Source organism: Pleurodeles waltl, chromosome 9 (assembly GCF_031143425.1).
Source record: "Pleurodeles waltl isolate 20211129_DDA chromosome 9, aPleWal1.hap1.20221129, whole genome shotgun sequence".
NCBI lineage: Eukaryota > Metazoa > Chordata > Amphibia > Caudata > Salamandridae > Pleurodeles > Pleurodeles waltl.
The window spans coordinates 226,947,960-228,087,155 of NC_090448.1; the positions used below are offsets into that span (position 1 = coordinate 226,947,960).

The window sequence follows — 1,139,196 nt, forward strand, 5'->3', positions numbered from 1 at the left end:
TCAAAGAGTCCCCTTTTACAGAAACATACACTTTTGCTGAAATGAGTCGACCTCTAAATTCTATACTTCCCCAGAAGTAACCCAGCAACTTGATTGGTTCACCACCATATCCCTTGGGTAACACATCCGGTTTCAATAAGTCAACAATCCCCTTCAGACACTGATCATAGAACGTTTTTGGTATTAATGTGATCTTTGCCCCAGAATCAAATAGAATTCTGAGAGGCTTACCATTAACTAAGATTGACTCCACAGGACCATCAAAAGACCCAACACTTGTTTGTAAGATCTGAACAACATTCACAGCTTCAGCATCATTAACATCAGTATCATTAGCATTACCATCACACCACACTTCTCTTATTTTTTTAGTGTTATTCTTCCCCCTGCAGCATTTTGCAAGATGTCCAACTCTACCACAGTTTCTACAAAATATTTTCCAGGCAGGACAATCTTTGTTATTGGCCATGTGACCGATGCCCCCACACCTAAAACACTTCCCAGCAAAAGTTTTCTTTGTTTTTACAGTCTCCCCAATGCCTCTATTGTCAAAATTGTTGCACAGTACAGCTTTCACGGAGGTTCCTTCTTCCCTTGTTATGTCAGGAACGATGGAGTCTTTTCGAAGTACTTCAACGCCCTTCCTGGAATGTTCACAGGTTCTGGCTAATACTAGTACCTCATCTAGAGTTGGATTATCTTTTTGCCACATGCTTTCCTTTGCCTTGTCCAAGGAGCAGCCAAGCATGAATTGATCCCTTAAACGTTCCTCATAAGAATTTCCAAATGCACACTTGGAAGCAAGTCTTCTAAGCTCCGTTATATATTGTTCTGTTGTCTCTCCTTGGCGTTGTAGTCTTTTTCCGAACTGGTACCTTTCAAGAACTGTACTTACTTTCGGTAAGTAATGCAGATCCAATTTTTTTATACAAATTTCAAATTCATTGAGGCCATTAGAGTCTGAGTCTGAGAGATCAGGAAGATTTTCAAAAACTTCTTGGCCCTCTGTGCCTAAACAGTGCATTAAAAGTGATGTTTTCCTTTCTGTGCTCAATGAAGTACCACACACCCTAGGATAATTGTTAAAAACTTTCTTCCACTTTTGCCATTGAATAGGTGGGTCACCGGGAACAGTTAAGAAAAAAGGTGCAGCTGGTACGTTCTGTATCACAAGCAACAAAAGAGAATACTGTTGCAAGTTGAGTAGATGTAGATTGATCCCCTCTCTCTCAAACAAATTCGGTTAAATGCTTAACATGACACAAGGCACAATCTTCACAATACAAGGATCACTGTAGGTAACATTTCACGATAAATTTGAGCTTCAGTAGGAGATGCGTTGGTTACACGAGTGTACACAAGCTTTTCGCGAAGCAGGCACGCAGTAGGAGACGCGTTTCTTGACGTGTCAGTAGAACACGAGCTTTTCGCGAAGGACACACGCAGTTGGAACGCGTCTCTTGACGTGTCACTAGAGACAGTTGCTAAGCGAAGCTCGAGAAAGTGCCGAAGTCAAAAGTAAACACAGCAGAATAGTTACTGTTGCTAAGCAAAGATCATGTAAGATCGGGAGCCAAAATAAACACGTTAGTACCTTAATAAAATACTTCGGCCTTTACGGAGAAGCCTCCTAGTCGTGTTGTTAGGGATCAGTCACCATCTGTTTTCTTCTTTGTAGTGTACAGACCAGCATACCGCTTCGCACACCCTCCTCACGTTTTTTTTTGCTCGTCGCCAATGTAAGATTGTCAGCAGGGTATTTACAGGCGCCGGAAGAACACCAATAACCGAAGTGCTGATAAGATGGTTTATTGAGATAGTAGATACGCATTAATCCCTACACCAACCACCGTCCTCTTCGCTTCCCGTCAACTGTCGCTCTCACCCTCTCCATTCCAAAAGCCGCGCACCGCATTCCATAATGAATTCAACATTCTCTCATCTCTTGCGCACAGAAGACCCGTACTTACACATTACTAGGATACCACAAGGTCCTCTAACACTTGTTAAAGAGGGTTGGGAACAACCTTTAAAAGCTCCAAAGCAAGACATAGTGGACTATGTACTTGGCCTAAGATCAAGAATGGCTGAGTACATGAAAAAGACCAGTAAAAACCTTCAGGCCAGCCAAGAGCTCCAAAAGCAATGGCATGACCAGAAGGCTGTTTTGGTTCAGTACCAACCAGGGCAGAAAGTGTGGGTCTTGGAGCCTGTGGCCCCAAGAGCACTCCAAGATAAATGGAGTGGACCCCACACAATTGTTGAGAAAAAGGGTGAAGTCACCTACTTAGTTGACTTAGGCACTGCCAGGAGTCCCCTTAGGGTGCTCCATGTCAATCGCCTGAAACCCTACTATGACAGGGCTGATCTCACCCTGCTCATGGCAACCGATGAAGGACAGGAAGAAGAAAGTGACCCTCTCCCTGATCTCTTCTCTTCCACAGAACAAGATGCTCTGGTGGAAGGTGTAGTACTGGCAGATTGTCTCACTGCTGAGCAGAAAGACCACTGCATAAATCTCCTAGGTCAGTTTTCTGAACTCTTCTCTACTGTGCCAGGCACCACTTCTTGGTGTGAGCACACTATAGATACTGGAGACAGCTTGCATGTCAAAAGTAAGATCTATAGGCAGCCTGACCATGTCAGAGACTGCATAAAACAAGAAGTGCAGAAAAAGCTTGAACTAGGAGTGGTTGAGCACTCTGAAAGTCCATGGGCCTCTCCTGTGGTACTTGTACCAAAACCTCATTCCAAGGATGGAAAGTAGGAAATGCGGTTTTGTGTAGACTATAGAGGTCTCAACCAGGTAACCAAAACTGATGCTCACCCTATACCCAGGGCAGATGAGCTCATAGATACACTGGCATCTGCCAAGTATCTAAGCACTTTTGATTTGACTGCAGGGTATTGGCAGATCAAATTATCAGAAGATGCTAAAGCAAAAACCGCATTTTCAACCATTGGAGGCCATTACCAATTCACAGTAATGCCTTTTGGATTGAAAAATGCACCTGCCACTTTTCAGAGGTTGGTGAACACAGTCCTGCAAGGGCTGGAAGCTTTTAGTGCAGCATATCTAGATGATATAGCTGTCTTTAGCTCCAGCTGGGATGATCACCTGGTCCACCTATGGAAACTTTTGGAGGCCCTGCAAAAGGCAGGCCTCACTATCAAGGCTTCAAAGTGCCAGATAGGGCAGGGGAAAGTGGTTTATCTGGGACACCTGGTAGGTGGAGAACAGATTGCACCACTTCAGGGGAAAATCCAAACTATTATAGATTGGGTTCCCCCTACAACTCAGACCCAGGTGAGAGCCTTATTAGGCCTCACTGGGTATTACAGGAGGTTCATAAAGAACTATGGCTCCATTGCAGCCCCTCTTAATTCATCACCTCCAAGAAAATGCCTAAAAAGCTATTGTGGACAGCTAGCTGTCAGAAAGCTTTTGAGGAGCTGAAGCAGGCCATGTGCTCTGCACGTGTCCTGAAAAGCCCCTGTTACTCCAAAAAATTCATTGTCCAAACTGATGCATCTGAATTAGGGGTAGGGGCAGTCATTTCACAACTTAATTCTGAGGGCCAGGATCAACCTGTTGCTTTTATCAGCAGGAGGTTGACCCCTAGAGAAAAGCGTTGGTCTGCCATAGAGAGGGAGGCCTTTGCTGTGGTCTGGGCACTGAAGAAGTTGAGGCCATACCTGTTTGGCACTCACTTCATTGTTCAGACAGACCACAAACCTCTACTTTGGCTAAAACAAATGAAAGTTGAAAATCCTAAATTGTTGAGGTGGTCTATATCCCTACAGGGAATGGACTATACAGTGGAACATAGACCTGTGAGTACCCACTCCAATACAGATGGACTCTCCAGATATTTCCACTTAGACAATGAAGATTCATCAGGTCATGGCTAGTCTTATTGTCCTTCGTTTGGGGGGGGGGTTGTGTAGGAAAGTACCATCTTGCCTGGCATGTTACCCCCATATTTCACTGTATATATGTTGTTTTAGTTGTATGTGTCACTGGGACCCTGCCAGCCAGGGCCCCAGTGCTCATAAGTGTGCCCTGTATGTGTTACCTGTGTTATGACTAACTGTCTCACTGAGGCTCTGCTAATCAGAACCTCAGTGGTTATGCTGTCTCATTTCTTTCAAATTGTCACTAACAGGCTAGTGACCAATTTTACCAATTTACATTGACATACTGGAACACCCTTATAATTCCCTAGTATATGGTACTGAGGTACCCAGGGTATTGGGGTTCCAGGAGATCCCTATGGGCTGAAGCATTTCTTTTGCCACCCACAGGGAGCTCTGACAATTCTTACACAGGCCTGCCACTGCAGCCTGAGTGAAATAACGTCCATGTTATTTCACAGCCATTTTACACTGCACTTAAGTAACTTATAAGTCACCTATATGTCTAACCTTTACCTGGTAAAGGTTGGGTGCTAAGTTACTTAATGTGTGGGCACCCTGGCACTAGCCAAGGTGCCCCCACATTGTTCAGGGCCAATTCCCCGGACTTTGTGAGTGCGGGGACACCATTACACGCGTGCACTACATATAGGTCACTACCTATGTGTAGCTTCAAAATGGTAACTCCGAATATGGCCATGTAACATGTCTAAGATCATGGAATTGCCCCCTCTATGCCATCCTGGCATTGTTGGCACAATCCCATGATCCCACGGGTCTCTAGCACAGACCCGGGTACTGCCAAACTGCCTTTTCAGGGGTTTCACTGCAGCTGCTGCTGCTGCCAACCCCTCAGACAGGTTTCTGCCCTCCTGGGGTCCAGCCAGGCTTGGCCCAGGAAGGAAGAACAAAGGACTTCCTCAGAGAGAGGGTGTTACACCCTCTCCCTTTGGAAAATGGTGTTAAGGCAGGGGAGGAGTAGCCTCCCCCAGCCTCTGGAAATGCTTTCATTGGCACACATGGTGCCCATTTCTGCATAAGCCAGTCTACACCGGTTCAGGGACCCCTCAGCCCTGCTCTGGCGCGAAACTGGACAAAGGAAAGGGGAGTGACCACTCCCCTGACCTGCACCTCCCCTGGGAGGTGCCCAGAGCTCCTCCAGTGTGCTCCAGACCTCTGCCATCTTGGAAACAGAGGTGCTGCTGGCACACTGGACTGCTCTGAGTGGCCAGGGCCAGCAGGTGACGTCGGAGACTCCTTCTGATAGGCTCCTTCAGGTGTTGCTAGCCTATCCTCTCTCCTAAGTAGCCAAACCCTCTTTTCTGGCTATTTAGGGTCTCTGCTTTGGGGAATTCCTTAGATAACGAATGCAAGAGCTCATCAGAGTTCCTCTGCATCTCTCTCTTCACCTTCTGCCAAGGAATTGACTGCTGACCGCGCTGGAAGCCTGCAAAACTGCAACAAAGTAGCGAAGACGACTACTGCAACTCTGTAACGCTGATCCTGCCACCTTCTCGACTGTTTTCCTGGTGGTGCATGCTGTGGGGGTAGTCTGCCTCCTCTCTGCACTAGAAGCTCCGAAGAAATCTCCCGTGGGTCGACGGAATCTTCCCCCTGCAACCGCAGGCACCAAAGAACTGCATCACCGGTCCCCTGGGTCTCCTCTCAGCACGACGAGCGAGGTCCCTTGAATCCAGCAACTCTGTCCAAGTGACTCCCACAGTCCAGTGACTCTTCAGTCCAAGTTTGGTGGAGGTAAGTCCTTGCCTCCCCACGCCAGACTTCATTGCTGGGACCGCGTCTTTTGCAGCTACTCCGGCTCCTCTGCACTTTCCGAGGGAACCCTTTGTGCACAGCCAAGCCTGGGTCCACGGCACTCTAACCTGCATTGCACGACCTCCTGAGTTGTCCTCCAGCGGCGTGGACTCCTTTGTGCAACTTCGGGTGAGCACCGTTTCACTCCACTTTGTAGTGCCTGTTCCGGCACTTCTGCGGGTGCTGCCTGCTTCTGAGAGGGCTCCTTGTCTTGCTGGACGCCCCCTCTGTCCCCTGACGCAATTGGCGACATCCTGGTCCCTTCTAGGCCACAGCAGCATCCAAAAACCCTAACTGCATGACTTGCAGCTAGCAAGGCTTGTTTGCGGTCTTTCTTCAGGAAAACACTTCTGCACGACTCTCCACGGCGTGGGACATCCATCCTCCAAAGGGGAAGTTTCTAGCCCTTGTCGTTCCTGCAGAATCCTCAGCTTCTACTGTCCAGTAGCAGCTTCTTTGCACCCACAGCTGGCATTTCCTGGGCATCTGCCCACTCTCGACTTGGTCGTGACTTTTGGACTTGGTCCCCTTGTTCCACAGGTACCCTCGTCTGGAAATCCATTGTTGTTGCATTGCTGGTTTTGGTCTTTCCTGCAGAATTCCCCTATCACGACTTCTGTGCCCTTTGGGGAACTTTAGTGCACTTTGCACTCACTTTTCAGGGTCTTGGGGTGGGCTATTTTTCTAACCCTCACTGTTTTCTTACAGTCCCAGCGACCCTCTACAAGGTCACATAGGTTTGGGGTCCATTCGTGGTTCGCATTCCACTTTTGGAGTATATGGTTTGTGTTGCCCCTATCCCTATGTGTCCCCATTGCATCCTATTGTAACTATACATTGTTTGCAATGTTTTCTAATACTATACTGCATATTTTTGGTATTGTGTACATATATCTTGTGTATAATTGCTATCCTCATACTGAGGGTACTCACTGAGATACTTTGGCATATTGTCATAAAAAAAAAGTACCTTTATTTTTAGTATATATGTGTATTGTGTTTTCTTATGATATTGTGCATATGACACTAGTGGTACTGTAGGAGCTTCACTCGTCTCCTAGTTCAGCCTAAGCTGCTCTGCTAAGCTACCATTATCTATCAGCCTTAGCTGCTAGACACCCTATACACTAATAAGGGATACCTGGGCCTGGTGCAAGGTGTAAGTACCCCTTGGTACTCACTACAAGCCAGTCCAGCCTCCTACACGATGGAAAAGGCAGAATTGCAATAAGTCACACTGAGAGTCTTAGATGCATAGAGTTTGTATATATGTATAGAGTGGGCCGACATAAGAGGTGAGCACTGTTTGAATTTTTGTGTCTGGAATTCAGGGGTAACCCATTAGGATGCCGAGTGTGTAATAACCAGAGCTTCAAATGAGATTCTCTGATTAACAGGCAGTTGGTGCAAACATTTGATGATAGTGATAATATAGTTTGTCTTTGAGAGGCTGATCAGCAACTGAGCAGTTGCGTTCTGGATCAAATAAAGACTTGCAAAGATCTTTACTGGTGACTCCAAATAGATTATGGCCCTCATTATGAACATGGCGGTAAACACCGCACCGCCGGCGGTAACTATCGCCAACAGGCTGGCGGTCTGGACTGCCAAATAATAAAGCACATGAGAAACAGTCAGCGTGAAATCCACACACCGCCAGCATAGGAGTGGCGACAGCGATGGAAGAGGCCGCCCCAGGCCGACGGAAAGGCCCCACCTGCCCAACAAATAATGAAGCACAAGACTGCCGTCAGTTCTGGGCCGGGCGTGGCGGAAACAAATCAAATAAAAGGAAACACTCACCGTAAGCACACACAACACGCCAAGGCAGACATGGAGAGAGAATTGGAAATCATGCCAGTGCTGCTCCTTGCCATATACCTCCACGACCGTGACCACCGACAAAGACAATGACGGTAAGTACCGCAACCATCTAAACAAGGGAAGAAAGGGCACAGTTACATACCCACCCACAACACCCACCCTGCAATTCACCCCAACCCCTCACACCATCACAAGCCATCCACACCAGAACAAGAGGTACTTACTCGACACAAGGCCAATAAAAGCTGCCCAAAGTACACACATGTGCACACCACACCCCCACAATGAAACAATGAACCACGTCTCCAGAGTGTGCCAACAGCAACACTGGGCAAACAAATTTTAATAAATAGGAAAAAATGCAATGTCCAAATAAGGCCATTGGCCAGTCCAACTGTAACAGGCTGAAGTGCCCAAATGGCCCAAAGTTGACTCCATCATAAAGGGACATCAATGGGGCAGCCAGGCACCTCAGGGAACAGGGGCAGGGGATGGCGGGGGTGGGGACTTACGTCTGGGAGGGGGGCTTGGGCTTACGTTTGGGAGGTGGAGGGGGCTTGGGTTTGCTCTTGGAAGATGGGGGAGCGGGCTTGGACCGGGGAGTGTCTGCTGGACGAAGATTTGTGGCTGGACCTTGAGTATTTCATCCACCATTGTTCTTAGCTCCCTATCTGTGAAGCGTGGGTGCTTTGGGTGTGCCATGGTGTGTATTGTGGGTGGTGTGTTGTGTGGATATTGGTGAGGGTGCTGTTGTGTGGTTGGGTGTGTGACTTGTGTGATGTTGCGTTCAGGGTCTGTGTGTTGTGTTGTCAGTCTCAGTTGTCCTATTGTCAGTGCAAAAGATTGTGGGGTGTGTATGTGGGTGTTTTAAAGTGTTGTGGATGTGTGTCAGGTGTGTGGGTTTCAAACTTGCCAATGTGTGCATTTCTTGCTGTTGAGTCCCATTGCTGGCCATGGCGGTCCGTACCGCTAATGGTAATTCGACATCCACTATCCGCAGCGGTGATTTGTGCATCATTATTTGTAGGGCGGGGGATTTGCCTGCTTGGAGGTGGCGGCGTGGGTTGTGTAGCCTTTCCGCCATCAACGGCCCTGGCGGTAGCTGGAGGTGTCAGAGTTTTGGGAGGTTTCTGTTTTTGGTAACATTATATGGCGGGTTTCTGTTCACCGCCAATGCCGGTATTCTGTTCACCGTAGCCACGGCGGGCGACTATGTTTCCTGCCATGTTCATAATGACCACCTATATTCCCGTAGTCAAGTCTTGGCAGAATATGACAATTGACTGTGGGAACAAGATATTGAAGTATTACAAGGGGGTGAACATTTTTTAAAAGTTTCATCTGATGACATCATGATTCCTGCTGTGGATCACCCTGTGAGAGTGATCCCCCAACAGGGATCTACCCACTGGACACCAGGGATTTATTTGCAGGTTTGAAAAAGGGTCAAGTGGTCTGGCTAGGCATTGGGCCAGGCCCCCTGTCCATTACAGGCAAACAGACTTTATTCCCTCTATGGGTCAAATTAAGGGTACACCCAGTTTGACCCCCCAGGAGGGGCAGAAAGCCAGGGAATATTGGCAAAAAGGGAAGGGGCTGCCATGCAGGCATCAGGCGGTTCCATCTTACCCAGACCAGCCCCAACAGTAGGGTAACCAGATTTTGCAAACAAAAAACAGGATAGTCACAAACATAGAAGTAGGACTATAAGTTTGCATTGATTGAGGGGCACAGAAAGACATAATTGACAGTGCTGACCAACATAGGGAAGACAGGCAATATGGAACTTTTATTCTCAATATTAGCTGTGTTAACTGAATTGCTTCCAGATAAGGACTAATTGTTAATTTTGCACCAAAATACACGAAAACGTGCCTCTCTCTGTACTGATTCTGCCTCTCTGTAAACCAGGCAGTGCTGAAACTTGCTGAGAAACTTTGCAGAAAAAAGGACCGTCCCAGCAAATCCAGGTCACGCTAACTGTAATGACTACACTGAACTGCCACAGAAGGATTACACCAGCACATCCCACAAACCTACGAGACAGACTACATGTTAGGCAAACAAAAAAAGCATTTTAGAGTTTGAGACATTTCGTTAAACTTCACCTAGCCAAGGGAATTCATTACAGAGGCATCAAAGTGAATCATGAGTAGCTCATTCAGTCTGTTTGCATTCTGGGACATGTAGTTCTGCATCCATAAAAGGAAAAGTGAGCTGAACGTGCTATAAGCAAATGATCAAACCAAGTCATGAAGAGAGTATACATGTGCCTACGAGGTAGAACTTGCAGAAATGCACATGGATCCTTAAAAATATATTTGACTGTGCTACGGTATGGGCCGGAAAATAAAAAATACAGGTCATCTTTTTGAAACGTGACTTAACATTAAAGATGTGCTAACTTTTCACAATTTAAATGACAATAGTGCAGAGTTTTCATTAAATACCCCCAAGCCTCTCCCACATGTAATAAAGTTAAAGGGAAAGCTCACAGAGCTTGGCCATTACTTGAGTATCTTCCCATTTCTACTTAGCTCCATTTTACATCCTGCTGTGCCGCTTCATTGAGAAACTACAGCACAGCAGGGGAGTCTTTCAAAAATACAAAACTATAATCTTTTTGTCCCCATGGTGATTTAACTCTATTTGAAACATAATGTGCACGGTTTGCTTTCCGTTCTCCAAAACTGGAACATTTTTTAGTTTTTTGTGAAACTGTTGGGACGTCGAGACAGTCCACGAAAAACTGGGATTGTCTGGGGAAATCTGGGATGACTGGTCACCCTACCCAGTGGTCTTTCTGCCCCCGTGGGGGCAAATTGTGGGGTTACCACCAATCTGGACCACAGAGAGTCAAAAAGCCTGCTGGACATCATGGATAGTACTTAACAAAACACAAGAATTAGTGTGAATGGCCTGCCAAGACATTTGGCTACACCCGCACCCTACAATAGGATTAACACTGTTTATACCCTTCAGGAGTAGGTTGGATGGGCTTGCCAACAATCTACCCTCGATGGGGCAGTGGTCAAAATAAAGAAGGGGTAAGGGTAGCCCATCCAGGAATCAAGCCATTCCCCCACCCCAGAATTGACTCGCCAGTCTATCATCTTGGGGGGTAGATTTGGGTGTTTATACCCAATCTGATACCCTTGGGGCAGAAAGGCAACTAGATATTTGGGATGCTATTTGTTAAAATACAGAAAGGGTGGTGAATGGCCTGCATCATATCATAACCCCACCCCTAAAGCCTGTTGGAAGTCTCAAGGATATCAAAGACTTCAGTTTCCTCTTCCACCAGCACTGGGAACTGTGTGTTTTGTGCTGTTGAAGGAGAAAAACCACTGCAACGCTGTCAACGACACTGCTGGTCTGCACCGTGACCTGCTGCCGCCGCACGGAACCACACTGCCCCACTTTGCACTGCGACCCTCGTCTCACCAATGCCGTCATCGGATGACTTCACCGAGCCACTGCTTGCACAGCGACCTGTGGGCTCCACACTCCGGCATCGCCTGCTCACACCACAGCCTGGGCATCCCGGCGACACTTCTCCTGCTGACACCAGGGCTACTGCCTGCACCGTGGCCTGTGGACACCGCTCATGAGGTACACAACGCACTGCAGCCCTGGTCCACCAACGCCAGCATCATCGACTCCAGGGTCGTCACTAGGCATCCTGCCTGCAACGTGGCCTGTGGACACTGCTTGTGAGGTACATGAAGCACTGTCCCGCCCCGCACCGCTGGCTTGGGCCTACCGACAACAGCGCTTCAGCAACGCCGCCGCCGCTGCCTGCACCGTGATCTGCTGCCCTAGGTGTCATTCTGCTTCACACTGCAGCCCTGGTCTCACCGATGCCACTGGATGACATCACGGAGCCGCTGCCTCCACGGTGACTTGTGGGGACCACATGTCACATTGTCCTGCTTCGCACCGCTGCCCGACGCCATCCACGCCACCGCTGCTGGCTTCATCAGCCCAGAGTTCAATCTGCAACACGTGTGACTTCAAGGGCCCGACGATCCCCGCACCGACTCCAGAACTGACACCGCAACACTGCTCTCCGGAGCTCATCGCGAGGATCATGGTGCCCTGCAATTCCAAAGGAACTGTTTGCGGGTCACCCCGACACCGTAGCTGGCCCGCGACCCTGCAGCAGGCCTGAACTGTTGTTTTTGTTGATCACGACACCATCATAGCCGCAGGTGGAGCTATCGACTTCAAGGAAGTGTTTATTGGAGTAAATCTTGCAAAATTCATATCTTTAACACTGTATGTTGGATTTTTTCGGTTTGGTCTTGTTTTACACAGATAAATATTGGCTATTTTTCTCAAACTCAAATGGTGTCCTTTTGCATTGTTTTCACTGATTACTGTGTGTTATGTGCAAATGCTTTACACATTGCTTCTGAGATAAGCCTGACTGCTCATGCCAAGCTACCAAGGGAGCGAGCAGGGGTTTTCTGAGGGGGTATCTCCCTTATCCTGACTAGAGTCAGGGTCCCTACTTGGACAGGGTGCAAACTGACTGCCAACTAAAGACCCCATTTCTAACACTGATCAATGCCCCAACAATCTTTCTACTCTCTTATGCTTAGAGCATCTAGCAAGCTAGAAGAAATTTGGATTCTTTTGGGTGTAGTTTTGACTTATGGGCTGACAGAGAATGCTCACATAAATAGTGTACCATTTTGATGGGGAGAAGTGTGGGGATATAGAACAGTAGAAGATTTGTTATTATCAATTTAAATTCTCTCCATTTCTGACCTCTAAATTGAAGCCACCGTGGAAGAGGAAACACATTTTGTGAAATGCCCCCTGAATCACAGGGTAGTATGGATAACCTCACATTCAGGGATGTACAAATAACCACTATTCTTAAACTCAGTATATTTTGTATATTTAAAAAAAGCATGGATTCTGATCAGACTCATTTTTTATTCTTCAGATTTTACCATATAAGTTGCTGCCTGGTTGGTACACAATGAAAAACCATTATCAACTGCTGCTCAGTTGTAAACACTGGGGGCCGTATTTATACTTTTTGGCGCACAACTGCGCCAACGCAGTTGTGCGTCAAAAAATGTAACGCCGGCTAATGCCATTCCAAAGCGCCATGCGGGCTCCTTATTTATGGAATGACGTTAGCCGGCGGAGCTGCCTGGTGTGCGTAAAAAAAAATGACTTACACCAGGCAGCGCCGGCGTAGGGGAAAATGGAGCTTGGGCGTCAAAAAATGGGGCAAGTCGGTCTGAGGCAAAAAATCTGCCCCAACCCGAGTTGCGCCATTTTTTTTTACTCCCACCCTCTATTGACATGACTCCTGTCTTAGCAAAGACAGGAGTCATGCCCCCTTGCCCAATGACCATGCCCAGGGGACTTATATCCCCTGGGCATGGTCATTGGGCATAGTGGCATGTAGGGGGGCACAAATCAGGCCCCCCTATGCCACAAAAAAAAAAATACTTACCTGAACTTACCTTAACTTCCCTGGGATGGGTCCCTCCATCCTTGGGTGTCCTCCTGGGGTGGGCAAGGGTGGCAGGGGGTGTCCCTGGGGACATGGGAGGGCACCTCTGGGCTCCTTCCGAGCCCACAGGTCCCTTAACGCCTGCCCTGACCAGGCGCTAAAAAATGACGCTAAAGCGGCTGGACGTCATTTTTTTGGACCCGCCCACTCCCGGGCGTCATTTTTGCCCGGGAGTATAAATACGGCGCACATGCCTCGGAGTCATTTTTTAGACGGGAACGCCTACCTTGCATATCATTAACGCAAGGAAGGTGTCCACGCTAAAAAATGACACAAACTCCAAGATCTTTGGCGCTAGACGGGTCTAAAGCCAAAGTATAAATATGGAGTTAGTTTTGCGTCGGATTTGCGTAAAAAAAAACGACGCAATTCCGGTGCAACCAGAGTATAAATATGCCCCTGGGTATCCCATGTTTTTAACAACTAACAGCTACGAAGGCGTGAATCACAAATGCAGCTTAGTCTTTTGAGTAAGTTTACACATTTGAGTAAGTTTACTACTTTTTACAAACTCCAGTCCCAACTCACAAAGGTAAACTTATACTGTTCTGTAAGTTTACTCTTTTTCGGTATTCACAAACTCCGATTTATAGTAACTTTATGACTGTAGAGACTCCACTGCCGAGGCAGAGATGGAAAATTTTACAGTTACGAATACATCAGACTAATCTTACTTGTGGGGGCTACTACGCTTGAAATATTGATGACCCTGAACTGTTGATAAGATTAAAATTCAGGTTGTTTAATATCCCTCCCCACTTATTTTAGGAGAAAATTTTAATGTGGTTCTGGATAGTAAATTAGCCAGGAGATCCATTGAGGATCCATAATTATCTCAGATTCCTCCTAAAAGAATTGAGTTTTTATTCTGGCAAGTGAAGGTTGACACTCAAAAGAACTTTACTTTCTATAGTAAGAAATACGGACATTACTCCTTCCTTGAATGTTTTTCATTAGAGACAAAGGAGGTGGAGAGGATTATTTTTATTGAGGACCGATCAATACATTTATCTGATCACTCCCTGGTATAGTTAGAATTTGCCTAATATAAAGAGTGCTCCTAGGTGGACCCTGGGTAGAAATATCTTATTGGAGGGGGAGATAGTACAAGATTTAAAAAGGCAGACAGATTATTTTTTTACAACTAAATCGGGGATCAGTTTTTATTAATACTTTCTGGGGGTGGGGAGGGTTTCCGGGGGAAGATTTTATTAAGCAAGAAGAGAGAGGAACAGGAGGGTTTAGAAATTAAGATCAGATACGTTGAAGAGAAGTTAAATTCCCAGAGGCTGAATGAAAAGGATAAGAGACCAACTAAGTAAATATTTCATAACCTTTCAACAGTTCTTTAAACTCCACTTGCAGAGTTAGTAAAAGATGGCAATGCAGCCAACTGGAGCACTGCGAATATATTGAGAAATATGACCAACTTTTAGCATGGAATGCAAGGGCAGATCAGGTGGGAAACAACATCTATGAGATTTGTGAAGAAGTGACGGAAAAGTCGAACATTGAGGAGGCTTTCTATCATTTCTATCAAAAGTTCAATATGGAAGATATGTTTCAGGGATAAGAAGAAAGTAATACGTGGTTTGGGAAAGTGCAGCTTACATTGTTGGAGCCAGATGATACAGTAAGGTTGAATGCACAAAATGAGGAGGAGGAAATTAGAAATACAAAAAAAGAAAAAAATAGAGGTAAGGCATCTGGTATAGATGGCATTTCAAATGAGTTATATCAGAAATTAGAAGAAAGTATTATACCAGTATGAATGGAATTATTTAATGCCATGTTGTTGGAGGAGGTACACATCATGACCTCTTGAGGTGATGCAGATATAATGATATTAAAACCTAATAATTCAACTTTAGACAGAGAATCATATATGTCGATCTCTCTCCTAAATTGTTGTATAATTTTTTTAATATCTTAGCAAAGAGACTATGCAGGGTCGCAAGCAACTTGATACACCAAGATCCCAGGGGCTTCCTTATGGTAAGGCGTATGCATGAGCTGACACACTCCCTTATGAGTACTATAGACTTAGCTATAAACTATGAGGAAGATTTATGTATTCTGACTTTTGATGCAACAAAGGCATGTGAAAGAGTAAATTGGAACTATTGAATGGAAGTCTAGTATAGTTTTGTCATTAGAGGAGAAAATGATAAGACGGTATAACGGATATATACTTCTCCTTTGACAAGAGTCCTGATGAATGGAAACTTGACTTTATTTTTGAAGATTACCGGGGCGACTAGACCAGGATGTTTAACTTCTATATTGAGCCTTTATCTTGGCAACTAAGACATGGAAAAAGAATAATGCCTTTTTTAGGCAAGGGAATGGAGAAGAATATAGTATTATATGCAGATGATTTGATGATCTATACTCCAAATGTAGAGACATTTCTCCCTTATGTAGATAGAATAATGCAAGACTTTGGCAGCTTTCATGTTGTTGGGTAAATAAAGAATAAACAGAGACAGTGACCTCAAACCTATCATGGGATGAGAGGCCAATGAGAACAGAAATTAAGTATTTAGGGATGAGGGTAGTGCATAATCTAGATACTTTTTCAGAAATTAATTTTAGTAAATTAGTTAAAGAAGTGGCTATGCATTTAAAATGGTGGCAACAGTTGACCCGACCGTATATGGGAAAGTTCATCTAGTTAAAATGATTGTTTTACTGAAGTTCACCTTTCTATAAATTAACATACTTCTAAATGTTGAAAAGAAAAATGATAGGTAAACTGCAGGGAAAAATTACTAGTTTTGAATGAGCATCAAAAGGGATTCCAATTTATTGGAAGAAGCTCCAGAAAAATAGGGAAGGTAGACATTTAACCCTAACAGACTTTAAATTCTTCTGATGGGCATTCCAGTTTAAAAGCTAAATAATGTTGCTAATAAGACCAGATGAAACAATAATTGGGGCCATGATACAGGCAATGACAAGAGACTTCCCATACAATAGTGCCTTCCTATATAAGTTTGGAACAACAAACTATTTCGTGAAAAGTGCACCTTCTGACTGGCAGCCAAGCTGTGCTACAATGTTAAGTTGGTATTGGACATTCCGTACAATTCCAAGTTAACACCAATTTGGCACTAAGTACCCCAGAATGTATGGACGATAGATTATCCCATCCTCTAAGACATGCGGATACATATAAGTGGGGTGGGCTGATGGAAGGTAATGAGTTAATGTCTTGGGACTCATTGGTATGGATAACGAATGGTACATTCTCAAAATTTAAATATTACCTACTAGTGCAGTGGTTTGAAAGAAATGGAGATATTAAAAGGGAAACTACTGAAATAGAATTAGAGGTTTAGGAGATCTTACCCAAGAAGCTGGAAGTGGCATGGTTTTACTGAAAACTGATCAAGACTGCAGAGGAGGCACCAAATCCATTAAGCAGAATATGGACAGAATGCTTGCCTACGCAGGACCAAGAAGGTCTGTGGCAAGTATATTTTGGCATTCTTCATGATACTGTGAAACCTGCTTCTTTAAGTAAAATCTACCTTTTCACTCTCCTAAGGGTCTACTGTAATTCGGTCAGATTATTGAAGATCAAGAGCCAGAGAGACAGCAGGTGTCCCAGGTGTCGGGACAAAGATGTGGACATTATACATTTTTTTTAAATGTCCAGTGGTACAACATTACTGGCAAAGGTTGGTAAATCTTCTTTGGAAATCTTGAGGAGGAAGGAGGTCAGCCTTACCTTGAATTTATTTGGAGTGCCTAGTAAGGAGGAATAGGGAAGAATAAAGTTAGCACAAATGGAAGCGAATTGCTGTTTTATATGATGTTGTTGGCTAGACAAGAAATGTTTAGAAATTGGGTCAAAGTAGAGCCACCTCTACATGTAGACTGGCTGCAACATCTTAAATGCATAGCCACACTAGATAAACTGTGTTCTTGTGAAAAGAAGGCACAAATGTGGACGCCCTTAGACAAATGGTTGAATGTCTTGCTGCAAGAATCAGAACAAGAAAAAAAACTTGAGTCTGATTATTGCACTAATCGTTTTGTATGTCTATGCATACATATGAGCCCAGGCATGTTTCAAAGTGAGACCCAATAAAGTTTGCCTAGATATATGTGACATAGTATTGTAGTACTTGTGAAAGTAAAAATTCATGTGATTCTCATTGGATATTGTCATTTGATGTCATAACCATGGTGTTATGAGGACTCTTTTTTTTAAAACCATAAAACATAGCAAAAAATGCATGAGTTAATCATGAAGCATTACTACCAATTCACCACATTTTGTATCCTGCTGCACCATCTCATGCGTAGGTGAACTAACTCAGCAAGTGGAGATGTACTGTCTTCCCACAGCCAAGTTTCAGTGAGAAATAGGAGTTCTAATTCAGAGTCAGTGCAGGCCTTGCATTGCAATGCTTAGTGTTGATCCTGAAGACAGAGGACACTCTCTAGTGGGATAGACTAGTAAACATTATTTTTCCTAAGTATGAAGATGGCTTTGGCCCTAGCAACAATGAGAACCACCCCCGACATGGTCCCTGAGATCCAGGAAAAAGACAGAGCACGATGCCAAGACACCCGCCAAGAAATGAGACCACCCTGATTGTCATCCCACTGTCCCACTTTGTCACCCTGTCCATACTGAAACTGCCCCAGCTCCACTTTCTATGCCCATATGGGCAATGCACCTGTGAGACTAGTAGACTGGACTCTGCCATGGACACTCCTCCTCCATCACCCCTCACCATTTAACTTCCCCTTCCAATATTTTGCATTTAAATAAACACACCTAAAGCACAAAAAGATCTGGAGTCTGTCTGTGATTTCGAAATAGTGTATTTGCAATTACAGTGACAAAATGTTCTTGAAATAGTAATGTCAACATACCTATGTCACACAGCTCTAGTCCATGAGGAATCTAAGCAGATGACACACGTTGGGACCCACATCTGTGAAACCGTAATGGAAAGTGACAACTCAATGACCATACACTGGGTGAAAACGACAGACAGGATAGAGGTAGTAGTGTAAAAGTACATGTAGTAGGCAGGAATGTATTCTCACCTGTGTTTCACTGGAAATATTGCTGGATCACTGAGTCCCTGTTCTGCATGTCTTCTTCCTCTGCTTCATCCTCATCACTGTCCACAGGCTCCAAAGCTGCCACAACACCTCCATCTGGACCATCCTCCTGCAGAAAAGGCACCTGTCGTCCTAAAGCCAAGTTGTGAAGCATACAGCAGGCCACAATGATCTGGAACACCTTCTTTGGTGAGTAGAATAGGGATCCACCTGTCATATGCAGGCACCTGAACCTGGCCTTCAGGAGGCCGAAGGTCCGCTCGATCAACCTCCTAGTCATCCCATGGGCCTCATTGTAGCGTTCCTCTGCCCTGGTCCTGGGATTCCTCACTGGGGTCAGTAGCCATGACAGGTTGGGGTACCCAGAGTCACCTGCAAATGGCGAGGGACAACTGTTAGACACACACTAACCTGTAGGGATAAACCCAGACAACCATTCCCACTGTCTTGCTTCCAGGGGCTCACCTAATAGCCACACACGAAGCCTCTGGAATTGACCCATCACATAAGGCATGCTGCTATTCCGCAGGATGTAGGCGTCATGCACTGAGCCAGGGAACATGGCATTCACATGGGAGATGTACTGGTCTGCCAAACATACCATTTGTACATTCATGGAATGATAACTCTTCCGGTTTCTGTACACCTGTTCACTCCTGTGGGGGGGACCAAAGCCACTTGGGTCCCATCAATGGCACCTATGATGTTGGGGATATGTCCAAGGGCATTGAAGTCACCTTTCACTGTAGGCAAATCGTCCACCTGAGGGAAAACGATTTAGCTCCACATGTGTTTCAGCAGGGTAGACAACACTCTGGACAATACGTTGGAAAACATAGGCTGGGACATCCCTGATGCCATGGCCACAGTTGTTTGAAAAGACCCACTTGCAAGGAAATGGAGCACTGATAGCACCTGCACTTGAGGGGGGATTCCTGTGGGATGGCGGATTGCTGACATCAGGTCTGACTCCAACTGGGTACACAGTTCCTGGATTGTGGCACGGTCAAACCTGTAGGTGATTATCAAATGTCTTTCCTCCATTGTCAACAGGTCCACCAGCGGTCTGTACACCAGAGGATTCCGCCATCTCCTCACATGTCCCGGCGGACGGTGCCTATGAAGGACAACAGCGACCACAGAGTCAAACAACTCAGAGGTACGTACCCACAGTTTACCCAGAACACCAATCATACACAAAATGTGGCCTGTATGTGTGTTGAGACTAGGCCTAGGTATGTGTGACGCAGTTAGAAATTAGGCCATGTGGGCCCCTGGAATAGCAGCTGTCTGACCTCTAAAGTGGGACAATGGGATGTGAGGTAACTGCGCTGGCGTTGTACACCGTCGCGGTAGGCGGTCGGAGACCGGTGTGCAATGCTGCATTGGTTAACATTGGACCCTATGGGTCCCAGGAGCCAATGACGATGTACGCCGACGGTGATGGTACGCACCGCCACGGACGTGACCGCCGCGGACATGACCGCCATTTTGTATCTGTTTAATCACTCGATACCTGATATTCGACAGGAGAGGACCTACACTGCAAGTGCTGCTGTGACCTCGGTCTGGAAGAGACAATGGCTCGTGCATCTGGGGAAAGGGCCCCTGCCTTCACATCGGAGGAGTTGGAGAAGCTCATTGATGGGGTCCTCCCCCAGTACACGCTACTCTACGGTCCTCCAGACAAACAGGTAAGTACAAAGGGAGCATGTTATATGGGCTATGCCTTTGTGGAGAGGGCTGGATGTAAGAAGGAAGGGGGCAGAGTTCTGCGTGCATGAAAGACGGTGGGTGCATGTGCCACATGGCAAGGGTAGGGATGGGGGCCACTCACTTTGACGGTGCAGTTGGTAATGACTTCTCTTCTTCCTCTGTACATTTCATGTAGGTCAGCGCCCACCAGAAGAAAGATATTTGGCATGCCATCGCCAAGGACGTCCGGACCCTGGGGGTCTACCACAGACGGAGCACCCACTGCCGGAAAAGATGGGAGGACATTCGCCGCTGGAGCAAGAAGACGGCGGAGGCTCAGCTGGGGATGGCCTCCCAACGTGGGAGGGGTGCCCATCAAACCATGACCCCCCTGATGTTCAGGATCCTGGTAGTGGCCTACCCGGAGTTGGATGGGCGCTTGAGGGCATCACAGCAGACATAAGGGAGTGAGTACACTTTCATTCAGCTGACTTTGCGCGCAGTGGAGTTGTCTGGGTGGGGGAGGAGGGCTGTGGGTTTCCCTAGGCCAGGGCGAGTTCCGTAGGCTAGGCCCCTCCGTAAGGCATGGCCCTGTGGCCCCCCACCCCACCTCAATAGAGTGGCAAGTACAGCTATTCATGCCCCTGTGTCATCTATGTGTGCAGATGTCGTCCATAGCCTTGTAGGCCATTTCCCAGGAATTGCACCGTAGAGCCCAAGAGCGCGGCGTAGTGCAGGGGGCTTCTGTGTCTGTCTTGTCCGCCAACGGTAGCGGTAATCCATGCACTCAACATGTCTTTATTCTGTTTCCCCCCCCCCCTTTTTGTGGTCTCCCTGTTTTTGTGTGCATTAGCATCATCAGGCGGAGGAGCAGTGGCACCGGAGCACGAGGGAGCTGCATCCCACATGACCATGGAGGGCCACACTACGGACTCAGAATTCACCAGTGGGACGGAGGACGAGGGGAGCTCCACGGCGGGGACAGGAGCTAACACCAGCGACACAGACTTGTCCTCTGATGGAAGCTCCCTTGTGGTGGCAGCAACATCTGTGCCCCCCACATCTACAGGTACAGCCACCATCCCCCCTACCAGCACCGCCCTCCCAGCAGCCCCTAAGCCTTCACCCCATGCCCGCTCACCCAGGAGGGTGGGCATCACCTTCGCCCCAGGCACCTCAGGCCCTGCCCCAGTCACCCCTGCTGCCCTCAGTGAGGAGGCCATTGACCTCCTCAGGTCACTCACTGTTGGGCAGTCTACCATTTTGAATGCCATCCAGGGTGTAGAAAGGCAGTTGCAACAAACTAATGCATTCCTGGAGGGCATTCATTCTGGTTAGGCGGCCCTTCACCGAGCCTTTCAAACTCTGGCATCAGCACTCATGGCAGCCATTGTCCCTGTGTCTAGCCTCCCCCCTCCAACTTCCTCCACCCAGACCCAATCCCCTGTACCTCTGCCTATCCCGAGCACACCATCAGACCAGCCTGCACACACCTCATCCCACAAGGGAAGCTCAGGCAAACATAAACACCACACATCCCACAGGCACTCATGCAAGCATCACACACATGCAGACACACCAACATCCACTGCCTCCACTGTACCCCCCTCCTCCTCGTCTCCCTCCTCCCTCCCAGTCTCGTCTACACACACACCTGCATGCACTACCTCTACAGCCACTATGTCCCTCACCAGCACAGCCACCACCACACCCCGCTCACGTGCACTCACCATCCCCACTACCATTCACACGTCCCCTGTGTCCTCTCCCAGTGTGTCTGTGACGCCCCCTCCCAAGATACACAAACGCAGGCACACATCCACCCAACAGCCATCCACCTCACGACAGCCTCCAGAGCATGCACCTGCACCCAAAGTCACCAAACGTACACCTCCTACTACCACCACCTCTTCCTCCACTCCCAAACCCCCTCCAGCTACCCGTCCCAGTGTGTCCAAAAAACTTTTCCTGTTCAGCCTTGACCTTTTTCCCACACCTCTCCCCCTTCCATCTCATAGGTCCCGAAGTAGCACCTCAGCCACAACATCTCCGGGACCAGTGGTGCCTGTAGCCACAGGTATGTGGAGTGCACCAGCCACCAGGACAGCCAGTGTGGCACGGAGCCACAGCACAGCCAGTCCCCCCCTGTGAAGCATCAGAAGTTGGCCAGTGCCCGGCGGGAGAGGGGGAAGACTCCAGCCACCCAAGCCGCTCCCAGGGGTCCCGGTGGGAGTGTGGACTCAGCTGTGACACCTCCCAAGGTGGGGAAGGACCACAAGAAACCCGGCAAGTCTGGGAAGAGCAGCACAGCGGAGAAGACCGCCATCATTCCCGCTGCCCAGGAGGGCCCCGCCAGCCCCATCTCCGCTGCCCAGGAGGACCCCACCAGCCCCATCCCCGCTGCCCAGGAGGCCACCGCCAGCCCCAGCCCAGCTGCCCAGGAGGCCACCGCCAGCCCCAGCCCTGGGGCCCCGCCAGCCCCATCCCCGCTGCCCAGGAGGCCACTGCCAGCCCCAGCCCAGCTGCCCAGGAGGGCCCCGCCAACCCCATCCCGCTGCCCTGGAAGCCACTGCCAGCCCAGCTGCCCAGGAGGGCCCCACCAGCCCCAGCCCAGCTGCCTAGGAGGGCCCCGCCAGCCCCATCCCCGCTGCCCAGGAGGGCCCCACCAGCCCCATCCCCGCTGCCCAGGAGGCCACCCCCAGCCCAGCTGCCCAGGAGGCCACCGCCAGCCCCAGCCCAGCTGCCCAGGAGGGCCCCGCCAGCCACAGCCCAGCTGGGCCATGAAGGACCGCCAGCCCCAGCCCAGCTGGGCCATGAAGGACCGCCAGCACAAGACCCCCTGGGCCATGAAGGACCGCCAACTCAGGCACCGCTGGGCCATGAAGGACCGCCAACTCAAGCACCGCTGAACAGGGCACCGCCAAAGCAAGCACCGCTGAACAGGGCACCGCCAAATCAAGCACCGCTGAACAGAGCAAGCACCGCTGAACAGGGCACCACCTAATCAAGCACCGCTGAACAGGGCACTGCCAACTCAAGCACCGCTGAACAGGGCACCGCCAAAGCAAGCACCGCTGAACAGGGCACCGCCAAATCAAGCACCGCTGAACAGGGCAAGCACCGCTGAACAGGGCACCGCCAAATCAAGCACCGCTGAACAGGGCACCGTCAACTCAAGCACCACTGAACAGGGCACCGCCAACTCAAGCACCGCTGAACAGGGCACCCCCAAAGCAAGCACCGCTGAACAGGGCAAGCACCGCTGAACAAGGCACCACCAAATCAAGCACCGCTGAACAGGGCACCGCCAACTCAAGCACCGCTGAACAGGGCACCGCCAACTCAAGCACCGCTGAACAGGGCACCGCCAAATCAAGCACCGCTGAACAGGACACCGCCAAATCAAGCACCGCTAGCCCATGATGCAACTGGGACCGTCACAGGGTGAGTGATGCACTCTGGGCACCAGTCCCCCTCCAGAACCAGTGGAGACATGCATCCACTACCTCTGTCCTTCACAGGATGAAGCACTCTGGGCACCAGTCCCCCTCAAGAACCAGTGGAGACATGCATCCATTACCTCTGTCCTTCACAGGATGATGACTTGAGGGACTGTGGCTTTGCACTCCCCAGGATGCAGTAGTGGGCAAACTACCCACTGGAAGAGACTTGAGAGACTGTGGCTTTGCACTCCCCAGGATAATGCAGTGGGCAAACCACCCACTGGAGAGACCTGAGAGACTGTGGCTTTGCACCCCTCAGGATAATGCAGTGGGCAACCCACCCACTGTAGAGACTTGAGAGACTGTGGCTTTGCACTCCCCAGGATAATGCAGTGGGCAAACCCCCCACTGTAGAGACTTGAGAGACTGTGGCTTTGCACTCCCCAGGATACATCAATGAGCATGGAGCCCCCTTGTGGATCTGGCGTTGTGCACTCATCCGGCTGAGGTGTCCCTCCTTCCCTTCCCCCTGAGGTGCCTGTTGTATTTCTATCTGATGCCCCTGCAGTGTTCTCTCTGTTTTGATCTGGTATCGAGTGTGGGCCTCGCCCATGCATTTTGGGCCCAGTGGTCCACGGACTATGAATGGTGCAATACCTGGATGTTAGAAATGGGGTCTTTGGTTGACAGTCAGGTTACCCCCTGTTCAAGCAAGGACCCTCACTCTAGTCAGGGTAAAAGAGAATCACCCTCAGCTAACCCCTGCTTACCCCCTTGGTAGCTTGGCAGAGCAGTAGGCTTAACTTCAGAGTGCTAGGTGTAAAGTATTTGTACCAACACACACAGTAACTCAATAAAAACACTACAAAATGACAACACCAGTTTAGAAAAATAGGAAATATTTATCTAAACAAAACAAGACCAAAACGACAAAAATCCGACAAGTCAAGTTATGAATTTTTAAAGATTAAACTCAAAAATAGCGTTTAGAAACAAAAATGCTTCGATGAGATGTTAACACGGCGACGTGACGGAGTCGTTCCCAACAAGCCAACACCAGCGGTGCCGGACACGGAGTCGTGTAGACCCCCAAGTACAGTACCTTTGGTGAAGAGTAAAAACAAGCCAATGCGCAAAGTCGGGGATCGCAGTGTCTGTGCGAAACGTTGAGTCCATGCACTTCGAGCGGCGTCGGTCACGACGTGGTGCGGCGACTTCCACGGAGTCGCGGACTTCAGCGGGGCTGCGGCGGCGTCGGGCCTGCGAAGAGCGTCGCTTTCCAGTGAAGGTTACGGCGTCAGGTGCAGGCGGCGTCACCGGATTCAGCAGCGGCGTCAGTCCGGAGTCGTCCGAAGTCGATTTCCTTGGATTTCTACCAGCTTTCCTTTCAAGGGCCCAGGGACTGGATAGGGCACCACTTGTCAGAGCAGGAGTCTCTCCAGAGACTCCAGGTGCTGGCAGAGAGAAGTCTTTGCTGTCCCTGAGACTTCAAACAACAGGAGGCAAGCTCTAACTCAAGCCCTTGGAGATTTCTTCACAAGACGGAAGGCAAACAAAGTCCAGTCTTTGCCCTCTTACTCTGGCAGAAGCAGTACTGCAGGAAAGCTCCACAAAGCACAGTCACAAGCAGGGCAGCACCTCTTCCTCAGCTATCAGCTCTTCTCCAGGCAGAGGTTCCTCTTGGTTCCAGAAGTGTTTCTAAAGTCTGGAGATTTGGGTGCCCTTCTTATACCCATTTTAGTCTTTGAAGTCACCTTTCTTCAGAGGGGACGCACACCTACTTGTGAAATCCTGCCTTGCCCAGGCAAGGCCTCAGACACACACCAAGGGGTTGGAGTCTGCATTGTCAGAGGCAGGCACAGCCCTTTCAGATGAGAGTGACCACTCCACCCCTCCCTCCTAGCAGAGATGTCTAATCAGGAAATGCAGGTTACACCCCAGCTCCCTTTGTGTCACTGTCTAGTGTGAGGTGAAAAACAACCCAGCTGTCAAACTGACCCAGACAGGGAATCCACAAACAAGGCAGAGTCACAGAATGGTTTAAGCAAGGAAATGCTCACTTTCTAAAAGTGGCATTTACAAACGCACAATCTTAAAATCAACTTTACTAAAAGATGTATTTTTAAATTGTGAGTTCAGGGACCCCAAACTTCACATGTCCATCTACTCTCTAGGGGAATCTACACTTTAGTCATATTTAAAGGTAGCCCCCATATTATCCTATGAGAGAGACAGGCCTTGCGACAGTGAAAAACGAAATTGGTGGTTTTTCACTGTCAGGACATATAAACCACATTACTATATGTCCTTCCTTTTCCATACACTGCACCCTGCCCTTGGGGCTACCTAGGGCCTACCTTAGGGGTGCCTTACATGTAAGAAAAGGGAAGGTTTAGGCTTGGCAAGTGGGTACACTTGCCAAGTCGAATTTACAGTGTAAAAATACACTTACAGACACTGCAGTGGCAGGTCTGAGACATGATTACAGGGTTACTTGTGTGGGTGGCACAACCAGTGCTGCAGGCCCACTAGTAGCATTTGATTTACAGGCCCTGGGCACCTCTAGTGCACTTTACTAGGGACCTAACAGTAAAACAAATATGCCAATCATGGAGAACCAGTTACATACACGTTTCAAACAGGAGCACTTGCACTTTAGCACTGGTTAGCAGTGGTAAAGTGCCCAGAGTAATAAAAACAGCAAAATCAGAGTCCAGCACACATCAATAACCTGGGAAACAGAGCCAAAAAGTTAAGGGATACCACGCCAAGGATGAAAAGTCTAACACTGGACTACTATTCTTGGTGTATATTTTGTTAATAGTGTATATATGTATATTTTTGCATACTGCATTTTAATAGATTACAATGGTTCCACTAATTTCCTTTTGTCTTTGCATTCTTCTGGGGGGATTCAGGGGTGTAACTATAATGTATAGATATGTATTAGTGTGTGTGTTGTAGTGGGTGAGGGTGGGGGTGGGGGTGTTGCGTGTGTGTGTCCCTGTTTTTTGCCTCCACCCTCCCCTGTGTCATAGATGAGTACTCACTGTGGTCTTCGCCGCCGGCGTTCGTGCTCCTGGTACAGGAGCAGCAAGACTATTGCAGGTAGGATTTGGAGTTCCGGGTCCATGCTGTCCTCCTTCCTCGTGCAGTGTGTAGAGGTGAGCGTTTTCCCTTCGAAATTCCTGTTTCCGCAGTGTTTTTATCCGTGGCGAATCCGCCCCGGAAAAGGTGGCGGATTGGCCTGTCATAATAGTGTGGGCGGTACATTGTCCTCCGCCTGTCTGTTGGCGGTGACCGCCGCGCTGTTTGTTTGTACCGACGTGGCGGTCGGCGTGTTAAAGCGGCTGTCTTTGTTGGCGGTTTCCGCCACGGTCGTAATTTCCAATTTTTTACCGCTGGCCTGTTGGCGGTCTTACTGCCGCTTTAATACCGTCTGCCAGGGTTGTAATGACCACCAAAATGTGCTATAATGTGCCCACCCACCACATTTTGTAGGTGCACTCAAAATTATGCAGGTGCTTTTCTTTTTTTTTTTGAGGCACTGGTGGGGGCAAGAAACAATGAGGGCACGGGTGGGAGGAAACAACAAATGACATGGAAGGGGAAGGATGCAATACAGAGGGAGAACAGATGGACAAAAAATGCACTCTTGTGGAGTGGCTAGAGAAAAATACAAAAGTAGTGCTCAAAAGTGAACTGTGGAAGGACACAATATTGAGTCCATGCTATAGAGGAGGGACAAACACAAGAAGAGCAAGTAAAGGCCACTCATGCTGACAAATGAAAAGCAAGCCAATGAAAGCGATATTAAAGCCAATCAGCGGTAAACAGTGAACAGGCTCTAAGGCATGGTAAGTTGACTATAGGTCGTTTAGCCAACAGACAGTTTGCATTGTCTAGTAGATGAGATCTTAAAATGGACAAGAGTTTGGGAAGTGAACCTCTCTGTCAGGGACAGGTAAAAAGAGATATCATGTCACTTTAATCTTAACTCTGCCACCACTGGCAGTCCTCTAGAGCTATGTTAGCTGTCAGTAGCCCTGCTCTGAATCAGAAACCATGACACAGGAAAGCCTTCAGTCCAAATGCATCATTTTCGAGTTTACGAAAGCAGAGAATCAAAAACCCACAAAACTTTAAAGGACAAACACAAGGCATGGGGAACGCTCTCAAGAGCCATCAAGGGACAGATCTCCACACCAACAACTTGGTCAGATGTTTCACAAAAACAAGAAAGATGCAGCCCTAATCCTGTTGTATTGGTAAGTGCACTACGTACACATTCATACTCGTAGAACCCACCCCAACAACCCTCTCAGCCTCCCAGGTAAGGTTCCACAAACATAGGGCCCAATTCACAAACTGCATTTTATAGTATGGAAAGTAGTACTACAGCAGCAGCAGCACTAAGGCCCATATTTATACTTTTTGACGCAAATCAGCGCTTGGGCAGATTTGCGTCAAAAAGTTCACCGCCGGCTAACGCCATTCCAACGCACCAGCCGAGAGCCTTATTTGTGGCATGACGTTAGCCAGCGCTGCGGCCTGGTTAGCATCAAAATAAATTACGGTAACCGGGCAGCGGAGGCGAAGGGAAGAATGGGGGTTGTGCGCCAAAGAATGGTGCAAGTCAGGTTAGAGTCCAAAATATTGACTCGAACCTGACTTGCGCCATTTTCTCACGCACAACCCCCATGGAAATGATTCCTGTCTTATCAAAGACAGGAGTCATGCCCCCTTGACCAGTGGCAGGTCAGGCACCCCATGCCACTTAAACAAAAAAACATTATACTTACCTGCACTCACCATGGATGGGTCCCCCCATCCATGGGTGTCCTCCAGGGGTGGGGAGAGTGGCAGGGGGTGTCTCTGGGTGCAGGGAAGGGCACCTGTGGACTACTTCCATGGTCTCCCACCATGGAAATGAGCCCAAAGGTCCCTTAACGCCTGCCCTGACCCAGGCGTTAGAAAACGGCGCAAATCCAGCTGGGTGCCATGATTTAAGGCCCGCATCCTCCTGTGCGTCATTTTGACGCCGGAGGATAAATAAGGCGCACATGCCTTAGAGCAGAGGTCTTAAAACTGGGGGGCGGGCCCCCTTAGGGGGGCCTCAAGTGATCCCAGGGGGGGCACCAAGCTCTGGCCAAAAGAAACATTTTACAGATAATAGGTGTAAGGAAATGCCTCCTTGGCATGGTTACCCCCTGACTTTTTGCCTTTGCTGATGCTATGTTTTGATTTGAAAGTGTGCTGAGGCCTGCTAACCAGGCCCCAGCACCAGTGTTCTTTCCCTAACCTGTACTTTTGTTTACACAATTGGCACACCCTGGCATCCAGGTAAGTCCCTTGTAACTGGTACCCCTGGTACTTAGGGCCCTGATGCCAGGGAAGGTCTCTAAGGGCTGCAGCATATCTTATGCCACCCTGGGGACCCCTCACTCAGCACAGACACACTGCTTGCCAGCTTGTGTGTGCTGGTGAGGACAAAACGAGTAAGTCGACATGGCACTCCCCTCAGGGTGCCATGCCAACCTCACACTGCCTATGCAGTATAGATAAGTCACCCCTCTAGCAGGCCTTACAGCCCTAAGGCAGGGTGTACTATACCATAGGTGGGGGCACCAGTGCATGAGCACTGTGCCCCTACAGTGTCTAAGCCAAACCTTAGACATTGTAAGTGCAGGGTAGCCATAAGAGTATATGGTCTGGGAGTCTGTCAAACACGAACTCCACAGCACCATAATGGCTACACTGAAAACTGAGAAGTTTGGTATCAAACTTCTCCGCACAATAAATGCACACTGATGCCAGTGTACATTTTATTGTAAACTACACCCCAGAGGACACCTTAGAGGTGCCCCCTGAAACCTTAACCAACTACCTGTGTAGGCTGACTGGTTTTAGCAGCCTGCCACCCTCGAGACATGTTGCTGGCCACATGGGGAGAGTGCCTTTGTCACTCTGTGGCTAGTAACAAAGCCTGTACTGGGTGGATATGCTTATCACCTCCCCCTTGCAGGACTGTTATACCTGGCGGTGAGCCTCAAAGGCTCACCCCCTTTGTTACAGCACCACAGGGCATTCCAGCTAGTGGAGTTGCCCGTCCCCTCCGGCCACGGCCCCACTTTTGGCGGCAAGGCCGGAGGAAATAATGAGAAAAACAAGGAGGAGTCACTGGCCAGTCAGGACAGCCCCTAAGGCAACCTGAGCTGAAGTGACTCTGACTTTTAGGAATCCTCCATCTTGCAGATGGAGGATCCCCCCCAATAGGGATAGGAATGTGACCCCCTCCCCTTGGGAGGAGGCACAAAGAGGGTGTAGCCACCCTCAGGGCTAGTAGCCATTGGCTACTGCCCTTCCTGACCTAAACACACCCCTAAATTCTGTATTTAGGGGCTCCTCTGAACCTAGGAACTCAGATTCCTGCAACCTAAGAAGAAGAGGACTGCCGAGCTGAAAAACCCTGCAGAGAAGACGGAGACACCAACTGCTTTGGCCCAGCTCTACCGGCCTGTCTCCCCCCGTTCTGAAGAAACTGCTCCAGCGACGCTTTCCCCAGGACCAGCGACCTCTGAATCCTCAGAGGACTGCCCTGCTCTAAAAGGACCAAGAAACTCCCGAGAACAGCGGCCCTGTTCACCCAAGACTGCAACTTTGTTTCCAAAGAAGCAACTTAAAGACAACTGCGTTTCCCACCAGAAGCGTGAGACTTGCAACTCTGCACCCGACGCCCCCGGCTCGTCTTGTGGAGAACAAACACTTCAGGGAGGACTCCCCGGCAACTACGAGACCATGAGTAGCCAGAGTTGCCCCCCCTGAACCCCCACAGCGACGCCTGCAGAGGGAATCCCGAGGCTCCCCCTGACCGCGACTGCCTGACTCCCAGATCCCGACGCCTGGAAAAGACTCTGCACCCGCAGCCCCCAGGACCTGAAAGATCGGAACTCCAGTGCAGGAGTGACCCCCAGGAGGCCCTCTCCCTTGCCCAGGTGGTGGATACCACGAGGAGCCCCCCCCCCTTGCCTGCCTGCCTCGCTGAAGAGACCCCTTGGTCTCTCATTGATTCCAATTGAAAACCCGACGTGTGTTTGCACACTGCACCCGGCCGCCCCCGTGCTGCTGAGGGTGTACTTTCTGTGCTAACTTGTGTCCCCCCCGGTGCCCTACAAAACCCCCCTTGTCTGCCCTCCGAAGACGCGGGTACTTACCTGCTGGCAGACTGGAACCGGGGCACCCCCTTCTCCATTGAAGCCTATGTGTTTTGGGCACCACTTTGAACTCTGCACCTGACCGGCCCTGAGCTGCTGGTGTGGTAACTTTGGGGTTGCTCTGAACCCCCAACGGTGGGCTACCTTGGACCCAAACTTGAACCCCGTAGGTGGTTTACTTACCTGCAAGAACTAACAATTACTTACCTCCCCTAGGAACTGTGAAAATTGCACTGTGTCTAGTTTTAAAATAGCTATATGTGTTTTATTTGAAAAGTATATATGCTATTGTGATTATCCAAAGTTCCTAAAGTACTTACCTGCAATACCTTTCATGCAAAGTATTACATGTAGAATTTGAACCTGTGGTTCTTAAAATAAACTAAGAAAATATATTTTTCTATACAAAAACCTATTGGCCTGGAATTGTCTCTGAGTGTGTGTTCCTCATTTATTGCCTGTGTGTATGTACAACAAATGCTTAACACTACTCCTTTGATAAGCCTACTGCTCGACCACACTACCACAAAATAGAGCATTAGTATTATCTCTTTTTGCCACTATCTTACCTCTAAGGGGAACCCTTGGACTCTGTGCATACTATTCCTTACTTTGAAATAGTGCATACAGAGCCAACTTCCTACAATAGGGCTTTGTTTTAAGCAGAAGCATGTTATTGTATTGTTAAAAAGGTAACAGTACTTAACTTCAATGTTTAAATAGGTCTAGACATATTTAAACATTGCAATCTTTATAAAATAATTGTGAAGAATTCTGAGGGGGGGGGCCAAGGATTTGTATTTATCAACTGGGGGGGGGGGGCGCGTCATTAAAAAGTTTGGAGACCTCTGCTTTAGAGTCATTTTTTGCACGGGAACGCCTACCTTGCATGTCATTAGCGCAAGGTAGGTTTTCACGTACACAAAATGACTCAAACTCCATAACATGGGTGCTGGATGGGTCTAGCACCAAAGTATAAATTATGGAGTTAAGTTTGCGCCGAATTTGCGTTAAAAAAAAATTACGCAAATCTGGCTCAAACAGAATATAAATATGGGCATAAGTACTCACATATCTACGTATCTACTAATGTAAATCTCCACCTATCCTATCATTTCTATAAGGAGATACGCTCATATGTAAGTTTACTACTTAATAGTAAATACGGGAATGACCGGGACAGGCTGAAAAAGGGGAAAACTTCAGACTAAATGGGAGGTGTTTGGAGAGGGTTTAAAAGGGTTTAGGTGATGGACTGACACCCACACAAAAAGACAGTAAGCCCATTGCTATCAACAAACTGCACTTCTAAAGTAACTACATCCAGTAAGAACACAAAATAATAGTAAATGTACTCCAGCTCAGAGCTGGAGTAAGGCCAGACCCACATATGGACAAACACTGGTGCAGCAACACACGCTCATAGAAAATAATTGAGGCAGAAACTTAAAATAGAAGCCCATAGGTCATAAAGTTAAAATAAATTAACTTATTTTGACTTTTGAAACTATACATATTTTTTTTATTGTTAAGAAAATGATATATGGATACAAAGAATATAAATTTGTGGTAAATTATTTTGATAACATTTTTAATCTAAAAATACATGTAATTAATTTTGTTTTAAAAATTACATTATTTTTAATTAATGCTATACATACCTTTTTGTAGTTTTAACACACAGTAATTCAATATTACTATTTTACGTTACATTAGATGTTTTATACACGTTTAAGTAAATTTTAAATATTTTTTTTTTACGTTAAATATTTCACATCCTTCCGAGTGCTCCTTTTCTGTGAACAGACCTGTAAATCTTGTTCTATCTTTTCACATTTGCTATGCATTCAAAGACCGATGTCAAATGTAAGGCCCTGTCTTCCGAGGGTGCTTGTTTACTTTAGTGATAACCTTGCTGGAAACTGGGGATAGGAAAGCATTTTCTTCTAGCACAACAAAATGTATATGAACTGTGAAAGTATTTCAGAATATATCAGAATTATGAACACAAATGAGGCAAATGTTTTGTTATTTCTGAAGTGTGTTGGAAATAAATGCTTTAATATGATCAAAACAAATCATTACACTAGGTGGTGCAATTTCCACACATTTCCGTCTGTGCACTGTATAGTTTTATAAGTAAAACTGTACGTCTGTGCAAATATAATGGTACTTTCAATTGAAAATGTATTGTCTGTAATGAAAGTGTGCTACATCACCATGAATACTCTACTCTGTTCTACTCTACTCTGTACCATTCCACACCACTGTGTTCTACTGTGCACCACTCCACTTTACACCACTCCATGCCACTCCACTCCACTCTGCATCACTCTAATCTATGCCACTTCACACTATGCCTCTCTACTCTACCATGTACCGCTCTACTCTATGCCAATGCACTCTTCACCACTCTACTTTACTCTACTGCACTCTTCCCCACTACATTCTACAGGGCCCCAGTCTAGGCCACACCAATCTACTCCACTCTATGCCACTGTGCTCTACGCAGCTCTGCAACTCTGAACTCTATGCCACTGCACTCTACTCCATTTCACTTTACTCTGTAACACTCAACTATATGCCCCTGGACTCTGTGCCAATCCACTGTATGCCACTCTAATCTACCCTGCACCACTGTACTCTATGCTAGTGCACTCTACACCACTTTACTCTAGGCCATTACATTATGCAACTCTATGCCTCTGCACTCTAAACCACTTTACTCTAGGCCATTACACTCCATGCCACTTCATGAACTGCACCTTACCCTGCACCACTGCACTCTATGCCACTCTACTCCACTCTACGCAACTTAACTATATGCCACTCCACTCCATGCCACTGCTCTCTATGCCACTATACTCTTAACCACTACACTTCACCCTGGTATTACTGGACTGTGACACTCTACTCTGCATCAATGCTCTCTCTGCCACTGAACTCTCTGCCACTCCACTCTGCACCACTCTACTCTGTGCTATTCCACTATGTTTCACTCTAATCTCTGCTACTCTCCTCTGTGCAACTTCAATCTGCACTACTCTACACTGTGCCATTCTACTCCACTCTAAGCCACTGCACTCCGCAACTCTATTCTTTACCACTGCACTCTACTCTGCATCATTGTACTTTGACACCCTACTCTGCAACACTGCACTCTCTGCCACTGAACTGTCTGCCACTCCACTGTCCGCTCCACTCTGGGCTACTCCACTCCCCATCACTGAACTCCATATCACTCCACTCTGTGGTACTCCACTCTATGCCCCTCCCCTCTGCCCTGCTCCACTCTATGCCACTCTACTCTGCTACACTCTACTCCACTCCAACCTCTGTGCCACTCCACTCTGCACCACACCACTTCACTCTGCACCGCACCACTATGCTCTGCAACACTCTTTCCTAATACACTCTACACCAGGCCACTCTACTATATGCCTCGCAACTCTACATGACTCCACACTATGCCACTACATAACATGCCACTTCACTCTACAGCACTCTACTCCACTCTTCGCCATTCCACTCTATAACACTCCGCGGCACTCTCCTCTACGCCACTAACTTTTAGTTATGCTGAAAAGCAGCCACGTTGGTGTACAACATGGCTAAAACACATCAGCAAAGCCATTAGCTCTTGAATAGGCGAGGCCTATTGGCTTTGCCAATGCATGTTCTCTGTGGTTACTTTACATTTGTAAATTTGGCTCCACCTCCTATCCCAGGGAGTGGAGACAAGTATGTCCAAAGTTTGTAGCAAACTTACACTCTAAAATGTTGAGTAGCCAAAAGTATTAAAATTACTACAAAGTACAAAAGTAAATTTACACGTCTAGATCTAATTAGGTGTAAACTTACCAGGGACGGGTCCTCCACTATGGCGCCAGCAGCAGCAGCATCTCCATACCTTTAAAAATGAAATGCTAATAAACAGTGTTTATTATTGTTTTTTTTTTTAAAGGGGAGGGGCCATGGGGGGCTGACAGCCATGGAAGGGAGTGCATAGAGCACTCCCCTCAGTGTGCATGGATGTTTGGCCGGCTGGTTCGGGCTGGCCAAACACACATGCGCACTGTGCTCTCTCCAGCCCGGCACTGTGTTGCTGGGTTGGAGAGAGCAGGCCCAGGCTCCCAGTCTGCCTTGGAGCGTCCAGCCAGGGTTCTCCAGCCAATCATAACCAGGCCCGGTTCTAGCAGGGGGACCAGGTGGGCCAGGTCCACTCAAAGTAGCCCCCTGACCCTCCCAAGTTCCATATGGAAGTACGGAAATATATTTTGTTTCTTTTCTTAATGATTCATGTGGGCCTGCAGCCTCACTTTGTGAACCTAATTGGTAAACTTCCTGGCAAACACCAATGCGGTAGGCTTCCTGAAGTGCCTGGGACTGGTGTTAAGTCCGTGGTGTGGTGGCTGTTTATATGCACACATGAAGAGCAAGGATACCTGTAACATTTCTATTGTATTAAAAGAGCTGCAAGTTCCAATTACAAAGTACTTAAGAGATGACATATGGCCAGAGTCACTGGTATTTTGTGAGTCTGCAGATGTGGTGATTTCTGCATAATTATGGATTGGTCACCTTTGCCCCATAGTGCCAATAATTTGCATATTTTAGCAAAAAAAATTTATAGTTCAAACGGATCAAAAGTACCTAAAAGCCATACCACATGTTGACATGCATGTTGCAGACTGCTGTATTTAGATGCTAAACTGAAATTAGTGGGGGGAAATCTTTTCCACACAATTAATGTGTGAAAATAAGAAAATGGTAAAAACTGCTTTAAAATATGCCCCATCAGGCCACATAATTTGTATTTTTTTATTACATAATTTAGTACACCATGCCGCATTATTTGGTCCTCCCTTGCCAGGCAATTACAGTTGGCCCTGAATATGGCAGAAACAATCAAAAGGATTTTACCATCCTAAGAAAAGTAATTGGAAATAAGCATACAACCAATTCATATCTTAGTAGTGGTTTTACTTTCTTCCTGCTGTGTCCCTGTTGCTAACTTGTTGCACTATATAAAAAATATCACTGCCAATGCCACATTTTTACTTTTCTAAATTGAAAAGACTTTTCCAAGTTTCAGTAACATAACTCAGATACAGAATGGGCAGGGGCAGAGCAAGTTCCTGTTATACAAAGAACAACATTGCCAACCATTATGAGCCAGAGCTGACAACATGCCCTACCACTGCCCCCCCTACTCCAAATCTCCAATGGTGATAGCTGAGTATAACATAGGTTGAAGGACCGTAAGGCAGAGACAGAACCCTTTAGGGCGCACGGAACTGTGCATTTATTCTCTCCCAACAAATGCTTTCTTTATATCACATGGTTGGAAATGGATTTTAAGGGTACTGTAAACCCTCGGTCGTAAACCAATAAGGTAATATAGTGGGCTAATGCACTTGCTGCTAAGATGTTCCTACAGTCTGTGGAGTTCAAATCTTGCTATTCAGCCTTTTCATTTTTTTTTTACTAAAGAATGGGACAGTACAAGCTGTAAAAAATTGTATGCCCTACCATCAATATAAAAATTCTGAGCTTCTAGCGGTCCCCGATTTCTGATAAACAACACACTTATTTGAGCTGCAAATAATTGTGTTTTCGCACATTTTGAAAAGCTGAGCACATAATCCAGCTAAACCACTAAAGCATTAACTATCAATTAACTCACAGCTATGGATGTGATGGTGGCCTTTTGTCAAAAGCCCTGAAAAACCTTCGTCCGCAGCTTCCACCACTGTGGCCCTAAAGCAGAGGTCTCCAAACTTTTTAATGCCGTGCCCCCTCAGTTGAAAAATAAAAATCATTGGGCCCCCCACTTAGAATTTTTCACAATTGTTTTATAAAAATCACAATGTTTAAATATGTCTAAACCTATTTAAACATTGCAGTTAAGTACTGTTACCTTTTTAAAAATGCAATAAGCACAATAAAAATAAAAATGCACAAGCTTCTGCTGAAAACAAAGGCATGTTATCTGCATAATGCTTTTTTTTGCCAGTGTCTGGCGCCCCCCCTGGGATCACTTGAGGCCCCTCTAGGGGGGCCCGCTCCCCAGTTTGAAGACCTCTGCCCTAAAGGGTAGTGAACTTAATCAAAAATTCTTTACAAGAGGTCATGGTGATGGTAATGGTGCAGAGATTAATTAGAGGGGAGTGTGAGATAGAAAAGATGAGGCTAAGGGAAAAAAGGAAGGATAACAAAAATAAATGGTAAGAAAAGCGGTGGATGAAAGAAGAGTAAAGTAGTGAGTAGAAGGGGAGAGGAAAAAATGACACATGGACGGATCGTGGAGGAGGAGAGTGATGTGTGTCACAAGGTAGAGAATATGATGCTGATAAAGGATCAGGATGATGAAAAACAAAGGTAATCAGGGAGGAGCGATATGAGCAAATGCTAAATTGTGTCGGGCAGAGAAGGAGTGATGAGCGGGGAGTGGTAGAACAGAAGGGGGAGTAATGGGTGGGGAGGGTGATGGAGACAGAGAGTGTGATGGGATAGAAGAGACTAGAGGGAAGAAGTGGAGGAGAAATGTCAGTCACAATTTAGAAAATACTGTTCAGGCTAGAAGCACTCACGTGAGCTGCACATTTCCACATTGTTCCCTTTAAAATACTCTCTACTCAAAGGACTGACAGCTCAATGTTGGTTGAAAAACTAACCATCACATTTCAATTCCATTCTTCATCCTCAGGATCAGTGCTCTTGACACAGTGGACAGCTAAAGGAGCAAACAGGTTTGCATGTGATGTTTAGCCAGTTGCCACCTGTGATTGATCTTTCAATTATTATTACATTTATTTGCAGTAAATGGAGAAAAGTAGGATCTTCAAAATGTTGCACAGCCCTATACAATCTCTATAAAATATGCAGGTCCCACAGGTCATTGTCGATTTTCTGCAAACACACACTGTATAATCCAGGTCTTGGTGCTGCTGGTGTCTGAAATACAGAGAGCTGCCAGTGAAGAACAAGTACCTGGCAGCAGGATTACACAGTCTATTTATGCACATCGACAAAATCACAACCACTTGTGCAGAAGCAGTTCAGGCTTCCCTTAAATACGCAAAACGGAGGCAGCAGCAGTGAAGGTAAGGCTGACAGAAGAGGGTGAGGTGGAGAGACTCGAGGTTGAGGTGGAGAGAGGATGTGATGTTTCACAGAGGGGGGTTGAAGCAGAGAGAGGGGAAGGAGATAGGAATGTGCGAGGGAGACAGGAGGGTCAGGCAAAGAGACATTGAGGCTTGAGAAGTGAAGAAAAGAAGCAGGTGAGTGAGGGAGAGAAAGAAAGAAATACATAATAGAGAAAGAAAGGTGAGCGACAGAAAAGAATGAAGTGAAGACAGAAGAATAAAGTGGAAGTGCAGCGAGAGGTTATCAAGGTAAAAAGCGAGAGAAGATTGAGGCAGAAAAAGAGGAGGGTGACAGGGGAAAGGGATTAGGGTGAGGTGGAGAGAGAGAGAAAGAAGAAGCACTAAGGAACAAAGATAAAGCGCAGTGCTTCAAGTCCTATTTAGTGGGAGAACATTGGTCCATTATTGTATGGTGACGCAGGAACGGTTATTTCTTTTACTAACAGTAGATTGTACAGTGATACGCGAGAAGGAACAGTGTAATCTAGGCAAAAAAATGTCTACTGTAAATTAATTTCTTGAGTAGCCACTAGGTGGCACTGTTGCAAACAAGTTGGCAGTTGGAAAACCCCTAGACACAAAATTAATTAGTTTGTTCAAGAGAAATGTAAAAGTATTTTGTCCCTTAAATGTATATGTAAGCATCCCTTACGATTTTGTCTAAGCCTGTGGTTTTCTTTTGGTTTTAAAGCTACTTGAAACACAATCCCTCAAGTTTCACAAGCTGGAAACGCAAGAGATTTTAATCGTCCCAGAAGGAAGAATAAAAAACATTGTTGAGCAAAGGCAAGTCCACTGGAATTATTCGATCGTGCAGCCACAACATTTTCCACCTAATTATGGATCTGCCGCATTTTGCCCCAACGTCCTTCATCTCAGCCGGCATATTTCCCCTTTTTTAATAATTGGTTCTAGCTCAAACGGATCAAATGTTAATAAAAACGTAACGCCATTGGTTGCCGCACAGTGGTAGGCCCTTCGCGAAGGTTGACTGGTCATGTTTCCTTTGCCTATTGCTATGATTGGGTGTTAAACTGGTACTAATGAGTTGAAACCTATGCCCGTACAGCTTTTAGAAGTGTGGAACTGACACAGAAATAAAGTAACCTTGTTACAAACTGTTCCTCATTATGCAACATAATTTGCCTTTTCTTGCTGCATAATTTAGTCATTCCTGGTGCATAATTTGGTCCTCCACTGCTGCATAATTCCAGCGGCCCTGACTAAAGAGGACCATCTTTACTAATTGTCTAATTGGAAGACAAGTTATGCTACATATAAGAGGACATAATGGCTTCCCAGAAAAGCTCCTCACAAAAAATACATCTGAATATTCACTTGAAGCTCCAGCAATGTGGTCTTCCGGAGACTGATATCACTACCTCCCTTGGCACCGGCATACAACCCTCCACAGCAATACTCCTTGTTGCTTTTGTTGTCACTCTCGATTGCAATCTTTAGATTGCTTAATTTGCACAGGCCTTCCATTCCTTTCTTCTATGAGCTCCTACCTGGAGCATGGACCAAGTATATTTGTGCTTCCTTGTCTCTGTTCTTCCTCATTCTTTTGCCACAGACTACTTTTTTTATTTCATAAGCTTTCCCATTTTGAACAAAGGCATAATGCTTCTTAATTATTTTGCTTTTACACCAACAACTGTACTACTCTACACCACTCTACCCTACTCCACTCTGTGCCACTCCACTTCACTGCACATCATTCTACACCACTCTACTCTATGCCACTCTACTCTACTCTATGCTATTCTATGCCACTCTACTCTGTACCACTCCACTATACACTATGCCACAACACTCTACTTTACACCACTCAATGCCAATCCATTCTAATCTACACCACTGTACAGCACTCCACTGTACGCCACTCTACTCCACACAGCTCCATTCCATGTCACTTTACTCTGTGCCACTCTACTCCATGCCACTCCATACCACTCCACTCTATTCCACTCTACTCTATGCCACTCTATTCCACTCCACTTCACTCTACGCCACTTGACTGTATGCACCTGTACTCTACACTACTCCATTCCTCTCTGTGTCACTTTATGCGTTTCTACTTCATGGCACCTCACACTATTCCACTTTACTCTATGCCACTCCACTCTATGTCACTCCACTTTATACCCCTCTGCTCTACGCCACGCCAGTCTATGCCACTCTACTTTAATCTTGGCAATCTACTGTATGCCACTTTACTGTACGCCTCTCTACTATATGCCTCTCCATTGTACACCACTATACTCTACAATACTCCACTCCACCCCTTTACTCTTCACCACTCGACTCTACTGTATTCTACTGTACTCTATGCCACTCCTCTCTACTCCACGCCACTTGATTACACTCCACCCCACACTATGCCACACTACTGTACACCACTCTGTCATTCTACTCAATGCCACTCTAGTCTACGCCGCTCCAGTCTACATCACTCCATCCTATATCAATCTAATGTATGCCATTCTACTCTATGCCACTTTACTCTAGAAAACACTATGCACTCCAAACCACTCCACTCTACGCCACTCTACGCCACTCTATGCCACTCCATTCTGTTCCACCCTACTCCATGCCACTCTACTCTATACCACTCTACTCTATGCCACTCCACTCCCTACAATGCCTCTCTACATCACTCCAGTCTACACCACTCTACCCTATGCCATTCTACTCTACCTTACGCCACTCCATCTATGCCACTCCACTCTACATTGCTTCAGTCTACTCTATGCCACTTTACTCTATGCCACTCCATACTGCTCCATGCCACCCTATGCCACTCCACCCAACTCCATACTACTCTATTGTATGCCACACTACTCTGTACCACTCCACTCCAAACAATGCCACTCTATACAACTTCACACCACCCCATGCTATGCCACTCTACCCTATGCCACTGTTCTCTATGCCATTCTATGCCACTTTACTCTACACCACACCACTATACAGCACTCCAACCTACTCTATGCCACTCTACTCCATGGCACTCCACTCTGTGACACCCCACTCTGTACCAATCTAATCTACACCACTCTACACCATTCCACTCCATTCCAGTCTATGCCATACTATGCTATGCCACTCAACTCCCTACAATGCCAAACTATGGCACTCTACGCCAATTCACTCTACTTTATGATACTTTATGATACTCTACTCAATACCACTTTACGCCATTCTACTGTGTGCCACTCTATGGCACTCCACTCCACATCACTCTGCTCTATACTTTCTATTCTATGCCACTCTGCTCTGCACCACTCTAAGGGCCAGATGTAGCAAAGGGTTTTTCCCATTCTGTGTCAGTGGGAAAATGTGTTTCTACATATGGCCCTATGCCACTCTGTGCTATTCTATTTTACGTTACTCTACTCTATATACACCACTCCACGTCATGCCACTCCACTCCACTCCACACCACTCCACTTCACCCTTTACCACTCTATGGCACTGTACTCTACACCAGTCTACTCTACATCATTCTATGCCACTATTCAGCACTCCATTCCAAATTACTCTACTCGACAGCTTCTATTCTACGACACTCTACTTTACGCCCATCACTCTACTCCATGCCACTCTACTCTGAGCCACTCTACTCTATGCAAATCTAATATGACACTCTACTCTATGCCACTGATGCCACGCTGTGGCACTTAATTTTATGCCACACCTCGCCATGCACCCCACTCCACACAGTGCTACTTTATGGTACTCTACGGCACTCCACTCTCCACTACTCTACTCTATGCCATTCTTCTCTATGCCACTCTACTCTGTCACTAAACTCTTCACCACTCTATGCCAATCACCTCTACATCACTTTCCCGTCTGCCACTCCAAGGTACACCACTCAATTTCACTCTCCATCACTCCACACCATTCTACTCTACACCACTCTCTGCCCCTCTAACGTAAGGCACTCCACTGTATGCCACTGTATTCCACACCACTCCATTCCACTCTAGGCCTCTCTACTCTATGCCAATCAGCTCTATGCCACTCCACGCTATGCCACTCCACTCTATGCTATTCTAGTGGTTACCACACTACCCTACACCACTCTATTCTACTTAACATCATTCTACTCTGTCACTACCTGTATGCCACTCTACTGTACACAACTCCACTGTACTTTCATCACTCTATGCCACTCCAATCTACACCACTCCACTCTGCGGTATACCACTCTACTCTATGGCAGGCCACTTTATACCACTCTACTGTAGGCCACTCTGCATGTATATCCACTTCACTCTATTTTACACTACTCTGCGGTATGCCACTTTACTGCATTCCACTCTACTACATGCATTCAGCTTCACGTCACCCTACTCCACTCCATTGAACTCTGTGCCATTCTACTCCACACCATGATACTCTAGGCCACTCCACTCTACACCACTTCACTCTATATCAATCTAATCTATGCCACTTTATGCCTCTCTGCTCCATGCAACTCCACTCCATGTGGCTCCAATCTATGCCACTCCACTCCACACCACTCTACTTTACTCCACTCCACGCCATACAATTCTACTCTATGCCACTCCACCCTAATCAACGCCACTTGACTGTATGCCACCCCACTCCATTCCATACAGTGTCACTCCACTCCCCTCCCCACCGTTCCACTCCACTACACTCCACTGTACACCACTTTATGGCACTGTACTCTACACCAGTCTACTCTACATCTTTCTATGCCACTCTACGGCACTCCACTCAACATCACTCTTCTCTACACCTTCTACTCTATGACACCCCACTTTACGCCACTCTATGCCACTGAACTGTATGGCAGTCTTCTTTACATCACTCTACTCTACGCCATGCTATGCCACTCTACTCTATACAAATCTAATATGGCACTCTACTCTATGCCACTGATGCCACGCTATGGCACTTCATTTTACACTACCTCACACCACTCCACACAGTGCTACTTTATGATGCTCTACGCCACTCCACTCTGGGCTACTTTACTGTACGCCATTCTTCTCTATGCCACTCTACTTTAAGCCATTCTACTCTACACCTCTCCACTCTACAGCACTCTATGCCACTCCACTATACAGCACTCTCTAGCATGTGATTCTAATTTACGCTACTCCTTGCCACTCTACATCACTCTATGACATTCTACTCTACACCACTATTGCCACTCCACTCTAAGGCACCGAACTGTATGCCACTGTATTCTACACCACTCCATTCCACTCTACGCCACTCTACTCTGTGGCAATCAGCTCTATGCCACTCCAATCTATGCCATTCTACTCATTGCCACACCACTGTACGCCACTCTTCTCTACATCACTCTACTCTATGCCACTCCACTCTATGTCACTACCTGTATGCCACTCCACTGTACACCACTTCACTGTACTCCACATCACTCAACGCTACTTCACTCTACACCACGTCACTCTATTCTACACCACTCTACCATATGCCACTTTAGTCTATACCACTCTACTGTATGCCACTCTACTCTATGGCACTCCACTCTATACAGCTCTACTCTAGGCCACTCTGCTCTTCGCCATTTCAATCTATATCCATTTCACTCTATTCTATGCTACTCTCCTCTATGCCTCTCCACTCCCCTCTACTCTACGCACTGTACTTCATGCCACCCTACTCTACTCTATCCCACTCTGTGCCACTCTTCGCCATGACACTACTCCACTCTACTCCAGGCCACTCTGTGCCACTCCACTCTACACCACTCCACTCTATACCAATCTAATCTACGCCACTTTATGCCATTCCACTCCATGTGGCTCCAATCTATGCCACTCTACTCTACTCTATGCCACTCCACGTCATACTACTCCACTTTACTCCACTCTATGCCACTCTACCCTAATCAACACCACTTTACTCTATGCCACTCCACTCTATGCCACTCCATGCTTCTCTATTCTATGACACTCACTCCACTCTGTGCCGCTCTACTCTACTCCACTCTACACCAGTCCACTCTACACCACTATACTGTACACTATGCCACTATACTCAATATCTTTCAACACCACTCAATTTCACTCTTGTCCACTCCACTCTATGCCATGCTACGCCACTCAACTTTATGCCACTCCAGTGTACGCCACTCTACTCAATGACTCTCCATTCAAATCTAAATCACCCTAGGCTACTCTAGGCCACTCTACTCCACTCTACTCTTTGCCACTCTAGTCTATGCAATGCTGCTCTATGTTACTCTACTCTACGCCACTCCAGTATATGCTACTCTAGTCTACACCACTCTACCCTACTTTATGCAGCTCTACTCTATGCCACTCTAGTATATGGCACTTTATTGTATAGCACTCTAATGTACGCCACTGAACTCTATGCCACTCCACTCTACTCTGTGCCAGTCTGCCCTATGCCAGTTCAGTCTACGGCACTCCTCGTTATGTCACTGTGCTGTATGCCAGTACATTCTATGCTATTCTACGCCAATCCAGTCTAGTTCTACTCTACTCCACTCCCTGCTTTCCTCAATGGCACGCCATTAACTTTTAGCCATGCTGAACAGCTCTCACATAGGCAAGACCAATTGGCTTTGCCAATGCTAGTTTATTTAGTACAACTTTTATTCTGAACTGTACAGGTGTCTATGGAGGAGTCTTACATGATGCCAATATTTTGGTAGTCTGGAGCTAGGCACACATGTGCCTACTTCATCCCATGGGGTCTAATCAAGGTTTTGACCGTAGCCACGTCAATATCATACAGCTTCTTTACACAGCCTGTTTGTTACAATGTCTGCTGGTATAATAATGTTTTAACTAAACTGCTGTACTTAGCAAAGAAAATATTGGAAGAGAAGAACCCGGGAATGAGAATAAAACACGTTCAATCATTAAGAATAAAGGAGATTGGCATTTCAGTAATTTTCTGAACTTAGATATGCTTAATGTGGACTAGAAGTTCATTCCACAGTGTTAGTGCTAAAAGGACAACCGATCAAGAGAGGAGTGAAGCACATGGAGGTCTTGAAACACATAAAAACAGAAGAGTAGATCAAATAGTTTGAGGGGAAGGTTGTAACGAAAACTAGAGAGTACAAATAAGGCAGAGCCTCAGTAAATAAACACATTTAAAAACAAGAAAGTAAAATCTAAATTAAAGAAGCACAGGTAGCCAGTGAAGTCAAGCTAGATAAGATGAGATATCAGCGCTATGTAGAAGGCAATATAAAACAGATTAACCCAAGAGTTATGAATAATCTGGAGATAAGCAGCTCAGCAAAGAATGACACTAATTTAGATGAGACAGAATAAGAGTGAGCAAGTGTGGTTTAGGGAGCAGAGCGCGCAGAGCGCACATCCTGAGTAGAGTGAGTTCCAAAATAAATCTTATGGTGCTTTCTTCTATTTTGAGAACGGTATTGTATGCAGTGCATGTATGCTGAAATTAGGTTAAAACAGTACTACCCCTGATATAGCATACTTTTGGGGTAATTGGATGGATCAAGCAGGGTTTCCAGCCAAAATATTGTAGCAAATATAATGTGGTACACTGATATCATTAAGCAATATTGTGAAAAATATATCATGATGATAAAAATATTGTGGAACATAATCGCATAGGTAAGAATACCTTTTTTACTTTCCTAAAATATTGAGGTATTTATTTTTATGTTACAGATTTTTAATTATTTTTTTTAAAGTATATTTTTGGGGTTTAGTAATATATTTAAAGAGTATATTTCATTTATTTTTTTACTTAATGGTGGAGTGTTGGGTTTGTATGGGAATAATGTTGAAACATTTAAAAAAATATATTTTATAATATTTTGTTAATGATTACATGTTATTTTTTTACCTAGATTATCATTCATTTTAATTTATTAATTTTACATTAATTATGTGTATGTTTACAATTAATTTTTAATAATTATTATTTTAGTGTTATCTTTGGGGCTTATTAAGAACGCTTTTTCAGTATTCATAAAACTGCATTTTCATAGTAAGTTTAAGAGCGTGGAGAGACCGCAGTCGGGACGACGAACACTGCACGTAAAACGATAGGCCCGTTGCCGTTACTAAACTCATTTAATTAATATCTACTCATTTGTTACTGAAAATCTCCTTCTTCATACGTTGATGTGTTTTTGAACTAAAGCATGATTCTCAACGTGTCACATTTGTTTCTATCCTTTTCAATGTGTAGAGATGCATACGGTGTGCGTTGCAAGCCAGCTTCTCTTTTAGGAGATGGAGGACCGTATAAAGGGGGAAGGAATTTAACTTAAAGAAACCGACCCCTTCCAAAACGCTTTTCCACATCCCTGAAATGCACTGGGGATACAAGGGAGCCTTCAATGAATTTGCATCTATACTTAAGAATAAATATGGAAAAAAAATGCGACCTGTTGAAAAATTATGGCCCATATTTATACTTTTTGACGCAAAACTGCGCCAACGCAGTTTTGCGTCAAAAAAATTAGCGCCGGCTAACGCCATTCTGAAGCACCATGCGGGCGCCGTATTTATTGAATGACGTTAGCCGGCGTTAGCCACCGGCGCCGTCTGGTGTGCGTTAAAAAAAACGACGTACACCAGGCAGCGCCGGCGTAGGGGGATATGGGGCTTGGGCGTCAAGAAATGGGGCAAGTCAGGTTGAGGCAATTTTTTCGCCTCAACCCGATTTGCACCATTTTTTTTCACTCCCAACCCCCATAGAAATGACTCCTGTCTTAGCAAAGACAGGAGTCATGCCCCCTTGCCCAATGGCCATGCCCAGGGGACTTCTGTCCCCTGGGCATGGCCATTGGGCATAGTGGCATGTAGGGGGGCACAAATCAGGCCCCTCTATGCCACAAAAAAATAAAATAAAAAACACTTACCTGAACTTACCTAAATGTCCCTGGGATGGGTCCCTCCAGCCTTGGGTGTCCTCCTGGGGTGGTCAAGAGTGACAGGGGGTGTCCCTGGGGGCATGGGAGGGCACCTCTGGGCTCCTTCAGAGCCCACAGGTCCCTTAACGCCTGCCTTTTGCAGGCGCTAAAAAACGGCGCAAAAGCGGCCGTACGTCATTTTTTTTGACCCGCCCACTCCCGGGCGTGATTTTTGCCCGGGAGTATAAATCCGACGCACATGCCTCGGAGTCGATTTTTTAGACGGGAACGCCTACCTTGCATATAATTAACGCAAAGTAGGTGTCCACGCTAAAAAATGACGCTAACATCATGGACTTTGGCGCTAGACGCGTCTAACGCCAAAGTATAAATATGGAGTTAGTTTTGCGTCGAAATTGCGTAAAAAAAAACGACGCAATTCCGGCGCAAACGGAGTATAAATATGCCCCTATGTTTTTTAAACTGAGAAACACATTGTAAAAGAGTTTAAAACTCTCATGGTACACATTGCGCTGTGTAACACGAGCGAGACTCAAACCGAGATGAGGTGAATGCTTGTGCAGTTTGAACCAGTGTTTCAGAGACCAGAGGAAGTCTTGAAGGCCCTTGAAGACACGTTAAGCATGCAGGAATAATGGATTTTAATGTAAGAAACAGTCAGCAGTTTAGAAATGCAAATGAAAGGAGTGCCATCACAGAGGGCTTTAAATGTTAAGTTATACAGAAGCAAGTGGAAATTATTTCGTGGCCTGTCCATCTTTAATTTGCAGAACCCCAATGGTCTCCCAAACAAAATACAAAAAGCATCGGGAAAATATTTTTTCTTACATAAACCCCTCCCTATGTTCTATAGATATTTTCCCATAGATACCTATTTTGCCTTTCTCCCAAATTAAGAAACACCCCTCCTTCTTCAGCATTCTGGTGCTGAGTGAACCCCCTTTCACATTTCTCTGATAACATCCTCCTCTCCCCTTCCAGCTGTCTTGGAATTTTCTTATGGGGATGACATCGAGCTTTTCTTGGTCACCAGGGGCAAGCAGGCACGAAGAAATGAGTATCAACGTGTACTCACGCCAGGCAAATATTGAGCCTGACCTTGGTTTTCAGTCAATCACACTTTCTTTCCTGTATATGGTGGGGATATTTACAATGAATTGGGGTAGGGCAGGCCCGCAGTTCTTTTTGCTGCACTTCCCTACACCAATGTGAAAGGGCAGGAATGCGATGTATTACGAGATACAGTGCATTCCTGTCCTTTTGGCCCGCACCGGCGCACAATTTGGTGCCTAGTTAGCAGGATTGTTTTTGTGCAGGAAGGGACACCTTCTTGCACAAAAACAATACATGGAGCCTTTTTCTCCTTTCTATGTGTGCTGCAGGACGCAGCACACATAGAAAGAATGATAATAGGAGAAATAAAGAGATTTCTCCTTGTTACTCCTCCCCTGGGGAGAGGTACAGTTCTGATGCATTCCCAGGTTTACAGATCCTTGTAAATCTGGGAATTTGTCAAAACCCAAGGGTGTTGTGTGGGAACACCCACCACAAAGCCCATGAAATGTGCCCCTGATGCAGTGTAAGGCAACGCATCCACTTGCACTGTACTGCCTCACACCATATCTGCGAGGCCATGAAAAGCCACGCAAAGTGGCTTTGAAAGGCCTCGTAGATATGAGGCTGCACTCTGCCCCGCCGGATTGTCATAAAAAGTGTTGCAGCAGAGGCTCAAGGGGCTCGTAAATAAGCCCCAGGGCGTTTTGGGATATTGCAGCACTGCAGCTGCATAGTCACTGTTGCTTCTGTGGTCTCCCATCCCCAGGCACAATATGCTGGGCAGCACATACATTTAGAGCACTGATGTGGACCACTATGTTCAAGCGAGGCACCCAGACTGCACTAGTGCATGGAACCATAAACCATCTGCAGAGGCCCTCGTGTACCGGCTGCGTTGCCAAGACAATACTGCGTTGAGGTCCAGTGGTATCTACAGCCCTGTGAGATGCCACTGGTGAATGTTATTGCCATTTCAAGAACATTAAAAATGCATAAAGCAAACATAAATACAGCAGTGCACTGGCAACTTCAAGCTCGCCCACCCTCCTTACATTATACAACTTAAAATATGACATAAATTTCTCCCAAATGTTCCATTTTTATTAAGCACCCCTAGCTCTAGATCAGTAGAATAGGTGGCCATAGATAGGGTTTTTTGTGACTACACTTGTGTTGGGTTCACTTCTTGCCCCTCTCATTCTGATTTCTTATTTAAGAATGTCACAGGGTTAACGGAACACATCAGTGGATAGTCAAGGGATTGCCTTGACCTCTCTCTGAGATTTCAATGTTCTGTGTTCACAGGCATCAAGGAAGTGCTGGAGGCTTAACCTTCCTCAAAGTTCCTGCTCCATGAGTGTTAGCTCAATCGGTTTGCTAAAAGTGCAGTGGTGTGTCTCCATCCTCCTCTCTATCATGATTTCCACCTTTCTCACTTCACCACGGCTATTTTTCTTCTTCAGTGTTCCATTGTTGCAAATACGTACAAAATCCAATTGTACAGGATATGTGGGAGCCTATTGGCATCATCTAGTAGAAATCCTAATGGCAGGACCAGCATGGAAATTGACTAAAGATGCTGTGTGTGGGCTGTATGATGAGATATCAAGTTAAAATCTATAAAGCTGTAGAGGTCATGTTTTTTTGGGCACTTGTTCAATTTTTGCCTACTTTGGTATTTTTGGATTCATGGCATTATGATAAAAGCTAATTTATGCCATGCCTACTCCTGATTTGTCTAAGAGAATTGTGAATGAGATTGTTACATTTTTTAAAAAACATAAGTGTATACCTTTCCACAATGCTAATCATTATTTTGCAGTTTCAGACAATAGAATTGCAGATTATCGTCCGAAAACATGGAACTCCAGTCAGAATGGTTTCCATAGGTCTTATTGAAAATGGAAATGCAGACGATGAAGTAATTTTCTGCATCACACTTTCTTCCACTCAGAAGTCCACCAATTTTGGTTCGACTTTTTGGATTATGTCAACTGTATCCAAAATGTGTCACCGAACTAGATCAACAGGCCTGGTAAATTTATGATTTTATTCTTTAAAGATGATGTAGGTACAAAGATTCTCTAGGTTTTCCTTATTCACCCTCCTGATTGCTAAGACAAAACTTACAATGTGTTTACGCATCGCACTGACATTGAACGCTGGATATTAAAGATGGGTGTGGTTGTATCACACAAGGGATACATTTGTGTTTAAAAGAAGTCTGTGTTTAGACATGGCTAGCTTTAAATTATATTTTGGGATTTATAAGTATAATTATGTGAGGTGTATATTAGTTAAGTAGGATTGTTAGCGCATGAATGCTACATTTTCTCTTACAATTGCATATTTACCGCCTATGCTCCTGTTTTTGAGTGTTACTATTTAGGTCATCCCCGTCGGTGTCCGTGTTCTACTTGTGCAGTTTGTGCTGCGCTCAGAACCTTTTGAAGATGAGTTGTCTGGATGAGATTAATCACACTTTGGAGCTTACATTGTGACATAATGACTGACCTTGATGTGGAAGCGGGTGTACCTCAAAATATCTGGCATTAGGGCTTAATGACTGGCCTTGATGTAGAGGAGGGTGTATCCCATAATAGCTATCATTGTGACATAATGTCTGGACTTGACGTAGAAGACAGTGTACCTGATGGTACAAATATATTTGTGTTATTATGCATCTTTTAATGTGAATAAAGACAAAATGTAGAGGAAACAAATCAAAGTCCCTACGTGCAGAGCAGTAGGCCTACCTTGGAGTAGGCCACACACGCCTGTTACAAGTGTGGTATACACGTTGGAAGGGTTTTTCCATAAACAAAAATATAGGCCCGGTAAACAGAACTCAGACTTCAGTGAAATGGTAAAATAATGGTAAAGTATTTGGAGATTCATGACAAAAGAGATTGACTACTCATTTTATGATGGCTCCATCCACAGACAGAGTTTCAGAACATTTCATTGGTGACCAAATAGTTCATGGTTCCACAAATCTCATATGAGAAAGGAACAAATAGATCCTAGCAGACTATGGGGGTTATTACAACTTTGGAGGAGGTGTTAATCCGTCCCAAAAGTGACGGTAAAGTGACGGATATACCACCAGACATATTACGAGTTCCATAGGATATAATGGACTCGTAATACGGCTGGTGGTATATCCGTCACTTTACTGTCACTTTTGGGACGGATTACCACCTCCTCCAGAGTTGTAATAACCCCCTATATGTCCTACATGTGCTTTCCATCATGACAGAAGAGAATCTTCCATGGGGCAAAGTGGATAGGAGAGTAGAGATACTCCAGAAAAAACGTACACTGGTGTGAACCTTTTCATCGTAGCCAATATATACATATGGCATACCATGGGCAGTCACTATGAAGTATTTTTCTTACCTGCTGCAACCATTGCAAAGTTGGCCATACTGTTGATCTCATAGCAGGACGACAACAGGTTAGAATAGCTACTGAACATATGAGCTTTTATCAGGGGCCATGGTTCATGCCTCTGGGGCTGACTTGCTGACAATGTAAAGATAAACCTCACCCTTAAGGCTCCCCTCCTGAACAGAAAGCTACTGGTGCCTCAACTTCACCAGGTTGTTAAATGTTGGTTAGTCCCATCCTTTAATGCCGGAGTGGGGTCGGTTTCCATTCTAAATGCATGGCACAGATAGGTCTCAAGTTACTGAGTCTAAGAAAATGGCCACATGTTATTGGTCCAAGATCTACACTGGTCTCCTACAGTGCTGGTTCATTCATCAGTCTTCACCATGTAAGCAGAATTATTAGTTCCAACATTAACCTGTCAGTGGCAAAAGCAAACCTTCCCATTTTATATCACCCCCTTGGCGCTGTGTGGGCACAACTGGAGCTGGGGTTCTCACTCTCTTAGCAATGGGGTTTGGAAAATGTGTGTGTATATATTTCATGTATGTTGGGGTTATTAAGTTACAGATTTGCATTTTTAAACCTTATTGTCCTCCACTTTGTTGAACCTGGACTTCTTTTACAGGTTCAATCACTTAGGTCTTCAATCACCAAATAAGAAAAGACATTAGGGCTAAAACATGAGGGGCATGTCAGTGTCAGTGAAACAAACAAATGACCACCCAATTCCCTTAGATTTAATGTCCTTTTGTTTTCTTAAATATTAACCAGGAACTAAAATTGAACAGACCATTAAACTCTGCTGAGCTCAACCTACACTTACCAGTTCCAATCTAAGTGAACTATATCAATGAATCAGTGATAAATTAATAGTTTTATGGAGCCATCAATGTTTTCCTCTACACCATTCGATATATCCCACAGGGACAACTCTCTTACCTCACTGCTGCACACTCTTGTGAATCGTGGTGGTTCACATACAATACTAGATATCTAAGAGTCCTCCTCTTATCTGCAGATTATATAAATGAGGAAGAGGCATGTTTCACTAGAATGCACAAAGTACTTATTTTAGGATAGCTCATAAGAGATCTAGGGCAACTGAATATGCACAGGAATCTACAGCTAGATAAAGAATCACCAGAAAGATTTTTACCAAAGTGAATGTTCCCTTCATGCCCATACCTCACAGTTCTCTCTCCTCCCAAACAAGATAGTTCTCTGTTTAATAAAAGCTAGCTGTAAGCAAACATGATGTCTGCTGCATTTGTTACTGTTGTGCCACTCTCTGAACTCTCTGCATGCCTTGGGCCATATAATGAACGTCAGGAACTGACTCTAGGGTGCTGTTTGACACCTAATCCACTCCCATAACATCACATCTTTGACATCACCTCCAGCGTTACCATGTCGCCCCAACTATGACTCTGCCTGTTGTCTTTTAGCGCCACTCTGGAGGACATTGTTGGGAAATGTTTTCTGGGCCAGTCTGAAGCCTAGAAAGAGTATTGCTAAGGTCAGGAATTGTCAGAATATTATGTATCCCAGAAATATTGTCACAGAAGGTAAGTAACTTTTTCTTCTCTGCCACTCATGATTTGTATTCTCAGGGCTTCTACATGGCCTGTTCCTGTGGATCCCCCTCTAGCCTCCATAGGGAGAAACTGTTTTACTGGTTGTGTAATGCCCTTCCTACGGATTGCTACTCTGCTGGTTTTGGGTGTATCCTCAAAGAATTTACCATGCAGATTATATAATGCCCAACTCTCTAGGTTGCTTCTCTGCCACTCCTGAGTGGACATATATGGAGGCAGGTTTAATATTGGGTGACTTTTCTGCCTTTCCTTGTTAAACTTGTTAGGCATACACTATAAGTGGTTACAGAACAGATGTTCTGAGACTCGTGAGTGGGGCTCTCAGGGCAAATACTATAGATTTAGAATACCACTTCCTACTGTTTGTGCCCGGTTGCTGCTGAGTGGTCCCCCCAGGCAAGAACCACGGCAGGCTTTAGAATGATTGTTCATGTGGGTTATTCCTTTGCCATTCCTGCGAGCATAGATGAGTTAATTGAAGATTGCACCTTCCACAATAGATCCCATCCCTTTTGGGTGCTTTCCTTATTCTCACTGTTTGTTTTATAACTCAAAACAAATAAAAACAGTTGGTAAAAAAAATAATACTAAGATCATACTGAGCAGCGGTCAGCAGCAAATTGTAACTTATACCGATTATATTCCCATATGACACATCTGCTACGAGGGTTGTCCATCAGCAGTTCTGTTCAGGCAAAAAAACAGACATGAGTGAATGAATAAGCATGGAATAACTGAAGAGATCCGTCCTTCACTGCTAGACAATTCGGAGAACTTTAATATAGTCCACCACTGCAGGTCCCAAACATCTATAAACTCCGCCCACTTCTTTATATCTCACAATGACATTCAGATTTGGGATAATAAGAACAATGCCTATCCCAACAGATCTCACCACTTCTCTCTCCCTCCAACCATGCCAGTTCAGGATCACAACTATGCACAAAATCTCAGATTGGACAACCCAGTTAAGTAATCAGCTAAGCAGACTATAGTCATAAGAAATACCATAAAAGGACCTAAAGAACTGTTCATTGCTATCAGCATTTGGAATACTATAACACAGTGTGTCTGCGTGGCACACTTAACCATTCACCACACTGCTATGCATTGCATCTCTTAACACGATGACCATACCTCAGTGATCATCACACGACATGGAAACACTTCCCACATAGGATCAAAACAAAGACAACATCCTTACAACCATTGTGTAGCGTGGCACCCATGTTAGCAAGCACTTCTGCGCTGCACACAGGGGTAGTAATCACTATATAACTTCTGCAATACAACACAAGCTAAACAAGGGCTAGTAGTATGAAGGTTACTACCCAGGTTTCCTGAGAGATACTGTGGCTTTGACTGCCATACCTTATGCTTACACCTAAGCTTCACTCTCTTATGGCACCCATCTCTTCTCGTTTTACCTGTGGCTCCTACTCCCAGCTGCTTCATCTCTGCACCTAGCCAGCAACATTCTATTGATGGCCTCACAAGGTCTCAGCACTGGCTCCAGAATGGCGATTCTCATACTGTAATGAACAGAGAATCAAGATTTCATTAAAGACAAGCAGGCTAACATTATGCATTAATCTTTTAATTGCCACTCCTGCAGCATCTTTAAAGAACATTTCAAAACAAGAAATCCAAACTAGAACCAGAACTCTGTAGTACATAAATAGTCCTCTCCCAAAACTCTAGTCCTCTTTTAAATGCAGTCAAACATGGAAAACTTGAAAAACTTGAATCTTCCGATCTTCTTTCAAAGAAATCTCCAATGTTAGATTTCTCTTCACCCCATTGCACTATATCTCTAAAATCAAAAGAACAACAAATTTAAAAACCTATACAGAACAACAATATACAAATAATTTATTAAAATAATTTTTTTTTTACATAAAACAAAACAACTATACATCACAATGCAAAATATTCTTCTATATGTTAAACCCCTATTTTCCCCTCGCACTCTCTCTCTTTGTAATTTTTTTTTTTTTATGGGAATCGGAGGGAATGTTAGCCTCCATGTCTTTAATGAAATCTTGATTCTCTGTTCATTATACTATGAGAATCGTCATTTCATTACAGGACCGGATGCTACTATTATGCATGTTGAAAGCCCTTCAACACCAAATTAGCCATGTGTTGTATTTGTCTAAAGTAATGTTTCACAAAAGTGCCTTCATTCAACCAATCAACAGCTTTTAAAATCTCTTCTAGTCTACCATTTGATAAATAATCTTTAGAAGCCATAGTACCCCTTACGGAATGTGCTTTGAAAATCCTAATATCAATACCTGCTTGCGACATAGACCATTTAACCCATCTTGCTATAGTAGCTGTAGACACTGCTTTATAAGGCTTCACATAAGAAATCAATAATTGACTTTCTCCATCTTTTCTATATTCCCTTAATCTGTTCTCATACTCATTTAGACAATCTATCACACGCAATTTCCTACATTCCTCAAATTTTGGATAAAATATGGAACCAGACATTGTCTTAGTTCTCTTCGTTACATCAAAATAAACACCATCTGGTGCCATGATTTTATTACTTACCTCTGAAGCTTTAACATCCAAAACTCTTCGACAAGAAATTAAACAAAGTAAAGTAGCTAATTTGATTGAAAGCCTTTACAACTCTAAGTAACTATTACCAGGCCAAAACTGAAAAAGATTCAAAATCAAATTCACATCCCACAAAGAATCATACCTAACTCTTGGAGGTCTTCTCATTCTCATGCTCTTCATCACCCTACAAACAAAAACATTAGTCCCTACATTCTTTCCATCCACTATTGCATGCCCTGCAGAAATTGCAGATATGTAACAACTCAAAGTTCTATAACTTAATCCTATCACAAACTGTTCTACTAAAATAATTACCAACCCCACTATAGGCACCTCTGCAGAATCCAAATTTCTCTCCATGCACCAACCAAACCATATTCTCCAAATTCCCCTATATCTTCTTATTGTTCCTGGAGCCCATGATTCTTGTAACAATTCTGCAGCCATGTTCGAAAGACCCTCAAAACATTCCAATCTCCTGATATCCTCCAAAGAAGAAGGTTCAATACTCTGTCCACAACTAAAGGATGCTCTACTCCCTCACAATCTAACACAAAGCCTTTTCTGCTGGAATCAAAAAAGGAATTTCGCATGCCAACTCCATGACTGACGGAACCCATACTTGAGACACCCAAAATGGTGTCACCAACACAATCCGACACTTCTCTGTTCTCAATTTCATCAAGACTCTCTGTATCATTGCAAAGGGTGGAAAAGAATACGCTTTCATTCCCCACCATTTGACTTGAAAAGCATCTACTGCCCAGGCTCCTGGATCTGGAATCCAACTGACATACTTCTCCAACTGATATGTCAACCTGCTTGCAAAGAGATCCACTTCCAACGGACCCCAAACCTCGTTTATCCTCTTGAAAGACATAGGATTCAGTTTCCAATCGCTGAAATCCTTCAAATTCCTTGAATTCCAATTGGCTATCCAGTTTAATTCACCTGGAAAATACTCCACCCTTACTACAATTTTGTGCTCCAAGCAAAAATACCAAAACTCCTTCAATAAATCTGACAGGCCTCGGGATCTGCTCCCTCCTAACCGATTGAAACACGCTGCAGCCGACACATTGTCCATTTTCATCAACACATTCTTTCCTTCCAATATTTGTCTGAAACTCTTCAAAGCATACAGACCTGCTGTTAGTTCCAAATAGTTGATATGCTTTTTCTTCTCCTCTTGTGACCAAACACCTACTGTCCACTTGTCTCCCAAACACGCTCCCCAGTCTGATAAACTGGCATCTGTTTCCAACAAATAATTTGGTGCACAACCAAAAAATTGCTCAACCATTTCAAGCATCCATGTTCTGCAACCACCAATCCAATTCTTCTTGGGCTTCCTGATCTAAGGCCACCTTGTCTCCATACCACAAACCTTTCCTCAATGCCATCCTCTTTATGCTTTGCAAAGCCCGATAATGCAAATGCCCTGGAAAGATTGCCTGAATTGACGAAGATAACAAACCTATCACCCTTGCTAAATCCCTTAATGAAATCAAATCTTTCTTTAACACAAACAAAATTTCCTTCCGAATCATCTTCAATTTCCTTTCCGGTAATTGAAGTTGCATCTCTACTGTATCTACTTCGAACCCCAACAATTCCATTTTCTGTGCTGGAACCAGAACTGACTTCTCCAAATTTATAATGAATCCCAGACTTTGCAATAAATCTTTCACCATCCTCAACTCTCTCTTCAACTGCTCTATGTCCTGACACATAGCTAAAATGTTGTCTAAATAAACAATTAACCTTACTCCTCTTTCTCACAAATAAGCCATTGCCACTTGCATCCCCTTTGTGAAACACCATGGGGCCGAAGACAACCCAAACGGAAGACATAGGAACTGATAAATACTTCTCTTCCATTGGAACTGCAGAAACCTCTGACTGTCCTCTCCCATTGGAATAGTGAAATAAGTGTCTTTTAAATCCAGATTTAATAGCCAATCGTTCTTCAATAACAAATCTCTCATTTGAAATGTCTGTAACTCACAAATGTGTTCAATTCCCTTAAATTTATAATTGGTCTCCAACCTTTGTCCTTTTTCAGTACTAAACAAATTTATCTTACGTAACCTCTCATCCCTTCTCCATTTGTTTTATTGCACCCTTCTGTAACAAAACTCTTACCTCTGCATATATTATAGCCACTTGATCTTCTGATAAAGCAATTTCTCACTGTTCTTTTCCCTGCAAAGAGCATTCCAAAAAGTCTATTTCAAAACCCTGAACCGTCCTTAAGACCCAAGGATCCTTCGTAAATGTTTTGTTTCTTTAGCCTTTTTCCACTAGACTCTCTCACCTCATCATCCTCAGTCAAAGAAAAATACTCTTCACAAGATTCCATTTCATTCCTCTTTTTCTCTTTTAGAATTCCATCCAAAGTATCTTTTACCTGCACCCTAATTTCCTGCTGAATCAACTTCCTGATAATTTCCTCATTAACCTGTGCACTAGTAACCTCCTTACAAACAACACTGTTCAGGATCCATAATGACAAACCTTTACAAAACAAAATGTTTGTTCTAATAAAAACAAAACAAACTTCCAAACCCAACTTTTTTCCACAAATAATATACTGTTCTGTCCTCACTCCTCGATGTTGTTGAATAAGATTCATAACGGTACTTCAATCCCATTACAAATACGATAATGTACAGAATGTATTTTAGCTTAATTTAAAATGGCCGCAAAGATCTTGCGTGATCTCAACAGCCAAATAAAATTTCCTTATTCATCGCGTACCTCTAAACAAACAGTACGCAGGTTATCCACGTTCCGCCCTCCTGCTACTAACACGGGAGCGAACGGATACGTGAAAAAACCTTGTCTCACGCAAAACAAACTGTGCACACTATCCCTGTACCACGCTCCTGTCACGGACACATGAATGCAAGGACAGGCGCTAATCTTGTCTTGCGCTCCAGATTTAAAAATGCATAACGCGATCCATGCGGCGCGAGAAGGAGTCTCTTCACATGCTTACCTCACACGACACTCCAACAATATTTCCTTGCTTTTTTTTAAAAAACAAAACCTAAATATTCCCTATTAAATCATATTATAAAAATATATGTTAACTATCCTACAAAAAAATAATAAAGTATTTATAACTCATAAACAAACAGCTGTAAACATATAATTAAAAACACATACCTACAGTCCTTAGAAATTTAAAGTGCAATCCATTTGCTTTATACTAAAAGGAACCATTTAAACAATACTTATCTGGGGAGGAGCAGCATTTAAAAGAGGACTAGAGTTCTGGGAGAGGACTATTTATGTACTACAGAGTTCTGGTTCTAGTTTGGATTTCTTGTTTTGGAATGTTCTTTAACGATGCTGCAGGAGTGGCAATTAAACGATTAATGCATAATGGTAGCCTCCAGTCTTGTAATGAAATCTCCTGCACAACAGCACTCACACAGATACCCGTCATACAGACAAACATACAAAGGAAATAGAGGGAATCCAAGGGGTCTATAACGTATTTCCCAAAGAGGCAAATACTATATGAAGGCCATACAAACTGAAAAACAGTGATACAGCCTGGTAAACATTAATTACTCTGCTATTCCAGGTACTCCTCTATGAGACCTAAATTGGTTACCCTTGTTTGGGTTGAACTCTCAGTACCAAAATCTCTGTCTTCGCAGAGTTTAATTGATAGCAACTTGGTCTCATACATTTGTCAATAACATTGAGGCATGTTTATAGTCTACAGTATTCTTGTTTGATGTATCCCAGGAGAATGATATTCTTAGCATAGGAACAGAACGGGGACCACAGAGAGGAAAGGGATTGGCCATTGATAGCAGGTATTAGTGTCAGACATCAAAGACACCATTGTACTGGTTGGGATCAGTAAGAACAAATGCATTTCTTTGATTTTATATTGTTGAAGGCACTTCAGCTGGATTGAGAGTGCCCACACCACCTAAGGAAACCAGGGTATTATATATCAGGTCATTTAAAGGTTTCCATACAGCACTGCAATCGTGATATAGGATTGCATAGGATTTTATTCAAGAATCATATCAGGAGACTGGAGGTTTTGAGACAGTATGATAACGCACTAATTCTTGATGATTTAAAGGATAAACTTCGCCATGTTAAAGGTCTTTGAGGCCAGCATTTAAAAAAAGGCTTCTGAAAACGAAGCTTTGGTGGTGTTGGTCAGTGACTAGTGAAGCGGTTTTGATGGCCATGAATCTAAAGAGAAGGTGTTTTCCCTGCCTTTTTATGGCATTCCAAATCTGCCCAGGATCTAACGCCAGGAGAGGGATGCATGAATGAGAGGTCTCGATGGCAAGAGAGTTTGCAAATTGAGAAAACAGAGCTTGGCATTTCACCCAGTATTACTGCATAGATTTTCACTGGCACACTATTGCTATACTGGCAAAAATAATGTCTTTATTTTTATTGAGTTGCCCCAAATATTCATAATTAATAACAATTTATTGAAGTATGAACAAGGTAGCTTTGTTTTTTTAGTTATTTGCTGCACATACACTTTACCGAGGGCAGCCAGGAAGCAGCATTGTTTGTTGTGGCGGTGTCGGGAAGCAGCGAGGATTTGCGAGCATGGAGCCTTGGATAAGAAACTTGTTGAACATTCCCTTGACACTCATGTCACCTCCGCTTCCTGTTTAAATTACTGGGCACAGAGGTCCTAGACTAGTTAGACCATATCCGTGTATTATTCTGCCCTGGTAAACCAGTGACGGTCACTATTAGCCCATTTGGACTCCAGAGATATAATAGTCACCTGATACCATAATGAAACTAACAATGTTGCCGAAATCGTATTGGGCTCTGGGACAACATGGGAGAGCAATTAATTTTTTTAAGTTGTACCCTAATTTCTGCGCATATTTTTTGTTTTCGGTGTCTCACAGTTTTAACCAAAGACTATATCTAGAGTCATCGAAGAGCAGCTTTCTAATCCCCATGCACAAACAAGCCATTAGAACGCCAACAGCTCTAACTTTTTGTTTTAGAGGAAGCGTTTGGGTGACCTTCTGTGTTGGACACAGCCCTTTCCACAATAAAACAATATCTTGGGCTACACAAGCAGTGTGGAAGCATAAAGTAGGGTCCCTTTGTTCAACAGACTGCAGCATTAAGCTGTGCCCTGAAGGAAGAATGTTATAGAAAAGAGTCAGAAAATGAAGTTCGTGTTGTAAACAATGAACTTAAAAGGCACACATCAAAATATTGCAAGATAGAACCTTTCATACAGGACCAATATTTTCGTTGTATCTTTACTAATGCCCACGTGGGCTCACAGCTTTTCTCTTTTGACCAAAAGAAACATAAACCAAACATGTTATTGTGACAGAAAAGAAAACAAATTAACATGTGAGGGCGATTATTGAATAGCACTTTGTCATTAGACAGATTAAGGCATCCAAACCAGCACGTCATAAAAAACCCGTAAATAAGTAACTAAGGGCCAAATTTATCATGCGTTTTTGCAGTCGCAGACAGCTTGATCGACATGTATGAATTCCAAATTGTGATTGGATAACTTGTTACCGAATCGCAAATTGGAATTGCCACAACATACCGCTTAGGAAGGGACGTGTCAAGGGAGTCCCTTCCTCTGAATTGCAGCGGTTGCAGGAATGTTTTGTGACAAATGCGGTTGCAAAACATTTGCATTTTACCACCTACTTCAAGAAGGTGGTAATGCGAAAATATTTTTTAAGAGCAGGCAGTGGTCCTTGGGACCACTGCCTGCTCTTAAAAAATGAAAAGAAAACTTCATTTTTTTTTCTAAACACATCCCATATTCCTTTAAAGAAAACCGGCTGCATTAAAAAAAAAATTGCATTATTTGAAAGCAATCACAGACATGGTGGTCTGCTGAGTGTCTGCATGTGATTTTAGCATTTCCTAATGGATTGCAAATTGCGACCAACCTCATGAATATTAATGCAGTAGGTCGCTTGGCAACCAATTAAGAAATGCAAAATGAAACTCAGTGAGTTTCATACATTAGAATAGCGATTACCTAATTGTGCTTCACAGGGAATTGCAATTTGGTAATCGTAATTTAATAAAATGATACATCTGGCCCATAATGTTGCAGCGTCTGCAAAAAAATACATCAAAGAACAAATACTTGGTCTCATTTACAAGCTACATGTCATGTTGCATTTGCAGTTCATCAAAAGGATTTCTTTACGCCCACCACCAGAATTAAATGGGATCTTGAATGCCACAAGATACCTATCAATGACATTCCATAGATTTGATGGACAGCCCATCCAAGTATCAATAAACTTTTTAAAAAACTCATGAAAGCCAATAGCTGACTAGGGCTGACCAGTAACCACCACCCACCCCACCCCCTACTTCTTATTGTTTTTTGAAGAATGACATGCAGTATTAAAGATGTTTTAAGTCTAAATACAGCCAGATCTAAAACACTGATTGTGACAAAATCTATTGCTAAAAAGCCCCGTTAGAAAGCAAGGAAAAGTTACTTGCAAGGCATATATTAAATCATTTGGAATGCCAAGAAGACGAAAATTATTGTACTTTTTTGATTTGATGACATGCAGTATTCGAAAAGCTGTAAGGCTGTCTGTGCCCAGAACTAAGAATCTGATTGCGGCAATGCTAAAAACTATTGTTTAAAGATCTGGTGAGGATAGACCACATAGTATTGTTTTAATTTTCGGTCTATTAAACTCTTGGTGGGGTTCTGAACGAAATAAACCAATACATTTACAATCGAGCTTCTTAGAAACATCTGTCGATCAGAACCATGGAATCAAGCAAAAGAAAACTAAAAATATGGGCAGGATGTCCATTTAAAAAAGTGTAAAGTGCTCCAGAAGCTTCAGGGGTAATGAAGACCTTCAACTAAGAAGCTGATCTGTTTTACAAACAAGTGGGAAATAGTTTAAGGGGAAAGGAACGGCTGGATCTTCAGAGAATCCTTTGTTGTGGACCATACTCTAATAGAAATTGGGGACGAGTTATTGCCATTGTAGTTTTGAATAGTATGATCTCTGACTCGTGTGATTCACTTTGTATCCCTGAAATGGGTTAATGTCTGAACAACTTGAAATGCATTGGCAATAAATTCTTAAACCACTTTTAAGTACAAAGCAAAATTATCTGCATATAACTCATAGGTGTAAGATCACAAACTGGTGACAGAAGACTATAGCTACGGGGTTGATAAGTAAAGTGAACAAAATTAGTGACATATGACAGGCCTGGCAGGTCCCCCTAGTTTAACAAGATCTTGCTGATTTGTGACTATTGCTAATGATATTTGTTTCAGATCTTTGATAAGGGGAGGCCAATAACCTAGTAAAAGGGCTGAAAATAGATTGCTTTAAGGCCAATGAGAAAATCCAAGCTCACAAGATCAAAGGTCTTATAATAATGACTAGAATTAAGTTCATAGAGAACATCCGATTCTTGGCTAAAAATGTGCTGTTTGAAGTCAAGTACCAACCAGGAATTGATCTGGTCTGGTATGATGAAGGCATTTCTTAAAGAAAAGCGGAAAACTATTAGGTAATATCTTAGCACAGACCTGGTAGTCATGATAAATCAGATGCTCAGGAATAAAAAGCAGAAACCTATTAGTTAATATAATCTCAAGAACCTGATAGCCAGTGTAATAGGGTGATGTGAGTCCGACTGATTCAGAAGCCTATTCGTTTTAATACAGCTTACTAGGTTACCTGTCCAAACATATGGTTGACCATGACCCACTTTATATGATTAAATTAGTATAGTGAAATTGGGATAAGGGCAGCAAATAATGTCTTACCATATTTGGCAGGAAAACTGTCTTCCCTATGTTCTTTAGAATTAGGCAGTGAGACAACCGCATCTAGGACTTTGGATATAGAGAAAATAAATCTGATTCTGGATCTCCAGAGATTGATACATTAGGATTCCCCCATTTCTTCCTGCAGTGTGAAGGAGGTAGCCCGATACATATATTTAATCATTATAGAAGATTTAATTTTTTTAATCTTTAAAGGTGCACACAGTTAAGGGGGCTGTGGAGCTACATCTGCTTGATGGCAGCAACATAAGTTGCCCTACCTGGATCAAATTCATCAATGGTGCCACTAAAGCTCTAGGAAAAACAATGGGAATGTGTTATTGTGAGCAGGAGTTTTGGGAGTTTTGGTGCTGACTAATATTGCTTCTTAGATATATGGTCCTTAGTAAAGATTGTTTTATATAAAATTTACTTATAATCAGTGTTATGTAGTTTGTCTTCATTTGGCAGTAGTTCATCAATTTATTCACTAACAAAGATAGATTTCAAGTATTTTATCTGTGATTTTAGATATTGTTCCAGAATACCCCTTACCTAGAAAAGTCACAGACAGCTATAAACCTCAGGGCCTCCCATGCATTGATTACATCCTGAAGAAGGTGCAACGTTACGGAGTCCTGGCACAAGACGCCATTGCAATACAACAACATAAGACCAGGAACCCAGTCTTGATTCTGCATCCTTTCCTATTAGAAGACAGACCTCAATGTTTTCAGCATCTCTTCTTGTTATTCTGCTGTTATTCAATATAAATTCTTCAAAAAGAACACCAAATCTGTAATTATTCATAACTATATAAATACTCCATCCAGATATCGGAGTTAGATGATCATGGCTATTTTATTTGAAAATTCCATTCACTTTATGTTGAATATTACGATGTATTAAAAAATCATAGGCTCATTGCATTTCACGCAAAGTGCTTAACGAAGAGCTGTACAATGTATTTTTTGTGATATGTAGCCTGCCGTATGTGATTGCCAAATACGCCAGCATTGTTCAATATATGAGAGGGGACACCTAAAGAGACCGGGCCTGTTCATTGTGCTACGAAAACCTGCTGTGGGTATGGATTACTAATGATATTGCGATCATTGGATGTTACAGACCCAGGCATCAAACAGCAGAGTTATCCATCAGTTGGGACAATGATCTGATGATAGTTCCCGATTAGGAATGCCAAAAACAATGACAACCCTGGAGCTTCAGAGACAGGGGACAAATTGACAAAAGCAAAAACACCAATACTCCAAAAGTGGGACCTGAAACTTCTGCATAAGTTGGAACTCCTGTGTGAAGTAGTTGTTTTCTGAGCAACATCCAGCTTGCATGAAGAACTGCTGTTGCTGATGTGTCAGTATCCAGTCCCACCCTGACGTTTTCAGTGAAGGTGTCTTCTAAAGTTGGAGGTCTACTGCAAGTGTTTATGGACAATGCCACTCTTTGTGCCATTAGCAGACTTAATTAACCACTTCACAGAGGGCCTGATTTATATCTTGGTGGTATGTCTTCTCTGCCATAACTGATTTAAAGGTCAGTTCTCAGTGCACGTCACCGCCTGGAAAACCTGGGCGGTAAGGGGCAGTAAAAGTTACTAAACGTTCCCTTTGCCATGGGAGAGGACTCCCATGGCAGGGGGAATATTTTCTTTTATATTTTCAAAAAGAAAATCCTGCTTCGAGGTTTTCTTTTTGAGAATAAAAAAAGAAAATTTGATGCGGGCTCCATCATGTTGACAGTCCTGCACCAAAGTGTAAACAGCATGGACAGGAACCACTGTGACGACAGTTTCAGTCAATGCTACAGAAATGACCGCCAGCTTGGGGGTCATTTCTAAATTTGGCAGGTGGCAATTGACTCCATCTCCATGACGGTGAAACTGTCCGCCCACCATTATATAAATTAGGCCATAAGAGAACTAAAGACTTGGGCTGCGAGAATTCTCTATCCAAATCGCTTTCTTGGATAGCTGCAGAGTGAACAGTGAACTTTGGAAAATCTACAACTTAGCACCACAACCACGAACATTGATTTGCGACATCTGCATAACGTTTCAGCAGTAAAATCGAAAACAGTGATTTGTGTCTTCAGCATTACATTTGAAGAGTAGCATAAGATACCATGCAGACTGCTTATGGTTTGGTTTATATGAATGAGTGCTGCTCCTGACTGTGTCTGACTAGCTACTGTTCTTTCTCATACTGTGAACCAAGTTCCCATAAGGCTAAAGAAAGAACTGTGAATTGCACCTTTAGCGTAAGAATTTAGGAACAGCAAAAAGATAGCATGGAATGACCACTTCTGTAACATTTATAAGTCAGTTCAAACTGTGAACTTCACTCGGTTTACGGTTGTCTGTTCTTGTCCAACGCAGAAACTGTACAAATCTAAATATGCGGACAGGCAAAGACAAAAAGGACCAATTTATCCCCTGACCCTTTCCTGTTACACTTCTCCCATTGATTCTACAATGCAAACTACTGCTGTTCTGGCTTGTTCCCAGTGAGGTATTGAGAAATAAGCATCCCAGTTTCCAGTGGAAAATATACTGCTCCAAATGAAGGTATATAGATAGGTAAAACCAACTTCTTTGGAATTGATATTTATAGGACACTGTAGAAAAATGCCACTGTTGGCATGGTTACCCCCTAACTTTTTACGTTTTGTTGATGCTAGTTATGATTGAAAGTGTGCTGGGACCCTGCTAACCAGGCCCCAGCACCAGTGTGCTTTCCCTAAACTGTACCTTTGTCTCCAGAATTGGCACAACCCTGGCACACAGATAAGTCCCTTGTAAATGGTATCCCTGGTACCAAGGGCCCTGTATCCAGGGAAGGTCTCTAAGGGCTGCAGCATGTATTATGCAACTCTGGGGACCCCTCACTCAGCACATGCACACTGCCTCACAGCTTGTGTGTGCTGGTGGGGAGAAAAAGACTAAGTCGACATGGCACTCACATCAGAGTGCCATGCCCACTGACTCTAGCAGGCCATACAGCCCTAAGGCAAGGTGCACTTTGCCACAGGTGAGGGCATAGCTGCATGAGCACTATGCCCCTACAGTGTATAAGTCAATTATTAGACATTGTAAGTGCAGGGTAGCCATAAAGAGTATATGGTCTGGGGGTTTGTCAAATACTAACTCCACAGTTCCATAATGGCTACACTGAATACTGGGAAGTTTGGTATCAAACTTCTCAGCACAATAAATCCACACTGATGCCAGTGTGGGATTTATTGAAAAATACACACAGAGGGCATCTTAGAGATGCCCCCTGTATACCAGTTCAACTACTAGTGCTAGGCTGACCAGTTTCTGCCAGCCTGCCACATCCAGACGGGTTTCTGGCCACATGGGGTGAGTGCCTTTGTGCACTCTGCGGCCAGGAACAAAGCCTGCACTGGGTGGAGGTCCTTCACACCTCCCCCTGCGGCAACTGTAACACCTGGCGGTGATCCTCAAAGGCTCAAGCCTTGTGTTACAGCCCCCAGGGCACTCCAGCTAGTGGAGATGCCCACCCCCGAACACAGCCCCCACTTTTGGCAGCAAGTCCGGAGGAGATAATGAGAAAAAAACAAGGAGGAGTCACCCACCAGTGAGGACAGCCCCTAAGGTGTCCTGAGCTGAGGTGACCCCTGCCTTAGGAAATCCTCCATCTTGCTTTGGAGGATTCGCCACAATAGGATTAGGGATGTTCCCCCCTCCCCACAGGGAGGTGGAACAAAGGGGGTGTAGCCACCCTCAGGGCCAGTAGCTATTGGCTCCTGCCCCCCAGACCTAAACACACCCCTAAATTGAGTATTTAGGGGTGACCCTGAACCCAGGAAACCAGATTCCTGATGACCTGCAACAAGAAGAAGGACTGCTGATCTCAAAGCCCCGCAGAGATGACGGAGACAACAACTGACTTGGCACCAGCCCTAATGGCCTGTCTCCAGACTCCAAGAACCTGCAACAGCGACACATCCAGAGGGACCAGCGACCTCTGCCGACTCAGGGGACTGCCCTGAACCCAAAGGACCAGGAAACTCCTGAGGACAGCAGCTCTGTTCAACCAACAAAGAAACAACCAACTTTAAAGGGACTCCAGCCTCACTCCGGAAGTGTGAGTCCCCAACACTCTGCACCCGACGCCTCTGGCTCGTGTCCAGAAGAACCAACACTGCAGAGAGGACCCCAAGGCGACTCCCAACGCAGTGGACACCCTGAGACGACCTCCCTGAACCCCCACAAGGACGCCTGCAGAGAGAATCCAGAGGCTCCCCCTGATCGCAACTGCCCAGAAACAAAGAACCCGACGCCTGGAAGAAGCACTGCAGCCACAGCCCCCAGGCCCGAGAGAAACCAACTACCGGTGCAGGAGTGACCAGCAGGCGGCCCTCATTCTTGCCCAGTCGGTGGCTGGCCTGAGAAGCCCCCCTGTGCCCTGCCTGCATTGCCAGAGTGACCCCCGGGTCTCTCCATTGATTTCAATCTAAAACCCGACACCTACTTCACACACTGCACCCGGCCGCCCCTGTGCCGCTGAGGGTATATTTTGTGTGCCTGTTGGTGACCCCCTCCAAGTGCTCTACAAAAAAACCCTGGCCTGATCTCCGAGGAAGCAGGTACTTACCTGCTAGCAGACTGGAACCGGAGCACCCCTAGGCTCCATAGGCACCTATGTTATTTGGGCCCTACTTTGACCTCTGCACCTGACCGTCCCTGTGTTGCTGGTGCTAGGTGTTTGGGGTTGACTTGAACCCCCAACGGTGGGCTGCCTAGGCCCCGGAGACTGAACTTATATGTGCTTTACGTACCTGATAAACTAACTTGTACTTACCTCCCCCAGCAACTGTTGATTTTTGCAGTGTCTACTTTTAAAATAGCTTATTGTCATTTCTGACCAAACTGTGTACATTACTGATTTAATTCAAAGTTCCATACTTACCTATGCCAAGTACCTTACAATGTATGTATTTACTTGAATTCTGAATCTTGTGGTTCTAAAATAAATTAAGAAAATAATATTTTTTTATATAAAAACCTAGTGGCCTAGAGTTAAGTCTTTGAGTGTGTGTTCCCATTTATTGCCTGTGTGTGTACAACAAATGCTTAACACTACCCTTTGATAAGCCTACTACCACAAAATAGAGCATTGGTATTATCTAATGTTGCCACTACCAACCTCTAAGGGAAACCCTTGGACTCTATCTCTCACTTTGAGATAGTATATACAGCGCTAACTTCCTACAGACACACACTGTCAAACACATCACACGTACGCACAAACAGGATATGGAAATAGAATGGATCAGAGAAGCTAGGATTGGAGATAATCGCCCCCTAAAAAAGGGCTTGAAAGGTGGACTGGACTAGAGGAGTGATGGCGTGGATCTAAGTTCAGGTAAGTCCACAGCCTTGACACCTACATTGAAAATCTGAAATCTCGGCTCCATTTCTGAAACTCCAGGAGGACTTCAATATGTGACCTCGCAAGGAGGCCAAGTGCATTACGCTGTGCACAGGCAGGGTGCACAGCCCCGTACAACCACAGCAATCTGGGAGAATATGCTAAAATATCCCTTCAGTAGTACTCGCATGTCTAGCTAAAAATCCAAGGAGGGGCAAGAACAGTCTGAAATTATTTCAGTCATTTACTGCAAACAACATGACTTTACTTTTATATTCACTATGTTTAGACGTCTTAATAGTTCTCTAGTCAGTTACAGACTTATGCATCTCAGACACAAAGCTAAATTAATTGTTCCTGGCTTGCAGCTAACACTCTTAGCCATACGAGTGGAGTTTCCAGCTTCAAGCTCTGATCAATGCGGCAACGTTTTCATGGAGGTGTTGCACATCAGGTGAGACAGATGGGTGCCCCCTTGGGTGCCCAATATTCCACTGATACTAAGGATAACCCCTCGAAGCCCCTACCGATTAAACACACTTGCCTTGCCCTCAAAAAGACCTCCACCGAAGAGAGCAGAACAAAAGCTGGACTGCAGCATTCGCCCTAGCCACCACTAAGAGGACCTCTGTGACAATAGCAAACCTTGTCGATTATAGTGGATGAGAAGAATTACGTTTCTTTCAACTCCAAGGGTATTAGATCATCTAACATTTTGATACGTGTTTTTTCTGTTCCTTGTCGTTGGAAAATTTCAGAGTGGTGCACATTCAACAGTTCACATTGTTCCGGAAATTCCTAGGGCCATATTTATACATTTTGACGCAAAACTGCGCTAACGCAGTTTTGCGTCAAAAAAAATAGCGCCGGCTAACGCCATTCTGAAGCACCATGCGGGCGCCGTATTTATTCAATGACGTTAGCCGGCGTTAGCCGCCGGCGCTGCCTGGTGTGCGTGGAAAAAAATGACGTACACCAGGCAGCGCCGGCGTAGGGGAATATGGAGCTTGGGCGCCAAAAAATGGGGCAAGTCAGGCTGAGGCAAAATTATCGCCTCAACCCGATTTGCGCCATTTATTTCGACTCCCAACCCCCATTAAAATGATCATGGTCATTGGGCATAGTGGCATGTAGGGGGGCACAAATCAGGCCCCCCTATGCCACAAAAAATTTTTTAAAAAATACTTACCTGAACTTGCCTTAATGTCCCTGGGATGGGTCCCTCCATCCTTGGATGTCCTCCTGGGGTGGGCAAGGGTGTCAGGGGGGGTCCCTGGTGGCATGGGAGGGCACACAGATCCCTTAACGCCTGCCTTGTCCAGGCGCTAAAAAACAGCGCAAAAGCGGCTGGACGTAATTTTTTTTGACCCGCCCACTCCCGGGCGTGAATTTTGCCCGGGAGTGTAAATACGGCGCACATGCCTCGGAGTCACTTTTTTAGACGGGAACGCCTACCTTGCATATCATTAACGCAAAGTAGGTGTCCACGCTAAAAAATGACGCAAACTCCATGGACTTTGGCGCTAGATGCGTCTAACGCCAAAGTATAAATATGGAGCTAGTTTTGCGTCGGAATTGCGTAAAAAAAAACAACGCAATTCCGGCGCAAACAGAGTATAAATATGCCCCCTAGAGTCTGCCTACGAGAATGTGTGTTAGGACCTTGGATGGCCATTGCAACCTTGCAAGAAGCTGGACATTTTTAGGCGAACTAGAATCAACTCACGATCTTTTAGATAATGGGGTAATGACAGACCTTCTGGACACCTGCGTTATTGAACTAACAGACAGATGTATCAAGTTCATCACTCTTGGAGCAATAATGTCAGAAAAGTCTTTATCTACTAAGGCAGAGAGGGCAGTCCAGTTTTCAGAAAGCTGGCTTAGGACATCCACATAAGATACCTCAACCTCCTTTAAGCAGAAGTGAGTCCTTAGGTTGTTTCATTTTCGTATTCCTATCTGGCTTTCTCACTCTACGCAGGCCCCATAAATTACACTATAACCAGTTTGTAAGATATACATTGCTGTGACAAATTTCATAATTTATAATTCAGTATGTAACAACACATTACTAGACCACAATTAACATTTTCCTGCAGGTAAAGCACCATTACTAAAGCACAAGTTGCCAAGGGCATGCCTGAAAGTTACTACCCTCTTCACACTGACTGATTGAGACTGGGAAACATGGTAGTGAGTCTGCACTCAGACATACCCAATTCTTGTTCATGCACAATGCCGTGAGTGCTAGTTAACACTTGCTTTTCTCTTTTTTAAAGAGAATGATGACTAATGTGAGTAGCTCTACTGTCCTAGCCCAACAGCTCCTGCTCGTTTCACTTTTATCACACTACTGATGTTTTTAGTAGTCGCTGCGCCGCCCACAGAATTAAGGAAGGTGCCCAATGGATTACCAGGTCTCTCTACTTTGTTATATTTACAGATGATGCAAACATACTCTCCACTCCGACAAGCGCCAATGCACACATCCTACTTAGGCTTGCACCACATAAGTTCTTTTGCTTTAGGTGTTCTAGCTTTTTGTAACTGTCTTGAAAAGTAATTGGTTGTCTGAGTTTCAAGGGGCCATTTTACAGATTGTTAGTTTCCTTGTGTTCATTTCCATGGCATATGCACTGACGATGCAAAGTGTGCATATCATCACCAAATGGGATGAAGGGTAAAGGAAGTTCCCTTTGATTCATGAGAGCATGTGTAAGCATTCGACTATTTATTGCCTCAAGCAATACGGCGTACTACCTAGCTTATGTGGTCCCCAAGCATTACAGCATGTCACACATAGTAGTCTAGTTGGGGTGCTCCTGGTGTTTAGGCACATTCACTTCCTTCTGGTTGTGAGAAGGGAGTGACTGTGAGAACAATCAGAATGGGCATGAGGGTCATTAAGAGTCTAAAAGTGAGTGGAGTGTGACCATGAGTCGGAGAGAGAAACGAGTGAGCAGCGTGTGAGGAGAATGTGAGTGAGGAATGTTGGTGATAGGAATAGGAATGTGAGGAATGAGTATCAACGGTATGAATGAAAGTGCGAGACAGATGTAGATGTGTGTGAGGAGAGTAAATGCATGTTTATCCCTGCACGTTGCCTCACACATAAGCACCAGTATAGGTAAAGTGTTTGCCCCATCATGACGTTTCAAGGGCTTTGCTGGTGACATTTTTATTACCTTTGACAATAATAGGGCCCTATTCCTAATATCATAGGGTAATGTGGGTATTATTGGTGACTTTCTGACCAGCCCTTCCAAAATAGTGGTCCATTCTTGCCAGAATAATACCATAAAAATAGCACATCCAGGGCACACCGTGATAATTTTTAGGAATGTTACGGCTATCCCTGGAATTAAAGTATCCCACCCGAAAACATAACATGGACATTTGTATCAACAGTCTGGGTGTCCCTGGTGTAACAGTGCTACCTATCTGACACACCTTGGCCATGCCACCTTCTCCTGTTAAACACCTTTGCCACATAATTAGACACCTGGCACTGCACTAACACAGTCAAAACTGCACCATATTACCAACAATAATCACTGCCCACCATCGCACATCCAAAACCCACCACCGCACTACCACCCCAACGATTAACCACTTCCACATCATCTCCTCACACCACACTACACCCAGTACTGACTGCCCATGCCTTAGCAACAGTCACTCTCATCCCTATAAAACCATACATAAAATGCACAACTTTTCACTATAAAAATGCCAGACCTATCAGACTAGCAAATGTTTATTCAAATATTTCCTCATTAGTTGGTAGTTATTTGGGTGTGTTTCAGTTCTGTACTTTTTATAGCCTCCATTTCATAAAGGAAAACATACTTGTACTGCTAGCTCTCTCTTGAAAGATGTTTATGTGTGTTCAGAGCGTGGGAGTCGGTTTCTGCTCCTAGGTGTGAGTCACTCGTATGCTTGTGACACATTTCAGTAGCCGGTTTCAGCAAATTCCATTGCGGACAGCCCGATGTGCTTCAAACTGGGCTTCAACACTTGATGAATGTAGCCTGCAGCTGCCCTCCACCTTATGTTGACTCCTCTTTAGGAAGCCACGACGTCAGAAACACGTGCCGTGCCCTGAAACTTCAGCAGGCAACGTGGAACTGCACAAGACACCCCCTCCCGTTGCCCCTCTGCTACTGAAACCAAAGCCATCGCACGCGTTGTGCTGAAGGGTTCAACAAACCGCACACACACAATGACTCCTGGACAGATTTAGTTGCACACTTTTAGTTTATTGACCTGGACATTAGAGGTCTCAGAAGTCAGAAGTAGTAAAAGGATATGCAAAAAGGTATTTTACAAGAAACTGCCATACATACCAAAGGGAATAAATTATTGTACTTTGATTTTCTCTTTAAACCTCAACAGTACAAATGCCTAAGGACCAGCTTAACAAACGCATGTTTACATAACATGCTTTATACAGGTAAAAAAAATGTCCCAAACGTGTTCCTTAGAAATGTTTCTAGCTGCAGTATGAACAAGGAAGTTCTCAATTACTTGAATATAAAAGAAAGAAACGAGCACCTTTGTGGGAATTGTGAAGTACGGCACAGTTAAGAAAATGGAATGATTTCAGACATGTCATTTCGTTGTGTACAGGACATGATCCGCGGTTTCCCCTGAGAGTTGCGTCATATGAGGGGCTCGTCTAACAATGAGCGCCATAGCCAAACTGAAAGTCAGGGCCTTTGGAAAAGCTCCGTGATGGTGCGCCTGTCATCTATCTCGGCGAACATGGGGGGCCGACTTCTTGGCAGGTAACAGGAAGTACGACATCAATGTAGGAGATTGAACGTCAACAAGACCCCTACCTGTAGTCCAAGAGCAAAGTCCCTGTATGGACCAATATTTCTCCTTTCTAAAACCAGGGATGCATCATGAATGACTACAAGTGAAACTTGCAGAGACCAAAAAGGATGTCTGGGATGTGGAGACAGGATAGATTCCCTAGTTAGGAGGCTATGTGGGGTTTAGTTTCCAGCAGGCGTGCTATTTACCATTTAGCCAATCCCATAATCTTTTCCATGGTGATTAGGGGCAGCGAGTGGGCCCTTCGTAGGGACTTTTGCCCCCTTCTTTCAGCTGGCTTTGACCCTCCTGTGCTTTTTGAAAATGTGATCAACACAACGTTAAAATGTTATGTCGCCGGGTGACTCAGTCTTGCAGTTGCAATGCAGGAATGACACCCATACCCTTAAAATGCCCATCTTTATAAGGCACGATCACGACCTTTTTGCTATATTTCTGTCTACTTTAAAATACTGCCCCGTGAAATTAAAAATGAACCAACACGCCTCGAGCATTCCACACCAAAAATGTCCACCTTTAATGGCACAAGACACTGTAAATAAAAATCTGACCAGCAGATCTCTGCGCATTCATTATGAGCGTATTTATCATCATCATCACCGCTTTAGGTTTGTACCATGGAAAGTTCAGAAGGAGAGTTTGCTTAGAACCAATTCGGACTTAAAAACGACGATCTCTATGACCACATTTACAGATATTTACAAATTTACATTGTACTTTTCTCTTGGAAGATATTGTGGATACCTGAATAGTCAGCCACTACACAAATCACACGTCGTGTGAGCTTATTCACGCTGTTGTGCATTAAAACACTCATCCAGGGTACATACCATTCATAACCAAGGCAGTCTACTCGGGCGCTTGCACACACTCCTGGGCAAGCCTCGACCCATTCACTTCCTGTTACTCACGGGCTCGGCTATTCCTTTGTCTTCTTACCACTACATTTACCCTTGTTCACTCACAGACCTCTGCATCCTGTTCACTGTCATTCATTCCTTACGCTCCGTTTAGTCACTTCCATTCGCCAGCCAGAGTCATCCCGCATAAGCTATCCTGCACTCAGTCCTGCCTCACCCCACGTACACGCGGAGGCATTCACTGACAAGGGTGCCTCCTTCAATCCTCTAGCATGTGTTTGTTCAGAGGCATGCCTCACCTCATACATTTGCCTCCATTCCCACATATCACTCAAGGTCATACACTGACTTACAGACCTACTTGGCACAACACGCCATGATGCAATCACTCTCGGGACTGCCTTGTCATCAGTCACTCAAAGGCCGTCCTCAACTCATATGTTCAACAACAGGCAGGTATTGTGCTACGTATGCTCTCTGTCACAACACCACGGACTCAGAAAAGGACCAATCGTTGTTTTGCTTTTGTCTCGATTGTGCTAAGAAGATAACGCGTTCCCCTAAACAGAGCCCTTTTTCACATTTTTAACACCTTTCAGCTTCCTAAAAAGTGCTTCCTAGGTATAAATACTCCAAGTGCTGTCTTTTGTGGGTGTCCACAATTTCACTCCATTTTCTTCTGGTTTCAGCCATCTTGTCAAGGACTGAGCTGCTGCTGTTTGATTTCAATCCTGCGTCCACGCTCACTTCAGTCTCGTCGAAGAAGATCATTGGAATTTTCTCCATGATAATTCTGTTGGATGAACCAACTTTGCAAGGCACGTAGTGAGGAGGAGGAGGCAGGTCCTTAAACAAGGGTGGGCACTGCTTTACACCAGTGTGCCAGGCTTGGGGTCCTCGTGCCAGTACAAGCTTGGATCATCATCGAGCAAGGCTTCACCCCGTTGGCTGCTTGTCATGTAGTCTAGTTGGCTTGGTTCCATGTATTTTCTGGGAAAGAATGAAACGAGTCATGTTAGAGATTATTTTTGCACTGACCAACTAGTGTGCTCCACATCATGCGTGCCTCCGACTCAACTTCACTCTTTTCTGTCTCCATCAAGCAAACATTATAACCCTAGAGTTGACTGCTTTGGTCACTAGAAGCGACCCACCAAACTAACTCATTTAAATTTGTAGATAAAGTGGGCATCACCTTAGTTTAACTATTGACTTTAAACATCATCAATGGAAGACATCAAATACGCATAGCAGTGATGGGGACATAGCATGAGCACCACTGTGCAAAACATGAAAAAAATATGATATTCTGGGGCATGTTTATACTCTGTTTGCGCCGAATGTGCGTCAACATTTTTGACGCTTATTCGGCGCAAACACTGCCCCCTATTTATACTTTGACGTCCGACCCCGCAGGCGTCAAAGTTCCACCATGGGCGTCATTTTTTAGAAGGGTGAACCAGCCTTGCGTTAATTATATGCAAGGTAGGCGTTCCCTTCCAAAAAATGACTTTAAGGCCTGTGCCCCATATTTATACTGTGACGTCATTTTGACGCACAGGAGGGGGCAGGCCTTAAAAAACGGCGCCGAGCCTGATGAGCGCCGTTTTTTAACGCCTGGGTCAGGGCAGGCGTTAAGGGACCTGTGGGCTCAGAAGGACCCCAGAGGTGCCCTCCCATGCCCCCAGGGACACCCCCTGCCACCCTTGCCCACCCCAGGAGGACACCAAAGGATGGAGGGACCCATCTGAGGGAAGTTAAGGTAAGTTCAGGTAAGTATATTTTTTCGCTTTTTTTTTTGTGGCATAGGGGGGCCTGATTTGTGCCCCCCTACATGCCACTATGCCCAATGACCATGCCCAGGGGACATAAGTCCCCTGGGCATGGCCATTGGGCAAGGGGGCATGACTCCTGTCTTTGCTAAGACAGGAGTCATTTCAATGGGGGTTGGGCGTCAAAAAAAATGGCGCAAATCGGGTTGAGGCCAAAATTTTGCCTCAGACCTGACTTGCCCCATTTTTTGATGCCCAAGCTCCATTTTCCCCTACGCCGCCGCTGCCTGGTGAGTCATTTTTTTGACGCACACCAGTCAGCTGCGCCGGCTAACGTCATTCAATAAATAAGGCGCCCGCATGGCGCTTTGGAATGGCGTTAGCCGGCGTTAAAATTTTTGACGCACAACTGCGTTGGCGCAGTTGTGCGTCAAAAAGTATAAATATGTCCCTCTGTGTCTTAAGAAGACAGATCTATGATAATCAAAAGTGATAAATTGAAACATCTCTATATTATCTTCTTTTTATCAGTCCAATAATATGTTTTGCCACCCTACAGAGAATTTGCTTTCATCCTTGAACTAGAACTTATATATACAGGGCCCAGTGAAAAAACAGGCTCTGAATCCATCCACACCATGTAGTGGGTTGAGGGCATGGTCTGGCTGTAGGCCGGGGCCTGTAGCTAACCCACCACTAAACACAGCTAAAGGCTGCATGCAGTGGTGATCAGCCACCCATGGCTGGTTGGATGCAGGGCCTGGGCACAGGCCAGGCTCTGCAGCCAAGCCCACTGTGCACAGCCAAAGGATTGGGAAGAAAAGCCTTGAAATTCACAGAAACAAATCACAGTTGAAAACTGAGTAAGTGGCATGGTCGAAAGTGTAAAACCACTTCGTGCAGTATTTCTAGCACTGAAGTGTTGGTGCTTCTGTTTTTGCCCAAAGAAATACATTTCACTTTGATACAGAGGTTGGCATATCATTTTGCCACTTGCACCTTTACCTGCCATGTCTACTACTTGTTGTGGTTGACATATAGTGAAACCTTTGCAGTTTATCGCAGAATTCTCACTAGTTTTACTCTCACTCCTTAATTGATATAATTGCCTGCCTCTTGGTATCAGATCAGTGCTTGAGTGCCAGCACTTCTCTTTTTCCCCCCATTCAGTACTAGATCTTCTCCGTGCCCGTGCCCAGGGAGAGTACCAGTACTGCCTGCAGCATGTTGGGATTTCCAAAAGAAATGGTGGTCATGTGAGCCCATACCCAACATTTTCACTCTGTGGATCATGCTCGCATGATTACCATTTCACACTAGCAGTGACGGGCATGTTGGCGTCACCTCACCACTCAGTTCACTGTGTGGAGGTAAGGAAAGGAAGCCCTTTGAAAATGTAGTTTGCGATGACTTTCCTTTCCTTCTTTACCATAAAGCAGCGAAGATTGTCAATGAAGGGCCTGTCAGGAGCAGAAGCTACTAAGCAAGTTTTCCTCCAGAGCCAGCCAGAGACCCGGGCCCGGATTCCTCCATCTATCGCCATCTGGGACCTAGGACGCAAGGAACAAATTCCTGAAGCTGGGCCCCCCATCCTTGCAACATCAATGAGGTCCCAACTCTGCAGCTCCTGTGCCCTCTAACCATGCAGCGCCTGCTGCAGAGATCTTCAGGGGATAAAAAAAAAAGGTAAGCTGGACTCGTCGCTTTCATCGAGGCCAATGGTGGTGCCCTGTGAGCACACTTTGCTGTAATATTGTCGGGTTGATATTTATTTTTGTTTGTTTCCCACAATTGTGTCCGTGAGCTGTTAATCCCCAGGAACCATTAAATACAAAGAGGGTAACCCATTAGTAACCCGAAGGACCTGGGTAAATCAACTACAATGGTCCAAACGGAAATTGTTCCGAAAAAATAGATTTGCCAGCATATGAATTGCAACACATACATGCAGCATAAACCAACATTTAAAAAGCAGTTGGTAGGAAGTTGGCTCTGTATATACTATTTCAAAGTAAGAAATAGTGTGCAGAGAGTCCAAGGGTTCCCCTTAGAGGTAAGATAGTGGCAAAAAGAGATAATTCTAATGCTCTATTTTGTGGTAGTGTGGTCGAGCAGTACGCTTATCAGAGGGTAGTGTGAAGCATTTGTTGTACACACACAGGCAATAAATGAGGACCACACACTCAAAGACTTACTCCAGGCCAATAGGTTTTTATATAGAAAAATATATTTTCTTAGTTTATTTTAAGAACCACAGGTTCAAGATTTACAAGTAATACTGCAAATGAAAGGTATTTCACTCGGGTATTCTAGGAACGTTGAATAATCACAATAGCATGTACAGTTTTGACAAAAATGGCAATAAGCTATTTTAAAAGTGAACACTGTGCAAAAATCAACAGTTCCTGGGGGAGGTAAGTAATTGTTAAGTTTACAGGTAAGTAAAACACTTACAGGGTTCAAAGTTGGGTCCAAAGTAGCCCACCGTTGGGGGTTCAAGGCAACCCCAACGTTACCACACCAGCAGCTCAGGGCCGGTCAGGTGCACAGGTCAAAGTGGTGCCCAAAACACATAGGCTTCACTGGAAACAGGGGTGCCCCGGTTCCAGTCTGCCAGCAGGTAAGTACCCGCGTCCTCGGACGGCATACCAGGGGGGTTTTGTGGGGCACCGGGGGGGAGGACACACACAAGCAGGCACAGAAAGTACACTCTCAGCGGCACAGGGGCGGCCGGGTGCAGAGTGCAAACAGGCATAGGGTTTCAGATCGGAATCAATGGGAAGACCCGGGGGTCTCTTTAACGATACAGGCAGGCACAGGGGGGCTCCTCGGGGTAGCCACCACCTGGGCTAGGCAGAGGGTCCTGGGGGTCGCTCCTGCACTGGAGTTCGCGGTTCCTTCAGGTCCTGGGGGCTGCGGGTGCAGTGCTGGTTCCAGGCGTCGGGTTCCTTGTTACAGGCAGTCGCGGTCAGGGGGAGCCTCTGGATTTCCTCTGCAGGCGTCGCAGTGGGGGCTCAGGGGGGTCAACTCTGGCTACTCACGGGCTCGCAGTCGCCAGGGAGTCCTCCCTGAGGTGTTTGTTTTCTGCAGGCCGAGCCGGGGGCGTCGGGTGCAGAGTGGAAAGTCTCACGTTTCCGGCAGGAAACGTGGGGTCTTTAAAGTTGCTTCTTTGTTGCAAAAAGTTGCAGTTTCTTGAACAGGGCCGCTGTTCTTGGGAGCTTCTTGGTCCTTTAGATGCAGGGCAGTTCTCTGAGGCTTCAGGGATCGCTGGTCCCTGTTTGATGCGTTGCTGTTGCAGTTTTTCATCGAAGTAGGGAGACAGGCCGGTGGGGCTGGGGCCAAATAAGTTGTTGTCTCCGTCTTCACTGCAGGGCTTCAAGTCAGCAGTCCTTCTTCTTCTTTAGGTTGCAGGAATCTATCTTCCTTGGTTTTGGGAGCCGCTAAATACTGAATTTAGGGGTGTGTTTAGGTCTGGGAGGGTAGTAGCCAATGGCTACTGTCCCTGAGGGTGGCTACACCATCTTTGTGCCTCATCCCTGTGGGGAGGGGGGTACATCCCTAATCCTATTGGGGGAGTCCTCCTTCTACAAGATGGAGGATTTCTAAAAAGTAAGAGTCACCTCAGCTCAGGACACCTTAGGAACTGTCCTGACTGGGGAGGGACTCCTCCTTGTTTTCCTCATTATCTCCTCCAGCCTTGCCGCCAAAAGTGGGGGCAGTGGCCGGAGGGGCGGGCATCTCCACTAGCTGGGATGCCCTGTGGCGCTGTAACAAAGGGGGTGAGCCTTTGAGGCTCACCGACAGGTGTTACAGTTCCTGCAGTGGGAGGTGAGAAGCACCTCCACCCAGTACAGGCTTTGTTCCTGGCCACAGAGTGACAAAGGCACTCTCCCCATGTGGCCAGCAACATGTCTGGTGTGTGGCAGGCTGGCAAAAACTAGTCAGCCCACACTGGAAGTCGGGTATGTTTTCAGGGGGCATCTCTAAGATGCCCTCTGGGTGTATTTTACAACATAGTGCACACTGGCATCAGTGTGCATTTATTGTGCTGAGAAGTTTGATACCAAACTTCCCAGTTTTCAGTGTAGCCATTATGGTGCTGTGGAGTTCGTGTCTGACAGACTCCCAGACCATATACTCTTATGGCTACCCTGCACTTACAATGTCTAAGGTTTTGCTTAGACACTGTAGGGGCATGGTGCTCATGCACATATGCCCTCACCTGTGGTATAGTGCACCCTGCCTTAGGGCTGTAAGGCCTGCTAGAGGGGTGACTTACCTATGCCACAGGCAGTGTGAGGTTGGCATGGCACTTTGAGGGGTGTGCCATGTCGACTTAGTCATTTCCTCCCTACCAGCACACACAAGCTGGCAAGCAGTGTGTATGTGCTGAGTGAGGGGTCCCTAGGGTGGCATAAGACATGCTGCAGCCCTTAGAGACCTTCCCTGGCATCAGGGCCCTTGGTACCAGGGGTACCAGTTACAAGGGACTTACCTGGGTGCCAGGATTGTGCCAATTGTGGAGACAAAGGTACAGTTTAGGGAAAGAACACTGGTGCTGGGGCCTGGTTAGCTGGGTCCCAGCACACTTTCAAATCATAACTTAGCATCAGCAAAGGCAAAAAGTCAGGGGGTAACCATGCCAAGGAGGCATTTCCTTTCACAGTTCTTTTGTAATTCTGAAGTGTCATGGAATAATTTAATAGGATCAAAACAAAGCATGAAACTTTACTGGGTGATACACAAACATAAATACTGTCTGGCACAAAGGACTTAGCTTCTATTAGTGCAGCAGGTGTAAATGCCTGGGAGGCCCACAGAACTCAGATTATTGCTGTATTTCACAGATCAAAACTCAAGATTATTGCTGTATTTAACAGATCAACCGGGGCATGGGTCCGTTTATTAACTTGCATTCAGAACCATGACACACTGACTATGCCACTAGCTGGAACCCAATTTCACACATTATATCTTGGTGCACTGTATAGCTTTATCAGTAAAACTGCATGTGTGTGCAAGTGTAGTGGTCATGTCAGTGGAAAATGTGCTGTCTCTATATGACAGTGTGCTACCACACTGTGCAAGACCAGCTATACACCACCCGGTTACCATTTTCATGCTACACTTGTTTTTTGTTAGCTACTTGGATTTTTCACCTTCCCTATGACTTCAGAGATGCAACCTTCACTGCAGCACCTTCACCCTGAAAATTATTCCAGGAACGCGTTTCTCAAGCCACAGACTGCAAAATTGCATCTGCTATCACTCACACCAAGAAAATCTTGACTCCCGGTAAATGTTTCCCAGTAGCTTTGTCCCTTGGCTCCATCCTTAACCCCGCCTCTTCACCACGCCCCCTTGCTCATAGCTCAATTTGGTGAGAACCTGCACTTTTCTTTTCTCATTTAAAGCACTGATTAAGATATGATAACTATAATATGCACATTCAGGGTTGCAGAAGGGCATATTTTAGAAAAGTGGCGCTGCAACCAGTGCAGCACCACTTTCCTTGCGCCACTTAGTGCCCCCTACCGCCACCATGTGTTCAACGTATTTAAAAATACGGCGCACCATGGTGCAGAGTAGGGGGCAACAGCATCAGAATTTATGACGCTATTGATGTACTGTTCAGGGTTAGCGCCAACATTTTGGTGCTAACCCTGAACAGTACATAGGGGCCCATTACAAATAATGGTGTGGCCCCTTGTAATGCCTGCTCTGAACAATGATGAAAAGAAATCTCTTAGATTCCTTTGTGCCATTTATTTGGGCCCCCTTAATGGGGCACACCCCCCTTGCATACATTATGCCTGGCACAGGCATTATGTGGCGCAAGGGGTTACAAACTGGCTCAATGCATGCATTGTGCCACTTTGTAAATATGGAGCGCCGTTTCTGACCATCAAACGCCACATCAGCATACAAAAAAAATGATGCTAATATGTCACTGGATGACACTAGGCCCTCAAATCTGGGCCAAAGTTTGGCCTACAATTAAAATCACTAGAGAAGCAGATAGCGGGGAGGGAAAAAACTGCAGTTGTCCGTTGCATGAATGAGAAAATGTGCAGCACCAAATTCACACAGAGTTGTGAGTAGATGAAGTCATTGGGTATGCAAGTGCTAAAAAGCTGATTTAGTGTCATGCTAAATATTGCACTACGGCGCAGAGGTGCGGCTGCTGGTATCTTGCTTGGTGTGTGTACTCAAGATACACCCTCTAAAACAAATTCTTACTCGGTGTCTACTGGTGAAATGTAGGCTGCATACAATGTGTACTTCTGCTTACACTTTGTGTTAAGTGCCAGTATATAATGCGGTATTCCGCTTCCACCTGCCATGTATTTGGTGTGAGGATTTTGCGCAATGCCAGTTCATGCTATTCAAGTCAACTGGCTTAGCATCAAATCCGGTGGCTTCTTGCATTGACATCTCTCCCATTACACCCCTTAAAGTACATTAACCTGGAGTCAGCCCTGCGTATCACAAACGGTTTTTGGTACTGTAGCGCCTAAACTTTCTGTCCAGAGTCGTTTTTGTGTGACAAAGTTGATCCATGCTGCTGTCTACGCCACAGTCCGTTCCGCACCATAGTTTAAAGTCAGGCCAGGGCACCATAAACCTATAGTAAATTTGAGCGTTTCTCCTAGCTCTGCTCTTTCCCTCCCCTGGACTACAATCAATTCATTTGTATATTAATGTAAGTACATGAAAGTAATGTTAAAGTGTTTAACTCACATTTTCGAAGCAAAATGCTGATCAAAGTAGGGATGCATACACAATAGCAATTACATATGCACAGGAGTCGACGCCACTTCTAAAAGTCTGACTCTCTTTTCTTAGTGCAATAAACGCTGACCCTGAATACGAATTACCTAGTACCTTACTGCGACGCTCTTACTCTTAGTGTGTGCTTGACAAAAATGAAAGGTATGCCGGCACCGGCTTCACACCACACAGCTGAGGGCTGACCGCCATTAGGAGGCAGACATGAAGTTTGAGGGGCCCCCACGACAGGCAGGGCCCAGTGTCGAAGCTTCTCGAAATATCCCCGTTCTGCTGACCCCAGCGCCTGCCTGCACAGAGGCCCTTTGTTCTGCTGCACAACAGGTGCCGTTAGACAGAGGGGGCGGGGCTGAGAGAGGAAGGGCGAAGGTCCTGTGATGAACAAACGAGTCAAGCTCTCCACTGGCCTGTACTCTGACCGGAGAACCAAAGGGGCATATTTACAAGCCCCTTGCACCTCCATGCGCCACACTAGCGTCATGTGTTTTGTGGGAGGCCGCTAATGAGGTGTTAAGAAGGCAATTTCCCCACGCCATATTTACAAAGTGGCGCAATGCCTGCTTTGCGCCACTTTGTAAACCCTTGCGCCACACTATGCCTGCACCAGGCATAATGTATGCAAGTGGGGCGTTTGCAGGCAGGGAGGCTCCAAAAACAGGAGCAGTGAAATTTACTAGATTTCACTGGGACATTTTTGGCATCATTTTTAACGACTGCTCAGGGCAGGCGTTAAAACGATTCACCCATAATCTCCTCCCTGTGCTTTGCTGGACTGGCGTCAACATTTTTGACACTAGTGCAGCAAAGCTGCCACAATAGTGGCAAAAATGTTGACGCTATTGTGGTATTGTGCGCCGTATTGTAAATACGGAGCACCCATGATGTTGTTGCGGGGGTGGGTGCAAGAAAAGTGGCGAATCAATGCTGATACACTACTTTCTTGTAAATATGCCCCAAAGTGCCATGTAGTATTGGGCATATTACCCACAATGCACTGCTCGCCTTTATCAAGCAGGTTGGCCCTAGGCCAGAGTGCGGTCACCCCGTCCATCGGAAATATTGCCACATAGACATTCATGTGTGCAAGTTAGGGACATCCAAAGATAGGTCCAGTTCCGTTCCCTGGTGACAACTCTTCCTGCAAGATCACTTTAAATCTGAGACAACACTCAAATCCAGTTCTATTAACTGTGGGCGGGTTTGTTGTGCTTAGCGGTGGCTCGCACACTACGGCTACTGGGAGGTGCAGCAATTGACTGGCTCAAGCTCTGCTACTTACAGGCAAAATGTGGAGCTAGCCCAGCCAGTTCAGAGTAACGTCATCTTTGTACCAGAAGCTGCACATATACCATCTTACTTGACATGCTAGATCCACAAAAACTGTCTTTCTAAGAACACACAGAAAGCCTGGTAGGTTTAGCACACCTATTACAGGCATTCCTCTACTCTGAAATTAACCAGCAAAATGCAAGCTCTGAATTCAGTCATTTCCACAAACCGCCTGTAAACAGCTCTCCATTTATTATCACCTTGACTGACCACTCTGCAGCTTACCCTGTTACGCACACTGCAGGGCAGTGTACGCCACGCTCCTTGTGACACTGTTAACCACATGGCTGATCACACTGTAACACAAGGTCACACAGCTACCCACACTGTTAGATGCACTGCAGGTCACAATGCTGGACTCACCCTTGTCCACACTGCAAATATCACTGCTGGTGACAATATTAGCCACACTGTGGTCACACTGTTTGCAACACTGCGGGCCACATTGCTGGTCACACAATTAGTAAGACTGCTAGTCACTCAGCCTCAGTTGCCCCTCCCCTTCAAGTGCCCTCCCCTCCTGTTATCCATCATTCTGCTCCCTGCTGCTGCCACAGATAACAGCACTGTTGATCACATTGTTAACCCCACTGTTGTCTTAAAGATGTACACACTGTTAACCACACTGCTGCTGGATTTGTTAACAAAGCTGTTGGTCAAACTGTTTCCACATCGCTCGTCACACTGATACACTGTTGGTCACTCCTTTAACTTTAACGTTGATCACACTGTTAACCACACTGTTGGTAATACTGTTAACCACGCCGTTAGTAATGCTGTTAACCACACTGTTGGTAATACTGTTAACCACACTGTTGGCAATTCTGTTAACAAAGCTGTTGGTCACAATATTTAGTTACGGTGTTAAACACACATTTGGCAACACTCTGAACCACACTGCAGGCCACGCTACTGGTTCACTCAGCTGGTCACAATGTTGACGAGCCTGTTGATCACTCTGCTAACCGCGCTGCTGCGTTTGGCCGTAATCACACCATAGCAAAGAGCACACGCCTTCATTTGAACACTGGTTACAAAGCTTAATGTCAAATCCTCTCTGACTGAAGACAGCTGAAGTGGCTGAATGAGAAAACAATCCTTCAACAAACCCACCGGACACGAGTGGACATAAGCAATAGCTGATTGCTCCCAGCTAGGCCTCATGCAACATCATCATCAATATACTACCTTTGGAAAATCCAGACAAATTATTCATTCGAAAACACACTCAAAAGAGGAAGAATCATCTAGTGCCACTAATCATCTCAATCCAAGGACAAAGTCCACTTTTTTAATTAACTGGCCTCATGCTTATCGCTTCCCATTTACTTTTCTGAAGACTTCTTCACGGAGTGTGTTAAACATGCACCAAGAAGTTAGAATCATGGGCTTCGGTTGCTGGGGATGTCTACCAGACACAGTGAAAGTGAGAGATCCTTATGCATGGGATGTGTATGGGTCTGTGGGGGAAATTGAGCCCCCTACCGCCACTTAGTACTGCCTCTCTAAAGGTGGGTTCAATGGGGCAGAATCAGTCAACCTATGTTGAATTTCTGATGAACATCCATTTAAAATGGAACTGCCAGGATTGGCTAAAGCCCACTGGACCATAGTTTCTATCAACGTAAAATGTCTACATTTATTTTATGCTATACTGGCTTTCAAATAACACTATAAACATGTTCTTTAGAACTTTAAATAGGGCAGAACAGGTGACTCAGTTCAAGCCTCACAGTTCTCCCTCCCAAGTCTCTCCCACATATTCAGGTTTTCACAGATACTGGAGATCGCCACTGGGCTTGTGGGTGGCTCTATTTTTGCCACTGCAGGTGGCGTCGGCTGTCGGAAAGCAGACCGCCTCCAAGCTGGAATGTAAACCGGGCAGACCAGCAGGTAGGGGACAAGCACACTCACCTGCCCCGCGCTGGTAAGGAACTGTAGACACTGGAGTAGCAGCTGCTGTACGTGGGGTGAGCATACGACTCATACTCGGAGTGTCCGCGCGCGCTGCCCTGGCCCTTCCAGTTCCCAGAAGCATTCGAGGAAGACACTAAAAGGAAACAAAAAATACTCATGTCAATCACATAACGTATACATTTCACATTGTATTATGTATTACAGTATTACTAACGTGTAGAAGAGTATCCATGGCAAAGAATTTATTTTAAGACGCTTGTACATTATTTCGGAGCCTGACACCGTTTTCCAACAGAAAGAAGAATTTTTAATATTTCAATGTATTCCTGTATTTTTGCTCTGCAGGTTACTCACACAAGAACGGATTCAGAAAGTTTTTTTACACAAGTAAGTGCATCTTACTCTGGAAATTCAGGGATACGTTAGGAGTAGGTCACACATGCTCATAAAGAATTGCAAATTCTTAATGAGCATGTGTGAATTCAGGCCTACAATTATTTAGGCTCCTAAGACATGCTTTATGTAAATAAAAGTGCTAGGTGCAAATTGGAGTTTAGGGTGACTTAAGACTGTCAACTTTTTACTGTACGTCTTCTGATTTCTCCTGGGTAGTTTATGACAGCGGTACCATCTTTTGGACATCACATAAAGACTCAGTGTTGCTGTCTAGGTTGCATTTGCTAAAGAAGAGGCGTGGTTGTTGCCAGCCGAAGGGCTTATCTGTGCGATCCCTAGGCCGACAAGATGGCAGAACATAACCTGTAACCTGTTGGTCAGGTAAATGTTTGTTAAGGAATCTACTGGAGCACTGTTCGAAGTGGTATTTTAATGCAAAATGATAGGGCCCCCAGCAGAATGTGGTGAGGGGCCTCTGAGACTCCCAAATGTCACAATTATTCATAGGCCTTACGATGAATAGGGGCACCTCAAGGGGCGGCGGCCCACTTGCATCCACTGGCTTGTGACTGATGTAGTATGTTCTGTTTTTATTATTTACGTAACTTTGTGACTATGTGTTGCGGTAAACACGTCTTTACACATGATACTGCTTCTTTCTTGGAGAAGTAAACTTGAGAGGACCGGAACCTGTGACTGATATGAAGCTGACAAATGCTACATAATTAAAGTTCACTAACTGGGCAAGGCAAGAGCATGAGGGCCACGAGAAGCTCTCTGACCTCACCACCTTTCCCTGGAACTGCTGTGAACTTCTATGAACAGGAATATGTGGGGTTTGAACAACATAAACAGTTATTAATAACCAATAGTTTTATCCTTAAGACTGGTTTGTGGTGCAAAGGAAAACAGCAAGAGCAGAATGTGCACATGAACTCAGAAACATTTGCAGGTGAATTCCCCGAAATTTACAGACTGCTGGCGTGTGTGGTGGTTTTGCTCCCTCTTGGAAGGGACAACCTTGAATCGGTTTGTGTTGATGACAAACCTACCGGCATTGGCAGGTTTTATAGTGTCTTAGTTTCAACCAAATGCAATGTGGAAGTAACCAGTTTGTGGCAAACATGATCTCTATTTACAAAGCTGCTGAGGGCTCTCCTGAAATCTATCTGCACTTCAGCAGCATAAAGTAAACAAGCATTTCCAGTGCAATCGGTCTCGTATTTGCTCAGGTTAGAGCTATTGGCGTTGTAAGTGCTTAACTGGACTTTTCTTGCCACATAAATTGAAAATGAAACGTGAAACATTAGTTGACAAAAGCGAGACGATTCAAAGCGCCATGGCCGCCATGAGCATGAGAGCGAAGGAGAGACAAAAGGAAAAAGAAGTTTGCTCACAGTTAAACATATCGGCAATCATGCAATTATCTATGTAACAGGGTCATTCACCAAGGAGGGACAAACATAAAGCATTTACCAATGATTTATACATTTATGCATTTACAAAGGATTTTTGAAGGGCAAGCCTACGAATGAGCGATAGTGATGGGCGTGAGGTGGGCGTGGTTAAAAGCCCACAGTACTAACAACAGGTCAAAGCGCTTGCGTGCTCAACCTAAAAAACGCCCCCATATAATGTGATGAGGGGCCTTAAGTCTCCCATTTGTCACACATGTTCATTGACTTTGGGCTGAATCGGGACCACCTGAATGGTAGGGGCACCCCTGCGCTGCAGGTGCCTGTGTTACACCCCTGGTGCTCTTGTGGTTAGGGTGAGAGTGCATGATTGTGAAAAACAGTCCAGGCAAACAGTCCACAAACCTCCGAGTACTGCAGAAATTAGCTTCTCTTGCAAGTAAGATCTCAGTAATATTAGGCATTGGGGACAATCATAGCACAAAACACTCACAGTAAAGGTAGGTGCCTCCACGTGACATAAAAGACCACTTGACAGAAAAATTAGAAAACAGAGGCCCAATACTCAGTGTTGCTTCACAGTCAAACAGTGTGTGCATGCAGTGCGGAGCAGACAGGCATTATTGTTAATTGTGCTCTTGAAACTCCACACATAGTACCTTTTTCATTTTATCAGTACAGAGAACATCACGTTCTGGCAAAGCCAAAAGGTCTGGCTTTAATGTGCTACTGCAAGCAAACAGGGATGCACAAAATTCGGTTTGGATGCGTTGCATATACAAATATGCATGGTAAAGCCAGATTTATTGACCATGCCGATTTGGAGGAAAAGGGACCAAAACGTATTGCTTTCTGTATACAATGAATATAGGAGATAAAGAACAGAATGTGATGATTGAGAGCATCTTTCATATGCAAAGTAGTCCCTTCACGCATTCCAATGGAAACACTTCCTAGAGAGCAGAATTATACAAACAGGCAACAGCATAAGGTGAGAGAGTAAACAGCTGTGGGTGGAGCCAAAGTCCACTCTATGTATATTTTAAACAACTGGAACCAACAGGGCGACACAGTCGTGCTGCAAAGTCAGACCTAAAAAAATCCCACTTGGTAATGATGTATTTCAGAATCGCCCTCTCACTATTGTGAACAGGTACACTGGAGTTCCCATTCTTGAGCACATCTGTTTAGAAGAACTGGCACTTGAATGTTCTATGTTATCACACCACCAAGCACTGTAAAAACCATAGTGCATCTAAAGAGTAGGAGCGTGTGTGGCCCAGCCCTCTTAGAATCACCAAAAACCTTCAAAAATGGTACAATACATTGAGGTCTGAACCCAGCTTTCAATGGGCGTAAGCTCAGGTCACAAAAACACATGGTTTGCCTCACGATGCATACACAGAGCAGGGGGCGAGGAGCAACATCTAAGAGCCTACGGCACCTGCCAGCACAATGCATATTCTGCTTGATTAATGCAATAATAAGACGTCAGACAGCAGGTCCAGAGCTGAAGAAACCTTCCAGGAAGGAAAAAGTAACCTTGCCCTAGCAGAAGATCTGATAAAATGTGGTAAGGGAATTACTTCCAGACTCCGTGTTCATATGACCACTGAGAGGCACTTTTGTTGTTAGAGAGGTATTGCTTATCAACACTGTAAACCATGTATGTACAGTGGTGGCGAAACATCACATCAAAATCACAGTGCAGGCTCCAGGAATGTGTTAAATCAATAATACAGAAATGTCTAATGCACTTATGTGACATAACAACTATACTTTAATTGTTTTTAAATTGAAATTGTCCGATCTAGCATTAGCTCATTATATAAAGGATTCTGAGAATTGCCAAATTTGGTTGATTAGTAATAATAATCCACAGCTTAGTTATGTTGTATAGTTTTTATGGCATTACTGTTTTCATCACACAGCTACACATTTGGAAAATAGTATTTATTCAACTTTTTTTTTTAAAAACAACACTATGGAACCCTGGGTGAAACCCGTTGAATGTAATGTCTGTTTCTCATGGAGGAACTTCAGTACAGAAAAAAATATCATTTCTAGTCTCGATCCCGTACGGCCATTATCTATCAATCAGGAATGTATTGAAAGAGTATTGCCTTATAGAAGAGGCATGTATAAGATTGCCCCAATATGGAGTAATATTAGAATTACTAGATATTCGAATTTTTTTAATCTCCATTAAGGTCTGGAGGTTGGGGAAGTAGATGTTCAAAAGTGGGAATACCCTGAAAGATTTAGGGACACCCACAAACGTATTAACAGCCCTATAACTCATGAAAGCATACGGAAAATGGTCCCCCCCCCCCCCAGGAAAAATGTGTCACTGTAGAGAAAAATGAATGAATACAAGTGCAATTGCACTTGTGCATAGGCATTTTTGTACACACAATTTTACTATTTGTACAGTTGGGATTACAGAACTTCCGTTGCAGAGATGTAATTAGGAATCCACAGAAAGTCTATATGTCTGTACCCAGGTGAATGGGAAAACCAATTGGTGCAGCTTTAGGAATATTTCTGTGGCTTGGCCTTTAAAACGTCTCAACGGTGCTAGTGACCATACCAGCAGTGTGAAAAGCACTATTACAATTCCATAAAATGCTAGAGAGGTGTGAAAAAGTGCTGTAAGAGGAATGACTTTAAAAGTGACCACCTCCTCCAGAGAGCGCTGGAAAAAAGACAGGTTCCATTGAGTCTAAACAAGCAATAAGGACTTGGTGGATTTTTACATTTTATTGAGCTGCTTACTCATGACTTTCTATACTTTCATAGTTAGGGCAACTCAGGGTTGTGTCTACCTTGGCTAACCAGAATACTGCAATGTGTCTATATGTTTTAAGACACTGGTGACACCTTGAGCCAGAGCTGAGCAAGATTGTAACCACATTCCTTATAGTTCCTAGTAGGTTCTTTCCATTTCAACTGATCACACACTTTCATCCACTTAATAACTTCAATATTCGAATAGGACTAGAGAACAACCCGGCATCCCTCAGATGACATTGAAAACAAAGCCTTGAAGTTACCTGAACAAATAGAAGGGGCTCTGATGCTTGGAGAACACGGCACTTGCATGGGAGAGAAACACAGGCTCCTCTGTGATCCTCGATCAGAGTCACAGTCTGCCGGCAGACCGCCACACAAGTCTCTCTGAGAAGAGGCACGGTTGTACCACCCCCGCAGATGCTCTGCCACCAAGGCCTTGTTAATGTTTTTTGTTATTTGCTCGGTTGTCTTGGCTGGCTTCTTCCTGGGAAGCCTCAAGGTGGCATAGGGGTTCTGAGGCACTCGTTCAAACTGTTCATCCTGATACCTGTAATCCCGATAGTGGTCGTAGCCATAGTGGGCGGATGCCCGGTATGACGAGGGATTGACGCTGTATTGACCCTCCGTGTTATTTTCATACAGGTATCCTCCATTCTGGTACGGCTCGCTGTCCGTGTAGGGCAAATATCCTGAAATTAAATAACTAGGGGGCGGCTGGTGAGAAGTCAATTGGTATGCATTGTTCCGGCCATCCTTGTGTGCCAGATTTGGCATGCTTCCGGAATTGGCAGCGGGAAGGTTCTGCTTTTTGTACCGCCTCCTGTTGGTTGAGCGGTTATCCAGGGTTTGGGTTGTATAATAGGGACTTGGGGTTGCAGCCGTGGTGTAGCACTCTGTGCTTGACTGGCTGGTGTACGACGAGCCATCGTCCAGTATTTCGGTGCTGTTGCTTCTTTGGGAACTTGACAGAGGGAACATCAACTTATCACTGGCCACGTCTGACAGTAGCTGTGTTTGGGACTCCAAGCTGCCACTGCGAGGTCTGCAGTTCTCAGGGGAAACGTCCGGCCTGGAAGAGGACAAAAAACACACCCTGAATAGGTTGCACGGTGGCATTTCACAAAGTTGAACAATTCCATAGCTCAAAAACGCAATGAAAAATGCATTTTGTCAACACTCCTCATATTAATAGCTAAAAAACATAAGAAGCCACAATGCATTCCTTGTTTTTTGATATATGTGTGTGATGCGAGTATCAACACGACCCTCCCCTAAATTGTGGTTGATGCCAGCTGCCTCAGTAGGGAAAGCCGTAATCTGGAGATACATTGCTCTTACTGAAACCTGTTGCATACCTGTTACTTTTCACCATGCTTACCAACTTTGTACGTGTTAATCGGTGGCACCAATTATAAATGACATTGGATCTGGAACTGGAGATGTTTATTTGCGACTAAAGTGAGTTTAAAAAATACACTGCCCCTTGCTTTGTCCCAAGTAATTTAGAATTGCACAATTGCTCAGGAAATTCACAGGATATTTCAAAACTGGCTAAATTTGGAATCTATCAGTAGCGACACATATGCTGTGTACATTTCTACTGATTTTGAACCGATGGAATTTAAATAAATCAGCAAGACACAGAGATACACAAGTGAGTGTGAGGTGCTTCCTACTTCTGATGCTCTGCACGCCCCATAACCAGCAGAGTGTGCACAGAGTTTGACAGGGGCGGAAGATCGGCAGGGGATAAGCAGTCAGTTAAGGTGAGACGCTGGTAACCAAAGCTCGCTCTGCATCTATATGACTGCCAAGACCCTCTCTAATGCCATCAACTTGCACCATTCATTCAAGAACATATCTACAATATCTTCATCTCATACAAGGCACCTCATGTTGAGGAGAGTGTTTTCCAGCAGTTACTTCTCATGGAAACACACAAACACATGCAGTCACGCTTATACATGCAAACACACACGCGCAGCCAACCAGCATGTGTATATTCTTGCACGCACTGTGTTGCTGTGGTACATATCTATAAATGTACATGTCCTTGCACTTCATTATCACCTCTGGACATCCTGCATCACTGTTTGCAGATGCTTCAGAGAGGCTTCTTGCCTCTTATCTGTATGGCATGAAGCAACCAGCTAGATCCTGTGGCTGCCAGTGAAGGATGGGTTAAGGTTCACAGTCCGTCCTCAATGAACTCTTAAGTTCTCTCTCCCAAGCATTTCTTATCAGCTGCACTGTTTGCTAAAGCCTCGGCATTCAATCCTGCTTCATGCCTCATATTCTGACAGCTCTCCATGACAGGCAGATTGCGTTCACACTCCTGCCACACCGAGATCATAACGCAGCAATTTCGCTTTCAGAAGCAGAATTAAAAGGTACACAGTTCTCTAATCGACTACGAATGACATAACTTGATAGTCCGTTTCCATCAACTAACGTACACTGAACTGTTTTTTTCCATAACGAGGCACTAGAACAATGTTGTAAACCATATGTTTACTTTAAAGAGACCACTCTGGCTTGCACAATCTATAATAATGAATAGTCTTATTGTGGAGCAAGTGTAATGCTCTTCTAGTGATCTATAGGGACATACAGGGTCCTCAGGCGGGACCCTCTGCTCACATTATAGGCAGTTCGACCCCATCTTCCACTGGCAGAAAAGCAACATCTGATGAAGAAGCCAGGGGTTAGAGTCAGTGAACAAAGGAGCTCTTACTGTAAGTGGTTGGTGCTGTAGGCATTGCGCGTGAGGACCGGTGTGGCAGGCATGCTTCTCCTGCCCTGAGGCTGCCTGTCTGACGTTTTGTAGGGGCTACTGTGGGTCGATGAGGGCTCTCCGCGGCTGTAAACAAGGAGAAAAATAAACATCATCATTACTATGCATGGCAGGAAGTGTGGCAGAAAGGCATTTAAACCAGGTCTTAATGCACCTGCTAATGTCAGGGCCTGGGCTATGGCCTTAGAGTCTCTGACTCCAAAACATCTTGCCTAGACCTGCAGCTGTAGATAGCTCTATCGTCAGCAGTCTCACCACCAGAATCCTGACCCCATGAAAATGTTCAGATGCACAGACTCCCCTTCGCATTATGCACAATAATCATGCATACACAATTGCTGCTAAGTAAAAATATCAGATGGCAGGGAGCTGAAAATATTTTCGCGGAGGAAGGCAGCATTTGGCCATGGCTATTCTGCCTTGATTCAATGCTGTGTGTGTTAGATAACAGAGAGAGGGAGGGCCCAAGTCAGAACCTGCTTACAAATCTTTCAGTGTCTGAATACATGATTAGACTTGCACTATTGGTGAGCTCCAGGCTCTTATCAGACATCTGCCCTTCCCAAAAACATCAACCAGATGCTGCTCACAGCTACTCCTGTGTTGTGCAGTGCGCGCTGCCTTTACCTGCTTAGATTTGGCTCTAGCAAAACCAGACACAAACCAAAGTACCTGACTGGTATGACACTGGAGGAAGGCCTGGTGAGAGGGGAGGAGGATACTTAATATTCATAAAAACACAGAGAATTCACTATCAATGCAAGGGCGGGGAGCAGAGATGACAGAGAGAATAAGTAAAAGGTGCATTAGAGGGGAAGAGAGCAGAGGGAGCGTATTAAGGGATGAACAAGAGACAGAGCGGGAACTACAGCAAAGTATATCTACTAGAAAATACATTTATTTTCATTAAGAGGGCGGAAGGGTGGGTGGAGGGATGGATGCATGACCAAATGCACAGGAGACCTTAGAGAATGGGAGAGTGAAAAATTGTAAGATGAGGAAGAGAACAATCATGGAATGGAGTGACAAATGCAGAGACGTCAGTGAAGAGAGAGCGCTCACCCTGTCTCTATGAACTGATCACTGAACGATGACCGTCTCAGATCCTCCCGATCAACCCCAAGGGACTTTGGGCGCCACATTCTCGGAGAGTTCGATTTCTGCCCTTGTATGATGAGGGAATTATCTGCTGATGAACAAAGATATGACAAGTTAGGAAAAAAGGGCTAGAGACTTAAAGTGTAGCGTGCAAACCATAGTAAGAGTTATAAGGATATGCTTGAGTAACTCACCATCATCAAATGTAGATGCATCAGACAACGAGCTGCTCTCAGAAGGGATGATGTCATCTACGAACACAATTAAGAAACATTTAATACAGTAAAAAATCAAATAGTCCCTAATTATAGATGTATCTTAGTTTCAAACATGACTGATATATACATGCCACGTTAAAAAAAGAATAGCAACCTCATTATAATACATATTGGATGATCCGATTGTCCTCATGCAAAACATAAATTAATTCAAAAATTTTTAATTATAGCTAAAAAAGACATCATCTCCCTGTTAATTAGCAAAGAAAACAACAATAATTATACCAGAGAGTGACACAGTTGACAAACGGCTTCTCTAACTCTACTTCTACAATATTTGGGGAGGTATGTAAAGGACATAGAGTAGGGAGACATACAAGGTGGGCTCATATGCAGCGGAGAGGCACAAAGATATCCAGCAGCGGCAGGACTTCCGCATGTGCACATCCCCAAAACATAATTAATCTGTAAATACCCATGCGAGCCATGGAAACCAAAGAAAAAAGGAGTATTAATGATGCTTGCGAAGCACACATGCACTGTTTCACAAGCAGCCTGATACTTCACATCACTGGAATGAAGATGGTGGGATACCTGCCTCCACTGCCAGCAAAATTTCTTCATTTCGCTCCCTCGCTCTCTGAGGACTAGACATGCATAAGTTCAACATAGTCCCCGGCAACTGTTACTCTGGGCCAGCTGCACAAATCTAATGAGTTTTATCTGAATTGTGGAACTGAAATATTTATGAATGTGGACAAAGCCGAACATCCACGTAATTCACATTATAGGATACATATATTTACCAACAGAATTAACCAGTTGAAATGGGGACTGATGCTTGAACCAGATAGGCATTGTTTACAGAAATAAAACTATAAGTCTCAAATTCTGGCAGCACTGTATAAAGTGTGCACTGGTCACATAGGAAAACATATCTGCAATCCATGATATTCTGAAATGAACTGCATTGCTTTATCTTCATCACAACCTTTCCTCTTTATTTTAACTAACAGATGCCCCGTAGTGATAAGACCAGCTCACTTTGTGAGAATGTGATTGTGGCTGGCCCCATATAAGATCTACTGTAGCAGAAAGAATGGTCTGAGGTCACAGGCAATGTGACTTTCAGCAGCACAATTTGGAGAACTGGCATATTCTTGATATGCCAGTGCCAATGCAAATTTCAGATGCGGCAAAAAACCCTGTTGCAATTCAGACACAATTTTGCTTCGATCTAGGACAACAAGGATATCTCACGAGCAGAATTTGTTTTCTGGGATGTCGCACCAAGAGAACGTCGCACCAAGAGAACCACACTATCAGCATTCATAATAATAGCTAATTTAAATGAGTCACAGGGACGTACTGAGATTAGGTGTGGATGACACAGTGTTAATCAAGGGCAGGGATTATAATATCAGGGACTTGTGACCTGACTTGTAAAGCAATGCCCTGCCCTATGAACCAGGCCAGGTCCCTTCTTGTAGATTAACTGACTAGATGTAACAGGGTACAGGGCAAGGGAAAGCCCTTTTCAGAGTCACTCTCACAGATGAAATTGCTGCTTTTTGCTGCTGGGTAGGTCGGAGGTGCCACCTGCTCACCTGGCAATATGAGAGATGAGTGCTTCGTAGGTTTCTTGCCACACTTGACCCTATATTCGTTGATTTCAGCCTCCATCTCCTGCAGCCTTTTCATGGCATCGGCGTAGTCCTGCTTCCGTTTTCGCTTCATGTTTTTGTGCAGGTCAGGCTCATTGGCCAGCCTCTTGGCAGCTTCCACTATCTTCTGCTGCAAAAAGAACTTACTTTCGAGGCCCTGCAATGTGGGATCCTGCAAAGAGCAAAAGAGCGATGCTGGTCAGGTGCAAGCACAGATTCTGATTTGAGAATGACATTACTTTTTGCTAAACCTAGTGCAGAACTAATAAAAATAACTTGCTTCTGTTATTCACGGTTACCACCATGATACGGTGAAGAAATGTAACAATTATTGCAATCTAGACATATGTTTTCAACACAAAGCTGACTGCACTGAGAGTGGAGCAGATTCATGTAATCAACGTGAGGAAGCTGCACATACAGTGACAGGAGTTGCATGTTTGGATAGTGAGGGAGTTGCATCAATACAATGTCATGGATCTATATGTAGAGTATGTGGTGACAACTAGTTAATTCGCTGCATGGAATAACAGAGGAGCAGCTGAATCTGCTGAGAGCAAGGGAGCTGCACGTACTGCCTTGTAAGGGAGATGAATGTGTAAACTGTGGGACAGCTGCATGCTCAGTGAGGGAGCTGCATGCATTGGCAGAAAAGGAGCCACATGAAGAAAGCGGAGAAAGAGAATGAGTGACAATGCCTGACAGTAGGGAAACGAACCCCCCCACCCCCAAGATGGGGGGGTGCGGTCACTTAGGAAATGGGGCTGCCCTGGCCCACACCCCCTTCGCACTAGTTGTGCGTGGGGCTGGCCACTACTTTTGCCCCCATGCCTCGCGAGATGTGGGGGCGGAAGTCAAAAAGAATTGTAACGTCGTGGCTACGTCGTGGCTGCGTCGGCTGCCGATCTAGTTCCAGCTGCCGCACGCCAGTGGGGGGCTACATAAGCGCCCCCCAGGAAGGCTCGGCCTTCTTGTTTCATTGCGGCTGGAGGATCGGAGGGTGCGTCGTTGTACCACCCACCCTCTCCTTAATTTAAGTTGTGAAGAAGGTATTAGCAGAAAGTGAGGTATTAAAGTAACCAGAAGCAACAGAGAGGTCCCCAAGGCTGGGGCCCCGGGATAACACCAGAGATAGGATCCTGAAGTCCTGAGCCAACCTGCGGATGTACACACCAGATTAAGGGGTAGGGAGCCCAGATCGCTGGGGGGGCCATGTGGCTCCCGCTCCTGGCTGCCCCGTTACACCCCTTGGCAGATTGGTGTTTGGAGTAGGAGCGGAACCATGAGCGTGTGGGCAAGGAATGAGATGAAGTACGGTTCACTTGTGTGGTCCAATGGTGGTTCAGGACAGGAAGGGATCCTGTCACAAGAAAATGATTTATGGTTACAGATGATATCTTATGAATGTGATTTACGTTTTGTAAATATGACTGGAGCTTATTTTGAAGTGATTTATGGTTTAGATATGTGTGATAAAATACCATGACAAAAATGTGTAAACAAAACTTCTTCCAACAAATAAAGTTTGTCGATCTGCGTATAGCCGGTGTCGGGGGGAGGGCCTGCTGGTGGTGCCCGGGTTCTAAGGGAGGTGGACAGATTAACAATGAACGGGCCATCAGCCCATGCACTGGAAGAGCTGTCATTATCATCAAGAGCGCAGCATCTTCCGAGAGGAAGTGCATGCACAGACGGGGGAGCTGCATGCAGCGATAGTGAAGGAGCTACTTACACTGGCTGTGATAGGATGTACCTGCTAGCAGAGAGGGATCTGTAGCTATAAGCAGCAAAGGATCTGTATGTACATACAATGAGAGGGTTGCACGTACTCATAGTGTACAAGCAGTATGTATGAAGAGGGAGATGACTGTGCCGATAATTACTGAGGTGCAGGCTTATGTACAAACAGTGAAGAAGCACTGTGTACAGAGAGCAAGGAAGATACATGTGCTGACAGCGAAAAAGCTCCATAAACCACCAATAATGGCGACCTATACACTCAATTTCAAAGTTGGCAGCTCTGGTTGTTAGGCCACATCTCCTCTACTACTTAATGCTGGTGGGCGACTGACAGTCTAAAAATGAGGGACTTGTGTGCATAGTCAATAAGTGCAGGCTTACAACTGGGAAAGTGACGCTAGCTTACCCAATTGCATTTACAAATATTTTTGTATGTTCCATTAAGACTAACATACAAATAAGAATATTAAAGAGAACTTTATTTGCCGTGCTATGCTCTAAAACTTTGAAAACAGCTAAATACCTCCTCATTTTGAAGCATGTTGTCATCTAGTTTAAATGTTGTGCCCATGCGCCGCCTGATCTGGGGAGGTTTCTCGTCTTCAGCCAGTGGGTATTCCACCGGAAGTTTGCCCGTCAGCTCCTGTGGAAAAGCATTCACTGAGTTACTGCCTACAATGGGAGCATGGAGGGACACTGAGCCTGAAACATGGGAACACAATTCTCACCGCTTCACGCAAACATAGCTTCTTTAGCTCCTCCACCTTCTGCAGTAAGGCCTCCTGCAGTGCCTTCTCCTTCTTCTTCAGCTCCAGAATTTTCTCTTTCCTTTGTTCTTCGCTGGTTTCGGAATCTTGAGAACCTGCACACAGATTGTTGTTGTCAGTCCAAGAGTTTTACACAAATACTTTAAGCCCAGGTTACAAAGAAGCATTATGCACTTGACTTAAGGACAGAAAAATGAGATTTTTGTAAATGTGCTTGAATTACAAAATGAAAGCTTTGGTTGCGTGTTTTTATACAAATGCGTAAGAGCATTAGTGAAAATATGGCTTGACTCAACAAGGCAGGTGGACATGGGAACAAAGATTCTAATCATTCCATTTCTCAAAACTGGAGTAACCAGGAAATGGCGGAGGAGAAGGACAGGCAACATCTCGCACGAAGAAGCAAAGTCTGCATTTAACTTTATGGATTCACCAAAAAGGAGCAAATTATTTACGCTAATAACTCATGTATGCCAAACTGGCTTAGGGAATATAAGAACTTTTCTGTTGATAATGCTTTGATATGTTCAGGATGTCTTTAATATGGTGCTGATGTTTTAAAAGGTATTTTTCAACTTGAAAGTCATGAAAATGTAGACAGAGGATTGCTGTAGCTTGTGTCCTATGCTTCCCTTACGGTGTCCTACAATTACTAGATTCATGTATCAGCTCATGCCTCAAACTGTGTACTCTTATTAAGTATGTACAGCACTCACAGGTGTAGGAAATAACAGGTTATACATAAAAATGGAAACACAATGTTTCGACCAACAACATCCTGGGGCATGTGCCACATGTGACACTAGCAAGTTGCTATAGTATCAAAGACTTTAGCCCTTTTCACCTGTTTCACTTTGCACCAGTCACAGGAACACCTTGCACACAGAACAACTTATGTGTGTGTGTGTGTGTGCCTGGCACTTTTGTGAGTGGGGCACTGTTTATAATGCATCCCAGGAAAGCAAGTCAGTTATTCAAGGAATGAATTTGTAGGGAAGGCTCTTGTTGAAAACATAATGTTCTGTAAGAGAATACCTAAATATGACACTGAAAATGCAGTTTTAATTCCTGCATGTGAAGTGGTGTTGCTCAGCAGAGCATGCAGTATCTACTGGAAACAAGGCCAGAAAAGAGTGGATCAATGATAAACGCAAGTGCGAGTCTGCTTTGGAATCTAAATTGGTTTTCTACAAAGATCGAAGACTAAAAAGGCTGATGTAGTGGGGTGAAGGCTCATATTTTACATTGCCTCAGTCAAGATAAATGCCCGGGCCCATTGCTGTCTGCCTCTGGTGGCTACAATGATTCCAACTATTAATGCTGCATCAATAGATCAGAAAAATGGGTGTGAGATTTATGGAAGTCGCCTCAGACCAGGCAGGAGGGCAGTGTGCAAATATGGCTTCTTCATGGTTTGTTGTGAAACCAGAGTACTGTACCGTTATACCGTGCAAATATTGCTAAGGCAGCACATGATTTATGTAAAATAGATTACATTTTTTAAATAGTCTTTTTTTAATGCAGATATCAAACGTTTTGTTTTGGTAATGAAGTATGAAGCAAAAAGTAACTACAACAAAATGGTCATTCTTCACTATAGTTATATGTTTGCAACACTTGCTTATGCAGCCTTTGCCATAAGGGTCTCTATTGCACAACACAATTAGGATTATTTTGTCGACATCGGAAGGATAAAGGAGAGCGGCAGCACAGCTGAACCTCGAAGGTATATGTTGCATATTATACAATGTCGTGAGCCTGGGAACTATGCCGCTGCTATTTTACGGCTTACCAAAGGCCTATGCAATATAACATCCCAGCCCCCCCCCCCCCCCCCAACCATCAACAAAAATAGAGCAATCGAGTTAAATAAACATACAGATAAAAAAGTGTTGTGTTGTAAATGAATCGTGGCAGAAATTCTGCCGATTCCTATAAACACAGTGAACGGGACTAGCCAAAAATGAAAATACTGCCACTTTTTCCCAGACGTTGTGCATTTTAAAGATATTTTGTGTGAAGGTGTTTTTTCTCTCTCAGTTAATAATTTGTCCGTAGACTGTAACTTTATATAAAAGGGTGTTTTCTTACAAAGCGCGCAGTCTCCGTTGCTTTTGCCACTTTCGGTTACAATACAATTTGCTCCTTTTTCACATCACAGACTGTGAGAGAGAAGTGGAGTCCGGCAAAGAAAGCGATAAATATCGCATTTTTTCTAAAAAATAATGCCTAAGTAAGGAGTAGTGTGTGTTTGCACACTGGAGGAAACGTGAAACACGGAGATGCTATGCTACAATATGGCTTGTGTAAGCGGGATGTGCCTTATCCAGCCTGAGCGCCCCACCCACCCCCATATCAGGTCACTGGGTTCTGCAGCTTGTAACCGGTTCAGCGCAACCCCTTGAGCTATCAGGTATAAAAGACGGGGCTGTAAAAGGAACATTCTGGGATGGAACTAGGACCTCGTGAGGTGGGGTTGTATAGCAGCCGTACTAGGGGGGCCTATCTCAGGGCCACAGAGCACCGTGCACGCACACTGCCGCGCCAGCCTCCTGGCCTCGCTGGCTCCTGCAGCGACAGTGAGGACGGAGACCCACTGGAGGCTGCACGTGAGCCTGGGGGGGATCTCTGGAGCCTGTGGTGCGAAAGCACTGAACACATGTATCTCATTCAATACACATTCCGTCAACAGCTCTGCCGGAGGGCTTGGGACACCCCGGTGAGAGCAGTACAGCCCTCTTCTTATTAGGGGTTGTTCAGCCCTAACCCGGGGCACATGGAAAGGCGGGGGGGGGGTGCGATGACAATGCATACTTTATGTTAAATTAAAGGTTACAGTCGCTCTAAATCACACCCATTTTTAAAGCGCTGAGAGACAATTCTGGTTGTAGTGTGCGCTGCGTTAAAGGCTAATTCCTCTACAACCATTATTAATGAGGCGGTGCAATGCCTCAGGAAGGTTGTGGTAAAGCAGAGCGTAGCTGTGATTAGTGTTAAACAGAGAGTTATTTAAACCCTAAAATTTATAAATAATGGCTTGCGGATATGCCAGTGGGCGTTAATCAAGCACACCTCTGCCGACTTCGCCGGAAAAGGAACATTATAATAGCCGTGAACGACTGTTTAGAGGCCCTTCCGTTTTTGTCCTCTGCTGAGAAGGTGAAACTGGGTGGACCACTGAACTGAAAGGACGGTACCAGGGCTGCATACACAAAGGTTCTCTAGATTCATCTGCACTGGAGGATATACGTGCACTTTTTTCATATCGGAGTTTCCAAACTTCGCATATTTACATATTTGTTGGCTTTTGCTTCCTTTCGTACTTTGTTTCCACGTGATCTCTAATGACAACACCCCCCTCCCCCCCCTCCCCGGCGAGGTTTGTCTTCTTCAACTCTGAATAGCTCTGTAACTCTGTATCTTAGGACAAATGGGCGCTTTACACATTTTCCAAAATAACATAACTCCGCAGGCCCGGCCCAATCGTCTCGTCTGCTCAATGAAAGATACCTGAAGAGATTAAGCTGCCGTTGCTGGCCATAATGAGGGGGTTCTTCAGCTCCAGGGTCACCAGCTTGGACCCCCTCGGGGTGCCTGTCTCACTCAGCTCCATCGCAATATCGTCCAGACTTCTAGCCGAGGGAATCTTCGCCTGCAGGGAAAAAGCACAGCCCCGTTAGTCTCTGTCTGCCGGGCCCAGAGGTCACACAGCGTGACATCTCGCGCTGCGGCTTCAAAGGCATTCAGCGCCCTCGCATCTTTAAATTCGGCTCTAATTGTGTGCGTGCCTGAGCCAGGTCAGGGACCATCAGTGAACCATGGGGCCCCAGGGCGCTTGATTCTGTCTAAACGTGGGCGACACATGGGCTCGGCAGTGGTGTGTTCACGCTTCTGTTTCATACAAGGCAACACTTGGTGGGCAGAACTGGGGCGCAAAGGGGCTTTAATGTAGTCAGTGACATGACTTACCTTCAGATGCCGTCTCCGAATGGAGAAAGCAGAACCCAAGGTGAGAAATATACAAAGAAAATAGCTACTCCGGAAGGGGTCTCTTCTTTAACTGAGATAGATGGTTGGCTTGTGCAAAATTTGTTTGGTTTTCACTGTCTGGTCTTTTGCACTGGCGGGCTATCCAGCAAAAGATGCCAAAATACAGAATTACAGACTGTTGAGAAGGGCTATAACGGCTGTTAAAGGCCCAGATGAGAGATATAGGTCCGACCCGCGGGTATTCATAGCCCTTCTGCCTGTGGCTCGGTCCCATACCTCCAGTAGAGGGCCTTTAATGACTAGTACAACCCTCGGAGGCGGGGTACAATACTAGACAGTTTGTCAGAAAAGTGAGACAATCGTGTTCTTTTTATATCAAAGGAGGGTCCCTTTAGCTACACTGCCTCTCCTCGAGGAATGCCAAGTACACTTGAATATGAAGAGTATTCACATGTGAGTGCATGTAGAATAGATGCTACACTGTCAATATTGACCCCCCACCCATACCCACACAGCCCTGCGCGTCACTTCCTTTGTTTGTGCAACAGGTATACATAGAAATAGTGAGCAGTGCTCTGCCACATCACTTCCTTTATGTGAGCAAGAGGTATACCTAGAACTAGTGAACAGTGCTCTACTGCATCACTTCCTTTATCTGTGCAAGATGTATACCTAGAACTAGTGAACAGTGCTCTGCCGCATTACTTTATCTGTGCAAGAGGTATACCTAGAACTAGTGAGCAGTGCTCTGCCGCATTACTTTATCTGTGCAAGAGGTATACCTAGAACTAGTGAACAGTGCTCTGCCGCATTACTTTATCTGTGCAAGAGGTATACCTAAAACTAGTAAACAGTGCACTGCCGCATTACTTTATCTGTGCAAGAGGTATACCTAGAACTAGTGAACAGTGCTCTACCGCATTACTTCCTTTATCTGTGCAAGAGGTATAACTAGAACTAGTGAACAGTGCTCTGCCGCATTACTTTATCTGTGCAAGAGGTATACCTAGAACTAGTGAACAGTGCTCTGCAGCATTACTTCCTTTATCTGTGAGACAGGTATGCCTAGAACTAGTGAACAGTGCTCTGGGGCATCACTTCCATTATCTGTGCAAGAGACATACCTAGAAATAGTGAACAGTGCTCTGCGCATCTCTCCATTTATCTGTACAAGAGGTATACCTAGAACTAGTGAGCAGTGCTCTGCCGCATCCTTTCCTTTATCTGTGCAAGAGGTATATCTAGAACTAGTGAGCAGTGCTCTGCCGCATCCTTTCCTTTATCTGTGCAAGAGGTATATCTAGAACTTGTAAACAGCGCTTTGCCACATCACTTCCCTTATCTGTTCAAGAGGTATGCTTAGAACTAGCGAGCAGTGCTCTGCCGCGTTACTTCCTTTATCTGGGCAAGAGGTATACCTAGAACTGGTGAACAGTGCTCTGCCGCATCACTCCCTTTTCTGTGCAAGAGGTATAGCTATAACTAATAAACAGTGCTCTGTGGCATTACGTCCGTTATCTGTGCAAAAGGTATACTTAGAACAATTAAACAGTGCTCTGCCGCTTAATTTCCTTTATCTGTGCAAGAGGTATACCTAGAACTAGTGAACACTGCTGTGCCGCATCATTTCCTTTATCTGTGCAAGAGGTATATCTAGAACTAGTAAACACTGCTGTGACGCATCATTTCCTTTATCTGTGCAAGAGGTGTACTTAGAACTAGTGAACACTGCTGTGCCGCATCATTTCCTTTATCTGTGCAAGAGGTGTACTTCGAACTAGTGAACAGCGCTTTGCCACGCACTAGGGCTCAGATTCCCCGTGGCCCAGGCAGACGTCTCGGGCAGCTCACCTTGCTCTGCTTCCTGTCCAGGTAGAACTGGTGTTGGCTGATGGCCATCACCCAGATGGTTTTGATCAGGGAGTTGCTGGCATACCAGGTCTGCACCACCAGCCCGCTCTGCCCGAAGGTTCTCCTGGACGCCGAGATCCTGGAGGGGAAGCAGAGGTCAGGGTCAGGAGAGGCTCACTCACAACTCACTCAAGCCGCACAAGCTTCCTCGTGTGCAAATGTGTTTGGAGGCAGGCGCCACACTCAGAGGATCAGCGGTGTTGTGTACAAAAACTGAGGCCTGCAGAGTACCTCCTGGCACAAACCACACACTAACACCAAAGGCATCGACTTTGGACAGTGTCCTGCCCAGCGGGCGTCTGGACTGCACGCAGCACCTAGATGGAGGGAGGCGCGTACACTGCATAATCAGTATCTCTGGAAATAACTTCAATCTCACAAAACATTAATACTCCTTTAAATGAGAGTTATTCTAGATCTTCACATCCACATCGGCGCGCTTGCAGCACACTGAATAGTTCGGTCCCTGCATTACAAGGGCAGCCTGCCACACACAACAGGCACACTTGACACTTTGTTATCGCTGTGCAGTCTTGTGAAAGTTAAGATGCCAGCTTTGCATTGAATCCACTACAATCCTGGGGGCATCACGCTCTAATGTTTCACCAGGTCCCGATGATTTCAAGTTTCTCAGGTCTGATGCCTTCTTTGTTACTAACATGAGATTTAGAAACCAACAGGGAAGTAAACATGTTCAACTGCATAGATTAATAATAAAACCCTGCTTTTACAGAACAATCAATGTTTCAGTTTTTGCCATTTCCAGGGCAGTGTAAATACAAGATGTTAGTATTAACCAAGGTAATGGTACTCAATGTACCTATGTCTGAAGGATAACAGGCTGTTTTGATTTTGTTTAGACCTAAAGATCATACGAACTTTAGTGGTGAGTGCTTAAATCGCTGAGCCATCTGGCAAGAAATTTCCATTACATTTACCATTAAAGTACCGATGAGACTGATTGCTTAGATCAGAAAACAAATATACAAAAACAACGTGTAAATGTAGAAAACAACAAAAAACAGAATGCGAACTGCAGCCACTTGAACTATGCAATTCTGCAGCTACAGTATTTTGTACATATTTATGGATTTACCACACTTGTCACATAATCCACCATCGCTGATTAATGTGTGTTAAAATGACAAAATACCGACACAATACCACAACAAAAATCATCCACATTAGATCATACAGTTTACCTTTTCTTGCTGCAAATTTAGTCCTCCATTGCCGCATTACTCCAGTGGCCTTTGCCATAAAATGGGAGACGAAGACAGGCTTGAAACTAATCTACATCCTGTCTTTAAATAAATTATTTGGAAGAAGGAACCATTTCGAAATTGTGCCTTTTCATATACCAGAAAAGCTGTCTTTATTTTTAGATTCCAAATGTAATTATCACCACGAGTGATGAGCACAATTTAATGGAAAAGCTTGCTTCTTAAAAATCGCATGGTCCACTTTGTGAGGGAGCACTATGGATTGCTGATAAAAGGAACATCTGGCAACACCACACTAGCTCACACCACGTTGACTTGTTTCCTACCAAAGAATATTGCACCCCTGACTGTTCTGGTCCATCTATCACTGACTATTTAGTTCAGATTATGATAGGTTTCAACCACTACCTATGGAGAGCGCACCCCTAGCAATGCTAGGACCCTTGTGGATCCTTGCTCCTCTTCTGCTCTTGCGACCCTGTGGCCCGAGGTAGGGGAGGCTGTGTGCAGCACACATGGGACTTCTTGGCCCTCATCTTGCGAGTCGCAGGATGGGGACAGGAAGACTCAGACTTGATTGAGCCGTCACTTCTGTTCCCCATGTTGGGAGGGCACGGCTATCTAGGGAAGGCCTCAACCAGTGCTCCCCCTTTTCGAAGGGCCCTTGCGACATCCGGAGCGGAGCGACACATTGTCGCCGCCAAGTGACTGCGCGATATCCCACCCACCCAGACACTTACTATTGAGAAGGAGGTGCGGGGTTCTGTAAGTTCACAAGACGCTGCTGGGATATGGCATGCAACATTAAATGAATTCAAGGAAGATGTACTCTCCATCAGTTACCTGTTAGGATAGCACTGAGGTGATGGGCAGCCATCCTTATTCTGCAAAGACATTTACACTTGCAGGTGGCAGCTGCGTATTAAACTTTCTGAACAATATCAAGATGGCAACTGGGGAGGCCAGTGAAGAGTGTGAGAGCATCAGCAAGCTTTAGTTTACAAAGGTTCTGAATATGGCTGCATGGAGGTATCATTGGAGAGTTAGTGGACACCACTTTGTGTCACTGTTCTGATCTAGTTAGACTTCATAAAGGTTATTGCCCTGTATATTGCCAGATTATTTTGGTGTGAGGACAAGGGTGACGATTAGTTGATGAAGGAGAAGGGGGTGTGCTTTGTGGGCTTCTTTGTGTACTCCCTTGAAGTTTGTGCTCTCTTGCTCAATACATATTGACTGGAAATGAGTTTCTTAGAGATAAGAAATAAATCCTTGTTGGTACAGAAACGTCAATGTTAGTTTCCTAACTTTGGTACAGAAGTTAGACACATCGGTGTCTGCGATGACCCAGAAGGGAGAACATGGAAGGATTGGTGACTGTGTCGAGCTTTGTGGCAATCCACAGCTGATAAGCATGTGCCAGGGGAAATTGGGCTATTTTTAATTTGCTGGACTCAGTTAAAGGAAATAAAGTCCCAGGTATATTCTGGAGCAATTGTGGCAGTTCCTAATCTGTCAATTAGGTAAGAGAAACTGACCTTCATCTGTGCACCCCTTTATACTGGAACAACATCCCAATATCTATCACAGGACTGTTAGCGCTTTCTAAAGGCAGGTACTATCAGGCACTGCGTACAGGCATTTTTCTAACTTGAAAAAAGAAAGCACCTGCACTTCTGAACACTTTTATAATAGTTTTAATGGAAAAACACTGGTGCTTCTCCACAGCAAACAACACAGAGAGTACCCTTTAAATTCTATTTCAAGCACTTACTGTCTCAGTCCTGCCCCAATGTAGCAAACAGCTGAAGACACACCTCTTTAAATGACACTATATCACAGTGCAGTTAACAGGCCACCTCTGCTGCCTTTCGGCTAAGTTTGTGCTTTAAAATACCACAATTATGTGCTAAATGCAACAGAGAGGTAGGAAAGGGCTAGTATAAATAGCACCATTGCATCACCTTGGGTCAGGTTCTCATGCTTGCCCACTAAGACTAAACGTTTGGTTCTATGACGCGGCAGAATGCAAAGTGTCTGGGATCCATAATGTGTCTGTCTTCAAGGCAGTTCGCTGAGGCTGTCTCTGTGCTGGAGGTTTGGGTGATGAAATCAATCAAAAGTGTGGTACGCAAAAAAGCTTAAGGCTTGGGAACCATTGGAAGGTTTTGAAAGCACAGTGGGTCTGTAGAGGGTTTATGTAATTACGTTGGCTATGGCCTTCCTACTGTGAAAGAAACCTTAAAGTAGTTGATCAATAAAGAATACATATTATTGTTATAAAAAGAAAGTATAATTTATGCTGAATCGCTGAATATAAGTGGCAGATCTTGCAGTGCTCAGAATAGATTCTATATGAAATAAAGAAACAGCTTCGTATGTGAGTTTTAAACAAAAGGCAGTGGCTCAGGTGGTGCAAATGAGCATCAATGGATGCGACAGGGAACACGTCCAGCTGCAGCCAAATATGTCTCACCTGTGTTGATCGTGGACTTCTACAGCAAATTTCTTTTCTCTGAAGTACAAATTCTCCAGCTGCTTCCACTGAAATAGCTGTGAGGTGATAGAGAAAGTATTTCTGTTACAATCGTGCTACATACTGAATTTCTACATCACACTACTCTCACATTCAAGCATTTGATGTTGTCTCTGTCAAGCAGACACTGTGGGCTCACCAACCCGAGACGCACAATGACAAAGAGTTTGCATTCTGTTCTTTAAGGGTTTTCTAGTGACACCTTGGCACCCCGTACAATGACTTTTTTTTAAAAGTTTTTTTTTCTTCTCAAGGCTAAATGAGAAGCAGCATTTAGGACTTCGTCCAGTATTGAAAGCTGGGGTGTGGAAGGGTGGGTGAATAGGGAGGTAGTCCATGACAACCCATCAGTTACTTACTACTCTTTCAAGAGATTATGTACTTTGTCTGATAGAGATCGTTTGTGGGGGCCGCGGTGAGATTTGAGAGGTGGGAAGAGGATGAAGGATTTATTTGCACCTTTGGAAAGTTCTCTTGAAGCAGGCAGAACGCAGTAGAGGGGCTGGAGTTCCCATAATGAATCGGAGGGGAAATGGCCAATTACATAGCTTAAAGGGGTGATAACAGTATTCTTGGCCTTATGACTGGAGGATGAGGCCAAAACCAAGAAAATGATCAGACCCAAGACGTGACACATGGGGTGTCAGGGAGTGTTGTGACTGAAAGTGCAGAGAGTGGGGCAGGGCCTAGAGATGGTGGTGAGGCCTTGACTGGAGAACAGATAATTGAGCATGCGTTTGCTGAAATTTCCACCTAAAGACGTATCAGTTTCACATGTCAAATCACAAGCTCTATACTTGCAACTGCTTCTCTAAAAAAAATAAAAAATAAAAAAAATGGCTAGTTCTTGGAGCCTAAGTTCCAACATGGGAGCAACCTAGGATCACGTTAACCTGCAATGTGCTGAAGAGGATTGGCTAGAGTCAATGAGGTGCTGACCATGGATACCTGCACTTCACACAAGGCCGATATTAGGATACGTGTAAGCCAACTTAATTGAACCTCCATTGAAGTGACGCTCAGTGCTTAATTTCAGCCGGTGTGAGCATAGGCTGGGCACCAGCACTTGTTTTTGGGACTTCTGTCTTATTTTTCAGCATAAGATTTTGATCCAAAACAAGAATGACAAAGGCAGGAAAGAGATTCAAACGGGAAGGTGCGGGGCTCGGGAAAGAGTGACAAAAGGGAGAAAGCAGGGTTGAAAGGGACGTGTTGAGAAACACGCAGATGCAGGAAATGTAGGTGGTGTCAGAAAGAGGTCTGGGTGTAATCAATACTCGGTAGCCTCTGTATTCGACGACCCTGGCTTTTGACCCCGTGGACAGCAGCGTCCTAAGAGGAACTCTGCACCCCCGCCCTCTCGCTCCACGTCTATTTCCTCTTATCAGTCAACCATTCAGAAGAAGTAAAAAACAATGTACATCTATATTTGCTCCAAGGCTATCGTAGGGGTAAAATCATGCCTGGAAACAACCCCCACGAGGCTGAGCAATGGACAACTGTGCACTGCATCAGAATGAAATAAACCACAATGTGTGGACACAGTGCTCCACGGAGATCCATAAAGGAGCCAGGCCATGTCAGCCTGCTCCATCCTTCCAGCTGCTATCCGATAAGACTCATCTCTAAACGGTAAAATCACAACAAAATACAAGGTCAACAGACCACCTTGACACCAGGCGACGAGAATCATAAAAGGCGCCCAGATTCTGAAAGCGCTTCGTGACCACAGAAATTATGGAAATGCGCTACACAAATGCGCCGAAAGTAACATAACACACTAGATTAAAACATACTTTTGGTTGCCAAACTGATCCTAGGCAGACACATAGTGAGCCATGCAAAGCGCAAAAGAGACCTTACTAACTTCCATCTGCATGCACCGTCTCCTACACCAGAGCATTGCTGCCCCCCGGCGAGCAGTTAGGTAAGTGCACTCTCGGGGCGCCCCAGTTACTTCTGTACCGATGTTACTCTGTACAGTCGAGAGACCTGAGAAACAGGGGCCCTACGTCCCACTGCTCACTGCAAATCATAAACATCACTCCTCTGACAGATTCTTCAATGGTGCGGGTAACACAGTGCTGCACGGTATGATAGTGAACGCCATCCTGCGCTTTAAGACTCGACTGACGCGGTGAGAGAGGTGCCTTGTGAATAAACAGTGAGGTGCGTGCATGGGGCTAGAGAAGCGATTGTCTCCCCACACTGCTCCGCTTAACTCAAAGGGGCCGAGGCTCTGTAACCCCGTCTTGCAAATTCAACTATGTGATTTGCAGCGGATGTTGCTGTGGAAAATGCGATGATAGCGCGTATCGGAGAGCTACATACTACACACTATATCACTGAAACTTTGCACTGGTACAAAAAAAAAGTGCCAATCCACTAGCGTGTGACATACAGGACGGAGCAAATTCACACGAATAGAGAACAAGAAGGAAACCAGTGTCACGCTATTTTTGATGGTGGCACAGTAAGAAGTAGACAAAAATCACATCTTTACCACAGGAGCAAAAACTGTTTGCCCCATCCCATGGTGCACAGGCAGCAAAATGGCGAAAACGGATTTGGCATGTTTTGTGCAGGACAGATTTGTGTGTAGGGACACCTCTAAGTACGCAGGCCTGCTTAATTCCCGGTGGCCCCCTGGTCAAGTCACACTGCCTGGAAGTGCCTATGGTCCTGGGAGCAATCTAACCCTGAATGCAAATATGTTCTAATGCACACATCGCCGAGAGGTATTTCACGGAGTGTGTTACGCAAAAGGGGAAATAAAACATTTATTCGGGTGTGCACCATCACACAACTGCTGTGTTAATCACAGTTTACAGCACGCGGCTGTGCTAAATGATTCGGAGCACCCAAGCAAGTCGGCATAGTCGGTGCATGCAGGGCTAATAACACCCCTCGAAAACACGCCTAGAACATAAACTTCACGGCGCGATGTCAGTAAGTGGCTCCAAATAAAAATACAGCACAAAGGGAATGGTCTGCTGTGAGTGCTCTGCACTTTTGCAGCAGCGCTTTCACACGTTGACACTCACTCCACGCCTGCCTGTCACAGCCGCAATTGTGCCATCTCCCTCTAGCCTCCCACGGTGATGCCATCTCCCTCTTACCTCTTTACACGGGTCCGGCGGGCGTCCGCCTCCATTCCTTAAAAACCCGTAAAAATAAGTTGCGAGAGGTGAAGTCAAATAAAAGCAGCGCGCGCCCCGGGTATCTCCGGCGCTTCGAGCCTCCCCTCAGACTGGTTTAGCAGCAGACACCTGGGTGCAGCGCGGCCTCGCAGCGCTGCCCGCCCCCTGCTGACACGGGCTGACATCACGGGCTGCACCCCTGCCTGGCCCCGCCCTCGCCCCCTCCTCGGAGATAAGGCTGCCCTCTCCCGGGATGTGTCACGGATCAGGGGTGAGTTCGCGAGAGCGCTGGGCTCGCCTGCAGCCACTTGCACGTCACTGAAGTGAGCTCCCGGCTGCAGGCAGAGCGGTCTCTGCTCCACCCCGCTGAGACATCTCCACAAATGAGGGCGAACCGGTTACACGGGAAGTGTAACCTTACACCAACCGTGCCCTCACCTTCAGCACACTGCCTCGGCGCAGCGAGGCCTCCGTGCAGCGCCTATCAATAATTTACAAGTAACAGAGGAGCTGGCCCACAATGTGGACACTTCAGAGATCCCCGTGGGCTGGCAGTCAGGCAGGTCCACTACCAGGCGCTGGCGTGGGACCACGTACAGACGAAATGGTGGCAGCGGGCAGCTGGGATGGCATACAACAGACTATTTTGATAGGATGGTAGAGGGCCTGCTTTGGAGGGGACAGGGCACCAGCCATAGTTTGAAAAGGAGGGTAGCAAGCTGCAGGCCACAGGCATGTCTTAAAATGGGGGTGCAGGGAGAGAAAAGGCAAGGTTGCTGGTACACCAGCTGAGGTCTCAACAGGGTGGCAGAGGTCACCACGCATATATGGTTTGAATCAGACGGGCAGGGCACCAGGGTATGGTCTGAATACTATAGCAGGGAGCAGCTTGCATACTTGTTTTGAATAGAAGGGGGGCTGGCACCAGGCATGGCTGAAATCGGAGGGTAGAGGGCAGAAGGTCACAGATTTGTTTTTAAACGAAGGGCGGGGGACAGGACACCAAATCATGGTTTAACTGGGGGTACTGGGCACCAGCAAAGGCGTGAACTGGGTGTTAAAGAGCACTCGACATGTTTTCAACTTGAGGGGAAATGCCCCAGGTATAATTTACAGTGAACGCCTAGAAGGCACAGGGTACTTCAGGTTTCCAATTTGAGCAGGGTGGAGTAGAAAGGACACGCACTGAGCTGGAAGGGCATTAAGTATGGTCTAACCTGGGCAGTGGAGTGAGCTGGCCACTATCTGTAATTCGATATGGAGGCGGGGGAGTAACGGAATATGTTTTGAACTGGATGAAGCATGACATGACAGCATTGATATGTTCACCCGCAAGGCATGGCCAACAGGGCACCAAGTATGTCCGGAATAATAAGAGGTCAGGACACGTGTCATGACAGGAACCTTCCCTGGCACTCTTTGTGCGGAGGGGCACACCATAGTTCTATATTTTGGATAATACGGTGCCTCGCTGTCGTTGTATCTCACAGAGGCAGAGCCTATGGGCTGTCTGAGCATAGCCTGAGGTGTGTTTTGAGTTGCTGCTTGGGGGACCTTTGCTTCGCCATGTATGTTTCGACTTGCAGAGGCAGGACTCCATGTACGTGTGGAACTAAAGGGAGGGTTCCAACCAAGTGCCTTTGCAACTGGAGGCAGGAAGGCAGTTCGACAACATATATTTTTTGATTGAATACTGAGAGGCACGTCATACGTTTTGTACTGAATCGGGGGAACTTCAGCCTAATCCAGATGACCTCGCCTCATTTTGAAAAAAATAAAAAAAACTTACTGGTTGTGGCTTTTCAAAATTTCAAGTAGGAATTTGTTATGTATATTTGTAAAGCGCACTATCACCTGAAAGGGTATCTTGGCACTGAGCAGGTGTGGCTGTAGCCTCGCGGAACTCAAGGAGTGAGGGCGAGGCTCTGATGTGTAGTAGGAGTTGTTTTAGGAGTGATGTGGGAGAAGGCCCTATTGCTATATCTGGCTCTGCGTTTATGAGTGATGTGTGCAAGTAGGAGTCCTGTTGAGTGGCTGTGTTTGGCTGATTTGTGAAAGGAGATGTGTCCACTGATGTAGGCTGGGCCAGTGTTGTGTAATGCTTTGAAGTTGTGAGTGAGGAATTTGAACTGTGCACCCTTTGTGTAGGGAGTCAGTGGAGCTCCTTGAGGTGTGGTGCAATGTGGGTACTGCGTGGAAGGTTGAGAGTGAGTCTGGGTACCAAATTCTGAATGGTTTGCTGTCTGGGGAGCTCTTAGCATATAGGGTGTTCCCATAGTCCAGCTTGCTAGTGATGAGGGTGTAGGTGACGGTTTTGCTGGTTTGGGAGCCATTTGAAGGTTCTCCTCTGCCTCGTCAGCACGTGGAAGCAGGAAGCACTGTGTTGACTTAGGCGGTCATGTCGAGACAACTGACAATGACAATCCTGAGGTTTTTGGCATAGGTGATGGGGATGGGTCCAAGTTCAGCCAGTCATCAGGAGGAATCCGACAGTGATGTGTTCTTCCTGAAGATCACAACTTCTGTCTTGTGGGTGCTGCGTTTGCGAAATTGGTCTTCATTCAATCAATGACTTTGGTCATGCAGGCAATTAACTTGTCCCAGGTGTAGGAAGTCTTGTCAGACAGGAATAGTATGCATTGAGTACCGTCAGCATAGGAAAGAATGTTGATGTTGTAGGTGAGGATGACGCAGGCCAGAGGGATCATGTTTGCACTGAAGAGGGTCAGGCTGAGTAACTTCCTTGCAGTACTCCACAGATGAGATTGTGGAAATCCCAGGATTAGGCAGCCAGGCTTACTATCTGAGTCCTGACAGTCAGGATGCAGAAAATCCATCAGAGCACGAGTCCTTTGATTCCAGTCTTGTGTAGGCAGCAGATGAGGATAGGATGGAAGACCTTGCTGCATGTGTCAATTGCTGTTGGAGACAGCCTTTGGAGTCTGGGTGAGTGAGGTCTTCCAGGTGGAAATTAGGTCCCTGAGGAAGATGAAAGCGCTGGAGTTGAGGATGAGAGGGGCAAGAAGCCTGCAATGGTGTTGGCCAAGTTGGTGCTTAGTAATGGTGGTTTGTGAGGGTACTAAGCGGAGTGTAGTGGGGAAGTGCACAGTGGTGTAGAAGGTGGCGCGGGAAGTGGGAAACAGGTAAGAAGCACGTAGGGGCAGGTGGCTCTAGGGAAAAAACGGGAGAAGGGTCCAAGAAGGAGGTGGGAGGATGGGGAAGGTTCCAACACCAGAAATGGATCCAAAACTGGTGAAAAATACAGCAGAAAAACAACAGTCACAGAGAGAAAAACAGGGAGATTGAAAGTGGCAGAACAAGAAAACAACTCACATGAGCGGAAAATTAGTAAAAGAAGTGATACAGAAATGACATAAATGGCCAAAAATTAGTGAAAAAGGAGATACAGAAACAGCACAAATGAGCAAACAATAAAAGAAAGGAGATACAGAAACTCTACAAGGAAGCAGAACGAGTGAGTGAAGATAGAGAGAGCAGTAGAAATGAGCATAAAGTGAGAGAATACAAAGTGGCAAAAATGAGCAGAAAATGTTGAAAGAAGAGACAGAGAAAGCAGCATACATGAGCAGAAGTGAGAGAATGGCAGCGTTAAACCAGCAGAGGCGGGCAGAATCAGTGGCAAAACAAGAATCAAAGTCAAAGGCTGAACAAACATGAATGAAGAAAGTAGCAAGGGAGACGGTAGCAAGGGGAAGAGAGAGATAGAGAGCGAAAAAAAGGGATTGGGGAGTGCTTTCAGGAGGCGTCCACTCTTCCACACACTGCTGTCTGCCTGTGGTGGAGGTGGTCCATGATTAGGAGCTGATCGCGCAACCAATATTTCCACTGCAGTGGTGTGGCAAGGGTGCCATAGGGCCCAATGTGGGCAAAGGTACTGGCCCACACCCCCTGGTTTGGTATTAAAGGCACATCTATAACTGTGGTGCAGTGTATTCCTCGCTCCCCCGGGTCCCTGTACCACTGCACCTGCTGTATTATTGACAGCTAAGCCCCCTACATGTCTCATAACTAGAAAGGGGATCAGTGACAGCGTGTTCCACCTCTTCAATAAAGAACAATGTTTTTATTATGAATACACTGTACAGAAACACTGAAGCTAATTTGTGCACTTGATTTCTAAGGCCTGGCGTGCTCTCACTTTTCACCTGGTGCCTTGCATAATCTGATGTCAAAAGGAAGTAGAACAGAGTGATCCACAGAATGGAACAGCTGAAGGTGAGGGGGTGCAGAAATACAACCCAGAGCACACACAACAGCTGCCGAAAAACATACCCACACAGCAGCAGCCTTGGAAATATGAAGACAGGGCGGGGAGCTTGTTGCAGTCACCAAAATCGAGGTATTCATCACCTAGCTTCAAGTAGATCAAATTCGGCACCAAGAGAGAAGCATGGGGCAGACCTTTATAAACAAGCATTGGCCAAGCTAATATGTTTTGGGCTGAAAAAGCCCAGCTCTTTGCTGATGCTTTTTGCCACTGGCATGAGAACGCACACAGCAAGATTCTTGGTGTCTGAAATTTGTGTTATCTGTGTTTGCATAATTAAGACAATTAGGCATAGTTATGTAAAATGCAAATCTGTCATTTCAAGCTATATTTTAGTGCCAAAAACAACCATACATCACTTTTAAACACAAGGATGCATTTAAACAATAGCATCACGAACCACAGCTGTTGTTCCTGTGCATTTGTGGTAATTTATTTGCAGAAAATGACTGCTAATTGAACCATTCGCTGTAAATGTTTATGGTGAACAGTGCAAAATAGCATAAATTCATGTCAGAAGCACACTGCAAAATTTCCAAAATTACAGGAATTATACAGTGAAGGATACAACACCAAGTGCTACTGGATGGAACAAACACAAGAATGGAGGGGAACGACCACAAACAGATCCATCCATCCATCGGGAGGGCCCCAAATATGGTGGCATGCCAGGAACTGGCGAGACGGTGGGGGAAGGGGGAGCGTCACGCCCGACCCCCTCCATTAGGTCTTCAGAGATTGGCAGCAAGGGTGATGCACCCCGGAAGCACTTAAGTGCTTCCAGGCTGCACGGTTTAATGACGCCGGGATCTCTCCCCCTTTAAAAGTGGGTAGTAGTGATCAAGCAGTTCTATTGCTCCTGCTCGCCAGCCACGTGGATGATAGCGCGCTCCGTTGGTGTGGAAACTTCCCTTTTCTCTCCTTTTGTTTTGCAGATCTGATCTACGAGGAAGCACTGGGCAGAACGCTTCACTCGCAAATTCTGCATATCTGGCCCGAATTTTACAAGCAGGTCAGCGCACGTCTCACTGGGAGCCGTTCGGTTTAGAGTAATGCTCACCCGACCCGAGTCAATCTTGGTGGCGACTCCAGTGGGGGACCTGGGGCTGCAGGTGAGAGTCCTGCACAGGTCACATGGGTGAAAGAGGGGTTCCGCTGACACTCATAACTTGGGCACTCAGAGTATTTCTATACTTGGCTAATCCTGGCCATACTGGTTGGATCCTTCCTTCCAGCACAGGGCTGCTTGGTGGTGTTTTTTTTCTTTTTCATCTGGATATTGTTACCCTTGCCTGAGGTGTGGTTGTTTTCAACTGTTCCCTAGGTTAGCTTGTGTGGATTTTGTTAGGGCTCGTGGGAGTAGGGATTGACTTGGTTCGATCTGGTGTTCTTGTGTTTTTTATCCTGGTTTTCTTATGCCATGGCAGCTAGTGGACACAGAGGTGCAAAATGCTTCGCACGTAGGCATTGCTTGAATCATTGATGCTTCGGATGGACGCTATGGACCAGGCCATAGTGTCACTAAGGTCTCAGGCTTCTGTCTCAGATACGGTGCTCAATGATTGGGTAGAGAGACCGAGGTGGGCGGGGGGTGCCTCCTCGGGAGCCATTTCCCCCATCCAGAAAAAAGTTGGGGGCCAAAGGAAAGGCAGGGGGCCAAACCTGAGCAGACGGAGCGGGCCAGGCCATCCCAGTACAGGAGGCGAGTGGTTCAGGGGTTATCTCAGATAGTTTGACTGTGCTTTTGCCCCCCCAAAGTTCAGAGGCTGGTGCCCGTGGTGTGGGCTCCTCCCTCCGGTTGTATGGCGCATGCTGTGGTTGGAGCCAGCCAGGTCCATATTCAGAAAGCAACCGAGAGTGTTGTGTTGCCAGTTGCGAGTGGCCACCTGTTGTGACCATATGTGTGGCCAATAATGGGGGCGGGAGGAGGCGGGCAACAGGATGTGGTAGGACACCTGGAATCCATACTACTGTGGTTGTCTGAGGGGAGAATGCTGTTCCCATCCTTGGTTGGAGGTCACCTGGCGGGGAAAGGGGAGAAGGATGTTATGAAGAGGGCTTGGCTCTTGGTTTCCCATCTTAACACCTCAAAAGGTAGCCAAGAATCTCAAGGGTGTGCGTTTGGGAAAGTGAGTAACAAGAGGCTGAAAGAGGCCAATTCATCCATGTTACCCTGCACAGCCGGGAGTCAGACTGCATCAGTGCCAGTGGTGGCTGCTCAACAACTGGCCAAGGCATCAGCGGAGGCAAGCACTTCTGTGACATTCTCTTCTTTTCAGACAACAGCAAATTCAGGTACGGGCCACCCCCCCCCTTCCCCCCCCCCCCCTCTTGGATCTTGGTGATATTTGTTCTGCACAAAAACGCCTAGGGCTGCATGTGCCAATGGAGTTTAAGAAAAAGATTTGGAAAGGTGCTTACATTGACATTTTTAATATATTGGTTGACAACTCAGATAAGGATGAGGTTAAACATTATAAAGAGTGTGCTCACTCAAGGAAGTGTGGGCACTGGCCTCAGAAGAGGAAGGTGGACGAGTCATTGACCAACTGGGTGAGGGCCTTCTCAATTTACCAAGCCATTATTGCGGAGCGCTTCACTGATCAGGGAGCTCAGCTAACCTGTTATCAGAATAGGATTGTGGGTGCTCACGATGAGTATGGTGGTACTGCTTGGAAGGACTATGACAAGGAGTTTAGAAGGATCAAGGCTAATAAGCCTAACTTGGGTTGGGAACAGATTGATATAATCAGGTGGCTGCGGTACAAGAACCGGCCACAAGGGAGTGGGAGACAGCCCTTTTGGTCAAGCTTGGGGACTGCCTCAAGTTCATCCGGGAGGAGTAATGCAAGGAGAGGGGCCTGCTGGGATTTCAACAGGAGAACATGCGCCCGTCCTTTGGGAACCTGTCATTTTAAACACTGCTGTTCTTTCTGCAGTCAGGCATCCCACCCTGAATTTACCTGCTTCAAGAAATCGCGAGATAAGGGTAGCAAGAAACAAGAGCAATGGTTCAGCAGGAACTGTGATTTGTGACTCGGTTTTCAGCAAGGCCCACTCCCCTCTTCAGTTATTGGCTATGGTCCCTTGGCTTAACTTATACTTCAACCAGGAAGCCGTGTGCGTTTTGTATGAGGGTTTTAGGTATGGTTTCAGGATACCAGTGCAAGGCTATGCAGGCTCCCCCCATTGTAAGAGCCTGAGGTTTATCCGCATGGTGGCTACAGTGAAGATTCTCAAGGAACTAAAATTGGGGAGAGTAGCAGGTCCATTTGATGGAGTTCCATTGTGGGACTTTGTTTGTTCTCCCTTAGCAGTGGTTCCTAAGAAGGAGCGGGAGAGTACAGATTGATCCATAACCTGTCGGCTCTGAAAGGCCAGTCAGTAAATGATGCTATTCATGGGGCCCTCTGTCCAGACAAGTATGCTTCTTTGGATCAGGCAATTCAGATGCTGCGGGAGCTGGGGCCCGGGGCTCTGATGGCAAAATCAGACATTGAATCTGCCTTTAGGTTGCTACCAGTCCACCAGGATGATTCCCATCTATTGAGCTTCCAGTTTGAGGGTAAGTACTACTCTGACAGGTGCATGCCAATGGGAGGTGCAGTGTCTTATTTCCATTTTGAAAAATGTAGCATCTTCTTGGAGTGGGGTTTCAGATGCAAGGCACAGCATCAGTTGGTTCTGCATTACCTGGATGATTTCAACATTCTTGGTCCCTCTGGGTCGGATCAGTGTGCGGGTGCATTGAAAGTTTTTAGAGTCTGATGGGGGAGCTCCGGGTTCCGCTGGCACATGGCAAAAAAGTAGGTCCCCACACCATGATGGAATTTTTAGGAATTTAATTTGATTCTGTTGCAGGGGTGTACAGGCTTCCGAGAGACAAAGTACTTTCCTTCTCTCAAGCACTCCAAGCATGCGTGAGGGCGAAAAAAGTCACTCTCCCATCAGTTGCAGTGCCTAGTTGGGCAGCTCAATTTTGGGCTACGTATCATTACCATGGGGTGCCCTTTCTCTCAGTCCATTGCGCAAGCCATATCAGGGTTGAAGGTCAAACACCACCACTTTAGGCTCTCCAGCGAGGTTAAGCAGGACATGAACATTTGGGAATCGTTCCTGCATGACTTCAATGGGCAGTCATGTGGCCTAGTCAACCCAGGTCCAGTGAGGAGCTTGGTCTCTTTAAGGACGCAGCAGGCAGTGAGGGTTTTGGTGCCATATTTGGTTCGGCCTGGTGTGCACAGAGGTGGCCCACAGAACGGGTGGAATCAATACTAGTGACTAACATTGGTTTCCTAGAGCTATTCCCAATTCTGGTGTCATTGTCAATCTGGCCCGATAGATTCTGCAACCAGTCGGTTATTTTCTGGTCGGACAATATGTCAGTGGTTTAGTGCATAAATCAACAGGCTGCTAGGTGTAAAATGATTCTAAGATTCTTGAAAATGATTGTGTTACTGTGTCTCAAGTTAAATGTGATTTTTAGAGCAAAACATGTGCCCAGGGTCTTGAATAATGCTGCTGACGCCCTGTCCCGTTTTAAGATGCAGGTTTTCAGGTCCTACCATCCACAAGTGGAGGAATGCCCAATGCCTTTCCCGAAACATCTGTGGCGGACTGGTGCCCAAGACTATCAGGCCTTGTGGCAGCCAGTTTATCACCAAAGACGAAGAAGCCTTATGAGGGGGCAGACGCTTCATTGTTTTTGGCTTTTCTGGAAGTCCTGGGGAAGAGTGGGAGGTCGGTTACATGTGCTAGGTGCCACACAGCTACCATTTCCTTTTTTTGCCCAGTTATAGGGGGTGCATGACGGAACTAAATCTTTCCTAGTAAGGAGGACCATTAGGGGTTGGCAACGGCTACAACTGGTCAAGAGTGATACTAGGCGCCCCACAGACACAAGGAAGTTAGGCTCGCTTTTGGGGGTCCTGGATTGGATCTGTACATCCCCATGGAAGACTGCCCTATTAAAAACAGCTTTTATTGGTGCAGGTTGACTAACTGTGATCCTTTCTTTAGTCTTTGGAGTTGTTTTTCAGATTTTGTATTTTTAAATTATTAATGTAATATTTTTGAATTATGATTTATCAGCCTTGAAGAAGTCCAATGTGTGGACGAAACACGTGTCGGCTGATGTTACATGTGGATTCGACAAAATATCATCCGGTCCTTTGACTCATAGTTTATTTCTGTGTTAGATTATGGACTTTTATTGTATCTATTTACATTATGTCTTTTATGTTGATTGGTTGTCTACTGTAGGGGTTTAGTGTTGTATGTTATTTATTATTGTCACCAATTTTTGAAATAAATATTTTCATTATATATTATTATGAGAACCTACATTGCTTGAGGTCAATAATATATGAATGTATATGGATTGTGGACAGTCTATCACAATTTACTAATTATATAGTCATATTTGACTTTTTGATTATCAATACTTTTGAAGAAAGAAAGAAAGAAAAAAATTGTTGTGCTCCGCTAGTACATTTTGTTTGGTTCTATTGTTACGTTTTTAAAAAAAAAAACGGAAAGCACATCAGGGCAACGATGGGCATTAGTTTATGAGCACTACCTAACAGCATTTATACTTGGGTAAATTAGGAAATGTGCATTGATACTGTTGCTTAGTGTTGCCAAATTTGTTTTTCTCTCAAAACAGCTTTTATGTTAGCCTTTTATGAGGCCTTCCGACTGGGCAAATTGGTGGTCAGCAACAAGAAGGACGTAACAGGGGGTTGTTGCAGTTAAGGGACATTCATTGGCTGGCAGGGACAGGGTCCTTGGTGATCAATATCCCTCATTCTAAAATGGACCAGGATGGGAAGGGTGACCACGTATTGCACATCCTCGAGTTGTACATCTGTTGTAAGGTTGCTTTTATAGGTCCGGACTGGTGCTTTTGCTGACCTTAATGTATTAGTCCTTTGGGTAATCTGTGGAGTTTATGTACTTGTGCCACCTTCCACTAGGTTTTAGCACTGGGGATGGAGGGCATTATCCATCCTGGATTGTGGGTGTGACATGTGGAATTTTTTCCAGGTATGGAGTACTGGAAAGTGGTATCTTGAAATAAACTTTGACGTTTTCTTTCTATATTGTAGCATCTTTTGTTATGTTTTTCCAGTATTGTTACAGGTGTTTTTGGTACCTGTGGATTTCTTGCTCTTCTTTTTTCGGCATGACTTGATATCTGCCAGGATAACTTGTGTGCCATTGGTTCTCCCCCTTAGGTGGTCTGTTTGGATGTGCCCCTTCACTTAGAGGTCTTACTTCCCTGATCTACATGCACAGTATAAGTTATCCTGCTACAGTACCCGTATGCCATAAGGAATAAGGAGGGACAAGGAGCTAATTAGTAGGTCCTGCACACATGCTCCTTAAATATAACTTAGATCACAAGTGTGCTGTTCCTCATGAAAGGAGAACAGAGATGGGGTAAGCTGTAGGTCGGGAAAGGGGCTAATCAACTGGATCGGGGATCCGACTGAGCAGAAGTAATAGCCCCCACACACCCAGAAGGAAGGCATGTTTCATCGTAGGGCAGCTTCTCTTTGGGCCACCACTGCAATGCCCCTCAAGGGGGCTCTTTGCCAGAGATCTTAGACAGTGAAGTTAGGTCTTCCCCCCTTCTATGCAACTTGATTTTCATTCTCCCAATGTTTAACAAGCATTCACAGAGTAAATAGATCTGTTCTTTAGGACCTTCTGGCTTTGAAAATGGTGTCTAGTGATGCTGTACAGCATTCCCGGTGCTTCACAGCATGATTAAAGAGGAAAAAGAAAGTCTATGACACAACTGACTGCATCATTTTGTAGGCATTTAGATCATGAATGTGCATACCTCGAAAATTATGTGGGGACTTTTTTCTTTATCAATCCTAGTTGAATTAGTTGGAGCAGTGAATGAAAAAAAGTAGTGCATCAGTGTTTTTTTAAACAAACAGGTGGGGAGAAGAAACACAGAGGGCATGGGTGGAGAGAAGCAACACAGAGGGTGGATAGAAACAATATGGAGGGCGTAGGTGAGAAGCATCACAGAGCGAAGGGAGGTGGAAGCAACATGGAGGGCTGGGGGAGACATGGGCGATAGAGAGAAATGTAGAGCACATGGGAAAGATAAGTACACAGGTGTGAGCAAAGTGGAGCTTTGGGAAGTAGCACATGGAAGAAAAAGCAATGTGGGGAGGGAGGAAGCATATGAGGGCCAGAACACCCAGAGGGGGGCAGGTGAGAAGCAAGCGAGTGAGAAAAAGCAACACTGAGTGTGGAGGGGGGGTAGAAGTACATGAGGGACAGCAGGATAACAAATGCACTCTCAAGGAGTGCTTAGTGAAAAAAGAAAAAAAATGTAGTGCCTGACAATTAAGCAGTGGAGCAACATAAGTAATATGCCATTTATAGAGGTACAATCCTGCAAGCTTGATGCAGTAGGTAACATGTTATTAGCACTATATTACACACAAAACCTGTGCTAAACACTAATAAATGACATTGCCCTTCCCTCATTCAAGCATATCAAAATCAGAACCAATAACAGATGGTCAGCAAAGCTATCTCAAACATCTTCAAGTGGCAGGGTAGCACAAATGCGGCATTACAATATTACAATGGGAAGATAATATAGAATAGATGATATGGAGTTTGGGGTCTCTGAACTCGCAATGTAAAAATAAATCTTTTGGTGAAGTTGGTTTTTGAACTGTGAGATTGAAAATACCACTTTTAGAAAGTGGGCATTTTCTTGCTTAACCATTCTGTGCCTCTGCCTGTCTGCCGAATACACGTCTGGGTTAGGATGACAGTTGGGCTGTTTGTAAATTCACTCTAGACAGCCACACAAAGGAGGCTGATGTGTGCCCTGCATTTCCTGATGGGTCTTTGTGAGCTAGAATGGTGGGAGGAGCATATATACTTGTACCTGGATAGAGCTATGACTGACTTCGAAGCAGTCTCTGACCCCCTTGAGTGTGTCTGGGGCCAGGGCAGGAAAAGGCAGGGTCTTGTGCACTATAAATACTCCTCTTCGAAGTTTGCCTACCTCAAAGACAAAAATGGGTATATGTGCTGGACCTCTGACACCACAGTTAGAACACTTCTGGACTGAGGACATTCTGCCAGGAAGAAGAGAGCTGGATGCTGTAGGAGGGATTGCCTCCTACAGCTTTGCTGTGCTGGCCTGCTACTTCCTGCTTCTGTCCTGGGAGTGAAAAGAGTGGATTTGGCTTTCTACATCCTGCTTTCCAAGGTTCTCCAGGGGCTTGGACTGAGCTTGGCTCCTGTTAAGAAGTCTCAGGGACATCAAAGACTTCATCTAGCAGTGCCTGGACTCTTCTGCTGAGAGTACTAACTTGTCAAGTGGTGCCAAATCCAGTCCCTGGGCCCTTGGAAGTGAAAGCTGGTGATCTGAAGGAGAAAATCCACGCATCTGTGTGCCGCAAGAATAGACACAGCACCTACCTCATAGCTGAAGAATCAAGGCAGCGCCTGCCCTGCGGCTGAAGAATCAATACAGCACCTGTCTCGTGGCTGCAGAATCAACATTGCACCTGTGTCACCGCGGCCCCATCAACACAGCGCATCTGGATTTTCCATGCATCGACCCTAGGTGCCATTTTCTCATTGATCATGTACAGCAGTAGAGAATCGAGGCCTGTGCCCAAAAATCAACGCATCGCCTTTCCCGTGAGGAAAGAATGCACACATCACCTCTTCTTTCAGTAAGGAACTGGTGCATCGTCTCACCTGCACAGTAAGGAACCGACACATCGCCTTGCTTTTCTGGCTCCTCCCCTCCCCTGTGGCCTGCATCATCTTTGTTTTTGACGCATCAAAGGTACTTTGTACTAAGCAGATACATCTATTGATTCTTATGGATTAAGACTTGCTTGAAAGTGATATCTTGACTTGCGTATGTTGGATTTTTGTTTTTTTGGTCTTGATTTTACTCAGAAATATATTGGCTATTTATCTAAACTGGTGTAGAGTTCCTTTGTAGTGTTTTCACTGCGTTACTGTGTGTGTGTGTACAAATAGTTTACACATTGCCTCTGTGATAAGCTTAACTTCTTGAGCTAAGCCACCAATGTGGTGAGCAGGGGTTATCTTAGCTGTGTGACTCCCTTGCCCTGACTAGAGTGAGGTTCCCTACTTAGACAGGGTGCAAGACACTGCCAACTAGAGACCCTATTTTTAACAGTATGCCACTTTGGTAATTGGTCAGAGCGCCCCTCCATCCCCAGTGGTCCTGGGTCTTAAACTCCATCCCCCCATTGGGGGGGGGGGAGGTTTAAGACCCAGGACCACTGTGGCCTGGGCCTTTGCTCCATTCTTGCGATGCACTGGCCATGCGGGACTTCCACCCCAAGGAAGTTGGAAGTTGTACTGCTAGCGCTTCACTTCCGCCTGCTGTGATGGCTGGGGGTATTTAGGTGTCCCTTCCCCTGGCCTTTGCCTTTTGCGCAGACCTTCGCAGCGACAGCATGCGGACCAGCACCACCAAGGATTCTTTGCAGCCAGAAGCCCTAGGAGTGTTCCTGCACGGCGTCCTCATCCAGCCTTGCTGTGGATATGGGGCACCTTTGTCACCCCACTTGACTTCTGCACGGGCGTCGAAATCAGCTGCATGCCGGCGGCCCAAGATCAGCTCTCTCTGCACGGCCTTTGTGTTTTTCGGCACCCGTGTCTCTGGATTGCCCCGCACTGCCGCGAGGGGTGGTGGTGGGGTGGGGGGCAACTAGGCCCGTAGGCCGGCTCGTAATACTCTTGCTAATTAGAGGGATATTTTCCCGGCTAGCACATCAGTGTGGTTAATAGCCTGTAGCGGAGCTTGGTGCGCGGACTCCTTAGTTTAACAGGCAGCACACCGGTCTCATAATCTGAAGGTCCTGGGTTCGATTCTCAGGGAAGGTATTTGTTGTGGGCTCTAATTGGGCATTGGTAATTGTTTTTGGCTCTTCGAGTTTCTTAACATTATCACCTGGGAGGGCTAGGGATAAACATTAGAAGGTTTTCCGCTTCCTGATTTGGCTCCCACATCAGCACAGTGAACAGCTCGGCTCTTAAGCCTGAAGTGGGCTCTAATTTGCAAATCTCCTAAGCATTATCCTCTCCTTTTAGTATTGATAATTTTATTTAAATACATTATTAACCCCACTGCCCTGCCTCACTTTTGCGGCCTGGTGCGGCTGCCTCGGGCTTGCTACTTACCGCTTGGTGACGACGTGAGGATCCAGCCGGGGGCCAGGAACGAAGACCAGGTGATCTTGCTGTAAGTGTGGGGATCGGGTGTTGATTGTTTTGCACTGTCCTTTATTATATTTGGTCATTGTTGGGTCCCTAATTCTTTGCTGTCCTGTTTCAGAGGTGCTGTTTTTCCTGTGCAGTTACTGCTGTTTATTGAGTATACTCCTCTCATGGCTTTGGAGGGTGGTCGAGTAGGCAAGATGATGGGCAAGGGCCTGGAATTGACGCAGCTGTTGAAACTGGTTTTGCCAAAGCTAGGGCATGTGGGGGGCTCTGAAGCTTCTGGGTCTGAGTAAGAGAGGCAGAAAGACTGTGCAATAGGGGAGTGCCCTAGGCAGTTCCATGCCACCCCTTTTTCAGCCTTCCCACTTGTCAGGCGCAGGGTAAAGAAGCAGTCAGGTGCCCCCTCTGTGGCTAAGTCAGCACCCGCAACCCCATCAGTAACAATTGAAGCTTCTTCACCTGCTACCCCTACTGCCTCCGCTGTGCTGCAATTTGTTCCACCTGCTCCTGATGCTCCTTTGCTCACTACACTGACAGCTCTCTCTGCCCGCCTGATGCAGCAGCAGTAAGGTGGGGGGGGGGGGGGGGGTGAGATAACTCGCCAGGGTGGTCACATGATGCAGCCCATTTCCAGGACCCCCAGGTGGTGCATAGCCTCAGTACACAATTGCTGTCTGCGGCAGACCCACAGAGGGCTTGTGCTGTCCTGGCTGACATCAGGCAGGCACTTATGGTCCTGTCCTCAGTACCAGCAGGGGGTAGCAGTGGTCAACCACAAGACAGGAAATTACCTTCCACAATAGTTCCCCCGTCACAAGCCACCACCCGCTGCCCGTAGACCCCCTGGCCAATGAGCAACTGCTGAATATCCCCCAGGGGCAGCCGAGGCTGATCTTAAAAAGCAAGTGTAACCATTAGTGCATCTCGTGTTAGCAGGACAGCAGGTGTCTGCAGCCATGGTTCGGGCAGTGCACTGCACTGCCAACTGGGGGGAATGAGCCTCTTAAAGTCGATTACGAGTCGGGTAAGGCTGGTGACCAAGGTGGGGAGAAAGTACTTCCGCTTCTGGTTCAGTCTGCATGGGTCAAGATATGCTGCTATCTTGACCAGACAAGTTGTATTTGCATATGTCTACGGATGTGAAAGATCAAATTTAGAAGGGGAAATATGTGAATATATTTTTGTTGATCAGGGCTAAGAGAAGATAATGTGAACAGAAAGATATGGATGGAAAGGATGGTTCAGCGAAGGGCAAGAAACCCAAGGTTGAACTAACATAACTAATTGGCTTTACAAGTTTAATGTGTACATGTCTGTGATATTGGAGAAGCCCAAGCTAGCTACCTCTATGATATTTTACTCTAATACAATATTAAAAGCTCACCATGTGTATGGGGATACCGCCTGGTTCGATTATGACTAGATCTTTAAGTGGGCAAAGGTTGAAGGTCCTGGTATAGGCTGGGATCAGACTGAGGTTAATGTATGGCTGGAAAGCCATAAAAACAAGACCCCATTGGAGCTGCTTTTTTGCAGCAACATACAGGGGACAGGAAGGGCTCTTATTGGGTCATTGGTAGAAAGGTGTGCACGAGCCCAGCATAATCCTGTTAATGTAAACACATTTGCTCCTTCTGTGGCCACCTGTAACACCCAGAGTTTAATTGCAACAAAAAGTCAATGGGTAAAGGGAAAGAGGGAGTTAGGCCCTCCAACTTCGTTTTTTCCACCCCAGTTCAAATCACCAAACTGAGCCCTTGGTTGAACTCATACCCCAGCAAGGACACAGTGAAGTTGTTGTATCTAGGTTTCTCCTCTGGATTCAGGATTTCAGCCCTTAGAGTGCCCCCGAAGCAATTTATTGTCCACCTGTATGCATCAAGTGGTGGTTTCCAGAAAGATTGAGAATAAGAGGTCTTTGGGTAGGGTAGCCGGCCCCTTCCTCACTCCACCCCTGGAGAAATGTGTGTTCCCCATTGGGAGTGGTCCCCAAAAAGGAACCTGGGCAATTTAGGCAGATCCATAATCTCTCAGCTCCTAGGGGTTCCTCAGTGAATGAGGTGATTGACCCACACCTATGCTCAGTGCGGTATGTGTCAGCAGATCAGATGCCTGCGGGGCTACGTGAACTCGGCAGGAGGGCCCTGCTAGCAAAGACCGACATAGAATCTGCCTTTCAATTACTACCAGTGCACCCTGAGGATTGCCACCTTTGGGGTTCCAATTTGTGGGCTCCTATAATTATAATAAATGCATGCTGATGGGGTTTAGTGTGTCCTGCACTTACTTTGAGCAGTTTTGCTCCCTGTTGCAATGGATATTCACTGTGAGCACAGGCTATAAAGGGGTGATTCAATACCTGGATGATTTCCTAGTATTAGGCCCTCCAGATTTGGAGGTGCAGGGTGGTGTTCTTGGGTGTTGGCCTCTTTGATTTCCCTGTTTGAGGCACTGGGGGTTCCCATAGTGCCAGAGAAGACGGTGGGCCAATCGACTAGCCTTACATTTCTTGGCACTGAAATTTATACAGTGGCTGGCGAGTGCCGCCTCCCATTTGATAAGGTGCTGGCTTTCAGGCAGTTGATTGACACAATGTTAGCGCAGAAAAAAGTCACTTTGCATTAGCTCCAGGTTCTGGTGGGTCAGTTGAATTTTGCCCATAGGATTAACCCCATGACTCGCCCTTTCTCTCGGTCCATTGCTAGAGCAATGGCAAGCCTTAAAGAAAAACATCACCATACACGGTTCTCTTGGGAAGTTAATGAGGACTTGTGGATTTGGTCTACCTTTCTACAGCAATTTAATGGTGCTGTTATATTGCCTTCCTGCCCTGTCTCTAATTGTGCTATGGGTCTTTTTACTGGTGCAGCGGACAGTACAGGTTTTGGAGCTATATTGGGCTCTAAATGGTGCAGAGGGAACTGACCATTGGCTTTGCACGAGAGCTGCATATTGCCTTCTTGGAGCTGTTCCCCATTGTGGTAGCGGTTAATGTTATGGGCGCAGGTTCTCAGGGATAGAAGCATAATTTTTTGGTCTGAAAATATGGCAGTAGTAGAAGCCAGCAACAGACAAGGGGCTTCATATAAGTTTGTTTTGAGACTGCTCAAACATTTGGTCCTGTTATGACTGAAGTTTAATGTTCTGTTTTGAGCTAAGCATATTCCCGGTGTCCATAATAACGCTGCTGATGACTTATCTCGATCCATGATGCAGGAGTTTCGGGAATACCATCAATAGGCGGCGGAGGCGATGACAGAGTTCCCAACATATCTGTGGAGGACTGGAGTCTAGCCCTACCGGATTTGGTGGTGGCCTCACTAGCAAAGCGCATGTGGGTGTCTTATGAGAAGTCCTTTGCACAGTATAGATCTTTTCTGCACACATGCAGGATTTCAGACATGTTCTCTGCAGAAGTTATATGCCTGTTTTTGGGTAGCCTTAGACAGCTGGGCCAACCTGTATTGTGTGCACGGGCACATCTCTCTGCCATACAATGTTTTGCCAAATTGCAAGGCGCTGAAAAAAAGGATTAATTCCTTCATTATGAAGAGAGCATTAACTGGCTGGGCCAGTCTTGAGGACAACACACATATTCTGGGTCTCCTCCTGTCTAATTTACAAAGGGTTTGCACTTCCTCATATGAGCCAGCTTTATCTGCAAGCTGATGGGGTCTTCCAAAACTGATTTGCGATGGGTTTACAGTGGGGAGATGTTTGGTTAGGTGCAGACTGGTTTCTGATTTGGATGAGAAAGTCCAAAGACGATCAGGAGAGAAAAAGGACAGCGATCAAACGCATAGCTGCCCCAGGCTCCCCTCTATGTCCCATAGCTCACTTAGGGTCTTACATGGAAGTTTGGCCAGACACAGGATTAGCTGCCTTGTTCCTCCATTCGAATGGCAACTGATTATTGTGTTATCAGTTTACAGCAGTCCTGACCACTGCTCTTCAGGCTGCCATGGTTTACCCAACTTGTTAATCTTCACACTCCTTTAGGACAGGGTTGGCCACGGTGGCTGTGGGCGAGGGCATGTTCTCTGAGGCGGTGCAAAAAAGAGGCCGGTGGTCATCGAGGCCCTACAAACACTACATGTGCCCTGACTAACAATAATTGTGCTTTATGGTTGCGTACTCACACTTGTGTCTTTTCTGTTTTAGTAGGATGCCGTCACGGGTTGTGTGGGTTGTTGGTTACTCCTTAATCTTGCTGGGTGGCCTACAGGTTCCAACTGCTCCGTAAACTCAAGCTGGCACCTCTACGCGATGTGTCCTTCTGGTGGTGTGGGATTGGAGGCCTCTGCATCACACAGTTGCAATGGCTGCTCGAGGTATCAAGGAGTTAAGAGAGACTCTAGTTCCTGGACCTCATTGTTGCTCACCTTGGCAGTAACTACATGGTAGAGATGGGACGCAAGGCTCTCAGGGAGGCGATCCTGAAAGAATTTCCTCAGTTGGCAAAGGACTTCCCAGACAGCGGCCATCACATGGTCCCACATGGTCCCACACCGCAATTGGGGCAAAGACATTAGGTCTCGGACAATTGTTGTATCTGCGACGACTGAACTCTGAACTGGCTAGGCTGTGTCCTGGGTGCCTCTGGAACATTGCACACAAACTGTTAAAGAGAAACAAGATGTTTCATAAGGACGATGTTCACTTTTCGGATGACGGTACAGATCTTTTCATTACAGACATTTGGTCATTTGCTCAGAGTATGTTTTGGGGTGGGAAGAGCCCCTTGGCCCTGGTCGCCCTTGTAGCAGGATCTTAAATGCTAAATTCACCCCTAAGCATCAGAGGGGCCCTCCAAAGCAGGTTCCCCTGGACAGCACCAAGGCTAGGGACCAGCAGTCCTGAACCAACCAGTGGATGTACCCATCAGCTTGGGGGTTAGGGCGCCAAGATCACTGAAGCGGCAACGGGACTCCAGCTCCTAGCCACCTCATTGCAGCCCCTCTAGCAGCTTGGTGTTTGGGGGATGGGCCCCTGGCACGCAGACAAGGGACAGTGAATGGGGACTGCACCTCCACCATCCTCCCACCACCACCACCATACAGGTGGTTTCACCTGTGTGGTCCAACAATGGTGTTTAGGAAGCAGGAGATTCCTGGTGTTCTGGGGGCAGTATTAACCCACATATTGCTTTGTTTGATCTCTTTACGTTCTTTATGCTATTTTAATGGTGTTGACTCAGTAAAAGATGTCTTGCACACAACAATGTTTTTACTTCAAATGTTTAATTTTGTTGCCAGCGTTTGAAGTGCTTTGTCCATTTTGTAATACACTGTTCCACTCAAAATTCCAGTGCCCAGTACCTTTTGTCGGTGACTCGTTTGGGTTGTGTTGGGGCTAGGGCCAAACTGGTGGTATCCGGGTCCTAATACAACAATTTTTTTTCTCATTTAGCACTTCATACTACCATTCTGCCATTAATAACCTCAACACAACTATTTCTACTAGGAAAAAGATGCACAGATCACTAACCTATTTATCCCTAACCTTGGGTTCCCGAGTGGCGTCCTACTCGCTGCAAAGAGCTTCAATGCCTTGTCAGGGACAGCAAGCGCTTTATAAGAGCTTCAATGCCTTGTCAGGGGTGGCAAGCGCTACATAAATACAATTTACCAGTGCAATTACAATTTTAAGGATGCAGTGTCGGCTACTAAAGCACGGCTGTCCCGCTCTCCCTCCCAGGTTAGCACTGAGGGAGAGACCCCCTTCCAAATGCCAGAGCCCACGAGGGCCTCTGAACCCAGGGAAGTCGCAGAGGAGGAATGCAGTCAGTAGAAGGGAAGAGACTGCGGCCACACGCAGCCGGGGCTGCCGTAAAGCGCATTCTTGGGGAGCTCTGCGGACACCGACCCAGCCACCAGCTAACACCCATCAACCCAAACACCGGAGCAATGTGAAACTTCATCAGACTACAATTATTCGTAGTTTATCTGTGGTCTAACCTGCAATTTTAATCAATCACTGATTAGGTCGTCGCCAAACCCTCCATAAAACTAAATAATATGCGGCCCTGCTGGATTCCACACCCCTGGGTGTGAGTGTCAGTCTTCACCTCACAGCACTGGCGCCGTGAGAGGGGTCCAAGTGTCGGGGTGTCTGCTCAATCAACATCGTGAAATGCAGGAAGAGTCCGAGGTTTTGGTCGAGGGGACATTACACACTTGGGGGTGTGAAAGGAGTCTACAGATCCAGGAAAAGTTCTGCTCCGTAAATGCAGTTAGCCACATCTACAGAGACATGGATAACGAGGGCCGCCTAATTAATGTTTTCCTTAAATGGCATTCGTTTACTTACAAAGGCGTCCTATGTTACTGCTGGCAAACGGTTGTCATAACAGCCCCAGGAAGCCAGGTAGACGCAGGCAGCCAGCCCCGCAGAGGGGGGCCTCCTACAACAGTATGTGTATCAGAGGTGAACAAGCGCGGGCAAAGGACGCTGCAAGAGGGTAAGAACTGGGAGAGAAAGATTAACAGAGACAGCTGCAAGGAAGGAAGCAGTGCTTAATTTGTGCTTGTTGTTTCCGGTGCTGAGCACCAGCACTTATTTTTGAGGGACAGGGCTTATTCTTCTGCCTCAAGCATTTGCTGCGAGCAAAAGACACATATGGGAAAGACGGAGGAAGGGAAAAACGAAAAAGCGTCACAAAGGGAGAAAGTAGAAAGCTGTTAGAGTGAACTGAAGGGGCAGGGAGTGGCTTTATATGAAGAGGCCCGAGGTGCTTCGGGATTACGCCGCCACAGTATTTAGTGTTCACACATTTAATTGCAGCAGCCGCATGTTTATGAGGAGGGCTTTGGGCACAGGCACCTTTTTATTTACAAATTAAGCACTGGAAGGAAGGCAGAAAGAGAGGGTACATAGAAGGAGTGGGGAGATAAAAAGAGAGAGAAAGGGATAGAGAAAATGAAAATAGCAGTGAAAGGGATTTAGAAAAAAATTAAAGAGAGAGGAACCGAGCGATGGGAAGACCTAGATGTGGCGATAGAGACGGTGAAAGCTAGACAATAGGAAGGACACGTGCAAAAGAGTGACCATGAAGAGAAAAAGTAAACACAAGGGAAGTGCAGGGATGGCAGGTTGGGCTGGAGGGAAAAAAAGCGAGTGTAGAGAGGAAAAGAGACAGATAACGAGAAGTGAAGAGAATGGGCAGAGGGTCGGGAGCAGGGGTGGGCAGGAAGTGAGTGGAGTGTGCGCGTGTGCTGCCCGTGAGAGAGACATGAACTGAAGGAGGGAGGGACACATAAACAGTGAAGGAGGTGCAGCGAGTGGCAGAGAGAGTGGGAGAAAAGCAGAGATTAAGAGAAGCACACTAAGAGATAGTGAGACCGAAAAGAGCCCGTCACAGTACACATATCATCGGAGAAAGTGAGGCGATCGAGGGAAACCTTTGTACAAAGACAGCCAGACTGAAGAGCGATACGAGTGGAAAAATACAGATACTAGGGAGAGGGCAGGGCAGTTCAAGAATCAACTGATTAGAAACAGATAGCAATTCACCCGGGTTAACAATTTCCACGCACAATAAGCTCGCCACCTACTCTGATTTTTATAGGGACGTCTCGTCATTGTGTCAATATTTTGTGTAGAGTGTTCTCATGTTATTTCATCTCATTCCCTCTCATGAAATTGCATTTTACACAGCCTGCCCCAATGTCCGCACCGTGCGAGCGCCGCCTCTTACGGGGGGTTTGAAACGCGGGACCTTGAATTCAGGAGTCTTTGCTCTAACTCCCTCCCCCACCCCGGGTGCGGGGCCTGCCGACGGCGCCCCTCCTGCGCGTGCGCCCGGCAGCCCGCACCCTTATCACGAAGCGCGGAAATGAGGGGATCCGAGGGTGGCCGGCACGCTTCCCTGGCACAGCGGAAGCGGCGCATCCCGGGCCCGGAAGAGCGCCTGGCTGCAGCCGATAGTGAGTCACTCACCCTCAGAGCAGTGATACCGGCGGTGAGCAATGGGCACGGATGAGCCGCCTTCCAGCACACGTGTGACGTCAGCAGATCACTCACCCACCAATACCCGTGTCAGACCAGCACCACTACTATCTGTGTTGCATAATCCGGGCCAGAGGCCCATTCACGGAAACTCTGGGCCTCTCTCGGCCTTGTACGGGAGATAAGGAGCTAAAACACTGCACCCACTCTTTTTATTATCACAGTGACGCGACTGCAACAAGTACGAGGTGTAAGTATTTTCAACGCGGGCTCACTGTTTTGTTTATCATCAATGCAAAACTCATCTGGTCCCTCTAATCTGTTTTTTCCCGGTTCTTGCAGTATGCGGTGTTAATAGGCTTCAAATGTAACACTGGGGGCTACTACGACTGGTGGCCTGAGGCTTTACCTCACTGTTCGACCCCAAACTGGGCACAGAGTACACCACATTAGCCCTTTAGTCCCAGGGTAGCGAAGTCAAGCAGCCCAAAGCTTACTCAGAGAAGCAGTGTGGGGTAAAGCCTCAATGAAACATCTAAGCACAATTAGTAAATCACTGTTCAGTCAATGTTTTACTACTGAAGAAGAAAACACACTATATTCCTGACACACAGCTAAAACCTACATACAAAATGAGAAGAGCAAAATGACACAATGAACACAGTTATTACGAGGGGATAATTCTCTCTTGGAGTAATTCCAAGGTCCTCCACATGTATTAAGTCAGAAATCAGTTCATATTACAATTAGTCCGTCCCATGGATGACTGGCACTATCTCTTCCTCCTATTCCATGCTGTACTTCTGTCACTGCTATTGTGGGTAAGGTGGTGTTGTTTTTATGCGACCCGTGTATGGCTGCCTCCAGATTAGAGTTATTGTGCTACCCCAACCCTTGGCTGAGCAGAGTACCCCGAGGAAATGAAGCACCACCATACTGCCTCACTCGGCCCCAAGGGAGGAAGCACTGCTCCTTTTGGTAGGTGCCCTCAGACTCTGGAGAGCAGCTGCACAGACTCAGCCCCAGCTCCGCTGGCTCTCACAACGGACTCCAAGGTCTCAGTTTAGGTGCAGGGTCGAGTCTTCAGTTCTGAAGAGGTGGAGCAGCGGAGACACAGTTCTACAGGCGCAGACGTTGCGCTTGGCCTCGCTCAGTGCTGAGAAGGATTTTTTTTTTGCTGGGACTTCCTCTAGGGCCAGACTCAAGCCAAGTACCCAAACAAATGCAGAGTCCATCCCGGATCGGAGCAGTGAGCTTGGTCAAGGATCTGGGATGCACAAATGCATATTGTAATTGGGCATTTCTTCTAGCTCTAAGCCGTTACAGGCACTTCAGTTTCTTTTCATGGATCCATTGAACGCAACTGGAATTTTCTTTAGTGCCAAGCTGTCTCAAGCGCTTTTCCTTCCTTTGATGAACCTGCCGAATGAGGTTGAAGCCGTCACAGGCATTTCTGCTTGATGAGGACTGAGTGGCTTTGCTGCGCATGGACAGGGGCACAAAGTTTTACCACGTGGTCTGGCGGTGCAAATCAGAGTTGCTTACCTGGGCTACTGTGGGCCAACCCTGTGCCTTGCCTCCCTACTTTCTCAATCTCTCCTCTTCTAGGCAGCATTCCATTTGGATACCTTCATTACTCTATCCAGCTGTAAGTAGGCTTCTTTCTTTAAGGTGATTGCAACGAACCTCTTCTTGGTGGGATGCAGAACTTTCCAGGTTCCTCTTCCCAAACCTGGCAAGGGGAGTTGGCAGCCAGCGACCCCAAACCATGTCTTTCTTGAGCTCCACTGCTATACAAATTGGCAGACAGAGTTTGGGTGTTTTCCCACCTCAAGTACTGCGACTGATTTAAGACCGTTCCTGATATGCTTATTCCTTCTGGGCTGGTTAGGCCACAGTCTTTGTTCTGTGGTTTCAGCAGAAAGGTAGAGCAGGACAGGACACTCCCTGTCATGGGAAGCTGAAAAAGGCACAAAAGAGAGAAAGGCATCCATAGAAAGCTACCTCTCACCACAGTGGAGGTAAGACTTGGAAGAATGGAACCAAACTGGGGCAGGGGTTTTGCTATACGTCAGTGGGAGGCTAGGGGCAGCTACATGACAAAGGACTTCAGGAGTGCTTTGGAAGTAGCCTCTCTCCAACCTCCATTTAATTTACCACGTATGGAAAGGAAACCAAAATAGATTCCTGGGCTGCTACAGTCAGGAGTAACACATGCATCTACACATATCTTACTGTATATACAGCCCATAATCATGGATGCGTCACTCATGTCCCTCATAGATGGATGCAAAGACCCCGTTGTAGGGTACTGATAGACCAATTTGAATAGGAAAAGCCAGTAGGCAAGTTAACGTACCCTGGCAGGTATCGGGTAAAAAAGCCAGTCTTGCTACTGTATTCTCTTGGTCCCACCAATATCAGTCGTCCACAATTCTGTGAGCTGAGAGTAGTCATGGTCTGTAAATGATTGTGCACTTGGTGTGCCTTTTCAGACCACAAGACTCAGTTCTGGACAGCATTGTGTGTTACACTGGACACTTAGCTTACATGCATGACTGGCATGTGCACTGAGGGTGAAATTCAGTTTCAACACCAGGAGAGGTCTGGACAGGATGCACACTCCCCAGAGTCATACAAGGGACCTCTTCCATCCCAACACCCCGTATTTGTCATCTAGACCCCGAGAAAACCCAAGAACATACTTCAAATCAACACATTCCAAGGTTTACTACTTTTATGAATCAAAGGGGTGTTGGCACACAGACGAACTAGTGTCAACCAGCCAAACTGAGAACTTTACAATTACATGATGGTCACACGTTTTGTTATACAGTTGATATTTTTTAACCAAAACATTATCTAAAATATTACATAAGTGATGTTCAATTGCAACTGAGCTTACAAAAAGTTGTTTGGTCTTCACTTCACTTTGGTGTGGGAGCTTAAGTTTGCCATGTCAGTGCCCAAAGGAAAAGAGAGTTAAAGGATGGGCACCCCACAAGTGAAAGGAGCAGATGAAGTTTCTGATGCTCCTAGTCGATCTCTGAAATGACGAGAACTATTTAATTGTAGTGTAGGGATCTCTGGCTATTGACTTTCGTCTCTTAAGTAAAGTAATAAAAGAAGAGGGCATATGGGTACTGCAGAAAATAAGTTAAGCGAGTGACAAGTTTAAGGGCGAAAGATGGCCAAAGTCTAGAAGGTGTTACTGAGGCAAAGGTAGTTTTGGCTGGCCAGGATTAGGTAGGAAGTAGTGAGAGTAAATCATGGCATAACCAGAGAAATGAAGAGAAGACTGGTGGGAAGAATGAAGCTGTGATAAGGAAGAGACTAACAAGGCCAAGGAAGGGCACAGCCAGTGTAAAGACAGGCGCAGGTATAGAACATAGGGGGAAGTCGCCACATCCGACTGGGAAACCATGTTAGAGCAAGTGATAAAGGGGGGTTTCCCAGGAATGACCATGGCAATCAGGACAAGGGAACTACATGGAAGGGAAAGCAAATGGTAACTTGGTTCAAGGAAGTGGTAGCCACAGGAAGATAGTGATTGAATGAATAGGTTGATTAATAAATATATCAACAAATGAAATACTTATTTAAAGAACTGTACGGTAATGCTGTTCATAATGAATGCCTTCAGGGCTATTTGGCTTGGCGGAGTTGGGTGGAAGCAGAGTTTAGTAATTATTATAATTTTTTTCCTTGAAGGTGATGTAACTGGTTTTAGTAAAGGGGTTTAGCTATCAGAACTCACGTGATAGCAGTGAATAGGTAGGGATAGGCAAAGTGCAAGGCTGACCCAATTGGTCATTCGGAAAATGGAGTGAACTTACATCAACAATAACAATTAACTGTGAAAGGATCCAGGATGATGGTGAGCTGGGCAGGGCAGAGCAGGCTTTAGTGTGCAAAGTGGCAGTAGCTTAGGTAAAGTCGGAGTAGTAAGGGTAAAGTGGCAGCAGAAAAGCTTAAACTGTGGGTCACCTGCATAAGGCAAAAGCGCAGGCACCATAAACAACAGGACCAGGACCTCTGGTGCTTTATTTGCAAAGAAAACGATAGAGATAAGAACAAAACTTAGTGGAAATGTGACGGCTACCCTCTCACACTTCAGCAAAGTACATATTCTTAAATTGTGCTGCTATGTTCGCATTTTCTTGTTTAGCCCCAAACATTTTCCTATATTATCACAGTCGTCCTATTTGTTTTTTTAATTCACAGTATTTGCTTACAAGCCAAACTTTAGCTGGGAAAACGCAGTACTTTGTTTTATACTGACTGTAAAGGAACACAGTACCACCACAGTCACTTTGTTCAGTGACCCAGACAACATTCTGGCAGGTCTCAGACACAATCAACCAGCTTAAAAGCCTGGAAATGTTCAAATGAGGAGTCAACTATAGAAACTCCGTCTGAATAACCGTAACAATAGTGGACCTCGTCCAATGTATGTTCTGTGGCAGGGGAAGTCACTGCTTCCAGGCACTCAGCCTGATTCCCATGTTCTGGAGAACGTTCAAAGGTCATTCAAGTTGCTCAAGGAAGCAGTGTAAACTGGAGAACTAAGCGAAGTATGATAAAGTAGGCTGGGTATAAAGTTATGAGAACTGAACAACCTTAAACAAGGTTTCAAAAATATACACTCTCCTTAAACTCTGATGACACGTTAGGCTATAATGAAATTGTGTCCAACTGTAAAACGGGGAAATTTAATTAGCAATTTCAAAGCCATGTGAGGGATGTTGGGCCTGTATAGTAATTAGTTGTTCTTCCCACATCATCTTTAATTAATTAATCATTTTCATTCGGGGTTATCAGCACATATACGCAAATAAAAGACAACTGCACATACTCCAATTAATAACTAATACAAATTCAACATGAAATTAATCATAATAATATGTGTGAAAACATTAGCTAATTAGCTGTTCAACCTAAAAATACAGCAATATTGCACTATGGAATATTAAAATAGACCACAGACAATAAAAAAAGAGTCACTTTTCGACAGCAATAATTTTCTTTAAGTTAACAAGCCAATGATGCATACTTTTGACCAAGGTTTAATGTTTTGACCAGCCTGGATTTCCATATAGAGGGTGTCTCAGTCAAAATTACAATATTCGGATTATTCATCATTAGTTTACACACGTGCCTTTGAACATTCACAAGTAATCAGCAAAGAATTAGGAAGAGGACCGACATCTCTACCTTATCCAAACAACTGCATATCTCTAACCCTTTAACAGCTGAAATTCAATATGTACTGTATTTTATGTATATTTTATACAACACACATAAAATCAAATTGTTTATGATGTACAATTACATATAGTTTTAAACAATACACAACTATATATAATTGTGTCTGCCTGGCTCCACACCAATACAATCAATATATTTTTCAGTCCCTTGAAACTACTTTGGTACAAGGTGAGTCGCAACCATGAGCTATGTTTAGAGCATAAAGCGGCTCCAGGCAAAGGTTGAAGATGGCCGGAGCTGGTGTGGATCCCTAGGAAACTCTGCAGGTGACAGGAATCTTTTGTTACCTGGAGGTGCCCATGGGGACATAGTTAGGCCTCCTCTCTACTTGGCCATGCAGAAGGATCCCTAGAAGCCTGGTCATAATATCCCAGTTCTGTGATTCTTCCTGAACCTTGACAAAACACTATACAAAAGTAAAAAAATAATGAATATCCTTTATCTGATCGTATCTTCCTTCGCGTTGCACTATACCATCCCTCAAGTTGATTTCTGTGCTTGTACATTATTCAGTTAGTATATAAAGTGTGTCTGTGGCAGCAGATTCTATATAAACACACTATTGTTAATGGTATTATTACTATTGCTATTACACCTACTATTACTGCTACTACTACTACTAATAACAATACCAATACCATCCTGTTCCTAGTCACAAATATCATATAATGAGTGACACTAGGTGTCTTCAAAGCAAAGGGATCTAACACACTGTTTGAGAGATGGAGAGATATTCACCTCTAAGCACCGCACATGTTTTTATTTTTCCAATTCCCATTCAGTGTGTGAAGATGAAGTATGTCTTCCGTTCATTATGCTGCAATGGGTTTCATTGCAGGAAGTCTCTTCGATTAATTATGGTACTTTAGCTCAAGTATATTTTCCATCCGAAAGTACAACGTTGAATACACACCTCAATAAAAGAACATGAACACCAGAAGCACTAAACATCGCTACCGTGCCACAGACTCCAACAGGGCATACACCTATTCTATGATGAACATACCATTCGCACAAATGACTGACACTTGGATGAACACCACAAAGAAAGGACATCACCGACCTAAAACGAGCACTGCAAAGGATGAAATGCACTTAGCATACTATGAGTATCAACAGAGTACCCACCATTAATAAAATCAACACACACTAGAAACAGCATATACATTACTAAAACGAGCAGAACCACCACGGGGCATACACATTTCGTCTATATAATGTGATCACCACAAAAAAGACAAACATGATTTAAGAACTATACATTTCTAATGAATTGGTTTACACTCAGAACAACTACATGGGAGACTTAGGAGAGAGCAAGCATGAGCAAAGATGTTAGTAAGTTCTTTGGCTAGATTTGAGCAACAATCTCGTAACATAAAGGGTTTAGACCCTTTTAAAGTATCTTTAGTGAAAAAATATATTAAATATTTAGGGGTTCCAAACAAAGGGAAAGATGGAGTCCATATGGCTCACTTTAGCATCAGACTATGAAACTGTCAGTGGCGGATAAACTGGTACCCTACCTGACCAGAGGCAAAGGAACAGGTTGAGCCCTTAATTGAAGTGTAATTAACAATTGTGTGAAGCAAGGACAGAAGGTTTAACTATAGCCACACAGTGGATTGCATTCTAATGCTGCCGGTGGGTGATCACTAAGACAAATTAGGGTCAATGAACTGAGTCTCATTAAAATGGGCAAGAGTAACATATGCTATTTTAAAACTTAAAGTCAAAGCTATAAAGCCATTTTGGAATCACAAATGCTATGATTCACAAAATCGCAGGGTATGTGATCGCTAAACGGCATGTGGAATGTATTTAATCCATTTTGCAAATTGTGAAAGCATTTGTAACTCGCAAAAATGTGTTTACCAACACACATTGAATTAGGCTGGAGTGAAGGGAAGTCCCCTACAAATTACTTGGTATGGTATGTATCAACGTTTTGCGACTGAAAAAAAATGATGAGGTACTGCCACCTCAACGGTGGTGGTAACTGATTTACAAAGATGGAGTTGTCCCCTGGGGGCACCCTTCTTTTTGTAAGTGGTATTGGCTTGTTAGGCAGCTCACTATTTGTGACCTCATGTGAATGCCTAGGCAGATATATGGGAACCCATTTTTTAAAAGCAGCACCAGTTCCTTTAAGGAATACATGCTGCTTTAAAGAAATGTTTACCATTTGGGAATTCAGAAGAGATAGGGATCTGTTGTTCTATGCAGGCCACCATCCCTGTGTCTGAAGCTAATCAAAGGGTCTCCAATGCTGGGTAATGTTGAGATGGTTTATTTGCCAATAATGGAATGTGGGTACCAAGAGTCTCAAAAACATCATCACCCAAGGGGAATAGGAAATCAAACATTCCGCACCAGATGCTGTATCTTTGTATACAGCTGGTGCTGTGTTAGGCCTTTCATTTTCCTGGTTGCCTCACAGATAGTGTTGCACATCAAAAGGCTTCAGTCTCCTGCTTTAGGACTTCTCTCACATATTTGCCCACCCTCTGCTTATACAAGCTTACATCGTATTGTGACAGTATGTTTTTCAATCACAACTAGCTTCTCTTTTGGAATATTTGCCTTAATCGTCTTTAAGGATCATGTTCTCTGTTCAACTGCATCAAGTAATGACCCCGATACACTTTTTGAAGAATGGTAGAAGTAGACATTTGCTTCTGATTATGTGGATGCTCACATCTGGTGTTTCTCTTGCTGTCTTTTTTACGTGTTTTTATTTTCCTGGATTTAGAAGTTGCATGTGGGTAAATTATTTCTTTTCTACACATTTGTTTTATTGAGTGTAACTACTCAAGGGTGTATTACTCAGTCAACACGATATATAAATATGTTAATTTTTTGTACTTGTATGGCGTGAACCTAGCCACAGGCCAACAGAGCACTTCAAATCAATTGTGAACTATACATACCAGAGACAAGCTTGGAAAGGGCGAGGAAGGGAAAGAGAGGAACTGGGGTTGGACATTTACCAATCTTTTGAACACATGTATCTTTACTTTTTGGAAAAATAACAAATTAGGGATGATTCAAGAAAATGAGTCAAAGGTCCTGGTGCTTGGTAAGAGAAAGACCAGTTCACTCTCTTAGATTTTTTCATGCCTGGAGTTTGCTGATTTGGTGCTTTTACTTCCAGTGTTTTTAGGGTCGATCCTGTGTTGCATGCGCTTGCGCATGTGTTTCGCTTGCAAGACGCTTTAGTAGTTAGAAAAGGGCTCGGAGCCCCGTCCATGTCACGTCAGTGTCTTTCATTGGTTCGTGGGCTTGCCTGTTAAAATCTGCTTGCTTTCATTAGTGGAAGGCATGCATACGTCATGCCTTTTCCGGTGGTTAGCCCTCCTCGAGCGCAGCGACCAAGTGCTGAAAACATGCGAGGCTCGCTGTTTTCCATCCGGTTTGTGGACTACTTGTTATCTTTTTTCGCAGCGCGATCTCGCTTGGCAGAAGTCGAGCACTTTCCATGACATCAACCCTGTTACATAGTTAATTGCACTTTTGCCGGTTACGTAGATAAATGCACTTTTGCCGATAGGTTTCACTACGAGTGAACTGTAGCAGCGTGATCGCGCTCTTTTTTTCCATTTAATGTGGCAAGAAAAGTCCGGTTGGGAGTTTACAACTGCTAATAGCTCTTACTCAGAGAAATGCGAGACCCACTGCATTGCAAATGCTTGTTTCTCTTCCAGGTGGGTGTTGTTTATCCATCAAGCAGCTGGGTTATGTAAATGTACACACCATTCTGAAGTGAAGTCTAACTGCTAACTAAGGGAAGTTAGTGGAGGTCTCTCAGAGTCAGTATGACATAACCTGATTTCTTAGTGACTGTAACAAGAGGAGAAGCCACATGATGTTTGGTTCTGCAAGATTGCTATACCTGGCATGTCTGGAGTGGTTTCTCCTAACTTTTTGCCCTCTGACCTCCTGATTTTCCTGACTCCATTTTTGCTGACTTTAGGATTCTGTGAACTTTACCGTTGGTGACCAGTGCTCTGTACTCTAAACATAGTGATACTGGCTTATCCACAATTGGCAAATTTAATTTACTTGCAGGTCTCTACTAAAGTGCACTATATGTGCCCAGTGCCTGTAAATTAAATGCTACTAGCGGGTCTGGAGCACTGATTGTGCCACCCACTACAGCAGCCCTTTAAACATGTCTCTGGCCTGCCACTGCAGAGACTGTCTGTGCAGTTTTAAACTGCCATTTCGACCTGGCAGGTGCATCCACGTTCCAGGCCTAAGACTTCCTTTTTATTACATACATCACAACAAATATCACAAAGTGAATTTATGGATCTGGTCAAAGCAAGGAGGCCTTCCAGCTCCCCTTCTGTCCCTTGACCCCCACACATCTTCAAGAATATTCTTTTATCTACTTCTGCTGACACAAGAGTAATAAGAATCATTAATAATTTTTTAACTACGGGAATCTTTCCTGCAGGTCTTAAAAAAACATACATATGCCTGTTATCAAAGAAAACAAACCTGAACCCACAGAACCCCAACAAATACAGACCAATAACAAATGGTCCTTTTCCTGGGTAAACTGATAGAAAGAGCGGCTTTTGCCCAAATGTCACAATTCATTCAGAATACCAAACTGAATTCTCCATCTGGAATGATCTTAAAACACAACAGACCACAATGGAATTGCTACAGTACTTCTCCTGGATTTCTCAGCTGACTTCAACACAGTTGACCATGACACTCTAATACGAAGACTCTGCAAAGCCGGCATAGAGGGGACTGCTCTTGACTGGATCACATCCTACCTTCAAAACTGAACTAATATCATCCATTCTCCCCCTTTCTCCTCCAGAGCCTACTTCACAAAAGCAGGGGTCCCTCAAGGATCAATCATCTCCCCCATGTTTTACAACATCTAGATGATGTCATTACCAACAATGATCAATGAATTTCAATTCACATACTACAACTATGCAGATGACACACAAATACTCCTTAAACTGGAATGCCCCAAAGACATTGCAAACTCACAAATCTTCAGTTGCCTCAGAGCCGTTGATCAGTGGATAACATGAAGCCATCTCCAACTGAATGCTTCCAAAACGGAAATATTCACATGTTGCAATTGGAAAAAATATAACCCACTCTGCTCCTGGCCTGATGCTCTGGGGTCACTTCCTAACCTATCTAAGGAAGTAATGAAACTTTGGAATTACCATGGACTTCAAGTAAACAATGAATGCTCACATGGACAAATTAGCAAGAGCAAGCTTCATCACCATGAAAACTCAGCGATGCATCTTCCCCCACCTCAGATCTCCACACAAGGTGCAGGCTACTATCTCTCTTGTGCTATCTAAACTGTATTACGCCAATGGCTTCTACCATGGATCATCTCTATCTACTATAAAAAAAAAACTACAACGCATTCAGAACTTGGCTCTCCTTCTAAGTCTGAAACACGTTAGGTGGAGAAAGCAACAGAAAAAATGAAATGCTATGAAAGTATTGGATTTGTTCCTGCCTTAAATAAATAAATGGCCTGAACGAGAGTGTGTTTCTGTTTTTTGGGCAAAGTATGATGTTATGCAAAACGGTAGCCCTGCTGTGGAGACTGCACCACCAGTAAGAGTGCAGATGGGTCCGTGGGCTTTGAACCTGACACAGCCACAACGGAGAGCTCAGGCTGGGCTAAAGACTTTTATTGAAACAATTCCTGCACAATATTTGTAAGCCCAATGGAGGGTGAGGAGAACTGTTGTAAATTAACCCACTGATGGGTAAAAATCGTTTTTGAGGCACTACAAAATCTAGCATGCACTAGTATTGGAAGCCCACTTGGGAGCACACTAGAGGCCAGGAGCAAATATAATTAGTAATGTGCAACAGCATTGTTGGTTTGCCTCACACCTGTGAACAAGGACTCTAGAAGTCTGAAACGTGCTAGGTGGAGAAAGCAACAGAAAAATGAAGTGCTATGAAAGTATTGGATTTGTTCCTGCCTTAAATGAATAAATGGCCTGAACGTGAGTGCGTTTCTGTTTTTTGGGCAAAGTATGGAGTAACACACATATATATATATATATATATATATATATATATATATATATATATATATATATATATATATATATTTCTACACTTGACATGTTCCTAGGTCATTGCATGGTTTATATATACATTGCTTGATTAGATGCTTTTGAGTCTCTGTTTTTATTTTATCTGTCACAATCGGTAAATACTATCTTAACTATCTACAAGCATTTCACTATTGAAATACTGAGTAAAGATGTACACAAATAAATTAACTTCAAATACTGTAATTCTTGAAAGCCTGGGTTTATAGGATACAACTTTAAATCTCAATATATTGTATTTCTTACACACCTATTCCCATGATTATGTAATCATGTATCTACATATTTAGTACTCACATCCTACTGTACAAGAGAAAGAAATACTCTCTCGAAAGCTTTACTCTTTCTGACCATCACCCTATACTTCTATCAATCTATCGTCCATCTCCACTCTCTGACTCATCCTAAACCCATTCTACTACTATGATCTCCAAAATACCCCTTCCCATACTTTCCCTCCTCTACCCCTCCTCACTCACCCCAAACCCCATTTAACTACTATGATCTCACTAATCTCTTTCTACAGACTCTTCCATCGTCCACCTCTCCTTTACTTATCCCAAACCTCATCTTACTACTATGATCTCCCAATTAACAGTTCTGGATTCTTCTCTAACCCTCCATTATTCTATTCAAATCAACTAATTGACTCACATGTCCTCTGCTCAAATTAACTCATACCTCCATTTATTAATACTAATACTGTACTCATATTTCCCTATACTAATCCACCACTAATCCTTTTGGATTCCAGAGTAGTGTGCTACTTGCCGAAAAGCACTTTGACGCCTTGTAAGGGGTAGTAAGCGCTATGGAAATATAATTACAATATAAGCCAAACCCCTAAGGTAGGCGCTTGTTGGCTCCAACGGCAGGGTGCAGTTTATTTAAAAAGTTGGACAAGCACTTATTAACATGTCCAGCGACCGCTTTGCAATGGTGTATCAGCTTCCCTAGGCGGGCGCCATAGTTACTTTGTTGCAGTTCATGCATAACATTGCATTCCAAGCGTAAGCAATGCTGTATTTACTTCAGTTTTGAAATTGTCTATTCATTTTGGCGTCAATCCAGTTACAATTGTATCACAGATGGTGGCCCAGACTATTTGCCTACACAGTTTTTCAGTGTATTTAGTGAGTCAAGTTTCATATTAGCTTCAGAGCTGACTCGTTTGAGCCCTCAGCTATATTGCGTTTTTCCAAAATATCGTGCAATATGCCCCTTTCACAGTCAGTCATTTTAAGTATGGTACAATCTTGTAATGCTTTATCCACATTTTTCAATTGGGACATGGTTTTTCTGGTAATCATGGGGCTCGTTCCTACATTACTCTCGGAAGCTACGTAGACCATTTACATTGGCTATGCGGCCTTCAGTTTCATGTGTCCTTTTTTGATTATACAGGGATCAATGAATTTTATAGGCTTAGCCACACATCAAGAACTGGGCCTTAAAGATCGCGTGTGGTGACCTATGTTCATGTGAGTGATCATTTACAGCCTCCCCTGGTCACCTTTTCAAGCTGACTTGTTATTTGACTAGTATTTGGTGTGTTTGTTTTACAGATTGCAATCATAGATGTAGTTGTTGATTCTTCAGTGAACAGCGTGTAAGTTGCAATGTGAAAGGTGTGTTTTTTAATTATCAATCTAAAAAAAATTGTTTAGCCCGCCTTTTGATAATTGGTTCTTTATAAGTTTTTTGTATGTGTTGTATCTTTTTTCTTTTCAGTGTCTACAGGTTTTGAGTCCTGAGGAGAACCCTTCAATTTATGAAGTGGTCAAAACGCGTCGACTTCATTCATCAGAGAGTGGCTTGTATAACAAAGACTGTACAAGCCCACGGGGAGCATTGGACTGACAAAAAGTGTCCTATTCGATATTTAATATAATACTTTCGTCTGTCTCCTCTGGCGTCTCCCATATGTAAGGTGCCGCAAAATGAGCCTAATGATGGGCCCTGTTGGGAATTGAATGTCAGAACCTTGACACATCTGTGTATTTTTTAGCATTGTTGGGGTTTGGACTGAGTTGGTTTTTCATTGTTGTGGGTTGGTAACATTTTTTTGTTGTGAAATGCCTGATTTTTGTCTTTCCCTTTGTGGTTCTTCCTGTGTCTAGCTATGAGCTTCACTGAATTTTCTTTGCAATTTGTTGTATATTCAATGCAGATCACTTTGATTTAATCATGTGATTTGAGATTAAAATAGGATCAAGGAATTTGGTCAGCACTGGCTTTTTTTTGTTGTATTAAATTTTGTGGCTCACCCTTGCTGTTCCTTATACGAGCCTAACCCCACTTGTTTTTTTCTACTTTTAGAAAGTTGGCATTTTCTTACGTTAACCATTCTGTTCCTCTGACTGTCTCTGAATACACGTCTGGAGTGGATGACAGATGGGCTTTGTGTATTCCCTCTAGACAGTCACACTCAAAGAGAGCTTGGGCGTGACAGTTGCATCCTGATGGCCCACCAACAGGCTGATAGGTCTTCATGAGCTAGATGGAAGGGAGGAGCTGACAGACTTGAATAGGGCTGTGCCTCTCCCCACACAAAGAACTGCATAACCCCCGGTAGAGTGTCTGGATCCAGGGAAGGAAGGATAGAGACCTTGTGCACTTCAAAGGCCTCTCTGTGAAGTCTCCCCCATTTCAGAGGCTCAACTGAGTATAAGTACTGGACCCCAAACCCTACCAAACCCCATCAGAACTCTATGGGAAACAAGGCAATTATGCTAAAAAAAAAAGGACTGCTCTACTGCCAGGAGGGACTGCCACTCTGCTAACTGCATTGTTGTGTTGGCCTACTGCTTACTGTGTGCTGTGCTGTCGGAGTGACTGCCACTTTGCTACTTGCTTTGCACTGTTGGCCTGCTGCTTCTTGCCTGAAGTGAGAAGGACTGGGTCTATATCACAATCTTTGAACCCAAGAGTCTCTAAGGGCTTGTTGGCTTGCTCCCTGTTCTCGAAGTCTCAGTGCCATCAAGCACTTCAATAACTCCTACACGGCGACTAGACTCTGCTATCTGTGAGTCCAGCATCTGAGCCTGCCCCGATCGGAGTATTATCTCCCACAGGAGGCGATTCATGCAAGCGGAGCTCAGCGCTCCCCACTCGTCACATCAAAGGTCCCATGCATTATCTCTGAATGCGGCAGAGTCCTGGTTTCTGATAGTGCCTGCCCCGATCATCAGCTACGCTCAATGCTCTGTGTTAAATCCTTCAATAGACCGCACTTGACAGCAGCACATTACCCTAGAACACTGCTTTCCTGTGCCAAGATGTTGTCAGAGCAACATTGTGCCCTGCCTACAATCCCGAGGTGAGACCGCAGCAGAGCCACTCGAAACCGGATCAGCATGACATCGGGAGCCCGTCTCCTAGGCTGTCAGTGGCATCAGCACATCTATACTCGCCGCCTTGCACCAGATACTGTGAGCGTGTTATCGGACCAGTGCAGTCCCTGTGGTCGCCCTGCGCTCTCACAGGTGGCTGACACGATCTCAGTACATCAGTCACGAGGAACCCATGAAGGTTCTCCTGTTCTAGTGACTATTCTGCATTTCCCTATAGATAACTTTTATGCTTACGCAATCTGACAATCCACTGTTTGGATCACTGCCCCGTGTAGAGCACATTATTACACGCATTTTGACCTATATATTACAAAGTTCATATCTTGAGACCTACTTATAGGATTTTTGATCTTGTTTTATTCAGATAAACATTCTTTGTTTTTCTAAACTGGTGTGGCGCCTTTTTCTTTTGTCCTTCACTTTCTTACTGTAATTAAGTGTTGCACAAACACTTTACACATTGCCTCTTACATTAAGCATGACTGTGTCAAGCTACCAGAGTTTGAGCACAGGCTAATTTAGGGTGTGCATCTGACTTACCCTGACTAGAATTGTGGTCCCTACTTAGAGAGGGTCCCTACCTCTGTAACTAGAGACCCAATTCTAACAGAGGTGCAACAGCTGACTTGGACAGCAAGATAATACAGCACTGTCGCCATCTGGACTCAAAAGAGCTGGTAAGAAAGTATTATTTTAGCTACCTCACTCAGTATAAGGAGTTAAAAGGAACTGCGAAGAGTCATAGATAGCTTATGGTTAAGTGATAAAGCTATGTTCATTTGATCCAAGGCAGGTGAGATGTCAAGGTCTGTCAGTGACTCTAGCCATTCTTGAACATGGGGTTTTATTTAAAGGAGTATGAGGGTGTTCAGTTTATACATATTTATTGGAAGAAATGTACCCTTAATGTGTCTGTGTAAAGTGACATTTTGAGGCACTGCTGTGTATCAAGTGGATACTCATGCATACAAATGTCTGTATGGTGAAGCAATGAGCCTAGTGATTCCATGTAGGGATTAAAGAGGGCGGCTGAAAGGAAGGGACCTTGAGTAAAAAAAGCAATTAAGCACTGAGGACGGAGACTTGAAAGAGTCACATTTTATAAGTCAGTTTGATTCTAGAGGAGAGGAAGGAGGTGAACCATTATGCTTTTGACGGATTTCCTCATTCTAGAATAAAGAATGTTGAATAGGGTCTCATAGTGGATGCTGCTGAAAGGTCCGACATCACTCAGAGGTAGACATCTCCCTAGTCAACTGTGTCAAGGATTGGTTTCTTTAGCGGGTGGCTGGTACAGCCAGATTCGAGGCCAGAAGGAAATGTGGATTGTTGGAGAGGAAATGATGATTCTGAGAAGTGAAAACATTAAGAGCGACTGGAAACCTAAGGGAGCAGATTGGTTGTCTGGAGAAGGTATGATGACTAGGTACCATTCCATTCTTTTATTGCTAACACTACAGTAATAAATCTGTTTTTTAAAAGGTAGGTGGAACCTCATGACTCTTGAAAATGTTATACCAATTCTGTCTCAGTCTCACCCCTAGTATTAGCCATGTCCTGAAAAACCAATGTGGGTGTACAAGACGTCTGGGAATGGTACAATGTCTTGCTCCGATTACTAGAGAGTATAAAACAAAAGAAACTCCAGTGATGGCACAGTGGGTGTCTCTCAGTTGATTTTGGAAAATAGGAACGCCAGCAGTGTCCTGGAAATACACTGTCTAATATTGGTGTCTGCAGACATTACAGCTGCATGAGCGATACAAAAACACACCCAAAGTGCGCTGGATTTTTAGATTGAGTGCTTTTTCTGGATGTATGTTGCTCTAAAAACGGCTGCAGAGTTCCATTTATTTGGCTCAGGAAAGTTTAAATTGACCTAGTCTCATTTACACAGCATGAGGTCTACTTCTGAAATGATCAAAGTAAATTGTGCTTATTAGGTAATTTTCATATGAGCATGGTGATTTATCCAAGTCTAACACCCAGAGTAAAGCCCTACCTGCAATCTCAACAAGCACTGGCAAAGCCAATAGGTCTGGTGTTGGCAAGCTTGCAATTTTTGCAAACGTGCATAAGCATAAGAAGGAATTAAGGCCCATATTTATGGATTTTGACACAACCATAGCGCCTCCTAGCGCCATTCCAGAGCGCCAGCCAGACGCCATATTAATGGAATGGCGCATGGTGGCGCAAGGGACAGGCTATGGAGTTAACTATGCGCTGTTTTAGCATCAACATTTTTGATGCTAAAACGGCATAAGCCAAGTAAAAATATGTACCTAAATGTTTAAAAGTAATAAAAATGAACAATGCCACTGTCTAAGAATGCATGCATATGGTTGCTAAAACATTAAGAAAAACATAACATCTCAACATTAATGGAAAAAAAAACGGTGAAATCAAACGAAAGTACCAATGAAAGCAGATGATGGTCCACCATGAGTACATGTGGACGCGCAAAATGTTGGCTGAAAGCAGTTGACCCAAAGCACCATGCTGTGGTGACTGGAAGCAAAATGTGAATGCTACCTTAACGGCCCAATAGATGAGGATGGCAGGCTGAAAGCGTGTGTGGGTGTATTTTTTTTTAATGAAACACATGAAGCAGATAAAGCTGTTTCGAGACTAGATCTGAAAACCAAAGCAGGTACCCTGAATTTCTACAAATAGACTGTGCCTACCTACCTGCTTGCCCTACGGTTTAAGGCACCATAGCTCTGCTTCTCAATTATAAGGTGCGATGGATTTCGAGCAATGCCTCTACTCTCTCCCCAGTTTACGAGAATCCTTGAAAGTGAGTGAACTATAGATTTCTCAAAAGACCACTCCTTTCACTTTTCAGTCTTTTTTTAGGCATCAATACTTCAGTCATGGCTGTGCTTAGACATATTGTAACCCCCTTATAAGAGTAAGACTTACTTTCACCTGCGCCCTTTCCTCTGAGCCACCCAATAGATAATGGAATGCAAAACAGTCTCCCAGCTGGTTTTACACGTTCCACTGATGGAGGATCGAGCTGTATTTGTAGCATTTCCGGTGGACAGGATAGGTCTTAATTCAAAAGTGGGAGGGATTAACATCCCCTGGAATGGAACCTGCGACTTGCAGCACAATATGGAGACATTTTTATTCTGCACTGACTTTTTTTGTTCTAGAGGAGGAAGTGCGAAATATCATACTTCACTCATGTGCTTCCTATGAAACCAAGTGAGTCGCCATTAACTTTCACTGCACCTAATGTATGTGTATTTTGCGACTTGGTTTGCCAAACATTGAACAACGCGAGCAGAACTGGACATAAGGCAAATATTTTTAAGAGATGTACCAGTATATTTACTCCTCAGTGAAAGTTCTAATTCTGTGTTTCCAAGACCAAACAGGTACAGAAACGACAACGAACAGCAGTACACGTCACAGTGGCTAAACATCACAACACACTATGGCGGCCTGCGTGTACCGCTGCTGCTTACTGGAATCTCGAGTAACAACTCGCATCAAAAGCAAATTACAGTCCATTAGAAAGACCGCATTATACACCAGGATCCTGCTTTGGAAGAGAAATCTAAGTGGCCGCTTTTCTGTGAGAAAAACACACAAAGGCTCAGAGACCTCTGCTTAATTAGATCGGATTGCTGAGAAGTCAGCAGGGCACCAGTTGTATGCAGGGCAGCCCAGGCCAAAAGAGAAGGAAATTGAGCAGGTAATCTTTTTGTACTATCCCACTTGCTTTCAAATGCAAATATTTCGGCACTGAATATGTTGTGTAGATAATTAATTTATAATTTCAGGTGTAGAAAAACATACGGGTTTGCGTTGACAGACCCAGCACCTTGACAAACTGCTTTACAGTCGCAAACAATCAGAACCAAAATTGTTTGTAGGTTACATTATTCATGAATGAGTCCTACATCTTCCTTTTCTCTTCCTTGTATGCATCTATTTTCACTGATTCTGCTTTACGAGTCACGAAAAGCCCCGCTCCAGATGCCAGGCTCTTGCTCAGCTGAAGGCCCCCGTGGACCATCGAGCCCAAACAACCCGAGCTTTCATGTGGCTTCTGCCTGCCACCCACGCCCTAACCTCACACCAAGAAAACACATCAAACTATGAAGCAAAGAAAGAGCGAGAAAGCCATACCCATCTGATGGCTGAATTACACAATCTGAAACAAGAAAGTCTAGGCTCGATATGGTTTCCCCACTTAAGCACATCGTGTGATCCTGGGCAAATGTGTTATTCCACCGGGCCTACTTTTTTTTATTCATTATCACAGAAGACGACACATTCAAATGCCTACGAACAAGATGTGCGCTGTACAAAAACGTCTTTACGGTTTAAACTGATAGATTCTAATTTTAGTTTGCTCCTTGCATAATACGAATCTAGACCGCACGATAACCGATTTGCCTCTTAATCTGAGGGCATTGCCACCAGGGCGGGATCAGTGGGACAAATTGATGTTTAAAAGCTACCACTGTTATTAAATGCCTTTCTCTGCAAATAGCTAATCGTACGCACAAAGATAAAACTCTTTTACGTTTTAATTAATTTTGAGGAGTTTTTATCATATTTTTACATAACGCTTGTTGCACGATTTAAATGCTAAATATGTTGACGGCTTGGCGCGTTTTAGGGCTCTCAGTGCTAGGCCTGGCCAGATCACTTTTAAAACATGCAATACAAAAAAACCCACTATTGGATGTAAAAGTAAACTTGTTCTGAAAATACGACTATGTGCACGACGTTTAGCTAATACCTAGCTACGGATGGGAGCTTCCGGTGGGAGGTGCACAAGCAGTGGAGAGAGACAAGCGGGGAGAGAGGGGGTATAGACGATGGGTGGGGCACCGAGGGCGTGACTGCGGGTGGGAGATGAGGTGAGAGGGCGTGGTGGGGCAGGAGCTCTTCAGGGGTGGCCTGGCATCCGCGGTTACAGTGACCACCCACCTAGCTCCATACGACGCAGGATCATTATATATTCTGCACCGTGGACAGCTTCAACAGGAAGTCAGCAGAATATGCGCCTGGTTTCCGTTCGTGTGCCCTGCTCATTGAGCGCATTTGTTTGCATTTGAAATAGAAACTAACCTGGTTCATGCAGGGAATTCTCGGGGGGCAGCTGGCCTCAATGGGCATGGGGACACGAGCCCAGGAGGCGAGGAAAATGCGGCCACCCAAGAGTCATTAGGACTCTAACTGGACCAGCTGTCCAACTCCAGGAATATACAGGGCAGGGAGAGGAAATGTTGATTTACTGAAGCACAAGCCTGGTTCTACCCTGCGTAAGTTCTGAGCCTCACTCTCAGTTTATGTTAACAAGCACTGGCAAAGCCAGTAGGTCGGCCTATGTAACAGCTATCGGCTTTGCCAGTTTTTTTTAGCCATGTTGTACACCAGCGTGGCTGCTGTTCAGTATAGCTAAAGGTTAGTAGCATACAGAAGAGTGGAATGGAGTGTCGTAGAGTGGAATGATGACGAGTGGAGGAGAGTGTTATAGAGTGGAGTGGCAGACAGTGTTGTGTACTGGAGTGGAGCACACTATATACAAAGTGGGTGGAGTCACTGGATTTACAGGTATTTGTGCAAAGTGTGCAGGCTGAGCGCTTAATCAGAAGGAGGTTTCGGGACTGACAATAGGAGTTTTGGAGTTCTTGAAGGGCACTTTGACTTGAGGAGGTTTTAACTTGTTTTATATTAGTTAGAGGCATGCCTGATCGCTTGAAAATAGGGTGGTTAGATTCTGGAAAACAAATACTGGGATATTTCCAAAAAATAGGACTACTATTTTATGTTAATTGATCGGTACAGAATGACAGTGTCACCGAGGAAATAACTGAAGTGCAACTTTTAAACCCAGTATTATACCTGTTGATTAAATTGTTTTATGATAAGAGGTGCTAACTGGTCTTGCCTTGGAACACTCAGAAATGTTCCTCTCTCTGTTTTCAGTCAACCCTCTCTGAAAATCGGGACATAAGCTAAAATTGCTATAATCTGTCCCTGCAAATCCGGGACACTTGGTTATCCCACCTGGAGCAAGCTTCAAAAGTGGGGAAGATACCCTTGACAAGTGCTCACTCGATTGGGTCAGTTTAATAGACAGAGTGAAGCCATGTCAGTCCTTCCTAGAGGATGATTTCCCAGTTTTGTCAATTTCTTGGCTACCCATGCAAACTGATTCTCAATTTGTTAAACTTCCTCTATTACCTTTCTACTTCGTACACAACCCCTACTGAATTTAACTGGCTCTCTAAAGTTCCTAAAATTATTAGGTACATCTACATAACAGAAAACTGACAAATAAACAAATAACCAATTAAAGTCTTCTCTTCTAATGGTATTTTGCAAGGGTCTATGTTTTTTGAGTGGATTAATTGTATATTGTTCAAATGTAAGCTATCTTTGGTGCAAACCAATTAAGTTCTTTAGCTATGTGAACCGTTGTTTTTAATACACAATGAAGAAAATGGACACTGCAATCACTGACCGCCATTACTGAGTCCTAGTCCCAAGGGTGGTGACAAGACTCACAGTGGAGTCCCACCCTCCTCCCCTTCAGAGATGTCATGGTTTCTTTTTCTGACTAGCCATTCCTCCCCATAAAACACTCCCTTCCTGTCCAAGACAGTTTCCCTACAGTGAAGACCTGGTATGTTTCCCGGCGATCTGTCTCATCCATGAAGAACATATGTCCTACAATTAGGATTAACTGATCTACTGTCTTCCTGCAACCCTTACGAAAACTACATGGATAATCTGTTTTGTGAGAAATTAACTTGGGTAATAGCCCTAAAACCAGTTTGGAGTTGAAGGTCCTTGTGCTATCAATGTCATTCTTCCTCCTCATTTTATCAATTTGGCCAATCAGATATGCTTTTCTGTGCAGGAGATGCATGTCCCTGTTGCTGACCTGCCTTTTCCCATTAGCTACTCTCATTCTCATTTCTTCATAGATCGACCAGTGCAAGCCACCTGACAGGTGATTTATATGTTTATGGTTGTTGCTCACCAATATGGTTCTAAACTCTGTTGGGCAGCAGGGAACTCCTTATTAACATAGGTGACAAGTGCTCCCATGAGAAAGTCACAACATGACTAGTGGTTGGTGGCAACTGATCTGTAGATTTTGGGTATAAGCCATTTATCTGCTCCCCATTTGGGAAATCGCTTACTATACCTCCCTGTGGGGTTTAGTGGCTTTGTTCGCCTAGCTACACTGAGTGGAAGGTGTGTGTATGAGGGGAGGTGCATGGAAGCTGGAGGTATGGGGTCAAGCAGAATATATGGTGACCCAACGGTGTAGGGTGCTTCACATGTTTAGGCACAGCCAGAAGTCTGTTGTCTCTACTTTCTTGCATGTCCCCTGGTGTTGCTATCTTTCCTGGGGACACCCAGCAGCCACTGCAGGACAAACACATGTGTTTTACCTAGATTCACATTAATTTCAATGGAGAAGGTAAGTTTCTTGTAGTCCATTTTCAATGGATCAAGCTAGTTCCAGGATGCTGGACTGAGATACACTTGAACAAAGGAGAAATGTGGCCAAAGGCATGGTTGCTACAACAGACCTCTAGAAAAGAGACGGGTAGCCTGACCATCTCCCGGCATCCTATGATGTGATCTGTCCAAGAATCAAGAGCCCAAGGACACCCCTGATTGGTAGGGAGGTTGTATGGCCTGAATACATACCACAGTGGACATTATGGGATGCCTGCCTTTTCCAAGGAAACCAGAGTGATGGCGCACGTTTGGCAGCTCTTTGCCCCTGAACTGTACAACACCTATAGGAAAGATGCACTTTGTAATGACTAATTCCTTTCAGACATTTGGGAACAACTTTGAGGTTGAGTGGTGAGTTGGCTTGAGCCCAACTGACACTTTGTCTGTCTCCCTTGAAAGAATATGAAATAGACTCCAGCACTGATCAAAATGACTAATGCTGGTGTGACTGAAAGAAGAAGGTGTAGGACTGCCTGGGGCACTGCATCTGTTTTAATTCAAGCCTTAAAAAGTCCAGGACCACCTGCTGCAAATGCTGCTGTGTGGACCTAGGAATTGCATAGTGTCCTAAGATCAGAGACCACTGCCACTGTCCTGCCAAATTTGATGACTTGAGGACAGAGCTCTCGCTTGCACTTCTTCATGCCTAAAAACATGACTAACCCAGTGACTGTATATGCAGGTTAGAGTGAAGCATTCACAGGGCAGAACACTGTAGGATTTGGCATGCTGCTACCTCTCCTTCTGCGCACACTTCATGTGAATGGCCTCTCACCCCCACCCTCATCCCACATAGTGTGTGCAGGAGCGAGGCGCAACCCGGGAGCTCCAATGGGACCCTGGCAATGGTACAGTCAGTTTCAGCAGCAGAGTATTTCTAGTGTGTGCAAACCATGGCTAAGCATCGGTACTCTGTGTTTTGAGGGAAGGCCAGAGTTCCTGGTACAGCAACAAGAACCAATGTTTGTGCCAATGAAACTTCAGTTCGTTACGCAAGAGAAGGAAATGAAGCTCATTGACAGGGAGACCACTCCAGCTCTCCAAGAAGGTACTTCAGTACCAAAACCAGGCTGGAGGAGACACACTTTCAAGGAGGTGGCTGCTCCCACTCGCTTGATGACTCAGGAAAAGCATTCTGGAATGGCTTTGTAATACCTATTGCATTACAAAGCTGCTTAGTGAAAGAATACAAAACCTGCTCCAAATATGCCAACAAGTTAAAAAAATGCTTATCCTACAGCTAAAACCACAAAAGCATGCGTGGTCCGGTGTAATGTCCTATTTGTGCATCTAGTGCTTAGTGCAATTACCGAGCACGCTTTGAAAACAAGAAAAACTCGTCCTACTGTTTATGTTCAGCATGTCAAATGTCATTCGTTTTTTAGAGTGCACAATGCAATCATTATTTTGTGTTTTCGTTTGTGGTGGGCGTGGAAGCCATAAGTGAGGATGACTTTGTTTCTTCTAGACAATCCAGTGGGGCAATAACAGTGCGAATTCGGCAAGGAGCCCATTCTAGCGGCTTTTAAGGTGCTCCCTCCCCTTTCCCTTCGTGGAAAGGCATTTTACTCCTGCCAGAGTACATTTCTCTGAGGTTTCGGGGGGCGGAGAATATACCTTTAAGACGTCTGTGAACACCCACAAGTTCAAGCTTCTACCTATCAATATTCAAGCCCTCCGACCCGTCAGCAACTCCCCTTTCCCACACCTAACACTAAATTCACTGCCGTGTAAAATCCACCATTGTAAGTACACTCTAGGAAATATAATTCTGCAAATGATGAATAAGTAAAGCAATATGTTGAATTAACGATTGTATATAGCTTTTTCTGCATTCCTAATCCTATTTTAGAGGAGCAAAAACTTTGTGAATTGGACAGAGTTCTTTCTGAACTTGGAAAATTGTGACATTTCAGGAGCTAAAGGTCTACAAGTGTATTGCAAAAATAACCCTATTTTTTTCTTGAGTGGCACAACAATACACTGAGTAAGTGAAGTAGGTAATGTGCAGGTGAGTAAACTGGAGCTGGCTTATGCCCCCCAGCTGTGTAGTGACAAAACGTCCTAGAGGCAGCTGAGTATGAAACCAGAGGATGTCGCTGCTTGATACACTGATCTCAAGTCAAGTCCCAGCTGATGGGAAACAAACAGAGCTTCGCCGGGTTGTTCTTCACACATTTCTCCGCCTTAGCACAGCAAGGGGCAGCTGATCAACACGGCAAACTTTGCCCTCATTACCGGGGACCTGTGATGGCACCGAGGGCTTCTTCAATGGGTATTTGCATACAAGGGCACAGTACGAGGCAAGTTTGACTTTCCCAGGGATGGGGCTCGCTCCTGTTGAGTAGGGAGGGGCACAAACGATCTGTTGCATTTATGAACAGCTTGACACCTGCAAACCCAGAATTAGTGATGTCTACACAATGGTTTTGGTGAATTTGTGAGAACATGTAACCTGAGTGTGGCAACAATCTACAGGCGATTCTCGTGAAAGAACCGGTGCGTGTCAGAGTGCCACGTGGTATTTTTTTGTGCATCGATTTCTTTTAATGCAGTTTTACTACCAACTACTGGGGCCCCTGCTCTTGAGTGCACTAAAAAATGCACATATAGTATTAGAGAGTACTGTTGGCCATAATGTGTGTGCTACACTGAGCGAATTACTCACTTCAGGCACAAAGATTCTGGAACGTGGAAAAAAAAGTGAGGACAAGCCAATCATGCCCAGGTCCATCAACACAACTATGACGGGAACCTGTCAAAGTTGGGAGCAGTGAAAGCAATCCAAATGGGTGTCTTGCTACTCTTACCAGCTCATGAATCAGCAGTAGGAATGGGAGTCATCCTACACTATCCCTCCTCTAAACATACATGGGTTCTTTGAGGGGAAAATGGGTCAATTTCACATAGGGCGAGCCTGTGGATGTCACCTGAAAGCAATGTCCTAGCGATCTGAACCTGGAGGCTCTTGAGTCTTACAGGTACGACTGCGGCACAAAAAACCCCACATTTTGAAACACCAGCAAACACGGCAGGTTGCAACCTCCACCGAACCTAGTAGTGAACATCAGATTTGATGAGTCATTTTAGAAACAGCTTGAGCCCTGACCCCCCTGCACATTAATGCAGAGTACGAGGAGGGATTAATTTCTCACGTCTACGCTTCTACAGATTCCGTAATTCTCCCTATTGGGGTCCCAACAGCTTATTTATCTCTCCCTTGTTTGCTGTTTGAGAAGCAAGTTGGACCTGAATGAATGTCTCACGGTTTGGCAGAGCATGTGAGCAGCCTAGCCTAGGATACTCACGGAAAATGTATTAGCCTTTTGTGGTGGTGGCACCTGCTACCAAAGTAGCCCTAGTCTTCTCTGTAGTAATGCGCATTAACAATATTTCAATACTCTCTAGATATGCTTGTCGCTAAAAGTCACTGAGCAAATACACGGCATTCACAATCTCTGGACTGAAACACACAGACCACAAAATCCTTTGAACTTGGAGAATCTATCCACCATGTTAGCATACACTTAAGAAAATATCAGCCTCTTGAGATGGTGGAAGGTATTTCTTAATAATTATTTTATTATTAGATCCAGGTATCGCTTTTCTTAATGACTGTCATACATTTCCCTAAGAGCTGAGAGTTTGGAGTAAGTCTACTCTATGCTTAATGTTTAGGACATGTGTGTATGTGTGCACATGCGTGCATCTGTGTCTGTGCGTGGGGTAAAAGGGCATTAGTCACAGAGGCAAAGCCCCCTCATCACCACCAATGCCTTCTCAGTTTGTCCAGAGCTGGGAGTCCTAGTGGCATTAAGTGCCCACTTGTCATCTCTCTTTCTGGTTATGTGGTGGGTGGAGCTAGGCACAATGACAAGGGAAAACTCTGAAAGTTTAATGACCAATGGAATGGTGATTTCAGTGACCTACTTGCTACCTGTGCGTTTTCCTCTGGCTCACAGAAGCCTGGTTTCATTAGGACAGTGGTCCACAGAGAGCTTGTTTCTCCCCTGGATGAACTTGAGACGCACTAACTGACAGCATAGAAAAATGGTGTCGCAGTACCAGTTATCATCGATGTTTTCTTTTCCATTAGCTGAAAGTCAACCACACGAGTACAAGTTTTAAGTGGCAAGCTGCTCTCTAGTCCCTAGATTGCTCATCATCATTAGAGTGATCTAGCAACCTTCTCCTAAAAGCACTCCCTTTTCAGGCATTCAGACATGCTCCATATCATCATGCATGAACTGGACATATGGTATGTTGCTGTGCCCTTCATGCTGAGGAATCCATGGCACCTTTAATCTTAGATTCAACAAAGCAGTCTCAGGGATATCTGCAGCATTAAAGACAACTCCTCGACCTGTCTCTAAACCCACCACACCTAGGACCACTCTACCCAGCCCAGACTCTGCACGGCTAAAATCCAATATGCATTTTCCAATGTGCACTGACTCTTGGGGATTCAAAAAATAGAAAATACAGAGGTGTGAAAAATGGAAGAAGTACACATTGCAGGTCAATCTGCGCACCCAAAAATGAAGCGTTAAGGGGAAAAGGTAGTACTGGGGGATGTGTGAGAGGACCTGAGCACAGTGGACTTAATAATGTTTACCATCACATAGAGCCACAAGCAAACATGCATAAGCCAGAACAAACCCTCGCAGTATGAAGGCGTAATGTTCACTTTCTCTCACATGTTCCAGGAAATAGCGCTTCTTGGTAATGCACAGTAAATAACTAGGAGAAATAAAAGCTCTTCCAGTTCTTTCGAGCGACATTATTAAAGTGTATTAAAGTGTGTAAATGCTGCACGGAGGGACTGTTCCTACTACCCAATCATTAGTTATTTTTAACAAAATTAAGGTCTGCGGTGGAAAAAAGTGTATTAAAAGTTTCTCTAGTCAAATGATCTAACTACTGGAAACCCGCAAAATATTATTTACATTATTTACCATGCATTTTTATAATTGCACCAAAATATTTATAGAGCCTTGCACAATTATTCAAAACTGCATGTTCCCTAAATTGTACTCCAGACAGCATTTTGGCAGATCACTCATCAAACTCACACTTATGTTCCTCAGTAAACTAAGGGCTCTTTGAGAATGAGGCTTCTAGCGAACCATACATGGTAATTTTTCACTCTATTACACTCCACACCTTTAATAAACTCCTTGCAAGTACACATTATAACTGTAGTCACTTATTGTGCCATCCTTCCTTAAGCAGGTTCACAGCTGATACAGCCCACACATAGCACGCTGACACTTTGGGGCCTGCTATACCACATGTAGCGATGTAACTGGATGCTGAAGAAAAAATGTGGTCCTTTTGCAGCACGATTTGAAAAATCATACATAGTGTGTACACCCCGATACACAAAAGGCACCTTCACAAGTTTATCTCTCCCACCACTCACACTGGTGCTCTACTGCTGAGACATGCCCCCTTGTGATGGGAAGCGTGTGGCTAACTGATATAGGAGGATGTTTATGATTCCAAAAACAGATGTTCTTCTGAAAGCACAACTCCATGCCCAAATCTATCTCTATTAGGATCAGGTACAGACATTCATTATGCAAGTAAAATTCACTAGCTTTTTCTGGTTTATTTACTCTTTTGAAGGGCAGAAATGAAAGGGACATATTAAAGATGATTGGCCATTGGGGTTTATACTGTGAAATGTTAGGAACAAAGATCTACTGATGTCAACAAAGACATGACCCACTTCCCTTGTGGTGCATGCGAGCCAACGCATAGATAGCAAGAACACCAGGAAACAGCAGCTCTTGAGTTTGGCATCTGGCAAGTCCAGAATGCACACTTCCAGTCCAAACGGCCCACTATGCCCTCAATGAACCGGTCTCTCATACCTAGAAAAGCTCATGTGCATATAAAATAATTCTAGTATGTACATTTCTTGTGTTATAAAGCACGGAATATACCATAAACAGAGGAAGGCCTGGACTGCTTGCAAAGTTATGTCCAAGAAAAAAACTCTGGGTACTAAGCAACTGCCAGCTCTCAGAATATAATCTCTATCACTAATCTCCAGCAGTTTTTCAGCGGCATTATCACAAAGTGATTACAATTGACAGCTCCAACAATCACGGATATTTGCTTCTACATCAATAATAGTCAACATTACGAATACACCTTAAACATTTGCACACAAATTGAAAGCAAGAAAACTGCAATATACACATTTTGATGATACATGTATGCTCTATATTAAGCGAACATTTCATAGTTTTTAAATAAAAAAAAAAATCTTTAAAAACTGCAAATGCTGGGAAATGGGAGAATTATGAGGTCGGGGAAAGGTCATTCTAGCTCATAAACTGCTCTCAAGTGAGACTTAGTGGGTGCGATGCCATTGAGGCAATGACATCAACTATCTGTCCCAACACAGAAGTTATTAATCAATTTTCAAACTGAAGCACAGCACAGAGAGAGACTGACACGTTTCACACTAATTGGGTTTTAAAATCGTCATACAGTCATGCATGAATTCAGCTTTTGAAATGTAATTGCAATCTAAATCAATCTGTTGAACTCTAGGTCATCCACCAGCATGATGGCGGGAGAGTTGCGCCACGAGATACCATGACATATGACAACGGAGCAGGCTCCAACTTCTGACTAGGGAGGGAATTTCTGGGACGTAGGAAACTGACAGCATGGCAATGTAAGACACATTTCTGGTGTGGGGAAGTGAGTGGAACATGTGACAGGAAGGGGGAACGGCACACGTTACACCAGGTGAAGAGGACCAGATCTGTACAGATATGTGGGATAAGAAAGAAAGCGGTGAAGAAAGAGAGGGAGTTGGTCAATTGAACACATGACAGATGGGAAAAGTGATAGGGCACGCTAACGGATTGACTGCTGAGACACAACACTGGGCCAGCGTTACAGACAGTGTGGGTCATGACAGTTCAGAAGGAAAGTGCAGGATACACAATCTGTTGTGGTGTGGAACAGAGAAGAATTCATGACCATTTGGAAGAAGGGAGGCTCGACCAGAGGAGAGAAGATTTGCATGATGATAAGGATGGCATCTATATAGCACTTCTATGAGAGAGCAGTACACATGATCAATGAACATTTGGAAGTAAATAGACACACGGTATAACTATACAGGGAAAGAGAGGAAGATGAAAAGAAAGGGGATGAGAGAAGAAGAGAGAGAGAGAACTTAATGCATGTCTTGGGAAGAACGACAGAGGGAGGTGTACCACATGGAACTAGTGGGACCGGGATCATGATTAGCAATATGGTTGCCAGAGTTTCATGACAACACTATGATCAGATTCCCAGTATGGAAGTCCAATGCAGAGGATGCCCCACCTCCTCAGGAACCATCGAAAAATCAATAAGTGAATAGCACAGGAGTGTTATAAAAATCAAAGGTGAAAATGCAATTGTCCTTTTCAACTTATGGACTTTCAGTACAAAAAGTAATTGACTTATGACAATATATTTCATAACCTGGAAACCACCGTAAAAAGAAATAAACCAATAGATTTGGTGATGAGGACCCATCTAGAGCAAAAGTACTTGTAGACAGAGTTAAACGCCATATACTCAAGGCATGGCACATGGTTTTAAGTTTTAAAATTTCAGATCAATGACAATATGAGTAAAGGTTACACTTTAGTTTCCCTTAGCATTTATGGGTCTGGAGAAATGATTTTAGCAACTCATTCTTTGAACTTTTTTTTCTGACCTACTACATTTTGAAACTAGAACACTTACCTTTCGAGGCTTCACCTTATCCTGTAAATCATACTGTCCGATTCCTTTATAACTTATGCCAAGCCACCAGGGGATTCCTTGTTTGTCCTACCAAAGTGACACAATAAGGGAAAGCATGAAGCTGGGACTTGATAAAGAACAATGCATTTTATCCTTCAATAAGTACCAGCAAGTCTGAAATAATATGGCTCATTTACATATCTCTGTTATATGACATAATCAGTGAACAACGTCCTAAAAAATACAACCTCTTTCTTGACGTCCCAAAATTATAATCCACAATGCGCACTGCCAGCGCTTACTTAATCTTTTGTGGGCTCCACATTTTGTGTTGTGTGAAACAGAACCAAAAGGATGTTTTCAAGGATGTTAATACTGCGCATAAAAACCATGTGAGAAGCTTCCGGATCAGGGAACAGCAAATCACCTCTATAAACCACGCGCACTTCTTTCTTTTGTGCTTTTTTCACATTCTACACTTTTGGAACAGTGTTTAGCTATGCGCCGAGGGAGTATCATGAATATTCAGTTTTACTCCGCGCACTGTTTCTTTAAAAAAAAGGTCACTGCTTCTAAATCGGGTGAAAAATGGAAGCCCACCAGTTTATTGACCTGGCTTGTCAAGAAATCAAGAGCACAGAACAACCTACGTGATTTGAAAAGAACATCAGTTACCATTTGAAGTAAACTTATCCAAGATGTGCTATTTTGTGTACGCTTGGTAGTTCTAAATGTATGCCTCGCACTGATCGTGTTTGTTCTTTCAGACGTTCTAGCTCTTCCTGACTCATCAGGTACACAAAATATTTGAAGTTCCAAAATAAATATATACGAGCTGTTTATTCACATAACATTTAGGTTTTCGCACAGTGCTTTTATCATGGTCAAGATGAAAGCTGAAATGCTTAATAAAAATGCAGGTGAGGCAGGGTGCTCTGCATAAACATTTCTCTACAACTTGTTTAGCTTGGCCTGCTAAGTATTTTTTGTGCATTTGAGATGTGCCAATAGTTTTGAAATTGAATCAGTAGCATGAAACCTGCAGAATAATCTCTGCTACTCTTTGCAGTGGAAAGAGGGAGGCTGTGATCTGATCTGATAGATTAAAGCCTAATTTTGAGGCTCATCATTACGCCTCTTAGCGTAATTATGCGCAGTTCACAGTAAAAAATATACCATGAATGGTGAAATTTGCTCCCATTCACAGTACATTTTTTACAATGCATTAACGCAAATTGCACCTTTCCCAAAAGAACCACAGCTCGCAAGTGGCTGTTGTTTAAGGTGCTTTGTTTAAAAGCATTAACGCTCTAAAAACTGGTGCAAGGATATATTTCACGCTAAAAGATAGCACAAAATGATGGATTTGTATTTCACATAAATGCACAAAAGCAAATTACGCAAATTTTGCACACCCCTAATTCAAAGTAAGTAAACACAACTATGCCTATGATACCGACTGGATTCCAGGCTTTCTATCCATCCAGATTTTGAATGCACTGATAACTCAATCTCTGCGTCAGCTTGCCTCACTGTTAGGAAGCTCCACTTTTGGGAATAATGCCAATCACTTTAATCACTCTTTTTTAGTTTGAGCTATTGTAAACAAAACTCTGCACATTTTACCCACAAAATGGGGTGTTTCTCAGCTGTTTCTTTTCTTGGTCAATCTCAAACTGTACATATATCCTTCTAGAGCAGTAGAACATCCTGTAAAGTAGGCAAAAACCTTTGCTCCAATAAAAAAATAAGCATCTCCTTTTGAAACTGTTTTTGGGACTGCAACTTTACCACATCATGGCTCGAGCATATTCCGTGAAGCTTTGATGTGTGCTAGGTTTTGGAGCATTTGCTAATGTAACTCACAAACTAGTTTTAGTGAAGGTTGATTGGGCTTATGTCAGCATTCATTGGCATGACACAAAACCATTTGCTCAGTGTCGAGGTCCTACTCAAGCCAACATCTGAGTCAGAGAAAGGGTGGGATTTGCACTGAGGCTCAGAAGGAAGTATTCCACCACAAAAGGCTAACTGAATCGGGACACGTCTGTACAAGGCCCTCTCTTCTATGCTAATTTTGCTATAGGGGGCTGAGAGTTTCTTCTCAGAGGAGTTTACATTGCACTCCAGTCTATGATCCACAGGGAAGTAATTTCACAACTTTGAGCCTTTTCTCAATGCTAAGTAATCTCTTTTTTTGGGAGGTAACTGTAGCCAAAGTGGATTTCCTAATATGAAGGCCCCTTTGGCACAGGAATCTGAAACTAGATGGGAAGAACAATGACACTGAGTGTTTGTGATTGTGGCAGACCACAGGGATTTATGTTTGAAACGCAGATTTTGCAGCTAATTAGCCCATGCCGATGCCGCAAAGTCCTTTAGCACCAATCGCTGTGTATCAGGTTATTTTAAATACTGCTAACAAGGTAGTGCCTTAATTATGAGACCAACTATGTGGCTAAAGCAGTAAAAGATAACATCTATGCAATGTGACAAAGTGCTTCTGTGTGGTAAAATACAAACAACACATACTATTGCTTGTATTGGAAAGCAGTAAGTTGCATCTAATGGTGTCACACGTCAATATGTTGGCACTGCAATAGCCGTATCTGTTGCAAGGCACTAATCAGCCACGGGCATTACAATGGTATGGGACAGCAGGCCATTTCCATATGTTTTTTGACAGTATGGCTAGGGTTAACATTGAACAAAGAGATGTATTTTGATATCATTCAACAATGTTTTTGGGTACATTAAAACACACCTCTTCAATTACTTTTTCACATCACGCATGAAAAGGATCTATTCTTTAGTCACAAACTGAAAAACCACAAGTGAACTTATGCTGTTTACATGATTAGCAACTGGTTTCATGAAAAAAAAAATGCAAGTTCTTCTACAAGTAGGCAAATATACCAGAAGTTAAGTAACCAACATAATAATCATGTGCTGTATGACAATGTTTTTCAAATAGGATCACGTACCAGAACTTGTTAAAAAAACTGACTGACCTTTACTCCGTAATAATGAACACCATAAGTAGGAAGGGCTTCCACTATTGTCATGTACCTGAAACCGGAAACAGACAGATTTTGAGAATATTCATATAGTCTTTATTCATTTTGTGACGAATGATACAGGTCACTGTCCTAACTCAATCAAGTTAATTACACATATTTTAAGTGCCCAGTTTTGTTTAAAGTTGATGCCTCACCAGATACATTGCTTCCCTCTTCTGACATTATGAAAAAGGATTTGAGATCAGACCTAGACCACATTCAACTCCACAATGCCCCACTGTTCCTGTAATGTCACTCGAAATGTGGTTCTCCATATTAGAAGCCATTTCTTTCTTTGTCTTCTATATCTTATATCTCTTGCTTTTGATTTATTTCCATTTTTACATTCTTCTTTCAACTTCTTTCTTTCTTTCTTTCTTTCTTTCTTATTTTTCTTAGATCTTACCTTTCTTCACATAAGTGCAAATAGTATCTAGCTAACCAACATAAATCGCAAGGCAGGCACAAACGTACACACTAATATTCATTTTAAAAGCATGTTAAAATGCTATGGTTAGCTACTGATATCAGTAACTTCTCATCATTGTTAACAAAAAAAACGAAAAATTACGATGAAACACCCTTCTGAAGGGATAATATTGTTTTGGTTGAAAACCTACATCCAACTTAAATTCTGCAATTATGGGGAACTATACAATTTTAACACCACAAATGCACTGCTAATGATCTTAGATGACATCACTTGTAACATCACATAAAATGTGACTAATAACGTCATTATCACCAAACGTTTTACACAGATTTAACATTTTGCAGCCCAAAACGCATTTGTACCGGGGTAACTGGTAATATTGACCATTACCGTTGACTATTACTAGTTGTCCCTGCAGTTGCTTTAAGTAGAGAAGCTAGGCCGCAATACTACTATACAGATGTCCCACAGTTGTTTTCAGCAGAAAATGAAGGTCACAGTTAAGCTTACCATTATTAAATGTTCTCACAGAAGTTAACAAATAACTGGAGGGCTTTACATGAAGTAAAGGCCACCACAGTATCACACAGCTTCAAAACTGCCTCCTTTACCAAAACGGTGTTATCATGTGCATGAGATGATGCGTTGTGATCTCTTTTTACAGCAGAACTATATCTTCAAAAACTGCCACCACTTTTCCTCTAAATGCCACTTTCTAACTAGGTCATGCAATCCTACCAATCCTCTTTTAAATACTCAAAGCTAATACCTAAGCGGCCCCATGCGCACACACACACACACACACCCACAAGCACATATACACACACACATACATTCATGTTCATATGTATAGCAACTTATATCAATGTTCTAGCAGCAGTGGTACAGCAGGTGTAGACCAATGCATGGATACATTTATAAAGAGACATCAGCCATTTTATTCCTCATGTGATTCATCACACTCCATGTAATGCCACTAGTAATAACACAAAAGATGTAATGTGTAAAACTATGTATGAGGTCATGCACGGTGCGTTCTGATATTTATGGTTTTGTAGTTCAACATACATGATGACATTGTTTCTTTTTAGGTTTTTGGGTCGCAACCATAATATCTTTGAACTGAAGTTTCTTTCTGGGAATATTTATGTTTTGTGAACTAGTGAGGATGTATTGATCTTATTATCTAAACAAGACACTTTTTGACAACGTAGTTACAGTGAAAATACTTTCAGGTTAAGTGACATTATGGCTATGAGCCAACAACTAAAACTCAATATGTCAAGGAGAATACTGCCCAGGCAAAGCCTTCAAGAGGCCTCCACATGACCCACTGCCTAAATTAACGGTTCTTTATAAAAACAGATGACAACAGGTGATGAAAGAAGGCCAACATGACGAAAGAAGGTTAACGCTGAGAGGCGATGGGGTGCGTGTTGGTAATCTGATACAGCTAACATTGGCAACCATGTGGGAGTACATATTGGGAGAGTTTGGAACGTTGTAAAGGACTTTTTCACTAAACTGTGAAATGTCCTGGATGAAGTAACCAGGGCTAACCAAACTAGCTATTTTACACTTTTGCAGAGAAACAACACACATTTTGAAAAACACATATGCTACATAGGCACGCAGTTTGTGGGAGAGAAGCTCTTATTATCAATAGCAACTCATCAACAGCAGCTCCCTTTTGTCTGAAAGTTCAACCTGATGGCATATTTAGCCTTAAGGCAATGAAGAGTACGCAAAGCACAATCTGAGAAACGTCTTGGAAAAAGGCATGGTGAATTTAAAGTGTTGAAACATCATGCAAAGGACCAAATCAACAAATGAAGGAGAAGTATGGTACATCATATTTTTTTCTGTTAAAAAGAGTACAGAGACCAAAGATAAAAGGCCCATATTTATACTTTTTTTAGCACTGGATTTGCGTCGTTCTTTGACGCAAATGCGGTGCAAACTTACAAAATGCAACTGTATTTTGTAAGTTTGCGCCAATTTTGCGTCACAAAAATGACGCAAATGCAGCGCTAAAAAAAGTATAAATATGGGCCACAATTGTATTTTGTAAGTTTGCGCCGATTTTGTGTCAAAAAACGACGCAAATGCAGCTCTAAAAAAAAGTATAAATATGGGCCAAAGTATCTGGAGCATGGGTGATATGAAGCACCCACAATGGTACTATTGCAGATAAGGAGTACATGACACATGATTCCACAGGTACGCATGACTTGTGCCTCATAACCAACAGAACACATGAGAACATGAAAATTAAACGTGCTAGCTACTTCAGAGCTTTGTCACTTTTACATGTACCCATGGCTTAGCGTCTGACACGCCTCATTGTTTTTATTTCTTGTAACCCTGACTTAAATACATGTATTTATTCATGTGTTTAATCACACCGCATTATCTTAACAAAACTAACAAGCGCAAACTCACCATTCATCTACCTGACTTTTGAGAAATTAAAAAGATAATTAAAACTCTTGAATAATATCTGTACCTAGCAGCCTACACTTATGAAACATATCACTGGGCTAGTTAAATTTATTGCTGCAGCAAAATGCACACTCAGGGTCTGATTTAGAGCTTGGTAGATGGGGTCACTCCATCACAAACATGACGGATTTCCCGTCTGTCGTATTTACAGTTCCATTATATCCTATGGAAATCGAAATATGGGAGACGGGATATCCATCACATTTGTGACGTAATAAATGTCCACCAAACCCTAAATCAGGCCCTTAGAATGGACTTCATAGCCTTAAACACTTCATGGGAGACAAAACTTCAAAACATTAATATTCTTATGAAGTGCTAAAGCTTCTCTACTCCTGTAATCCTTGAAACAGCCGAATCCTAATGGGATTGTGAAGTGGACAGTCCCCACACAGAAGCTCAAGTATCCAGTCCATGTGAATTAGTGGGGGCTTCTTTGTTCCACAATAATTGTATTCAATCTCCGGGGGTGCAACTAGACCCCCACCTTGGGGAGGGCCCTAAGATTTTGAGTTGTAGGGGCAGAGCGTCTTCGGAGCCCATGTCAAAATTACACATTGAGGACAGCAATTTAACATGGTTAAATGTTGCATTTTAATGCACATTGGGGCAGCAGACCTGATGGGATGTAGTATTCTGTATTCTAGGACAATTAATGGAAAAATAAATATTCTAAAACACACTGGGCATTTTGACTGAGCCTCAGCATAAATACGTATATGCTTAACAATTGCTTTTTCACACTGTGTTTACAAGCATATAATACTTTTGAAATATTTGCAGGATAGGATGTCAGTACACGAGACAAACAATCTTGCTGTCATGGGCAGGATGCCTATGATCAGGCACCATCACACACTGGATGAAGAAGCTGCAATGCTTGTTAATGCACAATAAACTTGAGTTCCAGCTCCTCAGATATTCTTAGTTTTTAAACTCCCATGGTCGAAAATGCAACACCCATTTGAAAAGATGTTGGCAGTACAGCAACACGAAACACCAAAATCAATTGGTAATTAGCCATGGTGCTGCCACAGCAAAGACCAGCTACCCAAACCTGCAACATAACAATGAATAATAGAAGGAGAAGAATATAAAATAATAACACTTTTTGTGAAAATATCTACCAACAGTATTTTCTTCTTCAAGGACTCTCGAGAAGATGGTCAGTCTCCACGCTCTCATCGGCTCTCACTGCCTGCCCTGGTACACAGTGCACTAAGCTCTAAATCTGCCACCACACACACACACATCTGCACTCTCATGCTCCTCATCATTACTCCTTCTTCCTCCTACTTCAATATCCCAAGATATTAATCAGCTTGACAGACCCTAGTCACCCTTCATTGACGTCCTGTACACTAGCGGGTGAAGTTTAAGGCACTATTTATAAAACATAGGGCACTTCAAGCAAAAGGCCACCTTTACTACAAGCGCTAAACTCACCTTATGCTCCAGGTAGGACCATAAGGCTTGACTGGAGGGAGTCCCCCTTATCCGGAGAACGAGAAGTAGATGGCGCTCCTTTATTTACTGTGGACCTTCGCCCTATGCTGTGCAGCTTATTGATAACAAGCTTTTATTTAGGAAGTACCTGAAAACTTGGCTGTTTGGCAATTAGCCTATTCTATTGTTGCCTCCGATGTTGGTTTGTGTTGCAGATGTTAGCGCTGGGATGCCTTAGGGTAGCCATGCACTTTAAAAATCTGCATAGACTCGAATAGAATAGCCTGTCAGTTGTTCACCGCTCGGACTCCAGGCGTTACAGAGCCAGTGGTGGCTCGTCAGCAGTCATTTAAAAACTGCATGGCATACGATGGGGCTTCCAGGCCAGTGGGGTCTCCAAGTGGATTGGATATTTGTACAGCAGTGAAATTCCTGCGACTGTGCCTTTTTTTGTGTTTTTTCTGTTGCTTAGAAGAACAGAGCACCACTGTTGGTAGCTGAACATTTCTGAGAGTTTTTCTTTTTTGTTACAAAGGTAACACACATATTAGTAGAGTGCAAGTTGACCCCCTAGTCTTTTTGTGTTATTGAATGGTAGTAGTTCCTCAGCTCAATGGTACTCATTTTATGGACCTCAGAAGGATGAACGTCTAAGTGACCCTATGAGGAATCGAACGTATGACTATGGGAGGCAATCACAGATGCTTGGAGTGGGCACACTAAATCCTCGAGACACCAATTTAACACATAACTGTAACTATATCACATGCTCAGTCAGATTCAGTGTTCGGACACTGAAGTGACACTGAAACAGTAGTGTTTTGCTTCTACTGCTGTTCATCCCTGCAAAATTATTAATTAAAAACAAATCAAGCAGGAGCAGGTCCAGGTGGGTACAAGGTGGCTACATTCTGTTGGTGCTGCGGACTGGCACCCTGTTTTGCTGGTGGTACATGTCCTCAGAGCAGTGTGTGACCGCCAAGGGGCACTCTGCAATCTCACAGACTCCTAGCAGGCCCTGCAAACCATTCTGACATGATATACTTTGTAAACCTTGCTGGCCTCTGACACTCTCCAAGGCCTACTCTGCGGTGACGCCTGACACGCTGCAAACCTAACATACTCAGCAACACCACATTCCTTGACAAACTCTGCAAACTAGCAAAGACACAACCATTATGCAAATCTCACCAACCTAAAACACAATGTAACTCTCATTGTGCACACAATATGTTGCAAGCTTGCAAAACAAACAAGGTACAATGCAACAAAAGCATTAACCATTATTTTTAATGGCAGAAATAAGGTCCTACTTGAAAGCCCTAGTATACTAATGAGGGCAGAAAGAAAACATTGTAGCTAAAATAGATTTCGGTATTTTAAATAGTCAGCGTGTTTTATTTAGCTCAGGCTGTGAGGTGCGTGAGCCTGAATCTGTGATCTGCACAAGGAGGAGGAGTCCGTCTTTGGGTGCTCTGGGCTTGCTTGAGCGTGGGCCTAAGAACTGCAGATAGGTAAACGGCAAGCTTCAGGTGCCCACCTTGGGCTGTTTGTATGTGTGTTCTGCGGCGACAGCAGTGTTTAGATGGAGCTTTCTTTCCCTGCATCTGCAGGTTCAGTAGAAGCCAACATAGTAACTTCAGATCAAGACAGGACTGTGAGCCCAGCACCTGACAACAGACAGGGGGGGGAAGGGTGTGGGGGTGCTGAAGCCCAATCATCGTTGTGCACCGGTCATCTCCTCAGAGGACCAGAATTCATTCTCTCTTGAACTGCGGCCTGGCGCCTAGGATACAAATATTGTTTAAATTCATGCAGCTCTAGATAGAGAACTAAATCAAGCTTCTCACATTGTAGGTTTTTTTAAAAGTTTGCTTTAGCCTAAATTCACCAGTGAAAATGGGGCTCTGACAATAGATGAGAATTTGGAATATTTACCAGCGTCCAAGTCTAAAATACACGTCACATAAATTGCAAAATTTTTGCAAGTAGCATAAACCTGTTGGTGAATAGATTTTGCCTCTTGTCTATTGCGTACAGAATAGAAGGTTTCAATTCTCGTTGGTTTAGGAAAAAAACATAAGACTGTGTGGAAGTGATGATACACAGCATCAACACAAGAGAAATATTGATGTTTCCTAAGGGTTAATGTAGTTAAGTATGCGTATATGCCACTTAAATATTACAGAATAATAATTTGGACAATTCAATACCAGGGCAGATGACTCTCAATGGGATCCACGATGACATAAAACAACTTAAAAGCCTACATATGATATGATAAAGCGCATCAAATTAAAAAATTTGCTTAACCAGCCGCACCCTTTGAACTTATCAACTGGTCGAGGAGCCTTGGTGGACAGAGATGATTTCGGGAACCACCAACACAGGCCAGCGAGGATCACACCTCTTAAAATAGACACATACATGATACCACGATCATGGCACAATGATGAAGTCAGAGGTCATGCAGATACAACCACAATATGTTGATTCGCCTGCACTGAAAGTAGTAAAAACAGTGATGGGCCACAGAGTTACCACAAAAATCCTTTCATAACCGACATTGTGGCTGATTAGTAGGTGGATAACTAGACTGATGTGTCAGAATGACTCCGAATTTAATTTTCTGGGCTGGTGTACACAGGATATATGTGCGGCCATGTCTGTGCCCGGTCATGAAACATTGCTTAATATCCTCTTAGTGAATAAGTTATTTGCATAACAACATAAACAGCTGGCAGCTCAAAGGCCCTCCCTAACTTGTTTACTAATGATATTCGGCATGTCAGAACTGTGAAAAATTCTTGCCAGTCCTTTACTTTGCATTTATGGCGTACTTAACAAATATCATTAAAGTCCTCAAACATTGATAAACACATTTGTTAAAAAATAAACATGTTTTGTGTCAATACACATTCAAACAATGAGTTAAGTTGCTGGTACAGCCAAAGCAAAACTTAGGTTAAAAGTGTTCAGTGGAACATAAATTATTAACTGATCATAACTTCAGGAAATATAACATACATGTTGGCCTTAATAGGCTTTCCTACAACTCAGGTTTTGTCAAGGAGCATGTACAAAAATGTAGCAGAAGTACAACAAATACTCATGCTCTGCCTGTAAGTAATAGGAGGGAAATAGTTATGGGCCAACTCATAAAGGCAGGACTGTGTGATAAAATGAGTGTGCTTAGAAGAGGAAGAAAGAGTCCACAAAACCGAGGTTAGTTTAGGCTCTTCAAAACAAGGTTCAAGGTAGCAAGCAGTTCATGCAGTAACATTGGCACTGCAGGAGGAAGTGTGCAAAAAGCTCCCCGAGTGCAGAATAAGAGCTAAGGCAGAAGCTGGACCTGAGGAGCCCCACCAGATAACGTGGTCAAAGATTCTGCACAAGCGTGTCTGAGTGGTGGGAAGGAAGTGTGATCAGAACCGAGTATCAGGTCGATGAGGATGCAGAAGAAGTAGCCAAAGATGTGGTTAAATCATGAGCCAGAAGCTGAGTACTACCTAAAGAAATGAAAGAGTCTCTGGCGTGGCTGAGTGCAACTGCTCGTAGATAGCAGCTTCCCTTAGAAATGTAATGCAGCAACACAATGGTCCTGTTGGCTTTTCTACAGATTAGGTAAGACATAGAGGCAAAACTGCAGTGGGGACTTCAGGTGATTTTCATGTACAACATTGTATGGCGCGATCTCTGTTCTTGGTGTGCGTTTACCAGTGTTACTTTCACCAAAGCAACGCACAGCAGTCCTGAATCAGGAAGTAGTGCAAATGGCTCCTATCTTAAAATGCTTCTACATCTGCAAGTCATATCACAGGCATCCAGACAGTGGCAAGCATCTAAATCTTCTTGACTGCTTTTTTTGCGTAAATTATGTCTCTGCATGGCATGTTTCAAGAAAGAAAGCCACACTATTTACATAACATCTTTCATGAAAACAATATGCAGAAAAGGTACACAAAACGAGTGGGTAGTGGTATATCAGTGGGGTTGCCGCATTACAGACTTTATTGAGTAGACTGGATGCCACAAACGCCCCCAGGACATTTTGCAGCTACCCTCATATCAGTGCTGCACAAACTTGTACAAGGCACGCTTATGCTATTCAGCACACCTGCAGTCATAGCACTAATGTGCAGACGTAGTGTGACTGGTTGTGTCACTTAATAGGGCTACCTAAGAAGAAAGCAAGGACAGCTCTTTCACAGTTTACCCAAATACTGTCACTGGTTTGGGGGACTTTAAAGGGTCAGCCATCTTTTTAAACTTACAACACAGTACATAAACACAAAAAGTAAATTCTGTAGCTGTGACGGTGGGTGCTACTCCAGGGATACTGTAAAACCGCATAAGGTATTACAGTCACCTCAGTATAATTTGCAAGTAAGACCTGAAAGTCTACTGGCTACATGCAAGATGTGTGTATTTTGAAGAATATAGAGGCAGGCAGTTCCATGTGTCAATTTGATGCACAGAAAATCTAACATCGTATTAGTACAGCGATCGACCCATCCTCCACACGTACTGCCTCCCACATGAGTGTATAAATCAACAAACAAGTTTCAGCATGTTTCACCCGCCACTACTCTGGTTTCAAAGGTGAAGAATTAGCTTTGCGACTCCATACAGTTGGTGCATATGTACACAGTTAGGGCCAGATGTAGCAAACCGTTTGCGAGTCGCAAACGTGGGTTTGCCATGCAGAAATGCATATTGCGAGTCGTTACCGACTCGCAATATGCATTTCCGACTCGCAAATAGGAAGGGGTGTTCCCTTCCTATTTGCGAGTCGCTGTGGGATGCAATACCATTTGTGACCGCGTACGCGGTCGCAAATGGCATCGCAGTTACCATCCACTTCAAGTGGATGGTAACCCACTCGCAAATTGGAAGGGGTCCCCATGGGACCCCTTCCAGTTTGTGACTGGACCCAAAAATATTTTTTCAGGGCAGGGAGTGGTCCAAGGGACCACTCCCTGCCCTGAAAAAATACCGAAACTAAAGGTTTCGGATTTTTTTTAAGTGCAGCTCGTTTTCCAGTAAGGAAAACGGGCTACACTTAAAAAAAAAAAAACTGCTTTATTTAAAAGCAGGTCACGAACATGGAGGTCTGCTGACGTCAGCAGGCCTCCATGTTAGCGAGTGCCTATACTAGCAATGGGGCCGCAATTTGCGACCCACCTCATGAATATTGATGAGGTGGGTCATTGCGACCCCATTGCGAGTCGCAGTCGGTGTCTGAGACACCGTACTGCATAGCAAATTGCGACTTGCAATTCGCGAGTCGGATGGACTCGCAAATTGCAAGTCGCAATTTTGCATTTTGCTACATCTGGCCCTTAATTCTGACATTGCGCATCGATATCCTAAATCTTGCACTGTGGTGCAAGTGCACAGTCTCATTGGCAGAGGTGCTGTGCAATATGTGGACTGAAACCTAGGAAAGTCAAAATTTTTCCACAATCTTAGTATGTTAAATTCTGGAGAATTTAAAAGAAAAAGTTGCTTTTAGTTATTTATTGATTGTTTTAAATATATTTTTATTTTATTTTGTAACCAGCTGAAAGAGAGACCAGTACAGTCACATGCCGAATGCGCCAAAATCATTGAATACAATTTCCCCGATGCAGAGCTTGATGTAGTAGGAACAGTGCACCTTTCTGTAAATCAACACATATCAGTGTTGGATACTGGTATAAAGACATATAGGGCCTCATTCTGAGCCCGGCGGGCGGCGGGTGCCGCCCGCCGTGCGGGAACCGCCGAAAGACCGCACCGCGGTCAAAAGACCGCGGCGGGCATTCCAGCTTTCCCGCTGGGCCGGCGGGCGCCCTCCAAAAGAGCGCCCGCCGGCCCAGCGGGAAAGCCCCTGCAACAATGAAGCCGGCTCCGAATGGAGCCGGCGGAGTTGCAGGGGTGCGACGGGTGCAGTGGCACCCGTCGCGATTTTCACTGTCTGCTAAGCAGACAGTGAAAATCTTTGTGGGGCCCTGTTAGGGGGCCCCTGCACTGCCCATGCCAGTGGCATGGGCAGTGCAGGGGCCCCCAGGGGCCCCATGACACCCGTTCCCGCCATCCTATTCCTGGCGGTAAAAACCACCAGGAACAGGATGGCGGGAAGGGGGTCGGAATCCCATGAGGATTCCCTGGGCCAGGGGAAAACCGGCAGGAAACTGCCGGTTCCCCTTTTCTGACCGCGGCTTTACCGCCGCGGTCAGAATGGCCCGGGAAGCTCCGCCAGCCTGTTGGCGGTGTTCCGTGGTCCCCGGCCCTGGCGGTTTGAAACCGCCAGGGTCGGAATGACCCCCATAGTCTGTGGTTCTGAAAAGAATTAATGTGTATTGGCAACATGGTCGCATCTTGAGTATCCATTGCGATCACAAGTCCGTAATATGTCCTCCACCAACCTCAGATTTTCTAAAACTCACGTGGACATCCTTTACTACAGTAGACCACCTTTTCCGCGGCCATGTATAGGCACATACCATTCCGCCATTCATGTACATTGGGCTCCTCCTGTACTCCCCAGTACCTAGCTACATGCAACTCTTTTCGCCACCACCAATCCAAATACATAAAAGAGAAGCTTAAACCAAGGGAGGTCTACATCATTTGGGATTCCTAACAAGACAAACTTTGGCTCTTGTGGAATCAGTACCTTTAATATTGCTGTGAGTTCCTGAGTAATCATTTTCCAGTAAACCTGGATATTAGGGCATTCACAGAGTGTGTGCATAAAGGAACTGTTCACCGCCGTGCATTGCAAACACACCGCCCGTATGGTGTAGTCTTTGTTCTTCGTAGTATGCCCTGTGGAGGATCCTAAATTTAATCTGGTGCAGGCAGGATTTAATGGCTACTTTCCAAGGGTGCATCAGTGCTGCTTCCCAGTCCAGATCATCGGGCTCCCCAGTTCCGGTCCCCATCTATCTTTTTATTTACCCAGTGTGTCAGGCATGTTCTTTTATATGTGCAAGATGGCGCCTCTCTCTAAATTCTCCATCAGTATCCTTCCTTCTAGTGGGGCTTATTCAGGACTTTCAATTTCTTTCAATCCCTTAGCTTGTCATGGGTGGCGCAGCTGCACATATTTCAAGAACTGGTTCAGATGTAAGTTGTATTCTCGCTATGCTGACGAGAAGGGCATGATGTCTCCATTTTAAAGAATGTGTCCCACTGTGGAGAGGCCTATTGTATTACACAATTCGAAGCCATTTCCCTTAACCATTTTCCTTTCCAAAGGGGCGTCTCTCTAGTGACATTGTGTGCCCAGCCTAGTGTCCTACTGGCATTATGCCATGGCCTAATCGTGACTTGCGTGGCGGGGGGATACTACTTAAGCCCGGCAATCCATACAGATAATGTAGGTGGGATTTCCGTCCCAACAGGTGTCTCTCAAGACGAAATGTCGGGTGGCCCTGGAGGGCATGAATCCAGTCACTGATGTTTATCAGGTGTGCTACTCAATAATAGACCTCCACGTCAGCGGAGCCCCTGTTGTAAGGGTTGACCCGTAGTGTGCTGACCGCTATCTGTGGGTGGCTATCGGCCCACAACAGGGTCCTCAACTCAGCATTAATTTTAGCAAATGCCACCAGAGTGATTGGGTAGTATGTATTCTGGACCACATACAGCAGTTTGGGGAGGGTGATCATTTTAAAAAGAGCCACACGTCCCATCAGCATAAGCGGGAGCCCTCCCCATCTTACAACATCAACTTGAAAGTTCAAAAGTACTCTGCCTCCTCGCTGTCTCAGATACCTAGGGATACCTAGGCATTTACAGCCCTCCGTGACGACCCTAAGACTCTGTGGCGTTGGCGGGGAACCTCATAGGGAACATAGTACTGACAAATCAGTTATATATAGGAGTATATCGTCAGAATAAAGCGATATTTTTTCCTCCTGTCTGTCTTTTCCAGAAATCTAGAATCAATGCATTTCAGGGTGCTGTCTTGCCACACACACACCAATGATTTAATGTGAGGGCAAACAAAAGGGGTGACAGGGGGCACCCCTGCCTATCTGAAATTCAGCAGAAGTCTGTCCATTGACTCTGATGACTGCTACAAGGTTGTGCTATAGAAGCACAATCCATTTTCTAAACTGGGGACCGAACCCAAATTTGCACAGCTTCTGGTCTAGGAAGGGCCAGTGAATGCAGTCAAAAGCCTTTTCTGCATCTAGCAACGGGAAAATGTGTGGTATGTCCCTCGTCTGTGCTGTTGTAAGACTATTATGTTCTCGTCGAAGGTTAATTCGTGTTGATCTACCCGGCATAAAACCGGATTGATCGTTGTGAATCAGCATGGAGGTAACCTGCAGGAGATGTGTGGCCAAAATCGTGGCAAGCAGTTTTATTTCAAAATTTAACAGGGAGATCAAATGGTATGATGCACATCTATCCCTCTTTGGGTATTGTGATGATTATGACTTTCCAGAGGTCTGGGGCCGTGGCCTCTGTCTTGTGTCCTCCCCAATATGTGCTTCAACTGTAAGTTGGGGTGCTATCAACATTCCGTGCCAATCTAATGAGCGGCGACAAGGAATGGCCTTATAGCTCTTCAATGGGTGCCCTCCCCTACAGTTGATCTCCCTTGTTGACAAGTTAGCACCTTGGAGACTGTGCCACTTCCCTTCACCCTTGTCTTGTCTGTTGATGCATGGTGTCTGTAGGGGGTGGCAACACTGCTATCAGGAGGGAGTGGTCCGAAGGCCCCCTGTTGGGGTGGGGGGAGTGAGGAGAAGGGTGTCCCTTTTCACGACCCCAGTGGGTTTTCACTGAGCTTTGGGGAACTCCTCTGTACACTATTGTAGATTTATTAGTGAGCTTACAAGTTGCTGGGGCAACTGGGTTGGGGCTTTCATCCCCAGTTCACTGTCCTCTTTTGCAGTCTGGGTGAGCCCCCAAACTGCAGAAGATGTGGCAGGCGGCCCTCCGCCCCTTGGCACAGCCTTCCCTTGTGCTTCGTGCCTCCAGGGTTCCCCTCTCTCACCTCAGCACTCTTTCCTCTCTGTGTGCTGTGACCGCGAGGTGGGCCCAACGCTGCATTCCTCCACTCAAGGTCCCCCGGGGCCTGTCACGCCGAGTCCACTCCCCCATCAGGTCCAGGGGAGTCGGGAGAAGGACCCACATCGAAGCGGGCCAGGGTCCCTGGGGTAACTCCCTGTGTAGCTACAACAGCAGTGTCAGCTGAGGATCAAATGGGTCAACTCTTACCTCTGCCCGGGCATCTCCTGCGGGGCGGATCTAATTCTGTGTCACTGTTTCGGAAGGAGGCACTCTGCTGCCTGCAGGGCCATGGTGTGGAGTTACGGTCTCTGGTGTGGTTTTTCCGTGCCCGGTCGCGCCAGTTATGCATGCCCACAGGCCACCCTTATCTGGCTCTTCACCTCATCTAGGCCTCGGGTTACAGCCACCATTCTGCCTGCTTTGGCAAACCCCGGGCTAGGTTTCGTGCTTCCACAATGTTTTCTTTGTTGGTGCGGCAATTTGGAGGGTTCAAAATAAGGATGGATAGCAGGATATTGGTCTGATTCCGAACGGGCCACTGGAGCTACCCACAGACACATCTAGTCAGCCATTTGGCTGGCCACACCCCCCCTGAAAAAGTTGCTTTTAATTTGCAACTTTCAGGAAGCAGGTTGCAACTTATAATGAACCTCGCTGCAAATTAGAAGACAGGATTGCACTACAGTTGACTGCCTTTAACAAGCCAGAAGCATATGCATTTTACACTTCAGATTTTTCTTCTATTCGGGTTTTTGCTAGACAATCTTTTTCTGTCTCTCATAACCATGTGCTAGGCTGCAACAAATCAGTTATTCGATGAAAACATAGCTTGCCATTTGTTTAAATATTAGTTTAGCTAACATATAAAATGAATAATAAAAGCAATTTGAGCGAAAGTTTAGGAACGGGAATGCAAACCAGAATGTTCCTTTTGAAGGCTGTAATTCAAGGTACACGGCTGCTTAGGAAGTATTCTGTGGCAGCCAGCACGACCTGTCGCATTGTGGTTCTTTCTCCACAACCCCACTCCACCTTCGCAAATTTATATTTAGCTGATCGACAAATTGAGCGATGATTAAGGCATATCTTAAGCGTATGGTAAACCAGCTCCTCTGTGCCACAATACAGTCGTCATTTGGCCAATAATGCCTAATTTGTTCCATTAATAAGACCTGAAATTATGTTGTTGGTCCTTATTGAACATGAGCCAGTAACTATCATTACTGACAAATAAACAGCGCAATAAGGAAGCAATAGGGGACGTGATGAGATGTTGCAGCCAGCCCTAAAATGGTAAGGGTAGTTTAATTTTTCTGGCAGGAATCAGTGTATTTTCATTTTCTAAGCTGATAAACGGATACTGTGGTTCTCATTTTCACAATCGGGTCAGCAGGATGTTGCCAAGTGACTATGAATAAGCAAATCCAGCCCGAAGCATTGTGACGAGCCTTCATTTTTTCCTACAACATGCCTACATGGTCCAAATCCAAAGTTGGTAGAGGAACAAGGCAGGCAAGGCTCTTAACTCCTAGACTTAACACAAATCATTGCAAGACTGCTGTTTGGCCAAAACTATGGAGGCTGGCGAAGCCTCCTTTCACCACATTGTCTCTTTTTTTAACAAGAATTATCATTCACCACTAATAATGAAAGTGAAAGCTGTGGGAGGAAATTCTGAAAGGTCAACAGCATGCCTACTTAAACTAGAAAGAACAAGGGTCCCTGGAATCTAAAACAAGAAATGGACTCAAATGGAGGAGTGAGGACAGGAGGTAACACAGGGCAGGCCAATCTCAAGCATTTTGTCTCTGACCCTTGCATGTGCAGTGTGGCACTCTGGCTGGGGTCTGAGCCTTGACCCTACAACGGCCCACCAGATTGGTGCTCGATTGTCTTTGGGAGCCTTTAAGAGGTTGAGAGAGAATACTAGGTATTCTTCAAAATATTGGCTTCCTTCAGCTAAGCAGAACATGGTGGAATCTGCAATTCTTTAAGATGGTGTAGTTTCTGCTCAGGTTGGCATCATTGACTGCTCTTCCACTTCCTTCCTCCTGCACTGGGTGAATGTTTTCAGCAGTAGGCAGTATAGGCAGTATTCCTGCCTCTAAATAAATAGAATGATATTAAAATAAAATGGTGCATGGCTGCTGCTCATGTCACCAATTCCTATGTTTGCGCTTTCGGCATCAATTTACTTGTTGCAGAGCATCTCTACCTGACACATAATACCATATGGATTACTGGGCTTTCTCTGATTACCCTCTTTTTGGTGTAAAAATACACAGCACCCACTGCCCCTGTGGTTGACTGATGCAGTGAAGCTGTCTATATGGGGTAGCCCTAACTAGAATTATAATTTGTGTGTCTACTTCTTACATACCCTTCCCCATCACACCTTCAGATGCTTCGCCCATGACAGTGGTCATCATGCACACATTGTAAACACTTCATACATAGGATAAAAACAAAAACAAATGCCTTGAAACTAGACACCTAGCACTGTGTAGCTTGCTATCCCTGTGGGTACATGATTTAGCCTCACACATAAGGGCAGTAAGCATTATACAAATGCTAAAATAAACACTATACTGATCTTAAAAAATACTCACTGCACAATAGCTTTTCCTCTGGTTACCCCTTTCAGTTTTCTGTAGTATTCTATCACCCGGTCCTCACTGAAAAACACAAACAAGAAAAGAAATCTAGCATGAGTAATAAAATAACACACATAATACTGATTTGAAAGATAGGAAAACCTAATTCACTGCACATGTTTTCTTCTCATAATACAAAGTTGTGTATTTTGCTGCTTGACTCTTGCAACATTATATTAGAGGAGTGAGAAAAGCACTCAAAACCCACAAGGGTCAACGGTGCTCATGCGGGTGATAAACATAAAGCACTTTAAAGAGTGTAACCCAAAGAAATCTAATCGTCAGCATATTCACAAGAAGAGAGGTTGTCTCCAAAAGAACAAGTTCCTATAATAATGCTTAATTTGTAAAAGTAAAATGGTAAAATCTACAAAAGAAAGAAGTGCAAGTTGAGTGTCTATGCTCTGCATGTATGTCATATATGTCGCAAATGCAGAACATTTATATTTTCTGTATGTGTACAGTACAGCTGTGTAGCATGTGAATAATGAGCATCTGGCAGATTCAGCACTCCGCCAAACCACTTAAATAAATACACTTATCATACAAATTGTGGAAAAAGAGTGGGCATGCCTAGGAGAATGGTCAAGTAGTGGCCAAAGGTAGGCAATACAAATAAAAACAAAATCCATTCTTCGCAAAATGGAGCTTCTAGTATTCCCTAGTGTCCAACTTGGGATAAGTAAATCATTTTTTAAGGACTTGGGTGAACCACGTACATTTACATACATTTTTCATGCCATGCATGATGTGCCCATGAAACTGAAAGAGTGTATGCCAGTAACCAAAAATGTGTACATTATTCAAGGCGTTGGTGTATCCTGCTCATTGAGTAAGTTACTCAAATATAACCTTTTATGAGCAGCCTCCATAGTATCTAGAATTGGTAAGCTAACTCTGCAGACACATGGCCCCATTTACAGCAGATTGTTGGGATGCGATACTCTAGGAGAGTTACTGCTTTTGAAGGAGTAACTCAGTTTACAGTGACCATCTCCATGTCCTTAAGGACACTACTTCCAGTCCTGGACATTTGTGTAATAGCCTAATGCATTCTGGGTGTTGTAATCTTGTTTTACTTCCACTGAACCAATCAGACTAAAACACCTGAAACCAGTGATTTGTAGGAGACAGTGTCAGTCAGGACCTGGAGTAAGGTGGTCATCCTTATCCATACTCTTCTTTTACGGGCACACACTGAGAATGAAGGTTATTGAAGAGATGGGCAAGAGAAAGAGGCTCCTTGAGGAGAAATGAGAAGGAAGCATGACTGGGAAAGGGCTCAAAGCTCTATGGGCCTGATTTAGAACTCGGCGGACAGGTTACTCCGTCACAACAGTGATGGATATCCTGTCCGCGGAAATCTAAATCCCATACCATAGAATTGGATTTATATTTCAGCGGATGGGATATCCATCACTGTTATGACGGAGTAACCAGTCTGCTGAACTCTAAATCAGGCCCTATGTTTCTTACTTGACAGATTACTTTCTGGAACACTGGGAAGCAATGTAAGATATGCCGAGCCAGAGTATCCTTCTCTGCAAAGGGTGTACAGCCAAGATGGGGGATTTAAACTTGATATTTTGGTCTTCTTACTGTTTTTTAAAGTTCACAAAAAACAATGAAGCACCATTCAGAGGATGATGTGAAATAATTACTCAGAGTTCACCTAAAGATCCTGCTAACACAATGGGTTAACTTTCTCTCAGACCCACTCTGAGCAGTTAACGTGAAAAAATGGCATGGAACACCGGTGGGCAATTTGTTCTGGAAAGAAACAATAGTAAAATGATCTAATTTAAAAAAAGGAATTACAATGGAGCTGTTTTTCACTGGATAATCTGGGCAGAGGTATTTAACAAGTTTACTCATCACACACACAAACACACACAAACTCACACACAAACACACACTCCCAGACACATGCCCACGAGCTCTCACATCTTTGACCCATCAAATCTGATGTACTGACATTTGGATGTAAGCGTGCATTATCTCAAATGGTTGTAGATTTATGAAACTTGTGTCCAGTCTTTTTTTTAAACGTGGTAGGTTATTTCTGCTTTCCCGTTGTAGGCGGACATCCATAATTATTATTATTATTTTACATTTGTTTTCATATCAGCTTCAATGTGTTCCTCTGGTGTTCTTGCAAGTGTTGTTTAGGAAGTGGAGAAGTCTAATGTTTACAGTGACATGTAAGGTGGGCATTGGATGGAAAATCACTACATAACCAATGAATACAGTGGGTCTCAGTTCTTCTAAAATCATCTAGTGCACGAGTCTTATCTCATTAGCAGACAGCGACTTACCCCTTCTCTGTGCATACCTTGATATCTGCTGGGCGAATACAGTAATTTAAAATGGAAACATGAAGCCAATGCACTGTACACCAAGAGTTGTAAATAAGGGCCAAGTTAGACTGCAAACACCTTGGGTTTGCTCTATGAGAGGCTGATTCACTCGGTAAACATAGGTATGAGTAACTCTACATGTGTAAGATTATGCTTACACTTTTGAGTAACTTTACTACTTTTGCCTATTCAGCATTTGAGTGTAAAGTTACTCAAAAGTATACACTTACGTGTCTCCACCCTTGAAATACCCCTTCAATAAGTAGCAGTATCAGAGGCCAGCATCACAAATGGCCTACCACAGATAATGAAATACCTCCCACAGAAAAAACAGAGGCACGGATTTAAAATATATTCCCATAGGAAATATTATTAAATTAAAATATTTTATTTCGATTTCTTAATAAAAAGTATAACTTAAGTTGTGTGTGTGTGTGTATATATATATATATATATATATATATATATATATATATATATATGGAAAATGTCACTTACCCAGTGTACATCTGTTCGTGGCATAAATCCCGCCATCTATTGTTGGGCTTGGAGTGTTACAAGTTGTTTTTCTTCGAAGAAGTCTTTTTGAATTACGAGATCGAGGGACTCCTTCCCTTTCTGCTCCATTGCGCATGGGCGTCGACTCCATCTTAGATTGTTTTCCCCGCAGAGGGTGAGGTAGGAGTTGTGTATATAGTAATAGTGCCCATGCAATGGAGTAAATATGTATGTACATAATATGGTTAAAAGTGATATATTTACAAATTTACAAATGTTCAAGACCTTTTCTCAACTTAAAACGGCTACAGGCTCCCGGGGAGGTGGGAGGGCGCATGTGAATCTGCAGCGTCTCATGCCACGAACAGATGTACACTGGGTAAGTGACATTTTCCGTTCAATGGCATGTGTAGCTGCAGATACACATGCTTTGCATAGACTAGTAAGCAGTTATCTCCCCAAAAGCGGTGGTTCAGCCTGTAGGGGTTGAAGTTGTTTGAAATAAAGTCCGTAATACTGCTTGTCCTACTGTGGCTTGCTGTGTTGTTAACACATACACGCAGTAATGCTTGGTAAATGTATGAGGCGTAGACCATGTGGCTGCCTTACAGATTTCCGTCATTGGTATGTTTCCTAGAAAGGCCATGGTAGCACCTTTCTTTCTAGTGGAGTGTGCCTTTGGTGTAATAGGCAGTTCTCTTTTTGCTTTTATATAACAGGTTTGAATACATTTAACTATCCATCTGGCAATGCCTTATTTGGATATTGGATTCCCTGTATGAGGTTTTTGGAAAGCAACAAACAATTGTTTTGTTTTGCGAATTTGTTTTGTTCTATCAATGTAGTACATTAGTGCCCTTTTGATGTATGTAATGCTCTCTCAGCTACAGAATCTGGTTCTGGAAAGAACACTGGGAGTTCCACTGTTTGATTTAAGTGGAACGGTGATATGACCTTAGGTAAGAATTTTTGATTTGCTCGTAGAACTACTTAATGCTTGTGTATTTGAATAAAGGGTTCTTGTATGGTAAAGGCTTGTATTTAACTTACTCTTCTGAGAGATGTGATAGCTATTAGAAATGCTACTTTCCATGTTAAGTATTGTATCTCACATGAGTGCATGGGTTCAAAAGGTGGACCCATGAGTCGTGTTAATACAATGCTGAGGTTCCACGAAGGAACTGGTGGTGTTCTTGGTGGGATAATTCTTTTCAGACCCTCCATAAATGCTTTTATGACTGGGATTCTGAATAATGAAGTTGAGTGCGTAATTTGCAGATAAGCTGAAACTGCAGTGAGATGTATTTTTATGGATGAAAAAGCTAACTTTGACTTTTGTAAGTGAAGTAGGTAGCTTACGATATTTTTAGCAGATGCGTGTAATGGTTGAATTTGATTATTATGGCAGTAATAAACAAATCTTTTCCACTTATTTGCGTAGCAATGTCTTGTGGTTGGTTTTCTAGCTTGTTTTATGACGTCCATACATTCTTGTGTAAGGGCTAGGTGTCCGAATTCTAAGATTTCAGGAGCCAAATTGCTAGATTCAGCTATGCTGGATTTGGGTGTCTGATCTGTTGTTTGTGTTGAGTTAACATATCTGGTCTGTTTGGCAGTTTGATATGAGGCACTACTGAGAGGTCTAGTAGTGTTGTGTACCAAGGTTGTCGTGCCCAAGTTGGTGCTATTAGTATGAGTTTGAGTTTGTTTTGACTCAATTTGTTTACTAGATATGGAAGGAGTGGGAGAGGGGGAAAAGCGTATGCAAATATCCCTGACCAACTCATCCATAACACATTGCCTTGAGAGTGAGTCTGTGGGTACCTGGATGCGAAGTTTTGGCATTTTGCGTTTTCTTTTGTTGCAAATAAGTCTATTTGCGGTGTTACACATCTTTGGAAGTAAGTCTTTAGTATTTGGGGATGAATTTCCCATTCGTGGATCTGTTGATGATCCCGAGAGAGATTGTCGGCTAACTGGTTTTGAATTCCTGGTATGAACTGCGCTATTAGGCAAATGTGGTTGTGAATCGCCCAATGCCATATCTTTTGTGCTAAGAGACACAACTGCGTCGAGTGTGTCCCTCCCTGTTTGTTCATATAATACATTATTGTCATGTTGTCTGTTTTGACAAGAATGTGTTTGTGGGTTATTATAGGTTGAAATGCTTTCAACGTTAGAAATACTGCTAGTAGTTCTAAGTGATTTATATGAAGCTGTCTTTGCTGAGTGTCCCATTGTCCTTGGATGCTGTGTTGGTTGAGGTGTGCTCCCCACCCTATCATGGAAGCATCTGTTGTGATTACGTATGGAGGCATTGGGTCTTGAAAAGGCCGCCCTCTGTTTAAGTTTATAGTGTTCCACCATTGAAGCGAGGTGTATGTTTGGCGGTCTATCAACACTAGATCTTGAAGTTGACACTGTGCTTGTGACCATTGTGATGCTAGGCACTGCTGTAAGGGCCGCATGTGTAATCTTGCGTTTGGGACAATGGCTATGCATGAGGACATCATGCCTAGTAACTTCATCACTAATTTTACCTGGCACTTTTGTTTTGGGTGCATGGCTTGTATTACGTTTTGGAATGCCTGTACCCTTTGTGGACTTGGAGTGGCAATCCCTTTTGTTGTGTTGATTGTTGCTCCTAAGTACTGTTGTATCTGACACGGCTGTAGGTGTGATTTGTTGTAGTTGAGTGAGAAACCTAGCTTGTGAAGGGTTTCTATGACATACTTTGTGTGTTGTGAACACCATTCTTGCGTATTGGTTTTGATTAACCAATCGTCTAGGTACGGGAACACATGTATTTGTTGCCTTCTGATATGGGCTGCCACTACGGCCAGGCATTTTGTAAAAACTCTTGGCGCTGTTGTTATTCCGAATGGCAACACTTTGAACTGGTAATGTACCCCTTGGATTACAAACCTTAAGTACTTTCTGTGAGAAGGATGTATAGGTATATGGAAATACGCATCCTTGAGGTCTAGTGTTGTCATGTAGTCTTGTTGTTTGAGCAATGGGATCACGTCTTGCAGTGTCACCATGTGAAAGTGATCTGATTTGATGTAGATGTTTAATGTTTTGAGATCTAATATGGGTCTTAGAGTTTTGACTTTTTTGGGTATGAGAAAGTACAGGGAGTAAACTCCTTTTCCTTTCTGATGAATTGGTACTAGCTCTATTGCATCTTTTTGTAACAATGCTTGGACCTCTAGTTGTAATAGATCCATGTGTTGTTTGGATATGGTGTGTGTTTTCGGTGGGACATTTGGAGGGAATTGTAGAAATTCTATGCAATAACCATGTTGGATAATGGCTAGGACCCACATGTCTGTTGTTATTTCCTCCCAGTTTTTGTAAAAATAGTTTAGTCTCCCCCCCACTGGTGTTATGTGTTGGGGATTTGCGACGTTGAAGTCACTGTTTATTTTGTGGTGTTTTGGGACTCTGGAACTTCCCTCTATTTTTTGGGGAATTGTCCCCCTCTGTATTGCTCCCGAAAACTTCCCCTCTGATATTGACTCTGGTAAGTGGGTCTTGTTTGTGAGGTTGAGGGTTCTGTGCTTTGTCCCCGAAACCCCCCTCTAAACTGTGATTTACAAAATGTGTCTCTGCTCTGTGGGGAGTAGAGTGCGCCCATGGCTTTGGCCGTATCTGTGTCCTTTTTAAGTTTTTCGATAGCAGTGTCCACCTCCGGCCCAAACAACTGTTGTCTGTTAAAAGGCATATTCAGCACCGCCTGTTGAATTTCCGGCTTGAATCCTGAGGTGCGTAGCCATGCGTGTCTCCGTAAAGTGACTGCTGTATTTACAGTCCTAGCAGCTGTGTCTGCTGCATCAATTGCTGACCGTATCTGATTGTTAGAGATACTCTGGCCTTCTTCCACCACTTGTTGTGCTCTCTTTTGGAACTCTTTGGTTAGGTGTTCTATGAAATGTTGCATTTCGTCCCAATGAGCCCTATCATATCTAGCCAGCAAGGCCTGTGAGTTGGCAATGCGCCATTGGTTGGCTGCCTGTGCCGCACCCTTTTCCCCGCTGCGTCGAACTTGCGACTTTCCTTGTCTGGTGCATCTCCCGAGGTGTGTGAGTTCGCCCTTTTGCGAGCTGCCCCTACAACCACTGAGTCTGGTGTTAATTGCTGCGTGATGTACACAGGGTCTGTTGGTGGCGGTTTGTACTTTTTCTCCACCCTTGGAGTAATGGCCCTGCCTTTCACAGGCTCCTGAAACACTTGTTTTGAGTGTTTCAGCATTCCCTGTAACATAGGAAGACAAACAGAAAGTCATCCTCTATTGGTTCTGCATGCAGGGTGACATTGTGAAACGCAGCTGCTCTTGACACCACCTGTGTGTAGGCAGTACTGTCCTCAGGTGATGACGGTCTCGCTGGATAACAGTCGGGACTGTTATCTGATACAGGCGCATCATAAAGATCCTATGCGTCAGGATCATCCTAACTCATTCCTGTATGAGTTGGTGTGGTATCAGTCTTGAAGATGAAAGTAGTCCATGCAGATGAAGTTGAAATCACATTTATTTCAGTTATAATTCATAAATAATAAAACAGGAACTCCAGTCTTCAACCAAACCTCCAGCACCATCAACTGTCCAGCACGGAATGCTGTCCAGCTGAGGAAGATACCAAATGCCACGGGTGAAGCTGGGAGATACCAAATAGATCATAAATAATACAAATACTCCTAAAACATAGAATACAATCCCACATTGAAATACTATAACAAAACACTATCTACAATATTATTCTAGAAATAAACCCAATACTACACCACCCTCCTCCCCACACAAATTATACCACAACAATTCTATTCAAGTTCCAAATCCGTCCATCATCAAGTTTGACAGCCCCTTTATATGTTTTAACAATTTCATATATAGGACTGAACCTAGATGTGCTAGACTTGCTGGTTCCGGGTAATTTAACCCTAACTCTGTCACCAACACATACAATATTTTTTTTCACCGATTTACGAACATCATAGATTTCCTTTCTTCTCAGTTGGTGATGTTCATCCTTATTCTTAGCGTTCCTTTTAATAACCTCACTATCTATAACATATGAAAGATGTTTCTTAAGCCATGGAGGATCAATTTTAGTATGTGGCACACGTTTTCTAAACAATAAGAAAGGAGTCTGACCCGTGCTGGAATGTGGAGTGACTCTGTACTCTTCAACTTTCGTTTCTACCCAACTCTCCCAATTAACTCCATTTACTTTAGCCAACTGTATCGTTTCTTTCAATGTTCTATTGAAACGTTCCACCATACCGTTGGTTTCTGGATGACACAGTGCACATTTTTTATGAACAATACCCCTAGAAGAAAGAAAATCTCTCATAAATTTTGAGGTAAATTGAACACCATTGTCAGACAGAATAGCAGCAGGATTACCCTCTCTGCTGAAAACTTTAGAAAGAAAGTCCACAACTACCTTTGAAGAAATCTCAGAAGTTATGCAAACTTCCGGCCAGCGAGAAAGCATATCCATTAATACAATAATATACTTAGAACTAGACCTAGATGATACAGGTCCCATAATGTCAATGGCAACTTCTTCCCAAACTTCATTTGGTATTTCTTTAAGTATTAACGGTTGAGTCCTCACCTTATGAGTCTTGTCCGCTAAACAGCATTCATAGCAATCTCGCACTCTCCTTTCTAGAGCAATATCCATTCCTGGCCACCAATACAATGCCCTCATTCTTTCCTTAGTTTTACTTATACCGGGATGCCCAGAATGTGATAGAGCAAGGAGCTGATCACATAGAGATAACGGAGGGACAAGCCTGTTACCTCTTAGTAACAATCCCTCATGTAACCACAATTCATTCCACACTCTCTTGTAAAGAGAAAGTGAAATATCACGGCAATCTTTCAATTCCCCTGACAACAACAATTGCATCACTTTAGAAAGATCCTCATCTTTAGTTAACCCCTCACGCCATTCACTTTCCGAAACACACCCATCCGTTAAGGCACACACTTGTACTTCGTCCTCCGTCCACCATGACAAACTATCACACTCATCGAACACATCATCCGCTACTAACCTAGACAAGCAATCAGCTGTCCTGTTATCACAACCCGGAACATATTTTACTGTAAATTGATAGTCCTGGAGCCCAACTATCCATTTACAGATGCGTGAAGATACATTGTCTAAACCTTTTTTCCTAAAAATCTCTTGCAAAGGTTTATGATCGGATCGTACCTCAAAGGGAATTCCCCAAAGAAATTGCCTAAACTTCTTAACAGCCCAATAAATCGCCAGAGCCTCCTTCTCAATTGTAGAATAATTAAATTCTGCACCATGAAGACTACGAGATGCAAAGGCAACGGTAGTCTCAACACCATTCCTTAATTGTTTTAGTACACACCCTAAACCTTTATCAGATGCATCAGTAATAAGATAACAAGGAATGCCTGGTTGAAAACTACTTAGGGATTGGGCAGAATTCAGGGCTTCCTTAAGGTCCTGAAATTCCATCTCACACTCTTTTGACCAAACAAACTCACTACCCTTCCTGAGCAGGGATCTAATTGAGTTTGATCTTTTAGCAAAGTTTGGAATATACCTGGCATAGAATTCTGCCATTCCCAAAAAAACTTGAATATCTTTTTTACAGCTTGGAGTGGATAAACTCATAATAGTATGTACTAAGTCATTTTTTGGCTTAACACCCTCACCAGATATAACATGTCCTAATTATGTTATTTGAGACTTGACAAATTTACACTTTTCCTTTTTCAGCGTGATCCCTTTGGCTCTGAACAATGAAAGTACACTTCTCAGTTTCTTAACATGCTCTTCTTGAGTGTTAGTGAATACAAGAACATCATCTTGGAAAAAACACACTCCCTTCAAACCCCCTAAATTTTTTTGTATTAGTCTTTGAAAAACAGCCGCTGCTGAACATAAACTAAAAGGCATACGATTGAATTTAAAAACTCCAAATGGAGTAATAAAAGAGGTAAGAAGTTTAGAGTCTTCAGTCAGTTGTACTTGATGGTACGCAGAAGATCAAGGGTGGAAAAAACCTTTGCATCTCCCAATGTACTTATCATTTCATTGATGTTCGGTAGAGGAAACCTGTCCTCCACCACTTCCTTGTTCAAGTTACGTAGATCAATGCACAGTCTAATGTCTCCAGAAGGTTTGGTTGCAACTACTATAGGAGCTATCCATTGTGCTGCCTCCACTTCCTGAATAATCCCACTGTCCTTAAGTCTTTCAAGTTCTTGCTTCACTTTTCCTCTTAAACTCATCGGAACATTCCGCACTTTGGAAGCTATGGGTAGAGCATTTTTTTTCAAGACAATCTGATGCTTGTAGTCTTTTATACACCCTACAATGGAACTAAAAACCTCTGGATATTCGTTCCACAATTGACGTTCAAGATCAGACACTTCTTGGACCATAACTTGCGGTACAGCATTAGGATTCAAAATGATTCCCAATTCCTTCTGATGGGGCGAACTCAAAATGGTATCCCCGACTACAGGAACATATATTTTCCCAATTATTTCACTGCCTTTGAAACCAATCTTCGCTTTAAAATATCCTTTTAATTCAATAGGTTTGCCACCATACGAGAAAGGCAAAACATCAGGTGTCAAAAGATCAACTCTGCCTTCAAAATGTGTAATATAATCTTGTACAGACACCAGAGATAACTTTGCACCAGAGTCCATCATCATAGTTACAGGAATATCATTAATCATCACAAGATCTTTTGGGTACTCACAATGAATTGTGGAGATGCAATTAACATCATTTACTACTTGTAGAATGAAAGGTTGATTATCGTTGTCATCAGTAACTTCATTAATTTTTGCATTGTTCTTGTTAACAGACTTGCAACATTTAGCAAAATGACCTTTTTTGTTGCATCTATTGCAGACAACTTGGACAGCTGGACAGTCTTTAAAATTCGCTAAATGTGAAGGTGAACCACATCTAAAACAAAATGTCTTATTTTTGTTCCTTATATTGACGGAGCTTTTAGGTTTGGAATCTATTTTGTTTAAAGAAGGAGCAACTTTTGAATTCTTTAACGTTTCAATACAGGATTGAGAATGCTAAATTTGTTTAGCAACTTCCAATACTTCATCAAGAGACGGATCACTCTTCGACCATAGAGCTTCCCTGATTTTATCAGATTTGCATTCTAACATAAATTGGTCACGTATACGTTCCTCTATATTAGCACCAAAATTGCAAAGAGAAGCTAATTTGCGTTTTTTTGTTATATAATCCTCAATTGATTCTTCATCCGTCTGCTTGCTTTTCCCAAAATAAAACCTTTGTAGAAGAATAGAGACTTTGGGTAAGAAATGCGTGTCAAGACGAAGAAGAGTCTCATCAAAGTCATTCAAGGGAGCATCACCAACTGCTCCATCCAAATTTGATACCGCAGGTAATGTCTCCAATATTTCCTGTCCTTCTGCACCTAAGCAGTGTTGGAGAAGTGACGTTTTCCTCTCGATTGATAAGTTCGTACCGCAGACTTTTAAATAAGTTAAGAAAACTTTTTTCCATTTTGGCCAAGGACTTGTTGGTTCACCCGGAGAAGATAAGAAGAAAGGAGGAGGAGAGATGTTTTGCATAATGAAAGGACAAAAGAAATGATAAAGATATCATATACAGAGGATAGATAGTAAGAGATAAGTAGAACAACTAAAAAAATAAGTGAAAAGAGACAAACCAGGAAGCTGCAGTGGGAAGAAAAGAAAAAAAAATAATAATAAGATAAAGTGCCAAAGATTCACAAAGAAGCCGAAAATAGTAATAAATAATAGAAAAATATTCTATTATTCAAATTTACAAGCAGTACAATCTTGTACTGAAATCCTGTTTACAATATCTTAATAAAGTCAAAGTACAATAAACGCAAATATCGCAAAGTCCAATAAAACAGAAGACCCGGTCTAAGTATGTATAAGAATACTGTAATGTATATGGCGCTAAAATTACTCAAAAAGCTGAATATTCAACTTAGAGGTGTGAATATGCAAGTATTTAGAGAACACACATATGAGCGAAATGGTAATGCGTGCGCGAGTACACGCGTGCCATAAATGTAAACATTCAAGCAACCGGAGATTGCGGCTCGTGAAAATTTAGCGTTCTACGTTGCTACATGTCGCCAAGCAACCGGAAAAACAATGCGCGAGAAGTTAAGTATTTACTCTGACAGCACGAACATGTGCGCAGAGTTAAATAAACATAACGCGTCCTTTGTTGCTAAGCGACCAAATACGCGGCCCAGCGACAAAAGGAAGCGCGTTACAAAAACGTTTTGAATAAGAGCAAAAGAGAAACCGGAGATAAACAATGACCGAGGACCGGAGGGCGAAGGAATAACCAGGAGTTATGTAGCCTATAATAAACAAATGATGCACAAAACAGAAAATATATTAAATAAAAGTTATGTAGCCTATAATAAACAAATGATGCACAAAACAGAAAATATATTGAGATATTAAGAAGGATGTTAAGATACAAGAAGGCACAGATGAAAGAAGTACAGAGAGGAAGTATTGTAAAAAAAAAATTTGTAGTAGGTAAGAATCCAACAATACCAGGATCAAAACAGACTAGAGTTCCTGTTGTAGGATGGAGTTCGCCAGCTCGTCGCCAAAATGTGGTATCAGTCTTGAAGATGAAAGTAGGTCCATGCAGATGAAGTTGAAATCACATTTATTTCAGTTATAATTCATAAATAATAAAACAGGAACTCCAGTCTTCACCCAAACCTCCAGCACCATCAACTGTCCAGCACGGAATGCTGTCCAGCTGAGGAAGATACCAAATGCCACGGGTGAAGCTGGGAGATACCAAATAGATCATAAATAATACAAATACTCCTAAAACATAAAATACAATCCCACATTGAAATACTATAACAAAACACTATCTACAATATTATTCTAGAAATAAACCCAATACTACAGTTGGAGACTGCATCATTGGTGGAGTGGCTACCGGTGATGGTTGTGGTGAGCGTTGTGGTGATGGTGGCGGAGTTATTTGTTTTCCCACCTTTGCTTGTGGTTGCTTGTCTTTCTCTTGGAAGGCAAGTTTCCTTTTAATTCGTATTGGAGGGAGAGTACTGATCTTTCCTGTAGCCTTCTGAATGTGGAGCCACCTTTGAGTGTAATCTGGCTCCCCTGCCTCTAGCTCCTGTCCGAATCTGTGTCCTTGCATCTGTGAGGACAGGCCCTGTTCCTCGGAGTAGGAACTTGGTGTCGGCTCCGAGGCCGGATGTTTCGGTATCGAAACCTTTTCGACCGTCTTTTTTGGCTCCTAAGACACTTTTTTGCCTTTCGGTGTTCTGATGTCTCGGTGCTGACTCATTTCGGTGCCGCCCTCTCGGTGTCGAGATTGCTCTGACCCAGTGTCTCGAGGTCGTGTCTGTTCTGTGCCGGTATCTCGACCGGAGTCAGATGACTTCGACACATGCGTGCCCTTTTTCGGTGCCGATGGTCGGTCACCTAATTTTCGGGTTAAGCCATGGCCTGTTGGCGGTGGCGTCCCCTGGGCTTTTGTGAATTTTCCGTGAGTTTTGTGCAGTGACGTCTTACTCACGGTTTTCGGCGTCTGTTCGGGATCGACCTCATCCGAGTCCGAATCCGCGATGGAGAAGGTTTCTTCTTCTTCCAAGTGTTGTTGTTGTCCTGCCGGCGCCGACGCCATTTGTAGTCTTCTTGCTGTTCGGTCTCTTAGCGTTTTCCTCGACCGAAACGCTCGACAGGCCTCACAGGTATCCTCTTTGTGTTCGGGAGACAAACACAAATTACAGACCAGATGCTGATCTGTGTAAGGATACTTGTTGTGACATTCGCGGCAGAAGCGGAATGGGGTCCGTTCCATTAGCCTTGAAGACGCACGAGGTCGGGCCGACCAGGCCCCGCCGGGGAATCGAAAACCCTGAAGGGCCACCTGAGCTCTTCAAAATTCGGTGTCGATCTGTTGTAACTAACCCGATACCGAACGCAAACAATACTGTCGAATTTTCCGAGATTTAACTAACTTTCCGAACCGAAACACGGAGCGAGGAGGAACACGTCTGAACCCGATGGCGGAAAGAAAACAATCTAAGATGGAGTCGACGCCCATGCGCAATGGAGCTGAAAGGGGAGGAGTCCCTCGATCTCGTGACTCGAAAAGACTTCTTCGAAGAAAAACAACTTGTAACACTCTGAGCCCAACACTAGATGGCGGGATGTGCACAGCATGTGTATCTGCAGCTACACATGCCATCGAACATATATATATATATATATATAAAACCTATTTTAAAATTTAAGACTAAATGTTACTTTAATTTAAAAACAAATCCAAATAATTGAATGCAGAGCTTCTTGTAACTTTTAATAGATAATAAGTAAATACAAATATTTTACTTTAGTGGACTTCTAAATAAACCATAACAGAGTAATTTTCTATGTTTAAATTTGTTTAATAATTACCTTTAAAATGGGCTAATAGTTTAAAATTACTTACTAGTAACTTTTGACATGTAGGTGGAGGTCTTTGTTTGGTAAAGTATAGGTAGAAGTGTATAGATTTATTAAACTTTAGAACAAAAAGCAAACATTTTAATGCAAAATGCATAATGTTAAATAATTGTATATATTTATTTTATTTATTAAACAGGATGAGTGGCAGTCCCCTCTACAGTATCCAGTTCTTCTTCCTGGTATAAGGTCCTCAGTCCAGAAATGTTCTAACTCTGTAGTGCCAGAGGTCTAGTACTAATACCCATTTCTCTTTTTGAAGTAGCAAACTTCAAAGAGAAGTCTTTGTACTGCACAAGACCCTGCCTTTCCCTGCCCTGGCCCCAGACAGACTCCAGGGGGTTGAAGACTACACTGTGTGAATACAGGCACAGCCCTACGTGTCAACTCCTCCCACCACTCTACCTCAGCAGGACCAATCAACCTGGTGATGGACCATAGGGATATGCAGGGCGCACTCAGCTCCCTTTGAATGAATTCACAAACACACCAACTGCCATCCTGACCCAGATGTGTATTCCACAGACAGGCAGAGGCACAGAACGGTTATGCAAGAAAATGCCCACTTTCTAAAAGTGGTATTTTCAAACTTATAATTAAAAAAACAACTTCACCAAAAGATGTATTTTTAAATTGTGAGTTCAGAGACCCTATGCTCCATATCACTTTCTGCTCCCAATGGGAAATTACACTTAAAAGGTATTTCAAGGCAATCCCCATGTTACCCTATGGGAGAGATAGCTCTTGCAATAGTGAAAAACGAAATTAGCAGTATTTCAATATCAGGACATGTATAAACCACCAGTACACGTCCTACCTTTTAAATACTCTGCACCCTGCCCATGGTCTACCTAAGGGATGATTTACAGGTAATAAAAGAGAAGGGTTTGGCCTGGCAAGTTGGTGCACTTGCCAGGTCGACATGGCAGTTTAAAAAGACAGAATCTGCAATACCAGGCCTGTGACATGTTTGCACGGCTACACGTGGGTGGCAAATTCAGTGCTGCAGACCCACTAGTAGCATTTGATTTACAGGCCCCGGGCACACCTGCTACACTATACTCGGGAATAACTAGTAAATCAAATATGCCAATCATGGATAAACCAATCACCAATACAATTTAGACCAAGAGCATATGCACTTTAGTACTAGTTGGCAGTGGTAAAGTGCCCAGAGTCCTAAAGCCAACAAAAACAGGTTGGAAAAAATAGGAGGGAGAAAGCAAAACGTTTGGGGATAACCCTGCAAAGGTCCAACAGTTATGTACTAAACATTATCAAAATTGATGCATAAGATTAATTAAAAGTTAGGTAATTATGTTTTAAAAAAAAAAAAGTTACATTCCTTCTTTTTATATTTAAAAACAGGTTAAATTAAAATAAAATGTTTTACATATTATGTTTAACATTATATTAAATTCATTTATATGTTTAACTAGTTTAAATAATTTATTGTAACATTATTTCCTAGAGTGTTATTTTAAGACCCTACCTCAGTTATGCTCTATGGGAGGGTTTTGCAGTATCAGTGGTTTGCCAAGTGTGGTGCTGGACTTACTCTAGCTCTTAGTTGGAGTACATTTGTGACTGTTCTTTGTTTTTTTAGCTGTAGTATCTTTAGAAGTGCAATCTGTGAATAAGACAAGACTTACTCATTTGTGGATGGGTGCACGTTCATTTTGCAGTAAGTATTCCACATTTTCCAGCCACTCTTGTCTGTCGCTCCAACATTTACTACTAAAATATATATTTACGTGTAGGGAGACTCCACAGTCAAAGCTGAGATCTTCACACAGAAAGAGATAGGCGAGGCTGAAATTAAACCTCTCCAGGTAGGTTTATGAGTAGCATTTGGTAGTACATTAGTAGTGATATTGTAGTATTACTAAGCATGCTACAAAATCAAGTTGCTGAATAGGCCTTCCACTCTCCATATTTGGAATTTGTTATGTGTGGTGTCCTTAATGCCTCTACCACTTTGAACATCTGGGAAGCTGGTTCATTTACACGTTTATGACATGCTTTACCAGATGCTGTGCTTACTAAAGATACAGTGAGCCACCCGAGCTGAATAACAAAAACATCTCTTATTCAAGCATTTGTGGGCAATGAAGTGTGTGCTACAGAAGCAGTCATCATAACTATTAACGAATCAGATATGTGTGCTACAGAAGTTGTCATCATAACTATTAATCAGACTGCTAACAATTAGGCCCTCATTACAAGAACATCAGTTTTCAGGCCAGACTGCCGTGCGTAAACCCGCCACCAGACCCCCAGTGGTCGCGGTACAGTGACTGCTGCATTAGGATTCACGAAGAGGAGTCTGCTGGAAAAACAGCCGGAAATTTGACACCGCCAGGCCGAATGAGGGCATGATAGAGGCAGTCCCACCACCAGCATTGCTATGACATCACAACACTGACCGCCATAATACGTGCTACTGTTGTGCATGGAGATGAAACCGTGGCGGTTTGCACCACCGTGCACCATCCAATGGGATTGCGTTGCGGCAATGGGGGGGTCCATGACGATCTTCGCCAACGGTGATGGCCAGGTACGCGTCGGCCTTCACCACTGACATCTCCCCCCGCCTAGACGACCCCCACGACGTAGGCTGCAGTGTGGCCTTGTCATGTAGGTGGGTCGACTGTAATGGGTGGATTGGTGTGTGCCTGCCGTGCATGTATGTGGGGTGTCTGTATGTGTGTGTGTACGGTTGTGTGGAGGTATAGGAGTGTGTGTAGGGCGACAGGAATGTGAATTCCTGTCGCTGGGTGTGTTACCGCCAGGGTTTTCATGGTGAGGCAACTGCCACGAAAACCCTGGCAGTATGAACGCTTGTAATACGCCCGGCGGTGTTGGGTGTGCCGCTGGGCCAGAGAAGGACCCCTCCCAAACGCGGCGGGCCGCCCGCACTCGTGGGCCTGGCGGCACTGTGGCTGTCTGGCGGCTGCCACACCGCCGTGCTCATAATATGGCAGTCTGCACCGGCAGGGATGCGGTAGTGCGACCGCCACTTCCACTGTGGCGGTCTGCGGACCGCCATGGTCATAATGACCACCTTAGTCTTTGCTGTGAACAATGTCCCATGTAAAAATACATTTCTATCACCCGGCATGGTAGTGCCTTAAATGGGCAGGCACTCTTCAGTACTGAGGACCAGTGCTTCTTTCATTTACAAGGGAAAGTCCCTGTCTTCTCTGCCCTGTTTCAATTAATATTAATAGGAGAGTACCAACACTTTTCAGGCGCTAACAGGTACTCTGGACACTGAGTACCCGCAGTTCTATATTTCCATGTAAAGTGCTGGACATGAGAGAGTAACCTGGGGACTGTCCTCTAAGCGTTTGGTGGTCTCATCTAGGGGGTGTGTGATCCCTAGGTTCATTGAAACTGCTGGGATGCAAGTCCCCAGAGTTCTTCATAGGAGTCTTCAGAAGGAGATCTGCTGGTGTAGTGTCATTTGCTCGTATGCTAGGAAAGAGTGTAATCCTGTCATCTTACGTACCAGGCAAACATTGCTCTGCAGTGGCTACTTAGAGGTTTGAGTCCAAGTTTCATCTTTCACATTTGACACAGAGTGCCTCACTGCAGGTTTCTCAGTTAGCCTCCTTTAGGTGAAATATGAGTCTTCAACACAGTTCCTCATTAAATTAGGGTTTTGAAATTTGGGGTTTTCAATGAACCAGTTACATTTTGACAGACTCTGTCCAGAGAACATTGCTTTGAATGTCAGAACAATCTGCGCCAATCAGTGTGCAAACATTGATTTTCTCATTAATTCACTATTCCAAAGATAAAAGCACATAATCGTGCAGTAACGTGGCCCCTGATAATGACTGTAAACCATGATACTGACACTGCACTGTCTAATCGGTTTCCTTGAGGACTTCGTAATGAGGACAACTGCATGAATTTGTGCAAATCAGGCTAGCTTCATGTGAATCCTTTCCCATAATAAAAACACTGTAAGTTCCTGGGAGCATCTAATCCTTCACATTAGCAAGCAGGAATAAATAATACTTATGTTTCTGCTCACGCCTGAAGTTAAGGGCATATCTTTCAGAAGCCTACTGCTGAACCACACGCATCACCTCTTAATCCTAGCCACGCCATAATGCAATGCTAAATTAATCATCTAGAAGTAATGTTGGGGAAAAGCCAGCTTTATGTTCAATAGACACACTACACAGCTTAAATCCATAACTGGAGTTGATCAGGTGAAACTGTGCATAAGGATTTGCGTTGAGAATCAATACCATGTTTGCTAGAAAGAAATCAATAAATCTTAGCTGTTCGTTGTTATTCGTGTTTTATTGCATTTGTAGAAAACCTACCAGTAGGCAAGGGAGGGGTGCTCCTGCAGTGTCCGGGTTGGAAGGGCAGGGAGGGATTTCAAATCATTCCTTGCCTTTTCATCGCTGAAAAACAGAAGAGTAAAGGTAAACATGATGTGGGCAACCTTCACACAATTCTTTCAAGGTAAAACAGGCTGGGTGTAGCAGGCAAAAACCTTGCTCGCTAGTAGTGTGCTACCAAACTACCTTGGAAACTGCTGCGAGGCGCCGCGCTCGTGTGTCAATCTTTACAAACAGAGCCTACTCACCACTAGCCTCACACTATTGTGGGCTGGAACAAGAGGTGGCCATGGAGCTACGCAAACAAAAAAGTGACAGTGTTTAGTGTAATGGTTATAATACTATGTAAACCGAATCCACTTCCACCCTGGGGGTTTGACACATTGAGGTCAATGAGGAGAATGTGGCATGAGTGCAAGCAGTGTGCACAGAGACAGACGACAGCAGCTCAAAGTCCTGGGATCACATATCTTGAGATTAAAAGGATTGCTTAGACTATGCCACTTTCTAGTAATTAGGTACAAAATTTGCTACGGAATATGAAGAGAGAGCGAGTCCTGGCAGGCCATGAACCTGACTTCAGTGTTCGAGGTCATGGTGGGAGCTGGAACGTGTCACTTACGCTGGTACATAGGATATTATTTCTAGCGATTTAGCAAGCCCTACAGCCTCAATGAAGCCAGCAACAGTAACACTAGCTCTGGTTATCATACAAAATATGTCGGACTCTTTGTTCAAGAGCATTGCATTTCAGTCCCAATCACGTGGCTGCTCGTGTTTCAATCTGTTTCTTAAATTCCAAAAGTTTTGCATGTGGTTTCTACTACACACCTCCAGGTACCAACCAGGTAACCACAATCCATAATTTACCACATTGTTAAATGCATTCACTATATCACATTTATCAACCTAACGTCATCAAAATACACAAACCACACACCCTACACACGTTACATTAGAGAATGTATGCGACAACAGACAATTCCAAAACCTTTGCTTGATTATCATCTCTAGAGGTCTGTCGCTCCCCAGCCTTAGCTCTTTCTTTACAGGCATATCTGGTTCCACATGTATGAGCCATCACCAAATAGCTCTTCTCATTAGATGCCCCACCCGCATAAGTACAAAAGCTCTCCACTCTGTGCCCTCTTGTTACTGGTCTGATGGTGCCTTCCTGTCATTTCTGATACGAGGGGCAAGTGTGCCCATCATAGTGTGCACTCTGTCTTCATTTTCAGCGAGTCTGTAATGCAATTGGTGCAGCCTGGCAGCACTGATCCTATTTTCTTCAAGATAAAAGTTGGCAGATTTTGAACGTCTAAAGGAACGATGCTGTCTTAAGGAGGACTCTATCGTGGGCGGCAGAAGACACCTTCACCGGCTCTGCCATTTTATATGATGAAGGAAATTAAATAGCAGTGTCGAAATGCAACAAACCAGAGATGTTTCCCTGCACCGCAGAGTGAGTGTACCTCGGAGTTCTCTTTTGTAGGCAGAGTTGTGATTTACGGTCGAATTTTTAAATAGGCAGCTGGAAATGGATTTAGTGTCAAGATGATACTGAGAATAATGGAATAGGGTGTTCTGCACTACTTTTAGGGGCGCCAGTATGAGCCTGGGCAATTCTGCCAGTGGCAATTCAAAGACTTTATTAGTGTGTACGACCTCCAGCATGAGACAATGCTTGCTTTCAACCTCATGGGATTTAAGGACCTCCTCAAGGTACTGGAATGAGGGCCCAAGGAATCTGTCTCCACTCCTCTGTTCTCTTACTATGGTTATACTGTTAGGACTGACTGATATCAGTGGCACTATATAAAATTGTAAAGTGAATAAATATATCTAAACCTCTTGCCACTGCCTTCCCTTCTGTAGTGGCAACAGTCACAATCTGAACAGCACGCGTCCTCCGCCACCTCATTCTATGACATTAGTATGTTTGTTTAAAAACATGTGACCACTGGTAGGTAGTCAAGACATACTTGCATCGGGTGGTATTTTCACACGGGCATTCATATTAATCTCTATTGTTTAACAATGAAATGTGGAGCAAAAAGTGCTTCCTTGGAGCAGATAAAATCCATTATAAGTACTACTTTAGCAGCCTTCGTGTTTTCTTCAATGTTGGGGATTTTTACATATTTTGTAGATTATAGCTGAATACGTATTTTCGGCTAAATTGTACAAAGTATGTGCAGATAAATATGTGCAGAAAAAATAGTCAAGAATATACACACACACACACACATATATGCACTTTTAGTATAAATAAGAACATCAATTACATGAATGCAAACCATGACTGGACAAGATTTTGACTCTTGTAGGGATGGGGTCATGATCAGTATCTACAAGGTCAAGCTGATCCTTCAGAAAATGGAAATGCAAAGAGCCCATTGTGGATGTTCTTTAAGTCCCAGCACGATGGCTAATCTGGACCCCAGCTGCAGATCCGAGACCCAGCAAGGGCTCGGTGGGCCTGCTGCCGAAGTAATAGGCCCCTGGAGGCCACACACTTTGAAGATGTGCCCTGGCTCTTTGCACCACATGCTATGGGAGGCAGCAGCTTTCAAAGCAAAATACTAGCTCGCCCCAGCTAAACTGCACCAATTTAATGGTCTTTAAAGTTATCTCCCAGGAATTCCCCATTAAACTGATCTATTTTTGGTGACACAAAAAGACGTCAGTGGTGAACTGACCGCTCTTTCTAAAAGGGCACAGAATATCGTTTTAAGTTTCTGCCATTCGCTATTCTAGCCCAGTCAACCAATCAAACAGTGAACCCTAGCAAACTGCTGCGCCGCACATCGTGTGTGTGTCTAAGAGAGAAGGAGAGTATATAATGGTTAACTGTGTGATATGGTACAATATTGCCAACAATGGGTTCTGATGATATCATAAACCACAAAGTCCGGAGGCCGAGTGGTTTGTAAATGTCACCATAATCTGAAGAATGCAATGTAGCATCCAATTACACATGGTATCCGTTATTTATATTTTTTTATATTACATGTTTATTTTGGGGCAGTTGGTTTAAAAATGCTGTTTTCTTCTATGTTTAACTAACAATGAACACTGACTATAAATAGAATGTATAGGATTTATTTACCTTTCTTGAATAAATTGTTAATAAAAGAATCAGTAATGGTCTAGGTTTGTGGATTTAGGTAAGTCTATGGCTACAGTGTTTACTTCATAATTATGGAGTTAATGTATTGCCACATAATTTGAAACATTTGCAGATTTCACTTAAAATTTTGTTTCTATATCAAAGATACAAATATGCTAACAGAGATGTGCACGTCATTGCATGTTTTGCTGCATCATTTGCATTATATGTATATATATATATATACATATACACACACACACTAAAAAAACAAGGTTAAATGACCGTTTTAGTTCGGTAAAAATGCCAGTTAAAGCATCATTTTTTAACAAAACCACTGAAATTCAACAGTTATAGTTATCTCAACTAACAATAACTCATGTCCTAAACTAACTATAACTCACGCCCCCGCCATTCACAGTGTTGTCATCAATGATGTAATTTCAGTTGGTGCAGTCATGTTATCAATAATTTCATAAAACATGTCATGAGTGATGTAAGGTGAGGTAATTAGCAGTGCCTGGCTAGGCACAAGCTATAGTTACTTTAGGGCACAAGTTATAGTTACTTTTTTATTTTATTTTTATTGTCATTTAATGCAACAATCAACAGGGTATGTGGCATACAGTGAAAGTACCAGATTCATTACAGTCAACATATAACGTCTAGTTATAGTTACTTTAAATAACTATAAATGGTGAATTTCTGTTGTTTTGTTGGTTTAAAACATTATGGGACTGATTATCAGTTCAGCAGACGCCAGGCCCATTAACAGTTCCCCACTAGGTCAGCAGGCGGAAACCTGAGTTTCCGCCCACTGGCCTAGCGAGAAACAGCCTACAGCACTGTCTCTGGCTCGTAATCGAGCCGGTTGTAGTGCTGTAGAGCTCAGGGTGCACCAGCACCCTCGCAATGTTCACTGTCTGCAAGCAAAGCAGACAGTAAACATTGCGAGGGTGCTGGCATGGGGGCCCCCTGCACCCGTTCTCCACCAGCCTTTTCATGGCTGGCGGAGAAAAAGGTTGTAATCCCCAGGGTTGCGGTTCTTGCAGCACTGCCTCGGCGGATTAGGACCGCCTGACCACCGGGATCCCTGTTCCTGGTGGAGCTGGCGGTCCACTCACGGCCCGACCGCCAAGGATGAAATATGGCGCTCGGACCACCGCACTGGCAGCGGTCTGACCACCATCCGCGAACCTGGTGGTCTGGTGACCGCCAGGTTAGTAATGAGGCCATATGTTTTAACTGACATTTTCATCAAAACATAATGGGGGTTATTCTAACTTTGGAGGAGTGTTAATCCGTCCCAAAAGTGACGGTAAAGTGACGGATATACCACCAGCCGTATTACGAGTTCCATAGGATATAATGGACTCGTAATACGGCTGGGGGTAAATCCGTCACTTTTCTGTCACTTTTGGGACGGATTAACACCTCCTCCAAAGTTAGAATAACCCCCAATGTTCTTTTAATCTTAGGGTTTTCAGTGAATTTCTGAGTTTTTTAAAATGTAAGATATTATTACAATTCTTAACTAGAACGTCACTTTAACCTTTATTTATTTCAGTGAATTTCTATTCTTTTTAATGTAAAGGAAACTTTCCATTGCCGTGTGACTTGGTGGAGGGTCAAAACCACCAACTTCTAAAATCCTAAAGTATTGGCTTTATCAAGGGGTCTGCACAAGAGCATATATAAAGCACCCCTACTGGCTTTGTCAAAAAGTGAGAAATAACTATAAACAAATGTATATTTTATAATTACACACATTGCAATGTTTACTAATAGTGATTGTCATGAATGAATTTCAACAAAGCATTAAAAAAAATATTAACATGTCTTTGAGTCTTCTTTTAACATTTTCAGGCCACTAAGCGCAGCCATAAACATATCAGCCATATAATTAAATACAAGGAGTCCCTGCACATCCTCTGAAGAGAATGCTCTTAAGTATTTTGAAAATAATCGTAAGCTTTTCTCAGGTTGTGGATTCAATGAGGAACACATACTGTGATTTTGTTTAAAGCTGTTTGGGGGGCTGCTGGGCTTCTTGCACCCCCCACAACTTTTAAATAAAAGCTTGTTGATTCCCCTGCCCCTTCGAGGGGCACTACAAGGTTCACATGTTTTAAAAAAAAGCCCTTGCAGGGCCTTATGAGACATTCTCTAGCTTGAGCAGTGAATGTGAAATGAGAGGCTACTCCACCCAATTCGAATTCACAGCTTTATATATATTTTCTTGTTTGAGGAGGGGTATGTGGCCCCAGTCCCCAAAACATTTCATGGCCCCTGGGACCCATCACTTTTTTTTAATGGGGACGGGGTGTGTGGCTTCCCTCTGTGAGCCATCTGAAGGCCATGGGCACCTCAGCACCCCAGGACCAAAACATTTAGTGAGTGGGTGTAGGAAGCTGGCTCTGTATATACCATACCAAAATGAGATATAGTGTGCACAGAGTCCAGGGGTTCCCCAAAAGGCTTGACAGAGGCAATAATAGATAATACTGATGCCCTATTTGTGGTAGTGTGGTCGAGCTGTAAGGCTTATCAGAGGGTAGTGTTAAGCATTTGTTGTACACACACAAGCAATAAGTGAAAACACACACTCAATGACTTAACTCCAGGCCAATAGGTTTTTGTATAGAAAAATATTATTTTGTTAATTTATTTTTAGAACCACAGGATTCAGTTAGCAAGTAAGTACATTAAATGAAAGGTACTTTGCATAGTAATAGTTAGGACTTTGAATCAATGGCAAAAAGCTTTTTTTAAAGTGGACTTAGTGCAATTTTCAACAGTTCCTGGGGGAAGTAAGTACAGTACAGTACAGTTTCTGAGGTAAGTACCACATTTACGGGTTCAGTCCCCGGGGCATAGGTAGCCCACCATTGTGGGTTTAAGGCAACCCCAAGCATCCAGCAACACAGGGCCGTTCAGGTGCAGAGGTCAAACAGGAGCTAAAATAACGTGGGCGCCTATGGAGACAGGGGGTACTCTGGTTCCGGTCTGCTTGCAGGTAAGTACCCGCGTTGTTAGAGGGCAGACCAGGGGGGTTTGGAGGAGTACTGGATGGGCCCCAAGTAGGCACAAAAACCACACCCTCAGCGGCATGTGGCGGCCGGGTGCAGTGTGCCAACCGGGCGTCGGGATCTCAATAGAACTCTATAGAGGGACCCAGGGTCACTTAGGTGCTGCAGACAGGGCACAGGGGGTATTCTCGGGCAAGCCACCAACTGGGCAAGGGAGATGGCCGTCTGCTGGTCGTTGCTGCACCAGTGGTCAGTTTCTCACGGGCCTGGGGGCTGCGGGTGCAGTGCTTCCCCAGGCATCGGATATCTTCGTCCCGGACTGACGCGGTCAGGGGGGTCCTCGGGATTCCCTCTGCAGGCGTCATCGTGGGGGTGCAGAGAGGTCAGCCCAGGGTGGACACGTCATCAGAGTTGCATGGGGGTCCTCTCTGGATAGTTGGTTTCTCTGGACATGGGCCGGGGGCGTCGGGTGCAGAATAGTGGGGACTCATGCTTAAGGAGTGAGGTGGGAGTCCCTTTAAATATGGATGTCTTTTCTTCTGGTTGGGCAGAGCCGCTGCCCACGGGAGTTCTTGGTCCTTGGGGTTGCAGGCAGTCCCCTGGAGGCTTTTCAGGGGTCGCTGGTCCTGTAGAGCGCATTGCTTTTCGGTTGCAGTGTCTTTGAAGCAGGAGACAGGCCGGTAGGGCTGGGGCGAAGTAAGATGTCGTCTCCTTCTCTTCTCTGGGGGGTTTTCAGCAAAGCAGTCCTTCTTCTCGTGAGTTCATCAGGAATCTGAAGAGCTGGGTTCAGGGTTGCCCCTAAATACTAAATTTTGGGGTGTGTTCGGGTCAGAGGGCTGTAGCCAATGGCTCCTGTCCCTTAGGGTGGCTACACCCTCCGTGTGCCCACTCCCTCTGGGGAGGGTAGCACATGTCTATTGGTCCTAATCATCCAAAGCAAGATGGAGGATTTCTCAAGGAGGGGGTCACTTCAGCTCTAGTCACCTTATGGGTGGACCTGGCTGAGGGGGTGACTCCTCCTTGTTTTTCTCATTATCCCTCCAGACTTGCCGCCAAAAGTAGGGGATTGTCCGGGGGGAGAAGTGGTCATCTCCACTAGCTGGAGTGCCCTGGGACATTGTAACACCAGGCTTGAGCCTCTGAGGCAGGGGGGAGGTGTGAAGCATCTCCACCCAGGACAGGCTTTGTTTCTGACCACAGAGTGCACAAAAGCACTCACCCCATGTGGTCTGGAAGTGGCAGGCTGGCACAGACCGGTCAGCCTTGCACTAGTAGTTGGGCTAACATACAGGGGGCATCTCTAAGATGCCCTCTGTGTGCATTTTTCAATAAATCCCACACTGGCATCAGTGTAGCCATTATGGTTCTGTGGAGTTCGTAATGACAAACTACCACACCATATAGTCAGTAAGGCTACCCTGCACTTACAATGTCTAAGAATTGACTTAGACACTGTAGGTTCATATTGCTCATGCAGCTATGCCCTCACCTGTGGTATAGTGCACCCTGCCTTAGGGCTGTAAGGCCTGCTAGAGGGGTAACTTACCTATGCCACTGGCAGTGGTTTGTGGGCATGGCACTCTGAGGGGAGTGCCATGTTGACTTTGTATTTTCTACCCACCAGCACACACAAGCTGCAAAGCAGTGTGCATGCACTTAGTGGGGGGTCCCTGAGGGTGGCATAATACATGCCGCAGCCCTTAGGGACCTTCCCTGACTACAGGGCTCTTGGTACCAGGGGTACATTTTACAAGGGACTTAGCTGTCTGCCAGGGCTGTGCCAATTGTGGAAACAAAGGTACACAAAGGCAGCGGTCTGACCACCATCCGCGAACCTGGTGGTCTGGTGACCGCCAGGTTAGTAATGAGGCCATATGTTTTAACTGACATTTTCATCAAAACATAATGGGGGTTATTCTAACATTGGAGGAGTGTTAATCCGTCCCAAAAGTGACGGTAAAGTGACGGATATACCACCAGCCGTATTACGAGTTCCATAGGATATAATGGACTCGTAATACGGCTGGGGGTAAATCCGTCACTTTTCTGTCACTTTTGGGACGGATTAACACCTCCTCCAAAGTTAGAATAACCCCCAATGTTCTTTTAATCTTAGGGTTTTCAGTGAATTTCTGAGTTTTTTAAAATGTAAGATATTATTACAATTCTTAACTAGAACGTCACTTTAACCTTTATTTATTTCAGTGAATTTCTATTCTTTTTAATGTAAAGGAAACTTTCCATTGCCGTGTGACTTGGTGGAGGGTCAAAACCACCAACTTCTAAAATCCTAAAGTATTGGCTTTATCAAGGGGTCTGCACAAGAGCATATATAAAGCACCCCTACTGGCTTTGTCAAAAAGTGAGAAATAACTATAAACAAATGTATATTTTATAATTACACACATTGCAATGTTTACTAATAGTGATTGTCATGAATGAATTTCAACAAAGCATTAAAAAAAATATTAACATGTCTTTGAGTCTTCTTTTAACATTTTCAGGCCACTAAGCGCAGCCATAAACATATCAGCCATATAATTAAATACAAGGAGTCCCTGCACATCCTCTGAAGAGAATGCTCTTAAGTATTTTGAAAATAATCGTAAGCTTTTCTCAGGTTGTGGATTCAATGATCCGGAACACATACTGTGATTTTGTTTAAAGCTGTTTGGGGGGCTGCTGGGCTTCTTGCACCCCCCACAACTTTTAAATAAAAGCTTGTTGATTCCCCTGCCCCTTCGAGGGGCACTACAAGGTTCACATGTTTTTAAAAAAAGCCCTTGCAGGGCCTTATGAGACATTCTCTAGCTTGAGCAGTGAATGTGAAATGAGAGGCTACTCCACCCAATTCGAATTCACAGCTTTATATATATTTTCTTGTTTGAGGAGGGGTATGTGGCCCCAGTCCCCAAAACATTTCATGGCCCCTGGGACCCATCACTTTTTTTTAATGGGGACGGGGTGTGTGGCTTCCCTCTGTGAGCCATCTGAAGGCCATGGGCACCTCAGCACCCCAGGACCAAAACATTTAGTGAGTGGGTGTAGGAAGCTGGCTCTGTATATACCATACCAAAATGAGATATAGTGTGCACAGAGTCCAGGGGTTCCCCAAAAGGCTTGACAGAGGCAATAATAGATAATACTGATGCCCTATTTGTGGTAGTGTGGTCGAGCTGTAAGGCTTATCAGAGGGTAGTGTTAAGCATTTGTTGTACACACACAAGCAATAAGTGAAAACACACACTCAATGACTTAACTCCAGGCCAATAGGTTTTTGTATAGAAAAATATTATTTTGTTAATTTATTTTTAGAACCACAGGATTCAGTTAGCAAGTAAGTACATTAAATGAAAGGTACTTTGCATAGTAATAGTTAGGACTTTGAATCAATGGCAAAAAGCTTTTTTTAAAGTGGACTTAGTGCAATTTTCAACAGTTCCTGGGGGAAGTAAGTACAGTACAGTACAGTTTCTGAGGTAAGTACCACATTTACGGGTTCAGTCCCCGGGGCATAGGTAGCCCACCATTGTGGGTTTAAGGCAACCCCAAGCATCCAGCAACACAGGGCCGTTCAGGTGCAGAGGTCAAACAGGAGCTAAAATAACGTGGGCGCCTATGGAGACAGGGGGTACTCTGGTTCCGGTCTGCTTGCAGGTAAGTACCCGCGTTGTTAGAGGGCAGACCAGGGGGGTTTGGAGGAGTACTGGATGGGCCCCAAGTAGGCACAAAAACCACACCCTCAGCGGCATGTGGCGGCCGGGTGCAGTGTGCCAACCGGGCGTCGGGATCTCAATAGAACTCTATAGAGGGACCCAGGGTCACTTAGGTGCTGCAGGCAGGGCACAGGGGGTATTCTCGGGCAAGCCACCAACTGGGCAAGGGAGATGGCCGTCTGCTGGTCGTTGCTGCACCAGTGGTCAGTTTCTCACGGGCCTGGGGGCTGCGGGTGCAGTGCTTCCCCAGGCATCGGATATCTTCGTCCCGGACTGACGCGGTCAGGGGGGTCCTCGGGATTCCCTCTGCAGGCGTCATCGTGGGGGTGCAGAGAGGTCAGCCCAGGGTGGACACGTCATCAGAGTTGCATGGGGGTCCTCTCTGGATAGTTGGTTTCTCTGGACATGGGCCGGGGGCGTCGGGTGCAGAATAGTGGGGACTCATGCTTAAGGAGTGAGGTGGGAGTCCCTTTAAATATGGATGTCTTTTCTTCTGGTTGGGCAGAGCCGCTGCCCACGGGAGTTCTTGGTCCTTGGGGTTGCAGGCAGTCCCCTGGAGGCTTTTCAGGGGTCGCTGGTCCTGTAGAGCGCATTGCTTTTCGGTTGCAGTGTCTTTGAAGCAGGAGACAGGCCGGTAGGGCTGGGGCGAAGTAAGATGTCGTCTCCTTCTCTTCTCTGGGGGGTTTTCAGCAAAGCAGTCCTTCTTCTCGTGAGTTCATCAGGAATCTGAAGAGCTGGGTTCAGGGTTGCCCCTAAATACTAAATTTTGGGGTGTGTTCGGGTCAGAGGGCTGTAGCCAATGGCTCCTGTCCCTTAGGGTGGCTACACCCTCCGTGTGCCCACTCCCTCTGGGGAGGGTAGCACATGTCTATTGGTCCTAATCATCCAAAGCAAGATGGAGGATTTCTCAAGGAGGGGGTCACTTCAGCTCTAGTCACCTTATGGGTGGACCTGGCTGAGGGGGTGACTCCTCCTTGTTTTTCTCATTATCCCTCCAGACTTGCCGCCAAAAGTAGGGGATTGTCCGGGGGGAGAAGTGGTCATCTCCACTAGCTGGAGTGCCCTGGGACATTGTAACACCAGGCTTGAGCCTCTGAGGCAGGGGGGAGGTGTGAAGCATCTCCACCCAGGACAGGCTTTGTTTCTGACCACAGAGTGCACAAAAGCACTCACCCCATGTGGTCTGGAAGTGGCAGGCTGGCACAGACCGGTCAGCCTTGCACTAGTAGTTGGGCTAACATACAGGGGGCATCTCTAAGATGCCCTCTGTGTGCATTTTTCAATAAATCCCACACTGGCATCAGTGTAGCCATTATGGTTCTGTGGAGTTCGTAATGACAAACTACCACACCATATAGTCAGTAAGGCTACCCTGCACTTACAATGTCTAAGAATTGACTTAGACACTGTAGGTTCATATTGCTCATGCAGCTATGCCCTCACCTGTGGTATAGTGCACCCTGCCTTAGGGCTGTAAGGCCTGCTAGAGGGGTAACTTACCTATGCCACTGGCAGTGGTTTGTGGGCATGGCACTCTGAGGGGAGTGCCATGTTGACTTTGTATTTTCTACCCACCAGCACACACAAGCTGCAAAGCAGTGTGCATGCACTTAGTGGGGGGTCCCTGAGGGTGGCATAATACATGCCGCAGCCCTTAGGGACCTTCCCTGACTACAGGGCTCTTGGTACCAGGGGTACATTTTACAAGGGACTTAGCTGTCTGCCAGGGCTGTGCCAATTGTGGAAACAAAGGTACACTTTTTAGAAAAGAACAATGGTGCTGGGGCCTGGTTAGCAGGGTCCCAGCACACTTCCAATCAAAGCTGGCATCGACACTAGGCAAAAAGTGTGGGGTGACCATGCCAACAGTGGCATTTTCCTACAGTGGGGGTGTAAAAAAAAAATTGAAAGGTGGGTCCAGAAGGAAAATGATGACTCAGCTCACCATTGTGCAATGGTGTTTTAAGCTACACCTCTGCAGACCAGGATAGTGACCTATTAATGCCCCTTATATCTCAAACATGGAAAGACAGAGAGAACTTGGGAGGAGTGTGCTGGACTCTGATGCTGAAAGAACTATATATCTTGTGTTGCTTCATCATATGAATACAAGGAAGAGGAGATGTGTGGTTAGGGCAGCGGGTGGACAGCTAGGCTCACACAGAGGGCCGGAATTTAAGTTGTACATAGCTGGGTAACAGTTACCTTGTGGTAATTTTGCATCATTATTGTGAAATTACGAGGAAAACCACATGGAAAGGGAAAAAATGGGGAATTACCATGCAAGACTGACTTTCCCGGTGCAAAAGACTATATTCTATGGGGTTTTAATGCATATTTTCACCACTTGCTTTCAGTAGGTGTTAAATGTATGCCCGGGTGTGGGGTGTGTGGGAGGGAGTGGACAGAGTGGGAGAGGGAAGGTGATAGTATTTTCTAGTGGCTGCGCCCTGTATCTTCTCATGTCAGAAAAAAATAGGACTGAGATTTGGCTGGTACTGAAGCTAGAAAATCATGTCAATTTTCAAAGCAGTTTCCCCAGGTGGAAAATCAAGTCAGGTACTCCCATACCTGGAACAAGTGGATGTGGAAAAACCTAATAACTCGGAATCAGGCAGAGCAGAATTCTGCTGTGTCTGACTCATAAATCAGGCCCAAAGGGTATAAGAATGTCCCCCATAAAAACATAATTCAAAAAAAGAAAACAATGTCAGAAAAGGCTTTTATTATTAACGTTTTTCGTTATTACACTTTTATCAATGGAAGTTTTGTCACTGACTTCTTCACACTCATATAGATTCATCCTGCTTCACTACCCTCCAGTTTAGATAATTATTGCTCCAGTATTGTTTAATCTAGCAGTCCATAGCTCCACTACCATCGGGTACAGTCACCTGAGTCTCCACTGTTTTGTATCAATAGCAGCGGCTCTTCGTTTAACATCAGCAATTTGCTGTTCTAATACAAACACTCTCAACTTCTCTGAATGCATATCATTTAATCCAATACTAGGTACACTACATTAAAAGACAGTCACACACTGCTTCACTATAGTCAGCCCCCACCAACTGGCAAGCCATTACTCCACAATCAGAGATGCTCTACTCCACAATCAGAGATGCTCATGTTAGAGGACTCTCTTGAAGACTAACTTAACCTGTTGCCTGGATCGGTGCAAGGAATCTTGGCACCTGAGACAAACGTACTTTCGTCTATTCCCCACCACCAAGACTAGGAAAACATTTGCTGCTTTTAGGAACAGTCTGGAATAGATTTACAGCTGGAAACCCAGGTCTCTGCAAAGAAATTCCTCTCTGTACAGTCAGCCCGCCATGTTGCTCTATTAGGCTCAGTCACCGCCTAGTGTTCCTCTACTGCTCTTATCACATACAACTGCTCTACGAGTCTCTAAAAACGGATAACTACTGTTTGACAATTCTCATACACTACAAACTGCTGCTTCTCGCCCATGAGACTCAAGCAGCGTCTTGTCCATGATTCTGATACTGAAATTATTACTGCTGCACAAAGCTTCCAAACAACCTAATACTGAGCCATGACTTTCAGCCCGCACTAACTACTGGGTCTATGACTGTCAGATCCAACCAACTACTGATTAACAATTCTCAGACCAAACCAACCACTGCTGCATGACGTGCTGCTCCCACCTATCTCTGATCCATAACTGCCAGATCCAATCAATTACAGTTTTACAATTCTCTGGTCCAACTAAATACTGTTGCATGATGTCCTTATCCAACCAAATAATAGTCTATGACTCTGAGACCCAACCAATAGTGCTACATAACAGTACCACACAATCAACTACAGTTGTGCAATTCTCATAACTGACTAGTTCCATGACCTTCCTACTTAACCAACGACTTCATCCAACCTTATTTTCACCAGGACAGACTGCACCTCCATCAACATCTCTGTGCTGCAATCACTTTCAATCCTACGTCCGAGTTGAGGAGGTGGTCAGGCCATGGTGGGTCAGTGCAGAGATCAGCATGACTTAGGTATTACTATGGTTTAAAGTGTGCCCTGAAAGGCCACTTAACAAACCCTGGGGCAAGCTGTCTGCCGCAACAGGGGACACAGGAAGAACATTCCTGGAACTTCCTCACCCTCCAAAGTCAGATTGCCTAAACCTAACAAGCTATATACCTGGCAGCCCAGAAGTGTTGACAGAGGAGGTGCTCCAATATATATATTTGACTTTGGCAATATTGGTGGAGTATGGTGAGAGAAGGCGAGACCCTTCACCCAGCAAACTCAAAATCTAGCCCTCAGTTACAAAACATAAACATTGTTTACTAGGAGCCACAATTTAAACAGACTCTTTAGATCATTTTACAAGGCATGGTTCATTGCCAGGAGAGGCCAAAATCTGTCTCATTGCTCAATAAAGATGCACTGCTTCTACAAAACACAACATATGTTGCTTTACAGCCAACCTGACTGCAGTCTGTTGTGCTAACCCATTAACAAATTCCACAACTTCCCCAAAACACAAAATCGATACAACAGATGGAGCTCTTTAACTTTGGGATGTGCTCCATTGCGTCTCATTCTTGGTTTCTTAAGCTTTTGGGTGCACCAGTCTTGAAAGTCAAGTAATATGATTTATGACCATATCCATGTAATCTGTACCCTTTGCACACCCAGTCTTCAAAGCTCATCATTCGCAAATAAATTAGTAGATGAGGCCTTACTGACAAAACAGGGCCATGCTAACGAGAACCACATGTCCACCGATGACCTGCCATGAATCTAATGCCAGAAGAGGTTCCACACTGGCCCCTGCTAGTTCATGGGGATGAAGCTGTAACTCACACTAGGAACGGTGCAATGGTGCATGGCGCTTCGTGAAACAAATCTGCACTATGAACATTCCAGATATGAAGTGATGAGAACTAAAAATTAATAGACACCGCATACTGGCGACAAAGGCAAGAACTTTAAAATGGAGCAAATGTACAGGTTGTTTTTATTAACTTGTAGTTCAGACCAGTTTCCACATGTGTTTTATTTGTGTGGTCTTCCAACAGTGTCTCTCTAAATATTAATATAAAGATGAGAGTTGCCAGATTTGCCCTTTTACGTGAATATTGGTAAGTCTGCCAAAAAAGCAAATAGTTTGACAGCTCTCTCTTCCCCCTGGGAATATTTCAGGCTTGCCCAACTAAATATTCTAGCGTTACAATGATTTGTCAGAGTAACGTGCTGCAAAAAGCACAGGAGTTGGACTCTCAACTCCTGAACTACTTAAGTTGTAAACCAAGAGACTAATCTCTCCTTTCATCCACCAAGAGAGCCCCTAAACTCGGCCTTTTCAAGGAGGCATTTTGTTTTAATGATGACGTCGCTAAAACCACCTCTGCCCAACAAAAAGAGACTGCCCCCTCTGGCAATAGCTCATGTGGCTCGAAACAGTGCTTAATTTGTACAGGTTGCAGGTGGTGGCGCTTATTTTTGGGGACTGGGTTTTACCTTTAATTATCAGACCCAGACCTCAAAACAAGAAGACAGGAGGAAGAGAAATTTAGAAAAACAGTGACAAAGGGAGAATGGAAGGATGAAAAAGAAGCCTCAGGAGTGCAATAATGATGCAGCACATGTAGGGTTGTGGAATAAAGTAACGAGCCAGAATCAAGGTAAGGCCGGCTTGGTGCTCAGCAACCCCCGCCATCAACACTGCCAGCACTGGGCTCTTCAGAGGAATTTTGGGGGCAGATTTACAAAAAGTGGCGCTGCACATAGTGCAGCGCCACTTTCCTTGCGCCCCTTAGCGCACCCTACCGCCATCATGTGTGAGCCGTATTTAAAATGGGGAGCACCATGACACAGGGTAGTGGCAATAGCATAATTTTTTTTTACACTATTGATGTACTTTGCTGGAGTAGCGCCACAATTTTGGGGCTACACCTGCAGAGTACATAGGGGCCCATTATTATAGATAATGGTATGGTATGCTCCATTTTGACACCTGCTCTGAGCAGGCGTCAAAAAGTGCTGAAAAAAGTGATGCAAGGAAATCTCTTAGATTTCCTTGCGCCATTTTTCCAGCCCTCCTAACGGGGACATGCCCCCCTTCCATACATTATGCCTGGCGCAGGCATAATGTGGCACAAGGGTTTACAAATGGCACAATGCATGCATTGTGCCACTTTGTTAATATGGCGTGGGAAAAATACCACTTTAGCGCTGCCTTTGCGCCAAAAAATGATGCTATGTCGGCACTAAGGTGGCACTAGGGGCTCTTAAATCTGCCCCTTGGTTCCATGCGCTTACTCTTTTACAAATTAAGCATTATACCTACGTAACCTTGTCAGAAGATTCCACGCAACAGACTTCCTAGTCGACAGCCTGTATTACCACCTTTTGTACCATAGTTCACACAGTGGTTTCTTATCACATATTACAACATAAACGTATAGCCACAAGGTGACATGTCAACATTATAAAGCAAACAAATAAACATAAATAAGACCCTCATTGCTTTGAGGAATTTCTCAAACAACAAACGTAACTTACTGACCGCTGTATCCGCAATAGCCCTGATGTGCACAGATAGCCAAGACACATATTAAGTGAAAATCAGTAGTACTTTCTTGTCCGCTTCTTGTTTACACACGAGTAAATGTTGTTCCAGTCCTCATTTAATACTAATATGGTAAATCTCTTCTCTAAACATATACCAAAACAGTGGAACCCTCAAAACAATTCCATAAACTATGTAATGCTGTCCTGTTTCTACTCCACATAAAGGTACATGAGCATGTTGATAGTAGGTATCACATACTGCCCACCTGCAGAATGACCTTTCATCATGGACATCTATATACTGAAAGGTAAATTATTCTAATGGAGCATGAGTTAACTAATTTTAGTTTTAACAGTTATCTAACAGGTAGAAACTGTTATCATCCAAAAACTTTCCAAATCCCACCTCTCCGACGGAGTCTCTGACACATACAGAGGTAGTTTTGCGGGTTTACGTTAGGCAGCTTCACGCTGATAAGCACCACTTTTTAGCAACTTTTAAATTGACCTCTTTCCTTCAGTATTTTGTTTGTATAGTGGAAAATCTGAACATAGACTCATTAAGCATCATCCTTCTTTAAAATAAAATTTCCTCTTGAATTCATGAAAATATAATTTATTTGTATAGTAACGTACTCATTTTTCTCACAAGTATGGTTGTAATTGTGATGCACCCGCATTTATGTTCTTCAAACTCCTTCTCACTTGATTCTGCTTTTGTTTCAATTTCCAGGTTTGTTAGATCGGTTTGTCTTTGGAAATTCAGAAAAACTCTCCTCATTTTTTGTCATGATTTTTGTCCACTTTTGTTTTAGATATCTATGAAGTGCAGCATACAGTGCTTGTAGGGCACGAGGGACTGAATGTGGCTGTTTGATGGTGAAGCTTTGATGAGGCGTGTGCCAAAATACCCTGGAGCCTGCTGAGTGTTTGTCTTGAAGTGCAGGCAGCTCCTAAAACTCAGTGTTTACTAAATTTATAGCACGGAGAATATTATAGAAGAAACACTGTACTTAATAATAACAAGTGCCACTGGCAAATAAAAAGCGAATTAGCTGGTTCCAACACTGTACAGAGAATAGTGCTAGTTGAGCGATGAGTGGAGGCTAAGACACATGAATTACAAATACTGCATGGGCATATTTGTTTGACAGCTGGAATCCAGTCTCCATCTCAGACTGGGTGATATGGCAGGGTTTGGTGTGTAGTCATGAATCGTAGCAAGTTCCAGTTTTGTAACCCACTGTTTTGTTTCTTCCTGAGGCCAAATAGCTACACCTGTAACAGAAGCATTGCACCCAACTTGGCGTTGTTAATCTGTTGTTATGTACAGAGGCAGTGTACCTCACATCACAGTTCACCTGTAGCCTCAGAGAACTGCTTCCCCTCCCACCAATTTGTTAATTTGTCTTTGACCATCTGCACCACTCTGCTGCCTTTCGGCTTGGTTTGCGCTGTACAAATACCAGATACATATATACTGGTTGTGAAAAGTAGGTTGGTGTGGATTTGGATGACACAAAGGCACCATGAAAACATCTAATTTATGGGTTAGTCAACCCTCTGCATTTTCGTGGAATTTTAATAATTGTAAAAGCCCAGCACTCCTTTCCAAAAGACATGGGGGAATGACTTTAGCTTAAAGACATACAGGACCTGCTCCAGCTATAGACCAATCAGAAGTGTTCTCAAGATTTACATTAATGTGGCATGCGTATTCTCCAGAAATCACTTGCGTACCAACCAGTTTGTGGACAAGTCTGATTCTAGAATTGAAATCCTAGGATGTTGCTGTTCTCGCTTGGTGAGTTTTGTACAGTTCTCAGATAAGGCAGAAAGGGACAAACAGCCAATGAAGGTTCTAAAAGACACTCAAACATTTTCTCGTTTAGATTTCTCTCCTTTCTCCTTAATTCTTGTTCACTAGATCATGCTACCATTATGCTGCAAAAACAATTGTTGCTTCATAAACCATTAGTTTCTTCTAACCTGTGCATATTTTTTATTTCATACTGTTTTGCATTTGCAAAGTACTTATAAATATATTGAGCAATATACGTATCAAATTATCCTTAACTACATTCTTTCATGAATGCAAGTTAACTGGAAAGTGGACTACCATCAATGTTGAGGTGACTGAATCACCTTCTGGGCTTGAGGCATGGTTCAGGGTAGTCTTAACTTGGTCATATATGGTGTTTTAAGCCATGGCAGAAAGCATCATGTCAAGCTAATATTTTTAAATTGATTAGAAATCATCATAACAAGCATAAATAACAAATACACTATAATCTAGGTCTGGCCTTTAGCAAAATTTGCTTACACATGATATTTCTGAGTTTTAGTTTCGATAACGTTCTATATAACAATAATGTAAACAGTCAGCTCCAATTACAGTTTGCATTACGTTCTTGAGATCTTCCCCTTTTCCTCACCAGCCCCACAAACTCCTACTCATCGCTTTGCACAACTCATGAACACCAAGAATGCATCTTCATTAGCCACGGATCCTGGGTTCCTCGGCCCCAGAGCCTTAAGTATACTGTGCGCTGTCATCCGTCTCCTCTCTATCTACAACCCAGAATACTATCTATCACCCTGGACAAGTTATACTAGTACAGTCCCTTGCTAGAAAGAGAACTGGACCCCATATTCTCTGAAACTGACTATTTTTTTTTCGTCCATTTTATATCCTGATATTACATTTAGTATGACCATAGCTTTAACCACCACATATTGTACTAATGGAATTTTCTTCTTCCCCAACAAAGTAAGAATGGTTTTGCTGCTAGTAAAAAGGAGATTGCTCCGAATTCTTGGTTTAATGATGTGTACTCCTTTGTCTGCAACACATGGATTAGCTTTATCAAACATGTTTATCATGAACTAATTATGCACAATTATTTTGTGCTTTATACACCTAGATGTGGTGCCAAAGTGCATTTTCAGACAGACAGCACTTTGGGGTGTACATGGCTGGCAGTGTTGTAATTGTTGTGATACTATGTGGGAAGCTTTTTGGTGTTGTGTGTGAGTGACCGGAGAGGTGCTATTATCTTTCCTTGGTGTGCAGCGCCTGCGTCATAGAGAAGAAGGTGTGAGAGGTAAGTGAACAAACTATAATGAATAAATCTTAGGAACGAAGAAAGAAGTGGCGAAGAAAGCAAGGTTGGCGCCATGATGCACCCTTATGATCACAATGTGGCACTAATGACTGCTATGGAAGTGGGCGGGTAGCTATAATACTGCAACAATATTAGGTAAGCTGCAACAGCTCTTTGAATGCTTAGTTTACTATTATGCTGCATTCAAGGGACCAGACACACTGTGTGGTATGTAAGTAAAATAAAATGATGGTCTTACGGAATTTCCTAATAAGATGTCCACTTCAGATTTTGCTTCAATGTACCAGTCATGTTAATATAGAGTCAATGACTGAATGGAGCCTTACCCCACCTTGGGCCTTAGGATTAATTTACAATGATCAGAAGTAAGAGGCTTTTCTTCCTAATAGGAAGCAAGTACTTGCACAAATGGACACACATAGACACAGTGATGCCACTGCTTTTTTACTTTTTTTATGCCTCCGCTGGCCCTCTAAGCAGGAATCGTACGACAATACTGCTGTTGAAACATCGACCTACACATATAGCGTGAATGTAAGACCAAATTTCACAATATCATCATGGTAGAGTTATGAAAGTAAATCTACACTTACCTTGGCAATAGTTTGGTAGTCCATATTATGTACTCGATGTGGTAGGTCTACATATCGGCTGCAATACTGTGACATACGACCATCCAAGTGTCCGTCCCCTTTTCTAAGAGACGTGTTGCAGTCCTCTATTTACTGACTCCTCTACCTATCACAGATCTTTACTAAAGTGACGTCTGGCCTCCTCTGTATTTTGAGACCCTCTTACAAATTCCACCACTGGATGCACTACGGTGTTTTTCCACTGCTTCACAGGCCAAAAAGGTTTGCACTGTCCCTGGATTTACTGTTCGGTAAATCACAATTATTCATGGTCAAGATGGTAACCAATGGAGGCGAACAACACAGGCTGTTATTGTTAACATCCAAGCGTGCTTCCTGTTCACACAGAGGTCAGTTCAGACACATTAGGCCTGGTTCTTTTGTGCATCCGGGCACAGACTAGACGTGTAAGGCTTGTTATCACAGTCCTTCGCGCTCATAAAGAAGAGGTTTATTCTTTTGATGATTTTGATCCCATGGTTCAGAACTAATCCATGATAAGGGCAGAATTGTCCACGAGTGCTCGGGCGCAGGCTTTTCCTGCACCATTTACGAAATGCTCCTGGAATGGATCAGGTGCCTGCACGGGGCTGCACCAGGAATGTTGACACGTGTGCACCGGGATCGCTTTAAAAGTCACTTCCAAGTGGTCTACCGGGATAATGTAAGCGTGAAGGGAAAGTCCTGCGGCACATGCTTCTGGTTTTATCCTGGCTGGAAAGGATTCTGCCTGTCACAAACAACCCGAAGCATCTGTTCTCTGGCCGCTTCTGCCTGTGTCTATGAAGCTAAGCGGAACGTGTATAATCACCTCTCAAACACGACGTGTAGTGCAGCGGGGAAAACACGTTATCTGCGCAGAAAACATGCTTGCTGCCTGGATCTTCCATTATACTGAATTATCATTTTCCCGGATTTACATCAACCTCTGAGTGCAAACCCAGGTTGGACTAGATTGCGCATGCCCTCTGTGGCGCTAGATTGCACTCCATTCAAGCCACGTCCGTGCCCAGCAGAGGGCTTGTAGAGTACACGTTAGGAGATGACGCGGACATCTTTCGTTGTTCATGCTGGTGGCAGCAGTTGCGCGCTTTCCGCGTGGCAAGGCATTTCATTCAATTGCGATCAGTTAAGACGTTGTAATTGGCCAGTTTGGCACAACATTTGAATACAAAGCCGCTCTGTGCAGAATGAAGAAGGAATCCGCGTGCTAGCGGGCTTCGCAAGACATTCAAGCTTAATATTTCTATTTTTTTTATTTTTGTGTGCTTGTACTTCTGCTGACTGTTGCTCTCAATGTTCGAAACTCTTCTTCCAGCCCCGCAAACTTCTCACCATGCGGCCTTTCCTCCTATCACCACCCTGCAGCAACCTCTCCACAGCAGGCCGACTGCATCAGCTGTCATAAAGCGACCTCGTCCGTCCACACCTGCGCGGTGCAACACCCCTGAAGTGCCGAAAGTGCCAAACTTCCAGTGTCGCCAGCTCTGCACATGAAGTGCAAAAGTAAAGAACAGCACCTGCACAGCAGTGTTTTACCACAATATTGAAGTCTGAATATCAAGCACCATCTATACTGACTCCGAAACATTACTGTTGTAATGAAAGTTAATCTCCCACACTGAATAGTCTTAGAAGTAGTTTAATGTAACCGAATGAAACCCCACGCCTCAGTCAGGCCAGGCACAGCTAGCAACTGAACTACCTGATTCTGATCCCACAATCCAAGCACGACACCACAGAATGTCACTATGTCATAATAAGGTCTGAAGCTTCAGCCTAACTGAAGCTGTCTAAGCACATTATAACACATTTCCTACACGTCCAACATCAAACACCCACTGGAGAAACACACCTGACATACAGCACACATATTACAATATACCGAACTAACATAAACACACTTAAGTGAATAACATACAAATTCACTACCAATAATAAACTATGAAGTGTAATATACCAATAAAGCAACTCAAAAGTTATTTAAATGCAGAAATAGTCCCCCAAACATCCTATGGGCCTCTTCACCACCACCTGCCTCCGAGATTGTGATGGTCCTATTCACTCATCTCCTCTTCCTTCCATTTTCGATGTTTCCTGAAACCTGCCACTTCCCTGACGGTTTGTGAATTCAGTGTCTTCTATCAATAACCAAGGAGAATAAGGCCCTTCCACCTCCACTGAACTCTTTTCCACCCCGTCTTGTCTTTGGTATAGGGCCACCCTCCTGAGATTCCAGGTTTGTTCACTGTCTAACTTGACCCAATTTCCACCAACAGCCTTGACCTTGTAAGGCCTCTGAAACTTGGACAAACCCTTTCCACCTCCACCCGGCTTAACCATAACCCAGTCTCCCACATCAATAAATAATTTTTGCAAATTTTCTTTTGGGCATCCCCCCTTTCTTTTGAGATCCCTTCCCACATCCAGGACAGATTTGAATGTATAACCCATGTTTTGTGTTAATTCGTGTTCTTAACTTAGCCATTCTGGAGGCCTGGTTTTCGCTGGGCCTTGCCTGCATTAACGTGGAGACGCGATAAGGCTGCCGAGGACCAGAACTGGAGAAAAGGACCTTGAACTGTACAGAGTTCAGAAGGCTCTGCTAGAAATTCTGCAAATGTACCAGTGGACAGGAGATGATGAGGACAAATTGATACAATTATGTGTAGTGTGGGCTAAACGTAGTTTCCCAGGACTTGGAACAATGGAAGCACTGACTAAAAGACAGTGAGCAACAATTTTGTTACCTGAAGAGCCGGATGATGTTCTCATCGACAGAAGAACCAATGAAACTAATGGAACTTGAAGCCTGAATAGACGTGTACATGTGGTAAACAAAAACTATAGGTTAGAGTCATAACTTCTGATAAGGTGACCAATTAGCAATTAGTGGGATGGACTGAGAGACCCTAATAAAAAGTCATGACAAGGAGAGGAAATTTAGAGCGGAGAGGAGAAAGTTGATGACGTCAGGAGACGCTGTCTGAAGTGCTGATAATTGGGCTTACTCCTTGTGAGCCTGATACTTTACTGATGACCTGGAGATGAAGACTGACTCGTTGCTGATCTATCTTGGATAGGCAGCAATAACAATGTGACTGACGAATGCGTGCTTTTCCTTCTAGGTACCAAATGCGCTGTTTTAAATATTTTTCTCTCTTAGATAGATTTTTCCAAATTAATGTTTTTGTCTAAATTGTTTTCGCATGAAGACCCACATGCTGATGCTAATCTGGGTTAGGCAGGCTGACAAAGGTGACTTTGATGGAGACAATTGACTGACGACAATTGCTTTGCTGAATTACTATGTCATGTGTTGAGAAATTATTAATGTTGCTTGATTTTGTGTTCTTTAGTTGAATAACGCTTTTGTGATGATTAATAAAGTCTAATTAACTATAAAGTCGAATAAGTTTTTGATTAGATTGTAACTAATAGGGAATATAAACGATGAACCTTTATTGAGAGTGATGGTATTTCCTATTAGACAGGTTTTTCACTAATGTTTGACATTGATTATAGTGATATTGATGGTTCATTGGTCTACCGCTTAACTAGGATACTCCATGCTGTGGCACGGGCTATTTTATCCTTTTTAGGTCCTGCCAAAAGGCAGATTTCAGCTGTCTGTTCGCGCAGGACCCCTGGTGGACCCTACCAAAACTTTAATATGGGTTTTGTGACAACCCACTGCTTATTATTGGCTGATAGTCTTGCCACTCCCATTTGCTTGCTACTTATTCAATGTCTTTCCTTCCTCTTTTTCTGTTAGTCCCCCCCACTAGAGTACAGCTTGATTACCATCTCTTTGAATGGATTACTTTTATCCTTCCCATGCCCACATTCAGGTAACTACTTTTTCTTTTGTTATGTGTATTACATGCAAGTTCCTTTCTGTTGTCTTTTTACATTACATAGCCAACGCCAAATACTTGCTCCCAACTTGAGTTCTCTGTGTTGCTCTCTTCCCACCAACCTGTCCATTGCTTTCCCTATACGGAGTTTGTTTTAATTATTATTCCTCTCCCTTTGCCTCAAGCTTGTCTGTTGCTCTACACATCTACTCCCTGTTGCTTCCTCTGCATGAGCTCCAACCACCTGTTCCTCCATTGCTCACCCACTCCTCATAGTCCTTACAATAACATTTTATTTCTATTTTTTGACGGGCCTGGTAGTAGCTATTTCCTACCTGGCTGCTCCATTTTCAAAAATGGTGTTTTTGCGAAAGTAAACATTTATTTTTATGATAAAACAACTCTAAGTCGCTTCCGCCATCTTGGATGCCCATACAGAATAACATGGCCGCCAGCAGAGTCAAAACGTGCATACATGGGTTTATGTCATTGCATCTTTTTCCTTTCTGTTTTTCGCCTCAGATGCTGGCAGCATCAGCATTTCTTATTCCTGATGTTACATCAATAGGCCAAAAAATTGTGATACCTATCGGCTTTGCCAATGCTTATTTTAAAAACGGTCTCACATTTTTGGGTGGAGCTCTGGAAACTTGATAACTCCCTACTGTAACATGAAACATGGTAGGTTGTATTAAAATGTCAATGCCTTTCCGTCTCCTGAAGGCACTTTCACTGTTCAGGGTACCTTATCTGCCCTGCAAACTAGTCGACGGACTACCAGGTTAAAATGTATTTGTATTAATGAATTGGTATATAAAGTACATTACTGCTAGTATTACTAATACTTTTATAATGAAAATGGAAGGCATGCTCTATTAGTTACTGATCGGAGTGGAGTCAGAGGGCCCAAGCCGAAGCTGAATGCCATAATCACGCCTGGTCAAGAAATACATGCAAGTACCCTATTTCTTGGATAATACTGTCATGGTAAATAAGACCATTCACATCAGGGGTGCATTTTACAAAACAAAAGCCCAGATTTATACTTTTGCGCCAAAAATATTGCGCCGGCTTGAGCCTTTCCAGGACGCTAGCCGGGCAACATATTTATGGAATGGCCCAATCTGGCGCAAAGGGTGGGTTAATGTCCCAAAAAATGGCGTTATCCGGGTGGGGGTGGCAGTATGGGAGAAGGGGGTTTTGCATAAAAAAATGACATTAGGCTGGTTAGAGTGAAGTATGACTCTAACCAGTCTAGTGTCATTTCTTGACGCAAAACCATACGTACCACATGACTCCTGTCTTAGAAAAGGCAGGAGTCGTGCCTACCACCCCAATGGCCAGCACAGGGGACAAGGGTCCCCTGGGCATGGCCATTGCACCTAGTGCCATGTAGGGGGGCCCATTTCAGGGCCCCAAAATGGCACTTTGAAAAAAAAATTAAAATACTTACCTATACTTACCTGGGATAGGGTCCCCCATTCTGTGGTGTCCCTCTGGTGTGGGTGGGGTGTTCCTTGGGCTTGGGGAAGGCACCTGTGGGCTCTTTCCATGGTGTCTGACCATGGAAATGGGTCCACAGGTCCCCTAACACCTGCTCTGACCCAGGTGTTAAATAATGGCGCTAAGCAGGCTTAGCATCTTTATTTAGGCTCGCCTCTCTCCCATGCACCATTTTTGCACGGGAGGATAAATAAGGCACTAGGGTCTTAGAGTCTTTTTTTGGATGGGAACGTCCACGGTGCATCTCATTGACGCAAGGTGGGTTCACGCATTCCAAAAAATGACTCTGACTCCAATATTTTGACATCAGACTAGTCTAGCGTCAAAATATAAATATGGAGTTAAGTTTGCGCTGAATTAGCGTAAAAAGAATTACGCTAATTCAGCACAGAGTATAAATCTGAGCCTAATTTTGTTAGAACTATGTTATTCCAAGGCACTGTGTTTCATAAAAATCACCATGGATATTGTTCTGGCGATTATGCTCCTCTATTTTTAATCCTGGACCCATACACACGTTCTGTTAAATACACTGGAGTCAAGATTTTTTCCGAGGGTCGAGTTATCACAGATTGCAGGCCACACTTAAATCGCGTACTGGTGGGTCCATATTTATTTTAAGAATTAAGGTGAGATTTTAATGCAATGTCACCATTTCAACTTTAATGACGCCAACCTTGCTGGAATTTGTAGCACCATCTTTGAGATAACACTGCTCGTCTCATTATTTTTTCATCATGGTTTGTCACCCAGAAAGCTAAAAGGTAGATACATTTTTTGTAATTTCGCAAATATCTTCCTTAAACACCGCTGAAAAAACTCAACATACTTAGTGAAATATATATTTCCTACAACAACCATCTGTCAGTGAATTTCACGCCCTCTAATACCTGTGTGAGTTCTAATGCATCAAGAGTTCTAACATTCTATGCTAATGTCAAAAGTTAGGCGCACTCAAACGCCATGTTTCTGGAACAGGAGTGCTTGATTTAAAGCCTTTGAAATGAAACAGCCTGCAGGAAACAAATAAATGATTTAACTGTGCTATAAAATAAGTGATGTAACTGTACAGTTTAATTTTAAAGCAGATTGGAAATGAGCTGTTTCACAAATGTGACGCAAACTATCTTGTTTCACTTATTTGAGGATTAATATGGTTTTAAAGTTCTAACATTGGTTAATAAGAGTGTTTCCTACCTATTTCCCACATTTCCTTTCCATGTTTGGTGCCTCGGACTATCCCTTAACTTCTGTAATACTCCGTACATTTTAAAATAAATACAGAAGCATTTTGGTAAACAAGCAAGGTCTGTTAGTATTCCATTGTCGTGAATAGGAGTAGATTATTTATTTGAGACACAAAATAATTTGTAAACAGGCCTCAGGTTTGATATGGATAGCTATGTGCTCGAATGGGTGAACAAAGTGCAAAAAAGTTGCCGTCTGTACAATTAATTTATCTTTTTGCAGTACATTTTGATTTTTCTAGTACCTTTTTTACGTATTTCCTTGCATGTCTATTCAATGGCTTCACAAATATTTTTTATTGTGATTGAAATATTAGAGATTACTATCACACATTTAAAAATGGTCCTCTTGCTATCTGTGTAGTATATCTGTATAATATACAGACTATACCTATTCCAGTTAGAAACAGTAAATATTTAAATGTTATTTTGGGTCCTGCCTTGATACTGTTTTTTATTTTTCACCTTGGTATTTGGTTGTTAACAAATAAGAATGTTTCTTCTTTTTAAACATCTAAAAAGCGCGGCTCAGCATGCAGAACACAACTCTCCCAACTACAGTACTTTAGACCACTAAAGAGAGCTACTGAAAAATAAAACACACAATACGTAATGATTTTCCTAACACAAAACATATGAGATCGCATATTCTCCCTGAAAAATGAAGCAACCGTTTTATACTGTGCAAACAGCAATGTACTGCCCAATTTAAAACCATTTTTACTCGCTGGGAACACTTTAGCTGTATAAGGTGAAACCATAAAAAACACAGAGATTGTTTTGGGCGACAGTTAGCTCTATAACTTGTAGGAGCTCAGATGGGAGCCGTTCACATCTACTTGTGATGCCTGCTGCCCAATAAAGTGAATAATTGTAATGCTGTCTTATCCAGCAGCATCTTTTCTTGTGGTGGCACATTATGTGTGCTGGTCAGCGCTCTAGTTCTTTATTAGAACTCTAGGACAGTGGTTCTCATCCTTTCGACTTATCTGGACCCCTACTTTATAATTACTGAAACCTGGGGACCCCCACTGAATCATTATTGGAATCCAGGGATCCCCACTGAGTCATTACTGGAAGCTGGAGGCCCAAGCCTAAACATTGCCTATGGTTTGAACTACAAGACAATACGCAAAATATACAAAAACAAGCATTCCATCAAACATAGTATTACATTTTCAAATAACATAAAAAAATATAAATTTTAATTATAATGAGAAGATCAGAGGTTTTCTAAATTAAATTAAAGCCACACATCGTCCGTACTATATTCTGTTTGATGCACCCGCACTGCTCCCATGAATCAATATGAGGATACTAATGTATTTTTTAGCCTCCAATTTCAAATTCATTGACATTTATGGTATGTTTAAACATTTTCAACTGTAGTTTTAGCCACTTTATTTATATACACTTTATTAGTCTGTTAATATTATTTAATTTTCTGAACAGCCAAGGATCCCCTCAGGAGACTTCGCGGACCCTCTGGGGTCTCCGGACCACAGGTTGGGAACCACTGCTCTATGATAGTCGCAGACAGCTATTATGAAAAATAGGAGGCAGTGACATGTGGGTTGAGACTAAAATGAGGCTTGTCTCAGTGTCGTTCTATGAATCTCCTGAGTAGGTATCAACCAGCTGGGAACCAATCAAAACGCAGCAATTTGGTATTGCACAGCTGCTTGATTTACAATAAAGCACAGTATGTAATTTTAATCTAGTCCAAATACAAAATTAACGGCAAACAAATACACAAATGAGAATGCAGACTTTAGATGTGTGTGGAGATAAAAAACAATTCCTCTTTTGAAGAATGAGAAGAACACTGGACTTTTTTGCCCAAGCAGAAAATTATAATTTCAGTTCTATTCGGAATGTTTATCTTGCGTGTACAAGGAGTTTACCTACAATATGGCGTAGGGGTTAATTCATTTTACATTTAGTTCTCAGACCCTTCAAGATTTTCAAACAATTATGTGTTACAGATTATGTTTTCAGCTGGACCCTTACTCAAATCGTCACTAGGCATATCAATGTTTTGGTCTTGTTTAAAAAGGGTGGTGCTTGTTTTAGATAATGTGTAGAGAAACGTAACAGGGCTCTGAAGGATTGGGTGTCTGGAGGACAAAACACACAATGATTCAAAGTAAACACACTGCATAATCTTAAGCAGAGGCCAGTGTGAGGCTGATCCACATACTATTTTTACATTTCTACCACACATTTCCAGATAACAAAGTGGGCTACAATAGCAGGAAAAGGAGTCACGCTGTACATGAAAAAGTCAAAAACTCTGAAGTTGGAATAAAGGCAGGAATAACAGTGATGCAAGTAAATGAAATGAAAAAATAATTTAATGCAATCTCTTCAGTCGAATAATGAGTCCAAGAAACTGCACACTTATCATGTATGTAAAGACAGTGTGTGTTTACCTACAAGTAGGAGCAACGACTTCGCCAGACACTGTATTTCTATGACTATGTTATGTCTAGCTCATACTATTTTCTGAACACTTGGATGCCCCAATTATGTCAAATGCCCACTTGGGGGTGCGTCACTTAGATATGCGTAGGAAGTAATGGCACGCATATCTGTGGTGCTAGATATAAAGGTTACTCTCAAAATTCTAACCACAACATCTCGAGAGTCAAGCACTAGGCTATATTCTAAAGGCTGAATCAAAGTTCGGGAAATAAATAATATAAATAACATAAAAGAAAGATGCTAATTAATTTAACACATCCTTCTCCTTAAAGAAAAGAAATAATGAAATACGTGAACATATTCAATCAAGAATGAATATGTAGCAATGGATACGAATATACATAAAGCAATTACTCAAGCAATTTCCAAGAGGGTTTCCTCACCCTGTCAAAATGTTCTGTCCTAGAGGCAACACAACTATACTTTGAAGACCCGAAATACTAAATGTCCATTACTGATGCCCAATGCAAGTTGCTGCTCCATTCCCATTTCTGATCAGGCTAATGCTCTTATTCGCCACTATTGCCATTTCCAGCCATACTAAACTATAAATAACACTACGAGCAAGATCCATCTTTAATCCTTTGGTAATCACCTGGATCACATTTATTTGAAAATATATTTAGCATTCCAGGTTATACTACTTTGAGTGATCACATTGGTACTTTCACAACTTCAATTACTTTGTTGAATACAGAACAGCCATTTCTGGCCTTTCTTCTTGCTGTCGTAATACAATTTTGAGGTCTGCCGTTTGAATTCCACTCTCCGTTGGCTCTAGACCTTAAGATCCTGTGTTTCTATTTCCTCCGCCACATTTCTCTACAAGCAACATAGAAACATACATGAAACCTGAGCCCCAGCTCTAAATACTTACTCCTTTACAGTGTTGTAGAATCCCATAAGACCACAATTTTCTTCTTACAAAAGATTGCCCCCGATAGCCACATGATGCTGTACCCTGGATGTTATCCTTTAGAACTCTACTAGAGCAGTGGATATTGCACTGTAGGCCATATAAAGCTGACACAATACTGCCAACATTGTGCTCTTGCAAACGCTCGTTCAACTCATTCGAAGATAGATGCTCTTCTTTATTAGTCAGGAGTGCTTCTGAAAAAATTCAGCTTGAAGAAATCAATTACGACACTAGTGATAACTTCCCCAAATTTGACTTTTGCTCATTTAGAGTATTAATCAACCAAAAACTAAAGAAATATGTGAATCATGAGGTAAGGTTGAGAAAAGACCAGATATATCATAATCAATTCTCCCCTACACACGGGGCGGCCATTTTACAGGCATTATTGGAGTAGTGTCAATCTTCAACATCCTGTTACTTGAAGTAGATACCATAAAATTATATAACTGTTAGTTAGCCCAGAGATCTCTTCGTGGCCCCCAAAATCTACTACGCTACATTTTAATGCCGACATACCGCCCTTACCTTCATCAGAACACAATAAAAAATCTTTGAATATTCACCTGCAGACTAGCCTGGTCCATTTAATAAGAAATAAAATATGGCCACCAATACACAAGGCACTAGGCAGTATATACTAAAGATGTAACACGGCTGTGGGACAGATGGCTGTCGGCTGCGAGAGGCAATGAGAGGCAGCAAGGTGTACAAGCTTGGCTTAGTCAAATGTCTGTTGCATCAAGTCACTCAAGTACAGGCAATAGACAGCTCAACACTAAAAACCTTCAACATCTGTCTAAATTAACTGAACATGCAAAAGCTACCACAATGTTAACTGTACGTTGTCATGGCATCCTTATGTGCTGCTTTGCACCTGAATTATTAAACCTGAGGATGGTGCAGAGATTAGGACATGGTAGAAAGTAACTTGTGGGAAAGACATACGTCGGAACCACTGTAACATTCTCTGAAATACCAAGGTGCTTTAAGGTGATTAAATCAAAATGATAATTAGGGCTCAAGGTTTTATGGTATATATTTTTTGACATTTCTGTCTGTATTTATCCATATTTATTTTTTGCTAGTTTTATCTGTCTTTATTCACATTTATTTAGGGGTTTGCAAAAAAAGTAGGCCTGAAACTGGTATATTTCCACATTCACTTACCTGGTAAACGTACACACTTACTTGAATGCCGACAGGTTCCATTGGTATGACCATCCACAGATGGTAAATCAATATACTTATTTGAAAACATGCACATTTTAGTATCAACCCTGGGCATATCATTTGCTGTTTAAGCCTCATTAGTAAAATATATATATTTTTTACCTTTCTATATATCAATCAGCACTGCTATTGGCCTGCCATTCAGGACTGAGAGCATTTAGAATCACTCAAAAACAACTTAATTTCCGTTTTTATCTACATTTAAAAATAAACGCAGACAGGAAAATAAATGGTTTTCTATCTGTTCTACAGGCTAGGTAGTCCAGGCTCTAATAACATTTGGACTGGATCACGGTAATGCTCTGTTCCTGGGTCTTCCTGAATACCTGATTAGCAAATTGCAGGAGGTCCAAAACGCAGCAGCCCGGACTCTCCTTCTCCTGCCCTTGAGAGGACACACATTTCCACATATCTTAGGGAAATTCACTGGCTTCCCATAAGGAAGAGGATCATTTTTAGTACCTTGCTGCTTGTACACAAGGCTCTTCATCAGTCTGGTGCTGGATATCTTAAAGCAAGAATTTGCTTTAATTTACCAGCTAGACGCCTTTAGTCTGCCAACCTGTTTCTGGCTAAAGTACCCAGGATTCGGCAGAGCAGGTCAGGAGGCAGGACCTTTTCTTCCTTAGCTCCATCAACATGAAACAAACTCCCTTAAGAGTTATGGAACATTTCTGCCACAGCTCAGTGCAGGAAAAAAAATGAAAACTTGGCTGTTTAATCAAGATTAAGCCCCCTCTGATACAACTCACCTGTGATGCCTAGTTCCAGGACACATCCAGAAGTAACAGTACACTTTATAAATAGTTTCATTACATGACGTTACATTATCTGTAAAAACAGAAAACAGTGGGGCTTAATTATAATTGACATTATAAAGGCAGCAAACTGAAGGAGACTGCGTCTCAGCAAACCTGCCAATATAATGATAGTCCTAATTCACTTTCTGGAGCAGAATACTAGTAATTTTATACTAGCATTTGGGGCTATATTCTATGTAACATTAGATTATATTTTCTATGCAGGGGTGGAAAAGATTCAGCACCCTAAAAGTCATAGTATCATATTCACTAGGCTTTTTATTTGACACATTCTAGTCAATGGAGTTCATGTGTCAGGTTTCAAAGGGGTAAGATCCATCTGCCTTTTTTCGTAGTCTTTCTACAATCTGGGGTTCATGGAAATCTGCTAAATTGGTTTCGCCCTTTACTGTGGTGCCAAACCCAATTTAAAAAGAAACACCATCCAAAAGTAAAAAGGGATCAGAAACCATTAGCAGAGGTGTCTACTCCATCAGGTGTTCGGTTTAACAGGCCCTCTGGCGACAGTAACAAGGGATTTCTGGAAAATGTTCAAGGGGGCAGAAAAGGCTCTGATTAAGGTTTGAGTGGAAAGAATAACTTGGAGTGGTGTGGCACCATTGGGTATTCCAAAGATGTGGGCACCTGTATTGCAGGACTACATGATGCCTGGACAGGCTTTCTTCTTGACCCATCCTCCATTCTCGTTTCAGTATAGACAGCTGCTTTCTCTCCCAGCCAGGAGATATCCTCTTTACACTGGGCAGGCTAACTCCCTGTCCTGAAAAATCAGAAGCAGCGCTCTTAAAAACCTCCTCTCCTCTGGGCACAGGTAGCAGCAGATTCCTGCCTCTGGAATGTCGTTCGCTGAATCAGTTTTTCATTGCTTCCTTCAAAGGCCAAACATAGTAAACATAGTAGGTTCCAGAGGCCAAATCTCTATGGAAATTTCGTAGTACTAGCCGCGCCCCAAAACACAGTGTATCATCCTAATATTAATTTAAATTAGTCAATAAGAACATGAAGCATCTTTGCAGGAGTTGTATTGTACTGGGCCTCCACAACTAGCATGAGGGAGGAGTAACAAATGGGCAGTAGGATTAGAATCCGGAAGTCACAGGCCATGCTGCCAAAGAGGAATCAATCGGTGGTTGGCAGCCCCAGAGGTTGCACCAAGAACGAGGAAGCCAATATGGCCACAGCCTTAGAGTAATAACATCCCATCTCGGCGTATGAATGAATTATCCCCGTAGCACATGTTCCTTATTTGTACGAAATGTATTTGAGCACCACTACATACACACTCAGGAAGAAGTGGAGGACATCACTAATGAAGGAATTTAAAGACTACTACAAGCGAGTTAGTGGACAAAGGTACAGTCAAAGAGGCATTTGCCCATGCCTCCCAAACAAACACCAGGAACACTGGACAGCAATAGCCTTAATCTCGAAATGGTAACAAAAAATTGAATCTGTAAGAGGCAAAACCATCAACTATATTAGGAAATGTTTGAAAAGCAATTATATCATTTGTTTCTGGAGACTTATATGGTTGTTCTGCTCTTCAAGTAGCCTGCTCGGCTTGTCTTCATCTTCTACAGGCACTCAAGAGTGAATACCTATTGTTGAGCTGCTGCCTTTTTGTTTGCATGGGAGAATCGTAATAGAATTGATGAATGCATTGACACCCAACCTTGGATACCCTCATGCAACTTGAAAAGAATGAGGAGAACAATTTTTAATGCCATAAGAAACCAATTTGAACACTGAACTGGGAAGGCTGTGGGATTAATGAACCTGAGTAGAATATATGATCTGCAGAGCTAGCAGGTGAGCCCTTCCATCCCTTTAGTGTCTATATTACTCAACGGAAACTGCAGACATTGAGATGATTCCAATTGACTAATTCTACCCCAAAGAGTCTTGGATTGTCTGAATGCCTATTTCCTTTAGCATAGGCATAGGTAAAAGTAAGGCAATGTTTACAACTAGAACTGAAATAAAACAAAATATACGTGTTGTGACCCTAACGAACCACAAACTTTTATTGCACGGCAGTCAGAAGCGGGGTGTTATGACTGCCTCACTTGGAGCACAATAGAGAAGACGGCCTGCCCCCTTGCTACATTCAGATCTGAAGCCGCTGGATTTACAATTATGCAACCGCTGCAGTCTAATGGGTACCTCTCGAACAAAATGTTTCCTTTCACAAATTGGGCTTCCCGCCCCAGTAATGATAAACTATGGCTTCTTGCCTGTCTGTCAACTAACAGGAATTCATTAGCTGTCTGTGTTATGTTACACCAGTCAGTTGTTATCTTAGCAGGCCTCAGGCGGGGCTCAGAATCCAGCGTGTCAGCTATTTCAAGAAAATGGAAAATGATCCTCCGGCGATAGGGTAACAAAGAGGGAGTCGAGCTGAGGTTCATTCACAGAAGTTACGTTGTGTAAAATGTATACGAGGCTTTTACTCCATTAAAGAATGGCACATTTACGAGTTTGTTTTAGTGCAGAGCCTGGTCCGCAGACTTGGGAGCATCAGCTACTGGTGTCATACGGCCAAGTGTGAAGAAACACCACTGGGAAATGAAACAATGAAATGTCACTTACTCGGACTAAGACCAAGTAAGGTTTGTTGAAACCACATAAAGTACGGTGCACCAATTACACGGGGCTATAATCCAGGCAGTGTCAGTGTTACCTGGCATTTGGTGTGGGTACATCACAAACTATGAAGACTTACACGCTGTTTCAGAGGTTGCAAAACAATCACACACAAAAACATTTTATAGTTATGTTATAAAACCTTGCATCATGGAAACAAATATTCAATTATAACACACGCATATATGTCAATAGTAGAATATAGTGCATGAAAGCCTGCATTAACTCAGTCTTTGATTTCTGTTATTACAGGCTGTTGTGACTGCACTGCTCATCTGTAATGTGAAAATTACCTAGCTAGCCTTTTATAATACTTTATGACAGCTCAGTCGTGAAGTCACGATCCATTCTGTCAGAGCCAGCAGCCAATATGAAAGGTAGGTAACCAAGCAGAAAAATTACTGTTGTTTAAAGGAATAAAGTCGGAATCAGCACCTCACATTACAGGGAGTGCAGAATTATTAGGCAAATGAGTATTTTGACCACATCATCCTCTTTATGCATGTTGTCTTACTCCAAGCTGTATAGGCTCGAAAGCCTACTACCAATTAAGCATATTAGGTGATGTGCATCTCTGTAATGAGAAGGGGTGTGGTCTAATGACATCAACACCCTATATCAGGTGTGCATAATTATTAGGCAACTTCCTTTCCTTTGGCAAAATGGGTCAAAAGAAGGACTTGACAGGCTCAGAAAAGTCAAAAATAGTGAGATATCATGCAGAGGGATGCAGCACTCTTAAAATTGCAAAGCTTCTGAAGCGTGATCATCGAACAAACAAGCGTTTCATTCAAAATAGTCAACAGGGTCGCAAGAAGCGTGTGGAAAAACCAAGGCACAAAATAACTGCCCATGAACTGAGAAAAGTCAAGCGTGCAGCTGACACGATGCCACTTGCCACCAGTTTGGCCATATTTCAGAGCTGCAACATCACTGGAGTGTCCAAAAGCACAAGGTGTGCAATACTCAGAGACATGGCCAAGGTAAGAAAGGCTGAAAGACGACCACCACTGAACAAGACACACAAGCTGAAACGTCAAGACTGGGCCAAGAAATATCTCAAGACTGATTTTTCTAAGGTTTTATGGACTGATGAAATGAGAGTGAGTCTTGATGGGCCAGATGGATGGGCCCGTGGCTGGATTGGTAAAGGGCAGAGAGCTCCAGTCCGACTCAGACGCCAGCAAGGTGGAGGTGGAGTACTGGTTTGGGCTGGTATCATCAAAGATGAGCTTGTGGGGCCTTTTCGGGTTGAGGATGGAGTCAAGCTCAACTCCCAGTCCTACTGCCAGTTCCTGGAAGGCACCTTCTTCAAGCAGTGGTACAGGAAGAAGTCTGCATCCTTCAAGAAAAACATGATTTTCATGCAGGACAATGCTCCATCACACGCGTCCAAGTACTCCACAGCGTGGCTGGCAAGAAAGGGTATAAAAGAAGGAAATCTAATGACATGGCCTCCTTGTTCACCTGATCTGAACCCCATTGAGAACCTGTGGTCCATCATCAAATGTGAGATTTACAAGGAGGGAAAACAGTACACCTCTCTGAACAGTGTCTGGGAGGCTGTGGTTGCTGCTGCACGCAATGTTGATGGTGAACAGATCAAAACACTGACAGAATCCATGGATGGCAGGCTTCTGAGTGTCCTTGCAAAGAAAGGTGGCTATATTGGTCACTGATTTGTTTTTGTTTTGTTTTTGAATGTCAGAAATGTATATTTGTGAATGTTGAGATGTTATATTGGTTTCACTGGTAATAATAAATAATTGAAATGGGTATATATTTTTTTTTGTTAAGTTGCCTAATAATTATGCACAGTAATAGTCACCTGCACACACAGATATCCCCCTAACATAGCTAAAACTAAAAACAAACTAAAAACTACTTCCAAAAATATTCAGCTTTGATATTAATGAGTTTTTTGGGTTCATTGAGAACATGGTTGTTGTTCAATAATAAAATTAATCCTCAAAAATACAACTTGCCTAATAATTCTGCACTCCCTGTATTCTCAACCATTTCCCCCGGAAATTCGCTTTCATTAACTAATGGATACATTTATGTTAGTATATTTATTTACTGAACTGTCTGAATCATTTGTAAGAAAGCAGGAATAACTTTGTAGGCTACCACACGTTCTAACCTAAAGCACGGACTTCACATGTATTCTACAAACCTTCAATGACAGGGTGCCTTTCATAAGGACCAAACAAAAAGGAGAATTGTGGGGAGTGGTTGTTTGTGTGACCATGTAATATAAGAAACAAATTAACCCTTTCGATTGGTAAAAAGATATTGCAAAATCACTTGGGAGTTAAATGTCCACATAAGGGAACCATTGTCTTTGGACTAATTCCTCTGTATGGTCACAGCATTTATCTTTGACTTGTAAAATCCTTATAGTTTACAGTACGGGATACTTTATCACGTATACAATAATATCTTAAATGCATCTAAAAATAACATTTTGTTCTTAATTCACAACAAAGGCTGCGCCTCCATTCTCAACCAGGTTCAAATATGGTACAGATGTAATACACAATATAAATCTTGGATTCCCGAAGCACAGAAAGTGCATATGCGTTTTTCTTAAAGCATATCCACTTCTACTGCGAGACTGGAAAGAAGTCAAGTGTGAAATCTAGGTAGAAGAATCTAACTAAACAAATAACTGACTTGGGCTCATACTAGCTAAACTAGAACCCCCTATCAATATCTTGATAGAGTGCTGTAGTGCATAATCAAAACATGCCTTTTTGCCCCATTCTCACTATCATTTTTATTTTTGCCAATCCAGAGAATGTCAGCAGCCATCTTTTTATTCAACATAAAAGTGTGTTTATGCTAAGCGCATTGCCTAGCGTCTTACATTACAATTGTACATAATTTCTTCCCTGAACATTCACAACTCACACCCCTGTCCCATGAATGTGTCTACTAGCTTAAAGGTTAAAATCAACCATCCTTCGTTCTCAAAGGGCTCCTTTGGAGGCATCTGCTATACTCTGCAGTATTGTCATGTTTTCCCTACCGTTTCTTCCCAGCACAGGTAGCCCAGAACGTTCAATACTTTAAAATTAGAAGATGCTATTTTACAAAGATGACCAGATTCCAGGGCAGTAGTATTCACTGCACCCATTAAAGAATGGAAGTGACTTCAGTTGTTTCCACTTTAATAACCATGGTCACTGTTGGCTTTACCAGACGTTTCCATAAAAGCTTACTAGAGAAAGTTAGCACCAGCTACTTATAGTCTTTCAACACCTCGACATAATTGCCCCAGAAGACCAATTAAAACGTGTCAGTTTCCCCCTCCTACTGAAATCTATCTTCTGTTTTTTTTTCTTCAAGTCGACCTTCAGAGAGTAGTTATTACAGTATCAATGAAGCTAAGCTAAAGGTCTTGGAAAACACACTGAAGCTTGATCCAGCAAAACACAATTGTCTATGTGCAACAACATTTACTGGGTCACGTGGAATACAAACTGATTACCAACCAATAACAATGCCAACAGGAACCTGGGACAAATGTCATCCAGGGTCACAATTCCTAACCAATAGCATTTGTTAGACCTGGCGTCCTTGGTGTGGTTCCCCCTAACTTTTTGCCTTCTGACCTCCTGTTTTGCTGATCTTGTTTTTGCTGTTTTAAGACTATGGGCACTTATCCATTGCTAACCAGCTCTAAAGTTCACGTGCCCTCTGCTTAAAATATGGTAACATTGGCTTATCCACAATTGGCATATTTAATTTACTTATAAATCCCCAGCACTACCTGTGTCCAGGGTCTGTTAATTAAATGCTACTGGTGGGACTGAAGCACGGATTGTGCCACCCACTTCAGCAGTCCTTTAAACATTACTCAGGCCTGCCAATGCAGAGCCTGTGTTTGCAGTTTAACCTTCCCTTTTGATACATATGTCACTCCTAAGGCAGGCCCTAGGAAGCCCATTGACAGGGTGCATTGTAGTTAAAAAGTACTTTTATGTTTTACATGTCCTAGTAGTGAAAAACTCAAATTTGCTTTTCACTACTGCGAGGTCTATCTCTAGCACAGAATAAAATTGGGATTACCTTACTATATTTTATAAGAGTACGTTTCAATTGGGAAGAGATGGGACCCTCTAGTTTGGTGTCTCTGGAATCAAAATTTAAAATCACAATTTATGGTAATATCGGATTTTAAATTGTAATTCTGAAAATGCCACTTTTACAAAGTTGGAATTTTCTTACTTTAACCATCTAGGGCCAGATGTAGCAAAGTGTTTGCGCCTCGCAAACGGCGAAAATCGCCGTTTGCGAGGCGCAAAAGCCACTTTGCCATTCAGAAATGCATTTTGCGAGTCGGCTCCGACTCGCAAAATGCATTTCCGACTCGCAAATACGAAGGGGTGTTCCCTTCCTATTTGCGAGTCGCATTGGGATGCAATACCATTTGCGACCGCATATGCGGTCGCAAATGGCATCGCAGTTACCATCCACTTCAAGTGGATGGTAACCCAATCGCAAATTGGAAGGGGTCCCCATGGGACCCCTTCCAGTTTGTGACTGGACCCCAAATTATTTTTTCAGGGCAGGGAGTGGTCCAAGGGACCACTCCCTGCCCTGAAAAAAAACCGAAACTAAAGGTTTTGGTTTTTTTGAAGTGCAGCTCGTTTTCCTGTTAGGAAAACGGGCTACACTTCAAAAAAAAAAAAACTGCTTTATTGAAAAGCAGGTCGCTAACATGGAGGTCTGCTGACGACAGCAGGCCTCCATGTTAGCGAGTGCCTATACTCGCAATGGGGCCGCAATTTGCGACCCACCTCATGAATATTCATGAGGTGGGTCATTGCGACCCCATTGCGAGTTGCAGTCAGTGTCTGAGACACCGTACTGCATAGCAATTTGCAACTTGCAAATTGCGAGTCGCAGGGACTCGCAATTTGCAAGTCGCAAATTGCCGTGTTGCTACATCTGGCCCCTAGTGCCTTCTGCCTGTCTCCGAGTACACGTCTGGATGGGTGACAGCTGGGTTCTTGTGCATTCCTTCCAGACAGCCACATGCAAAGGGATGCCCAGACATAGGTCCCGGGCTCACTGTGCTATTGGATTCAAGCTAGCCTGGCTGATGAGGGGGTGATACCCCAAGACCGGTCCCAGGATGCTTGCTTCCGGTCCAGGGAGGCCCTGGCCTGGCAGTTGATACTGGACTGTTGCCATGGGGAACGACTGGGGAGGCATGGTGGGGAAAGAAACAATAGATTGGGATACGGCCTACAGCGATGCCAGTGGGTGAGATTAATTCAAGCATTCCATCCCTCACTTTGTTGTTTTTGCATTTTTTGCCCTAAGTTCACTGGGTTTGTCCAGATGTGGGTCCTGGGCTCACTGTGCCAATAGATTCAAACTAGCCTGGCTGATGAGGAGTGATACCCCAAAACCGGTCCCAGGATGCTTGTTTCTGGTCCAGGGAAGACATGGCCTGGCAGTTGGGGCTGCACTGTTTCCATGGGGAGCAGGGTCGAGACTGGTTTGCATATGGCTGGGACAAAACAGGGGTGGCATGGTGCCCAAAAAACAATGTATTTGGGTGATGTCCAGAGCGATTGCCAGTGGTTGAGATTAATTCAAGCATTCCATCCATCACCTTGTTGTTTGGGCAACGACTTGGAGCACACCAAACAGAAGGAGGTAGAGCTCGGGTGATGGGGTTGCCTGAGTCCGTGGCAGCCCGACAGGGTGGTCGAGATGATCTGGAGCCTGGAAGAATGGCCCAAGTGCCTGTCAAAAAGAGGAAGGGCAAGGGGCATGGGAAACCCGCTCCTGAAATTCCCATGGTCCGGGAGGAGGCTTACCTGGAGGGGGAAGGCCCTGATACCTACAAGGGAAGATGTAGCTGAACTAGGGAACCTGCCTGAGCTGACCCACTGGCAGTAGGCAGAGGGTTCCACTACGGAGGATTTCTGCTGCGAGCAGAGTGCCCAACTCTTGTGAGTCTTCAGAAGTAGGCATAAAAATCAGGCAGCTGGTGTCGCCTCTGGTTCTCACCTGATTTATTGTGAGAATGGCCTCTTGTACAGTGAGCCTAATCCTCCTCCTGAGCAAAGTGCAATATGTGTGTTGGTGGTATCCCAGTGATTCAGGGCTTTTCTACTGAGTATGACTCATGATGTGCTACTGGCAGGTCATTTGGGACAAGACAAGTCCTTTGACAGGCTTGTCACCCACTTTTATTGGCCTCAAATGAAGAAGATTTCAGATGTGTACTGTAGGTCCTGTCCTACCTGCCAGGCGAGTGGCAAGTCAGGGGGGAAGTGCAATGCCCCCCACAACCTTTTCTTGTCATTAGCACCCCTTTTGAGTGGATAGGCATCTGGATCCCAAGACAGCCACGGGCAACAGATTTGTTCTGGTCTTGGTTGACTATGCCACCGGGTACCTGGAAGCTATCCCCCTGAGGATGTTGACTGTGCCCTTTGTGGCTAGGGCAATAATGGGAATCTTTACCTGTGTGTGTTTCACCAAGGCAGCGGTATCTGATTGGGGTACCAACTTCATGTCCAGCTACATGAAGGCCATGTGGAAGGAGGGTGGGGTGACCTATAAGTTCACCACTCCTTACCTTCCCCAAACCAATAGGTTGGTTGAAAGGTTTAACCGTACCCTTAAAGGCATGATTATGGGACTACCCAAACCTATGAGGTGTAAGTGGGATGCCCTCCTGCCATGCCTTTTGTTCATTTACTGGGAGGTTTCACGGAAGGGGGGTGGCTTCAGCCCTTGTGAACTTCTATATGGACAACCTGTGACAAGACCTCTCAGTTTGGTTAAGGAAAGTTGGGAGCAAGCTCCGAAGAAGCCACCTCAGGATGTAATTAGCTACATATTGGTGTTATGCAAACAGACAACCAAGTTCTGGAAACTCACACAGAAGAACCTGGAAGCTTGCCAGGAGGACATGAAACAACGGTACAACCGGAATACTACTCTGGCGGTGTTTCAGCCTGGTCAAAAAGTGTGGGTAATTGAGCCAGTGGAGCTCCGGGACCTACAAGGCAATTGGCCTGGGCCCTATGAGGCGAAGGAGTGCAAGAATTATGTCACCTACTTGGTGGACCTCAAGGCTCCTAGGAATCCTTCGAGGGTCCTGCATGTGAACCTCCTTAAGCCCCACTTTGAGAGGTCTGAGATTACCATGCACTTGGTTACTGATGATGGGGTGGATGAGATGAGGATAATGAACCTCTCCCCGACCTCCTATCTTCTTAGGAGCAGGATGGGTCAGTGGAGGGTGTCAGCCTCTCCCCTACACTGACCATAGATCAACAGAGAGACTGCCGCCAGTTGCTGGGGTAGTTTGCCTCTTTGTTCTCCCTTACCCCAGGACTCACTGGTGTACCCATGATATTGACACTGTAGACAGCACACCTGTAAAAAACAATATTTACAGGCTGTCTGATAAGGTGAGGGCTAGCATCAAGGAGGAGGTCTCCAAGATGTTAGCGTTAGGGGTTACTGCGCCCTCAAACAGCCCAAGGTCCAACTCAGTGGTGTTGGTTCCCAAGACTGCCCTGCCCGGTGTTACACCTGATCTTAAGTTCTGTGTAGACTACAGTAGGTTCAATGCAGCCACCAAGACTGACGCACACCCCATTCCCCAAGCTGAAGAGCTCAGCGACTGGCTTGAAGCTGCTAAGTTCCTCTGCACTTTTGACCTAACGTTTGGGCATCAGCAGATTGCCTTGGCTGACAGAGCTAAAGATAGGTCAGAGTGCTCAACACCAGAAGGGCACTTCCAGTTCTGAGTCATGCCTTTTGGTTTGAAAAACACCCCTGCCACCTTCCTGGGGCTGGCCAATCTGGTCCTGGCTGGGTTGGAGAACTTCAGTGCTGCCTACTTAGAAGACACTGAAGTCTTCAGCTCTAGAGAGGAGGACCACATGAACCACCTCGAGGAAGTGTTTTGGGCCCCGCAGAGTGCAGGCCTGACTATAAAGGCTAGTAAGTCCAGATACGTCAGGCTTCTGTGGTATATTTGGGATACCAAATAGGGGGTGGCACGGTACATCCCTTGCAACCCAAAATTGACACTATTCTGACTTGGGACACCCCCGAGACCTAGACAGAAGTGAGGGCCTTCCTAACCCTCACTGGTTATTATAGGCGATTCATCAAGGGATACGGCACCAGTGTTGCCCATTTGACAGAGCAGACTTCTAAGAAGCAGCCACGTCAGATGATCTGGACAGAGGCGTGCCAGAAAGCTTTTGATGTCCTGAGGGAAGCCATGTGCACTGCACCCGTGCTCAAGGCCCTTCATTTCTCCAAAGAGTTTGTTGTGCAGACCAATGCCTCAGAGAATGGCATAGGGGCCATGCTCACACAATTAACTGAAGAGGGCAAGGAGGGGGCTACTTCGAAGGGAACAGAGGTGGAGTACGACTGAAAGGGAAGCCTTTGCTGTTGCCTGGGCGCTGAAGAAGCTAAGGTTCAAGCAGACCACTGACTCCTCAGATGATTAATGCAGAAGAGGGGTGAGAGTTTAAAACTGTAGATGTGGTCCATCTCCCTACATGGTACTGGACTTTACAGTGGAGCACTGTCCTGAAACAGACCACGCCAATCATGATGACCTCTTCAGGTTCTTCCGCCTTGGGTAAGAGAACTACCAAGGGGTTGGGAAGCTCTCTCCATTTTTAGCTGGGAGGACATGTGTTAGACCTGGCATCCTTGGCTTGTTTCCCCTAACTTTTTTGCCCTCTGACTTCATGTATTCCTAACTTCATTTTTGCTGGCCTTATGATTCTCTGCACTTTACCACTGCTGACTAATGCTTAAGTGCAGGTGCCTGTACTATTAACATGGTAACATTGGCTTATCCACAAATGGCATATTTAATTTACTTGCAAGTCCCTAGTAAAGTGCACTGTATGTGCCTGGAGCCTGTAAATTAAATGCTACTAGTGGGCCTGCAGTACTGATTGTGCCCCCATCACAGGAGCCCTTCAAACATGTTTCAGGCCTGCCACTGCAGAGCCTATGTGTGCAGTTTCACACTGTAATTTCAACCTGGCAAGTAAACCGACTTGCCAGGCCCAAACATCCCTTTTTAGTATACATAAGTCATCATTAAGGTAGACTCTGGTTGGCCCCAAGGGCAGGGTGCAGTGTAATTAAAAAGTTGCACATGTACTTTTAAGTTTAAGATGTCCAGGTAGTGAAAAACGTTTACATTTGTTTTTCACTACTGCAAGATGTACCTCTCCCATAGGTTAACTATGGGGTCCCTTGAAGCAACCTTATAGTGTAACTTCCGAATTGGGAAGATATAGAAATATGGAGTTTGGTGTCTCTGGACAGACAATTTAAAATCATAACTTATGGTGAAGTTGGATTTTAATTTGTAAGTCTTTAAATTCCACTTTTAGGAAGTGGACATTTTCTTACTTTAACCATTCTGTGCCTCTGCCTGCCTCTGAATACACATTTGGTGTGGATGACAGCTGTGCTGTGTCCATTCCCTCTAGAAAATCACACACAAAGGGAGCTTGGGTGGGACATTTGCATCCTGATGGCCCACCACAAAGTAGATGAGCCTTCCTGGGTTAGACAGGAGTAAGGGAGCTGACACACCTGAATAGGGCTGTGCCTCTCCTCACACAAAGGACTGCATAACCCACTTTGGAGTGCCTGGAGTCAGGGAAGGAAGAGCAGGGACATTGTGCACTTCAAAGACCTCCTTTGAAGCTCCCCCACTTCAAATGCTCAACTGGTACTGGACCCAAAACCCCACTAAATCAGAACTCTTCTGGAACTAAGGACATTCTGCCAGGAAGGACTGCTGTGATGCCCAGAGAGACTGCCACTCTGCTAACTGCATTGCTGCATTGGCCTCCTGCTTGCTGTGTGCTATGCTGTAGGATGGACTGCCACTTTGCTACACTTTGCTGTGTAGGACTGCTGCTCCATGGCTGGAGTGAGAAGGACTGGACCTGTCCTCTACATCCTTGAACCCAAGATTATCCAAGGGTTTGTTGGCCTGCCCCTGTTCTCCTGCGGTCTCAGGGACATCGAAATCTGCCTGCGACTCTCCTGGTGCTGCTGGACTCTGCCATCTGTGAGTTCGGCCCTTGCCTGAGGTGCCCCCTCCAGTCGTGGGCCTCAGAAGCTGTTTTCTGCGGAAACCAGTGCATCAACCCGACTGTGTGAGAAATATCAGCGCATCACTCCTCTGATGCTGAGGCTGCTTGACAACAGCAGATTTCACAGCTTGCGCAGCTTGAAGATGACGCTCTGCGCATCTCGACACCGACGCAACACATTCTTCTCAATGGAGTTCGGTGCCAACACAGGACCAGACTGCAAGGCTTAACAATGAGGCAGTGACCCAACTGCATGGAAAATATCGACACATCCCCTTTGGTTCTCGTCATCCACGCTTACTCCATCCAAGGTACTGTTTCAGCGGACTATGCGTGGGTTCTGTAGCCAGCCTACCCTTCATCGTGGTCACCCTGAACTTTGGATTTGTACCGGTTCCTCACAACTTCAAGTAACCTTTTGACCACTACCCACTTCTATGTACTACTTTTAGTTTATTCTTTAAAAATTAATATTTCGATTTACACTGATTGGCTTTTTGTTGTTTTGGTGTTGTTTTACTCAGATAAATATTCCCTATTTTTCTAAACTGGTGTGGAGTCTTTTTGTGGTGTCCTTCACTGCGTTACTGTAATTAAGTGTTGCACAAAAACTTTACACATTGCCTCTTAAGTTCAGCCTGATGACTCTGTGCCAAGCTACTAGAGGGTGACTACAGGTTGATGTAGGGTATGTATCTGACTCACCCCGACTAGGATTGTGGTCCATACTTGGACAGGGTGCATACCTCTGCCAACTAGAGACCCAATTTCTAACAGTGTTCACCCAATTATACAGGGCCTTCCTACTGGGTCTGGCTTATGATGTGCCACTGGCAGGTCATTTGGGGGAAGACATGACCTTTGACTGGCTTGTTATCCCCTTCTATGGCCTCAAGTGAGGAAGGCCTTAGATGTGTTATGTAGGTCCTGTCATACCTGCCTGGCGATTGGCAAAACGGGGGGAAGTGAAAAGCCTGCTACAACCTTTTCCTGTTGATGGCACCCATTGAGAGGGTGGACATCGACATCACTGGGCCTCTGGTCCCAGGACAGCTGTGGGCAACAGATTTGTTCTTGTCTTGGTGGACCATCCCACCTGGTAGCCCGAGGCTATCCCTCTAAGGACTGCGACGGTGCCTGCAGTGGCCGACCAGAAACCCCATTTCTAACAGCATTTCTCTCCACGATGACTTTTTGTACATCAACACAACAAACAAACCATATGTAACAAGAAACAAAAGGGACTGCATTCAACTTAGTGGTTCTGCCTCAGTTAATGTTTTTGCACAAGCTCCATGATGAGAGCTCTCTTATTGGTAACAAACTCCATCTTGGGATCCAAACTGACCCCATGAGGTCTAGGTAAAGAGGGTGTCAGAATTTAAAAATAGATTTGTACTGAAGTTCCTCTGCAGTTTCTGCCTTTAATGATAGAGTCAGTGGCTGCTAATCTTCCCAATCATAGCTATTTACTCAAATGCAACAATTACTTATGCCATTTCAATTCATCTCTCTTTTTGGCCATGTCATAATACTCTTTCCATTGTTCCCAATTATTATTTTATGTTATCAATACTCGCATGTTGAGGGGCAATGTAGTGAGCATCAGCACATTCCCAAATAATTACAAAACAGAACATAATTAATTTCTCAGACATTGTTCATGTGCTCATGTGCTGGCATGCAAAAGCGGTGCTCTCAAGGTAAGTGACTCAACAGAATTGAATTATGTAGCCTTTGGCTTTCAAACACCAAGAAATAATGTTTTAAAGCTACATCCATATCACAAATCAAAATGAAAATGGCCATTAATTGAGTTAAAAAAGGCCAACAGCTCAGCATCCTCCTTCAGCAAAAAATTTGAATAATTCAGCTATTTCTTTGTTTTCAAAGTTTAAAAAAAATCCAATCCTGCCTTGTCTGGCCTAGCTTCAAAGAAAAAACTGTTACTGACCTCTTCTTCACTATTTGCAATCTTAAACCCTTGAACTACAACAACCATCACTTACCATCTAACCTATCCAACGAGATGTGCTTCCACCTGGTACTTAAGTGCTCAACCATCATCTCTTACCACCTAACCAATCCAAAGAGATGTGCTGCCATACTAAACTTAACTGCTCCACACTATCAATCTTTCTCTCATTTAAGAAGTGTTTCTGAGTTCTTAATAGTGGGCTAAGGGTCACCCGTCTTAAAAAACATAACACCTGCTGACCCAAATCATGTTAAATAATTACGCTCATTCTTTAGGCTACTGTCTCAGACTGAAATCTTGGAAAGATGTGGAAAAAGTCAACTAAATCAGCTTCCAAAGGACAGCAATTTACCAATCGATTTCCAGTCTGAAGCAGTATATATGCCGCTACTTTGAAAATGACTAATGGTGCCCTATGCATTATGGACTCTGGTGCCTCATGCCCACTGCAACTTTTGGAACTATCTGCGGTTTGTGATACTGTCAGGCATAATATCCTTACTCACAACTCTAAAGAAGAGGAGGGGTTTTGAGGGTATGGTTCTGAATTGGTTTCAATCCTATATATCCAATTACTCACAAATTATTAGAACTGACCACCCTTTCTCCAACCTGCTCCTCTATCTCAAGGTGTACCTCAGGATTCTGTTCTAGTCCCTCTCTCTTCAATCTTTATATTGAACATTTAGGTGCTATCATTTGAGAATCTTGAATTTCATATCACCATTAAACTGATGACACTAACTCTGCCGGAAGATATCTTATTCCTCTGACAATACTATGCCTGCTTTGAATCTTAGCAGATCACAGACTCAGAGACTGTTCATCTCAAATTTAATCTAAACAAAACAAATTCTTCCTCATTTTGTCACAGACTGACTCTGCCAAGCCTAAAATTGCCTAAAATTGCCTGGATTTTACTAAAATCCTTGACTGCACTCTATCTTTGAAAATGTCAAATCATTGGGTCTCACTCTTCATTCTCGTCTTCAACTGAAGAAACACATCAATCCCTTAGCCAGTAGCACCATTAATAAGCTCAAACTTTTCTGGGGGATCAAACATTCCGGACCATGACTTCAAAGATATGCTACAAGTGCTTGTTCTGTTTGGACTGGTGATGATAATTTTGTTTCTACCTAATACCGAAAATCCATCTTATTTGCAGGCAACACTTTAACTTGTATCAGAGAGCAGCCACTCTCACCATATTATCCGGGTACTACATCCTATCTCAGGCAGCTATCACTGAATTTAAAGTTCAGCTATTCCTCTTCCTGAAATTCATATTTTGAAATCTTAAGAACTGCGTGGCTGTGCACACAAAGTCTGGAACTCCTATTCGCCTCTGCCCTTAACTTTAAAAAAGAACTGAAACGCTTGCTTTCCATCACTACTTTGGCTCATCCTTCCTTTCATTGCTCGTTGTCTGGACTTTTTCTGTGGCTGTCATAATTATTTCCCTGGTGGGTATGCATACCGATTTTATTAAATTACCCTCCTCATGGGCGATAAACTACATATTTGTACAAATTACTTAGAAGTGTTTAATCTTTCATTCTTTGCACATTTTAATTTTTTCTTTTATTCGTACATTTTTAGCTTTTTCTTTGACACTATTTTTGTATCAAGAAGATATTCACACACCTAAGGGATTACATTTTTGGACTACTGTACTATCATATAGATATTTGGTATGATCACAGTGTGTGTATTTTATCTCTGCCCTTTTCTATTTTCCTTCATGTCTCTGGTCAAGTCAGGATGCTTTTTTAAACACCGTAGCACGTATGTGCCTGGTACAGGCTAAATACACTCTCAATAAATAAATAAATTAAGCAGCGTCTTCATCTGTATTTCTAGCCAAGATTACAACAACGTCCCGTTTATAAGCAGGAGAATTCCTACTTCACTTAGAAAATGCAACTAGAAGTTCTAAAAATAAAAATAAAAGAATCAGGCACACTAACGTGCCACTTCACTACTGGCAACGATTTTAAAGTGTCATTTCAAAGCTTAATCCTCTGCTCTCTCAACTGGGACTCCTAGCACAGCCACATAGCAGCTTGAATGTAATGAGAACAACACTAATGGAAAGCGTGGAGTGGGGCTGATGGTTGGGTGAAAGAGGTAGAAGGGGGAGGGATGAGAGGGGGACATCTCGGCAGTGATAAATGAAACATACAGTAGTTAAAATGTACAATGTGTCTCACAAGCCCACAAAGTTGTTTATGCAAGTAAGTACCCACATTCTTCCTACAAAACACTTTCAAGTGGGAGCACTTGACATATTTTGATCTCCTAACAAGTGTATAGAAACATGACTCTCACTAGATGTCCTAGACCAGATTCAATGTCATCACTGCTTTGGACCCTGTTCTGGTGGAGCTTCACAACCAGCGCAGGTACTGGGAACATGATGCAACAGAGTGCATGAAACTGGTATGCAACTATGATAATTCTTACAAACACTAGGCCACCACCTAGACAGGAACAGAGAGAACATGAAGCGGAATGACTCTTTGATGACAAGGTTCTCCAGGACACATGTATAAAATAGCATTGATGTCTAGATGTGTGGGACAGTGCTGAGGTAAAGGGATAATGAATGCAGGAGTTTGTTACAGCTGGAATGGGTAGGGGGCGCGCACCACGGCATAGCGCGCCCCCAATACAGGTGCGGGCCAGATCGGACCGGTTTCGTCCGGCAGCCCAACTGTGGCTGCCGCGAAAATTTTGAAAATCGCGCTCACCCCAAGGGGTGAAGGGGGTGTGGTGGGGGCTCCCAGGTAATCAGCAGGGGCAGCCCGAGTTAGTTTAAAAGGGGGACTCAAGTCCCTCTAGGGTCAGGTTGTTTTCTTGACCCTGGGCTGCCCCTGACGATAGACGCACTCTCCGCGATGGTTTTAGGATCCCAGCTGCAGGGGTGCAAGGCCCAAAATTTTGTAGAAATCAGCAGTCTTTAGACATGGCACAGGAGGTAGCTGAACGCAAGATATTGAAGGAATTGGGTTTAAATAGGATTGCTGGGCCACTTGACAGCCCCCCATTAAAGGATTTTGTTTGTTCCCCCCTGGGGTTGGTTCCCAAGAAGGATCCTGGGGAATTTAGTTTGATACACAATCTTTCCGCTCCTCGCGGAGCCTCTGTGAATGACGCAATCAATCCAGCCCTCTGCTCAGTCAAGTATGCATCTCTTGATGGCGCCTTGACTTTATTGAGGAAACTGGGTCAAGGGTCTCTCATGGCAAAAGCAGATATAGAATCAGCCTTCAGACTCTTGCCTGTTCACCCTGATGATTATCATCTGCTGGGCTTCCAATTCAGAGAGAAGTTCTATTATGACAAATGCATGCCTATGGGTTGTTCAGTTTCCTGCGTTTATTTCGAGCAATTTTGCACATTTTTAGAGTGGGTTTTTACACAAGTTTCAGGCTCACCTAATGTCATTCATTATCTAGATTACTTCTTGTTCCTGGGACCAAGCGGGTCAGATAGGTGTGCTAAGTATTTGACTGCATTCAAGTCTCTGATGGATAAATTCGGCATCCCTTTAGCTCAGGAAAAAACAACAGGTCCAGCCACATCCTTGGTATTTCTGGGCATTTAAATAGATTCAGTGAGAGGGGAGTGCAGATTGCCCCAGGATAAAGTCATGGCCTTCAGAGCATCCTTAGAAACCTGTTTGGCAGCCAAAAAAGTCACCCTGCATCAGTTACAGATATTGGTGGGTCAACTTAATTTTGCCTTGCGGATCATTCCAATGGGGTGCCCTTTCTCAAGCTCTATTGCTCAGTCTATGTCTGGCTTAAAAGAAAAGCACCATAGGACGCGGTTGTCTGCTGAAGTAAGGCAGGATTTAAGGATTTGGTTGGCTTTCCTCCAGGATTTCAATGGGTCAGTGGTATGGCCGGCCCCTCGGCGGTCCAATCAGGAAATCGGTTTGTTTACTGACTCAGCGGGTAGTAGTGGTTTCGGGGCCATTTGAGGTACCAGGTGGTGTGCTCAGGCCTGGCCTCACGCTTGGGAGTCATCCGGGTTAGTTAAGAACATCACCTTCCTTGAGTTATTTCCCACAGTGGTTGCACTACACATATGGGTAGACCATCTTCGCAATCAATCTGTGTTTTTTTGGTCTGACAACATGGCAGTGGTCCAAAGCATTAACTTTCAACATGCAAAGTGCAGAAGGGTGTTAGGACTGTTGAAGGAGTTAGTGTTGATCTGTCTGCAGAATAACATTCTTTTTCAGGCAAAACATGTACCAGGAATTTTTAATAACGCAGCTGATGCATTGTCTCATTTCAAGTTACAGGATTTTTGGCAGTTCCCCCCGGGGGTCGAGTTGGAGCCCACATATTTCCCGGGGCAGCTGTGGAATCTTGGAACTCACCCTTGGCGGATCTAGTGGCAGCCAGCCTAGCACCAAAAACAAGAAGGGCATATAAGAATGCATTTCATAGATACATAAATCACACATCTACCGACCCCTTGGCGCAGCCTGGTTCCTTGAGTAGTTGGTTGGGTTTTCTTGAGCTTTTGCGAAGGCAGGGAAAATCTGCTGCGAGTGCCAGACGTCACATCTCAGCTGTAGCCTTTTTTACCCAACTAGTGGGTGGGGCTGACCATTCTCGATCTTTTCTTATCAGACAGGCGCTCAAGGGATGGGAAAGGTTGGAAGGATCGATCCCGGACCAGCGGCGCCCTACTGACGTGGACAAGCTGGTAAAGATCTTGGGGGCCCTGACTGGGATCTGTGACTCAGATTTTGAGTCCACTCTATTCTCGGCAGCTTTCGTGCTTGCCTTTCACGGAGCTTTTCGAGTCTCAGAGCTTGTGACCAGGTCTAAGCAGGACATTCACAGCGGAATGTTGGTGACTCATGTTCTCTGGAAAGGGGGGGATTTGGTAATTACTATACCACGGTCCAAGACAGACCAGGCAGGAAGGGGCGAACAGTTAATACTGGGGAGGGCTGGTGACCTCAGTGGTTGCCCAGTATGTGCAGTTAACAAGTACCTGCAGATTCGTCCCAAGGTTTCTTCCACCTCTTTATTAGTCCATGCATCTGGCGTACCACTTACTAGGTATCAGTTTTCCCAAGTATTGCAGAAAGCCTTACTGGCAATTGGCATGCATGGCAAATTTACTGCCCATTCCTTTAGGATAGGGGCAGCAACATCGGCAGCAGGGGCAGGGCTCAATACCGAGACGGTAAAAGGGATTGGGAGGTGGAAGTCAGATTGCTATAAACGCTATGTACGCCTCCATATGATCTAGGAACACCTTTTTGACACACGTCAATGACCTCATGTGTAACGTTTTTTCTTTCTATTCTCAGGACCTCTCAGTTCACCATTGGGCACATGGCTCCTGCCAGTGTTTGGGTTATTGGGCATTCCTTTGTGCGTCGGGCGCGGCCATTCTTCAACTTGTATCGCAGTCGGGCACAGGATGCAGGTTTCTTTGCATAGCAGGAGGGGGTCTGCGCCTTGATGGTCTTCGCCAGCTCATCGAGGAGGTTCTGCGACGGTGGCTGCCGCCGCCAGCGCTCATCATCCTTCACGTGGGAGGCAATGATCTGGCAACAATCGGGAGGAGATCAGTTTTTGAGGACTTGATGGTGGAGATCTCCTGGTTAGCAAAGCGGTGTCCAGGGGCTGTCATTGCATGGTCCCATATCATATCTAGGCGGATTTGGAGGTTGGGGCGCTCAGCGAAGGCCCTTAATGAATCAGCCAGGCGGCTGAACAGCCGCATGAAATGGCTTTTGAACACATCAGTGCTAAGGACTGTTGGGCATGGGTGCCTTCAAGGGGAGGCAATGTTTCATGACGATGGAGTTCACCTGTCGGATGGTGGTCATACTGTGTTTGTTGAGAACCTGATAGCATTTTCAATACAGTGTCTCTCTCAGAACTGAGCTTCTTGTCCTCAGGGGGAGGCCTGGTTGGTCGGGCAACCAACCAGGCCTGTGGGAGGGAAGGCGTCATGTTTTGGCACAAAACAGGTGGATAACCTTGGCATCAAGAATACTAGTGCAGGTGAACTCAAGGCGGTATCAGGAGCTTTATGGCTCAAACCAGGGTGGCGGTGCTGTGGGTCTAGGAAAGGGGCTCGGGACGACCGCTACCGCGAATGTCCATAGCTCCCCCCACGGTACTCCATTACATGACCCTGGAATTTTTTAATTTGGGGGGATGAGACTGCGCCAGGGGACCAAGGTATGGCCCGGTTGCCCAGTATCATTCCCATTGAGGGCCAGGGGGGATCCCTTGCTTAGGGTTGGCTCTGGCATGGTTGGATTGGGGGACAGTTTTCATGCTGGCCCGCGCCCCCTCTATCTTGAGGGGGCAGGTGAGTCTCGCCTTGTGAAGCTTAATTGGTTTTGGGGGGAATACAGCCCCCAGTTTACAGATGATGCCACAGGTGCCTGGTGGGTGGACAACCATGACTCCTTTTTAAAGAACATGAACTATTTGAGATGCATATTGTAAATAATTATGGAAATTTAAGGATGAAAAGAAATACTGTACACATGATTTTTTTATGTCGTGTTTATATGGTTGTGAATAAATACGGCCTGAGAATTGTTATATTCTCTATCGCAGGAAAGTTTCAGTCTGCTTTGTTTACTGTGAACATAAAGTATGTTACAGTGGATCATAGAGGGGAAACCAGTGTGAACTGTTTGTTTGTGGGTATCGATGCGGTCCCCCACCTGTTATTTGGATGTCTGTTGTACAATGAGGATGTCAATCATGAACGTGCTACGGAAATTGTGTGGCACACATATTGTGGAAAACTAATGAACACAAATAAAAAAACATCTACATGTTATGAGTTTGCTCTAGCTACGGTTGGCATCAGAAAATCGATTGTTAGCCACTTTAAACCTAGATGTTGTACCTTCCAAAGTGCTTTGCTTGATAAGAGATAAAAGAAAAAGAATAACTACTACCAAGGCAAGAAGAAATAAAGTATACCAAAGCAGAATGTGGCTCTAAAACTCAGAGTCTAAAACAAAGAAAATGTGCTCCATAACGAGTGCCGAAACTAAGGGTGCAAGGTTTATCAGATCATCGAGCAAACTGGGAGTTTGTGATCTGGGCGCTTTATATCCATAAAGACGAGCAGAGAACAAACAGAGGTATAGAAAAACAAAGATAAATGAATAATGTTCATGCCTGTGTAGTGCAGACAAGGACGAGTGGTGATGGAAATTGCCTGTACATGGCTTTTGTGCATCAAAGAGCAATTGTTTGTTATCAAAATCTCGCACAGACATACATATACCAGGTGACACGTGGTTTGGCAACATTGAGCCATTTTACAGAAATATGATAAACAAAATGTCAATACTTTTAGATTTAAAAGAAATTCTGATTGCCTTCTCGGGATATGGGCCTCCAACCTGATCAACTCAAGGAGAACACACGTTAAAGGCTAAACACGGGTTTCTCCCTTCTACCGTCAGCATGTACTAATGCCTGACTACAAGAATGTACAACTCTTACGTTAATGGTAAATCTGGCCTCGTGTGAATCATGCATAGTAAAGAGGTGATCCTGGCCAAAACCGAACGTTGGGTCTCGGAGCCTCGGCTCGGTAAACGTAACATTCGGTCACTACTAGCCAGGAATTATGAACTTTTCAAGGGTCATCGTGCCCCCCCCCCCCCCCCACCTCCCCTGCCAGTTCAAGCAAAGCCCAGTAAACAAGAACCATGCCTCTGCCTGTCAGAAGTAAACCATTAACCCGCCCATCGCCGGCCTGCGGATTGTGTATTTGTTCAGCAAGTAGTCCCAGCCAGAAAGCCCGTGTCTCAAGTTCAAAGCTTTATGGACGCCGACGCAGTGGGCAGAGCCCTTCAGGAGTCTGTGCAGCGAGGCGGAGCAGTGACTCCAAGTCCCACAGGTTTCGAACAATGCAGGCAAGAGGTCAAGTGCGGGAGGGCCGGGGCCTCTGCTGGGCAGCTGCTGAGGCAGGCGGCAGAGGGAACTGCAGGAAAGGCAGCTGGCAAGCTGCATCCCAATGCACACATCAGGGCACCACAGACAGAACCAATACTCGAAACTGATATTTATTTTAAAATGTTACACCTAACCCACCCGGGAGACATCTGTGCTTTCAAAATCACAGGCTGTTTTTCAACGCTTGACCTTGTGACAAGGCAAACTAAACAGAACCAATGTTTTAACCAGGGCAGATCCGCTAGCATGGCAATGCTGGTCAACCTGAACTTTCTCGTTAAATGTTTTCGAATGTATCATTGTACTGTATTGTATTTTCATTGCATCTGTATCGCGCGTACTACCCCCTCTAGGAGTTTAAGCGCTGCATGATTGTGACTAAAAATGAATGTGAAATAAGGACTTGTTCCATCAAGAGAGAGACACTCGGGAGGTTTGATAAAGATGTTTAAAACTAAATCCTCCTTAGTTACAAACTTTAAAAAAACATGTATTTCTTGTTACTTACAGAAAGACAGTCACATATGTATGCATTACATTCATCTACAATTCAAATGTAACTAAGTACTTGCATCCACCGCCGCATGCACATAAGTAATTCAATGATAAATGGTGTTACCTGGTGTAGTCTCCATTGGCTTCCTGCAAATGCAACAGCAATAAAAGATAAAAAAAGAATGTTAAATTATTCAGAATCTGTTGTACAACACCAGGACGGAAATTCAGTCTGGCTACTCTACTATTCAGCATGCAGTTCCATAATTCAAGGAAATAAAACGACTATACTTGACCACTATTGCGGAAACATCAGGCCTACCTCACTGACCTGAAAGCAACCCACCAACTACTTTAGTAATCCTGGGCAAGTCACAGATGGCATCGTGAAAATCACTGCTATGCACAAATGTGTCTATTCACGTTAGTCAACGAGATCACGGCCTTAACGGCGCGCGCTGTCCACAACAAAACACTTTCCAGACAAATACAATACGTTCACTAACGCTGCACAAGACTAGTTCAGCAAAGATCAGCATTTCTAATCACGGAAGATGTAATTTGTTAATATATACAACTAATAATTTTGAAGGCTGTCATGGCTGTTTGGGTTTTGGTGACGTTCAAGCGTTAAGAAAAGTAGAGTTAATTATGCACTCTACAAAAAACAATTACGATTACTACGCCAAATAACGAAACAAAATACGTTTCCCTTCTCATTACATATCTGCTATTTCTTCCGTCGGCTGGTGGTTTGCTTACAGAGACAGCCGAAGGATGCGCAAACGCAGGGGGGTTCCGCACCATACAGCCTGTGGGAATGTGGCAGGTACACACCGCGACAAACAGTGAATAAAAGAGCCAGCAGCTGTCGCGGACACTCACCTGCAGGATCAGAGCAGCTAGCTTGAAGATGGTGTTGCTCTCAACCTCGATCTGACCCTGTGGGAATGAAAAAGAGAGATCTCAGCGACCCCTGGTCGTTCACCCGGCGGAGCGGAGCCTGTCCCTGCCCGGCACCTTCAAGTTCGGCTTACTTGCAGGCTAAACCATCGCGCAGCCGACGGGAGGGGTGAGGCGCGACGCGAGGGGTTAAACAGGGCGCGCAGCTCGGCGCTGAAACGCTGTCATTACTCGCAGGCGAACCGTTCCGAAAAGATGACTCAGGACAAATGTAATAAGCAGTTGGCTGCAGAGTAATTCCCGCTGCTCCCTGTTATTAACTTGCCGGGTGAAAGTGGCCGGCCCCGCAGGTTTCACCGGCGGAGATTGGCCTGCCCCATTCCGAGATAATATTTCTCGGTCCTGTCAGGATTATCCTTAGACATACACAGGCTCACCCGGGAGCGCCCGCCCCCGCCCGTGGAAACCCAAACACGCCCAGAGCGCTCCATCTCCAAAACCCAGGGCTTCGCTCTACTCTGTTGATTGTTGATTTGTTATGAATTATTTCTACACAAGCAACGGCGCACTCTTTTTTTCTATTTGTTGCTTTTTGTAAAAACGATATTATTCCTACACATAAGCGTTACTAGTGTGCAATTTAGATCATATTATCATGTCTATTGTTAGAGTGGGAGTGTTTCAAAGGCACTTCAGTGTCACTGACACAAAAGGTGGCCAGGAAACTCATTTTCAGTCTTTTCTGTTCCCGCTGCTTCCCTCAATAAAGAAACCCCTGAGCAATGCACCCCGTGTAACAGGATTCAATAAGGCCACGGGGATAACAATGAAAAGCTTTCTGCTACTGACTGTATTTTAATGCTTCCCGTCTTATTGCAGGACAAAGGACTGGTTGAAAAATTGACATCCTAGCCCAAAGGGATAATGTTTCCAATGGGCAGCATTTTTTCATTTGATGGGAGTGAAATGTAAAGAAAGAAATCCCACTTAGTATATTCATTTCTCTTCAGTGATTCAAACAGTGGCGGGGGTAGACCATTTCGATACAGAGGATAAGCTAATATGAAATAAACTGGGTGCAATTTTTAAACACGGAGTGGATTGTTTCCCAGAGATTTCAGTGAACACCACTCCACATTGCATGTGTCCTAATTGCAAGAAATAGGTGGATTTTGTTAATAGAATATCATTGTTTACTCACCAGGCATGTTGACAACCTCACGATTTCAGCTCCGTGTCCACAATAAACGTACATACCAGATACCTGAGGATTTACCACCCTCCCTTGTTGACAAACACTACTGGCAGCAGGGTTGAGTTGCGAAATATGAAATTGGGCTTCTCTAGAATTAATTATTATGAAAGGACGCACAAGTGTTCTCATTCCTAAAGGAGGGCAAATTTACTCCCTAGAAGCATGGTTTTCCTAGCATAAACTTTAGTTTGATAGTCAGAAATTGTAATGATGAAGACAACTGGTAATCTAGTAGTAAGGACTATAATATAGAGTTCACAACACCGCTGCTTCCCACATCAAACCCCTCTAAACCTTTACACTACCATCACCCCTGGACATAGAATTAGAATCCACTATAAGGGCCTGATTACAACTTTGGAGGAGGTGTTAATCCATCCCAAATGTGACGGATATACCACCAGCCGTATTACGAGTTCCATAGGATATAATGGACTCGTAATACGGCTGGTGGTATATCCGTCACATTTGGGACAGATTAACACCTTCCTCCAAAGTTGTAATCAGGCCCTAAGTGTCTAAAAACAAAAAAGCAGTCCTCACAGAGAACTGAGGAAGATATGTACTTAAATATCTTTACTTAACATCAACAAAAGCAACTACCACAGAGTGCCAACCCTTTGCTTCTGATTTGCCTACTTCTAGGGTGGTCTCCTTCCTTACGTTGTCGAATAAACCCATAAGCTAACAGGCGGGAAACACATTCCATTGCAAATTACATTAGGGATAAGCACCACGTTTGTTTTTCACCAGAATATGACCAATTAGTACATAATAGAAAAGAATACCAACAATCAGTTTTTGCACCCATTTTGTTCATACTACTATCCCATGCGCAATGTTTTGCATGGGCAATTGCCATCAGTTACAACATCATGGCAGCTGCCTGTTAAAAAACTGGAGTAGGTACAATTTGTGCTCAGCTCGTAATGAAAGCATATGCGAAAAGAGATGCGCATTTTGCTGGCACATATTTTGCACAAACCAGATGGAAAACAGCAAGCCTCGTATGTTTTCAGTACTTGTTCGCTGCACTCAAAGAGGGCTAACCGCCGGAAAAGGCATGACGTATGCATGCCTTACACTAACGAAAGCAAGCAGATTTAAAAAAGCAAGCCCACAAACGAATGAAAGGCACTGACGTGACATGGACTGGGCTCTGAGCCCTTTTCTAACTACTAAAGCGTCTCGCAAGCAATACGCATGCGCAAGCGCATGCTAGCGCAGGCTCGACCCTAAAAAATGTGTAGGGTTGTATGGACATGTCAGTCTCAAATGGTGGCTGCATTGCCACTTGATGAAATTTGGTGAGTGGATACAGAATTTCTGCTAGATTTAAGTCAACAGTTATTTTATCTCTATAATCCAGATTGGTGGTTGCTCATTGGCTGCATGGCTTAGCAGTTACTGCCTTTGCGATTGCAATAACATGCATATCACTTGTTCGCATATGTTCTTAGTGTACATAAAGCAGTTGTCTTTCTTGTTTTAGTTGTTAGTTTGCAATGTCCCTCTAATGTAAAGATATATCCCCTTCTGCTGCCAAGAACACTGGACCACTTATTGGTGCCTGAAAACGGACAAATTAGCTGTTATGTTATGCAGATTTGTAGAACACACTATCACCCAGGAGTGTATCCTGGCACTGAGCAGGTATGAGTCTACGCACACCTAGGGCCTAGTCGGACTACTTGAAAAGGCAAGTCTTCTGTTTCTTGCAGAATTCAATAAGTGAGGAGGATGCTTTTATGTGTGGTAACCAGTTGTTCCCCACTTTAGGAGCTCATCCAGTACGGAGGGTTTTATCTTGGGGGGAAGGTGCTTGGAATGTCACATTCTTGGTAACAAATATCTTATTGACTTGTAATTTGGGTATTACCATGTGTGTGTTGGATTTCCTTAGGGTGAACAGCACTCCAGATACACCGGACCACGTTCCCCTTAACCCTAGAAATGTTCCTTTAGTCCAATCCCTCTTGTTTCTCTTAAAAACTCACAACAAGCAAATACAAAGGGTTCTGATGAACACTCTGTGAGACCTGCTGATAACAGAAGAAGCACTGATGCAGATATACCATTCCCACACAACACTGTACTTCCAATTCTTTCTTGACACAAGACGTTTTCACTTGTTTATTTTTGATAGGAAAACTGATTTGTCAAAGACACCCATATAATTGTATAATTCCCACTCAACATATACAATCTTGATTGTTTGCCACCACCCCACATTATGTACTGTGACCTTTTGCCCTCCAGGTGCGGGTCCCGATATATAAATACTGTTAGAAATGAAGGCTCTAGTTAGCAGAAGTATACACCCTTGTCCAAATAGGGATCACAACCCTAGTCAGGTTAAGTCACACACAATCCAAATTATCATGTGCCCACCCTCTGGTAGCTTGGCACTGAGCAGTCAGGCTTAATTTAGAAGGCAATGTGTAAAGTATTTCTGCAATAAATCATGCAATAACACAGTGAGAACACTACAAAAAGACACCACACAGGTTTAGAAAAAAATAGGATATTTATCTGATTAAATTAAGGTCAAAACGATCAAGATTTGATAATCACAAATTGATATATCACTTTTGTAATGATAAGTAGAGACTTTAGTTCTGAAAAGGAACAATTGTCTCTTGGTTTGCATCAAAATTACACGCACGAAGATCGGAGAGGAGGAGATGCATGGAAAAAAAGGTAGGTGTGCGTCGGGTTTCTGGGCGCACACAGACAATGCATCGATTCTTTTCCATGTGGCAAGGGCTTTGAATCAAATTCTGGTGCGCAGGCTTGAATCCTTTTTGCGATGCGGGGTCTTTTGACGCCCAGGGACAATGCATGGAAATCCTGGGTGTGCGGGACAAAGTCACAGTTGTTGCATCGATCCAGTGGGTGATGCAGCGGAAGTTTTGCTGCCCGGCTGGTGCTGCATTGATTTGTCTGGCAGGAAGTTGGGCTAAGTCATTCCAGCTCGGTGATGCGTCAATCTGGTGGGCTATGCGTTGAAGTTCCAGCCACAGCATTAGCGCTGCGTCAAGCTCCACTTGGGGAGCCGGGCTGCATCGTTCCGGTTCGGCGATGCAGTGGTTTTCTCACCGCTGGACAGGCTGTGCATCAATTCCAGCAGGCTGTGCGTCAATTTTCGCCTCATTAGGAGTTTCCTTGCAGAAATGAAGGTTTTTTGGCCCTGAGACTTCAGGAACAGGATGCAAGCTCAATCCAAGCCCTTGGACAGCACTTCTCAGCAGAGCCAGAGGCCAGCAAGGCGGCAGGGCAACAGCAAGGCAGCAGTCCTTTACAGCAAAGCAGTCCAGGTGAGTCCTTTGGGCAGCCAGGCAGCTTCTCTTGGCAGGTTGCAGGTTCTGGTGCAGAGTGTCTGTCCCAAGAAGTGTGTAAATTGGTAGGGTCAGGGACCCAGTTTATACACCCAAAAGTGCTTTTAAAGTGGGGAGACTTCAAAGAGTTGTTTTTGAAGTGCACAAGGTCCCTTTTCAGTACAACCCTGTCTGCCAGGGTCCCACTAGGGGGTTTGGCAGTCCATTTTATGAGGGCAGGCCACTGTCCTTTGAAATGTAAGTGTCAGGCCCTCCACCCTTCAAGCCCAGGAAGACCCATTCAGTATGCAGAAGTGTGCAGGTGTGACTGAGCATCCTGTGTTTGTGGTTGTCTGGGTGAAATGCACAAGGGAGCTGTCAACCAGCTCATGCCTAGACGTGGATTGGAGACAGGCTGTAAGGCACAGAAGGATTTTAAGTGCAGAGAAATGCTCACTTTCTGAAAGTGGCATTTCTAAAATAGTAATACAAAATCCAACCTCACCAGTCAGCAGGATTTTGTATTACCATTCTGGCAATACTAAATATGACCTGTCTACCTCTTTCTGATCAGAACCTACCACTCAAACAATATATGAGGGTAGCCCTAATGTTAGCCTATGAAAAGAGCAGGCATCAAAGCAGTGGAAAACGAAATTAAGAGTTTTCCACTACCAGGACATATAACACTCACATGTATATGTCCTGCCTTTTACCTACACAGCACCCTGCCCTTTGGGTTCCCTACAGCCTGCCTTTGGGGTGACTTACATGAAGAAAAAGGGGAGTTTAAGGCTTGGCAAGTATTTTTAAATGCCAAGTCGGAATTGTAGTGAACTGCACACACAGGCCTTACAATGGCAGGCATGAGACAAGGTTAAGGGGCTACCTATGTGGGTGGCACACTCAGTGCTGCAGGCCCACTAGTAGCATTTAATTTACAGGCCCTGAACACATGTGGTGCACTTTACTAGGGACTTACAAGTAAATTAAATATGGCAATTGGTTATGAGCAAATGTTACCATGTTTTAAGGGAGAGAGCATATGCACTTTAGCACTGATTGGCAGTGGTAAAGTGCGCAGAGTCCTAATGCCAGCAAACATGGGGTCAGATAAAGAGGAGGAGAAGGAAGGCAAAAGGTTTGGGGGTGACCTTGCAGAAAGTCAATTTTCAACATATACCTAATACCAGTGCTTAATTTGTAAATAAAAAGGTGCCCATGCTCAAAGCCTTCCTCTTAAACATGCGGCTGCTGCAATTAAATGTGCGAACGGGGAGTACTGAGGCAGCATAATCCTGAAGTCATCTCGGGCCTCTTCAATCCATTTAAAACCCCTCCCTGTCCCTTCAGCTCACACTTGCAGCTTTCTGCTTTCTCCCATTGTGAAGCTTTTTCGTGTTTCTCTTCCTCCGTCTTCCCCAAATGTGTCTTTAGCTCGCTGTAAATGCTTGAGACAGAAGACTAAGCGCCGGCCCTCAAAAATAAGTGCCAGTGCTTAGCACCGGTTACAACAAGCACAAATTAAGCACTGCCTAATACACAAATATGAAGATTGTGAAATTATCTTTGCTTTTATTATGGTGTGGACGTCGGGGAAAACATCAATGGTTCCCATTCAGCAGTTCTTCCATTCCTTGGAAGAAGAATAACTGTATGGAGCATGAACATGACAAAAGTACAGAGTCTTTCTTTATATATGGATGGTAAGTATCTGCAGCAATGTAAGGTTGAAGTGACACTACTGCTTACGTAGAAATGTTCACTGTGAAATACTAAGCTGCGACTTGCATATAGGTACACATTATATGGAGTACCATTTATAAAATAACCTGTGGTCTCATTCACAAAATTATAAAAAAATAAAAACAGCAGATTTTGTTGACCTTTCTGGCAAGTCCCCATTTGTGAGCCCTCAACTAGCATGCTGTCCTAAGAGCAGCAGCCCTGTCCATCCAAATCCGCAATCCCTCCCTCACCTCTCTGTTGCTGTACAGTTAAAGGATACAGGATATGCTCAAATCCTCAATTATTAGATAGCTTTTCTCAAGCTTATTTTGAGACTTCTCAGATTAGATAGATTTGAAGGGCCATAAGAATGCAGTTTACTTTTGAGGATATTGTGCTTCCACCCACTGACACCCCTAACATATGCAGTACTCTTCACTCACACTCAATACCTCCCACATCATTACTCCTCTTCTAACAACCTGAGGTCTCCCACACTTGCTCACCATGCCATCTTTTCAGGGGCGGTTCCTCCTTAAGAGTGGAGGAGCGTCACCCTGCCTGCTGTGAGCGCAGCAGGCAAACACAACTAAAATGGCATAATAATGCCTTTTCATTTTGCCACCAGCTCGCACTGTGTATAGCGCAAATGTAAGGGCATGGGGCGGGGCTAAATCCTGCAATTGCCGGAACACTGCTGCCCCTTTCAGTTTGCATGTCGGTTTGGCCGGCTATCTAGCTACGGCAATCCCGACATGCACACTGTAGACCCAGCAATTTCAGGGCTGTCATACAGCCAAGGATTGCTGGCACAGGCCCCCAGTCTCAAAATGAGCTCCAGGTTAGCCTGCTTCCCCAATCCTGGAGCAGCTCTCATGCTGAAAACAGCATGAGAGCAGTTCCAGGATTGGTTGGATTTACGTTACCACTGAGCAGGAAGGAAGTCCTTTCATTAATGCTCGTGGACTCCGGGGGGAGAAGTGCCACAAAGGGGAGATCCGCAAATATGGTGAGTTTGGCTCCATCGCGTCCTACCATATATTTCTCCTGCAGGACGGCACTGCATCTTTTAAGTTCTGGCATTAGCCAAGATCTTTTGATTTGAATAATGGTACATACACACACATTATTATATATAAATATATATATATATATATATATATATATATATATATATACATATATATATATATTTATACATATATATATATGTATATATATGTATATATATATATATATATATATATATATACATATATATATATATATATATATATATATATATATATATATATATATATATATATCCACACACAAAAAAGGAAGAGAGCACTCTGGGTAGTTCCCAAATTTTGGTGGAGAGCGGCTCCGTTAGAGAGCACCTGTGACACTCTAAAATTGCTCACCTTCATGTCTGTTTTTATAGCAAAGTTTTTAAGCATTGGATTAGCACAATTGTATCCACACTGAGCTAGAAAGAGATACATTCTAATCCTATGCCTAAAAACGTTGCTAGAAAAACAGACATTTGAGGTGAGCAAATTTAGAGTGTTGCTGGTGTTGTTGGGTGCTCTATACTGGAGCTGCTCTCCACCTAAACCTGAGAGGTACCCACAGTTCTCGCTTCTTTTTTTGCATAATTTATGTATCACTCTAAGCCTGAAAGGGTACTGCTGAGACTTATACTTGGTGTTCCCCTGTGTCTTCACAAAATTAAACCTCTCTAAAGACTGATAGCGAAACATGTGTCAAGGGTTGCTTTTTCCCATTCCAAGTTGGCTTGGATGGTATTTTACCAATCCAGAACTGAAATACAATTTTTGGAGTGGTGAAATTATTTTGTTATTTTACAGCTTGATGTGGAAGGCACTATGCTAATCCTTAAAAACTCTGCTGTATAAATGGCAAAAGACTTTGGGGGTCATTTTGACCTTGGCGGACGGCGGAGGCCGTCCGCCAAGGTACCGCCGTCGAATGACCGCACTGCGGTCAAAAGACCGCGGCGGCCATTCAGACATTTCCTCTGGGCCGGCGGGCGCTCTCCAAAAGAGCGCCCGCCGGCCCAGAGGAAATGCCCCTGCAACGAGGACGCCAGCTCAGAATTGAGCCGGCGTAGTTGCAGGGGTGCGACGGGTGCAGTTGCACCCGTCGCGTATTTCAGTGTCTGCTTAGCAGACACTGAAATACTTTGCGGGGCCCTCTTACGGGGGCCCCTGCAGTGCCCATGGCATGGGCACTGCAGGGGCCCCCAGGGGCCCCGCGGCACCCCCTACCGCCATCCTGTTCCTGGCGGGAGACCCGCCAGGAACAGGATGGCGGTAGGGGGTGTCAGAATCCCCATGGCTGCGGAGCGCGCTCCGCAGCCATGGAGGATTCACAAGGGCAGTGGTAAACCGGCGGGAGACCGCCGGTTTACCCTTTCTGGCCGCGGCTGAACCGCCGCGGTCAGAATGCCCTCGGGAGCACCGCCAGCCTATTGGCGGTGCTCCCGTGGTCGGTGACCCTGGCGGTCACCGGCCGCCAGGGTCAGAATGACCCCCTTTGTCTCTTTCTAGTTCTAAATGGATATCACTGTGCTAATCCTATGCTTAAAAACCTTGCTAGAAAAACAGACATTTGAGATTAACTAATTTAGAGTGTTACTCGTGTTGTAGGGTTCTCTATACTGGAGCTCCTCTCCACTTAAACTTGGGAACTACCCAGAGTTCGCTCTTCCTTTTCTGCATAATTTGTGTGTTACTCTAAGCCTGAAAGGATATTTCTTTGACTTATACTGGGTGCTCTCTTGTGTCTGGACAAAGCTTAACCTCTCGGAAGAGTTATGGTGGCAGCGAAACACATGTCAGGGGTTGCTTTTGCTCATTCCAGGTTGGCCTGGATGGTATTTTACTAATCCAAAGCTATAATACTGTGCCTTGAGTGGTGAAAGGCTTTTGCCAATTTATAGCTCTGTGTGGATGGCACTATGCCAATCTTATGCAGGAAAACTTTGCTGTATGAATGGCAAAAGATTTTCTCCCTTTCTAGCCTGGCATGGATAGCATTGTGCTATCCTAATCCTATGTGTTAAAACATTGGTAGAGAAACATACATCTGAGGTAAGCAAATTTAGAGGAGTGTCGCTGGTGTTTTGAGGTGCTCTATGCTGGAGCTGCTCTCTACCTAAACTTGGGAACTACCAGAATTCTCTCTTCCTTTTTTGCATAGTTGATGCATAACTCTAAGCCTGAACGGGCATTGCTTTTATATTATATATATATATATATATATATATATATATATATATATATATATATATATATATATATATATATATATATATATATATATATATTTTCTTTTTTGGTGGCAATCACATTTGTCTTTCACCCACTAAATATTCATCATGGCTAATTTGGGAGCCCACTTCAGCCATTGGATAATTTCACTATGAGTGATGGCATTTTGTTCTTTCATAAGGAGCACATCCACACATAAAGTAGTTCCCGTCACTGCAAGACACTACTATGGCAACCCAAAATAAGTACTGACAAATTCAAAAGGAAGGCAGCCAACACCAGACCAATTGGCTTTGCCATTGCTTGTTTTGCTTGGTAATGTTAGGAAGTCTCAGAATCATGCTCCCAATCTATGAACTAAGGTAGGTTCCTGGCATAAGCAGTATACACAATCATAGTGAACAGATTCAATCCAGTATAAACAGACAAAGTTATAACATCAAAGTCACATTATTCTTAGCAAACCATGCAAGGTCTTTGGCATTAATTGTTAAAATATATTGTTATTAGGATTAGGTGGCAGTTGTTATCTTCAGTCATCTGTAGCGTTTCTACGAATGTTACTCAGAAGGCAACCTAGTAAAAAAATAACTCTGTTAATGAACATGATTTGCATATGGTGGGCCTCTATCTAGAGTGGCAAAGTGAATGAAAATGGGCTTGAATGACACACAGAACAATTCCCAATAATGTTTGCAAGCATTCCTCCTATTACCTTTTGGTGGTTGAGATCCACATACACTCACCAGGGAGTGAATAGGAAGTTAAACACATAGTGAAATTCCATGGTAAGCATTGACATACAAGGAGCCAATCAGAATGCAGCATTCTCATTAACTATCCTGTGCCAGAGAGCAATCTCTGATATAACTTTTAAAGATCACACCATGATCATGGACATATGTTGAACAGACTCAGCAACAGCAGTTACCACAGAGGTACTACCATTTTAATTCCAAGTTGCACTATTGCAATTCTTTTTTAATGCCAAGAATCATCTGTTGGCAAAATCTAACAATAAATGTCATCATATGATGTCAGAGCCCAGAGTGTGATAGGGCTCAGACCGCTCGAAGATGGTCCCAAAATGTTACCTTCAATGGTCTGCAATCCAGTTAACACAAACCGTTCGGATGCTTACCCTATAAGGCCTGCATTATAAGTGGAATGGAATTACATGCAGTAAAATCGCCCTCAAATATTTTTGTTACCTAATTTGCTGTATTATGCCAGGGCGATTTTACCACTCCAGATAATGAAGTTGGTGTGTTTTATTATGCCCCAAATGGGCACTATTCCACATTACTGACCTTTTTGTCCATGCAAATGCCTCCAGGTAATATCTGGAGGGAGTTGTGTAGAGAATATCCAATCACTGCAGCAATTTCACAACATTCTGAATATATTACATGCAAAACGTTAACTCTTAATATTGGAAATTCAAAATAATGGCCTAAATCTGATTACATGTCTATTTACCTATTTACAGACAATATAGTATTCTACACGACCATTCTGCTAACAAACGTTCTAGTAATAAGTTGTTTATCATCTGTAGTTCCTTAATCTGTGAAAAGACATTACCAATGTTATCCTGTCATTTGCTATATACTTTATTTTGGAAGAATTCGCCGATTAATTGCCACTGCTAAATTCTGCCAAAGAAGAAAACTAAGACATTCCATATTATTCTCTGTGCAAAACTAAAAGTTTGAGCCAAATTAAAACAACGCTAGGATTTGTCAAAACTACCCCTGGAAACGTATAATTTCAAACTACATGCCATACATATATAGAAACTTGCATATTTTGTAGTAAAGCAAACACTATTGGTCACACTGAAATGTCTTTGATATATGAAATAACAGAGCATTACATGGAGCCACCCAGGAGCTAACAAGACCTGTTGATCATTCAGCATGGATTAAATAGTATTTCCTCCCTCTCCCTCTCCCTTCACATTACTTGGGTCTGCAACTGACTAAGGATCAATTTAATTAAATAACAGATCTATGCGAAATACTTTGGAAAAAGGAATATTTTCTGACTAAAATGGGAGTATTTTCTAATTACATTATATTTACATATCGTTTCCAAATTGCAAACCATCCAGTGATGACGTTGTCTGTTGAATGTTTTACTTGAAATAAATACTTTATTGATCATTGTCATGAGTAAATGTTTTCGATTTTTTTACAAGGAACAGCTTCATCTTTCTGAACACCTGTGCTAGACAGTTCTGTAAATTAATGTTTGATCCCCAAAAGAAGGTCAGGCAGCCATGCTCGGTCAACCTAATTGTGAATAGAGAGCCCTAGATAATAATAAGTGCTCCAGGTTTCGTCTGAAAAAGTTGAATTCAAATATCTAAGCACTCAAGCGCATAATGTCAAATAAAATCATAGGAATTGGGCAGGGACGATCCTGATGACATTCTATCTATTCAGATCTCTCAAACTTAGTTTTGAAATATTTTGCTGAGACTAAAAGATATATGAATTTCTGCAGAGCACTCTACAGTCAGGGATTAGAAGATGGATACGAAGATTTAATTCTGCGATTTGCACATTCCCTAACCAGATAAAGGAAATAGCAAATACATTCTCTAGTCAAACATGACTAGTGTAGATTCAGAATAATTTCAATAGCCCGATTAGCTGAATGGCAGTGAAAGCGATAATTTAGCAAAAAAAATTCAGAAGTGTGAGGGGTTGCCGATAGAAAGATGCTTCTCTGGGGAATACACCATGTTTGATATTGGGGAAGAGAACTACTGCTTGACATGTGTTAACATGTAAAAAGATTGTTAACTAATGATAATAAATTGAAAACGAAACCTCCCTGCCTTTGTTGCAACAGCTTTACATAACTTACTCACCCCACATTTATCCTAGATTTAACCACTGGAGTTCTGGAAATACAATCCACACCCTTATAGCAATTAGAAAGTGTTACTGGGTGTGCTGCTCTACTGAATGACCTATATTTGATACTATTCTGAGAGTGCGTTTCTAACAACTTGAGTGCCTTAACGAATTCAACTTGAATTTTAGAATCTACTTGATCTGAAAAAAGTGCTAGAAAAAGAAAACAATTTTGTTAAAACACTTAAAGAACCGTACCCTAGATGGGATGTAAAATTCATTCAAATGTATACAATTATTCATTTCATACCTGTGCTTTAAAAGGGTTGGTACTGTCCGGTACTCCGTACCGGCACTTTTTTATTTGGAGAGGGAGGGTACCTGCACTTCTCAAGAAAAACGTAATACTTTTAATTGGAGAGTACCGGCACTTCTCAGAAACCTCTCTCGGGCACCTATATTTTTTCATTTCAGGCACTGTTTCATATTTTTTTGCCACCATGGTGTGGGGGAAGGAAGCACCTTTTCAAAGGCCATAGGTGCAACTTTCCTCTGTATCTATCCTCAACTTTCCCTGTCCCGTCCAGAGTTTACCACAGAGTTGCGCACTGCCTCCAAAACACAGTCTTATCTGACAACTTGAGAGCCGATTTTGAATACTTCTGGTGGAGTGGAGCCCTCCATATCAAACCTTACCTGGTCTCCTTGATTCTTCTTTACCATTGGGATGAGCTCTGTATGAGAGCATGCAGCTGAAGCCGGTATGTAGGCGACTCAGTGTTCTTTATGCAAGATATGATGCACTGAACCAGGAGAAGGACCGAGGAGCACACTGTCAAAACTAGACAGCATTGATAGTCTTGGACATGGAAGAGCAGTCTCGGTGCTCTGCTGAGTTGTTTTGACGCAGACAAAGTGCATCAATCAGATTGCCACCCCTCATGGCTCCTATGAGCGCATAGCTGATTTACGACTGTGTTTGGGACCAAAGGGGATGGTGGCCATCTTAGGTTCAAGTTCTCTCTCCACTGCCAAGAAACAGAAGATGCACCAACATCAATAAAGAAACCGGGGGTGGCCATCTTTTACTAACTTTCAAAATGAAAAAAAGGCCTGTTGCAAGCAACACTTATTAAAAGCTAAATAAATACTCACTATATTTGTACACTAAGCACTTGAGAACAATCATACAATTCCAATTCATGGGAAAACTTGCAATCCACCCATTTAACAAGTAGAAAGAAAAAAACTAATCAGTAGGACAAGAAAAACCTCTCAGAAAGCCTAAATCGCATGACATTTTCAAGTTGCCATCTTGAGTGGGTGATCACGCCACCCACATTGCCACCAAATCTGCCGTAGCAACAAGGCAGATCCATCTTTACACTAATCGTTAGACATTCCCTTGATTATTATCTTACATTTTAATACTGAAAGGCAAAAATTCTCCTAAATCACTCAAAAGATTTCAGCAGAACTATTTGTGTACTAAGATACAAAGCTTATTTATGCAGTGTCCTTATCTGAACACTTTTTGAAACTGTTTTCATGTAAACCGCTTGCAAGCAGTATGACACTGATCCTATGCAAAATGCTCCACCGTCCATTTTGTCTTGTTTTCACTATACAAAACTGTAAAAAATACAGGTCAGTGGGCTTTAACGATATTGGCACCAAAATCTAAATGTCTTACTATTAGATCATCAAGGAGAATGATTTGGATACGACCTTAATTAGTGCTGGTGTACGTCAAACTATTACTAGGCAGCGGCAGATTGCACTAGATCACCCCTACAAGCATGTCCCTGAAATTGTTACTGCTCCCAAGGCAACGCATTAAATGTCAACCAAGTTAGATTTGTGATGTAACTTCCATACTGCAGTGTTGCTGTAAATTAAAATTGTTTTCAGTTGTCTCCCAGCTAGGTGATCATTGACTCAGATGAGGCATAGAGAGCTTTCAGGCAGCTCTCCGGCCTCATATATATATACAGATTAACAAGCACTCATCTTGGATCTGAGTAGTCAGAGTAATCAGCCCAACTGCAAGAAGATGAGCTCTGGATGTAAAGAAATATGTAATTGGGTTTGAAAGGGAAGTATGTTGTTATATTTAACTTCCTAGTCACATGGCTGGCTATTGTTGTCTGCCCTGAAAAAAACGAGGTCAGTACAGTAAAAAACAGGGACTGGGAAGAGGAGACTTGCTCAACAGAGCCCCTCCCTCTGCCTACTTTGAAGCACTAGTTTGCACTCACTTACAAATATCCTGCATATTCTCACATTTTTTATGACCGGTCGTTTCTCATGCCACCCCTGATTTCAGGCCCATCAATGTGGTGAGGGAGGGTACCCTCCACGCGTGTGAGAGGTATCCTTCACTTCCAGCTGCAGTGATGTACTCATTCTCAGCAGGCACTATGCAGGTAACTGTGTCTCCCAGATTCTCGTGGGAGTAGCCGCCTCCATGGTGATGTCAGACTCAGATTGAAAAGGGATGTCTTCTGTAGGTGAGGATATGGCTGTGGTGTAAAGTTGGTGAATTTAGCTCTCCACTCCATACTACTCCAAATTATGTGGCTCAATATCTCTTCAACTTGTTGCATGTAGACAGTCACTCACATCTGCGCTGCTATGGAACCCAGAAAAAGAGGAGCTGGTGCAAGCCAACATCACTCATGTTGCAGATTCTGCACTTGCTCCTTCAGGTCCTCCTCCATCCGTGGTGAGAGGTTCAAGGGCCTCAGTGGATGTTCAGATATATTGGTTATCGCGGACGTCAATTCTTCATCAGATACTCTCCACTATCAATGTGAGGGATAAAGCAGCCTTCACACTCTGCTTAGTGTTTAAAGTTTCATTGTGCTTGCTGGGAGCTTCCAATCAGGCAAGGTCAGCAGCAGTATGTAAGGCCAACAAAGCTTCGCCAAGGACTGCAGGCTTAGGTCTAAGTAAGAGAAAGTGGACAACATCCCAGTGCCCACTTATGATGCACCACAACCAGAAAGGTCCAAAAGAAAATGTGCGAGGGGCAGGATAGCTCCAGCTTTTATTCACAACACCAGGCTGCTAATCAGATGCCTCCTGCTGATCAGAGGCAGATCATCCTTTCAGTCTTCCCCTCTTCAGAGAAGAGTCTGATGACGGCCTCTCCCCAGAATCCACTTCTGGAGTCTCTGTCCATAAATAAAGATTAAAGTACACCTTCAAGATTGCTGATGTGGTGGGAAACTATGTTGCTTCTCTCCAGAGATGCTCTAAACCCACAGAAAAACATCATAAAAAGTGGAGATGGTGTTATCCTTAATGGGTAGCCCTCTTCCACGACTTTACACAAAAGCAAATGTTCACGATCAGCTACGAATAAACCTAACAACATATGCAAACATAGTGTTCTCTGGTCATTTACGGCATGCACTCCCTTTGATGTTCAGGAAGGACAACCTAATAGAAGTCTACAAATAATATTTACAAGCATTATAGTCATTAAAAAGGCCATATATGTCCCATCCCAATAGACTTAAAATTACATCAACATGCCACTATGCAACTTCTCTGGGTGCACCTAGATGACCTAAAAGGAATAATAAGCTGCCACCATCCAGTGCTTGGCAAGGTGGGGCCTGAAGTGTCTATGCCTATGGGACTAAAAGGTGGGAAGTCCAATTAAGTCTCCTATCAGGTCTCACCTAAAGAATGATGCTGAGTGGCACCAATTTCAGTTGTTCCTAGGGGTAACTTAAGGGACAAAGGTGGAAATGCTGGGGATGGCACTACTGCACAACATGTTGATGACTTTCATCTTTACACGGCCTCAAGACCATTTCACCTGCTTGTGGTAGTTATGTGCCAGCATCAAATCACAAATACAACACAATTCTGTTGTTTTAGATTTTATGCAATTCAATAAAATGTGCATTTTTTAATGACATTATGCTTTTCAACAACATTAGAAAGATTTCTTCAAATCACATTTCAAACTGATTTAAGACATACAAAATCAGTGGCCCATGCACTTAAATGGAACACACGTGCTCTACCCATGCAGGCAAGCTCTTCAGCGCACCACAGAGGACTAGTAAGTGATACAAAAATGTTGCAATTACCATACTATAGACTAGAGGGCCCTTGTTTATTATGTGAAGTACTTTAGGATCGAATCTATTTGTAGGGAACTTTTGATGGTGGAAATAGCTGGGATCGATGTGCCACTCAACAGAAAAACAAAGGTTCTTTGAACGGTGTAACTCCCTCTTAAAAAACGATTTATGCCACCTCGCCCTGAGGTCTTGGTACTGTAGACTAATAGGGAGGAAACCGCTGGAGTTTCCACTGTGCAACTTTTCAGTATCATTGAATGCCTGCCACGTTACCCCCAATCAGACAATCTAGTGTGCACACAGTTAGCACACAAAAGCCCTTGTGATTTACGCCATTGTGTTTAAATCTAGACCAGGAAGCTCGGTCTACGTGTAGTAAAGCTAGAGGCCTGTTCCTGGCACCCGAATCCCAGCCTTCGGCGTCACTTAGAGCCCGTACCGCCCCCCTCCGAATTATTTATTTTTCTATTGAGAACGCGATTGCCACCTAGTGTGCTGCTTAGGCAGTCGCCTAATGGAGATCTAATCACTTTCACGTACATGTCTGAGCAATATCAGGGCCCCTCCAGCCTTCTGTTCACGTTTTGTTAAAGCTATCGCATTCCTCATTGTCTCAAAGTTACTGCTTACTCCAGCGTGGAGGTAAATTCAGTTTATCAGCAGTGTTTTGCAAGGTTTCTGACAATAAGATTTACTGACTAAAAAGGTGTGTTGCATAACTAGGCGGCATTGTTTGGCAGGATCTAAGGGCCAGATGTTGAAAGCTATCTAGCGGGTGCAAACTGTTCGATTCGCAGAATTAGGCCATTTGCGACTGCTAAAAAGTTTTCTGTATGTTCCAATGCAATCAATCCTCTGTGTCCGAATTGCAATTTGGCACTGTGATACGCTATTACGAAGGGGCGTGATAGGGGCGCCTCTTCCTAATAGCGACTCGCAGTGGTATGTTTGAGTGTTTTGCGACTGAAATGCGGTCACAAAACATTCACAGGTTACCATTAATTTCAAATTGGTGCTAAACGATTTGCAAATGGAAAGGGGCCCCAAGGGACCCTTTCCCTTTTGTGAATGGTTGGAAAAGCATTTTTTAAGAGTGTGCAGTGGTCACAAGGACCACTGCCTACTCAAAAAATGAAAAGAAAACATTTCATTTTCTTTTTTAAACGCATCCCATTTTCCTCAAGGAAAATGGGCTGCATATAAAAAAAAAAAAAAACTTGCTTTGTTTAAAAGCAATCACAGACATGGTGGTCTGCTGACCCCAGAAGGCCACCATACCTGTGATTTTTGCGTGTCCCAGTGGTTGGCAAATGGAGACCTACCTCATGAATATTAATGAGGTAGGTCCATTTGGGACCCACAGGGAATTGCAAATGAAACTCAATAGAGTTTTGAACATTAGAAATTGTGATTTCCTAATTGCAATTTGCATAGAATTGTGATTAGGCACTCGCAATTCCAAACGTTAGTACATGCAGCCCATAGTTACTGTAGATCCCTGTATATTTAATGGCCTGCTCTGATTTATCCCTTCACGCGAACATTGTGCTGAACAATCTCCTCTTCTTTCTCTCCCCTGCGACTACAGGTTAATAAAAAAAATAACCATGACAAAGTGCCAGAGAAGGCTGGTACGGCTTCAGAATTGATCTCAAATGAAGATATGATTTGGTGAATATCTTATAAGGGATTACTACTTTGCTGGATGATGACGTTTTCCGGTATGTATTTCGTCTGTATGACCATGGAATGTGGGCCAAGGATTTTAAATTAGGACTGATGGTCTGGTTTAGATTTTGGCGTACGGGTTACTCTGTCATAAAGTTGACAGATAGCCCATCCATTGAAACATAAATCCCATAGGACATAATGGCATTTACATTTGAGCAGACAGGCTGTCAATCACTGTTTTCACTCATCTGCCAAAATCTAAATCAGGCCCAAAGTATGAGTCCCTTGTTCTCAGTTCCAATCATGGCAGCCCAGATTGTGGCTATTGAAGAGAAACATTTATGCACCTTAAGTTATAAACATAGATACTCCTATATCTTGATGAATAGTTTTACGGTTTTAGCTCTGCGTCACCCAAATTAAAGGGCCTTATTGGTAAAATAGAGTGGTTTGTCCTGGTCAGCAGGTATGAGTCTTCTAGAAGACGTGCGCTATCTGGATATAGAGGGAAGTTCTGCTTACTCTCTGATTTTATTCTATACTGTATAGTTAAATGTGACGTTATGTAATAGTTTAGCAGACTTTTGTTTTATTCAGTGCCAAACTAGCGCTTGTAGTGATAGTGTGTTTTACAAATTTATGTTATGTTATGTTACGTAGCATTACATTATCCTATGTTATGTTATGCTATGTTACCTTATGTTATGTTACTCTGTCGACCATAATGACCCTCGACATATGGCTGAAATGTGTGCACACACACATATCCACACAGTATGATATAAAAATCACCATGAAAACATCAAATTTAAAATATTGAAAAATATGGATTCTAGAAACCCCTCATCGTAGACTAAGAATACAAATATTGGAGAATGGTGGAAAACTATTAAAGGATGAGTAGTTTGCCTTGCAGTAGTGACTGAACTATCACTAGGTGCAATTACTAACCCCAGTTTCATATCTTCCAAAAATGCCTTTTCTGCTACCGTATTCTCCTGTGTTTTTTTCCTTTTCCGTGTAGGGGAGACAAAAATCTGTATGAGAAAACCCAAAAGCTACATGTAGGAAAAGCAACCACTCCCTTCCCAACAGATATTCTACTCGGAATCACCAGGGTAACGCTAGCAGACCACTAAATTCACAGGTGAGCAAATACCTTTCAGCTACTGGCTTTCTTCACTCCAGCCTCTTTTGGCTATTGGTGTGAGACTTCCTCAGTCACATTTTGGCTTAGCCCAGTGGAATATCCATCTCTTACCTAATACCTTTGGATGTTTGGGTGTTCTCTTCCACCTTCACTTGAGGGCTTGCCTTGACATTCATGAGGGACAACTTTCCAACTGCAGCTCACTCTCTCCACTCCAGTTGGCTCTTTTCTGTGTGTCTAGCTCTGATGTGCTAACACTCCATCGTTTACCACCTTAAACCTATACCTGCTGGCTTTACCTGTGTGTTTGTGTTACTAATATCTATGGAATAGCATGCATAAAAAAACCTGTTCACACAGAACACACATAGGGCCTGATTTAAATCCTGGCGGTGGGGTTATTCCGTGACAACGTTGACGGATATCCCATCTGCCGAAATATAAACCCCATAGGATAAATAATTTATATTTTGATGGACGGGATAGCCCTCTGCCAGGATCTAAATCAGGCCCATAGTTACTCAACCTGTCAATGTTAGGAATTGTTCAATCACCAATCAAAGCTGGACTAGAGGATAATGTTGTTATCATTGGCCTAGTTTGGAGGATGGGTTTGGCGAGTGCCATTTACCCCTAATTGTTACGTGACCCCTGCAATCAAGACAGAATTACATCCGAAAATAAATTTCTATGAAATAGGTTCAGAGGAGGGTACTTTAACCTCAGAGGACGACAATATGCCCTGTAAGAAACGCTCTGATGCCACAATATGGATATGTGACTAAGTATGACAACATTATTGTATCATTAATTTTTTTCTGTTGCAAAACTATCACAAAATACCTGTCACATTGGCTTTGTAATACTTTGATTACGTGCAGGAAGGAGTACAAATGCTGAGAAGGCATGTTGTGTCCTGTAAATGGTTAACACGGAGCGGATAAGATGTTGGGTGTGTACACAATAGAATTTGTCTCAGAACGCCTCTTGTCCAGTCAAGGGTGTGTAAACGCAAGTGTCCTACAAAAGTCAAATGATTTTTTACTGCACCTATAATACACTGATTTGTTTCACAATGGAAAGTGACAAACCTGTTATGGAGTTCAAACATCTGAGTAATACACTTGATGAAGGTCGGAATAGAAGGCACTCAAGGAGGGCGTTGCACCACTGTTTCACCCGCCTAAGATTCATAGCACTTGCTAGCATTGTTACAGTTTTATATCACTACATATCCTTTAACAGTATAAAGAATACTTGTGATCACTTTTCCAAAGTATGCGAGGTGAAAGGCACTGCGTCCACAGTCCAGAAAGTGCTAAACTAAGCTTCGCACACCCTTTTCTCGCTTTGTTTTGACCTGGAGTTGTCTTGACTTCCAGACAAATGCCTCATCCAAAAAGCTTTCTTAGTGTGTAATTAATGCAAACTACAAAAGGAAAACAATAGGTTCGTTAGTTATTTTGCCTTTCTCAGCAGCACCCTCATACCTAGCACAGTATGCATGCCCCAATGTTAACTCAATGAAATCCCGTCTTTGGGCATATTCAGCCAGAATGAAAGGCTGTGGGTGAGGCTCACCTTTACACAGCTAATCCGATGGGACATTGGTATCGTACGGCTTTCAAGAGCTTCAAGAAGTGTTGCCCTTACAGATCAGACTATCTTCTCTGTGGTGCGTGGGCTTCTGAAAGGATCCACCTAGTGAAAAGTGTGCTTTGACTTTTCGATCTAATAGTTTCCACTCGGACAACTGCCTATCTTAGACAACAGTCATAGGCAAAGTCAATTGGTTTCATCTTTTGGCTTTGCAAATGAGGTCCTACTGATAAACAGAAAAGGAGAAAGTTATTGGCAATACTGAACAGCATGAGCATGCACACATGCACATGGATGCATCATGACTCTATGGTGATCCCCTCATGATTCCATATATGCATGCATGTGTCACTATGCATGTATGTGCCTGTGTCATGATGTTGCAGCCATTTTGCTATTTATTTATGTATGCCATTCTAAGATGTCAAATGCCAATGTCAGAGCGGTAAATTACAAAAAATATGTGTGATGCCACAGCAGATTTCGGCTGCCAGGCTCCCAAAATAATTAATAATATATATATTTATATATTCTGCAAAGAAGAACACAAGTGGCTGGGGCAGGAGGAACATCTGAAGAGTAAGTGGGATGTGGGTGAGGAAGTCATGCTGATGAGTGCGGAAGAAGGGGGAGCAGAGGAGCAACTGAGCAAGGGGATATATACATAAAAAAATAGAAACAAAAGTCGGCGGAGAAGCATTAGAATAGCTGTGGGTGGAAAGATGCAGCAACATTAAAAATTGGAGGATTTTTGAAGATAGGCAGCAAAGAGGGTGAGTCAAGGAAATCGAATGTACTCCCATGGAGTACTAGAAGAAAAAGGATAACATATTTTCCTGAATTTAAAGAGTGAACTGACACACGTCATCCAATCAGAACACAGTAAAGAAGAAATGCTCCAGAGGCAAGATAAACAAAAAAAACAGAGGACCCATCAAATAAGAAGCATGAAAATGAGAGAGAGAAGAAAGCCATCCAATCAAAAGCAAGGGATTGACCCAAAGCCCACTATGTTTACATTCTGTAATGAAATGGAGACAATAGGTCTTTGGAAATGACAAAACTGTCTGCAGACGAAACCTACAAATAGTCTGAGCTGTCAGTTAGTCATGAGACAGCTCCTGAAGCAGCAGTTCTTTCAAGAAAGTTTTCTGACTTGGAAAGCATGTGTTCAGCTCTTTTCCAAGTCAGCTTCTTACACCTTTCACTCCTTTTTTCCAGTATTTAAGATCAGAGGCAAGCCCACATCCTAAGACACACATCACAAGCAAGTCAAGATTTGTCAAACTTTTGACTGCTTCACCACCTTAGAAGATCCATGAATGAAAGGCCTAAACAATAATCTCACTGACCGGCTGGCTATTCAGTAACATTGGAATAGCTGTAGACTGCCCCTTTTGTAAGCAATTGGATGAAAAAGAGAGACCGAAAGTAATATGCTCATTTAATCATAGCAATGAAAGCATATCTACCTCAACCACCAACTATGCACGCTCCAATTTAGAGCACAATGCCGAGGTCATTGTATTCCTTATGAATGCAAGGAGGTCAACACCAATGGCCTGTGAACTGGCTGCTTAGTTCTGAGAATATCTCCTTTGGTGGGCAGAACTCCTGAGATGTCAGAAAACGCCTGCCTCATCCCAATAGAAATGCCCACCTACTAGTGTAAATTGCCATGACAGAGACCAGTGTTCGTCCAACCACAGTCATTTCTGGACTGCGGCCTTCACCTGGAAGCTGAAAAGTCTTGCTCTGTTTCCCATACATTTTTGTTTTGTCAAAACTTTTTTCCATGCGCCAGTTCTGAACTATTGAAGTGCTATTCTGGAGAGTGAGAATGATAGTAAATTGCTCATTCCAATTTTACAGACGCAATCTCTCCTTATCCAACCAAAGATCCAGTTTCAAGAAGTCCCCCCACTTTATTAGCACAAAGTGTTTGTGGTGAGAGTCAAAGAGTTTGGAGCAGAAAAGGCAATCTCTTGTCCAAGTGGATGAGATATGCCAACAGCTGTTTTGACACTGACTTTAAGCTGATAAGAAGATCCATCTTTCAGAAGGTGGGAGGGGGTCTCACCAGACAAGAATGTGCAGCTTTCTATATAGTAAGAAAAACGACAATTAATTCAGCTTCAAACAATACAGACCATTTTTATTTCTAATAAGGTGAAATTGTGGAACTCAGGGCAAGATTTACTGTACTCCTCTCCCCGTTGAGTTTGCATCCAGGCCATAGCTCAAGCCTATCATCTCCACAGAAGGGATGAATTGTGAGACATCAAGATGAGTGACCCACCAGAATGGACACCATTGACAGCTAGATAATAATTGTAGCAGCAGTAAACTGAAGGTACTAAGAAGGGTTGAGTCAGACCTTTTTTGGCTTTATCAAGATCCCCACAATCCCCAATATGTAACGCTATTCCAATATGTCTGACTATGACGTCTTCAAAAAGACTGAATGAACAACTGAGTATTGCGGATATGGATTACATTTATTTTCTTCCTCATGCACACACCCTGCTACTGGAGGCCACAACTTCCAGAAAACGGTAGGGCATATTTTAGCACAAAAGAAATAGACTTGAACTGAAAATGAGAGAACTCCAAATCTGCACTAGAAATATGATAGAGAACACCCAGTTCCCTCCACTGTAATTAAGTAACAATGTTTCCTCTACAAAAGGCTTCCTTTTTAACAAGGCAAGTGGTAGATGCAGAAATCATGAGGCAGAAAGAACTTTGGGTGTAGCATGCCATCCACTGACAGCCACCTGAATTTCCCTATATATAGTTGTTGCCCAGATGTTAGATGCCTGGATCTCAGAGACTGGATCCTTACCCAAACTTGGCATTCTGATTCTTAATGCTGTATTTAAAGCAACCTGCACTCCCATTATGCTGGCATGATGAAAGAAATGCAGATGGTAGTCTTGCCCTAGAAAGGAAGGGGGTTTTAGTTTGGTAAATACCCATTTAAATGAATTTGAATCTGAAACTCAACTACATCTAACCTAAAGAAGGATGCTTATTAGGTGTTTTTGTGGTCAAAAACACATTGCCCATATTTTTTGTACAGAAGGTAATGACCGAAAATGTGCAAAGACTTGTGTTGAAGTAACTCCCCTGCACACTGCCATCCTTTTTAGGTGAAGTGTGTAAAGTGTTCAGGGGGTTAGTGTCCTGGATGTTTCCAATTTCAAGCCCTTTTAGAAGTAATCTCTAATTACAGCTTAATCTTGTGGCAGTGTGTGTACACTTCATATACAGAAAGCCATTTCAACTGCTGTTACAGCCAATATATCTGCATGCTTGGGTGCCGGGGTCTAAACCCGACCATGAAGCAGCACATGAGTATTTAGGTAACTGTTACCATGGCCACCCACATCTTCTTGATCCCTAGACCGTTCTAATTCATTGTCATTTTCCGAGAAAGGTCATGAGGAGAGAAAGGCACGTAGATGGTACATAATTGGAGAATGTCTAGGTGCTTTTTTATCACTCTCCTTTTCTGTTTAATCTTTCAAACGTTCCCTGGGTCCCTGGCATCATGCTCTGCAGCTTGATACCAGACATGACTGGAAAGTAATAGACACTGTGTAATGACTGCACTCCCTGTCTCGCTCTCTCTGAGAGGAACAATGGCCCTAGGTTTCCTCCACGTACAACACAAAGGTCAATGTCATCTTGGAACCTTGTGTTTTTGCATCAAATCTATCCTTAGATGTAGTATACCTTTGGGGAATCTCCAGCACACATCCAACAACAGATCACTTTTGCCAGTGTCATCCTGGATTAAAATAAAAGATAATCTGTCCTTACATTTGTCACTCTCCTTAGTATTCTGTGGACCCGGAAGTGTACATATGTGAACTACCATCCTTGATGACGCTTTGGTCTGATTGTCTCATGTGGTATCCAATGGCACATTGTATGCAGGTCAAATGAAAGTGCCCACCTAAACACAAGTAATCAGGCAGCAAAGTGATATAACAGTGAGTCCACTGGCAAACTTGCACTGCTCCACCAAGTTGTCTTATTCCCCACCTGCCACCTGGGACCCTCCTTGCTATCTCCAAACTCAAAGTTTCACGGCCATCTTTAAAGGACCCTAACATCACTCATGAAGTCAGTCCATAAGAAAGTATTGAGAGTTTGGCCCCAGTTTCTTCTCCACAAACAAGCAATGTAGGCCCACACTGAAGAGCATAACTCCGGAACTCTCATCCAACATAGGAAGCCACATGGTAGGCAAAACCATCAGTCAGCTTACTAAATAGCTTCAAATATCAGGATCTATGGAGCACACTGAATTGAGAAAAACCAAGAATATTGATAGGCAGGGCTATCCTATCTGCATCCATTTGAGTGGCAGACAGGATTCAATACTATCTGAAGATAACAGGGTGCATGTCTTGGGAGATGGATGTCACCTCAGATTTGCAGGAAGTGGAATAAGGAAGGAAGCCGGATATACACTTCTATAAGATGGGGCGTCACAGCAGCCTTAAGGTGTGGTCTATTGGTGGTACCTAATCTTACTTCAGAAAGCAAAGACAACCTTTTTTTTAGTGAACTGGTGTTGCTCCAGGAGGCAAAATTGTTTTTTGTGACTGGAGCTCTGAAAATCCTAAAACTGTTCATAGAATGAGAGTGAGAGGTAATTTGACGGTGTTAGTTGTCATGACCCATCAAATGTATGAAAGAACTTCTTAGAGGTGTATTTGTTGTTCACCTTTCCCCATGTGAGAGAGCAAAAGCAGGTAATTTTTAGCTCTTGCCTACCAGGCAGCTCTAGCTGTATGGTAGGTGGAAATGTCTTCAGAACATTCCAAAAACCTACAGTGGGCTTAGCTGCCCATTGCTTACGACTGGGCGGTTTTCTTGTCACTCCCATTTGCTTCTTCTTATTCAGTGGCTTTCATCCCTTTCCTTGTGTTGTCCCTCTCACACAGCATAACTTTCTATACCAACCTTTTAATTAGCTAAGTTGTATCCTTCCACTGCTTCCATTCAGTGAATATCTTTTATCTTTTTCTGCCAGCATCAATGAGAGTGCATGTGTTTTCTAACTCTCTCTCTCTCTCTCTCTCTGCTGTTTTCCTACCATATACAGCAACAGTGTGTATTTTTTCATTTTTTTTGTTTGCTGCACAGCGTTGTCATAAAGCATCTTGCTTTTCATTAGCAATACCGATGGTTTAATAAGGTAAGGCTTTTTGGCTTTCCAATGCTTCTTATTTAACTGAGGGTAGTGGAAAATCCTACACCCCACAGACTAAGAGTGTTTATCAGCGTTGCTGCACACCTTTCTGCTTTGGAAAGAGGCATAGGGAGGCTGACATGACAGGACAGCAAAGTAGCCTTCTTGGACAAAAACGGCATTTTATCAAAAGTAAAAACAATGTGTAAGTCTCTTTAAAGCGATGGGACCCAATGTTTAAATCAGCAATTTGAACTGAGAGATCCTATGAAGGTGTGCAGGAGAGAAGGCGCATATTAAGGCCTGCAAACAAGCGTGGCATTGCGTTGTCATATCTGACAACATCAGAGTGAATAAGCAAAAGAACAGATCCCGGGGGAATCAAGAGGATTCTTGAAACCGGCTGAGAGACAGCCCTATAATCTGAAGGCCTCAAGTGGCTATTCTGACGCACGTCACCAGAGGATAAAAACAGATTATACATAGTCCACAGATGGGCTAGTAAATACCATGTGGCACAACACTCACCTCTTTAAGAAGAGACTCAAACTAATGGAGAAATAAACAAAAATGGAGGACATTCGAGTGGCATTCCAATTCCTGGCCAAAAAAGTAAATAAACAGTATCCAGAGAGTGAGGATTGTGGAGGGTTTGAGCGAGTGTATGGAGCATAAGTAAATCAAAGGCATATGGCCCCATAACACTATAGCTGATCCTGTAGGTGGATTGTGGGACAGGATAGGTATGTGTAACAAGAGGATACGCTGTATTGTGGTTGTCAAGTATTTCTTTATTCTTTTGCTATGTTACAAACAGGGCTACTTCCCTATTCTCTTTCCAAGTGTTACTTCTCTTTTCTTCCCTACATCTCATTCCCTTTCCTTGTTCCTCCTCCTCATTTTGCCAGCCCTTTCTCTGTGGGGGCAGTGTCTCATGCCGCCTCCAGATGACAGCTCTCAGTCTTAGATGTTACAAATGCTACAGATGGGCTTGGATGGGTAAAGTTTGTGGTGATCTTTAGTCTATTTTATGAGCAAATGTTTTAGGCCGTTTTGAAGTAAGTTTGTTTTTTATTGTGAATTAAGTGCGTTCACCCAAAGTTACACTATCAATATCTTCAGGTGAGTAGAACACGTGGATGTTTCACCACTATAAGAAAGGAATGTGTAGTCTATGGATTGGCAAAATGGTTAAACCTGCATTTTCTGACCGTAACTGCACCAGTGCAAAGAAACCTCTGAAAATGTCAGAGGTCCAGGGAAAGGAAAGGGCAGACTTGGCAGGGAAGAACCTGGCTATCAGGACAAGCTAGCATGACCGTGACCTTAAGGGAGTTCAGCCTCTGGTCCGCAAGATCAAATGCACCTTTAGAATTTTTTTTCCATAAAAAGTAAAGTGAATGCATGTAAAAAACACCCACCTGAAGTGATGGAGAGAAATAGTAACAGAACTTAAAAATGGCATAGAATGCCCGCCACCAAGTGTGAGAAGTAGTATTTAAACCCAGGAGTAAAGCTGCAGACCATGTTTTTTTTCTGCGACAAGAATGTAATAATAATTCTGGATGGACCTCGCACCTGCTCTCAAACTTTGAATTTCAATTAACCTGTTCAAAATGTATATTTTGTGCAGGAAAACCCTGAGATACAGCTTGGGTGTGAGTGTGTCAGTGTTTCTAGGTGGGCAGGTCCTGCTCGGTGAGTAATGCAAAATAGACAATGATTTTGATCAACTATTTGTTTACAATCTGCTGCCTACATCAGTGTGTATCATTCTTAAACATGGTTGATTTGTGACCTTAGGGGAATTTAATTTGGCAGTGTTGAACAATTTCTACACATATCACTGGGTATATTTGCATCTTCTCCCTATTTCCAGGTAAGACAACAAATTTCAAGTGAATTATGATTGAGCCTAAACACGAAAACAGTGATTGCGTGTGTGCTGGAGCTAGCAAGCAAAGAACCCTCCAAGCTTGTGAGTTAATGCAATCTCACCAGTATCAGCAATTGTCAACCCAAAGAGAGAAATATTTGGGCCAAGAAGTGTGTCAGTTTCTTCACATCGCCGAAGTTCATTAAGTAGATTCCGTTTTATAAGGAAAAAAAGAACAAAAATGAGTGAAATACCACTTTCTCGGCTCAAATTTGGGAAAGACCTTTAAGACCTTTCAGATGTCCACACCCCTTCAGAGTTGCCATTATGATATTCATTTTTGGCGATTGAATGACTAAAACAGGACTATAGGACCCAGGTCAAAAGTTACCTGTGTTGGTGTGAATGTAATAATCACATGAGAAAGCTCATAGAATTGGTTTTGTGCACTGCATGCAAAGATCAAACCAACTACAGATGCATTTTCACACGGTCTATGGGACACACAGGCCTCCATGCAATTAGACCAACTGACCTACAGGCAATAATACATGCACACCAGAAGTCAGCAGATGGCATAGGCTGGTGTGCATCAGCTGTGAGCCAAGGGGCACATGCATCAGAAACGTACTGGGTAATGTACATCAGAGGAGCACAGAGCTACGGGGCATCATGGAACACAGTGAGGTGACTCTCTGGATAGCAGTAGGGGATGCTCGCCAGGGTAAAACTGGGTAATGAGTCTCAGGGGAGCACTGAGTAGTTGGTGATAAGAATTGAACACTGGGTTTGTGCTTTGGTGGACACTGGGTGATGGAGGGCTTAGAAGCACAGAACTGCTTGCATTACAAGAACACGTGATTATATAAAGCCTACACCAGGATAATTATAATAGAAGCATGTGGTGATGTATAATCTCGAGCACACGTAAGCGTTCACTAGGAGGGTACAGGGTGATGTCAGAGACGTCTCATGTTTTTTCAGTATCAGGTGTAAGCAGCTCATTCGTTGTTTTCTTTCGTTTTAGCATTAGAACCATATTTACCATTAATATACAGGACTACCAGGGTCGCAAAGGCCTGTGAGGCAGTGGGGCAGCGCCTGAAGGGCTGGACTGAAGGGTCGGTGTATGGGCTGTTTTTCGCTGTTTGTGGGTCTGTTTTATGGTCTGCTGGGCTGATGATTTCCCTGATATTAAACAAAAATTGCCCACAGAAAGCTCAAATCAATGCAGTCCATACCTTCCAAATCAGAAATATGTCTTGTCTTTAAAGTGGAAAGCCGCCTTAATATGCAAGCATGGGCTACTTTTGTAGCTTTCTAATTCACTAATTGGGACCACTTTTATTTAGGTGCCCGGGGCTATTTTCTGTTCGAGTCCAAGCCTGAGGACTACAGGTACAAGAAGGACAAAGAATACTCTGATCATAAACCTGTTCAAGCCTGAAAGCTTTCATTACAAAGAAGAGCATTTGTATCCTTTCTTTCCCAGGGCATTACAGCTGTTTTCAAACTGACCCCATAGTCAAAACGGCCAGCTCAGAACAAGAACCTTTGTACTGAGATAACATACAGGGGCAGACACAGAGCAATACAGCTCAAAGCACTTGAGTCTTTGGATTGCTTCTTCATTTTGACAGGCAGGTTATTACCACCTCTTCCTATCAGCAAAATGTTATTTGCAATCCAGCTGTATGGTCCTTTTAGTCCTACAAAAGTGCAACCAAGGCTCTTTTGTCACTACCTCAAATAATATATATGGCTGTAAATTATTTGCCCTTTGGCTATCAAATACTTGCCTCACCGCTTAGGTTCTCTAATGAGATGTCGGTAGTTAGATGAAAGGTGCTCATAGCATCTTCACTGGGTAGCAACAAAACTACTCCAGGATATACCCATAGACTTATCACTCGTACACTTAACCAACTTTGGTTGAGCCCACACCAACATTAATTTCACATTCGGACTGCAGGCCTATGAAGCGTTCGCCTTGGCCCAAAGGACCATCTTGCTTCCGTTAGTCCAAGTACTTTAATTTCTGAAACCACATGTCACTTATTGACCATCAAGGTGGAGTAAGTTGAAGACAGGAACGCACTCTATAACCTATTGAGACTGTATTTGCATACAGATACACACCAAACACCTGAGTGACCAGGTGTACAGCTTTCCCTACTTAAACTTTAAATCTCTCTGAACCATAAGTCTTATCTTCATTACAAAACCCCTCACCTACTCCTGACACCCATGCACTCCCTACTCCCAACATGTTCCTTCTCTACTACAAAGACCCCACAAGCTCACTGAACTGTGTCGGTAAATATCACCAAGACTAAAGAACCAACCCAGCCTCTACATTCTGATCTTACATCCCCTCCTCTGTCCATGTACACATAACCAGACAAATTGCTTCTATCTCTTGACTCTCTTAACAGATCAAACCTCTCCTTCTAGTTCCCAAACAAAGCTAAGTCACATTATCAAAACTCAACTCTCTGCTCCTTCTTTGCCATTCCCCATTGCTCCACAACACCTACTTAATCTCACTCATGTATGTTTTTATATCCCTCACGCTACACTCCTCTATCAACCTTCATTTCCCTTGAGCTGACTTCTCACTCCGTACCTTAGTCCGGATAACTGTCACATCCCCTATCATTCATACAATCCCTACCACTAATTGTTAAAAACGACTCTTGCTAATGCTCCCTCCTCCCCTCTCACACATCACTTATGCATTGACAAATGTCACCCTCACATGGCCCGTGATCTGAGCACAAATCCAACTACCCTTTCCCCCCCTCAGCATTCACCAAAGTAAGTCTTAAGGCCTCCTGCTTAAGCTACACCACCATCCAGTGCTTTCTTTATTTCACCTTGCCTGTCTCAAAGCTCACACATCAAGAAGATAAATGGATGCAACTCAATTGATATCCAATCAGGGCAGGGTAAAGCCCTGGGAAATACCTTCTTCAACAGAAAGGTAAAGTCTCCTGACATCCTGGTTCAGCATGGACAAGAATACGCTTTCATTAAACATCCTGTGAAATTTAGACAAAAATGGGAAATTGCTTCCTATCCTGGCACAGCAAGACATACATACAAGATGGGAAGATTGTCATGCACCAAGCACCGTGTACCTACACAACTACTTTGCATCAGAACGGAATGTTTTTCGTAGTCAAACCCCAACCTTGACCCAATGACTATATCTTAATTTTAGTAATATACCATCCACCACCTTAAAGCACGTAATTCCAGACAAATTTCCAAGCTTTGTCTCTACCCTAAGAGTGTGCACACAAACCACATTGTTCTGGACAATTTCAATACATGGCGTAAAAAGCCTGATCAGCTCTGAACTATAGGAACACTATCATTCCACAGACATTGGAACTAACACACCTCATTATTGACTCAACACTCTCTGCAGTACACAACCTTATTTTTTTCACAGTTCCAACAGAATTACTTAAAAATATCTACTACTAACAATGAGTCACCAACTTGCCATCCTTTTTAACATCACAATTCCAGAACATTTTTATTTCAAAAGGCAACTTAATCCAAGAGCTCTAGAATGTGCCTGGAAAAGGTTTATCGTGGACACCTTTAACATTCTATTGACAACCATGAAACCTCAGCTACATAGCATCATCAATTTCCAAGACTCAATGAATGGCTACTAAAAGCCTTTCACATTATGGCCCTTAGCAAAAAGTCACTCTTAAATAGCACCTAATTGGCAAAATAGTTAAACAATGAACTTGCATTACAGCAAGCCACTAACAAAGCACTCGAACATAAACTGAGAAAAAACGTAGAACAGGACAGTAGAGGCCAAGAAAATATCAGAAAAGAAAGAAAAAAAACAAATATCACTGCTCTGACCACAAGGCTGCATCCTGTCCCACAAAGTAGAACTTCAGAATCATCTCTGAATGTAAAACCTATAGATGTTTCACAGCTCAAAAGTACTAAGGCACCTGCATCCCAAGAAAGAATCACACCCCCAAACAACTGAAAGAAGCATCTTAGGAGTATTCTCCTCCTTAACAGGTCAATCAGAATCACTCTGCAAAACATCTGGATTACAAGTACACCTATGCTCATTGGTGGTGTTTAAGCAAATCCTATCCATCAAACCAATCAAAGAAGCTGCAGAGATGATTACCAACACCTCACTTACTAAATATGTCCAAAAATGTCAAACAATTTCAAATGTTCACCTATTAGGCTGCTTTTAAAGAAATTGGTCTGGATGCAAATGACCAAGCAAACTACATACCAAAAGCAAGTCGATGCTACTTGGCTGCACTAATTGAAAAGGTAGCCTAGATCCAAATCCAGGAATTCTCCAAAAAACAACAACCTTTAACATTCACAGGTTCCACCCAAAGGGACAGAATCTATACTAATCTATAGATTGGATGTACTAAGCACACAGGTGGATGCTAAGGGAGTGGCCGATCTGATTATACAAGACCTCTCTGCCACTTTTGACATAATCCAGCACCTCATTATTATTGATTAGAACAGAATATGTGGGCAAGGAAATATGTGGGATAGGATCACCTCTTTGCATCCAACTGGAAACACACCACCTCCCAACCACCATTTACTGCCAACCCCTACAACTTGGATATTGGTGTCCCCCACGACACAACCATCTCTTGTCTTCCCTTTTAACATCTACATTAGCTTGCTATCTGGACTGATTCATGTCTCAGACTATTTTGTTATAACTGTGCTGGCGACACACCAATCCACCCTCAAACTCGAGAACATTAATGACACTATTAAATCCAGATTGACACCATGCCTGATCATGGTGACACACTGGATAAATGCCACCCACCTTAAGCTTACTGCAAACAAAACTGAAATATTTCGATATGAAAATTAGCCACCACCATAAAAGATCCTGCCTCGCCTTAGAAGAAGCACCCTACAGATAACTACAACAAAAAGTCTAATCGTAGATGCAGGTCTTACGCTAGAACTGCAAATCACCTATAGTGAAATCTTCATCAAATATTACATGTATTTTCCCCTACTTATACCTTGCCCACAGAGTTCAATTGGCTGCTGCACTTGTGCTCTCTCCAGTGGACTACACAAACCGACTAAAACTAGGAGCCCAGAAATCTATAGTAAATAAATTACTGAAGGTACAAAACTCATTTGCCAGACTATTCATACATTTGATATCCTGGGGCAAAATCATCTCTGGCTTTATTGCCTTGCATTGTCTCGCCATATCAATTTGAAAGCATTCCAACATAACAAAATATAAGACACATAGTCCTACATGAGGCCTCTGATTCAAACCAACTCTGCAGCTGCAAATGCAAGTGCCATGCCCGAACAAGACCTTCTCACTGGGAATTATTTTTCAGTCCAGCCAACAAGCACTGGGACTCCCTCCAGACATAGATAAGTAAACTAGAAAAACACCTAATTTTGGGTGCGCATCAACACTTGGCTTTTCAACATGGGATCTCAGCAATTCCAATACAATCTCCAGGAAAATACCAACCAGAAGAAAACAACCTTCTAGACAAACCAATAACTTTCAGAGAATTAAAGATCCATGAAGCATGATCTACTTCATATATAGATAACCTTTGAACATGAGCATCCTATCAGCAGTACCACAGTCACTGCAATACAACCAGACATATCAAGACCTGACGGGACTAACGCTCCTCACAGAAGTCTTCCTACATGGGTCATACCACAATCACATATTTCTGCAACCAAATATGCAGATCCACCTTTAATCACTCCAGGCAGTTTAAGTGTCTCAATGCCAAACTATTGCCAGTTGCACAGCTATACAAGTGCCACATAATGTAACATAACATAAAATACCATAACATTACATAACAAACCATGACATAACATGACATTATTAGCTCACTCATCTGAAGAGCCACACTGAACTTTAATCAAGTCTTCAAGATGGAAATTGAGGTCTCCTAGGAAGATGAAAGCACTGGTGGTGAGGACTAGTGGAGTGGTAAAGTCTGTGATGTTGTTTGCAAAGTTTGCTCTGGGGTTGGGGGGGGGGGGGGTGTTTGATTAGGGTCCCTCCCAGGGTGAAATTTTCTATGATTTGTAATTTGACGGTGAGATACTCCATGTAGTTTGTTTAGGCTTCGGTGGAGGTGGTGCAGATGAAGGAAATTATTCGAAACAGCTTTATTCACACAGTTATTCCAGTAGTGGAGTGAAAGCACCCCGTACATATGCCTCCCTCCCAAATATATCTCCTCCTATATTTTGAAGGAAACCTGAAAAGCAAATTGCTTTATCATCATCTACAATGAGCATTGTGGAGGGATACCCCACATCTCTGTTCACAGAGACCAGATCTGGTAACTCTTGAGAGCTTTTAAGCAGATATACAGCAACACACAAGTATTACATAAAATGACTGTAAATAAATAAAATGAATAAGCACAAAATCAATTGTTTTGAATGATGACACTCATAGTCCATAAGTCAGACATGAAGCTCCTCTTCTTATTAGTCGCAAGCGCAAATGTAATTATGCTTGCAAGATTGTTTGAATCTGGATTAATTAAACATTTGTTCACACGTTATTTTCGAGTTATTCTCAAGCCCATAACCTGTGTTACATAAATGCAGGAAGAGGTGCAGCTAAGTGAGCCCTGGGTTGGTAATATGCTATGGCAGTCACACAGAAGTTTACCCCATAAGGGAGAAATGTGAGTCAAGTATGCTTAACTCATAGTACATTGAAGAATTGGAATTGTTTTACTTCTAGCCAACCCGTTTAAAGAAGTTCCAAGCAACTCATGCATAACCCCCGTGTAACTCTTGCCACATCCCACTTCAGAAGCATAGCTGTCACAATCTGCACATTGAGATCTTGAGACAGAGAACAGAGAATAGTGATGATGATCTTTGTACCATCAAAATTAAGACACAACATACCAAAGCGAGAAGTCTGCTCTAAATATTTTTGTTGGGTAAATTAATTTTTCACAATGTAGCTTTGGAGCAAAGGTTGATAGTAGGTGAGAACTGGCATGACCTCTTATTCTGTCCGTTTACTATGCTATAGCATTATCTCATTTAAACCACTCATTACTTCCCATATCCAGAGAAAGGCATGGTGATCTAGGTTGTTCAGACTGCCATAGGTATTTCCAAGTAACACTGATCATTTCTGAAGGCGAGGTTAGTTTATCCAGGCCCTAGGGGCCATCTAATGAGCTTTCCTTATTTGGATAGCAATATGTGCCTCATTTTATGGTCTATTAAGGCATCTAAAATTCAAAGTTCTTTGTGGAGTGGAGAAGGAACTTGTGGTATATGACCTGTGGTTGTTCAGGACAAGAGTGGAATGTTCTCTTTGCTCTGCTCTTGCCTGATGTCATGTATTACATCATATAGAATGTGGAGTGTTGAGAGAGATTTGAGCAGAGCTGAGAGAAGGGCAGCTGTTTGTCGTGCTGTGGATGAGATGCTCCCATAAAGGACCTACACACTAACTTGGATCTGCTTTCATCTATTTAACACTGGCGACAAGGAGGCTTTGGAGCATCTTAACACTATTTTGAGGCTACTTCGTCCGATCATTCTTTATACTCAAGGAGTCGTGTTGTACTGGTAGGATACTATTTCAACTCTTTTTGGTTGGACCTATCTGCTGCTCTTGGACATTGGACACTATACTTGCTAAGGTACTTTTTTTTTCTTTTTTTCTTTATTACCTATAAACTCAAAGGCCCAGCTCCCTGGCCAACCGTCTCTTCAATTCCCTGCCTCGCGCTGGCTACTCTTTCATTGCGCTCAGGAGAGCGCGTGTACATTCTTCCCAGCGCGAGCAGGAGAGCGCGGACGGCTCAGAATTGAATGCTCTTTCCGAGCGCGTCAACATTCTGCACTCGCGCTCAAGAGGAGGTAGGCCTCGTGTTATTTATGCCTCCATTGCTAAGGCCCTTACATTGAAATGTGTGGCAGAGATAACCAGGCATAAAGGGTGAAATTTCGGTCCACTTCTGCTGCAGTCCCATTGCCCTATTACGAGGGTGAAAACCTGTTGGTACAGCCTACCTCAGCTCCGCCATCGGGTCCATCATCAAAACAGTGGTCATTGTGCAGATATAGAGGCACACTGGCTACCCAGTCTTGGGCAACTTCTATATCACCATATTTGGTGGCATTGCCACGATGGAAGGTTGCTATACAAATTATGGCATTATTTTGTACTGTACTGTGTGTACGGACAATAAACTGCTTCTGTTGGGGTTCACAGGGCAGCAGGAATAACCCATCCACCACAAAGGGGAGCGTGGTGGAAGAAATTAGTATGAGGTGGAATCAAGACTTGGCAGCTGCGGCATTCAGCAACCATGGCATTGTGTGGTTTGTGCATCTACACTTATTATATCTTTATTTAAATTAAACACTGTTTCTATCATGGGTGTCTGACCCAAAGTGGCTTCTTCCGTTGTCAAAGAAGCCCTTCAGGGGGAAGAGCAAAGCTAACATGGTAAAACACATTTAATACAGTGTTACTTCCACCTCCAGTGAGGAAGAGAAGCTATGTGTTCCACCCCAGTAGACTCAAGCAGCTTCACATGCTTTGAATGTGTGACTACGATCCATCCAATTCTATGAAGCACTGATGGAAGCTGCTGCAGCCCCTGACCTTGCCCTTAACAACTGCTAGTGTCCAATTTAGTGACTGTAGGAAGTTGGCTCTGTATGTACTATTTCAAAGTAAGAAATAGCATGCACAGAGACAAGGGTTCCCCTTAGAGGTAAGACAGTTGCAAAAAGAGATAATTCTATTGCTCTATTTTGTGGTAGTGTGGTCGAGCAGTAGGCTTATCAGAGGGTAGTGTTAAGCATTTGTTGTACACACACAGGCAATAAATGAGGAACACAAACTCAAAGACAATTCCAGGCCAATAGGTTTTTATATAGAAAAATATATTTTTTTAGTTTATTTTAAGAACCACAGGTTCAAGATTTACAATCAATACTTCAAATGAAAGGTACTTCACTCAGGTATCATAGGAACATTGAGTCAGCAAAATGGCATGTACAGTTTTGGCAAAAATGGCAATAAGCTATTTTAAAACTAGACACTGCAAATTTCAACAGTTCCTGGGGAAGGTAAGTATTTGTTAGTTTTGCAGGAAAGTAAACCACCTACAGGGTTCAAAGTTGGGTCCAAGGTAGCCCACCGTTGGGGGTTCAAGGCAACCCCAAAGTTACCACACCAGCAGCTCAGGGCCGGTCAGGTGCAGAGGTCAAAGTGGTGCCCAAAACGCATAGGCTTCAATGGAGAAGTGGGTGCCCTGGTTCCAGTCTTCCACCAGGTAAGTACCCGCGACTTCGGAGGGCAGACCAGGGGGGTTTTGTAGGGCACCGGGGGGGACACAAGTCAGCACAAAAAGTACACCCTCAGCGGCACAGGGGCGGCCGGGTGCAGAGTGCAAACAGGCATCGGGTTTGCAATTGGTTTCAAGGGAGACCCAGGGGTCTCTTCAGTGAAGCAGGCAGGCAAGGGGGGGGGGGGGCTGCTCGGGGTAGCCACCACCTGGGCAAGGGAGAGGGCCACCTGGGGGTCGCTTATGCACTGGAGGTCGGATCCTTCAGGTCCTGGGGGCTGCGGGTGCAGTGTCTTTACCAGGCATCGGGTTCTTTGAAGCAGGCAGTCGCGGTCAGGGGGAGCCTCTGGATTCCCTCAGCAAGCGTCGCTGTGGGGGAACGGGGGGGTCAACTCTGGCTACTCACGGGCTCGCAGTCGCTGGGGAGTCCTCCCTGTAGTGTTGTTTCTCTGCAGGTCGAGCCGGGGGTGTCGGGTGCAGAGTGGAAAGTCTCACGCTTTCGGCGGGAAACGTGGAGTCCTTTTAAAGTTGTTTCTTTGTTGCAAGTTTTGGTTTCTGTGGAACAGGGGCGCTGTCCTCTGGAGTTCTTGGTCCTTTTTAGATGCAGGGTAGTCCACTGAGGCTTCAGAGGTCGCTGGACACAGGGAGCGCGTCGCTGTTGCAGTTTCTCTCGAAGTGGGGAGACAGGCCGGTAGGGCTGGGGCCAAAGCAGTTGGTGTCTCTGTCTTCTCTGCTGGGCTTCAGGTCAGCAGTCCTTCTTCGTCTTAGGTTGCAGGAATCTAGTTTCCTAGGTTCTGGGGAGCCTAAATACTAAATACTGAATTTAGGGGTGTGTTTAGGTCTGGGAGGGCAGTAGCCAATGGCTACTGTCCTTGAGGGTGGCTACACCCTCTTTGTGCCTCCTTCCTGAGTGGAGGGGGGGCACATCCCTATTCCTATTGGAGGAATCCTCCAAAATCAAGATGGAGGATTTCTAAAGGCAGGGTTCACCTCAGCTCAGGACACCTTAGGGACTGTCCTGACTGGTGGGTGACTCCTCCTTGTTTTTCTCATTATCTCCCCTGGACTTGCCGCCAAAAGTGGGGCGAGCATCGCCACTAGCTGGAGTGCCCTGGGACATTGTAACACGAAGCCCGAGCCTTTGAGGCTCACTGCTAGGTGTTACAGTTCCTGCAGGGGGGAGGTGTGAAGCACCTCCACCCAGAGCAGGCTTTTGTTTCTGTCCTCAGAGAGCACAAAGGCCCTCACCACATGGGGTCAGAAACTCGTCTCTCAGCAGCAGGCTGGCACAGACCAGTCAGTCCTGCACTGAACAATTGGGTAAAATACAGGGGGAATCTCTAAGATGCCCTCTGTCTGCATTTTTTAATAAATCCAACACTGGCATCAGTGTGGGTTTATTATTCTGGAAGTTTGATACCAAACTTCCCAGTATTCAGTGTAGCCATTATGGAGCTGTGGAGTTTGTTTTTGACAAACTCCCAGACCATATACTTAATATGGCCACACTGTACTTACAATGTCTAAGAATAGACTTGGACACTGTAGGGGCATATTGCTCATGCAGCTATGCCCTCACCTGTAGTATAGGGCACCCTGCCTTAGGGCTGTAAGGCCTACTAGAGGGTTGACTTACCTATGCCACAGGCAGTATTTTGTGGGCATGGCATCCTGAGGGGGATGCCATGTCGACTTTGCCTTTTTCTACCGACCAACACACACAATCTGCAATGGCAGTTTGCATGTGTTAAGTGAAGGGTCCCTTAGGGTGGCACAACATATGCTGCAGCCCTTAGGGACCTTCCCTGGTCACAGGGCCCTTAGTACCACTGGTACCTTTTACAAGGGGCTTATCTGTGTGCCAGGGGTGTGCCAACTGTGGAAACAATGGTACATTTTAGGTGAAGGAACACTGGTGCTGGGGCCTGGTTAGCAGGGTCCCAGCACACTTCAGTCAAGTCAGCATCAGTATCAGGCACAAAGTGGGGGGTAATTGCAACAGGGAGACATTTCCTTACAGTGACATTTATGTGGTTTTGTCGGTGCAGAAATACGCACAGATCTGATTAGCTACTGTCCTGTTTTTCAAACTCTGCACTCTCCCCTCCAGCACTCTGCTCAGTCAACTCTTCTCGAAGTGTGCAGTCCACCTCCACTGGCTGCTCAGCTGTCCTAAGGAAGAAGATGGATCTCCTGTAAAACCATCTATCTCCATGAGAATTACTTTAGAGAATAGGGAACTTCAGACTAAAACTACTTGGAGGCGCCCGGCAATCTGTTGCATCAGACACAGAATGATCATTTCAGACTCACCTAATTGTAGATGATATAAAGAATCGAATGTAGGAAAGAACAGCAACCCAAGCCATCCAATTGTTCTTAATTGAGGTGTGCGGGCTGCTGCTCTTCTTTCTGAAGTCCTTTTCGAGTACCGTCCTTCCCTTCACCTAAAAAGTTATCTCCATTTTGCCTTGGTCAGAGTTCTAGAACAAATGTTTAATTAATTTGTAGCCTAAGGAATACCTCAGCTACTTTTTATGGTTGCCAGCCATCTGCCTAGGTAGACAACTGTTAGTTCAGGTCCTGGAGCAGTAAAACATGAAATATATCTTCACCTCTAAAACTGCTAAATCAGCTGTCACACCTCCTCAAAAAGAATGTGTACTTGAGCCCTGGTGCGAAGTGTCATATCTCAAAAATGTGATCATTTATGATATTTAATTTATGCTCACCCATAGGAAAATGGATAACAGTTGGACCAGTCCTTTTCAGACTCTCAGTTCAACTGCTGGACCCAGAGGAGTGGATTCATTGAGCACTTGCTGTTAAAAGATGTTATTATGTTGGTTGCTTTGGTGGCCTTTAAGGCATAATTTGCATTAATTTAAAAATCCAATCGGAACTCTATTTAGCTTGGCATTTGAGACCTCCTCTGAACGCTGTGTATTTTACAGGATTGAGAAATGCATTCTACTTTTCGTGACGTTCAACTGATTTTGTATTGTTTTTATATGGCATCAGGCTCAATGTAACATATGCTCCCCTTTTACTCTTTTTTCAGTGATTATAATTTCAAATATATGCCTGTGACGTGTTTCTGGGCTTTAGCTCCATTGCTGTAGCTACTTAAATGCTACGAAAGGAATAATTTTGAAAGTTCTAATAAATATGAACAAGAACACAACTCATGTTTACATTTTTATGATTACGTAGGCCACAGTGAAGTTTCTGTACACAGTTGCACGTCGATATGTACACATATGCACAAAATAAACAAATAAGAAAATATTTGAATAGTTAAAAATTAGCATAACTCATTAAATTAATTAATCAAATCTCTGGTATAGTAAAATATTCTATCCTAAAAAAATCATCAGAAGCTGAAATAGTTTCAAATGTAGCTCTACAAGGGTAACGTTTGATGTATGTCTGCTTTATTCTGGGACTAACAGTTGTGCGTGTTACCAAAAACAGAAATGCGATATACAGTTGATGGATCACAGAAAAGGAGAAAACAGATTTAGAATTTTTGGAAATATATGTAGAAAGATGTACTACCTGGCTAGTGCTTATGAGGGGGACCTGCTCGCATCCATAGCTCAGTCCTCAGTGAATCAGAGGTAAGATGCTTGGAGTCCACTCCAAAAGGGATACGCAGACTCTGACGCTGCTGCTACCGTAGGCTGTAAATGTTCCACATTTAATTCGAAGAGCAAAATCTCCCCATCCGCCCCCACTTCCAAAGTTGCTGATGACTTAAGCGATCTGTGGCCATCTTTTATAACTCATTTACTCCAGATCCGCTCAGAAGCTTTGCCTCTTATGTAGTTTCCTCTGTAAGGTGACCCTAATGGATGGCTATTAAGAAGAAGACAATGTGTTCTCTAAAATTAGTTTTGTTTTCCACATTTAAGTGAAAAACATCATTCAGAGTGCAGTACGCTTTGTGCATTGGAGAAGATGGACGATGGGTAGAAACTGTCATCGCTGTCTTGCGAGATGCAAGCCATGCTGCTAACTAGTTTTTATGTTTGCCAGGTGATGTCTATGGTGCCTGATGTTATCAGCTGACTTTATTAAATTAGGTTTTAGAAAGCTAAACGAACTGAGTGTGATAATGGCGGCAGGTAGTGTGTATTCTCAAATTATTGGGTTAACCTTTGAGTGACACCATCCTACTCCTAAAGACCATGCCAGACCCTTTAGTGTGGCAGGTGTGCACGACGTCGGCCCGTGTTACTCTGCCAGAGGTATCAAGATCTACCTCCCTAGTGAGGCATAAATAGGCTGAAACCAGCCTGGGGTTTCTTGTATACACAGAAGCACGGGGCCTGGCCTGACAGTATTTATTTTCCACAGTCACATAGATTTGCAAAAACTTGATACACAACAGTGAATGGGAAAAATAAAATGGTCACATATTACACAACTTCTTAATGTTTTACTCGAACATAAACAATGGTAACTACGTCATTATAAGGATGGGTAATGCTCAAATAAAACTGCAATGCAAAATGTACAGGCACTCCAAGTCATATTTACTCCTTGAAGCATTTACGGCACATTAATTATTTAAGTTAGCTACTTGTCAGTATCTCAAGGAGATTAATCTACATCTTTTATAATTCTTTGTGTACATTCAGATTTTGTAGGTAAATGGTATATAGTTTACTTCATATGCACAGTCAGGTGCTATCTGTTTTCATTAAATGTAAGTGCCTCATTTGGTGCAACTGTGTAAATGCGCCATGAAAGTACTGCCGTCCTATGAAAAATAAAACTTTATCTGGGAAGTAACACCTTTTATCAGAAAATATCAACAAGAATCTGCTTGGCAATCATTAACTAGAGTTAGCCTTGTGTGGTAAAAAGGTGTCTTGTTTCCGGAATATCACTACATTAATTATTTGCCGCGTGATGCAGCTCAGTGAAAAAATATTAGAGCAACAGGAAAGAATAAAACATTTGTTACAATGTTCTACATGTTAATTAAGAAAAGAATGGAAGCCTTGTCTCTTCTGCATAAACGACCCCGCGCTCTCCCTTTCTCTGTCCTTTAGAAGACCCCTTTTATACAAAAAAGGGCTAGAATATTATTTTAATAACTGACGTTAGGGGAAGGGTATAGCATCCTTCTGCAAACATAACGCCGGAAAGGTAGTCTGATCTGAATAGCTGGGTTTTTTCCCAGAGATTTGTTTGTGTTTTGAGAGCAGTCGCAGATTAAACATGAGCTATGCGAATAGTCACAAAGAGCTCTTGGACAGCTTTGCAACTTAAAGCACCAGATTAATGAGAAGCAAATCTGTTGGGTAAGAGTAATCCTGTGGGATTCTTCACAAAGCCATTGATTCCCTTGTTTAAGACTAGTATTAGAATTATTAGCTCAGACGATCCTGATTGAATGAAATGTTTATTGGTGTTCTGATGGTGAAATTCAATCTCACAAAAGCTTTCAGGGTAAGGGCATTTGATGGCTCACTGTGCAGAAACTTGTTACCTGGAGCTTAAAAAAGATTGTGTCAAAATAGCCCTGTGTTTTTATTGCTATGAGGATGCCTACCCAAAGTGATATTAACTTGTTCTTCAAAACACTTAAAAATTACCTATTTAGTTCTTGTCTACCAGACAGTGTTGAGTGTAGGTAGGTGAAAGCCTCTTGTGCATCATACCAAAAACTGACAGGTGGCTTAGAGCTTGCCAATTGCTTACCATTTGTTGGCTTTAAAGTCACTATCACTTGCTTGCTGCTGATTTGATGGTTTGCTTTCCTCCTCCCCGCAGCATAGCCTAACATCCTTTCGACTTCTATCCTTCAACTAATCACTTTTAGGGAACTTCTTTTTTTTGTTTTTTTGTTTAAGCACTCCATCTGAATGCATGCGTTTTCTTCCTCTCTCACTTTCTTGTGTGTTGTTCCACCAATACCTGCCCCATTTAATCTGATACTATCTTTTGCCACCACTCACTTTTTCCATCGTTTGCTACATCTACTGCCATCCTCCACGCTATCTGCTATGTGTGGATCTCTCCTCCCCCATCCCAGCCTTTAATTTTACTTATTCCTTTAATTTCCTTCTGGCACTTCCTGTTGCTCCATTAGCGATTCCTAGTGGGTCGCAAACAGACCTACCTCGTGCATAGTAATGAAATAGGTCGCAATTTGCGACCCATTAGGAATCACAGCGACCACGGGCATGGTGGCCTACTGAAGTCAGCAGACCACCATGTCTGTGATTGCTTTATGATAAAGCAATCTTTTTTTTATGCAGCCCATTTTGCATAAAGGAAAATTGGATATATTTAAAAAGAAAAAATTAAACTTTCCAGTTTCATTTTTTAAGAGTAGGCAGTGGTACTCAAAATCATTTGTTTCTATTCTCAAAAGGTGAAGGGGTTCCGTGGGGACATCTTCCCATTTGTGAATGGTTTACCACTTCTTTCAAGGAGTTTGTAAAATATGGATGTTTAGTGACCAAAATTCAGTCACAACACATTCATACATCCCATTCAGATTTGGTATTTGAAAGGGATGCCCTAAACACACCCATTCCAAATACCGAATCGCAAACACAAATTGAGATTTGGCAACGTGTTACTGAATCACAATTTGTGTTTTGTACATACATAAAAGCATTTTTGTGGTTGGAACCAGCACGGTTGGGCGTTTCCAACTGCAAAAATGCTCTGTACATGGAGTCCTAGATTCTGAAGTGGGCCCTCTAAGAAAACAATCAACTCCTATACACCGTTACACCATTCTAGCCACTAATTTGCTCCCCAAAATTGTTCACAAATGAAATGCACACCTAAGGACAATTCGCTAGAACAATTCACACCCTTAAATTGTTTTTTAGGATAGAAAGTTCCAATACACTGACCAAGAATTCGTAATCATTATGCAGACATTTTGCCTGTTAAAAACATGCAGCTCATACAAGTTAGTGTGTGTTTAATTCCCTATCATGGCTCGTGTATTCGGTCTGAGGCTTGTAATAAGGTTTTTGGATGAAAAAAGGAAATATAAAAACTCACTGGAAACTATTCATCATCTTACAGGGTTCACTTACACCTCGTGTTGGTATTGCTCTCTGGTTACGTATTGTCAACTAATCATTTACTTAAACAAAAAATGAACGTCATTAGTCACTGAACTCGCTCTTGTGTTTGGAGCTGCAACTTCCTGCAAGAGATTCTACTTCCACTCGAAGAATTTCCAATTCAGTGGCAAAGGACTGGGAGCGCTATGGTGCCCCTTATCTAGCTTGTAGGGACCACTCTATAGTCATCTTACAGTGGAGCAGCAATAATGGGAACCAGTCCTAAAGAACACTAGTGCCGTTAAAACTCCAAATATCAAACATAAAACGCTTCAAACACTGTGAACATCCATTCAGGTGCTGAGGGAAAGTTTGACCCTCATTCAGGGGTAGCTCCACTGCAGTGGCTGAGGGGCGTCAGCCCCCCTATCTGGGCCAGCAGGTAAAAAATAAAACGATAGCTCGCTAAAGTTTTATTTTTCATTTGCTGGCTCAGTCGGCAGGGTGTACAGGGAGGGGGGAGTGCACTAAGTGTGCATGTTTGTTTGGCCGTCCGTCTGAGGCCCTCCAAACACACATGCGCACTTAGGTTTCTCCAACCTGGCTGTATACACATTGTGTATACACAGCCAGGTTGGAGAAACAGCACAGACCCCAGGCTTGTGTCTGAGTAGCAGAGACTCCTGCTCAGACCAATCCTGACTCTGCTTACATGCTATGTTTAGCATGTAAGCAGCGCAGGATTACTGGGGAGCCTGTGAGAGCGAGGCGGCAGTGGTAAAACAGGCGGCACGAGTTAAGTCTTTTCTTTGTTTTTTTTAAATGTTGTTTCCCGGTCATCCCCCCGACATATGTGGCAGCCGCCGCTGCCCTCATCAACTAAAACTATTTTGGGCAATGGCTTGTAAATGTATTCTCTAGTTCATGGGGCTTTTCTTAGTGCTCACAGCAGTTTCATCAAGCCTTCAAACAGTCCTGAATTGTGGGGTACGGCCTCCTCGCTTGACCCACTGAATGGAGTTTCCCTCTCCAAATGCTACTAAAGGTGTTTAGAATTTAAAGAAAAGGAATCCTCTCTAATTTTTTAAGAAAATGTTAACAGAGTCAAAGAAGAATTCACTGGGCCTTCCATCTTAGTGACAGTATTTACCAACCAGATAATTCGTTGGATTGAGCACTTTCTCCACTACCAGAGCATTTTCCGTTGTCATACAGCTATGAATGTCAATTCACCAAAATTCCAGGGGCAGCGAAAATGACATCACAACCCAGTTAACCTTTACTTTCACTCACACACTTGCCTACACACACACACACACACACACAGACACACACTCTCTCACATCAACACACTCTCACCCGCAAGCATGCACACAACATACATTTAAATGGATTTGTTACTTACCTCGGCTGCCGGGCAGGGCTAAATTCCACCTAACTGTAATCCACTTTTTATTGCACTAATAGTAAATAATAAAATATTATTCACTATTAGTGTGATAAAAAATTGCCAGAAAAAGAAATTGGAGCCCCAACCAACATCCGAAAGGGCTCGCTGCCCTTGTGTTCTCGCACTGGTTTTGCCACCTCTGAGGCCAGGGGTGTCAAAGGCAGTGCTAGGGGTCGTAAAGGGCACCGACCCCTAGATGACGTCTGTGCATCCAATGTTGAAGATAGTCACAGGTCAGACCACTGCTTCAGGCCACTCGCTGACCAGCCTCACTTGGTCCTAAGTCTTCCAGGGACTTCCACGATTCTTTTTTCAAAGCCTTCTCCCGTTGATTAGAGGGTAAGCTATTGCTCCTTAACTGAACAATGTTTGCTGCATAATATCTCCTCAAACTCTTTATTGCGTTCAACTTTTTAAAATCAACTTGGTTGGTCTTTAAAGGGCTTTGTTTGTTTAACTTCTCTGTTGTTTAGTCATAGCCCACACACATTTCTCCGGTGAACACACTTAGGTAAAGTGGTTTAGTGTGGGTGGACTCTGCTGAGGCACTGCTGGTGCACAGTCACACGGCACATCTTATCACATGACCTCCCTTCCCAGAATCAGCCAGTCAGAAGCTCCGCAAGTCATGAAAAAGGTAAAAATGTTGTTTCTTTTCACGATAGTCATAATGTTCATTTACTATATGTGTAGGGATTTAGGCTTGTTTCTTATCTTAGGTATGTTTCTGTAAGCCATTGCCTTCAGCCAAATCCAGCGTATTGTTCACATGGTCTGTGAAAGTGAACCTGCACCCTGCCTGCTCAGGTAGCGTCAATAAACTGTTAACTCATTGTCAATCTAGATTGCACTTTGGCATGAGACTCTTTGACACCTGGCATGGTGTGGCCTGGTTGGCTGATGTTGACTAAGTACACAAAACAGTCCCTCTGGATTTATCTGCTGGTTTCACTTTATTGATTCCTGACTCTTGTCATCAATGTTTTTGCCTTTGCTGGGCGCTTCATCCGAGGAGACTCCGAAATGGTCTTGTTTTTTTGGAAAACTGATCATAGAATGGTTTTGGCTGGGGGACAATTACTCCTCCTCTTTTATGACGTAATTTGTAATTCACCAGGACATAGCCTCATCAATTAAACCTCAGTCTGAACCCACTGCTGTCTGTGACCGCTTTACAGCCATCAGCTCTCCCTAGGGACCCAGAGTGTGTCACCTTACCCCGTGGTATCACACACTGAATGACGCAGGTGGCAGTACACCACGGCAAAGTAATCCTGCTTTTTACTCCACAACGAAAAAGCAACACTTGTGGGCAGTGCTTAATTTGTAAATAAAGAGGTGCCTGTGCCCAAAGCTCTCCTCTTAAAGACGCGACTGCTGCAATTAAATGTGCGAACACGGAATACTGAGGCAGCGTAATCCTGAAGCCATCTCGGGCCTCTTCTATCCATTTAAAGCCACTCCCTGCCCCTTCAGCTCACCCCTGCAGCTACCTACTTTCTCTCATTGTGCCGCTTTTTTGTTTTTCTCTTCCTCCGTCTTTCCCAAATGTGTCTTTTGCTCGCAGCAAATGCTTGAGGCGGAAGAATAAGCCCCCACCCTCAAAAATAAGTGCCGGTGCTCAGCACCGGAAACAACAAGTATAAATTAAGCACTGCTTGTGGGCTTAAGGGAGTTTATCCTTCGGGCTTTACGACAGCAGTGCTGTCAGCAGGTATGGACTGAAGGTCTCGCTCGCGGCAAGGCATAAGTGACCAACAGGGGTCTTTTTCTGTTTGTGTGATTTTTGTTTATGAATGCTATATCGATCTGGGGTGTTACTCAGGGAACTATTTTAGGTGACGAATTTATAACACACTCATATATAGGAATCTGTTCAGAGATAGGAAATAATGTAGACGACCGTGCCTGTAAATAGTACAGAAAATATGCAGCTTTGCTAGTCTGTAAATCATTCAAAACATATTACCTTATGCACACACGACTTTGTGTTCAGAAAGAATAATTCCACGGTGGTGCTGTCCTTCAAAAATGATATGCTTTCAATGTAAAACCTGAAAAAGAATAAAACAGGGTTGTTTGTTTTTTTGGAACGGTTTAAAGTCAGTAATCTTAGCTCTTTGGCATGTGCCTGCTGTTTCATTGCTGGCAACATTGACTGACTGCATTAATGCAAAACCATTTCCTCTTTCCTGTTTATTAATGGATAATGAGTTCGAAGTCAAGTAATGCCCGTGGCAGGCAAAGAGCGAGTCAAATAACACATAATCTATGAAGGGAATCCAGAAATGTACTAATAAATCATTTTACAATATATGCCACATCAATGTGAACGTTACATTCTATAGTAGCGGTTATGCATATACTTAATACATCTTTTCAGACAGTTCTGAAACAATTTGAAGATACCGTGCTGAACTTTTGAAATCAAGATATCCAAGGGTTTTTTCTAGATCTGTAAATATATACTTTGCAAATATTACTAATTCTTTTTGTAATGTATTTATTGATTAGCCAATAGCCTTTTTATAAACACACATTGTCATTGTGACACTACAACATGAAAATTGACCACAATGCCGGCAAGGTGGCTCAGTGAGTGACACTCCTGAGAGGTGCAGGTCACCAGTCCACATCCTGTGAGGCCAGATGTGCTTTCCGCCTCCCTGAGGTCGGTAAGTTCACGACCATAGCACCTGTCATTTACAATACTTAGCAATACAATACAATATGAATCATTACGTAAAAAACAAGTTAATATTATAATTACATTAGTCAGTCTAATTCTCTTCTGTCTGGAATCCAGCCTTCGCCTATGCAGCATGATGTCTCAGTGAGTGCATGGTAAACATGTAGGGCCTGATTACAAGTGTAGGTACTATTTGTCACACCCGATAAGTAACGATACCACGGAGTTTGTTATTTACCAGGTATGATAAATAGCATCTATTATGAGGGAATAACATGCAGATTTTGATGTTTAACTTACCAACATCTGCATGATGCAGTAAATACCATATGGTTTCCCTCTGTCACGGTTTGGCCGGTTTGACCTGCCAAAATGTAACGAAGGTGGAGGTATTTAATGCTTTCTATAATTACCGGATGAGCGAAATAACCCTCAAGCCGTAATTGCGACCCATGCCTAAACAAGGGTTTACGCACAAGTTGAAAAAAAGCGATGCCTTAACGAAGAACCAAAAGAGCGCAGAAGCAAGAGACTGCTCTGGTTTTCCACCAGTTTTTGGCTGACTTGCGCAGATTACTTTTCCGGGAGGCTGTAATTGATAAAGTGAAGCAGCAATGTATTTACGATGGGCTGTCCCCCCATTTGCAGATCTCACAGGCATACTGTCTATCAAAGAAGAAGTATGGCCCCGTGCTCCTCTCATGGGAATCTCTTTGTAAACCACTCAAGAGTGTGTACAAGACTTCAAGGAAGTGTGGCTATTTTGTGTGAGTCTCCAGGTCTTTGCCAGATGTAATCTGGACATGCACAGTAGCACACAGACACGGCAGCGAGGGGGGTTATATTTGGCAGTGCACTTGACCCATACCTTTGCAGGGGTGGTCTTAAGGGTCTTCAAATATGGAGGTTGTGCAATGCTCCAATGCATCTCTCGTCTCTCTGGACTTCAGCCCTCCAACTCCCTACAAATGCTGTCACATCCCAGCTGTACCCCACTTAGTGGCCCCCACGTTTATTTCTCCCACTGCATACAATGCAGCAAAGGCTGGAAAACCTATACTATGACCCAAAGTAGTAATTATAATGCAACCCCCAGCTGTGTTCCTTTACAAAACCTGGCCCTTAGAGAGTCACCAACGGGGGGCAGTCTTTGCACCTTGTGATGCTCATGCTCCTTCTATATCTACCTATCACTTGAGCTCTCAAAGGAGCTCTCATTCCGCGTGTTTTTTGGTGCTTTAGATAAAACATGAGTGGTGGCAAGAGTGGATTTGTTCAGTAAGAGAATGACCAATCTATCCTGGCACAATCTCTCTGTCTATGTGGAAGAAATATAATTTTATCTTTCAAACTCCTTTATGCAGCCTGCTATTTTTTTAAGAGGCGACTCTTCATATTTTGAGACCTGTAACTGGTGAAATGTTTTAGATCTTGTTTTTAAAGCAACACAGTCACGCCAATAGCTAAAAATATACATTGGGTGGGCTTTGGGTCAGTCCTTTTCAACAACTGGCTGTCTTCGACCAGCCTCTTTCAGTCATTGGCTGGAGATGTTGTCATTCATTTCTTGCTTCAGCCTGCTGAAGTATTAGTCTCTTACCTAAGACTATTGGCATTTTGGATGTATTCTTCTACATTCACTCCAGCTCTTTCACTGAACTGCGCGAGGGACTAATTTACTGCATGTGTTACAACATTAAACCCAGGCCTATTGGCTTTGCCGCTGGTTGCTATATTTTGTTCTTGAAACATATAATCCGTATAATACATCACGTGGAATATGGAATACATCCCACTTTATAAGCCTCAATATCCCTCTTTTGAAACTGATGTATTTTTTTAACTTAGCATGTCTTATACTACGGTTTCCAGAACTACTTTATAGCACCTGGCTGGCATCTTTTAGAGGCACAGTTCCCCTTGAGACATTTGCCATATTTAAAGTATTTTGCCATTTTATTACTCTTTGAAATCTATTCAAATTACTTTAGAGAGTTGGGACCTATCTCACTATCTGATGCAAAATGTCTTTACCATAACCATGTATTTTGGCATTCTGCATCCAGGTGCACACATGCATGTTACCAGCTTTGAGGTACAAAACGTTTCTAGATGCTGTATGATAACTTGTGTGCTGCGCTTGATTTGAGCCTCCAAAATTCTCTCACTAGTAAAGATTCACCCTGAAAATGGCAGGTGTTCACTTAATAGAGGCAGGGGTAGAATCCCGCCCCCCTGACACTGGCAGGTGTCACACCCCAACGACAGCAACCTAAAATCTTGGAACAGCAACTGCAGGGTCTGGCACGGTTAGAAGGAAAGGGAGACCCGAGAGGCGCGAGGCCATTTTAGCTGAATGACAACATCTGCGACAAGACAATAGCGAAGATTATCGCAATTCAGTGTTCAAGACCAGCCTTCGGAGCTCAAACATTTTAATTATTGGGTACAAAAATATGAATGACGGCCCCTTTCTTTCTCTGTGATTACAATTTTGACTTCATACAGAAGGATGCATGGATATAAATAACAATTCCAATTTAGGAGCGCACGTGCCTGGTGCTTAATGCATGTGGAATTTTAATTAAGAATTAAAAAAATGCAATCTCTGAATCAGGCCATGTAATGTTTATAATGTATGTTTCTTTAATAAAACTATCCTGAAATTAAAAAAGAAATACAAATTCCGAAAGCAAAGTGTTCAAACAGCATTTGTGCTCGAAGTTTACTACCCATTTTGCCAGTGCTTAATTTGTAGAGGAACAAGTGCCGGTGCCCAAAGCTCTGCTCGGATGCTGCAGAGGAACCAGCACACCCAATACCAGGGCTGCATAGTCTGGAATCTGCACAGTCTGGAATCTATCTCAGGCTATTTCATCCATTACCAGACACTGCCTGTCCCTTCATGTCACCCCTTGCCGGCTCCTGCTTGCTCCCTTTGAGACGATGTCAGTACTGGAATTGAGAAAAATGTACTCCAGGAACCCATACATTGGGGGTCAAGGTGTGGCACGGGAAATGGGAGTAGAGTCGCGAGCGGTGGAGTTTGAAATGCAGAATATGACAGTCGAATTACACTTTTATTTTTAAAAAATATGCTGCGAAGAAATTGGCAACAAGAGCACATGGGAGGGTAAATCTGTTCTAGATCACTTAATTGGTCACAAAGAGAACATGGTGTGCCCAGCAATGTTTAAGGGACCATAATAGCGGTGAGCTAAATCTAGTGGCTAACAGAATTCTAGGAGTGTTCTGCGTTTTGTTACGTCCAGTTCATAATTTGCTATCCTTCGAATATAGCACAGTGATCTATTTATCGGCATCAAGGAGCTGCATGAAAACTTTCATGGGTTTATATCCTTATTGTTTTTTGTCAATCTGTTTTTATTCTAAAATTGCAAAGAAGCGTTCTTTTGGGAAGGAATGAAGTCTTGTTACTACAAACAACCACAACTACTGTGTTACGTTTCATTTCCTGACTTTGTGTTTCTCCCAACATTCACTCTATGAACATTTAGCATCTACAAGTATGGATGATGTGTGATTCCTACATCTCATAGCCTTCGTTCTCTTATGTAACATTGATTTACATACCTGAGTTATTTATTGTGCCTTTGTGTGTTATGTAAAGTGCTCTGACACCTTACACCAGGATGAGTAGTGCTATAAAATAATGAAATAAAAAGAGAGGGTCCCTTAAATCAATATCTGTGCATTTTCTCATACAGGCATAAATCATGCAATCTTATGGTGCAGGCACATCCCTAACTTGGGGTGTGGGGGGGGCGTGGTTAAAGTTAAAAACGAAACTCCAATAGTTTCTCTTAAATACTTTTAAAGTGTCAAAAAGCCATGAGCCTTTGTTTCCTTCCATTGCTTTGGCATTAGGCTCAAGATAGCTCCTGTTCAGTATTTTACTCAAAGAAAAGAAGGGCTGGTGGCCTTTAAAATCAGGTCTTTGTTTTGGACTCAGCTAGAAGTGTAGGTAAGAAAGCCCCCTCGTCGCCTGCAAGTTGCTGCCTATAAGGCAATGCGAGGTTGCGCCTGAATTATATCCCAGAGTCGGAAAATGACACCCGGACAAATTCAGCATGTCACTCTGGGTCGGCCGGATTGTAGATACAGCCCAGTTGCCGGAAATGGGATCCAGTGGGATCCCCCTACTTTCCAGCACTGGAGGTTTGTTTCTGTCTTTTTCTTCCATTGCCTTTCCGCTTTGTTTGTTTAACCTCTCTTTCACTTGGTCAATGCCTGAGGAGGAACAATAGGTGCTGGTCCCTAAAAATAAGTGCTGGTGCCCCCACCGGGAACCACCGGCTCAAATTACCCACTATATTATGCTATTGAATTAAAGCAGACGATTTAGGAAGGAGAGCGATGGCCAAATTTGACGGAGTTGAAAACAAGCGAGATGATATTCGGTGCTTATCTTCACCACAAAAGAAATTAAAATGCTATCTCTCTTTTGTTCACAATGCTGACCTATTAAAGAACATGTCCCAAAGAATACCCCGTCGCTCACAGGAAAAAAACACATGCATAATATTGAGCGAGTAAATAACTGCAGTTCAGGCAACATATTTACTGGACCAGAATGAAAACAAAAATCGTCATTGGCAAAAATGTTTAAACCAGCCCCACTCTGAATGAGGCCACCTCTGGAATGGGGGCCATGAAGGCTTGCCTTGTTGTCATGGCAGCCCATTCTACCTTGAAAGCAGCCCCCTATACTGCAGCCCACTAGGAACATACAAGGATGCAGAATAGTCAGTCTGGCCCTGTATATTTAGGATTTTGTGAAGTGTACTTCAAATGGGTGTACTTGTGTAAAAATAAAAGGATAAGGATAGACACACAAGTCTGAAATCACTCAAAACCCGTGAGTAAAATGAAACAAGCATTGGCAAAGCCAGCTTGACATCATGGAAACAGTAATGGTGTATGTAGCAGCTATGTCATAGTCAGGTTAATTTGACAACCCTGATACAAAGCCTATTGCAATGCAACATGGTTCTGTGAGCTTAAATAATGCTAGCCATTTCAGGGATCCTAACAACTAGGTTCATGGAAATGAAAGGGGTACAAGTCACGCAAGTTACCTGACTACTTTGTTTTTGTTGCAGTGATGATTGGGTCTTGGGCATGAGATACCCACTTAGCATTCCCTTCTTTATAAGGACTCAATGTACTTTGGATGTTATTCTGATTTGAATGGGACGAGGACCTCCTCCCATATGGGTATTAGACAATAAGAAATATATCAGTATACTCTCCATACTCATACATCTCAATGTTACATTTGGTTTTCCAGATTTCTGTTTGTGTATAATACATAGTGCTGGTTGCCTTTTAATACATTTCTTTACGTCTTTTCTTGCAATGACATTCTTATGTTAAGTGTGTTTACAAAGCACACCCGACCCTGTTTGACGAGTCATTCTGGCTGAAAACAATAACAGTGCCATGCCAGAACAAAATCTAGTACACATATTTGATATAAAATATTGTTAGGTAGCCATAACACATGCAGTAGGTCCAGCAACCTGCGGGAAACAAGTAGTATCTTCATGACTGCGGAGTGTCGGCGCATCAAAAGGTAGGGCTGTCCTATCTTTTTAAGTGCAGTAACTCTGCAGTCATAAAGATACTCTCGTAAAATACCTTTGTGAATAGCAAACAAGTGCAAGTTCATCTGTAAATCAGTCCCATAGTGTGAAGGTCAATTCTTCTTCACAGTATTGCCAGTACTTAAAACACCTTAGGCGGGATTCATTTGGTGACTATGTGGGGCACAACAATGGCTTTGTCATGGAAAGGGAGAGGAGTGTACTCTATTTTAAGTCAGCACTAGTGTCAGTGTGCATTATTCACCAAGAAATGTGCTGCATAGGTTGCCTCATTGTCTCATTGCGAATGTGCAAAAAAACTAGCTGAATAAAGGGAATGGAGGTTTTAGTACTGTTGCAGAAGTGTTGTTGAGGCACAGGTACACATGGAAAGAATGTTAGAGTCTTAGGGTGGCGGGCGCAATATCCATGTATGGGCAGCGCATGGCTGCAGGGTTTCTGGTCAGCAGCCCCTATGCGCTCTGTCAGCTGGTTAGTGCAGTGTCTGCAATAAAAGTATGCGATGCACGGTCATGTGCGTCCGTACACTGTATGTGCATATAACATAAATGCAGATGTCATCTTCCTATGGGGTGGGGTCCCATATAACTATACCTTCTATAAAGTTGAAGGCCTGGCGCTATAATTAATGGGGGCGAAGGATCATGTTAGGTGAAGTCCTTCTTGGCAGCCTACATACTCATTTATGCAGTTGTTTATTGTGAATGGAAAAAGTAGGAATGAACTTACTACCTCTATGTCAGAGGCCATTAAATACCCTTACTGGATGAATATAATTTGTGGTAATAAACTTCTATACTCTGTTCCCAATACATCGTTTTATGTATGATTTTAGTCAGGAGCAATCAAGTAAAGATCATTTCTCAGTTTATATTTGTATGTTTATACGCCAGGGGTGCATTACACACAGTGCCCCGGGGTGCAAAGGACCTATGCGCCCATTTTCTGCACTGCTGTGGCATTGTGCTGCCCCTTGTGTAACAATATTAGTGCCAGTACACATAGAGCGTTAGCATTTCCTTAAGAGGGCGTTCCCTCACTCGCCTATGGGCTCGGCCCATGCAAATGATCGAAACATTTTGCCTTTGCATCTGTGCTGTTTTATTGTTGCGGGCGGAAAGGCAAAGAGGCTTTGAGGAGGAGCACTGATTGGGCACACAAAAAGGCCCTGCATTCAGTACGCCTCCTAAGGGCAGCCTTCTACATGGGTGAAAATGGGTCTGATAGGACCCCAGAGATCACCCGGCAGGTGACTACAGTCACTTACTGCATCCGCCTGCAAAGGGATCTGCCCCCCCCCATGAAGCGCAGGCATGTGCCACCTGCACAGTGAAAGACGAAGTGGCTGCTTCAACCAGGCACTCTATTCTTCATTAATGTATTGCTTCAAGGGCCGGCAAAAATCTGCACCATTGCACTATGGAGCAAATAGAGACAGTGCACCTGTTGCATAATGCGGACACTGTAATTTATACATTTGTCTTTTTCTAATAGGTAGCGTTTGCTTGTACAATAGTGACATATCATGGTGGATTACAATTTTTAAGTTCTTATACATATTTCGTTCATGGCACGATGTTTGTTCTTACAGTACTCGGGTAGATACAAGGCAGTTCATTTCAAATGCACATCCATATTTTAACAGGTAATGATAGTATAATAGCATAAGGAGTAGGAGGGTAGATTCTTAAGATGTTGTATTAAAAGTATAATGCATGGTGTTACAGTAGTTGTTTTAATTCTTGACGTATGATGTAAAAACACTTCAGTATTCTTATCATACAATGTATTCTTCTGTATTCTTTTCTCATACGATGTGAAATTTGGTCAATGGTATGTTTTTTGATTAGTTTTCCAAAATGTAATGTCATTCTTGATTATTATACAAGTTAAAACACTTTAAGTTTAATTTATGCCTCTTTGTTAAGTCCTTTACTTACCGTGTCCAAGTGTAATACCCTTTCACTTTTACATTTCCTGAGAATAGGTTATAAGTCTCAGCTTTTGTTTTTTTTTCTTTTTGTTTTTTTACTTTTTGTGTTCCGGAAAAAAGAATCATGATGTCCTGCAGTGATGATTTTGTGTGCTAAAATACTCCACGAGGGGATTAGGCCTGGGCGAAGTTTGTAGAGTTCAACTATGCAGAACTCCGCAAGGTGACCAAAAAACTCTGCCCTGCTTCGTCTCCAATGCACTGACGTACAGACCCCATACTCATTTAATACCACAAGAATAAAAAAAAAACACATAGGTCAACACATAAAGTCATTAAAAATACATCCAATTTTTTTGCATAAAACAATCAATATACCAAATTGGCAAAAGAAACATGAAAGACAAATACAAAACAACATTAATCAAAGGGGGAGAATTCCAAACAGAATACTCCAATCGATTTCTCAAAAAGAAGATATACTCCCACTTGATGTGTCACTGCAAATGTCCGAGTATGTTCAGTGACATACTGAAATTGTCCTTTGATTAATGTTGTTTTGAATTCTGTATATGACCTATGTGTTTCTTCAAAATTCCTGTGCTATTAAATTAGTTAGGGTGTGGCGTCTATATGTGAGTGCATTGTGAGTGTAAGCAATTTAGCAAGGGGAATCCTTCATATTGTTTGGTTGTTTAAACCCTGCCCCCTTGCTTTGAGGGGTTTCTCTCTATATCTCCGGAATAGGACTAGCTAGAAAAATAAATAAATAACTATATTTAATAATGTTAGACCTGGCATCTTTTGGCATGGTTTACCATGACCTTTTGCTTTCTGACGTTCTCTTTTGACTGTGTGCTGAACTTTGTTTTTGCTGGCTTTAGGACTCAGTGCACTTTTCCACTGCAAACCAGTGCTAAAATACAAGTGTTCTGTGTCTAAAAAATGGTAACTTTGACTTCTTCATGGCTGGCATATTTGATTTACTAATAAGTCCCCAGTAAAGTGCACTAGGTGTGCCCAGTGCTTGTCAATCAAATGCTACTAGTGGGCCTGCAGCACTGATTGTGCCGCCCACTAATGCAGCCTTTCAGACATGTCTCAGACCTACCAATGCACAGTCTGTGTGTGCAATTTAAACTGCCATTTTGACTTGGCACGTGTACACACTTGCCAGCCCAAGCCTTCCTTTTTATTACATGCAAGTCACCCCCAAGGTAGGCCCTAGTTAGCCCCAAAAGCAAGGCGCAGTGTAATTACAGAGTTGGACATATACTTTTTAGTTTAACATGCCCAGATAGTGAAAAACTCTTAAATTGGTGTTTCACTATTGGAAGAAATATCTTTCCCATACGCTAGCATTGGGGTTGCCTTAAAACATATTTTCAGTGTAATTTCCAATTGGGAAAAGATAGAAGTATGGAGTGTGGTGTCTCTTGAATTGTGATTTAAAAATACATCTTTTGGTGAAGGTGGTTGTTAAATTGCAGTTCTGAAAATGTAACTTTTAGAAAGTTGGCATTTTCTTACTTTTACTTTTCTGTGCCTTAGCCGAACTCTGAATACACGTATGGGTTTAGGTGGCAGCTACATTTGTGCATTCTCTCCAGACAGCCACAAACAGGAATGGCTGGGTGTGGCAAAAGACACATCTGCATTCATCTGCATGCTGATAGTCATCCTTGGCAAGAAGAGGGAGAGGCAGATCACACTTATATCTGAATAAGCTATGTCTTGCCCTCACACAAAGGGTTGATTACCCCCTACTGGTAGTCTGGAGATAGGGCTAGGTTGAAAGGGATCCTTGTGCATTTCAGAGAATTCTTTTGAAGTTACCCCTATATCAAAGGCCTCTTTGGGTACAGGTACTGGGTCTCCGACACCATATACTCAGAACACGTCTGGACTGAGGACATTCTACCAGGAAGAAGGACTGCTGTGCTGTCAGGAGGGGTTGCCACTTTGCTGTTTGCTTTGCTGTGTTGGCCTGCTGCCTGCTATTTCTTGCATGGGAGTGAGAGGACTGGATCTAACTCTCTAAGGTTTCTCCAAGGGCCTTACTGAGCTTGCCTCCTGTTTCTGAAGTCTGAGAGATGTCAAACTCTTCACTTGCATCTTGCTACCAGTACCTGGGTTCATTTGCTGTGAGTCCTGCTCTGCCAAGTGGTACCAAATCCAGTCCTGGGCCCTTGGAGGTGAGTGTGGTGCTGCAACACAAGAACTGATGCAACAATAGCGGCGTGTCATCTAAAACCAACGCATCTCGCTGCAAAAACAGAGCTTTGCTGCTGCTTGCACTGAAGCTGCTGATACAGCTCGACGACTGCGCAATGCAACAACTCTGGTTTGGCCGACGCAGCACTGATGGCTGAGAACTGGTACTCGCCATATCTGGACTTCGACGCATCAACGTTGTTGCCTGATCAGGAAACAACACATCACTGGAAGCAAGACGCATTCCCTCCTCTGGATCAACGAATTGTCACTGAGCATCGAAGCTAGACAGGTACTGTCAGAGGGTCTGTGTGACTCCTGTGCCCGGCCCACGCTCCATCGCGGTCAGACTGCAGGTTTGGATTTGCCCCAGTCCAACACGATCAAGTAGCTCCGGTTGGAGCTACTGTCTTCTAAGCACTGTATTTTCATTAATCTTTGAAAATTCATAACTTGACTTACTACTTGTAAGAAGCAGTACAAATTGTTGATTTCCCATGTTCATTCTCACAGGAAACATTTCTGTTTAATACAGGAAAAAAGGCCGTGAACAGCCAGGGCTGGATGGCCACAGAGGTGCTGAGTGCAGGGCCTGGCCAGAGGCCAGGCTCTTTGACTAACTCTCCATTTCCACACAGCCAAAGGTCATCTGCAGCAGGGGACTGACTGGCTGTGACAGGGTTGGGTGAAGGCCTGGCCAGAGGCAACACCATGTGGAAAACTCCCCACTGTGGACGGCCAAAGGTGTTGTGCAGTGGGAAGTTTGACAACCTCAGCAAGGTTGGGAGCCTGCTGTGCACAGTCAAAGGCCATGCACAGAGGATGGATGGCTGCCTGTGATGGAGTGGTCTCTGTATCTGGCCAGAGGCCATGCCCTGTGGCCAACTCCCTGATGCACACATTCAAGGCCATGTGCAGCAGGGGTGGTGTATGTAAGATGACCAAGGGGGTTGGGTGTGTGCTGATGTTGAATATGATCAAAATCCTTAACATTCCCAGGGAAAACACAAAGGTTAAGGTGATGTTACAGTTAGGTTTTGTTTTAATAAGCTTTTAGCTTTTGTAAAAATAAAGTCCAGAAATGCCATAAAATAAGATAAGCACAGTTTAACTGTAATGTTAAAGTTAGGTGTTGAAAGGAAATAAAAATTAAAGTTTCAAAACAAAAAAAAATTGAAATTCATAAGTTATAGTTGACTGACCTAAGCATAATTTGCATACTCTACTTATGACATCTGAGGTGGTCTGGTGGGTTTGGACTACATCGCCCAGTAGCTGTAGTGGCAGGAGCACCACACACAACCTTTTTTCGTGCCCGAAGGCACGTTTTAGCATCAGAAGGGACCTGCAGCGCAGAGAGCCTGAGATGGTCTGGTGAGATTGAACTACATTGCCTATTAGCTGAAGCGGCAGGAGGACTGCACACAACCTGTTTTGGCAACCGCAGGGGCTTTTTACCAGAGAAAGGAACACGCCCGTGGGATGCGCCCAGGTGCATGGCGGCACAAAGACCAGGCCAAAAGTGGGCCCGTCTGTGCCCGTACGGGGACAGACAAGGCTGGGCTGGGCCCTCACTCTTGGCCCTGGGCAAGAGGAAGCTGCAGGTCCATGGAATTTGGGCTGACCAGTGTTTGAACTTTATCTGCATACACACCTTTCATGAATGGTGAGTTATTTTGCTCTAAGTCTTTTTTGGTGGCACAATCCTGACATGGGTAAGCGCAAGGCGCAAGCGTACCCTTCAGTAACGCTCCAGCCCCGCCACAACAAAAATGGATGCCTTTTTGAGTTGCGCAGTAGACATTATTGTAAGGACATTGCTCTGGTTGAGCACTGCCTTTCATTATCTTCTATATCTGTTTTAGAGGATGCTCTAATGAATCGCAAGGGACCTCCGACCAGGATACTGTCATCCCGGAGTATACTGCATACCCAGAGTCTACAAGTACAGCAATTCCACATGAACACAACATGGTGGTTAGTTCCTCGGTTAAACTAGTGGGGGGCGGAGAAAGAGGGAGGAGGCTTTAACCAGGGTGAGCACCTCTAAGTCCGGGAATGTAAGGGCTACGTCAAGTCGGGGGCTGCAACAAAAAGGCACCGGTTTAGAAATTTCAACTGACCCTGTAATGGTTGCCTTACTGTTTGGATGCTATTTAGAGGGCGCTTAAAAAACTCTCTGACATGGGACAAAGAAAGTGTATGTCTGAGGAGAATAATACTGCAAGATCTACTTGCTTCTCTCGTTCCCTGGATTTGGCTACCACCTGCGGGGAGGCAGGGCGTATCCAAGTCATTTCTCCCTGTCCTCCCCGAGATTGTCCCCAGCAATCAGATGAGCAAGTTATTCCTGCAAATCCTGTAAACCTTCTCAATGGAAAGCCCCCTGCAAATAGGGATCCCTCAGTCTTTGTTCCACCTACTATCCTAAATACCCAGCTTGGTGGCTCCATGTTGCCAATCTTACCGAGGAAGAATTTAGACTCTGTGGAAAAGCAACATGGAGGGGAGCAGGGACCAGTGAGTGAAAGATGCAGTGAGAAGATTCCTCTTCCATGCCTTAATATTCCACCTGAATGTACTCTGTATAGAAATGTACTGGTTAGTGTTCCGAAAAATAATTATAGGTCCTTGGCGGAGCATGCCACCTTGAGGAATAAGGTACTGCACTAGTTGGGCACGCATGTGCATTGACCCAATGATTTTTCAAAAGAAATTGTTTCTACAAGGAGGGTTGCCTGGATTGGCCTGTCACCGAAAACCATTAATGGAGAATGTGGAGCTTATTATAATTTTGGCAGAAGGAAAAGCCCGTCTGCTGAAGTCCCGGTGGCTAGGCTGCTGCCAGTGTGGCAGCCTCCCCACCTGTCCCATTACGAGTTTCCCGCTGGACCAGCGGGAAATGGCCTACAGCACTGTCTCCAACTCAAAATAGAGCCGGTGGCAATGCTGTAGTGTGTAGGGTGCACCAGCACCAGCCATGGGGGCTCCTGCGCTGCCCATGCCAAGTGCATGGGCAGTGCAGAGGCCCTCCCCTGGGGCACCCTGCACCCCGTCTCCACCAGCCTTTTCAAGGCGGGCTTACCGCCTTGAAATCGCCGGTGGGGAAGGGGGCCGTAATCCCCAGGGCAGCGCTGATTGCAGCGCTGCCCTGTTGGATTAGGACCGCCGGCACTGCCAGACCATCATTTACACAAAATCTGGTGGTGCTGGTGGTCCGACCGCGGCGCTACTGCTGTGGTCATAATATAGCACTCGCACTGCTGCATTGGCGGCGGTCCGACTGCCATCATGACCTGGCGGTCATTAGACAGGCAGGGTCGTAATGAGGCCATGTGAGATAGTCAATTTTAGAAATCCCTCTGTTGTGTGGGCACTTTTGCAATTACATGGCTCTCTGTCATATAAGCAGGAAGGTATCGAACCCTACCCATTGGGATATTTCTATCCCCCTCGGGCTCAGAGGCCTTTGGCCCAACAGGCTAATGGTTTCCAGAATGAAGTAACAAGCCATAATGTTTATTCTCAGAATCTGCAACAGGTTTGTTCTCTTCCCGTAAGCAATAGGATTGATGCTCTTTCCTCCCTGGACAAAAATGACTGACTGCCAAATCGAAGTGCTGTGACAAGGGACAGCGCAAATTTCCTTTCTGGGTTGCCTCTCTCTAGCAACGAGTTAGTTGGCAACCTGGGTATAATATCTTGGAACGTGACAGGCCTCCATTCTAAGTTGGAGTCCTCAGACTGTCTAAGCTTTGCGGAGCAATACCATATTATTTGCTGCCAAGAAACTTGGCTGGTGGATGTCTCCTATGTTGACGGGTTTGTTTCCATGTTTTTCATGTGCCTGCTATCCACTCCACTTCAGGGAGGGCAAAGGGGAGCTTGGTGACTTTTGTCTCTGTTTCTCTGGTAAATTCCAATGTCTTGATTAAGGCGGCCTCTGCATACTATCATGTGTTGTTGATTACATTTCATAGGCCTTTCAATATGTCACTGGTGAACTTTTATTATAATATTTTGATCATGCAGAGACGGCCGTTGTGGATGAGTTAGAAGTATATCTCTATAAAGTGGTCTTGCTAATGAGGCAGTAATGGTCTGGGTGGGGGATCTTAATACTGATTTATGTGTTTTTTGGGGACACCCTAATATGTGGTATTTGTGACGAATTCAATTGCCCACTTGCTCATTTTAAACACACATCATATGGTGACTCTTTGAACAGGGGGATATATTCACACAATTTGGTGTTACTCCTGGATCACTTGTGTTCGAGTGCCATATAAATCTCCACCTTTATGGGACTAAAATAAAATTATTTCATCTACCATATTCTAGTCTTTAGGCTGCTATTACCATTAGTCGCCTCTTGTGAAGTTAGGGTTTCATGCTTGAGTGATCATAATCTACTCATTCTGGAACTTAAATTCTGTGTAACTAGGAAGTCAACTAATATTCCTTGTCCGCAGCTGGACTATAGTTCCAATAAAGGCTTAAGCATTAGGTGGGATAAGGTAGATAAGGTCTTTCACAGATGTCTTTTATGGCATAACCAAGGAGATATTGATACTGTCTTACATGAGGATTCAAGACCCCCAGAAGTTATTGAGGCTTTTACGAGGCTAACCAGATATGTGGCTGGCAAGCTGACTAAGGCGGTCCGGAAGGAAGAGTTGACCCAAGGTGTTTCAATAGTCCTTGCTCTAGAGCCCACAAGCTCTTGAATCTTGCCTTAAAGTGTCCGCAGGTCCAGGAGGAAATAGTTCAGCCAAAGAAATGTATAAAGAGGCCATATGTAAACGGAAGGCTGAGTTAAGGGTAAAAGCCTGGGGGAATCTGAGATTAGCTAGTGAGTTTTTGGAAGATGGTGAACTCGTATAATCCTATGGCTGAGGCTATCCCAAAAATGAATTACGTTATTAGCAGTAAAGACTGAGTGGCTTACTTTTCTAATGAGCTTAGCTCTAAGGAGCAGTCTCCTGCCCTGGCCTCTGATAGGGTGACATCTTATGTTTTAGCTACCATCCAGGCTTTCTGTTGAGGAATTACAGTCTCAGATGTCAGGAAGGTGGGTTGGGAGCACACTGCCCGCATCCAGCACAGTTGGGCCCTTTGCATCCTGGTAAATGCAGTTCACAGTTAGCGCTTACTTGAAAATTATCTGTAGTTTTTCACCAAAGTTGGTGCAGACATCTCTGTATATCTTTAGACACATGTTTCTGGGTTTAGCTCTTCATCAGTAGAGAGTAGAGAACAAAGAAAATTCACCTGGGGTTGCTGGAAATGCTGCCAAAATCCTCTCAGGTCAATTACCACGCACAGTGACACAGGTGCATCTCCAAAGCTTATCAGCTCACTGGCTAAAGGGAGCCTTTTAAACAGGAAGCGGGGTTGGGAGCACACTGCCTCACATCCAGCACAGTTCACCCTTTGCATCCTGGTAAATGCAGTTCACAGTTAGCGCTTACTTGAAAATTATCTGTAATTTTTCACTAAAGTTGATGCAAACTAAGGCCAAGAAAGGTTCTGGCCATCTAGCATTTATGGACCTTACAAGTGCTTTTGTTATGGTCGATTGTGCTAAGCTATGGACTATTATGTTAAATCTGGAGTTTGATAGTGCTATTGTCTCCCTTCTTAGTAGGCTTCATGGTCAGACCACAGCTAGTCAGTTATAATACTGGAGGGGGACTTACTGATGAGTTCCCAGCAGTTATGGGAGTTAGGCAGGGTTGTGTTTTGGACCCCTTTTTGTTTATAATTTATATTAATTCTTTGGGGAATTATTTGACTAGGCAGGGAAAAGATTTACCCAGAATGGGCACAAGAGAAGTCCCTGTTTTGTTTTATGTGGACGATGCCGTCCTCATCGCTCGAACAGCTTCTTTTAGATGTTTTCAATAATTTATGGATTCCCTGGGCCTCAGGGTCAATCGTTCTAAATCTTATGTGATGAAATGTGGCCCCAAGTTTGTTAAGTTCAAAATGTTTGTTCTCAGTGATGAGGAAATTTCAAAAACTCAACATTTTACTTACTTGGGGATCCCGTTTGATGGTGATCTTAATTGGAGGTTTTTACTCAATATTAGAGCAATGCAATTTCAATGAAATATAGATGCCCTTTTTAGATTCTGTAGGTGGGTGGGCCACAAGCCAATGAAAAAAATTATTTGTATTTTTAAGAGCACATGTGTCTCAGTGGCTACTTCCGGGGCAGGGGTGTGGGTCTACGCGGACAGTAGAATTCTTCCAATACTTGAAAATAAATCTTAAGAAGGTTTCTGGCTGTGCCGCAGTCCACCCCTGCTGCTTTTTGTCATGAAGATGTTGGGCTTTCCAATATGGATGACTATATTGCACTACAGCCTCTGGTGCTGTGACATAGGATCTGGACACACTCTGATGCGCAGCTTTGAAGGATTATAATCAGGGACTGTATGACCCTTGACAAGAACCAAGATATTCCTTGGTTAAAATATATTAAGACTAGTTGTGAAAAACTGGGTACCCCAGCCTTCTATAATGATCCTGAGAGTGTAGCTTCCATCTCCCTTAGTCGATTTAAAGAACTTCTCAAACAATGTATTGGTGGCTCCCATCCTGTGCGGACAGGGGTACCAGCAGTTAGCCCATCTTATGATCTTTCATTGCATCCGGCACTTTATTTGCAGTTTGTTGTGAAGGGAAAACACACATTTTTATTGACACGCTTCCGACTCAGGACATTACATTTTTTAGTGGCTTTTCCACAAATAGGGACTTGGTTTTCCTTTCTACCTTGCTGCCACTGTCAGTTGCCAGTGGAACAAAGAACATTGCACTTTGTATTGTTCTGCACTTTCTATGTGCCACAAAAACTGCAGTTTTGCGCCCTGTTTTATGCGCATTAGGAACCAGGTCCATTACTGCCGCGTTTGCTATCCTGCTTCAGTTGGATAATCATAGGGTCATTTATGCTGTTTTAAATGTTGTATTAAGTGCCTTGAAGGTGCGTTCTAGATACTGAGGCCTGTTTCTAATTTTATGGCCCTTTGCACAATGCACCCTGCTTGATATGTTAATTTGTTGTTTTATTGTATTGTGTGTTATGAAGCTCTTTTTAGGATGTGCGTTTTTTAGATTCTTTTCATTGCTTTTAATTTTTAAATTTAACTTCTACCTTTTTTTTCTATGTATCTTGTACTTTGTGACTTTTATGGCTGAAAAATCAGCCGAATAAGTTATTTTGATGATGACATCTCATAATATATGACATGTTAAATGGCATAATTGATGACGTCACGGATGTGAATAGCGAAAGCCCGTAGGCAGTGGAAGGCTCCCACTACCCTGGAGGCTCATTATGTAAGTTTCCTACCAGTCAGAACTGCCATTGGAATTTGCCAGAATGTATCAACCGGGACAGAACTGAGAGAGCAAAACAGGGATCGCTTATTCCATGAATAGGCCACAGATACCACAGGAAGCAATTATCCAACTACCTATTGGTAATCCTTTCTGCTCCCAGCCCTACTCTAACTCATTAAAATCTTAGGCTCTGCCAGCTCCCTTAAAAAAGGAAGGAAAGGAGAATTCTGCCATTTAGGGGTCTCTGGTTGAGCTTATTTTTATTATTTTGCAAGTGGGTTGCCTCACTCTGGACAAGAGATAGCTTCAAAGAGTAAGGTCTGTGGAGAGGATGAAAGACGAGTTGGTAATGAATTACACTTCTCACCTCCTTCTGCTCAAACCAGCAGTAATTTAGAGCAGAAATGAAATACTCTATAAATTATGCCAAACCGGTTAGCATTCTGCTTTCCATAATAAAGCCAACAAAAACATAGCTCAGGCATGCAGAGCAAACCCTTAGGGCTTTAAATGTCAACAATATGTGAGTAAATCATCAGGGAGCATAACTGCAAGAGAACATTTAAAGCAATTAAAAAGGCCAGTTAAATCTTGCTTACATTAAAACATTGCAAGATTGGTCTACATTTATTTCGGGAAAAGGTATTCAAACCGCATACTGGAATTGCCCTGTAATGCTACCTCAAGCTTAAATAGATTCATGTTGCAAATTACTGCACTGATCTGAAATGTGACGGAATAATAGTCGACCTACTGTTGATATACCACACTTCGTATTTGGGGGATTCTAGCGGTGCAAACAACATTTTCACCCCCTGATTCACTGGGGCAGCATCCATCGTACTTTGTGGCAGCAGGAAAACACATGCATGAGTACACTTGTATAACGTGATCTCAGAGTTCATTAATTCCTTGTATATGTATTTTAATATATTATGTGTGCTTGGTCCTTTCACTTTGTGTCCAATATTTTACATCTGCCCCTGCATTATGTCAAACAATGTGTCTGATAGACCATCGTTGGGAATACTGGTTGATGGACATAATATTATAGGGCTCATCACGAATTGCCCCGACAGTGCCTGATGAGATTCCAGAGTTCATTAATGATCTGAAAATAATCTCAGGATGTAAAATAACAGCCAAAAAAGAATATAGAAGCAAGTGATCCCTTCGGGACGCCTCAATTGAAACAGGTGCAAGATATCCGGATGAGGCCACTGAACAATCTGCACTGATATCCGGGACTGATGCAGCTCCTGCTTTGCCACTCAGTCCAGCCCTGAAGTGGAGTTAGTAAACTACGCGGCTCAGTCAGTAAAAAAGTGGAAAATCAACTCTCGGAAATCTATACGTGTGTTGGTGTGTTGAGGTCCTACTGTTCGGACTTCCGAAACTGCTATAGGCCTACACAAGGAAAGCTGCGCCCAGTGCAACTCCCCATGCAGATTTGTATGGAAATCGTGGGCTTTTTTTTTTAATCCATTCCCTCTGCATAGTGTTAACCACAGCGAAAAACTCCATATAAGGGCAATGGATTCCCTTGTGTAAATGCATATTTTTTTTGTTTTTCCTCCTTTTCCTTCATACTGCCACCCAATTTGTGGGTGATTCATTTCCGTCTCCATCCCTGAAATGCTATTTACACTGGCAGTGCGCTATCTTTACGATACAACTCTTTCCTAGCAGGATATGGGAATTATAGAAAATGCCTAAAAAAGTGCTTGTTTGCGGGTGTTCACGAACTTCCAAAGCTAACCATGTAAAGCAGCACCCGGGAACACCCTCAGTCCCACCCCTGAGCAGGATTTACGGATGCAGACATCTCACTGATGGAGAGATCACTGCACTGGTAAAGGCTTTATATCTGCCAGGAACCCCATTGTGAATAAATGTGGCATAAAGACATTAGAACATTTGTTTATAAAATGATTCACCATTTCATCAAAATCACAGGGGTAACTGAAGTGTGATTAATCAGATATCACATGACATACATCACATGGCCCTTGACTAAGCAAGCAGTTGCCTCACACATCCTTTACCATGAAAGAGGATAACACATCATACCGTAGTGTAAATAGAATAAATAAAATCACATTCTTTCAGCCACAATGATAAAGTAAACATCGGGGACTGTGAGTAGGTATTTGGGGGTAACAGTTATACCCTTCGGTGAATAACAAATAATACCTCTACCGTCAATTACTCTGCCACAAGTTACACCTGCATTAATTAAGTTTATTGCTGATCCTAAAAGAGAGACAGTGTCAATATCTCTGCTGCAATGAGTGTCGGAGACTCACGTGAAAACTAAGGTTAAAAAAGGCACAACGGGTTGGAAAGCAAAAATATAGTCACTATTTGAAACCACTCTCAGGGCCTAAATGACGTCCACGAGGCAGTGTGCTGTGGTTAAGACGTAAAGACACATTACCGGAATTCATTTTTTCCATCTCTCTGTCAAGGGTGGATATTCATATCTCGTCTTACACCATCCTTTATAACCTTATTATTATATTTCTAAAGACGAACTGGAAGCATTATCTTAGTTTCAGGGTGACACTTCAGTCTGGCCCATGACAAAGCACATGTGCTTTTATGAGATAACTTTAAAAGTCCATTTTCAAATGTTATCTTCTGAAACCACTTTCACAGTTAGGAAAGTCTTGCTCAACAGATACAGTAAACAGCCTAAAATAAAAGAATAGCTAATTTGAAACTATTAAGCAAGTGCAACAAAAAATAGTTCTATTATTCCGTTTCTACATTTCTCCTTCTTTAATGATGGTATGGATAATATATAAATTAGGATGAGTAATTAACAAGTTATAAGCTTCAAAAGGTATTAATTTGGCTTTTCAATTGTTCTTTGATCTAGATAGATGACCAGATACACTAGAATTAAGTTGCTTCACTTTTTTCAAAGATTTTAATTCGACGCATACAATTGACATTTTTGGACTGAAAACCTGCAGCCTGTGCAATTTCAATTCCATTCATAGGCTTACTTAGACTTGACTTCTTCCAAGGAAGGTATCGGAGGAAAAATGTACTTCGTAGTAAGAATGGGGAAAATATGTGGACCCCTTGAATATGAATTATCAATCATAATGTCAATTTATGTTTTAGCTTCACTTCTATCTTCTAAATACCTTGACAGGACTGGGAGTGCCGTTCAGGTAGCATCATATCTCGTCAAAGGTCTTTGCTAGTAAAACATGATCATTCTCACTACCATCCTAGGATCCCACTTGCCTTCACTGTACGACTGTAGCACCTTAAAGACCTTCTGGAATGTTAACATGGCAATCAACTCTGGAGATTCTCCTTCCTTACCTTGCAACCAACATGATGACCGCTGGTGTGCATGCAACTTGGCAGTCAGTTTGAAACGAAAGGCTTAAAGGGGAATACGAGTCGATGTGTTTTTACAGAAATTAAGCTGCCATTAATATCACTGTATTTTAATAAATGATAAGCCACCGTGGACTAAACTGAAGAATAAGAATCCTGATGATGATGCCCACTCTCCTGACACTTGGAGCAACAATACCTATCTTGACCAATTTATCAACCTCTTCCTGGAGCTGAGATCTTGAACGCTAATACTAACAACCTGAAGAGACACTCAGGGGCTAGCATTGGGATGAACTGTTATGTGGGGATGTAACATCATGGTGAGGCCTGGGCGAGAGGATGGATAGATGATTGAGTTGTGGATGTGACCACTCTTTGCAGTTTGCTGAGAGTGGAGGAAACTAGTGATATCCAGATGGGAACGATGGGCGGTTATTTTTGGCGATGCCTGAAAATACGTTTTTTCTATTCCTTGGTGAAGAGGATAAGGTGGAGAGTAATGTGGACTGTATTCCAGACTTTTGCTCCTCAGACTTTAAGAGAGCAGCAGAGAGTCTGGTGTCACCCCAGACAACAGGTAATTCTGTTTCGTATTTTGGATAGCTTGAATGGATATCTTTGATTGAAAGTCAGACAAACTATCAATAAAGTAGACACAAGTGTGAAGAAGAACAAGTTCAGGGTTGCTGGGCTAGGGTGATGCAGTCTGGCACCAACAAGTATGTCCCAGCAATAGTAGTAAGACTTTTCTCCACATCAGGGTTTCCTCCAAAGCACCCTTCACTGATGTACCTCCATGCTGTCAACTACACATAGCAAACTAAATAATTAAAAAGAGAAGAGCAGGATCACAATGCCAAAAGCGGTTAAAATTTGTGATTAGGTATTTCATATAGAGTATGCCTAACACCAGTGAGTTGTAGAGAGCTTAACAACTAGGTAAGTAGGTAACTAAGTAACTAAGTCACTAGATAAAATTCCGCTTTCGTGTTTTGGTAAACTGAACCAACTTCTTCAATTAATGGCTTTGGCATGGAAACCAACTTAGGTTAACTAGAGTGGCAGTTAATAAATGTAAACAAAAATACATCCCAAATGATTTTTATGCCATTTTTTTAATGCAAATATTTTGAAAAATGAGAAGTCATATAATGCAGAGTAGTTATATCGCTTTTCAGACCCATGAATTTGAGATTTATTTTTCATTCATGTTTTCTAAGGCGCGTGCTTCACTCTATTACTGAAACCAGTGTTGCGAGAGGCTGAAGTTATCATAATGTCACTAAAGTGTCCTCACAGTGGGCGTGTCTCTTTGCGTTGCCATGGTGCGAGTACGGTCTGTAAAAATGCCAATGTTTACTTTAGTTCATGCAGAAAAATTCGTCTCAGGTTGTAAAAGCACAAATGTGACCTGCTGCCCAGAAGCATGCCTTTTTACCAGTGGACGGGTGCCATTTTCTGTTGAGCTGGAAACACTTGTTTAACTGGAATCTCTGATTTCGAGAAAACGAGTATTTGGCACAGCCTCGAATTGTTTACAAAAGTATGCTAGCTGCTCCTTTCCCTCACCCCAAAAATGGCGGCCGGAAGTGCTTTGCAGCAGATAGTGTGACTTTTGTTCATAAGTACACTTTGCACTCGACGTGCCATCTTTGTTTCTTTGTATTTAGCATTTGGTCTTCCGCATTAGTGTTTGGCTGCTTATTCTCTCTTTGACAATCATTTTCACAGTAATGACGTATTACCACTAGCTAGGAAATCGTCGATGGTGCCTCTGGAAGTGTATTGAAAGATGTTTCTGAAAGTAAATCCATAAAATAACGCAACTAGTTTAAAATATTGCCGAAATAGCAACTAGTAATTTTGTTATTCAGCCTCCTTTGTCTCACAGTACCTCTGGGTTGTTGGTCATCAGGGTCGAAGCGTTTTCTCAAGCTGCAGTATGTCCTCGGACAGTGGTTACAAACCTTTCGACTTCTGTGGACCCCTACCTTATCATTACTGGAACCCAGGGACCCCCACTGAATCATTATTGGAATCCGGGGACCCCCCACTGAGTCATTAGTGAAAGCTGGGGACCTAATCTGTTAATATTATTTAATTTTATAAGCAGTTGCGGACCCCTAGAGGAGGATTTGAGGACCCCCCAGGGGTCCCCGGACCACAGGTTGGGAACCAATGCTCTAGGAGGTCGACCGATGACTGGTTTACTGGTGGCTGCATGCTGTTAAATGAATACTCAAGACCTCACTGGTAAAAACAAAAATAGTTACATGTGTTGCAAAGACCTTATAAGGGGCAATGACTTGCATGGAAAAGCAGCTTAGTTGAAGCTAAATCAGACTTCTAGAGCTAAGCTGAGGAAGAGGAGGTCCAGGTGTAGGTGCACATTGAAGACCCCGCACATTAGGAAGGCATTTTTTTTTACAAGCTCAGTAGTCTGTTCATCCTTAATTAATCAAATGTAATCAAATTATCTGGTTGCCAAAGACTTATGGTGTGAATGTGCTCTACAAAAGGCCAAAATACGAATACAAACATTTCAAAAGGATTAAACTCCGTCAATCTGAGGCTATCTTTATGTAGCCAGGATTTCATATTCTGATGAGGCATATAATAAACCCAGTTCCTTCCAGAAATGCATGTATTAATTGGATCACTTTTGGTTCACAGCAAACAACATCTTGTCTACAAGGTTATTTGGAAGAGACAGACAGACACACAAATACACACGTGCAAACACACACACAACACACACTCGCAGATCCCTCGGATACTGGAGATTTTTCTGGTACTGTCAAAGAGTTGGCATTGGAAGTGTTAAAATACCGAATGTACGTGCACACACCCATTTATTCTTTCTTTTCAGTCCAAATGGGGAAAAAAGCTTTACACACTATGCAAGAATCGGTGTTCAAATATGAGTGTGGAATGGAAAACATCACAGTTAATGCTCTGCCTCGGAGGGAAGGACAGGAAAGACTGGAAATGAAGAGGTCGGATGATTAATGGTAGTGCAGACTTCCATTAATGGCCCAAACTGACTGCCATTCTTCGGAGGCGTTATTTTGGTGTGAGTGCACAGAGCTATGGTGAGAATGTGGAGGGATATTTCACAAAATTAATGAGGTCACTGTCGAGTGAATTTGGTCTTTGGACCGAAGAGAAGATACACGATGAATTCATGTGAAGAGGCGAGTGAGAAGCTGCGACTGTGCGATTAGAGCTCAGATTGAAATATGATTCCCCGGGAAAGATGTACTTATCGTTGCAAAAACGGTTTACGTCCGATGAGATGTGTGGAGGCGATTAAGGACAGTAAGATGTGAGTTGTATATCATCCCTCGTGAGTAGTGCTTAAAGCGTCTCAAACCGCGCACCTGCTACATTACACCTGTTCATGGGAAGGGGGCTCAGACCCCGGGGCCATCCAGTTACTGGTGCTTTCTACTGATGTGTGCTAGCATCCTTTCCTCTCTCATGCGAACAGACACACACACGCTCTTATAAAACTACATAAAGCTAAGTTTCAAGTTGCAAACATTTTTTTTTCCATTAAAGAGCTGGGCCTATTGGTTTTGTCAATGCTTGTTTCACTTGCCACGGGACGTGCGCTTGCACGCGAGAGGGAGTGGGCAGGAGCAGTCCTTGCTGATGAGTGATAAGGCACAGATAAACTCGCCCGAGCACAGTAACAATCAACGCCTACGGAGAAGCCTGCGGTGGACACCGTCAAGGCAACAGACGGGCCCTGCTTTCTGATAGTCGCCAGGGTGATGTTTTCCATTTCCCTCTGCACGGTGGAGTGCCAGGCCCAACAAGCTGCACCTCCAGTGGGCAGGACCGTCAGCAGAAACCGCTCTTGGGCCGAGAGATTAATGCATTAATCAGGGTTATCGTGACGGTGTGGCTGAGCACCGAATTCTCTATTTTAATTTAATTAGGATTTGTGGGCTGGCTTTATCGTTTGGAAGAAGCAGAGGCCCTGGAATAGGAGCGGTGGGCGTGGTTGGGAAACTGCAGAAGGGTATGTGGGAGGGGAGAGGGGGGCAGTGGCAATGAGGCGCCCTTTGACTTGCCTCACCCAGTTACTTCCAGAACTTAAGGGCAGAATACTTCAATCAAGGGATGAGGTGGCGACTTCAATGGCAGAAACGTTTCTCAAAGAGACTAAGCGCTTATTTTGTCAGATGTATGTAGCGTTACTTCCATCAAAGCATTCTGTTAAACATACTAGCTTGTCTTAACTAGAGCTGAACGGCAGGCGGCGCTGTGCTTCTTGCTCCGGACATGCAGGCAGCAGATGAAGGACAGAGAAGGCCTTTGCCAAGTCCTGCAGCGGCTCTGCCAGGCCCAGGGACGCGGCTCTGTGTTTATGAAGTCACCCCTGAACGGGGGCTGACGCCGTGTAACTAATGTGCCTGTTAACGAAAAGCCCGAGCCAAGAGGGGAGCGGATAACAGCGAAGCAGCCATTCAGTGCCACAGCAACTGTCCCCTCCAACGCGACACACGCCCTACCCTACAAAGCGCTACAGAAGGAGTCACTTCAAATAAACCCGTGTTCGCACATTGTAAGATCACGCCAGGACAAGAGGCAGCCTTTAAGGAGGATTCTGATTTATATTTAGGGGCGTTTAAAAGAAATCCTCGCAACCGAGGTTTGGAAACAGCTGCTTACAAACAGTAATTGAAATAAATCGTTACCAATGGGCAAAAGTGAGGCCCTGGGTAACATTTTTGCATCGCCCTTTCTGGTTCGTCGGCCCAGTTCTTAATTAGGACATAACGTTTTAACAGCTTACAAAATACAGCGTTTGGCAGCCCAAGTGGTTCCGCCGTGTCAGTTCCACGGACAATCCACAGGTCAGCCCTGATTTTGCGTTCTTGCCTGAGACAGCGCATGCTCTGTCGGTCGTGAAATATTTTGCTTACTTACATGGGGCTAAGAGACCGCCCATTGCTTTACCATTGGTTGGATTCATTGTCACACTAATTTGCTTGCTTTTCCTAAATTGGAATATGCAGCAGTCATATCCACTTCTTTTGTTTGTACCTTCACTGGAGCATGACCTAAGTACTTTTAACATTTTTTTTTTATTCCTTGTTTTCTTTTTAGCAAAACACAAATACAACAGCTCTGCAGAGCAGCATACATTCCAGTCACAATTACAATGTGAGCTTGGCATGCAAAAAATCCACTGCATGTGAATGCAACGGGAGGGTGGGGGAGGGGTAGAGGGATAGCAGCATTGGGGAAGGGCGGGTTGGAGGAAGTGTACAAGATGAGAAGGATGGGGGCAGAGTAAACGAACTATCCACATGGAGAGGTCCCAACTCCTCCCAGTCAATGTATCCAATGGCACTACACCTGGCATGATTAAAGATCATGAAATCAGTCCACATTGGCAGAGCAGTCCAACAGGGCATTGCCTGAATGGCCTGAAGTGGGGCATACAGGCTCCTCAGTTGTCAGGGGTTCTCCACCGGGGGCATTTGCATTCATGTCTGCGGTAAGTCGGAGGTAGTTCATAAGGGGGGGGGCTAAATATCCTTCAGTCGTGAGCGAACAGGCATCAATTCCCAGTATTTCCCTACTAACTCCTTCCACATAGTGTCATCCCGCTGCCATTTGTCCCTGCTGGGTCCCCGACTTCTGCCTCAATGCATCGCCACATTATGCATAGCCAATAGCAACATCATAGCTGTGAACCTGCGGACGTCCGGAGGAACCTCCTTAACATATCCAAGCAGCGCAACCATGGGGGATCGCTCGGGAGAATGACCTGTGGTATCAGTTACAACCCGACACACCTTCTCCCAGAAATCCCGAATCTTGGGCATCCCAAGGCAACTGGAGGAATGTAGCACATGACGTCGCACAGTACACGCATCGTGCATCATCCATGAGTCCCATGTGAAGCAGGCGTGTAGGTTTCATATAGATTCTGTGTAAGAATTTAAAGTGAACCAGATGCAGCGTATAGTTCAGGGACAGTAAGTCAGTTGTTTGTCATATATGGCCACACTAGTGTCATCAGACCACGCCTGGCGGACCAAAGTCTTGTGGATTGGTACGGATCTCTGTATGCTAGCACAGATGTATGCGACAAGCTTTTGGGGAGAGGGGATGGTAAGAAGTTCTTCCAGCACTAGGACCGTGGGGGGAGACCCAAGCACTTGTGCTATTCCACTGCTCCTTTAATGAGAAGCTAATTTTTCATTTTGTCTAAGCACTCAACTAGAGTACATTTTTTTCCAGTATTCTCCTCAGTCACTCATTCTCCATGTTGCTACGGGCTCCCACCCCCCCTTGCCCTCCATGTTGGTGCATCCTTCGTGTTACTTGCCCCCCCACTGCTGTGTTTTTATTGCTTGCCCCTCTTGCTGTCCGTGTTGTTCCTTACCCTCACCCACTTTCCATGTTGTTGCTTTCCCCCTCACACTGTCTATTGTTGTTTGACTGCATCTGCTCCCTGTGTTGTTCGTCTCCTTCCTACCCTCCTCCCACCCCACCCGCCATTTGTGTTGTTGCTTCCCTCGTCCCGCTGTTGTGTTGCTGCTTGCCCCACGCACTGTCCATGGTTTTGCCCTCCCTCCATCCTCTGCCCACTCCCCCATGCTGCCCCCTGCACCACTCCGCAATAAAGAAAATAAAAGTGCCTGTGCTGGCTGTGTCATAGTGTTTTTTCCCCCATACTCTCTGTCTGTTGCTTCCATAAACCCTCCCTCAATGTTGGCAGCCACCCATCGCACAGTAAAAAAGCACTATCAAAAGGCCAGCTCTGCCCACGTCTTATAGCTGTTTTTTTCTTTTTAACCTAGTTGTACTGCTGTGAAGCACGGACAAAAGTAAAAAAAAAAATTAAGATGTGGCCAGCACTGACAGCGTCAAAGCGTTTCTTTTTTTTTTTTTTTTACTTTCAACCATGCTGCACATCAACTGAGCTGCTGTACAACATGGCTAAAAACATTGGCAAAGGCAATAGCTCTTATAGACAAGACAACATTGGTTCTACCAATGCTTTTTTATGCCATGTTGCTATACAGGAAGTAAAAGTGAAAAAGGCAATAGCTCTTGTAGGTCAGAGCTATTGGCTTTGCCAATGCTTGTTGATTAGAGAGCTCAAGAAGCACGAAGCACAGGTCAAAAAGCCACACCTACCCTCACATTGTAATAGCCCTACTTACAACGGGTACTGTCTCCCTTCACTTGCAAGAAACTCACACATCCTTACATTTATCCAGAGACTTTTTAAGGCATGGGAAAATGTAGAATTGTTCAGAAGCCCGTGTTCCAAAGGGCCCTTGGTGCATGGTCGGGACGGTCCAGGGGAACAGAGTTCTATATCCCAATTAGAATTATTTGCACATGCTCCAGCTTAAGAGCCAGGCAAGTTAAACAAAACAAAAAAGTGCCACACACTCACTCTTGTATCCTGAGCGCTGTTCATTCAGACTCAACAGAGATGCAGAATAAACTGCAGAGGACTATGTACTTATGAGGTGGTTGCACATCAGAACCTCCCTCCAGCGCCAAAACTTCCGCTTAGGGCCAGCTTTAGGCGGATGCACCTGGTGCGGCCGCACTGGGCGCTGACCTGGAGGGGGGGCGCTGACCTCAGGGGGAGCGCTGTGTTTAGCAATAACTTACAACTTAAAAGCACCTGAAGCAGAGTTTCATGTGGGTCCAGCTGTCAGGCAACAATGATGTTAAGATAACTCTGATAGTGAGAGAGAGTTTGAGTTGTGTCCAGAGGCAGTTCTGACTCACCATTAAATAGGGTAGAGGGTTAATATGCCTGCTGCAAATAACAGATCTGTATTTTGTGTGGGTAGCTGAATGAATTAGCAAAGCTAGCCTTTACCAGTGCTTTAAAACAAATGAAAAGTATGTGAGAGAGGGTTATGGAGCGATGAGATCACTTTCGCTGGGTGCTAGTGCGGGAATCTGAGAAGGAAGACATGGGGGCGGGAGCCAAAACAGATTGTTGCTCAGGATGGCACCGCGCACTAAAGCCGGCCCTGGTTCCTCATTCTGCCAAAAACGTGTGAGAAAGGCAGCAGCAGGCTCTGTCTAGTGTGCAGAGTCCACTTTCTGCTCAGCTCAACTTGCCGGGCCAGCTTGCCCCAGGACCTGACTAGTCACCAGTCGGCTCTTGATTCCTCCTCCATTATCTTCATTTAAATCACACTCAAAGTCTTTCAGAGGCTCCGGGGTCTATACACACAGTAAAGGTATCTCTGATGACATAAAAGACTTGAAACTCTAAGACATCATACTCTATTTTCTTTACCGGCTGATTTGTCACCCGTATTGCTAAAACATGCTATTATTTTATGGCAATATTTTACCTACGCGGCATCCTACGACATGTGCAAGGCAGTCCTGATGATTTTGAGCCGCAGCTGCACCCAGAACATATAGTTCCACTTTTATCTTTGAAAAATGGGCTAAAAAACCCAGAACGCAAAGAGCTGTTTGTCAAAATGTCTAGGCTGGTTGAAGGCATTAGATGTAGCATGTGGCCACATGACAGCCAATAAACCCGGTTCCAATCACTGCTTTATTGACTTACGGCAACATATGTCCTCTGAACACCTCTGAATTCGCATCCATTTTCCTCGATACAAGCACAAATGTTGAAAACATTGTCATGATAATTAAGAACCATAATAGCTTTAACGCCAGCCCTTTGTATGAGATGCAATATATTCAAGCAGACTCGAAACCCAAAATAATCTTTAGTTTATCGTTAGCCAAGACCTATTGTGCCTGATTTAAGAAAAGTCGCCCTGCATCTAATGCAGTGACACTTTTCTTGAGCCCTTTAGAGCCCGCCTACTGCCACCATGTGTGCGTTGTATTTAATATACAGCGCACCATGGCACACGGTGGGGCAATATTTTACACTATTGATGTACTGTGTAGGATTAGTACCAAAATGTTGGTGCTAATCCTGCACAGTACATAGGGGCCCCATTGAAAGCAATGGTGTGCCCCCTTTTAACGCCTGCTCTGTGCAGGCAATAAAAGTAGTTGTGAAAAATGACGCAGTGGAATCTCTTAGATTCCACTGTGTCATTTTTGTGGTCCCCCTAATGGGGAAACGCCCTTCTTACATACATTATGCATAATGTGGCGCAAGGGATTACAAAGTGCGGCACTTTGTAAATATGGTGCAGTGATTTTGGCCTCGTTGGGCCACTTTAGCATAAAGAAATGACTCTAATGTGGCACAAGGAGGTGCTAAGCCCTCCTAAATCTGGGCCATTGATTTAAATATAAAGTTTAACACTTATGCACACTTAGAAACCAGAGCTTTCTGTCAGCCTGGTTCACCATTGGTCTGTTGAAGTGTCAGACTCATTTGAATCACGCCCATCACAATATTAAGCCGGGGGCAATGGGGATATGTGTTCATGTGTACATGTAAGTAGGTAGCCATCAGTCAATGTTTTTTTGGTAAATATTTGTAAAAAAATTTTTCAAGATGGCCGCACCAGTATACTTCGAACGCAGGAACTGAGATTTTTAATATTTTTTAAAATAAAGTTTTATAAAAATAATTTGAAAAGAAAACAAACATTTACAGAGCCAAACGATTTGCATCCAGCGCCAGTCCTATTAGCTTTGTCAATGTTTTTCTGAAGTGTTGCACTAGCAATGCCAGGGAGATTAGCACAGCACTTATATTGATCAGGGTTTCTAGCTCTCTTTCTCAATCAGAGTGAATAGTGACTTAATGATTATGTCAACACATAGAACGTGCCTACAGGTAAGGAACGTCTACTGAACTATCACAAGTTCTCTCCCAAAAATCAGACACTGATTCACTTGTTCTTCAGTTTGCGTTCAACTTAGTGTACAAGCCGAGTTCTATATTTTATGCTAGAGCACAGTGCCCTCTAGTGGAGAGAATAAAAAATCTTATGTTGTAAAGAAAGAAGCTATATAATTTAGGGCCCAAGAAAATAAGTGTGCTGCAATAATGATTAAAATCATATTATTGACATTAGTAACAATTAGAGTCATCACGAAAATACCTTTATCGATAACAATATTGATGATTTTATTGTTATTATCATTACTATTGGCATTGGTGTTATTACAAGTTGCATAATTAGTAGTAATATTATTGACAACTTTTTTAGTATTTCTTTTCACACCTCTTAACAAGTTCATAATTTATGAATGAATTTGGAAGCTCATCCTCCTGGGCACCGAGCCTGTCACAGATGGTGATTTGAGCTGGCTAAGAGAAGTAAAACAATGTTATTAAATTAGTTCGTTAAAAGACCTTTATTTAAATCGATTTCTCCTTCTTCCCAGAATACAACTGTATCTGACAGGTGTTCAGTGAACTGTGTAATCTGCTAGTAGCTAAGCCTGGGGCTATGGCTCCAAAAAAAGGCATTCAAAAATGTAGATCTGTGGATGAGATTAGAAGTGCTGTAGAATAGAAAAGAGTCTGCGTTTAGATTCGATTTAGTTTACTTTAAGCACATTTCGTCTATTATGACTTTGGTGCAAATAACAGATGTACATTTACACCGTAGAACCCACAACATACTAAAAAGTGCATTTTAAAACATACTGTACAAGAAGAATAAATACTTGGGGCATGATTTATACTTTTTTAGCGCCGCATTTGCGTAATTTTTTGACACAAAAGCGGCGCAAACTTACAAAATATAATTGAATTTTGTAAGTTTGCGCCGCTTTTGTGTCCAAAAATGACGGAAATGTGACGCTAAAAAAGTATAAATCAGGCCCTTAGTTACTCCTAGGGTGAGGGGAAGAGGGATGGAAAAAGGAGACTGCAATAAACCTTTTTCTTAGGCATGGATTGGACTACACTTGTCACTCGTTGACACTTTCCTTTGTTTTTTTTAACTTCTCTGAATATATTTTTTTTTCTAAGGCTTGGCGTTACTCACATTACCGATCGCTGTTGGTGCAGTCCCTTCCTATATTGACATCCACAGTGTTGGGGTTGCTCGGGGAAAACTTCAATGCAAGGATATTGTTCATTTGTGTTTCTGATTTTTTGATTCTCATTTTGTGAGATGACGGTTCTGAGCATCTGGTCCTCCCTGTTTTTCCGCTTTTTGACCACCTGTTTGACTTTTTCCTATTCGGGGACTTATCCACAGTAAACTCATGGTAAAATGGACTGCGTGTGTTTACCACCGGTGCCGCCTTGCTAAGGAAAGGCTGCTGTGGAGCAGCAAGAGTAGGAGGCCCCGGGCTGGTTACGTGTGATCACGTGTAGACACGCATGTGCACCCATGTGAGGGCTGCGCAGGGAGGATTCCTGGCGTGTGAAGCCCACGAACTGCGCTTATGTAGCCTGGTGCAGAATGAACTATGCAGAGTGGGTGGTGACCTGGAGTAGGTACACATGTGAGGCATAGTCAGTGTGCTTACTGTCTTTTCACTGTAGGGACACTCCATTAAATACCAGTGTCAGTGTGCTTACTGTCTTTTCATTTTAGGGACACTCCATTAAATGTCAATGGGAAAGGATGGCCTATGGTGCAACTCCAGTCCTATGAGGTTCACCGAGACCAGAGTCACACCAATCTACACTGTAACCTGTATAAAAAGAATAATGCAGTAGGTTACAAAAAACATAGTTGTACACCTTGTGGGTCATCCAGGAATGGCATATTTCTCTGACTCACCTCAATATAAGGACCCAGTATTGCTCTGTCCAGCTGCCTGAGCAGGGTCTTGCATCAATCAGCTAGCTGTCATTCTGCGCCAGGAACAGGCCGGAGAGGCCTGGGAGAGAATGTCAGGGAGGAGAGGATGAGTTCAGAATACATATGATCCTAGCTCCTGGATGATGCCATTTTGAGCTATCCCAGAAGACTGTGCAGAAAGGAGGGGACAGGGCAAGGAAGTGATGTGGCAGACCAGGATAGGCCAGAGGTGCAGGCCTGTGGGACACTTCCGCCCCCTTTTAAAAGGTCCTGCACAGGGGACAGCTCTCTCTCTTGGCTGTGCTTCACTACTGGACACTAGGACTGTAGACGAGCATCATGGACAACTAGAAGGAAGAACTCCTGACTGCCCCCTGGTGCAGGGACTATGCCCCTGAAGGACTTCAGGCCCAGTGATGTGCATGCCAAAACCAGGTAAGCTGGCCCCATTTCGCCCACTGAGGACTACTTGGGGGGAAAGGCTGGGCTGGCATGCTGCCGAGAAGAAAAGGAGGGCGCCCAGAAGAAAAACTGGTGCAGGGAGTCATTGGGACTGGCTCCCTACAATCTGAGACCCTTCTAGGCCATGATGCCTAACAAAAGTGCCACCGGTGACAAGGGCTCATCACCAGGAGCGAAACAACACCAGAATCATGAAAAACGGCCCTTGGGGGCTCGAGAAATCCCAAGGAGAAGGTCTGTGACTTTTGACCTATTTCTGAGCAAGGAGCGAAGCACTTGGGGCTCCACTGCTGGTCCAGTCAATGCCCCCTGGGTGGGCCGGGGCCTGGGGTCTGCCCCCAAGAGGAAGAGGAGCTGGGGGAGTGCTGTCGCTCCCCTCTGTGGTCGAAGAGGGGGCCCCAGACACCATCCTGGGGACCCGTGAAGCCTGGCCTGTTCATGGAGATGGAGGGGTGCCATTGCGCACCCCCCTAGCCGCGATGGTAAAGGGACCCTGGACCCCATCCTAGGGCCCTGTCAAAAAGGATGCCGTCGTGCCCCCGCGAAGATGGCCACCAGCTGTGGAAGGGGCCGGTGGCCGAAGAAGAAGTCAGGGAGCAGGACAGTTCCGGGCACCAGAAGCAAAGCCGGGGAGCACCGTTGCGCTCTCTGCGAAAGTGAGGAGGGGCCCCGGAGATGTAGAGGAGGAGAGGGGAGTGCCATCGCACTCCCCGAGGCGGTCGGTATGGCTACAGCATGCGTCTGCCCGCAGGAGCGGACCAACATAAAAGGAAGGACCGGCTCCTGCAGCAGCAGCTGGAGGTGCTGGCCGTGAGGGGAGCCAGCAGGGGATGCCAGGGGTGGGCTCTCTGTGCCACCCCCAACGAGGTACCACTTACCTGGTGTGGGGGTGTCCGGGTGGGATCGGGCACCCCCAACCAACTCTGGCAGCATCACAGCTCTCGCCGGCACAGCGGGAGAGCAGCTCATATTGTATGCACCATGCCCCACAATGCTTTGCGGGACACCACTATGGCTTTTGGCCCCTCGCCAGCTTGTGGTGGCCCCAGAAAGATGAAGCCACCACTAACCAAGTGCCCATGGACTGGGGGAGCTGCAGGAGCAGCAAAGCCTCTCCCCAATGCAGTTTGTGTCACCAACTTACAGTCAAATATTGCTTTAGATACAAGGAAAGGTTTTGCCATGTGGGTTGTTGGATTATATTTCCGCTTGGGGGAGACAAGAATGATTACACCATGTCTCCCAAGAGTAATTCCATCAATTTGTGTATGTTTGTAAATTGTTGCATAGTACTGAGTAGTGTCTGTGTAATAAATGTACTTTCCCATGAGTGCAGTGACAGGTCTATCTGCCTCTTGTTGCGTAAGACACTTCTGAGGGTCATGGTGTGAAAACAAACTTCAGCGGGCAGTAATATGGGCAAAATGTGCCCCAAACGGAGAGTGGCAATGCCATCTTACTACCGTCAGCTTTCCTAATGCTCAAATTGTGTTTTATAATGCATCAGAAGTTTGTCAAATGTCTTTGTTAGGCCAGGGCAAAAATATTAATGTGGGCATCTTAGACACATCTTTCATTTTTGCCAGGTCCCAGAGGCATCTGTTTCTATGTATAAAAATTAAATATACTCCTGGGAGAGAAAAAATATGGTGTCTGGCGCTATCTCGCATTATAGCCATCAGCAAGATGTCTGGCTTGCTTTAATTTATAAAAAATGTTTGCTTAATCAACACAGTGCCCGGGAAAGTGCTAGCCCCGGCACTTCAATCCCCCTCAGCACCATCCCTTGAAGCAGCCTATGTGTGCCATATCAGGTTAGAACCCTCTTTTCATTTTTTTCCTCAGGATTCAATTGTTTTAAAAGCCCCAACACAACATAACTCTTCAATACTTCTGGGAAATCCATTCCGATGGGTTTGGTGATATTGATGATCAAAAATTATTAATATGAACTGTCGACTCAAGCGGGTAAGTTTTTCTGAACCAATATGCTTTGGCCAAGGCATTTTTCTTAGGCCTTCTAAGAGGTTACCACTCTATTCTAGAAGCAGTGGAAGAATCTGCATGAATCCTTTGTTTTTAAAGATTCCCCCAAAAATATCTACAGCAGGATCGTGGATGTAACACAGGTGGCGCTGGGTATCCCCAACAAGCAGTCTCAGGCCAATGATTATCTGTAAATATGGGCGACTCGGGGGCTCTTCCTCACATTATGCGGAAGGGGCCACCATTTTCTTTTACGCCACTGAGCAGGATCTATGATGTCCCCTGCCGGTAGGTATCTGTAAGAACCTTTGTCATGGATGTGGTGCTGGTAGGTTTAGAAGGCAGCATTTCTGATGACACTGATGGGCTGGTAACATAAAGGAACACCTCAATTCTGAAAACCTCGGGGTCAAGCGCCTAAGCATCAAAACAGATTCTATAAGCATCAGAGAGCTGCTCAAAGTCCAGTGCCCTGCTAAGGACGGTCTCCATATTAATGTGGGAGTCAGCATCCAGACCTTCGCCAACACTGATGGTATCCTTGATGTCATATTCTATGCACTTGAGTGTGGGACAACCATTGCCAACTAAGAATGTCCCTATCTTGGAGTAAATATCGGTGTCCAAATTCAAAATGGAAGAAGGGAAGGGGCATACTTCATTTTTTGTCTTAAGGAGAGGCTAAGACTCAGGCCTGCTTCCAATCCTTTCATCAGGTTAGAGTGTGATTGTAGAGTAAAAGGCTGAAAATTGTGATATGAGAGAAAAGTGCTTATACCAGTAAGTATGTTTACTCCTCCCCACTTTCTTACGAGTCTAAGGGGCAGATTTAAGAGCCCCTTGTGCCACTTTAGCGCCGCCTTAGTGTCATGTTTTTGATGCTAAGGCAGCGCTAAGGTGACCTTTTCCCAGTGCCATATTTACAAAGTGGTGCACCACTTTATAATCCTTTGCGCCACATTATGCATGCATATGCAAAGGGGGCATTCTGGTGCAAAGAGGCCCACAAAAATGGCACAATGAAATCCATAAGATTTAATTGTGCCATTTTTGGCATCATTTTTAATGCCTGCTGTAATCAATGGGCATTCTTGCACTATGTTCCACTAGTATAAAAAATGCTGACGCTAGTGGAGCAAAGGGCCACAATAGCGTCAAAAATGTTTACACTATTTTTTCTAATACTGACATGGTGCACCGTATCATAAATACGGCACACACATGGTGGTGTCAGGGGGCACAAAAAAAGTGTCGCTGCATTGGATGCAGCGCCACTTTTCTTAAATTCGGCCCTAAATGTTTGCCTCATAACACCCACTATTGCCTATAAAAAAGAAACCTGAAATGACCATCATTTTTGCTTACCACCCTCCTATCTGTTCAACAATATAAGAACAAGGCATATTAAAATTCAAAAACATTCTAGTGAAAGAGTACGAAAGGGACTGTAAGGAAAAACTAAAAGAGCATAAACTCAGTCACAAAGAAGGGCCATAGAAATGGAGCATCAGGGTTCCTGGATCCTTTTCGGATGAGTTGATAAACAGATCTTGGGAAGTGTTGCTGGTGCAGGGCGCTGTGCTTCCTGCAGATATGTTGATTTAAATGAAAAACAGGTAATTCACTGTACAGCCGCTATTTGGTAGCTGCCTAAAATACATGTTTTTTTCCTATTATTTTCAAAGATTTTTTTTTATAACTATTGTTTTTAAGGAAGTTCCAAGACCATGGTAGGCTCACAGGAATTCTTCTGTTATACCTTGATGAAGATCCCATGATTTTTTTGTTTTGTTGCATGCATATTGAATGTCAGACTGTGCGGCATTGGCTCAAGGAGTAAAGCTAAACTGTTTCTTCTAAACCCCACTAGTGACTTTAACGCCTGGAAGAGTTTGTGCGACTTCCTTAAAGAGGTCATATTCAAAGATGGTGAAGCGCTATGTTCATAAGATTGTAGGCCACGGTGATATTAATAATGATGGCAATATTCAGTGCTTCGTATTGATTTTTCATGGGAAAGTCTATTCTTTAAAATAACAGTTTCCTATCACGTGCAAATCCTTGATCCATAAACTCTCTAGAGCAGTGGTTCCCAACCTTTTGAGTTCTGTGGACCCCCACTTTATCATCACTGGAACCCAGGGACCCCCAATCAATCATTATTGGAATCCAGGGAAAGCTGGGTTTGAAATACGTTAGTATTATTTAATTTTCTAAGCAGTCGCGGACCCCCTGAAGAGGCTTTGCGGACCCCCGGGGGTCCCTGGACCACAGGTTGGGAACCACTGCTCTAGAGTAACTAAATACATATGGATCTACTTACCCCAATGCATTCCTTGGGAATACTCTTTATACATAAAATGTGAAAAAATAAAACCTCACCTTAGACTGTCCGTCATCATGCCAGTTTTACACACAATCAATGAATTTTATGAAGATGTAAGGGACGTACCGCACAACAAAAGACAAAGTCACAGGTCCAGGTTTCTTTGGCAAATCATGATCCAGAACTCTGTGATCTAGCTGCAGCCAGGCATATTGACCGCTGGTACCAATAAAAAAAAAGAGAACGTTGTTTTTTAAATTTAACAATGGAAAATAATGGCAACTTACATATGTGTAACTTTTTTTTAATAATCATTAAGGCAATTTTTTGTTTCCACATATGTCAGGTTGTATCTAAAGCACACGGCAATGCAAGTGCACATCAGTTATATATACATATATGAAGAAACAACTCACTCATCAATCGTGATATAAACAAATAATATATATTTGTATTAACATGTTTGTGTATAATTAATGAGTAACAGTTCTGTTTTACAACTCAACCAAGACTGCACGTTTAGATCTACTGTTGACAACTCTGACTGCTAGTAATTTCAGCAGTCCCATCTGAATCTGGAAAGAGTGGTGGCGTCACACAATACTCTCCTCAACATGCTGTTTTACACTCAACTAATTCCCTTGTTACACTGTGCAATGCAGTTCTGCACAAAACAGAATTGAAGAGTAAGCCCTAGTCAGCAGCTTTAACATGGATAGATTCTTCAGTTTCCCTATTGGGCAACTCCTAATGCTCCACACTTTCCACTGAGATTTCCGCACCCTTCTAGTTATCATGGAGAATCAATCACTAACTTCCTTTGCGCAACACATAAGATCCTATTTGCTGGTTTTTAATCCTTGAGCAGTCAGAATTATTTGGTTTGAGTTACAGGTAGATATGCAAATGGTTCAAAAATAATTAATGAGAAAACAAGCAATTGGGAAAACAAACAAATAGGGTTAGTCACTGGTTAAGAAGGAGGGTGGCAGTAAAAGTTAGTGGTAGGGTTTAGGTTACTGTTTGGGCAAGATTTAGGATTAGGATGGGTAATAGGGGTATGGGTACAGTGTGGGATAAGCTCAGAGTTTAGAGCTATGGTTGTTGTTAATGTGAGAGTGAGAGTTAGATTTAGGGTAAGGGTCATTAGGGTAAGCGTTAGGGATAGCATTAGGGTTACAGTGTGGGATACATCAAAGTTAGAGCTATGGATAGAGTTAGCATGCGGTTGTAAGTTAGATTTAGGTTAAGGGTGAAAGTTAGTGTCAAGTTGTGCAATAAGGATGGGGTTACAGTGTGGGATAGACTCAGAGTTAGAGTTATGGTTATAGTTAGTAAGAGGGTGAGAGTTAGATTTATGGTACAGGGTGAAAGGTAATGTTACAGAGAGTGATAGGGGTAGGGTTAGGGTTATAGTCTGATACAGGTTCAATGTTAGAAGTAAGGTTAGCATTAACATGTTGGTGAGAGTTAGATTTAAGGGCCAGGATGAAAGTTAGGTTGAGAGTGAACAATAGTGATAGGATTAGGGTTACAGTGTGAGATAGGCTCAGAGTTAGAGCTACGGTTAAAGTTAGCGTAAGGGTGAGATGTTTATGCTAAGGGTGAAAGTTAACATTAGACTGAGTGATAGGATTAGAGTTAGTGTTATAGTGTGGTAGTAGGTAGAGAGCTAGAGAGCAATGATTACAGTTAGTATGAGAGTTAGGATTACAGTAAGGGTGAAAGTTAGCATTAGAGTGAGTTTATAGGAATAGAGTTAGCGTTAGATAATTGATTTGGGTTAAAGACAGAGTTAGTCATAGGGTGAGGTGTAGGGTTAGGATTAGGGTAAGTTCTAGGGTTAAGTGTAGCTTCAGGAGCAATATTAATGTAATAGTCCGTTTTAAGGCTAGTGTTACGGCTAAGGTAGAGGGAAATTAAACACAAAATCAAACTAAACGTAAAATAAAACCAAATGATTTAAAATAATGTCCACTTTGATAGAAATGGGCAGTTTCAAACCAATTGGAAAATAACATTTTGATGAGGACTAATCCTCTTTTCACTAGTTTATTGCAACTCTTCACAAAGAATAATTCTCCGCCCCCCCACCAGTAGGAAGGGAGGGATCTTTCTTTAAATTGCCATTGTGAAGGTTATTTGTTCCACACCAAGCATTAGATGACCATGAGGGATAGGAAGTCTATCAAATCAAAACTCATGTTAAATGGAGGTTTGCAAACGTCAAGCAATAACTGAATGGTGGCTCTTGGAAGTTACCAAAGTGATCATTTTGGGGCAGCAGGTTATGAACAAGGAGGTCTAGTCTCAAACTGCATTTTTGTTAGTACTACAATACTATAATAGTACTACTACAATAGTGCTACTCATGTACTACAAAATGCTATTCACTAACTGACGTGTGTAGGTCTATGACTTGAAGGTTAAGGTTAACTGCTCTACCCTTAAAAACAACAACAATATATTTGGAAACACATGCACATCTGCATTTATTATATGAATTATGACAACAATCCGTTGATGGCCTACTGTCCACCAAAAAATAATGTTTTCACTTATTGTTTATGGTTCATGCTTTACTTTTTATGAGGGGAAGCAACTGAGTTTTTAAAATGAGAAGGTACAACCCCAACAAGGAGGAACTTGAACACAGTTGGAATTAAAAGTCTTTTTAGCAATACAAATCTATACTTACGTATCATCTACAAATGTTATTCCAAAATATTCTTTTTCTTTCAAGTTGAAATAAGATGCCACCAGATCCAGCAATTCCCGAGATAAAAGTTTGGGCTAATAAAAACACAAATCATCAATTTAGAAAACAAGTCAAACGTTAATTGTAAACACTTTTGTAGTTTGTTTATGGAGAACAGTTAGCTGCCCTATCATGTTTCTGTATGATTAGTCTAGTTCTTGCTTCATATTTAATTCACACCATGGTGCTATGGTCTTCATTTTTGATGGTTGTCGATAATGAATATTTAAACCTTGCTTCATCATAGTTTAGATGTGTTCACACATCTCCCTCAGACTAGAGTCTGTGTCTAACATGTGTCTTCATCCTCCTCTGCCAGAAATTCAAAAACCCGCGGCCATCTCAGTTGTTGGCCATGAAAGTGATCAACTTTTACAGAAATTTGCCCAGGAATGTAAGGTTGGAGTTATGGTTAAAGTTATCAGCTAACTCAGTTGGCTGAAATTATTTACACAAAACTGCAGCTATCTAGAACGTGGGTTAGAACATTAAGAGCCTCATTACCAAGAAATATCTTCCCTGCCCCCGGCCCGGGAGTTACTATGTGACAGGCATTTAACTCCAATCCTTGGAGCTCTCTATATTCAAGGCACTTGTAAATCCTGTAGTGGGATGTTATAGCGAATTACAAGGAAGGTCATGAGAGTCCACTCAGGAGCATGGAATTACTGGAGGGATCAGTAATTCCAGTTTCAATTCCCTCATTTTTTCAGGAATTTCTCACAGACACTCTACCTTCCTTTAGCATTCAGGTCTCTGGGAGAAGCTCCCCAGATCAATGGAACTACCACAAATCTTGCAATTATGATTAGGCTGGTAACTCTTTTAACTATATGAATCAGGTACAGTATAATGATAATTTGAACGCTAATAGATGTACCTCTTTTATCCGGACTCACTCACTCTTAGTGATGAATGTTTGTGCCACAATACATTAAATAAATGTATCTTTATATGAAAATAGCAGAAATAAATATTTCTTATAAAACTAAAAATGTCGAAAGCAGCATGCACAAACGAAACAACTGTCCATCAATCACCTTAATTTTCTACATCCCACTACGTTAACAAGGTATAATCTAGATGTGAAATGTCTGAACACTTCTCTGTCCACCACTGTTCAATCAATATAGACAGGGGGTTCACTGAAGGACCACTCCTTTTCAGCATGAGACCTGTGGTTATAGCAGCTTGATGAGTAATGTCACATAACAGCTGTGCATTACGAGCTGTGCCTAAACATAAATGATGCTTATCTTCAATTTCTGAAAATAGCGCATTTAAGGAAATTAAAAAGATTGTTGAAACCGGGAAAACAAAAAGGTAGTCCAAATGAAGGCCGACAAAGAAAAGACAAGAGTGTATTATCTGAACGACCAAGGTAAAGTAGTATATAAACCTGCAATAAATATTTGTTTAAGAAAGGAAGCAGCAAATCTCAATAAAGCCTTTTTTTACCTGAACCAGCAGTTCCAACTTCCGATCATCAAGGAGTTGCACTTGGCACTGCCGGCCTTCTGTCATCTGTGAAAAGAAATAGGCGACATCAGCTGCAACGATCAAAGCCCCTGCTGAAGCCATTACCAAGGATGTAAGCCATTGTTTTCATAGGAAGCAATGCGTTTCTTGGTGGTGAGCCCTATTTCAAGAGGCCATAATCATGTAATGATATGCTGTCACTCTGTGGCTTGAATGCAGTACTTAGATGGTTTTAAGAACTCTTCTTAAAGGGAACACACGGTGTAGAAACAATGAAATGTGGCACAATATTGACATGGATTCATTTTTTGCTTGAATCTGATAAATGCACAAGCACCATATGAGCAATAAAGTAATCTCTACCATATGTCATAAGGATGTTGCAAGTCACCATTTGTCATAAAGATGATGCAAGCCGTCAAGGAGCTCCTTGACTAAACACAGGAACGAGGCAGTAGAGCAAAGGCTAAGTTTGTTTATAAGGTCACAGAACTATTTGGTGAAAATATCCTATTTTTATATGGCAGGAGGTTCTTCTTTATACCACGTGGTGACAACCTCATCCTCCTACTGAATCGATTCTCTCAAATATGTGGTCTCTTTATTCATTTAACTAAACGAGTTCTTCTTGTAACAACTAATTCACAATAGACGTGGGATCTTAAAGGTGAAACTAAAATGAACAAGCCAATAATAGTTTGTAATTTCTTGCAAATTCACTCTCTTCAGCGGTTTAATGTTGTCAGTAGCAAAGATCCATGTGTGCTTTAGGATTTGTGGATAACAAGTTATTATAGTATAATAGCAATGCTATTTTATCGTTACATGTGTGTAGTTATGTCCAATGTAGATTGTAATAATAGTTTGAGACATCTTTCTATACAGAGTTCGGAGGCTTCCTTGTGTTGCATGTGCATTGACCGCTATCCCCAGCTACAAGGAGGCAGCAGAAAGCCTGCTAGATTGTCTGTTTTCAACAACAATAAGCCATCATCATCACTATGTCCATAAAATACTTGCCATACCAAAGTGTTAAAAGAAGCATGAAAATAATGATTAAACAAAATAAAAAATCATAAGGGGACAGAGGGACATTTTTTGTCTACTCTGTCTGTTCTATATAAGCACATTAAAGTGAGCTCTCCAAATAATCCATCGTGAAATAAATAATTCGCACACTAATGTTTCTTCAACAATGTCAGTAAATAATTTTCGCGTTATTTTATACTTTTGATTACGGTGTTCATTTTACAATTACATAATTTCCAAAAATGTTAGAGATATTCTGTGAAAGTAAAGAAAGAAATACAAAATGCCTCTAGCGATAATCTGTGTAAATGTTGAATGCATTGCGAAATGAAAATAAAGAAAAGGTCAATGAAACAATTGAACGAGCAGCTGATAAAGAAAAAATAAAGTTAAGAGAAGGTGTGTCAGGAAGTGGACAAGGAAGGAAGGACCTGGCTGGGAGAGGAAACGGTCTATGAAATTTATGGGACAAACTCTGAGTCAAGTGCGAGCACATTATTCAGGCAGCGTTTCAAAGAAGAGCGTATTGACTTATTTCATGAAAACGACAGAATCTGTAAACACAATAAACATGCGTTGACAAGGCCAGTAGGTTTTAGCTTTTGTGTATGGTTGTATGTATCTCTCTCTCTCTCTCTATATATATATATATAAATATATACAAATGTATATATATATATTCACTGAAAAGCGAAAGGTTACAAAGACGTTATAGTTAGGTTCACGTTTTACCCACCCAAAACCATAGAAATTCAGCAGTTATAGTTATACTTATGTTATGAAAGTATAGCTCATAGCCTAAAGTTACTTTTTGGCACGAGTTATAGTTTCTTCAGATAACTATAACTATTTATAATTTCTTCGGATAACTTTAAGTATAATTATAACTGCTGAATGTCTATGGTTTTGTATGGGTAAAACATGAACCTAACTGTAAAGTCCCTGTAACCTTTGTTTTTTCTGTGAATTTATATGTTTTTTAAACATAAAGTAATATGTTATTACTGTACGTTAATACAACCACTGCCGCACATTGCCTTGCACCCAACCCCACTCCATGCAAAGCCTTTGGCCATGCACTACAGGGGTTGGTGTATGAGTGGGTGTATTTTTTTCCATTGGGCTGTGAATCCACAGACCCTTCAAGAACTTACACTGGAGCTGTGCTGAGCGCTGCAGTGGATCTGGAGATACGTGGATTAGCCAAAAAGCATTTTTGGGTAATTTGTTGCCCTTGGGGAGTCCCTCAAGGACCACTCCATCTGCTCATGGGATCAGGATACCTGTATCCTGACCCCTTATGTGTTTTCACACTTTATTTTTCCCTCCCCCGGTCAAGTGAGAAACAAAATGGCAGCCGCAACTTTCCTTTCAGGTTCCGACCAGTCACTCATGGCCTTGCTTTTCCCCAGAATCATGGAACCCCTGTAGGTGGATCCGCGTCCCTAGATATCTATATTTTTTCCCTTTAATAACTCCAAAACTTCTGAACAAATTTACACCAGATCACAAAAAGCAAGATCTGCGAGCCAAGTTCTAGCTTCCTGCCAAGTTTGGTGTAATTACGTTCAGCTATTCGGGCTGTAGCAGTGTCTAAAACTTGCAAAATCTCTATAGACACAGAATGGAGAAAATGCGTTACGGGAAACTCCTTTTTCTCAGTCCCTGCTTGATGAATCACTCCAAAATTTTCCAGACAGCAGCTGAAATAACTTGCCAACTAGTTTTGAAAAACAAACTAAGCACGTGCTCCCGTGCTTCTGAATACCTAAGCCTGCATGTGGGCTAAGTCCAATAGCATTGATATTTGTAATGGGGGGAGAGGTTTCCCAGCCCCCCCGCAGTCCCGGGAACTGCCACCTCCCAGAGGAAAAACATTATGTGTGCAGGGGGCCTTGTGGCCCCTGCAGCCCCACGGACCACCACCTTCCTGGGGCATTCTGGAAATTGTGTGCGGGACGGCTATGTGCCCCCCCCCCCTCCCCCACAGCCCCATGGAACACCACCTCCCTGGGGCAAATATTAAAAAAATAGAAAGCGGGTCCGTTTTGGACACCCGCAGCCTCTGTAACTACCACCTCACCAGGGCTTTTTTCGTGGGAGGGGGGTGCCTACCCCTGGGACATAGCTGTTTGCTTTTGCTTGGTGGGAGCTGACAGCTTCCACCAAGCAAAAGCAAACAAAGTCTGGTTTCTGCAAGAGAGAGCAGTCAAACAGATCTTTTTTGCAGAAAGCGCAGTTCTCATCTGTCTTCCCTGCACGCAAGTATGATTGTGAAGAAGACAAATGAAAACATTGCTCCCACAAGCAGGGAGCTGCTATTTAAAGCAGCTCCATGCTTGTGGGAGCAATGCTGGCTCCCATAGGACATGGGGAGGTGGCTAGGACGGCAGGGACCTTGAGGCTTCCCATACGGTCCTGTTATCTTCTCTCGCTTCCATCCCATAATGGGATGGAAGAGAGAGAGAGAGAGATAGTAATTGCAATGGTCTTAGGGTTCTAGTCCACGAGTGTCTGCGGTCATTTCCCTATATTAATTTATTTTATTTTAAACTTTAAAAGTTTAAGGTTGATACTGAAAGGTGATCTCACTCTTTTTAATTGCCAAATACATTTTTCTTTTCAATTTGTCCAGAAATATCTCATTTTAAGTGTATCATTCACCAAAACCTAAAAGACTCACTATCTCTGTCAAACTTTCTAACTCTCTCTGTCACTTTCTCTTTTTCAATCTCATTTCCCCACTCACACACCCAGACACATAAGCAACCATTCACAGATCCACTCAGACCCTCGTGCACCCACTCACAGCCCCACTCCCACTCTCACCCACTCACTCAGACCCACTCAGACAATCACGCACCTACTCACAGACCCACTGACACTCTTACACACCCACTCACAGACCCACTTAAACCCTCATGCACCCACCCACAGACCCTGATGCACTCACTAAGATACTGAAGCACCTGCTCTCATACCCAGACAAGCACTCTCATAGCCACTCTCACCCCCAGATACACCCTCTCGCACCTATTCGCACACTGAGAGAGACAGGCTGCGGCCAACTCCCGCCCTGCGCAGCGTGGGGTTGAGGTGCTAGGGGGTTGGCTGCAGGGTCTGGCCCCAGGCTGGGCCCTGCAGCCAACCGCTGCCGCGCACAGCCAAAGGCCGTGTGCAGCAGTGGTTGGATTAACATATAGTAATGACAATTACTTTACGTTAGAAAAACCATAGAAATTCACTGAAAAATCCAAAGGTTACAGGGACGTTATAGTTAGGAAATAGAATTTAAAAAAAACCATGGAAATTCACTTATAAAACACAAAGGATACAGGGACGTTATAGTTAGGCTTACATTTTAAACATACAAAACCATAGAAATTCACCTGTTAGAGTTATCTCAAGTAACTATAACTAGTGCCCTAAGGTAACTGTAACTTGCACCCTCGCCATGCACTGCTAATTACCTCACAAATTACAGCACTCATGACATCTTTGACAACATCATTTATAATATCAATGTAATATTTGCAGTAAAAGTTTTGACGAAAAAACTGTGCATGGTGAGGGCGTGAGTTATAGTTATAAAAAATAGCAATTTGAGTAGTTCGCATCTGCCCTTGATCATCTCTTCTCACCAATCTTGTTGCTCCCTCTGTGAAGAGAAGGTTCTTGGCAAACAATAACTGGGTATGTGACAAGTTGTAGGCAAATAAGTGTGTAGTCAGGTGAGCTGTCTAGGAGCCCAAGTCATCCTTGATTTTCCCTGTATGATTTTACCCCTAATGATTTGCCTTCAGACCTCCTGTTTTGCTGATTTTGTTTTTGCTGGCCAGGAACTCTGCATACTTTACCATTGCTAAATAGTGCTAAAGTGTTTGTGCCCTCTCCTTAAAAATTTAGATTGGCTTACACCGAATAGACATATTTAATTTACTTGTAAGTCACTAGTAAAGTGGCACTACCTGCCCAGGGCATGTAAGGAAAATACTACTACTGGACATGCAGCACTGATGGTGACACCCACCTAAGCAGCATTTAAAACATCTTAGGCCTGCCATTGCAGCCTGTGTGTGCAGATGCCATGTCAAAGTGGCAAAATAAACTTTTTCCCAGGCCCAAACCTTCCCTTTTAAATACACATAAGTCAACCCAAGGGTTGGCCGTGGAAAGCCCAGAGGGCAGGGTGCAATGTATTACAAAATTTTGACATGTTCTTGTACGTTTTACATGTCCTGGTAGTGAAAAACTTCTAAATTAGTTTTTCACTACAGCAAGGCCCACCTCTCCCATGGGATAACATCATAGTTACCTTATTACATTTAATAAGTGTAATTTCCAAATGGGAACAAGTAACCATTTCATACTTACTATCTTTGGAATTGCAATGAAAAATCTTAACTGATGGTGGAGTCGATTTTAAATTACAAGTTTGAAAATGGCATTTTCCTGCCTTAACCATTCGGTGTTTGCAGCCTGTCTCCGAGTCACATGACTGGATGCAGTTGATAGTTGGGCTTTGTGTATTTCTCCTAGACAGACACATCACAATGGGGAGCTTAGGTGTGACTTGTTGGCAGGATGGGAGGGAGGAGCTGGACCCACACCCACTTACGCTTGAATAGGCTGTATTCTGTCTCCACACAAATGGCTGTATACCCCAAGTAGTTAGTCAAGAAGGCGGGGCACCTGTGCACTTCAAAGGGATGCCCATATTTGTTTCTCCCCATTTCAAAGGCACAACTGGGTATAAATACTGAATATTAGAAACCAACTTTTCAGTTCACTTCTGGAACTGTGGATACTCTTCCAGGAAGGACTGCTAGGCTGCTGAAAGGACTGCCACTCTGCTGGACTACTGCTCCGAAGGACTGCTGCCCTCCTTTGCTGACCGGCTGTCCTGTTGCTTTTGTGAGAAGGGCTGGACATGCATCTCTTGGACCCAGAACCCACAGTGACTCCAAGGGCTAGTTGGCTGGCCTCCTTATCTGAAACCTCAGGAAAATAACAGACTCCCAACAACCTTGCACCTGGTCTCTGCCATCTGTGAGTTTATTCTACCAAGTACTGCCACCCCAGTCCCGGACCCTTGGAAGTGGGCTGAAGGTGTTCTACCATCCTGTGGATCCAGCTGAACCAACACATCTCGTCTGCTTCATGGTGCACACCAGAGCAGAACTGATGCACCGCTGCTGCTGCCTGGATTGGACCCACCGCAAAGACCCGCATTGCCTTCTCAGCCCCCTTGGTGCAGACCCTCGCATCCCTCGTCAACTGCAGCCTCGATGACAACACCAGACTCCTCATCGCAGCTTGCAGCTCCTCTGAACCAACACATAGCCCCAAATGTGCGCTGCATCCTTGATGCCGGACTTTGTATCACAAGCCCTATGGACGGGATACTTGATGACGATGCAGGTTCTTGCATCGCGGCCTCACCGCATTGCGGGAGTGATGTTTTGCTTCGGCTGCGTGACACATCTTCAATGTAGATCCTTGTAATGCTCCACAAACCACGATTTAAGGTACTTTGTTCACTGGGCCTAACTGGGCCCCAGTAGCTGGCCCAGGCTCCATTGCTGTTGGCCTGAACTTGTGATTTTATCCCGGTCCGGTGCGACTACATATCCACAGTTGGAGTTTTGTGCTTTTTGGCGCTATTTTCACAACTCCGGTATTATGTGCTGGATTTTTGTCATTTTGGTCTTGTTTTATTTATTAAAGAACGTTCTATTTTCTAATCCAGTGTGGGATCCTTTTTGTGTTATGTTTTGACTTTAGTTTGGTTTAAATATTTGCACAAATATTTACACATTGCCTCTAAGTTAAGCCTGACTGCTCTATGCAAAGGTACCAGAGGGTTGAGCACAGGTTAATTTAGGGTTGGCTTGTGCCTCGCAATGACAAGGATTGTGGTTGCTGTTTGATCAGGGCTCACATGCTAGTCAAGCAACAACCCAATTTCTTACATGATCCGACTAAACAATCTGCGATGGGTGACTTTACTGGCTTAAGTTCAGCTAAGTCTCTCTGAATCTTTTTGGTTTGTAGAGGTGGATTTATTTGGAACCGTGCATTAGCGAGACCAAGCATGGCTTGCTTTATGTCACGGCAAAGATGTCAATCATCACTGCTCTCATATTAGGAGTTGAAGGGAGTGATGGGGGGAACACCCTAAAGACTCCAGCAGGCACTGATGTCTGAGAACCACATTAACCTTCAGGCATTCTGGATGCAGAATCACCATGTGGCGCGGGAATGACAGTGACCAACAACACTAATGGTATTGGAGGAGATGCAGGATACTTACAGGGATCAAGACAGAGAACTGAGCATTGCCATGGTTGGGCAATGGAAGGACAGGACACTGACAGGGATATGGTTAGGGCCCCAAGGGCTGACATATATGATATTGTTAAGGGTAGATAGGTACTGACACAGATCAAAGGGAACTTTGAGGGTCTCAGCATTGTGAAAGAGATGTTGCAGTGTAGATTTGAGACACTGACAGGGTTTGGGGAGAGAGGTAGAATCAATTACTTTTATGGGGTTAGAATAAGATGAACTGACCATTCAGGACAGGAGGGGTCGACGGCCAGATGAGAGAGGGATGGTGCACTCACAGGAGGGGCTATAAGACAGATGTGATGAAGGTCAGGGCATAGTGCCTGAATCAGTGCTTAATTTGAGCAGGTGGTTTCCGGTGCAGGGCACTGGCACTTATTTTTGATGGCTGGAACTTATTTTTCTGCCCCAAGCATTTACTGGAAGCAAAAGCCTCATATGAGAAAGACTGAGAAAGAGAAAAACAAAAAAACGTCACCAAGGGAGAAAGCAGAAAGCTGGAAGAGTGAACTGAAGGGGCAGGGAGTGGTTGTAAATGGATTGAAGAGGCCCGAGATGGGTTTAGGAATACGCTGCCTCAGTATTCTGTGCTTGTAGATTTAATTGGAGCAGCTGCATGTTTCAGAGGAGAGCTTTGGGCACCAGCACGTTTTTATTCACAAATTAAACACTGGCCTGAATACTGTGATCATAATATGCCTGACAGAAATATTGCATCTTACATATTGGTTATAACATTATTGCACACTGGAATTAATGATAGAAAATCTACAGGCAATGGGACACTATTTTTGTAAATAATATTTAGGACTCAGTACTTCTGTCAGATGATAATTGTGATATTCTGACATACAGTCGAGGACTGAGCAACATGTTGAGAGTGGGCCACAGAACAAAGGGGCAATGACAGATTTTAGGGCTCTGATTTAATGTTTATACTATTCTCCCACCTTACACAAGCCAAATATACTTTCCAACACCTTACTGGAAGTAGAGTGAGGTCTGCAATGTCTGACAGATTCCTGGCACAATGTCTGTCACTTCAAAGGTGGTCTCTCTTTTCTAGCTGTGTGGACTGGCTTCTGTGGCTGGAATATGTTCCTGTGTTTATGCACCATTGTGCCTGCAACCACTGCCACACATCCCAAGATTGTTCCTTACAGCAGGCCACCTGCAAAGTTACAAGTTTCACTAAAACTATTCGACCAGATCACCACAAGCATGAGGCTCTCCATCATGTGCCATCATATGAACATTCTGCACCACAGGAGAGGGTGGTTGACTGTGGACAATTCTACACTGCCCTGGGACAAATAACTTGGCTCTAGTATTTCCAGCACTGGCAGTGTAGCTCATTACATTTTAAAGAGCTGCTGTGTTGCTGGCTGGGACACATCATATCCCTGTCCCCCACCTCTGCTACAAACATTGTGCCCATTCCGCCTTACCAAATCCATTTTGGGAGAAAACTATCTCAGGGATCATTCAGGCTTAGACTATTCCAAACCTCGAATACAGATCGCTTCTGGGCGTGAGTCTTCTTGTGGTGAAGGATATCTATTGAAAGGCACCATCATATATTTCATGGTTAGTGTGGAACTCACGCATTTCTGTTCTAAATGTGGAGAAATACTCTTGATGGGAGTGTCTTGCATACTTTTGCCTGTCCCTGATGACCCATCTTTCAATCTTTCATCTTCAACTGACCATATTTATGCATATATATACGTATATATATATACATATATATATATATATATATATATATATATATATATATATATATATATATATATCTTTCAGCATCACAGTCTTGTTGTCGGATGTAATGAACGCGCACTCAGGACTGGATTGTGAAAAATCATCTTTTATTTATTGAAATAAATCAAGACATCCTCTTTGGGCAGAGCAGTTAAAGGGGAGCATATCTATCTATCTATCTATCTATCTATCTATCTATCTATCTATCTATCTATCTATCTATCTATCTATCAATCAATCTATCTATCTATCGATCTATACAAACCAAAGGTTACACAGACGTTATAGTTAGGCTCATATTTTATATATATATATATATATATATATATAGAGAGAGAGAGAGAGAGAGAGAGAGAGAGAGAGAGAGAGAGAGAGAGAGAGAGAGAGAGATAATATATGTTGTCAAAACATGAAACTTTCATTTAATCACATGGCAGGTAAGCATTATCCATCTAATTCTGTTTGTCTGTACCTCTGTTTGCCATACAATATCAAAATGCACTTTCAGGTGGTATACTAATGTGAACCACATTTTCTATGCACACCTAGTCCTGCAGAACATAAATCATTATTAAATGTTAGGGATAACATGAAATGCCGTTTATGTATGTATAAATGTATGTGTGTATGCATGTATGTATGTGTGAGGTCTATGAGCGTTATCATGTGTCTGTAAATACTGTTAACTAATTCAAGTCAATGCATGTACCATAAGGATTTAAACACATGTTTTCCTCGCCGCATATATCCAGTGTTCCCAGCAGAACGGAGTGAACATATCAACTCTATTGCCCATTTGTCAGACATTTCATTTGTGTATCAGCTGCATAAGGAAATATTATTTTTTCTTCAAAAGTGTATACTTTGCACTGTAAAACATGAAACATCTACTTCTGAACTCAAAGCATTAGTCCAAAGCCCAGAAAATAATCTTTAAGAATCAATTTTGCATCAAATTTTGCATCATGCTTAAGCAATGGGAAGTGGACGTAACTTGTGTTCATACTACGTGCCAACAATACTAGAACTTAGAAGGGGAGTGAGAGGCAACTATCTGATGAATGTCTTCCGCAGGTGATGTAAACTGACATCAAAAACACAACAAATAGAATAGTTATCAGCGCTTCTATAGCACTAAGACAACAATGGTTCACTCGACCCTCGACGGGTTCCAGTTCTCCTCCACCTGTTGTATGTTTGGTGTTTTTTCTACCACGAGCTACTCTGCAAATTACTGAAAGCATTCCCCAGCTCTACTGTAATAGACCTGAAGCAGCCCGGGGCCCTGTGAGCACCTCTTTGTGCCCCAGCACCGTGCAGTGGTGGAATCACAAGTGTGCTTCAAAGATTACTCTCACTCAGTTAATTCAGCAGAAATAGATTGTTTTCAAAAGTCACTAGTAAGTGACCATCTCTGATGGATTGAGGAGCAGTGCTCTCTCTGTTGTAGCAAATCTCTGTAAAAACACAATCCGACTTCCACAAAAAAGGGCCAAATACTGTTTTGAATCGTTATGGAAATGAAAGACTGCCACTACTGCATACACACGTCTGAAGTGAGCTCGCACACACAGAGAGCTTCAAGCAGCAAGGAACTGCAATGCAAACAAATATCACCAGTCTATCTCTCAAGGACCTTTCAAAATGCTCCTTGAACTATGCTCAAGTAGCATATCCAATAGCTGTCAGGAAGAAGAAGGAAGCCATCCTTTAAGACCACTTTCTCCAGCCACTGTTAGTGGGCAGGTTTCAGGGTGACCGGCGAAGGTCAAGTGGCAAGAAAGTGGGCGGTGAGATGAAAGGCTGAAACATAGCTTTTTCAAAAGACAAGGAGGTTGTGGAGGAAACGTCTTCAGATAATTCCTGCTCTTATCAAAGCCACGTAACAGGCTAAAAGAGCAAAATGCGGTCATAAAAGGTGCTATGAAAACTGGTAGAGGAATTGGGTCGATGGTTAACAAGATGGTTATGAATTAAAGAGGAAAAGGCAGGGCGAAATCACAAATGGGGATGGAATAGATGATGAACAGGTAAAAAGCAAAGTGATGAAAGGTGCATCCAAGTTACCATTTGAAAAAAAAACAAGTCACATTTTCAAACTAATTGATGTGTAGGGGGCAATAGCAACCTCATACTGACTTTCTTTTTTAGTCTGTTCTCTCTTCAATTCTCTTTTCTCTTTCCATTGCTAATTCTCCACAGACGGTAAGTTCCCACAGTAAATTATTTCCATTTACAGCACTATTTGCCTTTAGGAATTGAAAGACAGGACATGACGTACGGGCAGGGTGAAGGATATGGCGGGGACTCTAAGTAAAAAGGGCAAGAGGAGAGTTAGATTAGTGGCCATCAGGAAATGTAAATGTGGGGCCAAACAATGAGAGAGTGTCATCAAAAGTATGTGACATATTTTTTGTTTCTTATAGAAAATGCAAGCAAGAAATGAGTTCGGATCAGGATTACATGGGGGAAGTTGTCCATCAATAATTTTAGAACTATTCTTTAATGGAAAAATCCATTAGTCAGCAAACCTGACAATTACAATAGTTTACTAATTATCCAGTACTCCTTTTCTCTACTGTATAAAGTTCTCAAATTGACTACCAGGACCATTTTCAACCTCCCAAAGCACACGCCTACACCAAACATCACTGTCAAGCAGGCCAACTCTGCCAAAAATTGAGTTATCTATAAAATACGGTTACTTTTAATTTAGTATCTACATCACTTATTCCCAAAGTACCCTTCTAATTTCCCATCCGACTACACTCACATCATCTAATTGTAATTTTACTACCTCAATGAAACCTCTATGCTCTGCATCTAGACTATCTTTTCCCCTTCCAAACACTCCACTCGAACTCCCTCATCCCAGGAATACTAGTGTGTACCTCACTCCAGAATTCCAACACGTTACTGAAGCACAATCACCTATGGCCAGAAAGAAAGAAATAATCACTACCTAATTCCTACATATGATAATTGAGTTATGCTTGCCTGTGTGTGATCTGCCTTTGTTGCACATTTCCAAAGAGCAGCACCTTAGTTTCCCAATGTTCATGGTACTTTTTTTTGGTCAGTGAAAGCCATCCACATTTGTAATGCAGTTGTTCTTATGTAGAGCCTTTCTCGTCAACATGGCAAGCTCTGAATCAAGAGGTGGGATTGTGTTAAACTGATTACGGAGAAAGGATAGAGGGAAGATATGGAATAGTGATTGTTGTCATTAGATGTTCAAGAGAGAAAATGGATCAATTAAAAATAATTGCCACGGGTTTTCGGGAAGGACTCCTAGCTCAGAAGTGACAAGCATCCATCCACCAATCATCAGTCGATTCTACAGTACTTCAGTAAATATCTGCCCATTCAGAGTCCAGAGATGAGTCAATCAACATGCATTTCTAATCAATTGCCTGAGAGATCATGGCACGTCCTTTCCAGTACACTTACTATGTGTGTACCAAATGTCTGAATTTACACTCATACATACACTGACCCACTCAAATGCCACCTATTGCTAAGCCAACTGTGTTCTTTATATTCAGATGCACCAACTGTTAATAATGTGTCACAATGCATACTTTAAGGCAAAGCTCTAGAATACAATGTTACTGTCAAGAAATGTGTAGCACCAAACCTGTCGTAATGGGAGAAGCCAATATCCAACAGAAGCTAATATTTCACTTTAGATACAAAGATATAGGTGCCCAGCAAGGGTTCGTTAGATTTGGGGATGAATGGAGACCGTGCTCATGCGGTGATTGGCTGGGTGACAAAAAGAAGGAAATGATATACGCTCGAAGAAGAACCACCTCAGGGAATAAGGCTATGGCGTGGGCATCATAAAACCATTTCTTCAGACAAGTAGAACTTCTAATTTGCTAACCATAGACAACTTAGCTATGGAAGACATCAGAGTGGATCACCTCCATTGGAGAGCAATGCTTGGAACAGAAGAACTTGCAAAAGGCTCTAGATCCACTGAATGAAAATAAACAGGAGGAGGTAATACTCTCCGTGACACATATATGCAGCCAGTAAAGTATGAGAACCCATTATTTCAAAAACATAATAACATTTTTATGACTCAAGTTATAGGTTGTATTTATACCTTGATTCAAGCCTGTAGAACATCATAAGGTTCTAACTAAAGGAGAGGTTTTAATGATAAACAACGTTATTCACAACTTCATCCTGCCTTGTTATTTGAGTCCACAGATGGTGGACATAATACCAGCCTGACGAAGTAGCTAATCTCTTCATAAAGATGAATGAAAGGAAAGCAGCAGTACTTTGAAGATACGGCAAAATTCATGGTGTGTGATACAAAAGACTTAAATAAACTGTCAACAAAAACATGCCAGTGTTGCTTCTGATACTAACAACGTTTCCATCCCTACTGCAGTGTGTTAATCCCCCTTTTTGTTTCTATAGTGACATGAGGAGGTCAATATAACTTCCATCCTGGCAACTAAAGGCTAAAATAAGTTGTCACACCTGCCTTAAGCATTTCCTTCACGTAGACACTGTGGTACAGTTATGACAGTCCCGAGTTGGATGTGCTTAATTTGTAAATGAAAAAAATGCTGGGCCCCAAATATTTCTCCGTAGACTGGTGGAACTGCTTCTGAATGTTGTGGTTTCTAAATACCAAGTCTTGCTTTCTCCTTGTGTATCTTTCATCCACTAATACACACTCACTGTTTCTTTATCTCACTCTTCCAGGTTATTTTCCATCCCTGCTTTCTTCCTCTTCCTCCTTCGTCCCCCCTTCGTTGCCTTTGTCTCTCTTGTTCTGGCCCAAGCTATGATGTTTAAAAATAAGTCACAGTCCCCCAAAAAGAGTGCCGGTCGGCCCCATCTGCAAACCTGGAACGACTAGTTCAAATTAGGCACTGTAAGTTAAGTTAAAACCAGGCACATGATGGTCCAGATCTGTTTATTCTGCCCCTTTCACAAAGCTTAACCATACCTTAACCAACCGGTGGGAGATGCAAGTAAAAAACATACCATGAAATGCCCATTACCAAAACAACCCTCGGCAGGTGGAGGAATTATGTAGGTCCTGGCATAACTAGCGGGGAAAAGTCAGATATTTTGCGGTCATAGAGGTCTAAAGTAACACAGAGAAATGCATCAGGTATGTGGTAGGAAAGCATATCTGAGAGAATGTTTCTGATAATTACAGGTCCCAGCCAATTACCAAAGGCAGAGAAGATCTGTGACCTCCCAGGAGACAACATCCAGCAAATCCATCTCTAGCAGGATGAATCACAGGACAGATTGCAATTCATATTGTGATTATATAAAATATTGCAGCAAAATTAACCTCAAACTATATTTTTATTTTACACTTCTCTGATATTGCTTTGCAAAACTACCCCCAAAAGGCTGAATGTCTTATAGCTACATGTTCAAGAAATCTACTCCACTCAATGGGTTTTTGTAAGTCACAATCTAAGTTTAATTGCAAGGGCACATTTCCAAGTTCATTGTCCTCACTTGGATCTGAACCACATACTTAAGTCTACTAACTGATCTCCTATAGCCCATCCACAACCACCTACCACTTTGTCCACCAGAGGAGATTTAAAGGAAGAACTGGAGAAGGCTCACACAGGGTGCTTGTAAATTATTTTATGTAATGATATGTGTTATGTTATATTTCTGTGTTATGCTGTGTTGTGTTATGTTCCGTTATATTAAAGACACAAAGGTTGCCCATTGGTGCTCATAGGCAACCCATCTCAGAGACATATGACTTTGGATTACCTGATTGACTATGAATACTATATGCTCTAATCAGTAGAGGCATAACTCCTATCGTACTGTTTTTCAATTTTGCTGTATCACAGTTTCTGAAATGTTCAATTTTAATTTTGTACTTTTTCTTATTCCCGGTTCTGAAACATCCCATAGTTAATAAAATGATCATCTTTAAATTTCTACACTACAGTTTTAATATATTTTCTGTAACCCCAGACTTTACATGTGAAGCATGCTTATATCACACTGCTCAACATCCCTATAGAACAATATTAAATACATTGTCTAAAGATCTCAGAATAGCCATGCTGAATGTTTATAATTAACGTTAATGTTTTATTAATGTATATTGGCTCCCTTCTCAGTTGAGATCAGAAGTGTACTTCCTAATTTGTGGATACAGACAGTTCAAGGTTTTTTTGTATATCTGCAGGAGGAGGAAGATGTTGACAATGCAGAAAGAATAGGTAAGTTGTTTGAAGCTCTCATGTGTGCTGCATTCATCCTGGGAAAATGGATGAATGAATAGGCAAGTTGATAAAGGATGTGCCATGAGATAAAAATGGTCCTGAGCTCTGTGCAACAGGAGTATATCTACTCATTCAATTTCTATGCATGACATCTGATTCCTTAATGCCATCACTCCTTAAACCTGGTTTTCTTTGGCATGAACTGGCCGCAGAGACTAAATTGCACAAGCACATTAAATATCCATAAAAGGACGCTCAATTGCAGGTTTTTGATAGAAAATGGAACTGTGGCATCTGTACCATTTTCTTGCTATCTAACTGATGGAAGAGCCATCTGGGAGAACTATAGAAATTGAGACACGGAAATCTAATTACATATTTAACTTCATTAAATATACACTTGGCCCATTTTTGTACTGTACATAAGGTGGTCTATTTTACCCTTAACGGGTTCTGAGAGAGCTAACAAAAAGCTTACTATTTTTCTATTGAGCCCATTTAGGTACTATTTTATGTATGAGAGGCCACAGGGTGTGGGCCAGACCGGAGACTGGGCTCCACAGAAAGAGGGTTAAAAACCCTCCAAATCTCTTGTCGGAGTTCCCCATGCCTCAAAAGGCAACTCACAATGGGTGTGCATTAAGCAGGTGCAATTGCGCGCCAGGTTATATTGTGATTTTCCACAGACTCTTCTCTCCTCCAACTCTCCTTAACTCACCCCAAGCCTCATCCTATTACTATAAACTGCCAATTAACACTTCTGGATTCTTCCCTCCTCTATCCATCCATTACTCTGGTCAATCCAACTACCATACTCACATATCCTCTGCTCAAATGAGCTCCTAATAATGCTAATACTGTGCTCATATTTTCCTATACTAATCCACCACTAATTCCTCTTGGTTTCCGGAGTAGCGTGCTACTCGCCGAAAAGCGCTTCGATGCCTCATGAGGGGTAGTAAGCGCTATATAAATACATTTACAATACAATACAATTGCATCGATTCTGCACACTGACTACAAAAACGGCAGTGAGTGAAAACAAACCTAATAACATCTACTCTAGCAACAACTAAAATACTTATTTTTTCCGCACACATTTTTACTTCACCTTACATAGCCAACAACATAGCTCAGGGATTTTAGTGCTTTCTATTCCGACCTTGTAGGATATTCTGGTCCCAGTCCCCACCTCTCATCCTTATGAAGGTTGTTAAAATGATTTTTAATTTTCATTTGCTACTAATAATTGCATATAAAAACGTTCTAGAATGCACTATAGGAATAACATATCATTATACATATTGTGATGACAAGGTAGCTTTTTAGCTAAGCACGTGCATTCATACCTCATTAAACAGTTATCTCTACACTTATGTAGACAATGTACATTTGGTGACCTTTTTAACAGGTAGGTTTAGTTTGACCTATAGGAAAGAGAATCTCACAAGTGGAAACTTTTTGTGAACATCAATATACAGCTATACACATAATCATGTAATACACTGCGTGTCTGAGAAAACAAATCTTCTTGCGGTATCCTGTAAAGTAAATATCTGTATGGAGAGCCTTACAGGATATTTATTGTTTTAAAGTTCATAAAGTCGTCCTCTGACTGCAGTTGTTTGTTGCACAATATATTTTTAGATCTCATCGCTTCTGACTGCAAAACAACTCACAGCTGTCTTTGTAAATAGGAAACGTGAAATAATAATTTCAGCATGATTTCTTTAAAGCGCTGGGTTTATATTTTGTTGACCAAATAACAGGAAATCTGGACCATGGGCAAGAGAGGTTAGGGAGCTAGACGGATGAAGAGCCGATACTAAGTTTCAAAGTTTGGCTTCTTATGAAAAAGTCTAAATTCATTGAGGTGAGGGCCTACAAATTTTAGGCATTTGAGTAGTCTATGTTTATGGAACCGATTTTAGAGGAAAGCATGTCAAAACACGTTTATATAGTATTTCTTAGAAGCCCTTTTGGCGTTTTGCCCTTTTTATCAGCAAACTGTAAGTAAGGTGTCTGAGAGTTACTTTGCTCACCTCTAGACTGAGATAGCTCCTCTTCTGAGCTGAAGCAAGAGCAAAGCACGTGCCTGGGACTGCTAGCAGTTTACTCCATGGTACTTGGATTACACTCTGTGGTTTGGTATTTTGCTTATACTGTTTCATTTCATTACTCACCACCCTAGTTCAGAGCTTAATTTGAGCCACTGTTTGCTGGTGGGTGCCAGCAACACTTATTTTTGGGGACCGGGCACTTATTTTTTTGCATTAAATATTTACTGAGGGAAAGAGAAGGGAAAATACACTAGCCAGAAAGACAAAGGAAGCAAAAGATAGAGAAAAACGGTCACAAATATTAAAACCAGAAGCCTGCGAGAGTGAGATAAAAAGGAAGAGCGTGTGGTAGTGGATTAATGCAGTATGAGGTAGTGATAGACTACGAAACCTTAGCATCCAGTGCGCTGATAATTAATTGCACTGATCGCGGGTATCTGAGCAGATCTTTGGGCACCAGCACTCAAACTCATTCTTTTACAAATTAAGCACTGCCCTAGTTGCCTTGGTATTTTGCTTATATAAACACCACTGCAGTAATTTACTTGGAATTATAATTGCTTATGCCATTTTCTGGCTGAGTGTCGATTGTATACCAATAACCCAATACTCCAGTGCATAAAAGGCAGACTTTGGGGGTCATTCTGACCCCGGCGGTCTCAGACCGCCGGGGCCAGGGTCGGCGGGAGCACCGCCGACAGACCGGCGGTGCCCCGCAGGGCATTCTGACCGCGGCGGTTCGGCCGCGGTCAAACAAGGAAAACCGGCGGTCTCCCACCGGTTTTCCGCTGCCCTACAGAATCCTCCATGGCTGCGGAGCGCGCTCCGCAGCCATGGGGATTCTGACACCCCCTACCGCCATCCTGTTCGGAACAGGATGGCGGTGGGGGTGCCGCGGGGCCCCCGTAAGAGGGCCCCACAAAGTATTTCAGTGTCTGCTATGCAGACACTGAAATACGCGACGGGTGCCACTGCACCCGTCGCACCTTCCCACTACGCCGGCTCAATTCTGAGCCGGCGTCCTCGTGGGAAGGTTGATTTGCCCTGGGCTGGCGGGCGGCCTTTTGGCGGCCGCCCGCCAGCCCAGGGCAAATCCCAAAATACCCTCAGCGGTCTTTAGACCGCGGAGCGGTATTTTGGTGGGGGAACTTCGGCGGGTGGCCTCCGCCGCCCGCCGAAGTTAGAATCAGGCCCTTTATGTTTCACTTGTAACACGCTGTGCCTGTAACTGGAGCACACCCTATCAGAGTTTTTGTTTTGCATAATTTATGTGTCACTCTAAGCTTTTGACCTGGTTAGTTTAATTTGTACTGGATACCTCCTTCATACAGGCACTGAGCACCAGTCCTCCAGGAAGCTCTTAGTAGAGTAAACCATTCTTTACAGGAAAGTGGTGTTTTTTCAAAGGTATGCATTGATGGTGCTTTAACTTTTCAATGCTCTAATTCTTTACCTCTGAGGTTGCGACTGGGATTCTTTTTCTCAAACATGGAACTGTGTGCATTACTGTGCTATCCAGCTTAATGTGTCAATGCATGATGGAACCTAATCACCCAAAGGTATCAAATTATTTTAATATTTTAATAACAGAACAATCAAATCATACTGGAACAGGAACACAAATTAAATCTAATGTTTTAGTCAAATGAAGTGGTTTTGTAGTGACATAAAACATGGCAAAATATAAATGCTTATATTAAAAAGTGGTAGCATCCATATCATGGTTTCAGTTAGTTTAGTAAGTGAGTTTTGATTAGTTAAATATACCATTTACATCTTTACAGTATACGGGTGGGGTTAAAAGATATAATTGTGTTTCATAAACTACTAGAGTAGTAATTTAGATTTAATTGCTGAGGGGGGCAACGATGTAATCAGCAATACATGATGTCATCTTTAAAAGTAAAGTTTCTCCGTTGAGGTACTTTATTTGGCTGTTTAATATTTATAGTTTTATGTTTTCATGGAATCCATGCCACAGATAACGTTACATTGGGATTTTAATTAAACTTAAACCTAAATCAGACAATTAAAACCAGTAAAAGGTGAGATGTAGGACCCAGATGGAACTTTCCCAGCAAACATAATTGATTTCTAACAATGAGGATATTCTTGTTCATAGACGTTCTGTTGTCCTACAAACCTTCAGAGAAGTTGCCCTCCAATCTTCACCTTAACTTGTGCATGACAAACATCTATACAAGGAGTGAGACAGAAGAATATGAGGAATGATCCCACAAAAAAGCGACAGAGTTCTCGTGTGCATGCAATGGTATACTTTGACATATGTCCAGGACTTGCCTGTACTCTGGCTCCATGTACCTGCTAAAACCCAGCCGTTGGCCATGTTCATTCACCACAGAGCATATGGTGTGGCCTTTGCCTGTGTTATGTGCCATGTAACCTTGCCTTAGCACCCACTGTGCATAGCCTGTATCTTTCCCTGTAACCCGAATGATGTACTGGAGCCCCTTTATCCAAAACTATCAAAAGAAGAGTCACATTGTCAATCATGCAGTACTTATTGCAACAAGAAGTGTCAAAGTGATTGTTTCTAGTAAAGAAGTCCCAAATTTCTGCATTTGAAAATCTGGGATAGGGCACGCACCATTTAAGCGGCTAATAAAATGAGTGATAAAAGCTAGTAGATCGTCTAACCATTACCACTAAGGACTTGGGGGCAGGAATCAGTCAACAAATCCACCAATTTGATACAAGAGGGAATCTGGACATGAGTGAATTCTTTAAACGATGAAAGAGATGGTGACAATGGCTGCCATGTTCTCTGATGACCATTGAAGTACCAGATTTCACATCATAACACGGGGTAGTATTTGATCCACCTCTTGTCACAACTCTGCTTTTTAGAATTAAAAACTGGTTGAGATGAGTTTGTTCAAATTTGACAGTTTATCCTGTCTTCTAAGCCTGGAAATCTAACTTCTCACGCTGCTTTGAGTCATTTAGCACATACTTTTGGCCATGAAAAATCAAACGTAGATTAAAAGGATACTTTTATAGAAAAAAATAAAAATAACATTCCATCCAAAACATATTCAATAAAGTATGAGATCAAACAAATATATGCTTGTGTTTTCCAGCAATTTTTTGCATTTATACAAGGATATTAGATGCTTAAATGAAAGAGGTTTTGGCACTGCCGCCATTTATAACTTCACAGATGTAGAAATGTGAACTTCGTAAATGCTCCCTCTGTCTCATCATGCAGTTGTAAAAAATACCACACAGACCAGAAGAATGATCCTAGAGAACGTTTCAAATGCTATGACTATGTGATGATGAAATATGTGCGTCTTTTATTTTATTGTAAAAAAAAATATCTCAAGTCAATTTGTGCCACAAAGATTATCAAAACATAAATAAATTAAGACACCCAATTAAAGTGTGCACAGGGTAGCCAGCATGAATAATAGTCGTTTGCCAATTGGGTATTCCTAAAAAAAAAACTCAAAAGAGTTTCGATCCAGAACATGGATGAAAAGCTTCTAATGATCTGGTCTGCCACCACCAACCATAACCAATAACCCAGAATTCCAGCCAGATGTGTAGTGCGTCTTTACACATGTTATAAAGAGTACTGGGTACTGGTTCAGCGTTCTAAGATTAATGATTAGGCTAACCTAAAAGCTGCTATCAAAACTGCCATCAAATACTTTGTTGTTTACGGTATTGACTGCTGCAACTCAGTGGCAAAAATCTTTGGGATTTCAACAGTGGGACCTAGAGTTACACTAAAAGTGATTCCTTAAATCAGAAGTTGACCTGAGATTATGCATGCTTTAGGAATTCCGGTGACTACTACTCATCAATAGCACACACATGAAATAATTGTACTCCTTCACCAAGTGATTTAAACTATAAAAGCCTCATTCCTATCTAACGAACGTGAAGAAATCTACAAAATCTACTCTAAAAAAACCTTCATCTTCATGCTTCCTGTGACCACCAGCACAAGTTTACCTGCTCTGGAGTTTGCTCTTCTTTAGAATCGCCATCTCACCTTTGGAACGAGCTCTCATAGGTACCACAACCTGATTCCGCTCAGATCATACCTAGTCAACGAAGGAGCTCAATTGAGACAGAAACACTATATCAGAAATTCCATCTCAATGTTATATGGAATTCCCAAGAAAACGTTCTTTGGTTAAGACTCCAGAGGAATCACTCTACATCTGAAATTCTGAACACTGGTGTAGCATTACTCAGCATAATGGCATCCTATATAATAGTAGAGCTACATATGAATAAAAACAAAATAGAAAACTAAATGGGTACCAACTGTACAATGGTTCTGATTGCAAAAAGGCTTTGCAAATTGAGAACTGACTTTTTGCAAATCTAATTTACATGTGAACTGACTTATGTACTGATGGGTCGATTAGCCAAATAAGAAATTTGAAGTGGTCATGGAATGATCGGCCTACTTAATATTTATCAGGCAGGTAATTAATTGACACTCCCCTCCAGTTAGCTACATTCACTGGTATAGTGGCCAGCAAGCCACAGCAGGTCACCACCCTTGTGAATGTTTTTCAAAATTTATTATTTAAAGTAGAAAGAGTTTCTTAAAGGACATGGGGTTGCGTAAAAAAAAGCTTTGCATTTTGAAAAACTTCTGTGAGAGTTGGCACAGGTCCTCATTCCGCTCGTACCCACCCCTGAAGCTCAACCTCTTTCCCTTTGTGAATCAGTTACTACCCCAGCTTGGGAATCTGTAATTTACAAATGGTTTCCAACTGATATTATGCCTGAAAACCATTAATACACAGTTTTCCACTTCACTATTTGGATAGAGTAGCCAAAACATGTCCCTACCAAATAGTTAATCAGTAAGCATTTCTAAAGCCATTCAGCGATTCTCAATCGCAAAATATTTTTTTAGTAAAAGCTTTGATCTGGTCTCAACCCTTCTGATTTAGTGAATCTGTACGTATGCAATATAAAACACTTTGTATATGTATCCTTATACTCTTACATCTTAACAAAAGTCAGTGGTTTTGATAGCTTGAAAGATATCATGAATGTTTTCAATATTTGTTTCTAGTGAACAAAGTCAAAACAAACACCAAGTGCGAGCTAGAATATTTCACACAAATTATATGTTTACAAATGAGTGAGTATGGTGAGCACTATTAAATGTCTGATGCAAGTGACCCTCTAGCATATTGGTTTCCCACACTGCCGACAATTTGGTGTGACACGAATACAACTATCTGATGAGTCAAAAAAAGTGTTGTTTTGACTCACGTATTAGATGAATAGATCCAATGATCCGTTTTGGTACTCCATAAACACCATGAATTGAAAACTCTTGAAAAAAGTATGCTTGAATATTTCGAGGAAAGATACAAGTATCTTCTCAGGACTTAAATGTATAAACATTAAGAGTACTACACCTCTGCCACTTTATCACAACATTTATTTATTGACTTATTTATTTTGCAGTTTTATACACTCAAACTAGCTCCGAGGATGTCAGAGTGCTGTACACTTCTAATGGGAAAATTACGTCATACGGGAGAACCAGGAAGAAATTGAAACATGTAACATAAGGTAATCATTCAGGTGGAAACACCTTTGGAAAAAGACTAAACAGCACCACCCCACTTTATCACTCCGTACATTCAGTGACAGAGAACCCCTCTGGAGAGAGAATAAGGAGCACCAGACAACTTTATTATGACTTACATTCATTGACACAGACCTACTTAGGAAAGAGACTAAGGAGCACCACCCAACGTAATCATGATGTAAATTCATTGATACAGACCCCCTAAGGAAAACGATTAAAGAGCACAACACCACTTTACCTGGACTTAAATTAATTGGCATAGTCCCCTTTCAGAATTTGACAAAAGAGCACACCCACAACTTTATCCAGACCTAAATTCTCTGGCACATACTTCCTTATGAATGAGACTAAAAAGCAATCTGTCATATTGACACCCATTGGAGTAATTATAGGAAAGCAAACAAAGAGCCCTTATGAACAAACCAAGGATTACCAATATAACAACCTGTGCTCAGTTCAGATCATTCTCTCATGAATGGTTAGTAGGCAAACCAGATCTGGACTAATTAAACCATCTGACTTTCAACAAACTTTCAAGCTGACTGGAGATGTGACTGATGATGCCAGATTCCTGGTTTTAAACGGCTCAGGATGCTGCAACTCGTAACCACTGCAGGGAAAACATCAGGGAAAGCCACGTGGTGTGCCTTAAATGATGATTTAGATGGTGGAAGGTGGAGGCAGGGATGGAGACATTTAGGGCATGATTACAACTTTGGTGGGGGGGGTTAATCTGTCCCAAATGTGACAGCTATATCCCGCCCACCGTATTACGTGTTCCATAGGACATAATGGACTCATAATATGGCGGGCGGTATATCCGTCACTTTTGGGACGGATTAACCCCCTCCGCCAAAGTTGTAATCAGGCCCTTAGTATCAAAAGTGTAGCAACTATCTTATTTAATAATTATTGAAAGACTTAAATGTATTTCCTTTCCTTGGGTTGTCATGGAGATGGACCTTCTATACCCTCTACCTGCTCTTTCAGCACCTCTCTCAAAGACCTTCTGGTTGCATCTCTGATATTTCAGATGCCTGTAGTGAGTTAAAATGGACATCCAACAATGTATTATGTGTGTCAATGAAGAACTGAGTAAGTCCAAATTGTATTATTGTGGGTTTCATTCAAGCTTGACAAAAGAATGGAACATGGGCGAGGCCTAGAGGGTTGAACTCAACATATGCCTAAAGAATGACACAGAGAAAGGTCAAGGCACCTTATGCTTATTGGTGTGGAGTACATACCAATACATTTTGCAGATCTCAAGGTTACATAGAACATTAAAAGATCTCTCTTTCTCTATAATTCTCCAAGTGGTGTGACCCAGACCAAAATTTATGAGGTGAGAATGTGTATGTATAACTGCAAGTTAAACCATTGCACCAGGGTATTCTAGGACACAAGGCTTTTAGAAGATGATACTCTTGACAGCCTCAATTGAAGCAACCTGGATCTGGAGCGGGGGTATTATCCGATTCCAGTGGACTAGAAAGATTAAAACAAAATGGCCTCAGTTGCTCACTGAACATCTACATGTTTATACACATGGTCCAGGCCTCTCAGGGTCTCTGGTGAGATTAATAAAAGCTCTTGCATAAGACAGTTGTAGAGTTGAACCTTCCTAAAGCCATATACCTTGATGATATCCTTGCCTTCTGAAAGGGGTTATATAAATATGTGAGCAATGATTTCTTAAAGTCCTCTATTATTTGCTATAGCAGGGACTCAATTTGTCCCTTAACAAATGTTAAGTTCTGCTACTACCTTGTTAAATATACTAGGCATATTGTCTTAGAGCGAGGGGTATAAGTGTGCCTAATGAAAGAGGTGATCCACGTTATCTGGCACGGTTTCATATCCTTGAAATTCTTGTAAAGGAACCCGGGGTTCTGCAACAGTTGTTTTATTTTGTGCCACATTGTGCTAATATTATTTGGCCTCTAACTGAATTTACAAAGGTGTACACATAATAAAAATAAATACACTGTGTCAAGGCCCACCAGAGCAGTCTTATCTCAAGGGATGTGAGTTCTAGTGGTATGGTCAGCTCACATCTGGGTGCAAGCTTTCAATGCTCTGACCAACAGACTGAAAATAGCACCTATCATCCTTGCCAGAGCCTAGACAGCTGTACCCCCTTCATGTTGCTACTAGTTTTTAAGAGTTAGGGACTGAGCTTTATCAGGGACCTTCTGTCCCTTGCTCTCAAGTGACTATTGCCAAGAAATTACGTAAAAGGAGACACAACTCCTAATCCAGCAACATAGAACTGAGGTGTGCCAAATATTGATCATCAAAGTAAAATGTTGGCGTTCTAGTTGTTCATCAGATTCTTGTGGTGAAGCAGCAGTATATTACTGGAAAATTAACAGACAGAGAGGTGCTGCTGTTGGAAGTACATGTTTAACTCCGTTTGTCCAGGTCACACTGGTCTATAGGGCAGATTGACTGTGCCGGAAAGGCTAGTATGACAGTTTGATGTGCAGGCTCGTTTTTTGTCTGTTTGTGGGCCTGTTTTAATGGTTTCATGGGACGGGTTTCAGTGTTCACAAGCAAATTTTCCTCATTACAGTAGCATGCAAAACATACTAACAAACAGTTTTGGGAACTTTACCCCACATTTTAATGGTCTGATTTAGCAATATTATCCAGGGGGGAGAGCTCTTTCAGGTGGTTACTGACCAACCCCAGGCTTAGGGCCCTTGGCTTGGCATCCAGCTCTCTGACTCCACCATGGTCAATAACTACCTGAGAATGCACTCCCCTTTGAATTCTATTGCTTAAGTATTGTTATAATGCAAGGATGCAACAGTGACCCTTCAGCCCTTCCTATAAAGCCCCCTGGAGAACAAAAGCATGTTGCTACTGTTCAACCAATTTGTGGTACCCTAATTACTGAGTTCGGAAGGATAAAAGGCTGAGGGCCTGATTCACAAAGGTAAACTTACACTTTTGCATAAGTTTACGATTGTTTGCAATTCACAAAGTTATTTTATGATCAGTATCTTTACGAATTCAGAGTCTCCCCACATAAAAAGATAGTTCTGTCCTTGCAAAATACCCTTTTCAATATCAAACAACAGTAAACTTGCAATAAAAGTGTAAGCTTACCTTTGTGAATCAGGCCCTGAGTCTGGCTGACTAGGCCTGAAACTAGTGACCACCTAATCACTGCATTTACAATCAGCCAGCATTCAACTCCCTAAACCATCTACTCAGCTAAACAGTGTGTTATTGTGTTTCATTGTATCAATGACAGTGATGGTCGAGTTGTCATTACCCGACAACTATCCCCCATTTATCCTTGAACATATGATTAGATTATAATCATGGATGAATAAAAAGTGCTCTGCAAATCTGTCCTGGGAAAATGTCAGAGGTGGTGAATTCCTATCTAAGATCATGTTTTAAAGTTCTCACATAACAGCAGGTGGGGGCAAAAGGGGAAATAAATTGTTCAAGAAGGAGAACCAATAGTGCAATGCTGGACTGCTTGTTTCAAGGTCTTCAACTCGGTGCTGTCTCCCTGGACGTAATGTCTAATTTGTGGTGGGTTCCAGTCTAGCTTTCTTATCACACACATACTATAAGCAATTATTCTGTTTTTACAAATAATCCAATTTTTGGAAAGAAAGGAGCATGGTAATAACTTCAAAAAGTGATTTATGAAGAGGGTACAATTTGGTCACATGAGGAAACTGGGATTACATCCTATGTTTCCTGGTTCTACTGTTTCCAGCTTGCTTATTACACTATACCCGGGGTAGGGTGGGTCCCAGGTGAGGCCCAGGGAATGCCTTCCATGTGGAAATGGGGGAAATCCACATTTTATTACATTCTGTACTATCAACTTGTGTTTTAAAGTGACAAAACTAGTATTAGAAGTAAAGCCCTCTAAAGCCAGGTCTAAAACCTAAATATTGGAGTGCTTCTAGTGGGACGGATGGGATGGAAGTGTCTGCACTCCTTATTAAATTATTGCTTTTTTTTTATAGTACACAGTAACTTTATCGAACCTTTTTCTAGGAAAAAACAGGAGGTTGTGAGGACTTTCCCCTGTGTTGTGGAGCAATAGCTGCGTACTGGGCAGCACCCGAGCAGAACACTGCAGTTTGGTGTCCCACTATTTAAATCCTACTAAAATTACCAAGGCGTCCCTTTGTACTGACTAAGGGTAGTGATCGTGAGCCCTCATGTCTACTATTCTGAGGGTGGTAAAGGGACCGAAACAAAGTATCATTATAACACACTAAACACACGTAACAAAAGTAATGTTTGCTTAGAATTATATCTCTTAAAGCAACCAGGAGCCTAATTTAGAGGTGAGGGGTGTGGAATAAAAAGTTAGAACTGTGCTTTTAGACTCATAGTCCCCATGCACAATTGTTCTTTGCCATTGAGCCCCAGTCAGCACCTAGATAGCCTTCCGTGACCCCCCATAACTATGCTCTAATGCCCCCTAGAAAGATCTGTTTTAAAGGGAAGGCACCGGAAGTACTGTGAACACTATCCGCTGCCTGCTTCTGCCTCTCCCGCAATTCCTTACTGAATATTTGTTGCAGGATCTAAGGGAACGCAGATCCAAATTTAACAACCCACAAATAAACTTTTGTCAGTTGAAAAATAGAGCTCCCAAAATAACACGCAAGTATCCAAATGACATGTTCCAAAATCGTGTGTCTAAATGTGACTGTATTCGATATAAATACCGCCCACTCTAGGTATGCCAGCGACAGAAGAGGCTCCAAGATTACACATCATTATAGGCAGCCACGTCAGAAACAAGACTGATACAGACTGCACATTAACTTGTTTATTTTCCTTACATTTTAACATGAATCTTAGAAGGACATTTTGTGGCCTTTTCGATACTAATCTTAGGCTGTTTTTTAAAAAGCTATTTATGGAAACGAGATGGTAATACAAGCTGGAAAAATAATGCTTATGGACTCTGAGGCATAAATAACAGATTTATTCTTAATACTATTCTACACAGTGCTGAAGCGGGTGGGATTTAGAGGAGTAAAGGACCATGAAGGAAAATATTGTGTACCTAAGCAGAATCTGATAGGCTGCATTTCTTTTTTTATTCAGCAACAGATGTACAAAAGGATTTAGCATTTCTTAACAGACTGAATCGCTATTTTGGTTCATTAAAAAAAGCTAAATTGCCTTTTCGTTTGTTCAAAGGCAAGTAGAGAATCATGAAATGGGATATCTACCCACCAGAAATCACATTTTGCAGTTCCCAAATAGGAAATAACAACTAGAGATTTCCTATTTGCGACTTTCTAAGCACATGTGCAAAGCATTTCCTACGTGCGAAAGGGGAATTTAGGAATTCTATTACCATCGGGTTCAAGTCAATTGTAACCATGTGCCAGTTAAAAAAATTATTTCAAAATACATTTTTTAAAGTGACATGTAGCGCACAAATGCTCCTATGGCATTTGTGTGCTTTACATGTGCACCACTTGTTTTTGGGGAGCGTCAAGGGGGGGCCATAGGCCTCTAGGCACACTTGCATTTGCATTTACTCATTTGTGGTTTCCTAGGAAATCACAAATTTGGAAATGCAAAACCATTCGTATCTATGAACGAATGGTGTAGCATTTCTTAAATAGCTATTTCCTATTAGCGATGCTTAAGGACAGATGTATGTAAAAAGTGGTTTGTGGTTCCCTAATAGCGAATCGTTGTGATTTGATATTAGGAAATTGCAAACTGGGATGTAGTATAGTGTGTTTGATACTGTTTGTGATTCCCAAATGGGTCGTAAGAGACCTGTCTCATTAATATTTATGAGGCAGGTCGTAATCTGCAACTGATTGGGAATTGACACAATCACAGGGATTGTGGCCTGCTAGGGGCTGCAGAACACCATGTCTGTGATTGCTTTTAAATAAAGCAGTCTTTTTTTGTAATGCAGTACATTTTCCTCAAAGGAAAATGGGATGCATTACAAAAAGGAAACTGAAACGTTTTCATTTAATTTTTGAAGAGTAGGCAGTTGTTCATGGGACCACTGCCTGCTCTCTAAAGATATTTTTACACCCCCATTCACAAAGGGAAAAGGGTCCCTTGGGGACCCCATCCCACTTGCAAGTGGGTTATCACCAATGAATGTTTTGCGACTGCATTTTCGATTGCAAAACATTATTACATGGACCTGCGACTCTCTACTAGGAAGGGACACCCTTGGTACTCCCTTTCTAATAGTGACTCGCAATCCCTATTTTGAAAGTCGGTAACAAGTTACTGACTCGCAAAATCGGAATGGTACATAGCCAGAAGCCTTTTACTGATCGCAAGACTGGCAAAACTGCTTTGTAAATCTGGCCCCTAATCTGTAGGAATTGCTACTAGCAAATCTCTATTTTGTACATTTCATTTTGCATTTCCTAAATAGAAATTTCTATTCTGGATTATCTTCAGCAATCAAAACAAGAAGCTGTTAGGATGAAACATCCTCATTTCAAATCATCACACATCCTTAAAATACCTCAGTGGATTAATGCAACTGATGCAGAAATGTGTGGGCAATCTGCATTTTACAGGTGCAAATCTGGTAGAGCCGACTTTTAAATTTACATCTTTAATGCATTTTTATGAATAAAAGATGTGCATGTTGACCAATGGGCTCGGTGAACTAATCACATGCTATTTTAAGTGCTTTCAAGCAGCTAAAAGACTGAAAGACCTCAGATATTTCCTAAGAGCCTTATTCAGACAGTGGCAAAGTAAACCCACAGTCCCTTCATCCAATTTTGAGGTTCTGGAACCTCTGGGATGTCATCAGCAGAGCCTCATCTGGCTTCATCAATGGTAACCTGTAGCTTAGAGGTCAGTCCGCCACAGTTTCATAGTAGTGGTTGTATCACCCTTCTGAGGGCAGGGTGGCTATCACAGCTTTTTGATGCCCTTGTAAACCATGAGTGATATGATGGACACAGGCAAGGAGAAAACACCTGTTACACCTGGGCCATGTTTTATTTGCTTAGGGAGCTTGCTTTTTTGAGAAACATAATGCCTTAAACATGACACCCACTCTGCAAACTTTCAGTGTTGTGAAGGGAATTACAGCAGTGATGGCCACCTTCACTACACAGAGATCCCCAACAGGCAAGTAAAGATCTATGAATAGGACAAACAGACGACAACCAGGAGGTCTCTGAGGGTCTAAATTACTCTTAGGTCTCCACTAAGAAACAACTTTCAGCTGGAGATCTCAGTGCATTCATCCTGTGTGTGTTTCTTGTGGAGTTCAATTCAAGATCATCTTCTAGGAATCTAATGGAAAGTTTTTGAATTTTATGTTTGGATCCTACAAGAATGAGGTTGTATGCCTCCATTTCTTCACCAAGCTTTTTTTCACAAATATGAAGATATCTTAACAGACACTTGTGACAATTAGTGTCATATTATGGGCATAGGCTCTACTGAATGCAAAGAAAATTGGTCCCCTACCAAAAAATGGAGTAGAAAAAAACAGCCATAACTCAGGTTTAGTGGGTCTCCAAAACCTCTGTGTCCTATTACCACTGCACCTGCTGTACTATTGATAGCTACACCTCTGCTGTGAGTGTTCATATTAAATGCTATAAGAGAAAAAAAAATCAATAAATCTCTGCATCTGGGCGTGCTAGGAACCTGTTGAGATTTGAAAGTGATAGTGGGGGTGACATAATAGATTTCTGTGGAACCCAGCAGTCAGGTCTCACATTGGACAAACACATCCAATTATCAAACACTTGAATACTAAACACAAACATAGAAAATTACAGTATTGTAGAGGAGAGTGATAAAACACAATCACTCCAACTAGCCTACAAAGGCCCCAGGGCAAGGATGACTAGGGGGGCAGGGTTGTAGCACTGAATATTGAGCCTTAGAATGTCAAAATACAATAATATCTATGACGCAATGTGGAGTGACAAAATATTTAAAGGTAAGTGCATATAAAAGAAGTATAGATTTACTATCTCTAACGTCAGTTCTACGCACACAAATCGTCAGGGTACTTAGCTGTGGAGTTAGGTATGGAAAATCTATAATTACTTATCCTTAGATATTTTGGCTTCAATTTGTTTCCCTGATATTTGTATGTTTTGATATTCTGGCTTCGATATTCAGGAGGTACACTGGGGTAAAAAAAAACACAGAAAAAGTGTGCTCAGGGGCAGCTGGATTTCATAAATTAAAAAATGCGCAGAATATTCCATGAGTGTACATACAACTGAAAGCTCGCCCTTCTGGCACCCAGCACTCTACCCTACTAGAATAGCAAAAGGAATCTGGAGAAGGCACAAAAACAATGCACTGTAAAATGTAGTAGAGATTTTTCCTTGACCTCTGACTGATAATTAAAGTAAACAAAAGTGAAACAAAAAATTACATTTGCGAAATGGAGGAAGCACTTAACAGGTGCTTTCTCTGTGACCTCTTTTGCTGTTGCTGGGAGGGCCGAAGGTCATGTTTTGGTGGGCCTGGCCAACCTGGCCCACCCGCTAGAATCTGTCCTGATCTATATTATAATGTGACTGCAAAACAATATTTTGGTATATTTTGAAGCCGTGGTAGTCCTATCAGTCTGTTTGCAAAAACAAAATTACCGAACGTCAGCCATGGCAGTGTGCCCAGGTACGTTTTTGCACCAATCCAATCTGTATATTGTAGATTGGGACATGACTCTGAGTATTATAAATATTAAATTACATCTATCCAAAAACTGTAGATCGTATGAAATCATACAGACTTATAATCTCAATGATCACTGACACCCTGAGAGACTTTGAATCATACAGAGCACACAAAGTCTAAAACCATTTTTTATAAAGCGCTTCAAGCCCACCTTCTATTATTTACACGGAATGTGAATGACAGATACCAGTATTATCAAATTCATTGGTACTCAATTTACCGGCATCAAATCGAATTAAGGTTGATTTGGCTATTTCAGAATTCCAACGCGTGACTTGAAGATGACTGCATTTGTCAGTGCTGAGCACTTGGCTCACTGAGCCATCTTGTAGGCTAAATATCGGTGATGTGCTTAGTCCTAAAAATGAAAGGATCAAATGCAGTTACCTAAAGATAACACACTATCAACATACTTGGAATGGGGCTGTGACTTTTACAACCCTTCTTCGATCCCTTTGTTCAAATGAGTACATTTCAGAGGTATTTTATATGGTTATAAATGCTGCAATAGCATTTGTTACTTCATTGTGGCTGAATAGGACACTGTAAATGGTAAATTCATTAAAAATAAAAAAGGAAAATTTGAAAATACATCCCACAAAGGATTTTTGCCACGATAGGCTATAATGCCTTACAGCAATAAAAATAATGGTACCCAATAGCACGTTGTTCTCTTTAATATCATTTTATAGAAGACCTTTTTGCATTTTCATGTAGCGCAATCTTGACCCGAAGGCATTGGAGCACTTTACACGAGTACCAATTATATTACTCAAGGACACATTAATTTTTTGTAGTCACAGAAAGATTAAATGATATGCCCAGAATCACTGGATGTTGAGCTGATGCCAAGGCTCTAACCTGGTTCCTCATCTCTAAAGTAGGCAGCTAAGGCTGTTACGCCCCTGCCTCTCCTCTTCAATTAACTGATCCTAAAAAATAAATTCGCATTCCCCAGTCAACGAACAAACAATATCATCAACCATAAAATTAACTTGCAGGAAAGAGGACATTAGCTTTCCTTTAAACAAAGGCAGAGTCCCAACAGACTGCAGAACCCCTTCAAAAGGGGAGCTGTAAAATCAGAGCCGGCAGATCCCTTTCATAATACCCACAGTCCTGTCCTTAACCTTAGATAAACATTGAACGATCTAAGGAAAGTGATTGACACACTTGTGGATGCTGCAAAAAATTGTTTGCAGCTGGCACCTGCTGTAGGCATGCCATTTATAGTTACTTTACACTAACCGCAATCAAGCAATACATTAAACAAGCCACACCAAGAATGGAGAGAGGGAGGAGGAAAGGAGCAGAGTGGACAATGGTAGGGTGAGGAGAGGAGTGGGACTGTTGAACACAAGAGAGTTGCTGGGAACAACAACAGACAGAGGGAGTGGGGAGTTGTGAGGGCGCACCAACGACAATTGACAGTAGGAGAGGTATGGGGCGGGTAAAGCAGCACAAGGAGAGGAGGGCAGCAAGAAAGCATGTTGAACAGCACAAAAAAAAAACAGCAATGTGATGCATGAAGAAGACAGGGCCAACGCGGAAAGGGGAGACTTATTTCCAACACATACGCTGATATGGGGTGCTGGGGAGAAAGTGAAACCTGCATGCAGCGAAGAAAGAAGATGTCATGTGAAAAAAGAAAGAAAATGGCATGCAGCGTGGATAAGTTCTTGCTAAGAAATGAAAAAAAGTACCTTCAGTGTCGTAGCCAGAGGAAGGACACTGGCGAGTAGCCAATGGCAAGTGACCAGAAGGAATACTTGGCCCTTAGGCAACACGACAGCATGGTCGGCAAAGAAGAGAGCAGGAAGTGAAAGCAGACGACGTGCTGGCCAATGGTAAATTCAGGTAAGTAAGGTGGAGGGTTCCTAAGCCTCTTTTAAGATTATTTCTCATTAACAAAACACTTCCCAAACACAGTGCACATGCGTGCACCCTGCAGAAAAAAAACTAAAAAAGAAAAACGCTTCCACAAATGCTCAGTTATAGAAACTAGTGTAATCATTACGTCACTCTTGAATATATCCACCTAGCAGAGGGGGGATATTAACAGAGAAAGTGTTGCTAGAACAGCAAGATTTTCAATTAGTTTTTAAGTTGCTAGAACAGCAAGATTTTCAAATAGTTTTTAAAAGTTTCATAGTAAGTAATTTTCCTAAAGGCTGGTGAAATTGAGTCCCAAACCTTTGTGCCTTTGCAAAGAAAGACTGCTTTAGTGCTTTTTTTCTTTTTGCAAAACAGGCTTCTCCAGATGGACTGTGTCCAGACTCCTTATACGACTTAATGTCTCATATGGAAACAGTTTGTGTGCTAAATATTTGAGAGAAATGCTGCACATATAATTTTGTAGGTGATGAAGGCTAATCTGGGGAACGTTTGCCTATGACAGAAAAATGTTTGAGGGTGATTACATGTTATGTGATGTTCTCCCATTCCCTCACATCATGGTCATTTTGTAGGCAACCCTATCTCTGGGTCTATGCCAGGTAGCGTTTCCAGTTATATTGTTTCATTGAGTGTAGACTTTCTATTACAAGCTCCGTAGGGGAAATATATTTTGAAAACACTTTTTAGAACACAATATTTGTTAGACGATACCTAACTAACTACAACATTCTAGTATCATAGCCTGTAACCATCAGGATGGTTCTGACCCTTCTCTATTTAGAAAAGAGCTGAAGACATGCCTCTCTACAGAACACTACATCACAACCACAGTCCACCTTTATTCTCAGAACCCAGCTTCCTCTCAAAGCACTAATTTCCTTACTTTGACCCTGCACAGCTCTTGTTTGCCTTGTTGAAGGGTTTGAGCTATACAAAAACCTCGTACACCCATACTTCAAACTAACATTCCATCTCAGCAGTCTGAAAAAGCAAAAGAAAGCTCCCCATCTTCCCCAAGACTCCCAAACACCTTTGCTAGAGTGGGCTGCGGTGCCGCCGTCGGCTTCCATTGTGCCATTCACCACAGTCATCAATAGCTTGCTGTTAACGTATTTTGAAACAGAACATCGAGTGCAGTAGATGGGAGGACTTTTCTTCCAACCATCTCCAAAGTGAGTGCATGCGATCCTTGCTCTTGATACAAAAAAATATATATCGATTTCAAACCATAATGAATGTTTAATGAGTCTTCTCATCTTTAAGCATCACGCCTCTCTCAAAGCAAGTCGTGACTTTTATCGAGGTATCACATCCCCGGCTTCGCTTTCATTCACACATGTAGGTGCGGTCCGGACAAAATGTCTCCAGAACATCTATGTCCACCTACATTACTTTAAAATATTTTAAGAACACTGTGCAACTTTTTCAACCTTACATGTTTATATTTTGAATCCTGACCTCAGTAACAAGCAGTAAGGGGAAAATTTTAAATGTACTAGGAAAGTTCCACAAAATATGGGAATTCCATTTTGCAAAACTAGCAAGAATGCGTGAAATTCTGCATGATGCGAATTTGCATAATATTTGGCCGCAGTGAACAGGTTTGCACAGAAAATGTCAACTGATATTCCCTGATCAAATCACCATTTTCCGCTTTGTATCTCGAATGACTTTCTTAAGCAACTTAGTCCCATGCATGACATATTTACTGGTGATACAGACAAACCACATTTTACACAATTTCACATTATCTTGCATAATGTAACCAACATTTTGGAAAAATATTAGGTGATTTCGCACAGCCCTAGTAACCTGAATCACATGTAAAATTTCAAACCAAACATGGTGCGGGGTCACACCTGCTCTGCTAATATATTATCCTGTTCACTAATGAACTCAATAACAAACTTCCCAAATCAATTTTCTGTTGCCTTTTGTTCGAAAAGTGAGATGGCACCCGAATTCCCACAGAGCACAGTTTAGGGGAAAATGTCATCTCAACAAGGAGAGATGCAAAACATATTTAGATATTAACTCATTTTTGTGTATTACAAAACCCCTCACACTTTACACTGCTTTGTAGAAATAATAAGCATTTGGTTGCTGCTCGCAAAATTTAAACTGGTAAATTACTAACAATGTGCCACTGCAGCAAAGATGCAACCTAATGTGAGACATATGCTACTGATTTTTAGGGTCGAGCACGCAAGCGCTCTAGCCCCGGTTGTAATTTCTCTGTGGGCTTTTAACCATGCCCACAGCACACCCATCAGTTTCAATAGTTTGTGGGCTTGCCTTTTCAAATTCACTTGATTTCATTTGTGAAAGGCATTCATACGGCCTGCCTTTTTCGATGTTTAGCCCTCCTCGAGAGCACCAGTAAACTACTAAAAACATACGAGGCTCCTTGTTTTCCGCATGACTTCTGGCCTACTTTATTTTTATTTTCTACGCAGCGGGATCTCGCTGGGCAGTAGTCGAGCGCTTTGCATGACATTGACCCAGTTACATAGATAATTGCATAACCTCCGATACATATGACTGCGAGGGAACTTCTGTTTCCTTTTGTGTGCTCCTTCACGCTCGTGCTCATGGCGTGGCTCTTTAAATCAACTTGCTTATGTAAACCTGTATTACTTTTCATTTTCAATTTACGTGGCAAGAAAAGTCCGGTGAGGACTTTACAACGGTAATAGCTCTAAGTTGAACAAATGCGAGGCCCATTGCATTGCAAATGCTTGTTTGTATTGCACCAAGGTTGATGATTTCGCTATTACGTGGAATAATTTTTTCAATTCTAAAGCGTTTATATGCTTTCGAGTAACAAGCACTTTCTAAAACATTTAAATGCTAGGCACATTCCAAGATACTACCTCCAGTGGACTCATCTCTTGCATTTCCGTTCAAGCAATGCATCTTCCAAGACCCTCAAGTTTCTCTTTCATCCTATCTGTTCAGTTCACTATCAAGAAGACTAAAACACCCAGCACGATTCCATGACTTTCGCTGAAGCCCATAACTGCATATCTTCCAAAACATATACTTTAAGCAAAAAAAGCTTGTCCCAAGCAAAAAACATTCCTCAAGGCTCCCCCACTTCCTACTGTGGTTGCAGAATACCCATAAAAGACCTTTATGCTCACCCTTTAAAGCTGAGGGCCTTATTTACAAGCCCCTTGTGTTGCAGCGGCGACAATTTTTTTAGATGCTGCGCCGACGCTAGCAGTGCACTACACAGCTCTATATTTAAAACTGATGCTTTAGGCCTAATGCGTCAGTTTGTAAAGCCCTGCATCCCATTATACCTGTGCCGTGGGCATTCCCACAGAAGTATCCACGTAAAATTGATGCAGTGAACTTTACAACTTTTCGCTGCCTCACCTTATGACTTCACTGTGTCAAAATGTTACCACCTGCTCAGACCAGACATAAAATGGATGCAGGAATTTTTCCAATGGGACTCTCCTCGCACTACTAGAGTTGCGTCAGTTTAATGATGCAACTCCAGCACTGTGTCACTTTAGTGCCAACAGATGTGTCAGACTTTCTGATGCATCTGTGAAAATGAGCGCCATGGAACTCTGTATTGTAAATACAGCACATCTGTGGCATCATTAGGGGATGTGCAGCACGCTTAAGAAATGTGATGCATTGACGGTGATGCATCAGTTTCTTGTAAATGCGGCCCTGGGTATTTTTCGTAAGCGGGGATACTTTTCCTTTCTCTACTCTGACTCTACCAAGTAAAAAACAATTCAGGCAAAAACTCCATTGCATTGCTTGAGGACCTCTCTTTCCTAATGGGCCAAAGAGCTGTTTGGAAATTGTGATGGCACTGTAAGAAAAAAAGTGACATAAGATTCTGTTTATTTAGTATGTATCTGGAAATGCACCGTTTCAATTCACTTACAATTTACAGTTCAGCATCAGAGGCTTAACTATGCAAGTGAATCTTACCAATGTCTCAGAATTTGTGGCTGGTAAATACAAATAGAAGGGCTGACTCAACTGCAATCTCAGTGTTCATCAGATGGCCCACACCCATTCTCAGGCCTTTTTCATCTGATGGTCAATTGTGTAAGCCAGATAAAATGCTAATAGGTTTGGTGTAGCCACAGGAATGTGACTCTTATTATTAGATGGAACTTCTGTTTGCTTTGGAAACTGTTCATATGAAAGGCTTCCTACATCTAAAAGTGTCTACAACTGACATTAACAGTCAGAACAGGTAAGACAAGTTTCTGCATATCTCAATTAATGATTTCTATTAGCGATTACTTTCTTACATGAAACACCTTCAGAAGTTTGCATTATTAGTTCTATCTGGTGAGAATATCTCTTCTCGGAGCACAACTTGCCACTGCTGAAAACCCAAAAATTAAACAAAAAGAAAACCTATAAGTGAGCTTTCTCTGGAATTGCCCCCAAAAAATTGAACTGTCTTCCTCTCGAGACAAGGACCAACCCATCAATAAATCTCTTTAAAAGAAATAAAAATGTTATTACTGAATAGCTTCCTTCCCCACTGATTTTATCCTTACCACGTGTATTCAGTTGTTCCTGGTAACATTTCTCTTTTTGCTTCCCATGTTTTACATTTTATCATTTATTTTTTATCGTTTACGACAATACCAATCATGTTCCTTGCAGATCTTCCTTTCTCTTTATTACTTTGTGTACATCCTCTGTTATTTTCCCGTTGTAACGTGCTCCGATACCATAAAACTTCACAAACAAAATAAAATAGTAGAGCGTCGCATACAAGAACCTCTGAGAACAGTCCTGAATGCACAGAGAGGAGTGTTGGACTGGTGATATGCACTACTTGGCCCCAACAGAAATATGCACAGTTTTGAATAGAGGTTGATTGGTTTACATTTGAATGAGCGCTGAAGACACCAATGAAAAACAACCAAATGTTCCCTTACCTGGATCTGTACTTTTTAAAATGTATTTTAATTTAGATATGCCTTGTTGCTATCTTGTGCTTCTTTTATTGCTATCTTGAATCATTGGAGATTTTTTAAATTGTTAATTGTCTTAGGTGTTCACGGATCAGGGAGAGCTTTCTGTTTGGGGAGAGCAGAGTGCCAGTGTGGGAGTTGTTTTCCTTAGTAGATACAAGAGTATATAACAGGTATTTACTGTAGACTCTAAAGCCCTCATTATAAACTGCATGTTAATTAATCCCATTAATCCCAAAGGGAATGGTGAATCCACTTATCACGATTACATGTTCCATGGCAGCACCAGATGTCAGGATTGTTTTGCTCTGCCACTTCACCTGCTGAAAGACAGCAAAATGTCATTGGTAACTTAGGTCAAAAAGGAAATAACATAGGGGAATTGGCAGATAAACAGTGATTCCCATGTGTTTGTTTCCCATTCCAATTGTTAAACTCATAATAATTAGTTGTAATAATACCATGTGGTATCCGTAATACAACACCAGGTATTACCATGTCTTGTAATGAGGGTTTTAAGGGGCACGAAAGCACCATAATGTGGCCTCAAGAAGCCTGTGCAGAGTGAGCACATGGGCTATCCAACAACGACTCAGAGGGGGTTATGAAATCTGCTCCTGGGCCTGAAGGATGTGTGGTATACATGAAGGTCTTTTTGACACTTCCTGCTCTCTGAATGGCTGGTTGGATAAACTGACATTTTGAAAGTACTAATAATGTTATTAATGTATTTTATTGAGGGTTAATTAAAACCATTCGATGTAAAATCATAGATTAAATATGAAATACAGTTAATAAAACATTCAATTGCAATTTGTAGTTATGAAATGTTGTTTTAGTTCATGAACCATTTGACCTTAGTTGTTCTAAGAGTTTTAAAAAGAAGATAATCATAAATGTTATAAATCTGTACCAGCGTAAGTGGTAAATATGCACCCTTCAAAAAATAGAACTGTGGGGTGTGTTAGTTACTACGTTCATAATTTGTACCGCATTCTGAGCTTCAGTTCCTGGAAAGGAAGATGGTATTCTAATGACACATGCTTACCCCATTCCAAAGTGCACAAACTCGGAATATATGATGTTTCTTGCACAATCCTGCCCGTGTTTGAAGTGGTGAAACGTATGTAGGCAAATCCCAGCGTAGTGTAAGTGTTATAACCCCTATTTGAGCACAAAGGAAATTTTGCACCTGAATTGGAATGCACACATACAGGGGAATGAGGTGCTTAGAAGAGCCCATTATGTCAGAGCCTGCAGAAAAACAAGCATTGGTAAAGCCAAAAGACCTGGCATTGGCAAGCTGGTGTGTTTAATTGCAAAAATATGCTGCACAAATAAAGAGAAAATGGAAAATATGTCACCATGTAACTTGGTGACTAAGTGCTTGCAATAAAAAATGCATTTTTTTAAAGAATCATCACATATAGGTTTCAGATAACTGTATGAGTGCCTTCCAGCAGGCTTGTGTACAGGTATAAAAACCTTATTTTAATCTTACACCACATCATAGCAAAATATGATTCTTACTAGCACAAAGAAGGTGTCCTATTGGCTTTGAATTACTGTAACTTGAAAATATATGTTATCCTACAGGAATGGATACAAATAAAGTGATAGCAAGTAGAAAGAACAATACAATGTCAAAGTAACGTTTTGGTCCAAATCCCTGGGATGAAGTTCACTTCTCTGTGCACATGCAATCCAACATCATGCTATCTATCATTCAGTGCAAGAGACACAATGGCTGAAGTGGACTGTCCCTTTGCCCCATGCTGAATGCTGTAGCGAGTAGAAGTAAAATTTGAATAAAAGTTGAAAACACCAAAGTCTGAAGCAAATTAACCCGTAGCCCCTCTACATATATTCATTTTTAGGTCGAGCTTAGGCAATGCGCATGTGCTGTCTCTGAACATGCTGTTACCTACTTTTGTGGGCATTCACCATGCCCATCACATGCCGATCACTTTCATTCTTTGCTTGGCATGCCTTTCAAAATTCCTTTGTTTTTTTGGTAAATGCTTTACATTTGTCCTTCCTTTTGGCTGTTTTGTTTCCACCCTGGTGACTGATCCTGTCACATGTATCAGTTCATTTCTGGACATTTAGTTATTTTCTGTGCACTACTTTTTTCTTTTGAATCGGCTCGCAGTGCCTTCCCCCCACCACCTCCTGCCCATCGCTGCATTTCCTGTTTGTGCAAGCGCCCATCGCAATTCAGTTAATCTCCCTGTGCCGCACCATCCCCCACCACCACCTGCCCATTGTTCTTTTTGGTATTTATATGTTCGCACTTTTTTTAATAATTCCCTCAGTTTTGTCATACTAGGGTGAGTTCTGCGAACGTGCTTTTATCTTGTTGTTTCATTCCTGGTATCTATGATGGCTGCCCAGTGAGCGAGCACAAGGAAGCATAGAGCACACCTCATGTGACAACTGTGCCAACTTTGCCACCCCCCTATATAAAAGGCAGACGTCATTGTTTAAGAGAGTGGTGCGAAGTGACCTGGTGTTGAAAGGTGAGAGAGTCATACCACTGTTTCAGTGCACGGCAAATTACAAATGGACCGTAGGGTCACCCTTTTTTATTTCCATTCTTACTCCATCTCTATCATCTCTTGTGACTGGTCAGACCACTACCACATCACCTTCCTCATCAACGAATCTGATAAAACTAATAAGGCTCAATCCAAGAACCCCAAACACTGGAAAAGAAACATCCGTAACATTAACATGAATGAACTGATAGCCCTCAGCAACAACATCTTGCCTCCTCCTACTGACTTGACAGATGTCAATGACCTTGCACTACAATAGGTCCACGATGAACATCTTAGACTCCATTGCACCATTACAGCAAAAACGAATGCCCACCAAAATCTTCAAACCATGGTACAATGGTAGCCTAAAAGCAGAAAGATTCAATCTGAGACTTGTGGAGTGATCATGGAGATCCTCTGCATCCCTCAAACACCCGAAGCAGTTGAGATCTCGAGGGAACATCTATAACAAATGCATTAGAAGCTCTAAAATGAAATACTTAAGAAATCATCTTGATCAAGCTAGAAATCAAACTAAAAAACTGTTTGAACTGATCAGACTCCAATCTAATAACCAACCAAACCCTTCCCCAACTTGATCTAGAATGCAGCCAATCTGTGAGGAGGTTGCCACCTTCTTCCACGGAAAGACAGAAAAGATTGAATCTGATCTACAGACTGCCTTGGAGCACATTTCGATCATGCCTCTTACCAGCCTCCCCTTCCCCAGATCACTCTGTCCCCAGGCCTCCCTGTACACACCCCCAAAAACAATGCTTCATTAAATTTATTTAAAGCCTTTGATGATAGAGACATTCTCAAAATGTTTGCAACTTTGAAACTCTCAAACCACTTCAGTGACTCTTTGCCAGCAAAATTCTTTAGTGAGATCAAATCCTCTTTACTCCCACTTTGGTCCAAAGTAGATGTTGCCTCATTACTTGAAGGCTCTTTCCCTGACTTCTTAAAGTATGGGCAGGTCACCCCTGTTCTGAAGAAATCCACTACTGACCCTTCAGACCTAAACAAATGCCCCCTAATCACCAAAATTGCCCCCTAATCACCAAAATTCCAACTCTGGCGAAGCTCCTCAAAAAGGGTGTCCATGTCCAACTATGTAACCACTTAGAACGATTCCGACTGTTAGACCAATTCCAATCCGGCTTCCTTCAGAGTCACAGCACCGAATCCACTCTCACGCACATTGTGGATGACGCGTTGAAAATACCGGATCAAGATGGTTCTTGCCTTCTATTCCTCCTCGAATTATCATCAGCCGTTGATACAGTTAAACATGACAGCCTACTTGATTTATTGGAACATAGGATGGGCCTTTCAGAGTCTGTTTTAAATTGGTTTGTTTCGTTTCTCCATGACAGAACTCAAGGATTCAAGGTTAATCAGTCCCTATCGAACTCCACACTGGTCTCCTTAGGGGTACCATAGGGATATATTCTCTCACTCACTCTTTTCAACCTATTTATGGAGCTGTTAACTGAAATTCTGAAACTGTCTAGCACCCACAATCACATGTTTGCAGATAACACCCAGCTGTACCTGAATGTCTCCTCCCCGCAGGACGTCAATCTCCTCCACACTATCCTACAAAAACTCAAAACTAGCTATCCTGAAACCACCTCAAATTAAATGCACTCAAATGGGATTCCTCCTAATCGCCCCTCCCAAACAGTTAACCGCTATCGAAGAATGGAAGAAGCAACTAACAGTTCTTAACTGTGTACCTCATGATATAGATTCCATGAGCTCCCTAGGAATAATGCTTGAGAAGAACTTCAACATGCAGAAACACATCAGTGCTGCCACCAAAGTCGCAAACTTCCATATGAACATCCTAAGGAAACTAAAACCTTTCCTCTCCCTCGATGATTTTAAGTCTGTGGTGTAATCCCTAGTGATTTCCAGGTTGGACTATGGAAGTGCAACCCTCTGCAGCCTACCGAGATCTACCATAGCTCCATTTAGGGCCTCTCTTAATTCTGCTGCAAGGCTCATCACAAGATAACAAAACAACCACATTACTCCTGATCTGAAATCGCTAAACTGGATCCCATATAAAGCAAGGATCAGCTAAAGATTTCCTGTTTAACTCACAAAGTCCTACCTTCAACACCCCAATATGCCTCGCACAAAAACTAGAGCTATCTGGTGGCTGTAGTTCTCCAGAAGTACCAAATCCTTGTTGCTGAAACCACAGAAATTCCATAAAAAGAAAACTTAAAAACAAGCCTCCTCAGGCATCACCCTGAGAATTTGGAACTCCCTGCCCCCTGTGATCAGACTGAACCCCTCAACGGCATCATTCAAAAAGGAAGTTAAAATGCTCTTGATGAACAAACTTCTGCCCTAAAACACAGGACCGCCTCTCTCCGGACCTGGTTGACACATTATCCATACTCTTGCCTATTACTTAACCTTTGTGACTGTGTTTTCTTATCCTCTTGGTTCATTGCTATTTCATCATGTAGCGTGTAACGTTCATTTTTACTCTGTTGTTTACACTACTTGCTTCTTCTCCTGATGCTTAGTAAAGTGTTCCTATATCCCCTGGTGTCATGCTCATGCTATATACAACTTTTTAAATAAATAAATCTCATCACCACATGGCGTGTTTCATGGGATTGGTTTCTTTCAATTAGCAAAGCAGTTGGGAGAGGATTGGGAGAGTATGGTTAGACGTAAAGTTGAAGATTATAGATTTACTCCTCATACAAGCACCGGCCGGTTTCCTTTTGTCATTTTCAGGAAACGTGTTCCTCACACTAAAATAGATCTTCCATGGATTAAAGATTATGCTCAGAAGCAACTTGACTATGAGAAGCAAAAGGAAATTGCTGTAAGAAGAGATCTGAGTTGTCAAAGGAAAAGAAAACGTACTTATGATATGCGCAAGTCTGCGAAAGAAATACATGTTAATGTGGGTGATTCTGTCAAGGTCAGGTTGCCAGGTAAAACTGGCAGTGGACAGTCTCACTATGGTAAAGTTTTCAAAGTTATCAAGGTGTTTAAGGGGGCTGTTAAGGTGGATGATGGACACATTTGGAATCTTAATAGAGTTGTTAAGCTGAAATAATATTTAGTTAGTATTTTACTCCTCCCTTTTTATTGTTATCTTTTTGTAATTTAAAGGAGAAAGATGGTGTAGTATTGTATGTGTCAAATTTAGTCATATTTTATTGTATTGTATATTTTATATTGACAACTGTTCATATGTATGATATATTGTAGTTGGTAGGATCTGGTTACCCCTTCTGCACCAGCTCATTGGAGATCTGGAATGCTCCGAGGTTCTGGTGTCAGTTGGAGCAAGAGGAGCTGCATGCAGGTGTGGTTGGAGTTTCTGGTACCCTCATCTTTACAAAATAAAGAAGAACTTCTTACTATTATCAAGGCTGTTATCAAGGCTGAATTTCCTTTTATCACCAGAGAATTTACTACAGACTATTTCCATGTGTATGACATTTTCTCAGTCCTCTTCCTTCGGTACTACTACCACAGTTCTCGGCACTTCACATTGTAGATCTGTGTGCTCTGAGGTAATAGTGGTGCTAAACAGGGCTCCCTTCCTCTGCCACACAAGTCTACACAGGGGTCCCTGTGGGACGTCCCCACAGCCAGTGGCATAGCAAGGATGCTATAGATCCTTATGCAGGTAAACAAAACGGGAACTCACCCCCTTTTGAATACTGCAGTAATTACATAGGTAGGGTGTAGAGGGCCCTTCTGATCTCTCAGCCCCGGTGCAAATGCACCTCCTGCCGTAAAAGCTACGCTTCTGCCTTCACTCGTGACAGCTAGCGTGGAGCAGGAGTTCTGCTAGCACATGAACCTGTAAAAACTTTACTTGCAGCAGGAACGTCTTACACTGTAATTTCAAATGCTTACATTTTCTTAGCGCGTATACTCCTGCAGCATATGCAGCATGCACGCACCAGTGGTTGAGTGGGAATGGTGTAATTAAGGAACCCTAGTGTGCATGGTGCCCCTTACCTCGCAGAACAACATTTGCACTGCTATTTAATTTGTTTTAAGTAATGGAACAGGGTTGGTCCTCACCTTGTTTGTGCCAATAGTTGAACGTTACACAATGCAGTCCCCATATACATAACTAAACAAGCATGTTCTCCATTAGAATATTTGGCTTTAGTCAGCTGTTCGCTCTTAAAAGAACTGTCCTCTCATTTACTGTGTACCAGCGATGTCTAAGCCTGTATCTTCCCTTTCAGAACTTTGTGGCACCCCACACATTTCATCTCTGACGTTTTGTCCCTTCCCAGAATGCTATCTGTTCTATAGGTAAAGTACATGCCAATAGCTTAATTATATAGTAAATGCTGAATAACCAATAAAGTTGCATTATTTACAAACGTGTCGGTTTGGTTTTATTTCACGTTGACATGTTTCGCCTTTCAGTTCATTTTACCTTCTAGGGTCAGCTGAGCTGACAAACACATTTATTAGAAAATCCTTTTGCATTGAGTGGATTTAACATATTCTGTGAAGTCATGACATTCTCTAAAATCAGTTTGTCATGCAGAGCAATACTTGCTGCACACAATCCAGAAGTGCTCATTCACTAAGAGAGATGCATTAGCTAATAAGCTTAGCACTCGCATTGTAATATCTTATAAGTCCCAAAGTCGCAACCTATTGGCTATACCAATGCTTGTTGTTTATGATTGTGTTTCCGATTACATGAGATTGGCAAAGTAACTAAAGATATTTAAAGACCACACCTCCTAAGCGCACTACAGGGGTCTGACATATCATTCTTAATAATTACCACACTAGTGATTACAATACCTTGCTTTTTTGTTTAACACTCAATACCTCAAGTTTTTAGTTTTGTGTGGTGTAAATCCCGGGGTTAACATTACCCAGTTTAATGGTACACAATGTATCCACCACAAAAGGGTAAAAGGCGAAGTTGGCCTGAATTCAAAATTATAACTGGAGCAAGCAAGAACAATGTACCAGTTAACTCAGTGACCTCTGATTGTTCTGGCTCCCAAGTGGACACGTTGCCTGGATTGCATAAAGATTTTCTATAACCACAATGAGTCTGGTAAGCAGAACAGCCTACATATGAACAATCCTTACAATAGTATAATATGACCCTATTGTACAATGCCTCCAGTAAATACAACACCCAAAGTACTCAAAGGTCCACAGCGTGTGGACTATGTGCACCAGGTAACCAGAAAGAGCTGAATAAGCACATCGCCCTCATTAAGCACAGTGTACCCATACATATTAGTAAGAATCACCCATGTTTTTTCTCAGGAGCCCACCACCAGTGCTGCAGAATGCTGGGGTTGTTAATATTCCAAACCTAATTAGTCTTGATGCCATCTCATGCCTCTTTCTTCCACCACCCTATATTTAGTTCACTCTTGCAGGTTTTCCTCCCTGCTTTCTCCCTTTGCCACTGTTCTACTATAATTAATTTCCTCTCTTTTCTATTGTCTTTCTTTTTCTTGCTCTGGGTCAAAATCTGATGGTGAAAGTGTAAATCAAAAATCAATCTCCTTCACCTTTAAAAATTCTATTTAATTCAGATTGCTCCATGCTAAAAAATACTTTACTCCAACATATTTGATATGACTGTCATAGAACTGATTTTGTAACTTAAAGTCTTATGTCTCATTATGTTACTGCAACCATACAAACCCAAACATAACACAACCAGTTTATTTGTAAAGCGCACGTTCACACCTAGGACACCTTAGTGCCCAGTAACATCGTCAGAGGATACGGAGAGTTCAGACAAACAACAACACTCGCCTGCCACTTATGACATGATTCGTAGGCACCAAAGAACGCTTCGTACACAAAATATTTACATCATTAAAAATGTTGTTTCAAACAATGTCAACAAAACATTGGACACTGATGGCCCTTTTGAACAAACAACAATAACGAATGTAAATGCCAGTTCATGGAGTAAAATCTTGTTGGGTTAACGGTTGGCACTGCCAAGCACATTATGCACACATTGTTGGCCATTTAAATTGCTTTGGCAGGCCTCCACTTCCATGCCACTTTTACAAAGGACAACAAGGTTTCTGATGAAAGGGCCTCAGTGGTACACCGTTAATGAGTTTCATGCCCGCCACAATGCCTGTGGTGCCAGCAGTTACATAACATTGATGGACAAATCTCACAGACCCTCCTGGCAGGAGCTAGCCTAGATGGTGACCTGTGCCAGGCACCAGCTGGGATAATCATGGCTTCATTTAGTTATTTCTCTGTAGGTCTACTCAGAACAAGGTCAGATAGCACGGCAGCCATAGAAGCATTTGTTGACAATGCTCAAGCAGAACCATCGGACTTTAGGGCTGAGTCACAAAGAAAACTTGTCAGGTTCTGGAGAAAGTGATAAACCCATCTGTAAGTTACTCAAAATAGAGGTATTAGGGCAGTAGTAATACCACTTCTGGGTTCTCCTAGTTCTCCTATCGGTGTAGCACTTCTCTCCAGAAGTAGGGAGATTTTCCATTTCCACCTAACTCTAAATCATTCCCTACCGCCTTAGCTCAGCTACCGCAGCACAGTCACAACTCTAGCTTATCTGAAAACAGAAGCACAGCATGCAGCCGAAATCTCAAAACTTCTCGAAGCATTTTTCTAACTCTTGAACTTCATCGCCTGAAATAAGACTATACGACTTAAAACAAAAACTCAGAAAGTAAAGAAACTAAAGTCCAAGCCAATTTAGTAAATACATATCTAAATGCAGTGATCTCTTACCTTGAAGCCATAGTTCAGCCGCACAGAAGGCTAAGTCACCCGGCGAGCAGCAAGAACGCCTGCAATACTCTATAAATACGAGGCACTGGAAGTGGGGAACCAAACAAGCCTTGTCTCCTTCCGTCACTATGTAATCTGAAGGAAATGACCCGTCTGTTTGTTGTTGCTTTGATTACAGAATCAAAAACAAAAGCCATTCACAGCCTACCAGGAAGCTGAGAGTCACGACTACAGGTCCTCCGCAGTTTTAAAAAGCGTGTTTTTAAAAACGCACGGGTGCAGGCTCGGCTCAGGGCGCCGAACAGCCTGCCCGATGGCAGTAATAATGTGTTAACCCAAGTTGCTTTCAGCAAACAAAAATGAAATGACCCTTGTGACTCTTAAAAATGTTTAATATTTCACATTTTAGATTAGTATGAAAACAAAGAAAGATCTTTATTTTTTAGCCAGGCAACTTTGGTCGTGTGTGTGTGTGTATATAAAAATATACACACATATATATATCCTCTGAAAAAAACCCAAAGATTATAGAGACGTTATAGTTAAGAAATAGAATTTAAAAAAACATATAAATTCACTTAAAAAACCAAAGGTTACTGCATGCACCTTCAGAACTCAGAAGGGGGGCCACGCACTTCTTGGAATATTGGAAATGCTTTCACAGTAGTATTAAACAAAAAGACTTGCAGTGGAAACAAATCAAACATGATGGGTTTTACAATTCACATCCTAGCATTGCAAAAAGCTAACATGTTTGATTTATTTGCACAGTGATTCTTTCATACTACTGTGCAGCTCCATTCTAAAAACTTGTTAATCTGTGAGAGCAGTTTGGTCTGTGTGCCTGCCTGCATCTCTGTGGGCAGACACACAGAGCAAACCTACGCTCCAATCGGACTGGAGTGTTTGCTGTGACAGCTGTAAAGCTGCCGCCAAGAAACAGCAAACAGTTATGTCCCTGTCCATCAGTGAATTTGAGGGGAGCCACGTGCTCGTGGACCCCCTTTCTATTTTTCACAGTTTGCCCCGGAGAGGTGGTAGTCCCCGGGGCTGCAGGGAGGCCACGTGCCCCCCCACCCACATGAAATCTTAAAAATGCCCCAGGAAGTTGGTAGTCTCTGGGGCTGTGGGGGAGGTCATCGGGCCTCCCCAACATCTAAAAAGCATTTTGCCCCAGGTAGGTGACGGCCACCCCGCACATTTAACTGAAATTGCCCTGGGGAGGTTGTGGTCCCTGGGGCTGCGGGGGGGGGGGGCAAGCACCCCTGCATTAATTTTGAGCAAAGCCCTGGAGAGGTGGCAGTCTCCTGGGCTCCAGGCAGGTGGCAGGGCTGCCCCCTACATATATAAATCAATGCCCACTGCCTCTATACAAAACAAGCACGGGAGCCTGCACTTGTGTTTTTATTTTTCACTGGATCTGCGGATCCACCATGAATTGTGTCAATTTTTTTTTTTTTAACAAAAATGCTTTTTAGCTCGGTGGGTGGGGGGGTGTCCCTCTGGGACCCCAGCACCAGGGCTAAGGGTCCAGAGTGGCTCTACCCTGGCCTCTTGTTTCTTTTTATTTTTTTTAGTAATAAAGCCGAGTGCCGAGTCCCAAGATGGCTGCCAACACTTCCTAGTTTGAAGTGCTGGCAGACAAACAGAGCTGTGAATTTCCCTGCACAAGCTTGTCATTGTTCACAAATACTTTGCAGCCAGAGATGTACAAATTTGAATTTCCCTAAATTTCTAAAACCATCACCTCTCTCGGGTTTGAATTTTTTTTAGATATGGGCATGCCCACGCCCCCCGTTGCCCTCAGGACCGCCAGCCCCCAGGACTTCTAGTTAAATATATGCGTGGCCCGCGGCCTGCCCACGCTCCAGGGACCACCACCCCCTGGGGCTTCTAATTAAATACATGCAGGAGGCCTGCGAACCAAGCGCCCTGGGGACCATCACCCCTGGGGCAAAGTGTAAAAAAAGAAAGGGGGTCCCTTTGGGACAAACAAGCCTTGGGGACCCTACCCCCCGGGGCTATGTAAACATTGGAAGAGGGACACGCGGTCCCCTCAAGGAGCCTAAGATGGCCCTGGGGACCGCCATACCCCCCCCAGGGACAGCTCCTGTTATGTTCCAGGGCAGCTGCAGACTAGCCACAGCAAACACTCCACAGCGGGACCTTTAACGCAAGTTCCCCTTTCACACAGCGGAGCGCTCATCTCAATCCTCTGAACACGTGCTTCAGCAAGCAGGGAGCTGTTGTTAAATCAGCTTCCTGCTTGCTGAAGCAATGGCAATGCAGGGAAGGGCCTTAAGGCTTCCCCCGCAGTGCCAGGTAGCCCATAAAAGGCTTTTTATTATTATTTTAAATTAATAATATTTAAATAAATGAAACATATATAGGGACTGTGAGGGAGCCCTTGAGGGCTTCCTCACAGTCCCTGAAAGCCCATAAAGGGCAAAAAAATAAATAAAAAAAATAAACCCCAATAGCTAAGCGTGCAGGTCGCAGACCTGAGCTTTGGGGATTCGAGTCCAGCTAGACTTATTTCCATTTTTTTTAATTAAAAAAATATATATAATATTTTTTTTTTAAACAAATGCATTATTTTAAATTGGTGACCAATAACTCAATCTAAGTACATCAGACATCAAAGCCTAAAATACGTAGTCTCTCTCTCTCTCTCCCTCTCACTTTCTTTCTCTCTCTGCCTCTCTTTCAGTCAATTCTCCTACTCACACACCCACTCAGACACTCATGCACCCACTCACAGACCCACTCATATACTCACGCACCCACCACAGACGCACCCAGACCCTCACACACTCACTCACAGCCCCAGTCAGACCCTCATGCACCCACTCAGACCAACTCAGACAGTTAAGCACTCACTCACACATCCACTCAGACCATCACACCCCGAATCACAGACCCACTGACACCCTGATGTACCCACTCACAGACCTGCGTACATACTGACACACCCACTAAAACACTGATGTATGCACTCTCACACCCAGACAGACACACTGACAGACACTTTTACCCTCAGATATAGCCTCTCACACCTATTCTCACACCCAGAGAGGCAGCAGCCAACTTCCACCGAGCATGTGCAAAGGGCTGTGTACAACATCGGGTTGGGTGTTTAGGGGGGTTGGCTGCAGGGACTGGCTGCAGGCCAGCCCTTGTGGGCAACCCCTACAGCGCATGGGAGAAGGCCGTGCACAGTTCAAGGTTGGGTGCTTATAGGAGGTTGGCCTCAGGGCCCGGCCGAGACTGGCCGGTTGTTGGATTCATGTATAGCAATAACTTTGTAAGGCACATGTTGACTGCAGCATATCAATATTCACTTAGCTAAACCACAATGGTCACTTTGAACATTTAATTTTAAGGACATAAAATATTAGGAGTTTTATTTCAGGATAAGTGACACTAAGTGTGATTTCGAAGTAGGAGCAAATGAGTGGCGACCCTGATGCTAAAGCCTGTTGATTTTATCTCAATAAATAGGAAAGGGAGAGTTGTTTTACTATGACTGAACAGGGCACAGACATCAGTGTGCTCAACTTCTTCACTGTGCTGTGATCCAGAAGTCAGTGTGCACTTCGACTGATGTGAAATATGGCACGCTGACACTTCATTTACTATTGAAATTGAGAACCTCAGAGAATGGCTTGTATTTTCAACCCTAGTGAAGTGGGGCTGGACCACAAAACATTTTTGACTGGTGCTATTTCATGTCCTTGGTGAGATATTAAGGCAGTGCTTGCATCAAACACCTTTTACAATCCTATTATGAAAATAGGATTCTGGAGGAGGAAGAATGTTGTGTTTTTGCTGCGTGGTATTTAGTTGTGGTGGTGATGCATTCTGTTTTTTTTTTTTATGTAACTGTATTTTGTGTTGCATTATTGCAATATGATTCTGTTGTATTGGCTGAAATACTTGTGTTGCATTCTGCTCTGAGTGTTTGTTGTGATGTGCCCTCATAGTTTAAATGTGTTGTTATGTTGCTATTGTGTTATGTTCAGATATGTCAACAAATGCTCCTACATTTCCAGTCAAAAGCAGCACATAACTTTAAAAAACACATTGCACACAACCATTTACCACTGGCTGAGGTGGCAAAATAGCCATCCTCTCAATCTTCAAACACCTAAGAAATCAGCCAGGCAAAAAACATGTTTTGATGAAGAACTTCGTGCTCACAGTGCTCATTTTATATGAAACTGTCAACAGTCTCATATTAAACACAATGCTGATTACACCTAGGGCAATGGAGTGAAGAGACTCTCTGTCATCTTAAAGATTTTGGAGGCCTAAGACATTTATGGGGGCCACTGTACGGAATAAATTTGCATTTTAATACCTATTTCCTGTTATTTCAAGCCCACATAATTCCGAACAATTCTAAATTGTATCTTAAACTTTAACAGGGTCACACAAAAACAGCTGAAATCTATCTTGCTCCTTAGAATGATACAGGGTAATGAGACAGAGTCAACGATAGTGGTAGGTTGAGCACGAGATAGATTTAGGTAGAGAAAATTCACTTTCACAAGGAGCCTTTTGGAAGGTGTAGGCCCTGGGAAATTGCTCATTTTGCCCATGCCTTAAAACGTCTGTGACTGGAACCATTTTCAGGATGACAGCACTAATATTTTATATGGCAAAATGTAAACCACTTCACCTGTCCTCATTCATGGTGACCATGTACACTCCTGCACTTTGAAGAACATAAATCATCCTAATCTCAGGAGATTCACTTTTATTGCAATGAAACTGGTTGCACTAACTCTCTGTCTTGGAAGTCATCCAAGATAATGATTTGGTCAGGCTCATTAGAAGGCACTGTAATTCTAAGGGGCAGATTTAAGCACCCCTTGTGGCATCTAACAACAGATTAGTGTCATTTTTGTTAATGCTAATGTGGTGTTAGATGGCCAAAAATGTTGCACCAGATTTACAAAGTGGTGCAATGCAAGCATTGCACCACTTAGTAACCCTTTGTGCTACATCATGCATGTGCCAGTTAGGGGGGCCAAAATATGGCGCAAACAAATATAAGAGATTACTTTGAGTCATTTTTTTCAGCACTTTTAATGCCTGCTCAGAGCAGCATTAAAGGAAGCACACCATTATTCATAATGGGCCTCAATGGGCTTTGCAGGATTAGTGTCAACATTTTTTACCCTAATCCTGCAAAGCTCCAAACTAGCATCAAAAAGTTTGATGCTAGTTCCCTAACTACCGCCATGGGGTGCCGTATCTTAGATATGGCGCACACATTGTGGCGTTAGGGGGGCACTAAGGGGCGCAAGAAAAGTGGTGCGCCACTTTACTTAAATCGGGCCCCAAGCGTCTTTGAAAGGAGTCTCGGACGGTGTACATCGCTGTCTGGTCATGTAAGTCTGGTGGTTTGCAGATGTGTATTGACATCCTAAACCTCATAGGGTCTCCAAGCTGGAGAGTACAAGTAGAGGCGCATGATGTTTAATAACCATTTCAAGGCGAGTTTGGTAGAGGGGATTACTTCGTCACAAAGGTGACGAATATCCCGTCCGCTGTATTACAAGTTCCATTATATCCTATGGAACTTGTAATACAGTGAATGGGATATCCGTCACATTTGTGACGGAGTAATCCCCTCTACCTAACTCGCAGTGAGGCCCTTAATGTGAGAGTTCCTGTAGATGCAAATCATAGTCAAATGAGACATGCATATGCAAGCTTGCGTGCCAAATCTATGATGAGGATATAAAACATGGCAGATAATGCAACAACATTTAAGAGGAATAAGCTGACGTACCTTTAAAAGGCAAAACATGAGCCAATTGCTTTGCAACCCAAACACTCCTTGTACCTTTCATAAATAGGTGGTGTGCTAAGACTATGTGGAGATGCGTACGTACTACCTAGGCTAAACAGAACTGTTTCTTTTTCATTTATCGCCAATAGCCTGTCTGTGTGAGTCTTCCATGGGTGAGATTAGACAAGATTTCTTAATAGCAATTGCCAAAGCCAATGAATCTCTCCTGGTTGACCTACTGAGTTTTCAATGCTTGCTGTTGATGTGATGCAGCATTAACAACAGGCATAATGACGTTTGCTGATTCTAGGCAGCATCATCAAAAAATGGTGCAATGACCAAGCAGCTGATGCTGGCCAAGTCATTTTTTAGGTGTGTGAAAATGTGATGTAATATGTATTTGCAAGTGTGATGAAGCTCCTATGGATTGACATAGGTGCCATACTTTAAATGTATTGATCTAAGAGGACAGATGTCACATAGCTAGGTAAATAAAACATGAAATTTATTTATGGATAGCGGAGCAGCATGGCAGTGTATGGCAGCTGCTGAGCCCCCAAAAACATTTAAATTAAACATTTTGAAAAATAAATAAAAATATTGAAATTGGGATGGGGAGCACAGAGGAGTGAAGGGGGACTGCAGGGAGACAGGGAAAGCAATGGGAGTTGATAGGACAATGGAGGCGCTCAAAAATTTGTTTTTAGAATACACAGTGGCTTTGCATTAGATAGAAGCTGCCAGCCTAAGCAAAAAAGTAAAATGAATCCAAAACATCTGTTTTAAGGCCTGCGAGAGGCACAGGAGCAACAGAATTGTGGGTGCAGGGCAAGCAACTGGTGGCAGGTATCTGAGGCAGGGGTAAGCAGCAGATCCAATAGAGCAAGAAAACAATTGCACTCTCATGGAGCGCTTATTAAAAAGTAAAAAGCAGTTCCCTAAATTTGAACAGTGGAAGGATACATGTCAGACACCCAAAAGGATTTGGTGAATAGGTTCATCTATATTCCACCAGAGGAACAAATACAGGATGAAGAAAGCCAAGCCATTAGATAAGAACAATCAAATAAATCAAATAAAAGTCATAGTAAAGCCAATCAACGGAAAGCACTGTAAAGCACTGGGATAGCCCTTAACCCACAGTAAGTTTTTAGTATGATCCACAATAGACTTTCATCTACAGACAGCCAAACGCTATCTAGTAGAGGAGACCTTAAAAGCAATACCACTCCAAGTTATGCTACTACCTCCACATTCTTGCCCTTTTTCCATTGTTGCTGTGTAGTCAAAAAGGCTAGAAGTCAGAGGGCCTCTTCCTTGTACAATATAGACTACAACCCTTTTCCACCTGGGTGTCATTTGCAAAAAGAAAGTGCAAAAAAACGGTCACTGTGAACAACTGACAGTAGTACCAAACTAGGTCACACCAATAAGGCCTACAGCAGAAGCTTTTCTTGCTCAAATATTTTGCAGAAGAAAAATGTGTCAATAACACTGAGATTCAGAAGACTTTTGTGAGAACTTTAAGCATTTGAATGTCACCAAGGACATGTAATTGCTAGCATCATGGCATTTGCTTCAAAATGACTGTTCGTCCCTTAGAGTACTGCGGTAATTCTAAAATGCAGCAGATTCAGAACTACCAAAGGAAATTACAGGAACTTTACACTTTAAATTTATCACTTAAGTGTTGAATACCACAGATTCAGGACTCAGACAGTAGATGTGAAATATTTAAAAGTTACTAGTAACATCTAACACACAGAGAAATATCCCATATCAGAACACTGGAATTTTGAGATCTCCATTGAAGACAATGAAATGGCTCAAGGCTTTGCAATGGCTGGTATAAGCCTCCCGATCTGACATTTCAATGTTTGTCTTTCTGTTTCTGCCTTTTTAATTTAGAACATGCTACCCTTAGTGGGTGGAATGTTCTAATAACCTTTTAGCCCTGCTGCCTCGGGCTATACCTGTTGCTAACGGTCCTCAGCCTTGTTATAAACCTTCACCAGCAGCTCAGGCCTATAACTTGGGTTCAGTGCCTTTAACAGCCAGTGTAGCCCTCTGCAGTGAGCTATAAGGCTACATTAGAACACTGGAATATTGGGACCTCCATTGAAGACAATGAGGAGGCTTCAGGCTAATGATGGCTGGTTTAAGCCTTCTGCTCTGACATTCCAATGTTTGTCTTTCGGTGTCTATCTTTTTAATTTAGAACATTCCACCCTCAGTGGGTGGGATGTTCTATTAGCCTTATTGCCCTTCTGCCTTGTGCTATACTGGTTGAAAAATGTCCTCTCCCTTCTTATAGGCCCTCACCTGTGGCAGCTCAGACCTATAACAACTGGTGTAGCTCTCTGCGGAGGGTTTTAAGGCTTGAATATTACCACTTCAAAAGCAATCATGAAAAATTTGCAGCCAACAGAAATGCTTATCTTTGGGTCCCAAACACATAGCACAATATGCTGGCAACTGTAAATACATTTGTAACTGCTGCTGAAATACAGTATATGGTTTTACATTTAATAGTGGCATTTATTTTTTGAACAGATTGTGCAGTGGACATCCTTTATATAGAACAGAAAATCAGTATTCGAATGGGAAAAATCAACCTTTTGTCTAACAGTAAGATTAAGCTCTTAGTTCCTGTAGTACCTTCTTTTTGGCATGTAGTTCTGCACAGTCATTCCTGGGCATCACTACTGAGAGCTTTCAGCTCACTACTAGGTAAGAATGGGTGAACATAGACCTTACATTATGTCAGAGTTGCTGGATCATGAAGGCAGCAACAGGAGCAGTTCGATAATCATCAAGAGATTAGACCTTAGGCTCCAAAGTAAATTAAAAGTACAACAGAAAAAATATCAACTAAATATTGCTAAAAATGTCAGCGATATGAAAGGTAAATTTAAAACTAAAATGTGCAAACATTTTTAAAATTTGACTTTTTGATCACGTGTTCCATTTAGAGCTTGACAACTCTTTGATAGTACATCATATGGAGTTTTGTAGGAAGAAGAATTTGCATGCTGTGAAATTGAAGAAAGTAAATGTGGGGCCATGTAACTTTTTGGAGGACATTAAAAGCTCAGGTAGTGTTCCACTTGTCCTGTATGTATTTTCTATGGAATCTGTTAACGGGGCATGCAGAGCTACAAGGATTTTAGTCTGGCCTGTAGGTGGCAAAAGTTACTTTCTGTTTTTTTTCACTTAGTAGTAGCTGATCACCTGTGGTCTCCCTGATGTGAGTATCACAGTCTAAAACTGGATTGGCAGGACCTTCTGCCTGACTTCAGCAGTGGTCAGATGAAGTATAGGCTTCAGGCTGGATAAATTGCTTTAGGAGGTGGAATGAGAAAAGGTGGCTGCAAGACCTTTGCAGTGGTTTCTTCATACGTTTTTCAAGACTAAGATTTCCGAGTAAAGACTTGCCCAAAAGGATATGATCACAGCAAAATACAACGATGGACCCAGAAACTTAGAGTTCATATTTAAGAGTATTTGCACATGATTAATTGCTCCTGGCACATTCGGGCACAACTGTAGGCAAATGTGTAAGCTTTTACCCAAAAGAGATTTTATATTCTATCTTTTTTTGAACTGTGGCAATGAAATTCGTGCACTGATGTTTCTGCACAGGGTTTCTTCTGCTGAAATGTGTTCATGCAGTCCTTAGCACTACGGTTTTGGGTCTCAAGATTGAATTTCTTTATGCTTTTCTACAGAATAACATAGTTTCCGGTGTACAACTTTATTTAGTGCCAATGCCTAACTCCTTCTGCTTTTTCAGGCAATGGTTCTGGTCTTCAGAAGCTGCTGTGCTGGTCTCACTACGAAACATCTTCTGTTATCCTGACAAATCCTTGTGAAGCTCTGCTTCTGAGTGACTGTGCCACAGCTCCCAGACTCTACCCAGAGGACTTTCTGTCACTTGGGGTCCAGACGTGCACTGTAGACTTAGATCTTCAATGGAAAAGCCAAGTAGGTGGGGCTGAGGCTATTTTCGTCATTTCGCTTTCCCAAGTGCTGGATACAATCTTCAGACCAGAAGGGACCAGAGCAAGTACACGTTGCTTCTTGTTATGCTTGGTATGGCATAGCTTTTCTCTGAATATGTGCCTGCTACAACTTCAAAGTTAAAAAAAAATCTATTTCTGGGTGTGGTACACTGGTACTCTGATCTAGGATTATGGGAAAGTTGTACCTGTTGGCAAGTTTGAGCACAGAAGACCTGTTAGCGGGTGATGTGGGGATGATCACTGCTCTTGGTACGCACAGGTACAGCCCGCTCTTTTGTTTATGGTGTGATTAATAGGGGGTGTAAATACCCTTAATGCGCTTATCTGTTGGACAATAATGGCATGTATTCACTCATTGCCACTCTGGGCACTTTCACCTGCCTTTCAGGCCCATAACTGCACTTTCAGTATATTAACAGCTGTGATTGGCCACAGGTGTGGGCAGTGGCATTTAATGAAAATAGTTTTGCTGGCCAATAAATTACCCATGAACATAGAGCATGAGAATGAAATACGTAGAGGGTTAAACACTGTTCGGTGTCACGGCTAAGACTTTCTTTTGAGAGCACAACCGAAACAAGATGGAACCCAGTAACCAACTTGCAGCATTGAAAGCAGTTCAGAACCGTGTTTAGTCTAAAATTATCCTTGAGTAGTGCAGGACCCCTAAGAATTGGTTCATACTAAATATTTCAAAAAGATGAGTGCAGGCACATTAGGAACTTGGGAAGAGAATTGGATCATACATTGTGGCCTTGCTTAATAATGAATAACTGGTGACTTTTGCAAGAGTTATTTGGCAAGAAAATAATGCGAACTTTCCAAGACAGTTTTCCTGCAAGCTTTTTGTAATATGTCCATAGTTACACATTAACATTACGAAACCTTGCATTTCTCACTGCTAAACCGCCCTTTCTAAGACAGGAGAGAACAAATGATAGTTTCATTTTGCAATCTTTGTTAAGGATATTGCAAGGCTGCACTACAGGAACTGAGTATATGCTATTCAGATGGCAACTATCTATATGGCAAATGGGGAAAGTTTTTATCCGCCTTCCAGGTGCAAGTGTGCAAGAAGCACAAATAAAGGAAAAAAAAGGATTCGAGCGCTTTACAACAGTACCAGACTATCTTTCACATCTAGACTTCTTTGAGGAATCATCCATCTCTCCCCTTAACCTCATTTGCTCTTTTCGGTATTGCACTTGAGTGTTTTTCTGTTCGATAAAACGTGAAATCTACATTCAAGCGCGTGAAAATCCAGTTCCTGCGAGACCAAATCAAAACCTTTTTAGGGCCACACATAAACAATCTTTATGAACTAAATGTACGCACTTTTAGTAGCCTAAGGCCTGGTGCTGTCGATTTCAATTATATAGGCACTTTCAGCCTCAGATGTAAAGGAAACAAAACAAACAAAGGCCTAGGAATGAGGAAAGTGTGTGTTGAAGATACAGGGAAGCAAAATGAAATGCCACAAGGTTTATCCTCAAGAGGCAGTCAACATACATGTCCTGGGCTCGGAGTTGGCTAGATTCAGGACCTCATTACAAGCAGCCTGGGTAATTTGGATATGGGCTGTAACTTCTGTTACCAGATGTATCACAATTAATGGCAGGTCAAACCCTCCTCTGTTTATCAGTGGAAAACCACCTTGTATTTACTGCCACATGCAGATCTTAGTTAGGCAAGCACCAAAATCCATATGTTAATCCCCATATTTTGGTAACTGACTAATATTTATCACACCTGACAATTAAGAGTGAATGTGAGTGAGTCTGAATGAATAAGGGGGAATGAATGAGTCATACTGAGAATAAGTGAGAATGAGTAGGAATGAAGGAATAGGAGTATGAGTAAGTGCAAGTGCGTGCGAGTGAGTGCGAAAGTATGAGTGGGTTGGAGTAAGAATGACCGATAATGAAAGTTAGTGTGAGTGCAAGAGAGTGAGTGAAAATTAATCAGTGCAAGTCAATACAAATGAATGACAGTGAGTGAGAATGAGTATGAACGAGTTCATGTAAGTAAGTGCTAGTAAGAATATGGTGTTATACCTGCGATTCTGCCCTTGGCCCGAGCACACTGACTGAAATGTTCAGTTTATAGAGGTACTCGTGGCATGTCTGGCATGCCTGCAGACAATTCGTAGTATGGCAGACACCTGTCACAAAATACTGGCCTTGGAATAATGGAGGTAATTCTTGGCATATTGGTTAACAATGGTTAAAGACTACTCCTGGCATATTAAAAGTGATTCTTGGAATGTATGGTATCTGAGGAACAATGCTGATTCTGGCACACTGCAGATAATTCATGTCATAAAAGAGGACAACCATTGAGTATGGGAGGGTAGCAACCTTGACAAAATACTGGCCCTCACATACTAGAGGTAATTCTTGACATAAGGGCCACCCATACAATATAGACAGCATTCTGGCATGGGCATACTGCATCGCATTGGTGTCAGTAGGGCCATCCATTGGGATATGAGGAACACCCATGATAAAATGCTGGTTCTAGCAAGATGGAGGCAATGTTTGACATATTTTAGTAGTCACAGTAAATGCTTTTAAAAAAATGGGGTTAACTTCTGAGAAGCCTCGGGTTTCATTGCTCTGCACAGCATGAATGGGTTTGAATATTTAATGAGAGCCCTTTCAGAGCCAGTGGCTTTTCGGCAAATGTATGTGAAAAGTATGCTTTAAATGCAATGTTTCACCCCATTTGTTTTCTAAATGTTCTTGGGGCATAACCCCTTCGAACATTCCGGGAAGACGAGGTCTGGGTCACTTGCTTCACTCGTTCGCTACAAATCAGGGCAAGTATTATTCTCAACCACTTTCAAAGATCCTGTCAGCACCTTATTATAGGTGGTATCTAAAACAAAACTGTGTCTGTGTTGTTTTGTTACATTAACCATCTGGTTATTCTGGAACTTTCACAATGCCAACTATAGTGGTATAAGCAGGTTTAAGGGCATGTGACATCACTCTCTGGGAACAGCCAGGGGTCATAGGTCATATTATGTCACTATCTATGATTTCCGTAGGGTTAAAGGGCGTCCACCGGAGTTTTGTCCTTTGGCTGTAGTGTGCTGGATGTGCTAGACTGGATTTGGTTAGATTCTGTGGCTTATTCAGATGGGTCAGCCAATCAGATTTGATAGTAATTCGGGTTGCGAAGGTGAGGTGAATGGTGTGCCTCGAGTCGAAACCTACTGGTGAATCTATGCAAATAGAGGACATTCTTTATTGTGCGACCTACACCTCATTTCTTGGAAATGAAGACACTCACAGATGGCTAAACCTCACCTAGTAAAAGACGTCTAAACGCCAGTTAGTCACCTTGCACAACAGAATAGTTTACTCTCAAAAGTGCTGCCCTGAGAAACGCATTTCATGCACATCCACTCTACTCAAACCTACTGCACATTTACTGACCACAATTCACTGGCTCTAGAATGCCATTTCCTGTTTGCTTACACAACAAAAAAAATGAAGGCTACATTATCCTATCATAAGTGGCTCACTTTTTGTTGGCTGGTGCCTGAAGACTTGTGATTCAAGGCATCACAAGAGCAGCACAAAGCGATCTGCAAAACCTAGGCCCTTATTAAGAGGCTGGCGGTCTTCAGACCACCAGCCTCGCACTCGGACCGCCGCCGGAACATTACGACTATGGTGTTACTGCCATGGTCTGACCACCACCATGTCGCCGATAGCGTGGCGGTCTCAGCAATCTCAATCCGCCAGGGCAGGGCTGCAAACATCGCTGCCCTGGGGATTACAAGTCCCCTCTCCTCTGGCGGTTATATGGCAGTTTTACTGCCATGTAATTGCTGACAGAGACGGGGCGCCGGGGGCTCCTGCACGCCCATGCATTTGGCATGGGAAGTGCAGGGGCCCCCATGGCCAGCCCTGTCACGTTTCACAGACAGTGAAAAGTGTGACGGGTGTTGCTGCAGCCGACGCACCTCAACATTGCCGCTGGCTCTAGTATGAGCCGGTGTGAATGTTGTGGGTTGTTTCTCGCTGGGCCGGTGGGCGGAAACTCTGTTTCCTGCCTGCGGACCCAGCGGGAAACTTGTAAAAGCCCTTGCAGTCAGGTCACCGCACTGGCAGTTTTCTGACTGCACATCTTCGGCAGATGGACTTTTCCATCTGCCGAAGTCATAATGAGGGCCTTAGTCTTCTAATCGGGTACAACTCTGACGATCAAAGGGTTTAAGTTATGACCCTTCGACTTAAGGGCTTTCAGTCTTTTTTTGCAGCTATCACTGCATTTGTTGTACTTCACAAGTTACCATAATATGACAAAATGCAATCTTACATAAATACTGTTTCAAACACAAAGATTTGGGATAGTTCATAAAAACCACAAAATAATGAAGCAAACTGCCTCAGTGCTAAACCGGACACTTCATGCTAATCAAAGGACAATAACTGAAGTAAAAACCAAACAGGATTCCTGGAAAATTTTAGAGGTGAGTAAACTAGGGGGCCTCCAAAACCTGCAAAGCACAAAAAAGATGCACCAACTCTCAAAGTCAGCACAGGGGGTCGCACATCTCACACAGCACACATCACCTATCAAACCAGCCCTGGGCATCCTCTCTGATGTATGATATAATCTATGCAAAGGGTTTAAGTTATGACCCTTTGACTTAATGGCTTTCAGTATTTTTTGCAGCTATCACTGCATTTGTTGTACTTCACAATCTGACATAAATACTGTTTCAAAGACAAAGATTTGGGATAGTTCATAAAAACCACAAAATAATGAAGCAAACTGTCTCAGTGCTAAACCTGACACTCCATGCTAATCAAAGGACAATAACTGAAGTAAAAACCAAACAGGATTCCTGTAAAATTTTAGAGGTGATTAAACTAGGGGGCCTCCAAAACCTGCAAAGCACAAAAAAGATGCACCAACTCTCAAAGTCAGCACAGGGGGTTGCACATCTCACACAGCGCACACCAGCTATCAAACCAGCCCTGGGCATCCTCTCTGATGTATGATATAATCTATGCAAAAATTAAAATGTACCAAATGTACTCTGGAAATAGGAAAAAGTGTACGGGCCTGGGTACAACAATAATGCCATTGATCATCTGCAAGGGGGGTTGTCAAGTCCGCATCCCATGCCGCTCGTCCGGTGGGGATCTGCACCAGCACAGTCTCCTGTATCCTGCATGTAGGTGGTCATTATGAACATGACGGCGGTGGCGGTCATTACCGCCCACGGCATGGCGGTCCAGACCACCATATTCTGAACACAGTAGTGAACTGGCTGCCAGACAGCCAGTTCACTGCTACCCACCTCCAGGCCAGAATCGACCGCCGGCCCGAAGATAGGCACATTCGACCCCCAAACCCCAACACATCACATCCTCATGCACCCATACACCTACATGCACACACACATTCATACACTCAGACACACATCCCCCCTTCACAAACACTAACGCACACCCTCATGCACTCACACACACACCCCCTCCCTTCCCTCTCGGACTTACCTGTTCCGTGGTGCTGCTCTGGGAGGGAACAGGGTCCTTGGATGCTGCTCTGCCGCCATCGCCGCGTCCCCATACACCCCCACGCCTATAACTGCCTCATTATAGGCGTGGCGGGGTATGGACTGACGTGGTGGTGAGGGTGGAGCAGCATCCACCCCTGGCACCGACCGCAAGCATGGCGCATGGCAGGCCTCACCGCCATCATGCGTCGGAATATGGTGGGATGCCTGCCGCCACCACTGGTGGTCTTCTGTCGACCGTCAGCATGTTCGGCGTTGGGCAATCCCACCATGTTCGAAATGAGGGCCATAGTCTTGTAATCAACCTGCGGTGTGAGTGTAATTTGATAACATTCTCAAGTATCTTAAATACTGGCGGGGCCTCTGGAAATGAATTGTGGAGTGCCCTAAAAGCCGCTCTAAGCTGGTTGTATGTGAAAACGTTTTAGGGGGATCTAGCAGCAGCCTGTAGTGCCTCCTGGAGAGTTACAAAGTTGCCATCTGGACAGATAGATCCCATTGCTGTCAATTGTATGTTGCATACGTGGGTAAAAGTCCCAATATCTGCTGTGATCGGTAGCAAGGGGTATCCAATAAATGGCACAGATGGAGCGACCATGTGTTTTAATTTGGCTCGTCTCCTAAGGTCCCCCCAAGCCCAAATTGTACATGTCACTGTGTTGATCTGCACTCTTGGGCATTTGGGGATTTGGAAGAGTAGTATTGGTAGGAGGCACAGGGCCACCAGGTCATGCTCGGGGGAAGTATGTGCCTGGAATTGAATGGATTGGAACCAGTGGTGAGCAAAGTGCCCTTGGGCACTGTATAATATAAGTCCATACCTGGTGCATCCAACCCCCTCTGTTCGAAAGGAAACATCAAGATGTCCAAGGTGAATCGAGGTTGCCGTCTGGCCCATGCCAGTGACACCAAGTGCGATCTGATATGCTCCATAAAATTTAGCGGTAGAGGTAATGGCATATTTAGAAATAAGTATAAACATTTTGGAAGAATCACCATTTTGGCAATGGCCTGTCTTCCCGCTCGATATAGCAGAAAGCTTTGCCAGCCCTCCAAACGGCCGTCTAGCCACATCATTAGGCATCCATAGTTACTTTTCCACAGTTCATCTATATCTCTACTGAGCCATATACCCAGGTATTTCACCGGATCCTCTGTCCAATCCATCGGGAATTCAGAAGAGAATTTCTTCGTCACATCTGGCACGGGGAATAAGACAGATTTTACCCAATTTACAGTAATTCCAGCCAATTCTCCAATACTAGTGAATTCCCTAATTAATGGGTCCTGATTTGCCTGGGGGTCCCGAACGTACAGCGTGACATCTTCTGCGTACATGGAAATCACAATCCTCTGGGGGGTGAACACAACAGCCACACTGTGCATGATTCTGGCGCAGCCAAGCTGCAAGTGGATCCATGGCTATCACAAAAAGGATCTGGGACAGGGGGCACCCCTGTCTTGTCCTCCTAGTCACTGCAAGGGTGGTCTTGATCAACCCATTCAGCCACATGCGAGCCATCGGCTGAGTATACAGCAGCCTGATCAACTGTAAGAAACGGGCGCTCACTCCCAATCTCGTTAAGAGAGGGAACAGATCCACTCCAAAGAGTCAAACGCCTTGGTGGCGTCTACAAATACAAATGCTGCATTGATGGATGGCTCAATGGTATGGAAAGGGCAAAGAAGTTTTGCAGATTGTGGGACGTGGATCTGCCCGGCACAAGCCCGGATTGATAGGGACGGACCATGGATGGCAACAGTGGGAGGAGACTTAATGCAATTAACTGGGCCAATATTTTGTTATCAAAGTTTATCAGAGAAAGGGAGTGATAGGAATTGCAGTGACGGGGGTCCTTGACAGGTTTAAGAATTGTCACAATCAACACCTCTCTTAGTGAAGGTGAAAATATCCCCAGGGATAGCGACTCCTTAGACATCGCAAGAAGGTGCTGTATCAGAAGATGAGCATGTTCCTTATATAATGAGGTCATAAGTCCATCTAACCCTGTTGCCTTATCGGCTGGCATAGCATTAATTATGCAAACCATCTCTTTCACTGTAAAAGGTTCCTCTAGGTATCTTCTGTGGCTGTTTTCCAGCCACAACAAATATAGAGAGTCAAGATATTGCACTAGATCGGGTGGTTTAGTTGGTTGTCATGATAGATATAGGGCAGAAGTAAAGACAACCATCTCCTCCTGCACTGCCTCAGTGCCGGCATGTGTGTGATGGCTGGCATCCTGCAACTCTACTATGTAATGCTAGGCCAGGGTTTCTTGAGCAACTGGGCCAGGATCCTACCCGCTCTGTCACCATCCCCATATCGACGTGCTCGGGGCTCCTTGCTCAGATAATGTGTTTCCCTCTGCGTTGCCTCTTTAAACTCTGCCAGCGTATTGCATACATCTGCTAATGTAGGTACATTGCCCTCTGAACAGTAACAGAGCTCCATTTCCCTTATCTCTTACTCCAGCCTAGCCAACTCCCCACTCAGTGCACAAAGAACCCAAGCCTGCTCCGCGATACAGCTGCCACGTACTACCACTTTAAATGCCTCCCAAAGGGTGGAGTGAGTCATCTCAGGTTTGTTATTATGCTGAAAGTATTCTGCTATGGCAGTCCTAGTTTCGTCCCTGAACACCTGGTCTCGCAAGGTCTGAGGTGGGAGTTTCCAGGAGAATACACGCATGGGACCACCTGATATAATTAGTTCAAGTAAGACAGGGCATCATCAGATAATGTCCGAGGTAGGTGGGCAACCTGTGCATCCATTTGTCAACATCGCATGAAGTTAACCAGTAGTCTAAGCGGGACCACGTATTGGGCATTGCCCCCATACAATTGCCCTGAGAAGCACACGGGTAGCAGGAGCACCATATGTCCACCAGCTTAAAGTTTGCAACAGGGCCACTGCTCATGGATGTGGGCGATTTGTGTCACTAGATCTGTCTACATTCGAATCCAGGGCTGCACTAAAATCTCCAGCGCACACTAGCGATGCAGGGCCAAAGGAGTTAACCAATTACCAAAGTATTACTTTGTAGATGAGTATGGCCACTTGCGTGCATAATTAGAGTAGTATGCTACGTGTTTTTCATCCACCCACCCAACCATCAAACGTGCCTGCGTGCACTCCGTAAGGTGGAGTTCCTGTAAAAAAACAAACATCTATTGAGTGGTGCTGCAGGTATGCAAGAACATGTTGTGCTTTACGCTGGTCATTCAGACCCCTTACATTCCTAGTTAGGGTATTAATTGAATGCATGGGTTAAGTGGTATTTATCAGGGAGATTGCGCAGCCCAAGGTTAATTCGCCTTTCATTCCTGCCTCCTAGAGCCTGTCTCCAAGCCAAACATGTAATACCTAAATGCTGAGTATATAAAGAAAAATGGAATTGAGATCCAAAGGGTAAACAACTTACTTTAAACAGCATGCACCCAAGTAAATTCTCCTCATCTCCCACTTTAGCCCCCCACCGGGCCAAAATCGGCATCCATCCCGTTCAGTAACCACAACAGTTTAAAAGTAAACATCTCCCTGGACTCATCCTCTGAGGGTGAACTAGAAGCCCAGCGGTCTCCCAACTACTATAAGTCAGGTGGCAGAATAACCATGTCATAAAGGGGCACCACTGTAGATGTGACACCAAACAACAAATTCAGAGGCGACAGTCACCATCTTGCGTCCTCATATCTCCTCTTTGACAAAGGCTCAGCATTAGCCATCAGTTTGCTCCCAACCTCTACAACTATTGGTCCCATATATGGAAAAGGTTGCCTCGTCCACCTTATCCCTGTTATCAGGGGGAAGGGTGCCTCGCAGCACAGTGCGAGCTCCATCCAGGGAAGTAGCAATGACTCACATTCCCTCAGGACTAGACCAGAGAAAAGGAGAAGCAGAGCTTCACAGTAGCATTAATGGTTCTCAGTGCAGCAACTCAGGGTGTCTGCCAACTTCTTACCGTTGTGCTTCAGGGTGGATACCCTGAAGTTGGCGATCCCTGCCAACAGTCTGCATGTAGTATAATGTTCTGTACCTGTTCCAACAGTCTCCCCATGCAGCGGGGGACATACTGCTAATCACTGTCACTTAGGCGTCCTTGGTTGTGACGGTCAGTCCTCGGCGATGCCCCTCCCATCTTCACTGGGACGTTCTTGGCGAATTTTGTTGCAGCCTTTGGATCTGTGAAATAGTGGATTTTTCCTTGAAGCAATATCCTCAATTTGGCAGGGAAGAATAGGAAGTATTTTGCATCCATGCGCTGGAGTGTAAGTTTCACTGGCAAAAATTCCTTCCTAGCGGCCTGTACCATTAATGTGAAGTCTGGGTACATCAATACTTCATTGCCCTGGTATCGCAGTGGGCGCCTCTCACTGGCCTGGCATAACATCTCATCATGAACCCTATAATTTAGTGGCGGGCTCTTATAGGTCTGGGCAGAGCTCTGTTGGGGGGGACTTTGTCCCAATAATTGATGCGTTCGTTCCACTGAAGGCATGGCGGAGAGTGCCCCACCAAAGAGGGACTGCAGCATCTCCTCCACATAGTTTCCATTCTGCCCATCACAGTAGATTCAGGTACTCCCATTATCCGTAGATTGCTTCTTCTGGAGCGAGCTTCTAAGTCTTCCTTTTTATTGCAGATCACATCCAGTACTTTTTCCATATGCAAGAGTTTTTCTCTGTCGCCTGTTTGCCCGTCTTCTACTTCTGAGGTTTGGTGCTCAAGTTCTATGCGGCCTTCAATTTTGTCAACTTTTTCCTTGAGACAGTCAAACCTTTCCACAAGGAGGGCCATTTCTGGATCAATTGCCGTAAGGCTTTGCTTCAGATCTAAAAACATAGCTATAATCTCAGGTTCCGGGCCTTAGGCAGCTCTGCTGTCTAGACCCCGCGGGGATCCTCAGATCGAGGTTCCATAGTGTATGTTTGTCTTCTGTTTTCAAATGGAAGTTTTGTTTATTTTCCATTAGTTTTACTCATTTTATGCAGCACAGTGCTCAAGGCTTCCAGTGCAATATAGAGGCTGACTTCATGCAGTCCTCTTTCATCACCAGAGGACCTCCTCACTCTGGTTATCGGTCCAAGAGGGTTGGGAGCAGATCTCCAGTGCCAATAGTGTGTTCAGAATCAAAAGATCAACATTAATCATTCTCTTGCTTCTGTTTCAGGGTACGGTCAGGCTCTGCTTTAAATGTTCAGCTCCACCTCACCCTGCTTCCACCAGGAGGCAGGAGCAGGCCAGTGTTCCCCACAGTAACAGTGCCAAATCTATACAGTGTGCCAGACAGTTCATCACAAACTTTCACTTTGCTAGTTTTGGGGCAGCAAATATCAGCTATCTAAGCCACAGTGCAACAGGCTCCACTAAATGAGTAAGCTTGCATATGTCACTACTGTAAGATGAGGACAGTCACAGTGTAAAGATATTCCACTTCACTGTTGTGTCACTTAATCTCACGAACAGCTATCATAGGGTCTGCCCCATCTTGAGGGCCTGCACACTCCGCAAGATCCCAGACTCCCAATTGGCCGCAACAACACTCACTTTGCTCTACTCACAGCTCACCTGCTGGGGGATTACCAGGCCTCAGGCAGCCGCCACAGCACCCTAACTGCTCCCGCATTCAAAGTTAAATGTCATAAGTCTACATCTCAGTGCAAACTTGTTTCCAGGTCTCTAGGTCTTGGATCTGTCCTGTGGCATCGTTGACAATATTCATTTTGGAAGGCCTGTCGGGTAAGTTGGGCCAGCAAACAGTAGCTCATAGGCTGCAACCCGGCTAGCCTCAGTCCTCCATCCTTGGAGCAAGGGCACCAGGAGCCCAAGGGGCTGCCGCTCAGGCAGGTTCATCGCATGCCAGCCCTAGGATATCCAGTCCGGGCTAGGACGCATGTCTCTGGAGGTCCAGGTCACCTGCTTGTAGCCGGACCGGAGTCAGTCACGTGGCCACAGCTCCTCCCAGTCTCGCCGTCAGGAGCAATGCAGGCCGCATGGTCTGCCTCTGGACTCTTTCCTGCCATGCTCCAAACTGCTCATGCACTGCACCAATTCAGGACAAAACCATGTCCATCTGTGCCCCAGGGTGCCATTACAGCAGTCTAATGTTTCTTTCCTCTCAGATGCCCCTTATTTAATAGGATAAATGTCAGATATATGTTCCAGCCGACAGAGCGGCACTAGTATGCAGCCATTTGCCATCAGGCTCTCTAGCGCCCCCCCTTATAGTAGTACTACTTACTTATTACAAAATACAATTCGCAAACCTATGAGTTTAAATTTTCACCTCCACCTCTCATATTTTTCTATGCAGAGCTCTTTACAAATGTTTGCTTACTATTTAGTAGTAACTGGGAGGGGAGGGGCAGGGTGAGTCGCTGCAAAGGGGGAACATACGTACAACTAAATGGGAGGGGTTTAGAGAGGATTAAGGAAGGGCCTAGGGTGGTTAAGGAGGAGATTTTGGAGGGACATGCATCTACCCACAAAATAGTAAGCCAATACCTATTCACAAACTGCACTTCTAAAGCGACTACATCCAAAAAGGACTCAAAACAGTAGTGAACATACTTCGGATCTGAGGCGAAGTACTTCAAGCACCATACATGGGCTAAACAGTAGTACTGCAGTGCCCACCATAGTAAATAATGGAAGTAGGGAATTTAAAATAAAGCCTCATGGAAAATAATCTTAAATTAAATCAAATTATTTAAACTAGATAACATATTCATACATCTAATTTAATGTTAAAAAAAACTAAAAATGTAACACCTTTATTTTATTTCAAAGTATTTGAAAACCCTTTAATCAATTTAAAATGTGCTTTTAATTCACTGTAATCACCACTTTTAATAATTATTCATATATAATAAAGAAATTATGTTATACTTAAGTTCGATTTTTAAAAAAATTTTAAATCAGAAAGATAATTGTAGTTTAAATTCATATATTAAAAATCATTGCTTTTTAGATTTAAACTGACAGTACTGTAGCATTATTTAATTTTGTTCTACACTTAAAATAAGTGTATAAAATTAGTTTGAATTCATACTTAACATATATTTTTTGAATAATTTTGCTGAAGTTTATTAAACTTTTTCTGTACCATTGGGACAGCTCCACCACTGGGGCAGACATCTTCTCAGGGAAAATACAGGGAAAATGAAAAGGTTTATTAAACCTTTAAAAAAGTAAAAATATTTTAAAGTCAAATATTATTATAAATTAATTTTGTATATTTTTTTAAATGTAGACCAAACTAAAAAAATAATGCTGCAGCCCTATAAACCTAATTTTAATTTAAATATTCAATGAAAATATATATAAGTAAATTGACATTGGCTGACTTCGTTTTTTAAGTGTTATTATCGCACCTAAATTAAAATGTATATATTTATTTATTAAGTGTTAGAAACATTCAAATATTTCTGTGTCAAATTAGTTTAAATTAATTATCTTTAACAAAAGAAAGTTATATTTCTTTTTTTATCAGAAGGTTATCAAAGAAGTATATTATGATAAAAATTAATATTAATTGTTTGAGTATACTTACATTTGTAACATCAAATTAATTATATTTACATATATTTAAAAAATCAAAGTTTAGTTTAATTTAAAATTATTTCCAATGGGGTTCTATTATAAGTCCCTGCCTTCATTATTTTCTGTGGTAGGGTGTAGTAGTGTCAGTGGGTGGCCATGTGTGGTGCTGAGTTACTACTGCTCCTTTTTGGCTATTGTAAATTACACTCACAAATGTCTCTCCACCCCATGAAAATCTACACTTTTGAGTAACTTTATACTTGCAAATGGTGAACAGTGAAAAGTAGTAAAGTTATTCAATATTTTTCAATAGTGTAAGAGTAATGTGTAACTTACTGAGAGGTGTAAGTTAACTTTGTGAATACCCCATGAATGTCCTCATTTCATGTAATAAAAGATATGACTCTTATAGCCTGCATATCATAGTTACATTTAGGAAGGTTGTTCAGTTTTTGTTTTACTCTGAGCCCACACTATGAGCCTTTATAAGCACCTCTTAGTATTACAAAAAGCCTGTCACAACAGTATGTTACATTACTTGAGTAAGGTAAATGCCTTACTGGACATCAGATTTAAAAGGTGAGGTACAGAAAATGAATCATTATGCTTGCGGTTTGAACTGTATTAAAATATCTCACTGCTTTTTAATACTGCAGACTAATGCACATCACCAGACCATCAAATAGATGTATAATAAAACTGTATGGGTAAAGCTTTCACCCTAATTGACAAGATTTAAAATATGAATACAGCAATTAAAGTGTCAGCTCCTGTGTGTTACACCATGAATGATATGTTTGTTTGTTAACTTTTTGACCATTCGAGCCAAGAACAATATTTTTCTTAAAATTTGCATATTATGCAGTACAGGATGGAATATGTGCCAAGTGTGCACAAATATATAATTATGTTGAATATTCTGCACTCCCGCATTCACTTTTTTCAGTGTGTTAGGAAGTCCCTGTCCTGTTACAGATGGAGGTCTAATGAATTTGAAAGTTAATCAAAAGATCTCACAGAACTGTCATAAGAGTTAAAAGCGTATAAACCACCTATACTAGAATGTTGTGCACAGGGAAAAATGGGTTTTGGGTGAGCGAAGGAAGAGAGAACAGATCACGCCTGCCATCTGACACCACAGGAAGAATCTCTTGGTACTCCTATATATAATGTCGGTGTTAAGAGAGCATCAGGGTCTGGGCTTCATCCTAAAATACTGAGTGCAATAAGAACATTAGAGAATGGTTGGGCCCAGAACTCGGTAATGCTCTTTAACATGCAAGTGAAAGAAATGGCTCACCGGATCCTTCGGAGGAGTTTGCCCTGCTGAGCTCCAAAAGCCTCAGGAAAGACCTCAAGACCCTGAAGGAACCAGCACTGAGGACACTGATACACCACCACAGGTGGTATTGTTGTAATAATCTTCATGAGATGGTGACAACAAAGAAGGCAAAATCAAATGGAGTACAAAATACAGCAGAGGGAATACAGTCTGAGGCACGGAGAAAGACAGGTAAGGTTAGGGACTCAATGCCAGTAACAAACTATGTGACGGGCTAAGTGAGAACAGGAACTCTGCAATATAAGAGAAGCTCCAATGCACAATCTTGCTAGCCATGACCCCTTTTATACGAACCTGTAATTAATGCTCATGCTCCATTGGCTCTTACATGGAAGGCAATGTTTCTACAATCCAGAATGTCAGTGCAGGCCAGTGGCTAAGAGCCAGTCCTTCACAATCTCCAGTCTTTACTTCGAAAACAATAGTTTCAGTATCTGTTTTGTACTTTTTTGCATACATGTGTCATCCTTTCTGTTCTCCTGGATGAAATCTGAACACAATGTCAGCACTACAACATTCTTTGTGAAGACAATTAATAACATAAAAAATAAATTTGGCCAAAATTTAAACAATTACATGCTCATGCTTTACAGTTTACTTTGTCCTGTTCTCAAATCTCTGTATTGATGCTTAATAACTTAAAATCACTGCATGTCATTTGAAACTATTTCATAATTAATAAGATAATCAAAATTTCATGTAAAACATTAAAATATAGAGCTTTCAAACCAGGTCTATGGTTAGGAACATGGGAATCGTAAACAGGCTTATAATAATGGTGCTGCCTCAATACGTACTCTTTCTTTACTTGTTAGATGGGACCATCGGTACATTACTCAGTTCAATTTCTGCCAATGATATAAACTTGACAAACTGAGTTTTCAAAATGCAATATTTAGGATTAACCACACAAATAACGGCTGGCCAGCATGTACAAATGTTCTTTCATCTGTAGAGTTGTTTCAACAGATATCTTCTCTCTTGAATGAGGACCAGACAGATGCATATCAGATGGACTAAAGTATATACTGCATTGGCATAGGGACAGCGTGCATTGCTTTTCCTCTCCTTTGCTCACTTCAGTGTATAGTCGTGTCATCAGACTTTGTCTTCTCTAAAACCCTTAATATTGACAGATGATGCCATGTCATGTCAGTCAAATTCATAAAAACTATGCTTTCTGTGCAGCACAGCAGTCCAATTGTAACAACTTCCTTCTCTTGAGCAATCTACCCAACCTTTCTAAAAACCAGACAGTTTTCAACAGCAAACATAACATTCAAAAGTCGAGACCTGCCATTAAAGTCAATTTATTTCGAAATCTAACAGAAAGAAATATATTTTAATCAGCCATGTAATCACATCTCCATACCGCCTTCAGACTGTAATTGAGACTGCATTGTACCACAGAGATAACAGACATTTGCCTGTTAGATTATGCTCCAACATTTGTGTGTGCTACACAAGAACTATTTTTATAATATAACATAGTAAACATTAACATGCCTTGCATGTTTCATAGGAAGACAAACTTATCACCTAGCTTTCTCAGACCTCTTGGCTGCGTTTGATATGGTCAACCTTGTAACAATGTGAAACATGGTTTCTTTGAGAATGAACACCTGCTGAATTGATTCTAATTTTACACCAATCCAGTCTATAAAGGCTGAATCCTCCATGCCAAATTCCTTACTCTTATTGTAAGGGGTGTCTTAGGCTTCCACTACAGTTCTGCGATGTTTCTTCATGGACCCAGAGTTTGATATGTTGTCAGAACATTTTGATTAATCAATAATGACAGTCAATTCAATGTAAATATGTCTTCTGTGACTGACAACAAAAGATCAAATACATGAATATCTGAATAATATAATAGTTTCCTTTATCTCCAACTGGCAAAAATGTAATTCAAACAAAAAAACTCTTACTTTTCTACTCTTGTCGACTGCTCTCTTCCCATTCAAACCTCTCTCAACCAGACATCTCCTCCATATGGTCCATTTTACCAGATATTCAGCTATCACTCTAAATTCTAATCGTACTATACAAATCTCTAATTTCTAACCTGTCCCTGTCTGCTCACTCGTTAATCAGAGTCACCGACTTAACATTAAGACTTCAAAGTATGAAAGATTTACTTGCAAATGTCTAAAACCAATCTTTTCCCTCTCAAATCTGTCTTTCACAGCATGGGTTGACTCATCCTGGTTATCAAGAGATTCAGCCATGTCAAGCCTCATTTCATATCTATTCATTCAATGCTTCAGAAGGCCACATAACCCTTATAGCTGATACCATCACCTACAAAGCTTACTTGCTTCCACAAACTATTTACCTTCACCACAATCTGTCTTTTCTGGACATACATATACCATCAGGGGCAAATTACATTTAAAACTAGACATATCACTTCACTAGGAGAACAAAAGTTCTACTCTGTTCCTTTTTTGCGTCAATCAAAGAAAGTGAGGGCCCCATTATAACATTGGCGGTTCCACTGCGGAACCACCAATGCCGTGGAGAGGATGCTGCAGTCATGGCGGCGGCGTCACCCCTCGTCATATTACAATAATCCTGCCAGGCTGACCGGTGGGGGGGAACAGTGCTACTGTATTGGTCTTGGCACCTTTAAGGCCAATATCGTAGCACACCAGCACCCTCGGAATGCACACTGTCTGCAAAGCAGACAGTGCGCATTTCGGGGATGCTGGGCAGGGGGACCCCTGCACTCCTCATGACATGGTCATGGGCAGTGCATGGGTCTCCCTATGGCCCCCGGCACTGGCTTTCTGCCAGCTTGGTGGAAGGTGGAGTCATGATCAGCACGGCAGCGCTGAGTTCACCGCTGTTTTGGCTGACTGCTAATCCGACCACCGTCAGCCCGCTGGGAACAATGTTCCTGATGGGACGGCAGTCTTGAGGTGGTCCGACCACCAGGGTTGTCATGTGGCAGTTGGACCACCTGGAGTGTGGCGGTCTGGCCACCACCGCGAGGCTGGCAGTCTGAAGACCCCCAGCCTCATAATGAGGACCTGGCTCTTTTTTTAGTTTTTGTGTCTGTGTCTTTCACAACGCACAGTGCAAAAAAAAATTAAGACCCTCCTTTTCAAACCCCAGAAGCAACATACGACTGAGCTCAATTTGTTTGTTCACTAAACAGGCTCTTGTTCTATCCTGTTCTGTTCCACTGACAACCACATTTGAATGGTAAAGTATTATTTATGGTCAATGGGACAGCACTGTGGTGCTTTATAGCTAGTTGGCTATATACAAATATATATATGTATAAATAAATACATACATAAGTGGGACCAAGTGAACAGTAAGAATGCTAACTTTTAAAAGTGTGGGTGAGTCATATCTTTTGCACGCAGTTCTTGGCCACTCCGGGGATTTGGTATAAGAAGTAAACATATCTCAAGAGAGGAGAGGAGAGCCAGGATACGCATTTATCTATTTCTTGGTTTTTGAAAAAGAAAAGATTCTACTGAGATTTTCGGAGTCACTCTCTAGTAACATGTTTCATAACAGTATTTAAATACTTTTCATCTCCCTTTGTGGTATATAAAAATATGAATGAAATCAAAGCATTTTATCATCCTCGCGAAAGTGTCTAAAACGTATTATGTTTATTTACACTTCTTTTGTATTTATCTCTGAGTAGCTAAGAAAGCAACAAAATATCAGAGCCATGATACACCTGTCTCTTAAGGGGCTCATTCAGAGCCTCGCACGTTCGGATTTCCGGGCCTTTGAATGGGTACTAATGTCCTAATTGCACTGTTGCCCTCATTCTGAGCTACATAAAACCACAATGTGCTGTGTTTGTCTGCACAATTTGTACCAAGCTTTCCCTGCAGCCAAACAAGTGTGCAACATCCCCCAGCACGTGCAATTACTGTGTAAATGATACTCTCAATATTGGCGCAAACTTCCTGAAGATTTGAGCAAGACTTTGAATGACACCAAAAACACAATGAATTGTTCGACAGAGAAGGTCGTAAATTCAGGGACGTATAGACTAGTCTAACCAAGGCTGGGGTTTAAATCTGAATACACCATTCACTAACCTTTCAAGAGCAGCTATGTGTTACCAATGCTTGTTGTGCATGGAAAGGCACATATCTGGAGTATGTCTGTTTTCCTGTCCCAGAGTGTGTGGAGAGTCCACAATACATACATGCTTTATATGTATGGTTAGGAAAATATTGAAATAAAAAAAAAATCATTTTTATTTTCATAATGGAAAATATTTGTTCAGGATATGCCTTCCCTTCCGACACACATCCTGCGAAAAAATGAGAAAATACAGGCACTTTCAAAACCTTTTCCAGCACTGCCTCTGGGTCATTCTGGTGCAATTTTAGTTGTTCAGAAAAGTGGAAGTATCTTAAAACCCAACATAAAATGATTATTTCTAATCTGTATTGAATAGTTGACACTACGACAGGAAGCACTTACTAGCGTGGAAGACAGATATATTTTGCATATGTTATGCACATAGCAATGAAGCCTCTACATGCGTAATTTAAGAGAATCTGCATTTGACAATCATACTAATTTATGTGTGTGTTAGGACTTTTTCCATGCATAAGCCTCACTCACACATTGAAAACGTCTTATGGTACAATTTTTTCATACAATGTGTTTGACCTTGCGAATGACAAGCTTTGAGGTGCATCAATGTAGTCACAGGGGGTGGGATGGCAGGATGCTTGGAACTGCACTCCCCATTGCAGGCTCTAAGCTCCTGGCCTCCACCATTGTCCAGCGGAGGGGACTTACTCACAGGGGATGAATGGCTTCTCCCCTCAAGGAAACCATGCAGGAGAAGGAAAAGAACCTTAACATGTCTTCAGGGGAGCTCGATGGTAAAACAGCAACAGCAGGAATCTGACCTGATGTACATTTTTAGGGGCGAACGCAAAGCGCTCTGTCCCCTGTAGTAATCTCTCTTTGAGCTTCCAACCACGCCCATGTCACGTCAGTCACTTTCATTGGGTCGTGGGCTTCCCTTTTAAAAACCGCTTGCTTTCATTTGTGAAAGGCGTGCATACGTCATGCCTTTTCCGGTGTTTAGCCCACCTACACAGCACGGGTAAACTACTAAAAACATACGAGGCTCAATGTTTTAAGCATGGTTTTTGGACTACTTTATCTGTTTATTTTCCACGCAGCGCGATTGCGCTAGGGTTTACATAGCGCGATTGCGCTCAGTTTTTCCATTTTCAATTTCAGCATGATTGTGCTTCATTTTGCATAGTGCGATGGTGCTGCGTTTTTTTTTCTTTTAATTTGTGTGGCAAGAAAAGTCCGGTTAGGAGTTTACAACGCTAATAGCTCTAAGTCGAGCAAATGCGCGACCTGTTGCATTGAACATGCTTGTTTTTTCTTACTCTCTATTTAATTGAGAGAAACATACAGCCCACAATTGACATACAAACATTGGCCATCGAGCCAATATCAATCAGTAAACATATTTTGCATATTTGCAATGATTTCAAATTGTTATCATGCTAAATTCATAAAGCTTTATCCTGTTGTCTATTTTGTATACACAATATGTTTTTAAAAATATTCGAATGATGTTCCTCTAGTTTTCCTGACCGTCTGTCTTCCAGTGAAAGAAAAACACCAGTGATGAGATTTTTCGCAGCCAAATAGATAACAGGATGGATTTCGGAACACTCACTTTCTCGCCCCCAGACAATCTTATATGTAGACTGTGGGAGTAAATTCCCTCTTAACTACTGAAATTGGCTTAATATACCCAGCCGTGGCAAACGCCAGTTACTGCAAAGGAGGACTAGTCTACTTAAATATTCCATAAAAATACTTGGGAAATTCAATTTGATGATTGCAACTGATAAATGCCAGTTCTGAAGAAGTGGCAATTTGCTAAATTACCACAAACATAATTATCCACATAATAAACCCCGGGTGTAGATGCTCAATTTAAAATAATAAAATGGTTTAAAATGCACAAATATTCCCAAAATATAAGGAATTTGAAGCTTGTGGAAAACTATAGAGTTAGGATCCGGTGGCCTGTTTGTTACATGGCAACTCTGAACAAAAAGCGTCAAGATAGAAGGAGGACAAATGGGAGGTAGAGAGAGGAAAGAATGGGAAAATAAAGCAGTAAGAATGAATGTAAAATGCGTAACTAAGGAGAGAATAAAAATGAAAAGGACGAGTTTTGAGTTCAGATTAAAAACAATATAGCACTGAAAAGGTGATGGTGAGAGCGAGAGGGACAGATGGAGCAGCAAACAGTGTAGTGAGACCCTCTACACGGATAGGGAGAAGGGGAGTATTTATTTGAGAAAATAGATTTAAAAAATATATAGCAAGCAAATGGGGGTGTAATGAAGTGAGGTGGGAGGATGGGATGGCTTAGAACATGGATACTCAAAGTACGGCCCGCGGGCCTCATGCGGCCCCTATGACCTTTACATGCGGCCCTTTGGGCAACAGGAGCACTGGCAGCTGTTTGCATGATTCTGCACTAACAACAAAAATATTAAATACACACACAATCATTTATTTCAAACTTAGTTGGTGTTAAAGAAAGGAAGTAACTAGGGACTCCTGCACTTAACTTTAGAAACGTCTTCATTTTTAAAGACATCATGCAGCACAAGTGTAAAACTAAGACAGTCTCTTCAAAATTAAAAAAAGTGTATTTAGTTAACATGCAGAACCTTTTTGCCGTAGTACAATTTATTTTATCAGTGCACTGAGATGTATTCCTTTAAAAGTGATAGTTTTCAAGCATACATTTGGAAACATACATTTTTAAACATTAATTATTTCCCTTATCCTGAGAACACAACCAATAGTAAATTGAAGAGGCCAGTCACTTGGTATGTGCACTTTATGGGTGGCCTGTGTTCCTATCATACATTAACAACATTATGTTTTATTAATTCAAACATAGAAGCAGGTTGTGTGCAGCGCACACCATGAATCATGTATTTTTGAGGTCATCTTAAATGTGATAATGCAGAAAAAGAAGTGAAGTGAGACTAAATAATTGCCTAGGATCACACAGTTTGGAAAAGTGGGTAAGCTGGGATTCATTCCTGGTTTTCTGGTTTTCCATTGTTTATTTCAGCCACTAGATGTATATAATTTGCTTCTCCTACATCTACCTTGCCCCCAATTCCCCCAGCCACCCCACTTGACCGCCACAGCCCTGGCATCAATGCGGCCCCCAGGCGCGCCACAGACCAAACTTTTTGGCCCCTGGGAAAATGTTTGCGAGTACCCATGGCTTAGAAGGATTTACCCAAAGAAGGAGAAAGAGGCTGGCCAGGTCTATCAATCTCAAAAAGCATTTGTCAGTTATATATGCAGACGGGAACAGATAGATCGTTGCATATGATAGGAATGCTTGGCCCTTCATTTGGGAGGCCTGGCAGCTGTGTATTCTAGCAGTGGCTGGTCATGGAGCACGGTAAAGGAACTGTTGGTCCAACTAGTGCCAAACTATACCCATATTCTTGGCCTCAGATTAGAAATGCCAATGGCACTGTAAGCTGTCAGCCAAATGGTCTTGTGAATTCGCCTACACTTTTCTTTGCAAAAGTTCTGGATTGCTGGCAAGTGTATTCACTGCTAAATACCCTCAAATGGATAGAATAAAATGTTGTGATCACTTTTCGGGTGTAGCCCTTATACACTGTTGCAGCTGTCCACAGGTAGACGATTTCCTAGTCTAAGCACAAGGAAAATAAAGGACATGCCCACTAAACTTGGCCTGCTGCATGTGGGCAAACCATGGGCCAGATGTAGCAAAGGATTTGTGCCTCGCAAACGGCGAAAATCGCCGTTTGCGAGGCGCAAATGCCTCTTTGCTATGCAGAAATGCATATTGCGAGTCGGGACCGACTCGCAATATGCATTTCAGAATCGCAAATAGGAAGGGGTGTTCCCTTCCTATTTGCGATTCTGAGTGGTATGCAATACCATTTGCGACCGCATATGCGGTCGCAAATGGTGTCGCAGTTACCATCCACTTCAAGTGGATGGTAACCCACTCGCAAATAGGAAGGGGTCCCCATGGGACCCCTTCCACTTTGTGAATGGACCCACAAATATTTTTTCAGGGTAGGTAGTGGTCCAAGGGACCACTACCTGCCCTGAAAAAAAACCGAAACTAAAGGTTTCGGTTTTTTTTTTAACTGCAGCTCGTTTTCCTTTAAGGAAAACGGGCTACACTTAAAAAAAAAAAAAACTGCTTTATTGAAAGCAGTCACGAACACGGAGGTCTGCTGACGACAGCAGGCCTCCATGTTTGCGAGTGCCTAGACTCGGTATGGGGCCGCAATTTGCGACCCACCTCATTAATATTAATGAGGTGGGTCTTTGCGACCCCATACCGACTCGCAGAAGGTGTCTGAGACACCTTTCTGCATAACATTTTGCGAGTTGCAAATTGCGAGTCGCTAGTACTCGCAATTTGCAAGTCGCAAAATGTTATTTTGCTACATCTGGCCCCAAATGCTTACATTTCCACCTAATATTTCTCCACAGCTCTAGCTATCTAATATGTGTATAACAACATATTTATTTTACTACTACATCCTTAATATACGTGGTCCGTTCTGATATAGAGTCAAGCACAGCCATAGATTATTTTATGAAAATTTGCTAGAGCATAAAGTTAAGATTCATGATGACACTGCCAGTCATTGTGAGGCAACATAAACATTCACAGCAGGGACTTGTAGTGAAATTGTACTCATAGTGGATTGGTGATAGGAGATCTTGCTGGAGGAGAATAAAGCGACTATTACAGGATAGGGTCACAGCACTGAGGTACAGTCCCATAAAAAAAAAAGATTAGTGTAAAAAGACTCCTAGGCCATTATTTAATATTATTTACTGGCCGTAAGAGCATCAGTACAGTTTCCTGCATAATGCATTTTCCTGCCCGGGCACTAAAGGCCAGAGAGTAGGCATTACAAATAGAAATCCTTTGTTGGAAGTGTAACAGCCCTAAGGCACATCATACTGCTGCTTTGAGCAATGCCTGGTGGCCCTTCTGTGGAGCGATGGTGGATGTCATAGTATTAGGTAGATGGGAGGCACTGTGGTCTCCCTGGATCTTTAGCCGACACTGGCATCCCCTGACCCCCCACTCACCCCAGTAAATCTTCGAGATTACTGTCTGTGGCATCCCTAAACTTCACCATGTTTAGATCAGGAAAGGTTGACCTACTCCAGTCTGCCAGCACTATTTTTGTGCAAACCCCTTAAATGGGAGTGACACCTGGGTAGATATTAAAGGTATATAGCATAGATTTGTGTGCACAAACGGACTGCTGACAGGTATTTCCCAACCATTATTTGGCCTCTACTCATAGGAATATTGGAGATGTTCGGAAATGGACAGACCTGCCCGAGAAACTCTTGCGGGCATAATAAGAAATCTTATCTCAGACCTCTGAAACAGTACTCACACACCTTTGTATTATATAATTATTGATGTTCATTATGTACTAATCTAACGTAACTCATCTGTATTAGAATTATCATCATACTAACAGATAACTCATCAATAAAGCATGTTACGAGAATGAGCAGGATTCACACTCCAAACATTATCTACCATATTTCTTTAATACATTAGTCTACATCTAAGTCTTTGCCTTTTGACATTCTATTGCTGCGGTGCCTTGGTGTTGGGACATGCAATACCCTCCTACATGCCTGATGCTGAAGTGATGGTCTTCAGTGCTGTGCCTCTTCGAGTAGCATTTCTCCCACCATCTCTCTCCCTCCTCAGAAATTCAGGGGAATCTTACATACCTCATTAACAATTTTTCCCTATGGAGATGGTGGAACACCTTCCTCTTGGGCCCCAGTGCTGGGGCATAAGCAGCAAAGTTTGCCTGACACAATTCTTTCATCCAAAAAATCAAAAGTATTAGCATATGTTGCATTTGAAACTAAGCATGAAATCCGGAGGCCCAAGAAGAACAAGCTTTCTACCTCCAAGCTGCAGTTAATAATAAACAATGTGGAATAAGAATACATGCATTAAAGAGTGCACACAAAATAGCAGATCAACTCCCTTGACTGGGAATTCCTGTGGCAGGTTTTTTGGCAGTGGACTTTGGTGCCAAATCAAATGGATACAACGCTTGTACTCACTGCATGGGGCTTGCTCGTAAATGGGTAGAATTGTGTTGAATGCTTATGCCGTCCAGAGGGAGGTGAGGCGGGGTTAACCCCTCTCCTCTTTGCTCTTTGCATTGGCAGTGGAGCCACTGACATGCAATATGAGATGAGAGGGGGAATGAGTGGGCCTATAGGTTAACAGATATACTTGCGTCATATTATTGTATTAGAGTTATATTCTGTTATACCTGAGGACTTGTGCAGAGGGTCAGCCACAGATGCTAGAATAACTGCACAGTTCAGTGAATTGTTTGGTCTCTGGATAAATGTGCACAAATTATGCCTTTTCCCACAGACTTAGAGGGTATTGGAGGAACTGGCCTCACAACCAGTACATGCGTTTGTGGTAAAACCTCACATGCAGATACCGGGGCATCAGAATTTACAAAAACGTTGAATATGTAATGCAGGGAAACATGGGCTGGGCAATTATGCCAACTACCTCATTGATAATGTTCTGGCTCGGGATGCCTCTTGTGGGTGATGGGGTGATGTTGTATCCTCCAACGAAATAAGGGAAATCCAAGAAACTTGTTTGTCTCGAAAACGAAGATTTATTCCTTAGTCAACACAAACGTCCTCACAGCCACCGAGTCAAAAGGCATCTCACAACAACTGCCAAGCTCAGAATCTGTGAGGTCATCGGAATTCAGCTGATAAATTCCATAACGAAATATTACACATTAGATAGAATTCTTTTAAAACACAACACATCTTCCCCCTTTTAAACAAAATGACCCCAAACAAAAAACTTAAAAACAAAAACAAAAAAAAACCTCCAAACCACCCTCAATACACAACATATTGATTTAGATACTTTGGTTTAGACACATTTCTTTTAGGCCTATCCAACACTTCCCTTGTATCCCCCTGAATAACACCTCCCTTGGACCCCTCAGTTTTGTCCAAAACGCAAGTAGTTTGAGTACCACTACCAACATCCAATGCTCCAGAACCCCGTAAGTCGCCTTCTGAACTCCCTAAGAGCGCTCCAGAACCTCTTTCCTGAAGGATTCCACCTTGTCTCACTTCCTCACACAAACTCTTCTCCAAGGTACTACCATCACCCACATTAACATCAAATCCTCCACCAAACCAAATATTAGACAACCCTTTATTCAGCTCTGGAACCGGAACAGCAACCTTCACCACATCCCTCATGCTCCACCATTTGCCTCCTTCCACCATAACAGAATGTTTTGACACTCTAATAACCTTAGTGATAGGAAAAAAACTAGAAACTCCCTTTTTCCCTGAGGTTTCTTCACTCTAACTGCATCACCAACAGCAAATGGAAACACCTTAACTCTTTTGAGATCGTCATATCTCCTTTTGCTCCTACATTGATGTCTCTCTACGTTTTCTTTCACTTGATTGAAATCAACGTTTGCGTTATTCCCCAAAGTTTCTTGCACCACCCACTCAGGAGAGAGTTCATTACCAGAGTATCTGCCTTTCAAAAGCACAAAAGGAGCAACACCTGTAGAAGAATGTGGCGTGTTGTGATAACTCTAGATCCTTTCTGAAACCACTTCCTGCACGTTAATCCCAGAACTGACAGCCAATTGAATTGTCTCCTTGATCATCCTGTTCACCCTTTCCACTAAACCATTCCCTTGAGGGCTATACAAAGCAGTAGTAATATGCTTTATGTTACATTTCATTAAAAAGTTCACCATCTGGTGTGAGATAAATTGTACACCGTTGTCGGTGACCAAAAACTCAGGAATCCCCTCCCAATTAAAAATCTCCCTCAAAAAATCAATCACGCTGGTAGTATTTGGTTCTCTTAAAAATTTATACGAAACCCATTTAGAACAATAATCCACTGCAACCAATACATATTTTTTCCCATCATTGCCAACTCTTAACGGACCCATAAAATCCAAACCCAACTTCTGCCACGGCTTGTCAGGGAAGGGTACAGAACACAAAGGCACCTCCCTGGTATGCAAACTTTTATCTGCTACTCTACAACTACAACAATTCTTAATTACTACTTCTACCTCCGAGTCCATACTTGGCCACCAATAATATAAACGTAAACGCCTTCTTGTACCAGTAACACCAACATGCCCTTGATGAGCCAACTTTATTAATCTGAGCCTTAACTCGCTGGGAGGAATCAAACGTTCACCCCTCAAAACTAAATCGTCTTCCACGTTTAACTCCTCCTTGACCTTGCCGTAAGATTTCATTTCGTCCGACACTCCCCCCCCGTTGGCCAACCTTCACGAATATACTTCTTAAGGAGTAGTAAAGACTTATCCTTGCTCACTGCCTCCTTCCAAACTGGCCTAGAAATTACTTCACCAGCTGCAAAAACACCATCAATCATTCCTACCACGATGTCTTCCTCGACTGACTGTTTCTCAATCCTAGTGTTATTCACAGGACACCTAGACAGAAAATTTGCCCTGCAGTTATTTGACCCTGCAATGTGCTTCACCTTCATATTAAATTCGTACAACCTGGCTAACAATCTGGTCAGCCTAGGACTGGTTTTATTAAAAACGTTGTCGTTCCAAAGATAGACCAATGGCTTGTGATCTGTGACTAGCGTGAACTCCCTTCCCCAAACATATGTTGAGAAATGATTAACTCCCCAGACACAAGCCAACGCCTCTCTCTCGATCATGCTATAATTCATCTCAGCTTCCGATAGTCGTCTAGATGCAAATGCGATTTTATGCTCCTTCCCTTTCTCCATCTGACTAAGAATGGCTCCCAACCCAACACCGCTTGCATCCACAGTAATCACTGAAGGTAGATCCTCGTCAAAAGGATGAAGAGCAGGAGCCTGTACAATGAGAGACTTAAGCATGGAAAAAGCTTGCTCCTGCTCCTCCAGCCATAAAAAAATTTCCCCCGTTCCTCAGAATCCTTTTTAACGGCTCCGACAAGTAAGTAAAATTTTGCACAAAACGTGAGTAGTACTCGCAAAGACCCAAAAAGGATCTCACCTGGTCTTTATTATTAGGAGCAGGGGAATTTTCAATAGCCAATAATAAATCTCTTTTGAGAAGAATGCCTTGTGCAGAAATTTCATGACCTAGATAATCAACTGAGCCGACCATAAACTTGCACTTGTCTTTTCTAACCGTAATCCCATGGTCATTCAGAATTCCCAAAACTCTGTCCAACATGAGTACATGATCTTGAAAAGATTCTGAACCAATTAGAATGTCATCCTGGTAAGCCAAAACACCCTGTATGTTACCAAATAACTGAAACATAAGTTTCTGGAATACGGACGCCGCGGAGGCTAAGCCGAAAGGCATACACAAAAATCTAAAAGCCCCAAATGGGGTAATAAATGTGGTAAGTGAACGGGATTCCTTACTCAACTCTACTTGATGATAGGCAGACCTAAGGTCAATCGTAGAGAAAACCTTCATTCCCCCTAAACGAGCCAATAAATCTTGAATTTTGGGCAAAGGAAAACAATCAACCAAAATGTTTTTGTTTAGAGATCTAAAGTCTATACACAACCTCAGCTCTCCAGTCTTCTTAACCGCGACTACAATTGGAGACACACATTGTGAAGAGTCAACTGGTTCAATAACCCCATCCCTGCATAACTCACACAGATGCTCTTTCAATTTCCCCCTGACACTCAAAGGCACATTACGTACTTTGTGTACAACAGGAGCAGCATCCGGTTTGAGAATAATTCTGTGTTCATACCCCTTCACCAAACCGAGCTTATTGCTGAAAACCTCAGAGTGTTTGCTAAGAACATCCTGGATGGAATCTAGTTTAACCTCCACTTTCTCCACCAACGTAATGGGTTAATCGGTCCCTGGCCTAATCACCATACCAAACTGCCCCTGATCCTTCCACCCCAAAATATTGTACCCTCTCTTGGCTACATACACTTTAGTGTTGATGATCTTGTGCTGGTAACCAACTTTACCAATAAAGTACCCCAACATTTTAATCTCTTGACCATCAAATGCTATCGTTTTTATATCAGGAGCAGATAAAGGAAAGTCTCTCCAAAAGGAATGATAATTTGCGTCAGAAACTATCGTTATGGGAACCTGAATCCACAGTAACTTTCAATTTAACTTCACCAATCATGACTTCACATACAGGATCCTTGGAACGCTTAAGACCAGACTTACAATTGGATGCATCATCAACCATAAGAACACACTTTTTGGAGAGATGCAAATCACCACACTCGTCCACTTGCCTCTCAACAAATTGTTGTTGTTCAACCAACATCACCTTTTGATCTTGTTTACACACTCGAGCAAAATGGCCAGTCTTCTTACACTTCATACACACTTTTCCTAAAGCTGGACAAATAGGGGAATTGGCCAAGTGTGAATTAGAACCACACCTGAAACACAAAAGCCTTTTGGTGTTGCTCTTTTTCAAATCAGGGGTAGTGGGTATCACTGTTTTAGGTTTCTGTGATACTAAACAAACATCTTCAACTTGTGAACCTCTCACCTTACCTAATTCTTTGGAGGCTAACATAGAACGTTCGATCCCTCTAGCAATTTCCAACGTTTCATTCAACGTTGGGTCCCTACAACATAAGATCTTTTCTTGAATTTTAGAATCATAACAATTAACAACAAGTTGATCTCTGAGATTCTGGTCCAAAGGACCTATAAATTCACAAGTGGACGCTAAACTTCGAAGTTCAGCTACAAAACTGTCTATTGATTCATGCTGAAATTGTTTCCGTGTGAAAAATTTGTGTCTCTCAACAATGATGCTGAGGTCATCCTTGAAGTGATTTTCTAATCTTCTCACAGCTTCGGTGAACACGTCCCAATCACCAACGGCAAAAGGTTGCGCCTGGGGTTGATGTTCGAAAATTCTTTGCCCTTCTGTGCCAAGGCAATTGTACAAGATCGCCTTCTTGCGAGCATCAGAAAACTTAACCCCATCAATTGCAACCAAATAGCTCTCAAAGGATTTAAACCAATGCTGCCATCTTATCACAGGGATGCCAGGTTCAGGAAGAAATGCCAATGGCAAGTTAGCTGTTTGCATAATGAAAGTAAAATAAAAACGGCAGACAGCTGAGTATGAGCGTGCAAAACCAGTGGATAAACGGCAGTCAGAAATAGACACCTGTTGTATATAATCTGCACGGGGCATGTGCAAAACCTGTGATGAGAGTGAAAACTCTGTGAGAATCGTGTCTCAGCAACCAAACTTTGAGGCAGACACCGAGCCGTGCGATTACTAGAGGCTACAGCAAATTCCTGACATGTATAGATCACGCACAGTTCAACAAAGTGGCAGAATAATTTTTTTTTTTAAATAGTTAAAGTTCAACACAGCCGGAAACTTGACTCCTCTGTCAACAGTAACAACTTGTCGTACACATCCAACCTTGGAAGAATAGAAGACGTGCAAACGTGGTGTCTGTTACCTAGCAACCAAACAGTGTAGCGAGCCAGGAATGCACGCGTCCGGACGCCGTAATCTCTCGTGGTTCCGTAACTAGGTAACAGATTGCCTCGCTCTTCCGCGTGGCGTCCGTTACCTGGCAACAAAATAATGTTGCGAGTAAGTGAAAAACAGAGAAAAAACGGTGCTCAAAAATGTTACCGTAATCATCCAGCAAAAAAAAAAGAAATCTCCCGTTAAGGGATGCCGGCAGCAGAGACACAGATTACATAAGTACACTGAAGGAAAGGCTGCAAGGACACGAAGAAATAGGTGAGGTCGCGTAGGTTCGAATGGTGTTGACCAGCTCGTCGCCAAAAGATGTTGTATCCTCCAACGAAATAAGGGAAATCCAAGAAACTTGTTTGTCTCGAAAACGAAGATTTATTCCTTAGTCAACACAAACGTCCTCACAGCCACCGAGTCAAAAGGCATCTCACGACAACTGCCAAGCTCAGAATCTGTGAGGTCATCGGAATCCAGCTGATACATTCCATAAAGTCATATTACACATTAGATAAAATTCTTTTAAAACACAACAGGTATACGGACAGGGTTATTGCGTGGAATAGCCTACTTTTTGCAATTATCCCCTTGCAACTCAGGAAACCCTTTTTCTGGACTTTTCCACAGTGTTGAGAAAACTCGTGTGAGGTGCTGGTAGAAGGGGCATCGCACCGGGGGTATTATTGAACTTACCTATTAATGAGGAAAGTCTGGGTGTCCCCAACTTTGCGTCATATAACTGATCAACTCCAATTCCTAGCAGGGTGGTTTGACCCAGGAGTTTAGAAATGACTTATGTGTATAAGGAATAGGCATCTGTAGAAACCCAGGAGTATATTCTGAATCAGCAGATCTGAACTCAGGTCGCCTCGATTGTACTACAGTGGGCTAAGTATATCTGGGTAAGCTATATGACTCAGGAGCTCTGTTGGCATTTATGGAACTGAATGCAGCATATGAATTGCCTCTGGTCCAGTTTCTGGAACATGCAGAATTGACCTGGCCAATTGCACATATGTGGCATATAGTGAAGCAAAACCAGAGACTAAACAGTAACACAGATGCTCTTTACAAGGGCGACTCAGAAACATTTTGTAACAGTAGCAAACACAGATATCAAACACTCTAACAAAAAAATGCCTAGAATGAAATGGAAAGAAGACCTAGTGAATGACTTGAAGAATGTCGAATGGGCCAGCATTACAACACATCCATCGAGTATATCAGAGCGCATAACTCAATCTTGCAAGTTTAATTTTGTCTGCAATACATACTTGACCTCGGTACAATTACAGGCTATGTACCAAACTGTAGTATTAGCCTGCCCTAGATGGAAATAGGCTAGATATACCTTTGGTCACGTGGTATGGTCATGTGCTGTTATACGGTGAGAGTGGTCGGAAGTGGCAAAACATCACAGGCTAAAATAAGGTATGCTCATTGGGACTTATGACAAGTCCTAAAATTGAAAAGTCGAACAGCAAATTTGTTGACTTGGCAATGCTATGAGGCTCACCTCAGTGAGACGAAGGTCCACACAGCCATCTGATCTGGGCAGATGGAAAGCACACTGGAAAGGTATGCTTTGGCTGAGATGTCTATAAGCAGTGATATATATGAAAGGGAATATCTAGGCTGAATGGTGTTGAATTGGGAACTTCTGCGAGTCATCAGCCCCAGGCAGATGACAAATCTTTATAGACTGTACCATTGTACGACCCGTAAGGAAGGAGGAGTATATACTCTACACATGTTGAGAGACATTATTATATACTTAATGGGTCCCCTGTTTATCCGTGAAAGTGCGTGCAAGGAAGGACACACCCCCCAAGAATTTGAGAGCAGAAATATAGGACCCATTGTGTTTCATGGTGGCATTGGCTTGGAAGCCGCCATGGGTAGAGAACGGCAGGAGATTACACTTGTCTTCCTTTCCTGTTTGCTTCATACTTACGTTGTAGAGATTGATCAAAATGTAATTTAGCATGGAACATATACAGCAGATGCCCTGTAGTTCAATGCATAACTATACCCATGATGTTTATCGTCTGAAATAGCATTCATGTGACATCCTGGGTACACTACACCCAGTGGAGCACTGGGAAAAGTGTAACTGGATATTAATAAACTGGTTTCGGCATTGAAAGAATCAGTAAGCTGCTGGGCTATTTATACTGTGTTGATCATATTAGCCAGTAATTCAGTCCCTGTCTCCTGGCTAGACATACCAGCAGACAGCCATTTGATTATAGGGAAGTTTATCCATTTAAGATTGAGAAATGTATAGACTTAGGGGATACATTTAGCAGACTGGTTGTGCACAAAACTATTAGTCCCAGACAGAGTACAAGTCTGATAAGGGAATCTCCGACAGGTTCTGCAATCATGGTGTGCAGTGTTCTGCGCATAGTGCAAGTCTGATATAGGAAGCTCATACAGGTTCTGGGATCCTAATGTAAAGTGTTTCTGCAGCCACGACACCGTAACAGGGGTTTTACAATGTGTTAAACACTGTGGAAATAGCCTCTTACTTTTAGCTGTTGGGTTGAATTAATTCTTAATCTATGTCAGAGGTTTTAGAATCAATCCAATGGACAGAAGATAATGTCCTCTTCAATAAGCAGGACCAACTATTTTACGTAAATTAATAATACATTTAATAGGATAGTTAATATTTTGAAATAAAAAAGCTAAAATAGTTAGCATACTTTGAGCTGTTTTCTAGCCCAATACAAAGTGCTTAATTTGAGCCCATGGTTGCAGGTGGGAGCCACCGGCACTTATGATTGAGCAGTGACACTTATTTTCCCTGATCGACATTTCCCAAGAGCGAAATAAGGAAACACACACACAAACGGGAAAGAAGGATGAAGAGAAAGATGGGAAAGCATCGTGAAGAGAGAAAGCAGGGACCTGCAGAATTGAGTTAAAGGCAGTGGGAGTGCCTGGCCGTGGTTTAAGAGGCCTGGGGTGCATTCAGGCCTACGCAGCCATGCTATTCAGCATGCCGATGTTTCATTGCACTAGCAAGGCTTCGGGCACCAGCACTCCTTCTTTTTCAAATTAAGCACTGACAATACACATGCGCAAACACACACAAATCACACACACACAATTAACTGCTATGTTTGCATAACTTTGACCTAAGTTACAAATTAAAAAACGAGCAGACCCACTTTTTTGTTATATCAGTACCTCCCCAAAAATCTCCTCCTAATTCAGGTGTCAAAGCACAAAATGTGTTGGTAAGGGCTTTAAAAAAGAGAATTTTTTTCCCCAGTTCATTTGTTAGAGGATTACATGTTGTATAATATTGTACTATTCCCTTAAAGCTAGTCTGATAAGATAAGATAAAATAAGCAAGATTACATAACACAACAGAATGTAGGGGGCCCGTAAGATGGCTGCCGGCTTTTGAAGCTCCGTGTAGCCTCAGAGCCTCACATGGAACACGGACCGCTCAGGAATGGTATTTTTCTGTTAAAAGGGAAGAGGTGATGTCATAACATGCAGGGAGCAGTTAAGTTCATTTTTAGACCGTTTCTTGGTCATTTAGGCATATTTTAACCTCCCATACCGCTTTTCTCACTTGGACTTCCACGCTGCCATTTTAGATGTCCGCTTCAGAATAATGCGCCTGTTGTTTCCAACCTAAAATTCATATTGGTGAGGCAACAAATACTGCAATAAGCTATATATCTCATAAGAACACCAGGAACACTTTTTATTCCACTTCAAGGTTATTTTTTCATTAATTAATTTAGTATTTAACTAAACAAACCTGTGAGGAGTGGAGCACTACAAAGGAAAGTCTGTTTTTTGTTCCCTTATACATCATTGGCAGCTGCTGACTGTGGAAACTTTCATATCTGCTAAATACTTCTAAGGCGGGAATTACAACAAATTTCCTTATCTGCTGGCCTCGAGTAGATTTTGGCATGGACATGGCTACGTCTTCCGCACAATAGTGTACTGCTCTGCCTGGGACAATGCCTATGACCCGCAAGGACGCCAATAATTATATAAATAAACAGTAAAAGAAAGAGGCTGTCTTGCCGACAAAATCTCCATTGCCTCTAACACTTGAAGACGTTTTAAAAAAAAATCTTTTTTATTGTTTTTTAAAGTTTCAACCGTAACAATCACAGAATCAGGCATGGCTTTGTAATGGATTTACAAATACATAGTCAAGGAAGAATACGCACAATGTAGTAGAATACACAGTTATATCATCATCCATAATATAATCTGAAGAGGAACAAATATAATGCAAAATTAACAACAATAATTAAAGGTGCACATGCTACATGAGTGGATGGCCTGAATGCCCAGGAATCCTCAAGACCAAACCATGGGAATCTGGAGCAATCAACTCCCACCTTCAATGAAAACAGGCCCCCATCGACGCCTTTGGGTAGAAGTCTCTCCAAGAAATCCCTGTGCTTGCACTGTTAATGTAGGTAAATGGGAACGATCAGTATGAACAAGCCCGTAGTCCGTAATGTGGTAGGTAACCTGATCAGATCAGGACAGGCGAATGAGCTTCAAGTTTCACTACAATCATGTCCTATATATTGTATCCCGTGTGCAGATGACCACTATCACGGAGGGATCTCCGCACACGTGTCTCTGTTTACACCCATTTCAGTGTCAACTGGCGCCATCTGGGAACCTCCAGCGGCATGGGTGCCTTCCATTGCATAGCTATTTGTCTTTTATATAGAATAAATGCTAGATCAGCGAATCTTTGGAGAAATTTGTCTTGTTCGGATCTGGGACGGATATTCAAGAGGCAGGATTCTGAGGTAGGGATGAATTAACGGTCTGTTATGTGAGATATTTCCACCACAATATCCCACCACACATTCAACAACGGGGTACATTCCCATACACTTGAAGACTTAATGGGAGAAATTCAGCTTTTAAAACTTTTAGTATTAGAAAAAATAACACCACACTTCAAAAGATTGATGAGAAATGGTCTAATCTTGAATCTGGATTTTCTGATGTGCAGCAATGGATTAGCGATTTCCAGGATTCAGTTACTAAGATGGAAGCCACGTTAAGGACATTTCTCTTCTAAAACAACAAACCGAAGATTGGTAAATCTCAATCAGCATAATAACCTGCAAATTTATGGAATCCCAGAGGGAGCGGAAGGTCCAGATATGGTGGCATTTCTTACATCACATATTCCAAAATTTGTTGGCCTTAAAGAAGGAACTACCCTCAATATACAGAAAGTTCACCAAGTAGGTCCCAAACTCTTCAATGCTTCTACATCAGCACGTTCAAGAGGCATAACAGTCCTTTTCTTACAGACTTGATGAAGGTTATGTTGGCAGCTAAACAGAGAAAACAGATGCTTTGGTCAGGTCAGAAAGTCTTCTTTTGACAGGACGTGGCTCATGTTACAGCCCTATGACAGAAATGATTTTTATCATTTCGTCCTGCCCTCAGATCCATGAATGCTTGTTACGGTCTGATTCACCCTTGTATGTTCAAAGTCACATACAGAGATCAAACTTTTTCCTTAGGCTCACCAGAGGCCTTGAAGAAATTCATATTTCAACATAAAGGAGAGGAGATGGATCTCAGGAAAACTTCATCTTTTAAGGATAATGTGTTTGGATATGCTTATTTTTGATTAGTCTTCTACCTGAAGTCTCTCTTATTCCGCCATTTTTATGCTCTTCTCTTTTTCTTCCTTCACAGATGTCATTCGTTTTACCAGGATGTGTCTTCCAGGTGTATTCTTTTCCTCATGTTACCTCCCCCGACCTTGTGTGTCCATCATGTTTCCCATATATTGGTAAGTACTCCTAAAATATTAAATTATAATCTTATTCATAATATATTTGTCTCACTATCTTTAACAGTAGCATTGATTTTAGTTTATTTATAGTTATTTTAGAGGTCTCCTTGCTAGCTCTTGTTAGACTCTGGCTCTCATTACGAGTGTGGCGGTCTTAAGACTGACACACTCGCGGTGACGGTTGCACTGCTGCCATAGTGGTGGTCTGACCACCACATCTGACCGCCGGCACTGCCAGGTTGCCACCAGTCTACAGCCTGGCGGTCTCGGCGTTCATAATCTGTCAGGGCAGCACAAGCCCCCTTTGCACCAGCCTTTGCATGGCAGTTGGACCGGCATGCAAAGGCTGGTGGAAAGGGGGTGTTGGCATGGGCAGTACAGGGCCCCCCAGGGACAGCTATGTCGCACTTTTCACCTCCCGAATCACAGGCAGTGAAAAGTGCAACGGGTGCTGTTGCACCTGATGTACCGCAACATTGCCACCAGCTCAATTACGAGCCGCTGTCAATGTTGTGGTGAGTTTCCTGCGGGGCCGGTGGGCGGAAACACTGTTTCTGCCGGCCAGACCGGTGGGAAACTCGTCATAGGGCCCGCGGAGGGACGGTGGCATAGGCGGTCATCCCGTAGTGGGACTTTGGCGGGCAGCCTCCACCGCCCGCCCAAGTCATAATGAGCCCCAGAATGTCCATTTGTCTGACTTCCATTTCACCACACCTACACTGCATTCATGTTGACATTTATGTCTTCCTGCTCAATATGGTTAAAGCCTTTTTGCTTTCTTACCATCTTCTTTTTCTTTAGCAACTATTTCTTCTCTCTCTTTCCTCCTTTTCTCCTTTTCCAAATTTCTGCCCTCTGGTTCTTTCTCTTATTCTTACATTATTTAGTTGATTGTAATAATATATGCTGAAGTCTAATTTGGTTGTATTATTGGTCACGTTTTCTATATATATATATAAATTCAATATATATAAGCATTATTTTTAGATGACAAATTATTATTGGTCACGTTTTCTACATATATATATATATTTATATATATATAAATTCAATATATGTAAGCATTATTTTTAGATGACAAATGATCTTCGTATTGTGTCCATGTTAAAGGTATGCGCGACCCCATTAGGAGACGGCGAGTTCTTGCACATTTATCTAGACTAAAATGTAAAATTGCCCTGATACCAGAAAAAAACACCTTTCAGATAAAGTTACTAATTCATAAAAGAAGCTTTGGGTGGGTCAAGTACTCTGTCCTCCTGTCTGCAACAATAAGAATGGGGCTGCAATTGTATGTCATAAATTGCTCCTTCTGGTGGTTCAGAAAGAGGAAAAAGATGAAAAGGGTAGATGGCTTCTTCTTCACCTCACTATAAACCATTTACCAATTTCACTTCTCAACACTTATGGTCTGACAGGAGTTGATGTCCAATTTTGGAAAAATATGGGTGCCACATTACAATCCTGCACGAACACAAATTTTATAGAGGGTGAAGATTGCAATCAGGTTATGGATCCCATCATTGCCAGGAAATCACTAGCTAAATACATTCCTAATACAATACAAAAAAAAAAAAATTAAACAATTAATTCTAGAGGGATGGTAGATACTTGAAAGGTATGTTACCCAAGCACTTTAGAATTTACCTTTTTCTCTCCTGCTCATCAGTCCCACTACAGGATAGATTACATCTTTCTCACACCTCATTAAGACTCCACATTAATTAATGCAGAAACTGGTTCTATTATCATCTTTGATCACCCACCAGTTATAATAGATTTAGAGATTCTACCTGATACAGCAAAGTATAGTAGATGGCATTTTAATGATAGCTTGCTTAAGGATGTAGTTTTTGTGGAACAGTTTGAACACTTCCTTAATGATTATGTTACATCTAATTTGACCGCGGATCTTCCTTTCTACGTTATTTTGGAAGTGTTTAAGCCATCGGCAAGATGTTTGATAATAAACTACGTTGCACTTAAAAAGAAAAAAGCTGTGAAGAAAACAGCCACTTTACTTACCTTTATTAAACACCTCGAACATGTATTTCATATATCAAAAGATAAAGATATTTTAAAAGAACTTGTTCAGGCCATGTTTAGCTTTTATAAAAGATCTAGAGAAGAGGTTGCAGGAGTTTTGCTAAAGGTTAATTCTAACTTTTATGGATGTCATAACAAAGCCGGCAAATTGCTTGCTAACTACTTGCAAGTCAAATCACAAAAATTCAAAATAGTTCACATTACAGATGATAAAGTTATTTCACATTTCAAAGATTCTAAAATTTTAAAATGCTTTGCAGATTTTGATTAAACTTCGTATACGCCTGAACAGTCATCTTCAAATGAAGCACTCAATAATTTCTTTGAATCACTTTCACCATGCCAAAAGCATACAATGGATAGTCTCCCTATAAAAAGATATTTCTATTTTAGAATTAAAAGAAGCGTTAGCTGAAATGCCTAAAGGCAAAGCCCCTGGACCTGATGGTTTCTCTGTCGAATTCTACTAAAGATTCTCTCATATTTTGCTCGCACATTTACTCTCATTATACCAACATTTTCTTCCTATTAATGAGGCTTGTGGCTCCTTTTTAGACGCCATGATATGTTGATTTCCTAAAAAAAGATAAAGGTCTTACTTCCTGTGCCAACTATAGACCTAAATATCTTATTAATTTAGATTGTAAAAAATGTTCAAACAATCTTGCACTTCAAATCACCCAATTTATTCCAGAGCTCATTGGGATGGAACAAACAGGATTTGTCAAAGGCAGACTCATGGCAGATAACTCTAAAGAATTTCTAGACGTTATGCATCTTTCATTACACACCACTATTCCTACTGCTGCCATTACACTTGGCACTGAAAAGGCTTTTGATAGGGAGGGTTGGCACTTCATGATGTGTGCTCTTGAATGTCATGGTATTAGTCCAGTGATATGAAAATATATTATAATTTCTTTACTCTTCCCCAAATACGTCAATATTTGTTAATGGTCTCCAATCTTCTTACTTTTCTCTCCCACAGGGAACCAGACAAGGTCCACTATCACCTCTACTTTCTATTTTGTCATTGGGACCCTACATACTTTATGCCATTCCTCCTCTTTTAAGAGTTTTAAATACAAGGATGTTACAGTCAAATTTACTGCATATGCTGATGACTTGTTTTTTTTTTTACATCAAATCCACAAACCTCACTGTCTGCTTTTATAAATTCTTAACTATTTATTATGGGCTATCTGGATATAAATTAAACTTCACACACTTTGAAGTCATTCCATTAAATAAGTTTTGTTTAAAACACATGTTTACAGATCCTAGGTTCAAATTTAATTCTCAATATAATAAGTGCTTTGGGATCAAATATTCTAATTCCATTACTAATTCCATACAGATAAACATGATTGAAGTCTTAATAGAGTTATACAAATGACTGAGAAGTGGTCCCCGTTATACCTATCTGGATGGGGTAGATTAGCTACAATTAAAATTTTGATGTTACCACTCATTATTTTTTATTTATCTATGTTACCAGTTAAGCTTCCTCTGAAATTTTCCAAAACCATTAATAAATATCCTAGGTCCTTTTTGTTGGAATGGATGCAAAGCTTGCATATCACTAGTTTTATTAAGGAAACCCAAAGCGTTGGGGGGGGGGGGTGTTAATTTCCAAATTTTCTGAATTATCATACATCATATGTTTTTAAACAAATTTCACCTCATTTAGTCGCACACAAAACAGTACCCTCTAATAACTAGCACAAACTAGAAGGCTCACTAATATTGCCTTTGCCCTTTCACTCTCTGGCAAACTTCTCAAAATTACCAAAGTCTTTACCTTCTCCCACTATCGAACACTTTGTCTCGTTGGCGTTTATAAGTCACTGACACCGCTGGAAAGGTTTTTCAAATCGTCCAATTAGCATAACAAATATATCAAATTGTCTAACTGTACAATTCTGTGAAATGATTTGGTGTATCAAGGGAACATTTCAAGTAAAGCCATTATATAAAGAACTGCTTCCTCTCTTTTTTCAGGAACTTAAAAGGCAATATGGCCTCTCCTCAGCTTCTATACTTAAATACAAATCTCTAAAAAGTGTAATTTATTAAACTATTTCCACACTTACACATGCATCCTCTCCCATTGGTCCTCAGATTTCCAAACATTTTAACCTTTCCCTAGCTTTCAAAACATCTTATATTTATAAACATTTATGTCATTTGTCTCCCACTAGATCTAAATCTAAAGTTGAATCATTATGGGAATGTGATACGCAATGCTCATGTCACTTAAAAACTTGGGATTTAATATGGTCCAAAATACACCACATTTCCTGAAATGCTAGCACTACACAAACAATAGATAATGCTCATAGTAGGTTGTTTTTAACCCCAACTGAGCCCCAATGGTTCTACATAATTATAATCCAACCATACCAAATTTATGTTGGTCTTGTAAAACTACCCTGAGTACCAACATACGAATATATTTTTCAAAGACCATCAATACAAAACTTCTGGATTGCAGTATGTAAACTAATATCAACACTTTGTTCAATTAGATTTCTATTTGATAGTCAATTCATTTTTTTCAGAACTGAATTGGCACTTGCAGATTGTGTATATTTGTTGATTTGGTAATTACCATTTCTTTACAAATAATGACCTCCAACTGGAAAAATGCAAATATGGTTACAGTTATTGCATGGTGGAACTTACTCTGTCATCATCACAGGCTAGATAGAGGGTTTGCCACGTCTGCGCAACATCTACTTGAAAAGGATTTATTTTGGTTACCCCTCACATGTTATTTAAACAACAAATATGATCAGATTCAAGACAATTTCTTTGCATTCCAGCCACCATTAACTTTGTTATTGTTGTTTCATAATAGTAATCTTGATATTTTGGTAATATACATATGCAACCATATTACTTTCTAGCCTCATGTAAAGTTCAAAGATCTTATTGTTTCCTTCCCATTTTCCTTCTTTTCTCTCTTTTTCCTCCTCCTTTCCTTCCTATCTCTATAACATTTAAAATATAAAATGCTACAATATTAAGGTACTCATTACTATATTTTATTAACTGGTTATACATTTGCAATGCATTAAAGTTGTGTATTCTCATGGTTTAATGATATGTTTTCTTCCAATACATTGTGTTTTCAAATACGTTTGTATGATTTCAAGTCACAATCACTATGCTCTTCCTATTACATTATTCTAATAAAGCATTTTTAAACAAAAATAACATAAAAGAATGTGAAATACAACACTGCTTTCTATAATTGTAGTCAGTTTAGTCATCGATAACTAATTATGGATCCAGCAACCATTTAAAACATGGCGCCTTCAGCACAACCCCGCAGTTCTACAATTTTCCATTTGTTCAAGATGGGTCACCAGTTATGGCCAGATTTATTAGAAGGTAGAGTTATCCAACCAAAATTGAGTTCATTTCTCAGAATCACAGGCATGTATTTTTATTGTAATTCCAATATGGGGTGCTGGAGAGGTTACTTGGGAAAAAAATGGTTTTTTGTGCTCCAAAGACATAACTTTGTCAAAATCTTTGACTTTGGTTGTAGCACAGAAGAGGTTCCAAATAGTTTCGGCTGAATAAGGGAGTTCAAGAATGCCTAAGCGCTTCCTAAGGGGCCAGACACAAACCATCAATCTTGGCCCTTATAAATCTCACAGTATGCCTGTGGATAAAGGAGTACCACTGGGCTCATTATTGAGTCCCACTTTGTTTAATATCTATGTTGCTCCCCTGGCCCATATTGTCAGATCCTGTGGCTTTGATTTGATATCATATGCAGACGACACTCAGTTGATCATCTCGATGGGTCCCTATCCAATTCACACCAAGATTAAATTTAAGCAATGCATACAGAAAATTGCACTCTGGATAGCTCTGATTACCTTCAACTTAACGGTAATAAGACAGAGGTAGTGCTATTCGGGAAAGCTCAGGACTGTTGGTCTGATGATTGGTGGCCACTAGGACTAGGGGCCTCCCCACAACCCAAGCTGTTGGCCAAGAACCTGGGTATTCTTATTGACTTATCCAGGAAACAGCAGGTTGTCTCTACCTGCAGCTCCTGTATTGGTCTCCTCCGCATGCTGCATAAGGTGTGTCAGTGGCTTCCACTTCACACAAGAAAGACCTTTATCCAGGCATTGATAGTCAGCCATCTGGATCACGGCAATGCCCTTCTGGTAGTGACAAATTAATGCGTCCAAGCAAAATTGCAAGTGGTACAGCCCGTATGGTCTGCAACCTCCCCCGCCCCGGACTCCCTCGGAGCCCATTCTAAGATCTTTCCACTGGCTTCCCATCAAAAAACAAGCCATTTTTAAACTCCTATGTATTGTATTAAGTCCTATTCGGGGTTAGGCCCCCCCATCTACTTTCGACAAAAGTTAGTTCCCTACTGTCCAGCTAGAAATGTATGCTCTAAAAATCAGTTTCTGCTCTGTTATCTCGGCCTGCACCTTTGGAACAAACTTTCCCTCTACATTCGAGTCTGCCCAGATCTGGTGCACTTCAAGAAGCACCTCAAAACCTGACTTTTTTAGGGGTCCCTCAGAGGCTTTTTCTTTCTTCTGGACTGTGCTCCAGCGCTGTGATACCCTTTCAGGGGTGAGATGTGCGCTCTATCAAATGTCCTTAACATAACATAACTTAAGATTGGCATTGCACCATAAAAGGATGTTGACTTTTAATGCTTAAGCCTTAGTCACCCAATGGATGACTGTAGGTACTGCTAAGAAGAAGGTGTTTAAATACAGATTGAGGAGGATACATCCTGGATTGTCAGGAGTATTTGTACAGGAAATCGAAAAATAGAATTATGGGTAGGACGAACAGGAGTGATAATAATTGGAAGCTACTGATGTGGTCAAAAAAGAGCCATTTATATATGAACGAGAATTGTGCATATGGAATGAGGTTTTGGTAATATATAGATTCATGGGTTACTCAGCATGTGATAAATTTGTGGTTGGCTGAAAATCAACCTTGTTGCACATGGGATCTTGATTACTCAAGAAATAGACACGCAGTTTTAGAGAACAGCCTGATACACAATTTATGAAGCATTGTAGAATTGTCCAACATATTGTGGTCTGTGGAGATAGCAAAGAAAATAGGAGTTATTCTCATACATATTCTTCCTCAGTCCATGGTCTAAAAACTGGGTAAACCTCAGACACAATATGAATGGAGCCCATGGGACCACTTAGATTGATTAAACCAACATTTCTGGATTATACAGATGGCACAGTTACTAATGCACTTCTGCATCAACATTTTCACAGAAGTGTACTCTACTGTCTGGATAAATGCATTGGTTCAACTAGCTATTTTGCCACATGCATATTATTGTGAAAATGGTGCATTTATTTGTGAAAATGTTAACCATGGTATAGGTAGTTTTGTATTGCTACTAGATAACCACCAGTTTTTTTCCCAAGGAAATGCGCACTAAATTGTTCAGGTACCTAGGGTCAAGTAATAAAGATTTGTAACAGACTAACAAAATGGACGTGCACTCAAAAGTCATATTTTCCAGACCACGGGACATTGATTGGTTTTGAGGAGATTTGTAATAGGCCACTGCTTTGTCTAATTTAAACGAAATGGTAATGCCAGCATCATGGAACCACTAAAATGGAAGACTTGGCAGACATTTTGAAATAACTGTATACTTCTTAAGATGCTGGCATTACTTGCATTATGGTAAAGCAAGCATTAAAAAGGCCGTCTGCTGAATTTGCTACAAAAAAAGGGTCGACATCAGGATGAAAAACTGTAACTAGTGCACCTGGAACGTGAATAGAGGCATTGTTTTTCATTCCCCTCATCCTCCCAGAAGGAAATGAGTTATAAGTCTGGTTATGAAATGTACTTGGCTACTTAAAAAGTCAAACACACATTTAATTAAAACCAACCGCTAAAAGCAAAAATCCTATAAAATAAGTAGAAATATGTCTGATTCACACACTCGGAAAAAATATATTCTGAATTTATAGGTGGTTAAGGCTTAACAAAATATTGTAAACTAATTTGACTATGCAACGGGCAACAGCAAGGATGCAATTGTCAATGTTCTTGCATTTGCTTCACATTCATTTTCATTTGCTAGTTTGGAAAGCTATTAAAGGTGCGCGTGGAAATTGCAAAAAAAGTTACAATTAACATCCTGAACATAGAGAGGGTGAGCTGTGCAGCATTATTTTTCTCACAGTTGGGGCTCTGCGGGTTAGTTGAGCTGTAGCCAGGCAGCCCACGCTGCTTTATGAGCAGTGGGTCCTGAGGTGCTGTAAGTTTATTTAAAAAAGTATTTAGCTCATGGAGCGAGGCAGCCAAGTTCAACGGAGCTCTGTTTCGTGTAAAACACTGCCAAAATAGCCAAAACAGAAAGACCAGTTAGGAAAAAAAGAATGCAACTGTAAATTAGGATTTTTTCTGAATGTCAAAATCCTCATAGGCGCAACTGTACTTACATGAGTAGGGAGATTTTTTACTTCTGATCTTACTTACAGAGAGATCAGGTAGTAAGTAACCCATGGGCACTTATGGTACTTGTACTTTCTTTGTACTGCGTGCAGAATGCCAGTTATGCCGAAAATGTGCAGGCATAAAATTATAGGAAACATGAATTTTCACACTTTTTTCTTTTATCCTTCACATGGATAACATTTTCCTATTTAAAAGTTTTCGTTCTCCTACAGCTCCCTCACAACGGAGGTTTCCATGCCACTATCCACAATGTCGGCGCCAGTTCGGTCTTAATCTTATAGGCATATGCGAGTTCGTGTAAAGCACTCCAAGAGTATGTGAAATCCCAAACATGTATGCTTCTATGGGTAGTCATATTTGCCTGGACCAACCCCAGATATTCTCCTAGGAATACTCTGTTCCCTCCCACCTTTGTCAGTATCACACCATTGGCAATAAGGCTGCACATCTCTGCAACACAAAATACTTGGACCTTCACTCTGAGAATGAGAATTAGGATGTCGCATATCCTGTCATTTTGCAATTGATATGTTCACATTATGCAACCTAGCAAGGCGTTCAGAAGTGTAGAAGCAAATATTGTTCTTTCATAAAAAAACAAGGAATGCGGCCAGACCGCAGCAGAGAACATAATGTGGGCAGCCACATCTTAATAGTGACGTAAGCTGAGCCAATTGTACTAGAGCAACAAGAAAAGGACCCTATACCACTGGCTCCAGGTTAGGGAATCAGTACAGAGAAACAAACATGGAATTAGTGAGTCGGTTTCCCGGATTGTCACGGTTGGGGTTAGATATGGCAGTTAGTGTGCATCTGCATAGAGCCAAGGGATGGAAACTGTTAGGAAAGTCCACATCTAGGTGGTCCAGGTATCCTTTAGTAGTATTGCCATTGGAATTACCCCTATCTTTCATTTTTGACTACATTTGGAGGGTACCGAATTGAAGTGACCATCAAACTACAAATCTGGTACATCCCGTCTTCTCCCTTGATACTGCTTGGGGACAGAGGACTCTAAGCTCATTTCCCCACCTCATAGTCTTGAGAGGACCCATTTTTCTTTTTTTTTCTTTCAATAAAAGTGAATGTTTGTGATCATTTTATGTATTTTTTGTAAATAATCGTCAGAAAATTGTAAATCATAACTTAGACTTCTGTCTTTAGAGACAAGGGCTAAGCATTCCCCAACCATTCGTTCTTAGGTACTGACTGATTGTAATACACAAACTTTCCTGAGGCAGAGACCCTCCTGGGGTATTTATGTGTGCACCAGTACTCCGTTGAATGCTGAAAGCAGGGCAAGTCTTCTCCTTGCCAGAAACAGAAAAACAGGTGAAACCTGACATGCGTTTATTGTAACTGGCTGTGGGCTGTTGCACAAATGCCACAAACTGGACATAAAAGTGTGAGCTGCCCACAAACATTGATTATTCCCACCTAGACCAGACGTTATTGAATGTGCAATCGAATGTTGTTTGATTTCTTTAGGTAGGCCCTGATGTGAAAGTCCCCAGCCAAACAGTTCATGTAGTGATGATACATTTTCTCTGAGTATTAAGATTCCCTCTGCATCCTTTATCAGAAGCTAGAGAAGTGATGCCCAAGAATCATCTCTACAAGTGGAGAAGGCTGAGTGGCGCCGCTGCCCGGTGAGTGCACACCCCAGTGCCAACATCTGCTTTGTTCCTTTTTAATGGGACACCTTTTCAGTGGCGAACATGTGGCTTAATCAGACAGTTTTTCCCTGGTGCTACCGGGCTGTACAGAGATCCAGATGCAGACTATCTTTTTTGCTCGACAGTCCTTGCTGGAAGTCCTCCGTTGCCCTTTGTATATTCGTTTGTCCTTGTGGGCTAACGTCCACGTGCAGACTGACCCCCTTCATTGGCAAGCCAGGTCCGTCCTGGAATCGGAGTTTTTGATCCAGTTTTGTTACCACTCTGGAAGTCACAAGAAAATCCAGCTTTTGAGTGCTGGAAACAACTTATCCCTAGGCCTAGAGAATAGCAGGCATCCTTAATTAAATTTATACTATAAAAACTGACCAACGAGCACAGAAACCAGAGAAACAAATATTTTACAATTTTCTTCACTTTGTCATTTTATTAATGGTGACAATCAGTAAGTGTACAAAAGTACCGTAAAGGTCATCAATTTTAATGGGAAGAACACGTATTCAGATCCCCTCACATGAGATGACATTTGTCTGTTGTTTCCTACGAAAGAGGATCATGATCTACACAATGCTAATACTGTTTAATGATCACCAAAGTGTTTTCAAACATCCGAGTACAGCAGCATGAGAAATCAGGGTTGGTGGGTCCAAGGCAATCATACGTTACTGGGTCCCAACTATAATAACAGAAGTCTAGTTTCACTTCTGGGGCCCTTGTACTGTGGACCCAGAAGCAGGAACCCAATGACCTCTTATAGCACTCGACTCTCAGGGCAGCGAGGCAGTCTAAGCCTTACTCGGGGATGCGCTGTGGGCTACAAACCCAGAATTCAGCAACACAACAAAAAGCAATCAATAAATCAAAGTCTACTCAGTGTTTTTCTTTGAAAAAGACACATACTTGAATGCATGCACAAGATTATAAATATTTACAGAATGGCAGGAAAAAATACCAATGGAAACACCCTTTAAAGGGTCGCACAATGTACAGGGAAGCACACTAAGGAAAGGTCAAAGTACTCAAAAAGCCCACTAAATGTAGGTTAGACCTCATAGATCGAAAGCACATTTAACACTCTGTGCACCAGCAGACCTTAACTCCTAAAATCACAATACCCCTATGTAGGCACATAGCAATAATGTGGCATGGAATTCCTGCAGTACCTATAGAAGTGTAGATTGTGAATACAAATGAGAATCTCTTTTGTGGGTGAGTGTTTGTTTTAGCATGTCCCTTTCTAAATCTCTTCTTACTTCTTCCTTATCCCCTCTCATTTAGTAGTAAGTATTCCCATTTCACAGCCTCTCCTCTGGGCCCCTACGAATACGAGAGGTGGAGGACTCTGCACACAGGTTTGTGAATAGCATTTTGTAGTAAGTAAGCAATACTACTGTAGTATTACTTCATGTTCTACATATTACAGTTTGTTACTATACCTATTGTATTATTTGTAGGGATGGGTAGAACTCGCAGAATTTTATTCCACAAAATTCTGCGGAGTTGCATAAAACCTCAGTGAGATGCCACACATTTCTGCCAATGGGTGGAAATAGGCACTTTATTCTGTTTGTGCTGTGATTTAGCACCGGGAGCACGTTCCGTGCTGGGAAATCAGCACAGATGGCACTATGTGGTATATTTTGCTGCCATTCAAGGAGATTTTCTACTCAAGAAGCAGCCTTCTGACTACAAACAGTCACAAGAGCCTGTGTTTAAAAAAATCTTGAAGGATGTCCTCCCAGCGACCGAAAATCCAGCTAAGGGATGCCAGATCTCACTCAGGCTCCCCAACTTACAGTTTATGAGCCGCGTGCAAGAAGAAAATCTGCCACGCTGTGACTGCCGGAATTTGTCTAGAATTCCCTTTATGAAAGTAATGAGGAGTTACCAAAAGTTGGCCAATTCTGTCACTGGAACCGAATATTTCGACCACTCCTAATTATTGTTGATACCTAATGTGTTTATTGTGTTGTGAAATCTTTTAGTGTTTTGTATACTTTTTATTGTGTATATTTACATTGTTACAAACGCGCTTTTTTAACTAAGTAACAATTTTTGTTGGGTATTCTGTATTTTCTGAAATTGTAAAAAGCTTGTTATAATGCATCTAGTCTCAACTTTCATGCCACCTAATTTGAATGTCTTCTTGACTGGCAGCCCAGCCTTCCTCAGTAAATCAGGCAGGATTTATAGGCTACACACACAACCACACTTTGTTACTGCTAGAGGGTCCCTATAACTTAATGGATCTGGGAGAAAGCATGATATTTGAGGCCATCAATCTGCATCTGAGTCAAGACCTCAGGAAGCATTACTGTGGGGCACTAAAGTTCTGCTTCTAATGCTTAAAACAGTAGAAATATGGATCAAATTACAGAAATTGATGACACTGTGCTTTAGGTCACTGAAGAAGCAGTGCAGGGCTCAAAGTTGCCTTATTGGATTGTATGCTGGGTTTTCATGATACAATTGATTGTGATCACTGTGCTGATTGTAAACACAATCCTGTCTCATAGGAAACAATAACCAATGTCATCATATAGAAATTGACATGTTTACCAAATCTCCTGTCAAAATTCATGAATACCACCTGATTTGCCTCGGCGGGGTCAAGGAACAGGGCAACCTTGATATCAGTAATAAACATAGCATATACCCACAACTAATGACACCAACTGTGTAGCGGAAGACACTGATCACACAAACTGACGTAATAAGAATCAGTTAAAAAGTGACAGTGTGAGGTTCTTCACCCATAACATACCCCTTTCTTATTAATAAAACTGCCTTTTTATTTCACAACTAAACATCCCAGCTCAGACCTCCCGAGCAACACACTCTTTAGAGTGGAGATAAAGCCTGTCTGTCAGTAGTGCTTTTTAAAGCTTCTATTCTGTAGAGCAGGTTGGGTCTGGCGGAAGCTTCTTTGTTGAGCCAGACAATATGGTGGTAATGTGAATGGTTGCACTTAGGACATGTGGAAGGCCCATGACAAGTCATGGAGCATGTTAGGGGTGACATGGTCTCCAGTGGACTCTCATTCTTTCACAGGACAGCTTCATCTCTCGTATGGGTGAGCTCAAAGCTTCTAATCCTTCAGACCTAGACAAAAACTTGCAAACCGTGCTCACAATAACAGTGCATTTATAAAACCCTAAACCCTGCTGTTAATTGTAAGCATCATTGGGGAACATGTAGTGCAAGCTCTTGCACGCAATGATTATATATATACTGGCACAACACCAACCTGGGTTCATGGTGTATCAGTGTATTCCTACAGCCTTGTCTCCATAAGGCAAGATTGCCCTCCATGCTTCAGATACGCACTTTATGGATGTCTCTAGCACCCCAAAAGTCAGAAACTCTCAAGAGGCAAGAAACAAAGGATCCCTGGTATTCTTTGTGATTAAAATAAGACTTCTATGTTTGGAACATGTAAAATATTTTTAAACTAGCAAGTGGCTACTCCACTCCCTGCCCAGACTGGGGCTCCTACCATTCACAACAAATACTTTGTCTACTGTTTTATTCTCAGATCTGAAACAACGTAAATCTCGAGAATTACTCCTGACCCCTCATAGATTTTTATTTTCTTTGAAATGAAGGTCATATATGCTCAACATTTTGGTGTGGAATTATTTAAACCTCTAAAAGAGTGAAAGCGCTTCCAAACGTTTAGGCAATAAAGTTGACTATGGGTCTAGAAGTCGTAATGTACCCGACTGCCAAATGTGACACGAGGCATCTCCCCGACCCTCCTCTGTCTGACAGCAACTGACAGCATCAAAGTATGAATCCACATGCAGTCTCTACGCCTTGTCCAGGCCTTCGCCAGGTCACACCTGCCCCAGCAGTAGTGGCATGCTTGGCCGCCCAACACATCAACATTTTTCTAAGTTTGAAACATATGTCCCCATCACATCTTCATGTTTTGGCATTCATCTTCACTTGTTGGCATCCCCCACTCACTCACTATTATACGTGCTTTGCTGCTCAATGGCGCATGCTGCTTTTTTGGGGGGTACAAAACGAGTCAAATATGAAATACACTTAAAATTCTGAATGAGGATAAAGCAAGTTAGAAACAGCAACCTCTAGTTTCTGAAGGAGGAAGAACTGAAATTGAGCTGATAGTGATGTGAATATGTTTGGAGGATTTCATGGTTTATTTTGAAATTGTGTTCCCAGAATCTGCAAGACATCCCTGGGGGCTCTCACAGTTTGAGAGATGATATGTGTACATTTGGGAATCACAAACATTTTCTTTTGACATTTATATCGAGGCTGCCCTTTAGTTCATGTAGGTCACTCCTACTTTCTTTATTCAACTGTTTCTTTCACGGTCTATTTTGAGACAGTGGTATCCTTTTCCTAGAGAGCTTCGTCCATCCATGCCCACCCACCGAGCCACTCATCAATCCACCCACTGACATCCTTAGGTTCATCGATCTAGAAAAAATACTCATTCACCACCCATCCGTTCACCATTCCACCCACTTCCTGCTTTTCAGCTGGACTCACACATCATTAAATGCATCCACTCATGTACTCACGCATCCTGCAAAGCTCTATGTGTGCTGTCTCTGTGCACAGGAGTACCTGCCTATGTGGTGTCAGCATGTGCATCAACACAAAGACATAACTCAACATCTACAGTAAATACACCAGGGACGGCTCCTCCATGAGGGCGGAGGAGCATCAACCCCTATCCCCCCACCAGCAGTGATAGCTGCAAAACCTTTACAAGGAAACGTTAACAGGGTTTGTTATTGTTTCCTTGTAAAGGGGCGGGGCCACAGGGGTGACGTGCTCTGAAGGGGAGTGCTGGGGGAGTGAGCACTCCCCCAGCACTCCTCCTCAGAGTGCATGTGTGTTTGGCTGGCCATCTCGGGCCAGCCAAAAACACCTCCGCACAGGGCTCTCTCCAGCCCAGCAACACTGTTGCTGGGCTGGAGAGAGCCTTCACAGGCTCCCAGTCTGCCTGGGCTCTCCCGGCCAATCCTAACGCTACTTTGAGCAGCGTTAGGATTGGCCGCAGGGCAGGCTGAGAGCCTGTGCCTGCCTCCAACCAGCAGAGGTGCGGCGCACGGCACGGGAGCCAAGGTAAGTTTATTTTTTACATTTTTTAAAAATGTTATTACTGTCCCCTGCCATCCCCCTGCCCCCCACCCATGCGCCACCCCACCTCGCCCCCTTCAACACCCGCGAGCCGCAACTGAAATACACAAAGACATAACACATCTACAGTAAATACACATACAGATAGAAGAAGTGAGGCCTATTGGTTTTGCCAATTGTGCCATTTACAGGTTACATTTTGTGAATACAATAAATACTTGATCTAATAAGACAAAGTGATTCTTGCTACAGATGACTCCACTTTTCAATATGGGTTTCCCTAATCAATATACCAATATATATATTTGTCTCATTAGTGGGTTAGCAGTTGCGATATGGAACTTGACGGATTTGGTGGGCTGTTCACTAAAAATACATTTAAAAATAAAACCAATTTATTTGATCAAACAGCTGGAGGAGGTAAAAAGGGAGCCCTAGAGGTACATCCCCACATTCAAAATACACACATAGCCTGTCGCCTCGCAGCAGAGAGTGACTCCATTGAAAACTACTACGTTGTACACCAGCCTCAAAGTAATACAGTGGGGTGCGATTATACACTGTGGTGTTCAACTCAGAGGACACAACTGCAGGCACATACAAACATACTAGCACTGTGATCAGTCCCTTATGAGTAACTGCACCTGCCACAGCAAAGATTTTGAGGTACATTTTGTTCCTGGAGAACTCGACAATTTCATAAAAGTCTAATAAATTGCGCCACTAAGTGGCGTGAGTACAACTGGTCCCCTGTGGGAGAAAGTCTCTTCGGAGATTCACATGCTGACGTCTGTTTTCATGCTGGAAAGGAAAACACGAGCGCTGGCTTTCCTGTGACCGAGGGCAGACAGGTGTGTGCAATGGGAAACAAGCGTTGGTCGTTAGCTGGGAAGCGCGCGCAGGGCCTCCCATGGATTTAACTTGTCTTGAGATCATGGATGCTTTGACTAGACTAACCTAATGAGTTACATGTAAGAAGAAGAGATCGGTTACTCAAAGAGCATCACTCCAGTTGCCTTTAACTTTGCATCAGCCTGAGTCAGAAACCCCTTCAGAGCTGGTACCGGTACTGGAAAGGATTATTCGCCCACCCAATGGGAAGGAAGGAAGGGAGGGAAGCAGGAATGTACAGGGAGTTGGACGGAAGACAGAACTAAAGGGGAAGGGAGAGTTCACCACTAAGAGGTCTGCTCAGAAAGGTATTTTGGAGCATATAAAAAAGTAATTCTGTGGAACCCAGTTCAATTCAATTCAATAAATCTTTATTCGCTTTAGAAATAACCCATAAGAGATACAAGTATTTAAATATGTGAAATTAAAACATTTCATGAATAATTTTAAAAACATAAAACTACAGAAACGTTATTAAAACAATGCATGCATCAAACTCATTTTAAAAGTCTACTCAATTTTAGTAAGTATTTGAAAAATGCAGTCATAGCCGAGTAAACAAATACATCAGGCAGCCTCTGCAAGAAAATCATAGTCGGTCTACAATTTTAAAAACCATTTTAATTCAACAATGGCACAAGACAATGAAATAAATATTCTTTGTGCAATTTACCAAATAAAACATAGCATATCGTACTCTGTTTTGATAAACCATCACAAGGGCCCGGCAGAAGAGTTCTGGACTCCCCCATTTTGGGGAAAGCAACTTTAAAATGTATTACATTTCAACGAAATCGGATCTGTAGGTATTTCTCTTCGCTATTCGTTATCATATGTAGATAATGTTGCATTTCATCTACTATTAAATGGGGAGAGTAAATCTTAACAGTAACTTTATGGGCCTGTAACTGTGATTAGTTAACCTCAAAGGTCTGTAAGCAGAGAGTACTGATTTCTCTCTTGTGCATTGTACGCATGCATTCAGTAAACAAAACTTGAGGACCCCCCCTGCAGAGTACGTGGACGCCCCCCCCCCCCCTCCCCCCCACGTGGAGGCTGCAGGGGCCTTTGTTACGTCACTGAATGCATTCCAGATTAGAAAAATACTCCGGTTTCCCCAGTTTCATACAAAGAGAGGCTATGTAATTTAGCAAAAGGCATACTGTGCTCATGGTCAAGGGATAAGAAATCGTGAAGTACCTGCCAATGAAATGCAGTCTCTCGTTTCAATTAGACTGTATGCCGCACTAAAAGAGGGCGAAATTTAATTAAACCAGTTTTGTAATTAAGCTCAATTTCTCTGTGGACTATATAATTAGAACTATTGGCTGGGAGAGCAAGCACTCTAGAAGAAACTATTTGACAAGTTTCTACACCTGCTCCATAAGATGCAACAAGTACAGATTTAGAGTTGTACAATAAACACATTTCTTTCAGGGGAGTTTGGTCCACCTTACTAGAAAACCTGAATGCAGTCTCAACAGAACTCTCAAACTGTGTTTTCCTAACAGATCTTTGGTGGACCCATGACTCCTGGGAGTCAAATTTTATACCAAGGTAGGAAACACTACGTGCCATTTCAATACTCGTTCCAGAAACTGAAAATGGACACATTTTTATTGGCTTTAGACCACAAGTCATTATAACTGTCTTATTTAAGTTGGTTCTAAAGTCCAGCTTGCCCTTTTACAAGGGACATGCAGATGTTTTGTGGACCATTTGCAGTCTGACATTAGAACCGCGACATCTGCATAAAGTAGTATCAGAATGAAACATTCACTGAACTTGGGCATGTCAGTGCTCTTATATAGTAGATGCTTTTCTAAGCCATGAATATTCAAACTAAAAAGTAAAGGTGCAGGTACGCACCCCTGTCTTACCCCCACTTCCTATCTTGAACTGGTTTAGTACACTCTCCATTTAGTACATCTCTGACACTTGCAGTGACGTTCGGATATAGTTACCTTAAGAAAATATGAATTGTCTAATCTACCCCTGATATGACACTATTACTCAGAGTCTGGGTTGAGATATACATTCAAAAGCACAGATCAGATCCATGAAAGCCAAGTGGATTGTGCCTTGTCTGGCTGCTGTGCATTTGCCAAGAAGATGATTAAGGTTAAGTGATTGCTCAACTGAGCCCCTACCTTTACTGGCCCTGAAACTTTCAATTCCCTATTAGTAATAGTGTAAAGAGGGCACAAACCTTTCTATTGTACTAACTGTAAATTAATTTTCCAGAATTTTCCAATTTTTACAATTATAGATATTTTGGGGCAAAATCGAAAAGGCACGCAAGAGTACAACAAGATAGTAGTATAGACTTACATTTTTATGTATTCCAAAACACCTTTGTGATTAGACTCAAAATGCTTATTTCAGTGAGCAATTAGAGCAGCCACTTACAAAGTCAAAATTATCATGATTGTTCCTAATGGTACAAAGAAGTCAGATCAGAAAAAGGGCAATTGTCAATCCACTGCTCGTCAATTACAATCCTGGCTACAACCATCATGAACTGAAGTGTTGCAGTGTTCATCTTACCATCCAACATGAATAGTAAAGGTTGTGCAGTAAATAATACAATTTATGTATATGTCCTCTGGCTGCTAACCAATGTAATATTATTTTCTAGTAAGCAAGATGTAACCTTGCCCATTCTGTAGAACATTATCACAATTCAGAACTCCACTCTGCACTTGCAGACCCCTTGATTGTGTTATTTTCTAACGTGTGAATGGAGAAGTCAGTTAAGGATATGAAGTGAGCATAAATGCAGCTTTTGTAAATAACCCTGCCACTGTGCATTAACATTGCAATAATCGTATTTCACTTTTTTCATATTTACTTGTATTCACTCATCACAGCCTTTGTTAGAAAATGACTGTGAGAAGATAGAAATCATAGAGAAGAGAGGGGATGTACACATTGTGCAACATAACTGGGAAATACCTCATTGACACCTGAATAAATATCAAGCAGCTCTCCACATGGGTTATATGAATGGCATGGAAGATGGGAAAAGCAAAAACAGAAAGTAACATTTACCACAAACATTAATCTGGTATAAGACTTAGAAAGAGCTATGTAAAAGTCCACTTTTGAATAGAACTTGTAAGAATTTTTCCAAAACTGGAACACAAACATGAGTGGGCTGTCTTGGCTCTCTTGATGATTCATTGCACAATCCTTTTCGACAGATATGAGTGATATTACACATTAGACTACAAGGGCTTTGCAAAGAGTTTGATCACAAATCAATACTATAATATATGACTGTTATAAATGAGGTATCTAGTTGGCAGTGGTTTGCACCCTGTCCAAGTAGGGACCCTCACTCTAACCAGGGAAAGGGAGTCACACAGCTAAGATAACCCTGCTCACCCCCTTGGTAGCTTGGTATGAGCAGTCAGGCTTATCTCAGAGGCAATTTGTAAGGTATTTGTACACACAGTCACAAAGGACTCCACACCATTTTAGAAGAATAGCCAATATTTATCTGAATTAAACCAAGACCAAAACAACAAACATCCAACATACACAAGTAAAGATATCATGTTTTAAAAGTTGAAATGAGTCTTAATCCTGAAGAATCAATGATTGCATCTTTTTAGCACAGAGTACCTGGAATGCATCAAAAACAAAGATGATGGGGAGGTGAGGTGTTGAAAAGCAAAGCAATATGTCAGTTTTTTACTGTGCAGGGGAGGTGATGCGTCAGTTCCTTACTGGCAGGGGAGGTGTTAAAAGTTGATTCTTTCCTCGCAGGAAATGAGATGCGTTGATTTCTGGACACACAGCCTCGTTTCCTTATTGTGGTGAGGGGTCAATGAGAAATTGATGACCCAGGAGCAATGTGTGGAAAATCCAGACACGCTGTGTTTATGGAGGCATTGTGAAACAGGCACTGCGTCGATTCTGCAGCCACAAGACAGGTGTTGCGATGATTCTTCAGCCGAGGGACAGGCGATGCGTTGATTTTTATGCTGCAAAGTGTCAGTGCCTGGATTTTCTTCTTCAGGTAACCATCTTACAGTTCCAAGGGCCCAGGGACTGGAGCTGGCACCACTTGGCAAGTCAGGACTCTCAGCAGAAGAGCCTATGCACTGACAGAGGAAGTCTTTGATGTCCCTGAGACTTTTTACCAGGGGCAAGCTCCATCCAAGCCCTTGAAGAACCTTTGGAAGCAGGATGTAGCAAGCAAAGCCCTGTCATTTCGCTCCTAGGACAGAAGTAGCAAGCAGCAGGCCAGCACAGCAAAGAAACAGGGAGAGTGGCCGTCCCTCCTACAGCATCCAGCGCTTCTTCCTGACAGAATTTCCTCAGTCCAGAAGGAATCTAACTTTATGGGGTCAGAGGTCCAGTACTTATACCCATTTCTGCCTTTCAATTAGGCAAACTTCAAAGAAAAGTCTTTGTAGTCACAAGACCCAGCCTTTCCTCCCTGGCCCCATACAAATTCCAGGGGGTTGTGTAGAGATAGGCACAGCCCTATTCAGGGGCAAGTGTCAGCTCCTCCCAACACTCTAGCTCAGGAAGACCCATCAGGATATGCAGGCACACCTCAGCTCCCTTTGTGTGGCTGTCTAGAATTAACTCACAAACAGCTCAACTGTCATCCTGACCCAGACTTGTATTCCACAGACAGGCAGAGGCACAGAATGGTTAAGTAAGAAAATGCCCACTTTCTAAAAGTGGCATTTTCAAACTTACAATTTAAAAAACAACTTCACCAAAAGATGTATTTTTAAGTTGTGAGATCAGAGACCCCAAACTCCAGACCTCTATCTGTTCCCAATGGGAAATTACACTTAAAGGATATTTCAAGGCAATCCCCATGTTACCCTATGGGAGGGATAGTTCTTGCAATAGTGAAAAATGAAATTAACAGTATTTCACTATCAGGACACGTAAAACACCTACCTTTTTAAATACACTGCATCTTGCCCATGGGGTTGCCTTGGGCCTACCTTAGGGGTGGCTTACATGTAGTAAAAGGGAAGGTTTGAGCCTGGCAAGTGGGCGCACTTGGCAGGTGACATGGCAGTTTAAAACTGCCTACACAGACACTGCAGTGGCAAGTCTGAGACATGTTTACAGGGCTACTCTTGTGGGTGGCACAATCAGTAGTGCAGGCTCACTAGTAGTATTTGATTTACGGGTCCTAGGCACACACTGTGCACTATACTAGGGACTTACTAATAAATCAAATATGCCAATCATGGATAAACCAATTACCAATACAACTTAGACAGAGAGCACTTGCACTTTAGCACCGGTCAGCAGTGGTAAAGTGTCCAGAGTCCTAAAGCCAGTCAAAATGAATTCAGCACAGGATCAAAAACAGGAGTCCAGAAGCAAAAGGTTTGGGGATAACCCTGCATAAAGGGTAATTTCCAGCAACCTGGGTATTTGTTCAGTTCAGAGGGCTCTCCGGATGCCAGAGATCAAGAAATGAATGCACCTGACACCAGAGGCTGAAGGAATTGTGAGATTTAGCTGCCATTTCATTGACAAAATGGTTTCTGCTCTCTTAAAAATACTGAAATTAAAGCATAGAAATTAAAGTCCTCCCAGTATACACCAATAAAGTCCTTTAGAGTAGCACAGCTCCTCACACTGCCTTACAAAAGTACATTAACCTGCTCTTGATACAATACAGTTACTTTATGTGGAGACAGGAGAGTCTACAACCTATACCCATTACGCTGGACCTTTAAATGAGCCAACAAACAAGTTCATCAACAAGTGCCATTTGAACAGTGAGACACTCCTACCGTGAGTAACTCTTGGACCATCAACTCATTCACACCAGCCACCAAACGGCCATAGGTTAACTTTCAATCATTGCTCACTGGTCTAGAACAGGAAACCTGTAGATGAATGGCTCTATGAACCGACTACAAACCTGCTGGACCATCCAACAGCCAGACACAGAGCTGATCGCATTACTGATGGATGAATGGAACAGTCTTATGTGTGGTAAATTGGCCAGCATCCAGACCAAAGAGTGTGGACATCACCAAAGTGAGCCACAGGTGACCAACTCTTCCTGAGAAGAGTGTTACAAACAATAGCCCCTCAGACAGTTCACAGCAGCCTCCCACTGCTGTAGGAGACAGCTCTTTGCGTGGTCAGTGTCAGTGCATGTGTGGATGCTGGGCTCCTCTATTACTAAAAGTGTAAAGGGTGTCTGCTTCCCAGGTTTCCATAATGCCCTTATGTCATTGCGAAAGTAGGAGCTGTACATTAACGAATGGAATTTCAGTCTGGACACTTATTTTAATTCTGAGGCGTTGTCTTAATTTGAGAAATATGTGCGCTATAGCGGTGATAAAACATATATCATGTAAAAGTATTAAAAAAAATAAAGTTAGAACAAGTGTCAATAAAGCATTGAAACTACATGTTCTGATGAGAAGCGAACACACAGTATGTAGACATATATGACAATAGTTAGCGTTGCACTACTCCTGTCGGTACAACACAATATTTCATTTCATAATTGACAAACTCTCAGTACAAGGCAAATCTCAGTTTCCAATTCTTTAAGATGTATAAAAATAGTGCATGGGCAGTAAAGCCAATGTGTGCAAATATTTAGGGTCAATTGTAAAAAAAAAAAATACACATTAATATATATATACATATATATATATATATAAAAACTAAATGTAATGCCAGTAAAATTGTTTCAGAAAAAACTGTCTCCAGTGACTAGTTGGAAAGGCGCTATGTGGTGTTAAGCAAACAGTGCAAGTACTGATATACCGCAGATGCACTATTGCAGCAGGGCACTGCGAGCAGGTGAGTAGAGTTTCATGTAATTGTACATGCGTCAGCAGTGGAAGTGCAATAAGTGTACCTGCTGATGGTGCAGTGTGGATATATGTATTATTTGCTGATATTATTTGCACATAATAGAATTGTTTGGATAGAAAGACATGTTCCTCCCATATAGCGCCCCTCTGGTAAACGTTGCGCTTTTTGCCATCCCAGCCTGTAGCCCTCTAAATGCGCCACGGTTCTTACTTGGTAAACTTCTGTGAGCCCGCACCATGTCCTCAGGAGGTGCCCACATGCCCCCAGCCGGTCGGAGTGCCGGTCGGAGTACCACCTGCGCAGCGTGGACACGGTCAGGTTCCACACGAAGCGGCTGCCGTTGAAGAGCAGGTCCTCCACGCCGCACATGAAAGCAGAAGCCATGGGTCGTCAGAGCCGTGCTGCGCGCCTGTGCCACCGCCGGGGGCTGGTACCTCACTCCGCGCTGTGTTGAGCGCTCTGGAAAAAGGCAGGGAGCTGCGAGGAGACGGGGTCGGAGCTCACACAAACTCCGCTTTCATTGTGTTTCCTGGGCTGGAGCCATCGCCTCGCTGTGGTTGACGGCGGGCCAGCGGCGGCTGCAGAACCTCAGCAGAGCCAGGCGCTCACAAACCAGCCTTGTGCTTCTCAGGGGCTTACCCAAATCTCGGCTGAACCAGGCTAGCGCGAGCTCTATATTCTAATTACATTTTAACCCCTCTGCCACGCGCCTAGACAATAGCCACACGTCCCTTTCCCGGAAGAAAGCATCCTTTACCCCATCTCACAGAAAGCATCGGCCCATAATCTCTGCTCTATTATTGTGACAGTTTCATGTCTAATCTGCTCCGTCTGCCTGAACGCGGCTAATATTTGAACATCGGTCACTCCTTTCTCAGTTGTTTATTCAGCTGCGATGGAACGGTGCTGACCGACCTGCATTACAACACCGGCAGAGAGCTTCAACAATAAAGAAAAATCAATTTAATTACAGCTGTGGTGCAAAGAGCAGCAATATCAGTCCACCCGAGACCGTAAAACTCGTAGCAACGACTCAGACGTCACTTTTCTAGGTTTCAGTCAGATCCTGCGCACGGATAAAAGTCCTCTAAAGAAAGATGCTTTCAGGCTGGAGTTGATTCCTTGGTAAAATAAAATTGTCACAACTCTGCAAAATAATAACTCGGCTGAAGGAAAATGCCTCTGTTCTAATCCAAGCTGTTCTCACAAGCAACACCAAGTAATGTGTTTCTATAGAGGAGCTCGTGCGAAGCGACACCACGTCCCTGTCCTCAGGGACAAACCCCAGCTACAGCACTGCCCTTCTGGGCGCAAGAGGCAGAACAGCCTGCAGTTCTGGCGTTGCATCCGCCATCTTTTTGCATTTACATTTGCCGGAAACAAACGTGGTCCTCGGAGACAAAAAACTGGAGCCCAGATCAACCCATACTTAAAGCCTCACAAAAGTTTCCTTATCTGAGAAATAAGATCTTTGTTTGGATTACTGGTTCAAGTCCAGCCAAGGTACACTGTGGCCATGGGTTATCTTGCAAGTGGTCGACGATGGTCAGTTGCTGACACAAATAAAGTTGGTGGTCTGGGCTGTCCCATGATTGGGGACATTTGACGCTTCTAGTAGCAGTTTCAGAAGCAAGGATAAAGAACGAATGGACACGGAACCCAGATACAGGTCTTGCATAGTAGTCAGAGCTAGAGGAACTTTGTGATTTTGCACCTGCAGCGTTTTCCTTATAATTATGGATTTGCCATACTTGCTACATAATGCATCACCTTCTGCATAACCTGCAGGCTTTAACAAAAACGTGTCTAGCTCAAACAGTTCAGAGTTATTACAACTGCTACCACACGTTTCAGTGCAGTGGCAGGCGTTTTGTTGTACAGGAATAGGCAGTGCTTAATTTGCAAAAACAAAGTCTCAGGGTCAAAGATACCTCTTAGGAGTACCAATGCCACATACTCACCATTCACTCCTGAAGATATGACAGATTGGACTATACCAGATGCCACAAAGCAATATGAATGGCCTGGGCATATTGATATTATTATGTTTTAATTTATACTGAATTGCCACACGCTGCTCGTGCGCTCTTTTAAAAATACCTTGACAGCACCTTCATGTGCCAGTGGCGAATACCGGTAAACACCAGTACAAATTAAGCACTGGACGGAGGTGACCTTTCAGTTGTTGATAGCTTTTTAGAGGATTAAATTGATAATAATGAAGTGAAACATTTGCCCCTAAAGCGTTAACAAGTGAAAACAAAATAGTGAAGTAACATTGCTTCTTAAATATGCCGATTTATGCTGCATATTCTGCATTTTTTATTGTCACATAATTTAGTCAAATCTGCCACATAATTTGGCTTTCACTCTTAGATAGTTCACGTGGCCCCAAATGTAGTCTTAAATGACAGCGCGGCAGAACAAGAGCAGCACGCTGCTGAAAATCTTGGTCTGCTGATGCCAGGATCCACACCTGATCTTGGTCCTTGTAAAAGAGTATCACTTTTCAGGGTCAATTTACCACCTGTCACAAGCCCAACTACTAAGGTAAAGCAAACACATTGTTTAATATGCAAAGAAATTTAGGACCATCTGCAAAACAGGCCATCCCACATTCACATGAAGGAACTATTACCCCTTGTCAATGCCAGCACTGTTCCATCATTGTGAAATAAACTACTGACAATGTTAGAGTCTCGAGTACAATCGTTCAAACTGATGGAGAGTGCAAACCAATGAATCTGCACCTCCCCAAGATGGCTGACAGGGGAGGACGGGCAGACACATGCATTTACACTTTTCTAGCCTGGTTTCACACAATTTTCTCCTGGCCAGAAACAGTCCTTTCCAGCCATCCTCGATATTATGTAGACCTTAATGCTAAATATACTTCTGTTCTTTTCGTCTTCTTTCACCTATTTTCTGGAGTGGGCTCCTTCCTGGACATCAGGAGAGGCGTTGATGTGCATTTACCGCGCCTGCTTTTAATGTCGTCTTGCCTTGCGTGAGTGAGTCAGTCCCCTGGGGGACACCACTTCATCTCCCTCGGGAAGTAGCTTTGTCAGCAGCAAGTGGTAGGTTTCACGAGATGTGAAACTGTATGAACTCCACCTGGCGACGGTGACACTTTAGACGCAGCAATGCGATCAACAATACAGAGCTAAAGTCAGCTTAAACAAAAAGCCCTACCTCAGTGCCTGGGTCTTCTTACAGGCTGATATGCTTTGAAAGGCAACATCGCCTTTTAAGTTAAGCCACATATGCATGTCTCAGGTAAAACAAAGTTATGAGGAAGATGAAGAATCGGATTTAAGGCAAATGCCCCGCAGATCTGTAGGCAAGATCGACAAGTTGGCCAGCGTGTGAGTGTGGATTACACACACATCCCCAAGAAATCCCTGAAGCAGGTGATTTAACTCACCAAACTTTCTAACTGGAATTAGCATCTGCTACTTGCAGGATAAATTCCTAACAATGCAGTACATGCACTTATCTCCTGTTTTCAGACGGAGATTAGAACCCGTGTTCTGCAAACTGCAAACACATCTCTGCAGTCTGTATGTTAACTTACGGAACTATCTTTTTCTCTCTCTTTCGCCATCAAGTTCAGGTTCCAGGGTTTCTTCAGCCTCTTATTTTATCTGTCCCCACTTTAGCAGACTTTCTCCTTTCGTTCTTTCATTTCTATTATATCATTTTTTGCTCCACTTTTTCTAGCTCTTCCATTTTGTTTTGCATTCTGTATTTCTTTTAATTTCTCATGTTTTCTTTTATTTCTAGAGTTTTGTTCCCCAATGTGCTTTTTCTTATTCTTCCTCCTACCCCTTTTTGGCCCAATAAAGTTTCCACAGACTTTTTAAATCTCTTATTATTGCATTTTTTTCTTTTTTTCTTCCATTGCTTGCTCCTGGCATTCTTTCTCTTCTCTTCATGTCTGCTCTTTTTCTAGCTGTGCCCCATTTCACTACATTTTTTCTTTACTTTTTCCTTTCCTTTTCTCTTTTCCGGGTGAAGTGCAGAATGCAGTAGAATGCTCTTCACAGAGCAGTTGAATTACGAGCCTTTAAAGGTACCATGCAAATGGCCAGCAGCAGTGCATCAAGGATATAGGTCAGAAATGCAGGCCTGCATGGTAGTACTGGTTGGCTTGTGATAACCTTCTCCAAAGATATTTCCACCCAGTGAAAAGGGATGTTTCTGAAAAAGTAGGATGAGCGAGATGGACCGTGTCTGTATCTGTTCAGCAATAAAGTAAAGTCAAAAGTAACATAACTCTCCCCTCTGACTTCAACCATTCGTCCCTGTCTCATGGTATTAGGCCAAAGCGTCCTCTATCGCTCAACCAGTGGACACCTCCTTGGGGAACATTCTCTCCTCTAGTTTCTAATTCCACCCCTAGGATGATCATATTCAAATATTCCTTGTCTTCGCTTGTTTCACTCCTAAAATCCACACGCCTTTAACTGTCTCATTGCTACCAGGAGCTTGACAGCATCGTTCACTGTGATCCTCCATCATGGACCTTATCTATTATTGGTTGTCACTGTCCCTGGTCCAGCTTCCTGGGCCTTTGCTCTTATTCGTCTAAATTAATCTTACAATCTGCGTGTTATGCTATGCGCCACCACTGTCTTCGTGGGTAGAAACGGCAAAGCTGCTTTTAACAAAATACACGAATATATAAATAGACCCTTCATGCTCGAGTCATCTAAAACCAAAATAACCTATATGCCAGTCTGATTGAATCTATCTCTTCTGGGCCCACAAATCTTCACTTTTGTTCGCCATACTAGCAACTACGACTATTCATTGAGATTAAAAAGCATCTACACGCCATTATTCCCACCACATCTTCTGTAGACAGATACTAGCTGGTAGATATAAAAAAAAATGTGGGGATACTTTCTGTTTCACGCCAGAGAGCCACTCATAAACACCAGGCATATGTGAAATCCGCTCAATTTGCTTTCCATCATTATGAAGCATTTCAGCAAAATTCAGTAAATTTAAGCGTAGTTACCCTAAATGTAAAACTGGCATTCTGTGCTACATCTTAGCGTGAACTCCATCCTAGTGTCCAGTGTGGACATGAAGATGAAATATTTCGCTAAGAAAAGTGCAAGAAAACAAAAGCACCACAAACATCAGACTCTTACGCACTGTCGTTCACATTGTTCCTGTGCCTTCATGGTAATGTCACCTAATTACACAATGTGATGATCTAGCTACTTTCAAGAATGTTGTGTAACAAGAGTATTGCGAAATTATCAAATTAAATCAAATCAGCTTTATTTGGTTTTGAGTAGCAACTTTAAAAGCAACACAACGTATATAACATTGAATGAACAATAAAAACTTCAATAAATACATGATAAATCAGCATAAAAACCTAATAAACGTAAAAGTTCAGCTCAATATACAAAATCCATTAAAAAGTGCATAGTAAAACATTTTAAGGTGATTCACGAACATGATCCCTGCTGTTACTTAGCCTCACGGCAACTTTCAAGAAGCTAAGGACTTTCAAAATAATGTCCCCCGGCAACATTTGTAAGTACAAGAGGACTAGTCTAACTTGTGAAAAAGTTGCCCTTCTCAAAACAGGAAGAACATAAGCTTTCAGTGGCTGTGTATTAAACTGGCAAAACATAGTAAAATGCAAAGTGTCCCTCGGGGATCTATTGTCACAACTGCAGGATGTACGCCCCCTGTTCTTGTCCTGGGGATAAGCCAGGAAAAATGAGAGTAAATCTAATCACAAACCGGTTAACAAAAAGCAATCATATCTATTGTTGACCCACAGAAGGTAAGGGTCGGTGGAAGGTACTGTCTTCAATATGATTAGACACAGCCAACTCTTCTCTGTCCAATACCCTTTGTTCAAAAACACTCTCTTTGACCTGCTTAAAGTAGGCCTTCCCAATTCCCTTAGGTGAGTTAAAGAGATCGCCCCTGGCCAACTTCTGGAGAGCATCCCTGTTGTACTTCAGCCACGGAATGTGGAGAGCATGGTAGAGAGACAAGCAAACTTTCAGGATTTCCTGGCTTAATTTGATTTCCCACCTAGTCCAAATGCTCACCCACAACACAAGAGGACAGGAGGCTACAAGATCAGAAATATAGCCTACACCTAGCTCCTCCTGCACTGACAAGGTAGGGGTGCATTGTGGCAAATATATTAATCTCAGTAAGAACGTATTTTTTGCCACCTGCAGCTCAGTGTGATTAACATATCTCCATACCTCACACCCATATGCAACTGTTGCTAGACATTTCGCACTGTAAATCTGCAAAAGTCCCCTAATAGGTCTATTGACCAACCTAGTAGCAAAACTAAAAACTGCAGCATTGGCATGTAAAAAATCCACCTTCTGATTTATTAACAGTCACTAACTTAAGGCAGAATTAAAAAGTAGGCCCAGATACGAAAATTCTCTGGTTTTGGGAAGGACACAAGAACCCAGGGTGAACCTTGAGAACTTAGTGGAACAATGGCTACCTGTCATCACAAAAGACTTCTTCTCGTTAATCGATAAATGCAAACCCTCCACAATCTTGGCAAAGGAGTGCAACAGGGTCTGTAGGCCTCTGGCGACTTTAGACATTAATATTGTATTGTCTGCATAGACTATGAAGGTCTACTGACAGGCAATCTGCTTTTACAGCCAACAGGGCCTGCTCTAAACGATTAGTGTACAGATTAAACAAAAATGGAGCCAAAATACAGCCCTGACACATGCCTCTGTTATTATGAAAGCTATGAGAATACTGCAAGTCTTTGGAAAAGTAGACCAAAGCTATGCTGTACCTATGGAGATTTCTTAAGAATAAGACAATAGTCTCTCCACTCCCATGGACAACATAATCTGCTATAACTCTGATCAGCTGACCAACACTATCAATATTACGGTAATGATGCAGTTATAATATAAATGTCACCCAGGCTTAATAAACATGTTTCCCATTTCCAAAGCTTTCTACTACAGTAGAATGCTTTAGGCGCCTCTACATATGTCCACTCTACCCTAGACAAATTATTTTACAAAAAGGGTGCTCTTCATCCTTACTTAATATGAACTCATCTTTCTACACCAATGAAAGCCCGAGGTCAGTTCAACCTCCTGTTGGTCTTCAAGACATTCCATGAATGAACCATTCACCCTCCTCAGCCTGGATGTTCCTCTCTAGGTTGCTTACCTCCACTCCTGGTATGCTATGTCAAGCTTCACTTCTATGCTGTTAATAACTCCCTTCTCCCAATCTTGCTATCACAATTTCTGACTTCTTGTGCCACACCAATGAAACATCCTCCAGCTTGATCTCAGATTCGTGCCCTCACAAAGTCCCTTTAAAATAGCTTTCAAAACACCCATCCTCTACCCTGAATGCTGCCAAGTGATCCCTTGAGTGTAATGCTATAGTGTCCTTCTATCTCTTACTTTACTCCTCACTCCCTGCTGACCTACTGTTCCATATGTAACATTAGCAATATTTGTTCATTATCTATGTATGTAATGTCATGGGATATTGTTCTTGCTCATCATACTCAAAACATCCTACCTCACAGCTTTGTGTAACCACCTTACACCTGCAAGGTCCTATGTACTGCTTGGTTTACTAATGGTTCCCAATAATTACAAGTTGGAAATACAAATACGAAATTTTTTAATAAGATCTCTAAATGTAGGTACATTTTAAACAAACTGACCTCTACGGTGACAATGGTTTGTACAGTAGTGTGAGAATCAGGATGAAAAAGTACAGCAAGATTGAGATTGGGTATGGATGGCTATAATGGTGATGAGAAGAATGGAAAAGAAAATCAGTGATGAAATAAACTTGTGTAATAATGTAATAATCTTGTCTAGTGATGTACCTTGTTTGCATAGCCATTCTTGTTAAGTTCTTCAGCAGTGGTCTGATTGTGGGTCTCCAAACTCCAAGCTGCTGCTCCTGATTCCAGCTAGGGCAGAGTCTCTTCCAATAAAATTCTCCTGGAGTGTAACAAGGGCCAAAGGCAGGCCTTTCCACAGCCGTAAACAGCCTAGATTAGGTTGAGCTTGGAAAATGTTCTTTGGGTTTTTCGCAACTACTAGGCTTTTTACTATTCCAGAGAGGGTATCTGCTATTGACTACTTGTAAACTTTGATTGCTTCATAACATTTTAAATGTTATATCAAAACATTGTGTTAAGCTTGTGAATGATTGCGTTCATCTGTTGTATGTGCTTAAACTGTGTATTAGAACATTGGAATGCTGGCATGTCCATTGAAGACAATGGACTGCTGCGGGCTTTTACAGGCCGGTAAAAGCCCGCAGCGCCAACATTCCAATGTTCGCTTTGTTCACAGCAACAGCTGTGAACAAAGCCTCACGGAGCCCGAGGGGATTTAAATCCCCTCGGGCTCCGTGAACATTTTTTTTTTTTGATAGAACATTCTGCCCTGTGTGGCAGAATGTTCTAATAGCCTTAGAACCCGCCGTAGCGGGCTCTACCGGCTATTAAAGTCCCTCTCCCTTGTTAAATGCCCTCGCCTTCGGCTCGGGCATTTAACGCGGGGAGCGGGCCTTTAATAGCCGGTAGAGCCCACTACGGCGGGTTCTAAGGCTATAATAGACTGACCATTTTTTCACTTAGTATAGAAATGTAAGTCAAAGCGTCTTTATGCATGAAAAATTCTGCACATGAGGAAACTGTTACAACCACCCACTAGCCACAGAAAAGAAGCTTCATTTATAAGGAAAGAAATTGCATCTGTTCTTAATGTACCCCTAAATCCATTAGGAAGAAAATCACTTAAGCAGGGATTTACCAGCCACAGTGCTTTGTTGCTCACCAATCACAAAGCTCAGAAATCCATCCTAATATGGACAAAAAGTGAGGGACCTCCAACCAACCTTAATTCTAAAGTTATGAAGATAAATGAAAAGCAATGACGGGTGATGGAGTTAGAAACTACAAATTAAGCTTTGCATTTAGGCACTGAGTACTTGAAGCAACAACAAATCTCCCAATACGTTTCATAAAGACCTTAGCATAGATCAGCTCCCTTGGGTTAAGACTGTTAGAGGCGTGATCACTTCTGATCATGGCAGCGAATCTACGATTAGGAATGACGTTTTGAACCTCATTACAAAAGGGAGGAGTAAGTAACCTAGAAACGGAAGTTGAGAATTTGAAAACTGAACGGTGATCTCTTGAGGGAAATGGAACTCCATTGGCAGTAAATGCTTTCCTCCTTCATTTAACCAAGGGTTGCCCAATCAAATCCCAGTAGACATTAGTCCAAAGGCAGAAAGGCCTGAGGTGTTTCATTACCCAAAACGTCAATTTAGGAAGGAGGAGAGCAATACGTGACCATTAATAAACTCATGTTGCTCATACTTCCTGCTTTATGACATTTCAGTCCTGGGCAGAGGAACAGTTCCTCCAACTACCACGAAAAGTAAAACAGATGCAAGTGAAGAGAGATTCACAATCACTGATTGCATTTCTTGCACCTGTTTGCAGTTTCATTTGAACCGTCTCAGATTCAAGATCAGCTGTACGCACCCACACATCAAAGCCCCAACTCCCACTCCTTAGGCAAGGTGAGTGGTATCAATAGGATGTTCAGATAGAACCCCTTCTAAATTTGTCAAAGCGTGTATTCAGGTTAATGTGGGGAAGAAAGGAGTGTGGGGCTAACTGTCTGATCTCTTGCGGTGTTGGAGAAGACCAGGAAATTTTTTAAATAAAAGGTATACTGTTAAGCATGTCAAACTATGTCACAATCACAACTGCTGATTAAGACCCCAATTGTGGTTCTTGAATTGCCATACATCAGCAATTTTAAAAGTTTTTCCCATTTCTGTGCTCTCATTGTGTTTACAAACACCATCAGAGTTTGAAAAAGTGAAGCAACTTTGAAGGCTGTACTGTTGGAGGTCATTGATGCTCAATATTGTTAGAGCCATTAAGTGCATGAGGCCTTTATAGATGATTAAAGCTTAGGGACATTGAATTGTCACACAGTTTGGGGTCATTCATGTTCACAGCTACCATTTGCAAATAATATTTGTTACTCCCTGGGTCATTTATGATTGTTACTGAGACTGAAGGTTGATATTCATAATTGCCTGCGTACCTTAAAACCCATTACAACCTAGGGCCATTGATGTTCATTATTGCCAGGGGGACAATAACGAGGTTTGAGAGCAAGAATGAGGTTCAGTACTCCCTTGGTGTAATAATGCTCATTGCTGCTATGGGCCGTTGAAGTTCATTATTGACTATGGCCATTGCTGCTCATTGTTGTTTAGTACAATTTATGTTTATTTATGTCTGTGGCCAATATTGATGTTTATTACTGACTGTACTATTCGTGATCATTATTGTCTCATGTCAATGATGATCTTCTGTAGTGAATACCATGAAAGTTCATGTTTATGCCACTTCTATTTATACCCTATGTTTGCTTTTAGAGTTTTGTATCTCTTTTTAGAAATCGTGAAGTTCTTAGGCATGGTCAAAATTGTTATTATCATGTCTGCTTACTATCTAGGTCATGGTCTGAGTTGTGGACGATGGCATTCTCCCATGGACGCACATCGTAGTAGCTGACTTGTTATGATTGATTATAGGTATACAAAAATTAATCGATATTTGAATTGAGAACACACATTATTGCCAAATTGTTTAGCCTTGTTGATACTTTATTGTCTCCAAGGGCAGTTTTGTTTTAAATTTATAGAGATAAGATCGGCAATTTATCTGACCATAGGTTGAAGGGACTTTGGGCCACATGCACGAAGGTTTGAATTAGTAATTTCCTAATTGCGATTTGCTGCAAATCGTAATTAGGAAATCACTATCTCAGATGTTTGAAAACCCTTTTGAGTTCCATTTGCGATTCGTAGTGGGTCGCAAATCAACCTACCTCATGAGTATTAATGAGGTGGGTAGGAATTTGCAAACCATTAGTAATCGCAGCTATCACAGTGATGGTGACCTACTGGGGTCAGCACACCACCATGTCTGTAATTGCTTTTAAATAAAGCAATCTCTTTTTTAAATGTAGCCCGTTTACCTTAAAGGAAACAGGATGCGTTTAAAAAGAATAAAAAATGAAACTTGAAAGTTTCATTTTTTAAGAGTAGACAGTGATCCGGGGAACCACTACTTGCTCTTAAAAAATATTTTCCTAACCATTTTCAAATGGACCCCTTTCCATTTGCGAATGGGTTACCACCAACTTTCTGTTAGTGGTAAACTGCGAATGTTTTGCGACCACATTTTGGCTGCAAAACATTTATAAATACCTTTCCGATTCCGTATTAGGAAGGGAAACCCTCAACACGTCCCCTCCTAATACTGAATTGCAAAACCCAAATTGTGTTTGGGCTTTGTACATCCCAAGATGCTTTTTTAGTGTTCCAACAGGAATATTGCTTTGTACATGTTGCCATTTGTGCTAAGACTATCAAGGCAGAGGTTAAGCCGATTTGCAGTGCCAGCTAGCTCCAGTTAGTGGCCTTGGCAGGAGTAGTGCGAAGAAGTGGCCTTCAACCCAGCACTGTTTTGTTGTTCCTGGGTAAAGCTGTGATAGAAAATAGGTGAGTTGATATTTTCTTAAACGAAAACATGTATCCATCTCAAGAAACTTGAATGAAAGGCTTGCTATTTACCACTTTCGCTAAGATTTAGCTTGCAACTGAAAATAGTTTCAAGGTGGTAGGATGTTAGAAACCCCCTAACCATGTAAAAAATGTTCTTACTGTTTTTGTTGACCATGGCTGCATTTCTCTTTGCATTCTGTGTGGTTACAGTTCATATTTTAAGCACTAGACGAATATTTTAAAATAAACATTTTAAAGTACCTCTCTTGTTTTTTAGTGCTAATTTGCACGTGTTATTCATTGACAGGCAAGGATTTGGTGTTCCACTGTGCCCCTGAACCAGTCTTGTGGCACTGATCATTACCAGAAACGCTTCCTGCACAGTGGGTCATGTATGGGTTGCAGTCCAATTTGATTAGTGTGTGTTTATCTTTCTCTTTAGAACACAGTTCATGACTTGGCACCCTTTCTTTTGCTTCCCCCACAAAAGCACTCTATGGCTTCAACCCCTAAATTTAAAGCATTTTAGACAATATGGAATTCCAACAAAAATCCTTGTAACTCACAAAAAAAGTTTTGTTAAGTTCAGGTTGAAGGAGAAAATTTGTGACTACAACAGAAAATATAATAAAAGTAAAAAATCACTAGTTGAGGTACTGATGTCACCTAAGCATAACTTCAGAATCACAGCAATTCACCATTCGATACAGTACCAGAAACACTAACATGCTTATACATAAAGGAATAAAGATAGGATATATGAGGACAAAGATAATGAGCAAATAGTAATATATGTCTATGTAACAACTTTAGCTGCCATCATTGTGCCCCCTTACTTCAGGCTTTCATAACCATGACCCCCTACCTTGAATATTAAAGTGTCCATTCCTTCAACCATTTCAGTCACCTCACCAGGGATAATTTATTTTGATAAGGGGAGCGACCAGTTAGGCAAGGGTCACTCCCCAGGGGGGGAGGAATTGTTTTTAGGCCATTTCTGCCCCCATTGGGGGCAAATCGATCTATTTCTATTAGGGTGATCTGCCCCCAGAGAGGCAGAAACCACTTAGGCACCAGGGATTTGTGTGTGTGTATGTGTGTGTTTTGTTTGGGGGGGAAGCACCTTGGGCAAGGGTCACTCCCCATGGGGGCACATTACTGTTGGCCATATCTGCCCCCTTTGGAGCCGGATCTGCCTATTTTGGAAGGCCCATCTGCCCCCAAGGGGGACAGAAAGCCCACCAGAGACCAGGGAAGATTTTATTTTCAAAATAAGAGGGTGGGGTATGGCCATACCCCCACCCCAAATAAATGGGGCCAAAGTTGTTCTACACCCGATCCACACTCTGGGGCGTGGGGGGGAGGGGCAGAAAGTCTACTAGATGCCAGGGAATGGAAAAAAAAAAAGTAGTGTGGTTGTGGCTACCAACCAGTATGGGCATGGTTATGGCCCCACCCCAACTGAAAGGGTAACAGTCTTCAGCTCTCCCCCTGCACACTAAAACATATTGTCCCACGGCAAGCAAGAAGACATTTGATTATTTTGGGTTTTGGTTTTACATTTGGGCCATGAGGCCTTGGCTAACTCTCAAAATCGTCCCACTTGGAATGGTGAGGGCTTCACTTTTTGGACGCTGCCATGTAGAAAAATCCACAAGACCTAGACACATCTGAAAACTAAACATCTTGGTGAGTCCAGGGTGGAGTGCTTCACATGCACCCGCACCATTTTCTTACACACAATGTCCTGCAAACCTCCAACTTTGCTGAAAATCACACATTTTTTCCACATTTTTGTGATGCAACCTTCCGGAATCTGCAGGAATCCACAAAATTCCTACCACCCAGCATTGTCTCATCTTTACCGATAAAAATTTGCCCCACTTGTCAGCCTAAAAATGTTTTTTTTTCCAAACTGCCCTTTTGGACCCGCTTTGGTTCCCCCTCAATTGCGACATGCCTTTGGCTCTTCCCTGTCACAGGCACTTAGCCCACCTACACAAGTAAGATATCATTTTTATCAGGAGACTGAAGGGGACGTTGGGTGGTAGGAAATTTGTCCTGGTGCGGTGATCCCACACAGAAATGTGAGAAAAATTTGATTTCTTAGCTACATTGGAGGTTTGCGGAGGATTCTGGTTAAGAAAACATTGGGGGATCCACGTAAGTCACACCTTCCTGGATTCCCTTGGATGTCTAGTTTTCAGAAATGTTTGGGTTTGGTAGGTTTCTCTATATGGCTGCTGAGCCCAGGACCAAAAATGCAGGTACCCCCCCCCCAACAAAAAGAGGTAGTTTAGTATTTGATAATTTTGATGTGTCCACATAGTGTTTTGGGGCATTTCCTCTAGCGGGCACTAGGCCAACCCACACAAGTGAGGTACCATTTATTGGGAGACTTGGAGGAATGCTGGGTGGAAGGAAATTTGTGGCTCCTCTCCGATTCCAGAAAAAGAAAGTTCTGTCACTGAAATGTGAGGAAAAAGTGTTTTTTGGCCAATTTTAGAGGTTTATAAAGGATTCGGGGTAAGAGAGCCTGGTGAGAGACCCACAAGTCACACCATCTTGCATTCCCCTAGGTGTCTAGTTTTAAAAAATGTGCAGGTTTGGTAGGTTTCCCTAGATGCCGGCTGAGCTAGAGGCCAAAATCCACCACTTGGCACTTTGCAAAAAACAGCTCTGTTTTATTTGGGAAAATGTGATGTGTCCTGGTTGTGTTTTGGGGCATTTCCTGTCACGGGCGCTAGGCCTACCCACACAAGTGAGGTACCATTTTTATCGGGACACTTGAGGGAATACTGGGTGGAAGGAAATTTGTGGCTCCTCTCAGATTCCAGAACTTTCTGTCACAGAAATGTGAGGTAAAAGTGTTTTTTTTGCCAGATTTTGAGGTTTTCAAAGGATTCTGGGTATCAGAATCTGGTGAGAGACCCACAAGTCACCCCATCTTGGATTCCCCTAGGTGTCTAGTTTAAAAAAATGCACAGGTTTGGTAGGTTTCCCTAGGTGCTAGCTGAGCTAGAGCCAAAATCTACAGCTAGGCACTTTGCAAAAAACACGTCAGATTTCAATGTAAAAATGTGATGTGTCCATGTTGTGTTTCCTGTCGCTAACATTAGGCCTAACCAAGTGAGGTACCATTTGTATCAGGAGACTTGGGGAACACAGAATAGCAAAACAAGTGTTATTGCCCCTTGTCTTTCTCTACATTTTTTCCTTCCAAATGTAAGACAGTGTGTAAAAAAGAAGTCTATTTGAGAAATGCCCTGTAATTCACATGCAAGTATTGGCACCCCGGAATTCAGAGATGTGCAAATAACCACTGCTTCTCAACACCTTAACTTGTGCCCATTTTGGGAATACAACGGTTTTCTTGATACCTATTTTTAACTCTTTATATTTCAGCAAATGATTGCTGTATACCCACTATAGAATAAAAACCCATTGCAAGGTGCAGGTCATTTATTGGCGTTGGGTACCTAGGGTTCTTGATGAACCTACAATCCCTATATATCCCCGCAACCAGAAGAGTCCAGCTGACGTAACGGTATATTGTTTTAAAAAATCTGACATTGCAGGAAAAAGTTACAAAGTACAATGTTGAGAAAAATGGCTGTTTTTTTACCTCAATTTCAATATTGTTTTATTTCAGCTGTTATTTTCTGTAGGAAAACCTTGTAGGATCTACACAAATTACCCCTTGCTGAATTCAGAAGTTTGTCTACTTTTCAGAAATGTTTAGCTGGCTGAAAGCACAAAAAATAGTAAAAATTGGGTATGTCCCAGTAAAATGCCAAAATTGTGTTGAAAAATTGGGTTTTCTGATTCAAGTCTCCCAGTTCCTGAAAGCTGGGAAGCTGGTGATTTTAGCACAGTAAACCCTTTGTTGATGCCATTTTCAGGGAAAAAACCACAAGCCTTCTTCTGCAGCCCTTTTTCCCATTTAAAAAAAACAAAATGTTTGCTGTATTCTGGCTAATTTCTTGGTCTCCTTTGGGAGAACCCACAAAGTCTGGGTACCTTTAGGATCCCTAGGATGTTGGAAAAAAAGGACGCAAATTTGGCATGGGTAGCTTATGTGGATAAAAAGGTATGAGGGCCTATGCGCGAACTGCCCCAAATAGCCAAAAAAAGGCTTGGCACCTGAGGGGGAAAAGGCCTGGCAGAGAAGGGGGTAAGACTAATAGGAGGCCATTGCATATTGCATACCTAGACTTTTCAGTGGCATCTAAAAATTACACCTGAGCTTTATTTTAGTCAAGATATTTGGGTTAGTCTGTTAAACAGTGATTCCCAACCTTTTGACTTCTGTGGACCCCTACTTTATTCTTACTGGAACCCGGGGACTCCCACTGAATCATTAACCCCCACTGAGTCGTTACTGGAAGCCGGAGACTCCGGCCTAAACATTGTCGATGATTTGAAACGCAAAATAATAATCAAAAAATACAGAAACAAGCATTCGTCAAACACAGACACAAATGATAACACATTTTATTTAATTTGCACACAAATATAAACAAAAATGTAATATTCATATGGAGGTTGGAGCTTTTCTAAATTCAATTGAAGCCACACATTGGCTATACTATATCCCGTTTGATGCACCTGCACCGCTCCCATGCATTAATGTGATGACACTAATTTAATTTGTATCCTCCAAATTCAAATTCCTTGACATTTACAGTACGTTTTGAAATTTTGAATTGTACATTTAGCCACTTTATTTATATACACTTTATTAATCTGCTAATATTATTTAATTTCTAAGAGTTGCATACCCGCTGGGGAAGCTTCACAGACCCCCCCAGTGGTCTCCAGAGCAAAGGTTAGAAACCACAGCTTTAAACAGTTAAAAATGTTGACAGCCCCACTGAATACCCCCGTAGAAAGAGTTGGCTTTCTCAGGAGGCCATAATGCAAATCATTGACAAAAAGGTTTACACACATATGCACAGTTCACATTCACACACAAACACACTGCCCACAGTGCCCACACACACACAAACACGATGGTGCCATCTTGTGTGTTCCCATTGTACCAGCTGTTCCTTGCGCCCATTTGCTTGTTCTGATGGAGTGGCAGTCATAGTATTAGGATCCCCCAGGCAATGCACTCCAGCTAGATTGGGCTCAGCTGTCAAACATTCACATGATCCTGAGCTGGCGCATCACTGGATTTCTAGGTTGGTAGCAGTGATTGCTGTAGGGATTAGATCAGCAGCAGTCACAGGAAAAGTAAGTTATGGACAAGGGCGACACCTCGGCTATGGCAAAGGAGCGTTGCCCCCCTGGCTGAGCCAGCAGCAGAAAAATAAAATCATAGTTTATTTTTTTTTCTGCTATCGGCTCACGGGAGGAGGGAGAAGGGAGGAGGAGAGAGTGCACCTAAGTGCGCATGTGTGTTTGGCCGACTGTCTCAGGACGGCCAAGCACACATGCGCACTTAGGTTTCTCCACCCCGGCTGTATGTAAGAAACTGCACAGATTCCAGAAGCAGTGTCTGAGCAGCAGCCCGAGCCGCTCAGACCAATCCTGGCGCTGCTTTAATGCTAGGTTTAGCATGAAAGCTGTGCCATGATTGCTGGGGTGCCTCTGCTGGTGTCCCATTGAATGCTGGGACACCACATTGAGGGAAAAGGAGGAAGACGGTGGGAGATAGAGGTAAGGTAAGTTTATTTTATTATTATTATTTTTTTTTTTTTCCCCCTCTGTTTCCTCCTGCCTGCCTCTCCCCTTAAGATTTGAAGCAGCCGACGCTGGGTATGGACTCAGTCGAGGTCACTGCCTCCCCCTTCGACAGTCTGAGCCTACCAGGAACAGTGGGCTTTTAGGCTTACACATGCACTGTCAATGTGGATTGGGTGAACGCAGAAGTGTGCTCTCAGGGAGCGCATGCGTGGGGTTGTTACATGCAGTGGTGGCTGGTGGGGGAATCGTCGGGGCCTTAGCCCCATGTGTCCACTTGAAATGTCCCAACAAGGGATGCGTGGTGTGAACATCTTCATGGGAAATGTGTCTTCTGCCTCACATTATTCTACTTCGGGAATTCTGTTGAATGTCTTCATTGTGTAACTATTCAAGGATGTAAACGGAACAAAACGCATTCTGTGCACATTGATTTAAGTAACATTTCTAAAGAAAGGAGATCATTGAGGGAGAACAGTTTTTATCGTTTTTATAACTCCTATTTAAAGGCGTGCATTAACGAGCAGACTGTGAACTCGACAGCTTAAGTAATAAAAAATAAAAAAAATACATTATTTTGGCAGCTTTACCTTTTGAACCAGTTGCTGCTTCTCGTCTGCAGCTGATAATGCAAACATAAGCGGTTCAGAAGCCCCAGGGCTGCCAAGCTCTGTAAGTTTTAAAGCTGGACATTAACCTTTCTACGGGGAAGGGGCGCAGTCAAAAACTTTAACTCCTGCGAACAAAGTTACAGGAAGTGGATCTGGGAGGGAGCAATGACCAACCTACGCCCCTTGTTATGTTAACACGTTGCATGATTCAAATGTTTTTTTAATATATATTTGAAAACGATTTTGGAAATATGCAGCTCTCCACAAGTCTCCAGTTTATGGCTTGTACTCGGTAAATATATTCAAACTTAAAGATGCAAAAAAGCGAATAGACACTTTCTGGAGCTAACAGACGTTAGCTAAGACAGAAAGTCGTCCCAGCACCCAATTAAAAGTGGCCCTTATTAGCGAATCGGATAGCTATAAAAGTAACCCACATTTATAAATCAGGACAACTTAAAACTTTTTAAACTTATGCATATAAAAGTTATATGTTTTTTTGCAAGGTATGGGAGAATGCATGGATGTATGCTGGCTGCAGGCAACGTTTGTGGTAATATCAGGTAAATCAACAGTGGAAGCCGACACACCACACCATAAGAGAGGCCGACAAACAGCCAAAGACAGGCCACATACTGAGGTGAAGACCAGCCCTTCTGGCACTGCCACATTGCCCTGTAGCCAGTCCTACCCTAACTTTACCTGTACGATGTCATATGTGTCAATGTATGCTTTGCACTCATTTGCATTGGTGTTCACAGTAGTATGTCAGTACAGGTATTTACTAGTTGCCATTTATGAACTACAAAAATGAAATACAGGAACTGGCCATTTAAACTTAGTGATATTGTTTAAAAGTACATATCTCTCTGCCTGGTTTTCACACCTTTGGGGTCATTTAGAGTTTAGTGGAGCGAGTGAACCCCCATAAATTGGTACTTACCCCACTCTGCCAAACTCACCGTTCCCTTGCCCAGTTTGAAGGAAGGATTCCCACTAGTTTTCTGCCAATGGAGGGTCAGCTAGCTTTGCCACGGGTAACATTTGACGTGGCAGCTCACCCAGAGGTGTAACAAGAATGCCATGGGCCCTGGTGCAAGCAATGTAAATTGCCCCCGGGAATGCTGTCGTGGTAGCAAAATACAGCAATTATCAGGGTTCAGTGGGCATCTCAGTGTTTGGGCCCCTGAGCTACTGAACACACTGCAACAATGGTAGCAACGCCCCTGGGCTAGTGGAGGTCACCACACCCTAGTTAGGACGGACGAGCATCACTAGAGTAACCTGCAAAGCATGGCAATACCAGGCACGGAAACAATGATCTTGAAGTGCAGCATGAAATCTCAGTGTGTGTCAGTGAACTCCCACTTTGAGAAAAAGCATATCACATTCCACGATTCAACTCAAAATGTGGTTACTATCAAAACCCTCAAAACACTGAAACTCACCATTTATACAGAATTATGCAACGATTTCCCCAAAGAGCATTTCATGGTGTCACACATGGCATTACATATAGTAATTGATGACAACACTGGTAATGTCACATATACCATCCCCGCTGATATAATCAAAGCACATTGCTACTTTACATTTAACAGTGGAGCACTGTGGCAGGGCCTGGATGGCCTAATAAGCAATATATAGAAAAGGAGAACTGTGGTCTGTACGATGCCTGTGCTCGAGAGGTCGCTGGGTGAAGGGCATGGCAAGAAGCCAATTTTTCTACTACCCACAATGCGGGATGCGGGAAAGATAATCATTCATTTGATGGATGATTTCACTCGTCATTTTATACGAAATTATCTGCATTTGTTTAGTTCTGTAACCATTTTGCAACATGGATAACTTGTGCAGGTCTGAGATTCTCTTTGAATGCGCTGAAGTAATCTTTTGACAAGTTATCTGGTTGTGTTTCCTGTTGTTTAATGGTGCACCATATTGGGCAGAGTAGTGATGTAAAAGATTACTGGTGATGACATCAAGTATGCTTTTTGTGATGTCATTGCTTATATAGTTATTACAGGCTGATGCAGTGGCACACATTGGCTCATTGACATCACATGTAGTTGCAAAGCTGCAAACGCATATAAAAGAAGATTAAATACCACTTTTAGCAAACAGATGTAGAAAGAGCAATCGTTTGTACCTTCAGTGGAGTAAATGATTGTGTGAATGGTGATGGTGCTATATATCACCAGTAATGTTTTATATCATTTCTAATATCATCGGTGTAATGTGATATCACACACACAATCGGCCGTATGTATAAAATAAAGTCAGCTTCTGTAATATCGTTACATACATTAATTGTAGCTGGCGGGTTGCACTAACGCTTCCTGCATCTAGCGCATCCTTTAAACCTTTAAAGGCAGAATAGACCAACAGGTCTGTGCTTTCACTATTCTGCATCCACAAGAGGAACATGGCAATCGTTTGCAACTTCGCTGGTGTCATGAATTACGAGAATTGTGATATGACATGAGAAGCAACTGGTGATGCCGTAGGTGATATAATTTCTTATATCATCTGTTTATCTAAATAATACATGTTGATGCCATGCACTAGTGATACATATACAGATAGCAATTTATGGGAAAGCTGCAGCACACGTTCTAAATCGAGAATTTGCGTTCCTATTGTCTCCAAATAGATACAGATAAAAAATACCAGTTATTTTTTTCAAAGTATTTTTCAGTGTGTAGGACAAAGTTTTTCCTTTCGCTCGTTTTCCTCTGCATTTATAGGAGGTGGTGTAGAACCCACAAAATATTTATTCTCTTACTATAGGGAAGACTGGCTCCCATCGGACTCTAATTATTTATTTATTTTTCTCTGTGGGCGAGATTTCGCCGTAACACAGCCTTATCCTATAATGGAAGGAACTAAAACAGTTGCCTTCTGGTCTATGTTTGTGTACCTGTTGTTTGTGTGGGTGGACAAGGACGGAGCATCAGTCCCATTTCTCCAATATCATTGGGAACTTTCCAGGATGGCTCCCCATCTGACTGAACAGTGATGGTGACTGCATGCTGATACAACTGTCATTGCTGCACTCTGATGTCTCTGGGAGTACTTTATCTCTTATAATACATGGTCACAAAATCACCCTTCCCACAATCTGCTCAAATCCCTGGTGTGTTGAATCCCTGGTGTGTTGATCTTTCATAAGAGATAAATGTTGAATCTGTAGTACAAAATTAAACACACCAAAAGCAGTTAGCTATTGGTGCAAAAAAATGATATTAACATCAGTTGAAGACAAGTCAGAATAAAAACATAAATCATAGAATGTGTAGAAACAGTTAGAGAGATGTTACCTTTTCATTAATGACCTTCAGCATGCAAAAAATAAAATTAATAAAAACCCATTTTCTGCTGATCACTGTTCATTTAGAAAAACAGATCAGAAGAATGCACCTGTAATAATGATCTGTAACCTGTCTTTCATGTTGGCTGCTGGTTTTGGCAGTAGGCACTATGATGCCACAACTCAAATGTAACAATGTATTACAGTTGAGCAGCTGTGCCATTGTATTATTACAGGTGACTATAGATGTCACGACTCTACTGCAACAAGGAATTTAGAGATAGACTTTTATACAGGGATTGAAGGCTTCCATGTATTACATTTTATAAAAATCATTAAACACAGGTGTTACCTTGCAGTATCATAGCAATTAGATGTCACTGCTGAGAAATATAGAAATAAAAGACTACATTTCCAATGCGAGAAAACTGGTTTGAATAAACACAATTGTGTGCCCCTTCAGTGATATCTGTAATAATGCTACTGGTGATGTCATATGCAATGTCGCAAGTGATGTAATTGATCATGTCCTCTGAAAGTCATCTGAGATGTCATGTGTGAGGTGACCTGAGCTAAGGTCGTGAGTAATACAGTCACCCGAATTATAGTTGCACAGCTCACCACACCTGAGAACCTTCAGTGGTGCTTATATTTTGGATTACAACCTTTACATGCCTTAAACTCAACACTTTTTAAGGAAATATTTACCTTTTTTATACATTGATTACTAATTCATCTTAACAGAGAAACATAACTTTCCCTAGCAAACTCCCTATAATCATTTATTTACACTATCAAATGCCTTGAATTTGTCTGTACCATTATCCCAAGTACTTTTGACTATGGCCTGTGCCTCAAAGCCCTTCATACACAACTTTCAGACCTTCATATATAACTTTCAGGCCACGAATATTAGCTAAACACAGGGTCTTGGTGCAGCCAAAGACCTCTGGAAATTGAGTGTGTATCCTCTCCTTTGTAACTGCTGGTCATAACATTTTGGCATTGTTAGTGGATGCAGGGCGCACTTTGTACCTCCATGCCCCTCCATGCTATGACCTACGTCCTGAACTGCTAATGGGCACAGCCCAAGGTGCCATGACCTGCTGCCAGGCCTCTTACCCTGGTGCCCTCTGAGAGAAAGCTTCATGCATGACCGCCATGCACTTGTCATGTCCATTGAAACACCCGAGTTAAGTAAGGGAAATACATTTCCCATAAAGCCACAGAACTTTTCCAAGGCTTCCAAATGGCTGCTGTCATTTTAAAGTTGTTGAGTCTAGATTTCTCATGGCCCGGAGCATTCCTTCTAGGAAATCAAGATACATTGTTTCTGTATCCAGGACCTTATCGCCAGAGTTCATAGAAAACCATGGACATTGTGAATGTTTTTGGAAAGGACGTCCAAATGTTATACCAAAAAAATAGTCTTAGGAATCCAGTCGTACATATGGAGATAAACTCTGTTGTTTAGGAAGTGTTTCAGAACTATTCTTAAAGGAGTATAAACTCATATTAAATGTGCACATCTTTGTGAGGGATTTTAAGGATCCTCATCACTTTCTAAGACTTTGATAATTTTCTCATGATATACATATTGTATTAAGGTAGTGATTAATGGGTCTCCATGTAAACCTCATAATGCTGGTGAATGATTGTTATATTGCAGTTAATAGAACATTTTAATACATTTTTGAACTAGAAAGAGTGATCTTAAAAAGGAAAAAGTAGTTGCCTTATCAGTGGTAGAAGTGAGATATTCCAAACCCATGTCATTGCAGTTTTATAGATAATATTTGGTTCAGTTTTCAGGAATTTCAGCTTTCCACCAGAACCCACAGAGTTGGAAACAACAGTATTCTGAAGGCATTTTGATTTGTAATATAAATATAATATATTATAATATAAAGTATTTATAAAATAATATTCATAGGAAATTAAAAATCTTAATCTTGTATTTGGAGGTCCACTAGGGCCAGGTAGAAGTTAGTGCCCAACTCGGATGAGTCATAGTAGCACTACCCAGTGTCTCTGTTTTCTCTCTTCCAATTACCATTTCCCTTGGCCTTACTGCTAACCAGCAGATTTCTCCTGTGTATAGTATGCTGTAGATTAGCTCGGGTGCAGAAGCATTCATCACTTTTCCCTTGGAGCTTGATTGCAAAGTTAGAGCTCTCTGGCAGCCTGTGATTATTTCCAGCAGAAACTAGGTATAGTACAACGGTCTGTTTTGTGTGTGGTATCCCTCCTATCAACACCTAATTCGATTGCACAAATGGAAGCATTTCATGTGTTCTCACTTTCTGAGACTTGCATGTTGGAATTTCCAAGGAAAGTGCAACTTTTGGTACACCTATGTTACCTTCTAACACCTTGACAAATCTCTGTGCCACTTTGGAACCTCAAACTGGATGGACAAAATCATAATGCCATTTAGGCCATAATCCTATGTTTACAGCTATAAGTATCTCATTTAACTCCTGGCTGCTATCTATACAAGGACACCTACCAGAGTAAATGGTTTGTGTACTGTGTAATTTCCACCATGACAGTTGTTAATTACACCGTAATTAACCCCTGCACAAGTGGTTGTGACAGAGCAGATGAAAGAGTGCTTGCCTTGTACGTTTGTTGAGACCCACACACGTGTGTTTGTGTTATTTACTCCTACCTACCTCCTACCTTAGCCTTTCCCGTCATGGTAATCATCTGAGATTTAATCCAGCATAGGGCAGGAGTAACCATTAATGTAATTCAGGGGTCTCCAGGGGTCACAGCTGCGATCCCTAGTTTGCTCCTTGCGACCCCAGACACATCCTTTGCAATCCCTGGGCTGAGAGATCACTAAGGCAGTGGCAGGACAGAAGGGACACGGGGCACAGATGAGACCTGATTATATTTGGCTGCTCGTTCAAAACTGGTATGTTTTGGTCCATTTATTTGTACCTCATGGTGTCTCTCTCTAGAAGGTACTTTTGGGGCACCCAAAGGGGTCACAGATAAAACTGGTGGGGCTGCCTACAACATGCTATCATGAGTATTACAAATGTGTGTATTATATATATATTAACTCATTGATTAATAAAAAAAATTGCAAAAGGTTTCCAAAGCAGGTACAACATATATATATATATATATATATATATATATATATATATATATAGACATATATGAAAGTATATATGTATGTGTATAGATAGATAGATAGATAACTTGCACTTCCCCAATTCCATAGGCCGCACCTATAGATAGATAGATAGATAGATAGATAGATAGATAGATAGATAGATAGGTAGATAGATAACTTGCACTTCCCCAATTCCATAGACCACACAAGAAAACAGGCGGGGAATGGCTGTAACTATCCATACACCTTTTCCAGTACTTCCACAGTTGGAAAGTGGCTTGTGCACCAAGAAAATGTGGCATACTTGTGTTTACTGAGACAGGAGGCTGCTGCCCCAATCCATTTAAGCCATAGCCTTGATCACTGGTTTAGACTATTTTAAGAGAACCTACTCCCTCTTACCCACATGGTCCATTGTACTGTTGCTAACTCTCTCCTCGACTTATGTGGTCTGTTGTGTTGTAACTCCTCTGCATAGCCAGCTTGGTTCCCTTGCCCCTGACCACCTCCCACCTTGCCTCTGATGTCCACGTGCATGCCTCTATCCGCTTCATCTTTCCCTCCAAGGTGCATTGTGCTTCCATTTCTCCTCCCACCGACCCTGCCCGACCAGCTTGCTGCTCCTACCCTAGATGCCCTCTCACTTTCCTCTGCTGCTGTGCACATGCTTGTGTCCCCTCTCTCCCTCCCTCCCTCAATGGTCCACTGAGCTGCTACTACCCCTCTTGCCTGCCCCGCATTCTTCTTGTGCTACCAGTGCCCCTTCGACCTGCCATGTGTGGTCAGCTTCTGGCCCTTGTTCCTTCCCACTGCCCTCCATTGCCTAAGTCAGTGCCCCTACCAGCACCGTCCTGCTCTCCATGGTCCTATGTGTTGCTACTGCCCTTCCTTGCTGCCCTTCATGATCTGCTGCACTGCCACTCCCCGTTCAAATTGTCCTGAATGGTCCACTGTGCTGCTATTTCCTATCCTGCCTGCCCTGCATGGTCAGCATGTTGTGCTGCCTCCTCTCCCCGCCCTCTGTTGTCCAAGTCTATGCCCCTATCGTGTCCCTCCTGCCCTCTGTGGTCTGTTGTGCCACCACTGCCTCTCCTGCCTGTCCTGTGTGGTCAGCCTGTTGTCCCCAGCAGTCCTCCATTGCCCTGTGCATGCCCCTGTCGCATCACCCCTGCTCTCCATGGTCTTTTGTGCTGCCATTGCCTCTGCTACCTGCCCTACGTGGTCAGTTTTGCTGCCCCTCTTCCCCTGCCCTCCACTGTCCAGGTGCGTGCCACTGCCCCCTTCCTCCTGCCCTTCATGGTCTTGTGTGCTGCCACTGCCCTACAGCCTGCCCTTAGTGGTCAGTTCTGCTATCACCACCCTTGCTGCCGACCCCACATGGTCAGCTTGCTGGCCCCCACCCTAACAGTCCATTGTTCTGGCATTTCTCTACAATCTGTCCTGCATTGTCAGCTTGTGGTCCCTGCCTCCTCTCCCCTGCCCTCTGTTGTCTGACTCTGTGCCTCTATCCCTGCCTCCCTACCCTCCATGGTTTGTTGGCATGCCCCTGCCCCCTCCCTCCTGCCCTCCATGGCCTTTCTGTACCACTGCCACTTCTTTCTGCCTTGCATGGTCAACTAGTTGCCCTTGCCTTCTTCCCATCTATGCTCCATGTGAATGCCCCACCCCATCACTCCTTCTTTCTATGGTCTGTTGTGTTGCCACGGCCCGTCACATCGAAACTGCCTGGTCAGCTTGCTGCCACTCTCCCCTCACCCTGAACCACTATCTGTGCACGCGCCACTGCCCCCTCCCATCTGACCTCCATGGTCCTGTGGGCTGCCATTGCCCTTGCCCCTGCCCTGTGTTGTACGTTGTGCTGCCGCTACCCTTGCTACCTGTCTTATGGTCTGCTTATTGCCCCGCCACCTCCATCCTGGCCTTCACTGTCCGATTCTGTATTCCTACCCCATCCCTCCTGCCCTTCATGGTCCATTGTGCTGCCAGTGTCTCTCCCTCCTGGAATCTATTGTTTGTTGTGCTGCCACAGGCTCTGGCCTATCCTGCATGTTTGGCTTGCTGCCCTTGCCCTCTCTCTCTCTGCCCTCCGTGGTCCGTTGTTCTGCCTCTGCCCCTGCTGCCTGCACAGCATGGTCCGTTGTGCTGCTGCTGCCACTCCTGCCTGTTCGGCATAGTCAGCTTGTAGTATCATCCTAGATCCCCCCCCCCCACTACCCTCTATTGTCCAATTCCGTGCGCCAAGCTCTTCCCTCCCCACAGTGTTCAAATGACTAACTACAATGTTAACATTCTTCAATCATGATAACAGTGTGGCACACGTAGAATCATCTTGATAGAATCAAAACTGTAAAACCTAAAGCATTTCCTTTAGAAATGAACTAAATGGTTTTTTTTTTCTAATATAAATTAGGGATAGTGCTCTAGAAATCTCCCACCTGCCACTCCCCTTGAGATTTGGGGCAGCCGCTGCTGACATTTTCTGATTTGTTAGATAGTAAAGGACTACTATTTACTAGTTGTATGATTTTTATCCACTTGATCACAAAATTATTTGTTACAAGATATACTTAAGCATTTTGCATATTAATCCTATATGGCTATATTTGGGCTACATGTGGGTGACAATAGAGGAACATTTTTACCTTTTTTTAGGACCTCCATCTTGAGAGATTTTTTGTTATCAAGCACCCTCATTTCTTCATTTACTGCATTATCCTCTGTAGGAACTGATTTTAGATATATAGATTTGATTCTATCAAAATGGCTTCCAGTTTGCCTTACTTTTGTCATAACTAAGAATGTTAGCACTCTAGATGTTCAATAAAACACTGTGGGCAGCTGCTGTAGAATGTTGGGGAATCAGCTGACAGACTGCTGCTGTTGTAAAGAAAAGTTTTACTCAGTATGACAGCCTTTGTTGTCACATAGCTGAAGAAAATAGTGTGAATTTACAGAAGATATGCATTCATTTTAGCTTCTGTAACACCTTAGAAGAAATAATGAGACAAAACGGTCTTCGGGACAAACATACATTGACACTCATTTCTAGTGCAAAAGGTCATTTATTTAGGACAGGATTTAACATCAACAACAACAACTTTGAACTGTATGAAATCCCTCTCACCCATCTTTCAACTTAGAAGCTTCCTTATGCCCTTCCTTCTCTTCTAATATCTCTCATCAAATCCCCTCCCCTAGACACTCCCCTATTCCTTCCATGCCCTCCTTGTTTGTAAACAATCCTCCCCCCCCATTCTGATCCTTCACCTCATTTTTCCCCTTGGAAGGGGGGAACAAGCCCGCATCTGGCTCTCCCCCCTCCCCCATTTCCTGCCAACCTTTGAACACTGCACCTGCCCTAACTGACGTTGAAAACCTAACCCTACCTACCTGACTCACACCCTACCCTTAAAACCCCCTCTGCCTTGTTGCCTACCTTCTGTGCAGGGCGGGTGGGTGGTCAACACCTTTCCCCTCTAATGGTCGGCCCGGAAAGAGGCCGACCCCACCCCTCCAAACCCTTTTATCCCCTCCCTAAAACCCACCCCTACTCACCTGTCCCCCAATCACGGCGCACCCGCGCCACTTCCTGCAGTCCCGAAAAGACCCGCGGAGAGACTAGAGCGAGTCTCTCTCTCCGCGGGCCCCCCCATCGGGACAAACATACATTGACACTCATTTCTAGTGCAAAAGGTCATTTATTTAGGACAGGATTTAACATCAACAACAACAACTTTGAACTGTATGAAATCCCTCTCACCCATCTTTCAACTTAGAAGCTTCCTTATGCCCTTCCTTCTCTTCTAATATCTCTCATCAAATCCCCTCCCCTAGACACTCCCCTATTCCTTCCATGCCCTCCTTGTTTGTAAACAATCCTCCCCCCCCATTCTGATCCTTCACCTCATTTTTCCCCTTGGAAGGGGGGAACAAGCCCGCATCTGGCTCTCCCCCCTCCCCCATTTCCTGCCACCCAGGAAAACCCATGTGGCGTTTTTCTGCCCCACCCGGCAAACCCTCGTTTGCCACCCTGATTCCTTCTCATGTCCTGATCCACAGGTCCTCTCCCCACAACTTCTCCAGCATCAGCCTCAAACCCATTAAATAATACGCATTTCCCAATTGCGATAAATGAACTCCATCATCTCTGAACAATGTCCCCTCCTGTTCCTTAATATCCTCGTGCCTCAGCACCTTAATTCCTTGTGCCCAGCAAAACACCCTCATTGCCCTATTCAACTTTTTCCGAGCCCGTTCTATGGCTCCGTGGTTAATTGCCCCTCTCCATACCCGTCTGGGTATAAACTCTGTCCATACCAAACATGTCCCGCACAGGTTCCGCTTCAACAGCTCCAAATCTTTCTGCATAAATTGTATCAATGCAAGCCCAGATTGCCTCACCAAATCATTTTCTCCCAAGTGTATCAGCAACAAGTCCGGGCATCCCCACTGCGGCAAAATCCCTGTGATAAATGGGAGTAAACTCCCCCACCTCATTCCGCTCTTTCCCCACCAACGCACTTCGTGTTGTCTGCTGGGCAGTCCCATTGATCTGCCGTAGATCTGTCTTTCCGCAAATTTTGCCGCCCAATGTACGAATGAATGGCCGACCAGCCAAGTCACTGTCTTATCATTCCGCGGTCCGGCCACGCACCCTGTAAGGAAAAAACACTGTAACAAATGTGATACGAACTTAACCCCCCCCCCAACCTGTGTTTCCTTAGGGCCTAACGTAGCGCTCGCAGCATCGGGATTTCCATCTACCTATTGCTTTAATCTTAGCCCAATCCCATCCCAAATGAGCTGCAGCTGTTGCTGCCCCGATCCTAAAGGAGTGCGTTCCAAAATCCCCTGCTTGTCGCCCAGTCCGGCCCAAAGCCATCCTCAAAACCTGTAGCAACTGATAGCTAGTGAGTTTCTTTCCCGATGCATGTACAAACACCCCTGCTTCCCCTGCCTGCCCCCACTTTTGTTTGAAAACCATCCACTCCTTCACTGGGCATGCTAACTCATCACCTCCTTTCTCCAACCATACCCACTTCCCTTTTCCTAGCTGGTCCGTCTTGGACTTCCTGAGCCATATGCCCAATCTCCCTTGATGCAAGCAGATCTCCCTCTCCTTCACACCACAGTCCTTGCCTATGCCTAGTAATTCAGATACCCTAAAAGCCCCGAAAAACATCCAGACCATACACAACCTGAAAAGTCCTACCTCGTGTTCATCCGTGCAACATACTGGCAAAACATGCAAAAGTTCTTTCAGTATCCCAAATGTAATGGGCTCTCTTGCCTTAGTTCCCTCCCCGGCCCTAACCCTGCCCCATCCTTTCAACATTTTTCCCAACAAATCATTCCTTGCTGGATCCGTACCAAAGAAAAGCTTCCCATAAAATGAAACTCCTGCTAATTTCCCGCCTATTGTGGCCGGGGATAGCCCTCCCTTAATCAAGTACAGCACAAAGCGTAAAGCCCGTGCTTCTAAACACTCAGACCTCTGAGCCCAGAAATTGCCCTTAAACTCTTCAAAAGATTGAAAGTCCAACCATGCCAGCCTGTAACTTCGCCGCGTAGAGACTGCCAAAGACATCTCCACCAGCCCCGAGATCATCATGCCCCCCACTCCCAAATGTCTGCCGGGACCGTAGTCTTGGACTGCTCCGCTCCTGGCGCCAGGTCGCGAAAACGCCGCCACTGTGAACGAGATAGGGAGTCTGCAATCTCGTTGTATACCCCTGGTATGTGTGCAGCTTTAAAGATAACATTGAGAGATAGACATTGCAGCATGAATTGACGCAGCAAGCGCAACACTCTTAGATCTCTGGCTTTCTGTCTGTTCACCAATTCAACTACTGTCATATTGTCCACTTGGAAAACTACCGTCCGATTGGCCAGTTCCCGTCCCCAGACTGCCAGTGCCACTAACAAAGGAAAAAACTCCAGGAACGCAATACTCCTTCCTTGTTGCAACCACTGTTTGGGCCATGACTCCGCGCACCACCTCCCATCCCAGTAAATGCCAAAACCCGACGCGCCTGCTGCGTCTGAAAATATTTGAACTTGCCACACTGTGTCCACATCTCCAAAAGACATTGGTACCCCATTAAACTTCCTCAGGAACATCTCCCATACCTTTATGTCCTCCCTCAGGGCCAAAGAAACTCTTATCCTATGGTGAGGTAACACTGCCCCTGACATGGACAGCCCAAGTCTTCTACAAAAAGCACGTCCTCCCCTCACCACTCTACATGCAAAATTGAGATAGCCTAGTAGTTTTTGTGCAGTCCGTAACTCCATTTTGTGCAGCGTTCGCACAACTGCTAAGCATTCTAGGATTTCCTTCACTTTTGCTGCTGGCAGTCTTGCTACCATTAGCTCCGCATCTAGCTCTATGCCCAAAAAGGTCATGATTGACAGCGGGCCCTCTGTCTTTTCCGGTGCCAACGGCACTCCTGTCTGCTGCATCAATCTCTGAAAGGCTCCCAAAGCCAGCCCACATGTCCCGGATGCCGCCTCCCCTACAAAAAGAAAATCATCCAGATAGTGTGTCACTGCTTTGTGGCCGCTTGTTTTCACAAAAACCCACTGCAGAAAGGTACTGAAAGTTTCGAATAGCGCGCATGATATCGCGCAACCCATAGGTAGGACCCTGTCTACATATATGGCTCCATCTAACTGCATGCCTAGGAGGTCAAAATCTGATGGGTGAATTGGTAACAAACGGAAAGCCGATTGTATATCACATTTCGCCATTTCCGCTTTTAACCCGCACCTCAGGACTAATTTCACTGCGTCATCCACAGACGCGTAAATTACTCTGGTATCTTCCTGTGCGATAAAATCATTTACCGACGCCCCTTCAGGCCATGACAGATGATGTATCAGCCGAAATTCGCCTGGCGCTTTCTTGGGAACTACTCCTAATGGGGATATCATTAAATGATCCGTTGGCCAGTCGAAAAATGGACCTGCTATTCTCCCAAGTGTCACCTCTTTGTCTATTTTGTCGCGTATTACTTGCGGCTGTTCGTTTGCAGACCGTAAATTATCTGCCCATCGCCTCTGCCGAGGACCTTGATAACCTACCCTAAAACCTTCTCGAAAACCCCATTCCAATTGTCTGGCCCTATTCTTGTCTGGGTATTTGCGCAGCCATGGCAACAATACATCTAATCTAACTGGCGTAGGCCCCTTTTGGCGTAGGAGCACCTTGTGAGCCCCTTCCTCTTGACGCCCTCCATTGCTCTGCCGGGCTGTTGAGGGAGAAACAGTGTATGACTGGATGACGACCCCCGCACTTGGAGCAGTCATGTTTGAACCTACACTGAGCCCTTGAACAGAAACCCTTGTTGAAATTCCAACAAGCCCCTGTGTTACTCGCCTGCGTTTTTGTATTATTTCCCGCCCCTCCCAGAGCGGGGCGCGCCTGAAAGGGCTTATATGTTACAGGCAACCCGCTCGCCGTATGAGTGGATGCCGCTGTATGTGCTGATGCCATCCATTGCATCCATAATTCTGGGTCTACGTCCCCCCATGGTTTCTCGGGATTGATGCTCACCCGGGCTCTAAACTCCTCGTCATAACTTAGCCATGCGAAACCCCCAAAATGCATCTGAGCCTTCCTAATGATATCCATGTACTTAAAGAGCGCGATGGCCCGGTCTGGGTATTTTTCGCAGTATATGCTAGCGAAAATCAAAAAGGCAGATGTCCAATTGTCCATGGTAATGGGCACCCTAGGCCTGCGTGCTAACTCCCACTCCTCTTCCTTGGAGCCTTCTTTGGCTTGTATGTCCCTATGTAGTAGTTTGAAAACGTCAACATATTCATGTTTCCATATCTTTGTCTTAGTTTTTTCCGCGACATGAGACCCTAAAGGCATGGCCAAACCCATGTACGGCAGGCGCTTCTTGTGCGCTCCCCCTTCTTTGTCCTCCGCGTTCTTGCTCTCCCCAATGGGCGGGCTAACCGCCGTTGTAGTACTGGTGGCTGCCGTCTCTTTATCCTTGTTCATGTCGCCCTTCTGTGCTACGACCTCCCCCGGGTTATCCAAAACTGACCCATCTCCCACACCTATTGATTTGCTCGTGCGCGTAACCTTACTAGCTACTCCCCCGTCACCCCAAACTGACCACCATCTCCCCTTACCTCCAATTGGTTCATCCCCATAACGCGGCGCTCGCCTCGTCATTCCGCCACGTGGCCTCGATAGCCTTACACTTGACGGCCCTTCCGCCATGACGTCGTCCTGAAAAAGAAAAGCAGAGGCAGGGGTTGCGCCGCACTTGCGCCCCCGCCCCCCCCCCTCTCTTAACCTCGCTCCCTTCCTCCTCACGCACTTCTCCATCTTCCCACTCTCCTTCATCTTCGTCATAGTCCAATTCCAACTCATCATCCTCTTCCCCGCCTCTTTTGTTTTCCATATACCCTTGAGGTTTGTTTGACGGTAGCTCTATTGTACTTTGGCCCACATGGCGTCCGCCAACCTGCTGATGTCCCCGTTCCCGCGGTGTAGAGAAGGCCGCCGTAGACCCCTCTATTGCTTCGTTCCAACGCGCTTGGGCCGTATTGCACCCCGTTGGTGTCCCCTTTTTCTTGCCAACCTCCGACGTTGACCTTGTGCTGCCTCTCCCCATGTGGCCGCCTGAACCACTGGGGCTTTCCAAGCCAACCTGCCCCTCGGCCGCACAAGCCTCCTGGAACCTACCTTCTCCTGCCTGTGGTATCCAAACCCAGCTACCTTTGCTAGCCCCTGCTGCCTGTACCCCCTTCGTGTCTGTGACCTCTTTAACTGTTTTGGTACCCTCGCGTCGCCTCCCTAGCTCCTCCCTGTCTTTGCATAACTGCGTCCATCTGGCCTCGGTTTCAGCCACAGCCCTACGCTGTTCGCGAATTCTGGCTTCTAAATCCCATGTTTCTGACTGGTCCCACCTCGCCTGGGGGGCAGGTCCGTGTAGCCCCCCCTCCATAATCACCTCCCCGGATTGCTTAGGTAACTTCGCCTGGCGTGGGGCTGGTTTGACCCGGCCCGCCCCTGCCCTGGGTCTCCCCAAGTATTTGCCTCTTTTCTTGGCTGGCGGCCCATGGCCCATGTGTAATGCACTCCCGCTCTTAGGGCGTGACAAATCCAATGGGGCCTGCAACCCACTGGGCCCCGGCGCTGGCTGTTCGGTCCCGACCCCCTGTTGCCCCGGGGTTTGCCCTGCCATGTCATCCCCTGGCCTGCCTGGGGGCCCCCCGCGTGCCGGGCCTGCGCCGCCTGCTCCCGTATCGCCTGCGCCCTGGTCCTGAGTGCCCTGGGTCTCCCCCCCAAACATTAGTGGGCTCAATACGTTAGGAGTCTCGGGCCGTACCTCTGTGGCCCGTTCCTGTCTCACTGGTACTTCCTCTGTGTCCCCTTCTGAATCCTGAGAATCGCATGCTGCGATTGCCGCCGCTACCCCGCTTGACGCAGCCCGTGTTGGGCGTGTCATGCCCACCCAAGCCTGCTCCAATACCCCGGGCCTAAGCAAATCAGCCCTCCCAGCCTCGCCCAGTACCCGGAGTGCTGCCCTGACAGCCTCCGCATCAGGAACGTTAGCCATGTCCCCCTATGCCTTGCCCTGTACACCCCCTATTTGAAAATATAAAGATTTTTTTTTATTTTTTTTTATATATATATTATATTTTAATTATCCTCCCCGAAGGCCCTTGCTGCTGTGGGCCTTACCGCCTCCTATGTGGCCCCCACACCCTTTTTGCCCCGTGTGTCTAGCCCCCCCCCCACCTTGATACGCCTCCCGGTTCTTTAAAATTTTTTGGCAGGCCCGCCCAGGCGCTGCAGCTGTGTGGCCTCGTCTGACAGCAACCGCGTGGTACCTGTGTGAAGGCCCCAGCTGGAATGCCGCCTCGCGGCCTCCCGAAGAAATTGACACGTCTCCGGCGCTATGCGGCGAAAACACGCGGGAACCCCTGCAGGCCAACGCGCGCCTGTGCCCTCCTGTCCGTGTCTTCGTGCCGGAGAAACAGTCTCCCGGGTTCCGGGGACTGTCGGGAGCGCCCGGGGGGGGGCGCGGCCCAGGCCGCGCGTGTCCTAAATGCCGGCGGGACGCCGCCTACTAATTTGCCTGCCCGGCCCCCGCGCAACCACTATATGCCTCCCTGAACGCCCACCCCACCCCTTACCGGTTGCAGATGCACCGGACCCTACCTAAAAGCTCCCTGTACTCGCCTGTATTGGGCCCCAACCTGCCCTCGCCGTCTCCTAACCTGCCGCTCCACCTCAACACCTTTCCCCTCTAATGGTCGGCCCGGAAAGAGGCCGACCCCACCCCTCCAAACCCTTTTATCCCCTCCCTAAAACCCACCCCTACTCACCTGTCCCCCAATCACGGCGCACCCGCGCCACTTCCTGCAGTCCCGAAAAGACCCGCGGAGAGACTAGAGCGAGTCTCTCTCTCCGCGGGCCCCCCCATTTTCTCAAATACTGAACACTAATCAACCCACAGCTCCCTTTACCTCTATCTACCGCTGAACCACAGTGGTGTAATACAAAATAATGGACCCCCTGGCACAATGAGATGAGGGTTCACAGAGTCTCCCATTTCTTCAAGATATACATTGGTATTGGGTTCAATGGGGACACCTTGAATGTTTGGCATGCCCTTGAAGTGTTGCTCCCCACTGCACTGCAGGGCCTCTGTCAAGCCTCTGCCCTGAACACTAAAAACCCTTATTTCCCTTTACTTCTACCCACCCTGAAACCCAAGAAAACCCTTACCCCCTTCACCTCTTCCTGCCCGGAATCCTAAAAAACCCTTACATTCCTTTTAATACTGCCTGCCCCTGAACCCTAAAAAATCCATCTTATTACTAGATACTTATATTCTGCTTACATGCCTTTTAAATGCATGCATTGTTTAGGTAAGCATTGCAAAGTCTCATGCATTATAAAACATTTGTTGTAAAGGCAGATTGTTGAAAAACTGTATTGTAAAGGTAAGATACTGCAAAAACAAGAGGACACGGGAGCAATGTAACAAACCAAGATAAAATACTGTAGTCGTCAAGTGCTCAGAACAGGCAGTGCCAAGATCACACAAATGGCTCTAGCATTTTACCCAAGCACTACAGTTTCATAACGCCTCACAGGTTTTTCACTTATAGTGCTACGAAGTGTCAGTGAAACCTTTGACACTGCACCCACAAGAACACTTTGTTCACTTTTTGATACAGCAGATGGTGCAGGCCTCTGAGTCCCATAGGGGCTTCTTGCTACCCAACAAACTATAGTGGCTCAAGTTAGACTGTGTGCCGTGTGACCTCATTCAATCACCTGACCTATTACATATAATATTAACATCTGCCTCTGTCCCTCTATTACAAAGCTAAAGGGACTTGGCTGGAGAGGCATCATAAGTCGCACTTAATATTTGCACTTCACTTTTCCTCAGCGGGATGCTACATATAGTTTGCCAATATGTGGTGCAATCACAAATATCTTGTACTAGTAAGCTGACTGCACACTATGTGCTAGCCACACCCAGCCTATGTTGCTAGACAGGAGCCCTGCTCTTCAGAGACAGGATATTGTGCTGCACGTGCACAGAGCGCCACTCCCAACAGCTGCAGGATGGAAGGCTCCCGCAGCATCCTATGGGGGAAGGTTAGAACAGAATGTAAAACACGAAAATGTCAACCTCTGGCTTTACTTATTGGAAGGAAGACAAAATGGAGGACCGCATCTTCACATTAAATGTGGCTGCTTGCGTGCAGCACTTTACTGGCTCACTGTAGCTGATTTCAGAACAGATTCGGGCGTCACACAGCTTATATCCTCAATTTCACCATACCATGAATGAGAACAGAGAAAGAGCACCATGTGTCGGACAATGTGAAGCAAGTCAGCGGCCTAGAAAATCTTTACAAGAAATACACCCGACACTCATCCCAAATAAATATATGGGTACCTTTTTCACATAAAAGTACCTTATCCCACAATGTCACCGACGGATGTTTGTAATAGAAGACAAATCCAGGCAACAGCCTTTAGGCCCGCTTATCAAAAGGCTGACATTATTTTCAGGATGCTTTTTATGTTACATTTATCATGATACTCGTAAGGCACTATAAAACGAGCACTACCAAAGACAATAGGTGTGGCCTTTGCATGATGGTGCGATTATTTTTCATTGCAAACATATTCTGCATAAATAAAAAGAAGAATGCATGCCACTACCTAAACGTGGAAGACACATGCATGCAATAAATATATAACTTTATAAAAATACATATGATTTTAATAGAGCAGTATGGATATTTCCTAGTAAGCAGGCTCAGTAGACCGTGTAAAAAAAGTCTTTTTCTTTTACATAAATTATTCTAAATAGCACAAAGAAGATGTACTATTGGCCTTCCATTGCTGCAACTTGAAGACAAAGTTTAAACACACTGAGGCCCGGATTTACAAAAAAAGTGGCACAGTGCAGTGACAAAATTGGCTGTGCCGTGCCACTTTTGAAATGCAGGGATGCACCATAGTTACAAAACTACGACGCACCCCAGTGTTTCCCCCTGCACCGGCACTGAATTTAGCAGCGTGCTCCAACACAGGCATCCTTGCACCATATTTGCGGGGTGGCTTTAGTTTTTAGCACTGCCACAGATTTATGTTTTCTTGTATATCTGGGGCAGTGTCGAAAGCAATGGGTGTTGCGGTAGAACACTCACAGCAACATCCATTGCACGTCCCTCTGCCACAGAAAACGGTGGTGAAGGGGCCCATATTTACAAGGAGGCATTATGCCACAAAAGGTGGCTTAACGCCTCCTTATAAATATGGTGCAGTACTGGAGCGTCCCTAAAAGTGACGCTCCAGTATTGCTTGGGCCTTTTAAGTCTGGCCCTAAGACGGCTAAAACAAAATAAAGCAATGATAAACAATGGATAGAAAAACACTGGAAAGTAAAGTATTGGCTCTTCAGTAGGTGGCGCTGAGGTGCATTTCTTTTCAGGCACATGTGCACATGTGAGCAAGCAAAATGCATTCACTCTCTGTGCCAGATGGGTGAAGTGGGCTGACCCAATAGCCCATGCTGTCTGCTGTGGTAGGGGAAGTAAATTATGAATGACAATTGAAGAGATTAGTGGCTGAAGAGGACTGATACAAATCCCCTTTGTGCATATTGTATGTTTTGCCTATGAATTTTTGTAACATGGCGAGACAACATAAACTGTTCTAGCCCAGACCTAAAAATTGACTGGATGATGTTTAAAAGCACATGGATGCCATTAGCAGTTTTCATGGTGAACATGGTAGAAAACACACGAGTCAAACAGGGTTCTGACCACCAGACCCCCCGGTAAAAGTGATCGTTGCTGTATACCAGAAAATTCTGTAGAAAAATATAATGGATGTCCCCATCTGGCTTCTTGGGGATAATGGGAGAACACACATTTGCCAAACAGCATCCTGACCACCAGATCCCACAGTGCAAGTGATGGTCATTGTATTTTAGAAAATTGAATGGAAAATATCATTGTGCAAAAATAGTGTAGTCAGAATATCGACGGCCACAATCTTAAAGTTACGTCTATAAGAGTAGGTGTAAAGTTACTATTTTTAACTCCACCTCTGCATACCTTGATGATCTGTATATATACATATTGTCAATGTACACATATGTGAAGTTAAGAATAGTAGATCTGTACTAACACAAAAACACTTACCTTCACAATATTGTGTCAGTTGCTATTCTGGGAACCATATTGTGTTAGGAAGATATTTTAACATAATATTCTGGTAGAATACCCAAGTGATCAGAGAAGACATTCTAACAACCACTCAGACATGAGTCAGCACAGAGTTTGGGAGCCACCAAGATCAACACCACTTATCACCATCATTGATGACTGCACAAAATACCCAGTGGTGGAGATTATTCAAACTACCTCTACCAATGAATTAATCCCACAGGCTGAAAAACGTCACTCATGGCCTAATGGAAACATTACTTACAGAGGCTATTCCCCCATTTCAAGGACATGCGTTAATTTACTCTCCCAGATCTTAGCAAATCACAACAAGGTGACCCCCTGCTGGCCTCAGTACAACAGTGAAGCCAAGAGATTCATCCATACGATGAAGTCTATACGCACTGCAAACTGCATGTGAAAAGGGCGTTTCCACAGAAAAAGATGTATTTGCAGCCATGGTTTTGGCAGCCCTTGCCAAGAGGTCATAACAATCTGATCCACTAGAGGTGTGAGTCACTCACAAGTAGGTCAGATTGGGCAGTGGGTTAAGAACTTCTGAAGAACTGTGTACAGAGAGCAAGTGCACATTCAAAATCGGGCATAGCTAGCTTATTGCTTCTTTCTATCGAGGCCTACAAAATAAGTGCTATTTAAAGTGCTTCAAAATGGAACTAGCAGGTGTTAAATGTTATCATTTAACAGATATATCTGTTATCAAATAGTAAGAGAGTGAGTTATCCCCTTGAATACATTGGACATGTGGTTGTTCTATCGAAAGGCTAAGGATTTAATGGACACAGGGTCGGTCATCCTGGCCACCTCTCTAGTTCTGTAGAATGTGACATACCTCAACAGAGTGACCATGGCACGAAGGGGTGCAGTATGTAGAATTCACCCTAACTCTTATTCTTTCAAACGAGAGGCCAATGATTGAATGTCTTTTTGCTATACAACTTGATTTGAAATTTCCTGTCTCGGACCTTAGAGGTGTAGCCCAACTCAACAGAGAGACCAAGGATTTATTGTCATTCCGGAACTGATTGTAGTTCCTTCAGAGGAGTACTCTCTCAACAGGATAGGAAAATGTCTTAAGAGAGAAGAGAAACAGACTCACTTCTGATTCATTTGAGGGGTGGGTCCCTCTGAGTGGGGAGTCTAAGGAGTGAATGGGTACAGTTAATGGAATCCACTACGGTCCATTAGAGAAGTTACTCACCTCAATGGTTAGTCACAAAGAGAAGCCTAACATTCCTCCTCTGGCTCCATTTATCTACAGGGAGGTGGTGTTTTTTTCTTCCCATTAAGTATAAAGCAATATTGGAATATGGTGATTATTTCTGGCATACAATGCATTAGGAAATTTGGCATGTTTGGTACTAGCATTCTCAACATGTTATCTTTTTAAGGTCTCTCCTAAGAAAGTCCCTTGTGGACCATTCAAAAAGCATATAGTGGGCCTAGAGCCAGCCCGCTGCATACCTTTGTTTGGCTTAATTGTCACTCTCCTTTTCTTGTTTCTTTTGTATCTTGCATTTTTCCACTGCTCACATTGAGGGGACTACTTTTTTCTTTTTCTCTCGGAACACCAAGAGTGCACACATGTTTTCTAGCTCTCGGCCTCATGGGCATCTTCCCGTGCAATAAACCCTAACCTCTGCGTTTCATCATCCATCTCCACAAGTATTCCTGTGCTTTACCCGCCCATCCCTGCATTTTTTTTTTATGATTTCTTCTGGCCTCTCGCCGGCTCAGCCTCGAGTTCCTCTGTTGCGTGTCCACCCCCTCCCAGTGCCCTCTGGCTCCCCTCAAATAGTTCCTTCCAAACCACTTTTCTACTGGTCCCGAGCCCCTAAATGTCCATAGCATATATGGAGGTCATTGCTGCATGGGGCCATGTCCGAGGCACAGTGATTCCCTCATTTGCATGGGGCAATGCACCCATGCAAATGAGGGATTGCTTGCCATAAAATCTAAAAAGGATCACACCCACTGAGCATGAGCTTGACGGTAATACTGTTCTTATAGAGGCTATGCAGTGAGTGATATCCCAATAGCTCTCAAAACCCAAGCTGACCTCATCAAACACACAAACTTTCTAGGATGCTTACTGTTGGTGATTGCTGAAGATGAAGGACTGCGCAAAAATAGCTGTTTTCTCTGCAATGTCGATCCCTGTTAAGGATTTTGCAAACACCAAGCAGTGAAACATTTATCCCAAAACCTCATTCGCAGTGTGTACCATCTCAGGATTCAGAGACATCCTTGTGCAAATGGGAATTGAACTGACAAAGAATGAGAACTGATAAAGCAGTTACCTTACAGGCATTGGGAGTGGGTTTCTCTGGTTTTGTTTAGGCTTTTGATTTTTTTTTCTTTTACATATGTTTGGACTGCGTCGTACCATGCTTTACAATTTCTTATTTGCAATGTGTTGCACGCGACATTGATTCCTCATTTAATTATAGAGTAATGTTTGGAGCACTGTTCTTTTTTCAGTCTTCAAGGCCCAATTTAATGTGAATTTATTTATGTGAAAAAGAACAAAGTTGCACCCCTCATCCCACAGCTTCAACCCCAATCTGTGCCATTGACAGCTTCAATGGTCTCCAAAATGCTGTGGACACTCAGGGACTCGGGACCAACAATTCATCCCAGCAGAGACTTTTTACATCTGTATCAGAGCTCCTCAGTACAGGCCCACAAATATCACTAGCAATCCATTTTTAAAGTATTGGTGTTTCCTTCAACATCATTAACTACCTGTCATCTTCATTGAAAAGTGGTAGAAATGTATTGGCCCTAAAGGACAGTACTTTTTCTATGTAAGTCTACATTGTGTAAGGGAACAAAGCCATAATTCACAGTGAAGTTGGCCAATAGGTGATGTAGGTTGAGACATTTGCCTATGCTGCATGTTATAGTGGGCAAAAGAAAAATGTGAATGACACAACAGGAGACCAATGAAGGAGGGCTAGCTGAAAGCCTTTGTATGCAAATATTTGTTGTGTATAATTTTGATTGAATGAAAAGGCTATGGCTAATGCCAGACCTTAAAATAAAAACCTGCAAACACATGATCTGAGCTCTTGATAGGCCAACCATCATCTTCGCCATCACTCACTGGCAACTATTCAACAATGATCATCTGTGCCCAATATCCCTTGAAATCTAAGAGAACACCTGCAATTACTGTTGTCCGATCTTGTCTTAAACCAAATCAATAGGTTAAAGATGTTGAATAACCGCAAACTCACAACTCTTTCTCCAGTAAGGCATTTCAGTGGCATTGTTTGGGTGATTTAAATATCAGTTAATTAAATGCAAGACTAGCCCCTTTTTATCCTTTACTTGTGAGCTAAATGCTAACCTCTGACAAAGTGCCTCAGTATCTTCCTGACTGACTTTCTACCTTCATCTCGCAAAGTAAACAATCTGGGGACCAAAACGTCATGATTGATCATTTATGCACTAGTCGCAAGGAATTTTGGAATATATGGACAAGTTAGACTTCCTTCAGTTACATGACAACCAACCCATTCTCATGGCCAGGCTCGGGACTGACTGTTGCCTGAATGCCAGGTCTTGCACTACAGAGTCCATGTTTGCCTAGCGCTTCATAATTGTTGAGCTCAGTCCCAAATCTGCTCAGCAGCCAGTCAAAACACAGTCCATGCCAATTAAAAACTGTAAGGCGAGAAATCCTGATATACTTAGATAAATGTCGCAAGGCTTTGAATCCCCACCTTTATAATGCCGTCAGATGACTTTGACTACTTGGACATTAATGTCACAATTCCCAAAATACAAGAAGAAGATTGTGGATGGTTTACTATGGTTTCAGGTAAAAAAAAAACTAAGGAGAGGATCCTTTGAGCAATGCTGGATTAAGTCTCAAATGCACGTCAACCCCATAACTTTGAGACTGCAAAACTCCTTAAATGAGAGCACAGGATGGTCCCTTGCAGGCTCAAACCAAAGATGCTTATTTTACTAAGCACTGCTTAATGACCATAAAGAACTGGTGACTTTTAACCTTGTCTAATCGGTGCGAACTCCTACCAGACAACTAACAGTCTTGTTTTATTTTTCAAATCTCAAATAAAAACCTTCAGAAACATCCTCTCCCACCACCTTTAGGCCTGTTCATATGACTCAGCGCATATCACTAACTTGCTTGTTTCAAGAAATCCTTACTGTCTCCAGCCACCTGCAATGGGAAATCATCAACCTGGAACTCTCTGCTCTAACTTCAATCATTACCAGTCTCATCAATGCTTTGCTTGTGACAGGCAAAGTCCTGCAGAAATATGAAACATGGCATCAGTACTCTGCTCTGGAGAAAAAGGTATGACTTTGGATCCGGTCAAAATAATCACCCATCTTTGACCTCGTAAGTATTACAAATGCATTGGAATCAGAAGTATCCTTGCAAACATCCAGTCATTTAGAGAATACTTTATTGTTTAGTCATTTCCATTTAGAATCACTCCATGGCTCTTGCACTGAAGCCACCAAGCTAAGCACAGGAAGAGTTATTCACTGCTTGGCCTTTCTACTGCTAGACTTTTCTTTTGTATTTGATACGACTGATCACTGGCAATCTTATTGACTGACAGATGTCATATGCTGGTGAGCGGACCAAAGTTCTCATTTGGTTCACTTACTTCATGACCAATTTCATGAAGCACAGGTTGGGTAACTTATCAGTTTGAAACTCCATCCTCTGTGGGGTTCTCCTTGGCTCTGCACTTTCCTCTTTGCTTTTACACTCATATTTAACTTCACTAGCACATACTATATGCCACCGAAAATATGTACTGCAAGTGTGTTGAATAAAGAAGGGTCTACTTCAAAATGGATGTGTTTACAGGATTGCCACAGAGTAACCAAGAGTGTGAGGGAAATACGACCTCAGATTTCAAAAACTGTTTTGCTGCAAGAGAAATTTTGAAATCTTGCCCACTGATCTTTAGGATCTGTCACTTCCTCTTTTCTCCAGGCCAGATTTCCTGGGTCCATCCCAACTCCAGTTCAAAGACATGCAACATAGGAGGCATCTTTGCTATAAATCTCTCTTTCATCTCATTGTCAATTCAGTTACTAATTCACCTTTCATCTTATGTGAGTGCATCACGACATAATCCCCTTCCTGCTATCCCCCTAAAAGATCTATCTTGCCCTTACCTTAATGTTGGCCTGTCATGACTTCGACAACAACATCCTCGTAGGGCTTCCCTAGAAAATAAAAGGAACTCTCCAAAGGACACATAACCATTTTACGCTGCCCATGTATGTGTTATGGCACAATATTGGGATCACACCTTCTCTCAGACCCCTCCACCTCTCCCACACAAGAAGAGATCTCACTTCAAGACTCAGCATTTGTCAATATGTTCCTTCATAGCTGTACTCTGAGATAAGTAATCTGTCACAAACATGACAGATATCCCGCCCACTCTATTATGAGAGCATAATAGCCTATGTAGACCGTCATACGGCAGATGGGATATCCATCATGTTTGTGAAGGAGTAACCCATTTGTCAAACTCTAAATCAGACCCTAAGTCTTGCAAAAAAATTAACCAGCAAGGTTTTGAAGATGAACCCCTGAAAACCCATTGGTCATCTGATTGTCTAAACTGAAAAGTTTGGGACGTGGCTCTCTCAACATTTAGAGTCTTGGAGGTAGCTCTTCCCACATATATCACCTAGTCCTCCAATGCACACATCCTTTTTCTTTAAAACTTGATCAAGAATTCCCAAATGTCAGAGGCCTGAAAAAGCACCCCTTCCTTTCAAAGCATGGATTGTGTTAGACCTGGCACCCTTGGGTGGTATTGCCCCAAAAGTGGTATTCTACCAAACTTTCTGCCATCAACGTTCCTGTTTTTGAACCCATTTTGATGGCTTTTGGGACTCCCTGCTCCTTATCACTGCTAACTATTGCTAAAGCACTTGTACTCCTTAAAAATGGTTTATCCCCAATTGGCACAGTTATTTTACTTGTAAGTCCGTAATAAAGTATTACTACAGGTACTCAGGGTCTGTTAATTAAATGCTACAAGTGTGCCTACAGCACCTATTGTGCTACTCACTTAAGTAGCCTTTTAAACATGTCTCAGGCCTGCTATTGAAGCCTGGGTGTGCAATTTTAAACTAAAAAAACCTGCATACTGCGTGGTACCCTAACATAATTACCAAAGATCTCTTCTTTTAAGGGTCTATGGTATCACCCTTCCTATTCAAGAGTTTTTTTAGAAATACCTAAGATTTGGATGAGGAGGGCTCAGTCACGCAATGTGATATGCTTCATCATCGGCCACCTCGTCCCACCCTGGTAAGATGATACTACCAGGGTGAACTCAACCTCAAGTGGAGCTCTCTTTGTGGAGTTCGTAGATATTATCTAACTGGACAAATAACTCTGGTCCAGATTAAATTAAAAATATCTCAGGATAAACCACAAAAGTATCCTTTTTATAAAGGTGTAGTCCCTCCCGGTTGGCTGTTCTAGGAGGTTTGGGCAGGTATTTTGTGGGCACCTCTCCTTGATGAATGTGTGACTATAGGAGACGCCCCCTAAGAACAGACCATGAAGAGAGTAGGCCATAAAGTATAAGGAGGGTTTTACCAAAAAAGTAGAGAACATTTTTGTTAGGTAGGTCCACCACTTGCACTCAGTGTTTTTCACCTTCCTGAATAATGGGTTGGGTGAAGGTTGTATAATTTAGCTCTGATAAATGCCCAGGACCTCTTTAGACTATTAAGAAATGGGCAGAAACACGTCTGCAGGGAAATGTTTGGGGTATAATCGGGCATAATACCAGCTTATGATCCCAAAAATACCTTCTTAATATTGTTTTTGATCATATTGAGTATACCACCTAAATAAAAAAGGATACATTTGGGATGAGGTGGTCGATGATGAAGCATGTCACATTACGTGAGTGAGCCAACCTGGTCCAAATCTTACGGATGTCTAAAAAACTCCAGAATAGGAAGGGTGAGACCACAGATTATTAAAAGAAGAGATCTTGGTTAACTATGTGAGGGTACCAAGCAGTATGTATTTATTTATATGACTTGAGGCTAGCGTGGGACTCTAGGAAGCCTCAACGTTCTGTCTTAGTGTTTAAGAGAGCAGTTTTAAACTGCCAATTAGACTTGGCAAAATGAACCTTTTGCGAAGCCTAAAACTCCCTTTTTGATACAAATACATCACCCTAGTATAGTCCCTAAACAGCCCACAAAGCAGGGTGAAGTGTATCTAAAAAGTTAGAGATGTTTACGTTTTACATGCCCTTGTAGTGTAAAACCCACAAATTTGTTTTTCACTTATGTGATGCCTATCTCTTCCATAGTATAACATTTTGTTACTTTATTCACCTTTAGTAAGTGGTAACGTTTGGTTGGGAGCAGTTGACAATATAATTTTGATGTCTGATGAATTGTGATTTTAAACCATATTTAATGGTAAAGTTGGATTTTTGAGTTACAATTCAGAAAATGGCACTTTTAGAAAGTTGGCATTTTATTTAACCATTGGGTACCTGCAGCTGTTTCCTGGGTCATTAGTTGTAGTTGGCCTTTGCGTATTGCTCCTTGACAGCCACACAATTGAGTCCCTAGGTGTTGGCAGGATCGACCACCAAAGGTATAATGGGGTGGTCTGTTTGCAGCCCTACTTGCACTCTAAAGACACTGCCGCAGCTCACACACAAAGAACTTCATACTAGCTAGTGGCCTCATCATAACCAACGCAGTGTGATGCAACATGATGTAGGCCCTTGCATCTCAGCTGTCGCAGCGCCTCGTCGGAACCAATGCAGAGCTACACAACTCAGCGTAGGACCTTGCATCGCAGCCCCTGCAGCTCCTCAATGGAATTCACAAGAGCAGGCTAGCCAGAGGACTCTGCATTGCAGCTTCCCATCAGAACTGATGCAGCTTGACCGCATCAAGGACATAAGTTACAAATCTTAGTGGGATTAATCTGGTCCCTGTATCTGGCCCACACTCCATCGCCATCAGCCTGGACTTGTGACTTTGTCGTGGTCCAGCACAATCAGATAACCATAGTTTGCACTTCACTCTGTTAGGCACTTCTTCTAGTTAAATCTTTAAAATTCAATAGCTCCAGTTCTACTTATTAGATTTTTGTTGTTTCGGTGTCAAATCATTTATTAATTTTTACTCTCTAATACTAATTTGGTGTGGGATTTTTCTTGTGTTGTAGTTTCATTTTATTACTATTTGTGTGCTGCATAAATACTTTACAAATTGCCTCTAAATTAAGCCTGATTGCTTTTGTGCCAAACTACCAGAGGGTGAAGCACAAGTTAATTTAATGACTGTTCATGGTTCACCCGGAAAAGGATTGTTGCTGTTGCTTGAGAAGGGCTGACACCACCCTCAACTAAAAACCCAAATCCTCACAGAAGAGATTCCTTCAGATGCGATTAGACTTAGAAACATGCACCCTGATGGTCTACTCCATGGTGTTTATCTTTTATCATTTAACTTCTAAGGCCATTGTATGAAAAGAAACATTTTAGGTGCTGCCTCAAAGCAGGCATCAAGGGCTATTTCACCACTGATGAACAACAGAAAAATAACATGATTGACTTAAGACTGTGCTCCACCCCCATCTTGTTCTATCTTCCACCTACCCGGTCACCCTCAGACAAGTTTGTGGTTTTAAAATAAATATATGCATAAGTAAATAAAATGTAAACATTATATTACTTGTGTGTGGTGGGACATCATAAGAGAGGCAGAGTAAGTAATCCTTGTCTCTGTGATGCAGGAGACGCTTCATATATAAAACTGACCTACAATCTATTTACCACTTCTATATAAGGGTGACCAATAGGAAATGTAATGGTATTTCTTTATCAGCTGGTGCATAAGGTTTTGCTTTTTGTGATGCAGGAAACACTTTGTATGTATAACCAACCTACAATCTATTTACCACTTCTCTATAAGGGTGTCTAATGGGAACTGTGATGGTAGCTCTTAATCACTTGGGGCATAAGGTTGTGCTTTTTGTGCATTTTATTCAGTTGCTGTTTGGTCAATCGGTTATGTTGCTCAATGGCATAAATATTGCACAGAAAAGCAAATATTTAACCTTTAAATGATAAAAACAATTTATATCTCTATTGTAAATATTTATAAACGTGCCAAATAATCAATGAAGGAATGGATATTGAAATGACTAAAATTAAAAGAATGTGCAGAATAGGTTGGTTGAGTTGCAGCAAGGGTTCATTGTTTACTCTAAAGAATGTATGACAAGTAATTTATAGAGCTAAAGGTCCACACATTCTTGTAAGGCTCTAAAAGAAAATCATTGTGGAGAGTACAAATCCACATAGAAAGATGTTGTGCATTTCACTTCATTGTGTATGTAGAATATATTACAAACATATATTGGTGTAATGCAAGCTACAGACCGAAAGACACTCTAAAAGAGGCTTCTCCAATGAGTAGCTCGTGAGCTACTGTAGCTATCCAGCTACCTAACAGTAGCTTTCCTGGGTTCAGCGCAGCCTACTAAATTAGAAGTATTTGCTTGGTTGAATGAATATATGTATGACTGCTCAGGATGATTTTTACTTACCTTAATTAGCTCTTTTTACAGAAAAGGTTGGAGACCCCTGCTGTAAGAAGATTTAACTATGGTGCAAATTATTTATGCTTTGCAATATTTGCGAAGTGAAACCTCATCAAACTTTATCTAAGCCACCAAAATATAATGTTAAGCAACTAACGCATTTCGCAATTTGAAAAAGACGTTTTTAAACACTTTAAAATATTTCTGCCATTGACAATTAAAGCATAGGGTACAATTTCAACAAAATAAGTTTCTCCTATGTAAAACCAGATAGCAGTCCTTCAGAGACCTGAAATAGTTGCATTTTTTTGACAATAAGGAAACAGGGTCAGAATAGTTCCTTTCAGTTTTTTTAGAACACTCATTTTGATTGGTTTACAAACCTCAATAAATACCAGAATTATTTTAACATGGCATTTTTACAAACATTAAACATGTCCTTTTTTGTCAACGTTTCTAGATTATGACGATTTCCCTATTTATATACAGTATTTTGAACATAGATCTTGTCAGGCGACTACAACATTCTTATACTTTCTCCCACCCCACAACTGGCCTGCTGAACGACATGCTCTTACATTCAATGCAATGGGCCAACAATCTCTTTATGCCTGTTCGGAATTTGTAACCCAAGGTCAGTAACCTCTCAACGTTTCTAAAGAACTTAAACCTGTTCAGCAGGTTTAACTATGCATCCCACCAGTTCACAAAGAAAATACACGAGGATGTAGGAGTGAATACAAACCACATGCCCCAAAGCATCATCTGATATACAATTACCAATACCACGGGACAGGTATTAGGAGCCACCTTTTTTGGCTGGATGTTTACGTCTGATCATGTACAGCGTCCCACTGACTTTTTGGCAGTGTTCGCCCTTCACAAACACCACATCCATCCTAGAGATACAGACTTTTCACACTGTGCATATTGAGCAAGTGTATTTCTTTGTAAAGAATAAGATGTTCTGATAGAGGGATAACTGTTAATCTGGATGATTAATTAATCAAAATGCTATCATATTCATACGACGCACTATATCACGTTTACATTTTCAGCATTCCAAGAAAAGGCAGCAACAAATCATTAAGGAGGGCTCAGGTAAAAATCTATTGCCTAGAACTTAAATAAAGGCACAAATTTCAGAATACTGTTGGGAAAAAAAGTGTTTTAGTAACAAGGTTTATGAACACATCAATTACTGATACAACTGCATTCCCTGCTCAACTAAGGTGAGCTTTGTCAATTACTTTAGGCATATTCGATAATCAAGTGATTAGGGCCACATGTACAAAGCCATTTCGCGAGTGTAAAGCAAGTGATGCGCTAAATCACAGGAATTTTACTGCTAAATGGCTTTTACATATATAATAAATCCATGTTGTGATTAGGTCACAAATCATTGATGGGTTACCGACTCCTCAAGGGAGGTGATAACAGATTTGCAAAGAGAAAGCAGTCCACGCGAGACCCCTTCACTTCTATGAATAAAGAAAAATTGCCTGGGAGTGGGCAGTGTTCGAGGGGCCCACTTACAACTCTTAAAGAACGTTTTTAAAAAAAACATTTGTTTCTTAAATGCTAACCCATTTCCTTTAAGGAAAGTGGGCTTCATTTAAAAAAAGTACTTTATTTAAATGCAATCACAAACATGGTGGTTTGCTGACCCCAGCAAGCCACCCTTCCTGCGACTGAATCCAGTCAGAGTGACTCTGAATTTGCAACCTACTTAATAAAAATTCATGAGGTAGGTCGAATTGCCACCCACTCCAAACAGTGATTTTGCAAACCAACCTACCACTACATGGGCCAGTTTGCAAAATCAGGTTTAATTTGCAAAAAGTAGGTGTGCAATTTGCAATAGCTTTTTATGAATGAAAGTTAGTACATCTGGCCCTTAGTGTTCACAATCCAAATCCCCAACAGATCAAATAGTCATTATATAGAAAATGTTAACATGCTGCAATATGTAGGTAATCTTAGTACATCTGGCCCATAGTGTTCACAATCCAAATCCCCAACAGATCAAATAGTCATAATATAGAAAATGTTAACATGCTGCAATATGTAGGTAATCTATACCTCCTTTAGAGTTTAAATAGCAAAAGCTAAGAGAGTATGTTATCATCCTTGATTACCGAAAAAACAAGCATATATAGGCGCACTGACACACTACAAAGCATAAAGCACATAACTCAGTTTTGTACCGGGGACAGAGTTTACTTCTGCAAAAACATTTTACAGTAGGCTGGGGCTTAAGAGAAAAAAGGCCAAAAAATAAATGTTGCCCTGGTGGGTAAATAGCAAGTAGTTCTAGAATAAAATTAGGATGGGACTTGATTTGTCATCCACAACAACCAACAGGATTCAAACAGACGACACTAAATAAGCTAAGCCAATAGGTCTCACTTATACAAGAGCTGTTGGCTTTGGCAATATGTTTTGCCATGTTGTACACTAGTGTGGCTGCTGTTGACTAGGGCTAAAAGTTAGTGGTGTGGAGTGTCAGACTGAAGTGGGGAAGTAGATTGTTGTAGAGTGGATTTGTCGGAGTGTCATAGAGTGGAAATGGGGGAGTAGAGTGTTGTAGAGTTGAAATGAGGGGGAGTGGAGTTCACTGGTTCAATGGTAGAGTGTCAAAGAGTGGAGCGGGGTGAAATAGAGTGGAGTGGGTGATTATGGACTGAGGCAGTAGGGTGGATAGGATTGGAGTAGAGTGAGATGGACAGGATTAGGGTAGAGTGGAGTGGATTGAGTGGAGTGGGGTGAACTGGTGTGGGGTGGATTGGATTGGAGTGGGGTGGAATGAAATGGGGTGAGGTAGATTTATTTGGGGTGGATTTGATTGGAGAGGGTGGTTTGGATTGAGGTGATAGGGTTCGGGTGTATTGGACTGGGGTGGGGTGGATTGGATTGGAATGGGGTGAATAAGACTGGACTGGAGTGAGGTGGATTGGATCAGGTGGGGTGGATTAGATTGGACAGGAGTGGGGTGGACTGGATTCATGGGACTGGAGTGGGGTGGACTGGACTGGAGTGTTGTGGATTGGAGTTGAGTGGATTGGAGTGGGGTGGATCGGACTGGAATGGAAGGGGTGGATTTGATTGGAGTGGGTGGTATGGATTGGAGTAGGGAGGATTGGAGTGGGGCAGGCTGGTTGGATTGGAGTGGGGATGGGGTGGACTGAACTTGGATGGGTGGGGTGGATTGGATTAGAGTGTGATGGACTAGAGTTAGTACAGTGGAATGGAGTGTGGTTGAGTGGAGTGGTGTGGATTGGACTGGATTGAATTGGAGTGGGTTGGATTTGATTCGAGTTGGGTGGTTTGGATTGGAGTAGGGTGGACTGGACAGGGGTTGGCTGGATATATTCAACTGGAGTGGGGTGGGGTGGAGTCAACTGGGATGGGGTGGATTGGATTGGGATAGAGTGTGGTGGATTATAGTGAGTGGGGTGGAATAGAGTGTGGTGGAGTGGGGTGGGGTGGGGTGGATTGGAGCGGGTGGGTTGAAATGAGGTGGGGTGGAGTGGATTGGATAGTGGTGTGGTTGGCTGCAGTGGGATGGATTGGATTGGAGAGGGGTGGGGTGGATTGGATTAAGTGGGGTGTGGTGACTTGGACTGTGGTCGATTGGAGTAGGGTGGATTGGAGTGGAGTAGATTGGAATGGGTGAATTGAATTGGATTGGGGTGGATTGGGGTGGGGTAGGCTGGATAAATTGGTTTGGCGTGGGGTGGTCTGAACTGGGATGGTGTGGGGTGGATTGGTTAGAGTGGGATAGACTGGAGTACAGTGGCATGGATTGGAGTGGAGTGGATTGGGGTGGGGAAGATTGGAGTGGGGTGGAGTGGATTGAAATAGAGTGGGGTGGTTTGGGATGAGTGGACTGGATGGGTGGATTGGAGTGGGGTGGGGTTGATTGGATTGGGTGGCGTGGGTTCGATTGTGCTGGGGTGGATTAGAGTGGGGTGGATATCATTGAGGTGAGGTAGATTGGATTAGTGTGGGGTGGGGTGAAATAGTTTGGAGTCGGGTGGACTGGAGTGGGATGGATCAGATTTGAACAGATTGGAGTGGGGTGGATTGGATTAGGGTGGATCAGAGTGGAGTGAGGTGATATGGATTGAGTGAGGTGGATTGGATTGAGTGAATTGGATTGGATTGAGTGGGGTGGGTTAGGGTGGGGTGGATTGGAATGAGGTGGATTGGATGAGGTGGGTGGATTGGATTGGGTGGGATGGATTGGTTTGAGGTAGGGTGGATTAGTGTGGGGTGGTTTGGAGTGGAGTGGATTGTGGTGGATTGGACTGGAGTGGATTGGATTGGATTAGGTTAGAGTGGATTGGAGTGAGGTGGATGGGAGAGAGGATGTGTTGTAACGGCCAGAGCTGCCAACTTTGGAGCTGGGGAACCAGGATTGAGTCTTGGCATCTGCTCAACATCGTGTGATTCTGGGCAAATCACTTAATCTCCCCATGCCTACTGAAAAATTAATGTGTCCTTGTGTAATGTAACTTGTGCTCATGTAAAGTGCTCCAATGCCTTTGTGTCTAATTTGCGCTATATAAAATTGCAAAACAAATGGATTGTGGTTGATTGGACTGGAGTGGGGTGGATTGGATTAGGTTAGAGTGGATTGGAGTGAGGTGGATGGGAGAGATGATGTGTTGTAACAGCCAGAGCTGCAAACGCTGGAGCTGGGGAACCAGGTTTGAATCTTGGTGTCTGCTCAACATCGTGTGATTCTGGGCAAATCACTTAGGGGGTCATTCTGACCTCGGCGGTAAAAGGCTCTTACCGCCGGTCAGAAGACCGCCATTCTACCGCCGCGGTAAACCGCCACGGTCATTCTGACCCACAACTGCCAAGCCGCCAAAAACCCGACATCCACGGAAGGCCGCCTCATCAGCGGTCAGCGATAAACTGGAGATGACCAAACCTCCACCGTCACGGCAACACAAACACGCCCATGCCATTACGACCCACGAATCCACACGGTCTTTTAACCGCGGTATTCCATTGGTGGTACACACCGCTGCGGTCAAAATACACACCCAGCTCCAAAACACAGCCACATTGGACAATTTGAAATACACACACCTGATACACATACAAACACCACTCCCACACATCCAATCAACTATAAAACACACACCCACATCACCCACAAACCCCCACTACTAGAAATTCGGAGAGAAGGCGAGAGAGAGAGAGAGAGCACAGCTATCGAAAACCCCAACACACACAGGAACACAACATCATCACCCACATTACATCCACGCACAAAACACCACACACCACCACACTCATCACCACAAACACCACCCCACACCACCCCATGGCACCCCAAAGACACCCCAGGTTCTCGGACCAAGAACTCAGGGTCATGGTGGAGGAAATAATTAGGGTAGAGCCCCAGCTATTCGGCACACAGGTGCAGCACACCACAATAGCCAGGAAGGCGGAGCTATGGCAAAGGATCGTCGACAGGGTCAACGCTGTGGGACAGCATCCCAGAAACCGGGAAGACATCCGAAAGCGCTGGAACGACCTACGGGGGAAGGTGCGGTCGATGGTGTCAAGACACAACATTGCTGTGCAGAAGACTGGCGGCGGACCCCCACCCACTCCACCCGAATTCACAGCATGGGAGCAAGAGGTCTTGAACATCCTGCATCCTGAGGGCCTCGCTGGAGTAGGCGGAGGAATGGACTCTGGTAAGTCTAATCTCAACTACCTTACCCCCCCAACCACCAGCATGCCAACCCACACCCCCACCCTCACCCCCAACCCCCCAGCACACATCCTCCATGCCAATGTCTCACCAGCACAACCCACCCAACAAAACACCAATCCCTGAATGCCAACACCAACCATGGACACCCATCACCTAAGCATGACCACTGCACATACCCATCCCCCCCCACAAACCACCCTCACAACTCCTCCCACAAGGGAATGCCAGCACTGGGGGACAAGGGCACCCCCAAATCGCACGCCATGGCACACACAGAAGCAATAACCATACTCTTTTACCCCTGCAGGGCCCGAACGCCAACACACCGGCCAGGAGGGTCCAGATTTGTCCATCCCACCCCCAGAACAGGCCCCCAGTGATGACAGCAGCTCTGTCGACCTAGAACCTGATGACCAGCCCGGACCATCGGGGACCTCTGGACAGTCGGTTCCCCACACACAGACACAGGCCACAGCAGACCCAACCCCCTCTGGGAATACCAGCACAGCTCCCACCCAGCGGGCCCATGCCTCTGTCTCCAGGACGCGTCAATCAGCGGTGTGTCCGCCACTACAGGGCACCCAGGCTGACCCACCACCCCAACAACAACAGGGACCTGGGGGCAGTGGTAGTGGGCACACCGTCCAGGGGACAGAGGCCCGGGGAAACAGGGGAACTGGGAGGGCTGCAGTGCGAGAGGGGGTGGACCGGCCCAGGGAACCCACTCTCCAAGAGGCCCTCACCACCATCATGGGAGCATACCACCACTCCCAGGAGACGATGGCGATGGTACTGGCCAGGTTCCAGGAGATCCAGGCACAGCAGGAGGAACGGTACATGGGGTTCAGAGACGAACTCAGGAACATAGGTTCCGCAATGGGGACCATCGTCCTGGCCCTCAACCAGATAGTCACCACATTGCGGGACCATGTGGCACCCCAAAGGGCTCCTGTCACTAGCCCGGACCACGAACAGCCTACCACCTCCGCCGGCGCTAGTGGACAGGAGGCCCCCACACAACGACAGGCCACCAGAACCCCACCTCCTGCTGAAGATCAACCACCCCGTAAGCGGAACCTGAGATCACACAAGAAGACAGAGTAGGATGCCAAGACCCCCGCCAGCATAAGATACCCCCTGATGTCATCCCACTGTCCCACATTGTCACTCTGTCCAACCTTGAACTGCCCCTGCTCCATCCTTCCACAGGCATATGGACAATGCACCTGTGCGACTGAGAACTGGACTCTGCCATGGACATTACTCCACCCCCACCCATCACGTTTTACTATCATGGACCCATATGCAGCACTTAAAATAAATCACCAATTGCACTTCAAAAATCAGGAGTCTGCTTGTATTCTTTACAAATGTATTACACATAACGGTGCAATAATGTTCAGTCACATTGTGATGACAACATACCAATGTCTATAAGCATTAGTCCATGGGCAAACAAAGCAGCAGTCACGCTGTGGGTCATACAGCTCTGAAAAGGGAAGGGAAAGTCAAAAATCAGTTAAAAGGAACTGGGGGGAAACACAGAAAGTAGAGATGCAGGAGGGCAGAAGTAAATGTAAAATGGCGTGGGTGATTCTTACCTGTGTGCTACTGAAAATACTGTTGTATAACTGTGTCCCTGTTGTCCGTGTCGTCCCCGTCGTCTTCCTCCTCTTCACTCTCCACAGGCTCCACAGCTGCTACAACACCACCATCTGGACCATCCTCCTGCAGGAAAGGCACCTGGCGTCGCAATGCAAGATTGTGAAGCATACAGCAGGCCACGATGATATGACACACCTTCTTTGGTGAGTACATTAGGGATCCACCTGTCATATGCAGGCACCTAAACCTGGCCTTCAGGACCCCGAAGGTCCGTTCTATAATCCTCCTAGTTCGCCCATGTGCCTCATTGTAGCGTTCCTCTGCCCTGGTCCGGGGATTCCTCACTGGGGTCAATAGCCAAGGCAGGTTGGGGTAACCAGAGTCACCTATTAGCCACACACGGTGTCTCTGTAGCTGTTCCATCACATAAGGGATGCTGCTATTTCGCATGACATACGCATCATGCACTGACCCAGGGAACTTGGCATTTACATGGGAGATGTACTGGTCAGCCAAACAGACCACCTGGACATTCATCGAATGGTAATTTTTTCTATTTCTGTACACCTGCTCATTGTCTTTTGGGGGTACTAAAGCCACATGGGTCCCATCAATGGCACCAATGATGTTGGGGATATGTCCAAGGGCATAGAAATCACCCTTCACAGTGGCCAAATCACCCTCCTCAGGGAAAAAAATGTATCTCCGCATGTATTTCATCAGGGCAGACAACACTCTGGACAAAACCTTAGAAAACATAGGCTGAGACATCCCTGATGACATGGCCACTGTTGTCTGAAAAGACCCACTTGCCAAAAAATGGAGTACTGACAGAACCTGCACCAGAGGAATCCCTGTGGGTTGGCGGATGGGGGACATCAGGTCAGGCTCCAGCTGGGCACACAGTTCATGTATAGTGGCTCGGTCAAGTCGGTATCGAAGTATAATATGTCATTCTTCCATTGTCGACAGGTCCACCAGCGGTCGGTACACGGGAGGATTCATCCTTCTCCTCGCAAGTCCCAGCGGACGGTGCCTAGGAAGGACAACATGGAGCACAGAGTCAAGCAACCCACAGGTACGTTCACCCAGCTTGCACAGTACACGAATCGCTATGCATTGAAAGGCATGTATGAGTGGCAATGCAAGGCCTAGGCCTGTGTGACGCAGTAGCAATTAAGCCATGTGGGCCCTTGTAATGGCGGCTGCCTGACCTGAGAAGTGGGACAGTGGGATATGAGGTCAACGCGCTGGCGTGGCACACCGTGGCGGTAGGCGGTCGAAGACCGCAGTGCGAAGGCGCATTGGTTAACATTGAACCCTATGGGTCTCAGGAGCCAATGACGATGTGCGCCGGCGGTCGCGGTACGCACCGCGGCGGTACGCACCGCCGCGGGCGTGACCGCCATTTTCTATCTGCTTAACCACTCGAGACCTGACCATCCACAGGAGAGGACCTATACTGCAAGTGCTGCTGTGACCTCGGTCTGGAAGAGACAATGGCTGCTGCGACTGGGGAAAGGGCCCCTGCCTTCACTTCAGAAGAGTTGGAGAAACTTGTGGATGGGGTCCTGCCCCAGTATGCGCTACTCTACGGTCCTCCAGACCAACAGGTAAGTACACTGGGTGCACGTTGAATGGGCTATGCCTGGGTTGTGTATGGTGGATGTAAGATGGTGGGGTGGGGAGCGAATGAGGAGTGCAAGGCACAACAGATGAGAGCATGTGCCACATGGCAGGGTTGGGGAGGGGGGGGCAATCACATCTAACATGCAGAAAAATGTTGAAAATTCCTTTCCCACCCTGTACATGTCAAATAGGTCAGCGCCCATCAGAAAGTCAACATTTGGCGTGCCATCGCCAAGGAAGTCCGGGCCCTGCGGATCCACAACAGACGGGGCACCCACTGCCGAAAGAGGTGGGAGGACATCCGCCGCGGGACCAGGAAGACCGCCGAGTCACTGCTGGGGATGGCCTCCCAACGTAGGAGGGGTGCCAGTCGTACCTTGACCCCCCTGATGTCCCGGATCCTGGCAGTGGCCTACCCCGATTTGGATGGGCGCGTGAGGACATCACAGCAGACACAAGGGGGTGAGTACCAGCACATTCTGCTATCTTTACACGCAGTGGAGGCGTCTGGGTGGGGGAGGAGGGCTGTGGGTGTAGTCCCCTCCTTTAGGCATGGCCCTGTGCCCCCGCCCCCCACCTCTGTAGGGTGCCAAGTACAGCAATCGATGGTCCAGCATCACCCATGTGCGCATTTGTTGTCCATAGACCTGTTGGCCTAGTCACAAGTACTGAGTAGTGTACCCCGATTGCGCGGCATAGTGCATGAGGCTCCTGTGTCTGTCCTCTCCGCCAACGGTGTTGACAATGCATGCACTCAACCTGTTTTTATTTCTCCCCCCACCCTTTTTCTTTATCTTCTTGTGCATGTGTGCATTAGCATCATCAGGCGGAGGAGAATTGGCATCGGAGCACGAGGGAGCTGCAACTCACAAGGCCCCGGTGGGCCATGGTACAGACACCGAGGTCACCAGTGATATGGAGGGCGAGGAGAGCACCACAACGGGGACCCGTGGTGACACCAGTGACACCGACACATCCTCGGAAGGGAGCTCCCTAGCGGTGGCGGCAACATCCGGGCCCCCCGCCTCTACAGGTACAGCCGCCACCCAGCGCACCAGCTCCGCCCTCCCAGCAGCCCCTCAGCCTTCGCTCCGTGCCCGCTCGCCCAAGAAGGCGGGCATCTCCTTCGCCCCAGGCACCTCAGGCCCTGCCCCTGTTACCCCTGCTGCCCTCAGTGAGGAGGTCATTGACCTCCTACAAACCATCATTGTTGGGCAGTCTACCCTTTTGAATGCCATCCAGGGGGTAGAGAGGGAGGTGCATCGGAGCAATGCATACCTGGAGGGCATTCATTCGGGTCAGGCTGCCCATCAACGATCGTTCAATGCTCTGGCCTCAGCACTGACGGCAGCCATTGTCCCTGTTTCCAGCCTCCCTCTTCTAACTGCCTCCACCCTGTCTCTGTCTCCTGTTCCTCAGCCTATCCCATCCACACCATCAGACCAGCCTGCACACACCTCAACACCCAAGGGCAGCTCATCCAGACATAAGCACCACAGATCACACAAGCATTCACCCAAGCAACACCCAGATGCAGACATGCCAACAGTCCCTACCACCTCTGTGTCCCCCTCCTCCTCATCTCCCTCCTCCCTCCCTGTGACGTCTCCACTCACACCTGCATGCACACCACCATCAGCCAGTACTTCCATCACCAGCACACCCTCCAGTACAGTCCGCACACGTGCAGTCACCACCCCCACTGCCATTTACACGTCCCCTGTGTCCTCTCCCACTGTGTCTGTCACCCCCTCTTCTAAGACACACAAACGCAGGCAGCCACCCACCCAACAGCCAACCACCTCACGACAGCCTACGTCACAAGCACCTGCACCCAAAGACAGCACACCTGACTCTCCTACAACCACATCCTCTTCCTCCACTCCCATACCCACTACACCTACCCTTTACATTGGTCCTAAAAAACTTTACCTCTCCAAACTTAACCTCTTTGCCCCACCTGACCCACCCCCTCCATCTGCTAAGAGTCCCAAGAGCACCTCAGCCACCACCAGCCCTGCTTCAAGTGTCACCATTGTGCACGGGTTTTGGAGTCCACCCTTTCCCAGCACTGATACATCGGCCAGCAGCAAGGGGACAGCCAGCCCCCCCCCCCCCCCTGGAAAGAGGACCCGTAAAATCAAGGGCCGCCGCGAGAAGACTGACACGGCTGCCCCCAAGGAGCAAAGTCCTGGGCCGTCACCTGCCACAACATCCAGGGGAGGCAAGGGCCAGAGAGCCTCATCGAAGGAGGGCAAGGGCAGCAGGGCGGAGAAGTCAGCCAGCAGGGGCGCGGACCAGGAGGGCCCCACAAGCCCCATCCCGGGTGTGAGGGAGGACACCCACGGGCCCAGGACTCCGTCACAGAAGGGTCCAGCAACTGCACGGTCGGAGGGCGACTAAGCAGGGAGTCCTGGCCAGGTCTGGCTCCCTTGAATGACTCGACAAGCACCGCTGAAGAGGGCCCCGCCGTGCAGAAAGGCACCGCTGAAGAGGGCCCCGCCGTGCAGAAAGGCACCGCTGAAGAGGGTCCGCCGTGCAGAAAGACACCGCTGAAGAGGGCCCCGCCGTGCAGAAAGGCACCGCTCCGCTGGGCCCCGCCGTCTCAAGCACCGCTCCCCTGGGCCCCGCCGTCTCAAGCACCGCTCCGCTGGGCCCTTCCTGTCAAGCACCGCTCCGCTGCGCCCCGCCGTCTCAAGCACCGCTCCGCTGGGCCCCGCCGTCTCAAGCACCGCTCCGCTGGGCCATTCCTGTCAAGCACCGCTCCGCTGGGCCCCGCCGTCTCATGCACCGCTCCGCTGGGCCCTTCCTGTCAAGCACCGCTCCACTGGGCCCCGCCGTCTCAAGCACCGCTCCGCTGGGCCCCGCCGTCTCAAGCACCGCTCCGCTGGGCCCTTCCTGTCAAGCACCGCTCCGCTGGGCCCTTCCTGTCAAGTACCGCTGGCACATTGACAGTGCCGGTTCTGTGTCGAGCTAATGTTCACGCTGCACTCGGGGCACCCTGCCTCCTCCATTACCTGTGGAGTCTGTAATCCACCTGATGGCCTGTGTCTCTGCACTCCCCAGGATGGCACAGTGGGCAGACCACCCACTGAAGAGACTTGTGAGACTGTGGCTTTGCACTCCCCAGGATGGCACAGTGGGCAGACCACCCACTGTAGAGACTTGTGAGACTGTGGCTTTGCACTCCCCAGGATGGCACAGTGGGCATGGTGGACCCTTCGTGGATCTGGCGTCGTGGACTCATGTGGCTGAGGTGCCCCCCCTTCCCTTCCCCCTGAGGTGCCTGTAGTTTTGTCATCTGATGCCCCAGCAGTGTTCTCTCCAACGGACTCAGGTCTCCTGTGTGGGCTTTGCCCATGTGTTGATACACTTTGGCCCACGGACAGTGGAAATTTAAGTGACTGTGCAGGACTTATTGCCTATGTTTATCGGTTTCGCAATGTTCTTACTTGATTTTTTACAATTCATATTGCTATTTTACCATGACTTCAAAGAACCTCTTTTATACATAAATTTTGTTTCTCACTTTAATTATGTCTTTGCATTATTCCGGGGGGTTTGGGTGGTGTCACTGTGACTTGGTGCTCTGCATTGGTGTGTAGATAGTTGGGGGGGGGGGTCGCATATGTGTGTGCCCGTAAGCTTTCCTCCTCCCCCCTCCCCTGTGTCGTAGGTGCAGTACTCACCGTTGTCATCTGCGCCGGCGTTCGTACTCGTGGTAGATGAGCAGGTAGACAATAGCTGGTAGGATGTTTAATTCGGGTTCCATGCTGTTCTCCGTCCTCGTGGAGTGTGTATAGGTGAGCGTTTTCCCGTTCGTAGTCTGTTTCCGCCGTGTTTTTATCGCCGGGGCTCCCGCCCCGGAAAAGGTGGCGGATTGGTGAGTTGTGATAGTGTGGGCGGTACATTGTCTGCCGCCTGCCTGTTGGCGGTGACCGCCGCGCTGTTTGTGTGTCCCGCCGTGGCGCTCGGAGTGTTAAGGTGGCGGGCTGTGTTGGCGGTTCCCGCCAGGGTCAGAATTCCATTTTTTGGACCGCCTGCCTGTTGGCGGGTTGGCCTCCGCTTTATCACCGACCGCCATGGTTGGAATCACCCCCTTAATCTCCCCATGCCTACTGAAAATGTAATGTGTCCTTATGTAATGTATCTGGTGCTCATGTAAAGTGCTCCAATACCTTTGTGTCTAATTTGCGCTATATAAAATTGCAAAACAAATGGAGTGGGGTGGCTTGGATTGGTGTGGGATGGATTAATTGGAGAGGGGTGGATTAATTGGAGAGGGGTCGATTGAATTGGAGTGGGGTAAATTGAAGTAGTTTGTAGTGGGGTGGATTGGACTAGAGTAGGGTGGTTTGGATTGGGGGGGCTGGGATGGATTGGAGTGGGGTGAGTTGGATTGGAGTGGGGTGCATTGGACTGGAGTGGGATAGATACGACTGGACTGGGTTGGATTGGACTGGAGTGGGGTGGGGTGGATTGGATTGGAATGGGGTGAGTAAGACTGGACTGGAGAAGATTGAATTAGGGTGCGGTGTATTGGATTGGATTGGAGTGGTGTGGGGTGGATTGGATTGGTGTGGACTGGATTGTAGTGGGATGGATTGTGGTGGTTTGGACTAGGGTGAATTGAGATGCAGTAGGTTGGATTGGATTGGGGTGAGGTGGATTGGATTGGAGTGGGGCAAATCGGAGTGGAACAGATTGCTTTGGAATGGAGTGGGTTGTTTGGAATTGGAGTGGGGCTGGTTGGAGCGGAGCAAGTTGGAATGGGGGAGTGTTTTGGATTAAAGTGGGGAACATTGGAGTGGGGCAGACTTAAATAGACTGAAGTGGGGAAAATTGTTTTGGATTGGAGTTGGGCAGACTAGAGGGGCAGATTGTTTTAGTTTGGAGTGGGGCAAGTTGGAGTGGGGTGGATTGGAGTGGGGCAGATTGTTTTGGATTAAAGTGAGGAAGATTGGAGTGAGGCAGACTGGAGTGGGGAAGATTGTTTTGGATTTGAGTGGAGCAGATTGCTTTGGATTGCAATGGGGCAGACTGGATTGTGTCAGATGGTTTTGGATTGGAGTGGGGCATATAGTTTTGTATTGGAGCGGAGCAGATCAGAGTGAGGTAGATGGGAGTGGGGAATATTGTTTTGTATTAGAGTGGGGCAGATTGGAGTGTGGCAGGTTGTTTTAGAGTGACACAGATTGTTTTGGAGTGGTGCAGGTTGTTTTGGATTGGAGTGGGGCGAACTGGAGAGGGGCAGATTAGATTGGGATGGGTTGGAAGGATTGGAGTGGGGTGGGTTAGATTGGATTGGATTGGGAGGAGTGGTTTGGATTGGAGTTGGGTGGATTGGTGTGGGTGAGGTGGGGTAGATTGGGGGTGGAATGTAGTGGGGTGAATTGGGGTGTACTACATGATTATGTGTTAAAGCATCACTTCAGAAAGTATACATCATAAAGAACCAATGTTGAATTGAAATATTTAGAACAAGATAATCATCATCTTTTGAGAACAGTGCCCACGAGCAAACATAAAAGAAAGCATGAGTGCAAAGTGAGAAAAGATGACTTGGAAAAATAAAAGAAAGTTAGCTATAAAAAATAAATCTTAGCAATTTTCTTTGTCCATCTGGGCATGTTTTTTCTAGTCACAAGCCTTCTATTTGCAGGGCACCAGAAGTTAAAAAGAAGAAAAAAGTACCTCAATCACGTCGGGAGCAGCAGTCGGGCACTGATTAAGATGAATCAATCAGTGCTTGGTCCCTGCTCCACATAGAAACAGAAATGATGCTTGGCCTGCAGTAACGAATTACGAGGCTGTAAAGAAGAGTGCATACAAGCTAACAAATGAAGAGTGACAGGTGGGCTCTAAGCCCTTAACTGCGAACAACAGAATCTCGCAAGCGAGATGCATGTGCTAGCAGAGGCACTCGTAGGCTTAACCCTAAAAACAAGAGATGTGCTTACTGCTGAGCTCGAAGGTGGTATTTCAACACACTAGAAGCATGACAGGCAAGCAAACTTTACAGTGAAAACTGAGTACAGCAGTCAGTGGAAATGCAGGAGGCCGAAAATAAGAAAACCATACATGAAGATTCATCCCAACAAAAGTACTTAAGCAGGACTGTATAATTGAAGCACTATAAGGCAAAACTAGTTTTTAATATAGCAGAAATTAATATTTATGTGTTCAATTTACATTTAGTGAACTTCAGTAGAGATAATTTGCATGCTTTTCAGTCTGAAAACCTAGCTGGGTTTTGGCCCTCCTTACGAGCTGAACGAACTTTGGTGCGGAGATTCTGGTGTGGAAGATGGAATTAAAGGTTTCAAATTACTGGCAGGTATGCTCAACCAAAGTCCGGTATTTCTTGTTCCCGCATCCCCCACTGCCAACTGAGGAATTCTTGCTCGGACTCAAACTTACTACGTGCTTTACCAGGCAGTTTTTCCATATTTTGACGAAAAATCATTGCCACGGAAAGCCATGCTTGAGGCGAACCCTCCACTTTTCTGTAAACTTGGTCTACAGAACAGCCTTTCAGCTTCTAGGCAGGATACACTGAACAGGAAAAGAGATGAAATAAATTAACTGTTGTGGTGAGCAGGGCTACAGAATGGATCATGCAACTCCAGACTGCTATCTGCATAAGAAATATAATTTTAAAGTTCTCCCAACTCGTGTACTGACAAACAATGTAAGATGTGAGCTCAGCGGTTACACTTCCATGTATGCCAAGGCCAAATATAGTCTAAGGCTTCCAAAGCTCTAGAGTCAGTGCATTACATTGCCAATGTACGGCGTGTTGCTAAATAAAGGTGGGAACGGAACGATAGCCCTGTATTCTTTCTAACAGAATTGCTTTCTATTGCTACTAGGGAGATAGATTTATGATATTTTTCAATACAGGCTGCTAGAGCTAACTGGGAGCAGGGTGTGTTATTTGCCCTTTACACTCGCTATATTTTACCTTCTCCACTAGCAACAGGCAGGTGCCTTCAAAATGTGGTCTAGAAAAATACATTGTGCGTGTCAGGGAAATAGTGGCATAAGCACTAGAGACAGATGGATTGAGGCACACAATGGATGTCAGCGACTGGAATGACATATATTACAGTGAAGTCCAGGGGCAGCTCCTTCGCAACGGCGAAGGAGCGTCGCCCCCTGTCCAAGAGCCAGGAGATAAAAAATAAAACGATGGTTGCGCTATCGTTTTATTTTTTCATCTGCTGGCTCAGCCAGCATGTGAAGGGAGGGGTTTGCACTGGGCCACTGGAAGTGGGAGGGAGGAAGAGGAGAAAGTGCACCTAAGTGCGCATGTGTATTTGACCGGCCGTCTGAGGCTGGCCAAACACACACGGCCGGCCACACATACATGCGCACTTAGGATTCTCCAGCCCGGCTGTGTACACAGCCAGGCTGGAGAAACTGCATAGGCCTCAGGGTTGTGTCTGAGCGACAATCACGCATGCCGGAACAACGCATGGCTAAACAATGTGGTCATAACCACGACCGTGTTGTTTCCACGCATGCCTTTATCACGCATGCGTGCCTTTACAACGAATTTCTTTGTAAAAGCATGCTTAGGAAAGGCATATGTGGAAACAGCATGTGAAACGGCATTCGTGGTTCTTTCCTACATACCACTCCCACCCACCCTGAGGCCCAAAACTACCCCAGCCCCTAATAGCTGAACTACTCGAAACCCCACCCGCCCTGAGACCTAAAAGAAAAACTATCCTAACCCTCAACCCCGCCCCTAAAAACAAAAGTCCCCTGACCCCGTCACCCACCCTAAACCCTAAAAAACATGATCCTGACCCCCCACCCCATCCCATAAAACTAAACTACCCTGACACCCCCCACCCGCCCTGAGCCCTAAAAAAAAAAAACTGTCCAGACCCCCCAACCACGCACATAAAAAGGAAACTACCCCAGCCCCCACCCGCCCTGAGCGCTAAAACATTCCCTTCCCTAATAAATAAACTATCTGGACCCCCCCACCCTATGCCCTAAAAACCCCAAATATCCCAACCTCCCCTATCCCGCCAATAAAAACGGAATTACCCTGATGCCCCCACTTGCCCTGAGCCCTAAAAAAAACTACCCACCCCTGCCCCTAAAAACTAAACTACCCTGACACCCATCCTAAGCCCTAAATACACCCACTGCTAAAAACTAACCCCAACCCCACTTACCTCAACACGTCCTCTCCCGTTCCTTCCTCCTCTTCTCTCCTCCCGCCCTTCTTTAAAGCTTCCCCTACCCCATTAAAAATAAACTACCCTGCCCCCACCTTAAGCTCTAAATAAAAAAAAACAAATTTCCCACTCCCGCCCCTAAAAAATAAAAATAATTAGCCCAACCCCCACCCTAAAAAAAATACCCAAAGCCCCCACCCCACCTCTTTAAAAAAAAATAGCCCACCCGACCCCCCTACCCCAAGACCTTAATCCACCCTCACACCTGCCCCAGCCCCACTTACCTCACTGCGTCCTCTCCCGATCTACTCTGGCTTTTTCTGTGCCTTAACCTTGCATATGCGTGGTTTGACACATGAGTGGTTAAGGCACAGAAAAAGCCATACGTTGTTCTGGGAAGCGTGGTTACGCTTGTGTGCTAAATGTCTGCGTTGTTTGCAATGCGTTGTTCATGACGTTTCGCTTACTTTTGCACCTAAGATTATTCTTTTATTCTCAAATCTGCAAATATCCTACCTCTTTCATATGAAAGAGCAGCACATCATGCATTTAAACAATTTGTGGGGGAGTGATGGTGTGACTATATATTATAATGGTTAAAGTACCTTCTATCATATATTATATGGATTTTGAAAGTCACCTTGGTGTTCCATGAATGTTTATAGGAACTCAGCCTTTGGCCTTGTTCCTCATAATGGTCACAGAGCTCACTAGCGGCTTGTAATATCCCCCATATTGAAAGACAGGTGTCACTTTACCTCATACATAATTCCTCCCCACCCTGTTGTTTCAGTGATTTCCTAAAACTTAAAGTTTTACAAAGGCTCTTTCTTTTCACCCTTTGAAGCAACTTTGGTTCCCAGGTGATTCATTCTATTTCATCCCATAGCGTAACATAACCTATCAAGCACCATGGACATAACTAAACATCGCCACAGATGTGAATGAGCAGAACCACAAACAATATTAAGCAACATCATTGCTATGAGTAAGCATAACCACTGCTATAAATGAGACACTCTCAGCTGACTAGGACCGCTGGTATATTTGAGCAGCACCACTGGCATTGTTGACCAACACTACTGACATAACTGAGCAGTACCATTGGTAAGATTGAGCAGCACCACTGGTTTAATTGAGCAGTGCCACTAACAGTGCTTAATTTGCGCCGGTGGTTGAAGACACCAACACCTAAGTCTTAACACAGGCACTTGTTTGTGACGGTCTACAACAAAGTGGCGCTGTCTGACTTTTTGGAGCACAAGCACAGAAGCAGTGAGTTCATCAATTCAATGTACTATAAAAAATATACAGTGAGTCAAATAAATTTTCAAAACTTTTGTGTAACCCGGAATAGTCCAAATGGTCGCACATGTAGGAGTTTGATGTCATTTGGTAGCGTTGGCAGGGGCAGTGGGTGGTACAAGCAACAGCGACCTCATGTGAATACTCTGGTACTTATGTCGCTACAAATTCATCACCGACCATTAATATGACTGATCAGCATCCCTGGTATAATTGAGCAGTGCCACAGGCATAACTCTGTGTCTCAAGTGGAATGCTGTTAGATCCATCAGTTTGAATTTAAGGCTGGCGTCCACAATCAATCAATCAAATAAATTTCTTAAGCGCACTACTCACCCAGTAGGGTCTCAAGGCACTGGGGGTGGGATGGGGGTTACTGCTCGAAAAGCCATGTTTTGAGGTGCTTTCTGAAGGTTAGGAGTTCCTTTGTCTTGAGTAGGTTGGTGGGGAGGGAGTTCCAGGTTTTGGTGGTGAGGTGGGAGAAGGATCTGCCGCCGGAGGTGGTGCGTTGGATGTGGGGGACTGAAGCGAAGGCGAGGTCGGCGGAGGGGAGCTGTCGAGTTGGTTTGTGGAAGTTGATTTGTTCATTGAGGTAGGGCGGTCCAGTGTCGTGGAGGGCTATGTGAGCGTGGACAAGGATTTTGAAAATGATCCTTTTGTTGATGGGCAGCCAGTGTAGGGATCTGAGGTGGATGGAGATGTGTTCATGGAGAGGGAGGTTGAGGATGAGACGTGAGGCTGCATTCTGGATTCGCTGGAGTTTTCTCTGAAGCTTGGCTGTGGTCCCTGCGTAGAGGGCGTTGCCGTAGTCCAGTCTGCTGCTTATGAGGGCATGGGTGACTGTTCTTGTTTCTAAAGGAATCCATTTGAAAGTCTTGCGTAGCATGCGAAGGGTGTTGAGGCAGGAGGATAATATGGCGTTGATTTGCTGAGTCATGGAGAGAGATGAGTCCAGTATGATGCCAAGATTGCGTGCGTGGGTGGTGGGTGTTGGGGGTGGTCCAAGGGTTGTGGGCCACCAAGAGTCGTTCCATGCTGTTTTGTTGGGACCGAAGATGATGATCTCTGTTTTTTCTGAGTTCAGTTTGAGGTGACTTGCTGTCATCCAATTGGCGATGTTGTGGAGTCCGGCGTGTAGGTTATTCTTGGATGTAGCTGGGTTCCTAGTGAGGGAGATGATGAGCTGGGTGTCGTCATCGTATTAAATGATAGTGAGGCCGTGGGGGCGGAGGATGTTAGCGAGAGGAGCCATGTAGATGTTGAAAAGGGTAGGGCTGAGGGAGGATCCTTTGGGGACCCCACAGATGGTCTTGGTGGCTCTAGACCGGAAAGGAGGGAGGCGGACTCTTTGGGTTCTTTCGGAGAGGAAGGAGGTGAGCCAGTCCACAGCTTTGTGGCAAATTCCGGCATCGAAAAGGCGCGTGCAGAGGATTTGGTGGCATACGGTGTCAAAAGCTGCAGAGAGGTCTAGGAGGATGAGGGCGACGGTTTCGCCCTTGTCCAATCTAGTCCTGATGTTGTCTGTACAGGCGATGAGGTACATACATCCACAGCTCACATTCCCACTGCCCAGAATTCTTTTCTTGAGATTGTCGCTCATTCTTGATTGGAACAAATTCCCGGCAAACACATCATCTTCTGTTAAAACCCCTGCGTTGACAACTTCAATGATGTGATTAGGTTTTAACACACCATTACAACACTGTCATAAATAACTCAAAACTACTTGGTTGCGCCGTTGTATGTAGATGGCAACCAGTCACGTGGCCTGTGTAAATTAACTAAGTGCCTATCATTAAGAAACAACGCAATCATTTCTTTTGTGCGCCTAGCACAAAGCGGTATAATTTTGGGCTGTGCGAGGCAACAGGAAATCATTTTTAAACAGGAAAAAGAGCATATGAAACAAATACAAGTACATGAGCGGACAGTAGGCCTACAACGGAAGGAAAATTTAAGCAAGCACAGCATTTCACACGCTCCGGGGTTTAAAGCTGAGGTTTTGGCATTTTCATGCACCTGTGTTTAATGTAAGAGATATAGGCATTTTTCCGTGTTCTCTGCAAGATACGTTTCCTCTTAACCTCTGCACTGCCTTCCCTCTTACCCACAGTCACGGCGCACCCTCCCCTGCCTTGATCGTCTACAGGTGAAAACGTCATGAACTGTGATTTCAGGAAGGACGTCAGAACATTATAGTTAATATTTTGTTACGAATGCCGCAGAATGTTTCCTGCCGTTGCCCTTGTGGATCGTTCAATCATGCACAATGAGCTTGAGACAAAGAAGTTCGTGGTGTCACACGTGGAGTTGCCACCTGAAGTGTACAGATTAGGTCTGGGAGGCTCAGTGATATTCACTGTGCAGCTAGCACAATGGAGATAGTTGTGCGTGGAAACTGCTGTTTCACCCGGTGTCCTGTTTCCGTGGATGTCGCACTCATGGTACATCGCACGTCAAATCCCTTTTAGCTTCAATATCTCAGATTATTGTAAAAGACCCTGAAAGGAGTGAGTGAATTCTCACCCTCCATGAATTTGTTTTGGGTCATTTTCAGATTTGCTTCATTCGGAATGCTCATTGGTCATGGAAAAGGGCACTTGAGTTATTTGAAGATCCTGGCTGGATAAGCAAAACGCTGAGAGCTATGAAGAATCCTCAGGCTTCAACAAGGAGAGTCGTGCAGAATCTCCAGTTAAAATATAGTGGCCCTGCTGCAAAGCATCGATGCTGTCCATGAAAAAATAAAAATATACCAAATATACCAATATACCAGCCCTGCAAGGAAAATGGATACAAATATACCATCATATAATGCACATTAAAATAAAGTGGTCTTGCTGAGAGGTGGTGAGCTTGATCAGAGGAAGAACAGCATCCTCTTCGGGAAGTGTTTGTCAGGTTCAATTAATAATATGGCAGTTCTGCCAAGTGGCATGGCATTATTAATGTTATCAAAGCCCTGCTGAGAAGTGTTGGCTCTGCCCATGAAAAGGTAGGATCAGGGGCGGCTCCTCCGCTAGGGCATAGCCATAGCCAACGCGTTTCGTCCCGCAGGACTTCTTCATGGCTCACAAATTAAACTGATTCTTCCTCCCACAGCATTCCAGTACGGCAACAGAGAAGCTTCTATGGCTCTTTTTTACTGCACATGGAGTCATACATAGATATTCACAAGCGAACCAATAAAATCTTAATGTTCAAAGAAGATGTGGTTGATGAAATATTATATATACACAGTATTGTCTAAGGATGTGAAGATATTTAAGGAGATCCTCCTTCGTCTACAATTGGATGAACTTTGTGCTGAGTCTTGCTTCACCAACATAATAAACTCAGTTTATGACATTGTTTCTATAAAAGTGGGCGGGCCACGGGTGTGATGTGGACAGAGGGCACTGCGCATGTATGTTTGGGTGGCCGTCTCGGGCAGGGAGCGCCCTGGCTTAGCACTCTCAGCCAATTCCTGATTGATTGATTGAATCCTGACGCTGCTTTGACCAGAGTCAGGATAGGCCACAGGGCAGGCCTTAATCTGTGAAAGACTACGTGCCAGGGCCTAAGGTTTGCTTAGAAGCCCGCAGCCACTTCAATCGAATGTCAGGGTTACCAAATATCAAGGCTGCATTGTCTTGATTCTATTTCATGGCTCTATGATTCACTACTGGACACTGCCTGCCTCTTTATCTCACTTATTAAGATTCTTTTTAATGCCTGCTTTTGTTCTTTGTCACTGTTTTCCATGCTTCTCTTCCTTCTTTTTTCTACATTTTGTATTTTTCTCTCTGTTGTTCTTTGTCAAAGTATTATAAGGAAAAATAAGTGCTGATCCCCAAAAATGAATGCCAGGCGGGCCCAGCTACAACCACTAGCTCAAAGCACGCACTAGCAGCTCTGTGAAGAGCTGTTTTATGTTGGCCAATAAATCTATAGCAGGCCTGCAGATGTGTTGGTCCTGTTTAATTAAAGGTGTAACAGCCATATTGAGATGTAATGCTACTTTCCAACTAAAGGTATAACTGCTCTGCAGGGAAATGTGGGTACTGTCTATGAAAGATATGGTTTACCTTGGAAAAGTGCTAGTACTAATATGATGGTGACATGAGGGGTTGTTGAAGTAAATAACACATAGGCAGAAGTCTGAAATCAAAAGCCTTACCATGGCCATAATAACCTGTCATCCCTTATTTAGTAGCATAACCTAATGATTAAGCCCCCCTGCAGAATTTGAAGCAGACCCCATTATTCTCCCATATCTCACAGATATTCATTGGCCTTTGATGGAATGGTACCCCTGTCAAGGGTTTGAGGATCCATGAAGGTTTGGGGGCTCTCCTATGCCCCGGGGCTGTGGTAGCCTGTGTTACCGCCCTGCCCTTATCCAATGATGTTCTGTTCCAAGAGAAACATTTTTCCATTTCCCGTACTGGTGAAAGGCATCATTGATTTCTTTAGTTACACTATTGAATATGGGACTTCAGTCAGTCCCAGCATATGCATGGGTGTTTTTCTATGGAACCTAGGAAGCATCCTAGAAGGCTAAGCCATTCAGGAGGATATCTTCTGGTTTGCGATTCCATGCAGCTAAGAGGAATGAGTATTCTATTTCTACATGCTTAGATTGGAGTTTGAGCAGATACAATGTGGCACTGGACAGCCTAGGGATGTATACATCCTTGCATTCGTCCCCTCTCTGCTTGCCTTCAGTAGAAGGCAGCACCCATTTACAAAATACATGTAACCCACCTCTGTGCCATGCAATCTAATGTGCCACTTAGTGACTGAAGTGGACTAACCACCTTTGAATATTTTCGATTTGGAGGGCTTTTGCATTAAAAACGTTTTTATCTGTCGAAGGTTGGGCTGTTACACTATTTTCATAACCATTTTTATTACATATGGCCATGTTTAAATTTGAATTCATATCTGAATCAGTGCTTAATTTGAGCTGGTGGTTTCCGGTGTGGGACACTGGCACCTATTTTTGAGGGCCAGCAGTTATTTTCTGCCTCAAGCATTTACATCGAGCAAAAGAAACATATGGGAAAGACGGAGGAAGAGAAAAAACAAAAAGCATTACAAAGGGAGAAAGCAAAAAGCTGCAAGAGTGAGCTGAAGGGCCAGGGAGTGGCTATAAATGGATTAAAGTCTCCCGAGGTGGTTTTAGAATTAGGCTGCCTCAGCATTCAGTGCTTGTACATTTAAATAAAGCAGTCGCGTTTTTCAGAGGAGAGCTTTGCTCACCAGCACGTTTTTATTTACAAATTAAGCACTGATCTGAATACGAAAAGGACCAGAGAAATGCGTTCGAGAAGTGCTGGGACAGAAATGTCTCTTACACAGAGTACACGTACAACTGTGTGTATATCGGTTATTCATGTTTTTGATGTTGACCCTGGCACCCATGATAAAATGATAATGTGCACATAAGGTTTGGCTTGTCCTTTCACATGAGTAAGGTCCTGGACTTGTCCTGAGATCTGGAGGGGCACACCAAGTGAGTCCTCATGGACTGACAGTAGACTAGTGTCAGTGTCATGCGTGCACATAGAGTGCTGGTTGCAATGTACCATTTTTTTAATCCATAGTTGGGAACTTGTGAAAATACCTTTTTATGTGTGTCACTGGAATGGAGATCTCCTGGTACACTCATATAGAGTTCTGCTACTACGTGCGTTCCCAATTTCTAGCACTGACATCCTGAGCACGTGTATGTGTTTAGCCTTCATGGTACATCCATGGAGTCAGTTAGCCACAGTAATGAAGGCTTGTGAGGTCCATTTTGGATACCGCAGGCATAGTTTTAGCTCAAGTGTGGGGTGAGGTTTTTTTCCCAGACAGTAAAATTGTTGGCATTCATGAAGCTGGAGGGATGATTTCTCAACAGTGAAATGAGGGAAGTGGAAACTGGGCTCCTTTAGAAATTCAATTAGGCTAGCAAGAAGCTGCTGATTAATCTACCTTACTACAGCCATTTGGTGGATGGCAGAAGGTGCAGAAAACATATGTATCCTTTTGACTTTGCTATGGGTGTTCCAGGTGGGAGACTACTCTGCTGTGAGAAACATCGCACTACACTAAGGCTGTGTCTGAAGAATGTCTGGATAGGATGCTTGAAAGGATAGCACTCTAAACTGGTTCTACATTTGAAGACACTAGATACACATCTCCCAGTGCTTAATTTAAGCAAGTGGTTTCTGGTGCGGGGCACAGGCACTTATTTTTGAGGGCTGGCATTTAGTTTTCTGCATCAGGCATCTACTGTGAGCATATATGGGAAAGGTGGAGGAAGAGAAAAACGAAAAAGCGTCTCAAAGAGAGAAAGCAGAAACCTGCAAGAGTGAGCTGAAGTGGCAGGGAGTGCCTGTAAATGGACTAAAGAGGCCTGAGATGGGTCGCACATTTAAATTCAGCAGCCACATGTTTCAAAACGGACCTTTGGGCACTGGCACATTTATATTTACAAAATAAGCACTGACATCTCCTTTCTGATTTAAACGTGGGACCTCACTATCCTAAGTGCTTCAGTCCCAGGTCCCCTCAGGCCAAGAAATGGAGTGCACCTCAGACTACTCAGAGGACTGCTGTGCAACCAGAGCTGGTGTCTGTTTGACAGCCAGCTTTCCAGAGGCGAGAGAACATCACTTGAATCTGGATCTTTTGCTGAAAACGATGTGTATGTAACCAGAAGTGTCTAGAAACCTCCCTCCCTTCTGAGAGAGGGAAGGAGACTGCCAACCCTGCAGGAGGAATGTCTGTCCAACAGGATTTAAGTACAGTGTGTGCTTGGTGTTGTTGGGGTGCACAGAAGGGAGGGACCAAGAAAAGCAATGTTAGATCTTAGGGCCTGTGGGCATGCAGTCTCTCAACACTGGTTTGCTGAAGCTCAGTTGGGGTTGTAATTGCATGTCGGAGTGATCAGCTTGTACTTGACTGCAACTGTTGGAATGTTCAGCCTATACTTGGATTCAATTGCCCAGATAGATTGGCTTGTGCTTGGCTACAGCCGCCCAGAGTGAACAGCCTGAATGTTCCTGCTAGTGCCCAGAGTGATTGACATGTGCGTGTCTGCATCTTCCAGCCTGGGATACATATACAGATGCTGTGACAAGCTAAAAGAGGCTGCACCTAAGCCCATAACTGAAGACCCCTACTGCTGCAACACTGACTGGAAAAGCAGAAAACGTGTCTGAGAATCAAGGATGAGAAGCACACCTCTTTAACAGACTGTAGCAAGGTACAAAAGCAGGTTCTCAGCTGTCAAAGTTAATCTTAGGGGAAGTCAGGAGTCAGTGCAAAACTACAGCCAAGTCAAAAAATAAAGGTAAATTCAAGCCAAAACGTGTCAGTATAAGAAGTAGGGAGGAGGAAAACTGAGAGAACAGATAAAGGTAAGGGAATGGAGCTAGAATGGAGCCACAGGTGCGAACTATAGGTAAAAGTGAAAGAATCGAAATAACGAATGTTGCTAGACACAGTCCTGAGCATTCATTAATACTTTATAGGACTGTACCCTCTTTGACCTGGAAGTCAAGTACCAGTCATCTGGTGGCTAGGGTAGAGTCTTTCGGATCTGACCCTATAGTTTCTGACCTCCTTGATTGTAGTCTCCACTGCCCCATTTTACATCTCCACAATGTTTCCTCCCTTGTCTTAGGTCAAAAACAACAGGGCTGAGTCCGCTTCTGCCAAAAGCACTGTTTGAGGATGGGCCCACGTGAGAAGGCAGGGCACCAGGGCGATGCTGCTAACTGGCATGCTTTCTCTCAGGAGAGAAGGTGCATGTGTGCTGCAAAACCAGGCACTTGCACCAGTCCTGTGGGGATTGGTCCACTGAGTTTGGTTATTCTGAGACGTAACACTGAGGGCACTGATTTCAGGGGTGATATAGCTGCACTTGAAACATAACCATGCTACGTCATATTGCCCTATATAGGGTGGGACCCAAAATCGGCGGGTACAGAACCTAGATCGAGGGGGAAGGTTGGAAGGGAGAGCAGGCAGAGGAACAGTGCTGCCTAATAATACATATACTAGTATTCCGGCCTGATGCTTATTAAAGCACCTCTCTTTTTCGTAAAAATAACCGGTGGGTTGGATACTCATTTAATGGATTAGTCTGTCACTGTTGAGTTCTGAGCTTGGTTACCGCCACACTACCTCCCTGAGAAGCCTGAAACTGATCGCCATTGCTACCATTGTGAATTAAATGTGGGAGGGCTGGTAATTTGTCGAGTTTGCGGAGCTATAGTTGGATGGACCAAAGGGCACCAGAAGCTTATTCTGTAGCACCCCAGACAGGGTCTCAGAGTTGGTAATTACCTAGGGGCATACTTATGAGCCTCTTGCACCGCCGTTGTGTTACTTTTTGTTATGTAACGACAGTGCAAACATTGAAATCATATCTATGAAGCCATGCAAGGCCACTTTGTGTGGCTTTGAATGGCTTCATAGATATAGAGTAAGACAAGACAGTGCAAATCGCTACATTGCCTTACTCTGCGCAAAGGTGGCATTCCATGGGCGTTGCAGTGGGTGTTCCCATGCAACACGTCAGTGTTGTAACCATCCCCTTGTAAACCTGGGGATGCACCAAAATCTTATTCCTCCCCAGGGCATTCTCCAGGACACATAGGAGGAAAAAGCCTCCCAGGATTGTTTTTTTGCAGGAAGGTGCCCCTTCCTGCAAAAACAAAATCCTGCCTACAATGCAATGCAAACACCCTTGCACCATAGTGCTAGGGGACTACGTTGGTGCCAGGCTGCCAAAAGGGCACCAGCGCAGTGGGAAAGGACAGGAATTTGGCAAATTGATTAAATATGGCACATTCCTGCCTTTTCCTTTTGACTCAGGGCAGCTGTCCTGCCAAAGCACATAAATATGGGCCTTAGTTCTGTTGTCTAACAAACCGGCGCGTGGTTTACTGAGGTCATGAGGTGTCCCAAGTGCTCCGCGCTCTTCAGGATATTATTAGGGTGTAATAAAAAGCCCGTCACACAAGCCCCCTGATTGGACCTTCCTTGGGGCTGTTGTCTTTTCCATTTAGAGGGACTACAGCTGATTTTTTACCCCGTAAGGAAGGGCAGTGAGTAAATGAGGATTGAATTTGTGCATTCTAGTACAAACCTGTGAAGTTACCGTATTAAACTTCTGATCTCGGTGGAGTATGTTAAATACCTTCCTTCAGCAAAAAAAAATCAAGCAACATTTAGACATTTTCCTTCACAACTTCTGATTTCTGCGCGGTGTCTAACATTTCATTATCTTCCTATGCGGGTGGGACCCAGACAAAGGTGTCCTTGGAGACCAGTGTACACAGAAGGCTGCTTTCAAGCCGCTTCCATGGAAATAATCTGATTGGAGGCGAGCAGGCCGGACGTGACCCATAGACCAGGGAAGATCATTTTACACGCAGAAGGAAAGGGACTAGAGTAAAGATATGACGTCCGCCTTTGCTAATATAACTAGCATTGCAGTTAATATACAGCAGCATTTTGTAATAATGGATTGAAATCATATTCTCATCTCTAAGGACGCCAATGTAGGACCCAAATGCTGTGTTCCATTGGTCTTTTCTTTGCTGTAGGATTCATTTTTTAAACTAATTCACAAAAATTTAAATCAGAAATGTAGCTTCAAGGGGGTTTGTGGGGGCGTGACACCCCAAATAAATGCAGTTTTGGCTTGGTAGTTGGGACAGAGGGCCCTGAGTTGAGTTTGCTGTCTTTGACGGTTTTTCTAGTCCTTCTTATGTCACTAAGACCTTTTAACGTTTTTTAGGAGTAGAAACTTGATTATATGCAAGGGGGATTGATTATCAAACAAACATAGTAAATCAGCACCCATAGAAATATGCCTTGAATGGGTGCAAATTTACCACTTTTTGTAATGCACAAAAACTGGCTGTGAAGGCTTGGGAATCTGCACTAGTCTCCGGTTTTCAGGCATACTACTGGCAATCAAATACCCAAAAGGTGATGGAATTAATTCTTGCAAATATTGTAACCAGTGACAATCGTTAGGAGTAACATTCCAGTCCATCCTTTTTCACCCACTGTGTCACTCTTGACAGAGGTCTGCCTAAAGCAAATCAGTTCTAACCCTGTTACTCATGTAAACAGTCCACATCAAACCTTGGCCATCTCACCCCTCCACATTGCAGACTACTGCTTTTTTATTTGGTAAACATGAAGTTCCCCCCTCCCAAATCTCATTGACTAAGCTAAGCCCCTGGTGAAATACACAAAAGTTACAACCACATCTAAAGACAAACGCAACTCCAGTACAGATAATTTTAACGGTTTATAGGGAAACTGGACATGGACACTGCATAGGATGTCAATTATAATATCGTATTCATTTGTCATTTGTAGCCTTGGCATGTATTTGATCTTGGAGGTATGCAATTGACTATCATCATTTTATGTACGTTAAGTGTTTTCTCTTTAGTTATGACAGTGGATGCTCTGCTGGGACGAGCTAAATTCCTGCCTTGTGTTACTTGGATAGTACAAAGAACAAGGTGATTTGAAGTGTTTACTTTTATCCCTTCCGTAAGGTCTGGTTACCAAGTGTGCTTAGTTCGAAGATTAATTAGATCTTTTGTTAGTGGTTGTGCAATTACTTGTTATTTCATGGTATTTAAACCACATGCTAGCTGTCACAGAGCCTTGACAAACCCTATGAATGAAGGTTTTTTAACCTTTCTGTGCTTTTTGCACTATTGTGCACTTTACTGGATTGTTAAATTGTTAGCAAATGTAAAATAAAACATTTTCGTACATTTACATAGCAGGGCTATACGTTTTATCTTTTGACAACACTCAGTGGATTATTGAGATGACAAAGAGCACAATCCCATGTCTGTTGTAACTTACTTTTTCGCCTTATATAGTAAAATACCCTTGCAAAACTTGATTAATAAAATTGTGGAATCATTATTAATGATAACTTGAGAAATGTTGTTTTTTAAATAGAACACTTGTCTGAGCATTACAATATTTCTGAAATAATATCACTTGCCAAAATACAGAGAAGACATACTTTTCTCATGCAGATTCTCTTTACTGCTCATCCAAGGAAGACAGGCTCACCATAAGCTTTGAGATTGGAATGTCTGGCCAGGAGCAGTCATTCCATTACAGCAGCAATCAGCTGCTGGGACACAAGCCTGAAATGCCTGGCTGACATTGAGTCCCTTTGCGAGGCTAGTCGGGAAGAAAATACAACACCCATGCAGGACAGCGACCATTAGTGAGACAGGGAGCTGGATTAAGAGGAATTCTTCGATTGTAAACTTTAGTGAGACAGGAAGAGCGGTGGCCAGAGCAGTCAAGTCAGATCCACAGCGATCCTGGCAGAGCTGGCCCGAGCTCTTAGGCTGTGAAGGAGGGACCAGGTTTGCTGTCTTCTGAAGAGCAAATAAAGTGCATTTAAGAGTCTGAAAAAGGATGCTATCATGGACTAGCATTACCTCTGCACCAGGATGAAGATGGGAATCCGCTGTTTGTGCCCTGCCCTCAGTGCCTGACTCCATATGAGATTGGTATTCTCTAATCATGCTAGGTTAGCATGAGTTCAGAGGCCTAAGCCTGTTCCTAGGAATGCGAAGTCCAGAACCTGTTTGTGGCCTGAAAAGGAGCATATAGCATGCCCTTACCAGGGGCATAAGACTTCATTCCCTGGCTGGGGTGAGTGATATAAAGCAATGGTGGCAACGTTCCAAGTTGTATGGATCACTAGAGAGCCAGACTTTTTTTTCTTCCTCAAGGAGCATGGAGTCTACCCTCATGTATAAAGTTCCCTTATTATGGAAACCCCCGACCCTTATGCCGACATTCCATGTGGGAGTCGAAAGCATGTATGTGCAGGGAATGCGTGACACATGCATGATAGTAGAACTCTGTTTTTGATGAGTGTCAGAGTACAGTGTGATACAGTTTGCATTGCTCCTCGTTATACCATGACGCAAGATGGAGGGTCGATAAAGTGTCCCCAGACAATTGAAGTGTATTGACTGTATGCTTGTGAATGGAGGGTGAAAACCCTGAAAGTGAAGTAAAGGAGGATGGAAGCAGGGCTTGCTTCTCTTAGAAATTCAACGTGGGCCTTATTAGCAAAGGGCTGATGATTAGTTATTCTTGACCACTACCCTTTGGAGAGGGTAGGGGAGAGGGATGGGACTGCAGCTTTTGTTCTTCAAGTTTCTAGGCAGGGCCTGTTCTTCTTTCTGCCCTTTATTACTGCTTCTGGAAGGCTGATAAGAGAAAAGCACTGAGTCAGACTATTTTTTAAGATACACTTGATTGGAGCTTGAGAGCTGGAATCACTCACTGATTCTTGCTTTGAGAGTTTCTGATGAACAGTCCGGAAATTACATTCGAATCAACCCTACCATGTTCTGAAAAATGAAATACTAGATCTACATCCCCTGTCTGCAAGATGTGTATAGAAGTGGGATCCAAACCAGCCCACTTTATTGGTCATGAAGAATTGGTATTTGAACAAAGGAAGTGCTCAGAGACCACTCAAAGGAATGCTGTGTGACCAGGGTTGGTATCTATATCACTGTCACTCTGCCAGAGGTGAGTGGCTATCACCAAAGTCTCTACTTTCTGCTGGAGAATCCAAGAGCCTTCCTTGCACCTGGAAGCCTTCCTGCCGGCTGAGAAAGGGAAGGAATGTGCTTAGCCCTCTGTGAGGATAGACTGTCTAGGAGGAGAAACTCAATGCATTTCCAGCATGGGAAACTACCAGAGAAAGCAAGTGACTATGAGGATGCAAAGCTAGAAGTGGTACATAAGTCTCCCTGAGCGGTTGTTGTCCTGAACAGCATTATGACTTCTAATAACCATCAAGCACAGTGTGTGTGACAAGCATCTCATTGTCTAGCTGAGAGATAGTGTCTGCCGCAGCAGACATCAGAGTCAGAATGCATCAATCCATTCTACACCATCAAAACTGCAATGACTTAACCCAGGTAACTGCACAGGCTGAACTGTGAGTGGAACGGGAGACTGAGGAAGCAGACCGGGATCTGCAAAGCAAACTTAGGGGGTCATTCTGAGCTTGGCGGGTGGCGGGAGCCGCCCGCCAAGCGGGAACCGCCAGAATACCGCTGCACGGTCAAAAGACCGCCGCGGTAATTCTGTGTTTCCCGCTGGGCTGGCGGGCGACCGCCAGAAGGCCGCCCGCCAGCCCAGCGGGAAACCCCCTTCCATGAGGATGCCGGCTCCGAATGGAGCCGGCGGAGTGGAAGGGGTGCGACGGGTGCAGTTGCACCCGTCGCGATTTTCAGTGTCTGCTTGGCAGACACTGAAAATCTTGGTGGGGCCCTGTTAGGGGGCCCCTGCAGTGCCCATGCCAGTGGCATGGGCACTGTAGGGGCCCCCAGGGGCCCCACGACTCCCGTTACCGCCAGCCAGGTTCTGGCGGTCGAAACCGCCAGAGACAGGCTGGCGGTAAGGGGGTCGGAATCCCCATGGCGGCGCTGCATGCAGCGCCGCCGTGGAGGATTCACAGGGGCAGCGGGAAACCGGCGGGAAACCGCCGGTTTCCCGTATCTGACCGCGGCTGTACCGCCGCAGTCAGAATGCCCATGGGAGCACCGCCAGCCTGTTGGCGGTGCATCCGCGGTCGTTGGCCAATGACCCCCTTAGACTTTTACAGAGTGAACATAAAGAGGTGAAAGCAAACTGAACTGCTCTGTGCATCTACTTTTAAGTGCATTGCACCTGTGCCTAATCTGGAGTTGTACACCAGGAATACTAAATGCCAGGGAACTCTGTTAGTTGAGGAAGGGTACCCAGGGGTGTGGCACCAAAGGCAATATTGCAAACAGGATTATGAACCTGTGTTGAAATCCCCTTATTGCATTATGCTTATGTAATCCATGTGATTAAAGCACTTTTTTTAATCCAAAAAGGTAAACTCTTGGTTTGGCTATCAGGGATTTTGTCCAATGGTTAGCTGTTGAGCTCTTCCTTCCAACACTACCTCCCTGAGAAGCCTTTGACTGCTCACTCTCACTAGTCTAAGAGTCAACTGCAATAAGGGTGCACCTGGTCCAGTTTGCAGAACAATAGTACAACAGACTCCAGGACACAAATGGCAAACAACCTCAACCATCACTTTTGGCTCCCAGTGTCCCCTGTCAGCCCTGTGGACCCTAGAACGTGATCTGACATCTATCATTCCTGATGTTGTGTTCTTCTTACCTTTTAGGGGTTTTAAGCATTGGAAAACAAAATCCACAGCTTCTCCAAAGTCATCACTCATCCCTTTGGCTTCATGTGTGTAGATATCAAGAACATAATTAATGAGATATAACCAGCTTTAGATGCTGCAGTAGGTATCATAGAATAGCACTTATCCTCAGCTGCTTGCATAAGCAATTGGATGTCCTCAGTCACCTCCTTTTGCTAAATGTATCAGTTCTGCAAGTTCTGCTAGAGAGATACCATAATGGAGCTTCATGTGTTGCCAATACTGCTTAGGGTATGAGAACTTCAAAGTGTTGTCATGTCTTAACACAATGCCCATAGGGCCATGATGGTGAACATTATACACCAAGGTCAGTTTCTCTCTATGATTCTCTGGACAGGTATATAATTTTTTATGAGGAATCTGGAAATGGTGAACCTACTATAAACATTTTTCATACAGTGAGAAAATGCCTCTATTTGGTAATTCCCATCTTAATCCTGAATGCTATTGCTGGTGGTTAGTCTCTGAAAACTGGGGCACTGCTTTTCAGTACGTATGCTGCTTAGTAAAACATGTAAACATGGGCTAATCCCTGACCGGCATATCTAAGTCTCCTACTAGGTCATAGCATATGGTGTAGAAACTACACCAAGGGCATGGAGAGTTAAAATGGCACTTGTAGACTGCAGCACTTATTGTGCCTTCCACTAGTGTGACAAAGAAAACATGGCTTAAGGCCTACCAATGTAGCCTGACTTTTGCAGCTTAAACCTGCAGATGACCTGTGAAAATAATATTTTTGACAGGAGAAAAAACATCCCTTTTAAATATTCATAAACCACTCCTTATTAAGCTCGGTATCCCATAAGGCAGTGTGCCTGGTATTTAAAAGTAGACAATGGGGGTCATTCCGACCCTGGCGGTCCAAGACCGCCAGGGCCGGGGACCACGGAAGCACCGCCAACAGGCTGGCGGTGCTTCCCAGCCCATTCTGACCGCGGCGGTAAAGCCGTGGTCAGAAAAGGGGATCCGGCGGTTTCCCGCCGGATTTCCCCTGCATGGGCTGAATCTCCATGGCGGCGCTGCAAGCAGCGCCGCCATGGAGATTCCGACCCCCTTCCCGTTTCTGGTGTTTTTTACCGCAAGGAACAGGATGGCGGGAACGGGTGTCGTGGGGCCCCTGGGGGCCCCGGCACTGTCCATGCCACTGGCATGGGCAGTGCAGGGGCCCCCTAACAGGGCCCCATAAAGATTTTCACTGTCTGCTTAGAAGACAGTGAAAATCGCGACGGGTGCAACTGCACCCGTCGCACCCCTGCAACTCCGCCGGCTCCATTCGGAGCCGGCTTCCTTGTTGCAGGGCCTTTCCCGCTGGGCCGGCGGGCGCTCTTTTGGTGGTCGCCCGCCGTCCCAGCGGGAAAGCCAGAATGGCATCCGCGGTCTTCTGACCGCGGAGCGGCCATTTGGCGGTACCCGCCAGGCGGGCGGCTCCCGCCGCCCGCCAGGGTCAGAATGACCCTCTATGTCCTCTTAACTATAGAGGAAGATGATCACTGTCTCCAGATACCGCTGGACTTCTCTGCTGCACCCTGGAGTCTCGAATGGGATTCACTACCAATGTCTTGCTCTGGTTCTCCACTTACCTTTCCAAATTACACTAATTTGGTCACGTGAGCACCTTTGAAAGCACCTCTGGGTAACAAAAGATCTCTATCATCTATCTCCCAAGGTTCCATATTGTCTCCTGTCATCTTCAAACTTTACATGGAGCACTTGCTGCTCTACTCACTGATAACATCATCAAGATTCACCAATATGTTGCTGTTACATAACTCTATTAGAAAGCCTCCTCTGCTTCAGACATCCAGCAGTTAAACACTGCTTGCACATCATCCAGACCTGGATCACCAGCGACTACGTGAAACCGTGAAGCTCAACTCGGTCAAGGCAGAATTTCTGTTATTTGCCACAAACAACTAACAAGAATTAGTACACACGTGGCTCAATTATATGACCCTTGACAGCTTTGAAGTCCAACTTTCAGTGAATGCCAAGTCACTTGGAATCACCTTTGAAACCAACCTCGCCCTCAAGAAACATGCTGCCAAAAAAAAAGCTTTCCTGATACCAGCCCTCTCTACTAAAGAAAGTGAAACAATTTCTTCCAGAAAGCAACTTCAGAACTGCTGTTTAAGCCCTCATACTCTCACGTCTGGATGGTGGTAAGGACCTATGCATGGCCTCTAAGACTCCACACTGGTACTCCTTAGGGGCATCCTACATGCTACAAGACATGTCATCCATGATCAGTAGATATTTAATCATATCACGCCTATCCTGATAGAACTCCATGAGCTCCTCTTGCCTGTCACTGACATCTTCAAAACCAGTTGTATCATCACAACCAGCAAACCTGTTTATCTTTAGGGTATCCTGTTTTTAGTGTTTATTTCTTGTGAATTCCACTGTGTATTTTCCAGAGTTTCCCAACTTACCAAAATCAGTAGTTATTAGTGTTTATAAATTTCGGCACCTCAAAAATGTGCCAGATGCTCTGTTTTGCAGTGTTTACAAAATATATTCACAGGTTAAGTTCTTTTTAGAAAGACCATCTCTAGCATGAGATAATGTACATAGCACTTTTCATTTTCTATTTTTGGTTTTAGATGATAAACCTTGACTATATAACAGATATAGTGCAGAAAAATATTAATGGCAATATGTTTCTGTTATCTTTCTTCCTCCACAGAAGATCATGTACCCAAACCCATGTTTATGAGTGCGAGTGCGAGACTGACAGTAGGCTTACTTTAGCTAAATGCACACATTGGGCCTGATTTACAAAGTTAAAATGTACACACTGTGTAAATTTACTGTTTTTCAGTATTCACAAAACAGCAATTAAATAGTACGTTTATGAGTGGGGAGACTTTGCTGTCGGTCTGTCCTGTATAGGACTCAGGTCCTAATGTGTATGTTAATGCCAGTGCTGGGCTTACATGTCTCAATATGTAAAGGACTAACTGAAGATATTATATTACAATGGACCCTCTGGTGTATCTGAAGGACAAGGTGAAGGAGAAAACTGAAAATACTATAAGTTCATGGAAATGCCATCCCAGCCATTGATTCTGGAAATCATTTATCTGCCTTTACAAGCAAAGCACTATGTGATAAATGTGAGCTGCCAGAAATTACTGAGTTCTGTCAGCACATCAGAATCTCTAGATAAGTGCTGAAAGTGTCAGAACTCTCTTGAAACTAATGCTCCCTTAAAACAGGTGGAGCAGTGGTAGTTAAGGCCCAGGTATTTTAATACTCAGGGCACATGAAATGCCCTCAGGAGCATCGTACATGCTACTACACGTGTCATCCAGGGCCAGTAGAAATGTAATCATATCACCCCTATGTTGAAGAAGCTCCGTTGGCTTCTCTTCCCTGTCCACACAATCTTTAAAACTAGCTGCACCAATTACAAAGCCATCACAAGCAGCACCCTATATAGGCCTACATGGGACAGGCCTATCTTTTTCTAAGTAGAGTTCTCAACCCTGATTGTGGAGCTTCAGACCTCGTAAACCTACTATTAAATTGCAGTTTTGTGAATACTGAAAAAGAGTAAAATACACAAACCTGTAAGGTCACCTTTGCGAATCAGACCCTAAGTGTATGCCAATGCCAGTGATGGGCTTATATGTTCCAATATGTGAAGGACTAACTGAAAGTGTGATATTACAATGGACCTTCTGGCATATTTGAAGAGAAGGTTAATGTTAAAACTGAAACTACTGCATGGATGTATGTGTGCCTATGGTTGGTACAGTAAATGAAGGATATAGTGCCAGAGGGGATCACTAGGAACATCTAGAACTGCAACCTGATTTGCCACACCCCAGGAGGAGCCACAGAGAACCTCCTGTTGCTTCAGGAACCTGTCCACCAGTAAGGGACTCTGCACCCACTGAATGCAGTCACTCAGGCCATGTTGCGCAGATTGCAGTTGATTCAAGGACCGGCAGACAGGTTGTGGTCAGGAACTCCAGATGCTCCATGCCTGCTGGTGCGGATAAGAGTGATTTGGGGCCCGTCTGCCCCAGGGAACTTCCCGCTAGTTATAGTTGAAGCGCTGGAACACTATTGACTTTACATTAGAGCCAATATGGACTCATGAGACTTGGAATGATAGTGGGGCATACCCTGGATTCTATCAAGGCTGAATCGAGAATACCTACTATTGCTAACGTGAAGAGGAAGAGACAGGGGATCGCCAAATAAACAGTAGAGCCCCGACCACAAGAGGGGACTATGTAATTGTTATGGATGTCATCTTTTTCCTTTGTGTGGTATGTAGTAGAATTAAATATTTCTCTTTTTTCATAAAAGTGAGTATTTGACTGGGCAATGATTTATTGCTGCGGTTGTGCGCATTTTGAGATATGAGCCCATGTTCACTATCCAATATCTGCACTTTCACCCTGAGGGATCTTTGGACTGTCCAACCACATTACTTCTGAGAGTCAAGTGCAGAAGGGGTACTTGGCCTAGTTACTCAGAACCCATAGTAGTCGGGCACCAGGGCATACGGAGTAAATGGCCTCAACCCCCACTGCTGGGTTCAGTCACCCCTGCTTGCCCTGTGTTTCTCTGTAAGGGGTTCTGACATATGTCTAATTATGCTAGAGGTAATTATGTGAGTTACGCATATCCCTAATTTCAAGATGCAGAGATAACCATATTATATTCTTTGTCCTTACGCACATTTCCCATCCCAAAAACGCTTACCCCACACCTGGCTCCTCTTTTCTACTTCTTATGGGAGTATATCAGGTGTTGAATATTTGCCATTCCTGCAGGGTCACTTGGGATTTTGTTTGCCTTTTCATTGAACCCTATTTTTGTTGGCTGAAGATCTATGTGCCCCTGCTAACCAGTGGTAAAGTGCTTGTCCACTTCTTGTTATTCATGCCAAAAATGGTATACACCTGATTGGCACACTTAATTTACTTATAAGTCTCTAGCATATGGTACTACATGTCCCTATGGCCTGTAAATTAAATGCTAATAGGGGTTCAGCGTTCATTTTGCTCCTCACTACTGTAGCACTGTAAAATATGTTTCTAGGCCTGCCATTGCCACATTTTTAATACTTAAATGTCACCCGTAAAGTAGGCCATAAAAGCTTATAGGGCAGGGTGCATGGTATTTAAAAAGCAAGACTTGTATTTTAATGTTTCACATATCGTGCAGTGAAAAATCTCCAAATCTGTTTTTTACTGTGGCAAGACTGGCTATCCCACAGGTTAACACTGGTTTAAACTATTACATTTAATAAGGGCTGAATTCAGTGTGGGAGTAGCCAGAAAAGTGAATCAAGTACTCATTTTAAAAGTAATTCAAAATCCAACTTAATGGTCCAGTCAGATTTTAAATTACTATTTTGAAATGGACATTTTTAGAGAGTTGAAGTTTTCCTGCTGAAAACCAAAATGATTTTCTGCCAGGGCCCAGCTGTCACCTGACCACTGATGGCTCACCTGTGGTGAGATGTGTATTGTTCCCAGACAGTGGACAAAGGGCTCTGGTTGTGGGGAGGAAGACTCTTCCCTTGACATAATGACCTAGGGATGTGCCCAGGTCTTTACAGAGCCTCAGAGGATGTCTACCTTGTCACAGACAGATGAAGCTCATACCTCAGCCTGCCTTCATTTTGTCTTTCTAGTCAGGCTGGCACCAAACCCAGTGGGAGGGAAGGAGCATATAAGAACTGGTTTAGGGAGTGGCTTGCCCTCCACCGAGGAGGTACTGGAATAAAAGTGGACCCTATAGACTTCTCCTCAGAACACTCCTGGACCTGTGAAGAATCAGAAGAAAGACTGCCCTGCTGTCTTAAGAACTGGAGGGAAGACTGGACCTGCTTGCCTTGAACTGAGGATCTCCGAAGTGACTCCAAGATTCAGCTGGCTGACCCTCTGTTTGAGCTACAGGGATACAACAAGCTTCCAGAGGCCTCTCTCCCTTCCAATTGGGCCCAAGTAGGGCATTCCAGGTCTTGGAATAATGGCTGATGTTAAAGAGTGTACTCTTCCTGTCCTCAAACTGCAAGAAGTGGGACCTAGAAACATTTTGCCAGCATTCTGCACAGAGAACAAATGGAGTCTGTCAAAGGTTTGTATGACAGAACCATGCATACCGGAACAACGCATGAGTTAACAACGCAATCAGAACCACGACTGCGTCTTTTCCACGCATGCCTTTACAATGAATTTCATTGTGAAAGCATGCTTAGTAAAGGCATATGTGAAAAACAGCATGCATGGTTCTGTCATACAACCCGCCCACCCACCCTGAGGCCCAAACCTACCCCCTCACCCTCCCACCCCTAATAAGTAAAGTACCCAGACACCCCCCACCCACCCACCCTGAGCCCTAAAACCTTCCCCCACCCCTAATAAATTGACTACCCTGACCCCCCCACCCATCCTGAGCCCTAAAAAATACCTACCCCAAGCCCCCCACCCCTGCCCCTAAATACTACACTACTCCGACACCCCCCCACCCACCCTGGGCCCTAAAACCTTCCCCCACCCCTTTTAACTAAACTACTCCAATCCTCCACCCAACCTAAGCTCTAAAAAAAACCTACCCTGATCCCAGTTCCTCCACCCCTAAAAAATAAACTACCCCCCAACCTCCTCCACTCCCGCCCATAACAAATAAACTACCCCAACCACCGGACCCACCCTAAGCCCTAATTCCACCCACTGCTAAAAACTAGCCCCCCAACCCTGCCCCAACCCCACTTACCTCACCGCATCTTCTCCCGATCCTTCCTCCTCTTCTGTCCTCCTGCCCTTCCTTAAAACTTCTCCACCCTTAAAAAATAAACGACCCCACCGCCCCACCCATACAAAATAAACTACCTGACCCCCCATCCACCCTAAGCTGTATATCTACCCCCACTTACCTCACCACGTCCTCTCCCGATCCTTTCTCCTCTCCTCCCACCCTTCCTTAAACCTTACCCCCCCTAAAAAGTAAACTACCCCGCCCCCCACCCTAAGCCCTAAAAAAACATACCCCAACCTGCCACTAAAAAATAAACTACCCAGTAAGCCCTAAAGAGAAGGGGCATGTTTATACTCTGTTTGCACTGCATGTGCATAATCTTTTACGCACATGCAGTGCAAACATAACTCCATATTTATATTTTGACGCTAGACATGTCTAGCATAAAGATATCAGAGTTTGCACCATTTTTTAGATGTATGAACCTACCTTGCGTCATTCCCATCCAAAAAATGGCACTATCCCTATAGGGCAATATTTATCCCCCGTGGAAAAATGGCGCATGGGTGGGATGCTGTCCCAAATAATGTTGCTAAGCTTGCTTAACACCATTATTTAATGCCTGGGTCAGACTAGGCGTTAGGGGACCTGTGGACCCATTTCCATGATCAAACACCCCAAGCCCCAAGAACACCCACACCAGAGGGACACCAGAGGATGGGGGACCCCATCCCAGGTAAGTAGGGTAAGTATTTTTTTTTAAATGCCATTGGGGGCCCTAATATGGCCCCCCCTGCATGGCACTGGGTGCAATGACCATGCCCAGGAGACACTGGTCCTCTGTGCTTGCCATTGGACTGATGGGCATGACTCCTGTCTTTCCTAAGACAGAAGTCATGTTTTAGGATTGTTGTGCGTCTGGAAATGACGCAAGGCTGGTTAGCTCATTTTTTTTTGCCGCTAACCAGCCTTGCATAATTTCCAGACACGCAACCTCCTATCCTCATACCACCACCACCACCCGGCTAGAGTCATTTTTTTCCCATTAATATGGCGCCCGGCTGGCGCAAGCCGGCGGTAAACTGTTTGGTGCAAAACTGTGTTAGTGCAGCATTAGAGCAGTTTTGCAGCAAAAAGTTTAAATATGCCCCTAAACTTCCCCAAAATCCCACCACCCCCACCCCTAAAAAAAAACCAATTGTCTGACCCACCCACCCTAAGCCCTTAATCCACCCCCACCCCTAAAAACTACGCCTCAACCCTGCCCCAGCCTTACTTACCTCACTGCATCCTCTCCCGAGCTCTCTGCCTATTTCTCTGCCTTAACCACTCATATGCGTAGTTTGGCACATGCATGGTTAAGGCAGAGAAAAAGGCATGTGTTGTTCCAGCAAGCGTTGTTCCGCTTGCTTAGGAAACATCTGTGTTGTTTGAAACGCCTTGTTTAGGAGTATTTCCCCTATTAAAGCAACAGAGATTGACACTAAATTCTCTGTCGGCTTCAGCATGCTGAGTGGCCCTGCTAAAGGAGATCTGATTTCCACAAACGTTTTCAAGTCAGAATGTAGAGAACGTCACTGGGACCAATGCCAAGCAGTGTCTGATTGACATCAAGGCCTTCCTAAGCATGGTCTGCGGAATTCACCTACTCAGAGCTTTCCCCCCTTTGTCGATGACTGCAACAAGACCACGCTGTTCAGCAACCCATATTCATTGAGCTCTGCTTTGGATCCAGCTTGCACCACCAACGACTCATCCTCAACCACTTTTTCTCTATATAACTTTCTAAGTCCAAAGGTAAACTACCCACTGGGGCAAACCTGGTCTCTGTAGCCAAACCACGCTCCATCACAATCATCCTTAACTTTTCACTTTGACCCTGTCTGTAATGACCAGATAACACCAATCAGTTTTCTGTGCTTTTTGGCACAATTTTTTATTCAATCTTTAAAAATTCATATCTCTGGTTTTACTTAATGGATATTTGTTGTTTTGGTGTCATTTAATTTCACAAAATGTACTCTTTTTTTCTAAATCGGTTTGGGATTTTTCTTGTGTTATATTTTCACTCTAATACTGTTTGAGTGCTGCATAAATACTTTACACATTGCCTCTAAGTTAAGCCCGACTGCTTTGTGCCAAGCTACAAGGGGTTTCAGCAAAAGTTTATTTAGTGACTTTTGTGGTTCACCCTGAGAGAAGGGATTGTGATTTTTATTTGATCTAGGTTCTCACCTTTTTAACTAGTTCTCCAGTTTCTAAAAGGAATTGGTGTTGCCAGGAAGTGGTGCCCCATTGATCATTGTGCCACTACTGAGGTTCAATACATTGTGACATAAGGACAGACCGGGGAGATGAAAGCTCTGAGGACACATGGTAGTCAGCCTGGCTTCATCCCAGTGCAAGCGGACCTTGTTCCAGAACCGGTTTGGTGTCACTGCTCATTTCCCTAAACATACCTCTGACTGACACACAAACTCCCTCAAAGGGCAGAAAGTCTGTGCTATCTTGGATGTTCCTTAGAATAGTGCACTCTTGAATAGTTTGCAGGAAGACAAAAAGGATTTGCTGAAAAAGAGTCTGGGGTTACGCCAGGAACATTTTCTTGATTGGTTAGGGAGTGTCCTGGAGTCACCCCACCCACTGGTTATTTAACTGTAAACAAATTGACCTCATCACCAGCCTCTGAGAGCACTTTCTGGACCTGCTAAAGAATAGAACGGGACTACACCTGCTGTATGAAACCTGTGAGGAGTCAAGAAGGGCTGAACCTGCTCCTACTTATAGCCACACAAAGAAACAGACTCCAAGGGTCAGTTTGGTGACACAACAAGTTGATATAGACCCTTTTCCTTGAGTACTTCTCATTTGAGCATTACTTTTTCAAGGCACTTTTTCTCTCAAATCTTTAAAAGAAAATCATATCTCCAGTTCTACTTATTTGATTTATGTCTTTTTGGTGAAGTTGTATTCTTTTTGATCTTGGAATGTGATTTTTATTGTGTTGTATTTTTTACTTTTTATCTGTTTTGGTACTTCTATATGCTGTACATATTTCTGTTAAGTTAAACCTCATCTGTGCCATAGCTCAGGTTTAAAATATTAAAACCTCTGTCTGGACATAAAAGGTTAGTGAATTTATTACTTGTGGTGGACCACCCCCCAATTAACAGTTCACCTTCTGACACGTAAAAGACTTGACGCAAAAAGTCTTTATTCTTCTATACAAGTAGATCACCAGCTTCTCAGTTTCTTGTTCCTTAGTTAGAGCAGTTCCCAACAGACCTACTGTAACATTACAAATTTCAACATTCTATAGCATCTACATGCCTACCACAACTACACGGTAACATTCTACATTTTTTCTTAAGAACAAATAACCAAGTACTCCACTCGTTACAGAAAACAAACAACATATTAACAACACTGCATGCAGGAAAAAACGCAAATGAGCTTACTATTAAAGTTATGATAACAAGAAATCGATTTTTCACTTCACTACATTCCTTGCTTTTATCACTGCCAAATGCAAAAACAACAAGGTGATGGATGGAATGCTTGAATTAATCTCAGCCACTGGCGATCGCTCGGGCTGCGTCCCAATCCATAATTTCTTTGCCCACCAAGCCCCCCAGTTCGGCCCCAGCCATATGCAAATCAGTCTTGACTTTGCTCCCCAGGGGAGCAGTCCAGGCCGAACTGACAGGCCAGGTCCTCCCCGGATTAGAAACAGGCATCCTGGGGCTGGTTTCAGGGTATCACCCCTTATCAGCCAGGTTAGCTTAAATGGCGCAGTGAGTCTGAGACCCCCGTCTCAGCATACCCAGCGCACTTAGGGTGGCAGATGCAAAAACAACAAGGTGATAGATGGAATGATTGAAATAATCTCAGACACTACCAATCGCTTGCACCACATCCCAATCCATTGTTTTTTTGACCACCATGCCACCCCAGTTTTGACCCAGCCATATGCAAATCAGTCTTGACCCTGCTCCCCATGGGAACAGTTCAGCCCAACCTGGCAGACCAGGTTATCTGTGGACCGTAAACAAGCATCCTGGGACCTGTTTCGGTATATCACCCATCTTCAGCCAGGATAGCTTGAATCCAGTGGCCCACTGTGCCCGGGACCTACGTTTGGGCACACCCAGCGCACTTAGGGGGAGCAAGTGCAGAAACAACTCCCAAAGGCATAAAAAATCAGCTTCAAAGTTGTATTCTAACACACGGCCATCCAGTTTCCTATTTTCAGCCCAAAGAACTTCATTCAAAACCTTTTTCTATAATTATTCTTATATCTTCCTTGACTTTTCCCTACCTGAATTCTAATTGCAGCCCTATTGATGCATGCAGATTTCCAAGTCAAATAGGCATTATCTTTGAAAAAACTCTTTCGCCAGATTTTGCTTGAGTCTTAAAATGTATTTATTTTAAAAAGTATATGAATCACAGAACAGTGAAGGAAGGGGCCCCCAGTTTTTGCTTAGAAACTTCAATTCCTGAGTGTCACACATTTATACCCAAGTGCAGAATTTCAAGAACTTCTCATAAGCCTGAAATGTTTCATTGCTACTAAAAAATGCAAATGCAGGGATGAGAAAGGAGAAAATGACCTTCAAAAGAATTAATAATTAAGCACAGTTTCTATGTGTCAGCAACATTTTGAAAACGTTGGGGGAGATTTCCAAACATTTTGTTCTGAGTTAGCGTCACAAAAGTGGCTCTAACCAGCACAAAATGTTTTTTCCTGATTCACTTTCCAGTGCAAAACTTGTTTTGTGCTGGAAAGTGCCCAAAAGTAACACAAAGCAGCACGAAACGCTGCTTTGCATTACTTTGAGTCAAGGGGGCGTTACACGGGTTGTACATGGGCATTCCCATGCAACCACTTATGCTTTTTGATGTTAAACCCTAACTGCTAACATTAGCAGAAAGGGTTTAGCACCAAACATTAATGCAGCTCAAAAGCAGGCGTTAAAAGGAGAAATGTTTTCATTTCTGCTTTCTTTTCCGACTTTGCATGTGTGCTGCACTGGACAGCACACATACAAAGTAGGAAAAGATTTTTCACTTGCCTGGCCATAGTATTTTGTCCAAAACCTTTGGTAGACTCAGGCACGCACGATGCACGATGGCACAGAGGTGTGTGCCTGGCACACAGCAGATGAAATCAGCTCCCGCACTAGGGAGAGGGGAGAAGATAGTGTGGGAATGAGTGGTATACTTGACCGATAGATAAATGCTCCAGGACACAAATACTGTAGAAGAAGATTTATTTCAGGAAAAGGGACCCACGACAGTGTAAGCCACAACCATCCGAGTCGAAAGCCTGTCGCCAACTGACTCCAGACCCAAACACTCGAACACGGAGTGTTTGACTACGCTGACATGACTCGAGAACACAAAGTTAAAGGAAAACAAGGAACGTATGCATAATAAAAGAAATAGTTAAAACATAACAACAAGGCATGTTACATTACCTCCCTTCCTAACGACAATGAAACAAAAATCAATTCAACAGGTAATCACAAAATCTAGTAGGCGGCTTAATAGCACGTTTGAACCTTGTGCGTTCTTCTTTGTCTCCAATTGCGCCAGTATTAACACCCAGATTAGACTGGTCAGATGGGATGGCTTCAGCTTGTGTTGAAGTAGATGGCGTGGTGTCTAGAGAAGTCAGTACTGACGTTGACGGCATAGTGTCTAGCGTTGTCAACGTAGCCCCCGGTTCAGTATGTGCATTACTGTTACCAATAGAAAAATCAGTGGAATTTGAGTTAGCTGGAAATGAAGAACTACTTCAATCAGACTCAGAGTATACTTTACCAAATATCTATGCTTGTTCCTTAGATACCGGAACAACAATGTTCCTATTCCACCATCCCTTTCCTTCTAACAATAGAGAATTTTTATTAACCTTGATAACTTTAACAGGTAAAGAAAACTTGGACTCCCCTTTCATCACTTTATGCGTTTTTTTGATTAAGACATAGTTCTGGACATTGACATTGATCTCTTCGACTCTGTTCCTGAGGTCATAGTTCTTCTTTTGTGCCACTTGTTTTTTTTCCATTGTACATCTTAACCTATTCAAGTCTATCAAACTTTCCTCTTCTTTCTTAGATTTCCTGTTCCGTAGAAGCCACGTGGGAGTCAAATTAGTTACAGCTTCCCTTCCTCTAAGAAGTGAGAGGGAGTTAATTCTGTGGTAGAATGAGGTGTGGTATGGTACGCCCAAAGTTTTTCTTCAACAAAATGTGCAACATCTACATTCATGGCAATAGCTGTCTGTATACCCTCTTTCAAAATGCGGTTGGCCCTCTCTACCAAGCCGTTTGAGGAGGGACTATACAGTGCTACTTGTGAGTGCCTAATACCATATTTCTTGAGAAAGGCTTCCATCTTATGAGACGTAAAATGAACACCATTGTCAGTAATTATAGAAGTCGGTGAACCCTCTAGATGGAAGAGTCTCTCTAAAAATATTATAACAGACTCAGAGTCAGCAGATTCAACAAATGAATAATATATCTATTTTGAGTAATAATCAACAAGTACAATTAAAAACTTCATTTCTCTCGGTAAAATGTAGAAAGGTCCAGAAAAATCAATGGCTAAACTGTCCCATGCTTTAGTGGGGAAAGGGACAGGATGCAAGGGTTTGGTGTAACTCTTCCAGTGCTTGTCAGACACAAGACAATGTTCGCAATTATCGATAAAGTGTGTAACTTGCTCATGTAAACTAGGCCACCAGTACGATGCTTTCAGCTTTTTTTACTGTAGCTGAGATTCCCAAATGTCCTAGATGTGCAATTTTAATAATCTTATGACGAAGATCACTAGGAGGGATGAATAAGTCACCTCTCATGCAAATTTCATTGTTACATGATAATTCTCCGAACACTTGTTTGAATGTTCTCATTACATTATCTAGAGTTTTCTCTGTCGGCCAACCACAAGTAATGAAATGAGCCACGCGAGACAGTACTTTGTCTGTGGACATGGCTGTTTTCCACTCATCAACTGTGATACTGCCATCACAAGCTGAGACAGCTTCCAATAAGCCAACCACACATTCTTCCTCATGACTTTGCGTTTCACCACCAGAAATTTGTAGCGGCATGCGGGACAAACAGTCAGCACGAATATTCATACCTCCTTGAATGTATTTGACATTTAAATTGTATTCTTGTAATTTGGATAAAATACGCACCAAACGAGCAGAAGCTTTCCCTAAGCCATTGCCACTAAGAAGGTACACTAATGGCTTGTGGTCAGTGAACACGTCACATTTTCAACCCCATATGTATGTTTTTGAACTTTTCCACAGACCAGGCACAAGCTAAGGCATCCCTTTCTATGGTGCTATAATTCCTCTCTGCTTCTGAAAGAGACCTAGAAGCGAAAGCTACCGTGTTCTCCCTTCCATTAACCAGCTGCCCGAAAACGGCTCCTAAACCTTTTAGACTGGCATCTACAGCTATGAATCACTCACCCGAAGGTATGAAAGGTTTAAGTGAAGGTGCAGATCACACTAAATCCTTCACTTTTTGGAAAGTTGTATCCATCATTTCGTCCCAGATAAATTTCTGACCTTTCTTGAGCATGGATCTCAAAGGTTGGACTATAAGTGCATACCCGGGCACAAACCGTGCATAGTATTCGCACAGACCCATGAACGAACGCAAAGCATCCTTATCTGAAGGAGCAGGAGCATTTTTGATGGCTTCCAGATTGCAGAGTTTAGGTTTTATTCCTTCCGCTGAAATAGTATGATCAAGGTACTCTACCTGTTCAACCAAAATTTTTCACTTTTCTGCTTGGACTGTCATACCATACGATTGTAGTATACTAAAAACTCTGCTCAAAAGAGCAATATGCTCCTCTGTTGTAACTGTGTGAACCAAAATATCATCTTGGAAGGCTACAACATTATCCAAACCAATAAACAAAGTGTCCATCATTTTTTGAAATGCACCTGCAGACGCCAACCCGAATGGAAGCCTGCGATATTTATACGCCCCAAAACGTGTTACAAAAGTGGTAAGGGATTGAGAGTCTTTGCTCAAAGGTATCTGATGGTATGCTGAGTGTAGATCAATGGTAGAAAAGTATCTGGAGTTACCTATGCTAGTAATTAACTCCTGTATGTGAGGGAGGGGATGGCAGTCAATTAGTATATTTTTGTTCAGTGACCTCAAATCCACGCATAATCTCAAATCCCCTGATCTTTTCTTAGTAAGGACAATGGGTGAGACCCACTCAGAGGAATCTGTAGGGGCAATTATACTTTCACCAATCAATTTATCCAATAACTCTTTCAACTTTTGCCTGATACTCAGGGGTACTGGTCTAACTTTGTGAACTATGGGTGATGCCCCCTTCTTGAGCTTGACACTATGTTCAAAACCTTTAACGTTTCCAACTTTGTCCTGGAATACCTTAGGAAATTGAAGTTTTAGACCGCAAATGACTGACTCGGAAGACAAGACAGGGTCACAACTCACAGGTAAATCAGCTAATATAATGGGCGTATGATGGCCAGGACATAAAATAATCCCGAGCTTGGCCAAATCCCTCCAACCAACAATATTTCTCCCATTAACAGCTACGTAGACTTTGGTATGCACACGTCTCCCTAAGATTGATAAATCTGACAAGAAAAATCCTAACAAGTCTATATCTTGATCACCAAAAGCTTTTGGATTGATGTCGGGACACTGCAACCCAGTTGACTCTGGCCATAATGTAAAATATGTTTTATCCGCTATTATGGTCACTGGGGCTCCAGAATCTGCTATGACCACTAGTCATTTCCCACCAATGCTCACCTCACATAAGGGTCCTTTGATGCTGCCCTCGTTAGTGACCGAATCTTTGCGTGTGCCTACGGTCAGTACAACATTAGAAGGACTACTCATGGACTCAGAAACATAATTTTCGGACTCCGTGGTATATATACGTTGCTGATATGCACTTTGGATACATTGTTGCTCAAACCCCACTTGAACTTGCCCATTCTGCACATTTTTTGGAAATGACCTACTTTGCGACATTTTAAGCATTTTTTGTTTAAAGCAGGACAAGATGGGCAATTTCAATGTGGCCGTAAGAGCCACACCTGAAACAGACAGACATGCCCATACTCTGGCCAGGATTCCTCTTACTTTTCTGGAATTTGTTGCTGATTGTGCAAACAGAATCTTCCTCTGACACACAGCTGATTGCCATATGAGGATTATGATTGGAAAGAACTTTGGAGGAGACTATAGACCTTTCAATACTTTTAGCGATATCAATGGTCTCCACCAATGTCGGGTTGCGAAAAGCTAAAAGGCTCTCCTGAATTTTCTTTGAGAAGCAATAAAAAACAAATTGGTCTCTTATGTATACATCAACATTGGCACCAAAATCACATTTGGCTGCTAGTACTCGTAACGTAGCCACATATTCCTCCACAGACTCATCCGCAGCCTGCTTACACATGGCAAAATTGAATCTCTCCAATAGCACACTAGATTCATCTGCATACTGTCTCATCATTATCGCTTTTCCTTCCTCAAATTCACTTCACACTACATCATCAGAAAGGGGAGCAGGCACAGGCGGCAAATTGTCAAAGACTCGTTGGCCCGCTACCCTCAAATGATTAAACAACAAACCCATCTTCCTTGCCGGCGAAAATGCGTTGGCATCAATAGTTATGAGATCATTCTCAAATATTCTCAACCACTCGGACCACTTCAACTCAGGCCTCCCATTTTTCTGTAGGAAGGGTGGAGGCTGGACAACACTTTGAGAAGTAGCCAGGATATGGCAGTATTATATGCGCATGGAACTCACGAATGGCACGTAGGGCAAGATTTGCATAAAGATACCAGTTATATGCACCATAAACATATGTGGTCTGTCCCAAAGTTAAGCATATGCAGAATGTCCCAAAGTTATTTATTATTATTTTTTTTAAAATAAAAAGTCAACTCCTCGTGCACGGTGCACTCCTCCTCCTGGTGTCCATACAACGGTGAGGAAAGCTTCTGACCTGTCCTTTAATTAAATAAAACAATGTCCCATACAGTGATAAGAAAAACTTCCGACTTGTACTCAAAGTAAATAAACGATGTCGGCAGTTAGTGCGCTCACCGCGGGTAGTTGAAATATTATCCTTAGAAACGTCTTGTAAGCGCAGTGTAGTGAGGCGGCAACCAGGCAACAGGAAGGAAAGAGGAACGTCAGCGTCAACAGCCTGCGTCGTTGCTATGACGTGTGTGCCTGCTTACGCGCGTAAGCGTGCCGCACCTCGGGACGACAGAACGAAGGCTCGTGCAACACAGGGCGATGAACTAAGGCTCGTGCAACAGGTGAGTCATGCCGTGCGTGCACATCCAACGGTCTGCATCGCAAATAACAACAAATATGTTGCGTGAAGCAGGCTGATGGATGGTAGTCTTACTCACGCAATTTCCTTAGTTGCTGTTTCTTTTTTGCTGTTTCTTTCCTTCTGCGGAACCTTTCCGCTTCCGACCTCCTCAAAAGGCGGGGTGACGGCAGTTGGGTCGGTGGGTCCCCGGCACAGCAACGTCCTTTGGGAGTATACCTTTTAACAACACCCCACTCCTGGTACCAAAAATGTGGGAATGAGCGGTATAGTTGACCGATAGAAAAATGCTCCAGGACACAAATACTGTAGAAGAAGATTTATTCCAGGAAAAGGGACCTATGACAGCGTAAGCCACAACCATCCGAGGCGAGAGCCTGTCGCCATCTGACTCCAGACCCGAACACTCGAACACGGAGTGTTTGACTACGCTGACATGACTCGAGAACACAAAGTTAAAGGAAAACAAGGAAAAAGAAATAGTTAAAACATAACAACAAGGCATGTTACAGATAGCCATATCTCTGTAAATATGACACTCTCCTGCTCTCTCCTTGTCTTGCAAGGCAGTTGGCTGCTGCGCTGCGTTCCATGACACCTTTGAGAATCTGGGCCCTTTTTTAGGTGCCTGGGTGCACTACGTCTTGGCTTGGAGAAGGGCACTTCCGGTTAAAAGCGGAAGCATAGGAAAGGAAATATGGCTTTTACAGGTTACTACAGTCTAACAGTTACTAAGGATAGTTAGGGTAATCTGACAATCCCTCTCTTGCACCCTTCTACAGCGCAATACAGAACATCAGAGCACAATTCAAAGCTCATTAAATGAAGCACTTCTTGTCCTTCACTACCTTTAGCCTTCATCTTCATCAGCTTTTAAATCAAAAAGCTGCAAGTGGTAAGTCAAGGACGTTCCCTTGCCTCTAATGAAACTCTTTACTGAGGTCATACAAGCTCGGAGCAGTATATAAATGAGAAGAAATCCACCGTTAATGATTAGAAATGTCTTTCAAAGTGTCATGCCCCTGTCTCCAGTACAAGTCCATTGCCAACAGTATTTTAGTCTTTAAAACTATTGTGCATTTCACTCATTTGGCTACGGAGTTCCACAGAACTGTATGGAATGAAAACACATCATTCCACCTCTGCTACTGAACAGACTTAGCAGCCAAGAGAAAGTCAAGAGCCATTGTCCACCTTTACTCTGAGACATATTTGCAAAAAATCGTGTGCAAAGACATTATTTTTGCTTTCTCAATGTTTAGCAGGAGGGGGTGTGGCTTAATGTCTAGTAGCTGGTACTACATAACCAGAAACAGGAATCTGATCAGTCTTAACACATATAAGCTATGTTGCCACAAATAAAGTAAATACTTCTGCTGAACAATAGTCCAGAAGGAAAAACTGTTTCTGGTGTGCCAACTTCGGTGAGCATCAGTAAAAGTATTGTGTCCATAAACTGGCTTATAGTCATGTTACTCCTGTTGCATCCCATATATGCTATTTCCTTCTTTACTAACCAGTCTCTGGGCAGCCACACCTAGTTGACTGGCATGGGGCGGTATTCTCTAACTCTGCAGAGGCAGAGTTAAATAATCAAGGGTAACAAACATTTGGGAATCAGGATCTAAGACACACCCTTTTTAGGGTCCAGCGCACAGGCGCTCTAGCCTGCTGTAATCTCGCTGTGGGCTCTTAACCCGGCCCACCACATGCAGTTTCATTGGTTCATAGGCTTGCCTTTCAAAAATCGCTTGAATTAATTTATTTGTGAAATGCATACATACGTCATGCCTTTTCCGCTGTTTAGCCCTCCTTGAGCACACCGACCAAATACTGAAAACATACGAGGCTCCATGTTTTCATTACTTTTCACTACTTTTTCTTTTTCTTTCCTACGCAGCGTGATCTCGCTGCACATTTGCCGATACATTTGACAGCGAGCAAACTTCGGTTTCATTTTGTGTGCTCCTTCACGCTCATGGCAGGGCGCTTTAAATCGGCTCGCTTATGTAAAACTGTATTACTTTTCATTTTCATTTTATGTGGCAATAAAAGTCCAGCTAGTACTTTACAATGCTAATAGCTATAAATCGAGCAAATGCTTGTCTGAGTCAGTGGGCACAGTGGAGGACATCCACCAAGAGGAAAGATTCAGCTCTTGTTTGTTCTGGTCCATCCAATGTTTGCAGAAACCCTCTGTCTTTGTAGGCAGATCATCTCTAACTCTGGGAAGGACAGAGGGCACCATTATAGTGACATCTTACATGCCTCTGGTTGCCTCATCTTGGCACAGCCAATGATGAGCCAACCAAACAGGCTCATTATGGCGAGGGCGGGTCACATCAAATGAGAGATGAATTAGCTGAGATGCTTCCCATTACATAGGTCACAGACCATAGTCATGTATAAGAAGAAGGGCTGCATCTTTTTCACTTCTATTTGTGTGCCTGTGGTGGTAGGTGCTCCTGAGTCCAGAAGTCTGGCTTCTTTTGGTTCTGTATGTCACTTATAGTGCGATGCACATATCTGGTTGGGCAGTCTTTGCCATTTTACAGTGGTGGTGGTGATGAGCAGATGTTGCCAATGGGGTTGAAGTGATGAATTAATTTTGGCAAAAGTGACCTCCAGTCACTGGGTTGTCAGTTTCGACAAGCTTTGGATAGGTTGTGGGTAACGCTTCCTGCACATGACAATGGAAGCTAATGAAAAGGAAAATCTGTTTTTTGCAGTAATTTAAAGTCTCATCATCAGGCAGATGCAAGTCTAGTAAAGCTATGGACACTAAAGGGGATGACAGAAGTCTCATAGGTGTACCAATTAGAATTTAATGACTAGCTCTAACCAACATAAGTGCTAAGTAAGGTGTCAGGCCTGACTTGAGTCACTTTCCCACATATGTTCATGATATTTTATTTTTCAACTTCTATTATAAAGTGGACCATTGCCAGAGATGATACAGAGGGCAGGCATTATGTTGAGGACCTTTGCATAGTTCCTGGTTTATAGATGACTTAAAATGAGTTTTGTTATCACTTTCAATCTTTAGTGTATTTCCAAAGCTGGGGATAAAGTCTTGACTTGTTTGGCCACAGTAACATCTGTCTCCACCTATTCTGAAAGCATATAGACTATATCCAATGTGTGAAGAGCAGCAATGGGCTATCTGAATGAAATCGGGTTGTAAGTAAATGAATTTGCCAAAATGGTCAGAGTAGCAACAATGCTGACAATTTTATTTTTGGCAAAAATACTTAAATACAAATTTTAAGTGAGGGCAATATGTTCAGCACCATGTGCAGAATAAATATGGATTCTCCACTGTTTTATGTTGAGTACATTCAATATATCCGGTCACCATTCTCCCATCATTATTTCTTAAACAATAACCATCAACATAACACACAATATCAAATGTAGGCACCGGTGCATCAGTGATATCAGTCTGGGGTGTAGTAAGGGCACAATAAGGCAGTCATGCGGTTCCCTACTGTGACAGGTTGGAAACAATGAGGCATTGTTCAAACAGGCCACCGTACCAGTGTCATATTATAAGCGTACAGGAACCGGATATCATATTTTGACAATCTGGACATTGAAAGATGTTGTGTTTTGGTAGTCAATAACAAAACAACAACAGCGAGTGGTATGGCAACAGTGAGAGGTGATCCCAAAACAATATTTTCAGGCACCTCAACAAAGAGGTCAGCAGTCAGCACTATATTTACAGGCACTACATGCAGCTCCTCTACTGCAACACCCAGAGCAGAAGAACAATAAGTAATTGATATATTTCTGTCACCTTCCTATTGTGTAAATAACTCTGAGAGTTTAACCCGTCATTTTCATGACAGTGTGGCATGAAAGGCGTTGAACAATCAGGCAAACCTAAACCGGACGCTGAGGACAATGTGGTCTTATGGTCTTCAAGGGAACAAAATAATTTTTTACATTTGGGACCAGGACAAAGGTTCAGGAGTACCCTTCCTGCTTAGGCCTTGCAGGGGGTTGATAGTGGTAGCACAGCCTAAAATCCATCTGCAACAGTAATTTGCTGTTCCTATGATGGTGTGTTTTTGAGACAAGCAAGAGAGCATGTCAACTTTCGAACAGCCTGGATGTGATGAGTGGACATGTCTCTTTCTCCTGCGGAAATGTCATGACTAAATTGCAATTTGGGGGCGAGAAAACGAAAACTGCAATTTAGTTGTTGAATCCACGATAAGCTAATATCATGTTATGATTGGTCCACAGAATCAGAAGCGACTAACTAGTCATCCACATAGAGAATAAGGGTAGAGTCACAGTGGGAAATTAGTGTCCAAATCTTTCATAAGCACCTTTTCAAATATGCAAACATTTGGATGGTTCTTCAGCATTGCCCTTGAGATGTTGGATATACGTTAGTTAGTTTCTTCTGTGTCAGTTGCAAAAAAAAGGACTTTCAGAATGCATAGAAATGGAGAAGACAGCAGAACACAAATCAGAATGCAGTAAAAGAAGTAACTGTGCTGGGGCACACAAGAAATAATGGTAGTAGGTTTTAGTACAACTGGAAAAATAGTCAAAAGACTAAATGAATAGCTTAAAGAGCTTTAAGACTTTCAAAAAACAATATGTTCTCCTGATTGGTTTCATAATTGGCAACATGTGAGTTCTGCAAATGCTAATAGTGGGAAATCACCCACCCAGCACAATTAAAGCAGCAATGACAGGGCGGATTTCTAACTTAGCTTCGGGTTGGAAGGGGTGTCGTGGGAAACCTTCACTGGACTCCAACACATTTCTACAGAGCCAACCCTTAAAATACCTTCCGACATCACTCGCTTGTTGGGAACATCAAGAACAAAGCACCTGCTCCCCGAGCAGTCACACATGATTAGCCACCCAAAACCAATTTAGACACGTTCTTAGTTTGCCAGCCCACTCATTTATTCTACAATCATTTTTGTACTTTTGGCAAAAAACCTTCCACAAAAGCAGCCTCTACAACTTCTGAGGCAGTCTCAGCAGCATTCACAATAACAAAATAACAGTAAAAAGTATGTCTCGTGATCTAAATAGTCACTGGGTGTCTCACCCGTGTTTCGCTTACACCTATTTATTTTGACGCATCTTATTTACTGCATTAAATATAATTTTTTTAGCAGCTGCCAATCTTCATTCATCCCTACGAGACCGATCTGGCCATTTGGTTTTTGCTGTCAACCTATCTTGGACCTCACTGGGTATTATAACTCTCAGCAATTGATTAATTTTGGCGCAATCAGGATTGTAACAGTCAAACATTGCCTTCAGCCTGCCTTCCTGTGAAGCACCAGCTTCAGCCCAATCCACCTGCCCAGAGGCCGGTGCTGCACCACCCTCAGATGCAGTGTCTGGGGCACCTCCTCAGGTTGCGCCTCCCACCACCAGATTGGAAAAAGCTAAAATATTTTAGCGATTTTTCACCCGCTCTTGACCATGTCAGGTATTTGGGTAAATGCGTAAGGGTGACGGTGCAGTCGCTAAACATGTTTTTTCTCTCCATTATATGACTAATATCACATTTCAGTCTTTCTTTGATGTTCGTATGATACTGGACTTGATATTCCTGCTACCACTTTGAAGCTCCCTCATGGAAATTTAGGAAAAACTACTTTTAATCTGCAGAAACTTAATTTTTTTGATTCCTTCAATTTCTTTTTAAGATTGTATATTTGTTCAATATCGAAGATAACTTATTGAGGACAACTTGTATTTCTGTCTTTCTCACTGCACCCATCCCAATTCTTTAAACATTTGCACATGTTTTTGCTATCCTGTATATAAGTCAAGTTGGTTGGTACTGTAAATACCACAGGAAGAAGGTGGAACATGAACTGAAAGAGCTTGAAGAATAGAATTTGAATGAACTGAGCTGCCAATGGCAGGATAAAATGTTTTATTACCCTGAAATGCCCCTTAAATATGCAGTGGTGTAAGTATAACTTTTATGCTTAACCATAGTCTAACTCTCTTAAATTTATGATTGTCTTGTTATAATGAGCTTTGTGAATAGTTGGAAAACCAAGCACCTCGGGTCTTTGTAATACAGCTTAATCTGATCGAAAAAGGAGGTAAAATGCCTTACACAGAGAGATGAAAGGACTTCAGATGTGAATGTATGGGGAGCTAGGGGTAGTGGGTCCACTCAGAAAAAAACAGAAAACGACAAGCGACGTCAAACCTCAACATCTTTGGTGCAAAATAAGTCTTTAATTATATTATACAGACTGTACTACCACGTCAGTAGGGTTAACCTGAACTGAATGTCCTAGTACAGTGGTTCCCAACCTGTGGGCCGGGTACCCCCGGGGGTCCACGAAGCCTCCTCAGGGGGTCCGCGGCTGCTTAAAATATTTAATAATATTAGGTCCCAGCTATCAGTAATGACTCCTTGGGGGTCCCCGTGTTCCAATAATGATTCAGTGGGGGTCCCCGGGCTCCAGTATTGATAAAATGGGGGTCCACAGAAGTCAAAAGGTTGAGAACCACTGTCCTAGTATATGATAGTAAAGTAGGTTCTTAGTCACTTGACGTTCATCCCAGTGATCTAGGTTCTAATCTGAGCTTCAGTACTTCAACAGGAAGTGTGCCTTGGGTTAAATCTAATTTTAAATGTATGTAATGAAATACAAATGTGCGTAATTTTGCAATGTGTAGGTCCATGTGGTGTAAAAATAACTGTGTGATCTAGTTATAGCCTAGATATTACCACCTACCATCCACAGGCAAGTTCTAGTTTCCATAGTTTGGTGTGAACCAACACACTCCCTCCCGCTGCACCACAAAAATGGTCATTTTGTTTCCTCTCTTCTGTGAGATGCACCAGTTGCAATGAAATGCTCTCTTCTTAGCTCTCATTTATCTGCTCTTCGGAATTTAGTTTGCACAACACATGCACACATTAAAAAATGAAATTTGTTCCTTTGGAGCTATTAACTTTTCAGTAGATAATCATATGAGTTGGGCCACCCCTAAAGATAATATTGTGCTCATGTGCCCTAATAAGGAATGGAAATGTGGGAAGCTGCAGAGTTTTTCTCGTAAACCTTGCATGTTTCTCATAAAAACTCTAAAATCCTGTAAAGGTCACACAGTTCTATTATATTGGCCATTAGTGTGTATAGTGCATTGTACTGTATTACACTGCAGTATTTATATAACACTTACTATTCCTATATGGTGTGCTGAACCGTTTACCTATATGAGTAGCACGCTACACCCTGTGGGTGTGTGGCTGGAAGAATGGTGTTTTTGTTTTGAAGCTATGTGGGAAGTGTTTCCACATTGTGGATGATGACCACCGAGATGTGGGTATTGTTTTATCGGATGCAGCCTGTAGCAGTGTGTTGGGTGATGACGTGTGAGAGACAGATGTGCAGTTTTATGTTTTTCAGTAAACTGGTAGCTTACACAGCTCTACAGGTCCGTTTATGGCATTTCATATGACATTGTCTGCATAACTGCTTCCTGCACTGGGTTCTCCAATGTGAGATTGTGTGCATTGTTGTGCTCCTGAGCTAGCATGGCTGGATGGAAAAAGAAAAGAGAGATCTGTAGAGCTTGGAATTTTTTATCATACCATATCTGAGTGTCTTTGTGAGATGTAAAGAAGTTGTCAGATTGCATAGATTGTATAGATATTTGGGACTTGCAGTGGTGGACTATATTAAAGTTTTTTTAAATTCTCTAGCAATGCGTGACAGATCTCTTCCCTGCAAGTTAATTTGGTAATGACTGTTTTTTTGATTGTATGGTGCTGGTGATGGAGAATCCACATAACAGATAAGACTTATGTGAATGTAAGAGGTATAAGTTATAATTTGTTGCATGCTGCTGCATATTATGGTCTTAATATTGCTGTGGTCTATAGCGGTTACATATCCAAGTATACAACTATATAATGCCACAACGAACCACAGGTCAGCCCTTTTAGCTCACATGCATATGGAAAAGAGTTGAGCTGTTTCCACAATTCTTTAAGTGGTATATCCTTCCCATTTTTAACATTTTTTATGTAGGAATGATTTGACGTGCCTTACCCTGCCAAGCGTTGACTCACCCATTAGGAAAAGCTGGGTAAGGCATACACTTACATGCAAAATGCTAGCCAACACACACCTTACCACCAGTCCCCGGGATCTTGACGGTGGAGAAATCATTCTCACAAACTCCATCACTGGGAGATTCAAAGAAAAATAATGTGTATTTTTTGAAGCATGTTTTATTGCAGTGGTATTTACTGACAGAACCAAAGCAATGTGTGAGTTCAAGTGCAGGTGAAAAATACACTTGGGTGTACGAAAGGCAAAGTGGGAAATCCCACAAGCTTCGTGAAAGCGAGTAATCGGACGTGGTAAAACTGAGCTTTGCTTAATAAAAAAAAGTTGCACACCATTAACGAGCGCGAAGCTGTAATATCCTCGTGTGTACGAGGTTCTCTTCAACACTACATAGACTGATAACAGATTCGGTCGACTGCAAAGCTGTTGTATCACTGTAACGTTTCCATGGATTATCTCTCTCAATGCAGAGCAGACACAATTAACGTAGCACATCAGTGAACTATGGGTAGAGATGCCCTCCGTATTGCATAGTACACGTGAATTAATTCAGTTACAATCATGCTGATTCTCCACAGATTTCTAAGAATCTTCATCCTGATCTCTTCCCTCATGACAAAGGAATAAATCATTACTTGTTTTGCATACCTTTTTTTCGCAGAGTGTCCTCTACGTCCTTCTGTCTTGTTATGTCTTTCAATTTTCAAAAATAGTTTTGTCCTTTTATCATTTTTAATCTTCGGCTCCTGGTTTATAAGTTTCTTCATGAGGTGAGGCTGCAAGAAACCAGCATGTCAGTATCTGCCTCCGAGATCAAGGGTCACAAAGCTGCGCACAGCTGTTTTTTCTTCTTTCGTCCCCGGAAATAAATCAGTGTAATTTGAGCTAAACCTACCTCAGAATCAGACCAGACACCTTCTTTCACACACTGTAATCAGAACTGCCTTCTATGAGAAAACCTCCCGAGACACCTGGGGGCTGGAGAAACGTTTTGTTTCAGTCGTAACAATACCTTGGATCCAGCTTGCTTGTGATTTTGTCCGATTTAAAGATTGAAGCAAAAAAAAAAAGCGTGTGTGTGTGTGTATATATATATATTAAAAAAAAAATATATATATATATGTCTATATATATATATATATATATATATATATGGATGCTGGCTCTGTATATAATATAATGAGGTATGGTGTGTACAGAGTCCAGGGGTTCCCCGGAAGTTTATCAGAGACTAAAGTAGATAACACAAATGCTCCCTTTTGTGGTAGTGGGGTGGAGCAGTTAGCCTTATCAAAGGATAGTGCAAAGCAATTGTTGTATACACACAGTCAAGAAATGAGGCACACACTCAGACCATATGTTTTTTATATAAAACATATATATATTATTACTTTATTACTAGAACCAAAGGATCTCTATTGCAGGTAAGTACAGTTGTAAGTATGTATCAAGCATATGTATCAAATGTACTTTGTTTGGATTTTGCAGATTAAGCAGTTTACAAGTAAGTAACACTTTTCAGTTTCAAAAGTTGACTGCAATTTTTCGTAGGAGTCAATAGAGTCCTTAGGGAGGAAAATTATTAACACAGAAAGCAGGTAAGTACACAACTTATGATTCCAGTCTTTGGGTGTTAGAATGTCCACAGATCACAGTTCAAGTTGACACTAAAAGCATACCACCAGTAACACGGGGCCGGCCGGGTACAGAGCTCAACATTGGTGTCGGGTTTGCAATAGAATCCTAGGAGGACTGAGGGAATTTAGGAGAAAAGAGATTGCAAAAACCTGTGGTTTCAGGACACAGGCCTGGGGGTTTAGGTCAGCACCGGAGGGGGGTGCCACAGGTCAGCAACAAACATACACCCTCAGCTGCACAGGGGCAGCCGGGTGCAGGGTGGGAACACAGCTTCCAGCGCCCAATGCTTTTCAATGAGGCAACCCTGCGGGCCACAAAGATGCTGGAGGCTGGGTCCAGATCTGTAAAATCAAAGTCTGGACAGGAAGGAACGGTGTCCACTGGACGTTGCTGGAATGTTGTTTGGATTCCCCAAGGCCAGGAGGTTGCGGATGCAGGGGTACCTTTAGGTGTCAGGAATCTTCGTCAGATCCGGTCAGGGGGGGCCTTTGGATTGAGGCTGCAGGCGTCATCGTGTTGGCCAGGAGGTGTAAACCCAGGATGGACTTGAGGTCAAAATCACCTGGGGATCTTCTCTGGTCTGATGGGCCACCTGGAATCGGGCTGTAGGTATCGATTGCAGAGTGGACAGGACTTGTGGATCTGGGCTGGTTCTGGAGTCCTTTGGTGATTTCTTTTGGACATGGCCACTGTCCTCAGGAGTTTTTGGTCCTCTGCTGGACAGTTGTTCCTCTGGGGGTTTGTAGAGGTTGCTGGTTCTGCAGGATGCGTCAACTACTTGAAGCAGGGGTCTTTGAAGCTGCAGACAGAATGGTAGGGTTGGGGCCAAGTCAATTGTCATCTGGAGTCTTCATTGCTGAGGTTGGCTTAGCAGTCCTCTGCTTTCTTCTGAGGTCACCAGGAATCTGGTGAGTGAGGTTCAGGGAGGCACCTAAATACTAGACTTAGGGGTGTTACAGGGATCAGGGGGCAGTAGCTAATGTCTACTGTCCCTGAGGGAGACTACACACTTTTGTTGCCCACCCCCTTTGGGGAGGGGAGCACAGGCCTAACCTTATTGGCCCCTAACCTCCAAAACAAGATGGAGGATTCTGCAAGGAGGGGGTCACTTCAGCTATGGACACCTTAGGAATGTTCCTAACTGCAGTGGTCACTCCTCCCTGTTTTACCAACTTTTCAAGCCTGACCTGCCGCCAAAAATAGGGCTTGGTCTGCGGGAGGGGGTGAGGGGGATGGGCATCACCACTAACTGAAGTGCCCTGGGGCCCTGTAACAGGAGGCCTGAGCCTTTGATGTTCACTGCCAAGTGTTATAGTTCTTTCAGGGGGAGGTTTGAAGCACCTCCACCCAGAGCAGGCTTTGTGTCTGAACCCAGAGAGCACAAAGACTCTCACCCCATGGGGTCAGAAAGTTTTCTGTTAGTAGAAGGCTGGCACAGACTGGTCTGTCCTGTACTAGGGGGTTGGGTAAAATACAGGGGGCATCTCTAATATGCCCTCTGTGTGCATTTTACAATAAATCCAACACTGGCATCAGTGTGGGTTTATTGTGCTGAGAAGTTTGATACCAAACTTCAGTGAAGCCATCATGGAGCTGTGGTGTTTGTAATGACAGACTCCTAGCCCATGTACTCAGTATGGCCACACTGCACTTCCAATGTCTAAGAATGGACTTAGGCACTGTAGGGGTATATTGCTCCTTCAGCTATGCTCTCACCTGTGGTGTAGCGCATCCTGCCTCAGGGCTGTAAGGCCTGCTAGAGGGGTGACTTACCTATGCCACAGGCAGAGGTTTGTCAGCATGGCACCCTGAGCGGGATACCATGTCAACCTTACCTTTTTCTCCCCACCAGCACACACAAGCTTGCAATGGCAATGTGCATGTGTTGGGTGAGGGGCCCCTTAGGGTGGCACAATACATGCTGCAGCCCCTAGGGACCTTACCTGGTCAGAGAGCCCTTAGTGTCGCTGGTACCTTTTACAAGGACTTAGCTGGTTGCCAGGGCTGTGTCAGATTAGGGAAACAGTGGTACAGTTTTGGGAAAGAACACTGGTGCTGGGGCCTAGTTAACAGGATTCCCGCACACTTCCAGTCAAGTCAGCATCAATATTAGGCAAAAAGTGTGTGGGGGGATAACCATGCCAAAAGTCTCTTTCCTGCAAACACACACACACACACATACGCACAGACACACACACACACAGACACACACATATATATATGTTCTAATTTGTTTTTGCAAAGTTTGTGTTGTGAGCTTGTGCATTGAAAGGTTAAAACTGTACAGGTATTCCGCAGCTGACCTGGTACTGATTGAGACAAGTTTTAGTAGTAACACTTACACCTTGTTGGTGACTTTAAAACTGTTAGTTTGCATTGATTACACCATGAATGTCTAAATGCTGCAATGTGCACAGAAATAGTGTGGCAATGACAGCAACCAATAGAAGTGCAGTTTGACTTCAGAAATGTGATATATGGGTATTCTGATGCCAAACTCTCCTAGTTAAGTAGTGCAAAAAAGGGACACATTAATACCATTCAAGGTAGGATGCATTTGCCCCAATTACGTAGTGGGAGTCCTAGGTCCTCATTACGAATGTTAAATACTGGTATGTGTGCATAACTCCTGTTACCCTGGAAAGCGAACAGAAATTTAAATATGGGAAACACCGAGTAATAACTGAAACGTGCAATAAGTACCAAAATCCTTAAGTTATTCTTCAAAAACTCATGATAAATAGTTCGCCCCAAAAATTCTGAACATCTTAATAATATGTCGCTTGAAATGACCGCCCTAGTCTTCTGTGTCACAGGCTTACCCTACTGTAGGGAATTATGCTAAAACAAAAACAAAATACTTCTTCCGCCATTCCTTGCCTGAGACACTTTTCATGATATTGAGTAGTAAGGAAGCATTCACCCCAACCACTTCGTGTTGTAACAATCTTTCCTCAAAAATGTTGCGGTTACTTAAACTGGAAAGGAAGGGAGGGGAAACAGCACTGTGATGAGGAAGACTAGGATTCGGAGTTATGAATATTACCAGTAATCTGGTTGTTACTTTGTCTTTTGTCTTCCATGTCCCAGTTCTAACTCCTTGAGAATTTATGCAAGCAGAGAAAAGAAACTAAATAAGAGGGGCCATTATAGTCAGAACTATTCAGGGATCAAATCAGAAATGAAAATGGCTGCATCAACTGAATCATTTAGTTTTTAACACAACATAAACGTTCTTAATAAGGCGAAACAACATCCAATTTAGACAAACCAAGATTAGAAGACAACATTTCACCGACCCCTAAAATGTCATACATGTGTGAGGGAAGCCCAGGTGGCAGCATTGCAAATATCCTTTAACGAGGCTTCCTTAAAAGCTGTCCCAATAGATACATTGCCCTGGTAAATGTACCTTGCATGGAAGCTGGCAAATAGATTCCTATGGCTTGCTACTAAACGTAAGTGACAAACTTAATTCAGCGGCTCCAAGAATCAGTCATAGGATGATAACCACAATCTGCGATTCAAATGTTGCAGACATGTAATCTTTCCTAAAACGTCCGTCCTATTCAGGTAAATTGAAAGAGCTCTGCGCACATCCAAGGTATTCAAAGTGGGTTCCTTTCCAGATGAGGGAGAATGATGAAAAAACAGCGAGAACTATATCCTGGGAACAGTGGAGTTCTGAAAACATATTCAGTAAAAAAAAAGATGTTCCAGTACGGAGAACCACTTTCTTTGAGGAAAAAACAGAAAACAGCAGGAGGAATGTAAAGCTTACAGTTCTGTTATTTGACAACAACAACAAATAGCCACCCAAAAATTACCTTTGAATAGCACTTAAAATTCAAAGGGAGATTTCTGAAGACCCAGAATAAGTAGAGATAGATCACAAGGAGAGACAGGAAATTAATAACATGTTGTAGAATAGAAAAAACTTTATGAAGTCCTAATGCTAACCTAGCCACTGAATGCACCATAGGTACCATTAAGACCTGGCTTGCTTAGCCACTGTGTTCTAATTGAGGAGACTGTCAAATCTAAAAGAAAACCTTTAAGAAAATCCAGTATTTCCACTGGTTCATACAATGACCCTTCCAAGCCTATAGACACACCATGATTCAAAATTATGTAAGATCTCTCTTAAACAGCCTTCTTCTCAAGCTACACACCCCTAACCTAAGCAGAAAAAAGTACAGTTTTGACAAAGAGGAGGACATCTCAATGGGGAAGGAAATATTGGAAATACCCAATGTGGCTAGACAGACAGCTGTAGAAGAAAAGAGGACCATAGAAATATAAGCCAAGATGGGGCAATTAAGAGAACCTGAAGGAATTTCCTGAATCGTCTAATGGGAGATTAATGAAATAGAAGGACATGCATAAAATAGACAGTGAGGTGACCAAAGGGACAATGCATCCACACCCTAAGACTTCTAAAATAGAATCAGAGAGAGAAACTGGGATGGAGAGCATTCTCCCTGCGTTGCTTGTGCTTGGGTTTGCGCTGCAGAGGAGTTGTGTCAATTCCTCTAGATCCACAGAGGTTGGCAGGGCACCTTAGGCCAACTTCTAAGGGTCCAGGACTGGGGTGGCACCACTTGGCAGGTAGATTTATGGGATGGCAGAGTCCAGATGCTGGTGCAAGGTTGTTGAATGCTAATTGTGTTTCTGAAGCTCAGATTAGGAGGCTAGCCAACTAGCCAGTAGGGTGACTCTTGGGTTCTGATTCCAACAGAGCCTAGGTCCTTCAGACCTAGGCAAGAGGGCAGTAGGCAGCATGTCAGCTCAACAGGGCATCAGTCTTTTAGAGCAGCAATCAATCAGAGTGGCAGTCCTTTCAGCAGCTCAGCAGTCCTTCCTGGCAGAGTATATACAGGTCCAGGAGTGTACTGAAGACTTGGGCCCTCATTCCGACTTTGACCGGTGGCGGTCGCCGCCGGCCTGTCGGGGGCCGCCAGAATACCGCTGCGCGGTCAAAAGACCGCCGCGGTAATTCTGACTTTCCCGCTGGGCTGGCGGGCGGCCGCCTTCAGGCCGCCCGCCAGCCCAGCGGGAAAGATGCTTCCACGATGAAGCCGGCTCGGAATCGAGCCGGCGGAGTGGAAGCTGTGCGACGGGTGCAGTGGCACCCGTCGCGTATTTCACTGTCTGCCAAGCAGACAGTGAAATACTTGTAGGGGCCCTCTTACGGGGGCCCCTGCAATGCCCATGCCAGTGGCATGGGCACTGCAGGGGCCCCCAGGGGCCCCGCGACCCCCCCTACCGCCATCCGGTTCCCGGCGGTCGGACCACCGGGATCTGGATGGCGGTGGGGGGGTCGGAATCCCCTCGGCGGCGCAGCAAGCTGCGCCGCCTTGGAGGATTCAATGGGGCGGCGGTACACTGGCGGGAGACCGCCAGTGTTGCCGGTCCGACCGCGGCTTTACCGCCGCAGTCGGAATCCCCATTGGAGCACCGCCGGCCTGTCGGCGGTGCTCCCGCGGACCTCCGCCCTGGCGGTCTTTGACCGCCAGGGTCAGAATGACCGCCTTGGTGTCTGAAGTCCAGTATTTATACTCCCTTGTGTCTTGTTTAGGGAGAATGTTCTAGAGTCATGCCTATGAAGTACACAGGTGCCTTGCCTTTCTGTCCCTGGCTGCAGACTAACTACAGGGGGTATCTAGCGCTTTGTGGAGACAGGACACAGCCTAGTCAAGTGTAAGTGGGGCTGGGCCCAGCTCCTCCCTCCAATCCTGCCAGTGAAGGCCCATCCTGTCCCACCTCAGCTCCTCATTATATGTGGCTGTCTAGGGGAAATACACAAAGCCAAACTCTCAATTACACCCTGTTGAGTGACTCAGGGACAGGTCGCAGGCACCTAATGGCTAGGCAGCAACATGCCAACTTTGTAAAAGTGGCAGGCATTTTCATAATTGTAATTTAAAATCTGACTTTACCATAAGTTAGGATTTTGCATTACAATTCCAGAGACACCAAATATGAACAGGTGACCTGTTCACATTTGGAAATTTCAATTATACAATGTAATAATGTAAGTCCAGTGTTGTGCTATGGTAGGCCCTGCAGTAGTGAAAAACAAATTTGAGGTTTTCACTACAAGGACATGTAACTTAAAATTACATGTCCTACTTTTTAAATACATTGTGCCCTGCCCTCTGGCTGTCCAGGGCCGACTCTAGGGGTGACTTATATGTACAAAAAAGGAACGTTTGGGACTGGAAAAATGTTTACTTGCTAGGTCGAAATGTTAGTTTAAAACCACAAATATAGGCTCTAATGGCAGGCCTGGTGCATGTTTAAAGTGCTACTTGAGTGAGTGGAACTGTCAGTCCTGCATGTCCACTAGTAGCATTTAACTTACAGGCCCTGGGCACAGGTAATGCCACTTTAGTAAGGACTTACAAGTAAATTAAATATGTTAATTCAGTATAAGCTAATCCAACATGCTTTAAGGAGAGAGCACTAGCACTTTATCACAGGTTAGTAGCGGTAAAGTGCGCAGAGTCCTAAGGCTAGCAAAAACAAAGTCAGCAAAAACAGGAGTTCGAAAGGCAAAAGGTTAGGGGGGAACCATGCCAAGGATGCTAGGTCTATCACTGACGTTTTGGGAAGGGATTGTGGATATGATGTCCAGGCTAACCAAAGATGGGTTGGACATGTTGAGGACTTTGTAGTTTGAGGTGAGGGACAGGATGAAGTTTGACTTGAGGCAGATGCAACAGATCTTGGGACACCTGAACTTTGCCTGCAGGGTAGCGGTGCCAGGCAGGGCATTTTGCAGGAATACCGTACTAGCGCTGAAGAGTGCTGTGAAACCATATCACAAGCTGAAGATAACAGCACAAGTTTTACAGGCCATCAACATTTAGATGACATTTTTGATAAACTATAATGGAGTGACAATGTCGCTGACACCAGATCTTTACGAGTGCACATAAACGGTTGCACCTGGAGCTGGTGGGTTTGGCCATTTTAGGGAAAGCTAAGTAATGCATCAACAGTTGGCTGGATGATTCGGAAGAATGGAACCACAGCTTTGCATTCCTGGAATTTTTTCAAGTTTACAGGCAATGGAGCTGTGTGGGCAGGAGCTGATCAATAGACAAATACTTTTCATTATTGACAATGAGGTGGCGGTGAATGTCATTAACAAACAGTCTGCAAGTAATTGGTGGATGTTGTAGCTTCTAAGGAGAATGATGCTGACATGTTTGCAGAAGAATGCATTGTTTTGGGCACAGTATGTGGAGCTGAGAGGAAGAGGACCAGACACATGTTCCATCATGAGGGTGGTGGTGGCGGGGGTTGCAACAGAGAAGTAGATTTTGGCGTGTTGAGGAAGTGGCTAAAATTGGGTGGATGTCCAGAGTATTGATATTGACCCATTCTATTAGGATGGGGCAGTAACAACAGCATTAGGGCTTGGTTGGCAGTCAGAGAAATTAAAGAAAATGTGAGTGCATGTAACATGTTGTCTTTTCTGCAGGAATGGGGCTGGTAGCAGAGAGAAAGGAGGAAGTGTGGATCTGTGGCCACTCTATTGTGAAGTGGGCAAAGGTCTGTGTAAAGAGACAGTTTTATGGTCAGCAGCTGGGGCTGGACATAAGAAAGGTGACTCTGTCTTGGCACAGCCTGGTGGAAGTCGGATGGGGTCAATTGTTACTGACATTGTGGGAATTAAAAGAAACCAGGCAGAGGCCTATCCTGCTATGGGTGAACCTGGGGAAAAATGATTTGGTGCAACTGGTGGGCCTGGGACTTTTAAAGATGATGAACAAAGACTTGATGGGGTAAATGACAGATGGGAGAGGACAGAGTGATGTGGACTCAGTCGCTGCCACAAAGGGTATGGAGGGGTGCTAAGAGGTCATTGGCTGCTGACAAAGCTAGGAAGGAGTGAACAGCTGAAGCGGCTTGCTTCTGCAGGAGTATGTGAGTGATCAACGATGTGGATAGAGTATATATATAGCCCATGTTATTTCGGCATGATGAGGTTCACCTATCACCAGGGCCACTGCAATTATGAGGCAGGGGAGGACTAAATTATGTGGCATAGTTGGCAAAATTATGCATCTAGAAAAGACAAATGATGCTGCATAATGCTGCAAATGTTGTGATAGCATTATCTCATTTTTTGCCATTTGTTCATGTGTTAGCAATGTCTGGGCGAAGGGTCTACCACATTACTAGCAGTTTGGCACCCAAATACAGCAATAATAAGAGAAAGGTGACCTATCAACTTTGCAAAGGACCTTCTAGCGCAGCATGTGCCACTGTGCTTTTTGTAACCTCTGATCTATTTGAGGTAGAAACAGGTTTTTGTTAAAATTTGCAGATTATGCCACAGATGGTGGATTATGTGGCAAAAACAGCAAATCCATATTTATGCTGTAAATATTGTGACTGCAAAATTGCATAATTCCAGTGGCCCTATTTATCTGTTTTGGGTGACAGATCATACATGAAAAAGATGAGGTATGGTGGTAGTTTAGAAGTGCAGTGATAGGGTTGTAGAGAAAGCCTCTCAGGGTAGTTTTTAGAGTGAGCGGGCAAGTGCTCTGACGTGTAAAGACCTATCTGTCCGCTTTTTACCACACCCACCGCACGCCCATCACTATCACTCGTTCATGGACTTACCTTTCAAACATCAATTGTTATAATTGGTAAAGGCTTTACGTTTGTCCCTTCTTGGGGCAGTTTTGTTACCGCCTTGGCCATCAACCCTGTTACATGGATAATTGCACGTTTGCCAATAAGTTTGACTGGGAGCAAACTTATTTTTCCTTTTGTGTCTCTCCTTCACACTCATGCTCAAGGTGGCCATGGCGCTTTAAATTGGCTTGCTTATGTCAACTGTTTTACTTTTCATTTTCAATTTATGTGTCAAGAAAAGTCCAGTTAGGAATTTACAACTCTAATAGCTCTAACTCGAGCTGATGTGAGACCCATTGTATTGCAAATGCTAGTTTTCTGGTGGTGCGAAAAGAGCTCAGGACCTGGCAGGGCAAGAGATGTTAAGTTTAAGTGGGCAAAGTACTGGAAAACAGCATTACAATCAGAAGGTGTGGCTGTGTGGGCATTGTGCAGGCAGACAAAAAAGAGGATGTAGTGAGGCAAGGATGGAATTGAAAAAGTTATTTTTCATTAAATATGCTGATATTTGACAAAAGGTTATCAAAGAAGGGCGGGAGAGAACAAGGGAAAGGGCATCAGTTAATGGTGTGCGGCTGAGGGTTTATGATTTGCAGTTAGTTCAAGAAAGGTACGTTGTCTTAAACAGGTGTGTGGGTTCTGCTTGCTTCCTAATAAAGCTGCCCCGCAGAACCAAGCGACTTAAGTGTGGTCACTAGCCCAGTGCGGGACTCAAGCAGTTGGGAGGCTCCCTATCCACGCAGGGTAGTCTGGAATAGCTGTAGAGACGCACGGACGAGTGGCTTGTGGGTGACGTGATCCTCCCCATGATGGGAAAATACTGTGCATGCATGAATGGAAGTTTTGTTTTCCCTCCATGCACACGGAAAAATGTCCAGCTCCCCCTGGTACACAAGTAAAGGGGGAGGATGCATAAAGCTTTGATTAGATATTTGGAAGCAGACAGAGCAGATATGGGAGGCATATGTGCCAGGGGTGGCTCCTCCGCTATGGCAGAGAAACGTTGCTCCCCCCGCCACAAGCAGCAGCTGCAAAACGTTTACAAGAAAACGATAATAAACTGTGTTTATTATTGTTTTCCTGTAAAAGGGGTAGGGCCATGAGCTGCGACAAGCATGGAGGGGGACTCACAGCACTCCCCCTCTGTACGCATGTATGTTTGACCAGCCGCCTTGGTCCGGCTAAACACACATGCACACTAGGCTCTCAGACTTTCACTCTGCCTCGAAGCGCCCTGGCTGGGCGCTCCATCCAGCCCTAACGCTTCTTTCATGCTGCTAGCAGCATGAAAGCAGTGTTAGGATTGGACGCACGGCGGGCTGGGAGCCTGTGCCTGCAAAGCAGTCGAGGACTGAGGATTGTCGCTGTGCAGCAAGAAAGGTAAGTCTTTAAAAAAATTAGTATATTTTGTTTTTTTGTCTCCCCCTGCCACGCGCAACCCACCCCTTTTTCCTCCTGCGAGCCGCCACTGATATCTGTTGGTTATAATGACACTGAGATGCATAGTGGACAGAAGCAGGCATGAAAAGAGCTCAAAGGACGGCAGGGTGAAGAGATGGCACGTTACAGTAACAGAAAGTACCAGAAAGCTGCATTGGAAGCCATTTGGCCCTTGTGCACATAGACGGAAGAAGAGGTGGTGATGCAAGGATGGAATTGAAGAAGTTCTGTGCATGTAAATATGTTGATGATTGACAAATGGGTAATTAAGGAGGGCAGGAGAGAACAAAGGCATGGGTATTGCTTAGTGATAGGAACCTTATAGGTTATAATATTTTGTTAGTTCAAAAAATGTATGTTCTAGAATTTGTGGCTAAGCTGATGGTTAAACAGGTGTGAGCTCCAGTTGCTTATGGACATCATGTAGGTGTAGCAAGGGGTCGCAGGTGAGTGAAAGTGGGGGTTAAAGTGCATGTGATGTAGACAGGGTCAACGACGTGGGACAGCACCCCAGAACAAGGGATGACACCAGGAAGAAGTGGAATGACCTACGGGTGAAGGTGCATTCCATTGCAGCAAGACACCAGCTCGCAGTGCAGAGGACTGGTGGTGGACCCCCACCTCCTCCCCCACAACTAAAAACCTGGGAGGAGCAAGTCTTGGCAATCATGCATCCTGAGGGCCTGGCAGAAGCAGCAGGAGGACTGGACTCTGGTAAGTCAACACTTTACTACTACCACCTCCCCTACCTGCATGCCATCACATACCCCCATCCTCACCCCCACTCCCTTCACTCTACCACCTCCCACACACCCCACCATCACAACCCCCTCATCCAAATGCCAAGCCCTGCATGTAACACCAATGCATGGACACCCCTCACAGACCTGCATGGACACCTATCACCACAGCATGCACACTAGAGAGAATCACCTAGCCCACCAAATAACAGCTCACACAAGGCAAAGCTGCCAGGGCAATAACAAGCATAGAGGGCAACCCACCCATGCACAATATGTCACGCACAGAAACAATAACACTGCGTTTACGTCTCCACAGGTATCCCAGCCAATGTCACCGGAGAAGAGGTGCCAGCAACATCCAGTCCCCCCCGAAGAGGCCCACAGTGATGACAGCAGCTCTGGTCGCTTGGATCTAGATGACCAACCTGGCCCATCAAGGACCTCCGGAAAGTCGGTTACCCAGCCACAGACTCATACCACCACAGAGCCTCCACCAACAGGAAACACCATCACATCACTCAACCAGCTGGTCCATCCCTGTGTCCCCAGGACACGTCAGTCAGCAGTGTGTCCACCACTACAGTGACCCCCGGTCACACCACAAACCCAGGACAATCAGGGACCTGGGGTCAGTGGCAGCTGGCACACGGTTCAGGGGACAGAGGCACAGGACTACAGGGAAGCTGGGAGGTCTGCTATTCTCTAGGGGGAGGACAGGTCCAGGGAACCGACCCTCTAGGAGTCACTCACCACAATCCTGGGAGATACCAACATTTCCAGGGTACGCTGGGCCAGATCCTGGACAAGTTGCAGGAGAATATCTGGCTTCTGGAGGGACAGTACCTGGGGATCAAGGAGGACTTGAAGGCCATCAACACCACCCTGGTCTCCATTGCAGGGGTGCTGGCAGACATGGCCAACAGTATGAGGGAGGCAGTGGCACACCAGCGGGCCCCTGACACTAGCCAGACTACTGAACAGCCCTCCACCTCCGCTACCGCTAGTGGACAGGAGGCCCCGCCACAGGACCAACAGGCCACCAGCACCCCTCCCCCTGCAGAAGGAGAACTACCCTGCAAACGTTCCCTGCGATCCAGGCAGAAGCCAGAGAACATTGCCAAGACCTCTAGTCACCCTGTCCACCTTGAACTGCCTTTGCTCCCCTTCCTATGCCCACTTGGACACTGTACCTGTGCTAACAATAGACTAGACTCTACCCTGGACTTTCCTCCATCATCAACCCAGCCCACTGCACAACCCCCTCTTATTCAGAGCACTGAAATAAACACACTTTGAAAACATACAAGTATGAAGTATGTCAAATGATTTCTAAATGGATTTGTTTACCAAGGTTCAAACATTGCAATTCAACTGTACAGTATTGTTTACATAGGAAAGACCTGTAGGTGGCTGCAGTGAACACACCAGGAGCAATAGTGGGGAACCAATATCTGCAAAAAGAGATGCCAAAGGGTACAGTGAGTGGGCATAGAAGTAGGAATCCACAGCTTGCCAGTGACAATGTCACACACCAAACTGTCAATGAAAAGTGAAATAACACTCTCTTACCTATGTGTCATTGGAAGTATTGACGAATGACTGCACTTCTGTTGTCCTCATCCTCATCCTTTGCCTCCTCATCTTCACTGTCCACAGGGTCGAATGCAGCCACACAGCCATCTCCAGCCTCCTCCTCCTGCAGAAAAGGCACATGGCGTCGCAAGGCAAGGTTGTGCAACATACAGCATGCCACAATGATCTGGCAGACCTTCTTGGGTGAGTAGCACAGGGATCCACCAGTTAGATGGAGGCAACGAAACCTGGTCTTCTGGAGGCCGAATGTCCTTTCTATTATCCTTCTTCTTTGCCCATGTGCCTCATTGTAACGTTCCTCTGCCCTTGTTCTGGCATTCCTCACAGGGGTCAGTAGCCATGAGAGGTTGGGGTAACCAGAGTAACCCTCAAATATCGAGGGACAACTGTTAGCCACAAACCCTTATAGCCCAAAACATACCCATACACCAACATCCACTGGATGAGAACCAGGGCTCACCTATTAGCCACACCCGGTGCCTCTGGAGTTGGACCATCACATTTGGGATGCTGCTATTCCTCAGGATAAAAGCATCATGCACCAACCCTGGATACTTAGCATTGACATGCAAGATGTACTGGTCCGCAAAACACACCATCTGCACATTCATCGAGTGAAAACTTGTACAGATTCTGAAGATCTGTTCATTTTGCCAGGCGGGGGTACAAATGCAATATGTGTCCATCAATCACACCTATGATGTTGGGGATATGTCCCATTGCATAGAAGTCAGCGTTAAATGTGGCCAAATCCTCCACCTGGGGGAAAACGATGTAGCTGCACGTGTTTAATCAGAGCAACCAACTCTCTAGTCAGCACTATTGAGAACATTGGTGGTGACATTCCTGCTGCCAAGCCCATTGTCACTTGGAAAGAACCAGTTGCCAAGAAATGGAGCACAGATAGGACTTGCACAAGAGGGGGATCCCAGTGGGGTGATAGATAGCAGATATAGGGTCAGGCTCCAATTGGGCACACAGCTCTGTGATTGTGGGCCTGTCCAGTCTATAGGTGAGGATAATGTGCCTGTCCTCCATTGCTGACAAGTCCACCAGGGGTCTGTACATGGGGGGATGTCTCCATCTCCTATTCATCCACAGCGGTTGCAATCTATGGTGCAAAAGAGTGACCAGTTGGTCTTTATCCGTACATTGTAACCACTACAGTTCAGTGCATTTTGTGATTGTTACAATTTTTCTGTGGCGTATGTCCAAAATGTTAATTTGTGTACTGTGACGCAGTTAGGATCCATGGCATGGTAGGCTATAAGTGTAACAGGCAGGGCGGTTGGACTAATACCTTTCCCTGTGCATATTTCTCTGCAGGTCAGCGTCCATCAAAAGAAGGGTATATGGCGTGCCATCGCCAAGGATGTGCAGACCGTGAGCGTCTACGGCAGGCGGAGCACCCACTGTCGCAAACGGTGGGTGGACCTGAGAAGCTGGGCACGGAAGACAGTGAAGACCCAGCTGGGTATGGCCTCCCAATGAGGAAGGGGTGCCCCTCGAACCCTGACCCCCCAGATGGCCCGCATACTGACGGTGACCTATCTGGGGCTAGATGGGCACGTGAGGGCATCACAGCAGCAACAAAGGGGTGAGTACAGTGCCCTTCATTATAACTTACGCCTGGTGGGGTGGTATCCGGGTGGGGGATGTGGGCCTTGTGGGTGCCCCTAGGCCAGGCCTGACATTGCAGAGTTGGTCCTAGGTTGGACAGAACCCTGTCCTAGGTTGGGCAGGGTTCTGATGTGAAAGTCCTCCAGCCAAGCACGTAGGCATCCACTACTGAACAGGGGTCTGTGGGTCTTAGGTATGCTGCAATTGGTGGTATGTGTCCCTATCCATGGGCTGGTGAATAGCATTGTAATTGGTAGTGCATTGCCTAGTGCATAGGGCTGTCCCCTGTGTGTGTGTGTGTTGTATACGCCAACTGTGGTGCTGGTGCCACCATTGACCAAGTGTATCCTTTGTAACTTCTCCCCCTTTTTGTTTTGTCACCCTGTCCTTATGTGCATTAGCATCATGTGGCGGAGGAGCAGAGGCACCGGCGACTGAGGAAGCTGCATCCCACCGGTCCCAGGAGGCCGAATCCACCAATGGTGAGGGCACCAGTGGGACAGAGGGCGAGTGGAGCACCACGGCGGAGACAGGAGGGGACAGTTCGGACACGGATACCTCCTCCGATGGAAGCTCCCTGGTGGTGGCGGACATCTTTGTTCTAACCCCAGAAACAGGTACAGCTGCCACCCCATACCAGCAGCCCCTCAGTGAGTTTCCTGTGCCCGCTCACCCAGGAGGGTGGGAATCTCCTTCGCCCCAGGCACCTCAGGCCCTGCCCCAGTTAGCCCTGCTGCACTGAGTGAGGAGGCTATTGACATCCTGTGATCCATCTCTGTTGGGCAGTCAACCATTGTGAATGCCATCCAGGGGCTGGCAGCCGAAATGCAACAGACCAATGCACTTATGGAGGGCATTCACACTGGCCTGGCGGCCCAACAGAGATCAATCCAGGCACTGGCCTCCTCTTTGATGGCAGCCATTATCCCTGTTTCCACCCTCCAACTTCCTCCACCCAATCCCATTCCCCTCAACCCCAACCTATCCCAAGCACACAGGCAGACAAGCATGCACCCAGGACAACACACAAGTGGACATGGCAAACACAAGCACCACACTTCATCCCACAGGCACTCACACAAACACCATCCAGATGCAGACATACCAACATCCACTGCCTCCACTGTGTCCCCCTCCTCCTCGTCATCCACCTCCCTCCCAGTTGCGTCTCCACTCACACCTGCATGCAGTACATCCTCATCCAATACCACCATCACCACCACACCAATCAGTACACACCCCCACTGGCAGTCACCACCCCCACATCCATGCACACATCCCCTGTGTCCTCTCCCACTGTGTATGTGCCCCCTCCTCCCAAAGTACACAAACGCAAGCACTCAGTCACCCAACAGCCATCCACCTCAGAACAGCATCCAGCCCATGCACCTGCACCCAAACACAGCAGACTGACACCTGCTACAACCACTCCCTCTTCCTCCACTCCCAAACCATCTCCCTCTTCCTGCCCCAGTGTACCTAAGAAGCTTTTCCTCTCCACCGTTGACCTCTTCCCTACCCCTACCCCCATCCTTCACGTCAGGCCAGGGTGGTCAAAACCTAGGCAAGCACCTTAGCCACCCAGTCCATGGGCACAGTAGTGTCCCCAGCAACTCAAGGTGGGAAAGGATCCCGGCCACCAGCCAGCCGGAAAGGGTGCCTGGCCCAAGTGCTGCGGGTAGGAACGGCAAGGAGCCATCCCCAAGTGCTGCAGGAAAGAAGGGCAAGGAGCCATCCCCAAGTGCTGCAGGAAGGAAGGGCAAGGAGCCATCCCCAAGTGCTGCAGGAAGAAAGGGGAAGGAGCCAGCCCCAGCGCTGGCAGGAAGGGCATGGGGCCTGCACCAACAGGCAGTGAGGACAAGGGGCCTGGTGCTGGGACTCAGTCGGAGCCCACATCACCAACCATGGTGGTGCAGCCGTCCAAAACTGCAGGGGATGGGCTGGATCCTCCCCCCACCACCACCACTAGCTCCACCACCAGCTCCACCACCACCAGCACCACCAGCAGCAGCAGCACCAGTGGGCAGCCATCCGAGGCTGCAGGGGATGGGCTGGAGTCCCCCCCCACCACCACCAGCTCCGCCACCAGTACCACCATCAGCAGCAGCAGCACCAGCGGGCACCCGTCCGAGGCTGCAGGGGATGAGCTGGAGCCTCCCCCCACCACAACCAGCTTCACCACCAGCACCACCAGCAGCAGCAGCACCAGTGGGCAGCCATCCGAGGCTGCAGGGGATGAGCTGGACCCTCCCTCCCACCACCACCAGCTTCGCCACTAGCAGCACCACCAGCAGCAGCAGCACCAGTGGGCAGCCGTCCGAGGCTGCAGGTTATGGGCTGGAGCCTTTCCCCACCACCACCACCACCACCAGCTCCACCAGCTCCACCGCCAGCCCCACCACCAGCAGCAGCAACACAAGGTGGGCAGCCGTCCGAGGCTGCAGGGTATGGGCTGGAGCCTCCCCCCACCACCACCACCAGCTACGCCACCAGCCCCACCACCAGCAGCAGCAGCACCAGTGGCCAGCTGTCTGAGGCTGCAGGGGATGGGCTGGAGCCTCCCCCCACCACCACCAGCTCTGCCAGCCGCAGCACCACTGCCACCACTGAACAGCCGTCACCACCAGCGGACAGAGTGTAGTCCTGCGTCCATGGACTATTGTGTGGCCTGGCCCCTGCAATTCCTGTAGGTATAACACCCAGCTAAGAGACTGTGACCTTGCACTCTCCAAGATCTGCATCAGAGAGCACAATGCCCCTTCCAGAACCACTGGGGAAAACACCCACCAGTGGAGATGTGATCCACTCACCCCATTCTCCCCTGGATGAAGATCACAGGGCACGATGCCCCCTCCAGAACCAGTGGAGATGCGATCCACTCACCCCATCCTCCCCAGGATGTAAATCACAGGGCACGATGCCCCCTCCAGAGCCAGTGGAGATGCAATCCACTCACCCCATCCTCCCCAGGATGAAGATCACAGGGCACAATGGCCCTTCCAGAGCCAGTGGGGGAAACACCCATTGAGAGACTGTGGCCTTGCACTCCCCAGGACCAAGCACAGGGCATGTTGCCCCCTCCAGAGCCAGTGGGCAAGTCACCCACTGGAGAGACTGTGGCCTTGCACTCCCCAGGACCAAGCACAGGGCATGTTGCTCCCTCCAGAGCCAGTGGGCAAGTCACCCACTGGAGAGACTGTGGCCTTGCACTCCCCTGGACCAAGCACAGTGCATGTTTCCCCCTCCAGAGCATGTGGGCAAGTCACCCACTTGAGAGACTGTGGCCTTGCACTCCCCAGAACCAAGCACAGGGCATGTTTCCCCCTCCAGAGCATGTTGGCAAGTCACCCACTTGAGAGACTGTGGCCTTGCACTCCCTGGGACCAAGCACAGGGCATGTTGCCCCCTCCAGTGCCAATGGCATTGTACCATCTTCTGGCTGAGGTGGCCCCCCCATTCCCTGTACCTGCCTATTTTCGATCTGATGCCCCTGCAGTGCTCTCTCCATGTTGTTGCAGGAGTGAGGTGGGGCCTTGGACTTTGTAATGTGGCCCTGTGGCCCACGAACATTGAGGACTGGGCAGTGTCCCTATATTTATAAATATGTATATACTTTTTTATTTGGATGCACGTATCTCTACTGTATTTATCTTATTACACTCACTTTCATCAATTCCTTTTGTCCTTGCATTATTCCTGAGGGGTATGGGGTAAATATGTAATGTTACTGCATCTGGTTGTGTGTGTGGTGTTGGGGGGTGGGGGTGTTGCGTGTTGCATGTGTGTGTCACTCTCTTTTTCCTCCCTACCTCCCCTGTGTGATAGGCAGCTGTACTCACTGTGGTCGTCTTCGCCGTTGTTGGTGTTAGTAGTGGAGCAGCAGGTAGAAGAGCATGGGGAAGACATGCAGCTCAGGCTCCATGGTGGCGTGGTTGTTCTCTGAGTCTCCACAGGTGAGTCCTTTGACTTCTGTGCAGTGTTTCCGCCAGGCTTTCGTTGATGTCGTTGGTACCGCCCTGGAAAAGGTGGCGGATTGGCCTCTCATAATACGGTGGGTGGATCGTTGTCTTCCGCCTGGCTGTAGGCGGCTACCGCCGTGGTGCCTGTTGATTCCGCCCTGGCGGTCAGTGTGTTAAAGTGGCTGGCTGTCTGAGTTGTTTCCTCCATCGTCATAATTTGGCGGTAATTACCGCTGGCCTGTTGGCGGTATTAATGCCACTTTATCACCGACCGCCAGGGTTGTAATGAGGGCCACTGTGTATAGATGCATTGGAGACAATGTAGGCTTCATCTTTACTTACTCTACTGTCTTTAGAAAGGTGCAATATGTGAAGGTTTTCGTAAATCTGTAGCTAATACTATGACCTTGGAGTTAAACACCTGTGAAGTTCTGATTAAGCTAATGCAACCACATTTTTTCTGGCTATTGTCATTTTGTGCTTTGCTCTAATAGAGCCATGATGCCAAGCTACCAGCCAAGTATGAATATTAATAAACAGTGACTACATTTTGAAGATGGTTGCAAGTGTTGAGCAGTGAAAATCATTTTTGGAGACCAGGAGTTATTTTTCATCATAGTACCCACAGCAGTGGTACAATACCTTAAACCAAACAAGGAAAATAAGCCTCAGTTACCCCATTTGTTTGTGAAATGTGGACACACTTTGGGGTGCAGATTGGTCCGACAGACCCCTGGCCAACTGCACCTACTGCACTGTTATTAGATACACCCCTGACTTGGAGCAAAAGAGAGAAAGGCAGAAAGGGCATGAGGGGCAAAAAAGATAGTAAAACAGTAGAAAAAAGGGAGAAAACAGGGATGAAAATGACCTTGCAAGAGTGAGATAAGGAAAAATGAAGTTTAGTCTGGTATGGTGGAAGAAAGGCGTGAGGTGGAATTAAGATTAAACTGCCTCAGTATCCAGAAACCGTCTAAGAAAAACTGTAGACCCAGCACACATTGCTTTTTACAAATGAAGAACTGCAGAGTAGTTACTGGTATTATATGAGTGGGATCAGCTGTGGCCTTGTGGCGTTAATTTGGTGAATATGTTGCTGCTTATAATACAAGGATTTTCTATAAAGCATTCAGAGTTGCTTCTCAATTTGTATGACTGACCTTTATTAGAACAAACATTATACACATACTTGGAAACCTGTTAGCTCTCAAATGAGGATGAAGTTCAATATTTAATAGGGTGATCCCCTTAGGATGAATACAGAATAAACTATTTTAGGAGGTAAACACAAGTGAAAAGAGAGTGACTAAGTTTAGAGAAGCATGTTATTAGTAGGTGGATAAATATCCTTGAAAAAGTGGCACTCTCCAAAAGCGGGTGAGTTGACAGATATGTATTTGGGACCAAATGGACTAATTGTTCACACAATGCATCATCCAAAGTAGCTCCGTTGTATTTGGCAAAGGGGGAAACAGCCCAGAGCCATTTCTACTAAAATTTGCCTTCTGCTGGTGTCGTCCACTGGACTTGTGCTCATACCAGACTGCCTTGCACAACACACTTGCACCATGGTGCAGAGGCGAGCGTGTGCTGTGTAGCACAGAATTTCTAAGATTTGTACTGGAAACATATCCTTCCAGCACAAACTGCTGCACCTCAACACATCTAAGAAGGATCTCACGCCTGGGATGTGTTTGTGCACTCGGAACACCCATAAGTTATATATTTTTTAAGAAATGAAAATATTTCCACTTATCTGTGCCTTCTTGAAATAGGCGTTTATTTTGTGACACAAATCATAGTCTGGCAATTTTAATAAACCAGGCTTTGCTTCAAAACCTAAGGTTGTTTGTTCTGCGCAGGCCCAGCAAAGCCCCCATGACAATAAGCGCCTTTTCCTCTGTGAAAGGGCACCCTTCCAATGAAAACCACTACTTTTGCACAGAATGACAAATAACAAGCACCAATTTTCATAGTGCGCATTTACTAGTGGCATCGTAGAGTAAATACGGGTCCTTCAGAATGAGAGGACTATCTGTCTACTTGATTGATTCATGTAAACGTTACCTTCTTAATGAGCTGGATTAAATATGACAGCACGTGACTTAATTTTAAAAACATATTGGATGTAGTTAAAAATATCTGTTAGCATTTCAGGATTTACCTATTCTACATAAAGACACTGCAAAGCTGGCAGTGGAAACAAATTCCAAATGGAAATAGATATTAGATATTCATACCATAATTTATGAACCTTCCATATAGGAACACCAGGGGGCAGCAGATGCAAACATTACAGCCAATGGTTTCCAAAGGGAATAATTACATCCAAATTAGCCCTGCTAAGATCTTTAGAATAGTGTGAATACGTTACAGTTTTAAAATTCGGAAATATTTGTCTGGTACTTAACAATACACATATAAAAAGAGTAGGTAATAACAACAATTGACATTAAGCAAAGCTACTGACGTAGACATTACTATGTCAACCAAAAACATGGACAAACAACTTCCTCGACTCTTTATAGCTCACTTCCATCACTCCAATTAGTCATTGATCCTCCACAGCTTTGTCACTATTACTCCTTTGCCTTGTATTTCACTTCTGCTATTTCTAATGTACCATTAATATTTTTTAATTCTTTTTTTTTTGTAGAAGTTGTGCTTTTTAGGTGTGGCCTGCAGACAGCTTCATTAGGTCTCATCTATGACAGAGTTCAGAGTGTGAAGGATCCTGCCTGCTTTATCTGTATGGAAACAGGAGCTGCTGGCCCATTTGCTGTTCCAGATCCGCGTTCTCTATGACAAAGGAAGTGGGCGTTCTTAGTGTGTGCAGAGGACTTCTGTGCAACTAAAGCTGTTTCTGCTAGCTTCTCAGTGGTGAGGGATATCACCCGGAGTCTGGTGTGAAAGGAGGAGCTGTCTACCTGCCCTGAAGCACCTAGAGGCGTAGCTGGTCTTACTAATACTTCCTGCCTTCGCCCCATGTGCTGTGTTTAACTTTGACACTGACATACAACTTACTTAATGCAAAAGGTGTTATCCATAAAATCCCCTGTAATTAGCAACACCTGCATTACTGTTCTTGCTCATATTCCAAATCAACAAAAACAATTTAAATAAGTGCCTGGCGGCTGACCAGCCTGAGAGGGAGAGTGGTCCTGGATCAGAGTGTTGACTCTTGTCTGAAGTAGCTCCACCGTGGCGCTGCCGAAGCGCTGGGGAGTACACTGTGTGCTGTGACCCTGAAAGCAGCAGGGTTGTGCCATGAGGCTGTCCCGAGGTGTGCCTGAAGCATACTGTGCTGCTGCGACTCCGCAAGTGGAATGCACTGAGGCACTGTCCTAAAGTATGCCCACGTGGACTGTGCCACAGTGAGCCTGAGTATTTTTGCCCAAAGTGGACCGCGCTGGTACAAGTCAGGAAGGGAGGTTGAAGTGGACCGCACCACTGTGATGACCGACCAGACCTCTGTGGATCATATCACTGTCCCATAGCTATGAGTGGTGGTGGAGCTGCCCTGCCACTTGGAGAAGTGCTTTCGGTGGTACTGCCACATCTGACTCCACCGACTTGCCATATGCTCAGAAAAACCTCACAACCTGCGTGCCAGCCAGACCCCAGTAGTGGTCTCCGCGGTTGCTCCTTCCACAGACGGAACCGGACTCGCAGCTGGCACATCTTCCCTCGGGGAGAGGGAGGATGTTCCTGATGTGTGCTGTGGCTCTGACTGAGTGGTGGTAGAAAAGGACTTTTATTGTTGAGTTTTACACAGTGCAACTGAGACTGTAAAACTGAGCGCACAAACTTTGAAAGCGAAAGATAACACTGCACCTGTGCCTCACAACTACAGCACCATGGGCCAGATGTATCATCACGGCCCTTTGCGATTCGGAAATAGCGATTTTTAAGAAATCGCTATTTCCGACTCGCAAAGTGCCATGTATCACATTTGCGATTCGGTAACAGCGATTTCTTAAAAATTGCGATACCGGCCCCATTCGCAGCTATGGGCCTGTTGGCCCATATCTGCGAATTTTTTGCATTTCCAAAATTGCGATTTCTAATCCAGAAATCGCAATTTTGGAAATGCAAAACCCCAGGGTGCTGGGGGGCTAAGGCCCCCTCTGCTGCACCCCAAACATTTTTTGGTGGACATGTAAGGTGCACACATGCCAAAAGGGCATGTGTGCTTTACATGTACAATTTAAAAATGTATTTTAAATGCATTAATACATTTTGCACATGGTTACCACCAAGTTCAACTTGGTGGTAATTAGCGATTACTAAATGCCAAAATTGCATTTAGGAATTGCTTCATACATGTGCTAAGAATTCGCAAATAAGGAATCCTTATTTGCGATTTCTAATTTAGAGAGTCGCAATTTGCGACTCTCTAAACAGGGTCGCAATTTTAAGGAATCGCTATTTTAGCCATTCCTTAAAATTGCGTTCAGAATGTATTTCATACATTCTGAAATGGCATTTTGCATTTGCAAACGGGCATTCGCACCATTTGCAAATGCAAAATGCTTTCATACATCTGGCCCCATATCTTACATCTAGTAAGGGAAATGTGGGGGGAAGGAGACCTTGAATTCAGGGTACAGTGGCCTTGCACCAGTCGATATTTCTACCTGCAAATTGTAATATATAGTATTTAATTTCTTAATCTATTAGAGTACTTTATTTTTACAAAAGACAAGCACATAGTTGGCAATCAATTATTGTGCTCCTGGGTGATTGCGCTTGACGCATCTCCACACTACCTCCCTGAGAAGCTTGCCACTGCTCAGGACTGAAAGCACTGAAAGTCAAGTGCTGTAGCTGTTGTACTTGGCACAATTTGCAAAGGAATAGCATGAAACACCCCAAGACATCGGAGACAAACCACCCTGGCTGAGACTCAGGAGACTCTTGGCCTGATTACAACTTTGGAGGAGGTGTTAATCCGTCCCAAAAGTGACGGTAAATTGACGAATATACCACCAGCCGTATTACGAGTCCATTATATCCTATGGAACTTGTAATACGGCTGGTGGTATATCCGTCACATTTGGGGGCGGATTAACACCTCCTCTAAAGTTGTAATCAGGCCCTCTGTGTGTACTCTCTCCCCTGAGCGGTGTCTGACAACATATAAGAGATCTGAAAATAAGACGCTCACCTTACATTCCCAGTACTCCTCATGACTACTCAATCCAGCCAGACCCACCACTCTCTCAGTTCTTTGACATTGTGTGTTCGTTTGGAAGATGGGCAGGAGATGTCCCCACAGGAAGAGTATGAAAAGGTGTGAGTTGATTCTGGTTAAAAGGCTGAAGTGTAAAAAACATGAAAAAAGCTTACACTACAGCAGACATCATTTCATATCTCAGATGTCACAAAGCTAAAATAAGAAGCTTAATCATTTATAGAATGAAGTGTTGCAGACATAATGACATTTAAGGTATGTTTTTGTGTGAATGCTATTTTTCAAAACCTACGTGCCAAATTAATGCATTATCTTTCAAAGCGAAATGAGGCTGAAGCAAGCATCTGTTAGATGCCAGCACAACGTATGCTCACTGGTAAGGGAAAAACTCACATAATAATACATTTCACATCCCACCTTTTAGAGCTCACTCTTCAGCAGCAAAGATTCTGCTGACTTAAAATGGGTGAGTTATGAATTTGTTAACAACCCTCCCGATGACGTTTAGCACTGCACCACTATAAACTGCACTAAGGGCTTAAATGCCTCCGGACGTGGAATAAGTTTAGAAGATTCGAGGTCACAGCAGAGGTCAAAGGCCGAGAGATCCCAATCGAAATAAACAGGTGGAAACATGACATGTAGATAGAATTGTTCACACTGATGAAAATGAAATGATTAATATACAAATGCATTAGAGAATGTTTTCTGTTCTCCCCATTCAGTCAGCCCATCCACTTACCTAAGTAATGTAACACCATCAGTATTCATCCCTCCGTAACACAGCGGACAAAAGAACAGCTTTATGGTCTGAGCTCTGTTACAGTATCTTTAATAATTGTAGTAGTCTTTTGCTAAATCTTAAATCCCACATAATACATTTTGATAAAATGCAAAATTCCACTACACTCACCTCAGTCCCACTTGTTTACCATGTATTTATAGACATTCACAAACACTAGTATAGGTCAGTTAATATGGCTTTATACATTTAATCCAAATCTATTAACTTAACTTGAGAATTCAGCTAGATCTTGTCTAACAATATTGTTCAATCGATATCTTTTTCATTGACTTATTTTTATCCCCTTTACTGCCAGGCCTTTCCCCCTCAGGTGCCAGGCTGTTTGTGTGGCTATTTGAGGCAGTTCGTGCTTAGGCCCTCATAATTTGTTGTCCACATAAGCTACCCACACCAGATTTGTGTTCTTTTTTCCAACATCCTTGGGATTCTAGAGGTACCCAGAGTGTGTGGGTTCCTCTGGAGAAGACCAAGAAAGTAGACAAAATATAGCGAACATTTAGTTTTAAAAAAAAATGGGAAAAAAGAGCTGCAGAAGAAAGCTTGTGGTTTTCCACCTGAAAATGGCATCAACAAAGGAATAGCAGCGCTAAAATTACCATCTTCCCAGCTTTCAGGAACAGGCAGACTTGAATCAGAAAATTACATTTTGCAACACAATTTTGACATTTTACTGGGACATACCCCATTTTTACTATTTTTTGTGCTTTGAGTCTCCTTCCAGTTAGTGACAGAAATGGGTATGAAACCAATGCTGGATCCTGGACAGTTAAACATTTCTGAAAAGTAGACAAAATTCTGAACTCAGCAAGGGGTCATTTGTGTAGATCTGTCAAGGTGTTCCTATAGAAAGTAACAGCTAAAATAAAACAATATTGAAATTGAGGTGAAAAAAAGAGCAATTTCTGTCCACGTTTTCTTCTATAACTTTTTCTAGCTATGGCAGATTTTTTAAAAGCAATATACCGTTACGTTTGGTAGACTCTTCTGGTTGCGGGGATATATGGGGCTTGTAGGTTCATCAAGATCCCTAAGTACCCAGAGTCAATAAATGAGCTGCACCTTGCAATGGGTTTTCATTATATATCGGGTATATAGCAATTCATTTGGTAAAATATATAGAATGAAAAATAGGTACCAAGAAAACCTTTGCATTTCCAAAATGGACACAGGATAAGGTATTGAGATGCAGTGGTTATTTGCACATCTCTGCATTCCGGGGTCCCTATACTAGCATGTGAATTACCGGTCATTTCTCAAATAGATGTCTTTTTTACGCACTGTCTTAGATTTGGAAGGAAATAATTTAGAGAAAGACAAGGGGCAATAACACTTGTTCTTCTATTCTGTGTTCCCCCAAGTCTCCTGATAAAATGGTACCTCGATAACGTGGGTAGGCCTATTGCCTGCGACAGGAAACGCAACATGGACACATCACATTTTTACATTGAAATCTGACGTGTTTTTTGGAAAGTGCCTAGCTGTAGATTGTGGCCTCTAGCGCAGCCGGCACCAAGGGAAACCTACCAAACCTGTGCATTTTTGAAAAGTAGACGACTAGGGGAATTCAGGATGGGGTGACTTGTGGGGCTCTCACCAGGTTCTGTTATCCAGAATCCTTTGCAAACCTCAAAATCTGGCAAAAAAACACATTTTCCTCACATTTCTGTGATAGAAAGTTCTGGTATCTGAGAGGAGCCACAAACTTCCTTACACCCAGCATTCCCCGAGTCCCCCAATAAAAATGGTACCTCGCTTGTGTAGGTAGGCCTAGTGCCCATTACAGAAAATACCCCAACACACAACGTGGACACATCACATTTTCCCAAAGAAAACTGACCGGTTTTTTGCAAAGTGCTTAGCTGTGGATTTTGGCCTCTAGCTCATCCAGCACCTAGGAAAACCTAGCAAACCTGGACATTTCTGAAAACTAGAAACCTCGGGGAACCCAGGATGGGGTAACTTGTGGCACTCTCACCAGGTTCTGTTACCCAGAATCCTTAGCAAACCTCAAAATTTGGCAAAAAAACACTTTTTCCTCACATTTTGGTGCTGCAAAGTTCAGGAATCTGAAGGGAGTCACAAACTTCCTTCTACCCAGCATTCCCCCCACCTCTCCCAATAAAAACTGTACCTCACTTATGTGGGTAGGCCTAGTGCCCGTGACAGGAAATGCCCCAAAACACTACGTGGACACATCAAAATGATGAAATACAAAACTACCTGTTTGGGGGACACCTGCGTTTTTGGTCCTAGGTTCAGCAGCCATCTAGGGAAACCTACCAAACCCAGACATTTCTGAATACTAGATCAAATCAAATCAAATCATTAACATTTATAAAGCGCGCTACTCACCCGTGCGGGTCTCAAGGCGCTAGGGGGAAAGGGGGGGTTATCGCTGCTCGAACAGCCAAGTCTTTAGGAGTCTCCGGAAAGCGGAGTGGTCCTGGGTGGTCCTGAGGCTGGTGGGGAGGGAGTTCCAGGTCTTGGCCGCCAGGAAGGAGAAAGATCTCCCACCCGCCGTGGAGCGGCGGGTGCGAGGGACGGCAGCAAGTGCGAGGCCAGCGGAGCGGAGGGGGCGGGTGGGGACGTAGAAGCTGAGGCGTCTGTTGAGGTATTCCGGTCCCTTGTTGTGGAGGGCTTTGTGTGCGTGGGTGAGAAGACGGAAGGTGATCCTTTTGCTGACTGGGAGCCAATGCAGGTGTCTCAGGTGTGCGGAGATGTGGCTGTTGCGGGGTACGTCGAGGATGAGGCGGGCCGAGGCGTTTTGGATGCGTTGCAGGCGGTTTTGGAGTTTGGCGGTGGTCCCGGCGTAGAGGGTGTTGCCGTAGTCCAGGCGACTCGTGACAAGGGCGTGGGTCACGGTTTTTCTGGTCCCTGAGGGAGTCCAGGGAGGTGTGACTTGTGTGGATCCCCCAGTGTTTTCTCACCCAGAATCCTCATCAAACCTCAAATTTAGCTAAAAAATCATATTTTTCCCACATTTCTGTGTGGGATCACCACACCCGCACACATTTCCTACCACCCAACGTTCCCCTCAGTCGCCTGATAAAAATGGTACCTCACTTGTGTAGGTGGGCCAAGTGTCTGTGACAGGGAAGAGCCAAAAACATGTCGAAATTGAAGGGGAACCAAAGCAGGTCCAAAAGGGCAGTTTGGAAAAAAACTTTCTTAGGCCAACAAGTGGGGCAAAATTTTTATTGCTATAGATGCAACAATGCTGGGTGGTAGGATATTTGTGGATTGTTGCAGATTCCGGAAGGTTCCATCACAAAAAATACGGGGAAAATGTGTGATTTCAAGCAAAGTTGAAGGTTTGAAGGGCATTGTGGGTAAGAAAATGGTGCAGGGTGCATGTAAAGCACACCACCCTGGACTCACCCAGATGTTTCATTATCAGATGTGTCTAGGTCTTGTAGGTAGATGGTACAGCCCTCACCATTCCAAGTGGGACGAATTTGAGAGCTAGACAAGCTCTCATGGCCCAAATGTAAAACCAAAACCCAAAATAATCAAATGTCCTCTTGCTTGCCATTGGGATGAGATCTTTTAGTGTGAGGGGGGAGAGCTGAAAGACTGTTACCCCCTTGAGTTGGGGTGGGGCATAAGCATGCCCATACTAGTTGGTAGCCACCACCCCACTATTTGTTTTTTTTATTCCTGGCATCTAGTAGGCTTTCTGCCCCCCGCCCACGGAGTGGATCGGGGGTAATTGCCCTATCTGCCCACCCATGGGCAGAACATCTTTGTCCCCATTTATTGGGGGTGGGGATATCGCCATACCCCCACCCTCTTTTAAAAAAAAAAAACTTCCCTGGTGTCTGGTGGGTTTTCTGCCCCCCTAAGCCTTACAAAAATAGGCCGATCTTCTCCCAAGGGGGGCAGAAATGGCCTAAAATAAATTTGCCCCCACCCAGGGGAGCGACTCTTGCCTAAGGGGTCACTTCCTTTGCATGAAATTAGCGCAAACAAAAAAAATCCCTGGTGTCTAGTGGTTTCTGCTCCCCTTGGGGGCTGATTGGCCTAAGAAAAATAGGCTGACCTGCCCCCAAAGTGTACAGAAATGGCCTAAAATAAAATTGCCCCCCAGGGGAGCAACCCTTGCCTAAGGGGTCACTCCCCATCTGTAAAAGAAAAATAAATCTCTGGTGCCTAGTGGTTTCTGCCCCCCTTGGGGCAGATCAGCCTAATTAAAATAGGCCGATGGCCTAAAATAAATTTGCCCGCCAAGGGGAGAGACCCTTGCCTAAGGGGTTGCTCCCCTTCTTTGAAAATGTGAAAAAAACAATCCCTGGTGTCCAGTGGTTTCTGCCCCCTATGGGGTCAGATTGGCCTAATAAAAATACGGGCAGAAATGGCCTAAAAACAATCTGTCCCCCCAGGGCTGCGACCCTTGCCTAAGATGTCGCTCCCCACGTATAATAAATAAAACCAATAATTATCCCTGGTGTCTAGTGCCTTCTGCCCCCCCCCCCTGGGTGCAGAAAAGGACTAATTAAAAAATTGCCTCCCTGACCTCCCCTGCCCCCATACCAAGGAGAAACTAATCTGTTTTTCCTCGGATCACGCTGGAAGCCATGCGTCTAGTGCGATGGGAGGCGACCTCTGATGAGGTCAGCGACCGATCACGCGCTGTCGTCATCAGACGTCACTGGGGAATTCGGGGGGAGGAGAGTGGTGGAAGGGGAAGTGATTCTCCTTCCATCCCTGCCCAGGGGAGGGGGTGGGAGGCCCAGGGGGGGGCTAGCGCTCTCCCCTTGGGCTGGGTGCAGGACATAATGGCTACGTCCACAGCACCCGAGCGGTGCTGCTGAGGACGTAACTGTTACGTCCATGGCACCCATGGGGTTAATGTCCTCCAGCTTAGCATACATTTGCAGAAGCTGGAAAAGTGATTACTATGCTGTTTGTTTCACCTGCTCCTAAAGATGGGCAAACATTGCCCATTTCAATATCTCATTCTTTCTTGCACTTGTTTTAGCTTCTCTTTCACCTCCTTAATATTTTTTACTAATGATTGTCAGTTTTCTTAATTTCACCCTCACATAACTTGCCTCATTTCATGTCTCCAAAATCATGCTTTACAATTTCTTCTCCCTTCCTTTAACAATGTCTGTAATGTGGAGACAACAGCGAGAGACAATGTGGCAGACATTACATCGTTTTGCCGAATCTAGAGTCTCCACACAAAGGTGCTCTTCCCTTATCCTTGTATACCGTACTGAGCCTCCTCCACACAAACATTTAGCCACCCCTACTGCTGAGCCTTTCTCGCAAGGCAATCCCTGTGCTCCTAAAGAGGAAATCCACACACCACAATCCCACAGTACTGCATTTCTACATCCAAAGCACAATCAGCCACTGTGCATGATTGTAACCATGCCAGCCATCACTGCTGCCTAAGAGCTCATTGCTACCTTATTCTTCAAGGTGAGCCTAGTCAATCTCAAAGTATTTTAAAAAAAGTCTCATTGACCTTATAGCTCCCCATGTGTTTAATCACCAGCTGGTTTGTCCCTGTGCTTGGGAGGATGGCACTTGTCTTCCCTTACACTTCTGAGTCCCTCAGTGGCAGTAAGCTGTACCTAGTTCTGTTTCCAAAGCTACATATAGAGCTGTTTGGCAGCAGTACCCTCACATCATCCAAAGGGAAGAGGGCTCTCTGTTCTTTAACTTTTTTCTCACTATACACCTAGCTCAGGGATATCATTGTCTCATGGTCTTTCTTATCTAAAAAACATAAGAGTTAAATCCTTCTCTGATATTGATGTTCCCCTGGTTTCACTCAATGTCTCCATTTCCACCTACTAACTGCATGATTGTGGCTGTGCATCAGACAGTGGAGCTCTAGGACTTGTTTCCTGTTGGGTTGGTGACTTGGGAAACTGCTGTGACTCACTTTTTACCTTAGTTCTATAGCATAGGATTTTCTCAATTTTCTAGCAGCCATGGTACCATCTCATTTACCATCCATTTCTTGAATGCACACTTTACTACTACTTTGTCTAGAACTAAGTAAGATAACTATTAAGAAAATTAGTTATCCCTGGCTCTAGTGACCATGCCTCAGTTCAGCAAGTGAATTTTGTGGATCACAGGGCTGTCTTCCCCTCACTTTGGTGCTGTGCCTGTCTAAAGGCCAGAAGGTGAGACACTTTGCTGTGAGGAATTTGGGTGAAACTTCATGAACCTGTTCTTGTTGGAGGGGGGAACTGATCATGCTATACATTCTAATTTACACAGGAATTTTGGAAATCAAAATAATAAAATTTTAGTAGTACTGAATAAACAACAGATGGTTTGAGACATTTCTGTTTTACTTTTTATTTGTTTCTCACCTAATGTAGACCTCAAGATCTGAGGGATTAGTTTAAATAAGACAGCATTGAAATCAAGGTGAAAGGAGTCCTAAACTAGTGGCATACTTTACAGAACAAAAGTGTATTTTCGGATGCTTCAGAAAGATCCCAGTGGGACTTTGGTAAACGGACTCTCAAAGTATTTTGAATGTTGTTGTTCTATTAACTATTATATCTTGAAGCCAAGCATTGTTTTTTAGATGTCAAATGAGATGCAATTAATTAAGAAAGAAATCTGAGATGTTAACTGGATGCATTGGGCAGTAACATTATGAAGTCCTGGATAAGAATCCAAGAATCAAGGTAGATACCAAGAGGAACGGCAACATAAAAAGAGATTACATTTGGAAGATATGAGAAAGAATTTAAAACATGAATGATTTATTGCTAAGCAGGGAGGTTTGATACACATAGTTGTGATGGAAAAAAAACAGAAAGGTACAGGAAAAGGTTCCCTTTTTTGGCAGAAGTGTTAGCTGGGATCCTGAGAGTGTGGAACCCAGGAGATCTTCCACAACTAGTATGAAGATTCGATGCCTATAGGAAGTGGATTGGTTCAGAAAAGTACAGACTAATATGTAACAGAGAATGAACAAGAACTACCCAAAAAGCAATAAATCAGAAGAGAAAAAATGAAGTCAGAAGTAAGGATCAGATCAAGGGCCAAGGATGAAAAGCAAAGTCAAAATGAGAAAAGAGAATTTAAAAAATGAACATTGTTACTAATGTTTCCAAAAGGTCACTAAATGAAGTAGCCATTCACGTTTTAACAAGAGACTCTAACACAAGTAAATTTGTTTGATTAAAAAAATTAACTAACACATAAAAAGTCACATTAAGTGCATCAAATTAGGGAAAATGCTGATGTCACAGTTCAGGAACTTATAAACATCAAAATATTACTACCAACAGATGAAGTGAATGATTCAGTGATATTAACCAGTGAGTTGAATATTGATTGTATACAAGCAGAATATAGTAGAATTTAAAATTATTGATTTACCAAATCTCCCAAACGTAGACAACATTGATATTTTTTTTTAAAGTATGTTTTGAATGACAGAGAGGCTATGCAATACGTACATAAGTTTTATAATTTGTCTACTAGCGAACAGAAAATTCCTGTGAATTGGAGACACTAAAAACCTATTATCACACAGAATCCACATAAAGGAGATGTGATTATTCAGTACATCTCTGATTATGATATAAAATCACTACTTCAATTCAATGAGAGAGATTGTTATGTGAAGGCTCCCACTGAAATGCAACAGGAGGTGACATTGCAAACATTCAAGATTTGAAACATTTTGTATGACATGACAGATGATTAGTGAGTGAGGGTCATCTGAAATATTTAAAGGTGGAAAATCCGCTCACACCAGTTATTCACTTTCTTTCCTGAAGTGCACAAAACATAAACTAATTAATAACACCACTAGCATTCTCCTTGCTATATATTAAGGGCAAATATGATTTCTTAACCAGAATGTGTGACATACCATTAGAATGTGACTAGTTATTGTTAACAGTGGATGTAAAGTCACTTTGTACCTATTCCCAAGGCAAGGATGGTTCAGATTCAATTAAATGTTTTCTAAATATGAGAGTTTCAAACTGCTTCATGCACAAAGTAACCTTGTTAGACTTTGCCTATTTTGCCCTACATTATAATTATTTTCTACATCAAGAAGTTCTCTACAAAAAGATCAGAAGGAGAGCAAAATGCTCTTGTTCCACCCTCACTTTATTGTTAGTAGGCATGAGAGGGAGAAATTAAGAGGATATGGCAGTTTAAGAAACTAAAGTAATGCTCTGGTTTAGATTCATAGATGTTACATTTGTGGTTTGGAAAGCTATTGAAATTCAAATGACATCCTTTCATGAGCTGCTGTATGTAAGTGGCCTGAATGGAGTCCCCAATACCTGATTTTGAATTTGGCAGACTGTTACAGAGCTGATGGATATTCCATCCTATTTATTACAAGTGCCATAGGATATGATGCACTTTTAATTAGACAGACATGATATCCATCTTGTTTGGAACAGAGTAACCCGTCCACCCAACTCTATATCATGCCCTTCATTTACAGAACAGCAGTTACCATATTACATTTTTGTATCTTGACCTGTTGATCTCTTTAGGAACACCAAGGAGCAGACTATGTCACAAAAAACTGCTACAAATATTATTGTGCATGCACACCCTAGCCATGCTAAACAACTCAAACATATTATGCCTAATAGTGATTTACTGTGAGAGAAGGCAAGAGACTCTGGCAATGAAATTACAAATATGTCAATTAGATGTAAACAAAAATGGTACATAGAAAGTAGATAAGCAGCAAATAAAGCAGAGAAGATACAAAGATGTGACCTCTTGCGCTGCAAAATGAATATAAACCAGAATAACACAGGGATTAACTGTACAGTTTATACTCAAATACACAGTTGAGCGTATCTTGTTTTTTTTTCAGTTTTGAATGAACACTGGTATATTCTTGAAATTCTTCATTACTTAAAGCAATATATAAAATATAAACCTCAGGTAACATTTATGGGTCTTAAAAGTCCCAAAAACATACTTAGTTCCACTGATGCAATTAGATATCATTGTTAAGAACAAAATATGTCATGGTTAACAACAAAAATACAAATATTGTGCATCTATGGAAAATGTAAATACTGCATTTGGTAAATAGGAAACTTTAACTGACAGCCTAAAAACGTAGGATATATCACATACATGATTTTATCACAAGTTATTCTACTTATTAGATGAACTCTGTCAGATGTACATGTGATATGATTTATCTTGGGTTCACAATTAGACCATTGTAAACATGGTGGTTGGAGCAATTGAGAGCACTAAACGAGGAACATGACACATACCCAATGCTACTCCATTTAGTCAAAGAACATCAGGGCTAAGATGTAAAGTGTGTCAAAGTCACATGGTTGGACTTCACTGCACAACAGAAACATTAAGTAACTGTGAACAAAATCTTTTAAAAAAAAGTGAAGCATACGGGATTAATAAGTTACAGGTAGTGGAGAAAAAACTTAATAAAGATTCTGAATTGCAAATTTTCTTCAGCGGTCTCTCAGACTTAGAATATGATGTGTTCATTATTAATATGTATTTATTACTGGTGAGCCCCTGAAATAGCAAAACTGAACTAGGTTGGAAGAAAAATATGACTAATATAGAATGCACACATACAGCTGATTTTGAATGATGTTGCTGGCATAGAACAAATGTTTTCATTTGAAATTATTGTGGTGAACTTTTTATGTTGAAAACTAGTTAACATTTAGTGCAGACTTCAACATCAATTATTTATAATGATTGAATTATTATTATGAGAAAGAATGTGAGATTACCAAAAATGCCTTAAATGTCATAACAAGACTGGACCCATTTGAGAAGAGACCAGATAAACCATCAAGAGTGCAGCACAATGTCAAAAAAGGGTCATTTGTTTGGAATAGAAAAGATTGTAAACAAGGGTTAAACCCTATTATATATGATGTAAAAAACTGATGGCATACAACTTGATGAAATTACAATGTAGATACTGTTATCATTGTAGCTGTATCAAGTTGTTTTGAAGGGGACAAGAAAACCACTAGGAAGCATAGCTTAATGTCAAAGGGAGATGATTGTTAAATATGGACTAGTTGCTTAAATAAGGGCTTCAAATCTAGCAACAATATAGGCAATTTCTACCATACAGTAGGCACCAGAATACCAATATCATGTGCGACTGCCATTTTGAATAATCTAATTTACAAAGATCTTTATTGCAGTTTTATCAAATCCTAATTGTATGTACATGTACAGGTATGCAGGAATCTGTGTTAGTTCAAGAACTCACAAAATTGGGATAGTTATATAGAGGTATGACCGACAACTTTAGTATTAGCATACTAATTGAATTGTTTGTGCACTATACTTTAATTAAATTAATTGTAAACATATCTCCCAAATGAATAATCGTTTGACTAGGATATAATAATGATTACCACAAGGCAAGGTGAACACCTAAACATGAGTTTAGGGTATTACAATAGACAGGTTTGACTTTAAATATGAAAATGCCTGGTTATTTTTTGTTATTAGGACAACCTAATGATATGTAATGTAGTGATTAATTGTAGTTGAATTATAACTATTAAATTAAAATGTAATTATGATATATTTGTATTAGTGTGCCAAAGGTTTATTTGCATCTTATTTTAGTGTTTGTTTGCATGTTGTGTGCCCCGGTGAAGCCATTTAAAATATCATGAAATATGTTTGAAAAGGCAGAGTGACAGAATAATGTCATCTTTTTTAAACCATAAAATAAAGTGAATTATGATTGCTGAATGGGACCAATTGTAAAATAGACCATACGTTTTACTCTGAGTTTATATGTTCTTACCAATAATAAATTGCACCGTATGAGTGTGCAAGATTCCAATGGCACACCCCTGGAATGGCACACCTGTCATTATCTCAAGTGTTTAGTTTTGAAGCACTCATCAGTGCCAAAACCATATGATTATGGGGCCACATCACATGTATTAGACGCCATTCACAATGAAATCTGCACCTAGAGGTTTGTGATCAGGCCTGGGGCCAGATTTAGTAATTTCAATAATTCATAAACTTTTGCTGATTGCACCTGACAACCTGTCCCACTCACTGCTTTACAGGTTTCATCCTGGAAGTTTTCTGAATACTTTCTTTACCGGGGAACATATATAGAAATATATTTTTTCATGCAAAAAAGGACAATTGGAAATGCACTTGCTAATCTCTTTCTTTTTTCTCCATGGAGGAAAACAATTATTGCATAAACTTTACCCCTACCCTCCCATAAATATCTTTACAGGGGATAGTTCCCTCTAATCCACAGCATATCTCTGGACCTGGAACACGTTTTTGAAAACCGATGCTAGCTCAGGGTATTGCCCAAATGTAAATGATCATTCATCTTTTGAGAATTTTATTTAATTTTATTTAAAATGTGTTCAAAACTTAAAATGTATATTTATATCCCAGTGTGGCCATGAGTGTGTCTTTTACCTAATTAGGCTAAATGGGGTTAAATTCAGATGAGAACCATAACAGAAAAGGCATGTGTTACATAATTTTTAGATGTACAATTGTAAAGCACAATTTCGAACACTGGTTTCTTGGCACTGAATAACAGACATTTATTCTGACCTTATTCAATGATACTCATTTTATTGACCTCAGAAGGATGAAGGGCTTTGTGGACAATCTGGGATTTGAACCTGAGATCATGGGATCAAACACACGTCTTTTCAATGGATGCACTCAGCTAGTGGCACTGGGTGAACTTTCAAAGTGGGCGAGCGTAAACCACCACCTTGATCTGCAACAAGAGAAAAAGCAAAGTGGCAGAGAACCTTTCAACTGATGATTTACCAATTCCTCCACAAATCAAAGGATTTTCAATTTTTAACCAGTTTTAATTTAGCCCCTGAGTTTGGGTATCCCAACGTTTACATTAATTTGGTACAGTGTCAAGTATTTTGACTGTATGGCATTTACGTGTAAGGAAGAGAACATAGGTTCCATGGATGATCTACATTAATTAATTAAATTAATTTTTTAATTTTACATTTCAAATAGTGCTAAAAGTGCCAACTGCAGTTATCTGGTCGCTCTAGACCGAGTCAAAGTCAAAGGTTAAGGCTCTTGTGTTGGTAGCCATTGCAGACAGTCACTGTTGACACGCAGAGCAGGTGCCGCTGGAGCTTCACATTGGTGGACAATGCAGGCAGTCAACTCTCGTCAGAAGAGGTCACTCTGTGGTCACTAGGAGCCCAACACTTGTGTATCTTCACCTATTCTTCAGGAGGATTACACTCTGATGCCAACCAAGGGTCCAGGACATGAGGCCACCTCTTGGGGATCAGGACTCACTCCCTCAGCAGGGCTCAGGTAGGTCCATGCAGGCCTAGTTGGTGCTGGTCAACTGTATAGCCCCCAGGCCATCCTGCTCTGGAAATGAACACCCCTCCCCAGCTCCAAAGCCCATTTTCCACTGGCTTTTCAATTAACCAACCTACCGTAGGCAGGGCTAGGCCCACACACCTGCTCAGTGTCAAGATACCCTTGCAGGTGATAGTGTGCTTTACAAATACACATAACATATTAGCGAGATTGCAAATTAAGATTTCTATAAAGGGACAAAGCAAGATGCCATTATTCTAAAATCGCCAAGAAGGATGCACGTAGGTGCTGCACAACAGTGTGTGTCTCTTTAGAAATGTAATGTGAAGCCTGTCACTCCTGAAGCAAAACCACAGGGTTCATGGGATATGTAGTTAATAAGACAGGGCTAGAAAAGGAAGAAGCAGATTTGACTAGCACTCCTGTTGTAGACTAAGGCTCTTATTATGAGTTCGGCGGATGGATTAGGCAGTCCACCAAACTTCAGACGGGGAGGTTGCCACCATAGTGGCTACCTTCCCGCCAGGCCCATTAAGAGTTTCCTGCTAAGTCATGGGAGGAGAAGGTTATGGACATACTGTATCCTGAGGGCCTGACTGGAATACCTGGGGGAATGGGGTCTGGTAATTACCCACAACAGTCATGTCACACATTTGTCTTGTCCTACATGCTTCCTCACCACCCAAATACTCCCTAATTAACTAAATGTCCCACTACGCCTCCCACCCAATTACCTAATGTCCCTCTCCTGCACGCCTCCCATCTAATCATCTAATGTCCCTCTCCTGCATTCCACCACTCCACTCTGCCCAACTGCCCCCACATCCCTTGGCAATGGCAATGGCACGTTAACTACTGGCTAATGATATCGCTATGACTGCCAAAATGCAGTAACTCATAATTGTGAAAACCTGGAATGAGCACAACACATCACATGTAATGCATGTACAACTAATGTACTAGCTACACCATCTAGATTGTTCTAGTGAGGACAAGTACATGGCAATGCCAGCAATGCAAGGGCACACTCACAATAGCAAACAAAGCAAAACACAGCTACAGCTGAGTGAGCATTCCTAATGGCCACAGATTAAATATCGCAAGCCAGAAATAGAATGACCTGGGTTGGAAAGTAAGATAGCTGAGTCAATGCACATGCACAAAATCTAGATACAGGACTATTACCCTTGCATACTCACATACTGTGTTCCTACTAGGACAAGCCTGACTATTCACTAGGTAGCAGACGTGAACAGTCATGCCAATTATCGGACATAACCACAACCCATCTGTAGTGCAATCTGTACTAAAGTTGTATGACAGCTCCCAACATGGAGTATGGAAATCAAGGAAAGGAAATACAGAACAGTATGTACAACAAATGTATGCTGTGCAGCATCTGTCAATGTAATTACAGAGAATCATGTAAAGCCACTGTCTGCCTCTCACAAAGAGGCAACCAAAGACACATTTTAACCAGAACTCTGTGTCTCACTCCCTCCACAGGTAACCCTGCCATTGACACCATGGAGAGGATACCTGAGACTGCCAGTCCCCCTCAGGATGAAGGCCCCAGTGAGGAGAAGACACCAGGATGTTCGAACAATGACAAACAACCTGGCCCATCTGGGACACCTGGTCAGTCAACGACTCCCTGCCTCACCATGCCCACAACAATCCCCCCCACCCCTGGTGCATCCACATCACAGACAACCATTCACCCCAAACCTGTTTCCCAAGGACTGCTCAATCAATTGTGTACCCCACAGTACAGGGACTTGAGTTGAACCTTAACATCACTGACAATGAAGGACCTGCTACCACTGGGAGTGGGCACACCGTGCCAGGGGCACAGGCACCTGGGGGTAGGGTGTGTGGGAGGGATTCTGTCGGCCTGAGAATAGGGCCTCAAAGGTACTCCACTGACTAGGAAAACATCTCCTAACTCCAGGAAGCCTACCAAAGTTTCCAGGACAGAAGGGGCCAAATAATCACCATGTTGGGGGAAAATCAAAGTCTGCAAAGAGAATACCACCAGGAAGTCATGCAGAAGTGGCAGGCACAGAATACCGACATGGCTTCCATTGCAGGGGTGCTTAGGGACATCAACACCACCCTGATTGGTTTCTCAACACACCATCAGGCTCCCTCCACTAGCAAGGTAACATCTACCCCATCTACATCTGCAGCAGCTAATGCCTCAGACAACCCTGCCTCTGTAGCTGAAGAACCCCCTGCAAATGTGGCCATCCACGCAGACATCCGGCTAGAGCAGATGTTAAGACCAAACCCACTTCCAGGAAGTGAACCTCTCCTGATTTGTCCCCCCTGTGTGCCACTGGGACACACTGTAGACTGTTCTGAGACATAACTCCATTTTCCCATGGTACAAGGACACTGGACCTGTGTAACCAACTGGTGTAGCAGCTATTCTGATGAATCCACCTACCATGACCTCACCCATCCTCTTATTTTTCATTTATGCACTTTTATTTTGACTTTTTGTATTCTGTTATGTACAATAAATCACAATTGAACACAGCTACTGTATATGTGTCTTTTATAATACATCAACAGGTCATGCTGGCCAACTGTGGTCTGGTCATTCCCCCCTTGCTTCGAACAGCCAGTGTAACGGTCATCAGATGGAGGCTCCCTCAGCAAGAGACATATGACAACAGAAATGTCACATGAAAGATCTCAGAGAGGTTGAAATCCAGGGCAACACAATAGTATAGTCAGTATACCAATCCACAAATACAGCATGACAGAGACTACCATCAGGATGGAAGGCATGGTGGCATACAATGCCATATACAGGTAATAGAAGTCATGCTTTGGTAAACTACCTACAAAGCAGGGGCACCCAGATTGGACCTATATATCACCAGGTACAGGCTCTTCACATACCCATGCCAAAGCTACATGATCACATATACCATGGAACACACAAAGAACATCACTGAGGAACCCAGTACTTTATCCCTACTCTAGTATAGGCCCCATACCTGTAGGATTGTCACTCACCTTTGTCAGCATACAGTTATCTACACCTTGGCCAGCAACATAAGAATACAAACACGCTGGGTCCCATGTTCATCACAAAGTACCCCACCCATTGTGAAGCCAGAGCCCATGATCCAATCATCACACATGGGCTACAAACTTCAAATGACATGTAATACACAATTTCACTCCCCCCAACCCCACTGGTAATAAATGAAAGTACTAAGTAGTCACAACCCCACCTGTATGGAGGAAGTACTAACAAGGTACCATCCCACCGTAACTATATGCACTTTACTAGCTATCTGTCAGGTACACCTCTCATGTCTGCCAGCAATAACCATTGGCTACTGACAATGAGTACCTCAAGCCTAGGTTGCAGAGGCAAACACAAAATAGCAATTTCAGTGAGTGGAAGGAAATGAGGATAGCAGAATGCAAGAAACATACCTCAGTAATGAGTAGTCCATTACAGAAGTGGATGTTAGGTTCAGATGTAACAATACATGATATAACAGACCATATTGTACTGTACACTTTAGAATCTATCAGTCTACATCCGCAATTCACGCAGAGGCATTGGAGCTCATGGCACCCCCACTGAATCAAGTCAGGAGGTGTAATGGCAGACAACTACTTCAAGTTGTGCACATTCAACACATCAAAAGACCCACTTCACATACCTGTATGTCAATGGAAGTACTGATTCGTGAGATTTGCCCTAGAGTCACCTGCTCCCTCTTCCTCTGGCTCTTCATCACTTGCCATATCAGCATTTCCAGCCACTGGTCCAGCTGCCTCCCCCTCATCTGCTATCAATGGTATCTGACATCTCAGGGCAAGATTGTAGAGCATGCAGCAGGCAATGATTATTTGGCATACCTTGTGGGACGAGTAGAGGAGGGCTTCTTCAGATCAGTCCAGGCACCTGAATCTTGCCTTCAGGAGCCGAAACGTTCACTCGATTACACGCCTTGTCCTCCTGTGGGCCTCACTGTAACCGAGTTCCCCTGGCATGGCTGGGTACCTCACTGGTGTCAACAGCCAAGGATGGTTTGGATAGCCTGAGTCACTTGTGACCACAATGATAGATCAACTCAGAAATAGTTCCTGCGACTGGCTATATTGTGATGACAGGAGACATAACACACAAACACACACTACAATCCAAACTTACTAAGCAGCCAGGCCCTCTCTGTTTGTAGTTGTGCCATCAGATGTGGGACATCGCTGTTCCACATGATTTAGGAATCATGCACAGACCCTGGAAACTTGGCTGTGACTTGTGAGGTGTACTGGTCTGCCAGACACACCACCTGCACGTTGACAGAGTGGTAGCTCTTCCTGTTCCTATATACCTGATCATTGGCACTGGGAGGGACCAGGGCTACATGGGTGCCATCAATGGCTCCTACCACATGAGGAATAAAAGTCTACCTTCACATAGGCCAAATCCGCTCGTTGGGGAAACCTGATGTAGCTGTCCAAGTGTTTCAACAATGCACACAGTACATCCTTCAACACCAGATTGAACATGGGCTGAGACATCCCTGCTGTTAAGGCGACAGTATTCAGAAAGGACCCTGTGGCCAGGAAGCGTAGCACTGACAAGAGTTGAACGATGAGAGGTATGCCATAGGGATTGCGAATGGCAGATCTGGCTCCACCTGAGTACAAAGATCCATGATGGTATGGCTGGATGACATGCCGTTCCTCCAGGTTTCCAGGTCTACTAGTGAACGATACACTGGTGGTTGTCTCACTCTCCTTATGGCAGGTTAACTATGTTGTGAGAAGAGAATATACTATGAGTCATGCAGTATGCACACATCATTAACACATTGTATATTATCTGACACCTAACATCTGTAGATGATGCGTAGCACATTTGACATATACAGTACAGGCCACAGATATGCACCTGTTTCACCCTCATTGCTGCACATTGGCTAACAGATAAATGGGATTGTATATAGAAAACTAATGTTAGTGTGCATGTGTGTAAGTCTTAGCTGTCCTGCACTAATCACACATGTTTTAAATTCTACCAATAGCTCCCCATGGCCTATGTAGCTCAGAGTAGCTTTACATAGTTCTCACTTTATATACTCCCTCAACAAGTAATTTTGTTAAATTCTGCACAATATGTTGCACATCCATGATGGCACTACATACGGATACACAGCATTTTGGGGGAGTAAGGGAATGATGCAGATAAGTAAGCACATCCATGGAGGACATGTGCCCAAAATGGCAGTCGCCTGACCTACTGTAGTGGACTGTTGGAAGTGACCTAAGAGCTCCGGCGGAAGTCGTCATGGTGGTAGGCGGTTGCAAACGGCCCTGCAACGTGCCATTGGTTAACATTGCTGCCTTTTGCGGACTTTGGCCAACGACCACGACTGCCGGCAGTGACGGTCCTGAACACGGTGGCCATGACTGCCATTTTCTGCAGTATTGCTCACTTGACTCCTGACACTGTTGCCAGCAAGACCGCCACGACTTGACCTGCTGTGTACTGTCTATGGGAGCCATTATGCCGCATCCTGCAGGTGATAGGGCCCCTGCCTTCACCCCGGAAGAGCTAGAGAGGCTAGTGGAGGAAGTCCTACACCTGTATGGACATCTATATGGGGTACCAGAGGAGCACGTGAGTCCAATGCCCAAGCCATGTATGATAGGTGTTGTGTGTGAGTTTGCATCGGGCATGTGAACTGGAGAGGGCGTAGATGCATGTAGATGGCATAATGCGAAGGTGTGTGAGCAAAGAGGATGGGTATGTGTGCCTACTTGCTGTGACTGATGTGTACTTACCACTCCTATTGGTATGGTGCATGTGTACATGACTTTCTCCTTTTGTCTGTAACATCCATCCAGGTCAACGCCCATCAGAATAAGGGGATTTGGCATGCCATCGCCAAGCAAGTGCGGTCCCTGGGGGTCCACAGCCAGTGGAGCACCCATTGTAGAAAGTGTCAACATCAGGGCAGTGCGCACTCTACCGGCGACTAGAATGCAAAAGCCCAGCACCTTCAAGATAACGTAATTTATGCATTGTGCTAATATGCTATTGTTTAACCTTTTGCATTGCAGAGTTTAATCCTGAAGACTTATTTTCAAGGTGTTTGTAAATACTTCTAATTTGCAATGTATTGCTGCAGGCTTTCAGAGTGTGTCAGGGTGTGGTCCCTTTCCAGGGCCTTCTAGAAGCTTTCCCTGTAGCATGCCTGGGTGTGGTTTTTGGGCTGGGCCAAGACTCTATATAAAGGAGCCAGCCCAGCTCCACGTGCTCTCTATTCAGAGGTCCCGGTGCAGAGCAGCAGCAACTTCCTGAGCTCCTGTTCTGGAGGCCTACTTTGATCTTCCAGGTCTCGCCCTTTCACTTTGTTGGTGATTCTTGGTCAGGGTGGTAAGGCGGAGGTCGGGCTGGGCCCCCGATCCCGTTCTCAAAGGCATTTGAGTTCTTGGGGCCTAATTTGCATGATGAAACATTTTGGTTCTTCTGCATGTGAATGTGCGATTGGTGTTTTAATGGCATTTACATGCTGAACGCTCGAATCGGCAAGACGCGCGATTCATTTCTTGTGCTTAATTCATGTTATTCATTGTGCGCTACCATTTCATGGCATTCACTTGGTGGCATTCGAATCGGCAAGACACGCGATTCATTTCTTGTGCTTAATTCATGTTATTCATTGAGCGCTACCATTTCATGGCATTCAAATGGTGCCATTCGAATCGGCAAGAGGCGTGATTCATTTCTTGTGCTTAATTCATGTTATTCATTGTGCGCTACCATTTCATGACATTCACATGGTGGCATTCGAATCGGCAAGACGCGCAATTCATTTCTTGTGCTGAATTCATGGTATTCATTGTGCACTACCATTTCATGGCATTCACGTGGTGGTCTTCGAATCAGCAAGACGCGTGATTCATTTCTTGTGCTTAATTCATGCTATTCATTGTGCGCAACCATTTCATAGAATTTACAAACTCTTGTGGAAATCCGCAATGTGCGTAATTCATGTTCCTGCATTCTAAGAAACTAAAGTGCTAGAGTTCTAGATGTTATATCGTGTGTGCATAATAAGTCCCTTAAGTACATTTCCTATGGTGTTATAGAATCATTCAGATTATTTTCTTGTCCTCTTGCAAAACACTATGCTTGAATTTGAAAACGTAATTCTAGAAGGTTCTGATGTTTTCTAATCCATGTGTAACATTTCATTTGAGAGGTTCAGTGAACAGTTGTATTAATCCTTCTTGATTCCTTCAAAGGTAACCAGGCATCTTGAGGCCTAGCAATTTAGTCCATGCCTACGTTATCCATGTTTCTAGTATGACAGTGCTTAGAATCATAGTCTAGTAATTATTAATGTGATATAATCTTGATATTGTGTGTTTTAACCCTTTTGCTTCCTACAGGTCTCCTTCCCAGCTGTCCCCTACCTAATCCCCTTTTCCCCACTTGGACTCTCTTAGACTCTGTGACATTCTAATCAGAGTATTGGAGCTGTCTTGTGGTGGACATGTTGGGAACGTATGCAGACCCCGAGGATCTGGTGACTCTGACTGAAAGACATGAGCGCTGGGCCCGGAAGACCACTGAGGCCCAGCTGGGGATATTCGCCCAACGAGGGATGGGTGCCCATGGGACCCTGACTCCCCTAATGGCCGGCATTTTGGTGGTGGCACACCCTGAGGTGGATGGGCGGTTGAGGGCAGCACAGCAGCCACAAGGGGGTAAGTACTGACTGTATCCTTGTACTTGGCTCTGGTAGTATGGTGTTTGCTGTCACACTTTAGCAGCTGCGACAATGTAGTAGGTGCTACATGTATGTAGACTAGTGGGAATATGTAGCACTCACATTGCCTGACTAATAAATGGAGATGTGGCATTTGGGTTGGCCATGTGTACATTCAGATCACCTGTTTTTATGTATATCTATGACTGCATGTGGAGAAGCACAATTGACATTGCTACATGTGTGACTCCACCCAGCCATATACATGTATGTAAGTTGCTGTATCATCCTACCCATCTAGTAGTTCCAGATCCATACTTCTGAATATGTGAATATGTAACTCTAAGGTGTCAGACCACTGCCATCTGTGTAGATCACCTGTAGTTGCTACATAGTGCCTGACATATTTGGTACAGGGTCTAGTTACCTTTTGTCCAGGTACAGGTATTGACTCCATGTGAGTCTGGCATCTCAATCAGTCAACAGATATGGCCAGTATAGGACTGTACATATGGGTTTGTGGAGGTTTCCCCATTGTCCCTTCATTTCCATACAATGGGGTATATGACGATTGTAACGGAAGGACAACCAACTATGGCTGTCTGATTGTTAATATTTGGGCTTTGCATGCATTTCCATGCAATTGAACTGTAGGCGAATAACTACTATCCCAATGCCCTTGTTTTACAGGAGGTAAGTGATTAGACTGTCCTATCCTCTGACAATGTGCAATGTCCATGCTATAAGTGGCAATAGACTACCATTACTAGGGCAACATATGGTATTAGCCGCCTACATCATGTCACAATGGTTACTTGGGGGCAGATGCTGTTGACTGGGACAATCATTGCTACCCTTAGCCTAGCTGATGTGGACAGGTTCGGACAGGAAATGTTTTTGGGTCACTTCTTACTTCGAGATGTTATGGTTTGGCTGAACTTTTTTTTGTCATACAGGTATTGTTGTTGGATATGTTTTAAGTGCAATGGCAGTCGTGTAGGACCAAATGTACATCATGTGTACATGTCTTTTAAGTCAGATATGTGTGTTGTCTGGACTTATGTACAGGTAATCACATGTCAGGAAAGGTGTGAGTGATGTTGGTTTACTCATGTTGTACTGTCGTGGAACTGTAGCAGCATGTCAGGTGGACTGTAGTGTGCCCTATTAGGATTTAGTTGGCTGGCCTTGGTTTAGTTGTTCTTACATTGCTCTCTGTGATTGTCAGTGGATGTCTCATGTGTGCTATGTAGGCCACTGTAGCTGTACATGCATGTATGATGTGGTGTATCTGTGTATAGTGACTGCAGATATTCCTCTGGGATTTGGTACGTGTAGTGACATGGCTGTTCTACAGATGGATTCTAAACATCAGATGGCACCTGTATGGGACTGCCACATGTTGTGTCTTCATCAGAGATTGTTTCCATAATGGCATATATGTACAGAGGGTTCAGCTAGGCATGTGATTGGAATGGCAGTTGCTGTGTCGTCTGTGAATAGAGCTGTCTTTACTTGCATGGGACATAACTTATGGACATGGACTGCTGTTAAATCGGAACATGCATGATATGGTGTGATCAGTCAACTGCTTATCCTAAAGGTGATAGGTGTATGGAGAGTTATGACCAGGATTAGGACGGAATTTCAGCTTAGGCCAAGGCATGATGAACAAGCTGACGTAGTTTTACACGTGATTTGATGGAATTCTCCAGTTGTGCTACCTTACATGTATTATGATGTCGGGGAACAAGATGACATGAAGGGGTGGATAGAAGAAACATGTTGTGACATGATGTACGATATGAGGTTTCCTATGGGCTTGCCCTAGTGAGGGGAGTGCCACAGGGGAGACAGGCTCATCATCCTCGGAGTCTTCCTACAGTGGACACTTCCTGGTGGTGGTAGACCCATCTGGGACCACTCCGGCACCATCTTTGTCTGCCACCCCCTTACTACCACCGCCCTCCCCGTAGCTCCCTACCCAGTTGTCTGTGCCCGCTCAGCCAGGAGGGTGGGTGTCTCCTTCGCCGCAGGCACCTCTGCCCCTGCCCCTGTCAGCCCTGCTGTCCTGGGTGAGGAGGCTATTGACCTCCTGAGGCGGATCTCTGTGGGTCAGTCGACCATCATGAATGCCATCCAGGGACTGGCAACTCAAGTCCAGCAGAGTAATGTGTTCCTGAAGGGCATTCACGGTGCACTGGCAGGCCTACAGAAATCCTTACAGGCTCTGGCCTCCACACTGGTGGCAGCCAGTGGCCCTTTGTCTTCTGTCCCCCCTCCACCCTCCTCTTCCCAATCCTATACCACTCTTCCCCGACCGAGCCAAAGCACACAAACAGACAAGCATGCATCTACCTCAACATCCAAGAGTACCACTGACAAACACAAACACCACAAGACCCACCACCAGCATGCACACAAACAACACCAACCTGCAGACACACCAACACCAACAGTCAATACCTGCATTGACTCCCCCGCCACCTCCAGCATTACAGACACAACACCGGACACACCTGCAGACACCACACCAACATTCACCGATCCAGCCACAACTCCTATCCTACCCACAGTCAGCACAATAGCAGAGCCTCAGACATCCACCCCATTCACCACATCTGCAGACACCACAACCACAGACACGCCTACATTCAGCACATCCACTATGCCTGCAGTCACCACCCCAACAGACAGTCACCCATCCACCATTGCATATCCCAGCACCTCCACCCCCTTCCTCCCAAGATACATAAACGCTCACACTCACCCACCCAACAGACACCCAGCACCCACAGCAATACCTTGCACACACATGCACCCGACATCCACCAAAACACCTTTTACAACCACTCCCTCTACCTCCACTCTCAAACTCTTTTGCCATGACCATCCCCGTGTGTCAAAGAAGGCTTTCCTCTCTGAGTTTTCCCTTTTCCCTACTCTTCTCCCACCCTGTGATACTCCAAAATGCTCTGTGTCCCCCCCAAGTTTAGCCCTTCCACCTCCAAGACCTTCCCTGCCCCCCTGCAAGTACCCCTGCCTCTCCCCTGCCAGAAAGTCGACCCCTCCCAAGACTTTACAGCCATCCCCTAAGCCTCGATCTAAGCACCCCCCTCCCCATCCTAAACCCAAACCCAACCACCCCCCTTACCTCCCCAATTCCTGAGGTTCCTGTCTGCCCCCTTGATGCCCTTGCCTGTGGCTGTTACATGGCAGTCAGGAGTCAAGTTGGGGCACTTGGAAGTGCCATATGTGCATTTTGCACATATGTGTTTGGACTGGCCAATGGCCTTTATCTGTGTAAATATGTATGTATATATATGTATGTATATATTCAGTGTTAGTACGGGATAACTGGGAAGTGGCCCTGTGCTCTAACCCACAGGAGTCAGTTTATCCCCTGAATAATATTCCACTATGCCACAGAATTGTGGGGAGAAAACAAATGTCACTCCTAGAAACATTTACATGAAAACAAAATAAATACAGCACACAATACTAAATAGTTAAAAAAGAATTATCATGTAAGTCAATTAATGCAAATTCATTGTATCAAAAATTCAAGACAAATCACTATGTCTATCATCTATCTGATCATGAGATTTGTTTCCCAAATAACATTTTCAGCAGTGAAATGCACCTATAATATTAATTACATGTACATCATAATTGCACCTCTAATGTTCATAGCATGTACATCATATATTTATTTTAGTTGCCAAAATGTATCCATCCACAAGATGAAGCTGAAGTTGCCATTCATTGCAGTTGCCAACACATGTTTCGTGGAATATCCACTTCTTCTGGGCAAAATCCATTAAAAAACAGACCAAACTAACCATCTTAACTCATAAAGTAAATACTTCACAATCCACAACAAAACTCATCAACCGTGATTGATAACTCATAAAGGGCCCATTCTCTGGTTCATCTACTCGAATACTGCATCACAAAGAAAATGTACATATCCATTGCCATATGTGACTTCTTCAACAATCCAGTGAAATTAATCCTCAAAAATTAAGACTAGCATTGTTGCACAAACCTCCAAAGCAAGTTCAAGATGACAGGGATGCCTTTACACAGAAACAACCTCTATCACGTGCACAAGCACACACAAACACACGCACCCACACACACACCCACACACACATTTTCTCTCGCTCTCCTTTCCAACAGCCACTATAAGGGTTGAGGCACTGCTGTGTCTTATTTATGGTGGAGGCAGTGAAAACCATCTTCGGGCTCACATTCAAAGACTAAGGCCCAAATTTAAGAGGGCCTAGTGCCTCCTTGCGCCATAATAGCATAATTTTGTACCATATTTACAAAGTGGCACAATGCATGCATTGTGCCTCTTTGTAACCCCTTGCACCACATTATGCCTGTGTCAGGTATAATGTATGCAACGGGGTGTTTCCCCATTAGGGGGACAACAACAAATGGTGCAGTGGAATCTAAGGGATTCCACTGCACCATTTTTGCCAGCTATTTCTAACGCCTGCACAAAGCAGGCATTAAAAGGGGCATACCATTGTTTACAATGGGCCCCTATGTACCTCTGCAGGATTAGCGCCAACATTTTGCCACTAATCCTGCACAGTACATCAATAGCATCACAAATGTTGACCCTATTGCCCCTACCCTGCACCTTGGTGTGCCGTATATTAAATACGCCGCACACATGGTGGGGGTAGGGGGCGCTTAGGGGGCGCAAGGAAAGTGGCACTACATTGGATGCTGCATCACTTTTCTTAAATTATGCCCTAATTGTGCAGTTTTATTCTAAACTCTCAATTCTTTGAGGTACTCCAAAGTGCCTGGGAAGAGGGATTAGGTCAAGGGAATGGCTGCTATCACTGTGCACATGTAAACAGGAGCTCCTAAGTTTAAATGGAGACAACCAGCTCCTGTCACAGAGTAATTAAGAGATAAAAAGTTTTATGGCAGAAGTAATGTGAAGCGTTTTGCCATTGCAAGAAAGGTAAGTGAAAATGAGCATACATTTGTGAAACATACCTTAGCAGTGGTGTGTTATATTTTCTTTCTTTTTTTCATGCTGGACTTGTTCGCAGTAAGGCAATGAGAGATGGAGGTTGATTAGAGGAGAGCTTGAGGATGGAAAAGATGAGTAAGAAAAAAAGTAAAGGAAGGATAAGACAAAAGAACTGTGAGGAAACAGGAGGATAAAACTGAAGGAAAGATGTGATTAAAAGGGAAGAGAAGAAATATATGGCAGTGGGTTGATTAGTGTGGACTAGGGGGTGATGAGCGCCATAAAGAAAAGAAGGTAAAGAAGATGGGTTGAGAGGTGGAGGAGGGAGGATGAAAAAGGTTTTAGAAAGTAGGATGGATGGAGCAGGGTATTGATGAGCAAAACGAGTGATGTGAGTACGGGGATGGGTAACCATGTACTGAGTTGGGGGTGATAAATGGTGAGCAGAGAGAGTGAGAGAGGAATACAGAACGATGAAGGCCTAGTATGATGCTTCTGAAGAATGGGGATGATAAGAAAGGAATGTAGTTACATAGGAGGGCCACATCTAAATGATAAGTGGAGGGTGAGGGGCCAGAGAAGTAATGTGAGGAGACTGGAGGATAGTTGTAGAAGAAGAAGTAGTAGTGATGAATTGGCATGGAGGGTGATGGTAATGGGTGAGACTGATGGGAGACAGGAGAATGGGAAAGAAGAGGAAGTATGCTAGTCACTATTTAGGAGTGACAGTTCAATTTTGATGCAATCATATGAGCTGTATGTTTCCTCTTTATTCCTCTTAAGATACATTCTACTCACAGACATAATAATGGTTGAGAAACCAGCCATCACATTACAACTCAAGCTGTCAACCTCGGATGATCTACTCTTGGCGGAGTGAATAGACAAGGCTAGAAATAGGCCCACATTTGATGTATGGTTTGGATTTGTTGTTCAGTTGGCTACTTTTGATTGCTCTTCCAATTGTTACCTCACTTATTTAAGATGTGCACAACCCCAGGTCTTTGGAGATCTCATGTGTGCTCAGGAATATGTGCTGTATATTCCAGGCCATAGTGCTGCCACTGTTTAGAATGTGGAGAGCATCCAGTAAAGAACAGATCCAGAGATGAAAGTGCCAGGACTGATTACACACATCCACGCTCCCACGCAAGCAAATACACAGCCCACACTCCTTTACATATACAAAGTCATTACCCCATTGGCAGCAGAAGTGAAGGTGAATATGACAGAATAAGGTGACGTGGGGAGTCCAGGTGAGGTGAAGAAAGAGAAGGGTGAAGCAAGGAGAAGAGAAGGAAAAGTGAAGCAGAGATATGGGAGAAGACTGATGTAAGTGGGAGGATAGTGTGAAAAAGGGGGATGGTGCAGAGGAGAGGAGGGCAAGTTAGACAAGAAGGCGAGCAAGAGTGAAAGGAGGCCAAAGAACACAGGTGAGGGAAATGAAGAAAGAGAGAATGGTGAGGTGAAAAGAGAATGGTGAGGTGGAGAGAGAATGGTGAGTGGAAATAGAAGTGTGAAGTGAAGTGCGAGTAAGTTGATGCACAGTGAGAGTATAGCAAGGTCAGGAGGGAGTGAAAGTAAGATAAGGCAGACACAGATGAGGTTGAGGTCAGAGAACTCTAAAGGGGAAGTGGAGAAAGAGAAGGGCACAAAAGGCAAACATGTGGATAAGCTGGTGGGTGAGCAGGATGGGTGAAAGGAAAAGAAAGTGAAGTCGGAAGAAGTAGAAGATGAGGTGAGCGGGACATGGTGCAGTGGAGAGAAAGAAGGGTGAAGTCACCAGAGAGGAGGGTAAAACAGAGAGAAAGGTGGGTGAAGTGGCACGAGCAGAAGAGATCAAGCCTATAGGTGAAAACCTTGAGAAATATTCATTTAAAACTAGTAGACATAACATGGCAGTAGGTACGATATGCTGCTCACATCTCTACATGACTTTCCAGCATGCCCAAACCAATCTCTCAGCCACCTAGGAAACTATGGACATCCCCACTAAACTTTATGGTCTACTCATTGTTCTTCATGGCCCTCCTAGATCCCAAATTCTGGAGCTGAGCCTGCTGAACCCACAACAAACTGTGGCAAATTACAAGGGTGCAAGACCAAAGAGGAAAACTGAAGGGTATAAAACAGAGACTAGACTATCCTTTCTTACTTTGAGCTGTTAAACCTTGGCCATGAGCTATGATGATTAATGCAGACAGCATGTCCCTAAGTGCCGACGCAGCACTGCTCTTAATTTGTAAGTCAACACAAGAATGCACCCTTCTCTGTTTCACACATGCACAGCTGTACAAAGAGGTAGATGCCTACCTGGGTCTCTTCTACATTTTCAGGCAAACACTGTCAGTGTGATTTTCATAACTGTATGCATCAAAACAAAAGTCAGCTTTTAATATCCCGTGTGATGAATAGCAGTGTCCTTCAGCCTTCTTCATTGCACGCTACGCAGTAGTGGTCCGGTCCGAGGTGTGTCAAGGGTGGGAATAAATACAAGCATTGGCAATGTCAGTAGGTCTAGCTTTGCAAGAATGTTGCTTGGTAATATAAAGCATCACAAGTACATAGCACAAGAACACATATGTGTAAGAAAGGGGATTACTGATTGAGGGGTGAACACATATGTGTAAAAAAAGGGGATTACTGATTGACGGGTCTGAAACCATACTCAAGCAGCAGCCACTCTCCTTGTCAGTGTGAAGTCACAAGCAAACCCCAAATAAACATGTGCTCAACCCTCTGCTAGCGCAGAGCAGAGCAGTGAGGCTTCACTTAGAGGCAACGTGTAAAGTATTTATGCAGCAAGTCAAACAATAATAAAGTGAAACACAACACAAAAAAAAAAAACACACCAATTTAGAAAAATAAAGTAAAATGTACTAAATAATTTCCGACTAAAACAACAAGAATCCAGTCAGTGGAACCGTAAACATGGCGTTTTGGCGATTTGAGTGAAAATTGTGCAAAAAAGCACAAATCTCCAACTGTGATTATCTGGTCGAGCCAGCCTCGGACAAAGTCGCAAGTTCAGGCTGTTTGTGATGAAGCGTGAGCCAGACACAGGAACCAAGTTAGGCCCACTGAAAGCAAGTACCTTAAATCATGGTTACGGAGTGCTCAAGATCCCTTGTCGAGGATGCATCACACAGCCTAGGCAATCTTAGGTCCAGGTGTGAGTGTCGTTCATTGATAGTTACAAGAAGCTGCAAGGCTGTAATGCGAGGTTCTGGGTCATCATCAAGGATGCTGAGATGAGGAGCTTGTGATGCAAACTCTTACGTCAAAGATGTATTGCTCACCAGCTGTTTCCGTAGACGTTTTGGGGCTTGTGAAGCAGAGTCCTGTGTCGTCATCGAGGATGCCATTGATGAGGGCTTGCAATGAGAAGACCTCTATCAAGGATGCATTGTAGAGCAGTGGTTCTGAGGAGGCTGCAGACTGAACAGCGGTTCTGATGTGGAATTTTGTGAGGCGATGCATCATGCTATGTTGGTTCTGCTGGGACTACAGTTGGGCAGGCAAAGCACTGTCAGGTCCTATTCCAAGGGTCCAGGACTGGGGTGCCACCACTTGGGAGGGCAGGACTCACCACTGGCAGTGTCTAGGTACTGGGTCAAGGTTTATGAAGCCTGTTCTATCCCCGAGGCTCTGATCAGGAGGCCAGCCAACAAGCTCCTGGAGTCACTCGGTGGTCATGGGCTCAAGATGCAGGTCACACCCTGTGCACTCAGGCAGGAGGGCAGCTGGGCAGCACAGCAGAGCAGCAGAGTGGTAGTCCTTCTTGAACTGGTTGGAATTTCCTACCTCCCTGACCTGGCCCCACATTTTTTGGAGTCACAATTGAATAGTGTCAAACCCTTTGAGAGGGTGCTCATGCAGAGCATTCATGATGTGCAACTGCGGTAGCTGAGAGCTCCTCCCCCTCATCAAGTCAGAGATATCACATACTGCCAACACCTATGGCCATTGTTTCAATGTCTGGGAGCAATACACAAAAACACTACAAACTATAAACAGTCATCTGACCCAGGGACAGGTTACAAGCACCAAATCATTAGGAAAAGAAACTGCCATGTTTCTAAAAGTGGCATTTTCAGAATTGTGACTTAAAATCTGAGTTTACCATTAAAGAGGGCTTTTAATTAAAATTCTTCAAACAACAAACCCAATGCGTCTACTTGCTTCCAATTGACAGTTATCACTTATTGAATGTAATAAGGAAACCCAATGTTACCCTATAGGAAGGGTAGGCCTTGCAGTAGTGAAAAATACTGTACCCTGCCCCCTGGGCTTTAGAGCGCCTACCCTGGTGGTAACCTATATATATGAAAAAGCTAGGTTTGGGCCTGGAAAAAGGTTTATTTGCCAGGTTGAAGTGGCAGTTTTAAACTGCACACACAGGATGCAATGGCAGGCCTGAGATATGTTTACAGGCTATTTAAGTGGATGGAACAATCAGAGCTGCAGGTCCACTGGTAGCATTTAATTTACAGGCCCTGGGTACATGGGCACCACTTTACTAGGGACTTACAACTAAATTATAGGTGCCAATTGCGTACAAGCCAATTCTACAATATTTAGGAAAGTGAGCAAAAGCAATTTAGTACTTGTAAACAGTGGTAAAGTACATAGAGTCCTGAAGCCAACAAAAACGAGATCAGCAAAAATAGGAGAGGTGATGGCAAAAAAAGTTTGGGGGAAGACTACCATAAGGCTGACAGATCTAACAATTTGTATTTGTGTGGAAGCAAATACCTGTAGAATAAGAGGAGTGTAGGGTAAAAGGTCATGTGACAGTTTCACTGACAAGCTAGACTTAAAAATCCATGGAAGTTAATGACTACCCTCTTCTTCACTGTGACCCAGCCAGAGAAAAACAACAAAAATGTTATTAGCATTCCAATATGTGTGCCCCTGAAAGTTTATCCTCAGGCTGCTGCAAAAATAAACAAAATGATCACAGCGGTGTGGAAGACAAGCACTTCTTTTGCGAAAGCAAACAACTTCTGCCCAATCAAAACATGTACTTCTGGCTCCAGTAATGCTCACATAATTGTCTGGTTAAAGCTGGGTTGTCAAGCTAGACAATAAAAAGGGTGCAATGCAAGTTGAGTTATAGTGTGTGTGCAGCAGTACTTCATTTGTAAATAAAAACATGCCGGTGCCCAAAGCCCTCCCGTTAAACATGCGGCTGCTGCAATGAAATGTGTAAACACGGAATACTGAGGGAGCGTAATCTTAAAGCCATCACAGGCCTCTTCAATCCATATAAAGCCACTCCCTGCCCCTTCAGCTCACTCTAGCAGCTTTCCTTTCTCCCTTTGTGACGCTTTTTCGTTTTTCCCTTCCTCTGTTTGTCCCATATGTGTCTTTTGCTCGCAGCAAATGCTTGAGGCAGAAGAATAAGCCCCGGCCCTCAAAAATAAGTGCCGGAAACAACAAGCACAAATTAAGCACTGGTGTGCAGCCACCATGAGCACAGCAATCCTCGTGACTGTGTCTCTGTAATGCATGGCATGCTACAACCCGCTTGGGGTGGGGGGGACAGCACAACAGCTGCCCGTGATGTATAACCATAATACAAGTATTGAGAAACAAATGCTATAGCACTGCGCTCCAGAAATTAAAACCTTCTGTAGTTTTTTTTAGAAGAGGGCACACAACAGGTATGCATCTTTCTTTTCCTTCCTACATTATACCAATTAATATTCTTTCCTGTTTTCCCTTCAACTAAGTCAACAGTGACCAAAGTAGGTGTTAATTGCCATGAGCCAACAAAGGAGTAATGCCAGCGACAGATATTTATTTAGATATTCCCCATTCAAGACCAAGGGCATTCTGACAAATGTGCTTGATTGTTCAACAAAGCACTCACAATTGCTTTCTTTTTTTTTCTCATAAAATGAGCTGTGCAGATGAATATAGTTTGAAAAATAACGCAACACATTTGACATTGCCGAAACAACAACAATATTATTATTATTATTTTCAATTTCTTCAGATTTCATGGTCATAGTTCTTACAAAAAAATCCATCATACTTTACTAACTTTAAAACAGTTTATATCCCGCCTGTATTAATAAACCAATAGCTGACATTTGTTTGCCAACCTGTTATCTTCTGGTCTCTCACCAACCTTCCTTTTCTAAAACATTATAGCGCTTCGACCCTCAATTGGACTAAAGCCCACAATTACCTGTAATTAATTCTGATTCCTCCACCGCCAAATGTTTCACTATTAAAAACCTGGCAACATGTACAGTATGGAAAACTAATGAGTTACTATGGGATTCTAGGGAGTGAACACCGTCTCTTATGTATTGCACTTAGGGTCACACTCTGACTTTAATCGGCACAACAATGTTCAAAATCGGTCTCATATCATTCTAGTGGGTGATACATTGCCTTCTGTTTGTTGTACATACCCAGCTTCTGTATGTAGGACAGTGCCAAGCTGTGTTTTCACGTATAGATAGGGGCCAGCTGCATCTCACTGATGAGACTGGGGGGGCCCGCGGAGAGAGAGACTCGCTCTAGTCTCTCCGCGGGTCTTTTCGGGACGACAGGAAGTGGCGCGGGTGCGCCAGGATTGGCGGACAGGTAAGTGGGGGTGGGCGTTAGGGATGGGTTAAAAGGGGGTAGAGGGGTGGGGTCGGCCTCTTTCCAGGCCGACCATTACAGGGAGGAAGTTTTGGTAGGGAGGATTTCGCGGCGGGGCCCAGGCCAGGTTAGTCAGGCGTGTCGGGGGGAATCGGGGAGGGCACCCGGGCTCTTTCACCTTCCCCTTGGGGGGCCTCGGTGGGAGACGGGAGTGTGTGCACGCCAGGGGTTTTTCCCTGGCCGTGCAAGGGAAGGCACGGAGGCGGCGTGCAAGGTTTTTTGCGGTCGGCGCGGGCCGCAGCCGCGCCCCGGTGCGCGCCCTCTGAGGACGCGGGGGCGCTCCCTGCTCAGGCAGGGAGACAAATAATTTTGTAGATACAGGCGTGAAGGCCTGTTTTCAAGTGACCGCGGACATCAACGCGGTGCACGAGAGGACGCGCTCCAGGCCACGAGACAGCCTCGGGCAACGCCGGGGGTTTTAAGGCCCCGGCCAGATTAGGTATAATTACCGGCGCTTAGACGCCGGGGGCCCACAACGACACGCGCGCGCGTCAGAAACGCGGCGCAAAGTTCCTAAATAGGGCCAGGCCACTAGGGCCCTCATGGAACACAGCGCCTGGGCGGGCCCTTTAAAAAAAAAAAAAAAAAAAAAAAAAAAAAAAAAAAAAAAAAAAAAAAAAAAAAAAAAAAATAATAAAAATATATATGTATATGTATATATATATATATATATGTATATTTTCTGGGAGCCTGAGGCGCGGCAGCCCACAGCAGATGTATATAGGTAACGGACACACGGGTCACACCACAGGGACTAGAGTCACAGCATTGGGGGCCCCTAAAAAAAAAAAAAAAAAAAAAAAAAACATATATATATATACATTCTTTAGGTTTTTTCAATAAGGAAGGGCCAAGGGCAGTGTAGTGGGGGACATGGCCAACATTCATGATGCAGAGGCGGCCAGGGCGGCGCTCCGGGTCCTGGGGGAGGCCTGACGGGCGGACTTGCTTAGGCCAGGGGTATTAGATCAGGCCTGGGTGGGCATGACACGTCCTACGCGGGCCGCATCAAGCAGCGTAGCGGCGGCAATCGCAACATGCGACTCACAGGTTTCTGAAGGGGACAAGGATGAAGTCCCAGTGAGGCAAGAACAGGCTACAGAGGTACGGCCAGAGTTCCCTAACACATTTAGCCCACTAATGTTCGGGGGGGAGTCGCAGGGCACACAGGACCCGGGTACAGGTGACACAGGAACGGGCTGCGCAGGCCCGTCCACATGGGACCGGGAAGCTAGAATTCGCGAGCAGCGCAGGGCCGTGGCGAAAACGGAGGCCAGGTGGGCAAAATTATGCAGGGACAGGGAGGAGATGGGGAGGCGGCACGAGAAGTCACAGACAGGAAGGGGGTACAGGCAGCAGGGGCTGGAGCAGGAAGCTGGGTCTGGGTACCGCAGGCAGGAGAAGGTAGGGTTCAAGAGGCTGGTGCGGCCGAAGGACAGGTTGGCTTGGGAAGCCCCAGTGGTTCAGGCGGCCATGTGGGGAAAGGCAGCACAATGTCAACGTCAGAGGTTGGCAAGGTAAAAGGGGTACCAACGGGGCGCAACACGGCCCAAGCGCGTTGGAACGAAGCAATAGAGGGGTCTACGGCGGCCTTCTCTACACCGTGGGAACGGGGACAGCAGCAGGTTGGCGGACGCCATGTGGGGCAAAGTACAACAGAATCACCGGCGACCAAATCTCAAGGGTATAGGGAAAACAAAGGAGGTTGGGAAGAGGAAGATGAGTTGGAATTGGTCTATGACGAAGAGGAAGGAGATTGGGAGGATGGAGAATTGCGTGATGAGAATGTGATCGGGGTGAAGAAAGGGGGGGGGGGAGCGGGGCGCAAGTGCGGCGCAACCCCTTGCCTCTGTTTTTCTTTTCCAGGACGACGTCATGGCCGAAGGGCCGTCAAGTGTGAGGCCAGCAAGGCCATGGGGCGGAATGACAAGGCAACCACCGCGTTACGTGGATGAACCAATTGGAGGTAAGGGGAGATGGTGGTCAGTCTGGGGTGACGGGGTGTAGCTAGCAAGGTGACGCGCATGGACAACTGGATGTCCGCACTTTTTGATTTTTGCTAGTATATGCTGCGAAAAATACCCAGACCGGGCCATAGCGCCATTCAAGTACATGGACATCATTAGAAAGGCCCAGATGTATTTTGGGGGTTTTTTGCATGGCAAAACTATGATGAGAAATTTAGGGCCCGGGTGAGCATCAACCCCGAGAAACCATGGGGGACGGGGATCCGGAGCGATGGAGGCAATGGATGGCGTCAGCACAGGCAGCGGCATCCACTCATACGGCGAGCGGTTTGCCGGCAACATATAAGCCCTTTCAGGCGCGCCCCGCCTTGGGAGGGGCGGGAAATACCAAAAAAAAAAAAAAAAAAAACGCAGGTGGGTAACACAGGGGCTTGTTGGAACTTCAACAAGGGTTGCTGTTCAAGGGCTCAGTGTAGGTCAAACATGACTGCTCCAAGTGCGGGGGTCGTCATCCAGTCATACAATGTTTCTCCCTCAACAGCCCAGCAGAGCAATGGAGGGCGACAAGAGGAAGAGGCTCACAAGGTGCTCCTGCGTCAAAAAGGGGCCTACACCAGTTAGGTTAGAAGTTTTTTGTTGCCGTGGCAGCACAGGTACCCGGACAAGAATAGGGCCAGACAATTGGAATGGGGTTTTCGAGAAGGTTGTAGGGTAGGTTATCAAGGTCCTCGGCAGAGGCGATGGGCAGACAATTTGCGGTCTGCAAAAGAGCAGCCGCAAGTAATACGCGACAAAATAGATAAAGAGGTGACACTTGGGAGAATAGCAGGTCCATTCCTCAACTGGCCATCGGATCAATTGATGATATCCCAACTAGGGGTAGTACCTAAGAAAGCGCCAGGCGAATTCCGGCTTATACATCATCTGTCATGGCTTGAGGGGGCGTTGGTAAATGATTTTATCGCACAGGAAGATACCAAGGTAATTTATGCGTCTGTGGAGGATGCAGTAAAATTAGTATTGAGGTGCGGTTTAAAAGCGGAGATGGCGAAATGCGATATACAGTCTGCTTTCCGTCTGTTACCAATTCATCCAGCAGATTTCGACCTGCTAGGCATGCAGTTAGATGGAGCCATATATGTGGACAGGGTTCTACCTATGGTTTGCGCGATATCATGCGTGCTATTTGAAACTTTCAGTACCTTTTCTGCAGTGGGTTTGTTGTGAAAACAAGCGTCCACGAAGCAGTGACACACTATATGGATGATTTTCTGTTTGTAGGGGAAGCGGCATATGGGGCATGTGGACGGGCTTTGGCAGCCTTTCCAGAGTCTAATGCAGCAGACAGGAGTGCCATTGGCACCGGAAAAGACAGAGGGCCCGCTGTCAATCATGACCTTTTTTGGGCATTGAGCTAGATGCGGAGCTAATGGTGGCAAGATTGCCAGCGTCAAAAGTGAAGGAAATACTAGAATGCCTAGCATCTGTGCGAACTCGGCACAAAAGGGAGTTACGGACTACACAAAGACTACTAGGTTATCTCAACCGTGCTTGTAGAGTAGGGAGGGGAAGACGTATTTTTGTGGAAGACTCGGACTGTCCATGTCAGGGGCGGTGTTACCTCACCATAGGATGAGTTTCTTTGGGTCTGAGGGAGGACATAAAGGTATGGGAGTTGTTCCTGAAGAAATTTAATGGGGTACCAATGTTTTTGAGATGCGGACACAGTATGGCAAGTTCAAATATTTTCAGACGCAGCAGGCGCGTCGGGTGTTGGCATTTACTGGGACGGTAGGTGGTGCGCAGAGACATGGCCACGGCAGTGGTTGCAACAAGGGAGGAGTATTGCGTTTCTGGAGTTTTTTCCTTTGTTGGTGGCACTGGCAGTCTGGGGATGGGAACTGGCCAACAGGACGGTAGTTTTCCAGGTGGACAATATGACAGTAGAGGAATTGGTAAACAGACAGAGAGCCAGGGATTTAAGAGTTTTGGGTTTTTTGCGTCAATTTATGTTGCAATGTTTATCTCTCAATGTTATCTTTAAAGCTGCACACATACCAGGGGTATACAATGAGATTATAGACTCCCTATCTCGTTCGCAGTGGCGGCGTTTCGCGACCTGGCGCCAGGAGCGGAGCAGTCCAACATTACGTTCCCGGCAGACATTTGGGAGTGGGGGGCAGGATGATCTCGGGGTTGGTGGAGATGTCTTTGGCAGTCTCTACGCGGCAAAGTTACAGGCTGGCATGGTTGGACTTTCAATCTTTTGAAGAGTTTGAGGGCAATTTCTGGGCTCAGGGGTCTGAGCGTTGGAAGCACAGGCCTTACGCTTTGTGCTGTATTTGATCAAGGAGGGGCTATCCCCGGCCACGATAGGCGGGAAATTAACAGGTGTCTCATTTTATGGGAAGCTTTTCTTCGGTACGGATCCAGCACGGAATGATTTACTTGAAATTTTTTTTTTGAAAGGATGGGGCAGGTTTAGGGCCGGGGAGGGAAGTAAGGCAAGAGAGCCCATTACCTGTGGGATAATAAAAAAAAAAAAAAAAAAAAAAAAAAACTTTTGCATGTTTTGCCAGTATGTGGCACAGATGAACACGAAGCAGGACTCTTCAGGTGGCGTATGGTGTGGATGTTTTTTCGGGGTTTTTAGGGTATCTGAATTGTTGGGTATAGGCAAGGACTGCGGTGTGAAGGAGAGGGAGATCGGCATGCATCAAGGGAGATTGGGCATATGGCTCAGGAAGTCCAAGACGGACCAGTTAGGGAAAGGGAAGTGGGTATGGGTGGAGAAAGGAGGTGATGATCTAGCATGCCCAGTGAAGGAGGGGATGGTTTTCAAACAAAAGTGGGGACAGGCGGGGGAAGCAGGGGTGTTGTGCATGATTCAGAGAAGAAAAAAAAAAAAAAAAAAAAAAAAAACCACTAGCTATCAGTTCCTGCAGGTTTTGAGGACGGCTTTGGATAGGACTGGTCGGCAAGCAGGGGATTTTGGAACGCACTCCTTTAGGATCGGGGCAGCAACAGCAGCAGCTCATTTAGGATGGGATTGGGCTAAGATTAAAGCAATAGGTAGATGGAAATCCAGATGCTGCGAGCGCTATGTTAGGCCATGATGAAACCCAGGGGTGGGGGGGGTTTAGAAGTACATCACAGTTGTTATAGTGTTTTTTCTTTACAGGGTGTGTGGCCGGACAGAGGAACGATAAGACAGTGACTTGGCTGGTCGGCCATTCATTCGTACATTGGGCGGCAAAATTCGCTGAGAAACAGATATACGGCAGATCAATGGGACTGCCCAGCAGACACCAAGAAGTGCGTTGGTGGGGAAGAGCGGAATGAGGTGGGGGAGTGTACTACCATATATTACAGGGAATTTGCTGCAGTGGGGATGCCCGGATTTGTTGCTGATACACTTGGGAGAAAATGATTTGGTGAGGCAATCAGGGCCCACATTGATACAATTTATGTAAAAAGATTTGGTGCTATTGAAGCAAAACCTGTGCGGGGACATGTCTGGTATGGACAGAGTTTATACCCAGGCGGGTATGGAGAGGGGCAATCAATCATGGAGCCATTGAGCGGGCTCGGAAAAAGTTGAATAAGGCAATGAGGGGATTTTGCTGGGCACAAGGGATTAAGGTGCGGAGGCACGAGGATATTATGGAACATGAGGGGACATTGTTCAGAGATGATGGAGTACATTTATCGCAATTGGGAAATGCGTATTATTGGATGGGTTTGAGGCCGATGCTAGAGAAGTTATGCGGGGAGAACCTGTGGATTACAAAATGAGTAGAATTCAGGGGGCAAACGAAGATTTGCCGGGTGGGGCAGAAAAACGCCACATGGGTTTTTCTGGGTGGCAGGAAATGGGGGAGGGGGGAGAGCCAGATGCGGGCTTGTTCCCCCCTTCCAGGGGGAAAAATGAGGTGAAGGATCAGAATGGGGGGAGGTTTGTTTACAAACAAGGAGGGCATGGAAGGAAGAGGGGAGTGTCTAGGGGAGGGGATTGGAAGAAAGCTATTAGAAAAGAAGGAAGGGCATGAGGAAGCTTTTAAGTTGAAAGTTGGGCGAGAAGGGATTTCATACAGTTCAAAGTTGTTGTTGTTTATGTTAAATCCTGTCCTAAATAAATGACCTTTTGCACTAGAAATGAGTGTCAATGTATGTTTGTCCCGATGGGGGGGCCCGCGGAGAGAGAGACTCGCTCTAGTCTCTCCGCGGGTCTTTTCGGGACGACAGGAAGTGGCGCGGGTGCGCCAGGATTGGCGGACAGGTAAGTGGGGGTGGGCGTTAGGGATGGGTTAAAAGGGGGTAGAGGGGTGGGGTCGGCCTCTTTCCAGGCCGACCATTACAGGGAGGAAGTTTTGGACCACCCACCCACCCTGCATAGAAGGTAGGCAGCAGGGGAGGGTTTGTCAAGGGAAAGGCGGGATTAGGTAGGTAGGGTTAGGTTTGACGTCAGTTAGGACAGGTGCGGTGCATAAGAGTTGGCAGGAAATGGGGGAGGGGGGAGAGCCAGATGCGGGCTTGTTCCCCCCTTCCAGGGGGAAAAATGAGGTGAAGGATCAGAATGGGGGGAGGTTTGTTTACAAACAAGGAGGGCATGGAAGGAAGAGGGGAGTGTCTAGGGGAGGGGATTGGAAGAAAGCTATTAGAAAAGAAGGAAGGGCATGAGGAAGCTTTTAAGTTGAAAGTTGGGCGAGAAGGGATTTCATACAGTTCAAAGTTGTTGTTGTTTATGTTAAATCCTGTCCTAAATAAATGACCTTTTGCACTAGAAATGAGTGTCAATGTATGTTTGTCCCGACTAAGAATGCTGAAACCTGTGTGAGGTTGATACTGTGGGAACGTGGCAGCCAGCTAGGGCGGCAGGCCAAGAGCGTGTACCTTCTGACGTAGCAGCGTCAGTCATGTAGTCAACAAATCGCGCTTTTCTGCTTTCTCCCCCCCCCCGTCATCATTTTTTAGGTCTAAACCTGAAACTAAAAAGCGGCCGGTAGCGTCATTTTCCCAGATCGTGGCATTGTCTTTCCTTCCCGTAGGGGGCTGAGCAGCAGGGAGAACTACATTGGTTTGTGGCACCTGCCGTGCTCCAGGAACTACGAGCAACACAGCGAGTTCTGCCGAGACGAGGAGCTGGCGCCGACAGCATTGGGAAGGCCAGCACAGGTAGACACTGCTGGAGAGGCTGCAAGAAAGGAGTAGCCTCACACAGCAAGGCATTAGAAGCTGGCAGTCTTGGACGAGGAGGCCCAGCTTGTAGCTGAGAGGGGAGGAGCAAGCCTGGTGCAGCCCACGATGTACAAATGTCTGCAGGCGGCCTGAGGACAGAGAGTAAGAGCTCTTTGAGACCTAGTCTCTATGCCAAATAAACTTAAAATCTTGAAAGCAACAAAGACAGAGCAAAGGTGGCAGAACCATTGGGTGAAGTAATTGGTAAGTGCTACATTTGAAGGTCCACAAACTCATCCTTAGTAGAGCCTGAAGTGGGTTTAGTGAGTAAAACGAGAAGTGGCTAGCAGAAAGTTGAGCTGTTCAGGCCAAGGGTCAGTGCACGATTTCCAAGAAGCCCTCAAATAGGGCCTCATTAAAAGTTGTGCCCTCGTCAAAGGAGAGAATAAGTCTCTCAAACACTAAAGGCACAATAGTTACGCCATTATGAGGGCCTTCTTCAAAGTGAAACTAGCCTCCATATATCACGAAAGGGTCCAAGGGGTGGGTGAAAGTGAAATGAACCTTGGTCACAAAGAGAAAAAGAGCATGGAGGGGGTGGGGCTCAGGAGGAGACAACCACAGAAACTACCCCAGTAACTTTTCTGATATATCAGATATACCAGTAACAAACAAATTCTTCAAGTTTGGTAGTGGAAGATCTAACCGCAGGTGAAGGGAATAACACAAACGTGATGGGTCCAGTAAGGAAAGGGGCTACCCCACCCCAGAATCAAGTCACTGCTAGCAGTAACCTTAATGGCTGGGAAACAGTGCAGGAAATATTTGGTCAGCTATTAAAAGAGATTAAGTATCGCTTCTCGATCACCAAGCCAAATCAGAGGGAAATCCACGTGACTTGTTCAAGCCTGGAGGAGAAGATAGCGGGTTTAGCTCAGTTCACAGAGGAACTAGAGACAAGAGTGCAGGACCGTAGCTCAACAGTCCATGAAAATATGCAAGAGGTAGCCCTACTGAGGCAGAAAAAGAAGGAGTTGATAGATAAGCTATAGAGCTATAGAGATTAGAAAACAACTCTAGACGAAATAATTACGCTTTCCATAATAAACCTTCTACCAAGACATTCCCAGAGGAAATCTCATCTATTGACCTTAGGGGCAAAATTCAGAGGCTCCATAGAGACCAATTCAAATTAAATGCAGGGCAGAAGAAACCCTGGAGTATATTGGAAAGTTTCCTGTTGTACTTAGGAAAAGAACATATTTTAGGCTTGTCCCTGAAAGAAAAATCCATAGAGACGGTGGAGCTTACACTCAAGATTAGATAAAGTATCTCTCAAGCCACAGAAGATAGGCAATAGGAGTTGGGGAAGCGCATGGAGGAGCTGAGGGAAATGGGTGCAAGTGTCCAACTATGATTCCCCACAATTCTGAAAGTGATGTGGGAGAACAAAAGGCGTAATTTCTCAGAGCCAGAGGAGGTGGACGGACAAGTTCATTGTTCAGGTTAAGACAGAGGGTGGGCAACAGCAGTGTAAATAGGGGGATAAGCATATGTTAGGGGAAATTTTTTTTAAAAAGATATGTCGTCAAGCATTACTGATTGTGTTTGTGTTTTAGTCACAAGGGAAACTGTGTTTTAATCAACCCAGAAAGATTAAGGGGGGATGGATAATCAGCACTGCTACAAGCCCTCTCAAGTCTGCGCTGGAATGTGAAAGGATTTCAAGTGAAGAAAAGGCAGCGCCTGATTTTACACTATTTAAACAAGAACAAAATCCCAAATTATTATGTTGCAAGAAACTCATTTGCTAAGACAAGAGTGTAAATATATTTTTCTAAAACAAAGATGGGAAGAAAATATAGTTGCTACTCATCAACAACATTGTACCAAAAGTATAGCCATCTTATTTAAGGTGAATTAAGGGGCAGAAATTGTGAGGTACAGAATTGATGAGCTTGGGCGTTGAGTAACTGCCGAAATAAAGTATGACAAAATCCTTTTACCTAGTTAGTTACTAGGGACCGAATAGTGTTGATGTTTCCTCTCTGACTCTGCTCTTTTCTACCTTGGTGGAATTTAAGGCTCCTATTAGTTTAGGTGGAGAACTTAATATTCTGTTAGATAACCATCTAGATAGATCGTCAACATGTATTCAAATTAGCTCACCAAGAATGAGGGCCTATCTTCTCTCCATGGTAGAGAATTTAAACATTTCTGATGGGTGGTGCAGAGTGAAGGAAAACTGCAGAGATTACAACTTCCATAGCAAGAAAGTGGTCACTACTCAAGGCTAGATGACTTTTTTATTGACAGCAGAGAGGTGGAGAGTGTTTCGGAGATAGAAAATCTTCCGGTTCACCTTATTTTTAAGGATTAAATTGCTAGTCTGTGAACAGATTAGAAGGTGAACAGTTCATAGAAGGTTGTTCCTTCAGTCTGAGATTATGCTGGAGACAAGGAGGGGAACAGATGAGTTCTTTAGCTGGAATAAGGCATCAGCCCCTATTTACATAGAATGGGATGCCTATAAGCCTGGCTAAGAGGCACTCTTAAGAATCTCTAGTTGCGTGGAATAGGAAGGAGAGGATGTAGGTTTTACAACTGGAGGAGATCGGTAGATTAGAAGTAGCATTGGAAACAACTTTGGCAAAAAGGAATATTTGATTACGAACAGAGGAAACATTGGAAGTCCTTCAACTGAAATTTAAATTGAAAATGGAGGAGAAAGTGACACAGCAATAGGAATTCAGCAAGGTCAGGGAATATGTGTATGGTGAGAGCTGTGGAAAGCTGCTAGCCTGAAAAGCCAGACTGGATAGAAATCGGAATTACAACAGGACGGTTACAGATGAGGAGACAAAGGCGACTGTTGAGGAGAGCAGTAAAACAGAGTCAGCTTTCTGCAGGTTTCTTTGAGATTTATATTCAGAAACCTTAATTATAGGTAGAGAAAGCTTTGATGGATGGTTGACAGATAAACCTCTTTCCAGGCTTATCCAAGAACAGCAGCAATACCTGAGTCATGAAATAACAGGTAGTAAAATTTTGACAGCGGTTAGGAAACATAAAAGAGGGAGAGCTGCAGAATCTGATGGGATCCACATTGAGTTTTACATTCTAACCTCAGAGAGAGTGAGCACAGTCTGGATTCGTTGTTTAACTCTATCTTATCAGATAGCTCTTCCATGCCAGAGTCCTGGATGAGGCTGTAATTTCACTGATTCTGAAACCCGATAAGAATTCCATACAGTGCCAGTCTTGTCATCCGATATCGCTATTGAATTAGTGATTATAAGGTTTTTACCAATATTCTAGCTACTTGTTTAATTAAAGTGGTTGGTAGTCTGATAAACGATGGTGAGAAGGTTTTTTTACCTGGAAGGCATTTGTGGGAGCTGACGTACACACGGATAGGCTAAATCGACTTAGCAGCAACAACTTTAGAGGTCCCATTGGCAATTGTAACTTTGGATGCAGCCAAGGTGACTGTGTTAACTGGAAGTATTTAATGACTGTGTTAAAACACTCTTAAAACACATAGGGGATGCACTCTTAGGTGTATTAGGTAAGATCTATAGTACGCTGAGCGCCCAGGTCCAGGTCAATGATAATCTTACTGCACCAGTGAAAACAGGAAGCGGGACCAGGCAGGGCTGCCCCTTCACCCATTCTTTTCGATTTGCACATCAACCCCTGTCTCAAAGCCTGAAAATGGATAGTGAAAAAAAAACATTTAAGGCAGGGGCATTTTTTTATGCTAACGACTCAATGGTTTATACTCAGATGCTGCACATACTATGCCTGAATTAATGTTAAAATTACGGCGCTTTGGCAAACTCTCTGGTTATGAAGTCAATGAGGACAAAAACAGAGATTATGATTGAATTAGAGTGTTGAGGTAATACAAAGTACAGGGGAAAAAGATACCTGGGACTAAAAATAATACACGAACCAGATAAAATCCCAATGGTGAATTTAGGGAACGTCTGCACTGAGATGGACAGGACAATGAAGAGATGACAGACACTCCCCCTTACTATACACGTCCGGATATCTATCTCACCCAGACTCATCTTTTTCTTGGATAATATTCCCTTAAACTTCGACAAGAAGGCCCTTACAAAAATACAGGGGAAAATTACCTTCTTTATTTGAGTGAGCAGGGGTATACAACTTTCTTGGAAAAAGCTGAGAAGAAAGGTGGAGAAAGGAGGTCTAGGGCTGGCTGATATTCAACTCTATTGCTGGGCTGTCCAGTTAAATAAGAATAGCAGGATGCTCCTTATTCACCCAGATGAGTCATCAGTGTGTGCTATGTACAGCGCTATGTTAACTAACCTACCTGAGGAAGCTTTTTTATATAAGTTTGGTGTGCCCAAATATTTCAAGAAGGTACGGCTAAAGTGCTAAGCGGCAGCTGCCAAAAAGTGGCATGGGGTCAGGTCACTTTTGGGGATTGTTCCCGTATTATAGTACATTGTCCCAAATATGGGGCTCACAGGTGAGCCCAGAGTGCTTTTTAGACCATCTACGAAACCCCTAAGGCAGTGCGTCATAATTAAGTGGGGTCAGTTGGTGGAAGAAGGCTGGGGACTATTCCTGGGATACCTGAAGTAGGATGACAAATGGGACACTCTCAAGGTTTAATTTCTATCTGTTGTATATATGCCATAGAACTCAGCGGTGAGACGAGATTAAGCCATGCTCAGTGGAAAAGGACCTCCAGGAATGTATTGCAAGGAAGAAGGAAGCATCACAATGGTGCCTGCACCTCCTGAAGGCAGCTGAGGAGAACATGAAACCTCCACATTACCTATACGATGGATACTTGATGAACACAGAGCTGGAGGGGATTTAGCAAGTGTCAATGTCTACACTTTATTTAGTAATTAAATCTGCTGCGCTATGGAAAAATCACTTCCACAGAGCTTACTGGACCACTCTGAAGCTGGCCAAGATAAGAGGGAGTGATGATTCTAGGTGCAGACAGTGTTGTCCTCAAGAATGGGATGATGTCCATATGTTCGCCAACTGCCTGAACCTGAAGGGATATTGGTCAGGTAAGGGTAAGACAATTTCTGACACCCTAAGAAGGACCATGGAGGTAAGAACCGCTACAATTATGTTTAGTTTGTTTCAGTAGGAGGTGCCTCCCTTTCGATATTACAATGTAACGTGATCTTTCACTTGACCCTCCTGGTAAGGAGGGAGATCTGTAAAAAGTGGTGCTAACCCTCAGCCCCAATGTGGTGTGACTGGCGGAGATTAGTGAGGTATTTTAAGAAGCTGGCCAGGAGGAGTAAGAATGGGGTAGAATATTAAGGGTTCTGGAGCCTGCTGAAGATAGGATGAGTAACAGCGTCCAATTATTATGATTATATGTTATATTTACTGACTTACAGTAGTGTCAGTGTCCTCCCGGTCTCTCTGAGAACACTGTGATCCGAAGGTTCTCGGGATCGCGAGGAGACGGGAGGTTCGGAATCGGTTGGGGAAAGCTTAATGGAGTGTGTGGCCTGTTTTGGTTGATGGCACCTGGAATAAATCATAACCTACTCTCTCTCTCTACTGAACTTGCATCTTTATAACACTGGCGACGAGAGCCTGGAGGAGACAGGCGTTACCATCAACCTCTCATGAACCCACGAATCTTACTGTTTAGTCACGCCAGTTGACTGCTGAGCGTCATTTTCAACAGGCCAAACGTTCCTGATCTTCGTGACTGAGGCTGTCCTAATTGGGACAGTGAAACTGCTGATATTTCTGGAGGCGCTGCGATACTCGACACAGCGTTCAGGTGGGCTGCATTCATGTGTGCGATGCGACTTTTGGATTAGCCGGTTGTTTTCTCTCGCGCATACGCACAAAACAATTGAACATTTTCAAAGGAGTTTGACTTGTCTGTGTACACTGATACATATTTGGTGTTATTTGGCGGCCATTTTAGGTGTATTATTTTTCTTCAAACTACTTGATTAGTTTATTGTATTCTTCAGCTGTAAAGCTATTAAGCTCCTTGCACCAATTCATGAACTAGTTGGAACTGTCGATTTTACAAGTATTATTATCGTCACAATGGCAAATACTACAATGTCACAGCCTCCTGCATTTTTATCGGACAAAGGTGACCCAATCTTGCTGTGGAAACGCTGGAAACATCTATTTGATTCCTATTTAATAGCGATTGGAGGTGAAAAGTTTTCCCCTTTAAGGAAACAAAGTGTACTTCTGCACAATTTAGGAGTGGAAGGCAGGAATATATATAACAGTTTGGAAATATTGCAGATTGGTGGAGCTGAAGGTGAACCAAGAGATGTGTACGAGATGTCAACCAAAATGTTAGCACTACATTTTGAATCCAAGCTAAATATAGTCCTTGAAAGACATAAGTTCTTTGCCAGAACTCAAGGGAAAACAGAAAGTGTAGGAAATTTTGTTGCTTCCCTGCGAACCTTAGCGCGTACATGTGATTTTGGTGACCTTACTGACTCTCTTATCAGAGATCAGCTAGTGCGTTGTACCAACAATAGACGTGTGCAAGAAAAGTTGTTAACAAAAAACCCTGATCTGAGAGAGGCGATTGCAATAGTGGAAGGAATGGAAAGCACCAGCAACTGGATTAAAGAAATGCATGATCCTGGAACACACTCTGTCTCTGAATCTGATACTATAAAAGTGACTAGTGATTGTGATGAAGTGTTAAAAGTCAGTTTCGACAACAAAAAAGGAAAAGAAAATAAAGAAATGTGATGTTACCGTTGTGGCAACTCAGGACATACTGCTAACAGTTCAAATTGTTACGCTAAGAATTCTGGGGGTTATTCCAATTTTGGAGGAGGTGGTAATCCGTCCCAAATGTGACAGCTTTACCACCAGCCGTATTACGAGTTCCATAGGATATAATGGACTCGTAATACGGCTGGTGGTATATCCGTCACTTTACCGTCACTTTTGGGACGGATTACCACTTCCTCCAAAGTTGGAATAACCCCCTCTGTTTGTAGAAAGTGTGGAAAAAGGGGCCACTATGCAAGGGTTTGCAAAGCTGAAAAACAGTTGAATGTAGATTCTATTACTGACGATATGGGCAAAATGGTGTTCTGCGTGAAGTCTGGTGATGGTTGTGTTGTAAACAGTGTAGGAACTGTGGATGAGGGACCTATAGTTATGCCTGAATGTGCTGTTAGAATAGATGACAAAGTTGTTAAGGTGCTGGCAGACTCAGGATCTCCATACACCATGGTAGGTGACAAGAATTGGCACACAATATTTGGCAATGAATATGGTCCTTTAGAAGAACCGGATATTAGTCCGGTGAGTTATGGTGGCACCAAGATTTACATAATAGGTTACAAGGTTATGACAATTCAATTTCAAGATAAAATGACTGTAGGAAAGGTTTATGTAGCCAAAAGAGGGGACAATTTGTTGGGTTGGCGACATCAGCGGGATATGGGTATTAAGTTAGATCCTAACTCTGCATGTCAAGTCTTGGTGGTGAATGAGCAAGATACCAATCTTGATATTTTTGAGGAATTTCCTTTTGTGTTTAATGATAGGCTGGGGTGCCTTAATGGTTTTGAACACAAGATAATTCTCAAGAGTAATGCAACTCCTTCGGTGCAGAAAGTAAGAAAAGTCCCAAGATTAATGTTAGAACCTCTCAAGAAAGAACTTACAAGATTGTTGGATTTGGGCGTAATTGAAGAAATTGAATCTTCTGAGTGGTTAGCCCCAGTAGTTTTGGCACCGAAGGAAGGTGGGAAACAGATTTGCATGTGTGTGGACCTCAGGGAGCTCAACAAACACATTTGGGTGGATCGTCAACCTTTGCCGAATATTTCAGAAGAATTATCAGGGTTGAATGGCTCAAAGTTTTTCAGTGTTCTTGACCTATCGTCGGCTTACCACCAAATTGTCCTTCATCCTGATTCTAGACATTTGACGTCTTTTGTGACGCCGTTGGGGGCGTACCGATTCTTGAGGATGCCGTTTGGGCTAGCCTCGGCTGCCGCTTGTTTTCAACGAATTATGAAACAAGTTTTAGAAAGTGTAACTGGCATTCTATTTTTCCAGGATGATATCTTGGTACATGGAAGAATGCTAGGTGAACATGACAAGATTTTAAGAAGAGTATTAGGGAAACTGTCTTCATCTGGTTGAGCTGTAAAGATGCAAAAGTGTAAGTTAAGGGTCACTTCTGTTTCTTATTTGGGTCATACCATTTCAGGTGAAGGCATAAAGCCCAAACTGGAGCTAGTTAATTCCATTATCCTAGCTCCTGAACCAAAGGATAAAGATAGTGTACGATCGTTCCTGGGCCTGGCGGAGTATTACTCCAAATTTATTATGAATTTTTCCAGTACAGTTCAACCTTTGAGGTCTCTTCTTAAAAAAGGTACTGAATTCAATTGGTCTGAAGAGTGTAAGGTGTCTTTTGAATTGGTGAAAAACAGTATTGGCAAGATGCCGACTTTAGGGCATTTTAACAGTTTTGCTAGAACTATATTGTATACTGATGCAAGCACTAATGGATTGGGGGCTGTATTAACTCAGAAGGTGGAGGGAGAAGAAAAGGCTATTGCTTTTGCATCCCGTTCCCTTAAGGATGCAGAACAGAATTATTCGGTCATTGAGAGGGAAGCTCTTGCTTGTTCTTGGGCAATCAAGCATTTTAAGTTTTATTTATGGGGTTTGCCTTTTGTAGTGAGAACTGACCATAAGCCCCTTATCCAAAAAATTTCCTCAAAGAGGAATTAAGACTTGTCACCCAGAATAAAAAGGTGGGTTGAAGGCCTATTCGACTACAATTTTCAAGTGGAATATATACCTGGTACAAGGAACTGTGTAGCAGATTTCTTGTCTCGAGCCCCCATTGACAGTGGAGATGAAAGGTTGGATGATGTCGGAGTAATAAATTGGGTGAGAGAAATAGCTATATCTGAAGAGGTATGGAAGAGTGCGAGAGAAGAAGATCTTTCCAGGAAGATACTTGTTGAATTTATTGTAAAGGGGTGGCCAGAATTTAAAGATATTCCTGATGACTTGAAGGGGTTTTGGAATGTACAAGATGAACTTTGTTGTAATGATGAGGAGTTGTTTAGAGGGAGTAAAACTATTCCTCCTATATAAGGGATAAGATTGTCAATTTAGCCCATGAAGGCCACATGGGTAGAAATTTGACTAAATGTAGGGTCAGAGAAGTGTATTGGTGGCCAGGTTTAGACCGAGATGTTGAGGCTGTAGTTAAAGACTGTGTATCCTGTGCACACAGTGATAAATGTAAGTCTGTAGTCAAAACTCCACTTTCCCCTGTTAATGTACCAGAAAGACCTTGGATGAAGTTGGGGTTTGATTTCATGGGCCCATTTCACTTATTACCTGCAAATGAACTTTATGTGATGCTTCTGGTAGATTATACCTCGAAGTGGGTTGTAGGCACTCTAGACACTAATACTGTGATTGAATTTCTTAAAGAGGAGTTCTCGCGTGAAGGAGTGCCCAGTCAATTAGTGACGGATAATGGAGTGCAATTGACTTCTTAGGAAATGCAAGATTTCCTGAAGTTGTTGGCTATATTACATCTGAGAACAGCTCTGTACCTACCTCGAGCTAATGGTCTTGCTGAAAGGATGAACAGAATGGTGAAATATTGTATTCAAGAGGCTGTTCGGGCTAGAATGCCACTTCATGATGTGCTTAGAGAAATGTGGTGGGCACATCGCAACACCCCCAATATGGTCACTTCAATTTCTCCTTTTGTGTATTTAAGAGGAAGAGTGGGTTGTACTAAAATGAATCCTGCATGGATGGATGGAATGTTGCGACAGTCAGATCAGCTAGGTGAGAAGTTGAATAAGGGTCCTGAATTGAGAAGGTCTTATCAGCAAAAGTATAAAAATAGATTTGATTTCAAACATAATGCATCTGAAGTAAAATGGTATGTAGGTGATAGGGTATTAGTGAAGAAACCTGGTTTTGGGAAGAAAGGGATGTCAGGATTCATGTGTCCATTCTGCATCAAGGAAGTTAGACGGAATGTTGTGATTTTAGACAATGGTGATGCATGGAGCATGTCCAGGATTGTAAAGTGGAGTAAACCATCTGGATCTCACAGTCAGGACTTGCGGAAATCTCATGTGCACGGTGGATCCAAGGACATTCTAACTTCTGGTGAATCCAACAGACTTATGCATCAAGACAACATGCCCGAAATCTCTACTGAGTTAAAAAGGAACTTTAGAGATCATCGCAAGCCACGTTGGCTAAAGGATTTTGGGGGTGATTCCAACTCTGGCGGGCGGCAGTAGCCGCCCGCGAGGCGGGAACCGCCATTTGGCCGCCATGCAGCCAAAATAGCGCTGCCCCTATTCCAACATTCCCGCTGGGCCGGCGGGCGCTAACCATGGTAGCGCCCGCCGGCCCAGCGGGAATGAGGCATACAACACAGGAACCGGCTCCGAATGGAGCCGGCGGTGTTGCGGCTGTGCGATGGGTGCAGTTGCACCCGTCGTGCTTTTCACTGTCTGCTAGGCAGACAGTGAAAAGCTGGCCGGGGCCCTGTTAGGGGGCCCCTGCACTGCCCATGCCAGTGGCATGGGCAGTGCAGGGGCCCCCAGGGACCCCAGGACACCCCTTACCGCCAGCCTCTTCCTGGCAGTGAAAACCGCCAGAAACAGGCTGGCGGTACGGGGGTCAGAATCCCCAGGGCAGCGCTGCCCTGGCAGATTCACCAAGCCGGGGCAAAAACGGCGGAAAACCGCCGGCCCCGGCGGGGCGACCGCGGCTTTACCTCCGCGGTCAGAATGGCATGGGAAGCACCGCCAGCCTGTTGGCAGTGCTTCCGTTATTCGTGACCCTGGCGGTCCAAGACCGCCAGGGTCAGAATGACCCCCCTTGTGTCTTGAGACATATATGTTTTTTTTATATACTGTGTTTTTATATTTCTCTGTACTTCCTTTCATTGTTATTTTATAATTGTTCTGTATTCCTATTTAGTAGTTGTTAAGTAACGGTGTTCTATTTAGTAGTTGTGTAAGTAAGGGGGATGTGTTATATTTACTGACTTACAGTAGTGTCAGTGTCCTTGCGGTCTCTCTGAGAACACTGTGATCCGAAGGTTCTCGGGATCGCGAGGAGACAGGAGGTTCGGAATCGGTTGGGGAAAGCTTGATGGAGTGTGTGGCCTGTTTTGGTTGATGGCACCTGGAATAAATCATAACCTACTCTCTCTCTCTACTGATCTTGCATCTTTATAACACTATACCTCTCAAGTCAGTAGTGGCTGAGGAGATCAAGCCACACCTTAAATAACTGACTGAAGCTGAGCCTGATATTGAGCATGTGGGGCAGTGAAAGGTCAGATTGTGCTCACTGGAGCTGACATGAGGACATAAGAAAAAAAATGAGATTGATTCACAACAACTTTTCCAAGCAAATCAAAGCTGTGTTCACAAAAAGAGGCTTCTATGTCTCAAATACACTTATTCACAGAATTGGCATGTGCAGAATTTTTACGATTCGCTGATAATATCAGGATTGTTGAAAGACTTCCAGGTGAGTTGTCCACAGGCAAGTCAGGATGTACAACAACATCCTGATCCTGTGCAACAGCCAAAGGGGGTGGCATTGCAAATATAGTGAAAACCCATAATGTCAAAACTTTGTGAGTATTCTCAAATATTCGCAATACCATCTCCCACACTCACTGCACTTCTAAATGTATATCCATTTCCTGTAGGCATACGTGGTGCAGTAAGTATCTAAGGGTGCCCCAATCACCCTCTGTTTGTGACGAGAGAAACAAATTACTCTTTCTGTTCACTTGTGCGGATAGACCACTCTTCTGACAGGCTACAGGCATATGTCAGTGAAGCTAAAATAGTTTGCAGTGTTTTAAACATGGTAATTAAAGGGTTTTTCTGTTTCTCTGACAATATTGCAGGCTGTTCAGAATGTAGGTATACACCTAATCAATCCTATACCTCCACATTTTTGCCACTGGGCCCTGTTGAGGCTTTTTTGTCATTGTAAAAGACTCAGCTGTGGGTTTACCTGTCATTTTCCTGAGGTATAGTTTTAAATGTTACAAACTTCCCTTCCACCTCTCTATGGGAAGTATATTGTCTTGATAAGTAAAACATGTATGCACTTCCATATAATCACACAGTTGCCATTCGAATTATATTTGTTTTTAAATATTTAAATATTTCATATTTTTCTAAGTTTGATTTAAATGATTGTACTGTGAAGACTCTATATGACAAAGCTCCATAAAAGGCTTGGTGTTGATGAGATAGATATTCCCTCCACAATAAGACATTATGGGCCTGATTATGACCTTGGCGGATGGGATACTCCGCCACAAACATGACGGATACCCTGCTCGCCGTTTAACAAGTTATATATCATATAATGGAACTTGTAATAGGGCAGATGGGATACTCCATCACATTTGTGATTGAGTAGTCCATCTGCCAACGTCGTAACCAGCCCCTAAATCTGGGGAGTTTGAAAACAAAATTGCTAAGATGGTGCTCGGTATTGAATTCCGCAGATTTAAGAGTAGGGTAGCCATACAATAGAGCTCACTGTTATGAACAATGCATTTCACGTGTGTTATCACCAACAAGTTATACTTAGATGAGCACACAAGCCTTCTTGAAAAATGTCTTTGGATACCTTAAGTTAGCGTTGAGTCTGCAATAAAAAAAATCATTTAAGTATGAAGCTTAAAGTTTTGAGCCAAACAAAGAGTGGACAACCTCTTGCCACAACCAGCATAGAAATACAAATTCAGAACATAAACTACCAGCACAATAAAGGGACCTTCAGAGCTATTCAGAGCTTCCAGCATGAAGATATTATCCATCATGCTGCTAAGCACTGCATCCAGTACCATGATAACCACACCTGAGTGGTTATTATGCACGACATGGACACTTAGCATACAGGATTCAAGTAAAGAAAACCCTCTTCCAACCACACACCCACATGGTGTAGCTTGCTAGCTATGTGGACAGGAGGCCTTTGCCCCACATAGCAGTAAGTATGTACAAATACCATGATACAATACAAAAAGATAATCCTTATGGACGGCCAGTGAAGTTTCAAATGAAGCTGCTCTTTGACTTTTATAAGTGTGTGTGCTGTATACTGAGCTGCAGAGTATATTAGTCAGCCTTGCACTTGAACTTTTCCTTTATCACTGCATGATAATACAGAGCTCCACCTACCGGTGTAATGTGTATGGCAGTGGTTAAAAAATAAGGGTAGGTGAATCTGCATTTTCACTACAGTTAAATGTACATGCACATACCTCCATCAAAAAGTGATCTGCATCCTCACCATTGCCATGTTGGAACACTGTCTTTCATCAATTCCAAATGCTCTAAAATACACTACCCTCTATTGGATGGAGCACTTACACCTTTATCAGCATCTGTTCAACCCTGGACAGGCAGTCTTTACCATTGTATTGCTGGATACATATAAACTAACTGTTTTCCGACGTGTGATATCCATATCTTCATCAACAACAAATGCATGGTGTATAGTGGTGGGATAAACATTTCCTTCAGAAATGTCTAATCAATAGAGAAACTAAGCCTACAATGAATGGGTGATCTGCACCTTTATAAGTCTCAAATACTCTGTAATGTTAAGTATTTGTGTACCATTAATTGCCATCCAGGGGCTTGACCAGGGGGGTGATAAATCTGCATAGGATAAGTTATTCAGACAATATAGAAGATATAGTTAACCACCCATTTACCAAAGGCCTGTCTAACAAGGGTGTTACAAGAAATGTACAGAAATTTGCTGAAGAATGCCAGAGGCATTCAATCATAAGACAAGGGTCCCTGAAAGTATCACGGATTGTACATCAGTAGTCCTTTCACAAGAAGTTAAAGACAGGGCTCCTTCTCAGATTTGTTGATTCTGGATGCTGACAAATAGTAATTTAAGAGGTTTGTGCGTGAATTACCGCCAGTGAAAATCCTGTTGGTAGTACAATGTTTTTTAAAGACACATACAATATAACAAAATGACTCAGTGACTATATATTACTTAGCTGACATTGGTAAATGTAAATCTTGTGGTAGAATAGGTTCTTACTTCGTGGGTTAGATAGTAATGATTGATAACAGACAGCAGGGTAAGCAGGCAAGCAGGGTCATTGTATGTACATCATATTCACTGTCTTACAGAGAACTACCTATAATGTTGAAACACACTTTTGAGTTTCTTATGAGCCTTATGTACACTATCCATGGTTCAGGACTACCCTGGTTTCATGGTTCTAATTCAGTCAGCGTATCCTGAAGGGTTTATATGTCATCGCTTTGTAGACTGCACTGAATTATCCTAGGAAAAAAATCCACAGAGCTAACTACAGATCGATCTTTCACTGTAACATGAGCAGCAGAGAAACTTTGTCAATAAATCTATACCTCTGTCAAAGCAAAATGTGTGGTAATAGGACAATGTGGGCACTGTAAAAGAGGTCTGTTGTGTGTGACTTTTTTTTAATGATGCTTACTTTGTTGATAGGTTGAAACATGTGGCCAAATTCCTTGTTGTTGGTTTAGCCTGCAACATGCCAGCTCAAGATATGCTAAAGAACTATTTTAACCCGAGAGAAAAGAGTTGGTTTACTAAGGTACAGGGCGATAGAAAAAAAGCCCTAATTATAATTTTGAAAAAACAGACCTATATATACTACTAGGTTGGTTCATAAAATTTAGTTTCAGAGTGGGTCTTAACCCGATCTACCCCATGAATAGTAATGAGTTTGGCTGCAAACTGCGACTACGTACAAAGTCAAATTTAAAACGTTTAAGCAAGAGCACTGCTTTGCAATAAAAGCTGGTTTGCCAAATTAATATGTGACAAGGTGCAGTGTCTGGTTGTTTTTTTCTGTGTTGCCTCTTATAATTAACAGCTTTGATGGGGGGGACATGGTAGGGCCACGATAAAAAAGCTTTTGTTGTATTGTGATAGTTTTAATTAACTTCCCAATAAATGCTGCAACAATGATTTTTTTCATAGAGAAGAATGTGTTACAAAATCCAGGTGGAAAAAACGATACAAATGTCTAGCTAAAATCAATATATGAGTACTGGTTTAGTAAATACGAAGTTGGATTGTTTATTTACTTTGTCAATTGTAATAAAATGCAATTGTATTATCTTTTACCAATAAAGGTAGACCTCAAAATGCTAAAACGATTTTTTAAACTAAGGTAATCATCAATTATATATGCAAATACTGTTTTTGGTGACCTCATGATAAAAGAATCTGCCCATTATGTCAACTTATAGGACAGGAGTTTTTTTAAGCCCTTATTTTTCAAAGTATGGCGAACTGAAAGTGAATGGCATGTGGTTTTTCTTTTTATAAGGATGGGTCAGCTACTTTGTGTCAAAAGCAATATGTATTTTAAAAAATATTTTCTTACTTGTAAAACTTTATGAATACATTTAAATTTTTATACTACCGTAGGTCAAGTTAATAATTTTCATGCTTATGGCCTGGTGTGGAACCTGCAGTCAAATTAAATTGAATGGTATTGATGCAGGGAGAAGTCACAAAGATCAGTAATTCAGTGCCCCAGTTAATTCTTATCTTTCACCGTGAGTCTTTGTCACTCAGCATATAAGTGCAAGATATGTAGTTGTCGGTCATGTGACCAACTAACAGAATTCAACCAGCATTAAAGTGGAACCACCCTTACTGGGCAGAGTGAAAAACATGTTTCTCTTATCAAAGGTTCAATTCTTCTATATCATCCCGTCCCTAGGATTTTGTTCTTCTAGACTTTAGGGCTAAATGTCCTCTTCACGTAGTGCTAAAGGTAGCCACCTAACTTGCTCTTTGCCATATCACTGTATACCCTTCTCACAGAGTTAGTGTTTCATTTGTGCCGACGTCTGTGGGTGTCATGGACAAGCAATCGTGTTTGGGGACTATGAATTATTTTTCGTCATCAAACTTCGAGCAAGTCACAGAAAGGCACAAAATGGGAGAAAGAAGGCAAAACAGAAAGGTAGAAATACTGTGTTGAAGGGAGAAAGCTGAGATTAAAAAGGACCTGCAGTATTGAGATAAAGAGACTGGAAGTGTTGGGTGGTGAGGGGAAGAGGTAGGAAATGCAATCAAGATTAGGCAGTCTTGGTATTGTGCAACGCCGACATTTAGCCTTCCAGTGGTGAGTGCATTAGAAAACATAAAATTTTCATCCCCTGCATTTTTTTAAGATTTTGCTTTCGAGGCAGCTGTATCAGTCTTGAAAGGCTATTGTTTTTCAAAATATTCATACATAATATACACACATTGAATGGCTTTTGGTCAGAGAGATTCATCTGTTGCAATGTTTAATTGCCATTCACATTTTGCTTCTGTCCACCATAGTATACAACATGGGACAATGCGTTAACCCACCTTGTCCATTTGGTCCGTTCACTTTGAGTGACTGCACAAAGCCTGTGCACATTGTTCACATACACTGAAAAATAATTTCTTAGTTTTTAGTGAGACATCTGATTCACAGGGTGTTTCATTTTATTTATTGTTATAGTAACTTTAATACTAGCTATTTATTTTGATCGCACTTCAGGTGCCTAGTTAAATGACTGCCACATCAATTAATGCTTTTCTTAAATGTATTCTATGCATATGGCAAACATGTTTAGAGGGGTGCTTGTTTTCTTTTTATTGTATTTATTTTTTTGGGTGTATACTTGCAGTAGAAAATAACCTGCAACCAGTCCAACATGTCAAGATCTATTCGTTTTGCCAATGCTTGTTAACAAAGTAAGCATTCTTGCACAAGATCTGGAGGAGCAAATCGCGTAACTCTCATAGGTACCAATCCCTGATGCAGATGCCACTTGATACAAGTGATGTACTGTTCTGAAAGCTAAACTGGCAATGCACGAATTATATATTGTATTGTATTGTAATCGTATTTATATAGCGCTTACTACCCCTGACGAGGCGTCGTAGCGCTTTTCGATGAGTAGCACGCTACTCCGGAACCCAACAAGAATTAGTGATGGATTAGTATCGTTAAATAATGAGTACAGTTTTAGTATTATTATGGAGTTAATTTGAGCCGCGGATATGAGAGTTTGTTAGTTAGATTGACTGGAGTAATGGAGGGGTGGAGGAGGAAAGAAATCCAGAAGTGTTAATTGGGAGTATATCCTTCATTTACTCAACCCAAAGGCTTGGGATGAGTAAAGGGGGGCGGAGGGGGAAGAGTATGTGGAAGGGTTAGGGAGATCATAGTAGCAGGGTGAGATGAATGCAGGAGAATTTAGTAGGGTTGTGTGGGAGGTCACAGAGGTAGAGTGAGGTTTGGTGAGTTAGATGTGGAAGTGGAGGGAAGAGCTTAGGCAGAGATATTTAGGAGATGAAAGTGGTAGAAGGGATTTGGGATGAGTCAGAGTGAGAATGGAGGATAGTTTGATAGAGACATGACATAAGAATGATGTGTAGATAAGTGTGATAAGATGAGAGCAGGAATTCATGGATATCTAGTATAACAACCCACCCAGGAGCCATGCAATGATCCACGAACATGCCAAGCACAGAAACAACATATACACATACATATATATATATATATATATATACACACACACACACACACACACACACATGAATACACACACATATGCACATACAATACATAATTAGAATCATGGGTAAAAAATACTTAGTCAGACAGGTTTAAAGAGTGTGTGTATTTTATTGTTATGACATAGTAGCAATCCATATTTTCCAAAGAAACTATAAATAAATAGAAATATACATATAATCTGAAAAAAATATTTATCCACATAGGCATATGCAGTTCATAGTTGTTTGAAAAAGGTGGTTATGAAGGAAAGAGCCAACTCTTGACTAGTTTTCTGAAGACAAGAAAGTTATCTGTGGCTCTTATAGTTGGGGGTAATGAATTCCATAGTTTGGCTGCTTGGAAGGAGAAGGATGTACCACCTATAGTCTTTTTCTTGTATGGTGGTGTTCTAAGGCGGGGTGCCAATCTTGAGCGGAGGGTTCTTTGTTGGATGTATTTGGTAATTTTCTTTCTGATAAAAAGCGGTCCTGTTCCATGTATAGCTTTGTGGGTGATACAAAGCAGCTTGAAAGTGCATCTTCTGGCAACGGGTAACCAGTGTAGTGCTCTCAAGGCAGGGGAGATGTGGGCTTGCGGCTTTATAAGTAGTAGTAGCCTGGCTTCGGAATTCTAGATACTTTGCAGTTTTTTCATAACAGATAGAGATGATCCATGGTAGAGGCTATTGGCATAATCCAGTTTGGATAGTACAAGCGAGATAGTAGCTTGCACCTTGTGTGGAAATCCGAGGTGGGAGAAGATGCGTCGTAAAGTCTTTAAGGTGATGAAGATTGTGCGTGCTAATTTGTCTACTTGGGCATTCATAGTTAACTTGGAATCCATGGTGATTCCTAGGTTTTTAACTTCCTTGGATAATTGAGGAGGGGGTCCGGGATCGTCAGGCCAGACGCACAGAGGGTCATAGTTTTTCCAGTCACCACATATGAGTATTTCTGTTTTGGAGGTATTGAGTTTGAGATGGCTCCAGGTCATCCACTGATCAACGGCTCTGAGGCGACTGAAGATTTGTGAGTTTTCAATGTTCTTGGGGCCTTCTAATTTAAGTAGTATTTGTGTGTCATCTGCATAGTTGTAGCATGTGAGATGGAAATCATTGATCAATTCTGGTAAAGATATCATGTAGATGTTGAAAAGCAAAGGTGAGATGATTGACCCTTGGGGGACCCCTGCTTTTGTGAGGTAGGGTTCGGACGAGAAGGGGGGCGAGTGGATGATATTCGCTCTTTTTTGAAGATAGGAAGTAATCCAGTCGAGAGCAATCCCTTGTATGCCGGCTTTGTGGAGTCTCTGAGTTAGGGTGTCATGGTCAACCGTATCAAAGGCAGCTGAGAGGTCCAAGAGAAGTAGTGCAGCAACTCCATTTCGGTCGACTGTGTTTTTAAGATCGTCCCAGATTGCCATGAGTGCCGATTCAGTGCTTCTTCCTGGGTGGAATCCAGTTTGGAAGTCTGAAAGTATAGAATTGTCTTCAATGAATTGTGACATCTGGGCGAATGCTGCTCTTTCTATCAATTTGCCCAGGAAAGGTCCATTTGTGATTGGTCTGTAGTTGTTGGGGGTCTTGCGGGTCTAGGTTTGTTTTCTTTAATAAAGGTCGTATGTATGCCTTTTTCAGGTCTGCAGGAAAAGTTCCTGAAGTTAAAGAGTTGTTGATGATTCTTCTTACAGGTGTGGCAGCAGAAGTAGATAGCAGGATGTTCTTGAAGATTTGTGGTGGGCAAGGGTCAGAAGGGCAACCAGAAGGTCTGCTTGCTTTGACCAAATCCATAAATTCATCCTGGGATATTTTATTTGTTTGAAGGACTGTAGAGGTTGGGATGGTTTATTCTTAAAGGGTATTTAAGGAAAGCGGTTGGTGCTGATGGTTTTCTTCTGTTTTAAATAGGAGTCCAATGTGTCTGCCTTGGTTGTGTAGTGAGTTGCCAATTTGTTTGTGAAATCTTGAGTGGTGGGATGACTTCCTTCCATGCATGTAGGTTTTCGAAATTCATTGAGAATTTTATAAAATTCCTTGGTTGTAGATTGAGCATTTTGAATTCTGTCTGAATAGTATCTTTTTTTAGCTTTTTTGATTGATGATTTGTATATCCTGTTAAGTTTGTGTAGCTGCAGTTTGTCTTGACTGTTGTTTGTTTTGAGCCAGGTCCGCTGCAACTTTCTGATTTGTTGCTTTATCTTTTTAAGTTTTGTGTTTCTCCAAGGTGTTGGTTTTCTTTTGTTGTGTTTAGTTTTTCTGAGTGGTATTAGGACATCAAAAGCTTCCTGTAGCCACTCAAAGTTTTGGTACAGAATTAATTGTATCTAGATCTGTGTTTGCTGTAAGTTGTGTTTCTAAGTCATCCAAATTGAGTTTGCTGCATGGTTGATAGGTGTATGTATGTAAGTAGTTGTGGGGTGTGTTGAATTCTGGAGTTGTATGTCGGAAAGTTATCATATGGTGGTCTGACCAGGTGGTTGGTGTGATGCTATGAATAGTAACGAGTTCAGGCTTAGCAAAAATGACATCTAGGATGTGACCAGTGATGTGTGTGGGATTGTGTACAATCTGATGTAGGTTCAATGCGAGTAGGCCAGTGATGATAGCTTTTGGATGGGGCATATTGGGTTTGTCAAACCAAATGTTTAGATCCCCAAGAATGCATAGCTTGGAGTATAGTGTAATAAGGTTTGAGACTGTGTCAAGAAAAGCATTTGGGAAAGTGGAGTTGTTAGGTGGAGGTCAGTAAAGGAGGAGAAAGTTACAGGATGAAGTTGGAGTAGGGTGGCATCTGGTAAGGAGGGCTTCACAACCTTGTATGGAGATGTTGTCTGTTTTACTGAGGTTCATTGCATGTTTGAATATAATAGCTAGTCCACCTCCTCTCTTGCCTATACGGTTTTGTGTGATGGTTTGATAGCCCGGAGGAACAGCTTCGTGCAACACTGGTGCCATCTCATCTCCCAACCAGGATTCAGTAATGAATAGTAAGTCAGGTTGTGTGTCTGTGAGCAGGTCGTAGATGTGGTGCTTGTTTTTTGAGAGTGATCGAGAATTTATGAGCTGGCAGTTTAGAAAAGGTGTGTTAGTGGTAGTGTTGTTTTGTTTAGTAGAAGGGTAAGTAGTGTAATGTGAGCTTGAAGCAGGAGTGTTGCTAGTTGTGATAACTGTTTGAGGCTCACAATAGTCTTGCTTTTCAATATAGTGTTCCTCGTCCAGCAGGTTAAGGAGGCATTTTGTTGGGTCTGTGTGTGTGGGTGGTGGACTTGGTGGCTGAGAGAGCCACGAGGAGTGTAGTGTTTTTTGTAGGGTAGTTTTATTATGTAACAGACAAGGGGATGCGAGGCTGCTATGAGTGGCGTGTTTATTAATTTGTTTGCGTTTGTTTAGTGTGGATGGAGTATGGGTTAGGGGTGGTGTATATACATTATATAGTTATAAATTATAAGCTTCCCTATTCTGTAAAAAATATTGCCCTATACCTTGTACACATATTTACCTTTTTGTAGATGTAATTATAACATAATCGCTGCGAAATAGTATTCAACTCCCAAAAGTCAGCATGATATTTTAACAGTAAAAATCAATGCATGTCTACCATTTCGAACAAATGCCGAAGTACAAAAACAAACTATTTCGTGTCTTGCTCTAAAGCATTGGCAACTGCCTGCAACAGCTGTCATGAATATCCTCTGTGCTGCCAGGAGACTGCCGGCCTGTGTTGTTCACTTGGCAGGCGGAGCTGCACATTGTTGCAAAGATGTCCATGGAGAGAAATCGATTTCTAACAGAAACACAACTTCACTTGACTTTGAACGCGCCGCATGTGAGCTGCTCATGTAAAATGCATGTTTGCGAGGATAGCGCCCGTGGAAGCGAGGGAATGTGAGGGTGGGTGTAGGAAGAGGGCATATGCAATATACTGTTGGGGAATAAAGAAATGTATAAGTTGTCTTCATAATTAGGTGGCCAATTCCAAACACTACACAGAAACCAAAGCAAGACATATGCGCTTCATTTATAACTTAGATCTACCTTAGTTGCCTTAGTCGATGTTTTACAGAATTGTATCCAGGTCAATATGATTGGGGGGGTGAGCTACAGATTTCCCAAACAATCATGCTAGGAAATGTTGTTAAAAGACATTATATGAGAAGCAGGACATTGGAGGGGTGGGGTGGGGTGGGGAGTGGTTGAAGAAGCAGTGGAAAAGCAGAGGAGGGTGAATTGTTAGGGGCACTTAAAACGCAATATTTTTCCAATGAAATAACATTTTTTAAAGCCTTCAAGTCAGAGACAGAGAGGGTGTATGTTTTTGTCATGGTGGGCATGTAGAAATCCCAGGTGAAATCCGACAGCCTTCATTATACCTTGTACCCAACTATTTACTATAGAATACATTTCTTGGGAGGGTGTTACGCCCTAAACATCTCCCCCAAAGCTAAACCCCTGGTTGCATCTTAGTTACTTATGTCTAGGACAATTTGGTTATATATCCCAATGTCAATGCCAGAAGGTGCACCTAACATTTTTAAACATTTCATAGTGGTGGTGGGAGCATCACTCTGGAGTTTGGATGGTCTGAGCCTACTTGATAATTATCATTTTTTTTTTTGTTTACCAAAAGAGGAGTGGCTTTTACAGTTAACTGTTTTACAACGCAGTTAGTGGTAAACGTTTCCTCAGTGCTATGTATACCATACAAATCGTGCTGCAAACATTCAAGTAGGCACGGGCAATAATGAATGCAGTTCCTGAGAGGCATGTGTTCTAGTGCAAACAAGGACAATGGGCCTTCAAGCCACCAGTTATTTAATACAACACTACCAGCCGTAACTGAGGTACAGTGGGCCCCTGAGGCCCCTGGGGTCCTGTGCCACACTGCCTGCTACGCTAGTGATAGAAACACCCACGGTAATTGAGCAGATGTAGCACCCGACAACAATAATTGGATATAATTATTTTGTTATTACAAAGACTGTACAAACATAAAAATGAATAAATGTGGTATGCACAGATCAATATACATATCACATCGCAGTAGTGGCTTATAGGTATAGTCATCTAGTATCAGTAATAATTGTCTTGTTTCCAGTAATTAAAAGCTTAGACTGGAAAACAACATCTATATCTGTATGGCCACATGGCCACGAAATACATATTTTCCTATTTTCCTACTGAGTCCAGTCATACCTTAATAGGACCCCAAAAGTGAGCAAGATGTCTCCGATCCTGGTCCTCAGTCAAAAAGAAATTTTAGGTCTGTGATAACCTATGAAAACTCTTCCATTTCCTTACGTTAGGTGAACAATGTCAAGTATCCTCAGACTGAGTTGTGGGAGCAGTGCAGGTGCACCGGACAGTTCATAATATGGAAGATGTGTGGCTTCAACTGATTTTAGAAAAGCTTCAACCTTCCTATTAATTTCTTTTTTACTTATATTTGTTTGCAAATGAAATAAATGTGTTATAATTTGTGTATATGTGTTTCTGTATTTCTTGTGTATTGTTTTGCAGTTCATATCATCAACAGTGTTTAGGCTGCGTTCCCCGGCTTCCGGTGATGATTCAGTGGTGGTTCCCTGGATTCCAATAATGGTTTAGTGGGGTCCCCGGGTTCCAGTAATGATAAAGTGGAGTTCCACAGAAGTCAAAAGGACAAGAACCACTGATTTATCCCATTAAAGGTAATAGTTTCTGACAATGTCTTGCCTTCTACCTTGGTCATAACTTATTTATAAACATTACTAAATATTTCTTTCTTATTGGACACCATCAATGTCACAAAAAAGGGGAATGACCTGCATCTCAAATAGTCCCAGATATGTAGGTATACATAACATTATGTATTGTTCTTTAAGTTCCTCAAATGAATGGAGCATTTTCTACCTACAGAGCTTTCCAAAGCTACTGTAATGCTTCTGCTACAAGACCTATTCCACTGTGCCCCTGAAAACAGAAGGAAGAGAGGCATTATGTATTAGGATGTATAACTGGTGATGTGAGGATTGCTAATGTTTCTGAACCAGCTCCTCGAAACATAAGCAAAGCCTTTATAGTCTTAAAGCTGGTTAAACAGAAAATAGAAGGGTCAAGGCAGCCTGTGGGTGCTGGGTAACCATATAATTCTAGACGTGGGCATCCTAATTCATTGAATCACATAAACTGAGAGGCTCTTGGACCCATTGAGCCTCACTAGTAATGATAGGTCCCTATGCCCAGATTTAAGGGAATCTGTATAAATCGAAAAGGCCTACCTCATCTTCTATATGGCTAGATAAAGCCACTCTAGGTAGCTTCCACCTGACGAAAACATCAGACCTCCACTACCAATGGGATGACCATCAATTGATACAGACATTCTGGAAGGAGGACATTCCCATGAACCCTATTGGGAGTCTGTTCCAGTTACACACAAGCCCAACTGACCTTTCTAAGTCTTAATTAAGACTGACCATTCCATAGACCATAGAATAAAGCATGACAATTAGTTAAACACCAGATTCAATACTTTTCACATGAGAATAAGCATTAATCTTCCACTTTGCACCTTTAAGAAGAACAGATGGTATATCCTTCACCCTTTGCAGATGACCCAAAAAGTGTTCTAGATTTTACGTACAGAACAAATAACAGAGGCGCGGCTGCTTAGTGCCTTGCATGATTGCAAATTGTGCAGTGGACATAAATATTAAAATTACTCTCACCACCAGATCCTCAGGCAAAATTTGAAAATAGTAAACACATTTTGGGCCAAACCTCCTTTTCCTCATTGTAGACTGCTAGACGGGCCTGGAGACCTTGTCAAATGCTTAAGCATTTACTAGAATCATTTCTGCATTCATGAAGATTTCAGAGATGTAAAATATGGACATTGCATGTTTTAAATTGTTGAGCTGGAGCTGCCGCAGCCACCTACAAATAGAAACCATGCACTTCTGTCTGGAGACCGAGTCCTACTTTGCCGCGAGCCATGGGTCAGTGACACAGCAGTGACATGAGGAGAGAAGAGCAGCCGTAAGAGGGGCACGTAGGAGTGCACGTATGTGTGCACAGAAGAGTGCAGGGCGACAGCCCTTAGACAGCTAGCTTGGCTGTTGGCTACAAGTATTTGCTTTCACTGGCCCTTACCCCCACTGCTGTCACGACTGTTGGGACTTTTTATGTTGCTGCCACTTTGGTAATGTGAGTTTTGGCGTGTTGGGAGACAAAGAAGCTGGGGGCCAGTGCTGATGTGAACCATAATGGTCGACCCCAGGAGCGCTTTTGTGTTTGGGCCCATTGCTTTTGGTGCCTTAGGAGCTTTCTGATGCTGATATGCTTATGCCTGGACCTACTGCTCTTTCTCAGGCATTCCCATACTATGTGCAGTTGCAACAAACCCTGCCTCCAGATGGACCACTTTTGAAGGCTGAAGAGTCAAGCGGTATAGGGTGTCCGGATAAGGAAGAGTGAGGTGGGGGCTGGTGAGAGTGACTACCAAGGCCTATGGTGTAGGACCAAGTGTCAGGTTTGTGTGGGCAGGTGGCACCAGCAAGGCCTTTGCTTAGAGATATAACACAGTAAATTAAGACCTTCATTTTGTGGGCTTAATCAAATGCAACCAAAGCCCAGCTTGAAAGTACCAAGGAGGTTGCTGCTTGGCAACCTGTGAGGTATTGGACCAGGATGAGAAGATAGGTGGCTTTTGAAACATCTATTGGAGGCATTTGGAAGTATTTAATCAGGAAACCAGCCTACGTCTCAAATAAGTTTCAAATATAATTGAATTTTCTCAGAGGCCTGTTTGGGATTGCTGTCACATAATAATAGTTTTTAAAAACTTTTTCAGCCAGTCAAGCAGCCAACTGAGAATGTCAACAAAATCCCAGAGGTCCCTCCGCTAAAATAATGGAACAGCACAAAACTGGGCATTTCCTTGACTACATCAACTGCACAAAGTATAACAAGTGCCGATCTTGATCTGGATCCTATCTTAGTTTTAAGTCACAACATAGAGCCGCAACTAACTTCTGATGATGGGAGTGGGGTTGGAGTTTCAAGTTCAGTATATAAGGAAGCACACATCAATTCATTTTCTTTCCCACTCTCAGTATCACTGCGTAATTTTGTCAATAAACATTTCAAACCCACTAATGTCTTAAAGAAAGTTCCTAAGGGATCTACAAGCTTCGGAAAGTGCTAGGGTTTTAAACTCAGAGGCTCTTGTCTCAGGGCCTTGTACTGCATGTGGTTCTAGTGGCCTGGCCACTAATTCAACCTTAATAGACTGGGAGATGGAAAGAGGGAATCAATCCTTAGCAGCTTAAGACTTTATTTCTGGCCACTTTCCTGAGAGTAGGCCATATACATCAATTGGGCTGGAATAAGAAGGAACTGATATTAACACTAATTCTCTGTGAACCTCTCCTTCAGGCTTCTGGATAAAATTGGCCTTGTTTATCGTATCATCATGTCTTCCTCCAAGCATAGTGCAGGAGTACCTGAGCAAAACAAGTCTTTCCCTTTCCTGAGTACAATAGTGTCCTAGTAATCATAAGTCAGCTCTGACCACAACCAATTTCCCAGGTGATGAAGAGTCCCTATCATGTTAAATCCCTTGCAAACTGGATCCTTACCTTTTAGACTTGTGGAACAGGAGGAAACATCAGAACTCTTATTACTTAGCGGGCATCCCTAATGAAAACTACACTCCAAGGGATGTTAAAGTCCTTGTTTTTGTTAACTTCACAGCAGGCTAAACATGTTGCTTTATTGAAAGCATAAAGGCAAGGATATCTGGAAAAATGCAGGAATTTGTACCATTGGAAGTGGATTGTATTCTTAGCGAAGCTGAATGTTTTTCACCTCCTGATATGGTCCTAGGTGCACAGAATGTTTTTATTTCCCATGTTCCTTCTTTAGTTTATAAAGTAGGGGAGACAGTTCGAGGAGGTAACCAGTTTCTTCCATCTAAGTAATTAGAAAGTCTGCTAAGGACAAGGTGAAAACCTAGGCAAAAAGTAAAATCATCCTTACTTGAAAGATCACGTAAAAAGCTAACTACTAGTGTATTAAAATCCGACTCCGTTACATCAAAGACGAATAGCAGCCTAAACCAACTTCATGTTAACCAGCAATTGCAATACTAAAACAATATCAAGCAGGACAAAGGTGGAAACAGAAATCCCAAAGTCTCCGCCCCAGAGATTAAGACCTGCTATTTGCTTTACAGATTCCTTGGAGGCACAAAATCCTGTGCAAAAAAAGTGGTTGTCCCATTTGAAAAGTTGAATCCAGTAAGGAAAGCATTGGATCCAAAGCCAATTTGCTGGAGAGAGATAACAGAATCATTGATGTTCGTTACTTGAAACCATTAAAAAAGGGGAAAAGAAAATCAAAGATCAGCCTCCTTAACTCTTCATGTCTTCTTGAAGTGTTCAAGGCTATTTAAAGTTCAAAAGTATTATCCTCAACAGAATTGCTGTTGGTGAGTGTTTCCACATGTAAGGAATGTGAAGTGACTTGTGTTAAAATTCACTCTAAGCTCACTCCAGAGATAATTCAGGAATCATAGTTGGAGCTCTGATTCCTGATGCAATTGAAATTTCAGTTCCCAATGACTTGTGATGCTTACCAACCTTTATAATCCCTTGCACCACAAAAAAGCCTTTCAAGGAACATATGAGAGTCACATTGCATGAGTGACTGTTCACAGGTCAATGTGCAACCCATATCAATAAATGATCTCGCATGGAATGTTCATGGATATAAGAATTTTTAAAATGACTTTATTTCTAATTTGAAAGATCAAAATTATTTGATATTTATTCTCCAGGAAACCTGGTTTCGGGTGAGTGCTATGGCTAGACAAGGTGTGCTACAAATGCCTACCCAAACACTTATGGATGACCATCTAGGGGCCAGCTTATTATAGTATCTTTTCTTTATGGGAACGGTATGGTAATTCTTGACACCACTTGTAATTGGTTCCTGGCTTTCTACATTGCTCTTTTAGCTCCTTCCATTTTCTTTAGCACATCAATCTGTATAAACATCTATATTCCTCCTAATGTGACTGCTTTTGTTGAAAAGTTACCCAAGCTTGATGATGACTTGTCTAACTTCTGTCATTGTTTTCTGTTTTCATGTCTTATTTTGGCATGCTATTTTAATTTGAAAAAGTTGGTGCTGTCTTTTGACAAATTCCAGGCTGACCTACTGAATATGTGTGAAATTCCAGTAGTAGCTTTGTGAAAGGGCAATGTCGCAGTCAGATCTTGGCAGGTAATGTCACTGTTAGTGAACATCATTTGATAAACATAAATGTTAGAATTTTAGGACATAGGCCTGTGATGGATACCTTCAGGCATTCTGACAATATGACTCCGATTGACTGCACGTTTGTACCTATTGAGCAATTTAATCTAGATAATGACTTTAAAATTATTGACTTGCCTTCTAGTGACCTTTGTGCGATAGAAATATCTTTTAGGGGGCACCTTCACAGTGAAAACATATCTCGCATTGATCGAAGTTTGAGTTATATTGACAAATCCAGGGTCACAGTCTCTGATGAAAATTTGCAAGAACTTTATGCACTAAGGTTTGGCAAATGAATGCCAATTCCTGGCGATCCTTGTAATAATCTGAATGGTATGACGCTCTCATGAAAAAGTAATGTACCTGTAGAAGGCCCAATTCCAATTACGTTCTTCGAAAAATGCAAATAGGGAAAGTTTTCCTCTGGGCTGGTTTGACTCTAACTGTCGCCAGTTAAGAAAGGCTTTTAATAAGGTGCATTGATGATAAATTGAAGTAGAAATTACACAGTTAATCAGGAGCAAATTATGTTGACAAAGAAAAATAATTTCCTAATTATGGAGAAGAAGCGCAGGTATTATGATCACCATTGGGACTTAATGAATCAAGCATTTATGGAAGTCGGAATTAATAGTTTCTCAGTACAACCTGTCAATCCCAGTGGGCAAGTTACATCTCTGATTTATACAAAAATACATACAATTCAGTAGATACATAACCTCATACAGATTTGTCGGTGCCATTTCCATTAGTTGACACCCAAGAGGTTGTTGCTGAGCTAACTGGCAAAATGAAATCACTTTTGCAGGTGGCCCTGACTGTCTTCCGATGAAACTACTTAGTCCATTTTTTAAATGGGTTTTGACTACAGGTTTAATGCTAGACTCTTTGCAAGGCAACACCAATAAACCAATTCACAAGATAGGTAATAGATCTGAACCAGCAACTTACCAGCTTATTTCTTTACTGGATACTGGATACTGCTTCAGAGATCTATGCTAAAACCCACACCTTGAAAACTGACCTTTAAAGCTGGTAGTCATCCCAGAGCGCATGGAGACTACACGGAAAACTTCTCCATGTTGGATCACTGTTTGGCAGCTGAGTGTTGCCAAATTATTCTCCTGTTTTACGGACTTCCAAACCGCATTTGATCTGGTAGAATGCAATATTGTGGAGCATATCAAGAGATTACAACATTTTCTCTGACCTATTGCCATGATTCAAAAACTACATTGCCAAAATTGGGTTCAGGTGGACCTGCATGGAAATGGTATTCATTCTGACAAAATACCTGTTTTAAGTGGACTTTGTCATTGATGTGTTTTAGCTCCTTTCCTTTTCAGTCTCTCCATTTCTGACCTTCCAAGTAAACTCTATAACATACTCCTGTCCAAAAATCGGAAGAAATCACTGAAGAAATCTTGTTCTGTGCCTTATGTACGCTGACGACCTGGTCATAATGGACTATACTGCAGTCAGCCTACAGTGAAAATGTAGCGCTCTGTATGCGTATTGTGATATTGGTAAACCCAAGATCAATATAGATAATAAAAGACATTAGTTTTCTCAAAAAGACATAAATGATTGTATAGTCTGTTAATAATATTCTGTTGGAACAGATTAAGGTTTATAACTATTTAAGTCTCGGTTTTACAAATACTCTGCATCGGATAAGCATTAGAGCATGGCAGAAACCTCCTTAATGGCTACCACAAATGGCTTAAAACGTTTGATGCTGGTTCTAGTGGTCCATTACCTGAACCCGTCATTATGTCTTGATAACCGAATAAGATGTGATAGTTTGGAAAGGTTGTGTCTGAAGAAGCTCTTTTGTGACCCTCAGAATGCAATGACTCAAGCCTTACAGCTTGAACTGGGTTTGATCTCGTGGAATATATATATGAGCCAAAATATGTGCCATGAGGTTTTTATTTTTATAGTAAAAAAAGGGTTAGCCCTCAATTTTGTACTCAAATTGTGAGGAATGCTCAGGTCCGCTCAAGCAAACTTTCATGCTAAATTGTTACACTGGTTTCTAATTCTGATTTTGAATTTAGGGCCTGATTTATGAAAAGTTAGCGCCGCCTTTGTTATGTTATGTTATGAACATTTATAGAGCGCATAGCTACCCAAAGGCCTCCCAGCGCTATACAGAAAAACCTTTGAATATACGGCCTTGAGAAACAGACTAAAATAACCAGTTTTTTATTAGCCGCCGGAACGACAGTTTGTGGCTGGTTTGAGGTAGATTCAGTGGTAATGAATTCCACAGTCTAGCTGCAAGGTACGATATTGATCTTCCTCCCCATTTGGCCTTTTTTTATTGGAGGAATAACAGCTAGGGCCCTGGGGGATGATCTAAGATGTCTGGTATGTTTATAAAAAGAAGCTAGGGTTCGCAATATTGGTGAGCCTTTGTCATATAGTGCTCTATGAATGTAACATAAGGATTAAAAATAAAATCCGTTGCTCTAAAGAAAGCCAGTGCAAAATTGATAATGCTGATCTGGCTGGCTCATGCCTGGGTAAATTGAAGAGAAGGCGGGCAGTGGTGTTCTGCACAACCTGCAATTTCTTCATAACATATTTTGGTGCACCAAGAAACAGGGCGTTCCCATAATCCAGGCGAGAGATTATTAAAGCCTGTATGATAAGCCTTTTTGCAAATGAACGGAAGTATGTTGAAAATTTAGTATGCCAAAGCAGTCCATACTCTTAATGCTTTCCTTGGGCAATGGAAGATCTTCTAATGGTTGTAAGGCTGGGGAGATTAAGTTTGGTTTTGCCTGGTGCCCCAAAAACATAAATTGAACAGAGACAAGACAGAGGTTAAGTCTAATGCTGGACATCCATTTGGAGATTGCCTGTAAACAAGGAATGAGCCGAGAATTGGTTGAGTTCTGATCCATAGAAAAGGATACCACAAGCTGGGTGTCATCTGCATATGACACTACAGAGAGTCCATCTGGCTCCACCACTTTTGCCAGAGGGGCCATATAGATATTAAATAACGTAGAAGAAGAGCCCTGAGGCACCCCCACTTACTCTTAAAACAGCTCAAATAAAAAGGAACAGTCCAAACCTTGAAATGATCCTGCTTACAAGAATGAGGCAGACCAACTCAGGGCATTGCCTATGACTCCACTTTCCCTCATTCTCTAGAGCAAAATATTGTGCCCACAGTGTCAAAGACGGCACTAAGATTGAGAAGCACGATTGCCGAGACCAAGCCCTGATCAACACGTTTCCTAACTTCTTCAGTGACTGTAATTAATGCAGATTCCGTACTATGTAATGGTCTAAAGCCCATCTGAGACGGATGGAGAATGTTATTTTCCTCCAAAAAACTTGAAAGATGTGTATTAACATGTTTTTCAAGTACTTTAGCAAGGGCTGGCAGCATAGAAATTGGTCTATAGTTGCCAGGAATGAGTGGATCCAGGCTGGGCTTCTTGAGCAACGGCTTCACAATTGCATGTTTCCATTGTGGAGGAACGGTGCCGACTGATAGTGACATGTTCAACAGATCAGTTACCACAGGGACTATTATTGAAGTCCCTTGTCCTAAGATTGAAGGCGGGCCGGATCCTGGGGAGACCCTGATCTAAGAGTGGTCAATAATATAGAGACCGCTTCAGAAGAGAGGGGAGGAATATATGTAAACCTTGCTGCACCCTTCGAACGGTGCTCATCTACCGCTTGGGGACTATGGATATTTATTGGAAAGGTTGAATAGATCTCTGCAATTTTTTCCTGAAAAAATCCAGCTAAGTCATTACTATGTTTATGAGAGGCTTCTACAGTGTCTGTGTGTGCCTGGGGAGAGGTAAATTCTTTTAGCAGGAGAAAGATTTCCTTCGGGGAATTAGAGCTCTGTTCGATTTTATCAGCATAATAGGCGCTTTGGGCTGCTTTAATTTCAGCATGAAACCTTCTGATAGCCTTCCTATACTCATCTTTAGAGGAGGTATCATAGGATTTTCTCCATTTTTGTTCAGCCACCTACATTCCATCTTTATTAGGCTAAGATGTTTGGAGAACCAGGGGGGGCGCTTTCTTTTCCTAAATCCACTCTGCCTTAACATATGTGGAAGGATTGTGTCTAAGATTTTGATAATCCAATGATTAAATAAGTCTAAAGATGTGGCCATATTCCCATTCAATGTGGGTTTAGAACTCTCTAAAATGTCAATCCATTCTTTAGTCTTAAGCATATGCCAGCGCCTGTAAGGTTGGATAATGCTTTGGGAAGGTGTTTCCAATACTGGAAGGGGAAGGGAGAGAGAGATTAGATAATGATCGGACCAGGCCAAGGGGGAGGGGGCAGGGCTGTTAAATCGGCTGTATTGCTGAAAACGAAGTCAATGGTATGACCCTTGATGTGTGTAGTGCTCCTGATCAGTTGTGTGAGATCTAAGGCCTCCATATCTAACAGAAGTCTCTTAGCAGCTGCATTCTCTAAATTCTCTGCATGAATATTAAAATCTCCAAGAATTGTGAAATTTGGCTTGTTACAAATTAAATCTGCCACCTGCCCTGGAAAGGCTTGAAGAAAATGTAGTGAGGGGGGGATAGACTAAGGCCACAGAGAAGCTATATTGAGGACTTAAAGAGAAGGAAAAATACATACTCCCACAATCTAATAACTTATGTGGATGGGTGGTGACCTTAACGGAATCTTTGACGATAATGGCAATACCCCCCTCTTTCCCAGCGACTCTATCATGCCTTATAATTGAATACTCATTAGGTAGAGCCAGGGAAATACCAGGAGCTGAGCCCTCATGGAGTCATGTTTCCGTTAGGAACAGGGCTGTAGGTGTTAATTCACTCAGTAGAAGATTATTATCCAGTTTGTGGGCAGCTAAAGATCTACAATTTGCCAAGAGAAACAAGCTATGTGGAGCTTTATGTGATACAGGTGTGTTCTGTATCAGAGGCCGGGGGGGGGGTCTATAGGGCCAGGTAACTTCTTTGGCATCCATTTGTCCATTGCCTTTGGCCCTATATTAAATCTAAGTGAATGGAGAAATTCAGCATCATATATTAGCCAACCTATATTAAGATGACATAGTTGCTGGCCCCTGTGCCCGGTCTGGCACAGACCGGCACAAACAGGCTTGCCTTTGGGGCGCCTTAAGCGCGCCTGCGGCGCGTCAGCTGCACAGCCGCAGCATTGAAGGTTTTCAAGTCCTCAGATATACAGGAGGATCAGACGGCTAGACCGCTGACCTCCTAAAGATGGCGTTCATCATTGTGCTTCTGGAGAGGTCAGAAAATGGCTGTCGTCTCAGTGCACCGAGTCTGGCAGGCACAATCCTTCCTCAGAGTGTAAAAGGGCCTTGTTTAAAATGCTGGTAAGTCTAATTGTGAAAGTTTTCGTTCCAACAGAGTAAAAACAAACAAAACACACCTTTCCTTAAATTTAAAATACCATCAGTGTCTGAACATGGACCATGGTTTGTAAAATCAGTAACCTTTCTCAAATAATAAAGAAGAATGCTGAGAAATGGATATAAACTGTTAAAACCTACAATAAGTGAAAAGCTGTCACCTGCAGCTGCAATTTCAAGGTGATTTTATGATGCCAAAGCAGCACAAATATAATTATATTTTGCAAGTTTGCGCTGCTTTTGCGTCATAAAATGATGCAAAGGCAGTGCTAACTTTTCATAAATAAGGCCTTCGATGTTTTAAATGCTGACAAGCAAATTAAAAAATGGTAAATATGAAGCCTCTCCTTAGTGAAACAGTCTGAGTTTCAGTTTGTCGACAGCCAAAAATGATGAGAGTCTATAATACATTCACTTGAACATTTGGGAGATGTAGGATAGTTATTTACCTCTCCAAAATTCCGAACAAGAGAATTAGAAATCAAATATTGTGGTTTTGTGTAGGCATAGATCCTATTATAAGATTTCCCATCCTTTGGAGTAGAATGTGCCATAATAAAGGTTATTGACTATGTGGCCTCGGAATGAAATGCAGCATAATTCATTTCTTTCTAGATTGCCTTTATTTTAAAGAAATAAGAAAACAAACCATTTGCCCTATTTTTACAAAGCATACATTTTTATCAAGAATGAAAGCACTGAATACATTGTTTGAACCAAAGAATTTCGATATTGCGATTGGGTATCAAAATGTATAAATGCTATTCAAAAAAAGCCTAATTTACTGGTACATTGATAGTGATATGTAATTGTTTCTGTGTTATGTATCAATGAAATTTTGTGCATTTTTACTCGTAATGATTAGTATTGTTAAGATGTTTATAGTCATAAAATTTATTATGTGGTGACAAGCAAGGAAAATAATGTATTTATTTTGGCTATTTTAAATCAAATTGAATGTATGAGAATTGTAATTCTTTTATACATGATTATGTTTCATTTGATATGATGAATGATTTGAAATAAATACATTAATTCATTAATTAGTAAATAAATAACAGACCCAGTCTAGCAGATCCGGTCATTTTTCCCATGGTACTTTTTAACAAAAAACATCCTGCTACAAGTTTTCAAAATGGCCAGACTTTACGAATTTATTTCAATTTTAAAATAAATTCTTTTGTGGACAAATTATTTATTTAAGTACCAAAAATGAATGCATTGGGTTCCCTTGCAGCTGTATTTGAAGAATCAAATACAACACATATCTTGCTTAGTATTTTTTTCCTTTTTAGGGTCGAGCCTGCGTTGCATGCGCTTGCGAATGCGTTTTGCTTGCGAGACCCTTTAGGAGTTTAACAAAGGGCTCGGAGCCCCGTCCATGTCACGTCAGTGGTCTTTCATTGGTTCGTGGGCTTGCCTGTTAAAATCTGTTTGCTTTCATTAGTGGAAGGCATGCATACGTCATGCCTTTTACGGTGGTTAGCCCTCCTCGAGCGCAGCGACCAAGTACTGAAAACATGTGAGGCTCGCTGTTTTCAGTCCGGTTTGTGGACTACTTTTTAATCTTTGTTCGCAGCTCGATCTCGCTTGGCAGAAGTCGAGCGCTTTCCATGACATTGAGCCTGTTACATATTTAATTGTACTTTTGCCGGTTCCGTAGATTATTGCACTTTTACCGATAGGTTTCACTACAAGTGAACTATAGCAGCGCGATCGCGCTCTTTTTTTCCATTTAATGTGCCAAGAAAAATCTGGTTGGGCGTTTACAACTGCTAATAGCTGTAACTCGGAGAAATGCGAGACCCGTTGCATCGTAAATGCTTGTTTAGGATTGCTTTTAAGCGTCACAATTCCTTTCTGCTATAAAGTTTGATCGACAACTCTGATTGCCTTATCTTTTGTACATTTTCTCTAGTACATTTTTAACATCTTGTTACTGCCTTGGACTTTTTACATTCATTTTTTTAATTTTCTTTATATTGTTGTTTTGGTGAGTTAGTATATGTGTTCTATTAGCATTTTTTCAAGGGGAAGCCTTGCTGCTTGAGCCATGGACCAAGGGTCGGACAAACGTAGCCCACTGAAGGTATTTCACTTAGAACGAGCCTGGTTGTTTTCTTTTTGCAAGACTGCGGCCACGCTCTGAGTGTGACTGATCTCTCAAACCTAATTAAACAATTCAGTTCGGTACAGCAAAAGTCATTAGGGACCCATCCCTTCAGCTGCCTTGGAGGCAGGAGCCTGTGTATAAATATTGGGTGCATGCCAAATAGTTACTTATTCAATGAAAACATAGCACTGCATTGCCCATGACACACGAATATCCCTCCTATATATAGTACACAGATCCTGTTTGTGTATATGTGAAATATGGTTTGTGTGGGGAGTGTTGCACACCTGTGAATTAATCCTTTCCATGTAGATATCTGACATACAGATATTACCCCTGCAGCAATAATTTTATATTACAATTTTGCAGGGCAGGAAGCTACATGATTCAGTCTGACAGCTTCATTGTTACTATAAATGTATCACTATGAAGAGATGGTATATTGATTATTTTAACTGAACCTTTGTTCTGTGGTCCGGCTTAAACATTCAATAGGTTAAAGGAATAATATAAAAGTATTTTTATCCTTATCTTTCGGTTTTGAATAAAATGTAACGAGGAGCCCTACTTTACAATACATTGCAATAAACATGACATATTATTTTTAAATAATTGCATAGAGTAACCTAACCAAAAAAGAGCCTCTTGGCACAGTCTTCACATACAGGGTGAGGTTATGAATGATGAAGAGGGATGTTGCCATTAAGAGGCTCTGTCGATAGTCCATCCCCACTAAGTGCAACTATAGCAATGGTCATTTTCCGTGCAGGTGCGAAAATATAATACAACCACTTAACAAGGGTGTGGTGGGGAAAGAGTTTGACTGAGTGCCTCACTGTGTCATGTGTTGCTATAAGTAAACAAAACAACATTGACTGAGAGCCCCAGTGTGACGCGTTGCTTTACAAAATGCAAAACAATAAGTAAAAAGTAATTGCTCTCGTTGCAGTCTAAATACATCGTAGCAATATTTGTAACAAAACAAAATTTTACTAAAACCACTGAGACGCATCCTTTGTGTCAGTATCTCTTCTTTCCATCCTGAGTGCTATGACTTTTGTGAACCATCCCTTGCACACTATTTTCGGGAAAATGCTTTTATTCACCTTTCTTGGGATGATTTAATTGCTGCATAGAGGAATGCATTTTGTAGTAGAGAAGTAATTTAAGGATCTCATTTGTGGAGGACTGGTATCTGAAACTACTCATTTTCTGGGCACTAGGGCCCATATTTAACAGAACATGACAAAGCGCGATGCTGCGCCAAAATTGGCAGCGCGCACTCTGTCATTTTCACAACACATGGATGAGCTGTATTTAATAGAATACAGCGCACCCTTGTATTGTCCTCTGTGCCGGCGCTAAATATGCAACCGAGCGCCAAAGCAGCCACCCCTGCACCATGGTGCAAGGATGGCTGATTTGAGGGGGAGATTGTTTTTGTGCAGGAAGGGACACCCTACTACACAAAAACAATCTTAAATGGCGATTTGCTCTTTCTATGTGTGTTGCAGAATGAGCACACACAGAAAGAGCAAAAAAAAACGAGGAGAAATTAAAGTATTTCTCCCCGTTGCATGCCCCTTCAATGCAAAGTGCTGTGTGTGAAGGGGCCAGAAGTACAAGGTGGCATTAAGCCACAAAACGTGGCTTAACACCAACTTGTAAATACAGTGCAGGGTATAGCGCCACTGGAATGTCACAAAAAGAGATACTCAGGTGGCACTGGGGGCTCTCTAATACGCCCCTATATTTGGAATTAAAATGTACTTTGTAGATCTAATGCGATCCTGCACGGGCAGGAAATGTCCTTTGTTGAAATGGGGTGTCAAAAGATGCGTATTGTTCCCAACCCATGTTATTCGTGGTTCTTTCAGTTTCTGCAGAGAATATGTCCAAATAAAAGGATATTTAAATATTGTTCGGAATACCTCACTAGCCCCTAATTTCATTGACAGTAACACGTGGTTCTCCATGTAAAATATGAAGTGCATTTTGTTTATTTATGATTCATATTGTGCGTTGTGTACACATTTGCCAATTCTTATGACATAAAGCTATACTTCCATGTGATCCAATTACTGTATCTGCAAAAATGACCATTTTACATTCTGAGGAAATGACTACCAGAATTTAAAAATAAGTTGACAATCATCAGCGAATGGACGCAGCATTAGGAGATGCTGCAGATTATGGGTACGGGCTTGGACATAGAGTTCATTTGCACCAGCAGGGATCTGTTTTTCAGGTATGGGTCAAAGCACTCTAGGCAAAGTATTGAGCTGAGTTTCACTGTCGATGGAGTTGAAAGCTGCAAAGAGATCAAGCAAGACAAGACAAAAAGGCAGGGACTATCACTGTCCATGATCAAGGTGGTGCTGACAGCCACTTAAAGGAAAGCTGCCTTTGTACAGTACTTCAGCAAGGCTTGAAGCTAAATTAGTAGTCATGTAGGATTTGACCTTGTCACAGAAAAGTATGCAAACTACCTTCTCAATGATCTTTTCAGGAAAGGTGTGGGTGACTTGGCTGCAGTTTTCAAGTTAGGCCAGGGTTAGATTTCCTGAGGAGGGCAGAATCTGTTTTGTCTTTGATGCATCCGAAGGATGGGGGTTACTATGTGCATATTTTGCTACCTTCAGGTCAGATTGGGACAGAAAATAGTCCCAGGCACCAAAATAAAAGTGCCCATGATTAGTAAATTAGAAAGCTAAAAAAAAGTGCCCCACGTTTGCAAATTAGGACAGTTTTGAACTTTTAAAGACACGCTTTATAAATGTTTTTCACCGTAAGGAAAATGCATGGATCTACGTTGGCTACAGGCAATGTTTGTTTTAATATCAAGGAAAGCAACATAAAAAATTGGCCTTGCCGACCATAAACCCCATAAAACAGTCCCACAGAACCCAAATAAACAACCCAAACTCTGCCCTTTAAGGCCAGGCCTTCGAGCACTGACTGATTGCCATATAGGAAAGTTCACCTTCCAACAGGGCTACCAGGTAGCCTGCTGAGAGTGGACTTTCCTGAAGGGGTGGTGTTGAGATATCAGGGAAGAGTGTACTGCTATGCTATCTGGCTATTCTCTATTTTTTCTTTGCAGGAAGTGTCAATGACTGTTCCCTCCTCCTTTGAGTGGGTAATTAGGGATACTGCTATGGGATTCACCCAACCCTGCTTTTGTTGGATATGTTACTGATAGACCTCATGTAGTAGGTGGTGTTAGACAGCTCTACTGAAATAGATATTCTGATACTCCATAGTAGACGAAGAGTTATGGAGAGAGAAATAACATGCATATTCGTTTAATATGTACCAAAGAGCTTGCTTTATTCTGTAGACATTTTTGGAAAAAACTACAGGAAAATCTGTATTTGATATTGTGTATTTTCTTCATTAAGAAGAAAATCTATTGGTAGCTAAGGAAAAACTATTAATTCACAGGAGAAATACAGCCAAATATAATAACTAAAATAAATTGTGGCAATGATAAGTGAGCCTGAGGGATTAGTTTGACATTTTTGGGAATTTGTTAGGAACATGTTTCCATGACATGGCAGCCAGGCCCTTATAACCACCCAAACCCGTGCCACGCATGGTCTTTGGCCGTGCCCAGCACAAGTTGGCCACAGGGCCTGTCTCTGTCAGTGGATGTGTGAGTGGGTGCATGAGTGTCTGACTAGGTCTAAAAGTGGGTGTGTGAATCTATGAGTGGGTCTGAGTGGATGCTTGAGTGTCTGAGTGGGTGTGTGAGTGGGTGCCGTAGCCTCTGAGTGCATGTATGGGTGAATGAATTTGTGTATGAATGAGTCTGTGGTTTTTCTTTCAAATCGTTCCATAATCAAGACTATTTTGTGAATAATTCATGGAAAATTGTGACAAAACCAATAATTTGCCCCTCAACACACATCTATATCACATCCCTGTGTTCAGGGTAGCTTCACCCAGACCCCTTATGCCACTTTCAATTTGAATGTTCACCCCGGGAGACCATGTCCTGTGAAATAAAATAGCAGTCGCAACTTTCTAGTCAGGCTGCGGTTAGCAAATTGCAAAGCTTCTTTTTGCAGCATATTCGCAAAAATTCACAAATTTATTTTTCCTTAAATTTCTGAAAAACTACTGAATGGATTTACACCAAACAACAAAAAGCACAATCTGTGTACCGGCAGCTTGCTTTCTGCCAAATTTGGTGTAATTCCGTCCAGTGGCTCGGGATGTAGATGTGTTGACAGGTCCTATGGGAATTAACATGGGAAACGCAACATTTTTTGAGCCCCCTTTTTCTTGGCCCCAACTTGACACATCACCCCAAAACTTACAGTGCACAACAAGAAACCTGAGGCAACTTTCTTTGGAAAATTTCCTAAAGATTTATCAAATGATGGCAAAGATATAGGCAAGTCAAAAAATGCTTTTTATATGGAAACATGATCCTAACTATAACTACCTACTGGCGACTACCAGTAAGTAAAAAAGAAATACATATATATATATATATATATATATATTTCAACTGCTCCTGCTGTTCTTCCAACGCTGGCCTTACGGAGCTGGTGCACCATTATGGGCGCAGGACCCATATTTAAATGTCTCAATTTGAACTGTAGAAAAACGGCACTCCCAACAATTGCTGGATAATGACGAGATTTATTTACAAAGCCCTTCTACAAGGCTTATCAAACCTGGACGCGTTTCGACCATAACGGTCTTTGTCAACAGCCAAAGTCATTATAATGATCTCCCCTACCCTCAACCTTTATAACCTAGTGCATCAACATAAAAGAAATACTATGAAAATTTCATGAAACCAATTTGCACTTCTAAACACACATAACTAACAATGTTATTTCACCACATGGTTAATCACTAATACGTCTACAGTGTTAAATTATCATTGTGTACAAACGCATGGGCCACTTAACGATCCTTATCAGCATTAATATCATCAAGCAATTATTCATCCATTACCCTAGTAAACATAAAATGATGTATTATACTTCTACAATTCTAATCTACTGGCCCCAAAGAAAAAAACTATATATATATTATATATATATATATGTATATTTTTTACATGACATTCATCCCTCATTATTTTCTACTTCTAATTATAATATATTTCATGCACATTTATGGCGGATATCAGCCAATGTGAACAAAAAGTTCCTCATCCTTATTAAGACCCCAAGGATGGCGACTATTAAGGCGAATTATGTATTCGGATTCTAGTTTCCGGAGTCTTTTTTCTCTGTCCCCACCTCGCGGTGTGGGAAGTACCCTGTCTATTCCAAAAAATGACATCCTATCGCTCAAACCTGCATGATTTACATTGCAGTGGCGGGCTACAGGGTAGGCGGGATCATTATTCTTGATAGCCCGCCAATGTTCTAAAATCCCTTTTTTTTTAAGGAAAAAATTGTACTTCCTACATATTGTAATCCACATGGGCACAGAATAACATAAATTGCAAAATCCGAATTACAACTAAGGAATTTTGTGATTCTCTCTGTTTTTCCTGTTGGTAACAAATAATCCTTGCGATTTATGCTGTTTTTACAGGCCTTACATTTAGTGCATCTATGGAAACCTTGTTGTTTGTCCAGGAAAGTCTCCCTATTTCGCTTGGAGTAGCTATATACTAACATGTCCCGCAGGGAACCACTTCTTCTGTATGTCACACTAGGCTGGGGGCTTACTAACTGGCCAACCACCTTGTCAGCTCTGATTAGATGCCAATATTCGATCAGAATTTTTCTTACTGCAAGGGATTCTGCATTGAATGTTGTTATAAAACGTAGAGTATTGGTGTTATCTCCCCTATCTCTCGGATGGAGGAGACTATCGCGCTGGGACATTGCTACTTGCTGGCATGCCTTGGATAAAACCCTTTTAGGATAGCCCCGCGATCTGAATCTGTGAATAATCTTCCCTTGTTCATTCATGAAACCCTGAGCTGTACTACAGTTCCTTTTAGCTCTGAGAAGTTCTCCATAAGGTATACTCCATTTTAAGTTTGGCGGGTGATGGCTTGATGCATGTAAAATGCTGTTACCAGATGTACTTTTTCTATACAACTTTGTCTGGAGAGTACCATCCTCAACCCGAACTTCTACATCAATACTTTGCTTATCTATCTTGTGTGTAAATTTCAGATTCAAATCGTTTGAGGGTAACCAGTTCAAAGAAATCATGCAATAATGGTTCGGGACCATCCCAAATTAGAGAAATATCATCTATATATCTGGTCCAAAAAACAATATGCTCAGACCATTTTTCGTTCTCATCAACCCAGACATGCTGAGTCTCCCACCATCCCATGTAAAGGCAGGCATAACTGGGGGCAAAGCAGCTTCCCATCGAGGTCCCAGACATCTGTCTAAACCAATCATCTTCAAACAGAAAACAATTATTCTCTAGACAAAACTGTAATAGTCTCAAAAGCAATTCAGAATGCTCATACAGCCTGATGGGTTTGTCCCTGAAAAAGTGCTTACAGGCACGAATACCTAGACCATGTGGGATGCAAGTATAGAGTGCTACTACATCAATTGTCACCATAACATAATTTGATTTCCATGGAATATGTTGTATTTTGCTCAAAATATCTGATGTATCTCTACAGTACGAGGCCAACCCCGATACACATGGGCCAAGGAAATTATCTAGATATATTGATGCATTTTCCAGAAGACTGTCTCTCGCTGATACAATGGGTCTGCCAGGAGGATTCAGCGGAACTTTATGAATCTTTGGCAACAAATAAAAGCAAGGTGCTAATGGTTTTTGTATCATGAGAAATTTAAACTCATTGTCAGAAAGGAGACCGCAATCCCAACTTTCTCTAAGCAAGTTATGAAATGATGTTATAGATGACCGATACGCTGTTACAGTGGATCTCTCATAAATTTTTGAATATAACAGTTGTTTCTGTGCTTCCTTGTGATATTTTTGTATATCCCATAAAACTACATTGCCCCCCTTATCCGCTGGTTTGATTACAAATGACGTTGCCTGTTTCAAATAAAATAAGGCTGCTGTTGGCCTGGTGTCAGATTATTTGCAAATGAGTTCCGGGTGTTCTTGCACAGTGAGAGTAACTCAAAATTAACAGCATCATGAAAAGCGTCAATGTTGTCATGTGGGGTGGTGGGATTACACCTCGACTTAGGTCTAAACTTACTTGCACTCATATCACCAGTCCACAAGCCCAATTCATGTAAGAGTTGCTTATCCGTCTCCCACAATTTTTCTCCAATTTCTAATTCTCTCAATGTAGCTAGGCCATCAATGTCTCCTAAGGTTAACTCAGATGATTGGTCAACAATTCCACCATGTATTTTTCCTTCCTGCGAGGGCAATCGAACTTGTTGAGCAAAGATTTTCATTAGCTTCAATTTTCTAACAAATTGGAAAATGTCAATCCGAGTCTGGGTGTAATCAAAATTTGCTGTGGAGCATAAAGAAAGTCCTAATTTTAAAACTGTTTGTTCATCCTGAGATAAAGTATGGGATGATATATTAATTACAGTTAATTTGTTCTCATCTGTCACTTCTTTCTCCTGTTCTGACGAAGATTTCTGCCTCCAAATTTCTCACTTTCTTGCTGCCATTCCGCCTCTCCTGATCTTTTTCCTTCTGCATATGCTGCGCCGTCTCCTTTGCTTTTCGGCGGTTTCCTTTGTGGTCTCTGATTTAACTGCAAAAAACGCTATTCTTCCAACATTGTGAACGGTTGTCCAATTGGGATACATGTTCCCGGTGACTCTTCAATGTCAGAGACATTCTCCACACTTGATTCTGAGGAGGAACCTTCCTGTCGCCTCAGGGCCTCATTCTGGCGAAAATCTCTTCTCGCCTGATTAAACCTTCTGCCTATTTATATATAAATATATATATACCAGTAGGAATCAGTAGGAAACCAGTGAGGGGATTTTGGCTAAATCAGGTAGAGAGCTATCAGAATTACTATAGATACAAAAACACCTTTAAGAAGAGTGGGGAAGAACCTATTGATTGTACTCTCAATACCCCACACAAGTGTGAAGGCTTAAGGTTGCAAATCCTCCTGAACAAAAAGAAATAAGCATTGTCAAAGTAAATAAGTCTGGTGTTAGTCAAAGGAAAGATAGACAGGAGGAAAGAAGGAAGGGAAGAAACAAAGAAACAATGAGAGAAGGAATGAGAAAGTGAGAAGGAAAGAGAAAAAGGAAAGAGATGAAGAGAGAAGGAAAGAGAAATAAAGAGAGAAGGAAAGAGAAATAAAGAGAGAAGCAAAGAGAGAAGGAAACAGAAAGCAAGGGAGGAAGAAAGAAAGAAAGAAAGGAAAAAAGAAAGCCATTAGGTAAGAAAGGAGAGGAAGAAAGAAATTAGGAACGAAAGGAGAGAAAGAAGAAATAAATTAGGAAAGAAAGCGAGAAACAAAGGGATTAGGAAAGAAAGGAGAGAATTAAAAAAGCAAAAAGATTAAAACTTAAAGCAGAACAGTTTCAAATGGACACAACCTTGTAGCTGTGAAATAGCAGCAGTCAGTAAAGCAAAACACTTCAAGTGAAATTTACAACAGCATTGGCAGAAGACGGAGGCTGATAAAGATGGAATGTGCATCAAGCATCTTGCTACCACATCAGGTCCTTCTAAATAAACACCATAAAGTAATTATAAAGTAAAAACAAAAACACTGGCACTGAAAGGAACTAGCTTGCCTTTTGCTGTGTTCCTTGTGAGAAAGTAAAATGCTGTCACTCAAAGTGACAATAATCAGTGGCTTAAGTAGGCTGACCCAGTGCCTCATGCTGTATCTTGTAGATTACAGAAGCAAAATGTGAATGACACAATACCATACCAATGGATAAAGGCAAGTGGATGGAAGTCCCTATATGTAAGAATATTTTATATATTATATATATTTATATATATATATATATATATATATATATATATATATATATATATATATATATATAGACCTAAAAAAGAACAGCTTCGCTCAAAATGAAGGGTAGCATTTTATGAAATATCCTGTGAATAAAGGTGTTCCTAAGAGGTTTAAAAAGTAATGTCTTGTTCCTTTGAAGTATTAATTACCTCCTTTTCATCTTTGTTTCATGAAAAGAGCTGGAACTCAGGGTAAAAATGTGTGCACTGTGACTTAGCAGTCAAATGCTTAACCTGTTAAATCCTCAGTTGTTGGCGAGGGCCACTGAATCACAGTTTTTCTTGGCCCCATCTTTTCTCAATGGGTGGCACACGTATTCAATATTAAAACAGGCTGGCATATTGTCTTAAAATGCTGACCAATAAACAATAGGTGTACCTGTTGGAGAAATCTGTAACCTGAGGCATAGCATCACACTACAGTCGGTCCCAGGTAAATATTATGAACTTTTGAACAGCCTGAGCACCAGACAAAGCCGTAGACATATAAAAGTGTCATATGTCAAATTCAACACCATGCACTTGAGAAGAAAAAAATTCAGACTAAGGCCCTCATTAGGACTGAAGCCGCGGGCACCAGAAGTCCACCAGTGTTGGCGGTCCGAAGACTGCCATATTAAGAATCAAGTCAGATTTCCGCCCATTTACAGGTGGAAATCCAAAACCGCTGGCCTGGCTGACGGCAGATGAGAGGCGTTTCCACCACCACCATGCCAACAGGACTTCGCCCACCTTATTACGATGTAATACGGCATGGCGGTTTCCTGAACTGTGGTGCTGCGGTGGAAAACCGCGAGTTTGGCGGTCTTATGACCACCAAACTCTTAATGAGGGCCTAAATCTGATTTATGTGCACTAATAACAAAGAAATTGTATAGTTCAAAACCATAAACCTGGAGAACTAACAGCCTGCTGTACTTCATCCAACTACTTACCTGCCCTCCATGTCTCTGTCTTCCTTACCTGAAGTTCATAAAAAGCTAGATAGTGAGAATCAATCTCTTATCCAAAAAACGGTCTTGATTTGCACCAGCATATCATACCTGTTGTACCCTTATTTCAGAGTGTTTGACTTCTTCCTACAAGTCAACTCCCACCCTACTTGCCCATGATTTTTGCAGCATAAAGGCATTTTACAGAGTTCTCTTCCCTCACCATCGCATAACGGGCCTCCCTGCCTTCACTGTGTCATCTCTTGTTGTTCCTCCTCCATCTTCAACTTAAATCCTTAAAATATGGGATGGTTATAAAAGTAGAGTACGAACAGGTAAAGATGAACCCGAGATTGGGCTGCAGCTTTGTAGTGTGGGAGCACACCCTACACTTGGCTGTTATTGTTGGTGTGCAGTTACAGTTCACCCCTGAAATAGCTGTCTCAATCTGCCATATCGTCCACAGAATAAAAATATTAGACTTACACAGGAAGATGAGTTCTAGGCTCATGAAAACCTGATTACTAATTTTAATAGTTTATTACAACACACCACGCCACTTATGCGGCCCTTTCTGTAATACAGATAGCGCTGGTGCACTAATAGCACCAGTGCTATCACCAGAGGGTCTTCCCTATTTGCATGGGGCATGGCCCCATGCAAATGATGTATCCCCTTGCCTCTGCACCTGCGCCGTATTATAGACACAGGCGCAGAGGCAAAGAAGCTATCAGGAGGAACACTGGGAGTGTACCATCTAAAAGGTGGGGCACTGTCAGTGCACCTCTTCTTAGCAGCCCTTTGGAAGGGAGGGAAAAGGGGACCCCCCCCAGACATCCCTTTTCAGGCGGGTGCAGTCATTCACTGCTTCCGCCTGCAAAGGGGATCTATAATCCCCCTTAAGAGTGCAGGCAGGTTGCCACCGGCACAGTGGAACACAGAGCGGCTTTAAAGCAGCCACTCCATTTGTCACTTGAATGTACTGCCATGGGGGCAGCACGAGTTTGCAGCTGCCCTGGGGAGGGGGAGCAGCACAGTCAATATAATACGGCACACTCCTTGTTTGCGCCGGGCACACCTAGCGTACAAGGAAAATGCGCCGCATTCTGTAATACAGCCCCTGGTCATCAAAGTCACTGTCTCCAGTCCTGGATTTTGTGTCCTAGCCTACTACATTCTAGAGGTTAAAGGCGTGTTTGCTTCCTCTCAAATAATTAGAATAACATGCCTGAAAACAATGATTTACATGTGAAAAAGTAAGGGCTGGAAACAGTGTCAGTAATGACCTGTAGTGAGGTAGTTACCCCATCACAGAAGAATTCTCGTTGCAAGTAATAAATTACATTCGCCTGAATTAAACCTAAAAAAAACCATACATTTCCTGAACTTTATTTACATTTTTTAGTGGTGTCATGCTCAAATAAAGACGCTGCCCACTGGCATTATGTTTGATTGTCGACTTGTACTTTTTACCTCCTGTGTAAATAACATACGTTGTTTGCATGGATCTTTCTAGTCATGGCTCGCTACGCGGTGAAGGGGCAGGGCAGCGCGCGATGGGGGGACAACAAAATAAAAAATAAAAAATTTAAAATAAATGAACTTAACGGACTCCCAAGTCCCCGCCGCATTGCTGGTCTTCAGGCTACACTGCAGGCACAGGCTCCCAGCCTGCCCTGTGGCCAATCCTAACGCTGATGGCATGAGAGTAGCGTTAGGATTGGCCAGAGCACCCTGACTTAGAAATCCCAGGCAGACTAGGAGCCTGTTCCTGCTCTCTCCAACCCAGCAACGCAGAGCCAGGTTGCAGAGAGCTCAGTACGCATGCCCTGCTTGCCATCCCCATGGCTCCGACCTTTTAAAAATAAAATGATAATAAACTCTGTTTATTATCATTTTATTTTTAAAGTTTTGCACTTTCTGCTGCTGGCGGAGGGGGGTGACACTCCTCCACCATAGCAGAGGAGCCGCCGCTGGATCTTTCAGCAGTACCTCTGTGACTGCCACATCAACAACTCCTCACTGTGCGCTTAAGATCTTGTGAGGTACAATTGTGCTTCTCGGAACGACATGTTGTCAGTGGCAGAGAGACTAAAAGGAGTCTCATGTTGACAGACTCTTGATTCAAACATCCTTAGCAGCTGGCTATTGATCGGCAGAGAATGTGTCCGCCTCTAGAGACAGGGAACTCAAAGAGTGAGATTCAAGCAATTGTCTTAGCATATGTCGCTAAATTAGTTCAGGGCGCTGACTGGCAGTGCCTGGCTGTCACCTTGCAGCATGATGCAGTTCGTATTTTTATTTTATTCATCTTTTAATGCTGGCTGCTAATGGTCAAATTGCCTTGTGTGATAACATTGCATTTAAGACCGTGTCTGTCACAACTTAAACCAGTCACAATCAGGCCAGGAATCAAAATCAAAATCAACCCTGAAAAAAACATTCAGATCAGTGGTACGCTGCAGGAGGTTCATACTACGTGGTACATTTTGGTCTTCCTCCTCTCAAATTTAAAACCTTGGCCTGCAGCCCACCAGGAAAATACCGGAGTGATAGACAGGACAGTCCAGCCCTGGCCAGGATAGTACATTTATGAATTATCAGGTACTTTTCAGGTGTGGCTGAAGGCAGGTTTAGCCATTTGATAAGGCCTCACATCTACCGAAAGACACACACACCATATACAGAAAGTGGCATAAGGCACCTCTGTTCAGACTTGTTAGAGTGAACCCCATCATGGGTTGGCTGAAGGAGCTGTATGTCACGTTTTAGTAGCAACTCAAAGTATTTCATAGATGAATACATTTCTGCTGTTCTTTCTAGTTTAAATTGGTGATGGGGTAAAAATATTCCTTGTGTTTGTTGTTGCAATGTGCGTAGGAGAATTGGTGAGACTATAGAAGGATACGATTTATATAAGCATAGAAAGGTAGCAAAACAGTCTTTTTTAAAAACTTTATCTTCTCATAGCTGTATTTTATATTTTGTTCCTGGAGAACAACATAAAAGGTGATCACCAGCTATGTGGAAGGCATAGCTAGAATGCTTTTCACTAGTGAGCTGCAAACTGGCAACTGAAGCAAGCCCAGCTTGGCTGGGGCATCTTATGTTGAAATCCGTGCATTAAATGTTCATGAGACATCACCACATACCATTTGTGTGCAGGGTGCTAGTGCAGAGACTGCAGGCCTTCCGTTGGACAATGCTAAGCTCCCCTTTATTCATGTTCAGCGAGATAGCCCCTTAAACCCAAAGCACTGTTACACCCCCATGCCCACCTACATCCAGGGACCAAGCACTGGGTGTCTAGACCTCAGAACACCGGGTTAGCCACATCCTCATTGCTGCAAGACTTTGTCCCACACTCCGTGGAAAGGTCTGGCATATCAGCCGCCTGACATGATAGACTCCCCCCATCAATCAGTTTTTATAAAGTGTAACTACTCACCTGTGAGGGTCTCAAGGCGCTGGTGGTGGGTCTGGGCCTCATTCGAAGAGCCATGTTTTGAGGTTCTCCCTGAAGATGGGGAGAGATGGGCTTTGTCTGAGGTGCATGGGCAGGTTGTTCCAGCTCTTAGCTGCAAGGTATGCAAAAGATCTTCCTCTGGCTGTGGTTTTCTGGATGCGTGGGATGGTAGCTAACGGGGTGGAGGGGTCTGGCGGGATTATGGAAAGAGATGCGTTGGTTCAGGTAGGCCAGTCTGATGTTGTGAAGGGCCTTGTAGGTGTGGGTGAGTAGTTTGAAGTTAATTCGCTTCTCTACTGGGAGCAAATGGAGGGTCCTCAGGTTTTGGGAGATGTGTTCCAGGTGGGGGAGGTTCAGGACGAGTCTGGCAGTGGTGTTTTAGATGAGTTGTACTTTCCTGATGTTCTTTGTTGTGGTGCCAGCATTGAGTGCATTGCTGTAGTCGAGCTTGCCTGTGACTAGGGCATGGGTGATTATTATTTTGCGGCAGTTGACCAGGATCCACTTGAAGATTTTGCAGAGTTGGTGGAGGGTGTGCCAGCAGGAGGAGGTGGATGTGTTTACCTGTCGGCTCATTGATAAGGAACAGTCTAGGATGATTCTTAGGTTGCAGGTGTGGTCAGTCAGAGTAGGTGGTGCACTGAGTGAAGTGGGCCACCAGGAGTCATCCTAGGCTGAGGTGGAGTTTCTGAAGATGATGAGCTCGGTCCGAGCTGAGCTTGAATCAGCTCTCTCTCATCCAGGTGGCAACGGCTTTAATCCCAGTGGGAAAGTTCCTCTTAGCTTTGTCCGGGTCTTCAGTGAGGGATATGATGAGTTGTGTTTCATTGGCGTATGACATGATGTTCATTTTGTGGTCTCTGATGATGGCTGCAGGCAGGGCCATGTATATGTTGAAGAGCGTTGGGCTCAGGGAGGATCCCTGAGGGACTCTGCAGCTTACTTTTGTTGGTTTGGATAGGAAGTGTGGAAGCCTGACTCTCTGTGTTCTTCTGGTGAGGAAGGAGTGGATCCATTGTAAGGCTTTTCCTTGGATTCCTGTGTCATGGAGTCTGGTGCATAAGGTGCTGTGGGAGAAAGTGCCGAAGGCTGCTGAGAGGTCGAGGAATATGAGTGCTGCGGTGTGTCCGCGGTCGAGGAGTGTGCGGATGTCGTCAATGGCTGCAAGAAGGGCTGTCTCAGTGCTATGGTTGCTGATGAATCCAAACTGAGAAGTGTCCAGAGAGTTGTTGTCCTCGAGGAATTGTCTTAGCTGTAAGTTTATGGCTTTTTCCAGGTCTTTGGCTGGGTAGATTAGCAGCAATATAGGTTGGAAATTCTTGAGCTCTGATTGGTTGGCTGTGCTTTTCTCCAGGAAGGAGCGGACTTCAGCGTTATTCCAATCTCCGGGGAAGGTGGCTGTTTTGATGGAGCAGTTCAGCGTCTTGTGGAGTTCGGGGTGATGGTTGTACTGGCTCGGGTTCTGTGGGAGAAAGCTGTCATAGATGTCCTTAATCTTGTGGTGGAAGAAAGTGGCCAGTTTGTCGCAGAGGTCTTGCGACGGGTGGATGTTGGTGGCTTCGGAGGGAGGATTGGTAAATTTGTTGATTACTGTGAAGAATTTTCTCGTGTTGTGCTGGGAGGTGTTGATGTGTTCACGGAGTGCGTCTCTTTTTGTGTTCTTGATGTGTTTGTGATGGGTGGCAATGGCGGGTATGACGGCACCAAGGTTTATGCTGGTTTTGCTGCTTCTCCATTTCTTCTCTAGGTGCCTGGTGGTGCATTTGGACTCTTGGAGTTCAGTGGTGAACCAGCTGGCATTTTTTGGTAACGTGCTTGACCAAAGTTGATCAGAGGTGGGTTAAGGAGTTGGAGCATTTGGTGATACAGGAGTTGAGGTTGCATGCTGCGGCGTTGGCGTCATCAGTGGGGGTGATTTGGCGAGGGTCGTGGTGAGTTGCTCGCTGGTGATTCCATTCTATTTCCTTTGTGGGGTCCTGGAGACTCAGAGGCAGCTGATGGGTCGGGTGATGGCGAAGTGTATGCAGTGATGGTCAGTCCAGTCTGGGGTGGAGTTATTCTTGATGGTGATCTGGTTGCTTGAGGTAAATATGGGGTCTAATGTGTGTCCTGCTGCATACGTGGGCCTGGTGATCAGTTCCCTGAGGCTGAGGGTGGTGAGATTGTCGAGTAGGGAAGTGGTGTTTCAGTCATTGCGGTCCTCGAGGTAGAAATTCAAGTAGCCCAGGAGGAGGTAGTCGGTGGACGCCATGACGAGGGGGCTGGTGATGTCTACAATGGCCTTGATGAAGGCTGGGCAGGGGCCAGGTGGTCTGTAGACCAGGGTGCCTCGGAGGGAGGAGTTGTGAGTGGCGTGGATCAGGAAGTGTAGATGTTCCTTTGTGGTGCAGTGTTCCTCTGTGTTGACCGTGATGCAGAGTGAGGACTTGTTTACAATGGCCAGTCCTCCGCTCGGATGGGACGGTCGATCCTTTCTTAGGAAGTTGTAGCCGTCTGGGATTGTGATGGTGATGTTTGGGTCGAAGGTAGGGTTGGTCCAGGTCTTGGTTAGGAAGGAGATGTCTGGACAGGTGGTGTTCATGAGGTTGTGTCAGGCATCAGTGGTTTCAGGTTTGGGGTGTTTCGGGTGTCTATTGTGGCTGAAACTAAGGTTGCAGTTCCGGCAGGAAAAAAGGTCTGTGGTTGTCTTTAGGAGATGCAGTGCAGCAGGCGCTGAGATGTCTGGTGTTAAGGCAGTGGAGGGTCATGGTGTCGTAACGGAGGGTGGCCACGGAATGGTTTGTTGGAGATTCAGGGTTCCTTGAGCTGGGCCATGTCCAGGCGTAGACTGGCACAGACGGGCTTGTCTTTGGCATGCCCACGGCTGTGCTGCAGCCGCCATTCAGAAGGGGAGGGAGGCGGGAGGGTGGGAAAGCACTTTGCGGGGGTGGGGCCGCATGGGAAGCCGTGGCGCAGGAGGGAGAGGGGAGTTGAGGACAAGAAAGAAAGGGAAAGTAGACAGAAAAAGGAAAAAATTAAGTAAAAACAGAGGTAAAGGTAGAAGTATAAAGGCAGGAGTAAAGAGAGACAGAGCGACAGAAGATACTTACTTGTAGATGGCAACTAGGCCACCAGGGATGAGGTGCCAGCAGGAGCCTCTGGGTGAATGAGGGCCTCGAACTGAGAGTCAGGCTCATCCTCAGGGATATATGCAGCCATTGGACCTTGCACCAAACTTTGCTTCCCAGGAAGCAGTAGAATTCATGGCCTCTGTTCCAGGGCTGTCAGCTCACAGGAGTCCATGCATCAGTGACCCCGATGTAGAAGATAGCTGTGCCCCTGTGCCTCCCAAGCTGCTGGATGGTGGCTTGTGTGAGGGGGCACTACAAAGAAATCCAGGCTCGTAAAGGAGCCGCCTGCCTGCACCAACTGTTCTTCAGAAGGGGACAGCTTCCTTACTGTTACGTGGAGATTAAAGCCCCTATCAGTTCATTGAGTCTCACAATGTAGATTTTCCTAGTTTTAATGACAGAAAGTCTTAATTTTATTAAAGACACGGAGGCGAGTATTATGCGTTTCTTATCTTGCTTTATTAAACAGCAGCAAGTGAAGAAAAAACTACAAATCCCAGAAGTGAAGAAGAAACGAGCCAATGGGAAACAAAGTGTAGTTCATACATAACAGCCAATCAGGACACGTGTATGCTATTATTACGTAACTTGACTGCGAACAGCCCTCTTTTCTTGCGCTTAAGAGTCAGCTAGAACGAAATAAAGGAAAAATAGAAACCAAAATAAGGACTGCCATAATAAAGGATAACAAGTCCGAACAGAAGTTCATGAATCCAGGAAACTGGAGATGAACAGGAACACACTGATGGGTCGCTAATCCAACTGGTGAAGAAGGCAAAAGAAGAGACGCTGGTCGTGTATCCAAATCACAAAAGGATGTTCTACGAGGAAGGTTGCGCTGAGGATGATGACACTGAAGGGATGGGAGAAAAAGAAAACAAATAGTAGTTACAAGAAGTGGTGGGATAATACTTGCCTCCGTGTCTTTAATAAAATTAATACTTTCTGTCATTAAAACTAGGAAAATCTACATTTTATGACAAGACCGGAGGCTCCTATTATGCTTGTTTAAAGCAAATTAATTACATTCATAGAAACAGTATCAACAGGTTTACAGTAAAAAACTCTAAAAACATTATCATTAGACCAATCTGCGGACCTAAGAATGTCCTCAAGACGGGAACCAGCCGAAAAGGCTTTAGATGCCATAGCTCCTCTGGAAGAGTGCGCTCCAAACCTGGAGGTATCAATCCCTGCTAGCGACATTATCCATCTAACCCAACAGGCTAGAGTGGCTGAAGATACAGGTTTATAAGGTTTCTAAAAGGAAATAAGTAGTTGGGGAACTGAGAACGTTCTTAGATGTGCAGTCATTTTTTTGTAAACTTTCAAACATTGTGCAACACATAACTTGGGGTGATCAGGAAAATATGGATAAAAAACAGATTTTTAATTTGTTTTTGTTCGACGAGACAAGTAAATAATACACCAGAAGGAGTAAACTGTCTAGAGGAAATATCTAAAGCTTTACCATCAGATAGACGTTTAATGGAAATAAGGCACAACAACATAGTTAGTTTGGCAGATAACATCTTCAACGTAAGAGAAGAATTATCGGGCCAAGACAGAATAAAATCTAAAACCACATTACCGTCCCATAAGACTCTATATTTAGGTAAAGGAGGATTAGAAAATTTTACTCCCTTTAAAAGACGGCAAATAAGCGGGTGTTCCCCCACAGGTTTTCCGTTGACAAACACATGATTGGAAGAGATGGCTGATCTGTACAGATTAATGGTACGGAAAGTTTGCCTTTACTAGCCTTGGCGGCTAGAAAATTCACGATGAAGGTGACATCTGCTGAAAGAGAATCAACGTGTTTTCCCAGACACCAGCTGTGCCATAAAGACCAAGCTGACTTGTAAGCTTTTCTTGTCCCAGGGGCCCAGGATTGTCTGATATATTCCGAAGCTTCAGATAAAATGACAGGGAAAGGCTGGGAATTCACACGATCTTCTATGCCGAAAGAGAGAGAAGATTGTCCAAAACAAGGTTGTGAGGATGATGTAAAGGATCCAAGAGAAGGTCTGGAAAAGAAGGAATGAGGAAAGGAAAATCTATTGAAAGTTCCAAAAGCGTTGGGAACCAAATCTGGGATTGCCAGAATGGAGCTATGAGGACTAAAGTGGCCTGCTCTTGCTTGGGCTAACACCCTGCTGATCATGAGAAAGGGGGGAAAGGCATAATTGAGGGACATGGACCAATCTTGAAGAAATGCATCGGAAGCCAAGGCCAAGGGATCTGGACGCCAGCTGTAAAATTGAGGAAGCTGAGAATTGAGGCGAGATGCAAACAAGTCGATCGTCAAGGGGCCCCATTTGTTCTGTGCTGATTGAAAGATCGAAGGGTGAAGTTTCCAGTCGCTTGAATCGCGGAGATGACGAGAGTGCCAATCGATGATAGAGTTGAGAGATCCTGGAAGATACTCTGCATGAACCGAAATTTGGTTTGAAAGGCAAAATTCCCCAAAGCCCTTTGCTAGTTCTGCGAACGGTTTGGATCTTGTGCCTTCAAGATGATTTATGTAACGGACTGCCAAAATATTGTCCATTCTGAGAAGGATAGCATAGCGAGCTTTGTTCTTTGCAAGTCTCCTGATTGCAAAGGAGCCGGCAAGCATCTCTAAACAATTGATATGCAATCTGGACTCCTCTAAAGACCATTGTACCTCCAGTCGAGATTGGACCACATCGGGCCCCCCAGCCTGTTTGGCTTGCATCTGACTCTAATACAAGATCTGGGGCTGATGCAAAGATAGTTCTTCCGTTCCAGGCATCTAAATGGTCTATCCACCATTGAAGCTCTGTTCGAGAATTGAGATCTAGAGGGATAATGTCTGCGTACGAAAGACCTTTCCTCAAATGTTGAAGCTTTAGCCTCTGGAGAGCCCGGTAATGTAAAGGGCCTGGAAACATCACCTGTATGGAAGAGGAAAGAAGGCCGACGACGCAGGCAAGAGATCTTAGAGAAATAGAAGAGTGGCGTAAGATCTGAAGAATCTCTGACTTTATAGATTTTATCTTCGCTGAAGGAAGAAGAAGAATGGCAGAGACTGAATTGATTTGGAAACCTAAAAAATCTATAATTTGGGTAGGAAAAAGAAGAGATTTTTCTTTGTTGATGATGAAACCCAGATCTGAGAGTAGAGAACAAGTTAAGTTCAGGTGGGCTATGTGAGAGACTGAGGTGATTGGCTCATATGAGAATATCGTCCAGATAAATAAGAAGTCTTACACCCTGAGCTCTGAGGAACGCTACTACTGGTTTCATCAGCTTGGTGAAGCACCATGGAGCTGATGAGAGACCGAAAGGTAGAGATGTAAAGTGGAAGAATTTGCTGAGCCACTGGAATTGGAGAAACTTCCTGTGTTCTGGATGAATTGGGACAACAAGTTTTGCGTCCTGTAAATCTAACCAAACCATCCAGTCGTGCAGGAGAAGAGAGTCCCTGAGATGGAGGATCGTTTCCATTTTGAGATGACGGGAAACCACAAACTGATTGAAGAACTTAAGGTTGATAACCGGTCGCATCCTCCTGTTCTTTTTTTGAACCAAGAAGATGGAGCTGGTGAAACCGGATAAATCTGGATGGTTAATTGCTATAGCTTGTTTTTGGAGGAGAGAATGAATTTCTGAAGAGATAAGATCGGACATTTCTCTAGAAAAACGTGGAGGAGGAGGAGAAACCACCTGAACAGGAAGTGAATACAATTCGATCATGTAACCTTGAATCGTGTTTAGTACCCAAGGATCAGAGGTGATACATAACCATTTTGGGAAAAAAAGACAAAGACGTCTGCCCACGGGAATATGACCAAAGGTTAGGTTAACCTGTTTGATTCAGAGGTCTGGAATTCCTGTAGCCTGTGAAACGGAAGCCTCTGGCTCTTTGTGGATGCAATTGTGGCCTGAATTCTTGATAGGATGAGTTGTAGGCGCCACAGGAACCTTGATTATAGTATCCACGGCCGGCAAAGCAGTTCCTGCCTCTGCCGGCCCTGGCAAAAACCCATTGGTTAAACATTTTCTTTAAAGACTGTTGAGCCTTGTCTAAAGAAGTAAATGTGGCTACATATTTCCCTAGTTCTTTAATAAAGGTGTAGCCGAAAAGTAACCCTTCAGTCTTAATTTGGGATTGAATTGTCACCGGATTAATTAGTTTTGGGTCCAGTTTGAGAAGCAGACCTTTACGCATTTCATGTGAAAGCGCGGCATTAGCATTTCCAAGGAGACACACAGTCCTCTGAACCCATAATGAAAGTTCTTCCAGGTCAATAAAAGAACCATCTATTCTGAGCGACTCAGCCATATCGAAAATTCGAGTAAGAGGACTGATGACATCTAACAGTTTTTCCTGGCAAGAGGACCAGGCTTTGTGAACCCCTTTTCGAGGATCCTTGCCAAATTTGGTGAACAATGCCAAAATGGGTTGGTCGATAGAAGGAGTAATGGTAGCTTTGTGAGAAAGAGAAGGACGTGGACATTCCGATTTGAGCTTGGCTCGTGTCTGTTTATCCAAAGGGCAATTTAGTTTGGCAGACAAATAATCACCGACATGAGTGGCCGGAAACCATTCAGTTGAATTAGGGTGAACTATCAAAGAGGGATCAAACATTGGTGGACCCTCGCAATCTAAAAGTGGCTTGGGATTAGAAGGCTCAAAAGAGGATAATTTAGGCTTTTTTGGGATAGGAGAAGAAGTTGTCGTCCTGGTCAGAAGCATAAGCATCTGAATCCGCATCAGGCATATCATCATCAGTGTCCGGAACTGAAGTAATAATCATAGGAGACATAAGGTGTTTGGTTTTTTATTTACTTTTTTGAGACGATTTTAAATTGTCTTGATTTTTATTCTCCTTAGATGGAGCCTTTTGAGGAACCACATCCTCTGCCATAAGTGAGGGAACCTCACAAACCCTTAGCACCAATTTCTGAGAATTTTTTGATTGAGATATAGGCGAAAGGCGCTGTCTGCATTCCCCGCAGACTGGGCCGAAATCGTCTTGTTAAACATCTTTAAAACTGAAGATTCCAAATGTTTTGACAATTTTTGCATAGAACTGTTAACTGCCTGCTGAACAGAATTCTGTGTGAATACATTAATATCTTGTTTTATTGCAGATACTTCCTCAGGATCCACCTGAAGAGAAGCAGAGCTGCTAGATTCCATGTTGCCACTAGTACAATATAAATAAATGCACCAGAGAGGAAAAAACTGGCAACCACAGGGTTAACCCTGAAGAAAACTGAAGGCTCCGCCTCTGGGCGTGGTCAAAATCGTAATGTAGATGCAGGCGGAAAGAAGGACAGAGAAAAAGCGGCAACCGGAGAGTCCTCAGTGAGTTAAAATGAAAAATGGAAATGGGAAATAACGAGCGTGACGGAAGGTGGAATCAATCGTTCCCGAAGCGCGGGCTAAAATGGCACCCGCAGCTTGAGGAACCGTTAAAACCGTTCTGTGAACAGAGCGCGCACGGGGCAATGCGCGCGAAGAGGAACTGATAAAACCAAACATGCGGCAACTTGCCGGCTGAAAAGGGCACAATAATAATGTGGCGTTTAAACGAACAGCACGGTAGCGCAATAATAAATTATGAAATACAGACAAAAAACACAAAATAGATAAGCATTAACAGTGGTATGAAATAAAAAAGAGGGCTGTTTGCAGCCAAGTTACGTAATAATAGCTTACATGTGTCCTGATTGGCTGTTATGTATGAACTACACTTTGTTTCCCATTAGATCGTTTCTTCTTCGCTTCTGGGATTTGTAGTTTTTTCTTCACTTGCTGCTGTTTAGTAAAGCAAGAAAAGAAACGCATAATAGGAGCCTCCAGTCTTGTCATAAAATTCTCCTGTTAGCCACAAGTAAACAAGCGGTCCATCTAATTAATAAAAAGTACTGTTTAAGATCCGCCTTAATGTAGCCAGAAAGCGACCACAAACAGCTATAATCAGCGAAACTCTGAAATAAAATTGTAATTTCATCATGTGGTGTTTTCAGTCTCACCTCAAAATGCATTTTGATACTAAATTGTGCCTCTTAAAAATTACTGATTCTGCTTGCTTGAATGTCTGCACGGGAGGCTGTATTGGCAAACTGGAGTGTTTAGGTGAGAAAGTATTAAGTGAATGTCCACATTTCTCAGACATAGGCACGATGTGAAAAAAAAGATTCTATTTTTAAAAAATAGCTCTCGATTCCTTTATTTTGCAGCTGATCAGTTGAGATTTGCCATGGATTTGCCCCTATAAAGCAGAGTTCTCTTTGACGAGCCTCTGTGACTGACTTCTGTCAGGAATTTAAAATTTTCACATTTAATATTGATGAGATACATTTTTCAGGTTTTACAAAGTATAAAGTAGGCCTCAGAGTACCCCAGAATGTATTGCAGAGATTCGTGTACAGTACTCAACGCAGTAATAAAGTTTCAGTCTGCGTTTCTATTAAGCCTTTGAACATATTTTTACATAAAATGGAACTAAATTATTTAATATTTGAATATTCATTGGCTAAGATGAGCGCCAGGGTGTACCCATGAAGTAGTGAAATGATTGCTTTGCTTGAAATTCTCAGAAACATGTACTTAATTTGAGTTGCTATTTTGGCCATACATAGTAATAAAGTAACTTCGTTTTAATGATAAACTGTAATAATCCTGCAGCAAAAACAAAAAATTAAAGGATATCCATACAGACTGTTTAAGCGCGAGAATTCTCACCAGGTTTTCATGCTGCTTGTGTGTAAATGAAGCTCATCCTTAAAATAGGGCCAGCTGGCCAACCCACCAAAGAGCCAAATTCACATGGGTTATTAGGAGGACCAACAAAAATGCAATTGATCCCCATACAAATTCATTGTATTTGACTTTTCCTCAGGCATTTTCTTTCGAGGTGTCTTAAGAAGCTGATGAGATTTATTCATATAATTATTTTAGCAGGCAGATGAGACTCAGATGCATGGAGTAGGTTTTACATGAAACATATTCATTTAAATTAACAGTTTGGCCCCCATTTCGCTCCGTGGAAAGTGAAAGAGAAGTTTATCCTGCACAGTAGAAAGTAATACCATACCGCCGGAATTCACGGGGAAAAATGAATGCACACTGTTAGAAATGGGGTTTTTGGTTGGCAGTCAGGTTACCCTCTGTCCAAGCAAAAGCCCTCACTCTAGTCAGGGTAAGTCACACACTATCCAAAATTATCCTGTGCCCACCCTCTGGTAGCTTGGCACGAGCAGTCAGGCTTAACTTAGAAGGCAATGTGTAAAGTATTTGTGCAATAAATCATACAATACCACCATATAGCACCACAAAAATACACCACACAGTGTTTAGAAAAATATATAATATTTATCAGGATAATTGTAGGTCAAAAAGAATAAAGTTGCAATGGAAAATTGTAGAAATATCACAGGGAAGTGATATAAAGTGTCTTAAGTCTTTAGAATGTAACAAAAGTCTCTTTCAAGCACAAGTACCTGGTTAGGAGTGGAAAAATCTCCTCAGAGGGCCACAAGAGAAGAGGTGCGTGGAAAAAGGGTGTGTGCGTCGATTTCTCCCCAGCACACACGGACTTGCGTCGTTATTTTCCACGCGGGGAAGTCGGGCGTCGTTTTCCGGCGCGTGGACAGTCTCTTTCTGTGGATCGCGGGGATTACCAGATGTCCCGGGTCTGTGCGTGGATTCTCCTGCTTGTTCTCCGGCTGTGCGTCGATCTGCGGGGCTGCGCGTCGAATTTACGAACTCACGGCAGGCGTCGCGTCGATTTCTCCTCTAGACTTCGATCTGCGGGGCTGCGCGTTGAAATTACGATCTCACGGCAGGCGTCGCGTCGATTTCTCCTCTAGAGGTCGGGCGGCGTTGTCCTTGCGAGGCCGTGCGTCGGATCTTCGATCGTCCCAAGAGCGTCGCGTCGATCAGCGTCGGTGTGCGGCGTTTTTCTCGCCGCGAAACAAGCTGTGCGTCGAAATTTTCGGCGCACGGAGCGTCCAAGTAAAAGAGAGAAGTCTTTTTGGTCCTGAGACTTCAGGGAACAGGAGGCAAGCTCTATCCAAGCCCTTGGAGAGCACTTTCACAGCCAGACAAGAGTTCAGCAAGGCAGCAAGGCAACAGCAAGGCAGCAGTCCTTTGTAGAAAGCAGACAGGTGAGTCCTTTGAGCAGCCAGGCAGTTCTTCTTGGCAGGATGTAGTTTCTGGTTCAGGGTTCTTCTCCAGCAAGTGTCTGATGAGGTAGGGCAGAGGCCCTGTTTTATACCCAAATGTGCCTTTGAAGTGGGGGAGACTTCAAAGAGTGGCTAAGAAGTGCACAAGGTCCCCTTTCAGTTTACTCCTGTCTGCCAGGGTCCCAGTAGGGGGTGTGGCAGTCCTTTGTGTGAGAGCAGGCCCTCCACCCTCCCAGCCCAGGAAGACCCATTCAAAATGCAGATGTATGCAAGTGAGGCTGAGTACCCTGTGTTTGGGGTGTGTCTGAGTGAATGCACAAGGAGCTGTCAACCAAGCCCAGCCAGACGTGGATTGTAAGGCACAGAAGGATTTAAGTGCAAAGAAATGCTCACTTTCTAAAAGTGGCATTTCTAGAATAGTAATATTAAATCCGACTTCACCAGTCAGTAGGACTTTGTATTACCATTCTGGCCATACTAAAAATGACCTCCCTGCTCCTTTCAGATCAGCAGCTGCCACTTCAACAGTGTATGAGGGCAGCCCTAATGTTAGCCTATGAAGGGAGCAGGCCTCTCAGTAGTGTGAAAACGAATTTAGGAGTTTTACACTACCAGGACATATAACTACACAGGTACATGTCCTGCCTTTTACCTACACAGCACCCTGCCCTAGGGGTTACCTAGGGCACACCTTAAGGGTGACTTATATGTAGAAAAAGGGGAGTTCTAGGCTTGGCAAGTACTTTTCAATGCCAAGTCGAGGTGGCAGTGAAACTGCACACACAGGCCTTGCAATGGCAGGCCTGAGACAAGGAAAAAGGGGCTACTTAAGTGGGTGGCACAACCAGTGCTGCAGGCCCACTAGTAGCATTTAATTTACCAGCCCTATGCACATAAAGTGCACCTTACTAGGGACTTATAAGTAAATTAATAGTCCAATCAGGTATGATTCCAGGTTACCATGTTTTAAGGGAGAGAGCATATGCACTTTAGCACTGGTTAGCAGTGGTAAAGTGCGCAGAGTCTATAAACCAGCAAAAACAGTGTCCAAAAAAATGGAGGGAGGCAGGCAAAAAGTTAGGGGTGACTACCCTAAGGCTGTCAGGTCTAACATGTGTCCCCCCCCAGCTGAAAGTGGGGAGAGCTACCCGACCTCCTGGGAGCTCTCATCGCTAAGGCGGAAGTACCTGGAGAGACCATCAGCATTGGCGTGGTCAACCCCTGGGCGATGTTCCACCGTAAAGTCCATCCCCTGTAGGGAAATGAACCACCTCAAGAGTTTTGGATTCTCACCCCTCATCTGCATGAGCCATCTGAGGGGCCTGTGGTCTGTCTGAACCCGGAAGTGAGTCCCAAACAGGTAGGGTCTTAGCTTCTTCAGTGCCCAGACCACAGCAAAAGCTTCTCGTTCAATAGCACTCCACCTCTGTTCCCGTGGTAATAGCCTTCTGCTAATAAAGACTACCGGTTGATCTCTGCCCTCCTCATTCAGCTGTGCTAGGACTGCCCCTATGCCATGCTCTGAAGCGTCTGTCTGCACGATAAATTCCTGGGAGTAGTCAGGGGCCATGAGTACGGGGGCCGTGCACATGGCTTCCTTCAGGGCATCAAAGGCTTTCTGACAAGCCTCTGTCCAATTCACCAACCTAGGTTGCTTCTTGGAAGTGAGTTCTGTCAAGGGTGTTACAATGGTACCATAGCCCTTGACAAATCGGCGGTAGTATCCTGTGAGGCCTAGAAAGGCTCTCACCTCCGTCTGTGTTCGGGGTGGTTGCCAGGCCTTGATAGTTTCAATCTTGGCCTGGAGTGGCTGCACCTTGCCACCACCCACTAGGTGTCCTAAGTACACCACGGAACCCTGCCCAATCTGGCACTTACTGGCCTTGATGGTCAGGCCTGCCTGTTGCAGGGCCTGAAGCACCTCCTTGAGGTGAAGCAGGTGTTCCTCCCAGCTGGAACTGTAGACAGCTATGTCATCCAGGTAGGCTGCACAGAAGGCATCCTTGCCAGCTAGGACCCCGTTAACCAACCGTTGGAAGGTAGCGGGGGCATTTTTCAACCCAAACGGCATCACCCGGAACTGGTAATGGCCATCCGGGGTTGAAAATGCGGATCTTTCCTTGGCCCCCTCAGTTAGGCCGATCTGCCAGTACCCTGAAGTAAGATCAAACGTACTCAGGAACTGGGCAGCGCCTAGCCTGTCCACGAGCTCATCAGCTCGGGGGATGGGGTGAGCATCAGTCCGTGTGACTGAGTTGAGACCCCGGTAGTCCACACAGAACCGGAGTTCTGGCTTCGCACCTGGGGCAGTAGCCTTAGGGACCAATACCACTGGGCTGGCCCAGGGACTACTGGATTTCTCAATGACCCCTAGAGTCAACATCTTGGAGACCTCCTCCTTGATGCTGGCCTTCACCTTATCCGACAACCTGTAAATTTTGTTTTTCACAGGGAGACTGTCACCGGTGTCAATATCATGAACACAGAGGTGGGTCAGCCCAGGAGTAAGGGAGAACAGGGGGGAGAACTGCTCCAAAAGCTCATAACAGTCTCCTTTCTGATTTAGAGTCAGGGAGTCAGACAGAATGACCCCGCTTACTGACCCATCACCTTCTTGGGCAGAGAGGAGGTCGGGGAGAGGTTCACTCTCCTCTTCCGTTCCTTCATCTGTGACCAGAAGCATGTTGATCTCCGACCTCTCAAAATGAGCTTTTAGTCGGTTCACATGGAGCACCCTTAGGGGATTCCTAGGGGTTTTGAGGTCCACTAGGTAAGTGGCCTCCCCTTTCCGCTCCTTTATTTCAAATGGGCCAGACCAGCGGTCCTGGAGAGCTCTGGGCTCTACTGGCTCCATTACCCACACTTTGTCTCCAGGTTGAAACTCTACCAGGGTGGCCTTCTGGTCATACCATTGTTTCATCACCTCTTGACTGGCCTCAAGGTTATCTTGGGCTTCTTTCCAGAAGCGGGTCATCTGGTTGCGGAGGGCCAACATATAGCTGACCACATCCTGAGGGGGTGTCTTTGGAGCTTTCTCCAATCCCTCCTGGACAATGCTTAAGGGTCCCCTGACAGGGTACCCATAGAGAAGTTCAAAGGGACTGAACCCTACCCCTCTCTGGGGGACCTCTCTGTAAGCAAAGATAAGGCATGGTAAGAGGACGTCCCACTTACGCCTCATGGCCTCAGGGAGGCCACCAATCATGCCTTTCAGGGTCTTGTTGAATCTCTCCACAAGACCATTCGACTGGGGGTGATAGGGTGTGGTGAACTTGTAAGTTACACCACACGCATCCCACAGAGACTTCATGTATGCAGACATGAAGTTAGTGCCTCTGTCAGACACTATTTCCTTGGGGAATCCCACACGGGTAAATATCCCCATCAGGGTTCTGGCCACCACCGGTGCAGTTACTGTCCTCAGAGGGATTGCCTCTGGGTAACGGGTGGCATGGTCCACCAAAACCAGGATGAACCTGTTGCCTAAGGCAGTTTTGGGTTCCAAGGGACCAACAATGTCGATGCCCACCCTTTCAAAGGGGGTGCCAACGACAGGAAGTGGAATCAGGGGGGTTTTAACCATTTTTCCTGCTTTACCACTGGCCTGGCAGGTAGGACAGGATCTGCAGAACTTGTCTGAGTGTGTCCTCATTTTGGGCCAATAAAAGTGGGTGACAAGCCTGTTAAAGGTCTTGCCCTGCCCCAAATGTCCTGCCAGGGGAATGTCGTGAGCCAGACCCAGTAGGAAGGTTCGGTAACATTGGGGGACCACCAGCATACGTGCTGCCCCAAAGCCCGGAACCTTAGGCTAACTGTAGAGGAGATCATTCTCCCAATATAGGTGGTGATCGCCAGAGGCGTCGCCGGCTGCCTGGTTGGAGGCTTGTTTCCTCAAACCTTCTAGAGTGGGACATTCTTTCTGCGCCTTGCAGAATTCCTCCCTGGTGGGTCCACCCTCAACTTGCCAGCCAGCAAGCTCAGGTAAGTCACCTAGGGCGGCAATGTCTTCCCCAGTTGGCTCGGAAGCCTCCTCCTCAGGAGCCCCGTCAGCCACTGTGGGAACAGCTGGGGCCGGTTTCCCACACCCCTGGTCCCTCATCCTGGCAGCTCTCTGGGCCATCGTTCCAGGCTCCAGATGCCCTTGACTTCCCTCTCGGTCAGCCATGGACCGTGTGGTCATGCAGACCCACTCAGGTAACCCTAACATCTCCAGGTGAGACCTGAGCTCCACTTCTTGCCAAGCAGTGTGCTCAAGGTCATTGCCTAACAGACAATCTACAGGCATGGCAGGACTCACAGCTACTTTCAGAGTACCAGAGACCCCCCCCACTCAAAGGGAACCAGAGCCACCGGTAGGTGACTCTCGCGATTGTCAGCGACTCTGACCTGGTGGAATGTATTAGGTACTATCTGCTCTGCTGACACCAGCTGACTCTTGATAGTAGTCATACTGGCTCCTGTGTCACGCAGAGCCTCCACCCTCTGCCCATCAATGGTGACCCACTGCCGGTACTTGGAAGTATTTCTGGGCATGTGGGCCTTGGGCACCATTTCTCCTTCTCCCAGGGACACTAGGGAAATCTCTACCTGCTCCCCAAAGCTAGTTGGGTCCATCTCCCCCCCGAGTGCTACACTAGTCAACCCAGGTGCCTGTCCGGTAGTGGACGGTGCCCTCTTGGGGCACTGTGGATCGCCTTTGTAGTGACCATATTGGTAACACTCCATGCATTTGGGGCTAGATTTTCCTGACTTGTCAAATGTCCCTGGCTTTTTCCCAAATTTGGAAAAGGAAGGGTTGCCACCCCCTCCCTGGGAATTCTTTTGGGGGCCTTTAGAGAGTTCCTTATCTGTAAGTTTATCTCCCCCCTCTTTCTTCTGTTGGGAACCCTGACCACCTTTGTGGGAGTCCCCCCCAGGTACCTTTTTGGACACTCTGGTGCTAACCCAGAGGTCCGCCTCCTCAGCAAGCTTCCTGGGATCAGTCAGCTTACTATCCACTAGGTGCTGGCGCAAATCTGTATAAGTAACATTAAGCATATGCTCTCTCAGGATCAAGTCATATAAACCTTTATAATCTGCTACTTTGTTGCCCCGCACCCATCCATTCAGTGCCTTACTAGAGAAATCAAAGAAATCTACCCATGTTTGTGTGGTTTGTTTGGTGCTGTCCCTGAACCTCTGACGGTATCCCTCAGGGGTCAGCCCAAACTTGGCAAGTAAAGTGGCTTTCTGGAGTGGGTATGTGTTTTGATCCGGTGGATCCAATGTGAGAAGTGTGTCCCTCCCCAATGGCGGCACATAACCCCACATAGCTACCCCCCATTGCCCTTCAGGAACCTCATGAGCCCTTAGTGCAACTTCATAAGCAGCTAACCATTTATCTATGTCATCTCCCACCACAAAACTGGGCACCACATTTTTGGGTATACGAACCTTCTTTTCTCCAGCAGGTCCTGTCTGTATGCTGCCACCATTATTGCTGGATTCAGACTGTCTTGCCTTGATCTCCAGCTCCTTGAGACTCAGTTCATGAGCCAACAATAGTTTCTTTTCAGCCAAAGCTCTTTCAGCTTCCACTTGTTTGGCTGCTCTTTCAGCTTCTGCTTGTTTGGCTGCCCTTTCAGCTTCTGCTTGAATCTTTTTGGCTGTTCTTTCAGCTTCAATCTGTTTGGCTGCTCTTTCAGCCTCAGCTTGTTTGGCTTCTCTTTCTGCCCTCCTCTCCTCCTGTTGCGCCTCAATTTTCAGTTTTGCCATTTGCAATTGGAACTCCCTTTCCTCTCTCCTTTCCTCTGCGGTCAGGCTTTGCATGGAGACACTGCTCCCTGGTCTGGAAGGGTGCACAATTGCAGTGGTAACACCATCCATAGATAGTGAAAATCCTTCTGAGGGGCCCTTTTCTGGCTCCCCTTCCTCATCATCCTCTAAATGGGCTTCTGCCCAGGCCCTCAGCGCCACTTGAAAGTCCTCCTTTCTGGAGGCCCCTTGGGTGGGTACCCTTAATGCCCTGCAGAATCCTCTTAGTTGTTTGACCGTGTATGTATCCAACTGGACCAGGTCAAAGTCCCCTGTCTGAGACCCAGTTAGAGACATGTTGAGTGAGGATTTAGTTTTTGAAAATTGTCAGGAAAAAAAGGATTTTCAAAAAGAGATAAAAACCAAGTTGACCTTCAACTGTGGGTAGGTAGTGAAATACTTAGCTACTGTATGTCACTGCACAAATACAAGTCCTATCCTCACCGCTGATCACCAATGTTAGAAATGGGGTTTTTGGTTGGCAGTCAGGTTACCCTCTGTCCAAGCAAAAGCCCTCACTCTAGTCAGGGTAAGTCACACACTATCCAAGATTATCCTGTGCCCACCCTCTGGTAGCTTGGCACGAGCAGTCAGGCTTAACTTAGAAGGCAATGTGTAAAGTATTTGTGCAATAAATCATACAATACCACCATATAGCACCACAAAAATACACCACACAGTGTTTAGAAAAATATATAATATTTATCAGGATAATTGTAGGTCAAAAAGAATAAAGTTGCAATGGAAAATTGTAGAAATATCACAGGGAAGTGATATAAAGTGTCTTAAGTCTTTAGAATGTAACAAAAGTCTCTTTCAAGCACAAGTACCTGGTTAGGAGTGGAAAAATCTCCTCAGAGGGCCACAAGAGAAGAGGTGCGTGGAAAAAGGGTGTGTGCGTCGATTTCTCCCCAGCACACACGGACTTGCGTCGTTATTTTCCACGCGGGGAAGTCGGGCGTCGTTTTCCGGCGCGTGGACAGTCTCTTTCTGTGGATCGCGGGGATTACCAGATGTCCCGGGTCTGTGCGTGGATTCTCCTGCTTGTTCTCCGGCTGTGCGTCGATCTGCGGGGCTGCGCGTCGAATTTACGAACTCACGGCAGGCGTCGCGTCGATTTCTCCTCTAGACTTCGATCTGCGGGGCTGCGCGTTGAAATTACGATCTCACGGCAGGCGTCGCGTCGATTTCTCCTCTAGAGGTCGGGCGGCGTTGTCCTTGCGAGGCCGTGCGTCGGATCTTCGATCGTCCCAGGAGCGTTGCGTCGATCAGCGTCGGTGTGCGGCGTTTTTGTCGCCGCGAAACAAGCTGTGCGTCGAAATTTTCGCCGCACGGAGCGTCCAAGTAAAAGAGAGAAGTCTTTTTGGTCCTGAGACTTCAGGGAACAGGAGGCAAGCTCTATCCAAGCCCTTGGAGAGCACTTTCACAGCCAGACAAGAGTTCAGCAAGGCAGCAGGGCAACAGCAAGGCAGCAGTCCTTTGTAGAAAGCAGACAGGTGAGTCCTTTGAGCAGCCAGGCAGTTCTTCTTGGCAGGATGTAGTTTCTGGGTCAGGGTTCTTCTCCAGCAAGTGTCTGATGAGGTAGGGCAGAGGCCCTGTTTTATACCCAAATGTGCCTTTGAAGTGGGGGAGACTTCAAAGAGTGGCTAAGAAGTGCACCAGGTCCCCTTTCAGTTTACTCCTGTCTGCCAGGGTCCCAGTAGGGGGTGTGGCAGTCCTTTGTGTGAGAGCAGGCCCTCCACCCTCCCAGCCCAGGAAGACCCATTCAAAATGCAGATGTATGCAAGTGAGGCTGAGTACCCTGTGTTTGGGGTGTGTCTGAGTGAATGCACAAGGAGCTGTCAACCAAGCCCAACCAGACGTGGATTGTAAGGCACAGAAGGATTTAAGTGCAAAGAAATGCTCACTTTCTAAAAGTGGCATTTCTAGAATAGTAATATTAAATCCGACTTCACCAGTCAGTAGGACTTTGTATTACCATTCTGGCCATACTAAATATGACCTCCCTGCTCCTTTCAGATCAGCAGCTGCCACTTCAACAGTGTATGAGGGCAGCCCTAATGTTAGCCTATGAAGGGAGCAGGCCTCTCAGTAGTGTGAAAACGAATTTAGGAGTTTTACACTACCAGGACATATAACTACACAGGTACATGTCCTGCCTTTTACCTACACAGCACCCTGCCCTAGGGGTTACCTAGGGCACACCTTAAGGGTGACTTATATGTAGAAAAAGGGGAGTTCTAGGCTTGGCAAGTACTTTTCAATGCCAAGTCGAGGTGGCAGTGAAACTGCACACACAGGCCTTGCAATGGCAGGCCTGAGACAAGGAAAAAGGGGCTACTTAAGTGGGTGGCACAACCAGTGCTGCAGGCCCACTAGTAGCATTTAATTTACCAGCCCTATGCACATAAAGTGCACCTTACTAGGGACTTATAAGTAAATTAATAGTCCAATCAGGTATGATTCCAGGTTACCATGTTTTAAGGGAGAGAGCATATGCACTTTAGCACTGGTTAGCAGTGGTAAAGTGCGCAGGGTCTATAAACCAGCAAAAACAGTGTCCAAAAAAATGGAGGGAGGCAGGCAAAAAGTTAGGGGTGACTACCCTAAGGCTGTCAGGTCTAACACACACAAAATTAGTGTCATATTTTTTTACCCTAATGTTACTGACCAAGGCCAAAATCGCCATGCCAAATTTACATGCTCAGAGCAGGGGTTAAAAGGAGGCACACCATTGTTTACAGCGGGCCTCAATGGGCTTTGCAGGATTAGCGCACATTTTTTTTACACTAATCCTGCAAAGCTCTGAACTAGCGTCAAACATTTTTACTCTAGTTCCCTAACTACCACCCAAAATCGCCATGCCAAATTTACATGCATGCATTGCACCACTTTATTACCCTTTGCGCTACTTTATTCCTGTGCCAGGCATGATGTATGCCAAGGGGGGTGTTCCCCCATTAGGTGTCATCTTTTTTCGGCACTCTTAACATCTGCTCAGAGCAGGGGTTAAAAGGAGGCACACCATTGTTTACAATGGGCCTCAATGGGCTTTGCAGGATTAGCGCCAACATTTTTTACTCTAATCCTGCAAAGCTCTGAACTAGTCAAACATTTTGACTCTAGTTCCCTAACTACCACCAATGTGCACCGTATCTTAGATATGCCGCACACATGGTGGCATTAGAGGGCTGCTAAAGGGCGCCAGAAAAGTGGTGCTGCAGTGGGTGCAGCGACACTTTTCTTAAATCTGGCCCTGTATTTTTAAGTTAATTCTTGCAAAATTCATATCTTTATTACTGTATGTTGTATTTTTCTTGTTTTGGTTTTGTTTTACACAGATAAATATTGGTTATTTTTCTAACACTGGTGTGGTGTCCTTTTGTAACGTTTTCACTGTATTACTGGATCTTATGTGCAAATGCTTTACACATTGCTTCTGAGATAAGCCTGACTGCTCGTGCAAAGGTACCAAGGGGGTGAGCAGGGGTTATCTGAGCTGGGTATCTTCCTTAGCCTGAGGGTCCCTACTTGGAAAAAGGTGTAAACTGACTGCCAACTAGAGCCCCCATTTCTAACAGAGATGAAGGGAGAGAAATGAGGGAAGGAAAGAGAAATAAAGAGAGAAGGAAAGAGAAAGAAAGAAGGGAGAATGAAAGAAGGCATTAAAGAAAAGAAAGAAAGAAAGATGAGAAAGAAGAAGTAAAAAATAGGAAAGAAAGAGAGAAAGAAAGGGATTAGGAAAGAATGAAGAGAAATTAAAAAAGCAAAAAGATGAAAACTTGATGCAGAACAGTTTCAAACGTACACAATCTGGTATGCTGTGAAATGCCAGCAGGCGGAAAAGAAAAACACCGATGGGAGCTGACAAAGATGGGATGTGCATCAGAAGCGTTCTGCTACCACATCAGACTCTTCTCAACAAACACCATAAAATACTTATAAAATGGAAACCAAAACACTGGCGCTGAAGGGAACTAGCTTGCCTTTGAATATGATCCTTGTGAGAAAGTAAAATGCAGTCACTCAAAGTGACAATAACCAGTGGCTTAAGTAGGCTGTCCCAGTGCCTCATGCTGAATGCTGTAGATTACAGAAGCAAAATGTGAATTACACCATAACAGACCAATGGATAAAGGCAGGTGGATGAGAGCCCCTATATGTAAGTATATTTTATATATAGGTAGAATCAAAACGTCTTTGCTAACGCCAGACCTAAAAAACAGAACAGCTGCGCTCAAAATGAAGGGTTGCTTTTTATGAAATATCCTGTGAATGAAGGTGTTCCTAAGAGGTTTAAAAAGTAATGTCACCTTCCTTTGAAGTATTAATTATCTCCTTTTCATCTTTGTTGCATGAAAAAGAGCTGGAACTCAGGCCAAAAATCCTGTGTTCTGTGGCTTAGCAGTCAAACGCTTAATGCTGTTAAATCCTCCGTTGTTGGCGAGGGCCACTGAACCACAGTTTTGCTTGGTCCCATCTTTTCTCAATGGGTGGCACGCGTATTCAATATTAAAACAAGCTGGCATAGTGTCTTAAAATGAAGGGTATTAAAAAGTTCCTGCTGACCAATAAACAATACGTGTACCTGCTGGAGAAATCTGTAACCAGGGCAACTACATCAAACTCTGTCTGAGGCTTAGCATCACACTACAGTCGGTCCCAAGTAAAGAGTTTGAACTTTTGAACAGCCTTAGCCCCAGACAAAGCAGTAGACATTTAATAGTTTTATATGTTAAATTCAGCACCATGCAGTTGAGAAGAAGGAAATCCAGACTAAATCCGATTTATGTGCACTAAAAACGAAGAAATGGTATCGGTGCAAACCGTTATCCCTGCAGAGCTAACAGCCTGCTGTACTTCACGCCGAGATGTTTTTCCTCCAACTACTTGCCTGCCGTCCATGTCTCTGTCCTCATTACCTGAAATTCATCAGAAGCCATATAGTGAGAAGCAATCTCTTATCCACAAACCAGTCTTGACTTGCACCAACATATCATACCTGTTGCACCCTTCATTCAGAGTGTTTGTCTTCATGCAAGTCAACTTTTAAAGAGCATGCCACGCTCCCACCCTACCGGCCCATGATGTTTGCAGCATAAAGGCATTTTACAGAGTTCTCTTCCCTCACCATCGCATAACGGGCCTCCCTGCCTTCACTGTCATCTCTTGTTGCTCCTCCTCCATCTTCAACTTAAACCCTTTAAATTTGGGATGATTGTAAAAATAGGGTAAGAGCAGGTAAAGCTGAACCCGAGATAGGGCTGCAGCTTGGCAGTGTGGGAGCACACACTACACCTGGCTGTTATTGTTGGTGTGCAGTTAGAGTTCATCCCTGGAGTAGCTGTCTCGACCCGCCATACCATCCACAGAATGAAGTTATTAGATTTACACAGGAAGACGAGTTGTAGGCTCATGAAAACCTGATTACTAATTGTAATAATTTATTAAAAACACACCACAACACTTGTGCGGCCCTTCCTGTAATACAGAGAGCGCTGTCGCACTAATAGCACCAGCGCTATCACCAGAGGGTCTTCCCTTATTTTCACGGGGCCTGGCCCCATGCAAATGAGGTATCCCTTTTGCTCTGCACCTGCGCCGTATTATAGATGTGGGCACAGAGGCAAAGAAGCTGTCAGGAGGTTCACTGGTAGTGCGCCATCTAAAGGTGGTGCACTGTCAGTGCACCCCCTGCTGGCAGCCTTTAGAGGGGGGAAAGGCAGACATCCCCTTGCAGGTGGGCGCGCATCCTTTCACTGCTCCCGCCTGCAAGGGAAATGCGCTGCATTCTGTAATACGGACCCTGGTCATCAAAGTCACTGTTTCCAGCCTGGATTTTGTGTCCTAGCTTAATGCATTGTAGGGGTTGAAGGCGTGTTTGCTTCCTCTCAACTAATTAGACTAATCGCCTGAGAACAATGATTTACATGTGAAGAGGTAAGGGCTGGAAACAGTATCAGTAATGACCTGTAGTGAGGTAGTCACCCTATCATAGATGAATTTTCATTGCAAGTAATAAATGACATTCAAACTGATTATCCGCCTGAATTACACTTCAAAAAAATCACAAATTTTCTGAACTTTATTTACATCTTTTAAAATAAAGACACAGCCCACTGGCATTATGTTTGATTGTCGGCCTCTGCGTTTCACTTTCTGTGTAAATAGCTTGAGCTGTTTGCGGGGATCTTTCAGCGGTACTTGTGTGGCTGCCGCATTAACAACTCCTTCCGGTGTGCTTAAAACCTACTGGCGTAGAATTGTGCTTCTCGGATAGACATGTTTTCAGTGGCAGAGAGACTACAGGGAATCTCATGGCGACAGACTCCTGATTCAAACACCCTTAGCAGCTAACTATTGATCGGCAGAGAATGTGTGCGCCTCTAGGGACAGGGAACTCAAAGAGGGAGATTCAAGCGCTTGTTTTAGCGTATGCCGCTAAATTAGCTCAGGGCGCTGACTGGCAGTGCCTGTCTGTCACCTTGCAGCATGATCCACGGCTTGTTTGTATTTTATTAATCTTTTAATGCCGGCTGCTAGTGGTCAAACTGCCTTGTATGATAAAATTGCATTTTACGACCGCGTCTGTCACAATCAGGCCAGGATTTTAAATCAAAATCAAGCCTGAAAAACACATGTTCAAATCAACGCTACACTGCAGGAGGGTCATACTAGGGGGTACATTTTGGTCTTCCTACTCTCAAATTTGACCCATTAGCTTGCAGCCCACCAGGAAAATACCGGAGTGATAGAAAGGACAGTCCAGCCCTGGCCGGGATAGTTCATTTATAAACGTTCGGGTCCTTTTTAGGTGTGCTTAAAAGCAGCTTTACCCATCGGAAAGGGCCTCGTGCCTACACAAAACAAACAAACGCAAGATACACAAAACATATACAGAACGTGGCATAGGGCACCTCTGTTCAGACTTGTTAGAGCGAACCCCATCAGGCGTTTGGCACAAGGAGCTGTATGTCACGTTATAGTAGCAGACCAAAGTATTTCAAGGATGAATACATTTCTGCTGTTGTTTCTAGTTTAAATTGGTGATGGGGTAAAAATTGTCCTTGTGTATGCTGTTGTTGCCATCTGCATAGGAGAATTGGTGAGACTATAGGAGCATACCACTTATATTAGCATAGAAAGGTAGCAAAACGTTATTTTTTAAAGGCATTTTCTTCTCATAGCGTACTTTATATTTTTTTCCTGGAGAACAACATAAAAGGTGATCACTAGCTCTGTGGAAGGCACAGCTAGAATGCTTTTCACCAGTGAGCTGCAAATTGGCAACTGAAGCAAGCCCAGCTTGGCTAGGGTAGCATATGCTGAAATCCTTGCACTGAATGTTCATGAGACGTCACCACGTACCATTTGTACGCGCGTGCCAGTGCAGAGGCTGCAGGCCTTCTGTTGGACGATGCTAGACTCCCCTGTATCCATGTTCAGGGAGATATCTCCTTAAACCCACAGCACTGTTTACACCCACCCCCCACCCACCTACAGGCAGGTGCCAAGCACTGGGTGTCAAGACAACAAAACCCGGGGTTAGCCAAAGCCTCATTGCTGTGAGCCTTTGTGGACAGGTCGGGCTGCAGCTGCTGACATGATAGCCTCCCCGAGACTCATCTAAGGCAGCAGTAGAGTTCATGGCTTCTGTAGCCGGGTCCAGGGCTGTCAGCTCACAAGAGTCCGTGCATCAGTGACCCCGAGGTAGAAGATACCTGTGCCCTGTGCCTCCCAAGCTGCTGGACGGCCGGCTGCGTGAGGGGGCACTACAAGGAAATCCAGGCTCACAAAAGAGCTGTCTGCCTGCACCCACAGCTCTTCAGAGGGGGACAGCTTCTTTACTGTTGTGTGGAGATTAAACCCCCTATCAGTTCACTGAGTCTCACAATTCTCCTGGTAGCCACAAGTAAACATGCGGTCCATTTAATTAATAAAAAGTACTGCTTAAGATCCGCCTCAGTGAGACATGAAAGCGACCACAAACAGCTATAATCAGCGAACCTCGGAAATTAAAGTGTAATTTCATCATGTGGTGTTTTCAACCTTACCTCAAAATGCATTTTGATACTAAATTATGCCTCTTAAAAATAGCGGTTCTCTAAATAAAACTGACATATGGTGGCAGAAAATTGCTGATTCTGCTTGCTTGAATGTCTCCACAGGATGCTGTATTGGCAAACTGGAGTGTTTAGGTGAGAAAGTATTAAGTGCATGTACATATTTTTCAGACTCAGGCACTTCAAGAAAACATAGATTTTATTTTTAAAAATAGCTCTCGATTCCTTTATTCCTTTATTTTGCAGCACATCAATGGACATTTGACATGGATTTGCCCCTTTAAGGCATGGGTCCTCATTGAAGAGCCTCGGGGACCGACTCCTGTCAGGAATTTAAAAGGTTGACATTTAATATTAAGTATTTGTTATGTTTTACAAAGTGCGATACAGGCCTCAGAGAACCCCAGAATGTATTGCAGATTATTGTACAGTACGCAAAGCAGGGATAACATTTCCGTCTGCGTTTCTAGTAACCCCTTGCACATATTTTTACATAAAATGGATCTAAATTATTGAATATTTTAATATTAATTGGCTAAGATGAACGCCAGTGTGTACGGATGGAGTAGTAGTGTACTGATTGCTTTGGTAGATATTCTCAGAAAATGTACTTAATTCGAGTTGCTATTTTGGCCATACACAGCAATTAAGTAACTTTGTTTTAATGATAAACTGCAATAATCTTGCAGCAAAAACAAAAGATTTAAGGGTTTCCATATACCCTGTCTGAGCCCGAGAATTCTCACCAGGTTTTCATGCTGCCTGTGGGTGTAAATGAAGCCCATCCTTAAAATAGGGCCTGCTGGCTCAACCCACCAAAGAGCAAAATTCACTCGGGATATTAGGAGGACCAACAAAAATGCAATTGATCTCCATACAAATTCATTATATTTGAATTTTCCTCAGTCATTTTCTCTCGAGGTGTCTTAAGAAGCAGATGAGATTTTACTATTTAGTACATTGACGAGCTTGAACGAATGTCCAGAAATACCTTGGGACCAATTCATCGAATGCATTTCTGAGTATGTATAGCAGCATTCCTATAGTAATACTTCATGTACTCGTAAATGCAGTTCCCACATGTACGGGTAAGTCCGGTCCTATCTCTTTGGTGTGGAGTTCTCCGCTGTGAGTGTTTATGGCTCTGCATACTTAGCCCTGTGTTTTAGTGTAAATGTGGGAGTGGCAAGAGGGAGTAGTTTTAAAATGGGAGGGGAAAATGAAAACGAAGGAGAGGCACAGGGAGGGCCATGGAATACAAATACAGTGGTGGCCGGTGACACTTGAAAGTGGTGGAGCATGAACGTTGCAGATGAGTGCCCAGTGGCGAGGGAATGTAGCGAGCAAGCTCGACTGCCTTTAGAGGGGTTCGGGGGGTGCTCCCTGGGAAATTTTTGAAAACGAATGGGCATTGCGGCATCCTCAAGCAAATTTAAGAAAACAAGAAGGTTAATAAAGCAATTGTGAAAGTGTAGTTATGACATCAATAAAAAGATTTCATATAATGAGGTAGGCAGCTGCTTATTCAGTATAACCAGTCAACTTCATATCAGACTTTGAGATAACAATGCAGTAAGTACCTCACAGATTTAATTTATTGATATACCTGTATACATTAAATCTACTAAGGAAATAGAAGTTATTGTGATTTCTCTGACTGGACACAATGAGACAACAAGGAATAAACAATAAAAGGTAGTAGGGTGCTCTATAAGGCACTTTACATCTCATTCTGGTGAAGCAGAAATATGATCACATCACTGCCATCTTGATCCTGTTGGAACTCCATAAACTCCCCTTGCTGGTCCACTACATCTTCACCAGATCGAGGTCCTGACAACCAAACATGCGTACAAGTATATCAGTCAAATGGCTCTATTGGTTGGTGCTGAGGGTTCTCCTTTCATTAGTGTACTGGAGTGTTCCAGGATCACGATATTCACAAAAATGCTTTATCTTGTAATTGCTAGGGAGGCTACTCTTTGTACCCCTAGTACCTGAGTGCTAGCACGTGACATGCAAATGTTAATTGGAGGTTATTCAAAATGTGGGCAAGCTGTTGTAGGTTGTAAACATTAGCGAGGGTGGAAATCTGCCTATTTTTTACAGAAGGGTTCCAGCGAAAATCTGGTTGCTTTATTTTTCAAAGTATTATCCAAGTAGTGTTTTCCTTCTATCATGCAGATCGTTGAAGAGGTTCCATTTAAAATGCTAATTCACACCTCTCTCACTGTATCTGGAATAGGTTCAAGCAGTGAGGGTTGAACTGCATCAGAAGAAAAGCTTAACTCAAACCTTGCAGCGTAGCGCCTAACAAAGCAGAGCACTGGGGAGCTACAAAAACAACACACATTATGAACCATGTCATTGCAGTAACAACTACGTGTCAAATAAGTAAAAATGCGTGCACACCAAGCAATTGGTACACAGGTTGTTGACATGCACACTTGCAAATCACTGATTTGGAACTCGTCCACCAACTCCTGGAGCAACATGTTACAAAAGCCAGAGGTGGAAAAAAGGTAGGTACCAAACATTATGAAGACCGCAGACAGAACATCAAACCTAATCTGGGCACCCCCTGCAGCGCCATGGGTCAATAGACATCATTAGCCAGTGTATGGGGAGGACAGACAATACGTGAAACCTTCTGCCACATTATCTTGACTCCATTCTACTTTCAATTTTAATTAAGGTTTTCAAAAGTATGTATCACAACATGCACAGCTGACAGGTTCTCAGTATGTGACATTTTCATTCAGTGTGTTTCCGACTGACATTTCAGCATGTAATGTGTGGTGCTTTTAGTGACGTTATCCCAAGTAGAATAGATCAGTTACGTGCGTCCACATAATGTATTAAATTCTGAAAGAAGGAAAAGTCGACCTGCGTTGCGTAGCTTACAGAAACTCAAGCGCTACACAATAACTAGTCGTGCGCAACACAAGTTTGTAATAAACATGGAGCCAGGTGTATTGCTTTTCTCAGTAGTTGTGCTCAGCACTGACTACCTTTTGCGAAGATTATTTTCAAAGTGGTCAAGGATCTTGACTTTATGTCAACGCCAACATGCTTTATTTAGGGGGTCATTCTGACCCTGGCGGTCAGTGTTAAAGCGGCAGCCAATCCGCCAACAGGCTGGCGGCCAAAAATACTGAATTCTGACCCTGGCGGGAACCGCCAACACAGGCCGCCGCATTAACACTCCGACCGCCACGGCGGTACAAACAAACAGCGCGGCGGTCACCGCCAACAGGCAGGCGGCAGACAATGTACCGCCCACCCTATCACGACTCACCAATCCGCCACCTTTTCCGGGGCGGGAGCCCCGCCGATAAAAACACAGCGGAAACAGACATTTCAAAAGGAAAACGCTTACCTCGACACACTCCACGCGGAATCGGAACAGCATGGAACCCGAACTCCACATCCTCCCAGCCATTGCCTTCCTGCTCTTCTTCCAGGATCACGAACCTCGCCGCAGACGACAACGGTGAGTACTGCACCTACGACACAGGGGAGGGGGGAGGAGGAAAGGTTACGGGCACACACATACGCCACACACCCACCCCCACCCTCACCCCGACCGAAATACCTACACACCTATGCATATAAAAAGTCAGAGTGACACCCCCAAACCCCCCCAAAAAGCTAAGACAAAAGGCAATGAATGTAAAAGTAGAACTATATTATTGCAACAATAAAGTATAGCGATCTTAGCAATATATGAATAATAAATACACATCTAGAACTATATACATACAAGTAGCAAAAGTCCAGCCCAGTCTTTCAAAGTCCAAATGTCCGTGGGCCAATGTGCAGCAACACATGGGCAAAGCCCACACACGAGAACGAGTCCATTGGAGAGAACACTGCTGGGGCATCACAAAAAGATAAAACAGGCACCTCAGGGGGAAGGGAAGGGGGGGCACCTCAGCCACATGAGTCCACGACGCCAGATCCACGAAGGGCCTCCATGCCCACTGTGCCATCCTGGGGAGTGCAAAGCCACAGTCTCTCAAGTCTCTACAGTGGGTGGATTGCCCACTGTGCCATCCTGGGGAGTGCAAAGCCACAGTCTCTCAAGTCTCTACAGTGGGTGGCTTGCCCACTGTTACAACCTGGGGAGTGCAAAGCCACAGTCTCTCAAGTCTCTACAGTGGGTGGCTTGCCCACTGTTACATCCTGCCCGACACAGAACCGGGACTGCCAATGGGCCAGCGGTGCTTGACAGGAAGGGCCCAGCGGAGCGGTGCTTGACAGGAAGGGCCCAGCGGAGCGGTGCTTGACAGGAAGGGCCCAGTTCAGCGGTGCTTGAGACGGCGGTGCCCTGTTCAGCGGTGCTTGAGACGGCAGTGCCCTGTTCAGCGGTGCTTGAGACGGCGGTGCCCTGTTCAGCGGTGCTTGAGACGGCGGGGCCCTGTTCAGCGGTGCTTGAGACGGCGGTGCCCTGTTCAGCGGTGCTTGAGACGGCGGTGCCCTGTTCAGCGGTGCTTGAGACGGCGGTGCCCAGTTCAGCGGTGCTTGAGACGGCGGGGCCCTGTTCAGCGGTGCTTGAGACGGCGGGGTCCTGTTCAGCGGTGCTTGAGACGGCGGGGCCCTGTTCAGCGGTGCCTGTCTTGTGTTTCCAGTGAACCACACCTGGCCAATACTTGCCGCTCAGTCTGCATCGGACCTCTCCGTTGCGGGGCCCTCCTGTGATGGAGCCCTCGGGCCCTGTGTCTCCTCCGATACCCCCGGAATGGGGCTGGTGGGGCCCTCATGGCCAGGTCGGCTGCTCCCTGCCTTTTGCTCCTTGCTGCCCTTGCCCTCCTTGGCAGACTGTCCGTGGCCCTTGGCTCCCTTACCCGATGTGGCAGGTGACGGTGTAAGGCTACCCTCCTTGGGGGCAGGCGTATCAGGCCTGTCGCGCCTGCCCTTGAGTTTTTTGCTCCTCTTCCCGGGGGAGGGGGGGGCTGGCTGTGCCTTTGCTGCTGGACGATGTCCCAGACCAAGGAAAGGGCGGACTCCAAAAACCAGGCACGACGTTCTTGGGAGTTGCTGAGCTGGTGGTGGCTGAGGTGTTTGTGGAACTCTTACGGGATGGAGGGGGTGGGTCAGGTGAGGAAAAGAGGTCATGTTTAGAGAGGAAAATTTTCTTTGGAGCCATGGGAAGGGTAGCTGGAGTGGGTATGGGAGTGGAGGAAGAGGATGTGGTTGTAGGAGAGTCAAGTGTGCTGTCTTTGGGTGCAGGTGCTTGGGCTGGAGGCTGACGTGAGGTGGATGGCTGTTGTTTGGGTGCCTGCCTGCGTTTGTGTGGTTGGGAAGCGGGGGTGACAGACACACTGGGAGAGGACACGGGACGTGTACATGGCAGTGGGGGGTGGTGACTGCACGTGTGCGGACTGTACTGGAGGGTGTGCTGGTGATGGGTGCAATGGCTGATGGTGGTGTGCTTGCAGGTGTGTGTGGAGACGTCACAGGGAGGGAGGAGGGAGACGAGGAGGTGGGGGACACAGAGGAGGTAGTGACTGTTGGCATGTCTGCATCTGGATGTTGCTTGGGTGAATGCTTGTGTGTTCTGTGGTGCTTATGTTTGGATGAGCTGCCCTTGGGTGTTGAGGTGTGTGCAGGCTGGTCTGTAGGTGTGGATGGGATAGGCAGAGGAACAGGGGAGTGGGACTGGGTGGAGGGAGTCAGAAGAGGGAGGCTGGAGACAGGGGCAATCGCTGCCGTCAGTGCTGAGGCCAGAGCGTTGAACGATCGTTGATGGGCAGCCTGACCCGAATGAAGGCCCTCCAGGTATGCATTGCTTTGATGCACCTCCCTCTCCACACCCTGGATGGCATTCAAAAGGGTAGACTGCCCAACAATGATGGTCCTCAGGAGGTCAATGACCTCCTCACTGAGGGCAGCAGGGGTGACTGGGGCAGGGCCTGAGGTGCCTGGGGCGAAGGAGATGGCCGGCTTCCTGGCCTTGCGGGCACGGGCCGAAGGCCGAGGGGCTGCTGGGAGGGCGGAGCTGGTGCGCTGGGTGGCGGCTGTACCTGTAGGATCGGTGGGCACGGATGTTGCCGCCACCGCAAGGGAGCTCCCTTCCGAGGACGTGTCGGTGTCGCTGACGTCTCCACGGGTCCCCGTGGTGGAGCCCCCCTCGCCCTCCGTCTCACTGGTCATGTCGGAGTCCGTTGCATGGCCCTCCGGGGCCATGTGAGATGCAGCTCCCTCTTGCGCCGATGCCACTTCTCCTCCGCATGATGATGCTAATGCACACATTCACAGAAAAACAAAGAAAATGGGGGGGGTGGTGGAAAACATAAAGACAAGTTGAGTGCATGCATTGGGGACACCGTTGGCGGAGAGGACAGACACAGAAGCCCCTTGCACTACGCTGCGCACTTGGGGTACACTACTCATTCACTGGGACATGCCCTACAAGCCTATGGGCGACAACTGCCCACACAGTATACACTGGTCCATGATTCGCATTACTAGGCACCCTACAGAGGTGGGGGGCGGGGGCACAGGACCATACCTCACAGACAGGCCTATCCTACAGAAATCGCCCTGGCCTAGGGATACCCACAGCCCTCCTCCCCCCCCCAGGCACCTCCACTGCGCGCTAAATAGCCGAATGTGCTGGTACTCACCCCCTTGTGTCTGCTGTGATGTCCTCAAGCGCCCATCTAAATCGGGGTAGGCCACCGCCAGGATCCGGGACATCAGGGGGGTCAAGGTACGACTGGCACCCCTCCTAGGTTGGGAGGCCATCCCCAGCAGAGCCTCCGCGGTCTTCCTGCTCCCGCAGCGGATGTCCTCCCACCTCTTGCGGTAGTGGGTGCCCCTTCTGTTGTGGACCCCCAGGGCCCGGACGTCCTTGGCGATGGCACGCCAAATGTCGATCTTCTGATGGGCGCTGACCTATGTGACATGTACAGGGGGGGAAGAGAAACATCATCACTTTTCTGCATGCTCGATGTGAGTGGCCCCCCCTCCCCAACCTTGCCATGTGGCACATGCTCTCATCTGTCATGCCATGCATTCGTCATTCGCTGCCCCCGCCTCCATCGTACATCCTCCCCACTCAACCCAGGCATTGGGCACTATGCATTGCCCCCCGTGTACTCACCTGTTGGTCTGGAGGCCCGTAGAGTAGCGCATACTGGGGGAGGACCCCGTCCACGAGCTTCTCCAACTCCTCGGAACTGAAGGCGGGGGCCCTTTCCCCAGTCGCAGCAGCCATTGTCACTTCCAGACCGAGGTCACAGCAGCACTTGCAGTATAGGTCCTCTCCTGTGGATGATCAGGTCTCGTGTGAATAAGCATAGAGAAAATGGCGGTTACGGCCGCGGCGGTGCGTACCGCGGCGGTGCGTACCGCGACCGCCGGCGCTCACCGCCATTGGCTCCTGAAACCCATAGGGTTCAATGTTGTCCAATGCGGCTTTGCGCCGCGGACTGCGACCGCCTACCGCCACGGTGTGCCACGCTTGCGCAATGACCTCACTTCACATTGTCACACTTCACAGGTCAGGAAGCCGCCATTTCCAGGGCCCAAATGGCTTAATTCCTACTGCGTCACACATGGCTAGGCCTTGCACCGACATTCATACTAGCCATTCAATCCCGAGAGATTCGTGTACTGTGCATGCTGTGGGCACTTACCTGTGGGTTGCTTGACTCTGTGCTCACTGTTGTCCTTCCTAGGCACCGTCCGCTGGGACTTGCGAGGAGATGGAGGAATCCTCCCGTGTACAGACCGCTGGTGGACCTGTAGACAATGGAAGAAAGACACGTCATACTCACCTACAGACTCAACCGTGCCACTATACAGGAACTGTGTGCCCAGCTGGAGCCAGACCTGATGTCACCCATCCGCCAACCCACAGGGATTCTGCCTCTAGTGCAGGTGCTGTCAGTACTGCATTTTTTTGCCAGTGGATCATTTCAAACTACAGTGGCCATTTCATCTGGGATGTCTCAGCCTATGTTTTCAAAGGTGTTGTCCAGAGTGTTGTCTGCCCTGATGAAATACATGCGGAGCTACATCATTTTCCCTGAGGTGGGTGACTTGCCTACAGTGAAGGGTGATTTCTATGCCCTTGGACACATTCCCAATATCATTGGTGCCATTGATGGTACCCATGTGGCTTTGGTTCCCCCAAAAGACAATGAACAGGTGTACAGGAACCGAAACAATTTTCATTCGATGAATGTCCAGGTGGTCTGTTTGGCTGACCAGTACATCTCCCATTTAAATGCCAAGTTCCCAGGGTCAGTGCATGACGCGTACATCATGCGAAATAGCAGCATCCCTTATGTGATGGAACAGCTACAGAGACACCGTGTGTGGCTAATTGGTGACTCTGGTTACCCCAACCTGCCTTGGCTATTGACCCCAGTGAGGAATCCCAGGACCAGGGCAGAGGAACGGTACAATGAGGCCCATGGGCGTACTAGGAGGGTGATTGAGCGTACCTTCGGCCTCCTGAAGGCCAGGTTTAGGTGCCTGCATATGACTGGGGGATCCCTAATGTACTCACCAAAGGTGTGTCATATCATCGTGGCCTGCTGCATGCTTCACAACCTGGCTTTGCGACGCCAGGTGCCTTTCCTGCAGGAGGATGGTCCAGATGGAGGTGTTGTGGCCGCTGTGGAGCCTGCGGAGAGTGAAGAGGAGGAAGACGAAGAGGACGACACAGACAACAGGGACAGAGTGATACTGCAGTATTTCCAGTGACACACAGGTAAGAATCTACTCCTGCATTGTATTATATCTGTAACTGTAGAGGCTCTCTACTGTCTGACCTTTCACCCCAATGTATGGTAACTTAGTTGTGTATTTCACTTCCTATTTCAGTGATCTGATCCCCACGGAGTGCCCTCTGGTTTTTTTCCCCATGGACTACCGCTGTGTGACACTGGTATGTTGTCATCACAATGTTAATAGAAATGTTTTGTTGGTTATCTCGAATACATTTGGTTTAAATAAATAGATAGCAGAATCCAGTTTGTTTTTGTGCAAAAATTGTGTTTATTGTAGTTTTCAAATAGGTGTATAGTTCTAAAAGGGTGATGGGTGATGGTGGAGGCATGTCCATGGCAGTGTCCAGACTGTCGTTCCTACAGGTCCATTGTCCATATGCCTGTGGAAGGTGGAGCAGGGGCAGTTCAAGGTTGGACAGGGTGAACAAGTGGGACGGTGGGATGACATCCGGGGGATTCCGTGCATGGCGGGGGTCTTGACATCCTACTCTGTCTTCTTCCTAGATCTCAGGCCTTTCTTGCGGGGTGGTTCTTGTTCTGCAGGGGGTGGGGTCCGGGTGGGCCGTTGCTGTTGTGTCGGGGCATCCTGACCACTAGCGCCGGCGGAGGTGGTGGGCTGTTCTTCCTCCATGCTAGTGGCAGGGGCCCTTTGGGGGGCCACATGGTCCCGCAATGTGGTGACAATCTGGTTGAGTGCCACCACGATTGTACCCATTGCGGAACTGATGCTGCGCAGTTCTTCCCGGAACCCCATGTACTGGCCCTCCTGCATGGCCTGGATCTCCTGGAACCTGGCCAGGACCGTCGCCATCGTCTCTTGGGAGTGGTGGTAGGCTCCCATGATGGTGGTGAGGGCCTCTTGGACAGTGGGATCCCTAGGCCTGTCCTCCCTCTGTCGCACAGCAGCCCTCCCAGTTCCCCTTTGTTCCTGGGCCTCTGTCCCCTGGACGGTGTGCCCACTACCACTGCCCCCAGGTCCCTGTTGTTGTTGGGGTTGTGGGTTACCCTGGGTGCCCTGTACTGGTAGACACACCGCTGCTTGACCTGTCCTGGAGACAGAAGCATGGGCACGCTGGGTGGGTGCTGTGCTGGTGTTTCCTGAGGGGGGTAGGTCTGCTGTGGCCTGTGGCTGACTGAGGGTAACCGACTGTCCAGAGGTCCCCGATGGTCCGGGCTGGTCATCAGGTTCTAGGTCGACAGAGCTGCTGTCATCACTGGGGGCCTGTTCTGGGGGTGGGATGGACAAATCTGGACCCTCCTGGCCGGTGTGTTGGCGTTCGGGCCCTGCAGGGGTAAAAGAGTATGGTTATTGCTTTTGTGTGTGCCATGGCGTGCGATTTGTGGGTGCCCTTGTCCCCCAGTGCTGGCAGTCCCTTGTGGGAGGAGTTGTGAGGGTGGTTTGGGGGGGGGGGGATGGGTATGTGCAGTGGTCATTCTTAGGTGATGGGTGTCCATGGTTTGTGTTGGCATTCAGGGGTTGGTGTTGGGTTGGGTGGGTTGTGCTGGTGAGACATTAACAGGGAGGATGTGTGCTGGGGGGTTGGGGGTGAGGGTGGTGTTGTGGGTTGGCATGCTGGTAGGTGGGGGGGTGAAGTAGTTGAGATTAGACTTACCAGAGTCCATTCCTCCGCCTACTCCAGCGAGGCCCTCAGGATGCAGGATGTTCAAGACCTCTTGCTCCCATGCTGTGAATTCGGGTGGAGTGGGTGGGGGTCCGCCGCCAGTCTTCTGCACAGCGATGTTGTGTCTTGACACCGTCGACCGCTCCTTCCCCCTTAGGTCGTTCCAGCGCTTTCGGATGTCTTCCCGATTTCTGGGATGCTGTCCCACAGCGTTGACCCTGTTGACGATCCTTTGCCATAGCTCCTTCCTGGCTATTGTGGTGTGCTGCACCTGTGTGCCGAAGAGCTGGGGCTCTACCCTCATTATTTCCTCCACCATGACCCTGAGTTCTTGGTCCGAGAACCTGGGGTGTCTTTGAGTGTGGTGGTGTGTGGTGTTTTGTGCGTAGATGTGGTGTGGGTGATGATATTGGGTTCCTGTGTGTGTTGTGCTTTGCGTTCCCTGTGCTCTCTCTCTGTGTTTTGCGCCTTGTCTCTGAATTTCGAGTTGTGGGGGTTTGTGGGTGTTGTGGGTGTGTGTTTTATATAGTGATGGGTGTGTGGGAGTGGTGTATGTATGTGTATCAGGTGTGTGTATTTCGAATTGTCCAATGTGGTTGTGTTTTGTAAATGTGTGTGTATTTTTACCGCGGCGGTGTGTACCGCCAATGGAATACCGCGGTTGAAAGACCGCCGCGTGGATTCGTGGGTCGGAATGGCATGGGCGTGTTTGTGTTGGCGTGACGGTGGAGGTTTGGTCATCTCCAGTTTAACGCTGACCGCTGATGAGGCGGCCTTCAGTGGATGTCGGGTTTTTGGCGATTTGGCAGTTGTGGGTCAGAATGACTGTGGCGGTTTACTGCGGCCGCGGCGGTATGATGGCGGTCTTCTGACCGGCGGTAAGAGCCTTTTACCGCCGAGGTCAGAATGACCCCCATAGTGTTCATGCGGTCATGCCATGAGTGATAGTGCCTGTGCTCTGAATCTGATGCTGTGTAACCAGTTTACACTATACATTAAAAAAAAACGAAAATACAGCAGCAATGTAGTATGAAACACTCCATGTATCGTGTTTTGACACTGTGTATTTCGCGCAGCCACCAACTCACTAATTATTTAACTTACCTGTGTACTGGAAGCTCTTTTCATATGTGTGCCATAGCAAACTGTCAACAATGCTGGTCTCTCTTCATGGCGCATGAGAGAGGGAGAGAGGAGGAGAGAGAGAGAGAGAGAGAGAGCGCCTCCTCCCACCCCTAGGGCCTGCGCTGCCTTACGTGCACACACTGCACCAGTGGCCCCTAATAACCACTGCCTCTCTCTAAGCCAATCCAGACGCTCCTCCTGCTGTTACAGCGGAGCCTGGATTGGCTATGACAGGCAACATAACCGCTAATTACTGCAAATGGGAGCTCTGGCTTTGATTCACCCCCGGCTCACTAATGAGCAGGTGAAGAGACTCTGAGAGGCCTTTAGTGCACATGTCGGGTTGGCCAGTGAAAGGCAGCCATCCATCCCGGCATGCGCACTTGGGCCAAGATGCGCTGGCTACTAACTTGGACCATGTCTGCCAACTACACTGTTAAACAACAACATAAGCCCCACCCCTCCCTTCCAGGCCTGCACTGATGCTTGATTATGTAACTGGCCTGCAGCTAACGACTAACTGCCGCGTGCCGCACAGACAAATGTAAAACACTTTAAAATGTAAGTGGTTTACTGACATTTAATTGGGAAGTCGAAGGGGGGCAAAATATAAGTAGGACAACACCCCCACACCCTAACAGAGGCACGGCCCTGTACAAATACAAACCTACAAAAGGCTAAGTCAGATGCAATTCACTAAAGTTAAACCGACATCTACTCTAGTATTGCTACAGTGCAAACAAGCTCAAATCTACTCCTGCCAAACCTTGAAGAACGCGACATAGCACACATGGCCACTACCAGCAGAAAGGCCGACATAGAAAAAAATTATAATAATAAATTAAAGGAATAAAATGGGAATGTACATTATATACATATATGCTTTGCAGTCACTCATATAAAGCACATTGTTGAAATGTTAAAAATGTTAAACAACTTAACAGTACTAAAAATACAATTTATGTAAGAATGGTTATATAGCTTTACGGATTGTGTAGACTCATAAACATTACATTATTGAAATGTTAAAAATTATACAACAGAAATACTACAAAAATTATTATATACATTCCTGTGACCTATACAAACACATCATAAAAAATTAAGAATAGATGAACATTCATAGAAAAATACAAATATTTGGATTGTTAAAGAATTACACAAAATGACTTATCTCACATCCAAGCTCTGCTCTACACATGTCCAACGACACACTATATGACATTACATGTCCCACACAAACAAACATACACAAGAAACTACAATCAAACTGTAGCAGATGTATGGCTCCCCAACATCCCAAAGCACAAGGAAAAGATAGCAGAGTCCAGGGTGTGGGCTCCATTTTGTGCTGCTATTAATAATATTTGTCAGTTGTGTATTATTTTACTTAGATGAATGTTTCCCTATTCAATTTGCAGTTCTAAATTGCAACATCTCTGTGTATGCTATGCAAAACAATAAGAGGAAGATCTACACCTAAAACACACACCTACATTTATTAGCGCTAACTTTATGGGCTTACTTTGAGTTCTGTGTGGCCCTACCTCTTATGTAAGAGGGTTGAGACATGTACTTCTGCTAGTCACTGTACATCTCCACCTGAGTCAGTGAACTGCATTTAGGTGAAGATTTTTGCCCAGGCATAAATGTAAATCTGTGTCTGTGTAGATTTACCTTAGTGGATTGGTCCACTTGTGTGTATTTATGATGTGGCAACCTGCAACACCCTGTGCCGTACTTAACAGTGACGGGGGACAGAAATATGGCACGAAGCAGAGGCACATTTTAGTACATTTTAGTACACCCCTCTGTGAATGGTGGATGTGACCAAATTTGCAAAGACCACGCCTCCTGGCAGCCTGCCGCGTGCATTCTTTGCTCTGAATGAAGTTGTACGCATACAGTACAAATATCACGCACAAAGTCAATTTTATGTGCATGCAAATTTCTTCACTTCCAATCATTGGGGAAATCTTTTGTAATCCAATTTTCTTCATATAATTATTTTAGCAGGTAGATGAGTGGAGTAGGTTTTACATGAAAAATATTCATTTAAATTAACAATTTGGCCCTCATTTCACTCTGTGGAAAGTGATAGAGAAGTTTATCCTGCAACGTAGAAAGTAATAACGCCGGCATTCACGCGAGAAAATCAATGCAGTCCATCCGCCAGCCATCAAGCCTCATAAAGCAGAGCAGTCACGTACACACAAAATGCACTTACTGCATCAACATTTACAGATGACCTACTATCCACAAGTCAAGCTGACTCACATTCTTTGCTCACCTCCTTGGGGAATTACACATTCAGCTTTGGTCTGCACTCTCCTGGTGAGACCCTGTGAAGTATGTCTGGGTACATGTAATTTGCAGCAAAAGTGGCATCTATCATAAGAAATAGGTTCCAAACCAATGAGCTGTATTGTCTACTTTACATCCGATTCACATGAATTGCAGACGTAATATGTTAAAAATATGATGTATCACTTTAAAAAAAAATCAATGCACTGCCTAATTCATTATAAACAAATGTTATTTTCAGTGCTGTGGTACTTAAAGCCAGAGTCTGTCCAGGAAGGACGAGATACTTTGGGCATGGGCAGTGCAGGACCCCCCCTTATGACCCCACGCAACGGCTTTCCGCCAAGCTTTCCATAGCAGGGTCCCCGCCAAGGAAAGGCTGGTGGAAAGCTGAGTTGTAATCAGCCAGGCGGCACTGAGTTCAGCGCTGCCCAGGCTGAGTACAACGCAGACAACCGTCATCCCATTGCGAGCCATGTTACTGGCGGGGACGACAGTTCCCTGGTGGGTCTGTCCACGAGAGAGGTAATGTGGCGGACCACCACAGTTGCGGCACTCTGATTGTCACTGTGAGGATGGCGGTCCTTGGACCACCAGCCTCATAATGAGGCCCGTAGTAAGTGAACAAGGAAGCCATTTTAAATGCATGTGCTGCACACTCGCCATCACGAGTTCCCCAGCTACATTATAGCTTCTCAGAATCCTGGGATGTTTGGTATCAAACATCTCAGAATAATAACACCTTAGAGGTGCCCCTGAAAATCTACCAGCTACTAGTATGCTGGCTGACTGGTCTTGACCAGTTCAACCACCACAGACACATTTCTGCCCCCAAGGTGAGAGCCACTGCTCTTGAGGGCCAGAGACAAAAGCCTGCATTGGGCGGTGGTGTTATCACCTCACCCAGGCACGATGGACATTCCAGAGTGGGAAGCTTCAAAGGCCTAGCTGTCTTTCTAATGCGTCTCTCCAGATGCTGGAAATGACCGAACCCCCCTTTCCTGACCCCACTTTTAGCGGCAGCACAGGTGGGAAAATGAAGCAGACTAGGAGGTGTGCCTACTTCATGCCAGTTCCACCCCTAAGGTGAATATAGCTAAAATGAACACTACTTTTTTAATTCCTCCATCTTGTTTGGAAGGAATTAGGTCACTAGGGTTAAGATTATGCCCACTTCCTATCAGAAGTGGTCATAGAAAGGGTGTCGTCACCCTAAAGGTGGGCAGCCCATTAGCTGCCACCTGGCCTCCCTGTACCACCTCTAAATTGAGTACTTAGGTGGCTCCCCTGAAACACAGATCCTGACTACCTACAAAGCAAAGGATAAAGAAGAGTTGCCCCTGCAGCAGGGGGAAAAGAAGATGCAGCTGGCTTGGAACCAGCCCCTCTGGCCTGCCTGCTGACCTCAACTGACTTCGCCCAAAAGATGACTCATCCTGAAACTGAGCCTCCAAAAAACCCAGGAGGACTGCCTGCCTTCTACAAAGACTCAGACTCCCGTGATCTACGGAACTGCTTTGCAACAAAATTTCAAGAAAAGACTTTGCAGCCCCTGAAACAGCAAGGACCCGACACCCGAAGTGACCTCTGCACCCGATGACCACGACCCAGGGTGAAGCCAACCAATGGTGCCAGTCCAGTTCCCCAGCTGTCTAGAGTCAGAGTCCACTCAGATTTCAACCCTCTGGGTCTCCCCCAAGTTGCCTGCAGCCTGTGCGCACAGGTCCACCTCTCCTGCAGCCTTGTGGTGGGGGAAAACCCAACACCTCTAGCAATCACTGCACCTGTCGCCCCTGTCCCCATCTGAGGTGGATTATTGGTGCCAATGATGTCCCCCGGCTTCCCTGAGCTTGAATCCACCCTGGGTTCACCCTTTCCAGACTCCCCGACTACCCCTGCAGCCACAACACGCAGGACCCCCTGACTGCCAGTGCTCCAGGTCGAGAAAACCTGATGCCTAAAGACACCCCTGCCTACCTCGGCCCTGGGCACAGGAGAAGAGGACCAAAGGTGCCCCTACGTCCTGAGCAGCCCAAGTCTACCACCTACCTGCTTGTTGCCCCTAACTAACTTCCCAGCCAGATCCTGCAGCCTGTTTGTCAAGAGGTCCAACTCCCATCAAGAACCATTGGGCACCCAATGCCTTACTGGACACCTGCATGCTGCAGCACCCATAGAAGGAGGAAAACACCTCCATTGATTATTTTTCTACAGGAAGGTGGATATTTTTTAGACACTAAGCATCACTGAGAAAGCCTATGAGCAAGGCAGTGTGAAAGGGATGGAGCAAGGTTTATTCATTTCACTTATGAGACTTATCAGAAGAATTACATCTCCTAGAGTTGGAACTGTCCTTGAGCCCAAGCTTATGAATCCTATTTGTAGTCAGATAAACTCTTAAAAAGGTTTTTGTGGTCTGGTTTTATTGCATCTCCTTAAGATTTCTTGGTGGTCCTTACTCAACAATATGGGGCTGATTTACAAAAGTAACTTACAATTTTGAGTAAGTTTACTACTTTTAGGTATTCACAAACTCCAAGTGTAAGTTATCACAAAAAAGTAAGTCTAGTACTACACATGGTCAACCACTGGTACTGCACCACCCTCCCATAGCAAATAATGGAGGCAGAGGCTTAAAATGTAATCCGATAGAAAAAAACATGACATTAATAAAATAGTTAAATAAATTAGAAATAAATAACTAAATAATTGTTGAACAAACATATAAAGATAATATGTATTTAATAACTTTTTTTAATATGATTTTTAAATTAGAATGGGGGAGTTCCCTGCAGCAGACTCATCACTAATTGTCTGATTGCTGAGAGCTCCTGATAAGCGCTTTCTAACTTGTTTTGAGTTTTCTGAATGACTTGTCCCCTTACTTGTAATGGATTTTCAGAGGATTAGGAAGGAATAATTGTCAAGCAAACTGTCAGGTTTATGAAATACATTCTACCACCTGCATCAACAACAGCTTCACTAAACCATTGCTAATGATCTTGACAAAACAAGAACACGATGCAATAGTTTTGTGAAAGGTCTCTTCAATAAGACATGCCAGGCATTTAAAACACATAAATCTGTTTTCTAGCGGCTTACCCCTTACTTGACACAGGAAGATAGTCCAGCCCAGTTGCCATTATGAATCTGGACCAGAGCCACAGGACACTGAGGAGAAGGAATGTAAGTTTACAACTAGAGCATTGGTCTTTTCCTTTACCTTCCTCAATGCATTACACAATGTGTGACTGATTTGCTTCCTGGAAGATAAAAATCCAGTCTTAATACTCACATTGAATTCATTATGCATCAAAGTTTCCAGGTCTACAGCAAAGTTTTTTAAAGTTCATTTGAAAAGCCACCATGTTTAGCAGCCCTGAATAGATATAGTGATTGTAGAGAAAAGATACTCTTCAACTAACTTCCAAGTTTACTTTTTATTGAGAGCAAGCAGTACAACCTCTCTCATGTTCTCCTCTTCCTGTCTCCAACCGCCACTCACCCCAGATCGCATTCAACACCAAATCTCCCCATCTCGTTGCCACGTTACTATCAAACCCGTAGCTTACATAACAGATATCATCATAGCTAGATACCACATTTGCCCTTTTTCAACCAACCAAACAAAATAAATTAAAATCAACACCCTTACAATTTACAAATTGACAATACTGCATATTTATAACATGACCTGATTAATGTACTACATATGTGTTTCCTATAATAAATATCAAACTTAATAACATGCTATAAAAATCTTCCTAACTCATCACAAACTCATTATATTTCATTGGTACTTTCACATTCCAACTCAACAGCGTAAGTACACATTTCCCAACAGGAATAGATATGGCATTCCCACTCTCCCTTGAATTAGACCTAATGTTAGAATTTCCAACAACATTACCAGCATTACAATTTTTCACAACCACATCCTCCCAGAACCAATCATTGGTATGATCACTGTTCAAATTCTCGGACACTTCCTTCCCACAATCTAAAATCTTGTTGCATCTTGACAGTCTACAAAAATGCCACACTTTCCGATCACCTAATTGTGGAGATTTCGAACACACCTCCTTAACTTGCATTAGTTTGGTAAATTCACTACAACCTTTCTCAGTTTTACGTCCTACTTTAACTCTCACCCACTCACCAGGTTCCAATTTAACATCCCTCACCCCATGTTTGCTGTTGTAATATTCCTTGTACAATACCTGCGCATCCTTAAAAATTTTCTTTACCACTGAGGGAGACCATTTACTGCATAAACTCATATCCATCCATGCCTTATAGTCCTTAGTAAACGGCTCCCTTCCTCTCAAAAATTTAAAAGGACTATACCCTGTTAATGTTTGAGTGATTCTGTATGCCCAAATAGTTTTAGCTACTTCTCTCTCCCAATCTAATCCTGCATTTATGGCTGCTTGAATACTCCCCATTATGACGCTATTAAATCTTTCCACTACCCTATTCCCCGCAGGATAAGAGACCGGGGTATGTTTCCCTTTAATGCCATTCCTGATTAGGAAACTGTTATACTTTTCAGCTGTGAATTGTGGCCCATTATTACTAATTATACTTTTGGGGATTCCCTCTCTCAAAAATATTCTCTCAAGAAAATAAATTACTGTTTTGGTATCAACTGCCTTGTTAATTTCTATTTCCGGCCATTTTGAATAATTATCTATTGCTACTATAATGTATTTAGCTACTCCCAATTCATTCAAAATAGGACCCGCTATATCTATACTCAATTCTTCCCAAGGATTTCCTGGAATTATATGTTCTCCTAATGGTGGCCTAAATGTAGATTGTGTCTTATCAGCACTTGCACAGAAAAGACAATTTCTGACCATTCTCTCTGCCTCAGTATTAATACCTGCCAACCAATAAACTGATTTAACTCTAACTGAACAATGCCAAGGTGACCTTCATGGCAAATCTCTAATATCTTGCTTCTCAATCCCTTAGGTGGGACTAATCTTTCTCCTCTTAAAATATATCCTGTATCATTAAGAGATAACTCATCTCTTATTTCCCAAAGTTGTCTGCATTCACCCTGCAATTTACTTGTCTCTACCTATCCTTTAGGTAAAAACTCCTTCACTTCAGACAAACACACATCTTTCCCATAGTTCGAGTTCCATTCATCCTCTAAAATAGCTGTATAATTTTCCAAATCCATAGCCACATTATATTCATCCCATTCATTCTCCTCATGTATAGTATCTTCATCCAGTGGAAAAGGTGATCTACTCAAATAATCAGCAACCTTATTTTTGTTACCAGGTAAATATTACATATACAAAATCAGGCAATCGCAATGTCAACCTAGCTATTCATGGCGTAGCCCTATTTATGTTACTTGTTGTCAAAACCTTTACTAAAGGTTTGTGGCCAGTACGTACTTTGAATCTAGAACCCCATACATACTGCCTGAACTTCTCCATCCCCCAGACAGCTGCCAATATTTCCTTTACAATCACCGAACATTTTTCCTCACACAGAGTTAAAGAACGAGAAGCATACGTTATAGTACATTCCTCACCCACATTATTTAAATGGGTCAACACCACACCTAAACCATTGCCACTTGCATCTGTGGTCACAATACTATACACACTGGTATCAAAACCCTGTAATGGTACAGCAGAACATATATCAGTTTTAATGTTCTCAAAATCCATCTGAAGTTCTTCATTCCAAATAAACTCCAAACTCCTCTCTTATCTTCAGCAATTGTGTCAACCAATGCATTTTCATAGCGAAGTTCTGTACAAATTTGGAGTAAAATTCCGCTAGACCCAGAAACGATCTAAGTTCTTCCTTCGATGTAGGAGCTGGGGCATTTTTCACAGATTCAATTATTTTGTTCTTCTGAGAAATGCCATCCTTCCCCACTTCATGTCCTAGATATGTTACAGAATTTACTGCAATTTTGCATTTCTTCAATTCAACTGTCAATCCATTGTCATTCAGTGTTCTTAATACTTCCTCTAACTTGTTGTCATGTTCCACTTTAACTCTTCCCATTATTATGATGTCATCTTGGAAGTATGTTACTCCATTAATCCTCTTAAACAGTTTGTACATTAACCATTGGAACACAGCCGCTGCTGACGCCAACCCAAACGGGACGCACACACACCTGTAACAACCAAAAGGTGTGATAAATGAGATCAGGCTTCTACATTCAGGATGTAATTCTACAAGAGGGTAAGCTGAAGTCAAGTCCACAGTAGAAAACCACTTCTCACCTTTGGTTTGGCCCAAAAGTTCATCAATCTTTGTAAGCAGATGTTTCTCCACTACAATTTTCTTGTTTAAGTCTCTCAAATCGATGCATAGCCTTAACTGTCCATTAGGTTTCCGTGCTACAACCAAAGGTGCCAACCATTCCACACTCTCCACAGGTTCTATAATTCCTTTCTGTTCCAATTTATCTAAATCCTCCATTACTTCTCTTTTTATCCCCAAAGGTATAGTCCTTGCTATGTGACATATTGGTATAGCTCCTTCCTTTAGCACAATCTTATGTACATATCCACATAATTTTCCTACCTTGCCAGAAAATACTTTGGGACATTTTTCCACCATTCCCTCCCGTACTGATATTACTGGCTCATCCAATGACAAAACTTCTTCTTTACTTTTAGGATCCAGAGTTATGCCTATGTTTCCTTGGTCAATCCATCCTAACACTGAACTTCCCCTTTCAGCTACTTATAATTTCCCCTGAGATTTCCTTCCTTGAAATTCAAATGTGACTATTTTATAACCCACCATGGGAATTTTTTCACCAGTGAATGTAACAGGATGAACATTCATGGTAGTCAACTCTTCTCCTAAAATTTTTGCAAACTTTTCCTTCCATACTGATTGTTGTACAATAGCCTATGGTGACCCAGAATCAGCTATTATGTAAATGTCAACTCCACCAACTGTCATGTTACAAATGGGTTTCTTCTTATTTTTCCCATACACATCTAGAACTGCATCATCTTCAATATTGAATATACTTGCTCCCGTCTGGGACTGGTCTCCCTCTTCAAATTCATCCCTCTCATCTTCCAAAATACAACACACCGTCTCCTTACTGTCTCTTCCTTTCCTTCTTCTGCATACTTTTGCAAAATGGCCCATAATTCCACAATATGAACAATTGATTCTCATCGTCGGACAATTCTTATCTCTCGCAAAATGTTACATGTTTCCACACTTAAAACATTCTTGATCCTTAATGCTCACCTTCCGTCCACTATTGCTTCCACTCCCTTCGAAGAAGTTATAAACAGATTTCTCATTTGTCTTATATTTATAAGCATTACTATTTGAAACCTTGCAAACAGATTCTCCTCCATGTTCCGCCTTACGTGCAGCTTTAGCACATCTTTTTGAGAGCTCAGCTTTCTTTACTGTGGCTATTATTTATTTGAGTGGTGCTTCCCCACAAACCCACAATTTTTCTTGTACGCTGTTGTTATTCGAATGCATAACTATTTGATCTCTAAATAAGTCTTCTTGTAATGCTCCAAATTTAGATGTTATCAGCAATTTTTTAATTTTGTTTCCTCTGAAAAAAATTATATATTTGTCAATAGCCACACATACTGTAGGTTGATAGTAAGTATCCAAATCTTCTAACGTGTACTTGAATGCATCACTGGTCTCTTCCGTTCTTTGTTTCTTCTCCATTTGGGTATATAAATGTAACCCTTCTGGTCCTAAACTATGTAACAATATTTTTTTCTTCCTCTGAGAAGTAAATTCTTCTCCATATTCATCTTCAACTGCCAATAAATAGTTGCTAAAATACTCTTTCCAATCTGCCCATTTGATTTTTGGTTCTCCTGGTTGTGGAAGAAATGGTACAGGTGGTGGTAAGCTTAAGTTCTGCATTGTTATTTAATATTATCCTTTTATTTTCCTACTTTTATTTCTTGGTTAAGTAGATATATTCCCTTCAGCATGTAACAATCAGAACAATTACTATACTTTCTCCACTAGATGGCGTGTATGTATAATTCTTCTACAAATCGTTGTATATTGTATGGCAAAATATAGCAATCCCAATGTGTCGTAGATACTTGGTAACGCCAGCCTAGCAACAGCTAACGCACATGGTTACAACACTTGCGTGCTTAGCAACCAGTCACGTGCTATACGTCACGCTCATGCTGAAATATTTAAACCGGTCTGTGGCTAAATCAGCCCGTAGGCTCAACATGAATCAAAGACCAATTGCTCCTGCGTTTACCTTTTTTTTCCTCTTACTCCTCAATACCGACGTGTATCCGATGATCCGTCTCAAGTACAATAGCACTTCCACATTCCGCTTGCTCTCTGCAGAAGGTGATTCAGTGCTTCCAGGTCCTTCTTTCCGCACTCGTCGCCAATTTGTAGAGAAAAGATACTCTTCAGGTAACTTCCAAGTTCACTTTTTATTGAGAGCAAGCGGTACAACCTCTCTCATGTTCTCCTCTTCCCGGTCTCCGACCGCCACTCCCCCAGCTCGCATTCCAAACCTAAATCTCCCCACCTCGTTGCTATGTTACTATTGAACCCATTGCTTACATAACAGATATCATAATAGCTAGATACCACAGTGATCTGTATAATTTCAGAAATAGGAATGATGATACCCTTAGATATTATTGTGATCTGTTTCCAATCAGGGACCTGCAACATAATTAATAAACATGCTTGCATTGTGCATCTAAGTCTGAACCAGTGAGACCAAACAGCAATTTATTTGTGGGTACAAACTCTTTAAAAAGAATCATAGCTAGTCCTCATTCTCCCATCTCATTTGACTATTTCATGAATGAATGTCTTACATCTAATTTCTTAATATGAAAGGGTAGTCATTTCCCACTGAAACCAGCACCTCAGAATCTCTTCACCAGTTTAAAGAGTGCAAATTGTGCCTTTTTACTGACACAAGAGTTTAGTTTCTACTTTATTTATTCTATTTAACTCAAGATGATATTGGACTTTACTTCGTTAGAAAAGGAGAGTCTAACATCAATTCATTTATTAACTTGATTGACCAAACGTCCGATTCAGTGCTTGAACCGGGGGTTTCCGGTGCGTGGCACCGGCACTTATTTTTGAGGGCCGGCACTTATTTTTTGCCTCAAGCATTTACTGCGAGTGAAAGACACGTATTGGAAAGACGGAGGAAGAAAAAAACGAAAAATGTTCACCAAGGAAGAGAACAGAAAGCTGCAAGAGTGAGCTGACGGGGCAGGGAGTGACTGTAAATGGATTAAAGAAGCCAGATATAGCTTCAGGATTACAGTGCCTCAGTATTCCGTGCTCACACATTTTACTGCAGCAGCTGCGTGTTTCAGAGGAGAGCTTTGGGCACTGTCACGTTTTTATTTACAAAATAAGCACTGGTTTGATCCCTTTTCAATCTTTTTCTTACGAACAGAGCAGGTTATGAGTTATACTCCATTTATTTATTGATTGAGTCCTATTACTCTTAAGTAGCACTACATATTTGTGCTGAACTGCCTAGTAGTAGTAAATCAGGAAATTAGAAGGTGGTTTAGGAGGTAAAGTCCTGAATGAAATTCAAAAGGCCATCCCAGTAAAAGGTGCAGGCGCATCAGCTAAAAGTAGAAAAACAGCATGGCTGTTGTGGTGCATATAGCATTGGGTTACGTTATATCTTTTGGGAGAAACATTAATTGTGACGCAATCCACAGACAGAAGTGTTAATCGCCAGGCAGCAGAAGGACCACCCCCCTGTTGTCAAGGGCTACCAAGTCCAACAGTACATGTGATGCAATGGCATTCCATCAGATGTCACTAAAATCCATCCTTTGAATGCCACACCTTAACACACATTTACATTTTTCCCCGCAAAAGAAACTATTGTATTACAATTACATCCACAAACAAATACACCTTGCATAGATATTAGGAGGAGAGGAAAAAACAAAACAAAAAATCTATTAATAATGAACACTCATTTAACCCTTTACTAGTAAAACAGGTAGAATACAACTTGAATATAGGAAATGTAAAATCCTAATTCAAAACCAGATAACGAGAACGGCATAATGTGCTGCTCTCTGTCATGCTACTAAACACAGTCATCAAGTCTGGCAGGTGCTTTCCTGGACCTAAGTGAAGAATCCTGCTCATGGTGTTTATATCATTTTCGGTCTCACACCCGCGAGTTATTGTGCGCACCCCAGCAACCTCTTTTTGGCAAATTTCTGTGTCTTTTAAACATAATTAATCTAACATCTATATGTGGCCACATCGTCATCTCTGTAACTCACCAAAGACCCTTCGGCCCTTTGCTGAAAAACAGCCACTCCTCGTCTGTTACAGTTGAGTCCATTATATAACACAGGACAATTCCCTTTTATACATACCACTATGTAAGGACCTTCGAATTTGGATAAACCTGTATTCAGACACCCAGACGGAAGCCCCACACAGAGGAGGTGTTACTCTCCAAGCTGCAGAAGGACCACTCCCTTGTTGTCATGGGCTACCAAGTCCAACAGTGCACGTGATGTACTGACATTCCATCAGATGTCACACAGTTCCATCCACTGAATGGCACGTCATAAAAGCTGTCAAGAGCAATTCTTGGAAGAGCTGTACCATATCTCATACCAGATAAACTGCTTCCACTTCCTGCTATCCTCAGACTGCTGCGTTTGAGTAAGTTAGCAGAGAAGCTTTATTTTATAGATAACTTTGAGGGTCATTCTGACCCTGGTGGGAACCGCCAAATGGCCGCTGGCCATTCTGACTTTCCCGCTGGGCCGGCGGGCGCCCGCCAAGGGAGCACCCGCCGGCCCAGCGGGAAAGGCCCTGCAACACAGAGGCCGGCTCCGAATGGAGCCGGCGGTGTTGCAGGGGTGCGACAGGTGCAGTTGCACCCGTCGCGATTTTCACTGTCTGCAATGCAGACAGTGAAAATCTCCCTGGGGCCCAGTTAGGGTGCCCCTGCACTGCCCATGCCAGGAAGGGGGTCGGAATCTGCATGGCGGCGCTGCTTGCAGCGCCGCCATGGAGGTTCTGCCCAAGCAGGGGAAATCCGGCGGGAAACCGCCGGATTCCCTTTTCTGACCGCGGCGTCAGAATGGGCAATGAAGCACCGCCAGCCTGTTGGCGGTGCTTCCGTTGCCCCCGGCCCTGGCGGTCTTGTACCGCCAGGGTCGGAATGAGGCCCTTTGTTCCTTATCTTGCATAGCTGGATGGACCAGCCTCGTAATCTGAAATCATTCTCTGTCTTCAAACATCAGCTATGAATGAATATGTCAGTGATCTGCAGGCGAAGGCTCTAGTATGTACAGGCCCAGCACTACCTTACATCATGCATTCTGGGCAATTTGAAGATATTATGCAGGGGGCTTATTCCAGCAAAACGACTATTCACCTAATTCAGTTGTGAATCAACAATTGCTTTCACTAAACCTGAGCATAAACATACTGTTATGAAGTGTGTAACCATCTTTAAATGTACCAAATGGTAAACTATATTTTAGACACGCGATTAATCTAGCGTGCCACATAAGGTTTTTCATCAAGTAAAAACCCAAGAATATAAATCTTCCCTACTGGCTTTATTGATGACCACAACTTGAGATTATCACACTAAACATGCTAAACGTATCTCCATTTTCTTCCAGCCATGATTTTCTCTGCAGAGTGTTTTTGTGAGCATTATTACTGAACACAAAGGAATACCCTCAATGGTGCTCGCATAATTCACTTTCCTTCCACTTCCTTCCAATGACCTAAATTTACAGGTACATGACCTGAATCTTACTCGAGTTTTAATTGAAGGTGATTGTGCAGTCAAACCGTTCTAAACAGAATTCTGGAAAATGTATTGTGCCCTGGAGAAAGAAATCGATGATCTCTTGTTGTTACTTGAAGCAATCTCTACATATTCTTTAGGGAATTTAGGCTATGCAGATTCATTTTTTTAAATCTATTTTTACCTGTTGTGTTTCATCTATTGAATTGAAAGTCCGGGATCTAGAGTGAAATATAGTCTAACAACACTGTTACAAACCCGATAAATTACTGTCCCAGTTAGACACAACACTCTCTATATCTTGAAGCTCTTGGTGGAACTCTGCCAAGGGAGGATGGAGTGAAACGGATAATTTACATCTGGATTGGAGGTAGTGGACAAAGGACAGTGATGGACACATGAATGGCATCGCAGAAGGGGAAATGTGCCTATGGCAGGAAGTGAAGACTACAGAGCTGAACAATTGATTGCTGGTAGAGATGAAGGGCAGAGAGTGTGTGTTAATCAATCAGCAATGAGAAAGTGGCCAAGCCAGTAGGATGAGAACAGCTAGCATCAAGATTGAAATCACATCACACTAGGATTAGACAGTGTGATTAAGAAATTTGCCAATTTAAGTACCTGCTAGGTATGGACGTCAGCAGAGGCAGATTATGTTTACAGTGGCAGTTGATTAGGGATGCGACTGGAACAGAACACATTTAATTTGATACATGGGATCAGGAATGCAGCAAGAGCTTCACAATGGATGAGACCAACATCCCCTCATTGGAAGGCACAGGCTTATGAATGAGGTGTTTGCCTTTCATTACAGAGTGAGTTCATGCAAAAGCGTTACAGGTCCGATGCGGGGCTCTGTCTCTGCCTTAAAGTACCAACAGGGAGTCTAGTTTGTGGGAAAAGTTGATTTGGTGCCGATTGACTTGATTAACCTTGTATTTCACAGGATAAATGGGATGACATGAGAAGGGGCTTAGGACTTTAGCTGAGGTAGGGTTTGATCGCTTGTTATCTGAGGAAGACTGAGGAGTCTATGAGGAAAGAGTGGGCGAGTCTGCAAGATGGGCCAAGGAGAAAAGCAGAAGGTGCTCTGTGAAAAATCTGGATTGACAGAATGAGCGAAGTGAAGATACGAATCATGACAGTTCATGGAGGCCACTCATGATGACACAGAGTAAAGAGGAGTAGGACAGGTGTGGCAGTTGGTGGAAATATGGCAAGAGAGTTGGAAGGTGAACTCTCTAAATTAGTGGCTTTCAATGGTAGGAGTAAAACGCAGTTCAGAGTGATCAGAATAAGCTACAGTAATGAAACGTATTGATGAAGCTTGAAGTAACTGGAGGGTGGTGACCTTCACCATAGCAAAATAAACCAAACCCATATGCTACAGAGGCTTTAAGGGTTTGTGGCACATACTCTTCCTGATGCAATGAAAAGAGAAACGAGTACCTTGTGCATGACTTTAAGCAACAGTAGGATAGAACTTTGAGTCAGTATCCTTTAGTCTTTTTTCTAGTCCTATCTCTGTCTCAGGTGTGCATGGGTCACAATCACTGAATGACAAGCCTTGCAAGAAGAGAGGGAGCCATGGGGAATTTGACACCAGTATTATAAACTTGAATGTAGATATTGCAATGTGTGAAACCCACCAATGTTAAAACAAGGAAAGTTGAACATCTGCAATCCAGCAATAACTAGAATGCTGCCTTGTATGTATAGAAATTCCGACGTGTTTTCCAAACATCAAAAATGTGATGCTATCTGGATTCACCGGAAAATGTTGCAAAGACATTTTACAGCATAGGTGTCAACCAGTGCTGAGCTACCTGTGTGACCAGACATAGGTCCTGTGATCACTGTGACATAGTTAACCGACTGAAGAGGTCTAGGTAGGCAGAAACTGGTCTTGGGTTGCTTGTGTTACGATTCAGAGAGAACCTGGCTTGGTAGATCAGAGAGGACTGTTCCTGTTGGAGCAGAACCATGGCTGGTCTGCATATGGGGCACAGGGCAAAAATACAATAAAGAGGGTTGCATCCTCCTGTAAGTACCAGTGGTAGAGATTAATATTTTGTACTCTTGACATGTAAGAAGTTGGATTATTTTATATAGGGTGGGTGTCTACCCACCTCAAGGAACAATCACAACCCTTGTCAAAGTGAACCCCACAGTCACTAAATTAACCTGAGCTGAAGCCACGGTGGCTATGGCAACGAACAGACAAGCTTGACTTAGGGCAATGTGTAAAGCATTTATGCAGTACCACAACAGTAGGTGAGTGGAAATGTAAAGCAATAAAAATCCCAAACCAATTTAGAAAATGAGAGTAAAATTGAATAAACAAAATTACACCATAAATGCAAAACTCTAATAAGGGGATCTAGAGATATACTTTTTTTTACAAATGTTTTAAATGTGAATAGTGACAAGAAGCCTAAAATACCAATGGTTGTGGCAGACCTCGATTTAGGTGCAATTTGAGCCTGACTGTGGTGGAGCACAGGTCACTTACACCAACCAGCTTCACCCTGGTCAAAGATTTTACCTTCCGACATAGTCCTTTAAATCCCAATCCACCAAATGATTACACCTCTAAGCCTCTCAGGGCCTCAGGGGATGCACTTAGAGACTCACAAGATGTCAGGCCGAGGACATCAATAGAGTCCAATCCAGGTTCAGTTGCTACTGGTCAGCTGGGCAGTTGCAGAAAAAGTCCTCTTGTAGCTTCGTGTGTCCCTGTAGCTTTAACAGGTCAGCCTTATAAACCTTGAAGTCCACTTCTTTGTCATGGGAACAAGAGGGAGCAGGACTAGTCTTTTAGGACTCATCTCAGGTAACAGACAGCAGGTCTGATCCTGTTCTGTTCTTCCTTAGGTCCAATAGCGTTCTGAAGTGGGAGCTTGGAGGTGACACATTTATGCCTGGCATGAGCTAGTGAGTAGGAATGACTCTTGGGCATGCCCTAACAGATTGGATAAATGTTCCCTTGGTGAAGCCTACCCACTTTGGGCATTTTCAAGATGTCAACATTCTTCAGCCACACTCATCTTTGGCCCTGAGGGCTGGGGATATGCACAGGGAGTATATTATGGCAATCGTAGTATCCTAGCACATCTAACACCAAACTCCAGTTCGAGGCAACCACTGTACCCATAACAAACTCAGAGGCAGATGTCTGGTAGAACACAAGTAGGGTTTTCCAAGAACCAGAGAGTTTACACCAAAAACTGGTTGGGCATCCTGTTTTCCTTCTTTTCAAGTTAGCCCCATGTTATATGTAAAACCCAGCAGACTTGTCAAGCAGAATTTGACACTCAAACAGGATTTGCTCTGTAATGTCAAAAAGGATGCTCATAGCCCAGGCACATTTGGTGAGGTTCAGAGAGTCACCTCTTCCCATTTAGGTTAGCCTAATGTTTACTCCACGGGAGCATTTCACACCCTTTCACACCCTTTAAAATGCTAATCCCTGGCTGGAAGAAATTAGAGAGCAAGTGTAAATTAGCCTCCTGGAACAACTATAGGTAGGGGAAAGGTAACTTTCTAAAAGTCACTTTTCCGTAATATTTAATACAAATCTGACATCAGTATTGAATTGGATTTCTCATAAGCATTAAAATTGTTGTTTATTTCTCTAGCTAGTCCCATTCCTAAAATATATTGTTAGGATTTTAATTTGTACTCTGGTTTTCGACATAGGACAGGTAGGCCTGCCAAAGTGACAAAAAGCTTTTGGGACTAGTCACTGTAAGGAAATGTTAACAATAAGAGCCAGATTTATCAACGTATTGCATTGCCCTGCGTAATACAAGCACAATGCAACACTAAAGTCAGAGTTACCAAGTCACGCAAGGCCATCTTGTATGGCTCTGCAGTGCTTTGTAAATCTAGAGTGACGCAAGGCAGTGCAAGTCACTGCCTTGCATTACTCTGCCCTAGGAAGGGGTTCCATGGGTGGAGCATGGGTGTTCCCATGCATCCACCCATGGATTTTGGTGCATTCCCAAATTTACCATAAGTGGTAGACCTGCAAATTTGTCAAAATGCTACACATTCCCAGGAGAGGCACAATAAGGAGAAATATATTCATTTCACTTAGTTTTTACCTTTTCTACATGTGCTACATTCTGCCGCACACGTAGAAAGACAACAAAAGCCTCAGATGATTGTTTTTGTGCAGGAAGGTGTTCCTTCCTGCACTAAAACAATCCTGCCTGGAGTGCAGGCACCCATGCATCATGACAAAAGGGTACCTGCATTGGCTTTAGGCATCCAAAAGTGTGCAAGGTCAATGAAAGGACAGGAATGTGCCATGTAGAGGGTCATTACAACCTCGGCGGTCTGCCTTGCAGACCGCCGAGGTTGCGGGAGCCAGAATACCTCCAGTGCTGGCAATATGGCTGGCTCCCTATTATGACATTTCCGCTGGGCCAGCGGACGGTAACAGAGTTACCGTCCGCTGGCCCAGCAGAAAAGTCACATCAACATTGCCGCCGGCTCGTAATAGAGCCGGCGGCAATGCTGATGTGCAGTGGGTGCAGTAGCACCTGTCCCGCATTTCACTGCCCGAAATTTGGGCAGAGAAATGCGCGACGGGGCTCTGCCTTGGGGCCCCTGCACTGCCCATGCCAAGTGCATGGGCAGTGCAGGGGCCCCCAAGGGCCCCCTGAGTCCCCTTACCGCCAGCCTCTTCCTGGCGGTGCAATCTGCCATAACAGGCTGGCGGTAGGGGAGTCATAATCGCCAGGGCAGCGCTGCCCTGGCGGATTATCACCGCCAGGGCTAAAGTGCCGGGATACCGCCGGCCCCGGCGGTGCGACCTCGGCGCTACCGCCGCGGTCAAAATACGCCAGGAGGCACCGCCAGCCTGTTGGCGGTGATCCTGTCGTTTTGGCCCTGGCGGTCAAAGACCGCCAGGGTCATAATGACCACCATAGTATTGAATATGGCACATTCCTAACCTCTCTCTTTCACGCAGAGCAGCACAGCAAGGAGTCTTGCTGTGGAGCATTGCATAAAGTGTTGATAAACATTGATAACTTTGCCCCCTAAATTTCTACATGTTCTACTTTGAACACAATACCAATTAGGAATATGCTAATTCGACCGTGTTTATGGGGGAGCACAGGCACTTTACCACTGGTTAGCAGGTTAAAGTGCAGAGTTCTAAAGCCAGCAAAAATATAGGATCCAGCAAAAGGCAGAAAATACGGAGTGACCACGCAGGAAAAGGCAGACTTTCTGCATCATCCTGTTTGGGCAGCCTCATTCAGGAAATCAAACCATCAAGTCTCACAAGAACGTATTTCCAGAGGAAGGCTTGCCCAAGTGGCACTGTTAAAGGCGTAGTGGAAGAAAAGCAAAACATTTAAAATACTATCAACACTTTCACACCTCTGTCAGACTAACAGTCAAATGCTATTTGAGCACTCTCACCCCCCACTCAGTACTATTCACATAGTGCACACGCATTCGTACATACCACATCTGTCTCGCATTATTGACAGCACTTCCACACCCATCAGGGAAGCAGTCACACATTATCAGAAGCACTATCATACCCCTCACGGGCGAATAGTCACACACTACCAACACCCCTCACAGAGCAGCCAACACCTCACAGATCAGCAGTCTGGAACTAATGACAGCACTTTCATACTCCTGACACACTAGCAGTCTTACTTTACTGACAGCATTCCCAAACCTAGCATTGTAATATAAGTTTGACTGTTGTCAGGCTTTTTCCCTTATCCTTGCAGTTTCAGCGACAAACATAAACTATCAAAAGTGAGGGGGGTGGTGTTCCCTACTAACCAGGTCACTGTGTGCACTTTATTTGATAGAAATGGGTATACAAATCACCGTGTATTTCCCAAGAAGATGTTAATAAACAGTCAAGTCTTAGTTCAAAGGAGGGGGTTGAGTGCACTGCAACCCAATTTTCATAGTTGCAATAAAGATGTAATTGTCTAGCAAGGGTGGTAAGTTCTTATAAGAATGAAGGGCAAATGCTAAATTTTATATAATGGAAATACACAATAAGATGTTACTGCAACACAGTAGTTTGATAAACCTTCAAGGAGAGGACCATATTTTAAGTGGTATTCCTCCACATTTTTGCCTTCCTATGCTGAACCCATTTTTGCTGGCCCTAGAACTTTCCTGCTAACCAGTAGTAAAGTGCTTTTGCTTCGCCTTGTAAACGTAGCATGCACCTAACTGGCACATTTACTTTACTTATATGTCCTTAATATATGGTACTATGTTTACCTAGAGCCAGTAAATTAAGTGCTACATGGGGCTGCAGCACGCACTGTGTCACCCACTAAGGAAGGCGGGGTATTTAAAAGCAGGACAAGTACATTTAAGATTGTACATTTTCTAGCAGTGACAAACCTCCAAAATTGTTTTTCACTGTAGCAAGACTGGCTTTCTTTTAGGAAAACAGAGGGTTACATTATACCAACTTATAGTGCTTAGTTTCAGTTTGGGGGCAATTAGAATAAGTATTGGCAAAGCCAATAGATCTCGCTTACAGGTGAGATACTGTCTTTGGCAATTGAGTGGGGGTGGTGAACGGGAGGGCGGGCAGGGGTGGTGAACGGGAGGGCGGGCAGGGGTGGTAAGCAGGAGGGGGTGGGGGTGTTGAACAGGAGGGCAGGTTGTTGTTGAACTGGAGGGCTGTAATGTCGTAAGAGACATTGGGGGTTATTCCAACTTTGGAGGAGGTGTTAATCTGTCCCAAAAGTGACGGAAAAGTGACGGATGTACCACCAGCCGTATTACGAGTCCATTATATCCTATGGAACTCGTAATACGGCTGGTGGTATATCCGTCACTTTACCGTCACTTTTGGGACGGATTAACACTCCTCCAAAGTTAGAATAACCCCCATTATTACAAAATAAAAGTGTGCAAGAAGAAACTCAAGTTTAAAAATGGTGATTATTTTGGCATACTATCTCCTTACTTACGCGAACAAGTGGCAGCTGTGAAGGGTAAGAATAACACAATCAGTTTAACACAAGGCAGTCTGCTTCCAGCATAGGCTGCCCTACATAGTTGCATTTTAATTGGGCCACAAGACTGTCTTCTTCTGGTATAAGTTGCAATGTATAGTTAGTTACATTTGATTTGCCCGTCTGTGGAAACATAAATATCCAGGAATCAAAGATAGTTAAAAGGATTTCATTCGGTACCAGTTTCCACTAACAGGTTATTTTAATGAGCTACAGGAACATTTGTAATTTACGATCACATTTGCACTGCACGGATTTGACTTCTTACGCTCGCTTTACTATTTAATTGCCATTCACTGCTGTAATGTAAGACAACAACGTGCAGAGGGATGGTTTTTCCCTATATTCCCTTCGCCCCTAGTATTTCACCCGGAGACCATTACCTTAACACCACTTATCAGTTTTCTGCGTCAAATATTTTTTGGGGGTTAGGGGGTTTTGCACAGCGGGTACCGTCTGGTTGGTTTTAAATACTTCATGGCCTTGATGGGTGATTGTACAGAGGACAAACCTATAAGGAGCACTGTATGCCAGAGACCAGGAGGAATGATGGTGGCTTCGCACCCTTCACTATACTAGTGGGAAAGCTCATCTGTGTAGCACTGACAAGCCCCTAGGTAGTCTAGGACACACACTCTGCAGGGCAGACACAGTATACCACCTCCCTTGATCCCCCAGGCTGGCCTTCTTTGTCAGCGCATGGCCCGGTGCCTCGGGGGGTCTAAGGATATGAGTGTGGTCGGACTTCTTTGTAGTTGTCTAGGTATATGTAGGACTAGGTCTCCATGCAATGACAAATCAAAACACCCAAATGACACTCCTGTACCAGGGGAGTAGCACACGTGGTTGTCCACTAGCTGTGCTGCTGGAGTCAGGAAGCACTCTCGCTTGGCAGCAGCAGACCTGACAGCACACAGGACATCCCTTGGAAAAGATACAACATCAGTTCTGTGAATGAGTAACCCATGCCCCTGAGGGAACTGAGCCAGGCATCGCTCTTGGAGTCTCCGCACAGCTCTCCTCGGTGGGGAGGTTGGTATTTGAAAGTCCAGAGCCTGGGCTACAGCTGCTGCAGGATTGAACAAAGCTGCACTTCCTGTACATGGCTTTTCAGGCAATAGACATAAATGTAGGACTACAAAGAAATGCACACAAAGTGGGGGGGTGGAACGACAGAAACAGCGAAGCGGGAGGGGTTTTTATTGTGAAGAGACTACATTGAAGTGGCCCATCTTCTGACATCCTGTGTGAGGAGAGAAGAACACGAATTACGGCCCTATTCAGACATCTGAAGCCAGTGAAAACATTAGGATCTCGAAGCCAATGAAAACATTGATTGCTTGTGTCTCTGAGCCATTAACTGCATTGAGCGCTTTGTGAAATGCTTTTAGAGAAAGAGAAAAATAGTCTCTAAGCAGATGGTTATACTGGGCCAAGTGGAAGGTACAAGTAATACAGCGCTGCTCCAGGGGAGTGAACCAGTTACAAAAAGGAGGGACAAATAAGCCAGACTAACCACTAGCAAGCAAGGGTTTTTAGAGGACACTAAAAAAAAATATACAACAAGTTCATACTCATACGTTCATCCTAAAAATTATTCAAGGGCACATTTTAATGGTAGTTTAAAATTCAACCTAAAGGTAAAGTCACATTTTATATTACTAGTTTAAAAATGAGACTCTTAGAAAGTTGTCATTTTCCTGCCTAAGCCAAATGTGCCTTTTTGCCAGCGTCCAGTGTCACCGGGCTCAGGAATGTCTCACCTGTGATGAGATGTGGATTGCTCCTACAGAGTGGGCAAAATGCTTCGGTGTGGAGAGGTGTTTTCCTCCTTGAGCAGGATAACCTGGGGACTATGCCCAGCCCCTTCCTCAGCTTCAGAGGGTGCCTACCCTGTCACTGGTAAATGTAGCTCACACCTAGGACTCCCCTTGTGTTCCTAGGCAAGTTTTCTCCAAACCCAGTGGGAGGGGGGGATGTGTCCCAGAACTTGTTTGCAGTGACCACAGGGGAGGGTTTGCCCACTTCCATAGTCATATCTGTAGGTGGGCACAGGAAGATCTGACCAGGGGATGTTGTATTTAGGTAGAGATGGGCACTGTGGGATAGTTCATAGTAAAACGCACAGGAAATGCCGCAAAAGTGGATAGAGTCATTCCTGGGAACCTTTACCCCATTGGTTAGGGAGTGTCTGGGGGTTTCCACCACCCACAGGCTGGCACTGGGCATAAAAGTTGATGCCACAGACCTCACCTCAAATCACTTTTGGACCTGTGGGAGAACAGAAAAGGACTGGACATGCTATATGTGACCTTAGAAGAACCTTGAAGAATGGACCTGCAGTCCTTCCTGTACCCAGGGCAAAGAAAAGGGCTCCAAGGCTCATAAAGCTGACGTCCTGCGCACAACAACAAGCTCCACGAGGCCTTTTTGCTGCATTCCCAGCTGAACAGATCTCATTGGAGCTGTCCGGTACTGCTATTGGCCCATGCTGGAGTGAGTCTTGACCCCCCAACCGCTGTTCCCAAGGTTCTGGACTCTTGGCCAGTGTCAAAGTGTAAACCTCCTGACATTTCCAGACACCTGGGGCTTAAAAACGTTTTGCCAACTATTTACTCTGAGAACCAATAGGGGGACAGTGACCAGTCTGCATCACAGTTGGGCCAAAGATTGAGGTTCCTCTCATTTTGTTCTTGTCCACAGCAAAAAATTTAATCCAGCAGGATCTCACAGAAAAGGTACCCAGCCTTGTGGAGCCCTCTAAAGCCTGTAGCCTTGCTCCACTGGAAGAATCAGAGCTCCAAAAAAGTGAATACATTGGAAGGTATACATCTTCCCTTTCCGGGGATGCAAATAGTATCCATCTGGTGAGGGACCTTCTTTGGGTGTGACACTGAAATTTTTCCTGCTCAGAAAACTCCTGCCAAAAGTCAACAGCTTCACTGAGACCTTGTCAGATTACATAGAGCCCTCCTCAATCACAGCTTGCTGCCTTTGTCTTCTGAAGATCTTTGACTTCTATTCCAGAGACTAAGGGCCTCATTACGAGTTTGATGGTCGGACAAGCAGCCCGGCAACCTCGCGGGGAAGATGGCACTGTCATACCAGTGGCGTCCCCCCAAGCGTATTACAATGTTCTCGCCTAAGGGAGCTGAGACCAATACTGTAGCATACCAGCACCATCAGAATGCGCACTGTCTGCAAAGCAGACAGTGCCCATTCCAATGGTGCAGTGCGGGGGCCCTCCTGTGGCCCCTGACACTGGCGTTCCGCCAGCCTTTCCATGGTGGGATGACCGACATGGAAAGGCTGGCTGAGGTAATCAGCACGACGGTGCTGAGTTCAGCACTGCCGTGGCTGAGTACAACTCAGACCACCGCCAGCCTGTTGTGAACGATGTTCCTGGCAGTGACGGCAGTCCCTGGTGGGTCCACCTGCCAGTGTTGTGATTTGGTGAACGGACCGCTTGGAGTGTGGCGGTCCGACTGTCACCGCGAGTGTGGTGGTCCTCAGACCGCCACACTCGTAATGAGGCCCTAAGTTTAAATGTAACACTTTTCACCGGGCAAACCTGGTACCTGTATACGAACAGTGCTCCATTGCAATCAGCATTAAACGTTGCACTTGTCCCAGCCAAGGGCAACTAGATGACTGCTGTTGGCGTTTAATGCTTTTTAGTGCTATTTTGTACCTTAAACTTTAAAAATTCGTAACTCCGGATTTTTGTTGTTGTTGTGTCATTTTATTTACTAAAATGTTCTCTATTTTTCTAAATGTGCTTGGGATTTTTTTTTCAATTGTGTTGTGACCTTATTACTGTTTGAGTACTGCATAAAGCCTTTACACATTGCCTCTAGGTTAAGCTTGATTGCTTTCTGCCAAGGTATTAGAGAGTTAGCACAGGCTTTTTGAATTACATTTGTGGTTCACCCTACAAGGACTGTTATTATTATTTGAGGTGGTTTCTCAACCCCTCAACTAATACTACAGTATCTTACAAACCTAGACCCCTGGACATCCATACTGTATACTATTACTTAAACTAGTTAGAGTCCTGATATCATCAATACAAATCAACACAATGTAGTCATAGAAAAACAATGGAATGGTTTATAAATTGTTAGTATACCTTTATTTTGTTGATTGGTACTCAATTGTGAGCACCCTTTTATAAAATAAAGGATCAAAATCCCCTCACCAAAAACTGATTATTTTGTTACTGTTTCACAAATCATACAGATGCCAAAGCTACTGATCAAAACCATAGCAAACCGCTTGAGAAAAGAGCAGCACAGTCGTAATAAACAAAGAGTAACTCTGAAATTGATCTGTGAAGTGTGTTACAATATGGAATTTGAAATAAAGTGGTAAAAAAAGCCATTTACGATAAGACAATCTCCAAGTTTAGGGTTAGGTGGTGTGTGTTAAATAACTAAAATGGGGATATCTCACATTCTTGGGATGTTGGGGAATCTGGAATCAAGGCTTTACACTCAGCAGAGCCAGGTATGTTATTAATGGGAAGCAAACCACTAGGGTCCTTCTCAGTCCTGCCAGCAAGCAGGTCAGCGAGGTGTGGGATCTCTGCACATAAGGTTCTGAAGTTGTAGACCCTTGAAGGCCCCTGCAACTCCTTAATACTTACACCAGTGAGTGGAGAGGAACTCACCATCGGAAGTTGGAATTGTTGGAGAAAGAGGGAAGAGAGTGAAAGAAAAAACCTGGACTTGTGCCCAATCTCCTTCAGGTTTGTCTGTTCCAAAGAATAGCACCACTCTGTTACAAAATGGGTAAATCTTTGCTGGTTGGAAGACGGTGAATAAGGAATTCAGCTGCTAATCGAATGGCATAGCAGTGCTGTCCCAAGCCTGATTCTAACCAGGATACAAGCAGAAGGCCCACTGCAGCAACACACTAATAAAAGTATATATAAAAAGGGGTAAGAAAGCACAGCACATGGCAAGACACAGCAGGAGCAAAGCAGGGAAATTGGAGGAACGGAAAAGCTAAGGAAAAGTATAAACATGGAGGGAATACAATAACAGGTATGAACTAATATGTAGGTAAAACGTCAGTGCAACTAGGAGCACGTTGCCAGGCAGACCCTAACAGCCTCAGTGGGTCTAAATAATGCTATACCTCTCTTCACCCGGAAGTGACACAAAAATATGGAGGTGAGTAACTACTGCTATACTGATATTAGCTGTCTGGTGCCCAGTCTTTCAAAACTTCCACTGGTCTATTCTCCAGCATCTCCAGCCTTCTTCCACGTTCTGTTTTGCTTGGATCCTCACAATAAGGCAGGGTGAAAGGACAACAAAGCCAATATAAGGTGCTACAGGGAGGGAGTATGTTTGCCAGGCAGGTCACCACTCAAGTTACTTGTAACAGTTGCTCCTTGGGATTGTCAGGAATAAGGCCAGGCGTGGTCCAGGTCTCGCCCAAAATTCCGCTGCGCAGTTCTGCGGCGCTTTATGCACACCATTGGTCATCCCCACTTGTTCCAAGAATGGCCATCAGTGTCGTCTGCCCTGTGGTAAAGCTCACGTAGCAGCAGGTTCAGGGCATTGGTGATCAAGATGCACTTATCAGTGTTATCCTATGAAAGGACTACATTTCCCATGTTTTTAGAGGCAGCGGCCATATTGGGGTGTGGCAGGCCCATAAAGCCCAGCCACACCCAAGCACGTTGCTCACTAATTTGAAGACTTCGATGTAGCCAGACCTCGTGGAGGTTTCTCTGGAAAAGTCCAGAGTTTCTGAATGGCAGAGTATAGTCGAACCAGAGCCCATGGTGCATCCAAAAACGAGTAGGTCGTACTCGTAGCGGTAAGGCCTTGCTGAATCCAAGTTTGGAGGAAGTTAATACTTCCAAGAGGTAATGCGCTTTGAGCGCACATGATTCATGGTTTTTCCATTCACAGATGTAAAGCGCTCTTTTGGCTCAGTGAATTCAAAGCGATTCAGTTCACAGAGATAACACGCTTAGTGCACATGTAATTCATGGTGTTTCCGTTCACAGATGTAAAGCGCTCTTTTGGCTCAGTGATTCACAGCGATTCAGTTCACAGAGATAACACGCTTAATGCACATGTAATTCATGGTGTTTCCGTTCACAGATGTAAAGCGATCTTTTGGCTTAGTGATTCAAAGCGATTCAGTTCACAGAGATAACGCGCTTATTGCACATGTAATTCATGGTGCTTCCATTCACAGGTGTAAAGCGCTTTTTTGGCTCAGTGATTCAAAGCGTTTCAGTTCACAGAGATAACGCGCTTAGTGCACATGTAATTCTTGGTGCCTTCCGTTCACAGATGTAAAATGCTCTTTGGGCTTAGTAATTCAAAGCGTTTCAGTTCACAGAGAAAACGCGTTATGTGCACAAGTAATTCAAGGTGTTTCAGTTCCCAGATAAAAAGCGCTTCCTGATGTTATCAAGTAAGGCAATTTATATTTTGATTAGTAAAACCTTTTGTCAGTTATTATTATGAATGTGAAAGTATTTTGGAGAAAAAACTAATCAAAGTTTTCATTGATCTTTGAATAACTTAAGATATGAAAAAACATTTAAGTCTTTGAGATTTTCTAAGTCATGATCAAAGGTTTATGATGTGAATATATAAATGTTACAAGATTGATATCCTGTGTAAAATCATAGTTCAATATTCTTGCCATCTCTTGAATCTGAGGTTGTGTTTTCACAAGGGGCTTTGCCCGCATTTTAGAAGAGGTCTCCACCTGATATCTTGGAGACACATTTAGTCAAGAGTTTATAAACGATTTACGTTTTTCTATGAATGAGTAAATGCATATTGTTCTAACCTTTCCTTTTCAGATCTCTCTCCCTGCTGTTCCCTCCCCTAAGTTCCCTTCCCCCGACTGGCTTCACCATAACTCTGTGCTATAATAGCTTTCTGAGTTGGTGACGTCGGGAGGTGGACCTTTTGTTCAGCAACGTTCAGATCCCAAGGAAAGGACCCGTGACAGGGATTCCCTCCAAGGCTCTCTGCTGAGCAGCAGTGAAGGCTATTGGCCTCGATATTCCCGTCTCTGGACTCAAATGGTTGGCCAGGATCTTCACAAAAGGTAAAGTCACCAGAGCAGGGTGGGCCAGCAGAGCTTAGCAGAGCCTTCCCAAGCAATAGGCACTGGTCAGCACTCATTTCCATTTCTGAAGGTACCCAAGTAGTATCAACGCAAGTCTGTGTTGTTGAAGGTACTGAACATGCAGAATAGTATCACCTGCTTAAATTTCCAAATACTGACATCCATACATGAGCTCACTTCAAGTCACTGTCAGTGCATTCTTTGCAGTTGGAAAATCCAAAGGACCATGTTAGGTGAGTGTTTCTTTTTTTCAGATGGGCTTCTGGAAGGGCCCCCATTGTCCTTTTCCTGGAAAGCATTGTGGTGGTCACTGCCTACATGAAGCTGACAAAGGAATCTGATTTTGTGGGAAACCATATCTATTCCTATAAACAGCTCCTGGAAGTACAGGGCTCGGAGAGGCAAGTAAAGGGTATGGTGTCTTGGTATTGCAGCAATGTGTGCTAAATTGTGCTTTATATCACAGGTGCTCAGTGAGAAATGTGCTCAACGAGGCAATGCACAATTCTGTATGCTGCACACATTACTGTTCTTATCTTCCAGACTCGAGAGTATTCATTAGAGTATTCCAAGAAAATATAAGAATTGTGGGCTAGGTGCACTAACGTATATTTTTGTGATTAGGGAATTGTGAAAAATAACCAATACAAGTTTTGGTATCACAAAAGCATATGCCTCATAAATGTCATTTGTTCTTAAGATTTGCAACCTCATATTAGCAAATCTTTATCTGTGAGCCGGGTCAAGTAGCATTTTGTGAATGTGTTTTCAGAAACTGTGAATGTCGCGTTGGCAGTTCCTGAAGCCATCAAAACCGGAAAACGACCTTATGTTGGTAACTTTTCTTTGAAGACTACAAATTCAACAGACACAGTCAGAAATATTGAGGTGATTCTACAGTTTTCAGCATGAAGGAGGCCACAAAAAAGAATCTCTGACTTGGAGGTGGAAATTCTGGTTGAGGAATGCATTGCAAATAATGACAAACTTTTTGGAAAAACATTTTTAAATGTACCAGAGTCTACCAAATAAAATTGGCTCAACACACAAGAGCGAATAATAATGTTGGGGTCACAAAGAGAACAACGAAATCAGAAGGTGCCAGTATGAGGTAAGGTTTAACGCTGGCACAAACAATTGATTCAGGGTGCACAGGTGGTGTCTCTTCAACTGTTTTCCGGAGAAATCCAATGGAGGAAATGATAGAAATCACCTTTTGCACAGAGGCTGTGACTGGAATTACTGAATTGATACACCTAATACACTACCTCCAAGTACAGGTTAGTGCTTTGAACATGAAGTAAACAATCAATCAATTTTTTTTATAGAGTGCGCTACTCACCCGTGAGGGTCTCAAGGCGCTTGTGGGGGGGGGGTGAGGGAGGGATTACTGTTTGAACAACCATGTCTTGAGGTTTTTTACTGAAGAGTAGGAGGTCTTTGGTTTTGCAGATGTTGGTGGGGAGGGAGTTCCAGGTCGTAGGGGCGAGGTAAGAGAAGGCCCTGACTCCTGTGGTGGTTCGTTGGATGCGGGGGACTGTAGCTAGTGCGAGGTCGGCTGACCGGAGGTTTCTGGTGGGAGTATGGAAGTTCACTCTTTCGTTGAGGTAGGTCAGGCCGGTGTTGTGGAGGGATTAGTGTGCGTGTTTGAGGATCTTGAAAGTGATTCTCTTGTCTATGGGGAGCCAGTGAAGGGATTTGAGGTGTGGTGAGATTCGTTAGTGGTGGGGGAGGCCAAGGACGAGGCGTGCGGCTGTGTTTTGGATTCTCTTGAGTTTGCGTTTGCGTTTGAGTTTGAGTGTGGTGCCGGCGTAGAGGGCGTTACCGTAGTCTAGTCTGCTGCTGATGAGTGCATGGGTGACTGTCTTCCTGGTCTCTGGGGGAATCCATTTGAAGGATTTTTTTTAGAGTGCGGAGTGTGTGGAAGCAGGAGGAGGTTAGTGCATTGATTTGCTGTGTCATGGAGAGGGAGGGGTCCAGGATGATGCTGAGGTTGCATGTGTGGTTTGCGGGGTGGGTGCGGGGCCTAGGGCGGTGGGCCACCACGAGTCGTCCCATATGGTTTTGTTGGGGCCGAAGATGATGATCTCGGTTTTGCTGGAGTTAAGCTTGAGGTGGTTAGTTGTCATCCAGTTGGCTGGATACAAGTAATACATTTTGTAGATTAATGTCATCATAAAATAATTTTGAAATAATGATTGTTAGATAATTCTATTTACAATTACATTTTCTGTGACAAACAATATCACATGATGACATTCTAAATAAGTAATAGTTAACATAAAAATATTGGAAATATATATTTGTTTCTTATAATTTATTACAAATATGTATAAATAAAATGACATTTAAAAAAAAATCCAAAAATAATTTGCATCCAACATGAAATATAATACAGGATTTGTAATTTATACATGCAAATGTAAACACGTTGTAATTAAAAAAAACTTTATACAATTGAAATGCATAAATGTGAATGCTGCATTGCTAGTTCTCAATATGGAACAAGAAAATCAGGAACAGAATGTTAAGTTTCAACAAGATATGTGTGAAATGGGTGAAACATCTTCAAGTGTACCTCTCGAACCAAATACGGATTAAAGAACTCACCTCTGCTTCCATGATACAAAGAAGTTAAATAATGCCAATTGATACTCATATACCTACTTCAACTAATAATGTTTATTGACTCCTGTTACAGAGATGAGTGTTAAAGCTATTAGCTTTTTTATTTTGTCTGCAAATTCTGGACTGGATGCATATTCTTTGCTCAGGGTGGACTTTTTTAGGGGCCTCCAAATGCTCTGGTTATATGATAGTAGCACTCCTGAATGGACGTGAGTGGGTAGATTTTAGGTATGGTTAGAATCACTGTCTGTTCAAAATCTATAATTTTTTTAGTCATCATCTGTTAGCTATTGTGAGCTCATACTGGTCTAATTTAGGTCTTGCGAAATATGTCTGACTTTAATTTCAGTACAGAACACTTTCAACTATTACATTTTTAGTGGTAGCTATCCGACAGCATGCATTTAAATAATATTTTGTGCATTTCCGGATGTTTTTGTTCTCTCATTTCTATAAGCAAATCTTCTATAACTTTAATAAGAAGCTTCCTTGCAGTTTTCAACTTTTTATCTGTGGGTTTTAGAGAATAGAAAATGTATATTAATTTCATTAAAAAATATGGGATGTTATATTCATTTTAAGATTTTTACATTGCAGGTGCACATTTTAAGGTACATTCTGGATGTTCGCTTTTCTTCTTTAACATGTAGAATTAAGCTTTGTAGGTCTTTTTGGTGTTTTTTTTTGTCACAGTTTTGTTTTCATGCTGTCTGTCAAGAGAAAAATTTTAGTTGTGTCTGTTTATTCTTCAATCTATATTTTAGTCAGATGATTGTTTATTTTATATTTTAAACATGTGATAGTGTTATTTTTAGTTTAAAGTTAGTTTTGTACTTTGGTTACCATATTTACTTTTGAGGAGGTCTTGTTTTCAATTTCCCCTAATTTGATGTCTGTGTTTTTATTTCTGCTTCCTTTAATCATGGTTTTCTTATTGTAGAGGATGTGCCTCTAATTTGGACAAGTAAACACTCAGCAAAGTTATGTATTTGATATCCTAACATATGTTTACTTATTCACTAATTTTGTTCACTGGCATTGGCTGTCAAACTTGCATTGTTGGTAGTAGTTAGTGGTTTATTGAAAAGTTTACGAGTTTGGCAGTTGGATGGCCAGACTACCATATTATGAGTTACACAGGCAGGACCACCAAAAACAAGACAAAAAAGCCAGTACCGTTGAGGGCGGGACATAGGCAGTCCAGCCACCAGCACCAACAGCCTGTCAACCAACCACTGAACGTATTACAAGTCAAAAGTCACAGTTGTGGGCACCCATGATGGTCTACCAATGGCAGTCTGAATCACGGCGGTTCGTGGTCAACAAAGTAATATACAACACCACACTGGATCGATTTGAAAACAACACAGCTGACACACATTGCCACATCCGACACACCTGCAAAGCACACTATAAAACACACCCCTTCAAAAACCACAATCCTTTGCATCTACAACGCCAAGCACACAAGCCATAGCACATCCAAAAGTTACCAAACCATAGATTAGGCAGCCCTACAACTTTCTCTAAGCACATATCCCTCGCCCTCAACACCCTCCTATTTCCAATCACAACCATTTGCACTTCTCAACCCCATTAACTCACTGTCACCTGTTAATTTCCCACCACTTTTGTTTTTATCCCCACTGTCACCCCAGAAAAATCCCTGTTTCACTGAAGATGAGTTAAGAGTCATGGTGGATGAAATCATAAGAGTACAGCCACATTTATTTGGAGTCCAATTCCAGCACACTACTGTCACAAGGAAAATGGAAATGTGGCAAAGGATAGTTGACAGAGTGAATTCTGTAGGCCCCACCCCACGCACAAGGGATGACATCAGGAAGAGGTGGAACGACCTCAGGTGGAAGGTCCATTCCATGGCATCCAGACACCAGCTGCAGGTCCAGAAGATTGACGGTGGTCCCTCCCTCCTCCCTTACAACCCACATCCTGGGAGGAGAAGGTCTTGGCCATCCTGCATCCATAGGACTTGACAGGAATATCTGGGGGAGTGGAGCCTGGTAAGTCACAACACAAAAATATCTCACCAAAATGTATTGTCATGCATATTTACTGCGCACCTTTTGCCACCTTCACTGTCACCCCACTCACCAGCCCACCATCCACCTGTACATTGACCCCGGTCTGGCATCCCACATGTGAAGCAGACACACCTGGGGGAACAACATCTCTGTGTATATTGTGTGTAGTATAGTACAGGGATTGGCAGCACTAGAATCCCCAGCAAACACTGTTCTGCAATTCCAAAAACCAGAAGTGTACACTCTACTCAAAATTCAGGAGGTGATAGGGCCCCTGCCTTCTCCACGGATGAGCAGGAGAGGCTAGTAACAAAGGTCCTACCCTTGTATGAACAGTTTATTGGTGCACCAGAGGAGCAGGTAAGTGCCTCATTTCCACATTGTTTTTCTGTACTTCACCATTTAGTACCTCGTCACAGGCTAGATTGTGCCCAAGTGTGCCAGAATGTAAAGTCAAGGCCATGGAGGTGCACTTGGTGTGGCTTCAATGGGAAAGTCAATGTTCATGTATCTGTGTTCAGTGCCAGATGTTGAGTCCTAATACATTGTTGTATGTGTGTGTTTTGAGTGTACCCTGATCTACCTTTGGGGGGGGTGTCACAAACTAGGTGAGGTGACATTACAGCCATCCCCATACATCTCTTACCACATGGATGTCAATGTGAGACAACATGTATTTGCATGCCAGCATGAGTTGTGCATGCATGTTGTATGTGTGAGGTGTGTATAAAGTGAGCTACGTGTATGTTGCCACTGAGATTTCAAACCACATCTAGCCTTGCTAAACTGTTGTATTGAAGGCATATCCTGACCCACTCTGCCCTTTAGGTTACACAACACAAGCCAAATTGCAATTGGCTACATGATGTACTGCCATGCATGGAAGTGATAGGGTGGAGTTTCATGTAGGTTCTGTCTGCTCAGCCTGCAGAGCCCAGGGACTGTCAAATGTATCTCCCAGTATGGGTCAAGTCTAGGCTGGTGTTGAGTCACTTTTGCTATGCAACTGTGGCACTGTGCTCACTCCCTGTATCCCAGTTGATCCTGTGATGTGTCCAAATGCAGGCTCTGTGCTAATGTGTAGCTTATTGAGGCTCTTATCCTGATTAGTATGAAAATGGCTTTAGGGGAGATTTAATGATCTGTGAATAATCTGCACTTGGCATCATTGTCAATGTGTGTATCTGTCCCTTGATAGGTCCCTTACTCACACAGCCCTGTTGTCACCTTCACACAGGTCAAATTAGTCCTGTGCAGGCTTATTTCATAAATGATAGCCCCACAGTGCAGATAGTGTGTGGATTCCTGGAAAGCCATGATATGAAATTCAGTAGCCTGGTCACATGACAGTAAATGGGCAATGAATTCCTTTATTTGTTAGATGCCAACACTGTAGGATAGACACATATGTCCAAAAGCATGTCCCCCCTGCCCAAGTACATGACACAGAACCCCACCCCATGAAGTGGCATGAGTATGCATTTATTAGTCCACATGCCCACCCATGGGTAGGGTAGACACTTTCTGTACCCACCATGCCAATCCCCTCATTGTTACCGATGTGTAATGTTTGAGTTTGTACTCTGGGGGTAGCTTGTAGGAACTGTGTGCAGCGAATCATTCTCACAGAGTGAGTGTTTTAATGCATTCATGCCTAAGGAGTCTACCTTTCAGAAGCCACAAAGTTGTGATGTGTCCCATAGTTCCTCAGATCTCAGTTAGATTGCTAGATGATGTTCTACTAGATGTCAGTTGACCTACATAGTCATTGGAGGGACTGAGCAGGGTGGTGGGTTGGTCTGCAGATTGGGAAGTGTTTGTAGTCATGTCCCTCTACTCAATGGCTAGGAAGTGACACACTTGGGCAGGTTGGGAATAAAATAAAGTTCTTAGCTTTGTGTACTGACATGTATATGACTCAGCCATTTTGGATGGGGCTTGTGGACATCATTTTTTGTCATGTCTTTTGCATCCATGCAGGCCAATGCCTGTCAGAAGAAAGGGATATGGAGAGCCATTGCCAAGAAGGTGCGAACCCTGGGAGTCCACAGCCGGCGGAGTGCCCACTGTCGCAAGAGATGGGAGGACCTGAGACACTGGGCCTGGAAGATCGCGGAGGCTAGGGCTGTCCTCCCAACTTGGCTGGTTGCCTGTCGGACAATGACCCCCCCCCCCCGGGCCTGTATTCTAGCGGTGCCCTACCCAGAGCTTGATGGACGTTTGAGGGCAGCACAGCAGATTCACAGCAAATTCCTGCCTCTCCCATTGCCAGGTGATTGAGGGAGGCACTGACTACTCCCCCAGACAATTAGGGATGAGCCATGTGTCACACAGAATATAGAAGATTGTTTGTGTTGACATGTTATGTGTATCAAACTGGTGTGCCTTGCCTTTTTAACCTGGGACCTACTACAAAACTGGGGGGAATCTCAAACCACTTGCTCTGCAGGGACCACAAATGACTGTGTATAGTGATCATTCATGGATCGTTTGTTGATGTAGTGGGTGTAATTTCTAACCTACAGAGCACTCCCCCTAAATGTTACAGGTCAAAGGTAAGTAGGTTATGGATCACTGTCCTCTGCCATGTGTCTGAGTATTTGTGTATGTAGACATCTGCCACCCAGAAGCTAGTTATCTTCAGTATATGATGGGTGCTGGTGCCTCACTGCAGTCTGTGATATGTAGGTATCCATCATACATGTGACATGGCTTACATGGCTAATTGTTTGCGGATGCAGCAATTTACTTTCTCTTTGTAAGTGGAGAACGTCTATTAAGATGAATTATGTCCCATGGCTGGTGCCAATATTCCTTGTGCCTACATGTCAGCATGTGTGCTTTTCACTTTAAGAAACATTCTTAATCTGTCACGGTTTCGGGCGGGTCTGATCAGGACTCTGGTTGGGGCACCCCTTGAGGTCATGGAATATCCTAAAGAGGTAGTATACTGGGGAAGAAGAGCAGCTAAAGGCATACACGGAAAGGACAGCTATGAACAGGCACAGGAAAGTAAAAGCAGAGCAACCCTTGTGTGAACAAACAGGAAACAGATTACTAATGGACAAACACGCTGGAGTTGTACACAGAGTAAGGCGCAGAACCTCCCACAGTGACAGGGAATGTCAATGCCTCTGTGCAGTTTGCTCTTACAGATAGTCACCCTGCCAGCCCCATAGAAAGGAGGCAGCAGAAGTGATTCTGTCTCTGGACCCTAGAGCACAGACAAGGAAAGTACTTACATACACAAGACACGCTCTTGTGGGTCCATCTGGAAACACAGTGGCGATTCCTGAGAAAACAGCAATAGCACACTGTCACTGTTAGGCACAAAAGACAACGTATAACACTGGACAAGGATGGGGGCAGGAATTGCCTCCTGGAAACTAGGAGCCAACCCGAGAACAAAGGAGGACACTTATACACTTGTGAAGACTGATAGAACACTTACCAGACACAAATAACCAAGAAGAAACAAAAACAGAAGGGAACAAACTAAGAGGCAGAGGCAAGAACTAGGAACAGGCTCAGGCTGAAGCAAAGGCAGGACTAGGACTTGAAAACAGGGCGCAAACGTCTGGCTGGGACAGACAGACAGGACTGGGAAACTGAGAGCAGGCTCTGGCTGGAACAGGCAAGGACAGGGCTGGAATACAGGGAGTAGGAAATGAGCAGTAAACAGGACTGGGAAACATGGAGACGGTTCAGACTGAAACAAGGCAGGAGCAGGGCAGAGAAACAGGGAGCAGGCTCTGGAAGAAACAAACAGGTACAAGGCTAAGAAATAGGGAGCAGACTCTGGCTGGAACAATCAGGAGCAGGGCAGAGAAACAGGAAACAGGATCAAGCTGGAACAGAACAGGAACAAAACTGGAACACCATCCGACAAAGGGTCTGTAACACAAAGGAATCAAACTCCAATGCACGACGGGGATCTTGAGGAAATGGCTGCTTATAAGTAGTTCCAAGCTGGGCTGCACAGGAGAGGTCTCAGGTGTGTGTAGTTTCAGACACTTGCAAGTCCTGGAGGAGAGGATCCAGTGAAAAGGAGCAACTGGACTTCTCCCATTGAAAACAATGGGAAACAGAATCCGGGCTTTCCTGACTACCAGGCTGTGCATTATGGGATCTGCAGTCCCAGGAAGCAAATGTAGTACTACACAAGTGTACCATCTAGAAATGAGAAACAAACAGGAGTCAGCAAGGGACTTTAGATAACTGTTCAAGGTGATTCCCAGGCTTCCGACAGTCCCCTTACAGCGCCCCCTGGAAATGGGACGACAGAGTCGTAACATAATCTGCAATTTTATGCATGTTCTGCCCATGTTGATGGGAAGACGTCTGTATTCCCTCACATGTAAGTGCATGGAAAAGTGTTTGGGAATAGTACAGTTACAATGGTGGTATTTTTCATGTTGTGGCACTGACAGGAGTGTCATCATTGCTCATTGTCTGACAGATACCCTGATGCATCATAATATGTCATTTGGCATGCAAAACTGCAGTAGCAAGGAGGGACATGACAGTTAGGCCCAGATTGTGTAACCACTCTGTGTTCATCTATGCCCCTGATGTGGATTCATGTGGAAAAGTGCAGTGCACATGTGTAATGGTTGAGGATTGTGCCCTGACTGTTGGCATTCATCATGGAGTGACTTGCACTGATGTCATGTCCAAGATGTGGATAGTGATCTTGCTTCTCATTGGACAACAAGTTGAGGTCCTTTCTATTAGTCTTTGGAAAATCTGTGTCTCTCCAACATGCAACGGACAGATGGTTACTACAGAAACACTCATATGATGTCATTGTAATGGGTGTCAGACATTAGTAGTGACTATCCAGGGGCTTACTGGTTCATTGTTTTGTGTATTCTGGAGACATCTTTCCCTGACATATTGAATCTGACGTCAAAAGTGTTCCGTTGAATGGCACATGTGAGGCCTATCTGAGTAACATAGATTCTACCTCCTTGAGTCTACTGGGACAGGCGTCACTTGTTGAAGAGAACATTGTTGAAATATTTACAGTGTGACATTGGTATTTCCATGTCACTTACTCCAGGATATTGCACTTTTGTAATCAACATAGCAGGATTTCATAGCATCTTTCTACTTGTTGGTACATTATGTATGTGCCAAATAGATGTGTGGATGAGCTTGTGTGTGTAATGTGGGAATGGACTTTACAACGCGATACCATTATTTGCCAAAAGTTAACTTAGGTCTGCTGCATGTGGCACAGCTTTGAGGATGGAGAGGTCTCCTAGATGTTGTATGGTTATTGTGGTTGCCATGCAACTGTAGTTGTCTGTGATCCTGATTTTCCTGTGGACAACTTCAGTAAATCCAGATGGCATGCATGCATATATTTTGACTCATGTATGTGCCACTTAAGTGTAAGCTTTTGCTGGGGTTTACTTGACATGTTAGTATTGTATGTCAATCAGAGTTGTGATTGAGGTGTTATAATGAACATGTTATGGCCCTATTTCTCTTTCTTTTTGCAGCATCAGCAGAGGCAAGCGAAAGAGACGGGACCGAGCCAAGTGAGGAAGCATCTGGCCATGTGACCTTGGGTCAAGACACTACTGACACAGAGGGACTCAGTGACCTGGAGGGCGAGGGGAGTGCCACAGGGGAGACCGAGACATCCTCCTCATCATTGGATTCCTCCTCCAGTGGCCATTCCTTAGTAGTGGCAGACCCATTGGGGAATATCCCAGTACCATCCTGTCTGCCCTCTCTGTTGCTCTCCACCCAGTTGGCCGTGGCAGCTCACCAAAGAGGATGGGTGTCTCCTTAGCCGTAGGTACCTCTCCCTAGGCCCTGTCACCCCTGCTGCCCTCAGTGAGGAGTCTATTGGCCTCCTGAGAAGTATCTCTGTGGGTCAGACAGCCAATGTGAATGCCATCCAGGGATGTGCAAGTCAGCTTCAAAAGACTAATGCATTACTGGAAGGCATTCATGGTGCAACAGCTGGCCTACAGAGATCTTTTCAGGCTCCACCCTGATGGCTGTCAGTCACTCCCCACCTTTCCCCCCCTCCAACACCCTCTTCCCTGTCCAAATCCCCCCTTCCCCACCTACCCAAAGCACACAAACATAAAACAGACAAATGGAGCAGGCACAAACACAAGCACCACAAGGCACATCGGCACACACACAATTAACATCCACCCAGACACACAGCAACACTCACAACTTTCCCTGACACCCCACCAACCCCAGCATCACACACATACCATCAAGCATACCTACAGACACCACACCCATCCTACTGGCAGACACCACCCCAGCAGACCCCCATACATCCACTACAAGCACTACACCTGCAGATACCACAACTACAGGCACACATACATCCACCACATCCACCATACCTGCAGTCACCACTCCAACCCAGCACACACCGACCCACCCACCATGACATCCCCCAGCACCTCCACCCCTCCTAAGCCCAAGACACATAGGGGGTCATTATGACCCTGGAGGTCTTCTGACCACCAGGGTTAACATGGTGGTATCACCGCCAACAGGCTGGCGGTAATGACAGTCAAATTATGACCATGGCGGTGATCCCTCCCATAGACAGCCAATGTACCACACCATCCGCCAGTGCGGTACGAACATCCAACATGGCGGTAGCCACCTACAGGCAGGCAGAAGACAAGGATACCCCCATCATATTATGACATAGCACACGGCAACGATTTCCGGGGCAATAGCAAAGACACCAAAAGCCTGGCGGAAACACATCATTTAAAAGGAGACACTCACCTCCAGGGACACACAGGAGTCCACAGCTGCCATGGAACCTGAACTGCAAGTATTCCCGATGCTGTACCTTGCCATGGCTGTTCTCGAGCCCCAACGCCGACAAAGACGATGACGGTGAATACGGCCACCTATCACAAGGGTGGGAGAGTGACACACACACACGTACAACACACACCATACACACAACACACCCAGAAACAAATGCACAGGAAAATAATAGTAACAGAACCCCAGAGTAAATAAACCCAGGACACATACACAGTTCCAACTACTGTATTCTTTTTGTATGAATATGTAAAATGCAAAAACATGCACAACTGCAGAAATAAATAAATGCAGGCCCAAAGGCCAGTCCAAAGTCACTATTGCCCACAGGGCAAAGTCCAAGCCCCAACTTGACTCCTGACAACATTGGGACTTCACTGTTCAGAGGCATCATGTTGGATGGAAATGGGCAGGCACCTCAGGGGGAAGGAGGGGGTGGGGTGGATGGGAGTTGCAACTCCTTGCGAGGGGGCTCCTAGCCTACTGGTTCTGGAGGGGACTTCCTGCCCACTGGTTTTGGAGGAGGCTGCCTGCCCACAGGATGAGGAGGGGGCTTCCTGCCCACTGGTTCTGGAGGGAGCTGCCTTCCCACAGGTTGAGGAGGGGGCTTCCAGCTCACTGGTTGAGGAGGGGGCTGCCTGCCCACTGGTTCTTGAGGGGGCTGCCTGCCCACAGGTTGAGGAGGGGGCTGCCAGCCCACAGTTTGAGGAGGGGGCTTCTTGCTTACAGGCTGAGAAGGGGGCTTCCTATCCACTGGTTCTGGAGGGGGCTGCCTGCCTACAGGTTTAGGAGGGGGCTGCCTGCCACTGGTTATTGATGGTGCCCCTTGGCCTTTGGTTCCGGATGCTGGTCTTCGGCCTCTGGTTCCGGGTGCTGTTTCTTGACCTCTGGTTCTGGATGCTTTTCCTTGGCTACAATTTTGAGTGTGGGCTCCTTGACCATGGTTTTGGGGGGCCTCCTTGTCCAGGGATTTGGTTGGGGCCTTCTTGGCCTTGGATTTCTGGGGGGCCTCCTTGGTCTTGGATTTCTAGGGGGCCTCCTTGGCCTTGGATGTGTGGGGGGCCTCCTTGGTCTTGGAATTCTGGGGGGCCTCCTTGGCCTTGGATTACTAGGGGGGGCCTCCTTGGCCTTTGATTTTTGTGGGGCCTCCTTGGGCAGGGATTCGTTGGAGCCTCCTTGGCTCTAGGTTTTGGAGGTGGCCCCATGGTCTTGCCAGTTTGTTTGGGAGGGGGCGGCACTTTAGCTCTCCATTTTGGGGTTGGGAAGAGTGTCCTTGGTGCAGGGGCCGGATTCTCACTCATGTCCCCCTTAGTGGCAGCTGTAGTCTTTGGGGGTGGAGCTGTGTCAGACTGGGTGCTTGAGGTACTGGGCTGGGGTGGTGTGACCTTCCTCTTATGGGCAGGACGGGGGAGGGAAGAGGTCAAGGCGGGCAAGGAAAAGCATCTTAGGGACAATGGGGCGGGATGTGGGAGGAGGGATGGGAGTGGAGGTAGAAGGAGTGGTTGTAGAAGGTGGAGGTGTGCTGACTTGGGTGCACGTGCCTGGACAGTGTTCGTGTGTGAGGTGGATGGCCGGTGGGGGTTTGAGTGCGAGCATGTGTGTGTTACTGATGGCAGACAGGGTGGGAAGGACAAACATGACGTGTGTATGGATGTTGTGGTGGTGTCTGCAAGTGAGGTGGGTGTGCTGCATGAGGTGGTGGTGGTGACTGTGCATGTGGTGTGTGGGGTGCATGACTGCGGGTCTGCTGTTGTGGTGACTGTGGCCAAGGCTGTGCAGGTGGCAGGATCTGGGACTGATGATGCAGTGCATGCAGGTGTGAGTGCGGATGTGACTGTGGGGGAGGAGGAGGATGGGGAGACAGTGGAGGCAGAGGATGTTGTGTGTGCATCTGGGTGTTGGCTGTGTGAGAGCTTGTGGACTGAAGTGTGCTGCTTGTGTTTGTCTGTGCGAGTCTTGTGTGTTGTTTTGGGTGCATGCTTGTCAGAATGTGTGCGTGGGATGGGTTGGGGTGAGGAAACTGGTAATTTGAGGGGGGACGGATGAAACAGGGATTCTGGCTGCCATCAGTGAAGAAGCCAGAGCCTGAAACGATCTCTGTAAGGGCCACCAACTCACTGTGGATGCCCTCCAGGAAGACACTGCATAGCTGCATCTGGGATGCCAGCCACTGGATGGCATTCACAATGATTGACTGCCCTACAGAGATGGATCTCAGGAGGTCAATGGCCTCCTCACTGAGGGCAGCAGGGCTGACTGGGGCAGGGCCTGAGGTGCCTGGGGTAAATGAGATTCCCACCCTCCTGGCTGAGCGGGCATGGGCAACTCAGTGGGGGGCTACTGGGAGGGGGGTGGGGGGGGTGTCGATTGAACCTGTAGCTGGTATGGTCCCAAAGGGGTCCGCTACCACCAGGGAGCTCCCATCAAAGGACGAATCAGAGTCAGTGGGTCACCTTCAGTCACCACCGTGGTGCTCCCCTCGCCCTCCGTCCCACTGGTTCCCTCGGTGTCGGTGGACTCTGCCTCCTGGGTCCCTTGGGCTGCTGCTCCCTCACTCGCCGGTGCCCCTGCTCCTTCGCCAGATGATGCTAATGCACAAATGGACAGGATAACAAAAGGAAGGGGTGGGGAGAGAGAAAGTGAGCAAAGGGTCAATCCCAGCACCAACAGCACTGATGGCAGACACATCACTGTCACACACTGAGACTGAGAATGGGCAGTATGGACCACACTGGCATACCATGGCTAAGTACCACCGCAGGTAGGAGTCAAACACTGCCAACTACACACCAATTGGGACCAGCTAAGCCATGTTTGACATGGGAAGGCACCTACCTAGCTATCTAATACATGCTTTCCATCCCATTAACCTGAGCTGGACCGGCATACTGGGGCATCCACTGACTAGTACCCTGCACCCAAATCCCATGCCAGGCAACAGAGATGGTTGACAAACACACTGTACTCACCCTTTTGTGGCTGCTGTGATGCCCTCAAGCGCCCACCCAGCTCTGGGTAGACCACTGCCAGTATGTGGGCCATCAGGGGGGTCAGGTTCCGACAGGCACCCCTCCCTCGTCGGTAGGCCATCCCCAGCTGGGCCTCTGCTGTCTTCCGGGCCCAGAATCTTAGGTCCTCCCACCGTTTCCTGCAGTGGGTGCTCCACCTGCTATAGACTCCCACGGTCCGCACGTCCTCGGCGATGGCACGCCACAACCCCTTCTTCTGATGGGCGCTGACCTGCAGAGGAAACACAGGCTCCTGAAGGCTAGGTTCAGGTGCCTCCGTCTGACAGGTGGATCCCTATGCTAATCCCCTGAGAAGGTCTGCAGAATAGTTGTTGTGTGCTGCATGTTGACAATTTGGTCCTCGGACAGCATGTACCCTATCTGCAGGAGGAGGGGGGTGACAATGCAGCAGTGGCTCCAGTGGACACTGAGGACATTGAGGAGGAGGAAGGGGAGGATGACATGAACAACAGGTCACTTTCAATGACAGTAACCCCAATGACACTCAGGTAAGACTGTGAACTAAACATTTCTACATTTTAGTGTTGTACTGTGTGACTGCAGCATAATGCCAGTCATCCCCTTTGCATCCCACCTGACTGTCACCTATGCCTTCCCTAATTGCAGATGTTGGTGTTGTTACAACAGTGTACTGCTGAGATGTGTACAGAATGCTGAGACACATTTGTTGGATGGATCAACATGTTACCAGACATTTACACAGGATCATGCAGTTCATTACAGTTCATTACATTGTACATTACCTGTAGATAAATCACTATTACTCAAGTTGTGTTCAAGGGTGTTTATTGAAAATGTATCTACAATGGGAAATGCAATAGAGTGGGGTGAAAGTTAGGGATAGTCCAGGGCAGTGGTCCAGTCTGTCTGTAGCACAGGTCCAGTGTCCAAGGGGCCATAGGAAGGGGAGCAATGGCAGTTCAAAGTGGACAAGATGACACAGTGAAACACAAGGGGGACATTCAGGATGGGCTCATTTCCTGATGGTGATCCTTGTCTTGGCATGTGTCTCTGGTGTGTGTCTGGGTCAGAGGGAACGTTTGCAGGGTGGTTCACCTTCTTCAGGGGGAGGGGTGCTAGTGGCCAATGGGTCCTGTGGCAGGGCCTCTGTTCCACTAGCTGCAGCAGATGTGGAGGAGTGGTCAGTAAACTGGCTAGTGGAAGGGGCCCGCTGGTGTGATGTGTAGTCCCTCATGATGTTGGCCATATCACCCAGCACCCCTGCAATGGAGACAATGGTGGTGTTCAGGACCTGCAATTCTTTCTTGATCTCCTGGTGGTGTTCCTCCTGCAGCTGTTGGTTCCCCTGCATGATGTGTATCACCTGACCCATCTTGTCCTGGGATTGTTGGTAAGCCCCCGGGACATTAGTGAGTGCCTCCTGGACAGTCGGTTCCCTGGACCTGCCCTCTCACTAGTGCACAGCTGTCCTCCGAGTGTCCCTGGCCCCTGTGCCTGTGTCCCCTGAACGGTGTGCCCACTGCCACTGATCCCAGGACCCTCATTGTCTTGCCTGAGAGGTGTGGACTATGATCCCTGTACAGGTGGGAGCACTGCTGATTGATGTGTCCTGGGGACAGAGGTTTGGGTTCATTGGGTGGCTGCTGTGGTGTTGGATACTGAGGGGGAAGGCTCTGTGGTGGAGTGGGTGTGGGCTGGGTTAGCCGACTGACCAATGGTCTCTGATGGGTTAAGGAGTTCATCCAGAACTCCAGAATTGCTGTCATCACTGGGTGATCTTCTGGTGGGGGACTGGGTAGCCGTGGCACCTCCTCGCCGCTGCAGGGTCACCTGTGGGGATGTAAGAGATGCTACATGTCTATGACATATTCTGCATCCCTAGCTTCTCCATATATTGTTGCTGTTGCCCTGCCACCTTTGTTTGTGTATAGTGATGTATTGTGAGATTGTTAGTTCTCCATGCTGTGCATGCATTGGTTGTGGGTGTACATGCAGGGCTGGAAGGGATGTGCATGCAGTGGGTATGGCATTTAGGCTTGGCATTTAGGTTTGTTAATTGTGGTGGTGCACTGTGTGGGATGGAGTGGAGTGATGGGTGTCAGGGTGAGGGGTGGTGGTGGCATGCAGGTATGGGGGTGATGGGTAGTAAATGTTGACTCACCAGTGTCCTGTCCTGTCCTCTGGCAACTCCAATGAGTCCCTCAGGATTACCAAGACTTGCTCCTCCCATGCTGTCAGCTGTGGAGGAGGAGGGGGTCCACCGTCAGTCCTCTGGATTACGAGCTGGTGCCTTGCTGCTATGGAATGTACCTTCCCCCGTAGGTTGTTCCACCTCTTCCTGATGTTGTCACTTGTTCATGGATGCTGTCCCACAGCGTTCACCCTGTCCACGAACCTCCGCCATAGCTCCATCTTCCTGGAAATGGATATCTGCTGGATCTGTGCTCCAAACAGCTGTGGCTCTACCCTGACTATTTCCTCAACCATGACTCGCAACTCCTCATCTGTGAAACAGGGGTGCCTTTATGGGGACATGGGTGTTGTGTGGTGTGTGTGTTGTGCAGAGGGTGTTGAGTAAGGGGGTGGGGTGTTGGGTGTGTGGTGCATGATGGATGAATGGGTGGTTGTGGTGTGTGTGTGAAGTTGTCTCTGTGATTTGCGTGGCTAGCTATTGTGGTCTTTTGTGTTAGCAAAGGATTGTGGGTGATGTGAGTGTGTGTTTTGTAGTGCTGTTGGTGGGTGTGTGTAATTGTGTCAGGTGTGGGTTTTTTGTTCTGGCCAATGTTGTCTTGATTTGTCTTTGGGTGGTCTTATCCGCCGTGGCCGTGTTCACTACCAATGGTTTACAGGCGTTGAATGCCCGCTGTTGTGATTGGTGGGTCATTATTTGGAGGGCGTAGTATTGGTGGCATAACGGTATGGGTGGTAGTACCAACAGTTTATCACATTCAGTGGGTTTGGTGGATTTGTGGTTGTGGTTGTTTTCTGTCAATTTTGGATGTATGTGCCATAATCTGTTGTTGGTGGCAGTCAGCATGGTGGTATTCAGTATTTACCGCCAAGGTCATAATGAGGGCCATAAACGCCCTTGTTCACCCACCCAACAGACACCCACTAGACACAAGCATACCTCCCATAAGCACACACCCACGACATGACCGTCCTTAGAGTAAAAATAATTGTATTGTTTTGTTTGACCTTAACCTTTGCCCTATTTCCCCCATCTCAGACCCAGAAGGACCCCACCCAGTTCCTAGTCCGTCCCTTCCATCTCCAAGGCCTCCCCTGCCCCCCTACCAGTAGCCATACCTCTTCCCCCCTGAAGAAGAAGCCTACCCACCTAAGAAGGCCAGCTCTCCCAAGAAGACCTCCACTGCCAAGCCCAAGCCAAACGCCCCTCCCAAATCCAATCCCCCTAACCCCACCCCCAGATAATCTCTGAGGTGCTTGCCTGTCCCCTTGATGCCCCTTCCTGTGGAGGTTACATGCTAGTTGGAAGTCAAGTTTAGGCACAACATTGTGCCATTATTGGACTGGTATATGGACTGGCCAATGGCTTTTGGACATTCCTAGTTTTTATAGTCAATAAACCCAAAGAGTTGTTTATTTTATGGATACATTTGTCTGCAATTCCTTTTCTAGCTATATGCTGTTCCTGAGTGACTTTGGTTGTGTGCCTCCAGTTGTGTGTGTTTGAGCCTGCCTGCTGCTCCATGTGCTGTTGTTTGCAGTATGTGAGTTTGTGTGCAGTGCTGTTGTACCCCAAAAGAAGAGTATGTGTTGTGTGTATAGGTATGTGTGTGTAAATGGAATGGTGGTGTCATGGCGTTGTGTACTGTTTTGTATGGTAGGTGTTTCCTTTTTTGTTGTCCAATGTGGGCATGTATGGTGTTAGACTTGTCCTCCTGATATGGCTTTTGTATATATGTGATGTGTGTCATCTTGAGTTTAGTCTGCACAGACATGGAGTGTGTTAAATTGTGCAAGCTGTGTTTGCATGTGCCTGTCCATTTAGGTGTGTGCGCCCCTTGCAGCTAGTTTCTGTAAGCACTGCCCCATGTGGTAGAAGTTGTATGTGCTTTTTTGACTTGCTCTTCCCCGCTGTGCAGATGCGCATGGCATTTGGTTTGGGTATTGGTTGTCCCTGAGGCCCATATAGGGCCATTTCCGGTGACCATGTTGTTTGGGGACCTGTTTAAAGTGTCATATGTCCCAGTGCAGTCTCCTTCCCTGGGTGACCTATATAGCTCCATCCCAATTGTGTCAGAATAATTGTCATGTTGTTCTTGGTCCAGTTGTGTCTCTGTGGTTTGTGCATGACATTGTGCTTCCATTGTGCTGTGATGTGTGTGTCCATTGCAGGGTTGTTTACTGGTGGTGTTGTTTGTGTTCCATGCCACATCGATACATATGTGTGTTGTATGTGAGGGCAGTCCCTAGCCAGTGTGGAAAGTGAGTGTGTGAGTTGTATTTGTATATGTGCTGTAGGTGTGTAGTTGTTAATGTGTATGACAATGTTGTGTAGCCTTCAGTCTCCCTGTGCCTGAGATGTGTGGCCAGGTGTATTTGCGTAGTGTTGTAGTGCTGTGTGAGTGTGCTGCCCAAAGGGGGCGGATTGTGACTGTGCACGTATCCGTGTTGATGTATGTTTGTGAGTGTGTGTTGTTTGCCACATGTACCTGCTGTCCATGGCATGCGCCCCCTATGATGTGTTCGCCAGCGATATCTGCTCTTTTTAAGGTTGCTGATGCAGGTAGGTGTGTGTACCTATGGTTGTTAGTGTCCACGGCAACGCTGATTTTGTTGTCTATCTATGATCATCAGCAGTGGCATTACATTTGTGAATGGCTGCATGGTGGCAGCAGACGTGTAAGGCTGCCTGCAGTTGAGTGTCTCCCTTTGTACTGACTATTTCCGCCTTCTGATACATAGTGATTGGACCGCCAAGATCACATTGGCGGTGCGCAGCCTCATGATGAGTCCAGCAGAAATACAGGCTCCGCTGGTCTGGTTGTGCTTCCTGATGACCGTGGTTGCCTATGCTGCCTGGTGGTCTTGGCAGACCACTGGAGGTCTTCTGTTGGTTCGACCACCAAACTCGTTATGCGATGGTCACATCTGCCAGACTGATAACAGTCAGACCGATACCACCACCACTATCTAGGCGATATTTTTCACTTCTTTATTTTTTTCTCGATGATGCATTTTAAATATTTGTTCTCTGGTGTTTTTGTCATCAATATTTTTGTTTTCAATGTTTAAGTATGGTGTTGCAATATTTATGTTTTTTATATTTTTTGGCAATATTTGTGTAGGTCAATACTGTTTGTCTCGATATAGTGTCATACAGCCCTGTATGTATGATGGACAAATTTGGTTACTAGTACTAATGACTGAAATTTGTAGAGAACCGATCTTAATTTTTTTAGGACAAATTTTAAAGTTCTATTTTTGTATAAAATGTGTTACAGCCCTGAAGAAGTCCTTATTGAAAGAGATGAAGCATGGTGGCTGTCTTGTCATTTTGAATACTGTGAAAAGGTAGATTAATATTTGGTGTGATTAGGTGTCCACTACGTGTTATAAACAATAATCAGAAACATGCCAACTAACTAAATGTCAACAGTAATTATCTTTCTAAAGTCTATTTCCCTAATATAGTCCAAAAAACTGAAAAAGGGAAAAATGAAAATGAATTTAAAAAAACTAAAAATTGCCATAAAATAAAAGCAATTGAAATGATACACAAATAAAATAGGTATTAAAATTAAAATGCAATCGATTATTATTTAAAATCCTGAATAAAAAAAACAAGCATCATTCACTACAACTATTCTATCCAGTGTTGGAATATTTAATAATAGCCTAGTGCATTCCAGTTGTTTTATTGATTTTGCCATTTATTTAAATGGGTAAAAAAACAATCCTAAAATTGATGATTTTAGAAAAAAGTTCAGGACTACAGACGCTGTCCATAATAACCTGGAGTAATGTTATCACACTAATAATTAAAAAAGGAAAATAATGTATTCACATGTTTCATTTATATGCAAAACAAAAATTAACCAGATACAAAAAACTGAAAATAAAAAATAAAAATACAGAGCCCCTAAAATAAACAAAAACAATTCCATGAAAAGAAACAAGATAAGTATAAAATATAAAACATGAAAATTATATTTAACATAATTAGTCACTATCCTGTTAGGGCCAATCAAAGCTTTAAATAATTTAACGCTGAGCGCTATGGCACAGGTGACATTTAACTTTCCTGCCACAGGTGCAGTTTCTACACCATGTACTATGCCCTTACAGGAAAGGTTTTTTTTAAAAACGTTAGTTTAGATTTTTTAACCCAAACCTGAAAACAAATATTGGCAGTACATAAATCAATTTCACAACAGTTAAATGAACACACAGGTTTGTAGGTGCATTTCAGGAACGCAGGAAGCTTATATATATATCATATAACATACAGCACAGCAAGGCACAGTGAAAATCATGCCGCAGCTACTGGGTTACAGGAGATAATACAATGTGGGTTTGTTATTGGAATTCGCTCTCGGATCACTGTTTGGGCGATTTGTATGCTAAAGTAAAGGCATTCATAAAAAGGTGCCTCCACAGGAACCCACCATGTGCTCCTCCCCCAAAGGTTCTGCCACCTCCATAACAGAGAGTGAATTAATCATTTCTCCCGTCATACTATGTAGTCTGCTGCCTTTTTATAGGCTCTTAAATCTTTCAATCTTCAGTCCATTCTGTCATGTCTCTCAGCCATACAACTGCCGGAGGCAGCGAAGGTAACAGACAGAGGATTTCTATTCTATGCTTACTGAGCACCAGTCCTGCCCCCCTTGGGTGTGGGGATAATTCCCAATACGCAATGTTTTGAGGAAAATGCAATATTCTTTTCAATTGCAATCACCGCATTCCCAGTAGTTAAGCGTTGACCCATACTCCCACATCATGTGCACAAATGCGGCGTCATTCCTATCGCATCTGGGGCAAGCACGGGATATTGTTAAATATCCTATGGAATTGCACTGGTGTAAGATATGTACGATGCAAGAATGGATGCCAGCTGGATCTGGGCATATGATGTCTCCCATTCCTCCTCCACGAGGGGCATACTTGAGTTCATCTTTATGTCCTGGGAGGAAATCGCTTCAGTGAGAAAAGCATCACATTAATTAGTTATTTTCACACTCCAAGTGAACTTTTGAGGTGAATTAGTTTATCCACATTTAGCCAACCCAGGCTTTCCCACCATTTGGTAATACACCATATTTCATGAGGTTGAAAGAAATCTGAATGGCCCTGATGTGCAATGGTTGTACCCTTAGCAACAATATTCCAGGATTACTAATGTACATCACGTCCCCATACTTAAAACAGGACTTGACCTATCTTTGAATATTGGCTTTCCATTTGCAGAAAAAACACTTCTAGATAAAGTAAGCACTTGGAAGTGAATGACCTTCAGCACAGACTTTATCCAATGGTCAAAAGTCAAAACTATTTACTATCTTCACCTGAGTAGGAGTCGGTGCCCAGCTTCTCTTGCCAGTCAAATGACAAGTCTGAACAACTGAGAATGGAGGAACTGTGATATATTCCATGTTGGCAAATTCACTTTGTCGTCCAGTACATATTTACCCTCATTGGCATAGTCAAAAGGATGCTGTTTTCATTGCAGCGCAATAATCAAGAGTCCATATAAGTTGCAAATGTTGTACTTTACTAAAGAGTGCGTCTTAGTCCTGGAAAAATGCAGCAAGTTTTACAAGCGTGGCAAATTACCCCATGCTTTGTGTCGGCATTAGTCACATGCTTTGCAGGTGATTTCTAAAATCAATAACCCAATAAAACTGCCCTCTCGAGCTGCGGTAATTCGGTGCGTGTTCCCTCTGTAGCTGCAAGTACAGAACATTTTGTTATCGGCTTAACATTCGGTGACATTTAGAATCAGGCTTTGTTTTTTTTAAAATTTGAAATCTACTTTCAGATTGTCCGGTGAAATCTAACTCCACAGTGTGTTCTGGTGCAGCCGACTCTATTAAAACGTCATACAGCTCATGACAAGATGCTTGGCTGAGGACAGACACACTGTGTTATTGTAATTTTGACAATCGGTCATGGTATGTACTGTAGCTTTCATTTACCCGGAGAGTCATTATGGGCAAAGCTTTTTTGTGGGCACAAATTCCGCAATTTGCAGAATCATATTCTTTCTGACCGCATAAATGTGGGCTGCGATCTTCAGAAGGCACACTCATTCATAAATATCTCCCAAACTCTTAAAATGCACTTTGCACACCATAACATATCACTCGTTGTCACTGCAATTGCAGTTGCAAACTCTTGAGAGGTTACTGCCTCTCAAAACGTAGTGGTAAGAAATTTGCAAAAGTGGAAGCAGTCCCCAGTGGACAGCTCCAAAATCGTGAGTAGTGGCTGTGCCATTGGGAAGAGCGGACAGTAGCCCAGGGCTCCACTGCATGACCCTCCAACCCCAACCTCCAACCCCCACCCCTGTGCCATTCACTGAATGCCATATTTTACTTTTTTAAAGCAGCCCTTGTGCTGTCGAAAACAAAATGCCGGCATTCAAATAACGTACACGCAGGGACGGGTGTCTGCAGGCCTTCATTTCTGCATTCATAGCCATTGGCAGGGAGTTGCGAAAGAACAAGAACATCTGACTCATGAATATTGATGACTTTTTGCAACTTCATGCAAATCAACATTTAATACTTTAAGTAATTAGTAGATCAATTGCAGGGCAAAATAAAAATGGGGCATATCAATTGTGTGCAAAAACCACAGGCTGCTTTGCGACCACACTTTTATACATCGGGCCTTTTATCTCGCATTCTGGTCTGGAGTCCTTCAGTACATTACCATACCTTGGGGTGTTACCATCGAGGTTGAAGTAACACGTAACTGTTTCTTGCTGAAAATAGAATCAAAGAAACCTTATCCAATGCTCATCTTTGCAGATGCAATTATGCTGTCATTCTGCACTTGAAAAGGCTAAATTTAACCGACTACACACAGGGTGAGGTCACACTGACATGCTTTCCCAACTCATTACTTAAGAACAGATACATCATTTACCACTGAAGATGGAGAGTTGCTCTCAGGACCCACAGGAATAGGCTACATTGACATTTTCTTTAACTCCTTCACTTCAGCCTGGGGAGACATTATTTCCCAGAGATGGCGGCGTATTCGCTGCTGTCAGCAGAAGCCCTGAAATAAATAGAAAGAACAGTGAAGGCTCTTTCAGCAAAGCACAAACGGTTGTTTCATGTTTTAACACCCCTACTGTGAGTGCTGACACTCCACCAATTGGTGTTTGAACCAACTCATTTTACACAATAATCGCTCTCTATATACACACACACACACAATTATAGGTATAAGTGTGCATATATGTTAGACCTGTCAGCGTCAGTGTAGGGTGATCTTCCCCAACACGTTTTGCCTTCACTCCTCCAATTTTGCGGAATCTGTTTTTGTTGGCCTTAGGACTCTGCACATTCTACCACTGCTAGACAGCGCTTAAGTGCATGTGCTCTCTATCTGAAACAGGGTAAAACTGCCTTACACTCAATTGGTACATTTAATGTACTTGTATGTTACTAGTAAAGTGGTAGAACATGTAACCTGGGTCTGTAAATGAAATGTAGTTGGCCTGCAGCACTAGTTGGGCCACGTAAGTGGCCTTTTAAACATGTCTCAGGCCTGTCATTTCAGCCTGTTTCTGCAGTTTTAAACTGCCATTTTGACTTGGTCAAATAAGCCTATAAATCACCCCTAAGCCAGGCTCTAAACACCCCCTAGAGCTGTGTGTGTTGTATTTAAAAAGTTGTACATGTACTTTTAACTTTGACATATCTTGGTAGTGAAACATACATAGACATTCATTGAGCTTGGGCTTAATGGGTTGGGAGCTCCTGGAAGGTTAGAGGTACCTCTGCACCCCAGGCAGTGGCGTCAACTTAGTTGCTGATATTCAAGAGATGTGAATCCCAAATTTCCCAAATAAAAAAAAACAAAGGACTGCAGGGTGGATAATAAGATGGTCAATGGATTTGATTGATTGTTTCCATAAGGAGTAGGGTCAGTACCGATTTTCTTTAGTTGGGCCTCTGTCTAGAGTGGCACAGTAGGCACAAAACAATGGGTTGCAATGCTACCCAGAGTGATTGCCATTCATTAGCCTATTTGCAAGCATGCATTCCATCATCTTTTGGGTGTTTGATTGCCAGTAATATGTCTGGACACCAGAGACTGGCACATCTTTTCAAGGCTAATACTGCCAATGCTTGTGAATTCAAAAAAGTAGTAAACTTGAACCCAGTCAAGGAGTACTTCTATAGGTGCAGATACTACTTTTTTTGTAAACCAGTCACTATATATATTTAAGTTTCAACTCCAAAAAAATGAACAAGGTAAAAGATTTTATTGAAATGGGAACAGTGAGAAAAACAGACATAGAAAACAATATTTAGGGCCCCAGTCTCAATTATGAAGCCAGAAATATATGTGAGGAGTGTTACATCCCAAACACCACCCCTGAAGCTATGTCCTTGCCTGTCCTCACTGGGCCTGGCAGTTATCCTGGGAGCTCATGACTACAGTGATGTACAATATAATGGTCTGAGTCCATGCTGTGAGATCACGTATTTTAAAAGTATTTTCACTGCACACTTTCTTCTTTGTCTCTGCCTCGAGAAGCCTTGATGACAGAGTTGTCAAATTAGTGCTTGAAGGCAGTCTTTGCGTTTTACAAATAATATTATGAAGTGACTGATGGCCCATGTACTAAGCTCAAGTCGCAAACAGAGGTTGGCGTGCCAACAAATTATTAGGGAAAGCCAAGCTAGAGCCGGGCCAAGGTCTCACTTGGCTCTCAGAGGACGTGCACAAGCCAAGCCATAAAAGCAGTTGGCATGTATGTTGAACAGCAAATATAATATCGAAATTTTATACAGTTTCTTCAAAATTAAAAAGTCAATTTCTTTAACATATGTTAGTGCTTCACTGTAGTACATCAGATAATATCACTGCATAGATGCACATATATTAAAAGTAATTGTTTTTAAACATGAACTTAGATGAACTTAGAAACATTAATGGCTTGCCCTCCAACAAAAAATGCTATACGTGAACTAAAAGGAAAGTCAGTAGTCATGTAAACTTGGTTTAGATACGTTTTATAGATAGACCAACATTATAGTCTATTAAAACAAAAACAAGAGGTGCTTGTACAGGACACATCCTGAACTCAAGTACTTAAAAGTTCTCTCATACGCGATAATAAAGAAAAAGGAGGCTTCCTGACATATAATTGTTGCATAGCATGACACAAATTGGTCAACCAGGGAACCCATGATTGATTCCAGGTTATCTGGTTTCAACCACCAGATGTACATCTCTGTCTCACTCTTTCTCCTGTTATATATCAAAGGACACCGTTTTGCCTTTTATTTGTGGTGCAATGACCAGGAACGACAGGGAAATAATAGACTCGACTTAGGGCCACCAAACCAAAATACCAAGACAACAAGGCATTTATTTGGGGGCTGTCACACCCCAAACACCCTTCCCTGTTGCTACACCCCTGACCCCAGGGGCTGCAGAGCCGGTCTGTCTCACCCAAAGCATTTCAAACATATATATATATGTATATATATATATATACTCTCAAGACCAATGCTGAAGATGTGGGGAGGATGTTGCATTTTTGGAAATAGGACCTTAGTAGGATTACACTCCGCTCCCTGGGACATCCGAGGTAGTACTCCTGGTGCTGCGGATCTCAGGGATTGAGGGTGTGGTTAAGCATATTGATTAACCAACTAACAGCAGCTGCCAGACAGTTCATAGTGGCAGATTGGGAGTGACAGAGTCTGTCCACCTTAAAGAAATGGTACATAAAATTATGACATTTAGTGGCAATGAAAAAAATAATATATGACATAAAGGACTGGCGACACCGTTGAGAGGATATGGCAATCCCAGGTGGACCACCTACTGGGGATCTACGGGGGTTTGATGTGTCCTCACAGCCTTTGAGTAATCGATCTGAACTACTGAAGAAACTGGTCCTAGATGCTACATAGCGAGGGTTGACCCGCAACCCCTCCAAACCCCTCTACCATGGGACGCCAGGGAGGGATAATGGCAAGGCCAAATTCTGATAGACATGTTTAGCTCTGTGTGTGCCTCTAAGGAACCAGGGAAGTTAGGAATATTTCCCTGTTTATGCTGTTGGTGCATTTGCTGCAGTGATATGTTACATTCTATAAAGACGTCTCAGTAAAAAAAAGTTTGACACCAAAAAAAGTGATGGCATGCCCCAGGGAACAACTATCTGCATGCCCACTCTTTCAGGCCTAGTCTTTGTCCTCTGCAAAACCCCAGTGGCCGTGTTTGTTCCGGATGCTGCTTATTTTCTGCTGCACAGCATATGGGATGCTTTAGCCAACTGTGACTAACACACATCGTGCAACACTCCTTACCTCCTCGGCCACAGACATCGCCATAGCCATTCCGGGTGGCTACAAGATCACCCGCAGGGATTGCACCAACGGAGTCAGAGGCGGAATCGCCATTGTCCACAAGAACACCATCAGGGTCACGACCTGTACCGACGACACCCTCAGCACTGCCGAACACCTGCACTTTCAGATCCACACCAACCCCAACACCATCCTCAGAGGAACTCTCATCTACAGACCCCCCGGACTACGGCCTCAGTTCTGCGACTCCACCGTCGACCTCGTCAGCAGGCACGCCCTAGCCTCCGCCGATACAGCCTCCTCAGCGACCTGAACTTTCACCTGGAGAATAACAACGACCCCAACTCCACCATCCTAATCGCCAACTTCGCCAACCTCGGACTCAGACAACTTGTCACTACTCCAACACACTCCGCTGGCCACATGCTGGACCCCATCATCTCCGCTAGCCCCCACGTCACCTTCAGCCAAACCACTGAACTCCCATGGACCGACCACCGCTTCATCCACTTCACCCGAAAACTACCCACGAACCCACCAATCCCGACCTCGCAGCCTGCAACCTCGGGTGCTGGATCGATGACTGTGCCAACACTCTCACCCCGCTCAATAAACCTTCCAACAGAGGTGCCAACAAGAGAGCCAGCTGGTTCACCTCGGACCTTCGAGCCTCCAAGCAAACCTGCCGGAAACTGGAGAGAAAGTGGCTCCACAAACAGACCCCGGACATCCATGCTGCCTTCAAGAATGCCATCCGCAATCACCATCACCTCATTAGATCTGCCCAGAAAACCTGCTTCAAAGACCGCCTGAACAACAACGCACACAACAGCAAGGAGCTCTTCAACATCGTGAAGGAACTCTCCAAACCCAGCTCCAGCACAAACGACATCTCACCATCACAAGACCTGTGCAACTCCCTCGCCGCCTTCTTCCACCACAAGATCACAGACATCCATGACAGCTTCAACAGCCAGACCACCCCGCCAACCACCGACTCCTCAGACTCTCCACCCACCTTCAACTACGACCCCCTGCTCGTCTGGGCCAACGTGAACGTAGACGACACAATCAAAACCATGAGCACTATCCACTCTATATTTCTGTCAGACCCATGCCCGCACCACATCTTTAACAAAGCAAGCGCCACCATCGCACCCCACCTCCGCAAAGTCATCAATATCTCCTTCAAGAACGCGACCCACCCCGAGAGCTGGAAGCATGCTGAGATCAAACCCCTACTCAAGAAACCCATGGCGGACCCGAGAGACCTCAAGAATTTCCGTCCCATCTCCCTGCTTCCATTCCTGGCCAAGGTCATCGAGAAGATCGTCAACAGACACCTGACCCACTACCTTGAAGAAAACAACATCCTGGACCCATCCCAGTCAGGGTTCCGCAGCAACCACAGTACCGAAACCGCCCTCTTCGCCACCACCGATGACATCAGGGCCCTGCTTGACAATGGCGGAACCGCGGCCCTCATCCTCCTGGACCTCTCAGCCGCCTTTGACACCATCTGCCACCGCAGCCTCCGCACACACCTCCACAACGCAGGGATCCGGGACAAAGCTCTGGAGTGGACCACAACCTTCCACTCCGGCAGAACCCACAGCGGCTGCCTCCCCCCTTTCCGATCCGAAGTCTCCAAGATCATCTGCGGCGTCCCCCAAGGATTGTCCTTCAGCCCTACCCTATTCAACGTCTACATGGCCCCGCTCACCCACGTCACCCGGCTACACAACCTCAACATCATCTCCTACGCCGACGACACCCAACTGATCCTCTCCCTCACCAAGGACCCCCTCACCGCCAAATCCAACCTCCACGAAGGAATGAAGGCCGTCACCGAATGGATGAGGAACAGCAAACTGAAGTTGAACTAAGATGGAGGTCCCCATCCACGGCGCTAACCCCTCAGCCTGGGATGACTCCTGGTGGCCCACCGCTCTGGGATCAGCCCCGACACCCACCGACCACGCACGCAACCTAGGCGCCATCCTCGACTCAACACTCTCCATGACCAAGCAAGTCAGCGCCGTCTCCTCATCCTGCTTCAACACCCTCCGCAAGATCTACAGATGAATCCCCACAGATACAAGAAGAACAGTCACCCAAGCCCTTGTCAGCAGCAAACTTGACTACGGAAACACCCTCTACGCAGGAGCCCCGGCCAAACTCCTCAAACGACTGCAACGCATACAAAACGCCTCCGCATACCTGATCCTCGAGGCCCCCTGCCACATCACTCCCCGTCTGAGAGACCTACACTGGCTCCCCGTCAAAAAAAGGATAACCTTCAAGCTCCTCACCCACGCACAAAGGCGCTCCACAACACTGGTCCAGCCTACCTCAACAGACGACTCACCTTCTACACCCCGTCCCGCCAACTCGCTCATCCGACCTCGCTCTCGCCCCCGCATCTGAAGAGCGACTACCGGAGGCAGATTCTTCTCCCACCTCGCCGTCAAGACCCAGAACACCCTTCCTTTGCCCCTACGACAGACCGAAGACCTGCTGACTTTCAGGAAGCACCTCAAAACCTGGCTATTTGAGCAGTACCAGCACCCCCCCCCATCAGCGCCTTGAGACCCTTACGGGTGGGTAGTGCACTCTACAAATACACTGACTGATTGATTGATTGATTGATTGACATCCCTGCCAGAGAGTCAGGCATTTCAGCACTAAGAAGAAGGCTTTGGGGATTGAGCAGGGAGTTGAGTGGAGTAATGAGTAATTTGGCATTGGCTGAGAGTCTTATCAATGCGCAGTCAGATTTACATTTGTTTTGTTACCTACTCCCATTCTATTTTGTTTCTACAGGACAGCAGAACAACTGCTAATATGAAAGGTACTTAACAGCTAACACCCCAAGTGTTTGTCATGCATATGTGCGTATGGCCAGTGTAGAATATGTACTGTAGGTATAAGGGACTCAGAATAATGGAGGCCTTTGGGTTCCATTTTGGATGTCCCCGCCTGTTCCTGTGCACACAATGGAGTTGATTTTGTTTTCCCAGACAGTGGAAGTGTACTGCAAGCATTCCTGAAGCAGGAGGGAAGCGACCTTAGCACTAAAGTGGGGGCAAATGAGACAGGGCTCCTATACAAATTTGATTAGGTCCATTTGTGGAGAGCAGTTCCAGAATAATCTTTCTGTAGCACTGCCATTTGGTAGACGGCAGGGGTGAAGCGGGTTGGAGAGGGGGAGGAGGCGGTCTGCAGTCTCTGTTGCTCAGAGTGTGAAGGATCCTTTAGGTGAAACCAGCCTTTTTTATCTGCTTCCTGGTCATTCACATCCAGGAGCAAATAGTTCACACCTAGTAAAATAAACAGGACTATCAAAATTTCCCTTGACAAGTAATATGAACTTTTTTTTATTATGAAATGCAGTAAAGTCCCTTACTAAAGGAAAGAACCACCCAGATCAAATGAAAAGCAGATTATGGTTTTCAACTTTGCTGAGCTCCCTCTGTGTGACGCCAGTTTGAGGGTTGTATGTCAGAATATCGTATACAAAAATAGCATTGGACATAAATATTGTATCATATCGTTCCATGAGTGTAGATCTTGAATTACCAGCTCATATGTATCGATAGTCTGGTACCACACCCAGTTGGGTATGTGTGACAAGTTACAAAGGTCACAAAAGGATGTTTAGGTGAAAAAAAAAGTTCTCGGGGATCACATTTCATTTTTAACAGTTCTACAGCGAGCAATGGAGCAACATTCATGATCAGGTTTCTTTCTTTTGACTGAGTTCTGTCCTAATGCTGCATCCACACAATGTTCCTTTTGCCCAGCTGTCACGCGCTCTTGTGAGGTATTAATGTGTGAAGCTTGCAGAGCCGCAGATGTTCATAATTTTCTCTAATTGGCTGCCAGTGTTAAAAAGCAAGCAAGATTGTAGGGATGCTGATTTGTCTGTGTTGCACCTTCTGTACGAAGCGCCTTCTGGGAGCAGCTGTATGTGCAACATTGAACCGAAAGCAGTGGCATAAATATACAACTACTCTGACAAGTTTGTGGAATGTGTTTAAAATATACAGCATATGCTCATCATTTTCATGCATTCATCTAAGCGTTGTTTGCTCCTCAACAGAGAAAGGCAGTTAAATGATAACATTTTGACTGTTACAATAGGTGCTCAGTTATACAGCCAGACTTCCATTGTACAACTCAGTACAATGACAATTAACAAATTTATGCAGTCTGACAATCATTGCTTATTTAATGCTTGCACAAAGAATCAAGTCAAATCCCAATGAAGTTGGGAAAGCAAGCATTAGCAAATCCAGGAGCCCCTACCTTTGAAAGGAGTAAGTGACCTTTTGGCTTTGCCATGATGCAGTAGCCATTTTTAAATTTTTTATTTACCATTCGAAAATGACGGACACCTATGTTGTAGCAGTAAAATTAAAAAAAATGTAAAATTTTCACAAAAGTACATTTAGTGAAAAGAGTGCCTCGGTTCAAAATTGAAGCTGCCAGGCCCTGCTACAAAGTAATACAAAAAACGTAATTTAAGTAAAACATGCCAGCGAGTGGACTGCTACAAAGAAATATAAACGTAATTTAAGAAACAAATGACAGGGAGTGGATTGGGAGCAACGGAGGAACGCAGAAGGGGTTGGGAGTGAAAAGAAGGAAGCCCTCAAATAAAAATAAAGCAGATACCATTGATTAGAAAAACAGCTATTGAGCAATAGGCTGCTTTAAGGCATATTCCAAGTATTTGGTACACTGCAGGTCTTTCAACAACAGGTGAGATCTAATGAGGCATTCACCTAGCACAGTATGATTCTAGCAGCAATACGTTGCAAGTGCTTGACAACCACCAAATTGTGCCCAACTGGTGAGGCCACATAATGCTGTGCATGCTTTTTCACTTTCATTTGCTACTCCACGGTCAAACAGTGTGGGCAAGGAGGAGCCACCTCTGTTATTTACCTCCCACCTTGCTCCTTCTCTTATCACTCATCATGTGTACTGAAAACATAAAAACTGGGGGATGCAATTTAATGATCTGAACTAAATGAAACAAGCCACCCAGTACCCAGCACAAAGTTATGCCCCTCAAAAAAACCTTGTATGGGGCAGAGCTTGGCAGTGCACAAGAGGGCCACAACTTTGTGAGGCTCCACACTAGTCTCAAATTTCCAGTTTGCTGAGTGGAAAACAGGAGTCTGTGTCAGAAGAGAAAGAAAAGAGACAAAAAAGGGTGAAGGTAAAGATGCAATGTCGTGTAAATTACCGAAGGGCCAGTGGGTCCACAGAACATCATGATGAAGAAACTGGAGAGGGTGGAAAAGTTTGTGATGCAAGTGAAATGGCTTGAAAAAATTATTTGGTTGCTCCCTTTTTTAGCCCAAAGATGGTTATTCGGGCATTAACCCTGTCAATTCGACTAGACTAAGGAAACTAGGCTATGGAAACATCCACTCTTTAAGGGCAGACAAGGCCTCTATTAGACATCTACAAGTAGTACAGGACTCTTTTATAGCGGCTCCCAAAATGCGCCCTGTGTTGGGCCTTCTCTGCGACCTTCATTGGCATTTATAGTTTAAAGCATTATGCGACATGCACAAGGCTAAATCAGGTGCTGATCCACGGTACCAACAAGAACTGGTGATACCCAATCAGCCCATACATCCGTTACGTTCAAATAACCTGTCCCTTTATCCAGTCTCTAAAGTCAAACGGGCAAATATAAGAGGTCGCTCCTTCTCATACTTGGGCTCCAAGTTGCGGAATACCTTATCTGAGTCTTTGAGAAGTTGCACCTCCCTGACTATCTTTCGCAAAAACCTGAATACCTGGATGTTCTAATTCTGTTGCAGTTTGTTAGACCCGACCTGTTGATAAATTGCCGGGAAACCCTATTTGGGCAGCTGCATACTATACAAGACATTTATAATACAATAAGTAGGCTGGTCACCATTTCTGAGTTTAAAGTTCCTCCAAAGTATAGACTTACAGGTCTCCACCCCCAGGTATGGGGAAACGATATGCAAGCAATTTAATCAAATTATATTTGAATTCAATTTATCTAATAAACTATCTCATCCAATTTCTACCTTGCATGCAATCTCTGGTTCCCAATCAGGTATTGCCCGTTGGTGCCTCCTCCATAAAGGTGCATATTTTTTTTAACTGTCCGATGGCTAGGAAGGTGTTGCGCATGTCCTTTGTAACAGTGACATTTACCTTTTTACTTGCTTTCATCCGTACTTTTTATTGAAATGTTATTGTATTTGTGTTGCTATTTTAGTAATTGTGTTTTGCACTTAGCTATTATCAAATATTAGGGTACTGCTCACAATAGACTTTTCACTGAATGCACACCACTTGCCAGATGCCTGCCTTAAGCAAAAGCATGACATTTTATTGTAATTGTGATGTTATTTTAATAATTGTATTTTGCAGTAAGTCATTAACAGCTATTGGAGATACCGCTCATGATAGTCTTTTCGTGACTCGCAAACTTCTAGACAGGTGCTTGCCTTAGGCGCAGTTACGTTTTATAATTCACTTTGCATTTTGTGACTCCAGCTACTGGCCAAGCATTTTATAGGCATCTCTGCTCCTATCTCTTATATGACACTTTACACTTTGTTTCATTTATCACGGGTCCTCCTTTATTGGCTAAATGTGGTCTAAGCGCTGGTCCCGGGTGCAAACATTAAGTGGACCTGTGGCCCACTCTTTGCCTTTTGTGTTTACAGCTAAATCGGTTCATGAAATTTTGTTGTTATATTTTGATATTGCATTTTGTACCTTGCCTTAGTCAATTAGTTCTTTAGAGTTGATGCCTACTTTAACATGTTCGTGAACTCTAACTATGCACCTGGTTTAGGTATAAACATCATGCTCTTTGCACCTTCTACTGATTGACAAAAATTGTTGCTCTTCTTTTATTGCACACTGCACTTAGGTTTTATTAGATACTGGGACAACCGTCTGGACCATGGTTTCGGCAACTGCCAGAGTTACTCCAGCCTGTTTCCCTAGTTAATGGATGTGTCTATTGTATATATTGTATATATTGGCATTCTGAAAATTGTGAAAACTTTTTAAATTCTTGATTTACTTGGAGCTTTTAACATTGTAGATGTTATCGCTAATTGTAATTGTTTTACTTAACTACACAATGCATTTCTTTCAGGTATGATAGGATTGCAGAACTTTGAAAAGATACATTTATTAAAATTAGAAGTCACATGTAACATCAAATCTATATGAGTTCAAAAAGATTAGTGTGTGAAGTGGATCGCATTTATTTGAATTCTTTGCTCTTTGAGAAATTAATCCTTCAACAGTATCTAAATCATTTGACAAGACTCTGATATCCAATTTTGTAGGATGATGCTTCTATCTTGAAATGTACCAGCTCTACATTCAATGAACAAAGTTTTGGTTAAATCTCTTTTTAAAGAAGCCCAACAAAACCTGCCAGCTTTGGACCAGTCTTGTAATTACTAATACCAGCCAACAATGCAGAGAAAGAGGTCACCAGATGTGAAAGGAATTATAACAAAAAGCAATAGGATTTTTGAACCCCATCCTCCTCCTCCCTTGTAGGCCGAATTCAGACACTGAATCAATGTTTATTGATGTCCCTCACAATCTGAATCAGACCCTCAATGTGGAGCTAAGGGAGTAGCATCTCATCATTTTATTAGATCTTTCAGTAGCATCTGATGTCGGAGACAGTGGTCTCAATCGTGTTTATTATTTCTTGCTTGAGCGTTTAGCATTGACAAGCATTAATGAACATGCTTTGGTGTCACTCTTTTTAGAGGAGCAGAGTCTCATTTTTATCTTGTCAGCTTACTAAACATTTGCCAGTGAAGTCTTTGATGAAGTGTTTTATGAAGGTCGAGGAAATGGAATAGGTTGAAAACTTGCAAAATAGAGGTCTGAAACTTGAGGTTCAGGATAAATATGAATCTTTACTTGGTTTTTAGGCTAATATAATATTTTGTGCTGATTTTTTCAGTTAAGATTGATCCAACCGTCTGTATTGTTTCTTGACATTTTAAATTGTAAGATCATATAAGAGCTTAGTAGCTGGTAGTGAGAAGTCCTCGGGCTCAGTGTGGGACTGAGCTCTGGGGCAAGAGGATGAAATGATCCGTCATACCACATTTTTCCAAATTAGGTTGCAAGCATGCCAGTTTGTATCATGCACCTTCAAAGTCTCATTGAACACCTGCTCTTTTGGAATTTTAGACCAGAATTTACTTCAATATATTTTAACACAAGGCATTCTAGAAATTGCATAAATCAGCTAGATTCCAAGTGCTCTATTTTTGGATTTAAAATTAAATTAAAATGATAGAATTGCATTTTCAGTTTGAGAAATAAAACCTCTTGGAAATGCACATTGGTTAATGGGACATGCCATGCATTTAATACCATGTGCAAAATAAAAATGGATTGGGATACAGCCTGAGTAATTACCAGTGGCTGAGAATAATTCAAGCATTCCATCCATCACTTTTTGCATACTTTAGTATGTCACCTCATTCTAAGGGGGATGTGTATGCCCAGACATCTGTCCCATGCACACTGTGTCACTGGAGCCAAGCTGATAAACCTATAACAAGGGCAAAATCGGCCCTGTGTTGCTTATGTTCCAGTTTAGGGAGGACTTGGCTTGGCAGTTGAGACTCGGATGTTCTCATTGGAGCTGGGTCAAGACTGGTTTGCATATAGCTTGTTCCAAACTGAGGTGTCTTAGGGCCAGATGTAGCAAAGGGTTTTTCCCATTCTGTGTCAATGGGAAAATGTGTTCGTACATATGGCCCTTAGTGTGCAAAATAATGGGATGCAGCTCTGAGTAATTACCAGTGTCTGAAATTAATTCAAACATTCCATCTACCACGTTTTGTATACTTTACTTGTGAAAGGGAAGCATGATGTAACCCATAGTGAAATAAGCCAATTGCTGATGTCTGCTGGCATGCTGCCCATTGATGCATGCTGGAGTGGGTGGAAGAAAAATGTGAATGATACAACCATAGACTATGTTATACACATAATGTTTGTAATATGAAACGGTCTTGGCTAAAACACACCTAAGAAAGCCAATTGATCCGGCATTGGGTGCCAGCCTCTTGCCTTTATGAAAGAAGGTAAGAAAGAAATAATGCATGAAAGAAAGAAGAAAATGAAAAAAAGAAAGGAAGAGAGAAAGAAAGAAAGAAAAAAAGAAAGAAAGAAAGAAAGAAAGAAGAAAGAGAGAGAGAAAGAAAGAAAGAAGAAAAAAGGAAAAAGGAAGGTAAGAAAAAGATAGGGAGAAAAGAAAGAAGACAAGAAAGAAGGAAGGAAAAGAAGGAAGAAAGGAAAAGAAAGAAGGCAAGAGAGAAAGAAGGTAAAAAGAAAGAAAAGAGGGGAGGAAGAAAGGAAGAAAGAAGGAAGGAAAAAGAAAAAGGAAGAAAGAAGGAAGGAAAAGGAAAAAATAATGATAGAAGTAAATAGGCAAGATGTAAAAACTGTAAGGAAAAAACAAAGGAAGGAAACAATGGAGAAAGAGAGAAGGAAGAAAAAAGAAAAAGAAAGAAGACAAAAAGGGGTAAAAAATTGCAAAAAAGGGGCAAGGAAAAAAGAAAAAAGGAGGACAAAAATGAGAGAGAAAGAAAAAGGAAGAAAAAAGAAAAAAGGAAGAGAAAGAAAAAAGGCATGAAAGGGTAAAAAAATGCCAAAAAAGGGGCAAGGAAAAAAGAAAAAAGGGAGGACAAAAATGAGGAAGAAAGAAAAAGGAAGGAAAAAGAAATAGGAAAGAAAGCAAATATGATAGAAAGAATGGAAGTAAAAGGTCAGGAGAAAAAAAACAATAAGGAAAGAAAGAACCAAAGCAACTAGCAATGAAAGAAAGAAAGTAATAAGGAAAGAAAGACAGAACGGGTTGCAAAGATGGCGTATCACTCTTGAGAATATATTTAGAGTTTGTGTGAGCTGCTGTTTGTATCACTGTTGCCTTTCAAAAGACTGTGTTCTCCACAAGTTTTTCAAACAAGTGATATAACAGCAGCCAGATAAACAAAGGTCACTCCAGTAGAAATTTACAACAGCATTGGCAGGAGAGAGGCAATGATAAAGTTGGAAAGTGCTCTGTACGTTAAAAAGTATCCTGCTATAAACTCAGGCTCTGCACACAAAGAAAACACTAAAGAAATTGTAAAGTAACAACAAAAACACTAGCAACAGCAGCAGCTCACCAACAGGAGTGCCCCAGATTGGTATTCGCCTCACAGATATCCCACCTCCTCCAAATACTTGCTAGATGTGTTCCAGCTTTTATATGAAAACAAACCATCTTATTGATCATTTGTTTTTTGTAAAGAGCGGCAACATTATGTTAGCACCAGAGAGAGCTCCATTGGACCCAATGATGTAGTGCATACATGAGGGCTTTGGCTCTTGCAGCCCAACCTTACACATTCACATTCCATAGCTGACATGCTTCACAATCCTTGGCCTGCGCAGCATGTCAGCTAATGGAGCTTTCGTGGGGCTTATCTATCTAGTTGTATGTTCTATCGGAAGCCGGGTTAGGGAAGGAAGGTCGACCTCCAGCTGTATCCTGGCTTCTGATCAGGCACAGGCTTGAGCATATGAATAAAATAAGTGTGAGTTGTGGTGTCAGCTTTCAGGTCTTCTTTCTCTGGTGGGCTGTTTCCAAAGAAGGAGTCCCAAAATTAATGATTCTCAGGGCTAGCCATGCAGGGGTTGCAACTCAGAGCGTGCCAGATGAGGCAACTCCCAATACTAGAATGTGTGGTTTCTACATGTGTGCATGCAAGTGTTTCTATGTATGTATGTATGAGGACTTGCAGGCATGGTGTGTGTCTGAGATTATGCCTTTGAGTGGATTTACAAGTCGATAGTGTCTCTGTTAAAGGAAGAAAAACAAAAATGATGCAGCCAGTGCATTTTTATTCATTCACATTTTTTAACAAATCCTGGCAATGTTTGTTATGTGAGTTATACAACAAAACATCATGAAAATCTGCTGTCGTCAAAATTCAAATAAGCATTGTCATTATTAATATGTCACATTTAGGCACTGCACTGAGAAATGCTTATTAAAAGAGGCAAGACTGTTGTCATGTAAGCTCCGTAAGTGGCCCAGATTATTACAGAGAAACTTTAATAGTAATAGTAATTCAAATACAATAGGTTTCTGTACAACTGGTATACTAAAGTTACATATTTGAAAGTGTTTTCATAGTTATACTTTTAGTTATACTTAAGTTAAAGTTACTTAACGGCACAAGTTATACTTTCTTCAAATAAGTATTATTATTATAAATATAACTGCCTAAATTTCTATGGTTTTGTATGGGTAAAACATTAACCTAACTATAACGTCCCTGTATCCTTTGCTTTTTTTGGTCAATTCTTATGGTTTTTTAATCAACGGATCCTTTGTGAGTTTACACGGGGCTGCACTAAGCCCTGCTGTGGATCTGTGGATTAGCAACAATACCAAAAATAAAATTGGGCCATTTTTTGACCAGGATGGGTCCCTCTGGGACCCCCTCTATTTCTCATATTGGGCCAGGATACCTGTGTTCTGGGCCCTTATCCTAGTGTTTTTGGTGTTTTTTTCTCACTTCCCTGCCCCATGTGAGAAACAAAAAGGAGGCTGAAACTTTCCCCTCGAGTTGCGGCTATCTAATCAAGGCCTTGCTTTCCCCCAAGATCTCCAAATCCTCCCAAAGTGGTTCTGCGAAGAGTCAGCATCCCTAGATATAATAATGTATTTTTCTTTTAATAACTCCAAAACTACCAAATGGATATACACCAAATAACAAAAAGCGCTCTTTCCGGAGCAAAAGCAAGCTTTCTGCCAAATTTGGTGCAATTCTGTCCAGCGGTTTGGGCTGTAGTCTTGTCTAAAATCCCTAAGGGAAATTGCACGAGGAAAACACGTTTTGGGAACCCCCTTTTTCTGGCTCCCACTTGACGATTCACCCCAAAACTTTCGACTTGTGTACTAGTTTTGAAAATGTAGTGAAAGTTATGGGTATATATATATATATAAATATCTAACATCACCTTTCATGTCTTCTCCCTATCCAACACCCACACAAACCCAATTGGTTTCAACCAGGAGAGGAGTCAACCAGCCTTCCCACTTTCTAATCCTGCATGGTGTCATGATAACCATATGGATGCAATAGGCAAAGCTGTGTTTCAGCCTTTGATGTTGGCACAGGGTTAAATGGCAAGAAAGGCTGGAAGAAACAGAATATAGGTTTGAGCTTGTTTGCAGCTGGTGACCACTATTTCTGTCACCACTCACAGCCTCTTGAGCACAGATAATTATTTTGAGGATGTTTGTGAATCTTGGGTGTCTTCTAACAGCAACTGAGAATGCAGTCCACTCCCCACTGCTGACTCCTGTATTTTGTTTTATTGCTGTACTCGGATTGGGTCAACTTGCCTACAGTCGATGTTACATGCACCTATGTTGCTGATGACTTCAAGGTGTGCTTTTAGGAGTGGTCGCGAAGCCCTTCCAAGCAGAAATGTATGTATGCATATGGCTCAGATTCCCATTTTGAAGAAACAAGATCGACAAATGTGCATTTTGGTAAATAATCGGTCTTGTGATATGATGTAGCAATTTTTTTACTCCTCGTAATACAAGCAGCAGTTAACCCAGTTTTTAAGCGCAGATGAAAAACCTACTATTTTGCCCACGTTTTCACAATTGTCTGGGAGAATTGAGCTCCAAACAACCTGGCAGGGATTAGCACTTGCCTGGCACACCACAAATACAACACGGATATTTAATTTATCACAAAAGTACAGTAAAATACAACATTTGGCCTTGTATTTTCAAAATGTTTTTGCAGGATAGAACCCACCTTCTAGAATAAACTGCATTTTAGCTATGATTTTATTTAAGGGATAAAGGCATGTTTCGCAAAAGGCATAAATAACACTTTTCTTTTATTGTAAAAATCATTGTCTTTCCTATCAAATGGGGTGTCCCAGATACCTTTGAAAACGCAGTAAGTAGTGCAACCCATGCTGAATGATCTTTCCCTGAATCACAACAATCCAGCTTCTTTTAGACCCATGCCATTTCTCTTAAAATTACCAGAGAAGGTAGTTAGCCACCAATTGCAACATTTTGCAGAGATTAATGGGCCCCATGTAGAAGATCAGGGTTCAGCAGGCCACCATGTCTGTGACTGCTTTTAAATAAAGTAGTATTTTGTTTTTAAATTTCCTTAAAGGAAAACGGAATGCATTTCGAAAATAAAAATGAAAAGTTTTCTTTTCATTTTTTCAGAGCAGGCAGTGGTCCGTGGGACCACTGCCTGCTCTGAAAAAATGTTTTTGCATGCATTCACAAAGGTGAATGGGGTCCCTTTCCCTTTTGTGAATGGGTTAGCATCAGTTTGAAAGTGGTGCTAACTGCGATTGTTTTGTGACCGCTTTGGCAGTCACAAAACAATTATACATCGGACTGCAACTCGCAATTAGGAAGGGAACGCCCCTTCCTAAATGCGACTCCCAAACCCTTTTTGCGATTCGGTTATGTGATTACCGAACGGCAAAACTGGGTTTGTGCACTGAAAAAATTTGAATCGGGCCGTTTGCGACAAGAAAAAAAAGCTTTGTACATGTGGCCCAATATTCTCAGCCCCATCCAAGCTTGTTTCAGGTCAGGATGCAGAAAGGAGCAGGCTGTAGTCTCTTTGGCACTGATGCAGCAAAATCTTCACATCAAGACCTATATTTATGCAGACAACACTCAATTAATGTTTCACCAAGTATAGCTGAACTGCAACAAGTTCTCAACCTATTCCTTTCCACCACACAAAACTGGAAAACAAAAAATGTCCTTAAATGAACTCTGTCCAAAATGGAAGTACTTTCTGTCCGGTTGGAACAACTCCCTATGTCCTGCCTCTCTGGGAGAATGCCCTTCTCCAGTTTGCGATTTGGGTGTCATTTTGGAAACTAATTAAATGTTTAAAAGCCAGAATGCCTCATTTTTAGGTCCAGCCTGCGAGTGTATGCGCTTGTGCATGCATCTCACATGTGAGATACTGTTGTGTTCAGTAAAGGGCTTGGAGCCTACCTGTCACTCACCATTTTTTGGTTTGCGTGGCACTCTTCTTTACACCCTCGTAATTCGTCAAGGCATGTCTGGCATCATTTCCGTTCCTGGATGTGGAGCAGGGATCAAGCACTAATAATTTCAACTTAATCAGTGCCCGTAAGCTGCTCCCGACATGATCTAGGTACTATTTTCTTCTAACTTCCAGTGTCCTGGAAACAGAAGGCTTGTGACTGGCAAAAGCGTGCCCAGCAGGACAAACAAAACTGGAAAGTTGTATTCTTTAAATCTAACTTAATTTTATTTTAAGTAGTCTTTTCTCAGTTTCCATTCATTTTCTTTTTTTTCTTTTTTGCTTGTGGGCGCTTTTGTCAAAAGATGACAACTTGTTTGAAATATGCAAGACCTATTGCATTGCAAATGTTTGTTTGTTGATGCGTTTTTATATGAGGTGTCAGATTGTTTTACAATAGAACAAAGGAAAATTGCATGAGAAAAATTTGGAGTAACCTGGTACACGGTGACAGTACCTAAAACTACTACGGTTGCTCAAGGTAAAAGTTACATATTTAGAAAACGAAATCACATATAAAATGATTATGGATTACGGAAAAATATGAAGAAAATATTTACAAAGTTGGGGAGAATGGTTATAGTTCCTAAGGGTGTCATTCAGCATTCACAGTCATGGCATATATAATGTGAGGGCTATGCCTGGTGGGGGCATTGAAGAATACCTTTGGAAAAGAAGGCTCAGATTCTCAAAGCTTTAGTGTGGGTTTAGCGTTACTATTTTAATGCTAAACCAATGCTAAACTTTGTTTGGCATTCACAAACCAACGCAAATAGGTATTTGTGTTGGTTTGTCTGGCAAAGTAACGCAAAGCAGTGCAAAACACTTTGTATCAAAGGGGTGTTACATGGGTGGTACATGGGTGTATCCATGCTACCACCCATGCTTTTTGATGCTAAACCATATTCTATTAATCAGAAGAGAGAGTTTAGCGCCAAAAATCTTAAGGTTTGGAGGTAGCGAATTCCCATTTCTAGTTGCGTTGCCTGAGAAAGATTGTGCCATGAGTCTTTCGTTTTTGAAGGTTGGATTGTCACACGGGGTCAGTGCTTTAGAAGACTAACCTAACCCATAGACTCATAAAGGGAAGTTTGTAACTCCCGCAGTCACTCTGCAGGGACCTCTTCAGTGATGTAGCTGCCCCCACCCGCCTTCTGACCTACAGACCTTTTGACATGACCTTCAGGGCTATTTGTCCCATCCTTCCTTTGTATGTACCAGTGACAGCTGCTGCCCCGAGGGGCATAGCTTTGGGAGGGGGGGTTGTTCAGGGTGGCACCCCTCCCTAATAAATGTATTTTCTGGTAAATAGTTGGGGACTGGTGCTTTCAGTCAGGTATGGTGAAGTGTCATACATGCAGACATTACATACCAGCGTGATTGATGGAAAATCTGTCCCCCCCACCCCCCCACCCCCCGGCTTCCCCAGTCTTACTGACCAACCTACGCCCCTGCCCCATTGCCTTCCATTCGGATTCTGTGCCTATCGCTTCACACTCCTGGATCTTCTGGCCATCTTAACACTCCTAGATACATCTTTTCTCTCTCTTCTTCTCCAGATCAACTGTTCCTCTACCTCCTTCCTTTTGTGTCCCTGGGCTATGGCTCATGCTTCAGCCTCCTGGACCACTTCAACATCCTTACCCTACTACTCCTTCACCTCTTTCTGCGGACCTACTGGTCCTGCATCTTCATCATTAGACCTACCAGTCCCTCAAAGTCTTTCTCTGGTCTTTCTCACTTCTTCCCCAGACACTGGTCCCTCCAGCTTCTTCTCTGGACCTACAGGTCTTTCTGAGTCTATTACTCAGATACTGCACTATATTGTGGGATACATTAGCAAATTTTGCGGCATAAAAAAACACATTTTGCAGCAACAAAATGGACATTTTCAGCTCTTTGTTGTACTTCAGCTTATTTTGGTGATGGGGTGAAGAGGGCACTGGTGCGCTGGGTGAAGGAGGAGTTACTGGGGGCCCACCACAGTCCCAACTTGATTTTAAGCTATGTGATGGACACTGGTGGTTTGGAAGGGTGACTGGGGGCCTGCCTCATGTCCAGGGGGTGGTGGTCCAATTTACCTTTGGGTCGCTGGTGGCACTGGTAGTTATGATGGCCTTACCTGTCTCCTCTTGGCTCAAATATGTAGGTGAAGTCAGGTGAGAGCGTGAATCCATTAATGAACGAACACTTTTTTGGAGGGTGAAATTGCTTTGAAAAGTGGGTGACCCCGTTAAAATCTATGGGGTTATTTTGTTTGTCAGGTGAGTGAATAGAAGTGAAAAGAGGATGACACTAGCCAAATGCCGGTGAGTTTAGTGGTATGGATGGGGGGCCACCATCGGCCTAACATACTTTTGGGTAATGCTTGGGGTGTGGTAATCTGGGGGCAAGGGGACACTGTGTGGGATGTGCTCAGGGACCCAGTGTTGCCTAGGGTATGGGAGGGGTGACTTAGTCAGTGGGTCGAGTTTAAATATGTGTGCCTGTGGTGGGTGGGTGCATAGATTGGTGAAGGGATGTCTGATGGTGTGATTCTTTTACATTTTTGTGCCCCTGGTCCCACCAGACCGCCCTAAGATGGGAGATCCTATTTTATTTTTATATTTGCACACTCCTGGCCTGCTGCATGCCCCTCATGCAGCGGGCCTGATTTCTAAACATATTTTGGCTCCCATGGCCTACCACGTGCCTCACTGGTGGAAGGCTTGATTTTTAGGGTCAAGCCTGCGAGAACATGCACTTATGCATGCGTATCGCTTGCAAGACTCTGTTGTTAACAAAAAAGGGCTTGGAGCCCGCCCATTGCTTACAATTTGTTGGCTTGCGTGGAATCTTCTTTGAAGCCTCGTAATTCGTCACTGCAGGCCAAGCATCATTTCCGTTCCTGTCTGTGAAGCAGGGACCAAGCATTGATTGGTTCAACTTAATTAATGCACGTCCACTGCTCCCGACATGATTGAGGTACTTCTTTTTAACTTCTAAGGCCCTGCAAACAGAAAGCGTGTGACTGGCAAAAACATGCTCTACAAGACTAACAAAATTGCTAAATTTTATATGCTATAATTATCTCTTTTATTTTATTTTGCCAAGTGTTCTTTTCTCACTTAGCTCCCATGTTTTGTTTTGTTTTTCCTCATGGGCGCTGTTCTCAAAAGATGACGATTATCTTGATCTAAATATTGCAATGTGGCACTGTTTCTTTCTTATGTATAATTTCCAAAATTATGCATTAACACATAATTGCACAATACACCCCAATCCCTCCCACTCCAGTCCATGTCAATCCACCCACCTCACCTCACACCAATCCATCCCTCTCTAACAAATCCACCCCACTCAGTCCAATTTAACTCCACTCCAATTCTCCCCACTCCAAACCAAACCACTCATTCCAATGTACTCCAGTTCCCCACACTCCAATCCTCTCAACTCGCCCCACTCCAATCCAAAACAATCTGCCCCACTCCAATCCCAAACAATCTGCCCCACTCCAATCCCAAACAATCTGCCATGCTCCAATCTGTCGGACTCCAATCCAGAACAATCAGTCCTACTCCAAACCAAAACAATCTGCCTCACTCCAATCTGTCTCACTCCAGTCTGCCCCACTCCAGTCTGCCCCACTCTAATCCAAAACAACCTCCCTCCTCCATTCTGCCCCACAGTCACAAAACAATCTGTCCATTCCAATCCAAACCAATCTGCCCCACTCCAATCCGATCCACCTCACCCCAACATAATCCACCTCACTTGATCTCATTTCACCCCACTCTATCCCATTTCACCCCACTCCAATCCACCACAATCCATCCCACTCCAATCCAGCCCACACTTATGTAATACAGCCCAATCCAATCTACCCCACTCCAATCAAATCCATCACAATCAATCCCACTGCAGTCCACCCCTCCCCATCTAATCCACCCCTGCAATCCAATTCACCCCACTCCAATCCATTCCACCCCATCTCAATGCAATCCACCTCACTCTTATCTACTCTACTCCATTCTAACCCCCTCCAATACACCATACTCCAATACATCCCACCACAATCCAATAAACCCCAGTCCAATGCACTCAACCCCACCCCACTCCAATCCACCCCACCCCCTCCCATCCCCCCCACTCCACTCCAATATACCCCACTCCAAACCAATCTATTAAATTCCAACATACTCTATCCCGATTCAATCCACCCCACCCCAATTCAGCCCACCCCACTCCAATCCAATACAATACAATACAGTGCAATATAATATTATTATATTATAACGTTTTATAAAGCACACAGCTACCCCACAGAGTTTGCTGGTGCTAGAGCAGGTAGAGTGATTTGGTACCCATTTTGAAACATCCAGGTCTTAAGGATGTTTCGAAACATGGAGAGAGAGGCACAGCTTTGCAATGCTTCTGGGAGGCCATCACCCCACTCCTATCACTCCAATTCAATACACCCACCCACCCAATCCAATCTAATCTACCCCACTCCAATCCACCCCACTCCAATCCAATCCACCCACTCTGCTCCAATCCAATTCACTGGACTACCTCAATCTACTCCAACCCACTCCACCCTATTCCAACCCACTTCACTCAACACCAGCCTACTATACAACACTTTCTCTACTACTTTCTCCGCCAGTGAACCACTGAACTCTACCCCTCTGTACTCAACTCTGCAACACTGTACTCCCACACTCCACTCTACAACACTCTACTCCAACAAATCCACTCTACAACACTATTCCCCATGCCACTCTCCTCTACACCACTAACCTTTAACCATGCTGAACAGCACACACACTGGTGTACAACATGGCAAATCACATTTCCACAGCCAGTAGCTCTTGTATAGGTGAGACTCATTGGCTTTCCCAATACTTGTTGTATATCCTGCTTCTCCAACTTAGACGCTTGAGAGGAATACTCCCCTCTTCATCAATCCCTCACAATGTTGCACATATTTCTGTGTTCCTTAAAAGTCCACCACCCGCCTTCAGCACATTCAGAATGCAATAAACAGAAATGTATTTAAACTAAGGAAAATAGATCACATAGCATCTTTTAGACACCAGCTACATAGGCTGCCACTCCACAAAAGCTTCTACAAATCCTGCCTGAATTTTATCTCTCAGAAATTAAAAAGGCACAAAAACTCTCGATCAATTAGATCATCTAGTTTAAGGTCTCCAGTACAACTCTGATACCTATGGAAGCAGGGTTTTCTCCAGCCAAGGTCTAGCATTATAGAACTCCTTCCATTTAAGGCCAGAACTACTTTATTGCAATTCAGGAAACAACTGAAAACTTTTTCACAATAATTATCTTAGAAAGCTGGAAAGCTTCACATTAGCACCTAGAAACTCTGCTCCAGGAGTAGTGGTGTGCTAAACATATGTCCTAAATAAACTAATAGAGAGTTCACCAGTTTTCATGAGATGCACACATACCTCTCTAATGTAAGAGATATATAACACTACTAATACATTAAAAAAGCAACGACAAAGTTTGGCCAGCTGTGCACAGAATGTGCATACATATTTCCAACATATATGGTTTGGCTTTGCAAGGCTATTCGAGTCCAAATACAGCCTTGCATATCTGGAAACTACACCACATGCTAAAGTCCACAAATCAAATGTCATTCAAAATAGATGCTGCCACCAACCAGACACATTTAATTGAAAGTAGATGATTTTCAGTGTCGTCTAAAGGATACACAGTAGGCAAAAACATATTTCACAGCGCAGCGTTAAGCAACTGGCTCTCAGCACCACTTAATACAAATATATGTTTTTTAACGTCATAGTTAACTCCATTTCCATGCGCAGGTGTGATCTGAGGTTATGAGGCAGCCTTATGAACCCCACTTGATTTTATGAAGTACAAATGCTTAGCCAGACACAGTGCCATCTTTAGGGTGGTGTGACTGGTGCTGCCGCACCAGGCACCAAACTCAATGACTTGTTCTTTGCATGACAGACTGAGATAAAAATAGCCAGCACAGATCTTTGTGGGTCTAGCATTTTTTGGGTGACAATAACAATGGCATAATGGCATAATAATTCTGTTTGTGCTTTATGGAGAGATCTTGTTTAGTCACAGTTCAGATTCATGATAAAGTAGCATAGAAAGTTTATGTTCTTGCTGTAAAGCACAATGTATACTATCCAGATCTTATGTATCTGGATGTTTTACATGACACATATGTAGCTCAGTTTGTTAATGCATTGGTCAAAAATATCCTTTAGTTACATGAGGTTCACAAGTTACAATCTTTCTAATATAGCAATTTGAGCTATGAATTGGAATCAAAGGGCTGCTTATAGATTGCAAGCATATGGTCTAATCCTCAATCTTTCATTATTCAAAGATTCTAAAAAATGGTTCCTATGAGTAGTAATACAACTGTAATAGCATGACACCCCCAATCGTATTGCATTTCAAATTCTGAGTTTATGGGGTGGATTTACTAACACTTTGCGCTTGGTTTGCATCACACGATTGACTGCAAAGTGCTGTTTTCCTGATTACTTTCCATCATAAGTCCTGAGTTGCGTTGGAAAGTAGCTCTAAAATAACACAAAGTAGCACTACATTCTAATTTGCGTCAAGGAGGCGTACTATGGGTGGTGCATGGACGTTCCCATGAACCTATTCTTGACATCATGCACACACTCCTACACTACAGAGCAAGTGTGTGCGCTTTGGCGCATGGCAGTCTAAGGTATGCCTGCCCTAGAAGAGTGAGCAACAGCACCACATCTTAGCAGATATGGTGCAGTTGCGCTCTCTCTCCTTTTCACGCAATGCAGTACATCATCTTTTGTTACTACATTGCTTAGAAATGTAGTAACTCTGTCCCTTTGTTTCTCCAGATCAAGCACTTTTAACATATAATGCTTAACAATATGGATGGCATGTTACTTTACATCATCCTTATTATCTTAAGTATCATTTCCTATATGTTGATTTACACACTTGTATGACTCTTTGTCTCTGTATTATGTTTGTAATGTAAAGCACTCCGACACTCCACATTGGTATGAGTAATGCTATAAAATATTTAAATGTGAGTGGGGCTAAGAAGAGATGAGGGACACCATTGGAGGGTGGTAGTAAGGAAATCCATAAAGACAGAGGTATTGTGGTTAGGAAGGGGCTGCCAACAAAGATTGTGGCATTGGGCACCAACAATGCTAAAGCTGGCCCTCACTAGACGGTTTAGTGTCCCAAGCCTGTGTAACCATTGCTGTCACTTGCTGTTGAGACTATGTTGTTGCCTCCTTTTGATTACCAAGTAAAATAGATCTCAAAAGAGTGTAATTAGTTTGAAAACATCATCATCACAAAAACCTCAATACTATTATTTCCAAAATGCTGCTTTTTGGTAAATGGTTCTGTCCAGGAGTCATTGTTGATTGCATACAAAGATCCCATGCAAGAAGAGATCTGTGATCATGTAATTGCCATAGAGTGTAAAATACAAAATTGTGAACACAACCACATAGAACAATATATTTGCATTCCAATTTGTCTGTTAGCCCTCGCATTCAAATAGGCTTTCCGTAATGGACATAACTATTTTCAAGGAGAAGAACACCTTTGACTATGATTTTGCTTCGACATCAAGGGTAATCATCCATGATGTTTACCAGCCGTCAGTCAAAGGGAAGACAAGCAAACCACAGCGGAACATCTCTGTAGAACACTGCCAGATCACTGTTCATTGCTACTCATGATCCAATGAGCTAGGGCATCAGCATGTATCCCAACTTGGAGATTTCAGATGACGGAGGTCAACATGCAGTCAGTGGAGAGGGCAGTTGTGAATAACCCGCACTTACTGGTAACAGCTACATGGAAAAGTGCTGCAAAAGTTTGATTACAGGGAGTATGTAGCCTGGTAACTTTGGGTGGTGGTAGATCGGGTTTACTCCTGGCACATTTAGGTCCTCATTTGCACGTTGACGGTCAATTTCACTGACCGCCAAAGCCCAACCTGCCAGACGACCGCTAGTGCTGGGGGTCAGCAGACCGCCATATTATGAGTGCTGGCTGCTTTCCACCATTATTGGGGCGGAAAGCAGCCAGCAGTCGTGCTAGCGGTCCATGCAGCAGAGGCGGTGCCCTCGCCGGCACCACCTTACCAGCAGGACTCCAACCGCCATATTACAATCCATAATATGGCTTGGTGGAGTCCTGCTGGCAATGTGGTGGCAGCGAGTGAAGCCCGCCAGGACCTATCCGCTCCCAGACGTCCCCCTCGACTGAGAAGGTAAGTGGGCATCCGAAATGGAGGGAGGGGGTCTGTGTGTCTAAGTGCGTGTGTGCGTGTTTGCGGAGGGGGGTGCTGAATCCGTGCATGTCTGCGAGTGAATGTGAATGTGAGTGTGTGTGTGTGTGTATGTGCGCGTGTATGGGGGTGTCTGTGTGGATGAATGCAAGTGAGTGGGGGTGTCTATGTGGATGAATGTGAGTCAGTGGGGGTGTCTGATTGCATGTATGCATGTGCTGCTTGTGTGTGTATGTAGATGCATGGGAGCGTGAAGGAGCAGGGGATGGATTGGGTGGATGGTTGGGGGGGATGTGTGGATGTGTGGGGACATGTGTGTATGTGTATGCCAGCAAAGGGAATGAAGATTGCTGTCGTCGAGTGCGTGACCACCAAGGTTTTCGTGGCGGGCGACCACCATGGAAAGCCTAGAGGTGTGTAACCTTGTAATCCGGACAGCAGGCTGAGGCGTGCCGTCGGGTTGGAGGTGCTCCCCGCTGGCCAAGGCGGTGCGACTGCACCGGCGGGCCTGGCGGGGTAGTGGAGGCTTGGCATCTGCCAAGCCTCACAACTCTTAATGTGGCAGTCCTTACCGCTGGCTCCGCGACGGAAGGACCACCACAGCGAGGCTGGTGGTCTCATGAACACCAGCCTCATAATAAGGGCCATAGTGTCAGCAGAACCCGAAGATTCCCAGTCATGACACTGGGATAGATCATTTGGATTTGTGCACAATACTATGCTGTGTTGTATGCAGCTCCCCTGGAGCCATGGAACGAGCAGCAAGATAGTTTTTTAAATTAGGCTAGGCACGTTTCACTGAGTAATGAGCAAAAACCTGCCCCGAAGTTCCCCCCCACCTTCTGTGTACAAGATAAACAATGTGCTGGCAAACAACAAGACTGCTGGCTTGGAAGGCTTTACATGTGAACTGTAGAAGACATTTGATGACCTGCTGTCTCCAACACTACTGGAAAAGTATGCTAGGACAACCAAAAGTCTTCCCCCAACAAAATGCAAAGCAATAATAGTGGAACAGAGAGATGCTAGAGCAGGTGTCTCCAACCTTTTTTTTGTAATAAGAGCTATGTATGTTCAATTAAAACCATCCTGAGCTACTATTATTATTAGTGTTATCAGTGACCAAATAAGACAAAATAATGTTAGTGACCACACCATTCAAGACTGTTGGCAGTGATCATCTCTATGCATAATGTACGGTTCCGAGCAATTATGTAAAAAAAAGGCTTTGTCTCTTTAGAATGTCTTTACATAGTTAATACACAACAACCAGAGTTGCAGTGCTCAAGAGTATTTTTCTCTCAATATTAGCTTATGAGTTTTGAAAATATACACATTTTAAGCTCAAAAACACACTTTTTGACTTTGTAGGCTGAGCTGCCCACTGGAGAGCTACTTACAGGTAGGTGAAGAGCTACTTGTTGCGCACGAGCTACTCGTTCGAGAAGCCTGCGCTAGAGAAGGCCTCTTCTATGCTTCTCTTAATGCTAAACTTAGATGATAAGATATTAAGCAAAGTCAGTGAGAACAGGATGCTTCCTGTACTCTAGACAATGGTGCACCTAGATCATAATGGCTTTTTCCAAAGGACAAGTATGTCACCGAATCAGGGGAGGCTTCTCCACCTGAGGGCCACTATAACAGAGGCTGTATGAGAACTCTCACTGGTGTCGCTTGATATAGAAATACATTTCACAAGCGTAAGTGGGATTACTTGAATCGTGTGGTATTAATTTTGGCCCAGAGGTCATGTGGGACTGCTCCAATACAGTGTGTGCAACCTCTATAACATGTGACAAAGATGGGAATGAGGCATTTGGGATTTCTGATGAGCAATGGATCAAAGTTCAAGAATATACCAAGGCTTTGTTGAGTAACATCCGGTTAAAACTTATTTGCATTCAGTTATCTGCATTAGGCATGAATATTATACAGGTAGTTTCAGAAGACATTTGAGAGTTTTGTATCAAGCAGTCCTACAAGTAAATGGTTGGACACTGACATTCTGTCACATGGTCTGAGATTGTTCCGTTCTTAAACCATTTTAGCTGGAAGTAATGGAGTCTATAAATATTTTTCGATAAAATGATTGACGGTTCCCCCAATTTTTGTTTGCTGGAACTCATAACTGGGCCCAAGGCTAAGAAATATGAATATAATTTGACAGCTAAGCATCGTAAGTAGCGATATGTAATATAGCTCTGTTGGAGAACTTGACTAAGGATCAGCAACAATGAATAACCTCCATGTATTTCAAATAAAAGATCAATAAAGGGTGTCAAAACAAAATCAGTCAGTGTAAAGATGTGTTCAACATCCTCCACTGAGTCATCGTTTTCCAAATCCCTCAGCAAGTCTAGTGGCGCACCAACTGAAACCTTCCTCTTCTAGGGACGGACTGGCCATTTAACCCATTAGGCATTTCCCCAGTAGGCTGTACCATTTGGAGGCCAGGTATTGAAGGCCTGTGGCTGGCGCTAGAGGCACTGCCACTTTCTCCAACTCTTTGAGATTTATTCCAGCAGGCAAAGGAGTTAGACAGAATTGAGAGAGGGAAGAAACAGAACAGAGGAGGAGAAGAGTAGGTGTGAAAGAGAGAAACAGAGAAGGGATGGATAGAAAGAACGAGACCTAGAGAGAGTGCGGTGAGGCTAGAGTAAATCTAAGCCAAATACTCTTGATATATTTGAGTGTTTCCACGTCAATGAACAAACTATCCATTTCACAAATGTCACATTTAAGGATATCACCCAATCATTTGTATATGAAAATATGACATTCACTAAATACAATTCTCCAAATGTAAATTTTGTACTCCGCCTCATAAAAATTATTGTTGAGTCCTACACAACCTGTGTAAAGCTCTCTGAAACCTAGATTACATTACAGTGATGTTCTCCTGGTATATCACTGTGAGGTCGTGAGAAAAGGGCCTCACGAGGCCTGAGTGTGCAGGCCTAGTGGGCCACGCAGTTTGCCATTGCAGGCACATAGGACTTAGACACATGGAAGCGACCCTTGGCCCTGCTTTCAGGTAGGTCACTCCCCTGCACCACGTGCTGGTTTTGCCACTTCTCCAATTTTGTTTTTTCTTTCCCCCTCTTTGCCTTGATTTTCCCCGACGCTGCGTCCCTGCGGCCCGCCCCCTCTCTCTACTTCGTTTACCTCTTCCAGCTGCTGCGTCCCTGCGGCCCCGCCCCCGCTCGCCCATTCGCTGCCCTGCTCCCACCTCCCAGCTGCCCCTCCCTCCCACCTCCCCTTATATGGCAGCCGCTGCACGGTGAAGGGAGCGACCCTTGACCCTGCTTTCAGGCAAGCCGCTCCCCTGCACAGCGTGCCGGTTTTGCCACTGCTCTAGTTTTTATTTTTTATTTCTCCCTCTTTGCCCTGATTTTCCCCGCTGCTGCGTCCCTGCGGCCCGCCCCCCTACCACTAATTCGTTTACCTCTTCCCGCCGCTGAGGCCCTGCGGCCCCGCCCCGCTCGCCCATTCACTGCCCTGCTCCCACCACCCAGCTGCCCCTCCCTCCCACCTCCCCTTATATGGCAGCCGCTGCACTGCCTAAGGCAAGCCCGTCTGTGCCCGTCCGGACCACACCCAGCACCAGGAACCCTGGTCCCCAAGACCGCCACGGCAACCAACGCCATTACATCGCCAGCACCCTCCTCGCACTCAACTCCAGATGAGCACACGCCTGCTTCCTGGCCTCCTTAAGCACACCCAGGGACCCTTCACCTGCCAGAACTGCAGCTTCACCAGCCTCCAAATCCCCAAAATCCCCACCGAGCCAGACCGCAACAACCTCCAAAGTAACCTACTGAACACCCGCTCTGCACACAAACACGCTGTCGAACTCTGGGACCTGCTCGACACCTCCACCCCGGACAACGCCTTCCTGACGGAGACCTGGATCAACGCCTCCTCGGCCCCAGACATCGCCATAGCCATTCCGGGTGGTTACAAGATCACCCGCAGGGATCGCACCAACAGAGTCAGAGGCGGAATCGCCATCGTCAACAAGAACACATCAGGGTCACGACCTGTACCAACGACACCCTCAGCACCGCTGAACACCTGCACTTCCAGATCCACACCAACCCCAACACCACCCTCAGAGGAACTCTCATCTACAGACCCCCTGGCCCGCAGGCCTCAGTTCTGGGACTCCATCGCCGACCTCGTCAGCAAGCACGCCCTAGCCTCCGCCGACTACATCCTCCTCAGCGACCTGAACTTTCACCTGGAGAATAACAACGACCCCAACTCCACCACCCTAATCGACAACCTTGCCACCCTCGGACTCAGACAACTCGTCACTACTACAACACACTCCGCCGGCCACATGCTGAACCCCGTCTTCTCCGCTAGCCCCCACGTCACCTTCAGCCACACCACCGAACTCCCATGGGCTGACCACCGCTGCATCCACTTCACCTTCCAGAAACCCACCACCGCACCCAACAGATCCCCTGCCGCAACTGGAGCAAAGTGAGCAAGACCAGCTGAACACCAACCTCACCCGAAAACCACCCACCGAACCCACCAATCCTGACCTCGCAGCCTGCAACCTCTGGCATTGGATCAACGACTGCGCCAACACTCTCGCCCGCTCAATAAACCTTCCAACAGAGGTGCCAACAAGAGAGCCAGCTGGTTCAACTTGGACCTTCGAGCCTCCAAACAAACCTGCCAGAAATTGGAGAGAAAGTGGCTCCACAAACACCGGACAACCATGCTGCCTTCAAGAACGCCATCCGCAATCACCATCACCTCATCAGATCTGCCAAGAAAACCTCCTTCAAGGACCACATGGACAACAATGCACACAACAGCAAGGAACTCTTCAACATCGTGAAGGAACTCTCCAACCCCAGCTCCAGCACAAACAACATCCCACCAGCACAAGACCTGTGCAACTCCCTCGCCGCCTTCTTCCACCACAAGATCACAGACATCCATGACAGCTTCAACAGCCAGACCACCCCCCCAACCATCGACTCCTCAGACTCTCCACCCACCTTCAACTACGACCCCCTGCTCGTCTGGGCCAACATGAACAAAAACGACACAATCAAAACCATGAGCACTATCCACTCTGGATCTCCGTCAGACCCATGCCCGCACCACATCTTTAACAAAGCAAGCGCCACCATCGCACCCCACCTACGCAAAGTCATCAACATCTCCTTCGAGACTGTGACCTACCCCGAGAGCTGGAAGCATGCTGAGATCAAACCCCTACTCAAGAAACCTATGGCAGACCCGAGAGACCTCAAGAATTTCCGTCCCATCTACCTGCTCCCATTCCTAGCCAAGGTCATCGAGAAGATCGTCAACAGACACCTGGCCCACTACCTCGAAGAAAACAACATCCTGGACCCATCCCAGTCAGGGCTCCGCAGAAACCACAGTACTGAAACCACCCTCATCGCCGCCACCAACGACATCAGGGCCCTGCTTGACAACGGCGAAACTGTGGCCCTCATCCTCCTGGACCTCTCGGCCGCCTTCTACACCATCTGCCACTGCATCCTACGCACACGCCTCCACAACGAGGGATCCAGGACAAAGTTCTGGAATGGACCACCTCCTTTTTCACTGGCAGAACCCAGAGCGTCCGCCTCCCCCCTTTCCGATCCAAAGCCTCCAAGATCATCTGCGGCGTCCCCCAAGGATCTTCCCTCAGCCCTACACTATTTAACATCTACATGGCCCCGCTCGCCCACGTCGCCCAGCTACACAACCTCAACATCATCTCCTAAGCCAACGACACCCAACTGATTGTCTCCCTCACCAAGGACCCCCTCACCGCCAAATCCAACCGCCACGAAGGAATGAAGGCCGTCGCCGAATGGATGAGGAACAACAAACTGAAGATGAACTCAGATAAGATGGAGGTCCTCATCCTCGGTGCCAAACCCTCAGCCTGGGATGACTCCTGGTGGCCCACCGCTCTGGGAGCAGCCCCGACACCCACCGACCACGCACGCAACCTGGGCGTCATCCTTGACTCAACACTCTCCATGACCAAGCAAATCAGCGCCGTCTCCTCATCCTGCTTCGACACCCACCGCATGCTTCGCAAGATCTACAGATGGATCCCCACAGATACAAGAAGAACAGTCACCCAAGCCCTCGTCAGCAGCAAACTTGACTACGGAAACGCCCTCTACGCAGCAGCCCCGGCCAAACTCCTCAAACGACTGCAACGCATACGAAACACCTCTGTACGCCTGATCCTCGATGCCCCCCACCACAGCCACATCACTCCCCATCTGAGAGACCTACACTGGCTCCCGGTCAACAAAAGGATAATCTTCAACCTCCTCACCCACGCACACAAGGTGCTCCACAACACCGGTCCAGCCTACCTCAACAGACAACTCACCTTCTACACCCCGTCCTGCCAACTCCACTCAGCCGACCTCGCTCTCGCCACCGTCCCCCGCATCTGAAGAGCAACTACCGGAGGCAGATCCTTCTCCCACCTCGCCGCCAAGACCTGGAACACCCTTTCTTTGCCCCTATGACAGACCGAAGACCTGCTGACTTTCAGGAAGCGTCTCAAAACCTGGCTATTCGAGCAGTAGCAGCACCCCCCTCCCCTCAGCGACTTGAGACCTGTGCGGTGGGTAGTGCGCTCTACAAATACACTGATTGATTGAGACACATGTTCTGGGTTTCATCAGTCCGTGCTTGTCTGCCTATGCAGCCCTGCTCACCACTTTTGTATTATCTAGATCACTCAGGCATAGGTGGCCTAAACAAAAATACCTACACTCAGTAGTCCTCTACTGGCCCACCCCTACCATTTGGCTTCATCCCCTCGGGGATGGATATTACATCCCTCCTTAACCATAACACGGCATGAAATAACAATAACAACCTTTGCAAAAAATATGTGTGATTCCACTTGCAGGCACAAAGGACTTAGACACACATTCTGGGTTGCATCAGCCAGTGTGTGTCTGCTTATGCAGCCCCTCCCTCCAATTTTATTATCTGGCCCACTCAGGTGTCCTTGACAGCCCAGCCTTAACTCTGCAAAAAAATTAAAACTACAAACGGATAGTCGAAACGATTTCAGGATTTACTGGACAGAAGACAGTCACACTAAGCAGTCCTTCAGCCTGGATGACAGCTTGAGATTGTCCTGAAGGTGATATTTGGCGCAGTCACTCCTTTCACAGGGAGGTGGACTGAAGGATATTGGTAGAGAGCCGTGGCAACACTCACAACATCCAGCCGGAACAGAGGATGTGAGGCCACCATCATCTCCGGAGGTTCCAGGCCCTCCTTGGACCTCTAACAGTCTCTAGGTCCATTACCCCCATTGGTATGTCACCCCAGGAGGATTTACATAACAATACATTCCGAGTGACCGACTCTCCACCACAGTGGGCCGTGCATAAAGTGCCCTGGCACTGGGTGATAACCCAGGGCTGAGGCTCAAAGGTTAGCCTGAATTGGCTTCTGAGATATCGATCTCTCACAAAGACTGTGCCTCCTGGTCTCCCGGGCACTCGCCTGCTGATTGGTGTTCTTCCCCTTAGTATTCATGGATATGTTGCTAATGGGGGGTGGGCACCATTTGAGGTGGTGTGCAATGGTGGCGGTTATGACTGCCCCATGCTAGCATGTCGTGGTGCTTATTCGGTGGTGAATTGGGGTGTCTGTCTGTTTTCACGCAAGAAAGAGTATATTGACTACTCCAGGGGTTGATGGTTGACATGGACAACCTGAATGACCTTATTAAGGGTTTGAATAAAAAGTTCTACCTCTCCGTTAGCTTGGGGCCACCGAGGGGTTACCCATCTGTGCCTGATGCCCCAGAACTGTAGACATGTTGCAAACTCTTGCCCTTGGAATGTCGTCCCTTCATCTGTTTGCAATTACCTCAACAGCCCATGGGCGGTCATCATTTTCTCATTCTTGGGGATGACTTCAGCTGCTGTCTGAGAACCCACTATTTTCATTTCGGGGTACTTAGTATAGTCATCAATTAGAACTAGCATATGCCTTCTGTCTAGAAGGCAGCCTACATCAAGGCTGGCACATGTCCACAGTTGCCAGGGTCCTTGTTCTGTGATCACAGGAGGAGACGCCTCTGGGGTCCCTGTGACTTGGCACCACTGACATGACCATACCTGGGCTTCTACATTTCCCCCATGAGAAGGAACCAGACTTTGTTCCTGAGCCAGTTCTTCATCTTTTCCATGCGTTGGTGCCCATTGTGCTCACTCTGAACCACTTGCATAGTGAGACTGGTGGGACTTACTATCCTGGGTCCTCGCAGGAGGCACCCTTCTGCATCTGTCACTAGCTCATGACATAATTAATTTAGTGAATTTTAAATTTGCTGGGCTTCTGGGGTATAGTGTGCCCAATGCTCCTTAAGGGGGTTCCACTTTCCTGATTGTATCTCTTCTAGAGCAAGCTGTAGACAATCATCACTGTAGTTGCTTCTCAAATTGTTTCAAGGGACAAAGGTAATGGCTGAGACTGCTGAACCACACATCTTACATATTCCTCAGTCTTTTCAGCTTCTTCCACTTCTTTTGTGTGGCATGATAAGTAGCCTACGTGGTTATTGGTCCCCAGCCTGTACTCAACACAACAATCGTAGTCCTGTAACTACAACATCCACTGTTCAATGCACTGCAGTGGGATAGGCAATGTGCCTTGAAACAAAGGAATGAGTGGTTTATGATCTGTTGTGACGGTGACGGGATGGCTGTAAATGTAGAGGTGGAAATGTCAACAGGCCCAGTGTGTGGCAATAGCCTCTTTTTCTATCTGAAGATAATGCTGTTCTGTGTCAGTCAGTCACCGGCTTGCTTATCCAACAGGGACCCACTTACCTTGAGCTTGTTGTTTCCTGAGGACAGCTCCAAGGCCCTTTGGGTCGGCATCCACTGCAATGGTGGTCGGTCTGGATGGACTGAAATAGACCAGCGTGGTGTCAGCCAAGACAGCATCCTTCTTTGGTGGGAAGGCTTTTTTCTCCTTGTCACCCCATGGGGCTGATGCTTTCATGAGATCCCTCAGTGGCTGTGTGAGTGTAATCAGGTCAGGGATGAACTGGCCACAATAGTTCACCATCCCTAGGAAGCTCCTCACTTCTGACACATTATTTAGAGATGGTGCCTCTCTGACATCCTGCACTTTCTCTGGATGAGGGTCCACACCTGCAGAGGAGAATGTGTATCCGAAGGAAATGATCTGCTGTTTCAGGAAATCACATTTTTCATAGTGGAGGGTCATTTCGGCTTCTTGGATCCGACACACTACCTTTCAAAGTTCTGCATTAAGTTCCACAACAGAATTTGCGAATATGAAAATGTAGTCACTCATGTTAACAATGCCCTGTAGTCCTGCCAGGAGTTCTTGGATGGTGTTTTCAAACATCTCTGCTGCACTAGATATTCTGAATTTCAGCCTGCAGTACAGTCTGAGTCCTGCATGTGTTGAGAATGTTGTGATGTATCTCAAGTCAGGGTGTAAAGGTAGCTGATGGTAGCCTGATCGCAGATCTACCTTTGAGAACCATCTAGTACCATGGAGCTCTCCAATGAGGTCATCTATGGTGGGACTGAGATGTCGCTCATGTTGTACTGCTATGTTCAGCAGCCACACATATAAGTACTTTGCCAAGTTATTTCTGATTTTTTGCCACCACAATGGAAGACAAACATAGGGAGGGGCTGGTGACTTTCTCTATCATTCCAGCTTTCTCCAAATTTTTCAACTCTCTCTTGACCATGGTATCAGCTGAAAGGGTATACATCAATGCTGCAATGCTTAGGGTTGAATGGACCTGTCGATATGTAGTTGTACTACTTTGTTTTTCATGCAGCCTTTACCATCAAAGAGGCTGACGATCTTGGCATAGTGTGGGGTAGGGTTTCAGTCTGCACTACCAGAGCGAATGTAACCAGTCCTAGGTTTTTGGCTGTTCTACAGCTGATTAGCATGCTCTGACCACCTTTCACAACATTTATGGTCATGCTTGTGCATATGTCTCTGCAAGAGACTTATGACTCAAAGTTCCCCAGCATCGGCAAAGACTCTGATTGTCTGTAGGCGAAGATCCTGACCCTCGCCTTGGCTAGCAACAGGGGATCCAGTATGTGCTTGTCTATGTCTGCGGGCATGATGTTGGTTGATGCGCCATTGTTTATTGTGGCCTGACCCTCGCCTTGGCTAGCAACAGGGGATCCAGCATATGCTTGTTCATGTCTGCGGGCATGATGTCGATTGATGCGCCATTGTTTATTGTGGCAATGACGGACGCACAGTGAGCAGTGACTTTTCAAGCATACCTCTTGAATCTGTGTGGTGCTGGCCGGTAGAAACCCCCACCAGGCTGGTTGTCTGCTCTGATGCGTGTAAAGTGTCTTTCGTGACACTCACTCCCAGTCACCCTTTGTATCCAAGTCTCTTTTATTGCATGTCTCTCACCTTGTTCCACATGATATCAAGAGTGCTTTAGCTACCATGTATTATTAGTAAAACTTTGATTGCAGTTTAAAATGTTTTTGCTTATACAACAGGAAAACCCATAAGTAGACAGACCACAAACATGAGCTCAAACTGTAAATACATTTAACAATGTAAAATCAATGTAAAGAACATTAAACCGTATTGTGCGCATGCATGTATTTAAGACCTGACAGCAGTTTTAATACATATATGCATCGACGTTTTGCCCACTAAGCCTAGATTTACTAGGATTGTGCGTCAGGGTTGTGCCATTTTTTTGGTGCAGCCTCGACAGACAATCCATTTTGGGATTTACAAAGCCAGGTAAATCCCGATTTGTGTGGTTTTGCGTGAGTTAGTAAAAATAACAATTACCACATAGCGCTGCCTTGTGTTACCTTGCATCAGGTAAACGTTTCAAGGGTGGTACATGGGCATTCCCGTGCATCGACGCATGCATTTTAATGTAAACTCATATTTACAAAGACTTGTTAACATGGGTTTGCGCCAAAATAGTGTGCCTACCTGAGGATGGTATGATGAAGAGAAATATCTTTACTTTTCGTTGTTCTTTCGTTATTTCCTCATTGCGTGTGTGCTGCATTCTGCAGCCTACATACAAAGAGGAAGTAGCCTCACAGGACAGGTTTTGTACAGGAAGGCATTCCTTCTTGCACAAAAAGGATCCTGATCACAACACAGGCAACCTTGTGCTAGGTCACAAGGGTGCCTGTATTGGCACTAGGCAGCCACAAGTGCATCAGCACTAGGAGAGACTGAAACTGGGCCATATCTTTGAAAATATGGTGCTTTTCTGCTCTCTCCCTTTCCCATACCGCAGCACAGCAACTACACTTGCTGAACTGAGTTGCATGGAATGTTAGTAAATATGTCCCCATGTTCTTTGGCTCCTGCCAAACACGTCATAAAGAATGATTCCTATAAAAAATAAATTAACATCTATATGGTCTATGAAAACGTAAGTCTAATATGCAATTAGTATAATCGGATGAATATGTGTGCCTGTATTGCTGGTGTTGTGTGCTTTCTATAATATAGGGTGCATTTCTTCATTGTGCTGTTAGAGTGAAGGTAATAGATACATATAACTGCCGACATCAAAATTATTATTAGCTTCCTGAAAGTGGAGTGCAAAGTTACCGCATATTATTTACTTTCCTCAATTAGATGCATCAAGTTCATTTGAGGATTAGGCAGACTGCTTTCATCTAGTGTGCATCAAACACCAAGATAAAATCAATGCTAATTGCAAAAAGGAATCATTTTGCTGAGGCTGTTCTGACTCTATAAAATGTGTCAGAGCTCCGCACGCCCTTGACACCCTATTGATGAAGCTAATCAATGGGACTGCTCATTGCATGAGCTCTCCAGCGCACTGCACGAAGACAAAATACCTCCAACACAACTACGCACGTGCAACCTTTAGCTATTTACCTTGAACTTACAGGGAAGAAGAGAAAAGCGAGATGCTGCTGGTTATGAAGATGCAATAGTTGCAGCAAAAAGCCTTGTAATGTCATCCAATCCTTTATGTTTTGCCTTTACAGAAAGGGAACAAACCGCAACATCACTGGAAGATGTCCATATAATTAGACATTAGAAAAGCAAGGAAAGGATTGCCCTAATTTAAAATCCACTGCCGCACTCCTGACTAACCTTGCATTTGATTGTACAAAACCTTTGGTCGTTGTGGGGAGTCACATAGTCTAAGACTCAATCTACGATGGCCTATGTGGTGAATACCGCACTGATGGCACTGGTCATGGCAAATTAAAAGTGGTACAAAGTCGCTGCGGACTCTCTGTGGAGGAGTACGTAGTTCATGTGGGTTGCTTTAAAATGAGCATAAAGGTAGCCTACCTCAGACGAAGGGTCTTTGAGTGCACAGTTCTAGTGATGAAGGTGGTTTGTGAAGTAGTGTGGACAATGCCATGATACCATTTAGAAAGTATGGTGGGTAATTTCCATGGATGCCATTTAGAGGTCACCTACACATTGCCGTTGCGACACGTGGCCTGAAATCACAGGTGTAGTGGCAGGAACTGAAGGAAAACGTGGCTCACATGAGCCCTGTTTACTTTTGTTGCTCGTCAAAAGCTGGGACATTTGAAGTCATTCGATTGTATCCTCAGTGTCAATAGAAGGGATTTTTAGGAGGCACCCACGGGGGTTACGGCTAAAGCTATGGTGGTGGCGCCTACAACGTGCAATCATGAGGATTGTGCACCCCTATTATACATATATAGATACATATATAGATTAGTAAACTAATGCAGCAGGTTTCTAAAGCAGATACTACACATAAATCTATTTCTGTGCCTCCTGTTGCATTATTTTATTTATCTTGCACTTAATCTTAATATTTCCTTTATTGTTGCTTTTTGTGTTCAACGGTGTTGCTACCTTAATACCATTATGTCAAAGTCATGTAGCAACACCACCTCTAACATCATCAGCGTCAGACAGTCATGTGATGTCAATCTCTGTGATGTCATCAACTCAGCGGCTGAACATTTGGTTGATGTCACTTCCACAACCCTGGCATTTTGGTGAATCGCCACCAACAGTAATGTCTCCATGATCCTGTTGGGTAGTGTGTGCAGGTCAACCTGATATCTGAAGGTAAATGTGGTCCTTAGATGGTTGGGCAGAGCAGTGCTTAATTTGTAAATAAAAATGTGCTGGTGCACAAAGCCCTCCCCTTAAACACACAGCTGGTGCAATTAAATGGGCAAACACGGAATACTGAGGCAGCGTAATCCTGAAGCCATCTCGGGCCTCTTCAATCCATTTAAAGCCACTCCTTTCCCCTTTAGCTCACTCTTGCAGCTTTCTGCTTTCTCCCATTGTGACGCTTTTTCGTTTTTCTCTTCCTCCGTCTTTCCCATATGTGTTTTTTGCTTGCAGTAAATGCTTGAGGCAGAAAAATAAGTGCCGGCCCTCAAAAATAAGTGCTGGTGCTCTGCACCGGAAAAGTCAAGCACAAATTAAGCACTGGGGGAGAGGAAGAAAACAGTTCACTTATTTTTTTAAAGGAAGGAAGGAGTTATTTCTACAGCCCTTCTGGACTATTCCTATTCTGGCCTACTCCAAATAAATTACCTTTTCAGTCAATAGGCTGCTGGGTTTCTATGACCTCGAGGAGGTGGGATCTGCTTGTGCTTGCTCTACCATACACCCTCCATCATTTAGAAGGAGTAATAGATCAAGTAAATACATCGGAAAATATGTATTAGTGGGGGGACATTTAAGTTGCTTTTAACTGGAAAGAAACACATTCTTGAAAGAATGGTGGGCCCTCTCACAAATATAAGTAATAAATTTGCAGCCACAGCAGTGCACCAAAGGATCAGTGCAGATATATCGCTTTTGTGAATTCAGAATCATTCCCAGTAACGCACATGGAAAATACCAGGGAAGGAGAGTTACTCCAGATATTGGCGGGATTAAAACTCCAAATATTTCCAGAAAGGGAAAGGGTCAGAGTTTGTGAATGCCCAAACTGTGAGTTTGTGGGAACTGAAAATCTCTCTAAATAAGGCACGTCCTGATTTGCCCTCCCACCAGCCTTTGTGTGGGGGTAGTACCGGATGTTTTCCACACTCATAGAGGACAAATAAGCAGGAGCAAAAACGTTAACGCTTGTCAGGAATTGAGCGCAACGTCTTGGAAATCCATATATAAATACTGTATAATACTAAATGCACCCTGAGTGGCTATAAGTTATGAACCCACAGACGTTTGAAACGCACTGCTATGCCTAAAAGGTCGAACTCAGAAGAAATGTAGAATAGAACATGTCCATATACATTTAAACGGTGGTGGACTGATTGATAAACTAGGTAAACCTTCATAAGCTACTCACACAAGTTATTACTTCCTTCTGTGCAGAAGGAATCCCCACAACCTATCATCAGCCTAATTACTCAAGAGAAAAACGTCTACCCAATTGATTACCACGATTTCAGGAGAAAAGCAAATGTAAGTCTTTAATTAACCACCTTCAGATCTTTTACTGTTTTCTAACATTTGCTAGAAGGAACGTAAAGACGATGGGTAAACATGTGTTGCACCACCAGGATCTTATTAAGAAAGACTACAACAAACCAACAAACGCTAGAAAGAAATCCCATTTCAGAAGCGTTGCCCAGTTTTAAATATTTTGTGGTTTACGCCATGCTTCTCGGCTCTCACTGGACTGCTTTCAGTTATGTTACTTATTTATTACTATATTTATCATTTGCCAAGGGCTGCTTTTGAACATCCATTATTAAAATGAATACTTGTCTGCTGCAGCCAAATGCATGAAAAACAGCCTGAGGTTGTTTAACACATCAAAACTGTAGAACAGACAGAAAACACTGCTTGAAGGCAGATTCTCTCATCCAAGTTTGATGTGATTCAGAAAAATCAAATCCACCATGGTGCGTGCCACCTTGTAGAACAGAACATTTTAATGGCCAGTGCTATCCTGCTCGGACTTCCTCCCAAGAAGCAGGCGTGCAATGACAAAGATAACTGGTCTGTCTTTTTAGAGGGAAAATCATTATGTGTTCCCTGCGGATGTGTATCCCATGTGGTACAGTTTTCGAGATGTGTGTGTGTGGGAGTGGGTGTGTGAAAGTGGGCATGTGTGTGTCTGTGCGTGTACGTGCACCCATGTGCATGTGTAGAGAGGCTATAGATAGGTATGAGTTGACCAGTGGCGGAACCTCCGTATGGGCGGAGGAGTGTTGCCCGCCTGCCAGCAGCGGCAGCTGCAAAACGTTTTAAACAAAACGATGATAAACATAGTTTACTATCATGTTGTTTAAAGAGGGGTGGGGCCACGGGGGTGACGTGGACTGAGGGGGAGTCCTCAGCACTCCCCCTCGGAGCGCATGTGTGTTTAGCTGGCCATTTTGGGCCAGCCAAACACACATGCGCTGCAGCCTGTGACAGTTGCCGGGCTGGAGAGAGCCTGCACAGGCTCCCAGGCGCTCCCAGCCAAACCTGACGCTGCTTTGGGCAGCATCAGGATTGGCCGCAGGGTGGGCTGGGACCCTGTGCCTGCATCCAGTCAGCAAGGAAAAGGAGCATGCCGCGGGACCACGCGGAACAGGTAAGAGTGTTTTTTTATTATTTAATTAAATAAAATTTTAGCACACACCCCGCGCCTCATCCCCCCCCCCCACTCCGTCCACGGCCCACGAGCCGCTACTGGAGTTTACAGTCTCAGCAAAGATGACAAGGAATTAATTGTTGCACTGACCTATCCTGTAGTTTTTTCCTCTCAAAGTCAACTGTAATGTAATTATAAATATATTTATACTGTATTTGTCCTATAACAATTGACAATGATGTTTTAGGGAATAACGACAAGATTGTCCTGAGGAAATCCCAGGGGTACTCCCCCGGATGAAACACGTGTTGACAACGTACAAACGGATTTGGAATTTTTGGTTATTCGAATGGGATAATCGGACTAAGTATAATATTGTTAATTTGACGACGCAAAAACAGACTTGAAGATGTTGGTTTTGAGAATGGACAATTGAATTAATATAATATTGTGAATTTGAATACTCAAGTTGGATATTAGCTCAGTAATTGTACTTAAGCTGGACCTAAGGTTAAGGAACTCACACTGTTCTATTTTTCATTTATGTGCTACATTAAATATTCAAATTGGTAGATAGATTGTGATCTAAAGACTTTTTGTTTGATTTCAGATAATTCATGTGTGCCATTACTCTGTAATACATCCCTTGAGTGGCTTTGTAAATATCTACTAACATTTTGTGTCATGGATGCACCACAAAAGTGGTGCAAGCATGATGCAAAATGTTAGTAAATCTGACCCTAAGTGTATAGGTCTATGCAGGAATGCCTGAGTGTTTGTGTGTGTGTGTGTATATGTTTGTGTATGTGTTTGTGTATATATCACTGAGAAAACCAAAGGGTACAAGGACATTATAGATAGGTTGACGTTTACGCATACAAACCATAGAAATGTAGCAGTTAAGAGTTAAGAAACTATAACTTCTGGCCGAAAATTACTTAGTGGCACAAATTATACTTTCTTCAGATAAGTATAGCTATAAGGATGGCTATAACTGCTGAATTTCTATGGTTTTGTATGGGTAAAGCATCGGCCTAGGTATATCATCCCTGAAACCTTTGGTTTTCTTAGTCAGTATCTATGATTTTTTTAAACATAAAGTAATATATAATTACGTTCATTAATACAACCACTGCCATTCACAGCCTTCGGCCTGCATACACGCCCTGTGGCCAACCCTCCCACGTGCACCCAACCCCACACCACGCAGGGTTCTGTGGCCGTGCATGGCAGGGGGTTCATGTGTAAATGTGTGCATTTTTTTTGGTCTGTTTAGTATTTGGGGATCTATCACAGATTTTTACTGGGGGGGTCGCACTGAGCCCCATGGTGGATCCGCAGATCTGGACTCTGGCAAAAAAAAAGCCCAAGGTTTTGCCTATGGATCCCTCCAGGTGTCCTATGGGGTCCGGATACCAGTATCCTGACCCTCCATGTGTTTGTCACCCTTTTGTTTGCCTCCACCAGCCCAAGTGAGAAAGAAAATGGTGACCACAACTTTCCTGTCAGGTTGCGGCCAGCCAATCAAGCCTTGCTTTTACCCAGGACCCGTGGATCCCCTGTTAGTGGATCTACATTCCTAGATATCTATATTATTTTTCCTTTAATAACTCCAAAACTACTGAAGGGATTTACAGCAAAACACAAAAAGGACTCTTTCTGGGCAAAGATCTAGCTTTCTGGACAATTTGGGGTAATCCGTTCAGTGGTTTGGCCTGTAATCATGTCTAAAACCCCTATGGCTAATTGCATAGGGAAAACACGTTTTAGGATCCGTTTTTTTTTGTCAGACCCTGCTTGATGAATCACCCTAAAACTTTCTTAGGGAGTGCCATGTGGCCCCACTCCCTAAGCCATACAATGGCCCAGTGTAGTACAGAGTCCTGGGGACCCTATTCCTAGGCAAAACGCCAGCTACTCCCGCCCAATTTGAACTACAGAAAAAATGGTCCCAGCAAGGTGAGACAAAGATAGTAAAGCCAGTTCCCAGGCGAAGCCAATATTTTTAAGCTGTTGGGAGGCCTGGGTGGGACCAGGGCACCCAAATATAAAAATAAATTATCTCTTAAAAGAAAAATAAGCTGTGAAATGAATGGAGTACCCTCTCATTTAACATTCACTGCTCCTGCCAGACATCTCCCCATCATGCCCTGCGAGGGCAGTATATCTAAATAATTTGCTCCTTCTGGTGCCCTTGGAAGGACCAGGGGCAGCACCAAAATCTTTTTTTAAAAAATATTGTGGGGAGCTGCAGGTAGTGGAGCCACACCCCTAGTTTTGTTTAAAAAAAAGTTGCAGTAAGTCTCCTGGGTTATTGAATACAACCCCAGGAGAGTTTATCATACCTTTTTAAAGCCCTCTGAGCTGGAGCTGTAGGATCTTCGGATGGAGTGCAGGTGCCCCTTGTGAGTGGTTCTATGTCTGTATTTTGTGGCCTAAAGAGTATTAAGAAAGAACTCAAAAACATGTTTATGGCGCTTTTTGAGTACAAAAGCTTTATTTAAATTATTTTTGGAACAATAATTATGATTAGTAATTGTCACCTATGTACAGGTAGAAGCATTGGACTATAATTGTTGCTAAATTATTGTGGTGATTTTATGATAAAGGCAATAGGTCTGGTTTATATATGTTGATGTGCTGATGCTATGATAAAGCCAATACGCCTGTCTTTTAGATTTCGGATTTCTGACCCTTTTGAAAGGCCAGTAGGTCTGTCTTACTTAAAATGATGGAGTTTATATTGTTACTATACGTTGAAAGAATTCTGAAATTCCATGAAAAAACAAAGGTTAAAGTGATGCTATTGTTAGTTATGGTAATAACATCTTACTTTACCTTAAAACAAAAACTCAGAAAATCACAGAAAAAAAACAAAGGTTAAAGTGATGTTAGGTGAAAATTCTGTTGAAATGTAACATTGTAAACTAAAAACATGAAATTCACCAGTTATAGTTAAGTGAAGTAAAGATAACTCATGCCATGCACTGCTTATGACCTCACATATTACATGAGTGATATTACATCATTGATAACAACACTGATGATATCTGAAATGACATGATTGATGATGTCACTGTTGACTCATTTAACTTTAACTGGTGAATGTTAGTGTTTTTTTAGTTTAAAACATTACATTTTAACTGACATTTTCATCTAACATTACTTTAACCTTTGTTTCTTTCAGTGAATCTATATATATGTATATTTCAAGATAGTACCCTTTCAGGTGTAGCGTGCCACATAAATTATGTAAAAAGGAAGCAGAGAACACAAGTAGTTCCCATTTTTTAGGTAGAGAGCATCTCCTTTATATGGAGCACTCTGCAACACACCTGATACTCAGGATAGGCCCACCTCAAATGTCTGTTTTTCTAGCAGAATATTTAATCATAGGATAAGCCCAATGCCATCACATGGAGCTAGAAAATTAACAAAGCCTTTTGCCAGTTTTTGCAAATGTCTTTAAGCATAGGGTCAGCAAGTGCTATCCAAGCTGAGATTTAAAAAATGATAAAGGCATTTAACATGTAGGTGGTATTGATGGCACAGGGCATATCCTATGCTTTTTAATTACTCAAAAATAAATTGGGCTTTTTTCGGCTATAATTCATCTTTAATTTCCTTGATGTTTGTGGTTTTTAATGAGTTTGTGTTGCCTTCTACATTTCACAGCCTTTGAAGGAGCTGAAGGATTTGACATGCATGTTTTGGATTAATTTATTAACATGGATTTTTGCATTAATTCAGGTTTTTTATCAGACAATTGTTTTGAGGACTTACTATTTCAGTTATGGATTTAAAATTTGTTTACAATGTCTTAACTTGCTGAACTATAAGTAATGTTTTTAATTTAATTTGAATTGTCGGCTGTGATGTGTATATGTTTCATGTATGAATATTTTTTCTTATGTTTGTCGATTTGAAATTGCTTTATGGATGTTATGCTTTGTTACATAAAAAAAAAAAATTAAATACTGACTATTTTCATTTGATGTTTTATTATTTAAAATATTACATATATACATTTGATATTATATATGTGCTATGTATTTAATTTTTTAGGTGCAGTTTTTATAAAACTCTACACCTTGATTGTTTTGAAATTGGTGACCTTTGTTGACTAGTATGACATGCATTTGTCTTAGCTGGTTGGCTTCGTTGGGTCTTAGGTGTGGTAGAAATTATGCGGGTCTAAGTAACTTTGTTCTTTTTTAAAATATTTCATTGCATTCGCATAGTGATGTGAGGATCCTTCCAAGAGTGCTTTGGAAGATGTATCACCTTCCTACTGCATTATTTGTTTTTGAACGCTGAGAAGGTGTGCTATTGTACCCATTTCACAAGGTGATGTGTAATGTGGGTGGGTGCCGGTGACCCGAGTAGTTCCTATACAAGCACCTTTAAAATAATCTAATAGAGGAAGTTTTTCTTTGTTGGCTTCGCAAAATTGAGACTTTATGAATAATTGTTAGTGGTTTGTGACTACTTTACTCTGGTAAAATATAGATATCTCCATAATGCTTGATTAAAGTGATAATAAAAGCCTTGCATTGCTGTGTGTGGACTGACATTTGGGTCTGCTTACGTCATGGCTTGTCCAAAGTTCAAGGCAATTATTAGAGGGTCCTAGTTCTGTTATTCTAAGTCGTTTACATTATGTGGAGCTTTGTTTGTTGCAAAACAGTGCATGAATGAGAGATACATCAGTATTTTGGTGTTGCCCATCATATGTGATTTTTAGTGTGAATGGAGGTGGGTCAACATTTAAAGGTCTCATCCATCAACTAGATAGTGCATAGGGAGAGGGTTATTAGGTTATTGGCTGTGCAGAAACTATTATTCATTTATTGTTGTTTTCATTAAGAGAAAGAAGTTTTGATTTGTATAAGTGAGTTTTCTATTTATGATACTGTTCTTATGGCTCTTGGGGCTATTCTACGGGTCCATCTGTTTCTATTTGTGAGTTGCTTTAGATTAGAAATAGTTGGTAATTGACCCACTAGTTCATCAGGAACATTTGGTATTATAACTTTTATAAGTGTTCCAGCTAGGACAAAGGAACTGGTGTTTGCTTCCCATAGACTTGCACTGCTGTTCGGACTTCTGTTGTGTTGAGAAGGACTCTAATGTTAACCACATTAGCCGTCAGAACAACATTTTGTACATTTCTAGTGGATTGTTTCATTTGTGCTACTTTCTTTCCAGTAGGTGTAAGCTGTGTAATTCAGTAGAGGTTTTTATTTTTGTGGGATGATATACATTGCTGTATCTTACATTATGGTTTGTGTGAACTATAACATTATGAAAATATTTACAACATTTTAATAATAATACATTATTCTGTTCATCAATTAATTTAAATACATTTTTTATGTTTTACACTTTATACTTATGCTGTTTATTTTTTTAGAGTTGGTCTTGTTTATTGTACCAGTTCTGTACTTTTTATACTTGTTCTTTCAATTGGTTGTTTCTGTTTATTTCTGTTTTGGATACACATAAAAATGTATTATTTAATACATTTGGTTATGGATATTTGTTTTCTTTTTAGATTTTTAGGGTGGCAACTTTACTCCAGGTTATTACAGATAGTTTCTGCAGTCCTGAACTTTCTTTTCTAAAACTCATTAATATTAGGAGTGTTCTTTTAAATGGCAATATGACCACAACACCCAGATTACATTAGGCTATTGTCAAATATTTGCATACTGGATAAGGTATTTGTAGTGACTTTGAGGAGGTGATTTGTATAAACTGCTTGTTATATATTTTTATAGTTAAGTATTTTAACTAATATTTCTTTACGTATTCGTTTTAATGCTTACTTTATTTGTGAATCTTTTCAGTTGCTTTTCTGTTATGGCAAATTTCAGGTTTAGGTTTAGTTTAGTTTTCTCTTTTTGGGCTTTTTGACCTATATTAGGTGTTGGAAAATTGGTTATTGGTAGGGCAGGTAGGTACCTACACCTAGCAACAAGCCACTAACCTCCACATAGGTACAGTTAGGTCTCAGTAAATTAATCCCAGCTCAACCCTTGGTAGCTTGGCAACGAGCGTCAAGGCTTAATTTAGGAGACAAAGTGTAAAGCATTCAAATATCACAAAACAGTAATTAAATAAAACACAGGAAACAGTTTAAAAATCCAAAACCAATTTATAAAAATAGTTTATATTTTTATCTTTAAAATGACACAAAAACGATTAAAATCGGTTCAGGGGAACCGGAGATATGAATTTTTAAAGAATTATTACTTTTCTAGCGCTTAGAAACAAAAAGCGCCAATCGGGTCATCTGGTTGCACCTCGACCGGGGCAAAGTCAAACTTTCAGGCCGACCGCGATGGAGCCCTGCTCGGCTACAGGTCGCGGGAGGCCTCGGTTAAAAAGTTACCTTCTGACTTAGTCTTTATTTTGAAGTTTTTCTTCACCGGGACGAACCAGCCAGTTGAATCCGACCTCCTGGAGCCCTTGTCCGGATACGCGATGTGGGTTTCCTCGGTGGAGACTTTTACCTTCGGACTTAGTCGTTTTTTCGAGATGAAAATCCTTCGACCGGGGTAAACCTGGATCTTGATCCGACGTCCATGGAGCCCTTCTCGGATACGATGGCTGGGAGGTCCCGGTCAACTTTTTACGTTCGGACTTAGTCTCTTTTTTGGATGTTTTTCTTTACCGGGACGAACCACGAAGTCAGGTCGGGTCGCGGTTGAGGCAAGCCGGCTAGAATTTCCGCGGCGGGTCGGTCCCTCTCTGGAGCTTTTTTCCAAAAATTCTCAAATCTTTTCCAAACTTCTGGGGCTTCACCCAGATGTTCTTTTAAGGTTCTTTTGGGGTCCACAGCTCACCCCAAGGGTCCAGAAGTTCTGTGATGGTCCTTGGGTGGTGCGGACTTCAACTCCCAGAATACACCTGGCGCAAACTCCTTTTTGGCCACTGGACAGTGGTCAGCTGGTCGCTTTCTTCAGGAGTTGGTGCAGGGGACTCTGGCTTAGCAATTTTTCACCTGTAGCAAACAGAGAGTCCCTCCTTGAACCAGTTGAAGCCAGGCAAAGTCCTTCTTGTGGTGAAGCCCAAGTGTGCAGCTGGTGCAGTCCTTCTGAGTGCAGGGTCCAGGTGCAGGCCAGGGGTCCAGCAGGGCAGTCCTTCTTCTTCTTTAGTTCCTTTCTTGTTGAATTCTGGAGGGGATCTGAGGTGTGGGTGCAGGTCTGCCAGTTTTATCCTTGCTCCTGGGTGAAAAGCAGGGGGGCCCTGGTTCTCCAATCAGGGACAGGGTCGTCCCCCTGTGATGACCACTTCCTGGGAAGTGTGGCAAAAATCCATCCCAGAAGGCAACAGTCTCTAAAAATCCAACATGGATGAATCTGATTTTTGGAGGTTACATCTGGCTGAGCCCACCCACTGGTGTGGCTAAAAATCATAAACACACCCCTCTCCTGCCCTCTCCTAATCTAATCAAGGGGGCACCTAATTGTCTGGGGTTGCAGGATGTGGGGGTGTTGCTGGGTGCTCCAAATGTCCTTCTCTGCCTTTGAAGACCAGTTTGGCAGCCCTCCCCCTTCCTGCCTCACCATCTGCTGAGGGGAGATTCTCTCCCCCAAGCACATTCCTTTGTGTGAAGCCTGGCCACTTCACACCTCATCAAGGCAGCCTGGCAGAAGCTGCTGCAGGCTGGCCAATCAGAGCACAGCAGCAAAAACAATGCAGAGCTGAAATTGGCAACTTTTTAGGTAAAGTCTAAACTTTTTACCTGAACAAGTTATATTAAATCCAACAACTGGAAGTTGTGGGATTTATTACAACAATTAATTTGATACCAAATTCTTGGTATGTAACATTTAAGGAGACTTTAAAATTTAAAATAAAGTCTGCCCATTCTAGCCTATGAAGGCCATTTACTTCAATGAGGGAAAAACGAATGTGGCTGTTTTTACCTCACCAGGGCTTATAAATCTATTTTTATAAAGTCCCTGCTTATAGTTACATGGCACCCAGCCCTAGGGGCACATAGGGCACACCTTAGGGGTGACTTATATGTAAAAATAAGGTAGTTTAAGACTTTGGAAGTACCTTTAATTCCAAAGTCGAATTTGCATATAACTTTAATTTAAAAGCAGCCAGCAAGGCAGGCTTGCTTTTAAAATGACACTGGGCACCTCAGCAGTGCACCTAGGTGTGCACCACCTATGCTGTGGCCCCTAAACCTACATGCCCTACCATATACTAGGGACTTATAGGTAGGTTAACTTAGCCAACTATAATTAGCCTAATTTGCATATCCATTTTACACAGAGCACAGGCCCTGGGACTGGTTAGCAGTACACAGGGCACCATCAAAGTCAGGAAAACACCAGCAAAAAGAGGAAAATGGGGGCAAAAAGTTATGGGGCCTCTGCAATCAGCCCTGTTTTCTCACATTAGGTAAAAATAATATAAACAGATAATTACTGCAGGTGTTTAGCTATTTCATCTATTTCTGATTATTATTATTTTAGCTTTATCTGCTTACTTTTTTTAACTTTGAAGTAGTGGCTTTGGTTGAAAGGTTTCCCGGGGCATTTTTCACTAGCAGAGTGACAGTCGCCAGGGGAGTTTGGTTCATGTACTGCAATTTGGTATGTTCTTATGTTCTTTATTTAAACAATGTTTTTTTGCTGTTTTGCTTTTATATTTGATTGTTTAATCCTAATTTTTTTTGTTTTTGTTAATTAAATGTTAATTTTAAAATATATGATTCATTTTACGTTATAGCGGTTTGTTGTATGTTTTCATTTGATGCCTTACTGATCAATATTTTAGTGTGTAATAATTATTGTAAGGTGCATTTGATAAACTAGTTTTTCAATATTTTTATTTTCTAATATTTTGTGTTCAACAACGTTTGAGTTATGATATTTTTATCACTGATATTTTTGTTGTCAATATTTTCAATAATTTAGTTGTTTGCGTAGGGGGATACAAAGTCGAGGTTGGGGTTATGGATATTTTTTCTGCAATATTTTTGTATCATAATATTTTTGTCTTTGAGATTTTGTCATAAAACACGGTTATGAAAACGTTGCTCACCTCTGCCTGAGGCTGCACAGTCACGGGGCTGGGGCTGGGGCTGGTAGTTTTCCTCCTTTCTACTTGCAACAATAAAATTACCTAGTGCCACTGATTATTTGTGAGGTGGTTCTCAGAAAAGAACAAAGGAACTCTAGTAATGGATGGAAGGAGAAATTAAAAGGTTAATTTCAAGGCATCTACACCTTGTAATCTAGGCATGTGAGGGGACTGGAGTCACAGACAGGGACAGTGAAAGAAATTGGAAACCTGACAGTAGCTTGTTTGCTCAAAACAGGGCTCCTTTGTGAGATTGCCTTTGAAGAAGGCATGGTCTATAGCCAGGTATGGCCATAACTGTAAGAGGTGACATGGACCCAGAACCAAATGGGCTATGCCTTTTGCTGAGAGGGAAGGGTAGGATATAATTTCCATAGACTAGCCGCTAGGAGGGCTTGGAGAGCTTCACACAGTGGTCCTGGGGTCTTGCCTTACTGAAGCACTCTGTAATAGAATTTTCCAGATAGTTTGCAGTAAAAGGACAGAATATACTGCAAAAGAGGGTTACACTGAACTAGGGGAAAGTTCTGACACAAGGATAATGACTAGTAGTTAAACACTAGCATCTCACAACTACAAGAAAGACATTAGACTACAACTTAGCTTGGAAAGGATAAGAAGAGGAGTATCCTTCTGACTCTCTGCCTCCGGAGAGGACTGGACATTGGCCTGTGCCCCCTTGCACCAACTAACCAGTAGGGCTATGAAGGACCAGTCCGACTGGTGTCTTGTGATTCCAGGGACAAAAAGGGCGAGAAGGGTATTGTACTGAAGAACCAACAGATCAGAGGACTGGGCTGCGATTGGGCCCAGGTAGAGCATGTGGTTGGGCCCTGCCTGAAGAGAGGGGTTTATACAAGCACTCCACATCTATTCGTGAAATCTAGCAGTATCAAAGCTTTGAGGTTGCTAGCATAAAAAGCTTAAAAAACCCAAGAAAAATGTGGCCCTAGAAGAAACCTCACCTCCAGAGGATGGGACAAGGTGCTGAAGCTAGATGAAAAATACTGAATCTCAGCCAGCAAGATTTCCTGGTTTGTCCTGCTTGGACCTTTTGCCACAAGAAAATAAAATAATGGCAGATCATGCACAGAGAGTATTTAGCCCTGTGGACCCTTGAATGGCTACCACTCTCAAACTCAACCCCCCCCAAAAGATTTCCAGCTCCATAATTCCTTCTAAGTTCAAAGGTAAAATGTGATAGAAAGAAAAGGTGTCAATTGATCCCAGCAGCAAAGTGACCTTGGTGGCTATGTTGTCCAGTTTGTCACACATTTTGGGTCCAAAACTCAGGGCTTAAGTAGAACCCACGATTCATCACATCTAGCGTCATGCAATCCTTTCAAGCATTCTACCCTTCTGTACTGTAACATTTTGACTTCTTCATGTTTTTCAAAGTCGGAAAGTAAAAATTTGACTATAGTGAAGCACTGGGCTTGCATCCAACTATCACTCTTTCCAGTAGCAGCTGGCGACTGGGAAAAGTGGCGGAGTGAGGGCAATAAAACAAAAATACATTAAAAAAAAACTTACCTGAACCTCGCTGTAACTCTCCGCCGCTCTCTGCTGCACAGCAGGCTCCCAGCTTGCCCTGCAGCCAATCACAATGCTGCTCAAAGCGCCGTTATGATTGGCTGAGGCGCCCGGGCAGGGCGCTCCAATGCAGAAGGGGAGCCTGGGCTTGCTCTCTCCAACTTGGCAACACAGTGCATGGTTGGAGAGAGCCCTTGTGTGCATGTGTATTTGGCCGGCCCAAGACTGCAGGCCAAACATACATGCACACTGACGGGAGTGCTCTGTGTACTCATCTTAGTGCTCGTCACCCCCATGGCCCGCCTCTTTAAAATAAAACGATAATAAGCATTGTTCATTATCTTTTTATTTTTAAAGGTTTGCAGCTCTGGCAGCTGGTGGGGGTGGGGGCGATGCTCCTCCGCCACAGTGGATGAGCCGCCTCTGACTCTTTCGCAGTCAGCCTGAAAAGGCACCTAGGGCCTGATCACCTATCCCCATTGACTAACAATTCTGATTTGATGTTTCTTTGTGCATTTTTGATTTAACCAAGAAAACATGTACATCTGTGATTCACTTGATATAATTTGGTTAAGTGGCCATATTTTGTTCATAAAATATTTCTTACTTTTACTGAATTAGATTGGGCATTTTACTATTTGGTTTCTTGATTTTGTTTTCATGCTGAAGTAACTCTTTACCCACAATTCTTGAAAGAAAAGCCTGTTACTTTGTGCTTAATTCCCCAGGACTAAACCTAGGTTTCCTGATTTAAACTTAATTTACCTAATAAAGTAAATACACTTCACTCCTGTTAATGTTTCAGAATGTCATAAGACCAAATATGCATTCATTTTACCCGGAGCTAAGGTACATGTGACAGAGGAGAAAGTTCTGTTTTGGTGGTTACTCTCCTAGATCTGCCTCTTTTACATGCTCTTATATGCCTTTGTGAATTTGCCTCAAAACATCTAAAATTGCAATAAAAGTAGAATATTCATGGATCATTCATATTTAGTTAGTACTAATTGAAAACACTATGCACTGTTTGCACTTTTATCAATGGGGAGTTGTTTTTTTCTGGGTTGATCGAACAAGGTGTGTAACAATCAGTTAAACAGCACCTTTATAATACTAGATCATTTATGCACAATTACGTTTTTGAATCTGTCTGCTAGAGTAGAATTTTGGTATTTGTTTCACTGAAGACACCATTCCCTGCTGCCAACATTTTTAGGAAGTGACAAGGCTCTACATCTCAGCTAAATTCTTTCATACTCTGTGATTACAGAAGGTTTATTACATGAGCAGTAATGAGAATGATTTGTTGTATGGTGGTATCCACTACATTCCTACTTTTTTGATCATGTGATCAGCTATTAACCTTCACTGATGTGTTGATCTCTCTTCTATTGTTGAAATATGACAGTTTATAACAAATGGAGCCTCTGAGCCCTTGTGAAGTAGAAACCTGCAGAAATGTTCCTCTGACATTGTTTTCTGTTGCAAAAAGAACAACCAACTATTATTTTACCTTGGTTCCCTTCTGAAATAAGATATGTCACATGAATGTTTTGTTTAGTTGCAGATTACTGTTCCTCAGGGGGGTCTCCATTTCCCTTGCCTCAATCTCAAATGATAACCCACAAAAGAAAAGTCTTAATTTCTGTGTAGCGCCCCACATGATACCATTCTGACACAGACCCCCATTCATTTACAACTGTATAAGTCAAATTCCCTATCCACATAAACAAATTCAGTCAACTACAGCTAGCATTATCTCACCCTGGTGAAATCATGCAACCATGGTTTTCATGTAGGTGGTTTCACTTTAAAATAAGTGTGAACAGCTGAACAGTGACTGCAGGAATAAAATCATCAGAATTATGATGAATGTTAGATAATAGATCCCAGACATTGCTCAAAAATAAAGATTTGATGTATACTGGGTGTCATTTTAACCTTTTATCTATTTACTTTGGGTAGCAGTAAGTTTGCATTCCTATATATTGATTGATCTATTTATGGGGACATTTTTAAAGCACTTATGATCACCTGGAAAGAGTCTCTTGGGACAAAAATAAATGAGTAAGCCTTTGGAAGCACATAACTAAGAGGCAAATTTATACCAATTTATCAAAGAACCAGTTTAGAGCATTCAAGTTCCAAAAGAACTACTAGTCCAACTAGGAACTCTGAACTTGGAAATGGCAAACACATTATTTTTTTTTATTCTGCCTAGCATAGTAACTTTCCACCATTTTAGCTAGAGAGCTGTATTTTGTTTTATTATAGATGTAGAGCATCATAAACAGTGACTTAAAAAGGATTGTCTTCCTCATTGGAAGTCAATGAATATGGTGAATCTAGGCAGAAATTCTGTGAAATGTCTTAGGCCAGAAAAGTAACCAAGGAGCCGCAATTCAAAACATGTAAGAAACTCTTTAGTGATTTATTAGAGAAAATTGCATAAGCAAGAGTGAATAAATGTATTTCAAATTAATATTCTACAGGAACATCTCAAATTAGAGAAGCAGCTTTTATGAAAGATTAAATTAGCTTTAACATTATTAGAGTCAACCATGACCTTCAGACTACTAACTGTGTCAGTAGGGGCATAATATGATCTCACTGCCAAAACAAGATGTATTAATTCTTATAGATAAGAAAAAACTCAAATTAGAGGTGTTCAGTTCAAACTCATTTTCTTCGATCCGCCAGAAAAAATGTGATGATTGAGGCAGTCAATCTGTAGGGTATTTGGCTTCTTCTGCTCACACATCTAATATCGAGTGGGTGTCATCTGCTTCTCAGAATCCTCTAAGAAAGAATTGGCGTAAATGGTTCACTCCTAAAATGCTTCCCATCCTTCCTAGAAAACCATAGTTAATGCATCAATTTTTCTAATTCTTCCAACAATACAGCACAGCTTTTCCGATGTTACTAGGAGTTCCTTAAGGTTCACCACTCACACATACTATTAAATATCTGTATATCTCACTTCCATCATTAAAAATCAGGTGTAAATTATCATTTCTATGCAGATGACACATAAATATGTGTAAAAACAGTACATCCGAAGGACGTTGTTGTACTATCTCAAGTTCTCAACAAAATTCAGTGTGTGATATTGCTTCATCATCTGAAACTAAACCCACTAAAAACAGAACTTCTCTACCCTCACCCTTCTCCAATTGCAACATACAAGTACAAAAATGGCTCCTAGGAAACTAGGGGACTGATTTAGGAGCCCCTAGAACCAACCTAATGACACATTAGCATAATTTCTCTGATGCTAATGTAGTGTGAGATGTCTCAAAACCCCGTGCCATATTTACAAAGTGCCGCAATGCATGCATTTCAACACTTTGTAACCCTTTGCACTACATTATGCCTGCGCCATTAGGGGGGGCAAAAAAAATGGCGTAAGGAAATCTAAAAGATTCCCTTGCGTCTTTTTTTGGCACTTTTAACACCTGCTTAGAGCAGGTTTTAAAATGGGGCACACCATTGCATACAATGGGCCCCTATGTACTCTGCAGGAGTAGCGCCAAAATGTTGACGCTACTCCTGCAGAGCACATCAATAGCGTCAAAAATAATGATGCTATTGACCCCTACTCTGCGCCATGGTGCGCCGTATTTTAAATTTGCGCACACATGGTGGCTGTAGGGAGGTGCTACGGGACGCAAGGAAAGTGGCACTGCACTGACTGCAGCGTCACTTTCCTTAAATCAGCCGTAAATTCTTAAACTGAAAAGTTTTCACTGTGTAATCCATGAGCCTCATCTGGGACAAACTTTTAAACTAACAACAAATATACTTAGTAAAGAAAGAACAGTTCCAACTTATACTTCTCCAAAATATAAAAAAAATCATCTGAAAGCATAATTTCAAGCATACTGTTCCTAGTACTTTTTGCAACTAGATTACGGTAACTCCTGATTGAGAGGGATTACTAAATTACACCAAATCCCCCTGAAATCGGATTTACAAGCAGTTGGTAGACTAGTCATAGGATCTAGGAAATGTGACCTTATATCTCCCATTCTGATCACTCTGAAAAGGTCTTCAATTGCAGCAAGGGATGTGTACTAACTGTCAATGGTCAATCATAGGGCACTACATGAAAGATTGCTGAATTACCTTCCTAGAAAACTCCAGATATTTGGAGTATTGCAACAGCTAGGGAGCTCAAAATCTCTGAGACTGCTGTCAAAAAAGAAATCTAGAAAAAAGATCAGTCATTCTCAGGGTGTGCTCCTAGATTTTGAAGGTCCATCCTTCTTGATATTAGGACAACTACAGTCTATAAAACATTCAAGAAGGGAATGAAATATTCATTTGCAAGTCTGCCTAGATCTGACATGGGCTTCCAGAATGGTCCCTGTATCAGCAACCTATATATCACCCATACTTTAGTTCTTATTTTTCCTGGCAAAAAATCCTAAAAGTGTAAGCAGAGCGCAGTCAAATTTGTAGGAATGCTATAAGTAGCATTGAACCAAAGGACTGTTGCCTTGAATTGGCCTGAGCTTGTTCACACATTGTTCTGTTTGTAAACCAAGTGTATCTGCTGCCTAATAAATTGACTCTCCAGTATAGGACTTTAATTCTATATTCATTCCATTATCATCTCATCATTCAATATAAGAATCCTCTACCTAAAACGTAAATACATTGTTTTCCTTTGGTGTGGACCAAACTATATAACACCATTAAATAATGAGTCAATCCCAGTAGAACACTGCTCATTATGATCCCTCTGAAAAGGTCTTCAGTTCCAGCAAGGAACTGATACAAATTGGCATGCATCAATCATACAGCACTGCATAAAGGATTGCAGAATGACCTTCCTATGAAAATCCAGATAGCTGGAATATTGCAACAACTGGGGAGCTTGGAATCTCTGCTGTTTGAGATTGCTGTTCTGAAGAAATCTAGAAAAAGAATCAGTCAATCTCGGGATGTGTTCATAGAATTCGAATTTCCATCCCTCTTGATATCAGGACAACTACAGCTAATATTACATTCAAGAAGGGAGTGAAAAATGTTCAATACATTCGCCACTTCTACCTAGATCTGAAATAGGCTTCCAGAATGGTCCCAACATCAGCAATCTATTTAACACCCATGTTTGAGTCCTGTTTGTTTCTGGCAAAACTTGTAAGCAGAGGGCAGTCAACTTTGTAGGAATGCTATAATTAACACTGAACCAAAGGGCTATTGCTTTGGATAGGCCTGTTCTGTTTGTAAACGCTGTGTATTCACTGCCTACTAAGTTGATCCTCTAATACAGGATTCTATTTCTATAATCATTCCATTATCCTTTCATCATACCAATAGTAGCATCCCCTACCCACAGTGTAAATACTCCGTTTCCCTTTGGTCTGAGCCAAACTATATAAAACCATTCAATAATGAGTCAATCCCCCTAGCACATGTTTGAATGAAGGTGTAACTGTGCCCAACACTGCTGCTATTTACTAGACTCCACAACTAGTCCAGTAGCGTTGTAACCACTGATTCAGTTCTTAACCCAGGAAAGGCCCTATTTTGACTTGAATCCAACTGTAAATGGCGCTAAACAAATTCATGAAGTTGTATAACCACAGCCCACTCAAGTAATTTAGGGATATGATAACAAGGAATTAGGGTAGAATTTGGGGGGTCCAAAGGGTTAATGGAGGGTTTCAGCAGAGGGTGGGCAAACTTTATAGGGAGCACTGACTAGAATAAAGAGCTATAAATTGCAATTAAAAGGTAAGGACAAGTTGGTATTTTTGTTAAGAGGAGGACTTTACAAGCAATACTTTAAGGGGAGCCTGAGGGTTTAGTATTTAACAAAATGTTTCTTATACTCATGAAGTGGGTGGTTGCAACTCTATTACTAAGGCTGTGGTTCTTTCTCGCCTTCAAAGAAATTACTGGATAGAACTATTTTTTCCAGTAAAATCTCTGGCGGGTGCCTGTTTACTTTATTGTAGAAAAAGTCTGAACTTTTGCTCTAAAATGTTACATATTTTGCTTTCAGGACGTCTTGCCTTGTCTATGAACTTTTCTACTACTGTAATCTGTAGAATTTCAATCCTCACCATGATATATTTCAGCAATAAATATTATTACCTGTCATTTGTCTTCACGGCATTTGTGACCACAATATTCATTCGATTATTTATCAGCTTCCATAGGTTCTCTTCTTGAGCCAGATTGTTCTTTAGCATTGATCATTTTTTGGTATTGTTTCTAGAAATAATTTAGGGCATTTTCACAAACCGCATTTTGTAGTATATTTAGTAGTAGGACTAAAGTATTACAAAATGCTGTTCACAAACCTATGAGTGTAATTCTCCACCTTCACATTCTGTATCTTTTCTGTGGGGAGATCTTCACACATGTAAGTTTACTACTCAGCAGTAAATGTGGGAGGGAGCAGCTAGAAAAATGGGCATACTTGCTAATAACTACAAGGGGTTTAGGAAGAAATAATGAGGGGTATACAGAGCGTTAGGGAGGAGCTACTCCTCCTGTGTAGGAGGGACATACACTGACCCACAAAGAGCAAGTTCATTGCTATTCACAAGCTTACACTTGTGGATAATTTACATGCATAATTTACACTTTCACTTGTGAGTACCTTTACTGTTTGGCCTATTCACAAAATCCGACTGGAAAGTTACTCAAAAGTGGAGACGTCCACATCTTGATCCCTTGAAAAGGTGAGTGGAGCCAATTTCAGGAGTGTATATTACTTCTGTCAAAAGGAAACAATAGTACGTCCAGCATCATATGGTCGACACCCTCCCACATAAAAAATGGAGATAGGGACTTTGGGCCTGATTATGACCTTGGCAGAAGGGATACTCCATTACAAACGTAATGGATATCCCGCCCGCCGTTTTACAAGTTCCATAGGATATAATGGAACTTGTAATAAGGCAGACAGGATATCCGTCACGTTTGTGATGGAGTATCCGATCCACCAGGGTCGTAATAAGGCACTTAAAATAAAATGCCACACAAAATAGAGCTAAAATAAATTAAATAAGTAAAATAGTTAAAGATAGAAATAAATATAATTTGATGTTAATAAAATATCAATTTGACAATATTTTATTATTTGTTAGTTGAAAAATGTAACATTATTTTTTTAATTAAAATTAAACTATGTTAATTCTACACATCACTCGCTTTAAATAATTATTAATTATTAACAAAAAGTATCTTTTTGAACTTTCGGTGGAATTTATTTTATAATTTAAACCAGAAAAAATAATTAAATTTAATATATTTAAATTAATCAAGGATTTATTTAAAAATTAGATAAATAGTGCTGTAGCATTTTGTATTTTGTTCTACTTCTAAAAAAATAATTTAGATTATTATTTAAAATAAAATATTTTACTACATTTTAATTGAATATACTTTACTAATTTTCCCTATACTTTACCATAGGGAAATCGTCACCCTGACTATGGGAAAGCATAGGGAAAACTAATTAATTATTTAGATTAGTAGTGGTGGAGTGCTTCACACTGGCTACATTGACAAATTCTATTGCTTGTTCAGAAAGTATTAAATAATTTGTTGTTTACTTAAATGTTCGCACCTTATCATTTGTCTGGACTGTTATGCTCCCCTTGTAACTCCCATCAATCTCTGCCTTTGCTTCCATGTTAGCTTTCTATTGAGTTTGTGCTTGAATAGCTGGGATATTTTCTGACTATTTTGAGTACTGTTTTACCTGCTGACGTATGTCTGTCTCCCTTTGGTCTACTTTATTGAGCTTGTTGTCAATTGGGCCACTCCAGGAATCTGTGTTGGACCTCATTGTCAGGGTTTTTAATCCTGCTGACTCCACTCAGCCTTTTATCCTTCTGATGTCAAAACGATTAGTATTGTTGGGTTGGGTAACCGTAAATATCTTTTGTTCACCCACGAGTTGTGAACATGCATTTTACAAACACTTATGGTGTATTTGATGGTTTATTTTTCAGAGGGAGGCCCCACAAGTAATTGGCTTTATGCTTTCAATAATCATAGGCCAAATTCACAAAAAAATAAATCTTCACCCTGTGAAAGGACTGTAATGACCCAGTGGACAGTAACTACTTTTTGTAATTCAGAAACATTTCCAGTTGTACACCTGGAAAGCTGTGCCAGGTGCAGGTTTTAAGGAGAACTCCTGGGAAAGCCATGTGACTTCTTCCAGTGGTGGCCAGTAATTTTAGGTGAAAGTGGGATGGGACACACTGGCGCACACATGTACACTCACACTCATCCATTGACACACGCATGCGCACACACATCCATTCACAACACTCATTATCAAATATTCAAAAATACACGCATGTACCAAACATTAGTTAAAAAAAAAACACACTCACCTTCAGCTTTGCCTTGAAGGTCCCAGGGAATTGGGACTGCTGCTTTCCCCCACTGTAAAACCTAAGGTCAGCCAGTGTTTGAAGGCAGAAGTCCCAAATCATCACAGAGAGGAATGGGGTCATTAGGACTGCTGACCCCATCCCACTATGTGACGAGGTATCACTGACTGACATTCAGCCTGGGCGCTTCTGGACTTAAACCTGAAGCTCCCAGGTCTGAAGCGATTGGTGATGTTTCTCCTCATCATGAGGTGGAGGACCTCTATACACCTTTGCTATGCTGAAAAGGTCACGGCCACAAGGTTGTGACTTCTTCGGCCCAGAAACGTTCAGCTCGGGCAGCCGGGAGTTTGTGCAAATAGCCTGTGTCTAGCTCCTGGCTGCCTGACCTGAAAATGAAGTGTCTGTCAGGCTGATTTTTGCTAAGACCGATAGTCTTCTTGAGGGGAAAAAGGTTGGGGGGGATCGTGGCCCCTCAGCCCCAAAAGACGGGCTGTGGTTGACTTCTTCACCATGGTCCCATGTCCCCTGTCCTTAATTTTACAGAGCATAAAAATAAGCATAGGAGAAAATGAGCCTGATGTGTAAATACATATGTATCCCTATTTATCCTTTGTTTCTTTGTATGGATCACATTATTTTGCTCCTGGAGAACGCCCCTCCTCAACACCCGTACCAAATCTCAATGTGTTTCGATCCGCTCTGCATCCTGTAAGCCATGCTACTCCAGCCCCTAGCAGGAGTAAGGGCCTTATTTAAGAAAAGTGACGCTGCATGCAGTGCAGTGCCACTTTTCTTGCACCCCTTAGCGCCCCCCTAATGCCACCATGTGTGCTCCATATCTAAGATATGGTGCACCATGGCGGTAGTTAGAGAACTAGCGTCAGATTTTTTTATGCTAGTTCGGAGCTTTGCAGGATTAGCATCAAAAAGTTTTACACTAATCCTGCAAAGCCCATTGAGGCCCACTGTAAACAATGGTGTTCCTCCTTTAAACAACTTCTCTGAGCAGGTGTTAAAAAAAAAAATTATGCAAAGAAATCTCTTACATTTCTTTGCACCATTTTTTCACACCCCCCATATTGGGGGAACGCCCCCTTTGCATACATTATGCCTGGCGCAGGCATAATGTAGCGCAAAGGGTTGCAAAGTGGCGCAATGCATGCATTGATTTTGACCACATTAGCATAAAAATAAATGATGCTAATGTGGCGCAAGGAGGCACTAGGGGCTCTTAAATTTTTCCCTAAGTCTTCAGCTGTTGCATGGTGGGAAGGGGTCAGATTGGAGCTTGTAACTGCCCACAAAGGCACACGTTTGTGGGCATCCACAACTTTACAAGGTTTGTTCTGCCTACTTTATACCCCTAGAGTGAGGTTAATATGGCACATTTCTATGCAGTCACTGCAGAAAAATCCACAGTATTAAAACCATTCCCTCTGGATTTGATTCCTTTTGTGAATTTCTGGTAGGCGTTCGGTCCTAAAAATGTTTACATTCGAATATCCCTTTTTGACTTACGTCCTTATTTTTTGTTCATTCCCCTCAAAAATGTAAATAAAGGGGTACATGGGACAGATTCAGGAGCTTATGACTATAGGAACTTTGGAGAAAAAACTCTTGAGAGCCGCAGGATAAAAATTAGACATCCTTGAAATTATGGTTCCAAAAGTTGTTCCAAAATATGGAAGTGCCAGGTAAATTCATCTTTTGTTTGTTTGAAGTTATCACCCGAAAATTAGGATGTCACCATTCACCCTGTATTTTCCTTATGGCTTACCAGATTAAAAACATGCTCTTATCACTTCTTTTTTCAAGTTAGGTTGAGCCTTGTGTAGCATTCACAGTATTGATTTTTTAGGTTAGTAGCCATGGTCTGATTGTTCTTGGGGTGTAGGCCCTGGGTTAAGATCAAGTAAGAAGTCCTACATATACATCTGAGGACTTCTTTTGAATTGTAAAGATTTCAGGTTTTTTTCTGTGGTTTCTTGAGGCAAGGAGGTTGCTTTGATCACCTGTGATGGTTGGGTAGCTTGTCATGATAAGATTGTTACATTTTCTATTGCTCAGGTATTAGGAATGACAAAGCTCCGATCACTTGTAAGTGATCAAGAGTATACATTTTGAGCATTCAGAGCAATGTTCAATGATTTTCTGATCCATAGTGTCTTGACAGTTATTTTTTAGCGGTAAATGTTTTTGGATATGAAGCTGGTTATATGCCCAAAACTGGTCCACACCGTGGGTTCCATTACACAATATTATGTTAAATACTACCTCTAAACCTGGTATGTGGCGAGAATGGAAAAAGGATGAAAAGCATAAGAGGTGTTAAATGCAAGCTAGTTATCTGAGAGTCTTAAAGGATGCACCCTGCTGATGATGATCCTCTACCTGATACCACTTGTGCTACTGCTTCGACCTCTTGTCTTCACTGCAGGGGCCTCAGAGCCTAAGTGCTTCTGTTCAGGCAGCTGACCTACTGCTCTTGTTCAGCAGCCTCTGTCCTTGTTGCAGTGACCCCTGTCTGGGTCAGCGTGGGTGTCAGGAATTTGGCCTATATGCCCCAATGCAATAAGTGGGGACATACGGACACATGCATACAGTGTGCGTAGAAGACCACAAGCGGTCTCCGCCTGTTTATCTTATAGCCTCTGGCTATACCTGGCCAGAGGATGTACAAAGTGTGTATCTAGAGCAATGAGTCCACATGGGGTTGACTCCGGGTGGCTTACTACTTCCTTCCCAACTTGGCATCAATGTTGCTTGTGTTGTATGGCACACAAATTCTTGAGCTATTGGCTTGGCAGCGGGATTGGTCGAAGATCATATCGCTGGTGGCGAGAATGGTCTTCATTCTCATGTGTGTCCTGATGAATATCATCTCTCCTTTTGCTTGAGTGTGGCTCAGGTCTGAGGTTGATCCAGGGTGGTTTACTAGGCTTTCCCACGTTGGCAGATGTGTCCCCGGCTCTGTCTTCGGTATCTATGTCAGTGGAGATTACTTTGTGAAACCATGATTTGTTTCTAGGTATTTGCTCAGCTCCCTCTTGGGTGGTGACCATTATGCTTGCCACCGTCAGTACTGTACACTTCCCAGGTTCAAAAGGTGTTCTGAACTTCGAACCTGATCTCCAGGTCTGAGGTGTTGTGTCTTCCCACGTCACTTCAGACTCACCCTTGTGTTGTTCTGCGATTGTCAGGCCTGGGTCTCATTAAGGTTCTAGGGTGGCAGTGACTATTCAGGACAAATCGGGATCGAGTCACGCCTCGTCTCATTTAGCATCAATGACCATGGGGGCTGTTGTATGGTACAGTGAGGTTTTCTCTCCCAGTAACCTTTGGAGGTTGAGTTCAAGGTCATTTGTTTCCATTGTGACAATTCGGAGGGCTTTGTTCAGCGTACGTATGAGGTGCTCAACCTCTACGTTTGCTTGCAGCCATTGAGGTGTTATTCGGTGGTGTTTCACTCCTAACCACTCCAGCAGTTCCTTGAAGTCAGTCCCTTAAAACGGTGGCACGTTGTTGGTCTTGGTCTCATATGGGAAACAGAATTGTGCCAACATTTTCTCCAGCACAGGTGCCACTTTGAAGAACGCTGTGGAGTCAATCAATTCAACAACATGGTATTTTGAGTAGCTGTCTATCAAGACTAGTGTGGTTCTTCCATCCGGGAAACTTTCAAAATCTAGACTGATATTCAACCATGGTGTGGTGCAGGGTTCTTCGCTCAGGACAGGTGCTGAGGCTTCTTGGGTGCTTGTAAGCTGGCATATTGGACACTGTCACATTAGTTCATCAACTGTGGCCCCTAGGTGAGAAAACCATACCTTGTCCCTCATCCGTGACTTTATCTTTGCAGTGCCTTGGTGCCCTCCATGGGCAGGGGGGTCCCCCTCTGTTGGAGGCTGGCTGAGATCACTAGCCAGTGTCCTTGTAATATGAGGCCATCTTGGGTAGTGCTGAGTTCATTGCAGACCCTCCAGAGCTTTGTGAGTCTTTCCGCATCTGGCCCCATGCAGTCATTTGCATCTCTCAGAAAGTCTTGTCATGCCTCTCCTTGCATGGCGTCTCTCACTCTTGTTAGCACTGGATCTTCGGCAGTGGAATCTGCGATTTCCTGCAGGCTTAGTGTCTTCGGGCACGCTCCTCTGCCGCTCCGTCATTGGCTGGGCTGTCTTATTCAGACTGTGCCAGATGGCGCTACAGGAAGTCTGCTGGGTTCTTGGTGCGTGAGCGATATATTATCGCCATGCTGTAATGTTATAGTTGGATGGTCCAGTGTTTTATTTGTGGAGGAGGATAAAGTGTGGTGCCTGTGAACAGTGGGGCTAGTGGCTGGTGGTCTGTGACCACTCTGAATGGTCGGCCACAAAGACATCGTTGAAAATGTCCGCAGGCCCACTTTATTGCAAGGGCTTCCCTCTCAATCTGAGTGAACCGTTTCTCAGTTTCCAAGAAGTCCTTGCTGGCAAACTCCAACAGTGCCCACCTTCCTGGCTCCACTTCCTGGGTGAGTACAACCCCAAGGCCTATGGGGCCGGTGTCGACTATTAGTTCTGTCCTTTTTTAGGGTCAAAGTAGGTCATTGTTGTTTTTCTCAGTAGGGCCATCTTTATGGTCTGAGATGCTTCTTCTTCTTCTCTTGTGCCCCAAGACCAAGGGACGTCTGTCTTGGTGAGGGCCCTGAGTGACTCTGCAATGGTAGCTAAGTTTAGTATGAATCTGCCACAGTATGTCGCCATCATCAAGAAGCTGCATACTTCTGATGGGCGCTTCGATGCTTGAGCTTGGTTTATCACTTGGGACTTTTGGGGGTCAACTCTTACTCCTTCCTGGCTGAAGACATACCCAAAGAACTCAATGGCCATCTGAAAGAAGAAACACTTTTCTTTGTGGAGGGTGAGTCTATGCTCCCACAGGCACTTGAGGGTGGCTCAGAGACAGCAGCGATGGCCTTCCGTAGTTGTTGAGTGAATCAGAATGTTGTCACTCACACTTATGACACCAGTCCTGATGGTTTCCCTGATGGCATCTTGAAATACATCTGCCACTGAGGAAATACCAAAAGTTCTGCTGTTCATAACAGCGATGATGTCATCCATTGTGGGCATGATATGCCTTTCACACTTGATTGCTTCATTAGGGAGGCGCATGTCAATACATAATTGTATCTTCCCTGGCTCTTCAGGCTTCTCTGCAATCACATTGGGAGATATTCCTGGTGCTGGCACAGACACTTTCTCTATCATGGCCAGTGAAAGGGTGTGGGGAATTGCGATACTAACTCATTGATTTGAAACACTCTTACACGCTTTGCAAATTAGACTAATCCCAAGTCTTCGACCGAGTGACTGCCAAGTAGTGTGACTGCTTCTTTATTCACTAAATGAAAGGTGGTCTGAATTTCATGGCCATCTGAGTATATGCTCATGTCATGCACCCCTTGAGTTGTAGGAGGGTGAGGCTTTCATATGTGTATATCCTTGTGTTTGACAGCACCAGAACGGGTCGGGTTGAAGGCAAGGATACTGTTGTATGCCCATGATATTAACTAAGGTGCTCATGTCTATGAGGGCTTTCACTTGGGATACTGTAATCTCCATGACACAGGTGGGATGGGGTCATCTGTGTTGTTTTAAGTCACTGGTCAAGGATAAGAGGAAGACTTCCTCTTCCTCCTGTGACAAGTCCTCAATGTCGTACCTTCGCATTGGTGCGGGTTGAGTGACATTTGGTGGCTCTGGCTCATCTATTGACAAGTATTTCACTGCCCTCATGGGGGCACATCACCCTCAGATCCCTCTTCCTTAGATGCCACCTTGGCACACTGTTGGGATGTGATTCATCTTCCTACAGCTGGAGCATGTTCAGCCTTGTGTCAGGCATTCCTTTGGGGAGTGTTCTTCTCATCACAGTATGTGCAGCGGGCCCTGTCCATGTGGTGGTATTTGTCTTGAGTCTTCCTGCTTTGTTTTGGGCCTGTACGGTATCAGCCCTTTCTACCTTTATTACTGGGGCTCTTTTGGGGGCTTATGCTATGGCGGCGTCCATCTCATTGAAAATTGCTGCTGAAAAGTCGTGAGAATGAGCCTAGATGAGGACGTCATCTAGGCTAATGTTCGGTTGCCTAACGATGAGGCCTCTGAGTGTTTTGTTATGGCATCTTTGGATTATTTGTGCTCGTATTACTTTGGGCTGGTCGTCAGCTGTACAGGTGCTGGCTAGTTCTCACAGCCATGCGTAGAAGTTGTCCATTGATTCTTCTTCCCTTTGGCGGGCTTGCCGGAGTTTGAACCACTCAAAGTCTCGGTTCAGGTAGGGGTCAAAGTGGGCCGTCACAAGGGACAGGGTTTGTAATGTTTTCCTGTTACTTACTCCACATTAGATTTGTGTGTGTGTGTGTATATATATATATATATTTTATATACATATATATATATATTTTCCACTATTTCTCCCATCAAGAGAAAACCTGCACTCAAAATTTTGAGAATTTTCCACTTTATTTGTAGACAGCACTTGAAACAGGAACGCGTTCCGGTTGGTAAATCAGCCATTGTCAACCTAAAACAGCTCCATTTTCTCAGCAATTTAAATACTCTATGCATGTGATGCCAATTACATAAACATAAACAAGATTCTCTCTGATCTCGCTTTAGGAGTACATCATGGGATTAATGTCTCCATATTCCCAATTTGCAATCACACGTCAAAAGAGAAATAAAACAATTTAAAATTAAAAAATGGAAAGATCATTCACTTCACTTTTAGGGGCATATTTATACTCTGTTTGCGCTGAATGTGCGTCAAACATTTTGACGCACATTCGGCACAAACCGTGCACCATATTTAAACTTTGACGCCTGAGCGCGTGGATGTCAAAATTCCTCTGTGTGCGTCATATTTTGGATGTGGGAAACTGCTTTGCGTTAATGACATGCAAGGTAGGCGTTCCCGCCCATAAAATGATTTTAACGCCTGGATCAGGGCTGCCGTTAAGGGACCTGTGGGCTCACTTCCATGGTCTCTGACCATGGAAGGAGTCCAGAGGTGCCCTTCCCTGCTCCCAGGGACACCCCCTGCCACCCTCGCCCACCCCTGGAGGACACCCATGGATGGGGGGGATCCATCCCAGGTAAGTACAGGTAAGTTGAGGTAAGTATTTTTTATTTATTTTTTTAAAGTGGCATGGGGGGCCTAATTTGGGCCCCCCTAAATGCCACTGTGCCCAATGACCATGCCCAGGGGACAGAGGTAACCTTGGCATGGACATTGGGCAAGGGGGCATGACTCCTGTCTTTGCTAAGACAGGAGTCATTTCAATGGGGATTGTGCGTCAAAAAATGGCGCAAGTCCGGTTTGAGGCACGATTTTTGCCTCAAACCTGACTTGCACCATTTTTGACGCACAACCCCCATTTTCCCCTACGGCTGCGCTGCCTGGTTTGAGTAATTTTTTTTTACTCAGACCAGTCCGCAGTGCCGGCTAACGTCATTCCTTAAATAAGGTGCCCGCATGGCACGTAGGAATGGCGTTAGCCATCAGTAAACTTTTTGACGCAAACCAGCGCCGGCGCTAGTTTGCGTCATAAAGTATGAATATGGGCCTTAGTGTCTTAATAAGTGTGTGTTACGCTGCCAATAGCATTTGAGACTGCCACTTGAATACCGGTACATTCAGCCACATGGATGCATAAGAGTGCTGACAGCCATGTGATCAATGAGGCTCAGGGGGTTATTGACACCTGAAGACAGCGTGCAGCTTTTAAGGTTTCCATGGGTGCATCTGCTTGTAGGGCAGGAGGGCTGGCCATTTCATGCGAGGACCTTCTCCGGCCCTCACTTGGCAGGTGAGCCGCCTCATTGTCTTATGCTGTAGGGAGCGTGGGTAACTTGACCTCGTCGCCAGTGTGGTGACCTCTGTCAGGGTCAACGTGATCGATGGGCCTTTGGCCTATGTGCTGCAATGCAATAAGTGAGGACATGTGGACACAGGCATACAGTGTGGATGGAAGACCATGTGCAGTCTCAGCCGGTTTATTTCATAGCCTCTGACCATGTCTGACCAGAGAATGTACAAAGTGTGCATCCAGGGCAACGAGCCAATGCAGGGTTGTCCCCGGTTGTCTCACTACACCTGTTGGTGCATTGGTATCCAGCTTTCATCCTTCATTGATGGCACCAGCTTCGACAGCCTGGAGCTACCTTCTTTCTCTCCCAGGCTCTCCTAGAATGATTGGTTCATGTTTCACCTCCAGGTTGATGCTTGGTGCAGCGTGAACAAGCTTGCAGAAAAGCTGAAGCTCGGGCCAGTTCTGTCTACATGACTACTCACTGATTGTGTGAAAGCCTCCAGAAATATGTCTGGGCCAAACCCCTGGTGTGGCACTCAATTATATTGTTTCAGGATCAAGACTCACGATTATATACCTAATATTGTTCCAGTACTGACCCTTTTAGAGATTCTTTACTAATGTAATTTGTCTCATTCCCACTCTTCATATGTCTCAGCTATGGTCCTAATTTGTCCACATCGGCGTCCTCCTTGTTGCGGTAATTAGACCAATTAATGTTCCTCATGTGGCTAAATTACTGTTCCTACATCCTACCTTTTATTACCTATGGGGAGCAGTGTGGAAGGACTCTTCTTCACTCCCTGCAGCTACGATGGATAAATGACCATCAGTCATGCACAAACCATTTATCTTTCCATCAACAGTTCAAAGTTTGAAGTGTCAATGGTCTCTAGAACCACTTCCTGCATATAGGGCGCTAGGGAGAGAGCTTGATCATTTATCTCTGTCATCTGCCATTTGTGTTGGGTGTTAAGAGAGTAATTCAGATATTTGTAATGTTCTTGATAAAGAATTGGTGACATTTATAACATGAAGAATTTTGCAAATACTCATTTGTAAGAATGATCACTCTAAATAAGCATACAATTTGGAAGGCAAAATCTAAATTGAAGTGAAATTATGAAGTTGAGCAAGGGTAACAGACAAGAAGAAACACATGCTATGCATTATTCAAGTTGGTTCGAGTATTTTAGGCTGACACTGAATATTGGACAACATGATAAAAATACAGTAGAACTCATTGGAGGAGCTGCTAACATTTAGAGAATTTTGCTCAATCTTATTTGAACATACCTATAGAAATGTGACGTATTAGAATTCTATGCAGTCATGCTGTTGGCATCTGGAATGCCAGAAGCACTGACATCTATGGATGCCCTACTGACATCTTTGGGTGGCTCCCTATAACAATTAAACACAACAGCCCTGATGCACTGGTGTCACTGTGTCACTATGGGAAAGATAGTCCCATTTGCCTGGTTCCCTCCCCTTGAAATGTATTCAGCCCTCTGACATTGGGTTGAAACATATGAACATTTGGTTTCACAGTAAGCGGAGTGTTTATGACTGACAAATAAAGTGATCTAGATGTCATGAGTTACCAGAAAATCAGATTCAGCCTTAAATCCTTGTAAGGTCAGAAAATTGAGTGCCACAAATTAGGTGATATATCATCCTCTGAAGACAGTAATAATATTTGTCATTCATTTTCTCTTGCAAATGCCATATTAATGTTGTTGTTATATAAGAAAAATGTAAAATACATAACACTTTGTGAACACCCAGAACACATCAGTTCATTGCTCTATTTCTCAATATGTGGAAACATTTGATAACTCAGCATCAAACCCTAGCTTCTACAGAAATGAGCTACATTTGCTAATCAACAAATCTAGAAATTGCATTGAATCAGCCCTACATATCCAACGGAGCCTCTCGACTGTACGGAAGAATGTTATAAAAACATGAGCATTATTATTATTATTATTATTATTATAATAACAACAAAAAGAATAACACCAATAACAACAGATTTATTAATAACTTTTTTATACAGTGCACTCTAAAGACTGACACTTCTACAGTTTAAAACTGCGCACAAGCTTGACCCAGCCTAGGTACTTAATGGAATGTATAATTATTAATTTCTGGCCACAAAACACTATGATATTAGGTGCAACACAACAAGCCTTGGTAAATATGCCCTGAAAAGAGCCTTCCATCCATTCATGCTTCATGCTTTTAAGGCTCCTTAGTTTCAACTTCAAGAATAAAGGGGAAGTATGCTCTTCTCAACACCCAAGGGTTCCCGACTAGATTGTCATCCATATAATATGATTTATCTCTCTTGGTGCTTGAGCTGGAGGTCTCTGTACAATGTTACATTATGATTATTTTGCATTGAGAGAATGAACCGCTGTCAGGTATGTCTGTCAAATTAATGGAAGGAGCACAATGGCCCCCTAACCCCTACCTTATACTTATACTCAGGGTCTTGAAAAGCAGGAAACTCCAAGTACACTGATAGACATACTAACCTTTGAGCAGTGAGTTTGAATGCCAATGTACAGAACTAAAGAACTCAATGCACACATTGTCACATGAACTCAGAAAGGCATCCGATAAGGATAATAATCCAAAAATGATCTCAAAATGCTGCCTGAAGCATGATTGTCAGGAGGGTTAACAAGAAATTAATCTGCATTACCACTGCTGATCGATCCCCCAAGGCGCGAATGCAGTGGATTAACGAACACCACACAAAGAGAAACAGGCTTGCTGTTCTCTTAAATAATTATGTTATAATCCCATTTTAACATTCTCTGTGGGTGTTAAATATAAGTATGCCTTGAGCATATTGTTAATTTTGCAGAAAAAAACTTTAATCCATTTTTAATTATCATGCAACCTCCTATTTCGACACAGTTCTGTGTTAGATGCTGTGCAGTAATAGTTCTGCAATATTCTTCTGAAAAGCAACAGTGATCATGTAGTCAGCAATTCAAAGAATTAAAAGATATTACAACCCTATCTGGCAACAAAGGAATGACGATGGTGGATAAACTGTCAAGTAATACAGCAAATGCAGGCTAGAGGTGACTTTATTTTAAGAGCCAGAAAATACATGCTCTACCAGTACGGCTGACACATACAGCTCTACAGACCATGCCTCCACAACGCTGGAATCCACGACAAGACACTCGACTGGATCTCGTCATTTCTCTCAGGCAGAACCCAGAGAGTCCGCCCCACCGTTCCTTTCAGAAGCCTCCAGAATCATCTGTGGCGTTCCCCAACAATCTTCGCTCAGCCCCAAGCTCTTCAACGTTTACATGGCCCCCCTCGCCAACATAGCACGAACCCACCACATCAATATAGTTTCCTACGACACTCAGCTCATCCTCTCCCTCACGAAAGACCCTACAACTGCAAAGAACAACCTCCACAACGGAGTTCACGCCATCGCCAGCTGGATGGAATCAAGCCACCTCAAGTTAAACACAGACAAGACAGAAATCCTCATCTTTGGCACCAACCCCTCAACTTGGAATAGCTCCTGGTGGCCCACCTCCCTAGGAACCACGCCCTCACCCATCACCCACGCACGCAACCTAGGCTTCATCTTGAACTCCACACTCAGCATGACTCAGCAGGTCAATGCCATCTCCTCTTCCTGCTCCAACACTCTCCGCAAAATCTTCAAGTGGATTCCCGTCGAAACCAGGAAAACTGTAACCCACGCCCTGGTCAGCAGCCGACTGGACTACAGAAACGCCCTATATGCAGGAATAACAACCAAACTCCTAACAAAGCTGCAAAGAATCCAGAACGCATCCGCCCGCCTCATTCTGGATATCCCACGCCGCGTCCACATGTCCCCCCACCTCAGAGACCTTCACTGGCTACCAGTATCAAAGAGGATCACCTTCAAACTCCTCATCCATGCACACAAGGCCCTCCACGACACAGGCCCAGCCTACCTCACCTTCCACACCCCCACCCGCAATCTTCGCTCCGCCAGCCTCGCCCTCGCCTCCATCCCCCGCATCCGCCGCACCACCGCCGGAGGAAGATCCTTCTCTCACCTAGCCGCCAAGACCTGGAACTCCCTACCGCTCCACCTTCGCCAGACCCAAGACCTCTTGACATTCAGGAAACACCTCAAGACCTGGCTCTACGAGCAGTAGATCCCCCCCAGCGCCTTGAGACCCTAACGGATGATTAGTGTGCTCTATAAATCCTTGATTGATTGATTGATTGATTGATTGATTTCAAACTATAAGCACACAACACTTCCAGATTCCAATGCATCATAGTTATATTGTGGAAGGAGGGGTGGTCGTACATACTTGTTCCATCATTCCTGGCAGCAGACACAAACTTGGCTCACCACACATTCTCTCCTTAAACCAACAAGAATTTATTTTTTGTACTCATTCACCTTAAACTGCAAGCCAGCTCCCATATTTCCAATATTCCGCCTTGCGCCCTCTCAAATATGGAGATGACTCGTACAATGGAGACCCCTTCTCTCTCATTCAGCAAACCCACACGGATGGAGAGCGGGGCAGAGGGTATATAATCATTGGACTTCAGACACCAAATCGGGATCCTCTCTCAGGGCTTTACCAACTCCTTTGGTCTCTCCTCCAATTCACTAAAGGATCCCACATTTTCTCCTTCTTCTTGTTTGAGTCCCCCACCTCTAAATCCATCCTAAACATAAAAAAAGAGCATGAAGCCAATCCAGATGTGAGGGGGAAAATTTGCCATCCACTTTCGACATATTTCTCTTCTGGCCAATACAATAGAGTAAAAAATCAAATTCCTATCGCTTTTGCTACCATTTCTTCCACACAATTCATGTTCCTGTATTTGCCAGAATATAATCAAGGGGAGGCTTACCCTAATTTCTCGCCTCAGAATACTTAAGAGAGACCTACATACTTCTGCCTAGAAGGAGGCAACAACTGGACATTCCAGAAACATATGAATGTCGGAAGCGCCCTGTAGATCACATTTGGGACAGTTTATCTCAACAGTTTATCTCAACGCTTTTCTTTATTTTAGAAAGTCTTTCTGGTGGCACATAAGATCTATGAATGGAGGAGAGGCGGTTCTTCCATAATGGCGCAGGTTTTACTATCTTAAATTGGGTACACATAGATGACCCACCATATCTGCACCTGATCTTGAGGCAAGATCTTACCCCCAAAGACTTTCATCTAATACAAATTCGCTATCCAGTCCCTACCAGTCAGAAACCTTCTTGGGAGTGGAGGACTCAGGAAGTTCACTGTCTTCTAAAAAGTTTGCCACACCAGAAGTCGTTCAAGTCTTCTATATCCACCCTTTCGATTGAATATATCTCAGATTGGACAGGGCCCCTCCTGTCTTATCCTCAAGCTCTTCCCGGGATATAAGAGCTCCTTCCCTAAGAAGGTCTCCCTAAAACCGCTATGCCATCCTTCCTAATTGGGACCACTAGGACATCCTTCAGGCACTCAGGAATGCCTGGTGAATCCCAAATTGGGGCATATTGGCTATAGTACCTAACTCCTGCTGCTGATCGTAACTGGTACCAACTCGTTGCACTGTCGCATAAAGTTTTTAATGTTATCTTTTTGAAACATTTTGGGTCACAGAATTTGTAGAGGAATCCCTTTGTAGCCCCTTTGACCGTAGCAACCATAGCTTTAAACATGTCACCTATTGCAGAAGAGTCCGTAGATGTAAAAAGCATTTTTGTAGTGTTAAATAGGAATGCCCAGACATAATATTTTAAATCTGGGAGTGCGAACCCTCCACCTTTTCTCTCCTTCTTCTCAGTTTCTTCCAAGAAATCCTAGGCCCTTTAGATGCCTACATAAAGGAAATTATAGCTTGCTGGATTTTCTCTAAGTAACACTTTGCATTAAAAGCGGGATAGAACTAAACAGAAAGTTCACTTTAGGCAGAATCATCATCTTAACCAAATTGACTCTTCCCACAATTGTCAGGGGAAGGTACATCCATCTCTGTAGTAGCATACAACACTTGTCAGACAGAATCTTTAAGTTCTTTGAATGTAGGAAGTTGGCTCTGTATATACTATTTCAAAGTAAGAAATAGTGTGCACAGAGTCCAAGGGTTCCCCTTAGAGGTAAGATAGTGGCAAAAAAAGATAATTCCAATGCTCTATTTTGTGGTAGTGTGGTCGAGCAGTAGGCTTATCAGAGGGTAGTGTTAAGCATTTGTTGTAAACCCACAGGCAATAAATAAGAAACACACTCTCAAAGACTTACTCCGGGCCAATAGGTTTTTATATAGAAAAATATATTTTCTTAGTTTATTTTAAGAACCACAGGTTCAAGATTTACAAGTAATACTTCAAATGAAAGGTATTTCACTCAGGTATTTTAGGAACTTTGAATAATCACAATAGCATGTACAGTTTTGACAAAAAAGACAATAAGCTATTTTAAAAGTGGACACTGTGCAAAAATCAACAGTTCCTGGGGGAGGATTGTAAATGTTAAGTTCACAGGTAAGTAAAACACTTACAGGGTTCAAAGTTGGGTTCAAAGTAGCCCACCGTTGGGGGTTCAAGGCAACCCCAAAGTTACCACACCAGCAGCTCAGGGCCTGTCAGGTGCAGAGGTCAAAGTGGTGCCCAAAACACAAAGGCTTCAATGGAAATTGGGGTGCCCCGGTTCCAGTCTGCCAGCAGGTAAGTACCCACGTCCTCGGAGGGCAGACCAGGGGGGTTTTGTAGGGCACCGGGGGGGGGGACACAAGCAGGCACAAAAAGTACACCCTCTGTGGCACAAGGGCAGCCGGGTGCAGAGTGCAAACAGGCATCGGGTTTCTGATAGGAATCAATGGGGAGACCCGGGGGTCACTTCAACGATGTAGGCAGGCACAGGGGGGGCTCCTCGGGGTAGCCACCACCTGGACTAGGCCGAGAGTCACCTGGGGGTCGCTCCTGCACTGGAGTTCGGTTCCTTTAGCTCCTCGGGCCTGCGGGTGCAGTGCTGGTTCCAGGCGTCGGGTTCCTTGTTACAGGCAGTCGCGGTCAGGGGGAGCCTCTGGATTTCCTCTGCAGACGTCGCTGTGGGGACTCAGAGGGGTCAACTCTGGCTATTCACGGGCTCGCAGTCGCTGGAGAGTCCTCCCTGTAGTGTTAGTTTTCCGCAGGTCGAGCCGGGGGCGTCGGGTGCAGAGTGGAAAGTCTCACGCTTCCGGCGGGAAACGTGTGGTCTTTAAAAGTTGCTTCTTTGTTGCAGAAAGTTGCAGTTTGTTGAACAGGGCTGCTGCTCTCGGGAGCTTCTTGGTCCTTTAGATGCAGGGTAGTCCTCTGGGGCTTCAGAGGTTGCTGGACCCTGTTGGATACGTCGGTGTTGCAGTTTTCTTTGAAGTAGGGAGACAAGCTGGTGAGGCTGGGGCCAAATCAGTTGTCGTACCGTCTTCACTGCAGGGCTTCAGGTCAGCAGTCCTTCTTCTTTAGGTTGAAGGAATCTATCTTCCTTGGTTCTGGGAGCCCTAAATACTGAATTTAGGGGTGTGTTTAGGTCTGGGAGGGCAGTAGCCAATGGCTACTGGCCCTGAGGGTGGCTACACCCTCTTTGTGCCTCCTCCCTGTGGGGAGGGGGCACATCCCTAATCCTATTGGGGGAATCCTCCATCTGCAAGATGGAGGATTTCTAAAAGTAAGAGTCACCTCAGCTCAGGACACCTTAGGAGCTGTCCTGACCGGTGGGTGACTCCTCCTTGTTTTCCTCATTATCTCCTCCAGCCTTGCCGCCAAAAGTGGGGGCAGTGGCCGGAGGAGCGGGCATCTCCACTAGCTGGGATGCCCTGGGGCGCTGTAACAAAGGGGTGAGCCTTTGAGGCTCACCACCAGGTGTTACAGTTCCTGCAGGGGGAGGTGAGAAGCACCTCCACCCAGTACAGGCTTTGTTCCTGGCCACAGAGTGACAAAGGCACTCTCCCCATGTGGCCAGCAACATGTCTGGTGTGTGGCAGGCTGGCAAAAACTAGTCAGCCCACACTGGAAATCGGGTATGTTTTCAGGGGGCATGTCTAAGATGCCTTCTGGGTGTATTTTACAATAAAGTGCACACTGGCATCAGTGTGCATTTATTGTGCTGAGAAGTTTGATACCAAACTTCCCAGTTTTCAGTGTAGCCATTATGGTGCTGTGGAGTTCATGTTTGACAGACTCCCAGACCATATACTCTAATGGCTACCCTGAACTTACAATATCTAAGGTTTTGCTTAGATACTGTAGAGGCATAGTGCTCATGCACATATGCCCTCACCTGTGGTATATACTGCATCCTGCCTTAGGGCTGTAAGGCCTGCTAGAGGGGTGACTTACCTATGCCACAGGCAGTGTGGGGTTGGCATGGCACTCTGAGGGGAGTGCCATGTCGACTTAGTCATTTTCTCCCCACTAGCACCCACAAGCTGGCAAGCAGTGTGTATGTGCTGCGTGAGGGGTCTCCAGGGTGGCATAAGACATGCTGCAGCCCTTAGAGACTTTCCCTGGCATCAGGGCCCTTGGTACCAGGGGTACCAGTTACAAGGGACTTACCTGAGTGCCAGGGTTGTGCCAATTGTGGAGACAAAGGTCCAGTTTAGGGAAAGAACACTGGTGCTGGGGCCTGGTTATCAGGGTCCCAGCACACTTTCAAATCATAACTTAGCATCAGCAAAGGCAAAAAGTCAGGGGGTAACCATGCCAAGGAGGCATTTCCTTACATCTTTGTTGCAAGCTGTTCAATTTCTGGTGTGAGCCTTATCCCTAAGTATCTCATTTCACTCCTCACTTGTACTAGTTCCGTCTTCTGATTCCATGCCATGATCTCGGTCTTCCCTGCATTCACGCTATAGCCACACACACTAGGGCCAGCAGTGTGGGGAGAGCTGATGCTAAATCTGCAGTGTAAACTAAGAGAACATCGGCCTAGAAAGCTACCTTTTTCTCCAAACAAGCAAAATGTACTTTAAAAGAGTTCTCCCCTATTTTCCTAGCAAATGGTTCTATGTAAAGGCCAAATAATAAAGGAGACAGAGGGCAGCCCTGCCTAGTACCTCTGGTAATCTTAAAAGGCTCCAAGAGGTTCCAGTTCATTAAAAGTCTTGCAGAGGGGGCATTATAAATTAGTCTCATGGCTCGACAACATTTTTCTCCCAAATTGTGTAAGCCTAAAATCTGACGGAAGTACATCCAGTTCACTCTGTCAAGGGCCTTCAATGCATCTAGAGTTATTACCGCTAGAGGTGAGTCATACGCTATAGCCATATCTATTGCCCCTACCAGATTGTAGGACAGCTCGTGTAGAAATCTTCCCTTAATAAAACTTTTCTGGCCGGGATGTATCAATCGGCCCACCACACTACTTGGGCTTAACTCAGATTAGAGTGAACTGGAGAGCATGGCGGGCTGCAGGGAAGCGGCAGCGTGCCTGAGCACTCACCGCGGTTCCCAGGCAGGGACGGTGTGGCACACCCCCAAGCTGCTCTTGCCCGCACTGATGTGCCGGTGCGAACAGGAGTGCAGAGGTTTTGGGGGTGTCTCCAGGTGGCCCAGACAGGCTGAATGGCCTTTCGGGATACACGTGTTGTGGCAGAGCCGCCCTGGAGCTCAGTCAGGTGGCAAGGTGGTGTTGGACCAGAGCCTGTCGATCTGCCCAGGAAGAAGATAGGCAGTGCGAAGGAGGTCAGGAAGGTGGCAGAAGCGTCTGAGGAACCCAGGAAGTCGGTAAGGTTCCAAGAAGGGGGGCCCTGGCTCAGCTTACTAGGAAGGAAGAACTAAAGTGAAGGAGGCGAGGTAACAACCCCTCGAGTGGTGGTTTAGTGGGGTTTTGGAGTCTATTAAACCTATTGCTTCAAGGTATCGTGAGGAGCGGATTCAAAACTCAGGGTCGTTATGTGAGGGCATTACTGTGAGTGTATTAGGAAATGCATCTAGAAAGCAGAGAAGGAGCCCAATCATCAAACCTAAAACCAAAATTACTCCCTCACTGAGATCATGTTTTAAAATATGGCCTGTAATGGCGGATTTATTTCCTAGGAAGCTGGAGTCTCAAAAGGAAAGTAGTGCTCTGGGCCTGTTAGATATGGAGGGGGAGAGAGCGAATTGCGGATGTGATATAGGCTCAAGAGGGCTTCCCCAGGTACACCAGCTAAGTTTAAGGGCCTGTGAGGAGTCGATTCGGGTCACTGAAGGGCCCCTCCCATACAGCTGTCTAGAGAAGCAGTCTTCCCCCTATCTGAGACAAATAGAGGTATCTGCCTCCAGTTGGGTTACAGAATTCCACATGAGAGGCTCTCAAGATAGCCCTGTTTGTGATACCTCAGTGGAATCGATGATTCTTTCCCTCTCTAATGATATCAGGAAAGGTTTCTCGATTTCTGAAAAAAATCAGGGTGAAATAAGAGAAGCCTGTGAGGCACTGGAAAAGAAGTTTGATCTCTTGTCACTAAGAACTCAGGCTCTCGAAGAAACTGTCGGAACCATGAAGGATGAATTAAGAACATATAAGGAGGAAATTCAGGTACTGAAGGACTCCAAACAGGACTTATACAGTAAACTGGAACACTTGGAGAATAGCTCGAGGAGGAACAACTTGAGATTGTTACATGTCCCAGGAAGAGCAGAAGGGGGAAATCTTACAGGGTTTGTGGTCTCACTTATTAAGTTCACACTCTCGTTAGAGGAGAGTGAAGAAGAAATTATAAAAGACATTCAAAGGATTCATAAAGACCCCTTTAAGAGGAAACCTAATAATAGCAAGCCTCGGAAGATTCTGATTAACTTCCTAACGTAAAAAGAGAAACTTCTTGCCAAGGCATTGAGGTTGAAAACTATTAAAGCTCAGGACCTTTCTTTTGAGATTAGGTCAGACCTGTCCAGGATTACTATCAAATAACAGTGGGAGCTAGGGAGGCAGTTATAGGAATTTAAAAAGTTAGGCGCCTCCGCACAACTGAAGTTTCCCGCATCCCTCCGAATAATGTACAACAACAAAATGAATAATGTTAGAGATGGCAATGCAGCGGATGAGCTGTTGGCAGTTATCAAGTCGGGGGATGGTACAAAAAAACGTAAAAAGGTTGAGTCCCGCCCGGGAACCTTGAGTGCTCTAAATTTGGGCTAACACCTGTGCAATATCTGAGGGGGTTTCTCCAGGGATGGGAGGGGGGAACTGAGAGGGGGGGGGGTGGGAGAGCAACGGGTGGGGAGCATGAGGGGAAAAAAAAGATCCTTGTTCATCTCAACTAACTCTGCACTCAATTAGCACTGGTGGTTGATAGTAGCAAGTGCCAGACCCCGGTGGCAGATCCTCTCAGATTCTCTCTTGGAATGTGAATGGTTTAGGAACGAAAGGAAGGAGAGTTAAGGTTTTACAAAATTTGAGAGACTCACCCGCACAAATCCTTATTCTGCAGGAAACCCACCGAACCAGAGAAGAAAGTATTGAGCTCTTTAAAACGCAAAATGGGTTCAATCTTACGATTGTACCAAGCATCATTTTAATACCAGGGGAGTGGCCATTTTAATTAAACATCAGGTTAAGGCAGGAATACTGGAGGTGAAGTCTGATTCTGTAGGTAGATGGAATTTTGTGAAGATACAGATAAATAGTAGCAGGATTACGTTGGCTGGGTTTTATGGCCCGAACTGTGACCATATAGGTCCTCTTAAACAGCTGTTCTCTCAGTTAACTGACTTCCCTGACCCTATAATAATGACAGGGGACTTTAATGTTGTTTTAGATAACAGGTTAGATAGGTCAGAGAATTGCAGATATATGGGGACCCCAAAATCTCAATGTTATTTGAGGGGATGCTGAAAGAATGTAGGTTAAGTGACCTATGGCAGCGGAGAGTGGGGGCAATAAGGGGTTTCTCTTTTGACAAAAAAAGTATAACCATGCCTCCGGCATAGATTATTTTCTTGTGAATTTGAAGCTGTGCGATTCAGTTGATGGAATAACCTACTTACCAGCCCACTTATCTGATCATGCGGCTGTAACATTAGACTTGCGGCTGGTCTGGGGGATGGGTGGTAGGAGATGGACATTGGATCGCACGCTATTACAAAATAACAATATCATTGCCCAGTTATGAATAAAAACTGAAGAATTCTTCAAGATTAAATTGGGATCGGCGCCGGTAGCAGTGGTATGGGACACCTTTAAAGCGGTTATTAGAGGGAAAATGATGAGCTTAGATAGTTACAAAAATAAGCAGTATAGGACCGCAATCACTTACTTAGAACAGGAAATGATTTAGTACAAAGGTCAATTAGCTCTGAATACAGAGGGAGGGACGTCTGAGGCCCTGAAGTTAAGTTGAGAGGGTTGAGGCTTCAGCTTGAAGAGGTATTTCATGCTAGAGTAGTAAAAAGAGAGGAGGCCAGTAAGCTAACCCATTTCGAATATGGAGAAAATGCAGGAAAGTTGCTAGCTTGGAAGTGCAAGCAGGACCTGGTGAGGAACCATATTAAAGAAATTGAGTTAAACCAGTCAGGGGAGAGGTCAACAAGTAGTAAGGCTATGAGGGGCGCTTTTCAAGGGTTTTTCACTCAACTTTATACAGAAGAGAAAGTGGTGATGGAGGAGGATATACGAAATTGGTTGAGAGAGGATATACTCCCCTGTATTACACGAGAGGAGCAGAACATATTAAATAGGCCAATCTCCTCGGGGGAAATCAGAAATGCCTTGAAAGGCTGTAAGGGGTGGAAGGCAGCTGGACCAGATAGTATCCTGACTGACCTCTATAACGTTTTGGGTGAGGCTATAATTCCAGCTCTGGTAGAACTGTATACTGGGATTTTTGAAAAATGGGACCCTGCTCCAACTTCATGGAATGAAGCCACGATTACCGTGATTTAGAACCCGTTGAAGTATGAATTGTAAAGGCCAATTTCCTTGTTGAACTGTGATTACAAAATATATGCTAAAATATTAAATTAACAAGAATGCTAGGTGAGGGAGATATTGGACAATGAACACCAAAGCAAAAAAGTTAAAAAGGAAATGTGGCATGGGCAAAGGGAATTTAAAAAAGTTAAACACTTTTAACTTGCTTGGACATCCCCCACCCCTGTTCCAGTTGCTACTAACCTGATGCATCTGGAAACAACATCACTGGCCCAACAGAGTGGAAAAGCCAGTTACATCTCCCCATGAGATGAATGCAATACTCAAGCCATAACAACAGAATCTTCCATCCTGCTACTACTCACCACATCCAAACCAATGCCCACCACATCATGAAACACACTATATACCACATGTAGATGCCCAAGATTGAAATTACCAACACTCCCTTCGAAAACGGCCACAAACTGCCATGTATCACTTTAGGTTAACAGTACCCAACAACAGTTTCATAATTCTGACAGGAATTTACGATCTAGCATGAGATTCATTATACCTACTTGGTAGTTTAATATGTAACTGACATCTCAGCAAAGACCCTACCCCTACTCATCATGTAGCCTTTTTTACCCCAATGTTTCATTGATTTCTTCATACATCCTACATTTGTATTTAGCCACATTTCTAGACATCCCAACCTTGTCTTTAAACTGCCAGGGGACTAAAAGAGACTCTGGCTTGGCACCTTAAAAGTTCAAAAGGAGGGCTACAGAAGTAGGGGAAGTACTATAAGAAAGAAATGTGGCTTGTAACACCGCTTTAGTCCAATTATTCACACCCTTGGCATCTAATGTAATAGCTTCTTTAATCATGCAATTGATATGCTCACCCAGCCGCTTAGTTTCAGAGTGACAGGCAGTACATTTGTATGGATTACACTGCACCTTGTCAAATATTTGGGAAATGTCACACTGATGGATTGGGGCCCCTTGTCTGATATCAGATATCAGACAATGGGCCAGACAAGATAAGGCATACCCAACCTACAAACAGCTTCTAAAAACAAAAATGACACCATCCACTGTCACATTCTCTACAACCCTTAACTCTGGCTACAAAAAGAAATAGTCCATAATTACAAAGTCAAAAACATTTCTTTTACCAAGGTGCATGAAAAGGGCCCACAACATCCTGACCCACTTTCCACAAAGGATTTTCAGGAAAATGTACTGGCATAGGACCAGTGACACAAGCCTTAGCTGATTCATCACTCCGTCATAACATTTATACTTGCAGTCCCACCTGTCAACCATTTTGCCCTCTCCCTCTTAGGCTCTGCAACTGTGTTGTATTTCAGATACAGGCACTGGGGTGAACAGATTTTTGGGAGCCACACTATGGCCCTCATTTTGACTTTGGCGGTCAATTTCCCTGACCACCAAAGCCAACCTCACCACCAGACCACCTGTGCTGGCAGCTGTCCACCATCTTTTTGGTGGAAAGTCGCCAGAAGTCATGCTAGCAGTCTGCAGTGCAGAGGTGGGTTCATCGCCAGCACCGTCACGGCGGCAGGACTCGACCCACCATATTACAAGCCGTAATATGGTTTGGCGGAGTCCTGCTGGCGGGGTGGTGGTGCTGGCAAAGCAAGACTGCCAGGACCCATCCCCTCCTGGATGTCCTCCTTGATGGAGAAGGTATGTGGACATCCAAAAGGGAGGGAATGGGTAGGGTTCCTGTGTGTGTGGGTGCATGTGTGTGTGTCTGCAGAGGGGGAAGTGGGGTGGTGAATGCGTGCGTGTCTGAGAGTGAATGTGAATGTGTGTGTGTGTGTGTGTATGTGCATGTGCATGGGGTGTCTGTGAGGATGAATGTGAGTGAGTGGGGTGTCTGTGTTGATGAATGTGAGTGAGTGGGGGTGTCTGTGTGGATGAATGCGAGTGAGTGGGGGTGTCTGTGTGGATGAATGCGAGTGAGTGGGGGTGTCTGTGTGGATGAATGCGAGTGAGTGGGGGTGTCTGTGTGGATAAATGCGAGTGAGTGGGGGTGTCTGAGTGCATGTATGCGTATGCTGAATGGGTGTGTATGTGAATGCATGCGTGCGTAAAGAGGTGGTGGGGTGTTTGTGAATGTGTGGATGGGTGGGGGGATGTGTGCATGTGTGGGGACATGTGTGCTGGCGACGGGAATGAAGATTCATGTCCCGCCAGGGACCCGTGAACGCCAGGGTTTTTGTGGTGGGGTGACCGCCACGGAAAGCCTGGCGGTTTGCAGCCACGTAATCCAGATGGCAGGCTGAGGCCAGCTGCTGAGTTGGAGGTGCTCACTGCGGGCCATTGCGGTGGGCCGCACTGGTGGGCCAGGCAGGGTTGTGGAGGCTTGGCATCTGCCAAACCCCACAACTCTTAATGTGGCAGTCCTTACCGCCAGCTCTGTGGTCTCATGACCTCCAGCCTCGTAAGGAGGGCCTATATGTGCATAACCTAGGAAGACACAATTGAGGGTGTCTTTTACGAGGTGACCTGAGGATGCAATTGACTCCCTAGAACCTTCCCCCACTGGTGTGTATGGTCAGTTACTGCATCTTGCTCACTCTTCAAGCACAGCCTTTCTGCCACCTTCTGTAACTGTGGCATTCTCCTCAGCACAGTCAAACTGACACTGTCTCTGGGTAGAAGGGTGCACATAGTATAGACCAGGCAGTACAGCCATTAGTTAGTGGGGCCTCATGCATGCATCTTCATATTTTTAAAGCAAACAGATTATTCAATATACCACTTCATGTGCCATGTTCTCACAAATATTAAAATACTGGTCACTATCAAAAACCACGCTGGAAGCACCCTTTCTTATTTTAACAGGAGATGATTTAAGGAACTATTTGGTATGCTAGCATGGATTGGTTGGCTGGTCATGACACTGTAGAAGACTTGGATTAAGCCACACACTCAGAAAAAAGATAAGTATAGTCAAAGGAATCAGACCAAAGAGAATGCCCATGAAAGAGAAGTCATGTCCTAAGAAGTTAAGAATTAGGGGGCTCATTTAGACCTTGGCAGATGTTCCACCTGTCCACCTTATAATGATCCTCCTTAGTCTGGAGAGGATTGACTGTAAAGGGAACCTTCTCAGTTCTCCTCACAGCCCTGCAGTGTGTCTTGCTTAAAGCACCCACTTGGCAAACTTTTTGTTTAGAGAAAATGAACACCCAAACAGGAGTTTGCTTTTTTTAAATAGAAAAACACAATCCAGATGTGCAAGGGGTTATCTCACTACACTTGGAGACCAATCTGCATTGTACAGTAGACATGGGCCGGAAAGGTCAGTGATGTTTGTCCCACTCTAAATAGGGCAAGGTAAGAGTCACCTTGACCTGGCGTTCCTTTGACACATGGCCTCCAAGTCAGAAGATTACATTGGTGGAACCAGTTGTGGATTGATATAAACACAGCACTAGCCAGACTCTAAACAGAGCAGGCAAAACAAAGCAAACCATGAGATTGGCAGGAATTGGAGTAGAACTGATTTAGTATGGTGTTCCCACTCCACTAAACTCTAAATGAAGCCCTAGGCTTGGAAATGGTCACCAGCCAGGACCCTAAGTAAAGGATCACAATTTATATCTGTGATGCTAGATTTGTAGTTGGATCAAGAACATCAAGACTGAGTACAGCACATAAGATCTTCTAGACAGGAAACATATGATACTAAATCAGACAAAAATACTAACTTTGTGAAAATTATAGATACAGACATACCATTAAGCAGGCTCACAAAGATACTAACCAGAAAAACTGAATTATACACCAAAATTTGTCAAACCTACTCTTATTTTTTACTGCCCCATACTGAGGGTGGGGAAAAAAGGGAAGTTCTGAATGGTGGAGTTGCTGTCAGCAATAATATTAGGAAAACACATGGACAGAAATGCCCATCCAAATTAGGTTTGCCTTTGATGTAATTTCCGCTAGCATCTCTTCTGTGCTGAACCATTTATAAAACAAAGGCAAACCTACCTTAAAGTCTATTAAAATGTTTCCATATATAAGAAAAGCCCACTCAGAGTCAGTGACATTTTTATGCAGTCACTTAACATACCCCTCATTTTGAGGTCTCTTTTATCAGACCAACATTTGTGCTCATACGGCAGACCTGCTGTCACAAACATTTTATCTCCTTGTAACTGCAATAATACAGACAGCAATCTGTTTGGGGAACATTTGCCCCCACATCCCTTACCTGAGGGCTCCTGACTGGGTCCAGCATGGGAGCGGGGGCTCTATGTACTTTGCAGTGGGGCTCCCTCAAGTTTTGTTACACCACTTCTTCGGGGTAAAATGCCAGCCACATCTGCTGAAAGCTTTGCCATTTGAAGAAACCTTGCCACCACTGTGGCAGAGTTGATATCTGTGCAACACCAATAGTTTGGAAGCCAGGTGGATGAACTGTATATGAAGCTCTAACTCTCTGCAGAATTACTATGCGAGCTAGGGCACCGACAATACCTGTGTCATCTTTCTGTTATTACTGGATCTGTCTACATTGGAATGAATGCAATACCTCTTCATCCCTCATTTCTCAATGGAGATTCACACAACCATTTTGAGGTGACGATTTTGGTTGACCTTTTTCTCTCCTTTCTTGGCAAAGTCAAACAGTCGAGGGTCCTTCTCTTCTACTGCCTGGTTCTTCCCTCAACATCAAAATCACAGGACCACTAAGTAGTATAAGAAGGGATGCCAATTGTTACACATAAACCAGGACATCAGGTCCTCATTTATTTCTCAAGCCTCTTCAGATAGCTTAGTGGAACAGTGAAAGCATAGTTTAAAGGAGGCATGAAAGTGTTGAAACTAGAAATGGTATAACACTGTAGTCACAGTTACAATAATGAAAGGATATATCCAGTCACAGTTACTTTGTACATAAAAGAACACATAAATAATGAATCTGATTCTGAACACATATCAATAACACTTTGAAAATATAGACATATGTACATCAACATGAACTAAACAATAGAATCAAACCAAGTAGTAAGGGAATTATGGCCCTCATTACGACCCTGGCGGTATAGAACCACCAGGGCCGCGGCACGCGGGAGCACCGCCGACAGGCTGGCGGTGCCCCGCAGGGCATTCTGACCGCGGCGGTAACGCCGCGGTCAGAACAGGAAAACTGGCGGTCTCCCGCCAGTTTCCCGTGGCCCGTTTGAATCCTCCAAGGCGGCGCAGCTTGCTGCGCCGCCGAGGGGATTCTGACAAGCCATACCGCCATCCTGTTCCTGGCGGTTCGGCCGCCAGGAACAGGATGGCGGTATGGCTTGTAGTGGGGCCCCTGGGGGCCCCTGCAGTGCCCATGCCAATGGCATGGGCACTGCAGGGGCCCCCGTAAGAGGGCCCCACTTTGTATTTCACTGTCTGCATTGCAGACAGTGAAATACGCGACAGGTGCCACTGCACCCGTCGCACCTTCCCACTCCGCCGGCTCGATTACGAGCCGGCGTCCTCGTGGGAAGGTAGTTTTCCCCTGGGCTGGCGGGCGGCCTTTTGGCGGTCGCCCGCCAGCCGAGGGGAAAACTCTGAATACCCGCTGCGGTCTTCCGACCGCGGTGCGGTATTCACGACGCGCAACTTTGGCGGGCGGCCTCCGCCGCCCGCCAAAGTTGTAATGAGGGCCTATATGTTCTAAAGAAAACCCAGTATATAATGATTGTGATCACAAAGTGACCACGAATGCTGTGCTGCTCACAATTGTTTGACAACAATGAAGATCAGTATCTTCCTACCAAATCCACATACCTAATGCACAATTCATGATCACTAACTGATAACCATCTCTAGGAAAATTGGATGGAATACAAAATGCAACGCATGCAACCTGTGGGGAAAGAAAATTAGATTTTAGCATAGTAAAAACAAAAGTCTGCATAAAAGACTTTTTGACTGGGATCACTGCTTTTTCTTCAGGTCTCAAGTTAGGCGGCATGTTACAGTTAAGGTTTGAGGTATTGTTGCCCAAAGGTGCTAACAAGACTAGGTTGACAGTTCCACATCAAGAAGGTACATATCTTGGTACGGAAATGAGCAGACTGGGCTCAAAATTGTAGCTAAAACTTGGATGTGACTCCACAGGCACAAAGAGCACACATGAATTCCATCAGAAAATGTTCAGGTTTGTGATCTTGCTGGCATGCAAACCAACACTTCTTTTGGCACTGGGGCTCTGAAAGTGGTCACAGGCTTTTACTAAAAGTAACACTGGTTACAGGTTAGTAAATAAAGGGCTAAAATGCAAGCTGGATGGGGAGGGAGGATTCCACAATGATGAGCAAGCAAAACATGGGCACAAGAATGGAGTGCACTTGCCCATTACTGCACATCCAAATAGCACTTGTTGGTGGATCTTGTGAAGCCTTCCTTTGAGTTTATGGTGAGGGGGTAACATAGTATTTTGGCGCTCTCTCAATGCATCCCTTGGAATGGACTGGGGCTTCTACAGAGGCAAAATCAGTAGCAGGGCAGATCAGAAGAGCTTCATTAGGGCATCATAGTCCTAGCCTTGAGGGAAAGCGCATTATGCTGCTTTGCATTCAGAGGTTAAACTTTACATGACCAGTCCTTAGCAAGTGAACAGCACTCTACTGCCAGTCACTGTAAGTGGGTTCTACATTTTCTTCAGCCCAATCTGTCAGGCTCAGGTAGATTTTACCTGTTAGAGAGAATGCTTGGTAGAGTAGACCTTGCCCGTCTCCAAAAACACACTGAGGTGGCCCACACATATGTGATACTAGAGATAACATTCACTAAGTGTCAGCTCTGGCAAGAAACCTTGAGGAAAATGTACTAATACTTTGCATCATGTTTGCATCACAAAAATGACAACAACCCAGCCCAATGAGTTGTGTTGGTTTTTATATTCCAATGCAAATACTGATTTGGGCTGGAGAGTTTCCTAAAGTAACATAAAGTTGCACTATGCATTCACAGGGTGTTCCATGGTTGGTACATGGGCGGTTCCATGCAACCACCCATGGGTTTTGGCACACAGCCCTATCTACTCAGGAAGGTAGACATGGCTTTTTGCCAAAATGTATACCTACTCAAGTCAAGCAAAAGGTTGAAGAATTTTTTTTTTCTCAAAACAACTTTAAGTTTGCATATGTGCAGCAGGTTACAGCACACATGCAAAGTGGGAAAAGTATTAAACTATGTAAGAGGGGGACTTCATCTACATTTTTAGTTAAATCACTGAAATATTGTGACCACTTTATTAGTTCCTTCACTAACAAGGCTTGCTCTGTACTTTGCTGTTTTTTTAGCAATGTTTTCTTGAACTGTTTTGCAACAAGTTACTTGTGTCTTGTCTGCAAGGGTTGTCTTTTGTTTTACAGGGTGGAAGTCACAATTAATTATTTTGCTCCAGATTTACAGGGCACTTCTGGTAAGATTCAATGGGTGAATATGGGCAAAGAGATGCAAGTTCACAAAGATGTTTACTATCCTTAATGTGCCGTGCTTTATCTGAGAGCTTTGAAACTTTCAGGTAACAATTGCAACAAGCATTTGCAATACAATGGACCTGCGTTTGCTCAGGTTAGAGCTTTTAGCGTTGTAAATTCCTTACAGGACTTTTCTTGCCACATAAATTGAAAATGAAAAGTAAAACAGTTGACATAAGCGAGCCGATTCAAAGCACCACAGCTGCAATGAGCGGGAAGGAGAGACACTAAAGGTGAGAGAAGGTTGCTCACAGTCAAACCTATCGGCAAATGTGCAATTATCAATGTAACAGGGTCTCTGGCCAAGGCGGTAACAAAACTGCACCAAGGAGGGTCAAACGTAAAGCATTTACCAATTATAACAAAGGATTTTGAAAGGCAAGCCCATGAACGAGTGATAGTGATGGGCATGCGGTGGGCATGGTTAAAAGCCCACAGATAGATTACAACAGGCCAGAGAACTTGCGTGCTTGACCTAAAAAGGCAGTTCTTGAACTGGATGTGTTGCCACTCAATCAGACGATAAGTTGGAAATCCTTTACAGTGGAGCCATGAGTGCATCAGCTGCATATTCATTTATAGGAGAACCTGAAAGAATCAGGGAGATTGCTTGAGTTCTTTTGAAGAGGAACGATTGCAGTCAATTGGGAGCATCCTCTCACCAGACCCTAAAATGGTGCTCAGTTAGGATGGCATGGAAGACCATATTGAAGGCAGTATAAAAATTAATAAGAATAAAAGGAGACATATCATCACTATCCAGGAAAATCTCAAGATTGTTTAGCACAAAGATCAGGGAGGTCTTGGTGGCAATTACAGGCCTGAAGCCAACACTGAAGAATATTTCATACAGAGACGTTGGGTTATTGACAACTGCCCCCTTCACTTTAGATGGGAAAGGAAGGCAAGATAGTTAACAGAAATGAGAAACTCCATTGAGGTCAACAGTGGGTTTTTGAGAAGAGAAATCACTAGAGTCCTCTTCCAGTTGGAAAGAACCAAACCTTCAGCCAACATGATTACAGAGGAGGAACAATGGCATCTCTAAGCATCTGCATAGACCAGTGATACTCAAAGTACAGCCTTGGGGCTGCATGCAGCCCTCCTGACCTTTACATGCACCTCCCTGTCAAGAGCAGTCCTGGGCTGCTGTTTACTCAACTCAGCACAAACATTAAAATGATGTTAAATAAACAGGTAAACATTTATTCAAAGTTTAATGGAAGTTAAAGAAAGGATGTCACTAGGGTACCCTGCACCGTTTAATTTAGAAACACCTTCATGTGTAAAGATATCTTGTGGCAAAAGTGTAAAAGCATGATAGTCTTTTCAAAATTCAAATAGTGTACTTCATTACCATTCTGAACTGTTTCACCGTAGTACATCAGATTATATCAGTGCACTGAGAAGTATTTTTCAAAAGTGATAGTTTTCAATTTAAAAACATTCATTCTCACCCTTTACAACAATGTATATAGTGAACTAAGGCGCAAGTCAGTTGTTAAGTGCACTTTTTAGGTGGCCTTGGCTTCTATTATACATAGCATTATAGTTTATTAAATCAAAGACAAGAGAAGGTTTTGTGCAGCACTCATCCTGAAGTCATGTATTTCGAGGTCGTCATATGTGATAATGAAGACAAAGTAGGGAAAGTGAAATTTAAAAATTGCCTAGGATTGAACAATTAGGTTTAGTGGAGAAGAAGGAATTGATCCTAAGTTTTCGGTTTCACTTTGTGCAAATCAGAAACAAGATCTATGTGCCTCGCTTCCGTTACACCCACTTACCACCAACCCCTCTCTGTCACAACACACACCAAACATTGTGGCCCCTGGGAACATTTTTGCGAGTACCCATAGCCTAGACAATGATAAAATGGGGATCCATATTTCAAAGATATAAGATTGGCCATAACACAGGAGTAAAGTTCACCAGTCAACAAAGGGAGCTAACCAAGGAGTCACAAGACTATTGCTGTCCAAAGAAGAATGAGCTAGGTTTCGTGGAATGAAGCTAGACTGAAAACATTTCAGCTGGGTATCAATTTTACCTAGAAAAACAATGTTCAACTAAAGATCAGGAATATTGTCAATAGTGATGAGATAGGTTGTAAAATGGGAAAGAAATTTAACTATGTTAAAAATATCCTCCGGTACGGAAACTATGAGCCATCAAAACCCTTCTGCTCTAATCAAAGTCTCTATAAAGCTGGTAATTTCTAACTAACAGAACTCTGCCTTTGACAATAGCAACACAAGACCCAGGGAGAGCTTCATCTCCACAGATATATAACGTAACACAACACAACATAACATAAAAAGGCGTTTGATAAAGTTTGAGAGAACACCCTCCTATGCTTTCTAGTACATCATTATGTATAGGCTGCCACACAATTAAAGCTAGTACACATCTGTTCTGCTGACCTCTTTACAAAGGAGCAGTAGTGTTTTCATGAATAAACATGTTAAACTTAATGCACTCCACTGTCACATATGTGCAGAAAAATAATTACATCAACGTAAATAAGGAATAAAGGAATTAGGAGATATATGTTTATCTCACTTCAAATCTTTATGTACATAGTGCACTGCCATTTACAGACGAACATTTTCTGTTGAAATGACCATTAAATTTGCATAGACATACAGTTTTACTTGTAAAACTGTACAGCACAACAACCTGAAATTAGGTTTCATTGAATATTTATCATTTGCACATCGCCAAGTAAAATGTCTTGATTTGTTTTGATCCTTTTAAACTCTTTGTTTCCTTCATACTTCAGAATTACCAAAATGTGCTTCATTTGTCTATTCCGCAATTGCTGATATAATCTGTACTATGTGTAAAGTTAATTTTCCGATACGTAAATGTTGCTCTGTGTTACAAAAAACTGACAAGCTGCAACCTTTCCTTTTGTTTCCTGTACTCCAGCAGTTTTGTCAACTATGTGACTTTTTCAAAATACTCTCACTTTGCAGTCAGAGAAATAAAAGTACTCCCCAGTTTTAAATAAGCAGCAACTTGTCACTAGACACAGCCTAATTAATATTTGGCCTTCGTCTTAGAAGGCGTGTAGCAAACCAGACAAGATAAACACTATATTTAAAGGCATCTTTATTGCTCATTAACCTTCGGAACTCCAGCATGATTATTCCCCAAAACCCTCCTATCAGTGGCTGTGCCTGGCCTACCAGTTCACATAACAAGGTTGATTTAAACACTATGGAGCTTATTTACAAGCCCCGTGGCGCAGTATGGCACAGCAAGTGTCTTGCTGCTCCGTCAAGCGCCACCAGGAAAGGGAATAGATGCGCCATATTTTCAAGATATGGTGCATTTCTGTCTTCTCCCCCTGCACTGGCACTAAAATTATCTGCCTAGCACCAACGCAGGCACCCTTGTATTGCAGGGAATGGTTATTTATGTGTAGTAAGGTGTCCCTTTTTGCACATAAACAATCAATAATGGTGTTTTCCCTTTTCTATGTATGCTGCAGATTACAGCTCGCATAGAAAAAGCAAAAACAAGGAAAAATAAAAGTATTTCTCCTCGTTGCGCCATTCTAACGCCTCCCCTGGGGGCGCTGCCTTAGATTTACGATTTCTCATAAACCTGGGGCAGTGTCAAAAGGAGTGGGTGTTGCATGGAAACACCCACACCAACACCCATTGCACACCTCACTGCCACAGAAAACTGCGTCGGGCGCCCATATCTGTAAGGCTGAGTTAAGCCACGCAAAGTGGCTTAGCGCTGCCATGTAAATGTGGAAATGGGCAGAGCGCCACCAGAGCATCAATGGAAGTCATGCTCTGGTGGCACGAGGGGCTAATAAGCACCTAAGTGTTATAAAAAATAAAACCATAACTTCAAAGCAAAAAAAACAACTGATTTTGCATGTTTCTACAGGCATTTCTGTTTGAAGAATAATTTTCTTCTGAGAAATTATCTCGCCAAAACTACATGATGCTGGGTCGAGGAAACAGGTAAAAGAATACACATAGAAGAAATCAAAGAAGTGGCCAAACCTATTTTTGTGGTGCTTAGAAGAACATCATTGTTTTTTAAAGAATACAATGATTAAAGTAACATTTTATGTGTCAGTGAAATGTGGAATATACAAGCTTACAAACAAGCAGTTACACTGTGCAGAGCCAAAGACAGGTCTCAGCTTTTACATAAACCGAAATCAAAATCTACCCACCCAAAACTGGTCAATCCACCCCTTCAGAATATTAAATTGACTAAGAGGGTCATTTAGATTTTAGATGCAGGCAGTAAGGAGACTCTCACCAAAAATCGGCAGATGTTCCCCTGCCACCCTCTGCATCATCACTTTATTTAAAGTGTAAGATGGTGCTATTTCTGATGACAAAGCCACTACCAGCTCTACCATCAAGGATACTCCTTTTGGCACCAACTAAATGGTGCTGAAAATCCTCAATTAAAGACATCTCCTCTGACAAAATTATACCCCCATGACTTCTCTCTAAAGTGTGGACGTTCCAGGCAAAACAAAACATCCCTCAGAAGATAAAAGAACTCTCCCATCTTGTGGGAGACCTTTGTTATTTGTGTCTTGCAAATTGGTCTCTGTTTCGTGGGTCCACCGCCAGGAATCACATAGGTAATGTAGGTTCCACCATGTTTGCAGATTTTCTGGCACACTTTGTTGAAGTGACATCCACAATGCGTTTAGGAGTTGTTTCAGGGATGAGAAAATGTGTGCATATATGCTGGCAACTCTAATTCAGGCAGCCTGAGTGATACTCAACAATGAGCATTACCATGCGCTAGGCAGAGCTGTCCATGCTCACAGATGTCGGTGTGCACTGTCTAGCATAGGATTTGTACTGGAAGCACTGCCTTCCAGTAGAAATTCCTATAACTAGACACACATTGAAGGCTACCACGCACAGGATGTGCTGTGAACTTGAACATGCAATATGTGAGATTTTTGAATTTTTTTAAAAAACAATTCTCTTTATTAGCATCTGTTTCAAGTAGGTATTAGTTTTGGACTTTGAGTCAAAACCTATGGAAGTATGCACAGTAACACCCAGTAACTTCCCTTGACGCAAGGAGATGCAAAGCATAACAAAGCACCCTTTGCACTGAAAAAGGACCCCTTTCAAGCTCAAAATACCTTTTTCGCTTGACAGTAAATACCAGTGCGTTGCTTTGCACCACTTTGCAGGCCTTTACGATGGCTCAAGGTGTTAGTACATCTGAGCCTAGGAATCTAAAATCAAACACTGTCTGTGGCGGAGCACGATTTTAATATTTCTTAGGGTGAGCCTGTTCTGTCAGATGCCGCTCAGTGCCGCTTCAAGTATGATCTCATTTCAGAAACAACTCCTAGTTTTACGTGATATTGTTTCCAATGTACAAGACAGGAATACGATTTAATGAACATACATTTAATGCCATTTTCATGTATCATTCGTATGTAGACATATCGCAGTGTGACAGACTAGCACATGCTGATGCAGATATGCTAATTAGAAAATATTAATGAATGTTTATGCACTTTGATTAACAAGAAGTTGTTAGAAAAATGTAATGTAGAGAAATGAATGTGCACGTTTAAAAATGTGCCCATGGAGAGTGACAGCTAACTTATATAAACTTGTACTAAAATGATTACAAATTTGTGAAATAATGAAAAAGAGAAATAATAACGTAGTAATGAGATGTATAATGTGTGTTTTGCATTATATTGTAGAGCTAAGTTAGCCAAAGTTGTGGCCTAGTTTTGCCATGCCTCCTGCAGAAGCTGAATTACTAGCACTACAGAGAAGCTGGTGCGTTGAACTGACCTTGAACCGCATATGTTAATAAAATCTGCTTAGCTAGAATTTTCTGCAATGTACCGACAGACAGAAAATGATGGAACTAGACATGTAACAATTATGGTGTACGACAGACTTGATGTACTTTTCCAGGACTTAAACAATAGAAGCACTGACTGGAGAAGAAGATGTAACATTTTCGATACCTGATGAGCCAGATGATGAGGACATCGTATAGTGAACCAATCAATGAACTGATAACGGCATAGTATTAGAATTCATAGGTTTGCGAAATTAAGGTTATTGGTTACGGTAATAACTGGTGATTGACTGACCAATTAGGAATTAGGGGGATGGACTGGAAAACCTTAATAAAAAGTCATGAGAAGAGGTAAAAATTTCTGAGAGATATGAGGGGAGAACTGATGCAGATATTAAATATCAGAAGATGCGATTCGAGATTCTATCATTGGGCTCATGCTCTTGGGAGCCTGATGTGTTGCTGATCGATTGATGACCTGAAGACGAACACTGATTTTGTTGCTGATCCATTCTGTGGATAGGTAGCTATGACAATGTGACTGTTAACTTTTTGTGCCTCTCTTTCTAGGTACCAACTGCTCTGTTTGAATAAGTTTTTCTTTTAGCAAGATGTTTTCTAAATTTGTGTTCTAAATTGTTTTCACATGAAGTCCCACAAGCAAATGCTAATCTGGGTTAGGTAAGGTTCCTTTAGGTGACGTTGACAGTAACAAATGATTGACGAAACTGACTGCTGAACTCTGCTATTAATGTCGATATATGCATCTTTGTTAGCTTATGCTGAAGCATTAGAGCCTATGTTTTCTCAAGTTCTGATTTGATTATGTTATTGGTGGTCATTAATGAACTAATTCTGAGCTGATCGAATAAAGTTTGAATTAATCAATGGACTAGTATTGTAACTAATAGGGAAATAAAATTGATAAAATGTATAAATGAGTTGTGGTTTTTCAAATGTTGATGTTATCGATTGATGATTAGTGTTTTGCTTATTGATTATTGATACATACATTGATAATTGATGGTCATCGATTAGTACACAGCTAGGATACTCCATGCGATCCAAAAGGTTCATCGGCCAATACGCGTCCCCTTGTAAGTTTACTTACTAAGGACCAGGCGCTCTAGCAGTTTTTTGGTAGCAGCTTGATGGTTAGTTTCCTTGGAGAACTAGTTATGTGGTGATTGGTGGTTATGGTAGTACTTTAAGTTAAGGTTAGTTGTTCATTTTATGAGGGTTGTCTTTTTATTTTTTGTAATGGCAATTGTATCAAAGATGAGGGCCCCTTAAGCCCAGAAATGACTTTCACAGATCCTGGATCCCGCTTGTAAAGTTGGGTATGTTCTTGGCGTTCTAGTGATAGTACGAAAGTGGTAGGTTACCCTTGCAAAGGCTTATGCAGATCACAGGTGAATTGTGATGTATGAGAGGTAAAATAGGGAGTTTACGTACTCCAGTTGAAGTTTAGAAGGACTGTGCATACTCTGCAGTATGAGAGTAGGGAAGTCGTCGAACTTCATGTGTGTGTGGCGCTTTGTGCTCCAAAATTGTCCACGTGGTTGTTGGTGATGTACGGACCCTGCGTGATCTTAGACTCCGGAGTATATTGACCAGTGTAGGAGACACTTGGTTATATGTTGTAATCTGTCTGGTTTAGTAGGTTGATCGGGCGTGGTCAACAAGTCGGTGTGTAAGTTTAGTGAGTAAGGGAACTTTTTTGACTGAGATTTGGCAAGTCCTATGTGCACCAGGACAGACCCATTGATCAGTTGAGAGTGAAATTCGCACATTGAATTTTGCTTGCAAATGTGGGAGACTGAGAAAGAGGAATATCTGCATGAGCGAAAGTGCCCTCAGTGGAAATCCGTAAGGTCTCTGAAGCATTTGTGTACCTTCCTGTAGTAAACCAGCTGATTTGTTTTTGGTTATTGGGTTTTGGTTAGTGCTCACAATAATTCTGCATTAGTTCCGTGTGAGTTGGAGATCAGGAGGACAAGCCGCAAGACTTTGTCAGCCTCAGTGTGTGAGTGTGACGTCAGAGTGAGCCGCGCTGGGATAGGTCGGTTAGTGAGAAGAATCGTGAGCGGATTGGCAGCCGTCCGTAAGAGGCAATTGGTTGAGTAAGCGGGAGAAATGAATCTTGGGAGTAAAAGTAATTTCCTTATCGAATCGAATAAATACAAAAGAGAAGATGAAGTTTTTCAAAGCGTTTAGGAGTGCCAGGAAGGGCGATAGTTACATTAAGGCGACAGTGGGGGAGCCGACCCCACCGGAAAATTCTTCCGGCATTTATTCTAATGGAGGAGCGAGGTGTTGCGTCATGTCTTTGGTTAAAGCAGTGGTGAAAATTGACAGAGAAACAGGGAGCTTTAGTGTTTCCAGAGCATGGAATGTTCAATTTGAGAATTTTGGATCAGTTGCGAATTACATTATATGAGACGATGCCACTTCCGAGACCAGCACAGTTTGAGGCTTTAGCAGTTTGGGAGCTCATAGCAAGACAGCAGCAAGCAATTAAATTCCAGAAGAGAATAAGAAAGGTAGAGAAGTCTCTAGCAGAGGCGAGATGGGATTGGGAACAGAAAAAGTGGAGAATGGCAACGTTGCAGGGGGTTAAGTTATTCCCTGCAATTACAGAAGAAGACGAGTCAGGAGAGACAGAGGATGCTAGTAAGAGTGAAAAGAGTTCAGGGGTCAAGAAAAAGAAAAAGACTTATGTGGAAGAAGAAGATTCAGATATTGAGGACCTTATTACTCAGGTGTTGAGGGACCCACCTCCACCATATGCGGTGCAGGAAGGGGGTCTAAGTACTAGTTCTGCTCCAACTGCCCCAGCCCAAGTGTCGGAGACAGTGGGACCAGTACAGATAGAAAATGGACAGGTACAAGGGGTAGTGCAGAGTACTCCTAATACAGTGACTACCTCGGTGGTCCAAGCGCAGATGTACCCTCCACTGATACAGAGAATTTATCCAGAAGTACCAATTCTTGAGACAACTTCGAACTTAGTTGTGCCGACGGAGCAAATGGTTCCGAGGCCAATGCTAGTTCAGACTGAGCCGACTCCAATGTTGTTGCCTCAGGCACAGCCACAGGGTTTGCCAAAGTTCACACCAATGACAGGGACACAGTCAGATGTGACACCAGTGTCGAATCAGAGCATGGGAGTAGCCCTTCCACAAAATGCGGGTGTCAGAGTGGCACCAGATGCAATATCATTGCCGATTGCTGTTGGTCCAGCGGTACCATTATTTGCGCGGAAAAAGACGATTGCAGGAGAACAGGGTGAAATGTCACAGAGCCTTGGGAGAAGGGGGGTGAGAGAGCATGTGCAGGTGGTTTCATCTATGGGTCAAACCTTTGATGGATCTAGACCATTAATGGACCTTAGTCCACTTGTTGTGCTTCCAGATACAGTCAATGGCCCGAGCGTAAGTCAGAGCTTGAAGCTTTTGACACCACAGACTCCAGGTGCAGTGGTGCAACAGGTGCCATTGCCGATCGCAAGTAACATTTCATTGCAGGGATTAACAGCACAGCAGTTAAATGAGTGGTTAGACAGTTTGAATACTCCTCGAAACGCATCCAAAGGTGAAGAGCAGATTAATCGTGTAAGATTGGCTACAGAGATAACAGAACTAATTTAGGGATCAATGGGAGTGAATAGGTTAGAATCATATACAGAAGAAGAGCTGAGATACTTGTGTCCAAGAATTACGACAGAAGTGGGCAAGATACATCAGAAAGTGGCAGATAAACCTGACATTGAAATCGAGAAAACAAAGCCCTTGAAAAGGAGTTACTGACTAGATTTTGAGGCAAAAGATTTTGAACACATGTGGTCAGCAGGGATGAAAGTGCACCTTAGACAATTATTACAGAGTGCTCAGATTTGGGGAGCATTAGAGAAGTGGCAAGGCAGATGGTCGAAGAAGAAGGATAAACGGAAACAAGATTTACAAGAAGGGTCTGAGAGTGCTCAGAAAGAGAAAGATCCAGATTTTTTTTTTAGCAATGAGGGAATTCCAGTAGGGCAATTTGTTCATGTACCCTGGCACAGGCGTGATATTCTGCAATTTACAAATGATTATCCAAAATTGAGGGAGAAACCAGTTGAATGGTACCAGCAGACAGACTGATTTGTGAAGCTTTCGAAATGTCTGTGGGAAGACCTGAATATTCTATTGGAGATAGTGGTTTCAGCTGATTTGTGGGTTGAGTGCAAGAGAGCAGTGGATTGGCCGACGAGTGAACCAGAAAGAGATAGAGTTACAGGTGCACCATCACCTGAAGTAATGAAACATTATTATAAGGCAGAGGTCTCCAAACTTTTTAATGCCGCGCCCCCCAGTTGAAAAATAAAAATCACTGGGCCCCCCTCAGAATTTTTCACAACTATTTTATGAACATGGCAATGTTTAAATATGTCTAAACCTATTTAAACATTGCAGTTAAGTACTGTTACCTCTTTAAAACTGAAATAACATGCTTCTGCTTAAAACAAAGGCCTGTTATCTGTATAATATTTATTTTGGCCAGAGTCTGGCGCCCCCCCCTGGGATCACTTCAGGCCCCCCTAGGGGGGCCCGCCCCCCAGTTTGAAGACCTCTGTTATAAGGTGATTGAGTTCCTGAAGACGAGAATTTCTTCTAAAAATACTGATTGGCAGAGAATTGACAGGGCAGTGCAGGAAGTAAAGGAGTCGATACATACCTACTATGACAGATTGTTAAAGGCGTTCAAGGAGTACAGTGGTAAGAAAGCGATTGAGCCAAAAGACATGTTGCACTTTGTGTTCAGATTCATAGAAGGATTGCGACCGGAAATAGGTCAGATGATTAAGAGTCATTTGATTTGTTGGCAAGCGAAGCCGATTGAGGTATTTCAGTATGCGAAATACTGTAGCGATGAGATTGAGTTGAAGCAGAAAAAGTTGAAAGAGAAAGCAATGGTGATGCAAATTAAGGCAGCTCAAAATGGAGTGCAGGGAGCCTTAGTGAAACAGATGCTGCAACAGCAGCGAACTGTCGTGTTCCAACCTCAGGTGAGAGTTAGGGGTTGTGGAATCAATATGAATCGTGGTCCGGATTTGGGTACTGTAGTGGTTCAGAATGATGTGCAAGGGATGAAAAAGATGTTACAGTGTCATCTGTGTGGAAACGTGGGACACTGGAAGTGGGAGTGTCCGTTGATGGTGCAGGATGGTGTTGTTCAGCAAAGTGGTGATATCAATACATTTCAAACTGTGACAGTCCCTAGAATGAAAAGACTTAGGGGGTTATTCCAACTTTGGAGGAAGTGGTAATCCGTCCCAAAAGTGACAGTAAAGTGACGGATATACCACCAGCCGTATTACGAGTCCATTATATCCTATGGAACTCGTAATACGGCTGGTGGTAAATCCGTCACATTTGGGACGGATTACCACCTCCTCCAAAGTTGGAATAACCCCCACTATCTGAATCTTCAGAATCAAGTGCAGAATTTTCAGCCCATGCAACAAGTGCAAGTGCTGCATGCACAAGTGACACAGTTGCAACCAATGCAGAAGCAGGTTCCTATGGTACCTAGACAGCAAATGCAGATACCTCAAGACCCAATGGAGCAGCAACAGGTGATGCTTACTCAGCAGGTCACAGGTTAGAGACAAGACAGAAGTAGTGACACAGTGCACCATTTCCCATTACATAGTGAGAATGAAATAAATGATGAATGGATGAGTATTAGTTTGGATGAAGAGCCATGTATGCTTGCAGCATCCCTAGAGGCAGATCAGAGAGGACCTTTTGTGAAGGGAAAGGTGATAGGTCACAGGGTTTCATTCCTAGTGGACACAGGAGCTACTCGCTCTACAGTGAGAAGAGCGGAAGTTCTGAACTTGCCTCTTTCAGGCAGGACAGTTCAGGTTGTGGGAGTAGCAAACAGACGACTGATAAATCAAATCACAGATCCAGTACAGGGTGAGATTGGCAACTTCCAGGGACTGCATAAGTTTGTAGTCTGTGACTCAAGTCCAGTATCTCTACTGGAAAGGGACTTGTTATGCAAGACCAGATGTTCAATTAGTTGTTCGACTGCTGGAATAGCAGTTCAGATGAATAGTGATGATGAGTAAGAACAAACTCCTGAAACTGAGAATGAAGGCATTAATGAAGAGTACCCATTGATTGAGTTTTTCCCGATGTTTACTGTGAAAGAGTTGCATGCAGATTTGCGAGGAACAGTACAGGAAAATGTGTGGGACCTGACAGGTAAAGAAGTGGGTTTGATCAAGGGAGTGGAGCCAATTAAGATCACTTTGAAGCCGAATGTAGTGTTTCCGCAGCTTCCACAGTATAACATGGCACAAGATGTTCTGATGAAAGTGGCGCAAATAATTGGAGATTTTCTGAAACAAGGAGTTTTGAAAGAAGTGTTGAGTAGTCCATGTAATTCACCGATAATGGGCTTAAAGAAGTTGTGTGGGAAAGTGCGCATTGTGCAGGATTTGCAAAAAGTGAATGACATGGTGGTCATGTGTTGTACTGTAGTGCCGAACCCAGCAGTAATATTGTTTCAGATTCCATGCGATGCTGAGTGGTTCACAGTGGTTGATTTGTCACAAGCTTTCTTTTCTGTGCCTCTTCATGAGGATAGTCAGTTTCTTTTTAGTTTCAAATTCCTAGACAGAGTCTACAGCTGGTGCAGGCTTCCTCAAAGGTCACCATCTCTGTTCAATCAGATTCTGAAAAAGAATATGGAGTCATTGGAACTACTGTACCAACTAACTCTGGTGCAGTACATTGATGATTTGCTAATTGCATCCAAGACAAGGGACGAGTGTAAGTATGACTCGATTGCTCTGTTGAATCATTTGGAGAAGTTCAGACATAAGGTGTCACCTGTAAAACTGTAGTATTGTCAGAAATCAGTGAAATATCTGGGACACCAAATAGAGAAAGGGTTAAGGAGAATCTCCAGGGAGAGAATTACCATGATTTTGCAGAGAAGTCCCCCGACTTCACAGAGAGATGTCAGAATGTTTTGTGGAATGGTAGGCTATTGTCGACAGTGGATCCCGAATTTTGCTGAGACTGCCAAACCACTGCAGCAGCTGACACACAAGGATGTCACAGACCCCATTACCTTAGACGAGGATCAGATGAAAGCATTCACTGAACTGAGAGAGAGTTTGTGCAGGGCTCCAGCGTTGGGAATGCCTGATTACACAAAGCCATTCATATTGTTTTGTCATGAACGTGATGCTTGTTCTTTGTCTGTTTTGACACAGGTCCATGGAGGTGCTTATTGCCCAGTAGCCTATTCTTCAGCTACCGTGGACCCAGTCACAGCAGCTTTACCAGGTTGTCTGCGTGCTGTTGCCGTAGTTGGTCAAAGCCTTTCACAATGTGAGTGAGTAGTGATGGGATACCCTCTAACGGTATAGGTTCCTCACTCTGTTGAGATTTTACTGACAAGGACGAAAACACAGTATTTGATTGGTGCCAGATTGACAAGGTATGAGACAAGCATTCTAGGTGCTCCAAATGTAACATTGAAAAGATGTACAGTGCTGAATCCAGCAACATTACTTCAGAGTGATACTGTTGAGATTGAAAAAGAGGAAATCATTGAGCATGATTGTCTTGAGGTAACTGAATTGTGCACAAAACCAAGACCTGATATCAGAGACACCCTATTGGAAGAAAATTACCAAATTGTCTTTGTCGATGGCTCATGTCTCAGAGATGCTACAGGAACATTGAGAGCAGGATATGCTGTGTGCACAATTAGAGGGACATTAGAAGCTTCTTGGCTTTGAGGTGTATATTCTGCATAAGTGGCAGAATTGGTAGCTCTTACTAGAGCGTGCAATGTTTCTGCTAGACTGTGAGTCACGATCTATACTGACAGCTAGTATGGATTTGGAATTGATCACGATTTTGGTCAATTGTGGGTGCAAAGAGGTTTCCTGACCTCTACTGGTTCACCAGTAAGAAATGGTGACAGAATAAAGAAATTCTGTATGCAATACAGTTACCTGAAGAAATTGCCATGGAAAAATGCAGTGCACATCAAGAGACACAGGACTACATCTCACTAGGAAAAGGATATGCAGATCAAGTTGCATTGAGCAAAAGTTGCATTGTAGTTTCCGCCCTGAAGCATCAGGACTAGTGGAACAGATGAATGGTACCTTGAAATCAAGAATTGCAAAGATGTGTGATGCTACGAATCTGAAATGGCCGGATGCATTGCCTCTGGTGTTGATGTCGATGAGAAATACACCTGACAGGAAGACAGGGCTGTCGCCCCACGAGATCCTCATGGGCAGGGCAATGAGATTGCCAGCAGTTCCAACCAATGCACTTGTAAACATTACAGATGATATCGTGTTGGACTACTGTAAGGGTCTGGCTAATGTGATTCACTCTTTCTCTCAGCAGGTGCAGGCCACCACCCTGCCACCCATCCACGATCCAGGGCACAATCCAGGGCACAATCTGAGAGCTGGTGACTGGATCGTTGTCCGAAAGCATGTTCGCAAGACGTGTCTGGAGCCGCGTTAGAGAGGTCCTTATCAGGTGATCCTAACAACTACGACAGCTGTGAAGTGTGCAGGACTCCCGACCTGGATACACGTGAGTCACACAAAGAAAGTGGCATGTCCACAGGATCATGAAGAAGCTTTGTTGAGAGTACCAACAACAGCGAAACAGGTTGCCACACGTGAACCAGAAAAGGAGCCAAGAGAGTCTGAAGTTGAACCAGAGCTGGTGGGAGATGGTTCTATTACCCCTGTAAGAGACGAGAGTGAAGAATTACAGGAAGGTGCAGAAGAATCTATCTCAACGGATACAGCAGGAGAGCCAAGCTCAGCAGAGGACCGAGAAAATGAGATAATTGGCCTGAATCACAAATAGGGAAAAGAAAAGAATTGGTCATAAATGAGACAATAGAGTAAGAAGTAGATACCACCAGAAAAGAAGAACTGAGTGAAGGAGAACTAAGTGGTGATTGAAGGTTGAAAAGAAAGAGAATAGCAAGTCAACGTTACGCAGGTTGTGAATGGGCATATGCAACGACTAATGAATGGCAACACGAGTTTATGTCCTTTTCTCTTGATAGAGAGGTTCCGAGTCAGTACTTTGATGTAACCTGAAGGGAAACAAGAAGCTGATTTGTTGAGCCAATCTGAAAAACCTAAAATAGACTGTTGAAAATAAAACCGAAAGAGATACTGATAACCTGATTTGACATAAAACCGGATGTGACAAGCTGCTAATTGATTTTAACAAGGAAAAAGGGTCCTGAATGCGAAACTGAACTGTGAGAGAAGAATTTTTCTTTTTGATTTTTACTGCACTTTATAAAAGAGTTACTTCTGCTTTCTGATTCTTTACAGATCATGGCTGAGCTATATAATCAAGGTAGAAATGCTAGACGCTGTAGATATATGAGTGTTGGATTGGCAATTATGTGTGGAATCTTGTTTATAGTGGTGATTGTGGGAATGTCTGTTCTTGATGTGAAGGGAGCCACTCATACTTCTAATTAAAACGCAAGGGAAATTAGCATTAGATGCATTACATGTAGGGAAGCTTTGTATATATAGGCCAAGATCATGCACTGACACTTTATTTGTGGGAACAAGTGAATGTAGGCATGTGTTTTTGTTTCAGAGTAAGTGGACTTTTATGCTGAATGGTCAGGACCCTGCGATTCCTGGGATTTATTATATTTGTGGAATAAATGCTTATTACCGTCTTCCAAGAGGATGGTATGGGACATGTTATTTGGGGATAGTTTTCCCGAAGATTTATTAGATAGATGACTTAAAGAAGTTTCCAAAATTGACTGAATTAATTACATCATAGGTGACAAAGGAGGGAAACCTCTTCTGCAGTGGTGGGAGATATCTTTGGTGCAGTGATTCCTTCAGTGGGAGTCATTCGGAATTCGATCAAGATACGAAGGTTGTCTACTATTGTGGATAACATGCTGACAAACTTTACAGGGGCAATATTCCTTGTAGATACTGAATTAGCCGTGGATAGAGCTATGACGCTTCAAAATAGGCTTGCTTTCGACATTCTTTTAGCGAAAGACGGCGGAGTTTGTAAGATGATTAATTCTAGACATTGTTACTCATATATTCCGAATAATGATAGGGAGATAAGAGACTAAGGACCAGATGTAGCAATTTCCGAATTTGCGATTCGGAAATTGCGAGTCGGTGCAACTCGCAATTTCCAAATCGCAAATTCGGATGCAGAACAGTGTCTCGGACACCGTCTGCGAATCGCTATGAGGTCGCAAAGACCCACCTCATTAATATTAATGAGGTGGGTCGCATTTTGCAACCCCATAGCGATTCCCTGCACTCACAGGGATGGTGGCCTGCTGGAGACAGCAGACCTCCATGTCTGTGACTGCTTTTTAAATAAAGCAGGTTTTTTTTGTATTGTAGCCCGTTTTCCTTGAAGGAAAACGAGTTGCAATACAAAAAAAATAACGAAACCAATTGGTTTCGTTTTTTCAGAGCAGGCAGTGGTCCATTGGACCACTGCCTGCTCTGAAAAAACATTTTGGGCAACATTCACAAAGGGGAAGGGGTCACATAGAGACCCATTCCCTTTTGCAAATGGGTTACCACAAGTGTGACACTGGTGGTAACTGCGAATTGCTTTGCGACCGCGTTCGCAGTCACAAAGCAATTTAGCATTGCGGTGCGAGTCGTAAATAGGAAGGGGACACCCCTTTCCATTTGAGTCGCATTCACATTTTGCAAGTCGGTACCGACTCGCAAAATGTGAATGAGCATCGCAATGCACATTTTGCATGGCGCAAACTGCGATTTTCACAGTTCGCACCATGCAAACTGCTATGTACATCTGGCCCTTACTCACTAACCTGATTAACTCAAGTAAAGACTTAAAATAATTGAAAGAACCAGGTGTTTGGGAAAAGGTTGAAAAGGATTTGCTTCAGTGGGAAATTGGCTTAGTCAAATTTGGAATGGGGTATTATTAAAAATCATACAGGGAATATTAATTGTGATTGCTTGTATATTAGGAATATGGGGTTCATGTACATTGTGTCAAAAGAGAAAATTTAGAAGATCTCAAAATAATCAAAGGAGGGAAGAACGAAATAGGAAAAGAATATATAGAGAAGATTTGAGAAGAAGACAAAATACTGATGAGACAGAAGTATGAAAACAATGATGATGAAGAAAGGTGTGATGACATATTTAGTCATCAGAGGAGGGATTGCTGACGCAGATATGCTAATTAGAAATTATTAATGAATGTTTATGAGTTTTGATTAACAAGAAGTTGTTAGAAAAATTAAATACAGAGAAATTAATGTGCACATTTGAAAACGTGCCCACGGAGAGTGACAGCCAACTTATACGAACTTTTACTAAAATGATTAAAAATGTGTGAAATAATGAAAAAGAGTAATAATAACGTAGCAATATATCTAATTGAGATGTATAACGTGTGTTTTGCATTATACTGTAGAGCTAACTTAGCCAAAGTTGTGGCCTCGTTTTGCCAGGCCTCACGCAGAAGCTGAATTACTAGCACTACAGAGAACCTGGTGTGTTGAACTGACCATGAACTGAGTATGTTACTAAAATCTGCTTAGCTAGAATTTTCTGCAATGTACCGACGGACAGGAGATGATGGAACTAGACATGTAACAATTATGGTGTACGACAGACTCAATGTACTTTCCCAGGACTTGAACAATAGAAGTACTGACTGGAGAAGAAGATGCAACATTTTCGATACCTGATGAGCCGGATGATGAGGACATTGTACAGGGAACCAATCAACGAACTGAGAATGGCGTAATATTAGAATTCATAGATTTGCGAAATTAAGGTTATAGGTTAGGGTAATAACTGGTGATTGACTGACCAATTAGGAATTAGGGGGATAGACTGAAAAACCTTAATAAAAAGTCATGACAAGAGGTAAACATTTCGGAGAGATATGAGGGTAGAACTGATGCAGATATTAGATGTGAGAAGATGCGATTCGAGATTCTGTCATTGGGCTCATGCTCTTAAGAGCCTGATGCGTTGCTGATCGATTGATGACCTGAAGATGAAGACTGACTTTGTTGCTGATCCATTCTGTGGATAGGTAGCTATGACAATGTGACTGTTAACTTTTTGTGCCTTTCTTTCTAGGTACCAACTGCGCTGTTTGAATATGCTTTTCTTTTAGCTAGATGTTTTCTAAATTCATGTTCTAAATTGTTTTCGCATGAAGTCCCACATGCAAATGCTAATGTGGGTTAGGTAAGGTTCCTTTAGGTGACGTTGACAGTGACAAATGATTGACGAAACTGATTGCTGAACTCTGCTATTAAATGCCGATATATTCATCTTTGTTAGCTTATGCTGAAGCATTAGAGCATATGTTTTCTCAAGTTCTGATTAGATTATGTTATTGGTGATCATTAATAAACTAATTCTGAGCTGATCGAATAAAGTTTGAATTAATCAATGGACTAGTATTGTAACTAATATGGAAATAAAATTGAAAAAATGTATAATTGAGTTGTGGTTATTCTTGGAATGTTGACGTATTGATTGATGATTAGTGTTTTGTTTATTGATTATTGATACATACATTGATAATGGATGGTCATCAATTACTACATAGCTAGGATACTCCATGCGATCCAAAAGTTTCATTGGCCTATATACGTCCCGTTGTAAGTTTACTTGCTAAGGACCAGGCGCGCTATCACAAACATGCACACGTATGCTGCGACAGTGATGCCTATCCACACAGACATTTGGAGTAAGTAAAGTAGTACTCATGGAGACCTCCTTTACATTCACCTACATGTTTTTATGTTTTGGCCCCAACTATCTACACTGGGAATAAAATGGTCTATCAAGGGCATATTCATACTAATTTACAAGAATAGAAAGGACTGTGCCCCATTTTCGCTTTTACAAACGTGGAATAGGCTTTCACGGCTTATTTACAAAGGCATTTTCCGTAGAAGAGTATTTCTGTATTACTGCAAGCCGTACACTCAATCAGTTTTGTATATTGGCCCATAATAGTCAGTAGTCCGTCTTTTTCTCTCACTATCTGGAAACAATGCCGTCTTTATATACCTTCAACAGGAGACGGTGTGCAGAAAATTGTTTACTCTGGCACGTCTAAAATAAAACAACGTTTTCTTATGCAAAGTGTTTTTGAAAGGCAATATTGCTCGGAGCTAAACTGACATGAGTTCACGTTTCTCGAGCCGCAGCAAAGGGAGGAAAACATTCACTTGGCTGGAAACCATCCCACAGAACTCACCCTTGATGCATGTAAACAACAGAAGGACTATCTAGGCACATTCAGGCAAGCTGGTTCAGCCTTTTTCCAAGAAAATGTTAGGAAACAGAGTGTTGTGCCATAAATACTACATAAAGCCTATTGTTTTGTCTAAAAGCATCACCAAAGGAACCACTCCTTAATTTTCACCCCACATGCTCAAACATCTGTCCTGAAAATAGAAGTTCAGTCATGTAACAACAGTAGTCTTGAAGAAAATGAGCTCCAATGTGAATCAAAACCACAGCACATCACACTAGGAGTCAACTGCAGGGAGCCAATAATACTGAGGCTGTCGTGACGAGTACCTACTGGTGTCTGGCAAGTACCCAGCACAATAACTGAATGTCAAAATATTCCAAAAGGTCAATAGATTTGGTTAGTGCTCACCCTTGAAGAAGTAGCTGGTCACTGCTCATCAGAGTTCAGCTTTTTCATGCTCTGTGTCGGAAATAAACCCACTCATGCAATGAATAGAGAGACTTATACCAAAGGGTTTGCCCATTCTGTGTGGATGGAGAAACACATTGATACAAGAGAGCCATTATCCTGGAAGCGTGTTGAGTCTCCAGTACAGACACAGAAGCTTCAGGCCCTACTTTTCTGCGATCCCTTATGCCATTAAGACCCATCCCCTACTCGAGGCAGACAAAGGGAAGGTTGACACACAGGTCCGACGGCAGAGTGGGTTAGGGGTGATGTGCAAAGTACTTGGTAAGCATTGCCAAAGGGCACAGTCCGAAGTCAGCCAGTATAGCTTCTCTTAGGTTCTTGGAAATGAGCTCGTTCTTCATGCCAGTGGAGGAATGTCCAGGACAAATGGGTGAAAGTCTGCACCAGCCTCTCACAGTAATGCAAGGAGTGACTGTGTGTTTGGATCTGAATGGAAAATGAAAAAGGATTGTACCAGGGACTGCACCGTGGACGCGTTTCATATTATGGGATTCGACGAAATGTAACAGTCACTATTTTTATGGCTGGGGCGTTAACCCTCCCTGTAGGAACAAAAAACTCTTCTTTGGATTCTGCTGCTCCACCTACAGCATCCCTATTTGTTCCTGTGCAAGATTTGGTTGCTTTAATTCACACAAACTTGAGCACACACACCTGACTTTACCACCTGCAAGCGTTACCAGCAGCAGCCTGGTTGTGATGTGTGCAACTACTGCTAATACACACAACGCAACGGTTAGGTTTGGAATACACATCGACAATATTGATCAGGGGAGGCTTGCCAGGTATTTAATTATTTAATACACAAACCCATTTTGGTGCAGTGAGCACCGACATATGCATGCTATTCCGCAAAAACTTATAAGAGCCAATGAATTCCGATTCAGCGGAGTTGGATGTTATCAGGTGCAATAAACCTCACACAAATGACTAGGCGGCTCATAACGAGGGCACAACAAGGAAGGCCCTCATTGGTTGTGGCAAAGGTGCGATGGTTACCGACGTGATGGGTACAGACGGAACAGTAATGTCGGCAGGCTATGGACTGGGAGGGCTTTACACGAGAATGGCTTGCTCTTGTCAGATATCACCTCACACACCAGCACCTGCTTTGTGCACATGTATTATCCAAAAATGCCGCGATCGACTTGCAAACTAACTGAAGGACATACACAGGCTCAAACTGTTCTCATATATGATAAGCGAAAACCAACGAAAACACACTCCACAGTGAGAGAATCGTTAAAAAAAAAAACAGACCACCTTAAGGAGTGTTTTTGTCCCAAGAGTTTGAAAAATAACCTAGAGTTTATGATCTTAGCATGGCAAAAAGTAGGTTGTAATTTAAATTGACAAGCTTTTAGGAACTGGACTATGAACAAATGTGAGCTTCCCAGTAGCCGAGGTGAGTGTTTATTCACACCTCTGACAAAGACAGCACAGTACACCACCTGAGAATTACAGAAATACCCTTTTCCAGCTACAAAAATGAGAGCCCAAGAAACGTTTTGAGATATAAAGACAAGATGACGATCATTAGTACATAAAAAGCAATATGAAAGAATCACAAAAGACAGAAGTAACTGAGAGAGCGTAGTTTAAACATTACCTATTTTAGATGTGAAATGCTTATATTTAACAATGCTGCATTAATAATATTATTCATTGAAACGTATTTTAAACGTGGAGAATTTTTCACATGCGTAAACTAATGTCGACTGTAAGAAATAATTGCTTGTATTATGACTAACTGAAAACATTAACACGTATAAAGACTGCATTTTATTAGAATCCATACATCTTAAGTTAGCGTGAGTCGAAAACTAGCTGTGTAGCTCTCATACTAAAGCGTATTTTTCTGTTTCTCCAGTGTGCTGACTTGCAAAAGGCCATGGCCCAGAAGTTGTTCTTTTCTTCGCTTATTTGCAACAATGCTAATTTTTCTCATCCGCATGCTAGCAGCTTTAGTATAAAATTATGGACTTTGCAATAAACATGGACACTTTCAAGGACATTAAATCGCGGAAAAGAGAACTCTTGACCCGAAGTGTGTGCCAGAAAATGAAGTAACCCCGGATGTGCCACCTACGAAAAACGTCAATTATGAAGACCAATTAGAAGAATGAAAAATATCATAGAATGACAAATGCATTACTTAATGTGTAATTTGATAGGTTACAGATAGTGGGGTGTAGTGACTTTCCAATAGAATTTTGGGGGAACGTATTTTGAAAAAGGGATAAAAACTCATGACACAGGAGACTCGGGAGACTGAGGTAGGGAATGATATCGATTGCATCCAGAAACTCTGTCACTCTATTTGGTGATCTGAGACTTAGACAAAACCATCCTCACCCATAGACTGCCCCATTACACTTTCTTCCTTATGAGGGAAGTGTCCCCTGCCCTTAGATTAGCTAGACTGACGGCGATCTAACTGATGTCCTGAAGACGAAGACTGATCCTGTATGCTGACCTATTTCGAGGAGGGTAATTATACTGTTGCTAATGGAAATTCATTTGTTTGCCTTTTATTTCTAGGTACCAACTGCTGTGTATTTTTGATAAGAGACCTTAGTTAGATGTTTTCCAAATTGATGTTCTAAATTGTTTTGCATGAAGCCCAACATGCTAATGCTAATTAGTGGCTAGATGAGGCATTCACTTTGACTGACGTAGTTGACGTGACTGACGTGGTGCTATGCTGAACTAAACATTATATGAGATTTAGGCGTCTAGATTTATTCATCTTCATATTACTATCTTATGATTGTGATCTTTGCAATATTGCCATATAGTGACTATGCTCTTTTGCTATCTTGGTTTTGAGATTAATACATTTGCTATTAGATTGTAATCAATAGGGAATAAAATTCACAAAACTCCAGTAAGGTGTGGTTATTCATGACTGAAAGGTCATGGTTGCGCCAAAGGTTTACTAATGTCTAAAGTGAAATATATTGTGGTGATATATGTTAACAATATTATTAACATATTGTTTGATATATTGATCAGATATCTTGTCTTACGGTGTCTCACCACTGGGTCCAAAGATTCATCGGCCTAAAACGAGTCCCGATGTGTATAAATTAACATAGACGGACGCGTTAGCATAACAATCAGAACCAGTTTCAGAACCGACAATAGAACAATGATTTGATGTATTGCCTATATATATATATATATATATATATATATATATATATACACATTTTTTTTTCAACAAATACTTCTATACTAGGCTAAATGATCACTTTGGATTTCTAGTAAACGTTTTGAATAATAATTTCAGGCACATAACTTAATCATACTCCTCCTCTAAATCATAACAGGCTAATTTCTAAGTGGCTTTATTTCCTTCTTGGGTGGCAAAATCACACAGTTTTTTTAATTGTAATTTGCAATAAATGGAACATTGATCATTCCTACCAAAAGTGCTCTATATAGTACTGGGCCCTTTTTTGGGAGTTACGATGTGCACAGCTAGTGGAGACAACACAATTGGTCCAATTAACAAACAGCATTTGGTAGTATGTAAAGAAGTACAACAGTACTGACACTCACGGGCTACAAATTGCAATTACAAACATATGGCCGGAGACTTCCGCCACTCCTATCTTTTCTGTGCAAACATTTCCTCTGCAATGGCAGGCATCTTGGCGCGCTTACTGAATTAGTAGTGAATGTGACAGGGACCAGGGAGAGTGGTGTAAATGGGGAATAATTATGTACACCTTATGTCATTAGTCCTTTTGAGTGGGGCAGGTTAGAGAAAGGTGATGGAATTGGGGAGCAGGAGGTAGGGTGCTCCAGTGATCGACCACTATGTGCTCTGAATGGATCAGTAGAATCTTTAGAGTAGACAGACAGTGGGAGGAACAGAATTCTATATAGGTCATCAGGGAGCAAGCTCCAATATTGAGATGTTCCAGGAGGTTGAAGGACCATACGATCAATGTAGGGAGTCAACTGCATTTGGCTGATGGTGGCTTTGAAATGCGTTTGCAGCAGGAGTTTGAATTAGCAGGTGGGGTTTGTTGGGGACAACTTCTGTGATTGCCCCAAGGATTAGGGTAATTGCTTGCTAACTTATTTTTGACAGGTGGTCTGCCTGCGTGGTATCAGAATGGAGAGAACGGTGTCTGGGAAGGAACTATTGTCCAAAACTCAAAGTTAATAACCTTGTCATGCCGAGGTAGGTTTCAGAGGAAGCTATTACAATAACTCAATTTTCTCAGAACTAGGGTATTCCTTAAGTCATTGGCTACTTGGGATGGGAGATTGGAAAACATATTTTGAATATTAAATACTGTATCTCTGATCCAGGTAGATGTGGAGGATATGTCTGAGTAAGTTAAAGAGCACCTAATGTTTCAAGGATATTGTCGGAAATAGGATGGGGAAATATACAGAACTTAGCGCAGCAGAGGCAGGGAAACTAGGGCGAAGGATTTAACTTTTGGAAGGATTCAGAATAAGCGATTATAGTGCCATTCAATGAAGAATTTCAATTAGGCCGACCAAGGTATAAAATTGGAGCAGGGAAGAGGCATAATTAAAATAAAAAGGGATTTCAGTGATGTCTGCCTGGATGTGATAAGAGTAGACAAATGGAGATATCATGTTGGCAATAGAGGCTGCATAAAGTGAATAAATGAGTGGACCCTAGACTAAGCCTTGAGGATCCAGCAGGTAAAGGTGGTTTGTTTGGGGATCAGCAGGAGACTATGGTAGGCTTAGGAGATGAAGTCTGACAGATAGCACTCTTCGTGTACTGGAGGACATGGAAAATGAAAGATGGTGGTTCACTAAGCTGTGTTGAGAGAGGTAGATTGTGGGACGTTTGAACACAAGGTTAGTTGTGAGGCAGGGCAGTAAATAGAGTGGACAAGAAGTCAGGTGTTGGGTTTTTACGTGGCTAGGGAATGGCAGAAGCTTTGCAACATTGTTGCTAGGAGACATTGAGCAAGTAGTAGAGGAAAAGGGAATAGAAGAGAGAGATAAGCATTTGATGCACAAAGTGGTTTGGCAGCCACTAGTAGTAATATGAACTTTGAATGACTGTGGTGACTGATGTGAGGTGCGCTGTGGGAGATGGTGAAGTAGGGTAGGAAAGATTGTTGACGAAGGGGCACAGAGTTTGGAGAGCTTGGAAGAAAAGTAGAAGACCATTTTGGCAGTAGAAAGTGATGATTAGGTTCTAGCAGTGCAGAAAAACGTTCAGCTGTCTAATGTCTATTGGACCATTCATTGGAAGGTAGATTCCCGCCTTCTTCTCCCAACAGAAATCCCCCATTTCTAATGCAAACCTTTGAAGGAATAATACACCAGAGGAATACCTACCAAATATATTCACTTCTGAATCTCAGATAACGTTCTTTTATCCAGACTGGATGTGAGTTCATTCTTGGGCTATAATCATGAATGCACAGTAAATTGTGGGTAACACTCTATGTGAGCTGATTGCTAGAGGACGGTTGAAAAATAGTAATGATAGGCACACTTTCCTAGGGCATTTCCATTTGCAAGCACACATTCAATGCAATCATGTTTATTTCATATATACTGACGGTCAGATCACACTCCAGTTGCATGAGCCAGTCTGTGGAAATCCACTTATTAACTGTGACATTCTCTGGGAAAGTAATCAGGCACATAAATTGGACCCCAGGGTCTGCATTATATAAAGAGCACACTATTCCTATTTTTGCTGGAGTGCACCTTTGTTGTGCCAACAGGCACAGTGCGTCGAATCACAGGGAATGTGCTGGTCCCCAGGTCAGTCGCAAACTTGGGACAGCACTGGGTACAGCAAATTAGAGAAAGAAGGGCAGCTGTGTAAGGCAGCCACTCCTTGTTTCACACTGCAGGCGGCACGCAGCGAGATTTACAAGGGACACAGAGATCTTCCTGCAGGAAGGTGCTGTGAGTGATTGCACCGCCTGCAGGGGATTTTCAGTGGCTTCATTGGGCGTCCTTTCAGGGGGCAACCTCAGGAGGTGCACTGACTGTGTGCCACCTCTTTGTGGCACACCATCAGTGCACCCTCAGACTGCCTCTTTGCCTCTGTGCCCACACCCATAATACGATGTGCGTATAGAGGCAAAGGGGTTCATTACGAGTGTGGTAGTTTATAGACCGCTGCCAATATGCAGTCTGACCGCTACATTAAAACCCTGGCAGTCAGACCGGTTGGATCCCAGCTGTCTGGAGGTGGCAAAGATCATAATGCGGCAGGGCAGCACTGCAAGCAGCGCTACCCTGGGGACTACGACCTCGTTCTCAGCCAGCCTTTTCATGGTGGTAACACTACAATGAGAAGGCTGGCAGAGAACATGTGCAGGGGGCCACAGGTGGGCCTCTGCACTGTCCATGCACTTGGCATGTGCAGTGCAGGGGCCCCCCTGCCCTGCACAATCACAATGTTCACTGTCTGCTTTGCAGGAGTGAACATTACAAGGGTGGTGGTGTGCCCTCCAGGCTACACAATTGCGGCTGGCTTGAATTCGAGCCGGTGACAATGCTGTAACCTGTTTCCCGCAATGCTGGTGGGCAGAAACTGAGGTTTCCACCCACCAGCCTAGCGAGAAACTCTTAATGGGGCTGGTGGGGAGGTAGCCTGTGTGGCGGCAACCTCCCCGTTGGAAGTTTTGAACTTGTAATGACCCCAAAGTGTTTCTCTCATTTCTAAGCGGCCTAGCACTTGTGCAAATGAGGAAATGCCCCCTTAGGATTATGCTGGCACAATGTGTACACCAGTGTGATCTGTGATACAGAAGAGGGCGGGTAAACATCTGTGGCCCCTTCTCTATTAATAAAATGCCCCAGGGGCAAAGAAAGAGGATGCAAAAAACTGTTGCATCCACGGGGAACGTTTTAGGTCCAGTGTTAGCCAATACCTTTTGATTTGATTAAACCTGTATGTATGATCAATCAGGACTTGAAGCGTGGCTAATCACCCATAGGGTCTCAAGGCTCAAAATGAAGGCGTGCTGCTCAGTCAAAGAGCCAGGTCTTGAGGTCCTTCCTGAACTGCTTCAGTGATGCAGTCTGCCTGAGCGTGAGGGGAAGTGTGTTACATGTCTGGGCTGCTAGGTAGCAGAAGGATCTTCCTCCTGCTGTACTTTTCTGGATCTTGGGGATGGCTGCAAGGTGAGCTGCGAGGAACGGAGATGTCTGTTGGGTCAGTAGAAGGTGAGGCAGTGGTTGAGGTATGCTGGTCCTATGTTGTGCAGTGCCTAAAAGGTCTGGATCAGAAGTTTGTAGGTGATGCGCTTGTTGACTGGGAGCCAGTGTAGGTCTCTGAGGTGTTGGGGCATGTCCAGGATGAGTCTGGCTGCTAGATTCTAGACTCATATTCTTGATTGAAGTTTCTTGGTAATACCGACATATAGTGCGTTGCTATAGTCCAGTTTGCTGTTGATGAGTGCCGACGAGAATCCAGTTGAAGATTTTCCGCAGGAGACGGAGGATGTCAAAGTCTGATGAGGAGGCAGCGCTAACTTGGCGGGTCTTCGATAGAGTGGAGTCCAGGATGATGCCCAGGTTGAGCGCATGGTCCATGGGGGCGTTGCCCAGTGTGGTGAGCCACCAGGAATTGTTCCAAGCAAAAGGGGTAGAGCCAATCCTGACGATCTCTGTCTTGTCCGAGTTGAGCTTAAGGCAGCTGGCCACCATCCAGGTGGCGACTGCTCTCATCCCATTGTGGAAGTTCCTCTTGGCTTGCGTAGAGTTCCATTTGGGTGGTATCAGCCTAGGAGACTATGTTTAGCTTGTGTTGTCTGGTGATCTTGGCAAGTGGGGCCATGTAGACATTGAAAAGCGTTGGGCTGAGTGGGAATCCTTGGGGCACTCCACAGCAAGTGTCTTTAGGTTTTGATGTGAAAGGTGGTAGTATGACCTTCTGTGTTCTTCCAGTGAGGAAGGACCTGATCCAGTTCAGGGCTTTGTCTTGGATGCCGCCATCATGCAGTCTGTCACAGAGGGAGGAGTGGGAGACGGTGTCAAATGCAGTTGAAAGGTCGAGGAGGATGAGTACGGCAGTGCCTCAGTGATCCAGTATGATGCGTATGTCATCTGTAGCTGCTAAGAGTGTGGTTTTGGTGCAGTGGTTGCTTCTGAAGTTGGACTGGGAAGGGTTCAGGAGATGGTGTGTCTCGAGGAACTCAGTGAGTTGCTGGTTGACGACCTTCTCCGTTTCCTTGGCTGGGAAAGGGAATAAAGAGATGGGTCTGTAGTTCTTCATCTCCCTAGGGTTGGCGGTGAGTTGCTTGATATACTGATCTACGATATACTGTTATATGATTCCTGATATATAAATCTTCAGCCACTGGTTAACGTCACTTTGAGTGACTGCATTTGATTCTTTCACAATGAGCAACTCCATAGAAACTGTAGTTTCTTTCGGAGCCAGTGTTTTTGTTTTTACTTTACAAATACTTTAGTGTTGGCTTTGTGTTTAGAGCCTGAAGTGAAACCAGGACTTCTTTTTACCAGATGAGTTCACAGGCCACATTCCATACTTTATCAGTTCCTGTCTCCTGCCAATGCTGTTGTCAATTCCTTATGGAATGTCCTTTATTTATCGGCCTGCTGGTATTTTTCAGCATAAGAGCTTGTCAATGTAAAACTGTTCTGTATTAAGTTATCCTCTTTATAGTAGGCATGCAGAACACAAACGAAAGCTTCAATATTATACTTGTGAATTCGGAGTGGACTATACTTCAGAACCTGTTTATTCCTGACCCAATGTCACCAATGGTTCTTTAACCGATTCTATGCCGGGGACGTAATGGTTACGTCCACAGGCACAGTACTCCTGTGCCGAGGACATAACCATTACGTCCTCGCACATGAGCTCGGAGGGAGCGCTAGCGCTCCCTCTGTTGTGTAGCCATTTTAGTTATAGCTCCATGCACGTTATTTTAACACACTAGGCCGCTGTGCACTTTAACCTAGATATATTTTATTGAGATTGCTTTATTATTAATACAATAACCATTTTTACGGTCTTGTTTTATTTTCATTTATCTAACTGTTTTTGCCTAAGCCAGCACTCTGTTCTCAAACAAGACATTCTTGATCACTCTGTGCTTTATTCAAGGCTGCAGTTCGGTACATTGCCGGTGAACGTGGTAGAAGTTTAGTCTCCAACATTCGTAGAAAATACACATCTTTATGTAGGGACATTTTCTCAGAGCATCAGCTGTGTTATTATATAAACACTTCCTTGTCCCTTACACGTTAGAGGGAGATTCCAGCCAGGGAACCACGACTGTATGCTGATTGCTGAATGCTTCGCTACAGATGCTAACGCAGACCACAGGCCTTTGCTCAGGTATGGGGATTGATGTCTTTCCAGGGGACCTGAAAGGCAGAATTAGAGCTTAACATGCTGTGCTCGAATTACCACCTAGATAGGAAATAGTCCATCGATCATAGTGACAATATGATAGCGTTGTTTTTATGCTTCACTTTTCTCGTCACAATTTTAATACTGTCATGTTGTGTGGTCCTAGTTATTGCAGCTCACGCTTTGCTCTCTAAGATGCAGTTGTTTTATTAAACTCATTATTGAAACATAGACTGCCTCTGTTTGTCATTTATATACGAGACTAAATTGTAAATGAGAGAACCGGATGCTACCTGAGCGACCACGACTTCCCTGACAAGCCTAGTATGTCATGCGCTCGTTAAGCGATCTGGCTGCTGAAATGCCCACTAGACACTAGGGGTGTACTCAAATAAGGAAATTGGCATAAGGGGAGCGACCCCTTGGGCAAGGATCGCTCTCCAGGGGGTCAATTTTTTCCAAGGCCTTTTCTGCCCCCCCCCCAGGAGGGCAGAAACCTCTAGGCGCCAGGGATAATTATTTTTTTTATTATTATTTTTTTTAGGCAAGGGTCGCTTCCTTAGGGGGCAAATTATATTTAGGCCATTCGGCCTATTTTTATGAGGCCAATCTGCCCCCAAGGGGGGAAGAAACCACTAGACACCAGGGAGGTTTTTTTTTAAGGTAAGTTCACGCAAGGGGATCGATCCCTTAGGCAAGGGTCGCTTCCCTGGGTGGAGGGGCAAATTTATTTTAGGCCATTTATGCCCCCCGTTGCCAGAAACCTCTAGGCGTCAGGGATAATTTATTTATTTATTTTTGTTTTTTAGTGGTGGGGAGTGACCCCTTAGGCAAGGGTCACTCCCCTGGGGGGCAAATTGTAGGCAGATCGGCCTATTTTTATTAGGCCAATCTGCCCCCAAGGGAGGCAGAAACCACTAGAAACTAGGGATTTTTTTTTATACACTTGCGCATAAGGGGAGCGGCCCCTTGGGCAAAGGCCTCTCACCAGGGGGCAAAATATTTTTAGGCCTTTTTCTGCCCCCCCCGCGGGTGGATCGGCCTATTATAATTAGGCCGATCTGCCCCCATGGGGGGCAGAAACACCTACACACCAGGGGTATATTTTTGTTTATGTTTACTTTTGTTTTCTATATCTGGGGGGGGCTAATTTATTTGAGGCCAAATCGGCCTATTTTTATTATGCCGATCTGCCCATGAGGGGGGCAGTAACCACTAGGCACCGGGGATTTTTTTTTTTTGCGCCAATTTCACGCAAGGGGAGCGACCTCTTAGGCAGGGTCACTTCCCAGGGGGGGGGGGGGGAATTTATTTTAGGCCATTTCTGCTCCCCTTGGGGGTAGATCGGCCTATTTCTATTAGGCCGATCTGCCCCCAGGGGGCAGAAACCACTTAGGCACCTGGGACTTGGGTGTGTGTGTATGTTTTCTTGGGTGGCAGCCCCTTGGGTAAGGGTCGCAGCCCATGGGGGCACATTACTGTTGGCCATATCTGCCCCAATTGGGGGCAGGTTGACCAATTTTGGAAGGCCCATCTGCCCCCAAGGGGGAGCAGAAAGCCCACCAAAGACCAGGGAAGATTTTTTTTCCAAAATAAGAGGGTGGGGGTATGGCCATACCCCAAATAAATGGGGCCAAAGTTGTTCTGCCCACCAGTTGGCAGATGGGGCAATTACCCGTGATCCACACCCCGGGGGCAGAAAGTCTACTAGATGCCAGGGAATTAAAAAAAAAAAAAGTGGGGTGGTGGCTACCAACCAGTATGGGCCTGGTTATGCCCCAACCCTAACTGAAGGGGGTAACAGTCTTTCAGCTCTCCCTCGCACACAAAAACATCTTATCCCATGGCAAGCAAAGGACATTTGATTATTTTGGGTTTTGGTTTTACATTTGGGCCATGACAGCTTCGCTAACTCCTAAAATCGTCCCACTTGGAATGGTGAGGGCTGCACTTTATGGACTTTGAGACACTGTCATGTAGGAAAATCCCCTAGACCTAGACTCATCTGAAACCTAAACACCTGGGTTATTCCATGGTGGTGTGCTTCACATGCACCCTGCACCGTTTTCTTACCCACAATGCCCTGCAAACCTCCAACTTTGCTGGAAATCACACATTTTTCCCACATTTTTGTGATGGAACCTTCCGGAATCTGCAGGAATCCCCAAAATTCCTACCACCACCCAGCATGGTCTCATCTATACTGATAAAAATTCTGCTGCACTTGTCAGCCTAAAAATGTTTTTTTTTCAAACTTCCCTTTTAGACCCGCTTTCTTTCCCCCTCAATTTTGACATGTTTTTGGCTCTTCCCTGTCACAAGCACTTGAGGTATCATTTTTACCAGGCGACTGAGGGGAACGTTGGGTGGAAGGAAATTTGTGGCTCCTCTCAGATTACAGAACTTTCTGTCACTGAAATGTGAGGAAAAAGTGTTTTTGTAGCCATATTTTGAGGTTTGCAAAGGATTCTGGGTAACAGAACCTGGTGAGAGCCCCACAGGTCACCCCATTTTGGATTCCCCTAGGTGTCTAGTTTTCAAATATGCACTGGTTTGCTAGGTTTCCCTAGGTGCCCCCTGAGCTAGAGGCCAAAATCCACAGCTAGGCACTCTGCAAATAACAGCTCTGTTTTCTTTGGGAAAATGTGATGTGTCCACATTATGTTTTGGGGCATTTCCTGTCACGGGCGCTAGGCCTACCCTCACAAGTAAGGTACCATTTGTATCGGGAGACTTGGGGGAATGCTGGGTGGATGGAAATTTGTGGCTCCTCCCAGATTCCAGAACTTTCTGTCACCGAATGAGAGAAAAAAGTGTTTGTTTGGCCAAATTTTGAGGTTTGCAAAGGATTCGGAATACCAGAACCTGGTCAGAGCCCCACAAGTCACCCCATCTTGGATTCCCTTAGGTGTCTTGTTTTAAAAAACACGAAGGTTTGGTAGGTTTCCCTAGGTGCCGACTGAGCTAGAGGCCAAACTCCACAGCTAGGCACTTTGCAAAAAACAGCTCTGTTTTCTTTGGGAAAATGTGATCTAGCCACGTTGTATTTTGGGGTATTTCCTGTCGCGGGCGCTAGTCCTACCCACACAAGTGAGGTACCATTTTTATCGGGAGACTTGGGGGAACACTGGGTAGAAGGAAATTTGTGGACCCTCTTAGATTCCAGAACTTTCTGTCACCAAAATGTGAGGTAAAAGTGTTTTTGTAGCCACATTTTGAGGTTTGCAAAGGATTCTGGGTAACAGAACCTGGTGAGAGCACCACAAGTTGCCCAATCATGGATTCCCCTAGGTGTCTAGTTTTTAAAAAAGCACAGGTTTGGTAGGTTTCCCTAGGTGCCGGCTGAGTTAGAGGCCAAAATCCAAAGCTAGACACTTTGCAAAAAACAGATCTGTTTTCTTTGGGAAAATGTGATGTGTCCATGTTGTGTTTTGGGGCATTTCCTGTCCTGGGAGCTAGGCCTACCCACACAAGTGGGGTACCATTTTTATCGGGAGACATGGGGGAACGCTGGGTGGAAGGAAATGTGTAGCTCCTCTCACATTCCAGAACTTTCGGTCACCAAAATATGAGGAAAAAGTGTTTTATGGGCCACATTTTGAGGTTTGCAAATGATTCTGGGTAACAGAACCTGGTAAGAGCACCACAAGTCACCCCATCATGGATTCCCCTAGATGTCTAGTTTTCAAAAGGCACAGGTTTGCTAGGTTTCCCTAGGTGCTGGATGAGCTGGGGGCCAAAATCCACAGCTTGGCACTTTTAAAAAAACAGCTCTGTTTTCTTTGGGAAAATGTGATGTGTCCACGTTGTGTTTTGGGGCATTTCCTGTCGTGAGCTAAAGGCCAAAATCTACAGCTAGGCACTTTTAAAAAAACATCAAATTTCAATTTAAAAATGTGATGTGTCCATGTTGTGTTTCCTCTCATGAGCATTAGGCTTACCCACGCACGTGAGGTAACATTTTTATCGTGAGACTAAGGGGAACACAGAATCGCAAAAAAAGTGTTATTGCCCCTTGTCTTTCTCTACATTTTTTCCCTCCAAATGTAAGACAGTGTGTAAAAAAGACATCTATTTGAGAAATGTCCTGTAATTCACATGCTAGTATGGGCACCCCGGAATTCAGAGATGTGCAAATAACCACTGCTCTCAACACCTTATTTTGTGCCCATTTTGGAAATACAAAGGTTTTCTTAATACCTATTTCTCACTTTTTATATTTCACCAAATTAATTGCTGTATGCCCAGTATACAATAAAAACCCGTCGCAAGGTGCATCTCCTTTATTGGCTCTGGGTACATAGAGTTCCTGATGAACCTTCAAGCCCTATATATCCCCGCAACCAGAAGAGTCTAGCAGACATAACAGTGTGTTGCTTTTGAAAATATGACATCGAAGGAAAAAGTTACAGAGTAAAACATGGAGAAAAATGCCTGTTTTTTTTTACCTCAATTTCAATATTGTTTTATTTCAGCTGTTATTTTCTGTAGGAAACACTTGTAGGATCTACACAAATTAGCCCTTGCTGAATTCAGAATTTCATCTACTGTTCAGAAATGTTTAGCTTTCTGGGATCTAGAATTGGTTTCACACCCATTTCTGTCACCAACTGGAAGGAGGCTGAAAGCACAAAAAATAATAAAAATGGGGTATGTCCCAGTAAAATGCCAAAATTGTGTTGAAAAATTTGGTTTTCTGATTCGAGTCTGCCTGTTCCTGAAAACTGGGAATATGGTGATTTTAGCAACATAAACCCATTGTTATTGCCATTTCAGGGAAAAAACCACAAGCCTTCTTCTGCAGCCCTTTTTTCCCTTTTTTTAAAAAAAACTAAATTTTCGCTGTATTTTGGCTACATTCTTGACCTCCTCTGGGGTAACCCACAAACTCTGGGAACCTCTAGAATCACTAGGCTGTTGGAAAAAAAGGACACATATTTGGAGTGGATAGCTTATGTGGACAAAAAGTTATGAGGGCCTAAGCGCGAACTGCCCCAAATAGCCAAAAAAAGGCTCGGCACAGGAGGGGAAAAGGCCTGGCAGCGAACGGGTTAATAAACTGTGCCCAGGAAGAAACTCAGCATTCATGTTTAATTTACAGCACTTGTAATACTTCTCTCTTTCTTTCTCTTTCTCTTTCGCTCTTTCTTGCTTTCCCTACTTCCTGCTTTCCTTCCATTTTTCTATCCTTTCTTTCTTGAGTTCTTTCTTTCCTTTCTTCTTTCTGTCTTTTCTTTCTTTCTTTCTTTTCAAATTTAAGAGGGAGGCAGCCACTGGCAAGAACATTTTATTTTACTAAAATAATGTGTATGACATAGTTACTTACAGGGATTTTCAGCCATACTTCGTCCATGTGTCTGTGGTTGTATCATTCACATTTTCTCCAACCTACTCAAGCATGCATAAAGGGGTAATGCACCACCCTGTTCAGGTATTGGCTGACTTAAATATGAGTTATGACATGCTGCTGTTTCACAGTTAGCATGTCCACACACAACGTAGTACCCTTCAGTATCAGGGTGTAGTATGGTAATGCGTGTCTTTTTCAGGCCAAAATACATGTTTTACTTTAGTCAATATTGTTTATGTTTTGACCAAATACCCAGTAGCTTCCTTAACACTAAAGTTTTGCAAGAACCATAACAAAACAAAAAAAAATTGTCAAAAAGCTGACAGACAATGCAAGACCTATTGGCTTTGCTAATGTCTGTTCCAAAATGTCTCTCTATATAGGTGTTTTGAGTAAATGAGGTAAGATATTATTCAATGCATACTGATTTGTAAATCAAATCTATTTGGAAAGGCAAATCAAATTATTGTAAATATGCTCAAATGTTTTCACTCCCTAGATCCAAACATGTCTAATTTTCCTATTATGCAAGTGTGCCTTTTGAACCAGGAAATAAAAAGAAGAAAATCTCAAGGTCCTCATCCCACATGCAAGAAAGAAGGATGACAAAATGATAACAGTAGTTGACACAAAGTACTGTTATTCCCAGCTAATTCATTTTAATTATATTACATACAGCAAATGCAGTGAAAAAATCCCAGATTCTCAGTCTATATGGAACCATCGACAGGAAAGGATCTTTGTTTAAAATCACCCAACTTTGGTAGGGAAAGATTATCAAGCCATGTGTTTTTCCTGTATAAAATTGTGTTACTCAAGTAGCCACACAAATATTGCCAGTGTGAAACACAAGCAAGCCTCAAATGAACTTGGGTTTAATCCTCTGGTAGCTTGGCCCAAAAGCAGTCAAGTTGAACTTACAGGCAATGTGCAAAGTATTTAGGCAGCATTTCAGACAGTAAAAAAGTGAAAACACAACACAAGAAAAATCCACCCCCAACTTAGAACAACAGAGTAAAATGTAATAAATTATTTGAGACCAAAACGAAAATAAAATCCAACTAATAGAACCGAAGATATGCAACTTTAAAGGTTTAAGTAAAAATAGTGCTAAAAAGCACAAAGCGCCACGTCTGTTCTTGCCTGACTGGGACAAAGTCACAAGTTAGGGCTGACTGCAATGGAGGACCGGCCAGATACAGGGACCGACTTAGGCACGCTGAACAAAGTACCTTATGTCCTTTGTGCGTGGTCTGCACAACGTTGCTTTGTGAGCCTTTGCATCGTCCGGCATTGGTTGTGATGTAGTTGTGCAGTGAGGCTTTGAGGAGCTTTGCGTCACTCTGTGTCGGTTCTGGTGAGCTGTGCAAGGAAGCTTAGTGGGGCTTTGTATCAATCTGTGTCAGTTCAGATGAAGCTGACACCTATGTGGTGAAACTTTGCAGGGCTTTGCGTCACCCAGGAGACAAGCTGCAGGCACCAAATGGTTAGGACAGGAAAATGTCAACTTTCTAACCGTCACATTTACAGAATTGTGTCTTAAAATCCGACTTCACCATTAGGGAGGGTTTTTAATTACAGTTCTTTAGACACCAAACTTGACTTTCTTATTTGCTCCCTATTGAAAGTTATCACTTATTAAAATTCATAAAGTAACTAAATGTCATCCATGTGAGAGGTAGACTTTGCAGTAGTTAAAAACACATTTAAATGGTTTTCATTGCTAGAGCAGGAAAAAGTTAAAAGTACACTTTAAACTTTTTAAATACACTGTACCCTGACCTATGGCTGTTTAGGGTCTACCCTATGGGTGACATATGCATAAAAAAGGAAGGTTTAGGCCTGGCAAAAGGTTTATTTAGCCAGGTCGAGATGGCAGTTTAAAGCTGCACACACACTGCATTGGCAGGCGTGAGACTTGTTTAAAAGACTACTTATGCTAGTACACAATGGTGCTGCAAGACCATTAGTAGCATTTACTTTATAGGCCCTGGATACATGTAGTACTACTTTACTAGGAACTTACAGGTAAATTAAATGTACTAATTTTGTGGAAGCCAATGTTACCATGTTTTAGGAAGACAGCACTCTAGCACATTTAGCAGTTAGCAATGTAAAGTGCGCAGAGTCATAAGGTCAGCAAAGTGAAGTCAGCAAAAACAAGAGGATTGAAGGCTAAACGTTTGGTAGCAAACCATGCCAATGATGCCAGGTGCAACAGTTCCCTTAAGTGCTTGGTGACAAGATGCATTAAGCACACAGTGAACAAAAGTGCATCTAACCACATTGCGGGATAGCACTTTTAATTATATTTTTCTTTTTTAACTTCGGGTACTTTCTTATACTAGCTCTAGTATATGCCTTAAACGCTTGTAAGCATGGCCATATTTAAAACCTTCCATACGTGGTAGTGATGCTGGGTGCGCCCTATGATCCTGATATATGATGAGGATGTTTTTTGCCAATTGATTTTTCAAATTAAATTCAAATGCATTTGAATCAAGGTGAATGTGAACTAAATTGTGTATGATTTTAGGGAAGGCCCCGAAATGTAAAATTTTGTTTTTATTTGAGTAGAGGAACAAGCTCATTCTCAATCCAGTCAAGGCGTGTATGCATTATTAGAGTGCATTAGCTGAGAAAGGGGGCTTGTTGATGTGTGTGCTAAAGAAGGAATACCTAATAGACAAGGAAATGGGTTAATTTATCAGATAAAAGGGTACGGTTTGAAGGGTTTCTGTTTGTATGGGTGGGAAAACGGTGAGTGTTGACTCATAAAGTCGTCCGAGGTGAGTTGGGCAAAAATAGTGTACTATTGAGATCACTAAGAATAATGAGGGAATAGGCAAGAGGAGGGAGGCAGGTGTGACGCGAAGATCATTGAAAAAGAAGCTTGTGTCACCGAACGGTGTTATAGCCCTACAAAGTGTGCTTGGATAGGATTCTATACGGTGATGAAAAATGTGCTGGGAGAGTAATTAATAGCAACTGTTATTGTTGTCAAAGATTTGTTGAGACGAGTCCAACACTGCCGCTTGTTTGGATGGGTTAGGCCGTGTGAATAGATGTGGCATAAAGATGCCACATTTATTCACACGCCGTAATCCATCTAACATTTGGGAGGGGCTGCATGTGTTGGGCTTAAATCAGGTTTCTGGGATAGCTGTGAAGTGGAAGAATGGAATTATATAGCTTCATAGCCCACCTTAGCTGGATATAGCGGCCATTAAAGGCCACTCTAACGTTAAAGGCCCAAACTGAAGGGCTATAAAGCTATCTGAACATTCCGCCTCATCAGGGCAGAATGTTCTAATTAGTAAAACAAAGTCTTCAAAGAGCCTGAGGAGGTTAAAATCCCCTCAGGTGCCTGAAAGCCTTTGTTCATGACAAATATTGGAATGTTGAAGCGCTGGGCTTTTACCCATTTGAAACCCGGAACCACTCCATTGTCTTCAATGGAACGCTCAACATTCCTACGCTCTAATTAGTCATTATTGCTGGTGGGTCATGTGTTACATTGGTATTCAAGCAGAAAAAGTGAGTGGCTCATGTATATTCACTAGCTATTCTGACTCTACTGTGGGGGTGAGGGGGGACAGGTAATTGTTATATTATTTATAAGGATGAGTTGCTATTTAAACCAAAATGTGCCCCATTAGGTATTCAGTTCGACCCCTTCCAGCTTTTGGAATTCAATTGATGGAATACATTTAAATTTGACTACATGTCCTCTGGCCTGTGGTGAGATAGTCAATCTTAAAATGACAAACTTACCACACACAAACACTGCCTAATGGTGTGTGAAACCCGGAATCGGACGACACAGGCATCTCTAATTAACTCACTGAGCAAATCAGAATTTTTTTTAATTTGATGATTAGGTTCACACACTCAAGCATTACAAATTCTGGCAGCTTTTCTGTCACACATGCCCCAGAGGTTTGTCAGCAACTGGAGTTCGAACTTGAACTCAATGTCACATTTAACAGTATTGCTGGAAGGGTGTGATGGTGTAGGAAAAATATAACCGGAATTAAACAAATACACAATCTTATAAAAGTATGGGAGTTCGAAAAATAGCAGTGATTTTGCTTCTTCACTTTGTTCAACTGTATTAAGAAATAGACCATTTTCAATTTGCAAATGAACAAGTTTTCCTCACGTTTTTCGTACTAAATATGCTGCCAAGAGTCTGTGAAAATGTGGAAGAATTTACGCTCCATAGAGATCAAACAGCTTTATACTTTCTTTCAAAAAGTAGCCCCTGAAATAATCTATGTTTTTTGTAAATAATAGTTGGATTTAGTCAGATCTTCTTAAGAGTCACTGAGGATCACCAGAGAAAGTCTAGCACGTGTAAACATGGGATGCTTGAATTTAGTGAGATTTGCAAATGTTTCATTCACAAATCACAAATTGGATCCGAGGCAAAGCTGGAATTCAAATTCCTTTAGTTGATCAGAGCAGGATAGAGCGAGCAGGAAAAGAGTATTGTATTAGACTGCAACACCGAAGATACTAATAGTATTCTTTTACACTAGCTTTCATTAATCACAATGTCTGTGATAAAAGAAGTGAGTGATATAATGCACCCCCCTTGACATAAACAGGATCGACCCCCATATTCTGCCGCTCTAAAGTCTCCTGTTTGCTGCTGAGAGGTGTAAAATGAAAGGCAGGCATTTGAAACAACAGAAAGTAACTCCTGGAAGGCATGCCATACTTTTCAAGCTTCAGGCCGAAAGCAAGGAAGCGTACCAGGAATACCACAGCTTCCGTGAACCTGATTCATAGGCAGGGCTGGCTTGGCGGTCTACAATGGAAATAATTTTGTCCTGAAAATATGACTTAAGATTTGGGCGGAGATCCTGAGAAGGCAAGATGGCTGTAGAAGTCGCAAAGCGAGCAACAAAATAGTTGAGAATACAGGAGATCTCCTTTGTTTCTGTTGCTTGAAGAAAGTATCTATCACTGTTTTCTTCAGCTTTTTGTATACGTTGAGTTGTACATCATTAGAAGACAAAAACATTGTAGGCCACCTGACTCATTATCTCCTTAGAAAAGAAATGCACACCTTTGTCCGTCATAAATTCCTATGGAGGAGCCTTTGTTGGAAACTCTTGTCTGAACCTGACAGACTCAAAGACTTTACTCAACCATTTTAATATTCCTATGAGACAGGCACTGAGGCTCTTTTGAAGCCTAGCAAGGTAATGGGCCTGCTCATTTGTTGGGCTGATTCTGGGAACAGTGGTTCAAGTAAATATTTTCTGTAGCACACGTTTTCCTTACACCCCTTACAGCACCACTAACCGTCTTCTTCCATCAAAGTGTGGAGCAAAAGAGGGAAGATGTGTAGCATGGGTGATTAGAAGCTGTATTCCCCATTATACATGATATTTAAATATATATCAGAAATTAGCATATCCAGGAAATAAGAAATTTCTAGTAAGGCATGTGACATCTTTACCTGACATGATGCGCTGCAGGAGCTGCTTACAGGAGCTGCATCATGCACACTTAGAGCACATTGCAGCAATATTTTATGTCATCAAAGACATCCAAAGCAAGCGGTCGATCCACAAAGGCATGTAAAAGAGAAGCACTGTAGTACTTTTCAACATTATCTTACATACATCTTAGAATCAACCCCAAAACATCTAAAATGGGAATAAAATGAGAATCTACAAGTAGTACAAATGAAAAGGACTGTGCTCTCTTTGCACTCGTATAAGGGTTTGGACATTTCGGGGCTGATTCACAAAGAACCCAACACCAACTATCTTATAGAAGCTGGGCAAGAATCACCAACAACCAGCTCACCGCCAACCTCGCCAACTCCGCGCCCCAATTGCACACAACGACGACCCAAACATTGAGGCCCACACCGTTCACAAATGGATTGTCGACTGCACCAACACCATAGCTCCCATCAAACAGAACAACAGCACCATTGCCAAGAAAGCCAGCTGCTTCACTGCAGAACTCTGAGAATTCAGACGCACATGTTGACTCCTCAAGAAAATCTGGAGAAACACCAAATCTGCAGAAGCCCAAATCAACTTCAGAGCCACCACCACCACACACCACTATCTCAGCAAAAGCACCAGAAAGAAAGCAATACAAGAATCTCCTCACACACACACACACACACACACACACACAACAGCAAGGAACTCTTCAGCATCATCAAGGAGTTCACCCAACCCAACAGCAAAGCAACGGACATCTCACGCTCACAAGACCTCTGCAACAAACTCAACACATACTTCTACCACAAAATCAAGATTATCTACAACAACTTCAGTGAGGACAACATACATGCAGAGCCACCCTCTACCAGAACCCAACACCAAAAAACCAACGATCACCAACTGGACCCCCCTCACCACCGAAGATACACTGAAGACAATGAGGACCATACACTCCGGGGCCCACACGGACCCATGCCCCCATCACATCTTCAACAGAGCCGCTGAAACCATCTCCCCCAAGCTCCGCCTCACCATCAACCACTCCCTAGCAGATGCCTCCTTCCCCGACAACTGGAAACACGCCGACATCAACCCTCTCCTCAAGAAACCCTCGGCAGACCCCACCAACCTCAAGAACTACAGACCCATTTCCCTGCTCCCTTTTCCAGGGAAAGTCATTGAGAAAGGCATCAACAGCCAACTCACCACTTTCATTGCAGGCCACACCATCCTTGACGCCTTCCATTCTGGCTTCAGAAAAAACCACAGCACCAAAACAGCCCTCCTAGCTGCAACGGACGACATCCGCTCCCTGCTGGACAAGGGAGAGATGGCGGCCCTCATCCTGCTCGACCTCTCGGTGGCCTTCGACACAGTCTCCCATCACACCCTGATACGCAGACTTCATGAGGCTGGCATCAGAGACAAGGCCCCCGACTGGATCCAATCTTTCCTCTCCAGCAGAACTCAACGAGTAAGACTTCCCCCTTCCTCTCGGACCCCACACCTACCACCTGCAGAGTTCCCCAGGGATCCTCCCTCAGCCCCACGCTGTTTAACATCTACATGGCCCTGCTAGCCACCATCGTCAGAAACTACGGACTCAACATCGTCTCCTACACTGACGACACCAAACTCATCTTCTCCCTATCCAACGAACCCAACACAGCCAGACACAACTTCCGCGAAGGCATGGGAGCAGTCGCCAACTGGATGAAAAGCAGCTGCCTACAACTCAATGCAGACAAAACTGAAGTACTCATCATGGGCACTCAACCCAACATGTGGAACGACTCCTGGTGGCCCCCCATCCTCGGAAGCTTGCCCACCCCCACGAACCAAGCCCGCAACCTCGGAATCAACCTGGATTCCAAACTCAACATGGACCACCAAATGACTCAGTCGCATCCACCTGCTTCCGCCCCCTCCGCAAGACATTCAAATGGATCCCCCTCGAACACAAAAAGACCGTCACACACACCCTCGTTACCAGCAGACTGGACTACGGCAACGCGCTCTATGCCGGAATCAACAAGAAACTCACCCACAAACTACAGAACATCCAGAACACTGCTGCCAGACTGCTCCTCGACCTACCTCAACACTGTCACATCTCCCAGCACCTGCGCACACTACACTCGCTCCCCATAGTGAAAAGAATCACCTTCAAGATCCTCACCCACACACACAAAGCCCTCCACGACACCGGACCAGCCTACATGAACAGGTGACTCAATTTTCACGTACCCCTCAGGACCATACGCTCAGCCCAGCTCTCTCTCGCCGAAGTACCCTGCATTAGAAAAATAAGAACAGGGGGACGCTCATTCTCCTACCTTGCCACCACAGCCTGGAACGCCCTACCACCCCATCTAAGACAGACTACACCCCTCCTCGACTTCACAAAATAACTGAAGACATGGCTATTTGAAGACATGGCTATTTGAAGAATCACCGCACTGATGGACGATCTACGCCCCCCGCCTCAGCGCCTTGAGACCCTCTTGGGTGAGTAGTTGCGCTTAACAAACACTGATTGATTGATTAAAAACGATATGACACCCTTCCATCCCTGATCTTATGCACCCCATTGCCATGTCCAATAGGCACCAGGCCCCTAGCCATCCTCTCAATGCCCCTCAAAGCTCTCTTCAGCTCCCGCAGATCCTCAATAGTATCTCCATAGGTGCCATCTTTAGCTCTCATTTTCTCCACTTCCATAATAGCTGCTTTCTTGGCTAGTTCAATATCCCATGGATGAGGGGAGTAGTTTTTCCATTGTTTTTTTTTTTGGAGAGCCAGACATGGGGGCCGGCAGCAGTGGAATTTCGGTCGGAACCTTCCCTAGTAGAGGTCTCTTCTTCTAGGACACCAGAGGCTCAATGGGCTTTCGGAGCGGAGTGAACAACATGTTTCTGGGCTTCCCATACAAAGATAAAATCGAACGGATGGCCCCACTAATAATGAAACTTTGTGAGAGTGAAAAAAGTTGGTAAGTGGTTTCATGGTGCAATGTCGTTTTAGAGTAGGCACTTCAAGGTCATTATACAAGATCACATTATGGCCCTCTAAAGTGATGAGGGAAGAAGATCGATGATGGCCAGGATGTCCTCCATCTCATCATAAAAATGTCCTCTCATAAGAATGTCTGGTTATATTTCTTTGCTTTGGCACCTAGGGTTAGTTCTCTATGTCTGGCCCAGGCAGATTGGTGTCATCGGGACAGTTTAGCATATGATGGAGGAGGCGCTGTACAAAATCTTGAATAGCTGTACCCTCCATCCGAAGTGTCAGGCCTCAAATTCTAAGGTTTTTGCATCATGAGTGGTTTTGAGGTCTTCTTGTTTAAATGCGAGGTCTGCATACCATTTCTTCAGCACAGTGAGACCACAGCCTAGGTCGTATACTTCCTCTGCATGTTTATTCGTCAACTTTATGTTCAATATCATCTACCCGCTTGCTCAAAGCTGTAATGTCCTTCTGATTGTCCTGTAGGTTTCCTTAAAGTCTGCTTGGATTGTAGTTACTTTGTCTTTAATATCTGTAAGAAAGCACTGTAGGAAATCTTCAGAGATAGGGGGCCCTGGTGTGGCACAGAGGTCACCAACTAAAGGCCGATTGGTGTCAGCATGATCTTTATCCACATTATTGCTCTGGAGCTAGGACTTCAATGGATGTGTCTCTGCGGGATCTGCCATTCTTCATTCTATAGAGTTGGGATAAAAAAACGTCAATGGCTGTGGTTAACTAGGTTGACAGCCACAAGTTGTCATCTATGGATTGTCTGAAGAGGTCTCTATCACAAAGGGAGCTGCACTGCAGCAGCTATCAGGTTTGTGAGGTGGGCCACTCAGCCCACAGTGTAGAAGAGGGCTTCAAGTGGGGGGATCCTTTGCTGAAGTTCAAATCATCTGTGGTGCCTGTCTTCGGTCTCTCAAGGCAGTAGGTCACAGTTTGGGGGTGCAAGGTTGCTGATCTGCTACTAGTCTGCAATGCAAAGTCTGTATCCAGCTTCTGAGACTCTACATAGTCACCACTGCAGTAGGGGAAGGCGTCACCCCCTCACTCACTATCTGAACTCCCCTCGAAGCCCACGAACCCTCATGCCTCTGCGGCCTAAAGAGGCCTAGGTCACACTGGTCTTGTTCCTCTGTACACCAGATGTGTGACAGTGGTGATGGTTCTTCCTAAACCTCATACTTCCACTGTGTACTTCCAGCAGGCAGTTACAGGTCTCCTTTCAGGCAACCAATCCTGTTATAGCCCCCCTCCCGATTATGAACATCTTTATGGTCAGCCACCCTGGTGCTCTGTCCTCTCATTCAGGAGGCCCATAGGCCCTCAAAGAGGCCCGGCTAGCCAGATGATTGGGTCTTCTGTATTCAGGTAGCTGATGCTGGAATAGAGGACATCCACAACTGTTGTGCAGTTAGGTTACTTTCCTATAGGAAACCCCCCTCACTTGTAAGTCTCAGTCAGGCAGGATGATAATATAAATGTATCCCTACGTTTGGCAGATACAACATTTTCTCCTTTCTGTTCCCCTTTGTATAGTCTGGAATACCTAGAAAATAGGGGCGGGACAATAATCCTTCCTCAGCGGAAAAAAATGCACCACTTCAGTTGTGATATTTTGTGTAGGGTGCATTCCTACTTAAGTGGAGGACTCCTGCCAGTATTCCCAAACCAGTAAATAAGAGCCTCATCTTGTTGAAAGCTATAAAACAATCAAAGACAATAGTGATTTGAAATATTACATCACAGACATGTTGCTTTTTATTCTTTTGATCAAAATGTTTATTTGCAGAAGAAATATTCAAATTTCAACACAGTTAACTAGGCAAAAATGCCTCAACCTCTTCTCTACAGGGTGCAGATCTCACCCTCCTAGCTAGAATCCCATACAAAACAATAGCTCAGGTATTCCATGTCCTACTTACAGAAATATCCGGGTGGGGGAGTGCAGTGGGTGTTTGTGCATTCTTGGCACCCCTGAGGCACTTACACATTATACAAATGGCCTCGGACAACTAAGCTGCCCCATCTGTACTACTAATTGTGCAGGTTCATTTTGTGTGCTTGAGCTTTGTCAAGAGAGAGAGCATTTGTTCATTTGTATGGGGGCCTTGCCACATAGGTATAAAGGAAACCTTTTGCCCATGCACCAACAATTCATTAGAAATGTGGGCATGAAAGACTATTGGGTGTTGGGAAGTACAGTAACTATGTACATCATAGGATGTGATGAGAGACCACTCTGGCAGGATCCCTGTGCACTTTCAAAGGTCGAGCTAGTCCACCTGCAGTGAAAGACTGATTGGTGGTTTAAAGGATATACTACTTATCATCACTGAGATCAAAATAGAAAATATGGCTATTATGTATTGCAATAGCCACAGCCTATCAATGGGTCACAAGATGTGTGAAGAACCTCTTGTGTGGGATTTACCCAGGGTTTGAAAATCACCTTTCTTTACGAAAATAAAGAAAGTACTAAAAAAAGAGGAACAGACGCCCACACTAACATAAAGGAAGGTAGAGCAAACTGACTGCCACAACTTCAATGCTTTACCCTTAAAATAGAATTAAACAGACCCCTCATATAATAAATATGAATGGCATCAATCTACCTTGGTCACCACCTAACTGTACTCAGATTCTAATAACTTACTTTGCTCCAATTAAGGAAAAGCAGATCTTCTTTCCAGAAAGGCTGAAATTGTCCAGTCAACTCAAGTGCCCTCATCACTCACTCCAGCAACTCTGGAATAGGGAACGTCTCTCATACTAAGTGATGCTCAGGTGCATTGTACAGAAACCATAGGAATTGGACCTGCCCATAAACATTCACAGTAAGAGCTTTGACCAAAAGAGTAACATGTAGATAACCTTATTGAGAAACTAAAAACATATCAATTTTACCATGAGACTGAATGGCTATAGCTACATCAAGCAGTAGCTAAACAGAGACAAATGTCCTTCTTCAGAATGAATGCAATATGAACACATTTACATAATGTATATACTCTTGTTGGTTGTCATTGATAACCTATTACCAAAGTGCTCAGATTTTCTGATAAGCAACAGAAATTATTATTGATATCTGGGGGGGTTCTCTGCAACATTAAAAGATTGGTAATTCTGCACATTGTTCTGTGGAAATACCACAGCCAGACTCAGAGTGATGCTCACTGGGTGCAATGTCCTAGCAAGGAAGACTGATGCTGCCTCAGACACTTCTTAATTATCTTTGCAAACCACATGTTTTTTGACCATGTGCTTGGTAAAATGTGTTTTTAAACTGGACAACAGCATCTAGTTACAAAATTTGAATTATAATTAACATTGAACATTCATTTTTCATAGAAGAGGTTACACCTCATCCTACCTTCCCAATCGTGCTCATCAAATTCTCTACTATGTCATCATAGTTACTAAGTAAGTGCAAATTAATTCTTGGTGCTAGTTGCCTGACAATACAAGTTCTGGTCTGCAGTGGTGAACTGCATGGGGGAAGCGAGGGGTGGGGGCATGACAGTCTCCACCAAGTGGTGTGTGCTTAATATTTGGAAAGGGACAGAAACCTGGCCAATCGCATAGAGATGGGTGGTACTGGGTCTGGTTTTGGCCAAAAGTATTATACAGCGAAAGCCTGGGGTGGAGCACAGACCCCTGACCTTAAGGCCCTGAAATGTGATATGAACTGATGTATGATGACAGAAAAGGTGCTATATGAGAGTAAAGGCTGTCCAAAAAATGGGGCAAAATATAGAAGGACTTGAATGCATACAGAGGCCTGTTATGTGGAGGCCTTGCCTACTCTGGGCCTGATGTCTCCCATCTGGAGACCACTGCAAGAATACAATATACTGAAGACGCTGAACGGGGTGGTGGGAGGGACTGGAGATGACGCTCAATAATCTTGTGAGATATATGGCATTTCTATGTTTCGAAACTGATGTTGTTTTCAAAATATCAATAAAAGGACATGTAAAACATTATTGGTGCTAAACCAGCTTAGAACAGATGTGTAAAGATATTTGATAAACAACTACATTATTAATGCACCATAATATATACTTGGTGTGTGTGAAATGGGAGTGATTCCCAGAGCTTACTGTTCTAGGAAGAGATTCCTGACCCTTCCCTGCCTGCAACACCCTTGAAGAAACGATCGGATCATTAGCAGTCACTGTGAGAGAGTGAATCCTGTGGTGTAGAACATACACAAAATAATTGAGGGATAAAATAATGTCCTTGGGCCAGATTTACCAACTGTCCATGCAATGCAGCACAGTAACCCTAGTTGTTGAGCTACAATACTCAAAAACTAGAGAGCAGAACAGCATCATAGCTACTTAGCTATGCTACTGGTTTCCTCTTTCCGTGTGCTGGCACACTTTGGGTTGCCAAATCATTTCAGGGGAAGCGCTCATTTTACCCAGAGTTCATCCTACTGCAGTACAGGTCCAAAATGTTGAATCATGCATTGGGGAGGCTTCCTTGTATTGTTGAAGAATGTAGGCCCATGAAGATTTCCAAGACCTCATCAGAATTTCAAGGTCCTGTAGAGGAAACCCTTTTGCCAATTGGGGAATGTTAGAAATACGGTCTTTGGCTGGCAGTCAGGTTACCCCATGTCCAAGCAAGGACCCTCACTCTAGTCAGGGCAAAGGAGAAAAACATCTGGTTAACCCCTGCTTGTCCCCTTTGTAGCTCGGCACGAGCAGAAAAGCTTAAACCCAGAGACAATGTGTAAATTATTTGTACCAACACACACAGTAATTCAGTGAAAACACAACAAAATGACTACAGGTTAGAATAATAGCCATTATTTATCTAAACAAAACAACAAAAATCCAACATACTCAAGTCAAGTTATGCATTTTTAAAAGATTAAACTTCAGTATAGGAGTTAGAAACACAAATGCTTTGATTAGGTGATATCATGGCATCGTGACGGAGTAGTTCCCAACAATCCGCAGCCAATGGCACCAGTCACGGAGTCACATGGACCCCCAGGTACAGTACCTTGTGAAAATAAGGAAACAAGCCGGTGCACGGAGTCGGGATTGCGGCGTCACTGGATCCAAGATGGTGTCGGTTCCGGTGCTGCGGAGCGAAGGAGTCACAAAGAGGTGTTGGGTCCTTGCTGCGGAGTGGTGGAGGTGAGCTGGCATCGGTGCGAAGCGTTGGATCCAAGCAGTTCCAGCAGAGTCGATATCCGGCATTTCAGTGAGGACCACGCCTTCGATTGCAGGGATTCAGCAGCAACGTCAGTCCGGAGTCCTCCGAAGTTGGTTTCCTTGGATCTTCTTGTTTTTCTACCAGCTTCTCCTTTCAAAGGTCCAGGGTGCCTCGATTAGGCACTACTTGGCAGGGCAGGAGACTCAACAGAGAGTCCAGGTGCTGGCAGAGGAAATCTTTGATGGCCCTGAGACTTCGGAACAGGGGGCAGGCTCAGTCCAAGCCCTTGGAGATTCTTCTCAAGCAGAAATATACCACAAATTCCAGTCTTTGTCCCATTTCACAGGCAGAAGCAGCAACTGCAGGATAGCCCAAAAAAGCACAGGCAGGGGCAGCACTTCTCCTCAGCTCTTCTCCTTGACACAGGTCCCTCTTGGTTCCAGAAGCAAATCTTGAAGAAATCTAAAGTTTGTGGTCTTGGGTCCAATACCTATACCCCTTTCTGCCTTTGAAGTTGCCCAGCTTCACAGACAAAGTCTCTGTTGTTTACAGGATCCTTCCTTGCCCAGGCCAGGACCCAGACACACACCAGTGGGTTGGAGACGGCACTGTTTGAGGGCAGACACAGCACATTCAGGTGTAAGTGACCACTCCTCCCTCCACTCTAGCCCAGATGGCTCATCAAGATATGCAGGCTACACCCCAGCCCCCTTTGTGTCACTGTCTAGTAGAGATTCACAAACAGCCCAACTGTCAGTCTGACCCAGACAGAGAATCCACAAACAGGCAGTCACAGAATGGTTTAAGCAAGAAAATGCCTGCTTTCTAAAAGTGGCATTTTCAAACTAACAATCTAAAGACCACCTTCACTAAAAGATGTATTTTTAAACTGTGAGTTTTGAGACCTCAAACTCCTATTTCTATCTGCTCTCAAAGGGAAACTGCACTTTAAGAATATTCAAAGGCAGCCCCCATGTTAACCCATGAGAGAGATAGGCCGTGCAACAGTGAAAACAGAATTTGGCAGTATTTCACGGTTAGGATATGTAAAATACATCAGTACATGTCCTACCTTTAACATACACTGCACCCTGCCCAGGGGGCTACCTAGGGCCTTCATTAGGGGTGCCTTACATGTATAGAAAGGGAAGGTTTAGATAGTTTAAAAGTGCACACACAGACACTGCAGTGGCAGGTCCGACCCATATTTACAGGGCTACGCTTGTGGGTGGCACAATCAGTGCTGCAGGCCAACTAGCAGCATTTGATTTACAGCCCCTGTGCACCTCTAGTGCACTTTACTAGGGACTTACTACTAAATCAAAAATGCCAATCATGGAAAAGCCAATTACACATACAATTTCACATAGGGAGCACTTGCCCTTTAGCACTGGTCAGCAGTGGTAAAGTGTCCGAGTAACAAAAACAGGAAAAACAAAGTCCAGCACATAGCAACAACCTCGGAAGTAGAGGCAAAAGGTTAGGGGAGACCAAGCCAAGGATGCCAGGTCTAACAACGAATATGTGCATTTTTTATTTTATAACAGCAGGTGCTCCACCTGTTCTGGTGGTTCTTATTGTACTCCTCCGTTAAAAACCTGATGGAGTATTTGGGCAAAACTCCTCTAGCCCGAGATAACAAGCATTATTTAGGAGATTAAGGTGAGTCCACTAACCCAGATCCACATAGATGTGACCACCTCATTGTTTGGGTAGTTGGATATGTGATTTGCCCTGCATGCAGGACTAGAGCACCAAGGGACAAAAAATAATTCACCTAGCAAATTCCCTTAATCTCTGAGGTGATGCTGTGTCACCAAACTGCCACGGTCACTGCACTACAGCCAAACAGTCTTGAAGCAGTTCACCAGTCCTTTGGCTAGAGCACATTTGCTGAAACAATCCGTCATGTCCCATGATTACATTCCGGACATATATTTCAGTAGGATGGATTATGGGTAAAACTAGCACTTCTGAAATAATTTAGCTTCCCCATTTCCTAATCAGCTCTAATTACAAGCATGGACTCTGTCATAAAAATTAACCCAATGACAAGATGTGAGAAGTGACTATTGAGTCATATTAGGGGATAAATGAGTAATCATCTTTGCATAACTAATTTTTGTATCATTGTATTTGCTAAATATGAATTGTTTTTGGCCTAGCCTTGGTTACACCACATGGGGTATTTAAACTATTAATTAATTTTATCAATGTGATTAATTTCCATGGTGCATTGTTAATCTGATTTCAGTTCACCTTACGTAGTTGTACAATTTGTCCATTATTTTAAATGAATTGCTGTGATTTATTGCTGAGATTTTACTGATGTAAGGTAAGATCGTATTACCATATCAAACTATAACATCAAAACTTTGTGTTATTAGTGAACTTCTATTTTTTTTTTTAGATTTAAAGTAAGATCTTATGATACCTAACTATAACATCATTGTTGGACATGTCAGCCTTAGGGTGATCTTCCCTCGTTTGCTTTCCTTCTCCATTTTTTGCAGATCTTGCATTTGCTGGTGTTATGACTCTCCCCACTTTACCACTGCTGCCCAGTGCTATGTGCTCCCTCCTTAAAACATGGTATCATAGGCTTATCCGCAATTGGCATACTTAATTTATTATTAAGGCCCTAGTAAAGTGGTACTACATGTACCAAGGGTGTGTAAATTGTATGCTACTAGTGGGCCTGGAGCATTTATTATGCCATTCACTTAAGTAGCCCTTAAAACATGCCTCGGGCCTACCACTGCAGCCTGTGTGCAGTTCTAAACTGCCATTTCGACCTGGAAAAATAAACCTGGGGCCAGTCCCAAGCCCTCCTTTTTAATACATATAATTCATCCCATCGGTAGGCCCTAAACAACCCACAGGGCAGCATGCCATGTATTTACAAAGTAGGACATTTAATTTCAAGTTTTGACATGTCCTGGTAATGAAAAACTCTTAAAATCGTTTTTGATTACTGCAAAGTTTACCATCCCCATAGGATAATATTGAGGTTACTGTAACATATTTAATAACTTGTCATTTCCAAATGGGAGCAGGTAACCAGTTCATGTTGGGAGTCTTTGGAATTGTATGTAATGGAAAATTGTCTCTCTCTCTCTTTTTTTTAAGAGGTCTTCAGATTTTAATAATACACCTGCTGGAGCACAGCTTCTATGAATCAGCCGAACAGAGACTCTGCTCAGTTTAAAGACTGCTCCTTATATATACTTTTTTAAGCACACCGAATATAAAAGAAGGTGATGATCTCAACACAAAATTATCAAAGATCAAAGTTATGGAAAGATGACAGCTACAACAGGAACGTTCTCAGACAGTTTTCCTCCCACTTTCGCCAATAATAATTTGTTTTCCTTTTCACTCATGTCCTTGGAAACGTGAGACATAGTTTGTTACATTATTTACCATAAAGGAGGGATAAATCTCCAATTCAATGATATAGCAATCACCAATACTCATTTTTTCAAAATATTAAAATAATATAAGAGTGCTGCATGTAATGATATATATACAGTCTAATACATACATCAATATCTTAAAGAGAGAGTGGGGATGGTATCATACAGATAATGCAGAAATAAAAAGAAATACATAAAGTGCTGTGTGCGGTTATACCTCCAAATCATACGCTACTATGTGTTTAATAATAGAGTATATCTTGCTGTATTACTCTCTACCTCAGTTTTGTTCCATGCTACCAGCTGCTTGGATCTAACCCAATCTCCGAACAGCCCCCATATCACCTGCCCCTTCCATCTAGCTTCCTTTCCGTTGATACAGTGAGCACTCTAGCTGATATGTAGAAAGGAGGCGTCCCAACCAATGCTGGAATGCTGGAGGTTGCGGATCCAGCCATGCAGATGCTATACATAACCGATAAATAGCCATTGAGACAAAAATGAAGTTAGAGATCTTTGGTCCTGCAGTTCCTATTACCTCAGATATGCCTAAAGCCATAATCTCGGGAGTTAATTCCACATCCTGTTTTACAACCTCTTTTAAAAACTGCCTAATATCCCTTTTCAGTGTATCTAGTTTTTACATGTAACGAACATGTGTGTGAGGTCTGCACCGAATAACTGACATCTCGGGCAGTGCGTCCCCTCTGTCCTCCCACACTTGGCTATTTTATCTGGGGTAAAATATAAATTATACATTGTTTTATAATGTTGTGTTTGGAGTGCTGATTATATCAAAATACTACAGCCTAATTCCAGGGATTCGTAAAATTCAGCTTCTCCAATATTTAAGCAAGCTTCCCACTTCTTGCAATGCTTCTCTAGATCATCAGGCTGTTCAGCGGTCAATGCTGGAAACAGTTAGTTTATTGTCACTCGTGCTCCAGTTGTCAGCATCTCCATAAGAGGACACATTGCGAACCCTACTGGCCCACCGGTTTTCCTCTTACTTGAAGGGATTTAAAAAATTCCCTTTGTTCCAGGCCATATTTCTCCCTCAGGTCCTCAAAAGTTCTCATCCCAGATCTTTCAAGAAGATGTCCTAGCTTTTGAACTCCATGTATGTTCCATTTTGTCATATGTCTATCCCTGACTATCTCTGGGAGAGATGGGTAACTTTGTATCAGTGTGCACTGGTTGAATCTACCTAACCCCATTTTCTTCCGCCAGGGGTTCCAGCATTTTAAAGCGGCATCTAGCACCTTGAACCACACTTTCTTATAGTAGCTAAGCTCTGTTATTGTCAGCATTCCACCATTAGCCATTGGACCTATTAATAATTCATAGATATCCGGCATATGTCCTACCCCCCTTGTACTTCCTCTACTGGTCATCAACGGGCACATAAATTGAAATGCAGCTGCCAGCTGATACAATTTTAAATTTGGTAGAGACTATCCCCCCTTCTCCTTCAATAGAGTCAGGTATTTACTAGCTCTTCTGATCCTACCGTATGACTAAACAAATCTCGTCATTAGTTGATCTATTGCTTGGAACCATTATTTTTCGAACTCCCCCTGGATTATCCAGAATAAATACAATACCTTGAGAATAAATCGCATTTTAACCATATTGCATTGCCCCATTAAAGACATATGCAGATTATTCCATCTACTGAAATTGTGTTTGGCTTTCTTTAAAATCAAAGTCAAGTTGGAATGCACTATCTGATCCACATTAGATCTAAGATCCATCCCTAAATATATTGCGTAATCAACCCTTCAAGCATCACATGTCTTTATATGCTCATTCACCACTACCTGGGTTTTATCTTTATTCAATATATGCCCGGATACCTATCCAACGTTGTATGCTACCTTTTCGATTTCCTGTAAAGCCTCATCCGCGTTGGCTGTTACAACGGCAACATAGCCGTTTTAGTATACCAGCCATAACAGCTCACTGGCATAATAACTGGATTGTTTTCTAATTGCCAAAGCAAAGGGTCAATATAAAATGCAAACAATAAAGGGGAGCATGGACACCCCTGCCTAGTGCCTGGTTCAATTTGTATAACATTCGATTGGCCTCCCAACATTTGTATCCGGGCATCTGGGTGCCTATATATAGCTTTAATTGCCGTAATGAAGCTACTTCCAAGTCCATATACCCCCAATATTTCCCACAGATAATTCCAATTGACCCTGTTGAAAAAAAAAAAATTCTCTTTCATGGTGAAGTCAGGCTTGAAATTACAATTTTAAATTGCCACTTTCATAAAGTTGGCATTTTTCTGTCTAAGTCATTTTATGCCTGTAGCCTGCCCCTTGGTCACATGACTGGGTGTAGCTGACAGTTGGGTTTTCTGTATTACTCCTAGACAGCCACACACAACAGAGAGCTTAGGTGTGCCCAGATTGGCCTTCACTCGCAGGATGGGAGCGTGGAGCAGGGCACAGCCCTATTTATACTTGAGTAGGATGTGTCCTGCCTCCACAAAAAGGACGGCTTATCCCCTGTAGTTAGTCTGGATGCAAGGCAGGGAGGGCAGGATGCCTGGGGGCTTCAAACGGAAACCTCTAAAACCTTTCCCCACTTCAAAAGCAGAATTGGGTGTAAGTATGGAACCGCAGATACCAACTCTTCAGTATGCTTCTGTACCTATGGCACTTTGCCAGAAAGAAGGACTGCTTTGCTGCTGAAAGGTCTGCCACTCTGCTGCACTGCTGGTCTGCTGGACTACTGCCTTGCTGGCAGGGGCGTAGCTTGATCAGTATGATTTGGGGAGGTGAGCTTCAGATTTCTCATCAATCATGCTGGCACATAATGTCAAAATACATTATACGACAATCAGGATGCACAAGAGGGGCTTAAGGGACAGTGGAAAGAGAGAGAAATGTGAATTGGTAGGGTACTAAGTGGCGAATACATATTATTTTGTAAAATAACCAAAAAAATTTAAGTCTTTCCAAACGGAGTGTGTGTCCATTTTTGTCAGTGTTTACATACACATTCCTGGTGAACTCTGACAGGTTTCTCACCAACTCGACTGAAAGCACCTGTACTCTCCTATTTATCACAAAATCCATGTATTAGAGGGGTGTAACACCCCCACTGAAGCTACGCCCCTGCTTGCTGGACTGTTGCCTTGCTAAGCTAACATGCTGCTGGCTGCCCCCTTGCCTGGGTGAGAAGGAATGAACCTGCAGCTGTTGAACCCAGGACTCCAAAGTAGTTCCAAGGGCTAGTTAACTACCCCCCTGACTATAGCCTCAGGGACAGAAAGCTCCAACAACCTTGAACCCAGCACCTAGACTCTGCCATCTGTGAGTCCTACCCTGTCAAGTGGTGCCACTCCAGTCCTGGACCCTTGGAAGCAAGGCTAAATGTGCCCTGACAGCCCATCTGGGGATCCAGAAGAACAAACCCATCCCCTCTGCTCAGCTGCAGAACGCAGAGCCAAACTGACACATCACCTCTGCTGTGAGGGTTTTTCCAAAACAAGGACTCCACGTCGACTTCTCAGACTGTGTCAGAACAGCCGCCTGTGCAAAGATTTCCAGATGCAAGTTCTTGTGTCACAGTTTCACAGCTCCTTGGAACTGAGCATCACTTTGAATGCGCAATGGATCTTCAACGCCAGATTTTGGATCACAAACCTTCATTGACACGATCTTTGATGATGACGTAGGACCCTGCATCGCAGCTCTGCACCACCTTGGAACCAATACATTGCCTCAGAACACTCTACAACCAGGACTTTAATGTACTTCATGTTCAGTGGACGTAACTAGGTCCCTGTAGCATGCCCACGCTCCATTGCAGCTAGACTAAACTTGTGACTTTGTCCCAGTCCAGCGCGACCAGTTATCTAGAGTTGGTACTTTGTGTTTTTTTACACTATTTTCCCTGAAATCTCAAAACCTGCATATCTCTGGTTCTACTGATTGGACTTTTGCCCTTTTGGTCTGGTTTTATTATTTTCTATATCTGGTGTGGGAACCTTTTGTGGTGTGTTTTCACTGTGTTAGTGTTTGAAATGTTGCACAAATACTTTCCACATTGTCTCGGAGTGTTCTGTGCTAAGCTACCTGAGGGTTGAGCACAGGTTAATAAAAAGGTTTCTTTGTGACTTCACCATGAAAAGGATTGTGGTTTCTGCTGGAGTAGGGTTGCACCCCTCTCAACCAGTAACTCAATTTCTTATAATCACTTTAAAGTTCTTTTTGCATGACTCCGTCATAACGGTGTATGCCACATGCATCACAGAAACCGACTGACCACTGGACAGGGGATTTGGCCTATTTGTGAAATAAGCATAGACCACTTAAAGGACCGAGCACTTAGACACTGGATGATCAAAAGGTGAACAAGATAAGCTAACTGCAGACAATATTCTCTAATCGATTGTTCTACCACTGCTCTACAGTGGCTCTGAAGGGACATATCTTGGCATTACATAAAGTTCACTGATGAGTACATGCATAGTACTTCTTTATCAAATACTTGAGGCCTACTGCCTAGCATGCTATGGGAGTTGTTGAAAAAAAAGCTTACAGAACCTGACAGACTCAGCCCTACAAATTCACAAACAAACAAAAACTTCCTAATTCTTGGTGGTTATCTAATAAAAAAAACTTGACAATTGACTGGCCCATTTTTGTGTAAAAAGGAAACATCAGTATGATCACGGTCCCTGTAACATCTTTTGTATATGTATGTGTATGTAATTTCATAGAAAAACAACTTCATGGAATACTATTACTGAGAAACCGTTTCACCTAAACTGTTTAATTGAAACTTTCAGAATGAAAGGCATTTACCTTTTCGTAGAAACCAATTCATAGAATGGCTTTTTGCTCTGAATTGGCTTTTGAATGTTTATTTTGTAAGTGCAATTGTAATAGTTGCAGGTCTTACTTTCAGAAACGGTTTTGTCAGACATATTTATTTCAATGCTTTACTTCAGGGGACATTATGTCATATTTATATCTTTTATACAGTCAAACAATTACTTTTTATACTTTTAATTCAGTAACCCATCACCACCTGTACACACAATCCATTGCTGACCCCCTCACAACACCTAAACACCCCATCAGGCCCTGCCCCCTAAAATACCTCACCACACATAAACTATTCTCATCCTTGAAGCCTAAAAGTCCTTTCTACCCTAAAAATCCACCAACCCTGAACCATAACATCACTCACTACTCCTAACTCCACCCATTCCTGAATCCTAAAAAACCCTTTCTATGACTAAACTCCACCCATCCCATGCCCCTTAAAACACCTCGGCACACCCAACTTCCACTAACCCCTGAACCCTAAAAACCCTCACTGCCCTTAAACACCAGCCATCAATGACCCATAAGAACTTCTTATCAGCCTACAATACTCATCTCTGAGCCCTATACCTTCTTTTCTACATCTAAAGTCCACCCATCCCTGATTCCTTAAAACACCTCGTCACCCTAAACACCACTTAGACACTGGATGATCAAAAGGTGAACAAGATAAGCTAACTGCAGACAATATTCTCTAATCGATTGTTCTACCACTGCTCTACAGTGGCTCTGAAGGGACATATCTTGGCATTACATAAAGTTCACTGATGAGTACATGCATAGTACTTCTTTATCAAATACTTGAGGCCTACTGCCTAGCATGCTATGGGAGTTGTTGAAAAAAAAGCTTACAGAACCTGACAGACTCAGCCCTACAAATTCACAAACAAACAAAAACTTCCTAATTCTTGTTGGTTATCTAATAAAAAAAACTTGACAATTGACTGGCCCATTTTTGTGTAAAAAGGAAACATCAGTATGATCACGGTCCCTGTAACATCTTTTGTATATGTATGTGTATGTAATTTCATAGAAAAACAACTTCATGGAATACTATTACTGAGAAACCGTTTCACCTAAACTGTTTAATTGAAACTTTCAGAATGAAAGGCATTTACCTTTTCGTAGAAACCAATTCATAGAATGGCTTTTTGCTCTGAATTGGCTTTTGAATGTTTATTTTGTAAGTGCAATTGTAATAGTTGCAGGTCTTACTTTCAGAAACGGTTTTGTCAGACATATTTATTTCAATGCTTTACTTCAGGGGACATTATGTCATATTTATATCTTTTATACAGTCAAACAATTACTTTTTATACTTTTAATTCAGTAACCCATCACCACCTGTACACACAATCCATTGCTGACCCCCTCACAACACCTAAACACCCCATCAGGCCCTGCCCCCTAAAAATACCTCACCACACATAAACTATTCTCATCCTTGAAGCCTAAAAGTCCTTTCTACCCTAAAAATCCACCAACCCTGAACCATAACATCACTCACTACTCCTAACTCCACCCATTCCTGAATCCTAAAAAACCCTTTCTATGACTAAACTCCACCCATCCCATGCCCCTTAAAACACCTCGGCACACCCAACTTCCACTAACCCCTGAACCCTAAAAACCCTCACTGCCCTTAAACACCAGCCATCAATGACCCATAAGAACTTCTTATCAGCCTACAATACTCATCTCTGAGCCCTATACCTTCTTTTCTACATCTAAAGTCCACCCATCCCTGATTCCTTAAAACACCTCGTCACCCTAAACACCACCCCATCCTGAAACCTAAAACCTCAGTACCACACCAGATGCTACCCATAACTGAAACACTCAACAGTCCTAAACTCCACCTATCCCTGAACTATACAAGCACTCAATACCCATACACTCACCCATCCCTGAAACCTAAAAACATCTCACACACCTAAATACCACTCATTAGTGAAACTTAAAAAATACCTCAGCTCTCTTATAATCCACACATCTCTGAACCCTAGAAACCCCTTTATATGCACAAACTCCAATTATTCCTAACCCCTGAAAACTCCTAAATTCCACCCAAGTTTAATGTAATTTTGGATTTTTCCCAAAATTATCTAACCTTTAAAATGTTTCCTTTGTATTTCCTGAGAATGTTCTTTCCTTAAAATTGTTTTTCATGATTTGGTTTCCTCCAGTGTGGTTTCTCAGTTTTCGCTTTCTATCAATTCACACACACCAGAAAGACACATAAATTGAGTTTATGTTGTGTAGATTTGTATAGTACAGCTTATACCCTGTGATGGAATCCAGATGACCAGACCAATTGTTTCAAACGTTCAAAATAAAACACAAAATTGTCCATCAGTACTAGCAATGTTTCTTCTAGAAGGCATGTACTGAGAATTAAGAAAATATTAGCATGCAATAGAAAGACAATCAATCAAATGAGACACTCACTTGAGAAAATACCCCTACCAAGATGGGGACTTGATCAGGAAACCTATTCAAGCCCGTCTGCAGGTTAAACAGGCGGGTTCCCACGATCCTTTCATTATTGTCCAGGCAATCAGTGTTAAATAAGGGACAGGGAATCATTTAGACCCGTGAGGAACACCAACGCCCAAAACAGAAGGCATACAGCAAGACAAAATGAAGGCTGAGTATTGTTCATGAGTGATGTGCAAGAGGTGGTCCTAGTGGTGTGTAGTAAGGGAGCCATGGATGATGCCTATTTGCATTACAGGGAAATGTTTGGTGTGTAGTAACAACAGATAGTGATGTGGGGTCACAAACTAATGTAAAATAGGGAAAAATGTTGATGTGCCTCATATTATATGTGACCTTATGAGCTGTAATGTAATCGTATTCTGATAGTGGTAAAGGCAATACCAAAAGTCCCAGACTGCAATTTTCCATTGGCCAAAAAACACAAAACTGGTTTAAAATATTACACAGGCAGCCATGGACAAGAGTGGCGGGGCCTAATATTTGAAAGCATGTCCATTATCTGTAACAAATATCTCTTTCTACGCTCCTCTTATTGCATTCGCTTTGATATTTCAAAATAATAGTGAGGAAATATCCAAGTAATTACATTGTGCAAACACCAAACTAATGAAAATATCACATGCTGTAAGACGAATAAAGTGTAGAAACAAAACTCTATTTATGAAACATAATACTGGCATATCACCCAATTGCAAAGCTAGCCCTTCCCATACTTGTTTATGTACCCATAGAACCGCCAATAGGCTTTAAATGAAGCCAAACGTAACGAGCATTGTCAAAAACAATAGTCATGGCCTTGCTAAAGTGATACAACTGTATCTTTTTTTCTTTTTTAATAGCAAGCATATGCTAGAAAATAAAAAGAAACCACGACGCCCCCATAGCATGGTGGGCATATATTTGAAATGCAAATTTTAAATTTTAAAACATGAACTATCACAGTTACTTTTACTAGAATGGTATAGAAGGTTCCTATGACGTAGGAGTACTTAGAAGAATCTGGAATCCATTTTTATTTTGAAAGCACATGAAAGGAAAACACGATTATTGTGGTACAAGGAAAGTTGCTACTGGTTTTGAATTACTGTAACATGAAGGCATGGTTTAGAAACAAAAGGATAACAAAAAAAGATAAGGAATTGAAAAAAAGTATTGGTCCAACAGCACTTCGACGGAAGTGTGCTTCTTTTTATACAGAAATGCAACTGATCAGACAAAATAGCATCTCTTGATGATCACAAGAGAGCAAATGTTTAAAGTGGTTTGACCCATTGCTGCAAGCTTTCGGGGTGGAAGCAAAAGTTCAATGGCTGCTAAAAAAGCCAACAAATGAAAAGGACTGACCCCAAACCCTTCTATATATCTATACGTATATGCATGCATTTTCTTTTACTTACGAATTATGTGATGCAGGCGAGACACGTAAAGCCGTCTTTATACTAGATCTAAAAAAAAATCAACAGTAAACCCTATGAATGAACTGTTTTGAGGCCGCACCTCTGGGAAAAAGAGATATTCTAGTTGCCAAGAGTGTAATGCTTCGGTGGCAGATGTCAAAATCCAGGAACTGGAAAGGATAAAAGCAACATTGTGCTTACTAATATCAGAAAACCAAAGAAAATAAATCCATGATGATTCCAGCCTTGAAAGACGTTTCAGAGTACAGATATATAAATGGTGCTCAGGGAAAGACTGTGTAAAGTGTCTGTATTTAAGTAATATTTAGAACACATATTATTTAAATCCTTATTTTCTTCCTCTCTTGATTGCTTCTGGTGTGCGCTCTTATAAAAATGTGTGGCCTTCCTTTCAGTCGCTGTGTTTTTATGTAATTATATTTATTATTCACTCAAGGCTGTCAGAAAAAGGCCATGAGAATGCACTGAAAACTGCACATACCTGAACGAGATAAAAAGGAACCTGATGTACATCACTTGGCAAAATGTCTTAGCTGAAGCCATAATCAATGGCACTTTAGTTTCCCATTTTCCAGCCCTTCCCTGGAAGGGGCCATTTTGAAAGCAAAGACATTAGTGCAGGTAAACTATGTCATAATTATAAAAAAGGTTTCTGCGCCATTCCCTTGTAGACTTTTTATGTAAGAGAACTAAACAGCAAAGTGCATGGTGCCTTATTAGCTCCGGACATCCTAATGACGTTTCTGGATTTTAAATAACACCATGTTGTATATAGTGCTACATACCCACCTTACGCTCTTACTAAGCTCTGTAAATAGTGGCTCTTGTTACCTAAGTCTATTTAACATTTTTTCAATGATGCAGGTCTAACTTGTGCTTGTCTCTACTCAAATTCAAATCACAGAAGACATTTGCGGTGTGTGTTAAGATACTAAGGGGCAGATTTACAAGGCCCTAGCACCTCTTAACGCCAAACTAGCGGAATTTTTTATGCTGATGTGGCATTGAGGAGGCCATTCTCCATACCATATTTACAAAGTGGTGCAATGCATGCATTCCGCCACTTTGTAACCCCTTGCACCACATTATGCCTCAGCAAGGCGTAATGTATGCAAGGGGCGCTTTCCCACACAGGGAGGCCCGTAAAAATGGTGTCGTGAAATTTACAATATTTCACTGCGCCATTTTTAATGTCATTTTTATCGCCTGCCTTGGGCAGGCATTAAAATGACACACCCATTACTTTCAATGGGTCTCCCTTTACTATGCAGAATTAGCACCACAATCTGTGGTGCTAACCCTGCAAAAAACCACAATAGCGTGTGCATGTGGTGGAGAGTGTGTTTGTGGGTTTGCACAAGTCCCTTTCCAACCTTTTTCCACCCTGGAATGGAGACATAAACCTTTTAAAGACAAGATTGAATCCCTTTCCAATGTAGGCAGGGAATCTGAGAACTTTGACTCTTCCTAGGACTGTAATGCAATCTGAGAACTCTGACTCTTCCTAGGGCTGTAATGCAATCTGAGAACTCTGACTCTTCCTAGGGCTGTAATGCAATCTGAGAACTTTGACTCTTCCTAGGGCTGTAATGCATGGGTTTCCTCAGGTGAAAAAATTTTTCCCAATAGAGAATATCTGAAAAATAGTCTATTATACACAAGGGCTGGCTTTTCAGGACACGTCATTTTACAGCATTTACAGTTCTGTCGGCAGAATGTCATCACAATGGAGTAGCCAGGTACTCTCAAACCTTTCTTTACATACCCCCTTAAAGCAAGGATTGACATAGCTTATCAAGTGTAACATGGGAATGTTTTGCGAACTTCAAAAAGGCATAAATCTTGACCCACGTGAGCTTGTGTTCCTGAGAACATAACTACAACTTTCTTTGAGAAATGGGCCCTGATGTTGTGTGATTCAGGGTTGGCTTTTCAGTGATTCACATTCAAAATTTAGAACAAGAAAGTCAAGATTCAGTAGAATGAAAGGAGTTAAACAGTTTTTAGCAGCCTTCTGGTAGGCCAGAAACAGGAAAATCATTGATAACAAATTCTAAAGAGCCGTTTTCTCCCATTTGCTGTACTTGGAGGTTCGGCATACAATTTGCAATCAAACATAAAAGGTCAAGCACTGTTGAACCTAATTTGCAAATAAGTAATTAAAGGCAAAATTACCTTGTTTACCACAGGTTTACATGTAAGTCAAAGAGAACAATCAGTTATCTCCGAATAATAACTTTGTTTCTGCATAGTGATAATATTTACACATCCCAGATCTTCCCAAAATCATTTAAGATAAATATATTATTCAATAAATATATGAGGGTCAAGGCCTTTTAAATTCTCCAAACTAAAGACTAATGTTTTCCATTTGACTATGGTTTTGATTACTACTCAAAGTGAGTAAAGGAATATATTTTAACCTCAAAATGCGCACACTTGGCACTTTGTGTATTTTTGAGACTTTGCTGAGTTTCTCATGTTTACTAACCTTTTCTTGAAGAAGAATCTGTTTGCAAATCAATTGTGCAAGAAAGTTCTCTTACCAGAAGTATGTTTTTCCTAAATGTTTCTTCAACACAGTTGCTAATAGATAATGCTTCCAAAAGCTATTTCAGTTTGAAGAACGTCAGTTATAAATAAACATTTGCCTATTTATTTTTTCCTCATCCAAATGGACTGGGTACCTATAAAGAGCCTTAAACCCTCATCTCCTCTTCTTTCACATTTAAATTAAGTATTATGCTAATCTCCAGAGAGTTAGCTGAAATGCTTTGTCTTTTTAATCTCTTTCCCTAAACCAACTTCCACCTCAGATGCACTGAGGGAAAGTGTTGGACTACAGACCTTTAGTTTTAGTCTGTAGTTCTATCACTACACAAACAAACCATGACTTCTTTGGCTTGCGAGAAAACGGGGAAGACATGTTGATATGAACCTATGTAGGAGGCCGAGGAGGCTGCAATATATCCAGGCATGATTCAAGATGAGAGCTCTTGACAGTACATAGATTTCACATTTTGTGTGGGGTGTAATCATGGTGGCAGTAACAGCATTCTCTACTTCTATTCCAGTGAAAAAGACATGCTAATAATGCCTACCACAGGAACTTCTCTGCTTATATATTGCAGAAAAAATCATATTAATAATGCCTAACACAGGAATTTTCAGTAAGTAGAAACAGAATATTAGCATATTAGCATTCATCAAACAAGAAGACCCATGCCGTATACATGGGAATGAGACTACCCTTGGTTTGCTGATAAAATATTGAGATGCAGAAACTTGTGAGACTACGCAACAAGAAGATTTCTCATCTCTTTTACATTGTTATTCTTGAAAATTGATTTCTTCTACTCGTTTAAGCCCTAAGGAAGTTGGAGGCAGAATTTCCCCTGTGATGAAACGGGTGTTGGCTGGCTGTATTACCATTATACGTGAAAGACTGTATGTAAAGAAAAATTGAAGAAAGCATCGTGGAGTGAATAAAGAGGACATCACAACCATTGCGACTCCTTATTGGACAATTCAAAAGTTATTTTTATAATCTGGTGTGCTTTGCACTATTTACCTAAAAACAAGAAGATTGATACCTGTGAGTTCCATAATCATTTTATTGTTTGGTTCTTTGTTAATAAGACAGACATTTCAATCCTAACCCCAAGATTAGCCTTACTGGGTCTGATTTACAAAGGTAAACTTACCTTTTTGTGTAAGTTTATGATTATTCGCTATTGACAAAAGTATTTTAATGACCTATCTTCTTATGTGTGCAGTTCTAAAGATACACAAAAGGGTAAGTTTACCTTTTTAATCAGTCCCAATGAATGTATCCTCCTCTGCTACCAAGGGCTTCACTATTGTGAACTACCAAAACTCACCATTATGTGCAGTGAAGGGATCCTTTTAGGGGTTTTGGGGGAACTGACTGATTGTGAAAAAGCTGAATAGCCTCCTTTTCTTGTGCCAGGGAACATGCTGCTTTTAAAACTCGCACTTCCACTTATAGGATAGGCATAATAGTCTAGCAACTGCAGATTCATTTGGCCTACTCACATATTTTTTAAGGAAATCTTAAAATATGAATAGGAATAAACTACCATTAGTTCAGAACTTGCTGGCAACACAAAAAGCCTTAAGGGCACTGACAAGGGTTGTTATGGAGTTTTCACTCTTGATCATGCTGACCTCCAATTTGTGGGAGATTTTCCCTTTACGTTTACAGATTTTAAAGATATAACAGTGGATCATTATAAGTATAAGGGAAAAATATGTCCCCACATAAAAGTTGCAAAACTCTGCTTGCCACAGTGTAGGTAAAACTACCTTACCTATTCCTTGTACATGCTTGATTACCTTTTCTATTTAATTTAACAGTGAAAGTAGATTTGTGGTAAGTGCAGTATAAAGGCAGGTTTTAAAATCTGTACTTTGTGCTGCTTGAGAGAAACGAGTCTAAGACTAGCTTGCCTAGTAGCCTGACACCAGAGACTGTAATACACATCTCATAACAGGTGTCAATGACAGATCTCCTAAGAGTATTGGGACTGTCTCTTCAAGCAAGAAGGCTGACCCTTACCAGGAATGAGTCATGTGGGATGAGCAACTGGTGGTGATACAAAGGGGGCCCCACCACCCCTTCCTTTGAAATACAAATCCCAAATAGGAGTCCCAGAAACTGAAAGTATCAGTTTCAAGTGCCAACCTAAATTGTCTGCCCATGTTCCAGGTATAAGGAATAAACTTGTTCCAGCACTGGTAGACAAGGGGTTGTCGGAGTCCAACAGGGGCTAAGGAAACACCATTCTCGCGGGGAGGGAGAAAACTATTGCCACCTTGATTTATGTCTGGGTAGGTTTACATTAAGTTTGGAAATGAAGGAGGAGAGTTTTCTAGTATGAAGGCTACCAGGATTGGATTAACAAAATTCTATACTCACTGACTAGTGCATAGAGAGGAAATGGCATCACTCCACCATCTCTTCAGAGCATCCATAGACCTGGGAACAAAATGGAGAAAGAGGATTTTGCCTGAATGCTGGCAGAAAACTGAAAGGTCTCCTGATTCCTGTGGCGTCAGGGACTGCAAATGCTTGCTAAAAGTCAAGTTGTTGGACTAATTTTTCTGCTACAGGGATACATAGAGCAGAGAAACTCCCTGTTCTGAAGACGGGCCAGCTGATCTCTTTGGACTGGTACATTAGAAAGCCCTGGCTGGTGAGAGATATGATCACAGAATTCTGCCCCCTGGACTCTCAAACAATGAGAGAGACCAGGAGTCACATTTCCATAATCCCGAAACGTTTTAAACAAAGTCATTTTACTTCAGGAATTGGGTACCTACGGTGGGCAAGACTGCTAGGTTTTTGTGCTCTGAGCTTTTTTCTGCTAATTAGAAGACCTGAATGGGACCTTGTGGTGAAGGTATCTGACCTCCTGCTCCTGAAGATCTACCTAGCTACATCATCCAGCCTTATCCCACTAAAAGATGTATAGAAACATAAAAGTGACTGAATAATCTTGCACCACCCAACAAACCAAATTGAGTTTATTTCGGCCTTCTGTATTTTTCACAGGTCTCAAGCGTAGCCATTACATTTTCAAATGTGTTTTAGTTATGTTTGATTCTACTTTAATTATAAGCTCACATGCCTTGCTTACTCTCTCATCAGATCAAGCTCTCACAAATTAGTTCCAGTATATATTAGTTCCTGATATGAAATCTTCTCCTCCACCTCTTGTTCGAAATCTCCATTCTGCAGGGAGCTTGCCCAAACCACCCTCTCCAGCATGATTTTTGCTAGGCAAAGGTAGTATTAGTATGAAGCCACAGTCAGAAATGTGCACAAATTTAAATGTCCCCATTTTAGGTTTCTCAAATTAGTATTAATATTCTTCTTTGCAGCTCTTGCACAGAGTGATAGGTCTGTTCTACAGGACCTTTTTAAGAGGAAACTACGCATCTAATACTGATATAAAAGTTAAATTAATCATTCATTCCTATGGAAACATGTCCGCGCTCAATGGGGCTTTGGGAGGCAGCCGACCAAAGGGAATGTCTGTCCTCCAGGGACATTAGGAAGCAGGTGCAGTCAAATTGACTGCATTCCATGTTGTTAGAGGGTTGGGCTCCTCTGGAGCCCAAATATAGCCTAAATTGTGCATTTAGGTGGTGTTTTTTTGGGCTCCCAGAGTAGGGCACAGGTCCTAGGGTCATGTTCGGGAACTGAGGACAGGCAGTTGTGCACAGCACACCAGTCTTGTCCTCTATTTTCCAGGTCAATGACTGCTGGGAGGTTCTGGACTCAGCGGAGCTAGGGGCGACTCCAAGGCACCAAGCGGAAGAGATGCCTGGGCCCAGCACGGCTCGCTGGACACTGGCAGGGAATCTCAGTGAAGCCAATACATCTAAGTCCAGGATGACCTTGTTGGCTCCAACAATGGGTAGATTCAGGGAGACCACCAGTCAAGCAGCTATCAAGGAAGATCGGGTGGTGACTGCAGACCATTATGGTGGTGTCAAAACAGCCCTACTGGGCACTGGGTGTGAGACCACAATTAGGGATGTTCCCTCATCTACATTACAGCATGAAGGAGGTGGCCCGAGTTGGACCAGGGAGGAAAATAAATGGGGTGTGTTCATGGCGGATTATGGAGAGGACAGCCTTGGAGAAGGCAAAGTGCGGGACAGTGGTGAAACTGGGGTAGGGGTGGAGGGTGCAGCTAATGTGTTGCCTACTATTTTGCAGACAAAAAACGTGTAGGTTTCAGAGTCAAGAAAGCCACTGGCGAGGCAGCAAGCAGCTGTACAGGCACCATCCTTGGAGCCATGGAAGGGTCTTGCAAGTGGCGTAGGCCCGGTGTTGGCATCCACAGGTGTAAACACTGGCAGGGCATATTGGACGGGGTAGGCTGAATAAAGGTAAGTATGTTATAGATATAGGAGTGAGTTTGAGGGTCTATGACATTAACCTTTAAGCCATATGTGACTCCTTACTGTGAATTCAGACATACCTATGACAGTCAACCCACGCAGGTGATTGGAAAGAAATGTGAATGTTCCATCACTGTGAAGGTTTAACAGTCAAAACACTAGTAAATAAACAAACACACTGCCAAGCCGTACTAGGCTTTGAACCTTCAGCCTCCTGAATGACAGCACAAGACCGTGGCCATTAGTCCAGAAATGGCTCTGTTCTGCTCTGCATCTAAACATAACTATAACAAACATCTTGCCAGTTTGAAGCTTTGCAGTCATTGCATGGAGAGACAACTGCAATGACAATCTCTCTCTCTTCCATCACACTATGGGAGAGAAGAGACAGTGACAGTACCGCAGGGGAGCCTGAAGGCCCTGTCATCTTAGCCGGCTCCCAGCATCCTGCGTGAGCCGGCATTGCTCTCCCACATCCATTTTGACAAGTGCCCCAGGGAGGTGGAGGTCCCCAGAGCTGGGGTGGGGGGGGCTAGGAGGCCCCCCATATACATTTTAGATTGAAGCCCTAGGGAGATGCCAGTCCCTGGGCCTGCAGGGGCGGTGTGGCCCGCCCACATTAAATGTAAAATAAGCCCCAGGGAGGTGGCAGTCCCAGGGGCACTGAAAATCCAAGGAGGGGGAGCCCGTGCACTCCCCTCCTTATGTTTTACCTTGCCCCTGGGACTTGGCTCACCAGGAGGCTTTAGAAAACACAAGCGCAGGAGCCTGCAATTGTTTTTTTTTTATTCTCTGTCCAAAATTCGCAAATTTCATGAATATGCAGCCAAAAAACATTTTTTAATGCTTTTTTGCCCAGGTAGGGTCCATCTGGGACCCCACCAAAAGAGCTAAAGGGTCAGGCTGTCTTTAACCTGGACTGTTTTCTTTTTTTCACTTTTTTTTTTAAAGGACTCGGCTGAGGCCATGTTTCAAGATGGCTGCCAACACTTCCTGGTTAAAGTGTTGGCAGTCAATCAGAGCTGTGCATTTCCCTACACGACCTCGTCATTATTCACTAATTCCTTGTGGACAGAGATATCCAAATTTGGATTTCCTTAAATTTCTCAAAAACTACAGAACAGATTTACGCGAAAGCGTAATCTAAATACCAAAAGCTACCTTTCTGCCAAATTTGGTGTAATTCCATCCAGGGCTTCAGGCTGTAATTGTGTTCAAAGGTCCTATGGGAATTAACATGGGAAACACAACTTTTTTGACCCCCTCCCTTTTTCTCAGCCCCTGCTTGTAAGATCACCCCCAAACCTTCTGTGCACAACAAGAATCACTGGTACACTTTTTTGGGAAATTTTCGTGAAGATTCATCTAATGGTGCCAAACATGTAGGCAAGTCAAAAAACGTTTTTCTATGCAAACATGGTCCGAACTATAGCTACCTATTGGCGACCGCCACTAGGTAATATCTACCTACCTATCCATCTGTCTATCTATTATCTCTAAATATATAAATCAATCAATCAATCAAAGAATTTGTAAAGCGCACTACTCACCTGTGAGGGTCTCAAGGTGCTGAGGAGGGGCTGCTACTGTTCGAACAGCCAGGTCTTGAGAAGTCTCCCGAAGGTAAGGAGGTCTTTGGTCTGACGCAGGTGGGTGGGAAGAGTGTTCCACGTCTTGGCGGCGAGGTAATGAGAATGATCTGCCACTGGCTGTAGCTCTGCAGATGCGTGGGACGGTTCCGAGGGCGAGGTCGGCGGAGCGGAGTTGCCGGGTCGGTGTTGAAGGAGCCGTCTGTTGAGGTATTTTCGTCTGGTGTTGTGCAGTGCTTTGTGAGCATGGGTGAGGAGTTTGAAGGTGATTCTCTTGTTGACGGAGAGCCAGTGCAGGTATCTCAGTTGGCCTGTGATGTGGCCGTGGCGGGGGATGTCCAGGATGAGGCATGCGGAGGCATTCTGAAGTTTGGCCGTGGTTCCTGCGTCGAGGGCATTGCCGTAGACCAGTTTGCTGCTTACGAGGGCTTGGGTGACTGTTCTTCTGGTTTCAGTGGGGATCCATTTGTAGATCTTTTGGAGCATGTGTATGGTGCTGAAGCAGGAGGAGGAGATGGTGTTGACTTGCTGGGTCATGGATAATGAGGAGTCCAAGATGAATCCTAGGTTGCTTACCTGGTCGGTGGGAGTCGGAGCAGATCCGAGAGTGGCAAGTCACCAGGAGTCATCCCATGCGGAGGGGGTGGAGCCGAAGATGAGGACTTCCGTCTTGTCGGAATTTAGTTTGAGGCAGCTGTTCTTCATCCATTCGGCGATGTCCTTCATTCCTTCGTGGAGGTTGGTCTTGGCTGAGTCCTTGGTGAGGGAGAGGATCAACTGGGATTGGGCGATTTTAGCGATCGGGGCAATGTAGACGTTGAAGAAGGTCGTGTTGAGGGACGAACCCTGGGGTATGCTGCAGATGATTTTTGGTGGCTTCAGAGAGGAATGGGGGGAGGCGGACTCTCTGGGTTCTGCCGGTGAGAAAGGAGGTGACCCAGTCCAGGGCTCTGTCGCAGATTCCAGCACTGTTGAGGCGTGTGCGTAGGGTGTGGTGGCAGACGGTGTCGAACGCGGCCAAGAGGTTCAGGAGGATGAGAGCTGTGGTTTTGCCGTTGTCCAATATGGTTCTGACGTCGTAGGTGGCGGGGATGAGGGCAGTTTCGGAACTGTGGTTGCTGTGGAATCCGGGTTGGGAAGGGTCCAGGGTGCTGTTCTCCTTGAGGAAGCGGGCTAGTTCTCGGTTGACAGCCTTCTCAATGACTTTTGCCGGGAAAGGGAGCAGGGAGATAGGGCAGTTTCGGAACTGTGGTTGCTGCGGAATCCGGATTGGGAAGGGTCCAGGGTGCTGTTCTCCTTGAGGAAGCGGGCTAGTACTCTGTTGACAGCCTTATCAATTACTTTTGCCGGGGAAGGGAGCAGGGAGATAGGCTGGACGTTCTTGAGGACCTTTGGGTCTGCCTTGTTTTTTTTTTTTAGGAGGGCGTTGATCTTGGTGTGTTTCCAGCTCTCCGGAAAGGTGGCAGACTCAAAGGAGCTGTTGAAATATAGATAGATAGATAGATAGATAGATAGATAGATAGATAGATAGATAGATAGATAGATAGATAGATAGATAGGACTATAGATAGAGCGATAGATAGAGAGATAGACTAACTATAATGTTACTTTAGCCTTTTGTTTTTCAGTAACTATCTCTAAATATATCTATATTTATCTAAATATATTGATAGATAGATAAATAGATAGATAGATAGACAGATAGACAGATAGACAGACTAACTGTAATGTTTCTTTAACCTTTGGTTTTTCAGTATCTATCTATCTATCTATTTATCTATCATTAAATACATCTATATATATATCTATATATATATATATATATATATAAATATTTCGATAGATAGATAGATACTGAAAAATCAAAGGTTAAAGTAACGTTATAGTTAGGTGATTGGCCCTGGAGACCCCATCATCCAGGGCTAATAAGTTCCATAAAAGAGAGGGGTCCGTGCAACCCCCCTGTGATGCTATTGTGTTTGACCAATGACTTTGTGTTTCACCACTGCGCATATTAGTTTCTCAATGTTCACCAGTAGCACATTGTATGTTTTGTTCAGCCTAGCCGCCTATTGGCTTTGACATGGCATTAGCCTTTACTTTCTGTATTCAGTTTAGCCGCCTATTGGCTTTGACATTGCATTAGCCATTACATTCTGTATTCTGCCTATTGGCTTTGACATGATATTAGACATTACATTTTGTATTCAGCTTAGCTGCCTATTGGCTTTGACATGATATTAGACATCACATTTTGTATTCAGCTCAGCTGCCTATTGGCTTTGACATGACATTAGACATTACATTTGATATTTAGGTTAGCTGCCTATTGCCTTTAACGTGGAGTTAGACATTGCAGTTGAGAATACAAGCTGTATTTTTCCCAGCTGTGTTTTTCCACAAGATGAACCAAGCTGTTTTCTTCACAGCAGACTAGACCTGATAAGAGAGAGTACATTTGGTGTTTTCCTTTCTGCTCAGGCTTGGGAAGAGGAGAAGTCTAGGAGATCTGGCCAGTCTCCAAAGGCTTGCGTAGTTTTCCCGAGTCTGAGAGGAGGGGGCACGCTTTTGTAAGGATGACTCGGGGCTTCAGAGATTTAGATTCGAATCTCCTTGACTTCAGGCTGGTACTAGGCGCCAGTTGCCAGTCTCCCGTTTGGGTAGATAATCTCTTTCTCGCAGTTGACCGGAGTCATCAACTTGCAGACCCCAGAAAGATGAAGCTGAGTATATAGGCCCTGCCGCCTTGCTCAAACGGTGAAGTATTTGATTTTTTTTTTGCTTTGCTAATGTAATCATATAAAGATATACATAATCTGCTGTGTACATTGCAACTGAGAAGTACTGTTATATATTTTGTTTTCATTGCTGCGACTAATTTTACTCTTTTGAAAGTGTGCTTGAAATCTATTAGTTCGTCCCTCAAGAACTTGTGGGTGGGGAAGAATTAACAACAATAAAGGTCTTCTTTGAACTCAGAAGTGCATTCCAGAGAGGTTCTGTAAGCTCTGATACGAGATAAGTAGGAAGGCAGAACACCCCCCTTCCAAAAGCCTTGTTAGGCCCTTGGGACACCATCTCACAGGGCTAGTGATTTACATAAAGGGAAGGGGGGCCACACAGCCCACCTCCCTGAGCCTTGTTAGGCCTTGAGGGCCCCGTCCCACATGGTCACTGATTTCAATAAAGAGAGGGGGGCTGTGCGGTCCCCCCTCCCACTCCTCTTTACCTCCTCCCCCAAGGCCTATAATAAAAAAGTGGAGGAGGGCTGAGGGGCCGTCCTCACTGAGCTGCTATCGGCCCGGGGACCCCCTCCGACCAGGCCATCATCATTTAGTTTATGTGGGGGGGGGCACATGTAAACAAATTTTGGTGACTCCCTGGGGCCTCTGGAGACTCAGGGAGGGGGGCCACATAGCCGACCTCTCCTTTATAACATAGTAAATGCGTCCAGCTTCCATTTTGTTTTTTGTTTTTTTGGTCCAGCAGGAGTCCTGCAGAATCACAGCAATTTTTGCTGATTGTTTTTTCCTTTTTCGTCCGGGGGGGGGGTCACTCTGAGTCCCCCCAATGTGGACTAGGGAGTCAGGGTATCCCTAACCTGTCTCCTTATGGTTTTCTTTCTACTTATTCAGGACAAGGAGCTCAGACCCACATGTATGTACCATTTTTCCTGTTGCAAACGGCCTGATTCGCAGAATCGGACCGTTTGCGACAGGAAAACAACATTTTGGTATGTACAGAGCCTATTTTGCGATTCGGTAATCTATTTACCGAATCGCAAAATATAGGTTTGCGAGTCGCAATTAGGAAGGGACGTTCCCTTCCTAATTGCGAGTCGCAGAACGATGTAGCATTGTTTTGTGACCATGAATGCTGGCACAAAACAATCGCAGTTAGCACCAGTTTCAAACTGGTGCTAACCCATTCACAAACGGGAAAGGGTCCCCAGGGGACCCCTTCCCCTTTGTGAATGGCAGCGAAAATATTTTTTCAGAGCAGGCAGTAGTCCCACGTACCACTGGCTGCTCTGAAAAATTGAAAAGAAAACTTTTCATTTTTGTTTTTGAAATGCATCTCGTTTTTCTTTAAGGAAAATGGGATGCATTCTTTTTTCAAAAAAACTCCTTTATTTAAAAGCAGTCACAGACATGGTGATCTGCTGTCTCCAGCAGGCCACCTTCCCTGTGAGGGTGGCCATTCCCAATGGTGTCGCAAATTGCGACCTACCTCATGAATATTCATGAGGTAGGTCATTTGCGACCCCATTGCGAATCGCAGACAGTGTAAAGTACACTGTTGTCCATAAGGATTTGTGGCTCGCAATTTGCGACTCGCAAACGAGACTGCGGAGAGGTCCAGGAGGATGAGTGCGACGGTCTTGCCCTTGTCAACTCTGGTTCTGATGTCGTCAGTGCAGGCGATGAGGGCAGTCTCAGTGCTGTGGTTCTTGCGAAATCCAGACTGGGAGGCATTGAGTGTGTTGTTTTCCTCTAGGAAGTGAGACAGTCGGCGTTCACTATCTTCTCAGCGACCTTGGCAGGAAAGGGGAGAAGAGAGATGGGGCGGAAGTTGGTGAGGTCTCCTGGGTCTGCTTTGGGTTTTTTGAGAAGTGCAGTGACTTCCGCGTTCTTCCAGGTGTCTGGGAAGGTTGAAGGAGCTGTTGATTACGGCGCGGAGCTGGGGAGCGATGATTGGGCTGGCCATGTTGAAGATGTGGGAGGGGCAGGGGTCTGTGGGGGAGCCTGAGTGGATGGAGTTCATGTTTTTTTTGGTTTCTTCATCGTCGGTATGGGTCCAGGTGTGAAGTTGGTTGGTGAGGGGGGGTGTTGTGTTGTTGGTCATGTCGGTGGTGTCGGTGGTGGTGGTGATGGTGGGTGCGGATGGTGTGAAACTGTTGTGTTTGTCTAAGATTTTGAGGTGAAAGTAGTTGGAGAGGGAGTTGCAAAGGTTTTGTGTGTGAGGGGGGTCGATGGTACAGGATTTGGGTTTGGTGTGCTCTTTGATGATAGTAAAGAGTTCCTTGCTGTTATGTGAGTTACCATCTATGCATTATTTGTAGTAAGCCCTTTTGGTGGTCCGGATGAGTTGGTGGCGTTTGCGTATAGTAGTTTTGAGGGTGGAGAAGTTGTTCATGGAGGGCTCTTGGCACCATGCTTTCTCAGTTTTGTGGCATTCACGCTTGGAGGCTTGGACTTCAGTGGTGAACCAGGGGGTGGTCTTGATGTTGCAGGTGTTGTTACTTTTCAGTGGGGCGAGGGAGTCTGCGCAGGTTGTTAGCCATTGTGTGAGGTTGTGAGCAGCGACGTTGGGGTCGCTGGTGAAGGGGGTGGAGTTTGTGTGAGCTTGGCGTTCAGGTGTTCTATGGGAACTTGTCCCACATTCGGTAGGGTGTAGTGTGTTGTCGGTAGTGGGTGGGGGGTTTCGTGAAGGAGAAGTGGACGCAATGGTGGTCGGTCCAGTGGAGTTTGGTGGTGTGTGTGAATGTGATGTGGTTGCTGGAGGTGAAAATTGCATCCAGCGTGTGTCCTGCTGAGTGAGTGGGTGAGGTGACCAGTTGTTTGAAGTCCAGATTTCTCTAATCAAAGTTCAATCATATTCTTCAAAAGATGATATAGCTTATTATTTAAATTTTAGCAGCCGCATCCAAATTGATAGCCAACACGTGTTTCATCCGGAAGTTTCCCAATGACTTTATTAGGGCTAAACATATATGTAGATGCGTCCTATATCATAAGTATTCCTTACAAGTGAATCCCAGAATAATTCCGTTAAGCAACTTATCTGCTGATATCAGTTATATCAATCCACCTTCCAATGAGTCAAAACGTGAAGCGTGAGTACGCGTGTGTATCGATGAAGTATCAAAACTCCAGTCACCAAGGAGAATATAGTCTGTGGAGGGCATGGGAGCTGATGGTATCAGCGATGGTGTCACAGAAAGGGGGGCGGGCTACAAAAATGTCACAAGGGCAGATAAAAACAATACAAAAAACAAAAAAAACATTTGAAAAAACGAAATAACTAAATGAAACAAGTCAGAGCACAACAACACAATATGCCTACCACTAGCCACCAGGGATGAGGCGCAGACGGGTGCCTGCGGAAGGTGGAGGGCCTCGAACTCTAAATCCTGGTGGCAGACTGCGGGATCAGAGGCATGGAGGTGGCTGGTGGAGCCAAGTGGATTCCTGGCCAGAACCAGGAGCAGAAAGGTTTAACTCAGAAGCAATGTGTAAAGTATTTGCACCAACACACACAGTAATACAGTGAAAACACTGCAAAATGGACACCACACGTGTTTAAAAAAAAAATGGCAATATTTATCTAACACAAACAAGATCAAAACAACAAAAATCCAAAATACACAAATCAAGATATGAATTTTCAAAAGAATAAGTCTTACTTCGTAGAAACAATGGAAACATTGATTTTACACAAAGTACCCGGTTTGCGTAAAAAATAAAGGTGCACAGGCGAGCGTGCGTCGAAAAAGTCAGCGATGCGTCAATTCCTTACTCGCAAGTGAGGCGTACAACGTTTTCTTCTTTGGTCGGGTTGGAAATGCGTCTTTTTTTCCCTCGCAAGAGAGCGATGCGTCGATTTCCGGACGAGGAACCTCGGATCTGCACAGGTTCACGATGCCCAGCAACGATGCATGAGAAATCCAGGCACATAGTGTTAGAAAACCACGCTGCATGGGGTTTGCATCGTTACCTTGAGCCACAAGCGGGTGTTGCATCATTTCTCCAGCCGCGATGCATCGATCTCCCAGCCGGGATGCAGGTGGAGCATTGATCTTTGGCGTGAAGCGGATGTTGCGTCGTTTTTCAGCCGCGTTGCAGGTGGTGTGTCGGAAAATGTCCCCTCACGGTATTCTGTGCGTGGATTTCAGTCCTTGTTCTGCAAACTTCACCTTTCAAGGGCCCAGGGACTGGATAGGGCACCACTTCGCAGGGCAGGAGTATCAGCAGAGAGTCCAGGCGTTGGCCGAGGAAGTCTTTGATGGCCCTGAGACTTCAAAGCAGGAGGCAAGCTCAGTTCAAGCCCTTGGAGATTCTCCTCAAGCAGGAATGCACAACAAAGTCCAGTCTTTGTCCCCTTTCACACGCAGAAGCAGCAACTGCAGGATAGCCCCACAAAGCACAGTCACAGGCAGGAGCAGCACTTCTCCTCAGCTCTTCAGCTCTTCTCCTTGGCAGAGGTTCCTCTTGGTCCCAAAAGTGATCTTGAAGAAATCTAAAGTTTTGTGTTTTGGGTCCACTACTTATACCCCTTTCTGCCTTTGAAGTAGTCAAACTTCGAAGGAAAGTCTCTGTCGTGTACAGGAAACTGTCTTGCCCATGCCATGGCCCAGACACACACCAGGGGGTTGGAGACTGCTTTGTGTGAGGGCAGGCGCAGCCCATTCAGGTGTAAGTCACCACTCCTCACTCCACTGCAGCCCAGGTGGCTCACCAGGATAGGCAGGTTTCTCCCCAGCTCCCTTTGTGTCACTGTCTAGAGGAGATCATGAGCTGCCTAACTGTCAGTTGGACCCAGACAGGGAATCCACAACCAGGCAGAGTCACAGAATGGTTAAAGCAAGAAAATGCCTACTTTCTAAAAGTGGCAAACTAACAATCTAAAAACCAAGTTCACTAACAAATATATTTTTTAATTTGTGAGTTCAGAGACCCCAAACTCCAGTTTTCTATCTGCTCTCAAAAGGAAACTGCACTTTAAGGATACTTAAAGGCAGCCCCCATATTAACCTATGAGAGAGATAGGCCTTGCAACAGTGAAAAATGAATTTCGCAGTATTTCACTGTCAGGACATGTAAAACACATAAAACACATCACTACATGTCCCACCTTTCACTGCACCCTTCTCATGGGGCTACCTAGGGCCTACCTTAAAAGTGCCTTACATGTATGAAAAGGGAAGGTTTGGGCCTGGCAAGTGGGTACATTTGCCAGGTCGAATTGGCAGTTTAAAACTGTGCCCACAGACACTGCAGTGGTAGGTCTGAGCCATATTTACAGGCCTATTCATGTAGGTGGTACAATCAGTGCTGCAGGTCCACTAGTAGCTTTTGATTTACAGACCCTAGGCACCTCTAGTGCACTTTACTAGGGACTTACTAGTAAATCAAACATGCTAATCAGGGAGAAGCTAATTACACATACAGTTTCACCTAGGGAGCACTTGCACTTTAGCACTGGTCAGCAGTGGTGAAGTGCACAGAGTAACAAAAACAGCAAAAACAGAATCCAGCACACATCAACAACCTGGGAAGCGGAGGCAAAAAGTTAGGGAATACCACGCCAAGGATGCCAGGTCTAGCAAATAGATAGATAGATAGATAGATAGATAGATAGATAGATAGATAGATAGATAGATAGATAGATAGATTTCAAAACAGTGGCTCCGATTTTTGAAGGTTGCACTGGCACTCCTGTGGCACTGTGCAATGTTGCACTGCATTCTTATACATTTTCAATGGGAAATATATCAATGCAATGTTTTGCCTACATAGAACTTTAGTAAACTTACCCCTCGGATTGGTACTTCACTCAGTACATATTAAAGGTGGGCAAGCCACCGAAAGCTCAAGTGAGGCTCGAGCCACATGCCTCACTCTGGCTCAGCTTGAATCCAAAATCAGCAGAGCTTTTATGTTGCTTCTGTCCACCACCCATGCTCTACCCTCCTGTACAAAAAGGTTTTGAAAACGCAGTAACATTTCAGGAAAAGGGGAATGAAAAAAAGATGCCAATTGTATATGCCCACTTAATGGCTAATTTGTATAAAGTCAAACTAGAAGACCTGTGATTAATCAGAGCTTCCCAACGTAACCAAATTGTGTGATCCTGGTCAAATATTTTATTTACGGATCCCCTTTTCCTTCATATTCACATATGAAAGCACCTTTAAAAGTTGTGTGCTTATTTATCCCCCGGTGCGGGCTACATCGGGGGAGGAGCACACTACTGAGAAAGGGAAGGCTGATGCATCCTGGCATTTCTATAAACAACTCAATACCTCAGACTCCATTAATCCTGACGACCAACTAGCTTACCTAAATGATGTTTCCCTTCAACGAATCTCTCAAGCAACTCAGGAAATATTAGATTGCCCAGTCTTAAGTGCTGGTAAATGGTTTCTTTTCGGATTGTTTTGAAATAACGCGAGGCAAGTGCCAGGGATGTCCCCTGTTGTCATTGCTTTTTGTGCTTAGCATAGAGCCATTGGCGACTAAAATACAGATTGATCCCTCCATCTAGGGATTACGTTTGGCTCTGTCAAACACAGGATTTCCCTGTTCGTGGATGATAACCTTCTGTCTCTAACCTCTCCTCAAACTACAATCCCCACTGGCCAAATGGAGGAATTGGTAACCTCCCTCTCCTTTCAGCGGTCGAAGAAAGAAATTACATTTTTGGGCATAAAAATCACCCCTAAAATAACTGACCAAAATAAAGCAAATTTCCCACCTTTACTTAAGCAATTGCATTTAGACCTCAAACGCTGGGCCCTATTATACATATCTTGGCTAGGATGTATTAATGTCATCAAAATTATAGTGCTGCCACGACTTTTATATTTTATTCAAGGCCTACCTATCAAACTAGATACAGGCTTTATCTCTACTACCTGCACGATGGTAAGCAATTTTATGAAGTAAAATCAAAGAGCCTGCCTTTCCCATAAATTGTTGACACTTCCAAAAGTGGCTGGGGGGCTAGCATTACCAGACTTGGGGGCATATTTATACTCCGTTTGCGCCGGAATTGCATCTTTTTTTTGACGCAATTCCGACGCAAAACTAACTCCATATTTATACTTTGGCGTTAGACGCGTCTAGCGCCAAAGTCCATGGAGTTAGCGTCATTTTTTAGCGTGGACACCTACTTTGCGTTAATTATATGCAAGGTAGGCGTTCCCGTCTAAAAAATCGACTCCGAGGCAAGTGCGTCGGATTTATACTCCCGGGCAAAATTCACGCCCGGGAGTGGGTGGGTCAAAAAAAATGACGTACGGCCGCTTTTGCGCCATTTTTTTGCGCCTGCAAAAGGCAGGCGTTAAGGGACCTGTGGGCTCTGAAGGAGCCCAGAGGTGCCCTCCCATGCCCCCAGGGACACCCCCTGTCACCCTTGCCCACCCCAGGAGGACACCCAAGGCTCGAGGGACCCATCCCAGGGACATTAAGGTAAGTTCAGGTAAGTTTTTTTTTTTAAAAAAATTGTGGCACAGGGGGGCCTGATTTGTGCCCCCCTACATGCCACTATGCCCAATGACCATGCCCAGGGGACAGAAGTCCCCTGGGCATGGCCATTGGTCAAGGGGGCATGACTCCTGTCTTTGCTAAGACAGGAGTCATTTCTATGGGGGTTGGGAGTGAAAAAAAAATGGCGCAAATCGGGTTGAGGCGAAACAATTGCCTCAACCTAACTTGCCCCATTTCTTGACGCCCAAGCCCCATATCCCCCTACGGCGGCGCTGCCTGGTGTACGTCGTTTTTTTTAACGCACACCAGACGGCGCCGGCGGCTGACGCCGGCTAACGTCATTCAATAAATACGGCGCCCGCATGACGCTTCAGAATGGCGTTAGCCGGCGCTAATTTTTTTGACGCAAAACTGCGTTAGCGCAGTTTTGCGTCAAAAAGTATAAATATGGGCCTTGGTCTCATACTACAGAGCAGCCCAATTTAGAGTGATCGCTGAGTGGTCCCTTAAAGAATCTGACAAAGTCTGGCAGTGGTGGGTAGGACAATATGGAATGGTTTATGGAGGCCCAGAGATGCTCACCCATCCAGTACCTACTTAAGCACCCCAACCTCGACTACACTAAAAAAAAATGGGACCAAATTACGAAGACACACTCCATTACAACCTTTCCCTCGCCATATACACCTTTTCACTATAGCGTGGACTTCCCACCAGCACTTCAACCAGGGACATTTGATCAGTGGTGTAAAGGTAGGCTACCTTATGATTTCTGACCTATTCCATGGGGAGGAAATTCTAACTTTTGAGAACTGCTGTCATGATTTCAACCTACCCTCCTCCGAATATTACAGCTATACCCAATTAAGACATTGGGTTTTGCAGCCTACCGTGAGATTGGCAGCCTCTAGAGACCTTTTACCCACAGAACAATTTGTGCAACATGTGGGTTCCACCCCAAGGGAATATGTCCTTTTTGTATGCCTTATTGATATGTGCACAACGGAGCCATACTTCCTGTCATATTACTTTTTGGGAACACATACTTGGAGCCCCAATTACGGTCTAATAGTGGCAGTCACCCTGGTGGGACATTGCTAAATTCAATTGCTCCCTGGGAATGCACAAAGTGCACTATAAAGGTCTGAATGATTGGTATTTGTGCCCAATTAAATTTAGGAGAATATTCCCTAACACCTCTGATTTATGTTGGCGAGGATGCGGTCTTCACAGAGACTTCTGGCATATCTGGTGGGACTGCCTAACTATCAGGCCCTACTGGAATGAAATCTTGGCCCAAATAAAATCCATTTTAGGCTATCCTATTCCTTCTACTCCGGAACTTGCACTACTGGGACTGTGTGACCCCTCCCTTAAACATCAAACTCCTGTGGCTGCTTTCATGCTAGGTTTAGCATGAAAGCAATGCCAGGATTGCTGGGGAGTCTGTGATGGTGTCCAAGCAGTGAATGCGAGATGGCTCTCGCTGGCATGTGAAAGAAACCTGAGCCCCCCTGTGCCTTGCAGTGGCATGTTCACTTTTGGAATGCCCTAACCACGGAACGCATGTCCGATATTCTCTTGGGCACCAGGAGAGGTTTTGAATACATTTGGGCCCACTGGTTTCTTTTTTGTCCAGGGAACTCCCGCTTTTCTCCTGCCCCACCCGGACTAGATCTCTACATCTCTTTCAAACATGAGAGCCCTTCCGTATTTGAAATATCCACCCTTATCATGAATCACTGCCTTGCAAACGACCCTCTTTCTACAGGAGGCTCCACTTGCCCTTGTTCCCACCCACTCATTGTTCATTCCACTCAGAACTAAGACTACATCCTCTCATGGTACTTTGAGACATTCTAATGTTAAGTTTGTATGGTAACAGTTGACATTGTTAACTCTCCAAATGCATTTTGTTGCAATGTGTTTTCCTCTCTTCCATCTTTTTCTTCCTTTCTTTCTATCTTACTTTCATTAATGTTTTTAATTCGGCTGAGCTACTTTCCCATTTTGACAATGTACCTGCAATTTGCCTTTGATATTAGCAGATGGCCGACATGTTCCTGTACCCTAACTGCTATTGTATTGTTGTTGACAGAAAAACTTCAATAAAAACATTTTGACAAAAACATTGTGTGCTTGATTCAATGGACTATAATGTTTCTCTATATGTGATAGAAATCTGGGCCACACACAGGGTGCCCATGGCAACTAACTTGCCTCTTAGTTCACTAATGCATTGTCGAAAGAATGTTTCTCATTTAGAAACTCACTTTTAATAATTGTTAGTGCGGTAATTAATGTAACATACTAAGTAAGGTTAAATGCTCCTGTATGTTAAAAAAAACACGCATTTTAGTATTTTGAGGGAAATGTATTGTATTTTACATGTTTATATGTATGCTGCATGATTGACATGGCAGGATATTTTCAGAGCACGGCTCGTGCATGGACTCTATGAGCCAAGTGGCCCAAGCCAGACCGTTGGCTCGGCTCTGGATGGACTCTCCCTGTTCATTTGTTAGCTCACCTACCGCTACTACATATGCCCTTATGGAGGCTAAAGAGATGCTTTGTGAGAAAGGAGATGTTCAAGCGAAAGTAACTTTACACACAACGGTGGCTGCGCATAACTCAAGGGGAGGGGTGAGAGGTGGCGGAGACAAGGTGAAAATAATGTTTTTAAAATGCACTTGCTTTGCCTCCACATCCCTGCCGCCTTGCTCGTCGCTCCTCTTGTGGTGTCCCAGCATTCACTGCTTGGACACCATCACAGACTCCCCAGCAATCCTGGCATTGCTTTCATGCTAAACCTAGCATGAAAGCAGCCACAGCATTGGTCTGAGTGTCTCAGACTGCCGCTCAGACACAGACCTGGGGTCTGTGCAGTTTCTCCAGCCTGGCTGTTAAACACAGCTGGGCTAGAGAAACCTAAGTGCGCATGTGTGTTTGGCCGGCATGTGCACCTAAGTGCACTCTCCCTCCCCCCACTTCGTGTGGCCTAGCCCCGCCCCTCCCTGCACTGCTAGCTGTGCCAGAAACAGAAAAACAAAACGATAGTAAACTATCATTTCATTATTCTGCTACCGGGTCAGCTAGTGGGGCGACGCTCCTGCGTGATTTCCATGCCCCAGTTAAATCTTATATTTCGATTATAGACCTAGCACGACTTAAGTGCCTTGCGTCTAAATGTACACTGTTGCGCACATAATGAATGCAAGGCGTAGATCAGAATCTCATCTTAAATCAGTTTAATCTTCAGGCCGCAGAATCGCGCAGCTGACATGTAATACTGCATGGGCGACAAAGCGTACTATCAACGCGCGCACAGAAAAGCGCGGTAATAAGTAACTCTTGTTTAGCTCCAGGAACAAGGACATCGTCCTAATACTTTACGTGCCTGAAACGTGTTGATTTTGTGTGTAGAATGCAGTCTTCATGCTGCCCTCATGATTTCGTAGTGCATTTGCTCTTTTCACCTAGGAGTTAATTCGATCTGCAGCCTGGATCGGAAGGCCTCAGTTTTTTCAATAGCTTGAAGTGCACCAAGAAAACCAAGCGGACGGGCATATGGCACTCAGACAATGGAAGAGACTCACATCGGTGGCCGTGTATTCAGGAGTCATTTGTCTTCCTGCTGTGACAGCATTCTTCAATGAAGGGGCAGGCTTGTGGGGCCGATATTAGAGAAGCGGGCAGTCTCTCTGAATGCCTCGCCTTTCTGGCTTTGAGCTTAGCGTTGGGCGAAAATGGAACACGCTAGACAGTTCTGTACATTTCCGATGGGAGGCATTTCTTGCAGCTTTTTAAAATACATATGGTTTCATAGGCGTTGGCCCAAGTGTTTACCCGCCTGTATTAGTCTATTTACTGAACAGTTATGGAGAGCAAAAGCACAAGGTGTCCTTATAACTACAAGACTCGATATTGTAGTGGAGAAAATGCACTTTAAATAGTAGAAAATATGACAAAAAAAACGCAACGCATTCTGGTATAATCGTATTTATTTACTGAATGTAAACTGTTTTCACAATACAAATCTCCAAAAGAAAACCAAAACAAAATGCAATGATATATTACTAGAACCATTGTGTACGCATGCAGATAGCTCGTTATGTTCTCCGTAACTGGTTTCTTGCAGTAGGTGCTAAGACAAAAACTGAGGTCACTATTTATCAAGATCAGTAAAACGCAACGATGCTGCAGCGTTGCAATGCATGATTAGAAAAAAAACCTCAGCGCCACATTTTCTTTGCGTCTCACACTGATGATGTCATGGGCTGCGCTCCATGCGATTTTAGCATTACACTAAATACAACTATGCTATGGCGCAAATGCAAGCAGGCGGTGTCGTGACCGAGCTTTGTACTGTGGTACATACAACCTTCTGTTTAAATCTCCATGTGAAAACACCCATGTGTACTTTCACAGAAATTACACTATGATGCCTGGCAAAATCTCACGTTCCTTTTGTCTATCTGTTATCACATCTTTAAACTTTAGGTTAAGATTCTATGCAATGGGGGGGATGACGCTGCTTTTCTTGGCTTTAGTTGCCCTGGCTTTGCTTGGAAACAGAAGAAAAGTCTTGGTTTAAGATCATTTTACATGTAATCTAAAATCTGTAATATTAACCTCAGCAACTAGTCCAAGCTAAAATGGGGGATATTTAACATTTAAGTGCTCAGAAGGAGAGAAACGTATACAATGTGTGCTTGCACACCATTCTTCTGGCATAAAGCACACTGGTGCCAATCATTTCTTAGATCTTTCACCAACGAGACAAACACATTGCTGGTGTGCATTCCCTGAAATGGAGATCATTTAAAAGAAGTAGGATGTATCTTATCTTTCAAAAATAAATAAACTGTATTCCAATGGTATCTTTCATGTCAAGATTCCCATTTTAAACCTGGGGGATAGAAGCAATAGCTTTCAATCTCCTGATCCCCAGTTACAAAGGCCGTCAAAACCAGTTCAGGGCTAAACTCCAAACCCTGTGCAAACAGGAGATTGCACAGGGATCATAATTATGAGTTATGTGACCTGAGAAATACCTCACCCTGGATAATGGTATTTAGCACATGTACCACAAGAAAACCAAGCCCCTTTTAATAAGGACCTAGGTGTTTTAATACTACACCCCATACTGCCCAACTTGTAACAAGGCCCAAAGAGAGATAGAAGCATGTATTCCAACAAGCAGGCAGTAGAATCTCCAATTCTGACTCCACCAGGGCCCTGCTCAAAACCTGTAATGTTAAAATAGGGTGGCAGTACTTACCTCCCGAATTTAACATGACCCCCCCAGGGGAGGAAAATGGTCATACGGTGGCAGCGTGGCCCGCCATTTCGGAGCAAATGTAGACACCAATATTTTCACAGTTCTTCGAGTCATTGAGGTATCTACAGGATTCCTCACTCCTGCACTGTAACACGTGCAGTACAAAGCAGAGTGGAATCTCAGGGATTAATCTCATCCCAATGGCGTCCACCACAAACAAATTCCAACATCTGATCCTATAGGCGGAATAGGGACATCGGGGGCAAAGCGGGGACATTACTGAGTCATGTTAATGACTGGCTCCATCATAACATTCTCCTACCATGGCCCACTATCCTCTGTAATTAGGGTATAATACAGAAGGTGCCTAAATCGGTAGAATGGCATGGTTGTTGTCAGGATTGGGTTTTAGATGGTTGCACACAGGCTGATCTTTTGTAACTGGATACATTTTGTTGGAGTCAAGAAATGATCCCTTTGGCTACAATTAAAAAAATATATAACAGACGTTTGGCACACTTCTTGCAGTTATATCCTCCGGAGTGAATACTGTTGTTCTGACGACAGTATGATAAGTACATATTCTATCTTTCCTTTGCTTCATTCGTATTCTCCCTTACTTGCTCATTTATGGGTTTCCAGTGTAAATATGTGTTGTATTTAATTAAGATGTATTTTTAGATTACCCTATCCTGTTTTAGTACTTTATATTCTTCGATGTACGCAAGTTTTATTTGATTATTACTTATAATTTGTGTGAAGTAAAATGATAATATAAATGATTTGAAGTGGTGAACATGCATAATTGTTACCTATGGTGCGCAGCAGTGGTTGCATGTGACCACCTCATGTTGTCTACCATGCCAAATACAGAAGCATGGCCTAGTGGAGCAGCTCCAATAGCACAGTACTGTGAGGGGCCCACTGCAGCACTGTTATGCCTTTCTTTTAGTCCTTAGCCACATAGCAATGTAGGGTGGCATTTTCTTTGCTTGAATTAGAATCTAGGTGTTATTGCTCTGCCACTGCTCAAATGCTATTACTAATTAGACCCAGGCGAAGCGATAATTAATTTTGTGAAAAAAGGTAAATTCAGGAATTTCACTTAATGAACAATTCTTGAAATTTCTCAATAAGTAATTTTACACCATTTTATGCTCACATGAAACAGATTTCAGCAGGAAATGTTTTGCTAAATTATATTTTCTGCTCAAACTAGCCTCTCACCAGGATTTCACATGACTTTGCCAATGTGTGAAAAATTCATGCGTTATAGTAGAAAACCACATTACTCGCCATTTGCGTAATTAAGCATAACATTGGCAGTGACACTGACTGTCGGAATGGAGCAGTTAAATGACCCAATAAACTCAAATGAATCAGTGCTACAGCCCAACTACATACTCCTCAATTCTCACACACCATGGGACTCATATATTGAACTATAATCTCAATCTTGGTCAGTACCAAACATCATACTGAATGTAATGCGTTCTCATGAGCAGAACTCATGTCCTACCCTTTCAGTTATTACATTATGTAGACTTTTCATACTTGTTGTTTGTATTACTTTCATATCTGCCTATTGTATTAGGTTTGGCCAAGCAGAGCAGCTGCACGCCAGAGCTTTTGACATTACTCTTTATAGAAATTACATACTGTAGGCTTCAGAGGCCTATTACACCCTCACCATGTGCTACCAGCTGTTTGGTGCATTATTCTACCTCTTAAAGAGTGCTTCTATTCCACGGTGGTCAGTTGTCTTATTTTTGTTTAGAAAGTGTGGCTTATTTCTGTGAAACAAAATATTAATGGCCCAGGCACACAGCTGGTTTTCTCCCTGCACCTTAGGGCTATTGATTATTTGTATTGCCCTGGACTATCATGTTCATGGCAGGAAAAACGTACCTCGGACCTTGTGCCATAAATAGGGCTGCCTTACACAGTATTGACCTGGTGGTCCTTTGGTAGATAGACTTATGAATTCAAGTTTCTTCTAGTTCGGTCCTCAAATCGTTAAGCATCTTCCACTCTCTCTCTGTATTTTTAAGCATTCCTAAGCTATTCAGCAACTTTCTTTTGCATCTGACTTACCCTATAAATCTCAAAAGAACTGACGTCATCCAACTACTCAGTTAGCAGAAAATCGCCCACTTCTCACCGTCCAGTTATAAATGCTTTCTTTTCAACCGGCTCTCCCTCAGATTGGCACAGGTAGCCAAGAGAGAGTAAAAAAAGAAAGTAACACAATAGAGAGAAGGAGCCTTGTAATTTGTGTGGTCTTCCCTAGCATGCTACTATTGTACCAAACAAAGTGATATCAGAGAATTAAGTGCCTTGGTTTACATGATACTTAACTGGCCTCAAAGAGAGAGTTGGAAGACTGCCTCTTTTATCACCCTTTCATCGTAGATACACGTGCTTGTATGCCCACAGCTGAAAACTAAATACATGGAGGAGATCTGGGGAGCAGGTAATTTTCCTACATCATCTGTCTTCTGGGAAGGGAGAGGCAACAGGGTACGTGTCAGACCCTTCCACAGGGTGTTAAAGGCGTGAGCCTTTCACCCACATGACCTGGTTTTGCATGGATTGGGATTTTGGTGTTCACATTGCCCAGGTAGTCCAGCTAGCTACTGCACTGAGGCCTTTTTTCTTTGAGGCTTGCTTTAGCATGAGACCACTGAAGACCACAACTTGTGTTTTAGACATGGCTGTCACACATGGAGGGGACAGGGAGCATTAGCCTACCTATTTAATTCCAGGATTTGTAGCGCAATGACAGACAGACAGATTTTCAGGATCCGGAGCTAATGCTTAAGAGGTAACTAATGCAATGGATGGAAAGTCTAGTTTGCAGTATAATACACCACAGTGCAAGGGTCAGACAAGTCATTCTCCTGGGTCTTGCAGCAGAATTTTAATTAGTAGGTCATCCCACAATGCTATCCACACTTTCATTTCTCGGTATCAGCAGTAGAGCATTCAACAAACTCTGCTCAGATTTCTCTGGTGCCTTCTTGTCCATCTTCCGGTGCTGTTTGCCCTTTCTGCCAACACCTCTTCCAGTGAGCATCCCACAAAGCTCAGCCCTGGGCCTTTTCCTTCTACATAAACTCACTTGACAAGCTCATCACTTCCTTCAACTGATGTCCGTTCTTGTTTGATGGCACAAAGGTCCTCTTCCGATTCCTTATCCACTCCAATATGATGCAATTGAATTCAAAGTAATCTGCCCCACTCCAGTTTGCCCCACTAAAATCTGCCCCACTATAATCCACCCCACTCTAATCCAATCCATCTCACCCCAATTCAGTCCACCCCAATTCACTCTACTCCAATCCAGTCCACCACAATCTACCTACTCCTATCCAAAACAATCGGTCCTACTCCAATCCAAAACAATCTGCTCCACTCAATCCAAAAATTCTGCCCCACTCCAATCCAAAACAATCTGCCTTGCTCCAATCTGCCCCAATCCAAAACAATCTACCCCACTCCAATCTCCCCCACTGCAATCCAAAACAATCTGCCCCACTCCAGTCCAAAAATTCTACCCTATTCCAATCTGCCTACTTCAATCTAAAATAATCTGCCCCACTCCAGTCCAAAACAATCTGCTCCCCTCCAATCCACCAAACTCCAATCTTCCCCAGCCCCAATTCAATCTACCTCAACCCAGTCAAATCCACCCCACTATATCCCAATTCACCCTCACTCCAATCCACATGATCCACCCTCACTCCAATCTAATCCACCCCACACCAATCCAATCTTCATCACACCAATCCAAAACACTCACCCCACTCCACCACAACCCACCCCACCCCACTCCAATCCAATTCACCCCACTCCAGTCCAATCCAGCCCATCCATAAAAATCCATTCCACTTCATTCCAATCCAATTCACCCCACTTCCATCCAATCCACCCTAACCCAGTCCACCCACTCCAATCCGCCAACCCCACTCAAACCGAATTCACCCTAATCCACCCCACTCCAGTCAAATCCAGTTCACATTAATCCACGCCAATCCAATCCACCTGACGCCAAACTACCTTAATACAACCCATTCTAGTCCAATCCCCCACATCAATCTGATTCACCCCACTCCAAAAAAGTCCACCCCACTCCAAAATGTCTACCCCACTTCAATTAAATCCACCCCACACCAATCCAATTCAACCCACTCCAATCCACCACACTCCACTCCAGTTCAATCCACCACAATCCAACCTCGTCAAATCCAGTCCACTCCAATCCAGTCCACCCCACACCAATCCAATCCACACTACTCTAATCCACACCACCCCAATCCAAATACACCCACTCCATTCCACACCACTCCAGCTGACCCCATTCCTGTCCACCCGACTCCTTTCCACTCCAGCCCATCTAATTCACCGCACTCAATCCAGTTCAACCCACTCCACTCCAATCCACCCCATTCCAATTAACCCCACTACATACTACCCCAATCCAACCCTCCCCAATCCAAACCAATCCACCACACCCCACTCCAATCCACCCCAGTCCACACCACCTCAACCCACTTCTCCCTATTTCAATGCACCTTACTCCAATCTAATCCACCCCATTCAATCCACCCCATCCAGTTCTCTCACTCCACTTCACCCCACTCTAATCCACACCACTCCACTCCAATCTACCTCACTCCCTCTCCAATCCACCCCACTCTACCCCTATCCAATCGACCTCAGTGCAATCCACCCCAATCCAATCCACTCCACTCTAGTCCAATCCACTGCATTCCAATCCAGTCCACACCACTCTACTCCAATCCACCCCACTCCAGTCCAACCCACCCAACTCCAATCCAATAAATCCAATCCCCCAATCCAATAAATTCAATCCACTGCACTTCATTCCAGTCTAATCCACCCCACCCCACTCCAATTCACCTCACTCCAAACCACCCCACTCCAATCCACCCCATCCAACTCAATCCAATCCACTCCACCCCACCCCACCCTTTCACTCCAATTCAATCCACCCACCTCCAACCTAAACTAATCTAATCCACTGTACTCCAATCCACCCACTCCAGTTCCTCCCAATCCAATTCACCTCACCCCATTTCAATTCATCACACTCCAATCCACCCCAGTTACTCAATCCAACCCACTCTACCCAATCCAATCTAACCCACACTACTCCAATCACATCCAGCTCAGTACACCAATCCACTCCTACCCACTCCACCCTATTCCAACCCACTCCACTTCACTCTAGACCACTTCACTTTACAACACTCTGCCACTGAATCACTGAACTCTACCCTTCCTTACTCAACTCAATGTCACGCTCCTTCCCCTACTAAACTCTACTACACTGTACTCAAACAAATCCACTCTACAACACTACTCCCCCACTCCACTCTGACACTTCACACCGCTAACTTTTAGCCATGTTGAACAGCAGAAACACTGGGTACAACATGGTAAAAACACATTGCCAAGCCAATAGTTGTTATACAGGGAGACCTAGTGATTTTGCCAATGCTTGTTGTCTTTAGACCCACCTTAAGCCACAATAGGTCAACTAGATAAGAAAGGCTCAAGCCAGTTCAGGTCGGTCTCTGGTGGAACTAATGCCCATTGCAACTGGCAAGCTGTTTAGTGTCAAATCCAGCCTCCTAAGTATGGCAACGCTCTCCTGTCCAAAAAAGTACGTCTAGAAAGAAAATACAGCATCATGCTCAACGAAAGAGTAGGGGCAACAGTATTAAAGATGGGTATAAACCAAGTCAGAAATGGGTGTTTTTCCTTCAGAATCTTCCACTGACATTGAGTTTAAATTCAAGAGAAAATACCAGTGGGGGTATATGTACAGACTGGAGCTTCATTTTGGAGACCTGTCACAACCTGTATTGTAAGAGCAAGAACCATGAGACTCCACCCTCATTGTTGTGTTGATTTATTTAATTTTCTTGGTTCATGATTTGCACCATTTTAATCTGTGTAGTCTTCTGGGCTGCTGTTCCATAGTTAATTTGACCCCTGTCTATAAGTTAAATGTGTAATATTTTGGGCATAATATCTGCATAAATTACCTGTATTGTCGTTGCACAGGCCCACCTACAACCCACATCTTCTCCTTCATTCTATATAATCGTTCCTCCACTCATAATCTATTACACCATCTAACCACTACGAACAGCGTTTAAAGTAGAAACTGCATTGTAACTACATGTGAAGACATTTTCTACCACCAACCCTACTTGTTGGCACTTGGTGGTGCCAAATTCCAAGTATCAGGGTGAAAGTGTATATATGTTTTGTAGGTCAAGGCTTTGTGATATTTAGGGATCAAGATACAAATGTTCTTAGAGAATGAAATCTCAGTCCCCCTGGACTTTATGGGCATCAGGTTATGGGAGTGCATGGGTCAGGGACCAAAACAAAACTACAGGGAAGGTTGAGATGGAAAACATCCTTCTGAGTTGCTAGCCAGGGGCATAGCTTTCATTGGTGCAGCAGGTGCAGTGGCGCGGGACCCAGAGGCATGAGGGCCCCACTGAGCCCTGCTTATTGCATGATTTAACAGTTTAAACCGCGGCCATGACGAATGCTTCCTTCCTGGCACTAGGGCCAGGGGCTTCGCTTGGTCAGTATGACTTGCACATGATGTTAAAATAAATTATACAACAAGCAGGGTGCACAAGAGGTGCTTAAGTGGCAGTGAAAAGGGAGAAGAAAGCGTATTGGTCGGTGTACTAATTGAGAGAAAGCACATTTTTTGTGAAATAACCAACATTATTGAAGTCTTTCCAAACAGAGAGAGAGAGAGAGAGAGAGTGTGTGTGTGTGTGTGTGTGTGTGTGGTGTGTGGTGTGTGGTGTGTGGTGTGTGTGTGTGTGTGTGTGTGTGTGTGTGTGTGTGTGTGTGTGTGTGTGTGTGTGTGGTGTGTGGTGTGTGGTGTGTGTGTGTGTGTGTGTGTGTGTGTGTGTGTGTGTGTGTGTGTGTGTGTGTGTGTGTGTGTGTGTGTGTGTTAGGAATGGGGTATTTGGTTGGTTACCCCCTGTCCAAGCAAGGACCCTCACTCTAGTCGGTGCAAAGGAGAAACACACCTGGTTAACCCCGGCTCACCCCCTTGGAAGCTTGGCACGAGCGAAAAGGCTTAACTCAGAAGCAATGTGTAAAGTGTTTGTACCTACACACACAGTAATACAGTGAAACACTACAAAATGGACACCACACCAGTTTAGAAATATAGATAATATTTATCTACATCAAACAAGACCAAAACAACAAAAAACCAACATACACAAGTCAAAATATGAATTTTCATAGAAAACAATGAAAACGTTGATTTTACATAACGTACCTGGTTTGTGTTACAAATAAAGCCGCATGGGCGAGCCTGCGTCGGAAAAGTCAGCGATGTGTTGATTCCTAACTCGCAAGTGAAGCCTTGCATCGTTTATTCTCCAGTCAGGTCAGTGATCCGTCATTTTTTTTTTCCTCGCAAGAGAGCAATGCGTCAATTTCCGGACAGGGAACCTCAGATCCGCGCCAATTCATGATGACTTTGACGCCCAGGAACAAGGCGTGAGAAATCTGGTTGCACTGTGTTAGAAAACCCCGCTGCGCAAGTGGGTGTTGTGTCGTTCCTCCAGCTGAGATGCGTCGATCACCGAGCCGCGAAGCGGGTGGTGTGTCGTTTATCAGACGAGTTGCAGATGGGATATCGTCAATTCCCCTGCATGGCGTTCTGTGCGTGGATTTCAGCTCTTGTTCTGCCAACCTCACCTTTCAAGGGCCCAGGGACTGGATAGGGCACCACTTGGCAGGGCAGGAGTCTCAGCAGAGAGTCCAGGTGCTGGCAGAGGAAGTCTTTGATGGCCCTGAGACTTCAAAACAGGAGGCAAGCTCAGTTCAAGCCCATGGAGATTCTTCTCAATCAAGAATGCACAACAAAGTCCAGCCTTTGTCCCCTTTCACAGGCAGAACCAGCAACTGTAGGATAGCCCAACAAAGCAAAGACACACGCAGGGGCAGCACTTTCCTCAGCTCTTCAACTCTTCTTGCTGGCAGATGTTCCTCTTGGTTCCAGAAGTGATCTAAAGTCTGGGGTTTTGGGTCCACTACTTATAACCCTTTCTGGCTTTGAGGTACGCAAACTTCAAAGTAAAGTCTCTGTTGTTCACAAGATCCTACCTTGCCCATGCCAGGGCCCAGACACACACCAAGGGGTTGGAGACTGCATTGTGTGAGGACAGGCACTGCCCTTTCACGTGTAAGTGACCACTCCTCCCTCCACTCTAGCTCAGATGGCTCGTCAGGATATGCAGGCTACACCCACGCTCACTTTGTGTCACTGTCTAGAGGAGATTCACAAACAGCCCAACTGTCAGTCTGACCCAGACAGGAAATCCACAAACAGGCAGAGTCACAGAACGGTTTAAGCAAGAAAATGCCTACTTTCTAAAAAACAACTTCACTAAAAGATGTATTTTTAAATTGTGTGTTCCCAGAACCCACACTCCATATTTCTATCTGCTCGCAAAGGGAATTTGCACTTTAAAGATATTTAAAGGCAGCCCCCATGTCAACCTATGAGAGGGATAGGCCTTGCACAGTGAAAACCGAGTTTGGCAGAATTTCACTGTTAGGACATGTAAAACACATCAGTACATGTCCCACCTTTAACATACGCTGCACATGGGGCTACCTAGGGCCTACGTTCGGTTGCCTTCCATGTATAAAAAAGGGAAGGTTTAGGCCTGGCAAGTGGGTACACTTGCTAAGTCGAATTGGCTGTTAAAAACTGCACACACAGACACTGCAGTGGCAGGTCTGAACTATGTTTACATGGCTACTAATGTGGGTGGCACAACTAGTGCTGCAGGCCCACTAATAGCATTTGATTTACAGTCCCTGGGCACCTATAGTGCACTTTACTAGGGACATACTAGTAAAAAAAATAAGCCAATCATGGAAAAGCCAATTACACATACACTTTACGCAGGAGCACTTGCACTTTAGCACTGGTCAGCAGAGGTAAAGTGCCCAGAGTACCAAAAAACTGCAAAAAACGAGTCCAGCACACATCAACAACCTGGGAAGCAGAGGCAAAAAAGGCAGGGGAGACCATAACAAGGATGCAAGGTCTAACAGTGTGTAAAAATTTCTGGTGAAGTCCGACAGACGCCTCACATTTTATCACAAAATACATTAATTAGAGGGGTGTATCATCCCACACCCTCCTCCCCTGAAGCTACGCCCCTGGGGGCCCACGATCCAGTGGCTAGTCCACTGCCGCTGGCTGAAGAGGATGAAACAGTGGTGGGAGAGCTCAGGATCACAGAAGGAAGCCCTTCACCTCATAGCTCAGATCACCATTGACAGGAACCGCCTGCTTGAAAAGATGTTCGATGAATCAGCATGTCTATAGGCGGCAGAGGAGATTTGTGGCTGCATTGAAAGCCATCCCTAACCCCAATGCTTTTATTTTTCTGGTTGGAAACTGACCCCTTTAAATATACCAAACAAAGCGTACTGCCTGTTTTAAAACGTTGTCACATTGTGTCATTTATACCTTAAACTACCACATAATATGTGGAAAGGATACCTGACTTTACAAAGGAAATTTACTTATGATAAAGTCTAATTTATCTGCTGTTTTTGTATGGAGCTTAGACACTGAAGAGGCCACTTCAGGAACAATAATAAGCACTGACAACGCCTATTAGGTATGGCTTTCATTTTAAGTCCGAACTAAAAAAAAATCAAAAGTTTGCTGCAGTAAAAAAAAAATATATATATATTCTGTACATAATGGATCTAACAGACAAAGCACTTAGGGCCAGATGTAGCAAGGTCAGAATTTGCGATTCTGAAATTGCGAGTCGGTGTGACTCGCAATTTCAGAATCGCAAATCCTGATGCAGAACGGTGTCTCAGACACCGTCTGCGACTCGCTATGGGGTCGCAAAGACCCACCTCATAAATATTAATGAGGTGGGTCGCATTTTGCGACCCCCATAGCGAGTCTCTGCACTCATAGGGATGGTGGCCTGCTGAAGTCAGCAGACCTCCATGTCTGCGACTGCTTTTTCAATAAAGCAGTTTTTATTTTTTATTTTGCAGCCCGTTTTCCTTAAAGGAAAACGAGTTGCAAAATAAAAAAAATAACGAAACCATTTGGTTTCGTTTTTTCAGTGTAGGCAGTGGTCCATTGGACCACTGCCTGCTCTGAAAAAACCTCTTTGGCAACATTCACAAAGGGGAAGGGGTCCCATAGGGACCCCTTCCCTTTTGCGAATGAGTTACCACCAGTGTGACACTGGTGGTAACTGCGAATTGCTTTGCGACCGCATTCGTGGTCACAAAGCAATTCTGCATTGTGATGCGAGTCACAAATAGGAAGGGAACACCCCTTCCTATTTGCGAGTCGCATTCACAATTTGCGAGTCGGTACCGACTCGCAAATTGTGAATGTGCATCTCAGAAGGCTGTTTGAATGGCGCAAACGGCGATTTTCGCAGTTTGCACCATGCAAACGGCTTACTACATCTGGCCCTTAAAGTCTTGTGGTTCAATGTACTTTTGATATGAGCAAGAGCCCCTCGTTCAATGCACTGCAAGCATTCCACAGGAAGGAGAATAACGCACCAAACTGTCCGTAGTCTAAAGCAAAGGAGTAGGGGTGGAGTCAAAATCTACTTTCTGTATTTTAAAGAATTGGTGACAATAGGTCTCACAGACATCAGATATGTCAAGCCAGACATAAAAACAGCACTCATGCCCCATGATGCACCGACGTTCAAGCATTAAAAATACATCCGGTTTACAAGATATGATTTATGTTATTTATTAGATGAGATCAGTATGTAGAGGATGATAGCATAGGAGTGCAGAGCTTGTAAAAGCAAACTTTACATTCCTCAATGTATGTTTTACTGCGTGGGTGGTATGATTGAAAATTAATGCATTACTTTCTTTTTAAAGGTAGGCTCGTGCATTGCCTCTAACATACACTGCTGCTTTGCAATGACAGATAAAAACTTTTTTTTGTTTAATAGACGTCAAAATGTAGTTTATTAATGAATATATTTTGTACTATATGAATGTTCACCTCCGTATCTAATATGTAATTAGCAAAGTTGTGCCTGGGCTTTGACGAAGAACTAGCCTATTCCTATTTAAGTGAAGCTTACATGTAGCCGTGATATCTATTCTAATGATGGAACAACATCATTGCATTTTATCTAGGCTAAACAGACCCCACCTATTCAGAGGTTGATTCCTAGTTACAGAGTTTAAGGTAGGGCACCATGGGCGTTTGCTGCTGGTAGGCTGGTGCACGAAATGATAAATTAGTAGTTTAAGCATTGTTCAGGTTACTAGGGAAACATGGTCGTTCCTAGTGTTTTCGTTTGGAAATTCGAACCAAGCGTTATGACATCACACAGACGCTGCCTCCGAGTTCACATTGTTCGACATGGCCTACCTATGTTTTGGTGAGCTTGGTTCTCATGCTAGACGGAGTCTATAGTAGTCTTACTAACGTTCAACCCATTTGAGAAGGACATGTAAATTATACAGGGGAGAACAATCAAACAAAAACTTAAATCCACTGGGATATGTATTTATTTCACAAACAATGACCACACAGTGAGAATATGTGGGGCTCTCCCATCTGTGTTGGAACCCTACATACAGAACTCTCTCATCTGCTGCAAAAAAGGTCAGACATTGCGCATCTCTCACGTGGGGGAGTGGAGGAGTCCCCCACATTAGGAAAGGGCCACGTGTTCAACTATGTCCTGCGTTTGCCCCGCTTAGAAACCTAGCCTGGTTCGTTCATTTTACTGGAGTGGTTAATTTGTTAAAAGTAAATTCAATGGCTCAAAGTAGTCCTAAAAGCCTGACACTAGCGCTGCAGGATACCGGCATTGCCATATACCAAGGCTGCCCAGACGCGATTCTACTGCGTGTCTCTCCGTTGCACCACCATACACTTCCCGTCTTTTAATCTCACTTTTGAATGTAGTTTTGCATCCCTGGTTACTCCTGTTGAAGAAGATATGCTAATTAGAAAATTATTAATGACGTTAATGTGCTTGAATAATGAAAAGTTTGTAGAGAAATTAATCGTGGAGAAAATAATGTGCACGTTTGAAAATGTGCCCTCAGGGCATGCCATGTATACGAAATTGTACTAACAATAACTGAAACTGTATGAAATGATGAAAATATACAAGAATAATGTAGTAATATGTCATATTGAGATGTATAACCTATGTTTTGCTTTAATTTATAGTGCTAACTTAGCCGAAATCATGGCCTAGTCTTCCTAGGCCTCGCACTCAGAGAGCAGATACAATAACCGCGTTTGGAAGAAGCTGCTATACCTTGAACTGCCCGATGTTAAAGTTGCTTAGCTAGAATTTTCTGCAATGTACCGGCGGACCGGAGATGAAGACAATTTGATACAATTATGTGTAGAGTAGGCTAAATGTACTTTCCCAAGACTGGAACAATGGAGGCACTGACTGAAGAGGAACATGCAACAATTTTGATACCTGAAGAGCCGGAGGATGAGAACATCATATAGTGGACCAATCCGCATCTTGTGAAAGGACTGATATTAAAATTGGTAGATTTGGTAAACAAATACAATAGGTTAAAGTCGTATCTGCTGACTGACTGAACAATTAGGAATTAGGGGGATGGACTGGGAGACCCTAATAAAAAGTCATGACAAGGGGGCTAAAACTTAAAATGTGAGGGGAGAATTAATTACGTCAGGAGACGCTGTCCGAAGTTCTGTCGTTGGGCTCATACTCTGTGAGTCTGATGCATAGCTGACCAATTGATGACCTGAAGATGAAGACTGACTTTGTTGCTGATCCATTATGTGGATAGGTAGCTATGAAAATGTGGCTGACTAATTTGTGCCTTTTCTTCTTGGTACCAACTGCACTGATTGTAGAATTCTTAGATAGATTTTTTTCCAAATTAATGTTTTTCTCTAAATTGTTTTGCATGAAGCCCCACATGCTGATGTTAATCTTGGTTAGGTAGGCTGATAGAGGTGACGTTGGCAGTGACAAATGACTGACGAGCTATTTGCTGAACTTGATATTAATGATGGTATTCTTTTGGCGTATGTAAGTTCTCCATTAACGAATTAATAATTGAGTTGATTGAATAAAGATTAATTTAACAGATGATTTAGAATTGTAATCAATAGAGAAATAAAAAATTGTTTAACTCTTTACTGAGTTGTGGTTATTCAATGAATAGATGTTTATAGATGTTGTTAATTGAAAGTTAATGGTTGTTTATGCTGATTATTGATTTCGATAGTCACTACATGACTAGGATAATCCATACGATTCAAAAGATTCATCGACCTATATGCGTCCCCTTATAAGTTTACTTACTAAGGACCAGGGGCACTTGCACTCCCTTTAACACCAGTTTCCTTTCTCCTGTTTCTGACATTCTCTTCAGTTCGGTGTTAAAGACTGATGATTAAAAAATAAATTCCCCAAAAGGAGTGACGGGGTTTTCGCTTGCACATTAAGCGTTGATTGAGGACTTTGAGGTTGGTCTCCGGCCCGCCCCAAGTGCTGGTCTTGTCAGTACCTCATGTCAGTCTGTGGTTGCTGGTGGGGGCCGCTGGTAGTCATTTTTGTGTACGGACACTTATTTTTCCTCATCCGACATTTTCCAAGAATAAGTGAGTAAAAACACAAAGGAGAAAGAGGGGGAGGAGAAACATGAAACAAATGCCACCAAGGCAGGGAACTGCAAGAGTGGGATGAATGGGCAGGGAGTGCCTTGGAGTGGGTTAAAGAGGCATGAGGTGGATTCAGCACAAGCTGCCTCGGTATTCGGTGCGCTGACATTCAATAGAGCCGGTCTGGATTCTGAGCGGCGCTTGGGGGCACCGGCACTCATTATTTTACAAATTAAGCACTGATGTGCTGTTGCAAACGTAGCAATGGTCTATTCTCTGTTTAACTGACATGTGAAAGTGTTGTCTGTTTCTGATGTTCCTCCTTCAAGTCTACTGTGCTTTCCCTCAAGAGCCCGCATTGTCCCTCTATGGAAGCTCCTGGCACTGGGAAATGTGGGGACATGCAGGGTTTCAAATTAGAGTATGAAAGTGTAGATGCTGACTATCCCAGAGTACCTATTTTCCAATGATATATGCAGGTACTCTCCTATTAAAAGTATTTCACCAGCGCTAAAATGTGCAGGTACTCTCCTGTCGTACGTGAGTTAACGCACGAGGCCGGAGGGACAGAGCTAGTCTGTCTTCTATGTTTAGACGCCTCATGACGCCACGACCAATCTGTAACGAGGACGGTCGTGACGTCAGGGGGCGGCGCGGCGGAAAGGCAGAGGCGCGAACAAAGCGCGGTGTTGCGGCCGGCCGGCTGCTCGTGGGCCTTATTTCTTGTGGCAAGAATAAAAGATATTAACATGAAATCTGCCTCCCTCGCATCCTTCATACTTGCCACTACAAATGGCGACGAGGGTCACAGCTTCTACCAAGGCCCACGAGTGTAGCCCACCTTACCTGGTGTTTCGGGAGGCCAGTGGAAAGCGCTGATATCTCTTCACTGGGGACTACGTGCAACCCCTAAGGCGCTGATGCTGCGGTCTCCACATGATTGACTTTGACGACTCCTACCGTTCTGCGCAGCCCAGTAGCCTCCCGCTTTCCGGCCATGTCGCAGACAGGTCATATCTGCGTACCTCCTCTCTTCCTGGACTCTCCCGGTAAGCCATGCATGAAGTGGAAAGGATGGCTGCGCGCATTTGAGAACTATATTATCTCAATTGATGGTCAGGGGTATAGCCCCGAACGGAAAAAGTCTTTGCTATTCGGACTGTTGGGGAAGGCTGGACAAGAGGTTTTCGATAGCCTGCCGGTATATGTGAATCCCCATGGAGCCACAGCTCCGCTGAATGAGTACCAGGAGGCTGTACGGCGGCTTGAGCTGCAGTATGCAGAGGAGTGCAACATCATGGTGGGGCGCCATAAATTCGCACTGCGGAAACAAGAGGAAGGAGAGACTATCGAGGAATATATCGCATGTCTACGTGTCCTAGCTCAAGATTGTGAATTTGCAGTGATGACTGATACGTACATTAGAGACCAGGTGGTGTTCTACTGCCATTCAAAGAAAGTGCAGGAACGTTTGCTTTCATGCAGGAATCCTTCGCTGAAGGACGTAATTGCCATTGCAAAGGCAGTGGAACGCTCCATGGTATCTTCCAAGGAACTGGCGAACACTAGTCAGGCTTCAAATGTGTTCTATGTACAGGACAGCCGTAAACATGTGCCCGGAAATTCAGAAAGGGCAGCGAGTGATAGAGGGGGAGGCAGGAGGCAGCTCGTCTGTTATAGATGTGGGTCAAAAGATCACTTAGCGGATAGCAGGGCCTGCCCTGCCGTGCACAAAAGCTGTTCTAAATGCAGGAAGTTGGGCCACTTTGCGGCAGTATGCAAAGCAAAAAAATATAATACGGGCATGAAAGTGAGCTCGGTAAGCGAGAATGATACTGATGCGGATGCGGACATGGTGTTGTCCATTGATGGTGAGGACGGTAGAGTGAAGGGTCCCATTGGCTCCGTCATGATTGGTGTGATAAAATTGCCATTTACGGCTGATTCTGGTTCCCCCCTTACCCTGATCTCTGATAGGACATTTGATTCGAAGTGGCAAGATGTACGACTGCACGAGACGGATGTGAGTCCAAAGGCCTTCGGGGAAACGACATAGTGATGAAAGGTTACTTCTGGGACTCCCTCACCTTTCGAGGGCGCACTGTGAGAACAAAGATATATGTGGCTGAAAATGGGAGGAGCCTTGTAGGATGGAAGGACCTGGCGAAGCTAGGTGTGATGCTAGTCCCTGGGGCGGAAGATCCCATAGTTCTGAGAGATAACTGGGTCAATTATGTGCAGCCTGATGATTTACATGATGGATTAGCTGAGGTCCTCGAAATGTTTGACTCCGTTTTTGAAAACAAGGTAGGGTGCGTAAGAGGATTTGTGCATGCTATACGGCTAAAAAAGGGTGGCCTACCCATAAAACACAAAGTCAGAACAATTCCTCTTTCAGTAAGGGGGGAGCTTAAGGCTGTTCTTGATAAGCTGAAAAGGGAAGGAGTAATAGAGGAAGCAGGTGCATCAGAATGGGTGTCCGCAATCGTGGTGTCCAAGAAGAAGAGGACAGGGGACATTCGGTTGTGTGTAGACCTGCGATCACTGAACAGAAATATCCTGGTGAACTGCCATCCACTGCCCAACATTCAGGAGATATTGTCGGCCACAGCAGGATCGAAGTTTTTCACCCTGATAGACCTGAAGTCTGCATACCACCAAGTATGTCTCACGGAGGAATCCAAGGAACTTACCACCTTTATTACCCCGTTTGGAGCATACAGGTACATCCGTCTTCCATTCGGCCTTGCATCGGCCTCGGGCGTCTTTCAAAAGCTAATGGACCTCCTCTTCTGCGATATGAAGGGGGTTGAAGCATTTCAGGACGACATTCTGATACACACGGAAGACGAGAAGGGGCACTTAGAACTGCTGCGCAGAGTGTTGGAGGTGCTACAAAAAAGGGGGATGACAGTCTCCAAAGACAAGTGCAAATTCATTAAAAACAAGATAGAATACTTAGGGCACGTGCTTACCCCAAATGGCATCGCGCCGAAAGATGATTTAGTGAGGGCCATACGAGATGCCCCTTGCCCAGGAGACAAAGACACCTTGCGATCGTTCCTGGGACTCAGCGAATACTATTCCAAGTTCATGCAAGGATACGCAACCACTGTGGAGCCTCTAAGGAAACTGCTACGGAAGAACGAAAAGTATACGTGGACACAAGAACAAAGCGCTGCCTTCGAATCCGTCAAGCAGGCAATCGCCGCGGCCCCAGTATTACGACCGTACAACAAGGACCTCCGGAATGTAATCACGGTTGACGCCAGTGCCAAGGGAATCGGTGCAGTATTTTGCCAATTCCAAGGGAAGAAGGAGAACACTGTTGCATTCATATCGCGGTCATTGAGCGAAGCAGAGAAGCACTACAGCACCATCGAGCGGGAGACGCTCGCGTGCGTCTGGGCCGTGGAGAAACTGAGAAAATATTTGTGGGGCAGGGAGTTCGAATTAGTCACCGACCACAAACCCTTGATATACATGATGGACGGTGAAGGACGTGGCAATGGCAAAGCCAGCTCTAGGCTCCTACGTCTACTGTCTAAGTTGCAAGAATATCACTTCACCGTCAGACACATCAAAGGGGGCCTCAACTGCAGGGCGGATTGCCTATCTCGCATACCGATCCCGGACGAGGAGAATGATTCCCTGGACGACACGGAGTGCGTTGTGGCAATGGTTGACGCAACAGCCATGTGCGAGGGATCCATATCAGAGGAAGAATGGTTGACGGCTCAGGAGAAGGACGGGACTATGCGGAGGGTGATGGACCACATGAAGGCTCATTGGCCCCCTATCCGGAACTTGCAGGGGGCACTCAGAAGTTTCCAACAGATTAGTCCCGAACTCACCATCGAAGGCGGCTTTGTGAAGAGACACGAGCTGTTTCTACCTCCGGAAAGCTTAAGAGACAAGCTAATCAGGATTGCCCATAAAGGCCACCCGGGCAATACCGCTACAAAGAATCTCCTCAAGCAGTACTACTGGTGGCCAGGGATGTGCAGCGATGTCAGCAGATTCATTGATCGGTGTGGACCGTGCTTAAGGGCCGATAAGCACTGGAAGACGACAAAAGGAGAGTTGCAGCTGGTGGACATACCTGCCGGCCCGTGGAACAAGATTGCCATCAATTTTACGGGCCCATTTACAAGGCTACCTGACGAGTGTAGACATCTCATCGTCCTTACGGATTACTTCTCCAAATGGATTCACTACAAGTTCGTCAGGGAAGTTACCACTGAACGAGTGATCAAGGCATTGACGAAAATTTTCGCGATTGAGGGACAGCCGAAGATCATGGTGTCGGACAACGGCACCCAGTTAGTGTCCAGGCGGATGACGGATTTTCTGTCCAGGTTGGGGATTAAGCAAGAGAAAACCCCGCTGTACAGCCCGAAGAGCAATGGGCAGGTTGAGCGTATGAATAGATTCCTCAAAGAGGGCGTGCAACAGGCGATCGCTTCCAACATGAATGTGAAAGCGTTTCTGGCGGACAAGGTGAACACTTTCCACAACACGCCCAGTGAGGTTACTGGACACACTCCGTTTTATTTGATGAGAGGGAGAAGATGCATGAGTGAGCTTACCCCCAAATTAAATAAGTGGTATGACATGAACCGGGAAATTGAGGCAGAATCTGATGAGAGATTGAGAGTCAAAGCAAGAATAGTGGCCAAACAGGAAAACAATAAGAGGTACGCTGACATGGTGAATAGAGCCAAAACTAAAAATATAGCGCAAGGGGATTGGGTATTGGTGAAGAAACCCAACAGGGTGATGAAGGGGGAGTCTGTGTTTCAAACCCCGGTGCGTGTGCAAGGAGTGACAAGAGGGGCAGTCTGCCTGGAAGGAGCGGGGTGGCGGAGCAAGGACGACATAGTTAGGCTCAAGGCTGGGCAAGAGAAAATCATCATGAAAGATGTCCGTGTGGATGGGGCCGAAGGCACGGATGATGTTGATGAGTGGCAAACTCACGAAGCCAGGGATGTAGTCATTGATGAGGAGGAATGTGTGAATACGCCTTCCAGGCCAGGAATAAGTGGACAGGCGAGTGCGGAGCGATGCGAGAAGGCATGGCGTGGCTTGACGGCTGCCTCAGGACAGAATGGCTGCAGGCCCGAATCTGTGGAGAGCGACAGTCACAATGTAATGGGGTCAAGCCTAGAGGATGCGTGCGCCGTCAAGGCGAATTCACTTCAGTATGTTACTCCGAGCAGGCCAATTAGGCGTATCCGAGCACCCAAGAGGTTCGAAGATTTTGTTATGAGGTGAAGTTCCTTAAGTTTCTTGTTCTGTTGAAAAGGGAGATGTCGTACGTGAGTTAACGCACGAGGCCGGAGGGACAGAGCTAGTCTGTCTTCTATGTTTAGACACCTCATGACGCCACGACCAATCTGTAACGAGGACGGTCGTGACGTCAGGGGGCGGCGCGGCGGAAAGGCAGAGGCGCGAACAAAGCGCGGTGTTGCGGCCGGCCGGCTGCTCGTGGGCCTTATTTCTTGTGGCAAGAATAAAAGATATTAACATGAAATCTGCCTCCCTCGCATCCTTCATACTTGCCACTACATCTCCCTTGCGTATTAAAGTCGGGCAAGTACTCTCTCTTCCATAATAAAGCAGTGCAGGTACTCAGTAATCCCCATTCACAGCACCGGGTTCATGCACCCCAGGAAGCCCTCCCTGTCTACAGTTAATAATAAGACTCCTCTGCCAGGAGGGGCAGCACGGCAGCGGCCGGGCTCTGTTATTATCCCTGTCAACGGTGGCACACCCTCGCCGCAGACAGGCGAGCCCCAGGCTGGACTCCTGTTGGGGCGCCCCCGGCCCCCGCGCCGGGGTCAGAGGCGCTGCTGACCGCGCGGCAGGCAGGTCCTGGCAGCAGCTGCCGGACGTTAATTAGCATCACCGTGGCACCAGGGGCAGTGCTGCTTCCCCACATGGGATCTCCCTCCCTCTGGCATCCACACACCCCTCTCGCAGTGAACAAAGCGTCCTCCGACTCACCTGCTACCGGCAGGAGCTTCCGGGTGCCATTCATGCACCCGCACGGGTTAGTCGTCTCCCAAAGCGGCAAGAAGTCCTCATGGTCTGACTGGAAATCAGAATGAGGCTTGGTGAAAATGTCCAAACTAATCCCACACAGCGGGTCCTGCAGCAAGCACTTCTCACTTCCCGTGGCTGTATCCACGCCGCAGGAGAGTTGTGGCACTGGCGAGGCGTGTATGCAAATGAGCCACCTGCGTCAACCTGCACTGCGATCCTCCCTTACACCACAGGTCCACACAATGCACGGAGCAGCCCCTTCCAAGTTCTGCACCACCCGAGCTCTGCGCCGGCAGTTTCGGTCCGTTTCTCCGCAGCGGGTTAACAGCATCCCACCCGATGCTCCATCTCGCAGTATTACCAGCCTATCCCCTGCTCCTCACCCGTCTTGCAGCAGCCTTTCTTTGCCTTGCCCCTGCAGTTCCCACCCTTCCCCCGCCCTTCACCCTGTGTCTGCAGCCTGCTCTTGCCCTGCAGCCTCTGTTCGCCCCTCCGCCGGTTTACACTCCCCCCCCACTCCAGCCGTCCTCCTCTCCTCTGCAACCTGCTCCCCTGCTGCCCGCCGCTGCCTCCGGGGGCGATGCCTGGCGCACGGATCCGCGCTTCAGCCCAGCACCGCACACAGAGCCGGGCTACAGAAGGACTCCAGCTACAGGGAACGTTCCCATAGAGCCCTGGCACAGCACCAACGCACAACACTGTCCCACAGCCTCTTTGTGAAATGCACAATGCATTTAACTCGATCAGCGTCACGCCCACACAATGCCCTCACACCCAAACAGGAGCAGCGCCAGACCATCTTGTTCACCACAGACCAGCAATCAGAAGTAATGAGGGCGGAACACAAGTTACTGTAGCGCGGATGCTAACACAGCTGCTGGGGACTCGCGATCTCGCGGCTTCTTGATGGCTGCTCCTGGCCCGCGCCTAAAACTTATTCAAATGTACCTGGGTGCGAGAAACACAGACTGCTACCAAGGTGAGTAAACTCTTAAGCATTTCTCTCAATGACTCACCACTGGGTGGTTATTAGTGCTTAACAAGTCGCTCCAAATACAATAACCTGCATTGGAAGTCAGAGGAGTCTCTAGAAGAGTATATTTTTGGGGAGGCAGGCAATGGACTACAGGAATAGCCGATGAAGCCCCTAGAATTGTCAATAGAGCAAGTGTGCGCATATATATATATTACTCCAAATAGAAGGTTACATGGACTTTATAGTTAGGTTCTGAATTTAGTTCCACAAAACCATAGGAATTGAACACTTAGAGCATGGGTACTCACAAACTTTTTCTCGGGGGCCAAAATTGCAGTATGGTTTGCGGCCGAGGGCCACACTGAAGTGACAGCGGGGGGCGGGGCTTAGAGGGGGCGGGGCTTAGAGGGGGAACAACCACCCCACCCCCTTTTTCAAAACAATGCTAAACAATGCTGTATTTTGAATCCAGGTATAACTACAAACCTACAAAGGGGACATTTTGAAAAACATTTTTATTATCAGACAATAGTAATCTTAAGAGGCATGGCATGGTAATTCTTGTGAACAGGATATTCAGCACAGGCGCAATGCAGCACAGTTTTCTCTGAGTCTGGAAAATAGGTATGTCAAAGGAAGACATACTACGAACTTATTTTGCACTTTATGTCTCTTATTAGTGTTCTGTAATCTGGTATTATGTCTGAAACGGCAAGCCTTAAGAGCTGATCCAGATGTAAGTCTGTTAGCTTATTTCTGAATTTACTCTTCAAAAGTCCCATTGTGGAAAACGAACTTTCGCAAACATATGTTGACCCGAACATACAAATTATTTTCTGGGTCACTGTAAAAAGAACAGGAAATTTGTCAGAAGGCACAGTGTTCCAGAATTCTTCTGGTGCCTGCCCCAAAAAAGATGCTTCAAGAGCTGAGTTATGCTGCATGTCTATCAGCTCCATTTGTGCTTGCGGTCTTTTCACGCCAATAAGTTCAACAGCATCAAGATTTCGTGCACTCACCATCCAGGGGTTTTCAACCAGCCTGAATAGGGGGGGTGAGGGTTCTGAATTGAGAAAATCGCCTTTTGATCTCCCCAGAAATTTCCTCAAAACATGCACCGAGATTTAGCGTTGGCAGCATTTCTTGTGCATTTGGAAACCTCTGAGTCACAGCCAACAGTTTTGGAAAGTGGGTGAAGTCAGCAACATCCAGTTGTTCTTTGAATAGCACAAGCTTACTTTCAAATGAGTAAATACCATTCATCATGGACCACACAAGCTGTTGTTTGCCTTGCAACATCAAATTAAGAGCATTGAAGTGTGCAAATAGATCTGAAAGAAAATGGAGCATTAAAAGCCATTTCACATCCTATAGTTCTGGGAATGTTTGACCTCTGCTGTTTGTAAAGTGTTCAATTTCAGGAAGCAAAGCAATGAACCGCTCCAGAACTTTCCCTTTGCTTAGCCATCACACTTCAGTGTGCATCAAGAGGTCTGTATATTCAGCTTCAGAATCCTGCAGCATAGCCTTAAAAAGTCTATGGTTAAGGGCTTTGGCACGAATAAAATTAACAATTTTCACTGCAAGTTTTAGGACGTTATTCAGTTCTCCATGCTTTAATTTTGCACACAGAACTTCCTGATGAATAATGCAGTGGTAGTCTATTACAGGCTGTCCAGTGAGCTTCTTTTTAAGCAAAGATGCAAAGCCTCTGTCATGGCCTACCATAGCAGGCGCGCCATCTGTTGTGATGCTAACAAGACTGTCCAGTGGTATGTGATGTGTTTCGAAGTAGTTGCAGATACTGTCCAGAATATCTTCTCCTCTTGTGTGCCCGTGCAGTGGTAGAAGGCACAGGAGCTCTTCTTTGGGATGAAGTGATTGGTCCAAATACCTCACCCAAACTAATAACTGGGCCACATCGCCTATATCTGTGGACTCATCCATGGCAATGCTGAAGAACGGGGACTCTCTGACAGCTTTGATCACCTGCTCCTGGACATTTTCACCCATTGCCTCTATTCTGCGTGCACAAGTGGAATCCGATAGCTGTAAGGCACCAATTTCTTTTAAAATGCTGGATTTGTTGCTATAGTTCTCAAACAAAATTTCAGCTGCTGAAAGGAAACATTTCTTCACCAGCTCTGCCTCCGTGAATGGCTTCTTATGTTTGGCAAGCAGGTAGCATATTTTGAATGATGCTTCTGTAACAGCCTCAGATTCCTTCATTTGGCAAAGGAAGAGCTTCTGCTGGGAAAGAAGTGTTTGCTTTAACGATGCCACTTTTGCTGAACGCAGTTGTGAGTGCAATGGGAAGTTCTCACTATAACTTGCGTGTCGAGTTTTGTAGTGCCGTTCCAGGTTATATCTCTTAAGAACATTTACTTTCTCTTTGCAAAGCAAACAGGTAGCTTTCTCCTTTGGCCATTCAACAAACAAGTACTCTTCTTCCCATGCTGCCTGGAATGATCTGTGTTCACTCTGTATGGATCTGGGTCGTTTGCAAGGCTTGGTAACTGGACTGTAGGCCATTGGTCTCAGCAAGTTTGTGCAATGATTTTCAAGGGTCAGGAATCAGATTTTCCCCTCACAGCCAAAGGACCGACACCACTTCACGACCGACAACACTTCACGAGCGACCGATGGATCGACACCGCCTCACGACCAATGGACCAACACTGCGTCTCGCTACAGACCTCTGTGCACAACAGCAAAGTAATATAAAGTGATGTGTAAAAGGAAACAAAGCATACCGTGATCTAACAATTGGCAACACACATGCTGGCCTTTGCCGATTCCCAGAGGACCATGTTATAAAAAGTATTTTTTGCAATTATGCTTGCAACCTGCTAGGAATACTAGAGTGATAATGAGGCCAATGAATGGTATACGGGCCTCTTTTTAGAAACTGTTTTTTGTCAGCATGCTGGGTCACACAGCAATAGAAATCAACTGTGCGCGATTTGCCAGGGGCCAGATAAAAAAAAGTGTATTATTGTAAGACATTTTCAACAGCCCTGGCTCTAGTAGTATATTCCTACACTAATCACAAGAGCCAAATGGGAATGTTCCAGAGTATATCCCTATCCTAATCACAAGAGACATTTAATTAGATGCAGCAGCCATTTATCATCCGCACCCCTGGGAGGAGGAGTAAGCTGAAGGTGTTTGCCCATCACACAAAGTGTACCCCACTGGACACTTCACAAATGGTTTGATTTATATTGGGATTGTCATCTGATTTTTGGAAGTTTTCATGGGTGGGTGGTTTCTCTCTGGCTGTACTGGGTTGGTGGGTATGGGTTATAAAAGTAAGCATTATTGTTTAGAGGTTGCACAAAAAAAGGTCTAACTTGGTGCCTAAGCATTACAAGACAAAGATACAGCAGCACAGTTCTTACCCTTGCAGGGTCCGGTCTATCACACACAGCGCCATCTGCTCTCACCCCTATCGCCATCTGCACACAGCGCCATCTGCTCTCACCCCTACCCCAGTAACACACACTGCGCCATCTGCACACAGCGCCATCTGCTCCCACCCCTACCCCAGTAACACACACAGCGCCATCTGCACACAGCGCCATCTGCTCTCACCCCTACCCCAGTAACACACACAGCGCCATCTGCTCTCACCCCTACCCCAGTAACACACACAGCGCCATCTGCTCTCACCCCTACCCCAGTAACACACACTGCGCCATCTGCACACAGCGCCATCTGCTCCCACCCCTACCCCAGTAACACACACAGCGCCATCTGCTCTCACCCCTACCCCAGTAACACACACAGCGCCATCTGCACACAGCGCCATCTGCTCTCACCCCTACCCCAGTAACACATACAGCGCCATCTGCTCTCACCCCTACCCCAGTAACACACACAGCACGCACACATACAGCGCCATCTGCTCTCACCCCTACCCCAGTAACACACACAGCGCGCACACACACAGCGCCATCTGCTCTCACCCCTACCCCAGTAACACACACAGCGCCATCTGCATACAGCGCCATCTGCTCCCACCCCTACCCCAGTAACACACACAGCGCCATCTGCTCTCACCCCTACCCCAGTAACACACACTGCGCCATCTGCACACAGCGCCATCTGCTCTCACCCCACCCCAGTAACACACACAGCGCGCACACACACACAGCGCCATCTGCTCTCACCCCTACCCCAGTAACACACACAGCGCGCACACATACAGCGCCATCTGCTCTCACCCCCACCCCAGTAACACACACAGCGCACACACACACAGCGCCATCTGCTCTCACCCCTACCCCAGTAACACACACAGCGCCATCTGCATACAGCACCATCTGCTCCCACCCCTACCCCAGTAACACACACAGCGCCATCTGCTCTCACCCCTACCCCAGTAACACACACTGCGTCATCTGATTTTTGGTAGTTTTCATGGGTGGGTGGTTTCTCTCTGGCTGTACTGGGTTGGTGGGTATGGGTTATAAAAGTAAGCATTATTGTTTAGAGGTTGCACAAACAAAGGTCTAACTTGGTGCCTAAGCATTACAAGACAAAGATACAGCAGCACAGTTCTTACCCTTGCAGGGTCCGGTCTATCACACACAGCGCCATCTGCTCTCACCCCTATCGCCATCTGCACACAGCGCCATCTGCTCTCACCCCTACCCCAGTAACACACACTGCGCCATCTGCACACAGCGCCATCTGCTCCCACCCCTACCCCAGTAACACACACAGCGCCATCTGCACACAGCGCCATCTGCTCTCACCCCTACCCCAGTAACACACACAGCGCCATCTGCTCTCACCCCTACCCCAGTAACACACACAGCGCCATCTGCTCTCACCCCTACCCCAGTAACACACACTGCGCCATCTGCACACAGCGCCATCTGCTCTCACCCCTACCCCAGTAACACACACAGCGCGCACACACACAGCGCCATCTGCTCTCACCCCTACCCCAGTAACACACACAGCGCCATCTGCATACAGCGCCATCTGCTCCCACCCCTACCCCAGTAACACACACAGCGCCATCTGCTCTCACCCCTACCCCAGTAACACACACTGCGCCATCTGCACACAGCGCCATCTGCTCTCACCCCACCCCAGTAACACACACAGCGCGCACACACACAGCGCCATCTGCTCTCACCCCTACCCCAGTAACACACACAGCGCGCACACATACAGCGCCATCTGCTCTCACCCCTACCCCAGTAACACACACAACGCACGCACACACACAGCGCCATCTGCTCTCACCCCTAACCCAGTAACACACACAGCGCCATCTGCATACAGCGCCATCTGCTCCCACCCCTACCCCAGTAACACACACAGCGCCATCTGCTCTCACCCCTACCCCAGTAACACACACTGCGCCATCTGCACACAGCGCCATCTGCTCTCACCCCACCCCAGTAACACACACACACCGCGCCATCTGCTCTCACCCCTACCCCAGTAACACACACAGCGCGCACACATACAGCGCCATCTGCTCTCACCCCTACCTCAGTAACACACATAGCGCGCACACACACAGCGCCATCTGCTCTCACCCCTACCCCAGTAACACACACACACAGCGCAATCTGCTCTCACGCCTACCCCAGTAACACACACTACATTAAAAACAAATAAATAAATAACCAAAGAGCCTTACCTGACTCAAAGCACTGTAAAGATGCCACAAATCTGGAACAGCAGGCAGGCAGGCGGGCAGCAGACGTGGAGCCGGTGACAGCAAGCAGACGACCAAAGCCCCGTAAAAGTTAGCTGCAAGCGCTGACTTTTATGGGGCTTTGGCTTCCAGGATCGTCAGGGCAACGCAATAAACAATGGCCGCCGTATGTAAACATCTATGTTTACATACGGCTGCCATTATGATATGGCGTTTGGTGTGCGTCTCGCGGGCCGCCAAGCTAGGTCCGTGGGGCTGCTGGCGGCCCGCGGGCCGTACTTTGAGTACCGTTGACTTAGAGTTATTTCAAGTAACTATAGCTTGTGCCCTAAGGTAACTATATTTAGCCCCAGGGAGGTGGTGGTCCCCGGGGCCTATAGAGCCTTAGGAGGCGGATGCCCCTTGTACCCCCCTCCTTTTTTTTTTTTTACAAATAAAGCTGCCAGGAGGTGGTGGTCTCCAGGGCTCCAAGAGCATCAGGAGGGGGGCCCTGTGTGCACCCTACTTTTCTTAAATAATGCCCCCAGGACCTGGCACACCCAGGGCTTTTTTCAAAACAAGAATGGGAGCCTGCGCTTGTCTTTTTTTTACATTTTCACCTGAGTCACGGGTCTGCCAGGAGTTTCAGTGAAATAAAAATTAAAAAAATGCTTTTATGCCCTGGCCAGGTCCCTCTGGGATCCCAGCACCAGAGCTAAGGGGCCAGGGTGTCCCTACCCTGGCCCCTTTTCTATTTTTTTAAATCTTTTTTTTTCAGGGACTCAACTGAAGCAGGATCCGAAGATGGCTACCAACACTTCCTAATTGTAGTGTTGGCAGCCAAGTAGTTCTCAGCACGAGATCTGGAGGGGGGGCGTTTGCGGATCGCTCACGTCCCTATAGATACACATTTGATTTTTCTTAACTACTAAATTGACGCCAAAAAACATTAAGGGTGCTTTCTGGACCAACAGCTATTTTTCTGCCAAATTTGGTGTAATTCTGTCCAGCGGTTCGGAATGTAGTCATGTTAAAATGTTAAAAAACCCTATGGGAATTAACATAGGTAAAACATATTTTGGGAACTCCCTTTTTCTCGGCCCCCGTTTGACAGATCACCCTGAAACGCTCCAGGCAGCAGCTGAAGTGAGCGTCAATTTTTTTTGGGACATTTCATGAAGGTTCCTCAACGGGCGCCAAAGATATAGGCAAGTCAAAAACTGCTTTTTCCATAGAAACTAGGTCCTAACTATACACATTGGTGACTGTCACTAGGTGATCTATATGTGTGTGTGTGTGTGTGTATATATATATATATATATATATATATATGTATATACTTACCTAAAAACAAAAGGTTTAGGTGAAGTTATAGTTAGAAATTGTAATTATATCTTACTTTACATTTAAAAAAACCTTTAAAATGTACTGAAAAAAAAAAAGGTTAAAGTTCGTTAGTAAGGTGAAAATGTCAGTTAAAACATATCATTTTAAGTGAACAAAACCAGTGAAATTCACTGTTAAAGTTATCTCAACGACCTCTAGTGTGAGTGAAACACGCGTCAGGGGTTGCTTTTACTCATTCCAGGTTGGCTTGGATGGTTTTTTACGAATCCAAAGCTGTAATACTGTACCTGGAGTGGTAAATGGCTTTTGTCATTTTACAGCTCGGGAAGGTTGACACTGTGTCAAACCTGTGCTTAAAGACTTTGCTGTACAAATGGCAAAAGACTTTGTCGCTATCTAGCTCGACGTGGATAGCACTGTGCTGATCCTATGCTTAAAAACTTTGCTAGATAAACAGACATTTGAGGTGAGCAAATCTAGAGTGTCGCTGCTGTTGCAGGGTGCTCCTTACTAGAGCTGCTCTCCACCTAAACTTGGGAACTACCCAGAGTTCTCTATTCTTTTTTGCATAATGTATGCGTCACTCTAACCCTAAAAGGGATTTGTTTTGACTTATACTGGGTGCTCCCTTGTGTCTGGACAAAGCTAAACCTCTCTGATGAGCTCTAATGAGAGCAAAACACGTGTCAGGGGTTGCTTTTACTCATTCCGGGTTAGCTTGGATGTTTTTTTTACCAATCCAAAGCAGTAATACTGTACCTGGAGTGGTAAATGGCTTTTGTCATTTTACAGCTCGGCAAGGTTGACACTGTCAAACCTATGCTTAAAGACTTTGCTGTACAAATGGCAAAAGACTTTGTCGCTATCTAGCTCGGTGTGGATAGCACTGTGCTGATCCCATGGTTAAAAACTTTGCTAGATAAACAGACATTTGAGGTGAGCAAATCTAGAGTGTCGCTGGTGTTGCAGGGTGCTCCTTACTAGAGCTGCTCTCCACCTAAACTTGGGAACTACCCAGAGTTCTCTATTCTTTTTTGCATATATATATATATACTTACCTAAAAGCAAAAGGTTTAGGTGAAGTTATAGTTAGAAATTGTAATTATATCTTACTTTACATTTAAAAAAAACTTGAAACATTTACTGGAAAAAAAAGGTTAAAGTACGTAAGTAAGGTGAAAATGTCAGTTAAAACATATCATTTTAAGTGAACAAAACCACTGAAATTCCCTGTTAAAGTTATCTCAAGTAACTATAGCTTGTGCCCTAAAGTAACTAGAACTCGCAACCCGCCAAGCACAATCTTGTCACCCATTATGTCATTTCTGATGTTGCAGTCTTGCTATCAATGATGTTATAAATCATGTCATGAGTGATGTAAAATATGGGGTGATTAGCAGTGGATCCAACCTTAGGCTTTTGGCCGTGAGCAGCACTGAGTTGGCCTGTAGGCCTGGAAAGACAGCCACGCTCTGCATCCAACCCCTCCACAGACAGCCAACCCCACACGACATATGGCCTTCTGGAATGTGCACGTTCCGCTGATCTGGCAGGTCCTGGCTTCACTGAGGTTGCATGCAGTGTAGGGTTGGCATAGAGGCCTGAACTGCAGGCCCACCCTGCGTCCAACCCCCTCAGGCAGTCAACCCTACACCGCACATGGCCTTCTGGCATGCACTGCATTTATTTGATCTGTCAGGTCACAGCCACACTGAGGCATTCTTAATTACTTTGTGAAAGAGTCACAACGCCAAAATGTAAAAAGTGGGCCTATTGGCTTTATCAAAGAGGGAACATACAATATATATATAAACCACAACTATCATCTTTCTCCAAAAATCATCAATATTTTTAATCAAATGTATATTTCAGCATTTCACACAATGCAATGTCTAATAATAATGATTAGAATAAAAATGGTTTATGAAGTTTTAATATTGAAAAAGAAATCAACATGTCTGAGTTTTTCTTTTAACATTTTTCTTATAATAACATTTTACAGGCTGAAAAATGTTAAAAGCAAGGCTCAGACTTTTGCAAAAAAAGAAAACTAACATGTCCGAGTCTTTCTTTTAACTTTTTTCGGCCCACTACATGCAATCATAAAAACAACATAGAAGAGGGTCTCACACTCTAACTGCAGAGCATAGAGCTCCAGCTCAGAGTGCTTTAGAAAATATGGTAAGTTCTCCTGGGGTCATGGAATTAATGACCCAAGAAACTTACTGTTTTTATCTAACGTTATGGGGGTGCTGCTACACTCCCTGCAAGCATGAAAATATGGTATTGAAAAAAGCCCTAGGGCATTATGGGGCACTACTTTCTACGAGCAATGAATCATAATGAATGGCTGTAGGGGGCGTGGCTTCTGCACCATGCAAGACGGCAGAGAACACCTGAGCTCCAAAACAACATGGAGCTTCACGACTGCTGAAAGCCATATTTCACCAGTGCAAGTCTACCTCTTCATGACTTCATGTTCCTCTTGTCCCCTTCGCCATTTCCATCTGGTGGGCGACATCTGTTCATAATGTGTGCACTTTGAGTTATGAGTCGTGTTCACTTACCTGATCTATACTTCCTCTCTGAAGAAGCCTTTGACCAGTGATGTAACAAAACTTGAAGGGGCTGCCATGCAAAGTACATGGAGGACCCTTCCTCCCCCCCCCAGGCTTAGTCAGGAGCTCTCAGGCCAGGGACCCGCTGCCTGTGCACAGTGACGACTGGGCTTAAGGGGGGCACTGGAGCGCGGGGGCTACAAGGGCTAATGGTACGCCACTGCCTTTGACTACTCGTCCACAACTACCACTGAGAGTCAAGTGCTTAAATGGTACTTGGTCCAGTTGCTTAGAATCCATGGTAGGTCGGCCCAGGACATCCGAAGTGAAAGGCCTCCACCACCACGGCCGGGGCCTAGTAGCCCCTGCTTGCCCATTGCCCTCTGACAGGGGTTATGACAGTAGGGTTGAGAAATGTTAATTTGGGCAGGCATTTGTTGACAGCATTCTAGCAGCATACCCATGAACGTAACAAACCAGTACTCCGATTTACTAAGCCCTTGAATTGCCATTGCGTCACACAAAGCGACGCAAGGCAACACAAGGGCTTAAGTGATAGTTACGAAGCCACGTAAAGCCACCTTCTGTGGCTCTGCGTGGCTTAGTAAATTTAGAGTAACAGAAGGCAACATAAATAACTGCCTTGCTTTACTCTGCATTGGGAAGAGGATCCAGGGGTAGAGTACAGGTGTTCTGATGCAACCACCCATGGATTTTGGTGCATTACCAGATTTAATAAGGGTAATGAATCTGGGACTGCGTCAAAATGCTATGTCACCCAACAGAAGCATAACAAGGGGAAAATATTTATTTCTCCTTGTTATTTCCTCTTTCTAAGTGTGATGTATTCTGCAGCACAAGCAAAAAGAGGAAAATGCCTCTGAGGATTCTCTTTGTGCCGTGAGCTGTCCCGTCCTGTTCAAAAACAATTCTGCCTGTAATGCAGGCACCCTTGCACAATGGCGCAAGGGTGCCTGCATTGGCATTAGGCAGCACTCAGTGTGTCAGTGCAGAGAGAGCAGGAATGCACCATATCTTAGTAAATATGTGCATTCCTGCTCTCTCCATTTGACACAACGCAGCAAGTTGTCTTGCTGCATTCCGTCAAATGTTAGCAAATCTGGGCCCGACGTTTAACTGTATGCTGACTGTTTAGCCTCTGGATTATTGCTTGCCTGTAGGTTCTTATGTTCAATTGATTAAAAGTGGATCATAAAGGCTTTTTGAGGTCTAGGTTTAGGGCAGAGCATGCGCATAGTATGTGTAGAGCAGTTTCATTTTTGTGTTTGCAAAGTCTGTAATTTGGTATACTTCAACCCTTTTCTCATCTTGATTAGTGAAAATTATCCCATCCTGAAGTTCATGAGCGTAATTTTTGTATGGGCAGAAAAGTTGTACTGTAAATATGATTGTCATGTTAATATGAATTAATTACCTTGCGAACAAAAAGGGAGCACACTGCCTCACACTCAAGCAAAAAGTTGGCCCCAATGCCTCTTGGTAAATGCAGTCAGATTCGTTTTACATTAACAAAAGTAATCAAAGTCTTTCACTAGTAGGTGCAGCAAGTGCTGTGTATCTCTGGACACGTGTTTCTGGGTTTCGCCCGTCATCAGCAGAGAGCAGCATATTTTGTGGGGTTGCTTGAAATGCCACCAAACGTCTTCTCAGGTTTATGTACCACTCTGGCGCGCAGGTGCCTCACCAAGGCTAGTCAGCCTGTTCGCTCAATGGAGCAAAAAGCCGTCATTCGACACAGTGCAAAAAAAGAGAGCACACTGCCTCACACTCCAGCAAAAAGTTGGCCCAATGCATCTTGGTAAATGCAGTCAGATTTGTTTCACATTAACAAAAGTAATCTAAGTCTTTTACCTTAGTAGGTGCAGCAAGTGCTGTGTATCCCTGGACACGTGTTTCTGGGTTTCGCCCGCCATCAGCAGAGAGCAGCATATTTTGTGGGGTTGCTTGAAATGCCACCAAACATCTTCTCAGGTTTATGTACCACTCTGGCGCGCAGGTGCCTCACCAAGGCTCGTCAGCCTGTTAGTTCAAGGGAGCCGTCATTCGACACAGTGCAAAAAAAAGGGAGCTCACTGCCTCACACTCCAGCAAAAAGTTGGCCCCAATGCATCTTGGTAAATGCAGTCAGATTTGTTTCACATTAACAAAAGTAATCAAAGTCTTTCACCTTAGTAGGTGAAGCAAGTGTTGTGTATCTCTGGACACATGTTTCTGGGTTTCGCCCGTCATCAGCAGAGAGCACCATATTTTGTGGGGTTGCTTGAAATGCCACCAAACGTCTTCTCAGGTTTATGTACCACTCTGGCGCGCAGGTGCCTCACCAAGGCTCGTCAGCCTGTTAGTTCAAAGGAGCCGTCATTCGACACAGTGCAAAAAAAGAGAGCACACTGCCTCACACTCCAGCAAAAAGTTGGCCCCAATGCATCTTGGTAAATGCAGTCAGATTTGTTTCACATTAACAAAAGTAATCTAAGTCTTTCACCTTAGTAGGTGCAGCAAGTGCTGTGTATCCCTGGACACGTGTTTCTGGGTTTCGCCCGCCATCAGCAGAGAGCAGCATATTTTGTGGGGTTGCTTGAAATGCCACCAAACGTCTTCTCAGGTTTATGTACCACTCTGGCGCGCAGGTGCCTCACCAAGGTTCGTCAGCCTGTTAGTTCAAGGGAGCCGTCATTCGACACAGTGCAAAAAAAAGGGAGCACACTGCCTTACACTCCAGCAAAAAGTTGGCCCCAATGCATCTTGGTAAATGCAGTCAGATACGTTTCACATTAACAAAAGTAATCAAAGTCTTTCACCTTAGTAGGTGCAGCAAGTGCTGTGTATCTCTGGACACATGTTTCTGGGTTTCGCCCTTCATCAGCAGAGAGCAGCATATTTTGCGGGGTTGCTTGAAATGCCACCAAACGTCTTCTCAGGTTTATGTACCACTCTGGCGCACAGGTGCCTCACCAAGGCTCGTCAGCCTGTTAGCTCAAAGGAGCCGTCGTTCGACACAGTGCAAAAAAAAGGGAGCACACTGCCTCACACTCCAGCAAAAAGTTGGCCCCAATGCATCTTGGTACATGCAGTCAGATTCGTTTCACATTAACAAAAGTAATCAAAGTCTTTCACCTTAGTAGGTGCAGCAAGTGCTGTGTATCTCGGGACACGTGTTTCTGGGTTTCGCCCATCATCAGCAGAGAGCAGCATATTTTGTGGGGTTGCTTGAAATGCCACCAAACGTCTTCTCAGGTTTATGTACCACTCTGGCGCGCAGGTGCCTCACCAATGCTCATCAGCCTGTTAGCTCAAGGGAGCCGTCATTCGACACAGTGCAAAAAAAAGGGAGCACACTGCCTCACACTCCAGCAAAAAGTTGGCCCCAATGCATCTTGGTAAATGCAGTCAGATTCGTTTCACTTTAACAAAAGTAATCAAAGTCTTTCACCTTAGTAGGTGCAGCAAATGTTGTGTATCCCTGACACGTGTTTCTGGGTTTCGCCTGTCATCAGCAGAGAGCAGCATATTTTGTCGTCCGAAAGCCAGAAACACGTGTCCAGAGATACAGCACTTGCTGCACCTACTTAAGGTGAAAGACTTTTTGAAAAATTTCTCTATCTTTAAATCTAATGACTGCATTTTGTGTGTTTCTAATGGACGTCTCCAGTGAGCCTACGAGTTGACGAGCTCTGGTCATGCACCTGTTCGTCTACTGAGTGGTACAAAAACCTGTGAAGACGTTCGGTGGCATTTCAAGCAACCCCTTCAGATATAATTTCTCTCTGCTGATGACAGCCGAAAGCCAGAAACATGTGTCCAGAGATACGGCACTTGCTGCACCTACTTGAGGTGAAAGACTCTTTGAAAAATTTCTCTATCTTTAAATCTAATGACTGCATTTACCATGATGCATTGGGGCTATTTTATGCTGGAGTGTGAGGCAGTGTGCTCCCTTTTTTTGTATTAATTAATTACCATCCATACTTGAGGATTTTTTGTGAAAATTCATCCTTATCCTGCAAAAGCAGTTTTAACTGATTTCTTCATTAATTTTTAAGATGTAAAGGTGAAAGATGTTTCCCACAAATAATTCAACTGCAGAACGTGAAATGTTGTAGTTAAAAACACTTTGCCACAGATTATTACTGATAGATTTAGAAATTTCTGAAACATGAGGTAGCTTAAAGTAACTTTTGGGGCATCTTGCTCTTTTTTGCAAGGTTTGATGAAAGGTGCTTGCTGGGCACTTTGTTCTTTTGCAAACCAAATTCTAGACAGATTTGGGCTTGAGGGGACTTTTTACAGTGAGAAAACTGAGGTCTACATAGATTGGTTTCTGAAATAGCCAACATCTTGTCTTTACCAAGGAAGGTTACAGATCCACAGATTAGTGTTTGAAGGAAGATGCCATTTATACCTGTGAGTATTGGCTCCAGGGATGAGCCACATAGTTTAAATGTAAATGTTACTGATCTTTCCTTTGCTCCTGAAAGTGAAAAATGATCCTCGATGTTGCCTCCCTTATAGAAAATGATTCAAAGATAAGTATAGGTCGAGGCAGGGGAAATCTCTCCTCTAGGTGCCAGCTGTTCTCCTTTTTAAATTGATTACCAAACATGACCACTTTTGTTTTCTTGGTGTTAATCTCCATATTATCTTTTTAATATAAAATGAAAAGGAGGACATTAGCCTCTGGAATGCCTATTGGGCTTTTACTTAGTAAGACAATATTATCGGTGTATTGCAGAGATGATTTGTATAGGTTAATGAACCAGGGGTAGAACACCCCCATATTTTTAGGCCGTCCTTTGTGTTTATTTGTCTTGAAATTGCATTCCCTTTACTCAATTTCAAGTTGTGGATTCTAATCATTTTATCACAAGCAGCAGCTTTGGTGGAAAACCCCAATGGTTTAATTTAGACCACACAGCTTGTCTTGATACCTTGTTGAAGGCTGATTTGAAATCCACCAAGCAGGTGTATAGTGAAGGTTTGAACAAAGACTCCCATCTACCAGTGTTGACAAATTTAGAAGGTTAGAAGTGCCAATTCAAGGACAAAAATCATCTTCATTCAGTAGGACTAATATTGGTTGATCCATCACACTTCCAGGTCACGAAGAAGCAAACCTAAAAAAATGTGGCTTTTATATCTACAAGTGCAATAAGCCTATATTTTAGTGGATCTCCTGGGGTACAGTTTTTATTAGTAGGATGAAGAGTGGTACCTCTCGAAGATTCAGGGATCTCCTTAGTTTGTATGCAATAATTTTACTGAGGAGTCAAACCTTGACCAAAAGTTGACATCATTTTTAAAAGTATGGGTAGTAAGGCATTTGGGCCCAGACCACCGTCAGATTTTGATTTACTTATTAACTGACTAAGCTATATCTGCCATATTTCATTGTTTTTTTATTTTTAATATTAGTTCTTGCCTCATTTCAACATCTAACTAGAGCACTGTTAGAAATTGGATCTCTAGTGGGCATAGGTATGCACCCTGTCCAAGTATGGACCACTGTCCTTGTCAGGGTAAGTCACAACACAACACAAATTATCCTGTGCTCACCCTCCGGTAGCTTGGCACAGAGCAGATAGGCTTAACTTAGAAGGTAATGTGTAAAGTATCTGTGCAATAAATCATACAGTAACACAGTGAAAACACCACAAAAAGGACGCCAAACCAGTTTAGAAAAATAGATAATATTTATCTGAATAAAACAAGACCAAAACAACGAAGATCCAACATACACAGGTCAAGAAATCGCTTTATAGAGGTTTACGTAGGTCTTCATCCATAGGAAACAATGCATGTATCTCTTTAGCACAAAGTACCTGGGATGCGTCAAAAGCAAAGCAACGCATTGGTTCCTTACTGCACAGGGGAGGTGATGCATTGATCTTTTCCTTTCAGGGGAGGCAATGCTTCGGTTCCTTACTGGCAGGGGAGGTGATGCATCAATTCTTTCCTTGGAGGAAAGGCGATGTGTCCATTTCTGGATATGCAGCCTTGGCTCCTTACAACTGTGTGCGGTTGATGACAAATTGACGCACAGGGACTGTGCATGGAAAATCCAGACACGCTGTGATGATGGAACCGCAGTGAAACAGGTGCGGTGTCGATTCTTCAGGCGCTGAATCGATTTTTCAGCCGCAAGACAGGCGCTGAGTCAATTCTGCAGGCGTTTGATAAATTTTTCAGTTATGAGACAGGCGGTGCATTGATTTTTCCTATGCGGCATGTTGAGGCATGGTTTTTCTCTTTTTTAGGAAGTCCTTGATGGCCCTGAGACTTCTTAACAGGAGGCAAGCTAACAAGCCCTTGGAGATCATTTGTGGTGGGAAGGCAAAGTACTTCCAGCAGAGTTAGAGAGCAGCAGTCAGCAGTGCAACAAGCAGAGCAGTGCTTCCTGAAAAGCAGGCCAGTTGAGTCCAGTTGTAGGTCCAGGAGTGTCTGATTTTAGAGGGGTCATAGACCCAGTATATATACCCAAATGTGCTTTTGAAGTGGAAGAGACTTCAAAGAGTGATTTTGAAGTGCACCAGTGCCCCTTTCAACCCAGCCCTGTCTGCCAGGAGATCTGTGAGGAGTTATCAGTCCTTTGTGTGGGGTCAAGCCACTACCATTTGAAGTGTAGGTGAGGGCCTCTCCACCCTTCCTGCCCAGGAAGACCCATCAGTATGCAGATGAGTGAGTGTCCTGTCATCAGTATACAGATGCCGCTGAGTGTCCTGTCTTTATGACTGCCTGGGTGGAATGCACAAGGGGAGTTGTCAACCAGTATAGACCAGAGATGGATTAGAACCATGCTGTGAGGCACAGAGTGCAGTAGGTACAGATAAATGCCTACTACTTCTAAAGGTGGCATTTCTAAAACAGTAATGGTAAATCAAACCTCACTAGTAAGCAGGATTTCCCACTACCATTCCAACCATACCAAATATGACAATGCCACTCCTTTCAGATCAGAAATTACCACTCAAAAGTATATAAGCGAATTTCCAATGCTGGCCTATGAGAGTTGCAAGCTTCACAATAGTGAAAAATGACTTTGAGAGTTTTCACTAACAGGACATGTAAAACTTACAAGTATATGTCCTGGCTTTTACTTACATAGCACCCTGCCCTATCGGCTACCTAGGGGCAACCTTAGGGGTGACTGATATGTAATAAAATGGGAGTTTAAGGCTGGGCAAGTAGTTTTAAATGCCAAGTTGAAATTGCAGTGAAACTGCATACACAGGCCTTGCAATGGCAGGCCTGCGACATGGTTAATGGGCTACTTATGTGGGTGGGACAATCAGTGCTTCAGGCCCACAAGTAGCATTTAATTTACATGCCCTGGGCACATATAGTGCACTTTACTAGGGACTTATAGGTAAATTAAGTATGCCAGTTGGGTATGAGACACTGTTACCATGCTTAGGGGAGAGAGCACGAGCACTTCAGCACTGGTCAGCAGTGGTAAAGTGTGCAGAGTCCTAAAACTAGCAAAATTGAGATCATAAAAATGGAGGGAGGGAGGCAAAAAGTTGGGGGAACACCACTCTAAGGCTATCAGGTCTAACAAACACCACTTTAACATTTGTTTTTGTAATTCATTTCTGGGATTTTTTGATCATATTCTAAATTGCCCAATACCCACTGCACATGGCCTTAGGCCGCACATAGCAGGGGTTGGTTGCAGGACCTGGCCTCACAGTCAGGCTCTGTGCCCACCCCTCTGCTGGCACCCAACCCACCCTGTGCACTGGCTCTGACCCTGTGTAGTGGGAATTTGGCCACAAGGTCTGGCCTCAAGGCCATACCCTGCACCCAACCCTTCGTAGAGGTCAAGCCTTGGTGAGCACAACCTCTGGCACGCAGGTGCTTCAATCAGAGCTCGTCAGCTCATTGGCTGAAGGGCCTTATGGATAAAAAACAAACTTGTACTACATTTACCATGATGTACTGGGGCTGACTGCATGCTGGAGTGTGAGGCAGGGTGTTCCCTTTCTGGTTTCCTATATTTTGACGCTAGACGGATCTAACATCAAAATATAAATATGGAGTTAAGTTTGCGCCGTTTTTGTGTAAAAAAAATATGACGTAATTACGGCACAAACAGAGTATAAATATGCCCTTAAAGAGCAAACTGGGGCTATCTGGTCACGCTATACTGGGGTAAATCTGAAAGGTTAGGCCACCGAAATGGAGCACAAGCCGGCTACAGGAACCAACCTTGTGCCGCTGCTAAAGTACCTTTTGTGGAGAGTCGATATTGAGGATCTGATGCACGGAGCAGAGGGGACGATGTGAAGGCAATGTGTTGGTTCCGATTTGCATAGTCAGGGATGCGTCACTTTGGAGCTGTGCAGTCATTGATGCAATTTCCTTGAGCAGTGGTACAGCGTCGAACCCCTCTGCGATGTACACGATGGCTTGTTGTCGAGCTGCGCAGCCGGCAATGTGAAGATGATGGATCGGTACTAAGGGCAATTCACCAGTTCCGAGCTGCGCAGCTGGTGCTACAATGTCTTTGTCCTCAGTGGCAGCAGTGATGCATTGGCATCGAGGAGAGATGCAGTGGTTATGATCAGCACAGTGATGATGATGTGTGGATTTCTTTAGAAAACATACGCAGAACCCAGTTCAAAAGGCCCAGGGCTGGATTGATACCACTTTGCAGGGTAGGTCTCACAGTTGGCAGAGTCCAGAAGCTTTAGCAGAGTGGAGTGAAGACTTTGATGTCCCTGAGACTTCGGAACAGGAGGCAAGCCAGCAAGTCACTTTGGTTCTAGGGATGTAGAGATGCAGGTCCAGTCATTTTCACTCCCAGGCAATGAAGGCAGCAATGCAGGCACAGTAAAGCAGGAGTACAGCAAAGTCCAGCAGAGTTCCAGCAGCGTGACAGTACCTTTAGCAGCACAGAAGTCCTTCTTCCTGGCATAATATCCTCAGGTCCAGAAGTGTACTGATTTGGTAGGGTCAGAAGTTCAGTTCTTATACCCAGTGGTGCCTTTGAAGTGGGGGAAACATTAAAGAAAGGCCTTGAAGTATGCAAAGACCCTGCCCTTCCTGCCCTGGCATGGGGTTATGCAGCCCTTTGTGAGGGCTTAGGACCCCTGGGTCCTGAGCCTTCCCTCCTATCCTGCCCATCAAGATGTTAATGGCCCATCAGGATGTGGATGGCCCATTAGGCACACCTAAGCTCCCTATGTGTGTGGCTCTCTAGAGGGAGTGCACCAAGCCCAGCTACCAGCCACCCCAGACGTGTTTTCATAGACAGGCAGAAGGCACTGGATGACTTAAGGGAAGAAAATGCCAACATTCTAAAAGTGGCATTTTCAGAATTACAAAATAAATTCCGACTTCACCATATGTTGTGAATTTAAATTGTGATTCCAAAGACACCAAACCTAGGGGTCCCATCTCTTCCCAACTAGAAACCAGACTTATGAAATGTAATAAGGCAATCCCAATGTTAGCCTATGGAGAGATAGGCCCTGGAATTAATTTAAGAATTTTCACTACCTGGACATGTAAAACTTAAAAGTACATGTCCAAATGTTTGAATACACTGCACCCTGCCCTTGGGGCTGTCCGTGGCATACCTCCAGGGTGACAAATCTATTAAAAAGGAAGGTTTGGGCCAGGTAAGTGAGTTAAATTTCCAGGTTGATATGGCAGTTTAAAACTGCACACACAGGCTCTGCAATTGCAGGCCTGAGTCAGACTTAGAGGGCTACTGAAGTGAGTGGCACAATCAGTGCTGCAGACCCACCAGTAGCATTTGATTTACAAGCCCTGGGCACACGTAGTCACTTTACTAGGGACTTAAAAGTAATTCAAAAAAGCCAATCGTAGATATGCCAATTGCATCATGTTTTAGGGAAAGACCACATGCACTTTAGCACTGGTCAGCAGTGGTAAATTGCCTAGAGTCCTAAACCCAGCAAAATCAAAGTCAGCAAACAGGAGGTCAGAAAGCTAAAAATTTAGGAGAAACTACACCTAGGATGCCATGTCTAGCAGCATACCATACTTTTTTTCTCACAATGGTCTAGAAGATGTGGGGATTAAACAGACAGACTGCTGCCGATGTTGAAAGTAAATGTTTATCCTAGCAAACCTGACTTTTTGTGCATTGGGCAAGACAATATTTGAGAATTTGTAGAAAATATGGTCTTATTTTAGCTTTTTAGAACATTAACCATAATTGCTATGACAAAATAAATCCTCTTTTTTGTTGATTTACAATATTTTTCCCTGTAGGAAACTCCTTTCAGTTTTATAGCTTTGCCACACTTTTTCATGAATAATGAATGTTTTCACTCTAGTTATTCATTAGAAAACTGTGGTGAAACTTTCTCTGATGGTTAACCCATTCATGCCCACCGAACACCTTTTCCAATGATACTTTCCTGTAAATTACTGAGCATAAGAACACTAAATAATGAAAGACACACTTTCGGAGTAAAGTTTAAACTTTCTGCCAAATTTGGAGTAGTTTGGTTCAGTAATTTGTAATGTAGCAGAGCGCAAGCTTTCCTATTGGAATCAAAATGGGAAATCAAAGATTTAGGACCCACCATTTTCTTGGCTCTTGTTTGTCGAATCTTCGCAAAACGTTCCAATAAAATGTTTTGTACAGATTTGTGGAACAGTGCTAAAGGTATTAAGAAAATAAAAAATGCCTTTTCTATGGAAAGCTTGACCTAACTGTGGTGCTGTCTCTCTCGCAATAGATGTGCGTGTGTGTATATATACCACCAAATACTTCCCTAAGCCTTTCAGAGGAGAAGAAAGCAGCACATGATCAAGTCTCAAATTTCAATTACGCCTCCTTTATTAATTCATCACAACAGTGCAAGTAGAGAATAGAGGATTGATATGTTTCCGTGTTTCCACCTTCAACTGGACCATAGAGTCCCAACGTAAATACATTCATTTTAAAATACCTTGTGCAAGCCCATTATCAATTTTTACCAAAAACAACTAGAGCGTTTAGTCTTTCTTGCCAAAGTCAAATACATGCCACCTTTTCCCCCTCACATGAACATAAACATGTCATACATTTTAGCTTGTGATCCACTGTTCTCTATTACTGTAAAGTACATTTGCAGTATTTATTGCTAGTCTACACATGTTGGAGTAATTGAACGCACTCTATTTCTGGCATGATTTATTGACTAATGGCACACAACTCCATGTGGCATGATTTTTTAACAGCTACTATTTTTCAAACAGCTATATGGTTTCATTCTTCATTTTAGTGTGAGTGAATAACAAACTCAACAAGCAACTATCTCAACTCGTCCCTACAGTTGGTTCTAAATTTCTTATTTAAAGGTTATGATGTGCGCAATTAGGTCAAATGGGGCAAGGGATTTTTTGCAGTGTTAAAGTATTTCTAGTCTATAAAGTGCATTAATGTGAACAGTACTACACATATACAGTGCCATTTATGGCAACCTCATAGCATTCCTTTGTGCTGTACAATAAAGTGCGTTTGTGTTTACAGTACATTATATATAAAGTGCTATTCATAGAGACTTATTTTTTAGCATTCCTATAAGGGTATTTTGTTTAATGTCATAAGCCACTGAGTGCAATAATATGTTATAATAGGAATACTGTAAGTCATGGTTATTACACTAGAGTCCTGGCGTAATTGCCACAATTGTATGTAAAATTCATTTCTGTTTATTGCAGTTGCACTTAATTCACAATATGCCCAAAGCCTGATCTTAATTAATGAATCAAATTACATGCTCTTCAGCAATATATCAGGTGCTAAGTAGTTCAAGCATAATGTTCTTTTCATTTATTTTCATATAATTTAAAGTGACAGTACATCATTAACAGTCCAATTTAAACATGTCTTTCTCCTTTATCTACCTCAACAGTATGTAAAAGAATCAACCCTCTTCTCATATCCAACATTCCACTGACCTTGCATTGCCCCTATTGCCTCTAGAAAGTGCTTGTGCAAGTAAGTGTGTTTATTCTAGTCGGATGTTTCATGACATAATTTTTAAAAAACTATTATCCACATGACAAAATATTATCTTTTATCAAACCAGAAATCCAAAAAGTACCTTTAAACAAAGCCTGACAAAATTGGAGGAGCTCCTTTAAAGATGAATATATAATTCTGCATCAAATATATGACCCAGAGGGTTTCAGTTCCCGTTGAGATTATCAATCTCGATTCCATCTTCCTTAGGGTTGATTCTCAAATGCCCCCTGCTTTGATGTGCTTAATTCGAAAATAGATTAGTTCTTATGTATTTCCTTCATGTTTCTCCCAAAAATGTTTGATATTGGGTAGGTAAAATCTTGATTCCTTATTGCTCGTAGATGTTACAGACATCTACGTTTTACCTTATTAATAGTGCTTCTCACATAGAATTTTCAGCATGCACAGTGTAACACATAAATTACATGACTAGTTTTGCATGTGATATGTTCCAAGATTCTTTGTTCCTTCCCATTATACAGTTTCTATGTTGTCTTATTTACACCATATTCACATTCCTTGCATTTTGTGCACTTCCAATAACCAGGCTGATTTAACCAATTCTTCTTAGTTGTTTTAACAGCTGGTACATGACTTTGCACTAATATGCCTCACAAAGACTCAGCTTTCCTGTATGCTATTTATATATACTCAGCTAGGGTATCTTTTAAAGTTTCATCTGAAAGTAAGATGAAAGTAAGATGTTTCAGTTTTTTCAAAATATATTCTTTAGCTCTTGATGCCTGATATTATAATCTACAGTCATCTAGATTTAATTATCTCCTTTAGATACTTTCCTCTGGGTTACCAATAATTCCTCTCCTCTTATCACTGTAGCTCTCTTTTGGGCATTTTATAAGACTTCCATGGTGTATCCTCTAGCCTCCTGAGCATATCTTGTACTTTCACTTCAAAGGCTGACATTTTAAAGCAATTTCGTTTTGCTCTTAGCAACTCTCCAAAGAGGACACTCCACTTTAGAGTTTTGGGGTGCCCACTATTGGCATGCAGTATGCTGTTACTTGCAGTTGCTTTGCGATGGATTTTGCCACGTATTTTTGTCTCTTTGATGTAAATTTAACTATCTAAGAAATGTATTTGGTTTGGACTGATTGTGAAGGTAAAATGTAAGTTATACGTGTTCTGGTTCAATGATAAACTAAAGTTCTCCAAACTCTAATTGTCACCTTCCCAGATCAAAAATAGATCATCAGTTAACCTTGTTCACAAGTATACATGTTCCAACATTTCTTTGTTTTTCTCAATCCAAACTGCCTCAGCTTCCCAAAGGCCCATTAGTAGGTTAGCATACATTGGAGCAAAAGATGTTCCCATTGCTGTTCCCTGCAGGTAAAATGTTCCATCTAATATAAAAACTACATACATATATATATATATATATATATATATATATATCATGTTCTTATACATATCATGTTTTGATATATATGTATTTATATATATGTTTTATGTATACATATATTATCTACTTACGGTCGCCATTAGGAAGTAATAGTTAGAACTATTTTTTCCATAGACAGAGTGTTTTTTGTTTTGGTAATAACTTTGGCGCCGTTTGACAAATCTTTACAAACGTTTCCAAACTTCTACTTCAGTCAGATCAGCTGCTGTGTTGAAAGTTTCAAGGTCATCCATCAAGCGGGGGATGAGAAACAGGGGGCCCCCAAAACACTTTTTCCCCATTCTATGTCAATGAAAAGTTTTCAAATTTTTAACCCAATTACAGGCTGAACCGCTGAGCAGAAATGTACCAAACTAGGGAAGAAATTAGCTCCTAGTCCAGAAAGGATGCTTTTTGTATTTTGGTGTAAATCCATTCAGTAGTTTTAGAATAATTAAACATTAAAAATATGGCTATCTAGGGACGCAGATCTAACTATCCCCTTGCTGATATCTGGTTGGCTGCCAACACTTCAAAAAGAAAGTGTTGGCAGCCATCTTGGGATTCAGCTTCAGGTCTGTGAGTGGGTGCATGAGTGTCTGAGTAGGTCTGTGAGTGGACGTGTGAGTGTCTGAGTAGGTCTGTGAGTGGACGTGTGAGTCTCTGAGTGGGTGAATACATGTCTGAGTGTGTCTGTGAGTGGGTGTGAGTGTCTGTGTGGGTGTGTCAGTTGTGTGAGTAGCAGTTGGGTGCACCACACGCATATTGGTGGGTGGCCCCTTTAAGGGTGGAGCACGTAACCTTTAAGAATACGTACTACACTAAGACGACTGCTTGTCATCAGCTTCCCTTCCTTGTACTCACCTGCGTTTAAGGCTCTGTCCTCGTCTTCTTCGTGTTTCCTCCCGAGCGCTCAGCGTCCTTGTGCGGCTGTTTCCTCTTCTCCATCGGGTCATTGGTTTCCCTGCTTCATTTCTCCATATCAGCTGTCATTGTGCAAAAGACAATCAACAGATATTATTCAAGCGGTGATCTATACATTCTGGTAACATTTTCAAATTTAACTAAAGACAGCAAAGAAATACTTATCTGATGGAATTCTGTTGAAAGGACTGGTGAAATCAACCATTTTTTGTAGTTGTTCTCCTAGAGGAAAGAAAAGACATTTATTATTTTCTACAGGTTTTTTTTTCTCCAAATTTGATCAAAGACTCATATTAAAGTTGTTATAATAATACATGCATATGACTTTAATTATTGCAGAGTGACTCATAGCTAGAGTAATGATAATAATGTGTATTTATGATTTCAGGAGATGAAAGCCGATTAAGCATAGGAACCATTATTTGGACCTTGATTCACTGTAAAAGGACTGATTTTTAAGTATCCAGATTTGTAAAGTCTATATACTTAGGTAGGTGTTAGAGCGAACTGTCATATTTCTCATGTATGTGTGACTATTACCTGTGGAGTTAATTGTCTTGAGTTTGTCTTCTAGAATTATTGCATAGCAAATTTCAGTCTACAGGAACCAGCACCTAAAAAGGGCGAAGGGAAATTAGGTAATCAAACGTGGGTTACATAAATTGGGAAGGAATCAATGTAGGTTTTATAAGTACTAAGGGTTGTTCTTATGTTTTCAGAAACTCAAAAGACAATCAACATCGCAAGGTGGAAATCTGGTTTGGTCCTGATTCGTCCCTTCATCCCAATGAGTCAGGTGTGATTTCTCATGAGTCTGTTTGATTCATAGAGAAGTTGGGAACTACTTTGTGTCCATTTCATTCCTGCAGAAAGGTACAAGCTTGACAGTGACTCTGCCAGAAAGGAACCTCACCTGCCCTTTTATCCAACAAGAGTCCCCAGCTTTGCATGAAATATCTACCCAAGTGAAGTTCTTTCTGCCTCTTTGGTTAAACGTCTCGTATGTATTATACACTACAGCTGTGTAATGTAGCACAAGGAAATGTCACCAGCGCATTTGGCAATCTGATTTTTCCTCATGCATCTTTCTCTAGAATTCTGTAATAAGATGAATCCTCCTATAGAGAGGTTAATAGGACTACAAAGACATAAATCTCCACCAAACCAGGGGCTTTCCTTTTACCTATATGATAGGATTAGGAGGGGGGGCAGTGTGCCACCCCCCTTATTCAATCCCCTAATGCCCCAGGACCTGGCCCACCCGGGGGCAAAATAAAAAATAAAAAAAGAATGGGAGACTGCCCTTTTTTCAATGTCAGAAAAAACAGCGGATCTGGATCTGCGGATTTTCCCAACATTTTAAAAAAATATGCTTTTTAGCCCTGATGGGGTCCATGAGGTACTCTAAAGAACAAGGCTAGGGGCTCAGGGTGACCCTACCCTGCCCCCTTTTCTTTTTTTTTACTTTTTTGTGGGACTCGGCCAAAGTCCCAAAATGGCTGCCCACCGCATCACCTCCCAGCCATATTGCTTCAACATCTCAGTCAATGATGCGCACCCCAACCTGTGTACCTAGCACAGTTTCCACCATCTTGTGCCCCCAATCCTGCATCCTGATGTTCACCTCAACACTCCAGACACTGAGGGTCCAAGGCCCAGTTGGAGAGGGCACCCTGTGCCAAGGGCACAGAATTCTGGGAGTAGGGTGCATGGGAGGGATGATGTGGGCCAGCTGAGGGAGGCCACTGGGGCTGCTGTCAGCCAGCACACCATCAGCCACGTCTTAAGGGTTTATCAGGAGTCCCAAGGCGTGATGGGCCAGGTGTAGACTGAACTCCGGACATTAAGCAGCTGCAGAGAGTCATGATTGACAAAATGGATGTCCATACTACCGAAATGGATACCCCAACAGGGGTGCTGGAGGAAATTAACACCACACTGATTAAGGCTTAACTCCCAACACCTACCCCTTCCTGTGTGGCAAGGACATCATGCCAAATTACATCTGTGGCAGTCACAGGTAGGGAGGCCCTGACAGAGACCTAAATAGCTGCAGACACCCCTGCATCTGCAGCATCTGATCCACCCCCCTCAAGCTGGCACATCCATGCAAGAATCCAGGAGGTGCGGATTGGACAACCACCACTGCCAGCAATAATCCTCTTGTATGTCGTTGCCTGTGATGTTCCGTGGTCAATGGCTGTCGGCGGTGATGACCACGTATGTGGTATACGTGTACGCAGTGGTTTGCAAAATCAGTCACTTGACTCCTGACACTGCTGCCATCAACACCTCCACCACTTCCCCTGCTGTGTGCCGCCTTTGGGAGCCATCATGCCATGGCCAGCATATGAAAGGACCGCTGCCTTCTCTCCGGAGGAGATGGAGAAGCTGTATGGTCAGCTCTATGGCTCACCAGAGGAGCAGGTAAGAATCTCATAGGCACAATTGACTCTGTTCCACACCATCCTTTCCCTTCTCACAGGCTACAATGTGCCTCTGTGTGCCAGTTAGTCGTCTTGTGTGCCTGTTGTCTCAGTTTGTGTGACAACAATGGGATGCACATGGTGCAGGTATTATAGAACAGTACTATGGGGGTCATTCTGACCCACGCGGGCGGCGGGAGCCGCCCGCCTGGAGGGAGCCGCCATATGGCCGCTCCGCGGTCGAAAGACCGCGGAGGCCATTCTGGCTTTCCCGCTGGGCAGGCGGGCGACCGCCAGAAGGCCGCCTGCCAGCCCAGCAGGAAACCCCTCCCCACGAGGAAGCCGGCTCCGAATGGAGCCGGCCGAGTGGGTATGTGCGACGGGTGCAGTGGCACCCGTCGCGTATTTCAGTGTCTGCAAAGCAGACACTGAAATACAAAGTGGGGCCCTCTTACGGGGGCCCCTGCAGTGCCCATGCCATTGGCATGGGCACTGCAGGGGCCCCCAGGGGCCCCACGACACCCCTCACCGCCATCCTGTTCCTGGCGGTCGGAGCCGCCAGGAACAGGATGGCGGTGAGGGGGTCGGAATCCCCCATGGCGGCGCAGCAAGCTGCGCCGCCATGGGGGATTCCCAGGGCAGCGGAAAACTGGCGGGAGACCGCCGGTTTTCCTGGTCTGACCGCGGCCAAACCGCCGCGGTCAGAATGCCCTGTGGGGCACCGCCAGCCTGTTGGCGGTGTTCCCGCATCCCCGGCCCCGGCGGTCCTTGACCGCCGGGGTCGGAATGACCCCCTATATGTTTTGGACATTCACATTGTGTTGTGTGATGTGTTCTGAGGCCTAGATTCTCCTTATGTTGGATGCATTTAACTAGGCAAGGAGACTTTACTGCAATACAATTACATTGCTTTGGATATGATGGTTGTAAATGTCAGACAACATGTATGTGCACAACAGCATGAGCCATATATGCATCCTGTTTGTCATTTGAGTATCTTGTAAGCAATGTGTATTGTGCCACAGATCTTTCACCCCACCTGGTCTTGCCAACCTGTCCTTTGGGAGGCATATCATGACTCACTGTGCCCTTCAGGTTGCCACGTTGATGATGGCCACATGATGTACTGTCATTCATGGGAGTGATAGAATTGTAAGTGCCATGTAGGTTCTGTATGCTCAGCACGCAGAGACCAGGCCCTGACAAATTTGTCCACTCCCTGTAGACCTGCAGGTCCTGTCATGTGGCCAATATGAGGTTCTAGTGGCAAAACGTGCCCTGAATGCCCCAGTCCATTGACTAGACTAGTAATGGGTACTAAGGTAAATCCCTGAACTAGTCCATATGTGCATTTTGCATCATTGTTAATGTGTGTCTTTGACTCATGACAGGTCCCTTACTCCCACAGCTCTGTTGTCACCTTCACATAAGTCATAATTGTCCAGTACAGGCATATTGCACAAATGAAGGAGCTACAGTGCACATAGTGTGTAGATTCCAGAGAGGCCTTGACATGTGACACGGTAGCTGGGCTACATAACATGAATTTAACCAAACATACCTTTGTATGTTGAATGCCATCTCTGTCGGTTTGCCACATATAGTTAAAGGTGTGCTCTGTGGTACGGGTACATACCACAGAAACCCATGCTGAGGCATGATTGTCACTCAAGTATAAAGGTGAAGTCTGTACTATGGTAGTTGCCTGTAGGGACTTCATGCAGTAAGTCAATATTGCAGAGTGTAAATGTGTTGGTACAGTCAGGCCCAATGAGTTTACCCTTCAGAACCCACAATGGTGTATAGTGTTTTGTTGTGGCTCACATCACAGTACATGTTCCTTGGGCTTGGGCTACCTTATGTCACTAGGCTTGCTTAGTCAGTGTAGGCCAAGAGCAGGGTAGTGGGTTGGTGTGCAGGTAACTCCAAAAGTGTGTAGTCATGTCCCTGTACTCATGAGCATGTGTGCTTTACACTTGTGGTGTGTTGACAAGTTCCAAATTTTGTGCTTGGTGTTTCTGACATGTATGTGACACAACCATTTGGGCAAAAAAATGTGTTTGTAACCTTTTGATTTGTCTCTTGCATCCATACAGGTCAACTCCCATCAGTGGAAGGGTATTTGGAGAGCCATCGCCCAGAAGGTCCGGACCCTGAGGGTCCATACCTGGCAGAGCACCCACTGTTGGAGGAGGTGGAAGTGCCTAACACGCTGGGCCTAGAAGATCGCAGAGGTCCAACTGGGGCTGTCCTCCCAACATAGGCATGACGTGCAGTGGAGTCTGACCCCGATAATTGCCCACATTTTGGCGGTGGCCTACCCAGAGCTTGATGGGCATTTGAGGGGAGCACAGCAGCGACAAGGGGCTAAGTCCAAGGCATATTCCTGCCTGTCACATTGCCATGTTGATGTGTTTGGTTCGGCCAACTTCCCTGAAGATTGGGGATGGGCCATGTGTGGCACACAAGATGAGCAACTGTTGGCGTAGGTATGGAAGTTGGTGCATGCTGATGTACCTTGCTTATTAGCCTAGGGACCTAGGACACAACTGAATACAGTTCATAAACAATTTACTCTCCAGGGCCAACAAATGGCTGTGTACAGTGATCAATCAGGTAGTGTTGTTTGTTGTTGTGGGTATAATTTGTACACGATAGTCCACTACTCTTCAGTGTGACAGCCCAAACAAAATGACATAATGGATCACTGTCCTCATCCATGAGTCTGCTCAAGTGAGAATATTGGCATCTATCCCCTAGAGGCCACTTGTCTTCAGTGTGTCACGATTGCTGATGCCTCACTACTGTCTGTCATGTGAAGGTGGCCATCATACATTTGACAGAGCATACATTGCTCTTTGGGTGCAGTTACAGAGCAATACTTTCCCTTGGTAATCGGGGAAAGTCTATTGACATGATTTGTGTGACATCCCTGTTGCCATCATTCTTTGTGCCAGCATGTTAGCATGTCTTTCTTTCAATTTTGAAAAATTATTTTCACTGCTGTTTCATGCATGGTCTACCTGTCTTCATGAGATGATTTCTGTATTCCCTCACATATGTGTGCATGCCAACATGTGTTTGGAATTGGGCAAATGTCATGGGGCTACATTTCATGTGGTGCCAAATACAGGAGTGTGTCACCTTTGATTAGTGGCACATACATACCCGTACCCAATATTGCACGCCATTTGGCATGTACAACTGCAGTAGCAATGAAGGACATAACAGGTAGGACTACAGGTTTTTATCCACAATGTACATTTCCATGCCATTGAAGTGGCATAATATAGCAAAGTGCTTTGCACATGTTGTTACCTAACAGTTGGCATGCATCATGGAGTGACTTTCAGTTATGTGGGAATCATGTGTGGTTGTGTACAACCATTAATCCACGGAAATCAGTGTTTGCAGGATAAAAATTGAGACAGTAAAATGGCTTCTCAGTGGGCAACATATTGAGGGCCTTCTACAAGTACTTGAGAAACCCTGGGCCTCTTCAACATTCAAAGGACTATTGGCTTCTTCTGATGCAATCAGAGTATGTTATTGTCAGGGGTACCAATCAATAGAGGTGATTTCCCTGGAGCTAGTTGATTCATTTTGTTGTCGATTTTGAAGAGCTAGCTCCCTGACATTGTGCACAATTTGCCTCCAGTGTTTATTTCCGTGCTATATGTGTTATCTATCTGAGCAACATTAGTACAACCTCCATGACTCCATTAGGACAATTTACACATGGTGAGGTGAGCATTTGTTTCCAGTGTGCAATGGGTATTTCAATGCCACCTTCTTCAGACTACTGTCAGCTACATGCCAGGATTTTGGACCATCATTTCTTCATACTGTAGTAATGGGTATGTGACGATTAGCTGTGACCTTGTGTGTGATCTGCGTAATTGAACTTGACCTTGCCCTACTATTGTATGACAACAGGTAACTGAGTAATGCTTCATGAGGGAAACCATTGAAGGTGATAAGGTCTCTTACTTGTTCACTGGGTACTGTGATTGCGCAACTTCAGGACTTGTAAAGTATAGCAAATCACCTGTGAGGGTCTTAAGGTGCTGAATTGTAGGCAAGGGGGAGATTAAGGCCCTCATTACAACCCTGGCGGTTGGTGATAAAGCGGCCGTAATACCGCCAACAGGCCGGCGGTAACAAAAATGGAATGATGACCACAGTGGAAACAGCTCAGACAGACAGCCACTTTAACACACCGACCGCCAGGGTGGAATCAACAAGCATCACGGCGGTAGCCGCCAACAGCCAGGCGGAAGACAATGCAACGCCCACTCTATTATGACCGGCCTGTCCACCACCTTTTCTGGGGCGGTACCAATGACATCAAAAGCCTGGCGGAAACAGATCTCAGAAGTTAAAGGACTCACCTGTGGAGACTCAGGGAACAACCACGACGCCATGGAGCCCAAGCTGCAAGTTTTCCCCATACTCGCCTTCCTTCTGCTTCATTATGAACACCAACACCGGCGAAGACGACCACAGTGAGTACTTCTGCCTACACACAAGGGAGGGGGGAGGAAAAAGAGAGTGACACACACAACGCCCCCCAACCCCCAACACCATACACACAACCAGATGCAGCAGCATAACATATCTACCCCGTACCCCTCATGAATAATGCAAGGTCAAAATGATTTGAAGAAGTGAGTGTAATACGATAAAATACTATGAATAACTGCATCAAAATCCAAACATATATACATATTTACAAATGTAGGGACACTGCCCAGTCCTCAATGTCCGGCGTTCACAGGGCCACAACACATAGGCCAAGGCCCCACCTCACTTCTGCAACAACATGGAGAGAAGACTGCAGGGGCATCAGGTTGAAAATAGACAGGCACCTCAGGGGGACAGGGAATGGGGGGCACCTCAGCCGGAACACGGTACAACACCACTGGTCCTGGAGGGGGCAACATGCCCTGTGCGCTGTCCTGGGGAGTGCAAGGCCACAGTTTCTTAAGTGGGTGGTTTGCCCACTGCTTGGTCCTGGGGAGTGCACGGACTCAGTCTCTCAAGTGGATGGCTTCTTCCACTGGTTCTGGATGGGGCATTGTGCCCAGTGTGCTTCATCCTGTGAAGGAGGGGGTGAGTGGATGGCTTCTTCCACTGGCTCTGGAGGGGGCATTGTGCCCAGTGTGCTATATCATGGGAAGGATGGGGTGAGTGGATGGCTTCTTCCACTGGTTCTGGAGGGGGCATTGTGCTCTGTGATGCAGATCTTGGGGAGTGCAAGGTCACAGTCTCTCACCTGGGTGTCAGACCCACAGGATTTTCAGGGGCCAGGCCGCACAACAGCCCATGGATGCAGAACTACACACTGTCCGCCGGCAGTGACAACTGTCCAGTGGTGCTGGTGGCAGTGCTGGCAGTGGTGGGGGGAGGCTCCAGCCCATCCTGTGCAGCCTCAGACGGCTGCCCACTGGGGCTGCTGCTGCTGGCAGTGGTGCTGGTGGCGGTGCTGGCAGTGGTGTGGGGGAGGCTCCAGCCCATCCCCTGCAGCCTCGGACGGCTGCCCACTGGGGCTGCTGCTGTTGGCATTGGTGCGGGTGGCGGTGCTGGCAGTGGTGGGGGAGGCTTCAGGCCTTCCCCTGCAGCCTCAGACGGCTGCCCACTGGGGCTGCTGCTGCTGGCAGTGGTGCTGGTGGCGGTGCTGGCAGTGGTGGGGGGAGGGTCCAGCCCTTCCCCTTCAGCCTCAGACGGCTGAACCACAATGGTTGTTGGTGGGTGCTCCAAAAGAGTCCCAGCACCAGGCCTCCAGTCCTTCCTGCCTGCTGGTGCAGGCCCTTTGCCCTTCCAGTCAGCAGCCTGGGATTGGTCCTTGCCCTTCCCTGTAGCAGCTAGGGGTGCCTCCTTGCCCTTCCTTGAAGCAGCTGGGGGTGCCTCTTTGCCCTTCCTTGAAGCAGTTGGGGGTGCCTCCTTGCCCTTCCTTGAAGCAGCTAAGGGTGCCTCCATGCCCTTCCTTGACGCAGATGGTGGTGCCTCCTTGGCCTTTCTTGCAGCACCTGGTGCAGGAACCCTTTCAGTGTGGCTGCCTGGTGCCAGGTATCCTCTCCCACCTGGAGTAGCCGTCGACACCACTGTGGCCGTGCACTGGGTTCTGACCACTCTGGCCTGACGTGAAGGACGGGGGGTAGTGGTAGAGAAGAGGTCAACGGTGGAGAGGAAAAGCTTCTTAGGGACATTGGGGTGGGAAGAGGGTGAAGGTTTGGGAGTGGAGGAAGAGGAAGTGGTTGTAGGAGGTGTCTGTCTGCTGATTTTGGGTGCAGGTGCATGGGCTAGATGCTGTTTTGAAGTGGATGGCTGTTGGGTGTCTGAGTGCTTGAGTTTGTGTACTTTGGGAGGAGGGGGCACAGACACTGTGGGAAAGGACACAGGGGACGTGTGCATGGATGTGGGGGTGGTGACTGCCAGTGAGGGGCGTGTAGTGATAGACGTGATGGTGGTAGTGGATGAGGATGTAGTGCATGCAGGTGTGAGTGTAGATGCAACTGGGAGGGAGGTGGACGAGGAGGGGGAGGGGGACACAGTGGAGGAAGTAGATGTTGGTATGTCTGCATCTGGATGATGTTTGTGTGAGTGCCTGTGGGATGATGTATGGTGCTTGTGTTTGCCTGTACCACTCCTGTGTGTTTGTCTTGTGTGCATGCTGGTCTGCCTGTGTGCTTGGGATAGGTTGGGGTTGAGGGGAATGGGATCGGGTAGAGGAAGTTGGAGGGGGGAGGCTAGAAACAAGGACAATGGCTGCCATCAGAGACGAGGCCAGAGCCTGGATTGATCTCTGTTGGGCCACCATGCCAGTGTGAATGCCTGTCAGGAATGTATTGGTCTGTTGCATTTGGGCTTCCAGCCCCTGCATGGCATTCACAATGGTTGACTGCCCAACAGAGATGGATCGCAAGAGGTCAATCGCCTCCTCACTCAGGGCAGCAGGGCTCACTGGGGCAGGGCCTGAGGTGTCTGGGGCAAATGAGATGCCCACCCTCCTGGATGAATGAGCACAGGAAACACGCTGAGGGGCTGGTGGGAGGGCGGTGCTGGTACAGGAGGTGGCAGCTGTACCTGTTGTTGGGGTGGGCACAGAGGTGTCTGCCCCACCAGGGAGCTTCCATCGGAGGAGGTCCGAACTGTCCCCTCCAGTCTCCGCTGTGGTGCTCCCCTCGCCCTCCATCCCCCTGGTGCACTCACCGTCAGTGGATTCGGCCTCCTGGGCCCTGTGGGATGCAGCTCCCTGCATTACCGGTGCCTCTGCTCCTCTACCAGATAATGCTAATGCACATAAGGACAGGGTGACAAAACAAAAAGGGGGGGGGAAGAGACATAGGATACACTTGGTCAGTGGTGGCAACAACACCACCATTGGCGTACACGACACACACACACAGGGAACAGTCCTACGCACTAGGCAATGCACTACCAGTCACAATGCTAGTCACCAGCCCATGGACACCTAATGCCAATTGCAGCATACCTGAGACCCACAGACCCCAGCCCAGTAGTGGATGCCTACTAGCTTGGTTGGAGGAAGTTTACATCAGACCCTGCCCAACATGGGACCTACCCTGCAATGTTCAGCCTGGCCTAGGGGTACCCACAGGCCCACATCCCCCACCTGGATACCACACCACCCAAGCAAGTAGTATATTGGGGCACTGTACTCACCCCCTTGTAGCTGCTGTGATGACCCCAAGCGCCCATCCAGCTCCGGATAGGCCACTGCCAGTATGCGGGCCATCGGGGGGTCAGGGTTCGACGGGCACCCCTTTCTTGTTAGGAGGCCATCCCCAGCTTGGCCTCCGCCATCTTCCGTGCACAGCGTCTCAGGTCCTCCCACCGTTTCCGACAGTGGGTGCTCCGCCTGCTGTAGACCCCCAGGGTCTGCACGTCCTTGGCGATGGCACACCATATACCCTTTTTCTGATGGGCGCTGACTGGAGAGAAATACAAATAGGTAAAGGTATCAGTCAGACCATCCTGCCTGTTACACTTATGGCCCTCGATAGCCCTTCATATCCCCTTATGCACAGACAGGGCCAAACATACATGCAGCAGGCTGTCTAGGGCCCTTCCACCAACCTCCCCACACGAGACCTTCACACACAGCACTCCATGCATTCATGCATCGTAGTCACAGTGTACTCACCTGTTGGTCTGGAGGCCCATATAGCATTCGTTACTGGGGTAGGGCCCCATCCACCAGTCTCTCCAGCTCTGCTGCAGTGAAGGCAGGGGCCCCTTCCCAGTGAACCGAGCCATGGTCGGTTCCAGACACAGGTCACAGCAGCACATGCAGTGTAGGTCCTCTCCTGTTGAAGGTCAGGTACAAAGTGAGTGAACAGATAGAAAATGGCGGTCACGTCCACAGTGGCGCGTACCGTCACCGCCGGCGTACATCAACATCGGCCACTGTAACCCATAGGGCCCAATGATAACCAATGAGGAGTTGCACGGCGGTTCTCGACTGCCTCCCGCAACGGCGCACAACGTCAGTGGAGTTACATGTCCTCCATATAGGACAGGCGGACGCCATTTCGGGGGGGGGGGCAGGCCATGGCAACTAACTGCGTCACAGTACACATAAGCACCATTTGGACCTTTCCAACAATATACTGTTACAATCACAACATGCAATGAAGTGTAGTGTTTGGAAATATGAGATACTGACCAGCTGATCACCGTTTTGCCCCATAAATTGTAACCGCTGTGGATGAATAGGAGATGGAGAAATCCCCCTGTGTACAGACCCCTGGTGGACTTGGCAACAATGGAGGACAGGCACATTATCCTCACCTATAGACTGGAGAGTGCCACAATCACAGAGCTGTGTGCCGAATTGGAGCCTGACCTAATCTCTGCTAACCGTCACCCCACCGGGATCCCCCCTCTGGTGCAAGTGCTATCAGTGCTCCATTTCCTGGCAACTGGCTCCTTCCAAGTGACAGTGGGCTTGGCAGCAGGAATGTCACAGCCAATGTTACCAATAGTGCCAACCAGAGTGTTGTCTGCCCTGATTAAACACAGGCGCAGCTAAATCGTTTTCCCCCAGGTGGAGGATTTGGCCACAGTAAAGGCTGACTTCTATGCAATGGGAAATATCCCCAACATAATTGGGGCAATTGGTGGAACACATATTTCATTTGTTCCCCCACCCCCGGAGAAATGAACAGGTGTTCAGAAATCAAAAGAGCTTTCACTCTCTGAATGTGCAGATAGTGTGCCTGGCGGAGCAGTACATCTCCCATGTCAATGCAAAGTATCCTGGGTCTGTGCATGATGCCTTTATCCTGAGGAATAGCAGCATCCCATATGTGATGGCTCAACTCCAGAGGCACCGGGTGTGGCTAATAGGTGAGCCCTGGTTCCCACCCAGTGGATGTCAGTGTCTGGGTATGGTGTGGGCCCTAAGGGTTAGTGGGTGTCTAACAGCTGTCCCTGATATTTGCAGGTGACTCTGGTTATCCCAACCTCTCATGGCTACTGACCCCTGTGAGGAATCCCAGGGCAAGGGCAGAGGAACGTTACAATGAGGCACATGGGTGAACAAGAAGAATTATAGAGAGGACATTCGGCCTCCTGAAGGCTAGGTTTCGTTGCCTCCATCTCACAGGTGATTCCCTGTGCTATTCACCCAAGAAGGTCTGCCAGATCATCGTGGTATGCTGTATGTTGCACAACCTTGCCTTATGTCCCCAGGTGCCTTTTCTGCAGGAGGATGAGGCTGGAGATGGCCGTGTGGCAGCAGTGGACCCTGTGGACAGTGAAGATGAGGAGGCAGAGGATGAGGACAACAAAAGTGCAATAATTCATCAATACTTCCAATGACACAGGTAAGACAGTGTAGCTTCACTTTTAATTGACAGTTTTGTGTTTGACATTGTCACTGGCAGGCTGATTTTCCCACTTCTATGGCCACTCACTGTACCCTTTGACATCTCTATTTGCAGATATTTGTGCCCCACTATCGCTCCCGATGTGTTGACTGCAGCCAACTACAGGTCATTCCTACGTATACATTACTGTACAGTTGTCTTGCAGTGTTTATACCTTGTTAAGCGAATACATACTTAAATCATTTGACATACTCCATACTTGTATTTTTTCAAAGGGTGTTTATTTAAGTGCTAATAAGTAGAGGGGGATGTGCAATGGGCTGGGGTGATGGTGGAGGAAATTCCAGAATAGAGTCCAGTCTATCTGGATCACAGTTGCGTTGTCCAAGCGGACATAAGAAGGGGGGCAATGGCAGTTCAAGGTGTACAGGGTGGGACACAAGGGTGACATTCAGTAGAGTCTTATTTCCTTGTTGGTAGTCTTGGCAATAGTCTCTTGCTGGTGCCTGGATCGCAGGGAACGTTTGCAGGGTGGTTTTCCTTCTGCAGGGGGAGGGGTGCTGCTGGCATGTTGGTCCTGTGGTGGGGCCTCCTGCCTACTAACCGCAGCGGAGGTGGAGGGCTGTTCATCGGTTTGGCTAATGATAGGGGCCCGGTGGTGTGCCACTGCCTCCCTCATAGTGTTGTCCATGTCTGCCAGCACCCCTGCAATGGTGACCAGGGTGGTGTTGATGTCCTTCAAGTCCTCCCTGATCCCCAGGTACTGTCCCTCCTGCGGCCGCTGGTTCTCCTGCATTTTGTCCAGTATCTGGCCCAGCGTCTCCTGGGAATGGTGGTATGCTCCCAGGATTGCGGTGAGTGCCTCCTGGAGAGTCGGTTTCCTGGGACTGTCCTCCCCCTGTTGCACAGCAGTCCTCCCAGCTTCCCTGTTGTCCTGTGCCTCTGTCCCCTGAACCGTGTGCCCACTGCCACTGGCCCCAGGTCCCTGATCGTCCTGTGTTTGTGGGGTGGCCTGGAGTCCCTGTAGTGGTGGGCACACTGCTAATTTACGTGTCCTGGGGACAGAGGTATGGGCCCGCTGGGTGGGTACTGTGGTGGTGTTTCCTGAGGGGGAAGGCTCTGTGGTGGTATGGGACTGTGCCTGGGTAACCGACTGTCCGGAGATCCGTGATGGGCTAGGTTGGTCATCGAGGTCCAGAGCTGCTGTCATCACTGTGGGCTTCTTCTGTGGGGGGACTGGATGTTGCTGGTGACGTTGGCTGGGGGACCTGTGGGGATGTAAATGCAGTGTCATTGTTTCTGCTTGTTACATCTTGTGCATGGGTGTGTTGCCCTCCATGGTTGTTTTTGCCCTGGCAGCTTTGCTTTGTGTGAGTTGTTATTTGGTGGGCTAGCTGTTTCCCTCTAGTGTGCATGCTTTAGTGATAGGTGTCCATGCAGGTCTGTGATGGGTGTCCGTGCATTGGTGCTGCATGCAAGGCTTGGTATTGGAATGGGTGGGTTGTGATGGTGGGGTGTGTGGGAGGTGATGGAGTGATAAGAGTGAGGGTAAGGGTGGGGGTATGTGATGGCATGCAGGTATGGGGAGTGATAGTAATAGAGATTTTACTTACCAGAGTCCAGTCCTCCTCCTACTCCTGCCAGGCCCTCAGGATGCATGATTGCCAAGACTTGCTCCTCCCATGTTGTTAGTTGTTGGGGTCCACCGCCAGTCCTCTGTGCAGCCTTTTAGTGTCTTGCTGCCACGGAACGCACCGTCCCCAGTAGGTTGTTCCACCTCTTCCTGATGTCGTCCCTTGTTCTTGGGTGCTGTCCCATGGCGTTGACCCTGTCCACGATTCTCCGCCATAGCTCCATCTTCCTAGCAGTGGATGTCTGCTGCACCTGTGATCCGAATAGCTGTGGCTCTACCTGCATGATTTCCTCCACCATGACCATTAGCTCCTCCTCTGAGTACCTTGGGTGTCATTGTGGTGCCATGGGTGTAGTGTGAGTGGTGAGGGTGTGTAGGGTGATATGTTGGAGTGTGTGATGTAAGATGCGTGGATGGTGTATAGGTGATGGTAATGTGTGGCTGTGGTCTTGTCTGTGGTCTTGCTATCTCTCTTGTGGCACTTGTTTGTAGTCGTAAAGGGTTGTGGGTAATGTGGGTGTGTGTTTTGTAGTGGTGTGGGTGTGTGGGTGTGGTGTGTGTATGCGTGTCAGGTGTATGTAGTTTGAATTGTCCAATGTGGTGTTGTTTTGTATGTGTGTGTGTATTTTGAACACAGCGGTATGTAGCGCCACTGGTTTAGCACCACTGAATGTCCGCTGTGGTGATTTGTGGGTCATAATGCTGTGGGCGTAGTTCTGTTGGCGTAACGGTGTGGGTTTGGATACCGGTAGTTTATCACCAACCTTTGGGCTGGCAGACTTGTGTGTGTGGCTGTATAGTGACGGATTACTATGTGTGTGTCATAATATGGATAGCGGTGATCCGCCGCAGCAGCTGTTGGTGGCAGTCAGTATGGCGGTAAGCGGTACTTACCCCCAATGTCATAATGAGAGCCTAAGTGATTTGCTCAGAATCACAAGATGTTGAGTAGACACCGAGACTCGAACCTGGTTCACCTAACTCCAAAGTCGGCAGCTCAGGCCCTTATGCCATACCCTCTCACCCATGCAATTGGAGTTGCCTGAGATTCTAAATTTCCTGTGAGCAGTCAGTTCATGTGGCATGCATACATGTGGTGCGGCAAATGTAGGAGCTACTTTGTGGAGTTTGTGACTGGGGCCTACTTTACTTCATGGTAATGTTTGCTAATCACAGCTGTTTTTCAAGTGTAATGAGGAACATGTAGTGACCCTATTTCTCTTTGTATTATCAGCATCATCCCAGGCAAGTGAAGGAGTGGGGAAGCATCTGGGCATGGTACCTCCAGTCATGACACTACCCACACGGAGGGACCCAGTGGCCCGAGGGTGAGGGGAGGCCACGTAGGAGACAGGATTGACCTTGTCGTCTTCTGATTCTACCGCCAGTGGCGGACTCATCAGGACCTTCTCCTGCACCATCCTTGTCCACCACCCCTAGTTCCATCACCACCCCCCTGTTGCTCCCCACCCAGTTGGCCATAAGTACTCACCCAAGAGGGTTGGTATCTCCTTCATCCCAGGCACCTCACCCACAGCCCCTGTTACCCCTGCTGCCTTGAGTGAGGAGGCTATTTACTTCCTGAGGAGTATCTATGTGAGGCAGACTGCCAACCCTGCCATCCAGGGTTTGGCCAGCCAACTCCAGCAGAAGAATGCATACCTGAAATGCATTCATAGTGACCTGTCTGGCCTACAGAGATCTTTTCAGGCTCTGGCCTCCTCACTGATGGCAGCCAACCACGTTCTCCCCAATCCTCCCCCCACCACCTCCCTCTTTCCAATAAAAATTCTCTATTCCCTTACCTGTCCCAAGCACAAAGACACATCTGCATGCACCCTTCTCAACACACACACACAAGCAGCACACATAAACACAAGTGCCACAAGACACACGGCATGCAAGCACTCAATAGTGACCCACACACACCACCACAGCCACCATTCCAACAGACACCCCACCAACCCACACATCACAACCACCATACCCACAGACACTACCACAACACGCAGTGAAACATCCACCACACCCGCCAGACAATACCTCACAACCCACAGACCCACACGTCTTAGACACCATACCCCCAAACACTACCACAACACCCACAGACACATCACCACATCCACCATACCCCCAAACACCTCACAACCCACAGACCTACACACCTCAGACACCATACCTTCATACATCACCCCAACACACACACAGACACATCCACCACATCTACCATACCCCTAGACACCACCCAGACACACATCCACCACTCCCACTTCACCTAGAACTTCCACCTTATAGCCCCTAAGACATGCAAATGCCCACATTCACACCTGCAACAGACACCACCCAAACCCAAGCGTACTGCACACACACATACACCAAAAGCATCAACACCCACAGGCAAGACCACTACTCCCTCAGCTTTTAACACCCCAGTCCCTTCTGAAGTCTCTACCCGTTTTGCCAAGGAAAGTTTCCTCATGGACCTTTACCTTTCCCCTGTGACCCCCATCCCTCTCCTAAGCCCAAGAGGCCCCCACCAACATCCCAACCCATCCCCTTCACATCCAAGTCCTCCCCTGTCACACCTGTCCCCCTGCAATCACCCATACCCCTCCCCAAAGAAGAAGCCCACCACTCTGAAGAAATAGCCCACCCCTCTGAAACCCAAACTCAACCTCCCAAATCCGACCCCACCCAAGTATGATCTCTGAGGTGCCTGTATGCCCACTTGATGCCCCTTCCTGAGGAGGTTACCTGGCACTGATTAGACTCAAGCTTGAGCACAATCATGTGCATGGACTACAATCTAGACTAGCCAATGGCCTTTGCTCTTCAGTATTTACTGTTAATAAACCCAAGTTGTTTTTTGGGTACGCATTTGTCCTGCCATTACTTTTGCGCCTTTTTATTGTTCCTGAGTAATTTGTGTTGTATGCCTACAGGTGTGTGTGTTTCACCCTGATTGCTGACCATGTGCTGTGGTTGGCAAAATCTGACTTTGTGGGGAGCGCCAGTGTCACCCAGGACAAGGGTATATGTTCACTGTATGGATATGTAGTTGGTAATTGAATTAAGGTGTGATTGCATTGTGTTTTGTTTGATATGGTAAGTATTTAATCTTGGGTTGGCCAATGTCAGCATGCATAATGTTTGATTTGTTAGATTTGTCCCCCTAGATACGGATTGGACATTCATCGCTTGTGTGGAAGCTAGTCTTTTGTTTGTCCACACATGCAGGATGTTCAATTGTGCTACCTTCCTTTACATTTGACTAACCATGTGTCCATTTTGATGTGTGTATCTTCCTGCTACTTCATCTACATGCTGTTGTTTTTGCTTTCTTGACTTGCACTTAAACATTTGGCAAATAGGCAGTTCACTGGACTCTACTATTGTTTGTCCCTGAGATACAAGAAGGTCCAGTTTCTCTGCAAATTGTGTTTTGGGACATGTGCCAAGTGATATGAGTCCCAGGTCAGTATCCTTCCAGGAGTGCTCCTGATGCCCCCATCCCTATTGTGTAGATATTGTTTCCATTGTGAGCTTGTGATATTTGTCTCACAAAGTATTGTGCATCCCATTTAGCTTCCAATGTGAGTGTTATGTGTGGGTCTATTACATGGATGTTTCATGGGAGGGGCATTAGTGTTAAATTACACCTCCATACATATGTGTCTTCAATCTCACGACAGTAATGGCATGTGATCAACGTGAGGGTGTCAGTTGAATGTGTGATGTTGATGTGATGTGGCTGTTGTGTGACACAATGTTCTGTATACTTCACTGTCCCTGAAACTGTGAGGAGCATACATGTGTTTTTGTGGAGGGTGGCAGTACAGTATCAGTGACTTGCCCAAAGTGGGAGTCATGTGGCTGTGTATGGGCCATTCTTTGTATACAACTCTGACCCCGGACTCAAGGACAAGTGTACCTTCTCCATGTAAGGCAGCCTTCATATCAGGTGGATGGTGGCACCTCGGTCTGTTGGTGCACCTCGGACACGGGTAAGTGTTTTCACTTACCATCAGTTGTGTCTACGGCAGTGTGGATTTTGTGCTCCATCTATGAGAGGCAGCAGGCCGTGTGTGATCGGCTCCATGGCAGCACAGGACGTGTGACACTGTCTACAGGTGAGTTCCTTCGTTTTATGCCTCTGTTTCCGCCTGCTGGGACATGGTGGTTGGACCGCCACGGCCACAGTGGTGTAAGGCAACATCATAATGTGTCACACGGAAACACTGGCTCCGATGGCCTCATTGGCTTCTCCCACCACCACGGTGTGTGGTGTCTGGGGGTGCCGGTAGGATTGTGGATGTCTTTTCTCAATGGAACTGCATGCATCGTAACATGGTGGTCTGACCACTAAGCCGACGGCGGTCGGACTGCTGCCGCCAAACTTGTAATGAGGCCCTATGTCCTAACTATAACTACTTACTGGCGACCGCCAGTAGGTTATATATATATTTGTATATATATAAATTCACTTAAGAAAACTAAAGTTTACAGGGACGTTATAGTTAGGTTCACATTTACACAAACCATAGAAATTCACCTGTTATAGCTAGAGTTATCTCAAGTAACTATAACATGTGCCCTAAAGTAAATATAACTTGCGCCCCTGCCATGCACAGTTTTCTACTAAATAATTTTACTTCAAATGTTACATTGATATTATCAATGATGTTATCAAAGATGTCATGAGTGATGTATTATGTGGGATAATTAACAGTGCATGCACCAGAGATAAGAGGTTAGGGTGTCCCTACCCTTGCTCCTTTTTTTAAAGATCTTTCTTTCTAGGGCTTGGCTGAAGCCAAGTCCCAACATGGCTGCCAACACTTCCTTGTTGAAGTGTTGGAAGCCAATCAGATCTCAGGACAAGTTCCAGAGGGCTCGTGGAGCCTTTGCGTCCCCATATATAAAAAAAAAAAAATCTTTAATTATTAAGAAACCACTGAGCAGATTTACACCAACCAACAAAAATATCACTTTATGGACCAGGAGCTACCTTTCTGACAAATTTGGTGTAATTCCATCCAGTGGTTCGAGCGCTATTCTTGTTCAAAATCCATATGGAAAAATGCATGGGGAAAAAACATTTTGGGACCCCCCCTTTTTCTCAGCCCCCATATGACAGATCACCCCAAAACTTTCCAGCCAGATGTTGAAGCGCAGAATTTTTTGGGAACATTTTGTGAAGATTCATTAATTGTGCCAAAGTTATTAGCAAAACAAAAAACGCTTTTAATGTAGAAACCAGGTCCTAATTATAACTACCTAGTGGTGACTGGCACTAGTTAAATATATATATATATATATATTTATATATATATTGTAATTCATGCCCTAACGTAACTGTAACTCGTACCCCTGCCACACACAGTTTTCTCATCAATAAATTCATTGCAAATGTTGTGTGATATTATTAATGATGTTATGAAGATGTCATGAGTGTTGTAATATTTGGGGTAATTAGCAGTGTCTGGCGAGTTATAGCTACCTTATTGCGCAACTTACAGTTACTTGAGATAATTATAACTATTCTGTGCTTTTTGAGTCTAAAACGTTATGTTCTTACTGAACATTTCTCCTAACTATAACGTTACTTTGACCCTTTGTGTTTTTCAGTGAATTTCTAGGTTTTCTTTTAGCATAAAGTAATAATGTATTACTATACATAAAGCCAACCCCCTGCCGTGCACAGCCAGGCCTGGCCCTGATTCCAACCCCTCGCAGGCAGCCAACACAAAGCTACTCATGACCTCATCCAATCCCCTGGGGACAAATGCAATTAAAAATGGGAGGGGGCAGCAGTGCCCCCTCCCCGAGCATTCATAGGCCCTGTGAATATTGTATTGATAAGAGGAGGAACACCATGTGACCCTCTGCCCCTATCCTCATTAAGCTTCCTCTGGGGCTAAATTCAGTTAAAAAGAGGAGTGGACCCGCAGCTCCACTCTGCAAGACTCTTTAGGCCCCGGGTATTCCATCCACTGGGGCAAATTCAATAAAAAATTAGAGAAGGCCCTGGGCCCCCCTCTCCAAGTCTTCATAGGCCCCAATAGCCCCCTCCACCAGGGCAGGTTAGTATGGTATTTAAAAAGGGAGAGTCGCACTGTACTCCCTGAGCCTCATTAGGCCCTGAGGACCTCAGCTCCTGGGGCCAAATTCAACAAAAAAGGGTAAAAGGACTGCGGTCCCCCTTCCCTGAGCCTTCTTTGGCCCCAGGGGACCACTCCCTCAAGGTCATATCTTATTTAAAAAGTGGAGGGGTGCTGCACGTCCCACTTCCCAACCCTTCTCAGGCCCCGGAGTCCCCATCCTCCATGGCCTCTCTTTATTATTGGTGGGTGCCCTGGTGTCCCCCTTATGCACCCCCAAGCAACATGTTAGGGGCTGCAGGAGGAGCACTGTGACCACTGCATCCCCAGCCTGCTCCCTGCATAGTGTGGGAGCCAGCATAATTTCTGCCCTGAGGGAGCACCTGTTTTCTTGAGGCTGTCTCCAGGAGGGACCAATATGTGTTCTTGTTCCCCTCAGGAATGAAGGCAAGGAAAATCAGAACAGAAGTTTTCTCCCAGCCGGTGGGAGTATTTTTAAACCTCTCAACAGGCGGGAGGAAACTTACATGTTTGCTTCCGTCTGATGGGAGATTACAAAATCCTCCCACCAGATAGGAGCAAGCAAATGGTTCCATGCCTGCATTGATGTGGGCAGGGAAACTACTGTGTCCTGTGAATGAGCAAATTGGGAAAGAGTAACTGATCCTACACTGGGCGACGGATTTCTCGGGGCCTTTAAAGGATAAGGAAGGGGGCCCTTTCCCCTTTTCTTTGAATTTCGGCCCTGGGGGATGAGGTTTCCAGGGTTCTTAAAGTCTCAGGGTCAGGGAGGGGGGCGCATGGCTCCCCTCCCCTTTTCTTTATGTTGTGGTCTCAGAGGATAGGTTCTTCAGGGCCTTTTTAGGGGTGCCTCACACACCCTCCCCAAAATAATTCAAGCATTGCCCCCCAAACCCTGGCCCACCCGAGGGTTTTTGTGAAACAAGCACGGAGCCCACGTTTTCCTTTTTTGTGTGCAGCTGATTCATGGATAATCTGTGAATTTGCAGAAAATGTTATTTTAAGAAAACACTTCTGGCCCCAGGTGGGGTCCCTCTGGTACCCCCAACCATGGTTAGAGGGTGAGTTTATATCTGCCCTGCCTCTACTGTATGTCTTTTGCTTTTAGCATTTTCCGGTCTGGCTAGAGAACTAGTCTATGAGGGGTGTGAGAGTCCGTCTGGTAGTTTGTGCTGCCCCTCTGATGGCTGTGGTAAAGTTACTGGTAGAGGGTGAATGCTAGCATGTCAGCAGTGTAAAAATGCTTCTGATAGTATGTGACTCAAACTTTGTGTGGTGTGAGAAAGCTTCCAGTAATTAGTGATTACAACTCTCTGAGGGTGTGAGTGCTGTTAGAATTCAGCATGATTTGCTTTTCTGCCATAATGACATTAACAGTTTCCTTCAGTTTCCTTATTGAGAGTTTGGCAGAGCAGAGTCTTCCGCAAATGGCCATGCTCCCCCCTCTTGAAACCCGTAGATTCCCCCCCCCCAAAGTAAAATTGAGAAAGTGCCAAGTTTATACCCTCTGCTGGCTCCTCCAGTCTAAAACTCTGACCTGGCAGCCTGTGACCGTCAACGAGCCCTTGGCATGCGAGACATGTATCAATCATTTTCCTTGATTGTGCCTGTCATGTGATGTATGCCAGACACCGACAAAGAAAATGCTGAGTGTTCCCCACATGTAAGGAGGAAACTCAATAAGCATTGGGGCCACGTGTTTTTTTGTTTTCAAGGAACACACTTCATCTTTGAGAGTCTGGTTCTTGAAAACAATGCTAAGCAGGAGCAACAAATTTGATGTCTTCTCTGTAAAGTTTAAATGCCTTCCTATCTTATTGTGTCAAAAATATAATTTACCACATTATCATGCTCCTATACTTATTATGGTAAGTACAGAAATATTGCTGACACTAATACCATCCACAAATAGACAAAAATATGGACTTTCTTTTACTATAAATAGAGTTTAAAGAAGTAAATGTCAAGTATTTTAATTTATACATTTAATATAATGTAAATTAAAAATATTCCACTAACAGTTAATGCTACATGTACATATATACTTATAGAAACGCATATGTGTGTGGATATATATATATATATATATATATATATATATATATATATATATATATATATGGGAAACACCCGGAAGAACGAGTCCGGAACCACGAGGTTGTGAAAAATGAAAGCGAAACAACGCTTTCGTTTTCCACGACTTCCTGGTTTTGGTACCTTAACCACGCATGTCTAAACAACGTACATGTGTGGTTAAGGTACATAAGGGAGTCAGAGTGGATGCGGTGAAGGAGGAGGTAATTTGGGCTGGGACTGGGGTTGTTTTAGGGGGGGCTGGGGGTGATTAGGGTTTGGGGGGCAGGGTCTAGGTTTTAGGGGCAGGGGTGGGTATTTTTAGTTTTTGGGGTGGGGTGGGGGTGATTAGGGTGTGGGGGGGAGGAGGGTGTCAGGGTTTAGGTTTAAGGGGTGGGGTGATTGCCAATGCCTTTACCAGGAATGCGTTTACAACGGTAAAATCGTTGTAAACGCATTCATGGTAAAGGCATTAGTGGTTAGAACAAGGTTGTTGTTCCAACCTCGTTGTTGAGCCACGGGTGGTTTATGCACCTGTGGTTCCGTGATATACCTATATATATATATATATATATATATATATATAGTAACATAATTGATTAAATATGTATATGACATTATATAATTGTTTCTATATTTTAAATATATTGCTATAAATATATTTTAGAATTAATAAACATTTGTTTAATATTATATTTTTTAAATATTTTAAATATATTCACATGAATATATATATATTCAAAATAAAAACAAATAATATAAAAAATAAAACAATGAATGCTATAAACTCTATTTAACCAATATTATGATAACAATTGGAGCCTAAGAATATTAAATATACCATTCCCATTCTAGTTTATGCAACAGTAGGGAAAGGGTTGGACTTTGGACGGGTTCGATTTACTCTTCCTTCTCCAATCACAGCAATAATAGGGAATGTTAGATAAGGAGGGGTTAGATTTACTATTCAGAAGCCAGTCAGTGCAACAATAGGGAAAGAAATGGACTTCATATGGTTGAAATTTACTATTCCCGCTCCAGTCAGTGCAACAGTAGGGAAAGCGGTGGACTTCAGAAGGGTGAAATGTAATATTCCCATTCCAGGCTGTGCAACAGCAAGGAACGGGTTGGACTTTGGAAGAGTAAAGCTTACTATTCCCAGTCCGGCAGCACAACAGTAGGGAAAGTGTTGGACATTGGAGGGGTAACATTTAATATTCCCACTCCAGTCTCTGCAACAGTAGGAGAAGCGCTGGATTTCAGAGGGGTGAAATTTAGTATTTCTACTCCAAACAGCACAACAGAAAGGAAAGAGTTGGCCTTTGGAGGGGTAAAATTTAGTATTCCTACTCCAGTCTGTGCAACAGTAGGGAAAGCATTGGATTCTGGAGGGGTGAAATGTACTATTTCCACTCCAGCGAGCACAACAGTAGGGAAAAGTTTGGACTTTGCAAAGGAGAAATATACTATTCAGACTCCAAAACTGCTGAACTGCAAAGAGGTTAATTTTCATATTCCTACTGCAGCCTAACCAAGAGTAGGGAAAATACTTCACTTCAAACACATTGCATATATAAGTAACCCCATGAATGTAGTAACCCTATAAAACTTTTAACAAAAAAAATAATTTATATATATATATATACATATATCAATTTCAGCTTTATTTCAGCAAAAAGGCCCTCAAAGAATATTAGCAAAACTGCTTACATATAAAAACACTTAAAAGAAAACATTAAAATTCACATAGATCTTGATAAATCTCCGATCCAAACTCAGCCAAAGCCAGGTAATACAAATGTGCAAAAATATCAATGATATAAGTAATCTGAAAAGTTCAAAAATACGCATCACCATCAAAAGTTAATAGATAGCTATAAATACAGATCTTTGTGCAAAAAGCATTAGGGACCTGTAGACGGGTCTCCTCGACCACGCCTACCACTGCCGCGGCCTGGCGCCTCTCGCACGCCGCACCGGAAGGACACACGCATTCCCATGGAAACATGGGGACGCCGACCGACGCTCGCGAGGCTGATTTCCGGAACCTCGCACTTAAAGAAAAGACGGACTCGGAAAAGGGCAGAGAGGAGTTTGCTTCGAGAACGCAGAGGAGAGAAGACGCGCAGGAGACGCCGCGACCAGAGAAGGAGGAATCAGACCAACCGCAAGTCCTGGAGAGCCGCGAAGAAGAGGGAAGTCGAACCCCCGAGACGAGCACTTGCCGCCACGACCCTGGAGGGTCATGGCTTACTAAGGTACGGTCCTTGTTACAAGGACAGGGAAAACCCCGTATTCTCTATAAAACGCAAGGGGGAGGAGGAGGAGGAGGAGGAGCGGAGGGGAGGGAGGAAAGAGAGCATGTGTGAAGGGAGACACAGAGGGGAAAAGACACAAAGGGAAAACCCTCTACGTGGGCCAGCACTAGCGAGGAATTGGTTGTCACTAGTTTTCCCTGCCCTGACACAACCTCACTACCGGGCTGTCTCTAAATACACCTACCCCTTTCTTCCACAATTCCCCCCCCCCCGCATGACTATACATAAACTACCCCAAATACCAAAAAACCTCTTACCTTCGTTTCCTGCTGTGTTTTGTGTTTCCGGTTTCACCTGGGAGGTCCCGCGAACTGCCACCAACAGAAGACCTAGGGAAGACAGGACAGAGACAAGAGAAGAAGATGAAGAAATTAACCAAACGGACCATCATCACTCAGTACTAGTTATTACATCACCTTCCACTATACAATAAAACCCCTTTCTGCACCCTACTTACGTCTCAGAGTCCTCAGTACCGCCGATCCCCCACCACAGTGGTGTCAGAAGTGGGATACTGACCACAGCCAGGCGATACCACGAGGTACACAGGCTGGGGGAGAAACCTACGCTGGAAGATAAGATCAAACAGTTGGCGGAAGGCCAACGACACCTCCAATTGGTATGGGAGGCGCAGCAAAGGGAAGCAAAAGAGGACCGGGAGGCTCTTCAAAATGCCTTAAAAAGTCAAGCCACCATTATGGGTAACAATCAGCTGGTGCATGAGACTGCACTCCAGAAATTAACAGACACTATCGCAGCAAGTAAGGTACACCCTAATGTCCCGAGCTCAGTACTACAAAAATTTCAGGAAGGAGAGGGTCCTGATTCCTTCCTCACAAATTTCGAATGGGTAGCCTCCACAGCCCAATGGCCGGAAGAACGCTGGGGACAGTATGTTGCCCTACTCCTGACGGGTATCCTTCAGACTGCATACCAGGCCGCGAATCCAGGGGGTACCACTCCTTACAAAGATATCAAGAGTAGTATTTTGGAAAGAGTGGAACACGATACTGAATATTATAGGATGAAGTTCCGAAAGGTAAAATGGGGACAGAATGAGGACCCCCGCACATTCTATTTCAGGGTAAAAGACTTGGGTCTAAAATGGCTGGGCCCATTAGGAACCAATAGAGAGGATGTCATTAAAGCAGTTATCCTTGAACAATATCTGGATTCCCTCCCAGGCAGTACTAGGAACTGGATAAGACAACACCCCAAGATAGACACGGAATTGACCGTAGACCTAGCCTGTGTGTATCACAGATCCATTGACGTCAAGGCTTTAGGTCCCCAAATTAGTGTCAAACCTCCCGTGGGTGCTTTCAAATATCCTCCTCGACAAACAGTAGAAGAGCCAGGAACTCACAGACCCGGAGAAACAAACCCCATGCAACAGCCACAATGTTTTAGCTGTGGGGAGTGGGGACACATTACGAGAGTGTGTCCCAGGAAAGGTGACAGGGTAGAACCTATGGAAATAGGGGTCACCCGGGGCAGGGTACTATGCACTGGACGAGGGCATCATCAGTTCAGACAGGTCATTAAAATAAATGGAACAGCAGTAGAAGCTCTAATTGATTCGGGCTGTAGCCAGTCCGTAATACGTAGCAACCTCGTAAACCAAACTGAACTGACCCCGAGTCAATGGGTTACCATCTGTTGCATTCATGGGGACAAGGAGAATTATCCGCTAGCATTGATCAGAATAGAATGGGGAGGATTTCATGACTTCCTTCCTGTTGGAATTATGGACAGATTAGTTGAAGACTGTGTCATTGGTACAGATTACGTCCACTTCACTGCTCTTTTGGAAAAAATCAAAAATCAGGGGCTATCTTCTGGTTGGTGGTCAGAAGCACCTTTTTCCAACAGTCACATTGAGAGTTTCCCAGTTCGCGTAAAACTATTGAGAAGGGAGAAAAGACAGGAGAAGCACAAGTACCAGACTTCAAGGACTGAACCGTTGCCTGAGAAAGTAATAGCCAGCAACGATAACGTCACCCTCTCTTTTAGAGCTAGCCAACGCGAGGACCCTACTCTATCTCACACGTGGAAAAACGCCAAAACGGAGTCCACAAAAGAGGTGGGTCCTTATTTTCTAATCCATAAGAACCTTTTGTATAGAATCACTTCATCCGCCCACGGAGAAAAGAAACAACTAGTGGTACCAGAACCTTATCGACAGCAAGTCCTCTTTTTAGCCCATAACCAGCCGGGGGGTGGACATTATGGACGAGAAAAGACTGAGGAATACTTGTTAAGAAGATTCTATTGGCCAGGGGTATATGCTCACATTAGAAAATATTGCACACAGTGCCCAAGGTGCCAATTAATAAAACCCGGAGCCCTAAGGAAGGCCCCTTTACAACCCTTGCCCATTATCGAGATCCCCTTCAGTCACGTGGGTATGGATCTGGTGGGACCCTTATTACCCTCCTCCAAGGGCCACACCTACATACTAGTCCTGGTAGACTACGCTACTAGATACCCTGAGGCGATCCCTTTATCCAGCATGACCACTAAGGTAGTGGCACAAGCCATGATAAACTTCTTCTCCAGAGACGGATTTCCCCAGGAGATCCTAACAGACCAAGGTACTCCCTTTATGTCCTCCCTCATGAAACAAATCTGCAAAATACTAGGGATCACCCAGATAAAAACCTCCGTATACCACCCTCAAACTGATGGGCTAGTAGAACGCTATAACCGCACCATTAAAAATCTCCTGAGGAAAACGGTGGAAGACTCCGGAAGGGACTGGGATCAGAAACTCCCTCTGGTTCTCTATGCCATCCGGACTCATGAACAGTCCTCCACGGGCCACAGTCCTTTCAAGTTAGTCTTCGGAAGGCAGCCCCGTAATTTGCTGGATATGGCGGCAGAAAGGTGGGAAGAAGAGGGGGAGAAGGAAAAACCTCTGTTAGAGTATGTCAACAACTTAAAAAATCACCTACACACGGTCTGGGAGGATGTGCGGAAACACCTTGAAAAAGCACAGACTAAACAAAAGGCTTATTACGATCAGGGGACAAAGTTACGGTCCTTTGATCCTAATGATCAGGTCCTGATAATGCGACCTACTTCCGATAATAAACTGTTAGCTAAATGGCAAGGATCCTACCGAGTAATAAAAGCAGTCTCCCCTGTCACATATCTTATTGAAATAAATCAACACCCAAAAAGGACACAGATATACCATGTCAATTTACTTAAAAAATGGGAATCTCCGGAGGACAACACCAATGTGTCTGCTTCCGGCTTCTTAATCACCCCAACCCCTGGTTTAGAGATGGACCTATATCCCCACGAGACCGAGGAACAACGGGAAAGGCCATGTATAAATGAGTCCCTCACTGAACCTGAGAAAGTCCAACTATACACCCTGTTACAACAACACTCCCTATTGTTCTCTGGGAAACCAGGGAGAACCACATTAATCCAACACTGTATCAGAACTCCAGAAGGCAAAACTGTCCGCCTACGACCCTACAGAATTCCCAAAGCCCGAAAACACCTTAGTGAAGAAGAAGTAAAGAAAATGCTAGCCTTAAAGGTTATCGAGCCCTCCACAAGCCCGTGGTGCTCCCCGGTGGTTTTGGTCCCTAAGCCAGATGGGTCTGTTCGGTTTTGTATCGACTTCCGTAAGTTAAATGACTTGTCCCTCTTTGACACATATCATATTCCTCGAGTAGACGATGTATTAGAGAAATTAGGGAGGGCCCAGTACATGTCGACTCTAGATTTAACGAAAGGGTACTGGCAAATCCCCCTCGCCGTGGCAGACAAGGAAAAGACAGCTTTTGCAACCCAGTCCGGCCTATATCAATTTACTGTCCTTCCCTTCGGTCTCCACGGGGCACCCGCCACCTTCCAACGCCTAATGGACCGGCTCTTAAAACCGTTCCAAACGTATGCAGCAGCCTACCTAGAGGATATTGTGATTTTTAGTGACTCATGGTCGGAACATCTTCACCATCTAGAGACTGTGTTCCTCGCCTTACATAAGGCTGGCCTCACAGCCAACCCAAAAAAGTGTATTTTAGGGAACACCCAAATCGCTTATCTCAGTTACCTTATTGGTAATGGGACTCTACGACCACAAAAAGATAAAGTCGAGGCCATAATGACAGTACCAGTACCCAAAACAAAGAAGGAACTACGGTCCTTTTTAGGATTAGTGGGCTACTACCGGAGGTTCATTCCCCAGTACTCTACGATTGCCTCCCCTCTCACCGACCTCTTAAAAAACCAGTATCCCTCCCAACTACCCTTATTCAACAACTCACAATTACTCAGCTTTGATCATTTGAAATGTGCCCTCACAACCAAACCCGTCCTTAAATGTCCACACTTTTCCAAGTCCTTCCACTTGTATACGGACGCCTCCAACGTCGGGTTAGGGGCGGTTCTTACTCAACCCGACAATGATCAATATGACCATCCCGTTGTTTTTATAAGCAGGAAACTGCTTCCTAGGGAATGTCACTACCCCGCTATTGAGAAAGAATGCCTGGCAATTAAGTGGGCCGTGGAAAGTTTGAGGTATTATCTCCTAGGACGACCCTTCATTCTCTATACAGATCATGCCCCATTGACCTGGTTGGCCTCCCATAAAGACATGAATTCCAGGGTGTTACGATGGTTTCTGGAGCTCCAACCTTTTACCTTTCAGGTCCGCCACATTCCTGGCTCCCAACAGGGCCCTGCTGACTATCTATCACGATTCCCCGACTCTTCGGTCCTCTACCAGTCTCGATCATGGGATGGGGAGTGTAGACGGGTCTCCTCGACCACGCCTACCACTGCCGCGGCCTGGCGCCTCTCGCACGCTGCACCGGAAGGACACACGCGTTCCCATGGAAACATGGGGACGCCGACCGACGCGCGCGAGGTTGATTTCCGGAACCTCGCACTTAAAGAAAAGATGGACTCGGAAAAGGGCAGAGAGGAGTTCGCCTGGAGAACGCAGAGGAGAGAAGACGCAAAGGAGACGCCGCAACCAGAGAAGGAGGAATCAGACCAACCGCAAGTCCTGGAGAGCCGCGAAGAAAAGGGAAGTCGAACCCCCGAGACAAGCACTTGCCGCCACGACCCTGGAGGGTCGTGGCTTACTAAGGTACGGTCCTTGTTACAAGGACAGGGAAAACCCCGTATTCTCTATAAAACGCAAGGGGGAGGAGGAGGAGGAGCGGAGGGGAGGGAGGAAAGAGAGCATGTGTGAAGGGAGACACAGAGGGGAAAAGACAAAGGGAAAACCCTCTACGTGGGCCAGCACTAGCGAGGAATTGGTTGTCACTAGTTTTCCCTGCCCTGACACAAACTCACTACCGGGCTGTCTCTAAACACACCTACCCCTTTCTTCCACAATTCCCCCCCCGCATGACTATACATAAACTACCCCAAATACCGAAAAACCTCTTACCTTTGTTTCCTGCTGTGTTTTGTGTTTCCGGTTTCACCTGGGAGGTCCCGCGAACTGCCACCAACAGAAGACCTAGGGAAGACAGGACAGAGACAAGAGAAGAAGAGGAAGAAATTAACCAAACGGACCCTCATCACTCAGTACTCGTTATTACATCACCTTCCACTATATAATAAAACCCCTTTCTGCACCCTACTTACGTCTCAGAGTCCTCAGTACCGCTGATCCCCCACCACAGGACCTTTCGGTTTACACAATATATAAAGTGCATTATATCCTCCACACAATAGTAAAATGAGATTCCCATTCTATTATTTCGCTATTAATCACAAATGATTTACATCTAGCTAATGTGTTCTGCTATTCAGTAGAGTTATGTATATACAAAAATAATGGCTATGGTTGAAAGTAAAATTTATACTTTGGTGATTAAGAATTTGCCTCTAATATGCCAAATTGTCTCTAAAAACCTTACCAGTGCGCATACCACAATCATACATGATCTTGTTTTGCAGATCCTAAGGGCCGAATGCCGATCCCTAATGCACAAGGATTTGCATAATGGTCTGATCCAACAAGCCTTCTGTTTCTTGTACGCCTGGCAAAAAAATAAAACATGTGCAATGCTCTCTTGGGTCATACATCCCTTTGGACAAAGATCGGTTTGGTTTTCTGTTTGTTTCCATTTGGAAGTAAAAGACCGCAATGGTAAGGATTCAACTCTAAATCTAACATAAAGTGCACGTGTTAGAGGTGAAGTTATTATGTCTAAGTAATACTCAGAGTCATAATGGCACTTCGTTAATATAAAATTATCCGTCAAGCTAAAAGGAGGAACTGTTGCCAACTTGTCTACTTGTCAGTTCACCCAGTAGGTGTCCTTCAAGATCTGGGTAGCGTTCTTTGGGAGATGCATGGGATCTGGCCAGTACTGGCCTAAGCCAAGTTTATAAAAAACTTTTTTCACATAATTACACCATGAAATTTTCTCTTTTGTGAGGCTGCTAGCACCACTCTAAGACAAACTCTATACTAATCTAGAGTGTCTGTGGACCATAGTCTAATCCAGTATTGGAGTAGCCTTAGGGCAGATATCTTTGCAATGGAATGTAAATTTAAGTCTATTCGAATGGGCAGTGTGGGAGAGCTCAAAGGAACTTTTCACAATGCTTTTAAAGAAGAGTTTTCTGCTCGTTCTAAATCCTGCAGGTTACTATGCCCCCATATCTCTGCACCATATATGACTCCTCTGGCTTGGCCTTTATAAATTTCCACTGCTGGCATTATGGAGTATCTAGATGATCTAGCGGAAAATCTCAGTATGCCTCCTGCTGGTTGTTTCAATGACATAGTACACTTAAACAGGTGAGCTTACCATTTATGAGAGTCCTCCATCCTGACTCCCAAATAGTCAAAACCTAAAACTCTTTGTAAAAATTTGCCATCAAGCTTTATCGTTTTCCTCACTCTGTGATTTGTATCCCCAAACATCATGTATTTAGTCTTAGTGGCATTAATTTGGAGTCCGTGGTCCCTGCAAAAACCCCAAAATTTCACACAAAGCCTAGCTAGTCCTGAGGCAGTTTGCGAGAGCAATAAAGTATCATCCGCAAACAATAGGCATGGCGTCTTTACTCCACCCAATTTCAGGGCATCATTTTCGCAGTTATATAAGTAGGGAATACAAGCATTATGAAGAGTAAGAAGAGTGTGGGGGCCAATACACAAACCTGTCTCACACCTTTCTGTAATGGAAATTCCTCTGTGAGTTCACCATTTGTCCCCCACCTTCTTCTAGCATAGCTTCCAAAGTATAAGTCTTGGATCAGTTTTAGCAAGGGTCCCGGAACTCCAACCATGCCCATGATCTCCCATAATTTGTCTCGGGAGAGCAAGTCAAAAGCGGACTTTAGGTCCACAAAGGCAACAAAACGTCTCCCTGCCTCCAAGTCAACAGTTTTCCATTTTATTGTTAAAAAGCAAAAAAACTGGTCTATTGTACTTGTTTTCTGCCTGAACCCTGCCTGCAAATGACTTAAAGCATCATTGTCTTCAATCCAGTCCTTAAGCCTGCACAGGACCTGATAGGAAAAGATCTTCTGTAAATTGTCAAGAAGGCTTATTGATCTGTAGTTTCCTGGGATTGACCTGTCCCCTTTCTTATGGACTGGGACAATTATAACTCCTTCGCTGCCAGGCCTTTTCCCCCTCCTGTGCCGAGCCTTTTATTTTGGCTATTTGGGGCAGTTCGCGCTTAGGCCCTCATAACTTTTTGTTCACATAAGCTACCAATGCCAAATTTGCATACTTTTTTTCCAACACCCTAGGGATTCTAGGGGTACCCAGACTTTGTGGGTTCCCCAGAAGGAGGCCAAGAAATTAGCCAAATACAGTGACAATTTCGTTTTTTTGTTTTAAACTGGAAAAAGGGGCTGCAGAAGAAGGCTTGTGGTTCTTTCCCTGAAAATGGCATCAACAAAAGGTTTACGGTGCTAAAATCACCAGCTTCCCAGCTTTCAAGAACAGGCAGACTTGAATCAGAAAACCGAATTTTTCAACACAATTTTGGCATTTTATTGGGACATACCCCATTTTTACCATTTTTTGTGCTTTCAGCCTCCTTCCAGTCAGTGACAGAAATGGGTGTGAAACCAATGCTGGATCCCAGAAATCTAAACATTGAAAAGTAGAGAGAATTCTGAATTCAGCAAGGGGTTATTCGTGTAGATCCTACAAGGGTTTCCTACAGAAAATAACAACTGAAAAAAACAAATTGAAATTGAGGTAAAAAAAACAGCAATTTTTCTCTACGTTTTACTCTGTAACTTTTTCCTGCAATGTCAGATTTTTTAAAGCAATATACCGTTATGTCTGCTGGACTCTTTTGGTTGCAGGGATATATAGGGCTTGTAGGTTCATCAAGAACCCTAGGTACCCAGAGCCAATAAATGAGCTGCACCCTGCAGTGGGTTTTCATTCTGTACCGGGTATACAGCAATTCATTTGCTGAAATATAAAGAGTGAAAAATAGCTATAAAAAAACCCTTTGTATTTCCAAAATGGGCACAAGATAAGGTGTTGAGGAGCAGTGGTTATTTGCAGATCTCTGAATTCCGGGGTGCCCATACTAGCATGTGAATTACAGGGCATTTCTCAAATAGACGTCTTTTTTACACACTCTCTTATATTTGGAAGGAAAAAATGTAGAGAAAGACAAGGGGCAATAACACTTGTTTTGCTATTCTATGTTCCCCCAAGTCTCCTGATAAAAATGATACCTCACTTGTGTGGACGGCCTAGCGCCCGCGACAGGAAATGCCCCAAAACACAACACGGACACATCCCATTTTTTGACAGAAAACAGCGGTGTTTTTTGCAAAGTGCCTACCTGTAGATTTTGGCCTCTAGCTCAGCCGGCACCTAGGGAAACCTACCAAACCTGTGCATTTTTTAAAACTAGAGACCTAGGGGAATCCAAGATGGGGTGACTTGTGGGGCTCTGACCAGGTTCTGTTACCCAGAATCCTTTGCAAACCTCACAATTTGGCTAAAAATACACATTTTCCTCACATTTCGGTGACAGAAAGTTCTGGAATCTGAGAGGAGCCACAAATTTCCTTCCACCCAGCACTCCCCCAAGTCTCCCGAAAAAAATTATACCTCACTTGTGTGGGTGGGCCAGGCTCCTGCAAAAGAATAAGGCCAAAAACTTGTAGAGATAGAGGGGATAGCACAGCGAGTTGATAAGGCCATATTCTTCTTTTATACATCTTTAGGCTGACTCTGCTTTGGAGACCCACACAAGTGAGGTGTCATTTTACTTGGGAGACTGAGGGGGAACGCTGGGGAGTAGGAATTTTGTGCTGGAGTGGTGATCGTACAAACGAAAGTCAGGAAAGTATTCTTTTTTAGGCACATTTTGAGGTTTGCAAAGGAGTCTGGGTAAGGAAATGTTGGGGGATCCACGCAAGCCACACCTCCCCGGACTCCTTGGGGTGTCTAGTTTAAAAAAATGTCTGGGTTTGGTAGGTTTCCCTAGATGAAGGGCGCACCCAGGACCAAAAATACAGGTGCCCCCTCCCCCCCAAACACAGGTAGTTTTGTAATATATCATTTTGATGTGTCCACATATACGTCTGTGATGTGCCAAACACTAAAATTGGGAAAAGAAACACACTTAGGTTATGTGAAAAAGACCCCTCACCCACCAACCAAGTTGGTGGCATGCTTCATCATCGGGGTCCCACCCAAGGCACCTAGCATGTCACAGGTGTGCTGCGACGCCTGATTACAGTGGAGCAGGTTTTGTCATTTTTACCACACATACTGGTTGGATTTGGCACGAGGGTGAGTGATGGTTCAGTGGATCAAATTTTATTAACAAGAGATTTCACAAAAATGAAATGCATTGTTAATAACTGAAAGGCCAAAAAACTGAACCAATGACTCACAGCTCGTGAGCTGTAAAGCCACGGCAAGGCACCAACCGCTTTGCAGTCCATTCACACACCTTTCATACATGACATGCACAAGACCATTCATGCCGCCAGCCAGGGGCCCAGCACATTACAACACTCACATCGACAGACAGCGCCACTCAAGGGCCCATCACTTACATACACCCACATGCCTGATACAACAATCACACCAGCTGATGGGAGTGTGTGGACTGGTGTGTGGCTGGCAGTGTGTTGCAGTAGCCAACAGCAAGTCAATATGTACACCCTCAGCCAAGCCCCACTCCAGACACAATGGCATCACTTTTTTCCTTTTTTTTTAAAACAAAGAAACCCCTAACTAATTAGAAATAATTACAAAACTACAAACACAAAAGCTCTAACTAAGTACATGACAGAAATGCTAACCATGAAACTGAACACATGAAAATACAAAACAGACATGAGTTTACACTCATGGTTGTTCCCAGTAATTCTTCTGGGTGTGGTAATTCTTAAAACAACCACCCACACACAGCCCAGGCTTTGAAGGACAATCTGGTCAGTACATTCGAGTCTCCCTCCAGATACCTCTTCGAAAACACTCTCTACATTTCTTAGCTGGAAAGTCGTTTTTGGGTGTGGGAGGAATGTGCTCAGCAAAGTGGCAATCTTTCAATCTAGCCACATCCTCCACCACTGCTTCTCTAGGAACTCTGGCCTGTTCCACCACAATAAGGCTCTCTATCACTGACTCCTGAAATTTCACAAATGTCATCTTTGACTCTGGAGACCTATCCTTAAACACAATAAAAGCATTAAAAGTTGCTAAGTGGAAGAGGTGAATTGCTAACTTCTTATACCAAACGTAAGACTTACGAATAGCAGTATAAGGTTCCAACCTTTGATCAACTCTATCTACACCTCCCATGTGCTTATTATAATCTAAATGCACACAGGTTTGCGCACTTCAGCAACCTGGCCCCAAACAGTCACGGGGGAAGTACTCTCATCATGGATGGTACTTAGCATGTAGACATCCCTCCTGTCTGAAAACTTCAAAGCTAGCAGCTCATCATTCCGCAAGGCACTGTGCTATACCCTCTGAAGTTTTTTACAGACAAGCTCCCTTGGATAGCCTTTCCGGTTACAACGAATTGTGCCACAAGCAACAGTGTCCACTCCAAACAATTCCTTGAACAACTGCACTCCAGTGTAAAAGTTATCTGCATACAAATGGTGACCTTTGTTGAACAGTCGTCTACCAAGTTCCCACACAATTTTCTCAGTAACTCCAAAAGTGGGAGGACAACCAGGGGGGTCAATACTGGAATCCCTACCAGTGTAGACACGGAAATTATACACATATCCTCTACTACTTTCAGACAGCATATACAATTTAATTCCACATCGTGCCCTCTTGCTAGGAATGTACTGCCTAAAAACCAAACGACCCTTGAAGAGGACCAAAGACTCGTCCACAGCTATTTCTTTGCCTGGAACATAGACCTCTGAAAACCGATCTACAAAATGATCAAGGACAGGCCTAATCTTAAAAAGACGGTCAGAATCAGGGTGATCTCGTGGCAAGGCTAATGCATTGTCAATAAAATGCAGCATCGTAAGAAGAAGCAAATACAGATTACGACTCATTTTTGCAGGAAATATAGCTGTTGCCATCAAGGGACTAGTAGACCAATAAGAAGCCAGTGATGGCTTCCTTATCAACCCCATCAAAAGAGTCAAACCTAAAAACCTTTTCATCTCCTCCAAATTTGTGGGAATCCACTGGGCAGCTCTAGAGTGCGGCCTAAGTCTAGCAGCGTTGTCCCTCAAATACTGCTCCGCATACAAATTAGTCTGCTCAACAATCTCTTCCAAAAACACATCATCCACAAATAACTCAAAGAAATTGACAGGCAAAAAGTTCTCAGTATTGACTCTACACCCTGATAGACCAGTAAAGGCAGGCAACTCTGGCTGCTCCATGTTTGGGGCAACCCAGAGTTCAGGTCTTCTAACGGGAAACCTTTCAGCCCCACGTTGCTGCACTAATGGCACATCAGTGTCCTCCTCTAAAACAGGCCCTTCATCTGCACTGAGTGTGGCTTCCTCATCAGAAGATTCCTCTCCGACAGAAACTTCACTGGCAGAATCTCTCACTTCCTCCTCTGCCTCAGATGCAGAGTCTGTCTCATAATCATGATCAGACAATGACTCAAAAAGCATACCAACCACCTGCTGAGCGGTCATCCTGCGGCTAGCCATGATCTTTCCTACGAAAATTAACTGGACAAATGCACCACCAACAACCAGCACTGTGTAAGATAAGTAATAAAGTGTAGCTTTATTAGTAAGAGTTATAAACTCAAAAACTATACTGTTCACTTGCCTGAAAAAGCTTAAATCACCAGCAACTACTCTGCACAGACACAGCAATCACCAATGATATCCCACTAAAAAGAAAGAAAGAAAAGCAAATTAGAAATAAGACAACACAAATATCATTGTGCACAAATCTAAGGACAATTTCACACAAACCTGCATTTAGTACACCACCTACAAACATGTCATTCATGCATGGCAACAATACTCCTTTGGAGTAAATTGTTTTTACTTACTTAAAACATGCAACTATGCAAACCGCAGGTCAACCACCACCAAAACCGCAAGGAGCCACAGCAAAGAAAGCAAAAGCTTTGAACTAGAACAAAAAGGAGGAACAAAATTATCCCAAATGCAAATACTTCATCAGTTGACAAACATCCCACCATCAAGCATTTAGAAATTGGTGCCTACGTGGATTCTACCATAGGGGCAGATGGGCCTACTAAAAAATAGGCCTATCTGCCCCAAGGAGGGCAGAAAATACCTTTAGTAGTGTGTCCCCAGGGGGAGCGACCCTTGCCCAAGGGCCCACCCCCAAACAAAAACAAAAACACACACACACTATCCCTGGTGCCTACGTGGCTTCTGCCCCCCTTGGGGGCAGATTGGCCTAACAAAAATAGGCCCATCTGCCCCCAAGGGGGGCAGAAATGGCCAAAGGTTCAATGCCCCCCTTGCCCAAGGGGGCGCCCCCCCACATAAATAAACATATAAAAAAAATCCCTGGCGTTCTAGTGGTTTCTGCCCCCCTTGGGGGTAGATCAGCCTAAAAATAATAGGCTGATCTGTCCCCAAGGGGGACAGAAATGGCCTTGGTACACTTGCCCCCAAAGGGGGGTGACCCTTGCCCAAGGGGCCGCCCCCTCTCCACTAACACACACACACACTATCCCTGGTGTCTAAATGGCTTCTGCACCCCTTGTGGGCAGATGGGCCTAAAACAAATAGGCCCATCTGCCCCCAAGGGGGGCAGAAATGGCCACAACAAACATGCCCCCAAATGGGAGCGAGCCTTGCCCAAGGGGCCGCTCCCCAACGCTAAACATTGAAAACATAAAAATAAAAAAAATCCCTGGCGTCTAGTGGCTTCTGCCCAGGCCGATCTCCCCCAAAGGGGGCAGAAATGGCCACACAAACATGCCCCCAAATGGGAGCGACCCTTGCCCAAGGGGCTGCTCCCCAACGCTAAAAATTGAAAACATCAACAACAACAAAAATAATCCCTGGCGTCTAGTGGATTCTGCCCCCCTTTGGGGCTGTTCAGCCTAAAAATAATAGGCCGATCTGCCCCCAAGGGGGGGCAGATATGGCCACACAAACATGCCCCTAACGGAAGCGACCCTTGCCCAAGGGGCCGCTCCCCAACGCTAAAAATTTAAAAATCCTTCATAGAGGAAAAAAACACTTTGTATGTAGCCATAAACTGAGTAGATGAACACATAGACGGTGCGACCGCTATTTGGTACTTGAGAACTAAGTCATGCATTTTGGCCATTGACCCATCGGAATTTACAAAGGTCTCCCATTTTATGGAACGTTTGTTATTTGCCACCATAATCAGGAGCATGCCCTCACATTTGCACTGGGTGTTAACTTTAGTGGAAAACCACATGTCACACTGTACTAAAATGGGAGAGTGATTGCTACTAAGTTGTTCTCCCACCCTAAGATCTTTAAATTTGTGCCAGATCCTGACCCCAATGAGCACGAATTCAATGGGGCTATTATAACTCCCTTTAAAAAAAGTCAGATTGGCTGGCGTATCAGAAGGGAAGCGCCCATTTTTAGGGCGAAACCATGCATTATCATAAAATCAATAACCTGTAAAGCCCTAGTACTGAGTTTAGGCTGTTTTCTTGTCGATGAGAAAGCGGGAATTCCCCATGAGGAGTCCTCAAACTGAGTTAATTCAAAGGAAAGAGAGTTAGGCTCTAGGGACACATTCCAATCTCCAGCTACAAGGACATAGTGATAAGGAAGGAATTCCGAAACCAATGCACTCAGCAAACTGATGGTGGTAGTGGTTTGACTCAGCGGGCCTGGTCTATTACAAACATTAACACACAGAACCCTAGGGCCCTGATTTAGCTTGATTGAAATTGCCAGTATTTCACATGAGTCAACATATATTTCCTACGTATCACCCACTTGAGAAATATTTATCCACATAAGGGCCCCACCAGCCCGCCCAACCTCGGACGGTCTTGCCTTCTTACAGTATGAAATAAAACCCTGCCTATAAATATTCGATGTAGACCAAGTTTCCTGAAAAAGACAGACATTAAAGCTGTCAATAAACTGCCCCCTCTCGGCATCAATGAGCTTATTACGAATGCCAGCTACATTCCATGAAATTAATACAGGATCAAAAGGGCCTGGTCCCATGGAGTCACTCCGTGGAAACTCTTAAGCAGGGATTGTATTTAACTGGTTATCAGAGTCTTCCACATATACAGTCTCTGCTTGGACTGCACTCCTAGATGTTGCCAGTTCCAAATATGGTTGAGGTTCTATCTCAATCTGGTCTTTGTCAAGAAAAGGATGGATGGTCGAGGGGGCAGGTAGTGGGCACAGTCAATCAATGCCAGAGAGGTCATAAGATTGCAATGGGGCCTGGGTCTCAAACAGATTTGAGCCCCCGAATCAGCACACCTTCATTTGCAGCTTTGAATGTGGAAGTGAGGACACAAGTCTCGTGCCATTGAGGCCCCTCCTCTTGATATATGGTGTCCCCTTACTCTGTGGCCCTTGCGATTCTCTCAGCGTTCTCAGTATGCCAAACGAGTTGGAACACACACCGGAGGTCGTGGATTGCTCCTTCACAAGTACCACTAGAGACGGGTGCCCCATAGGATCTAGCACATTAGTTGTAGTGATAGGGCCCCCCAAGCCACCTGTGCATCGCTTCGGGTGAGGAGGTCTAAAGACAATGTTCCAGCCATTCCTTAGAGGATTCCGTAGCTCCAAGGATAGCAACCCTTCCACCAATTTGGGGCAGGCAAGTGCTATTTCAATCTCAACAGCACCCTGGCTTCTCTATATAGCGCTCAACAGAAGTGATATATATATGTATATATATAAATAGATACCGGCTAGGCAGCCTAATACAATGATTGTAAGCACTCCTTTTTAACCTTCACTCAAAGGATAACTCACACTCCAACAATGTGCAATGCAAGTATTTTAATCCTCAATTCAGCCTCCTAATGTGTCATCTTGTAGGAAAACGAAACACCCTCTCTGTTTCGGCTTAACCCACACCTTGCCCACAGGTGACAACCTCAAGTTTCCACAGTACATTTAAACCCAACTTGAAACACCACATGTGAACATTAAAGAAGGACTTGTAGGTAGAGCACAGCTATTCACTAGGGTGACGATCATCTATATCATCATTTAATCTCACATTATACACAGTGAATAAGATCCTATTGTCATTTTCAAGAACATTAATATTGATAATTCTTTCAATATATTGGTCAGTCCAGCTAACTGCATATGATAACTGGCATTAAAGAACAAATATATCAACTAAATATAAATAATGTTTACATGAAACAAAATAATACAGTAACATAAGAACCATGACATAATGGAGTAAATAAAGATAATTGCCTTGTTATTGTATCCAATAACGTTCTGACACTTCTTACAGCACCAGTAAAAATATCCCAACTTTACAAGAAATAACATATATAAATCATAATTATTCAAACATGAATTAGCCAGAGCAACAGGTATAATAATGGAAAAAACATAAATACTGTTAATCATAATGGTGTAAATAAAGATAATTGTCTCTTTATTGTATCCTATGAAGTTCTGATACTTATTACAGCACCAGTAAAAATATCCTAACTTTACAAGAAATAACATATAGAAATCATAATTATTCAAACATGAATCAGCCAGAGCAACAGGTATATTAATGGAAAAAACATCAATACTGTTAGTCCTGTCATGTCCCGGCGTCAGGATGGATAAAATCATGTTCAATTCTGTGAAACATACTTGTCTGCTCTGGATCAAAAATGACATTTCAAATAATAGATTAATCATCCCCAAATTACATACATGAATTAAAACATAAAAATTCTTACTTCATAACCAGGTCAACGTCTTCAGAAAAAGTAATTTCTGTAAATTCCCAACAGTCTGGGTCAATGGCAGATGTTACGTTTGATAGGACATGTCCCATATGGCCCAAGTGGGCAATGCTTTTATCTGCTTTTCAATCATGCCAATTTCTACAATTTAATCTCATATTACATTATGCCCTCATAAATCAACACTGGCACCCCATATATGTACATACATGTATTCATGTACCATACCGGTTTCCTTAATCTGCAGTGCTAATACACCTGTTATTAAAGCATCTCTGACCATTTACTGAACACAATAATTCATAAAAGCAGTGAACTGACAATGAAAACTTTATGCCCAGTGGGCAAAATCACTGTTTTCTCAGCAGTAAGCAATAAAGTTTTACCAAAATCGCAACTCAATGATCAGCATAGACAAATAGGTACACCTCTCCTGTATCCTGCAACACTGCAAGAAAAGAACAAGAAACAGTGTCATATTTAAAAGCCATAGAGATGAGAAAAAAGCAGAGACAAAGAGGGAAAGGAAAAGAGAGCTATGGACTCTAAAAATTTATATACAGATTGATAAATCACAATGACAGTAACCTCCCTGATGGAAGTTCGGCGGATCGGCAAAACCGTCCACCCAACTCATAATGAGGCCATACACTTACAGTACTTACACTCTCAGGAAAAAGAATGCCACAAGAATTACAGACAGCTGTCAGATAATCGCCACTCATCCCAAACGGCTATGTAAATTCTTCATCCGCATTCAAGCCATTCAGATACTTAGGCCCGTATTTATACTTTTTTTAGCGCCACATTTGCGCCGCTTTTTGACGCAAAACGGCGCAAACCTACAAAATACAAAGGTATTTTGCAAGTTTGCGCTGTTCTTGCGTCAAAAAACGACGCAAATGCGGCGCTAAAAAAGTATAAATACGGGCCTTAGGGTCTCATAACGACCCTGGCAGTCTTAAGACCACCTGGGCCGCGGCGGCGGTCAGACTGCCGGCAATGTGGCATTCTGACAGCCACATTACGACCGTGATGGTTGTGCCACGGTCAGACCGCCAGCACCACCAGTTTTCCTCCACAGGAGGGGCTGGCGGTCCTGATCCACCAGATTGCAGCACTGCCCTGGGGATTACACGTCCCTTCTCCACCGGCAATCACATGGTGGTAGCCCCGCCATGTAAAGGGTGGTGGAGACGTGGTGCAGGGGGCCCCAGGTGGGCCCCTGCACTGCCCATGTGCTTGGCATGGGCAGTGCAGAGTCCCCCGGACCAACCCCATCGCGATATTCACCATCTGCAAAGCAGACAGTGAACATCGCAATGGGTGCTGGTGTGCCCTATGCACAACAGCATTGCAGCTGCCTCTATTATGAGCCGGATACAAAGCTGTTGTGCGTTTCCCGCTGACCCAGCTGGAAACTCTTAATGGGGCCCGCAGGAAGGAGGCCTCACTGGTGGCAACCTGCCCATGGGGACTTTGGCAGACGGTGTAAACCGTCTGCCGAAGTCATAATGACGCCGTTGGTGTTCATATTCAATATATATATGGATTCTAATTGTCTTAGGGTGCGCACTCTGTCCCCCTCTTCTCTGTGTGCCCACTGGGTCAATTATGAAAAACCTCAGTTTTCAGATAGTCCTATTGTGACAGATGTCAAAGTGTCATGCAACAGGGTACTGCTGATCCACATGCTCGATAGCTTTTGTGTGTTCTAGTACATGCTTCTTGGTTGGATGGATGTAATTACCCACATAACTAAGTCCACAAGGACATGTCAGTACAGAGATGCTAAAATCTGAGACACATTGAGAGGGGATAAATATTCAGTGACCACCATGCTGTACTTGCATGCTTAGCTTTTAAGACAGGGAAAAAATATTTAACATCCTGCATTTTAGTAATAGTCTTCGGAGTGATGTTACTGTAACTTAATCTGTCTTTGAGTGTTGTACCCTTACTGAGTGAAGGTGAAAGAGGAGTGCCTGCAATCATAAAACATTACAGACATATTTGTCTTAAAAAAACTAAAAACAAATAATCAATTTAATAATTACTATTCAATAAAAAAATAAGTATAAATTAATAAATAATTGTTATTCAATCATTCATTAACTTCCCACTCTGTACACCTTCAAACCTAGCAGCCCACTCCTAAAATATAGCTTAAAAAAGTATTCTATAGCTTTCATATTTAAAATAAAATAAATAACAACCACCAATAAATTGTTAAATAATTATTACTTAATTAACTTCCCACCCTTGACCCCTACAAACCTAGCACCCTACAACTAAAATCACAAAAAACATATTGAAAATTAAATAAAATAATTAATCTACACATAATAATTAATAGTTAATTAATGATTGCTTAATTACCTACCCACCCTATAACCCTATAATCTACCATCCTTCAACTAAAATATTAGTAAAATCAATCAGTATTCCATATTTTACATAATTAAAAATCAATAAAATAATTAATAAATAATAAAATAATTGCTCACTAATTATTACTTAATTTGCCTTCCACCCTATACCTTTTCAAATCTAACAGTCAGCAAATAACATACAACAAAAATAAATCACTATTACATAAAATACATAATAAATATCAATCATATAATTAAATACAATTTGTTAAAGAATTTTTCATTAGTTATTGCCTATTTAACTACCTACCCTATCCCTCTAAAACCCAACAACCCACTAACACACTATAAATTACAATAAAAAAATGCAGGGTGGACAATATTCTGGTCAGTATAGGTTTTATGTAGGAAGGGCTCCCTTCCTGCACAAAAACTATGTTTTAAGGCAAATTCCTTTTTGTATATCCTTTGTAGGACAGCCTCAGAGAGGTGCAGGATTTTTGCAGAAATCCATGTATACAGTTTTTTGCTGATATAGATTTGTCTCAAATCCATGGGATACATGGGAATGCCTATATACCACTTATGGAACACCCCCTTGATGCAAAGTCACTTAACCCCTTATACGCCACAGACGTAATGGTTACATCCGTGGCAGTGCCACGGACATAACCATTACATCCGTGTACCGGCCCTCAGGGGAAGCGCTAGCGCTGCCCCCGAGGGCCGCCCCCCCCACCGCCTCAGGTCAAGACTGGAAGGGGAATCGCTTCCCCTTCCACCCTCGGCCCCCCAGTGACGTCTGATGGCAGTGGTCACCTCCCAACACGCTGGAAGCATGCTTCCAGCACGATGTGGAAGAGAAATGCAAAAGCATTTCTCTTCCGCTCAGGAGGAGCGGGCTGGCAGAGGCATGAAAGGAAAGGAAAGGCCTTTCCTTTCATCTCTCTGCAAGCATTTATGCTGCCCGATCGCGATGCGATCGGGCAGCAGAAATGGCTACTAGACACCGGGGTTTTTTTTCTTTTTATGTTGTTAAATGAGGGGAGCGGCCCCATGGGCAAGGGCCGCTCCCCAGGGGGGCAAATAATTTTTAGACCATTTCTGCCTCCCCCCGGGGGCAGATCGGCCTAATATAATTAGCCCGATCTGTCCCCTGGGGGAGGAAGGCAGAAAACCCCTAGACACCAGGGATACATTTTTTTTGGTTTTTTTTCTTTTATGTGTGAGGAGCGACCCCTTAGGCAAGGGTCGCTCCCCAGGGCCAAAGTGTCCCACAAGACCTAGACACATCTGAAAACTAAACATCTGGTTGACTCCAGGGTGGTGTGCTTCACATGCACCCCTCATCATTTTCTTACCCACAATGCCCTGCAAACCTCCAACATTGCTGGAAATCACACATTTTTCCCACATTTTTGTGATGGAACCTTCCGGAATCTGCAGGAATCCACAAAATTGCTACCACCCAACATTGTCTCATCCATACCGATAAAACTTCTGCTACACTTGTCAGCCTAAAAATGTTTTTTTCAAACTGCCCTTTTGGACCCGCTTTGGTTCCCCCTCAATTTGGACATGTTTTAGGCTCTTCCTTGTCACAGGCACTTGGCCCACCTACACAAGTGAGGTATAATTTTTACCTGGAGACTGAGGGGAACGTTGGGTGGTAGGAAATTTGTCCCAGTGTGGTGATCTCAAACAGAAATGTGGGAAAACGTGATTTTTTAGCTAAATTTGAGGTTTGCTGAGGATTCTGGGTAAGAAAACATTGGGGATCCACGCAAGTCACACCTCCCTGGACTCCCTCGGGTGTCTAGTTTTCAGAAATGTCTGGGTTTGGTAGGTTTCCCTAGATGGCTGCTGAGCCCAGGACCAAAAACACAGGTAGTTTTGTATTTGATCATTTTGATGTGCCCAGATAGTGTTTTGGGGCATTTCCTTTTGCAAGCACTAGGCCTACCCACACAAGTGAGGTACCATTTTTATCGGGAGACTTGGGGGAACGCTGGGTGAAAAGAAATTTGTGGCTCCTCTCAGATTCAAGAACTTTCTGTCACTGAAATGAGAGGAAAAAGTGCTTTTGGCCAAATTTTGAGGTTTGCAAAGGATTCTGGGTAACATAACCTGGTGGGAGCCTCACAAGTCACCCCATCTTGGATTCCCCTAGGAGTCTAGTTTTAAAAAATGCTCCGGTTTGGTAGGTTTCCCTTGGTGCCGGCTGAGCTAGAGGCCAAAATCTATAGCTAGGCACTTTGCAAAAAACATGTCAGATTTCAATGTAAAAATGTGATGTGTCCATGTTGTGCTTCCTGTCGCGAGCATTAGGACTACCCACGCAAGTGAGGTACCATTTTTATTGCGAGACATGCGGGAACACAGAATAGCAAAACAAGTGTTATTGCCTCTTGTCTTTCTCTACATTTTTTCCGTCCAAATTTAATACAGTGTGTAAAAAAGACCTCTATTTGAGAAATGCCCTGTAATTCACATGCTAGTATGGGCACCCCGGAATTCAGAGATGTGCTAATAACAACTACTTCTCAACACCTTATCTTGTGCCCATTTTGGAAATACAAAGGTTTTCTTGATACCTATTTTTCACTTTTTATATTTCAGCAAATGAATTGCTGTATACCTGGTATAGAATGAAAACCCATTGCAAGGTGCAGCTCATTTATTGGCTCTGGGTACCTAGGGTTGTGATGAACCTACAAGCCCTATATATGCCCGCAACCAGAAGAGTCCAGCAGACGTAACAGTATATAGCTTTCAAAAATCTGACATCGCAGGAAAAAGTTACAGAGTAAAACGTTGAGAAAAATGGCAGTTTTTTTCGCCTCATTTTCAATATTGTTTTATTTCAGCTGTTATTTTCTGTAGGAAACACATGTAGGATCTACACAAATTACCCCTTGCTGAATTCAGGTCTACTTTTCATAAATGTTTAGCTTTCTGGGATCCAGCATTGGTTTCACATCCATTTCTGTCACTAACTTAAAGGAGGCTGAAAGCACAAAAAATAGTGAAAATGGGGTATGTCCCAGTAAAATGCCAAAATTGTGTTGAAAAATTGGGTTTTCTGATTCAAGTCTGCCTTTTCCTGAAAGCTGGGAAGATGGTGATTTTAGCACCGCAAACCCTTTGTTGATGCCATTTTCAGGAAAAAAACTACAAGCCTTCTTCTGCAGCCATTTTTTCCCATTTGTTTTGAAAAAACCAAATTTTTTGGTGTATCTTGGCTAATTTCTTGGTCTCCTTCAGGGGAACACACAATGTCTGGGTTCCGCTAGAATCCCTATGATGTTGGGAAAAAAAGGACGCAAATTTGACATGGGTACCTTATGTGGACAAAAAGTTCTGAGGGCCTAAGTGCGAACTGCACCAAATAGCCAAAAAAAGGCTTGGCACCTGAGGGGGAAAAGGCCTGGCAGTGAAGGGGTTAAGGCAGTACATTGCTTTGGGTTGCACTACTTTTTGTTTACAAACTAATGCAAATCACCATTTTCTTTGGTCCGTAAACTCTAACATGGACTTTGCGTTGGCTTGGCGTAAAAAAGATAAACCTAAGCAAAATCTTTGTAGATCTGGGCCTTAGTTCCTTTTGGCAAGTCCCTATAGCCCACCTCAACCAAAAGCACACCTTCTTTCTAAGACACAGGACATCAGTGTTTTCCAGCATACTAAAAATGAAAGTGTCTAATAAAATTTTTAGCATAAATAGGCTCAACAGGTCGCTGTGAGTTAGCTATATGCCAGCACTCTTCCGTAACTAATACAAACAACTATGAACCAACATAGAATCAAACTTTTTTGAACTTCAAATTCTGAGTTACTCCAACAAATAACTGAGCCAGACTCAAAGTGATAATCACAGCTGATTTGATCAAAGAGGCATAGATGTTTTGTGTAGCATCCCTTGAGCAGGCCCTGTTATCTCATTTGCATGAGACTGATCACTCTTAAAACATTATTTTTTATGAGATGCAGGAATCTGAAAAATCCTTAACACTAACCGTGTTCCACCCCTCTCATAATTTCGTGAAGTATGTTTTTTGTTCTCATGAGCATGCATTCAACAATAACTGTCAGCTTTTCAAAACGTTTAGAATGCTCAATCATTATCTTGCTCCAGCTATTGAATTGTTACTCTAGCTAACAGCATTAGACAGTTAGAACTCAGGCAACATAGAGGTATACATTTAGAGGGCTATTTACAAAGGAAAATTACAATTGTGAGTAAATCTACATGTGTAATTTACTCCTACTCTTTTGAGTAACTTTACTACTTATGGCTACTCACAAAATCTTAGTATAAAGTTACTCAAAAAGTGTAACTTACACCTCTTCACCCCTGAAGAGGAGATGGAGCTAAATTGATGAGTGTAAGATATGACAAAAAAAAACTGTAGTAAGTTCAGCACTACACATTGCCAACCACTGGTACTGCAACTCCCTTCCATAAAAAATAATGGAGTAAGGAACTTAAAATAAAACCCAGTAGGAAATAATGTTAAAATAAATTAACGTTAGAATAGCTAGAAATATAAATAAATATAATTTATTGTTACAAATAATTTATAAAAAATAGTACATATTATGAATTTAATTACAAAATATTTTACAAACGTTTATGCATTTGAAAATTAACGTAACGATGAACTTGATTAAAATATAATTTAGTTTTCATTAGATCTATAATGACTTTTAATAATTATTAATGAATAACAAAACAATATTTTTTCACTTCAGATGGAATTTTTTTTTTTTTATGTAAACTTTAAAAACCCCATTATTAACATTAATTTAACATTCATTCATTTATCAATTTAGTCCCATATTAATCAAGGTTTTGTGTCACCCTTGCGCCATGCAAGGGGTTGCAAGGGTGACGCAATTCACCATATAATGTTAAATACTGTGCATTCCTGCCCTCTCCATTTCTGGAGTGCAGAGCAGTAAGTAATGATAAATATAACTCAAAATTAAATTAATAATGCTGTAGCATTTTTTATTTTGTTCTACATTTAAAATACAACAATGAATTTGAGTCATGGTAATTTGTCACATAAAAGTATCTTAAATAATTTTTTCAAGAATTTTATAAACTTTTAAAAATGTTCCCTATACTATACCATGTGGCAATCTCCGGGCCCAACTGTAGAGTCTCCCTATAATATGGTGCAAAATATACCACAAATTGCAGTTTGTTAATAGCCTTCTATCTGTCCTTCCAGTAATGGAGTATTGAATACAAAATTGCACTGGTGTGTTGCTGAACGGCAGTAAAAAGCACAGCACCAGATTAATTTGGAGTTGCTTCCCAATGCCATTATTAGTGTACTCTCACTAAATATATCTGTTCGTGGGATCCCGCTCTTACTTTCAATGTATCGGCTGGTAATAAGCAGGTAAATAAAGCCATTAGAAAAATACTGTTTGCATGTATTGAATACACAAATGCTGCATATTACATTCTAGCCTGTTGTTTAGGCTTTGCCAATACTGTTAACAAATAGCAAAAAAGATTGATTTCTGTGCAGAATGCATAGAACAAATTAATGTAAAATAGTCCCACCAGCATTACATTGAAAGCATGTCCTGGAAGTCAGAATGACACCCCAACATCCAATAGCATGAGGTGAGAGAATAATACTTCTCTGGGTGTAATTAAAACCCACAACATATAATTTAAACAATTGGTAACAATGCGCCTGGCAGCAGCTGCTCTCTCAAGCAGGACTTAATGAAAAATTGGTGAAGACCCCTGAGCCCATCAAGCACAATTCCAAAAAGACAGACTACCCCACAGCTTTCCCTTTTTAAATCACATTCCCCCCAACTCAAGGATCAGTAATCGATTCATGGATTGCCACTGCAATTACAATCACAGACCACTGATGCATCTTACTATGACCCACATGTTGGGAGTCAGGAGTTTTGATTGGGTAGAAGTTGTGTGCTTCCACAAAAGTGCTTGCCCTTCACGCAGTTGCGGTAATTTTGTTTAGTAATCCATCCGATGAGCTTGAACTTTCAGGGAGCCACACATGACATTACAATGCTATTAAAGTGTCTTAAATAACTAGATAATTGATAGTGTTTTACTCTGGCAGAGGCACAGATGGGAAGAGGGCAGGCATTAACCTACACAGATTTTTAGGTATGTTGAAATGCACAACTCTCACCTCACCTTATGTGATCGACAAAGAAAGAGCTTTCAGAGTCCTACTGAAAAAGGGGCTTAGGCTCCTCTCACATGTTGGCCCCTTTAATACAGCATTTGATTGAGCCAAATTTGTATGATTCCACTAAAAAGACTGTGAGTATTGGACAGTTGGTTATGGTGGGAAGCCAATGATCATGTCTAATGAATGATCTGTTTATTATGACCTGTTATTATAAAGGCACTAAACCTGACAAATTTATTGTGAAAATCATATTAAAGTTTCAAGGCATTTAGATGTGAGTTGTTATTACTATATATTGAAGCCTGCAGACAGGTATTTTGTTTTATGGACTCACAGATTACCGTACCAGACAAGGGTTTTAACGTTGGCCACCCACTCTGACAACCCCTGGGGTCCCACTGTGATGATTCTGGTTAGGCCATGTTGAGAGGGGTTATATATTGTTTTACAAGTATCTTTCTACATGTTTGTAATTGTACAACTGTATTCCTAATGATTGTCAGTTTATGAGGACTTGGATAGGCGAGTGTTGAGAAAATTGTAAAGCCAATGTTAAAGGGTAAAGGCTATATCAGTTATTTAGGAGAAGCATGCCAGAGTTTACAACCTTCATCTGTTTATTATAAACCGTTATAATAAAGCGAGTAGACCTAACCTACGTCTTATGCTAAGCATGCATTAAAGACAATAGGATTTTAAGGTTGAGTTGTTATTATACTCTGTTAAAGCATGCAGGCAGGTACTTTGTTACATGGAATTGCAAAGATTACTGTAGAAAGCAAGGGTTTTGGTGTTGGTGATCTACCCAAAAAAACTGTGGGGTGCACTTCAATAATCCTTATCAGGCTATCTTAAAAGAGATAGTATTTTCCTGTGCCAAATGTAATTTTGCATACATTTGTATTTTCACAATTGTAAGCAGGATGGTTGCCTTGTGGAAAGTTACACTCAGAACAACGGGCTAAAGGTGGTTATGGTAACAAATCAATGATAAGGGTTGTAAGCCTGACTGTTTATTATGAAATGTTACAATAATGGTAGCAGGGCTGACATATTGATTGTGAAAAGCATATGTCAAAGTCAATTGATATTTAAGGGTGGATTGTTATTAGACTAAATTAAAGCCTAAAGATAGGTTTTTCTTGTTACACGGAATCTCATAAATTACCTTAGAAGGCAACAGTATCCAGGTTGGTTATGTTCCTCTGACAAACCATGAGTGTAGAAGATTTGCAGAACAGGGAGATACTATATTGCTTTTCCAACTGTAATTTTCTATACATTTGCAGTTTTTGGGCTGAATGCCTGCATGAAAGCTCATGCTTAATACAGTCGGCATGAGTTGGTTATAGTAACAAGCCATTGATATCAACTATAGGCTTGATTGGTGCGCCGGAAAATGTTATGCCCAAATGCCACAGGTCTAGCCTCTTTCTTATGAAAAGTTATTACAAAGGCAGAAGACCTGGCCTATTTATTTTAAAAAGCATATGGTAAAGTCAGTAGGCCTCTAACAGTGGATTGTTCTCACATTATGTTACAGACTGCAGAAAGGTATTTGGTCACATATAATCGCCCAGATTACCATTGTAGGCCAGGGTTATGGTGTTTGCCACCCACTCTGACAAATTTTGAGAGGAGGATTTCACTGTTATGATTATTTTTTATCTCTATTGAGAGAGACTATAGATTGTTTTGCCATCTGTAATTTTTTACATTTTTGTGATTTTTTAAAATGTTTGTCTGATGGTTGCCAGCTTCTATTCCCTTCTGTAGGCTTAAGATGAATAGGGGTTGTATACGAGAGATAGGTCCAGATTTAAGAACCACTAATGCCACATTAGGGTTATTTTTTTACACTTATGGCTTCAAAAATCACCACGCCAGATTTACAAAGTGGTGCAATGCATGCATTGCACCACTTTGTAACCCTTTACGCCACATTATGCATGCACCATGCATAATGTATGCAAAGGGGATGTTCCCCCATTAGGGGGATTACAAAACTCTAAGAGATGCTACTGTGTCATTTATTACACCTACTTTTAACACCCGCTCAGAGCAGGAGTTAAAAGAGGACACACCATTGGTTACAATGGGACAATGGGCCCCTATATTCTGTTCAGGGTTAGTGCCAAATTTTGGCACTAACCATGAACAGTACATCATTAGCGTAAAGAATGTTGACGCTATTGCCCCTACCCTGCGCCATGGTACACCGGATTTTAAATGCGGCACACACATGGTGGTGGTAGGGGGACGCTAAGGGGCACAGAAAAAGGGGCGCTGCACTAAGTGCAGCAGCACTTTTGTTAAATCTGCCTGATAGTATTTTGCTTTGCCAAGTGTAATTTTGTATACTATGTATGTGTTTCCCAAACTGTTGGTCACAACCCACTGGTGGGCCGCCAAAAATGTTTGGTGGGTTGCAAAATTACAAGCAATAAATAAAGATGCCTTTAAATTCTGTATTTATCTTGTTATATTTGCTGTGCTTCAAAGAAAGAGTTCAAATGTCTGACAAATTGCTGCTTATGTTTTTTAACATTGGGATTGGTGTTTACACATTCCTGTCAATTTCCTGACAATTTGCAGTCTTGGAAAGAAATGTAAAATAAATTATGTGCCAATCTTGCTGGTTTGTAGGTAATGTGAAAGAAAAGGTTCTATAATATAATTTACTTGTAACACACAGCAAAATGTAAATATCTGTACACATTCAGCATTTAAGAAAGCAAAAATGAAGCAAATTTTTTTTTAATTCTGAAGTGTTATGGAAACAAAGATTGTAACAGAATCAAAACAAACAAAACACTTCACTTGGTGATGTACAAATGATAATTCTTCGCTGAAACCTGATTTCCACACATTATCTTTTGTGTGCAATATAGCCTTATCAGTAAAACTGTATGCCTGTGCAAATGCAGTGGCAATTTCAATGGAAAATGTGTTTTCTGTAAATTACACAATGCTTTAGTTACATTAAAGAATTCCCTGCCTCATGTCCTTTAAAGCAAAGTGGTTTGCAAAGGCTTGTCATTCTAAAAATTGGGTCATGGTTCTGAAAAGTTTGGGAAGCGCTGTACTGTGCAATTTTATTGAATGTATGTTATTTTTGCCTTGTGGTAAAGCTTATGCCCAGTACGGAAGGCCTCCGCTCAGTTTATTATGGTGATACGCCTTTGATAACAGCTACAGGTCTGATTGATTAATTAGGAAAAATATTTCTGTTGCTATTTGTCTGATCTTATCATTATGGAAAGATATGATAAACAAATTAATCTTGACATATTGATTGTGAAAAGCATATGAAGATCAGCAGGCATTTAAGGTGGGTTGGTATTTTTCTATATTAAAGCTTAAGTATAGGTATTTTATCACATAAAATGTCAGATTAACTTTGAGGTGAATGATTTTGGGCGTTGGATACTACCTCTGAGGAACCCTAGTGGAGAACATTTGCACTGTGATAATTCTTCTAGAATCTCTTCTTAGATGTCTGCCAAGATCTTGTAAAAATCGTTAAATATAAATACATCCATATATAAATGTAATGTAATATGTATATGTAAATATATAGCCATATAGATATGTGAAGTGCCTTTGGGTACACTCTGTTCCGCCATTGGTCTTTCTGAGTGTCATTTACACACTGCTTCCATCCAAGACAGAGAACTGCCTGAGGTACTGATTCAGTTTGCCTCAGTCATTGGCTGTTTTGCCATGTGAATAGCATTTTCTGATTGCATGTGTACATCCATCTGAAAATGAGTGCACTTCAGTATCAGGGCTGGTTGGCCTGTCCTTTAGTTTTAAATGTTCTCCTTATATAGTTCTTTCAGTTCTCTGCTTCTGATTTTAGTTTAATGTTTTTTAAGAGGATACTACAGCTTTCCAGGCAGTGCTAATGGGTTGTTTGCTTGCTGCTCATCAATCTGCAGTGCACTGCATTCCACGTGACCACTTCCACTAACCCTGGAGATCATTATACAATGCTGTTCCCCATAGTGTGTTATTGTATTACTATTCCAAGATAGCCAACATGTTGGTTCTAAATTTGCTCCATGCTACAACTTTAAAACAATGATAGACTATTTACATAACCTTTGCCAGATGGACACCAGCTGCTATGTTTAGTTTTGTTATTTCAGACATATACCTTCCAAGTTGACAAGTCAGCTTGTTTTCTTTTTTCTGCTTGTATGCTTTTAATTGATTTTGCATATGTTCAGTGTGTGTGTGTTTTATTGCGGTTATGTCAGAACATGAATGAAAGGATGAGTCAGTGGATTGATGAATGGATACAGGAGTTTAAAGTGAAGTGACAGATGTCAGGTATGATGACTTATCAAGTGTCTACCCCCATTGGTGACACAAAAAGCACTTTCATTCATAAACCAGAGCTATTGGCATTGCCAATGCTTGGTCTTTAGATCAGCCCCCAGTACATTCTGCAAGTAGGTTGTTTATAGCTTGTAAATATAGGCAATCATTATGACATTGGTGGTGACAGTTAAAATGCCAACAGACTGATGGTAATTACCGCCAAATTAAGACCATGGCGGTGAGAACTCCCATAGTCAGCTAATGTACCACACCATCCGCCAGGGCATTAACACCACGCACCATGGTGGTAGCCACCAACAGCCAGGTGGAAGTCAAGGTACCGCCCACCATATTATATTATCACACTGCAATCCGCCCCAATTTCCGGGGCGGTTCCAACGCCATCAAAAGCCTAGCAGAAACACATCACAGAGGACCAAAGACTCCCCTACAGAGACACAGAGAAGATCAACACCACCATGGAACCGGAATTGCAAGTCTTCCCGATGCTCTTCTATGCCATGCTCCACCTGGAACACCAACGCCGATGAAGACGACTACGGTGAGTACCGCCGCCTAGCACACAAGGTGGGGAGGGAGAAAAGGAGAGTGACACACACACGCACAACACACACAATACACACAACCAGCTGCAGATGAAAAACAATGGCACAGGACACACATCATAATAATGCAAGGACTACAGTAAGGCAGGACTGAGAATGTATTGAATGGGAACAGCCACCAAATGAACCAATTGGATAACAAAGAGATATGTACAATTGTCCAGAAAGGGCCAATGCCCAGTCCAAAGTACAAAGGGCCCACATGGCCACAGGGCACAGTCCAAGCCCTAGCTTGTTTCCTGACAACATCCACACAGAACTATGCAGGGGCTTCATTTTGGAAGTGGGCAGGCACCTCAGGAGGAAAGGGGGAGTGGGGCACCTCAGCTTAAGTCGGGCACTTGCCCACTGGTTCTGGAGGGGGCTCCATGTCCATTACTCATTGCTGGGGAATGCAAGGTCATAGTCTTTCAGGTGGCGTACTTGCCCAGTGGTTCTGGAGGGTGCTCCATGCCCATTATCCTTTGCTGGGGAGTGCAAGGTCACAGTCTCTCAGGTGGGGTACTTGCCCACTGGTTCTGGAGGGGGCTCCGTGCCCATTATCCTTTGCTGGGGAGTGCAAGGTCACAGTCTCTCAGGTGGGGTACTTGCACACTGGTTCTGGAGGGGGCTCCGTGCCCATTATCCTTTGCTGGGGAGTGCAAGGTCACAGTCTCTCAGGTGGGGTACTTGTCTACTGGTTCTGGGGGGGGGGGGGGGGGGGGGAGTCTCCATGCCCATTATCCTTTGCTGGGCAATGGAAGGTCAAAGTCTCTCAGGTGGGGTACTTGCCCACTGGTTCTGGAGGGGGCTCATTGTACAGCAGTCCCTGGAGGGTGGCATACATGCCCTCTGCTGGAGGTGAGGGCTGCATTTTCTAAGCTGCAGGTGAGGGCTCCATGACCACTGGTGGTGGTGTTGGTACCCTAACAGCCTCCTCTGGAGGTGAGGGCTGCTGTGTCTCAGCTGGGGAAGGTGCCTCCTGGGCATCCTCTGCTGGAGGAGAGGGCTACTGTGTCTCAGCAGGGGATGAGGGCGCCGTGTCCACGGGTGGTGGTGATGTTGGTACCCTGTCAACCCCTGCAGGAGGTGAGGGCTGCTGTGTCTCAGCAGGGGAAGGGGCCTCCTAGGCAGCCTCTTTTGGAGGCGAGGGCTGCTGTGTCTCAGATGGAGGTGAGGGCTTCTTCCCTTTCCTGGCAGGAGGTGAGAGCTTCTTCCATTTCCTGGCTGGTGAAGTGGGATCCTTCCTCTTCCTAGCTGGTGGAGTGGGATCCGTCCCCTTCCTGGCTGGTGGAGTGTGATCCTTCACTGTTTTGCCTCCACAACTAGGAGGTACCCTCACTGTCCCCGTGGACTGCTTGGCTGAGATGCTGGGCTGGGTCGTTGGAACCCTTCTCTTATTAGCAGAACGGGGGAAGTGAGAGGGAAGAGGTCAAGTTGGGCAAGGAAAAGTTTCTTAGGGACGGTGGGGCGGGATGAGGGAGGAGGGATGGGAGTGGAGGTTGAGGGATTAGTTGTTGGAGGAGTATTTCTGCTGGACCTGGGTGCAGGTGCATGGGCAGCGTGCAGATGTGAGGTGGATGGCTGTTGGGTGTCTGAGTGCCTGCGTTTGTGTCCTTTAGGAGGGGGGACAGACATGGTGGGAGAGGACACAGGGGACGCGTGGATGGATGTTGTGGAGGTGTCTGCTAGTGAGGTGTGTATCCTGCTTGGTGTGGTGATGCTGGTAGTATATGTTGAAGCAGTGCATGCAGGTATGAGTGTGGACGTGACTGTGAGGGAGGTGGAGGAAGAGAAGGGGAGACAGTGGAGGCAGTGGATGTGGTTGTGTGTGCAACTGTCTGGTGTTCGTATGTGTGCTTGTGGACTAAAGTGTGGTGCCTGTGTTTGACTGTTCCACCCTTATGTGATGTATTGTATGCATGCTCGTCTGTATGTGTGCATGCTCGTCTGTATGTGTGCATGGGATAGGTTGGGGTTGAGGAAGTTGGGACTGGGAAGTGGTAGTTGGAGGGGGGACAGTAGGAACAGGGGCAATGGTTGCCATCAGAGAGGAGGCCAGAGCCTGAATCGATCTCTGTTGAGCCGCCAATCCACCGTGGATGCCCTCCAGGAATGCATTGCATTGCTGCATCTGGGATGCCAGCCCCTGGATGGCATTCACAATGGTTGGCTGACCTGCAGAGATGGATCTCAGGAGGTCAAAAGCCTCCTCACTCAGGTCCGCGGGGCCCACTGGGGTAGGGCCTGAGGTGCCTGGGGCGAAAGAGATGCCCACCCTCCTGGGTGAGCGGGCACAGGCAACTCGCTGGGGAGTGCAAGGTCAGAGCCTCTCAGGTGGGGTACTTGCCTACTGGTTCTGGGGGGGGCTCCATGCCCATTATCCTTTGCTGGGCAGTGCAAGGTCACAGTCTCTCAGGTGGGGTACTTGCCCACTGGTTCTGGAGGGGGCTCCTTGTACAGCAGTCCATGGAGGGTGGCCTACATGCCCTCTGCTGGAGGTGAGGGCTGCATTTTCTCAGCTGCAGGTGAGGGCTCTGTGACCACTGGTGGTGGTGTTGGTACCCTGACAGCCTCTGCTGGAGGGGAGGGCTGCTGTGTCTCAGCAGGGGTTAAGGGTCCCGTGCCCACTGGTGGTGGTGATGTTGGTACCCTGCCAACCCCTGCAGGAGGTGAGGGCTGCTGTGTCTCAGCAGGGGAAGGGGCCTCCTGGGCAGCCTCTGTTGGAGGCGAGGGCTGCTGTGTCTCAGATGGAGGTGAGGGCTTCTTCCCTTTCCTGGCAGGAGGTGAGGGTTTCTTCCCTTTCCTGGATGGTGAAGTGGGATCCTTCCCCTTCCTGGCTGGTGGAGTGGGATCGGTCCCCTTCCTGGCTTGTGAAGTGGGATCCTTCCCCTTCCTGGCTGGTGGAGTGGGATCCTTCCCCTTCCTAGCTGGTGGAATGTGATCCTTCATTGTTATGCCTCCACAACTAGGAGGTGACCCCACTGTCCCCCTGGACTGTTTGGCTGAGGTGCTGGGCTGGGTCATTGGGACCCTGCTCTTTTGGGCAAAACAGTGGGGAGGGAGAGGGACGAGGTCAAGTTGGGCAAGGAAACGTTTCTTAGGGGCTGCGGGGTGGGATGAGGGAGGAGGGATGGGAGTGGAGGTTGAGGGATTAGTTGTTGGAGGGGTACATCTGCTGGACTTGGGTGCAGGTGCATGGGCAGTGTGCTGATGTGAGGTGGATGGCTGTTGGGTGTCTGAGTGCCTGCATTTGTGTCCTTTAGGCTGGGGGACAGACAGGGTGGGAGAGGACACAGGGGACGCGTGGCTGGATATTGTGGAGGTGTCTGCTAGTGAGGTGTGTGTGCTGGTTGGTGTGGTGATGCTGGTGGTGGATGTTGAAGCAGTGCATGCAGGTGTGAGTGTGGACGTGACTGTGAGGGAGGTGGAGGAAGAGGAGGGGGAGACAGTGGAGGCAGTGGATGTGGTTGTGTGCAACTGTCTGGTGTTCATGTGAGTGCTTGTGGACTGAAGTGTGGTGCTTGTGTTTGACAGTGTCACTCTTAAGTGATGTATTGTGTGCATGCTCATCTGTATGTGTGCATGGGATAGGTTGGGGTTGAGGAGATTGGGACTGGGAAGTGGTAGTTGGAGGGAGGACAGTAGGAACAGGGAGAATGGCTGCCATCAGAGAGGAGGCCAGAGCCTGAATCGATCTCTGTTGGGCCGCCAATCCACTGTGGATGCCCTCCAGGAATGCATTGCATTGCTACATCTGGGATTCCAGCCCCTGGATGGCATTCACAATGGTTGACTGACTCACAGAGATGGATCTCAGGAGGTCAATAGCCTCCTCACTCAGGTCAGCAGGGCTCACTGGGGCAGGGCCTGAGGTGCCTGGGGAAAAAGAGATGCCCACCCTCCCAGGTGACCGGGCACGGGCAACTCACTGAGGGGCTACTGGGAGGGCGGTCCTGGTACGGGGGATGGCGGCTGTACCTGCATCGGGGGTGGTCACAGAGGTGTCCACCACCACCACGGAGCTTCCATCGGAGGAGCTATCTGAGTCAGTGTTGTCACCTCCTGTCTCTGCCGTGGAGCTCCCCTCACCCTCCGTCCCAGTGGTTCCCTTGGTGTCAGTGGACTCTGCTTCCTGGGTCCTGTGTGGTGCCCCTGCTCCTCCGCCTGATGATGCAAATGCACATATGAACAGGATGACAGAAGGAGAAATGGGGGGAAGGAGAGAAAGAGAGCACTGGGTCTATTACAGCACCAACACCACAGTTGGCATACACAGTACAGTCACACACAGGGATCAGGATTGGGCACTATGCATTGCACTGGCATTCAATTGGCTGGATGCCACAGCAAGATGAGGGCCAACCACAGCTAACTGCACCCCTCATGGGACCCACTAAGCCCTGTCTGACATGGAATGCAACCTAGCTAGGTTATCTGGATTTGCTATACACCCATTACCCTTGAGCTGGATCACTCTACAATGTCTGACCTGGCATTAAGGGGCACCCACTAACTCACACCCACCACCTAGATCCCATGCCACCTACCAATTATTGTTGTAACACCCACTGTACTCACCCCCTTGGGGCTGCTGTGATGCCCTCAAGCGCCCATCCAGATCTGGGTAGGCCACTGCCAGTATACGGGCCATCAGGGGGGTCAGGTTCCGACGGGTACCCTTTCCTCGTTGGGAGGCCATCCCCAGCTGGGCCTCCGCGGTCTTCCATGCCCAGCATCTCAGGTCCTTCCACCTTTTCCGACAGTGGGTGCTCTGCCTGCTGTAGACCCCCAGGGTCTGTCCATCCTTGGCGATAGCACGCCACAATCCTTTCTTTTGATGGGCGCTGACCTGCAGAGGTGATACAGACGGGAGCACACCATTACACATACAATACAGCCTGTCACACATATGGCCCACCAATCCCATTTCCATCTCCATTGGCACACACATTGCCCTGTGCCCACCACGTACACTACCACAAGACATTCCCCCCGATGACATAATGCTTGCACACACATCTCCATGCATCCTTCCCACATACATCATGCCCAAGGTGTACTCACCTGTTCGTCTGGAGGCCCATACAGCAGATCAGACTGAGGTAGGACCCCATCCACCAGTCGCTCCAACTCCATCGAAGTGAAGGCAGGGGCTCTTTCCCCAGTCACACGGACCGTGGTAAGTTCCAGACCCAGGCCACAGCAACACATGCAGTGTAGGTGTTGTCCTGTGGAAAGTCAGGAAACAAGTGAGGATTTAGATAGAAAATGGCAGTCACGTCCACGGTCTGTACTCCGTAGAGACCCATATTAGCCAATGAGGAATTGCACGGTGGTGCAAGACCACCTTCCGCCACGACGCCCAACGTCGGCGGAGTTACCTCACTTCCACCTGTCCCAAGATACAGTACAGGTGGTCGCCATTTCATGGTGGTGGACAAAGATCAGATTATCCATAACTGCGTCATTGCCTAGAATTGCACATACATTGCCATACCCACTGTCCTTTCACATTAATGCTGTATGTACACTGAGGTGGTGGTTCCATTGTTCAAATTGTGACAGCCTGCTCACTCTTGTGTCCCTTAGATACCTACCGCTGTGGATGAACAGGAGGAGGAGACAACCCCCGTGTACAGACCCCTTGTGGACTTGGCTACACTGAAGGACAGTCACATTATAGTCACCTACAGATTGGACAGAGCCACAATCACAGAGCTGTGTGCCCAATTGGAGCCTGATCTGATATCAGCTATCCGTCACCCCACTGGGATCCCCCCTCTTGAGCAAGTGCTATCAGTGCTCCATTTCCTGGCACGTAGTTCTTTCCAAGTTATAGTGGGCTTGGCAGCAGGAATGTCACAGCCAATGTTCTCAATCGTGCTGGCAAGGGTATTGTCTGCCTTGGTGAAACAAATGTGCAGATACATTGCTTTCCCCCAGGTGGAAGATTTGGCCACTGTGAAGGCAGAATTCTATGCAATGGGGAATATACCCAATATTATTGGGGTGATGGGCTGTACACATATTGCGTTTGCCCCCCCGCCACAGAATGAACAGGTGTTCAGGAATCAGAAGAGTTTCCACTCAATGAATGTGCAAATGGTGTGCCTGACAAACCACATCACTGCCAAGTATCCTGGGTCGGTGCATGACACCTTTTTCCCGAGGAATAGCAGCATCCCAAATGTGATGGCCCAACTACAGAGGCACAGGGTGTGGCTAATAGGTGAGCCAGAGTCACCACCCACTACATGTCAGTGTATGCCTTCAGATGTCATCCCCATAGCATTGTGTAAGGCTAATGTTTGTCCCTCAATACTTGCAGGTGACTCTGTCTACCCAAAGCTATCGTGGCTCGTGACCCCTGTGAGGAATGTCAGGACAGGGGGCTGAGAAGCGTTATAATGAGGCACATGGGCGAACCAGAAGAATAATCAAAAGAACCTTCAGCCTCCTGAAGGCCAAGTTCAGGTGCCTCCATCTGACAGGTGGATCCCTGTGCTACTCATCCGGGAAGGTCTGCCAGATAGTAGTGGCATGCTGCATGTTGCACAACCTGGCCCTCAGACAACATGTGCCTTTTCTGTAGGAGGAGGAGACTGGAGATGCCCCTGTGGCAGCAGTGGACACTGAGGACAGTGAGGATGAGGAGGCAGAGGATGAGGATGTGGACAACAGGACATCAGTTATACTTCCAATGACACACAGGTGAGACAGTGGAACTGATCTTTGCTCTGACTTTTGATTTCATCTGTGTGACTGTAGCATGATGAGATTCACTTACTTTGCATCTTACCTTACTGTCACCTATGGCTTGTCATTTTACAGATGTTGGTGATATGACAACAGTGTCCTGATGTGATTACTACAGACAGTTACAGGTCATTAATTGTATCACAGTATTCAGATCATTTGCACTAGATGTGACTGTTCCCCTAAATGCACATTCTCAACACATAAAATACTATCAGTCAAGTTGTGGTCAAGGGTGTTTATTGTAGTGCTTAAAATTGAGGGAATAGTGCAATGGAATGGAGTCATGTTAGAGGAAAGTCCAGGGTATTTTTCCAGTCTGTTAGTAGCACAGGTCCAGTGTCAAAGGGCACTGGACACTGGACCTGTGCTACACAAAGGCAGCAAAGGCAGTTCAAAGTGGACAAGGTTACAAGGTGGGTCACATTTCCTGGCGGTGGTCTTGGTCTTGGCAAGTGTCTCTGGCTTCTGTCTGGGTCGAAGGGAACGTTTGCGGGGTGGTTCACCTTCTGCAGGCGGAGGGGTGCTGCTGGCCTGTGGGTCCTGTGGCAGGGCCTCCTGTCCACTAGCTGCAGCGGAAGCCAATAGACTGGCTAGTGGTAGGGGCCCGCTGCTGTGCTGTTGATTCCTTCAAGATGTTGGCCATGTCTGCCAGCACCCCTGCTATGGAGATCATGGTGGTGTTGAGGGCCTGCAAGTCCTCCCTGATCTCCTGATGGTGTTCCTCCTGCAGCCACTTGTTCTCCTGCATGTTGTCAAGGATCTGGCCCACTGTGTCCTGGGATTGTTGGTAGGCCCCCAGGATCTTTATGAGTGCCTCTTTGAGAGTCGGTTCCTTGGCCCTTTCCGCCCCCTGGCGCACAGAGGTCCTTCCAGTGTCCCTGTTCCCCTGTGCCCCTGTCCCCTGAACGGTGCGCCCACTGTCACTGACCCCAATTCCCTGATTGTTTTGGGGCGAGGTTTGGACTCAGGTCCCTCTACAGCTGGGCATACTGCTGATTGACGTGTCCTGGGGACAGAGGTGTGGGGACTCTGAGTGGGTGCTGTCATGTTGGATACTGATGGGGGAGGCTCTGTGGTGGACTGGGAGTGGGCTGGGGTGACCGACTGTCCAGTGGTTCCTGATGGGCCAGGTTGTTGATCCAGATCTAGAAGTCCAGAGTTACTGTCATCACTGGGGACATCTTCTGTTGCGGGACTGGATAGTCGTGGCACCTCCTGTCCGCTGACATTGGCTGGGGCACCTGCGGGGATGTAAGTGATGTATTATGCTTTATGCCTGTAACATCTTGTACATCCCTAGCATCCCCTCTATTGTTGTTGTTGCCCTGCCACCTTTGATTGTGTACAGTGATGTATTGTGGGATTCTTAGTTCCCCTATGTGGTGCCTGCTTTTGTGATGGGTGTCCATGGAGTGATGGGAGGGCTTTGGTATAGCATGCATGTCTTGGCATTGGGGTTAGTCATATGTGTAGGTGCAGTGTGTGGGATGGAGTGGAATGATGGGAGTGAGGATAAGGGTGTGAGATGGCATGCAGGTATGGGGGTTTATAAGTAGTAAATGTTGACTCACCAGTGTCCAGTCCTCCGACAACTCCAGTGAGTCCCTCAGGATGCAGTAATGCCAAGACTTGATCCTCCCATGCTGTGAGCTGTGGGGGAGGAGGTGGTGGTCCACCACCAGTCCTCTGTATGGCGAGCTGGTGCCTTGCTGCCACGGAGCGTACCTTCCTCCGTAGGTCGTTCCACCTCTTCCTGATGTTGTCTCTAGTTCTTGGATGCTGTCCCACCACATTCATCCTGTCCATGATTCTCCACCATAGCTCCATCTTCCTGGCAATGGATATTTGCTGTACCTGTGCTCCAAACAGCTGTGACTCAATCCTGACTATTTCCTCCACCATGACCCTCAATTCATCTTTGAAACGGGGGTGCCTTTGGGGGGACATGGGTGTTGTGTGGTGTGTGTAAGTGTGTGGGTGTTGGGTACTGTGGTTGGGTGTGCATAGTGGGGTGTGTGCGGGATGTATGTGTGTGTCTAGCTGTCGCAGTGGTCTTGATGTCAGTCTGGTGGCAATAATTTGTATTCGTAAAGGTTTGTGGGTGATGTGGGTGGGTGTTATAGTGCTGTGGGTTAGTGTAGTGTGTGTATGAGTGTCAGGTGTGTGTTTTTGGCTTTGGCCAATGTTGTGCGGTTTAGTATTTGGGTGTCCGGTGTGTACCGCCAATGGTTTACCACCATTGAATGTCTTCTGTGATGATTTGTAGGTCTTGATGTAGTGGGCGTTGTTTTGTTGGCGTAACAGTATGGGTGTTGGTACTGACAGTTTACCAATGACCTATGGGCTGGTGGATTTGTGTATGTGGCAGAATTCTGTTGGATTGGTGTGTGTGTGTGTGTCATAATATGTGGAATGGATATTCACCACCCCAGCAGTATGTTGGTGGCCGTCGCCATGGCGGTAAGCGGGATTTACCGCCATTGTCATGATGAGGGCCATAGCAAGAACGTTGTCCTTGCATTTTTGCTATTTTCTGTGCATAGTTTAATGTCCAATCGGGGCATAACTTTTCAAGGTTTTCATAATCTTCCTGACCTTTGCCAATTATCATCAATTCTGTCAAAAGTGAAACACTGCATTTTTCAATAACTATGTAGGTCAGAATGAAGGTTGTTACCCCAGACTGTACGTTCTTTCCACATTAAAGCATCTTGTGTGCATATTATCAAAACTATAAAAATTCAAAAATTACTATTTTGCATAAATAATAGTTGGGATCCTTAATTGGTATTTGTTTTTAAACGCTAAACTTTTATAATCCCTTCTCTAAGTATGTTGACTCATACAAGTTCTTCCACATCGATTTGACTTACTTATTTTACTTAATGCACTCAACAGGTAAAATTCTTTTGAATGTAGCTGAGGCACAGGTCAGATCTGATACCAAATAAAAGATCAAATCAATATTCTGTCGAAGGATAACACTATAGTTGTATAGTATTATAGCCATACAGTTTATGCCTTTGCCGAAATAATTATACAAAGCTTAGCTTTCCAAGGATAACACTGTAGGTGTGCACAATTATAGGTATACTGGCTGCATCTTTGCAGAAACATACATGTATGCTTAGCTTTCCAAGCATAACTCTGTGGATGTTTGCAAAAATCTGCATGCAATACTTCCAAAGGCTAACACTTTACATTACTATAACATTGTAGGTGTACACTGCCATAGGTATTGGGTGTGCACTGCCATGGGTACTCAGTCTGCATCTCTGAAGAAACATGCATGCTATCCTTAGACTTCCAAGGCTAATATTGCAGGTGTATGGTACTATAGGTACTCACCCTGCACCTGTGAAGAATCTTGCACGCAATAGTTAGAATTCCAAGGCTAATATTGCTGTTGGGTGGTACTATTGGTATCAAGTTTGCATCTGTGAAGTGACTTGAGCACAATATTTAGACTTCCAAGGCTAATATTGCAGGTGTATGGTACTAGAGGTACACAGTACGCACCTGTGTAGAGACTTACAGGCAATAGTTCGACTTCCAAGGCTAATATTGCAGGGATATGGTCCTGTAGGTACACAGTACGGATCTGTGAAGAGACTTGCATGCAATACTTAGACTTCCAAGGCTTATGTTGCAGGTGTATGGTACTATAGGTGCACAGTACGCATCTGTGAAGTGACGTGCATGCTATACATAGACTTCCAAGGCTGATACTGCAGGTGTCTGAGACTATAGGTACACAGCCAGCATCTCTGCAGTGACATGCACACAATACTTAGACTTTCAAGGCTACTGCAGGTGTATATGGTACTATAGGTATACACCCAGAATCTATGCATGACGTGCGCTCAATACTTAGATTTCCCAGGCTAGTACGGCAGGTGTATAGTATTATAGGTACACAGCCTGCATCTGTCAAGTGACATGCACGCAATACTTAGACTTCCAAGGCTAAGATTGCAGGTGCATGGTACTATAGGTACACAGTACACATCTGTGAAGTGACCTGCACACAATACTTAGACTTCCAAGCCTAATATTGCAGGGGTATGGTACTGTAGTACACTGAAAGCATCTGTGAAGAGACTTGCACTCAATACTTAGATATCCAAGGCTACGATTGCAGGTGTATAATACTATAGGTACCCAGTACGCATTTTTGAAGACACTTGCATGCAATACGTAGACTTCCAGGGCTAACATTTTATGTGTACAGTGCTAAAGGTATACGATCCACACTTTTGAAAAAAAAGAACATACTAAGGTCCTCTTTTTCAACATTTTGATGCAGGGCAGTGCCGTAAGTCTTATTGCTGCACTGCCCTGTGTCAAAACTTTAGGGCAGGAATGCCCCGTGTCTACAAGATATGGATCATTCCTTTCCTTCTCCCCTGCGCTGGCGCACACATTGCTGCCATGCAACATAGTGCAAGGGTGCCTGCATTGCGGAGATGATTGTTTTTGTGCAGGAAGGAACACCTTCCTGCACAACAACAAACATGAGAGGCGTTTTCCTCTTTCTACGTGTGCTGCAATGTGCAATGACGCAAAGTAGGGCAACGCAGCAACTTGCGCTTTGTTGCCTAACCCCATATCTACAAGGTCTTTGCATGGCCTTGTAGATATGGGCCTGCAGCCTGAACCACTGGTGCCTCACAAAATGTGATGCACTAGCTGAGCAAGCTGCTTGTAAATACCCCCTCAATACTTCGATTTCCAAAGCTGTAGCTATATGGTACTTTAGGTACACGGTACGGATTTGTAAAGAGACTGGTGTGTAATACTTAGCTTTCCAAGGCTAACATTGTAGGTTTACGGTACACAGGTAGACAGTCCACACCTTTGAAAAAACACAATACTTAGATTTCTAAAACTAACGTTGTAGGTGGATAGTACTATAGCTATACAGACCACACCGTTGAAGAAATAAACGTCCAAGGCTAATATTTCAGAGGTGCAGTAGTGTAGGTATACAGCCTACACCTTTGAAGAAGCAAGCATGCAATCCTTGGACTTCCAAGGCTAACAATGTATATTTGGTGTCTAATAGATACACAGTCTTCACCTCTTCCAAAACATGCATGCAGTGCTTAGCTTTCCAAGTGTAACACCATAGGTGTACAGTGTTACAGGTACACAGACTGCATCTGGGAGGTGCATAGTACCATAGATTTAGAGTATATGGTATGTACATCTGCAGAAATACACATGCAGTACTTAACTTTCCAAGTATAACAGTGTCCACGTACAATATGATAGGTATGCAGATTGTGCCTAAGCAGAAATGTGAACAATTCCTAGCAGGCAGAGCATGACAGACCTCAAACAGCTTATGGAGCAGCTAGCTCCAGCAGCACAAAGCCAATCTTTTAATTAAACTGTTTCCAGTTCATTTGAGGTGCAAAACCTGATGAGAACAAAGGGGCACATACTATCAAGTCCATTGTGCAAGAAATGAAACAGAATGTGAGAAAATAGCAAACAAGTATAAAGACGCAATGCTTCATTGTTAACAATATTTAGGATACACAGCACAGAGACGCTGCTGTTGGCCTTATTATTTCATACACTATAAGAATGTAAATTAGCAGCAGTTAGTAAAGCCAGTGTTAGCCGTTGAAGGCATATTTACTATCAGCTGTTTTGAGTAAGTTATTTGGAAAGTGTTGTAAGAATGTTAGCTATGTATTCGCTGGTTGGGGAATGTGAGCAGCATTGAGCTATCAGGCGAGCCTATCATTATTAGAGGTTGTTTCCAATTGCCAAAACCATATGCATTTTTGCATGTTCTGACTTTGCATGTGTAGAATTTTCAGGTAGTTGGTGCATTCCCTTCCTATTCATTCATATTAAAATGTTAAGCCTTTGGTGTTATTCAATTGCAATATTACTGTCCAATTGTGTAATTTGCATATGCCATCAGCATATGCTTTGTTCGACTGGAATGGCATGGGTAGCAAAAAAGGACAATCGGTTTAGGCCAAGATCTCTGTACTGGGGGTGAGTGTTTGACATTGTTCAGCATCCCGTCCATCACTTGTTCTTTTTGCAATCAGAGGAGAGTCAGACACAGGATGTACAAGGCAAGTCATTAATAATAACCAAACAAAGGAGAATGATGGTAAAGTCAACTAATGGTAAGCAATGAGCGCGATGCAATCCCAACTATGTTTTTGGTAAGCACAGAATATGTCTTTTACATCCAGACAGTGCTAGGCTCGACCCCAAAAAAGTTGTAAACTGTTAGGAATCTGGCAAACCACAGCCATCAGCTCAGCTTTACAGATGTGCACTTATTGTACCAAGATGGTAAGGTTTAAGTGTAGTGAATATGTTTGGCACTGGAAAAATAGAAAGAGAAGTCCCATTTTTGCTAATGCATGAGTTAGGAGGAAAACCTGCAAAGTCGTACATGATCAGAGAGGAATACAGGCCCGAGTGCTCATGGCATCCAAGTAAAAAGGTCAGTGCAGGAGGCAGGGAAGTGAGACAAAGACATAGTTATTCATAATGCAGCTGCACGTAGAAGGGCCTAGAAGCTTGAATCATAACTCGATAATATAATCACAGGAAAGGCACGCATTCTAATCCACGTTCAAAAGGGAAAGACACACCAAGGGAGTTTCAGGACGGGAACATAATAAGCATTGATGCTTGAAGGCCAGCGGCTGTGTGAGGGAGGCCAGACAGACGGGGTTCCAAGTCTGGAGTTAGAAAAGGAGGAAATACAGACAGCCTTTAGAACGTGAGATAAAAGATATTGCTGGCTATTAACAAATGTGCCCATGACAGATATGTAACCTTCGCTTTCCTGCAAACGTGTAATTAGATGCTTTCTCACGAGAAAAGTGGCTTTATGCTGATGTAAGTAGAGATACAATGTACCAAACAAGTGCTTAAATCAAAATGCAAGACAAGTGATAAGACGCATTCAAGGTGCCGAAAACATATAAAAAGGGCTGTTTGAGCTGACAAATTTGAGTGCGGTTTCAGTCATAGAGCTGTGCTGCCCTTCCGGCCGTTATTCATAAATGCTCATATTAATTGCCAAACTGAGTCTTGTTGTTTTTTATTCTTGACCCTCCAACATCTGGCGAGCCAGCCAGGAGGCCCCCTTCTCTTCTCCGGACGCAGCTGAAGGAAGAGCCGGCTTACTGCTTGAATAGAACACTGCGCGCAACAAAAACAGGTGAGCTTGCACCTGCCTATTCAAACAGGCAGTCGGGGATTCCAGATGTTGCTGTCCTGAAGGGTGGAGAGAGGTTGGGCTTGTACCTTATTATTTTCAATTGCACGATTCTTTTTGGCAACTATAATATGACAAAATGCATGCATGATTTATGTGGGGTTTAAATGCAATGTTATGTTGTTATGCTAAAAATAAATTGTGATTACCCGGTTAGACCGGAAGACTAGTCAGGGGATTAAAGCAATGTTTTGATGGTATGGTATTAATACATTGTGATTTCCCGGTCAGACCGGAAGACTAGCTAGTGTAATAGACAGCAGTGCATTACCCAGGGGGCAGCCCCTGGACGACAGTAGTGCATTACCCAGGGGGCAGCCCCTGGAAGAGACATTCATTTGGGAATGCCTACCAGATATCCCGGTTAGATCCGGAGGGTTAGAGTAGGAAATAGTGAGGTGGACCGAGTAACAAGTGTATATTTCCCCCTGACGGAGTCACACGCCCGGTTCACCAGATTCCCAGATTGAGTAACATCTGGAAGGCGTCCTTGGGGGAGAGAGACCAGGGCTGAGATATTAGTGGGAGTCTGAGTACAGCCAGACCCTTGGTTGCAAACCTGCAAAGCGCGACAGGGACCAGTGAATGCGCTTCATGAGTAATGAGTAAAAAAGAGAACGAAAATGGTACTGTGTTTTACAATCATAAAGGTCAGGTCATAGAGAAATGGCAGGTGTTCCCACCAGCTGTCACGCAGTCAGATATAAGTGAAGAGGAGAGGGTGCAAGACCTCTGCCATATTTTTGACATCCCAATAGACACCCTTAAAGCGGCCCGTAAAGGGGAAATAATTAGTGTAAATAAAAACACAGGAGGTCCGAATGAACAATTCCAAAATAAGTAAAGGTTGATAATAAATCCCTATGAGTGAGGTTGATAATTCTCTGTGGCAGGAAACAGATACCCTTGAGCTAAAATTAGTATTTAAATGGGCACACGGGCAACCCCCATGCCCATGTAACACCCCGAGGTTTGAAATAATAACTCAATCACCCCTTTTATTAGAGGCTCTTCTTGATGCATTCCTCACAGATATTTGTAACTTCACTGCCTTAAACAATGAATGGCTCAACGCATCCCAGAGCACCACAAATACTCATCTACATACATGACAACGTTATAACACGCATTGCTTCCGCTACAAATCCACTTAGGCCCCTTATAAATTCACCCGCCCCATACCATACCATTACCATAGAAGAGGTGTTACACAGACTAGCGGTAAGCATGGCTGATGTTCACCGATACGGTCTCACAACCATATATATGTGAAGTCAGGTAATACTGAGTAGGACTGACCTTACCCAATACTGCTGTAGGTTAGCAACAGTGGTATAGCCAAAATACACACAAGAGACAAGAAGCTAAAAAGAAATACACAGTGTATCAGTTAGACTGCAAGAGGTACGTATAGGAAACATCCGTCCTATGGGGATCATGGATACCCCTTTGGATCATATGATGAAAACGTTCTCTTCAGATAAGAAAAGAATACTAAAATATTGTAAGCAGTGGCATAAAGGCACCGAGGGTCACGCTCAACCATGACCAAAAGAAGGGACATTTGACCACGACATAGCTGAACACACGTTAACTTACATTCGCTCAACATATAAGAAAAAGAAAAGGCAGAAGAAGGAAGCTATTCTGTCACTATGGCGAGTATTCTGTCATGAAAAAGAGAAGGACAAGTCTACTGCGCCCGAAGAGGCAGTGACACAAATACAAGAAGTGGCACAAACGCAAATAGAATCCCCAGGAGACTCACTAGGGGAACCCCCACCTTATGGATTGTACCCTACCCTGCCAGCTGCAGGGTACCAAGATCCAGTTCGGGTTGAGCCTAAGGAGGAGAGGTTAGAGGTACAGGGAGCTGAGGCAACCCCCGCTCCTGTCCCATCAGCTCCTCGAGCTGACCCAGAGCCGAGCGGGAGAGACAGGCTAGTAAGTGAATTGCAACACACGGTGAGACAGGCAGAGCAATCTAGGAGTCTTGCCCCCCTTCGGGGACAATGGACTACAGGGCATGTCATTCTCCAGCTTGGAGACACATCTGCAGAGACATTAAGAGAGGCAGCAGAGGAGTGGATAGAAGAAGAGGAGTGGGGAGGAGGTATAGACACGCCACCATACGAGGAGCCCCGGAGGGTTCACAAGTCGTAACAGGGGCAGAAGATGATGAGGAATGGGACAATGGGTTTAACAGGGGTGTGTATGAGCAAGGAGTCAATAGAAGGTTATACCATTTTCGTCCGTGCCCTCCATGAGAATGAGTAATGACAGCCAGAGGTGTCTCAGTCACAAAAAGACCATCAACACTCAAAAAGAGGTCAGAATTGACACCCATAGAGATGATAGAGCAAGAGGAGGGTAGTTATTATTGTTTCCCCTTCTCAAATGAATTGGCGAGGTGGACTAAAAGAGAAGGAAGGAAGCCATGGCCCGACAAGGGTCTTTTCAACCCTTTCATTTAGCGACTACAGAAGATTGCATACGGCATGGACAGGGTGACCCAAGCTGGAATTATCCTTACATGCAAGAATGCCTTGCAGTTTGGGAAAAGTATGCCGAAGATAAACCAACTCAAGTGACACGCAGTACTGGACCAGATCCAAGATTAAGCCTCAGATCAGGAAGCCCTCGACCAATAACTCAGTTGCCCCTTATTTTTAAGGGAGGGCAAGTGCCCACGTACGTACCATGGTCACAAATGGACAGAGAGAATTTAAAGCGAGCACTACCTCCATTGTCTGAAGGTGCAGGGAAATGGATAGGATGTTTTGAAAAACACACTGCCGGTGTCAACCTTGCCTTAGGAGATGTCAAAAGCCTGCTCTGCTCATTAGTGGGAGATGAAGTAAACACAATTTTTGTAAGGGCAGGGTTCCCTCAAGTAACATTGATAAATACACAGTTTGATGGGTCATCTTTTAACAATGTCCGCCAACATGTTTGGGATGCGCTCCGACAGACGTCCCCAGACAGGCTGGACATTGGAGCCCTTATGGCAGAAAGTATAAAGCCAACTGAGGATATTGCAGAATTCATTAGTAGAATGAAAGAACGATGGGTCCAGGAGGTAGGATGTAACTGGGAAAACACAGGAGGAAATGCAATTTTGTTTTATAATGTATTAAAGCGAGGCCTTCCCACTGACATTCAAGCAAATCTAGATCGAGTGGTGGGAATAGAGGCTAAGCCATGGCCCGAAATACAGGCCCATATAATACATTATTTCAAGCGAAAACAAGAAAAAGACAAGGAGAGGACAGAGCAGGCAGAAAGGGCCGCAGCGAAGTTGGTGCAACAAAAACTTAAGAAGCCGAGTACAGAAGGGGCACTTGTGACTGCACCACCAATGTCCGTCACCATGCCAGTACAGGTGCAGACACCAGGAGGACAACCAGCAAGTGATACAAAGAAGGGACAGGGGAGTTTTACAGGAGAGCAAGGGACAACACAAGGGAGGAGACAGGGAAATTATAGGGCAGGACAGCAATGCTATTATTGCGGCAAGATGGGTCATTTTGCACGAGAATGCAGAGCCAGGAAAAACGATGAGAGAGCGCAAGGTTGGAATACCTAACAGGGTCAGATGAGGCCTCAGCAAGTGCAATGGGCACCCCAGCAGCAAGCCATGCAGGGACCCCCGTCGGGGCCCCAAGCCCAGTGGGCTGCACCTCAGGGGCCAATGCCCTAAAGGTGGGCCACAAGGTGTCAACAATACAATGGGAGGACAGGCACAGGTGGGAGGGGTAATAGTGCAAGGAGGCAACCCTTTCCAGGCAACACCCCAGATGTTCGGGGGAGCACCAACTCAAAACTACACGCAATGACAGAGCCCGCAGATAGCCACTGTGTGTCCAATACTATCGGTAACCCACAGGTCAGACGAGGAACCCACTGTGACGGTAGCCATAGAAGGTCGCCCCTATAAGTTTTTAATCGACACTGGGGCCATCAAATTGTGTATTAAGGAAGGGAAATTACCTCTTTCTTGCTACTCAATGGACACACAAGGGTTTTATGGGGCTGTGAGCAGTGTTCCATTCACCAAATCAGTAAACATGACTGTGGGAGATAAACAAATTGAAGGACCACTACTATACTCCCTAGAGTCACCAGTTAATCTTCTTGGGAGAGATTTGATGAGTAAACTGAATAATACCATCTCCTTCCTGGAAGATGGGTCAATGGTATGTTACACCAGGTGTTACACCGAGCAGAATATTGTCCCTCATAGCTCATGAGGAGCTAGGACAACAGGTCAGAGCAGCTCCTGTTGACACCGAAGCTGTTTTGCACGGTGTGTATGCCTTAATAGCACACACACTAGCGCTGCAAGGGAAAACAGTGCAGTTACCAAAGGAATTGTCGTTCAGGCCTCACGAGCCTGTGGATCCTATTAAAGAACGTGAAATGATATTGGAAATATCTGCCCTCAAAATAAGATCCACATATGCTGTGTTGCTTGCAACTGACAGGAGAGAGGAGATGTGGGCATCAATAATATTCACAGATCCTGGGGTTAAATTAAGAGAATTATCAGATGAAGAACTATTTGATGATTGCCCACTAACTGAGACAATTGTGTTTGAGATGGACATTGATATTAGAGTAAAGTTACAATACAGAACAGCGTCCAGGCATGCTCGAGACCCAACGATAACTGAGAGAGACTTGGCAAAGGTCCCAGAGGTATTGTGGACCAAGGGTCCATATGATGTGGGACTGATCAAAGGGGCTGAGCCTGTGAAGATTATCTTGAAGCCTGGAGCAATTCTGCCTAGGATATGCCAGTACCCCTTGTCCAAGGAGGCAGAAGAGGGTATTCTCCCCGCAATACAAGCATTACTTGAGCAGGGAGTAATATATCAGAGGTCGTCACCGTGCAACACTCCGATTTTCCTGATACACAAGGCAAAGGGGGGAACTTGGCGAATGGTTCAAGATTTTCGCTCTCTTAATGATGTAGTGATACCAGAATTTCCAGTGGTACCTGACCCATCAATCATACTAACAAACATTCCTAAAGAGGCCACTTGCTTCTCAGTGGTCGATCTCAAGAATGCGTTTTTCAGCATTCCACTGCATCCTGACAGCCAATATTTGACTACCTTTACATTTAAACAGACTCAATTCTGCTTCAGGCATTTGCCTCAAGGCTATAGCGAATCGCCAAGCATTTTTAACAGAATAGTGAAGAAGGATTTAGCAAACATAGAGTGCAGGAGTACATTGTTACAATACGTACACAATATCATGGTTTGCAGTGCCACTGAAGACATATGTAGAGATGACACCATTGGTCTCCTCTGCATGCTTGCAGAAAAAGGTTACAAAGTGGACAAAAACAAATTACAGTACGTGCAGACAGAGGTCCACTACTTGGGACAGATAATATCCAAAGATGGAAGGAGGGTGACACCGGACAGAGTAGAGAGTATCAGGAACATGTCTAAGCCCACAACCACTAAACAGATGCAGAAGTTTTTAGGACTCTGCAATTATGTGAGACAGTGGATATTTGACTATGCCACCCTGACTGCACCACTTCTCACTGCCTTAAAAGAGTCCCACGCAAACAAAGTAGACTGGATCGATGACAGGGAAACAGCCTTCCTGGAGCTAAAGGAATCAATAACAAATGCTCCAGTGTTAGCTACACCTGATTGCAATAAACATTTCTACCTCTTTTGTCATTGTAATGGAACAACAATGACAGCAGTACTGACTCAAAAGACATCTATGGGCTACAAACTAATTGCCTACTACAGTGGGCTGCTAGATCCTGTCATGAAAGGGCATTGCCCATGTGAGCAAGCTCTGGCAGCAGCAGCTTTAGCAGTTCAAAAGAGCGCCACCATAGTGATGGGATCACCTTTAACACTGTATGTAGAGCATGCGGTATTCGCTATCTTACAGAAAAGCAAGAGCACTCTTACAACTCAGAGAGTATCTGGATATGAAGTAATACTGTCAATACCATCCTTGCAAGTGGTATGGTGTCACACAGTTAATCCAGCGACATTCTTTGCACACCCAGTCTATGAAGATGAACAGGTACATGACTGTGCCACTTACACCCCAGAGGAAGAGAGTGAGATAAGAGAAGACCCCATCCCAGGGAGCATGCTACTCTTTGTTGATGGGTCTTCTTTCATAGATCAGGAAACTGGGATTCGGAATTCAGCAGCAGCTGTTGTAAAAGCCGAACAGCAGGGATCTTCTGACACCTTACAGATTGTGAGCCAGATACCACTCCCATCCCATTTCTCAGCGCAAGCCGCAGAATTAGTAGCTATGATTGAAGCGCTACAGCACGCTGAAGGACTAGAGGTTACCATTTATTCAGATTCAGCATATGTCACCACCACCGTGCATTCTAGCATTCGCAGGTGGGAAAGGAGTGGATTTCTCAAATCAGATGGATCCCCTGTAATGCATAAAGATCTATTAGCGCAATTGATAAAGGCTTTAACTCTGCCATCAAAGGTAGCGGTTATAAAATGTGCAGCACACACCAATCAGCAAGACCTTGTCTCCAGGGGAAACGCCTTGGCAGACTAGGCAGCAAAAGAAGCAGCTAAAACATCTCCAAACTTCAGCGAACAAGATGAATACACGTTAGGGATGATGACAAGCAGACAACAGAGTGCTACTGAGTTACCATCCCCATACACTGAGACAGCATGATTGCACTTACGCAAATTGCAAGAACAGGCACTACCTCATGAAAGGGTGTATACAGTCACCAACAGATTTTATCTATAGGCAAGAAAGTACAGGCAAGCCAGTGATGCCACAAGCTCTGCTGTATATTGCCCTTGAGCAACTACACCTCCCTGCACACACTGCCAAGGAATACCTTCTTGCCACATTACAGACAGACTGGTTCATTCCACAATTATCTGAAATTATTACGATGTATATTGCAGAATGCACAATATGCCAACAATACAGTCCAAGGCCTACACTAAAAGTAATTACATCAACTATACCACGTCCAACGGGCCCATTTAAAAATGTACACATAGACTTTGTTGACATGATTGAAAGATGTAATAACTATAGATACCTTATCGTAGTGGTTTGCCCCTTTTCAAGGTGGATCGAGGCAGGACCATGTGTACATAATGATGCCAAAGCAGCAGCCAACTTTTTGATAAGAGAGGTCGTACCTAGATGGGGAATCGCAGAAGCAATCCGCTCAGATAACGGCACCCATTTTGTTAATGCCATGTTTCAGCACATCTGCACCTCTTTAGGAATAAAACATAAATGATCATCTGTTTATCATCCCCAAAGTAATGGTAAAGTGGAACGCCTTAACGGCCTGTTGAAGAACAAAATGAGTAAATTATGTGTCACAATGAAGAAAAACTGGCTGTACTGCCTTCCCCTAGCCTTATATGCCCTCAGAAAACAACCAGGAAGTGACCATCATTTGACCCCTCACCAGATGGTAACATGACGACCTATGCCGACTCCCTTAAAAATAGCTCGACAGAGGTCAGATGGTCAAAAGACAGCTGAGGTCCTAGGACAGGAAATGAGTAGTTATCTATCTCAGTTATTGAAGTCTGTCATGTTTTTCTCTAAACAGGTGGCACGACAGGAGAAGTGCACCACTGCAGCCCAGCAGACCAGTCCAATTTCCGTGGGCCAGCAAGTGTACATCTGCAATTTTGTACGACGATGGAAAGACAGCAATTTCTAGGGCCCTTACCTAGTTACCCAGAGCACCCCCACAGCGGTGAAGGTGGAGGGCAGGAAGCCATGGATACACCTGTCAGACATTCGATTGTCCCCAGCTTCATGTCATACATCACCATCTTCACAGGAGCATTTAGAGAAAGGCAAAGACAAAGACAGACACGAAGGACAGTGTCCTTCCTAAAGAGGCCAGCGGAGCTCCTATTCAACACTACTGGTGGACAGTTATGTATTTCGATTTTGTTTTTCTGTTCATGCTTTGTTATCTTAGCAATTACCTTTCAATGGTACTTTAGTCCACGCATGGCAATGTGTCAGTATACTAAGCGCTTGCAGAGAGAAGTATATAAGTATGAAAATATATCCCACAATATTCATGCTAGCTTATTAGATAATGTATGGTATCAGCACATGACAGAGATAGGCATGCAAACCACTAATGAATCATGTTTTGTTTGTTCTCTGATTCCACATGCTAGTGACACAGATAGGCTACACTCGTCAAAAGAGGTATCTCCAAATATTACTCAATGTTTATTGCACTTGTACCTTTGCAGGATGAGAGCACGGATGCAACCCTTGCAGATAAGACAGGGAGCGTTTCTAGTAAACACCACACAATATGAGGAGGAGTTAGCCGATATCACGGATGTCCTGACAGATCGCAAGGAGTTAATAGTAAAGGTAGGGAGAATGGCTGAGACAGGGGTAATGAAGTACAAAAGTAGAAATTGGAGAAGCAGAATACTAGAGCAGGGATTCCTGGGAATATCACGATTTACACTTCTCTGTAAGAATTATTCAACTTCACCTATGCCCCAAGATTGTCAGGAGAGGCCATATCTTTGAGTAAATGGATCAGTATATATCCATGGTCAGTGGCACCACGGTGCAACGTTTGGATGTAGAGCTCTCTCTCTCTGGATGGGAAATCAGACTGATAATAGCACACAACAGAAGTGTCAGGCTATATGGGATGAAAATATATCTAGATTAACTTGGGTGGAAACGCCAACAACTCTCCGAGCAGGTAGAACACCAATTGTTTTCTTTTTATGTTTCAGAGGGAATGGAACAGTCCTCGTAGGAAGGAACATCAATTGCATCACCACAAAGTACAATGCTGATATGCAATGGGGCACCTCCAGTCTGATGGACTATTATTGGCAATGCGGAGAATGGCTGTATTCGCGACTTCCTTCCGGATGGAGAGGTCTCTGTTCCCTAGTAACTGTGCACACCCCCTCCCTGGTGATTCCAGGGGTGGACATTTCAAAGTTACATGATCACCCCATGAGCCGTCCAACGACTTTATTGCATCATTGGAAGAAGAGATATGCAGAGTACATGGGTACCACAACCTGGGGAGACATTCCATGAGAGCACAGGTTGTTTAATGATGCCCAATTGTTCTTTGGAAGCATCTTCCCCTTTGTTCAAGCAAAGGCCAAGGCCCGCTGGCTGCAAATAACACAATGGGAACTGATGAAAACGATTAATTCAACTGAAGATGGGTTCAATGCAGTCAAGGAAGAGATGCGGGCTGTGAGAGTGATGCTTATGCAACATAGGTATGTGCTAGACTTGATGACGCCCATGGAGGGTGGGATCTGTGCCAAAATCGGAACTGCCTGTTGCACATACGTGCCGGCCAATGACGCAGACAATGGGACAATAACGGAGGCCATACAAACTCTACATAACTTACGGAAGAAGATAGCAGACGAGGGGGGTGCCCCGACGAATGATTTTCAGGGTGGTTTGTATGGATACCATCCTGGTTATCAGGACTAGTTAAGGGGTTATTTTCCGATACTTGTAGTGATCTTATTGATGTTCTGTATTTTTCAGTTAGTGGTAGGATTCTGCAAGAGGGTTAGCCAGAAGTTAGGTGGGATGTTCCCTATTAGGGTAGCCAGGAAAGTGCAGGAGGATGAGGACCACATATATATCCAAATGAATGAATGGAGTAGGGATGGTGAAGTAGTAGTTGAAAGTTCAACTGAAGGGGGGGAATGTTACTGGAAATATAGAAAGAGAAGGCCTATTTTTGCTACTGCATGAGTTAGGAGGAAAACGTGCAGTCGTACATGATCAGAGAGGAATACAGGCCCCGAGTGCTCATGGCATTCAAGTAAAAAGGTCAGTGCAGGAGGCAGGGAAGTGAGACAAAGACATAGTTATTCATAATGCAGCTGCACGTAGAAGGGCCTAGAAGCTTGAATTATAACTTGATAATATAAACACAGGAAAGGCACGCATTCTAATCCATGTTCATAAGGGAAGGACACACCTAGGGAGTTTCAGGACAGGAACACAATAAGCATTGATGCGTGAAGGCCAGCGGCTGTGTGAGGGAGGCCAGACAGATGGGGTTCCAAGTCTGGAGTTAGAAAAGGAGAAAATACAGACAGCCTTTAGAACGTGAGATAAAAGATATTGCTGGCTATTAACAAATGTGCCCATGACAGATATGTAACCTTCGCTTTCCTGCAAACGTGTAATTAGATGCTTTCTCACAAGAAATGTGGCTTTATGCTGACATAAGTAGAGATACAATGTACCAAACAAGCGCTTAAATCAAAATGCATGACAAGTGATAAGACGCATTCAAGGTGCCGAAAACATATAAAAAGGGCTGTTTGAGCTGACAAATTTGAGTGCGGTTTCAGTCATAGAGCTGTGCTGCCCTCCCGGCCATTATTCATAATTGCTCATATTAATTGCCAAACTGAGTCTTGTTGTTTTTTATTCTTGACCCTCCAACAATGTCATGTAAATGCTGTTTTGAAGCATATCTGTAAAAAAATAAGTCTGTGTGTAAAAAACAATCAGTATAGCTCGATCACAAATTCAAAATAGGATACACTTGGCATTAAAGGAGAATTGCTGGGGTTATATTGTCAGCCTTAGGGAGGCTTTCCCCCAAACCTCTTTGCCTTCCTCCTCTTATTTTTGCTGTTCTTGTTTCTCCTGGCCCTAGGACTGTGCACATTACCACTGCTAACCAGTGCTAAAGTGCATGTTCTCACTCCTTGAAACATGATAACATTGACTTATCCCCAATTGGCTTATTTAATGTACGTGTAAGTCCCTAGTAATGTGGTACTACATGTACCCAGGGCCTGTATACTAAATAGGACTTGTGAGTCTGAAGCTCTGATTGTGACTCCCACTTAAGTAGTCCTTTAAACATGCCTCAGGCCTTCCACTACAATCTGTGTTTGTGCAGTTTTAAACATTTTGCTAAGCCCAAACCTTCCTTTTCAATACATATACATCACCATAAGGTAGGCCCTAGACAGCCTAGAGGGCAGTGAGCAGTGTATATGAAATGTTGAACTTGTACCTTTAAATTTTACATGTCCTGGTAGTGAAAAACTCTTAAATTAATTTTTCTTTACTGCAAGGCCTACCTCTCCCATAGGCTAACATTGGAGTTACCTCATTACATTTAATAAGTGATCATTTCCAAATGGGAGCAAGAAATCAGTTCATGTTTGGTGTCTTACACTTGAATAGGCTGTGTCCTGCCTCCACACAAAAAGGGCCGCATTACCCCTGTAATTAATCTGGAGCCAGGATAGGAAAGGCAGGAAGCCTGTGCACTTCAAAGAGAATTTCTAGAAGCTTCTTCCACCTTCCAGAGGAATGGCACTAGATATAAATATTGGACCTCAGATACCAATTCTGCAGTACACTTCTGGACCTGTGTGTACTTTACCAGGAAGAAGGACTGCAGTGCTGCTGAATGCACTACCACTCTGCTGAACTGCTGTCGGCTTGTCTACTGCGATGCTGAACTACTGCCTTGCTTGACTGCTACCTTACTGTGCTGAGCTGCTGCCCTCTTGCCTGGGGGAGAAACACTGGACCGGCATCTGTGGAACCCTGGACTCTAAAGTGACTCCAAGGACTAGATGACTGGCCTCCAGACTACAGCCTCAGGAACAGAAGGTTCCAGCAACTTTGAACCCAGCACCTAGACTCTGCCATCTGTGAGTCCTATCCTGTCAAGCGGTGCCACCCCAGCACTGGACCTTTGGAAGTCGGCCTGAAGGTGCTCTGCCAGCCCATCTGTTACCTCAGCAGAACTGAAACATCTCCTCCACTGTGCTGTGCAAATCTGAGCAGAACCGATGCATGGCTATGCTGCAAGGCCTCTACCGACGCAAGGGATGCTGCATAAACCTTGCAGCCTCAATTGGAACTGCAACTTATGCAAAGCTTTCCCAATGCAGGCCCTCGCATAGCAACTCTCTCATCATCAGCAGACTCAATGATAAAACAGGACCTCACATGACAGCTTTGCGGACCCTTGGAATTGACACATCTCCTCTGCTGCATGGCTCATCCTCAGTGCAGGACCTTGCAACCCTTTGCAAACTAGCGTTTTTAAGGTGCTCTTGTCCGTGGGCCTCACTGGGTCCCTGTAGTTGACCCACATTCCGTAGTGGACGGCCTGAACCTGTGTCCTTCTCCCCGTCCGGTGCAACCAGATAGCCACAGTAGGCACTTTGTGCTTTTTGATGCTATATTTATTGAACTCTTTAAACTTGCATACTTCTGGTTCTACTGTTTGGATTTTTGTTGTTTGGTTCTTGTTTTCTTTATTAAAAATGTCTATTTTTTAAAACTGGTGTAGGGTCCTTTTGTGGTGTGTTTTCACTGTGTTACTGTTTGAAGCGTTGTGCACACACTTTACACATTGCCTCAAACTTAAGCATTACTGCTCTGTGCCACGCTACCAGGGGTTGAGCACAGATTAATTTGGAGTTTGCTTGTGACTTCACCCTGACAAGAGTTGTGGTTCTGCTTGAGTAGGGTTTCACCCACCTCAACCAGAAACCCAATTTCTTACACTAGGTGATTTATCCTGCAATAACTCAGAGGGATCAGCAGAAAATATAGATTTAGTGAGCAATTCAAGTGATTATTAGCTGTGTTTCAACTTTCAAAATTAACCCCTGCTATGTCTCCTTGAGAGGGGAGGTTTACTCAGCCTTTATTGATTTTTCTATGTCATTTGATAACGTCGATCGGGCTACTCTGTGGAAAAAGATCTTAAGACTAGGCATACCTAGTATTCTTTTATGTCTGGTGATTGCCCTGCATTCCTCCACCTGGTGTAGGGTATTGTTAGGGGGAGATAGAGGCTTGGCCCATGAAATTCCAATTCAGAATGGATTAAAACAAGTTTGTATGTTGGCCCCGTTGCTGTTTTCCTTGTACATCTCTGACTTACCCACCCACTTAACTTGGAGCGAGGGTTTCACCCCCATATTAGGAGGAAGGCCAATACACTGTTTGCTCTACACCGATGATATAGTCATAATGGATCGCACCCCAAAGGGCTAAACAATTGCCTTCAAGCCCTCGGGCAATTCACAGAAGCTCATTTCTTAAAAATAAATTGCTCCAAAAGTAAAATCTTGGGTTTTCCAGGTAAAAAAAGGTTTAAATACAACAGTTTCTGATGGTCATTGGGAGCTCAGAAACTTGAAAGGGTAAATTCAAATACTTTTGTGGGACAAATTGTTTGCAGGAGTCACAGTGACAGGGCGCATATAGAACATAACCAACACAAGGCTCTATCCAAAGTTAATGGCTTGAATGCACTCTACAGGGCTACAGGTAGGAGACACTTCAAACACCTCTTAAGGGTATACCAGGCAAAGATACCCTCGGGTCTACTTTATGGCCTTGAACACACTGAAGTGTCTAAATGGGGTTTTCTTGATGAACTAGAGGGGCGCATCTTGAGGAATCTCATATCCGCAAACTCCGCCCTCTCAGCAGCAACCTTAGGGCTTTAGACGGGCTTGCAAAGCACATTTGTTCAAGGGCTAGCCAGGGTCCTACGCTGGGTGGCTAGCCTAATGACTTGTGGTGAGGACTCTCTGGGGTCATTATTAAAAAAAGAAATTTTGGCCGGCAGCAGAATGAAATACACCATTGGCAGGAATTTTATATATGCCTTTGATATTCTACAGTTAGATCCTACATCCATTCCCACACTTCCTCCATTACAGCTAAAATCCATTATTAGGCAAGTAACTTGGTCCGCAATCCTCCGCCTGGATAAAAAGGCCTGTGCACACTGGCAGGGATTCCAATCTGTTACTGACACTATACGATTGAAGGAAATGCAGCGCTACCTCAGCTGGAACCTGCCTCATGGGGTCAGAAGATTCTGGCTCCTATTGCAACAGGGTCTGCTCCCTCTCAATACATTGAGGGCCAGATGGTATGGTTCTTCAGCTAGTTATAATTTCTGTCAAAATGGTGTTTAAGACCTGAATCATGTTGTTTTCATATGCCCGGCCTTGCTACTATTCTGTCGTAGATTGTTACATCCTAGCTGTCTCAAACTTTTTCTACGCACTGCTTCAGAATTATTACAGGCCTTCTCTGCTCCCCCAAATGAAATATTTTGCTACAGAATTTTTAACTTTTTTAAAAAAAATTGTCTTTGTATTAACGTATTTATCAAATGATGTTTTTTCTTTTCTTTAAAAATGGGATACAGAAACTGTCCAGGAAGGTTTTGATTTTCTATTTTTATGGTCTTTTTATGTTTTTTTTTATGTGGACCTCACAGGGAGTTCCGTATCATAAATAAAAATAAACTTGAAACTTAACCCCTGCTGTCATGCTAATGGATTCCTATAGATAGTAGAAGTGTGAATATGACCAAGAATGGTTATTATTGTTTAAATATATACCAATGGTACATGTACAGGTTTGTAGGCACCAACAAGGGGGAAAATGCAATGGACCTAAAATCACATTTGAGTAAATGGAAACTGACAAAGTAACTACTTCTTTTGCACAAAAAGGATGTATTGAATGTCAGTCAATCCCTCATCTGAATTTTATAAACACTTTACAAAAGTAAGTGAAACCATCTCATGGATTCCTGACTAAGCGAAAACTTTGCTCGTATTTGGCTATCTTCTGAGTCAGAAATCTGACCAATAGAGGGCCATCACAATGGATGACATGAAAATTTGTCTTTGGTTGCTGTCCCTTAAAGAGATAGCATGCCACATCTTGATTAGCTGTTTAAAAAATATCTTCTGTGGCCAAAAGGTTGGCTAATAGCTTTCTGCAGGGTCGGATTTAGGGCGGTGCGACCAGTGCAGCCGCACCTGGAGCTCACTTTGGTGTGGGGCATTGTTTTTTAAAATAACGTTTGTTTTAAAAGCACTAAACTTCCTTATGCGTCCAGCAGTTTTCAGGCAACAATAAAAATGTCAAGATAACTGGTCAAATAATGTTCCCAATGGTGAGAGTTTGAATATTGTCTAGAGGCAGTTTTGACTCATCATAAAGCAGTGTGAAGGGTTAATGCGCCTGCAAAGAACATGTAGCAAGCAGATCACAGAACTGAGTTGTGAGTGAACTATGAATAGAGCTACAAAAAATGGAATGTGTGTCAGAGAGAGCTATGGAGGAATGAGGTACACTGTTGGAGAGTGGTGGTGAAGATATTCATTGAGAAGGCAGTAATAGGGAGAGGGGGCGCCAAAAAAAGACTGTGGACCCGGGTGCCACCAGTGCTAAGGTCAGACCTGGCTCTGTGGGAGTGGGTGGGACCAGGGGCGTAGCTTAAGGGGAGGGAGGTGTTTAGAGTGTTACACTCACCTTATAAATGTAACTTCTGATAAATGGTTGGGTACAGGTACTTTTAGTTGGGTATGGGGAGGTGCTGTTAGATTTCTCCAGGACTTTTTACATATACACAGAGAAACGCACACACATTCCCTCCCTCTCTGTTTTGAAAGTCCTCGAAAATGCTGGCTACTTTACAAAATATTGCCTTTTTCGCCCACTCAGTACTCCTCCTATTCTGCATTCCTCTCCCTTTCCACTTGACTTGGACCTCTTGTGCACCCTGCTTGTTGAATAATGTATTTTAACATTATATGCCAGCCTGATTGTTGGAATATCTGAAGACCATACCCCCTCAGTCTTACTGACCAAGCTTACGCCCCTGGGTGGGACAGAGGGCGTCACTCCCAGGCTCAATGGAAGAGTCCGGGGTACTGAATATGTATGAACAACGCGTGGGGTGAAGGTGCAGTGGCAAAACACTCCTCACAAGCAATGAGTGTAACTACACACAGCTCCAGCTGTAAAATTTTTAATGCGTGTTCTAATTACCTTTGACAAGCAGCTCGATGGGGACTTTGGGGGAGCAAAGGGCTTGCCCTGTCTCCCCCCGGGTTTATCGGGCCGGAGTGGAATGCTCCACGGCACGCTTGTGTGATTGGGCAGGGCTTCAGGAAGGGGCGGTGTTTTAGGGCAGGGGATAAGAGACGAGGGCTGGGTGTGGGCGGCCTCTTTGGCCGTTTGTCACTCCCAGTGGGCGTTTTTGTCTTCGTGAGTTGGGTTTCTGTCAGGAGTTTGTAGGGGAATTGGGGCGTTATTTTCATTAGTAGGCGGAGTTTAGCCTTCTATTAGTGATAGTATATATATTTGTTGGGTTGCCATGGAACCCAGCAAAGTGGTTAAAGCACTAAAGGTTTTACAAGACGAAGGTCGGGAGGATTTATTGAGGGAAGGGGTGCTCGAGGAGGCTTGGGTGGGTTTAGGAAGGCCTAAAAGGCTTTCTGCTGAAGGGGTATCTGCTGCGGTGGCAGCCTGTTCATCACTGGTCAGTGCAGGGAGGAAATTTCGAGTCAAGAGTGCCACCGGTAGGAAAGTGGCGCGCTTACCCGTTAGTGATGACACTTCTGATGTGGTGTTACCAGGGCCCCCGTTAGCCGTGTCGAAGAGGCGGGGTATTTGTAGGCTGCCTAGGAGGCAGGGATCCTCGTTGAGGTCGCGTGTTGCGGCGGGTAGCAGAAGCTTTGTGAATGCGGCGGTGGCGAAGCGAGGCCGCATGGGGGCTCAGATTCGATTCGCGCATGCGCGAATCGGAGTGAGAAATCAAGCTTGCGCGCCTTATAAAACAAGCGCCGAGCGCGAGAGGCAGGATTTAGAGGAAGGGCCGTTAGCAGGCACGTCCAAGATGGCGGCGCCCATTGAATTTCAGCAGCAGCCGGCTTTTTCAGTAGAAAAAAGGTCGGTTTCGAACCCGAGATGTGACGCAAGTGTTTTAAGTTTTGAAGAGGAGGTTGTGGTTATTTCTGACGACGAGGAGGAGGTTCAGGTGAGCCAGGTTAGTTTGTTATCTAAGGAAAAGAGAGATGATTCAGATTTAAGTGGAAGGAAGGGTGGCAGTTGTATACAGTTAATTCCTAGAGTAGTTAGTCCTATGTTGCATATAGTGCAATCATGGGGGATAAGTAATCAGGCCAATCTACAATTGGGTGAGCAGATTGAGCTAGTGGATCAGGATGGGAATGTTTTTAAAGGTACGGTGTGTGGGGAGAGGTGTAGCTCTGGTGCCATAGACAGAGCATATGTTAGCTTGGATTTGAGTAAAATGGTAGTGGGTGTGGGCCCCTCTGGGTGTGACACGTCCCATGTTTCGGGCGAACATGGGTTACAGGCGATTCACCAGCGGTCTGGGCGGATCGTTGGAGAGCAGAGCTTGCCGGTGAAGGTCAGGGCGCCTTCACTACACCGGTTAGAAGGGAGGGTTAAACCTGGAGCGGTTTACCCGACTTCGGGGGAGACGTTTGGCGACAACGAATCAGAGCCATCCACTAGCTGGGGCGCTGGTGGTGGTTTGGCTTCCATGGAAGAAGAATTACTAGATTACGACGAAGAATTTGAAGAAACAGTCTCATCACGTCACCGGGTGTGTCGATCTGGTGAGGTGTCTGGAGAGGTTCAGGGCAGCCTCTCTAAGGCGCACGTACAGGACATAACAGTTGGCGGTTTTCCGAGAGGTGAGCTTGGATTGGTGGGATCGGTGAGGGCTAGAGAATTTCGGAAAAGTGGGGGAGGTAGTGGTGGGGCAAGGGTTTTTGGGGCACTGGATGGTTCAAAGGAGCACAGGTCTAAGGCGGATGCATGCATTCAGGTGAGTTCGATCACGGAAGGGAATGGTAATTTGGAGGTAAGTGGAGCCAATGTGGATGGGTCTGAGAAAAAAGTTGAATCAGGTGATGGCAATAATAAGACTACAAGCCCCGTAGCGGGGGGTGAGACAGCGGGGGGTAATGTTAAAGGTAAAAAGTTGCCTTACATGGGAGTGTCGATGCCTTTGGGGGCGCATCTCACTCTAAGTTTGAAGGAAAAAATTTGGAAAGGGGAGTTTATTGATGTTTTTAAACTACTTCACAGAGAGGTTCAGGCTAAAGAAGGGTCAAAAGAAGAGGAATGGGAGTTGGCTAGAAGGCCTAGAGTACCTACCACAATTGAAAACTGGACATCTGCCTTTTTGATTTATGCAAGCGTTTATTGCGAAAAGTATCAAGACTCTTGCGTGGCTCTGCTAAAATATATGGACGTTGTGAGGCGAGCTCAGATGGATTTTGGAGGATTTGGGTGGTTTAGGTACGATGAGGAATTTAGGGCACGTAAAGCAATGGATTCTACAAAAATGTGGGGTGAAATTGATAATGAACTATGGATGCAGTGGTTGCGTACTGCAAGGAATGCGCCTACAACTCATACGGCAAGCGGGTTGCCTGTTCAATATAAGCCCTTTCAGGGGCGGCCCACCCATGTCGGGGTGGGTTTCGGTCCCAGAGGTCAATTTCAATCTAACGGGGCATGTTGGTCCTTCAACAGCGGGCAATGCAATAGACAGCAGTGTAGATTTAGACACGATTGCTCCAATTGTGGTGGGAGACACCCGGTTTATCAATGTTTTGGGGGGTTGCAGTGGGCCGGACATGGTACAGCAGGAAGAGGTGGGGACCGAGGCAGGGGATATATTCAACCGCTTGCAGGTAAAGGGCCCTACGCCCATTAGATTTGAAGCAATTGCTTATTGGTTACAGTTTTATCCACATTTTGAGGAGGCTAAGGTCCTTTTTAGTGGTTTTTCTGGTGGTTTCAGGTTATGTTATCAAGGCCCAAGGTTGAGAAGATGGGCTAATAATTTGAAGTCAGCAAGGGAACACCCTGAAATAGTTAGATCTAAGCTGCAAAAAGAATTGAGTTTAGGCAGGATTGTTGGCCCCTTTTCGCAGTGGCCTTTGTCTAATTTGACTATCTCTCCCTTGGGAGTGGTCCCTAAGAAGCAGGCTGGTGAGTTCAGGCTTATCCACCATTTGTCTTGGCCTGCGGGAGCTTCAGTAAATGACTTTATTGCAGCGGAAGACTCTTTGGTTCATTACGCGTCGGTTGACGAAGCTATTGCGCTGGTTCGAAAGTGCGGGAAAGGTGCTGAAATGGCAAAGTCAGATGTGGAGTCCGCTTTTAGACTGTTGCCTGTTCACCGGGATGATTTTTCTCTCCTGGGAATGCAGTTTGAAGGTTCTATATATGTTGATAGGATGTTGCCAATGGGGTGTTCGGTTTCGTGTTCACTATTTGAGATGTTTAGTTCATTTTTGGAATGGTGTTTTAAGTTTCAGGGTGGTGGCAGATCAGTGACTCACTATTTGGATGATTTTTTCTTTGTTGGCAGAGCTAATTCAGGTGACTGCAGTAGGGCTTTGCACGAATATCAGAGCTTGATGTCAAGTTTTGGGGTCCCACTGGCTAGAGAGAAAACGGAAGGCCCAGATACTTGCATACATTTTTTGGGCATCGAATTGGATTCTGTGCGGATGGAAATGAGGCTGCCCAGTAACAAGGTACAACAGTTGATTGCTATGTTGGAGGAAGCAGTGAGGAAACGCAAGTTGGTATTGCGCCAGGCACAATCTTTATTGGGTCATTTGAATTTTGCATGTAAAGTTGGTGAGGGTTGGCAGGGCGTTTTGCCGCAGACTTGGATTTGCTATGCGCGGTGCATTTTTGCCGCATCATCACATTCGTCTTCAAGCATGTGTTAAGGAAGATTTACGGATGTGGATTGTGTTTTTGAAGGATTTTAATGGAGTGACGATGCTTGTGGAGGAGGACGATTGGTTTTGGCATATTCAGATATTCTCAGATGCGTCCGGAGCTCATGGTTTTGGTGTGTTTTGGGACGGTCATTGGGCAGCGGAGGCTTGGCCTGAGAGTTGGAAGCGTGCTAAGTTTAGCATTGCATTTTTAGAATTTTTTCCTTTAGTGGTTGCATTGTCAGTTTGGGGCCGGTTCTTGGCCAATCGTAATGTCATATTTAATGTGGACAATCAAACTGTGGTGCATTTGGTCAACTCTCAAAAAGCAAAAGATGAGAAGGTACTTAAGCTGTTGAGGGTTTTCTTGCTTTGTTGTTTAAAATTCAATATACTGTTTAAGGCTCGTCATGTTCCTGGTATCAATAATGACATCGCTGATGCCTTGTCTCGTTTTCAGTGGCAGAGATTCCGTGGTTTGGCGCCGGGAGCGGATGTCCAGAAGACGGCCATACCGGGGGAGTTGTGGGATCTAGGAGGTTAAAAATGTTGGAGCTCGTTCAGCAGTCTGTTGCTCCGTCGACGAGGAGGACATATTTTCAGGCTTGGTTGGAATTTTTGAATTCCGGTGCAATATGTCGGTTGGGTGGCTGTGATGTGATTTCTAGGAGACAGGACGATGCGGTTCACTTTGTTATGCAGCAGATTGAGGCCGGTCTGGCGGCAGTTACGATATCGGGTAAGTTGTCGGGGGTTTCTTTTTATGGTAAGTATTTTTGGGGTTATGATCCAATGGAAGGCGAGTTATGTAGGAGGATTTTAGCTGGATGGGCCAGGTCGGGGGGGTCAGGTGTGATCGGCGGCGGCCTATTTCGTCTACTATGTTGAGGTCTTTGTTGGATAGTTTGGATGGCATTTGTTCTTCCGTTTGGGAGGCTCGTTTATTTTCTCTTTGCATGTCTTGGCTTTTTCATGGTGCTTTTCGCATTTCTGAATTGTTGGGGGTAAGAGGGAGGGATGGTCTTCTGTATGAACATGTGAGAGTAGGCGATGTGGCTATTGGGATATGGTTGCCTTTTTCTAAAGGCGATCAGTTGGGGAGGGGCCAGGAAGTGAATTTAGAAGCTAAACATTCTATTGATTGCCCAGTTCTTTGTTGGTTTGCTTTTACTTCAATATTACCTCAATCATCAAAATTTGTATTCATTCACGAAGATGGTTCTCATCTGTCGGCAGCTCAGTTTTTATCGGTGTTGAGAATGTCGGTTAAAAGTTTGGGTTTGGATCCTAGTAGCTATGGCACTCATTCTTTTCGGATTGGGGCTGCAACCGAGGCGAGGAGAGTAGGTAAATCAGATCAATTAATTAAACAATTGGGAAGATGGAAATCCAGATGTTTTCAGAGGTATGTGCGTTCCTTTAAACAGTAGTTTTCTTTTGAGGAGTTTTTTCTGATCTGTTATTTTTCTTTTCTTGCTCTTTAATTTTTCCTCATTGCTTCTTTCTCCTTCCTCACCCACTCTCTTTAATATTTCTTTTTTGCTTTTTGCTTTTTCTCTTAGCTCTGTAAGGTTTTGTTTTATATCGCAATATTGCGGTTCAATTAACATATATTTTTCTTGTAGGTTGTGTTGGGGGTCCCGACAAGGTGTGCTCCGTTTGGATTGTAGGACACTCTTTCGTTCGCTGGGCGGAGAAACAAGCTTCATCGCGGCCTTTTGGGAGACATCTTGGGCTGGATGGGGCTAAGATTAAGATTAGTTGGGTAGGAAAGAGTGGAATGAGATGGGGAGAGTTACTTTATGTGCTGGCGAAACGAATGGAGCAAGGGGTTTGTCCTGATTTATTGATTTTACATTTGGGAGAAAATGACATAGTTGCCTTGTCTGGCATTGGTTTATTGAAGGTTATGAAGTCAGATTTAGTTAGGATTAAAGAACGTTGGTCAGGGACGCATATCGTTTGGACGAGTTTGGTGCCGAGAAGAGTGTGGAGGGGTGCTCATTCAATTAGAGGGATTGAGAAGCAGCGCAGGAAGATCAACAGGGAGATGAAAAATTTTTGTAAGGCTCAGGGCATTTCAGTTCTTTCATATGAGAACATTAAGGTTGCGGATGTAGAGTTATTTCGACAGGATGGTCTGCATTTGTCGTTCTTGGGAAATTAGCATTATTTGTTGGAGCTTAGACAGTGTATTGCAGATTTACTGGGAGAAAATCTATGGGATAGGTAGATAGGTTTTTGGTGGGGCAGGAAAACGCCTGCTCGGGTTTTCCTGGGTGGCCTTTCGGGGGGAAGGGGTAGATCAGAAAAGAGGACAGGGCAGGGGGTTTTCACAGACAAGGGTAAATGGAGAACGTCAATGCAGGACAGATTGGTTAATGGGTTGATCGGGTCAAGGTGGGGATGGGACAAGGGGTAGTGAGGTGGGGTCATTTTAGAGGGAGGGGGAGGGGTTTTAGGTGATGAATTTGTATTAGTGAGGTTTGGGTAGTTTTGTGAGGCTTCATGCCAAGGTTGTATTTTTACCAGACCTGTTCTATTAAAGCGGCCTTTTACCCCTTCAAGGAGTGTTGTGATTATTTCACTCATAAGGACTGATACACATGCAGGGCCGGCTAATTTTACCTCACAGCCCACTCACTGCAATATTTCTGTTCAGAGCCTCGCTATAAAATACTCTTAAATTATTCAGTTAGTTTTTTCAATTATTAATAATTCTGAAAGCTGCGCGTTTTAAGGCGCCCCAAAGAGTCTCATAGAAAGTTGCTGAATGGGTGGAAATTACAGTGCATGGGACGGCAGCAGACAGTATGTATTTTATCTGGCAGGAGGAACAAAGGAGCGTGGTTTTTAGCCGTCAGACTCCTGTAATTGTGAAGGCTGGCTGAAGCTTTCAGCTGTCTGCTGCAGGAGCCGACGCGAGAAGGCAGCGGACCCCTTAAGTGTTTAATTGTAAAGATCCTCGTGGGGTCTGGCCTCTGGCAGCATGACTAAAATGAATTGTTCCGTTAGGAACCAAACTGTAAGCGGGTGGGAGGCGGGGGGAGGGGAGGGGCCGCTTTCACTTAAAAGCCCCTCTGGTTTGGCCTCCGGGGAGATTCGCCCCTCTCCCTTGGTGCCGCGCCAGAGCGGACAGCTCGGAAAACCAATTAACTAAGGGCTCAAGTAATTAAAATCTGTGAAACCAGACAGTTTGCATCCAGTCTGTTCAAAATCAAACTCGGCGTTGGAATGAACAAGACGGTGCTGTGCCGGAAAATGTTACAACCGCTGTCAAACGTAATTTGTCTGTCTTAGAAGATAGGGCTGTGGTAGGGAAGGGACGATGTGTGGACAATTTGGGCGCGCTGAACAGTATTCCGGTCACAGTGTGATTTCAGTAAATGTACCTGAGAGAGCGCACAGAGGGGTTTAACACTTCACGACGACAAATTCAAGAAAAGATAAATAGTGACCAAATGTAATAAAAGTTATGCGAATATAAACACAATCGTAACAATGCTTGCGCCTATCACAAGATTTTGTTAAATTGTAACCAAAATAAATCAAGACTAAATGTGTTTGTTTTGAAATGGCTCCCGCATTGGTATTAGCGTGTCAGGGGAGTAGAACCCATCAAATGATTTCTCTGTTTGGCTCCTCAAGGCACAGGATGCTTTGGAGCAGACCACGCAACTTCAGAGATAAACACAGTTCTGAGAGAATCTCTACTCATTCACTGGTAGCTAGTGGCGTAACATTTAGCCCATGCAGCTCCCGGGGTGGGGGCATTGGGGTGAGCTCCAGCTCCCCCTCCAACCCCCAGCCTCTCTCTCCCCATGCACTGTGTACGGGTCCCTGGCCTGAGAGCCCCTTGACTGTCTCTAGAGCGTGGGCTCAGGGCCGGCTTTAGAGCAATGCCATGGGTGCCAGCACTGGGTTTGAAAACAACATGGGTTGAGAGGCACTGAACTTGCTTGTGCATCCAGCAGCTTTCAGTCAACAATAAACATGTCAATATAACTGGTGATTGACCTTACTGCTGGTGAGAGATTCAAATTTTGTCTAGAGGCAGTGTTTGATCATCATAAAGTAGCGCATAGGGATAATGTGCCTGCTGCAAAGAAGGTGTACCACCCATATCACAAAACTGTGAGTGTACTATGAGTAGCGCTTCAAAAGAGAAATGTATGTCAGAGAGGGGCTATAGAGAGGTGAGTGGCTCTGTTGGAGAGTTCATGAGAAGGGGGAGCGCCAAAAAAGACTGTCGCACCAGGCACCACTAGCACTAAAGCCTGCCCAGTTGGGGAGCCCCCTTCAGGTATCTTGCTGGTGGGCGCCCTCAAGTTTTGTTATGCCACTGCTGGTAGCTGTGACACAAGCAGCAGGAAATTCCCATAGAAATGCATAGTAGTTCAAGCAATGGCAACAATTTTAAAGTAAAGTAAAGAACACAATACAATAAAATTCCAAACCAATTTAGAAATATAAAGAAACATAAATAATGACCAAAAAGACACCAAGATCTCCAAAACAGGTTAGGGGAACGCATAGAAAAAATCAAGCACTAAGGAATGACAACAGTTTGCGGTGGACTGGGACCTAAGCACAAGTTCAGGTTGACTGTGATAGAGAGGAGTTTGGATACGCCAATTTGGTTGCCCTGACCAAGGTTTTACCTTCAAATTTAGGCCCAGATTTAAGAAAAGTTAGAGCCGCATTTGCGCCATGTTTTTATGAAAAAGCAGCGCTAACTTAACAGCATATTTATACTTTGATGCTAAAGCAGTCTAGAGTCAAAATATTCGACTTAGCGTCATTTTTTGGGAGCACCAACTCACCTTGCGTTGTTACACTAGGCCACTAGTGCCAAATTTAGAACCCGACAGAAAAACAATGCATGCAAAAAAACAGCTCCAAAAAATTACGCTGTCTGATTAGCGTAAAAATTTCTGCGACTGGTCAGACAATGCGTTAAAATGAGGCCCACACTCTACTACATAAGAGTAACACACAGAAGGATCATTAAAAGGCAACTGGACAACATGGAAGTCTTACTCCTACAGCTCAGCACCTGTAGAAGATGACAGCAACAACGCTAAGTGCCACCAGCACCCCCGCACCAACCAGAAAAAACACAACCACAGCAGCCACAAACACAGCGTAGAAGGCAGGAGAGGATCTTTCGCCAGCGTGCAAGCATCCTGGCCCTCAGGAAAGAAGAGGTGATCAGACTCTACAGTCTGAGGTTGGAGTCCATTGTACGCCTGCTCCACTACATTGCGCCAGACATCACAGCAAGAGTGCGGAGTCACACAACAATTCCACCCATGACCAAACTCCTGGCTGTCCTCCAGTTGCTGGCATCAGGTTCATTCCAGACGACTGCGGCACAAGTGGGTGACATCTCCCAACCATCCCTCTCTGCCTTCCTTACGAAGGTCCTGGATGCCATCATCAGACTTACACCCCACCACATCCGGTTCCCCAGCAGGAACTGCAGCAGGAGACCAAGCAAGGTTTCCACCAAATTGCTGGTTTCCCGCATGTGCTGGGTGCAATGGACTGCACCCATGCCCAACCTGTCCCTCCTGTAGCAACCGAACACCTCTACAGAAACCACAAACATACCAACTCCATCAATGTGCAGGCCATTATGGACCACCTTGGAATTGTCACAAGCATCCTTGCAAAATATCCCGGTTCAGGCACTCCACTATAAACCAAAAATTCCAGGATGGACAACATGGCAATGGCCTATTCATAGGTAAGATACCATACAAATCATAATACACACAACACACCAAACCTGTAGTACAAACAATACAAACACAACACCAAACACACATGGACAGGAAAACACAGATGTACAGACCACAATACATGCCACGTGCCACACTACACTGCATGCAATGCCCATCATCCTCACATACGCCCATATCTACAAGTCCCTGGCACCACCTGACTGACACATCACTGGACGGACAGGTGGAGGAATGTCCCCTATGAATACAAAAGCTGGACTCAAACAACTACATGTGTTCACAGGTTCACTACAAAATACATATCCTTCACACATAACACTTACCAAGGAATTGCTCTGCTATGTGAATTGCATTGGGCATTCAAACATCAAACTACTCACATGTTGGCACTGCCCCACATTTACTATGCTGTAGAAATCTCCGGCAGCACTTATATCTATTGCCACCCAAGTGGCCCTATCACCATCTACATATCAGCAAAATATTATAGGTTTACTCATTGTGTACAACTTTCCCTTGTGTGCTACATAGTGCAGCACACATTGAAAAACAATAACACCATCAATGAAAGATCATGTGCAGGAATGGACACCTCACAGCATACCAACAAACAGCTGTAAATACCACATCTCCATACCATGATACAAGGGTACCAACAATGGACTGTGGCTGATATACTACTGACAATGTACAGGGAGAGGCCAGAAATGCACATGAATGAGGAAACATGGAACTTAGCAGGGGGTGGACTCCTGATGCAGGGCAGTGCAGAAAAGCACAGCATGCCCTGTCCCACATCTGTCTGAAAAATCTTGTATACATCACAACACATCCCACATAACTGCCCCACACGGGGCACATGAACCTCATGCACATACGTATGACAGCCAGCAGTTGCCAACAACAACACTTTGTGCAAGGGAGGTATTTCAATGGCAAACAAGTGGGATTCACATGCAATACACAGGGCCCTACACCTGTCACATGGCACACAACACACCAAATAGGTACACATGTCCAGTACATCACTCTTCTGCAGGTCTAAAGTGAAGGCACTAAGGGCTACATGTCACAAAAGTTGGGCAGCATCTAAAGCAGTGTAACTTTACTAACGCACCTTAGTGCCCCCTACACCCAACATGTGTGTGCTGTAGTCAATATATGGTGCACCAGGGCGCAGAGTAGGTGCAATAGTGTCAACAAGATGGATGCCATCGATAGACTGTGTAGGATAAATGCTGAATGTATGGTGAAATTCTGCACAGTACATAGGGCCACATTTAAAGCAATGGTGTGCCCTATACTTAAGCCTGCTCTGTGCAGGCGTCAAAAGTATCTGATAAAAATTACACATTGGAACATTTTATATTCCTCTGCATCATTTTAGCTTTTTCCAAATGGGGGAACACACCCCATGCATACATGATGCTTTGCACAGGCATAATGTGGCACAAAGGTTCACTAAGTGTTGCACTGCATGGGTAGTGCCACTTTGTAAACATCGCACTGTGATCATTTGCCTAGTTGGCCCACAATGGTGTCCACTAAAATGAGGCTTATGTTGTGGTAGGGGGTGCTAGGGTCTTGTAAATTTGGTCCCCTGGCTCAGATATAGAGAACACCGTACACACTTGGCATGCATGAATTGTCTGACAAAAATTCAAGTTACAATCACCATGTACCTAAGCCACAACCCATGATCGGAAGTGCACCACCACTGATCAATCCAGCCATCCATCCACTAAGGAACACACGCAATACCAGATGGAAGTCAGATACACCACTCCACTCAAAACAAATATGGGCCATGGCACCTAGGAATAAACTAATGTGCATGATTGATACAAGTTCTCACATTCCTTTGCAGCTGACCAAGGCTACGGCATCCAGCCAGGAGTCATGAAGCTTTTTGGAAATCCAACAACGGATGCACAGCGGGCATGCAATAAAGCCCACATAAGGACCAGAAATGTGGCTGAGCAGACATTTGGCCTCCTTAAATCAAGGTTTAGGTGCCTACATCTCACAGGAGGAGTCAGTTATATGCACTACCCCTTGTCTGCAAAATAATCCTTGTGTGTGACATTTTGCACAACATTTGTCTATGCACACATGTCCCCTGGGATGAACAAGTAGATGTCCTCAATGAGGGGGATGACAACAATGGTGTACAACTGGAGGAGGGGGGACAACAAAACACTGCTGCAGGAGTAAGCAGAAGAGAACTAATAGTACAAAACATCTTCACATAGAACTGTACTCCAAGAAACACCATGTAAATAAATCAATAAAATCATGTAAACTCAGAATGTACATGGCATACTCTTGTACACCATCACATACCAATTGTAACTTGCCCATATCTCTGAGAGCATGACTACACCTCAACAGTTGTAAACAACTTTGGAACATAGATCCTGATTTAAGAGGGCCTAGTGCATCCTTGTTCTACTTAGTGTCAAATATCTTACGGTAATGTGGCCCAACTAGGCAAATACATAAGCAGCAGAAATTCATAGTGGCACAAGTTAGGCATTGGACAACTTTGTAACACCTTGTAACACAAAATGCCTATGACATGCATTAAGTATGCAGGGGGGTGTACAGCCTGTAAGGGGGGGGGGGGAGCCAAAATGGTGCAGTTGAATCGAACTAAAACAACTGTGCCATATATTGCTGCGACTTTTCTTTTAACACCCACTCAGAGCAGCTGTTTAAAGGGGGCACACCCTTGGTACCAATCGGACCCTGAGCACTGTTCAGGGTAAGGGCCAAAATATTAGCTCTGACCCTGAACAGTACATCAATTGTGTTAAAAACCTTACACGCTATTGACCCCTACCCTGTCTCATAGTGTGCTGTCTGTAAAACACAACGCACGCATGTTTTCTGAAGAGGGATACCAAGGGGGGAAAGAAAAGTGGCCCTGCAATGGTTGTTGCACCACTTAACTTTTGCGCCTTATAGTCAGGAACATTAAACATCTTTAGAATAATTCATTACCGCATGAATGTAGGCATTGTCTGTAGCTAATACATTTTTATATTGTCACACACATATCACAAAGTGTGCTAGCTTGACATGTGCCTGTAGCAATCCAGGAAATATATAAGAAGACTGCTCTACAGATGTATGGACTAGGTAGGAAAAGGCTAGCAAGTACATACAATGGTAGGTTTGTGTCCGCTAGGTAACCTAGCTAAGTCTGAATGACAATATCAGACATGAATACTGATAACATACTTATCAGGGGCCAATACACATAAATGTCTAGGTGTATTAACCCAATCAACTTGGAATGTGCATGTAAGTCAAGCAATATACTAACAAGTCACAGATCCTTGGCAAATTGTATGTGTGATGAATTACATAGAAAGCTTGAGAGACATGGAAGACTTGGAGAGCTGGCCCTGCAGAAATAATGTATGGATACTAGTGGTACTTCCAAATACCCAGGGTCTGGCCATGGACCTGCTTGTGGACCATCTCATCTTGAGACTGCTGCAAACACGTGGACTTCCAAAAATCTTTTAGATGGAGGGAGCCCACCGCATCCCAGGTGCCCCATGAAAGCCTGGAGCACACCCTTGTCCCATCATAGCAAGACTCCTAAATGTCCGATACCAGGACGTGATTCTCCAAGCAGCTTGCAGTGCCCCTACATTGCATATAGGTAAACTTCGTGTTACATTCTTCCCCAATTTCAGTCTTTGGGTGAAGAGTCTGCAACGCAGTAACCTCTAGGTGAAGAGGCTCTTTGGGAACGGGACCACAAGTAAACAAAGAATTATCTGGCACAGCTATGATTAGTTGCAACATGTAAAACATACTTTTTATCAAGCCCAGAAGCTGGTCCTGATTGGCTGGATTGATTGTCAGATGGCAGGAGGGTCAAGACACTGCGACCGCCCTAAGAGGAGCCAGGGTGGCTGCATGGCAAAGGAGAAGAGTGAAACACTTTGGCCCATATTTATACTTTTATAGCGCCGCATTTGTGCCGTTTTTTTATGCAAAATCGGGGCAAACTTACAAAATACATTTGTATTTTGTAAGTTTGCGCGGCTTTTCCATCAAAAAATGACGCAAATGTTGGGCTACAAAAAGTATGAATATGGGCCTTTAAGTGGAGGTGCGGGTCAAAAAATGAAGCCTAGCTGGGGCATTGTCCTGATCATCGGAACGGTTCTTGGGACCCATGAGGAGACAAGAGAGGGTCATGGGATTGTAAATGTGGCACAGGAGATGCACCAGAGCATCATGTTGGTGGGCTGGGAGCAGCCAGCAATGGACCTAAGTCAGTAATTGGGGAAAGATTGAGACAGAGGATATGAGACACAAACTTGGTAAAGACATTCAAGTAAGGGCCTGGGTGGGGACCAGAAGGTGGTATTGATGCTTACTAGTTAGCATTATGTTTGGTTGGGGGAACAGGTACTATGTGCAGTTGGGGAGGTGGGCAGTTTGGATTCTGCAGCACAGTGTAGCAAGGAGTGGGGAATGATGATTGAAGCAGGTTTATTGGATAGTTGTTGTAGTTAATGTTCAGGCAATAAACATACTGACAGTCAACATAACTGAGACACACAGGATATTCACTCTCACAGTCTGAAGCCCAACTGCTTTCGGTCGCCCCCGTGTGTGGTCCATTAACCATACAGTGGGATGTTGAAAGTTAGTATGTCAACCCTAAGGATAGTATCTTAGAATGTCAATGGCCTAGGCAAAAAAGTCAAATGGGGAGTGGTGCTCCAGGACATCGAACTGGACTCCCCTAAGATGGTTCTCCTGCAAGAGACTCACCTCCTAGTTAATAGGTGTCAAACCCTTGACCATTGGGGAAATTAAAAGGATGCTGATGTGGGCCATACCACCTCCTCTAGATGAGTAGTAATCTCTGTGAGGAGAATGCTGCCCCTGGTCATTTGGCAAATATGGCCTGATCCACAGGGTCCCTATGTGGTGCTCTCTGGGACCAGGGAGGGGTGAATCTTAAACATACCTTCAGTAGATATCACAATATGAATTCACAACTCAGTACTACCAGCCCTGACCACTCTGCTACACAGTCTTTCAGATGGGGAAGTGGTCATGTGAGGAGACCTCAATGCAACAGCGAGTGACAGCGTTCACCGGCATACCCCCAGTCCCCCGGACTCAGTCAGACGACCATTAGCAGAGTACCCCACTGCCCAGGGACTGACAGATGTATGGTGTACCCTTAACCCAGCAACCTAGCACTTTGTCCTTTTTCTCGGGGGTGCAGAATAGTCTCTCCTGAACTGACCACTTTCTCATTCCCACTCCCCAGCTGTTAAAAGTCAGTGAGGCCACAAACTTAACCAGGGGTATTTATGACTATTCGCCACAGTGGCTGGTGTATGGTCGAGCCAAGAAGCCAAACATTACCAGCATCATATTGAGCCCTATGTATCTTAAAGAGCTGTGAATTAGAGAATGGATGTTAGCCGCAAAAGACCATTATATTCAGGCAAATAGTAGAGTCTTCACTCACGTTGTGGGCGGTCTATGAGAGAGTAGTCAAGGGGGTGGGTCTCACCATGATGGCGCAAGGGAAAAAAAGTGCCAAATTGAAGGAAGGCTCTAGAACAGGAGTTAATGTCCCTTGAGACCCGCTGACCTGATGAGGAGGGATCTGAGGGATCCCACATCCTAGCTCTGAAGCAAAACGGATACTGAAATGTGGCCCAGGAAACTGTGAATATGCACCATAGGGCAACATAGCACCACATCAATGTAATGAGGGATAAGACAGGAAAATTATTGGACTGGCTTGACAGGTATGAGGCAGTGGATAGATGGGTTACTCCAGTATTGGAACTTTCATAGATTCACATGCTTGAATCATTCCCAGTCATTGAGATGGGAGTCCCCAGTACCTTAGAAAAGACAATGGCCCTCATTACAACCCTGGCGGTCCAAGACCGCCAGGGCTGTTGTGGAGGAAGCACCGCCAACAGGCTGGCGGTGCTTCCCAGGGCATAACGACCGCGGTGGAAGCGGCGCGTCGCACCGCCGGGGCCGACGGTTTCCCGCCACAATGGCCCCGGCGGTTGTAATCCGCCAGGGCAGCTCTGCCCAGGAGATTACAAGTCCCCCTACCGCCAGCCTTTTCCTGGCGGTTTGAACCGCCAGGAAAAGGCTGGCGGTACGGGGAGTTGCGGGGCCCCCTGACAGGGCCCGTGCAGTTTTTCACTGTCTGGTATGCAGACAGTGAAAAGCGTGACGGGTGCAACTGCACCAGTCGCACGGCAGCAACACCGCCGGCTCCATTTGGAGCCGGCTCCTGTGTTGCGGCTGAGATCCCCGCTGGGCCGGCGGGCGGAAACTAGGTTTCCACCCGCCGGCCCAGCGGGGATCTCCAGATGGCCGCGGCGGGGGTGCGGTTGCATTGGCGGCTGCCCGGCGGTCCGATCTTGGCGGGCAGCTTCAGCAGCCCGCCAAGGTCGTAATGAGGGCCTATGTCCCCAAAGACATAACAGCAATAACATACCAACTCTACATTTTAGTAAGCTATCCAAGTCCTTATGTAAAAAAGACCAAACTTGAGCCTCAGCCAATCAGAGTGCCCCACCCTCTAGAGCCCTCCTGAGAGAAGCTCCACTACCTCAGATTTCTACCGCACGTCGTGCTCTACTCTGCTCAGTTTGTTCTTGTGGAAGAAGATTTAGTCACTAGATCTGAATTTCTATTTGCTTATTGAGTGTTTCTGATTTACACTCATACTTTCTGGAGCCTGTTATACCAGCATAATGTATGACAGAGAAAGAAAAAGTCTCTTTAGAGCCTGCAGCACTTGTGGGAAGAAAAGGCTCCATTCAGAAGACCCTCATACAGATTGTCTAAATTGCCTCTATCCTGAACATTCTGCTACTGACTGTAAGGTATGTCGTACCTTTTCCTCAAAGACTCTAAAGGATAGAGAGGGGAGATTATTGATATGGCTCCAGAAGCTTAAATCAAGAAACAACGCTGTCTCAGACTCTGACAGTGTGGAGTCTTCATGGTCTTCTAAGAGTTCACAAAAGAGGCAAAGATCATCTCATTCTGAAAAGGATTCAAAACAACCCTCAAAGACTTTCAAAAAGACCACACGGGGTCTGGTGAAGGCCGCAGTCTCTCATCTTCAACTCAGGGGAGCAGATCCTCCTTTAAGTCTAAGCATCGGCCTTCAACATCAAAAGAGGTACCTAAACCTTCCTCAGAGCCTTCTACGCCTCCTCCAAAGGTTCGGACGGTGTTCAGAAAGCCTTCTTCAGCTCTGGAAGACAGACTGTCGATGACGATTCCACCGTTGACGAAGTCATCCTCGTCGACACCATCGTCGATGAGAACTTACACAGTGGCTGCATCAACAGAGACGGTAACCAGTCTTTCAGTGGTGGCATCCTGCTTGTCGACGACATCCACGTCGACGGTAACAAAATCTAGGCCGTCGACGATGAAGATCAAAATGTCGTCGCCGACGATGATTCCGATGACGGCTCCGTCCATTACACCATCGACGACAAGGATTCCTACGTCTACGCTGTCGTTGGCAACACCGTCGATGAGAGCAGTGGGACTAGTAGACACAACTTCATCGACAACCTTGTCGACGGCACAGTCATTGACAACGTTGACTAGGAGAAAAACGCAGTCTTTTTCTGGAAGGAGAGACATCACTCCAAGAGCTACACCCCCAAGTAAGGTTACACCATTAATCCCAACTCATCTTTTAGAGGAAGATTCTGATGATGATGGGCCATTTGGGGCAGCCCATAGCCCTTCACAACTCCATGTTAAGTGTCAAGAGGATGAAGAGGAGTATTATCAACAGTATTATTCTCCTCAACGACAGCAGCCATATGTACCAGAAGACATGGTCTGTGTCCCAAGTTCCCTTATTTCTGATTTACAACTTATGTTATCAGATTACAAAAAGAGGTTTCCAGCAGTGCCAGAATCGGACATTCAAACAGCGCCTCCTCCCTCGATGCCGGTCACTCCAGTGCCACAGCCTAGGTTAGCTCCTAGATTGGCCAGAAGTACCCCACGAAAGTCTTTCATACAGGTTACTGACTCTTTGGATGAAGAGAGAGAAGAAGGAGAGTTGCAGGGTGCGAACTCAGATTGGGACCACTATATATTGCTGACACCATCATCTCCATGGCCTTCTTCGGTGGATTCCTCCCTTAGGAGATAGTGGGGGTTTCCATAACCTGCTTGAGAGAGCAGCAAAGAGATTTGCGTTGCCCATGCCATCTAAGCAGATGTATTGTTTTTTATATTACTTCCAGGAGCCTTATCAGAAAAGTGTCCGCTCCATACCTATAGTAGGCTATATCTGGGAGGAAGGTACAAGGTGATGAGAAACCTAGCTACGGTGACGGCAGTCTTACCTAGATTGGACAAGAAATATAAGTCCCCAGAGGACGCCCCAGTGTGTCTTGTTAGTCACCCGAAGCCGGACTCGGTCATAACCCAGGCAGTGCAAAGGCGTTCAAAAAATCCATCAAAGCCAATTTCAGCTCCTCCAGATAAGGAAGGGAGAATGCTGGACAACATTGGGAAGCGTTTCTCTTCCATGTTGGGCCTAATAGTAAAAGCAGCAAATTCATTGGCAATCCTGGGGAGGTATGACAGGCAGCTGTGGGCTGATGTTGCCCCGTATCTAGACCACCTTTCAGAAGACTTTAAGGTGGAGGTGAAGAAAATACTTTTGGAGGGAGAGCGCACCTCAGCTGAGGTGATAGACTGAGCCATGGATATAGCAACCACAGCTTTTTGGCAGCTAGCTGGTGGGGCAGTGCTGCGGCGTCAGGGGTGGCTTAGGGTGACTTCCTTTCATCTAGAGGTTCAGAATAAAGTATTGGACCCTCCTTTTGATGGGCACGCTCTTTTCGGCAAGCATGTTGATGAGGCCCTACAAGCCATCAAAACAGAAACAGACACTGCAAGGTCCTTAGGAACCCTTCAATTTAAGACAATGCCCTTTCGTGCCTCCAGAACATGAGGAGTTTCGACATATCGAGGGGGTTACCAGAGCTTTTGTTACCCCTCCTATGCTACACAGCAGTTCCGACCGCAATACTCCCAAAGGCAACCACCTCAGGTGTCCTAGTCCAGACCCCCTCCTGGGGGTAGAACGCATCAGAGCAAAGAGGCGGTTGACGTCAATGACATGTTCCAGGCTCCGACTACAACCTTACCACAAAGCCAGAAGATTGGGGGAAGAATATCACACTTCTATCAGAAGTGGGAACAAATAACATCAGATCAGTGGGTTTTAAACATTGTTCGATTTGGCCATACTTTAGAGTTCATTCAATGCCCACCTTCTCGTCCTCCTCATACCTTCTTTCAGAAACATCTAAAACTACTTCGGCTGGAGGTAGTGACCATGCTCAGGAAGGGAGCGATAGAGAGGGTGCCTTCTTCAGAAAAAGGCAAAGGTTTTTACTCCTGTTTCTTTCTGGTGCGCAAAAACAAGGAATCTTGGCGTCCCATTCTGGATCTCAGGGACCTAAACAAATACCTCAAACGTCAAAACTTTCACATGGTCACATTGCAAGACATTCTTCTCCGCATGAATCACGGAGATTATATGACGTCCCTGGATCTACAGGACGCTTACGTTCATATTCCGATTTCACCTGCCCACAGAAAAAATATCTCCAATTCAGGGTTCTTCCATTTGGCCTGAAGTCCGCCCCCAGAATCTTTACAAAGTGCCTAGCTGAGAAAGAAAAAACTGCAAATTCTTCCCTACTTAGACGACTGGCTAATAAAAGCGCGGTCGTCTCAGACAGCTCACGACTCAACAAGGGCTTGCATAGCATTATTCAACGAGCTGGGCCTCACATTGAATCGGAACAAGTCAAACATATTGCCAACAAGAGTGATGACCTTTTTAGGGGCAAAAATCGACACCATCAAAGACAGGGCTTTTCCTTCAATGGAGATGCAAGCAAGACTCATTTGTCTAACAAGCAGAGTACAAAGAAAAAAGTCTCTTTCAGTGAGCACCTACAAATTGCTTTTGGGGATGATGTCCTCTTGCATACAGTTAGTCCCCTTTTGTGGACTGAGAATGCGTCCTCTGCAGGAGGAACTAGATCTTCAGTGGATGCAGAGAGAGGGCTCATTCAATGATTTAATCACAGTAACTCCTCGGATGGTTCAAGTGCTCCACTGGTGGAAAGACCAGGGGAACATCGCAGTAGGTCTTCCTTTCCTACCTCCTCGCCCTCCATTAGTCATCACCACGGATGCCTCCCTAGAGGGGTGGGGAGCATATCTTCAAGACCTTCAGATCAGCAGAAAGAGGAGCAACTCCTTCTGAAAATATCACATACATTTCCTGGAGTTGAGAGCGATTTCCCTGGCCTTGCAGGATTTCCTCCCGAGAATAAAACACTCAGTGGTTCTCATAAGAATGGACAATACTGCAGCAATGCGTTATTTAAACTAGCAAGGGGGAACAAAATTTCTTCTCCTATCTCGGGAATCGCAGACTATTTGGAATTCGGCCATTCACAATGGCATCAGTCTACAAGCGGAACATCTACCAGGAAGGAAGAACGAGACAGCAGACACTCTCAGCAGACTGACGTCCTCCTGTCACGAATGGGAGCTAAACCAGGAGGTACTCAACCAGGTCTTCAGGAGGTAGGGGAAACCCAAACTAGATCTTTTTGCAACTCCGCAGAACACCAAATGCCGCTATTTTGCAAGTTGGGTTCACCATCCGGGCTCTTGGGGGAATGCGTTTTCGATGGCATGGTGCGGAATATTTGCCTATGCTTTTCCACCCATTCCTCTAATCTCCAGAGTACTTGCAAAGATCAAACGAGAGCATTGCCGTCTCATCCTGATAGCTCCGTTTTGGCTCTGCCAACACCAATTCTCGGAACTCCTCCTACTCTCGGAGGCTAAAAATCTCACCACAGCTCTTAACAAGGAACGAGGGTCAGATTTTACATCTGGGCCCCAGATCACTCAAATTATCGGCCTGGCTCCTGAACACAATGAGTTCACCCATTTAAACATTCACCCTTAGTGTTGGGATATTCTGGCAAAAGCCAGAGCAGATAGCACCAACAAATCGTATTCTTTAAAATGGAAGAGATTTTATTTGTGGTGTCAGAAGGAGCAGATTGATCCACTGCTATCACCGCCAGAGCGAATATTGCCCTATCTCCTCCATCTGGCGTCTACAGCCTTGGCGCATGCATCCATCGGGCTGCACTTGGTGGCTATATCTCGCTTCAGACGTTCACAGACGTCACCATCGCTGTGGTCTTCTAGATTGATCAAACAATTTCTCAAAGGACTCTTTCGAGTTTTTACGCCAGTAAGGCCTCCTCTGCCGTCTTGGCAACTCAACACGGTTCTCTCTCAGCTTATGAAACGCCCATTTGAACCGATACACAGAGTGGATTTAAAACACTTATCGTGGGAAGTAGCTCTTTTGCTAGCTCTTACTTCTTCTAGACAGGTCAGTGAAATCCAGGCACTGACCATTCAAGAGCCTTTCCTTCAATTTAAGCAGGTTAGAGTGATACTTCGTACGAATCCCAAGTTTGTTCCAAAGGTGCCATCAGACTTTCATATTAACGAACCGCTGGTTTTGAAATATTTCTTTCCGAACCCAACATCTCCAGCGGAGAGAGCTCTGCACTTGTTCGACATCAAAAGAAATCTTAAATTTTACTTGGAAAGAACCAAGTATTTTAGAAATACTACTCAATTGTTTGTTGCGTATAGTGCCCCTAGGAAGGGACAGGCCCTTTCCAAGCGGAGTATAGCCAGGTGGATAGTAGCTGCTATAACCTTTTGCCACCAAGCAGCTGGTAGGCCTTTACATTCTTTGTTAAGGGCACACTCTATGAGATCTGTCTCAGCGTCCATGGCACTGTTTACAAGTGTACCCCTGCAGGACATTTGCAGAGCTGCCACCTAGAAGACTACTCACATATTTAAGAAGCACTTCTGTCTGGATGCCATCCCTAAGGGAGATGTGGCGGTTGGTCAAGCAGTCTTGAGACATCTGTTCCAGTAACGGTGAGCTCACTTTGCCTCCCTCCATCCTTCTTTTCTACTACGTACATTGCATGGTTTAATCTTTATGTGTTTCATTTGCATATGTCTTTTATAGTATATAAATATGTGCACAGATAGATGACATTATATTTATAGAAAGTAATGGTTTCATATTATTAAGGACAGCTCAAAGATCTCTCATTAATTTGAATGATGTAGAGTCAATGCAGTGTGCTCTAAATACTGCTTTATAGTCTGATTCAAGCATGTGAATCTATGAAAGTTCAAATACTGGAGTAAGAAAATAACTTACTTACCTGTAAATATAGTTCTCCAGCATAGGAATCTTTCATAGATTCACATGCGACCCACCCACCTCCTGGGGGAAGCTCACCTTCAATATCTCTTGTTGAACCTTTAAGTTATGCACTAGTGCTTAGAAAATCTGAGGTACTGGAGCTTCTCTCAGGAGGATTCTAGAGGGTGGGGCACTCTGATTGGCTGAGGCTCAAGTTTGGTCTTTTTTTACATAAGGACTTTAGATTACTAAAATTTAGAGTTTTAATGTTATTGCTGTTATGTCTTTGGGGACATTGTTTTTTCTAATGTACCAGGGACTCCCAACTCGACGATGGGGAATGATTCAAGCATGTGAATCTATGAAAGATTCCAATACTGGAGAACTATAGTTACAGGCAAGTAACTTATTTTCTTCATGGGATCCAGAAGGAGTCAGGGGAACTTGCTAGTAGTGGACAAACCATAGCCCAAATGTTTAACCACTACGATGGGAAATTTGATTATGCAAGGTATTTCACCACAAAATGCAATGCAGGTGAGATCCTGGGTGACAATCCCCACCCAAGCATCACTACAGATGATAGGTAAGCCTTAGAAGACACACTTTCCCTGGAGTGCCATCATGAATGTGAAGCCCGGCAAAGCATCAGGGCCCAATGGGGTAACAATGGAATCCTATAAGTTGACAGCCACTTAGCTTACCTCATATCTGAAGCAGATGTATGAGAAGAGCCAGAAGGGTTGAGTACTCCTGTTAGAACTGGACCAGGCTTCCATAGTGGTCTTCCACAAAGAAGGGAAGCCCAGGGAGTACTGTATCTGTACCCTGGGTTTATAGACAAGATCCACTACCACAGACTATCAATGACCTAACCAAGCATCCTAGGAATAACCACACAGATTTATATCAAATCATGTGTAACCATGGAAATTGATGAGACATATCCTACACAAACAAGCTGCCAGTCCCCATTATATGACAGGACAAGCCTGACATCAAGTACTGCAAAGGTAACAACACATACTTGGCCATGGGATCACAAATGTGCAGGTGTATGTCTGCAGGGGACTGTGCATCGCAGTGCCGATGACTTATCATGAGGATGGCAGATCACCACCCAACGGCCTCTCAAACCCCTGAGTAGGCTACATTGACTGTTGACACAGTCAGGGGCCTGCTGATTGCGCGCAGTGAACTGAGGTAAGATGACCACAGTCATCCGGTTTTCATACATGCAACAATGGCCCTGTACAGCCATTCAGTTTCATCTATCCGCCAATAACATCAAAGTTTGCGTAATTGAACATTGAAAATGTATGTTATTCATACATAATACCTAATGTATCCACACATGTCTCAGCTTAGTGAACCAGGCTTGGTGCTGTCAATTTGCGAACAGACAAATGAGTACAATTGACATGATAATAAGTGTATGTGTCACATGAAAACTTACAACTTATCATGACTAGTACAAGTGTCCCTCCATTGTGAAACATGTTTTACACAGATTTGAGTACACTGCTTTGCAACAAATGCCTAAATATAAGATAGCTGGAATAGAGATTTGGTATGTGTCCAACCCCTAAACACACCACTGTATCATGTAGCACTTATCAGACGTGATACATATATTTACACAAAAGAAACATGTCACGTATATACCAACAATGGCACATGTCGGCACACTATCTCCAAAATTTTGCAAGCATGGGGAACCATACGTTACATGTATTGCCCTGCATCATTAAGTCTGCTCCTCACAACACTCCAGATTGTGCACATACCTGCACTCACATCGAAATGGCTTACAGGATCTTATCCCGGCCTTAGTCAACAGCATCCTTTGCTAAAGATTTGTAAAGGATATGATATGCCTGAACATGTATTGCACGTGGCCCTTCCCTTCTTATGTTGCATATAATGAGGTACAGTCGGAATTCGGACATGACAATGTGGTAGACTCACAAGAGGAGTAGCACCACATATGTACACTCAGTACCCATGTGTAAACATGTATGTGGCAAAGAGTCTTCACACAAAGGCACATTTGCAAACAGTATCAGTCCTCGCATGTATCACACACACACATACAAATATGTGGTAACACATTCATATGTTACTGGTACACAATTATATGCACAGGAACACACATGTAGCCAAACCGTACAAACTACATAGACGTATAGCCCCTGTAACAATGAATGTGAACGTGGGTGCACTGTCAGTCTTTCCACCAAAATCAACACATGGCTGTCATGCGTCCAAAAAAATTGACGCATATGGTACATCTCCATTCATTTCAAATCACTAAAATGACGCCGGACACCATGCATGTCTGAACTGTCTCGAGGTCTCAGCCTTCCCTCCAAAATCCACACATGCCCAGTATGCGTCAACGTTTTTGACGCATATGATACATCTCCATACATCTCAAAACACTGAAATGATGCCTGTCACCATGTGCATCTGGACTGTCTTGTGGTCTCAGCCTTCCCTCCAAAATCTACGCATGCCCGGTATGCGGCAAATTTTTTGACGCATAACATTGTCCTGCACATACCAAAAATGACACCTGGCCCCTGCGCATCAATTGCAAGTCTACTGGCCTTGTCAGAATTCATGGAAAAAATCCACACATGGCAGTCATGAGTAAAAAAAAGCTGTATATCAGAAAACGTGACACATACGTCCAGCAAGCGAGGTAACTGTACTTCCTTGCTGCATACATGGTAAAGTGAAATTACTTTGGCTTTTACTTTACAGTCTTACTGTCCGGTTTAGAGTGGTTGTGTGGAGCTGGTGCTGGTTGAGGAGTGGTGGTTACTGATAGTTTTGTGCTGTGTCCTGTACTTTTTAGTCCAATTTGTTGTATTTTGTAAGTTTTGTATAGTGTTATTGTCCTGTCATTGTATTTGTAGTGTGGGGTGTTTGTCTTGGGGTAGTGTAGTTTGTTGGGGTATTTGGGGCTAGTTGGCCTAATTCTATACTTTTTTTTGTGGGTTATTGGTTTCTGTGGAGGGAGACAGCAGGATGTCTGGCAAGGGACGGGAACAGCGCATGAGTCCTGATGAACTGGTGGGGGTTCATATGGTTAGTGTGTCATTACCTCCCCAATATGGTGAAAATGGGTGGCTGTGTAATCATGGGTTACCCTATGGAGGCCAGGAAGCTGTGCTGGGGAAGGTGCTTTTCCAGCTGCGCAGGATCTTCAAGGTGGAGAGCACAGATCACCAGATCAAGCACCAGTGGGCAGACCTCATTGCCAGGGAAGGGGATCTCCTGGATCATCTGGTGGATCAGGTTGGCAGACCTGTTGGTAAGTAAACCTGTAACATAGCAACATCCTCCTTTGCATGTGCATGGCAGTAGGGCATAGGGATAACTTTAGCATTTTATGAGAAAGGTGAAGACATCAAGGGGCAGATTTAAGGAAAGTGGTGCTGCCTTTATCTTGAACCCCTTGGCACTCCTCTACCCCCACCATGTGTGCGCTGTATCTAAGATACGGCGCACCATGGCCAGGTTAGGGGGCAAATGTGTCATCATTTTTTGATGCTATTAATTTACTGTTGTGGGTTATTGCCATAAATTGCCGAAAACCATGACCAGTACACAGTGGGCCATCAAAATATAACGGTGTGCCCCCTTTTAACACTGAGCAGACGCCAAAATGTGCAGAACAAAATGACACCAAATGTTCCTTTAGGCTTCTATGTGCCATTTCTTTAGCCCCCCTAATGGGCAAACGCCCACTTTGAATACATGATGGCTGGCGCCAGCCATAATGTAGCGGAAAGGGTGATAAAGTTGCACAATGCATGCATTGCGCCACTTACTGAGCCTATGGGCAACATTATGCCTACGCCATGCATGATGTATGCAAGGGGGACATTCTCCCATTAGGGGGCCAAAACGTTTTAATGTATTGCCACACTTGGATGCACCATTTTAATGTGTATATGGCGCAGCCATGTGTTGGCCCCTGCATCAGCGCAATCTTTGCTGCTGCATGCCAGCGCACAGAGCCTTGTACCATGGTGCAAGGATGGCTGTGCTGCAGGGGTGATGGATTTCGGTCAGGAAGGTACAACTTCCTGCTGAAAATAGAATATTTTCTGGGCATTTGCACTTTCTATGGCCTTGGTATTCTGCGCTGTCCTATCCTGCGATTCCAGTGAACAGCTCCTCTGGGATGACCGCTGCCACCATCTCCTCCAGGTCATCCAGGTCCTCATGGGGTGTGGGACTTCCACTTCCAGGCTGCAGTGCTGCCGTTCGGTTCCTGGCCAGTTTCTTTTTAGTTCTGCGCCTGCAATCGTGCCAGCACTTCTTACAATCTGTGACAGTCCCTTCACCTCTGCCATGCTGTTGACCTATTATTGCCTGCCATATAGCGTCTCTCCTACCTATTGGCAATTTGGAGGTGACAAAGAGCTGGTGTTGGTGCTCCATCACCTCTCTGACCAAGATGTAATTCCCTCCTCACTAAAGCAACACTTCCACTTCCTCTTCTCCTTCTCCTGTGACTTTGCTGGCACCTCATTGCTCACTGTGAGCTCTCTGGGGTCTCTCCTGGCCTGCATTCTCCATCTTGTCTCCCATTTTGTTTTCTTGCTCATGCATTTTTTTCTACGCTAATGCTGTAAAATATGATGTTAACACGTTTAGCATAAAAAACGTACCACAAAACCTTCTAATGCCACTTTTACAGCATTAGCGTAATTTTTCTTTCTGGCATGTCGCAAAGGTTAGCATCATTTTTTTTTGGCGCTAACCTTTCATTAGCACCACGGTGCATCGTTTTATTTAAATGGCGCACGGATGGCGCTAAGAAATGGCATTAGCCGGCAGTAATTTTTTTGATGCACAAACTGTGCCTCAGTCTCCAAATGCAGGGAAAGCTTCTTCTGGTCAGTCTTGCAGTCACTAGCGGCTCCAGGAAGGCTTCTGGGCACCAGGTATTTTTCCATCCACATCTCCTGCAGGGTCTAGTGCTCATTAGTTAGCTGGTCCCCCTTAGAGTGAGTAGTCCTTCAGCTTTTTGTGTCCCTGAAGTTTGTAGACAGGAAGCCAACCACTATACACTTGAAGAGCTCTGGGTGCCCACAAGATTCTGGAGTCCTTACGTTCTTGAGTCAAATCAATTCAATCTCTATTCAATTTCAAAGAAATAAAAGAACACAATTCATCACAACCAGAAACCATGTTGGTCCAACCACACTATGTTTAAGAGAATAAAACAGTTATGAATATATACAATTCATGGAAAATGCAACACAAATACAGTACATAAAAGTTAATTGAACGCTCATGTGATATCGTCTGCTAGGATAAAGGTTGTGTGAGTATCAAATCCCTCCGGAGTCCATATGGAGGTCATCGTCCGTATAACTATAAAAGACCAAACGATCCTCCCTCCATAGTTGTCCTCGAACGTACAGTTCATACTCTCAAGCAGACATCAGAATCATCTAAAAGCTGTAAGTAGTGGAGCACATCTCTGCTCTTCAGAAACAATAGTGGCTTGAGGATAGGCTTTAAAAAGAGCTGAAAGAAAAGTTACAAAATTTACCAAAACACAGACTGAGTCAAAAATTGTCGGGACAGTCTGTCATAAAGGATAGCAGGTTCACTCGCCCAAAAGGCACTCTGACTCTCCTGAAAACACAGGAGTCTCCACATTGTGCCTGCTCTGAAACAAAAAAAAGATATCTCTCCCACTGGGATAATTCCAGGGTTAAATACAATGTAGGCTCAACCAGGACTAAAAACATAATATACTTCCTTAATGAGCTTTTAGTCAGGTCTACTTGTAACCTCTGCAATTGACTGTATTTGAAGAACTGATACGTAGGACCTTATTACGAGTTAGGCGGGCGACATACCGCCATCAGGCCGCCTGTGTGCCCAGAACACTGCCAGCCCTATTAGGAGTTCCCCGAAGAGCCTTAACATTGACGTCGGCTCATCTTCGAGCCGGCTCCAATGTGACGGTGCGGCGGGTGCAGCACGTAATTCGGGCAGTGGAAAGCACGATGGGGCAGTCCATGTGGATGGCAGCCCCATTGCAACCCCCCATGGTTGGCAGGAGCAACAGTGAGAAAATGCACAAAAGACAGGGGGAGTGGCCACCCCCAGCTTGCACCACCCTTAAGGTGTTGCATGTGAGGTGACCTCTCCACTTCATTTTCCTCCATCTTGCATAGTAGGAAAATAGCCTATCAGGGATATGAAAGTGACCTCTGCCCATAGGGAGTGGTCACATAGTTGGTGTAGCCACCCTAAGGTAGATGACCCATTGGTCACTACTAGGTACTCCCCTGAACACCCACTAAACGCAGTATTTAGTGGGCACCCCTAGACCTGCAAATCAGTTTCCAAGGACACAAGAAGACCAGCAACAAAGAAGACCCAAGGCTTGAGAACTCTATTCCTGCTGCATAAAGAAAAAGGTGCCTAACCCTAGAAGGAAATAGTACTACTAACATAAAAAATTTGAGTGGGAAAAGGCTGGCGAAAAAGGGTCTCATAATACCCAGGGCAGGGCTGCAAGCAACCAGGCAGTGTCGGCGATCCGTCCGTGGCAGCTCTGCCATGGTCGTAATGTTGCGGTTGGACAGCCACCACGTCAGGCCCTTAATCACTGTTTATCACCTTTAACAAGGGAGGATTGTGACTCAAACACATGAGAAAGACCAAGAGCTGTTTAAGGTCATTGGACGAAGTGCAGCCAAGGGATTGTCAAACCCTTTGCCACACTAAGGCAATCCCATATGATGTTCTTGTACAGACTGCATTCCTTATTTGCCCAAATTGGAATCCATAGCAAGAGAGCGGCCTGCTTCACTCTCTCGGTGATATATTGTGAACCGAGTTCTGAGTGAATGATGAAATGAGAGATGGGGGGGAAGGGAAAGAGACCGCTGGCATATCTGATTGTCCTCAATCTCTAGAAGGCGGACGCTCGAGTATCCCCAAACTCTTGGCCCATAGCAAGGAGCTGGGACACACTAGGAATACAATATGTGAGGTTGGGGGGTTATGGTACCCCTTTGCAGTAAGTGGGGTAGATTTGAAATTGCTCCTGCCGACCTACTAAGTTTTAGAAAGGAATATCTGATCTGTGATTGCCACAGACCAGAGGCATTGAAAACAACTCCTAGATAGCTAAAGCTTTTCACAAGGCCTAGCGATTGACTGTCTATTGTTAGTTTGAGGATACTTCTCCGTCCCCAGTGTGAGAAAGGGCCTCTTTTGACATGGTTAGCCCCAACGTTTTGCCTGGTATCTGATGTGGTCTCAGAGTTGTAACCAGGTTCCCCAGGCCAGATCTCATTCCTACAATTGTTGTGATGCATTGGCACAACTGGAAACACCTTTAGGTGCCCCTCTAAGTCCCTAGTAAATGGTACTAAGGTACCCAGGGCAGGAGGTCCTAAGGGTAGGCCCCTTAGGGCAGCAGCACAGATTGTGCCACCCTCAGGGACAATGCATCCAAGTGCGCCCAGCACTGCCTTTGCAGGCTGAGTGTTCTGGTGCGATCTTAAAATGCTAAACGGACATGGCAGACAGCCTGTGTGCCCCGTCAACTACACACTGAATGCAATATATAGGTAAGTCACCCCTCTGGCAGGCCTTCCAGCCCTCAGGCAGGGTGCACTATACTTCATGTGTGGGACTACATGCATGAGCAATATGCCCCTACTGTGTCTCTGCCAAGCCTGGGGCATAGTAAGTAAACAGAGCATCCATTTAACATGTATGTGCTGGACACTGATCAGTATGAGTTTCACAGCTACATGATGGCCACCCTGCACCCTGGGTTGTTGGGTATCAAACAACTCAATGATAAATCCAAACTGGTACCAGTATTGGACTTATTGCTAACGGTATCCAGGACCCACCTTAGAGGTGCCCCAGGCAAAAGCTAACTACCCTGACTTGGTTGCTGGCCAGTCACAACCATCCTGCCACCAGCAGACAAGGTTTGGAACCCTGGGGTGAGAGCCTGTGCTCTCTGGGTCCAGAGAACAAATCCCTTTCTGGGCAGAGGAGTTACACCTCCTCCCCCAGGAATGTACACAGCCCTGCCTGTGAGCTTCAAAGGGCTTACCACCCTTGAAACTCGACCCCCAGTCCTACTGCTGGCAGCAGATGGCAGCCCCATTGCAACCCCCCATGGTTGGCAGGAGCAACAGTGAGAAAATGCACAAAAGACAGGGGGAGTGGCCACCCCCAGCTTGCACCACCCTTAAGGTGTTGCATGTGAGGTGACCTCTCCACTTCATTTTCCTCCATCTTGCATAGTAGGAAAATAGCCTATCAGGGATATGAAAGTGACCTCTGCACACAGGGAGTGGTCACATAGTTGGTGTAGCCACCCTAAGGTAGATGACCCATTGGTCACTACTAGGTACTCCCCTGAACGCCCACTAAACGCAGTATTTAGTGGGCACCCCTAGACCTGCAAATCAGTTTCCAAGGACACAAGAAGATCAGCAACAAAGAAGACCCAAGGCATGAGAACTCTATTCCTACTGCACAAAGAAAAAGGTGCCTAACCCTAGAAGGAAATAGTACTACTAACATAAAAAATTTGAGTGGGACTCACAAACCCAAGGAGGGTTTGAGAGACAAGTTAATTAGACTAGAGAAGCTAAAAAAACAAGAGGTTTCAAAGTGGTGGGATGGAGCAACTCTTAAACAATATGTGAAAATGAATAGGATACCGAGAGGACTTAGATCCCAGATTTTCCATACTTTTGATGATTTGGATGATGACCTTTTGGATTGTTGGGAGAAGGAACTAACCTCGAGCTCTCTGAAACTGGTAGGTATTTTAATTTAAAATACTGATAGAAAAGTCTCTAGTGGAGGCAACCAGTAAGAATTACACATTTCTTAATGACATTATTGTTAGACATCAGAATGAAATCACACAAAGGAAGGCAAGGAAACTCAAGCATGATGAATTGAATTGAAAAAAGGAAGAATTTTTACCTTCTCCAAGAGATATGATCATCTGATTAGAAAAGATGATAAGATACAAGTATCGGGTACAGGGTCACAATCCTCTCTTAATGTCCCATCAACTAGTGGCAGTGATTCAGGTGTTAGTGAGAGCGCAATACTAAATGAGGGGGGGCAAATAAGGACACCTCTTTTTTAAGGGAGGTACAGAGAATTAGACAGGGACATTGGGGAACAAATTGGAGAAAAGATACCACCACAAAACAAGGAGGGGCGAAAGAGGAGGTAACCGTGGAAGAAAGGAAGGGAATGACAATGAAATATTGGAACAAGAAGAAATAACAAACATTACTGAGGGATTAATTAGCATTAAAAATCTGTCCAATAGGACCTTATCGGATGATGGCATATCCCTACTGAGTTAAGGCTTGGGTTTCTGTCCGGAGGATATTGGAGAATTTTACAAATTAAAGATAGATTTATTTTAATTTATCAGACGTTTGAAACGTAAAAAATATTTTGCAACAAATGCTATTAATCAGGGTGAGAACACTTTACATAATATTAAAAAGGACCATAGTCCATTAACTATTCAGGATATACACGACACAGTCACCTTGATGTCTATTACTGATTATGAGGAGAACTCAATTACCATTGCACAAATACTTTCAGAATTAGATATCTTTTCCAATACTATGGCTAGTGGATAAAAAATAATCCAAGTGGACAACAAATTTGATCAGTGGCTATTGTATTGATACGTTTTATAAATTGGTCTGGAGAGACCTTGACAAGATGGAATACAAAACTAAGAAAATGAATTGGTCTCATAAAAGAAATCTCAGCTATGGTGAATGCGTGGCCCTCAAAACGTTACAAAATTGTGATGATATAACGATTAAAGAAGCTGGTAAGGGGGTAACATCGTGATAATGATTAGATCAGATTATGAACAGGACATTTACACACAATTGGAGGGTCAGGTGTGTTATGAAAGAATTACTTATGACCCAATACCCATTTTGACTAATAATATCAATAATTATTTGAGGAAATGTTTTGGGAAAAGTTTACTGAATGAAGATGAATATATGTATTTACGGATTTCTAGACCTAGATATCCATGTTTATATACTCTTCCTAAAGCACACAAAAATGTACCCTTTCCACCAGGTAGGCCTATAGTTTCAGGTATAGGGGGTCCCACAGAGAGACTTTCAGTATTTGTAAATGCTTTCCTACAACTATATGTACTTAATCTCCCATGCAAAAAGAACAGATGATGGATGGAATGCAGAGCAAATCAAACATTCACCCCCAGTCACAAAGATATGGGTTTAATCCATCATTTCTTTGCTCACCACGCCACCCCAGGTTGGACCCAGCCATGTGCAAATCAGTCTTGACCCTATTCCTCATGGGAACAGTCCAGCCAGAACTGCTAAGCCAGGTCCTCCCGGGACCAGAAACAAGCATCCTAGGACTCGATATATACATCAAAAACACGAAACACATTTTAAGCATTTTAGCGGACATTAGCTGGGAGCCAGGAATGATTTTGGTTACTTTGGACGTGGTCTCACTGTATACCATTATCAAACATGATTTGGGTATTCTTGCGCTGAAACATTTTCTGCATAAAAGATAAGCAAGCTTATGGGAACACACAGAGATGTTGGTAGCTATGATTGAACTGATATTACATAATAATTTCTTTTTCTTTAAAACTGAATGGTATAGACAGAAACAAGGGGTAGCAATGGGTTTGAGATTTTCTCCCTCATATGCAAATCTATTTATGGGTTATCTAGAGCAAGACTTAATTTGGGGCTTGGGAGGAACAAAATGGAACACCAACATTTTATACTGGGGTAGATATATTGATGATTGTTTTATGATTTGGACTGGAAACACTGCTCAATTAAATACATTATGTGAATACTTGAATTCTAATGAGTTTAGTATTAGATTCACCTGGAAATATAGCACCAACAACATCTCATTTTTGGACGTTGACTTATATGAAAAGGATGAGAGGATTGAGAGTAGTCTATATCGGAAAAGTACTGCATGCAATTCTTTACTACATGCAGCCAGTGCACATCCGAGACATCAAATCATGGCAATTCCGTACGGAGAAATGATGCGAGCGAGACGTAACTGCAGTAATGACCTGGACTTTCAACAATGTATCACAGATATGGAAACACGTTTTAGACAACGTGGATATCAGCCACACATTATAGAACGAGCTCAGGAAAAGATTATGAGAATTTCTAGAAAGGATACTTTGAGATACCAGCATAAGAACAGAAGTGAGGAGATTCGCTGTATAGTGAACTACACACAGATATCGGACCTTTTACGTAAATGTATGCGTACACGTTGGCATGTGTTACATGCGGATGATAGTCTGAGGAAGTATATTTCAGACAATCCGCGCTTCACTTATCAAAGAGGTAGGAACTTGAAAAATATACTATGTCCTAGCTATCCTACCAAGAAACCCATTAGCAATTGGCTGACAACCCGAACGCAGGGCTTTTACAAATGTGGACATTGTGGGATGTGCAAATAGGCTCGAAATGGAACATATACTTTTACCAATAGCATTAGAGAAGAGTTTCGGATATTCACGAATATCACTTGCAACAGTAATTTTGTGATTTACGCCATTGTATGCACATGCAAACGTATGTATGTGGGGAGTACGATCAGATCATTGAAATTAAGGATAAGTGAACATTACAGGGCCTTGAGACAGGATGATACTCAATATCCTAGTGTAGTGCATATGAGACAATGTTCGAAGCAGGGACTTACTAAGAGTTTTGAATTTTTTGGTTTGGAGCATGTTCATAAAGACCCACATAGGGGCAACAGAGAATTGTATTTAAGAAAGAGGGAATGCATTTGAATTCTAAGACTAAGAGCAGTGGAGGAGGGCCTGAATACTAATCATGAATTAGAATTCTTTTTGGGTGAATGAATGCATGGATAAGTGGACACCTATTATATTATGTTATCATGTCTTATTTTTTTCATATCAGTGCAATGATTAGATAAGTTATTTCTCCAGAGATTACACTATTCAGGAAATAGCGTGTAGAAGGAGTAGAATGCTAGCTATATATATTTTTTTCAATTTTGCTGTCTATGTAACATGTCGTCGATTGATGGGGAGAGGGTTCCCGGGCGTGCTGTTTTCATACTTGAAAAGGACACTTTAGGGGAGTACCAATCATGTAATAGTCCTAATTGACTCTATTGATATTGATGAACTAGTGTTACTTGTTATTGGATTTTTTCGATTTTTTAAGTATCGTGCTAATATTTTTTCAGCTTATTTTGATGCGTAAAAATGTTATAACATACCTGTCCATTTTGGGGTGGGGCTCTCTCTCAATTTGTTTTGCAATATGCATTGTAGGTGATAGGGAGTGACTTTATAATTGGATGAAACTGAGATAAAGCTGCTAATTTTGTTTTTACACACTTTCACTGCTTGAATTTAATGGACTCTGTATTCATTGCCAGTGCAATGTGCACTTTTACAAGTATTGTGGCATATATTGTGTATTTGATGACTACCATTATACTCTTAAGATGGCGACCATTTTTAGATGATGTAGTCCATCATCTGTGTTTACGCTCGTAGTATTTATCAATGAGGCCTAGATGGAGTCGTGTTTACTGATCAGTCGCATACATGGCGTCTGGAAACATTAAGATATTTTGTGAGACAACGGTAAGCATTGTATAGATAATATTGTTTTCACATGATCATATTTACTGCCATTAGAGGTTAAAAATATTTTTCTTTTGTGCGAATAATATTTTCGGATTATATTAATTTTAGGTTTAACCCAAACGGGTTTTTGACATGAATTTAACGGAGTGGCTGTGCCTAAAAGTTTTAGGTTACTTCGAGCGATTAACGAACTTGTGTTTTGATTACATTTTTGTATTTGTTTATAATATACAAATTGAGTGTCAGTTTCTTGTCCTTTTTTGTTAAATTACAGAACGAGTAGGAAGAAGCAGATTTATTTGAGAAGTGTCTAAAATAATTATATATAAGGATATTATTTTCTATCGGTAAGGGAGAAACGGATGGTTCTCGCCCCCCTTTCTCTTGTGATATTTTTATAGTATATTATTTTCAATAGGATTTAGCCGTTTAACAATGATTTCATTTGCTGTATGTGTTTTTCCGATTCTGCAGAAAGGATAACAGAGATTTTATTTAACAATATGGCAACAATGATTCCTAGTGGTTTTTTTAAAGGCAAGTAGTGGATTTGAGGTATGGTTAGTAATTTCTTGGTGAACCTCTTTTTACTTTTAGTCTGGCACTTTGGGTGATAGAACTATGCATTTCACTTTTGTGGATGCAGCACGCTTGGGGATATCGCTCTACACCAATCAGTGATTAATATTCTCACGTTGGCATCACATAAATGATTAATTGTATACCACCTACCACTATGGAGTTTTAATTATCTTTGGGCTTTATTTATATTGTTTACTTTGAAATCTTGATGCATGGATGACAATGTACTTTTTAACGTCAGTTAACTAACATTGAATTTTGGCTATGGGTAACACTTAATTGAAATCTAGTTTTAATACATCTATAATCGAATTGTGTTGGTTTTCAGCCTTGTTGAAATCAAAGCGAGTACTGTTCGCACGACGAAACACGTGTTGGCTGGACATTCTGGAATTAAAGAACGTACTGAATAAAACAAAAGGATCTGCTGTATTATAAGATATGGACAATGGTCATATTCATTTGACATGAGTGCCTTGGATTGAGCATTGCTAACCCTGCTTGATGCACCTAGGACTCACCAATCTCCACTGAGGGGTTGCTTGTACATTTGACAGACTCTAGAAATCCCCAGAGGACTTCCACTCTTCTGAAAATTGCTGAGGATCTCCCTCCAGAGTGAAGGCATCACTCTTTTGAAACAAAGACCCAAAGACCAGTGAAGGACAGTTCACTGACTGATGCTGACCAAGAAGCTGGATGCTGCAGCCAGACCAAATTTCACCCAAAGGACCCAGAGGACAAACTCCACAAATGAGCCAAGTTCAGTGGCACTGTAACCTTCAGGGGCTGAACCGTGCAATTGTCCGGGTTACTGGACACTCAACATTGAACACCAAGAAGAAAAGTACGCACCAGACTCCAAAAGGATCAGGAGGAAGCCCCAGTCAAGGGACTTCAGAAACCACCATAACTACCCACCAGAGTGGCCCTGCTGATCTGCAAGCGACCCTGAAAGTGACCTCCCTCCTGCTTCCAAGGGCACCTTTGCGCACAGCTCTTGGCTCATCTATCTGCTCTGCACCTGGCCCCCCCTGACCCCTGAACCGAAGAACCAGCTGTGTTCTAAGGGTCCCCCACCCCTTGCAACCTTTACATTCCAAGGGGACCCACTGGACTCACCTTGAAGTCCACCTGTGCATTGCTTTTCCAAGTGGCCCCACAGTGGTTCTGCACCAGCTCCAACAACTTTTCAGTAGCTCTTTCCCCCAAAACCGGGAACCAGCCGAACTCCTCCGGCTAGTCCACAGGACCCCTTGATAACCTCGACCTAAAAGCAAAAGGAAACACTGGTAAATGCATTGCCTGATTTTATATGCATTTTTAAAGTTTTCTCCCATTGATTCCTTTGGTATGTAATTACGCAGAGAAACAAGACATTTTCTAAAGTTTGAAAAATCATACATTAAAAAGTACTTACCCAGTTTTGATGATCTTGGTCTTAAAAAATTTATAAAAATCTGAAGTATGTTTGTAAATTAGTCTTGAGTTATTCCTTTGAGTGTGTGTCTTGCTTTGTTGATACTGTGGGTACAACAAATGCTTTGCATTTATCCAAGATTGGCCTAACTGCTCAACCAAGCTACCATAAAAATTAGAGCATTAGGTGGTCTAGTTTTTACCTCTGTAAACCAACACGTGGTTGCCCGGACTCTCTGCACAGTTTGCCTGGTTTTACACACTACAAAGAGAGCCAGCTTCCTACACCCAGCCACAAACCATGATGTGTGACTTCCCAAAGTTTGTAACATGGTCTAGCTTACTCATACAATTTACAAAAGACACCACTAGAATGAGAAGGGCTCCTGGGGCCTTTGCCGTAAACACCTAATCGTCTTCATAATATAAGGCGGGTGCAGACCAATTTTCCTGTTTTTTGGACATCATTTGTGGCTGTGGCCAAAAAAGAACTCACATTATTGATGTATATAATAAACAGCAGAGGGGCCAGAATACAACCCTGGAGATCTCCTCTGCTTAAGGGTAAGGGGTCAGTCCAGTCTCCCAATGAGCCAAATCGAATCTTAGCTGCTAGGTTTTCGTGTGTACAAAAGCACTCTTTTTGGCATGCTTAGAACCCCATGTTTTGCCTGATATCTGATGTAATTTCAACAAATGCACTGGGTCCCTGCTAACTAGGTCCCCAGTGCCAGATCTCTTTTCCCAAAACCGCACAGTTGCACATTGGCAAAACCTTTAGCACCCTCTGTAAGTCCCTAATAAATGGTACTCCTGGTACCTAGGGCATGGGGTACTAAGGAGGGTCCCTCACGGCTGTAGCACGAATTGTGCCACCCTAAGCGACCCCACACCAAGCACACGACAGGCTGCCATTGCAGGCTGCGTGTCTTGGTGCAGACAAAAGTGAAATCACATGGCACACAGCCTGTGTCCCATGTCCCCTAACACTGCATATAATATATGCAAGTCACCCCTCTAGCAGGCCTTAAAGCCCTAAGGCAGGGTGCATTATACTACATGTGAGGGCATATATGCATGAGCAGATATACCCCTGCTATGTCTCTGTCAATTCTCAGACATAGTAAGTGACCAGGAAAGTAATTTTAAGCACATGTGCTGGACACTGGTCACTATGACTTCCAGAGTTACATGATGGCTTCACTGAAGACAGGGATGTTTGGTATCAAACATCTCACATTGGTGAACCCACACTGAAAACAGTGCTGGATTTACCAATACACTCACCCAGAGGGCACCTTAGAGGTGCCCCCTGAAAAGCATACCAACTACTACTGTGTTAACTGACTGGTCCTGACAGTTATTTGCCATGTTTCTGACCCCCCAAGGTGAGAGCCAGTGCTCTTGGGGTCCATAGACAAAATCCTGCACTGGTCTGGGGTGTTGACACCTCCTCCAGGCAGGATGGACATTCTAGGGCTGGAAGCTTCAAAGGCATGGCATTCTTTGTAATACATCCCAGGTCTCTCCTAATGGAGGAGCTGACCGACACCCCCTGTCCTGATCCCACTTCTGGCAGCAGAACAGGTCGGAAAATTAGGCAGATTTGGAGGTATGCCCACTTCATGCCAGATCCATTCCTAAGGTGGATGAGCTGAAGGGAACATCACTTTTTAAATTCCTCCATCTTGGTTTGGAAGGAATTAGGCCCTTAGGGTCTGGGTTATGCCCACTTCCCAACGGAAGTGGTCATAGAAAGGGTGTAGTCACCCTAAAGGTGGGCAACCCATTGGCTTCCACCTGGCACTCCCTCTAACACCCCTAAAATGAGTATTTAGGTGGCCCCCCTGAACCATAGAACTCAGATTCTGATGATCTAAGAAGAAAAGGACAAAGAAGAGACAAACCCACAGAAGAGGAGAAGAAGAAGCAGCTGGCCTGGTACCAACCCCGCTGAGTTGTCTGCACTGCTCGATAGACTCTGCACCAAAAGATGCTTCATCCTGCAGCTGAACCTCTAGAAGCCTAGGAGGACTGCCTGCCGTAAAAAAGACTAAAATCTCCTGTGAGCAGCGGACCAGCTCCACATCCAGCTCTACAGAAAGGACTCTGCAGCCTCCAGAACCACAAAGACCCGACATCTGAAGACACCACTGCAACCGCCATCACCGACTCGAGTGGGAGTGTACTGCAGGTGCCAGAAAGGTCTCCCAATTGTCCAGAGTCCAAGTGCATTGTGGTTTCACCCCTCCTGGACTCCCTGAAGTCTCCTGCAGCCTCTGCATGCAGCCCCCCTCTCCCACAGCATCTGTGGTGAGAAAAAACAGACAACTAAAGCAACCACTGCACCTGTCGCCCCCGGCCTGAGTTGAAGTGGACCCTTGGTCTAGCTCCCCTTTCCCTAGCTCTCCTGTGCTCAAGTCCTCTGTGGTTTCACCCTTTCTTGACTCCCTGACAACACCTGCAGCCTCAGACCACAGGACCCCCCAACCGCAAGTACTCCTGGACAAGGAACCCTGATGTCAAAGGACATCCCTGCATCTGTCACCTCTGGGCCTTGGAGAAGAGGACTAAAGGTGCACCTATGTCCCAGACCACCCCACGTTTGCAACTTACCTGTTGGTTGTCCCTGACTGGCCCCCCAGCGGAAGCCTGCAGCCTAAATCCACAAAGACCAATCCCCATTGAAATAAAAGGCACCCTACACTTACTGCACCTCTATTCCCGGCCACCCCAGTGCTGCCCAGAGTGATCTGTTGGTGTGGTCTTGACCCTTGTCCAGTACTTACCCTAAATCTACAAGATTGGTCCCATGAGTCGTCAATAAGTGCTTGTCTGCTGAATGTGTTTTCCTTCCATAGGTTAACATTGAAGAACTCTGAAATTGCACTATGATGATTTTTGCAACTAAAAGTATTTATGCCTAAAACATATTTACCCGATAACAAAGTTCTTGGGTTTGAAATATATATAAATTGAAGTGTTATTTTTATAATTTGGTCATGGATTTATTATTTGAGTGTTTGTCTTATTTATTGCCTTTGTGAGTACAACAAATGCTTAGCACTATCCTCTGATAAGCATAACTGCTTGCCCACACTACCACAAAATAGAGCATTAGTTCTGTCTACTTATGCCTTTGCAAACCAATTGGGGATCCAGTGGACTCTCTGCACTGTGTACTTCGTTTTAGTGCTCCATATAGAGAGCCAGTTTCCTACATTGTGCAAGATGTATACAAAATGAACTAAAGCTTCATCCACCCCAAATAGAACATCAGCCAAAGTTTGGTGTGATTAACACAATCAAAGGCTACTGAAAGGTCCATAAAGGCCAGGTACAGAATGCATTTCTAGAGACAGTGTACTTGCCTACAATCAGATGTAAATTTAAGCATTACTCCATGGTACCCAGCCCTAAATGAAAGCCATATTGAAAAGGGCACAAAATATTGCTTTGAACTACCCAGAACATCAAACAATTGAAATAATCCTTCCCAGTATCTTAACTGTGCTGAGGTAGATGGGACAAAAGCATTTGGGGGGACATACAATCTTCTGTTTTCTTTAAATGGGGACTATTGTGAGGCCCACGAGCTAGGAATCCTGTTCCTTAAAGAGAAGTGATATGAATTTGTAATCAGGGAATCCCATAAATCAATATTTCTTTTGATAATATCAGTAGGGACCCCATCAGGCCTGAGGCTTTACCAGCCAGACTTTGGCCCTCATTACAACCCTCACGGTCGATGTTAAAGCGGCGGTAATACCGCCAACAGGCCGGCGGTAAAAAAAAAAAAGGGATTTGGGCCATGGCGGTTACCGCCATCCTAAACTGCCACTTTAACACACCGACCGCCAGGGTGGTAACGGCCGCTGGGCTGGAGACTTCGGTCTCCAGCCCGGCGACTGCCACAACCCACCCTCGGGACTACGACCCAGCCTACCGCCATGGTTTTCGTGCCAAATTTACCGCCATGAAAACCATGGCTGTAGGCACTATCAGTGCCAGGGAATCCCTTCTCTGGCATTGATAGGGGTCTCCCCCAGCCCCCTCCCCCTCCTGCTCCTATGCCCCCCGCACATATACACACCCACACGCGCACCCATATACACACATGCACACACGCATACCCACCACCACCCATGCATGCACACATACATACCCACATACCGCAACACACACCAACTGTCAGAGTCACCAGATCCTCGGGGTCTGCGCACGTTCCCAACACGTCCACCACTGAACAGCTCCAAGACTCTGATAGATAAATCACAGAGGCTAAGAGAGTTCAAGAGGGGAAGAGGGGATTAGGAAGGGAAACAGCTGGGAAGGAGACCTGTAGTAAGAAAAACGTTAGAACACACAATATGAAAATTATATCTCCTGCAATCAATACTAGAATATGATTCTAAGCATAGTCATTCTGAAAACATGAACAATCTAAGAATTAAGTTTAAAATGACTAAGTTTCAAGATGGCCGAATACCTGTAAGGGAATCAAGATGGATTAAATGAAAACTTTCTTATTCAAGTACTTTCCTTTACATGAGAATCAGAAAAACATTCTGACTAAATTTTAAACCAGTCATATAAATCCTTTTTTGAGAATGCATTCTAGGACCATACAATATTGCATCTAGAAACTCTGATCTTCTGTGTACTCTTAAAATGTTTCAACACAAATTGCGCATATTGTAGATTTACATATATATATATATATATATACATATATATATATATATATATAGTAAACACCATAAAAGGATTGTGCACCATGAATAACACAATATGGATTCAGGAAAAACAAATCACATAACTTGTCAACTCGAATATTACATGATAAATATCTTAGAATAGTGGCATACAATAAACAACATGAATTAAAATCGAGGAGAGAATCGTGCGTCTTGCCGATTCGAGTGTCACCATGTAAAAAGCCAAGAAATGGTAGTACGCAATCAATATCAAAGTCAAATCATCATTAAACGAATCGCGCGTCTTGACGATTCATAAACCACAATGTAAATGCCAAGAAATAACAGCTTACAATGAATAACAAGATCAAAGTACAATGAAACGAATCGCGCGTCTTTTGCTGATTCTTAAGCCACCATGTAAATGTCAAGAAATGGTAGCGCGCAGTGAACAACAAAGTTAAAACACCATAAAACGAATTGCGCGTCTTGCCGATTCTTAAGCCGCCATGTAAATGTCAAGAAATGGTAGCGCGCAATGAATAACAAGATTAAATTATCATGAAACGAATTGCGCATCTTGCCGATTCGCAAGTCGCCCTGCAAATGTCACACTCAAGCGCATATTTCACATGCGCAAAGTACTCTGTCAAATCATAAAAGAATTAGGCCCAAGAACATGAGAGTTCTCGATAACGGCGTCGGGAGGCCAGCCCAACCACCGTCTTACCGCCCAGAACAAGGATCTCCAAATGAAGAATGAAAGTCAGATGTTTGAAAGATCAAATAGGCCACTGGGACAGGAGCTCAGGAAGTAGCTGCTGCTCTGCACCGGGACCTCTGAATAGTGAGCACTTGGAGCTGGGCTGGCTCCTTTTTATAGAGTCTTGGCCCATCCCACAACCACACCCAGGCATGTTGCAGGGAAAGTCTCTAGAAGGCCCTGGAAAGGGACCACACCCTAACACACTCTGAAAGCCTGCAGCAATACATTGCAAATGAACAGCATTTGTAAGCACATTAAAAATAAGTCTTCAGGATTGAACTCTGCAATGCAAAAGGTTAAACAACAACATATCAGCACAATGTATAAATTACGTTGTTTTGAGAGTGCTGGGTTTTTGCATTCTAGTCGCCAATAGAGCGCGCACTGCCCTGGTGTTGACAGTACTCCCCTCTCCCAGACGCGCTCTAGGGCCTGGTTTGCCTGGATTAAGACGATGAAAGCGTTTCACAAGTACTGGAGCATGAACATCAGATTTCCATGAGATTAAGTACCATAGATTACGCCATCGTAGTTTAGAATCCAACACTTTCTTAACTTCATATTCTTCTTCTCCCTGTACTAGAACAGGAGCTGGATGAGGGTGGACCTTTTGGACAGCCCTTTTCAATAGGGAAGTGTGGAACACTGGATGAATCTGTTAAGGATCTGGGCAATTGTAGTTTATAGGTTACCGGATTGATTTGCTGAAGGACTGTGTAAGGACCTATAAATTTGGGATTAAACATGTGCTTCTTCTTGAAGTCTATATGTTTTGTGGAAAGCCACACTTTGTCACCTGGTTGATACTGCGGTCCCTCACAATGTTTCTTGTCATAATGCCTTTTGTATTTTTGTTTGGCTTTTTCTAAATGCCATTTCTGGAGGCTTGAAATGCAGGCAACGTGGTAGACTCTTGACGGGACAAGGCGTCAGCTTTGCGATTATCTTTACCAGGCCAGAAGGTTACTACAAAATCAAATTCGGCAAAAAACAGCATACAGCGTAATTGCTGAGGGGTCAAACGTCTGGCGAAATTCATGAATTGAAGATTACGATGATCAGTATATACTGTGACAGTGTATTTGGCACCCAACAAATGATGTCTCCATTCTTTAAAGGCGTCACGAATCGCCAGAAGCTCTTTTTCAGCAATGACATAGTTCTGTTCGGTTTCATTCAACTTCCGAGACATATAAGCTACAGGATGAAGTTGACCAGTGTCTTTATTTCGTTGTGATAAGACGGCTCCTATTGCTACATCTGAAGCATCAGCTTCCACTATGAAAGGTCGATTCACATCAGGATGAGTCAAGACTGGGGCAGTGGAGAAAGCTTTCTTCAAAGTTGAGAAGGCTTGATCAGCTTCTGGGGACCATACAAACTTTTCTTTCTTTCTTAGTAGCTTAGTGATTGGAGCCACTGTCTGGGAGAAATGATTTATGAATCTCCGGTAAAAATGTGCAAACCCCAGGAAACATTGTACATCACGAACAGTCTTTTGGGTGGGCCAATCAGATACAGCTTTTACTTTCTTTTCTGCCATCACCATACCTTGAGGGGTAAGAATAACCCCTAAAAACTCAACTGTGGTAACATGAAACTCACACTTGGTTAGATTGCAATATAAATGGTGCTTTCGAAGGGCTGCAAGAATTTTCTTGACATTTTGGACATGTTTGTTTTCATTGTCAGAGTAGATCAAAATGTCATTGATGTAGACTATGGCAAATATGTCGAGGTACTCTCTAAGAACGTCATTCAAGAAAAATTGAAATGCTGCTGGAGCATTACACAGACCAAAAGGCATGACGGGGTATTCAAAAAGGCCATATCTTGTCTTGAACGCTGTTTTCCATTCGTCACCCTCTCTCATTCTGACCAAATGATAAGCACCTCGAAGGTCAAGCTTCGTGTAGATTTTTGCTCTCTTTACTTGTTCCAATAATACTGGAATTAGGGGTAAAGGATATTTAGGTTGTCATTACAACCCAGGCGGATGGTGATAAAGCGGCGGTAAGACCGCCAACAGGCTGGCGGTAAAACAAAATGCAATTACGACCGTGGCGGAAACCGCCAACAAAGACAGCCACTTTAACACTCCGACCACCACGGCGGTACAAACAAACAGCGCAGCGGTCACCGCCAACAGACAGGCGGGAGACAATGTACCACCCACACTATTATGACAGGCCAATCCGCCACCTTTTCAGGGGTGGATTCACCGCGGATAAAAACACTGCGGAAACAGGCATTTCGAAGGGAAAACGCTCACCTCTACACACTCCACGAGGAACGACGACACCATGGAGCCGGAACTCCATATTCTTCCTGTGCTAGTCTTCTTGCTCCTGTACCAGGAGCACCAACGCCGGCGGCGAAGACCACGGTGAGTACTGTACCTACGACATAGGGGAGGGCAAAAAACAGGGACACACACACGCAACACCCCAACCCCCACCCTCACCCACTACAACACACACACCAATGCATATCCAAACATTACAGTAACACCCCCCAAACCCCTCCCCCCGGAAGAATGTGCAAAGACAAAAGGAAATGAGTGTAACCATTGTAATATATCAAAATAGAGTAAGCAAAAATATACATATATACACTATTAACAAAATATACACCACGAATAGTAGTCCAGGTAATGCACCATTCATAGTCCGTGGACCACTGGGCCCAAAATGCATGGGCGAGGCCCACACAAGAAACCCGAACATGACGGAGAGAACACTGCAGGGGCATCAGATAGAAATACAACAGGCACCTCAGGAGGAAGTGAAGGGGGGGGCACCTCAGCCGGATGAGTGCACGACGCCAGATCCACGAGGGGGCTCCATGCCCGTTGATGTATCCTGGGGATTGCAAAGCCATAGTCTCTCAAGTCTCTACAGTGGGTGGTTTGCCCACTGTACCATCCTGGGGAGTGCAAAGCCACAGTCTCTCAAGTGGATAACAGTCTCCACTGGTTCTGGAGGGGACTGGTGCCCAGAGTGCTTCATCCTGTGCAGGACAGACGGAGTGGATGCAAGTCTCCACTGGTTCTGGAGGGGGACTGGTGCCCAGAGTGCTTCATCCTGTGCAGGACAGACGGAGTGGATGCATGTCTCCACTGGTTCTGGAGGGGGACTGGTGCCCAGAGTGCTTCATCCTGTGCAGGACAGACGGAGTGGATGCATGTCTCCACTGGTTCTGGAGGGGGACTGGTGCCCAGAGTGCTTCATCCTGTGCAGGACAGACAGAGTGGATGCATGTCTCCACTGCTTCTGGAGGGGGACTGGTTCCCAGAGTGCATCACTCACCCCAGGACGGTCCCTGTTGCATCACTGCCCCTGCCGCTCATGGGCTAGCGGTGCTTGAGTTGGCGGTGCTTGCCCTGTTCAGCGGTGCTTGAGTTTGCGGTGCTTGCCCTGTTCAGCGGTGCTTGCCCTGTTCAGCGGTGCTTGACTTGGCGGTGCTTGCCCTGTTCAGCGGTGCTTGACTTGGCAGTGCTTGCCCTGTTCAACCGTGCTTGACTTGGCGGTCCTTGACCTGTTCAGCGGTGCTTGCCCTGTTCAGCGGTGCTTGAGTTGGCGGTCCTTGACCTGTTCAGCGGTGCTTGCCCTGTTCAGCGGTGCTTGAGTTGGCGGTCCTTGCCCTGTTCAGCGGTGCTTGCCCTGTTCAGCGGTGCTTGACTTGGCGGTGCTTGCCCTGTTCAGCGGTGCTTGACTTGGCGGTGCTTGCCTGTTCAGCGGTGCTTGAGTTGGCGGTCCTTGCCCTGTTCAGTGATGCTTGAGTTGGCGGTCCTTGCCCTGTTCAGCGGTGCTTGCCCTGTTCAGCGGTGCTTGACTTGGCGGTCCTTGCCCTGTTCAGCAGTCCTTGCCCTGTTCAGCGGTGCTTGACTTGGCGGTCCTTGAATTGGCGGTCCTTGCCCCGTTCAGTGGTCCTTGCCCTGTTCAGCGGTGCTTGACTTGGCGGGCCTTCATTGCCCAGCTGGGCTGGGGCTGGCGGTCCTTCATTGCCCAGCTGGGCTGTGGCTGGCGGGGCCCTCCTGGGCAGCTGGACTGAGGCTGGCGGGGTCCTCCTGGACAGCTGGGCTGTGGCTGGCGGGGCCCTCCTGGGCAGCTGGGCTGTGGCTGGCGGGGTCCTCCTGGACAGAGACGGTGGGGCTGGCGGTGGCGTCCTGGGCAGCGACGATGGGGCTGGCGGTGGCCTCCTGGCCAGCGGGGATGATGGCGGTCTTCTCCGCCGTGCTGCTCCTCCCAGACTTTGCGGGTTTCTTCTGCCCTTGGGAGGAGTCACAGCTGAGTCCACACTCCCCCCGGGACCACTGTGAGCGGCTTGGGTGGCTGGAGTCTTCCCCCTCTCCCGCCGGGCACTGGCCAACTTCTGGCGCTTCACGGGGGGGACTGGCTGTGCTCTGGCTCCGTGATACACTGGCTGGCCTGGTGGCCGGTGCACTCCACATACCTGTGACAACAGGCACCACGGGTCCCGGTGATTTTGTGGCTGAGGTGCTAGTACCTATGAGTTGGACGGGGGGTGAGAAATAGGTTAAGGGTAGACATGAAAAGTTGTTTGGAGACACTGGGACGGGTAGCTGGAGGGGGTTTGGGAGTGGAGGAAGAGGTGGTGGTTGTAGGAGGTGTAACTTTTGTGGATTTGGGTGCAGGTGCATGCGCTGGAGGCTGTCGTGAGGTGGATGTATGTTGGGTGGGTGTGTGCCTGCGTTTGTGTATCTTGGGAGGGGACATCACAGACACACTGGGAGAGGACACAGGGGACGTGTGGATGGTAGTGGGGGTGGTGACTGCACGTGAGCGGGGTGTGCTGGTGGGTGTGCTGGTGCGGGACGTAGTGGCTGTAGTGGTAGTGCATGCAGGTGTGAGTGTAGACGAGACTGGGAGGGAGGAGGGAGACGAGGAGGAGAGGGACACAGTGGAGGCAGTGGATGTTGGTGTGTCTGCATGTGTGTGATGCTTGCGTGAGTGCCTGTGGGATGTGTGGTGCTTATGTTTGCCTGAGCTTCCCTTGTGTGGTGAGGTGTGTGCAGGTTGATCTGATGGTGTGCTTGGGACTATGGACGACACCTGCACACATAGATGACACAGGTGCATGAATACCTGTACTTGGCACTCTACAGAGGTGGGGTGAGGGGCCACAGGGCCATGCCTTACAAAGGGGCCTAGCCTACGGAACTCGCCCAGGCCTAGGGAAACCCAGAGCCCTCCTCCCCCACCCAGACCCCTCCACTGCGCGCAAAGTCAGCTGAATGAGAGTGTACTCACCCCCTTTTGTCTGCTGTGATGCCCTCAAGCGCCCATCCAACTCCGGGTAGGCCACCGCCAGGATCCGGAACATCAAGGGGGTCATGGTTCGATGGGCACCCCTCCCACGTTGCGAGGCCATCCCCAGCTGAGCCTCCGCCGTCATCTTGCTCCAGCGGCGAATGTCCTCCCATCTCTTCCGGCAGTGGGTGCTCCGTCTGTGGTGGACCCTCAGGGTCCGGACATCCTTGGCGATGGCACGCCAAATATCCTTCTTCTGGTGGGCGCTGACCTACATGAAATGTACAGGGGAAGAAGAGAAGTCATTACCAACTGCGTCGTCAAAGTGAGTGCCCCCCATCCCTACCCTTGCCATGTGGCACATGCACCCACCGTCTTTCATGCACTCAGAACTCTGCCCCCTTCCTTCTTACAACCAGCCCTCTCCACACAGGCATAGCCCATACAACATGCCCCTTGTGTACTTACCTGTTGGTCTGGAGGACCGTAGAGTAGCGTGTACTGGGGGGAGGACCCCGTTGATGAGCTTCTCCAACTCCTCCGATGTGAAGGCAGGGGCCCTTTCCCCAGATGCACAAGCCATTGTCTCTTCCAGACCGAGGTCACAGCAGCACTTGCAGTGTAGTTCCTCTCCTGTCGAAGATCAGGTATTGAGTGATTCAACAGATAGAAAATGGCGGTCACGTCCGCGGCGGTGCGTACCATCACCGCTGACGTACATCGTCATTGGCTCCTGGGACCCATAGGGTCCAATGTTAACCAATGCAGCATTGCGCCGTGGTCTTCGACCGCCTACCGCGACAGTGTACAACGCCAGCGCAATAACTCACATCCCATTGCCCCACTTTAGAGGTCAGGCAGCCGCCATTTCAGGGGCCCACATGGCCTAATTACCAACTGCGTCACACATACCTAGGCCTACTCTCAACACATACAGGCCAGATTTTGTGTATGAATCGTGTTCTGTGTAGACTGTGGGTACATACCTCTGACTTGTTTGACTCTCTGGTCGCTGTTGTCCTTCATAGGCACCGTCCGCTGGGACATGTGAGGAGATGGCGGAATCCTCCGGTGTACCGACCGCTGGTGGACCTGTCGACAATGGAGGAAAGAAATCTGATAATCACCTACAGGTTTGACCGTGCCACAATCCAGGAACTGTGTACCCAGTTGGAGCCAGACCTGATGTCAGCAATCCGCCATCCCACAGGAATCCCCCCTCAAGTGCAGGTGCTATCAGTGCTCCATTTCCTTGCAAGTGGGTCTTTTCAAACAACTGTGGCCATGGCATCAGGGATGTCCCAGCCTATGTTTTCAAACGTATTGTCCATAGTGTTGTCTGCCCTCCTGAAACACATGAGGAGCTACATCATTTTCCCTCAGGTGGAGGATTTGCCTACAGTGAAAGGTGACTTCTATGCCCTTGGACATATCCCCAACATCATAGGTGCCATTGATGTGACCCATGTGGCTTTGGTCCCCCCCCACAGGAGTGAACAGGTGTACAGGAACCGGAAGAGTTATCATTCCATGAATGTACAGATGGTATGTTTGGCAGACCAGTACATCTCCCATGCGAATGCCATGTTCCCTGGCTCAGTGCATGACGCCTACATTATGCGGAATAGTAGCATCCCTTATGCGATGGGTCAACTCCAGAGGCACCGTGTGTGGCTATTAGGTGACTCTGGTTACCCCAACCTGTCATGGCTACTGACCCCAGTGAGGAATCCCAGGAAAAGGGCAGAGGAACGCTACAATGAGGCCCATGGGCGTACTAGGAGGGTGATCGAGCGCACCTTCGGCCTCCTGAAGGCCAGGTTCCGCTGCCTCCATATGATAGGTGGATCCCTATTCTACTCACCAAAGAAGGTGTGCCAGATCATCGTGGCCTGCTGTATGCTTCGGCTTTGCGATGGCAGGTGCCTTTTCTGCAGGAGGATGGTCCAGATGGCGGTGTTGTGGCAGCTGTGGAGCCTGTGGACAGTGATGAGGAGGAAGCAGAGGAAGAAGACATTGACAACAGGGACTCAGTCATCCAGCAATATTTCCAGTGAAACACAGGTGAGAATGCATTCCTGCCTACTACAAGTACTTTTACACTTCTACCTCTATCATGTCTGTCGATTTCACCCAGTGTATGGTCACTGAGTTGTCACTTTCCCTTACGGTTTCACAGGTGTGGGTCCCAACGTGTGTCATCTGCTTAGATTCCTCAGGAACTAGAGCTGTGTGACATAGGTATGTTGACATTACTATTTCCTGGAAATTTTGTCACTGTAATTGCAAATACACTATTTCAAAATCACACAGACTCCAGATCTTTTGGTGGTTTAGGTGTGTTTATTTACATACAAAATATTGGAGGGGGAAGTTAAATGGTGAGTGGTGATGGCGGAGGAGTGTCCATGGCAGAGTCCAGTCTATTTGTCTCATAGGTGCATTGCTCATATGGGCATAGGAAGTGGAGCTGGGGCAGTTCCAATATGGACAGGGTGACAAAGTGGGACAGTGGGTTGACAATCAGGGTGGTCTCATTTCTTGGCAGCGGTCTTGGCATCATGCTCTGTCTTGTTCCTGGATCTCAGGGACCGCTTGCAGGGTGGTTCTCCATCTGCAGGGGGTGGGGTGCTGGTGTGGTGGTCCTGTGGCGGTGCCTCCTGTCCACTAGCGCCGGCGGAGGTGGTGGGCAGTTCATCGTCCATGCTAGTGTCAGGGGCCCCTTGGAGTGCCACAGTGTCCCTCCTGGTGTTGAGTATTCCCTTCAGCACCCCTACGATGGTGCCCAGGGCAGAGCTGATGGTTCTGAGTTCTTCCCTGAACCCCAAATACTGTTCCTCCTGCATGCGCTGGGTCTCCTGAAACTTGGCCAGTACTGTTGCCATCGTCTCCTGGGAGTAGTTGTATGCTCCCATGATGGAGGCGAGGGCCTCGTGGAGAGTGGGTTCCCTTGGCCTGTCTGCCCCCTGTCGCACAGCAGCCCTCCCAGTTCCCCTGTGTTCCTGGGCCTCCGTCCCCTGGACCGTGTGCCCACTACCACTGCCCCCAGGTCCCTGTTGTTGTTGGGGTGGTGGGTTATCCTGGGTTCCCTGTAGTGGTGGACACACAGCTGATTGACGTGTCCTGGGGACGGAGGTATGGGCCCGCTGGGTGGGTGCTGTGCTGGTGTTACCAGAGGGTGGAAGGTCTGTGGTGGCCTGTGCCTGTGTGAGGGGAACCGACTGTCCCGAGGCCCACGATGGTCCGGGCTGGTCATCTAGATCCAGTTGGACAGAGCTGCTGTCATCACTGTGGGCCTCTTCTGTGGGTGGGGTGGAGATGTCTGGCCCTCCTGTCTGGTGATGTTGGGTAGTGATCCTGCAGGGGTGGAAAAGCATGATTATTGCATCTGTGTGTGTCATGGTGTGCAATGGGTGGGTGACAGTGTACCCCATTGCTTGCATTCCTGTGTGGGGACTTGTGTGATGATGCTTTAGGGGGGTGTATGGGTATGTGCAGTGGGCATGCTTTAGTGATGGGTGTCCATGCGTTGGTGTTGCATGCAGGGCTGGGTGTTGGGATGTGTGGTTTGTGATATTGATACATTTGTGAGGAGTTGGAGTGATAGGGGAGGGGGCGAGGGTGGGGGTATGTGATAGCATGCAGGTAGGGTGGGGGATATGGTAGTTAAAGGTTTGACTAACTGGAGCCCATTCCTCCACCGACTCCTGCGAGGCCCTCAGGATACAGAATCGCCAAGACCTGCTCCTCCCATGTTGTTAGTTGTGGGTGAGGAGGTGGGGGTCCGCCGCCAGTCCGCTGAACCGCCTGGTGGGGTCTTGAGACCACGGAACGCACCTTCCCCCGTAGGTCGTTCCACCTCTTCCTGATGTCGTCCCGATTTCTTGGGTGTTGCCCCACTGCGTTGACCCTGTCGACTATTCTTCGCCATAGCTCCATCTTCCTTGCAATTGAGGTGTGCTGCACCTGTGCTCCAAATAGCTGTGGCTCTACCCGGACGATTTCCTCCACCATGACCCTGAGCTCCTCCTCCGAGAACCTGGGGTGTCTTTGCCGTGTCATGGGGTGGTGTAGGTGATGTGTGGGGTGGTGTGTGTGGTGATAAGTGTGGTGATATGTAGTGGTGTGTGGTGTTTTGTGCGTGGAAGTTGTGTGGGTGATGGTGTTGAGTGCCTGTGGATGCTAGTTTGTGGATGGTGGTGTCTCTCTCTGGCCTTCTCTCTGTAATACTGGTCGTAGGGGTTTGTGGGCGATGTGGGTGTGTGTTTTATATTGTAATGGGTGTGTGGGAGTGGTGTGTGTATGTGTATCAGGGGAGTGTATTTCGAATTGTCCAATGTGGCGGTGTTTTGTAGAAGTGTGTGTATTTTGAGCGCGGCGGTGTGTACCGCCAATGGAATACCGCGGTTGAAAGACCGCTGCGTGGATTCGTGGGTCGTGATAGCGTGGGCGTATTTCTGTTGCCGTGACGGTGGAGGTTTTGTTTTCGCCAGTTTATCACTGACCTTTGGTGTGGCGGACTTGTGTGGGTGTCTGAATTTTGTCGGATTTCGAGATGTGGGTCATAATAGCTGTGGCGGAATTCCGCTGCGGTGTGTTGGCGGTCTTCTGCACAGCGGTAAGCGGCTTTTACCGCCAATGTTGTAATGACCCCCTTATTCTTGATGGTGACTTTGTTCAAACCCCTATAGTCGATGCAAGTTCGAAGTTCTCCATTAGCTTTTGGAACAAAAAACAAAGGCGAAGCTGCAGGAGACTTAGAGGGGCGAATGAAGCCATTCTCCAAAAATTGATCTAGGTATTTTCGTAAATGTTGATTTTCATGTTCTGACAGGGCATATACACGACAGTTGGGAAGTATCGCACCTGGGGCTAGATCAATTTGACAGTCATAAGATCTATGAGGAGGTAGAGTCTCTGCTCCTTTCTCATCATATACATCTTTTTTAAGATGAATACTGTTTGGGCAGCTGAATTTCTTTCTCCGTGGCAGTAGCTATGTGAGAGTTACAAACTTTTGGTACTTGAATCTTTTGGAGACATTGTTCGTTACATAGCGCAGATGAGAACACGATTTTTCGTTCTGCCCAATTGATCTCTGGATTGTGATGAGTTAACCATGGCAAGCTAAGGATAATCCCATATTGGGGAGCATGGATCACGTCAAGAATGATTTTCTCTTTATGTTTCTTTCTTTGATTCTTATCTTCACAAATCATCGACAAGGGGATAGTCTGAAGAGTTACTGGACCTCCAGTCAAGAGTTTTCCATCGACTGCCTGGATGATTTCTGGGGTCTTCTTTTCAATACATGGGATCCCCCATGCACAAACCAATTGGACATCAACAAAGTTTCCAGTAGCCCCAGAATCGACTAGAGCTTTTTTTTAAATAGATCTTTTTCTTGACCTGAACTCCCCCCTCCCTTCTTAATGGCTGGCGCTGAGCGTCGCGAGTGAGCGACCTCTGACCTGTTTTAGGTCTAGAGCTCGCCCCCCACGTCCGCAGCACCACCTTGCTGTCTCGTACCCCTGACCCCGGCCCACGCTGCCACTAGCGTGTTCGAGGCCCTCCTCCACCCGCAGGCATCCTCCTGCGCCTCATCCCTGGTGTCTAGTGGGCTCTGGTAAGCTTCACTACACCCGTGTGCCGCTTCTTGCCGTTCTGTAAGTGTTTTTTCCACTTTTTCAGCGCCTTGCCTCCTTGCGCTCTTGCCCCCATTGTGCCCCCTCTGATTACTGTACCCCGATTGTATTTTGTGCCATCATTGTATTTTGTGACTGTTTTTAACTTTTGCCTTACTGTTTGTGCCTTGTTTTTCCTGTTTTTTTCGCCCCTTGGGCGCTCCCCGTTGCCGCTGCCTCCCTGCGGCCCGCCCCCCTCGCGCCCCCATTCGCCGCTCCCTCCCGCCTCCCAGCTGCTCCTCCCTCCCCCCTTCCTTCTTAATGGCTGGCGCTGCGCGTCGCGAGTGAGCGACCTCTGACCTGTTTTAGGTCTAGAGCTCGCCCCCCACGTCCGCAGCACCACCTTGCTGTCTCGTGCCCCTGACCCCCGCCCACGCTGCTGCTAGCGTGTTCGAGGCCCTCCTCCACCCGCAGGCATCCTCCTGCGCCTCATCCCTGGTGTCTAGTGGGCTCTGGTAAGCTTCACTGGACCCGTGTGCCGCTTCTCGCCGTTCTGTAAGTGTTTTTTCCACTTTTTCAGCGCCTTGCCTCCTTGCGCTCTTGCCCCCATTGTGCCCCCTCTGATTACTGTACCCCGATTGTATTTTGTGCCATCATTGTATTTTGTGACTGTTTTGAACTTTTGCCTTACTGTTTGTGCCTTGTTTTTCCTGGTTTTTTCGCCCCTTGGGCGCTCCCCCTTGCCGATCTCTCCTTGCCGCTGCCTCCCTGCGGCCCCGCCCCCCTCGCAGCCCCATTCGCCGCTCCCTCCCGCCTCCGCCTCCTGCCTCCCAGCTGCTCCTCCCTCCCCCCTCCCTTCTTAATGGCTGGCGCTGCGCGTCGCGAGTGAGCGACCTCCGACCTGTTTTAGGTCTAGAGCTCGCCCCCCACGTCCACAGCACCACCTTGCTGTCTCGTGCCCCTGACCCCCGCCCACGCTGCTGCTAGCGTGTTCGAGGCCCTCCTCCACCCGCAGGCATCCTCCTGCGCCTCATCCCTGGTGTCTAGTGGGTTCTGGTAAGCTTCACTGGACCCGTGTGCCGCTTCTCGCCGTTCTGTAAGTGTTTTTTCCACTTTTTCAGCGCCTTGCCTCCTTGTGCTCTTGCCCCCATTGTGCCCCCTCTGATTACTGTACCCCGATTGTATTTTGTGCCATCATTGTATTTTGTGACTGTTTTTAACTTTTGCCTTACTGTTTGTGCCTTGTTTTTCCTGGTTTTTTCGCCCCTTGGGCGCTCCCCCTTGCCGATCTCTCCTTGCCGCTGCCTCCCTGCGGCCCCGCCCCCCTCGCGCCCCCATTCGCCGCTCCCTCCCGCCTCCCAGCTGCTCCTCCCTCCCCCCTCCCTTCTTAATGGCTGGCGCTGCGCGTCGCGAGTGAGCGACCTCTGACCTGTTTTAGGTCTAGAGCTCGGCCCCCACGTCCGCAGCACCACCTTGCTGTCTCGTGCCCCTGACCCCCACCCACGCTGCTGCTAGCGTGTTCGAGGCCCTCCTCCACCCGCAGGAATCCTCCTGCACCTCATCCATGGTGTCTAGTGGGCTCTGGTAAGCTTCACTAGACCTGTGTGCCGCTTCTCGCCGTTCTGTAAGTGTTTTTTCCACTTTTTCAGCGCCTTGCCTCCTTGCGCTCTTGCCCCCATTGTGCCCCCTCTGATTACTGTACCCCGATTGTATTTTGTGCCATCATTGTATTTTGTGACTGTTTTGAACTTTTGCCTTACTGTTTTTCCTTGTTTTTTGGCCCCTTGGGCGCTCCCCTTTGCCGATCTCTCCTTGCCGCTGCCTCCCTGCGGCCCCGCCCCCCTGGCGCCCCCATTCGCCGCTCCCTCCCGCCTCCCGACTCCCAGCTGCTCCTCCCTCCCCCCTCCCTTCTTAATGGCTGGCGCTGCACGTCGCGAGTGAGCGACCTCTGACCGGTTTTAGGTCTAGAACTCGCCCCCCACGTCCGCGGCACTACCTTGCTGTCTCGTGCCCCTGACCCCCGCCCACGCTGCTGCTAGCGTGTTCGAGGCCCTCCTCCACCCGCAGGCATCCTCCTGCGCCTCATCCCTGGTGTCTAGTGGGCTCTGGTAAGCTTCACTAGACCCGTGTGCCGCTTCTTGCCGTTCTGTAAGTGTTTTTTCCACTTTTTCAGTGCCTTGCCTCCTTGCGCTCTTGCCCCCATTGTGTCCCCTCTGATTACTGTACCCCGATTGTATTTTGTGCCATCATTGTATTTTGTGACTGTTTTTAACTTTTGCCTTACTGTTTGTGCCTTGTTTTTCCTGTTTTTTTCGCCCCTTGGGCGCTCCCCCTTGCCGATCTCTCCTTGCCGCTGCCTCCCTGCGGCCCCGCCCCCCTCGTGCCCCCATTCGCCGCTCCCTCCCGCCTCCCAGCTGCTCCTCCCTCCCTTCTTAATTTTTCTGCGCCCGTCCACGCCTGGACCGCGCCCAGCGCCACCCCCCCTGGTCCACACGCCCCCCGCACCACCAGCCTTCGCTACTCGGCCAGCGAACTCCTCGCCCTTAACCCTGGCTCCTCCACAGCCTGCTTCCAGGCCACACCAAAGCACACCAAAGGACCCTTCTCCTGCCGCTCCTGCAACTTCTCCTGCAACAGAACAACGAAGCCTGCAACAACCAACACCAACCACCTCTACTGCATCCTACTCAACACACGCTCCGCACAAAAGCACGCCATCTAGCTCTGGGACCTGCTCGACACCACCGCCCCAGACGTAGCCTTCCTGACCGAAACCTGGTGGAACGACTCCTCGGCCCCAGACATCGCCATCGCCATCCCTGACGGCTACAAGATCACCAGAAGAGATCGCACCAACGGTATCGGTGGAGGAATAGCCATCGTCCACAAATCCACCCTCAAGATCCTCACCCACACGGACGACACCCTCAAGACAGCTGAACACCTTCACTTCCAGATCCACACGGACCCCAACACCACCCTCAGAGGAACTCTCATATACCGACCACCAGGACCAAGAGCCCCCTTCAGCGAAACCATCTCCGACCTCGCAAGCACCCACGCCCTCGCTTCAACGGACTACATCCTCCTTGGAGACCTCAACTTCCACCTGGAGAACAACAACGACGACGCCAACACCGCATCACTGACCACCAACCTCTCCAACCTCGGACTCAGACAACTGGTCAACACACCCACCCACATCGCCGGTCACACTCTAGACCCTCTCTTCTCTGCCAGCAACCACATCTCCTTCAGCCACACCACCGAACTCCACTGGACCGACCACCACTGCATCCACTTTACATTCAAGAAACACACCGAACACCACCGCCCCCCACTACCACCACGCCGCCGCTGGGGCAAAGTCACAGAGGACCAACTAACCAGCACCCTCGCCAAGAACCCGTTGACCGACCCTACTGACCCGGACTCAGCAGCCACCAACCTCCAACAGTGGATCCTCAACAGTGCCAACATCCTCGCCCCACTCAAGAGACCCACCGTCAACCAAGAAAAGAAAAAAGCAGCCTGGTTCACAGACGAACTGATCACCTCCAAAAGCACCTGCCAGAAACTTAAGAAAAAATGGCTCCTCGAGCGCACACCCGACAGCCTGGCAACTCACAAGGAAGCCACCCGCAAGCACCATCAACTGATCCGACTCGCCAAACGCTCCCATTTCACAGAACGCCTAAACAACAACGCACACGACAGCAAGGAGCTCTTCTGCATCATGAAAGAGCTCTCCAACCCCAATGCCAAAGTCAACGACGTCCCACCATCCCAGAAACTCTGTGACGCACTCTCCACCTTCTTTTACCAGAAAATTGCGGCCATCCACGACAGCCTCAACACCACACCTCCGCCAGAACCCACCCCGACTACTCCTCCAACACCAACCGCCTCACCTCCTGGACCCACGTAGACGACACCGAAACCCGAAAAACCATGAGCACCATCCACTGTGGATCCCCCTCAGACCCCTGCCCACACCACGTCTACAATAAAGCCGACTCCACCATCGCCCCCCATCTTCGCAAGATCATCAATCTTTCCTTCGACACTGCGACCTTCCCAGACAGCTGGAAACACGCCGACATCCAAGCCCTCCTCAAGAAACCAAAGGCTGACCTCAACTACCTCAAAAACTTCCGCCCGATCTCCCTCCTCCCCTTCCCAGCAAAGGTCATCGAGAAGATCGTCAACGCCCAGCTCACCCACTACCTAGAAGACAACTCCATCCTAGACCCCTCCCAATCTGGCTTCAGATGAAATCATAGCAACGAAACTGCGCTCCTCACCGCCACGGACGACATCAGACAACAAATGGACAATGGCGAGACTTCAGCCCTCATCCTCCTAGACCTCTCCGCGGCGTTCGACACAGTCTGCCACCGCAAACTAACTCGTCTCCACGAAGCCGGAATACAAGACAAAGCCCTCAACTGGATCTCATCTTTCCTCTCCGGCAGAACCCAGAGAGTCTGACTCTCACCCTTCCGCTCCGAAGCCACCAACCTCATCTGCGGCGTCCCCCAAGGCTCCTCGCTAAGCCCGACGCTGTTCAACGTCTACATGGCACCCCTCGCACAACTGGCCCGCCAACACAACCTCAGCATCCTCTCCTACGCCGACGACACCCAGCTCGTCCTCTCCCTCACCAAAGACCCACACACCGCCAAAGCCAACCTCCATGAGAGATTGAAATCCATCGCCGAATGGATGAGAGACAGCCGCCTAAAATTAAACTCCGACAAAACGGAAGTCCTCATCCTCGGACGCACCCCCTCAGCCTGGGACGATTCCTGGTGGCCCACCGCACTGGGACCCCCCCCTACTCCAGCCAACCACGCACGCAACCTCGGCTTCATCCTCGACTCCGCCCTCACCATGTCCAAACAAGTCAACGCAGTCTCCTCCTCCTGCTTCAACACCCTGCGCATGCTCCGAAGAATCTACAAGTGGATCCCGTCAGAGACCAGAAAGACGGTGACCCAGACCCTCGTCAGTAGCAGACTGGACTACGGCAACGCACTCTACACAGGCATCCCAACAAAAGACATCCAACGACTCCAACGCATCCAGAACGCATCCGCCCGCCTGATCCTCGACATACCCCGCCGATGCCACATCTCCCACCACCTGAAGGACCTTCACTGGCTCCCCGTGGACAAGAGGATCACCTTTAAACTACTCACCCACGCGCACAAAGCACTACACAACGCAGGACCTGCCTACCTGAACAACAGACTCAACTTCTACGTCCCCACCCGCCAACTCCGATCGGCCGACCTCTCCCTCGCCATCGTCCCCCGTATCCAACGCAAGACCTCCGGCGGCAGATCCTTCTCCTACCTCGCCGCCAAGACCTGGAACTCCCTCCCGACCCCCCTGCGCCAGACCCAGGACCTCCTCACCTTCAGGAGACTCCTCAAGACATGGCTCTTCGACCAATAGCAGCTGCCTCCCCCCCCTCAGCGCCTTGAAACCCTAACGGGTACATAGAGCGCTCTATAAATGTTTTGATTGATTGATTGATTGATTATTTCCAGTTTAAGATGTCTAGATTGTGAAGGGTCCACGGTGACACCCAAGAGCAACCCTTCTCTGCATCTTGGGTGTTTTCGTTTTCCAACTCGACTGGTGCATTGGCTGCTACCTTCTGAACTGGACCTTGCTTGTTCTTTGGTTTGATTGGACAATCTTTGGCAAAATGACCCTTCCGCCCACAATAAAGACATTGTCCATTTTTTCTGCATAGGTCCTTTTAATCTTTGGTCAAAGGTCTTCTGATGGTTCCAATTTCCATCGGTTCCGGCGTTCTCTCTTTCGGAGTTCTTGAGTCTCTGTTATCATGAACACGCCATGAATATTTTTCAGTCTTGTTGCACGCTCCTTTACGTTCTGCTAAACGATGATCAAGCCTCAAGACAAGGTTTATTAGTTCTTGACAGTTTGTAGGTTGTGGGTCGATTTACACTAAGATATCTTTTAGTTCCTCTTTGAGTCCCTTGTAAAACAAGACCGCTTGTTTTTCTTCAGGCCAGGATGTCTCGGCAACCAGCCGGTTAAAGTTGGCTAAATACGACACTAGGTCTTGATTCCCTTGGCATAAATCTAATAATTCACGATCTGCTGACAGTGTTACAGTTCTACGATCAAAAACTCTCTCAAACTCACGAACAAAATTTCTCCAGTTGTACAACAAGGGACTATTTTTACGCACAAGAGGAATTGCCCAAGTAGCTGCATCCCCAGCCAAATATGATAACAAGAAAGCTACTTTGGACTGGGCATCGGAGAAAGTATGTGGTCTGAAGGTGAAGTGTAGTCCCACTTGAACCAGGAAAGATTGCGCTTTCAAAGGGTCACCTGAGAAACGTTCTGGGGGAGCTAAAGGAATTGCGGAAGGAACATTTAGGGAAATGTTTGTCGGATTACTTCCAGAAGCCTGAGAAGAAGTACCTGGCCAGGACACACCTGTGGGACTTTCTTCCTTCTTCTCTACCTAATCGTGCAACTGACTCACTCTCTCAGCTAAGCTAGTTGTAAAATCTTTGGATGATACCACCTCTGCCTGGAGCTGGGTGATAGCCTTGACTAACTCGTCCAGCGTGGCCATGCTGAGAACATACACAAACAGGGAGGAAAATAATTTGTGGGCTCACTATTCTGTCAGAGTCACCAGATCCTCGGGGTCTGCGCACGTTCCCAAAACGTCCACCACTGAACAGCTCCAAGACTCTGATAGATAAATCACAGAGGCTAAGAGAGTTCAAGAGGGGAAGAGGGGATTAGGAAGGGAAACAGCTGGGAAGGAGACCTGTAGTAAGAAAAATGTTAGAACACACAATATGAAAATTATATCTCCTGAAATCAATACTAGAATATGATTCTAAGCATAGTCATTCTGAAAACATGAACAATCTAAGAATTAAGTTTAAAATGACTAAGTTTCAAGATGGCCGAATACCTGTAAGGGAATTAAGATGGATTAAATGAAAACTTTCTTATTCAAGTACTTTCCTTTACATGAGAATCAGAAAAACATTCTGACTACATTTTAAACCAGTCATATAAATCCTTTTTTGAGAATGCATAGTAGGACCATACAATATTGCATCTAGAAACTCTGATCTTCTGTGTACTCTTAAAATGTTTCAACACAAATTGCGCATATTGTAGATTTATATATATATATATATATATATATATATATAGTAAGGGCCGTATTTATACTCCGTTTGCGCCGAATTTGCGTCGTTTTTTTCGACGCAAATTCGACGCTAAACTAACGCCAACTAACGCCATATTTATACTATGGCGTTAGAGGCGTATAGCGCCAAAGTTCCCGGAATGTGCGTCATTTTTTAGCGTGAACCCCTTCCTTGCGTTAATGATATGCAAGGGAGGCGTTCCCGTCTAAAAAATGACTCCCAGGCCTTTACGTGGTATTTATACTCCCGGGCAAAAGAGACGCCCGGGAGTGGGCGTGGCTAAAAACGGCGCATTTGCGCCGCTTTTTAACGCCTGGGTCAGGCATGGCGTTAAGGGACAAGTGGGCTCAAAATGAGCCCAGAGTGCCCTCCCCTGCCCCCAGGGACCCCCCCTGCCACCCTTGCCCACCCCAGGAGGACACCCAAGGCTGGAGGGACCCACCCCAGGGACATTCAGGTAAGTTCAGGTAAGTATATATATTTTTTTTTTAATATTTTTTTTTGGCATAGGGGGGCCTGATTTGTGCCCCCCTACATGCCACTATGCCCAATGACCATGCCCAGGGGACAGAAGTCCCCTGGGCATGGCCATTGGGCAAGGGGGCATGACTCCTATCTTTACAATGATAGGAGTCATGTTGATGGGGGATGGGCGTCGTTAAAAAATGGCGCAAGTCGGGTTAAGACGATTTTTTTGCCTCAACCTGACTTGCCCCATTTTAAGACGCCCTAACGTCATTTTTGCCCAACGCCGGCGCTGCCTGGTCTACGTGGTTTTTTTCCACGCACACCAGGCAGCGCCGGTCTGCTTGCGCCGGCTAACGCCATTCCATAAATACGGCGCCCGCATGGCGCTTCAGAATGGCGTTAGACGGCGCAAAATTTATTGACGCTAAACTGCGTTAGCGCAGTTTAGCGTCAAAAAGTATAAATATGGGCCTAAATACCATAAAAGGATTGTGCACCATGAATAACACAATATGGATTCAGGAAAAACAAATCACATAACTTGTCAACTCGAATATTACATGATAATTATCTTAGAATAGTGGCATACAATAAACAACATGAATTAAACTCGAGGAGAGAATCGTGCGTCTTGCCGATTCGAGTGTCACCATGTAAAAAGCCAAGAAATGGTAGTACGCAATCAATATCAAAGTCAAATCATCATTAAACGAATCGCGCGTCTTGCCGATTCGTAAACCACAATGTAAATGCCAAGAAATAACAGCTTACAATGAATAACAAGATCAAAGTACAATGAAATGAATCGCGCGTCTTTTGCCGATTCTTAAGCCACCATGTAAATGTCAAGAACTGGTAGCGCGCAATGAACAACAAAGTTAAAACACCATAAAAAGAATTGCGCATCTTGCCGATTCTTAAGCCACCATGTAAATGTCAAGAAATGGTAGCGCGCAATGAATAACAAAGTTAAAACACAATAAAACGAATCACGCGTCTTGCCGATTCTTAAGCCACCATGCAACTGTCAAGAAATGGTAGCGTGCAATGAATAACAAGATTAAATTATCATGTAACGAATTGCGCGTCTTGCCAATCCACAAGTCACCCTGCAAATGTCACAAACACTCAAGCGCATATTTCACACGCGCAAAGTACTCTGTCAAATCATAAAAGAATTAGGCCCAAGAACATGAGAGCTCTCGATAACGGCGTCGGGAGGCCAGCCCAACCACCGTCTTACCGCCCAGAACAAGGATCTCCAAATGAAGAATGAAAGTCACATGTCTGGAAGAACAACTAGGCCACTGGGACAGGAGCTCAGGAAGTAGCTGCTGCTCTGCACCGGGACCTCTGAATAGTGAGCACTTGGAGCTGGGATGGCTCCTTTTTATAGAGTCTTGGCCCAGCCTACAACCACACCCAGGCATGTTGCAGGGAAAGTCTCTAGAAGGCCCTGGAAAGGGACCACACCCTAACACACTCTGAAAACCTGCAGCAATACATTGCAAATGAACAGCATTTGAAAGCACATTAAAAATAAGTCTTCAGGATTGAACTCTGCAATGCAAAAGGTTAAACAACAACATATCAGCACAATGCATAAATTATGTTGTTTTGAGAGTGCTGGGTTTTTGCATTCTAGTCGCCAATAGAGCGCGCACTGCCCTGGTGTTGACACCAACATACCTTGTCACACACATGCATTCACAACACACAACACTCACAATCACGCATTCACGCATGCATCCTACGCTACTCACAACCAAATGCACGTATACCAATACATACACTCCCCCCCACATACACACAACACCCCCCACTCCCCTCTCCGGTCAGGGAACCCGACTTACCTGCTTGCAGGGGGTCCTCTGGCTGGAGATGGTCTGTGGCGCTGCTGTCAGCAGCAGCGCCCACCAGCAAAACACTGCTAGGCCATATCATTGCTCCTGATACGGTCAGCAGTGTTTTGCTGGCGTGGCGGTGATGCTGTCAGCAGCGCCGCCTTACCGCCGCCCGCCACCATGACCGTCGGCAGTGTGCCGGTAGACAGCTGGTAGCCACGGCGGTGATATGTTGACGCCCATCACCTTGGCGGCAGGCAGTCAATACCACCAATGTTGGAATGAGGGCCTTTGTTTTAATGTCTTCTCGATCTCCTCACTGCTGATTGATAAATTAGCAGAATTACATAATTTAACCTAATTTTATTGACCAAATCCCAAACTGCTTTGCCGTTCTTTCAAAGCGCCGCAAATATAGGAGTTCCCAGTTTTTTAATTCAATTCCTCCCTCCTCCGTTGTAATTTGTACATATATTTCTTTACTTTATTGGCCTGTTTTGACTGCACTACATATTCCACAATGCCTCATAATCGGCAGGGTGGGTTGTTTGTATATAAAAGGAAATAAACAAAGACTCACCAACCTTCAGAAAGACAGGCAAGATTGAAACACGTCCGGGTGATTATTTTTGTGATTATGTGAATAAAAATCTTGGATACTACAGATCACGGAGTGCAGTCAATCTCTTTGTTGTGGATATGTCCCTTGTTATAGGTTCATGTTACTCTCCCTGATCTCACGCAACATCCAAAAGGAGCTATTCACACACAGATAAACAGACGAAGTCCATTGCATCTGCTTGTCTGACATGAAACCTTAAACCTCATGGATGCAAAAGACAAGCAGCTAAGAGATAAAGATCTTAATGCTCAGAAAAGGGTACACATAAAATAGTACAAAAGCCTTTACAGGAAGTTACTTAAAGATTAGGGGTGAACATAGGCACACCAGGGTAAGTTTACAGTTCAATGTGGTATAGGTTGTGGGTCCTATGGCAGATAGAAATAGTCAACTACTGCATTTATTAATCTTTGTAGTAGTGTCAGGTTAAGGGTCAGATCTGCCTGGCCACCAGTCCGTCAGAGTGCTCTGCAGCTGAGGATTGGTCCACTTGAATGTCTTTGGATCCCAGTACACTCAAGAAGGGACTAACGGGTGGCAGCAGATGTCATGAGAACTCAATGAAGAATTTGTGTGGTGAAAGAAAAACGTCCTGTTTAAAGAAGGTGCCAAAACTGAACATTTTGCAAAGGTATTGCCCAGGTGTTGATGGAATGTCACAGAATAGCTGACTGAACCAATTGAACCCGCAGAAGGTAAAAAACGTGACTCTTGAGGGGATTTGTGTGTGATAGGACACTTGTGCAGCTGCATGAGCGGAGAGCAAGCACTTACCCTAAAAGAACTGAAGGGATTGCAGAAGGCTCATTCTCGCAAAGGAATCTGTCCAGGAGCACCTGGACCCTTCCCTTCATTAACTCAAAAGAGACACTGGAGTCCTGGGAAGTAGAAAAGATGACATTGAGAAACTTATTGAGGACAGCTCAGAAGAACACCATCATTTAAGACCAATGTTTTATCACTGCAGGAGAAATATGACAAGCAATGCAAGAAACAGGGTGATCTGAAAAAGTAGTCTTTTGTATTAACATCTGGATAAGAGGCTGCCAGAGGTGCGTTGATGCCAAAGACATATAAATCTACGTACAGAACCTGCTCTACTCAATCAGGGGGAGACTGCAAGGCCCATCAGTAAGGCTTGACTGCACCCAGAGAGAGAGAGAGAGACAGCCTAATGAAAGTGAGACATCAGAAGTGAAGCTATTGACTTTCTCTGTTGTATGTGAAACAGTGGACCATGGCGTCTTGCTCCAGTGATTGTAGTGATTAGTTGAGAACATCATTGGGGGCATGGCACTGTATTGGTTTAAATAATTTCTGGAATGCCCGAATTTTACACACTTCCAACTTCCCGCCCTGTTTGCCAGAAATCAGACAAGTTAGCAGTGACACGTAGGGTGGCACAGGGCTCTTCTTTCACTCCTCCACTTCCTTTATAATAACTATGGCCCTCATTACAACCCTGGCGGTCGGTGATAAAGCAGCGATAATACCGCCGGCCTGTTGAAAAAGGAATTATGACCATGGCGGAAACCGCTCAGACAAACAGCCACTTTAATACACCGACCGCCACTAATAATATAACTAATAATATTGTGTTACAGTCAGAAAATGCAATGCAGTGTAGTGTTTGGAAATATGGAATACTGACCAGGTGCTCGCCGCTTTCCCCCGAGATTGCAACCGCTGCGTATGAATAGGAGAAGGAGACATCCCCCCATGTACAGGCCCCTGGTGGACTTGGCAACAATGGAGGACAGGCACATTATCCACACCTATAGACTGGACAGGGCCACAATCACAGACCTGTGTGCCCAACTGGAACCTGACCTGATATCTGCTATCCGTCAGCCCACCAGGATCCCCGTCTTGTGCAAGTACTATCTGAGCTCCATTTCCTGGCAAGTGGCTCCTTCCAAGTGACAGTGGCTTGGCAGCAGGAATGTCTCAGCCCATGTTCTCAATAGTGCTGACCATAGTATTGTCTGCCCTGATTAAACACATGCGCAGCTACACCGTTTTCCCCCAGGTGGAGGATTTGGCCACAATGAAAGCTGATTTCTATGCAATGGGACATATCCCCAACATTATTGGGCCGATTGATGGTGCACATATTGCATTTGTCCTCCCCTCCCCCCTGGAGAAATGAACAGGTGTTCAGAAATCGAAAGAGCTTTCACTCCATGAATGTGCAGATAGTGTGCCTGGCGGACCAGTACATCTCCCATGTCAATGCAAAGTACCCTGGGTCTGTGCATGATGCCTTTATCCTGAGGAATAGCAGCATCCCATATGTGATGGCTCAACTCCAGAGGCACTGGGTGTGGCTAATAG

General features: G+C 44.2%; 1 protein-coding gene across 6 annotated transcripts; it reads right to left on the reverse strand.

Moving 5' to 3' along the window:
* Positions 1 to 72,663: 72,663 nt before the first annotated feature.
* FRMD4B (FERM domain containing 4B) lies at positions 72,664 to 965,381 on the reverse strand. 6 transcript variants are annotated; one of them, XM_069206591.1, is made up of 25 exons: positions 964,720 to 965,381; positions 772,105 to 772,239; positions 570,996 to 571,123; positions 348,093 to 348,158; positions 346,575 to 346,669; positions 344,003 to 344,095; positions 306,191 to 306,275; positions 258,296 to 258,352; positions 257,535 to 257,557; positions 201,953 to 202,036; positions 183,174 to 183,239; positions 167,121 to 167,178; positions 164,110 to 164,196; positions 108,417 to 108,493; positions 104,658 to 104,796; positions 102,327 to 102,468; positions 98,778 to 98,911; positions 98,573 to 98,692; positions 96,253 to 96,481; positions 94,622 to 94,678; positions 94,392 to 94,518; positions 93,270 to 93,395; positions 90,796 to 91,604; positions 85,929 to 86,064; positions 72,664 to 75,114 (listed from the first exon to the last, which is right to left on the reverse strand). In XM_069206591.1, the coding sequence occupies exons 4-25, from the start codon at positions 348,156 to 348,158 to the stop codon at positions 74,994 to 74,996; spliced, it is 2,931 nt and encodes a 976-aa protein (XP_069062692.1). In that variant the 5' UTR covers positions 570,996 to 571,123; positions 772,105 to 772,239; positions 964,720 to 965,381; the 3' UTR covers positions 72,664 to 74,993. The 6 variants fall into 6 exon arrangements, with proteins under 6 accessions (XP_069062692.1, XP_069062695.1, XP_069062693.1 ...); XM_069206594.1 differs by having other exon boundaries at positions 94,392 to 94,515; positions 964,720 to 965,164; XM_069206592.1 differs by lacking the exon at positions 570,996 to 571,123 and having other exon boundaries at positions 964,720 to 965,331.
* Between the last annotated feature and the right edge of the window lie 173,815 nt (positions 965,382 to 1,139,196).

Excerpts from the sequence above, each read along its gene's own strand:
- FRMD4B (XM_069206589.1), bottom strand. The coding sequence starts at position 465,119 with ATGGCTTCTGCTTTCATGTGCGGCGTGGAGGACCTGCTCTTCAACGGC. Across the intron at positions 96,482-98,572 it reads ACATGCTTCAAAATGAGGAG|GATCCCACATTGCAGGGCCT; the intron begins GTATTTAGCTGT and ends TGCTCTTTGCAG. Across the intron at positions 93,396-94,391 it reads GATCAGTTCATAGAGACAGG|CCGCGGAGAGCCCTCATCGA; the intron begins GTGAGCGCTCTC and ends CCTTGTTTACAG.